This window comes from Monodelphis domestica, chromosome 8, assembly GCF_027887165.1.
Source record: "Monodelphis domestica isolate mMonDom1 chromosome 8, mMonDom1.pri, whole genome shotgun sequence".
NCBI lineage: Eukaryota > Metazoa > Chordata > Mammalia > Didelphimorphia > Didelphidae > Monodelphis > Monodelphis domestica.
Window position 1 is genome coordinate 187,710,517 of NC_077234.1, and position 1,041,242 is coordinate 188,751,758.

At 38.4% G+C, this 1,041,242-nt stretch overlaps 3 protein-coding genes and 2 long non-coding RNA genes across 12 annotated transcripts; 1 reads left to right on the plus strand and 4 right to left on the minus strand.

Moving 5' to 3' along the window:
- Nucleotides 1–116,898: 116,898 nt before the first annotated feature.
- SOWAHC (sosondowah ankyrin repeat domain family member C) lies at nucleotides 116,899–159,614 on the minus strand. 4 transcript variants are annotated; one of them, XM_056807569.1, is made up of 3 exons: nucleotides 157,404–159,613; nucleotides 139,445–139,502; nucleotides 116,899–117,303 (listed from the first exon to the last, which is right to left on the minus strand). In XM_056807569.1, the coding sequence occupies exons 1-2, from the start codon at nucleotides 159,263–159,265 to the stop codon at nucleotides 139,481–139,483; spliced, it is 1,884 nt and encodes a 627-aa protein (XP_056663547.1). In that variant the 5' UTR covers nucleotides 159,266–159,613; the 3' UTR covers nucleotides 116,899–117,303; nucleotides 139,445–139,480. The 4 variants fall into 4 exon arrangements, with proteins under 4 accessions (XP_056663547.1, XP_056663549.1, XP_056663548.1 ...); XM_056807571.1 differs by lacking the exon at nucleotides 116,899–117,303 and adding an exon at nucleotides 129,189–129,507 and having other exon boundaries at nucleotides 157,404–159,614; XM_056807570.1 differs by lacking the exon at nucleotides 116,899–117,303 and adding an exon at nucleotides 129,189–129,520 and having other exon boundaries at nucleotides 157,404–159,614.
- A 703-nt stretch (nucleotides 159,615–160,317) lies between these two features.
- Nucleotides 160,318–227,751, plus strand: SEPTIN10 (septin 10). Of its 2 annotated transcripts, none has more exons than XM_007507931.3 (11): nucleotides 160,318–160,570; nucleotides 179,395–179,460; nucleotides 181,935–182,049; nucleotides 182,927–183,122; nucleotides 185,377–185,563; nucleotides 190,793–190,954; nucleotides 194,484–194,580; nucleotides 196,670–196,838; nucleotides 216,819–216,951; nucleotides 224,830–225,017; nucleotides 226,735–227,751. In XM_007507931.3, exons 1-11 carry the CDS (start codon nucleotides 160,541–160,543, stop codon nucleotides 226,748–226,750), a joined length of 1,359 nt encoding a protein of 452 aa, XP_007507993.2. In that variant the 5' UTR covers nucleotides 160,318–160,540; the 3' UTR covers nucleotides 226,751–227,751. The 2 variants fall into 2 exon arrangements, with proteins under 2 accessions (XP_007507993.2, XP_016280379.1); XM_016424893.2 differs by lacking the exon at nucleotides 226,735–227,751 and adding an exon at nucleotides 225,331–226,727 and having other exon boundaries at nucleotides 160,339–160,570.
- A 98,056-nt stretch (nucleotides 227,752–325,807) lies between these two features.
- SH3RF3 (SH3 domain containing ring finger 3) lies at nucleotides 325,808–955,505 on the minus strand. 4 transcript variants are annotated; one of them, XM_007501218.3, is made up of 11 exons: nucleotides 952,673–955,505; nucleotides 623,090–623,365; nucleotides 600,190–600,285; nucleotides 540,118–540,471; nucleotides 501,723–501,823; nucleotides 480,736–480,906; nucleotides 468,124–468,377; nucleotides 440,849–441,183; nucleotides 347,309–347,649; nucleotides 345,849–345,887; nucleotides 325,808–329,579 (listed from the first exon to the last, which is right to left on the minus strand). In XM_007501218.3, the coding sequence occupies exons 1-11, from the start codon at nucleotides 953,288–953,290 to the stop codon at nucleotides 329,411–329,413; spliced, it is 2,754 nt and encodes a 917-aa protein (XP_007501280.2). In that variant the 5' UTR covers nucleotides 953,291–955,505; the 3' UTR covers nucleotides 325,808–329,410. The 4 variants fall into 4 exon arrangements, with proteins under 4 accessions (XP_007501280.2, XP_007501283.2, XP_001373041.2 ...); XM_007501221.3 differs by lacking the exon at nucleotides 540,118–540,471 and having other exon boundaries at nucleotides 952,673–955,504; XM_001373004.4 differs by lacking the exon at nucleotides 345,849–345,887 and having other exon boundaries at nucleotides 952,673–955,504.
- Nucleotides 671,124–802,339, minus strand: LOC130455916 (uncharacterized). Its single transcript, XR_008914193.1, has 2 exons — nucleotides 787,569–802,339; nucleotides 671,124–671,428 (listed from the first exon to the last, which is right to left on the minus strand). It is a non-coding gene; the product is annotated as an uncharacterized LOC130455916 (long non-coding RNA).
- Nucleotides 885,924–946,666, minus strand: LOC130455917 (uncharacterized). The gene is made up of 2 exons (XR_008914194.1): nucleotides 939,859–946,666; nucleotides 885,924–901,745 (listed from the first exon to the last, which is right to left on the minus strand). It is a non-coding gene; the product is annotated as an uncharacterized LOC130455917 (long non-coding RNA).
- Nucleotides 955,506–1,041,242: the final 85,737 nt, after the last annotated feature.

Genomic DNA, 1,041,242 nt, shown 5'->3' on the forward strand with positions numbered 1-1,041,242 from the left:
TGTGTCATCTTTGGCAGGCATGCCATAGGTTCTCCATCATGGGGCTAGGCAGTTGGGGTTAAGTGACTTGCCCAGGATCACACAGCTAGGAAGTGTCTGAGGTCAGATTTGATCTCAGGACTTCCTTTCCTCAAACTGGTTCTCTACTCATTGAACCACCTAGCTGACCTTCCTTCCTTCCTTCCTTCCTTCCTTCCTTCCTTCCTTCCTTCCTTCCTTCCTTCCTTCCTTGCTTGCTTCCTTCCTTCCTTGCTTCCTTCTTTCCTTCCTTTCTTCTTCCTCCCTCCCTCCCTCCCTCCCTCCCTCCCTCCCTCCCTCCTTTCCTCCCTCCCTCCTTTCCTCCCTCCCTCCCTTCCTCCCTTCCTCCCTTCCTCCCTCCCTCCCTCCCTCCCTCCCTCCCTCCCTCCCTTCTTCCCTTCCTCCCTTCCTCCCTTCCTCCCTTCCTCCCTCCCTCCCTCCCTTCCTCCCTTCCTCCCTTCCTCCCTCCCTCCCTCCCTTCCTCCCTTCCTCCCTTCCTCCCTTCCTCCCTTCCTTCCTTCCTTCCTTCCTTCCTTCCTTCCTTCCTTCCTTCCTTCCTTCCTTCCTTCCTTCCTTCCTTCCTTCCTTCCTTCCTTCCTTCCTTCCTTCCTTCCTTCCTTCCTTCCTGCTTTCTGATATGCCCTCTCTATCTCCATGTATCACTTTCTTCAAAACCCTTTTGAAAATCTGCTGAATTGACTTACCCCAATATAAATTATCTTAACACTTGTACTTTCAGTTTGCTCTGAATTTCATTAGAATTTGTTGATAAGTTATTTTAAATTAAGTCAGGTCTTTTTGTATCTACGCTTTATCTGATGAATTTGATTGTAAATCCTATCTCAGTCATCAGAGACTGTCTCTTACTTCCTTCTTATCCTTTATTTGTTTTTGTTATGGTTATCATCATTGCCCCCCCCCCCCCCAATAAAGTACTCTCTAACTCAAAGAAGGTCAATAACTGCATGATAACTGATAATACTTGCAGCCTGACTTCTTAGGAGCAACTCAATCTCCTTATCTTGGTGCAGACCTAGATAAATAGGGCAGGCAGGCACCCTTTCATATCTGAAAGCCAAGGAAGTCTGTACCTGGTAGATTTTCTTTATGTTCTTTTTGCCTTTTTAGTGACATTCCTTCCTCATCTTAAGGGGCACAGTCCCTTCTTGATTTAGAAACCTACCCTCCTATGATGACTTAGCCTGTTGGATTCTCAGTCTTCTCAACTATCAATTGGCAGGGTTGGAACAGGTGATCTCCAAGTTAAATAAGGCAATAAACATTTATTAAGTGGTACTGTGTGCCAGGCACTCTGCTAACAGTTAGGGGTAACAGAGAGAGACATTGCCAATTAATCATTCACATCATTACTACTTTCCTGAGAGGATTTTGTGGTGCTATTGTTGAGTCATTTCAGTCCTATCTGATTCTTCATGACCCCATTTGAAGTTTTCTTGGCAAAAATACTCAAGTGGTTAGCCATTTCTTTCTCCAGATCATTTTACAAATGAGGAAATTGAGGCAAATAAGGTAAAGTGACTTGCCCAGGGTCACAGAGCTAAGAAGTGTCTGAGGCTGAATGTCTTTCTGATTCCAAGGCCAGCACTTTATTCACTGTGCCACCTGGCTACATAGTATATTTTAAACCGTTTTAGTTCAATTCCATAATTATATAAACTTAGGCTTCTCAATTTAAGATGATCAAACTAGATTTTTTTCCCCAGGGTTACTTGCATCCAATTTTCATATCAGAAACAAGTTTCCACCACACATTACAAAACTATACATAAGAAGAAAAAGTTGACTTGAGTAAGCTATGCAATGAAATATGTCAAGGAAATAAATTGCAAATATAGCATGGACTCAAATTTGTCAATTCTGTTTTGCAGTTTCCCTTGAAATTTTTTGCTAAGATATTGTGTTGTATCTTGAATAATTACATCAGGAAATATCATTTGATCCTAACCAATGTCATACTGGTTAATGTTTACCAACTAGCTATTCCCTCAAGACAATTTACAATGGGACACTTTAAAATTTAATGAGCATTTTTTCTTTTTTTTCCTTTAAAATATTTTTCCATGGTTACATGATTCATGATTCCCCTCCTCCCCACTCTTCCCTCCCCCGTTCCAGAGCTGACAAGCAGTTTCACTGGGTTATACATATATCATTGTTCAAAACCTATTTCCATGTTATTCATATTTGCAGTAGAGTGATCCTTTAACATCAAAACCCCAATCACATCCCCATCGAACCATGTTATCATCATATGTTTTTCTTCTGTATTTCTGCTCTCACAGTTTTTCTCTGGATGTGGATAGCATTCTTTCTCATAAGTTCCTCTGGATTGCTCTGGATAGCATTGCTGCTAGTAGAAAAGTCTGTTACATTTGATTGTGCCATAATGTATCAGTCTCTGTGTACAGTGTTCTCCTGGTTCTGCTCATTTCACTCTGCATCAGTTCATGGAAGTCTTTGCATTTCACATGAAATTCCTCCAGTTCATTATTCCTTTCAGTACAATAGTATTCCATCACCAACATATACCACAATTTGTTCAGCCATTCCCCAATCGAAGGGCATCCCCTCATTTTCCAATTTTTTTTTGCCACTACAAAGAGTGCAGCTATGAAGATTCTTATACAAGTCTTTTCCCTTATTATCTCATTGGGGTATAAACCCAGCAGTGGTATGGCTGGATCCAAGGGCAGGCATTCATTTAAAGCCTTTTGGGCATAGTGCCAAATTGCCCTTGACCAATTCACAACTCCACCAGCAATGCATTAATGTCCCAATTTTGCCACATCCCCCCCCCCCCCAACATTCATCACTTTCCTTTGCTGCCATATTGGCCAGTCTGCTAGGAGTGAGGTGGTACTTCAGACTTGTTTTAATTTGCATTTCTCTAACCAGGAGAGATTTAAAACACCTTTTCATGTGCTTATTGATAGTTTTGATTTCATCATGTAATAAATGCCTTTAATATGCATTTTCACCATTTTCTTCATCATTTTCTTGATCCTAGACAATCAACAAAACAACAAATTGAGCCTTGATTTGTAGCATTTGCTGATTTTAAATGCTCACTCTGAAAATTTAACAATGAGCTCTGCCTAAAACCATCTTGTGAGGTAAACAGGGCATGTATTTTTACTTCCATTTTTCTGAAGATGGGAAAAGTGAGGGTCAGGGCAGTTAAACTACTTTCATAATGTCATATGTTCAGTCAATAGCAAAACCCAGGTTAGACTCTCTTGGAGCCCCTTTTGACCCTCTTATTGTTCTATTCCATTAATCTCATTCAAAATGGGTAGTTGTTATTTCCTAGAGAACATTGTTGTGAATGGGTCAGTTTTATGTCCAGGTCATTGGGGAGGAGACTCTAATAGAAGGTGGTTAAATGTCTTACTGGGCACCATCCAGGAAATAAGTGGGAGAGAGCTAAAAGTCTCTAGTTTCTAAGATTCCTTAGGCTCTCCAGCTCATTAGAGGATGTATTTTCCTTTAGAAGGAACAGGAGAGTTTGAATAAGGAAACACTGGCTGGCTGTGCAGTTTGTACTATGAAGGGAATGACTCACACTGTCTACTCAGCTACTGACTCAAAGAGTTGAGTCATCCACCTACACTAGGACAACAAAAACATTTGAAAGGGCAAGAAAATGTTTTAGAGGCTGGGCTCATAGGCTAAAAAATATTCCTGTTGTGTTCCATCTCTCTAGGCTCTGAGGAAGTTCTAGAGCCAGAGGGGAACAGTTGGGAGTGCTTGAGGTTTACAGAATTAGAAGGAATCTTAGCTATCATCTAGCCCAAGCCTATTTGACAGATGAGAAAACTGAGGCTCAGAGTTTTTCAATGCCTTGCTCAAGGTCACATAGCTAGCCAGAATCCTGGAGTATGACTCTAGTGTTGTAAGGAACTTCAGCAGCTACTTCATCCAAGGAGTCATCCACTTATTTGGTATTTTATAGTTGAGATTCCTTTTGAAATCAGCAGCAAGTCAGTAACAGAACTAATATTCAAACTTAAGGACTCCAGCAACCTGAGTGAGGAAGACTTGAGTTCAAATGTGGCCTCAGATATTACTAGTGGTGTGACTCTGGATAAGTCACTTAACCCTGTTTACCTCAGTTTCCTCATCTGTAAAATGAGCCAGAGAAGGAAATGGCAAACCATTCTAGTATCTTTGCCAAAAAAACTCTAAATGAGTTCAGAAAGTCAGACAAGATAAAACAACAAGTTGGGCTTTGGATACGGGATTCTTTCCTCTAATAAAGATTGCTAGACTTGAAGTCCTTACACAGGATCTCAAAGTTTACAAAGTGCTTTATGCATCATATATCCTTGAATCCTTATAGCAACCCTCAGAAATAGGTGATACAGGCATCATTCTTCCCATTTTTCAGATGAGAAAACCCAGACTCAGACAGGTTGGGTCACTTGACCCTTACTTTCCTTTTACTTATACATTAGAAATTGTTTATTTACTCAGGTACAATAATCAAGAATAGAAACACAAACATCTCTTCCACTGAAATTTGAATCCACTATCATATTGAGTTGACAAAGGCTATTATTAGTAAAATGCAGGTTCTGTTATTTCTACAATAAGTTGGTTTAGAGTGATCAACCTGTCTTAGTGATAACAGATTGTCTTGAGACTTGCAGCCTAGTTTAGATAAGTCTGGAATGGGCCAGCCACAGAGTCATGGATTTTAAGCCAAATCTTTAAAAACTACATTCTTCAGGTTACAAATTCCATCTATGGAGGAAATAACCACATACAAAATCACAGATCCTTGGAATAGAATCTCCCACTTTTCTTGGACTACAAGGTAGCACCCATTTAAAATGTGATAAATTAGGCAGGCTGAGGTAAGACAAAATGTGGAATTAAGTTTTTATTTACAGGAACTGCAAGACAAGAAATTCCATGTAGAAATAAGAACCCTTTAGAGGATAGAGGTTTCATACAGTATATACAGTTCAAATTGTTCAAGTGTGTTTTAGTGCTACATTAAAAGTCACATTTAAAAAAAAATCTTAGTGGAGAGACAGTCAAAATTATACTAAGAACAAGGCACATAAGACTTGAATGTTTGTAAAATCTAAAAGTTAAAGGTCCCAGGTGTGTCATCTTAAATTTGGAAAGTATAACCATCAGAAGTAGGTTTTGGTACAGAATTTTGATCTTCCTCTTCAGAGAAGTACTTTTCAGTTAAGCTTGAAAAAGCCACCAAGAGTCTGAAACCAAAGAGAAGATCAAGCTCTTGTTGCTTCCAGGTTTTTCCTACTGCCACCTTTGACCTCCCAAAACTAAATGATAATTCATTAATTAATTACATTTAAACATTACCATCTAATCTACATTATTTTAGAATCTGGAAATAGGAATGGAAAATTCAGAATTGGGGCAAGAATGTCATTTCAACTGGAGGAATTCCATGTGAACTGGAAAGATCTTCAGGAATTGATACAGAGTGAAAGAAGCAGAACAAGGAGAACACAGAGACTGATACATTATGGCACAATCAAATGTAACAGACTAGCAGCAATGCAATGATCCAGGACAATCCAGAGGAACTTGTAAGAAAGAATGCTGTCCACACTAGAGAAAGAATTGTGGAAACAGAAATGCATTAGAAAAATATGTGATTAATTATATAATATGGTAGGGATATGATTGGAGTTTTGATGTTAAAGGATCACACTACTACAGATATGAATAACATGGAAATAGGTTTTGAACAATGATACTTGTATAACCCAGTGGAATTGCTTGTCAGATTTGGGAAGGGGAGAGGAAAGAGCAGGGGAGGGGCAGATCATGAATTATATCTAAATAAAAAAAAGGGGGGGGGAGAAAACAATGGCATTTCAAAAATCCACCCACTGACTTTTCATTTCCCAGATACAGATTATGATTTTAAAAGATAAATATCATCAACATCACTAAAGACTATTGATTAAAAAGCTTGGAAAGATTTACATTAACTGATGCAAAGTGAAGTGAGCAGTAATGTGTAATGATCAACTGTGAATGACTTAATTAGTATCAGCGAGGTGAGGATCCAGGACAACTCCAAGGGGCTTATAAGGAAAAAGACTTTCCACCACCAAAAAAGGAACTGATGGAGTCTGAATGTATGTGGAAGCATATCATTCTTCACTTTATTTCCTTCATGAATTTTTCTCTAGTGGAAGCACTAGATGCATTTTTTCACAACATGATGAACATGGAAATATATGTTGTATGATAGCAAATGTACAACCTATAACATATTACCTGCCATCTTGGGGAGGGAAAAGGGAGAGAACATGGAAATTGCAAAATGTCAGAAAATAATTAATGAAAATCAACACGTAATCTGTAAGAAAATAAAAATGAATAAAAAATAAAGACTATTGATCATTATTTTGGTAAGTAAATGAATACTTGTTTGTCTTTCTGTACATTTAAATTTCCCACATATATATTTCCTACTGGATAGGCTTATATTTTGGATGCTAAAAGTCAGTAATAAAACAGCAGGTTTTACTTAAACAAATTTTTATATTTGGGAATAAAAGTTTCAGCTTCAGTAGAGTTCATTGAAAAGATGTTTAGTGAGCTCTTACTCTGTGAAATACCTCTTAGACTTTGGGGAGACAGGACAAAGAAGGCGCACTCTCTTGTCCTTCAGAAGCTTAGAACATAGAGACAAGGCAGACAGATGAAGATAATATAAACTAGAATAAGGTCAATGAATAAAAAAAGGCTGAGAGGCTATGAGATAGACCAGGAAGAGATGACTTTCATCTAGGGAGAACAGTAGAGGCAGGACACTTTGGTCCCTCATTGTACAATAGAAAGAGCATTGTTCCCCAATTGATAAATGGTCAAAGGATTTGTGCAGGCAGTTCTCAGAGGACTACAAATATAAAAATAAAACCAAAGTCAAGTGAGAAAGTGCTCTAATCACTATTGGTTAGAGAAATGCAAGTTAAAACAAGCCTGAAATACCACTTCACATCTATCAGAGTGGTTAATATGACCAAAAAGGAAAATGATAAATGTTGGAGGGAATGTGAGAAAATTTGGACATCGTGGAACTGTGAACTGATACAACCTTTCTGGAGAGCGATAAGGAACTATACCCAAAGGGTCATAAAACCATGCTTATCCTTTGACCCAGCAATACCACTACTGGGTCTGTATCCGAAAGAAATTAAAGATAGGGGAAAAGGACTTAATTATATAAAAATATTTATAGCTGCTCTTTTTGTGGTGGCAAAGAATTGGAAACTGAGGGAAGTATTCGTCAATTGGGGAATGGCTAAATAAGCTGTGGAATATGGTTGTAATGGAAAACTGTTAAACTATAAGAAATGATGAACAGAATGAGTTCTGAAAAACCTGGAAAGACTTATGTGAAGTGATGCAAAATGAAGTGAGCAGAACCAGGAGAATGGCATATGCAATAAAAGAAATATTGTATGAGCATCAACTGTAAAGGATGAAACTATTATCTCCGAACCAATGTTCTGTTCCAAGGTAAAGAAAGAACTATTGAAATCTGCAGATCAGAGCACACCATCCTTCATTTTATTTCTTTTATGAGTTTTTTTTTATCATGTGTGATATGTCTTCAGTCATGATGTGGAATATGGAAATATGTATTGCATGAAAACACTAGTATACCTATCTCAGACAATTTGTCCCCTAGAAAAGAGAGGGAGGGAGAGAATCTGAATTGTAAAATGTCAAAAAACAATTGTTAAAAATTGTTCCATGTGTAATTTTAAAAAATTGATTGGGGTCAAAGGATTCAGGTTCAAATCTTGCTTCTGATGCTTTTTACCAGCACTCTATGTCTTGATCATCCTTGAGTATATCAGAGGGCTATCATGCCCCTGCCATATCTTTCTTGCTTGCCTATCTTTTATTCCTGTCATATTTCTTTGATATTTTTTATTCCTCTGGGTCATTGGTTATTGTGCAACCTGTTCACACACCTCTCTTGCCACTGTGTGATATTTCTTTTCAATTCTTTGGAGACTATTTTCTTCTACACCTCAACTCTGATGGGATGTTGTATTAAAAATATGGGCCTTTGTTTTGGGGGAAGTTTGAAGTCATGAAAAGTCCTACATCCCATTCACCTTCTCCTATGTAATTCTGGGTGCCCAGCTCATTGCTCCTCTGTATTCTGCTTCCCAGATATCCATGGCATGAACAAGTTCTAGAGGTTCTCCATCCCAGTATGTGTTGTAATCTGGGCAATAGACATTCTTCATCCTCTTAGTCTTTTCTTTGTGGATGGTCAGGTCAAACTTCTGATTGGTTTTAGATCTCTTCCAGAAGGCTCTGCAGTGCTCTGGGGCTAGATGCATCCAGTACAAATTCATTAGCAAACAGGAGCACCTGATGGTCCAGAATATTAACAAAGAATGTCTCTTACACTTGGACTCTGCTCCAGATTTCCTCCATCACAATGGCGAATGTCTTTGGTGAGCATACATTACCTTTTTATATTGATGCTAGATCTGATCATAAAAAAAGTTATTTCTAATTATCTTTTTTGAGGAATCTTGAATGATTTTCACGTATGTGTTGAAAGAAAACTTTTATATTTTTAGGCAAAAAATTGAAGCAATAAGGCTCATTTTTATTTACTCTTTTCTATGTGGGACTTTTTTCCCCCTTTTTTTTGGGGGGGGGAGGAATGTCTTTTAGTAATGTACAAAATGAGCTACTTTTAGTCAATCAAAAATATGAATGAAATGGCATTTGTTCTGCCAAATCAAATACTTTGCCATAATCACCAAACAATAAAGAAAGCAATATCTTGTATTCTCTCATTTTTCCCTCTCATTTCTCTCATACATTTTTTAAATGCAAAAATGTAAAAATGTCATCTGTCCATTGGTGAATATCCCTTGCAAAAGCCTGTTTGTCTTGGTCCTTGCCTAATAGCCCAATTGAGGCTGTCCTTGGTATATATGATTCTTACAAAGATTTGGATATAACAGAATCAGGGTTGATTGATAGAGAATGTTAGTGGTGGAAGGGATTTTAGGGATCATCTAGTCCAGGGATTCTTAATGAAAGTTCCTGAATGTCTTTTAAAAAATATTTTGTAACTATTTCAAATTCATTGGTTTTCTGTATAATCCTATGCATTTTATTCAATGCATATAAAAACAATCTTTTGAGAAGGGATCCATAGGCTTTGTTAGACACAAAAGGCATCTTTGATGCAAAAGAGATTGACTCCCTATTTTCACCCTATCCCCTTATTTTAAAAGGAAGAAAATTGAGGCCTAGGAAAGAGAATTGACTTACCCAAGGTCACTCAGCTAGTAAAAGGCATAGAAGGGAATATAGTGTGAAACTTTGTTTCCTCATCTTGTAAATGGGAATAATAATACTCACACACCCTGCTTCATAGGACTGTTGTGAGAAAAGCCCTTTGTAAGCATTATACACATTTGTACGTGACAGGGAACATTGAGCACAGGTCCTTAAAAATCTGCTTCTGGAAGTTTATAAGACACATCCATATATAGCCTGACATCACCTCAGCCTCATCTTCTCCAACTTTTTCATCATTCAATGAAACTAGATAACCCCTGGGAGCCAGAAGCATAAGCAACAGATCCAGTAAAATTCTAAGAATTGTGGTAATTATCACTGTTTTTATAATAAATTCTTTTTTAACTTTCAAAGGGTTTGACTGAGCCCCCATTAGTGTCACCAATACTTAGCGTTACTTTCTCAGCCCTCCCTTTTTGGGTTATATTAAAGAGAAGTTAGGTGTTTTGCCTGGAGGCTGCCAATGAGAATAATTTGCAGAGCTGCTAAAAAATAGGCAATCTATTGCATGCCCTCATCAGATTCATTTGTGGGGGAAAGAGTGTCAGATTCCTTGGGGATTTCCTTGGTTATTGATCTTAAGAACCAATATCTCCATCTCCTGCCATTCTCACCACAGGAATTTTATAACCTACACAATGGAGTAGCCAACATGGATATCTGCCAATGCAGCTACTACCAGGAGAGGCTGGCCTTGTCTGGGAAGAAAGACCGAACCAAGTTGAGATTAATTATTTTATTCATCTCCCAGCATCTATGTATTTAGCCTTTGATGGTTTGTCAACACTTTGAGGCAAAGTTGGCAGAGAATCTAGTCTGGATCTAAAGGTGTCTGTATTTTTATGAGAGGAGAGGCTTTTGTGGGTGAAACAGGGTGGAGTTCTTTGCCTATTGAGCTTTTATAACATTGCCCATTTCTTACCTGGCTAGAGTCACTATTTATTTAATCAGGATTATAATCTTAGCACTGTCCCTCAGAGGATTTAGATAGTGAGGGGAAAGGAAAAGGGAGGGGGGGGGATTTCCTTGGAGTAGGAAACAGGCATAGAATAGAAGAAACAAGGAGCTAGGAACTGATTTTTTTCTCCAATGACAGCACCACAAGACTCAGTAGAGCTGAAATGTTGTCAGAACAAATTTTAAAAAACCCAATAGATATTAGTGGTCAATAAATTATTTTTATGTAGCATTTCATCATTTACAAAGCAACTTTTCAGAGGTTATTAGATTCCTCAACTCCTCTTAATTTCAGTACCTTCCTTTGTTAATTATTTCATATTTATCCAGTCAATAGCTTGCTCTATGCTTGCATGTAAACTCCTTCATGGCAGGGACTTTCTTCTTGTCCTTGATGAGTTTATAGAGATAAGACATGTATCTATCAGTAGGAGAGATACAGATTCATTCACCCATTGGCCATGCAACATCAGAAGGCAACTGGGGATGGGGACTAATACTATGTGGAAACTTCACTAAGCCTGGACCCACTCTTCCTATTCTCTCCAGGGGCTAAGTTTTGGTATGGGATGGAGTCTGCTCCTATGGATGGGGGTGGGGTGGGGCAGAAATGTTTGTATTTCTGTTCCAGTTCTATCTTTTCAGTAAATATCCTGTTATAAAAACTAATGACTAAGGGACAGCTAGGTGGAAACTTCCTAGCTGTGTGACCCTGGGCAAGTCAACTACCATTACCTACTCCTTACCACTCTTCTGCCTTAAAACCAATAAATAGTACTGATTTTAAGATGGAAGGTAAGGGTTTTAAAAAAACCTAATGGATGCCAATTGGTTCAGTGATACTGGAGTGCAAATCACTGCTAGTGACATAGGGAATAATGTGCTTGATTGGGGGCTGTAAACCTTAAAATTTCTTAGACTTATGAATGTTAGAAATTTCCCCATTGGGAAATTTCATACTTGGAAAAAATTTCCTACTGATAGTAAGAACTCTATTGGAATGTGAACCCCCTTGGCATGGGAGGATCCTTCTCCTCCCTACTTGGGACTGCTTTAGGACAGAAACCTTTTGCTGAACAATGGAAAGGGCTTTGACCTATGCTTAAGCATAGAACAGGAAGTTCTTTGAGTCATGATTGATTTTAGAATTGATACAATAGAGATACTTGGAATGACAGAACCAGGTCTTGGAACTTACAATCTCCACCCTACTCAGTCTAACAGGATTTAGGAAGGGCTGCAGCATAGATCAAGATTTAATTATTTGAGAATATGACCTACAACAGACATGTGCAAAGGAAACAGACCTCTGGGCAGTCCTGGGTTAAGCTAGAGCCACCATTGGCACAGGGGAGACATCAACAGTGATTGGTAGATGTGAGAACTGAGGGGAGGGGACTTAGATGGTGTCCTTAAAGATAGCGGGGTCTGAGGACAGAGGGGGGTTCCTGAGGAGAGTTTTTTGCTCTGAGGAAGGAGGTTTTGCTCTGAGCAAGGTGGCTCTGAAGGAGGACTGAGGAGGTTGCTCTGTGGGAGGACCAGGAGAGAAGGCTGGCTCTGAAGGAGGAGAATTCTCTGGAAACATTTCTTGAAAGGAGGCTCTCTTGAAGGTGGAGCCTGAGGTTGACATGAGAAGCCTTACCTAGAGAGATCTTGGGTGAGTGATAAAACCAACTGACTGATTCATTCATTCTTATTCCTTTCTTATTTTCTCTCTTTTCTTTTTCTATTGATTAATCAGTGTATTATAAATTAAATTTCTCTATAAAATCCAGTTGGCTTGGGCATATTCATAAATTGGGAATGTATTCCCTGGTGACCATCTTATATTTATATAAAACCAAGACACAGTAGAAAACATATTTCAGCGGTCATAATTGTTATATATTTCCCTTGCTCCCAAAACATTTTAATTATCACAGTTTATGGCTCTCACTCTCTTATCTACAACTATTTAACACTCAAAACTATTTTAAATCTAACAGGGCTTAAACCAATAGGATTAGAAAAGATACTCTCTGTCCTTTCAAGGTTACTCATAGAACCCATAAGGGTAATATTCACTTGACTTGGCTCCAAATTTGCCAGTATGTATGTGTACTGGGAGAACAAGTTAGACTTAATGTACTGGTAATATTTACTAATGCCTAATGAATTGTATAGACAATGAATATTGCAGAGATTCAGGAGAGGGAACAACCACATAAACCTGAAACTGTTTGAGAAAGTTCATGGAGGAGACTTTACTTTAATTGGGTCTTAAAGAATGAGTTGCAGGAAAAATTAGATTTAGATCAACATCTCACACCCTATACCAAGATAAATTCAAAATGGGTAAATGACTTAAATATTAAGAGTAAAATCATAAATAAATTCAGAGAACATAGAATAGCATACCTGTCAGATCTATGGGAAAGGAAGGAATTTAAGACCAAGCAAGAGATAGAGAACATTGTAAGATATAAAATTAATAATTTTGATTATATAAAATTAAAAAGATTTTGTACAGACAAAACCAATATAACCAAGACTAGAAGGGAAACAACAAATTGGGGAAAGTATTTATTAAAAAAAAAACACTGTGACAAAGACCTAATTTCCCAAATATATAAGGAAGTAAATCAAATTTACAAAAAAAAAAATCAAGCTACTCCCTAATTGAAAAATGTGATAAGGCAGTTTTCAGATGAAGAAATCAAAACTATCAATAATCACATGAAAAAGTGTTTCAAATCCCTCCTGATTAGAGAAATGGAAATCAAAACAACTCTGAAGTATGTAAAAAAAAATAATGGTGACAAGTTACACAAAATATAGATAGAAAACTATTCCAATATAGGTTCAAAACTTTTCAAAACTCTATAACTCTCCAATCAGTTTCAAACTATTCAGATGCTTTCGGATACTTTTGAGAGAAGTAATCAAAAGTATCCTTAGTGATGAAGTAAAGCTCAAATGTGAACTTCCCTTCAGGGCCAAGCACAAGGATGCTAAAGAGTCTCTTATTAAAAACATAAAATATTTATTGAACTATATAAGGATAAATAAAGGATTTCTAATTCTAAGGGATTCTAAATCCACCTGAATAAACTCCTAGGTTCCACAAGGAACTGCTTCTCCTGTGTTTCACAGGCTACACTAATCCTCCCTGATCAGACTAACCCAAATTTATATTATCTAAATACAACTACCACTATTATCCTTATAAATCTTAACTTCACCTTCAAATTATAAAAAAGCAAAGGCTAGCTGGTTGAGTCTCAACAAGAATCAAGTTAGGACTCTGAACTTTAACAGATTCAGAGTCCAAACCGAAGACCAGGTTTTTCTTTGGTCTTCTCAGAGTTAAATCAATCTATAAAAACCACAATAGATAGTCAAGAGTGTTTCCCAAGTTGGGAAAGGAAAACACCAAGTTCCTTTAGATCTTTCCCTCATGCAGAGAGAGAGGCAAAGATGTTACCTCCTCTAGCCCTGAGAGAGTCTCTGAGAGTGTGTCTCTGCCAACTGCCAGAGAGCAACTGTCAACTGCCAGCGAGAGTAATTGACATAGAAAAATGGTTATAACTGTCACATCTGAAATCAACACACTCTCTCAGCTCTGATTCAAACTCCAGTTCTTTCTCAAGCAGCCACTTTACTTCTTATATCTAAACTAATAAAACAATACTTATTTTCTAATATCATCCTTACAGGTTCTACTTCACAATTAGCAGACTGGCCAATATGACAGCAAAGGAAAATAATAAATGTTGGAGGGAATGCGGCAAAATTGGAACACATACATTGCTGGTGGAGTTGTGAACTGATCCAACCATCCTGGAAGGCAATTTGGAACTGTGCCCAAAGGACTTTAAAAGACTGCATGCCCTTTGATCAGCAATACCTCTACGAGGCTTATATCCCAAAGAGATAATAAAGAAAAATGTTTGTGCAAAAATACTTATAGCTGTGCTTTTTATAGTGGCAAAAAATTGGAAAATGAGGATGTGTCCATCAATTGGGGAATGGCTGGACAAATTGTGGTATCTGATGGTGATGGAATACTATTGTGCTAAAAGGAATAATAAACTGGAGGAATTCCATGTGAATTGGAATGACCTCCAGGAATTGATGCAGAGTGAGAGGAACAGAGCCAGGAGAATGTTACACACAGAGACTGAAACATTGTGGAATGAATGATCAAATGTAATCAACTCTGCTACTAATAGCAAAGCAGTGATCTAGGACATTTCTGAGGGACTTATAAGAAAGAACACTATCCACATCTAGAGGAAGAAATGCAGGAGTAGAAACACAGAAGAAAAAACATGATTATGTCATTTGATGGGTATATGTCTGGGGGCTTAGGCTTTTAAACAATCACTCTGTTACAAATATGAATAATTTAGAAATAGGTTTTAAGCAATAATATGCGATTAACCCAGTGGAATTGCTTGTCAGCTTCAGGAGGGGAGAAGGGAAGAGGGGAGGGAGAGAATCATGTAATCATGGGAAAATATTCTAAATCAATAAACAAATAAATTTCTTTTAAAAAAAAAAAAAGGATGAGTTGGTCGTTGTCAACCTGAGAGGAGGATAAATGATATGATATAAACCAGTAGTACCAAACTCAAATAGAAATGGAGGCCATTAAATAGTACATAAAGGTCCTTATGAACTACATGTCAACTTACAAAACCACATCTTCATATTATCTATGTTTTATTGTATTTTTATTCATTTTATTAAATATTTCCCAGTCACATATGGTTTGGGCTGCACTTGGAAGCCTTGTGGGACTTGTTTGGCCCTGGGGGTGTTTAACAGCTTTGGGGTGAGCAAAGTCACCGAAGTGGGGCTGGATTCAGGGAACAATGAATTGCTTAATATTTTTGGAGTAGACATTTTCTGCAAAATACTCAAGTGTGAAATACATACAGTTATATATAGGCCCAGGTCATGATGAATCTCTGGTGCCAGGTTAAGAAGTTTGGCTGTTAGCCTCCATGCAGTGGGAGACGTTTGAAAAGGTTTTGGGGAGAGGTAGAGGAAATCAATGATTATCCAAAGGGCTATTTTAGGAAGACAAATCTGGTGGTGGTTTGTAAGATGGCTAGGTTAGGGCAGATTCCTCGGAAGAGGGAAAGATCAGACGTGTTGGTACAAACCACTCCGTTCAAAGGATTCCCATGGTCTGACAAATGGACTGTACTCATGGTTTGCTTGCAAAGGCTTTATTTCAAGATACATAGAAATAGGAAAAATGTCAATTATTTCAAGATGTCCCTAAGCAGTCACAGCTGCTTTGCATTTTCATGGGATAGTGGCTAGAATCTTGGACTTGGAGCCAGGAAGATCTGGGTTCAAAATCTGGCCTATGATCTTACTAGCTTTGTGATCCTAGTTAAACCAATTAACTTCTCTGAGCTTTAGCTTCTTCATCTGTAAAGGGAGGGGCCTGGAGTAGATGACCTCAAAGGTCTCTTCCAGCTCTGATCCTATTTCTCTGGAGTATTTATTCCAAATCCTGAGAGTGAAATTGTTATAGCTAGGGTTTTCTTCCTGTGGGACGGAATGGTTAGAGCTAAGGAATCTGTTCCTTCAGGGGGTCCTATAGCTCAATAGGGGTGCTAGACTGAGGCACATGTGGGACAGGTCTTGGCTTAAGCTTGACTTCCTCCAGATGCTGTTTCCATCACAGTATTTACTCTACTTTAGGGGTGAGTACTAGTCATGCTCCCAGGCTTGGGGATAGATGAGAAACAGAGGAAGGTTTTTCAGCCACCAATCTGCACATATTTCTACATCAGATAGAAAATTATTATAATAAATAGTCCAATTATGGATTAAATAGAGCAAGGTCTAGAGTGATGGGATGGGGGATAGAAAAAAGTCACCTCCAAATAACATTTGACCATTAAAATGAAATGGCTAGATTTTCTTTTAATCATCTCCCCAAACAACAACAACAACTACTTCTACTACTTCAGTTTCTGCTACCACTGCCACCACTACCATTACTAATGATAATTATAATAATAATAGCCATCATTTATATATTTCTTTAAAAACTACAAAGTGCTTTACAAATATTTTCCTTTTTGATCCTTACAGCAACTGGGAGTCAGTGGAAGATAGATACTATTATTATTCCCATTTTACAGATGAAAAAACTGAGAGAGACAGAGGTTAAGTCACTTGCCCAGCCAGTAAGAGACTGAGGCTGGATTTGAACTCAAATCCAGGGCCAGCATTCTATCCACATTAAAGTTGGAACCACAGGGAAAATCGTGGAATTACAGAATCTCTAATCTGGAAGGGGCTACGACATTCTCTGGTCCAACTCCTAACTGACTGAGAATCCTCTTGGTAACATTTCCAATAGTTTATCCAGGTTCTGCTTGCAAGTTCCTGAGGGAATGCCTTCCAATTTTTGGATTCCATTAATTGTTAGAAAGTTTTCCCTTACATCCAGCCTCAACCTGTCTCTGCCACTTTCACCCATTACTCTTAATACAGTTCAGCTGTCTGCGGTCAGCTAGAACAAGACCTAATTCTCCTTTTAAAACTACAGCCCTTCCAGTACTTGAAGATTAAATGATTAATTTTAGCACCAGATTTGGCCACCAGGCTCTTTGAGATCTGTAAGAGAGGCTTGTGGCAGGCAGGCTGCCTCTTTGCTGAACCTGTTCCTCTTCTGATCTTCCCTTTCTCTGATCTTCCTTTTTCTGAGAACTTTAATAGCCCTCTCTGGAAACTTTCCTGCCTTGCAGACCAATCTCCACGGCTTCTGGGCCTGTGACTTCAAAGATAGGAAATCAGTCAGAGATCTGGGTGAGATCCCTCCCATTCCCTAAACAACCGAAAGTCTTGCTTGCATTGGCTTCTCTCTTGAGATAGGGGAGATACTTACTGGAGGAGAAAAAGAGATCTGGTTGAGCTCTGTCTCCCCACGTCTTAGAGCAAACCCTCCTCAGGAATCCCCTGCCTCCTCCACTAGCCGGAAGACCATTGTGCTCAAGGGCCAAGGGCTTCTCTGATCACATCCTTATCTTATTGTTTCTACCGCAGATGTCTTAATTTAGACCTTGGGCTTTCTCCTAAATGAGTTAAAAGGTGCCACAAAAAAGGCCTATCACTTTACCTGTCACTCATCTATCTGATTCTTCTGTGAAACATCCTCAGGTTGCGAAACAGTTGGGGTGACCTGAGACAGCGAGTATTCAGCAATATTAAGAACTAATATTTGCACATCACTACAAAGATCGTATCTATCATATCATTAGATTCTTAGTAGTGAAACATATCACATCCTGGCTTTATCAACCAGGAAGATGAAGGTTAGGTAGATTAGATGAACTGCCCACCGTCACAAAGCTAGAATGTGGCAGCACAGAGCTTTGAGCTGGGTGGATTTAAAAGAAATTGTACCCCTTATTCCATCTGAAAACTATGAGCCCCACTTTTTGATTGGCCTCACAAGTGCACTGTGGGAGGAACCAGAGGTCTGAGTGGGTACCTGATGGTCCTGTGGAAGACCTTATGTCTATGGTGCTGTGGCCAGAGGTCAAGACCCAGACTGAGATCCAATCAGAGTGGCAGGAGGAGTGTGAAAACTGGCTTTATAAGGGAAGGGACCGAGGAACTCTCTCTCTCTCTCTTTCTTGCTGGACTCAAGCCACTCTTTCGCCCTTCTCTGGAGCATTTAATACTTGGGACAAGCGATGGAGCCTTGCTCAAGTGGGGGAATCATGGAAGCAGTTTTTATTTAGGCACAGCCAGGTGATCATATGAACATATCTTTCCCTCCCCATCTGTCTGTCTGTTTGTCTGTCTCTGTGTCTGTCTCTGTCTGCCTCTCTGTGTCTGTCTCCCTCCTTCTCTGTTGGTCTCTGTCTCCCTCTTTCTCTCCCTCTCTCTCTCTCTCTCTCTCTCTCTCTCTCTCTCTCTCTCTCTCTCTCTCTCTCTCTCTCTCTCTGTCTTTCTCTCTCCCTCTCTCCATCTCTCTTTCCCCACCTCTCCCTTTCTCTCTCTCCCTCACCTTTACTAATAAATAATTATGAATTAATATACAATCTCCAAAGAATTTTATCATAACAGAGTCCAGGCCTTTAGGTTACAAGTCCATTGTTTCTGCTATATAAGCCATACAAGACTGTCTTCAGGAAGTTGGCAGCTCTGTGGTTAAGGAGCTAGCTAAGCTTGACATCAGCCTTGTAGTTAATGTGGCCATTATCTGATCAGATTTTCGGGTTTTTTTCCACTTAAAAATCTCATTAGTATTGGTTAGTCACTTCTGAACTTTGCTGCTATTGAAATACTTGTTCCTTTACCTTCCTTGGTCCTCTGACCTTTCACCTCCATTCCTTAATGCCACGTAAGTTCATCTTTTGCTCTCTTTAGCACAGTAATTGTGGCCACTGTTCCATCTGAAATGAAGTATGTTGGTGAGGGGGTGAGGGACTATTCCAATTTTATGAGGCTTAAAAGAGACAGCTTCCTGCAGGAAGAAGAGATGGAAATTCACAAGGGGTCTGGGATTCCTTGGGTCTTTCTATACCCAGGACAGGGTCTTGCCCAGGTTCTTCAACAGATTTTTGCCCATTTGAATTGAATGAAAAGTATCTAGGCATGAAGGGCTGTTTGTTGAGTTATGCTTTCATCTCCCATTAAGCCACCTTTGCTGTTACATTATGTAATAGAGGCAAAGCCCATTGGGATCCATGACGTAGGGCAATAAAAGGATGACTATTTCAGAGCACAAAGAATGTGGTAGAGAGAAGAGCTACTGCATAACAAACTGCTCATGTAAGTCAGTCCAGTCCATGGAACCTGTGAACCATTAGATTTTTTAAATATTAAAGCAATGTCTTCTCAGATTAGAATCACATTAAATCAGCATGCAAAGTTAAAGTCAGAACGGAGAGGATTTCTAAGAAAGAATTGCCTGGAGTGAATTTTTTTTCATGACATAACTTTTAAGTTCAATTTCGTTTTAAAAAACCCTTACGGGGGCAGCTGGGTAGCTCAGTGGATTAAGAGCCAGGCCTAGAGACGGGAGGTCCTAGGTTCAAATCTGGCCTCAGCTACTTCCTAGCTGTGTGACCCTGGGCAAGTCACTTGACCCCCATTGCCTAGCCCTTACCACTCTTCTGCCTTGGAGCCAATACACAGTATTGACTCCAAGATGGAGGTAAGGGTTTAAAAAATAAATAAATAAAAAACCCTTACCTTATAAAGACTTATGTATTGGTTATATTGTAGAAGAGGGCTAAGGGCTAGACAATGGGGGTTAAGTGACTTGCCCAGGGTCACACAGCTAGGAAGTGTCTGAGGCCACATTTGAGCCCAGTATCTCCCACTTCAAGGTCTGGCTCTCAATCCATTGGGCCACCCAGCTGCCCCAACAATTCTAAATTCTAAATTCCATAGAACATATGAACTCTTATGGGGGAGAGTTGAGGTAGAACCTAGAAGAAGCATCTGACTGACTGGTCCTTGAAAAAATGTTAAAATAAGGTGACTCATGATGGATCATTGCACATGAGAAGACATACAATGATGACTGCATCATCATGGCCAGCCAGGTGGAAAGGTGGGCAGGTAAGGCAATCAACCATCTCTGTTCTGGCCCAGTTAGGAGGATCAAGCACGTCAGAAGACTAATGCCATAGACCTGGACCTTGCCCCACATGAGATCAGAAAACAGGTGAAGTTGTTTTTGTTGTTTCAGTGATTTTTTCTGACTTTTTTATTTCTGCTGCTTCACTCCCATGTTCCCTCCCACCATCTTCCTGGTGACCCACAGAAGAAATCAGTTTCATTTAAAGGACACACGGGAAAAGGAATCAGAAAACTTGATCTTGAATTTGGGTTACATAGAAAGACCTTGAAAAATTCAGATTATCTCTCTGAGACTCAGTATTTTCTAAATGAAGGGGTTGGAGTAGATGGCTTTGAATGTCTCTGTGATTTTTTTTTTTAACTGGATTACATCGTATTGTAGGAAGATCACTGTATTTGGGGTCCAAGAAGATCTGGGTTTGATTCCTGGTTTTGCTGCTACTTAATGCTTCTGTAGCCTTAAGGACACTGTTTAATCTCCATATTTCTATTTTATCTATAAAAACTAGATAGAAGAACGAGGAGTCAGGAGAACCTGGGTTCAAAACCTGACTCTGACCTTACTAGCTCTATGATCATCAATAAGTTATTTATCTTCCCTGAAACTCAGTTTCTGTCTAGTGAGGGGGTTGGATCAGTTGCCTTATAAGGTTCTAAATCTATGATTAATTGGATTGTAAAATCCCTTTTAGCTTTTAATCCTATAAACCCAGGCCTGCATTCCCAAGGTAGTGTCTCATTCTCTAAAATAACCCCTTCCTTAGAGACAGTTTAATGCAATGGAAAGAGAACTAGATTTGCAGTCAGAAGACCCTATTTCAGCCCTGGATCTATTATTAGAAGATGAGTCTAACCTTGGGCAAGCCCATTTATCTCTTTGAGCCTCAGTTTCCTTATCTTCTAGGCAGTGAGATGCTGGACATAGAGTATTGGACGTGGGGTCAAGAAGACCTGAGTTGAATCCTACCTTCCTAGTTATTTTACCCTGAACAAATCACTTGACCTCTCCTTGCCTCAGTTTTTTCATCTGTAAAATGAATATAATAAAAGCACCTACCTCCTAGGGTTGATATGAGGATCAACCAAAATATATTGAAAGTGCTTTGCAAACCATAAAGTGATATATAAATGCAAGTTATTAATGGTAATACTAATAGGATAATATTAGAAGCTAACATTTACATAATAACACTTACTAGGTGCCAGGCATTGTGCTAAGTTCTTTAAAAAAAAATCCTTACTTTCTGTCTTGGAATAAAAAACTGTGTATTAACTCCAAGGCAGAAGAACAGGCAAGGCTGGGCAATGGGAGGTTGTGACTTGCCAGACAACTAGAAAGTATCTGAGGTCAAATTTGAACCCAGCACCTCCCATCTCCAGCCCTGGCTCTCAATCCACTGCCCCCTTTATCCCTCACATATACTACTGTTGTGCTATAAGGAATGATGATTTCAGAAAGAACTGGAAAGACCTACGTAAACTGACACAGAGTGAACTAAGCAGAACCAGGAAAGCAGTGTACACAGTAACTGAAATATTGTGGGATGATCAAGTGAGATAGTCTTGGCTACTAGCAGCAAGGCAATGATCTGAGGCAATTCTGAGGGACCTATGAAAAGGAATGCTATCCACTCCAGAGAAAGAACTATTGGAATAGAGATGCAGATGAAAAAGTATGACTTATCACTTGTTTATTTGAGTATATGATTTGGGATTTGGGTTTTATAAGATTATTCACTTACCAAAATAAATAACATGGAAATAGGAGCTGAATGATAATATGTGTATAATCCAATGGAATTGCTTGTCAGCTGTGGGAGGAGAGAGGGAAGAGGGGAGGGAGACAACATGAATCATGTAACTTTGGGAAATTTAGGTATAAATTTGTTATTGGAATAAAATAATGATAAAATTAAAAAAAACTTATTATCTCCCACAACCACTTTGGGTGGTAGTTGCTATTGTTATCCCCATTTTACAGATGAGGAACTTGAGGCAAACAGAGGATAAATGACTTGCCCAGGGTCACGCATCTAATAAGTGTTTGAGGCTAGATTTGAATTCATTTGAATTCTGGTTTTTCTGACTCCAGGCTCCTGGCACTCTATTTCCTGCACTGTTGTCTGTAAAAGGAAGGTAGCTGTTCTAGATGGAGGTGAGGGAAGGGTCTTAAAATTTTCATGTCATGGAAACCCTTTGGCAGTCTGGTAAAGTCTAGGACCATTTCTCAGAATGTTTCTAAATGCAGAAAGTATAAGTAAAGCAAACAGAACCAGGAGAACAGAGTACCTACCCAGTAGCTGCATGATGATCAATCGTAGATGACTTAGCTATTCCCAGTAAGACAAAGATCCAAGACAAATTCAAATAATTTATGATGAAAAAGACTATCCAGCACCACACAAAGAACTAATGAACTCTAAATGCAGATTGAAGCATCATTTTTTCTCTTTATTTTTTTTGAGGGGCCAACAAGGCTAATATGGAAATAAAAAATGCATAAAGTAAGGTACGTAGGATGACAAAGGAAACCAATTCTATGGGAATACAGTTATCAAATATATATTTATAAAGTTCATGGCCACTAACTAGGTTAGGATCCCTGTGCTGAAGGATCCCCCCAGTTCCATCTAGCTTTAAACCTGATATCTCATGATTTCTGCCCCATAACCCAAATTCCCATTCCCTGAGCTCTATGAAGTCAAGTAGCAAGCCTTCCCTTGGCTTCATCAATCACCCACTCTAGAATAATTCTCTACACACAGTAGGTGAATTTTGAATAGCAGAATTTCAAGCATCATGCTAGGCTAGAGAAGACATGATCCTTTTAGATTTGTGAGCAAGACTGGATGGGGAAGGATCAAGTTACATATGCTGGAGAAGATGCTGTGTTAGACACTGGAACCTCCAGAAGCCTTTGGTGAGAGGTAGATATTTATCACTTATATTTTCATAAAGACAAAGAGTTTTTTTTAAACCCTTGTCTTCTGTATTAGAATCAATTCTGTGATTTGGTTCCAAGGCAGAAGAATGGTAAGGGATAGGCAATGAGGGTTAAGTGAACTTACCCAGGGGCACACAGCTAGGAAGTGTCTGAAGCCACACTTGAACCCAGAACCACCCACCCCCTATCCCCTCTCTAGGCTTGGCTTTCAATCCACTGAGTCACATAGCTGCCCCTAGGAGTTGTTTCTTGAATCACACCAAGGACACCTACCACTCTTTCCCCAAAGTCCCATTCAATGCATTTTTATTAACCATAATTAGCATCCAATTGAAAGATGCTTAAATTCAAAGGGAAGTATAAATAATAATTAATCTTTAGAGCATCCTTGTATATAAATATATGCTTTAGAATAGGTTACAATTATTGTTATTTAATTTTGTCTTTGAGTCTATTGAAAAGTACCACATATACCTACATCTTTTAGTTCCTCTTTGTAAGCTCACAGCACAGCAGAATTACCACTTTTCTAGGAATCCAGTGTGAAGATTGGATTTAGTTATTTCCTGATTGTAACAATGAAGGTACTTAGCTCTTCCTTTATAGTGAAGCTAGAATTGTAAACTACAATCTATTTTTAGATTTTAGCTACAAAAATGTGTTAAGTAACTACAAAAGGTGAATTAACCACAAAAAGGTGTTAAGTAACTACAAAAGGTGAACTTACCAAAAGAGGTGTTAAGTAACCCCAAAAGATATAATCTAACCAGAGAAATCTAACCAGAGAAATAAAGAGTGGACAGACCTGGAGAAAATGTAACCAAAGAAGGTGAGAACTAAAGAATGGGCAGTCCTGGAGAAAAGTGTCTGCTGTGATTGGTAGATGTGAAAATTTAGGGGAGGTGACACTAGAGAAAAAGATCTTTAAAAAGAGGACCAAAAGGCAGAAGGAGATGATTCAGTCATTCAGATTCAGACATTAGGACAGTTGTTCAGAGATTCAGGCACTGACTTGGAGGAGCAACTGGAAGATAGACACTTGAGAAGCAACTGGAAGGCAGACACCCAGACCTTTTTTAGACTGTCACCATTGGTGAGTGAAAAGCTGACTTAGTGACCCCGCCTTTCTGGAGGAGTGAAGGCTCCAGGAAAGGCCCATTTTCTTGAGACTCTCTTCTCCTGGATGGGGCTTAGAGATTCTAACTGGTATCAGAAGAAGCCAGAGTTTTCTCTCTCTCTCATTCCTTAATATCTTCCTTTTATTGTAAACATTGTAAATAAACTATCACAAATTCCATTTACTTTAGTAACTCATTTTGGGATTTAGAAATTAAATCCCTGGTGACTACCTATATAAACATATTTCAGTCCAACCACAAAAAAAAAACATAACATATACCAGTGTCTCAATATTATGAAATTAATTAACCATACACTTAGGGGGGGGAAAATTAAGTATAAGTCCTGAGGATAGTAGGAAGTCCAAAAGAGGAAGCAAACTAATTGATAATAAAATCTTGGGAAATACAACAATGAAAATGTGATGAGTAGTGAATCAGGAGATCTTGGTTCTTATAGGCACTTTAAATTTTTTAAATTATCATTTTAATTTTTTCCAGATTTCATGCTGATGCAATTTGTAATATTTGTTTTCTGACATTTTGCAATCCATGTTCTCTCTATTCCTTTCCCCTATCTGCCATCACTAATAAGGCAAGTAATATGTTATAGATTGTTCACATATTATCATAGAATACATATTTCCATGTTTGTCATGTTGTGAAACAATACACTTATTGCTTACACCAGAGAAAAATTCATGGAGGAAATCAAGTAAAGAATGTCATGTGGCAGTCTGCATTCAGACTCTGGATTCTACATTCAGTTCTTCCTATTTTGTGATTAAGACATTGTGGCAAAGTGGAAAGGATGGTGAATTGGGAATAAGAAGCCTTGGGATTAAATCCCAACTGTCTCTACCTGTGGAATCTTAGGCTAAACACTTAACCTCTTTGGGCCTCAATTTCCCTATCTGTAGAATGAGAAGTTTTTAATATGTGTTCTCAAAGGTCTCTTCCAACTCTCAATCTAATATCCTATGATTGTGGACTGGTCTTTCCTTGTCTTTGAACTCATTGAATGTTAGAACAAGAAGGGATTTAGAGATAAAGTAGTTAGTTCAAGGGGCATATGGGTGTTCAATGAGGACTAGCACCTCTGATATGAAGGCTTGTCTAGCCCTTTTCAGGGCTGCTAATCTAGCTTTGGTGTCCAACTCTCACCAGTGGTACCAAGAAGCTGTAGCATGCTCATCGGCCATATCTTGGAAAACCATCTCAGCAGATGGGCTAAACCAGGTTGAGGGTAACAAATGGGCCACAAACTTGTTGGTGAGTTATCAAGTTGTCTATCCCAAGCACGTGAAGACTTCTCCCTGGAATGGGTAAATTAGAACAATTTGTTCCAACAATTTCTTCCAAAGGCCATGGAGGCAGCTGAAGCAGGTGCTATAGAACCCTCAGAGTATGGTTAGATATAAAAAATGCCAAGGTCATCCACTGTGTCCCAAGCCATCACTAGTCATCATAATATTTGCCTTGCTACTGGATTTTGATGACACTGGAAGAGAGAGTGAGGCTGACAACTTTGCGAGATTTTGCCTCACTTAAATCCAATTCATGCAAAAGTCAGGATATCACCCCATGATGACACTGGTCCTCTTCAAAAATGAAAGACAGTGCTTTTCGACCCTTCCTAGCTATGTGACTCTGGGCAAGTCACTTAACTCCCATTGCCTAGCCCTTACTGCTCTTCTGCTTTGGAACCAATACACAGTACTGATTTTAAGATAGAAGAAAAGGGAGTAAAGAAGAAAAATGAATAAGCAGAAGATGACGATGACCACAAATATAAGATGGCAGCGAAGTGACTCAGTGGATAGAGAGTCAGACCTGGAAGTGGGTGGTCCTGGGTTCAAATTTGGACTCAGATATATTACAGCTTTGTGACTTTGGGCAAGTAACTTAACCCTCATTGCTTGGCCCTTATGTTCTTCTGCCTTGGAACCAATACCTAGTAAGAGTTAAAAAAAAATGAAAGACAAACAACAATTAGAATTCATTTTACAGAGAAGGAAACTGAGATCCAGAGAGGTTGTGACTTATCAAAGCTTGCAGAGCTAAAAACTAATAGAATCGTCTGTCTCCAAATATAGTGTATTTTTCTTTTTTAAACTTTTACCTTCTGTCTTAGAATCAATACTGTGTATTGGATCTAAAGCAGAAGAACTTAAAGTAAGGGCTAGGCAATGACTTGTCCAGAATCACACAGCTGGGAAGTGTCTGAGGTGAGATTTGAACTTAGGACCTCCATCTCTAGGCCTGGCTCTCAATCCACTGAGTTACCTAGCTTCCCTCTGCAATATACTTAAAAAAACAAACAAAAAACCCAACAACAATATTACACTGTCTTTTGATGGAAAGGATACTGATTTAAAAGAAAAATATTATGTTGGGCTTCAGCTTTTTCATTTGTGAAATGAGAGGGTTACGGCTAAATCATTTCTAAGGTTTTTCCTGCTCTAACAGACTATGGTTATATTACATGGTCATAAGATGATGATAATACCAATTATCATCAATAATCAACATTTTTATAATGCTCTAAAATTTACAATATGCAAAGTGTTCAAAGTGCAAATGCTCCCTCGCTCTACCGAGATCCATGAAATTCTGTCTGTGCCACACCTTTTGTGATCCAAAGTTGGAAGCATGAGCCAAAAAATATAATCATGTGGGAGTCTACACTGGAGGAAGGTCTGAGGAAAGAACTATCAAGAAAAAACCCTGCAAGCGCCAAGCTGAATGCTGTTCCAGGTCCCCAGGGTAGATTTACTCCCATCATCCTAGCTGGAAGAGACCAGGCATCACCTCCATTTTCGGGTCTCTCACGCTGTCTAGGCTTTGGGGATGAGTCTGCTTGTAGACAACGTATCAGATAAGTGTCAAGAAGCACAGCGACCTACAAGTACTTATTATTTATTATTGTTGGGGGTACATGCCTCATCAGTCTCTTTGAGACCTTATCGGGATTTAATAAAGCACTTGCTTCCCGAGATTGTGGGGTGGAATAAATGAGACAATATTTGGGTTTTTTTTCCTTGTCTGTTTGTTTTTAAATGCTTACTTTGTGTCTTGGTTATGATAAAGGATGAAAAGGTTTGCAATTTGCAAAACTCTTACAAAAAACTGAGAAATGCAAACCTTAGGAATGATTGACAGTAGCATGTGACCAAAGGTCATATGGGAGCCTGAGCCTGAGCCTGAGCCTGAGGGATCTAGGTGTAGATTCCATCTGCCTAACTGATTTCTTCTCTCCTGAAGGAGTTGAGATGAAGGCTTGAAGAGGATTTTCCCTGTGATCAAACTGAGGAAGGCGTTTTTCCTGGATCTGGCTACTGGCAGCATCCGTCTTACTTGGACATCTAACAACAAAAGATCCTGGCTCTTTTTGAGTTTGGACTCCTGCTGTGAGATTGGGGTATTTGGGAAGTTCAGGTTTTAGTTTAGTAACATAGTTAATATAGTTTAGTTAGTTTTAAAATAAGAATAAGAATAAATATATCCCTAAACCCTTATTCCTTTCCCTTCCCAAACAATAAAGCAGATTTATTTATATGTTTTCCTCTTGTTTTTCCCTTACCCCAAATCCTACCTTAACATGGTAACAACTGTAAAACAGAAGGGCAAGGATTAGGCAAACAGGGATAAGTGACTTGTCCAGGGTCACATAGCTAATAAGTGTCTAAAGTCACATTTGAAATCAGGTCTTCCTGATTCTAGGGCTGGGGCTCTATCCACTGGAACACCTAGTTTCCCTGTGATATTTGTAAAAGATATTAGCCCAGTACCTGGCACATAGTAGGTGCTACACAGATGCTTATTCCCTTTTCTTCCTTTCTTATACCCCCTCTGTTAGTACTGACTTGTATTAGAGATTATTCTTTTGTCATTATCCCAAATCCCTGCATGAGCTGGGCAGTCTCTCTGGGTCTGAATCCAAACTTTGACACTTACTAGTTGTATGACCCTAATGCAGTTAGGAGGTGCTGTGGAAAGATTGCTGGGCTTGAAGTTAGGCAGACTCCTATTCCTGAGTTCACATCTGGTCTCAGACATTTTACTAGCTGTGTGACCCTGGGCAAGTCATTAATTCCATTTGCCTCAGTTTCCTTCTCTGTAAAGTGAGCTGGAGAGGGAAATGGTAGACCGCTTCAGTATCTCTGCCAAGAAAACCCCAAATAGGATAAAGAAGAGTCAGATGTGACTAAAAAACATAAGCTATATGATCATGGGCTGTATGATCACTTACCCTCACTTGGACTCAGTTTCCTTATCATTAAAACAAAAGGGTTCCATTGAATATCCACAGTCCTCTCTAGCTTTATTCTGATATTCTGTTGAGTCTCTCCTTCCTCGGAGGTCACTTTGGTGAATGGGCAGGCTCCATCCTCCCTTCTTCCTTCCAAACCCCACCCACAGAAAACTCCAAAAAAGCATTTTCCTTACCTCCACCCCCGGATAGTATGTTCATTAATTAATGCAAACTCTTGAAGTGAAGAATTCCTAAAAATCTTCCCTGAGTTCCCAACAAAAAGAAAGAGCCAGAAGTGAGACAAAATGTCTTTTATTTCCTGGAATTCTTCACGGATATCTGTAATTTGATGGGGTGGCAATAAACACTGTGGCTTAGGGAGGAGCAGAGGCTGGAGGCATGAAACATTGCTAATAACATCCCAGAAACAAATCCACGTATGAGTGCCAACAGGGAAGGGAGGGCCATAGTTGGGCTGAAGGAGAACAATAAGGCTGTTATTGTTTATACTTGGGCAGGTCCCTGATGTTACTGCTGTGGGCACTCCTTCTCCCAGGGCAGATCGTGGTTCATCCATGCCTTCTGCCCCTGGTTGCTAGTAGTCTCTTTTCTCTGACCTTCCTTATGATCTCTTGGTAGAACTTCTAGTGCAGATTGGTACCTTCTTCTAGGACTTAAAACCTTAGAAAGTTTCCTGGACCACTGACAATTTGAGTGACTTGTCTAAAGTCAAACGGTCAGTATATGACAGAGGCAGAACTTGGCCCTACTTGTTGACACCAATGCCAGCTCCATATGGACTGTGCCTTGCCACATATCCATATCCAGTTCCTTCCATTAATGAGCCATTCAATATGTTGGAGATCTTCCTGTATGCCAGATCCTTCCCGAGGTCTTTGAGCTTGCTTTTGAAAAGTGCATTTTGATAACTGGATTACAATTTTATTATTTAAAAACATTTTCGATAACTATATCTCATGTACATAATACATATCATGTTAGATATAGCTATTATAGATATGATCTGTATTACATCTATGTATTATATAGCAAATATATATTATATATGTAATATTCATGCATCTCTCTCACTTCCTCTTCTCTTCTCTCCTTTCCTATCATCTCTTTCCTTCTCCTCTCCTCCCCCCCCCCCATACCAAGTTATTCACATCACATCAAAATCAAATAGAAATTAACTCCTGCAGGATGCATATTGACTTACAAAAATAACATGATCTGTGACTCAGTGGATTGAGGGTTGGGCCTGGAATCAGGAAGACTCATTTTTCTGAGTTTAAATCTGGCTTCAAATATTTACTAGCTGTGTGGGCAAGTCATTTAATCTTGTTTGCCTCAGTTTCCTCATCTGTAAAATGACCTGGAGAAGGAAATGGCAAATACTTCAATATCTTTGCCAAAAAAACCCAAATGGCCTCATTAAGAATTGGACAGAACTGAACAACAACATTCACACATTCTTAAATCTAGAAATCATCAAAACAATAAATTAAACACTGTTATAGCAATTCTGAGGTATAAATGTTTATGCTGAAAATTTAGCATTATAAGATGGGGAGCAGTAAGGTAGCACAGTGAATAGAGAGGCAGCCTGGAGTTGTGAAGTCCTGGGTTCAAATATGGGCTCAGATACAAGTCACAACCCCCATTGCCTAGCCCTCATCACTCTTCTGTCTTAGAATTAATACTAAGAGAGGAGGTAAGGGTTTAAAAAAATGTATAAATTACTTAGAGCTGGCTTCAGACCACCCTACCTGAAGTAGCCTGGGAATGGAGGCCCCCTACTTTGTCCTGCTCCAGAAAGAAATAGCATAGGAACAACAATAACAACAGAATCATCCCCTACTTTAGAAAGAGAAATTGTGTAGCCATTTATCCTTTTTACATGGAGACTAGTAACATTTTCACTTCTCCTAAGTATTATTAGTTACATGGAGACTAGCACACTTCGTTTTTCCCTCTACACATGACAGACAATTCATAGTAGAGTTGCTTTAACAAACCATCAGTAGAAGCACTGATAACAGATAAGGGAGTGGCCCTTCCAAACCTTCCTTCCTTCCTTCCTTCCTTCCTTCCTTCCTTCCTTCCTTCCTTCCTTCCTTCCTTCCTTCCTTCCTTCCTTCCTTCCTTCCTTCCTTCCTTCCTTCCTTCCTTCCTTCCTTCCTTCCTTCCTTCCTTCCTTCCTTCCTTCCTTCCTTCCTTCCTTCCCTCCCTCTCCCTCTCCCTCTCCCTCTTCCTCTCCCTCTCCCTCTCCCTCTCCCTCTCTCTTTCTCTCCCTCTCTCTCTCTCTCTCTCTCTCTCTCTTTCTTTCTCTCTTTCTCTCTTTCTCTCTCTCTTTCTTTCTCTCTTTCTTCTTTCTTTCTTTCTTTCTTTCTTTCTTTCTTTCTTTCTTTCTTTCTTTCTTTCTTTCTTTCTTTCTTTCTTTCTTTCTTTCTTTCTTTCTTTCTTTCTTTCTTTCTTTCTTTCTTTCTTTCTTTCTTTCTTTCTTTCTTTCTTTCTTTCTTTCTTTCTTTCTTTCTTTCCACTTAATCCATTCCACTTAATCATTCCATTTAAATCCAATTCCCTGTAGAGTCAAGACATCACCCCATAATGTCATTGGACCTCTTACAAAATGAAGGACCAACAAAAACAACATCTTTTCATTAGTTAAGCACTCTTACTCTGCATGCAACTCAGTTTCTGGGGCATAATATCATCCTTTTATAGTCCCTTTGACCAAGTATGGATCCATGTTATTTTGGGGTGGTGATACAGCAGTCTCAAGAGGTCAGAGTGAAGATTTCCTTCTCAATGAAGTGAAGCCAAAGGTGACTTACTATGATTGGAAAACCAAGGCTTCTGGGGTAAATAGAAAGAACCTAAGCTCAGAGGGCTGATAGCCAGGCTGTCCAGAGACAGACAGCATAAAGTAGTGATTAGATGACTAGGCTTGGAAGTCAGGAAGACCTGAGTTCAAATAAGGCCTCATATACTTACTAGCTGTGTGTAACCCAAGGCAAGGCTCTCAACTGCTATGTGCCTCAGTTTCCTTATTTATGAAATGAGGGACTAGGGATAGCCTCTGATAACTTTCCAAGTTCAAATCTCGCCTCAGACACTTACTTAGCTGGGTGACCCTGGGCAAGTCATTCAACCCTATTTGTGTCAATTTCCTCATCTGTAAAATGAGCTAGAGAAGGAAATTGCCAATGATTCCAGTATCTTTGTCAAGAAATGCCCAAATGGATCACAAAGATTTGGACACAACTGAAAAAAAAAAAGTCTGAACAAGAACAAAAATATAAGAAGGACTAGGGAATGATGCTCATTCCTTGCCAATACCATCCATCATCTTCTTCATACTCTGGGATTCCCCTATTCTATTCTCCCTACTCCAGATCCAACCAGGAATCCTGGGTACTGTATGATCCCAACTAGCTATTTGGGATTAAAAAAAATCTAGAAGCTGTTCCTTACTTGTCCCTTCCCTCCATAGACTTTCTTGTTCCGCCTTCAGCTACCACCTCTAGTTTCTATGTTCTTAAATCCTGATACCTTCCTTCCTCCTGGGATATACTGACTTGACCTAATTGTTCAAAGTTTCCTAACTGGGAGTGTTTGCAGGTTGGGGCACATGGAATTTCCCACATCAAACACTGTCAGGACAGTTTCTCCAGCCTTGAAAAATGACTCCATCTTGCATGTTCTCTCCCCCAGGTATATTTCTCAAGGAAAAAAAAACAAATAAAAACCAGTCAATAAATAAAGCCTGATCACTTCTAGCTGCCTGCTATCTCCCCCTGCTATGTTAGTTTTGGTCTCTGACATAATTGAAAATTTTTCTCCTGACTTTAGGGAAAGAGAATTTCTTAGGTTGGTAAAACAAGGCACTCCTTGCTAATTGAGGCCTTCTCACATTCCTATAAACAAAAGCCTCCCACCAGTAGTGTCAGGGATTCAGCCTGAGACTTGATTGGATTCTTCACCCTCTGGCTTCTTTTTAGACAGAAAAAATATTAGATTTGAAGTTAGAGAACCAAAGTCTGAATCCTGCCTCTTAAAAAGACTGGATTTGAAATGAAGAGGACGGGTACAAATCCTGACTCTGCCTGTGGGCAAATCCGGGGATGGATTTGTTTCCTCACCTATAAGATGAACAGTGGGTAGAATTTGATGGGATAAATAGATTTGATTAGGCAGCTAGGTGGCACAATGCATCCAATTCCACATCTGGAGTCAGGAAGACTTGAGTTCAAATCCAGCTTTAGACAATAGCTATGTCATCTTGGAGAATTTACTTAACTCAGTTTCCTCATCTGTAAAGTGAGCTGGAGAAGCAAATGTCAAACCACTCTGATATCTCTGCCAAGAAAACCCCAAATAGGGTCATGATGAGTCAGACAAGACTGAAATGACTGAAAAACAAGAATTTGATGACATCTATGATCTTGGCCAAATCTTTTTACTTCCATGGCCCTTTATTCAGCTTATTGGATTAGATGCTCCCTAAGATCCCCTCTAGCTCCAAATACAATATGATATAGTGGTTTAAGTGTCAGGTTTGAACTTGAGAATTCAAAGAGGATGAGATTAGGAGTCAGGAAGCTGGATTCAAATCCCAGCTCTGGCACTTACTACTTGAGTGCCTGGGCAAATCTTTGAACCTCTTGGCTTCTCCAAGTTTTCTGATTTGTAAAATAGGGCAGGGGCTGAACTAGATGGTCTCTGAGTTTCCTTCCAGTTTGAAATCTGATCCTCTTTTTCTGACACTCACCTTTTATCCAAACACCCTGAAGTCACTTCAACCTCTTTGAGAGATGGACATGAATTGAACAACAGCCAGTTTAAGGATTTGGCTGAGTAGGCAGGAAAAAGGGAGAGAGAGGGAGAGAGAAAGGGGGGGCGGGGGAGAGCAAGCAAGGATCCTGGGAGGAACTGCTTTCATGTGTTTCTGTTCTACAAGTCTTTATAGAAACAACTCTTTCTCTTTCCCTTTTTGTTCTCTCTAACCTTTCTCACCCCTTTCCTCCTGTCCTCTATATCTAATTCAGCAGTTAAGTCTCACATTCTCTCTGTCTCTCTCTCTGTCTGTCTCTCTCTCTCCTCTCTCCCCCTCTCTATTTCACACACACACACACACACACACACACACACACACACACACACACACAAGGCTTTGCTGAATGTAATCACTGGATACAGGTACTCCCCAATTTATTAATGGAACTTGAAAAGTATTCACAAATAATTTAAACCCTTACCTTCCATCTTAGAATCAATACTGTGTATTGGTTGTAAGGCAGAAGAGCAGCAAGGGCTAGGCAACTCAGGCTAAGTGACTTGCCCAAGGTCACACAGCTGGGAAGTGCCTGAGACCACATTTGAACCACATTTGTTATTAAAAAGTACCCAAATTAACCTATAAAACCATACAGCCTATCCCTCACCACTCTTCTGCCTTAGAGTTGATACATAGTATTGATTCTAAGACAGAAGGTAAAGGCTTAAAAAAAAACAAAAACAATTCTACTTAACTTACAAAGTCACTGAACCCAATAGTACTAGTAAGTGTATTTGGGGAAATTAGAAGTAGAGAAAATCTCCAATATAATTAGATCAAATAAGGTGACAGTCAAGAACCAAGTCCTCCTGGCATCAGAGGATCTGAATTCAAATTCCCACTCATATTCATAGCCTAAGTGATTTTTGGCAGGTCCTCAGTGTCCTCTCTGAGTTCAAATCTGACCTCAGATACCTACTAGCAGTGTGACTCTGGGCAAGTCACTTAACCTTATTTGCCTCAGTTTCCTCATCTGTAAAATGAGCTGGAGAAGGAAATGGCAAACCACTCTAGTATTTCTGCCAAGAAAATCCCAAATGGGGGCACAAAGAATCAGACACAATCGAAACAACTGAGCAATAACAATAAAATGTTCAATGAATGAACATTAAATGAATAGAATTTTAGAGCTGATGGAATTGAAGGAATCTCAGAGAGCATTTAGTCCAAACGCTACCAAGACCATTGGTCTCAGTTACAAAATTCCTTTATGACTGGTCATCCAGTCCTGTTAAGGACCTCCAGAGACCAAAAAATCACCAATCCTCAAGACAATGCTTTCCATTTTTGGACAAAAGGTTCCCTTATGTTTAACTTAAATCTCTGTAATTTTCACCCATTTGTCCTGGCTCTGTCCTCCAGGGCTAAGCAGAATATGCCTAATCTCTCTTCTGCATGACAATCCTTCAAGTACTGAATATAGTTCTAATGTCCTCCTTGCTAAGTCTTCTCTTCTCCAGGCTAGACATTCTTAGTTCATTTAACAGGTCCTCATGTCACAAGATTTCCTTTCACCATACTATCTTGGTCACCCTTTTTTGAAATGTAACATATTATTGTTTACTGTAGAGTAGGGTGCCCCAAATGAAATTCAGTACTCAGGCTGTAGTTTTTCTGGAAAAGAACCTTCATCTTCTCATGTTATTGTTGCATTGTGTAAAAATTAAAATTAATCTCAAATAATTAAAATATATTTTAAGAGATTTATTAAAGGATCATTAGAAGTAAGGGAATAAATAGGTAACAAAATAAAAACCCACGTCTATTGCTAATCAGCCTGTTAAAACCCCCATGCTTACCACCACCATGCTCAGGACAGGAAGAAAAGAGTGCAGAGCCAGAATGCCCACTGAATTTATCCAGCCTACAGGAAGTACATAATGACAGGAAGTCAGTGGGTTCCCAGGAAATGTAGGGTTTTTTTAGGGTAACAGATTTTCAATTATACAATTGGCCCTATGTTTCTAAGAGGACCAGTAACTTCATGGATAATGTCTTGACTCAAGTGTAAATTGGACCTAAGCGAGGCACAATGTCTTCAGTCTCTCTCTTCCAGATCTATTCAAGTCCTGTGGCAAGACAAAAGTCAGGATGACTGGCAATGGCCCAGAATGCAGGGGATGACCTTAGCAAGGTCTGACTAGGCTTTAAGCACCTGCTTCAGCTGCCTTCATGGCCATTGGAATAAATTGTTCTCATCTGCTCATTCTGTTGGGGAAGTCTTCATGTACTTGGAGTGGTGATACTCCTAACATACTAGTAGTTTTGAGACCTGTCAGTTACCCTAAACCTGGTTTAGCCCATCTGTGGAGTCAGTTTTCCCAGGTTGTGGCCACTGCACATGCTTCAGCTTTTTGGGGCCACAGGTGAGAGCTGAGTGACAGGTAGATACCAAAGGTGGAGGAGCTGCCCTGAAAAGGGCTTTGTAAGACCACTTATCAGAAGTGCTAGTCCTCTTTGAATACTCCACACACCTGTTCTGCCTCATGCTACAATAGATAGTGAACTTAGTGAGATAGAGGTGTGAATCTGGTTATCACAAGGAGGAAAGCCCATCTTGCCCAAAAGGCTGTACCAACATCTATTCAATATGATTCACTCCAGAGGTCATTATGGAGTGCAATCCATGCTGGATGGGGTCAGCCAGTTTTGGGAAGCTCCAGAGATATCAACAACTGCTATAAGAGTGTGTCAGACATGTGACACCTGTAGAAAGTTTAATCAAGTAAGCCATTGGGAAGGTGACCCCTAGCTTATACTCCTTTTCAATATCTGCAGATTGATTTTATTAATATGCCTGGGGACTGAGAATATAAATATGTTTTAGTCATAGTGGACAGACTCACTCGATGGACAGAAGTATATCCATCAAAGAAAAACAACACTGGCATGGTAGTGAAAACATTGCTTAAAGAAATGGTTCCTAGATACAGCATTTCAGACACCATAGACTCAGACAGGGGAAGTCACTTTACATCTAGCATTTTACAACAAGTGTATCAGTCTCTGGGAATAAAGGGTGTAAAGATAATTTTAGGGTTGTGAATTAAATCTAGATTTAATTGGTCACCAAGGGAAATATCAAATAAAATACCCAAGTCAGTCTGGAAATTTATGGTAATTTAATTAATATAGAGGGAAGGAATTTAAGGAGAAGGAGGGAAGAGGATATAGGATTTATCCTGCCTGGCCTGTGCCAAGGGGAGTTTAAAATCCTTGCCTCTAGGTCTCTGGAGATTAGAGGCTTCTAAGAGGATAAAGTTGGAAAGTAAAGGAGGAAAACTCAGCCAGAAACTCACCACCAAACTGGGCAATAGCTTGTAGCCATGCTAAGATGGTGAAAGGCCCAGCACACTGCTATCAGTCAATTCTCTGCTGCCAAAGGTCCCAGAGAGAGGAAGAGACCCAAATATATAGATCTTTCACCCTTGAGTCTCCTCCTCTAAATTTTTACATCTACCAATCACATCAAAGGCTTTTCTCCAGGACTGCCCATACTTTTAGTTCTCATCTTCTTTTGATTACATTATATCTTTATAGTTACTTAACACTTCTTTGTTAAGTTCACATTTTGTGAGTTACTTAACCTTTTTGTGATTAATTTAACCTTTATAGTTACTTAACATTTTTTTGTATTAAGATCTTAAAATAGACTTAGCTTAAAGTTCTAGTTTCACTATAAGGTAAGAGTTAAGTACCTTCATTGTTCAATCAGGAGATTACAACTTTATCTTCCCCTAAAGTATGGTCTAAGTAGGGTGGAGTAATTTAAAGTTCCCAAGACATTCCTGATTTTGTTAAACTAAGTATCTTCATTATTACAATCAGGAAATAGCTAAATCCAATCTTCACAAGGGTAATTTCCATATTGCATATAGACCAGAAAGTTCAGGACAGGTGGAAAGAATGAATAAGGAGTTTAAAACACGATAGCTAAACTCTGTGCCCAAACTCATCTTAAATGGACAGAGGTTCTTCCATTGGCACTGTTCTATCTGAGGACAAACCCAGAGGAGACTTACGTATTTCCCCATATGAGATATTGTACAGACAGCCAGTATGGATAGGAAGGAAAGCTAAACCATTTTATCTTTCTGTGCTGGGAGAGGAATGCCAGTTATGCACCTATCTGACACAGATACAAAATAGGCTGGAAGAACTGAGAAGGCTAGGACTACTAGTGCAAAAGGTCCCACGAGATTTCTCATTACATAAAATAAGACCAGGGGATAAAGTATATGTAAAAAATTGTTGCCGAAGACAAACCCACAGAGCCCAGATGGATTGGTCCATATGATGTAGCTCTCACCACTCCTACATTGATCAAAGTAGTAGGAAAAGATTCTTGACTTTATGCAGCTCATATTAAGCATCACTATGCGCATGATAACACACCAAAAGACAACTTAATGGAAGCCCAAGAATCCATTCAAACACAAATGCCCCAAGAACAACCCTTGATAAATAAATATAGAGCCCATGAATCCAACAAAATAGCACAAGAAGAAATAGAGATACTGAACAGAGACAGTGAAACTGAAATAGAATAATGCCCAAGACAGATAGTATAAATTTGGGTCAGTTAGATCAGGGAGGATTAGTGTAGCCTGTGAAACACAGGAGAAGCAGTTCCTTGCGGAACCTGGGAGTTTAATTTGGGTGGATTTAGAATCCCTTAGAATTATTAAACCTATATACTAATTTCAATCTCAAGCCTAGACTAAAATATCATTAACCTCTACAATCAACCACTTAGGAATAGTATAATCTCATTACAATCACACATTAAGAAAGATACCTATATTCATTACATAAAAAAAAAAGTTTCACTCACATGAATCAACATATTCATTCTTACACGCATGCACACGTTAATCTTACACACATGCATGATCCTATAGTTCCGGATACCTGAGATCATCTTTCAAGGTGAGACGACAGGCAAGTATGTATCCTGTAAAGGAGAAGGCATCCCAGACCTGTGACAAACTTCAAGCAATACCAAAGGATAGAAGATATACAAACAACTGAAAAGAACTTTGAATCAAAGATATTATGAGGAATGAACTTCAGGAAAATGGGGTCACATAAGATTAATCGCCTATCACATTAACTTTACATATATGGAAGTACATTCACATGCACATTGGAATAAATATGCATCCACCACAACATATCTAGAACATGAACAAATTTTACACTGACATTGGGGCCTGTGCCATAAATAAGGACAACCCGTAAATTGTATATCTATAAATAAATCTCTACTACCAGAGGATATGTGTGTATATATATATATATATATATATATATGTATTTAAATAACATGTGATATATGTAAATGTGTACAAATAGCAGACATGTGTATATATATATATATGTACATATATATAGCATAATAATGATCTAATACAGTAATATAGATAGAAAGGAGAGTTAAAATACTAACAGTTAATGGACAGGGACAGAGTAGTTTAGGGTGGAAAAGGGAATATTGTAACTAGAGAGGTAACATAGGGACAGAATAAATCAGATTTCATTAGATACAAGTTAATATATATGTGTATATATATATATATATATATACCTATAAATGTTATAAATTGTTACATTGGAATTAGCATTATATAAGGCATAGGATAGTTCAATTTTACTTAAGTTAAATTTTATATTGATTGCAATAGGAATGACCTTTGCATTAAGAAATTGTTATATTGTAAAAATTTTGTTGGCACATAATCCTAACCCTCTTCCCACAACTCAGACTTAGCACAAGATAGGAACTTAGATTAGCAAATAGAAAGATTAGGATAAGATTTATTATTTTGGGAGGGGGAGGTTAGATGGGAACAATAAGTAACATAGCTAGATTAGAATTGACATAGAAGGTAAGTAACTGGCATGGGCCATGGTGGCACCCCATGAACAACAGGAAATGGAGGATTTGTGACAGAGGCTGGCACTAGAGAAAAAGTACCAGGCTGAAGAGTATGTGAAATTGATCACCTTTATGGGGGAGGGACCCAGCAGTTGGGAATCTTGAGGAGGAGAAGACTCTGGCTGGAGGAGAGAACAGTGAGGCCCTCAGTCAGGAGAGGTGGATAAAGGCTTTCTCCTGAGGGTTACTCATTTTTCCTGCTGGTGACTGGAAATCCTTCCCCCCAACATTTCCCAATTGAAGGGACTTTCTGAAGAGAAACCTGAGCAGTCTTTACCTCAGCTCCTGTTGCCCAGGGGTAAGTCAACCTGACTTTCTCTCAGGGGGCTGTGGAGAAGAGAGAAATTACAAGAAAATGCAGCAAGACAAGAAGCTGGAGATTGATCAGCCATCAATCAAAGGAAGATTCCATTTGGAATGTGACCGGAAAACAGTTGAAGGCAAAAGCAAAGGGTGACTGATTTTTTCTGGACTTGGCTGAAGGTCTTTGGGCTGATGGTGGTGACTTTGAAGGAAGAAGCTGGGTTTATCTCTGGGACTTGTGATAATCAAGTTGGAGGTGGCCTGGCTGATTTGAAGGCAAAAAAAAGAAAAGGACAATAATCCATATATCTCTCTCTGACTTGCCCTCTGTTTCATGGAAGTGGTTGAATTGCCATTTCTCTCAGTATCCTCCAATCTAAGACTCACTGTAGATAATAGGGACACCTCCAACCCTCTTACCTTATCCTCTATCTTTCCTGTTTTCCCCAATAAACCCTTACTTGAGATAAAGAAGAGAAAAGAGTATTTCCTCGGAAACATCATAATTAACTCTGAGTGACTTAGAAGGACGCTGAAGAAGAAGGGGGAAAGGGAAACTGAAGGGAAGAAGAGGGGAGGAAGAGAGATTGGAAGAGGGAGGAAGGGAAGTATAAAAGGGAAGAGGGTAGGCAAAGGAAGATAACTACCTGATCTATTAGTTATCTATTATCCATCAAATATATCCTCTAATATCATCTATTACAGGGCTCAGGCTGCCAAGACCTGAGTTCCCCCCAGACTCAAGGAGGGAGGAAAATGGTTTAGAGACAGGGACCCCCTTTTTCCATATTCCTTTTCCCATTCTTCCCTGCCCATTATTTCCTTTTGTATTACCTGATTGAGTTGACATTAAAAGTTATCTGTTCCCCAAGCTGAGTGTGAGTGAACAGATCAAGGGGAGACCCTTTCATCTCGAGTAGTGGAGGGGGGACAAGAGGGACAAGAGTGAATCTGGGAAAGTGACTTTAGCTAAGGAGGGAAGGCAGAAGGGGGGAAATCTTCAAACCCCCTCTCCTCTCTCTGAACCAACTCGTTACATCTGCTGTCTCCCCTGTACCCCACTTTGAGAAGGGGGTTCTCCTCTCTTTCCCCCTCTCCATACTGAAAGTCCAAACTTCCCTCAGGGTACAAACTTCCCTCTTTTATCTCTTTTTTAATACAGAGAGTGGATGCTTCAGAAAAGAGGTCCATGGCTAAATCTGGAGAAGGGCTTCTACTTGGTCTCTCAAGGCTTCTGGGTCCTTTTCTGCAAGGGAACAGGTTGTAGCTACAGTCAAGATATATTTTAGATTTGAATTCTCTAAACCTTACAATTCCTAGATACAACAGAAAGAAGACTGGTCTCAAAGGGAGCCAGTTCACATGTTTTATACAACCCTGAAAATCACTTAATAACAGAACAAGGGGGCAGGAGGCCAGTGAAGAGGAAGTGGAGAGGCTCTCAGAGAAACTCCACTGGGCTTTGGCTCCTTATCTGATTTGGCTTGGAGCTACTAACTGAGCCCTTGGATTAGGACCTGCACAAGAGGGGGATTTGCAGTCCCTTTGAGTTTGATTCTGTGCTTCACTGGAATCCCAGACTTGAAGAGCTGGGACATCAGAGCTCACTTTGGCCAACCTGTGCCTCTCTGTGGTCTGTTGAAAGACCCCTAGAGATAGAGAACCTCCTATCTCTGGAAGCAGCCTCTGGTTCTAGTTGCTTGGATATTTTCCCTTCTACCAAAACTAGTTTCTTTTTCTTCTTTCGTCTAGTGCTATCTGAATAGGAGGAACAAAAGCAGTCTATAATCTTTCTTCCACAGGACAAGCATTCACATATTTAAAGCCAGATCTCATTTCCCTTTCTAGGTGTTCTTGTCTCCAGGCTAGCCATCTTCATACAGCATGGCAGAGTTTACAGTCTTCTTACACTCCTGCTCTTTGTCCTTTGGAGAAGCTCCAGTTTATCAATAGCCTTTCTGAAATGTGGTAGCCACAACTGACCACACCACTCCCGATGTGCTCTGACCAATGCACATTTATTTGATTGGACCCTGACTGACAGTGTTATATGACCTGGTCAAGTCACTTCACTCACCCTTTGTCTAGGAACTAATACACAGTTTTGATCTAAGATGGGAAGGTAAAGATTTTTTTCAAAAAGTAGAAATCACAACTTTTTAGTTATATTAAAATAGAGTGGAAGCAGGGAATAGGATCATGAATTTCAGTCAGAATTCTTTAGTTTTAACCATTGGTATTTGTTGTTTAGTTTTCTTTCAGTCTTGTCTGACTCTTTACGACCCCATCTAGAGTTTTCCTGGCAAAGATACTGAAGTAATTTTCTACTTCCCTCTCCAGATCATTTTATAGATGAGGAAACTGAGGCAAACAGAATTAATTGGCTCTCCCAGGGTTGCACAGCTAGTAAGTGTCTGTGGCCATATTTGAACTCAGATGAATTCTCCTGACTCCAAGCCAGGCACTTTCTTCGCTGTGCCACCTAGCTAAACCCCCATTCACGGAGCTAAAACATGTTGATCCTACTTTATCTCTGGGTTTTGATAGTCTGATAGTGAATTCCCATCCTCATTTCTCTGCCTGGCCTGGGGCTGTACACTGGGCCTCAGGAGAGCAAGAAGAAGGCTATGAGTCCTATTTCTGATGGCCTGAGTAGTCTTGGAAGTTGGCCCTTGGATGTCTGCTCTAGGCCAAAGGTGGCTTCTGAGGATGGTGGAGGCCAGCCAGCTCACCCTAAGGGTTTTTTCTATGTTTGATTTGGACCAGGTTCCTTAGGGACAGCTACGCTTGGGGCAGGTCCCTACCCAAAGTCAAGTCAAAATTCCAGGGAGAAGGCCAGTGGTTTCCTACCTGCTGGTAGTATTAATTGGCACCTCCATGCTGGTTTCTCAGTGCCTTCAGTGGTCCTATCTCAAGTGTGCAGAAATGCTATATGGAATTGTCTTAAAAAACGATTGTTTCTCACTTAGTACTTTAACAGCTGGACATGGTGGAATCTGTTGACCCGATAGACACGATTTTCTTTAGCATATTTGTTTTCACTTTGTTGAGCCCTGCTGTTAACTTCTCCTTGCCGATATTTGTAGCCTCAAGTTTTTGTAGAACTTGAGAAACTATGATTATTGGTCTGTCATTTGTAAACAAGACACCTGTCCATGTTCTAGCTAGGCTGTTGAGGATGGTAGTTTTTCTTTCTTCCTTTTTTTAAACCCTGACCTTCCATCTTAGAATCAATACTGTGTATTGGATCCAAGGCAAAAGAGTGGTAAGGGCTAGGCAATGGGGGTTAAGTGACTTGCCCAGGGTCACACAGCTAGGAAGTGTCTGAGGCCACATTTGAACCCAGGACTTCCCAACTCCAGACCTGGCTCTCAGTCTACTGAGCCATCTACTAACCCTCATTGTAGTTTTTCTTAAAGCTTAAAATAGTAAAACTCACAGGACTGGGTATCATCTTCCTTGCTAAGATCCTGTGCTGTGCTGGGGATGATGTTGAACAGAACCCATGAATTCTGCCACCAACCCCACCTGCAAACTAACCTTCAAGAAGGGAGGAGGCAATTTGTGCATGACCAGAAGATCATAGACTTAGAGTTGAAAGAGGCCTTTGAGATTATCTAATCTCCCCCCCTTCATTTTACAAATGAGAACACTGAGGTTCAGAGAGGCTCAAGGGTGGATTGAACCAAGGTCCAACATGTCATTGTAAACCTTAAAATTTCTTAGACTTGTGAATGTTGGAAATTTCACCATTGGAAGGTTTCATGCTTGTAGGGAATTTCATACTGATAGTGGGAACTCTATTGGAATGTGAACCCCATTGGCAAGGGAGGTTCCTCCTCCTCCCTTCTTAAGATTACTTTAGGACAGAAACCTTTTGCTGAACAATGGAAAGGACTGCAGCATAGATCAAAATTTAATTATTCCAATCTCCACCCTACTCAGGGTAACAGGATTTAGGAAGGGCTGCAGCAAAGGATCAAGATTTAATTATTTGAGAATATGACCTTCAACAGACATGTGCAAAGCCACAGACCTCTGGGTGGTCCTGGGTTAAGCTAGAGCCACCATTGGCACAGGGAAGACATGGACAGTGATTGGTAGATGTGAGAACTGAGGGGAGGGAACTTGGATGGTTTCCTTAAAGATAGCGGGGTCTGAGGACTAGGGGTGGTTGGTTGGAGAAGTTTTGCTCTGAGAGGTTGTGCTCTGAGAAGCTTGCTCTGAAGGAAGCTGGAGGTGGAGGCCCCTGAGACTGTTTCTCCATTTTGGTCACGTGAGTGATAGGGACTGATCTCTTTTCTTTGCCTCAGCTATCTAAGGGCTTGGGCCTTTTGGCCCAGCCTAAACAGAGGGGGTATTTAAGCCCTATTCCCTTCTCTCCCCTTTCTCTCTCCCCCTCTCTCTCTATCTCTAATACCTTTCTTCCTCCTGTTTGTAATTAAACTCCATAAAAGGTTGACTGCTGACTTGAGTTTTCATTTAGGAATTACATAGCTGAATTCCTTGGCGACCTTAAATTAATATATATCAGTCTTTTAAAGTGATTTCCTTGTCACAGCATCCCCTACCCTCTGCTCCCTTTGGAAGTCAGAACAAGGCGGAGAACTCTGTCTTCTAGTTTGCATGGAGTAAGAGAATAATAAAAGAAGAAATGAAAGAGGCCAGGAAGGAGATGGGGACTATAGCTGGTAAGTGAGTAGGTGGGGGTTCTGTTTATGTACATTACTCTTCATGTGGTGGGCTCTTTGTATTTCCATCAGATGAGGTTTAACCACCACTTACTTTTTCTGAGAAAAACATTACATCTTCATTCAGGGAAAATCAGTTCCAAGGATCCTTGGCCATAGACTGGCTCTTACAAAATAATAGTTGTGAGTAGTTAAATGTAAATGATTCAAAACACATGGATCAAATTCTCTTTAAATATTTGACTAGGCCTTTAAAAATGGAGGTTGGGGAATGTGGGAGGGGAAAGAGAATGCTTGGCAGAGGCCTCTTCTGCATTTATTGAACCCAGACTGTTTTCAAAACAAACAAACAACAAATAGGCATTTTGCTGAATCTGAAAACACTGCTGGGTTTTGCTATTTCTAAATGAGAAGCAAACTGGAAGCAAATTGTTTCCTGCTGACCTTTCACCATTAAGATGCATGAATGCTAGCCCTAGGAAGATAGGAAAAAAATGTGTGTTTTTAATTTAAGCCAATGTCTGTTTTTTAGAACTTAGTGAATTGGAAAGGGCAGAGCAGTGACACATGTTGCTCAAAGTTCATTAACTGTAGAAGACTCATCTCCCAGAATTGTATCTGTGATTTTTTATTGTTTCCTAATCTTCTCTCCCAAATTGCCATCTTCTGATTAGACAAACTCATCTGTAGCCCAGGTTCCTAGATTAGAAACCATTCCTTAAAGATTTGAACCCTTTCACATCTGGAACATAAAAGAATATCTCTCCTTTTTCTATCTATCCCTCTCCTTTTTCCTTCAGTTCTGGAACCATGATCAAAACAATTCTGCCATTGTTTTTGGAAAAGGTATGCCCATGTACTACTCTCCAATGACTCTACTCATCATGCTAACACTGAAGCACTCACTCTCTCTCATGTATATTTTCCATTTATCCTTGAGGAAAATGAGGACCATTTCTTTTGGATTTAAAGAGCTTTATAGTGTTTGGCACTTAATGAAGCTTAATTGTTTTTCATTCATTCACTCATTCATTCATTCATTCATTCATTCATTTGTCCATCCATTCATTCTAAGGTAAAGTCCTCTCTGATACACTGCCAGAGGAAGATGGACTTGGTATAACCAAGATTGCTTGGTCAGTGAACAATGAAATGTGGCATTTCCTCCCAAGCTGGGAAGATTTCTAGGAAGGTTATACAGATAACTTCAGAGTATGATCCCAGGTAACTCCAGAGAAGCTTTTCATAAGGTTAATCACAAGGCAAAAGATTTCAGGAAAATCATTTATCAAGGAAACTGTCCTCAAAGGGTATGCCACAAAAGTTTGAACCCCATGTTATGGTTGATAAAAGAGAATTTGCAAATAAGTTGGGTTTACACAGCTTTTACTTAATAATATTTTATTTATTTAATTTTTTTATACCCTTACCTTCTGTCTTAGAATCACTACTATATATTGGTTCCAAGGCAGAAGAGAAGTAAGGGCTAGGCAATGGGGGTTAAGTGATTTGCCCAGTTCTCATTTGAATCCACAACTTCTCATCCCTAGGGCTGGCTTTCAAACACTTAGTCACCTAACTTCCCCCTTACTTAGTAATAATTGCTAATACTTACTTATTATTGTTGTTATTTTGTTTTCACTGGCGTGGGGAACTCAATATAGAAACTCCCTCCATTGATAACCATTGGCAACTTATTGCTTTAGAAAATTGCTTGAAGTAGTCAAATGACATAAATGGGCAATTCTCAAGGGAAGAACACCAAGCTATAGTCATATGAAATAATGTTCCAAATCACTAATAATGGGAGAAAAACCAAATTAAAGTAACTGTGAAGTACTGTATCCCATCCAATCAAATTGGGAATATTTGCCCAAAAAAGGAAAATGGCAAATGTGGGAGGAGTTGCAAGAAAATAAGTCCCCTGATGTACTTTTGGTGGAGCTGTGGATTCATCCAGCCATTCTGATTTTATATTAAAAACATTTTTTAACCAATTACATGCAATAACAAATTTCCTCATAAGTTCCCCAAAGTTATATGATCCATATTGTCTCCCTTCTTTCCTCTTTATCTCCTCCTGGAGCTGGCAAGCAATTCATTATGGATTATACATGTATTATTCATTTTTGTAAGTGAATAATTTATAAATCCCAAACCCATAAACATATGCCAAAATAAGCAAGTGAAGAATCATAAGCTTTCATCTGCATTCTTACTCCAACAGTTCTTTCTCTCAAGGTAGAACGTGTTCTTTGTCATAAGACCCTCAGAATTCTCCTGGATCATTGTATTGCTGATAGTAGCTGACTTCTACAGTACTACGTACACCATTTTCCTGGTTCTGTTCACTTCGCATCAGTTCATGTAGGTCTTTCCATCTTTTTCTGAAATCACCCTGTTCATCATTTCTTACAACACAATAGTATTCCATCATCATCCTATCCCACAATTTGTTCAGTCATTCCCCAATTGATGGATATCATTTTAGTTTCTAATTCTTTGCCATAACAAAAAGAACAGCAATGAATATTTTTTTACAAGTAAGTCCTTTCTCATTTTTTTTATCTCTTTGGGTCCTAGTAGTAGTATTACTAGATAAGAGGATATGCATTGTTTTATTGCTCTTTGAGCATAGTTCCAAATTGCCCTCCAAAATGGTTAGATCAGTTCACAACTCCACTAGCAATGCATTAGTGTCCCAATTTTGCCACATCCCTTCCAAAATTTATTACTTTCCTTTCCTGTCATGTTGACCAATCTGAGAGCTGTGACATGGTACCTCACAGTTGTTTTAATTTGCATTTCCCTATAAGAGTGAAAATTATGGGACTGGCCATAAATTAATAATTTTATTAATAAAAAATAATAAGAGGAAAAGATGGAAAAATAGGAGAGTTATAAAAGACATTTTCCTTATTGTTCCATTTAGCTTTCTATTCTGAAGCTGACATTAGGGTCCCCTAGTCACACTCACAAGGAAATATAGAACAAACAAGGAAGAGAAGAGAGTGAAATCCACTCTTGCCTCAGTTTATCAAACCTTTTCTCCACCCACTAAACTCTCACATATCATGTCTCAGGAACCAGCTATGGCTTTCTATTTTGCCTGGGCTGGCCAGGAGGGCAGTCCAGGTATCAGTGCAGGGGAATCACCTGCCTCCCCCCCTCTTCTCATGATCTTTTGACTCTATTGCTACCTTTTTCTGACAGCCATTCTATGTTTATGACTCAGTTCACTCAGTGATTTCCTTGCACAATCCCCACTTCCAGGTCAAGTTCACTCAGGCTCACACCAGTAGTTGTACTTGAAAGGGGGAAGGGTAAATTTCCTTCTTATATATAATCAAGAGGGATTTAGAAGATTTTTTCATATTATTATTGATAGCTTTGCTTTTGTCATCTGAAACCTGTTTATTCATATCCTTTGACCATTTGTCAATTGGGGAATGACTTGTATTCTTATAAATTTGACTTAGTTCTTTATATATTTGAGAAATGAGACATTTATCAGAGAAATTTGTTTTAAACTTCGCCCCAGTTTATTGTTTTCTTGTTTGTATGAAAACTTTTAAATATTAATATAATAAAAAAAATTTCATTTTACATCTTGTAATGTACTTTATCTCTTGTTTGGCTGTAAATTCTTCCCTTCTCCATTGATCTGACAGGTAAACTATTCTATGTTCCCCTAATTTATTTATAATATCACCTTTATGTCTAAATCATATTCCCATTGTATGAGTTAAATTAATATCCAATACTTCAAGTATTATATTTTTAAACTTGTTGGGATTGGCAAGGAAGGCTATTGGAATCCTATGGTTGACTGACAGGAGCTGGAGTGGCAGTTTGAACAACAAGGGATTATGGGAGAGAATGGTTGTGGTGGTGGGGGGTGGCATTCTGAAGAGCTCTGGGTCTTTTGTCTCAGAACTGAAGGCTGTAAAGTTCAGTTTCTGAGTGGCTGAAAGGACCCCTGAAGCCATGAGAGAAGATCCTGATTTCCTGTCTTTAATCCTGAAGCTGTTTTCTCTCAAAGAAATCCTTCTACTGTTTCCTCCTCCTGCTACAAAGATCACAGTATCTGAGGAGTGCTGGCTAGGACTTTCTCAAAACCCAGAGCCCAGTCCTCCTGGTTCCTCCTGGCTACTCCTGAACTGTTTCAAGATTAATCCTTTAGATAGAGCAATTTAGTTTATAGGAAGAGCAGTCAGTTGGGAAGGGGCAGAAGTGTTTGTGGTCACTGAACCTCTTGAACAGCCTCTTGAACCGGCTGTTGCATGAATAACTTGTCAGGGCAACCTTCTACCCTCTTCCCCTCATCCCATTACCCTATCCTTTCAATAAATCCTTTAGTTTACAAGTCAGATTTGGGTTTGGCCCATCTTCAATAACTGGAAGGGTTATCTCAGACCCTCAGCCTTTGCTCTCAAGGGGACTCAAGGGATATAGTCTGCTTGATATCTCTTGAGGAAGCTGAGAGAGAGGAATTCATCTCTCTGTGTCTGTGTCTGTGTCTGTGTCTGTGTGTCTGTGTCTGTGTCTGTGTCTGTGTCTGTGTCTGTGTCTGTGTCTGTGTCTCTGTCTCTGTCTCTGTCTCTGTCTCTGTCTCTCTCTTTGTCTCTCTCTCTGCCTCTCTCTCTCTGTCTCTGTCTCTCTCTGTCTCTCTCTCTCTTGTTTATCTCAAACCCTGCTGTTTCACCCTAGGGAGGGAGAAAGAGGTCCTCCATTCCTCTCAACAGAGTTTACCTTAGCCCTGTTTCCTGATCCCTTGGTCCTCTCAACTCCCCGCTGATATTACATCTTAACCAGTAAAACCAATCAACCAATTCTTTATTAAAAAAAAGAAGAATCCCCTTCTTTTTTACGTAGTTTATTGTCTGACAAAATAGAACCACGTGACTAAGTTCTTTTACCTGCTCAAAATGGCCCATTCCACCAAAGCCACCAACAGGAAGGAAAGGCTGCTAGACATGAAACTCCACTCAATTTATCTCCTGTCTACCTATAACAATAGGAAGTGAGTGGGATCCTGGGAATGGTAGTTTTTAGGGTAACAGATTCCAATTTCACACCATTTTGACCATATCTTGGTATTGGGTGAGAGATATTGATCTCTATCTAATTTTTCCTGTACTGTTTTCCAATTTTCCCAGCAGTTTTTGTCAAATAGTAAGTTCTTATCTCCAAAGCTGGGATCTTTGGGTTTATCACACTCTAGATTGCTGAGGTCATTTATTCCTAGTTTTTATTCCATTGATCCACCCTTCTACTTCTTAGCCAAAATCAGATTATTCCGATGATCTCTGCTTTATAGTATAGTTTGAGATCTGGCATTGCTAAGCCATCATTATTGACATTAAAAAAATAATTCTCTTTATATTCTTGATCTTCTGTTATTCCACATGAATTTTGTTATTTTTTCTAGTTCTATAAAATAGTTTTTTTGGTAGTTTTGTATGGCACTGAATAAATAAATTAATTTAGGTAGGATTGTCATTTTTATCATATTATCTTGGCCTACCCATGAGTAATTAATGTTTCTTCAGTTGTTCAGATCTAATTTTATTTCTATGAAAAATGTTTTGTAATTGTGTTTCTATAATTCCTTTGTTTGTCTTGGCAAATAGATTCCCAAGTATTTTATGAGGTCCAGATATGTTTTTAAATGAAAATTTTCTTTCTAAATCTTGCTGCTGGATTTTGTTGGAAATATGTAGAAATAAAGATGATTTACAGGGATTCATTTTGAATCCTGAAACTTGACTAAAGTTATTCATTATTTTGACTAGATTTTTAGTTGATTTTCTAGGATTCTCTACATCATATCATCTGCAAAGAGTGATAGTTTAGTTTCTTATTGCCTACTTTACCACCTTCAATTTCCTTTTCTTCTCTAATTGTTATTGCTAGCATTTCCAGTGCAATATTAAATAGTAGTGGTGATAATGGGCAATCTTGATTTACTCCTGGTCTTACTGGGAAGGCTTCTAACTTGTCCCTATTGTCATGCAGCCGTTCTGAAAGGCTACTTGGAGCTATATAGGTCCCATCCCCAAGTTACCAAATTATGCATTGCCTTTCTTTCAGCTCTATGAGTACTAGATCCGTGCTCTAGAGATATCAAAGAAGAAAGGGAAGGGCCCATATGTTCAAAAATACAGCAGCTTTTAGTGGTAGCAAAGTGCTAGTAATATCAAGAAATAAATGTTTATTAAACATTTACTATGTGTTAGACTCAGTGCTTAAGTGCTAAGGATACAAATATAAAAAAGATAGTCTCTGATCTCAAGGAGTTTTGGTTGGAAATTGAGAAATTAAATAAGATATCTTAGAAGATATCTGACCCATCACTCCTCTCTAATAGAGGCTGAAGAATTTATGGCTCTACTCTCCAATCAGAGGGGCAGAGGGGACTGATGAGATGTGAATGCTGAGGCTGATCCAATCTTGCTATGAGAAACTAACAGCAACTAGCATAAGTATGGTTTTTCTGAAACCCTCCCCTTTATCATTTCTTATAGCACAATAGCATTTCATCCCAATCACGTACTGTCATTTGTTGAGCCATTTTCCAATTGATGGGTCAAATTCCAATTCTTTTTTACTTTTACTTTTTAACTCTTACTTTCTGTCTTAGAATTGATTTCAAGGCAGAAGAACTGTGAGGGCCTGGCAACTGGGGTTAAATGACTTGCCCAAGGTCACCCAGCTAGGAAGTATCTAAAGTCATATTCGAACCCAGATACTCCTGTCTCCAGGCCTGGCCCTCTATCCACTGTACTACCTAGCTGCCTCTCGAATTCCAATTTTTTGCCACCTCAAAAAAGAGCTATAAATATTTTTGCATATCATAAGAGTTTGCTTTGCTTTGGATGAATGTGTCCCTTATTCTATCCTCTAGTTTCTTATTCTCTAATGTCCCATTTCCCTGTGAAATATAGTTTTGTAACTACTCCTGTGTGTGCTTGTGTATATGACTCTTCCTTTCTTTGAACAGTTCAGATGAGAGGGAGTTTCAAGTTAGCTGCTCCCCTAACTCCTTCCTCCTTGTTTGTATAGGTTACTACTTATACACCCTATTTTGTGAGAGAATTTCCCTGATCTTTTCCCTTCTGCTCTCTGCATTCTTCTTTTCCTCCCTTTCTGTTTTTCAAAAGATCATCAAAACATAACAGAATCTCTCTCAGACCTTCTGACTAATTAGACTCCCTTTATGACCCCTTGATAATGCCAGGGTTCAGTGGGGACACACAGGGACATGTATCATCTTCTCATATTTTAACGTAAACAGTAGATCCTTCTTAATCCTTTATCATTGATCATTTATATTTACTTTTTAATGTTTCTTTTCACTCTTATGTTTGAACTTCAAAGTTCCTCTACAGTGCTGCTATTTTCATCAGGAATGCTTGGAAAGCCTCTGTTTCATTAAAGACCTATTATTTGTTCTATTTCTACTTTGCCCTCTGTTTCTATGAGATCTGCTTTTTTTTTTTTAAATTTTGATCATAGCTTTTAGGCAATTCAATGATTTTTTAAAAGCCTTTCCCTTAAGGCAGAAGAGTAGTAAGGTCTAGGAAAATGGGGTTAAGGTGACTTGCCCAGTGTCATATAGCCAGGAAGAATCCCAGGCCATATTTTAATGCAAGACCTCCTACCTCCAGGTAGTCTAATGATTTAAATTTTTCTTCTCTTTGGGGGGGGGGCAGATAAGTGTTTTAGAGGATTGAGAGACAGGCCTAGAGATGGGAAGTCTTGGGTTCAAATCTAGCTTCAGACATTTCCTAGTTGTGTGACTCTGAGCAAGTCACTCAACCCCCATTTCCTAGCCCTTAATAATCTTCTGCCTTGGAACTAATACTTAGTATTGATGTGAAGAGAGTAGGTAAGTGCTGTAAATTTTTTCTCTCTCCTTGATCTGTTTTCCAGGTCAATTGCTTTTATTATGAAATACCTTACATGATTATTTTTTTTTCAGTCTTTTGACTTTGTTTTAATATTTCCAGTTGTTTCATAGAGTCCATGAGCTCATGTAGTTCATTCCAATTTTCAGGGAGTTCATTGCTTACACAAGGTTTTGTACCTCTTGTGCTAAGCTATTTATTTCTTTTCCAATTTTTTTCAATAACTTTCATTTCTTTTTCATTTTTTCTCTTCAAGGACTTTTATTTCATTGATATGAACTTTTAAAAGCTCTTGTTTCAACTCTACCAGGATTTCTAGTTGACTTATGCTCAATATATGTTTTTTTTTCCTCTGAAACTTTGCTTATAGATTTTTTTGGAGTCATTCTCTACTTTTAGGTTTGTACCTTGAGAGCTCCTGCCACTATTTTATGGTGAGATTCTTTTTTTGTTTGTTTGTTTGCTCATTCTTCCAGCCTATATCTTGATTTTTGACTCAGTTAGGGCCAAGCTCTGTACACTTCTGGATGAAAGGTCTCTGCTGGTCTAGTTCCTGCTGTCTTTAGGTATTGAGCTCTTGGGACAGCTCAGGCTTGGGACCTGCAAGCTTTTAGAGTTCTGAAAGTTCTGAAAGAGTTCTGAAAGAGTCTGATCTCTGGTCCCCTGATTTGAGCTCTGCAAGTTCCTGACCTGAGTTTGGGTCTGAACAGTAAGAAACTGTTGCTGGATTCAGTCATTATCAACCAGTTGGGGTGCTCTGTTGGTTCTGATGAACAGAACTGTAATCTCCTCCTCAGTCTAGGATCCCTGCCCTGGTTATTACTTTACAGGCTTTAGATCAGTCTAAAAGTTGAAACTTAGATTCCATTTCACTCCAGGGATTTGAACCTCAGAGATACTGTTGGCTTCTGAACTTACTCGTTGGTTAGTACATAGGGAAGAGTCCTTGATTCTCATTCCAGGATGCCACCACTAATGTAGATCCTTTCCTCAGATCTTAAATCTGTGACCCAGAACTAGTAGTATGTGACAAAGTTGCCAGTTGGAGCCCTGCACATACAAGTTCATGGTGCCCCAATATGAGTCTGGGACTTCCTCCTGCCCAGCTGCATAGCTTTTCTCTACCTTCACTTAAATGTTCTGTGTAGAGGACCTGGCAAGTCCCTGTCCCTTGTGTCCAGACCTTTGTTTCCCTATTCTGAGCTGGGCTGGAAGAATGACTCATAATATATTCTTGGAGTCCCCCATCAGTACTTAGTCAGCTGCATATTTGGGGTCTGTTTGGAGGAGTTTGGTGAGGTGGTGCTTGCTGCATTTATTCCTTTTACTCTGCCATCTTGGCTTTGCCTCCTTCAGGTTTAAATGCAAGTCTTTATGACTCCAGGTCTTGCTCTAGCCACTGTTCACCTGGCTGCCTCTAAGTGGGTACCCATTAATAAGAGAATGACTAGACAAACTATGGTATCTAAAGACAATGGAATATTATTGGGTTGTAACCAATGGTAAAGGAGATGCTTTTGGAGAATACTTGTAACTTATCCAAACGTATGTAGGGGGGAGTGAACAGAACCTGGGAAATAATTATACTATAATAATACCACCATAAATGGTAGTGTAAACCTCAAATTTCCTTAGACTTATAATTGTTGAAAATTTCACCATTGGGATATTTCATACTTGGAAAATTTCTTACTGATAGTCTATTGGAATGGGAACTCCATTGGCATGGGAGGTTCCTTCTCTTCCCTTCTTAAGATTACTTTAGGACAGAAACCTTTTGCTGAACAATGGAAAGGACTTTGACCTATGCTTGAGCATAGAACAGGAATTTCTTTGAGTCTTGATTGATTTTAGAATTGATACAATGGAGATACTCCACCCTATTCAGTCCTAATAGGATTGAGTAAGGGCTGCAGCCTAGATCAAAAATTTAATTATTCCAATCTCTACCATACTCAAGTTAACAGGATTTAGAAAGGGCTGTAACAAAAGAGTAAAGATTTAATCATTTGAAAAATATGACCTTCAACAGACATGTGCAAAAGCCAGAAACCTCTGGGCGGTCCTGGGTTAAGCTAGAGCCTCCATTGACAGGGAAATTGATGAAGAGTGATTGGTAGATGTGAGGACTGAGGGGAGGCAACTTGGATGGTTTCCTTAAAGATAGGAGGGTCTGGAGACTCAGAGGGAGAGGATTGAGTTTTTGGTCGGTGTGGTTCCTGGGCTCTGAGGAAGCTTGCTCTGAAGGAAGCTGAAGGTGGGGGCCTCTGAGACTGTTTCTCCATTTTGGACACGTGAGTGAAAGGGACTGATCTCTTTTCTTTGCCCCAGCTATCTAAGGGCTTGGGCCTTTTGGCCCAGCCTAAACAGAAGGGGTATTTAAGCCCTATTCCCTTCTCTCCCCTTTCTCTCTCTATATATATCTCTAATTCCTTTCTTGCTCCTATTGTAATTAAACTCCAAAAAAAGGCTGACGGCTGACTTGAGTTTTTCATTTAGGAATTACATAGCTGATTCCTTGGCGACCTTAAATTAATATATATCAGTCTTTTAAAGTGATTCCCTTGTAACAGTAGCCAGGTAGCACAATGCCTGGAGAGAATGCCAGATCTGAGTTGGGAGAACTTGGGTTCTAATCTAGCCTCAGACACTTCCTAGCTGTGTGACCCTGGGCAAATCACTTGGCCCCAATTGCCTAGCCCGCCTTAGAATCAATAGTTAATTTCAATTCTAACACAGAGGTAAGGGTTTTAGGGGAAAAAAATAATAATGTAAAAACAAATAATTCTGAAAAGTCTGATCAATGCAATGAACAATGATTATTCCAGAGGACCAATGATGAAGAATGCTACCAGATAGAAAAGTAAGGTACCAAATATGCAGAATAAGATATGGGATTTTGGACATGGCCACTGGGGGAATTTGTCTTGCCTGACTATGCATGCTTGGTATCAGGTGGTTGTTTTCTCTTCCAGTGGGGAGGGTGGGGTGAGTGGCAGGTCAACATAGGGAGATAGAGAGGTCTATGGAGAGGTGGGCCTGGGTCTGGCCAGGAATCCTCTGAGTTTCACTGGATCTTCCCAAAATGAAAGGACAACCCCAGGGCAGGCTTTGCCTCTCCCAGCCCCTGAGCACATCAGGGAGCTTGGGCAAGTCACCCTGTTCTATGGAGGAATGTCTAAATAACTAGGTTACAAATGGCCCTGGGCAGTCCACAGGGCCAGAACTGGATTTGTTGCTTCTGATCTTACCTAGGGTGACAAATGGGAGCCGGGAGGAGTTTTTTCTGTGCTGTTGCCATCATAAACAGCTCATGCCACACATGGTTGGTGGTGGTGGTGGGGAACCCTCCAGCTCTGACAAGGTAGCTATTTAATGGCTATGAATCTGTAACAATTCCTCAGCTTGACATTTGTGATCAGAGAAGCTTTGTGGTTTTGTTGGCTCTCCCCTCCCACCCCTTCAAAGAATGCTGCTAATTGGAGGCCACAGATTTCCCTTTTTTCTTCATATGTGTAAGAAGAGAGAACATTTGAAAGAAAAGGCTTCTTCTTTATGTTCATTCTGCCAGAGTGACCATTCACTTAGGGAGCCCAGGTGACCAACGATTAACAGCAGGCAATAGGAGAACCCTAGAACTCTAGTGCTATAAGTAACTTTGGAGGTAGGCGCCAACCTTTTTATTTGTTATAGTTGAAGAAACTGAGGCCTGGGAACGTTAAGCCTATAATATAGCTAATTACTAGATAGGAGGACAATGGACCTTGGAGGGTGGAGTAGGGAAATAATTAGCAAGGCTGCAGATTATAATTCTGGCCACACTTATTTATTTTCAAGGCTAATTGTTGAAGTAAGAACCTTTATCAGAGGAGTAAGAATGTTTTTGTTAGAGTAATTAACACTTGGGATTCAGTATGTTATTATTTTTTAAACTCTTGCCTTCTGTCTTAGAATTGATACTAAGTATAGATTCTAAGGCAGAAAAGCAATAAGGTCTAGAAAAATGGGGTTAAATGACTTGTTCTGGGACACACAGCTAGGAAGTATCTGAGGCCAGATTTGATCCCAGGTACTTTTGTCTCCAGGTCTGGCTCTCTATTCACAGAACTTCCTAGCTGCTCCTTATTCAATATATTATTATTTTCTTTTAATTATATTATTATTTAAAACCCTTACCTTCTATCTTAAATACTGTATATTGGTTCCAAGGCAGAAAAGTGGTAAGGGCTAGACAATGGGGGGGGGGGAGTAGATAAAGTGACTTGTCCAGGGTCACACATATAGGAAGTGTCTGAGCCCAGTTTTAAACCCAGTATCACCTGGCCCTCTTTCTACTGAGCCATCTAGTTGCCCTTTATAATCTTTTTAAACTCTGTGGAAGCACAGCTACTGCATCAGAGTTGTGACCTCACAGTGGGAGTTTAAAATAATAATACATTGAATAAGAGGAAGGTTTGATGGATAGAGAGCCAGGTAGTACCAGGTTTAAAACTGACCTCAGACATTTCCTATCTGGGTGGCCCTGGACAAGTCACTTAACCCCCATTGCCTAGCCTAGTTAGTGCTCCTCTGTCTTGGAACCAATATTTAGTATTGATTCTAAGAAGGTAAGGGTTAAAAACTTAAAAATAAAATTTAAGATTCTTGTGGAGGTTGACCAAACAAGGTAGTATGATAGCTAGTGGGCACTAATATAGCTGGGGTAATGGCAGAGATTGAGAGATATATGACAGGAGGCTTTCTTTCAGATTCCAAGAAACCAACACCAACTTGTTGAGTGCCCTGCTAGGAGGAGTCTCAAGTTCTCTCTGGCTGGTGTTCTCAATAGCCAGATCTCTCCAAGATTACTACCAGGAGGTGAAACGGGGGATATGGAAGCAAAATCTGTTTTGTTATTAGTCTCTAGCACAGTTCAGAGATTGTATTGATGTTTTCTTCTCCCATTGGGTTGAGATGAGGAAGGAACAGTTTTGGGGGAATGAATAATCAGATCCTTGAATTCTTGATGTCATTCTTTGTTATTCTCTTGCCATTCTATTTTAACTGAAGGTCATTGCTTTGAATTCCTGTGTCATCTGGCTTAGTTTCTGTTGTTAGTGAAGGATTGGAGCTGGGAATTTGATGAGACAGTCCCAGTTTAGTTGGAAGGGGGTGGGGTTGACATGGAGGGATGGAAGGATATAAATTATAAAAAGTAAAAATTCTTCCTTGAATAAATAATTGGCTTTGAGATGACAAGATGTATGTGTAACTATATAATAACTGTGTCAATTAAACATGTACCTGTGTGCACACATCTTTCTTGAGATATCAGTTCAGATATCTATTTTATTTTTGTTCAGTCATATTTGACTTTTCATGTTCTCATTTGGGGTTTTCTTGGAAAAGATATTGGGGTTTGGTTTTCTTGGCAGAGATACTGGAGTGGTTGACCATTTCCTTCTCCAGTGGAGTAAGGCAAACAGATGTTAAGTGACTTTACCAGGGTCACACAGCTAGTAAGTATCTGAGGTTAAATTTGAACTCAGGACTGTGATTCTTAGAGGCATTCAGTCATAATCCCACAGATGGTAGCTTCACCCCATTGGCTCCTCAGCCAAGCACATACACCAAATGTCTGAACCTGTGGATCCTCTTGTACTGAGCAGGATTGCTATGGCAACAAACTATCGTCATGCTTAGGGGGGATTGGATTTTAATAAAAATCGAAGATTTAAAATTTTGTTCAAGAAAGATCTTCAAGGAAAGAAGCTACTAATTCCTAAATCCAGAGAATGAACTGTTGCAGAAGGATGCCAGAAAACCTACACTGCATCAAGAAGATCTAGAATGAACTTTGGGTGTGGTTGATTGAACTGAAGTTTGATAGAACATTTATTTGAATGTATACTCTTATGCCAAAAGGGGACTGCCCCTAATTGGTTTTTGTCAATGCACCCAGCAAACATTGCTTTTGCTGTCTTTCTCTCTTCTATTTCCCTCTTCTATATAACTATTGTAGTTTCCTCTTAGAAGGTGAAATTTTGTATGCACCTGCAGTTAAAAGAATTTAGAGGTACAGGATGATTATGTTTAGTGATCAACTGGGGAGATTAGTCTCATAATCATCATCAGGGGGGATTGTGAATTTTAGATTTACTCCACCCTGCTTAGTCTAACAAAACAGGAATGTCTACACACCCTACTTAAGGATTAAGTGTTGAGAAGGATGGCCATGACAGACATGTGCTAGCAAATGACAAATCAGAAACAACTGACAGAACCCTGGGCCGTCCTAAGTCAAGCTTAAGCTACCATTGGTACATGTGAGATGCAGGAAGTGATGTAAAAACAGTCTATATATTTCACATCACTTCCTCTCTTGGGACTCTTTCCGCAGAGAGGTGACTCTGACTCTTTTGGTGGGGGAGATGGCTGGTGGCAGCATGCTGAGCATCTTGGCATCTTGGTGTGGCTGCAGCTATTGTCCGGGTTTGTCAGTGAGCATCCTTGATACAATACTGGGAGAAGCTTAGTAGCTTAGTTCATGTGAGGCATCTTTACTGAGCTCTCTTGGAGTTTAGGCTGATTCTTTTTTTTTTCTCCTTTAGTTTCCCTAAAAATACTATGCTCTTAGGAGGCCCCTCATCTCAGAGGAGGCCTTGTGGCTGGAAGGTCTCTGAACTCCCCTTGGCTCAGACTAGGCTGGAGAAATCCTATACCCTTTTCCCTCTCTCTTCTTAATTCCTTCCCTCTATATTAATTAAACCACCATAAAATTTCAAAACTGATGAGTATTTTATTTGGGATTTGAATTAAATCCCTGGTGACCAATTAAATTTATATTCAGTCTCAACCCTAAATTTACCCTTACAGGACGGGTGCTCTATCTAGCACCCTCCAGATGTCTATAGGTTGTTCTTGAATATAGGCCTCACCCTGAAAATGAGATCTCTTTGAAGGAAAATATAACCATGCCCATTCATATGTCCACCTGGACAAAACAGTATTAGTGATAGTATGCATTTATGTTTTACATATCCCAGATTGGGGGTGGAAAATGAAGACTATAGTTCAAATCCAGCTTTAGACACTTGCTCCCTGTGTGATCCTAGGGAAGTCACTTAACCACTGTTGGCCTCAGTTTTCTCAACTGCGCTCAGGATTTTTGTAAAGTTCAAATGTGATAATATTTGCAAAAGAAAATAGAGAGCACAGAGTAGTAGTGGTAGTCTCTCAGTGACCGAGAATGACTATTGTCTTTGGGCATTATCATCTATTGATGTACCCTCATGTGGCTTTGGAGTCCAAAGGCTGAGGCACAGAGTTTGTGGCACATGGGGCATGGGACGCCAGTTGTTACAGGAGGTGCGGTTGTGGCCTGGTGTCGGCATTCACGCGCAGCGGCAAGACTTCGTTCATCTTCAAAGGTGGTGGCGGCATGGTTAATGTGGGCTCACCAGCTGCTTCTGTCAGAGGCAGCGAGTTCTAGTTGCTTTGCTGTAATGCCAGCCCACTTCAAGTTGGACTTTAGCTGATCCTTGAATCTTTTCTTTGGTCGGCCTTGTTTCCTGAGTCCAGCTGACAGCTCACCATAGAATACCTATTTTGGTATTCGCTGTGGGTCCATGCGGATGACGTGTCCAGACCATCGTAGCTGGGTTTTGAGGACCATGACTTCGATGCTGGTAGAGTTGGCTCTGTAGAGGACTTCCTGATTGGTGATTCAGTCCTAACATCAGGTCCTCATGATTGACCGGAGGGAGCATTGGTGGAATTGCTCCAGCTGTTTCATGTGCTTCCGGTACAGTGTCCATGTCTCACAACCATGCAGGAGCGAGCTGAGGACCACTGCATTGGGTTTCTTCTGCCTTTTTTTCCCACCATCGGTCTTGCATCTTCCTGATCTCACACTGTGCCGTGGCTTGGAGAGATTTGAATCTGTCCTTTTTAGGAGCAGAGTTTGGGTTATTTTGCCACTCCATAAAGGCTTTGTTCTTTTTGCTCAATAGGTCTTCAATAGCAGTGTTGTTCTTGTCGAACCATTCCTGGTGGTTGCATTGTTTGGGGCCTAGGACTGCCTTTGATGTTTCCTTCACTGCATCTCTGAACTGGTTCCATTTCTCGGTTGAGTTTCCAGTGAGTGGTCCCTTGGCAGACAGCTTGTCGTCCAGGCAGGACTGGAATGTTTGCAAATAAGATGGATCTCTAAGACAACTCACGCTGTAAAATGTATGAACCGTCTGGGCGCGTTTTGGATGGCGAGGCGCAATGTGCATTTGAAGAGTCGCTCTAACCAATCAGTGGTCTGTCCAGTATTCAGCTCCTCTCATGGCTCTGGTGATCTGTACGTCCTGGATGTCTCGCCAGTGTACAATGATGTAGTCAATGAGATGCCACTGTTTTGATCGTGGGTGCATCCATGTTGTTTTATATTTGTTTGCCATTCTGAACACAGTGTTCATGATGGTGAGTTCGAACTCTAAGCATTTGCTGAGTAGTAGTAGGCCGTTGTTGTTCATTTTGCCCACGCCATGTTTTCTGAGCACTCCTTTCCATCTTTCATGGTCCTGGCCAACGTGGGTGTTGAAGTCTCCCCAGTAGTATCAGCTTGTCATTTGTGGGCACTGAATGCAGGACGGCACTCAGGTCAGAGTAGAACTGCTTGATGGTCTCCTCTGTGCTGGTCAGTGTTGGGGCGTATGCTCTGATGATTGTGACATACAGGTCTTTGCTGAGAGGCAAATGGATCTTCATGAGCCTCTCGCTGATGCCCACAGGCAAGTCTGGCAGCTGTTTGAGCAAACTGGTCTTGATAGACAGGCCAACACCGTGGATTCTGTCTTCATTTGAGGCTCTGCCTTTCCAGAAGAAGGTGTATCCAGTGGTGGGTTCACTGAGTGATCCCTCTTCTGGTAAGCGTGTTTTGCTTAAGGCTGCGATGTCAATGTTATATCGTGCCAGTTCTTTACCAATTAGAGCTGTTCTTCTCTCGGGTCTTGGGCTGTTCTCTCTATCAAGTAATGTCCTGATGTTCCATGCGCCTAGTAGGAGTTTCTTTGTATTATGTTTTCTTTGGTTTCGACCGCTTAAAGGGATGACCCGCCAGCCGCGGTATGCTGACCAGGTGTTTGTAGGGCAGGCAATGTTTGGGACACCTTTTCTAGTTCCCTCCCTTGATTAGGGTGAGCAGTGCTGTCCTAGAGAGCGCTGCTCAGTTGCCCAGGATGCTGCCGAATGTCCCTGCTGCCCTACAGGGCCGAGCGACCACTGGTCCATGGGCTGCCTACGTGCAGGATCGTGACTACAACTGCCATGGTCACCTCCACCTATTGTGTCGCCACTCCCCCATCGCCGCAGGTCTTGAAGAGGGTGGACGGAGTTAGGATAGATGAGTGTGCACAAAGATACTTGTGCTTGAAGGAGATTTAAGTGGAAAAGTCAATGCACAGAGACAGTCCCACTCTCTCGGCGTTGGAAGCCTGGGTCCAGTGGCACGAAGAATTGTTACGTCTGGAGACTTCCTCAGCTACATTGGATGACCATATTGTCTTTTGTTCTCCAACACGCCCTAAGCACTCCACAGTGCTTTGCTGCGTCGCCATCTCAGTCGTTGAACCTTCTTATTGGTTTCTTCTGCCTGTTCCGCCGAAGCAGTCTTCATATGCTGGGTGAGCAAAGTCCTGGTTCACTAGGGGTCAACGACCCGATGGTTACCCTCACAAGGTTTAGCCGGCCTGTCGAAGCCGTTGCCCGGGGTGTGGCCACTGCCACATGCTAGCAGCTACTAGGAGCCACAAGTGAGAGCTGGGTGTCAGGTGGGGGGTCAGAGGCTGGAGAGCTGCCCTAGGAGGGCACGACAAGCCCTCCATACCAGAGATACTACCCCTCCCTGAACACTCCCATATACCCCTGACTTAAGTCAGGAAGATCTGAATTAAAGTCTGGCCTCAGACATTTAGTAGCTGTGTGACCTTGAGCTGGTTAACCTCTTTTTACCTCAGTTTCCTCAACTGTAAAATGGGGATAATAAGGGTATCTACATCCCAGGATTGCAGTAAGAAATAAATGAGATAATATTTGTAAAGCAGTTAGCATCTAGCACATAGTAGGCATTTGACCCATGATTGTTTCCTTCCTTTTCACCCCTTCTGACTACTATCCATTCCTCATTTTAAAAAGTATTTTGGGGGGATTTTTGTTCATGGCATCAAATTTTCTGGAGTCTTCCCATTTCTGTTCTTTACTTCCTCTGCTGTCTCTTCATCCTCCAACACATTTTGACTCCAGGAAATCCTAATTCCCTCCTTCCTTTCCCTAGGCTCTGTTATCATCATGCTAAATGTTCCCACCAGCCTTTCTCTCACCTCCCTAACCCACTTCTTCCTTCCTTCTTCATCTCCCTCACTTCCCATTCCCACAAACTCACTGTCCTTGGGGGAAAACATTCAAACAAACAAACAACTCCCCCCCCCCCGACCCCCCCAAAAAAAACCAGAGAAGGAAATGCTAGCTGAATAGGCCTGATTTTTTAAAAAAATCACTGCCATCCCTTTGTATAGCTAATCTCTTGTGGTTGCTTTGTTGTATCAATATCTTCATTGATATGCTCATCTCAGAGCATTGGGAATTTGTGTCCTCTTTGATTAAATTTCAGTCAAGCTCAGCTCACATATAATGAGCACCCAATGCATATTTGTGGAGCCTTTATCAATTGTTGGGATCCTAGATCTAGAAGGGATCATGGGATCATCAGTTTAAGACCTAGAGAAACTCACAGACTGGCTAGTCTGTCATTGAAGCCAACAGAGGTTAAGAGACTTTGCCCAGAGTCACACAGGTGGGATTTGAACCCAGGATCTCTGATGATGGAGCTGGTGGTGCTCTTTTCTCACCACCTTCTAAGCAAATGGAGGCTCAGAAAAGTTCAAGGACTTGCCTGAGATCATATAGATAATTGTCAAAGTTGTGAACCAAGTCAGGAAGTCCTGAATCCAAGCCCAATGAGTGTTGTATTCTCAGAAGCAAGAGCTCTCTTCATTTCAACAGAATATTATTTGGACACCAGCTAGTCACTTTGAGGATGATAAGAGATATAGACTGAGGCAGAATGGTAAAGAGGAGAGCCTGGAAATCTGGGATCTAGTCTTCCTTCTACCAGTTACTACCTGTGTGACATAGAACAAGTCACTTAAATGCTCTGGGCTCCATTTCCTGATCTCTCAAAAGAAAGGATTAGATTCAAAGACCTGTGAGGTCTCCAGGAACTTTAAATCTATGATACTAGGGTAGATAAGACACCCTTGAGGTGCTTAGGGGCCAACTTGGGAAGCAATATTAACATACCTAAAAGAATGTATTTAAAGCACTTTTAAAACCATAACATGTGATGATCCCCTCCAATGAAAAATCTCTAATTCTGTGGAATCATATAAATACGAATTCTTATTATGTGAAAAAATTGGAAGATAATTTAAGGCAGACTATAGTAATATGCCAAAAGGTGTGGTTTAGGTAGTTAAAGAAAGGGACGTCTGTTTGTGAATTTGGAGACAGACTTGTTTGTCAAGTTGAATTATTCTGATTTTTGAGGTGATGGAAATCCTAGCTTGTTTACCTGCGGGAATGTCCTTGCTTGTCCTTTGGTAAGGAGGAAGGGAAGCCAGTTGGCTAAGAGATTTCAGTTAAGTGGTTGGAACACAAATAAACCTGGGCTGAAAGTAAGTTTAGAATTGGAAGAAGGTGACCTATAAGCATGAACAAGGGAGCTAAGCTGGGTGAATCCCCAAACTGGCATAGGGTGATCTAGGAGAGAAGCTATTTCCACCATTCCCATCTGGGAATATGAGGGAGCTTCAAGCTCGGGTCCAGAGAGGACTGTGGAACAGATGAGGCCTGGGAAATTTTAGCCGAGATTCTTTTTATGAGTATTTCCATTTCTTGTCAAATCATAGTAATAGCCCTGGAAAAGTCTTTGAAGGCCACGCAGTCTCTCCTTTTTAGAGTTGAGAAAACAGAGGCCCAGGGAAGCTTAGTTCCTTATTGTTTATCAAACATATGTCAAAGGCAAGTTTTGACCCCAGGATTTCTTTTTTTTTTTTTAAGTTTTAATTAATTTAGAATATTTTCCCATGGTTACAAGATTCATTTTCTTTCCCTGTCCTTCCTCAATCCTCTTCCATTGCCAAAGTACAATTCCTCAACCCCAGGACTTCTGATTAGAAAATTAGTAGTCTTTCCACTAAAGAATTTTCCTTTATCTTGATGGATTATTTCTAAATTTACATGTTCTCTTTTCTCTAGAGAATAAAGCCCAGAAAACACATTCACACTCCCTTAAGAGTGTGAACATAAGGTCTGGGAGGGAAAGAGGGAAGTGAACTAGTACTGATGCCACAATGACATCAGTAATTGGGATACAGGAGAAGTAGATCTTTGGCCTCAGGGTGCCAAAGCTGGTTCTTGGACCAGGAAGGACTAGGGAGTTCAGTGACTCAAAAAGGGCTTGATAATCTGGGAAAAAATAACACAAAGTGAAGGGCAGAAAGCCTGGGGCTAGAGTTGAAGCCCTTGGTCCTGTTACCTACTATGACTTTGGAGATGCCCCTTAGCCTTTCTGGTATTCTTCATTTCTAAAATTCCCAAGTTAGATGATAGTTCCATAACACTTTGGTTCTTAATATACTTTAAAAAATTTATTTAGTCAATTTAGAATATTATTCCTTGGTTACAAGAATTATATTCTTTCCCTCCATTCCCTCCCTTCCTGTAGCTGATGCACAATTCCACTGGGTATTAGATGTGTCCTTGATCAGAACCCGTTTCCATGTTGTTGATGTTTGCACTAGGATGATCATTTAGGGTCTATATCCCCGATCATATCCCCCATGATGCATGTATTTAAGCAGTTGTTTTTCTTTGGTGTTTCTACTCCCATAGTTTTTCCTTTGGATGTGGATAGTGTTCTTTCTCATGGATCCCTTTGGGTTGTTCAGGATCAATGAATTGCCACTAATGGAGAAGTCCATTACATTTGATTGTACCACAGTGTATCAGTCTCTGGTGTACATTGTTCTCCTACTACTGCTCCTCTCACTCTGAATCAATTCCTGGAGGTTGTATCCAAGATGAAAAGGGAGACCTCACCTCTAATGAAGAGGAAATTAAGGCAATCATTAAAAATTATTATGCCCAATTATATGGCAATAAATACAGCAATCTAGGTCATATGGATGAATATTTACAAAAATATAAATTGCCTAGATTAACAGAAGAAGAAATAGAATTCTTAAATAATCCCATATCAGAAAAATTAATTGAACAAGCCATCAAAGAACTCCCTATGAAAAAATCCTCAGGTCCAATTGTATTCACAAATGAGTTCTATCAGACATTCAAAGAACAACTAATCCCAATATTATATGAACTATTTGACAGAATAAGCAAAGAAGGAGTTCTACCAAATTCATTTTACGACACAAATATAGTACTGATCCCAAAACCAGGCAGGTCAAAAACAGAGAAAGAAAACTATAGACCAATCTCCCTAATAAATATAGATGCAAAAATCTTAAATAGGATACTAGCCAAAAGGACTCCAACAAGTGATCACGAGGGTTATCCACTAAGACCAGGTAGGATTCATACCAAGAATGCAAGTATGGTTCAATATTAGGAAAACCATCCACATAATTGACCATATTTACAAGCAAACCGACAAAAATCACATGATCATCTCAATAGATGCAGAAAAAAAACTTTGACAAAATACAACACTCATTCCTATTGAAAACACTAGAAAGTATAGGAATAGAAGGGTCTTTCCTAAAAATAATAAACAGTATTTATCTAAAACCATCAGCCAACATCATCTGCAATGGGGATAAACTAGATGCATTCCCAATAAGATCAGGAGTGAAACAAGGATGCCCATTATCACCTCTATTATTTAACATTGTACTAGAAACACTAGCTGTAGGAATTAGAGAAGAAAAAGAAATTGAAGGTATTAAAATTGGCAACGAGGAAACCAAGCTATCACTCTTTGCAGATGATATGATGGTCTACTTAGAGAATCCTAGAGAATTTCTCCTTAGCTTGGTAGCTCTTGAATTTGGCAATTACATTCCTGGGAGTTGTCTTTTGAAGATTTAATGTAGAGGGTGTTCTATGAACTCTTTCAATATCTATTTTTCCCCCTTGTTCAAGAACATCAGGGCAGTTCTCTTGGATAATTTCTTGTAGTATGATGTCAAGATTTATGTTCATTTCTGTGTTTTCAGGTAGACCAGTGATTCTCAAATTGTCTCTTTATGATCAGTTTTCCTGATCTGTCATCTTATCAGTGAGATATTTTCTGTTTTCTTCTATTTTGTCAGTCTTTTGACTTTGCTTTTTTAATTTTTGCTGTTTTGCAAGATCATTGACTTCCAATTGCTTAGTTCTGGTCTTTAAGGTCTGGTTTTCTTCTATAATCTTTTAATTTCCCTTTTTGGTTTGATCTATCCTGCTTTTTGTGGCTTCCAGTTATTTCTCCAGTTGGGAGTTCTTGTCCTTTAAACTGTTATTTTCTTTTTTAACTATTTCCCACTTTTCTTGCCAGAAGGCTTCCATCTTTTTGATAAGCTCCAATTTAAATTCTTCAAGAGCTTGTGGACAATTTCCATTTTTGGGGAAGGTTTTGGTGCATTTATTTGTATTCCCTCTTCTATTTCCTCTGTATCCTGGGTTTTCCCTCCATAAAAATTATCCAGCGTCAACCCCTTCTTCTTGTTTTTCTTGGTGTTGGGAAGTTGTGCCTGGGCACTGTATGCCATCATTATGGTGGTTTTTGCTTCCCTTTCCAGTCAGAAATCTGAGTGAGGATGTCAGGTTCTCTGTGTATGGAGCTAAGGAGTAAGGATTTTGGCTGAGGCCAGCTCTCAAATCTCTGCAGCTTCTACTGTTTGCTGCCCTTCTCTGTGCTATCTTCCCATGGGTGCCCACGGTCTGTGCTCTTCAGCTTGCTGGGGTTTCAAGTCTAGCTGCTCTCAGGGGTAGGTATTTGGTAGTCTTAGTCAGCTGCCAAGGACATTGAGGTATCCCTCACTCACTCTAGAGGTGCCCTTTTCTCTCTCACTAATTCTAGAATACGCTGGCTCTGACTCTAGCTCCTTAAGTGGGGTTGGGATGGTAGATCAGCTCGAATTTTGGTGGAAGCTTTTTAACCCCCTTATAGTGTGGAAATCCCCAAATTCCACATATCTTTATTGCTGCGCCCTACAGTAGAGTCCCTTTGTTCATATGAATTTGGTTTTTGGGGTCTTTTGAGGTAGTCTATATTGGTAGGTGATAAGGAGAGGAAGAGTCTTACATCTAGACACCCACCATGTTTACCCAGAACCTCTTAATACACTTTTAAGGTTTAATATAGTAGGTTCTTAAGCTTTAAAATCTAACCTAGGTTAGATTGTAGGTTCTTGACTTTCTTGATGCCATAGACCTTTTTGGTAGTCTGGTGAAAGCTCCAGATCCCTTCTCTGAAAAATATATTTAAATAATTGAAGAAATGTTAAATTCTAGTTAATAGTTTAGTGAAAATAAGGATAAGCCCCCCCCCTTCTATCTAAGTTCACAGACCTTCTGAGATCTATCCATATAACCTCTTTGGACTACCAGATTAAAGACTATATGACTTTTAAGGCTCCTCCCATGTCTAAATCCATGGTCCCAAAATCCTGTGGCTCTGAAGAAGTAAATTATGGGTAACTCAGGCCAAAGGACTAATGATGGATCTTGTACAGTTGTTCAGTAATTTTCAGGTATGCTTGACTCTTCATAATCTGACTTGGGGTTTTCTTGGCAAAGATATGGGAGTTATATCATTTTCTCATCCAACTCATTTTATATATGAGGAAACTGAGGCAAATGGAGTTAAGTGACTTGCCTGGGATCACACAGCTAATAAATGTTTGAAGCCAGATTTGAATTCAGGAAGACTTGGTGGTCTATCCTCTATGCCACTTATTTATTGCTCTTGTAATATATCTCTCACTTCCTACATCATCAACCACTTCTTCTAACAATCTTTTGAAGCTAGGTGCCTCAGTTTCCTCATATATAAAATGAGTTGGAGAAGACATCATTTACTTCACAAGTTCATATTTGTATGTGTGATAATTGACTTCATGACTTGATGCTGATATTCTGTGAAATGAGTTAGAATATGTTCTGGTTATAAAAGTTAAATCTAAAATCTCTGTCAATTCATGTTTCACTAGCTATTTGCTCCTGTGAATGGGGTTGTAATAGTTGGGTGGAGGGAGGGGAAGGTTGCCACAGCAGCATCATAAATTATATAACCCTTCCCATTTGACTCAGGATGAATGAGTCAGTTTTAAAATGTTTCGTATTCCCCCTGATCTTTCTCTGTTTGGTTTTAAAGCCTTTTAAGAACTGACCACACCCTACCTCTTCAAACCTACCTCTCCTTTCCTCTCTTCCTTAACATAGACCCCTGATGGAAAACCTTTGACAGACGTGTCAGCACTGACACATGTAGCTACATGCCATGCACCCACAGCCATGGCCATGACCATGTCCTGACCTGGCCAGGGGGGGAGGGTTGCTCCACATGCTGGCCATGGGGGCTGGGGGGCCAGTGGGGGTGGACCTGAGCCAAGAGACTAGGGCATGTGGGGATCCTGCAGAGGTGCGGACAGTTAAATAATATCAAAATCAACAAAATAAACAGATTGACAGATAAAGTTAGTAGCGCTTGCTTGGACTTGAAGTGTACAAAATACCAACCTTCAATTGAATATTTAGTCAATGAAATTCAGCAACAAAAAAGTCACTAAATAGGCAGGTTAGATAAAGAATTCACCTTCCCCCTCACTTATCTTAGTTCACAACACCCCACACAAGTTAAATAATATCAAGACCAATAAAAGAAACCAACTGACAGATGAACAAAGAAGTCACTAAGCAGGTAAGTTAAATAATTCATTTTTGGTTTATTAAATAAATATATATATATATATTTCAATTGTACATTTTTGTTATTTAAACTATAAATATCGCAAAATTATGGTTTTTTTCTTGAAGTGACACACATCCTGAGTTATGTTCAATTTATTGGTGAATTTTGACACAGCATGCTCAAAAGGTTACCCATCACTGACATGGATTTTACATTCTAATCAATCTCATATCCATATTGTTGCCTGCATCTTTGCTTTTTCCCATCATAGTGTACTGACTCCCTTTCTCCTGTGAAGATTAAATTTAGCTCTCCCCTGATTGTAACAATGAAGGTACTTAGATCTTCCTTGATTGTGAAGATCGAATTGCAATCCTCTGTCTATTTGTTGATTTAATTCCCAGAAATATAAATACAGTACTTGAAGTGAGGGGGAAGATCTGCCTATGTTAGATCTGATTACCAAGGGTGTAAATCTCCCACTTAATCATGAGGTGGAAGGTCTGTGACCCATGTGTACAATAGCAGATATTGAATTGGAATCGACTAATTGCCTTCTGGGCAGTCCTAGAGCAGAGCATCTGCTTTGATTGGTAGACATGAAATTTAGTGGAGGTGAAATAAGAGAAAAAGATCTTTAAAAAGAGGACCAGAGGCAGAGTCAAGATGGTGGCATAGAGGCAGCAAAAGGTCAGACCTCTGAAAACCCTTCCTTACTGATTACAAACTAAATGCTCCTAGGGGACTGAAAATCAAACCTAACAATAAGACAGGGCCAAGGAAACCTCCTGCTGGACTCAACTTAAAAGGTACACCCCCAAAAGCCAGAATTCGAGAACACTCGGGATTAAGGGAAAGGAAGAAGGCAGATCCTGGGAGCCCTCCCCCACCTAGAGCGCTAAGTCTCCAGCGGTAGCTGGAACCTCTAGGTGGGAAAGGGTGCTGGTCTGGAGGGAGTACCTTGTGGGCAAAGCTGTGCCAGGCTCAGAGTGTCAAACACAGGTGGTGGGAAAGCAGTCAGAAAAGAAGCGCAGAGTGAGAAGCTTAGTTGCAGCAGTGGAGACACTCCATATTGCCCCCCCCCCAAGGTTTTGGTCTCAGGGCACATCCAGCTCTGAAACTCAGTTGAGCTTAATCTCACCAAAGCCTCCAGAGGGCAGGGAAGCTGAAGCTCCAACAACCCTCCCCACAGATTGAGCTGAGAAATTTACTGACAAAACTCCAAGGGTGAAGGCTGACAGAAAAAGCCAAACCCACAAAAAAATGAGAGGAGTGAAAGCACAGGCAACTTCAGGGAGTAAAGAAGTGGAAAATATGAGCAAACAACAGAAAAAGAAAAAAGAAATTACAATAGACAGCTTCTATACAGGCAATGAACAAAGAGCAAACAGAACAGAGAAGGATGAGGGAACAGCAAACAAAAAAACAAAACAAAACCAGAAACCCCAGCAAATTGGATACCGATTTTGGAAGAACTCAAAATACAATTCAAAACACAATTAAGAGAGGCTGAAGACAACTGGGAAATGAACTTTAAAAGTAAGATAAGTCATCTAGAAACAGAAAGCAGTGTCTTGAAAGCCAAAATTAATCAGCTTGAAAATGAGGTAAAGGAGACCAAAGATGAGGCAAAGAAGATGAAAGATGAGGCAAAGAAAATGAAAGATGAGGCAGGGAAGATAAAAGATGATCTCCAAAGAAAATCAGACCAGAAGGAGAAGGATGACCAAAAATCCAGGGAAGAAATCCAGTCTTTAATATCCAGAATACAACAACTAGAAGCAAGTAACTTCACAAGACAGCAGGACACTATAAAACAAAAGCAAAAGAATGAAAAAATCGAGAAAAATATGAAGCACCTCATTCACAAAACAGAAGATATAGAAAATCGTTCCAGGAGAGACAATGCACACCTAGCAGATTGGCTAACATGACAGCAATATAAAGTCATGAATGCTGGAGGGGATGTGGCAAACTTGGACATTAATTCATTGCTGATGGAGTTGTGAATTAATTCAACAATTCTGGAGGGCAATTTGGAACTATGCCCAAAGGCCACTAAAAGACTGTCTGCCCTTTGATCCAGCCATAGCACTGCTGGGTTTGTACCCCAAAGAGATAATAAGGAAAAAGACTTATACAAAAATATTCATAGTTGCGCTCTTTGTGGTGGCAAAAAAAATTGGAAAATGAAGTGATGCCCTTCAATTGGGGAATGGCTGAACAAATTGTGGTATTTGTTGGTGATGGAATAGTATTGTGCTCAAAGGAATAATAAAGTGGAGGAATTCCATGGGAACTGGAACAACCTCCAGGAAGTGATGCAGAGCAAAAGGAGCAGAACCAGGAGAACATTGTACACAGAGACTGATTCACTGTGGTACAATCTCATGTAATGGACTTCTCCATTAGTGGCAATGCAAGTGATCCTGAACAACTTGGAGGGATCTACATGGAAGAATACTATCTACATTCAGAGGAAAAACTGTGGGAGTAGAAACACCAAAGGAAAACAACTGTTTGATTACATGGGTCGAGGAAATATGGTTGGGGATGAAGACTCTAAATGATCTCCCTAGTCCAAACATCAACAACGTAGAAATAGGTTTTGATCAAGGACAATGTAATACCCAGTGAAATTGCATGAACTCAATTGCATGAAGCCTCCAGGAAAGGCCCATCGTCTTGAGACTCTTTTCCCCTGGCTGGGGCTTAGAATTTCTAACTGATATCAGTAGAAGGTAGAGCTCTCTCTCTCTCTCTCTCTCTCTCTCTCTCTCTCTCTCTCTCTCTCTCTCTCTCTCTCTCTCTCTCTCTCTCTCTCTCTCTCTCTCTCTCTCTCTCTCTCTCTCTCTCTCTCTCTCTTCCTTAATATCTTCCTTCTATTGTAAGTAAACTACCATAAATTACATTTACTTTAGTAATTCGTTTTGGGATTTAGAAATTAAATCCCTGGCAACCACCTATATAAATATTCAGTGTCCAACCACAATTAAATTTAACACTCTCTTCTGATTTTCTTCTCATCTCCTCTTCTTATTCAAATATTACTCATTTTTCAAGGCCCTTCAAGACCATCTATGGAGCTTCACCTCTTGAAAGAACCCTTATAAACAAGTCTCTGAATCTGGGAGCCATTATCAATCTCTTCCTCCTCTTGTCATCTTTGTATTTATGATCAGGACCACACAGTTTATTGAATTATTTAATATCATTAGATCATAAATCTAGACACAGAAGGGATCTCAGGGGTCATATAGCTCAAACCCTTCATTTTACCAATGGGGATCATGAGGCCAAGGAATGTTAAAGGACTTGTACAAAATCACACTGATAGCAAATGCCATAGCTGAGATTTACACATAGATTTTTTCCATCCATATGCAAGGCTCTTCCTACTAAACCCCAATTTTTTAAAATCCTTTTTTAAATTTAGAATATTTTTAAATGGCTACATGATTCATGACCCTCTACCTCTGCCTCCCCCTGCTCTTTCCTCCCTGCTCCTGAATCCAACAAGCAATTTCACTAGGTTATACATGTATCATTGTTCAAAACCCATTTCCATGTTATTCATAACTGCAGTAGACTGATCCTTTAACAGCAAAACCTAATCCCTATCGCACTATATTTTTCTATTTAATTTCTGTTCCCACAGTTCTTTCTCTGGATGTGGATAGCATTCTTTCTTCTAAGTTCCTCTGGATTGTCCTGGGTCATTGCATTGCTGCTAGTGGAGATGTCCATTACGTTTGACTGTGCCAACAAACCAGAATTGTCAAATAAGATCATGGGCACTGGTGCTGATTCCCCTACCAGATGAAGGTTCTTTGAATACTGGGCACAACCTGCCTATCCAAATCTATCACTCTTTTCTTTCTTCTTTAACAGAAAATTTACACTCTAATCGAGATCATGTCTTACCCATCTTTTGGATCAGCCAGAGCCTTCAAACATTCATTTGAACCCCTGTGGGGAAATAATGCTTTACAGATTGAACAGATGTTTGCAAAGCGTTTCTCATATACACGGTGTCTCAAAAACCATAGTACAGTTTTAAGCTTTAATAACTTCAGAAGTACATGTGCTATAAATTTACAAAAATAATTTAGAAGTTTAATTCTTTGCATTTCTTTTATACTTATTTAGTTTTGTGAATTTTGAATCCTACATTTTTTTATTTGAATTTTTTTAAACCCTTACTTTCCATATTAGAATCAATACTATGTATTGGTTGCAAGGCAGAAGAGCAGTAAGGGCTACGCAATGAGGATTAAGTGACTTGCCCAAGGTCACACAGCTAGGAAGTGTCTGAGGTCAGATTTGAATCTAGGACCTCCTGTCTCTAGGCCTGGTTCTCAATTTACTGAGTCACCCAGCTGCCCTCTTTATTTGAATTTTTAAAAGATGGGGCACCCTGTCATTTTGCATTACATATGTGAAAGTTTCTGGCAACATCTTCCCAGACTTGGAGGGAAAGGTCCTCTTCTTTGGCCACCTCAGGCACCTGGTCTATCTCCATTAGACTTTTTCTTGTGAGGTCTTGTATGCATCAAAATCTCATTCCTGGGATAACCTTAAGGGCTAGCATTATAAATACATTCATTTCACTAACTGAAAGTCTTTTAAAAAATAACTAATTCAATTTTACTTTTAGTTCTGATTTTTTTCTCCTACCTCTCCCTCCTCTACTTATTGAGAAGGCAAGAAAAACAAAACTTGTTACAAATATGTGGTCAAACAAAACACATTCCTGCATCAACCATGTCCAAATACATAGAAATGTTTTCATCTCTACCCTGAGGCCATTACCTCCCTATCTAGAGGAAGAAAGAAAGTTTCTTCATGAATCTTCTGGAATGGTAGTTGGCTACATGGTATGAATGAAAAGTTTTCCCAACTTTGAAAATTGACACGGTGTTGAATTTTAACAAGAAACATCAATGTTTAAAAATACAATATGACCTTTCGGATGTTGCTTTTGTAAGTTTGTACCATTTGTACTTCTAAAGTTATTAAAGGTCAAAAATGCACTAATACTTTTGGGACGCCCACCCATTTATTTTGACATGTGTGACCTTATGTAAGTCACTGAGTTCTCTGGGGCCTCAGCCTGACCTCCTGTGTAAAAAGAGGGACTGGAAGAGATGACTTCTCTAAATCTATGATCCTTTTCAGTCTCCTCTCCTGAATTATCAATACTCTGACCTCTTGGCTTGGGTTAGTCCTCAACTATCTATTCTTCTCTGGGTATGAGTGATCTCTAAGTCATCTTAACTTCCAAGTATTATCCCATTTTAAGCCTCCCAGCAGAGTAACAATAGCTGACATTTACATATTTCTTTAAGGTTTATAAAACACTTTATATATATATTATCTTACTGAAGCCTTACAATAATCCTGTGAGGTAATTGCTAATCTTTTTTATTTCCACTTGACATAGGAGGATACTGAGACTCAGAGAAGTTAAAATGACTTTCCTAGCTAGTTAGTATCTGAAGAAGAATTTGAATTCAAGTCCAGCCCTCTTCATGTTGGACGACACTGCCCAAGAAGTATATAAGCCCATTGAGAGCAGAGACTATTTCATTTCTGTCTATCCTAAATATCTTGCCCACAGTCAATAATAACGGTTGAATGGACACCCCAGGAGATAGATATTTCAAGTATTCCCAGCACCATTTTATTTTAAGGAATACTGAAGCTCAGAGAGTGAGGTGACTTGTTAAAGATCAAACAGTCGTTGGTTTGTAAAGTTGGAAGTTGTACCCAGGTTCTCTGACTCAATAGAAAGTCTTCTTTCCACTGTACTGTAGTGTCTTGGGGCAGCTAAATGGTGGAGTGGATAAAGGACCAACCCTGGAGACAGCAAGAGTGCCATGCTGTACCCCACCTTCCCCTTACCCCAGACAGGGGAGGGAGGAAGAACTCCCATTGGGCTGCTGAGCAGAAGGGCTGGTGATGAGAAGTGAGTGTAGAGAGGGGGAGGGGAGTGGCCCATGTTTTCTGCTCCCCTCTAGCTCTGCTGCCTATGAGTTGCCCATGTTTTTCCCTTGTGTGATTCCATTGGGCTGCTGGGCAGAGGGGCAGGGGATATAAAGAAAACTGTCATCTGGCACAGTGGAGAGGGGGAAGGGAGAATCTCTCCCCAAGTCCCTCTGCCTTTCCAGTAACAATCTCTGGGGGTGGGGTTTGGAGGGGAAGTTGACCTTCCTGCCCACAGAGAGTGCTCTGTGTGCCATCTTTGGTACCTGTGCCATAGGTTTTCTATCACTTTCCTAGGCTAATCTACAATCCCAGCTTCACAAAAGTTCATTGAATCAGGGTAGCTAGGTAGCATAGTGCACAGAGTGCCAGACCTGGAGCTGGGATGACCTGGATTCAAATCTGGCTTTAGACACTTCCTAATTCTTACCTTGGGCAAGTCACTTAACCCCCAGTGCCTATCCCTGCAATACACAGAGAGGATTCTTCGATGGAAGGTAAGACAACTTCTAGCTTTGCCAAACACCAGCTGTTTGACTTTGGGAAAGTCATCTCACTCTTTGAGCCCGTCTTCCTTATAATAAAATGGTGATTAAAAAATGCTTGAAATATCTACCTTCTGGGCTATTCAAGTTTAAGCAAAGATAAGAAGGAAGGAGGGAAGGAAGGAAGGAAGGAGGGAGGGAAGGAAGGAAGGAAGGAAGGAAGGAAGGAAGGAAGGAAGGAAGGAAGGAAGGAAGGAAGGAAGGAAGGAAGGAAGGGAGAGAGGAATTGAGAGAGAGAAGGAGGGAGGGAGAGAGAAAGGGAGAGAAAATGGGAGGAAGGGAGAAAGGAAGAGAGGGAGGAAATAAGGAAGAAAGGAAAGAAACCTGCTGAATGTCTTTGGGATGGTTTAGGGCCCTTCACAAGAGGAAAAATGGACCATTTAAAAAAAAATATCCAGGCTTTCCATCTTCCCAAAGAGACCTGCTTGAGCAAACCAACTCATGGTTCATATTACCAATGGCATGCTTCAGTGTGTGAGAGGAAGGCTGGAGAGTACCTCCACCATCACCACTGTTTGAGTAACTTGCTGCTGCTGCTGCTGCTGCTATTAGGGTAATTGCTGAAAGTTGTAAGCTTCCTAAACAAGGGAATCTTGTACAAATACATAACCAGAGACAACAGTTCAAATGAAAAAATCCTCTCTCTTCCAGAGGATGAATTGATACGTGAGCACTGGGATTTGGCCAACAACAAAGCTAATGGAAGTCTAGGCTGAATTAAAAGAATAGGGACCAAAATGAGATATCAGTCACACTGTATTCTGGCATAGTCTGAACACATCTGGAATGTTGCATCCATTTCCTTCCTTGCTGACAATTAATTTATGAACATAATTCACATAATTTTTTAGCTTGGCCCCCTTTAAACACATGGACATAATTCTCCTAGATGTTTAAAGTTCACTATTGTTTGTGTAGCTGATATCATGCATACAGGTCTGACAAAGAAATTATAAGTTATTGCTCCTTGCTTAGTTTTTCACTTCAATAAGTGCCTTCACTCATAAATGTGCTTTACATATATATTTATATGCATATATATGAAATGTATTGCTATCCCAAACCTGATTTATATTGTGTACCAATCACCTTTTTACATTTTCGCTATGGAAGAACCTACCAGGGATTTTAATCTGAGGTCTCTGAATTTGTCTTTGATATGTTTTGATAATTGTATTTTATTTTAATTAGTTTCCTTTGTAATCCTGTATATTTTATTTGTATGTATTTAAAAATATTATTTCTAGAAGTGTGATATGGAAATCACTTTAAAAGACTGATATATATTAATTTAAGGTCACCAAGGAATTCAGCTATGTAATTCCTAAATGAAAACTCAAGTCAGCAGTCAACCTTTTATGGAGTTTTTAATTACTAACAGGAGGAAGAAAGGTGAGAGAGAGAGAGAGAGAGAGAGAGAGAGAGAGAGAGAGAGAGAGAGAGAGAGAGAGAGAGAGAGAGAGAGAGAGAGAGAGAGAAGAGAAAGGAATAGGGCTTAAATACCCACTCTGCTTAGGCTGGGCCAAAGGCCCAAGGCCTTGGATAGCCGAGGCAAAGAAAAGAGATCAGTCCCTATCACTCATGTGACCAAAATGGAGAAACAGTCTGAGGGCCTCCACTCCAAGCACCAGGCTCCAACCCCCTCCTCTCTCTCCACACAGGAAGTCCCCAGACTCCTCAGCTGTCCTCTACCTCACTTCCTGTGTCTCACCTGTGCCAATGGTGGCTCTAGCTTCACCCAGGACCACCCAGAGGTCTGTCCCCTTTACACATGTCTGTTGAAGGTCATATTCTCAAGTAATTAAATCTTGAGCTTTGCTGCAGCCCTTTCTAAATCCTGTTACCTTGAGTAGGGTGGAGATTGTAGTTTCCAAGACCTGATTCTGTCATTCCAAGTATCTCCATTGTTATTGATCAGGAAATAGCCAAATCCCATCCTCTAAAAAATGGTTTCAACAGGGTTGAGTAATTTTGAAATTCACAGAAGATATCCTTAAGCTTTTCAAGAATGCCAAAACAGTCCATGACACACAAAAAATGTTAAGGACTCCTGGCCTACACATGAGATAATACCTAAGCTTTCATTTTTCCTTGGGCTCTGGCATAGAGGTGTGTAAGAGAGAATTTCCAAGGCAATATGCACCACAAAGCTGAGAAAAGAAGAGCTGTCAATTAAAAAGGAACATTCCATTTGGCATGTTCCCAGGAGGAGGCAGTTGGAAACTAACCCCACAGTGGAACTGAACTAACTCTCTTGGTTTTGGAGAGAGAAGGGAACGAGAGACTTCCTTGGCTTCTGACTAAGGGAGAGATTGGCTTCTTCTGACCTAGGCTGAGATTTTGGTGTGACTGATGTTGGTGACTGACCATTATATACTGGGCTGATTAGAAGAAATCAATTGTCCTTCATAACTCCATGACAGACTTTTTTTTTTTTATAATATATTTTATTTGATCATTTCCAAGCATTATTCGTTAAAGACATAGATCATTTTCTTTTCCTCCCCCCCACCCCCCATAGCCGACGCGTAAGTCCACTGGGCATTAGATGTTTTCTTGATTTGAACCCATTGCTTTGTTGATAGTATTTGCATTAGAGTGTTCATTTAAAGTCTATCCTCTGTCATGTCCCCTCAACCTCTGTATTCAGGCAGTTGCTTTTTCTCGGTGTTTCCACTCCCATAGTTTATCCTTTGCTTATGAATGGTGTTTTTTTTTCTCCTGGATCCCTGAAAGTTGTTCAGGGACATTACACCGCCCCTAATGTAGAAGTCCATTACGTTCGATTATACCACAGTGTATTAGTCTCTGTGTACAATGTTCTCCTGGTTCTGCTCCTCTCGCTCTGCATCACTTCCTGGAGGTTGTTCCAGTCTCCATGGAACTTCTCCACTTTATTATTCCTTTGAGCACAATAGTATTCCATCACCAACATATACCACAGTTTGTTCAGCCATTCCCCAATTGATGGGCATCCCCTCGTTTTCCAGTTTTGGGCCACCACAAAGAGCGCAGCTATGAATATTTTTGTACAAGTCTTTGTGTCCATTATCTCTTTGGGGTACAGACCCAGCAGTGCTATGGCTGGGTCAAAGGGTAGATATTCTTTTCCCATGACAGACTTTTGTGTCACAGCTGTGACAGGACTGACATTTCTCAAAATCCTCCTAACCCTCCTTATAGACTAGGGATAACCCCATTACTCTCACCTCATCTTCCATCCTGTCCTATCTTCCCCAATAAATCTCTTTAGTTGAGAAAGAGAACAAGAGTATCTTCTCTAAACCTCACAGTTCACTTTTGAGTTACATAGAAAGGCGGCTGACTAACAGGGGGGAAGGGAATGAAGGCAGGAGGAAGAGGGTGGAAAACTGGGAGGTGAAGGGTGGAGGGTAGGAAATATCTTGATCTATTAACCATCAATAGGCACCCTCTGATAGTATCTCTCTATCTCTCAGAAATATCTCTATCTCCTAGCATATTCTTTATTACAACTAGAAATAGCTCCCAAGTATCCATTTATTAGAGAGGGTATAAAGAACCAAGGTATAAGAAAAAAAATCTATTCCCCCCCTCTTTAAAGGCTCAGGCTTTCCTAGGACTGAATTTAGTTTACATGCATAGGTCCAAAGCTGAGAGAGGTCCCTTAATGGAGAAAGAGAGGGAGAGAATAAGCATCTCAGGCCTTTGGGCCCAGTGTTGATTTGTATTTTTAGATGTGTGATCTTAGGTAAGTCATTAACCTCTCTGGGGCCTCAGTTAGCTCTTATGCAGAATGATGGGTTGGACTACATAACTTCTCTAGATTACTTTGAACTCTAAAGTTCTGATTCTTTTCAGTTTACTTTGTTGGATCACAATGAATACTCTTAATCCTTTCCCTTTCTGTGGGAATGCCAGAGCACTTCATCCTGACTCTTCTATTTCTGCCTTTCCACAAGTTCTCTCTTGGTGATCTCAACTGCTATGGGTAAATCTTTAGCTCTCTTCTCCATTCTATCTGAGTTGCCTCTTAATGATTTCATAAACTCTTACGGATCAATATTGGGTCTTCTACTATTTGCCTATGAATTACCTCTTGATGATCTCATTAATTCTGATGGGATAATTTGGATTTTCTACTCCTGTCTATGCTATCTTTTTTTTTTTTAAACCATTCTTTCTATGTTAGAACCAATGCTAAATATTGGTTCCAAGTCAGAAGAACAAACAAAGGCAAGGCAATTGGGGTTAAGTGACTTGCTCAGGGTCACACATCTAGGAAGTGTCTGAAGTCAGGACCTCCCATCTCTAGGCTGGGTTCTCAATCCTCTGAGTCACCTAGCTGCCTCTTATGAATTATCTCTTGATGATTTCATTGACATCCATGGGTTAATATTAGGTCTTCTACTTTTTTCTATGAATTATCTCTTGCTGATCTCATCAACTCCAGTGGAATTAGTTCTTATTTCAATGGAGATTACTCTAAAATCTAGCTGCACATTCCTGTTTTCTCTTCTTAGCTCTAGTTCTAGCTCTAGTTACCAGCTACCTGCTACTCACCCAGGTTTGAAAAGGAGCATCGTCTTCAAGCCTTTTCATTCCTTTCCTGCTTGAGAATCACCAGCAACCATATCTTCTCAATCCTAACTCTGCAATATCTTGCACATCTGTTCTGTTCTTTGTACCCTCCTCATTCTCACCTGATCATTACTTCTCACCCGGACATTTGTAATGGCTCCTTGTTGGTTCCTCTCACTCAAGTCTCATCCTTTCTCCAATCCAGGCTCTCATTTTTGAGAAATTTCCCTTCCCAACCTCACCTCTTGGAATTTGCACTTCGCTTTGAGGCTCAGTTCAGGTGTCCCCTCCCACAGGGCGGCCTCCCCAGCTCTTAGGGCTCCTGCCCAAATCATTTTGTATTTGCTTTGGATGTATTTGGTGTTTTCATTTCTATTTATGTAGTGTTCCCCCTAATCCTCCTGTCCCCACCCCAGTGGAATATATCCTCCTTGAGGCAGGTACTACTTTTTTTCTCCATGTATCACAAGGGCCTGGAATAGTGCCAGACATATTGTAGGTCTTTAGAAAATTGTTCTTGAATTGAATTCTGTTTCTCCCAATTTTAGGAAAGTTGTTGATGAATTTGGGTACATCCAAATGAAGGTGACCAAGATGGGGAAAGGACTGGAGAAAGTTGAAGAAACTAGGGACTTTTTTTCAGGTGGGAAGGGCAAGATAGTTGTCACTTGACAGAGGGGTTCCTTGAGTTCTACATGGCCTTAGGGGCAGAGCTAGGAATTATGGAAGTTGCAGAGGGGGTCAATTCTCCCCCTTGTAAGGAACAAGCCCCTAACAATTAATTATAGCTGTCCAAAATGTGCTGCGTGCCCATTGTGGTGGACTTTAAGACCATGGATGGCAATGCTTTGATGGGCGTGGTGTAGAAGGGATTTGGGGCTGTACTAGACAGACTCTGGGTCTTTTCTAAATCTGAGTTTCAGTGATTCTTGACTAAACTTTTCCAAAAATCTCTCTCCACTTCTAATCCCAACTGTACACATAGTAAGTTTTATTTGCTGAATTATTATTTGTTATTTGCTAAACTGAAATGTTCAGTTCTATAATAATAGACTTAATAAGAAGTGTATCCCTTTAAGTCACTTAATCTTTCCATCTTTGCTTTATTATTTTATTGCTAATTCCAGAATGTTTGAGAAGTGAGGATTGTGGGAAGATTCAAACTCCCAGGAGATAAAGGGGTGGTGGTGGAGGCATGGCCTCATTCCTTTGAAAGATGGGACATGTATACATACACACTCCCAGCAGAGGAGAGACATGTCCAAGGTTTCTTTTCCTTCTTTCTGTTCCTGTAATACAGATCACACGTCTCAAATTCCAGATAGGGAAACTTTTTGACAACTGAGAGATCTTGTGGGGTGAGAGAAGAAGTATTAAGGAGAGAGAGAAAAAAGATATTGATTTATTTGAAATGTAACTATAAATGAAGGCATGTGAGGTGAATGACTAGACTGGAATCCCTGGAGATCAGAATTGTTCCCATCCAACTGTCCCTGCAACTAAGATTTCCTATGAAGGCAGACTTCTTTCAGGATGTTGGACTAAACGAATGGGTCCCAGAAATACAAATAGTGATTACTCTGACACCTCTACTTGTCTCAGACATTTCATTCAAGCCCTAAAAACTCATTAATCCTAGGGCTTTTAAGAGAAGGTACAAAAATATTTATAGCTGCTCTTTTTATGAGGGCAAAGAATTGGAAATTGAAGGGATATCCATCAATTGGGGAATGACCGAACAAATTGTGGTCCATGTTGGTGATGGAATACTATTGTGCTGTAAGAAATGATAAGCAAGATGATTGCAGAAAAAGCTGGAAAGATCTTCAGAACTGATGCAGAGTGAAGTAAGCAGAACCGGAGACCATCATACACAGTAACAGCAATATTGGACGATGATTATCTGTGAAAACTTGGCTATTCTCAGCAGTGCAATGATTGGGGACAATTCTGAAAGATGAGGCGGGGAATGCTATACACCTTCAGAGGAAGAGCTGTGGGAGTTGCCTATCATGTCAGGGTATCTTTGGTTTAATTTAGAGATTTTGGTTCTGTATGAGGGTGCTCTTCTAACAGTGACCAACATGGAAGTGTGTTTTGCATGACAATAAAAATTAGAAAGAAATCCTAGGGCTTTTGGACCTGTTTCTAATACTACCACAGAGGGGAACCAATTGATCAGGACTTCTACTCTGAAGAGCACATATGAACTTAGAGTCCCTGGAATGACTGTGTCTCTGAGATTGCAAACGTAGCATAATTGGGGGATCTTGAGTGTGGAGATCTGGTTCAAAATCCCCTCACTGGCATTTCCTAGCTGTGTGACCAAGAAGAAATCACTTCATCTCTCTGATCTTAACTTTCCTCCCTGTAAACTTGGCTTCATTCTCCCAAACTGCTTAATATGGTCCCTGGGAGGAAATAGTTTTGTAAAAATTAGGCTAATAACTAATATGGAAATATTTTGCATGATAATAAAAATAAAATACTCTAAATAATCTAAAAACAATTAAAGCATTGGGAGCAACTGGGTGGTTCAGTGGATTGAGAGACAGGCCTAAAGATGGGAGGTTCTGGGTTCAAATCTGGTCTCAGACACTTCCTAGTTGTGTGATCCTTGGCAAGTCACTCAATCCCCATTGTGTAGCCCTTACTGCTCTTCTGCCTTGGAACTAATCCATGGTATTGATTCTAAGATGGAAGGTGAGGGTTAAAAAAAAAAGTAGGGTGCTACCAAAATTTGTAATTATCCCCTTCTATGGCTTCTAAAGTCTGCCTCTTCAAACTCTGCCCTCTGTAAGGTGCCAAAATTATTTCCCTGCATTGCAAGGGAATTTCAGGACATAACCCATAGACATGGGGGTCTTAATGCAGTTTGAATGAAGTTTGGGATCTCTGGATATAGTACAAGGAAGGGGCAGCACAAGACAAAACATGGCAGGAGAGGGGACTTGGTCAAGAGATAATAAAGTGACCGAGTTTTGTTGAGGTGAAATACAATGTGAGGGACATTCAGGGAAGATCAAGTCCCCTTGGGTGCCCAGAGGAAGGGGACCCAAATCCAGCTTAACCTAGTGGTGTTTTTTTTTAAACAAACCTTACCATATGTCTTTATTGGTTCTTTTTTTTATTTAAAAAAAAAGGTATTTTATTTTACCCATTACATGTAAAAACAATTTTCCACATAAGTTTTCTGAATTTATAAGACCCAAACTGTCTTCCTCTCCCCTTCCCTCTTTTTGGAGATGGTAGTCAATTTCATCTAGGTTACACATGCATTATCTATCATGCCTTAGTATCAGTTCTGAGACAGAAGAATATAAAGGGCTAGGTAATTGGGGTTAAGTGACTTGCCTAGGGTCACACAGCGGGGCTAACAAGCTATCCCAATCTAGAGGATTTTAATAGGACTCCTATCTGAGTCAGGAGAATCAGACACTGAGAGGAAGAGGAAGGCCCTGGACTTGATGTGCAGGTCATAGATTGGTGCTGATTCATTTTGGGGAGAGTGTCCTTTGTGACTCAGTTTCCAATGACTGTCTGGGCCAGTTACTTAACCCCATTTTGCCTAGCTCTTGTCTTCCTATTTTAGAGTTGCTGCTAAGACAGGAAGTAAGGATTTAAAAAAAAGAAAAGGAAGTGATAATTTATTAGATATCTACTATGTGCCAGGTACTGTGCTAAGTGCCTTACAAATATTATTTCATTTGATTCTCACAATTACTCTGTGAGATAGCTGATATTATTCTCCCCATTTTATAGCTGAGGATACTGAGGCATACAGAGGTTAAGTGACTTGCCTGGGGTCACACAACTAGTTACACAACTAGTTAAGTGTGGCTGGATTTGGATTTGGATTCATTAACTTTGGAGTCAATCAATTTCAATTCAAATCCTGAGCCTACTGCTTAATGATTATGGAACCATGCTACTTTTGGGACTCAGTTTCCTCATCTGTAAACTGAGGCAAGTTTCCTCTCAGTTCCCTCTAGCCTTTCATTTCTGATCTATACTCTTGCCATTTATTTTGCCTTTTGTTACCAGTTTGCTTATACATCCATTTTCATGGTTGTTTTCAGTTCCTTTTTCTATTTCACCTTCTATCTTCAGGACAAAGATTGAGATTCTCTCAATATTCTTCTAGTAATAATAAAAGCTGACATTTCTATGGCACAAAGGCTTTTTGTCAAGATTTTTCTTCTCCACAAAAAGAATGTAAGTTAGATGTTGTGATACTGGCCCCATTTTATAGACAAGCAAACCGAATTTGAGAAACGTGAAGTGATGTCCTATGGTGATTCAGCTAGGAATTATCAGAGATTGGATTCACACTCAGGTCTTTTCTTATCCTGAATCTGACCCTCTTTTGGTTACTGCAGGAGTAAAGTCTGAAGCATGCTATGCTTACAATTACTGAGAAAGTTAAGTCCTTCCAGGCTGCACCTCAACTCTATCCACTTCAAGTTTGAAATGACATTTAATTCAATAAACATTTAAAAATTGCCTACGTGGCATAACTATCTTGACTTTTGTCTTGCCGCTGGAAGAGTGTAAGGCTGATGACTGTGTAATGCTGCTTCACTTAGCCTCATAAACCAAAAGACATCACCCAGTGACAGTCCTCTTCCAATATGAAGGAAGACATCTAAATGGTACATTTAGAGGACTAAAGTTCAAATTCACATCTGATGCTTATTACTTGTGTGACCATGGATAAGTCATTTACCCTGTGCCTCAGTTTTCTAATTTATAAAATGAAAATTAGATAACTTTGAGTCCTTCAAGTTTTAGATCTATAAGCTTATGTTCCAAGCATTGTGCTTGGTGATGGAGGTACAAAGGATAAAACAAAATGGTCCCTCTGCTCAAGGAGCTTATAATTATCTTACAACTACCCAGATCCGAATGCACAAGAATCCATGTAATTTTTTCAAGACCTTGCTTTGTCTTAGTAACAACTATAAGACAGAAGGGTGAAGCCTAGGTAAATTTGAATTAAATAGCTTGGTCAGGATCATATATCGAGGAAATGTCTGAGATCAGCTTTGAACCCAGGTCCTCCTGACTCAAGGCCTGATGCTCTATCCACTGAACCACCTAGCTGCCCCTGAATCCATGCAATTTTACAAAATAATTTTATAGAGTTAGTCTATCTATTTCTTTTTTGAAAATTAAAAAAATTAAAAATTTTTTTCTAGATTACATGCTTATTTAATTTTTAATATTTATTTTTCTGACATTGCAATCAATGCTCTCTCCCTCCTTCCCACTCCTTTCCCCTTCCCCAAAAGGTAGGTAATATGAAATAGGTTGGACAAATATTATCATATAATACATATTTGCCTATTGGTTATATTACGAAATGAGACACAAATTGCTTACACTAAAGAAAAATTCATGGAGGAAATCAAGTGAAGAATGGTAAGTTTCCATCTGCATTGACTCTGCTCTTTCTACAGTGGTAGATAGCCTTTTTTTTGTCATGAGTCCCATGGATCCTTGCCTAGTTAATAATAGTTGAGTCATTTACCATTGATCATTGTACAGCCTTATTATTACTGTGTACAACGTTCCCCTGGTTCTGTTCACTTCACTTTACAGCACTTCATGTAAGTTTCTTAATGATCATCTTGTTTGTTATTTCCTCTAGTACTTAGTCTTCTCTTTCCTGATATATAACTTAGAACCAAGATCCAAGGAAGCTATTTTTGTCCCTCCCCTCTCCCCTTATTTTATCCTCCCTCCTGCTTTCTCATCCTTGGTTTTTCTGAAATAATCTGTAGTTTACTCTTTCTCTTTACCACTAATCCTCCCTTCACATCTGGAACTTCCAACTTCCCCTTTTGGGTAACCATAGCCCTCCCTACTCTACCCATGCCCCTTGGGGACTCACCACTCCAGACCCATTTGCTCTTTTCCTATCAAAAGCAGCACAAATATTAGTGTACCTAAAGCCAATTACATTTCATGACTCTGGCCCCATGAGTACTGAAACGGGGTCATTCTCAATCTATATATGATTTAGGGGCTTGAGGCAGGAGGAAGGATGAGAATAGTCTCAGAGTCATAGAAAACTGAGCCTGGATGGATTGGACAGAAGAAAGGGGGAGATGGTAGTGATGGTCAATATATATGGCCAATGAGACTTCTGTAGCCACCATGTTACAATATCTCTTTGGCCAAGCAGATCACTGCTCCCTTAAGGCCACTGAGAAGCTTGGGGCCAAGGGAGATGGGGTCTACAAGGTGGGATCACTGGTCAGAAAGAGATGGAGGAAGTTGGTAAGATTCCTTTGGTGCATTAGAATGTTGGAGAAGAGGACTGAATTTCATAACCTCAAAGCTGAAAGGGAGCTCAGAAGTCTATCTGGTTCAACTCCTACTTCAGTAAGAATCCTTGCTCCTACTGTTTTTCACATGAGATTATTATAGTTTTACTTAGGGGTTTTGATTTTATATAAGTATTCTCTTAGAACAATGACCAATATGGAAGTATAGTATGCATAATAATGCATGTATAATCCAGATCAAATTGCTTACCATCTCTGAGAGGGGGGAGGGAAGGGAGAAAGAGACAGAGAGAATTTGGATCTTATAATTTCAGAAAACATATGCTGAAAACTATTATTACTTGTAATTCGGAAAATAAAGTATCTTTTTAAAAAAGCATCCTTGCTACAATATGCCAGCAAATGGCCACCATGCCTTTGCACTAAGCCCTCTAGGGAGGGGGAACCTGCTACCACTCAGGGAAGCTCATTTTACTTTTGGATAGTTTCAATTTTTAGTGAGTTTTCCTGACTTCAAGTCTAAACCTGCCTTTCTCTAACTTCTATACATTGTTCCAGTTGCAGAATGAGGCTAATTCTTCTTGCGTCTTCCATATGACAGCCTTTCAAATACCTGAAGACAGTTGTCACGTCCATCGTAATCTTCTCTTCTCTGGCTAATCAGCCCATAATCTTCCAATTGATACACCTATGGTGCAATTTCTAAGTCTTTCACCATCCTGGTCATTCTCCTCTGAACACTTTTCAGTTTATCAATGTCCCTCCTAAAATGTGGAACTGAAAATGACTTCAGATATGCTCTGATCAGGAAAGAGTAGAGGGCAGCTAGATAGCTCATTAGATAGAGTGCCAGGTCTGGAGTTGGGAAGATGAGTCTTCCTGAGTTCCAATCCAGACCTCAGACACTTACTAGCTGTGTGAACCTGAGTGAGTCACTTGACTTTGTTTGGCTCAGTTTCCTTCCCTATAAAATGAGCTGGAGAAGGAAATGGCAAACAACTCCAGTAGCTTTGCTAAGAAAACTCCAAATGGGGTCACGAAGAGTTGGACACAACTGAAAAATAACTAAAAGAACTAAAAAGAAAAGAACTTAATGCAACTTGAGATCACATTAGCTTTTTGGTTGTCATATCACATTGTTGAATCAGAATCTCTTTGTAGTCCATTAAACTAGATCTTTTTCAGATGAACTGTTGATAATCCATGAATTATCTATATTGAGTTAATATAGTTGATTTTTTAGACCCATGTGCAAGATTTTATATTTATCTCTAGTATATTTCATCTTATTACCTTCAGCTAAAAGTTCTGTCACCCAACATGTTGGCCACACCTCTTTGCTTTTTGTCATCAGAAATTTTGATAAAAACTGAGAAAGACTTAGCTACTCACTTTCAGGAATGAAATGATCTGGAACAATTCTAAAGAACTTAGGATAAAGAATGCTATCCACCTCCAGAGAAAGAACTGTTGAGTTGGATGGCTGACGATCAAACATATTCTCTTTCAACTCAATGTATTTATGGATTTATTTTGGGGTTTTGGTTTCATATGTGTGCGCTCTGACAACAGTAACCAATGTAGAAGTATGTTTTGCATGATAATACTTGTATGGCCCAGAAAAAAATAAATAACATTTACAAAAAAAAAAGACAGCTACTCACTTTCAGCAATACAAATCTGGGATAATTCTGAAGGACAGGACAAATAATGCTATCTATGTATAGAGAAAGAACTTCTGGAGTCATACGTCAATCAAAGCACCTCTATCTTTCATATTAGTTTATTTGTAGTTTTATTTTGGGGTTTTGTTTTATTTGAGTATTCTCTTACAACAAAGTCCAATATGGCAATATGTTTTGCATGATAATATATGTATAACCCAGATCTAATTGTTTATTACCTCTGAGAGGGGGAAGGGAAGGGAGAGAGGGAGAGGGACAAATTGGATCCTATAATTTCAGAAAACATGTTGAAAATTATTACATGTAATTGGGAAATTGATTAAAAAAATGTAAAATAGCACAAGTTAATCCCAAGATCCATAGGGCAGTGATGGTGCACCTTTTAGAGATGGAGTGCCCAAACTGTAACCCTCACATAGCATGTGAGCTACCCCCTTACCCAGATAGGGGAGGGAGGAAGCATTCCCTTTGGGAGACTGGGTAGAGGGGTGGGTGAAGTGAGGGAAGTCCTCAGGCACAGTGGAGAGGAGGAGGGGAGCATCTCCCTTTAGCATGTGTGCCATAGGTTTGCCAACAGGGTTCTAGGGGCATTCTAAAACCACACCTAAGCATCAGAATTTCCCCCCTCCCCCCACATCACTTTCACCTCCTTTATCTGTAGTGCAGAAGTCCTAAGAGGGTATTAGAAGGGTTGTCAACCATCAATTAGCCAATCATCATTTATTGAGCACTGGTTATTTTCTAGGGACTGTGACACAAACTAAAAAAATGAAACAGTCCCTGTTTTTAAGAAGTTTACATTTTATTAGGGAAAATGTGTACCACAACCAGTTCCTAAGGGTTCTCCACTCCACTCTTTTCTCTCCTGCTGCCTTTTCACAGTGCACAGGGGGGCCATGGACAGAAGCCCATTATCGATTTCAAATCACTGAAGGTGCTTATTGAGGTTCTGATGAGTCAGGGCAGGGTTTCTGGGACAAAGGTAACTTGGGTGTTGAGAGAACGTCACAATTTCCTGGACTGTTCAGGAAAGCCCAAAAGGTCACGGTCATCTTAGAACACATCATCAAGTTATATTATTTGAACAGTTTATTCCTCTGTTTACCTCCCAATTCCCTTCTGCCACATGGGCTTCTCTCTATAATTAAAAGCTCCCCCCCCTTAATTCACTTTTAATATGCAGGGTCATAATTTGAGCAGGTGGCTAGGTGCTCTCCTTTTGGATAAATGGAGTTCCATACCTATAATATACCCTAAATAATATTTACTCATATTGTAAAAACCATAGACCATAAGAAACAATGAGCAGGCTAGTTAAAAAATAAAGAATTTGAAAGATCTACATAAATTAATGAAGTGGGAAATTAGTACAACCAAAACAACATTATATTCAGATACAGAAATAATATTTGAAGAATAACTTATGAATGTCTGCCTCTAAAAATGAACTAAAAAACAAAAACATGAAAGATGCAATCATTATATATATATATATCTTTTATTGGGTGATACCTTCTAAGGTAGTAGAAGGGGAGAAAGAGGCTGAGATATCTGGGAATAAATTCATGAAATAAATAAAGTTTTAAAAAGAAAAATATACTTTAACCAAACAGAAGCAAACAATCTTAGTCTAAATGCCACAGAAAGTTAGAACAGGAAAATGTTATAGTTTTGTTTTTCTTGAGATATTTTTAGTACCAAGTGTGGAGTCTAATAAAGGGAATAATCTAAAAACAAAACCCAAACCATTGGACTTCCTTCAATACTTTTGGCACTTGTGATTTCATCAGTGTATTAATCTATGAACCTAGGCCACAGTCTATAAGTCTTAATTGATGGTCTTTGTGAATTATAGTCACTTCTTTCATCCCCAGGTAGTCAACCCTCAGGTGATAAGCTTTTCTGGAACTAATTTAAGGGGGTTCTCAATCCATTGGCAGACAAGTTCTCAAAGCTTTTCCATGGTGGTAGGTTCTGCCAATTGATTTTTGCTAAAGGAACCTTCCTTCAATAATAATAAAGGTGACATTTCTGTAGCACTTTGAAGATTACTCAGTGCTTTCATTTGCACATTTTATCTCATTGGAGCCCAACAATATTGCCATGAGGAGAGTAGTTTAGGTATTGTTATCCCCATGTTACAGGTGAGAAAACTGAGGCTCAAAGATACTAAGTAGTTTGCCCAAGGTCATTTAACTAGTAAGTAGTAGAGATAGAGTTTGAATCCAAGTCTTTCCTCTTTAAAATTTTTTTTATTTTACTTTGTTTTTATTTTATTTTTTAGGTCTTTCCTCTTGACTACAGTTCCAAAGTTCTGTCCATTATCTCTGTTACGTCACCCTCTATGCCACAAGGTGCCATCATGGAAGGATTTTATAGCATAAAAAGCAGGGGAATAATGTTTAAATTCCCAAGTTAAATGTTACACAGTAAAAATAAGATAACGAGGGGCAGCTAGGTGGCTCAGGGGATAGAATTTCAAGCTCGGAGTTGGGACCGGGTTCCAATCTGACCCCAGATACTTCCTAGTTGTGTGTGTGTGACCCCAGGCAAGTTGCTTAATCCCCATTGCCTAGCCCTTACTGAATACTCAGTATCAATTCTAAGACTGAAGGTAAGTGTTAAAAAAAAAGGCAAATGAAGTCCAGTCACAAAGAGTGGCACAGGGGAAAAGATACTAACTCTGGATTCAGAGAATCTGGTTTCAAATTTTGCCTCTTACATGTTCTAACTGTATGACCTTAGGCAAATTAATTTAATCTCTTTATGCCTCAGTTTCCTCAACTATAAAGTGATGGGAGTTGGTCCAAATGGCCTCTTAAGTCTCTTCCAGCTATAGAGCTATGATCTTATGCCTAGGTGCTGATAGAGCATCAAGGGAAGAACTATCATAGATAAAGTTCTAAAAGATCCCAGAGTCTAATTAATTAGACTCATCTAATCTAACTATCTTATTTTACAGATGGGGAAACTGAGGTCCAGAGAAAAGTGATTTGCCCAAGGTCACAGAGGAAGTAAGCATTGGAGATGGCCCCTCTGATTCTAGAACCAGTAATCAATCTATCTTCTTTCCTCCCTCCCTTCCTATCCCTCCCTCCCTCCCTCCCTCCCTCTCTCTCTCTCTCTCTCTCTCTCTCTCTCTCTCTCTCTCTCTCTCTCTCTCTCTCTCTCTCTCTCTCTCTCTTCCTTCCTTCTTTCCATCATTTGAATCAATATTAAGTATCTGTTCCAAAGCATAACTGCAGTAATGACTAGGCAATTGGGGTTAAGTGCTTAGGGTCATACAGATAGGAAGAATATTGTTAGGGGTAAAATTTAGGGGTTGAAACTGAATATATTATATAAGTGGTCACCAGGGATTTAAATTCAATCCCAATGAAATACTCAAGTCAGTATGGGATTCTATGGTGATTTATTTACAATAGAAGGAAGAAATTAAGATGAAGGAGAAGAAGGAAAGGGTAGAAATTCTGCTCTGGCCTGGCCCAAGCTAAGGGGAGTTCAGAGGCCTCAGCCAAGGGGCCTTCTCAGAAGATTAAATCTAGCTCAGCTTCCAGCCACAAGGCCTCCTCTAAGATGAGGGGCCTCCTTGGAGGATAATGCCTTCAGAAGGTCAAGGAAAAGGAGAGTCAGCCTTATCACTCACCAAGTTCCATTCAGGGAAACCACCTCACCTAAACCATGCTACAGCACTCCTCCCATTAAACTCCACTGCCAAAGTCCACCAAAGCCATAAGCATGCCAAACACCGCCAAAAGCTCCCAATGCTGCCAAGAGAGAGAGTCTCACAGGAAGTGATGCAAAATATATAGGCAGTTCTTTACATCACTTCCTGCGTCTCATATGTAGCAATGGTGGCTTAGGACAGCCCAGGGGGTCAGTCAGTTGTTTTTGATTTGTTACTTCTAGCACATGCCAGTCATAGACCTTCCTCCCTGATACTTAATCCTTAGGTGGGGGTGTATACATTTCTGGTTGCTAGAATTCTAAAAACTAAGCACCTGGAATAAATCTAAAATTCACAGTCTGAAGCCACATTTGAGCCCAGGCCCAGTGCTCTATCCACTATTCTTCCTTGTGCTCCAGCAATACTCTTATTTATTTATTTATTCATTCATCCATCCATTCATTCATTTATTTATTTATTCATTTATTTATTTATTATTTATTTATTTTAAACCCTTACCTTCCATCATGGAATCATTACTGTGTATTGGTTCCAAGGCAGAAGAGTGGTAAGGGCTAGGCAATGAGGGTCAAGTGATTTGCGCAGGGTCACACAGCTGGGAAGTGTCTGAGGCCAGATTTGAACCTAGGACCTCCCGTCTCTAGGTCTGACTCTCAATCCACTGAGCAACCCAGCTGCCCCATCATCAATACTCTTTCTACTGTCCAAGAGTATGAGAGAAATGTTCAGTAGAACATCTTCCTATATGTGATGATTAAGGACCCTTTCCCCACTCTTGATGGAGCTATGAGAAGAGACTCGCCACCAAAAAAAGCTGGTTTAACCTTTGTATGAATTCCCCAGATTTCTGGTAAGGGATGTCATGAGCTGCAACAGGGATGGGCCTAATCGTCAATGCCTCCCTGAGCTGCCTTGCCCCAAACCAAAACCACCAGCTCACCTTCTTCCTCACAAGCCAGCATTTTCCCTCCTGCCTTTGTCCAGGAATGAGGCTGACTCAAGGCTCTCTCAAAGTATACCTGGGAACACCAGAGCTGCCCCACCTTAAACCCTGATGGTTTTGCCAAAAGGCAGAGAGCAGACTGCACACCTCACCTGGGTTTAATAATAACAGCTAACATTTATATACCGTCATCCATGTGCTGTGCATTGTGCTAAGCATTTTATTATCTCATATGATCAAATTTCATTTGATTCTCCCAATAATGCTGGTGCTATTATTCTCCCCATTTTATGGATGAGGAAATTTAGGTAAATAGAGATTGACTTGCCTAGGGTTACAGGGCTAGACAAAGTCAGGGCTAATTTATTTCTGTTGATATTTTTTAAGCCCTTACCTTCTGTCTTAGAATCCATACTAGACATGGGTTGCAAGGCAGAAGAGTGGTAAGGGATAGGGACTTGCCCAGGGCCACATAGCTAGGAAGTGTCTGATGCTAGATTTGAATTTAGGACCTCCCATCTCTAGGCCTGGCTCTCTATCCACTGAACCACCTTGTTGCCCCTCTTCCTAGCCCTTTTCAGAGCTGCTCATCTACCTTTGGTATCTACCTGTCTCCTAATTCTCATTGGTGGATCCTAGAATCTCTAGCAGTCATGTGGTTATCCTGTGGTAAAACTGTCTCAGCAGACAGACTAAACTAGGTGGAGGATGACTGACAGGCTCCAAAGCCTTCAGAGAGTTGGGGTAGGGGGGTGTCTATTCCAAGCTAAAGACTTATCCCAGCAGAACAGGCAGTTAAGACCAATTTGTTTCAGTGGTCATGAAGAAAGTTGGAACAAGTTATATGGAGTGCTTAGAGCTTGGTCAGATATCAAAGACACCAAGGTCAATCCCTGCATCCGGGGCCATCACCGGTCATCCTGACTTTTGTCTTGTCCTTGGACTTGGATGACTCTGGAGGAGAGAGAGAGAGAGAGAGAGACTGGTGACTCTGGGCAACTCTGCCTCACTTAAATCCAATTCATGTTCAAGTCAAGACATCACTCCATGATGTCACTGATCTTCTCCAAAACAAAAGACAAACAGTAAGTACCCCAGGCAGACAAATGAGATTATAAATAGCATAGAAAGTTATGTCTTGTACGGTAGAGGGAGTTTCCTCACTGGAATTTTCTTATATAAATACAATCACAGGCACAGTCCTTTTCCACCTCCTATCTCAAATCCAAAAGGACTTCATAAGAGTATTCTTTTAAACATTTTTTCAATATATTTTTTCCAATTACAAGTAAAGACAAATTTTTTTAACAGTTCATTACAATTTTGAGTCCCAAATTCTCTCCCTCCCTGAGATAGTGAACAATTTGATCTAGGCTATATATGTAATAGTATGTCAAACATATTTTCAAAGCCATGTTATGGAAGAACAGATGTATAAAAAAAATCCACAAAGTTAAAAACAATAGCCTTCAATTTATATTCAGGAGGTGGATAGTATTTTTCATCATGAGTCCTTCAGAAATTGTCTTGCATCATTGTATTGTTGAAAATAGCTAAGTCAGGGGGCAGCTGGGTAGCTCAGTGGATTGAGAGCCAGGCCTAGAGATGGGAGGTCCTAGGTTCAAATCTAGCCTCAGCCACTTCCCAGCTGTGTGACCCTGGGCAAGTCACTTGACCCCCATTGCCTAGCCCTTACTACTCTTCTGCCTTGGAGCCAGTACACAGTATTGACTCCAAGATGGAAGGTAAGGGTTTTATTTAAAAAAAAAAAAGAAAATAGCTAAGTCAGTCACAGTTGATCATCCTACGATATTTCTGTTACAGTGTTCTCTGGTTCTGCTTACTTCACTTTGCATCAGTTAATATAAGTCTTTCCATGTTTTTTTTTAAACCATTCTGTTTATCATTTCTTATAGCACCATGGTAATCCATTACAATCATATATTACAACTTGTTCAGTCATTCATAAGGGTGTTCTTTAAATAAAACCAGCTTTAATATATCTTGCAGTGCCATTAACCAATAGTATGAGCCTGGTGGAAAAGTTAGAGAAGAAAATGGGCAGAATTAACCGATGTTTGAAGAAGACATGTGGTCATAGCAAGAAGAAAGGGCACATAGGAGAAGGTTCTGGAAAGGAAATGGCTAGAGGAGATACCCTTTATTCTCCTTATTCCCTTCACCAACCCCAAAATAAATACCAAATGCTTACTGATGGTCCCATCTAGGCTGTCTGTCCCATCTTCCAATATTTGCTAAGCAAAGAGCCATCTCATAATTTCTTCTAGTATCTCTAAACACTGGCTCAAATGACAGATATTGCTAAGTAGGGATGAGAAAAGGAAGTCATAAGAAGAGTTCTGGTGGGGTAGCTAGGTGGTTCAATGGATTGAGAGTCAGACCCAGAGACTGGAGGTCCTGGGTTCAAATCTGGATTCAGATACTTCCTTGCTGTGTGACTGTGGGCAAGTCATGTAACCCCGATTGCCTAGCCCTTACTACTCTTCTGCCTTGGAACCAATACACAGTATTGATTCCAAGTCAGAAAGTAATGGTTTAAAAAGAAAAAAAGAGTTCTTAAGACACAGGATAGTTGGATTGTCCTGATAAATGTTTAACATCCAGCTTTCTAAGAGGGAGGAAATGTATACACAATAAATATTCAAATTTAGTCTTTTGTTAACATTTTCAAGTCCAGAAAATCCATAAAACAGTAAATCAAGTCTTGATTTCTGGCATTTTCCAATTTTGGAACTGTAAATTCTCACATGAGGGCAACTGGGTGGCACAGTATTAGAAAGACTCCAACCCCTCCCCTCCCCCAGTTCAGACATTTACTAGCTGTGTGACCCTAGGCAAGTTACTAAAGCCTGTGTGTCTTAGTTTCCTCATTGGTAAAAAGAGCTGGAGAAGGAAATGGCAAACCACTCCAGTATCTTTGTTAAGAAAACTCCAAATGGGGTCATAAAGAGTTAGACATGACTAAACTGACTTCTTGACAAAAAATACTCACGCTGAAAATGTAATCATTCTTTCTCAAGCCTGTTTGAGCTGGCTCTACTTCAGCCCTCTATAAAGCTCTAAGATTCTCTGATTTTCTGCTCACTTTTAATTCCAATATGCTGAGGGGAGGGAGAGGAGGCGAATTATTTCTTTCATTTTTGAGAAAATTGAATGAATTCCAGTGGGTCAGGTAGTGGGGGATGGGGCCACATTCCTGCCGGCTGCACACCTGGCTCCCCATTGAGGTTTCAGAACTCTTCCTGGGCAGTGGCTGCCTCTTTGGAATTGGCAAGGTGTGGCTGAGTGCTGGCGTCAGTGCTCCATGCATGGTGATAACGTCCTGTGCCCAGTCATCAGTGAGTGTGCTAGGTGGCAAGGCACCCTGACCAGGAAGTCACTTCAGATGAGGATATCACGAGTCACACAAATGGCTGAATGGAATTCCAAGGCTCATGCTCTGCCAAAGTTTCGTTGTCTTTCAGTATTTGAACACAGCTCTTGAGCCCCATCCCCTTCCCCAGCATGGCGCTGGGAGACTTGCCATCTTAGCATCCTGAAGGCTTATAGGGAAGAGAGAGAGGATGGCTCCTCCACACTGCAAAACATACTAGTAGATGCTCCATACAGGGGCTTACCTCACCTGTGGGCTGTTCAGACATGCTCATCCCAACGAAGGAGTGATTGGGAGGTGGGGTGAAGAGGGATCTGGAGAACTCATTAATTTTTTTTAATTTTAGAGTTAGAGGGGCTTTTTCTGAATGAGTGCAAAACAAACCTGCTTGCCATTGCAACTAGGAGCACGTTTCCTGGAAAAGCATATTCCCCTTTCTTAAACCAGCATTGGGGAAGTATTGGCATGCATGCTGGCCCTGGCACAGGGGAGCTGCTTCATTCTCCCTCCTCATGGTGTCTGAGGACAATTCTGCCTACCTCACCCCTCTGTCCAGCCACCCAAAGCAAGAACTTCCTCACTACACTCTCTGGGGTAATGCAGGGAACTCAGATTGGGCACGCCAACTCTAAGACCTTTGCCAATGCTGTCTTAGACCAATGGTGAGAGGAAGATCAGGGGAGGAGGGGAGGCCCTCTCTTTTCTCACCTGCAAAAGGCTTTTGGCCCAAAGGGGAGAATCTGGTGATGATAATACTATAATTATAATTCCTGTAGTCCCTTTTTCTTCAAAGATCTCAAATTAGTCTGCTTCACCTGAAGATATCAGAGGTTACAACAGAATTAGAAATCTAAGTTTAACAGAAATTCTTACATAAAGAGTAAAATGAGCGGAACCAAGGGAACATTATATATAGCAACAAAAATATTGTTTGGAGAATGGCTAGCGTTTACCCACCTCCAGAGAAAGAACTGATAAATAGAAATAAAGAAGACAGAGTTTTATATATCCATCTCTTTTTGGGTCAAATGTGCCTTCTCTAGTACAGGGAGGAAAGGTGGGGGAAGAAGGGCGATGCCTGGGAACTTTAATGTAACAAACAAACAAAAATAAAGAAAGTAAAAAAAAGAACTCTAAGTTGAATTTTCCAGAGCAAATCTTGCAAGTGGCAAACCGTACCCTCTCTGCCCACTAAGTATTAAAAAGGCCTAGAGATCATAGCCTTCATTGGTGCAAAGGCACCCACACTGACTAAATCACACAGTCTTTGAAGTATCTGGGTGTGACATTATATACTTGGACTCCCTGGCTGTTCTACTCGAATGAGTGGCTATTTATTCAGATTCGACGGGGAGTTATACTCAGAACCTGGCAGCAGCAGCACCCTAAACTCAATGAATTTGTCCCTTCTTTGATTAAAAGACAGGTTTTATGACATTTTGGAAATTCCTTCAAAGCCCTTATGTTTAACTGACTTTCTACCAAGACAGATATTTCATTATAAGCGTCTAGATTTTGAAGAGATGTTCTTTGGCCTTTTAATGAGCTGCTGATTGGTATTCTGTACAGAGGAGAGTCCAGAGTCTTGCCAGTCAAGGTAAAAAGAGGGAGTGCAGATGTCAGAATTTTCCTGTTATGTCCAGGCTCAGTGGAAGTGATAGGACAGTGCTGGAGGTTGCTAAGCAATACTCTACATCTCCCATGAGAACTCCTGGTTCCCTTCATCGCCTAGCAACATGTCAGTACTGCCTGGCTTCTATAACTGAAATTCAGGAGGCATGCTGAGCTATAGTCCCCATTTCCTACTCATCACGTATGCCCCTTTTCCTTGCCTCACTTCCAGGAAGCAGTCTGGTGGAAGTGATAATGAGCACACCGATACATCAAAGATGAGAAAACGGGGGTTTTGATCATCTACAAAATAAGACTCTGTGGGTAATTCAGTTGAATTTGATTGACTTTATTAAATAGCCACCTGCACAAGACACTGACTAGGACCTAGGGACATAAAAAGGGGAAAGATGCAGATCCTGCTAGATCAAGACACTTAAAATCTAACAGGGGGAATAAGATATTTCCACAGATAAAAGGAAGGGAGCTGGAAGAACAAAGAAAAGATGTACACAAAATTGAACTAAGGGATAGAGGCTGGGTCTATGGTTTCACTGATAATGTGAACTCTTAAATGAGGAAACTCCCTCTACTAGTTCAGGCACCTTCTCTGCAAAGTATACTTTTAGAGACTTGTTTAGTGCATGGAGGGTTAAGTAAATTGCCCAGGGTCACTCAACCAGGACATGTTCCAGAGTCCTTGCCGTGCAGGGAGATTTAATTTTGAATTGGGATGTGATCAGTGGACACAGTGACTACATTTTCTGAATGATCACTTGCCTACAGGAATGTTGAAAGGCTTTTTTTGTTCCTTAAAAAAAAAACAAGCAAAAAAATCCAACCCCCCCCCCCCGCCCCTCGCCTGACATTCTATCCTGGTGGGAAACGAACAAACAAAACCAGGCATTTTTTATTTCACAAATGGTTAAGGATACTCTTCTTTTGCTGGAATCCCCAGAGCTTGTGATAACATGTCAGCTGTGCTGCCTATGAAATAGGTAATCCTAAAGCTTAGAGCAAAGCTGGCTTTTCCAAACTAGCAATGCTGAATAGGAAACAAATTTTCCCAGTGATTCAGAACAACCAGGGAGAGATATATGTTTCTTGTTGTATAGGCTTTTGTGTGTGTGTGTGCGTGTGTGTGTGTGTGTGTGTGTGTGTGTGTGTGTGTGTGTGTGTGTGTGTATAAAACTCCTTGCTTCTCTTTTCAAAAAAGTTAGATTTAGCATGTGGGTTCTCTTTTCTTTATTTCTTTGTTTCTTTCTTCATGAAGCAATGAGGGCAACAATAGGATCACAGATTTAGAACAAAAAGGAATCTTGAAAGTCATCAAGTCTAGGTTGCCTTGTATATGAGGAACTTGAAACCCAGAGAAGTTGGTTTCCTAGATTGGACAGCTCCTTCCTCTAGCATGAAAGGGTTCAGAAGCCCTTTAGTATGACCCTCTCCTTGTATAAAGATCAGAGGATCATCAACTTAGAGGACTTTACAGGATTTCAGTGAGCTTCTTTTTCTTGGAACACATATTTTAGGAACACAAAAATTAGCATTCTGTGGGGGAGAGGTGAGAGAGAGAGACAGAGACAGAGAGAGACAGAGACAGAGAGAGAGACAGAGACAGAGACAGAGAGAGAGAGAGACAGAGAGAGAGAGACAGAGAGAGAGAGAGAGAGAGAGAGAGACAGACAGAGAGAGAGACAGAGAGAGAGAGAGAGAGAGAGACAGAGACAGAGAGAGAGAGAGAGAGACAGAGAGAGAGAGAGAGAGAGACAGAGAGAGAGGGAGATTTCTGGTAAAGGATTTTAGGGGCCATATAGTCCAACTCCCTTATGTTAAAAGATAAAGGAATTGAGGCCAGAATCTAGAAAAATTTAGATGATGCAAAGTGAAATGAGAAGAAACAGGAGATCACAGTATATAATATATTATACAGTGATCAACTGTGAAGGACTAAACTATTATCAGCAAAACAAGGTCCCAAGATAATCCCAAGGGACTCATGATAAAAAATGATATCCATAGGCAAAGAAGGAAATGTTGGAATCTGACTGTAGATCAAAGAACTCCATCTTTCACTTTATTTCTTTCATTAGTGTTTAATTGTATGTGTGTTATGTGTCTTCTCTCATGGTAATATGGAAATAAGTAATGCATGAAAGCACTTATTTGAAGCAATATTTGAATCCAAGTCTTCCTTTCTTAAATCTCAACACCTAATTATACAAGTCCTGAAGTGGAACTCACAGGTGCACTATGATAAGAAAAACTGCCCTTTTGGGATTATGCTGTGGAGAATCCTTCCCTTTGTTTAGCCCAATGTGATCATATAATAGATTATTGGACATTCATTTCCCTATGGAGAAGCAGTATGGAGGCAAGAATATTGGACTTGGAATCAGAAGATCTGGGCTCAAGTCCCAACTTTGCTCCTTATTTATGAGACTTAGTACATTCCTTAATTTCCCATAGCCTCATTTTTCCCATCCATATAATGTGGATAATAATATTGATTATACTTACTTCCCAGAAATGTTTTGAAGATCCATGGAGGTAATGGATACAAATCACTTAGTAACTATAAAGTGTTTTCAATGTGATATTCCCATCAGAGGAGGAGTGGGTAGAACCGTCAAATACATGTAGTGAATTTCTATGATGATTTGTCTGTGCCCCTTTCAGGATCACTTCCATGGTGATTTTTCAGTGCATGTATATTGTGAAAGCCAAGACTATCCAATGACTTACTGATAGCCATGTGCAAATTCATGTTCCTTAATCTCCCACATCATGGCATTTGTCCCTGGTAGTTGCTTGAGCTTTGGTGGTCAATCTTCTTTTCTTGCCAAGAGATATGCTGCTCAGGAAATTCCTAGTCTTTCAAAAGAAGACTGAATCTCTAGGTTGATGGGGAGAGACCCCATAAAGCTGACATTGCCTGAGAAAACTCCTTTCTTTTACTAGAAGCCTAGATTTTGGGATGGTATTGTCCAGGAAAACCTTCTTGATGTTAAGTCATTTTTCAGTTGTGTTTGAATCTTCTTGACTTCATTTGGGATTTTCTCTGCAAAGATTCTGGACTGGTTTGTCTTTTCCTTTTCCATCTTATTTTACAGATGAGAAAACTGAGGCAAATGGGGTTAAGTGACTTGCCTAGGGTCACACAACTACACAAAGATGAATCTTCCTGACTCAAGTCTGGTACTCTATCCACTGCTGCTCCCTGGAATTCCTAGGATTCATGAATTCTTGCTACTTGGATTATGATTCCTCTTACCATGATGGTTAAGAGTCTCAGAGTTTATGCTGCAGACTCTTCAAGACTAGCAACAGAAGTTCAGCATCCTCCAGGAATTCTCTCCTCTTGGACCATTTGTCAGAAATCAATCATTAATAGTTCAAAGATGAGGTTGGAGGTGGAGAAGGAGTGATTCCCTCCAGGATTTCCATGTAATCTAGCTCTGCTGCTGCCCTCTCAAGTTCTCTCCAGAAGCCAGGGAAAGGAGAGATGGCTCCCTCTTAGAGGCCAGTAGAAAGGGGTGGCTCTTCCCACAGCAGTCCATCCCACAACAGTGAGAGCCAATCAATTCATCTTGGGGGCAGTCCATACTATCAGTGAAAACCGCCATATTTCAGGAGGTAACAATGGGCGTAGCTGCTCCATTGCAAGATGCAATCAGTGTTACAAAGGCACACCACCCAGTAAGTTCAAGTTGAACCAGGAACTCCCTTACATATGAACACCTTGCCCTGCTCAGACTCAAGAGATGACTGTGACCTGTTACTGGAACTTATTAAAGGCAGAGGCATTCTTTTGCATAAATGGATTCTACCTTTCTTTAAAAGCCTTACAAATTCCACTAAGTTAAACCACCTCCATTCTTTATCAGTTCCTACTGAAGGAAACAATTTCTCTTTGCTTGGCCAGGATTCAAACAACTATTTCCTGGTGAGTAGATTCACTACATTGGTAGATAAAGTCCACAGCTTTTCACCACTAACCTACAAAGATCTGTAGCTGTCAGTGTTTATATGGTTTCACAGTCTTTTATCTTTGCCCCACCTTCTCCAGGTGAGATATGTAAAAAAGGGCAAAATCTTTGAGCTTTTGTCCTGATTGCTAGTTTTCACCTCTGATTTCCAGCTTTCAGTTTCATAGGTTTGGTCATCTCCATTTTACTGTTCATCTAGCTATTGTCCCTGGGGGATTGAATTGGACAAATCATAGGCACAATATGAATTTGGAGTGGGCAATGCGCTGGGCACAAGAATCTGCAAGGGGCACGTTGCTTTGATGGATAAGTTCCTTAGTATTTTAGATAGATCTGTGATTTCTTCTAGACGGGTAGTCCCTCCAGATTGCACATACTTCATTCACCTAGAGCAGAATTATTAATGGGAAATGAGATAGGAATGAGGGTAACAAGGAGAAGTGAAATTTCTAAATCTTATCCCCCAAACTAATCCCCTAATAACTATCCTATTGGCTAATTTCCTAAGCTAAATAAGTTAAGTCCCACATAAATAGTATCTCACAATGTTGAGTCCAAGATGGGCCAAGGTCCAAGAGGAAAGGTAACAACAGCTCCCATGCAAGTAGATGAATCTTCCTTATATTTTCCAGTCCAGTTGACCTGCAGTCTGGCTGAAGTAGTCTCTCCATAGCTGATGTCTTCCAGGGCCAGTTGTATCTTTGTATGGTTGAAATTGCAATTACCAGCCAATCTTCCTGCTCCTACTTCTGCTCCAGAAAGAATGAATGTTGGCAGTTGGGACAAAACCTCCTTGCTTGGAATTTTAACCAAGGGCCCCATGTGATTCTGTGTCACATGTCTCTGTCCATCAAAATGCAGGCTTTTCTCTTCCTTAATACAATCCCCCCCTTTGCACAAAGCCTAAATTATGTCAAAAATACTATTTTGGCATTTGTGCAGAACCTAAAATACTTACCAATTACCTAAACTAAGATCTCTAAGCAAAATAACAAACAACCTATACCCAACTATCTTAATCTAACTATTACTAATGTATTCTAGGGATATTAACAAGGAAAAGGAAAAGGAATTAAATAATGAACAAGTACAAATGTCAAAGCAAAAACAAAAGCTCAACAAGCAAGTAACATCAAAACAAAAAGATGAACATAACTTCCATGCAAACATCAAACTCATAAATACTATTCTTATCAGCTAACACAGAACATTCTACTCTTATTTTACTATATTAACATCAAACTTAGAGGAAAAAAAATTGAAAATTACAATAAACACATTACATACATTTTGCACCGAAATTAAACCAAAACATTAAACTCACTTATGCAAATACACGTAACAATAGATATAAGCAAGCCATGTACATAATTTATACACATATACACACAGTACACACATACAAAACACATATGAAAGCTACACACAATTAATTATTTACATGTGTGTTGCATACATGTTACATATATACACGTGTAATTCCTTTGCAACCCTATTAAGCACACTATTTACATGCATTTACATATGTATTTACACTTTTGTTTGATATGTGATGTCATGTGTTATTTGTGTTATGTAAAGTATGGTGTCATGTATATTGTAATACAAGTCAGTATCTAATTTTATCTTATCTACTTAATCTTACTTAACTAATTCTCTATCTTCAAAATTCATCTAACTAAATTTCTAAACTAAAACTAAATATCTAAGTAGCTAACTAAGTTTTGTTAGTAACTAACTAATCTATATCTAATTATAACATTGTTAGTATCCTAACTATACATTGTTTCACTCATTTAAGTAGTGATTCAATGTACCTTAACCATGTTTATATTTTGTGTTTATGTTTTGTTATGTTGTTACTTTTGCTACATTATGTTATTTTCCTAGTGTAATGTCAGTGTTACTGTTATGTTAGTGTTGTTACTGTTGCATGCAATATACTTAACACTATGTCAGATCTTTTCTTCTCATCTTATCTTGCTTGAATAATTCTTCTTCTGTGATTCCATGGCAGTAAATATATTTATGTCTGTTTGTGTGAATATGTTTTATATTGTTTTGTGCTATAATACATTACCCCAAAATATTAATTCATTAGTCCATTAACCCTGTGACCCTCTTCATGGAAAATTTCCCAAAGTCTTTAAATTTATAAGTTTCAGTCTTTTAACAATGTCCATTAATTCTTGAATTCTCCTCTTCATCTGCATTGTCTTCTTTCACTGGAATGGTCCTCTCCTTACTGATCTTTTTGTCTGCAGACTCCAAGCTTACATCTGCTTGAATTACATGACTTTCCCAGGATTTTACATCGTCAGCTTTTATACTACTCTCATTGGGTCTTAAATTCCCTATCTTGGTATTATTGTTCTCATTTACAATTTCATTATTATTATTCAGTTTATATTCTTCATTAATTTCCATTATTTTATATTCATTAGAATTTCCTACTAAATTTATATTACAATTTTCTTTTTCTGTACAATTATCAACACTAACTATAAACTCCTTGGATTCAATTAATTCATTCGTATCTTCACCAATCTTATTATCATTACACTTATTTTCATTTATACTCAACTTATTATTCTTTGATTCATTTTCATATGGACACTGGATAAACCTTCATAAACTACAAGCTCCCTTGCTTTGGTCACCTTTTACTGCCTGGCTATATTTTTGGTCTAGCCCCAGAATTCACCCAAGATTGCATCATGTTCAGATCTGGTGCTTGTTGACCTGGACAGCAGGCATTTTGGTATTGATTTATACTTCTATTCTGGTAATTATTGCTATTATATCCCCTATTATTATTCCAATTATTGCTCCAGTTGTTATTATTGTACTGCCTATTATATCCTCCATTCCTGTTCATTTGCCTTCTAAATTGATCTCCAAACCTGCAATCTCTATAAAAATGTTCAATCCTGTCACAAAGGAAGCATTTCCCAGGACCTGATCTTTTTTCACTAGGCCTATAGTTGTTTGTGTTATTCCTTGACTCCACAGATCTCAAAGCAGCTGCTGCTTTTACCTCCTTAATTTCACTTTCTTTTGCCTTTAATTCTTCCCTTAATTTTCTTTTTAAATCCTCTACAGTAGTATCTTTCTCATCAGATTTCTCATCAGGGTCACTGGTCACATATGTAGCCTTTCTCCTAAAGTCATCCAGGTTTAATTCTTCCCAATCTGGGTACTGCACTGCAGTACTTTGGGCACTGCATTCTTTTTTTTTTACTTTTTAAACATTATTTTATTTGGTTATTTACAAACATTATTCATTGGAAACAATGATCGTTATCTTTTCCTCCCCCCGTCCCCCTCCCACCACTTCTCCCATAGCTGGCGCACAATTCCACTGGGTTTCACATGTGTTCTTGGTTCGAACCCATTTCCATGTTGTTGGTATTTGCACTAGAGTGTTCATTTAGAGTCTCTCCTCAGTCATTTCCTCTCAGCCCCTGTAGTCAAGCAGTAGCTTTTCATCAGTGTTTTTACTCCCACAGTTTATCCTCTGCTTGTGGATAGTGTTTTTTAGATCCCTGCAGGTTGTTCGAGACATTGCATTGTCCCTAGTGGAGGAGTCCATTACCTTCGATTGTACCACAGTGTATCAGTCTCTATGTACAATGTTTTCCTGGTTCTGCTCCTTTCGCTCTGCATCACTTCCTGGAGGTTGTTCCAGTCTTCATGGAATTCCTCCACTTTATTATTCCTTTTAGCACAATAGTATTCCATCACCAACATATACCACAATTTGTTCAGCCATTCCCCAATTGAAGGGCATCCCCTCATTTTCCAATTTTTGGCCACCACAAAGAGCGCAGCTAAGAATATTCTTGTACAAGTCTTTTTCCTTATTATCTCTTTGGGGTACAAACCCAGCAGTGCTATGGCTGGATCAAAGGGCAGACAGTCTTTTATCGGGGCACTGCATTCTTAACAAATATATGCTTAATATGTGCAATGGTACCTTCCTCTAGGGCATCCATTCTCAGGAGAGTTTCTGCAGTCTTGGTTATCCTTTCCAGGAATGCTGCAGGTGCTTCAGAGACTTTCTGTTTAATGGACTCAAACTTGGACCATGCATTAAGCTGTTTGGTGTACCTCCCCATAACTTCTAAAATAGCTTCTCTAGCCTCAATTAGTTCCTCATACACTAGATCATCAGAAGTATCTACTTTACAATCATCAGGCCAAGATGTCAAAAGAGGATCAGATCTAGTTTCCTCAATAAATTTATTCCACTCCCATTTTTTGAGGACTTCCTTCATAAGTAGGGCAAAATCATTTGTAATCTGGGTCAAAAAGGTCTATGGCCCATCACATCTTCTTAATAACTCTGTTAGGTTCATCAGTGAAGTTTGGGGTTTATCTCTATTGATTTGAGGTCTTCTAGGGAAAATCTTTTCTGTGTTCTTACTTTATGGATCTCATTCTTTGAAGCTACAGGTAAATGCCTAAGGGGAGAGAGGTCGACCTTTTCTGTAGCCTCTTCTTGTTCCAGTCTATTTAATTGTTTATTATTATCATTGTTAATATTAATTCCATACCCCTGATTCATATTCATGTTGTTTATAAATTGTTCCATGTTATCTAGTTGGTATTTCATATGGATAACCATTAACTTTAAGGCTGAATCCTTTGTGAACCATGCAATCAAAACCTTGAACCATTTCCCTAAAACTTATACAAGACAAAACAACATATAAGACTTAGGGGAACATGGGCAATAACATCTCTGATCTTGATCTCCATGACAGGTTTCATTCATTCAAATTTAAGTAATAGATGACATAAGTTAGGGAAAACAATAAAAATTACATATGGAATATATATTATGCACTTGAGCCTAACATGTCCTCAGACATGTTTACATCCATTAACAATGAAAAATAAACAGCAGTATAATTGGTGTTACAATGTACTATTAACATATAATACAAACAGATTTAAAAATTTACAAAAAAATTATTTTTTTTCCAAAATGGCCACCCAAGATGGCCACTGTGATCACACGATACAATCAAAATGGCTCCCCTAGTCAGGCCAGGCCCTCAGAATTCCATTGGGCCCTCCACTTAAGGAGCTGCACTCTGAGAGAGGTTTTAGAATGTTGCCCTATCTGGATTACTTCTTACTGAAACCTTATTTAACTAAGTTCTAAATACAGAGATTATAGGATCAAAACCTATCAGTTCAGCCAAGTAGATGAATCTTCCTTATATTCTCCAGTCCAGCTGACCTGCAGTCTTGCTGAAGTTGTCTCTCCACAGCTGATGTCTTCCAGGGTCAGTTGTGTCTTTGTATGGTTGAAATTGCAGCTACCAGCCAAACTTCCTGCTCCTACTTCTGCTCCAGAAAGAATGACTGTTGGCAGTTGGGACAAAAACTTCTCCCAACCTCCTTGCTTGGAATCTTGATCCAGGGTCCCATGTGATTCTGTGTCACATGTCTCTGTCAATCAAAATGTAGGTTTTTTTCTTCCTTAATACAGTACTCATATATCCTCCACTAAAGCTCTACCCTGAATAGGAGCCATACTTTAGATGAGGGGTTGTTTGTCTGGAGTCCATGAACCCCAAAAGGGGGATTTCAAGGGAGTCTATGAACTTGGGTGGAGGAGAACATACATATTTATATTCAGGAATTTCTAACTGTAATTTATCATTTCCTTCAATTATTTAAAAACTTTATTCTGGATGGGATTCATAGACTAAGAATCTGTGCTCTCTCCTCTTTCTTTTTCACTATATATCTCTATCTCGCTCAGGCTGGAAGTGCAAGGGCTATCTGCAGGTCCTGTCCCACTCTGATTGGCACAGGAGCTTTGACTTATTCCATTTCTGACCTGGGTTGGTTCACCCCTTTTTGGCAACCTGGTGGTTCCCTCTAGGCCTTGCTCTCAATCCACTGAGCTACCTAGTTGTCTCCTTGGAATGAGTGCAGACTAAATTTAGTGCAGACACCTGATTGACCTACTACACTGAAAGTTAGAATTCCCAGGCTCAAGAGCTCCTCTAACCTCCCAGGTTACAGGAATTCTAGGTGTGTGCTACTATATCTGGTATCTAATGTTTTGACATTGTTGTATGGATACCAAGAAAATACATGAGCTGCCCATTGGTTATCTCTGACTCTCTCCATGTGACTGGTACACCTTCTTTTTTTCTCTAGACATACACTCCTCTGTGAAGTAGAATAACACCTTTCACTCCTTTATGATTGCAAGTTTGGTAATACGCACTAGCCTGTGCATTCCCACCATGCACTTTTCCATTACCATTATAGTGAACGACAACTTAATTTTTTAGAGACTTTCATATTCAATAACCCATAGCCAGATAGCATCAAAGCATCAACATCAACAGCAAATATTGATATTAAAATATAGGCCTTTGATTTAGAGGGGAAAATTTAGAAGGGAAAAAAGGCACCCAGCTTGCTCTCTTAGTTCTACACTCAGGTGACTTCCTATCTGCCAAGTCTATTCAAAATATATATTCTAATGGAATAATTCAATGGACCATTAACTCAATTGAATAAACTAGCTGTGATATATATTTTGTCTAATTGATTTTCCCTATGTGAATAAATTGAACTCTTTGGAATGAATATGAATCTCATTTAGAAATCTTTCTGCAGTATTCTGGGATTTGAGGAAATCAGGACAATTTCCTTTGGAAAGAGGAGTGTCTAGAAGACACTTTCTTTCTTTCTTCCCTTACCTTCTATCTTAGAATCAATACTGCGTATTGGTTCCAAGGCAGAAGAGTGGTAAGGGCTAGACAATGGGGGTTAAGTGACTTGCCCAGGGTCACATGGCTAGGAAGTGTCTGAGGCCAGATTTGAACCTAGGACCTCTCATCTTTAAGGCCTGGCTCTCAATCCACTAAGCCACTTAGCTGTCTCCTCAGAATTTCTTTTTTAAAAAATGTTAGCCTGTCAAGTAGGTAGGGAAGAGGCAGATCTACTCTGATGGCTTACTGGGATAGTGGAAAAAGTGGCTATCTCATTTACCCAGTTGTATGATCTTGGGCAAATTGCTTAAACTTCTTTACCTCAGTTTCTTTATTAATAAATTGAATATAATAGTGTCTTCTCCTGCATGTTTTATAGGGTTGTTGCAAGGGTCAAATGAGATAATATAAGAAAACATACTTTGTAACCACAAATGTTCGATGTCAACTAGTAATTGCTATTTCCCAGAAAAGAAAACCAAAGCACAGAGGAGTTCAGTGATTTGCTTAAGAGAACAAAGTTTTGGCAGACCTAGAACCCAAAACCTTTGAGACTCCAAAGGACATACAGTTCAACCATTCCTAACAGGAATCCCCTTGATAATATAACAGACAAGTCTGGGCTATAATAATAATTACTATATACACTATACTAAATGCTTTTCTTATTCAATCATCACATCTCTATGAGGTAAGTGCTAGATCTCTTTTACCTAGACCCCATTATCACTCTTCATAATAACAATTCTCTCTGGCTTCCTTCAACTTTCTCAAGACAGGAAAAGCTTTGATTGGTATTTTGCCAGAATTTCTTCTTGAACTCTAGCCAAGCCACTGGGGTATGTGTTTGAATCTTATTTGACTTTCTTATCTAATTTCCGTCTTCTACTGTCATTTGTCAATCTTTAAATTGCTTCAGTGAGAGCTTGTCAATGACTCAACGCTGTTCAGATGGGAGTTGATCTTTAGATAGGAGGGTGGTCTGTTTGGATGAGAAGAGAATGTTCTGTTTGATAGAGATTCATTATTCATCATTCATCAGATTAAGACTATTGAATCATTTCACAGAAGCAAAGAATGACTCTAATCTTGTATCCCGTGAACTCTGTTCAGAGTTGAATCTCAAGAAGTGATCCAGAGGTGAGAGCTCCATGTATTACATTGTTGTCAAGTTCATTTGCTTCCTTCCTTCTGGCCTTTTCATTGAATTCCAATTTCCTCCTTGGAGTTTATTGGTTTCCCCCTTCACCCACTGTTAAGGATACTCTTGTTGGCCTTTTATAATTTAATGCCACTTGAGAGAAAGTAATTTTTAAAATCTGATTGGACTTTCTACAATACAGGACATACACACACACACACACACACACACACACACACACACAGCTACTGGAATAAAATTCAGGGAGTTGCCTCCATCTGCTTAGCAAACAACTGTTTAGCACGTCCAAACTCAAGGATGATTATACAGTACTCCATGTAGTCTGAGTATTCAAGATTTAGCTCTTAGGTAATGTCTAGATTTGGGCCACACGTTAAAGGAAAGAATCCAACGTTTGTTTCTAATTACCTGCAATGATCTAGTTATTGAAGGCATGCTGTGTATTTTCCAAGTCCCATTTTGGAAAGACTGTGGTCAAATACTATATCCCGGGAAAGACATCGTGGCATAGTGGAGACAAACCTGGGCTTGGAATTAGGAAGACCAAGGTTCAAGTAATATGTAATAATAGAGTATTAGTAATAAAAATACCAAATAATATAATACATTAATTATAAATATGAAATAACATCAATAATAATAGCTAACTATATACTGCTTACTCTATGCCAGACATTGTGCTAAATGCTTTACAAATATTAATTCATTTGATCCTTACAACATATCTGTAATAGATCTCTTTTATCTAGACCCCTCTGTCACCCCCATGTATACTGTTCAAATCCTACCTTTGATACTTATCAGCTGTATGATCTGAGCTCAAACAATTCTCTAATACTATAAATTGAAATCCATATTATTAGTGGAGAGAGTTCCCATCCTAATTTTACCTCTGAATTTCATGATCCATTTTCTGAATTTCTCCAAGCTGTGTTATCATAATAAGGAATATAGGAAAGGTAAGCCAAGGGGGTGGGAAGTGTGAGATTTAAAATGGTTGAGGTCTTAAACTGTAGTGATTAAAATAGTGGAAGATATAAATTGTGATAGATATAAGAGAGGGTGAGTAAATTTTACCGCAGAAATATGTTCACTATAGTGTCTTGGGTTTTAAGAGCAAATATAAGGTGGTCACCAGGGAAATATTCCCAATTATTCAAATACCCAAGTCAATTGGGTTTTATAGAGATTCTAATTAACAATACAATGAGTAATCAAAGAAAGAGAGAGAGAGTAAGAAAGGAATAAGTATGAAGGGCCTCAAGCCAAAATGGCCTAGACCTGAGTCTTAAAAGAGAAATCAGTCAGTTTTTTAACACTCACCACAAGGTCTGACTAAACAAGGATTCTAGTAACACCAGGCCAGTGTCCTTCCTCAAAGAGTCTTCCAGCCAGAGATTGTTTCAAAGGGCCTCTCTCAAGAGCCTCCAGAGCTCCTACCCCAGAGGGACAGAGCCCCTCAGAGGAGCTCCTCAAGGAGCTCTCCTTCAGAATGAGAGTCAGAAATCGAGATCCTCTGCTCTTCTCTGAGCTCTTATTTTTAAGGGCAAAATCTCCTCTGTCACCTCCCCTAAGTCCTTACATCTACCAATCACTGTCGATGTTTCTAAAGGACCGCCCATTTTGAATTCACAGCTGAGTAGTTTTAATCTCTTTAGTAAGTCAGGAAAAAATGCTGCTGTGTCGACAAATTTCATTAAGAAAAAACCTCTGAATAAGTTATCATCCTTTTAGGTTTAAATAGTTTACAAGTTTCCCCACCTTTATAGGTACTTAGTATCCCATTGTATCAATTCTAAAACAGTCATGACTCAAAGAACTTCCTGTCCCTTCCATAAGCATGGATCAAAGTACTTTCATTGTTCTCAAGGAGCTCTCTGTCCTAAAGCAGTCCTAAGTAGGGTGGAGTAGGGATATTCCCAAGGCAAGGAGCCCCCACACTCAATACTATCTGCTAGGGAATTCTTCCAAGTAGAAGATTCCCCAATGGGGAAATTTCCAACATTCATAAGTCTGAGAAATTTTGAGGTTTACAGAAGATAGTGACTACTGCCAATGGTCCTAAGGAGGTCACCTATCTCTCCTATGTTACCAACTGCCTATATTCAGCATTGGAAAAAAAAAAGCAAGAAGTACCAGTTCCCTACACACATTTTTGAAGGCTAGACCAAATCTTATACTCTTACAATGTTTGTTGTCCTGTGAGAAGGGAGGAGAAAACCAGTTAGTGAGAGAAAATGTGCTTATGAGGCTCTGATGTTCATAATTGACTTCCCTCATGTGTCTCTTCTAGTGTTCGCTTGCCCTGTGAGTGTCTATGGTCTTGGATGCCAAGAGAACCAAAAGGATATGACATGATGTTTCTTTGTTATAAGATCAGAAAAAATGACATCTTTGACGACTTTTTCTGAGTCATTCTCTTGCCATTAAATCAAACCAATCAGATTGGAGACCCTTGACATGTCCTTATCAGACCCATAAACTGGACCACATTTCATCCCCCTCTCCCTTACTTTATTTTGTTATTAGCTTTCTAGTCAAGGAAAACTAAACATACTCAAAATACACTAATGTATACTAAGGAGTTAATGAAAGTTCTAATGCTAGCTAATCATTAAAGAGGGATATGTTTAAATATCAATGCCATGAAACAAATACCTGAACAAATAAAGTTTTCAATCCTTTGGATTTTTTTCCTGCAAAAATGTAGGGTAGGATAAGTAAATCCTTTGTTATTCATTTGTCAATCATTTTTAAAGGTATATGAGACTCTGCTAGATCCAAAGTACCATAATGAGCCCTGTAGGGGACACAAAGAGAGTCCTGATCCTTAATAAAGGAGCTTAACATCTAGTCTAAGAGATGAAACATAAACACAAATAACTATAATAGTTCAGATTTATAGAGAGCTTTAAAGTTCATAAAGAATCTTCTTTACAATGACCTTATGATATAGACAATGCAAATATATTTATTTCCATTTTATAGATGGGGAAATGATTATCCTTAAATCCTAGAATCAGGAAAAATAAGAACTGGGATTAGAACTCAGGTGCTCTCACACCACATTCAGTGCTCTTTCTATGATTCCAGATTGCTGATATGAGATAGGATGTATTGTGCCATAAAAGAGGCAGGAGACATTTTCAGATGTAGACAACGAAGACATTTTCTTTAATAATACATATTTGTTATAAAGATTTTCTTTTTTTCTGTTCCATTTGGGTATGGGGGGGTGATAGGGAACTAAAATATATTATTTTCAATTAGAAAAACATTAAAAAAATTTTTAAAGAAAAGAAAACTTACCTCCTTATTTTTATTGGAGAGGTCCAGGGGATAAGAGATGTGGAATGTTATCAGACATGAATGATATATTAATTGGTTTGATGAACTGTTGATTTTTTAAAAATTCTTTTAAGATTCACTGGGTAAGGAAGAGGAATTGAACAATAGTTTTTAAAGATGGGATATAAAAACAGAAACATTAATTAATTAAGTAATGAGGAGGATAAAAAAAACCCAGAAGGTTGGGAGCCCTGTGGAAGGAGAAATCATATTCTCATTGTGAGGCAACTAGAAAAGGCTTTATGCAGTAATATTTGACCTACAGGGCAGCTAGGTGACTTAGTGGATTGAAAGCCAGGCCTAGAGATGGAAGGTCCAGGGTTCAAATCTGGACTCAGACATTTTCCAGCTGTGTGACCCTGGACAAGTCACTTAACCCCCATTGACTACCTCTGGTTGCTCTTCTGCTTTGGACCCAATACAGAGGATTGACCTTAAGACAGAAAGTAATAGGGTTAAAAAAAAAAAGCCCAGACATTTGGCCTAAATTAGATTTTGGCATTCAAAGTCTGGAGGAGATAGGGCATTTCTAAGGCATTTGCAATGATGGTAGGAGATACTTTCTCCTCTTACTCTTATCTCTTTCCCTCAGCCCTCTGCCCTTAAAAGAGAGTGTAATGATGGAGAGTAGGAAAAAAAAGAACCATTGGGGGGAAATGGAATATTGAGAGCTCTACAGGTGCATGAGGCAGGAATGACAATTGGAAACTGGACAAGGAAATTCTCCTGAGGAGGGGGTCTTGAGTGGTGAAACACAGAAGGGAGAGGAAGGAGGAGCTGTTTCTCTGGGCCATTTCAAGACACCTTTGGAGATTTCCATCACTGACAGAAATCCTAACATCGTGGGTTTCTGTTAACACATTGCTGGTTCCTGTGAACAAACCTAATTTCTCTGAGGAACTATTGAGATACTGGACTCAATTCTGTGAGCAGTGCACTCTCCCCCTTTCTATCTCTCCCCTGCCTACAAGAAACACTTTTTACTTCAGTAATTAGATTATTTAGAAAAATAGTTTTAGGATAGATTTGGGAAGGGAAGGTGTACTTCCCCAAATGTGGCAAATTCCACCCACTCAAAGGGTGGATCTTTGAAAAGGGATTCTGAAATTAGGGTGACCTACAACCTACCTATACCCCCTTCTTCCTTTCCCCAATCACAATTAAATCAAAATAAGCAGTCAGATAGTGATTTCAAACTTGGTTATTCACATCAAGGGAATAAGCTCATTGGCCGACTCCATCTTGCTGCCAGTTTTCAATGAGAGGGAGGCTTGTGAGCATCTCAAAGTAGCTCATAGTTAGATTTGGGTCCCACATATCTTTTCCTGAGGAGAAGACTTTTCCACTGCCTTCGAGGGCCAGCATGGCCATCATGGGGCAAATCCTTCATCAAGGGGAGATCTCCATTGGGTCTCCCTCAAGTAATTCAGGGACTCTGGGAGGAGGTATTGAGGGGAGCCATTTCATCAACCCTTTCCTCACTGTCTTCAACCCTTATTTTCCCATCCAAAGAGTCCCCAAAATTACAAGAGAAAAGGGGCGGAAAGGTAAAGAGGCATGGGGACCATTGCTGAACTGGACTGAAACATGAAGTTCTACTAAGAAAGGAGTAACTCCTGTTGGATGGAGAAGGAAGGCTAGAGATGAGACTAGTTACTTTAACCAAATAATCACCTGACTGATTTCTTTTTCTTTGGATACTCTTCTAAAGTTCCATCGACCTATAAGCTGGAATTTTATATAGATAGAACTATAAAGGGGGAAGGAATTTCAATCCTTGTTTTAAAAATGTTTTTTAATCTGTGAAAAGATGTTTTCTAGACAAAATACTGTCATATATTAAATCTCTTTAGTTAGTTCCTCAGCAAAAAAAAAAACTTTAAAATAGATAATAGGTGATTCTTTCATTCCAGTTTCCCTTAATCACCCTCTTTTGCCAAAAATATGCTGCTAAGTTTCTTGCTTTTTTTCCATAATTCCAAGGGTGCCAATGGTAGGAGGGATCCAGGGAAAAACTCAAGACCTGAGGATTCTCATCAACACAATGACCAACTGTAAATTCCTGAAGATGGATAATGGAGCATGCTGTCCACCTCCTGAAAGAGAGGCCATAGACATTGGATGCTAAATGAGACGAGTCTTTTAGTTGTAGTCGATGTGGGAATTTGTTTTGCTTGATTATGTGTTTGATAAAGTATTTGGTTTTTCTTTTTCCACTGGGGGAAGTCAGAAGGAAAGAACTAATATTTTAAAATTAAAAATAAAAGTATTTTTTTAAAGTAAGGACTTGTAATTCAACCAGAACAGTCAATGTGGTGGCCAGATATAGATAATGATTAAGGCTATGAGAGAGCAACATTCTGACCCCACCTTTAGATTAGTTTGTGGTTCCACATGCCAAGTAGTCCTAGACAATGGTCTAATAACCTTTTCCAAAGGAAACTAAAATTATGCATTTCATTTTTTCAGGAGGGCACAATCATTTTCTTTCTTTCTTTCTTTCTTTCTTTCTTTCTTTCTTTCTTTCTTTCTTTCTTTCTTTCTTTCTTTCTTTCTTTCTTTCTTTCTTTCTTTCTTTCTTTCTTTCTTTCTTTCTTTCTTTCTTTCTTTCTTTCTTTCTTTCTTTCTTTCTTTCTTTTTCTTTCTTTTTCTTTCTTTTTTCAAACCCTTGCCTTCTATCTTAGAATTAATACTAAATATTGATTCCAAAACAGAAGAACATTAAGGGCTAGGCAATGGGGGTTAAGTGACTTGCCCAGGGTCACACAGCTAGGAAGTATCAGAGGCCACATTTGAACTTAGGACCTCCCATCTCTAGACCTGGCTCTCTATCTAATGAGCTATCTAGCTGCCCCAGTCATTTACTTTCCAGTGATGAATGGTTTTGTGTCATAAGCCAGGAGAGAGTCCACCATCTTAATGATATCTTTCTCACAAATCTAATAGGAACAGATCTATCTGAACCATTATGAAAACTGATGATCCTGAAAGTAATCTTTTTCTTTTTTAAAGTTTTATTGATTACTCATATTTACATATTAATCCCTTTTCTTAAGGGGTCTCAAAAAATAAAATGGTTAAGTAAAACTAATAATACAGTGACCTCATCTGAAAGTGCACATAACATTTCACATATGTTGAAATCTCTGGATCTCTCTATTTTTATTTTAAAATCCTTTTCCTAACAATCTGCAACAAGTTTTCCTAAGTTATAAGATCCAAATTTTCTCTCTGTCCTTTCCCTCCCCTCTTCCTGAGATGATAAGCAATTTGATCTGGGTTGTACATGTATGAACATGCAAAACATATTTCCATATTGGTCATTGTTGTGAGAGATAGTCGATAAAACTAAAACTCTCAAATAAAAACCCAAATAAACTAAAGTGAAAAATAATGTGCTTTGGTCTGCATCTGACTCCCAACAGTTCTTTCTCTGGAGGTGGAGAGCATTCTTTGTCATAAGTCCTTCAGAATTGTCCTGGATCATTGCATTGCTGAGAATAGTTAAGTCTTTCGTGGTTAATCATTCCACAATATTGCTTTTATTGTGTACACTGTTCTCCTGGTTCTGCTTACTTCACTTTGCATCAAGTCATGCAGGTCTTCCTGATGTAAATTTAAGAGGTAAGATCACAGACATATTCAAGGCTGTTGTCTCATGCTGAGATAAGACTACAATTCTTTTGCTATCTGACATTGTGTGCCATACTTCAGAGCTTAATAAATGCTAGCACTAGATGCTCATCAGAGTCACAACTAGGAATTTTTACATCTGGAACAAATATCACAAATAACTCCAGAGGCAAGCAAGGAAGTAGGGTAGGGGGAGGTCTTATTCCTTCCTTCCAGCCTGCCTGCCTGTCTGGGAAATCCCTATTTTAACTAATTATTGTTTCCACCTAACTTTTAAGTTCTCCCATTTCTGTGCTGCTGGAGGACTAACGTGTTAACAGAACCCTATAAATCTAGCTTACTTCAAATTCAGCATCCTGGGACAAAGCTCTGCCTCATCACAGTTATAGAATCAGCATCTATGCCTAACATTTATGCAAAATTACACATAAGGAAGCACTTCATTCATTCAAAATATGTTTATTAGCGTGGTATCTTTAAACTTCCTCCAGGTCTTACCCTTAATGCCTCTTGCTGCTTTCCAAGCAGAGTTCAAGACCTCAAAGAAAGGCTCGATTATAGGCTAGATGACTTGGCTGAGGACCAACTATGCTAAGTTCATAGAGGCTAGGTTGACTGTAGAGTGATTAACTTTTCAGCCACACAAATTCTTGAAGACTGTCAACCAAATTCCAGAGGGTTGACAACAAATTATTGGAAGTCACACCTGCACTAAAGAAATCAGATTTCTGAAATAATAAGATAACTTGAAAAAAATGACATCTGGAGCATACGATACCACCTTGTGGTCCAGGCAGACCTCCTGTGGCTCAGTGGGCTTCTTGCTCTGATTCTGGCTAATTCTACTCCTGAGAAGAATAGAATGGGAGAGAGAAAAGAAAGGAGATAGTCAGTGTGAGCAGATAGATCACTGGCTACTAAAAGGCAAATTTTCACCTTCTTTTCCCCAGAAACAGGCAACTTGCAGTCATTTCAAAATCATGTACCCCCCATCTTTCTAGTTCTAGTTCACTTTATATGTTGTCTCTAGGACAACTAAGGTGGTGTAGTGGATAAAGCACTGTGCCTGGAGTAAGGAAGACTCACCTTCCTGAGTTCAAATCTGGCCTCAGATATTTGCTAGCTGTGTGACCTTGGGCAAGTCATTTAACCTTATTTGCCTCTGTTTCCTCATCTGTAAAATGAACTGGAGAAGAAAATGGCAAACCACTCCAGTATCTTCTGCCACAAGAACCCCAAATGGGGTCACAAGAAGTTGGGCAAGTCTGAAACTACAACATATTGTCTTTCCTTATCAGAATGGCAGCTCCTTAAGGACAGTGATAGTCATCTCTGCTTGGATTTGAATCCCTAGCTCTTCTCTAGGGACAAGATGTATAGAAAGTGCTTAATAAATGTCCTTTTGTTCATTCATTAATTCACTAGAGGCTATAAAACTTCACTATAACTCATTGATTTATCACATGACTTGACTTATCATAAAATATAAATCAAGAAGGATTAGATTTATTTTGTTTTGGATCAGCAGGCAGAACTAGAAACAATTGCAGAGGGAGTTTTGGGTTCAGTTTAAAGAAAACTTTCTGAGCAATTAGAATCATCTGAAAATAAAATCATCTGTTTTAGGAGGAAGTAAATTGACCATCATTAAAGATGTCGAGCAGATTTAAATTATTCATCAGAGTAGCAGAGAGGGGATTCAGACTTCAAGTTGAGGTGAAACTAAATAATCTCTGGCATCTCTTCCAACTCTTAATTTTATAATGCCAACTCATTTATGTAATGTTCTAAGATTTGCATAGGGCTAACCTCACAAGTCTATGAGTAGATAATGCAAATATTATGATTACCTTTATTATTCTTGTGTGTACCTGTGCTTTCATTAGCACAAGGAGTTCCTTGGTAAGAAGCTCACAGTGTTAGAGTCACTTGGGGGAACCAAGAGATTAAGTGACTTGCTCAGGGTTGCATAACCAATATGTTTCAGAGGTGGGGAGTCTAGTGCTCTATCTCTTATGCTAAGCTTGCCTAATAATCTTATTCTTATCCTCATTTTCTAGATTCTGATACTGAGGTCTTGAGAATTGTTATGACTTGCCTATTCTCACACAGCTACTAAGTTCCTGAAGTGGGATTTGACTCAGATCCCTTACTCTAGGTCCAACCTTCTATGTCCTATGCCATGGATTGATGAATCCATGAAATACTTATGCACCAAAGAGAATGGAATTCTGGCATTCCAAATATATGAATTTACGTGAATTAATGTTGAAAAGTATTATGTGTTGTGACTCTTCCATGTTTTTCCTTAGGTGATGTAATGCCTTCCCTAATTCTAGCTTGGGTTCTACTTAGTGACCCTAATTTGGGCTTCCATCTTAGATAGGCCACAAAAACCGAAATAAAACATGTTTCCCCCCATTTCCACTCCCCACCCCCAAACCCATTCAAAATTGAAAATAATATATGATTACAGAATTTGAGAATGGGAATCTAGAGACAAAGAAAAATGTTGACTCTTCTTTTGGGGATTATTGTATCATAGTTGTGATAGAGTAATCTATGGAATTTTATCTACTTGAAAGCCACTGAGGGAAAACACCTCTTCTTGAAAGATAATTTAAAATATTTGCATTCCTTAGAAGGGAATGTAGATGTTCATGCTTTTTTCAAAATAAAAAATTTCATAGAGGAAAATAGACCAAAACCCAATCTAGATCAAAAGGGATAATTATTTCCTTTACAAAAAAAAAAAAGATTCTTAAATGTGTCCTTAGTACATTTTAAAGGGTAACTTAATATGCAGAGATGAGAGATACTCCAACATTTTCCAGAATATATCTCTTGAGCAAAGTAAAATATATGTGTAAATTGAATTAAATTGGTATTCAGGACTATAGGACATGCAGCCAATTTAGTCACTTTTCCTTTGAAGCTTTATTATGCTCTTTCATTCCTTTCTCTTGAAATAACTGCACTGTCCCCTGTCTCTCTTCATCCTTAAAGGACACTCTCATGCCACCCTTTCCATGAAATGTTCCTGCATTTGTCCTTCCTGCTCTCAGCAGAAATTATCTACCCTCCCTTTGAAATCCTTTGGTACAATAAAACATTCTGCCTTACATTAGTGTTATTGGTTTATATAAAACAGATAAACCTACTTATGGATATGACAGCAAGTTGTATAATTAATTGGTTAATAAATATATATTAAATATCTACTATGTGCCAGGAACTGTGTTAAGTTCTGGGGATACAAAAAGAGACAAAAAAGTCCCTGCCCTCCAAGAGTTTACAATCTAAATTTAGGAATCACATTTGAGAAAGGACATGAACAAACTGGAATTTATACAGAGAAGGTGCCTGAGATGGTGGAAAGGATTGATAACTATACTATAAAAGAACTACTTGAATCCCAACCCAGCCATTTACCATGTTTGAATGAAAGAGGGACTAATCCTAATATTTGTGGCCTCAGAGGGACTAGAGACACAATGGGTAGAAGGTGCAAAAAGGGGAATTTGGACTTGATGTCAAGAAAAGCAACAGGAGTTGGCAACTGTGATTGGATGTGAAAGAGAGAAGAGTAAATGGCAGAACTAAGAGTTTGAACACTTTTTGTGAATGATGGCAACACCAAGAGGAGTAGTCAAGTCAGAAAGAAGAGCAGATTTAGGGTGATAGATGTGACCCTATCTTGGATATGTTGAATTGACATGTTGTCCTTTAAGCAATTGGAAGTGTCACTCTTGAGTCTAGAAGAGAGGTTAGGAGAGATATTAGCAAATTAAAAGAACAGGGAACATATTACCTCTCAGATGTATGGATAGGAAAAGAATTTATGATTAAACAAGAGATAGAAAGCATGGTGAGATAATAAAATGGATAACTTTGAATATGTTAAATTAAAAAGGTTTTATACAAATAAAACTAACATAACCAATATTAGAAGGAAAGTAGTAAGTTGAGAAAAAAGATTTTATAGAGAGTTTCTCAGATAGATGTCTCATATCTGAAATACAGAGAGAATTTTGTAAAATATATAAGATTACAAGCTATTCCCCAATTGATAAATGGTCAAAAGATATGAACAGTTTTTAGCTAAAGACATCAAAGCTATATGTAACAATATGAAAAATGCTCTAAATCATTATTGATTAGAGAAATGCAAATCAAAACAATTCTGAGATATCATCTTACCCCTATTAGATTAGCTAAAATGATAAAGGGGCAAAGTGATAAATGTTAGAAGGGATGTGGAAAAATGGGCACACTAATACACTGCTTTTGGAACTGTGAACTGATCCAATCATTTTGGAGAACAATCTGGAATTACACTCAAAAAGTTATAAGATTGTATATGCCTTTTGGTTCAACAATACCATTATTAGATCTAGTTTCTAAAGTGATCCAGGAAAAAGGAAAAGAACCTATGGGTTCTAAAATATTTATAGCAGCTCTCTTTGTGGTGGCAAAGAGTTGGAAATTGAAGGGATGTCTATCAATTAGGGAATGGCTAAACAAGATGTGGTATATGATTGCGATGGGACACTACTGTATCACAAGAAATAAGCAGGTTAATTGTGTAAATCCATGGAAAAACTAACATGAAATTATGAAGACTTAAATGACTAGAACCAAGAAAATATTGTATATAGCAACAGAAATACTGTTTGAAGAATGACTTGTACATGCCCACCTCCAGAGAAAGAACTGACAAATAGAAATAAGTAAAACATAGTTTTACATATACATATAGTTTTGTCAAATGATGCTTTCTCTAAAGGGGTGGGGGAGGAGGGAGTTAACTGGGTATTTTAATGTGACAAACAAATAGATTTAAATTTTTAAAAAAGAGGCAGGAGAAAAAAACAGGACAGTTTTCTCTGAAGCAAAGGGAGGAGTATCTAATAGGAAAGATCCATGACCAATGGAAAAATGAAGGATGAGGCCTGACAAAAAGGATGACTTTGCTCATAAGAGGTCATTGATAGAATAGTAAGGTCAGAAGCCAGGTTGCAAGGGGATGGGTAGTAAGGAAATGGAAGCATGGGGTGTAGACAACTTTATAGAAGTTTGTCAATGAAGAGGAAGAAAGAGATGACGGTAACTAGATGGGATAAAAGGTTCACGGAAAGGGAGGTGGTTTGGGTTTTTTTTTTAGCAGATGGAGAAGAGCCAGTGTAGAGGGAGAGGAGAGAGAATGAAGCTGAAGAAGGCAGGAAAAGCACAAGCATTTATATAGCGCCTACTATGTGCCAAGAACTGGGCTAAATACTTTCAATAAAAATCTCATTTGATCCTCACAACAACCCTGTGAGGTAAGTACTATATGTAAAGGAGCAAGGACATATATAAGAAGTTAGTTGGGAAATCTCTTCTGTTAAGATTCCATTTAGTCAATAAATATACAATTAGTGCCTACTGTGTGCCAGGTACTATGCTAAGTACTAGGGGAGTCAGAGAAAGGTAGAAGATAGTCTCTGATCTCAAGGAGTTTATAGTCTAATAAGGAGACCACACACAAACAACCATGTACAAACAAGCTCTATCCAGGGTAAATTGGAAATAATCAATTGAGGGAAGCAGTAGAATTTAGAGGGACTGAGAAAGACTTTCCCAAGTATTAGTTGGGACTTGAAGGAAGCTAGGGTAGGCAGGAGAGAGAGATGAAGAATGGAGCCATAACACATATGGGGGACAGCTAATGACAATACCAAGAGCTGGAAGATGGAGTGTCTTATTTGAGGAATAACAAAGAGGCCAATGTCACTGGATCAGAGTATATAGTGGTGGCATTGAGGAGCGAGGTATCAGAAGAATGGAAAAGTAGGAAGGAACCATGCTGTGAAGGCCATATATCAGTGCCAAATAGAAGTTTTTATATTTGATCCTGGAGGTACAGAGAGCCACTGGAGTTATTAAATAGGGGGTGTCATGGTCAGAATTATACTTTGGGAAGATCACTTCAGCAACTTAGTGGAGGGCAGACTGGAATAGGGAGATAATGGTGACAAGGAGACCAACCAGCAAACAACTACTATAGTTCAGATGTGAAGTGATAAGGATCAGCATCAGAGTGGTGGCAGTGTCAGAGGAGATAAGGGGATGCAACCAAGAGATATTATGAAGGTAAAATTGACATGAGGTGTGAGAAATAGTGAGGATTTGAGGATATCACTTAAGTTGTGAGCCTAGATGCCTGGAAATATGGTGGTACCCTTAAATAGTAGGAGGGAAGTTAAGAAGAGGAAAGACTTTGGTGAAAGGATAAAGAATTCCGTTTTGGACATGTTGAGTTTGAGGTGTCTATGAGATATCCAGATTGAGATGTTCAGTGGGCATTTGGAGATATAAGACTAGAGGTCAGCAGAGAAATTAGGGCTGGATAAGTAGATTTGAAAATCATCACATGGAAATTATAATTGATTCCATGGTAGCTGATGAGATCACCAAGTGAAGAAGTATAAAAGAAGAGAACAGGGTCCAGAACAGAACTCTAAGAGACAACTACCTTTAGTGGGCATGACCTAGATAAAGATCCAGCAAAGGAGACTGAGACGTAACCAGATATATAGAAGTAAGAGAAACAGCATCACGAACACCTGGAGAGAAAAGAGTATCAAGGAGAAGAGGGTGATTGCCATTGTCAGTGGTTGAAGAGAAGTCAAAAAGGACGAGGAATGATAAACGGCCATTAGATTCTGGCAATTAAAAGATTACTGGTAGCTTTGGAGAGAGTAATTACAAATGAATAATGAAATCAGAAGTCAGACTGTCGAGAGGTAAGAAAAGAATGAGAGAAAAGGAAATGGACGTCTTGATTGTAGACAGCCTCCTCAAAGACTTTAGATAAAAATTAGAGAAGAGATATAGGATGATTAGGTAGAAGGAATGGATGGATCATGTGAGATTTTTTGAGTATGTGTCAAACATAGATGTGTTTTTAGGAAGTAGGGAAACAGCTAGTAGACATCCATATTTATTTTCAACCTGCTACAATACATTGATTCATTTACATCATTACATGAACATCATTCATCATTTGTGGATTGACAGATACTATTGTTTCTTACAATGGTTCTGCATTTACTGAAAATGAAATTAAGGAATCTGTGTAGATAACTTTATCTGACCTGGCCCCATAATCCTCTTTCCTCTCACATAAAAGGTCAGGCTAACATGGACATCTAAGAATGTCCTGAAACCGATTGGAGGAAGTTAGCCAACAAGACTTTCTAGTTTTCTTATCATTAAATATGTCACTTTATGTTCAACTGTAGGAGTGCCGAGTTACTAATGGACTGACATTTGAAGATCTACCTTGCTGGTCTTCATCAAGGCTTTCTGATGACTTAGATGAAGACTATATCATGGGACTTGGTATGTCTATACCCACTTTTCACGCATTTTTACCACAAGTAATTTTGTTTAGAGTACAGAGCTTGACCTTGCCTATATAACCTGTTAGTAAGCTGTCAGACCTTTTTAACTTAAATTTCAATTTAACTAAGAAACTTAAATTTAAACTTAAATTTCATTTCATATAATATAGGCAGCTGGGTGATGCAATGGATAGATTGCTAGGCCAGGAGTTGGGAAGACCTGAGTTAAAATCCACCTTCAAATACTTTTTAGATGTATGATGTTGGGCAAGTTAACCTCTGTCTCATTTTTCATTTGTAAAATGGGAATAATAATAGCACCCACCTCCCAGGGTTGTTGTGACAATCAACTGAGATAATACTTGTAAAGTGCTTAACATGCCTGTTACATAGTAAGTGCTATATAAGTTTTAGCTATTACTATTAAGTATTATTATATCCAAATTTATTATCATCTTTCTTCTTCCTCCTCCTCCTCCTCCTCCTTCTCCTTCTTCTCCTCCTCCTTCTTCTTTCCAAAGTTAATCTAGGATTGTATAGCATAATTTGACAACAGCAGAATAATTAGAAGTATCAAATTTAAAACTATCATTTGGTGTTAATTTTCTTTTTTCTTTCTTTAAAAAAACACTGTCTTTTAAAATTTTTAACTTTTTTTTTTGTACAAACAAAACCAATGTAACCAAAATCAGAAGGGTAGCAACAAATTGGGAAACAATCTTCATAAAACCCTCTGACAAGGGTTTAATTACTAAAATTTATAAAGAACTAAATCAATTGTACAAAAAATCAAGCCATTCTCCAATTGACAAATGGGCAAGGGACATGAACAGGCAATTCTCAGCCAAAGAAATCAAAACTATTAATAAGCACATGAAAAAGTGCTCTACATCTCTTATAATCAGAGAGATGCAAATCAAAACAACTCTGAGGTATCATCTCACACCTAGCAGATTGGCAAACATGACAGCTATGCAAAGTAATGAATGCTGGAGGGGATGTGGCAAAGTGGGGACATTAATTCATTGCTGGTGGAGTTGTGAATTGATCCAACCATTCTGGAGGGCAATTTGGAACTATGTCCAAAGGGCGATAAAAGACTGTCTGCCCTTTGATCCAGCCATAGCACTGCTGGGCTTGTACCCCAAAGAGATAATAAGGAAAAAGACTTGTACAAGAATATTCATAGCTGCGCTCTTTGTGGTGGCCAAAAATTGGAAAATGAGGGGATGCCCTTCAATTGGGGAATGGCTGAACAAATTGTGGTATATGTTGGTGATGGAATACTATTGTGCTAAAAGGAATAATAAAGTGGAGAAGTTCCATGGAGACTGGAACAACCTCCAGGAAGTAATGCAGAGCGAGAGGAGCAGAACCAGGAAAACATTGTACACAGAGACTGATACATTGTGGTACAATCGAAGGTGATGGACTTCTCCATTAGTATCAATGCAATCCCTGAACAATCTGCAGGGATCTAAAAAAAAAATACTACCCACAAGCAGAGGATAAACTGTGGGAGTAAAAACACCGCTGAAAAGCAACTGCTTGACTACAGGGTTGGAGGAGATAAGACTGAGGAGAGACTCTAAATGAACACTATAATGCAAACTCCAACAACAGGGAAATGGGTTCGAGTCAAGAACACATGTGATAACCAGTGGAATCATGCGTCGGCTATGGGAGAGGGAAAGGCGGGGGGGGGGGGAGAGGGGGGAAGGAAAAGAAAACGATCTTTGTTTCCAGTGAATAATGTATGAAAACGACCAAATAAAATAATATTAAAATTAAAAAAAAATTTTTAACTTTTTTGCATTGATATAATTTTTAAGTCCTTTTCAGACATTTTGTGATCCAGGTTCTCTCTTTCCTTCCCTTCCTCCCTCTCACCAAAATGGCAACTAATATGATATAGGTTATAGATGTGTTATCATATAATTCAATATTTCCATGTTCATCATGTTGTGAAAGATGATACATATGACTTACACTAGAAAAAAATTCATGGAGGAAATAAAGTACAGAACAGTATGCTTCAGTTTTCATTCAAACTCCCTCAATTCCTTCTAACCTTTTTCATGAGGCTCTTGGAGTTGTCCTGGATCCTTGCATTGCTGAAAGAACAAACCATTCATGTTTGTTCTTTGTACATCATTGCTGTTTCTGTGTATAATGTTCTCCTGATTTTGCCCACTTCACTTTTCATAACTTCATATAAGTCTTTCCAGGGTTTTTTGTGTGATGATCCCATTTGCCATTTCTTATGGCACAATAGTATTCCATTACAATCATATACTGCAACTTGTTCAGACATTCCCCAGTTGATGGACATCCCTTCAGTTTCCAGTTCTTTTCCACCACGAAAAGAACTGCAACAAATATTTTTGAACAAGTAGGCCCCTCCCCCCCGATACTTTCTTTCTTAGTAAGAACAACTAGCAAACAGTTAAGTGACTTGCCCAGGGTCACACAGCTAAGAATTATCTAAATTCAGATTTGAACCCAGGACCTCATGATTCTAGACTTGGTGCTCTATCCGGTGTACTACCTAGCTATTTCCCCCCCCCCCATCCCATAGTATAATATTATTGTTTTTATTCAATTTGAGTTTCTGTTCTTTCTGGGTTATTAGAGTTAAATATAGCAATGATTTTAGGGTCAGGGGAAAAGTTTGTTGTCATTTTTAGGAGAAAAAAACTGACATGTTGAATGTCTGATTGATCCTTACCTGCACATGGGTCATTTCCAGATATTATTCTGACCATTTATAGATTTATAACACATACATCGGGCATATGTTGAAAAGGATGAAGATGTAAAGAATATTTAAAATAATTCATTTGGATCCTCTGAATTGTTTAAATGCTCAGTGACTTCAATGCCAAGGTGGACATAGTAGAAGATGGTGGAAAAGCATGTTGGAAAACATGGGTAATGGATAGGAAACTAGAGACCAGAGAAAACAAGTTCACAGAAAACTTGATGAAAAATCCAACTAAGCCAGATCATTCCAAGGGCAACTAAAGGTGATTATATGAAAATTTAAAAGATCCTTTTAAAAAACCAAATAAATGGGTGAATATAAGTTGGAAGCACAACCCATTGAACTGGTTCATCAGAAAGATAGTTTGAACAAACTGCAAATGGATAACATGTTGAGTTCAGAAGTAAAAAGAGCAGGCTAGATTGCCGGGGGGAAATTTCATAATGCTTTTAAAGACCCAACATAATATTTTGCCAATGATGACTGTAAGTCTGTCTCCAGAGGGTTAAATTTGAAGGTCACTCGGTGGGCAATGCAGAAGTATCTGACAAGCACAAGTAAACTGAAGCACATTATCACTCAAGAATTACACAAGAGAAGTGGCATATAGGATGTTATCAGAATGATGGATGATGAGAAAAAGAGGTAGGCAGGTCACAATGTGAGACTTGAAAATATATGATGGATGTCATCTGTAATGCCAGGCAATTTAGATGAAGGTAGCTCTGGTATATTGGGTGGAACCTCAAGGAAGATTTATAGGAGGATTTGGACAAGAATTAGAGATAACAGGACATGGATGGGTTGCAATCTACCATGATGGATGGAGTATCCACAAAGCTAAAATGACAAATCCATCAAAATGTTGAAGTACAAACAGTATAGTCTTCTAAAATAGCTTGGTCTTCAGTCTGGCAGTTTTGGTCTTTGATTGTTCATCTTTTGTTTTCAGAGGACCAATGACACCACAGAGTGATGTATTGACTTGAGCCTAAATTGGATTTAAATGAGACAGAATTGTACAAAGTCATGAGCCTCACTGTCTTCTAAGGTTATCCAAATTTATGGGTGAAACAAAAGTCTGGACACTGGTGATGTCCTAGGATATAGTGGATGACCGTGAAATCTTCCATGTCTGACCAAGCTCTAGGCACTCCAGAGTGCTGGTTTCAACCACCTTCCTGGTCTTTGGAACAAATTGTTTTCAGCCACCCACTCCCCTGAGGGTAGTCTTCACATGCTGGTGATAGACATCCCCCTTACTCACCAAGGGGTTTGACACCTGTCAGTTACTTTCAGCCTGATTTAGCCCATCTGGTTGGCTTTTAATTAAAATTCTTCCTTAAGACTATTAAGTGATTTCCTTATTTAATAGAAATAAAAAGAAGATTGCTGTTTTCTTCCTTTCCTTCTTTCTAATGACTTTTCTATTGTTTACAGTCATACAACAGCAAATCATTAGAAGGAATGGCAACAAAAGATTAACTATGACAATAGGTAAAAATCAACTTTCTATAACAACGATATTTCAAAAGGAAAAAGCTGAAGAGAAAAACAAAAGAACAAAAATGTTATAAAAGGGGTGGGGAGCATAGCTAAGTGAATGAATGCCATTATAACTTGTAGTCTAATGGAGAAAGGTATGAATTGATTTTCTGATTGCAGTGCACAAATGATCAATGCCATTTTATTAAGGAACATTTCCCCCACAATTCAAAGTTACCCAACTGGTTAATGTTATGCTATCTGACCAGTTATCTAGTACTTAAGTTGTTTCTTACTTTTCAGGATCATCCTATAAATAAACCTAAGAGTTTCAAACAAATCCAAAGGCTATCTTTGACATTTCTCATCTCTCCTTTTCAGAGCCCTTATACCTTTCTTTAGCACCTTTTCTCTCCCCCACCAGGTGACAATACTGGCAGGCTATCTTATTCCTCAAGGGAAGGATGTTTTCTCCTAAAATGAGTTCACACCATGATGTTAATGGCATAATGCTACTCTTTGACACCTGGATGTTTACAGCTTAATAGAGAACCTCAAGGAAAGGGAAATGTTTAACCCAGAGGAAATGATCCCTAAGAGTGGACTTTCAGAGTTGATAATTGGTCAGGGGGAAGGAAGTTTTGGAAGCAAATTAACTCTTCCAATCACACCCTGATTTACTCGATTGGCCAGTCAGACCAACTTGGAATTGCTCAGGCATTGGCATTGCCATCATTTTCATATCTATTTGAAACCTTTATAGCCACACTAGGACCCCTGAGTCTCCTGGAATTCTCTAGGGAGGGAAACCAGGATAATTTTCTGAATTTCATCATCCCAACAGACTCATTTCCATTATAAAGTTCTTGGGGGTGAATTAAAGAGGAGAGGAAAGGGGAAAAGCTGTGAAAGGAATAAAATGTTTAATGTGTGCTGCTCCTTTTGTCCCTCACTTTGAGATATTGACATTTAATAGAAAACCAAAAGGAGGGGGGGAAATAGAATTCATTTTCCTTTGGGAATATCATTCGCCTAATTTTTTCTCTCTGGAAGTTCCTGATCACCAATAGGAAGACATGAGAAATCCCACATCAGTCATATATGAAACCATGAATCTCTGTAATAAAAGCTGGCTTTTAATTTTTTAAGTATATAATAAAAATGTAAAGTGCAAAATTTAATTTAAAAATTTTAAATGTAACTTTCATAACTGTCCTGCTTGTTGGCATTTCCTTCTCTTTTCTGTGTATATTTAAAAGTGCTTGAATGGCTTTTCTCTCTTCTTTTCCTCCTTTATTCTCCTCTTTTCTCCCTTTTTCTTTCCTTCTTTCTTTTCTTTGTTTTCCATTCCCTCTCTTCCTTTTTTTCTCTTCCTTTTTCTATAGCTCTGTTCTTCCTCTCAATTCTCTTATCCTAACCTGAAAAAAATACCTTGAAATAAACAGACATACATGCAAAGTTCAATAACATAAATATCTATATTGTTAGTATTTGAAAATGTATGTCTCATTGTGCAACTTGAGTATTCTCTGTCAGGAGCTGGATAACAGTGCAAGTCATTCTTGATGTTAAGGCACAAGTATCATGGGCAGCTGGATGGCTCAGTGGACAAAGTACCAGGGGTAGAGATGGGAGGTCCTAGGTTTAAATGTGGCCTCAGATACTTCCTAGCTGTGTGGTCCTGGGCAAGTCACTTGACCCCCATTGTCTAGCCCTTACTGCACTTCTGCTTTGGAACCCAATACACACTATTGATTCTAAGATGGAAGGTCAGGGTTTAAAAAACAAACAAAACACAAGTATCTCGATGACCCTGGGCAATTCACCTCTCTCTACCATAGCTTCCCTGATAGTAAGATGAGGGAAGATTAGATCTCTAAGATTCCACGTTTCAGATTATATCTGAAAGAAATATTTATAAATCATTACGGCCAAGTCTCTTTGATCATTGTTGCCTTTACTGGCCCACGAGGAACAGGCAGATTTTAACTATGGCTGATGTAATATTTCAGATAGAAAAACATATGAATTCAACATATCCATCACCCTCTCTTTTTTCTCTCTAGTTCACAAGTTCCTTATTTCTTTCTACTCTAAGACTGCAAACAAAGTCATATAAAACAGCTTTTTATAAGCCAAAACACTTAATAAAATCATGGCCAGGGGCCAGGCTCCTGTTCAATCTTTAAAGCTGAAACACTAAGTGAATTAAGAGGGCAAGCCTCTTTGGACCTGTGCTTTACCCAGGGTGCTCTGTTGATCACGTCCCCTCAGGAAACCACGTGGAATGGGAGCTGTGATCTCTCCCTTAATCTGGGAGTTCCCCAAACAGAGAAAGGTAGCCAGATTCACTTGAGTAAAAGGTGCTTATTTAGCATGATGAGGAAATGAGCAGATTGTGATTGTACCCAGTTTACAGTCAAAGACTTAGGCAAGGCCACTAACGAGTTTAGAGGAAAAGTTTGGAGACACCCGAGGACAGTCCTGCTGCCTCTGAGAGCACTAACGGGCGGCCTTTATCCACAGCCAATGGCTGGATTCTTCAGCCCCTCCAGGATGCTGCCCCCCCTTCCCCATGCCAAGATTGGTGGGGAACAGTATTCCCCTAAGCCAGAAGCCTCCTCTGGGCTGGAGTTCAATGGAAAACATCCAGCTTATGAGCTGGCAGCCTCCCCAGTTGCTGATTCTAACACTTCTCTAAGAGAAGCTGAGGGAGGTAACAGAGCCTTGGGGGTCTATTACTCACAGCTGGGTAAAAGATTGGGAACAGGAGAGGAAGGTACCCAGGAGGTGAGCCTTTGGAATGCTCTGGTTGATGGAGAATGAAGGCCATTAACTCCTTCCTTCCCACTCCCCCAACCCGTCCCGTCTTTCTTAGTATGGGTTCCAAGGCAGAAGAATGGCGAGGTCTAGGCAATTGGAACCAAGTGACTTGAACCAGAGACACAGTTAGGAAGAGTATGAGGTCAAATTTGAACCCAGGACCTCCTGTTTCTAGATATGGTTCTGTTCTCTGAGCCACCTAGCTGCCCAAAGATCATTAATTCTTTATCTGCCACCATAAACCTATTGCAAGCAAGACTGTACCCTTAACCCTGTGCCCAAGCCTCATGCTTAGCATACGATAGGCACTTAATAAATGTTTGTTAAATAATTGACTGGCTATTTTGGAACCAAAAGCAAATCACAGTGGGGAACAGGGTAAAACAAACAGAAACCTGGAATGTGTAGAGCTGGAATGGATGTTAGAAATTACTCAGCTCCATTTTTCAGAGGAGGAACCTGAGGCCAATAGCAGGTAAATAACTTGCCCATGATTGCTGAGAGAGTGGGAGGCAGAGCCAGGTTTTCTGACTCAAATTTTAAGTGTTTTTTTTTTTCTCAAACTAAGCAGTTAAGCTTCAGCTGGGAGAAAGCACAGCACAGTGGATGGAGAATCAACTTTAGAGTCAGGATGATCTGGGTTCAAATCCTGACACATGGTGGCCTTGAGAAAGTTCCTCACTCTTTCAGTACCCAAAGCCAATGTTATAAAAATCAAATAGAAATGGGGCCACTGTTAAGTACAATAGGATCCCTTCAGCCCTGTGAATTGAGTTAGTTTTTAAGTGTAATGTTTTCTATCTTTATTTATTTTATGATTACATGTAAATCTGACTCATGATGGTAGCTGTATGTTTGACACTTCTGCTCTAGCCCTCTCTTTATGACTTTAAGTTGAGAGTAAGGGTTGGGTGGTTGGTAGAGAGAATTTCTTCAGGACAGTTCCCTAAATCAGTGAACTCCCAGGTGCACTCCTTACCCCATTGAGCCAAGCTTAACTTAACAGCAAACCTATCCCTGCTCAGCCTTACAAATGGATAATCTAGAACGTCTTGGTTTATTCTTATATTTGCAAAATATTCATATGCTAAAGGGGTACCTAGGTGGCACAAAGGATAGAGCACTAGGTGTGGAATCTGGAACACTCATGTTCCAGAGATCAAATCTGACTTCAGATACTTACTAGCTGTGTGACCCTGGACAAGTCATTTAACTCTACCTCAGTTTCCTCATCTGTAAAATGAGCTAGAGGAAATTAAAAACTACTTCAGTATCTGCCAAGAAAACCCCAACTAGGGTCACAAAGAGTTGGACATAACTGAAAAACAAATGAACAACAACATATGCTAAAGTTGACAGTTTTCAGTATGTTTTCCTTTGTGAATACCACATTTTGGACAACTACAGTGTACAAACCCCCACAGCTGTTAGAATGTCTTTTGTTTAGGACTTTCACTGTAAATCACGGGCTGCTTCTTACATTCGCAATTCCCTACTCCACCCTGACCCCATATTCTTGGAGATAATAGCATTAATATTCTGGAATAAGAGACTAATAAAAAAGACCTAAAGGAAGAAGGCAAATAGAGAGAAGCAGCTGAATGGTTTAGTTAAAATTGTGAAACTGGGGGTTTGTCTTAGTCTCTTCCTCTTCCAACCTCTACCTCCTTTGGCTTCCCTTCCTTCATCACCCCTTCTTTGAGAGGTTCAATACCCTCTCATTGAACCTTGCCCAGCTTTCCTCAAAGCCTTCTGTCTCTACTTAATTCTTAATCGGTCATAAATGATTTATAATAACTTAAAACGTTAGTCTTTAGAGGGAGACCTTGAAATAGGTATTAACCCTTAAGCTAAATGAATGAAACTCCAATAGTGAAATCGTGGGCATCACTCAGTGATCCGGGAGAACTCGGGGGCCTTCCTTTCATCAATTTCTCTGAGGTCCTTTCCACATTGGAATTCTGTTGTCGGTTAGTTGTTTTCAGTGATGTCTGACTTCATGAGCCCATTTGGGTTTTCTTGGCAGAGATAGTGGAGTGGTTGGCCATTTCCTTCTGAAGAGAGTAGGTAGCATGATAGTAGAAGCTGTAAGGGAGCCTTTGACTTCAAATCTAGAACTCTCTCTGTGCCACACATAGATTATCAGTTTGATTCTCACCATAAGAGGGGGAGTCGGAGTGGAAAGAGCTTGGAGTCAGGAAAGATGGGGGTTTGAGCACTGACTTTTCCTAAGGGGAGGACCTTGGGGGCAAATCACTCCCTCTCTGAGACTGTTACTTCTTAGTAAAGTGGAATCATATTTGGACTCTATCCCCGACAGGAGGGAGAGGAAAGTGCTTCATAATTCATAATCCATACAACCCTTAGAAATGGAGGTAGTTGTTAGAATTGTCTTCTGACGCTTATAAGACCCGTTGTTCCTTTCACTGAACACACTGAGCTCTTGATTACAGGGTCCAAAGAAATGTGACGGCTTGAGGTTCTGAAAAATCCTCCCATGAAAAATGAACACCCTTCCCTTCCCCTCCCCTTAGCCTCATCTCTCTGCCTGTGAATCTGCATTTTCAAATGAATTCTGTAGTCTTCTGGCTTTCCAGGAGTAGAGTGAGAGGAGGAACTAAGAGTACTGTGTGATGAAAGCGAAGCATTGAAAATAGAAATGTCATCTGCTCTAGGAGGTGGCTCACCAGCATATTAAAGAGGGATCTTGCTGCTGGTCTCTACACTGACATTTAGGGGCCCACGGCTTTGTGAATTGTCACATTGTCACCCGGGGCCCTCTGAAAAGCAATCCAGACAAAAGATGCCCAGAGACAGGCCGGCATTATCATTCCTGGGGGAGGCTACAAGCCGAAATCAACCAAATACAGAAAAGCCTCTAAAAGTAGAAAGTTTCACAAGGGCCGTTTTTGTTGGTTTTCTTCTATTTGTTTTAAGTGATGATCCCAGGGCTTGCCACAAACTTTGGTCAATGTGATCTCTAAATCAAATAGTGACATGGATTCCGGGGGAAAGAGGGGCAGATAACAAGGGCCAGGAGTCTGAAATGCAAGCTTGGTCTTTGGCCCTGTTTCCTCAGTGAGAAGCTTAAATTTCCAATTCAAGGCTGCATCTAGCCAGGGCTAACATAGACTTCTTGAGACAAAAGCTAAACTCTCCCAAGGTTCATAACATTGTAATTATTTTTTTTTTAAACTCTTCAGGATCTAAAAATGACAGTGTTAGGGTTAGCTGGGTGGTTTTGGGGAATGAGACCCAGGCTGAGAGGCGGGAGGTCCTAAGTTCAAATCTAGCCTCAGACACTTCCCAGCTGTGTGACCTTGGGCAAGTCACTTAACCCTCATTGCCTAGCTCTTATTGCTCTTCTACCTTGGAACCAATACACAGAATTGATTCTAAGACAGGAGGCAAAGGTTTAAAAAACAAACAAACAAACAAAAAACCAATGCCAGTGTTGTTGGTCATGTCATACTTGATGTTGGATGTTGTTCCAGCCTGGATGGTAATTTCTAACTAAAGACAAAGGTTTATATTGATATTCATTCAGCATATTATGCTAATAAAATATTGAGTACATACATTGTCTTGTTTAATCTTTATGATAATTCTTAAAGTTGCCCCTGCAAACATTATTATCTCCATTTTACATCTAGAGAAATTGAAGTTCATATAGATTGAATGACTTGACTTTTCTTTTAACCGCCCCCTCCCCAATAAATCCTCACCTTCTGTCTTAGAATCAATATTAAGTATGGGACCAAGGCAGAAGAGCAGTGAGGGCTAGGAAATTGGGGTTACGTGACTTGTCAAGGGTCACACAGCTTGAAAGTGTCTGAGGATAGATCTGAACCCAGCACCTCTTATCTCCAGGCTTGTCTCTATCCACTGAGCCATTTAGCTGCCCCTTAAATGACTTTTCCAAAAACATATAGTTAAGAAGTACCAGGGTTGTAACTAGGATTTAATATTGTAATTAAAACTCCAGATCATCTACCTCCTGATATAACATTCAAGAATGAATACTTGATCTGAGGTCTAGAAAATCCTGAAAAATTTTAACAAAATTTATGAAGGGAAGAGCATTGTTTCCAATACCATTAAGAGTATTTCTTAATCTCTCTCTCTCTCTCTACCATCTATCATCCATCATCTATCTATCTATCTATCTATCTATCTATCTATCTATCTATCTATCTATCTATCTATCTACCCATCTCTCCATATATGTATATATAAATCCATCTATCTCTGTCTGTCTGTCCATCCATGAATCCATCTATCCATCCATTTCTATATATGCATATATATATATATGTATATATATATAAAACTAAGGAAATAAGATTGGAATTAGGTCTAAAAGGGATCTTAGCTGATCATTTAGTCCCCAACCTCCCATAGTTAGAATCCAACTTTCTGCAAATTTACCTAGTCATTAACTACTTCTCCAATGGGGATATGGGGTGCTCAGGGAGGAGTAGTATCTCTGGTATGGAGGGCTTTTTGTGCCCTCCTAGGGCAGCTCTCCAACCTCTGACCCCAACCTGACACCCAGCTCTCACTTGTGGCTCCCAGTAGCTGCTAGCATGCAGCAGCGGCCACACCCTGGGCAACGGCTTCGACGGGCCCGCCAAACCTTGTGAGGGTAGCCATCGGGTCGTGGACCCCTGGGGAACCAGGGCTTTGCTCACCCAGCATGTGAAGACTGCTTCAGCTGAACAGATGGAAGAAACCAATAAGAAGGTTCAACAGCTAAGAGGGCAACGCAGCAAAGCACTGTGGAGTGCTCAGGGCATGTTGGAGCCCAAAGGACAACACAGACATCCAATGCAGCTGAGGAAGTCTCCAGGTGTAACGACTTTTTGTGCCACTGGACTCAGGCTTCCAACACCAAGAGAGTGGGACTGTCTCTGTGCAACGACTTTTCCACTTAAATCTCCTTCACGCACAAGTGTCTTTGTGCACACTCATCTATATCACAGATGAAAGCGCACAGAGACAATCGTCATCCTCGGTTACCAAGAGACTACTACCAATGGGGATAATTTTTATAGATTCTTTTAAACTGTATCTTTCTAAAGGTTAACTGCTCTCAGAGGAAAGGAATTTTGCCTTTATTGATAAACCTAAAGCTTTCATGACATAGTTTAAACTTATTTGTTGTACAACAGATTTATTTAGGGGCTACTTTAAGACACATGTCAATGCAATGACTCCTGAATAAGTTATTAATCTAAGATTTCCTACTTGAGCTAGATTATTTAGATAAATATAGTATAATACTCATTCTAAAAAGGTATTATTTGTTCTCTTAAAATTCTGGGACTTCCAGAACTTTCGCTCACTTCCAAAATAAGCAGAATACTGTATTCTCCAAACACAAAAGAAAAAGATGAAGTATAAATGATTACTTTAAGCTCTTCAATGTTTTAGAATTTACTCTTAACTGTATGACTGGTCTTCATTTAAATACCATAACCTAAAAATGAAGGCAATTTAGAATCAGGTCTACAAAAGATCTCATTTAGTGCCCAACATCCTGTAGATATGATCCAAGTTTCTGAGAATTTACCTTGTCATTAGCCGTTTCTCTAAAGGGAAAGATTTTTTCTAGGTTCTCTTAAAACATCTTTTTCTAATGGATAATCACCCCTAATGGGAAGGAATTTCATCTTTATTTTTAAACCTAAAGCCTTCATGATAGCAATAGCTTAATCTAAATTTTCTAACCAGTTAAAACAGGAACTTTTGTTCAATTAAAAATGAGCAGACCCGAAGAGATGGAACAATTATGATTATTCTGTATTTAACACGGAATTTGTTCATAGGATTAAAATTTGGAAAACATCTCAGAGATGATCTTGCCCAAATCTCATTTTATGGATGAGGTAAATGGAGTTTGAAGTAAGTTAAATTCTTGTCAAATGTCATCAAATACACAAGGATTTGTGATTTTCCCATTATATTTTTCTCACAGCAACTACTCTCCTCTCTGCTTCTACAACTCTTCTATTCAGGACTTAATAGATAAGTCCTAGACAGTTTCCTGAGGGACACAGAAGTTAAAGGATTTGCCAAGAATTATAAAATAGGAAATAACAGAGTTTGGATGGTAATCCTGGTCTTCTAACTACAGATTCAGTGTTTTCTCCATTATACCACACTGAAAAGCACAGCTCAATTTCAAGACTCTGAAAGAGTAAAATTTTTGTGTGCAATTATAAGCCTATTGAAAATGGTAATTATGCATTTCTCTATCCATATGCCAGATTTCATTGAAGCACACAAAAATCACACATTGATCATTTGTAATTTTTAGTATCTTCCAATTTGTTTCAAAATGGTGCATAAACTATATTGAAATGAAGGTTATTTTGACATTTTTTTGTTTGGCCAAATGTCACAGGATCACATATTTGGAATTAGAACAGTGTCAGAGATTATTTAGTCCAATCTCTTCATCTTACAGATGAGACCACAGGCTCAGAAATTTAGTGAATAAGAAGTAAGTGGCAGGTTTAGGAATAGAGAACCTTCAAAACCAGAGAGCACTTTCTGTTGTGCTACAGGCCTTTATCAATCAAATCAATTAATCAAGATGAATAAAAGCTAAATGTCAAATAAAACAAATGAAATAGAGACCTAAAATCTTTTAATTCAGTACAGTTTAAAATAAGGCTGGTACTTTGCCTTTGCAAATATGGTAGAAGGTTTCCTTTATAAGCAACACAAAAAGAACATTCATTTTTAATCATCTTTCTCCAGAGAAACTATTTCACACAAATGCATCAGGTTTTATTACAATTCTAGAAACTGAAGGATTCAGATATGATTTTAGGTATCAATAGTTCAAACTCCTTCCTATTTTACACAGAAAGAATGGGGAATAAGAGCAGAAAGATTCTTTTCAATTCATTCTGAGGATATCTATTACATCAATGCTTTCTCTTTCATATTTATTTGGTATATATCTTGTAGACATCTTGTATATATATATATATATATGCATATATATATATATGTTTATGTCATCTTGTTTGATAATGCTAGATGATGCAGTGGATAGAGTTGGACCTGGGCCTGGAGTCAGGAAGACTCAGAATTTTTGGGTTAAAATATGGCTTCAAATATTGATTAGCTGTGTGACCCTGGGCAAGTCACTTAACCTTGTTTGCCTCCGTTTCCTCATCTATAAAATGAGTTGGAGAAGGAAATGGCAAACCACTCTTAGAACCTTGGCCTGAATTGGACACAACTGAAAAATGATTCAACAACAGTAACAAAAATTCCTTGAAGGCAGGGACTGTTTCACTTTTGTTTTTTGGATTATCAATGCCTAACACATAGTAGGTGTTTCATAAATACTTGTTGATTGGTTGTCTTTAAAAACAATAAGATAATTTTTCATGTAAAATATTCTATAATTTAGGCTTCTTGTTAATTAGTTATTTACACACTTACTTTCTGTCTTAGATCCAATACTAAGTATCAATTCCAAGGCAGAAGAGCAGTAAGGGTTAGGCAGTTGGGCTAAGTGACTTGCCCTGGGTCACTCAGCTAGGAAGTATCTGAGGCTAGAATTGAACCCAGGATCTCCAGCCTTTAGATCTGGCTCTATCTAACTAGCTGACCCTGCTTCTTATTAATTTAGTCTTGCCTTCCCGTTTATGAACCCACATTAATGGTGTTACACTATATTTTGGATGCCATTTACATCCATTTGGATAGCCATTTACAGAGCTAGCATAGTTCTAGGAATCCTAGTTGGTAAAATAAACGTAAAGTATCATTTTGCTAGAAAGGAGTAAGGACTGGATACAGGAAATGAATGAGTCACAGAAAGAGAGTGGATCATATTCTAGAGAGGAGTTACAAATGAATTAATTCTCCAGAGTTAGTCCTAGACAAAAGGTTTAAATGGAGAGGATTCCTCTTCCCTAGTCTTGTTCTACATTCACTCCCCACCTCAATATATACTGCTTCCCTTTTCAGCACTGCCCTAATTCTCTTCTGATCACATTAATTCAATTGAATTACTATTTTTTAAGCACCTGCTATTTCCATGGCATTGTGGTATGTGCTGGGTTATGAAAATGAAAAATGACCTGGTCCCTGGCCTCAGAGAACTGACAGTCTAATGAAGGGAAAGAATGCAAACAAATTATTGGTATAAAATGATTAAGCACAGAAAATGTCAAACAATTAGCTTGAGAAATTCAAGGGAAGGACTGATGGCCTGATATTGGTGTGGGAGAGGCAGGAAAGGCTTTAGTGGAAGAGGCGCTCCCTGAGGCAGCTTTGACCCCATGGCTCTGGCTGGGCTGGGGCTGGCCCAGGGGCAGGTAATAAAAAGCACAGACCTCTAGACAGAGTGAACAAAAATGAAGAAAGACATAGCTGCCAGCTGAGTGTCGTGCATGTTTGAGGGATGGTGGGTGTCCTATTTGGTTGGATCATAAACTACATATAAAGTATGAAATAAGGGTAAGTTGTGGGGGACCTGGAATTTCAGGCCAAGGAATACATACTTACATTTGGTGGACAATGTAGTTTTTTGTAAAGGCATGATTAACATAACAGCACAGGAAGGCTATGAAAGAGGAGAGAATGGAGATGGGAAGACCAGTTAGGAGGCCATTGCAATGGTCCAGGGAAGAGATAACTAAGGACATTGTCTAGGGAGCTGATGTTTGGTCAAAGTAAAGAAAGGGCAGACAAAGAAGTAACAGGGCTTGAACCCTATTGGATTTTGAGGACCAATGTTAGAGATTACTCAAAGGTTAACATTTGTGTGTTATCCTACTGTTATTTCTTGTTTGTTACACTTGTCTTCCTCATAAGATGGAAAGCTTCCCGAAGGCAGAGGGATCACTGAGTAACCCCATCTACATGGAGTTGACCAACCCCAACCCATACACACAAATGGCTCCTGGGATCCAGGACTTCTCCATCTCCAACAATTCAACCACCTGCAGACTTGCAGGGTCAAAGCCCATGCTGCTTTTCAATAAGTTGTTTGATTCTAGTATCTCTATACTTATTGGTAGTTTGATGATTTTTAGGGGGCAAAAAAGAAAACAATGATCACATCTGGAGGAGAAGCCAGTGCAAAAGACCAATGGAAAAGTGGCCAAGTGACTGAGATGAATCCATGATTGACATTAGCATTTTGAATTTCTTGTATTTAGAGCAGAGAAGGGTAAAATCTAGTGATAAGACAAGCAACATTAGCTGATTTTAATATACATGGTATAAAATAAGATTTAATGGGCTTTTATCTCTGTGGAGCCCATTTCTGCCTCCTCTCAAAGTTCATCTTCCAAGACCATCTGGTTCAGATTGCCTGTGAAGTATGTTAAATGGCCATTACTAGATCCTCTCTATTAATCTAATTCTTTCTTCATGGGTTTCTGGGGTTTTAAGGACAAAATGATCGTGGGTAGAAAGGAGAGCCTGTCACTACCACATGTCAGTCCTCCAATGCTCCTAATGGCTGTTTGACATGTGGCCCTTTTGTTCTTCTGACCCTTTATTCAGAAGCTGCTGCTTCCCCATATGCTCCTGGGGCAGCCTGACACCAGCTCTTCTCCACCATAATCTTTTAAAGTTATTGTCAGAAATATATGCCCAGCTTTTGGCCCCCTTGCAGCCTCCATCAAAACAATAAGGAAGGCCAAGAGGAGTGTCGATGGCTATCCAGAGATCTAATAGTTCAGGTTTTCCTGCCCTTCTTGAGCCTGATTGATTCCAACTCCCAAGCCTGGAGGGCTGGTACAATCAACTATGACCAAACAGCTTGAATATAGACCTTGAGAGAGAGACCTGGATTCCTCATTATGAAGAAGTGTGAAGGTGAATTGGGAATCTAACTGGATGCCAGGAAATCCTGAGGCTAGGCAGGCACTGAGTTCACAAAGGATTCTCTCTGTGATCTTTGATTCACTTTAAGCCCAGCTCTGGCTTAGGTTGCCTATTTAATGAAAAGGGATGCTATGCTGCCCATTTAATAGAATGCTAAATATTAAGAGGCGCTTTGAGAATAAATAATGCCATATAATTTATAATCATCAGTGTGAATCTTCCACTCTATTTACAAAAAAAAAGTTTTAAAAAAGGAGCCCCAGTGTCCTTCATTCAGGAGATTTTCCAGGATTTTCTGTTTTCTAAATTAGTACTGAGAAAAATATGAGCTATTCTTTTGAACTAATATTATATAGTAATCAAACAGTAGAACTAAAATAAGATAAGCAATTTTATTAAGGGCCCCCAAGTCATAGGATCATAAGAGCTAGCAGGGACCAAAGAGGCCATCCAGTCCCATCCCTTCAATTAACTTGGAATAAACTAAAACCCAGGGAATTTAAGTGACTTATCCAAGGTACCTCAGAGAGGAAGTAATACAATGGAGACAGTACTGCATCTAGAGTCAGGAAGACCTGAATTCAAATCCACCTGTAGCTTCTTACTAGTTTTATGACCTTGTGCAAGTCAACCTCTATTTGCCTCAGTTTCCTCAACTATAAAATGAAGGTAATAATAACACCCACCTGCCATGGTTCTTGTGATGAATAAGTGAAATAATAGTTATTAAACACTCACACAGAGCTTAGTACTTAGTAAGTACTCTCTATATGCTAGTTCTATAATCATCATTATGTGTCAGAGGTGGGAGTTGAGCTCAGGTCTTATGACTTGAGAGCTGATTCTCTTCCCATTATATTCCACTGATTTTCTTTGTACAATCAAAGGATTATGGTATAAAAGATTGTGAGGTTTGCTTGAAAAATATTGTCATGGTATCAGAAACATGGCACCATTTTTGTGTTTTTGGCACACCTCCAAATGACTTCGAATTAATCAATAGACTTGGCCAAACAGATAGTCTACTAACACATCTACCCACCAATTGCCAACAATTCCAACTTGAAACACAGCTAGAGGGGAATCAAAAGTATTTTTAAAACTCTCTACCCCATTTTCTTCTCTTGATATGGTAAGTCGTGACACTCCTTGCTCTATTACAACAAGTACCACCATGATGGAAATCCCTATATAAGAACAACAGATTTCAAATTCTCCAACAATCAACCATTAAAAAAATATTTCAAACAATATTCCAGAATGAAATCCCTTGACATTCTCTGCTATAGAATTTTACAATTAGCTACATCTCTTTGGCTTTTCAAAGCACATAGGCTTTAGACTGAAGAATAGCCTATTCACAGGGAAAAAAATCTTTTGTAGACATTGTCTACAGGGGTGTTTAAAGGAACTGGGGACTTCAGCATAAGAACCAGTTCACCTTTGTCAAAAACGAAACAAACCAAACCAAACCAAACCAATCTATCCTGTTAATTCACATCAAAGTACCATGGACAAGCAAGAACTATTTATTGTAAGAACAATGAGAAAATTAAATTTTTAAGAAGAACACTGGGGATGCTATTGCTGCAATTCCATAAAAAAATCTATTTAAATGTCAATAAGGGGTAGTTGTGTTATGTGGAGGGAGGGAGGGGATATTGTTAACAGCTGTTCACAATCCTAGGTCTCTGTGTACACCTACATCATTGGAAATGTTTCACATTTTTCTGTTATGAGTCAGGCATTAGGTTGGAAGGCTATAAAATGCAAAGAGCTGCTTTTTTCAAATTATTAAGTAGCTAGAGGTCATTCAGATGACTGAAAACTGGATGTGATGATTCTCCTCTTGGTGACATGACCACAGTCTGGATGACATTGTCAAAGCCAGGTTAGATAAAGGATACCAACTCAAACATACGCATTTCGAAACCTGGCGTGATGTTTCCTTTTAAGGAATAAAAACTGATGCTTAAGGGAAAAACTCTACTTGCATTAAAGGGAGAATTCTCCTATTAAAAAGCACCTACATCAGGAAATAGTTGTAATTGAGAAATCTATGTTTCAGACATGGGGAAATTATTACTGATATGTTCATATTAAATAATCTTAAAAATACCTGTGTCTATGGAGCATGCAATTTCCTTATTTGGAACTGACATGATGGATTGAGTTATATTATTGCTTATTGTTATTGTTCAGTTGTGTCCAATTCTTCATGACCTTGTGGACTTATCTTTGGGGTTTTCTTGGCAAAGATACTGGAATGGTTTGCCATTTCCTCTTCCGGGATGTCCCTATTTTACATATGAGGAACAGAGGCAAATAGGAGTTAAATGACTTGCCCAGCCAGGATCACAGCTGGTGAGTGTCTAAAGTTGGATTTGAACTCAAATCTTCCTGATTCTAGGACTGGTGCTTTATCCACTGCATCATCTAGCTGCCTTATATTATTGCTTACTACTTCTTTAGTAGATCTTTTTTTTTTTAAACCCTTACCTTCTGTATAAGAATTAATACTAAGTGTTGATTCCAAGGCAGAAGAGTAGTTAGGGCTAGGCAAAGGGAGTTAAGGGTCACACAGCTAGGAAGCATCTGAAGCTATATCTGAACCCAGAATTTCCTGTCTGCAGGCCTGGTGCTCTATCTACTGAAGCACCTAGCTGTCCCCCCCAAACCATTTCTTAACAGCAAACATAAAAAACCAACACCTTCAACCTAACTACAAACAGATATTAACTAAATCCTGTTAACTCTTTCTTGAAAATATTTTTACTAAATTTAGCAGTATCTAGAATGTGCCCTAATGTTAATAGCTAGCATTTAGACAGTGCTTTAAGGTCTGCAAAAGACTTTACAAATATGTTATTATTTGATCCTCACAGAAACCCTGGGAGGTAGGCACCCCATTTTAAAGACATATAAACTGAGGCAAATAGAAGTAAAGTGACTTGCCCAAGGTCACACAGCTAATGTGTCTAAGACTCGATTCAAATTTACATCTTCTTGACTCCAGGTTTAGCACTCTTGATATTTCACCTAACCTTTTTCCTAGTTCTCTTCCATGTCTGGAATATATTTCCTTACCATCCTCCATTGCAAACTTTGAGTTTCCTTCAAGACTCAGTTTCCCTTAGGCAGATAGCCTTTCCTGGTGACCTAGCTGCTAGTACCTTCTCTTTCCCACCAAAAGATATATTTTAACTGTTTTGTATATACTAGAAGTAGTAGTGTAAGAATTATTATCCTCATCTTACAGATATGGAAAGTGATGTTTATGAAGATTAACTCATTTGGCCCATTGTCACAAAGGCAGCAAGTATAAAATAACATCCTTTGTTTTATTTTTTTTAACATTAAGCTCAAGTAAGCAAAGTCTATTAGCACTTATAAGGTCATTATATATGATGGTCACTTATTATGAATCAGGCACTGTGCTAAGCTGAAATAAAGAAAGTACATAAAGTTAATAAAGTTAAAAAAGCAAATAAATGTATTATTATTTTATTTTGTTTTTTTCCACACATTATTTATTTATATTTATTTTTCTAAAATCCTTACCTTCCATCTTGGAATCAATACTGTGTATTGGTTCCAAGGCAGAAGAGTGGTCAGGGCTAGGCAATGGGGGTCAAGTGACTTGTCCAGGGTCACACAGCTAGGAAGTGTCGGAGGCCAGATTTGAACCTAGGACCTCCTGTCTCTAGGCCTGGCTCTCAATTCACTGAGCCACCCAGCTGCCCCCTATATATAAATTTTTAGAATATTTTTCCATGAATTATGCCCAAAGGGCTTTAAAATATTGCTTGCTCTTTGATCCAGCTATACTACTACTAGATTTGTACCCCAAAGAGATAATAAAAAAGTTATACAAAATATTTTTGCTGCGTTCTTTGTGGTGGCAAAAAACTGGAAAACGAGGGAGTGTCCCTCTATTGGGGAATGGCTGAATACATTGTGGTATCTTTTGGTGATGGAATACTATTGTGCTGAAAGTAATGATGAATTGGAGGATTTCTATGTGAACTAGAAAGACCTACATGAACTGATGTGTAGCAAAATGAGCAGAACCATGAAAATATTATACATAGAAAGTGACATATTGTGGAACGATCAAATGTTACTTTGTTACTAATAGCAATGCAATGCAATGATCCAGGTCAACCCTGAGGGGCTTATGAGAAAGAATGCTATCCACATCGAGAGAAAGAACTGTGGGAGTAGAAACTGTGGAAAGGAAAACTGAATCAAGCTCTGGACTTTCTGCCACTGAGGTGAAGCAAACAGCAGTCAGAAGGTTAGCTTGAAATTGATGAGCAGTGATGACAGTTGGGGGGAGGGGCAATGTGGAGAGGACAGTTGCTCTTGGGAACTCTCTTTCCTGGCCCTCAGACTGGAAGGAACCTCTCTCCCTGTCTCTAGATAGAAGTACTTCTATTCCTGGATTTTCCCAACTGTGTGCTCTACCTGTATTCCTGTGATCCTGTTATCCAACAAAAGCATTTAAGGGGAGTGATTTGAACTATAAGGCCAGTTTTTAGGGATGCTAGCCCAAAGAGACAGGCCCAACCAGCTCTGAAGGTCAGAACCTTTTCTTCCTCTTGCTGTCTACTGCTAAGACTTTAAACTTAAGAAAACTAGCATAGATTAGCATAGACAGAAATAAAAGAAACACTCCACCAGCCTGTAAGGCCTGGCCTCAGCTCCAAAGTTGAGAGAGACTCAAACCCAATCTAGGGAAATCCAGATTCCCTCTTCCCTGATATCTTCTCAATCCAAATTTGTTATTAAATTCATCTTTATTTAAATAACACACAGTCAGAGAAGATGAGTATCAATCATTTCAGGGGACATAGAGGGAGCTGAACCTAAGGACAGCCATTCAACCATAAAGAGTCCTTATTGGACCCCTGTCTGGTGACCTTGGTCTGGGGGGAGGCTTGTCCCTCAGGGGGGTGGTCTGTGCTTACTTGCCCAGGAGTATCTTCAACATCAATCAATAGAGAAGACATCCCTTCAGGCTATCACAGTTGGCTCATTTCTCAGGAACCCCATTTTTCAAAGATAGCCTCTCAGCAGGGAGTATCTCTCTCCTTTTACCTCACCAGCATCCATATTCCCTCTATCCCTTCAACTCCTCCATTCCCTGTTACAAAACCTTCCTTATCCCCTGTCCCTTTTCAATCCTCTACAATCCTTTTAACTATTACAAAACACAGAAGAAAAGCATATGATTTATCTCTTATTTATATGGGCATATGATGTGGGGTTTTGGTTTTAAGAGATTACTCTATTACAAAAAGGAATAATATGGAAATAGGGAACAAGTGATAAAAAAAAGAATATTTTCTCCATGGTTACATGATTTATGTTCTCTCCCTCCTCTCTTCCCTCCCCACTCCCAGAGCTGACAAGCAATTCCACTAGTTTATACATGTCTTATTACTCAAAACCTATTGCTACATTATTTATATTTCTAACAGGGTAATATTTTAAAAACCACAACCCAAAATCATTTACCCATATAACCAAGTGATAAATCATATGTTTTTCTTCTGTATTTTTGCTCCTATAGTTCTTTCTCTAGATGTGGATAGCGTTACTTTTCAAAAGTTCCCTGGGATTGTTCTTGATCATTGCATTGCTATTAATAGCAGAGTCTATTACATTTGATCATTCCACAATATTTCACATTCTGTGTACAATGTTCTCCTGGTTCTACTCATTTCATTCCATACCAGTTCATGGAGGTCTTTCCAGGTCATATAGAAATCAAGCTGTTCATCATTCCTTATAGCACAATAGTATTCCATCACCATCATATACCACATTTTGTCCAACCAGGGGACACCCCCTCATTTTCCAATTTTGTTGCCATCACAAAAAGTGCAGCTATAAATATTTTTGTTCAAACCTTTTTTTTTATCTCTTTGGGGTACAGACCCAATACTGGTATTGCTGGATCAAGGGGCATACAATCTTTTAAATTGTCATTTTAAATAATTCCCTTTGTTCTTAAAGTCAATATTAAGAATTGGTTCCAAGGCAGAAGAGTGGAAAGGGCTAAACAATTAGGGTTAAGTGGCTTGCCCAGGGTCACATAGCTAGGAAGAGTCTGAGGCCACATTTGAACCCAGCATCTCCCGTCTCTAAGCTTGGCACTCTCTCCACTGAGCCCCCTAGCTTCCCTGAAAATAAGATATTATTGCCTGGATCCAAAACTCCTTATATTAATCCTATAAATATACATAAAATGCAACTATATAAATGTACATATAAATTACAGAAATATATTAATATTAAATAAATATAACAAAATAAATATATATCAAATAAACAGACAAACATTATCTACAAATACACATTCTATATTTAAATGTGTACTATATAAACATATTAAATATGTTATATAAATATATATGATGTACATATTATATAAAATGTAAATTAACTATTAATGAAAGTGCTAATTGGGTGGCAGAGAAAAAAGACATACAGCTAAGGGAAGGCTTAACTTTTTAAATGATGAGATCATTATTTGTTGAACCTTTTAGGAAATAAGTTCAGTTTGACTGAAAAAAGGGTTGATGACTGTACATAAGCCCTAACTGGTTTTAATCTAGCATAAAAACCTGAACCAGCTAATGTCCATTGCCAACAATTCAGCAGTATTTACTACACATGAGAGAATATAGTATTTTCATCACTGATTCTATATATATATATATATATTTGCACAATAAGAAAAGTATCCTAATGTACACAAAGGATATTACATAGAAAGCTGGAGTTGTTGATTTATGTTTGGCAAAGAATAGCAAGGTAAATAGATGCCCATCAGTCTGAAACCCAATGCTAAAGGTTACTAAATGAAACACGTGATTCAAACTCATGAAAAGCAGGCATTTATACTGGTTAAGTTTCTTATTCTAACCAGTCAGATCTTATGATACACAGAAGTCTCAAAACAAAATGAAATATGGGTCAATGAAAATAATGTGTACATTTCAATGAACTGAGATAATGTGTCTTCATTGCATCCAAATTCCTCTTGTGCATCATTATTATTACATCAGCCAAGTCCACAAAAGTCCCTGGAAAGGAAGCGAACATCATCATCCCTTATGCTGAACAAGAGAAGAAAAAGTCAGTTGACATTTTTGATAGTCTTGCCATCTGAGAACAGGTTTAAGGACTGGGGTTAGCCTGAAAATGGAGATTTTGGGAGGAAAGGGATGGGATAGTTATCATCAGATATGTATTTGATGGACTGTTTTGTGGAAAAGATGTTTGTTTTTTGTTTGACTCTAGACAGCAGATTGGTGGCAGCATTAAGAGGAACATATCTGATCTCTATAGAATGAAAAATCTTTTAAAGATAAGAGATATCAAAAAGTGGAATGAGTTGCTTTGGTAGGAAGGTCACCTGGCAGGATAAGGTACCAGCCACTGAGGCCCTTTCTGGGGTTGAACTGCCAAGCATTCAGACTGTACTGTAGAGAGTGGAACTCTGATGGGTTGGACAGATTGTTCCAATGCCTAACACACATTTGTCTAAAAGACTATTTTATGGAGAACTCACACAAGTCGGGCTCTCACATAGCGGTCAGAAGAAGTGAGGCAAGGACACTTCAGGTCTCTCTGAAGAACTTTAGTATTGATTGACACATGGATCACACTGCCATAGGACCATCCTGCATGGTATGCCCACTTCAAAGAAGGCACTGGGCCCTATGAGCAAAGCAGAATTGCAGTAGCTCAAAAGAAACGGCACACACACAGACACAAATTTAGAGATGGAAATAGCCATCCCAAATGTTCATGTCAGCTATTTGTGCTCAACCTGAGGTACAGCCTTTGAAGCTTGTATTGGTCTGATCAACCAGTCAGATATGGTATACATTGACTGATAAAGTGATGTCATTTTGGTCCTCTTTGAGTAATGAGGACAACCACTATACATACATATATATTTACATATATATATATTTATATATGTGTGTGTATGCACATACATATAGTAAATAAATGTGACTTGATTTATAAATCTGTCTATAACATTTCCCCTGACATCCTCTCTGATGACTCATTGAAGTGGTTCACAGTTCTTAGAGGCTATGCAAGAGTAGGAAAGCCCCTGGCAGATATTTCCAAGCTAGAAAGTCCTTGAATATAGGACCTATGATGTAACTATCCTCTGAGAATCAATCCACCTATGTTTGGAAAGGTTTGTCCTCTGAAGGTTAGCATGGTGGGGGGGGGGGGTTGAATTTATTAGTCAAAGTAACTCAGAAGGATCATCTACTAAAGCTTAGAAGGCTGAAATCTGTGATGGCCAAGGGATGCCCCACAGTGATAAAATCGTAACTCCTTAAATAGTGTATGATGCTCTAACCTTTTAAAAACTCAAGAATTATGGAAACAGATGCAAAAAAACCTCCATCTGAATAACTCGGTGGTTAGTGAGTTCCCTATCATTTATTAGATAAAAGCAAAAGTCAGGTTGGAAAACTATTTGAGTTTGACTTGAAATTTATGTTTTCAAAGTTTTGGAGCAGAAGGTGTCTATGGAGTTCTAGACTTTTGAGTGTTTGAGGGGAATGTGGAACAGGGCATAAACAGATGAAAGGGAAGGTCTTGGATAAAATTGTAGAGTGGTTATAAATGGTTATTTGATTCCCCTCTCATAGCATTTTCCCTCTCTTTGGGATCTCTTGACTTCCTCCCCTCCATCTCCACCCTCATTGCATTCACTGGTTATTCTTTTTTTTTTTAAACCCTTACCTTCGGTCTTGGAGTCAATACTGTGTATTGGCTCCAAGGCAGAAGAGTGGTAAGGGCTAGGCAATGAGGGTTAGGTGACTTGCCCAGGGTCACACAGCTGGGAAGTGTCTGAGGCTAGATTTGAACCCAGGACCTTTCATCTCTAGGCCTGGCTCTCAATCCACTGAGCTACCCAGCTGCCCCTCACTGGTTATTCTAAGCCCAATTGACCCTCACTTCCTTCCCTAAGAGATCTGTACTGCCTCCCCCATTTAACCTACTTCAGGAGCTTCTCTGATTTGGCAGAAGATAGCTAACAATTATAGTAACCTATCTAACATTTAAATAGCACTTTAAGATTTGACAGTAATTTTATACATCTCATATGATCCTAATGCCAATCTTAGGCAGATGCTATTATCTTCTCCCGCTTATCTTCTTCTCAATTCATATCTTCTCAAACAAGATAATATGCTATTATCTTCCCCACTCCATTTTACAAATGAGAAAACTGAGGTTGACTGAAGTTAAATGAGGTGTCCAGGGGTCCCAAACTAGTTATGAGCCCAAGGCAGAATTTGAACTGAGGTCTTCCTAACCATAAGTCCAATTCTTTAGCTATTATGCCAACCCTGGTTTTACTTTAATAGGGAACTCTAGTGGACACAAAGTTTTAACCTATGACATAAAACTCTAATGGAAATTTTAGACATTATGGCAGATCCAAGGTTAGGATGAGTTTGGGACAGGATAATCCCTCAGAACTCTACTTAGGGGTCTGCTTGTTTCATTTTTTAGAAAAAGCTAGCCTGCATGGCCTACTAACCCAGGGACTCCATGAGGTCAAGGAGACTCTAAGGGTGCCATTGTTTTGTAGGATCAAAGATGCAGAGCAAATCACAGAAAACAGAGAAGGATATTTGGGGGTAAAAACCCAACTTTAATTGACAGGGAGAGAAGGCTAGTGGTTTTCAGGGTGAAGATAACTGAAATAGAGTGGTAGACCAGAAGATAAAATGACAAAGTCTGACAATACAGGTGGGAATTTTTCCTGCTTAAAAGGTTTTGTGGCTTGTATTATCTCTGCCAAACTACACATGTACAGGAGATTGTTGAGCCCTCTAAGAAATAAATCTATACTAAATCTGCCCTAGTATTTATATTTGAACTCTGTTCCTATTGGCTAGTCCTATCCCTATACATCTAAAGAAGTTATTGTCTAAAATTTCTGACTATTAGAAAATTTAAAAAAATAATACATAACAATTTTTGCAAGTTACATTCCTTAAAATGGTAAGGAGTTGGAACTTTTACTTAACTATTATAAAGTTATTTTCTACTCTTTACTAGTTTTATTTTTGGTTACACTTGAAGTGGGGGCTGAACTATAGGAACTAAGAAATTGAATCTCTAGTATTTTTTCTATAATTGAAAATATCTTTAATGTTTTAAGGACATCTTTGATGTCATAAAAAAGAAATACTTATTTTCTCATTGTCCTCTCCCTTCCAAATTTTGAAAAGAATCAGTTCAAATGCTGAGCTAGTTTTATGTTCTCCAGATTTGAATTAGAAGGCAAACACTGACTAAAATGAAACAGGAAGACTTGGTGCCAAAGGGTTAATAAATCTCGCTGCTCCATATTAACAAGAAAACAGACAAAAATCACATGATTATATCAATAGATGCAGAAAAAGCCTTTGATAAAATACAACACCCATTCCTATTGAAAACACTAGAAAGTACAGGAATAGAAGGGCCTTTCCTAAAAATAATAAACAGTACATATCTAAAACCATCAGCAAACATCATCTGCAATGGGAATAAACTAGAAGCCTTCCCAATAAGATCAGGAGTGAAACAAGGATGCCCATTATCACCTCTATTATTTAATATTGTACTAGAAACTCTAGCAGTAGAAATTAGAGAAGAAAAAGAAATTGAAGGTATTAAAATAGGCAATGAGGAGACCAAGCTATCACTCTTTGCGGATGATATGATGGTTTACTTAAAGAATCCTAGAGAATCAACCAAAAAGTTACTCGAAATAATCAACAACTTTAGCAAAGTTGCAAGATACAAAATAAACCTGCATAAGTTATCAGCATTTCTGTATATCTCCAACCCATTTCAGCAGCAAGAATTAGAAAGAGAAATTCCATTTAAAATCACCCTAGACAATATAAAATACTTAGGAATCTACCTGCTGAGACAGACACAGGAACTATAATAAACATAACTACAAACCACTCTCCACACAATTAAAACTAGATCTAAACAATTGGAAAAACATTGATTGCTCATGGGTAGGACGAGCTAACAATAAAAATGACAATCCTGCCCAAATTAATTTACTTATTTAGTGCCATACCCATTGAACTACCAAAAAGCTTTTCTACTTAATTAGAAAAAAAACCATAACAAAGTTCATTTGGAAGAACAAAATATCAAGGATATCTAGGGAAATCATGAAAAAAATGCAAAGAAAGGAGGACTTGCAGTCCCAGATCTCAAACTATACTATATAGCAGTGGTCATCAAACCAATTCGGTACTGGCTAAGAGACAGAAAGGAGGATCAGTGGAATAGACTAGGGGTAAATGACCTCAGCAAGACAGTCTATGATAAGCCCAAAGATCCCAGTTTTGGGGACCAAAACCCACTATTTGATAAAAACTGCTGGGAAAATTGGAAGACAGTATGGGAGAGATTAGGTTTGGATCAACATCTCACACCCTACACCAAGATAAACTCAGAATGGGTGAATGACCTGAATATAAAGAAGGAAACTATAAGCAAATTAGGTGAACACAGAATATTTATACTTGTCAGATCTTTAGGACAGGAAAAACTTTAAAACCAAGCAAGAGCTAGAAAAAGTCACAAAATGTAAAATCAATGATTTTGATTATATCAAATTAAAAAGTTTTTTACAAACAAAACTAATGCATCCAAAATTAGAAGGGAAGCAACAAATTGGGAAACAATCTTCATAACAAAAACCTCTGACGAAGGTCTAATTACTCAAATTTATAAAGAGCTAAACCAATTGTACAAAAAATCAAGCCATTCTCCAATTGATAAATGGGCAAGGGACATGAATAGGCAATTTTCAGTCAAAGAAATCAAAACTATTGATAAGCACATGAAAAAGTGTTCTAAATCTCTTATAATCAGAGAAATGCAAATCAAAACAACTCTGACGTATCACCTCACACCTAGCAAATTGGCTAACATGACAGCAAAGGAAAGTAATGAATGTTGGAGGGGATGTGGCAAAGTCTGGAGATTAATGCATTGCTAGTGGAGTTGTGAATTGATCCAACCATTCTGGAGGGCAATTTGGAACTATGCCCAAAGGGCGATAAAAGACTGTCTGCCCTTTGATCCAGCCAAAGCTCTGCTGGGTTTGTACCCCAAAGAGATAATAAGGAAAAAGACCTGTACAAGAATATTCATAGCTACACTCTTTGTGGTGGCAAAAAAAATTGGAAAATGAGGGGATGCCCTTCCATTGAGGAATGGCTGAAGAAATTGTGGTATCTGTTGGTGATGGAATACTACTGTGCTCAAAGGAATAATAAAGTGGAGGAATTCCATGGGAACTGGAACAACCTCCAGGAATTGATGCAGAGTGAGAAGGAGCAGAACCAGGAAAACATTATACACAGAGACTGATTCACTGTGGTACAATCGAATGTAATGGACTTCTCCATTAGTGGCCATGTAGTGATCCTGAACAACTTGGAGGAATCTACAAGAAAAACCACTATCCATATTCAGAGGAAACACTGTGGAAGTAAAAACACCAAAGTAAAACAACTGCTTGAATACATGGGTTGAAGGGATATGGTTGGCGATGTAGACTCTAAATGAACATCCTAGTGCAAACAATAACATGGAAATGGGTTCTGATCAAAGACACAATACCCAATGAAATTGCGCATTGGCTGCAGTAAGGGTGGGTGGAGGGGAGGGAGGGAAATAAAGTGATTATTGTAACCAAAAAAAAAAATCTCACTGCTCTTGCCCCTTCCCCACTTGGAGACCAACATCTAGTTTAGCAAAAAAGCTAAATACAGGTATCCCTTTCATATAGTGATTTTCGTCAAGTTTTTTATGTATCTTGGGTCAGAATAAGAAATTAAATGGGATTTTTTAAAGAGCTTTGCAGAAGCCACAGACAACTCTTGAAGGCCAGCAGATGAAACAGAAAAAGTTTAGAAACTCAGAAATGCATAAAATATATGCATATTGTATAATAGCAACATATTTTATCTTTTATTATATACACACAAATTCTTTTTAAAGTTAAAATAAATTAGGAGTTAAAAGTTTGTGAAAAGATCACAAAAGCCAGAAGACACGCAAAGGTTAGAAATGTAGAAATGTCTTAATATCAACTTACATATAACTGATGACTAAATACTTAACCCAAAGTTTACAATAAGGTACTGTAAACACCTCCAAAAAGAAAAAAAATTCATACTTCTTCTCTGATACATGGTAGGGAGGGAGAATATTTGAATTTTAAAATGTCAAAAAACAATTGTCAAAAATTTTCACAGGGGTGAAATCTGAGTAAGATGAAATCACAAAAGAGACACACTGATGGTGTATAGGGGATTTCTTTGGTTTTAAGAAGGTTTATGGATACAATTTGTACCTGATCTGCTAGGTTTTTTTTTTTTTTAAAGTATTCTTCTATCCATAAATATGACCTAAAGGAGGCACTTCCCAAACCTGTTTCATCAGTGGATGGGGAGTAAGACCGAAATTCCTGATAGCTCTGACAATCTGTTACAGAAAACTATAAACATGGACAACACAAGGAAAACTGAACAAAATTCTAGTGGGAAACTTTTATTTTGGCAAAATGAAAGTTCAATTTCTTACACACAAATCAAACTCTCAGACTCTCAAACTTTTACTATATATATATATATATTTATGTACATAAATATATATATATATATATATATATATAAAGACAAGGCATCCTGGCCCCCAAGTTTTTAGGCATAAGACACAATAAAATGGTTGAAAATTTCAAGTTACACAGGCTAGCTGCAGTACACATACCATAAAAAGTTAACAGAATACACATTCAATAGTTTCAAGTGTACCTATGACACACACAATTCATTTTTTTGTATCACAGTTTTTGAATAAACATCTTTCTAAGCATCCAATACATGTTTCCATGAACAGGCACAACTTTAAAATTTCAGATGAATACAAATAATTTGCTTTTATGTTCTCTTGATTTGGAATTAAAAAAAATAACCAAGAGAAAATGTAAAGTGTCAAGAAGTGAAATATATGCTACAGATTTCAAAGCACACAAGCACATTATGATTAGGTAGGTAGACTTAAAGTAGCTCCTATCTGGAATGACTTTTAAAAATGATACTAATATATTTTGATGTGTAAGCCAAAACAAATAGTTTGGTGGGAGAGGGAGGTAAAAGCAAGATATATATATATATATATATATATATATATATAAACTACTAGATTTACAAAGAGTTGGTATAATAAACCCACAAAATTCTTTAAAATAAAATACTCTGTTCAACTAGTTACCACTCCTAATAATAGTTTAGTATTTTGATTGTTCAACAATACATTCAAATATATTTGTATTCTAACCAAAATGTTACTGAATTATATTTATTTCAAAATAGAAATGTCTAGACTACACCAATTTTTATACTAGTAATTAGATGGTTAACATTTTCAGTCAGGATAACTCTTGTCCCTTAGCTTATAGCTTTAATGCAACTTGGGAGCTGGGAATTTACAATTTATTCTGCATTATTAGACTGTTTCAAGCTTCACTTAACTGATGTTTTCCTTTTAACCTATACAGATGGCACAGAACAAATGAGTTTTCTTCCCATAACAAATCCACTTTTATCTTGCACAAGATTACAGATTGGCTCTTGACCCCATTTGTGTGAGAGTAAAAAGTGCTTTTTAAGCATCGATATGCCCCATATTTATAACAGCAAACAAAAAAAAAAAAGTAAAGGCACCAAGGAAATATATAGCTTACATTTTTTAAAGGATAATTTTTCATATATGTTTTTATGCAACTAACATTCCCCATCTAAGGAAAGTTATGATACCAAGTTGTATGTCAAGATATAGAACTCTAAATGTAGTAGCCCTGTGCAAACTATGCAGTGGTTAAACTGGTAATTTGGGAGAAGTTCCCTTACCCTCATTATCTTTATCTGGATAGATAGGTGCTTGTAAGTTTGCAATAGAGTACCAGAAATGCTATGTGTGAGAACTGATAGAGCAGATATGCTTGGGCTAGATCTCCTTAGAATTTGTTCATTCAATGACAGAGGTCTTAATATGCTTTTGAGTTAGATTTTAAAATGAAATATAAAGCCATTCACTTTTAATATATATAAAGGAAATGCAATTGGGAGCCACACTTTAAAATCTTAGATTTTAATTGGCATTATTTAAATTGTGTTTATATACAAAGGGATTTGACAACCAGCAGCATTCAAAGTTACAGGACCAGCCCTGAATCTTACTTCTTGAAGGGAAAGTGCCATTTTTAAACTTGGAAGATTCACCACCTGGCTTTTAATTGATATCTTCCATTAGTATACAAACCTATTAACTTCAAGAAAGCCATTAAGGTTAGTTAATGGGTTTAGACTAAAATCTTAAAATATGCAGAACATTACTTTAGAGCACATACAATTAAAAAAGTATTCTATTTGGAAGAAATGAATTGTGTACCTTAAGTGGGAATTATTTAATTATTAAAATTTAATTATTTCATGGTAATAGTCTATTAAAGGCTGACTTCACCGAGTAGTAGATTGACAATTCTAGCTAATCATCTAAAATTAAAAATCATTTCTTTAAGCATTTAAACTCCAAGCACCATGATATAGGGTCAGGAAAAAAAAGAAAAAGAAAAAGCAAGGAAGTTGGTTAAATGATCCCTAGATTATAAGCCAATTTAAAAAGTAATAAGTAGGAATATTTACTACTTACACTGAGTTAGGCATTAATAAAGAACTATTAATTTACAGCATGATTGGGTGCTAAGAGTCTTCCACGTTTGCTGTGAGAAGTCAGTACTGAGTGAAGTGCTGTTGTATAGTTAGATGGAATGTACCACAGATGAACACAACTAAAAAATAAATGTTACTTAACATTTGAATTCACAGTGATTATTAACTGAAGTTGCTTTTAAAATAGTTAAACTGCTACTGAAGACTCCCATTTTTACTTACAACATTCTTTATCAGTGCTTTTGTATTCTGCTGACTATACATTCAGTAGTAATAGTACCTCCAACAGCAAATACATTTACGGAAAACACAGGGGTAGCATAGACCAGTTTCATTACAAACTGTTTATCTTGTTCCTATGAGAGTATTATATTCAAACAGATGCATCAAAATCGATGTATTTATGTATAAAATCCAGTAACAGTAAAAGGTAACATTAAAAAAAAAAAGTTGTTCCTCTCACTTTGTCTAGACCCTAAAAATATGGGAAATAGAGGGGAAAATAATCCAAGGGGAAGGAATCTGTTGGCACCGATACACCTCGCCCAAAATAAGCCAGTGTTTCTAGAGAATCAGCCATTTACCGAAAGGTTTAAAAACCTAGCCCGGTAGCTTGTTTATATATTGGTTTACCAAAGGGAATGCATGACCTCTTTGCCTTCTCCTTCCCCTCCCCCAAGTAGAGAACACGGAGTTGATGTTCCTTACTCTTTCTCCTCCCCCTGCCTATGCTAATTTCTAATTCTGTTTGACACCCAGAATTCCTATGTCAAGAGGGCACATACTATACTTTAAATTATGCCCAAAGGAATAAATTTTACCCGAATACATTGGACTTCGGTCTTAGTTTGAAGGAGGAAGAGCTGCTTTTAAGTGGTCTTTCTTCCTCGAATAGTGGTTGTTCAGGGTCCCTGAAAGAGGGAGTGCTGTGAATGATCTGTGTTCGGAATCGGATTTTGTTGAGTCTAGGTCTCATCCTACTGCTGTTGCTGCTGCCACCTGATGCTTTACGACTCATTGATTTGCCCCCAGCTGACCCATCAACCAAGGAGTGGTGATGATGGTGGTGGTGGTGGTGATCTCCCCCATCATCCAGTACATGAGAGAGTTTATATGTGATAAGATGTGAAGGGAGCACTTTAGAGAGCTTCCAGCGACCACCCCCACTCTCTGAAGTACTCTCTCCATCATCATCTTCCAGGGCACCCACCAAATTCTTGATCTCTTCTGCGGTGCTCTGGCTCAGGTACTGAGAGGCCTTTTTCCCGCTGTAATCCCTAATGTCCACGTCCGCGTCATAGGCCCCCACTAGCAACTTCACCACCTCCACGTGTCCGTGCATTGCTGCTAAGTGCAGAGCAGTGTAGCCTGCGCTGGTCCTGGCATTGATGTTTACCGGTAATTGGTGTTTGTTGGCAAAGTTGACCAGCATGGCCAGGAGTTCCTGCTTTCCGTGCTTGGCAGCCCAGTGAAGGCAAGTGAAGCCAGTGATGAAGTCACGTTTGGCCAGTAACCCAGGTTCGCAAGTGAGCAAGCCCTCCAAGCTGTCCCATTTACCATCCGAGGCAGACAGCATCCAGGCATGTTCCAGGGGGTCCAATGCCACAGACCCGGTTCCGCTTCCTTCTTCCTCGGTCGAAGACGAAGCCAGGGAAGCGGTGTCCGAGTCTCCACCACCTCTGGTGGTACGGCCCCCTGCGGAAGAGCCCCCTGCGGAAGAGCCCCCAGGATTGTTTCCCCCAACAAAGAAGCTCCTCTTAAGCTGCGGGGAGCTGCCTATCATCAGGTCCAGCAAATTCTTGCGGCCAGGTCTTGGAGTACTGACTCCTCCGGGGGAGCTGCAGGCGTCTCCCTCCTCCCAGTTTCTTGAGAGAAGCTCGGGCTCTTCCCCACCGCAGGAACCCTGTGGCAGTCCCCGGAGAAGAGGTACATTGCGCCTAGAGTTCTTTCTCCGCGCCCCGACTCCCAGGGACTGCACCTGCCCCAATCTCGGCAATTCATTTCTGCTGCTTTCACTGGAGACTAGTTGGGGAGGTGATTCCGGGTCCGTGGATGGTTCATTCTCCTCAAGGGTGCCCTCCGAAAGCGGGTGCTCCCCAGTAGAGAGAGGAGCTCTTTCCTCTGGTGACCCAGGCCCATTAGAGTTAGCCGGGTTAGCGCGGTCCAAAGGGCCTGGGGCCTCCTCAAGCTCCGGAGGTTCGGTCACCGAGATGCTGGGCACTACCTGGAGAGCTGCCACTGGCCGTGGCTGCTGATCCGGGACCGGCACCACCAGGGTAGGCTCCTCACTTCTGGGAGAGGTTGGTGGGCTCAGCGCATCCCCGTTTCTCAAGTCCACCGGCCCCGCTGGAGGTGAGGAATGATGCTCACTTCCCGCCCTGGGCTCGCCCCCCTCGGGGACCTGGGAGACCAGAGCTCCGACATGCGCCGGGTGCTGCGGGGGAAACAACCCGCTGCCGCTGAACTTCTTCTTCAGGTACACGTACTTAGTCCCGTCTGCAGGGTCGGTTCGGACCGTGGCCACGGCGTTCACCAGCTGCTTGAAGCGCTCCCGGGCCCGGGCTCGCTGCTCCGGCTCTCCGCCCAGGGCCCCCTTGAAATGCTCCACCAGCTCAGCGTTGCGGGCTCGGCCCCCTCTTTGGGTGAGGAAGAGCAGCACCGCCTCCTGCCCGAGCTCCTCCATCCCTCCCCTTCCCTCCTCCTTTCTCCCCTGCAAAGGGACAGTAGGGCGGGAGGCAGCTCAGCCCGGCCCCATTGCAGGCGGGAAGGACAGCTCGGCGCGGGGAACCTCCCGGAGAAAAGGGGGCGTTGGCCCGAATCCTGTGGGAGCTGGCTAAGAAGTACAGCGACGCGTGTCGGCCAGTCCCAGAGGATCACGGAAATCTGCTCTTCGGCTCGGAAAGGCCGGCTCCAATCGATGCCTCCGGACTGACGGACAGACGCGGCGGTGTCCGCAGCTGCCTCCCGCAGCGGCTGCCTATCCTCCACTAGCAGCAAAACAGCAGCAGTCGCCCCAGACCCCGCCCCCTACTCCTGCTGCCCCGCCCTTTCCCTGACTCCCTCCCCGACTGGCCCCTCCCCGCTGCCCCGCCTTACTTCCGGTCCCCGCCCGCTTGCTCGGTCAATCTCAGTCGCCACTAAACCTCTACTACTGTGGTTGCCAAGGGGAGTGTGGGGGAGGGGGAGCACACATTATTCTCCCTACGTTCCTTTCCTTCATTCTTTTCTTAACTCGACGTTCTCCCCATTTTCAGAAAACAGACCACCACTATATTAACTACTCCAGACTCTTTTTGACCCTCTTTTCTCGACCCTTCCCTGAAACATCACGAGGTACCCTTCCTCGAAGGGAGGTTCGCGGCCTACACTGAGAAGGATGGGACTGCTCGGATCACTCCCCTGCCAGGACATTCCCCTTCCCGTCTTCAACTGGGCTCGCGCCCAGCCTGGGCCAGTTTGTCAGCCGCGTCACCCTAGCGCCCTCAGCTGGAATTTGTATATATTAAGACATCCCCGCTACGGTGTCTCCAGATTTGCCCCCGCCCCTCTGGTTAACCACGCCCGTTTCCATCACCTGGTGGAGGCCTTTCCGCTAAGGCCCCGCCCCTTCCCTCAGGCTACCGCCCTCAATGAACTCCGCCCGGGTCTCCCGCTCTCCCCAGGTCTCTGGCCCCGCCCTCTCCAGGCTCCGGGATCCCGCTCTCTTAGCCCCACCCTCCCCTGGAGGCTCGCTCCAGACTCCTTTGCGCCACCAGTTAAATTCCAGCTGCTGGGAGCCCCCTGGCTGTAGCTGTGATTATTTCGGCTCCTCCCAAATCATCCCTCCTTCTCTTCCTTACTCTTTTCTCTGAGGCTTCCCTTGCATCCTTGGAGGCTAGAGGGCGCAGAAATCAGGGCTCCGACTTTCTCTTAGCCCGTATTCCGTTTCCTGGCTAGCTGCAGAACATCCCCTGAGACCATGACTTCCTCCGATGTGGCGCGGCACACGGTAAGTGCCGCCGCCCGGGGCATCTTCCCGGGAATGGGGCCAGTGCCTCCTTTGCGCGCCCAGAAGTGGGGGGCTGGCTTGGCGGTGGCGATTGTTCTGCGCCTTGTTCAAGGAGTCAACGGTCCTTTCCTCTTTATCTCCTGCAAGGCTGCCAGCTTCGGAGACCCCCAGCCCCACCCTAGGAGTCACCCTGGATTTATATCCTCACTCTACCGGGCTCTCTTGCTTAGACTTCTTGGAAGCCTCTGCCTTCTCTTCTTGCTTTCCCCCCTCCCCACCCCGCCTCCTCGCCCGCTCAGCCTACTCCTCGCTTCCTCTCGACCCCAACCGCTCTGTTTTTTTGTCACTCGATCACTTTTTCTTTCCCTTCTTTCCCTTCCTTCCCTTCCTTTCCTTCCTCCCCAAACCCTCTCAGTTCCAAACGTGTCCTGAGATCTCCCCATAAGCTGTGGGTAAGGGGCGCGCACCAGCAGACAAAGCCCTAGGACCGGGGGCGGGAAGCCCTCCGAATCTCGGAGCCGGAAACTTTTTTTCTCTTGCAGAAATGGATGGGAGCAGTTCGTGTGTTGATTAGGTTGCGGGCCTTTCGGAGAAAGCGGTGCTAGGATTTTATTAACTCACTCAGATCGAATGTACAAACTCTTCTTCCTAACTCTGTGCACTAGTATTAGCACAGACTCCTGACTGCCTAGTGTATGCTATAATTAAGAAGGCAGGCTTGAGGGGTTGAATTAGGAGAGTGCTTTTGTACTCTGCATGTTAGGGCTTTTAGGAAAGAATGGAATGTAAGCTTGCCCACATTTATGTTGGATAGTGGCTTGTTTGTTCTCTCTGTGGAAAAATTAAAACCTGAGATCTTGTGTCATCGAAGATTTGTTTAAAAGTTTTATGAGTATGGAAAATATAAATTGCACTTTGTGAGTATAGAAAATATAGTCTGCAAATTTAGTGTGATAAGTAATAACTTATATTTGCACGGACTTCAGGGTAAAGTACAAATTCATGCTGGCATTCAGGCATTCAGATCAGTTTGCTTTTGGAATATTCTCAGATACTCTTAGGCCTATTCTTTTTTGTAGCCTTTGCTCTCTTCCCAAGCCTGACATCTTTTCCTCTGCAAACCATCCTTTAAGGCTCTGATCATGTTCTACTTTAACAAATAGTACAGATATTTATTAAGCATCTACTAAGGCATGACATTTGCTTAAGCATTAGGAATACAACATCAGTCCTACAGTAGCCATTCTCTCCTATCACTGAAGTAGGCTGTAGGGTAGAATGTATAAAGAAAATACTAGATAAAGGAGCAAGGCCAGTGTAGAAGACAGAGTAAGAATTGGTCTAAAATATAGAGCTTTAAACTTCATAACACATTTAACATAGATAAATCTCCTTTATTCTCACAATAGCTATGTGAATTAGTTCCTGTAAGAGATATGCTCATTTTACATGTGAGGGATCAAGACCCAGAAATTAAGTAAATAAGTCTTTAGGATCATAGAGATGCAGAAGAAATCTTAAAAGGTCCTCACTCCTCATATAATGAAGAAACTGAGTCTCAAGAGATATCAATATAACTTGCCTAAGGTCACACAGGTAAGAAGTTGGGAGGCGACTTAAATTTGACTTCAAGAGTTTGGGATCTTTCCAATACACTACTATTTCCTATCACTCAAAATTATACAACCAAGAGAACTCCAAGAGCTAGATGTTGCATAGCTTACATTGATATATCACTCTAAGGTAGTGATAGTGAACAGATGGCCTGCAAATAGCTCTCTGTGGACATGTGCCCTCTTCTCCTGCCCCCCCCCCCCCCCCCCCGAAAAAAGGCAGAAGGACACTGGTGGAGCTGGTCCCTCTCTAATGTGTCTGGTGACATTTTTTCACATTGCCCAACACTCTGCTTAGGGGATCACACAGAGAATAAGGTGGGCAGCTCAGTGGCTACGGAGCTGGAGGGGGCTGTTCCCCTCTCTACATTCACTGAGGACATTCCTCACTTCCCAATGGGAGCATTTCCTCCCTCTCTGTGTGGGGTAAAGAGGGAGTGGGGGGCAAGGTAGGGAGGGGGCAGGGCTCAGCACTCAGGTGGTGGTGGCACTAGGTTTCAAAAAGGTTTCACATCACTGCCCTAAGGTTTGCAAAGCCTATTCTCTCACACTTCTAACCTGGTTTTGCATTTCTTCCCTTTTGACCAAAAAAGTTGAAATTTATAATAGTGTAGTAGATTTAAAAAAAATCAAGTTTTGTGTTTTATAGCACCTTTGCTACCCTAACTCGAAGTTCCCATTAGATTGTGAGTTCCTTGAGAGCAGGGACTGTTTTTGTTTTGCTTTTCTCTGTATCCCCAAGAGGGTTTAGTGATTATAATATGACTTGTCTTGTTACTGCTGCTTAATAAATGCTAGTTGACTATCCTAACAGTGGAGTTCTCAAACTTTAGATTTGAAAGCTGTATTTGAATGTAAGCATGATGTAATGGAAAGAGTAACCTGTACTTGGAGTCAGTTGAAATGTGGATTCAGTTCCCCGAGACACGGTTAGCCAGATGATTTTGCCCAAGCCACTTAACTTCACTTTCCTCATCATTAAAATGGGGATATGGTACCTGTAGTATCTACCTCATTGAGTTTTTTGGTGATATTATAGATAATGTATGTACTCATGATTTAGAGGAGAGAGAGAGAGACCTTAATGACCATTTCATCCAACCTCATTTTACAGATAAGCAAGTGCTTTGGAGACTTGAAAGTGTCTTGATAAATTATCCTCATTGGATATTCAGAGCAATTTTGTGATGAGTGAGTACAACTAAATGCTGATTAACAAATGAAGAAAAGGAGAATCCAAGAGGTTTAATTAGTAGTGGACATCGATCAATCTCTCACTATTTAGTTCAATTTCTACTATTCCACAGGTCATAAAAATCTTCCACTAAATAACACATTTGATCAGTCTGCTGTCCTTTCTGATTATTAAGCTTTGATCATTTGATCTAGAAACCTTATTCATAACTAAATCAAAATAAAACTTAGTCCAATTGAAGTGTTCTATTCTACAGCTAATTTCTTTTTTTCTACTGCTAATTTCTTATGTATGCAGTGATTATGCCTGATTTACTTTTGTCTGACTTGATTTTTAAAATCAACTTAATATCACTGTCAGTAGTTAAATAAAAAATTTATGAACCAGCTAGATTTGTTTTTCTAGTTCCTACTGAAGGTAGGGTTTAGAAGATTTTGTTTTGGGTTTTTTTTTTAAACTAGTCCTTTTGTTTGGGGAATGCTTTTTACAGATTAGGGATTAAGTCCTACAGTTATTTATTTTTCAGAGTTTGAACTAAAACCCAAGTTTTCCTTACTGATGATGGTGCTTTCAATCTACTATACTATATCTCTCAGGGACACCGTATTGCTAACCTCTTTAATAGCAGAATTGTGTTTTTAAATGCAAGCTCAATTTCGTTTTCCTATCTTCAGAGAGCTATTTATGATTTCCCCTCAAGTGGTAGCTCTATGTATTTGCTACTTCTGAATTATATTATAAAAATTTCATTTTCCATTTCAGTTGTTACAAGTCTTGTATGTTTTCATTCTTCTTTTTTATGTTTTTTAGTTTTATTGAAATCTGAATCTGCTTACTTTGAAACTATTTCCTTAATTTTATTTTTCCCCTCAAATACTTTTTCAAAGTATAGAATACATACAAAGTCTGGCATGAATACTTTTTGTTTTGGTGATTCAGACCATTTTAGCTACCCTGTGCCTCCTCCCACTCATCCAATTCCTATCTATCCTTCAAAGTCTATCTCAAAACTTGCCTCCTCCATGAAGCTGCCCTCACTACTTTGGACTGGTTATGATTGTTATACTCTCAGCACTCCATTATTACCACTTATCTAGTATTTGGTCAAGTATACACTTCTTTATGACATTAAAAATATTCATCTTTGTTGAGGTAGAATGTGTTAGTATATGTTGCAAAAAATGTAACCTGAATTCCCAAATGTAGAGGATCCTCAAAGTGCCATAGTAGCCTATCTTTGCATAGGAGGCAAAACTAAATATATAATAGGTACTTGTGGTTAGCTGAATTGGGCAGATTATTCTGTTAATAAGACTATTTATTATTCAGGGCAAAGACAGATTTATAGTTTGATCTCCTTTGCCTTCCAAGTAACTTAAAATAGTTAATTTTGCTTTCACCTAGCTGTGCAATCTTGGGTAAGTAACCAAACCATATAGTATATTTAGTTTATCATTTTTCATGGTGAAATTAATGGAATAATATAATACTTACTAGGATGCCTTTATTGTGTAGTGTAGGTAACTGCTTTTGATTGTTTGCCAATGGAGTGGATACTCTGGCAGGTCCTATCTAGTCAGACCTTTAAAAGATTAAGGGCTGGCAATGGAACCTTTAGAGGATTACCTAACTAAAGTAGGAGAGACTTATTAGGATTTACTACTAGTTGATGAAGAATTGTTTTGACCTCAGCAACTCATAAAGATGCTCTGCATAGGCAGTGGTCTCCAAAGTTTTGGGAGAGTTATGGGAAGAAAATACTGGCTTTGGCCAGTCCCCTTGGTATCTGATGGAGCCCACTCTTTCTGTGTCTTTTGGATTAGGTCTTCCTGCTTCTCTCTCCCTCCACACATCTCCCTAAGGCATGGGCTATGGTTTTTATAAAATAGCTTTTTAGTTTCTCTTCATGCCTCAAGAACTTCCTCCCTCCAGTCCAACTTCCATTCAGGTGTCAAATTGATCTTCCTAAAGTGCAGGTTTGTACAGCCTCTTGTTCCCCACACCAATAAACCCCAGGCTTCCTATCACCTACAAGATCAAAGCCCTTCAGAGCCTGGTCCCTTCCTATCTTTCCAATATGCTTATACCCAATCCCATGAACTCTTCCATCCAGTGACACTGAAGTTCTTGTTTTTTTTTTAAACCTTATCTCCATCTTGGAATCAATACTGTGTATTGGTTCCAAAGCAGAAGAGTGGTAAGGGCTAGGCAATGGGGGTCAAGTGACTTGCCCAGGGCTACACAGCTGGGAAGTGCCTGAGGTCATATTTGAACCCAGGACCTCCAGTCTCTAAGCCTGGCTTTCAATCCACTGAGCTACACAGCTGCCCCCCTTGTTTGTTTTGAATACTTTGAATGACTTAGATCAGGAGTTCTTAACCTAGAATCCCCTCATGTATAGATTTTAGGAGTTCTCTGAAATTGGATGGGCAAAAATTATATATTTGCTTTTGCTAACTTTCAGCAGAAATTTAGCATTTCCTCCCAATTATTTGAATATCTTCTGAGAAGGGGCCCACCATCTTCACCAGACTTCAGTAGGGATCCAGGACACTAAAAAGTTAAGAGCTCCTGATTTAGATGAAGTTAACTGCTTTTAATAGTCATTTTTAGGAAGAAAGACAGCACTAGATAGGGGTAGGTCCCTCATTTCCAAACTGAATAGAATTAGATACTTATCAAAAGCAGGTTGGTACTATCTAGCAATTCATAAAGACTATTTGCTAATAAAAAGAAGGGTTCTGTAGGTATGGGGATCAATGTTTGGAGCCTTGAAGTATGAGGAAATATAAAGTAAATAGAAAAACATGATAACAGTTCCCACATTTCCATTCTGATTAGGGGAACATAAACTATTTAATCTGAAAGAATGAAACAATTTTAAGGTACTATGTATCTGTTACAGTAGTACATACTGTACAGTAATGATACTTTTTAACAAATACTTATTCTTCTGGCATCCTATTGTTGGAAACATAGATAAGGATACATTACTAAGATAACAGAAAAGAACAAGGGGATGTTGTAGTTAGAAAATAACTGTAATATTAGCTTATGTAACAAATATGTCAAAAAAGTTTACATCTGAAATCTTGGGCAGAGTAAAGGGGGCCTAAGGTTAGAAAGGAGCAGGAAAGAGTTCAGGAAGGTAGCAGGACTCATTGTGTTGAGATTCAGAATTTTCAATGTTCCTTTCCCTTTTTTAACATTTATTTATAATTTCTCTGGGACCCAAATACGAAGCCTATTTTTAAAAGCTGTTTCTTAAGACAAATGTAATTTTAATTAGTCATTTTATGGTGGCTATGTTCTCTCCAGACCAAAAAACCCTGTTCTTCCTTGGAAGGCAAGTCTTTGATTGGAGAAAATGACTTTGATTTCCCATCTTATTTTATAGGTGAAGTACATAATAATAGTCTTGTATATGTTTAGAGTAGTAAGGATGGTAATAGCTAGCATTTATGTGATGCTATAAGGTTTATGAAGTGCTTTACAATCATCATCACATTTTTTCCTCATAACTATGAGAGGTGTTATCTTCATTTTACAAATGGAGAAAATGAGGCAGCAGACATTGTACGACTTGCCCATGATCATACAGCTAGTGTCTTAAAGAATGAATTTGAACTCAGGTCTTCCTAACTCTGTTTAGTGTTTTATCCACTTTATACTGCCTAAATTGCCTTTAATAATTAGTACGTGTCCACAAGGATGGACCTTGGCCATTCAGTATTGCATTATTCTTTTTTAATATCATAGTATGATAAACAAAAATGGTTTAAAAATAGGTTTATGAAAACTTGTTGCATGTCTATATAGCTTATTAAAAGTTATTAAGAGAACAGGTAGGTAGCACATTGGTTAGAGAGCCAGGCCTAAAAATAGAAGGACCTGGGTTGAAATTTGGCCTCAGAAACTTCCTAGCTGTGTGACCCTGGGCAAGTCACTTAACCCGAATTGCCTAGCTCTTATTCCTTTTCTGTCTTGGAAGTGATACTTAGTATTGGTTCCAAGGCAGAAGGTAAGAGTTTTTTTTTTAAGTTATTAGGTAAAAAAAGGCAAGGTTTTAAAAAATTACATAAAGATCATCGTTTTTTAGTTGGAAGCGAACTTAGAATTCTGAGTCCAAACTCATTTATAAATGAAGATATTTGTCATAAAAAATGTAAGGAAACCAGGTAAGGCATGTTTTACAACTATAAGTAGGAGATATATTTTAGATATGGTATAGTTATGATCATAAATGATAAATAATTTCAATTACATGAAATGGAAATGCTTTTGCTTTAAAAAAGATGAATACGAGTAGGATAAAAAGAGAAGTAGTCAATTGAAGGAAAAATCTTTGTAATAAATGTCTGCTATTATGCAACATATACAGACATTGAACAGAATTATAGAAGGCCAAAAGTTAATCTCCACGAGCTAAGTGGTCAATGTATATAAATAAGCATTTACTAAAAGAATTACAAACTGTTAACCATGTGAAAGAAACTTTCAAATTACTAATAAAAAACGGAAATCAAGACACTTGAGACTTTGTTCCACACTGCAATGAATTGGCCAAAGCGACAAAAGATGGGGATAGTCTTTGTTGGAGGGGTCATGGATGGAAAGATAGGAATTCCAATGCACTGTTGGTGGAACTATGAATAACTCTGGAGAGCAATTTTGAATTATTTAACAAAAATGACTAAAATGTTCATACTTTTTGACCTACAGATACTTGATGGGCATATTCCCCTGAGAAAAGAAAGTCCCCATATACACCAAAATATTTATAGCAGTATTTGGTATAGTAGCAAAGAAATGGAAACAATAAACTTCCTTTAACTAGGAATTGATTAAATCAATTGTTATACATTTCTCACCTAGTTCTAGACCCCTTTGGACTTTCCACCATGTTCTTAGGAACATGGTAAAATCTCATAGTCCTACAAATCCAATCAACCTTGGTATTTATACCTCATCAGTCAGCACCCTTTACCCTTCTGATTTGGAGGATGGAGCCATAAACTAAAACTTCCTTTTAAAGAGGGGGTTGTCTTTACCAGCCATATTTTTATCTCATACTTGGATCTATATGCTCTTTTGGACCTCTTTGAACTCCTCCATCATATTCTTCTTATCCCCTTTCTCTTTTCAGCTTCTTTTTAATATGTTGTCTTCTCTTATTGGATTTTAAACTCCTTGAGAGCAAGCACTGTCATTTTTTTGTATCCCTAGCTGCACAGTGCCTGGCATTGTAGTAGACCTTCAATAGGGGGAAAAAAAAACCAACTTCTTTTTATTTATTTTTTGGTAAAGATATTTTATTTGGCCAATTACATGTAATAACAATTTTCTACAAAAGTTTTCTGAAGATATACAATCCAAATTAACTCCTTCCTTCTTTTCCCTCCCCCTTCCTGAAGATGGTAATTTGATTTGGGTTAAAAATATATTAGCATGCAAAATATTTCCATATTGTTCATTTTTATAAGATAATCATATAAAACTACCCCCCCCCCAATAAAGGGCAAATACCTTTCTTTGTCATAAGTCCTTCAGAATTGTCCTGGATCATTGTGTTGTTATGAGTAGCCAAGTCTTTCACAGTTGATCATTCTACAGTATTGTTGGTATTCTATATAGTATCCTCCTAGTTCTGATTATTTCATGCTGTATCAGTTCATGTAGGTCTTTCCAGCTCTGCCCGAAATCATCTTGTTCATCATTTCTTACAGCACATTTGTATACAGTCATCAACATATGCCACAATTTGTTCAGCCATTCCCCAATTGATGATCATGTCCTCAATTTTCAATTCTTTGCCACCACAAAAAGGGTTGCCATCAATATTTTTGTAAAGTAAGTCCTTTCCCCTTTTTTGGATCTCTTTGGGATACAGACCTATTAGTGGTATTACTAGATCAAAGGACTTGCACTGTTTTATAGCCCTTTGGGCATAATTCCATATTGCCCTCCAGAATGGTTGGATTGGTTTACAACTCCACCAACATTGCATTAGTGTCCCAATTTTGCCACATCTCCTCCAACATTTATCACTTTACTATCATATTGTCCAATCTGATCAGTCTTACCTTAGAAATGAATAAATGCTTTTATAAAATCTATCATATGTCAGATAACTCATAAATGCTTTACAAGTATTATCTCATTTGATCATCACAATAACCGCGTGAGGTAGTTGCTTTTTTAAAATCTTAATTTTATAGTTGAGAAAACTGAGGCAGGCAAAGTTTAAGTGACTTGTCTAGGATCACACAGCTAGTAAGTATCTGAAGTCAGAATTATGGTGTTCCTGCCTTTAAACCTAGCACTCTAACTGCTGTGTCACCTAGCTACTTCAGTAATCAATTAATAAATGTTTGTTGGCTAACAATGCTATTTCACATTACCATCCTGTGAGAAATGATAAGTACAAAGAAAAATGGAAAGAAAAACCAACCAATGCAAAGTGAAGTAAATAAAACTAGAAAAACAATAGGACTACTACAGCAATGGAAATGGAAAGAATTTTAACAAAATTATCAAAGTTGAATGCCCTGAAATTTCTATGACTAAGGTTGATCCTAAAGAAGAGATAAAAGGGGACATCTATGTCCTTTGGAATCTAGCATATATGATGTCATTTTTCCAATATGTTGGTTTAGCTGACAATTTTTTCCCCTCTCTTGAAAATATTATTTGTTATAGGGATTGGCTCTGTGAGTGTTGCAGAGAAAGAAATACATTGGGGAACATGGATGATAAAAAAGAGAAAAATGTAACTTTTTTTAAAGAGATAACCTTACCACTAAATCTTTCCTTCTCCAATATATGTTTGTTAGAGGGATCCCTGATTTTTTTATTTTTTTACTTTGGATAAACCTCCTTAATTAAGAGATAGAAGGCCTTTGAATTCTGATGGTTGCCTGAGGCAAATTCTGAAACTCAGTACAATAAAATAACCATTTAGTGAGCCAGAATCTAGTGCTGGGGAGAAATTCTCACACTGTGGGGAAAATGGAATACTCTGGGTAAGATTTAAAAATTCTAGTCAGTACTTTTATTTAAAAGTTAATCTAAAAGGAATACTTTCATTGAATTCAAAAGCAATATATTAAAATCAAGTTAATGGTACATTTTAATATTTTAAGATTGTTCTAGGTTAAAGTCTGAGTTTGGATGACACTGGCAGACTTGCTCCTCCTTGGAACTCCAGGAGACTTGCTGACTCCAATCCCCTAAAGGCTAGTTGTTAGGAACTAAAAAAATCTAGTTAAATTGATAATATATGTGTGGTACCAAAAGAGTTCTAGAACTGCTGGCTCTCCCTTGCTCTGAGCTCTGCCCCTTTGGTTATTCAACAACTTGGCTGCAGGCCATGAGCTTGATTTGCTTATAAGATCCTTAAAGAACACTGAAGTCCTTCCAACTACAGACCTGGTACTCTATCCATTGTGCTACTTAGCTGCACCTGAAGAACAGCTGGAGAAACAGTGACCCCTAGAATCTCTTTGTTCTATATCCCTACTTTATTGGTTATAGTAATGGAGTCCTAGTTTCCTTTGGCCCATCTTGGAAATTGTAGCACCACTAAATTATGACACTACCCTGGCACAAACCTAGCTACAAAGCCCTGAGATGTGTGTAGACTGCAGCATGGTACATAGAGTGAGCACTGGAAATTCAGGACACCTAGTCTGTTATACCACTGTCTGAGTGGCTTTGGGTAAGTCACTTCTCTAAGCCTTAGTTTTCTCCTCTAAAAATGATAGGGGTAGGATTATATAATATCTAAAATTTCTTCTACCTCTGAAGTTCTAGGGTATATAGCATACTACCACTTATCATTTTGGGAGAATTGACTTTTAGATCCTAGTGAGAATCTGAGAAAGCTGTCTTTTATCCAAACCTGGAAATACATATTACTTGATTTCTCATAGTGGATGAAAAGGAAAAATGTGAATAACTGAAACAGAACTTGTTAAGTGCCTACTATGTGCCAGTGACATAGCTGGCTCCTATTTATGCTCCTTGAATGCTATGGAGCAATGATGCCATTCTGCAGGTCCCAACCTAGTTCCTTACTGTAAAACTCAACTTGAGCCTTCCTTACTAGAGCCCCTTTTATGGTGTCCGATGGCCTTTGACTCTATGCTGTTTTGGGCTGGAAAAGTCTCACTCTAGTTTCTCCTTGTAGTTCATGATTACTGCTTAGTATGGGATACTTCCTGGATTTTTGTAGGAGTAGTTTTAGAAGTGAGCCAAATTATTGCTTCTTCATTGTTTTTCAAAACTGTTATATTCTGTTTTATATTACATAAAAGGGAGATTAAGATTCTTTATCAGGGTGCAGCTAAGTGTCTCGGTGGATTGAGAATCAGGCCCACAGATGGGAGGTCCTAGGTTCAAATCTGGCCAGAGACACTTCCTAGCTATGTGACCCTGGACAAGTTACTATTACTTCATCTGAAAACTGGTAATTCTAAGGCAGTTTCAGGGCTTTCTTAACCCTAAAAGTATATAATTGTCTTTCAAAGATTCCCAAGTCTTGGTGTGATAAGACAGTGTTTGAGGGTTTTAGAACTAATGAATTAAATATCTAATGTGGTTACTGCCATCTCACCTCCCTTTTATATAAAATTCCAGGGGATACCTTCTAAAATCTTGGGAGTTCTGTAGAATAGAACACACTGGTTCTCTGCATAAGCCATTTTCTCTCAAGTTATAAAGACAATAAGAATTAAGTTATACAACTAGTTTAAAAATCTGCTCCCCAGCCTCTCATGATCAAGGCAGGTTGGGATAAAGTGGTGAATTTCAGGAATATTTGGTAAGTATTGTAGGGAAAATCACAAAATATTTTGGCCATGGGAAAGACTGAGTAACTCCCAGCCAGTGACTGACCATAAGGAGTACCTTGATTTTTTTTTTATTGCTACCATTTTATTTAATAAGTGAACATAGGATAGATAGACATACTTTTCTCCTCCTAAACATGGAGCCATACCCAGAGTTCATGGAGAAGTCCCCCAAATCTATAATGCTCTAATGAATTTTTAGATATAGCAGCAGGGAACTCTTAAGGAAGAGTGGAAGTTTCAGGCAAGTCAAATCACCACCATCAAATTAACCTCCATCTTTCCTCATCTCCTAAGGAAGACTGCCCAGGATCCTGAGCCCAAGGGCCTTGGGAATAGCAGTGCTTCCAAAACTACCAGACTGCCCAGAAGAGTGAAATCACTGTGGAGAGGAGGCCTGCCTTTCTCATTACAAGCAGCAATAACTTTTAACCAATTGCTACCAACAGGCAGGTTGATGTAGGAGCCCTGGGAGTAGCAGTACCCTATAGACCTGTGATGTCAATTAAAAGTAGATCCCTGAGGGCTGCATATCATCTGGTTCAGTGGCACTTTGGCACCTCTACTATAGTTCTATTTCTAGACCTTAAGAGCAATATTCAGGGATACCACTCTTATGGAGAAGGGGCCATGTAACCCCACTAGCTGCCAATCATTTTACATAAAGAGGATAGACAAGCCAACCTAGGTAAAGCAACAAGGCATCCTGAGGGACATACAGGCAGTATGTGCCACACAAGTCAAGTCATCACCACCTTCTCTCATACTTTAATGGAGAATGTCCAGGACTCTGGACCAAAATTGCCAGGGGAATGGCAATGCCTTCAGCTTGGTGCTCTCTGCCATTGTTCTGGGAACGGACCACTATGGAGATGTAGTCTGGCTCCTGCAGGGTCTTTATAGAAAGGTACTGAAGATCCAGAAAAGAAAATTTCTTGCTGTTAAAGTCCTTGGCATTATAAACCAGTTCTGCATCACAAAATGCACTCACTATGTGCAAGACATTATGCTAAGCACTGGTGATACAAAATACAAGCCAAAAAGAAGACAGTACCTGCCCTCAAAAAGCTGACAGTCTAATGATCAAAGATAGCATTAAAAGAAAAAAGAAATGACACTCAAACATAGAAATATCTGAAAATCACCACCTATGTCTTGCACATAGTGAGTGCTTAATAAATATTTGTTGATTGACATACTGATTTCACCTTGTGGACTGGTTATTCTCCCTGTATTCCCCTTGTGATAAATGATTGAGAATCTCTTGACCTTACAATGAACACTTTTTGATTCCAGGGTTGAGAGGATAAATCACTTCTTTGTTACCAGCACATATTTGGTTCTGTTATTTCAACAAGAAAAATATTTTAATCCCCAATTTTAAAAAATAACTACCAAATAATCTCTGGAAAACATTAACTTGACAAAGCTATTTATAATCCTTCTAGGTGACTCAGGCTTCCTGATCAAAATATTTGCCCACAAGGAGATTATAAGAAGGCTTTTGGTCAGGTCCTCAGAAGGTCAGGAAATGAATAAACAAAGGGGAATATTTCATAGGAACTTTGAGTAGAAAAACTTAATGAAGATTATATAGAATCTTACTATAAAAACTGCAAAACATATCCTGTTGTCACATATTCATTGTCTTGGAAACAATGTGCTTATCAGTCAAGTTGCTTATCAAATAATGAGTAGACTAGAAAAATAAGCCATGTATATTAACAAGCATAATGAAACCTTAAAATGACATTTTGAGCCAGGATTTATTTGGTCATGAGAGGTCCCTCATAGTTAGATTGATCAGTTCAAATGCGTTCTCTAATGAACTATATAACAATATCATGTGTAAATTTCCTTAGTCATTATTAGGTTTTATATATATTTTTATGCCTCCTCGATAGCCCGAGAAAAGGGCTAATTTAGAATGGTGGTTTTATGACTGCAGATAGTTTCTCTCTAGCCTGGGACATATGTAGCTTCCCAATCCAAAAACTTCTATAGGCTCCCATTTCCTGCCAGTTAAAGTCTAAATTCCTTAATTTGGTTTTTAAGATCCTCCATAAACTTGCTAACTCTTTGGATCTTTTGTTCTATAGATAGATGTAAGTATATATGTTGTAAGAGAGAAGTTACAAAAGGAGAGAAAAAATCAGATCCAGTAATGCAAAGGAACAGTTCAAACAGGGGAAGGGCAAGGAATACACAAGATTCCAGGAAGGAACAGATGAGTTGGGAGAATTCAAAACTGTCAGCTTACTTCTGGTCAGCTCTCTACTGGAGTGGATGGTCTGAGATGGAGGATCCCTGGACACTGATTACCTTCCAGTGAACCCCTCAATCTCTCTGGTTCAAGCTGAAGACAAAAAGTAGACTGGAACTTTATAGGAAGCCATCTACTGAGAAGATCTCTTTCCCCCAAATTGTCCTGAACTTCAACTTATAGCCAGATTAGCTTAGGAGGAAGGACAAACTCAACAACTGACAGAAGGAGGGTCAGGCAGACAGTCTGAACCCCTCAGGATTTGGGGGGGGGGAGGTCAATTACTAATCTGTAGGGATTCCTGTCTCCTACTTTCCTCACCCAACACCCTCACTCTCCTTGCCCCGTGTATTCTCAAGAATAAAGTGTTACCATTTGGATCAGGTCTGCCTGCTTGCTGATATCAAAGAAGAAGACTGAGGATTTAGAGAGAATCATACCATTCCCCAAAAGGGAGAACTAGTTGAAGACCAGGGCTGAGGAGGGAATTAACTCTCAACAGGAAGGGTGGTAATTGGGATATTGGGAGGATACAAAGGCAGGAAATTTACCTGCTTCTCAGAAGCAGCTAAGATCAAGAAGGGAGGCAGTGGGTCATTTCTCTAAGATTTTCTCCTGCAGTCCTTAACCTCTATCTCCCAAACCCAATCTCTGAGGAGACATATTCTGTCCCTCTGGAAGACAAATTGTGCTATCTTCCTGAAGGGGAAGAGAGGGATGCATCAATCTCTTCCTTCTCTCCATTTCTTCATTTCTCTCACCATCTGTCTCCAGTTCCCCTGTGTGTGTGTGTGTGTGTGTGTGTGTGTGTGTGTGTGTGTGTGTGTGTGTGTGTGTGTGTGTGATACCTCCTTCTGGTCATATATTACAATGTGAATGTATAAATATACATGTACAGTTCTCCTCTGCTCTTATATGAAATTTCTTCCTAATTTCTCTGTTAACTCATTCTCCTTTTTTTTTTTACCATATACCACGTACAGTCCAGATTTAGTTCTTTGTTCTTAAGTTCTAGATTTTTATTAAAGTCCTATCTTCCTCTCCTCTTGTCCTTAGCTCTTTATTTTTTCTTAACTTAAATTTTATTTTCCTAGAGATGCTGGAGGAACAACATAGGAGAGAAAAGAAATCCTAATAGATTAATAAACATTTATTAAGCATCTACTATGTGCCAGGCACTATGCTAAGTGCTGTGGATAAAAAAAGGGAGCCAGTTTCCCTGTAGACCTTGTGCTTGTAAAATAATTTGAAGTCTACAAACCTGAACACAGAACTTATAAAAATAATTTTTTATATTCCAGAATGAATTTAACTTGCTGAATGTAAAGATTGAACTTCAGTCACTGTAGATTTAGTAATTGCTTATTAAATGAGTTTAGATGCTAACACTGCATGTGTTGTACATATTCAGATTTTATTACTATAAAAAGTGGAATGGCAAAACCTCCCTTTTTTGTGTTAACTTTATTGCATCTTTTTAAGTATGGTTTATTGAAAAGGCTGTCGATATTAGATTCATGACACAGGAAAATATTTTTAACACAAAACTTGCTTGACAAAAACATCTTGCTTCACTTTGGGAGCAATTGTTCTTCCCCTTTAGTTTTAAAATATTTCTTCTTTGAATAAAATTTTTCTTCTTTGAAGTTATAACTGTAAACAGTAAGTAGATTCTCACAATTCAATTTATCACTATTTAAAAGGTGCAAAAATATCCAAAGTGACCCAAAGATTGCTGTGTGTTTGGTCTTTAAGACACAACAGGATATCATGGGATTTATGGGGAAGTAAAATACAATCATCTTTAACATTGATTCTTTTTGGGGGGGATTGTCTTTAACATTGATCCTTTGGTTAATATGTTGCTGAAGATCAGAGGAGATTTTTTTTTTCAATTAAAAATGCCCATTGATTTTCCAACTCTTCTTCTCAAAGACTTGAAAACTAAAGGTGAATTCTGGAGTCTTTAGAAATTGTATAGCACACAATCTTTGATGGTAAGGAGATTTTACCCATATCTACCCACATATACTTTCTTTTGTCAATTTTTTATACCTTTACAATATTTCTCTTGTATTCCCTTCTTTCCATTCACATAACCATCCCCCTAATTCGAATGCTCATCTCGTCCTACCTGGATATTGAAGTAGACTTCTGGTTGTTCTCTCTGCCTTTAGTATATCTCTTCTCCAGTTCATCAGCCCAGGTTCTTAAGATACAGGTATGACTAAATCATCATCATTCTCAGTAAACTCCAATGACTCTCGGGTACCTTCAGGATTAAATATTAAGTCTTCTGATTTTTAAAGCTTTTCACAACCTACATTTCCAGCCTTCTTTCACTTTAATCTCTTGCATGTGCCCTATATCTAATGAAATTGACCTTTTTGATGCTTCTTGTATATGATATTTTATTTCCTGTCTCTTTCCTTTCTGCCAGCTATTCCTCCATTCCTGGAATGTTCTCTCTCTCTGCCTCTGCCACTTGGCTATCAGAGCATCTTCCTTCAAGACTCAACTCCAATCCTATTTTCCAAAGGAAATCTTTCTCCCATTGGGTCTCTCCTTCTTTTCCCTTTGAGATTATCTCCCAATTACTAAGATGAAGTTCTATCTAAAACATGAAAACAACCAGGTACATGCAAGCTATAGATATCTATCTTGTTTGTATTGGTTATATATGTTTACACCTTATATCTATCCATATTTCAGATGTAGAGCTACATATCTATATCTTGTGTGTTATCTGTTGTGTATATGTGCTCTGCCTCCATTAGAATGTGAACTTGTTGAGGAGGAATGATCATGACTTAATTTTTCTTTGTATTCCTAGTGCTTAGTACTCATCAGACACAATAGGCAGCTAGATGGTTCAGTGGATAAAGAATCAGGCCTGGAGATGGGAGGTCTTGGGTTAAAATATGGCCTTAGACACTTCCTAGCTATGTGACCCTAGGCAAGTTGTCTAGCCCTTACTACTCTTCTGCCTTGGAACCAATACATAGTATTGATTCTAAGACAGAAGGTAAGCGTTTTAAAAAAAGTTTGTTGACTGATCTAGGTGAAAATGTCTGTTACTCAAGCATGGGTCTGGAATTTAGGAGAGTTTGGGGTTGAATATTTATTTGGTAGTCAATTCGCTTAGAGGCAATTGGACTAATGGAAACTGGTGAGATCACCCAGGGACAGTATAGGGAGAGAGAAGAAAGGAAGGTCTAGAACAGAACTCGGAGTTAGAGGATGAGAGATGGATGATGAGCTACATGTATGATGGGTAACTCTGAAGGAACAGTCAGGCAAGAAGTAAGAGAACCAGCAAAGAACAGTGTATAGAAGCCGAGGAAGGAGATGGATACAGGAGCATACTATAATGCATATCTCCCTCTAACCAGTAATACTGTAATATAAACTTAAGCATTCCTGATGCTCCTTTTTTGCTTTTATTTTTGCTTCCTTCTCTTTGCTCTTGATTTTTAGGGTAAATTATTAATTTTACCTCTTATAGAAAATTCTTTTAAGAAGTGTTTGTTAAGTGTCTACTGTGTGAAGGCACTATAGGTACAAAGACAAGATGAAATATTGTCTGCCCTCAAGGAACTTGTATCTGCTGAGATACAGCCTGTAATACTAGTGAGATGGTCCCCCAAATTTATACAGTACCTTATGGTTTGTAAAGTGCCTTACAGATAGTATCATTTTCTCTTCAGAACAACCTTGAATGCATAGGTATGCAAGTTCATACCAAGTAGTTTTAAGGAAGAGAGAATACTAAAATCCCAAGGGGAAAGAGGGTCAGGGAAGGCCTTTGTGTAAGAGATTGCACCTGAATTGTACTCAGAAGGAAGCATGGAGTGATAAGTTGTAGGTGAAAAGAGTGTGCATTCCAGAAAATGTGTCCAAAAAGCAGTTAGGCAACGGAAAGGTTATTTGTGGGCAGCAATTAAGCCAGTTTCACTAGAAGGGAAGGAATTAGCATTCATACAGTACCTTGTGTGTGCCAGGCTCTACCAAATGCTTTTTTTAAAACTCTCATTTCATTTTCTCAGCCTTGCAAGGTAGATGCTAGGAAGCATGTGTGAAGGAGTAATATAAAATAAGACTAGACAGGTAGATTGGAGCCAGATTGTAGGGAGACTTTCAAATACCAAACAGAAGGTTTTCTATTTTATCTCCAAGACAATAGCCAGCCATTGAACATTTTTGAACCAGAGTCAGGACATTGCCACCATGATATGATCTGGTCATATCTATATATTTCAAGAAAATCAAATTGGCAGCCTTTTGGAAGATTGATTTTTATGTATGTATCTACTCTACAACTATTTCTGTGATATATAGTGAGTGTGTAGAGGGCTGATTTTGCAATCAGGAGTTGGATTCAAGCTCTGCTTTAGTCACTGTGTCAGTATTCTAGTGGAGACTTAGAAAATCACAAATTAATATTATCCATTTTTATTTATTTTGTTAAACATTTCCCAATTATATTTTAATCTGGTTCTGCCTAATTGGGAGTTTTGCATAGACCTAATTGATAAATGAGTTACTGATCTGCCTTGATAAAGTAAGTTTCTTGGCTAGGATTTCCTTACTCTGATGAAGTAAAAAGTTTAGACCCTTCCCTCCTGTCCTTTCCCCCTCCTTGAAGATAATGTATTTCAGTGGATTGAAAGCCAAGCCTGAAGATGAGAGGCCCTAAGTTCAAATTTGCCCTCAGACATTTCCTAGCTGTGTGACCTAGGGCAAGTCATTTAACCCCCATTGCCTAGACCCTACTGCTCACAGAAGATGAGGTGTTTTTTTTTTTTAATTAGTTTCTTGTTTGGTTGTTGAGGCACATTAATTTTTTTACTTGTTTTTTTATTTTTCATGGGTTTTTAATAAAACTTTTAATTTTCTATTTTTAGGTTTTACAATCCCTTGGGGGGTTAAAATCATGTCCCAGCCCCCAACCAGGCAAAGAAGACAAAGTAGTGAGTATATATATATATATTTTTTTTTGCTAGTATTTTGTTTAAGATTTTTAAAAAATAATTTCTTTTTAAGTAGTTTTCCATGGTTGTATGATTCATGTTCTTTTCCTCTCCCTTTTCCCTCCTTTTTCCTGGAACCAAAAAGCAATTACACTGGGTTATACATGTATTATCTTCTTTTTTCTTTTTGCTCGTATTTTATTTAATATTTAAGAAATATTAGTGATTATATATTTTAGTCACATGATTATGTGAATTATGCTTTAAATATGATTTCATGAATTGATTTTAACCAAGAGATCTGGAAGATAATTAGTGTGATAGAGACTTATGCTTGACTTTATTTTATTTGTTTATTTAAAAACCCTTACCTTTTGTCTTAGAATCAATATTGAGTACTGGTTCGAAGGCAGAAGAGTGGTAAGGGCTAGGCAATGGGGAGCAAGTGACTTGCCCAGGGTCACACAGCTAGGGAGTGTCTGAGGCCAGATTGAACCCAGGACCTCCCATCTTTAGGCCTGGCTCTCAATCCACTGAGCCACCCAGCTGCCTGCTTCTGCTTGACTTTAAACTTATCCATGAAAGCATTCATGAGTTAAAGCCAGAATGACTGATTTAATAATTAGTAAGGATTCTCAGACTTTCTGATCTGAAAACTGTTTCATCTAGGTAAAATACCTGGTTTCATATTCACAGTAAAAGAGGGAGAAAAGCAGTGCCAGATCTCATTAACAATGCAAAGAGTAGCCTTATTTTGATGAATGCTGCCTTAGAAATTTGTTACTAATAAAGCTATACAACAGTAGGGAAAAGCTTGCCCCAAGTGGATTGTTGGTTCCCCTTTCCCCTAGCTTTAAGTAGAAAGCATGGCTTTCTGGGGATGCTTTGTTGATTGTGGGATTAGACTATTTGACCACTAAAGGATCCTTTCAGTTCTAAATTAGTTTATTCTCAAATAACACGATAAGTTTAATATATTATTAATTTGGATTTAAAGGAGGAAGGCTAGTTTGTACTAGTGGGAATTATGAATTATAGCATTAAAGATGCCTTTTCAGCAACATAGCCATTGCAATTAGTTTAGTAATACTCTTGTATTGCTCAGTGTTCTCTCCATTGACTTCTTTTTAAAACCTTGTCATAGAATTGATTTTCTAAGCATCAGTTCCATAGCAGAAGAGTGATAAGGGCTAGGCAACTGGGGTTGTTACTTGCAGGGTCACACAGTGAGGAAGTGTCTAGAGGCCATATTTGAACCCAGGATTTATAATCCTCCTTCTACATGTAGAAGCTGGGTATTCCTATTTTGAGAAAAACAAAACAAAACAGACCAAAGCACCAGAAAGCTAACACTCCAATGAGCATATAACACATTTATTATCAGAGTTTTTACTAGTGCTTGAAATGAGTAGCACTTGTCATGCCTTTCCCCGGCTCAGATTCCTGTTCTACTATTTTGTATTCTCAGGTGGATGAGATTTTAGTTCATGTCCCTTACCTAGGTACATGGTTTATATGTAATAATAAATAGTAAAGGGGCTTCTATATCTGGAAGTCAATAGTGAACAATATCCCACCTCAGCCCTTTATGATAGAGTAGGTGCCATGACTAAAGTCTTTTTGATAGTTTAGAAATTAAATTTTCTTGGCTAGGGTCCAAGATTTAGACTTTGATTTAGATTTTAGATTTGCTTTCCAAGGCATTTAGTCCATTCTCAATTGGAACAAGATTTCATTGCATTATTTTAATTCAAAGTATGAAAAGTGTCTATGGGGCAGCTAGGTGGCTCAGTGGATAGAGTGCCAGGTCTGGAGAAGGGAGGACATGGGTTCAAAGTGGCTTCAGACACTTCCTAGCTATGTGACCCTGCACAAATCATTTAATCCCAGTTGCTTAGTCCTTTCTGCTCTTCTGCCTTAGAACTGAACTTAGTATCAATTCTAAGACAGAAATAAAGACAAAGAAAGAAAGAAAGAAAGAGAAAGAAAGAAAGGTAGCAAAAAGTAGCTATGAAAGAGTTGGTCCTTTTGATATATAAATTTGATTAAATAATTTAGAATATTTTTCCATGGTTCCAAGATTTATACTCTTTCCCTCCCCTCCTCCTTCCCCCCTTCCATAGCCAACGAGCAATTCAGATGGGTTTTACATATGTCATTGACCTTTTGATATATATTAAAAATAAAGGTTTTTCTTTTTCTTAAATGGATTTATTAAATTATTTAAATCCCAGGACAGAATGGTGATAGGATTTAGAGTGGGATTAAGACTTCAGAGAAGATTATCTATTCCAAACTTCATTTTACAGTTTAGGAAACTGAGGTCCAGAGAGATTAAGTAATTAGTGCATAATCATATAGATGTACAAGAATCAATAAGGTAAAGTAGGAAACTAATTTTTCCTCATGAATAATAACATGAATTCTTGTAAAAATTGTTGTATTTTCTACTAATTAAAGGTTTTTACTCATAGGATGATTCTCTTCGTTGTTTAAGTATTAATGGCCGTGTTGGTTTTGAAAATTTGCCTGATCAGTTAGTCAACAGGTCCATTCAACAAGGGTTTTGCTTCAACATTCTTTGTGTGGGTAAGTGCCATGCTTTCTGAATATTTTCTAATATTCCCAAAATATCCAGCACAATCTGTTTTAAAAAATTACAAATGCTGATTTAACACTTGTCCTAAGCTGTGGACCTCCTAGGAAGCTGAGGAGTTGTACATAGAAGCACAGAGTATTACCATTCTGATTTTTATTCATTTCCTACAAATTGTATGTATAATTCATCAAGCAAAAGTACCTTTTGTTGACAGTATATATTATTGGTTATGTAGATATAATTGATAAAAATTTACTTTAAAAGTTTTACTGAAAATTGACAGGAGTTATAGGAGTTTTTTATTAGCATGTGTTTCCTTCAGTCAACATATACAAATAGTGTAGCTACTCTCATATGCAAAGCTGCTAACATTTTTTGGCTTTATAAATAGATTCTCATAATCAGAACCGTTTGGAGCCATTCTTTAAATCTATATTTTTATGGTGATATTTTCTATTGGAGACAATGACCTAGCATTTTCAAATTAATCAAAATATCAAAATATTGAATTATTAAAATATGACACTTAAGTTGTTTTCTAATTCCTTTAAGAATTTTATTACTTTTCCAGAATTCTGGTATGTTCTAGGTATGTCCTTTTGGTGGGAATCTGATGGACTATGGAGGATGCTGTAAAATTGAGATATTAATAGCAGCTACTCTGCAGGTTTGTCATGAGTATCAGATGAGATAATAAATGGACAGTGTAGCAGACACATTGTAGGCACTATATAAATGTTAGCTATCATTAACAACTACTGTTATTAAACTTTATCATTTCAAGTTCTTGGGAGTCCTGAAGTAACATTAGATTTTTGTTGTTTCTTATATATTCTCATGTATTTATGAAATTACTTTTCATTTCAGGGGAAACCGGAATTGGAAAATCAACTCTGATTGACACATTATTTAACACTAATTTTAATGATCTTGAATCATCACACTTTCACCCAAATGTAAGACTTAAAGCACAGACATATGAACTCCAAGAAAGCAGTGTTCGGTTGAAATTGACCATTGTCAATACAGTAGGATTTGGTGACCAGATAAATAAAGAAGAGAGGTTAGTTTTTCCTTGTTGGTATAACATTTATTTAAAATTATTAATCATTTAAAATCTTGGGTTTCTAAAAAACTCTTTGCCTTTGTGGATCTACTATGGCAGTAACACCCATACTCTGGTTTGCTTTTACCATATTGTATCTTTTTATTTTTTGTCCAAATTACATTTTTCTCTCCTAAGTTGTAAGGACTTTAGGAGTAGGGATCATATTGTTTGTTTTGTCTCTATTGACTAGAACAGTATCTGAACTTCAATAGGTATTTAATAAAATGTTTAAATGAAGGAAAAGTGAATCTTCCATTTTTTTGAAAATTAACTTGAGTAAATTTTTTTATTTACATTTTGCCATGAGTTACTGCATGTAAGGTTATAATAATTTTATAGTAATTTGATGATTATGATTACTATTAAATAGTACTATTTAACGATCATAATATAGTTTTATTATAATTATTAACCATGACATCACAGTATTTATTATTTATAACTATTTTACATATTCCCATATTATGTAATTATTTATTATTAGATTTTTATTATTATTAACATTTATTTTATTGTATAATTGCTATTACTATTAATATGTTTATTCTAAGTATAATTATTTAAGTATTAAGAAATAACTTATATAAACTTAGTGAAAGGTACAGATGCTAAATAGTAATATGATGATTGGAACCAAATGAAGATAATAAAAATTTTAAACTTTTAAATTTATTTCTACCCAGAAATAAGGAATTTTCTGAAAAAATTTAAAAGCATAAGCATCTTTATTATAATTTTCTACATTTTTGTAACAAATAAAATTTATTATATTATTGGTGTGTTACATATTATATATTAAAAAATAAATTGTAACTCAAACCCAATTTAAATAGGGTATAACATCAGAATCATGTAAGTAAACAACATTCCTTTAAGGAGTAAGTCCCTTCATAAGGACATTTTTCTTTGTGTTAGCGGTTCTTTTTAATTTTTAAATAGATTTACTGATTAGGAAGTTTGATGTTATAATAATTGAACCAGGAAAGTTTGAAATTTAGAGAATTCCCATTTTAAATCTTTTTATGAAGTAAAAAAAAATTTTTTTTTGAAAAGTGAGTAATCCTCTCAATTTCTTTTCTTTCTTTTTTGGGGGGGATTTGTGATTTTCATATCTCAGGTTTGTGTAAAGTGAAATACATCTGTTTTCTTCAATTGTGTTCCACTTTTATGTAGTTTTATTATTTTGGATGAGTGTCATAAATAGGCCCATTAGAATTCTGTCTTAATTTTTCTGCAAATGAATTATTAACTTTTATTTTCAATAATAGCTATTACTTGTAAATGAATAATTCACCTAAGTACTTAGGGAATAGTTGAATGATTAACCAGAAACTCCAGAAACTTCTCATAATAGAAAGTATTTATATTTACAGATGGAATTGCTTTTGCTGCTTTTTTTTCCCCAAACTCTTATCTTGGTTCTAAGATAGAAGAGTAGCAAGCGCTAGGCAATCATGGTTAAATGACTTGCCCGGGAAGTGTCTGAGGCCAAATTTGCACCCAGATTTTTCTGGTACTCTTATCCACTGCCCTGCTTTTGTTGCTTTAAAAAAAATTTTTTTTTTTCAGATTTGTTTAAAAAATCAACAACTAAAAATCATTCGACTAACTGGTGTTCACCTCAGGTGTGAGCTTGCGGTTGGGGGGAGATAGTGTAAATAAAGGCAAGAACATATAAAATGTAATACACCTTTCCTTTTATATAACTCCAGATTATATGTTAAGTATCAATATCAACTTCAAACTAGTTGTGTGTGCTTTCTCCTATATCCATTTCAGCCTTTTCTATGGCCACCTGTATAAGAGCAGAGAAACTATTCTTGGTATTGTGACTACATTTTAACTTCCTTGTGCCCAGCCATTCTTCCAAACATATCAGTGGCATGCCAGCTAGCTTACATTTGTCAGTGGCCATAGATTGAGCCTTTATAATGAGCCAATGATTTGACAAAAGTGAATGTTGATCACAAGGAGGACTTGCTGAACTATAAATGGGGACCATCCATAAGTGCCTCTGGAGATGGTTTAAAGTATGTGCTTTCCTGATAGGTCAGTTTCATTGACCTTTTATATGAAGGAAAGCACATTATATCCGGTTATAAAAATTGTTGCTTTACCATAAATCTTTGCTATGGTATAAGTGAAGTATCTTGCTAGAACATGAATTTATGGCATAAAATACTTGAGTAATTGTGTTCTTTTTCTTTAGCTATCAACCAATAGTTGATTACATAGATGCTCAATTTGAGGCCTATCTCCAAGAAGAATTGAAGATAAAAAGGTCTCTCTTTAATTACCATGATTCTCGAATCCATGCCTGCCTTTACTTTATTTCACCTACGGGACATTCCCTTAAGACACTTGATTTGTTAACCATGAAGAGCCTTGATAGTAAGGTGAGATTTGGCAAGCAATCAATTAATTAATTTACTCATTTCCTATTCTTTTAATTAATTTATGTGGGGCATATATATGTAAATATATTTTTTAAAAATACACTTACACATGTTTAAATCACTGTTTATTATATGAGTGTGTATTTAGCCATTTAAAAATTTATTCAATGATTAGGATATTTTGAAATATTTTTGGATATCTGAATATCCCAAATCAAATAACTTTACTATATTGGGATGTCTTTTAAAACTATTAGAAGATACTGGGGTATTTGGAAAAAACATTTTATTTTTCCCAATTACATGTAAAAACAAATTTTTAACAGTCATTAAAAACAAAATTAGATTTCCAAATTCTTTCCCTCCTTTCCTTCCTCTCTCTCCCCCAACAGTGAGCAATCTGATATAGATTTTACATCTCCAGTTATGTAAAACATTTTTCCATATTAGTCAGTTTGTGGAAGAGATCTCAAGTTTAAAAAAAAAGAAAGTGAAAAGTATGTTTTGGTCTGCATTCAGACTCCATCAGTTCCTTCTTGGAGGGCAATTGGCATTTTTCATTATGAGTCTCTGGGATTGTCTAGGATCATTGCATTGCTAAGAAATAGCTAGGTTATTCACAGTTGTTCTAAAAAAATATTGCTGTCATTGTGTACAGTGTTCTTATGGTTCTGTACTCTTCACTTTGCATCAATTCATGTAAATCATTCTAGATTTTTACAGAATCATTCTGTTTGTCATTTCTCCTAGCACAATATTATTCCATCTCAATGATATACCACTATTTGTTTAGCCATTCCCCAATTGATGGATATTGGGCTATTTTTAAAATAACTGATGATATAGACTGGACTTTATGTTTTATAAAGCACTTTTTATGTCTTATTTAAGCATTAGAATAATGAGGGAGGTAGGATGTGTATAGGATCATAGATTTAGTACAGGAAGGGATCTTGCAATTATGCAATGTAGCCTCTTCATTTCACAGATGAGGAAACTGAAATTTGGGTGACTCTTCCATGGTCACGCAGGGAGTATAGCCAGAATTTAAACCCATATCTTCTTTCATCAAATCCAGCATTCTTTCCCCCGAATCATAGCTACATTTCTTGGTGTATTATCCAGAGACTCATAAATGTTTAAACTCTTACTTAATGGTTCATAAAGTGACATATAGTCAAGGAATGTTGAAGTTAAGACTTTAATTCCTTTTTTTAACAAGTTAATCTATTTTTGAATGAATTGAATTACCTATTAATTAACCTTCATAGTGAAATGGTAAAAAAAAAAGAAATATGAATTGTTGCAATATACTTATTTTAAACCACTAAATTCATCTGTTGGCACTATTAAGTAAGAGAAAAAGAGGAGGGAGTTTACTAAGCAAGATCTTAAATGAAGTACCCTAGTACTGACAATGCTATGAAGAAGAACATTTCAGTATGTGTGATGATCCTGGCTCCTGGTCAAATGAGAAGGTAGGATGCAGAAAGAAGAAGCGTTAGTACTATATATTGAATCTTACATTGAAATAAGAATTGGGAATTTTGATGCTGAGACTTAATTAATGTGCAGAAACACCATAGCTGTTGATTATTAGCAAATCCATAGTTGTTGACTAGACAAATAAAAGAATCCATGTTTGTAGTATTTTAATAGTTTTAGCAGACTCTCAGTGAAACTTACTTGTTCCCTTCAGAATGGTGAAGATGTCATCATCAGAGTCATTTAACATATATAAAGAAGAGCATTACCACTAGGAAACATTAAGCTGCTTTATATTAAAGAAGCAAGAATGTTTGAAGAAGGAGGTGCAAATGATTATGGTTTGTAGAGTCAGCAATACTGTAGATGGCAAAAAAAATAAACAGCAAATAGCAGATAGCAGTTGGAAAACACTCAAATGTCAAAAATTGAGGAATAATGCTTAACTTAAATATAAAATATTGATATTATTATTATTATTATTATTAAACCCTTACCTTCTGTCTTAGAATCAATACTGTATATTGGCTCCAAGGAAGAAGAGCAGTAAGGGCTAGGCAATGGGGGTTAAATGACTTGCCCAGGGTCACACAGCTATGAAGTATCTGAGGTTAGATTTGAACCCAGGACCCCCTGCCTCTAAGCCTGGCTCTCAATCCACTGAACTACCTGGCTGCTCCATAGATATATTATAATAGTAGAAATATAGTAATATATTTTCAGTTTAAGAGGATACTCATTTATTAAGCAAATTGCTTTTTAAATGTCTGTTTTTGAACTTGCTAAATGTAGTGTTTCAATATCATCTTATTTCCCTTGCACCAAGATGTTTTTCTTTTTATAGAGTTACCAAATCTACTAGATTATTAGTCAAATAAGCATGAAGATGAAAGTTAACAAATTGGTTTAGTCACATAAGAAGGAGCCAGTGGACTGGCTTCTTTTTAGGCAACTAGGTACCAATATGCCCCAACTTTCAGAGGATCCCTACAATTTCTGTCATGGAGACTTTTTCAGTTTCACTCATTCTTGAAATGTGCCTGCCCAATTTTTTAACAAACAATGGGACTCTCAAATATAAGACTTAAGAGAATCATAAAAAGGTAAACAGGAAAGAGTCAAAAGACATTCAATAAGGTTAAAGTGTGCACATCCCTACATGGGGAGATGATTCTTCTAATATCAAAGAACTTTGTCATTATTAGGGCAGTTAGAAGGAGTGTACATAGATAGAGGGCCAGGGTGTGAGTTAAATAAAATAGAATGAGATAAAATATAGAACAAAATTAAGGCATGAGAAAAAGGAATGCATTGGGAGGAGGGGAAAAGGAAAACAGAATGGGGTAAATTATTGCACATTAACGAAGCCTGAAAGTATGTTCACAGTGGAAGGGAAGATGGGGGAGGTGTGAAGGAGAGCATGTAAATCTTACTCTCAGCAGAATTTGGCTCAATGAGGTAAAAACACATGTGATCAATTAGGTATAGAAAACTATTTTACCCCACAGAAAAATAGGAGAGAAGGGAATAAGAGAAGAGGGGTGTGGCTAATAGAATAGAGGGCAAATTTGGGGAGGTCAGAAACTATTTAAATAGGGGTAAATGGGATGGAAAGTAATACACATTAATTATAATAGTGTAAAACCTTTTTAAAAATCTCTTATGAAGACCTCATTTCTTAAATACAAAGAGAAATGAGTTGAACATAAAAGAGTATGTAATTCCCCAATTGATTAATGGTCAAAAGATATGAACAGATATTTCTGAAATAAAGTAATTAAACCTCTTTATAGTTATGCCAAATATGCTCTAAATCACTAATAATTAGAAAATGCAAATTAAAATAACTCTGAGGTACCACCTCACACCTATTAGATTGGCTACTATGACAGAAAAGGATAATAATGAAACTTGGAGGGAGAGATAGGAAACCTAGGACATGAGTGCATTATTATTGGAGTTGTGAACTGATTCAATCATTCAGTAGGGCAAACAGTACTTACCCTTTGTCCCAGAAATATTATTATTAGGTTTATATTCCAAAGAGATTTAAAAAACCAAAAGGGGAAGGACCTGTATACACCAAAATATTTAAAGCAGCTCTTTTTAAGGGGGCAAAGATTTGGAAAGTGAGGAGATGGCCATCATTGGGGAATGACTGAATAAATTATAGTATGTGATTATTTTTTTCTTTTAAATTTTATTTTCTTTGAAAAATTTTTTCCATGGTTCCATGATTCTAATTGTCTCCCTCCCCCCTCCTGGAATTGATAAGCAATTTCACTGGGTTATACATATATTATCATATAGCATATGATTATAATGGAATACTATTATGCTGTAAGAAATGATAAGCACGAGGAGCTCAGAAAAACCTGGAAAGATTTACATGAACTGAAGCAGAGTGAAATAAGCAGAACCAGGAGAACATTGAACAATGACAGGAATACAACAGTGTATAATGAACAATTGGGAATAACAGCTATTCTCAGCAATACAATGATTTAAAACTATCCCAAAGGACTTGTGATTTTAAAAAAATGCCATTTACTTCCAGAGAAAAAGAAGTGAGTTGAATCCAGACCAAAGCAAACTTCTTTCACTTTTTTTTCCTATTTGAATTTTCTTCCACAAAAGAATATGGAAAAAATATTTTACAAAATTGACCACTTACCATCTCAAGTGGGGTGGGTGATTGGGAGGAGGAGAAGGTAGAGAATTAGAGACTCAGTAGTCTTTGAAAAATGTTGGAAAGTGTTTTTTCATGTAATTGGGGGGAAATAAAATTAAGTTAAAAATTAAAAATACTTATAATCAAATGACTACTGTCAGATTTTTGACATTTATTTGATAGGCAATTTACCATGAATAGGGCAAATAGATGTTAAACAAAAATCACATAGTAAGTCAATGGAAATTGATAGAGTGGAAACTGATAGGAAAAAATAGTCTCTAAGTATTATTTTAGTGGCTTTGTACTGTAGACTATGACACTTTACTGTAATAGCCTAAAGCTCTCACTTGTTAAAAGTAAACAACCAAAATTACTGTGTAGTTGAATAACTGAGTTTAGGAATAAGCAACTTTTTTTTTTCTTCCTTAAAGGATCTTTCCCATTACTGGCTTATCAGAAAGTCTGAAATTATATTGGTACATATTTATTCATTTGAGTCTAAGGGCTTTTTAATGTTTAAATTTTTTTTTGGTGAAAACTTAGATGCTCTTAGGAGATAAAGCAAATAAACCAGAACCTTATTGGGGAAATGGCTCTGGTACAGTGAAGAGATAACATAGAGATAACTACTTTGGTAGTATGAGGGGAGAGAACCAGAGATAAATTTCTATTGCTTCATGTATAGGGTTGGCCCTGATCTCTCAGCATCTAAATTAAAAGTAAGTAAAACTATCTTGTGTGTTAAACCATCCAGTTTGAATAGTTAGATATATTATTATTATCTGAACTTTTGGAAGTAGAAGAAGTTAGGGAAGAAGAGACTAGATTTCTAAACTAAACAGATGGAAATTTTATTTTATGAGTATTGGGCCTTTTTTTTTCTTTTAGGCATTATTTGTTAGGTAAGCATCGATAGTTTGTGTAGTGTATAAATGATACACACTAAACATAGGATCCCATGATTCTAAAGATAAAAACATTTTTGTTTAGACTTCATTTTGACTAGGATGGGCTTTGTATAAAAAAATACAAAAATAATCTTGGATTATCTGATTTTTTACAACTATTAGGTAAATATCATTCCTGTGATCGCCAAAGCAGACACAATCTCCAAAACTGAATTGCAGAAGTTTAAGCTCAAACTAATGAGTGAATTGGTCAGCAACGGAGTCCAGATATACCAGTTCCCAACAGATGATGAAAGTATTTCTAAAATTAACTCCTCAATGAATGTAAGAGCTTAGCATTTGAATATATTTTTGTTCTACATTTACAAATCAAATACAAATGCGATTTCTAACTATCATTATTGACTACTAATGTGCTTTTGCCTTTAGTTTCCGTCAGTTTTGAACTTTAAATTACAGTGAACACCTTGAATTAGAAGAGTCTAATATAGATGTTATATTTTGTTGATCAGGGAAAATTTCTTCATTTAAGTTCTTAAGAATTATTTCTTCCTATTCTTATTCTTCAAGCCCTCTTATGGCTGAAAGGAGCATTTAAAACTGAATTGCATTTACTTATCCTAGAAGTATAATTTACCTTTTAAAAAAAATGAGTGTGTGGTTAAAATTTTCTTTGTCAAAGCTTTCTAGACTATTTTAGTCATTTAAAGTCAAAGGGAGCTTCCTAGTGTCTAATTAAAATTTAAACTAATTCTATCATAAATTAAAAGTTGGAAGAGACCTTTCAGTTGCCTCAGTTCTTTTACTGTGTCTTCAATGAAAATAGAACATGTGTGCATGCATGTAAACGTGTATATGTATACATATATTGAGTATAATATATAGTATACAATATATCCTATAGTATAAAATAATAAGTAATATACAGTAAATATATACATGTGTTTACAAAACATTTTTTGCATTGTTTTTTGTTAGTGATAAATTTATCATATACAATGTGACCAAGGGGCAGCTCCAAATCTTCTGGTTCAGTAGTTTGGTTGATGAATAGGCCCTTTTAAGGAAGTCTCCATTGATTGTACTATTTTCATCCCATATTTCGCTTTCCAGGGAAGTCACTTTCTTGGTGAGAACTGCCATACCTTTCTCACTCTTGTACCTGTGAGACCTGCTCCTCTTATTGTAGGTCTGAATAGAAGAAGTCCAACTTGGTTTTGATGGTTACATAGAGATTTGTATTTCTCCCAGACCCCAAGTCACTGAAGGAACTAGATGAGGTGATCTCATTTAGTAGCTTCTTGGCTTCCTCTTTCTTCATATCTGGTTTAAATTTATCTTCAAATATAGCCTTTGCCAGTGAGGACCCAGTGCCAATGGTGGCCTGAGGCAATTAAGTCAGTTGATCCACTATGATGTAGAGGTGAAGTCTAGTGAAACTTCTCTTCCAAAACCAAGGCCATCCTCATTGAAAAATTTTAAATTATATCTTAATAATAAAAATATTATAGTTTAGGAGGTTTATTAATGATCATTAGAAATCAAGGAATAAAGAGGGTACAAAATAAAAACCATGTGCCCATGGCTGGTTAGCCGTTTTCAAAATCCCCACTCACCATGATCACTGCTGATTCTACATCAGAGAGGAGGAGCCTCAACGCCCACTCCCTTTATCCTTTGTCTACAGCAAGAATGTAATGACAGGAAGTCTGTGGGTTCTTGGGATATGTAGTTCTTTTTTAGGGTAACATATTTTCAATTATACATAACTCCCTGAGAGCCAAGGAAGACTAGTCTCTCCAATGGGTCTTGTAAACATACCAACTTTGAAATTACAGTAATTTGAGGATAAGAGGAAAGTGAACAAAACCAATGATTGCTAGATGCATTGACAAAAAGCCAGTTAGAGGGTAGTCCCCTTCAGCATAAGAATATACATAGAAAACAAATGCATCCAACCTCACACAGTTCAAATCACCACATCCCAAAGTTCACTCTGGATCTTCTGATGCAGTGTGTGGTCTGTGGAGGCATCTTCATGGTACATTTCCCAAAGAGTTCATTTTCTGGATTTGGAGAAGTAGCATGTTTCTTAACCTAACATTACTCTCAAAAAGAACTTAAACTTTGCAATTTAAAATAATTATAATTATACATACCCCTCTGAAGAGGGTGATTAAAAACACAGGGATCATTTAGGGATGCATAGCTAAGTTATTAGGTATATGAATCAATTGGCAAGAGAAATCTAAAACAGCAAAAAAATCCAAATAAAAGAGGAAATAATTTGTGGATGAAATATAGACTATCAATTTTGCCTCAAAGAATATATTTAACATATCTCTAATGATAGCCATACATGTTTTCTGCAGTTTTGTCTTTCATCCTTTGCTTTATTCATTTCTCTGCTTGACCTTTTTTTCCCCTCCTACCACCTTTGGAAATCTTAGGTATTCTTCAAATTCTAGTCCAAGCCTTAACATTACAGCCAACTGAGCTTGATTACTTTAGTTGTCTCTCTCCTTTTCCCTCCTTTCTGTAGCACTTATTATTACTTTTTTTATTATTTTATTATTACTTATTTATAATACACTTTATAATATGCTAGCTTGAGTTACTAATCATCTTTTTAGGCAGAGGTGTCCTAGAGCCAGCTTGAATTAACTTGTGAAACAATTTGTGAGCATTTATACTTCAGAAATTGGCAAATTCTAAAAATTAGGACTTGATTTGTTTTGTTGATGGGTGATGGGTGATTAAGCATAAAAATCTGTTCTGTGTATTTTTTTTCCTTTCAGAGAGCTGATGATTAAACATTTATCAGCATACCTCATCTTCCTAATGAGTTCAATATATTTCCCAATAAGAAAAAATATTTTACTTATTCCATTCTATGCAAGATCATTACTATGTTTTGTAATTAATCAGTATCCAATAAATGCATTTTAATTGCTTAGTTTTATTAAAGAATTTAGGGCCAACCATTATAGAATGCAACTAGTTTATACATTATTCACTGTACTTTTCCTTCTCCAAATACCCTGATGATTCATTGTTAATTGTTCTGTAGAATAACCCCTTAGCCAATTATGCATCTATTTAATTTCATCCAAACCAGTTTTTTGAGTTTCTTGGTAAATATGTCAGCTAGATCAGAAGTAATGCTAAAGTCAATAACAGTTGACATTTATATTATGGCAAAGTAATTTGCTTATATTATCTTTTGTAAATCTTCAGAATAGTCTTATCTACTAGTCAAGATCTAAAGCTGAATTTATTTTAGTTGCTGTTATACAGTCAGCTTTAAGTTAATGTTAGCTGGAAGTAAAATGTGAGCTCCTTGAGAACAAGGTCTGGTTTTTGTATTTGCCCTTATGTCTTCAGTGCCTTATCCAGTGCCTTGACCATAGTAACCATTTAATAAATGTTTATTGAGGGGGCATCTGGGTAGCTCAGTGGATTGAGAGCCAGGCCTAGAGACAGGAAGTCCTGGGTTCAAATCTGGCCTCAAATACTTTCCAGCTGTGTGACCCTGGGCAAGTCACTTAACTCCCATTGCCTAGCCCTTACCACTCTTCTGCCTTGGAGCCAATACACAGTATTTACTCCAAGATGAAAGTTAAGGGTTATTAAAAATGTTTATTGAATTTTCATGTGATATGTGTATTGTTATTATTAATAAGGGTAAGATTGTGAACTCTAAAACCTAGTTTTAGAAATTTAAGATATAATATAACAAAAATATTGTTTTAAATAATTTTGTTGATACTCTTTTCATCCAATTACTTGGAAACTTTGGTGTATCTATTTCTATATTAACATGTAGATGTGAAACTGATAACATCTTTTCTAGGGACAATTGCCATTTGCTGTTGTGGGCAGTATGGAAGAGGTCAAACTTGGAAATAAAATGGTGAAAGCTCGCCAGTACCCATGGGGCATTGTTCAAGGTGAATATGCTGAATAGGAACAAGTATTTGGATGATTGTTTTATATAGAGAATAATGATTATAATTTTCAATAGGATGTGTTATCATTCTAATTAATTATTGGTAGCTATTGTTAATTTAGAAAGGAATGTAGAGGGTAGCTGGGTGGCTCAGTGAGTTGAGAGCCAGGCCTAGATACAGGAGGTCCAAGGTTCAAATTTGGCCTCAGACACTTCCCAGCTGTGTGACCCTGGGCAAGTCACTTGACCCCATTGCCTAACCCTTACCACTCTTCTGCCTTGGAATGAATACATAGTTGATTCTAAGGCAGAAAGTTAAGTGTTTTTTTTTTTAAGGTATCTAATAAAATGGAATTTGGACCAGTTTTCTGATTAAGGTAGTATTTATTATAAATGATAATTAGTTCTACAAAAAGTTTCTTAATTTTTTTTGAGAGCTAAATCTAAAATCTTCAAAAAAAGTAAAATTAAATAAAATTTGAACAAATACAATAACATTTAAACAGATTTCTATGCAAATTAAGATGTGCAGAGTGAACATTGTCTTGTGAATGAAAGTTTTAATTGCTCAAATGATACATTTTATGTGTATACACACATACACATACCCCTTCCAAGAAGATTATTTAAAAAAAACAGCATTCAAATTCAAATTATGCCCATGTGTGTGGGTTTTTAAAATATATATTTATGAAAGAATTAGTGTTTTCATTGGTGGGGCTATTTCTTCTAAGACATACCACAATTTCTTTATGCTTTAATAGTAGAGAGTTTTGAAAGGTGTTGTGCCATCTCTCCTCCCTCCTCTACCCCAAGTTATCTGGTCCAGTACACAGCTTGTTGATGATTGTTGTAGGGACAGATTCTTTTGTGCTGAGCTTCTGCTTGACTGGTCCTGAGATAACAATCTGTTCCTGGGATCATATAGCAACCTTTTTTTTTTTTAAACCTTTACTCTCTGTCTTAGAATTGATACTAAGAATTCGTTCTAAGAGAGTCAAGCAGTAAGGGCCAGGCAATGGGGGTTAAGTGACTTGCCCAGGGTCACACAGCTGAGAAGTGTCTGAAGTCAGATTTGAACCCAAGACCTCCCATGTCTAGGTCTGGTGCTTTATCCACTGAATCACCCAGCTGCCCCTATCAAACTTTTCTAAGTACCTGTCATACTTGTTGCTTCTTCTAGATCCCCCAAATAATAATAATAGTTGTTAACATATGTGCATGTGTTTCATATATATTATATATATTTCACTGTTGGCTATCTAACTCTGATAATAAAGTTCCTGTTTTTTCTTAATGTAAGAAATGTATAAAAATTAAATTATTCTTTAAAATTACTATTTTATATTAAATTATATATAATTATATATATATGTATATATATATAATTATATATAATTATAATTATTAAATTATTCTTTAAAATATTGGTCATTGTAGCATATCACATTATGGTTATACTCATTTGGACACAGCCTATTTAGGCAATAGAGAAAATATACTGTCATGTATACTATATACTGTGCTGTAATATGAATCTATGGAAACAGGTACTATTTGACTAAAATGACTCAGAATCATAAATCTTAGGAAGTTGTATCATTAGATTTTACTACTTTGAAAATAGATTAAGCTTTACTACCTTGAAAGGTTTTTGTACAAATAAAACAAATCTTGCCAGTATTAGAAGGAAAACAGAAAATTTCAGGGGTGGGGGGATAGTCTAAAGAATAGAAAAGTATTCTTTATCAGCACTAGATCAAATGGCCTGATGACATTTGCTAATGGATTGTTAACAGAGTACTAATAGAATGGTGTAACTATTTCTGTTATATTCATATATGTAATATTATGCCTGTGGGTAATTACCAAATAGCATAAGATACCATCTACTCGTTAGACCTTGAATTTTAAACAGTTTCCTGATTTATTAATTAATTTTGCTTATAATCTAAGTATAAGTCTTTTGCCCTTGAATAGAATACCTATAATAGATCATAGTTTACATACTTTGTAAACTTGTAATTTATAAGTTATTTTAAGTGTTTATATTAGACATCACTTTTATTGACTTTCTTTTTTCTGACTAGTGGAAAATGAAACTCACTGTGACTTTGTAAAGCTCCGTGAAATGCTTATTTGCACAAATATGGAGGATCTGAGAGAACAAACTCATACTCGACATTATGAACTTTATAGACGATGCAAACTGGAGGAAATGGGTTTTAAAGATGTAGGCCCAGAGAACAAACCTGTCAGGTAAGTTGGGAGTTCTTTTGTATGAGGACAGATAAAGAAAGCATTGTAATACTTTTTAATACACTGGAAAGGAGACCACCTAAAGGAGAGTTTTAATGGACTTGAAATTTTTTTTCTTCTTTTTTCTTCCAAATTTTACAAAACAAGGATTTTTATATACAAAGAAAAAAAAGATCATACATAAATGAAATCACAAATCCCCTCTATGTTTAGCTTACTTTTCTTCATATATATATAATAAATCCCATCCATAAGTGTCCCAGTCCATTCCCAGCATCCTCTCATGACAGAATACATTGTCTGGGAAACTGACGTGATCATACAAATTAAGTTTTTCGTGTTTTCAGTTCACTTACTGAGGGAACATTCACAATTTATTCTTCTAGTATTATAATTCTGTAATTGTGATAATATTCTCTTGGTTTTACTCACTTCACTGTTTATTATCCCATGTAGTTCTTTCCAAGTTTTTAAAAACTTAGCCTGGTCTTCAGACTTTTTATAGCACAGTAGTATTCTATTACAATCATATACTACAATTTGTTTAGCCATTCCCCAACTGATGGGCATCTCCTCAATTTCTAATTCTTTGCCACCACAAAGACAGCCGCTATAAATATTTTGGAACAGAGGAGTTCTTTTTCCTTTTTCCCTGATCTCCTTGGGAAACAGACCCAGCAAAGTGAGCATATACAGATTTATAACTTTCTGTGTATTATTCAAAATGCTCTTCAAAATGGTTGGCTCAGTTTACAGCTACACCGACAGTGTATTAGGATCCCTATTTTCCCGCACCCCCTCTAACATGTATTGTTTTGTCCTTTTGTCATTTTAGCCAATTAGGGCAGCTAGTTTTAAAGTAGTCCTTTACCACTGAACAACAATTCTTAACAAATCGTCTACGTATTTGTCTAATGTCTCTTTCTCTGGACAAATCAAGGTCCATATATGTATTCCCTACATCAATAAGTCTGTCCATAAACTGGGAGGGTGTTTCATCAATATGTTGTCGGGTTTTTTCAAATTTTGACCATTTTTCAGGTCTATCAGAGCAAGCTCTCATGGCTGTCAATAATGCTTCTCTGGCCTGGTTTAGTTTTGTGTAATCTAATTCAACATTGGGGTTCCAATGTGGATCTTCAGTTGGCCAATAATGTCCTCTTCTACCTTGTTTTTTATTAGCCAGAGAGATGATATTATTTTTCTCTCTCTTTGTTAATAATTCATATAATATATTCTCAACATCCAACCAAGTGTGGTCAAAAGTTCTGAATATGTTCTCTAATTTTTTAATAATTATTATTGGTTCATCCTCAAATGATGGCATTTCTTCCTTCAAGTTTTTTAAATCCTCAGGGCTAAAAGGTGTATGATGCCTTAAAGATATTAAGTTTCCATTTTTATTAAAAGTGGGTACTTCCCTTAAAGGAAATAAGCTATCTGAATTATTTGGTTCTCCTGTTTCTAGGCATCTTGCTCCATTTTCAATTGGGTAAGTCTGAGACATAGAAGGGTTGGGCACATTAAAAGGAGGGGTTTGTTGTAATCCCATTGTGCCAGAAAATTCAGAGGTAGGGTGTGTACTTAAAGTTGATTGTGTTGTGTTGGAAGCCTGGGTGGGGTATGGACTTAGAGTTGATTGATTAGAATTAGAGTTTTCTGAGACTAAGGGAGCAGGGGAAGCAATTGGTTGGTCTGACTGAGAATTGAGTTCTTTAAGGAAATACAATATTAAAATTACAATAATCAATAACTCAAGGGAAAGTAGTATGTTGATTAGTTTTTGCCATAAGTTCCATGAGATGAGCCCTTTCAGAGAGACAAGGAATTCTGTATTTAAAAGATTGGTCATGGGGCTGCTGAGCCAGTTGCTAAGTAAGTTGCAGACCAATGTTTGTATTAAGAAAAGAACAAAGTATTTACTGAAACTCCAGTTGTTAACTAAGTTCTGAACTGTCTGTGACTCCATATTTCTAAAGTAAAAAACGTGGGAAGCAGGACACGGCCAAAGAAGTTTTCCCAGGTTTTTCTAGTCTTAATTTTGGCAATTGCTAGCCAGGACCTTAGGGCCCTGTTGCTAAGATCTAAAACAGCTTAATTTAAGGAGAAAAAAGTTTTTTTACTCACCCGTTCTTGCAGCTGTAAATTTGAAGTCAAGTTAAAAAAAAGAAAACAAAACTGACTGATATGCAAGTAATAAAGCAAAAAAAAATAAAGGAAAGAGATTTCACAGAAATATTTTGAGGGTTTTCTCACCAAATTCGTGGTCAGCCATAAACTGTTAAATTTAAAATAGTTTTGAGCGTTAAATAGTTGTAGATAAGAGAGTGGGAGCCATAAAATGTGATAATTAAAATGTGTGGGAGTAAGGGAAATATATAACAATTATGACCGCTGAAATATGTTTTCTACTGTGTTTTGGTTTTATATAAATATAAGATGGTCACCAGGGAATATATTCCCAATTTATGAATATGCCCAAGACAACTGGGTTTTATAGAGAAATTTAATTTATAATATACTGATTAATCAATAGAAAAAGAGAGAAAGTAAGAAAGGAATAAGAATGAAGGGCCTCAAGCCAATAAGGCCTAGACCTCAGTCCTAAGAGATAAATCAGTCAGTTGGTTTTATCACTCACCCAAGATCTCTCTAGGTAAGGCTTCTCATGCCAACCTAAGGCTCCACCTTCAAGAGAGGCTCCTTTCAGGAAATGTTTCCAGAGAATTCTCCTCCTGACTCCTCCTGAGTTCTCCTTCCACAGCCTCCTTCAAGACCTCTCCAGGAGCTCTCCCTCCAGGACCTCCCTCCTCTCACCTCCTCCAGAGCATCCACACCTTCAGAGCATCAACCCCCTCAGTCCTCAGACCCCGCTATCTTTAAGCCAAAAATCTAAGTTCCCTCCCCTCAGTTTTCACATCTACCAATCACTGTCAATGTCTCCGCTGTGCCAATGGTGGCTCTAGCTTAACCCAGGACCACCCAGAGGTCTGTCCCCTTTGCACATGTCTGTTGAAGGTCATATTCTCAAATAATTAAATCTTGATCTTTGCTGCAGCCCTTCCTAAATCCTGTTACTCTGAGTAGGGTGGAGATTGTAGTTTCCAAGACCTGGTTCTGTCATTCCAAGTATCTCTATTGTATCAATTCTAAAATCAATCATGACTCAAAAAACTTCCTGTTCTATGCTTAAGCATAGGTCAAAGCCCTTTCCATTGTTTAGCAAAAGGTTTCTGTCCTAAAGTAGTCTTAAGTAGGGAGGAGAATGATCCTTCCATGCCAAGGAGTTTCATATTCCAATAGAGTTCTTACTATCAGTAGGAGATTTTTTCAAGTATGAAATTTCCCAATGGGGAAATTTTCAACATTCATAAGTCTAAGAAATTTTAAGGTTTACATTGTCCTCTTCCTTTCTTTTTGCCATATCCCTCCTGAGATGTCCAATTTCTTCTCTCCAGTTTCTACCTCTCTAGTTTGTGTCCCTTTTTAGAAGTCTTCCATTATCCTTTCCCTTTGACCTGCAAGACCCAAATTAGCCTGCCTTTCTAGAGGTCCCTTCTTTGTTCCTTCCCCCTTTTTAGTTTTTATTCTAGCCACCTTTCCAAAAATCTCTTCCTTATCCCCTTACCTTATCCTATTCTACTTTGTTTAAAGATTTACTGAGAATGTTTTCACTTAGATGCTCACCTTCAAGTAGCTCAATCAAACAAGGGAATAGTTTGTGTTTAAGTCATCTACTAAAGAGCAACTATCATATTAATAGTTTAGTTAAATACCTATGTTAGTTGTAAAATTTAGGGAAGCTATAAAATTTTTCCTTCTTTTTTTGGGGGAAGGGGGTTTACTTTAGTTGCTGTTCAAAAGCTGGTAATTAGTGTTCTGAATTTCTCCTAAAAACTCGATGCAAAACTATATGCTTATGCAGTCTTTCTTCTCTTTTCTAAGTTGTGATTCTTTCCCCCTCCTATTCTTGAATGTCCCCTAGTCCTTACCCACTTTTCCCTGGGTAATTAAAAAGAGAGAAGGAGCAAGAACTATTTCTCACCTCTCCCATCCCCACCATCATCTTCCATTTGTAATTTCATTGACAGTATCCCTGGCCCCTATCTTATATCCTCTCTCAATTCCCAGTCTCTACCACCCTAATAGGGCACCTGTTAGGACCAGAGTCCCTGCCCCTTTGGTAAAATCAGTAAGTCTTTTTTTAAAAAAAGACCTTTACCTTTATATTAGAATCAATATTATACATTAGTTCCAAGGCAGAAGAGTGGTAAAGGTTAGGAAATTGGAATTAAGTGACTTAAAATTTTAAAATCTAGTTTTCTTCTTTCAACTAGGTAGTGTCTGAGGCCAGATTTAAATCCAGTACCTCCTGTTTATAGGACTGACTGATCCAATCCACTGAGCCATCTAGTTGTCCCTAGTTTTCATTTTTTTTGTATAAGAAATAGAAGGAACACTGCATCTAAGATTTCTTTTAAAATATTGCTAAACTTTATTTTAGTTTAAGAGTGGTTTTAGAGAGAATATGGTTTAAGAGGAAATAAATAACATTTTTATCTATCTAAAATTTGTCTTTCCTTAAAAGTCTTATGTAAAAAAAGAGAATGGGGCAGATCCCCAAAGGGTGTAGAGAGGTATTAGGAGCACAAGCAGCAGATTAAAATAAAGATTGGACAAAGTTTTCAAGAACAAAAGTTAAGGTTATTTACAAGTAGAAGAAATTATGAAGTTTAGTTCTACTTACATTTATTTGATTGTTAGACATTTTATTTTGAAGATGCTTAAAACCGAGTTAGGTCATGAGGCATGAGTTTCAATTCTAAACATTGATGATTTTTATCTGTGTGACCTTGAGCAAGTGTCTTGCTAATGATCAGACACTATAAGTATTTGTAAAATAGGAAAAGTGATAATAACTACTTTCACTATCTGCTATTGTAAGAAAAGCACTTTGTAAACATTAAAGCAATAGGTAAATGAATTTTTAAAACCACTCATCTCCTTCCCCTTTGTTATTATTAAGATCCTTTGAAAGTATCCTGAGATTTGTGGGATTGTTTCCCTGATGGGGAGAACAGGGCAGTCCAGACTGTACTTCATCTTCAATAGGCTAGCAGAGACTAGAAACCTAGTTAGAAGCCACAGATTCTGATCACAATGGAAGGGGAGAAAAGAGCAGTCCTGGGTTCTGCTGGCAGTCGCTGAGCTAAGTGTGACATTTGGAATCCAGAAATGGACCTTCAGATGTATTTTCTCTTCGAAATATCCATGCAAGTGATAAGAATAATATAGGGCAGCTTCTTAAATAGCCATATACTTTACAGTTTTAATCCAAAATTAGGTTTAGGAAGAATTCCCATAATTATAGATATAATATTGAATAGACTTAGAGTATAATGCAACTTTATGTATTTTTTAAGCTGACAGTTTTTATAGGGATTGTTGGCACTATTTAGACTTTGCTCATAAAATTTTCATGCCTAGTACATAGCTTAAATAAGAATATGAAAAAATAAGACTTATGAAGCTATTATATTTTTTGGAGAAAAAGGAACCAAGGTCTTTTCCAGCAACATCATATCTCATTCAGAACAGTTTCTATTGGGGAATCTCCTTTCCCCACTTTGTTCTCAACTACCTACCTCATTTCTGCAATTTTCTTGTTTTTATTTCTTTTTGCTCCTTTCCTGTTGGTCTTACTTCTCTTTTTTCCCCTTACCACCATTTGAAAGTTAAATAAATCACCATAATATATGAATATTAACAGATTTATGTTAAATAAAGCAAAACAAAGAAAATAGAGGGTGAAGAAAGCTAATCTGGTCTGTAAACCTTAAAATTCCTTAGACTTATAAATGTTGGAAATTTCACCATTGGGATATTTCATACTTGGAAAATTTCTTACTGATAGTCTATTGGAATGGGAACCCCATTGGCATGGGAGGTTCCTTCTCTTCCCTTCTTCAGATTACTTTAGGACAGAAACCTTTTGCTGAACAATGGAAAGGACTTTGACCTATGCTTAAGCATAGAACAGGAATTTCTTTGAGTCATGATTGATTTTAGAATTGATACAATGGAGATACTTGGAATCAATCTCCACCCTATTCAGTCCTAACAGGATTGAGTAAGGGCTGCAGCCTAGATCAAAATTTAATTATTCCAATCTCTACCCTACTCAGGTTAACAGGATTTAGAAAGGGCTGTAGCAAAGGATCAAAGATTTAATTATTTGAAAATATGACCTTCAACAGACATGTGCAAAAGCCAGAGACCTCTGGGTGGTCCTGGGTTTAAGCTAGAGCCTCCATTGGCACAGGGAAATTGATGGACAGGTGATTGGTAGATGTGAGGACTGAGGGGAGGCAACTTGGATGGTTTCCTTAAAGATAGGGGAGTCTGGAGACTCGAGGGGGTGGTTGAGGAGTTGGCCGGAGTGGTTGCGGTGTACTCTGAGAAGCTTGCTCTGAAGGAAGCTGAAGGTGGGGGCCTCTGAGACTGTTTCTCCATTTTGGTCACGTGAGTAATAGGGACTGATCTCTTTTCTTTGCCCCAGCTATCTAAGGGCTTGGGCCTTTTGGCCCAGCCTAAACAGAAGGGGTATTTAAGCCCTATTCCCTTCTCTCCCTTTTTCTCTCTCTCTATCTCTAATTCCTTTCTTCCTCCTATTGTAATTAAACTCCATAAAAGGTTGACTGCTGACTTGAGTTTTCATTTAGGAATTACATAGCTGAATTCCTTGGCGACCTTAAAATTAATATATATCAGTCTTTTAAAGTGATTCCCTTGTAACAGGTCTGGAAAAAAATCTTTCTCTGGAGAAAGAGAAAAGTTGAAAGGAATCACAGAAATGTATACTTTGTGTCTTGAAAACATCTAGTTCAGCTCTCTCATTTTATATATGAGAAGAGATGTGAGCTACGTAGCTAATGAATGACAAATGTGATCCTGGAACTCGGGCCTCTTGCTTAAAATCCATATTCTTTTCCCTGTGACCATTTCCTCATAAAATATTGAGAAATGCAAATATAGGAAATGGGATTGAAAGGTAGAGGAAATAGTCGTGCTTATAGAAGGCTCATAAGTTGTATAATTTATACATCAGAAGCTGTAGTATACAGTGAAAAGAATATTGGATTTGGGGCTATAGGGTTTGGGTTAAAATACACATGTCTTTTACTTATTGTCTGTTTGACTTTGAGCAGATGACTTAAACCTTTTGGGCTTCATGCTCTAATCTTTAAAAGGTAGAGATTGTATTAGATGGCTTCGAGGATTCCATCTCTTAATGTATGGCCCTATGGGCAGCTAGGTGGCACAGTAAATAGAGTGCAGGGCATGAAGTTTTAAGTGAAAAAGAATGAGGGGAGCAGAACTGGAAAAAGGAGAAACTGATATATATATATACACACACGTGTGTGTGTGTGTGTGTGTGTGTGTGTGTGTGTGTGTGTAAAATGTAGCCTCAGACACTAACTGTGTGACCCTGGGCAAGTCACTTAAACCTCTTTGCCTCATTTTTCTTATCTGTAAAATGAGGTGGAGAAGGAAAGAGCAAACCATTTTAGTATCTTTGCCAAGAACAGCCCAAATGAGGTCTTGAAGAGTCAGATACAATTAAAATGACTGAACAAAAACAAGCATTCTGTTATTGCTTTTTCTTAACGTCAGATGTATATGATTTCTACCAGCAAGATGCATAGTCTCCTCTCTGTGAATATATCTTTTCTACCACATTGTGCTATGGAGAAGTTTAAATGATCTCAAAATATTGTTCAGTTGCCTCTGAGAGAAGGTGATTTAGATAGAATAAATGTGGCATTTTTGCTCAGCTTCATGCAGTTTTAGTGTGGTAGCCTCCAAAAGAATAAGAATTATTTACATTTACATTTTTCTAAGTTAAAAGGCTTTATAGAAGGAAATCTGGAAGGATAGTGAAATCAGAAGACTTAAAAAGGAAAGGCAGGAAAGCTGTATCTTTTCCAAGAAAACCCAAATGAAGAGTCAGACACTGCTAAGTGACTAAACAACAAAGTTGTATTAGGATGCATTAAAAAAAAATCCTTCCATGTTAGTATCAATCCGTTTTTTTTTTTAAACTTATCTTCTGTCTTAGAGTCTATACTAAGTACCAGTTCCAAGGCAGAAGAGCAGTAAGGGCTAAGCAATGGTGGTTAAGTGACTTGCTCAGGGACACACAACTAGGAAGTATCTGAGGCCAAATTTGAACCCAAGACATCCCATCTCTAGGCCTGGCTCTCAATCCACTTAACCCACCTAGCTCTCCCATGTAGAGGGATTTTAAAAAAATCTTAAGTACAGAATTAGTGGTTCCCCCCCCCCCCAACATCATGTCCTGTACATAGTAGGTAGGGCGATGTCTACCCCAAGCTTGTGAAGATTTCTCCTAGTGAAATGGGTTGATGAGAACAATTTATTCCAATATCTATAAAGACAGCTGGAGCAGGTTCTATGGAGTACTTAAGAATTTGGTTAAATGTTGAAGATGCCAAGACCATCCACTGCATTTTAGGCCATCACCAGTCATCCAGACTTTTGTCTTGCCACTGGATTTCAATGGCTGTGGAAAAAAAAAAGAATTAGACTGATGACTTTGCAACTCTGCCTCACTTAAATTCAATTTATGGGCAAGTTACGACATCACCCCATTATGCCATTGGTCCACTTTGAAAACAAAGGACAAACAACAACATAGTAGGTGCTTAGTCAGCTTTAAATTGAACATCATAAAAGAAATAAGTATATAAAAAGGAAATTTGGAGCATTGAGCTATGAGATGAAAAAGTTTGGAACTACAATCATAACATGACTTCTACAACAAATGCAATTTAAAATTTAGGGGGAAATGTCTGCTTGAGAAAAGGGGGAGAAAAGAGAAGAATTGGGACTGTTTGAGGTAAATATTTATTCTTATAAGGGAACTTGGAGCCAAATGAACAGGAATGAAGGAATTAGGAATTTATTTGGTTGTTTGTTTGTTTTTATGGCCAGATGAGCCAAAACAATACTTTTCAACCCCACAGCAAGCAGATACAGAAGAATTATGTTTGAATTATCATGAATCACACTTGCCTTAATCATTTCTAAGGATGTTGATCATCAGCCCCAAGAATAATTATCCAAAAACCAGAGGCTCCCTAGTTGGTTATTTTAGAAGTTTAGTCACATTCAGTGAAGGAACTGTAATGTTTTTAATAGGAAATTATTTAAAGAGAATAGAAATTATTGACAAAAGATATAGCAAAGTGGTTGCCTCTCTCAAGAGGCTTTTAGGCTATTCAATTCTGTTATTAAACTTTTTAAAAATTGGGGGCAATTTTTATGGCTAAATGGTGGTGTTCATCTTGGCTCCTGTCTTCCTCATAGAGAAAAGGGATAGAAGGGCATTTATTAAGAGCTTCAGCTTAAATACTTTGGCCACATAATGAGAAGATAGAACTCATTGGGAAAGATTGAAGACAGAAGGAGAAGGGGATGGCAGAGGATGAGATGGATAGACAGTGTCATGGAAACAACAAATTTGATCTTGGACAGCCTTTGAGAGATAGTGGAGAACAGGAAGACCTGGTGTACTATGGTCCTTAGGTTTGTGAAGAATTGGACATGACTGAATGATTGAACAACAATAGATATGTTTAATGAGGAAGATAAACACATAGAGTATGGAACCATGTTGAAGAAATAGCACCTCGGGGGGCAGCTGGGTGGCTCAGTGGATTGAGAGTCAGGCCTAGAGACGGGAGGTCCTGGGTTCAAATTTGACCTCAGACACTTCCCAGCTATGTGACCCTGGGCAAGTCACTTGACCCCCATTGCCTAGCCCTTACCACTCTTCTGCCTTGGAGCCAATACACAGTATTGACTCCAAGATGGAAGGTAAGGGTTTTATTTAAAAAAAAAAAAAAGAAAAAGCACCTCCCCGTAAAGATTGTGGTGATCAAATTATATAATATAAGCATATAAGGACTTAAAAAACTTTTTAGCTATGCAAATGTTTATATATCTCTGTAAATATGTAAATGTAAAACTATGAAAATGTGACCTATTATTATTGACGTGGACATTTCCTCACCTAGTCATTGCTTAATGTTTATTAAATTAAATTTTATAGATGAAGAAATTCTTTCATTTGTCCAAGTCAGTACAGATAATATGGACTACATCAACTCATTATTAAATTATAGTGTTCTTTCCAATTTGACATCTTAATCTTCTGGCATTTATCATGTGCAGGTCATGAGACCTAAATAAATGGCATTAGAATGTCATGTTTTTAATTAACTGAGCATAATCTTATTTATATTAAGTAAAAGAAATTCCTAGGTTGCACATGTTTAATTATTTCAGATTTAAGCCAAAGTCTCCACTAAGTACTAAAAACAGTTTGCCAACCTTGCTGGCTAACTAATATTTTTGCTAGTAACACACTAGTCATTAGAATTTGTACTTTCAAATTGTTGCATGGTGAAGTTCTGGAATCTTTAATGCCCAGCTTTGAAAAGCAAGGCCTTTTCTGAAGTGTGGTTACTGTTCAGTTGTTTCAGTGCTATCTGATTCTTTGTGACTCTATTTGGGGTTTTCTTGGTAAACCAATGCTGGAGTGGTTTAGCATTTCCTCCAGCTCATTTTACAGATGAGGAAATTAAGGTGAACAGTGTTAAATGGCTTGTGCAGGGTAACATAACTACTAAGCATTTCAGGCTGGACTTGAACTCATGAATATTAATTTTCCCACTTCTAAGCCTTGTGCTTTATCCACTGCACCACGCCCTTTCTAAAATACCAGTGTCTTCCTATAGTCAAAAGTTGTAGAGTTATTTAAAATCTTGGCATAATTATGACAATAAAATTGTGGCTAGCGTTGTTCCTTGGGAGAAGCAATCATTCTAAAATAGCTAAGTTTTCGAGGGACCTAAAGAATTTTTGTTATATTAAAATAATTTAAAATTAACCATCTTCAATGAAATTTTAAAATGTATCACTCTTTTCTGTTTCTTTACAGCATATTGAATATATTTTAGAACAAACCTCTCATGGTATCTATAGAGAACCAACCTGCAGTTCCTATATAGTTTATGGGGGGGGGGGGAGGTTTGACCCGAGAAGGAGAATGGAGGCTAGAGGAATATGGATGTGAGATAGATAAGGCAGTTAGAGGAAGAGACCACAAGTTAAAACACCTGGGGAAATGCAAGCTCCTTAATTACCTCTCTAGAAAGAGAAAGCAAGTGGAGAAATTATGAGGACCAAGAGAACCTTCGTGGAGCTGAGAACTCTGGGACATCCCCCATGGGCCACACGGCCAAGAGATTAATGGGAGATGTGCGGGACAGCTGTGCTGTGTAAGTCAGTCAGACACGAGGAACATAATAGGCCACAGCAAGATCAAGATTGTAAGAGGCAAGAGGGAGAGCAAACCCTGTGAGAGTAAGAGGTGTAAGAGAAGAGAAGGGAAGAGGAGGCTCGCACATGTTCCCCAGCCTTTATTGGGGATCTTAGGAATGTCAAGTGGGAGGTGATTAATGTATACATGACATGACATAGGTTTTTACATTGGTAGCATTGACAATGACAGAATCAAAGAGGAGGAGATTAATCCAACCAGTACTTTGTAAATGAATGTAGTCCCAGCCCAGACTCTGTGGCTGTCAACGCCCAGCCCAGGAATTTGCTAGCCCTTTGCTAGTCCTTTGGACTGTCCCTTTCCATACAATGAACATTAAGTGATCTGACCATGTGTCTGGTAAATGAATATACAGGATACAATATCAATACATCAATCATGCTTCCAAGATGTTAACATGCCTGGTATGCTACAGTATCAGTGTACAAAGTTCCTGGCTAGGAAGCTCCTGCTTCAATTCAAACCAGCAACTTGTCTGGCAATTGAAAGTCTTAAGAGTTGCTTTGTACACTAAGAAGTAAAGGGGCTTGCACATAGTTCCAGAATTAGGATGTGTTAGTGGCAGGACTGGAACCTAGATCTTCCTAGGGCTATCTCTCTTATGCAATATTGACTTAGAATTTTGACTTCAGGATTTCTGAATACCAGCTGTTGTGCTAAAGAGAATTAATTTAATTTAAAATGTTTATTGATCTCTTTTGTTGTTATATCACCTTCACTTCTCAATTTCCCCTTCCCTTCCTTAGTGAGCCGTTCTGTATACCAAAGAAATTTTTAAAAATCAGTTCAGTGAAAGGGAAGCTAGATGGCTCAGTGGATTGAGAGTCAAGCCTACTGGGTTCAAATCTGGCCTCAGATGTTTCTTAATTGTGTAACCCTGGGCAAGTCACTTAACCTATGGTATAGCCTTTACCAGTGGTCCTCCTTGGAACCAATATACTGTATAGAGTCTAAGATGGAAGGTAAAGATTTTAAAACAAAAATCAGCTCAGAGGGACATCTAGGTGGTTCGGTGAATAGAGCACCAGGCCTGGAGTTGGGAGCATCTAGGTTCAAATCTGGCCTCAGACACTTCATAGCTGTTTGCCTAATTCTTGCACTTCTGACCTGGGGTTGTTATTAGGACAAAATGTAAGTGTTGAAAAAAATTAGTTCAGTGAAACTAATCAATGCGTTTGACAGAGGCTGATGGTATATGTAATTTGACAATATTTATTAGTCACCTAATTAGTGTCAGATTGTATGCTAGGAGTGACTATACTAAACAAAATTCACAGTGCTTGGTGCATCTGGTAGATGCTTAATAAATGTTTATGGATTGATTCTGTCAGGGAAATCCATATGTACATGGGCACAATATGTATATTATGTGTGTGTATGTGTATACAAGGTGACTTCATAGGATCATTCATTTAGAACTGGAAGAGATTCTAAAAACTATTGAGTTCAACTTCCTCATTTTGCAGATCAGAAAAATGGAGACCCAGAAAGGTTGAATGACATGCTCAGAGTCCCAAATGCCTTCAGTGGGAATTGAATATTCCTGATTCCAAGTCCATTAAACCATAATCTCTTATTTTTATCTGAACTTTCTCTTTCTTCTGTATTCCTCATGCAATTACAATTCTAGGCTTTCCTCCCTGGGGGATTTTTGCCACTGCATATGGAGCTTGCTCATTTTCTATTTTTGCCCAACTCCAAGAATAATGCTAGTTATTACAGATGAAAGAGGTGAAACTGCCTCATGGTAGGGCCTCTCCCCCACTACATCCCTAATTATATAGCTAACCCTGCCTCCTCAATTGTTAATTTTTTCCCCCTCCATTTGCTTCATAATCTCCTTCCTGGGTCTATGTTCTCCCACTCCTCCTAGTGCCAATTGCCCTCAGGAGTTCCAACTTCCCTTTGTGGAGATAGGTTGGGTAGACTTTTTAAGCACCAAATCTCTGAGGCCACCAGCTTGCTTGACTCTTAGCCATATTCATCACTCCTTTCATCACCAAAACAAGGTGTCTTCCCCTCCCCCCTCACTTCCAGTCTCCTCTCCTCTTCATTCTCACTTATTCTCCTGGAGACTTTTCTTTTTCTGAGACTGAAGAAGTCACTTTCCATTCAATTGCTAGCTCTTGATTTTACACCAGAACCTCTCATATTCCTCTCTATCTTCCTGCTTTCCTCTTTCTCTTTCAAGTACCTTTCCATGTGTGGAAGAGACATGAAGAGAGAGAGTACCCAGTTATAACAACCAGACATAGTTCTCCACAGATCATCCATTTTATTACAATTAAAAATTAAAAGGGGTATCTAGCCAAAGCAACAGCCATGATTTAGGTTTATGTTCCAATGTAGACTTCATTGGAAATGGATCAAATCAAAAAGAATTAACTGGGTTACCTATGCAACTGGCAGAGGGTAGCACTGACATGAGTAGTAAGTCGGTGGCAATAAACTCTTCAGCTACACACAGGCCAGAACCATATGTGTGAATTAAGGTGGGGAAGAAGAACTACAAGGCTCTCTCTCTGAATTTGTTTAAGGCTTAAGGAAGTAGAGACTTAGAAGTTCTGCAGTATAGAAGTTAGGTTGCATTATGATTGTAGGTTAGCATTTGTTAGTGGTAGGAATTTTCTTGGTTGAGTTTATAGACATTAGGAGATAAGACAGTTATATATTCAATATGTTAGTGATATTGTTGAAATGATTTGAAAATTGTTACTTTATTTGTTGTGATGTAAAAAACTATGTTCATGTAATTCCCTTACCTAAACCATTTTCTTAATCCATTCTTAGCTTAGCATCTATGTAGATAGAATAGCTAAGATAAGCTAGGATTTGGTTATTTGGGGGGGGGGTTAAGAGAATATTTAAGATAGCACAGGGTCAAGAATAGATAGATAGAATTATTATAAAGGTAAGTATCATTGAAAAATGCAAGTTGCATTTTTTGGAGAATAAAAGGGGGGATTGTGGAAGAGACATGAAGAGAGAGAGGATTTGCAGGACAGCCCAGGAATGCAGACCAAGATGAAGGACCTGTTTGTCAATCAAGGAGAAGATTCCAAAGGGAATGTTCCCAGGAGCTGGCAGTTGGGGAGCCTGGCCAGAGAGAGAAGAAACTGGGACTTTTGGCTCTCTCTCTCTGGAGGTTTACTGACCAGGGAGAAACCTTTGCTCTTTGGATGTTCCTGACAAAGGGAGACTGACTTTTTCCTGACCTAGCTTTTTGACAGAGTCTAGACTTAAGTTACTCAAGCAGAGATTATCTGACTGAAGAAAGAAGAAAAGAAGAAAATTTCTTGTCCTCCATCTCTCTGGCTGTCTCTGAGTCACAAATGTAACTGGACTGACAATTCCACACCCTCAAAATTCTCCTTAGAGATTAGGGACACCCTCATCCCTCTTACCTCAATCCTCATCCTGTTTCCCAACAAACCCCTTAATTGAGAAAAGGAAAAGAAAGGAGTTTTTCCTCATAAATCTTGTAGTCCACTCAGGGGGTGAGGGAGGAAGCCACAGGCTTCAGAAGAAACTGGGAGGGAGAGGATGGAAAAGGGAGGGAGGGAGGGAGGAAGGGTGGCAAAAAATATCTGGACTTAGCCATTAGTGATCAATAGGCAGCTCCAGAGCACCTCTCTAGCAGTATCTATCTCTCTAGCACTTCTATCTCCATAACAAATAGGCAGCAGTGCTCTCCAGTCAGCCAGAGTATATTCCAGTTATTGTAACAAGAAATAGTTCCACACAGATTACCTATTCCATTATACATGTAATGTAGTTCCATGCTGCCTCCCAAATATTGATTCATCTGTTGGCAGGGGTATTCCATACTTCATCCCTGCCTCTTGTAATAAGTAGTAAAATGGGATTATATTGATTGGTAATTGATAACTAACAGATCAGGTAGTTATCTTCTTTCTTCTGTCTTCTCTTCTCCCTCTTTTCTTCACTTCCTCCCTTTTCCTCTCCTCCCCCCTTCCTTCTTCTCTCTTCTTCCAAATCAACTCAGGGGTGAGTTTTATGATGTTTCAAAGGAAATACTCTTTCTTTCTCTATCTTAAATAAAAGAGTTTATTAGGGAAGATAGGGAAGGATAAGGAAATGGAAGGAAAGAGGTTTTGGGGTTTCCCTATCACTAAGATGAGTCTTAAATTGGAGGATGGTGGAATATAGTTCAATTGAGAGAAATGACTGATATATATATATATATTTCTAACTATCTAATTCTTTAACCTTGTACTATGTTAAATATTCCTTTACCCTCCCCAAACAACAAATGCTAATCTATTTTAGCTATTCTGTCTATCTAATTCTATGCTAAGTTTGGGTACAGGAAAATGGTTTAGATAATAAAGATTTTACAGGAATATAGTTTTGAACATAATAACAAATCATGTAACAATTTTAAACAATTCTAACAGTATTTTAAATATGTAACTGTCTTATCTCCTAATGTCTATAAATTCAACTAAATAAAATGTTTCTATTACTAACAATTGCTAACCTACAATCATAATGTAGTCTAACTTGTATACTTAAGTCGTTTTTATGTTTGTCCCTACTTCCCTCAGACTTTGAACAAATTTTCTAAACTCTCCCTATTGTTAGTCATTAGAACATTAATAAATTATCCTAATATAGTTAGTTTGTTAGTACATTAGTATTTACATGTGTACATAGGTCGTATTTATACAGATTTACATATGTACATCCATAATACAATGTTCTTGATTTCTGTGCAAACTCCTGCAGATAAGAAATTTGTCTGTTTGAATTCTCCACAGAAATGTATATATCAGTGTGAATTTTGTGTTTTGCAATTATGCATATGTTATATACTTAACCCAGTTTGACTTTTGCCTTCACTCCCATCTCCCTGAATACATTTGTTTAGAAGGGAGTTACTTACTCTGGTCTTTTAGCAATCACTCTTCTGCCATTGTTGGCTACTGCATTTATTGACTTCTGCCTTTCTTTTATTTGGGATGTTTGAGGAGCAAAAAATCTTCAGTTATGATTTTCTGCCTAAAAATGTTTCAAATGCCTCTTGACTATTAAACATCCATCTTTTTTCACATACAATTAAACTCAAATTTGCAACATAGATCACTCCTGGGCTGTATCCTGAGGTTCACTGCTTTTTGGGGACATAAATTTCATTCCCTCCTGCACTTCTGGTTAGTGTAGAATAGTCATATGTTATTTGAACTTTCTTTCCTTGCTATTTGAAGATCTAAGGATCACATGTAGAACTTGTTTCTAAATTGAATTGTGAGATTTCACTACTGTGTCTTAGAGTTTACAGGCTTGGGGTTTTCTTTTTTCTTTCTGGAGAAAGATTTGTGAATTCTTTCTATTGGTATATCATTATTTATGTTTAGAAGTTTGGAGCAGTTGTGTTACTTCCTGAATTATGGTGTTAAGATTTTTTTGTCATGACCTATTCCTCAGGAAGGCTTAATATCCTAAAATTGTCTTGATATATCTTATTTTTGAGCTAAGTAAGTTTTGCTTGCATAGTGGACATATTTTCTTTTAATGCTATTGGAATATTTTTTTTTGCTTCTCTTCTTTTAAATTGTCCTTCACTTTTTTATTATTTGTATTCCCAATCTGTTGTTTATCTGTTGGTCTTTCTTCTTTTATTTCTTTGGTGAGATTTGCCATCACAGATTCCAGTTTTTCTATTCTGTCTATTATTTTTGCTCTGCAGGCCATAAATTCTGTTCTGACAATTCTCATTTCTCCTTTGGACACTAAGGAATAACAAGTCATTGTTCTATGTTCTTATATTCTGCAAGATCCTTTGTTTCACCAAGTGTTGGGTCACTTCCTTTGTTGGCAGTATTTATTCATCCCTCCAGATAAGGAAAGTTAGAACTTTTGAGGGCAACTGGCACCTGGGAAGAAGGAGAACATGAACCCAGGGAGAAGATTTGAGGAAAATGGAGGGAAAAAATGAACTTATTTACTAGATCTGGAGCCTATTTTTCTTTTTCTTTTTGTTAATTTCTCTGTTTGATTTATCTGCTTATAGTCAAGCTTTTTGAATTTTCTTCTTCCTGAGATCTTTGGTGAATTTTCCCCACTGATACTCTCATTTACCCTCTGACTCTGTCCCTTGTTATAGTAGTTTCCTTGGGGGTTGGATCTCAAAGAATCTTAGTTTCCTTCCACACTGGACAATTCATAATTCTGGAGCCAAGGTCTCTGCCCTGAGTGACCTTTGGGTGATCAGAATTGGTCCCAACTGGAATCTGTGCTCTTTCCCTCAAGCTGGGTAGAGTGCTTCATACTTGTATCCCCTCCCCCCGCCATAGGACGTCCTGCTCTACTCTCTTTGTTCCTTTAGTTCTCTAGCCTGGCAGTTCAGAAAGCTGCCTTGCTGGTGTCCATTCCATATAAGCATTGCTGGGGTTACAAGGTTACATCCACTGGCTATTGTGTTCTGATAAAGTTCTGCAGCCTGCAGTGAGGGTTTCCACATGATCTCCTTGAAGGAGGTTGGGGGGACCAACGTTTGGGGGTGGATTTTGTTGTGCATTTGTGTCTGGCTTGGTTTTTTCTTGCAGCCTTGATGATAGAAAGTAGGGGAGGGGTGTTAGGTGAACTCAGGGTCAGTGAAATGAATCATTTGGTGGGGAACTTCCTTTTGGCTTCTGGGTGTCCTAGCTATAGAGACAACTGAAGTTGCTTTCTCTGTGGTGCATAATTTATGTTTTGGAGAAGATTGAGATTTCTTGAGGATCAGAGGAAATGTCTAATCTTCCATCTTGTTGCTTCAACAAGTCCTCCTTTTAATGTTTTCAAATACTCATTTTGATTTTCAGCTAAAGTACTATATAAATATGTGAAATCATTCCATATGAATGGGATGAATTGGCTGACCCACCAAAAAGAACACATAAAGGAAAACCATGTACAACACACCTGGAAAGGTGGTCTAGAACCAGACTGTAAAGGGCTTTAAAGGCCATTTGAGGAGTTTGTTTTATCCTAGAAGCAACTTCCAGTCTCCAGAACCCATTGAGCAGAGAATGATACATTTAGACCTGTGCTTTAGAGCCATCATCTTGTCAGCTATGTGGAGGATGATTGGAGAGGTCTGAGGGAGTGAGACAAATGAGAAAGTTATTGAAATAGGTCAGATGAGAAGAGATAAGAACCTGAATCACTTCATTGTCTGAGTGGAGAAAAAGGGACATATGAGAGAGAGACTGTTTCAGAAATAGTTGACAGGATTTAGAATAACTGGAAAAATGATTATGACCCTCAATAGAAGTAAGAAGAGGGGACATTTTGAGAAGAATGGTAGCAAGTTCTGTTTTGGGCATATTTAGTTTGAGATCCACACTCTTACCCTTGAGGAAGAACAGTTCTAATGATTTTTAAGATCTCATCTTCTCTGAACATTTTTTAAAAAACACAAGGATGTATTTTATCTACTGTCTGAGAATCAATACTTTGTATTGGTTCCAAGGCAGAAGAGCAGTAAGGGATAGGCAGTTGAAGTTAAGTGACTTGATAAGGGTTACATAGGTAGGAAGTGTCTGAGATTAGATTTGAACCCAGGACCTCTTCTGTCTAGGCCTGGCTCTCAATTCATTAAGCCACCTAGCTGCCCCCTCCTCTGAACACTTCTTGACTGTACCACTTAATCATCAGTTATGAGTATAATCTTGAGCAAGTCTTTACTAGACTTGATGAGCCTCAATTAAATCAAGTGTCAAATGGGGATAAAGCTTGTACATACTGGCATGGTCAGGGTCAAAGGGAGGTGCTTTATGTGCAAGTTATTTGAAAACTATAAGTTACTATACAAAGCTTGGTATTATTATGGTTCTGTAAATTGCCCCTTAGCACCAAGTGCATGTATGATGATTATTTGATGCCCATCGGATTTTTCAAAAAATGTACTCATTGCCTAGCCCCTATGATTCTTCTGCCTTGAAACCAATACACAGTGTTCATGCTAAGAGAGAGGGTAAGGGTTTTTAAAAAACATTCTAGAAACAAAGAATTTTTAGTGATTAATAAAAACATTATGCCAGTGTTGGAAACAAAAAGTATTTTTCTTTTTAATTGCTATCCTATTTCTAATATTTCATATTTAAATGTAAAATTTTTATGCCACATTGTAGTACTAATTTAAAGTGAAGTTGCAATTTTTCATAAATGAAAATCTTTATCATGAGAGGACAATTAATTTTGTCTTTTGGAACTTTTAAGAAAACACAAAGGGAAGAACTTTGTTTTTAATGTTGAAGAGAATTGGATAGCACTGAACCTCTACAAATGAGAAAATTTGCTTTCTATGGAGAGTCCTTAGAATCACTTTTGCTCTCTTAAGAATTGCAGCAGAATTGTGCCTCAAGGAATTTCAGATTGAGTTAAATGAATCAAGAGTATATGAATCCTATTGTTAATTAGCAAGCCTCCTGCTTCATCAGCTTTACAAGATGGAAGATTCTGTGTGTTTGGTTGACCTGCTAGTAGGGTGTAAAATGAAGTGATTGATTATAGAGCTTGTCTATGTATTTGCATTTTCATTTTAGTCTTCAGGAGGCCTATGAAATCAAAAGACATGAATTTTATGGTGAACGTCAAAGGAAAGAAGAAGAGATGAAACAAATGTTTGTGCAGCGAGTAAAGGAGAAAGAATCAATCTTGAAAGAAGCTGAGAGAGAGGTAAGTGTTACTGGTTTGGGGTTTTGTTTGGTTTTTATGTATCCTGTTTATTTCATTTGGAAGAGTTTAATTACTGGGCTTTAGGAGGCCACCTGCTTTTGCTCACAAAGTTATCTTGCTGGCAAGCACATTTTAAACAAATATTTCACATTTGAAATGAGAAATTTGGCTTTCAAAAAAAATTGACCCTTTAGGGGAATAGTCTTGCAATATTTAGGTCTCCTTGTCTAAATATGATTGTGCCAGCAAACCCAGAAGCATGTGTCACATGCAGAACACTGTGCTAGGTGCTAGAAGAAATGAAAAAGTTTGGATAAGTGATGGTCGCTTCTCTTCTAATTTGGGAGGTGTCTGACACATATACTGGCCACACAAAATAGCCCATGGTAAGTGATTGGTGAAGTACTGGGAAATGGGGAGAGAAGCAGCAAGCTGTACTGATAAATGGAAGGAAGGCTTCATGGAGATGACATTTGAGTTGACTTTTAGCAGCTGAGTCAAAAAATGCTTGAAAGGGGCATGGAGACAGGAGAGAAGAGAAGATAGTCCTTTAGGAGGAATGCTAGGATGATGCCAAATTGTAGAGGCTTCAAATGACAAGCAAAGGAGTTTGAACTTTATTCATTGAGTAGTAGGAGGGAACCATAAGTTTTTTTCAAAGGAAAGTCTGATTCAGAGTATCCAGTTTTTTAAAACTAGGTCTAGAAGTGGTATGAGGAGTTAATTGGAGGAAAGAAAGTGGTAGGCAGAAGCTATTGGATTGTCTCAGGAGTGTGGCAATAGGGCTTTATGCTTGGATGGCAGTGGGAATAGAGAAGGGGAAGGACAGATTTGGTCACTGCTTGGAAAAGAGATAATTCAAAAGTTATATTAAGTTTCTGAGTCTTGGTGAAATAATTATCTGAATGAGGAGCAGGTTTAGGAGGAAAGATTAACCTGCTTTTATATTTATTGAACTTGAAGTGACATCCAAGTAGAGATAGCTTTACAGGCAAATGGAAATAAATGGGGCTTTGGAACGCAGAAGAGAGTCAAGGTCTGAATTTGTAACTATGTGAATTATCTGCATAGAGTAACTGGGAGGTGCAGTGAATAGAATGCCAGGCCTGAAGTCAGGAAGACTTATTTTTGTGAGTTCAAATCTGACCTTGGACATTTTCTATCTGTGTGACCCTGTGCAAGTAATTTAATCCTCTTTGCCTCAGTTCCTCATCTTTAAAATGAGCTGGAGAAGAAATTGGCAAACTACTCCAGTATCTTTGCTAAGAAAACCCCAAATGAGGTCATAAATAATTGGGCATGTCTGAAACGACTAAGTAACAAAAGGTATCTTTGTAGAGGTGATAGTTGAAGCCATAGAGAATTGTGGGATAGTGGATGCAGTGGAAAGAATTCTGAATTTTGAATCAGAAGACCCAAGGTCCTTTCTTGGTATCATCTATGATCTCAGAATAAAATTGCCAAGGGACAGAGTAAAGAGAAGGGTAGCCAAGGAGAAGCCCTTTTGGAAAGACCTACTTTATATGATAGAGATGAAGGAAATAGGGGTCTCAAATTAAAGCTGGGTTCACAAGAATAAAAAAACCCTTTTGAAAAAGGTTATTAAATGTTAGAATCTGATCCTTTCATACAGAATAGTTCAAGAAAACATTGCTAAGATGTTTTTCTTTTTCTCCCTTTTAAGAAATTCTGGACTTAACAAACACCAATGGATCATTTCTTCTTCTTTTTAAGAGAAACTTTAATTTTGTTTTTATTCTGAACTTGACAAACAACAAATAAAACAAGCAATTTCCAAAATGTTTTAGAACAGGAAGCAGATATTGTATATCAAATTGTAAATCTTTTATATAGAGCTTACTTTTCTTTTTAGTGTGTAATAAATTCAGCAAGTGATTTTCATAGCTGTCCTGTTTATGTGTTAAGTCCTTCAGGCTTCCTCCTATCAAATCAGGAAGTACTAAAAAAAAAAAGAAAAAAGGAAACAAATATGCATAGTCAACCAAACAAATTTCCTCATTGTCTGTATACAAAAATGTATATCTTATTCTGCATGTTGAACTCATCACTTCCATATTAGGAGGTGGATACTGTGCTTCATCATCAGTCCTCTGGAATCATTGATCATTGAAGATCATTATATTGATCAGAGTTTGTTTTCCTGGTTCTGCCTGTTTCACTCTATTTGTTCTAGTCTACCCAAGTTTCTCTTGAAACCGTCCCCTTCTTCATTTCTTATGGCCCAGTAATATTCCATTACATTCATATGGCCTATAAATCCAAGCATTCCCCCACTGATGAACATCCTCTTAGATAGCAGTTCTTTGCCAATACAAAAACAACAGCTATAAATATATTTACATAGATGAATCAAAGAGAATGCACACTATAATAACTTTTGGGCCATAGTTCCAAACGTTTTAGAGCATAATTCTAGAATTGGAACATTTCTCTAATTGCTAGTATCTTAAGAGAATTTTTTTCAAGGATTGTAGAAAAGCTTAGATTTCTTCCTTTGACCCCTTTATCAGAGAAAATTGCTCCAAAGAATTTTTCCTTGGATATCTTTGGATATCCTTGGATATTTCCGTCTGACTTTAATTACATTAATTTTGTTTATATAAAAGTAAAATTGCCCATTTAATTTTGTGAAAGTTGTTCTTCCTCTTTTGATCATTAATTATTTATTCTTCTATCTAGAGATCTACAAGATAATTTCTTTCTTGTGTCGCTAATTTGATATGAGGTGACTTTTTACATATGGCATGTATTTATCTACTTGTAACTTTGTCTTGATATGGGGGCTGTTTTTGTTGTTCAGTCATTTCAGTTGTGTCCAACTCTTCAGGTCTCCATTTGAAATTTTCTTGGCAAAGATACTGGAGTGGTTTGCCATTTCCTTTTCCAGTTCATTTTACAGATGGAAGAAACTGAGGCAAAGAGGATTAAGTGACTTGTCCAGAGTCACATGGCTTTTTTAACTCACAAAGATGTGCCTTCCTGACTCTAGCTCTCCATTCTTAACAACTGAGCCACCCAGCTGCCCATAGGAATTATTAATTAAAAAAATAATACCCTTATCTTCTGTCTTAGAACCTATTAATACTAAATGGAGGTTAAATAACTTGCCCAGGGTCATATAGGTAAGAAGTATCTGAAGCCAGATTCAAACCTAGGACCTTCTGCATCTAGACCTGACTCTCAATCCACCGAGCCACTTAACTGCCCCATACTTATTAATTTTTGACAGCAATTTTTGTCAAATTGTGAGTCCTTTCCCCAGTAGCTGGATTATGGGTGTTTATCAAATACTAGGTTATTAGGATCATTTGCTTGTGCATACTCTGAATCTATTCTGCTCCACTAACCAACTTCTGTTGGTTTGTTATTGATTAACCAGTATCAAGCAGCCCAATTATTGCTTTACAGATAGTTTGAGATGTGCTACTGCTAGATCTCCTTCCTTTCTATTTAAAAAAAATCTCATTATTTCCCTTTTTTTTCCTTGAAAAGAATTTTGTTATTTTTTCTAACTTTATATAAAATAATCCTTTGGTAGCTTGATTGCTCTGACACTGAATACATAAATTAATAGAGGTAATATTGGAATTTTAAATTTTTAGGTTAGTTCTTTTAGTAATAACTTTAACTAGAATGTACTTATTTTGTGTAGTAAGATGTTATTGTTGGAAGAGTAATTTGAGTAAGTAATGGAGACCAGGATTTGCATTCATTTCTGATACTTTTAGCTGCATGACTGGTTACTTACTGGGAGACATACTTCCTAGGCTCTTGTGAGGTTCCCATTAGACAATATACCAAAAACACTTTATAAACCTTAAAGGCTATATAAAAGGCAGCGATTATCATTAATATTATTATATGGACCAGACTAATCAGGACTATGTAAATATTCATCTTTCCATAAAATGCTTGAGAGAGGAGTACTTTTCCATCACCATGGTAGTGTTTCACATAAAATAGATGTTTAATCAGTGGTTGTTGAATGAATGAATAAATCTAAATAAGAGTTATTGTTTCTTGAGAAGAAGCTCAGAATCTAAATACAGCTGATCCTCCCCCATTGTAACAATTTTATAGAGCCCTGCAAAGGCACAATTTTTTTTAAAGTTGAATGACATTTTAATTGCAATAATTGAGCTTGCTATTAACAGGATCCTCATGAATAATTTGAGAAAATGAGTCATTTCCTAATTTCTTTATTTAAATTGGGATTTTTGTTCACACTCATTCAGATTTATGAAAAGCAAGTCCCATGAGGAATTGCTTTTGAATAGTGACTTAGTGCTTTGTAATGTCATGAATAATTTAGCTGCTTTTACTTTTTATAATTTATCAACAGGCATATAGAGCACTGGTAACCTGTTATGGCTTAGTGGACACTGTTAATTATACAGATTCTCACTATCTTGAGAAGGGGAACAATAGGCAATTCTGTCATTTGAATATTTATAACAATTATTTAAAAAGTTAAAAAAATAATATTTCTCTCAGAGGCAGTTTTCTATATTAGAGTATTGGGCTAGGGCTGTGTTGGCAAACCTATGGCATGTGTGCCAGAGAGGGCTGTGCCTGAGGACATTTCTCAAGTCACCCACCCTTCTGCCCAGCAGCCCAGTGGCAGCACTTCCTCCCTCCCCTGTCTGGGGTAAGGACAGGGGGCTCACATGTGGCCTGAGGGTTACAGTTTACTATTTGGTCTCTAAAAGATTTGCGGTCACTGGGCTAGGGAGTAGCCCAGATTTAGTTCTGGCTTTGTTATATTAACTTGAGTAGGAAAGTTGCTTCAACCCCTCTGCATGTTGGTTTTCTATTTAGATATTATGGTTTCTGAGATCCTTTTCTTCTCTAAATTGCTATGATTTAAAAATAGTTTTTTTAAACCCTTACCTGCTTTCTTAGAATCAATACTGTGTTCTAAGTCAAAAGAGTGTAAGGACTAGGCAATGGAGTTTAAGTGACTTGTCCAGATCACATAGCTAGGAAGTAAGTATCTGAGGTCAGATTTGAACCCAAGACTTAGGAGTCTAAGCCTGACTCTTAATCCATTGAGCCACTTAGCTGCCCTTTGCTATGATTTTATTTTTTTATTATTTTTTTTAAAGAAAAAAATTTTAGTCAATTTAGAACAATATTCCTTGGTTACAAGAATCATATTCGTTTCCTCCCTCCCCTCCCCCACCCCTTCCCATAGCCAACAAGCAATTCCACTGGGTATTACACGTGTCCTCGATCAGAATCTATTTCCATGTTGTTGATGTTTGCACTAGGATGACAATTTAGGATTGATCCCCAATCATATCCCCTCAACCCATGTAATAACCTCTGCTATGATTTTAAGTATACTCACCAACCATATTATAAATTGATTACAAATGGAATTGTGAACACACTTTCCCCTAGAAATCATTAATCATTAGGTTCCAAAGCCAGCTAAAAAAACCAAACACTGTACTTTAAATATATTGTATATTTATTGCAATATAAAATTCTCTTGTAGCACTAATTTAGAAAAGGGCAGAAAGGCAATTAACTAAAAAAAAAAAAGAGCCTGTTTTGTATTTGTCTTGTTGAATAGTGTTTGAATATATGTAGATGTTGGTTTCTCTGAAATTCTCTTTTTCTGTATCACCTTGAGGCAAATACTGGCTTCTTTTTCTTCCCTCAGAAAGCTATGTCTGCCTAGAAATAAACTTCTGCTCTTACTGTCCCTTTCCCTCTTTTGTATGGAGAAGAGGCAGTAGAGCATTTAGGTTGAATTCGTCAGCCATCTCTCTCACTTTACCAGATTCCCCACTACCACTTTGACTTAGGACAAAGAATGAAATAGGCTCTTGGTCCACTAAGATGAACTCAAGTCCTCTTAGCCAATTGATGTCCTGGTCAGGGAAAAGGAGAGGTACCTTAATTATTTTTTCTGTTACTCTCTTAGGCTAGGAAAAGTTCAGGAATCTTGTCAAATAGTTAACTTACCAGCTCAGGGAGGGACTAAGGGATCCCTGTTTTTCCAGTGATTTCCTGGAAAAGAAACTAATTTAACTTAAAAAAATTTTTTTTGATATATTTTGTTATTACATCATTTGTATTTTTCTCTCTCAGAAAGTCATCCATTATAATAAAGTTCTCATTTATATCTTAATTATTTTGTGTGTTGTCAAAGAAGGGCCCAGTTTGAAATTGGTGTGTTTAAGTGTACTGGAGAAAAGATTCCTGAAAAAAGAAGTCTGTTGACTTGGAGAGAGATAGAAAAGAGAATCATAGTTTCAGAGGTTTACAACAGAAAGAGATCATATAATCCCAATTCCTCATTTTGCTGATAAGGAACCCAGGCCGAGAGAGCTAAAATAATTCAGATTAGTTTATTCAAGTAACAAATTCTTTCTTTTTCATTGATACTTTCTAGCCCCTTTTCTATTGTCACAGATATTAGAAAAGTATTACTGATAACGTGTTTTGTGCTAACAAATTATGGTCAGTGGTATGTGAGGTATCTTGCTCTGGCATCCTTATAGTTGTAACTTTTTATTTTTTGAACAAACCAAATATTTTCAACAGCTCTTCCAAATTTTTCTAATATGTTCATAATTTAATCATACTAAACATCAGCAGTTCAAAGGATCCGGCATCAGTAAACTGGATAACATAGTTCACATTTTTCATGAAACCTTTGGGCCAGTAAAAATATTTATGATTTATATGGTTGTAGGAAGATTAAGAGTTGTCTCAAAGCAGAAATATTTTAAATATTAAATGCTAAAAAAGAAAAGAGAAAGCTAAGCATAACTTAAAATCACAGAATCAAAAAATTCATAGCATTTTATGGTGGGAACTTTCCATAGCCAGATAATTATCTGTATTATACCTATAGCCAGCTAATCTTATAAAATACCTGACAAATGGTTCGAATTTATACTTGAAGACCCTCTGTGGGGAGGAATCCAAAAGTGGGCTCCTTTAGACTTTAGACTGATGAATATATCAAACCAGATTAAACTGTGATTAAGAAATGTTTTAAAATGAGTCAAAATACAGCACAAGATAAATAATGTTCATTTGAAGTTTTCCAAGTTAATGTGAGGTCCACAGGAATCTCTTGCTATTTGAATTTGATACCATTGGTATAGTGAATGGGGCACTGGTCTCAGAGTCAGGAAGATGTAGGTTCAAATCTATCCAGACACTCAGTAGTTGTGTCAGCAGAGAGCCCCTTATCCTGACCTGTAAAATGAGGATGCATTGTTGTAGTAATGAAGGACTTAAGACAGGGAATGCTATTTACCTCCAGAGAAAGAACCGATGAAGTCATCTTTCATATCAGTGTATATGTATATTTTTTAGTTTTATTTTTTAGTTACATATGAGTTTGTTCTTATAACAGTGACCAATATGGAAGTGTGTTTTGCATGACAAAAATAAAATAAAAAAAAAGGATAATAATAGCACCAACTTCTCAAAGTTGTTGTGAGAGCAAGGAAATTTTTATTTATATATGTATTATCCTTCTGTTTTTATTTATTTATAAACATGTTGATATGTTTGTTTACACATACATATACAAACATGCATAAATGCTTTACAAACCTTGAAGTAACATAAATTTTGGGGAAAAAAACAACTTTGAAAAGAACAATGCTCTGAATATCAGTAGTTACTTTGTAATCACGATATCTCTAAAATAATGATAAATGGCAGTAAGGAAATTCAATATGAGTTTTTACATGAGCTACGTTCCTGAGAAATTGTGTTTGCTACGTTGCTTTAAAAAAAAGGCACGTGTGAAATATTTTCTTGCTCTGATTCTTTGGATTATGCTGCCACCACATGTACGGTAATCAGAACTACACATTTGCTTCGTAGCTGCAGGCAAAATTTGAACATCTTAAAAGACTGCATCAGGAAGAAAGAATGAAACTTGAAGAAAAGAGAAGGTATTTGGAAGAAGAAATAAATGCGTTTGCCAAAAAGAAAGCTGCATCTGAGCTCCTCCAAAATCAGCCTTTAAATGCATCTGGTCCCAGTGTGAAGAAAGACAAGGATCGTAAGAAGTAAGTATTCTCTAAAAACCTAGACCATCCTTGTAGAAGAAGCTATTACACTGAAAAAGGGATATGAGCCAGGAAAAAAAGTATCACTTTTTCCTGAGTCTTACCTGTGACTAGAATATACCTATGATAAATTCAGATTTGCTGTTATTTTGTACAAGCTCAAATGGAAATTGGAATTACAGGCTTTGAAGGCAATCTAAAAATGTTTTTTTTTTATTCAAGATAAAAAGGCCTTTATTCTTAGAATAATTTTTCCTGTCAGATTTTGCTGATATTAACTCTATGAGAATTTTTATTTCAATAAAACTTCCAGATTTCGAATTCTGGTCCTGTGATGCCATGCTTGTGAAAAGGATGATGAGCCAACATAAAGAGACAGAGGGGGCCACATTGATACAAGGGGGTGGCCAAGAGTAGCATTTGGATTATCTTGAGGGTTATGGGTATGTGTCCAAACAAAGTTAACTTATGTTCTGTATAGCTTTGGCATCTTCTCTTTTGAGAGTGAAGATACCCTTCTGCAAATTGCCTCTGTTCACCTTTCTGATTGTTGTTGGAATTCAAAATAACCCCTATTTATAGCAAGTAGTGGCACCTTTGGAGATCTGTGCTTCTGCTTAAACTAACAATCTTTTGTGTCAGTGGCTTGAAGATTGCCAAAGAATTCTCTTTATTTGTTACTCTGTTACAAACCTTTTACAAAACCAGTTCAAAAACAAGTACAAAACTTGAACTCAGTCTTAAAATGTTCTTGAAAATATAACTGTGATACATACATAGTACCTTTTGGAAGAGATTTTCCAGATACACCAAAAGGGGGTAAAAAACCCAAAACATTTGGGAAGGTTTCATGGAGATTTTTAGGCTAGATCAATCTATGTTTTTAATAGCCTTTAGCAAATGTTAGTGGGGAAGTTACAGTTTCTATTTCAAAAACCACAAAAGCAAGAGAAAGTACAAACATAATACCAATGATAATGCTAGTTTTTAATACCTACAATTTATTCAAGTTCCATTTCATTGAAATATTATTTCAAATTTATAAAAATGCTTAATCATTAAGTCTGACAGAGGAGAGTACTAAATTTGAAGTCAAGACCCAATTAAAGTCCCAACTCTGTCATTTTGTGATGTCGGGCAAGTCACTTAATCTCTCTAGACCTCAGTGTCCTCATCTGTAAGACAAGAGGGTTGGACTAGATGACCTTGACATCTAGTTCTGCAACACTAAACCATAATGTACTTTTTTACTGCTTTTCAGTATGCTTATACTGAATGCTTGTAAGCATGGAGAGGAGATGCAAGGTGGAGAGGAGCTTTCCCCCTCCCCCATTTTTTCCTTTTCACTATTTTTGGATGCTTTGGGTAACTTTCTAATAGTCTTGTCAGGAGAACCACCAGTTTTAGTTTCTGAGGACTATAGACCATGGATCTTGGAAAATCATACAGCATTATTTTCAAAGTTAAAAGACTAACAGCTCCTCACATTCTTGTCTAAAAACTCAAACAGTATTTTTTCCCCTTATCCTAATGAAAATGCAATAATGTGGTTTTTGGAAATAGATTTTCTAAATCTTGATTTTTTTCCCTAGCATTATTAAAAATAAAAATTGGTTGTTAGAAAAGGCCATACCAATCACAAAGCTCTAGGCATTTCAGTTTTCTGTTTTCTTTTCTTAGATGCCAGTTATTCAGTGCTTTTTTTTTCCTCTTTCAGCTCCAGCTTTATGTAATACAGAAGTTCCAGATTTATGTAGCACACAAGCAAACATTATGATGTTTGGAAGTATGCTTTGATTTTCTCATATTATGTAGTATTTTTTTTTTGCGCTGTAACTTTTTGCTAAGGAGATGTATTGGATGATCATAGCAACTAGCGATTATATAAAGATATTTTGAAAAAGGCCAATACATATACCCTAGGTTATTGATAATATTAGTGTTTATTGCTGCTACCTTGGAATGCACTTAGACTGTTTCTTTGTATTGCCAAGTTATTGACCGTTTGCAAGTGCATTGTACCAAAGATAAGACTCAGTGCCATTAAAATACAGCTCTCGGTCACAATGTTACAAAGGCTGTATTGTGTTTATATTCACATAAATATGTACAAGAATCATTCTTTACAGAAAAAAAACTAATCATTTTGATGATTTTGACATACTAAACATATACCTGTCCTGTTTAACTACTTACTAGTAATTCATGATTGGTAAGAACTTTTTATGGCTATATTATCCAATTATGGAATATGATTGTGAGCATTTCTAGTTAGACTTGCCCTACTAATGAATGAGCACATGAGCAGAAATGCCCAAGTTTGGCAGCTTCTTTTCCAGCAATTATTACCCTGCCCAATTTTATTATATTTGCTTATGTTCATTGGTTCATACCACTTAATCATTTGAGTGCTTTAAAATCCTATTTGGTAGTAAGGAGAAAAAAAAGAGGTTGTAAGTACATAAAGATACAACTCAATACTTAGACAATAATCAGAAGCATCTTACTATTAAAGAAGTATATAAAATTTTAGGTATCTCTGTCCTCTCCACATTTATTGAATGTTTGAATTCAAAGTGCCTTAGTATCATGCCTAAGAATAACAAAATGTTTTCTAACTATAAGTTAATGATAATAGTTTTTGGTTAATAGTATTCTTTTTTGTATTTGCATATCTTTTAATAAAACTGACATTTAACTCTTGACGAATAAATTTCTATGCTTATATTTACAATATGTGTCTAAAGTCACTTCAAGTCTAACTCATTGTACTAAGAAACATTTGAATTTGTCTCCCTGATTTATTCAACCTGGACTCAGCTGTAAGCAGCCTTTACTTTGCTTTAGGGATCTTGACACTTGCATGACAGTTTCCTATCATTATCACCTTGAATATTCTCCACAACCTGATGAGGCAGGTGAGACAAGGGCTCCATCTGCCACTGCCATATTGATTTAGGGAAAGCATCTCAATTCATACACCTGGTTTCATAAGGTTACTTTATATGTATCCTAATTCTTGGTATACTTTTCATGTTCTTTTTATATTAGAATAAGGATTCCAATCCTCTTAGACTAAAGAGCATAGTTTATTTTCCTGTCTTTATAACTATCTAATATAGTTCCAAGCTTACTCATTCTCTTGATCATACTGACCGCATACATTTTCAGCATTTTTAGACAGTACAAGAACTATTTAAAAATTTAAACTTATGAAACAAATGCATTGGGAAATGATAATTTGAATTGTGAAGGAGCTTTGGCTAGACCAAAGCATCCACCATAAGTTTCCTTTTAATGCATCATGAGATCCTCTTGAAATTTAACTTAGACCCTTTTGCAAGTTTTCAGTTACACAGTCTGAGGGTCACCTCTAAAGACTCAAATGAATGAAAAAAAATTTTGAGGAAGTAATTCAGATTTTAAAAGTTTATATAAATCATGCAGAAAATGCCTACATTTCCAGCTATACAAGAGTAATGCCTCCGTGTATAGCTTCTATTTGTTCTGGCTAGATACTAAGCTTTAGCAAAACTTTAAACTCCATCTTCTCTTCATTTTTCTTTCCACTTGATTTTGTGAGTCCCAGAAACCTCTTTCTTTGTTATTTTCCTCCTAGTTAGTGATTTCCCTTTTTTTGCTATAGGTGGCTAGAGTAGTCTGTTCTTTTTATCTCCCTCCTCTCTCAAAATCAGGGAAGGAGTCAGTATCAGTTTTTTGAACAGATGGGTTGAATGACTTGAGTCTGAATGGGTTTCAAGGTGTTAGCCCAACTAGCATTTACATTTTAAGTATTTCCTTTATATGTAGAAATTCTTAGCTACTTGTTATTATTCATGTATTTATTAATAATATGACATATTACTAATAGTAATTATTCTATATAATTATAATCATTATTAACAGTGATATTGAAATAGTATTATAAAAAAGACATATGCACATATTGTATATAAAATTGTAAATTGGGATTCAGATTTGGTATGGTTATGGTTTTTTGAAGGGAAGAAAGAAGGCCCAAGGAGGATGGGCTGGGAAAGGTCTATTTCTAGGACTGAGATAGGATGGACTTACAGTTCCATAACACACATTTACAGTCAGACACTCTCCTTCCAGAATTCCTTATTCCCTTTCTCCCTTTCCTAGGCACAAATCACACATTCTCTCATTATATTTTATCCTACTCTTTCCTGAGCACCCAGAACAATACCTTTTTTTCTGTACATTTAATTAACATCTAGAATTTAATAATGCTTTGTACCATAATTGCCCTTTTGCATTCTGGTATATAGCTTTATGTCTTCTACTAGATTTCTACAAATTGTAATGGAGTAATGCAATTGTAATGCTTAATGAGTAATTATTATTAAGAAAAGAAGGGGGGAAGATGAATGACATTTACTTTTTGTAGGTTAGTATGGAATTATGTTCAGAAGCATCAGTGAGTGAATATATTTCTTGGAAAAATATTTCTGGGATATTTTAATTCACAGCTACATAAATGATTTAAATAGCATCCCTGAGCTTTGTGACAGAACCATCTCTGAGCCAACCTACCTACCACCCACAAGGTGGGTTCAGTTCTCTGCCCCTGGTATAGCTTCCATCAAACAAATGCAGGTAATTTATTGCAAATCAAAATCTTTTACCATTACAGTGAGACTGGACAAAGGAAACTTCTGAGCCTTGGCTGATGGTGCCACTGTTCTTGACCAGTAAATGAATCGATAGTGTTACAGCACTGCAGTGAAATGTGGAATGTCCCACCCCTGACCCCTGACCTTGAAGGAAATAATGCAACAAGTATCCCAACTTTGATTTCCCTCAAAATGGGTCAAATGTCTCTTAAACCGTTACTTAGCCCTCATGTGGATCAGCTGCTTCCCCAGTGATGCCAAATGAATATGGAGTTTAGTTACTCTAGTGTTAATTCTCTATGCAGTTCAACAAATATTTATTAAATACTGTCTGTGTATAGGACACAATACGAGGCAAAGACAGATTAAAAATAATCCTTAACCTCCAAGAATTTACAGTCTCCTGGCAGAATGCAACAGTTTTGGGGCATGGTGTAGTGAAAAGTGGACTGACCTTAGAAGTCACAGCACTTGAATTGAACCCCATATGACCTATGTTTGTACTGCCTTGATTTATAATAGTTTGTTCATCTGCAAAATGAGGGGATGGACCTCTTAAGTTCCCTTCCAGATTTGCGATCCTATGGACAACTATAATCCAGGGCAGGATGCCAGGCTCTCAGATGGAGAGATCCAGACACTAATATCTATGAAACTCTGAAGAGGAAGAGAACACTTTCAGAGAAGATGCGATTCGAAGAAAACCTTTTTTTGGGAAAATCAGGGAAGATAAATGGAATACAAGGAAGTGGCATCTATTCTCGAGCCTTTGGGAGATAGGAGACAGGATGTCAAGTTCAGATAATAGCTACATCCTTGGCTGGGTGACCCCAAGAAAATGCTATGCAAATTTCATTAGCACATTAGAACTGCAACAAATTGAAAGTTCAGTAAAAATTCATCAAACTTATGCATATGGTACAGAGCAGTAGTTAGAGAAGAGCACCAAAGGAATGTGACATTTCTGGAACAAAGGGCTAAGAGAATATTCAGAAGAAAGGAATGATCAAGAATGTCAAATCTTAGAATGGAGTCAAGGAGGATGAAGACAAAAAAGTCCATTGGTTTTGACAATTCAGAGCCTTTAGCAATTTTTTTTTTGAAGATGAAAGCATGAGTTAGATCACAAGTGGCAAAGAAGTGAACAGGTACAGACATCTTTTTTCAAGTTTGGAAATAAATGGGAGAAAACAAGATAAATATTAGATGAGTAGAAGCTAACAGCTGGAGAGAACTGAGCATTTTTGTAAGGAAATGACAAGGAAAAATTAAAGATGCATGAAAGAGGGGATGATGGTGGCTGGAGTAAGGTCTAGTTGTAGTATAAAAAGTACTATATTTAGAGTCAGAGGAATTGGATTTGCTATTTATTATCCATGTAACACTGAGTGGTTTCTCTTGTCCATACAAAGAAATTAGTGCCATCAATTTCATGATGGTGAAGAATTAATGCAGACTTTCCTGCTTAATTTTCTGCTCTATATTTTTAAGCACAGAGTCTGAGAGTTATAAAGAAGTTTCTCCTCAAACTGTTCAAGTCTAAACACTCTGAGAAAAAAAATCACATAGGGATTGTAGTCAAGATTAATGAAAGGAATACAAAATAGAATTGCTAAGGATCAGCAGCTGTAAAGGTTTTTGTTTTCTAAGTTAACAGATAAACCAATCAAAGGCATTTATTAAGGAATTATGAGTGCTGAAATAGTTCTTTCCCTGTATTCTCTCAGGGGAAGTAACATGTATATATATGTGCAAGATAAATACATAATAATTTGGGATGAGAGAAGGGAAAACATTAGCTTGTGGGAGAGATCTGGAAAGGCTTTTTTCTTTTCTACCAAAAAAAAGGTGGGGCTTGAGCTGAGCCTTGAAAGAAATTTGAGATTTCTAGAGGCAAAGGTGTAGAGAAAGTACATTACAGGCATGGAGGAGAGTTAGTGCAAAGGCATAAGATGGTGAGTAGACTGTCATGTTTGAGGAATAGTAAGAAGGCTAGTTTGGCTGGATCCTAGCGCATGAAAAAGAGAGTAAATATAATAATAAATGTGGAAAGGCAGATTGCGACCAAATTTTGAAGTGCTTAAAATGCCTAGCAAGGTGTGTGTGTGCGCACACACACACACACACACACATACATATAAATTATATATATATATATGTGTGTACATATATATGTCATTGGAATTTGAGTATGCGTAGTAGGGTGGAGGGGGATTGATGTAGTCAGATCTGTGTGCTCTATCTTTGATGGCTGGGTGAAGGACGAAGCAGAAAGAAGAGAAATTTAAAGTGGAGAAGCCAGTTTTGAGACTATTACAGTAGTCCAGTGTAGAAGGCATGAAGTCTTGGAGTATGATGGTAGCTATGTAATTGAAGAAGTAGGGGAATGAATGTGAGAAAATGTGGAGGGAGAAATTGTAAGATTAAGGAACTGACTGGATATACAGCATGAGAGAGAATGAGGAGTCAAAGATAAAGCAAATGTGATGAAAGATGGTAGTGCCTTTAACAGAAATTGGAGAGTTCAGAAGAAGAGTGAGTTGGGGCAGGAAAGATAGAACATTCTCTTTTGGACATATTGAGTTTGAAATGTTTGCACAATATGAATTTTGAAGTATCCAATGGCTGATGATACAGAAATGGAGCTAAAGAAAGGGAATTGAATATACTGTGTGTATACCCACACACATGCATAAACGCACAGATATATATGCATATATATTATATAAAATAGAAGTTGATCGTGGCAAGTCTCACAAATGTGCTACTCAGATATCTCATTGTTCTTCCTGGAGACAGAAAGATTTCCCATTTGAAAGCATCTTTTTATAGTACTTCAGCATAGCAGTGTCTGGTCTACCTAAAGCCCTTTGTAGTAATGCCAAACTTTTAGAAGTACCAGAGAGGGAAAAAAATGATAGGCCTAGGATCCAGTAAGCCTAGGTTCATGGTTGTACATTTATTATTTTTGTTGTTCCTAGGGGAGTGTTCTTGGTAGGGTAGGAGGTGGGAAAGAGGAAGGAATCAGGTTCCCAAGGAACATGTGACCAACCACCCAATGGGGAAAGTTGGGTCACATCCCACTGGCCCATCATCCCAAGATAGCCAGTCTAGGGTTTGTGTCCAATCCTTCACCTTGTGTACTTCTGTCAGTAAAGAATTCCCAGCATTCCATCATCACTAATACCAGGATCTGTGTAGATATGGTTGGGGAAATTGCTGCATTTCTGCCTTTACATCACATCATAGTTATAGTAGGTGCTCCTTGGAAGGTAGGCTTTAAGTTCTACATCCAAAACATTCCTCTCACCTTTGCCTTTTCATGAACCACCATAATAGGCTTCCATAATCTCTGGCTTGAACTATTAACAAAGACTTCCTACTTGGTCTCCCCTGTATCAAGGCTCTCCCCACTCCAATCTATTCTCCGTCAAGGCTCAAAGTAATTTTTTCAAAGTGCCAATTTGGCCATTCCACTCTCTACTCAGCAAACTCTAATGCCTCCTTGGCACCCATTACAACCCGGTTCTCAGCTACCTTTCCAGCATTCTTATACATTACTTCCTTCCTCAAAATCCGCAGTTCAGCCAAATTGGCCTTACTGCTGTTCTTCACCAATCTAAAGTATCCAGACATGAATAAAAAATTAAGGTCTGAAACCATTCATTACACAGAGTCACTTAAAGTGGGAAGAATGAATTTATGCTGAGGACTTAATGGTGAAAATCTACCCAGAAAAACATGGCTCCTGTTGAAAAGCTATTATATTGACCTACTATAGTAACTTGTCACTTGATTGTAATGCTATGTGTTTCTCAATAAAACAAAGCTCTAAAAAAACCTATCTTCTTTAGCACCATACGTGAAATTGACTGATCAGTTACTAATAGGTATGTATATATTTCTCCAAAAATATGCAGAGATTTTTTGAAAATAATGAAATATGCAACCATATTGTTTTCAATATTCTTTTGTATTATGAAATTTTAAATAAAATTTTAAATATTTCACTTTATCTTTAAAAAATTTTTATTTTGCAAGTTCTATGAAGTAAATACAGCCAATCCTCAACTTTCACAAGATAATTATTCCCATTTCATAATAAAACATTAATTTTGATAACACATACTTACCTCGACACATTAATCATGAAGTAATCCATAAAATGGAGTACACACAATAAAAATTGACAATATGCAAAACATTTTTCTTGCTAGCAATTTTATGGAATTCTGTGACCTTTTGTGCTGACATTTCAATTTTTTAAAAAAAATCTTCATTTCAAAAAACTTTGTATTATATTGTGGTAAGCTACTATCTTATATATCCTCCGAAAACCAAGGGAGAAATTGCTGGAACTGCAATCACTACTGTTCAAGCCTGGCAAGATCTTGACCTCAGCTCTGACACTCTGAATGAATAAGAAACTCATAAAAAAAGTTGTTGTTTTTTTAAATCTTTACCTTTCATCTTAGAATCAGGACTAAGTGCTGATTCCAAGACAGAAGAGTGGTAAGAATTAGGCAATGGAGATTAAGTGACTTGCCCAGGGTCACACAGCTATAAAGTGTCTGACATTAGATCTGAACCCCAGGACCCCTTGTCTTTAGGCCTGATATGTTTTGCTAATCTAAAATAAGAGTGGAAAGTATGAGAAAGAAGAATACACTGGGTTGGAAGTAAAAATGGAGAAAACTATCAAATAATTGGGTTGTGAATATAGAAGACTACAACAGGATGAAGGAGTTGACCTACAGCCAAATTAGAACACAGGACCTCCCAGCTGGGTAGATCAGTGGATTGAGAGCCATGCCTAGAGGTTCCTGGGGTTCAAATCTGACCTCAGAGACTTCCTAGCTATGTGACCCTTAACCCCCATTGCCTAGTCCTTACTTCTGCCTTGGAACCGATACACAGTATTTTGTTCTAAGATGGGTTTAAGATGGTAAGGGTTTAAAAAAGAAAGAAAACCTAGGAAGAGTTAGACATAATTAATCAACCAAAAAGAAAAAGCATCCCAATGTACCTTAAAAAAAGGAAAGATTGAGCTATTGAAATGCACATAATTTCCCCTTTGATGAGAAATCCTTCCTATGGCACCTGAATGTCCCTACCAAAAATATATAGATATGGCTTTTTATAAGCATGGCCCTATTCTTCGCAAATTCAGTGTGGTTTTAACTTTGGCCAGTAGATGTTGCTAAATAGCTTCTCTGGACCCAGTGTGGAACTATGGGACTGAGTGACACCCATAGCTGTCTTCCTGACATTCATCAATCCTGAAGGGACATATTAATTGATTTTAATATGAGGCTTATCCAGAAGCAAAAAGGCCTATCTCAGTCCAATGTGGAGCAAGTGGTATTCTGTTAAATTGACTGAAAGTGCCTAGGAAATCCAAGGATGACATGATTGTGAGTAGAATTTGGTGAATGCTGGGAGTAAACATTGAATGTTCCCAGTGAAGGCTGATCTACAGAAAGCAGCACAGTGAGCATCAGTATTCTATTGCCCAAATAAGAATAATACAAATAGTCAAGGATATTGATAGAATCAATGGACAAAAAAAAAGGGTAGGAAAGAAGCTCAGTAGTACTTTATCTCAAAGCATACTGCAAAGCTATGATTTAAAAATACAATTTGGTCCTGGCTGAGAAATAGGCTGATCTGTGGAAAAGATTTAGGCATGTGATGTGTAGAAACAAGTAAGCACAATAATCTGATGTTTGGTAAATCCGAAGAAATCATCTATTATGACAAGGGCTCACTATTTGACCAAAAATTGGGGGAATATTAAACCTGGTAAAGACTAATATCTCATACTGTTGTAGGAGAGCTTTAAGGTAAAACCCTGGGTCTGGGCAGGTTGTCAAGAACGACAGACTCCAATAGCTAGCTTAAAAATAAAAGAGATTTATTAATTTGAATGTAAGTCAAATGGGATGGCAGAGGGAGGTGGAATGCTGCCTCCCGGGAAGATGTGTTCTGGGCTTACTCTTTCAAAAACAGGGCCTACTTGACTAGAGATGGGATGATAATGGCATGTTACTGGAACCTGAGATGGGCCATGTGGTTATGCCCTATGCCTTAAAGTCAAAAGGGGCTGAACTGTTCAGTTTAAAGGATAATCAGATATCTGGGATATAAAATAGATGTTTATGAGGAGCAAGCTGGGAGGTACCCATTTGCTCTTCAAGAATGAGAGGAGAGACCAGAGGGGATCTTCTTAGCTCAAAGTTAACCTTCCCTTAACATTGCAGGAATGCAAGGAAAAATGGGTCTTTTATGTATTCTCTGACCTGGAATACAATCTGAGGTTTTGGGGTATCTAGGGGAAGTTTGTACCCACATATCAAGATCATATTTCAAGGTAAGATTGAAATAAGTACATGATTGCAAATTAGTAGAACATGGAAGAAATTACTTGTCATATCTATTAATTGGGGAAGAAATCAACTAAATAAAAGAAAGAAAGATTGGTAGGAGGTAAAACAGGTAATTTTGATTACAGAAGATAAAAAAATTTGCATAAAAACTAATGTAGCTAAAATTTTAAGAGAAGCAGGAAAATGGGGGGAGGAATCTTTGCACCAGGTTTCTCATAAAGAACTGATTTCTAAGATATATGGTGAAAGCCAAATTTATAAAAATTAAAGCCATTCCCCAAATGATAAATGGTCAAAGGATATGAACATGCAGTTTTCAGGGAAAGAAATCCAAACTATCAACAGCCATACAAAAGTTTTCCAACTCAGTGACAGTTAGAGAAATACAAATTAGAAAACCCAGGTATCACTTTGTGCTCATCAAATTGACTTGACTGACAAAGGAAAAAAGTGAGAAATAAGTTGCTGTGTGAAAAATAAGTGATTTAATGCACTGTTGGTGGCACTGTGACTGCTTCAACCATTCTGGAAAGCAGTTTAGAACTATCCCCCAAAAGCTATGAAACTATGCATCCTCTTTGACCCAAAGATACGACTACTAGGGCTCTACCCTATGAAAATCAAAGAAAGAAGAAAAGTTTCCATATACACACAAATATTTGCAGCAGATCTTTTATGGTAACAAAGAATTAAAAATGAAGGGAATGCCCATCAATTGGGGAATGGCTGAACAAGCTATGATATATGAATGTGGTGAAATAGTATTGTGGTGTAAGAATTGACAAAGGGATAGTTTCAGGAAAAAGGTATATACGAATGCAAAGGGAAGTGAGCAGATCCAAGAGAACAATTTATGCAATAACAACAGTTCTGATCAACACAATGACCAAAGAACTAGACCAATTTCAAAGGACTTATAATGAAAAATACTATCCGCATTCAGATTGAACATTAATGAACTAACTTAGTGGGATACAGGCCAACAGTGGGCAGTTATGGGTAGTAATAGGAAGAGGATTCTCATCTTGGATTTCTCATTAGTTAGCATTGGTTAAGCATCAACTACAAAATCTGTAGTTTCAGCATCAATCAAGCAAGAATTGTAGGTTGTTCAATTACTCACTCTATGTACTCGATCTGTAACATTCTATACTGGGCATCAACTTTGTACCTACTCTGTTTTATTAATTGCTTATATTGGTCTTAGAAATAATTAACTACCTAAAGTGGTCCTCCAATATACTGCAACCCCTTCCCCCATGGTCTCATTCTAGCAGAGCAGCAAAATTTCTCCTGTGTTGACAAATGATGACAAGATGGACAATGGAGGAACATGGAACCGACTCATTGGGGATTCTGGGAGAATTCCCCAATCTTGCTCATGTTCCTTATTCCTTATGGCAAAAAATCCCAAAATATACCTCCACCAGAGTTTGGAAAGGGAGATACTGACCCTAGTAAATATTCCAACCCTCATCCACAGGGGTGGAAGCTGCCACCCTACAATGGAAGCTGCCACTCTATAGTGGAGCTGTTACTCCATGCTATCAGCTCCAAAGAGGCTACTCAGGCTACTAGCACCTGAGTTTGTCCATCAGCCCAAAGGCTACCTGATTACCCCCCAAGACTATTCCACCAGCCATTAGGCTATTATACCACTATAAACCACCTCTTCTTCAGATAAAATTATTTTCTTACTTTTGGATTAAACAGAGTTTGAGTCTCTCATTCTTGGAGCAAAGCTCTGCTACGAACTTGGGTGTGTTTCTCCCATATGAAATGCAGATTGAAGTATAGTTTCTATTCCCCCCCCCCTTTTTTGTGAGGAGGGCATATGGCTAGTACAGGACTTTGTTTTGCATGACTGTACATATATATATATATACATACATAAAATGGATTTTGTTTTTCTTGACTTCTCAATCAGTAGAGAAGAAGGAGAAGGAAAGGAGAGAATTGGGAACTGAAAATAAAATACAATGGACTTTAAAAATTATTTTTAAAAAGAAGTTATAGTATGCCCCACTGATTGGGAAATGCTAATCAAAGTGTGGTACACGAATATAATGGAATATGACTATGCTGTATGAATTTCTGAATATGAAGAATTTAGAGAATATTCTGAAGGTCTATAAACTGATGCAAAGTAAACATGTTAACTTAAAATGACCTTAACATAAATTGGAAGACTGTTGTTGAATTAAATGTTGTATAACTATGATAGCTTGGAAAAGAATTGAGAAAATATACCTCTTCTTTGCAGATGTGTGTGGAACATTGGCTATGATTAATTGCTGAGTAAATTGATTTTGCTGAACTGCTTTTCTTAGTTCTTCTTTAAAAAACAATTCTGTGGGTCAACTGGGAAGCTCAGTGAACTGAGAGTCAGGTCTAGAGATGGGAAGTCCTGGGTTCAAATGTGGCCTCGGACACTTCCCAGCTATGTGACTCTGGTCAAGTCACTTAACCCCCATTGCTTAGCCCTTACCACTCTTCTGCCTTGGAGCCAATACACAGTATTGATTCTAAGATGGAAGGTAAGGGTTTAAATAATAATAATTCTTTTATAAAGGATGTTTGGAACAGGGATTGTAAAATGTTAGAAAATGATTTTTGATATTGTATCTACATGTAACCTGGGAAAAAAAATAAAATAACAAAAAAAAAGATGCCTGGAACTGCTCTTGCTTCATTCTTTTTTATACTTTGTTATTAAGGATTCCTGGTACTTCATTCTCTTCTTATAGTCTTCTCAGCTTTGAAGATCACTGAACTTCCTTTCTCTGATTGGTCAATTTCTCCTGAGACCTCCATTTTAAGAAAATACTCAGTCCAGCAATGTTAACTCCTTCATTCTTCTCTAGGCTGTGCTCTCTAGACTTCTTTCTCCATCATATCTCTCACTTTCTTCCCCCTCTGCCCCCACTTCCTTTTATGTATTGTCATCCTTTATTAGACTGTGAGCTCCTCAAAAGAAGGAAATGTCTTTTTGCTTATATAGTTCCAAGACCTATGGTGGAAACCTCAGGGATATAAGCGAACATCTTTGTTAACCATGTTTGTTAACCATGGGATTACCAAATTAGTGGTTAAGGGGGCACAACTACACTGTCACCAGCACTACTCTTGAATTTGGGGGTCATTTTATGGTAAATAAGGGCTTTCTGAAACAAAGACACTAGAATAATGCTACAACAAATGTGATCACCAAGAACACCAGAGGCAGACTGGAGGAAAGTTTCACATGTATGGAACAAAGGAAAATGAGTCATGTACTGGGTTGGCAGGTGGCTTGAAACTTATAAACTTCTTTTTAATTTTCTGGAAATATGAGATGAAAGTAATTTAAAAATAAAAGATTAATAAAAGTTAAAACAAAATCAAAGAAGTTAAAGCAATATAAAAATATCTTAAGGCACAATTACAACTTTTTTCTAAAACTAGACTTTGGTATTAAGAGAACATCTCTCTAAGATGAAGGATTTTGAATTATTTTCTGTTTGGTGTTGGTTCTCCCCTCCTTGCTTTTGGAGCTTGTTTAATTGCCATTGAAGATGATCATATAGAAGTTGAGGTTGAGGCAAGCTTCTGACCATGTATGACTCATTGCTGTTTTGAGTCTTCCAATTGGCTGCTGAGGTTGAATTCCATGGATATACTAAAGGAAAAATGTGCCCCTTGTGGATTCAAAGAAGTGAGGACAACATTTTAAACTATTTAGCCATGGATGAACAGACATCCTGCCCAGGTAAGTCAATGCCCTGTATGGAGCCACCTCTCTTTTATGTCTTCTTTTCTTTGATACACGACCTTGTGAGAACTTGAAAGGCCTGTAGATGCACTAGCATCTCCTTTTGTTAAGGCAGCAGCAAGGATATCCCCTGGATCAGCAATGACTGATTAACCAATTGGTGGTTATTAAATTTGTTCTGTGCCAGGTACTATGTTAAATGCTAGGGTATAAGAAGCAGAAGAGAATCTCTGCTCTCATGGAATTTATAATATAATGGGGGAGGCAACAAACAAATACTATATAGAGAGCAAACTATTTACAGGATAAATAAGAAATTATTAAAGGAGAGAAATAATTAGAATTAAGAGATTAGAAAAAGTTCCTTGTAGAAGATAGGATTTTAATTAAGGCTTAAAGGAAGCCAGGGAAGCCAGTAGGAAGAAATGAGAAGGGAGAGCATTCCAGGCAAGAGGAACAGCCAGAGAAAATGCCCAGATGAAGTGATGGCAAGGGGAAATGCCTTAATCAGACAGTTTGACCACTACCAGGAGAGAATGCCCAAGCAGCTGCTGGAATACACTGGCACTAGAGGAAGAGCCATCATCATAGAGACAAAAATTCTCATTAAGAAAACCAATGTTGGTATTTGATTAGATTACATACAGTAAAGGTGAATTATAAAATGGCTAATTAGTAATCTTGCAAAAACTGTTCCAAGTCCCAATAAAGTTGGAATATTGGCCTCTCAACTGATTGCACTAGTAATGATAAGTTACTGAATTCTGTTTGAATCAATCTATAATGCACACTCTTCTTTTTGTTTTTATCATTTGCTTTTCTATGTAGAAATGATGAATCCGTCCCCAACCTAATTCATGTTCATATAATATTCATTCACTGGGAACTTTGATATCTATTTTGGGGGAAATGTTATTCTAGAGTCAAAAATAGAATTGTCTCCAAAGTAGACAAAGTGAAGATGATGAACAATGTGACATTAGATTTATCCTATAGAGAAGGTAGACTTCCTTAGCAATGGACTCAGTATATAGCCACATGGATGGATTCAGAGAAGCCCTTATGAGTTCCAGAATCATTGGCTTTTATAAAATGGAGATTTGAACCCTAGACTTCAATCCCCAGAAGTCCTTGGTATTTCCCAAAATTCCCTATAATCTCACCTGAGTCTCCACCTGGGCGAGATCACAAAGAGTATTTAAACTGGCTGTAACGCCTACCTCAGCCTCTTTCTCTACTTGGCCATTGCAAGATGTCGTAAGTAAGCTGTGAATGGACTAATCAGTCCTAGGCACGTGGTTTTCTTATTTTGTATTTCTTTATTCCTTGATTTCTAATAATCTTTAATAAACCTCATCAAATATAATATTTCTATATATTAGAGACTAAATTTAATTTTTACACTTTTAGCCCCTTTGTGAAATCTGTCAATTCTTACAGTGCTATTAAAATCAGTTATTGAGTTATTCCATGATGTGACAGTAGTACTTTAACTGGGGCAACATGGTGGTCCAGTGGACAGAGCACTGGGCTTGGGATCAGGAAGACTCATCTTCATGACTTCAAATCCAGCTTCAGACACTTATTAACTTTGTGATCCTGGGCAAGTCACTTAACCCTGTTCATCTCAATTTCTTCATCTGTAAAATAAACTTGAGAAGGAGATGACAAATAACTCCAGTATCTTTGCCAAGAAAATCCCAAAATGGGTTCATGGAGAGTGGAAAATGACTAAACAGTATCTCAATTAGGTAGAGATTGACATGTGAGGCCCTTTACCCAAGTTCTAAGTCTTGACACTGACAACTGCCTACCGGTTTGGCCAAGATGGTTCTCTGAAAGGCGCAGAGCTGGCACTAGTGGTGAATGAAATCGCAGGTGTGGTTTAAAAAAATGACATCTAGGTACCATCATTTAATATGCATATCCCAAATTATTAGCCTCTACCTGGGACTTCATTGAGTCTCAAATGATCCCAGATTGGTCACCATACTTGATAATTTCTATTGATGATTTTGTTCTGAAGTGACTCTTTCTTCATCCTGAGCTCTTCTGTTAGGAAGAAATTTGCTAATAAACTGTAGCTTATTGTCTAAAAAAAGATTATTGGCAATAGGCACTTAGTTCATTAAAAAAAGGAAAGCCATGTAAAATCTTTGTTTTAACTTGACTTTTTTCTAAAGGGGAAAAATAACCCTCTTAGTGTTTTCATCCTTTCTTTTTTCCTCCTGTTCCCCTGGTAATTGATGCGTTGGTTCTAAATACTGTCGCAGTGGCACCCTCCAGCTGGAGGGACAAGCTGTGCTGTTAGTTAAAAGTGTTTCCTGCTGCCGAACCCTGCTGATTCAGGCTATTACTCAAACAGTAGCCACTCTGCGGGTGGTCCCATTCCCTTTACAATTCTTCCTATGAACAGCTCTCCTCTGACTCTCCCTCTCCCCCTGCTAAAACACCAAAGAGTGCTTGAAGGCTGTGTTCCATTGTGTATAGAAAGACAAAGACAGTGGGATAGAATATTAATTTTTTAAAAAGATCTCTTGTCTTTAAATCCAGAGAGATTAGTTTTCCTAAATCTTTGTTGCATAGTGCTTTAAATCCAATAGCTGTTAATACATATTAGTTAGAATTGAGTTATCCATGAGGCTTTCTCATATAAATATAAAAAGCTAGAGATCTGAGATCAAAGGGCTTTTTCTTGTTGTTCAGTCTTGTCTGATACTGGAATGGCTTGCTATTTTCTTCAGATAATTTTAAAGATGAATAAAGTGAGGCAAACAGAGTTAAGTAACTTGTCCAGAGTCACACAGCTAATGTCTGAAGATGGATTTGAATTCAGACCTTCCTGAATCTAGACCCTATGCTCAATCCACTACACCACTTAGCTGCCCTTACTGGACTTAAAAGAGCACAACTAGAAGAAGCCAACATCATGGCAGAATAGAAAAAGTACTAGAGTTGGAGTCAGAGGGCCAATGCTCAAATCCTGGTATGAAGTAACTTTGGCTCTTTGGGTCTTAATTTCTTCATTTCTAAAATGAGGAAATTGGACCAGGTTATCTCTAGATCAAACCCAAATCAGCCCCAAACCATTGACCATAGAATCATAGATTTAGAGAGGCCCAGAGAAAGAAAGTGGATTATAACAATCGTATAGTTTTAGCTCCCTCATTTTACAAAGAAACTGGAGGCCCAGATAGTTGGGGTAATTTGTGGAATGTCATAAAACTAGTAGGTGGTAGGTCTAGGGTTTGAATCCAGATACCCTGCCTCTGGTGTTTCTGCTACATTAATACCTAGGTTCCTTTCCACTGTAAGATTAAAATTAATATGCAATAGCTCCAAGTATTCTATTTTACAAGATTTACTAATAATCACTTGAAGTAGAGGAAATAAAAAGACAAAAGTAAAGCCTGAGTAAAGAGAAGTTTTTTGACCACATTAGTGGGAGAAGAGAGCGTGAGGGTGGAGTTACAGAAACTTTATCTACAAAACGTAAGGACGTAAGGTGAGGACAAAAGTGGGATTCTGGGAAATGGTGTCCTGGGGTACAAAATTCTAATTACACATTACTATAATGCACTGCCCTCAGGAAAGGGTAAAATGAAGAGAGGGAACTGTTACCACCTTCCAAATAATGGTTTAAGGAGGGAAATATTAACAGATTCAAGAGGTTTGAAGAAACTTGTGAATGACAGTCATGAGTGGCATCAAAGTAGAGCTTGGACATTCTTAATCTTTTAGGTCAACATTGTCCCCCTTGAATTAGCCCCCAGAGGTTCTTGATCTGCCAAAGAATGAATATTCTCAACTACAGCAGTGTCTGTTAATTATACTTTATTGCTTTGCTGAGAATCACCAAAGGATGGGCATCAAAGATATATGGTGGAAAATCAGTCCTTATGGTACTTGTAATCAGATCGAATGGCAAGCCTCACAGAGACGGAATGAAGGTTCCAATGACAATAGCTGCCTGAATGAATGGTGAACACCTCACTGGGGTAGAAGGGGAATAACCCTGACTTCCTCATGACCAGATTACTGTTACTACCGTAGCACTTTTGTTCCCCAAATGTGTCATGGCATTTCATCCTGGGGGTCACATGGGTAATTGTCAAAAAGGGTCTACGTGACTTCGAAGTCCAGTGTCCCTAGACCTTGCCACTCTCCCATTTTATTATCTTAACTTGGACATACATGCTCCTAGACCCTGCAACTCTTCTGCTTTATATTATTTTCCTGCTCTCCGCTTGTGAATTTTTGACTATGTCTCTTGCTTTTAGATACAGTTTCTTTCTACATATAGCAATTGGGAGGTAGTGGGGATTATAGTAGGTCAATTCAAGGTCTGCTACATCCCATCCCTTGGTTTTTGGTCACTACTCTACTGATTGGATGTCCCTTGGGACCTCTATTGCCTTCTCTTGTTTTCTAATATGGAATATGAGTCTGGCTTATATAGCAATGTGCTCCAGTTGATGTTTTTGTGTTCAAGAAACCTGTCTTATCATTAAATAATGCATGTTCCATGATAATGGATTCTATTCCACAGCCTCTCCCAGGGGAATATTTCTAGAAATGGAACCTCATGATTTAAAGGAAATTAGTGGTCATCTAGGCCAACCTTCCACAGAAAGCCAGGCTCTCTTTCATAGTATCATGAATAGGTGGTCATCCAGCTTCTGCTTGAATTCTTCTAGATGGGCACTCACTATCCTATAGAGTGGTCCAGTTGAATAGTTGTGTGAAAAGGAAATTTGCCCTTCCCCCTTTCCACTACATGTACCTGGTGTGGGGCCTGGAAGCAAGGACTGCATGAGGGAAATCATTGAGTAGATTAGGTCATGAGGATAGAATGGCAACCAGAAAAAGGCAGCAATGAAGTCAAGAATATCATTAAGACAGGGGGCTGGGCGATCTTCCCCTGAACTGCCTCCCTAGACTGCCCCCTTATCCCCCCCCCCCCATGGCACAGGTAAATTAGAACACATAGTTGGCTCTGGAGATGTCACGTGTGAGCGTTAGGGGGCAAAGAATAGATTTGATAAACTGAGGCAAGAGTGAGTTTCAGGCTCTTCTCTTCCATGTTTGTTGCTGATTGGACCTATCAATGAGCTTGACTAAGGGCCTTTATGGTGGCTATAAAATAGTCAACTAAATGAAGCAATAAGGTAAGTACCTTTATATTTCTCTCTTTTATTTCTCTCTCTTTCCCCCCTACTACCTTTGATTAATAAAATTATTTATTTATGGCCAGTCTCTTAATTTTAATTCTTACAGTTCTTAGCTTTTGTTCAGTCATGTCTGACTCTTCATGACCCCATTTGGAGTTTTCTTGGCAAATATACTTTAATGGTTTGCCATTTCCTTCTCTAGCTCATTTTATGGATGAGGAAATTGAGGGAAACAAGGTTAGGTGACTTATCCAGGGTCACACAACTAGTAAATGTCTGGGTATGGATTTGAACTCATAAAGATGAGTCTTCCTGAAACTAGACCTGGAATTTTATCTGTTGAGCCACCTAACTGCCCTAATTGATAGTAGTTTTATTAAAAAAATTTTTTTAAAGTTCTTCCTGATATTTAGATTAATCTGTTGCTTTGCAATGTCTATTTTGTATTGTCTTCTATTCTGTAGTGTTACAAAGAATAAATTTACTCTTGTATCAATATGATAATCTTTTAAATACTGGAAGACAGCAAATTTCTCCCAACTTCTCTTTTGAAGGTTGAACAACTTTCTTATATGTAATGCTTTCCAGCCCCTTTAACATATTTGTAGTCTTTCCATAGTTACACCAAAGTTTGCCAATGTTCCTCATAAAATGTTATTTTGGATATACATTTGAACACAATATTCTAGATCTGATCTAACTAATGTAGGGTACAGTGGGACTATTATATATTATTGTATTAATACAGGGCCAAATTGCATTCGATTTTTAGTAGCCACATTATACCAAAAGGTTGATATTGTCTATAATAATGTAAAATCTACAGCTCTTTTTTACATGAACTACTATAAGATGAGATTTTCCTATTTTGAGTTTACAAAATCAATTTTTAAAACCCAAATTCAGCACTTCCTATTTCTCCTTTTTGCATTTCATCTAGATCCTTGGGCTGTGTTTCATCAACATCATAAACAAGATCTTCAAGAAATAAACACTTTGAGGGCAGAGATTGTTTTTTACTAGTCTTAGTATAAATTCTATATTTGGTCATTTAAACTTCTCCTAGCCACCTAGCCAGAATTTAGCACAGAAAATATGTAGGAAAGAATCAGGATTTTCTTTTGGCTAAAGTACAGTTTGAAAGCTATGGAGGTTTGCTGCTTCTATAATTAATGAAAATGTAATCTCACTATTTCTGATGCCTAGATTATAAAACATTTTTTACACAAAGTCAGATTTAAGTAATTGGAGAAATATTAATTGTTCCTGGGTAGGCAGAGACAATATAATTAAAATGACAATTCTACTAGACAAATCTGTTTATTCAATGCAATCCCAACTAAATCACCAACATGTATTTATTGTGCTAGAAAAAATAAAAAATGGAAGAATAAAAGATTAAGAATATAAAAATTAATTAATAAAAAATGTAAAGAGTACAGGCTAAGAAATAGAAAGGAAGGTCAGTGGAATGAGATAGGCATACAACAAACAGTAGTAAAAGATTATAGTAACTTTGTATTCGACAAAAGTATAAATCTAAATTTTTGGGATAAGAAGTCGTTATTTAAAAATTGCTTGTATAATTGGAAAGTAGTTGGGCAGAAACTAAGTATAAATCAATTATCTTCCAATGCTTGGAATTCTCTCCTTCATCTCTGTCTCCTGGATTCCTCCCAAGTCTTAGCTAAAATCTCACCTTTAATAAGAGCTCTTTCGGATCCCCCTTAACACTGATATCTTCCCATTACTGAATATCTTCAATTTATCCTGTATGCATCTTGCTTGTACTTAGTCGTTTGCTTACTTAGGAGTACTCTCCACCAGACTGTGAATTCCTTGAAAATAGCCATTTTTATTTTTGCCTTTCTGCATTTTGTATTGAAGGTAGGTGATACAGTGAATAGAGGGCTAGTTTTGGAGACAGAAAGGCTTGAATTGAAATATGACCTTAGATATTTACCAGTTGCATAACCTTGGATAAATTATTTGACCTCTATTTACCTCAATTTCTATTACTAAAAAAGGCAGATGATAATAGCAACTACCTACCAGAGTTGATGTGAGGATCAAATGAGATAATAAGCTCAGTGCCTGACTCATAGTAGGTCCTGGAATAAATGTTTGCTGACTAGTTGACAGATGTGACTGTTTCTTTTTTGTTCTAGCTCAAATTCATTTGCAGAGGATCTTGGATATTGTTAACTTTAAGTCACAGAGTTGCCTGGGACAGACTGTTGTGCCTTCTGCCATAAACCTTTAAATCAATAAAGAAAGAATACATCTAATCTTGGGGTCATTCTTTTTTAAGAGAAAGCCTTTCCTTTGATAAAGGCAGACTGATAATGAAATAGCTGTCAGCCTGCCTTCATAAAAGGAAAGACTTTCTCTTAAAAAATGAAAAAATGAAGAACCCAACCATTTCCTTTCATCTTGAAATTTTCAAGGCAGAAAAGGGGTAAAGGCTAGGCAATGAGTCAACCGACTTGCCCAAGGTCACACAGCTAGGAAGTGTCTGAGGCCATATTTGAACCCAGAACCTCCTTTCTTTAGGCTTGACTCTTAATGTACTAAACCACCTATCTGCATCTGAAGCTTTCTTTTTATGGGGTCATCAATCACCTCATGGTTGTAACTGGGATATTTCTCATGTGGTCCCAAAAGATGAAACACAGGAACTGGTAAAAGAGAACATCGCCCAGCATGTATCAGCAGAGTGAAATATTCAGGGACAAGTCACAAGAAGGCAATGGAATGTGAAATGTAGCAGGAAATAAAAGAGAAATTATACAAGACTCATCTCCAGACCTAGCAGAAAATTTGTTTTTCTTTTCCTTTTTTTTTAATAAGATGGTGAGTGGGAGGATAGAATATTGATCTCTGTTAATTGGCTTTTCTAAATGGAGCAGTGGGAGGAGGCTTTATAGATATGAAATATTGTATGCACTTACAGTTGACATCATTGTATCATTGCTTTTCTTAACTGTTTTACTTTGTTACAAGACCTTTCAAAAAGTGGGAGTTATCTGTAAACTTTTGTAATATAAAGAACAAAGACATCAATTAAAGAGAAAAAGAAAAAAGAAAGTATCCAATGGAAAGCATTTCCAGAGAAAGTACTTAAATAACATCCCCGGAAGGCATTAGTGGCCCAGCAACTTCAGGGGTTTGAGGTAGCATTCCATCATGTGCTTTTGCATGGGTGACCCTCATGTATGATCCCTATGTATGTCTATGCTTTCCACTGACAGCATATTTGGGGGGGGGATATTTTTCAGGTTTATAGAGGGGAAATGTTCTACTACCACTTATCTATTTTGTTCTTTGACTAGAAAAAAAATTAGTAGGTGTTCTTAGCTATCATTTTGGGAAGATGTAGACCTACAGAGTGCCTTGGATTTGAGGGGTTCCCAAATATGAGAAGGGATACCTTTGGCATTGTAACTAGAATTCAAAACTTCAGTGTGATCTCTTCAATGAAGGGCCACCTTGTTTTTCAGTAAAACTCATCTCCCTTTCCCCAGAGCCCTCTTTTGTCCCTTACATTGTCCCTTACATTGTGTCACCCTATCGTCTGATCTCTTCTCAGAAGGGAAATGAACTGGAGGTTTCTAGAAAAACAACTTCACTCCTATTGGACCTCTACCACCTGACAAACTCACAATAAAAATGTGCTGAAGAGTTTAGATTTTATTTTGTTTATTTGTTGTGGTTCACATCATCCTTATAATAGTCAGTGTTTATATAACACCTTAACATTTGTAAAGCATTTTACATATATAATATCATTGTGCAGTCCATGCTATCATCCTGTAGGACTATTTTAAGAAGTTGCACAAGGTAAGAAATGGTACAAGGAAACTCTCAAGGTCTCCCTGAAGAATTTTAGTTATTACTGATTGTGAGAAGGGAAATGTTGGCAGAAGACAATTCAGCATGGTGTGCCTACATCAAAGAAGGCTCTATGCTCCAGTAGCAAAGCAGAATTGCACTAGAATAAAGGAAACATGAGATGCATAAATCCAGAGTTATCCCCATCCCAAATGTTTTACTATTCTATTTGTGCTTGATCTGTGACAGAGCCTTCTTGAGCTTCTGTTGGACTGATCAGTCACAGTAAGACAAGCTATGCCCTGACCCCAATTTCATGATGTCATTGTTCCTTTTTGAATCTAACAAATCCTCCCTAATAGCTGAGCTAGGAGTTGTCCTTTCTTTCTTTCTTCCTTCCTTCCTTCCTTTCTTTCTTTCTTTCTTTCTTTCTTTCTTTCTTTCTTTCTTTCTTTCTTTCTTTCTTTCTTTCTTTCTTTCTTTCTTTCTTTCTTTCTTTCTTTCTTTCTTTCTTTCTTTCTTTCTTTCTTTCTTTCTTTCTTTCTTTCTTTCTTTCTTTCTTTCTTTCTTTCTTCCTTCCTTCCTTCCTTCCTTCCTTCCTTCCTTCCTTCCTTCCTTCCTTCCTTCCTTCCTTCCTTCCTTTCTTTCTTTCTTTCTTTCTTTCTTTCTTTCTTTCTTTCTTTCTTTCTTTCTTTCTTTCTTTCTTTCTTTCTTTCTTTCTTTCTTTCTTTCTTTCTTTCTTTCTTTCTTTCTTTCTTTCTTTCTTTCTTTCTTTCTTTCTTTCTTTCTTTCTTTCTTTCTTTCTTTCTTTCTTCCTTCCTTCCTTCCTTCCTTCCTTCCTTCCTTCCATTCTTTCTTTTCTTCCAACCTTTACTTTCTTTCTTAGAATCAAAATTGTGAATTGGTTCCAAGGGCAAGACAAAGGAGGTTAAGTGACTTGCCCAGGATCACACAGCTATCTAACTTCTCTTAATTAAGTTGTTAGAGGGCCTGCCTCTAAAGGTCTACCATCCTGTAAACTAATCAGGTCTATCAACGTATTTTCCAGTTAGATGATATCTGAAATTATTTTGTGACTTCCTAAAACAAAATACCACTTCTAGCTTACATTTGATGTCTCCCCCTATTAGGATGTAATCTCTCTGAGGATAGGAACTTTCTCCTTATAGTATTTAAATCACCAGTTCTTAATTCAGTGCCTGGCACATTTTGTTGTTGTTTAGTCATTTCAGTGTCTGAGTCTCCCTGACTCCATTTGGGGTTTTCTTGGCAGAAATACTTGAGTGGGTTGCCATTTCTTTTTCTAGTTCATTTTCCGAATGGGGACAACTGAGGCAAAGAGGGTTAAATGACTTGCCCAGGGTCACATAGCTAGGAAGTCTCTGAAGGAACATTTGAATTCAGGTATTACTGACCCCAATCCCTGGACTCTATTCACTGAGCCACCTAGTTGCCCTCTTGGCATATAGAAAGTACTTAATAAATTATTTAAAATTAATTCATTCAGTCAGGGACCATTTATTTATTTATTTATTTGTTTTTTAAAAACCTTCCCTTCCTTCTTAGAATCAATACTAAGTTTTCATTCTAAGGTAAAAGAGTGGTAATGGCTAGGCAATTGGAATTAAATTGACTTGTCCAGAGACACAGAGCTGGGAAGTACCTGAGTTCAGATTTGAACCCAGGACCTCTGATCTCTCCAGGTCTCACTCTCTATCAGCTTCCAAGCTATTCCTGAACAAGCACTTATTGATTATGTATTATGTGCCAGGTACTGTGCTAAGCCCTGGAGATACAAGGAAAAGCAAAAAAAAAAAAAGTCCCTGCCCTTAAGAGGCTCACATTTGAATGGGGGAGACAATTTTTATTCACTCATTCTTTATTTCATTCATTAATTCATGAATTCCAAAATCTTTTCTAGTTCTATGTCCTAACATCCTTTGCTAGACGCTTACAACACCACGTCTTCAGTTAGTGTTCATGTGACCTGGTCACACCTTCATCCTCAGGGAAAAATGAAGGCTGGGTTGTCAAACCACCTCCAGGCCATTAGGAGCAGCCTGAAGTTTTCTAATTCAATAGAAGTCATTCACAGAATTAGTTTCAAAAAGATAAATCAGTAAAGCTTCAGATTAACAGATGAAAATCATTCCACAAACCGAATTACATTTATTAGGCCATGATGGATTTTGGAGTGCTATATTAAACAGATGAGTTCAGAGTCACCTATTGGATTTGCCATCATTTTAATAACTCAGATATGCCCCTGGCTCTGTGCCTGTCCTCATTGTACCAGTGCACTGTGTCATTTAGCTGCCATCAGGGAGGGAGAAGGCAGACAGAGAAGAGCCTTTGCTGACTACATTTCTGCTATTCCAAAGAACACATGCCCAAGGCTGAGAAGGGCTAACCTTAATCAAGGAGCCAATCTGAGAAAGAGTGAATTGTTTTAACATGGGAAACTGAGGCTAAAATGATTGCTTTCAACATTAAAAAGAAAAAAGGATCAGTATTAGTGACATGTAAATATCAACTCTGGGACTCCAAGGAGTCACATAACCAGAGAATTTGAGATTTTGTCTCAGTGCCCATCTTTTGTTATTGACATGCAGTCATTTCAGTGCTATATGACTATGATGGCAAAGATACTGGACTGATTTCCCATTTCCTTCTCCAGCTCATTTTACAGATGAGGAAACTGAGGCAAATAGTGTTAAATGACTTGCTCAGAGTCACACAACTAGTAAGTAGACATTTAACACTAGCCTGTACCCCTTTTTTGGTACTCCAAAACAACCTTTGGATTTTAAAAGAAGATTTGAGATTTACAATCTTAGGATTGGAAACTACCATTTGTTTCTTTCTCTGTCCTCTGGTTGAATTAGAAGGGAGACAAAGCTTGCTTTTTTTTTTTAGCTGTAAAGAAGCCTTTTAAGATAGTTGGGGTAAAGAAAAGTGGACATGCACACTGGGTAGCCATTCTAACGGTCTCCTGACTTTTGGCATCCAAAGATCCTTGTCTCTAACCCAAGTGACTCCCTGGCATCTGGAAGACCTACCTCTCATCCAGAATGAGGTCAGAGTGCTCCAATCAGAGGAGCTTGGGAAAGGGACATCACAAACAGCATAAATTAGAGTACTGGAAGGAAGTGGGTCTCTGTCTCTTTCTCTGTCTCTCTGTCTCTGTCTCTGTCTCTGTCTCTGTCTCTCTCTCTCTCTCTCTCTCTCTCTCTGTCTTTCTGTCTGTCTGTCTGTCTCTTCCCCCACCACCTTGCTTTCTGCCTTAGAATCAATACTGTATATTTGTTCTAAACCAGAAGAGTAGTATGGAATAGACAATAGGGATTAAGTGATTTGACCAGGGTTACATAGCTAAGAAGTATCTGAAGCCACATTTGAACCTAAGACTTCCTCTCTATAGGCCCGACTCTCAATCCACTGAACCACCCAGCTGCCCCCTTAGGGCATGACTGATGCCTTCTCTTTTTCTGCCCCACTTTTTATTCTTTAATAATAATTATAATTTACAGTCTCCAGAGAATTTTAATCATAACATGTGTCTGAGGTCAATTTTGAACTCAACTCTTCCTTATTCCAGACCCCATATTCTACCCACTGTGCCACCCAGATGCCCTCAGTGGTCGTTAGTCCAACACATACCCTCAGAAGAATCCCTACTACAACCTACAAAGCAAGTGGTCAACTATCTTTTGCTTGAAGGCGTGGGGAGGCCTTTCAAGTTAGCTTATTCCATTTTGATATCTAATTGTGAGGAGGTTAGGAAGGACATCAAGCTTCTTTACCATCTCAAGCTACTGCCCACTGGGCACAAGATGTATTTAACCTCTCCTTCATAAGACAGCCCTTTCAATACACAAAGACCATTATACATCCATAAACTTAGGCTAAACATCTCCATTGCCTTCTACCAAACCTCACGAGATGACCCAGTTCAAAAAGGCTTCTGATTCAAACATTAAATTGTTCTTTTCTTTTTGTGAGCCCGTGGAGTTGTTTTGGTGTGTAGAGGGCTTGTGTAATATGAAAGTGAATAAGCCTGCCAGCATATGTATTAGAGATTATACAAGGGAGGACTGATGATGAGTCTGTAGAGAGGGATCTGGGGGTGTGTGAGAGGCAGGGGCATTGGAGAGTCCATTCACGCTGACTTGAAATGAGAAATGATGGTTAAATTTCATTGTGAACACTTACATCTCAGGAATTTGAAAAATACTATAAAGCAGGTCTTGAATTATTGGTTTGTTGATTGTGTAGATTTCAGTGAAGGAGAAAATATCAACTATGACTATTAGGTAAATGTGTGGAGACTGACTGAGTGCATATATTGGTAGGATCTACATGAGGAGGGTTAATGAGAAAGTGTGTGTGAAGGGAAATGGGTGTATATATATATAAGTATGAGAAAAGTGGATATGAGGTAGGTTTGGGGACTCATGGGTAGTGTGTGGAGTGGCATAGGGGGGATATCTGTAAGCTTGTGCTTTTGTGAATATAAGGTTATGCAGGAATGGGAGAAGGTATGGTACTACAGATTATTCTTTGTCCTTTCTTTCAAAGAGGACCGACCAATGGTATTATGGGGTGATGTCTTGACTTGCATGTGAATTGGATTTAAGTGAGGCAGAGTTGCACAAAAAGTCATCAGCCTTACTTAACTCTTCCAGTCATTCAAGTTCATTGGCAAGACAAAAGACAAGACAACTGGTGATGGCTTGAGATGACCTTGGCATCTTCAGTATCTGACCAGGCTCCAAGAGACTGTGTTGGTGAAGCCGTGGCATGGGTGCCCAGGTGTGCCAGAGGGGATTGCTCCTTTCCCCCTCTCCACAGAGCTGGAGTATATTTTTTGCATGTCCTGCCCCTCTGTTCAGCTGCCCAATGGGAGCACTTCCGCCCTCCACTGTCTGGGGATAATGGGGGGGGGGCCCACAGGATGCTTGAAGTTGTACTCTGGGCACATAATAGCAAAAACATTCACTAATGCTGCTCTAAGAGCTCCACAGTACCTGCTTCAGCCACCTTCATGGCCACTGGAAACAATTATTCTCATCTATCCATTATGTTGGAGAGAAGTATTCACATGCTCGGGGTAGACATCCCCTTACCTCACTGATGGTCTGAGGTCCTTTGATTGCCTTTAGCCTGGTTTAGGCCATCTGTCAAACTGGTTTGACTAGAGTGTGGTTGCTGCACCTGCTATAGTTTCTTGAAGCCGCAGCTGAGAGTTAGGTAACAGGTAGACAGCAAAGGTGGATGGGTGCCCCTGGAAAGGGCTCAGCAAGCCCTTATGCCAGAGGGGCTAGTCTTCCCTGAATGCCCATGTGCTCCAGTGTGTGTGTGAGGAGTGAATGTGGTGGGTCTACCTGCGGAAGTGGTGAGTATGAGTGTGTGTTTGTGTGTGTGTGAAAGGTCAGTGTCTGGGGAACTGTTCTGTTCTAATATGGAGAAAGGGAACCTGTGAGTCCCAATTTGGGAGACAGACAATGACAGATGAAGTCCGGGTGGGAAAAGCACACAGAGGAATCTAATCTGGGCAAAGACATAATGAAAGGAAATTCTTTACTAAGTGTGCCCCATTTCTCTGCTGCCCCTTTTTGGAGCTCATTCCTAATTTCAGTGGCTTCGTTCTTAATTGAAAATGAGTCCCCTGTAGGGAAATGGGCAGCATGTGGCAGATTCGTATTGCCCAGCCCCTCACAAGTCGGAGCTACCACTCAATGGGGTCTTGCAAAAGGCTATGGTTTTTCTGGGCTTGAAGGGACAGTCACATGATTTGGATTTTGTCATCTCCAGCACACTCAGCTGCAGAGTGCAGCTCATTTCAGAAGCTATTAATGCTAAGGATTCTGATTAAGCAGAAACAACTTAGGCATGGGAAGCTGCAGCGGCAGCAGAAAAGAAATGATGCTTCCATCTGCTTCAGAGGGCGGGTCGGAGAATGAAAGAGACCCCCAAATAATTGCCTAGAAATGGAAAGTCCAAAAAAATAACCCTAACTGCCCAAATGATGCTTTCATCTTCCTGTTATTCACTTGAAGGGCACAAAACAGTGAGATTGATGAAGAGGAAAGGCCCAATATATTTTAGAAATGGAGTCCGGTTTATGTAGTAGGGTAAGCCTAATGACCAAATAAATCACCATAACTCTTTTCAGGTTGTTTTTTTTTAATCACTAATGAGTTCTGAGCAGAATGTCCTTCACTGAATGGCCAGGTGCAAAGAATCATTGACTCTCCCCTCCCCCAATTCTTCAGAAAGTTTGAGAAGACAATGAAAGGTCTTTTAGTGCTCACTAGTGGCACAATGGATAGAGCCAAGGCCTGGAGTCAGGAAGACCTGAGTTCAAATCCAGCCCCAGACACAAGCTGTGTGGCGTTGGGCAAGTCACTTAACTCTGCTTTAGTTTCCTCATTTGTAAAATGAACTAGAGAAAGAGATGATGAGTCATTCCAGTATCTTTGCCAAGAAAATTCCAAATAGGAGCATCACAAAGAAATGGACAGGACTGAATATCAACAACAACAAATTACTTCTCAGAGGAAGTCTTTCTTAATTCAGTAAGCCTCTCCTTTCCCCTTGCCATCTCCATTCCCCTCTATGCCCTCACCATGTCTGAGGAAATCACATATTTATTTGGAATATTCTGATCTCTGAGCATATTGTTTTCCCTCAGCAGAGTGTAAGCTTCTTGAGGGTAAGGACGGCTTTCCTTTTTGCCTTTGTATTTCCAGTGCCCGGCCCAATGCCTGGTGAATGGGAGGTATTTAAAAACTACTTGGCCCCAGAGAAGAGATATGAGATGTGCTTCATTTGTATCAGTGGAGGAGGGGAATACGGGGGTATAACATTGTATGTATTGTTGGACTCCATTGTGTTGGGCACTGTTGCTGAACTGTTTTGTGTATCTCTTTCTTTTGGGTTAGTTGGAGTCTCTGGGCAGGGGAGCGAGGAGGGATAGATTTGGAAATGACTGCTGCGATGTAACACAGAGATATCACTAAAATTATCTTTTAAAGGATATTTGTTGATTGAATCAAAGACTTTCTTTCATTCAAACTCAGCCTCCTCTAACAAAACCTAGTGCTTGCCACAGAAGAAATGCTTAACATCATCTTATTGATTGATGGTGGCCTTGCTCATACTATGCTTTGTAATAATAGCCCACATTTCTTTAGTTCTTTAAAATGTGATTTCCTAGGGGTAGTTAGCATAGTGGATAAAGCACCAGGCTTGGAGTTGGGAGGACTTGGGTTCAAATGTGACCTCAGTCAATCCTAGCTGTGTGACCCTGGGCAAGTCACTTAACCCTATTTGCCTAGCCCTCGCCATTCCATCTTAGAGTTATTAAAGGATTTAAGAAAAAAGTGATTTCTTCACATTAACTCTGTGGGGTAGGTAGTAAAAATATCATTATTTCCATGTAACAGATAAGGAAACATCTTTAGAGAAGTGAAAAGACATCTAAAGACACAGAGCAAGTAAATAACAGTCAGCGTCTGAGTCCAGCGTTCTTTAGCCAAGCCCAGCACTATATAACTTTTATTTTGGTAATCGTTGGATGGCTTCACAGGGGTATGTTCCAGTCTGTTTAATAGTGGGTCCTTCACACGGCTGGTCACCTAGCTAACTTTAGGTGCTTGAGCTCTTTTAACTCCTGCTGCTAGGATAGATTGCTGCTTGACCAAGAAAAGAATTCCATTTGGCTAGGAAAGGTTCCTACATCCATAACTCATCCATAACCCTCCAGTGACATCACTTTTTCTGGGTCACCCTTATTGGACAGAATTGATCTCATCCTGGGTTCTAGATACCAGGAGTGACATGGGACAAGAAGAAAATGTTTTCAGGGATGTCAGGGAGCCATGAAGCTTCTGGCAACCTTCCAGAGTCCCATGTGCTTCCCTTATACAAATAAGCCAATTTAAGTGATTTAATCCAATCAAAGGGTAGAGACTAAATGGAAACCCAATTTACTAGAGAAACACTCCAAAACCTATCTTAGGTACCAAGGAAATGGGTGCAAACTTGTGTTCAGTTCTCACACTAACCATCCAATGGATTCCTTTACATTCTGAACAGAAGGCAAAAGAACATACACACTTAGGCAGGATGGTTGGGCCAGAGAGAAGGGCAACAAAAATTAGCAGTTAGGCAGTGTCAACCTGAAAAGAACTCCGAACTATCAAAGCTATCTTTAATTAGGACAAGGGAGACAGTGCTCTTCTGGTCACCACCCAGAGCCACCCAGCTCCAAGACTCTAGGACCACTGTCTGGGGTTGGGGGTGGGGAGTGGAGTGAACAAACAACTTTGAATGGGAATTTCCATTGAATTAAATAACTTGAGTTTATATTTATACCTTATGGAGTATAACTAGAGAGAAACAATTAACTGGTTAGTTAGGGGTTAGGGAAAGAGATTGTAGCCCAAGGCTGGGGTACCTGGGAGAGTCCTAACTATAATAAAAGAAACATAAAAGACAAAAAGGTACTTAAGACTTGACTTCACCTACCACTTCTATCCAGGGTACTCAGTGGGTGCTTGATGGCCCATTGTTTAGTCTGGAACAAGGATTAGTCAGGGAATTTCTTGAAGGCAAGTTCCTAATAAAATATTTCATGTATGGGTCAATGGGGATATGATTGGGGATGTAGCCTCTAAGCGATCATCCTGGTGCAAATATCAGTAATCTGGAAATAGGTCTTGATCAAGGACACATGTAAAATCCAGTGGAATTGCTCATTGGCTACAGAAGGAGGGTGGGAGGAGGGGAGGGAAAGAACATGAATCTTGTAACCATGGAAAAAATACTCTAAATTAACTAATTAAATAAAAATTTCCAAAAATAAAAAAAAAAGATATTTCATGTTTTTTCCCCATTCCTTTGATTCTGCTTTATTGTTTCTTGATTTCTCATGAAATAATTAGTTTCTAGTTGCTCAATTCTCATTTTTAAGACCTGATTTTCCTTCATCAGCTTTTGATTCTGCTTCTTCATTTCTTCTTGCATTGCTTTCATTTCTCTTCCCCACTTTTCCTCTGCCTCTCTTAACTGGTTTTTGAAGTCTTTTTTGAGCTCTTCCAGAATCTGTGTCCAATCCATATTTTTATTTTGAACTTTGCATGTGTTTGCTTTGCTTTCACTGTCCCCTTCTGTATCTGTACCTTGCTCTTTGTCTCCATAAAAATTCTTTAGAATTAGGTGCTTTTTTTGGTCATTTGCTCATTTTTCCTGCCTAATTATAGGTAGGCTCTGTTTTCCGGAAGTTTGGGGTACCCTTTTAAACTTCAAACCTTCCTTGATGCTATTCTCAGCTTATTTTCTAGGTTGTTCCCAGTGTCAGTTCTGAGAACCCCCTCTACCTGCTGATTCAATTAATCCTTGAGATCCTGATAGCTCAAAGACTTTCCTTAGGCATGGTTGTAAGCTTTTGGACTTACTTTGATTTTGATCAGTTCAGGAACTACTTAAATTGTAGCCTCAGGCTTAGGTGTAAGTTTTTTGTCTTGTACTTGTTCTAATTGGGTACACCTTTGATTTCCCTGTCCTGAAGCTCTGCCCTGAGCTTTAGGCAAAAAGATCTTGGTTTGTACTATCAGCCAACCCAAACTGTGATCTATTCAAGCTCAGACTGGGACTCCTGGCTTCGCTCTGGGCCCACACAGATCGGCCCACTTCAGTACAGACTGGCCTGGACTGGGACTCTGGAATTCTCCACAGGTTTGAAATTTCAAGGGGTCTAGGTTGTCTTGGACCACTATTTGCCCAGGCAGGATCTCAGCATCTGATTATTGGCTTGGGCATAAGTTCTAAACCTGGGACAGCAGCTGTGGGGTGGAGATGTGTGGCTTGCTCTTCACTCCTTGCTATAGTCTTGCTGATTCTGCTCCCTTCACACTTTAGTGCCCTAGATGTTCTCTGCCTACCTTTTTTTATTTTCTTGAAAGTTGTTTCACTCTGTCTCCTTGTTGGTTCTTTCACTCCTGTATTTGTTTTGTGTTGTTATTTTAATATTGGTTGGAGAGGTTTCTCATGGTGACTTGGAGCTTCTCTGTTCTCCTCTGCCAGCTTTTAAAAGCAAGTTCCCAAGGGCCAAAGATAAATTTGGGATTTCATAAACAAGGTTGGGTAAGCTAGGTTGGGTAAGAAAAGAAAGACTCTCTGTCACACAAACCAATATATATCCCTTCTGACATCATCATCCAGTCCTTCCCCTGGACATTGATTGGAAAATGGGTATGCAGGAAGTGGTCTCAGAGACCTCAACTTCTTCCTCATCACTTCATCACAAGAAGAGATGGGTCTCAGGATTACACCAACACACCAGCCACTTGGCTGTCCAAAATGCCTCCCTAGTTCAGTCTTCTCAACATGGTTGCTAGAGCTAGCTGATTTTATCACCTAAAAGAGTTTGTTCTTACAGATTGTATAAATGGAGATTTTGAACCTTTGACTTCATTCCCCAGAAGTCCTTAGTATTTCCCAAAATTCCCTATAATCTCTCTTGTGTCTCCATGTTGGCGAGATCATGTTATTGGTCCTCCCATGTTCTCTTTGACCTGTGACTGGATTGAATTCAGGCAGTTCTTTTGATTTAGTTATTATTAATAAAATTTTATAAAATACAATATTTAGTTATTGTATATTACTTTCAATCTTGATATTTTTGGCTTACCACAAAGCGATTATGAATTCTCAACAATTTTTGAGCAGATAGCCTTACAGTAAAGATAGTAAGTTTGCCTGGTCTCAACCTACCAGAAGGGTCCAGTTGCAGGGTGTGCCTGTGCTCCTGCCCCACCCTGCCACCTGCTGCTGCCTGCTGTTTTTCCTGTCCAACTTCTTGAGCCAGCATTCCTTATCGCTCTCCACCTAGCTTGAAGCCTCCTCTTGCTAAGACCAGACCTGTCACAAGAACCTTCCAAACCCAGCCATTTTTTTTTCCCACAGAGGTTGATGTATCAAAATCTTTCTGCTCCAATCCCTTTTCACATTCCGTGTGTGTGTTTCTAGCCTGCCATAGCCATTTTTCAGTGTGGAGAAAAGAACCCCACACCTAATTTTCAAGCAGATCTTTTTTTAAGCTGATCCTGGACTCCTAGTTTAGAAGAGTGTTAAAGTCAGTTTTGTGAAATAAGCTTGTTGGTTTTTTTTCCCTTCTTTCTCTTGAACCCAAACACCAAGGAGCAGTACTTTTTATATCATATGCAAATATGCTATTGTTTTCCCTTGGGAAGAAGGTGAAAGAACAATACTTTCCTAAGCCTCCTAACTAATTCCTTTCCATTCTGCCTTTTTTTTTTGGGGGGGGGATGCTATTCCAAACCATTCTTCAAACACTCAAAGAGCAGTTTGAATTGCTTGAGCTAGCAAGCAAATATTGGCCCTGCTTGAATTTATTACTACCAGCTTGTATTTTCATTGACTATTTCCTATTCTGCTTACTTCCCCTCAATAATATGCAGTGAACTATGCTACTTAAACAAGAAACCAAACTGAAATATTTTGACAAAGTTCTAAAAGTCTTAAATACTCTCAACATGCAGAGTGGAGATTATGCCCAGAGCTTCTATCAGAAACTTCAGAGCTCTGACAAAAGAGATGCAAATGGATGATAAATGCTGGGGAAGGGGAAGGAAACTATAAAAGAGATCTGGTAGTTAATTGCTAACTATTTTGAGATTATTCTCTTCCTATAATATAGAACAAGTCTATTAGGATTGGTAAAAAAAAAAAAAGGATTTTGATTGCACTGCCTGCCTGCACCTTGTCATTTGTTTATATTTTTGTATTTACTGATTGCTCTAAGGTTTAATTTTTTTAAGTTTATCTGTATGAATCTAGTCAATACCTTTCTGTAATACTGAATCATTTTAAGCTACTATGTTTTGCCTATATTGATCTTTAATTTATACCTTTACCTCTGCTAAAGAACAAAATATCACTGTATAAGCCCATGAACATCTTGCCCAAAACTCTTGTCACTAGATCCATCAGAGATCACATGTTGTCTTTGTTAATTGTCACATAGATGATGATGGATGGATTTCAACAAAACTGGTTAAATTGTATGCAAACTTTGGAGAATTTAATGAGCTAAGAATTTAAATGGTAATTCTAAGGGGTCTTCAGAAATAATTTTAGTAATTAGTAGTTTAGTAACTAGTAGTAGTAGTAGTAGATGATGTTAGTTATATATATATATATATATTATATTATATATATTATAAAGAATGTTGTATTAAAGGTAGTGTGTCAAGGAAGCTCATCCCCTCCTCCTTCTTGAGTAACTTTAGCTGTCCATCAAACATTCCTGACATACTACAGTTGCACCAGGTTTGCGTAGGCTTGTGTCGGCAAACGTCTGTACATCAATAAAAGTTAAGGTTTGGAGCAGGATGGGGGAGACCAACAAGAGAAAGGGATAGATGGACGAGAAGACCATGAGGGAAGCCTGAGAAGAAGGGACCTTACAGGAGGTGAGGGGGAAAGAAGAGAGGAACTGGCAGGCTAGGCTCCATGTGGCCACGTTACTTAGGAATGATTGTTTACCCTTCATAATAAACTTTATAAAATATATACCTCTGGGTAGTAAGAAATATTATTTAATTTTAATTATTACAGTAGAGAAACAAAGAAATATTCCTACCAAGGTGTTTCTATGCATCAGGAAGCCAAAAAGAGCTCCTGCAAAATTATTCAGTTTAATTTACTTCCACCAGAACAATCTAGATTTCTTAGTAATGTTCTAGCCCCAAATGAGTTTTACTTCATTTAAAAATATATTTGACAAGGTTGAAAGATTTGCTACATCTGTAAAAATTGTTACAAATATCCATCAGGTCATAGTTTTTTTTTTCATGTCATACAGCAACTTATGTGAAATATGATAGTGGGTTTGTTTGCTATTGTAATTAACTGGGCTATTGTGAATTTTGGGGACTTTGGTACTTCTTTGAATATGCATTATCTACTATATTACTGTTTTATTCTGAAAATCATTTGTACTCACACATGGCTGACACAGTGTGTCACTGATTTTAAGCTATATATTTTTTATTTTTAAAGCTTTTTTTATTATTGTTTTTCCTTGCATGTACAATATAGTTTTATTTTTTCTCTCTGAGTTTTATTTTTTCTCTCCTTTTTGTATTTGAAACACATGTCAACAGTATTGAGAAGAGTTTTTCTTTAATTTTTTTTATTTTGCAGTAATATAAATTTAAAATACATTTGTTCTAATATTAATGCATAACCAAAAAGCTTTAAAATATAAAAAATGATTCCTTTGATTATTTAAAATTATGGGATTTGCTTCATGATTCTGTCTGATTCCAGAAGAAGAGAATATACAAAAGAGCCACTGTATAGTGCTACAGAAGCACAGAGCACCTGCATAGTGCTTATGGAGCACAAGATCAAAGAGACCAATTCCAGTGGAATTGATGTAATTTTGAGCCAAGACAAGAGGACTTGAACTTGTTTGAGGTTCAAGGTTGCAGCTGTTTAACATGTGTTAAATGCAGGACTTCATTGAACCACATTCTATCACGCACCTCCTTTTTACTGCCATCTTTGCTCCCATTTGCTGCTGAAATTCTAGTCCCTTTTCTGTCTTTCATGGTGTGGCAAACTTTCTGTAGTCCTAACTACTGATTGGGTAGTGCATAATTGCTTAAATAATTTTAATTGGTCCCTGAATCAAGGACCTGTTATAGTTTTGTTTTTCCTTTACTTAGATTTTTTTTTTTAGGCATAAGACTTTTACATTTTGTATTTCATCCACTAGTTATTTTTCTCTTTTATTTGGATTTTTTCATGTTTTTTATTTTCTTTGCAAATTGATTCATATACCTCCTAATTTAGCCATGCATCCCTGAGTGATCCCTGTATTTGTTATTATTCACCTCAGGGGAGGGGGAGTTATTATTATGAACTTTCATTTAAATTTGAACAATTTTAGGATAAGAAACTTGCTACCTCCCAGAATCCAGAATGTGCCATGAAGATAGATGCCTGCAGAGACCACATGCTGTACCAGAAGATCCAAAGTGAACTTTGGGATGTGAATTGAACTACGGGGGGGTTGAAATGCCTTCGTTTTGAATGTATACTCTTATGTCAAAGGGAACTGTCCCCAAATTGGCTTTTTGTCAACCTAGTAATCATTGGTTTTGTTCTCCCCCCCCTTTATCCACAAATTATTGCAATTTTTAATTTGATTATGTTTCCATGATCCTTTTGGGGAAACTGGTTTCCCAATAGGATCACAGAGGGGATATATAAATGGAGATTTTGAACCTTTGGCTTCATTGCCTAGAAGTCCTTAGTATTTCCCAAAATTCCCTATAATCTCTCCTGTGTCTCTACATTGGCAAAACCGTATTATTGGTATTTAAGTGAATGTATACTCCTCCCATGTTCTCTCTTTGACCTGTGACCAGTCTGAATTCAGGCAGTTCTTTTGCTTTGGTTATTATTAATAAAATTTTGTAAAATACAATATTTAGTTATTGTATATTAATTTTAATCTTTACGAGACAAAGCAGGTCTCCACCTCAAAAGGAAACAACACAAACCAGTGATGCCTCTTGATCCTGTTACTCTTAACAAAGACAAAAGATCTAGTCAAAAGAAGGGAGAACCTATTCTAGTTTCATAGTCTGGAGAGGAGACTGTTTTGCACCTTTAAAATCAAACTGTTATTGGGAACCAAAGAGGAAAGAATTTCTAAAAAAAAATAAAACCCAAGTCAATATTAATTTTCCAAATACATGTGCTACTATGCAATGCAAAATTCTATGTTCATCATGTTGTGAAAGAAAAGCCATATTGTTTATACTAGAGAAAGATTCTTGAAGGAAATAAAAGGAAGAATGGTATCTTTCAATCTGCAGTCCAACTTTATCATTTTCTATTTTATGGCAGTGGATAGCTTTTTTCTTCATGAGACTCTTGGAGTTGTCTGAAAGACACTAGTTAGTGTTAAGGGAAAATCAGAAAATGCTTCTTGTAGAAGGTGGGGGTTTAGCTGAGTCTTTAAGGAAGCCAGGGAAGCTAGGAGGCAGAGACAAGGAGAGAATTGTGGACATGTGGGATAGCCAGTGAGTTGGGAAATGAAGCTTCAGGCCTCAGGGCTACATCTGTTTGTCCATATTATTAACTTGCAAGCTGCTGGATAAAGGAAAGTAGATTTTCTGTATCCTGGGCTGACAACTATGTTTGTCCAAGGTAAATGCTGCATAAAGGCCAAGGTCTCAGATCTATTTTACCTCTAGTAGTGTTAAATGATACTCCCAGGTAATTTGCTGACCCTGGCACTAGTAGTCAAGTGGTATACTGGGAGTTGAAAGGCATTTACTTACTTCCATCTAGACATAGAATGGATTCTGTGGAATTGCCTTTAAGATGAATAAATCCTGAGGAGGAGTGAAAGTGGTCAGAAAGATACACTTGACTGAAAAGAGTCTTTCTGGTCCTTGTTGGTTGTGGCTAAGGGTTTGATTCACAAAAGAGCTAAAATAGCCCAAGGACACAGGTTATTTCTCCAAAGACCTGCATATTCTCAGTAGATACTGGGAAAGAAACAGAAGCAGCTGATGATAGCTGTTCAGTGGAGAAGCAGCAGGTGGCAGAAACAGCTCAATGGAGAAGCAGCATGGCAGTAAATGAGATAGCACATCTGCTGGGAAGTAGCACACTGGAGCATCACAAGCAGAGTGATGTTCCAGCTGAGATGCAAGGCTAAGGGCTTTCTTTTTTGGACTCGTGGAATCAGAGTCTGGAGAAGATAATGCCCACATAGGGGACTTTTCTCTTTGTTGTTTACCTGGCAACTCTGATTAAATGCATTTGCTTTGAATTAATATAGAATCTGGATGGGTCTGATAAAATGGAACAACATGATGATGATTTGAATGGATGGTGGATTTGAACAGATACTGACCCAAAGAGGAATTTGAACTTGCCTGTAGTTTTCAGGAGGCCTTAGGTGCACAGTTCTTAAATAGTCTCAGAAGTATCCAAAGGCATTGCAGGGATGTTAAAGAATGGGGAAGTTCTTCATATCTGAAAAGTCCTGTGGGGTGAGTCTCTCGACTTATCTCAGACATATACAGTCTTAAAGAGGATTTCTTAGAGAACTAGTTGTGATCATAATATCTAAATTCACTAATGACAATAAGCATGGAATTCAGAGGTCATGGTTCTCTGTGACTCCTACTGGGCTTTGTCTCCAGAAGGAATTGAGTGTGAATAGAAATGGGTTAGTTAGACACTTCTGAGAACTAGAATGGAGCTTGGAGGAAGTTACTGAAATCAGCAGGTGATGGCCACAGGGTAAGACCTTGGGAAACATGCTGCTTTTTCTTCAATTAGTGGCTGATTTATCCCAAGTCAGAGTCTTTCTCTGATTACATTATGAGAGATATTAAAAAAAACAATTATAGGAAGATTTTCAAAATATCAGCTGACTCCCCTGGAGGGTTTGTGGAAAGTCACAAATAAGAATTACTCTAAGTGACGGCTAAGGCATACCCCGAATCACCATTTACTTCTCCTGGGTGCAAGGGGAGAAGGAAGAAAGGTTAGATGAGATTATATTGGATAAAGCTTTCATTTATTTTTATTTTTAAAAATAAAACCCCTTATAGTCTGCCTTAGAATCAATACTGAGTATGAGTGGATGGAGGAGATGAAAGGGAAGGAGGAAAAGGGGTGAGAGAGAGTGAAGGGATTGAGGCTTTCCTCTGTTACTTATGGAGAGAGCTAAGCCAGGTGCTGTCTCCTTGGAGGGGATGTGACTCCTGTGAGAGATGTCTTAAGAGATGGAGGGCAGGAGACTAGAGTGGGATTGCTTCAATGAGGTGGCAAGGTGCCTCCCTCAGAGGAGCCCAGGGCTCCTGAGACCAAATGTGTCTCTATGAGGCCAGATGAGCCCTTGTAATTCTGCTTCCCAAAGGGATGTTAACTGTTAGCTTTTCAGGGGTTTAGGAATGGCCAACTGCCAAGAAGACAACAGTTTCCTTGGTCAGAAGGTACTGAGTCACTGGGGTTGGAAAACCAAACCCTCTTTTGGGGTGAGAAGTGTGACAAACCCAGGTTTTTGAGAGCCCTGTCTCAATGATTTCAAATCCTAGTCCCCTTTGTTGTATTATCTAGAGACAAATCCAAACCCAAAGTTCTAATTTTCAAAACGATTTATTGAGATCGAAGTAGGGAAGGAAATGGCAGCGGCATAAGGGAGAAAAGTTGGGAAGTGGATGAAAAGGAAGCCCTAAAAATTTCCCCTCTTGTAGATTGGCCTTTCAGAGTCTGGAGGCCAAAGGCTTCTCAACCCTGGCAACTGCTTTCTTGCCCCTACTCTTAAACTAGCTAAATCTTAAAAGTATAAGTCAAGGGACAAGTAAGGGAGAGAGAAAAGGAACTGTCCCAGGGAAGGATCTGGATGGCTCTGATCAAAGTCCAAATCCACAGTCCTTCTTCTTTTTTTTTAAACCCTTACCTTCCGTCTTGGAGTCAATATTGTGTATTGTCTCCAAGGCAGAAGAGTGGTAAGGGCTGGGCAATGGAGGTCAAGTGACTTGCCCAGGGTCACATAGCTGGGAAGTGTCTGAGGCCAGATTTGAATCTAGGACCTCCCATCTCTAGGCCTGGCTCTCAATCCACTGAGCTACCCAGCTGCCCCCTCCACAGTCCATCTTGAGGATTTCGGATAGCTGTAGTTGAGAGTCTTTAATGGAGATATTTCAGGGTCTCAGAAGGGAAAAAAAAGGTCTCAAATGGATGGGCTCTTTCTCAGCTTTCAGGAGGTCCACCTTTCTCTTCCACCTCCCAGGCTGGAAGAAACAAGGCCCTGTCAGTTGGCTCCCAGAGTTCCGATTCCTCTTCAGAACCCTCAGCTTTCTCCTCACCCCTCCTCCACTGTCTTCAGCTGATCTCTTTATGAGACCAGTTTCTATTCTAAATGCAGGATCTCTCTTCCCTTACTTTACAAGTTCCAAAGTAGAAAAGCAATAAGGGCTAAGCAATTGCCCAGGGTCACATGGCTAGGAAGTATCTGAATCCAGATTTGAAACCAGAACCTCCTATCTTTAGGTCTGACTCTATTTACTGAGCCACAACCTGTAGCTGCTCCATGAAGATTTTTTTTTAATTAAGTTATTATGCCAGGCACTGTGCTAAATGCTAAGAATACAAATAAACACAAACAAATAGAGAATTCCTGCCCTTAGGTAGTTTATATGTTAATGAGGAAGGGCATATAGAAAAGGGAGCCGAAAAGCTGGGATGGGGAGAGAGGAAGAAAAATAGAATATATAAATGGTGGCGAACTTATGGCACATGTGCCAGATAGGGCATGTACAGCCTTCTCTGTGGGTACCTGTGCCATTGATGTTGCCTGCCTGAATTCATTACTAGAAAGCCCAAGAAGACTTGGGGGCTGAGCTGCTCCAAAATGTATTTAACAACAGTTAATAATTCTCAGGGTTGACACTGAAGCTTAGATATTTTGGCCAGATAATGGGAAGGCAGGACTCATTGGAAAAGATCCTGATGGTAAGAGATTGAAGGCAAAAGGAAAAGGGAAAACAGAGGATGAGAAGGTTGTATGGTGTCATGGGAGCAATGAAAAAGAGCATGGACAGACATTAGGGGAGAGTAGAGGAGAGAAGGTCCTGGTGTGCTGTGGTCCATGGGGTCATGAAAAGTTGGACAACAAAAAATCCTCCAGGATTGGATGTGAGGATAAAGTGAAATTATACACACACACACACACATACACACACACACACGCACACACACACACGCGCACACACATACACACGCGCACACACACATACACACATATTTATATTTATGTATTGTAAGTTAAAATTAATGTAAAATAATAAAAATGCTATACTTTAAGAGATTTATTAATGATCATTATAAATAAAGGGATACAAAAATAAAGACCATGTGCCTATGGCTGATTAGCCATTTCAAGATCCCCACACTTAGCTTGCCACCACCAAGAAAAATGCCCAGGAGGACCGCCCACTCGCTAATATCCTCTGTCTATAGGAAGTACATAACAACAAGAACTCAGTGGGCTCCTGGGAAATGTAGTTCTTTTTTAGGGTAACAGATATTCAATTATACACCCCCCCTGAGATCCGTGGAAGACTAGTTGCTCTGATGGATCTTGTAAACACAACCAACTTTGAAATTACAGTAATTTGGGGATAAACGAAAAAGAGAACAAAACCAATGATTACTAGGCACATTGGCAAAAAGCCAGTTAGGGGGTAGTCCCCTTCAGCATAAGAGTATACATAGAAAACAAATGCATTCAACCCCACACAGTTCAGATCACCACATCTCAAAGTTCACTCTGGATCTTCTGGTGTAGTGTGTGGTCTGTGCAGGAATCTTAATGGTGCTTTCTCCAAACAGTTCACTTTCTGAATTCTGAGAGGTAGCATGTTTCTTAGCCTAAAATTACCCTAAAAAAATGTAAACTTTGCATTTTAAAATATTACATTCCCCCCTGAAGAGGATGTTGAAAAATACAGGGATCACTTAGGAATGCATGGTTGAGATATGAGGTATATGAAGCAAGAGAAATAAAAAATATCAGAAAAAATCCAAATAAAAGAAAAAATAACTTCTGGATTAAATGTAAAGTATCAAAGTCTTTTGTGTTAGAAATCTATGTATAGGAAAAATAAACCTATAGTAGGTCCTTGAATCAGGGCCCAATTAAATTGATTTAAGCAATTTTGCACTTACCCAATCAGTAGCTAGGACTACAGAAAGTTGCCACACTGTAAGAGAGAACAAAGGACTAGATTTTTGTGTGATAGGGAAGTGTCATTCCCTGGTTTGATTTTACCTTCACTCTCAGGGATAGGGGGAACCAGGATGATAGGCAAACTCACTTGTCTGTGAGTATTTCACAAAGAGTGTGGATACAAGGTGTCCTACGTCTTAATATATGTCAAGCGTCGCAACCTTGAGTCTCACACTAGGTTCAAATCCTTTCATATTGGCTTAGAAGTTCATCAATCCTACCTGGATTGGTTTGGTCCTTTTTGACCTTGTGCTACTTGGCACTATGTAGTTTAGCTTTGTGCTTCTTTGGCATTGTGCAATGGCTCTTTTTGTATTCCCTTCTCCTGGAATCAGACAAAATCATTAAGTAAAGTCATAAACTTTTTTTGAAACAATCAATGGCATCATTTTTATATAGTCTAAAGCTTTTTCGGTTTGCATTGACATTAGGGCAAATGCATTTTAAACTTATATTAATGTAAAATCAAAAAAGTTAAAGAAAATCTTTTCAGTACTGGTGATATGTGCTTCAAATACAAAAAGGAGAGAAAAAACTGAAATAGTATATTTCACATGCAAGCAAAAACAATAATAAAAAAGTTTTAAAAATAAAAAATATATAGTTTACAATCATTCACATACTGTGTCAGTTAAGAAAAGGTAGAATACAAAGGTTTCTCACCTCCAAGATGAGATTCATGTCCTCCTTCAAACCTGGCCATGATCCACTGTGAGTGCAAATGATTTTCACAAACTAACAGTTTTTTTTTTTCAAAATAAAAAACAGTAATACAACAGGTAATGCACATTCAAAAAGTATCAAAATCCCCAAAGTTATAATAGTCCATTTAATGGAAAACCTACTATTATTAGGATTCACATGAGTCTGCTTTGTGCCATTTAAAGCTAATGGATACTTGTAACAAGTTTTTCAGGTGTAGTAATCTTTCAACCTTTGCTGAGATATTCTTTAAAAAAAATCTATTACTGCCATCATTGCAAAAATATGGCAGAGGAGTCTAGAAAAAACCAAACTTCTGTACTGTTGATGTTGGGTCCAAACATATCATCAAGAATCTAGATCATTCTGGTAGAAGGGTAGAATAAGCAGAAGAGTTACAAATGAGAGATGCTCCCTCTTGGGAGCCATCTAGGGGTACAATGCCCTGGGATCAACTTCCCAGCTCCATTGGTATGAGACTGTTATGTGCCATCCATTCACATTTTTACAAATGTAGAGGTGGGGATCATAATAGTGTTTCACTTCAGTTACTCAAATGGACTCTTTACCTCTTGTTACAAACAACTCAGAGGCAGGCAAAATGATCAGTCAGAGTTGCTGAAAAAAAATCATGTCTGAAGACCCCTTAAAACCAATTTGAGATATTTAGCTCATTAAGTTCTTCAAAGGTTGTTAGTCAGGTTGAGTTCATCCATCATCTATGTGACAATTAACAAATGCAAAATGGAAAAAAAAATACTGTTTATGAGCTTTTACAATATACATATTGTTCAGTATAGTTATAGGGGAAAAGTAACAGAATATATCTAATAGTTAAAACACAGTAGATTAAACCAACTCAGTGTAACAGAATAGTATTGAATACATTAATATATGAACTTAAAACAACAGAATTGAATCTTCAAGCAGACAATCAGCAAAATACAACAAAATATAGAGACTTTCATAAAACAATGGAGTCTGAAAAGGCTTAAAAATTTCACCTCCAATCTCTTTAAAATTCCTTCCCTGGGCTATTCCATAGTGAGGGAGAACATGGTTTGAGGAATCCCAAACTGTATGAATCTTAGAGCCTGGGCAGGCCCAAATGACAAAGGGCTGTAGGGAGATGAATTTCTCCCCTGAATCTCAGGCAAGATAATTGAAAGGAATAATGCACTCATGAATGGTAGAAACTGTTTGAAATAGGCAATGTACTGCTCTTTCAAAGAGTATGCCATGCTTGTAATTTACTTCCTGTTTAGAAGGAAAACTTCCTTCTTCCCTTACCCCCTGAGGTAAAATGCTAGTTTCCCCAGACACCAGGAGAGGGAGTTAGGAGGCTAATCATTGCCTAAGGAAAATACATCCCAGGTTTTACCAGTTTCTTGGAGATCTTCTCCAAGATTGTGAGTTCCAAAGACACATTGGCAGCTACCAGCAGCCCAGTAGGACCAGCAACAGTGGTCAGGGTTGGGGTCAGGATGAAGGCTGATTCAGGAACAGGAGTAGGAGAGGGGCCTGGAGATCATGAGGAGGATTGCCAGTGGCAACAGTGAGGAACTGAGGAACATGGGCTCAAGCAGAGTCCCCCAGCTAAATATAGCCTGGAAAGCAACTGAGCAAAACATAGGGAAAGAAAAAGGCAAGTGACTTAACCCACTTTGTCTTAGTTTCCTCATCTGTAAAATGTGCTGGAGAGGGAAATGGCAAACTACTGTAGTACCTTTGCCAAGAAAATCTCAAATGGGGTCGTGAAAAATAAGACATGACTGAAACAACTAACTTTCTCTCCCTCCTCCCCCTCTCTCTCCCTTCATTCTACCTTCCCCCTCCTTCTCTTTCTCCCTCTCTTTCCCCCCTCCTCTCTCTTCTTTCCTCCTTTCCTCCTCCTTCCCTTCCCCCCTCTGTCTCTGTCTCTCTCATCCTTCTTCCTGACTCCTCCCTCCATCTCTCCTCCCTCTCTCTTTCCCCACCTCTTTTTCTCCTTTCTTCTCTCTCTCTCTCTCTCTCTCTCTCTCTCCCTTTTCTTCTCTTTCCTCTCTGTCTCCCTTTTTGTCTCTGTTTCACCTCTCTCTGTCTTTCTATCTCTCCCTTCTCTCTCTCTGCCTCTTTCTCATTCTCTCTGTTTCTCTCTCCTCCTCCTCCTCATCATCCTTCTCCTTCTCTCTTTCTGTTTCTGTTGCTGTCTTTTTTTCTCTTTCCTCTCTCAGTTGATCAATTAATCGATAGATATTTATATATACACACATTTATAGTTATCACTTCCACATTGTGCCTTTCCCCATTGTGGTTTCAGTATATGGCAGGTTGGGATAAGAAATAAAATGAGAATTTGGGAGGAGTTTTGCAAAAGCCACAGATAGCATGTGAAGGTTAGCAGATGACAAAAAATGTTTGGAAACTCTATAGCCAAGACCAAATACTTAACCCAAATTTATAACAAAATAGTGTAAATACCACATAAAAGAAAAAGAAAAGATTTAGCCTTCTTCTCTGGTATCAAGGGAGGACCAAAATACTTTATACAGATTTTCCAGATAGCTGGGGTGCCATGCTCTTAAGTCCCTCAATGGAAGGGATACCCATACTTGTGTTGTGTGTGTGTGTGTGTGTGTGTGTAGCATTTTGCAAATCATAAAGTATTATGTAAACATTAGCTATTGTGATTCAGTTTCTACATGGACAAAGCTACCTATTTCTAGGGGTCAAGAAGTGCCCAAGTCTCCCCAATTTCTGCATCACTTTATTTCTCACAGAAACTAAGGCTCCTAAGGGAACTAGAAATAGCTGCCAGTCCAGTGCCCGGTGGCCTTAATTAACCCTTGGAATCTCTGTAAGATGCTCTCTAGCCCCTGCTCTCATCTCATTGCTCTGGTTCCTGTAGACAGTTGCAGAAAGTCCCACTAAATGTTTCTATTTTCAACCCAGTGGCTAACCTGCCGTCAGGGCCAGAGTACGGACCTTCTCCCTCCTGTGCCTTCATTTTCATTCTGGTAATAGCATGCAGCAGTAGCAGCAATAACTGAAACGACCATATTAAAGTCAGTGGCAGCTGGCTTTATTCTCTCCCTGAGGAGCACATGGGATGTCACTGGGTGCGCGGCAGCAACAAAGGACTGGGACAGAACACTTCAGGTGGGGAATACCGGAGTGAGCAGATGTTGGCTCCCTCTAAACTGTGCCTCAATGACATCAGAAGTTCCAGAAAGTGAGCCACAGCAGACCCTACCTCCATCACAGAGATCTGAGCCAGCTTTATCAAACAGGTGTGTTTCCACATTTGGATGTTCGATTTAGAGCCGCCCGGAGATTTGGAAGTGACCTCATCCCTCATTTTCAGAGGAGCTTCCTGAGACCCACAGAAGGAAAGGCTCAAGAAGTGGAAAGCAGAAGAGTCTCAGTTTGAACTTGGGCCCTGTATTGATTTTGTCCTTTTGCTAGAGCCCCAATTGTAATTAGTCCAACTTTTTCTTCTGTTTCTTTTAAATCATATCAGGAAGTTCAAATGGATAATAAATGTAATATGATAATATTTTATATTTATTTATATAATAAACAAAATTAGACATAAATGTATACTATAGAAATACATTATATAAATATGGACCATATACACATATAGCACTTATATATAAATATACATATATTGAATAATATAATATATTGTGTGCTATGTATGATATAATAATAAAATAATACAATATAATAAGAAAGTAAATAATAGAAATTAGAACTTCAGTAATAATTAGAACTTTAAGGTTTGCGAATATCTTTTCCTTACGACAACCCTGTAGGAATTAGTATCAGTATTTTAACAGTGAGAAAACTGACTGGGAAAGGTTAAGTGATTTACTCAGGATCATACAATTGTAAGTGTCTGAAACAACATTTGAACTCAGATCTTGATGGTTCCAAGGTCCAAAACTCTATCCCCTGTACCACCTGGCTTCCTGGAAGAAAGCTGCCATTGTGTTTACCAGGATTTGAGAGCTTATTTACAGCACCAATCTAGCATATTTTGTGATCCTTTTTTTTTTTAATTTACCCAATTTTACAGAGGGCAGCTAGATGGCACAGTGGATAGAGTGCTAGTCCTGGTACCAGGAAGACTCATTTTCCTGAGATATAAACTAGGTGAGTGATCCTGAGCAAGTCAGTTAACCCTCTTTGCCTCAGTTTCCTCAATTGTAAAATGGAGATAACAACAGTTCCTGCCTTGCAGGTTTTTTTTTTTAATAAAATAAGATAATAATTGTAAAGCATCCAGTATAGTGTCTGGCACATAGTAAGTGTATATAAATGTTATATATTATCATTACATGTATCTTACATTAAATATATGTATATCTATACATTTGTATATGTGTGTGTGTGTGTGTGTGTGTGTGTGTGTGTGTGTGTGTGTGTGTGTATTATAGATATAGGGCATCTAGGTAATGCAATGGATAGAATGCCAGATCTAGAGTCAGGAAGGCTCATTTTCCTGAGTTCAAATCTGGTCTCAGTCATATTGCTGTAAGACCCTGGGTAAGTCATTTAACCCTGTTTGCCTCAATTTCCTCATCTGTAAGATTAGTGGAGTAGGAAATGGCAAACCACTTCAGTATCATTGCCAAGAAAACCCCAAATGAGATGACAAAGAGTTAGACATAACTAAAATGTTTAAAAAGCAACAAAAATTTGAAGAATTATTTTTATTCTATAAATGTGGTTAGAGCACAAAGTAAGATTGCCTAGAGAGGGAGGGAATTCTCAAACACTGCCCTAACTGCTAATAGACAATCCAGGCTATTCCCTTTTATTCATTAATACCTGTCTATTAAGAGTCGTTGTCTATGCATTATATGAATTTCTTGCCAATTAGATAAAGGAGCCGGGCAGCCTAGTGGATATAATATTAGACTTGGGGTCAGTCAGGAAGATCTGGGTTCAAATTTGGTTTCTGAAGTATACTAGTTGTATGACACTAGGCAAGTTGCAACCTGGGTTGGCCTGTTTCCTCAACTGTAAAATGGGAATACTAATAGCACCTACCTCCCAGGATTGTTTATGAAGATCTAATGTGATAATTAGAAAACACTCAGAACAGTACCTGGCACATAGTGATTGGTTGTTATTATTAGTTCCTTTATTGTCTTAAGTTTCTGTTACTATAGACTAGTGATGGTGAGCCTATGACACGGGTGCCAAAAATGGCATGCAGTGTCTCTGTGGGCATGAGACCAGGCCCCTGTCCCCACTAGAGTTTTTTACTAGAAAGGCAGAAGGAATTGGGCCAAGCTGCTCCCCTTTCCTTCTCTACCATGCCTGATGACATTTTTTCATATTTCCCTCCCCTCTGCCCAAAAACCAATTGGAACCCATGGAGCTAAGGTGGGTGGCTCACAGGCAGCAGAGTGATTGGGCCACTCCCCTCCCCCCTTTCTACACTTGCTGAGCTCAATCCTCACTTCCCCTGCCCCTCTGCCTAGCAGACCAATGGGAGTGTTTCCTCTCTCCCCTGTGTGGAATAAAAGGGGGTGGGGTGCACCTGGCACTTGGTGGGGAGGAGGGCATGGCACACAATTTCGGGGGGGGCAGGTATGGTACTCAATCTGGAGGTGTGGGGGGGGTGGGACCCAGCACTCCATCTCTGAAAGGTTTGCCATTTCTGCTCTAGACAATATTGATTCATTGGATATATGAGATGTTTGGACAAGTGGAGAGAGTGAGTGCTGGACTCGGGAAGAGAAATGTCTGAGGTTAGGTATGATTTTAGACAAGTGAATCTGAGCAAATCCCTTAATTTCTTTGAGCCTCGGTTTCCTTATTTGCAAAGTGGGGAGAATAGCTTCTATCTTACAGGATTGTTGTGAAGATCAAATAATGACAATGATAATAAAGAATAATGAAAACCATAGCTAGCATTTATATAACATTTTATGGTTTGTAAAGTATAAATAAAAACAAATAAAAGATAAAATAAATATAAAGGTTTATATACATATATAATTATAAATCTTATCTTGTTTGATCCTAATGACAACCCTGGGAGATAGATGATAGAGTTATTTCTACTTTACAGATAAGAAAACAGTGAAAGGTAGTATTAAATTGTACCCCTTTGCCCCCACATTTTTAAAGCCCAAACTGATTTTAGGGCCAAAGCTCAAGCTGCCTTTCCTGGAGTCTCTGTTGGATCCCTCCTTCTTTTGTCTAAATCTTTTGGCTTTGTTAGAGATGATGAGGTTACAGATGAGCCCAAGTGACCATTTGATCCATCAGAAGAGATGAGGTGATTAAAAGAACTAAGCGAATGCTATTCTGGGAAGAGTGCAGGTGGGACAGGCAGCCACAGGATAGGGAAGAAGAGGGTCTCTTGGTGTCCAGAAGATCTGCCACTTCCAAGGAGGAGATCTCTTGTGTTCCACTGAGAAACCTCTTAGGATATTCTGGGGAGGGACTAAAGGATGATGCCAGAAGGGGCATATATTGGCTGGCACTCCTGGAAACTGGGATCCTTTTGTTCAAGTTTTTCCCAGCAAAACCACTGAGGCTTCTCACCTTGAGTTCTGCCGAGTCTCTTCCAGACTGGAGGGAGTCCATGGCTTGTTAGATTGTAGTGAGCGGTCTATTTTTAATAAATTGATATTTTTAAACTAAAAACACAGCCTCCAGATAATTTCACTTGTCACAAAACTGAGGCAGTCAGAGGATAAGTGAATTGCCAGGTTCTTAGAACTAATGTCCAAGGTAGGATTTGAATTCAGGTCTTCCTAACTCCAAAGTCAGTGTTCTATCTACTGTGACACTTAGCAGCCTCATAGAAAGCACTTTCAATCCTTCTGATATAATGTAAAAATGCCAGTCAGTCCTGCCAAGATGCTCTTTAAGTAACCAAGTTGGCTACGGTTATCCATAGACTCATGGACCCTGCACTGGATTTTTCTGTTGCAAACCTTTTTTTTCCAGGTTAAACTTGGAAATGTTTTCAACTGAATCTTCCTCCAAAGTAGGTTTGTCTTCAAGAGAGAGCCTTCAAGGGGTTCTGGCAACGTGACCCGAAGGGCCACAGAGTCATGTAAACCTTTCCACCACAACAAGGCACAGTCTAGGGGGAAAGGCTGTAAACACAGGAAATTTGAGTCAGAGATATCCACAGAAGGAAGGGCTGGGGTTAATTGGGTGCAAGAGGCCATGCATGCTCCTCTTGGCTTAAGCTCCCTCCTAGATACCTGGGGAAAATCTCTTAACTGGACAGCTCATTCTATTGGTACCAGTTCCAAAATTGCAAGCAATCTGGCCACAATAAAAAGGAAGTTGTTATAAATAGGGAAACAATCAGAGAACATTATGCACTCTCCAAGTGACTAACCCATTCACACTTCCCACACTAAGTATTTCTCCTGACATTTTTTCAGTCTCTTCTAACTCTTCGTGACTCCAGTGGGGTCCTCTTGGCAAAGATACTGGAGTAGTTTGCCATTTCCTTCTCCAGATCATTTTCTAGATGAGGAAACTGAGGTAAACAGAGTTAAGTAACTTGCCCAGGGTTATAGATTTGAACTCAGGTCTTCCTGAATCCAGGCACCCAGAGCTCTATCCACTCTGTCACCTAGCTGCTCCTTTCAGTATTTTGCAGTTGCTTTTCATTTCCAATACGAGAGCTTTTGTCTTTTTTTCATGTTGGATATTTTAGGTCATTCTGTCCAAAGTATGCCATAGTAGACAGAGTTGAATCTGGAAGATCTGAGTTTAAATCCTGCCTCAGATACTTACTTAACCTCTGCCTGCCACAGTTTCCTCATCTGTAAAATTAGAGTTGGACCTTTAAAGTCTCTTTACCTCTAAGACTATAAGCCTATCAGTCTGCCTGTCACTCTATCCCTGCTATCCTATCCTAAGTGGGCCCCAAGTGGTAGAAGCTAACTAAAAAGTGGAAATATTGTGCCTTTAAGCAATGGTGTGTAAACCTTAAAATTTCACAGACTTATGAATGTTAAAAATTTTACTCCACATTGAGGAATCCTCCAATTCCCTACTTGAAATAATTCCCTACCAGATAGTGAAAACTCTACTTGAATGTGAAAACTCCTTGCTATGGGAGGATCTCTACCCCATCCCTACTTGGGACTGCTTTAGGGGAGAAAACTCCTTGCTAAGGGAGGAACTCTATTCCACCCATACTTAAGAATGCTTTAGGGCAGAAAACTCCTTGCTAAACAATGAAAGTACTTGAAAACCATACTTATAAAGGAAAGGAGTTCTTTGAGCCATGAATTGATACAATGGGATGCTAAGTGCCTATAAAGGTGGGGCAACTTGTAAACTACTTAGACCTAAAAGGTGAAAACTTACTCAGAGGTTTTCTCTTAATGAAATTAGTCGACACAGTAGTATTTTTTTTTCTGACTTACTAAAGAGATTAATCTACTCAGCTGTGAATTCAAAATGGGCTGTCTTTTGGAAAACATCTACAGTGATTGGTAGATGTAGGGACTTAGGGGAGGTGACATGGGAGAAAAACCCCTATATAAGAAAAAGCAGAATCTCTTGAAGAAATATCCTTTTGGAGAAATCCTTTTGGAGAAAGCTCTTATGAGGATCCCTTGGGAAGAATCTCTTGAGAGAGGCTCTGGAGAAGGGAAGCTCTTGGAGGACAATCTCTAAGGAGGTCTCGCTGGAGCTCGTCTGAGGAGACTCTGTCCCTCTGGAGGCTCTGGAGAGAGGCCCTTTGGAACTCTCTCTGGTGAAGTCAACTGAGATGGAGCTGGCCTGGTATCACTAGAATCCTTGCTTAGACAGACAGACAGACTCACTTAGGTGAGTGTTAAAAGACTGACTGACTGATCTCTCTCTCTTAAGACTCAGGTCTAGGCCATGTTGGCTTAAGGCCCTTCATACTTATTTCCTTTTTCTCTCTTTCTCTCTTTTCTTTAATTCCACATTTGTATTAATTAAAATCTCTATAAAACCCAGTTGACTTGGGTATTTGAATAATTGGGAATATTTCCCTGGTGACCACCTTATATTTGATTTAAAAACCAAGGCACTGTAGTGAAACATATTTTCTGAGGTCAAATTTACTCACCCTCTCTTATATCTATCACAATTTATATCTTCCACCATTTTAACTCACTACAGTTTATGGGCTTCACTATTTTAAATCTCACAGGTGTCCAACTCAAACTGAAACAGGGACATGAAGTTGTAGTAAAGCTCCCCACAGGTCCTTTCTTGACTTAAACATTCATAGGTAATATTTTATTGTATTTTTATTTGTTTTGTAAAATATTTCCCAATTGGATTTTAATCGTATTCAGGCCACCTTCTGTAGTGTTGTTTGACCCCATGTAGCTGGCTTTGGGCTTCACTTTGGCCTCAGAGCAGTAGTTGACAAACTTTGAAAATTGTCTGCCCCAGCTGTAAAATTTTTTTTTTTTGAGCAAACAAACACCCCCAATAAGTACGTGTTTATAGAAACTTATATAAATGTCCTATTATATTGCTATTGTATAGAGAGGTTAAAAATAGACAATTTAGGGGGCCGCTGGGTAGCTCAGTGGATTGAGAGCCAGGCCTAGAGACAGGAAGTCCTGGGTTCAAATCTGGCCTTAGACACTTCCGAGCTGTGTGACCCTGGACAAGTCACTTGACCCCCATTGCTTAGCCCTTACCACAGTATTGACTCCAAGATGGAAGGGAAGGGTTTTTTAAAAAATAGAAAATTCAAAAGGATGAAAGATGAAATAATTTTTATTTATGAGAACTCTAGTTTTATTAATGGTACAATTAAAACATTTATTAATGATCCAATGTTTAGTGAAAGCAGTGCAACTGACTAGGGTTCATTGTCTTTGAAAAACCATCTCTGTTGGTCGGTACCCTGGGGGAAGAGGGTGCATTTAGATGTGATAACAGTTAGTAATTATTCACTTAATTGATCAATATAGCTAGCCAAGCAGGTGATTTTGTTGTTAAAGATAATTTTAATTGAAAGATACCCAATAGAACAATCCAATAGTAGGTCATGATGGTCACAACACAGCAGACTTTCAGTAACAGTCATTCTCTGGATTACAGTCAGTTTTTATGCACGATGAAAAGAGAAGCAAAACATTTGTTAACGGATAGAAGAAGCAGTCTCAGGTTCAACTGGACAGAAAGTTTTCAATAAAAAGAAATTTCTCTTGGGGGGCAGCTGGGTGGCTCAGTGGACTGAGAGCCAGGCCTAAAAATGGCAGGTCCTGGGTTCAAATTTGACCTCAGATGCTTCCTAGCTGTGTGACCCTGGGCAAGTCACTTTATCCCCACTGCCTAGCTCTTACTGCTCTTCTGCCTTGGAACCAATGCACAGTATTGATTCTAAGATGGAAGGTGAGGGTTTAAACAAATTGTACATAAATGGATGACATCAAGCCTTATTTGGGTTATATCTGACTACTTTAGTTGTATTTCCATATGAATGTCAGGAACATGAAGAAAGTCAATTCTACACTATTGAGTGTAGAAAAGAGAATAAGGTTGAAAAGTGAGACTGGAGCCAGGTTGTCAAGGATTTCAAAGTCAAACAGAAGAGCTTCTACTTGAGCCTAGAGGTACAAGAGAGGCACTGGATTTTGGAGCACACATCCCAAGTAGATGTGTACATTCTTTATAAATCGTAATGACAACATTTATATTTAGCTTATATCATGATGCTAAAATATGATTAATTATATTCAATTATATGTCATGATATAATTAATTATGTCATTTTGTAATGTTACGCTTATACAAAGTATAGAAATTTTTAAAATACATGAGATAAAGATAAAAGTAATTTTTGCCCCTGGAACCAATAGGGAGCCACTGGAGTTTATTGAGTAAGGGGCTGACATATTTAGACCTGCCTTTTACTTTATTTTATTAAAAAAAACAAAACAAAAAACCTCCTTTCCATTGTAGAATCAATACACAGTGTATTGGTTCTAAGCCAGAAGAGTGGTAAGGGCTAGGCAATAGGGCTCAAGTGACTTGCCCAGGGTCACTAAGCTAGGAAGTGTCTGTGATCAAATTTGATCCCACTCCAGACCTGGCAGTCTTTCTACTGAGCCACCCAGCTGCCCCTAGAACTGCCTTTTAGGAAAATTCCTGGAAGTTATGTGGAGAATGGATTGAAGAGAAGAAACTTGAGGCAGGGAGACCAGTTGATAGACTACTACAATAATCTAGGTAAGAGGTGATGAGGGCTTGAACTGGGGAAGTTGGGTGTAGAGGTAGACAGAAGAAGACAGATGGGACAAGTGTGGCAGAGATAAAAAACGACAAGAGTTAACAACCACTTAAATTTGTGGGGTGAGGATGGCCCCGAAGTTTCAAACCTGAGAGACTGAAGGATGTTGGCACTCTCAACAGAAACAAGGCAGTTTAGAAGGAAAAGGGTGGACTCAGAGGGAAAAGACAGTGGAATGAAGTCTGCCTCGCATATTTCAATACACTTAATTCCCTTTAAAAGATCAAACAAAAAGTCAGATCTTACAACCCACTGCCAGATGGCAGTGTATTTAAAGCTGAGTTATAGGATTTCGGATCTCCTCTTGGACTGTACCTCAGAAGCTTCAATGGGTCTGGTTAGAGCATTTCCCAGAGGATCTGAGGAAGACTGAGGGGCTTATGTGAATGAGGAGGCAGGAACATCAAGAAACAAGATCGGTGGAAACATGGGTTGCTGTGTGGAGGACCGAGAGACATCAGAGCATCACCTGACGATGGAACACACTTGGTCCCTGAACCAGAGTGAGGAATGGGGAAGAGGCACAGATTTCACATCCCCATCTTTGTGTGTGTGACTGGCGCTGGGCTCATAAGAGTAGCTGGAGTCCCTGGAAGAGTTTCCTCAACCCTTTTCCCTTGGTTTTTCCTAGGTAGATGCACAGTTTCATTCTTGGTCTCCCATTAAGGGAATGAATAAGGACTTAGACCCAGGTCCTCTGACTCCAAATCCAGCCCCCTTCCTTTGGACCCCAGTCTTAGTCCCTGGCAAGGCTAGCCCAAACCTGCCTTTGTCCTGCCTTTGTCCCTGGCTGTTACCACCTGTATTTGCTGCCACCACAATGCCCTTATTTAAGCAACATAGACCCTTGTAGATTGGCAGGCTTACGTGGCAGCTGCTTATACTATTATTTCATTGCTTGGGCCGGATGGGGGTTAGGGGGTGGGGAAAAATCTTTAAAGGCCCTCGCTTCAATTAATACCTACTTAGAACAAGTACAAGTAAGAGATACTTAGCCAATAAGTTGATTAAAGCAGTAATTAAAGTGTCAACAGCAGGGAGCCTTAAAGGGGACAAGAAGTGTTTAATGACCAGTAAGTAGCACCTTAAGGACAAGTCAGATGTGGTCTGTACTGGTGGAGTATAGGAAAAAAAAATGATAGACTTAAAGGAAAGGAATTATAGTTCAAATGCCATCATTGGAACTTAGCGTCCTGACCACAGACCGACCAATTAACCTCTCTAAGCCTTGGTTTCTGATTCTAGAATGGGGGCTCTTTGGGACAGTACAAAGCAATATATCTGAATAAAAGGAAAATATTTTTCAAATAAATTCACTGCCAAAGTTTCCCCAATCCTTTCTGGGGCATGCTATTTGTTATTGTTCAGATAACATACAATAAATGCCTATCTCCGTTTCTCTATCTGAAAAATGAGGATTATCATACTACCCTTTGCTATTATGAGGAGCAAATGGGATAGATGATGTACATGACCTTTAGGACTGCATTTCAGATATCATTCTTGCTGCTTTTTGGTCTGGAGAGGTAGTTCCCTATGACTTTTGCAGTTGGGAAATTTTAACGGCTCTCAGGAATAGTGGCATGGACAGTGTCGCTGCTTAAACCATCAAGTTCCAAGCAGTAGAAAAGGCTTGGTTCTTTCTAAGACATGGGGAGGACCTTAGATGTCACCTAGCCTCACAATCCATAGCAACAGCTTTGCCTTCCTAAGCAAAAAGGCTTACGACCTCCTGGAGCAGCTCCTCTGCCTTTCTGACAGCTCTGCTTTCTTTCCCATATTGAGCCAACGTCTGTCTCCCTGTAGTGATGTCCACCTGTGCGTCCAATTCTTCTTTGTGGAACACCAGAGACTTGGTGTGTGTCAACTCTGCCCAACAACCCTTCACATATTGGCAGATAGTCATAGCATTTCATTCTGCATGTACGTCTTCTCTTTTCCTGGCTAAATATTACTTTTCTTCATACAATAGGACTTTTGATAAACATGGTGCTGGGAAAGATTACAGCCCAGTCCAGATTCCCTAATAAACTTCTCAGAGACTTTAAAGAGTGCCACATGGAACAATCAAACCAAAAGGTAGCATAAGTATTTCCCCTATGCAGGGGATGAAGAGCGATGGGGGTTTGTGGGTGCTCTGATTTGAGGAGTCCAAGGGGGCCTGAAGCCCACACAATCTTTGGTTTACTAGACCTGAACCCATTGGAATCTTGGTGCTGAACTGTTAGAAACATAGCAGGAGATAGACACAGTTTCCAGCAGGTCACTGTTCTGAGACACCTCAGAACCCTCTAAGAGACCTAAAGCCAGTTTGACCTCTGGTTTTCTGTCAGAGCCTCAGCAAGGGATGAAGTCAACTGATGGTTGTCGACTCATCACAGAATAAGTCAAGGCGCCCTAGACAACTTTTAGCCTAGGAGACCTGCATAAAACTTAGTCAGTCCAATGTCCTATGTCCATTTGAGTTCTGTTGTAACCATAGCTGGGGATAAAGTCAACACCTAGAGGGTAACTACACGAGGGGACAGCAACAAGGATGAGGCTAGCACCCAGGTTGTGTCAAAAAGTCGAGGCGTAAGAAAGGAACTGAGGTAGAGGGCAGAGTCTGGATCCTACTTGTGATCCAGATCTCTTAGAGCCAGAGGGCAAAGTGGAAATAGAAAGAATCCACTGATCACTTTCTGAAAGAAAGCTCCAAATGAAAACTCAAGAATATCATAATCAGAATCTAGAGTTTCTGAGTCAAAAAACTGCTTTAAACAGGGGACAGCTAGGTAGCTCAGTGGATTGAGAACCAGGCCCAAAGATGGGAGGTTCTGGGTTCAAATATGACTTCAGACACTTCCTAGCTATGTGATACTGTACAAGTCTCTTCAACCTCATTGCCACACCCTTACTGTTCTTCTGACTTGGAACCAAAATGTAGTATTGATTCTAAGAAGGGTTTTAAAAAATCATATTGTAAATAGCCAGAAAGAAAGGGAGGGAAATAGGAGAGAAAGGAAAAAAGGGGAAAGGAGGAATTGGAGAGGCATTAATTTTATAGAATATATGGTAGATTAATAGAACAAGAAATATCTATAACCCAATATAAGAAAAAGGAATTGAGCGAATTGCAAATTAAATTTCAAGGAAAAATCCTTAGACCAAGATGGATTTAACAATAATTATATCAAACATTTAATGAAAAAATAACTAATAAATCAGAAAAAAAATATACAAATTATTTGCAAAAACAGAAATAAGGGCATCATGACAAATTCTTTCTATGAAACAAATATAGTCTTCCTATCCAAACCAGGGAAAGATAAAACAGAGATAGAAAATTAGAATTAGATATGAGCTAGACAATTGCATACTGATGTAAAATATTGACTATTTCTCTGATATGGCTCTCAGATTTCCCCCAAGTCAAGTCATTGCTCCCTTTTTATTTTTTCAATATCTCTCTTATAATTTAGTACTCCAAACTAAAAATAATACTTAAGATTTTTTTTCTGATATGTACAAAGTACAGTGAGATATTTGGGTTCTTCGAGGATGTATATTTTTATCACTGCAACTTAGGTTTGTATTTAATTTAGAGTAGTTAAACTATCTCCTTGACTCACATTGATCTTGTGGTAAACTAAAACCTCTGGGTCTCTTTCCTTTTCTTTTAAAACTTTTATGATGAAACCTTAAATACTTTAATGGATATAAACATCTGGAAACAAACAAAATTGAGGATAAAATTTCTAATTAAAGAAAAATGGAATTATTTATATGATATATTTATATGTATATAAATATAAATAGCATTGTTTAACAAAACTTTTAACAAAATAACAATAGAGAGTGCAGTGAATAGAATATTGGACTCAGAATCAGGAAGACCTGAGTTCAAATTCAGCCTCAAGTATTTACTATCCATGTGACCTTGAACAAATCAGTTAACGTCTGATTACTTCAGTTTCTTTAACTGTAAAATTAGAATGATAATAATAGTACTTACCTTCTGGAATTTGCCCCTCCCCCATTTTTTAAAATTAGAAAATTTTTCCATGGTTACATGATTCATGATCCACACACCCCTTCCCCTCCACCTCTTTCCTCTCCCCTCCTGAAACTGACAAGCAATTCCACTGGGTTATACATGTATCATTGTTCAAAACCCATTTCCGTGTTATTAATATTTGCAGTCAAGAAATCCTTTAACATCAAAACCCTAATCATATCCATATTGAACTACATGATCAATCAAATGTTTTCCTTCTGCATTTCTGTTCTTTCTCTGGATGTGGATAGTGTTCTTTCTCCCAAGTTTCTCTGGATTGTCCTGGGTCATTGCATTGCTGCTGATAGAAAAAGTCTGTTACATTTTATTGTGCCACAGTGTATCAGTCTCTGTGTACAATGTTCTCCTGGTTCTGCTCCTCTCGCTCTGCATCACTTCTTGGAGGTTGTTCCAGTTTTCACATGGAATCCCTCCAGTTCATCATTTCTTTCAGCACAATAATACTCCATCACCATCACATACCACTATTTATTCAAGAAGCAAATTAGATAATGTTTTTAAAATGTAGTTATCCCTTCCACATTAAGACTTTCATCATTTAAAAAATATATATATATATATATTGTGAATCAACATAAGAAAATAAATGAGAATTTGGGGGGAGTTTTGCAGAAGCCATAGATAGAGGGTATCAGAAGAAAAAAATTTTAGAAATTCAGAAATGCATACCCCATAAAAGAAAAAGAAAAAAATTCAGACTTCTTCTCTGATATGAAGAGAGGGCCAAAAAATTGACATGGATTTTCCAGATTGCAGGGGAACTTGTATCTTTAACCCCCATCATGTGGAGTGCATAACTCTACTGAGTATAGTGTCTGGCACATAGTAGGTTCTTAATAAATGTATGTTCCCTCTATCCTCCAAAAACAATAACAGCCTATGTTCCCTTCTGATTCCTTTTCCAAATTTGCACTTAGTGACTTTTTGTTTCTCTTCACTATTTTTATATGGTTGTAGTCAATGTGTAGACCACAGGTATCAAACATGGGACCTGAGGGGACCGAAGGACTCCCTCCCATTTCCCATTCTTAGGAAATTGTTAATATGTCATTTTCTAAGTCAATAAGTGGCCTGTAAGGACCCTCATGTCATGTTTAGTAGTCCCTTCTATTTGAGTTTTGTATCTTGTATAGAATATGCTTCTAATATGTCATTCTTTGATCTATGTTGCTCTGTATAATTATTTTCATGTTCTTTTGTATTCATGTTTATTACTTTAGTGGCACAATTATTTTATTGTATTTTTAGGTCATGATTTATTTGTTCTTTCTTCAACCGGACAAAGAGGTTGTTTCTGAGTGGGTTAGTTTTATTTATTCATTTTTTTGTCTATTAGTAATGAAGTAATTCTCAATAGCTTTGTACAAATAAGTTCTTTTCCTTTGTAATAATAATAATATCTCACTCTGACATATCTTAAAGTTTACAGAATGCTTTCTTCAATCCAAATTCATGAGGTAAGTAGTGAAAGAATTTTATTTATTGTTTTATTTATCGATCAAATGAAATAAAGTTTGTTAAGTGTTTAGCCCAGTGTCTGGCACATTTTTGTTGTTGTATAGTCATGTCTGAATCTTCATGACCCCATTTAGGTTTTTTTTTCCTCTTTATTTAAAGATATTTTATTTTCCCAATGACACATAATAGCAATTTTCAAAATGCATTTTCCAAAACTATAAGACCAAAATTGTCTCCCTCCTTCATTCCTTCCTCTCTTCAGGAGATGGTAAGCAATTTGATCTGGGATATATATATATATATATATATATATATATATATATATATATATATATATATATATCCCACATATATGTACATACACATGTATATTATATACATGCATATGTATGTTTTACATACATATATATGATCATTAGATTGGTCATTTTTGTAAGAGAATAATCATAAAACCCAAATCCTAAAATAAAAACACAATATGCTTTGATTTGCATCCAGACTCCAACAGTTCTTTCTCTGGAGGTAGATAGCCTTCTTTGTCATAAATCCTTCAGAACTGTCCTGAATCACTGTATTGCTGAGAGTAGCCAAGTCTATCACGTTTGATCATTGAACACTTGCTGCTGCTGTGTACACGGATCTCCTGGGTCTGCTTATTTCACTCTACATCATGTAGATCTTTCCAGCTTTTTCTGAAATCACCCAGTTCATTGTTTCCTACAGCACAATAGTATTCCATTGCCATCATATACCACAATTTTTTTAGCCATTCCCCAATTGAGGGACAGTTTCTAATTCTTTGCCATTTGAGGTTTTCTTGGCAAAGATCTAGAGTGGTTTGCCATTTCCTTCTCCAGCTCATTTTACAGATGAGGAACCTGAGGCAAACAGGGTCAAATGACTTACCCAGGGTCACATAGCAAAACCATGTCTAAGTACATATTTAAATTCAGGAAGATAAGTCTTCCTGCCTCCAGGCATGGTGATCCATCCACTCTGCCACCTCACTGCCCTACCTGGCACATAGTAAGTAATCGGTGAATGCTTGTTCCCTTCCCCTTATATTTTAGATAAAGAAAATAAGATGAGGGAAGAATGAGTGACTCGCCTTTGCTCCCATAACCAGCAAACTGCAGATACCATAACACCAGGATGCCTTTTTAAGGATATAGTTCTAGCAACTGTATTAATAGATTAAAGGACATGACCACTTTTGTAAGTTTAGTCGTATGTTGCCAGATAAACGATTCTATTATTTTATATCTACATTGTCAATTTAATAAAACACTGGCTTCAACAGAGCCTCATTGTTACCTTTTTACCCATTTTAAGTGATTAGCCACTTTGATAGGCATAATGATGAACTTCCTTTTTGTTTGTTCCAATTTACATTTCTTTGATCATTAACAACTTGTGTTCTATTCCCCATAGTCTTTTTTGGATGCTTCACTGTGGTATGAAGATGATCCTGTGTTCTTGAAGGTTTTGTTGGCAGTACACAAACTCTTGTAGGTTTTACCAAGCTGGAAAGGCTTTGGGAGGGGACATGGGGTTGGACTTGGGTGTTTTGTCTGAGGATCAGCCTAGTGAAGTTTGAGGAGATTCATCATTAGGTTGCTTATGGGGTAATACATTTTTCTGTCATAACAACTCTCAAAGACTGTCTATTAAGCTATAGAGGGGTTGTGACACATTGATAGAAGGAGCATCTAAACTAGAGAAATGACAGATCCTTGAATCATGTTTCTTCTTTCAAAAATTGTCTGTTTATATATTTTGACAACTGAGAATGGATATTACTCTTGTAAATTTATATCAGTTCCTTCTGGATGTTTGATTTTTGCCTGATGTATTTACTGCAAAGATTTTCCCCCCTTGATATTTTTTTTTTCTTTTCAGTTTGGAAACATCGCTTTTTGTTATCTAAACATTTGATTTAACTTGAATCCTTCTATTTTGTCACTCATGATTTATATCAATTTCTAAGTATGTTAGAAAGCGATAAACAAAGTGCTATGTTAGGTCTGAAGGGGGAAGTTGTTACCATCAGGGGCATGGGGAAATCAGGGAATGCTTCATGGAGATGGTGGGATTTCAGTTTGGTTTAAAAGGATGAATAGAATTAAACAGGGGCAGCTAGGTGGCACAGTGGATAGAGCTCTGGGCTTGGAATCTGGATGACTCATCTTCATGAGTGCAATTCTGGCCTTAGATACTCACTAGCTGTGTGACCCTGAGCAGGTCTCTTAACCCTGTTTGCCTTGGTTGCTCATTTGAGGAAAAACCCAATAAAATGAGGTGGAGAAGTAAATGGCAAACTAACTATTCCAGTCTCCGAGTCAGACAGGACTGACCAACAAAAACAAAGAATTACATAAGCAGAGAGAGGAGGAAGGATAGTTCAGGCTCTAGGAACAATAAACAAAGACACAGAGCTTGCGTTCAGGACACTGAGTATGTTTAGGCTGCAGAGTTCTATGGAATTCTGATCTGGCCAGAACTGAGTATGTGAAATATAACATACAATCAATGTACAGCTCTGAAGAAGAGGGGAAAAATGCGATCAAGGAGTTTTCTGAGAGTTTGACACTAGTTTCAATGGCTTCTCCCACCGAGAGTATAAATACTGTTGCTATTTCTTTGGGAGAGAGTGGAATCTTGGACTGTCACAATTTTAACTACCATTCTTTGAGGAATCCGGGAGGAGACTGAGAATTTAACTGTTGTTTTGCAGAGTTTTCTGGCCTCGTTGAAGAGAGCTTGAGTGAGGAAGAGAGAAGGATGATGAAAGTGATGTCTTTCCTGAGAAAAAAAAACAGTTTTAATTCTCTTTTGCCAAGAAATCTTCTGAATAGAATTCTTAAAAGAGTTTGATGTTACCTAAGGACTTTCTAGAATGGGAGATTGTACTGGTGACTAAAAGTGATTTTATTTGTGAGTTTCCAGTTGTTATCTTTTTCTGCTGTTATTTTGCAAATGATAATTTATCCCTGAATTTTATTGTTAGTTAACATTGTTAAGAAGTTGCTAATAAATCATATAACCTAGAAAGGGAGAGAGGGCAGGGAAGAAAAAAGGGAGGGAGAGAGAGAAGAGAGGGAGAAAGGGGGAAAGAGTGAGGAGAGAGAGAGAGAGAGAGACAAAAACTTAAGGGAATAGTTGAATATATAATATTTGGTAAACTGAGGTGGGTCTCAGATAATTAAGGACAGCCGTGGGTAACTTGATTAATTAGCTGAGTCTCTATTCAGTTTATTAAATATTATTTATTAGGTAGACTTTAGAAACTTCTCCCAAGTTTATGTTTATTTCTAGCTCTCTCCTCTCCTCCTCCTCCCTCTCCTTTATGTGATTTATTAGTAATGTAACCAATCAACCAACCCCCCCCCCCCCCAGGTATAAATAGTTGTTTGCAATGTACCATTTATGAGAAACATCAAACATTTCTCTCATCACAGAACCCAGTATGAGAAGAAGTATGAAGTAGCTGGTATAGAGATGGGGACAATACCAAACCCATCCTTTTCATAACTTCTGATGACATCATACTACTGCAGTATATTCCTTTTCACTAATTTGTTCAGCTAGTCCTCAACTGATGGGAACTCCTTAGTTACCAGGTCTTTGTTACTACAAAAAGAGCAGCTCCATGAAATTTTGTACATGTGGGTTCTTTCCTTTTTTCCTGTCTCTTTGGGCTAGAGACCCATCAGAAGCATTGGTGTCTTGAAAGTTACATGCAAGGGGAGGGAGAATCTGGCTCAAAAATATTTTTAAATGAAGGTTAAAATTGTTTTCACATGTTGTTATAATTAAAATTAATCTTGGAGCCTTAGATGTATAATTATTTATTTGTAAAAGAGAGACAGAGTGAAAGAAAGATATACCAGATTGTTTTAACTACCATAGTCCCCTTCTTCAGATCCCAGATTCCAAAGCAGTCCTGCCACATGGTCAGGCCAGACAACTTCAGGCCAGAAAGAGTGAGCTTGCCTTCAGGATGACAGCTGAGTAAAAAAGCTCAAGTTTCTGCTTGCCCCAATTCTTATATGGCCAATGATGTGACACTTACACGACTTTCTGATTAGGCAGTTTGGGTCGTGTGTTCTAATGGCCAGGCATGTAACCATGCTATGCCATATCACTTACTTTCTCAGGGACTTCTGCTCACTCATTCAGGAAGTCAAGGCATTCAGTTGGCCATGGATCTTCTCCTTTATAAGATTTGGCCATTTTTTCTTAATGCCAGCTAACAGGCAGTATTTTTATGTTCATTTCACACAATGTAATTGAGGGAAAAAACAAAATATTACTAAAAAAATAAATAAAAGCTATGTTCAATCAAGCAACATTTTGGCCAGAGTTCTACATTGCTTTCCAGACAGGCCATACCAGTTCATAGCTCTGATAAAATGTTCCTGTTTTCTCATGGCTCCTCCAACATTTATAATTTTTGGTCACCTTTGCTAATCAGATGGTTGTGAGGAGGAATAACTAGTGTTTTGGATAATTTTTTTTCATATGTTTGTTTAAAGCTTAGATTTCTTCCTTTAAGAACTGTCTATTGGATGTTCCTCAATTGGGGAATAGCTGAACAAAATGTGGTATTTGATGGTGAAGGAATACTATTGTGCTGAAGGGAATGATGAACAGGACAATTTCAGAAAGGGCTGGAAAGACCTACCTGAGCGGATGCAGAGTGAAATAAGCAGAACCAGGAAAACATTATACATAGTAACAGAAATATTGTGGGACCATCAAATGTGATAAACTTTGTTACTAAAAGCAATACAATGACCCAGGACAGTTCTGAGAGATTTATGAAACAGAATGTTATCCACCTCCAGAGAAAGAACTGTTGGTGTAGGAATGCAGATGAAACATATGATTTATCCCTTGTTTATTTGGGCATATGATTTGGGGTTTTGGCTTCATGAGATTATTCCCTTACAAAAATGAATAATATGGAAAATATGTTTTGTGTGATAATACATGTATAACCCAGACTGAATTGTTTGTCAACTCCAAGAGAGAGAAGGGAAGAAGGGGAGGGAGACAACATGAATCATATAACTTTGGAAAACTGGTGTGGAAATTTGTTATTAAAATAAAATAAAATAAAAATAAAAACTGTCTATTAATGTCCATTGAGCATTTATCAGTTGAAGAATCATACTTATAAACTTGAATAAATTCTTTAGTTATGTTTAAGATGAGACCTTTATCAGAGAAACTGAGCAATGGAACTTTGAAGAAAAGAATTTTAGCAGCTAGAATACCAGGAACTGTGGAGATGGAAAACATACATGCACATACATTCATATATGCATGATACCTTGAGCTGTGACCTCTAATGTGAAAAATGATGCATCCAAATTAAGCAATAATTAGTAAAGTTAGGAAAATCACAAGACTAAATAATAGAAAAACTTGGAAAAAAATCAGGCTTACAAAACCTAGAATAATAAGGTAGGCTTAATTTAAGCCAATAGAAACACACACACACACACACACACACATACAACCAGAGTCAAATGACTTACCCAAGCCTATAAAAGGTGAAGACATCATTTGTTTCTTCTTTAATAAGCCATATCTTTTCTCTAGACAAAAAGATTAAGTTTCTCCATCAAGGAAGATTGGAAGTCAATTTTGCTAGAGACACAAGTAACCTATTAGATAAGTTCCACATTCCAGGAACCTATATAATTCTCCACATTTATAGCACTACCATGGGTGGATGCTTTAAGGAGAAAGCATATAGGGTAAATACAGAGTTAAGTTCCATCCCATGAACCAATGGAGTGTAGACAGCTCTACAAAGCTTGCTCTTTTATTTTTTGACTCTACCCCTTGTTGCTCCTTGACTCTGATCCCCCACTTTGTCTAGGAACTGAAACTAATAATAATGATTAGCATTTATATTGTGCTTTAAGATTTGAAAAACACTTTATAAATATTATATCATTGTATCCTCATGAAAATCCTGGGAGGTAGTATTATTATACTATTACAGATAAGGAAACTAAGGCAGACAGGGGTTAAGTACTTGTCTAGTGTCAAACAGTTTGAGGCCATATTTGAACTCAGGTGTTCCTGATTCCAAGTCCAGCACTCCATGCATTATGTCATCTAGCTGCCTACCACTCTGTTGGTCCAGAAACTTTTTTATTCTGCCACTGTTGCTTCTTATGACTCATGTCTCTACAGTTCCTACCTATATTGGCCCAGAAATTTCTCACCATTCCACCACCGTCTCTGTTGCTGTTCATGGGGCTGTATTGTTTCCTGATATAAATGGGTACCTAGAAAGGCCATGTGAGAATTTCAATGAACCAAGTCTGGGAGGACCAGCTTTTTTCTTCTTGTTCAATTCTCTCACACTTTAGGCTAAACCTGAAGGGAAATAAATCAGTCAACATCAATGTAGTGTATAAGGAGAAATAAAGAAAAATGAGAAACTGTGGAGACCCAAATAACAGACCTGGAAAGTAGATCATGAAGCAACTATCTTATGATTACTGACATTTCAAAAGATGATAATCTGGATGCTATATTTGAGGGAAATCTTCAAGGAAATTCCTTGGAATTGAAGTTGACAACCATGAGAAATACATACATAGTTATTTGCATGTTGTCTTTCCCATTAGAATATAAGCTACATGAGTTCAGGAACTGTAATTTTGCTTTTTCTTTATATCCTGATCACTTACCATAGTGCCAGGAACATAAGTCCCAAGTAAATGCTTAGTGATTAAGACACCCTGGAAAACTGACAAGGAAGAACTCATGGTTTAACATATATTGACACATTACAGTTAAACTCTAACATTATAATGATAACAAAAAAATGCCACAAGCTGTCAAAAGTGCAAAATCACTACCAAGAAATATAAGATCACAGTGAACTTTTTAAGAAGAATGAGGGCAGACAGTAGAAATTAGATCTTTAAGAAATTAATTTCTAGGATGATGATTCTTAGTTGAATTATCTACCCAGAGAAATCCAGCATGTTCATTGAAGGCAGGGCATGTTGACTTCAAGGGAGGTTTTGATTCCCAAGTAAGCCTAGCAGCTAAAAAATATAGCTATTCTAAAAGCCCTCAAAAATTGCATTGATGAAATCACTAAATTCTCAAATAAGTGTTTCAGAAAATCAGAAGAACCCTACCTACCCATTCATTTTTTGAAGGCAAACTTAAGAGTGGGGAGGAGGAGAGTGTCCTATCTTTGATAAAGGAGAAGTCCAAGGTAAATTAACCAAAAAAGCTATTATTACAAGGCAGAGAAATTTTACTCAGGATGATTCTATTGATTTTGGGTCAATAATAGAAACAATAAGATTAAGAGCCTATTTCTGTCTGACAGAATAATCAAGGAAAAGACTAATCTAATGACATAACAAAATACAGGGAGAACTTGTACTCCAATAAAATTAGAGTCAAAGAATGAATTAAAAATAGAATTGTAATATACATATTATATTAAATTAAACTTATGTTACATAATATATATGTTGTAGAAAACCGTTTATAGGAAGACTGACAGTTTTAAAATGAAAGGGTGGTTTAAAATTTATCATGATATTGACACATTATGCAAAGTAGGATGAAAATAATGATGTAGGTTCAAAGGTGAAAAGTTTGTTCATATCTTATCTATACACTTATCTATTGATGAATATATAATGTTTTTGTCAGTTGCCTATAACTCTTGGATATCAGATATTTATCAGAGAAAGTGATGCAATGGTTTTTTTTCCCACTTGATAGTTTCTCTTATTCAAATGGCACCATTCCTGCAAAAGTTTTTAAATTTTATAAAATTGAAATTTTCTTTTTTCTTTTTATGGGTTTTTCTTTTGGTCCATAATGCTTTTAGCAGTAGAAATGAAGATATAACCTTCTATTCTCCTCAAAAAATATTTTATGATGGGACCTTTTATATTTTGCTCATATTTCCATTTGGAATTTATTGTGGTACATGGCAGAAGATGTTGTGTAAATCTAATTTTTCCCAAACAGGTTTTCAGCTTTCCAATCAGTTCTTGTTGATTAGGGAATCCTAGTAGTCTATATTCCAAAAATTATCATATACTGGGCTAATATGACTAAATTGCTTATGGGTCTTAGTTTATTTCAGTACCAAAAAGTTTTGATGATCACTGATTTCTAATATAGTTTAAGTTTCGGCAAAACTATTCTGCTTTTAGTATTTTTTTTCTTCTTTAATAATGATCTATCCCTGAGTTTCTAAAACTTTTGTTTCTTTTTTAAACCTTTTCTTTTTGAGATGAATTTATTTTATTTATATATTTGCTTTGAATTCATTTAATTAATTAATTAAGAATATTTTTCCATGATCACATGATTCACGATCTCCCCTGTTCCCCACTTTCTCCTCCCCCCTCCCAAAGCTGACAATCAGTTCCACTGGGCTATACTTGTATCATTGTTCAAAAGCTATTTCCATGTCATTCCTATTTGCAGAGAGCAATTCTTTAACATCAAAACCCTAATCACATCCCTATTGCACTATGTGGTTGATCATATATGTTTCTAATGCATTTCTGGTTCCCGAGTTCTTTCTTTGGATATGGATAGTATACTTTCTCCTAAGTTCCTCTGGATTGTCCTGGATCATTGCATTGACACTAATGGAGAAGTCCATTGCATTTGATTGTACCACAGTGTATCAGTCTCTGTGTACAATGTTTTCCTGGTTCTGCTCCTTTCGCTCTGCATCACTTCCTGGAGGTCCTTCCAGTTCACATGGAGTTCCTCCATTTCTTAGAAAGAAATGGCATTATAGTCATTTTTACTATGTTGGTGCAGCCATATTAATTTTTTTAGTGATGTAAGTCCTTTAATTCTATTTTTAAAAAGTAGTTTGTAATTGAATTTAATTCAGCAAGCACATATCAATTATCAAACTGCCCGCCTGTATTCCAGGACTCCTAGTCAGGTAAAGGCTCTGAAGTAAAATGCTTTTTAACAGCAGTTCTATCAATGAGCACTAAGTAATATCTATCAGCTATCAAACCCAGCCTCTTTGAGCAAACACAATGATTCCCACAGACACTCTTGATCACTGTATGCCAAAACATTTCCACTCCACCTCTTTTCCAAATTGTTTTGATCTATTCACCACCAGTCTTAGAATCAGAGGGAACTTCTAGTGCTGATAAACCATGTCATCCAGTTTGAATTATTTTTGTTCTTAATAATGATTCCAAGATCATATTATTGATTGTCCATTTGACTAACAGAGATTATATGAGAGAACTCTATGTTGGCAAAAGTCCCTGGACTTGTCCAACATCACATAGCCAGTAAGTGGCAGAATCAGAACTCAAACTAGTCTTCTGACTCTCAAGTTCAATGTTCTTTCTGCTAAGTTATTAAATGAAAATGGTCCCTCCAGGGTTTTTGCCGTTACCAAATGCGTGACTCAGATTCCTGAATTCTCTGGCCCCTTGACCTCTAGTTCTGTCTTCCCAGAATTCCCTCAGTAGACGTAACCTCAGCCTTCTGTCTCCCCTACAAACCTCAAACGATAATATAAGTAGCTTTTCTTATGAAAAGCAAACCACTGTATCAAACCCCAAGTATACAAGATCTGCCCCCAAATTTACCATATGGCTCCTGAGGTTGCCTCAGAATGGTTAGAGCTTTCAAGTCAAGCAAGTTCCTTTAGTGTATCTCCCTTAAATTTCATATTTCCGAGTTTTGCCAAGTGATATCCCGGAGAACCTAATTTTTACTGCTCTGTTTTTGTTCCCTAAAATGAATAAGTAAGTAACCATGTGATACATTAGCAGGCAGCCTGATATGAGGGGAAATATGTAATTGAGCCAGCTTCCCTCAGCACTCAGCATCTGGGGAGTGAAGAAGTCATGTTCAGAAAACCCAGTGCATCTTGCCAGAGCCCTGCATTGTTCTCAGGAAGGTTGAATGCAGGTTTCCGAGCAGTGTACCCAAATGTGGGACTGATGGAAGCAAGGCTTCCTGTAAGTGGTAACCACAGTGATGAGGACCTCACTGGCATCCAGCATTAGTTTCTTCTGTCTCCACAGCGGATGAGGGCCATTTTAAGCCACTATTCTGTCTATAGTTACACTGAGATTCCTTCTGGTAGGGGCACTGTTATGTATTATTAAACCTAAGTGGAAAGGGAACACGGCCTAGAGAATACAATGCTGTCACTAAAAGCTAGTTTCATGTCTTGCTTCTGACATGTAGTGGTTGTTCGAGTCACTTCACCTCAATAGTGCTTATAGACAAGATTTTAAATTACAAAGAAAGTCCCAATCTACATTGGTAGAGGCAGTTGTCTCATTTGGCGTTCCCTGTTATCAAGGAAATCACAGCTTTAGTCTCTCTCCCTACTCCAGGGACAAGTCCTAGTATTTCTATCCTTATGCTTTCCCTTCTCCTTGTTGCTTGTCCTTTGTCTTTGAAGAGGACCAATGACATCACCCAGCTATTAAGCAGCAACAAGTATTAGACTCTGGTATTTTTCAGTTTAAGTACAGCATTTTAGTTGCTAAAGCCTGAGGTCTGTAAAGATTAAAATTTAGGGAAACTGAGCAGGTAGAAATTAGTTTCTCTCTGCAAGGAGTATTATATTTTTATGAGGTTTATTAAAGGTTAAGGATTAAAGAAAATACAGAATAAGAAAGCACATGCTTAGGCCAGAGAGGCCTAGACAAGATAACCTCACATCATGAAAGAGACACGTCTGCTCCAAAACGGAAGTCCAAAAGAGGCTGAGCCTATTCACAACCAGGTTTAAATACCCCATCTCGCTCTCGGCCCAGGTGAGAATTCAGTGAGATTAGAGGGCATTCTGGGGAAGTGGAGCAAGGATTTCTGGGGATTGAAGTCCTGGATTCAAGTCTATTTTTACATTTCTCCGTTTGATCCTCTGGGGAGGACTTCCCCAAAGGATCATAAAAACATAATCAATTTTAAAGATTACAATAATTTGAGGATAAGAGAAAAAAAAACAATAACTGCTGGACGCATTGACAAAAAGCCAGTTAGGGGGCAGTCCCCTTTGGCATGAAAGTATACATACAAATAAATGTTCAATCAGCCACACCCAAAGTTCATTTTTGTGCAGCTTGTGGTCTGGAGGCTTCTAAAAAAATTCTTCTCAAAAGGAATTTTAAACTTTTCAATTTAAAAAATGATATTTTTTACATTCCCCCGTTAAGAGGGTGATTGAAAAACACAGGATCACATAGGGATACATGGCTGAGGTATGAGGTATATGAATCAATTGGTAAGAGAAATTAAAAAGACATCAGAAAAATTCAAATGAAAAAGAAAAATTTCTGGATGAAAATATAGACTATCAAAGTCTTATGTGTAAAAATTCTAAGTAAAAGAAAAATAAATCTATGACAGGTCCTTCAATCAGGGCCCAATTAAAATGATCTAAGCAATGATGCATTTACCCAGTCAATAGCCAGGACTACAGAAAGGTACCACACTATGAGAGGCAGAAAAGAAAGGGGCCAGATTATAGAAGTCAAGTAGGAGCCAAGGTTTGGGGATACTCGTCTGTGAGTATCTTCAGAGTGAGTGTGGACACAAGGAAAGCCTATGTCTTAACACATGTTAAACATAGTAACCTCGAGTCTTCACACTAGGTTCAAGACCTTTGTATTGGCCCAGAAGTGCATCAATCCATCCTGGATTGGCTTTTCTTTGGCTCTGTGCAATGGCTCTTTTGTATATCTTGTCCTAGAATCAGACAGAATTATTAAGCAAAGTCCCATAATTTTTTATATAATTAGTGGCATCATTTTTATAGTCACAAGCTTTTGGGGTATGCATTAACAAATGTATTTTAAACTTATATTACTGCAAAGTCAAAAAGTTAAAGAGAATCTTAATGCTGGTGACATGTGCTTCAAATATAAAAAAGGAGAGAAAAAATAAAAAATAAAAAATACTGAAATAGTATATTGCACATGCAAGAAAATATAATAATAAAAGAGCCTTAAAAAATTCAAAAATGTAGCTTATAATCATTGACACTGTGTCAGCTAAGGAAATATAGAATACAAGGCTTTCTCACCAAAAATGAGATCCATTTCCTCTTCATGTCTGGCCATGCTCCACTGTAAGTATGACAAATGAATTGATCAAGGTAATATTTTTCATTGTTAAAGAACAGTATTACAAATATGTGGTATCAATATCCCCAAAATTCTCAATAGCCCAATTAATTACAATAGCAAACAAATACACTATCATATTTCACATGAGTTGCTGTATGGCATTTTTTAAAACTATGAATTGATGGATATTTGTCACAATTTTTACAATCATAGTAATCTTTCAACCTTGGTAATAAACATATTTTTAAACAAAGTAAAACTCATCTTGGGTTGAGAACATAATCAAGAAATCTATATATCATTCTGGTGGAAGTAAAATAGTGAGCTGAAAAGTATAAATAAAGGGGCGCTCCTTTTTTGGAGGCTTTTTTAGGGATACATACCCTGAGATTAACTGCCCAACTTCCATTCACATATTTAGAAATGCGGGAAGGTTGGGGGTTATAAAATGTATTTCACTTCAACTATGGGCCTTACCTCATGGTAGGGGAAGGAAAAAATGACCAGAGATTGTTAAGAAAAATTCCAAAAATCATATTTAAAAAACCCTTAAAATCATTTGAGATATTTAGCACATTAAAATTTCCAAAGGATGTTATACAATTGTAACCAGTTCTGATGAAGTCCATCTATCCTCTATGTGACAATTTACAAAGGCAAAATAGAAAAGCTGTTTTTTAATATATGGACTTAATTACAATGAGATTTTTTCAATATGGCTATAGGGGAAAAACAACAGAATTTAACAGTAGTCAAAACTCAGTACATTCAAAATAAATTCAATCAACCTTCAGTGTAACAGAATAATATTGAATGCAGTAATATATGAACTTAAAATCACAAAGTTAAACCTTAAACAAAAGCAAACAGTAAAATGCAATAGAATACAGAGATTTTTTATAAACCATTGGAGTCTGAAATGCCTTAGAAATCATAACCTCCAGTCTTTAAAGTTCCTTGGGTTATTATCCATTTAAATGCCTATTGTTGGAAGGCAGAGTGGTAAGGGCTAAGCAATGGGAGTTAAGGGACCCATCCAGGGCCCTTATTGCTGGGAAGTATCTGAGGCCAGATTTTAACCCAGGATCGCATGTCTTTAGGCCTGGCTCTCAGTTCGCTGAGCCATCCATTTGCAACTTCAAAGTTAAAGTTGAATCTTTTTCCCTGACATGCAGGTGAAGTCAATAAAATTACCAGAACAGTCAAAAGGTATCCTTTTAAATAGCCCATTGCTTTTAAGTTCCTGTTTGGAAAAGTCTGTTTCTTCTCCTCTCCCTTTTCTCTCTCTCCTCCTATGATCCACCCACGTGGTCAATACCCCCATCCACGTGGAGGCTTAGCTTAAGGGAAAATTACCCGTTCTCCTTTCCCTCTTGTCTCTCCCCTCTGCCCAGGTGGCCAATACCCCCATTTTTTTTTTACCAGCTGGTTTTTGATCCTGAAGAAACTGGGTCTGGGGCGATGAGCCGTCTGGGTCAGAGGCCAGTTTTTGCTGGACCAGGATCGGCTGGTCCAGATGGGCGAGAGACCACTGGGGTGGACAGGGGCCTGGGACAGGAACGCAGGGCTAGGTGAGGGCAGAGAGAGGCCAGGCACAGCAGCCACCAGAGAAACAGGCAGACAGAATGAAGCAGCCGGGAATCAGGTTGGCGGCAAACAGGTCTGGAGTGGGGGCTCGAATGCAGCCAGGGAGAAGCAGTCGAGTTAAGCGGGGTGGGAGGGAAGGGCTCAAGAAAGTCTGAAGTGGAGTTTTCTAAAAAAGTATCTTGGAGAAAATGTAGCTTAAATTTTTTTCTAGGCTATCCTTTAAAAAAAATCAAGTCTTTTATCCCATTTGGTCACCAACTGTAAATATTAAAATTTTGGGGAAACTGAGGCAGGTAGAAATTAGTTTCTCTCTGCAAGGAGTATTATATTTTTATGAGATTTATTAAAGGTTAAGGATTAAAGAAAATACAGAATAAGAAAGCACATGCTTAGGCCAGAGAGGCCTAGACAAGATAACCTCACATCATGAAAGAGACACGTCTGCTCCAAAACGGAAGTAAAAAAAAAGGCTGAACCTATTCACAACCAGGCTTAAATATCCCATCTCACTCTTGGCCCAGGTGAGAATTCAGTGAGATTAGAGGGCATTCTGGGGAAGTGGAGCAAGGATTTCTGGGGATTGAAGTCCTGGATTCAAGTCTATTTTTATAGGTCCAACTATAGTTACTCTTATAGTTGTTTGTCCTTCATTTCAAACAGGACCAGTGACATCATGGGGTGCCATCTTGACTTGCAAGCGAATCAGATTTAAGTGAGGCAGAGTTGCACAAAGTAATCAGCCTCATTCTCTTTTTCAGAGTTATCAAAGTCTAGTAGCAAGACAGAAGTCAGAAAGACTGGCAATACCCCTGGATGCAGTGAATGACCGTAGCACCTTGGATGACTGACCATGCTTTCAATGTTCTTCAGTGTTTGCATCATCCCCTTCATGGTAGGTAGGACAAATTGTTCTCATCCATCTGTTCCATAGGGGAAATTCTCCATGTGGTTGAGATAGTCATATTCCTACCTCACTGATGGCTCATCAGTTATTCTCCACTTGGTTTAGACCATCTGCCCAAAGGTGGATGAGCAGCTCTAAAAAAGAGCAAGGCAAGCCCTCATGTGATACACTGTAAGGGTTCCTCTCCAATAGAGGACCACTAGAGAACTAGGCTATAACTGGGTGGGAGGAGCAGAAATGATTTTGTGTTTCAAGCCCAGGACCTCTTGGGAACCCTCCCCCTAGCACTTGGATTTCCTTAGCTCCATGTAGGGACACTCATTATCTTATCTAAACTTCATACTTCTCTTAGCAGTTAGCCTGCTGTTCTGCACAAGGTAGGTGATTCATAAATGTTTGTCAAATGAATGACAAGATGAATGTTTGTCAAGATGAATGAATATCTTGCTTCCAATTGGCTACCATCATTCTACTTCTCTAGCCCTGGTCATCTAAATCCTTAGCTTGGCTTATACACAGACACAGACACATTATTTTGTCAGGAATGAATAACGACTTAGATAACAATGCAAACCCCTTCCTTTTAGATCTTTTAAGAGGCTTTATTTTTAAGCCCTGCAGGGAAACACATAGGAGTATAACAATATTAAATCAAAACTGAAAGTCATAAGCTTTAACCTAGGCATCACAGGCCAGGTCTAACCTGGGAAAGCCTGGTATTGCAGGTTTGATGATGGGACGAAATGAGATTCTCATGGATTAGATAGAACATTGCAAAATGTCATTTGCTCAGCCATAGAAGGTAAAGGATAGTCAGCAAGGACACAACACTGACTCTGTACAGAAATTCATCTACTCAGTTGGCAAGGGTGTGGTGACTCCCATATTGCAGGAGCATCAAGTCTCAGGAACTCCTGGGCTTTTATGCCCTTAGGGAAACTGGGTATTGTAAAAGAGGAGGAAAGGGGAGAGAGGAAGTGGAGGGAGATTAGTCTCCTCTCTTACTGCTGGAGGGGGGTGAACAGCGTTTATTTCACTGGATGGAGATGTTTCTCCAGTGAGGCGTTGAAGGGAAATATGGAGGCAAAGGGATGTGGGGAAAGCTGGAAGTCTGTGGAGAGATGGCTGTGTCTCTCCTACCCAAGGGTCAGCTGGCCTCAGAGCTAAGGATCACAGAGAGGAAGAGAAGGAACCTGTCTACTTCTCTTCCCTTGAATGTGGGCTCCAGCTGCTGGGAGGCTGTGATATCCCAGACAGTCCCTGTCAAGGGGAAGGGTCTTTGTGCTGAGGCCCTCCCCTATAACCCCAGTGACAAGCTGGCTTTTCCCCTCACACATGAAACAAGATTCCGCCCTTTGGTCTTGTTCCCCACCCACCCACCCTCTATTTCTCAAGAAACGCTGACCGATCTCTAACTGACATTTATTTGAAAGGGATGCGGAATGAAGGCAGGGGAGATCAGGAGAGCCCTAACAGGGGAATTCAGCTCTGTTGGAAGTCCAAGGTCCTTAGCCTGAGACTTGGTGCCTCAAAGCCTTTTGCTAATCTTACACCAACTTAAGCTGATATCTTTATTATCTAACCAGGGAATGGTGGAAAGAGGAAAAGACCCAAATGAGAGGGCAGCTTGGCCCCTGCCTCAGAGTCCAGCTGCCTCTAGGTCAGTCTTGAGTAGCCGGAGGCCAATGGGGAGGGGTTGTGGAGCACATTCTGGCTGGAGACAGGGATACAGCACGGGGGAACTCAGGATCTTATCCTCCTGGCCTCAGCAATCTCTTTCCCTCAGACCCTCAGGAAGAGCGCCTCACTGTCCCCTTCCCAGGCAGTTGCTTTGGAGTTCTACCCAGTTTTCAGAACTGCCAGGATCCTCCACTGCTCCTCAGGCTGATCTCCCCTCAGTTTGGCTTCTCATTCCAACAGCAAGGTCTCTCTTCCTTATATTACATTCTGACATGAGCTTAAGACCCCTGGGACAAATAAATGTCAAGAATACTTTCCAAGCCTTTTATCTACTTATTTTAAACCCTCACCTTCTGTCTCAGAATCAACATTGTGTATTGGTTCCAAGGTAGAAGAGCACCAAAGGCTAGGCAATGGGGTTAAGTGACTTGCCCAGGGTCACACAGTTAGGAAGTGTCTGAGGTCAGATTTTAACCCAGTACCTCCCATCTCTCGTTCTGCTCTCAATCCACTGAACCACCTAATAGCCCCCTTAATACCTTAAAAAAAATTAAAACGAATTAATTTTGATACTTTATTTTCCAAATCACATGTAGTAACAATTTTCAACATAATTTCCCCAAAATTATAAGATTCAAATTGTCTCCCTCCCTCCATTCCTTCTCCCCTCAAGATGATGTGATGAATGTTTTTCAGTCAATCTGAAAGAAACAAAGAGGCAAAGTCCGAGCTAATCTCAGGCTTATTGAGACAGTCCAGTGTCACTCAGCAAGGCTGGGCCATTAGGCTTCCTCACACTTAAGACAATTGAATAGAAGTTTTCCCCTTATATATGCTAACATTACATTACATCATGCTATATTTCTTTTTTTAAAAAAAACCCTTATCTTCTGTTTTAGAATCAATACTGCGTATTGGTGCTTAGGCAGAAGAGCAGTAAGGGCTAGCCAATGGAAGTTAAGTGACTTTCCCAGGGTCACAGAGCTAGAAAGTGTCTGAGGCCAGATTTGAACCCAGGACCTCCAATTTCTGGGCCTAGCTCTCAATCCACTGAGCCCAGCTGTCCCTATACTATATTTCTTGACAATGTGTAGAGAGATAGTGTTTTTTAAAAGAGTGGGAGATATAATTTTGTGACAATGGATGGGTGCTAGTTTCTTGAGGAGGTGTCTCAATTGAGTCCTGACTGGTTTGGATGGTATTTAAGTTGACATGTTAGGTCACGACTTCATAGTCAGAAGAAGTCCAAGGCCACCAACCACTCCTTTGGATATGCCTTTTTTGGTTGGTAGACCTTCTGCTTAGTGGATGCTCGCCTTACCCCTAATGAGTCACCCTCTCCTGATTGTGGTACACAGACCTTCTGCCCAGGTGGGGCCTCTCCTTATTGCTGTGTAAAGGGAACCCCTTCCTCCCAGGGTTGTGAACTTTCTTCTCATCTGACCCATCCCATTGGTATGGCTGGAATGCTTCAAACAGAGGTCACAGGTTAAGAGCCCTAGGAACATGACCCAGAACTAAGGGTTACGGGTTCAAGTCAGAGAGACTTTGATTGGTTCCTGAGATGTGATAGACTAGCTCAGAGAGACAGGAAGGGATGTGGAGAAAAGGACTACAAAAGATGAGACCATAGAGAAGATCCCAGTCTTGGGCATGGGTTTTCTGGGATTGATTCTTCTATTCCATTCAGTGCTGGTGACTTGGGAGGAAGACACCCTTGTGGGCTGGTAAGACTCTTGCTCCGAAGAGACTACTAGACTTCCATGTGGAGACTGGAACCTTGTTGGGGAGTGAGCTGAAATTCTCCAGATCAGACTTTAGAGTGGTAGGCTAGGAAATAATTTTCTACTTCCTTTTTTTCCTTCTTTATTTCTTATACTATATTTATATTAAATTAAATTGTTAAAAGCTCCTATCATCCTCATGACTTAAGAGTTAATTTTATAAACGGTGACCACTACAATATTTCATTACTAATATTATTTAATAAAACCAACTTTAAATATTACATATAGCATTTTAATTATTACACATTACATTTATTTTCATTAACACATTGTAAAATGTTACAGAAACAACAGCTAATATGAAGTTACAAAGAAAACATTCATTCAATTTATTTAATAACCTTATGAAATATAGTAACTATAATCTTATTAATCACTAGTCAATCCTTACCCCATATTAATTGGTTCCTCTGCCTTAATACTGATGATTTCTGATATCTAGGGTCATAATTTAAAAGGGATCGGGGATTCTTATTCCCTTCCACTTGATCTGTGTTATATATGTATTATCATGCAAAGCATACTTCCATATTAATCACTGTTATAAGAGAATACTTTTATAAAACCAAAACCACCAAATAAAAACACAAATAAACAAAAGTGAGAAATAGAATGCTTTGATCTGCATTCTGACTCCAACCGTTATTTCTCTGGAGTAGATAGCATTCTTTGTCATAAGTCCCATTTGTCCCAGATTATTTTATTGCTGAGAGTAGCAAAGTCTTTCACAGTTGATCATTCCATAGTATTGCTATTACTATGTGTAATATTCTCCTGGTTCTGCTTAATTCACTCTGCATCAGTTCATGTAGGTCTTTCCAGCTCTTTCTGAAATCATCCTGTTCATCATTACTTATAGTACAATAGTAATCCATCACCGTCATGTACCACAATTTGTTCAGTCATTCCCTAGCTGATGGACATCCCCTCAATTTCCAATTATTTGCCACCACACGAAGAGTTGTTACAAATATTTGTGTACAAAGAGGTCCTCTCTCCCCTTCCCACCACTCCTTCTTCCTGCCACTACCATAATATCTTTTTTTTTTTTAACCCTTACCTTCTGTCTTGGAGTCAATACTGTGTATTGGCTCCAAGGCAGAAGAGTGGTAAGGGTAGGCAATGGGGGTCAAGTGACTTGCCCAGGGTCACACAGCTGGGAAGTGTCTGAGGCCAGATTTGAACCTAGAACCTCCCGTCTCTAGGATTGGCTCTCAATCCACTGAGCTACCCAGCTGTCCCCCATAATATCTTTTAAAGAAAAAAAAAAAACTTCCCTAGTCTGAATGGAGCAAGGCAATAAGAAAAGCTATTTTAGTCAACATGGCAGGATCTTAAGAAATATTCCTCCATAAGGAGCACTTTCAGCCAATCTCAGTCTTCTAAGAAGCATTAGAGGAAACCAAGTCCTTTGTTTCTCTTCCTTTTGCCCAAATGACTCCTTACTTTGATGAGAATTGTTAAAAGAGTTAATTAGTTGGATCTTGCCTGGGATAAATGTCCTATAGTCCTTTGCTATTACAAGAAGTGTTGCTATGTACACACACACACACACACACACACACACACACACGAGCTTTCTTTGACCTTCTTGGGTCAAAGGTTGGACACTTTAGTAACTTTTTTTCATGTAATTCCATTTCCTCTTGAGAATGGTCAGACCAATTGTGTGCCAGTATTTCATCAGTATATCTGCAGTACTTTAGCCTCTCCAAACTTGACTATTCCCATCTTTTGCCATCTTTGCCAAATTGCTAGGTGCAAAGTGAATACAGTTTGAAATAACCCTCAGAAAGCCAGAGGGGAAGGTGCAAACACAGAACTGTGGGGAAGGCTATTGTGGGATATCATAAAACCCAAACTCTAACGTCTCCTGGTCTATTCAGCAGAGACTAGCTATTATAGTACTTTCAAGGCCCAGCTAGCTCTGTCTGCTTTATTTACAACAGCGATCCCAAGACCAGAGCGACAAATCTCAGAGTATCCCGTTTCAGTTTATAACTTCACAGTAGTTGTGGGCATTCCCATAATTCTAGCAGCACATTTCAAAAACATTGCAAATTGAGTATTCACAGTTCCTTCTCATTCTACCCACAATATTGCATGAGTGCCCTGACAAACAGAAAGCTGGGTCAAATATGGTCTAGAATACAGCTTGATTGTCATGTCTCTGGAGGCTGAGAAAGCGTCCGTGACCCATGATTCATTGCAACTGTTTATGGAAATGCATGGATATGTGTTTCTCTTACATCTATTCCTGGAGTCACATGAACTTGAGATCTTTCAGCTTTAGTAATAATGTACCTCGGAATAATATATTCAACAGCCCTTTTTCTCACAAATTTTATAAGGAAAACTTTTAAGACTCCTTAAGTTAATTTGAAAACTTTTAGATTGTAAATTAAAGTTGATATCTCAATCATATCCAAATGTATTTTTCTAAAGGAGGTGGCTACTACTCCATGAAAGGGCTTTCAATCCACATATTACTATTCTTAACTTGTATGGCAAAATAAACTGCTAATTAATAGCTCTGTGTGTGCTAAAGCTCACCTAGGTTACTCTTTTTCTTGATTATATATGTATGTATATATATATAATATATACATATATATATATCAGTCCTACTCATCTCTTTGCACATGTTTTAAAGATACAAAACCCCTAATTATCCTTCTCAAATACATATAGTTTATCCCTTCTGTCATCTATTTTTAAAAGGTCAATGAAAATTTCAATACAACTACACAAAGTATTCATAGGATGTTTCTGAGTTTCTCCCAATACCCCCAGTCCATGGGAGATGCATCCAGAATCTCACCATAGAAAATATATAAATCATTGTGAACTTTTTTGAATAATTCAGAACCTTTAACTTTATCAATAATATTATTTTTATTTATTATTAATATATAAATATTAAGCAAATATGTATGATATATAATAACATAGATATATAAATATATAAAACAAAATTTAATAATTAATATTAATTTTAAATTGAGAGAAATTTTAACTTCATCAATTATAAAATGTTATCTTGAGGTCATATCAAAATTCACTTTTTAAAATTTGGTCAGTTTCAAACATTGTTCCTTGTTTACAAAAATCATTTTCTATTCCTCCCTCCCCTTCCCCCTGACCTTCATATAGCCGAAGCACAATTACACTGGGTATTACATGTGACCTTGATCAGAACCTATTTCCATGTTTTTGGTGTTTGCACTAGGATGTTCCTTTAGGGTCTATTTCCCCGATCATATCCCCCTCAATCCATGTAATTAAGTAATTGTTTTTCTTCTGTGTTTCTACTCCCACAGTTTTTCCTCTGAATGTGGATAGTGTTCTTTCTCATAGATCCCTCCAAGTTGTTCAGGATCACTGCATTGCCACTAATGGAGAAGTCCATTACATTTGATTGTACCACAGTGTATCAGTCTCTGTGTACAATGTTCTCCTGGTTCTGCTCCTTTCGCTCTGCATCAGTTCCTGGAGGTCATTCCAGTTCCCATGGAATTCCTCCACTTTATTATTCCTTTTTGCACAATAGTATTCCATCACCAACATATACCACAATTTGTTCAGCCATTCCCCAATTGAAGGGCATCCCCTCATTTTCCAATTTTTTTTGCCACCACAAAGAGCACAGTTATGAATATTCTTGTGCAAGTCTTTTTCCTTATTATCTCTTTGGGGTACAAACCCAGCAGTGCTACAGCTGAATCAAAGGGTAGACAGTCTTTTAGTACCCTTTGGGCATAGTTCCAAATTGCCCTCCAGAATGGTTGGACCAATTCACAACTCCACCCGCAATGCATTAATGTCCCAACTTTGCCACATCTCCTCCAGCATTCATTACTTTCCATTGCTGTCATGTTAACCAATCTGCTAGGTGTGAGGTGATACCTCAGAGTTTTGATTTGCATCTCTCTGATTATAAGAGATTTAGAACATTTTTTCATGTGCTTATTAATAATTTTGATTTCTTTGACTGAAAATTGCCTATTCATATCCCTTGCCCATTTATCAATTGGAGAATGGCTTGATTTTTTGTACAATTGATTTAGTTCTTTGTAAATTTGAGTAAAGATTGTTTTCCAATTTGTTGCTTTCCTTCTAATTTTAGTTACATTGGTTTTGTTTGTACAAAACCTTTTTAATTTGATGTAGTCAAAATTATTTATTTTGCATTTTGTGACTCTTTCTAAGTCTTGCTTGGTTTTAAAATCTTTCCCTTCCCAAAGGTCTGACATGTATACTATTCTGTGTTCACTTAATTTACTTATAATTTCCTTCTTTATGTTCAAGTCATTCACCCATTCTGAGTTTATCTTGTTGTAGGGTGTGAGATGTTGCTCCAAACCTAATCTCTCCCACATTATCTTCCAATTTTCCCAGCAGTTTTTTTTTTATCAAATAGTGAATTTTGGTTCCAGAAGCTTGGATCTTTGGGCTTGGACAGTCTTGCTGAAGTCACTCACCCCAAGTCTATTCCACTGATCCTCCTTTCGGTCTGTTAGCCAGTACCATATTGTTTTAATGACCACTGCTTTATAGTATAGTTTGAGAGAGTACTGCAATTCCACCTTCGTTCGCATTTTTTTTCATGATTTCCCTGGATATCCTTAATCTTGTGTTCTTCCAAATGAACTTTGTTGTGTTTTTTTTCTAATTCAGTAAAAACGTTTTTTGGTAGTTTGATGGGTATGGCACTAAATAAGTAAATACGTTTTGGTAGGATGGTCATTTTTATTATGTCAGCTCATCCTACCCATGAATAGTTAATGTTTTTCCAATTGTTTAGATCTAGTTTTAATTGTGTGGAAAGTGTTTTGTAGTTGTGTTCATATAGTTCCTGTGTTTGCCTTGGCAGATAGATTCCTAAGTATTTTACATTGTCTAGAGTGATTTTAAATGGAATTTCTCTTTCTAATTCTTGCTGCTGAGATGTGTTGGAGATATATAGATATATGTGGGTTTATTTTGAATTCTGCAACTTTGCTAAAGTTGTTGATTATTCCCACTAGCTTTTTGGTTGATTCTCTGGATTTCTTTAAGTAGACCATCATATCATCTGCAAAGAGTGATAGCTTTGTCTCCTCATTGCCAATTTTAATACCTTCAATTTCTTTTTCTTCTCTAATTGCTACTGCTAGTATGTTAAATAATATTAAATAATAGAAGTGATAATGGGCATTCTTGTTTCACTCCTGATCTTACTGGGAATGCATCTAGTTTATCCCCATTGCAGATGATGTTGGCTGATTGTTTTAGATAAATACTTTAAAATTTTATTTTTAGGAAAGATCCTTCTATTCCTATACTTTCTACTGTTTTCAATAGGAATGAGTGTTGTATTATGTCAAAAGTTTTTTCTGCACCTATTGAGATAATCATGTGGTTTTTGTTGGTTTGCTTATTGATATGGTCAATTATGTGGATGGTTTTCCTAATATTGAACCAAACTTGCATTCCTGTTATAAATCCCACCTGATTATAGTGAATAACCCTCATGTTGACTTGCTGGAGTCTTTTTGCTAGTATCCTATTTAAGATTTTTGCATCTATGTTCATTAAGAAGATTGGTCTGTAGTTTTCTTTCTCTGTTTTTGACTTGCCTGGCTTTGGTATCAGTACCATATTTGTGTCATAAAAGGAATTTGCTAGAACTCCCTCTTTGCTTATTATGTCATATAGTTTGCATAGTATTGGGATTAGCTGTTCTTTGAATGTTTGATAGAATTCACTTATGAATCCATCAGGCCCTGAGGATTTTTTCTTAGGGAGTTCTTTGATGGCTTGTTCAATTTCTTTTTCTGATATAGGATTATTTAAGAATTCTATTTCTTCTTCTGTTAATCTAGGCAATTTACATTTTTGTAAATATTCATCCATATCACCTAGATTGGTATATTTATTGCCATATAATTGGGCAAAATAGTTTTCAATGATTGCCTTAATGTCCTCTTCACTGGAGGTGAGGTCTCCCTTTTCATCCATGATACTGTCAATTTGGTTTTCTTCTTTCCTTTTTTTTATTAGATTGACCAGTACTTTGTCTATTTTTTTTTCATAATGCCAGCTTCTAGGCTTATTTATTAGTTCAATAGTTCTTTCACTTTTGATTTTATTAATTTCTCCCTTAATTTTTAGGATCTCTAATTTAGTTTTCATCTAGGGATTTTTAATTTGTTCATTTTCAAGTTTTTTGATTTGCATGTCCAATTATTGACCTCTGCTCTCCCTAATTTGTTAATATATGAACTGAAGGATATCAATTCCCCCCTGAGTACTGCTTTGGCTGCATCCCATAGATTTTTGAAAGGATGTCTCATCATTGTCATTTTCTTCAATAGAATTATTGTTTCTATAATTTGTTCTCTAACTACCCTATTTTGGAGAATCATGTTATTTAATTTCCAATTAATTTTTTATTTTGCTCTCCATGTACCCTTACTGATCATTATTTTTATTGTGTTATGATCTGAAAAGGTTGCATTTATTATTTCTGCTTTTTTGCATTTGTTTGCCATGTTTTTATGACCTAGTATATGGCCAATCTTTGCGAATGTATCATGTGCTGCTGGAAAGAAGGTATATTCCTTTTGGTCCCTATTAATTTTTCTCCATATATTTATTAACTCTAATTTTTCTAAGATTTCATTCACATATTTTACCTCTTTCTGATTCATTTTTTTATTTGATTTATCTAAATTTGATAGTGGTAGGTTCAGTTCTCCCACTAGTATGGTTTTACTATCATTTCCTCCTTCAATTCCACTAGTTTTTCCTTTAGAAGAATTTGGATGCTATACCATTTGGTGCATACATGTTGATTACTGATATTTCCTCATTGTCTGTACTTCTTTTTATCCAGATGTATTTACCTTCCCTATCCCTTTTATCAGATCTATTTTTACTTTGGCTTTGTCAGATATCATGATTGCAACTCCTGCCTTCTTTCTATTAGTTGAGGCCCAATTGGTTTTGCTCCAACCTTTAATTCTAACCTTGTGAGTGTCTACCCACCTCAGATGTGTTTCTTGTAGACAACATATGGTAGGATTTGGGATTCTAATCCACTCTCCTATTTGTTTTCATTTTATGGATGAGTTCATCCCATTCATGTTCAAAGTTATGATTGTCACTTGTGTATTCCCCAGAATTTTGATATCCTCTCCTAGTTCTGTCCTTTCTTCTTTTGCTATATTCTTTTAAACCAGTGGTTTGATTTTAATCAATCCCCCTAATTCCCTCCCTTGATATGCTTCCCTTTCTGGCCCCTCCCTTTTTGTTCTCTTATTTTTTTTAGAGTCTGTTAAATTCCCTCCCCTCTCTCTTTCCCTCCCCTTTTGTACTCCCTGTCCCTTACTCCCCTTAGTTTTCCCTTCACACTTTCCCTGCAGGACAAGATAGAATTCAAGACCCCAGTGGATCTAGATGCTCTTCCCTCTCAGAATTGATTTCACTGAGAGTAAGGTTTAAGTATTACCTATTAGCACTCTCTTCCTCTCATCCTTATAAGAGTATTCTTCCCCTCCCCTTCCCTTGTATATCTTTGTGTGATAAAGATTATCCTATTTATTTTATTTCTTCAAGTATCTCTTGGTGCCATCTTTGATTCCCCCCTTTCCTTTTTATTTTTTGCATATCATCTTATAGCACTTATTACCCTAATCTCTTTCTGTGAATGATTCTTCTAATTACTATAATAGAGAATATAAGAAGAAAGTTTGAATAAAAAACATTTTTACCCTTTCCCATCTCTTTATTTACCTTTTCATGTTTCTCTTGATTTTTGTTTTTGGATATCAAACTTTCTACTTAGTTCTGGTCTTTTCTTTACAATATTTGAAAACTTCTATTTTGTTGAATGCCCACATTTCCCCCTGTAAGTATATAGTCAGTATTGATGGGTAGGTGATCCTTGGTTGAAGACCCAGTTGCCTTTCTGAATATCATATTCCAAGCCCTGCAGTCCCTTAGTGTGGAAGCTGCCAGGTCTCGTGTGAACCTCATTGGTGCTCCTTGGTATCTGAATTGTCTCTTTTTGGCTTCTTGTAAAATTTTCTCCTTAGCTTGAAATCTCTTGAATTTGACACTTTCATTCCTGGGAATTGTCTTTTGAGTATTTAGTGTAGAGGGTATTCTATGAACTCTTTCAATGTCTATTTTGCCCCCTTGTTCAAGAACATCAGGGCAGTTTTCTTGGATGATTTCTTGTAGTATGATGTCAAGATTTCTGTTTATTTCTGGCTTTTCAGGTAGACCAATGATTCTCAAATCGTCTCTCCTTGCTCTGTTTTCCTGATCTGTCATCTTGTCAGTGATTTTATGTTTTTTTATGTTTTCTTCTATTTTTGTCAGTAATTTGTCTTCCAATTGCCTAATTATGGATTTTAAAGACTGGTTTTCCTTTTCAGTTTGGTCTATCCTGCTTTTTGTGGATTCCAGCTGTTTCTCCAATTGGGAGTTCTTGTCCTTTAAACTGTTATTTTATCTTTGAACTATTTCCCACTTTTCTTGCCAGAAGGCTTCCATCTTTTTGATAGGCTCTAATTTAAATTCTTCAAGAGCTTGTGGACAATGTCCATTTTTTTTATGGTTTTGGTGCATTTATTTGAATTTCCTTTTCTATTTCCTCTGTAGCCTGGGTTAATTTTCTAGGGTCAACCCCTTCTTCTTGTTTTTATTGGAGGGAGGTTGTTGTTCCTGGGCATTATTTGCCATCACCGTGGTGGAAGTTTTTCCTTCCCTGTTTAGTCAGAAATCTGAGTGAGATGGGCAGGCTCTCTGTGTATGGAGTTAAGGAGCAATGATTTTGCTTGAGGCAAGCTCTCGAATCTCTGCAGCTTCTGTTGTTTGCTGCCCTTCTCTGTGCTATCTTCCTGCGAGTGCCCATGGTCTGCGCTCTTCAGCCTGCTGGGGTTTCAGGTCTAGCTTCTCTCAGGGGTAGGTCTTTGGTGGCCTTAGTCAACTTCCAAGGACCTAGAGGTGCCCTTCACTCACTCTAGAGGTGCCCCGCACTCACTCACTGATTCTGGCACATGCTGGCTCTGACTCTGGCTTGGTAGGTGGGGTGGGGGAGGGTAGATTAGCATTTTGGTGGGAGTTTTTTCATCCCCTTATAGTGTGGCAATGCCCAAATCCCATGTACCTTCAATGCTGTGCCCTACTGTAGAGTCCATTTGTTCTTATGAATTAGGTTTGTTTTTTTTTTTTGTCTTTTGAGGTAGTCTATATCAGTGGGTGCTGAGGAGAAGAAGAGTCCTGTGGCTTGACTGCCAGCATGTTTACCTGGAAGTTCACAATTCACTTTCTATTCCACATAATTTGAAAAATTTGACCTACCTATCTACACAGGGAAAACAAAGTGGATGAAGAATGTCTATTGTCCAGATTATGATATATAGCTGCACATTGATCCAGAAGATTAGTCCTGCCCTCCAGGGAGGAGCTGAGAATCCCCTTATTGAAATGTTTACTAATCCATTTGCTAGGGGAGATACAAATGATAAACTGCTGGGCCAATCAGAAGGAAGACACATCTAGGTTTAAAAAAATCCTCTGGGGACAGCAAGGTTGCTCAGTGGATTGAGACCCAAACTTAGAGATGGAAGGTCCTAGGTTCAAATGTGACCTCAGATACTTTGTAGCTGTGTGACCCTGTGCAAGTCACTTAACCCCATTGCCTAGCCCTTACCACTCTTTTACCTTGAAACCAATATATAGCACTGATTCTAAGACAGAAGGTAAGGGTTTAACAAAAAAAAATCCTCTAAGCCCTAATTTTGGGGTGTTTTGGCACAAATGGAGGCAGACCACAAGCTTTACTAATATAATTTGATGCCTTATTAATAAAGTCTTTCTGATTCTAAGCCTTTCTGTTCCTAACCACTGCACTACCTGGTTGCCCTGCTTTAAAATGAAGGGATTGAATTTGACAGACTCTCAGGTCTCTTTCAACTCTAAATGTCTAAAAAAAAGGAAGGAAGGAAGGAAGGAAGGAAGGAAGGAAGGGAGGAAGGGAGAGGGGAGGGAGAGAGAGAAAGAGAGAAGGGAAGAAAGAGAGAGAAAATAAAGGATATCTTCCTCTGAGAGTTGCCTGTTTACCCTTTATTAAACTCTGTTCATGACAGTATAAAGCAATTAGCTAATACTATATGACAGAAAATGGAAAAGTGCCACACTGACTATATTGTATAATATATTGAATATACTGACTATAGTCGAGGTCTGAACTATAGGATAGTTATGAAATTGAGAGCCCTCTGGATTTAAGCAAAAGTATGTCTCCCGTTGTTCAGTTGGTTCAGGGGTGTTTAATTATTTGAAACTTCATTTTTTGGAGACCCTTATTTTATGTTTTAGTATCAATTCTAGGGCTGACTTATCTGGGGTAAGTGACTTGTCTAGGATCAAATAGATAAGAAATATTTGAGGTCAGATTTGAATCTAGGTCTCCTCCTGACTTCAGGTTTGCTGTTCTCTCTACTGTGTTGCCTAACTGCCTCCTTGGGGTTTTCTTAGCAAAGATACTGGAGTGGTTTGCCATTTCCTCTTCTAGCTCACTTTACATATGAGGAAACTGAGGCAAACAGGTCACAGAGCCAGTAAAAGCATCTGAAGCCAGGTTTGAACTCAGGGAGATGAGCCTTCCTGACTCTAGACCCAGCGTTCTGTCCACTGTGTCACCTGAGGTCTCGTGGTCAAGGTCAAATCAACAACCTTGATCTTTGCAGACTCTTGATAAAAATCGTTTTGGTCCCTGAGTGATTAGCTCTCGAAATTGCTGTGGATAATACATTTCTTTAGATTCTCCTTTTCTATTGAAGGGGTTTTTGCATAGGAAGACAGGTGAGGCCCCAGCGGACATCGCCATCTGAGCACCTGAGAAAGGCCTTCTGAGGAAGTGCGGGAGGCCCTCTGCTCATTTTGATTGGTCCAGGTCCCAGGGCCATGTGGTTCAGTGAATTGCTTTCCATTCCTTGGCAGAGGGGTGGGGGTGGGGATCAACCAAAACATGTGCTTCCCATTCAGTGAGCTTTCTTGAGGCTTGCTACCTGCTCTTTGGGTAAGTAGGCTCAATAAACAGCCCTCCAGAAAAGGGGATTCGGTCACAGATGATGCAGGGAGTAGGGCCAGTCAGGTGTTTTTACACCTTGACCATCTTTTCCCTCTTCCTCACTTCAACCCTTGCTGATCTAACCTGTGGCCCCACAAGGGGTTCTACTTTTCTTATACTCCAACCTAGAGATGCCTTTTGACAGAAGGGAACGGGGACTGGTGATGTGGAGGAAACCAGGGGGCAGAATATAAGTGGCCAGGCCATTTTCCAACTGCTGCTGCCTCCCAGGGAATCACTGGGCTGGAGACTGAGGCCGGAGCTGCATTGTCTTCTGCCTGGTTAAAGAACCAAGCCAAGCTGGGCAGGCCCCTAGTGCCCCAAAGTGCTAGATGAAGGCTGAGCCCCCAATCCTGGTAAGTGGTGGCTTTTCTGAGAATCTCTGGGAAATGAAATGAACCCCCCCCTCCCCCCCCCCCCCCCCGCCACCCTCGTTTCCCCAGCTGCATTGTCACTTCATTTCTGCAGAAGCTCCAATCTCCGCCCGGCCTCCAAACGCTCCTTCATTTCCATTTAGATAGCTCAAAGCCTGGGGTTTCAAATCGGACAGCTGCCAGATATGACTGTCAGGTTAGTGCCATTGGGTCACTTTCCTTCCTGGGCAGCAATCTTCCATCTTTCTAAAGGCAGAGTGTCCAGCACAGGGCAAACGAGGGCCTTGTTGTATTCTGCCCTTGTCAGAGACTAACGACAGTATTGTGTTCAGTTCTGGGTGCCACCTCTTGGGAAGGACATTGAGAAACTGGAAGGAACTCAGGAACGAGTGACGAGCGTGATTAAAGGCTGGTGGAAGGACAGGAGATGCTTAACATGAAGGAGAGGAGACTCAAGGGGAAGCGACGGGCTAGCTAGCTGTTCCTGTATTTGAAGGGCTGTCAGATAGAAGAGAGATAAGACCTCTGTCATTGCAGAGAGGAAAGCTGAGGCCAGGAGGAGAAAAAGGGGAGCTCCATGGATGCAGATTTCTTTGTGTGCCGCTGTGTCTCGGTTTCATTACCTGTAAGCTGAATAGTGTTTACCTCATACGGTTGGTGTAAGAATCAAGTGAGATTAATTATGCAAAGCATTTGATACATTTTAAGGTGCTCCATACATGGTCACCTTCCTCCCTTTAACCGTCCTCAGCTTAGGGCAGAAGTTATCATCTATTAGAATTGACAAGTAGTCGTCCAGCCTTGGAAGATTTGGAGGGGACAGGTAGGTGGTTCAGTGAATAGAGAGCCAAGCCTGGAGATGGGATGTCCTGGGTTCCAATCTGGTTCTGGACAGTTAATCAAGAAGAAAATCTTCATCCTCTAAACCCTCTAAACTTAGCAGTGGGATTGTAGTTGTATCTCAGCCAGACATTCCTCATTGTGCAGCAGAAAGAATTTCATGGTGGGAAGCTATATTAGAGTTAAAGTAAGAAACACCAGATTTTCCCTTCTACTTCCTCCTCCCCTGCCCAGGTTCCAATCTGGCGTTAGACACTTCTTAACTGTGTGACCCTAGGCAAGTCACGTATCCCCAGTTGCCTAGCCTTTACTGTCCTTTTGTCTTGGAACCAATAGTTAGTATTGATTCTAAGAAAGAAAGGTTTTTTTAAAAAAAGATTTGCAGTAATGGGAATCCTCCTCCCCCCAAGGAAAGCCTTCTTCATACAGATGAAGAGTTAAGAGCCTTCTTATGCTGACATCATGTTTACAACAAGGATGAGGATGATGACTATGGCAATTTACATTTACTTATTTTTACATTTTAGCTTTCTTTTATTCCAATAACAAACTACACATAATATTTCCATAGTTAAATGATCTGTGTTGTCTCCCTCTCCTCTCCTCCGCCCCCCCTAGAGTTGATAAGCAATTCTACTGGTTATACATGTATTGTCATTCAAAATATATTTTCATTCAGATAGCACATTTTTGATGTCCAGTCATGTCCAACTCTTCTTGACCCCATTTTGGGGTGTCCTTGGCAAAGATACTGGAGTGGTTTGTCATTTCCTTCTCCAACTTATTTTAGAGATGAGGAAACTAAGACAAACATAAGTGACTTACTCAGGGTCACATAGCTAGAAGTGTCTGAGGCCAGATTTGAATTCATGAAGATGAGTCTTCCTGATTCCAAGCCCAGTTCTCTATCCATTTGCCACCTAGCTGCCCCGTATAGCACAATGAAGTTTACAATATGTGTTGCATAAATTATCCTATTTGATACTTAACTACAGCCTTGAGAGGTAGCTGCTGTTCTAATCCCCACTTTACAGATATGGAAACTAAAGTTTAGAGAGAGTAAATGACTTGCCCAAGGCCCCATAGCCTGGAAGTATCCTAGGTAGGATTCAATCTTGGGTTTTCCTGACTCTAAGTCCTGCATGGTTTTACTCAGCTGCTTAAAAACATAGTCATTAATGGAAAAAATTATAAAATATTCTATGAGACCTTCAGGTGAATTCTGGACACTTAACCAAGGAGAAATATCTTCATCGCCTAATCCCATCACACTTAGCAGTGGGATTGCAGTTGGATCTCAGTCAAGAATAGGCCAATTATTCCTCATTGTGTAGCAGAAAGAATTACATGGTGGGAAGCTATATTAGAGTTAAAGTAAGAAACACCAGATTTCCCCTTCTACTTCCTCCTCCCCTGCCCAGGGAGGGCCAGCATTGGAATGGAAAAATATTAACAATTGCATTGCCTTCTGGTCCTGAGAGTTTCTAGCCAATTTAAGCCAAGTACATGGGGAAGAATGTTTGTGTGTAAGGAGGAGTGTGTGGGTGACAGGGAAACAGCACATGAAAGTAACACAAGGGAGGACGAGAGAGATGGAGTGAGAGAAAGAACATGAAAAAGGGAGCGTTTGGAAGCAAGAGAGTCTGACTAACTTGGAACGTGTATGGTGTGAATGAAATTGAGACAAGCTGCTCAAGTTGCCTTCCTCCCTCCCAACTCCCCAAAGGAAATCTTACTGTCTACTTCACACGATACAATAAAGTTGAAAGATAGAAGAAGAAGAGTTCCAGAAAACAATCAATCACGCTGCCTCAGAGAGTGGAAAATTGGGTAGAAAAAAATCCTGGCCTAGAGAGTCTGTGGAGGAATAGCTAAGAAAGCCTGTGCATTGCTTACACAGGTAGGCTGCAACTTTTAAGTTTTGGTCAGAGAAACTTGTACATGTCAGTGGTCACATCTCATTGGACTGGAGAGTTAAGAAGGAAGGAGAAGCATTTCCTTCCAAGAAATAAGGCATTTAGGCCCCAGATCCTCACATATAGTTGTGAACAACACCAAGCCTGATTGGCTGGTACACTGGTTGAAGCTTATAAATGCCATTTGGAAACACACCAATAGACACTGGTCTTTAATACAATGATTATCATGTTTTAGGCTCGTTGAGTACTTCTGGTCCAAGGAGAATAATGTGGGCCAGAGGGTTTCAGGCTAGAATCCCCAGGCTATATAAGATGGGGATCCTGGGAAAGAAGGCCAGAGACTGAGGGAGAGGCAATCAAATGGACCTCCATTACTGTTCTACACTCAAGGTGGTATTTCTACTCTATGTTTTTTATCTGGTCTATTTGGATTCTGAAGCTCCATACTGAATAGCTGAGAGTTCAACAGAGGCTTTGAGTCTGCTTACCAAGTTATGAATCATAATAAGATTCTAGGAACAGCCAGTCCAACACATGGGAATTCCCAGGGTGTTACATAAGATAGGAATCTGGCCTGAGGAAAACTGGGGCAGAGTTGCAATTTTAAATGAATCTCAAGACCAGCTGAGGCACGTATATAGAGGACACATAAACGGGGCTTGATGTCCTCAGACAGGGACATGAGAAAATAAATATTTTTAAAGGTGTCTGTCTGTTTGTCTGTCTAAAACCACATTTCAAGAGAAGTGAGATCTCTGGCTGTTTAGGGAGCTACAGAGCTGGGGACTGGGGAGGAAGGCTGAGGATTGTTTACAGGCTCTAAAGGGGGTCTTGCATAGATAGATTCTGATGCAGCTTATTCTAGGCTAGCAGCTGTAGATACGATCCTATACTATGGTCTGGTTGTCTTCATTCCTGGGGCAGAAAAATCATCATAACTCACGTTTCTATAGCAATTTCAAGTTTACAAAACATTTTGCTCATGGCTTTGGGCAAGGTACCACCTCTGTGTCCTTACCCATAGCCTGAGCATAACAATATTACTATATATATATATGCTTCATTGGACTGTTATAATAAAAGTATTTGCAAACTTATCAACAATAGAGAGCCCTTGTGTGTCTACTACATGCCAGGCGTTGTGCTAAATACTTTACAATCACTATCTTGAGATAACAATCTTGGGAGGTAGGTGCTATTATTATTCCCATTTTACAGCTAAGGAAAATGAGGTGGATAGGTCAAGTGTCCAAGGTCAACCTTGCCTAGGGGGTTCCATAGCTATTAAGGGCCTGAGGCAGATTTTGAACTCAGGTCCTCTTGATTCCACACCTAGCACCCTCCACCACTGTACCATGTAGTAGCTTGATGTAGGGATTCCTTTTATGTATGGATTTGATAGTTCTTTGAGGCCCCTCCCAGTTCTATAATTCTGTTATACGGGAACATTGTGCTTCAGGATCTGAGAGTCGAGTAACTGCTATACTACCGAAATTATAGTTGCTCCCCAATAAGAGAGGGGATCTCTACTGGGCCTGGGAGAGCGCTGCTGATGACAATGATGGTGGTCATCAGAGACTTCACCTATCTCTGGGGAATCTTGTGAGGATCCAGCTGAATAAAAACAGTAAAGCTCTTAGCACAGTGCCTTCACCGAGTAAGCAGATTGACATCTTCTAGCCTTAGAGGTTTACCTGGGGTACTAGGAGAGGAGGCAACCCTGTGCCCAGGGTCACACAGGCAGTATATGTCAGAGGGAGGTCTTAAACCCAGGTATTCCTGACTTTGGGGGTGGTTTTCTATCCACCTCACCTATCCCTGGGATACAAAGGGAAAGGAATTAGGGATAAAAACAAAGTATATGAAAAATAAAGACAGTTATTTTAGGTGAGGAAATTATTATTACTAAGTAGAATCAGATAACAAAATAATAAATATAAAGATGTTTTGGGAAGGGAATTTTACTTCTAACTAGCATCTATTTAGCTGGGTGTTTCACTGGGTAGAGTGCAAAGTCTGGAGTCAGGGAGACTCATTTTCTTGAGTTCAAATCTGACCTTAGACGCTTACTAGCTGTGTGACCCTGAGCAAGTCACTTACTGCTGCTTGCCTCAGGTCCCTCATCTCTAAAATGAGCTAGAGAAGGAAATAGCAAATCACTCCAGTATCTCTGCCAAGAAAACCCCAAATAGGGTCATGAAGAGTGGAACAGGCTGAAAATGAATGAATAAGAAAGCACTTGTTCTCTCTCTAAGAAGCTGTGCTCCCACGTTCCCTGCCTAAGGATGAGGCCCCTTTTAGCGTGGAGTGTGTCAGATGGTCCAATGTAATGTATGCTCAGTAGACAGCTTAGCAGCTTGGGCAGGGCTCCATCAGTGCTAAACAATTCATTGTTTAGGAATGAGGTCTGAGAGGCATTTGGACTGGAAGGGGCTGCTGAAGGCTGAAAACCAGGAGCAGCTGGTTTTCTATTTCCATTGCCTCCCTCATCCCTTTCCTTTATAATTTTATAATTGAGAATAAATGTGTCAAATCTGCAAGAGCTATTTTGGGGGCATGCAAGTGGGACACATGGACGGAGGCTTTCCCATAGTTCAGCCTGCCTTTCCTTGCACACCCCACTCCTCCTTTTACCCTAGCACTCCTCATCAGTTTGGTTTGGCTTCTGCATATTGCACATTGCTGCCAGACTCACCAGATTAAGAAGAGGCTGTGCAGGGCTGAAAGCACCAGGAGATTGTTCCAGATGGAGTCTAAAGGCTTCTGCTCTTCCTGGAAAGAAGGAATTAGCCTAACTACTTGGGAATAAGCTGGTTACTCCCACCAAGATGAGGACCCTTCCCCTTGTGGGCTTCCTGAGCTCTGCTGATAGAGAAAGTAGTGACATAGCTTCGTAGAGATGGTATCCTTTCTTAAAAGCAAATACACTTTTATTTTTATCTTTGCTTTTTATATCACCTGAATCTCTACCCCTCCCCATCAATTTCTCTCCATTCCTCTTAGAGAGGTATCTTTTCTTTTTTTTAACCAGTTCCAGGAGGCAGAAGACCGGTAAGGGTTAGGCAAGTGGGACTGAGTGACTTGCCCAGGATCATACAGCAAGAAAGTATATAATAGGCTAGATTTGAATGCAGAACCTCCTACCTCTAGGTCTGGTTCTGTAGCTGTCCCTGAGCTATCCTTTCTTAGAAAGAATTTTTTAAAAAGGAAAAAAAGAAAGGAAGGAAGGAGAGAAAAAGAATGAGCAAAACCAATCAATATATAGGAGAAAATCTGACAATATATGCAAAACCATCCCTGCAAAAGTGGAGGAAGATAGCTTCTGATAAGAGATGTCTCCCAGCAAGAGGACAGCATGAGGGCATCTATGATTCTTCTCCACATGACTCATGCCTGGCTGCTTGCTTCCTCTGTGATCAAACAGTTAACATTAAATAATAAACAGTTAATATTAAATACTTCTCATGTGCCGGGTACTGGAGGAGAAGGGGAAGGAGGAAGGCGAGAAGGAAAAGAATGATTTTTGTTCTTAAGTAGCTTAAGTTTTCTCAGGGAAGCCATAGGTGTGCTTGTGTGTATACATGCACACATATGTATATCCAGAATAAGTAGAGAATGAGTACAAGGTATTTAGGCACTGGCAGATGAGGGGGCTCCGAAAAGGCATTCTGCCATTCTGCAGAAGGGAGTGCTTATGTTCTGTCTTGAAGAAAGTGAGGAATTTTGAGGCAAAGGTCAGATGGGAGTATAATATAGGCACAAGGGATGCCCAGTGCCAAAGACCAAAGGGGAATCTGAGAGACTGAAAGAATGGTGGTACTCTCAGAAGAAATAGGGAAGCTCGGTAAGGGGTGAGAGTTAGGAAATAGGATAAGTGAGTTCTATCCTGCTGATGTTACGAATAATTTTCTCCAAGTTCATTCTCACCTGCAATCTGCTCATCTCTTCTAGAAAAGATGGAGTGAACTGGACAGTTCCTTGGGTCTCTTTCCTCTGAATCTTATGAAAATTCATAAAAGGTCCAATTCTTGTGGCTTTCACTTCATCTATGAGGCAAATGGCAAACTGGTCATAGGATCATAGTTTTAGAGCTGGAAATGTGTTCAGAGATCATCTATTCCAAACCCATCATTTCATAGACAGGAAAACGAAGGTCCAAAGAAAATCATCTGCTCCAGGTAACACAGAGAGTGATAGAACTAGGAGAAATACCTTGGGATTATGATTCAGGGTCTTTAAAGTTGTTCTCAAACATTTTTTCATTTCAATTTCATGAGCGCCCTGCAAAGTAGGCAGGATCCATTTATCATCCCCATTTTATAGCTGATGAAAGTAAGCCTCAAAACCATGAACTGATTTGTCCAAGGTCACGGAGCTAGTAAGTGGGAGAGGCAGGTCAATAATTCATGCCTAGTTCTTTTTTTCTCCAGTTAGTGCATGCAAAGGAGGGGCCCAGACACTACCTCACAAAATGTATTGCTCGAACATCATTTCATTACTTCACTATTTCAACAACATTTGCTGGTGTAGAATGAATAGCGATTTGAGTGCAGCTGTAGGAATACAGGACAAAGGTTGCCATTTCCCTCCTTCCCCACCACCACCCTTCTTCTAAGTCTTTAGTTAAATGAACCTCCAGAGTAACATGTAATGTCTAAATAAGGGGTCTTGCAATGTGAAGTCGCCTAGTAATATGCTGCAGAGAAGCAGCAGATGGCAGTAGCAGCTCAATGGAGAAGCAGCAGATGACAGCCCAGCAGCAGCAGATGACATCAGTAGCTATGCAAGGAAGCAGTGAGTGTTAGTTTCAGAGGTAGAGAATTATTTTAACTGAGATGCAACCATAGAAATATGAATTATTTAGGATATAAATGTTTCCTCTCCAATCACAGGTGTGATAATCTATGGGAGAATGTGCCCTCTATGATCTGTTCTGATTCCTTTAATCAAATCCTTTGTTTCCAAAACAATTAAAAATGAAGTTCAATGAATATGTTCTCTAGTTCAGGATTCTAAATCTCTTCCCCCTCGCCCCCCTGTGTGTGTGTGTGTGTGTGTGTGTGTGTGTGTGTGTGTGTGTGATGGACCTTTTTTGGCAGTCTGATGATGCCTAAGAACCTTTTCTCAGAATAATGCTTTTAAGTAGTTGAAAGAAATGCTAAATTTCAGTTAAAAGTTGATGAAAAGTAAGATGTAATTTTTTTCCCCATCCAGGTTTGTGGATCCACTGAAATCTGTGTTGTCATGGACCTCAGACAAGAGCTCTTTCTCTAGTTTGATGAAAGAGGGAAGAAAAAAAAAGAGAGATAGGGGTTCATGAACTGTTTTGTTTTTTTTTAACCCTTATGTTCTATCTTGGAATTAATCCTAGGTACTGGTTCCAAGGCAGCAGAGTGTTAAGTAGTGTTAAGTAACTTGCCCAGAGTCACACAGCTGAGGTTAAATTTGAACTCAGGACCTCCTGTCTCCAAGTCTATCTAACTACTGAGCATAGGATCCCCTGTGAACTGTGGTTTTGAATAGAGCCATACATAAAGAGGAAGCTTTATAGGGGGCCTACATTAGGAAGGGGCAGGGATGAGCTACAACGATATACCTAATTTTGGACACGAGCTTGACTTTTCTCTTCATTCCTTTGGACAAAAGAAGAATAAAGAGGTGAAGCCAAAGTGATTCACATTAATTTGTTGTGTGCAGGAGGAAAGCACACATCCAAAGGCTCATAACTAGATCCTAGAACACTCATTGCTTTGTTCCCACAGTTGTTTGCTTTTACCCAGGGGAAAGTAGAAAGGATCTCTCTGGAAAGACTACTGGAAAGGGGAAAGAGGATCACAAATAATTCAGTTAACAGTGCTTACAGACAGGAAGACTAAAGAGTGCATAGCTTTCCTTGTTAGTTGGGGAGGGAAGAACTTCTCAGTCTGTTCTGGTTTTTCAATCATACCTGCCCACGAGGATAGCGATCAACATCTTCAAATTCCAAGGACAATGATATGGCTCCACAAACCTGGTTGGAAGGGGGAGAGGACAAGAAGGAGGGGAAGAGGACAGATATACGTGGATTATTTTGTCCTGAGAAATGTTGATAGGATTGTACATCATTCTTGGTTTTCTGTAGTCAAAAACGTGATTTGCTTTTCCCCAGAGAGACTATGTCGGAAGCACTTGGACTTATTGCTCCATTAATATAGTACTTTCCCAAGAATTTCAAGACACAAAAGAGAGCAATGGCCTGACTTTGCTGGAAGAGTTCACTGGAGCACAGGACTTCCCAAATTGTTCCAGGGAATCTTGATGTCTTATAGCACATAATTAAGAGCCATCTCTTTGGTCCAGTTTGGCAGAAAGGTCCTCTGACATCCATCCCCTCCTGTCCTGGCAATGCCTCCCCCAAGGAGATGGCGCAGCCCAGGAGGAGACATTCTTCCTTCCCCTTTTCCCATTCCCCACTTTCTATCAAGTTGGAGTCACATATACTGTCTTTTCCCCACAACCAGATTCTTCCTTTGTGCCTTCCACCAAATACATGAGAACAATTCAGAGTTATAGAATTTCAAGTGGGAGAGAAGCCAGTATTCTAACTAGTGTTCAACATCTTCATTTACGAATGAGGACACTGAGGCCCAGAGAAAATGTGTCTCACCAAATCTCTCATTGGCAGTAAAAGATGCAGAGAGAGTCTTTGACTCTCAAATGCGGGCTCTTTCCATTGAGCTGTGAAGTCCCTGGCCAGACTCTCAACTTTTAGAACTTATTTCTGGGTATGCTCAGGAAGACTGTTTGACATCCCCTGCTTGCCTTGTTTTAATTCCATGACTTTGCAAAGCTCCTGCACAACACATTTCTGCTGACAGAAACGCAAACTCTCCCACACACATGGTGGGGCCAATTAGAGTTGGCAGGAAAGCCAACTTTTTTTGCTTCATTAAAGCAAAAAAAAAAGGGGGGGGATGAAAACAAGTCTTTAGTACCTTTCATAGAGTACCTCCCTCTTTGGGAAAATGATGTTGTATTTGCCCTCATGACTGGCACCCCCTCTCCTTTAAATAGATGTTCTTGATGTAAGATTAGCTTTTGTTTGCATGGCGCTTTATGGTTTTTAAGTACTTTATGGATATTATTTCAGGCATTATGAAAAATTGGCGGCAATCAGAGGTAAAAATGGAGTCAATGCCGCCATTTTTCAGATGTAGAAATTGAGGCACATGGAGGGAGGTGAAGTGATTTCATATGGTTAGTAACAGGCAGAACGGAAAGTCTCACCCCTGTGCAGGCTGTAGATCGCCATTTGCTTCTCGGCTTGTGTCGTCAGAGTAAAGAAGCCCACTTGACTCACTATTTTCCATATTCATTTTTATTTAAAGACTCAGAACACAGTCATCATAGTTCATTTGTAACCATCACTGTCAATGTTTCTTAAATCACACGCTGACACTCGGGTATAACAAAAAAACGTTTTCTGAGCTGTGCAAAGTACAAAGGAATTGTTCAGAGTCAGTTAGCCGAGACCATTTCGAGTAGAGCAAAGTTGGCATTTTACAAAATGAGGTTGACGTTTGCCAGAAGAATGCATTTTACTTTGAAGGTAGGAAGTGCATGCACATTCTCTACTTTGCTCATCTTCCTTTCCTTGCATTCACTTGGGTCAATGGGCCCAGGCTGCCGCTCATCCCTGCTAGAGATGCAGGATGTCCTTGGCAGCCCATGTCTCCACTTACTTCATTTGCTGGTTGTTATACATCCCAGACTGTGCTGCTGCTCCAATGGTATCGGTTTGGCCAACAACGGCAACGACAACGAAAAATTACTCAACGATTAAAACAAATGAACCATTCAGTCAAACCAGAAACAGGGGCTGCAAATAAAGTACGGTTTCAATATATCAAACACCAAGACATACCGTTACAGATTCTTCAAGGCAAGGTAACCCCCCCACCCCACCCCCCAAAAGGTGACACTTTGCTCCTGTTGGATTTTTTTTTTCTTTGTGGTTTAATTTTTTCATTAACTAGGACTGTCACAATTGTGCTCAAAAATGACTGAAAAACATTAATGATGGTTGTGCATTTCCTCCTTCCCCAAATGCTCTGGCTTTGGTCCTATGAGATTAAAGCCTTCTAGAGTTTGCTGTCTAGGACTTTTGGAGGTAAGGCTGACTACCAAGGGGCAGGCAAGGGGCCAAATTGTCTTCTTTCTTCATTAAAAACTGAAGATAGCAATTGTCATTCTCTTCCCTCCTTCCTCACCCAATAAAGTATCTCATTTGACAGTGTTGGGAATAGTCAATTCTCTTAATTGTTATTTCATGGGCTAATTGAACATCTATTGCGTAAATCATCCAGGATTCCTTTCTGGCCTGAAGTCTCTTGGCCACATTTCTGCTTTTTAGCATAATGTGGGCAGGGGTAGAGAGAGAAAATGAAATTCGCACCAGATTCTTCCTTAACTTGTTCACTGCTCTCCTCATTGAATATTTGAGAAGAGTGAAAGTAAGGGTCCTGGATTATCTGAAGATATCAATTATCTGAGCTTTCACTAGAGAGGAGAGTTGCCTGGGTGTATACACCATCTAGGTGTCTCTATCAATCAATACACATTTTGCATAGTGATACGGTTTTTATATACACACATATGCCTTTTTTGGGGCCATTTTTGCTTGCTAGCCAACTAATATATCATCCCTGATGGAGATGTGCAGGTTTTGATCAATTCCACAGACAGTGCTCTCTATTTTTAAACCAGCCCCTCTTTTTTTTTTTTTAAACAAATTTCTTAAGTCAGCTATCAGTTGGAAAGAGGGAAAGAAGTCCTTTTCCTCCTGACAATAACAGGAACCTTTTGGTGTTGGTTACCACCCAACAGTAATAAATAGCCACTGAACCATCCAAAAATATGAGATCTGAAAATAACAGCTCAGTATTTCAAAGGCACCATGTCTGGCGGGAGGCTGACTGTCTGGAATTTGTTTGTCACATCCAAGAAAGCCAAGGAAACCCTGCGTTCCTAAGGACAAATTTATGCAGTTCAACCTAAGTTGGAGTGTTTGTTTTTTAAGGATGGGAAACATATGGATTTTTATCCTTTGGTCAATGAAAACATATCAGTTGGGAAACAAGCCTCTTTAGAATAAGACCACCTTTGAGATATGACAACTCAGGTGGTCTCAAATGGCCGATCTACAATCTGTGCTACTGTTATATACAGAAAAGGCAAATATTTCTTAAGGGATATAATTTTCTTAGAACTACTACTTGTTTTAAGACCCAATGCAATCAAAGCTTCCTGTCATCTTTGCCCTCTTCTTTCTCCTCCAACCCCAGAGTCCTACAGAGCAACTATTAGATTTTCTTTTCCGTGTTTGTGTCACAAAATTGAATCTACTTGCTTGCCTTTATTGCACCTTTTAGTCCCTGGAAGATGGAAGTATGCACTGCCTAGTAGAGAATGATATTGTTCATTTCCAATGAAATCATAACCAAGCTGTGAATCTGCACAATGGTTCAGAACTATACATTTTTAACAGGAAGAAATCACATTTTGAGAAAGCTAATTACAACCACTGACATTTCCCTCTGATGGAGTGAGAGGAAAATTCCACCATCTTGGGCCAGTGTGGACCTGCAGTGTTCTTTTTATTGCCACGTAAAAGTCAGTTAAAATGGTTCCCTTCTCCTGGAAATGCTCCCAATTCTTGAATAATTGTCCCTGTCTAGACAGAGCATGGGATTTTAGTGAAGGTTTAAGGAAATTGGCTTTTTTCAAGTCCTCTCCCCCTACCACCCAAATGGATTCTCTCACTTGCTCCATGAAACACCAGCCAAGGTTTTGATCTCGAGGACATGGACTTGTTGGTATGCTCCAAAGTTCATATGGCAAATATAAAAATGTCTACATGTTTGATGTCTCTCTCTCTCTCTCTCTCTCTCTCTTTCTCTCTCTCTCTCTCTCTCTCTCTCCACTGACACTCTCTTTTTTAAGCAAAACCAAGTCATTCATAGTTTTACCAAAAGGCAGCACCAGATGTATGAAAAAATAGGAAATGTATGACCTATTAGAAATATATAAAGTCTAATAGCTTTTACATAAAAAGGTATGCCATAAGAAAAAAAGGTGATATTGGAGGGTAAAAACAAAAATTGCTGCTTATACTACTGAGAGGAGACACACAAAAAAGGATTCCCCGCCCCCCTCCCCCAAACAACCCAAAGCCACATGGGAGATCTCTAGCTTTGGGGAGGTCCTGCCCAGGGCAGTTCTGTATCCCTCCCTTCTCGCCCCTCCAGATGAAAAACAACCTCCCCTTCTCTGAGCACCCTTGCTGAAATGATTAGGCAGCAGATTACTGAGGTATATAGAAAGGGTGACATTAGCAATTGGATTCCCCACTGGATCCTCCAGGGCAATGCCTGAATGGGAATTCTCCCTAAATGCTTCTCCACCTACATCACTTCCTCCCCAAAGAAGCATCAAACCAATGTGGCTTGTTTTCAATGCTTCTCAGCAGCCCTCCTGGACTCCTCAAATCCATCTTGCATAGGCAGGAAACAAGAGCATGGCAGCTCCAACAAAATAAGTTACAGCAATAAATCAACTTTTTTCTTATTTTCTCTTTAAAAGATATTTTCTCTCTATAATTTACACAAAGGGAGTTGGCATTTAAGGTGAAATACAATCCAAAGCTGTGTTCTCTCAGTGTCTAGCCATGGTCCCCTTCCCCATCCCCAGTCCAAGGCATCCCCCAGTTAGAGAAACATAGCGACCCCCCAGGCCTCCAGAGAGGAGAAGGGCCTGGGAGCATCTTTGGAAGGGATGGTGACAATAGAGAACAGTGACCCTCCCTTTGTTTTCTTTCCTTGTGCTACAGAAATTTCCTCTGGAAGGTCTTTTGGTTTGGAGAATGGTGGTGGATGTTAGGGGGAGAAAGGCAACCAGTCCTCATCAGAAACTTTCAACAAAGCTTCCAGGGAAGAGGCCAGTCCTCCCATTCCTCTGCAGTGTCCCTTTGTACCAGCCATCCTCTCTCTTCTTGTGCACGAACACAATGTCTCCTTCTTTCAGCTCAATCTCGGCCTCGCTCTGTGGAGGGTAGGAGACCACGACGCGGTACCTTGGAAATAAAACACCAAAATGGGTGATCTGGGTTCAGACAGGCCAAAACAGCATTAACATGGACCTCAAATCTTTGACAAGTCCTCTTAAAGGCTCAATATTGTTAAGAAAGGAGGAAAGCACCAAAATAAAGTAGAAGGGGTATTCGATTTGGAAGCGGAAGACTTAAATAGGAAATCTGGCTCGGACTCTTTCGACTTTGGAGAAATTATTTTTACCACCCTGGACCTCAGTTTCATTATTTGTGAAATGAGGGTTGCATTAGATGATCTCCAAGGTTCCGTGAAGTTTTACATCTAAGCCAATGATCTTGTGACCACTAAAAAAAGCCAATTCTGGTAGTAGAAAGCCAGTGCTGGCCAGGTGATAGGTCTCACTGCCTTGGTCTGACCACATTTGACCACATTGGACACTACTGTGTCCAAGTTCCATGGGTAAACTGCAGAGCATTAGTTAGGAGAGTGCTAGTTAGTTAGATTAGTTAGTTAGTTAGATTAGTTAGTTAGGAGAGTGAGGAGACCGGAAACCTTTTCCAAGAGCTTCTGAAGATGATTAGTCTGGAGAAGAGAATGTTTAGGTGGGGCATGATCACTACTCCCAAATATTTGAATGGCTGTCATGTTGATCAGGGATTAGACTTTTTCTTTGCTCTACCAAGCCCGGTGGATAGACATTACAAGAAGGCAAAGCTATCAAAAACGGACTGAGAGGCTTCAGAAGGTAGGAAATTTGCCATCAGGGAAGTTTTCAAGGCAAGAGCAGGTGATCATTTTTTGAAGATGTTATAGACAGGAATTCATGCTTTGGTTGGACAAGATAATCTCTTGGGTTCTTTTATAATGCCAAGAATGTGGGCTTGAGACTTTCCTTGCACCTTTGAAATTAGACTATATGGCACCTGTCTCTTCTATCTACTTGTAGGACTGGTCTTTCTTCCCAGAAGGCATAAGTCTTTGTATATAGAGGGCACTTAAGGAATTATTATTATTATGCTTTTAGCAGTTTGACCACATTTGACCACATTGGACACTACTGTGTCCAAGTTCCATGGGTAAGCTGGAGAGCATTAGTTAGGAGAGTGTTAGTTAGTTAGATTAGTTAGTTAGATTAGTTATGTAAGATTTTCTTGGCAAAGATACTGGTGTGATTTGGCATTTCCTTCTCTAGCTCATTTTACAAATGAGGAAACTGAGGCAAAGACAAGTGACTTGCCCAGGGTCACATAGCTAATAAGACTCTGAGGTCAAATTTGAAATCAATTCCTTTCAACTCTAGGCCCAGCACTCTATGCACTATGCCACCTAGCTGCTCTATACTTAAGGAAGGGAATTATTTAGTGGGAACTTTCTCTATGACCTGTGCAGGATGAATCATTCCAGTTTGTGCTATGACAAGTAAAAATTTGATGCTATGGTGATGTTGATGATAATAACAATAATAATCTTTGACATTTATAGCATTGTAAAGTTTGTAAAGCACTTTACACATATTATCTCATCTGTTTCACACAACAATACAGTGAGTAAGGTGCTATTATTATCTCCAACATTCGTTGTTGCTTTGTCATTTTAGTTGTTCCCAACTCTTCACGACCCCATTTGGGGTTTTCTTGCCAAAGATACTATTGTTATTGTTGTTTAGTTTTATTTGACTCTTCAAGATTCTTTTCCAGATTTTCTTGGCAAAGATACTGGAGTGGCTTGCCATTTCCTTCTCCAACTCATTTTACAAATGAGGAAACTGAGGCAAACAAGGACAAGTGACTTGCCCAAGTCTCTTGCTTGCCACATAGCTAGTAAGTGTCTATGGCTAGATTTGAACTTAGGAGGATGAGTTTTCTTGACTTCAAGCCTAGTGCTTGATTTACTTTTCCACCTAGCTGCCCAACATACAGACCAGAAAACTGATACAGAGAGATTAATACAATTAAAAAAGTGTCTGAGGCAGGACTTGAATCCAAGTGTTTCTGACTTGACATTCAGGTTTTATATCACCTCTCCTCTGGACTATTTCAATAGCCTTCTCACTGATCACCCTGACTCAAGTCTCTTGCTACTTCAATTCATCTTCTATTCGGCTGCCAAGGTGATTTTTCTAAAGTGTAAATGCTGTCATTCCTTTGCCCAGTGAGCTTTAGTGGTTCCCAATGACCTCCAGGAAAAAAAAAAACCCAAACATAAGCTTCCCTGTTTTTAATTGAAAAGCTCCATAACCTAAGAACTAAACCAATTGTACAAAAAATCAAGCCATTCTCCAATTGACAAATGGGCAAGCGACATGAACAGGCAATTTTTATTATTAAGCACATGAAAAAATGCATCTCTTATAATCAGAGAGATGCAAATCAAAACAACTCTGAGGTATCACCTCACACCTAGCAGATTGGCTAACATGACAGCTATGGAAAGTAATGAATGCTGGAGGGGATGTGGCAAAGTAGGGACACTAATTCATTGCTGGTGGAGTTGTGAACTGATCCAACCATTCTGGAGGGCAGTTTGGAACTATGCCCAAAGGGTGATAAAAGACTGTCTGCCCTTTGATCCAGCCATAGCACTGCTGGGTTTGTACCCTAAAGAGACAATAAGGAAAAAGACTTGTTCAAGAATATTCATAGCTGTACTCTTTGTGGTGGCCAAAAATTGGAAGATGAGGGGATGCCCTTCCATTGGGGAATGGCTGGACAAATTGTGGTATATGTTGGTGATGGAAAACTATTGTGCTAAAAGGACACTGTAGTACAATCGGATGTAATGGACTTCTCCATTAATGGCAATGCAGTGATCCTGAACAACTTGGAGGAATCTATGAGAAAAAACACTATCCACATCCAGAGGAAAAACAGTGGGAGCAAAAACACTGAAGAAAAACAACTACTTGATCACATGGGTCAAGGGGATATGATTGGGGATGTAGACTCTGTGTGAACATCCTAGTGCAAACACCAACAACATGGAAATAGGTTCTGATCAAGGACACATGTAAAACTCAGTGAAATTGCACGTTGGCTATGGGAAGGGTGGAGGGAGAGGAGGGAGGGAAAGAATATGATTCTTGTAACCAAGGAATAATGTTCTAAATTGACTAAATAAATTAATTAAAAAAAAAGAAAATCTTCATAACCTGTCTTTCCAGTCTTCTGACCATTTACTCTCTGAAGCAGCTACCATGATGACCTATTTAAACACAATATAGTCCATTTTCCATCTCTGCCTTTTTGTACTGGCTCTCCCCAAAGTCTGCAATGTTCTATGCTCTCCCCTCTGCCTTTTTCTTTGCCTGACTTCCTCAAAAACTTAGAACAAAGGTGATCTCATTATATAAACCCTATTTACATCCTTTGACCATTTATCATTTGGGGAATGACTCATATTCTTACAAATATGACAAAGACAAATGTTTGAGATATGAAACCTTTCTTTGAGAAACTGGCTACAAATTCCTCCAACTCCCCCTATTTTGGGCTTTCTTTCTAATCTGGGCTAAATTGATTTTGTTTGTACAAAGTCTCTTTAATTTAATTCTATCAAAAATATCCATTCCATATTTCACAATTCTCTCCACCCCTTGTTTGCATAGTTCAGGTAAGAGGTGATGAGAACCAGAAATGAGGTAGTGACTATGACAGCAGTGAGAGGCGGGGATAGACATAAAGATGTTAAGGGAGTATAAATGACAAGATTTAGTGTTTGATTGCAAGTATAGGGAGAGGGCAGGAACATGATGGACCAGAGTTCCTCTGGAGAGCCAATGGTTAGATGTCCAGTGTGAGTGACCAACAAGAGCTATGATTGGTTGATTTTCTAGAATTAAGAAAGTAATGGAGAAAATATTAATAACTCAAGAAATCCTGACTACATTTCTTTTGAAAACCTGGTTGTTAAACATTTATTATCACATTCCTGGCTGAGGGAGACTGAGGAGACAAGGAAGTCATAGTTGTAAGGTTGCAAAGATTACAAGGTCAAGGGGCTCAATGACTGTGAAGATTTGAAAATTAGGGGCACAGTACAAACCCTGGGACTAAATGTGTAGGTTCTTTGGACCATCTCCAAGAAGAGGAACTGTTTCTTCAGAAGTTCACAAGTCAGTCAGTCCTAAAGCCTAAGATCATATCTTTCATGAAATATTCTATTCATGTATTCAAGTTTTCTCCTTTTTAAAATGAAGGTGTTGAACTAGATGACCTCTAAGGTCCCTTTCCAGCTCTAAATCTATGATGCTGACTGAAGCTGTGTCATTGCTGGGCCAGAAGTCTATCCATCAAGGCTTTGAAGTAGCCTGTGTAAACACTGTTAGTGGTTGTCTAAAAACAGCATCTTGGGCTATCTTGGAAGAGAGTCACCCATAATGGTTTTCCACTCAAAATGACTCAAGAATCCGCACATGTGCTTTGCACTTATTTGCATAATTGCTAATAATAACACACATTGCTATCAGCATGTGGAAGGTGTTAGACAAATGAGGGAATGTAAGGACTGACAAATGTAGGTCTCAGAAATATAGATAAAAGGGGAATATTAGTGCACTTTAATCAAAGTTCACATCTGTCTGTTTCATAGTCTTCCTTCCTCTGAACTTTCAGATCCCTGGGGGATGGAGAGCAAAGAACCAAAGCAGCCTGTGCATAAGCGCTGGTCCTGAAAGAACCTGCCTTAAGCTCTTTACTTGACCTTTATTTTACAGCCAGGGAGCTAATCTCAGAAAATGAAATCTTGCTTAAAATTTTCTTCTTAAATCTTACCTTCTGTCTTAGAATCAAAATTGATTCTAAGGCAAAAAAGCATTCAGGGCAGGGTGATGAGGATTAAGTGACTTGCTCAGGGTCACACAGCTAGGAAGTATCTGAGGTCAAATTTGAACCCAGGACTTCCCATCTCCAAGCTTCTAATTCAATCCACTGAGCCACCTACCTGCCCCCTAAACTTTGTTTTATGCAGTCACAGAAATAGGCTAAAATAATGATTTCCTTAGTGCTCACCTTAGTCACTGATTATTAGCATCTTTCCTCTGGGAGTAACTCCTTGTTACCTGGTATAAACATAATTGTTTCCATCTGAAAGATCAAGGATGACCTTGTTTTGAGATAAATTTTGGATCTGAGCAGGAAGTATACTAGAGGCTATCTTCAAAAGTCTTAGTGCTGTTAAGATTTTTTTTTTAACTTTACTTTCTTTCTAAATGACTTGCCTAGGGTGGCAGAGCTACAAAGTATCTGAAGTCACATTCGAACTCAGGTCTTCCTGATTCCAGCCCTGGTGGTCTTACCTATTTTACTACCTAGTGGCCTTTCTGGGTTGTTTTAATAACTTCAGAAGAATAAATTCTACAAACTTATAAAAACAACACTTGAAAGAACAATTATTTACATTTCTTTTACATTTAGTTTTATGAAATTTGAATGAGAAAATTTAATGTTAAATTTAATGTTCCAGATGATACTTCCTTAGACTAATGGACTGGTAGAGGAAGTCTCTTCTTGCTTGGCTATTTCAATCACTTGATAAATCTCTATTGGATATTTTTTTTTGTAGAGTCACATCAAAACTATCATGTGTGTGTCAAACCCTAGTTCTTTGAAAGGTGGTAAGGCTACCAGTTTCAGTCACTGAGCAGCAGCTGATTTTTACAAAGTTCTTACATCACCTAGAATATTAGGTAGCAAAAGACTGGGGAAGGTAGTTGGTGCAGTAGATAGAGCACCAGGGCTGGAGTCAGGAAGACTCATCTTCCTGAGTTCAAATCCTGCCTCAGTCTTATTAGTTGTGTGACTGTTTGCCTCAGTTTGCTAATCTGTTAAATGGGCTGGAGAAGGAGAGGGAAAAGCATTTCAGTATTTCTGCCAGGAAAAGCAAGCATGAGCTCATAAAGAGTTGTACACAATTAAAAACAATTATGAACAACATAGTATACATTAGTGATTGTGCTGAATTTTAGTAAGAAATGTCAAAATTTTAGAATTTTGATTAATTAACCTTTCAAATGCTTGGTTAGTTTGTTAGCATTTATACTTCTAAAATTTTAGCAGCTTAAAAATACACTAAGACTTTTGGGATGTCTTGTCTAGGGAGAATTCCTGAATCAAGCCCTTTGACTTAGTTTCAAGCTCCATTCTTGTATCTCTGTTCCCATTGTTGTTGTTCAAGTATGTTTGATTCTTTAGGATCCCATTTGTTTGTTTTGGTATTGTGGGTTTCCCCCCCCCCCCCAGATACTAGAGTAGTTTTCTATTTCCTTTTCCAGCTCATTTTATAGATGAGGCAACTGAAGCAAAAAGAGCTACATCTTTTTGGGGTCACATAGTTAGTGTCTGAGGTTGGATTTGAACTCAGGTCTTCCTGATTCTAGGTTTGCCATGTTATCCACTGTGCTACCTCGCTGTCCTCTGTTCCTATTACCCATACCCTCTGTCTGGGATTCTGAGCTTTTGTCCCCTGGCTTAAATCTCTGATAGCTGCCTTATTTGACTTCCTGGATTGGAGACCTTCCTTAAACCTATAGCAAACTGCTAGTCTCCTATTTTACTTTTTTCATATTTTATCTTTCTCTTTCAATATCTTATTTTTCTTCAATTACTTGTAAAAACAATTAAAAATTCATTTTTAAGGTTTTGAGTTTCAAATTCTCTCTCTTCTTCTGCCCCTTCCTGCCCTTTCCCCAAGAAGATAAATAATTGGATATAGATTTTACATGTATAATCATGTAAAACATTTATACATATTAGTCATCAAATTAAAAAAAAAAGAAAATGAAATAGAATGTGTTTTAGTCTGCATTCAGACTCTATCACTATGTTGGTGAACCTATGGCACACATGCTTGAGTGTGCCAGAGAGGGTCACTCCCTGCCTCTATATGTGTCTGAGGATATTTCTCACATCACCCACCCCTCTGTGCAGCAGCCCAATGGGAGTGATTTCTCCCTCTGCTGTCTGGAGCAAGGCAGGGGGCTCACATGGGTGTGAATGTTGCAGTTTGGATACTCTATCTCTAAAAAGTTGGCCATCACTGCATCAGTTCTTTTTTTCCGAGGGCCATCTAGAATTTTAGAGGGAGTCCAGAGTGAATTTATAGCAGGATTAGGACATTTCTAGGGCTGTTAGGTGGTAAGGTAGATAGAGTGCTGAGCCTGAGGTTAGTGAGACTCCTCTGGCCTCAGGCACTTATTGGCTGTGATCCTGGGCAAGTCACTTAACTCAGTTTGCCTCAGTTTCCTCATCTGTAAAATGAACTGGAAAAGAAAATGGCAGAGCACTCTAGTATCTTTGCCAAGAAAACCCCAAATGGGGTCATTGAAGAGTTGGACTTAACAGAAATGACTGAACCACAAAAACTGAATAAATTTTTTAGGGCATTTCTACTAGACAAGCTACGCTTATCTATGCAGCACACATGCACATATATGACAAATATGTCATATGTATATTTTAGCTTTTATAAGGCAGATATCCATCTATCTGCTGGGGCACATCTGGTCTATAGTCTGGAGTCCCAGCAGGTGTGTGGATTTGGTAGCCAGCTAGTGGCTTCTTTGGAGATCCATAACTGTCCCACTCCCCGTAAATCCCTGGACGGAAGACAGTTGAACCATCACTGCCCCTTGATTCTGCAGACTCTATTTAGGGAGGAAGGGCAGTGATGAAGCGAAGGGCCGGCTGTACCTCAGTTCATGTTTTGGAGCTAATTCAGTATTTGCTTAACATCATTCTCTCTCCAGATTGACAATTAAGCTCATGTTGAAGGCCCTTAATTTCTCGCATTGTCTCCAATCAGCGGAGCTGATTGCTGCTGATGGGGATGAGAGCAGAGCACATGCCATAGAAGACAGGGCCGGCCCGGAACATCTTTGGGCAGTCCCAGCTTCCATGCCAGCTGGGGAAGACAAAAGCTTCTCTGGAAGCAGGGACGCCAAGGGCCCCGGGCGGTGGAAGCTCCCTCCCCTTCGGAAGCGGGTTCAGCTGATTTCAGCATCTCCGCCATTAACCTCCTGATTAACAGTTGCTTCTTAAGACCCAGCAGCCCTGGCGTGTCTAATGTACAGCGCGGCTCCAAGTCCCACAAAAATCAATTGGTCATCTTTTTCCTTGGGCAATAAATCTGGCTGTCAGTCCCTTTCTGTGTGCAAAGGCAAATGATAGGAGTTGAAATGTGCGTGGCTGGCTGAGTCGGGGAAAACAGTCTATCATAGGCTGTCATCTTGTGGCTTCACTCTGCGTGGGGGATAATGACACCCCAATTACAGGCAGAGCGCAAATGGGAATGCGGCATCTCCTCACGTCAGCCGGCTTCCAAGGTGAGGAACGAGAAGGTCAGCTGGAAGCGGGGCTTGGCGGAGTCACATGACCTTGGTGCTTCTGGGCTGTCCTGGCTGGAGAATCTAGTTGAGGGGAGATCCAGCAGGATTAATTTGGGACGTAGGGGCTCTAGTGACCGGCTTCCTCAAGGGGCCGGCACCCCAAATCTCAAGATGGTGGCAGTCCCTTTGTCCCTTCAATATTATTTAGGAAAACAGGGTTAAGTCGCTTGCCCCGGGTCACACAGCCAATAAGTGTCTGAGGCCAGATTTGAATTCAGGAAGGTGAATATTCCTGACTCCAGAGCCAGCATTCTTATCTACTCTACTACCTAACTGCCCTAGAAATGTCCTAATCCACTGAGGACTCCCTCTAAAATTGTAGATGGCCATCTGCCCTCCGAGAAAGAACTGCTGGAGACTGAAACATGCTCTATTTCATTTTCTTTCTTCTTTTTAAAAAAAATTGAGATCTCTCTCATAAAATGCCTAATACAGATAAATGTGTAAAATATATATCAGATTGCTTGCCATTTCAGGGAATGGGGAAGGCAGGGAGGGAAGGAGGAAGGGAGAGAGTGGCAGAAGGGAGAGAATTTGGAACTCAAAACTTGAAAAAAAAGAATATTTTAAAAATTTACATGTAATAGGGGAAAAATGAAATATTATTGAAAGAGAAAAATAAAAAAATAAAATAAAAACAAATAAAATTCCAGGTAGCTAGCAGTTTGCAATAGGTTTAAGGAAGGTCTCTAATCCAGGAAGTCAACTGAGGCAGCTATTGGGAATTTAGAGCAAGGGATGAAAGGTCAAAATCCCAGACAGAGGATCTGGGTAACAGGAACAGAGGACACCTAGGTAGCCCAGTGGATAACATGACAGGCCTGGAGTCAGGAAGACCTGAGTTTAAATCCATCCTCAGACACTAGCTATGTGACCCCTAAGTCTGACTCAGTTGCCTCATCTATAAAATGAGTTGGAGGAAAAAAATGGCTTGTTTCCCTAGGCAGTGTGTGGCATATTGGACCTAAAATTGGCTTTGGAGTAAGGAAGTCCGTAGTTTAAGTCCAACCCCTGATATATACTGACTTTGTGACCTTTGGAAGATCCCTTAACCTTTTACTTCTCCAAATATCTTTCTAAGACATGACTGGGTTGAGGGGTGGAGGGAGTGTCTATGAATTTACTTTTAAAAAAACATTTTGATAACAGTATTTCAATATGTTTGGCTTTCTTTAAAATCATATGTATTTTATTTTCTGCTTTTAAAAATATTATCTGAAAAGTGGTCTATAGCTTTCATCTGGATGATAAAAGGGTCTGTGAATAAAAAAAATATTAAGAACTACTGCTTTAGGAACTGAAGTTGCAAAGCAGGTGCCAGTTTTCTTTGGTAGAGGGCGTTTTCTCATAGGAAGGTCTCTATGCCAATGAAATCACAAGTCCCTTCCAAAAAGAAGAAAAAAAAATCTTGTCAATGACTCTCTTTTCCATTCTCCCTGTCCATCACACCCTACGGTGTCTCCTTTATGACTTTCATTCTCTTTTCCTAGTGAGAGGTAAAGCAGGTAAAGCAGTTTATTGACTCTCCAGTCAAAGGAACTGGGTTCAAATCCTGCCTCTGCCATTTACTACCTAGGTGATCTTGAGCAAGTCACTAACCTCCAAGAGCCTCAGTTTTCTCATCTGTAAAATGCGGGGGTTAGAAGAGATCTGAGGTCTTTTTCAGATATAGATCTAAATTTTTCTTCTTGCAGTTGGGAGACTAGACCTCAAATGCCAAGAGGCAAAAATTTTTAGGTCAAAACATAGCTGCCCTGAGGACAGACATTTTGAGTAAAGCTTCTGTATCAGTGTGCTCCGGAAAGCCAACCAAGGGGCTCTCCATTCTGGGCTGCTCCTCCTGTGGATTCTTCCAGACCTCCAGCAGTGGGAAGCAGTTCCTTTGGCATCTGTCTTACCCTTCCCTCCAGCATCTGCATTACATGCTTCGAAGAGGCAAAACTTTGGTCTCGACTTCCTAAAAGAATTCTAGCAAGGCAAAAAGACCCAAGAGGCAAAGATCAGAGTCCATCTCTCCTAGAGTTTCCCCAAGTCAGCTGTCCTGTGGAGCCCTCTGGGGCTAAGACAGCTGGAGTTGATCTATTCTCCCCACAGCCTCCAGAAACCTGGGATTGTTTGGAAGCAGTCACAAAATTCAATCAAATACTGGAAAGTCTGGTGGAAAACACTCAACTAGGAAACAAAAATCTCTTATTCATGCTCCCTTCCTTCCTTGTGTGGGAAACACCTTTGCCATCGGGGTAAAAGGAGGTCCAGGGGGTCAGCAGGAAAAAAGGCTGCTGTTCTGGGAAGGGAAATTGTTTTTTGTGCAATTGCAAATAACATGTTAAAGGTCTTTTGTCTGCACACATCTACACATAGATCTGTGCCAATGAAGGGTTAACATTCCTGGAGATGGTGATCTAATCTGGGCTTCCAGCTAAGGATTGATTCACCTTTTGTCTCAGGATTCCATCAGGATTTTATAAATCTAGACTGTAACTTCCACAGAAAAGCCTTCAACCTATGAAGGGAACAAATCTGTTTCTAATTGTTGCCAGTGGTCATAAAGATGGCAAGCCAAGTGCTTGGCATGGTGGCCCTGTTTGCCCTGGCATCTGCCTGAATATCTTCAGGAATGCCAGGAAGAACAAGAAGTCCCTGGGATTGCTCTGGATAGGGCGGCACAAGTGTGAACAGATGGCTGCTGGGAGGTAAGAAAGAGCCCAGCCACAATGGAGAATACCCAGAGGTGGCTCTTTCCTCTGTTTCTCTCGCACACACTCATACTCTCTGGACGAAGCTGCATCTGGGTTATGTGTGTTGTCCCACTGTTGCACAGAGAAGCAATCGCAGGGGAGAAAAGAATGTACAAATCCTTGTTTCTGTTGTGTTTGCTTCAACTCTTTCCCCACCTATTCTCCCTATCCCTCTTTCTTAAGAAAAAAAAATGCAAAAGATGAGATTTCTCTAAGACCAAGCAGCTCAGTTCTGGCTTTTGCCTCAGCTGCCAGATGTGACACAAACAAGCAGTTTCCAAAATGTAATTTGTTAGAAAAAAGTAATTTGGTGCTTCTGAGCAATTCAGTGATTTAATGAGCACAGATGGATGTGGGAAGAATTTATAAGAGACAAGTGTTTAATGTTTCGGTTCAGATTATCCTAAGACCATGTGCTATTCTTTCAGTTGCATGAAGGTAATTAATATTCCCCATTATGAGCACGAAGAGCCACGAGATCAGTTAAGGATTGTGGCTACACCAGTGCCATGCAAGTTAAATCATAAATCAATTAGAGAATCTGTCCTGCTGTGTTTAATTAAGGTTATCTCAATTACAGCTTATTTTCAAGACTCAAGACTTCAAAAATCAAAATGGTGAAAATCAAAATAAATTTTTATCGCAGCATATTGCAATTAGTTTTATTTGTGTCAAGGTGACCATCTGATCCTTTCTGCAATAATACGAGTTCAAAATGGACTCATCTGGTGATGATGGGTTTGAATTGGCATTGGGTCTACCTACCGCAGGGGATGGGCACTCCATTCCCCTGTTTGCAGCTTTGGGGATGGGTGGGTGGTGAGAGCATTTCCCAACTGCCTCCCTTTTAAAGAGAAACACCAGATTTGAGAACCTGGCTCTCGAGGAAGATGAGACAACAAATGTACACAGGTAAATGGTGTAAGATGCAACAGTTCAGGCAACACAAGTGGTATTCCAAATTGGGACTTTGATGGAACACTCCACTCCCTGAATCTCCCCTCCCCAGAGTATGTGTGTGTGTGTGTATATATATATATATAGTACATCCACACACAGCTGCTAGTCTTAATTTTCTCTTTTCAGCCATGTTTCCCAACTCTCTAACCATAAAAAAAGTTCCCCCAAACTCAGCAGGTGCTCATTCGACATTTGTCAAATGGTTGAAAGAGATGGCTAACAGATAGGGTCAGATGAATATTTTGGAGTATTTGGGGATCACGTTGCTGAATGGGATCCTTGGAGATGATCAAAGGCAGAAGTGGAGTAAATCCTGAATTCACAGTCAAGAAGACTTGGGTTTAAATACTTATTCCAACATTCATCCTATGAAGGGAACAAATCTGTTTCTCTTCAACACCAGTGGTCATACCAATAGGAAGCCAAACTCCTGGCATGGCAGCCCTGTTTGCTCTGGTATCTGCATGGCATCTTCAGAAATGCCAGGAGGAACATGACTTTGGCAAGTCCCTATAAGTCTCTACATATTCCTCCTTTGTAAAATGGCACCAATGATATCTAGACAACCAACCTTATTATAGGGTTCTTGTGTAGAACACAGCAGGTATGTAATATACTCTAAATCTTAAAGCCAGTTATTGTTGTTATTTATAATTGTCTAACCCCTCATTTTGCAAATGGGTAAACTGAGGCTCAGAAATGTGAGGGATCCTGTTAAGACTGACACTGAGGTACTAAATCCTTATTTAGTGTTTTTTTTTTTCCTACCATGCTCCACTTACAAAACAAAGTGAGAGGATGCCCTAAATCCCAGGGCAGAGCTATCTTCTCCCCCTCCTTTCTAACAGTAGAGGAAAACAATAATCTCATGGGTTACTGGGGCAAATGTGTAACTGTTCTAGGGCAGTTAGATGCATGGTAGATAGAGCACTGGGCTTAGAATTCAAATCTAGTCTTACACATTTACTAGTTGTGTGACCCTGTACAAGACACTTAACCCCATTTGCCTCAGTTTCCTCATTTATAAAATGAGCCAGAGAAGGAAGTGGCAAACCATTCCCATATCTTTGCCAAGAAACCCCCCAGGGGGCAGCTGAGTAGCTCAGTGGATTGAGAGACAGTCCTAGAGATGGGAGGTCCTAGATTCAAATCTGACCTCAGACACTTCCCAGCTATGTGACCCTGGGCAAGTCCCTTAACCACTCTTCTGCCTTGGAACCAATACACAATATTGATTCTAAGACATAAGGTAAGTTTTTTTTTTAAGAAAACCCCTAAAGGGGTCACAGAGTCAGATACAACTAAACAACAACAGCAGCAACACCCTCTGATGAATCCACCTTGAGTTTCAGGTAGTCTCTGGGCTTCAAATTTCCTTAATTACAAAAAAGTGGAGGTTGGACTTAATGAATCTGTGAGGTTCCTTCTAGGTCCAGTTCTATGAATCTTTGATTACACATGACTAGGGCCCTAGTTCTACACCTTGATACTAAAGTACTACATAATCTCCCCCAATTTCCTAGGTGATTTCTATAGATTTTAAGCTTCACGAGGGCAAAAGGCTATTTAGCTCCATGCCTAGAAAAGCATCTGGTGATGAAGTCTGGACAGAGATAGAAGTATGCTAATTTTTTGCTTTATTTTCTTTGTCTTTTTTTTTGGATATGTGTCTTCTTCCACAACATGACTCATATGGAAATATGTTTTGCATGATCACATACATATAACATATCAACTTGTTTACCATCTCAGAAAAGGGAGAGAGGAAGGGAGGAGAGAATCTGGAACTCAAAAAAATCCTGAATGTTAAAAAAGTAGTTATCAGGAATGTAATCAGGAAAAATAAAATATTATTACAATTAAATGGGAGAAAAACAGAAAAGGATCTGGTACATGATTTTAAATTACTTGTTTAATGAATAACAGACCTTTGAAGAGTGAGATCTGTTGTTATCTGTGGCTATTCTAGAAGTGAAATGATCAGGAGTTTTTCTTGCACTTAGTATTGCAATTTTTATAGAGCATCAAGGAATGAGGAGAATTAAACTCTGCCATTTTTGTGACTTTTGTGGCTCAAAGATTTTGGGGGGTTGTTTTTAAAAAAGCATTTGTAGCTAAATAAGAGGGCAGGTGGGTAGTACAGTAGATAGAATGGCAGGCATTGAGTTCATGAGCCCCAAGTTCAAATCCAGTCTCAGACATTTACTAGCTGTGTGACCTTGGGCAAATCATTTAACCCTGCTTGTCTCAGTTTCCTCATCTGTAAAATGAGCTGGAGAAGGAAATGGCAAACCATTCCAGTATCTTTGCTAAGAAAACCCCAAATGAGGTCATGAGGAGCCAGACAACTGACAAGACTGAATAAGAATAAGCTAAAAAACTGTAAAATCCAATGAACAGAGATATACAGTAAAGTTCTGTGGAATTTTTAGGCTATCATGAAGATCAAGTGAGTTCATAAGAGTAAAAAAAGTATCATTTATAGTCATAAAACTAATAATAAGAAACAAGAAACCATGGTTTAGAGCTGGAGAGATCCTTAGAGATCATCTAGTACGAGGTAAATAACCAAGTCACATAAGGAACTGGAGAGGAGAGGATTTGGGGACACACATGGCAGAGTTCTTCAAATGCTGGCTATCATGGGGAAGAACAGGTAGATAACTCCATTGTTAGAAAAATTTTCCTGGTGATGCTGAAATCTGCCCTCTCTGACTTTGGCAGCTAGGTAGTACAGCAGATAGAGTCGTTGACCAGGAGGATTAAAGACCTGAGTTCAAATCCAGCCATAGACACTGATTTTTGTGACTGTGGGCAAGGCACTTAACCTCTCTCTGCCTTAGGTTCTTTCTCTGTAAAATGGAGATAATAATAGTACCTACCTTACAAGGTTTTTGTATCAATATTTCTAAATAATATTTGAAAAGTTCTTCAAAAATCTGAAAATGCTCTTTTGATATTATTATTATTATTTTTAAACCCTCACCTTCCATCTTAGAATTAATACTGTGTATTGGTTCCAAGGCAGAAGAGTGGTGAGGACTAGACAATGGGGGTTAAGTGACTTGCCCAGCATCATGTCTGAGGCCAGATTTGAACCCAGGACCTCCCATCTCTAAGCTTGGCTCTCTATCCACTGAGCCATCTGGCTGCCCCCTTGATGCTATTGTTATTATAATTATTATTGTTTCTGAGTCTTTTCATTACCTGTTCACTGATCCTTTTTCCATTCTCTGCATAGGAACAGAAAAGTCTATTTCTAACATGGGAAAAAGATTAGACTTAGACAACTTCTTTTTAAAAACCCTTACCTTCCATCTTAGACTTGATAATAAGTATAGGTCCCAAGACAGAAGGAGCAGTAAGGGTTAGGCAGTTGGGGTTAAGTGACTTTCCCAGGGTCACATAGCTAGGATATGTCGGAGATCAGATTGAACCCAGGACCTCCTATTTCCCAGCCTATCCCAGGCTCTATCCAATGAGCCACCTAGCTGTGCCTTAGATGACTTCTAACATCCTTCCTGCCTATGAGATTTCATGATTTTAAGTCTTTCATTTGACAGTCAGTCAATAAGCATTTATTAAATCCTTACTATGGGAATGACAAGGAAAGGCAAAGCACAATCTTTGCCAACAAGGTCATGTTTTACAGATGAGCAAATGGAGACATGGATAAGGTTAAATAGATTCTCTTGTGCTTTAACCTTCAGATCGAAAACCTTCTAAAATGTATCAGTTATGCTCATTTTGTTACAATTATAATTTAAAACAAAGGCCCCAATTTCCTGTCTTGGTGAAATAAAATCAAACACATAAACTGGCAAAGTTAGCAAAAAACAAATGATCCTTTGATATCAGAGATCCTAAGATCCTGGGGTTCATCATTTTGAATATCAATGACAGCCATGGAGGTAGCAAGGTGCCTTAGTGGGTAGAAAGCCAGGTATGGAAAAAAATCAAGATCCTAGTCTCAAATCTGACCTCAGATTCTTCCTAGCTGTGTGACCCTGGGCAAGTCACTTAAACCCATTTGCCTAGCCTTAACTGCTCTTCTGCCTTGATTCTAAGACAGAAGGTCAGGATTAAAAAAAAATATATATAGCTATACAAAATAGAGGGAGATTTGCTAAGCATTTCTGAGCTCAGGGACTAATATCCCAGAAAGTTGTGCTTGTGATTTCTTTTAAAAACAAAACAAAACAAAAACTAAATACCTCATATGTGCTAATTTGGTTGTGATTTGCTTCTCTCTCCTGAAAGTGATGAGAAAAAAAAATCAGTTAATTGACTGTTTCAGTGAATTGGGTTCTGGCTATTACACATTTTACTGTAACTGCCTGCACGGGCTTAAGTTGGTACCATAGCTATAAATTAGGAAGACAATGTGGTTCTTTTTAATAGACTAAAAAGGGCTCACTAATTGAGCCTGCATTTAGGTGGCACCTTCTGTAATGTAATTAGGGGAACAAAGCTTGATCTGCCATCCATCTCCTTTTCTAACAGCCTGCGCCCCCTCTTCTCCCTACTCTTTGGTGGGATGAATTTCTAAGGGCAAATTTATCTGAATAGGCTCCATGCCCCTCCGCTGCCCTTTGTTGTCTTTGGCTTGGAAATGGCAGGAAGGCTTCCTTCTCTTGGAGGTATGTCCCCCTCCCCCATTTAGCAGAGTGGGCAGGGTGGACCTCTGTGAAGTTTCTCCCTGGTGGTCCAGAATTTGAACTTCACTCAGTACACACGCAGGGCTCAGAGAATGAAAGAGCTCTCGGGACTCGGCACTAAACGGGATGCCCGGGCTTGTTACTTCCGTGTCCTGGTCCAAGGACTGAGGACAGGAAACGTGTAGAGCCCCGGTTGGTCTTCTCAGGAGAACGTTGCCATTTGCCAGGGTAGATTTAAATTGTCACATGAGAGATGGCTGGGAGCTGCGTGGAACTTTCCCACAATGAAAGCTAGGAAAGGCTGTCTGGTAGAAGCTACGGAACCTCCTTAGGAGACTATAAAAATCGGCGAAACTAGCTGACTAGCAAAGTCAAAGCAGAGGCCTCGCAGGAATGAGTTGGTTATATGGAGAGGATAACCTCCAATTTTGGCGCTGCGTATGTGGCCGTTCTCAAGGTACTGGGGAAGGTCGAGGCTCAGGGGACGGGTCCTCACTCTATTCTTTTTTGTACGCCAGCAAACATTTCTTAAGCTCTTACTGTTGGCGAGGCTACGTGTTAAGCACACAAAGAAAAGTCAAAATATTGCTTCACTGTGTTCTTGAAGGAGGCAGGTATTCCATTCTCTGGCTTCCGTCTCAAGGTTGCTATACTAATGCATCCCTAGGCTGACCAGAACAACTTGTTTCTAATGACTTATCTTTCTCTACCTATCACTGAAGATGACTTACATTGGATCATAGCCCTAGAGCTGGAAGGGACCTTAAATGTCATCTAATATAATTCCCTGGTTTTAAACACAAGGAAGCTGAGGTCCAGGGAGGCTAAATATATGCCACAGAGTGGGAAAGCAAGAATTTGAACCCAGGGCCCATGATTCCAAGTTTAGTGTTCTTTCCAACACACCATTCTGCCCTTCCATGTTGATACGGAACAATCACTTGCTCCCCTTTCCCCCCCTCCCCTTCCAAGAAGACAGGGAAGCATACAAGGTCTATTTCCCTTTTCCTCTTTACCTTTCTCGGGGCAATGGTTTGGGTTCTGGACGGATGGCTGCCATAGAAGGAGGAGGCTGCCTGACTGGGGATGAGATGGAGAAGTTCAGATCCAAAGAGCCCGTCTTCCTGTGCAGTGGTTCCATTCCCATGGCGCCTTGCATCTCACTTTCAATTGGGCAGGAGCCAGCCCTCCCATGGCTGGACAGCAATGACACTTCAGGTCCCACAGCACCCTGGAGAGCTCCCTCAGCAGCTGCCGCCTGGGGGTCATGAGTTGGGGACACAGATGGGGGTGAGCGGGACTTCTTTTTGGTAGATGCTCCTGCTAGAAGTTTCAACAGTCCACCTTTCTTCTCTTTCTGAAAAACACACACAAAACCGAAGCCAAATGTGTTAATTCTTTCGAATCCTCATGTTCCTAGCATGAGAAGGTCAGCCTAATTGGATCTGAAACTTAAAAAAAACCAGGGTTTAAAGCTAGTTACAAGAATAAAACAAGCTCTTTGAAACTCTTATTTTCCTTTCTTTTCCCAAAGCCAGTCACTACACAAACCCAATAAACATGGTCAACACATTTAGGGAAACTGTTCCAAAGGGATGCCGCTTTTCTCCACTGTCTAATGAATGGATGCCCCCATTTATTCTATTTCAACAGGTCAAGGATATTTTCCTTGTGGGATTTCATTGGTGTGGAAATTCCTTTCATTGACACAGATTGGAGCCATCTATAGTATAATTTAATGTATGACTTGGTTGCTTGAGGTTCAGTGAGCTCAAGAGATTTGTCTATGGTTGCACAGTTAGGGGTGAAATTTGGACCCAAGTCTTCCTGACTCTATCACTCTATTCACTATGCCATGATGGCTCTCATATATTTTTTCTATTTTATGTAAAAATTCAGTGGATATCACTTATGAGAGACACTGAAGACCAAACGGCCAGACGAAAGAGCTGCTAATCTCAGCTTCTAGCAATGACTCATTCACTATTCCTACCCTCAGGTTTATAAACTATAAAAGGAGACATGCATGAAAATATTCATTTTTAGTAATATGTAGAGCACTCTGCTAATACTTCAAAAGACCTATAGTGGACCATTTAATAAATGTCAGTAGATTCCTCTTCACCCATTTTGCAAGTTCGCTTTGAAGTTCAAATGGCAATGTATTACTTGAGCAGTTTTAGTAATCTCCTCAAGATTATATTTTTCAAAACTATAACAAAACTCTATGTCTCTATCCCATTTTTATCCTAGGAAGTCTACAGCCTGAATTCCAACTCCTTTAGAATTCATAAAGGTTGGCTGCCCCGCACTTGTAACCCCTCCACTCTCTTGGCCTCAAACTTTGATCGAGATCTTTTTCATTTCTCCCCATTTCTCACCTTTGGGTTGTGAGTTTCTTTGACTTATTATGAATTCTGTATCGCACTGCACTATTACTCTAGTAAGTATCTGGTTCCCTATTTAGATTGTTTAAAGTCTTTTTATCATAGCATGTTATATTCGAACCTTATTTAGAGCCTATACTAAGAACATCAGGGCCATGAAGTCAAGTTAAGTTGGCTAATTATCCTATGATAGGTTCCTTGGGAAAAGTTCCCATCAATTCCTAAAGCTCTATATATCTTCCACCCACAGGCATCATCTGAAAACAAACACTGAACATGGTTTTACTTATTCTCTCTTTTTCTGAACAAAGTGTCCTATATGAGATAGGAAAGTCTGTAGTCACGTGTATTCACTGAGAAATTCATTTGTCCTGGAAAGTCAAGATCAATGTTCACTAAAATACTGGAATCTGTTCCAGCTCATCTGCAGTGTTTCATGGTCCTGCTGAGTGTGCTTCCAAGGTTTTCCCTTGGGTTTCCCCCTCTCTCTATCTGAGGACAGAGATAAAAATGGGCACATTAATTCCTCTTGCACTAACAACAAAACGGGGGGGCGAGTACTTGGAAACAATCAATTTTTGGCTCACTTTGCTGCTGATTAATTCACTGGGAAATCCTCTAGTTGAGACTCTCCACTCTTAACCTCCAAACCCCTCTTCTCTTCTACTTTAAGGGGAAAAGATATGAGGGGGATATCACAATCCTCCTGCCAACATTGCATACTTCCCAAGAACAAAGACTGTGAAATAACTGGAAGGCTTATCTAACCTTAAAATTATGAGGCCCTCCTCTCAGCATCCTCCCACTAGGAAGCTCCAATAATTTTCCAAGTAAATGAAACATTCCCATTCCATAAAGTCCCACCCGTCTGTCCCAAATGAGAACATCTGTGTTTGTCAAATACACAGTCAGAGACCGTTCACCTTGGGGTCATTTACATGATACAATAACCTCTCCTGAGAAAGCCTCATCTGATTAAACTCTACTCTAGGTCTCACGAGGCTCCTTTATTCACAACATACTGCTTTGACAATCATGCTATTTGCAATGTACAGACACTTCATTGGAAAAATATAATTGGACTGACCAGTCAATAGGCCTTGAATGGTTTTTCATTTTGAGCTGATGGTTTCTACATGGAATCTTTACCAAGCCCACATGCCCCGGGTCTTGAACTTTAGGCATGAGGATTATGGCTTTGGAATGGAATGAATCAACCAACCAGCATTCTAAGTCAATGTTCTAGGCACTCTGCTAAGCCTTGAGATACAAACACAAAAATGAAACAGTTCTTGCTCCCAAGGAGCATACTTTCTAATGGATGAAATAACATGCAAGTTTATCCCTCCCCCCCTCTTTCTCTCTCTCTCTCTCTCTTCCCTCTCTGTCTCTCTCTCTCTGTCTCTCCCTCCCTCCCTCCCTCTCTCTCTCTCTCTCTCTCTCTCTTTCCCTCTCTCTCTCTCTCTCTCTCTCTCTCTCTCTCTCTCTCTCTCTCTCTCTCTCTCTCTCTCTCCCCTTCTCTCTTTCTCTTTTTTGTTCTCTTTCTCTCTCTCTGTCTCTCTCTCATATAAATATAAAATGAACAAATTATATATGTGTGTAAGAGATTGAGAGGTAGAGGAAAGGAGAGATGGAATTTTAGGCATGTGGGATGGCCAGTGAAAAGGTATTGGGAGAGAGTATATATAGAGTGTGAGAACAGAGCACTGGCTAGATTACAGAGTATATATAGACCACCCATGCTAGACTGTGGGATGGGAAGCACACAACTTCTTTAACACTATACTCCAAGTAGGATTATTGTTTATGGCTTGTTTATGTATTCATAACTGATGACTCCCAAAGCTCATGCTCTGTCACTACAACTGGATATCAGGTACGTCGAGAATAGACCCTGAAACTTCTCTAAATATTTGGTATCCTACAAAAATGTTTAGTTCGACATATATTTTATGTTGAATACATGTGGTTTTGTTAAATAGGTTGGGTCCACCCCATTTGGCAAACTTCTGGGAGAACATGAGCAAAAATTGTCCAGGATAGGCAAGTTTTTTTTTTTTAAACCCTTACCTTTCTTCTTAGAATCAGTACTGTGCATTGGTTCCCAAGCAGGGCTAGGCAATGGGGGTTAAGTGACTTGTCCTGGGTGACACAGCTAAGAAGTATCTGACCCCAGATTTGAACCCAGGACCTCCAGTCTCTAGACCTGATTACCAATCCACTGAGCCACCTAGCTGCCCTGATGAATGTTTACAAAAGTTTTTTTTTTCAGTTCCAAATTCTTTCCCTCCCCTCATTCCTTCCTCTACACACTAAGAAGGCAAGAGATACTAGACCGATTATACATATAAAGTCATGCAAAGCACAAGTCCACATTAGTCATCATGGATGGGTTTTGATCTGAACTGTTGGGTAGAACTCCAGAATTGAGGGGATCAAAGGTCAGCAATAGAATTCCAACTTAGAGGTGGATTTGGTTGTGAACATGGTCAACCTCTCAATAAAAACTGTAAAGATATATTTCAAATTGAATGCAATTTGAGGCAAAAGACCACTAAAAATGTTGTCTACTGGGAATCCAAAACAAAAATCTGGAGTGGGATTAGAGATCAAGAGAGGGTAGGCACATTTCTAGTCCTACACCTTTGTGTTTTAGAAGTGGAAGAGGGGCTTGAAGAGGGTAAATGATTTGCTGAACGTTGTAGAGGTAGTACATTTCAGAGGAATGGTACCCAAGGTTCTCTTGACTACAGAGCCCAAACAATTTCCAGTGTATTATCCTGAGAAATTTCTCCAACTACTTGATGTCTGATCTAACATCTGTGTGTTCAGTGTGAATGGGGAAGGATGCTAATAATTTTTAATCCTCTTAGCTAGATAGTGAGAGCACTGGAGACCATATCATTCAGGGGTTTGGGATGTTTATTAGGGAGAAGAGATTACATGAGAAGGGCATGAAAGTTAGGTTGTAGAAGAAGGAGTTATACTTGTTCAGAATGTGTGGTCCTTCAGAGTAGAGACGGGTTTCTTTTTGCCTTTCCATTTTCCTACTGCTTAGCACACTGTCTGGCACATAGTAAATGCTTTTAAAATGCTTGTTGAATAATTGATTATTCTACTTGATCTCAGAGGACAGAACCAGGAGGAATGAGAAGAAGGTTCCAGAGAGATAGGTTTAAATTTGATGTGACAGAGGAGGTACCTACCTAACAATTAAAACTATGGAAAAGTGGAATGGATTCCTTCTGGAGTTAGTAAATTTCCCATCTCTGGAAATCTTTTTTTTTTTTAAACCCTTACCTTCTGTCTTGGAACCAATACTGTGTATTGGCTCCAAGGCAGAAGAGTAGTAAGGGCTAGGAAATGGGGGTCAAGTGACTTGCCCAGGGTCACACAGCTAGGAAGTGGCTGAGGCCAGATTTGAACCTAGGACCGCCCATCTCTACGCCTGGTTCTCAATCCACTGAGCCACCCAGCTGCCCCCTGGAAATCTTAAAACAGAGACGGGATCATCATTTTTGGGCGGGGAGGGGGGGGTTGTATAATAGATTCCTATTAAGCTTATTTTTGAATGGAGTGATTTCCAAGATCTCTGCGATTCTGATGACCTCAAGATAATAGATGAGGCTTCTCCATAATTCTGGAATGTATCTCACTTATGTCTCTGCTGTTAAATTTCTTGCTGTCATCCAGGACCTAGACTCAGATGTTTCATGAAGCATCATGTTTTCCTGATTCTCCTAGTCAAAGGTGATTTCTACTCTGAATTCTTATGACTCTATTTATACATTATCTCTCCTATGCCCATGTCAAGCTCTCCTTTATATATTATATTGAGTTGTTTCAGTTGCATCTCTTTGTCCAGACCCAGCACTCTATCTAGTGCACTATATTTATTTGTACAAATATCTTCTCTCACAGTTATGTTATGTTTCTTAAGAGTAGAGGCTATATGTTATTCACCTTTATTAACAGTGGTAGTGGGATGAGGGTCAGTGTTGGGGATAATAGACGACAAGCTGATATGGAAGAAATATCTTTGACACAAACTGGCTGTATAGTCCCAGACAAATCGCCTAAGATCCTAGCGGTCTAGACTAGTCTATAAGATTGAAAGTTTAGACAAGGTTTGGACACGAATTGGTAGGGGGAATTTCCTCAGCTGGAAGTTTCCATTACCAAAGAAATCATAGGTCCAGTCCCTAACCTTTATCTCTACATTGCCATGTGATAGAAGCATCTCTTGAATGAATCTTGTTTATCCCATCATTTAATGGAAAGCATAAGCAAGACTGTGACGACTTTTGAGAAATGATAATAGGCAACATTAGCATTTCAGCCACTGTTACCCTAGGCTACCATATGGGCATAATGCGTTGGTGCTGGTGGTATAATTTCTAGGGCACCTGGAAGACTTCTTTCCTTCCCACTCCCTAAAACTCTTACTCCCTAGCTTTTCACTATTTCTGCTGTCAGAGATTCACTTCTTGGAGTCACTGACATTGTCTCCTGTTAAAATGTAAATACTTCTTAGAGGAGCAGTAATATGTGAAGCGATTCTCAGTTGTTGATGTTTTAGCATGGAATATTTTCGGCAATGGAGTGCAGTGGATAGAGTGCAAGACCTGGAGTTGGGAAGACAGAGACAAACCACTACAACATCTTTGTAAGAAAACCTCAAATGGAATAATGAAGAGTCAGATATGCCTAGAATGATTGAACAATGATGACAATGGAATAGTTCATCAGAATCTAATTAAGACTTGGGAAAACAGTTTTGATAGTGGAGGTACAGAATCCTTCACAAGTATAAGATAGGGCTTGAAAATAATTTATTTTGGGGGCAGCTAGGTGGCTCAGTGGATTGAGATCCAGGCCTAGAGACAGGATGTTCTAGGTGGTCTCAGATACTTCCTAGCTGTATGACCCTGGGCAAGTCACTTGACCCCCATTGCCTAGCCCTTACCATTCTTCTGCCTTGGAACCAATGTTAGGTAAGGGTTAAAAATGAATACAAGTTCTTTTAAGGATAGAGGAGTTTGGTCAGATTATTCATTATCACCCATAAGAGATAATTTAATTTTAGACCGCACAGGAGTGATTAGTCAATTAAGAAGTCTTTTTCAAGCACTTGCTTTGTTCCCATCATAATTGTGCCAGGGATAAAAATGTAATGAATGAGGCGATTCCTACTCATGACAAGCTAATGTTCTAATGGGAAGGTAACAAGTGCATGTATAAATATATATATATATATATGGGAATAGATAAAAGGAATAAACAAAATGATTAGCTAAAAGTCAGCATGGGAGGAGGATACTTTCAGTTGCAGGAAAGAAAAAGGATCACATAAAAGATGATGTGTGAGCTGCGTCTTGAAGGAAGAGAGCAATTCTGAGGCAAAGGGGAGAGGAGAGTGAGTGCATTCAAGGCATGAGGGATGGTTAATGCAAACATGTGGAGCCTGGAGATAACAGATGGGGTGGTGGGGTGTAAGGAGCAAAAAGAAGGTTGGTTTGCAGCACGCAGGAGGGAAATTGATGTTCAGTAAGCCTGGGGGATGAGAGAGACATTGGGTTTGAGACCAGGACCTATATGATAGTTGTACAATTGTATGCTTGCATGGTTAGACCATTTCTGGAATGCTCAGTTATGGCTGCCATATTCTAGGAAAGGAGGGAGGCTTTTGGAATATGGCTAATGCAAAAATATGTTTTGCATGTTTTTGTGTGTGTGATTAGTATTTTATTTCTTGTTTTCTCAATGGGTTAGGGAAAGGGTGAAGGGAAGGAAAGAATTTAGAACTGAAAATAAAATTTGGAAAAATAGAAAGAAAGGAGGGAGGGAAGAAAGGGAGAGAACAAGTATTTTTTAAAGTGCCAACTATGTGGTAGGCACTGTACTAAGCACATTACCACTTTTGATCGTCACAACAACCCTGTGAGGTAAGTGCTATTATTATCATCATCCCCATTTTACAGATGAGAAAAAAGACAAAGAGATTAAGTGACTTGCTTGCCAAAGGTCACACAACTAGTTAATGTCTGAAGTTGGCCCAGCGCTCTATCTTTTGCATTATCTTGCCAAAAAATGCTGCTAAGGGGGCAGTTGGGTAGCTTAGTGGATTGAGGGCCAGGTCTAGAGATGAGAGGTCCTAGGTTCAAATCTGGCCTCACAGACACTTCCCAGCTGTGTGACCCTGGGCAAGTCACTTAACCCCCATTGCCTAGCCCTTACCTTACCTTGCCTAGCCAATACACAATATTGACTCCAAGACGGAAGGTAAGGGTTTAAAAAAAAACAACAAAGACACTGCTAAGCTGAGAAGCATCCAAGAAGGAGATCAGGACAGGGCCTTCAAGTGAGCAGGCCATTATGAGGATAAAAGGATATAAATGCGCATTTTCCCTTCTGAAGTCTGCCTTCAAGTACTTGTAGGGTTTTCCCATGAATGGGGACTAGGTTTGTTCTGCTTGGTCTCTAAAGGCTGAATTAGGAACAATGAGTAGAAGTTAGAAAATGGCATTTGTAGGCTTAATGTAAGGAAAAATTTAACAATCAAAAGTAGTAAAATAAAATAGGTCGTCTCTGTTGGAAGGAGCTAAGTTCCTTTTATTAGAGGTCTTCAAGCAAAGGTGGGATATCCATTTAGAGCGTATGTTGTAAGAAGACTTCTCATTTGAGAATTGTGAATTATAAGTTCAACTAGATGTCTTTGGGCGTCCCTTTCATTATTCACTTTTCCAAAAACAATTTTTACCTTCTGATTTAGAATTGATACTCACTTGGTTCCAAGGCAGAAGAGCAGTAAGCTAGGCAATGGGCATTAAGTGACTTGCCCAGGGTCACACAGGTAAGAGGTATCTGAGGTCAAATTTGAACCCAGGTCCTCCTGATTCTTAACCTGGTTCTATCCACTGAGTCATCGAGATGCCCCTTATCATTCACTTCTTAGGGAGGGGAGATATGGGCAAGTTGGCGGTTTGAGGTAGCCAGGAGGCAGTGTAAGTATAACGACTTGGGTTGGGGCAGTGTTTCTTTCAAATATAATTCTGATCCATTGCTCTAAGGTACCAAAATGCTCCAGAAATGTCAACATTTCAGCAAATTGTATGTGAATAAATCAAGTCAATGAGTATTAATGATAAAAATATGCCTCAGAATATTAAAAGCCACAAAAGATGAAATTACAGATTGACATTGCTATTACTCATGAAATACACACATACTAGCCTATATTCCGTACATCGGAAGTTATATAAACAGCATACACATGTGACATGGGTACTGGATGTGTGGTGGAGGGTTCTGACAAGTTTAGCTGCAAATTCCACAGTGGACTGCATTAGAACCAAGGTAAGAGCTTGTGTGACAATGTCAGCAAGGCAAAGCTAGCTGACTATGTGTCTTAGTTTTGAGTTCCTGAGATGCGACTACCATGGGCAAGAGGGTACTGGACAACTTGGGTGGATAAGATGATGGGATATAGGAGAAGTGTTGCGCCTGAAGTCAAGAGACCTGGATACAAGCTGTGGGACCTTGCCAAAAGTACTCCTAGCTGGCATGACTGTCAAACTTATTTCGACCTCTCTGAGCCTTAGTTTCCTTATCTGCAAAATGGGACACCACCAACCTCACCAAGCAGCGAAGAAAACATTTTGTAAACCCTAAAGTACGAGTGTTCTTAACTTTTATTGATTGATTATATGATTATATGATATACAAATCATCATTAATTTTAATATTAACTGTTAGAAAATCCAGAGTGTCATCATTCTTAGTTAATAGCTGTTACTGTGGAAAGAACACTAGTTTTGGAGTCAAAGCATCCAAGGTCACATCCTGCCTCTGATGGGACCCACTGTTATGACCCTTAGCAAATCACCCTGACCTGTTTCCTCAGCTTTATAATGATGGACTGCTCTTGAAGTCCCCTCAAGGCCATCTGGGAGCAGCTAAGTGGCACAGTGCTGGGTTTGGAGTGAGGAAGATAAGTTCAAATTCAATCTTAGGCATTTACTAGCTGTGTGACCCTGGGAGTCATCTAACCTCTGCCTACCTCAGTTTTCTTTACTGTACTATTTTGTATAAATTAGCAGGGGCTAATAAGAGCACCTGCATCTAAGAACTGTTGTGATGATGACATGAAATAATATTTGTAACACATTTAGCACAATTTCTAGTACATAGGCGCTTAATAAATGCTTTTCTTCTCTTCAGTTTTGGAGCTATAGCTCTGATTCAGCAAAGGATGAACTGTGTTTAGACCACCAGAGGGCACAAAATAGCCATCTCTTTCTTGAAGAATATTCTTCCCCAAGTTGTAAAAGGTTTGGCAGGGCCATATCCATTCTCCACTCCACCCACTTCCAACAAACACAGGGGCTCTCACTGCCCTGGGTTCCCCTTGGGATGTCCATGGAGTAAGGGTTGGTTCAGGTCTCCTGAGAGTGCGGTCAGCAGATGTAATAAAATGAAAAGCAAGACGTCCAGAATGCAAATGGAAGATCTAAGAGAAGGAATTTACAACAGATTGTGTTGGCTAGTGGGATGTAATGATACTTCTAGTGGGACACTCACTGCCTTCTAAGTAGTACCTGAAGGCTTAATAGAGTTGATGAATGTGTCATAATGCCAAACGCAAACTAAGAGTCAGTTAAAATGATCGTAAAAAGAGCAAGAAATTGTCCCAAAAGAGAACTATTTAATTATGAAATTGAGTGCCATAAATTTAAAACAATATAATAGGAAACTTCATTTTGAAACATAATTCTAAGTAAAAGTTTGAATAGGAGGGTGTATTGTAAATGCCAGCCAAGTGGAAAAACTGAGCAGAAACATGAAGCACGAAGATGATCATTGCCAGATATCTAATAAACTCAGTGTTGAAATAGTTGGAATTCCTGATGAGCCTCTGGATTACCTGGTTGGGACTTTCCCTTAATGTTTGGCCAGAGTCTTGAGTCAATTGATGGGGAAACTTTGGACTTTATTTAGTCTCAGGGTGGCTGGAAGGAAATTCTAAGTTTTGGGGGGATGAGCTAAAAACTTTTCTTGGCCTGTGAATAACAAATGGAATGTATTCTATTTCTGTGGGGCACTCTTCCAGCTGACTACTTACTCCTGGTGTCCAGCTGATATGTTTCAACAACTCTGATGGAATAGAAAGATCTTTGAAGGCAAAAATTGTTTTATCTCTTGTCTTTGATTCCCTGGATAGTAGCCTTGTGCTTGGAAATGCAGGTTTTTAATTAAGGCTTGTGGATTGATTGACTGACTGACTGACAAATTCAGTTCTGCCAGCATGGAAGTGGTGGTACAACAACTACAGCAACAATAACAACAAACTCCTTCCTTCCTTCCTTCCTTCCTTCCTTCCTTCCTTCCTTCCTTCCTTCCTTCCTTCCTTCCTTCCTTCCTTCCTTCCTTCCTTCCTTCCTTCCTTCCTTCCTTCCTTCCTTCCTTCCTTCCTTCCTTCCTTCCTTCCTTCCTTTTCTTCCTTCCTTCCTTCCTTCCTTTTCTTCCTCCTCCTCTTTCCCCCTTATCTTCTGTATTAGAATCAATACTATCAGTTTCAAGGTAGTAGGGGCTGCACAGTTAGGGTTAAGTGACTTGTCCAGGGTCACACAGATAGGAAATATCCAAGGCCAAATTTGAACCTAGTGTTATTTCTAGGTAATGGGTTACTAACTGGGGAAAACAAGACAAGGAATGAAAGAATCCCTGCCTTCAAATCAAAATCCTTCCCATCTCCAGGCTTGGCTCAATCCACAGAGCCACCTAGTTATCCACTCCAGCAAACTTCTGCAAGCTTTTTTAGATCTTGGGATACATTTAACCAGGAGAAGACTGGTCCAAGGGAGAAACCTTGGCCATTTCACATGAACTATGCTGATGTATGTATTTTTGTGATCCAATCACCATTAAACTTGTTTATATGAATGTTCTGGTCATGTATCCATTTATATAGCATTTTAAATTGTTTTACATATACTATGTCATTTTGATTCTCACACAAATTTTGTGAAGTACGATAAGTATTACCTTCATTTACAGGTGAGGAAATTGAGTCAAGTAGTCCACAGTCAACAAATATTTATTTTAGACTGACTTACTATTTGCCAGGCATTATGCTAAGCTTTAGTGATACAAAGAAAGGCAAATGATAGTCCCCGTTCTCAAGAAGATCAAAGTCTAATAGAGAGACAACATGAAAAAAATTATGTTCAAATAAGATTGATCTATCTATCCAACCATCCATCTACTATGTATGTATGTATGTATGTATGTATGTATGTATCTAGCATCTGTCTATCTATTCACCCATCCATCCATCTACCATCTATCTGTCTATTTATCTGTCTGTGTGTCTGTATATCTATCTATCTATAATAAATTATAGATAATTAACAGCCATCACTAAAAGGCATTAGTCTTAGGAAATTAAATGCTTTGTTTAAGGATACCTATCCAATAGGTGTCAGATGAAGGATTTGAATCCATGTCCCTCTCAACTTAAAACTGAATACTATATCTACTATACATAATTTCATAATTTCTCTGTAAAAGTATAATGCTTTTTAGCTTAGCAATGAATGAAATAGAGATGAGCTATATAAACATCGCCCTGGCTGGAATGCTTTTCTTCCTCTCCTCTGATTACTAACCAACTTGGCTTTCCCAACTAAAATGCCTCCTTCTACAGGAAGCTTTTCTTCACCCCCTCTTAACTCCAGTGTCTTCTCTCTTTTAATTATCTCCTATTTATCTTATATTTAACTTTCTTTGTATATATTTGTTTGCATGTTGTCCCTCCCCATTAATTTGTAAATTCCATAGGGTTAAGGACTAAAAACATAGTCAATCTACCAGAGGTTAGAGAGGAAGATAAAGAAGAAGAGACATTATTTGACTCACACAGTTAGCTATTGAGTAGAAATTTCAAGAAAAAAGGTCATTAAACAGACTTAAAAAATTTAGTTTAAATGAGATAAGTTAAATAAGATAAATATATATATATATTTATGTTTTAATTCTTTGTGCTACCCAAGCTTCTCTAGTATAAGTTAGTGAAATTTTACTAAAGCAAGAAAAATGACTTATGCTTCTTTGTTAATTAGGTCTTTACCTTCTGTCTTAGAATTAACACTAAGTATTTATTTCAATGCAGAAGAGTAGTAAGGGCCTGGTAGTGGGGGTTAAGTGACTTACACAGTTAGGAAGTGTCTGAGGGCAGATTTGAACCCAGGACCTTCCATCTCCGGGCCTGGCTCCCTCTCCATTGTAGCTGCCCCCATGGCTGTGTTTTTTTTTTTTTGGAACAAATTTAGATGTCTGTGTTTATTCTTGGATTTTCTTGCACTCTGAGGCACCACCCTTTGAATCCTGGGCTTTTCTTTGCCTGTTGGATCAGGCATTAAGAGCACTACATTAACGAGTCCTTGGATTTGATTTCCATATGGTTCCCTTAGCTTTTCTCTCTACTCCAGTTACAGTTTCAAACTCTAAGCCTAGCTAGCTCTCTTTTAACACTTTGAAAACAAGGGGGACCAGTTGAGAGTGTGTGAAATGGCAGATTAATTATTACTAAGAACCAGAGAACCAACAAGCATTTATTAAATATGCCCAGAGCTGTGCTCATTATTTTTGGTGATTAAAAAAAAATGACATGATACCTGGTCTCTAGGAACTTCTCATCAGCTTATAGAGACTAATATATATGAATCAGAGAGGCATTTAATAAAATATACATGGCAATTACTCTGTAAAGTCACTAATGTTTTCCCAATTGTCAAATTCAATGACCTTTTCCCCCAGTTATTATCCCAATTCTAAATTTAAAATTATTTTTATTTCCTTGGAATTCTGAGTACACTGTAAGTCTCATGTTTTATTTTGAGTTACACTTGTGTTTGCTTCTTAATAACTTGATTCTACCTTTAAGATGCAACTCACAAACCACCTATTACACAAAGCCATTCCTGACCCCCCCCCAACTTTGCTCATTAGTTTTTTCAGTCATGTTTGACTTTAGGACCCCATTTGGGGTTTTCTTGGCAAAGATACTGGAGTGGTTTGCCATTTCCTTCTCTGGCTCATTTAACAGATGAGGAAACTGAGACAAGCAGGGTTAAATGACTCACCCAGGGTCACACAGTAAGTGTTTGAGGCCAGATTTAAACTCAAGAAGATGAATTCTCCTGACTCTAGATTGAATACTCTATCCATTGCACAACTTTGCATTTATTCTCTTCATATTTATTCTGTTTGATAAACTTCCTGTAATCTTCTCTTCATGGCTCCACTTTCTGACCCTCTCCACTCCATCAAAAACTTGAACTTGAACTCCATTCCTTAGCTCTCTCAGATCTGATGTTGTCACCCTTCCTCCCCTCTTTCCCAGCATTCACTTTGTATGTTAACTCCTAGATTAGAGCAATGCTGTATATATAGTTAACTTGAATTTTGATAAAGGCTCTCACGCTATCTTTTTGGATAAAGTTAGATATAGATAAAAAAGATATAGTCCTTAAACTTGTTCGTCTCAGGAACCTTTTATGTTTTCACAAATTATTGAGGATTAGGGAAGCTAGCTGGATCAGTGGATAGAGCACGGGTTCTAGAGTTGGGGGTCCTGGTTCAAATCTGACTTCAGGCACTTCCTTGCTTCATGAACTTAACCCCCACTGCCTATCCCTTACTGTTCTGCCTTGGAACTGATACTTAGCCTCTATACTAGGATATTAGGTAAGGGTTAAAAAATGATTGAGGATCCCTGCCAAGAGTTTTTGTTTATGTTTATATCTTTTTACATTTACTATGTTAGAAATTAAAAAGCTAAATTAGAAATTAAATGTGAAATTAAAATGTTAAAAATTTCTAAAAAGACATTTTGCTATTATTCTGAAAATAGTTTTAACCTTGCAGACCTCCTGAAGGGATCTTGGGTACCATCAGGGGTTTTCAGATCACATTTTGAGATCTGCTGTACTAGAAGATGGCACCATTAAGTATTTGTGGTATTGGTTAAATGAATGGACTCTGAGAGTCATCATTATTAGGTTAATATCACCATGGAGGTAGAGTTTATGGGATGTCCCAAGAAGCAATTCTTTTTTTTGCTAAAAGTTTTTTTTATTGAATTAAGAAACCCACAAAATACCTCTCACCCTCAGTTTTCTTCTCTATAAAATGGGAACGGCAGCTATATCTCAGGTTATGTGTGGCTCAGATGGGAAAATGTGTATATAAGCACTTTGTAAACCTTAAAATGCTATATACATTTTAGCTTTTATTATTATTTCTGCCTTTTACATCTCCAATAAGGACTGTTTGCTCATTCTTCATTGCTGATTGAGCACTTAGTATGTGTGAGTCACTGAGGCAAATACAAAGTGGAGAATCCCATCTCTGCCCTCACGAATCTCATAGTTCAGTAGGGGACAAAACATGTATACAGAAAAGATAGTTTGAAGCAGACTGTTACAGGTACAAGTCAGTTTTCTTATCTATAAAATGGGAGTTACAAAAGCACCCATCCAACAGTGTTGTTGTGAGAGTAGGAGAATTCAGAGAAGAAAGAGAGCACCTCCTGCCAGGGAGTAACACAGGATCTCACAGAAAAGATGGCATCAGTTTTGCCTTAAAGGAAAAGAAACTACTACTCCTACTGAATTTTCTGATTGAGAATTAAGGGGTGAAGACACTCCAGATGTCTGGAAGGCTGTGAAATAAGGCTGGAAAACTAGATTGGGGTCACACTTGTTGTGAGGTTAAAATGCTGAGTGAGTTTATTCACCACTATCTCACACCTCATCTCCACTGAGGTTTACTCCATCCAATATCTACCATCTAATTAAAATTCTGGTAGCTGTGGTCTGCCAACCTCCAGGACACTGCCCTCTTTCCTCAGTGAGTTTAGTGTCTTTCTCAAATCCTCTCCTCCCCAACTCCTGCCCTCATACTAGGGGACGTCGACACAGAGAACGAGTGATGAATGATAGTCCCTTAAACACTCCCATCTCACAATTCCTCAGTTTATTCATTTTATATTTTATATTCCTTTGTTCTGCTTCAAAAGCACACAAAGATAATCACATCCTTGATTTTTGTCACTTCCATGTTCATGAGCTCTGAAATTTCCCTATCTGATCCTGATTTTCTTTCATTCATTTCTCCCTTTCAACCCCAGACTCGGTTTCTTAGCCACACCATGGCTTCTAATCATTCAGTCTCTCAGTTCTCTCCAGGCTATTATTCCTGCCCTGCTTATATGATTTCCACCTTAACCCCTTAGTGAACCAGTTCAATTTTACACTGTCTTTTCTTGCCCCATTATCATATCATTGAACTTGTCTTGCCACACCTCAACCTTAGATCACTCCCACCATCTGCTGCTTTTGATCTTTTGCATGTACTATTGAACAAAGCTGGAGAAAATTATGAAACTTTTATAACAAGGTCTACCATAAATTTATGTAACCTAACCTCAAATGGGCCCTCAATGCTGCAAGGCAATCCTTTTGTATATTCATAATCAATTCACTTAGCACAGTGGCTCCTCTAAACCTTTTCATCGCTCTCAAGCATCCTATGGCTCCCCCCACCAAACCAGCATGTAGTGTAGCAAGCTCTTAAATGCTTATTGTCTGACTGAAGGCTTCTGAACAAGAGGATGATGTAATCACAGTTGAACATTAAGGATGTTCATTTGGCAGTATTGAGGTAGGGTGGTTAAATCAAGTAACTTGCCTACTTCCGTCACTGAGGAAAAAATCATTGAGCAGATAACTGAGTTTTTACAATACAACAAAAAGGCATGGTTGTACTAGATTCTGTAGGAGATAGAAAGAAGTCCAAGACCTGTCACTTAAAACCTATATAACCTCAAACAAATCACATAATCTGTCTAAATTCTAGTTTCTTATTTGCAATAATAATAATAATAGTAATAATAATAATACCCTTACCTTTTATCTTAGAATCAATACCATGTATTGGCAGAAGAGTGGTGAGGGCTAGGCAATGGGGGTTAAGTGACTTGGACAGGGTTAAACAGCTAGAAAGTGTCTGAGGACAGATTTGAACCCTGGACCTCCAGTCTCTGGTCTTGATTCTCAATTCATTGAGCCACCTAACTACCTCTAGTAACAATAATACTTAACAGATTTATTTGGCACTCCATATGTACCAGGTACTGTACTAAATGCTTCACAAAAACTCTTTGAGGAGGTGCCATTATTATCTCTATTTTATAGATGAAGAAACTGAGACAAATAGAGGTTAAGTCATTAGTTCAGGATTGTACAACCAGTAAGTGTCTGAGCCTAGGTCTGAATTCAGGTCTTTCTGACTCCAGTTCAGTGTTCTATCCATTGTACTATCTAGTTGTCCCAAATCTGCAAAATGAGGTTACACTCATTGACTTGTAAATCGCATGTAGCTCAAAATCTATGGTCCCTATCCTGGTGGTAAAATGACAACATGTGGGGGGAGGGAGGAGAATTATATAAACATCCAAAGCCAAAATTCTCAATTTTTTTAGTTGTTCATCTTCCCATCAGACCATTTAGAGCATTTTCAGAAAAAGCATTATGATCAGCAATATATATATATATTTGGACAAACCCATTTCTAAAGGCTGACAGCTAATATTTCTGAATCAGTCACCCCTGATTAAACATGACGGATTGGCTTCTTTATCTGGCTTTGGCAAGGACTGATAGGGTGGTTGCTGAACACTCTCCAAAAGTTTTCCTTCCAAAATGGAATCTTCTTTAACATCTTAAGCATCCAATTATTACAAATTCATTTGGAATTCAGTGTAATTGCAGTCATCGCTCATGAAGAATTCATTTAATATTTATGGAGATGAGCCCACGCACTTCCTTTTGTAGCTGTCCCATTGTAATTCAGTTAAGCATTAGTTAATGGACACTTTAAGCACTACAGAGAAAAAAATTGATTATAGGACCAATCCCACATGAAGACAAAAGGTTTTTTAAGAGGATACAATTTAAGGCCAATCTAAGCTAAAAGTTTTCTTATGTTAAGAAAAGTTGAGTTTTCTAGATTTCCACAGAGAATGTGGGCTATATTAATATTTGTCAAGGACCCAGAAACACGGAAGAAGCCACTTTCTTGTTACATTAGACAGGAAGAGATCATTGTTCTGGCCATCCTATAAGCCTTCAGCTACCTCTGTCTTTGGCTTAGATTTTTTCTTATGAAGGATTACTTCTTAAGAATAAGGCTTTATGATATTTTCAATTTTATATCACCAACATTTCCCAATGTATCTCTTTTTCTCTACCTCAGAGAATAATCCCTTATAAGAATGGTACCACAAAATTTACTAACATATAGAAAAGATCTGACTATGGGTGTTCTGTACTCATAGTTCCCCACTTCTACAACAGAGAAAATGAAGGTGGACAGGGGAGAAGCACCTACTCTTCTCTCTTCTCAGAAGCCACAGCTAGTCTGTCTGTCTGTCTGTCTGTCTGTCTGTCTCTCTCTCTCTCTCTCTCTCTCTCTCTCTCTCTCTCTCTCTCTCTCTCTCTATATATATATATATATATATATATATATATATATATATATATTTGTAGCATTTAGTTTCAATTTGTTTTATTCTTAGAAAGGGAGGATTAATTTTTTTGAAAATTTAATTTAACTAATCAATTTACAATATTTTTCCATGGTTACAAGATTCTTGTTCTTTCCCTCTCCCCCTCCCCCCCAATAGCTGATGCACAATTCCACTGGGTTTTACATGTGTCATTGATCAAGACCTATTTGCACTCGGTCAATCATTTAGTCTATATCCCCAATCATATCCCCTCGACCCATGTGATCAAGCAGTTATCTTTCTTCTGTGTTTCTACTCCCACAGTTCTTACTCATATGTCCCTCAGAATTGTCCTGGGTCATTACATTGCTACTAGTAGAGAAATCCATTACAAGGGAGGATTAATTCTTCTAATCTTGTCTAATCCACTTGGTAATATGCACATGCCTGTCCTACAAAAATACCTTGAGATGGACCACGTACCCACATTTGAAAGCAAGCCAGTCCTGTCCCAAACTGAAATACAGGAGGAATGGGACCCTGCTCTTGGATCAAGGTGAGAAGTGGGGAAACTTAATGAAGTTTATGAAGCAAGATTCATCTCTAAAAGTCTAATATATAGAAACTTGGGAAGCTAGGTAAACGGCACTGTAAACAGAGTACTGGGTTTAGCATCAGGAAGGCTCATCTTTGTGGGTTCAAATCTGGTCACAGACACTTACTACCTGTGTGACTCTGGGCAAGTTACTTTATACTATTTGCCTCAGTTCCTCATCTATAAAATGAGATGGAGAAGGAAATGGCAAGCCACTTCAGTATCTTTGCCAAGAAACCCCCCAAATGAGGTCAGGAAGAGTTGGACACAACTGAAAAAATGCTTGAATGATAACAATAACCACATAAAATCTCACTGTGATGCTATGGTAAAATGGCAGCCTCTCTTGCATTTCACCCCAGAGTTGATTACTAGTATATTTGAAGACCTTGTTCTGAGGAACAAGGTCTTCTTTTAACATAGATTTACATTATTAAAAGATTAACATCTTTTAACATAGATTTCAACTCTAATGCTATTATTGGGCTCTACCTATTAACTAATACAGCGCATGAACTGATATGGATTTCTGAGGCAAGCAACATACTTTTCCCCTCTTCGAGGAAGGGTCAAGTTATAGGGTTTTTGAGTGATTGAACAACAAGATGGGAAATGAAGACAAAAAGATGTACCAGTTATGTATCAGATACTGTGCCAAGTGCTGGTAATACAAAGACAAAGATGAAGCTGTGCTTGCCCTATGGAATTTTGCAACAGATCTATGCCCTCTCATTCTGAATTATTATCTCTATTTTTCTATATTTGGTATTCTTGCCTACATATTTGTATTTAGATCCAATAATAAGAACTAGAACAGCGGGTTGAAATGTAAAGAGACAAATTTGGCTTTCTGTAAGGAAAAGAAAAAAGCCTTCCTAACAATTAGAGGTAGCTGAGAATCTATGGGGAGGGGGGGGTGGACCCTCATTAGAAGCCTTTGAGCAGGATTGGTTGATCCTTTATGGTGATGACAAATATGCTGCCATCATTCAATACTCCCAAGTGAAGTCTAAACCAGATTAAAATGTAATTGAGAAATATTTAACAAAATTAAAAATACAATAAAATTAATTAATGTGTGGATTTTGTAAGTCATCAATTAATATAATGTCATAAATTAATATGGAGTTTTCTAAGTCATTATATGGCCTGCAGGGATCCTTATGTAAGATTTAGGGCTCCCATTTCTATTTGAGTTTTGATACTTCTATAACACTATGCAGAGTATTTTGTAGATCAAATTCTTTTTTTTTTTTTTTGGATGTGTTGGATTAGATGATTGTGGAGGTCTTTCATAGCAAAGAAATTGTATGATTCAGCTGAAACACTTCATCTGCTACACTAGAAGCCTTTCTCTAGTTCTGGTCATATACATCCTTTAGAGGCAGAGAGATGGCTCAGTGGATAGAGACTTGTCTTGGAGTCAGGAAGACCTGAGTTCAATTTCAGCTTTGGACATTTTCTAACTGTATGGTGCTGAGAAAATCACTTAGACTGTCTGTGAGTTTCCTAAAGTGAAAAAAGAGGGATAACACAGTACCTAGCTCTCTCAGAGTTGTTGTGAGGATCAAATGAGAATCCATTTAGCACAGTGCCTAGCATATACATGCTTAATCATTTTTTGTTTAAATAAATAACAAAAGTCCTTTTTGAACACTACTTTTGTGCAGGTCAATATTAATACTATATTGATTCCTCTTTGCATCTTACTCTTGCTTTCCTCCTCTGGATGCCATTTAAAGCTCTTTATAACCTGATCCCAATTTATTCTTCCACTCTTGTTACTTATCGCGCCCCTTCATGTATTCTGGGGTTCAGTCAAACTGTTCTTACTGTCACTCACATGTGTTACCTCTTGTTTCTATACCTTTGTCTCCTATGCCAGGTAGAATCTTCCTCCTCAGCTCTGCCTCTGAAAATTCCTAGCCTGGTCTTAGCTCAGTCACCATCTCCTGCCATCTTTGTGGATCCCACTATGAGTAAAACCATCTTGGCAGATGGGCTAAACCAGGTTGAGGGGCACAGACAGACCTGAAACCTATGGGTGAGTTGGAGGGATGTCTACCCCAAGCACGAGAAGACTTCTGGCATGACGGGAGGATGAAAACAATGGATTCCAATAGCCATGAAGACAGATGAAGCAGGTGCTGTGAAGTGCTTAGAGCTTGGTCAAACACAGAAAATGCCAAGGTCATTCACTACATGCAGGCCATCACCAGTCATCCTGACTTTTGTCCTGTCATTGGTCTTGGATGACTCTGGAAGAGACGGTGAGGTGGACAACTTTGAATAACTCTGCCTTCCTTAAATGTAGTTCGCTTGAGAGTCAAGACATCCCATTATCTCATGAACAACATTCCCAGTTACCTCGTATCCACTTTGAACATGACAATATATTCATGTATATTGTCTCCCAATAGAATGTAACTTCCTTGAGGACACAAGGATAGCTTTATTTTTGAATATGTATCTTAGTCAAACATAGTTTCTGGCATATAGTCAGTACTTAATATATGTTTATAAAATGCCTTTTTTTTGTAATGAAGAAGAGCTTATGAATTGTATCTAGAAAAATAAAAACCTAAACAATTTTCAGATCCTTTAATTATAGGGCACCTTGTATTTCTTGATTCTTTCATAAGATTCTTTTTTTTAAACTCTTACCTTCTGTCTTAGAATTGATACAAGTGTTGGTTCTTAACAGAAGGGAGGTAAGTGTAAGGCAACTGGAGTTAAATGACTTGCCCAGGATCACTCAGGTATAAAGTGTATAAGGCCCTATTTAAGCTCGGGACCTCCTATCTGAGTCTGGTTCTTGACCCACTGAGTCACTTAGCTGACCTAGATAATAGAGTCTTTAGAAAAAACTCTTGGAATCAATACTATTTATTGGTTCTGAGGCAAAAGAGTGGTATGAGCTGGGCAATTGGGGGTTAAGTGACTTGCCCAAGGTCGTACAGGTAGGAAGAGTCTGAGGCAAGATTTTAAACCCAGCACCTCCCATCTCCAGGTCTGGTTCTCTATCCACTGAGCTGCCTAGCTGCCCCCTAATATATGATTCTTCTAAAATCTTTTGAGGAAGACAAGGGAGATATTTTTCAGATGAGGAACTGAGGCTTAAGTGCTTTGCCCAAGGTCTTCAGCTTGCCTGGCCATTTATTTAAAGCCAAGTCTTCCCGTTTGTCTAAAGCTCCTCTGCTATCCAAGCCACCTCTTTTTGTTGCTTAAAGAGAGATACACAAAGGCTTGCTATACTTTAAGAAAGTCCATCCTTTAGAAATGGCGATGTATATGTACCAAAAGATTGAGTAGTTATTTATTCATATTTCAAAACGTTCCACTATATTTCCTTAAAGAGCAGCTTCCCCAGGGCTTTACAGCAGTTGGCAGATCACTACCAATATCACAGATTGGCTAGTGAAAAGAAGTTAGAGTTAAAAGTTTGGGGAGCCGCAGAATCTCAGAGTCAGTCGAGTCAAGGATGTGTTGGTGAATGTTTAAAAGCTCTCCAGAAAACTACATGCACTCATGAAACACTGTAAAGTTTAATCTGCATTGTTAATAATTTCATCATCATCTTCTTAAGTCTAAAAATAAAGGACCAGGTCAAACCCTGATCTATAGTGTTTGCTCATTTCAGAGATGTCAGTGTTCATACTGAAAATTTAACAATCACAGCAGCTAGGTGGCTCAGTGGATAGAGCTTTGAACCTGGAGCTAGAGCTCCTGGGTTCAAATCTAGCCTTTTAAATTTCCTAGCTAGGTGAACCTGGACTAGTCACTCAACCCCAATTGCCTAGTCCTTACTGCTCTTCTGAGTTGGAACTGAAACTCGGTAATATTGCTTCTCAAACAGATTATAAGGGTTTTAATTAAAAAAAAGAAAAGAAAATTTAACAATTGGCTCTGTTGGAATTGGCTATAGCACACTGCTGCATCTGGTTCAATGTGTACTTGGACAAGAACCTCATTTCCAATATCCATAGTTACTGCCATTTGAAGGTTAATCAGAAATAATGGTAAAATATGTATGAAATGAAATGGACTTAGTTTAGCAGCTTGGTGGGTAGAGTACAAGGCTTGGTATCAGGAAGTTGTTTGTTGTTGTTGTTCAGTCATTCCACTCATGTCTGACTCTGTGACCCCATTTAGAGTCTTCTTGTTGGAGACACTAGAATGGTTTACCATTTTCTTTTCCAGTTTATTTTCCAAATGAGGAAACTGAGGAAAACAGGGTTAAAAGACTTGTCCAGGGTCACACTGCTAGTGTCTGAAGCTGGATTTGTACTCAGTCTTCCTGACTCCAGGCTGGGCCCTCTATCCACTGTGCTACTTAGCTGCCCCAAAATCAATATCTGAGTTCAAGTTTGGCCTCAGATACATTTGTTCTCTGTCCTCAGGCAAGTCATTTAAACTCGGAGTGCCTCAGTTTATTTTTCTGTAAAATGGAGAGGTAATAGAAACAATAGTACTAAGAGGTGGTAATATGAAAGGGTTGTTGTGATGATTAAATGAGATAGTTTGTGAAATTTAAAGTCCTATATACATGCTAGCTATTCAATAAAGGATGAGATCAATATAGCTGGTTTGTTTGACCATATCTATTTGGTACAAGAGTTTTCTTTTCACTTTTTTTTTCCATTGGCAAGGGGAAGGTGATAAGGGGAGAAATAGACATTAAAAAAAATTAAACAGCAACCTCATAGGAAAAGGAATTGAATATCAAAGCATAGATTTGTATAAAATTTTTCAGGGAGACAATTTACAATGTGTATACCCCCCAAAACCCCCCGACAGCAGGTATAAGGTTAGAAAGTGGCACTTCCTAATATAGGTTAGCTGTGGCTCATGGTTCCTTCCCTAGCTGATTTTCTTTCCTAATTACAGTTTTCTGGCTAATATTATAATTGGTTTGCATTCTCTGAGCATGCTCTAACTAGGAAGAAATTTGGAAGTAGAAGCTGCCAGTGGAAGCTGGCCTGATAAATAAAACCTGCTGGGACCAATTCACAAAAAAGGAGAAAACTACATGATCAAGAATTCACTGTGTATCCTAGTCAGCACCTTTGAAAACCCAAAGATCACAGTATTTTCAAAGAGCAAGAAAGATCCTTCAGAGATCACCTACTCCAACCCCCTCCTTTCTCAGATGAGGAAATGGAGGTCTAGGGAGGCTCGTAGAAGGTTCCACAGATAGTAAGTGGGAGAGCAAAGATTCAAAACTAAGTCTCCAATTCTAATCTTCTCTCATTACACAAAAGATGAGCAGATGCCAAAACAAAGTTTTGTCTGTTTAAAATTGGCATGATGGTAATGACAACTCTCTTCAAATGAAATGAAAGCTGGAGTAACTAAGTTACTCAAAATGGTTTGTTCCTAGAGATTACCTAAATTATTCTCCTGATATCATTCACTTTCCTCTGCATCAGTTCATACAACTCTTTTTAGGATTCTCTGAAGCCATTCCCTTAATAATTTATGTCCTAATGGTATTATTCCATTATATTCATAGATGATCATAATTTGTTTAACCATTCTCCAACAGAGAGGTATCCCCTTAGCTTCTTGTTCTTTGCCAATACAGAAAGGACTACTATAAATATTTTTGTACATATGGACCCTATTCTTCTGAATTTGATCTTTTTTTGTAGGTAAAGGCTCAATAGTGATATTGTGGGGTCAAAGGGTATGCGCAGTTTAATAACTTTTGGGGTATGGTTTTAAACTACTTTCTATAATGGCTTTGGTGGAGTCAAGGGGCATGAGACACAGGTCATGAGACATAGATTTTTTTGGACTTGGTCAATTCAGGAATTGGTTTTGTTCCTGTAAGTGTATATTCTTTATAAGGATTTTGTTTTATTTAATTTATTTTTTTACTATAGGGGGAGAAGTAAGATAGAGAAAAAACAGGTTTTTATATACTGCAAAATTAAATTTTATAAAGAAACAAAAGCTAGATGACAAAAAAGTCAGAAAAAAAGACAGGTGATTTGCCTATTCTATTCTCTGGGACACTAAATTGTTTTGCTGGACATTGCTTTAAAGGATCAGTTTTTTTGCTCATGTGACCTTTGGGCTTTTTATTTAATTTTTTTTAAAAACCTGCTTTCAGTGTGTGGAATGTGCTACATGAATTAATTCTCCTTTTCTACCTTACCCTTTGATGATTTGATGAATGACATCAATATTTTTGGCTGACATAGCATACACAATTTTGAAGGAAGCAAAAGGAGGCAGTCAAATAATTCTTAGAGGTTGCATTAGAGGGAAAACAGGTTACGGATAACGAGGGCCTCAAGGAAGGTCAGAATTCAGTGTGGGAGATTTTTAATTACTCAAGCATAGATTGGAATAACATTCATCTGCAAAACTGAAGAAGGAATGGATACAATTGCAATGGGGTCTTTTGAGGAAAGGAACACTGCCAGAGACCTAATTCTTATCCAAAGATATGAGTTCAGCAAGACAAATAAGGCTAAGAAATTTAACAAGCTCTCAGATATTCAAAATGGGGAAAAAATAAAAACAACTAAGGGAAACAACATCCCCCTTAGGTTTATGGAGTCTGACTCCAAGGCAGAATGACACACTCGGAAGCATTCTGATTGGAATTTTATGTTTGGGAACCCTCCTAGAGGAGACAGAGAACAAGCAATTAAAATCTGCGCCCTGTTAAAATTTTGATGGGGGAAAGGGCATACAGCTGGCTATGCACAGATACACACAGTTACTGTAAGCAATAAGCAGAAGGTTTACAACAATATAAATAGCCTGAAAATATACTTTGAGATAGATCTTTTATTTCTCTACTCGATTTTTAAAAAGCAAAGCAAGTTAGAAAGCTAATTAGAAGACAGAAAAATTGGGCATTGAACCATTGGGTATTTTAAGCACTAAAACATTTCTTAAAAATACTGCACTTGTGCGTGATGGAAGATAAAGAAAATTGGTTCCCTAAAAATAATGGGGAACAGGAATCAGAGGAGATGACAGTTTGAGACTTTTTTTTTTTTTCAGATTGAGTTTTTCAAGGAAAAAGCAGATAAAGAAAAGCTGCTTCTCTTTCTTCAACATTCTTTTTGTCCTACTTTGGAAAGGATTATCAGCTACAAAAACATCAACTTCCCTGTAGCCTTGTGTTAGGGTTGGTAAGATTAGATTTTAGGATTGAAATGGAGCTTTGGCCTGCAATGCGGAAAGTGGACACGATGGTCCCAGTTTATCAGGCATAACAGAAAAGCAAGAAGCCCAACCTAGAATCTTATAACTATTGTCTTTATAACAATGCTCAATATCATTCATACACTGGTGCCTTGATGAGTAATTTTGGACAACCTGAGAAATTAAGAAAGACTCTCTTGTTAGATGGGATCGTAAAATGTGACAATGAATTACTAAAGGGAACTGGAGAATCTCAGAGTTCTCTAGAAATGGTAAAAAGCAGACCCAAAAACTATAAGTAGTAGATGGTTTAAAAATGTACTTGCCTTGAAGGCAGGTGGACCACCGTATGATCACTTAGGCAACTTATTTTTATGACTCTAAGATCTAAAAGTAAGAGATGATGAGTCAGATTAGAGTTGATGGCATAATGCTGGCGTCTTTAATTGAGCCAACAAAAACCTCTATTCATCTCCAAAGGGAGGAGTCAGGCAGTGGTTTTATTGGATTGTCCTGCATGGATGGCCGGCCATATAGGAAGATGTACCGAGAAATCTGGAAACCAGCATTACTTGGTTCCTGGGAAGGCTACAGATATTATTTAAAGCTCTGAATAAACTCAGTCAACAACTATGTATTAAGTTACATTTGTCCATGTGACAGAGTGTTTTCAAAGTGCATAAAACAACGTGGACACACCACTGTGGTAGTCTCTGGGTGAGATATAATGTTTAGTAGAAACAGTTTTCTGGTACTCACAGAGGGCATCAGCATATGCAAATGACCATAAAGCAAAATAAAATAATATGTGGTCAGTGCATAAGAGTGCTCTGAAATGCTACATCAAGTATGAGAAGGAAAAGGCTTCTGACTGGGGGGCTGGAGAGAAAGATTCGAAATGGCTTACTGGTGGAGATGGCAATCTCAAGGTTTTAAAGGATGGGCAGAACTTTGGCAGATCAGTGGGGAGGAGGTGAGGTGAGGTGAGGAATGAATTCATATGACAGGAGCGAAGATTTGCAGGCAAGAAAGTACGGGAAAGGTGGTGAATAAGCTGATTACATGTAAGCTCACAGTACAAAAAGGAAAGCTGAATGAGAAAAGGCTAGTGGTATCTGATTGAAGAAGGTCTTGGACAATGGGATGGGGAGTTCCAACTTCCTCAGGAGGCAACAAGGAATCAACTACTGCTGAGTTTTGAGCAGAAGTGATATGACCAGATTTATCTGTAAAAGAAGAGAAATCTGGCAGCTATAGGGAAGATAGACGGAAGCAGGTGAAGTGCTGTAAAGATCTGTTAAGAGATTAATTACCACCACCGAGGCAAGTAGTAATGAGGGTATTGGAGTAGGTTTATGGCAATGGGATTAGAGAAAGGGAAATACACATGAGGACAAAACTGTGAAGGCAGAATTAAGAGCACCTAGAGAGGCAAAGGCAGGGAAGGTCAAAGACAACCTTATAAGTTCAGAAAAATGGTGGACTCTGTGATTTGGTGGGCCACTGAAAGAAATAGTGAAGTCCGAAAGAGGAAGAGCCTTTTGGGGAGAAGGTGAGCAGCTTGGCTTTAGGTAATTATGAGTTTGAGGCATAAAGGGGACATATGGACCGAGATGTCCCGGAGAATGCTGAAGATGCTGTTCTCTGAGACAGACTAGTTATGGCTAACTAAACCCTGAAGACAATGTCAAGGAAATGCATGTTACTGGCATGTGGGGATTGTGGACCACTCTGCAATCAGTGGCAAGCACTAAAAAGCTGAGATGTCACTTGACTGACAGAGGTCTGTAGAGTCAAAACTATGATGTTTTTTTTTTCCAATAGCAATAGATAGCCATGAAAGTTGGACTATTAAGAAGGCTGAGTGTCACCGGATTCTACGCTTTTCAAACTGTGGTACTGGAGACTTTTGAGCGTCCCTTGGACAGCAAAGATATCAAATCAGTTAATATGTAAAGAGATTGATTCAGACTATTCACTGGCAGGTCAGATACTGAAGTTGAAACTTAAATACTTTGGCCACATAACGAGAAGGCAGGCCTCATTGGGAAAGACCTGCTGTTGGGAAAGACTAAAGGGAAAAAGGAATGGCAGAGGATGCGACAGAAAGATAATATCATGGACATGGCCTTGGAAAGACTTCGGGAGATAGTGGAGGACAGAAGGGCCTGGTGTGCTATGTGCTATACGCTCACAAAGAGTCAGACACAAACAAGCAATCGAACAACAACAATAATGGAATGATGGTCCTGAAAAGACTCAGACCTGGTGCCAACGTGAACTTGGGAAATCCAACACATATCCAACCAGGTTCACTAGAGAAAGAGTTGAACACGGTCCCCAATCCTGGTTATTGTCATGGTGTTGTTCCAACTGCTACACCAAAGGGCAAAGAAATAGAAAACAGAATTTTTAAAATACCAGCATAGGCTCTGGGAAATTTCCAGAGAGCTTAGCCAAAACACAGTCTTGGGACTCAGAATGTAGTAGGAGAGATTTGCATTAAGCTACCCGTCCTTGGATCACATGCCAAATACAATGGCTGTTGCTGCTGTGTCGCTCCCCTTATTACCAGCAAGAGGTTGCAGCCAGTGCCTAATACCAGAGCTCATGAGTTGGCAGACAGTACAAAGCTGCTCAACCTTCCCAGCATGGAAAGTCTTCAGCCTGCCCTTATGCAACTCTCTCCCCAACTTTTTCTTCCGCTACTGTGAATTCAGGAACATGGATTTAGACCTAGAAAGGACCTCAGAGATCCACTAGTTAAAGGATTCTTCATCATGAGGATGAGGAAACCGAAGGCCAGGTCACAAAGGCACCCAAGTGACTTTGCCTGTGGTCACTTGGATACGGAATGCAGCTGAGATGGGACTACAGATTCTCATTAACTTGGAGTCAGAAGACATGAGAAATAACATTTAAGAGTAGATAAATTGCTAGACTTGGAATTAGGACCAGTTAAGTGGTGCAGTGAATAGAGGGTCCATCCTAGAGACAGGAAGACTCATTTTCATGACTTCAAATATGGCCTCAGATCATTATTACCTATATGATCTGGGGCAAGTCACTTAACCCTGTTTGCCTTAGTTTCCTCATTTGTAAAATGAGCTGGAGAAAGAAATAGCAAATTGTTCTGGTATCTCTGCCAAGAATATTTCAAATTGGGTTACAAAGAGTTGGACACAACTAAAAAATGACTGAACCACAAAGACTTGCAGTCAATAAAACCATGTTCAAATCCCAACTCAGATAATTTCTATGTGACCCTGGATTAGTCATTTAACCTCTTTTAGGCTCAATTTCCTCATCTGTATGATGAGTAGATGTGATGGCCACTAAAGTCCTTTCTATTTCTAATCTATCCTCCTTTGACCTAAATTTACATACATTCTCTGGTACTTAGCTACTTCTGTAACCTTGGTCAATATAACTTTTAACAACTCTTTGCCTTGGTTTTCCCATTTGTAAAATTAAAGGGTTGGGCAAAAAGTAAAAAGGTTTTTGAGATCTCTTTAATTGTAAGTTAGTTATGATACTATTCCTTGACTTTGAATCACATCATTTTACTTCTTTCTAGAGTTTGCATGACATCACTGTTGTGATAGTCTCAACCTCCTACTTCCTATTTCTCTTTGTCCCATCTATACTGCACACCACTGCCAGATTAATCTCCTAAAGCATTGCACTGATCATGTCCTTCCATTGCTAAACAAAATGAAAACAACTCTACCCCCAAACATCCAACTACTTTCTCTTTGCCTATAGAAACAATTTCAGTTTATAACTATTCAAGTTCATAACTCTCCAGACTTTTCTCAAAATAATAACAAACAATAATATATTATATGTGAATCAGATATAATAGTATATAATTATATGTAACATATAGGATAACATATAAATATAATTTAACATTATATAACAACAAATAATATATGCTACATAATTGTCAATATGTAAAACAATAAACTATTAGTATATTATATAATAATATTCACATAGCCCCTACTCCGTGTCAGACACTATTCTAAATCCTTTATAAATATCATCTTATTTGATCTTCACAAAAATTCTGGGAGGTTGATGCCAGTATTATCTTCATTTTACAGCTGAGGAAACTGAGGCAGAGATTAAGTGACTTGCCCAGAGTCACACAGTCAATAGTGTATGAATCCAAATTTGAATTCAGGTTTTCCTGACCTCCAGGCACAGTGTTTTATCAATTGTGTGATCTACCTGCCACTCTTCAAATCCCTCCACAGTGGTGTAAGGGGAAAAAGGGGTTAATTATAAAAACGTTGGGCTGGATTATATTTAAAATAGGGTCACCAGGAATTTAATTTATTCCAAGGAGATTTATTTACAAAATAAAGAGTGAAGTAAGAAAATCAGAGAGAGTATAGGGTAAGATATCTAGCCTAAGCACTAGATAATTAGCTGGCCTCAGCAAAGCCACAAACCTAGGGAACTCTCTCTCTCAAGAGGTAAATCTCTATTGAGGCTAGTTTTTTTTCAGAAAATCCAGGAAAGGAGTCAGCCTTTTCGCTCATCATGTGTCAGTCCAAAGGAAGAGATTTAAGAATAGTTACATGAAGACCAAGGTCTCAGGTCCAGGCAGCAGATTCTTCTCCAATCTCAACTCCAAAGAATGAGGAACTGTCTCTCACAGGAAGTTGTAATTCCTTTTAAAGACACTTTCTTTTGTATCACTTCCTGTGCTTTTCTCCACTTTTTATGTGGACAAATCATAGTCTAAAGGCTTGCTTAAAACTGCTCAGGAGGCAGTCAGTCAATTCTGATTCGTCACCCACTATTGCACACGGTGGTCACAGATCTTCCCACTAAATGATTAAGTAGCATGTTTACACTTTTGGTGATTAAATCTAAAAATGGGCAGGGGTTACAACTTAATCTTCACAATCAGGGGAGAGTTAAATTTAATCTTCACAGTCGTCAGAGTGGTCTATTTATTATCCCCTTGGGGGAAAAACACATCCCTGACACTCTCTCTGTTTATATACTATTTCCTGGGACTGGGACACACTTTTCCCTTTTTTTTTAGCTTAATCATAACCTCTTAGAAGTCTCAGCTGCCCTGTGAAAGGCCATTCTTGTTGTTCCAGGCCACCTTGCTCTCTTCTTTGAAGCCTTATAGCAATAACTGTCTATATTACTCTTCTGATATCTGTAATATACTGCTTTGCAATATGATCATATAGAGTTTGTATGAAGTACATGCATGCAGTATATATGGATTTGTGCCTGTAGTATATAGATGCATGTAACTATGGCTGTGTCTATTATATTTCCTCATCAATTTAGTAAGGGAAATAGGTCATGAAGCCATTAATGGCATCTGCAGAGTCCTCACAAATAATTGCTATTCCAATGTTGGCAAGCGTGATGATGATCCAGATTCACAAAGAATGGCAGATCGGTATCTTCCTTCATTCTTCTCCTCAAGTATCTTTTCCCCTTTCTTCTTCATGCTGAGTAACCAGAGATACAATGAAGTTGCTAAGGTTCATAACCCAATTTCTTGGGGATGAGAGTTACATAGTCTTCTCTAGCTCAGTGGGGATGATGGGATTGCTGACAATTAAATGCCAAAGAGCAACCAGTCCTAGCATCTGTGCTAATTGCAACCAGATCTTGGCTTTCTAAGCTGGATATGTATGGATATAAGCTGAGCATATAATTTGTATCACACATTCTCTCTTTCTCTCTCTCTCTCTCTCTCTCTCTCTCTCTCTCTCTCTATATATATATATATATATATATATACATATATATATATACATTATATAGTACACATATAGTATAATGTGTGTATACACATATATGTATGCTGTATATATCTAATCTATATGATTGGATTGGAGAGGCAAAAGGCAGGAAAGGTCAAAGACAGTATCATGATATCAGAAAAAAAATGGTAGACTCTGTGACCTGGTGGTATCACTAAAAGAAATATCGAAGTCAAAAAGAGGAAGAGACTTTTTGGAGAAAGATAAGCAACTTGGTTTTAGGCATGCACAAGTTTGAGGTATCATTGAAACACATAGTTGGAAATGTCCTGAAGACAGGTGAAGATTCTGATTCCTGGAACAGAGAAGAAGAAGAAGAAGAAGAAGAAGAAGAAGAAGAAGAAGAAGAAGAAGAAGAAGATGAAGAAGAAGATGATGATGATGATGCATGTGTGAATATCTGCATATATAATGTTGAAGGAAAACAGAGTTCAGAAGAAATGCTATAAGGGTCTTATATTGACATGGAAATTGACTGTGAAACAAGAGTGGATAATCAATGAACAGGCTAAATAGATACAGATCGCATCCTGTTCTGCTGCTCTCTCCCTCAGAAAGACTATAATAACTGAATTTTTAAAATCTCTCCCTGTTTTCCATGAGATATGGTTGAAATAAAAAAAGCATCACCCCTTAGATGCAGGCAAAGCTGTCTAAACCCTCAGTATTGGTATTTTATGCCTTCCTGTTATATTAATTAAGCATTGCGTTATAAAGGTCCCCCTGCCATGTAAATGGAGGAATAAAAGTAAATAAGATATAGTGAATATCTTCACAAAAGGAATTTAGCACCTACTTTGCTTAGTTATGTCAGTAAGAACCTGAAAGCAAGGTTCACAAAGGAGAATGGATTAAGTTGAATATTTATTTGTAATTGATGAATGAAAAGGCACTGGTCTCAGACAGAGGAAAAAGATGTCCACAGTTTCATTGAAAAGGGCTCTCAGATCATATGGACTCAGAAGTCGGGAACCTAAAGAGGCCTTTGAATTTTGGCTGAGCCCCACTGTGGATTTTGTGGTGGTAGAATAAATTCCAGTTAGCAACAGTATCAGTTGATCTCTGGGATCCATATCCCAGATGGTCTCTGGGATATGGAGAATGACATCTCGGCATACATATCACACCTACATTGCACTGGGAAGCAAGGATGGCATGTATAAATTAAAGTGAATTTCAACTGATCTCCTTTGTAAGAACTTACAAAAAATTATCACTTCCATGCGCAGTAGGCTCTCTGTACACGAGGCTTCCAAATAATAGACATAAGGACTGTCTGTGGTGAAGAAGGATGCCAAAAATTGAACCTGAATTTATTTTTTACTGGAACTATGACTTCTAGATAGACTAATACAATCAACCCAAATAGCAGTCTCATAAAATCCAATGAGATAACATTTCACATTGATGGGGCATTTAGAAACTGGGAGGTTCAATCTAGGTTTTAAGGCATAACTGGGAATTGGGGAGGAAGGGTTTTACTCGAAGGACAAATTTCTCAAAAAGTCCACTGAATCCGAAGCTTTGCAAGCCTGAATGTGTCAAAGAGACAGCTAGACAGTTTTATGGGAACTTAGAGAGAGAAAGAGAAGGAATTGAAAAATACAGTGAGAATTATAGAGATGGAAGCAGGGAACTTAAAGAGGCTATTAGAGGTCATAAAATGCATTTGAATTGCTTGCCCAAGAAGCTGCTTCCAATCTGGGGGCTCATCCATCTATCTACACAGTCTTGACTACTGTGGTAGGATCAAATGCTTGATGAGTTCTTTTAGTCCTGTCAGTAAACCTGACATTCATTATCATATTTTCCCCACTATTATCACAAATCTCTATGAATATTCAAGTGATCTTTCATTAGAAGTAATAGTTGTGGGGGGGGGGAACATATGTGGGGAAATTTCAACCAGCAGTTGGGGAAAATTTCCACTGTGTAAATCTATTCCAAGAGGATTTGGTACCAGTCATGCTTTGATCATAATTAGTTCAATTCTCCTCTTCCTGCTGGGGAATGTATTCCTCAAGCAGGAAAGAGAGAAAGCTTTCAACCGCCTCGGGCTTACGCCTGGCTGAAAGAGAGACTGGCTGAGCAGCTGGCAGCCTACTTAGGGGCTTGCAGAAAGCTTTCTGTCATCCTTTGAAACAAACTAGGCAATGATGGGGAGTAGTAGTAGCATGAGGGACATGGAGACAGAAAAAGCCTTCATAGGAAGAGGAGCAGGAGTCACAAGAGAATGACCGGTCATGTGTGGCTACATCTACATTTCTTTTAAGGCTGTTCAAGTGTGGATAAACCCTTTGTGGAGGGAGTGGTGGTCTCTATATCTGATGAGGAGCAGGAAGTGATTATTTCCTCTGCCCACAAACCCAAGTTAGTCCCACCAATAGAGAATCATAGAACCCTTTGTGTCTTGGGGGAAGGAAAAAGAATTGACCATAAGGTTGTCAAGTTTTCCAAATTCCAAATGGTCTAGATCAATCTCTCTCTGAGAGTAAAGGTCTTGAGAGGTCAGATGCCAAATGTTTCATGGTATATTTTATCATTTCATCCTCATAACCTTAAAAGAAACAATCTCATTGTGCATCCCCTCTATTTTCAATGAGGAAAATGATATTCAGAGAAGCTACTCTATGTTAAAAAGCTAGGGAATGGAATAAGAATTAGAATCCAGAAATTCTAACTCTTGGTCCAGTGTATTTTCCCAATAACCACATGAAATAACCACATGGCCTATTAAGATAGAATGATAGGCTTCTATCACAGTTCCTCTACAGCTGTTTCATGGTAGCAGAGACAAATTATGGGCTGTAGAAGCTGGCCAAATCGGACTTTTCCATCAGCAACCCTGTGTCATTTTACTGTTTCTTTCCTAGAGTTAACACTAGTACCAAGAGGAAAATAAAAGTTATTGAGGTTTCAATCATTGTTTAGTAGTGCTGAATTTTTTGGGGGGGGGGTCATGTTGGGGGAGGGGTGGTAATGGTTCGTGGTATGTGTGTGAGTTTGAGGCTTTTTCTCTTTGGTGGGGAGGTGATATGGATCATGACAATGTTACAGAAACCCTTACAGATTTGTACATGAAGGTTGAGAACTGTTTCTTCCTTTCTCTCTTCCTCCCTTGCAACCTGGAAAGCAGTGGATTCCCTGAGGCTGAATTTGGCTGCTTTACTTCTTTTCAGAGAGGAATCTGGTTCACAGAGTGATACAGAGCTCTTTGGGGAGCAGTTAGTGAGGCAAGCCCAGGGAGCAACAGAATGACCTTACTTCTGGCCTCAAAGTTCCAGCTTGTGTTTGTACTCATCAACCCACAGCGCAGGGAATTACTGAAATCATTTTTAAATCTGCTCCCACTGCTTCCTGTGACAACAGCGAAAGATCTGTTCACACCCTGCAACCCCCAAAGGAAGTTGCAGTTCATGTAGATGGCTGCCATAATGTGATGCTAGGTTTCTAAACAGAAGGTACATGTAAGCCATGGTCTTGCTCAGTCCATGGGGAATCAAGATAATGCTCCTTCCCCCTGGACGTTTTACCATCCTAGTACATTCTGGGTCAATCTTGAATTTCTGATACTCTCCATATTTGTAGTCAGTTCACCCACGGTGTTACTCTGACGATAATCCAGGCCTCAAGCCAACTTGAGGCCTCACACATTGTTGCCACATTTCCCTAGTGGAATATATCCACTGTTCTTGATTGCATCCATGTTTTCAATCAATCAAGGATTGTATCTGATAGTGAAGTCAGGTTTTAAACGCGCATATACATACACTCACACACACACACACTCAACTTCTATTATGACTCTGGCAAGCAAACACTCCTGATTAGCTTGTATTTGTAGGCTCAACTGACTCAGAACCCCAGAGAATTTCCTTTTCCTCAGCTCATTACTATCAGGGTCTATATATAACCTGTTCTTTTTCATAGGGTGTATCTCCCTGCTTTTCTCTTTTCCCTCCCCCTAAAAAAAGCAGTAGAGGCAGAATTGTATCTTTATGGGGAAATATGCAAACACATGCACACACCACAAAAAACTCAATGATCTTCAATAAGTCAAGACACAATGCTTGTGGAAAAGAAAGAGGACTTGGGAAGGTGGCTCCTCACTGTGTGTGTACCTTCATGTGCATGCACAGCTTCTTCTCTGACCTTGGAGCATTCCAGAACAGTCAGATATTTCCCCTCCATGTTTCACTTCTCAGAGCCCCTTAGAAGTGGGAAAATAAAAACTCAAAGCTGGAGTTGTAAACTAAGTCTACAACAAATAGGTTCTTGCGAAACCACCAATGGAGCCACTGACTCCACTAACGTGAAGTGATGAGGGCTCTTTGGGCAGGTGAAACTGGGAAAACAGATAGGCAAGAGGGATTATTTTTCCTTTCCATGAAGGAAAAAGAATATAAGTATGTTAAAATGTCGGCTGCCTGTGATGAAGCCACAAGGGTTAGCTGAAAGGCTAGAAATACACACAGACACATGGACATACACCCACATAGATAGACACACACACACACACAGACACACACACACACACACTGACTGGTGTTGGGCTAATACATTCCCCTGGGTCTACTTTCTCTCTTGCTCAAAGTGTCAGGTAGCCTAAGGGGATGTGCATCTAAATAAGCTGTCTTGGGAAGCATCAGGAAGGATTGGAGACCTATAGAGGTCTGCCTTAGGCCAACTGCATCCCCTCTATGGACATCTGTAAATGCCCTTTGCTCTGATGCTGGCAGAGTGCCTAGTGGAATGTTGGCGGACTTTTGATAGACATGGAAACACAGTAAAGTGCTTGGTTTCCCAAGAGATTGTTTTCTGGGATACATACAGCACCATCATTAGATCTTTCTAGGTTTTAATTCCAAACTCTCAGGGTGACCCACTAATGGACCTATGAGGATTGTAACCCAATAATAGACTAGTTTGAATTGAAGATGAAGATTCAAGCCAACTGATCAGGAGCCATCTCTCCTGGGTGAGCACTGCATTAAGTCATGGATGAGTTAACTGGGGGTTATTGTAGGTGTATATGTATCCATATGTGCCAGGGCTGGGTGAATATTACCATAAAATAAGATAGGATTAAAATGCTGAGGTTTGAATTCTCCTTTACAAATTGTCCTGGACTCAGCATCTGAACCCATGAAGCAGTATGTGACGCTCGCCCTTTTCCGTGATCTCCCCCACACTCGTATCTTCTTGACTAAAGCAAGAAAACCCCCTTGAAACCAGCAGAATTTATAGCACAACATGCATTCCTTTAAAAACTGACACAAAAGCAATTAGAAAAATTGGGGGAAAGGAGGAATGGATGGAGATAAGACAACCGAACAACTTGGCTTGTTCTTTTCTATGATGTGTCTGGGGTGTGTTATGGCTTCATCCTGTTGTAATAACTTCATCTTCCATTTGGATTTTAAACAGGCTTTTGGCATGTTTTCTTTAGCACAAATATAATGCTGCCATAAATTATTAGATTAAATGAAATGGCATTCGAATGAAATCGCTGTAAAATCTGGCATCCTTCTGAAGGATATCTGGAATGGAACAAAGATTAAATACATTATTATTTAGTCAGGTATGCCAAGCTCACTGCACTCTCCAGGCTTGTTTTTAAATGAAACAGATGTATGAGGATAACTCTTCAATGGGCTAGAATGGGAAAAAATGATACATTCATAGAATCAGACTTCCTGAATTGGAAGGGACCTCAGGAAGCATCTAGGCCAATCCACATCTGAACAATTCACCTCCCAACAGCATCTACTTGACAAGGATCACCTAGCCTCTTCTTAAAGATCTCAGGTGATGGGAAACCGTCTCCCAAAGTGGCCTCTTCTACTATGAGATAACTCTGAGCATAAGTTTTGTCTTACAGAAAGCCTTCCACCTGTTGCTCCTAGCCCTGTTCTGTGGTGGCCAAGCAGAACCAGTCTAATTCCTCCCCTTCCACATGCCAACCCTCAAATTTTTGACTGGAAGCCTTGCTTTGACTCACTCTTTCATGAATTCAGCAGGTGACTTTAGGCCAGTTGCATCCCTTCTATGGACATCTATAAAATAACAATGTTTGACTGACATCCATTTCAGCCAGAGATACACCAGAGCCAGTTCAAACAGGCTCTTGTGAACTGGTTGTTAAATTTCCAGTGTGAGCATTTATATCTTGGAAGCTGCAAATATGGCAAATTTGGGTTGTAATTCATTTTCTGCTGACCATCTAGCCTTCAGGCAGTGATGGAGGAGTTGTGCGTCTTATCTCCTTAAGAGCTGGTTGTTACCATTTACAAGTGACACTGCTGCTTCTAGCTCTGGATACCACTCCAGAACTCGTCTTCCTCACAGACCACTCTTGGAATATCAAGAACCTAGAATGACTCCCCTTGCCTATCATGCCAGTTCAAACTCATCTCCTTAATTTTCAAGGCCCTCCAGAGCTAACATACCACATTAATAATGGACATTTGGGGGACAGCTAGGTGTATTAGTGAATGGACAGCTAAGCCTGGAGATGGGAGGTCCTGGGTTCAAATTTGACCTTAGACACTTCCTAACTGGGGGACCCCAGGCAAGTCCCTTAAACTCCATTGCCTAGCCCTTACTACCCTTCTGCCTTGGAAACAATACACAGGGGAGGGTTTAAAAAACCGTGAACATTTATATAGGGGATCTCAAAAATCTTAGGTCTGTTTTAAGCCATCAGAGCTTAAATCTATACCTTTAAGTTTTGTAAGGTGCTTTTTATATATTGTCTTCTTTTATCCTCACCACAATCCTGTGAGGTAGACGTTATATGCTCTATTACCCCTATTTTAGAGATGAGGAAACAGGTCCAAAAAAGGGACTTTTCCACAGTCACACAGCTGGGAAGTTTCTGAAGTAAGATTGAATTCAGTCTCAGAAATCTAGCCACTATACTATACTATACTGGTTTCTATTGGATCTCTTAAATAGCTGTTAATTGAAAAGCACCTTTACTTTCTGAGTACATATAATGTGTAAGCAAGATAGGTAACTTTTTGAATACGAAAGTAATATTTATATAAATACTTAACAACCTGGGGTTATGTGTGTGAGCTGCAGAGTTACTGCAATGAACTCATGAATGATTAAATAAGCAAACTGGCTTCTGTAAATGGAATAATATAATCTCACTCATGTATGCGTTGCTATTTTTCAACTGTATATAGATTTTACTGTGATTAAGAAAACAGAAATTAACTTACAAATGTTACTGAATCCATAATAGCATTTTGTCACTACATATTTTCTGTATCAATAAGATATTATTGAGTGGTTGGTGGCAAATTTTTTGCCATTAAAAAATTGGTCCTCATGAGCACACTAAAGCACTGTGGATGAAGCTGTGAATTAGTTGAGCCTTTTGGAAAGCATTTTGGCAATTATGTTAAGAAATGTCCATATTCTTTGACCCAGGAATTCCACTTCCCAGCATCTACTCTGAGGAAATTAACAATTCAAAAAATAGGCCACATCTACATCACAATCCAGCAACACTTTTTTTTTTTTGAGGTAGCAAAGAACTAGAAATTAAATAGAAGCCCATTGATTAGGGAATGGTTAAAAACACTGTGGTACATATATATATATATACAATGTTATAAGAAATGATGAATACAGAAAAGCCTGGGAAGACTAGAACAGACTGATGCAAAGTAAAATAATTGGAATCAGAACAATAAACACAATGTAGTCATTCAATAATGCAAATGGAAACAACAGCAACAAAACAGGTGATATTAAATTTTAACAAATATAATGGCAAAACTGGGCCCCAATGAAAACATATGAGGGGGTCCTGCCTCTATTTCTCTACAGACTCTAGATGCCCCACTGACACCTTGAACTTGACAAGTCCAAAACCAACCTCATCCTCTCCCCTGTCCCAGACCTATCTCTTTCCTTAACTTTTCTACATCTAATGAAAGAGCTATCATCCTGGTGGTCTACTAGGCTCATAAATGCAGAATCATCTTTAGATGTGAAAGGAGAAAGAAAGAGAAGAGAGAAACTGTTATTGGAGCTCTGGTCTTTTTGCAGTCTTTTGATTCTCCCTCCCTAATCTCTCACAAATCTTTCACCTTCCCTAATCATGCATACTACAACCATCTTAGTTCACATCCTCTTCTTTTGAAGATCCACAGATGGTTAGAGCATGAAATGACCCTTTGAGGTAATCTAGATAATACAAATATGGAATACTATATATAAAGCCAGGCTTTTAAAATACATGATGAACTTTCAATTGTTATTTTCCCCTCTCTTGTATGCTATTATTCTCTGGAAGGGGAACAGGAGGGACAACGAGGAAAGTGAAGGTATTATAAAAACTAAGATATTCATAAAAATAGGAGCAGCTAGGTGGCACAGGGGAAAGAATGCTAGACTAGAAGTCAGGAAGACTCATCGTCCTGAGTTCAAATTTGGCTTCAGATTCTTGCTTGGGCAAGTCATTTAACCTGGTTTGGCTCAGTTTCTCATTTGTAGAAGGAGTTGGAGAATGGAATAGCAAACCACTCCAGTATATTTGTCAAGAAAATCCCAAATGAGGTCACAAAGATTCAGATATGATTGAAATGAAATTAAATGAAAAACAACAACCCATTAAAAACTATATAAAAGGATGTCTTATTATCTGAAAGGCTGAAAACCATTTATTTTGATTATTGTCACATCCTCATCTTTCTTTTTTTTTCAACATCATCATCCTTAACATTTATTGTTAATTTAATGTAACATCTAAATTCTGAGATGCTTAAATATTTGAATAAGTTTTATGATTTTTTAAAAAAAGTTAAAGGAATCAATTTCCTGACAACATGGTTGTCTATATCAGACAGACTATGCACTTTCCATATAACTACTCTCTGTTGTTCAGTCCTTCTGCCATGTGAGGCTCTTGGTGACTCTGAGGACCAGAACACAACAGGCCCTTTTATGTTCCACTATCTCCTGAAGTCTGTACAAGCTCATGTTCATTGCTTCCATGACACTATCCAGCCATCTCAGCCTCTACCATCCCCTTCTCCTTTTGGCTTCAATCTTTCCTAACATCAGGTTCTTTTCCATCGAATCCTATCTCCTCATTATGTGGCCAAAGTATTTAAGCTTCTCATTATGTAGTCAAGGTATTATTCTTCCACTGAATTAATTAATTGAAGTATTGGCTGTTATGATCTTCTTGCTGTCTAAGGGACTCTCAAAATTCTTTTTTTTTTTAATCAAAATTCTTTTTTAGCACTACAATTAGAAAGCATTGGTTCTGCACTGCTCAGATTTCTTTAGAGTCCAAATCTCACATCCATACATTCCTATTAGAAAATAGCTTTGACTATAGGGATCTTTGTGGGAAATGCTTTTTAGGATGCTGCCCAGATTTGTCATAGTTTTACTTCTAAAGAATAAGTGTCTTTTCATTTCATGACTAGTCACCAAAGGTAACTAAAGTGATCTTCACACCCAAGAATGTAAAATCTAGCATTGCTTCCATTTCTTCTCCCTCTATTTGCCAGGAAGTGATAGGACCAGTTACCAAGATCTTAGGTTTTTTTTCCTTTGTTAATTTTATCTTTTTTTTAATTTAAATTAATTTATTTGGTCAATTTAGAACATTATTCCTTGGTTACAGGAATCACATTATTTCCCTCCCTGCCCTTCCCCCTCCCCTTCCCGCAGCCAACGTGCAATTTCCCTGGATATTCCATGTGTCCTTGATCAGAACCTATTTCCATGTTGTTGGTGTTTGCATTAGGATGTTCATTTAGAGTCTACATCCCCAATCATATCCCCTCGACCCATGTATTGAAGCAGTTGTTTTTTCTTCTGTTTCTACTCCCACAGTTTTTCCTGTGAATATGGATAGTGTTCTTTCTCATAGATTCCTCCAAGTTGTTAGGATCACTGCATTGTCTCTAATGGAGAAGTCTATTACATTTGATTGTACCACAATGTATTGGTCTCTGTGTACAGTGTTCTACTGGTTCTGCTCCTCTCACTCTGTATCAATTCCTGGAGGTCATTACAGTTCACATGGAATTCTTCCACTTTATTATTCCTTTGAGCACAATAGTATTCCATCACCAACAGATACCACAATTTGTTCAGTCATTCCCCAATTGAAGGGCATCCCCTCATTTTCCAATTTTTTGCCACCACAAAGAGCACAGCTATGAATATTATTGTAAAAGTCTTTTTTTCCCTTATTACCTCTTTAGGGTACAAACCCAGGGGTGCTATGGCTGAATTGAAGGGCAGACAGTCTTTTAGTGCCCTTTGGGCATACTTCCAAATTGCCCTCCGGAATGGTTGGATCAATTCACAACTCCACCAGCAATGAATTAATGTCCCAACTTTGCCACATCCCCTCCAGCAATCATTACTTTCCTTTGCTATCATGTTAGCCAATCTGCTAGGTGTGAGGTGATACCTCAGAGTTGTTTTGATTTGCATCTCTCTGATTATAAGAGATTTAGAACACTTTTTCATGTGCTTATTAATGGTTTTGATTTCTTTAACTAAAAATTGCCTGTTCATGTCTCTTGCCCATGTATCAATTGGAGAATGGCTTGATTTTTTTGTACAATTGGTTTAGCTCTTTATAAATTTGAGTAATTAGACCTTTGTCAGAGGTTTTTGTTATAAAGATTGTTTCCCAATTTGTTGCTTCCCTTCTAATTTTGGTTGCCTTGGTTTTGTTTGTACAAAACCTTTTTAATTTGATATAATCAAAATTATTGATTTTACATGTTGTGATATTTTTCTAGCTCTTGCTTTTTTATTTGTTGTTGTTGTTTTTTAACCCTTACCTTACATCTTGGAGTCAATGCTGTGTATTGGCTCCAAGGCAGAAGAGTGGTCAGGGCTAGGCAATTGGGGTTAAGTGACTTGCCCAGGGTCACACAGCTGGGAAGTGTCTGAGGCCAGATTTGAACCTAGGACCTCCCGTCTCTAGGCTTGACTCTCAATCCACTGTGCTACCCAGCTTCCCCCTGTTGCTTGGTTTTAAAGTCTTTCCTTTCCCAAAAATCTGACATGTATACTATTCTGTGTTCACCTAATTAACTTATAGCTTCCTTCTTTAGATTCAGGTCATTCACTCATTCTGATTTTATCTTGGTGTAGGGTGTGAGATGTTGATCCAAACCTAATCTCTCCCACACTGTCTTCCAATTTTCCCAACAGTATTTATCAAATCGTGGATTTTGGTTCCAAAAGCTGGGATCTTTGGGCTTATCATAGACTGTCTTGCTGAGTTCACTTACCCCAAGTCTATTCCACTGATCCTCCTCTCTGTCTCTTAGCCAGTACCAAATTGTTCTAATGACCACTGCTTTATAGTATAGTTTGAGATCTGGGACTGCAAGTCCTCCTTCCTTTGCATTTTTTTTTCATGATTTCCCTGGATATCCTTGATCTTTTGTTCTTCCAAATGAACTTTATTATGTTTTTATTTTTCTAATTCAGTAAAAAAGTTTTTTGGTAGTTTGATGGGTATGGCAGTGAATAAGTAAATTAATTTGGGTAGGATTGTCATTTTTATTATGTTAGCTCGTCCCACCCATGAGCAATCAATGTTTTTCCAATTGTTTAGATCTAGTTTTAATTGTGTGGAGAGTGTTTTGTAGTTGTGTTCATGTAGTTCCCGTGTTTGTCTCAGCAGATAGATTCCTAAGTATTTTATATTGTCTAGGGTGATTTTAAATGAAATTTCTCTTTCTAATTCTTGCTGCTGAGATAGGTTGGAGATATATAGAAATGCTGATAGCTTATGTGGGTTTATTTTGTATCCTGCAGCTTTGCTAAAGTTGTTGATTATTTCCACTAGCTTTTTAGTTGATTCTCTAGGATTCTTTAAGTAGACCATCATATCATCTGCAAAGAGTGACAGCTTGGTCTCCTCATTGCCTATTTTAATACCTTCAATTTCTTTTTCTTCTCTAATTGCTACTGCTAGTGTTTCTAGTACAATGTCAAATAGTAGAGGTGATAATGGGCATCCCTGTTTCACTCCTGATCTTATGGGAAGGCTTCTAGTTTATCCCCATTGCAGATGATGTTTGATGATGGTTTTAGATAATACTGTTTATTGTTTTTAGGAATGACCCTTCTATTCCTATGCTTTCTAGTGTTTTTAGTAGGAATGGGTGTTGTATTTTATTAAAGGCTTTTTCTGCATCTATTGAGATAATCATCATCTTTCTTTTTTTAAATCCTTACCTTTTATCTTAGAATTCATACTAAGTATGAGTAATTAGTACAATAAGTATGAATAATTTTTAAAACTTGTCATCTGACTTAAAATCAATGCTAAATATTGATTCTAAGGCAAAAAAAGTGGAAATGGTTAGGCAATTGGGTTTAAGTGACTTGCCCAGGAAGACATAGGTAGGAAGTATCTAACAAACCCAACTCTATGCCTGGCACTCTATCCACTGTTCTTCCTAGATGTCTCCCTCATCTTTCTTTAAAGAAAATCAACTGCTGATTGGAAACATAGGTCAATGATAAAAAGCTAAAATTTTAAAATGACTTAAGGATTATATAAGACAATTTACATCTACAATCTCATTTGACCATCACAAAAACCCTATAATGGGGGTGATATTATCATCCCCATTTTATAGATGAGGAAACTGAAGCTGAGAAACATTGAGTGAGTTGCCTATTTTTAGTCAACTACTAAGTTCCTGATAGCCTGCCCAGCCCTCTTTCAATTGTGCCAGCTACATGCACACAGCCAACACACAAAGCACTCCCAAACATACATATACTCACACACAATCTCTCTCTCTCTCTCTCTCTCTCTCTCTCTCTCTCTCTCTCTCTCTCTCTCTCTCTCTCTCTCTCTCTCTCTCTCTCTCTCTCTCTCTCTCACACACACACACACACACACACACACAGCTGAAGAACCACGCTAGGGAGATAACATTTTTAAAAAAGTGAACAAGTGAAAAAAATCAAAGCACACACAAACATGTGGTTTGATATTTTTTACTCTTTCTTTGGTTCATTAAACCACTTTCGTGACCAGAATCCCTGGAGCCCATATTATAAATTTTACCTGATAATTTTTTCAGACCAACAGGTGGAATCACTCAAGGCTTCGATTTAAACCAGGTGTTCTTGTGTGCACAACTCTTACAGCCCGTGAAAGATCTTCCCCTCCCCCCAAAACACCTACATCAGAACATGGCAGGGTGGGCTTGCTCTGAGCCATCTTACACTACAGATTGTTGATCATGAGAATGGAGGGCACAGAGCAGTTATCAGTACCATGAATAGGGTCGGGTGTTGTTCTTCCTCATGTAACTCAAAACTTAATTAAGGAAATCAATTCAGGAAATAACACTGACAAGCAAACAGTCCTGATTAGCTCATGCTTGTGGGCTTGACTGACTCAGGAAACCTAAGCTCTCCAAATTTAAAATCAGAGAATTTTCAAGGCTATGGATACAGATATACAATGGTTCCCAATCTGCCTGTACCTCAAGGAGAATGGGTTGTTATAAAATCATTTGGAGGCTGCCATTTTGCTTGAATAGGAGATTACTTCTGGATCCATATGTAGGTGAGGTCTACAAAGGATCATAGTATCATAGGTTTTGAGTTGGAAAGAACTTTAGATTTCATATATATCCAACCCCTTCATTTTACAGGTATATATGGCAAATGGGACTCAGAAATGTTAAGTGATTTGTCCTAAGGCACACAGGTAATAAATGCCAGAGGCAGAATTTGAATTCAGATCTCCTGACCTAAATCCAGGGGATACTTGTTGGCTGATTTGAATCCAGTACTCTTTCTAGTTAGGATGAGCCTCATGATACCAAACCCTAAGCTAAATTTCTGAGGGCAAGAGACTCTTTTTTCCCTTCCTATTCCCTTGAAGGTGCCAAGTTCCAGTTGTCTTACAGGCTATTAAACGCCTATTTAGTCCCACATGAGCAAAAGTGATTCTGTATAACATAGTGATGGCAAACCTTTTAGAGACCGAGTGCCCAAACATCATATTGCATGTGACACCTCCCCCTACCTTACCCCAGACAAGGGTGGGAGTGCTCCCATTGGGCTGCTGGGCAGAGGCGTGGGTGATGAGAGAAATGTCCACAGGTATGTGTGAAGAGGGGAAGGGGAGCAGCTCCCGCCAGTATGTATGTCATAGGTTCGCCAATACAGGTTTAGCACATTTACTGATAAGGACAGAGTAGTATCTTAAATGAAGAGTTTGTAAGCAGCTAGGTGACACAGTGAATTGAGTGTTTCCACTCATTGAAATTCCAATTTTGCCTTAGATATCTTTCAGTTGTTTTATGGGGTTTCAGAGTCCTTTCTTAGACTGTTTCCTCGCCTCCAAACTGGAGATAATAATATCACCTACCTCACAGGTTTTTGAGACTCAAATAAGATAGCATATATGTAAAACATTTTATAAACTTGTACTACAGAAATACTAATCATTACACACACACACATACTTTTTTTGTTCAATCATTTCAGTCACATCTGACTCTTTATAACCCCATTTGGAGTTTTCTTGGCAGAAATACTGAAATGGTTTGCCATTTCCTTCTCCAGATCATTATATAGATGGGAAAACTGAGGCAAACAGGGTTAAGTGACTTGCCTAAGGTCACATAGATAGTAAGTGTTTGAAGTCAAATTTGAACTTGGGATAATGAGTCTTCCTGGTTCCATGCACAGCACTCTATCCACTGTGCCACCTAGCTGTCCTTTACATACACACACACACACACACACACACACACAAGCATACATACACATTTATATGTATGCATGTACATGGATGTATACCCAGAGACATGTACACATATGTCATATCATATTATATATCATCAGTATCTGCATATTTGACCCTCATAACAACCGTGAAAGTTAGTTGGGGAAATTATTATATTCTAGCAGCATGTAATTTCTCTGGGGCTAAGAGATAGTCAATCTTTGTCTTTGTATTCCTGTGCTTGGCATGGAATCTCTCACATAGGTGTTTAACCAAAAACATGTTCCTTAAATTTTGTTGAATTATTCTTATCTTGCAAATGAGAAACTGGAAGCTTAGGAAAGTTAAATCCTTTGCCCAAGGTCATGCAATTCCTTAAAGGAATCCTTAAATAAAACTTGAATTAAGAAAAGAAAGAAAAACTAGGTCTAGTTCTTGGTTTCTTTCCACTGCATTATATTGTTACATGTAGCCCTAAAAATGATATCTCATGAAAAAACGGAAAAGTGGAGGCTGCCTACTTCTGCAATCCACGAAGATATCAGTGTTGTATTATGTATGAAGAATAAAGTGATATTCTGAAGCTGAAAAAATCATAGTCTTGGTTTGAAAGATACATTCTTGGAGTCTGTGAAGTGGGTCAGGTCTTTCATAGCCTAAAAAAATACTTCTCTTGACTTATTTTATTTTTGCCCCTTTCAACCTGTCAGTTTTCTTTTCTCTCTCTCCTATGCTTCGTTGCTCAACTTCTTATAAACACTAAATCTGATCTTGCTGCATCCATTTCCTTGCCACTAAATCTCTTATAACTTAGCTTTTGTCTCCACCATTCTACTGACATTACTCTCTCCAAAGTCATGAAGGTCCTCCTTTTTTTTGTTCTTATCTTCATTTACCTCTCCATAGTATTTTTAAATTGTTAATCATTCCCCTCCTTGATATGTCCTCTTCTTTGGCTTGTAGGATACCACACTTTTCATAATTCTTCCATCTACCATTTTGATTACTCATTCTTGATCTTTTCTGTTTGTTTCCTTATATTCATCCTACCCCTTGGGCAGAGGTGTCCCCTGAGATTGTATCCTTGGCTTTCTCTCCATATTCTCTTCCTTGGTAATCTCTATTCTCAGTGTCTTAAATGACCAACCCTATGCAAGATGACTCCTGAATTTTTATCTCTATGTCAACCTCTTCCCTTGCTCTTTAACCCAATTATTTCAAACTGTCTAATGGATCCCCACTGACACCTCAAACACAAATAGTTCAAAACAAAACTCATTCCTTCCTTCCTTGCCTCCATATCCATTCCCGTTCCTTACTTCTCAACATCAGTTGGAAATACCACCACCCTTTTGGTCAATTAGACTGATAATTTCAAGGGTAATTTCATCTTTTGATGAGTGTACTAGAGTGAAAGTGAGGGATCAAATTGTTTCCAGAGCTGTGAATTGGTCCTATTGCCAAGTTCTTTTGATTCTACCTCCCTAGTGTCTCCCATATCATTTTCCTTCTATCCGCATTAAACATTTATTAAATGCTTGGTATATGTTTATTATTTTATTTATTAAATAGTATTTATTAAATGCTTTGTCATATATCGGGCATCACGATGCATCGTGCTAGATGTTAAGGATACTGACAAAACCAAAATAACCTCAGCCCCTAAGATTACCAGGGAGACAAAGTAACGGAGGAGTATGTACAAAGATACTCTTTTGCTGGAGGAGGCACTGGCATTGCAGGGTGGGGTCATGAGAGTTAGAGAAGTCTTGATGTGGGTGATGGCATTTGAACTGAGTTGTGAGACAGGAGTAGGAGGCTGAGGTCAAGTGGAATGCATTCCAGGTATGAGGGACAGCCAGGGCAAAGGCGTGGAGATGGAGTGCCCCATATGAAGACTTTGAAGGATGCCAGAACACATCTGACTTCACATTCAAAAATGACTTGAGTTAAAACCTAAGTGATTAGGCTGCAGAATGTGTGGAGAGAAATATGTGGCAAGCCTGGAAAGGCATACTGGAGTCAGGCTGAAAGGGGATTTAATGCTAAGGAGAGGAACTTGTACTGATCCAGGATGCAACAGGCAGCCACTGGACCATATGGAACAAAGAAGTGATATAGTCAGACCTATACTACATTAGGAATATAACAATCTACTCTTTACATTGCTTTAATAATCTGCTCAGTGTGATCACTCCTCTTACATTAAAATTAATTTAATAAGCATTTTCTAAGTGTCTACTAAATGCCAGGCACTGCGCTCAGTGATTTACAGATATTATTTCATTTTGTCCTCAAAACAACCCTGGGATGGAGAAGCTATTATTATCCCCATTTTACAGACCAGGAAACTAAAGTAAACAGAGTCTAAATGACTTGCCTAGAAGCAAGCTAGGTGGTACACTGGATAAATACTGGGCCTGGAGTTAGAAAGACCTGAATTCAAATTTGATCTCAGACTTTACTAGCTGTGTGATTCTGAGAAGGTCGCTTCAGTTTCCTCAGCAGTAAAATGGGGATAACAATAATAACAGCTACCTCTCAGGGTTATTATTAGGATAAAATGAGATAATACTTGTAAAGTGCCTTACACATTGTCTGGCACATAGCAGATGCTTAGTAAAGCCTGGTTCTTTTTCCTTCCCTTCTCCTCTTGCTCAGGGTCATGCAACCTCAAATGTCTGAGGCCATACTGGAACTAAGGTCTTGATACTAAGTCCAACACTCTATCCATTAATTTCCTCACATCCCTATTTTATTAAATTTTTTTCTGTGGCTTCCCAATGACTAAAGTATAAATTCTTGATGCTGGCATTTAGGGCTTAGTCTCCCTTTTCTGCCTTCTCAGACTATTAGCCTTCATGTCATAAAGACCTCCATGCTCTGTCCTTTGTTCTCAACTTGCTCAGTCCTTCTTCCAACTCTTTATTTATACCATATTCTTGGAGTAGACTTTCTGCTCCTCTTTCCCAGTGGAAGTCTTCATTTTTCCTTCAAGACTTAATTCTTGCACAAAGGCTTCTCCTACATCTCAGATTCTTCTTCTCAAATTTCTCACAACCCTCTGCCCAGATCTCTTCCTTGTCTTTCTCACAGATCCTCCCTTGAATCTTAGTTATTTGTGTATCTCTCTCTTTCTTTCCCATTACATCTTACGTCCTGGAGAAGTCATATCTTGCTCTCCACCCCAGCTCTGGGTCTTTTACATAAAAGCTGCTTTTTGTTGTAGAAATGAAAACAAAGATTGCTTTCCCACCAGTGGAGGAGGACACAGGAAAGAAATGGAAGAGGCTGCTTCTCGCCCTTCTCATCAGAAAGGTTGAACTGACCATTCTCTTACCTTGAAGAATCAAAGTAAACTCAGTGTCACTGGATTGATAGGCGGAGCCAGATGGGTAATCTGTATGTACATGAAGCTCTGTCCTCCCTCTGAGTTGTTATGTCTTGTGTAGAAACCTCCCTCCCAACATTTTCCCAGCTCAACCTCATATCACACTATGCATGGAAACACCCGCCAGAGCAAAATATTAGTTTTGGCAGATCCCCAGCTCCAATCTTGATGGAAGATGATGGATAAAATAAGGATTTACCAAATACTAAGAAGGGAACCTCTAAGAAAGATATCACTTTCCTCATTTGAAAAATGAAGGTGTTAGACTTTTAAGGGCTGCCATGGATCTATGATTTCAGAATTTCCTTTACAGAAAATAAACATCCTGCTTCCCACTCCTTGTTTTCAATATCAGGAAAGCTGTAAATAAATTTAACTCTTATGAAGCAATTTCCTTCAAGGCGACTTTAAATAAGCACTTAAAGGTTCTACTAAATGGCCAATTATATTTATCATAAATATTGCCTCTCCCACAAATATGTCATTAAAATCAAAGGCCTTGAAGTTTCTTGTGTATAGCAGATGTCATGTAAATGTAAAATTATTATCAGTTACTTTTTTACAGCACATGTTTTTCACACTTTCATTCCTCTGCATTATTTTGTCCTTAGATTTAAGTAATTGACTGAAGCACTGCACACCAAATATCTCTTCCCACAATCCATAAGAATTTAAGCATCGGCTTTCACTGGAGACAACAAACGCAACAAGCTGTGACTTTAATATGCTTTCCAATTCCTGCATATTTCAACAAGGTCTCATGTTTCATTGCATTCTCAAGCAAAACTGGATGAGCCAGAAGCAAGGCTATAAGAGAAGCTATGATTTGAATGCTTCCTATTCCTAATGGGTAGACAGCTTGGTGGCCAATAGAAGAAGCCTGGAGTCAAGAAGCCCTGAATTCAAATCCAGTCTCAGATTCTTACTAGCTATGTGACCCTGGGCACTGAACCCTGTAGACTGCAGTTTCCTCATCTGTAAAATGATCTGGAGAAGGAAACGGCAAACTATTTTAGGATCTTTGCTAAGAAAATTCCACATTGGGTCATGAAGGGTTGGACACCACCAAAATGACTGAAGAACAACCAAAACAAAATTCCTAATGGAAGCAGCCTTTAAACATGGGGCTGGTATATTAATTCAGGCGACTTATGAAGTGCTTATTATGTGCAGTGTGAGAGGCAGTGTGGTGATATAGTAAATAGATACAGGAAAAGAGGAAGTCCAAAGAGTCTGCAAGACTTGAATTCAAGTCCTTTCTCTGATACATGGTGTATGATAAAGGGTAAATTACCAGTTCTCTCAGGGTCTTTAGGTACCTCCCTAAGACTCTAAGTGACAAGAGGAGTTGCTATTCGGTATTAGTGGAGGAAGGGGCCCTTATTCCAGGAGTTCCCTCACACTGATAAAATCATATATGGGAACCACTCTCCTTCCCTGCTCCCCCCAAAAGTGTATCCCTCTCTGATATGAAGGGGGCAAAACAGACAGAGCGCAGAAGTGGAAACAGAGATAAATAAGATACACTTTCTGACAAAGTGAAGCATAGAAGAGAGTGGGAAAGATTCAGACTTAGAAATACAATTAATATTTGAAGAAGGTATGTTTCTAATACAAAGGACCGAGAGAGCATATAAAGGAGAATTTTGTAATGCTTCCTGGAGAAGGGAGCATGGGAAATGTCCCTGAAGGGTGGGGCAAGCTTTCAATAGGTGGGGGTATAGAAAGAACATCCTACCCATAGCGTACAGCTGTGAAGGAACACTTAGCTCCCTGGGGATGACTCTAAAGACTTGGCAGAGAATGCCTTCCCAGATCTATACATGGGCTTCTTTGTTACCTGTTCCACTGCTCAGATGCAAACTGATGATTATTCTTCGACACAATTCCCTTAATAAGTCCTCACTGGGGGCTCGTGGGCGGTAATCAATATTACCATCATTTTAAAAGACTAGTTCTTCAATTCAATGGGGGAAAGAGTCAAAGATGTCAAAGTTCAGATCTACAAACCCCAAATCATAAAGATAATTCACACAAATATACTGTTCGTCCTGGATTATCCAGATAACCTGGGGCAAAATAGTAGTTTTGAACTGAATTATCTGTAACAATTCACTATCATTTCAAACTCTCCACCTATTTGTCATTACTACACTTTTTCCATTTATCTCTGCACTGAATGAAATATGTTAGTTTAAACAAGTCTGATGGAAATGTAAAAGAAGGGGATTGTAAATTTATTCTTGGGGGGATTTAGAGCTATGATGAGCAGGTGACATGAATTGCCCCCAGAAGTCATCCAGAGAAATATGTTTTTCCCCTTTCATGGCCACGAGTCGACTCCTTTTTGTAACAGCTGCCTCCTATGACAATAAGGAGTCTGATATCTAAATTAAAACAACTAGCTTTTTGACATGCCAGTGTAAAACTCAGGGTCATAAAAATGCCACAGTGGGCCAGATTCAATTCTTCTCCCTGATAATAATGCCAAAAGAATGCTTGTTTTTGTTTTGTCTTACCATAATATACAGAAGTTAGTTGCATTGATGTGAACACCAGCTCTACTTTAAAAAAAAAAAAAAACTCCTTAGGAATCTCTAATCTATGAATTAATTGCCTGAACTGACATTTTAATTAAACAAATACCATGAACTCACTATGCTCAAGGCACTGTGTTAAGTTCTAAGATCAAATATTGAGAGCTGGAGGAGACCTTAGAAGCAATCAAGCCCAACTCCCTGATCTTACATATGAAGAAACTGAGGCAAAAAGGGGATAACTGATTTTTTTTCAAGGGCATACAACTAAGAAGAGTCTGAGGCAGGATTTGAACTTGGGTTCTTCTGGTATAGCACACACATGTGTTCATCCATGAATCCATCTCAGTGGAATGGTTAAGTGAAAATGCATTATATTGTAGACTATAAAAACATTTTGCAAACTATAATGATTTATGCACATATAAATATATTATTATTTTTTAAACCTTTATCTTCTATCTTAGATTTAATACTAAGTATTGGTTCTAAGGCAGAAAAATGGTAAAGGCTAGGCAATTGAGGTTAAATGACTTGTGGAGGTTTATACAGCTAGGAAGTATTTGAGGCCAAATTTGAACCCAGAACCTCCTATTTCCAAGCCTTGCTCTCTGTCCATTATGCCACCTTGCTGGTCCTATAAAATATGACTTTAAGATAGTCCCACCTTTTATTTGTTCTAAAACTACCACTCAAATTTCAAGCTTCAGTTTCCCCTATTTTGAATTTGTATAACATAGCTGAGAATGAATATTAAAAGAAGGCACAAATCTTTAAGAACAGTCTTAGGGAAGTGTATATCTTGTAAAAAGTATCTATTTACCCCTCTTTTCCCACTCAAGTTGCAAAACTTTTGTTACAAGTTATCAGGGTAATAAAGATCTGACACATGCAACAATGGTAAAGTAAATAGAACAAAAATGGCAAAGAAGGGAGAAGATCACTGTTAATGAGAAGATGGCATAATAATAGAAAGAAGGCGGTCAGAGCTACTCCAGAAGGGAGAAGAGTCTTAGAGAAAAGAATAGAGCCCTAAGCACACAGAGAAGGAAGTAAAGTCCAGAATAAGTGAGGAGTTTCAGTTCCTAGGTCCACATATACTTTGAAAGAATGTGTAGGTGTCACTGGTTCTTATGAGTCTGAAAGATCAAATGGGAGAAATAACAGCACAGGAATCAGTCAAACTGTCCCACTTTTCTGCAAAGGAAGGAAAGTAGGAGGAAGAGAGGGAGAAAGAAAGGAAGGAAGAAAATGAACATTTATCCAGCCTCTACTTTGTGCCCAGTAACATACTAAGGACTTTACGAAAATCTCATTTGATTCTCACAACCCTGAAAAGTAGGTGTTTTAATCATCCCCATTTTACTGTTGAGGAAATTGAGGTAGATTACAGTTAAGTGATTTCCAAGGGCTACAGTTCTCACATCTGAAGCTGGATCAGGTCTTTCTGGCCCCCAGGTCCCATACCAACTAAAGTCTGATACGCTTGATTGTTAATTGACCCCTTACAACATGTCTGATGCTTCTACATTATAATTCTTCAGGTACTTCGAGAAGCATCCCAGGTCTCCTTAAATCATCTCCTCACTAAACTAGACAATCCTAATTCCTTTCATGGCTCATTAGAAGGCACTGTCTCCTATGTCCTTACCATACTGGCCATAGTCCATTGGCTATCCTTCAGTTTATCACTCTCTTTGCTAAAATGTGGTGCCTAGAACCAATGTAACATTCTGGATATGGTGTGACCAACCAATCCCAATCCACCAGCCTTCACAAGGGGAGGGCTCTCTCCTACCTTCTCCTGTTACTGTAGTCCAATATCAAAGTAGCAGTTTTGGCTGCTAAATAATACTTTGGAATCCTACTGAGCTTGCTGTCTACTAAAACTCTCAGGGCTTATTCACATGCTCTGCTGTCTAGACATGTCTTTCCCATCTTGTGCTTGCACATATGACCTTTTGTGTTTAACACCGAGGAGTTTACATTCATAGCAATTAAATTCTGTCTTCATCTTATCAGTCTGACTCACTGCTCCAACCTCTGTTTAGGTATGTTTGTACAACACATATCTCTCTGTGGATATCTATATACATACATATATGCACATGTGTGTATAAATACACACATGTTATATATGTGGTGGAGGTAGGTGATCTGAACATTGTCATTCAATGAATCCTCTGTCTTCAAGCTTTGTATCACTTTGGAAAACACACCCACGTGTATATAAAATCTCTGCCTTTTCCCAAGTTGTTGGTAAAAGTGATGAACAAAATACAGCGAGACTCCCTTGTATAGAGAGTGAACTCGAGGCTCTTTCCAACTTAAGAACAAAATTAGTTGGGGTGGTATGTAAACAGATAGAGACATGGGCTGGGCTTAATATATGGCCAGATGAGGAAACAAAGCTCTCAGTGCAGATCAGCACCTTCTATAACAGTTATCCTCATCTGTATTGCTTCTCCTTTATCTTGCCAAGGTTGGACACACAATGGCCACCGAGGGCTCTGAACCCCTGCTGCTAATCAGCATAGAAGGTTACACCTGCTGTTTCCAACCTGACCTCACATGCCTGACTCTCTCACTCACCCTGAATACAAGCTTGGCTGTAGCCCTGCTATGGCTGAGAATTTCACTACGCAAGTGAACACCCATTTCAGTCTCCCTATTAGGGGAGACTATAGGCATATGACTAGCATGCCCAGCTGCAAGTTCTTCTTAAAAGAGGTGCCTTGAGCACAAGAGATTAAGGTCACAAAGCCAATACGTGTTGGGGCAGGACTTGGAACCTGGTCGCTGAGGTCAAGTCTCCACGATTCTTGTCTTAATGAGATAGCCTGTCTTATTTTATTGACCTTTCATCAGACACACACACCCCCTTCTCAGAAAGTCTTGCACAAATTATGGATTTCCCAATTCTGATCCTCTCCTATCTTTCAAAAAATGCACACGCACACTCACAGACACACACATCCCTCTCAATCTTCCATTTAAAGCATTTGGTGAAATAGTGCAGGCATTTAACAGGAATGATGTAAATGTAGTTATTAATGAATAAATTATTAATAATGATATAAAGGTAGTAATAAGCTGTAATTCTGAGAAATGGATAAGTGTCGTGCATCAATAGCTTAACCCTGATAATTGGTACATAGCAATAAGGAGTGCTAATATTTGCTGAAGAAAAATATTTGGCACTGTGAATAAGGGCTCAGACTGAGTATGGGGATCTACAATTTGTTTATAAAAAGGATACTTCCCCTTTTCCACCTTGATCTTCATAACCTCTGGAGATATCAAGGGTTGGTCTATATCGATTCCAAATTACTGATTTGTCACTAGGCAAGGCAACTGGAAACCATCATTTGTATTTACATTCTTCCTCCCCAACAGGAATCACTACTTCATTTTTCCTTTAAACTAAATGTAGCATGCTAAGACCCACTAATACACTGGCCTATTCTAGTGATGGCAATATGTATACATTTATAGATAATTGCATTAATCCCAAGAAGAAATTGCCGACATCATTCATCACCAAGCCCTAGAGGGAAAACATACTATGGCCTTGGTGCTCTCTTTTGGTTACTAATTTCAATGCCTCCTTTATGTTAAGCTCCTTATCTGTCAGAAGTCAAAGTTTTCTACTGAGTATAGCTAATGGGGGTGTTGGGGTTTTTTATAGGGGTTGGAGAGGTGAAAACAGGAGGTAGAATACGTATCAGAAGGAGCCTCTAGGTATCAATGCAGATTGTCGATTATTTTACCAAGCTTCACCTTAGACTGTCCCCTAGGGCAGTGAGAGGTTGAATAACTTGTCTAGGGTCATATAGCCATTATATGTGAGGGATGGCATTTGAATCTGGGACATTCTGTTTCTGAGACTGACCCTCTAACTCAGAGGTCTCCTCTTTGTCCGTTTGCCTCATATGATACAATGACAACCTCATCACCGTTTGCCTGAACTACTGTTATAACTTCCTAATTGCCTCCCTTCCTCATTTCTCTCCCCTTTCCAATTTCTTCTCCACACAGCTACCAAAATTGATTTCCTAAAAGGCAGGCCTGACTATGTCAATTCCCCATTCAACAATCTCCAACAGTTCCAACAGATTAAGATCAACTTGATCAAAAATTATTTCATCTGTAGCTTATCTTTTTAAATTTCTATTTTCATGTGTTCTCATGTAATATATGTATAATTTTATATATAAGTAAATATACCTGTTTTGGGGGGTTATGTATTTTTTATTTTTTTAATTTAATTTTAATGGCCAGAGGTATCATCAAAAAGCCTGGAGATCACTACTCTAATTTATTCCAGTTGTTGTTATTCATGCTTCCTCCTTGGAGAAGAGCAATGATACCTTGGAGTGATGTATTGACTTCCCATGAAATGGATTTAAATAAGCCAGAGTTGCACAAAGTCTTCAGCCTCCCTCTCTCTCTTCTAGAGTCATCCAAGTCTAGTGGCAAGACAAAAGTTAGGATGACTGATTATGGCCCAGGATGCAGTGAATACGTCAGCATCTTTGATGGCTGACCAAACTCTTGGCAATCCAAAGAATCTGCTTTGGTCACTTACGTGGCCAAACAAATTGTTCTCATGCACCCTTTCTGTCAGGTTAAATCTTTACACACTTGGGGTAGACGATTCCCTTATTCACCAGGGGGTTTGAGACACATTGATTACCCTCAACCTAGGGAGCAGCCTCTGGGCATGCCATAGCTTCTTGGAGTCACAGTGAGAGTTGGGTGGACACTAAAGGTAGATAAATAGGCGTCCTGTAATACTTCTTTGCTAGAGGTAGGTGGAAGGTGTCATATGAATGAAAAATTTAGGAAACTTGTGTTTATTTGTATTATGAGACATTCTACATGGAGAATAGGAGAAAATTGGGGATAGAAGCTAAAATCCCTTTGGTCAGAGAGTTATCCATTATAGCCTTTCGAATAATGTTGTCTAGATGTAGTTTTCATTCAACTTGAATGGTTTCTGCTTATAAACAGAATTATAGGAGGGTATGTAATCCTGGAGAAGATTAATGAGTTTTATTCTCTTGCTATATGCAAATATTCCATGTGACTTTGTAAGATGTGGCCTGGAAGGAATTACTAAGTATACAATATGCCAAGCAAACAAAATATCAAGTCTGCCCCCAGAGAGACTTTGCCATATGGTGAAATGATAGTTTGGGGCAGTATTATCCTAGTGTGGTTATGGAACCATCTCTGTCCCCACTTAAAAGAAACCCCAAAACAACCACCTCAACCAACCAAACAAACCCCATAGACACATCACCATCGTTGCCAATAACAATATCAACAGATATACTAACTCCCTCTTAGTTCACTGTTGGTGATGCCCTTGTTTCCTTGATTAAGATGGGCAAACATTAAAGAATTATCCTGAATGTTTAGTAGGTTTTTGCTTGTGGTTTTTTTTGTGTGTGAGTTTTTGCTATAGGGGTGAGGCTGCTTACTGAGATGGTATGCGTTTTTAGTATCATTTGCATGTATTACCTTCTGGTGTGGTTTATGGGGTATGTGTGCTTTTCTTTTGTACTAAAATCATCATATCTGGGCATGGAGGGTTGGGAAAAAAAAATCACATTTCTTCATGAGCCGGGTGTGGAATACGTCAATCGAAAGGCTGTAATAGCAGCTGAATTTCAGGACAATAGAGCAAGATCTTAACTTGACATCGGAAATGAAGTGTGTCCAGTGGTTCATGGCAGCTGAAGTATCTACGTTCCACATCAACGACCACATTGTTAAATCCCTTGGTTGTCCGACAGCTCTGGTTCATGTGTTATTAGGATTATTAGAGTGAAAAAAAACCCCCAGAACTTGACAATTCTAATTAGTTCTGGCAAGCCCTACAGCTAGAGGGGGTTACAAGAGACATACCACCCCTCCAAGTGATTCACAAGTCATTTTCCATTTTCAAGTTTTCTCTTTTTTTCCTTAAAATTTGTGAAATTTGCTTCAGTGTTTTAACACAGCTGAAATTCTTCTTTCAGATAAAATACTTTTTTTTTTTTGGATCCATTATTGTGGTGAAGTGTCAGGGTGGAGAAAGTAGTATGTATTAGACTACATACCTTTTAAAAATCATTCAGAATCAGCTTCTCTGTGTGGAGATGAGGAGATGAGACTGAGACAAAGGACCTTCACAGGCTAGGATGATGAAGGGGAGATGTCAGTGTTACTAGTATTTTTGTTAAACTTGTAAAAGCCATGGAACAGCTGGATCAGAGTTAGTTGAGTATCTGATTTCATCACTCCAGGTCAAGAAAGAATAGTTTCTAAATTGAACCACTTAGCTTTGTTTAGAGTTCAAAATGAATTCTTCTATCTATAGCCTCACTATGCCTTTATTTGGCATCTATAGTGGCTTGCCAAACTTTTTTTTTCTGGAAAAGAAATGGCAGGATCATGGACTTAGAGCCTATTCTTAGAGGCCAGAAAATCTACCTCTTCCTCTCATTTTATAGAAGCAGAAACTGAGGTCCTGAGAGGTTAAATGAACTTGCTAGGGTCACACAGCTAGTAAGTATCTGAGGTAGGATTTTGTTTTCAGTTCTTTATGATTCCAAGTCCAGTGTTCTATCCAGTGCATTACTTAGCTGCCCAAAGATATCAGGTTGTACTTGCTTTCCTATCAACATGTTCTATCAACATGATTATTTTTTTCCAATGGTAAAATTCCAAATTTTGCAATTAGGTTTTTCCCAATGTAGCGTCTGGTTTTAGGTGGATCCATTTATCTGTAGCTTTCTTTAATTAAATTTGAGTTTTATTGAATATCAGTAGGATTCTTGCTTCTCTTTCCTTCCAACCTGAATCTCTACAAGTAGAGTCTGCTTACCTCCCCAAAGTGACATGTTGACAGAAAGAAATTCTCTTACATAGTAGACTAAGGAGTGGGCCACATTGAAGTTTGAGAGGAGAAAAATCAATGGATGACTCAGGTTCTAATCCTAGCTTTGCCACTAACAGGCAATGTGACCTTGAAGAAGATACTTAACAGGGGCAGCTAGATGGCTCAGTGGATTGAGAGTCAGGACTAGAGATGAGAGCCATGGGTTCAAATCTGGACTCAGATACTTCTTAGCTATATTAGCCTGGGCAAGTCACTTCACTCTTTTTGCCTAGCCCTTACCAGTCTTTTGCCTTGGAACCAATACAAAGTCTTGATTCCAAGATGGAAGGTAAGGATTTTAAAAAAGAAAAGAAGTCATCTAACATCACTAGGTCTCAATTTCCTCATATGCAAACAAAGAGAAAGGATTAGATTCTTCCTAATGTCACAGCCAATTGTAAAATTTTATGGTTATATGGAACTTGTTATAGATGTCCTCAGGCCCTTTGTTCCTTCATCAAATCTTATTTTATAATGTCTTGATTGGGATACAATCCTTGATATAGACGGGGAATGAACTTCAGACTCCATCGGAGTCCAAATTCTCTTGTTTTGGTTCTTAGGTAATTGGGGACAGAGGTGGCTAAAAGATTTGCTCATAATCATGTGATCAGAGCTGGAATTTGAACCCAAGTCCTCTAATTCCAAAGTCAGTTATCCACAGGGGCAAGATTTGTATTTGGATCCAAGGTTTGCCCTGTGTGTGACAGGGAGAGCTATGTCTCATGAACAGTGAATAGGATCCTCCCCCATTCAGCTCCAGGAAGTGCACTTTCACCACCTCTGGCTGATTTACTCAACCAGGATTTACTTCAGGGGATTAAACCCAGACATTTTCAAAGTTGGGTATTTCTTGGTATGGAGCAACCAATACTGGTGCCTGTTTGAGGCCATTTTTTTTTCTTTCTAGTTTCATAGGCTCCCTTTACCATTTCTATAGTCTTGGCAGATGAGTGCTTTCTGACATTTGGAATCCATATTCTTGAAAGGATGAGAGTTGTCTCATTCCCTGTGAGGAACTCTGCACAGAGATTTTTCACTGATAGTTGGTTCTGTGCTATGTCACACACTCAGCCTATTCCTGACTCTGATTTTAATATCTGTGAATCAATAAATGGCACTTTGACATCTTTCTCCATCACTGGCTGTGTTTAATAGGCTTATGCAGCTAGTGTGTGATTACAGGAATGCGTTTGCCTGTTTTAAAATTGGAAACATGCTTTCAACAAATGGGAAGCTGAAGTTACTGAGCTTAAAGCAATTTCCTCCCCATTCTGCATTTTGAGAGGGAAGGAAATGATGATACAAGCGATGGAGTGCTCACCATGATTAGAGGGTATCCTGCCTTAATTCTGAAATCACAAGCAGGAATTATTCTTTGTACCACTAAACGATTTGTCCAGGAACCCCTTTACACAACAAGTTTCCCCCATGCACTTAAGTCATAACTGGACTTATAAAATATCAATTTACAGATGATTTTTCTGAGATTCATTCATTATGTCAATAGAGATCCACTTGTAACAGTCACTGCCTGTTTCACCCGACCCAGCTCCAAGATGCCAGTTGTTTCTTTTTCTTTTTTAAAATTTAAAACTTTATGTTTCAACTTAGAATCAAGAGTACCTATAAATTCCAAGGCAGAAGAGCAGAAAGGGCTGGGCAATGGGGGTTAAGTGACTCACCCAGGGCCTCATAGCTAGGAAGTATCTTGAAGCCACATTTGAACCCAGGACCTCTGGTCTTCAAGCCTGATTTTCTACCTAGTGAGGCACCTAGCTGCCTCTCAGTTGTTTGTTTAATGTTCTTATGTCACACCTATTTCACTCTTCTAATGGTAAAGATCTCATCATCCAAAATGATTTAGTTTGATTAAAGAACTTTTATGATTAAAATTCTCCAAGGTCTGTATATTAGTTTATAATTATTTGTTAGATAGTAAAGGCTGCAGTGATCTACATACTCTCTGGACTACATAAAGGTACATAATCACCAGACCCATGCCTAACAATCTGAGTTTTTCCTGCCAGGAAGTCTCCAGCCCAAGACAGCCAAGAGTCAAAAAGCCCTCAAAGCCCCTCACGCTTCCTCTATCCCCTCTCTTATAAAGTCATTGACATCACTTCTGGATCTTTCTGGCTGTACAGACGACCTCAGTCTAGATCAGAGACCTGTGTTCTGGTTGCCAGGAGTTATGGGACAAGAGGCAAGCCTCATCCAGAACACCAGGGAGCCATGAGGTCTCTGGCATGCTCCTATGGTACACATGCAAGCCTAATCAAAGGATGGGGCTGAAACCCCCCAAAATGGGTTATCAAAACTTTCCTTTTTAAAAGAGGGGCATAATTTATATTAAATTCACACAGCACCCAAAATATTAACTTCTCTACTCCCCACTCCAACTGCAAGTGCCTGTCCTTCCAGCTGCTCAATATATCTTCTCTAATTGGAGGCATTTACCCATTTTCTCCCTCATTAGAATGGGAGCTCCCTGAGGACAGGGACTGCTTCATGTGTTGTTTGTTTTTTTTTCCTAAACACTTAGCAGAGTGCCTGGCACACAGAGAGCGCTTAATCAACACTTGGTGACTGACTGCAATGAAAGAGAAATTTGTAATGGGAAAGAATAAGTTGAACCATAGAGGTATAAGTGACCAAAAAAATATTTGTCTGCTCTGTCCTAGCCAATGTCTCCTCCATATTGTTGCATTCACAGTCCCTGCTTGTGCTTAATGGTTCTAAGCTCACTAGGCTCGTTTGAGCTGAGGAGAACTGCCTTTTGTTATAGAACTTTGGATGAGCACAAAGCTGTCCTGGTTCTGGTCCTTGTTTTGCCCTTATCTAGCTATATGAATTTGGGTAAGCCACTTAATCAGTTAGCTTTAAGCACTAAGTATGTGTCAAGTAAGTGCTGGGGATATGGAGACATCCCGGAGAAATAGTCATGCTACTAAAACGCCTTGGACCCCAGTCTCTTCAAATGTAAAATGAAAATGTTAGACTAGATGACTCCCACTGAGGAGCTTTGCCTATCTCACATTCTTTGACTGAGAACCATATTCTCTCCGCACCTAAATATGGAAGCTCTCTGACTTTCTGGACCTGGTGGAAATGATATTCTAAAAGGCAGAAGTGGGTTAAAGCTTAAAGATGAACTGAAATAAAAAAAATCAATATCAAGTGATTATTATGTATAAAGTAGGAGGGGAGGACAAAGAATAAGATGGGTCCCTTCCCATAAGAAATAAGGGGAAAATTGGGGGGAAAAGACAAACATAAAAAGGCAACAATTAACAGATTAAAACAATGGTTCAAGACTGGTTATTTTCTAAACCTTTACCTTCTGTTTTGGAGTCAATACTATGCATTGGTTCTAAGGCAGAGGTGTGGTAAGGGTTAGGCAATGGGGGTTAAATGACTTGCCCAGAGTCACACAGCTAGAGAGTGTGTGAGTTTAGATTTGAATCCAGGACCTCTTTTTTCCGGGCGTGGCTCTCCACTGAGCCACTTACATGCCCCATCAAGACTATTTTTTGAAGCATTTCATCCTTTTTATAACTATCATCCTTTAAGACACTGTTCTTCCAAGGTGTTTTCATAAATCAAATCGATTAACAAGCATTTCTTAAATAACTTTCATATGTCAGGCATTGTGCTACAGCTGGAGATGCTGGGATGAAAACAAACCAGTTCATCCCTTCAAGAAGCTTATATTCTGCTGTTGGTGGTGGGGAGATGACATACACATACATAAGAATACCAATATCTGAATATCAACTTTCCTTCCTAGCTCATCTTTGTTTGTTGTCCTGGGGACCACACAGCTTCTTGACTAGCAGGTCACTTTTTAGGTATGCTTCCAAATTCAGAAAATACTCTAAAGATTCCTGTTATTGCTTCACAAAATGGTTTTGTTGGGCTCTCAAAATTTTGCAAAGGCTATAACAGAATAACTGAACAAGTTGTGGTATATGATTTTAATAGAGCACTATTGAGCTATAAGAAATAACAAGCAGAATGGTTTCAGAAGACCCTGAAAAGACTTACATGAATTGATGCAGAGTGAATTGAGCAGAATCAGGAGAATATTATATTTACATTAAGACAGCTCTACTGCATGATGAACAACTGTGAAGGATGAGCTATTCTCAGTAATACAATGATCCAAGACAAACCTAAAGGACTCAGAATGGAAAATTGCCATCTACTTCCAGAGAACAAATTAATGGTCTGAATGAGGAGTAAAGCATATTATCTTCTTTCTTCATTTTCTGTTTTGTTTTTTAAATTTTTCTTCCATAAAAATGATTAACATGAAAAAATGTTTTACATGATTACACGTGTAAAATGCATATCAGATTGCTTACCATCTCAGGGAGAAAGAAGGGAGGGAGAGAATTTGGAACCAAATTTCTTTTAGAGTTTGGAATGTTAAAAGTTGTTTTACATGAAATTAGGGGAGAATAAAATATAATTGTTTTTTTAAAAGAAAGAATAAATGCCTTTCTAGACATGTGAGAGGAAAACACTGTCTTGTGTCTTGTTTCTCTTCTTCTGCTTCATCCTGATGCCCTCTAATTCCAGACCTCCATGTCACTTAAAGTTATAGAGTATAATAAGATCACATGGTTGAATCTGTTCTTGAATGGAAATCTTTTCTTCAACACCGCTGTAGATCTCTAATTATAGAAAATTAAAAACCTTAACAAGTTGTCTATTGAATCTTTAGACAGCTCTGTTGGGAAGGTGTTTTTTTCCTTAAATTGAGCATAAAATAGATATTGTTTTTTCTTTTAAAGAGTTCCCCCTTTTCTTTTCTTTTTTCCTTTTTTTCCCTTTCCTTTCCTTTCCTTTCCTTTCCTTTCCTTTCCTTTCCTTTCCTTTCCTTTCCTTTCCTTTCCTTTCCTTTCCTTTCCTTTCCTTTCCTTTCCTTTTCTTTTCTAAAAACTCTTACCTTCCATTTGGGAGTTAATACTGTGCATTGGTTCCAAGGTAGAAGAGTGGTAAGAGCAAGCCAGAGGGGTTGTGACTTGCCCAAGGTCAAAGAGAGCTAGGAAGATTCTGAGGTTAGATTTGAACCTAGTACCTCCTGTCTCTGGACCTGGCTCTCAATTCACTGAGTCGCCTAGCTGCCCCCCCCCCCCTTTTCTCCATTACTCCTGCTTCTGCTCTCTGGGGCCAACAAGCCCAAGTCAATTTTTTCTTCTCTGTAATAGTTCACTAAATACTTGACAACAACAAACATTAAAAGTTTTCTAATATATATTAAGCATTTTAGCTTCTTTAACGTAACCCTGTGCATCATTATCTCCAATTTCTTCAACATCCTTGATAGTTATTCCCTCCAATGGTCCCAAACATGGTCCCAAACTAGACAATGACATCAGTCATCACTGTTATACCACCATCTTGAAATTAAATTCTCCTTTCTATCTATATTCTCCAGTACTTTTAACCCTCCCTGATCATCTCTCTCCTAAAGCTACTTAATATCCTCAATATCAATTTCTGGTCCTCCAACAAATTTTCATTGTTCTGGTCTATAATTCCCATTTTTGTCTCTTTCCTTTTCCTAGTCGAGCTAATATCAAATCCTGGTCAACCTTCAGCATTTATTTTCTCTCTTTTGCTTCCCCAGATACTGGAATGCTTCTGGGAAAGTATGAAGTTACACTAATTTTACCCAAAAATTTCAAAAGGGCAGAATAATTGGGGTGAATCTAATTAGATGCAACAGAATAAGGAGAAGTATAACTTTAAGACTCTATCCAATGACCAAGTGGACATATTGCAGGAAGAACTGAATCACATCAATATGGACATTCTTGCTATAAATGAAACCATAAGACAAAAGGAAATTGCAGCTAGAATAGGATAGCTCATAGGCACTCTTCAAAGCAACAAAGCAATGAATTTTATACTCTGCTTAGAGGCATCAAAAATATTCCATGAGATAGTTGGTCATTGCATATTGCAATATTAATAGTATTTACAAAAAGACCATCATGAAAATAATTGTGGCTCAAACACCAACATGTGCTGTTAAAAAGAAGTACAGGAGAACTTGCAAAATCCTCCATGCCAAATCTAAATACATTCTGATACTTGGTAACTCCAGTGCAAATAAGAGCAGAATATATATATATATATATATATATATATATATATATATATATGTGTATATATGAAAGCAAGGTCTGGGAAGAGAGGGATGTCAAAGATTTTTTAGGTTTCATGGAAGCCTCAGAGCCCAGCATCATGAACTCTTAGAAAAAAAGAATTGATAGGGGGTTAAACATGATAAACACCAATTAATAATATTTTATTGATGTGGGAGTTATCCCTGAGGCATCTGGGTATATATAGTCAGACCATTAAGTTGTCAAGAAAAAAGGATAATAATGAGAAAATATGGAATACAATAAAAGTAATAAAAAAAAAACTCTTACTGTCTATCTTAAAATCAATCTTGTGGCTTGGCTCCAAGGCAGTAAGGTCTAGGCAATGGGAGTAAAGTGACTTTCCTAGGGTCATACATCTAGGAAGTATCTGAGGTCAAATTAGAACCCAGGACCTCCTGTCCCTAGGCCTGGCTCTCAATCCACTGAGCCACCTAGCTGCCCCAATAAAAACATTTTAACAATGAACTATTTAAAAAAGCAATTGAAAATAAGAAATGGGAAATGGATAAGAAAAATGACAGCACTGACTATAAAAAATTATTCAGAAGCTTAAAGAATATAAATTGTCACCAAAAGGAAACCAAAAGAGCTCATAGAGGACCTTAGTTAGCAAACACCTAGCAAACACCTGACTTACTTACCAAAAGGAGAGCTATGGCTGCCAGGGGTATCAACAGATTAGAATATTAACTCATTTGTGAAATCTTGTAAAAATAAAAAGATGATAGATGATTATAAGCAATATCATCTCATAAAGCAGAGTCAGTAGATGGTAAACAAAGATGGTAAACAAAACTTAGCAAGATATCTAACTAAGCCAACCCTAGGGCATATCAGCATGAAAATGTAGACAGACAATAATCAGAAGAAAATATTAAGTATTAATTTTTTGTAGCAAAAGTTTTTTGTCAAGCAGGTTGCTATTGTGGAGAGACAGCCTTGAAGCCACAAAGACCTGATACATACTCACTATGTGACCCTGGGTAAGATATTTAACCAATTTTGCTTTTTTCAGCTCTCCAAGACTACAAGTATCAGAGAATATGTCAACAATATTGAGCTAATTGCATCAACCCCCAAGACTTTTCAGAGCGTCCTGGAAGTGATCTGTAATTACTTAAAGAAGTTTGGCTTATCTAAATGCATGGGAAAGACCATGAGGATAAAGAATGTTTTTCTTTTTAAAGCATTTAAAAATGATCATTTATTTATTTTTAGCATTCTTTTAAAATTTAATTACAAATTCTCTCCCTCTCTTTCACCCCCTCTCCATTCACTGAGACGGCAAGCAAAATTATGTCAATTATACATGTGAAATCATGCAAAAATATTTCCATATTAGCTATTGCAAAAAAGAAAAAAATGGAGAGAGCGAGAGAAGTATACTTCAATTTGCACTCAGAATTAATCAGTTCTCTCTCTCTGGAGGTGGATAGCATTTTTTCTTCAGGAATTCTTTGGAATTGTCTTAGATCATTGTATTGATCAGAGAAGTCAAGTCTTTCACAATTGATCATGATTGTAGTATTGCTATTATAATGCACAATGATTTCTTGGTTCTTTTTACTTCACTTTGCATCAGTTCATTTAAGGTTGTTTTTTTTCCCCCTGAACTTTCTCTCCCTTCCTTTCTTATGGCACAATAATACTCTATCAAGATCTTATGCCACTGGGGACATCCAGGTGGCTGAAAGCCAGGCTTGAGATGGGAAGTCCTAGGTTCAAATGTGGCTCCAGACACTTCCTAGCTGTGTGACCTTGGATAAATCACTTTACCCCATTGCCTAGCCCTTTTCACTCTTCTCCCCTGGAACTAAAGCATGATATTGATTCTAAGACAAAGGCAAGGGTTTAACAAAAATCATATGTTACAACTTTTTCAGCTGTTCCCTGATTGATGAGCATCCCCTCAGTTTCTAATTCTTTGTCACTTATATATATATATATATATATATATATATATATATATATATATATGTATGTATGTATGTATGTATCTTTTCCCTTTTTCTTTGATCTCTTTCAGGCACAGATTCAGTAGTGGTATTTCTGGGTCACAGGATAAACACAAATTTATAGCCCCATGGGTATAGTTTCATATTGTTCTCCAGTATGATAGGGCCAGTTCACAACTCCACCATCAGTTTATCAATTGTATCTTTTTCCCCTCATTCCCTGCAGCATTTGTCATTCCTGAGATGTGTGAGCTGGTACTTCTAAGTTTCTTAAATTTGTATTTCTCTAATCAATAGTGATTTAGAGCAACTTTTCATATGGTTATAGGTACAGATTTGATTCCTTCTTTTGAAAACCGCCTGTTTATATTCTTTGGCCATTTATCGATTGGGGAATAGTTCTTTTTTATGAATTTGACTCAATGCCCTAAATTTTTTGAGAATTGAGGACTTTTTCAGAGACATTTGCTTTACAATTTTTTATATATCTCCATTGTCTTTATAGATCTATAGTACCTTTTAGTAAAATATAGCTTCCCTAATTATCTTTTAAAATTAGGTTTATTTGTGCTTTTCCTTTGTCTGATATCATAATTGCTACTCCTGTCTTTTAGCAAGACATGCAAGTGACTCCATAGAACTAAAAATGAATATCACACAGGAAAGGCACATGATTGTGAACAGGCTATAACATATAACCAATAAAGAAAATGTGAAGAACGAGAGTAAAGGATATCCAAAAGGAATTGTATAATAGGAAGAGAAGATAGCTTGACCACATTGCAAGACCGAGATGTTAGAGCTGGGACTGACGAGATGTCTAACCAGTTAATTCAATCATTTACCTTAGAATCAGTGTAAAAAGTTTTTGAAAGCCATTTGATGAAGTGAAATGATACTAGCTAGGATTTGGGGAATACATGCATGTATTGTGTATTGGTTTCAAGGCAGAAGGATGCTAAGGGCTAGGGTAATGAGGGTTAAATGACTTGCCCAGAATCACATAACTTAGAAGTTACTGAAGCCATATTTGACCCTATCCTGTGCCTTTTACTTCAGAACCTCACTCCATCAATCCTTTTTTCTCTCCTTTGAAACATCTTTACTATTTCTGTTTCTAGGAATTTCTTCTCCCTTTGTCTACAAATTAACTTATATCCTAAAAAAAGTGAAACCTCAATCTTAAACTTTCCCTTTCACCTCAATATCCCTCTGTTCTCTCTTCTTCTTTTCTTACTAGTAACATCTTTCAGTAAGTAGTGGGTACTTATAGCCTCTATTTTTTCAGTGACTCTTCAGGTCCTTAAAGCCAGACTCTTATACTCATCATACTTCTAAAACAGCTTTGCTTTATCTCATCACTGATTTCCTGACTTCTAAATCCAATAGCCTTTTTTTAGTTATTTTCCTTGACATCTCCGTACCCAATGACACTGTTGCTCATCCTCACCTTTGTTTCATAATGTAAATTCTTTGGTTTCCATAACACCAAATTTTCTCAGTTATTCTCCTCCATTTTGTCTTTTGATGGTTTCAATTTCACTTCTTAATCCCCTAAAGTACTTTGTTTTTGGTTTTATTTCTTCCCTTTCCCACAGAAGTTCTTAATCTGGTGACAACGTCTTTGGATTGATTTCAGGGGATTTACAAACTTGAATAGAAAAAATTATATCACTTCCTCTAACCTCTAAGTGAATTTCAACATTTTCTTTAGTGATTTGAAAATAAAAACCAAAAGAATGTAAAACAATGCAATTTAATAATGATAATAATAATAGTTTAAAAACATCATTCTGAGATTTCCAAAGGCTTTACCAGATTTCCAAAGGGGTCTACAATATAAAGATAAGAATTTTTAATAATAATTTCCTCAATGATCTTACCTTTTTTCAAAGCTTTAACAACTCATTCATTGATCCTCGCCTCCAAACCTGATTTCTTTCCAAAAATAACCTTTTCCTAAAATTTTATCTTGCATTATCTCATTCTTCACCATGAAAGACATTCTTATAGCACAACCAAAATGAACTACTCATTGTTTCCTGAGCAGGTGTCATGTTCTCTTCTTCTATCCTTCGTCGACAGCTTTTTTCCTAGGGCATGGAATACTCTTCCCTGACATTCCATATATCAATTTTCTTATGGACTAAGCTACTTCTTCTGTGAATCTTTCCCTTGAATGTCCCCATCCAGAAATGATGACTCAATTCCTTTGGCCTTAAAAGAATGTAAACTAACATATCCATCACAGTCTGTTTTGTAATAGCATTTTCTGCCTATATACCTAATCACTCCTCCTACATTATAAATTCCTTAGATGGCAACGACCTTGTCTTATTTATATTTGTTATGCCCTATATATCATGTAGCAGAATACACTGAGTGTCCTCGGCATTTAATAAATATTTGTTGACTGAATATTGCATGGACACCATAATGGATGTCACAATGTAGTACAAAAGGCTAATTATCAAATGACTTTTATATATAGTAATTGCTTTTGGAGCACAGAGGAGACGGAGGTCATTTCAGGCTGAATCAAGGAAGTCTTTATGAAACAGATAATAATAATAATAACTAACTACAACAATAATAACTAGCATTTATGTAGACCATTAAGGCTTATGAAATACTTTATAAATAGTATTTCATTTGATCTTTACAACAATTCAGGGAGGAAGATGTTATTGCTCAGCCCTGTTTTATAGGAAAGAGACAAAAAGAGGTTAAATAACTTGCTCAGGGTCACACAGTTACTAAGTAACTGAGGCTGCATTGGAACTCAGGTCTTCCTAACTCTAGCACCTAACTCTTAGCACTCTCTCCACTGTGCCATCTGGTTCTCTCTAAGTAATATTAGAGTCTTGGGGAATAATCAGCTTATGAATTAGCGGTGAAAAAGGGGGAATATATACATTTCCTTCTTCTATTGAAAACCTTTATGGTAATGAAATGCCTACCATATTGACCAAGATAGGATTTAAAATGATATGGAATAGTTTCTTTTCTTTGTTACATGATTTTTTTCCCCACATAGTTGAGTATTTTAGTATTTTAATGGAGTCATGATCTCATTGCTGTAGGGACTTTGTTCAGTGGTAGAGATCCAAACCCAAAGCTGCCTTTTCATCCTGGGTGATTCTTTTTCTATATCCTCCTATAAGTCTTTTATTGAGAACCTAATCAGTATGCTTAGAGGAGGGAAGTTTTCTTGGCTTTTATCTTTTAAGGGTACCAATACCACCCATAGCCTGCCTATCTATTGTCCCTCACTCTTGACATATGAATGGCAAGCCTCCTTTCCCAGTCAAAAATCTCTTGATTTGCTATCTTTTATGCTACCTTTTACACACAATTCATTGTTAGTAATAAGTTATAGTCTTGTTATGCTCACTGTACAAAAAATATTTCTATTCCATTTTGGTGATCTGCAACTTTGATTCCTCAGAGATGGTGGAATCCTATGATTCACAGTCTTAATGCATCTATGGAAGAATAGTGGAACTAAAAATAGGTTTATATTTTAGGGAAGAGTTTGGGGTCCCTGAAAGTGCTGGACAAATTGAATTTTTCTCTGATTCTCAACTTTAAAAAAATTCTGGCTTCTGGTCAAGATGGCAGCTTAGAGAAAGCTAAAGTTCAGAGCTCCAGAAACCCTTCCTTACCGATCTCAAACTGAATGCTCCTAGGGCACTGGAATTCAAAACAAACAACAGAATAGACCCTGGGAACACTCCTCCTGGACCTGGATCAAAAGGTACGGTCCCCCAAAAGTCATAACCCGAGATCACTCGGATCTAAGGGGTAGGCAGAAGGAAGGTCCCAGGACCCATCCCCCCCAACCCAGAGCGATGAATCTGAGGCAGCAGCTGGAACCTCAGGGCAGGCAAAAGGGCCTCGGGAGCCAGCTATTCTGAAGGCCTTACCCTGAAAACAACCTGAGCCAGTCTCCGGGGCACCCAGACAGCAGGGAAACAGAGAGAGACAGGAGGAGCCTGTAGCCCCCTGACCAGATCCTTCCATCTGAGTCTCACCGAAGGTCCCTGCCTCAGGGCATACTCAGTCTGAGGTTAATCCTATCACTAGCCCTCAGAGCTCCTGGAAGTCATAGCCCCTCCCCCTCAGAGTACAGGCTCCTCTGGCCAGCAAAGGCATTGAAATACATCTGAGAGTGTCAAGCCAGGCGCAGAGCATAGAAGTAAGGCAACAGAGAAGCATTGGGAGGGAACTGAGGAGGGTAGTAACACTGAAACACAGAAACACCAGCAATTCCGGGCTTCCTGGGGAAGACAGACAATTTGCCTGGGGCTAAAGCCACTGAACACCAGACAGATAACAGAAGAGCCAGCCCCCCTCACTCAGATAGAGATGGCAAACAGCACAGAAGCAAAAAAGCCTCAAAACAACAGGAAAAACAAGAAGGGGGCAACTTTGGACACATTTTAAGGAGCAAAAATACAAAACACAGAGGAGATAGAAGAGGAAACACAAGCAAATGCGCCGAAACCTTCCAAAGGAAATGGAAACTCTCCACAAACTTTTAAATAATTTGAATTGAAAATGATCAAAAAGATGGAAGCCTTCTGGCAGGAAAAGTGGGAATTAATGCAAAAGAATTTCACGCAACTACAAAACCAGTTTGACCAAACTGAAAAGGAAAATCAGGCTTTAAAGGTCAGAATTAGGCAACTGGAAGACAACAAGCAGGTAAAAGAGCAAGAATCAATAAAGCAAAGCCAAAAGATCAAGAAATTAGAAGAGAACATAAAATATCTCACTGACAAGGTGACAGACTTGGAAAATAGAGGAAGAAGAGATAATTTAAGAATAATTGGACTACTAGAAAATCCAGAAATAAACAGCAAACTCGACATCATAATACAAGGTATATTCAAAGAAAATTGCCCAGAGATTCTAGAACAAGGGGGCAATAAAGTCACTGAAAGAGCTCACAGAACACCCTCTACACTATATCCCCAAAAGACAACTCCCAGGAATATAATTGCCAAATTCCAAAGCTTTCAAGCAAAAGAAGAAATCCTACTAGAAGCCAGAAAAAGACAATTTAGATATAAAGGAATGCCAATCAGGGTCACACAAGACCTTGCAAGTTCCACTCTGAATGATCGTAAGGCATGGAACATGATTTTCAGAAAGGCAAGAGAGCTGGGTCTTCAACCAAGAATCAGCTATCCAGCAAAACTGACTATGTACTTCCAAGGGAAAGTATGGGCATTCAACAAAATAGAAGATTTCCAACTTTTTGCAAAGAAAAGACCAGAGCTCTGTGGAAAGTTCGATATCGAAAAACAAAGAGCATGGAATACCTGAAAAGGTAAATATGATGGAAAGGGAAAAGGAAAAATTGTTATCTTCTCATTTATTCAAACTCTCTTCTATAAGGACTACATTTATATCAATCTATATATATTAATATATGGAAAATGTAATGTGTAAATAGGGGGAAAAGAAAAATCAAATAGAATAATCTTTCTCACACAAAAATTCACACGGGAAGGGGAAGGGAAGAAAACTCCTATAAGAAGGGGAGTAAGAGAGTTTTTACTTAAACCTTACTCTCAAGGAAATCAACTCTGAGAGGGAAAAACATCCAGATCCATTGGGATCTTGAATTCTATCTTACCCAACAAGGGTAGGGAGAAGGGAAAACCAAGGGGGGAAGGGGGGGAGGGAAAACAAAAAAGGGAGGGAAGAAGAGGGGGGAGGGGGAGGGAACAAAAAGGGAGGGACTAGAAAGGGAAACATATCAAGGGAGGGGACAAGGGGGACTGATTTAAAGTAAATCACTGGATTAAAAGGTTAGAGCTAAAGAAGAAAGGTTAGAATTAGGGAAGGATATAAAAATGCCAGAGAATTCACAAGTCACAATCATAACTTTGAATGTGAATGGGATGAACTCACCCATAAAACATAGACGAATAGCAGAATGGATTAGAATCCAAAACCCTACCATATATTGTCTTCAAGAAACACACATGAGGTGGGTAGACACCCACAAGGTCAGAATTAAAGGATGGAGTAAGACCTTCTGGGCCTCAACTGACAGAAAGAAGGCAGGACTGGTAATCATGATATCTGATAAAGCCAAAGCAAAAATAGACCGACCTGATCAAAAGGGATAGGGAAGGTAATTATATTTTGTTAAAAGGGACTTTAGATAATGAGAAAATATCACTAATTAACATGTATGCACCAAATAATATAGCACCCAAATTTCTAATGGAGAAACTAGGAGAATTGAAGGAAGAAATAGACAGTAAAACAATATTAGTGGGAAATTTGAACCAACCATTATCAAATTTAGCTAAATCAAATTAAAAAATAAATAAGAAAGAAGTAAAAGAGGTGAATGAAATCTTAGAAAAATTAGAGTTAATAGACATATGGAGAAAAATAAATAGGGACAAAAAAGGAATACACCTTCTTCTCAGGACCACATGGCACATTCACAAAGATTGACCATACACTAGGTCATAGAAACATGGCATACAAATGCAGAAAAGCAGAAATAATAAATGCAGCCTTTTCAGATCACAAGGCAATAAAAATAATGATCAGTAACAGTACGTTGAAAACCAAATAAAAAATTAATTGTAAATTAAACAATATGATACTCCAAAATCGTTTAGTTAGAGAAGAAATCACAGAAACAATAATTTCATCAAGGAAAATGACAACGGCGAGACATCCTTTCAAAGCTTTTGGGATGCAGCCAAAGCAGTAATCAGAGATAAATTCATATCCCTGAGTGCATATATTAACAAACTAGGGAGAGCAGAAATCAATCAATTGGAAATGCAAATAAAAAAACTCAAAAGCAATCAAATTAAAACCCCCCAGCAGAAAACCAAACTAGAAATCCTAAAAATTAAGGGAGAAATTAATAAAATCGAAAGTGATAGAATTATTGATTTAATAAATAAGACTAGAAGCTGGTACTTTGAAAAAACAAACAAAATAGACAAAATACTGGTCAATCTAATTTAAAAAAGGAAAGGAGAAAAGCAAATTAACAGCATCAAAGATGAAAAGGGGGACATCACCTCCAATGAAGAGGAAATCAAGGCAATCATTAAAAATTACTTTGCCCAATTATATGGCAATAAATACAGCAATCTAGGCGTTATGGATGAATATATACAAAAATACAAACTGCCTAGATTAAAAGAAGAAGAAAGAGAATTCTTAAATAATCCCATATCAGAAAATGAAATCCAACAGGCTATCAAAGAACTCCCTAAGAAAAAATCCCCAGGGCCCGACGGATTCACAAGTGAATTCTATCAAACAGTTAATCCCAATACTATACAAACTATTTGACATAATAAGCAAAGAGGGAATTCTACCAAATTCCTTTTATGACACAGGCAAGCCAAAAACAGAGAAAGAAAATTATAGACCAATCTCCCTAATGAATATAGATGCAAAAATCTTAAGTAGGATACTAGCAAAAAGACTCCAGCAAGTGATCAGAAGGGTCATCCACCATGATCAAGTAGGATTTATACCAGGGATGCAGGGCTGGTTCAATATTAGGAAAACTATCCACATAATCGACCATATCAACAAGCAAACCAACAAAAATCACATGATTATTTCAATAGATGCAGAAAAAGCCTTTGACAAAATATGACATCCTCCATTCCTATTGAAAACACTAGAAAGCATAGGAATAGGAGGGTCGTTCCTAAAAATAATAAACAGTATATATCTAAAACCATCAGTCAATATCATCTGCAATGGGGATAAACTAAATGCATTCCCAATAAGATCAGGAGTGAAACAAGGATGCCCATTATCACCTCTACTATTTGACATTGTACCAGAAACACTAGCAGTAGCAATTAGAGAAGAAAAAGAAATTGAAGGCATCAAAATAGGCAAGGAGGAGACCAAGTTATCACTCTTTGCAGATGACATGATGGTCTACTTAAAGAATCCTAGAGATTCAACCAAAAAGCTAATTGAAATAATCAACAACTTTAGCAAAGTTGCAGGATACAAAATAAACCCAGCATTTCTATGCATCTCCAACATAGTTCAGCAGCCAAAACTAGAAAGAGAAATCCCATTCAATATCACCTTAGACAAAATAAAATACCTAGGAATCTATCTCCCGAGACAAACACAGGAACTATATGAACACAACTACAAAACACTCTCCACACAACTAAAACTAGACTTGAGCAATTGGAAAACATTAACTGCTCATGGGTAGGATGAGCCAATATAGTAAAAATGACCATCCTACCTAAACTTATCTATCTATTTAGTGCCATACCCATAGAACTTCCAAAAAATTTCTTTACTGATTTAGAAAAAAACCATAACAAAGTTCATTTGGAATAACAAAGGATCAAGGATATCCAGGGAAATAATGAAAAAAAATACAAAGGAAGGGGGCCTTGTAGTCCCAGACCTCAAACCATATTATAAAGCAGCAGTTATCAAAACAATTTGGTACTGGATAAGAGACAGAAAGGATGATCAGTGGAATAGACTTGGGGCAAGTGACCTCAGCAAGACAATATATGATAAACCCAAAGATCCCAGCTTTTGGGTCAAAAATCCACTATTCTATAAAAACTTCTGGGAAAACTGGAAGACAGTGTGGGAGAGATTAGGATTAGATAAACACCTCACTCCCTACACCAAGATAAATTCACAATGGGTGACTGACATGAACATAAAGAAGGAAACTATAAGTAAATTAGGTAAACACAGAATAGTATACATGTCAGACCTTTGGGAAGGGAAAGACTTCAAAACCAAGCAAGACAGAGTCACAAAATGTAAAATAAATAATTTTGACTACATCAAATTAAAAAGCTTTTGTACAAACAAAACCAATATAACTAAAATCAGAAGGAAAGCAACAAATTGGGAAGCAATCTTCATAAAAACCTCTCGAGCTAAATCAATTGTACAAAAAATCAAGCCATTCTCCAATTGATAAATGGGCAAGGGACATGAACAGGCAGTTCTCAGCCAAAGAAATCAAAACTATTAATAAGCACATGAAAAATGTTCCAGATCTCTTATAATCAGAGAGATGCAAATCAAAACAACTCTGAGGTATCACCTCATACCTACCTGATTGGCTAACATGACAGCTATGGAAAGTAATGAATGCTGGAGGGGATGCGGCAAGGTAGGGACATTAATTCATTGCTGGTGGAGTTGTGAACTGATCCAAACCATTCTGGAGGGCAATTTGGAACTATCCCCAAAGGGCAATAAAAGACTGTCTGCCCTTTGATCCAGCCATAGCACTGCTGGGTTTGTACCCCAAAGAGATAATAAGGAAAAAGACTTGCACAAGAATATTCATAGCTGCGCTTTTTGTGGTGGCCAAAAATTGGAAAATGAGGGGATGCCCTTCAATTGGGGAATGGCTGAACACATTGTGGTATATGTTGGTGATGGAATACTATTGTGCTCAAAGGAATAATAAAGTGGAGGAATTCCATGGAGACTGGAACGACCTCCAGGAAGTGATGTAGAGCAAAAGGAGCAGAACCAGGAGAACATTGTACACAGAGACTGATACACTGTGGTACAATCGAAGGTTATGGACTCCTCCACTAGGGACAATGCAATTTCCCTGAACAATCTGCAGGGATCTAAAAAAAATACTACCCACAAGCAGAGGATAAACTGTGGGAGTAAAAACACCGAGGAAAAGGAACTGCTTGACTACAGGGGCTGAGAGGAAATGACTGAGGCGAGACTCTAAATGAACACCCTAGTGCAAATATCAACAACATGGAAATGGGTTCGAACCAAGAACACATGTGAAACCCAGTGGAATTGTGCGCGGGCTATGGGAGAAGTGGTGGGAGGGGCCGGGGGGAGGAAAAGATAATGATCATTGTTTCCAATGAATAATGTTTGTAAATAACCAAATAAAATAATGTTTAAAAAGTAAAAAAAAAATTCTGCCTGTGAACATTTTTGTATGTAAAGAACAACAACAACAGGATTGTTTATCAAACCATTAATCTCTATTCTATATATCTTTTTAAAGTATGTAATATATTCATCAGTTTTGATTATGTCTGGTTTAGCTGTGGCACTAAATTTCCTTTTTTTCTCTCTGTGCAGTAGATTATTTTTTAAAAGTTCTTAAATGCAATCTAGCTTTTCCTATTCTTCCTATCCAAGTCTTGGTCCAATTCTTTTTCCATCTATGATGTCTATAAAAAACTCTCTCTTTCTCTCTCTCTCTCACTCTGTGTATATATATATACACACACATATGTATACACATGTATACTCACATCCAATGTGTGTAAGCATATATGTATATATAGTCATATACAAATACATACTTATGCCCAATATACATGTGTGTATATATGTATTTATGTATGTATATTGGTTGCTCCCCAAACCTTAGCTCTCAATTTCAAGCTATTAAAGTTTAAAAATGTGTGTGCATATTTAAAACCACATCCATATACATAAATGTATGCATACATATACACATCCTGATGGACTACCTCAATGAATTATCCATCATCCCACTGTATTATAGTCTGGATAAGATGGATTCTTCATCCATTTGGTTTTTCCAGTGTTGAGAATTAGGCTAAACTCTTTTGAATAGTGATGGATCTCAATGAGGAGGTTATGTATTTAGAAGTGTAAAGAATAAATTTAACTCTCCCCTGATTGTGAAAATGAAATTAATGCCCCTGCCCATCTTTTAAATTTAATCACAAAAAGTGTAAACACCCTACTTAAAGTTGAGTGGGGAGATCTGCCCATTTTTAGATCTAATCACCAAAGATATAAACACCCCATTCACACTTGAGTGGGGGAGGTCTGTGACCCACCTGTGCAATAGTGGGTGACAAATCAGAATTAAACTGACTGCCCATGGGCAGTCCTAAAGCAAAGCTTCAACTGTGATTGGTAGATATAAAATTAAGGGAAGGCACAGGAAGTGATGCAAAAGAAAGTGTCTTTAAAAGGGAGTTACAACTTCCAGAGTGCAGTTTTTACTTGGAATTCTACTTGGAGTTGAACTTCCTATCAGAGGCAGTTCTTCATTCTTTGAAGTTGAGACTGCAGAAAAATCTTCTGACTGGACCTGAGACCCTGTTCCTGGTGAGGCTGTTCTTGAATCTTTTCCTTTGGACTGACATGTGGTGAGTGAAAAAAGCTGACTCCTTTCCTGGATTTTCTAAAATAAAAACTAGCCTCAGGAGATACTTACCTCTTAAGAGAGACTTCCTCATGTCCTCAGCTTTGCCAAAGCTAGCTAAGGACTAACTCTCCCAGCCAGGGGCTGGGAGTAAACTACTTAGTGCTTAGGTTAGACATCTAACCCTTTCCTCTCTCTGATTTTCTTACTTCACTCTTTCTATATTTTGTAAATGAATTGTAAATAAATCTCTTTGGAATAAATTAAATTCCTGGTGATCCTATTTTAAATATAATCCAGTCCAACCTTTTTTATAATAAACCCCTATTTTCCCCTTACAGAAGCTTGATTCATCCATCACTACATCACCCATAATATCTGGGGGAATTTTGGCATCAACAGGCAATCTTCCATTTGGACTCTGTTCTGTGTTATTTTTTTTGGCAATGGCCAGCACTATTAATGAACATAATCTTCCTGATTTATGCTTCCTTTGATGTTAGTAACCGAAGGATTAACACCGTTACCTCTGTTATTGTATCTATCAAAGAATATTTTTATTTTAAAACCCTTACCTTCCATCTTAAAATCAATAGTGGGTATTGCTTCCCAGGCACAAGAGCAAGGAGGGCTAGACAATGGGGGTTAAGTGACTTGACCACGGTCAAACAGACAGAAAGTATCTGAGGCCACCTTTGAACCCAGGATCTCTCATTGCTAAGCCTGGCTCTCAATCCACTGAAGCAAGGAGTATTGATGAACATAATATTCCTGATTTATGCTTCACTTGATGTTAGTAATGAAAGAGTTAGCAATGTTACCGGCCCTATTATATCTATCAAAGAATATCTTTATGTTCTTAATGTAAGTGTGGGAGACAATGACTATAATGTTATGTGCATGGGGTCCAAATATGATCTTATTCAACAGAAGGTACTGATCCTTCTCTTTTGGAGCTTTCAGGTGGGTTTTTTTTTATTAGACTTTGGAGCAGAATGTTTTCCAAGGCTCATCCCTATGCTCCCCCTTGTACCCCCCTCAACAGAACTTCCAGAGGATATAGAATTGGTCTGCCATTGCTAAGTTGAACTGGGAGTGCCTTGAATAATGCTTTCATCAACTACAACATGAACCATGGCTTAAAGGGCATGACAGATTGCTTTTCAGTTGGGGATTACATGCTAGAGACTCTGGCATCCCAAATACCATGGGTGGGAAGCAACTTTTAACAACATCATCAATAATAATAGTGAGCACTTACCTAACACTCTAAAGTTTATAAAATGCTTTATAAATGTTATATTATTCTATCCCCATAACAACCCTAGGAAGAAGGGGCAATTATTATCACTACTTTACAAACGAGGAATGTGAGAGTTTAAGAGACTTGTTCAGGGTCACACAGCTCATAAGTGAGGCTAGTTTTGAACTAATATCTTCCTGACTCCAGGTCTAGTATTCTATTCACTCAGCTACTTAACTGGTTCTAGAAAACATTTCATGATACAAATGAAAGAATTGCGCAACAGAGTAGTCTAAAATGTAATGATGTCATGGGCTGCTTTGGGAAGTGTAGTGGCCAGAACTTGGGCAGCCACGGTTCTCTAGGGTACCATGCAGAATTCTAGGTACTACATTTTAGAAGGACACTAATAAGAAGGTTGGTGTTCCCAGAAGTGAACTGACTAGGCAGATGACTCATGATGTAGGCTGAAAGAATGAACTACTAAGGAAGTTCATTCTAGACAAGAGAAAAGCTTGAAGAGTGAGGGATGTTAGAGCTGTCTTCAAGTACTTGAAGGGCTAAGATGTGAAAAGTCATAAGATAAATTATATTTATCCTCAGAGGGCAAAACAAGGAACACGGGGAAGAAGATGAAGAGCGATGGGTTTGGGCTTGATATGTGGAAAATGGTTTGACAATTAGGGCTTCCTCAGAGGAGGATGGGGGGGGGGCTGTCTGTGGAACAAGTTAGTTACTCTTGAGTAGAGTTCTTCCAATGGATTCTTTGTCCATGTTGTTTCAGAGGATGTTGCCTCTTGGGTACAGGATGGATGAGATGGTCTCTGAGGACCCTTCTGACTGAGAGTCTGTGAATGAAGGAATTCACTGTCCATCTGAAACCATCATGGCCCCAGGGCAGGAAGGACACTAGTTCAGAGCTCAGTCTCCAAGAAGTATCACAAAACCTGTCAGCACCTGACCCTTCCCTTGAGGTCTTCCATCCCACACTAGACCCAGCCAGGCTTACTTTGTGAGGCTGCTTGGAGCAAGGCCTGAAGTGCAGTCTGACAACAGAATGAACATGGCTCCTATCACCATTCATATAGAAACGGAATAATGGCACGCTCCCAGCCATTTCCATGATAAGAATGAAATGCAGTGTGAGCAGAGTTTGGGATCTATTTTCTTCTCTATGCCCCAGGGATATCACTGTATAAATCTCCCTATCTTCTGAGGGAAAAAAAAAATGACCACCCTTCCTCCTCCCAAGGTGCCTGGAAGGCCCATTAATCATGGCTTCTTTTCTCCTACACTTTTGAATATGACTGCATCAAATTACAGCCAAGTTCTGCACTACCCAAATATACAGTGCTGCAAAAGCCAGGTTACAATGGAGAGAGGATGAAGCAGGGGGATCCCATTGTTTTTTTCCTAAGGAAAACTCAATAATTTCACAGACCTGGAGATTACTGCCAAATATCCTCTAGTTAAGAAATATTCTCTTATTCCATAACCAGACGTGGAATCTGAAGTCAGGATTGGGCTGAAATAAATGCTAAATTGATGGCATAGTTTTGTTTAAGAATCTCAGGGATCAGAGCTGGAAGGTTATCTAGTCCAGCCTCTTTATTTCTCTGATGAGGAAACTGAGGTCCAGGGAGATTGATTGACTCGTCCAAGGTCACACAGATACCAAACATGAGAAATGAGATTCCAACTCAGGTTTGGGGAGTCCAAGTTTTGCTATCTTCCACAGCGAGAGATACCATTGTGAAAGAAAGTTGTTTTTTTTCATTTTTACCATTGTGAGAGAGCATTTCCCCCCACCTTCCTCCCAGTTGTTACTAAAGTGCTCCCTATCACGTGGAAGTAGAGAATATTTTCGAAATGATATAAAGACCTTCTACAACTTACAAAAACTAGACTAATAGTAATAATGCTGAAACACTTCTGGTGCGTCTATGTGGGGAGCTGGATATACATATAGTTGTGTACAAAAGTATTGATTGGCTACTACACTCAAGCTTCTAGGAACAAGTAGAATGTTTTGCACTTTTTTATAAACGAGGAGAAACCAAGTGATCTGATTGAGCAGCTTAGAAGAGAAAAAATACCAAAGGGAGAGCCGGGCACTTATCGCTAAGACTAAAAGCTACCGTTTTAGATTCAAGAATGTGAACGGCAGACAGTCCCAGCAAATGGAGAAGGATCTTCTGTCACTTTCTCTTGGGAGTTTAGATGATGTCTAATTCTGTGGCTTCACATAATCTCATAATCATTTTAATTGACCGTGAAGGAGGAAAGAATAAGCTTCTCACTCTGCATGTACACGGCACGTTCCAAAACCACAGCTTGGGTGGGTACCAGACCAGGCTTGGTGTCGGGCATAGCAGTCACTGAGGGGCATCCCAGGGAACATGCAAATGCAGCAAATTCTGCCTGGGGTGGAGAATGCTAGGTTGTCCACTCTCTTGTTTCTCAAATGTGGGCTGCGATTTCCTTCCAAGCCAAATTTAATCAAAAGGCACGGGGCTATGGCTTCTATTGGACTAAAGCCTCACTGCTGATGTATGAGAACTGTGAGCAGAGTGTAAACCCTGGGTGAAAGCAAAATATTTGTTAAGTGTCTAACAGGCTGAGAATGTTGAAAGCAGCCCTAGCCCTGGTTTTCATTAGCAACACACTTAGGAGGGCACAGACATTGAAATATCACTTCCAATGTTGATTCCTGAGAGCCTGAATCTACAATGGATCAATCACAGACAGCAATGAGTCATATTCAAGCCAGCCCTCCCTGTTTCACTGAACCATGGCAATGCAACTTTCTGAAAGAGATGGAAACGTTTACAGGACTGTTAAACACCTCCGCCATTGACAAGTCTGGCTTATTACGCTCCTTCTCACCAGCCCTAAAGGCCACTAAGATAGCCCATCTTCCCTCCAGTGAGGCTCACAGACTTCAGGGCTAGACAGGCAAGTAGGAAACCAAGACCATGCTCTAACATCTATCCGCCATCACTGCTGATTTATGAGGTTTGGCCACATCTCATGCAAGCTACTACTAGGTAGAAATGAATGGATTAAAAGTTAAGCTGATTTTTCAACTGCAAAGCATCAAAGCTTCAGATGAACAGATGGGGGAAAAATATGGGCAGTAACTATTAAAGTCAAGTGTCTGCAGGCTGCATTGGCCTTATGGCGTCCAAGTTACCATCTTAGTTGGCTCCATGGCCCTGGGCTTTGGCTTCTGAAGAGAAGAATGATTTAGTAGTGGCAAATCCCAAGTGAAGAATACTAATTGACTTAAGGGTTCTATCATAGGTAAGCAACACCAGGGATATATGAAACTTAAGGGGGCCAAAAGGTTTTAGGGTTGCAGCTTTGGAGTATATCCAGCTCCCCACATATACACACCAGAAGTGTTTCAGCATTATTACATGGAATGGAATGAATCTCACAGTTTCCTTAATCCAGTCTCCCACTTTAGAGCTGAGAAAACTGAGGCCTAGAGATATTAAGTGATGTGCCCCAGGTAAATAAAGGCTCTTGGAAAATGTCCCACCTGTATAAAAATGTTTAGAGTAGTCTTGCCACCACAAGAAAATGAGGGAATGTCCAACAAATGGGGACTGCCTGAACATATTAGAGTATAAGAATATAGAGGAATATCACTGGGCTGTAAAAAATGATTAATAATTATTTTTTTAAAAACCCAATAAATGGCAAAGAATTGGAAACTAGGGGGCAGCAAGATGGCTCTGTGGATAAAGAACCAGATCTGGAGACAGAAGGTCCTGAATTTGAAACTGGCTTCAGACACTTCCTAGTTGTATATCTGGGCATGTTGCTTAGTTTCCCCACTGCCTAGCCTTTACCTCTCTTCTGTCTTGGGACCAATACATAGTATTGATTCTAAGATCTAAGTAAGGGTTTAAAAAAAGAATTGGAAATTAAGAGTATTCTCCTTCAACTGGGGAATGGATGAACAAGTTATGCTAAATGAATGTAATGAAATACTACTGTGTTATAAGAAATTTTGAAGGGGTGGTTTCAGAGAAAGCTGGGAAGACATACAAAAACATATGCAGTGAAGAGAACAGAAGTAGGAAAACAATTTCTGCAATAATAGAAATATTTTAAAGTTACTTAACTTTGGAAGACTTAAGAACTCTGATCTAGGCAATGACCCATCATGATTTCTGAACAATGATGAAAAAACATGTTACCTGCCTCTTGAACAGTGAGAGATACAAAATGAAACAGATTTTTTTGGACTTGGCAAGGATAGGAATTTGTTTTTTTAAGCTATGAATTTTTGTTAGAAAGGGTTTTTTGGAAGATGGCAGCCTAGAAGGAACAGAAGTTCAGACCTCTGAATACCCTTACTTACCGATCACAAACTGAATGCTCTTAGGGGACTTAAAAGCAAACCTAACAGCAAGACAGAGCCAAAGAACTCTCCTGCTGGACTCAATTGAAAAGATATGCCTCCCGAAAAGCCAGAATCTGAGAACACTTGGGTTAAAGGGGAAGGCAGAAGGAAGGTTCTAGGACCCCTCACCCCACCCACCCAGAGCACTGAGACTACAGTGGCAGTGGGAACTTCCAGACAGGGAAAGGTGCTGGTTTGGAGGGTGTACCTTGTGGGCAGGACTGTGCCAAGAGGCAGGGAAGGAGCTAGAGAGGGAGCATAGACCTGGCAGCCTGGCCAGAGCTGTGGAGATCCTCAATATTTGCTCCAGCCTTCCAGGAGGTTTTGGACTTCTGGAAGCACACCCAAACTGAAATTAATCAAATCAAAAGTCTTCAGAACTCAGGGAAGGCCAGGCTCCACACCCCTCCTCATTGACTGCTGGACTTTAATCTAATCAAAAGCCTCCAGAGGACAGGGAAGCTCAAACCCCAACAACCCTCCCCCAGAGACTACACCAAGAGATCTTCTGTCAAAGCTCCAAGAGGGGAGACTGACAGAAGCCCCCAAAACCAAAAAAAAAAAGAGAGGAGCAAGAGCACAGACAAATATAGGGAGCAAAGAAGGGGTGAATATGAGCAAACAACAGAAAAAGAAGAAAGAAATTACAACAGATAGCTTCTATATGAGAACAGAGAATGGAACAGAAGGGGAGGGATTAGCAAATGATAAATCAGAAATCCCAGTGAATTGGATACAGGTTGTGGAAGAACTCAAAATGCAATTCAAAACACAATTAAGAGAGGCTGAAGACAACTTTAACAGCAAGATAAATCATCTGGAAACAGAAAACAGTGTCTTGAAAGCCAAAATCAATCAGCTGGAAAATGAGGCAAAGGAGATGAAAGATGACCTTCAAAGAAAATCAGACCAGAAGGAAAAGGATGACCAACAAGCCAGGGATGAAATCCAGTCTTTAAGAACCAAAATACAACAACTGGAATTAAATAACCTCACAAGGCAGCAGGACACTATAATACAAAACCAAAAGAATGAAAAAAATGAGGAAAATATGAAGCATCTCATTCACAAAACAGAGGATTTAGAAAATTGTTCCAGGAGAGACAATTTAAGAATCATTTATCTACCAAAAGACAATGACAAAAGAAAAAGCCTGGACACAATACTACAGGAAATTATTCAAGAAAACTGGCCTGATATCCTAGAACAAGAGGGAAAAGTGGAGATTGAAAGAATCCACAGATCACCTCCAGTACTTAATCCCCAACTGACAACACCCAGGAATGCTATAGCCAAATTCAAGAACTATCACTCCAAAGAAAAGATATTACAAGCTGCCAAGAAGAAGTCATTCAGATACCACAGAAACACAGTGAGGATAACTCAGGATCTGGCTGCATCCACACTGAAGGACCAAAAGGCATGGAATATGATATTCTGGAAAGCAAGGGAACTAGGTCTACAACCAAGAATCAACTACCCTGCAAAACTGACTATATTCTTACAGGGGAAAGTATGGTCATTCAACAAAATAGAAGAATTCTAAGAATTTGTAAAGAAAAGACCAGACCTGAACAGAAAATTTAATGTCCAAGCACAGAACTCAAAAGAATCATCAGAAGGTAATTAAAAAATACGGAGAAAAGAAAAACAAAACAAAACAACAACAAAAAATATTTAAGAGACTCAATAAGTTAAAATGATATGTATCCCTGTAAGAAAAGAGATCATTGGTAACTCTTAAAAACTGTTGCTATCACCTGGGCAGCTAGAGGAATTACACTTAGAGGGAACAGTGACAAACTGTATAGGACGAAAGGACAAGACATAAATAGGTATATAGATATATGCATGCATAAATACATATACATGTATGTGTGTGTATATATATATATATATACACACAACTAGAGCTAAAAAAAGAGGTTAATACTAAAAGAAATGGGAAAAGAAACAAATGGGGATAAATTCATATGTCACAAAGAAGCTCATGGTGGGAGGGGGTAGAACATCAATACACTGGAAGAGTAAAGAGGTTGGAGATAGGAAATACTCAACTCTTACGTGCTTTGAAATTGACCCAAAGATGGAAGAACAATCCAATGCATTGGGGCAGAGAATAGATTTGTGCCCTATAGGAAACTAGAAGGTTAATAAACGGACTGGTGGGGAGGGAAGTAGTACAAGGGAGGGAAAGGGTGGGGGCGCAATTTTAGAAAGACTACAGGGAAAATAAGGGGGGGAATAAGAAGGGAGGGGGTTATAAAGGGAAGTAAAATAAGGGTGGGAACTAGGGGGACTGATTAAAAACAAACATTGGTGTAGAAGGAAATAGTGAAAGAAGAAAAGGCAGGACCAGGAGTAGAAATCAAAATGCTGGGAAATACACAGCTAGTAATCATAACTCTGAATGTGAATGGAATGAACTCACCCATAAAACACAAGCGAATAGCAGAGTAGATTAGAATCCAAAACCCTACCACATGCTGTTTACAAGAAACACACATGAGGAAGGTAGATACGCATAAGGTGAAAGTAAGACGATGGAGCTAAATCCATTGGGTATCAACTGATAAAAAGAAGGCAGGGGTCTCAATCATGATATATGACAAAGCCAAAGTAAAAATAAATCTAGTTAAAAGAGATAGGGAAGGTAATTACATTCTGATAAAAGACAGTATAGACGATGAGGAAATATCTGTACTCAACATATATGCACCAAATGGCATAGCATCCAAATTTCTAAAGGAGAAACTAGAGGTGCTCAAGGATGAAATAGATAGAAAAACTATACTAGTGGGAAACCTGAACCTTCCTCTATCTGAACTACATAAATCAAACCAAAAATTAAATAAGGAAGAGGTAAGAGAAGTGAATGAAATCTTAGAAAAATTAGAGTTAGTAGACATGTGGAGAAAAAATTAAATAAGGACAAAAAGGAATATACCTTCTTCTCAGCAGCACATGGTACATTCACAAAAACGGACCATGCATTAGGGCATAGAAACATTGCAAATGAGTGCAAAAGAGCTGATATAATAAATGCAACCTTCTCAGATCACAATGCAATGAAAATAATAATTAGTAAGGGTACATGGAGAGATAAATCAAAAATTAATTGGAAATTAAACAATATTATTCTCCAAAACCAGCTAGTTAAAGAACAAATCGTAGAAACAATCAATAACTTCATTGAAGAAAACGACAAAAGTGAGACAACCTTTCAAAACCTATGGGATGCAGCCAAAGCAGTACTCAGGGGGAAATTTATATCCTTGAGTTCATATAGTAACAAATTAAGAAGAGCAGAGGTCAATGAATTGGGCATGCAAATTAAAAAAACTAGAAAGCAAACAAATTTAAAATCCTCAGATGAAGACTAAATTAGAGATCCTAAAAATCAAAGGAGAAATTAATAAAATTGAAAGTCAAAGAACTATTGATTTAATAAATAAGACTAGAAGCTGGTACTTTGAAAAAACAAATAAAATAGACAAAGTACTAGTCAGTCTAATTAAAAAAAGGAAAGAAAAAAACCAAATTGACAGTATCCAAGATGAAAAGGGAGACCTCACCTCTAATGAAGAGGCAATCATTAAAAACTAGTATGCCCAATTATATGGCAACAAATATGGCAATCTAGGTGAAATGGATGAATACTTACAAAAATATAAATTGCCTAGACTAACAGAGGAAGAAATAAATTACCTAAACCTAAATTACCATATCAGAAAAAGAAACTGAACAAGCCATCAAAGAAATCCCTAAGAAAAAATCCCCAGATCCAGATGGATTTACAAATGAATTCTATCCAACATTCAAAGAACAACTAATCCCAATATTATACAAACTATTTGACAGAATAAGCCAAGAAGATGTGCTACAAAATTCATTTTATGACACAAACATGGTACTGATCCCAAAGCCAGGCAGGTCAAAAACAAAGAAAGAAAACTATAGACCAATCTCCCTAATGAATATAGATGCAAAAATCTTAAATAGGATACTAGCAAAAAGTCTCCAGCAAGTCATCACAAGGGTTATTCACTATGATCAGGGAGGATTCATGCCAGGAATGCAAGGATGGTTCAATATTAGGAAAACCATCCACATAATTGTGAATTTCAAAACTACTCAACCCTGTTCAAACCATTCTTTAGAGGAGGGGATTTGGCTATTTCCTGATCAATAACAATAGAGATACTTGGAATGACAGAATCAGGTCTTGGAAACTACAATCTCCACTCTACTCAGGGTAACAGGATTTAGGAAGGGCTGTAGCAAAGCTCAAGATTTAATTATTTGAGAATATGACCTTCAACAGACATGTGCAAAGGGAACAGACCTCTGGGCGGTCCTGGGTGAAGCTAGAGCCACCATTGGCACAGGTGGGACACAGGAAGTGAGGTAGAGGACAGCTGAGGAGTCTGGGGACTTATTATTTGGAGGAAAGGAGGTTGTTGGAGCCTGGTGCTTGAGGTGGAGGCCCTGAAACTGTTTCTCAATTTTGGTCACGTGAGTGATAGGGACTGATCTCTTTTCTTTGCCTTGGCTATCTAAGGCCTTGGGCCTTTGGCCCAGCCTAAGCAGAGGGGGTATTTAAGCCCTATTCCCTTCTCTCCCCTTTCTCTTTCCCTGTCTCTCTCTCTCTCTCTCTCTCTCTCTCTCTCTCTCTCTCTCTCTCTCTCTCTCTCTCTCTCTCTCTCTCTCTCTCTCTCATACCTTTCTTCCTCCTGTTAGTAATTAAAAAACTCCATAAAAGTTTGACTGCTGACTTGAGTTTTCATTTAGGAATTACATAGCTGAATTCCTTGGCGACCTTAAATTAATATATATGTCTTTTAATGTGATTTCCATATCACATAATTAATATTAATATTAACAAACTGACAAAAATCACACGATTATCTGAATAGATGCAGAAAAAGCCATTGATAAAATACAACACCCATTCCTTTTGAAAACACTAAAAAGTATAGGAATAGAAGGGCCTTTCCTAAAAATAATAAACAGTATATATCTGAAACCATCAGCAAACATCATCTGCAATGGGGATAAACCAGAAGGCTTCCCAATAAGATCAGGAGTGAAACAAGGATGCCCATTATCACCTCTATTATTTAACATTGTACTAGAAACACTAGCAGTAGCAATTAGAGAAGAAAAAGAAATTGAAGGTATTAAAATTGGCAATGAGGAGACGAAGCTATCACTCTTTGCGGATGATATGATGGTTTGCTTAAAGAATCCTAGAGAATCAATGAAAAAGCTAGTTGAAATAATCAACATCTTTAGCAAAGTTGCAGGATACAAAATAAACCCGCATAAGTCATCAGCATTTCTATATATCTCCAATCCATCTCAGCAGCAAGAATTAGAAAGAGAAATTTCATTTAAAATCACCCTAGACAATATAAAATACTTAGGAATCTATCTGCTGAGACAAACACAGGAACTATATGAACACAAGTACAAAACACTTTCCACACAAAACTAGATCTAAACAATTGGGAAAACATTGATTGCTCATGGGTGGGATGATCTAACATAATAAAAATGACAATCCTACCCAAATTAATTTACTTATTTAGTGCCATACCCATTGAACTACCAAAAAACTTCTTTACAGAATTAGAAAAAAAAAATAAAGTTCATTTGGAAGAACAAAAGATCAAGGATATCCAAGGAAATCATGAAAAAAAAATGCAAAGGAAGGAGGACTTGCAGTCCCAGATCTCAAAGTATACTATAAAGCAGTGGTTATCACAACAATTTTTTTTGTTTTGACAGAAAGAGACAGAAAGGAGGATCAGTGGAATAGAGTTGGGCTAAATGACTTCAGCTAGACAGTCTATGATAAACCCAAAGATCCCAGTTTTGGGGACCAAAACTCACTTTTTGATAAAAACTGCTGGGAAAATTGGAAGACAGTATGGGAGAGATTAGGTTTGGATCAACATCTCACACCCTACACCAAGATAAACTCAGAATGGGTGAATGACCAATATAAAGAAGGAAACTATAAGCAAATTAGGCAAACACAGAATAGTATACTTGTCAGATCTTTGGGAAAGGAAAGACTTTAAAACCAAGCAAGAGCTAGAAAAAAAGTCACAAAATGTAAAATCAATAATTTTGATTACATCAAAGTAAAAAGGTTTTGTACAAAAAAAATGAATGCATCCAAAATTAGAAGGGAAGCAACAAATTGGCAAACAATCTTCATTACAAAAACCTCTGACAAAGGTCTAATTACTCAAATTTATAAACAGCTAAACCAATTGTACAAAAAATCAAGCCATTCTCCAATTGATAAATGGGCAAGGGACATGAACAGGCAATTTTCAGTTAAAGAAATCAAAACTATTATTAAGCACATGAAAAAATGCATCTCTTATAATCAGAGAGATGCAAATCAAAACAACTCTGAAATATCACCTCACACCTAGCAGATTGGCTAACATGATAGCAAAGGAAAGCAGTGAATGCTGGAGGGGATGCGGCAAAGTAGGGACATTAATTCATTGCTGGTGGAGTTGTGAACTGATCCAACCATTCTGAAGGGCAATTTGGAACTATGCCCAAAGGACGCTAAAAGGCTGTCTGCCCTTTGATCCAGCCATAGCACTGCTGGGTTTGTACCCCAAAGAGATAATAGGAAAAAGACATGTACAAAAATATTCATAGCTGTGCTCTTTCTGGTGGCAAAAAAATTAGAAAGTGAGGGGATGTCTTTCAATTGGGGAATGGCTGAACAAATTGTGATATCTGTTGGTGATGGAATACTATTGTGCTCAAAGGAATAATAAAGTAGAGGAATTCCATGGGGACTGGAACGACCTCCAGGAAGTGATGCAGAGTGAGAGAACCAGGAAAACATTGTACACAGAGACTGATACACTGTGGCACAATAGAATGTAATGGACTTCTCCATTAGTGGCAATGCAGTGATCCTGAACAACTTGGAGGAACCTCCAAGAAAAACAACTATCCACATTCAGAGGAAACACTGCAGGAGTAAAAACGCCGAAGAAAAACAACTGCTTGAATACATGGGTCGAATGGATATTGTTGGGGATGTAGACTCTAAATGAACATTCAAGAGTAAACAACAACATGGAAATAGGTTCTGATCAAGGACACAAGTAATACCCAATGAAATTGCCTGTTGGTTGGGGGGAGGGTGGGTTTAAGGGAGGGAGGCAAATAATGTGATTATCATAACCAAGGAATAATGTTCTAAATAGACTAAATAAACTTATTCAAATAAAAAAAACAAAGGGTTTTTTGTTTTCCTATCCCTTTTCCTCCCTGTTAGGAAAGGAGGTTGGTGTGATAAGTGGGAGAAAAATAGCTTTTGGCAAATTGAAAAAAAATAAATAAAAAGTAAGACAATGCTCTTGGACTACTTTTAGAAGGCAATTGACCTGTGGCTAGAGAGGAAAACTTGAGTTTTGAGTACTTTTTTCAAGATCTAGCTCAGAAATGTAGGTTCAAAGTAATTATAATCACAATGGAAAGTGTTATAAATGTAGATCAGGGAGAAAAAAGAAATGCTTCATGAAGGAGGGAGCAAAGAAAATGCCTTTGAAGATTTTCAGTAGGTGGAGACATGGAGAGAACATCTTTCCCATAGTACATTGCTGTGAAGGAATGTTCACTCTCCTTGAGATGTCTCTAGAGACCTGGCAGAAAGTACCTCCCCATCTGTATAACAGGCTCTGCTATAAGTTGTTACACTGCCCAAGCTCAACCTGGCAGTTATTCTTAGATAGAATTCCCCTATCAAGTTCCCAAGAGAAGCTGGTGGGTTATGACCAACATTTTCATAATTTTAAAAGAATAGGACTTTTATTGAACTAAGGAAAAACTAAGCAAGTCAGAATCCAGATTTTCAAATCCATTATCATTCATATAATATGGGGGAAAAACTAGTATTTTGGGGCTATACCATCTGTACATCTCACTATCATTCCAAACTCTCCATCTATTTGCCACCCCTTCATTTATTCACATATCCCTGAAGTGGTACAGGTATAATTTAAAAAAAAATCTAGTAGAAATGCAGAAGAATTGTAAATGTATTCTTTAGGGGGTTTGGAGCTGTTAGATCTTGGTGATATGAATGGCACCCTGGAGTCATCAAGGGAAACGAAATGTTTTCCCTTCTTTTTCCAGTCATAAGCTTTCTCTTTTGAAAATAGCTTGCTATTCTGAAGACAAAAATAAATTAAAACCATCCGATTTTTGATATGTCAATGTAAAACACAGGGTGTAAAGGAACATAAAATTGTCACAGTGGACCAGATTCATTTTTTTCTCTGATATTAATACCAAAAGATTGCTTTTTCTTGTTGAAATATACAGAACTTAGATCACTGCTTTGAATAACAACCATATTCAGCGATGTCCAAACCCTGAATTAACCTAAATTCATTCTACACTGGTTTTTTAATCCAATTCAACAAACCTTAAGGACCAGTTGTGTGCAAAGCACTGTGCTAGGGTATGGGATCACAAGAGTTTAAACCTTAGAGATCAATGGACTCCTCTATATTACAGAGAAGGAAACTGAAATCCATTTAGGTTAAAGAATTTCCTAGGATCCCTCAAGGGGATGGGGGGAAGGTAGAAGCAGTATTCTGCTCCTTGGAAACAGTGTGAGTGGTATGCTTTCATGAGAAAATTAGTCTGGCTTGTTGGGGGTGGGGATGTCTTTTTAGTTCTTGTTGGAGCTCTATTATCTGTGAAGTATATTATTTGGAGGATATTCATTTTTATTTAAAAAAAAAACAACAACAAATACAAGAGCTACTTGAGTTGTTGTTCAGCTGTTTCAATGGTGTCTGACTCTTTGTGACCCCTTTGGGCATTTTCTTGGCAAAGATTCTGGAATGATTTGCCATTTCCTTTTCCAGCTCATTGTATAGATGAGAAAATGGAGGCAAAAAAGCTTGAGACTTGCTCAGGGTCACACAGCTAGTAAACATCTGTGACTGAATTTGAACTTACAAAGTTGAGTCTTCCCGATTCCAAGCCAGTATTCTATGTACCATGCCACCTATCTGACCCAGTGGTACTGCTCCTGTTAGGCAGATAGGCACACCAGCTCTGGGCTGAGGGTCCAAAACCCTAAAACTAACTGCCTGTGACTGCCTTGAATCTTGTAGCCATTCTGGGTCAGGTTTCCTGTCTGTAAAAGAGGACCAACTTCCTTCCTGGGAGAATTTCTAAAGAAGGATGTGATGCTCCTCTTAGCTTCCCCTTATGGCTCCCTCCACTTTACTGAAAACACCAACCGGGTCTATGTTTGTGAAAAGGACCCGCGTCTTTGCTGAGAGCAGGCAGTACCTTCAGACCAACCCCTCTTCTCTAGGGTACATCGTACATCGGGTCGTAAGGCTAGAGAGTTTCCTGGATAGGGGAGGCACCCGACACAGGGAACGGATTACCTTTTCATTCTTTTTCTCCTCTGTTTTGCAGGCCGTGTTGGTTGGGCTGGAAGTCATCAGGCCACCAATGGGCCCACCGCCCATGTCTCCATTCAGGTTGGCTGCGCTCACATTGGGAGGCGTGATGGCCGATGCTGCCGATGTGAGAGGAATGACGGGCCTGGGGCACTGGGCGCCTGCAACGACTTGAATTGGGGATTGGTGGAGGTGCTGTGGAGATACAATGGTGTGCGGCCTGATCCCGGTAGCTGGCAGGCGGGATGGAGAGCTTTGGGTACGTAGAGGTGATACTGTCGCAGTGGGACGGTCTTGAGGCTGAGCAGAAGGATGGGCAGCTGGACGCCAAAGGTGATGGGGAGAACGAAACAGATGAAAAATTAGTTTGAAACTTTCAACCCAATGCAATATTACTATTTTAAAAAATTAATGAATGAGAAAAAGCATTTTTTTTGGTCTTAAAATTTTTTTATTTAATTAACTAATTTAGAATTTTTTCCATGGTTACAAGATTCATGTTCTTTTTCTCCCCTCCTCCCACCCCAGCTCCCTTAGCCAACACACAATCCTATTGGGTTTTACACGTGTCATTGATCAAGATCTATTTCCAAATAAAAAAAAAGCATTTCTTAAGTATTTGGCATTTGCAAGGCGCAGTGCACATTGGGGTGACAAAGACAAGCCCGACAGTCCCTGCTCTGAAGACTGGAGCCACCCTGAACTTGTCACCTTCAAATAACTCTGTCACACATTAACTCTACTCATCATGCATTGTGTAACAGACATAAGACTACCGTCTCATCACATAAAATATTTTGTGAGCAGCATCTGCATGGCTAGTGACATGCAGATTTATAGTCAACACATTTCTGGGGGTCGCTGACCAGCACTCTGGGTCTCTGTACCTGATTCAGAAACAAGAAGTATGATGACCTAATCATTAGCCTCCCAATTCTTGCATTCTTCATCCTGGAAACTCCTACTCTTTCCCCGGGTCATATCAACTAACCAAGAAGTGCTTAGAGAGATTCAGAATACCAGCTGTGACAAACACTCTCCCTGCCTTGTGGAGCTTGTGATCTATTTGGATGACAAGATTAACTTATAAGACAAGAAACAATAAATCATACTACAGAATTAATTAGGTGTTAAATTATTGGGGGGGGGGGACTTCTGTAGAAGAGACCAAAAGGCAATTCGGGTATTTTTCTGTCTTCAGGAATAGTTTATAATCCCACTTCTGCTCATTGTGCAATGAGAGGAACACACTGCTTACTTATCTTATGCCACACACATAGTGGATGCTTAATAAATACTCATTGAATTGAACTGCAGAACTAACAGGAATTCTTGAACTCAGTTGGAAGGCAATGTGGCAAAATGGAAAGATCTCGGAAGAGTCAGAAGACATGAGTTCATTTCTTGTTTTGGCACTACTTGTTTGGCTCTAATTCTGTAACCCAGGACAAGTTGGATCACATTGGGGTTCTTAACCTCTTCGTGTGTTATATATTGCCTTTGGCAGTCTGTTGAAGTCTATGGACCCCTTTGAAGAACTTTAAATGCATGAAATAAAACATATAGATTGGAAAAGGGCACTAATTATGTTGAACTGTAGTCATCAAAATATTAAGAAAACAAGTTCACAGATCCCAGGTTAAGAATCCATAGATTGTGAGCAGCAAGGTGTCTCAGTGGAGAGAGCCAGACCTGGACGCAGGAGGTCCTGGGGTAAAATCTGGCCTCAGACACTTCCTAGCTGTGTGACCCTGGGTAAGACATTGAACTTCAATTGCATATCCCTAATCCACTCTTCTGCCTTGACACCAATATTTAGTATCATTCTTTAAAAAAAAAAAAAGAATTTATTTACAAGTTCTCCAGCATCACAGAAGGCATCATCCAGGAGACTGACATGTTCATACAAATTATGTCTTTCATGTTTTCACCTTTCAATTCATTCTCTGGAGGTAACATTCACAATTTATTCTTCAAACATTAAATCTGTAGCTGTGTATGATGTTCTTTTGCTTCTACTTATTTCACTGTTCATTATCCCATGTAGTTCTTTTCAAGTTTTGTTAAAATTAACCTTCTCATTGTTTCTTATATATCACAATTTGTTTAGCCATTCTCCAGTTGATGGGCATCTCCTCAATTTGCAGTCCTTTACCACCACAAAGAAAGCTACTATAAATATTTTGGAACATATTGGTTCTTTCCCTTTCCCCCGATCTCTTGGGAAACAGACCCAGCAATGGTACAGCTGGGTCTAAGGATATACACGGTTTTTAAATTCTCTGGGTATAATTCCAAATTGCTCTCCAAAATGTTTGAACCAGTTCGCAACTTCATCAATAGTGTTTAAATGCCCCCATTTTTTCCATATCCCCTCCAACATTTTTCATTTTGTCCTTTTGCCATTATAGCCAGTTTGATGAGTGTGTGGTGAAATCTCAGAGTTATTTTAGTTTGCATTTCTCTAATGAGTAGTTTTAGATCATTTTTACATATACTTTGATATGGTCTTGATTTCTTCATCTGAAAATTGTCTATTCATGTCTTTTGCCCATTTATCAATTGGAGGATGGATTTTGTTCTTATACATTTGACAAGGTTCTCTCTCTATTTTTAGATAGGAAACCTCTATCTGAGAGGTTGTCTATTATCAGTTTCCCCCAATATTCTGCTTTCCTTCTAATCTTGGCAACATTTATTTTTTAGCACTAGTTTTAAAACAGAAGGTAAAATTACAAAAAAAAAAAAAACAAACAAACCAGAAATCTTGGATTGTACAGATGACTACTAAGATCCCTTTGAGCTCTTTATATTCTATGATTTCTCTAGATTTTCCAACATTAGCTGAATAAGATCTCTTATTGACTCAACTGCAGTGTATAAAACATGACACCTACATATGGAAAGTCATCTAGCCACCAATAATACATCAGGATGATTACAGGCCACTCAGAGGCCAAGAGAGAGTTCTTCTCTCATGTTCTATGGGTGAGGTAGTGGGTGGAAAATTAATACTAAATTGGGATATTTTTTGTGAAATAATTTTCTTGTTGGACTCCTCCCTGAAAAGCAATCTGATTCTAAGCTACAAATAGTTTCTTCCTGGTCTAGAAAACTGAATTGGGTGTTCCCTTTTGTTGAGAACTTTGTTGAGGATAACAGGATTAAGGGCAGGGCCAAGCAGCTGCTAGATCTATTGGAAAGATTAAATTAAGTCAGTAAGCTCTAGCCACCATGTTCTAGGCAGCCATGTTAGTTAAGACATACAGTAGGGAGGAAAGGACTTCTTGGTGCCCTTAAGACCCATGTCTTCCTGTGATGAAGTAAGGAGAGAGACATTGAGGTCTCAAAGTCCACCTTTTGAGTGACAGTTTTCCAATCAGAAATGTCCTGGGGAGGTAGTGAGTGGTGATATCACAAGAGAAATATATTGGGCTGCATTTTAGGAACTTGCTCTCTCTTACCTAGCTGTTCTCATTTGACACAGGTGTTTTTTTGCCCCTCCTTTTGGTCACCCTCACTCTTTTTCTCCTTGATGTCTGTTTGTTCGCATTATGGAGAGAGTCTACTGGCTAGTTTAGATTATTTTGAGAGGCTGATTAATAAACAAACTTAAAAATGAAGAAATATTTCCTCTTGAAAATTTGAATGTTACAATTAAGTTAGACAGGTAACAAGACTAAATTTTGGGAGAAAGGAAATAAAATTTGTGAGCAGGAACCACTGTAAGGTTATGATAGTTGGAGAGGGTAAATTGTCAGGAAGTCAGGTGGTGAGTTCACTGTTGGGATGAGAGAGATCAGTAGTCTGTGTAATCATTCTCTTTTGGTGGTTATACAAAACAATTACAGAAGAGTTGCTAGCATGGCCACACTCCTCACCTATCTTAATAAGTACTCATCAGGAACTAAGGGGAAAAAAAATCATTCAGTAGGAGAACTATATTTGTCTACTACAATCCAAATTAATAAGTTATTTTGAGTGGATGTTATCTGGAGGTTAAGAAATACCAGCAGGAACTCAAACACATTTTTCCCTTGATTGCATTGAAAGAGACTTAAGAGATCTTTGAAATGTTTGGATATCACAGTTGCTTTTGAAACCCTGGTCCCTGGGATTGGCCAACAGAAAACAGAAAACTTGGAAAAACATCAATGTTAAAGTGTCCTTACAAATGAAATATGTTGAAGAGTCTCTCAGAAAAGACATCAGATAACTATAATATTACAGCAGGTATGATTTAATGTTGAGGATTATCAAACACCACCAACAGGAACAGGTCTGCTTTTGGGACTTAGATAATATTTAATTGTTTCCCCCACCTCCTCATTTTGTCACCCTCCTCCTCCCACATACCTATTACTTAAACCTCTGCTCTGAATGAGGCTGAACATTTGACACTTTTTTGTTCCTTCCTTCCTTCCTTCCTTCCTTCCTTCCTTCCTTCCTTCCTTCCTTCCTTCCTTCCTTCCTTCCTTCCTTCCTTCCTTCCTTCCTTCCTTCCTTCCTTCCTTCCTTCCTTCTCTATCTCTTCCTTAAAAAAACTTAGGGGGCAGCTGGGTAGCTCAGTGGATTGAGAACCAGCCCTAGAGACGGGACGTCCTAGGTTCAAATCTGGCCTCAGACACTTCCCAGCTGTGTGACCCTGGGCAAGTCACTTGACCCCCATTGCCTAGCCCTTACCACTCTTCTGCCTTGGAGCCAATACACAGTATTGACTCCAAGACAGAAGGTGAGGGTTATAAAAACAAAAACCAAAAAACTTTGCTTCTGTCTCAGAAAGTTAATTATCAGCACTGGTTCCAAGGTAGAAGAGAAGTAAGGGCTAGGAAATTGGGTTAAGTGACTTGCTCAAGGTCATATAGCTAGTAAATGACTGAGGCTGGATTTGAATACAAGACTTCTTGACTCCACACCTGGCTATCTTTCCACTAAAATACCTAGTTGTTCCTTTGATACTATTTTCTAAGAGCCATTCAACTCCTTTGATAATGGAAAATTGTCAAAAGGTAAAATAAGTCCATTGTGGGGGAGAATTAATAAACATACATAAATATCACTTAAAAAAGTATTCCAAATCCAATAATCAGATGATGGCAAATTAGAACAATTAAAAAAAGAAGGATAGGCATAAGTATTATTATTTCCACTCAATGGATGAGAAAACCGAGGTTTAAAGAGATTAAATGACATGGACATTTTATACAGCTAGTAAATGTTGGTGGAGGGAATTACAGAATTATAGTATTCCAAACTGGGAGCTAGAAAGAAGTTCAAGTTCCACACCCTTATCTCACAGATGAGGAAACTAATGTCCAGTTAGAAGTGTCTTGCTTAAGGTCCCACAGGTAATAAGTGGCAAAGGTAAGACTTGAACCAATTACATTGGGTCCACTTTTGTTGAGTCTTACTCTCTGACCCCATTTGGACTTTTCTTGGCAAAGATACTGGAGTGTTTTGCCATTTCCTCCACCAGCTTATTTTACAGATGAGGAATAGAAGCAAAGAAGTTTAATTGACTTGCTTGGAATCTAACAGCTAATAAGTACATGAGACTATATTTGAACTCAGAAAGATGAGTTATCTATTGTGCCACCTAACTGATCAAGAGTTTCTTGCATAATTGGACTAATAGGCAAATCATTTCTGGGCTGTAGGTCCAGCTTCCAACTAATTCTGCCAGTGATTGTCTCAAATCTTATAGCCATTCTCCTTCTGGTATTCTGTCTGTAAAACAGGTCCAACTTCTTTCTCAGGAGAATTGCTAAGGATGAATTTGGGAATTGCATACTGGGAGCTAAGATGGCAGAGTAAAGGATGCTCTGCTCCCCTGATCCCTCCACATACACACAAAAAGAAAATAAATCACCTCAAAACAAAATAAAACTTGAGGAACACATCTTACTGGGGTAAAAGAAGAGAGTGACGGAGGCAGCACAGCATTGGCAAGAACTGGCAAAACTTGGAACAGCCTAGCATTCTGGGACTCTACCAGAGGCCATGAAGTTGTAGAATGGGAAGGAACCTATCCCAAGCCACTCTACACAGATACAGAAGGCAGGAAACCTACAAATTCTCTCATGGCAGAGGAGTCCTGAGGCTAGAAGGGAGTAGAGATATGGATCTAGAATGGCAGGAATCTGATCATTTCTATGTGATGTAGAGCCCTGAGGCTAAAAGAGAACAGAGAGGAGGAACAGCTGAACCTCAGGAAACTAAGCATTCCCACATGGCAGAAGGGTATCTGAGGTGGTAGAGCCCAGAGCAGGGGACCTGCCCAGCTCAGGTTACTTGGCAGAGGCAGCGAAGCAGCAGGGTGGGGACTAGCCCAGCTAAAAAAATGAGGAAACTGGTAGCATTGGGTGCTGAATATTGCTGGATAAAATAGCTGCAAACTATTCCAGAGCAAGCCAACAGGGCTACATACTATGAGAAACAAGAGCAGCTAAGTCTACCCTAAGTACCAAATAATATTCTGCAAGCAATGTGCCCTTTATTCCAGGATCAGAGAAGAACCTTAACAGATAGAAGGTAATGAGGGAAAAAGTAACTAGAAAAATGAGTCAAAGACAAAAACCAAAAACAAACAAAAAAACTCTGACCATAGAAAGTTATTTTAATGACAGGGAAAACCAAAATATGAACTCAGAAGAGGACAACAATGCCAAAAAAGGAAGCATGTGAAGCCTCAAAGGAAAGTGTAAAAGGATGCCAGGCCCCAAAAATTTTCGGAACAGTGGAACAAGCTACAAAGAAAAAGGAAGGAACAGAACTGGCAAAAGTCAGTAATACACAAACTGCAAATGAATTAATTGAAGCACATGAGCAAACAACCGAAAGGTCCAATGGGGAGGAAAATGCAATAACAGAGAACATTCAAATTAGCAGACCTCCTGGAGACAATGACACTGAAAGCAGGGATGATATTACAAAAGAAAATACCAATGACATAATAGAAAAGTCAACCTTAAATCCTTATGCAGAAGAATCCCAACCAATAGTAATTGCACAAGAAAAATCAAACACAAACATTATTATGCCATCCTTAAGTCTCCATGATAATGCAACTCCCTTGCAAGCTGATGATGGATTGCAAAATGACTGTTCAAAACAACAAGAGAAATCTGTAGTTAAAGAACAAAACTGGGATATGATAGCAGGTCCACAGAGTTACAGCATACTAATAGCAAGAGCTGGCAAAAGAATTGGGGAATATAGAAATCACCAAGCAAGAGTCAGGGCAAGACATGAATCACTATATTCAATAATGTTTGATTCAGAAAATGAAGAAGACCAAGAACCACATGAATATATCAAACTTTACAATCAAGATCACAAAGCTTTACAAGAGGGGGAGACAGATGATTACATTAATAACTCAAATCAAGAAGAAACGATCCTATCAGAAGAGTTAGTTAAGGACATAATTTACACAATCTCATTAAGAGAAATGCTGGTAGCATTGGGAATCAAGAATTACCAAGAACTTTTGTGAAAAGTATGAGGAAGAGGAAAAAGACACTAAATTAGCAGTACAACAAAATCATATACCTGATAGGAAACAAATAGAAGAAGCAAACAACATAATGATCCTATCATATCTTCCTTTCTCTGATGTAGAACTTCTCACAAACTAGACTGTCAATTAACAAAATATATACAAGCTTTACAGACAAGAATAGCAGAGGTGCATGAAATGGACTTGATACAACAAACAGTACCCCTGGATTACAATTTGCACAATATCAAACCAGGAGACATAGTGTACTTAAAAAATTTCAATAGAAAATTGGCTGCAGGCATAAAATGGACTGGACCACATGAAGTATTGCTTTCTATCCCAACAGCTATAAAAATTGCAGGGAAAGACTCATGGTTTCACTGTTCCCATGTAAAACCAGAAAATATTCAACATCACTGTAACAGACATAGAAGATAATTAGACAAAAAAAAATGGTGCTGAGAAATGAAAACATAAACTGATTAACATAAAAAAGTACACCACAAAGAAATAATAGTGACACATAATGTTTGAGACAACTTTATAACCCAGAGGAAAAGGATCCCAGAGGAAAAACAACCCAGAGGAAAAGATTTTAAACCAGCCCAGAAGAAAAGCATCAAGAAAAGCTACTAGAGAGAAGATACAAAGAAAAAAAGCTGAAAGGGACAGCTAAGACTTTGAACTTTCTAATTAAGAAGAGGACAGCTGGAAAACAAGACTTATATGTAATACTGAGTGTGTTGAAATAATAAAACAAAAGTAATTTCACATATTAGGGAAATAGTATGCATCGCTACATAACTTGGAAGAAAGAAGAGATACATCAGTCAACATGAGAAGTGGAAAACTGAAGAAACTTGATAAATATTAATTCAACACAACACTATTAGACACAAAACACAAAATCACAAACTGACATATTGAGAAACCTTGTTTAAATAAACAAGGGTCTGAAATTGAAATTATTGCAAAATGTAAATACGTATATAGTTAGTTCCGTAAGGTCTTAGGCAAATAGAAAGATCAATAGATATTTCTATTTGACGTCAGGATATAGACCAATGTATATTATTGTATTATATGTAAATAATCCCTATAAATAATGTATATACTATAATTAGGTTATTAACATAGTGATAGAGTCTGTAAATATTTAGCATAGCATGTATATATGTTGTACATAGGATTAAGTTATAGATTAGACTAGAGACTTAGATAATAGTTATAAGTAGGGAATAGATTAGGAGTACGTTAAGTTAAACATAGCATAGACAATTAGTTATACAGAGGAATGGACTTAAGCTGCATTTGCAGATAGTAAACTTTTAATTGTTTATTGTAAAGCTGATGCTGAAATTGTGTTTAATGGATATATATATATATATATATATATATGCATACATATATATATAAGATAGTCTGCAATAGTAATATTTATTAAATAGGAAAAGTTAACTTAGCAAGAGTAAGTAGTACTAGTACTAAGATTCAAATTTCTTTGTATAGTTTTATTCAAACATTTATTGTACTGAATTTATTGTAAAAGCCAAAACTACCCTTATCCAAACTTTCCTGCTAAGAATTCCTTAGAGTAGATTTAGTAAATTGGTAACTATAATATAAATAAGTGACCTTGGGAAGGTCACAACAAAAAAAGGGGAGATTGTTGAAAGGAAACAAGAGTGACAGTTGGTGGGGGAAGGGGCAACTGGGAGTGGCAGTTGAGTCTTGTGACTAGTACTTCCTTCCTGCTGGCTTGTCTTCCTTCCTGGTATTGGAGGTAGGAGGAATGTTGGTTTCCCAGTCTGGATTCAGTGTGTTTCTACTTGGTTTAGCCCGAAGACACAGGCCCAACAGCTCTGAAGGTTAGAACTGTTCTTGTTGCTTTCTGTCTACTGCTAAGATTTTGAAATTTACAAAACTAGTACAGAGGATGGGTGTGGGAGAAACCTTCCACCAGCCTGTGAGGCCGGGCCTTAGCTCCAAAGCTGAGGAAGACTCTAATGTTATTTAGGGACATCCCTTGCCCCTCTTTCCTGATACCTCTAAAATCCAAACTGGTTATTAAACTTTATCTTATTTGAATTTGCAGTCAGAAAAGTGGATTATCTTTTCTGGGGCATAGAGGGAGCTGAACATCAGTTCAATCATTCAACGACAAACAGTCCTTATCGGACCCATGCTGCTTCCTCTCGGCAGGGGGCATCTCTCTCCTTTGCATCACCGAGCAATATTCCCTCTCTCCCCTCAACTTCTCCATATCCTGCTACAAACCTTCCTTATCCCCCATTTTTTCCAATCCCCCCATCTTTCCCAATAAATATAACAAGGGAAAGGCTAAAAAGAGAGAAAAGAGTAACAAGAGAAAAAACAAGAGAGAGGGAAACACACAAGAAGTAATCATAACTGGGAATGGGAATAACGTGACTTTACCCATAAAACAGAAATGGATAGCAGAGTGTATTAAAAACCAGAATCCTCCAATATACTGTCTATAAGAAACATAGTTAAAACAGAGACACACATACAGAATAAAAGTAAGAGACTAGAGCAGAATCTACTATGCCTTAGCTAAAGTAAAAAAAAATCAAGGGTAGAAATTATTGTTTCAGACAAAGTAAAAATAAAAATTGATCTAATAAAATGAGATACATCATGATAAAAAGGCAATGTAGATAATGAAACAATATCAATATTAGACATATATTCACCAAATGGGAAAGCATCCAGATTCCTATAGGGAAAGTTACATGTGTTATAGGGGGAAAATGAAAATAAAACATTACTAGTGAGGGACTTCAATTCTCATTTCTCAGAAGTGCATAAATCCAACCAAAAATAAACAAGAAAGAAGTTAAGGAGGTGAATATAAATTTATAAAAGTTGGATATGATAGATGTCTGGAGAAAACTGAATGGAACAGAAAGAAATACACCTTTTCTCAGCAGTACCTTCACAAAACTGACCATAATAGGGCATAAAACCCTGACATCCAAATATTAAAAAGCACTTTCAGACTACAATGCAATGAAAATTACACTTAACAAAGGACATCAGAAAGATTAAAAATTAATTGGAAACTAAATAATCTCATCCTAAAGAATGAATGTGTCAAAGAACAAATCATAGAAACAATAAAAAACGTCATTAAAGGAAATGACAATAAGAAAACAATATTTCAGAATTTATGGGTTATAGTCAAAATGGTACTGAGGAAGACATTCCTATCTGTAATATTGATGTCAATAAAACAGAGAAAGAACATATCAATGAATTGCTCATGCAAGCAAAAAAAATAAAGCTAGAAAAAGAACACATTTCAAATCCTCAATTACACACCAAATCATAAATGCTAAAAATCAAGGAAGAGATTAATAAAATTGAAAGTAAGAAAACCACCAAATTAATAAATAAGGCAAGGAATTGGTTTTATGGAAAAGAAATAAAATGGATAAGTCATTGGTTAATATTATATAAAAAAGAAAAAAGATAAAAACCAAATTTCCAGCATTAAAATAAAAAAAAGTGAAATCACAATCAATGAAGAAGAAATTAAAACAATTATTAGAAGTTATTTTTCCCAATTATATGCCATTAATTCTGACCATCTAAGTGAAATAGAATACTTACAAAAATATAAACTACTCAGATTAACAAAAGATGAAATAGTATACTTAATCCCATCACAGAAAAAGAATTTGAACACATCATTGAAGAACTCCATAAGAAAAAGGCCTCAGGGCCAGATGGATTCACAAGTGAATTCCACTAAACATCCAAAGAATAGGTAACTCCAATACTATGTAAACCCTTTAGAAAGATATGAGAAGAGGGAATCCTTCCAAACTTTATGAGACAGATATAGTATTGAGACCTAAACCAGGAAGAGATAAATCAGAAAAAGAAAACTATGGACTAATGTCCCTACTGAATTTGTAATTATTTCATGATGGAAAAAATTTTAATAAAATACTAACAAGAAGATTAAAATATTGTATCACAAGAATCATACACCATGATTGGATAGATTTTATACCAGGAATGTAGAAATCAATTTAGAGTTCAATATTATCAAAACCATCAGCATAATTGTCTATATCAATAACAAAATCAACAGATTGAATAAATGTACAAAAAGCATTTGAAAAAACAGAAGACCCAATGTTCTTATAAAAACATTTGGAAATAATGGAAAAAACGGAAACTTCTTCAAAGTGAGAAATGGCAACTATCTCAAACTATCAGCAAGCATTATCTATAATGGGGATAAATTAAAACCCTGCCCAATAAGATTGAGGGTAAAGCAAGGATACCCATTATCATCACTCTTATTTAATATTGTATGAGAAATGCTCACTATAGCAATAAGAGCATAAAATAAACTGAAGGAATTAGAGCAGGAAATGAAGAAAAAAGTTATGACATTTTTCATATGATATGATGTATACCTAGAGAATTCTAAACAATCAACCAAAAGACTAACAAACAATAAACAATTCACAAAATCACAGGATACAAAATACAAAATAAATCATTAGCATTTCTATTTACCACCAACAAAATCCAACAGCAAGAAATAGAAAAGGAAATTCCATTCAAAAGAACTCTAAACAATATAAAATGCCTGGGGGTATACCTACCAAAACAAACCCAGCAATTATATGAATACAAATATGAAACATTCTTCACATAAAGCATACCTAAACAACTGGAAAAACACTAATTGCTTGTGGATTGGCTGAGCCAATATAGTGAAAATGATAATCCTAAATTAATTTACCTATTCAGTGCCATATCAATCAAAATATGTAAAAATTTTTTATAGGGCTAGAAAAAAATTAAAAAGTTTAACTGAAAGAACAAAAGGCTAAGCATATCAAGGGAATTAATGGGAAAAAAAAGATGAAGGAAGGAGTTCTGGCTGTACTAGATCTCAAACTATACTCTAAAGTGGTAATCATCAAAACAATCTGGTACTAGCTAAGAAATAGAGTGGTGGAACAAGAGAATAGATTAGATAATCCACACATAGAAGCTAGTCTATAGCAATTTTATGTTTGATAAACCCAAATATACTAGTTTTTGGGAAAGAAATCACTATTTGACAAAAACTGCTGGGAAAACTGGAAAGCAGTAAGGCAGAGACTAGGCATGGGACAGCAACTCATACCATACACCAGGATAAAGTCAAAATGGATACTTGATCCATTAAAAAAGGGTGATACCATAAATAAATTTGAGGATCATAGAAAAGTTTGCCTGTCAGACTTTATGGATATGGGAAGCATTTATGACCAAACAAAATCTAGAGGACATTACAAAAAATAAAAAAGATCATTTTGATTACATTAAATTAGAAAGATTTTGTGCAAATAACTAATGCAACCAAGTTCAGAAGGGAAAAAACAAATTTTGGGGAAAAAATTTATAGCATCTCTGCCAAAAGCCTTATTTCTCAAATATATAGAGAACTGAGTCAAATTCGTAAGAATACAAAACATTCCCCAATTGAAAAATGGTCAAAGGACATAAATAGGTAATTCTCAAGAGGAAGAAATTAAAATTATCCAGTCATATGAAAAAAAAAATGCTCTAAATCTCTATCAAATAGAGAAATGCAAATTAAAACAACTCCAAGATAGTACTTCACATCTACCAAATTGACTAACATGACCGAAAAGTTAAATGATAAATGTTGGAGGAAATGTGGGAAAATAGGGACACTAATATATTGTCAGTGGAATTGTGAATCAATACAACCATTCTGGAGAGCAATATTCAACAAAAACTATGTAAATTCATTGATGCAACAATACCACTACTGAATCTAGATCCCAAAGTGATCAGAGATAAGGGGAAAGAACCTATCTGTACCAAAATATTTTGAGCAGCTCTTTTTGTAGTGGCAAAGAATTGAAAACTGAGTTGTCCATGATTGGGGAATGGATAAGTAAGTTGTGATTATATGGTTATAATAGAATACTATTGCACTGTAAGGAATGATTAACAGGATGATTTCAGAAAAAAACTTGAAAAGACATATGAACTGATGCAAAGTGAAATGAGCAGAACCAAGAGAGCAATGTATATAGTAACAGAAATATTATATGTTGGTCAACTATGAAGGACTAAACAATCAAAACAGCAAAACACATCTCCAAGGTAATCACAAGGGATTCATGAGGAAAATGCTATACATAGCCAAAGAAGAAACTGTTGGAGTCTGTGTTCAGATCAAAATATGCTATCTTCCACCAAATTTCCTTCATGAAATTTCCAGTATATGCGTTATGTAAGTATGTATTACATGAAAATATGGGCATAACCTATATCAGACTTTACCTCTTTGAGTGAAGAGGGGAGAGGATAGAGAGGGAGAAAATTTGAATTTTAATATGTCAAAAGCAATTATCAAAAATTGTTTCTACATGTAACTGAAATAATAAGAAAAAAAATTTTAAAGAAGGATTTACTGTTCCCTTTAGCTTTCCTGTATTAATACTGTAGCAAAGAAGAATAAAACTTAGGCAAGGAATGATTGACAGGGCATGAGACTCGGAATTCTCCCAGGGCTGACAGGATTTGAAACTGTTGAAGAGGCAGTTCCCCAACTGACACTTTGGACCTGAATGAAGGAGGAGACAGGTGTAATTTTGAATCATCTTGAGCCCATCCATCAAACAACAGGATGTTCTAGCTGTGGTGAAAGAATAACTCCAATCTTTCTGGTGGACAGCCAGTCGGGGGATCACTACTCTGCTGGGACATCTGAAGACATCAGCTGGACTCCTGTTTCTGGAGTCAAGGACTCTGTGAGAAACTGATCTTATTCCCAGATGGACTTGCTTTTAGATAACTTAGGGTTTAGAGTAAGTCAGATAGGGTTTATAAAGTGGGTTAAAGAATTTAGAGCTCACCTTTTCCCCTTTCCCTTTCCTTCATCCCTTTTATGTTAAAATAAATTCAATATTTATGTTTTTCCCCTCTGTATTACTTTCCCTCCCCCTATCCAAATTATATGTACTTTTAACAATACCTAGAAGAATCTCTCTAATTCATCTCAGACATCAACCCATTTTCTGGGTTTGGGGCTCTGTTTCTGAGATATACTTGAATCTGATTCCAAAGCCAAATGCTCTATCCATTGGACCACCTAGCTGCCCTACTGGACCACATTTCTATACTTACTTGACTTTAATTCCATCTTTCTATTACACTGTATTGTAATTTTTTTTTTTTGAGAAAACAGAGTTGATTCAAAAGAAATGTGTACACACTGACTACAACTATACCAGTGATGGTGTATATATAGAGACTGAGTGTCCCAACTGCATCCTCACACTGCATGTGAGCCCCAATGCCTTACCCCAGACAGGGGAGGGAGAAAGTGCTCCCATTGTGTTTCTGGGCAGAGGGGCGGGTGTTGTGAGAAATGTCTTCAAGCTCAGTCCCCTCTGTTATGAGAGTCATAGGTTACCAAGATGGAGCTCTACAAATGAAAATGACAATACATAGTAACAAAACCTTGGTTGAATATACCAGTGCTACCTTGCTAAACGTAAAATACACAATTCTCCTGCTTTTTAACAAATAGTAAGTTATAGGAATATATGTTTTGTGTATAATTGCTTGCAACCCCCTTTTAAAATTATACTTCTTAAAGGGGATTATACTTTGTTTCTTTGTTTTAGAAAAAACAAAGTTTATCAACTGTTTTCTATTGAGTATTTGATTGCTGAGAAGGACTTATGGTAAGAGTGGAGTACCTTTATCACATATTGCTTAACATGTTATATTGGACCTCCTTTCTCCTTCCTATTCCTCAATGCATAGCAAAAGGATTCCAGTAATTTTGGTTCTTAAATCCAATGAAAAAGAAAGGTACCTTTGGCCTACCCTACCAAGGGACTCGGTTTCTTGAACTACAGAATAGAGATGATAGAAAAGCTGATCCACCTCCTTGATACTCATTGGGATGCTCCTTAAAGATATTAGTAATCTCAAAGGATCAAAAGTTACAGTAATCTTCTATTTGAATGAATCAAATCCACTCTAGTGCCCTGCTAAAAGTTAATCCTTTTATTGTACAAGATGGGGAAAATTTCCGAGAATCTTCTTACTCAACCAAAGTAAACAAAAAGGGGAAAGAAAACAAGCCCCAGGATAATAACTGTTTTAACCTGACTCCAGGCTGACACAAGTGTTACAGCCCAGGTCGTAACAACAGATGTTATTTCATATTAAGTACTCAATCTAACATTATGCAATTTAAATTTGAGCATTATTGTATTGTTGTGCCAGAGGAAAAATTACATACCACACTGTAATTATTTTGTACCACCAGAATTTGTGGCATTCATGGTTTCAACAACATGAAAAAACACACACACACAATAAAAACAATATTCTCAACCCTCAAATATGCCTTGAATATATAATGTGCTCATAAATCTTAACAGCATTTGCTGGGGATGTTAAATGACTTCACAAAACAAACAAAGCCTACTCAATCTGTGAATCTTGCCTCTTTTCCTTCACACAGAGCTGTTTGGGAATAGCTTGCTAGATCTAATTATGTGATCACAAATTCTCTGGGACTTGCTGGAGAACTGATAGTTCTTGATGCTCAAGGGGAATCAAAGAGAAAGGTTGATTTATGCCTTAAAAATGATTCAGGGTTCTGGATTGTGATAACACTTTATAAAATTGTGAGCCCTAGCCAAATTTAGATTCTTAATTTAAAAAGAAAGAGGTGATTATGAAGATTGATAAAAATTAAGCCTCTTGGGTCATTTAAGCTCTTCGTGGACAACCCTGTAATCTGCTCAGGAAGCTCTTTGGGAGGTAATTTACTTGTCTTTTGATGACTGAGCTCTTCTTTACTTACTGAATATCCGCCAGAAAGGAAGGAAGATCATTGCTCAGTGAGGGAAGAATAGACATATGATGGTCTACAGAAACCTGAGTCTCAAAGATTTAAGGAACTTTGACAGTCAAAGAGGCCTACTATAATTCATTCCCATCTTGTGGATGTTTTCTACTAGGCTATTCTATTGTTTCTGCATCAAATGCAAATTGTATGTAAAGAAAATCCATTCATTCACTATTAAGTGGCTCTTTTATTAGTGGGAGAGACATACTTTAGGATATTTAGCTATCTTTTCTAAGAAAAACCCAAGTGTCATGGACTAGATATTATTTGGCAATTTTTTTCAAGGTAGTATAGAAGTCACAAAATAAAAGGAGGCATAGCCCAATATATTGAGGGTGGAATTTAAAAAAATCTATCTATCTATCTATCTATCTATCTATCTATCTATCTATCTATCTATCTATCTATCTATCTATCTATCTATAATGGAATACTATTGTGCTATAAGAAATGCAAGCAGGAAAAACCTGGAGAAACTTACATAAACTGATGCAAAGTGAAGTAAGCAGAACCAGGAGACCATTGTACACAGTAACAGCAATACTGTGCAATGATCAACTATGAATGATTTAGCTAATATCAGCAACACAATGATCTGAGACAATAATGAAGGATTTATTATGAAAAAATTCTATCCTCCTCCAGAGGAAGAACTGATGGAGTGAATGCAGATTGAAGTATACTCTTTTTCACTTAATTTTTTTCATTTTTACATTCCTTCTTCCACAATATGGAAATGTGTTTTGCATGATATCACATGTGTAACTTATACACATGTGACATGGTCACATCTGAGTTCCAGAGTTGCAAAGCGACTTTCTGGAAAAATAAGGCACCCATGGAACCCCCCTTTGGTGTGACTTCTCTCTCTAATGGAATTGTTATGATTATTGTTCCCTCCCCAATACAGGAGAAATAATACGATAGAAAAGACTTATAGGGTTAACACACATATATCCCACTTTAATTTCCCCAGATTATTTCTGTAAAAGATTACATTCACAGAATTAAAACCTAAAGATCACTACTCATTACCCCCTCCTTTTCCTCTTCACAGAGTTACACTCACTCCCATTACAAGCCAGGCAAGCCAAGAATATCAATCACCTTCAAGCCCAGGTCAACAGGATACACTTCGCTGGTTTGTTATGTTACAATAGCCAAAGCAACATCTCTAAGTACCCAAGTGAAACATAAGAAAAATGGTACTTGGAAATTGAGGAAACCCCCAAATCTGGTCTGTCATTGACTTACCCTCTAACCATATACCTAGCTACGAAATGTTTTGTTACCCATCTCCTAAGTAATTGTGATTGATTGTGAAAGCTGACCAAAAGTAACAATGATTCTCCTAGGTCAGGGAGAGCTAACTTCTAGATTACCCTGTTTATGTCATTCATCTATAACAACAATGTTTTGTTGACTATCTCCTTAGGCTATGTGTCTATTGTTAAGTACTATGGAAACACATATGTAGAAAATTGATTGTGTGCCAAAGAAGTATGTAATCACCAGCCTATATAATAAACAAACCTCTGTGCTATGGCAGAACACTGTGTGATGCCTATGCAAATGGGCCTGAGCACACAGGGTCTCTCATCTACATTACTCTACTGGATCGTCACATCTAGACAGATCAAGCCTGGACCTTCAGAGAGACCACTGGATGGCTCCCAAAGGTTCAAGCCTATTTAAGAAATTTCCCACCTGGGGCCAGATATGATTTCTGTTTTTCCTAAATCCACTCTTAATTGACCTGAAGTGCCATCCTACTGGTCTGAAACAGGTTGAAAGCTTCTATTTTCCTTTGAATCATCAGATTCAGAACAGAGATAGGATATTGGAAGAGAACCTTATTTCTATAGTTGTCTTGCTTCAGTAAATACAGAACTTCTTTAGACCCAGAGCCTATCATGTTATAATGATCTTGTTGGCTAAATAATCCTATTGCCATTCTGATGAGGGAGTAGAGTACTACCTTTTCATAGAGACTAGATTACTTTTGGAAGAAGGAATTAGAATAATCAGATTGAAGAAATAATTGTTTGTAACAATAAATAGTATTCAGCACTGGACTAGGAGTCAAAGTCTTGGATTCCATCACAGACATGTTGTGTAACCTTAGACTTTTAGCCTTGGTTTCCTTATCTGTAAAGAAGGAGGCATCACTATAGGGCAGAGGTCAAGAAAAAATGATGTTTGGGCCAATTCCAGCCTTTGGCCTATTTTTGAACAGTCTTACGTGCTAATAATATTTTTAAAATATTTTTAGGTGTAATAAAACTTTATCTAAAAATGTAAAAAAATTGCTAACTTGCAGGGTTGTTCAAAAACAGGTTGTATACTGGATTTGGCCCAAACATCAGTTTTTCAAACCCTAGTCTAGGGAAAGAGTCTTAACATTGTTTTGTGTCATAGACCTCTTTGACAATTGGTGAAATCTATGGACTCCAAATAAATTTCTAAATGCGTAGAACAAAACATAAAGGAAACCATTATATTGAAACAGCTACATGGTACAACAAATAGAGATCCAGGCATAGAGTCAGGAAGACAAGTTCAAATCTGGTCTTAGATGCTTAATAGCCATGTGATCCTGGGTAAGTAAGTCATTTAACTCTGTTTGCCTCAGTTTCTTCCTACATAAAATGAGCTGGAAAAGGAAATGGCACACCACTCATGTACCTTTGCCAGGAAAACCCCAAATGGGATCATGAAGAGTGGGACATGACTGAAATGACTAAATAACAACCAGTAAAATAAAAAAATATTAAAAAACCAAAATAAAACAAATTAACAGACCATAACTTAAGAAGGTCTTGACTTACCACTTCACTTTGAGACTACTGGTGAGGTTTCTCAGCTTTAAGTTTCTTCCCTATCCCAGGCCATCCTCCACTCAGCTATCAAACTAATCTTCCTAAAATATAGGTTTTGGGGGGACAGATAGGTGGTTCAATGGATTGAGAGTTAGGCCGATAAGGCAGGAGGTCCTGGGTTCAAATGTGACCTCAGATACTTCCTAGCTGTGTAACCCTGTGTATGTCACTTAACTCCCATTGCTTAGCCCTTGACACTCCTGTCTTGGAAGCAATACAAAGTATTGATTCTAAGATGGAAAGTAAGGGTTAAAAAAAAGAATAACTCGAAGGTATTCTCAAAGGTCCATTTAAAAATTCTGTTTTATGACTCTCAGCCTTTGTTAAAATTCACTGACTTTGACTTGAGATGAGAATGTTGATTTAATTTTTCAGTATCACCAGAGTTGGTGCTAGTTGTAATTGGATATTAATATACAGAACAATCCATTAGCTATACTGTCAACACATTCTTTTCTTCTTTAAATGTGGAAAGCAGAAAATCTTTGTGTTAAGGGAGCATGGGATGTAATAATAATAAAAATAATAATTTAATAATGTATCTAGTCCCCACCATATACCAGGCACTATGCTAAGTGCTTTACAAATATTATCTCATTTAATGCTCCCAATAACCCTGGGAGGTAGGTACTATAATTATCCCTTTTTTGCAGTTGAGGAAACAGAGACAAAGAGAGGTTAAATGATTAGCTCAAGGCCAGGGAGCTAATAAGTATTTGAGGCCAGATTTTAGCTTACCTTGCTACAGTGATTGTATAACTCACCTAAGCTTGAGCATCAGTGGCAAAGGGAACTGAGCTTTGGTGGTCAACCTTAGGAATCATTTGAATCTCTCTATCTCAGTTTTCTCATTTTAAAAAAGGGAATGCTTGTTAAAGCATCTAGTTACCATGGTAATCCACAGAGCTACATTACTACTGATCATTTCCAGATCCTTTGATGTGAATATTTGCCTCTTGGTATATGGTGACTGCATGCTGGCCTCAGTTCCTTTGTTTGGGTCTCAAAGGGATTTGGTAATGGACTTTTGTAAGCCACAGTGAAAGGTGATTCTCACGGCTTTTCTCCTCTCTCATTCTCTCATTCGTGGTTTGCTGGTCAAAATATAGCTAGCATTCCCGTGGCACTTTGAGGTTTGCAGTGTGCTTTTCTGACAATTCTATGAGGTAGAGTATTATGAAGTATTAAATATCCCAATTCCAGATGGGCAAACTGAGGCTCATAAAAGCTAAACAAATTGGCAGCAAAAATATGAACATTATGTGTCAGAGTTAAGGTTTAAATTCAGGTCTCCTGAAATTGGGGCAATCTAGAGAGTGAGGCAGATAAAGTGGTGGACTGGAGTCAGGAAAATTCATCTTCCTGAGTTCAAATCTGACCTCAGATTATTAGCAAGTCATTTAACCCTGTTTGTCTCAGTTTTCTCTTCTGTGAAATGATCTGGAGGAGGAAATGGCAAGTCACTCCAGTATTTTTGCCAAGAAAACACCAAATGGGGTCACAAAGAATCAGACATGACTGAAAAATGACTGAACAATTCCTGAACCATTGCTTTCTTCACTATATCATACTGCTTAGTAATCGTTAATCTAGAAAATCATTTGTTCTTTCATCAAAACAGCTGCATCCCTAGGGGTGGTAAGCAAGAAAAAAATCCTCAGGTATACACTTAAAGGATGTATAAAAATCCTTAATTGGTGGTAAATGGAAGGCAGGACATATGGAGATTTAGGGAAATCCTACAGGGAATCTGCCTTAACATATAGCCAGTATTACTCCCATACCTCAACTTACAAATTCTTGGTGCCTTTCATTATGCCTATTTCCTGGATGGAATAAGAATCTATGGATGCCAATACAAGAGGATAACGATATAAACTCCTTGCTTTATTACCTTATTTTATGTATTTTCTATCATATTGTATATACTATTTTATTCTTTTTAATTGTATCCCCAGCACCATGTCTCTCTCCTTGCTGGAATGAAAATCTCTGGCTACTAATACAAAAGGATAACAACATAAACTCCTTGCAAGTAGAGATTATCTTATTCTTTTTATACCCCAGCACTGAGCACAATGACTGGCACACAACAGGTACTTTGTTTGATGATAGCTCCTCTTTACTCTGTTCTTATTATATCATATAGAGAATACTGTAATCAGGCAAAAAATACTGGGAAAGATATTGCCAGAACATAGTAAATCCAAAGGAAGGTAACCAGGATAGAGGAGGGAAGCTATGCCATACAACAGACTGAAAGAATTAGGAATGTTTAGCCTGGATAAGAAATGGCTGAGGAGAGAGGATGCATTAGTGCACCCTTTACCTTCAAAAGACTTTGCAGGAATTTATCTGTACAGTGTCTTTTGCTTTTGTGTCTGTAGTCCTCTTATCTAGCATAGTGTCATAGACAATGAACATTTAATAAATGATGGTTTGCTTGAATTTAAATAATAGCTATTTTCTGGTATGTCAATGGCAGTTATGTGGAAAAAGGGACTTGATTTGGCCTCTTTAGCTTCAGAAAGCAAAACTAGGCACAGCAGAGTCCTACCAAATTCCTTTTACTACAAAAATGTGGTATTGATAACTAAACTAGAAAGATCAAAAACAGAGAACGAAAAGTCTAGACCAACTCCCCTAGTGAATATTGGTGTAAAAATTTAAAGTAAAATATGATCAAGTATATGATGTGACAGAGGCTGGCACTAGAGAAAAAGTGCCAGGCTGAACAGGATGTGAAATTGATCACCTCGATGGGGGAGGGGCTGAGGATTTGGGAATCTGGAGGAGAGAAGACTGGCTGGGAGAGGAGTTGGTTGTCTCTTTGGTCTTGGGAAGCTGAAGACAGAAGGTGGGAAAAAGACTTTCTCCTGAGGGTTACCTACTTTTCCTGCTGGTGACTGGAAATCTTCCCCCCCCCCCCCCCCACCACCAACACTTCTCAATTGAACGGACTTTCTGAAGAGAAACCTGAGCAGACTTTACCTCAGCTCCTGTTGCCCAGGGGTAAGTCAACCTGACTTTCTCTCAGGAGGGCTCAGACTGCCAAGGCCTGAGTTGTCCCCAGACTCAAGGAGGGAGGAAAAGGGTTTAGATAGAGACAGGGACCCCTTCTCCCCACATTCCTTTCTCATTCTTTCCTGCCCTTTATTCCTTTCTACTACCTGATTGAGTTGACATTAAAAGTTATCTGTTCCCCAAGCTGAGTGTGAGTGAACAGATCAAGGGGAGATCCTTTGGGTCTTGAGTAGTGGAGAGGGGACAAGAGGGACAAGAGTGAATCAGGGAGAGCAGCTTTAGCTAAGGAGGGAAGGTAGAAGGGGGAAAATCTTCAAACTCTCCTCTTCTCTCTCTCCTCTCTCTGAGCCAACCCTAAACATCAGCTGTCTACCCTGAACCCCACTTTGAGAAGGAGTCTCCTCTCTTTCCCCCTCTCTATACTGAAAGACTGAACCCCTCAATATACAAATTAACCTCCCCTGTATAATACAATGACAGCAATATATCACAAAGATCATATGCTATGACTAGGTAGGATTTATACTAGAATGTAGGACTGGTTCAATATTAGGAAAACTATCAGCATAGCTGAATAATAATAAAATAAAAATAACACAAATTATTTTATTATTTCAGTAGTTGCAGAAAAAGCTTTTGATAAAATATAACACTCATTCCTATTCAAAACACTAGAAAGCATAGGAGTAATGATAAGCCATCAGCAAGTATTATTTGTAATGGAGATAAATTAGAAGTCTTCCCAATTAGATCCAGAGTGATGAAAGATGCACCTTGTCATAATTATATTATTATATAGTGTACTAGAAATGCTGTGATCTCAATAAAACAAGAAAAAGAAATTGAAGGAATTAGAATAGGCAAAAACTATTAATATTTGTAGACAATATGATGGTATACTTAGAGAATCCTAAGGAATCAGCTAAAAATCTAGTTGAAACAATGAACAACTTTATCAGAGTTATAGGATATAAAACAAACTCATATAAATCATCAACATTTCTATAACCAAAGTCCAATAGGAAGAGCCATAAAGCGAAATTTCATTTAAAATAACTTCAGAGAATATAAAATTCTTGAGTGTACCTGCCAAGACAAACCCAGAACTATATGAACACAGTTACAAAACATTTTTCACATAAAGGCACATCTAAAAAACTGGAAAAATATTTGTTGCTCATGAGTAGGTCAAGACAATATAACAAAAATGAAAGTTTTGCCTATGTTAATTTAGTTATTTGCCATGCAAATCAAACTATTAAAATTATTTTGTAAATCCAGAAAAATAATGACAAAATTCATTTAGAATAACAAAAGGTTAAGAATATCAAGGCAATTAATAAAAACAATGTAAAGGAAAGTGGCCTACCAGTACCAGATCTCAAATTTTATTAGAAAGTGGTAGTCATCAAAACAATGTGGTACTGGCTAAGAAATAAAATGGAGGATTAGTGGAATAGATTAGGTGCACAATACACAATAGTAAATGCCATGGTAACCTAATGCTTAATAAATGCAAAGATCCAAGTTTTTTCACAAGAACTCACTATTTGACAAAAATTGCTGTGAAAACTGGAAAGGTGTTTGGAAGAAACTAGGTATAGGCCAACATCTCATACCACATACCAACTAAATGTCAAAATGGGGACATTATTTAGACATAAAGGTTGATATAATTAGTAAATTAGGGGAGCATGGAAAATTTTACCTGTCAAATCTATGGACAAAGGAAGAATATGTTACCAATAAGTGATAGAGAAGGTCACAGGAAATAAAATGGAAAATTTGGATTATAGTAATGTAAACATTTTTTAATAAAACAAAACTAAAAGCAGTCAAGATTAGAAAGAAAGTAGAAAACTGGAAAATATTTTATAGCAAGATTCTCTGACAAAGATCTAATTTCTCAAACATATAGAGAATTGAGTCAAACTTATAAGCATATGAGTCATTCCCCAGTTTTAAAAAATGGTCAAAGGATATAATCAGGCAGTTTTCAGAAGAAGAAATTAGTGACATCTATAGTCATTTGAAAAAATGAACCAATTCACTATTGATTATAGAAACAAATTCAAACCACTCTGAGGTACCACCTCACACCTATCAAATTGGTTAATATGACAGAAAAAAATACAAATGTTGGAGGGGAGGTGGAAAAAATGGGACACTAATTAAAGTTGGTGAAATTGGAAACTTATCCAACTATTCTGGAGAACAGTTTGGAACTATGACCAAAAATCATAAAATTATGAATATCCTCTGATCCAACAGTACCACTCCTAGGTCTAAACCCAAAGAGATCAAAGAAAAAAAGAAAAGGATCTATAGGAACAAAAATACTTATAGTAACTCTTCTGTAGTGGCAAAGAACTGGAAATTGAGAGGATGCCCATGAATTGGTGAATGGCTAGAACAAGTTGTAGTATATGATTGTGATGGAACATTAGTGTACTACAGGACATGTTCAGCAGAATGGTTTCAGAAAAACCTAGGAAGACATATATGAACTGATGCAAAAGGAAGTGAAAAGAGCCAGGAGAACATTATATACAATAATGGCAATATTGTAGGATGTTCAACTGTGAAGGACTTTGCTATTCTGTTCAAAATAATGATCGAAGACAATTCTAAAGGTTTATGATGAAAAATGCTATCCACCTCCAGAGAAGGAACTGGTGGAATCTGAGTGCAGATTGAAGAATACTTTTTTTTGCTTTATTTTTCTTGCTTTTTTTTTTTTTTTGCAACATGGCTAAAATTGAAATGTTTTACATGTTTTTACATGTATAATTGATATGTTTCTTTGCTTTCTCAATAGGTTGGGAATGGGCAGGAAGGAGGAAGATAATTTGGAACTCAAAATTTTTAAATGCATATAAAATGAAATATAAAATTAAAAAAATAGAAAGAGCAAGTGAAAACAAAAGGCTATAGGGAAGATTCTGGCTGAGTACAAAATAAAAAACATCTCTCAATCTGAACTATCTAAATATAGAGAAGACTATTCTTGAACAGTACAAATTCCTCATCACTGGAAGTCTTTAAATGGATGTCTGCTTGTCAGAAAATGTTGTGGAGGGGATGTTTGCTCAGGTATGCTTTGAGCAAGATGGTCCTCTCTGGCCTCCGCAAATTCTATAAATAGCTATCTGTTTACCCCATTTTCTCTGATTCTACCAACCATCACCCTGGTAATATTACAAGCTTTGTCCTATGGGTAAATAGTTTAATAAAAAAGGATATTTTATTTTCCCAATTACATGTAAATAATAATTTTCTACATATATTTTCTTAAGTTACAAGATCCAAATTGTCTTCTTTCTCTCCTTTTCTTCACCCTCCTGAAGATGGTAAGCAATTTGATTTGGGTTATACATGTATTATCATGCAAAATACATTTCTATATTGTTCATTGTTGTAAGAGAATACTCATAAATCTAAACTGTAAAAATAAAAACACAAACTAAATTGAAAAACTAATATGCTTTCATCTGCATTTCGACTCTTAACAGTTCATTCTCTGGAGGTGGATAACATTCTTTGTCATAAGTCCTTCAGAATTGTCCTGGATCATCGTATTGCTGCAAGTAGCTAAGTCTTTCAAGTTGATCAATTTACAATATTGGTGTTACTGTGTACATTGTTCTCTGTACTCCACTTATTTCATTCTGCATCAGTTCATGCAGGTCTTTCCAGCTTTTATGAAATCACCTGTTCACCATTTCTTACAGCACAATTTTATTTCATCACAATTATATACCACAATTTGTTCATCCATTCCCCAGTTGATGGACCACATCCACAAGTTCCAATTCCTGGACACCATAAAAAGTTCTGCTATAAATATTTTTTTGTTCAAGTAGGTCCTTTCCCCTTAAAATTTCATTTTTTTTTGACCATAAGATTCATCACAAAGCAGGATTGTCTTAATTATCCACATGAGGAAATTAATCTACTTTCTCAGCCCAAAGAGGCCAAATCGAATATCACTCTTTCCATATAACAACCCTTTACATATTTAAAAATAGCCAACATTTCAATTCAAGCCAACCAACTATTTCTTAGACAACTGGGCTGGTGTAAGAAAGAGAATGAAGGGGAAAATCTGCTTCACTGAAGAGGGACCATGTTACCTCCATGTGTCTTTGATTATTCTGACAGTGCCATGCTATTTTGTGCAGCATCTTAAGATCATTAGGCAACTTCAGCCCCTAGCATCTTCAGAGGAGTCCAGCCTCCCATAGTCCTCACTAGCATAAGACTTTGCTTTCAAAACAAGCTGTGTTTACTTTTCTGTGTGTCTCTAAGAACCGCCCCATACTTTCTTTTCATCTCATGCCATCCTGAGGCAATCTAGTCCTCTTAACACAGTATCAGTCTGGCTGTGGATGAGGCTTCAACATAAATGAAGAACATCAATGATACCTACCTTCCTGGATTACCCAAGTCATATTAAGACACAATTTAGAAATGGAGGCCTATTGAGATCTAGGATTTCCTTATCACCTACTCTGTGACATGCTACCTAACTAGGACAATTTCAACTGAAGGGCATAAGGAAAGTGCTGTGTGATTGAACAACTATTGCTTCATCCATGGGTTGCCCGTAGGCGCCAGTGTTAATCTTATTTGATTATGTTTTCTGACTACAATAAAAAAAAGTAAATATTTGTAACTTCTCTAATCTGTTTCAGCTGCTGCAATAGAATAATTTGATAAAAACAAGCAAACTTTCCCAAGATTAACAGAAGTTTATGACTATGATAAGCAAAAAAAACCCCAAAACTTCTCCCTTCAGTGGGCTGGCTTAAAGGTAGGTAAAAAATTCATTCTGGGGGATTACACACCTGGAACTCCTGAGAGTCAAACTCTGATGAAACAGAATGGAAAATAACAGGTACAAGTTTATCAGCATACATACCTATCTGCATGGCACTTCGAGCCTGGCTGGCTGCTTGTTGAGCTGAATGCCTCAGACAATTGCTCATGGGAGGAAAAGCTGCCTGGTGCTGGGGATGGGTCTGAGGTGCAGTTAGTGGAACAATGGGTCTGATAGTAGTGGCTGGGTTGGTTAGACTCCCACCTCCAGGAAGAGCAGTTCCTGCCGTCCCTTTAGCCAGTGGAGATCCTCCAGGTATGTTATTCCGGGACTGTCCAGCTCCTCCTATAGGGACCCTAAGTAATAAAGCAGAATGGAATAAAGGGAAAGGATTCAGATTCAGAAGTGCCAGGCAGGTCATCTATAGGAAAAAAAAATAGCACCAGCTATTGGTAGGATCCAAAAATGGGAGGTCATATCAATCCAGGAATATTTGGTCATGAAAACATTTTCAGAGAAATGTACATACTTGAACAATGAATTCCCAGTGTTCATTCTTAGATGATCTAAGACTATTCTTAGACAACTTTATGATATACTTATTCTCAATATGAATGTTCTAGAGAAAATAACAGAAAAATAAACCCCACCAAAAATAAAACAATCATAAAACATTAGAATTCTTGGTCTAGGGAAGAAATCAGAGTTGAAAAATGTTGGATTTGGAAAAGTCAAGTTCTGTCCCTTATGACCTGGGTCTATGGGTAAATCAACTTATTTTTCTGATTCTCTATTTCCTTATCAATCTGATGAAGTAGTTTGGACTTGATGACTTCTAAAATCCCCTCCACTTTTATGATCCTATGATCCTAATTAATTCTTAAAACAAAACAAAAACAAAAAACCCTATCCACATCTAGATGAAACTAATGACTCAGCTACATCTGACTAGGATGTTTTATGGAAGGGAAAGAACAGTCCAAAAATTAGTTGATTCTGTCTGGATGCATCCTTCATTCTATTTCCAAAGACCTTTGACCAAAACTTCTGGGAAATGGAACAGAGGGCATTTTTGTGCCTTGAATAGGAATTTCAAGGGCTGTCAAAGTTCAAGACCATAAATGGACATTTTTTTACACTGAAGTTTTAAAATGATGCTCAGCTGAAAATGTTTAGAAATTATGAAATGGAGGAAGAGGCAGAACTACCTTCAACTATTCTTCCATGCACTAATTACTTATGCTGTTTCTGTACACTTACCTGTGGGGATGTGGTGAATTCATGGAAGTTCTAGGAGAAGAGATTGAGGAACAAAACATGTTATATCTGGCCCTAGGGACACTTAGATAACACCTAATAGATGTGGAGACTTCTGCATAGTGAGTGTTCAATCCCTAAACCAAATGGAGACAAATGGGAAAGGAAGATACCTGGTGCCATGATAGTAACATATTCACATGTAATAGTTCTATAACATGGGGTTAGGGCTTCAATGAGGGAGAAGGTCCCTTGAGCTGAAAGCAATATTTCTTTTTAGTAGATATGGGAAGAAAGGTCTCATAAACAAACATTCAACTGTTAAGAATGGATGGGTCTTTTCTGTAACCATTGTAACAACTCTGAAAATAGCTATTGATAAACATCTTTGTCAGAAAAACTAACAATGAATGCTTATTTTATTTCAACTACTATCTGATGAACTTGCTTTTATGATAGATAATAAAAACAAATAAAATAAAGTGGGCTGGTACATCAGAGTTACTTATGTGCAAGACCACACTAACAGTGCTTAATGGCTTTGCTAAAACAGTACATTTGAGGGTAACTCATAGTCTATTACTTATTCTTCAAGACAAGACTTCAGTGAGACACTAACAGAGAAAGAAATCTATAATACTAATAGGTGATATTTATATAGTATTTTACAATTTACAAAGCACTTTACATAATCTCATTTGAGCCTCAACTCTGTGAGGAAGATAATGTGAATATTAACTGCATTGTACAGATGAAAAAAAATTGAACAAAGAGAGATTAAATGATTTTCCCATGAGCTATAAAACTTGTCCATTGGAAGTGAATCTCTTATCTGTTAGGTCCACTAGGAATGGTTCTGCCGAGTCCTCAAAATTTTCCTTATTCCTAGAAATATTCATGTATCTTTTAGTAATTTACCATGTTTGCTCCTTCCTTTTTTCTAAACCTCCAGTTCAAATGAACATGTATTCATTATCTTTTTCTTTGACAGAGATTATGATTAGCACTGGGAATGCAGAGACAAAAAAAAAAAAGAAATGATTCCTTCCCTAAAGGACCTTACATTCTATTGGCACAGCAAGGCTCAGAGGTTATAGAAAGGTAAGAAATTTGAATAGCTTTTGGCACATAGGCATTATATGACTGGTTGAGGATATATTCAACCCTCCTCCAACCCTTTACTCTTGTCTTTTTTTTTTAAAGTATACTATTTTTATTTAAAATTATTTCTTGATATTTTTTCATATCATTTCTATTTCTTAAAATCTCTCCTTCTTCCCTATCCAGTGAATTATCCTTTGCAAATGAGAATGAAAAAGAAAAATAAAAGACAGTTCAGTAAAGCTAAAAAACAGGTAAATGAAATCTGAAAGTAGTATCTGCAACATTCTATATTCATATCATCCTGCCTTTGCAAAGAAGGGAGGGAAATATGTATATTTTTATCTTTCCTCTAGGGGTCAAATAATAAACCCATTATGTATGAAAGTAAATAATATATTTTTAAAAGAAATAACTGTTTTTAAAAGAAAAAATTAACAAGAATAGTGACATTGTTTTACATATTTTTGCAAGTTTCATTAATGTCTGGCTTACCAAAGATGACTACATTCTCATATCTGCTTGTGAATTCAATCTATTTGTGATAGGTTATTTTGGTTAAATTATATGAAAAAAATTGGCTTCATACATGTATGTAGTTAGAAAGGGAAGAGTATTTTAATAGGCAAGTTATTTCTATATTATTATGAAAATAGTTTTTAACTTGTAGTTTCTATAAAAGTGTTATGGAGACTCAGAGGTGTACAGATTTCACAAAGTATACAAAGGTATACTTTGAAAATTGCTACTATAAAGAAATGTTGGTGATTTCCATAGATTTATTTTGTATCCTGTTACTTACCTAAAGCTATTATCGCTTAGTTTCTTTGCTGATTCTTTGGGGTTTTCTAAGTAAATTATCAATTTGTAATTAGCAAAGAATAATATTTTGCTTCCTTTTAGTCTAGGGTTATATCTTTCTTTGTGTGTGTGTGTGTGTGTGTGTGTGTGTGTGTGTGTGTGTGTGTGTGTAATTGCTATCATTGGCACACCTAAACATTAAATAAAAAAGGGGAAAGAAGACATTCTTGCTTTACATATGTTTGGATTGTTTTAGCTTCTGGTGCATCCCCATTGCAAATACTGCTAGCTTTTAGCTTTAGAGATATTTCTCATATTAAAAAATGGCTTCAATAATATTACTTTTCATCTTATAGTTTCAAATTTTTTCTTTGGGAATAGTTATTTCATTATTTTGTGGACTGCTTAATGTGGAAACTCATTGCACTAACTCAGATAATGACCTTTTTAAATTAAGGCTTGGTAGTTAAATAGTAGATGATTATTTAAGACACATAAAATTGTTTAGGGTTACACAACTTGGAAATATAAGAGATGGGATATGAATACAGATCTTTCTCAGATTCTAGCATACTATTCACTAGTTTATGCTGCCTCTATTCTTATTATACTTGACAATAATAGTAATAGCTAATATTGACACAGTGCTTACTATGCACCAAGCACTGTGATCCTCACAACAATCCTAGAAAATAAGTGCTTTTATTATCTCCATTTTACATTTGAGGAAACTGGTCCAGGGTCACACTTATGAAATGATTATGAAAAATGTTACCGCTCCCCCAAATGCCAACTACAGATCTTAAAACATTCTAATTTATTTAGGGGCCATTTAGGGATAGCAGGGTTTGAAAATGACTGCAAAGTAACATGGAAGCCTGGCTCCTGAGCAAAATAAGGGAAAAAAATCACCTATTCTTAAGAGTCTATGGCCAAAGTTCAATTGAGGTCTTCCTAATTCTAGGTCTAGTGTAATGGTGCTACCTAAAATGATGCTTACCAAAATCAGTTGAGAGTTAAATACCCACTCTATAATGCTTTAAGATCTCTAGTTGGCATTTGGGATGTAGTAGTAGTAATATTTTTCAAAAGTGTTAACAAATGTTTTGCTCTAAGAATATGAGAAAATCCTGTTTTTTTTTAAAGAAAAGAGATAAAAGGAAGAATAAAGAAAATAGAGACTTAGCTTAGTGTCTAAAAGTAGAGTGACTGAAAATCAGAAAGACTAGCATTCTTGTTTGAGATATTTCCCTCCAGAAAATCTATTTTCATATAGGCAAGGATTTTAAAGACTTATCTCTACTCAAGGTTATTGCAATGAGAGTCCTATATCAACTAGTAGATTGAACTTAGTTCTTCTGTGATGACTCCAGTATAATCTTGTCATACAGTTTACATTTGAAAACATTTAGTTTTATCTTTATGTATGACAGAAGGCAGTGTGATATAGGGGGGAAAACTCACTGGATTCTAGGGGAAACAAGGACTAAGCTCATATTTTCATCTGGCACTTAATGTCTGTAGAATCTTAGAGGAATCATTTAAGCACTCTCAGTTTCAATTTCCTCATCAAGGAATGAAAGTACTGAAGCTGATGATCACCAAAAAAGGGAGGAGGACAGAAACTGCAAACTATAAACTAGTGAGCTTAACTTTGACTCCTTTTTGATTTTTGTTTTTAATAGGATTACTAAACTAGCAAATGAGAGGAATTCTGTGGATACAGTTTAGCTAGACTTTGGCAAAACTTCTAATTAAATGTCTTCTATTCTTTTTACTAGCCATATCACCCTGGGCAAGTCTTTTAACCCTATTTGCCTTTTAAAATGAGCTAGAAAAGGAAGAGGCAAATGATTCTAGTATATTTGCAAAAAAACAAAAACAAAACCAAAGCAAAAACCCTGGGGTTATGAAGAGTTGGCTACAACTGAAATACCTGGACAACAGCTTTTCTTTTGGATAAGATGGTAAGATTTGAGCAAGTTGATAATAGGTAAGTTCAGATTTAGCTGGTCTAAAGTGTTGTTAATGGTTCAATGTCCATGTGGCAAGAGATTTTCAGTGGAATTCCCCAGGGATCTGTGCTTGGCAGTGGACTATAGTACATTTTTAGTCAATGTCTTGGATAAGACATACATGGCATAGTCATCAAATGTGCAGATGACACAAAGCTGGGAGCTAATATACCAAATGACAGTCAAGATCCAAAGTGATCTCGACAGCCTAGAGCACTGGGCTGAATCTAGAAGATGAAATTCAATAGGGATGAGCATAAAATTTTACATTTTGCTACAAAAATAATTATCTTCACAAGTACAAGATGAGAGAAGCACAGTGAAGCTGAAAAGGATCTAAGGTGTTCTAGTAGATTGCAAGTTCAGTATGAGTTAGTCAGGTAATGTGGCAATCAAAGCTATATAATCCTGGTCTATATGAATGTATGAATAAAAGAGCATTTAAGTATTTACTGGGGCAGCTAGGTGGAGCCATGGATAGAGTACTATTAGGATTAATTAAGCCATAAGGCTAATGAGGACCATTTGGAATAATTCTTATTTGCAACATTCTTAACTGTGACATTCTTGGCGATAGACTACATTAACTGTACTGGGTCTGAAGTCAGGAAGGCTCATTTTCCTGAATTCAAATCTTACTTCAGACACTAGCTGTGTGCCCCAGAGCAAGTCTCTTAGCCTTGTTTGCCTCCATGTCCTCATCTGTAAAATGATCTGGAGAAGGAAATGGCAAAACAATTCCAGTATCTTTCCTAAGAAAATTCCAAATGGGGTTTTGAAGAATCAGACTTGACTGAAGTGACTGAACCAAAAAGGTACTTACTATATGCCAGGAACTGTTGAAGTGTTATAACCATAAACACAAGCAAGAAAGGCAGTATTTGTCCTTTAGGAGCTTCCTTGTTAGTTGGGGGGAGGGGAATAAGACATAAAAGGGAGAGGGAAAGAGGAGAGGAGAGAAAAGGGCAGCATGGTTTGGTAATGGCTGGGGAGTGACATGGAAGCCTGGTTCCATAGCAAGATAGGGAAAATAAATCACATTTTAGAGCCCAGAGGTCTGGGAACAGAAGCCAAGTGATTCTGATAGTGATGGTGGTGGGTGTTGAGGATGAGAGCTAGAATGGAGGAAGCATGGTCTGGAAATGGCCAGGAAATGAGGAGGAGGACTGGCTCTAGGCAAGACAGATGGAAGTATAACTATTTGATTCCAAAGACCCTATAGAAGAGTCCAGGTGGTTCCAGTGGGAGTGGGTGGAGGAGAATGGGTACGATGAAAGGAACTATTTCTAGGAATACAGAGATAACCTATCATTATTCTCTACCTTCATCAGACCTCGTATGGATATTGTGTTCTGTCCCAGACACATCTGAAGGGCATTGAGGAGTTGAAGAATGTCCAGAATGTGGCGCATGTGAAAGGCTTTGAGCTCATCTTATATGAAGATTAGTTGAAGCAACTCAGTCTATTTACTCTGGAGAAGAAAAAACTGGGGATAGAAGGAGTTGGTACAAGATAGCTTATCGTCAAGTATTTGAAGGACCCTTATATGTAGGAGGGATTAGACTCCTTTTGTTTGTTCCCAAAAAGCAGCACCAGCAGCAATGTGTTGTTGTTTAATCATTTTTCAGTTGCATCCAACTCTTCATGACCTCATTTGGGGTTGTAGGAATATAAGTTAGGGATAAGACTGGTTTTCTAGGGTTAGTGGAAAGAAGGGAATTTTGAGCTAAATCCTGGGAAAGGATTCTGGGTAGGAAGGAATTGTGGAAGTCTAAAACTGAAAATAATTGAACTTCACTGCATTCTTGGATTTCATCTGAGCTGGGAGTGGGTTTTGTCTCTGCCTACAATTTCAAGCTGAAGGAGGAATTTTGTACTAAGAGATTCTCCCTGGGAAGTCAGGATTTCATGGAGAACTCTTTGGCATCCAGGTAGAGGGTCTACTCACTAATTTCCCTGAGTCCAGTCTTCATCTGGCAGTGGTCCATCTACCAGAATTCCTATTGGCTAGGGTAATTCAAAGCTTTCCATCTATAACTTTGAGTTACTTAGTACAGCAGCCAAACCCAGAGGATTTTTCCTTTCTTTCTTTATTAATTACTGGTGGGAAGATTAGGGTTAAGTCATATAACTTGAGAAAGGGTTTTAGATAGCATAAGGAGGGGTAGGTAGGGCCCAAAGAAGAAGAGAAGGCTCTCCTTAAGCAGGGTACTTAGGAGTTGGATGGAGGTAGTTTGGAGAGTGTCAGGGTCGTACCCACCAGTTCCCCTTATTCCTTTTGTTAAAATAAACTTTGTTTCATAATCAAAGGGTTTGGTGCTTAATTGTCCCTGAGGAGTTCTTAGGTGAGTTGTAACATCTTAAATCCCTCTAGGATACTTCCCCATTACAGGGTTTTATTGGCAAAAATACTGGATTGATTTGCCATTTCCTAACCTGGCTTGTTTTACAGATGAGGAAATTGAGGCTAAAAGGGTTAAGTGACTTGCCCGGGGTCACACAGCTAGTAAGTATCTGAGGCCAGATTTGAACTCAAGAAGAGGAGTCTTTCTAACTCTAGGCCCAATACTATATCTGCTATGCCAACAGGTGCCCTAATGGGTAAATTATGGAAAAAGAAAATTTTAGTCTTGATATTGAAAAACAAATCCTAAGAAAGAGAGCCCAACAAAAGGGGAGCAGGATTGCCATAAGAAGTGGCAGGCGCCCCATCTGTGAAGGTCCTTGAGTAGAGGAAAGAGGACCACTTGGCAGGTATGTTATAATAGGGAGTCCTTCTGGGTGCTGGTTGAACTAGATGTCCTTCAATTTCTCAGTCTGTGATCTCTAAGGTGCCAATAAACTCAAAATCCCATGACACTATGAAAAGTCACGATTTCATAGACACCCCCCCACCCAATGAGCTATGATTGATTGGCCTGGTATAGATAGACTAGATCTTCTAGTGACAAATGATGATCATTTTCCCTTCCACAAATTCTTTGCGCTCAGCCTCAGATCAATTTGATGACACATTCAGCTCTCAGACTTCCAGAATGGCACTACCCTACCACATACTGCTCATTTATTTCATAGCCAAGCTATTTTGTCAAATCCAGGTGGAGGAATGTAGGTTAATGAGCAGTTTAAGCATTAAGAGCGACTAGTGTTAATCTTCATTGACTGAAATGCAACTCTAGACCTGCCAGAGCCAATTATTTTTACTGACTCAAGTGGCTTCCAAAGGGGAAACAAAATACACTGGTGGTATTCTTGCTATATCCTTGGATACTACTTTGCCACAGTTGAATTTTCAAGGTTATTTTGCCTAAGGATTGCAGTGAATTGGAGAAATTCTTTTTTTGGGGAAAAAAAAGATTGTTGTTGAGACATTTTTCGATCGTTTCCAGCTCTTTGTTGACCCCATTTAGAGTTTTCCTGGCAAAAATACTGGAGTGGTTTGCCACTGATTTCTCCAGTTCATTTGACAAATGAGGAAACTGAGGCAAAGGGGATCGAGTGATTTTCTTAGGGTGACACAGCTACAACGTGTCTGAGGACAGATTTGATTTCAGGTTTTCCTGACTCCAAGTTTGCTCCATTCATCACGCCACCTAGTTTCTACGTACATATACACACTCATTTTCTTTCACCACAGAATGTAAGCTCTCAGGCCAGGGACTGTTTCACTCTTGTCTTTATAGCTCTATTCGCCATATATATAGTGTGTACATATACATGTTTACATACAGGATAAATAAAAGATAATTAAATACCAGGTACTTTGATAGGAAGCATCTAGGAGGAGGGGGGTAAAGAAGGGGATTATAGGGGCAACTAAGTGGTTCCGTACATACAAATAGGAGGTCCTGGGTTCAAACCTGATCTCATATACTTCCTAGCTGTGGTGGGCTGGGCAAGTCACTTCACCCCAGTTGCCTAGCCTTCACTAGTCCTCTGCCTTCAAACCAGTGTTTAGTATTGATTCTAAGAAGGTAAGAGTTTAATTTTTTTTTAAATTTTATAACAAAGGGTTTCATTTAGGAGGTAATGATTAAGCTTCATAATGGAGGAAGTCACGGATTCTATAAGATAGAGGAGAAGAGTATGCATTCCAGGCTGGAGGAGCAGCCAGGACACACGTATGGGCAGGAGAGACAGAATGTCATATGTGAGGACCAGAGAGAAGGTCAGTCCAAAGAAGCACGTCCTTTCAAATTCATGAGAATGTCAGGCCACTGTGCGTAGGGACTGCTTAATTCTTTGTATTTGTACCTCTATGTCCCAGCATAGTATCTGGCACATAGTAGGTGTTGAATAAACACTAAATGCTTGACTGATTGACTTGGGGAACTACCAGTTAAGGAAGAGAACAATCTGATAGAAATCATTCAGTTCTCTCTCCAATGGCCTAACGAAAACAGAGTTCCCTCTTTCCAAGTCTGATCAGGTATAAAATATGACATAGTATGTGTGGTCACGCCACATTCAGGTATGTTAGTGTTGTTTATGGCTTTTGGGCATCCTGCCTCCTCACATCTCAGCCTCCCCTATAAAAGGGATCTTTCCCGTCTTCCAATTTCTCACAGCACTTTGTCCGGCTCTGTCCTTTGTACTTAGTTGTGCATGCTCCATGCCAGATGAAATTTAAACTAGCAGGCTATAAGCTCCCTGAGAGCAGGAAAGCATGGGGCATATTTACCTTGGCTTCCCTATTGCTGAGCCCAGTTCATGCACAGGGACAGTATTAACTACATTTATTTTTGTTAAGCTGCTTCAGCCAGATGTACCTGGTGGTACAAACTTGTAATCCCAGATCCTGGAGAGACTGAGGATGACTGAGGGGTCTTTCAAGGTCAAGACTTCTGAGCTGCTGTGGGCTAAACTGATTGGATATCTGTACCAGGTGTGTGTGTGTGAGAGAGAGACAGAGAGACAGACCGAGAGACAGACAGACAGAGACAGAGAGAGACAGACAGAGACAGAGACAGACAGAGAGACAGACAGAGACAGAGACAGAGAGAGACAGACAGAGAGACAGAGACAGACAGAGAGACAGACAGAGACAGAGACAGACAGAGAGACAAAGAGACATAGAGAGAGACACAGAGAGAGAGATAGACACAGAGACAGAGACAGAAAGAGTGTGTGTGTGTGAACACCATCAGGTTACTTAAGGAGGAGTCAATTAGCCTCATAGGAAATGAGGCAGGTCAAAGTTCCTGTGCTAATTAATGGTAGAATCAGGTTTAGGAATAGGTTCTACATTTCTTAAGCTTGCTTAGGAGGCAGCTAGATGATTTAATAGATAAAGTACTAGGTCCAGTGTTAGGAAAACTTGAGTTCAAATGCAGACCCAGATACTTCCTATCTATGTGGCCCTGGGCAAGCCACTTAAGTTCTGATTGTCTTACAAAAGGGTCCATTACAGAAAGAAATGGCAAACCACTCTAGTAACCTTGCCTCTTCTTTGCATAGTGATGATCCATGGTGGGGTCATGAAGAATTGGACATGACTGAACAACAATTGCACTTCTAGCTTTGGTAGAATGGGGAGAACCAGTATTAAAAATACATAAGTGAATGAATGAATGACTAAATAAATGAGCTGAATTGGAATGTTTCCTCAGTGACATTGGGAATTCAATGACCTTAGACTTGTGAAAATCTATTTTTCATGTAATGCATTAATTCTTATATATATTAAGAAGAATTACTATGCATTCATTCCTATTTGGGATCTAGGTCAGAGATAAAGTTCAGTCTGCTGCTTTTTTCATTTTCTTTGCCTTGGGAATTCCCAAAAATGTCTTCCTTTTTTTCTTTAATTTTTAAAAACTTTACCTCCAATCTTAGAATCAATACTGTGTATTGGTTATAAGGCAGAAGAATGGTAAGGGCTTGGCAATGAGGGTTAAGTGACTTTCCCAGGGTCACACAGCTAGGAAGTATCTGAGATCAGATTTAAACCCAGGACCTCTCATCTCTAGGCTTGACTCTCAATCCACTGAGCTACCCAACTGTCCCCAAATGTCTTCATTTTTAACAGAATTTGGTTAATAGATGAAGAAGAGAGGATTTTTTTTTCTTTGTATGTGACCTGTCCACCTTCGGGGATAGGGAGGTAAGGATAGATTGATGGGTCACCTCTTAATTAGCTATCATCAGTTAAAGCTCTCTTGGGATGGTCAAAGGAGGGCCTGAATAATGAGCTCCTAAAAATCTATTTGTTGAGTAACCTGACCCAGCTAAGGTGCTCCCTGGTCATAAGAGAACCATGGAGATCAATTTCACACTATCAGTTATGATGCTGGTCTAACCAATGAATCTGATATAATCAACAAACTTCTATTCTAACCCCCAAATTAGTCTTTCAACATAATTCTAATCAGAACAAGCTTAAGGAATTCTGTCATATCTAGTACATAGTAGATAGTGCATATATTCATTGAAGACAGGAAGTCAGCTCAGTCTACTCTTAACTGCTGAGTTAATTTGCGTTTGTGTACAGTCACACCCCTACATACTTAATAAGATCATACATATTCAAACATCTTGATAATTTCATGAAACTGTATAGGAAGACAGTTTGACCCATGACTTATAATAGCATGCCTAGGAATGCTGTTTCACTGAATGATCTGATTTTGTGGAACCATTTTGTTTCATTAGGTGAGGGTGATGTCCCTGTATTTTTTTTTAAACCCTTACCTTCCGTCTTGGAGTCAATACTGTGTATTGGCTCCAAGGCAGAAGAGTAGTAAGGGCTAGGCAATGGGGGTCAAGTGACTTGCCCAGGGTCACAGAGCTGGAAAGTGTCTGAGGCCAGATTTGAACCCAGGACCTCCCATCTCTAGGCCTGGCTCTCAATCCACTGAGCTACCCAGTTGCCCCCTGTCCCTGTATTTTTATCTGTTATGGATTTTCAAAGAAAGATGAGTTATCATGCCTTTCTGGTATTATTACTATAGCTTTTGAGCTAGTTAGGAGAACCTCACAGATGGAAGTGACTATAAAGCTCAATCTGGTTAATTCCCTTTAAGTTAACTCATCAAATACCAAGTAAAATATAATTTGGAAGATTCATTATTGAATTGTTTTTAGAACTAGAAGTGACCCTTTGCTATTAGCAGTCATACAACGATCCAGGACAATCCTGAAGACTTAAAAAAAGAATGCTATCCACCTCCAGAGAAAGAACTGTTGGAGTAGGAATGCAGGTGAAAATATATGATCTATCATTTGTTTATTGGGGAATAGGATTTGGGATTTTGATTCTATAAGATTATTCACTTAAAATGATTAATACGGAAGTAGGTTTTACGTGATAATGCATTATAACCCAGATTGAATTGCTTGTCAGCTCAGGGAGCAGGGAGGGAAGAAGAGAGGGAGACAATATGGATCATATGACTCTGGAAAACTTATGTGGAAATTTGTAATTAAAATAATAAAAAAACTATGATGGTATAATCTTATATTTTCGGTTATCTTTTGGGCCTTGAAGGGAAGCTTGGAGGGGACCTCTGCAAATCAACAGGCATGTTCTATTCCCCTCACCTGGAGACAGGAGTCACATAGTTTCCTGGGAAGACTCCAGAGATCCCAGTTCTCAGTGAGGTTCCCTTAAACCAGCCATCTTGACACTTCTCAATGACTCGGTACATCTCTCCCTTGCGCAGTTCCAGCTCATCATTCTTCTGGGGCTTGTATGCATAAAGTGCTAGGTATCTGTGGAAGGAAGCCAAACACCAATGGTAAGTAGAGGTACTCGATTAAAGAGAGAAGAGTAAGTCTACTGGGCTTCATGTCCTATATTCATGGGATGACTTTCAGAAAACCATCTTTTTTAAAATGTATATTTTATTTATTTTATTAAATATTTCCAATTGTATATAATTATAATTTATTTTTATTTTTTTTTAAACCCTTACCTTCCATCTTGGAACTGTGTATTGTTTCCAAGGAAGAAGAGTGGCAAGGACTAGGCAATGGGGATTAAGTGACTTTCTCAGGGTCACACAGCTAGGAAGTGTCTGAGACCAGATTTGAATCTAGGACCTCCTATCTCTAGGTCTGGCTCTCAATCCACTGAGCCACCCAGCTTCCCCCAAGAATTTTTAACATTCATTTAAAAAATATTGAGTTCCAAATTTTATCCCTCCCTTCCAACCTTCCTTTACCCATTGAAGAGAGTAATATGATAACAATTATGCATGTGAAGCCATGCCATACATACTTTTTTATTAGCCATGTTGCAAAAGAAAATATATTCACTAGAAAAAATAAGAAAAGTAGAAAGAATATGCTTCAGTATGCCCTCAGAGTTAATGGTTTTCTCTCTGGAATTGTATCTTATTTTTCATTTTAAGTCCTTTGGAATCGGCTTGGATCATTGTCTTGATCACAGTAGCTAAGTCTTTTCCATCTGATCATCCTTACGATATTGCTTTTATTGTATACAACATTCTCCTCATTTTGCTTTGAGTGAAACATATATACATACATATTTATACCCTTACCCTCTATCTTAGAATCAGTACTAAATATTGGCTCTAAGGGAGAAGAGTAGTAAGAACCAGGCTCAACTGGGGTTAAGTGTCTTGCCTAGAGTCATATATCTAGGAAGTGTCTGAGGCCAGATTTGAACCCAGCATCTTCCCTTCTCCAGGACTGGCTTTCTAATCTCTCAGTGCACATTTGAAGATATTGTTGGCATATAACAAAAAAAGGTATGAACTAAAGAGCTAGTAATAGTAATAACTAACAAATATATTGTGCTTTAAGGCATACAAAGTACTTTATATATATTAGATCATTTGATCCTCCCAACCATCCCATGAGATAGATGATATTGGAAATGGAGCCTGAAAGACTGACTCAGTGTTACATGCTATTAGGTATCTGAATCAGGATTTGAACTCAGTCCTTCTTGACTGCAAGTCCTACAATCTGGTTATATCACCTAACAATAATTTTCCTTCTTTAGTTTAGACAAGTATTTGCCTAACCCATCTTCCCTATAGTGACCTTAGGAGTTTTAATCATGGTGGATCTCAAACAGCTCAATTGTGTCTGCCCATGAAGTTTAGCAGAAATGTCAAGGAATCTCAGGAAAAAAAATTGGGATAAAAGAGTCTTCCCCTCACATACAGGTTGTTAGCACTCACATATTAATGAGAGCTTTTGGAGAAATGGACCAACACATTATTTATTTCATAAAGTAATCTGGCATGAGTTTCAGGTTCCAATAGTTTCAGGGTCCTGAAAAGATCCATATCCCCCCACCTCTAAATATTCCCCTTGTACTCAGAGAATGAATTCTCATTAGAAGTATAGATGATGCTGATGCTGATGCTGATGATAACAAGCAGAGTATAATAATGACACTGAGAGGCAGAGTGCTATTGTGGATGGAGAACTGGTCTCGGAGTCAGGAAGGTTTGAGTTCAAGTCTGGTCCCTGATACATATTGGCAGTATAACTCTGATACATTTTGGCAAGTTACTTAATTCAGTGTTGTAGGCAAGTTTTTGAGTCTGTAAGATTCAAAGAAGGTGCTGATCTGCATTAATGGAGGAGGTTTCCTCACCTGGGAGTTCCATAACTAATGAAGTCATTTGTCTAGTCCCTATCCCTAATGATAATGAAGTTAATAATAATAATTGATATTTTTATGGTGCTTTAAGGTTTACAAAGGACTTAACATATGGTATTTGATTTGATGGTAATCAAATTTTATTTTATTTGTTTATTTTATAATTTGTGTTATTTTATTTGGGGCAATCACATGGTATAGGGATCCCAGGTATGTCTCTATTTTAGAGATGAGGAAACTGAGGACAAGGAATAAGATTCACTAGGTAAGGAAAGGAGTCAGAGTGCCAGGAGAGAGCAAAATCACAACAGATTGGGTTAAAACAAACAGAAAATTTCATATATTTCAGAATTCCCAATTCTGCATACTCTAAATGCTTTCTTCCTATGGTCAGTTATAGGTGTGATCTCTCTCTCTTTCTGTCCTGGTCTCTCTGTCTCTATTTCAATCCTCCCCTTCTTCTCCTCTGTCTCCTCTCTCTTACTTATTCTTGCCCCCTTCCTTTAGTGACAAACTTTGTATGATTGAAATGTGACTTCAAACAGTGAAGGAAATGTAAAGGTAAATATTTAAAATTAAGAAAGACTCTTTTGCTTTGGGTAGAATAAGTAACCCTTTTATTAAAAAAAAATCCACCCAGCTCTTTTTCATGAGCATAAATATTCAAATTTCTGCTATCCCCAGGTGAGAAAAAACAAATCCAAGGTATATGGATCCCCTTTTCATGTTTGCTCAATTTTGAGTGCTGTTTGCCAGTAATATGGAAGGATGACTCGAAACAGGAAAGCCATATGAAAACAGAATTTGCACAACAAAAGCCAGTGTGACCTTAAAATGGGGAGAGTTTCCTATGGCAAGGAAGAAGGACTCTGGACACATTGTTGAGCTGAGACAAACAATATATGGGAGCTGAGTGTAGAGAGAGATGGTTCCTGCCATGACAGGAGGCTTGTAAACCAATAAAAAAAGATACACAGCTTTTTTTTTTTTATTTCTGCTTTCAAGGAAACATAATTGAAGAATAAATCCTGCTTAAGTTTGCCTCATTCTGCCTCTTTATGATGTCAGAAAAATCTTTTTGATTCTGTGGGCAGTAAATAAACAGAAGTAATGAGCAGAATACCAAGTGTTGGGTAATGGTTCCACAGGGTGTGCTTAGGTTGATGTGCTTGGCTCCATTTTTCTTGTGCACGTGGTACGAGACCCTAATTAAATAATTATATTGCATTATTCACCAGATGGGAGAAACCATTGTGTATAGTCTTTGTTCAGTTTGCATAATCAGGTAGCAAAAAGGAGGTCTCATTAACTGCCTGCCAGAAAATGAGAGACTCGCTACATCCCTGAGCATGTTAAAATAAAACCTCCTGACTTGAAATCGGGTTCCAGTGGCTATCCAACTCTGCCTAGTGGTCTGCTGGAATATAATGGCTCGGTCAAAGCAGCATATGGTACCACTGGCTTCGCTTAGGCCAATAATTATCTTATCTGGATGGGACTGTGTAGAACAGCAAAAGTAAGCGGTCTCGCATGGAAAGGGATGTGTTTACATTTATGAACTGTGGCAAGAAGGAGGAAAAAAATACTGCTGAGGGTTCTGGGCTAGTGAACTGCCATCTGACTTGGGGCTCGCCACAAACCCTGGGGAGCCTCCTCCTTGCTCTCTTTCCATATGGGGTGATGCTGCTGGCGAGTTTGGTGAACACTGTCAGATGAAAGGGACAGAGGATCTGGGCCCTCCTGCTCTGGTACCCAAGAGTCACTCACAAAGGGTTTCTTTTGTTTGATCAGAGCCCTGGCACGAGCCCTAAGTCTTATTCACAGCTCCCCCGTATGGTGTCATGTACATGTGTGCCACAGATCATAAAACACTTTAATGAGAAAAGTCTTTGGTTTCATTGAAATCATATGCAGAGTGTCTCCCACCCCTCACGTTTCTGTTTTTCTTTCTCTGGTAAGTTTGCCTTCCCTTGAGAAGTCTTTTCTAAACTTGTTACCACATAAGTTTCAAGGTAGAAAGAAAACAGCACCCTCCCTAAGCTGGAGATGGTTCCCGGTCCTGGTATCGTATGCAATCTTCTCGTTCTCTTCCCCAGCCAGATCCCCAGCTAACACTTTCTCTCCTACCCACGACACGAATGGATTCTTCTGCAGCTGTGTCCTCTGGTGACATCGGAGACCTAACGGGGGAATTCTGCCCAAGTGGCACCCATTCGATTCCCTGGAAAAGCGAGGAGCAGCCCTGGGCCCCTTTCTTCTGGAAAACATAAGGCTCCAGACAAATTTTAGTTGTTGCGTATGCTTCAGTCGTCTCCTTCCTCATCTCTGACTCAGAGAATGCTTATTTTCCCTCAAGCTATCGTTAAGGCAGTGTCTTCTGCATGACACCTTTTCTGATAACCCCCAACTAGACTTCTTTTCATAACTATCTCACAATTAGTCTTGTGTATATGCACACATACATGTATGTATTTATTTATTTTATTTAAAAAACCCCTTACCTTCTGTCTTAGAATCAATACTGCTCATTGGTTCCAAGACAGAAGAGTGGTGACGACTAGGCAATGGGGGTTAAGTGGCTTGCCCAGGGTCACACAATTAGGAATTTGAACCCAGAATCTCTCATTTCTAGGCCTGATTGGTTTTCAATCCACGGAGTCACCTGGCAGTTATTTATTAGGATGACAGAAGATTCTTTGCCCTCTCCTCTTCCCCCCTTGCTAAATGGAAAATAAAAAGAAAAACAAAACATATATAAAATATGCAAAATTAAGTAAAATAAATCCCCACGATGATTGTATCAGAAAATGTTGTCACATGTCACATGCTGCTGTTTGTATATCAGGAAATGGGTTGCACAATCCATTGATCCTCTGGAACTCTAAATGGTCATGGCATTGATCAGAGTTCTTAAGTCTACCAAAGTTGTTTTGTCTTTTCCAAGGTCTTACCATATAAATTGGCCCTCTGGTTCTGTTGACTTCACTCTGTTCATACAAGTTTTCCCAGATTTTTCTAAAGTCAACCTCCTTTAAATTGCTTGGTTCCTCCACACTCTCCCAAAATGGCAGCTAGTCTTATTCCAGAGATTTAATTCCTTGTTCCATGATTTAAAGAAATTACATAATGAAACATGATGAGGGAATAGTGGGAGAAAAGTGATAGGTAAGCAATGGAAGAATGGGAAGAAAAGCAAAGATGACCGGGGAAAATTATCATAAGAAACACATATACAAAAAAGAGGGAAGAGAAGTCAGGTTAAAAAATGAAATATAGCCAATGAAGGAATTTTAGCATGAGAGATTTAGGGATGGAAGAAACCTCAGAGACCACCTCATTCAATCCCCATCACTTTAGAATTGAGGAAATTGAGGCCCAGAGAGAGATGACTTGTCCAAAGCCACATGAAGAAAGTACTTATGAGCTAGTGCTTTGGAAGGGTAAAGATAAAAAGAGCAAAAATAAAGGTAAAAAGTAGCAGAGTACAAGTGAGAGGACATTATGGTATAAAGCAGCGGTCTTGCAATTTTTCAGTCACATACTTTGATCAGAGATCTTGGAGGATGCACACTTTAAATAGGCATATAACTGCCGTTACTGTTCAGTCCTCTTAGTCATATTTGACTTTTCATGCCCCTAGTTGATGTTTTGTCAGCAAAGATACTGGAGTGGTTTGCCATTTCCTTCTCCGAGTCGTTTTATAGAGGAGGAAACTGAGGCAAATGAGGTTAAATGACTTGCCTAGGATCACACAGTTAGTAAGTGTCTGAGGCCAGATATAAACTCAGGTCTTCCTAATTCCAGTCTTGGCATTCTATCCATTGTGCCTTGTAGCTACCCTATAGGTATATAATTACTTCTATATAGGTAATAATACTTCTATCAGTTATAAAATTTACACAAAATAGCAATTAATAAAGGATGAGATAAATATAAAACAATATATTATCCCAGAATCAAAAGGGAGCTTCTGGAGTTTTTTAAATAGGGGAATAATACTTCAGGAAAGTCATTTGGCAGTTGTCTGGAGAATAGATTGGATTAGGTGGAGACATGAAACAGGAAGACCAATATGGAGGCTTCTACAACAGTGCAGGTGAAAGGGATGAGGGGTTGAACTAAGATAGCAGCTATGGGAGTAGAGGAAAGAGGTTATATGCTGTTGGGGAGAGTGTTGAGATTTGGCAATTGACTGGATATGTGAGTGAGAGTAACAAGTCAAGTATGATGCCAAGCTTTGCGGCTTGGGTGATGAGAAGGAAGGTGGTACCTTTCCTGGACAGGAAAGCTATAAAGGAGGGGGATATTGGGAGGATACAGAGATCTGTGATGGAGATCACAGCCTGTCCATACCTATTCATCTTATGCAACTCATTCTGTGCCTCTGAAGACCAGAGTGGAGAGTGTACTCACTGAGTGCGACCTACTACAGATTTGATGTCATCTAAGGAGCAGCATGTAGTGATATTAGGAGACTGAGTGGTAAATTTTGTCCCCCTGACCAGGTGTCTGCAACAACCAGGAAGTAACAATGTGGGTACAAGATCCAGTGAAGCAATAAGAAGGACAAAGAGAGAATCAGGAATGCTGATTAAGGAGAGTGCAGGGTCCTAGAGTTGTGTTTAAGACAAGCCCATTTGGCCATTGGGAAGATGGAACGGAACCTATCATTTCATTTATAAATTGGTTGATCACATATTTGACCTCAATACTTGGGAGGCAAATGGGTGGCACAATGGATAAAGAGTTAGTCCTGGAGTTAGGAAGACTTGAATTCAAATCCAGGTTCAGACATTTACTAATTGTGTGATTCTGGGCTGGTCACTTACTTGGCCTCAATTTCCTCATCTGTAAAATGAAGGAAATGGCAAACTACTCCAATATCTTTGCTAAGAAAATCCTCAATGGGGCCATGGGGAGTGGGACATGACTGAAAGAAATAAACAACAACAATGAGCCAGACATTGGGGATATAAATATAACTAATACTATTCCCAAAGAGCTTACATTCTAAAGGGAAGAGGAAAAAGTGGTAGTTTCTTGTTTGGTTCAAGTTGAGGAAGCCAAGATGCTTTGAGGACTCATGAGAAATCCATGCACTCACTCTCTACCCAGAATATACAACACAGGCTACTCCATGGACTTTAAGGATGTCTCCCAGCTGCTGCCTGGATCACTCCTCCCCCTACTGTCACCTTTCAACTTATGCCACTGAAACCATAAAACAGCTGGGGCAGAACTGGAAAATGAGAGAACTGGGGACAGTGAATGGTAATTGAACGAGCTCCTGCCAAATGAGCCCCATTCTCTTATTCCTTTTGCTTTCCCAGTGTGGGATCATCTTGTGCCTTGTGTCCGCTGACTACATTAACCAAATAGCTGGCTGTCCAAACAGGAGACTGTAAAACCTGAAATGATATCTGTGAGGGCCAGCTGTCCCAGGTCGCCTTGGCAGAACTGTGTTAAGAATAGAGAAAAAGTGACTGCCCACACTATGCTTAATCAAGGCTCCTAGCATCTCACTTTCACAGCCATCAAACTCACACCCAAAATTCAAAAATAAAGCAGGGTGTTAGTCACTTCATTTTTTAAGAAAAAAAAAGGAATGTGAAATCATAGAAGTCAGTTTTCTTGATTATCAAGTATGCTTAAGATTTATAAAATTTTATATTCCCAAGGGAAAATTCTGTCAGAAAATTAAGCTCATTAACTTTGACCTTACCATTCCTTCAACATATCCTCCTACCCCTTATCACTATTTGCCATCCAGTCCTAGAAAAAATTGTCTACATTCATTTCCTCTACTTTCTCATCCCCCACTCACTTCTCCACACATTGCAATATGGTTTCCATCCCTATTTACCTGCAAATGCAAGATGTTGCTAAACATGTTTATTGCCAAATACAATGGCTTTCTCCATCGCCATTCTTCTTGCCTTTCTACAGTATTCTTGGTACTGTTAAAGATGCCCTTTCCCTCCAGCTTTGCTTTGTTTTATTTTCATGACAATGCTCTTTCCTGGCTTTCTTTGTACCTAAGTTTTCCTCAGCTTCCTTTGAAAGATTTAAAACCCACATTCTACTCCCTATGCATGGAGGCACCAAGTCTCTGTTTTAGGCCTTCTCTTCTCTCTTTATAATCTTTTTATGATTTCATTAGTTCCTATGGATTACCAAATATACATATCCAGTCCTCATCTTTCTATTAACTTTCAGTCTTGTGTCTCCAACTTCCTCCTGGATACCTCCATCTTGGTGCTCCACAGTCATCTCAAAATTCAACATGTTCCAACTGGAACTCTTTGTTTCTTCTCCTAAATCCATCCCTCCTCCTTTCCCCCATATTTCCATTGAGGACATCAGAATTCCTCCAGTTATCCAGGATCAAAAACCTAGGAGTCATTCTTGACACTTTATACTCACCATCATCACAACGATAATTTCAAAATGGTGGAGGAAACCCATAACCAAATAATTGCCGAATTTTGTAGACTTTATTTTTACATCTGTTGAATCCATCTCTTTTTTTCTACTCACACTACAACTACTCTTATTCATTTCTCAATACCTCTCATTTATCACAAAGGACTACTACTTGTTTTCCTTGAATACAGCTTCTGCTTTCTCCAAGCTGTTTCAACATAGCTGCCAAATTGATATTTGTAAGGCATTCATCATGGTACTTTGTTTCTCAAGAAGCTCCAGAGGCTCTGGCTGGCCTTTAGGACAAAATAGAATCCCCTTTGGCATTTAAAGCCTTTCAAAATTTGGCTCCCATCTCTCTTTTTAGGCTTACTACCTCTTGACTCCATTTCATACATTCTACCTTCAGACCAAAATGGCCTCCTGTTTTTTTTTAAATAGGTCTATGTCTACAATATTCCTTCCCCCCCCCAAAAAAAAACCCTACCTTCCATCTTAGAATAATCTAAGGCAGAAGAGCAGCAAGGGCTAGGCAATGGGAATTAAGTGACTTGCACAGGGTCACACAGCTAGGCAAAGTCTGAGTACAATATTCTTTCTGCTTATCGATGCCTCTTGGAATCACGTTCTATAAGGGATCTTGAGGGATTTCCCTCCGTTCCTAGGGCTCTTCATACATTGAAATGCCTTTGCATTTATTTTTTCTGTGTACATGTTCTTTCATCCTAGTTTAATGTAAATTTCTTGTTTCATTTTTATCCTTGTATCCTTAGCCCAATGCCTGACAGAAAGCAGACATTTAATAAATGCTTGTTGAATGGATTATATAGATTTAAAACACACTTTCTCCAGAGTGGGACAGGAGATCACCAAGACCATAGCATTGGGAAAGAAGAAAAGAGGCAGAATCAGAGCCTTGGGGGTCATTCCTCCCTTGGAAGGAGAAGGGGGAAGATAAATCAACAAAAGAGATAGAGGGATATTTAAACCCATTGGAAGAAAACCACTTAGTCAACAGTCAGACACTGTCCTAAGGTGCCTGGATATATAAAGAAATGCAAAAGGAGATAATTTTCTAATGGGAAAGAAAATATGCAAACGACTATGTTCAAGCAAGAGATAGATATATAGTTCAAACAAGATATATTCTTTATCAGCGGTACTCCTGGTTTTTATCTACAATGCCCAGAAACCTCTTTACCCTGAAAGCTTATTGTACCTCTAGAGTTCACAAATTGCTCCTTTGGGCCTTTCCCTCTGATTGGGCTTACTTAGAACTTTTGTTTTAAGTAGGATGACCAGACTAGCCATGTGAAGTTAAAGAAAAAGGCTGGATGAGGCAGGGGGGAGGAAAATGGATACTATAACTCAGGGAGATATTAGGATCAGGGAGACTGTTCATGTTTGAAGAAGAGGAAAAAATGGAAGAAAAGAAAGAGGGATGAATGAAAGATCAAGAGCCTTAGGAGAATAAGACCAAGGGCCCATAGGAAATGATTGACTTTGGCAGGGAGAATACCTCTGAGACTGGAGGGAAGGAAAAAAAGGGGGAAGAAAGAGAGATTTTGCAGTATGATGGAAGCTCATGATTGATGAACTCAACCTTTTCAGGAAAATAGGAGACTAGGCCATCTGCTGAGTGAGGCACGGGGGTGGAGTTGAGGACTTGAAGAGAGAGAATATTTGTAACAGCTGGTGTGGGGAATATGATAGGGAATCAATCAGAGAAGAAAAGAAGGATTGGTAGGTGTCAGTGCATGCCCAGCTGAGCTTAGACAGCATGAATCTATAGTAAAGCCAGTTACTGGGGCTTCATCATGTCTTCCAATAGTATACTTCATGTCTAGGGAGAAGGAAAAGATAAAGTGGATGGGCAGAAATAACTCAGGTATGGGGATTAGATTAGTCAAGAACAAAGGGACCAGGGATCAAGGTTAAAGGACACTGTGTGACCGAAATGACTTTAAAGTAAAAAGCAGGGGCAGTTGGGTGGCTCAGTGGATTGAGAGCCAGGCCTAGAGATGGGAGGTCCTGGGTTCAAATCTGGCCTCAGACACTTCCCAGCTGTGTGACCCTGGACAAGTCACTTCACCCCCATTGCCTAGCCCTTACTGCTCTTCTGCCTTGGAACTGATTCATAGTATTAATTCCAAGATGGAAGGTAAGGGTTTAAAAACAAAAAAGTAAAAAGCACCAGCACTACATGGAGAGTTTGGCAGAATGGGGATATATTTCCATATGGCTAGCTAAAGGATAACGCTGTTATAGGAGTAAGCCATAGAGGTTGATCTAATCTTCCAAGATACAATACTGACAATAAACGATCTGACTTTAATTTGAGAATTTATTATTGTAAACATGCAAGGATATGGGAAGACAAGATGCAAAGGAGAAAAAGGAAAGCCTTCTTCCTTGTAGCTGAGATACAGGATATGCCAATGAAGAATTTTGTGGTTGTCGTTTAATAATTCAGTCTTGTCCAGCTCTTTATGACCCCATGCACCGTAGCATGCCAGGCCCTTCTATCTTCCACTATCTCTCAAAGTCTGCCCAAGTTCATAGTCATTGTTGCCATGAAACGATCAATCCAGTATCTCATTCTTTGTCATCCCTTTGTCCTTTTGCCTTCAATTTTTCCCAAAATGAGCATCTTTTCCAATGAGACCTATTTTCTCATGATGTGGCCAAAGTATTTGTATGTGGGGTGAGCAGGGATTCAATCAAGACAGATGATGAACTGAATGAGCAATATAAAAGAAGAGTAGAAGAACTAAAGCACATTCAGGACAAAGGAAGAATGGCATAATGAGCTCAAAGGCAATATGTCTAAATCAGAACTTCTTATCTTTTCCCTAAACTCTTTTCCATTCCAATTCCCCCTATCATTTATAAGGTCACCACCATCCTCAGTCACCCAAGCCTGCCACTGCAGTGGCATCCTTACTCATTACCATTATTTACTCCATAAACATAATCAATCGACAAATCTTGTTCTTTCTACCTTCACAAAATCTTTATGTCCTTTTCACTCCTTTACCCATAACCCTCATTGAGGCTCTCATCACCTCTAGTCTGGTGATGCACCAGCCTTCTAACTACCGTTCCTGATTCAACTTTCTCCTCTCCAGTTCTTCCATCTAGCTGCCAAGATAACGAGGTCTCACCTCTCAGTCCTCCTGCTTAAGGGACTCCAGTGGCTCCCTAGTATCCCCAAGATCAAGTATAAACCTTAAGTGGTTGGCATTTCCATCTCTCCACAACCAGATGGCTTACTAACTTTCCAGCCTTCTTATTCCCCCTTATCACACTCCATGATCCAGATTCACCTAACTGGGAGCTCCTTGAACACAGCACTGCCTCCTATCTCTGTCCCCTTGTATTGGCTGTCCCTCGTGCCTAAAATACTTTGCTCCCGCCCCTTGCCTTTCTTAGTTCCCCTAACTTCTCCCAACATTCAGCATGAATCTCACCTTCTATGGCCCTTCCCGGCACCCCCTTTCCCCGCCCAACTGCTCACACGCTCACATTTCAGATTACCCTCATCTAGTCTGTACACCTCTCTTAAGCATCTAGTAATTTATGTTGTGAAAGGAACGTGAAATGAAGTGAAAGGAATGCTGGTACTGGACTAGGTATAAATTCTGCCTCTGTAGCTTGCCTACTGATGAGACCTTGAGCAAGTCACTCTCTCGTTCTCAATTTCTTCATCTATAAAATGAGGTGGATCAGACTAGATGGCGTCTACCTTCCCTTCCATGACTAAATCTACCATGCGGTGACCCCAGGATGTCCTGCATTATCAGTGACTGTTCCAATTTACTTCATGTGCTACACTAAGATTCTATTCCTTTAGGTCCCTTCAGAGACTTTGGTCCTTATATGATTATGATACCCCTATAGCCCTCCTATTCTTGGCAGGAAGCTCCATCCATAACGGGCATGGGAAAGAGCTAACAGAGCCAAAGTGTTTGATGGGATTTTTTAAAAACCCGTATCTTCCACCTTAGAATCAATACTAGGTATCAGTTCCAAGGCAGAACAGTGGTAAGGGCAAGGCAATGGGGGTTAAGTGACTTGCCCAGGGTCACACAGCTGGGAAGGGTCTGAGGCTAGATTTGAACCTGTCTCTAGGTCTGGCTCTCAATCCACTGAGCTACCCAGCTGCCCCTGATGGAATTTTTTTTTTAATAAAACAGAAGACAAACTTAGTGGCATACTTAGAGGAAGTTAAACAAAGCAATGGAACTTCCTTGGACACAGCTTAGAAAGTGGCACCATGTTCTTCCTAAGAGTGGCATTTATAGTGGTTATGTGCAGGGTTGGAGGGGAGCCACGGCATTCTTTCATCTCCTTTAAGTTCAGCTCTCAGAGGGAACGATTATGGAAAGAGGGCGAGCCGCACTGATTGTTTAACATGGCCCTAATGTGCCTGGCATTTTCTTCTTTATTTTGCATTTGCTCAGTGACTATCCAGTGAGTAATTCATCCCTTCGTTTAAATATTTCAAGTCCAGTGTCTAGGTGTACGTTGCTGGGGGAACTAGAATGTCAATAAGTGTGACTTCACCTTGAAAAATCTCTCCCCCTCCTGATTTCTTTTCTTTGAGCTCCTCAGAGGAGAAACAAAAAGCAGATGGATTTGCTGGATCATTTCTTTTCCTTGCACGACACTCTTCTACGCATAGTATCTGCATCTCATGCATGTGACTAATAGTGGAGTAAGGCACTGGCCTAGTGGATGAATATGTCATTCAGAGTCTGTTTTTCTTTCAAAAAATGACTCAGAAAAAAAGGCACCAGATGGACCACACTCGAAGAGTGATTTATATCACAAGGAATGGATCAGTCTTCTCAGCGAATGCCCCCAAGCATCCTCTCTTTCTCTCTGTCTGTCTGTCTGTCTGTCTGTCTGTCTGTCTCCCCGGGCCCCACTCTATTCAATCCCATCACATTCCGGAATTCCAAAAACTGTCACTAACGGGGGCACTTTTAATCTCAGGGCGCTCTAGCCTTTTCATGTGCTCTAAACTCTGTCAAGAGTGTTAGGTTTTTGGACAAACAATTTCCTGGCAAAGTTGGACAGAATTCCATGGTGCTAAGAAATGAAAGTTCAGAGAGCTGGTGCAAGGACCACTCCAGATCTTATAGGGTAGAGGAGGATATTCATTGTACTGGCGAGGACCTCCGGTGAAAGGAAGGGCTATTTGCAGACAGCAGACTTTCACAGCTCTTTGCCTTTGTTTGCAGTGCGAAGTTTACTTTTCTTCCTCTCTTCAATCAGACTGTTTATACTTGACAGATCTCAGGATAATTGTTGTTCAGTCATCTTACAGTTGTGTCCAACTCTTCTTGACCCTGTGGATTTCTGTCCATAGGGTTTTCTTGTGTGTGTTTTTTCCCTTCTCCTTTGTGAAACAGAGGTTGAGTGACTTGTCCAAGGCAACACAGTCAAGTTCTGAGACTAGATCTGAACTCAGGTCTTCCTGACTCCAAGCCTGGCACTCCATCCACTGTGCTATCTAGCTGCCTACATCTCAGTATAGGAAGCACTAGATTAATAAACACATAAGGGATCAGTCCTCCCATCCTTCCACCCCAAGGTCCCCAACATACCATGGAGATACACACAAATATATTAACTATTAAAAAAACCTTACCTTCTGTTTTAGAATCAAAACTAAGAACCAGTCCCAAGGCAGACGAGCAATAATGGCTAGTCAACTGGGGTTAAGTGACTTGCCCAGGATTACACAACTAGAAGTGTCTGAAATCAGATTTGAACCCAGGACTTCCCATCTCTAGACCTGGTTCTCTAATCACCAAGCCACCTAGCTGCCCCACAAATATATTAACTTCCTGAAATAGTGGCAACTGAAAAATTACTTGTTTGAATAACATAAGTTCAAACCTACAAGAAGAAAGCAAATGATGGAATATATCTGTGAAGAGTTTGGGCTACTGAATGTGTGTGTGGGGGGGCGGAAATTCAACAGGACAGTCAAGATTTTTGTTTGTTTTTGGTGTGTATCTGTTACCTTAATGGTATAGGGAACTTGTGGCCAGAAAACATTTCTATCAATGCAGGTCTATTGGTACTTTTTCTGCCCCTTACAGAGGGGCAGATTATTGGACCAATGCACAATTTTGTGACAACAATCATCAGACAATTGTTTTTTAGTGTGTGTGTGTGTGTGTGTGTGTGTGTGAGAGAGAGAGAGAGAGAGAGAGAGAGAGAGAGAGATTTATGATTATTTGCATTTATGCACACTTTTTTTTTACAATGCCAGTAGATGTGTGTACAGACCAGTTTTCTATTCAGCCATAGTTTAGTTACTTAATCACCAGGAAGATCTATTTTCATTGCAGCTATTTCTGTGTATATGAAACTGGAAACATCAAGATCACTTTTTAATAAACAATGACCATCAACCTAAATAAAAAAGGCACTGAGGTACTGAAATGTGAGTGACTTGCCCTATATCACACTCTAAGTATGTGCCAGACACAGGATTTGAACTCAGACCTTCTTGACTCTAAGATTAGCTCTCTATTTTCTAGACCACACTGCAATGGCAACTAGGTGGTGAACTGGATAGAGTGCTAAGTCTGGAGTCAAGAAGACTCATCTTCCTGAGTTCAAATCTGTCCTGAGACATTTTCTAGATGTGTGACCTTGGACAAGTCACTTAACTCTTTTGCCTCAGTTTCCTCATTTGTAAAAAATGAGGTGGAGAAGAAAGTGGCAAACCACTCTAGTGTCTTTGCCAAGAAATCTCTTAATGGGGTCACAGTTTGGACAGGACAGAAATGACTAAAGAACAACCACACACTACAATAGGTACTCTTAGTACATCTCCTTTGAGTAGACTGTTCCAGCTTCTGGGATCTCTTGCCCAATCATTTTGAGACAGATTGCTATGTGTTTATTCCTGACTCCTTCTGCTGATCCCCTAAGCATCCTAGCACTTCCCTCAGGTCTCCATAACATTTCTTCTAAAATACTGGTATTTGGTTCAGTAAGCATGCTTCCCTATTTGCTTTAGTGGCCTCATGAGAATCTGCCCCATATATACCTTCCACACTTCTTACCTGTTGACATTCTTTTTTAGTCCAAGAGTCACTCATCCAAGTTATTTGCTACCAGCTACAGCGAGGTCTTTGTTACTTGCTAATTGTCCACCTTTGGCTTTTATTCTTTTTTAAATCTGTTCAGCTTCTTTAGGGTTTTCATTAATTTCATGCCATTTCTCTCTGTGAGATAATTACTCTCTTTTCTGTCTCTTTAAGTAATAGTCTTTCTCATTCTCCACCGAGACGCCTTCAAAGGATTTTGCCTCTGTCTTTTTAGAGTCAGGATGAGGCTGGCAGGGCACATTGCATTAACCTACATTTTTTTTTCTAAGTGTGGAAGGGAACAGAAGGATTTGCTTGAAGTTCCATGATTCCTCAAAATATTTTTTCCACCATCATGATAGCATTATGCATTTAGAGCTGGAAAGGACCTTAGAAGCTACCTAATACTCATTGTTGAGTCATTGCAGTCTGTTTGACTCTTCGTAACCTCATTTAGGGTTTTCTTGGGATAGATAATGAAGTGGTTTGCCATTCCCTTCTCCAGTTCATTTTTACAGATGAGGAAATTGAGGTAGAGAGGGTCAAGTAACTTGCCCAGGGTAACACAATTAATAGCTGTCTGAGGTCTGATTTGAACACTAGTAGATGAGTCTTCATGACTCCAGGCTCAGCATTCTATCCATTGTACCACCTACTTGACCTGCTATCTAATACAACCCCCCCCCCCAATTTTTCAGCTAAAGAAAATGAAGCTCAGAGGTTCACTTAAATGATTTGCTCAAGGTCACAGAGGAAATAGCAAAGCTGATTTTTGAACTCAGGGACTTTTACTCCAAATTCTGTGTTCTTTCCAGTGTACCCTGATTCTTATCTTTTCCTTTCTCTTTCTCTCTCTCTTTTCTTTCTCCTTCCTTCCTTCCTTCCTTCCTTCCTTCCTTCCTTCCTTCCTTCCTTCCTTCCTTCCTTCCTTCCTTCCTTCGTTCCTTCCTTCGTTCCTTCGTTCCTTCCTTCCTTCCTTCCTTCCTTCCTTCCTTCCTTCCTTCCTTCCTTCCTTCCTTCCTTCCTTCCTTCCTTCCTCTCTATCTCTCTTGCCACATTAACCTTAATCCTTAGGATTTAATTTGTTTGTATTAGGTATTCTAAGTTAGACATCTGACGTGTCTAATTTAATTTGAACACTGAAAATCCATTAAGGTGACACAGGGACTTGTGGAGATGCTCATAACAAAATGTAAGTAACTTCCATAAGTGAAAGTACAATAATAAAAACAGTTAAACAGTTGAATCAATGACTCACTGATCTATATAGACACAAACTGTGTGCCCCTGGACAAGTCACTTAACCTCTCAAGGGCCCCAGGCAACTCTCTCAAACTGTTAGTTTCTCACCATTTCCTATGCACTGGTAGAGGGAGTTTCATTACTTGGAAGTTCACTCTCTTTATTAATGAAATTAAGGATTTGGTCAATTGTATTTAATCAGTGATCAATAAAAATAAGAATCACTTGGAGTCTAGAAATCTGGTTTCCATGACTAACTCTACTACTTTGGGGAAGTCACCTAAGTTTTTATATATAAATCTTACTTCTATGTAGTTCAGACATTCTTGATGGGTAACTGTAAGTTGGTACAGACACCTTATGAACTATGAAGAACTATACCAACAGAAGGTGGAGGTGGGAGTTTATTTGCCAGATAAATGCTGAACTTGAAATTAAATAATAATGATGTACCTAATACAAACAAAAGCACATATTTACAGAATTCTTCAAAAGCTTAGAAAATGAGTTTCTTCCAACCATTCAGTAAGAAAATTATTTTGAGTATTATCATCTCCATTTTACAGATGGGGATACTAAGGCTGGAGAAAGCTAAGGATTTTTCCCATGGTCACACGGCCAACGAGGATCCAAGTCAGGACACAAAACCAGGATCCCTGACTCAGAAGTCCAGTACTCTTTCCACTAGGGATGTGGAATATAATCCCAGGGCCATTTGGGGGATGAGGTTATTGGGAACTGATAGGGAGACACCAGGCTTCCCCAGTGTGCTTTTTTGTTGCTGACTAAAAGGCTACCTTGCTAGTTTTTATCAGACACGATTTTAGGGAGAGGCATAAGATACAAAGCACTTGTGGACCGCTCGCTCAGAGAGTGGACACAGGGCTTATAAATTCTAAGGGTTATGGAGTGAATCCAAGTACTGCAGGGAACAGGCTAATTCTCACTTGATCACTTGACAAGGTCAAAGTTATCATTTTATCTTCCAGGAATGGAATAAAAATGTGATTCAAAGGTCATGTTTTAGAGGGGGATCATCAATAATGCTATCGATCACTCTGCTACCATGCATTGTGTGGTGCACAGAAGTACATGATACAAGCAGTCAGCATTAGGAGAGCAACTCAAATGTAGGTTTGGATGAAACTTAAGACTATCCCTTTAACTCCTTGACCAGATCCTTAACAGCTTGGGGAAAATAATTCCAGCTGAATATATGTTTTGTTTTGGGGGACAGAATTTGATCCATGATTTCCCTTTTGTCATTGTAGAAATTATAATGAAATTTAATAGAGGGAAGCATCATTCACACGTGATAGTGGTCAGGTGGTTCTAAGGCTAAAAGCAGAAAAATCTGATGAGGCTTTGTAATATCATGAGCTCAAGGTCCAGTAGCACAGGTATAGGGGATTAAACATTCAAACCCATGTTGCAGTTCATATCTCGGGCAGTGGCAGACTGGCAGTTACATCAAACTGAAAGGATGTGGCTATTGCCCATGTGAATGGTCCAAGAGAATTTTAATCTCTTTGAAGGTAGGGCTGTCTTCATTTTTGTTTTTATGTATCCTCAAGGGCCAGTATTGTGTCTGGCACATAAGGGACAACAAATGAAAGCTCATTGGATAAATAGTGAGTTTTGGTTAGCCCCACTGGCTTCCTTTTCATGTGGTCTGAACTCTAGATGCCTTAAGAGAACTGCTTTGTTTGTAGTACTATGGTACAGGAAAACAGAGCCTAGAAAGAGATGAGGAGGAGTGGCTCCTCTGGTTTCACTTAGTCCTGGAGAATGGAAAGACTCCCAGGAGGCAGAAAATGTGGCGATAATAGGAGATTTTGACCAAGTGGGTTTCTGGTGCTTAGAGTGTGACATTTGGGCTAGGGATGAAGACTTTGACAGCTTTCCCCAATCTGCACCTGGAATAGTTCTGGGTTGGATAAAGGGGTGTCAAATTTTAGGGAACTCCTAGTCATCTTCTAGACACTGTTATTCTTGCCCACACGAGGGGAAAAGTTGCAAGGATTAATTACTTGCTGTGGATATTCATCAACTTGAAAGATGTGGGGAACAGAACCAACAAACTCTCTGGAGGCAGAGCCTATCTCTTACTGTTTGCTATTACTCTCCCTCCCAGTCCTGTGACCCGCACACTATGAACCCACAATGAAGGTCAAGCGAATCAAATTGTACTAACAACTGCTGATGGTTGACCAGGAGATCAAAATTAAGCGTGACTGCTCTTTGATCAGCCCTAAACTTGCATTTCATTCTCGATTCTCAACCTAAAGTACTGGAATACTGCTACAGGTTCCTTATATCGTCACTGTACTCAAGGGACCTCAGAGAACAAGCATCTCTTCTCTTTTTTAAAATTAGATTGTTTTTGGTAACAGATCATTGAAACAGATGAGCCATTCATTTAAGCCAACGATTTCACCAGATGAGTCTTCAAGGGATCTATGTATGTATGTGTGTGTATGGATGTGCACACATGGATGAAATTAGTTAAGCCATTCTAGAAAGCCTTTTGAAACAAATGAACATTTAAAAATGTGGAGATAACCTAGGAAATTTTTTTTTGTTTCTATAAGCTGAGTTTTGTAATGATGAAGGCATTTCATATCTTTAACGAGAAACTCAGTTCGTGCCTCCTCCAGATCTATTTAGTTTTCTGCCTTTGCCAGCCATGTCTGGCAAATGCATGGTCTCAAATATTCATTCAAAAACCCAAGTTATTTCTATAAAAGAAGGGTGACAAGACGATCTAAGGCATGAGAGCATTTTTTTTAAACAATGTGATTTTTAACTCTGGGTACCTTTATAAGAGCTGTAATTAGAACACATTTTCTAAGTGAGACAGATACTTTCACCACCTTTGCTGCCTGGCAATGATTCATCTGGTTATAAATATCCTTGAGTATCCTAGAACTCTCAGACCTGGAAGGAGGCTTTTAGAAGTCATCTAAACCTAAAGTCCTTGTGTTTTACCATTTTTCAGATGAAGAAATGGAAGCCCAGATAAATTTCATAGCTAGTTAGTGTCAGGGAAGAGACTGGAAAAGGTACAGTAGAAAGATCATGACTCTGGAGTCAGAGGTCCCAAGTTCAAATCCTGCCTCTACCTGTGTAATGTCATGATCAAGTCACAATCTTTCTAGGTCTTGGTTTCCTCATTCATAAACTGAGGGAGTTGGGCTAAAAGGCCTCTGAGGTCCCCTTTCAACTCTAAATTTAGTTTAAAAAAAAAGCCCTTATCTTCTGTCTTAGGATCAATACTAAGTACAATTCTAAGGCAGAAGAGCAGTAAGAGCCAGGAAATTGGAGTTAAGTGGTTTGCCTAAGGTCGTAGACAGCTAGGAAGTGTTTGAGGCCATACTTGAACCCAGGTCTTCTTGGTTCCAGGCATTCGATACACTGTGCTACCAAACTCCCCCTAAATCTAGATTTTCACTGGCTACCTCTCATGCCTGGAATGGTCTTCCTTTTCATCGTCCCATCACAATAATCCTGGCTTTCTTAAAGTCTCTTCGAATCCTGCCTTATCCCAGAAGGTAACCCTTTTCCTAGGCTTCTTCATTCCAGTGCCCTCCCTTTGTTGAGTATTTCCAATTTGTCTTCTATATGGCTTGTTTGCAGGCTGTCTCCTCCATTAGACTATGAGTTCCTTGAAAGCAGAGATTGCCTTTTGACCATCTTCATATCCCCAGTGCTTAGCACAGTGGCTGGCACATAAGAGGCACTGAATAAATATTTACTGCCTGATACATCTATCATCCTGTGAATCCAGGTTTCCCCAATTCTCAAGATTAGGGAGCTTTTCACTATACCATTCTGCTTCATAGTAAAATTTTGAGATGGATCTGTGATCAGGTGAAATAACAAATATGTAAAGTTCTGTGCAAACTTCCAAAAGCTATGTCACCATTATTTCATCTATTCGTGTGTGCCCTCAAGCAATTCCAAGCCCGCAGGTACTTGGATGTTCAGCCTGACTCTTGCTCTGGCTTCTTCTTGTTGATGTTTTCTGTCCACCTAACCCTGGGTTACTTGTTGGTTAGAGAGAACTAGATTTCAAGGCATGATGATAAGTAAGAATTTTTTCATCAGCAACACCTTATAGACAAGCACAAGTTTGGGGAGGGGTGAGAAATCCACACAAAATGGCAACTTACATATTGAGGGGCAGCTGGACCTTTGGGGATGTTCCTGGTTCTCCAGCAACTGCACTTGATCGGGGCCCAGCCATGGTGGCAGATCCAGCTGAAGAAGAGTCCTAGAATCAGAAAGGGAAAAGAGAAGGGGAAAAAAGTAAGGATTTTTGAGTTTGTAGCATGAGCTTTCCTAAAGGGGAGCGCTCAAAGGCAAGGCAGCCTACCAGAAGAGCCTTTTCCCTGATGCCCCATCTCAGCTATCCAATGTAGCCAATGGACCTTTAAGCTTTGAGGATCCCCAGAAAACACTCCTGGAACAGGGGAACCAGCGAATTAACCAAGTTACTCCAGCCCTATAAAAATCACTCAGCTGAGACTTGCATACTAGCCCCAAACAACTTTGAAGAGAGAACCTTCCTGACTAGCATAGAAAGTGATTTCCCCATTAACATCCTTTGGGTGGCATCCAATTCGATTAACGCTACTCTATTTTCAAACAGGATAGAAGGCTGTTTATCAGGAAGCCTGTCTTACTTAACTTTGAGTTATTTCTGGGTTGATGGTTTTTGAAAAAGCAAAGGAAAAAACTCCACCAAAACCCAACCCAAACTTTTCATGTGACTAGTCTTGGAACATTACATTTTAAGGGACAAAAAAGTAATTTCTTTAAAGAAAATAACAACTCTGGTGCTGTCCAAGAGGATGGAATTGCAAAATGACCAACTTTTACATAGTATCTGACTCTCATGAACACACACATAACTAGAGATACATATACACATAACTTTATGCATTTTTGGATATATACAATACATACACACACACATATGCACAAGGACAATCCATTAGACTGAAAACTCCTGGAGGACAAGGAGTGTTTTCTGCACCTTTTGTATCCCCAGCACTTAACACAGTACCTGGTAGGTGCTTAATAAATGTTCACTGAAAAAATGAGACTATATATGCATATATGCATTTGTGTATATGTCATATATGTGCATATAGCTATATCTGTCCTGCAATGTCTAACAAACTAAGAACACATATGCAATATGAAGAATATTTGACTTACTGTTGAAACAATGAAGAACTTATACATGCCACTATTGAGAATATGATTTAGCTAGGCTGGAGAACTGGCTTCAGAATTGAGAAGACCTAGATTTAAGTTCTGCCTCTAACACTTCTTTGCTGAGTGACTTTGGGCATGTCTCTTGCCTTCTCAGTGCCCAGGCACTTTTCTAAAACTGTATATTTCAGAGAAGTTGACTATCTGCATTGTGGGAATCTTTGTCATGAAGAATTGCTGCATCAATGAATTGACAGGTCTGGTTAAAATAAACACACACACACACACACACACACACACACACACACACACACACACATTTAAGGAGCCAGAGACATTCTCTCTACCTGAAGACAGAGGGTATGAGGAAATCTGAATTAAATAATTAGCCATGTCAAGGTTGTAGCCTGTAGAACAGGTAGTGCACAAAGCAGTAAGAAGCCGTGCTGTGTATCCATCCTTTGTCACCCAAGCAACCATTGCTCTAATCTCTAAGCCCAGGCCTCCCATTACCTCTCTGCTCTTACCTGTGCTGTCCCCTATCAGCTGTTCTTATCCATTCCAAAGTCATATGCCTGTATGATCTAGACCCATATTGGTGAACCTATGGCATGGGTGCCGAAGTGTGCGGGATAGGGCTGTTACCTTCCCCCTCTCCATGTGCACCTGAGGACATTTCTCATATCACCTGCCCCTTAGTCCAGCAGCTCAATGGGAGCGCTTCCTTCGTCCCCTATCTGGGGTGAGGGGCTGTGGCTCACGTACAGCGTGAAAGGGTTGCAATTTGGGCACTCAGTCTCTAAAAGGTTTACCATTTCTGGTCTAGACCAAGTAATGGAGAGAGAAGAAGCAGGAAAGATTTTCTCCTGTCACAAAGAGTTCATATTCTCTTTCAGTTGTTAGTATGCTATGGCTTCCATATACCTTTTGCTTTGATGACAGTGGGACCCACCATTCTTCCCAGAGCCAGCAGTCCTATCCTCCATCAAAGGAAAAGAAGAAATAGATGAGGCTTCAAGAGAATTGCCCAAATTTGTGGCTCACAGGGGGAAGTTCAGAAAAGATCACCAATATGGAAGCTAAAGGGAAACCAGAATTCATTTAGTCCAATGCACTCATTTTACAAATGTGAAAAATGAGCCCTGTGGAAGCTAAATGATTTATTGCAAGTCATACAGATAAATGAGCATCAATCAGAGTAAATATTTGAATCCAGGCCCTCTGACTCTGGAGTCAGTAATCTTTCCATTGAACCACCCTGATTAGGTAATAAATAAAAGGGGATAGGGCTCATAGTAAGTCAGTTAATAAATATTTATAATACCTACTATGTGCCAGGCACTCTTCTAGGTGTTATGGATACAAAGAAGGTAAAAGACAGTCCTTACTGCCAAGGAGCTCACAATATAATTGGGGGGGGGGGGACAAGACATATACAAGATAAACTGGAGATAATCAACAAAGGAAGGTATTAGCATTAAAAGGGAATCATGAAAGGCTTCTAATAGCAGATGGGATTTTAGATGGGATTTGAAGAAAGCCAGAAGGTAGTGATGAGCAAGAAGAGAATTCCAGGTTAGAGGAATAGTCAGTGACAATGCCTGGAGTCAGGAGATGGAATGTCTAGTTTGAAGAACAGCAAGGAGGCCAGTCACATGATCAGAGAATACATGGTAAGGGAAAGGAGTAAGAAAACTGGAAAGATGGGAAGGACAAAGGTAATAGAGAGCATATATATATATATATATATATATATATACATATATATATATATAATGGAGAGCATTACCTTTATCTATATTATTTATATATTAAATATATATATATATATAAAGTATATATATTTAAACCCTTAACCTTCCACCTTAAAATCAATACTCTGTATTGATTCCAAGGCAGAAGAGTGGGAAGGGCTAGTCATTGGGGGTTAATATATACTTATTTTTTAAAAAGTCTTTACCTTCCATTGTAGAATCAATACTAAGTATTGTTTCCAAGAAAGAAAAAAGGTAAGGGCAAAGCAATGGGGGTTAAGTGGCTTGTTCAGGGTTATATAGCCAAGAAGTAGCTGAAGGAAGATTTGAACCCGGCACCTCCTATCTCCAGGCCTGGCTCTCTGTCCACTGAGCCACCAGCTGACCCAAAGGGGCTTTGAAAAGTCAAATAGAGGATTTTCTATTTGATCCTGTAGGTAACCGGGAATCCTTAGAGGACTGAGTAGGAGGTGCCATAGACAAACATGCTGTAGGAAGATCAATTTGACAGTTGAGAGGAAGATAGGCTGGAGTGAGGAAAAGACTTGAGGCATAAATGCCAACCAGTAGAGCTGTTGCACAGTCCAGACCTGGAGGTGATGAGAGCCAGCTGCATTCTACTTTCCTCAGTTATAGGGAAATATAGAAGGGGGGGGGGGGTTGGAGAAGAGAGAACGAGTTCAGTTTTGGACATGATGAATTTAAGATGTCTATAAGACATCCAGTTGGAACATACAAAAAGCAGTTGGAGTTGTCAGACAGGAGGTCAAGAGAGAAACAGACCAGACAAACAAATCTGAAAATCATCTGCTTAAAGATCATAACTGAAATCACGGAGCTGATTAAGTTCAGAAGTAAAAGAATAAAGGAGGAGGAGAAAAGAGGAACAAGGACAGACCCTTGGGAGACATCTATGGGTAATCAGCACAACTTAGATAGAGATCCAGCACAGTTTCACTGAGAAAGCATGATCAGATACATAGGAAGAGAATTAGGACTAAATCCAGAGTACTCGCATCAACGTTCTCCACTCACTTCTACTATCTTATTGCTGTCGAGTCATGTCAGTCATGTCTAACTCTCTGTGACTCCATTTTGAGGTTTTTGGAGGGTAAACATATCAGAGTAGTTTGCCATTTCCTTTCCTATCTTATACAGATGAGAAACTGAGGCAAAACAAGTTAAATGACTTGCTCTGGGTTGCATAGTTAATAAGTGTCTGAGGTAGGATTTGAACTCAGGAATATGAGTCTAACTGATGCCAAGCCCAGTGCTCCCTCCATTGGGCCACTTAGGTGCCCCATATCAAGCTGCCAAGTTTGAGACAACCAGGTGATCCAAAGATTGCTATGTTATCCAAGCCAAAGGAACAAGATCCAGAAAGAAATATTGCCTCTGATTCTCACTCATCAGCATCACTTCCTTTGGCACTTCCTTGGTAGTTTCTCATCCATATGCTGTCCAGTGCTGACCCTGCATAGTTTTATGAGGTCTATCGAGGTATAGCTGTGGGCAACCTATTGATTCTATCCCATGTAGTTAACATCCCACGATGCCTGGGGACTAATAAAGGTGCTCCAAATATCTTGTGCTATACACCACGGAACATCTGCAATCCATAAGAATCAAGAAACTATACATTTTTTAAGAGTGCAGAGTCTGGCAGGATGAAAAAATACTACAGCAACAGTGGAACTCAGCTTCATTCATGTCTCCAAGGTAACTCCGAGTCTCAAAGGACTTAACATTTCAAACACTGACACTTAGGAGAGAAACCTTAGATTTTCAAAGACTGCCAAGATCCAATTTTCATGTTGCCATCGCCTCTTTTTAGGGCTTGCCCTTTTAGCACAAATACACAGAAGCCCCATTTCTACATTTGAGAAAAGATGAAGAGGACCATGTGGGAGCCAGGCTGAAGGGGAGAGCCTGGAGTGCCACCCCTCTTTCACACACACACCCTAGGATGTTTTTCTTTTGCAGTTCAGTTACATTGAGACTGTTGGCAGAGACCGTGATAAATGGACTTGCCCTTGCTCTCAATTAAGGCCAAAGATTGGGAATTAATTCCCTAAAGCATCTGAGAGACACAGCATGGTCAAATGGATACCATATTGGACTTGGAGTCAGGAACGCTTGGGTTCAAGATACCATTTTAAATTGTGTGAATCTGGCTGGGCAAATCACTTAGACTCTGACTTGTAGGTTGCTCATTCATTCATTCATTCATCCACCTTTCTCTCTCCCTCCCTTCTTTCCCTCCCTAACTCCCTCCCTCCTCTCTCTCTCTCTCTCTCTCTCTCTCTCTCTCTCATATTTAATATAGTAAGAATACAGATAGACACACATTTATTTATTTAAGGAGGGGTTGAATTAGATGGTCACAGGTCCTAAATGTAAGATCCCAAGACCTTTAATCCATTGACTCATTAGATGTATCCATCATATGCCAGTCACAGACTATGATACTCAGGTGACTAGATTTGTGATTTCATCCATATAAAGAACTCTTCTGGGCAGTGAGGTGGCACAATGGATAGAGGGTTGGGCCTGAAGTCAGGAAGAACCATCTTTCTGAGTTCAAATCTGGCTTCAGACATTTCCTAGCTATATGACCCTAGGCAAGTCACTTAACCCTGTTGGCCTCAGTTTTCTCATCTTTAAAGTGAGCTGGAGAAGGAAATTGCAGTGCCACTCCAATATCTTTGCCAATAAAATCCCAGACGGGGTCCTAAAGACTCAGACATGACTGAAATGTGATTGAACAATACAAATAACTCTTGGTTCTACAATAGAAATATTGTTTGAAGTGACATGGGTATGTCCTCCTTCAGAGAAGAAATGTGATAAACAGGAAGAAGCAAGATGTAATTTTATATATACATGTATCTTTTTGTCAAGTGGTACCTTTCCTAGTGCAGGGAAGGAAAGGAAGGGTGTTTTCTGGGTATTTTAACGTAACAAACTAATTAATTGGTTTTTTAAACTCTTGGATGAGGAAACCCCCTCTACTAATTTTGGTTGACACCTTCTCTGAAATGTGTAATGCTTAGAGAGCTGCCTAAAACACCGAGAGGTCAACATCTATGGAACCATAAGAAAGAGGGAAAGGATGGGGAGAGATATCCAGAGATTAAGGATGGCAACTGAGACCTGACCTGTAATGAAGGTTTTCAGATGGAAATGTCACAGGATGAAGCCATGGAACACAATCTGATAGCCAGGATAAGAACAGGTGATGAACAGAGCCAAAGCTCTCCTGTCACGGGCTGAAGCAGGACCGAGGAATAGGGGAAGGGAAGGAAAGAAAATGTTGTATAGCACTCTTGCCAGGTGATGGGGTACATGCTATTTCATTTGCTCTCTGAGATGGCAGGTGTTATTATTATCTCCACTTTACAGCTGAATAAACTGAGGCTGGCAGAGGTCAGGTTCCAATATATGAGGAGGCTTTTTTGCAATCCACAGATGCACATGAATGTTCATTTTATTTCTGATGTTCTTTAGCCACCCACCTAACAATTGAACAGGAAGTAATAGTACGTGGTGATCAGGAGAGATGGGTAAAAGTGATTTCCTTCTGTCAGGCAGAGGTTGAAGAGCTCAGCGCAGACTGTGGACTTTGCAACATAAGTGAATCGAGTAGCATGGCATTAAAGGCTCAAGACCCCATCTTTCCTTGCATCCTCCTACTCCCCTGAGTGAGCTGAACATAAAACACTCCATATGGTGGGGTTTTAGAGGGCTCAGGGAGGATTCAGCCAAGTATACGTATTAGCCTGAAGGTATCCAGAAACTCAAATGACAAGATCAGCCAAAATGCTACATTTTAAAGGAAGTGAAGAGCTGATCCCTATGAACCACCGTGGGGCTAAGGAGCTCTAGGAGGCATTGATCCCTCCGCTGGAAAACAGGTCCTTGGTCTAAATGTGATTCAATTCAACAAGTGCTTACGTTGTGCCAAGCACTATACTAGATGCTAAAGAAAGCTACAAGGTTAATAAACATTTAGAGCATGGGAGCAGCTGAGTGGCTCAATGGATTGAGAGTCATGCCTAGAGATGAAAGGTCTCTGGTTCAAATCTGGCTTCAGGCACTTTTTAGCAGTGTGACCCTGGGCAAGTCACTTAAATCCTCATTGCTTAGCTCTTACCACTCTTCTGTCTTAGAACAAATACACAGAATTGATTCTAAGATGGAAGGTAAGGGTTTTTTAAAAATTAAAAAAAAAATTAGCATCCACTGTATGCCAAGCACTGTACTAGGCACTAAGGAAAGATATGTCAAGTTAAAAGTCATTTAGTGCCTACTATGTGCAAGGAAGTATACTAGAAGCTAAGGGTAGATTTGCCAAGTTAATAAACATTTAGTGCCCATTGTGTGTCAAGTACTGTACTAGGTACCAAGGAAAAATACAAGTCAAAAATATTGTGTGCTAGACACTGTACAAAGGACTACCAGATAGGTCAAGCTAGCAAGCACTTATTAAACACCTACTAGATACCAGGCAGGAAGAAAATGCTTGGAAGTTTCATTTTCCAGCCTCAGACATATACTAGCTATGTGACCCTGGGCAAGTCACTTATCCCTGTTGGCCTCAATTTCTTTATCTGTTAAATGAACTGGAGAAGGAAATGGCCAACCACTCCAGCATCTTTTTTATATTTTTCTCTTTCTTGAGATTTATTTTTAATAAAGATATTTTATTTTTCTACTTATATGTGATATCAAATTTCCACATACGTTTTCCAAATTTATATGATCCAAATTGTCTCCTTCCCTCCCTTTCCACTCTCCTCCTACAGCTGGCAAACAATTTGATCTGAATTATACATGTATTATCATACAAAACATATTTCCATATTGTTCATTTTTGTAAGTGAATAATCATATAAAACTGGAACCTCAAAATGAATACTCAAATAAGCTAAGATGAAAAATCCAATGCTTTCATCTAAATTCCAATTTCCACCATCCTTTCTCTAGAGGTGGAGAGCATTCTTTGTCCCAAGTCCCTCAGAATGATCCTGGATCACTGAATTGCTGAGAATAAGCAAGTCTTTCACAGTTGAACCCAATATTGCTGTTACCGCATACAATGTTCTCCTGGTTCTGCTTAATTCACTATGCATCAGTTCATGTAGGTCTTTCCAACTCTCTCTGAAATCACCCTGTTCATCATTTCTTATAGCACAATAGTATTCCATCACCATCATATACCACAATTTATTCAGTCATTCCCCAATTGATGGATAGCCCTTCAACTTCCAATTCTTTGCCACCACAAAAAGAGTAGTTATGAATATTTTTATACAAATAGGTCCCTCCCCCCCCCCCATTAAAAAAATCTCTTTGGAATACAGACCTAGTAGTGGTATTTCTGGATCAAAGGATATCCACAGTTTTATACTTCTTTGGTCATAGTTCCAAATTGCCCTCCAAAACAGTTGGATAAGTTCACAAATCCACCAACAGTGTATGAGAGTCCCAATTTTGACATCCCCTCCACCACTTATCATTCTCTTTTACTGATATATTGGGGTGAGGGGGTACCTTAGAGTTCTTAAAATTTGCATTTCTCTAATCAAGAGTGATTTAGAACATTTTTTCCACATGATTATTGATAGCTTTGATTTCTTCATTTGAAAACTATTTATGTCCTTTGACCATTTACCAGTTGGGGAAAGACTTGTATTCATATAAATTTTACTTAGTTTTCTTTATATTTGAGAAATGAGACTTTCATCAGAGAAATTTGCTATAAGAATTTCCCTTTCCAGTTTGTTGTTTCCCTTCTAATCTTGGTCACATTGGTTTTGTTTTTATAAAACCTTTTTAACTTAATATAGTCTAAATTATTCATTTTATCTTGTATCTCTATTGCCTGTTTAGTCATAAATTTTCCACTCGAGAATCTTTACCAAGAAAACCCCAAATGGGGTCATGAAGGGTTGGATACTACTGGAAAAACTACTGAACAACACATAGAAAGGACAAAGTTCTCAGGCACAAACCCTGCTCTCAGATCTTAGAATCTAAAAAGGGTTCAAAGAGGTACAATTCTGCGTGACTTAATTATTAAAAGAAAAAGCATTTTGTGACAATTTGCTTTGTCTAAATTTTCAGGCTACATACTAAAAAAGGATAAATAGCTCTTCATCAATATTAGAACTTTATCTCTGGTTGTGACCACTTGATATCAGAGAAGGTACTGGCTCTGGCGTGGCTGCTCAGTGCACAGAGAAGAATTCTAGAGAGATATCTTTTTTGAAATCACTGGTGTTTATTTATTTTTTAACTAAGAAAGGGCTAATTTAAATGCAATTTTCACAAAGCATGGCTCCTGCCATGGCACTCCATAAATTCCGGTAGCTCCTTATGACCTCTAGGGTCAAATGCAAACATCTCTGTATTGGCATTTGTGGTCCATCCCAGCTTGACTCTAACTTGCCTTTTCAGGCTCATGATATATGACTCTCATTTCATTGATGCTATAGCGGAGTCCAACTTCTTGGCATTTCTCATACACCATGCCTTTGGACTGGCTACCTGCCATTTCTGAGATGCTTTTCCTTTTTGCTTTTAACTTTGAATCCCTTGTTTCTTTCAAGATTCAGCACAAATGCTACCCATTCTATGAATTCTCTCCTCTTCCCTGACACCCCCCCCCATCAGGTGATGAAGGTCCTTCTGGAATATTTTCTATTTATTCTCTCTCTATTTTATATGAATGTAGCCCAAGTGCCTCTGGGACACAGTGATGGGAGCTGGTGCTTCATGGTTTGGAATGAAACCTCTGGGATAGTAATCATGAGAATAAGTACCAGGACCCCAGAATTCAAAGCACAGACATCTGGGCACAAGAGTGGTTTTCAGATTTGGGAAGCAAAAGCCCTGTAGCAGAGCACTGGTGTTTGGGGAAGGAAAGAGAGAAGCTTCTCCAGGCATTTTGTCTTTTGGGTTCAAGCTAGAGCCGGAAAGTTTCAGGCTTAGTGCCAACAACCATGGCCTCCACTTTTTAGAAAAACTCTGATTGGTGTGGCTAGAATAGATTGAAGTTATGACAATTGGGCACCCTGTTAGATCAGTGAAAGGACAGTGGAGATTTAATTCCCTAACCTTCCTCTTCCCCTTCTCCTCATGCCTGCAGCTGGCAGGGATTTTTCTACATTATTTCTCTATTTCTTTAAGCTGTTTTTAATTATTGATGCATTCATATAAAACAATGACTGGTCATAGCTGCTCTGTGATTTGTGTATGTTTTTAATTGCAAATGTGGGGTTTTAAATGGAAAGGGCTGTTAGTTAGAACTGCTAAAGAGGGGAAGACAGAGGTCTGATTTGTCTGTTTAATATAGCTAATATTTGATCCTAGCTTGGGAGCTCTCTGAGTTTGATAATAGAATTTTATGATTTGATTAAATCATTAAATTATCATGTATTAGGACATTATTGTAATATATGATGCTATAATATATCAGTAGAGCATATTATCATATATCACATATTAAATTATTAAATGATTAAATTAAATGACTTTGATGTGCTAAACTTCCCAAAAGCAGAATTGAAATTAGATCTGGTATATCCTGCCCCTCAGGCTGAAATGAGTGCCAAGTGATCATGTTGGTATGGTTGGGGGTGGGCAGGGACTGGCCACGTTGTCCATCCCACATTCTTTCCACATGTGCCCAGTGGGGTGAAAGTAATATAATCTTGAAGGGAGAGTTATACTTCAGGGCATGTTAAGGGAGGAGAGTCTAGGAAGAAAGACCATGAGGCCAGAATTCCAAAGGTGGAATTCCAAAGAAAAAAACTAAATCATTCTTCCTTTTTCTTACTTTAGACCCTAAAATCATGCCTGTTTGTGCTATCTGCTGGTTACATAGGCAGGAGTGTGCTGTTGCTAGCTAGAACCAACAAATTAAACTGAAAAAATCTATTGAATGAGGCATAGCTAGGTTGTTCAATGGATAGAGCACCAGCACTGGAGACAAGAAGTCCTAGGTTCAGATCTGGCCTCAGAAACTTCCTGGATGTGTGAGTCTGGGCAAGTTGCTCTTTTGCCTTGGAACCAATACATAGTATTGAGTCTAAGACAGAATGTAAGGTGGTTTTTTTTAAGTCTACTGAATATATATATATATATATATATATATTTTGAGGAAGAGTCAGTTATTAAACAGTTACCAGAATATCTCTGCTTATCCATGTGTGTATTTATTATCCCCCCCTTGTAGAATATTAGCCTTTTAAGCACAGAGTCTGTTCTTTTATTTTTATATGCTCAGTGCCTAGCATAGTGCTTGGCACTTGATAAATGAGTGGAGTGCTTTGTTTATTGAATAACAAAACAGAAATTAGTCAAATCACTTTTAAATTTTAGGAGGTATTTGATATGAAACCAAAATTAGGAAAAGATCTCATTCCCATTATAGAGTATTTAAATGAAATCAACAAGTATTTATTAGATGTTTTCTAAAAAAAAAAGGCTGCTCCAAGGATAACCAAATAAATAGTCAAATACTCCTACCCTTATGGAATTAATTTATTATTAGTTTTATTTATTTATTACCCTTGCCTGGCTGGCAGTTTGGGCAAAGATACAGAGGCGGGATTTGGATAAATGGAACAACAATATGGAAACTGGCTACAATGCAGGGCACAGGTGGGAAAGTAATGGGAAGTAAGTCTGGAAAGGCAGACTGAAGTCAGATTGTGAAGGGGCTCATAATTATTATTTCTTTTTTTAATATAATTTTTTAAAATTCCTCTTTATTATATCTATAAAATAACTTCTACAAATGTAAACCTTTCCTAAAAAGAGAAGAACATAAAAAATGGTAACTTGGACCCTTGAATGCCAAGGTCCAGAATTTGGTTTAGACCCTAGAGAAAGGAATTATTATTTTGGTAGCTTTGCACTGGAAAGGGGCAAGACTGGAAGTAGATAGACCAATTAGGAGGCTATTGAAATCATCTGAGCAAGAGTTGATGAGAGCCTAAAACTAAAGGAGGAGCCCTGGGGATGGAGAGATGATGATGGATGTGAAGACAATGTAAGGGAGAAAAGCAAGACTTGGTGACCAGTTGGCTATGGGGAATGAAGAAGATGGGAGAATCTTAGTTACACAGTCCTAAACCACCTCTCAATGCTTCTTTTTTTTTTTTTTTAAACCCTTACCTTCTGTCTTGAAGTCAATACTGTGTATCAGCTCCAAGGCAGAAGAATGGTAAGGGTTAGGCAATGGGGGTCAAGTGACTTGCCCAGGGTCACACAGCTGGGAAGTGTCTGAGGCCAGATTTGAACCTAGGATCAATGCTTCTATTTTACAGGTTCCTTCTGCTGCATGAGGGGCAGCAAGGTAGCATCAAAGGGCACAGAGTGCTGGCCCTGAAGTCAGGAAGATTTGAGTTCAAATCCAGCTTCAAACACTCAGGCACCATGTAACCCAGAATAAATAACGTAACCTCTGTTTACCTCAATTCTCTCGACTGTAAAATGAAGCTAATAGCAGCACCTACCTCTCAGAGTTGTTACAAGGATTGAATGAGATATTTATAATAATGATATTGATGATAGCTAGCATTTATACAGCAATGTGCTAAGCATTTTCTAGATATATTTGCAAATCACAAATATGATGTGTCTATAAATTTACAAAAGACTACACAATTTACAAATCCATGTTTGAAAAGTATTTAGCCCAGCGCCTGACATATAAATGCTTATTTCCTTTCCCTTTTTCTTTGATCCCTTCTCTGATCTCAGCTGACAAATGGCCAACATTTCTGTATTCCCACCCTATCTTAATACTAAATTGCTGCTTAAAGCATCCACAGTATCTCAAGCAACCTTCCTGATTTTATGCAGTTGGATAGTTTCTTGTTTCCTGACACAGAAAACTTCTCCTTAGTTCTAGCCTGTCTTCCAGCTGGGGATTACCTCCTTTCTTGGCCCCGCTCTCCTCTATGGGTCTCCAAAATCTTTAACAGCGAGGGAAGTGAGATCACTGTCTGCTCCAGGTGATTCTAATTAATTCACTCATTATTTCCTCTGGGTAAATGACTAAACCTCCTTTAAAGAAGTCTAACTATTTTGCAATGTAATCAATATATGTCAAACAAAGTTAACCTGACCCACATTACAAATGTAGAGCAACGAGATTTTCTCCCCACAAATGTAGCCATAAAGATAGTACATATTTATGCCAAGGATAATGGCATAAATACATTTCTAATTAATTATTACCTTCCAATGGCTTCAGATTTTATCAGACAATTCTCTTGTGTCTCCTGTAGTGCTCAGTATTCAGTAAGTTGATTAAGAACTGAAAGGGATGTTAGGATTCAATTAGTACCACATTCACATTTTATGGACGGGGAAACTGAGGCTCTGAGGGCTTACGGGATTTGCCCAAGGTCACATAGGCGATGTGTGTGTGTGTGTGTGTGTGTGTGTGTGTGTGTGTGTGTGTGTGTGTTTTCTAAAGAAGGCTAACTTTATTCAGTATCCCAGGAAAAAGTTTTGATTATAAGTATATGAGCAGTATAAAAGTACAAAACAGGTCGGTAGGTTTCTACTACATTAATACAAAGTGCACGACTACATACGTGACACCCTACAGGCAAAGGAGGAATTGGAGGAGAGAGAGGATGACTGTGGTTGAGGTTCAGCATTAAATAAATAAATAAATGCAGAAGTAGAGATTAAGAAGCAGTGCAGGGATTGTAATCCAAATCCTATGACTCTGCATTCAATGTCTTTTCCACTTCACAGTAGTAGATAGAGCACTGGGCTTGGAACCAGGAAGACTTACCTTCCTGAATTCAAATCCAGCCCCAGCCACTTACTAGCTGTGGGACCCTGAACAAATCACTTGACTCTGTTAGCCTTAATTTCCTCATCTGTAAAATGATTTGGAGAAGGGAATGGCAAACCACTGCAGGATCTTTCCAAGAGAACCCCCAATTGGGGTCATAGAGAATTACGCATGACTGAAGCAACTCAACAACAAAAAGTTGCCTTCTGAGAGACAGGAATAATCTTTTAGAACGTTAAGTATTAAGGAAGTTAGTGGAATCATGAGTTTGTAGTCTCCATGGAAGAAGTCCTAGAGGAGCTCTAATTGGGTTGGATAGCTCAGAGTAATCTCAAATGAACCTTGGAAAGAATCTCTGTGGACTGTTACAAATAGGCTTGGGAGACTGTGTCAGAAGGGCTGCCTCTTGAGAAAGCTAGAACCTCATCAAAACGTGCAAATGGTGCCCATTCATGTCTTGGAGAAGTCAGAGATCCGTGCTTCTAGCAGGAGCCTTCCTGCTCTTGTCTTCCTTTTATTTATTTTGTTGTTCAGTCATGTCCATCTCTTTATGACCCCATTTGGGATTTTCTTGGCAAGGATACTGCAGTGGTCTGCCATTTCCTTCTCCAGCTCATTTTACAGATGAAGAAACTGAGGTCAATGGGGCTAAGTGATTTTACCAGGGTCCCACAGCTAGTAAGTAGCTGAGGCTAGATTTGAACTCATGAAGGTAACTTCCTAGCTCTGATTCCATCTGCTGTGGAGTGGAAAGGACAGGATGCAGAGTCATAGGATTTGGGTTGCAATCCTTGCACTGCCATTTAATGCCTGCAATGTTGGACAAATCCCTTAAACCCTCAGAGCCTCAGTTTCCACATCTATAAGATGTTGTACTAAGATCCCTTTCTGTTTTATTTTTTATCAACTTACTGAATGCTGAGCCCTGTACCACCTCTCTGTTTCCTTTTATGAACAGTCAGTAGATAACCCATCTGAAGACCTGCACTACTCACCAATGCCACATAAAGCTCAATGGAAGGAGCAGGGCAGAGTAGTTTTTTGGAGAGTTGTCTTAGATGGCCTGGCTTCTTAAGAACTCCCAGAAGTCTCAAGATCTGCAATGGGGGTGGGGTAACATGCCTTCTTTAAGAATTCTGTGATGGGGCAGCTGGGTGGCTCAAGAGCCAGACCTAGAGGCTCCCAGGAGGTCCTGGGTTCAAATCTTGTCTTAGACATTTCTTAGCTATGCAACCCTTGGAAAGTCATTTGACTCTAATTGCCTAGCCCTTACCTCTCTTCTATCATGGAACCAAAACAGTGTTGATTTTGAGATAGAAAGTAAGGGATAGGGTTATTGTGAAGAAGAATTCTATGAGAAGTGCATAGACAAGCCTAATTAGAAAAGGAGGCTCTGTAGAGAAGCATATATTGACTTAGAAAATCACTTATTAACATTATCTATGTTTTATTCCATTTTAATTTATTTTGTTAAGTATTTCCCAATTTCATCGGGTCCTCGCTGTGCTACAGGGCATGTTTGACCCTCTAGTCAAGGCTACAGGGATCCCAGACCTGCTTCTGACCCATACTCCCTGCGTGCCCTTGGGAAAGTCACTGAACCCTCAGGCAGTTCTCTAAGCCTCCAGCTTGTAGCACAGATTGAGGGCTGCATTCCTAGTGGGAGTTACCTCGTTAGGGAGTTTCCTATAGCAATGGAATCATCCCTTTGGCCCCGGAGAATGATTATAAACATATTTCTCGGTACACGTTTCCTAAATGCTCAGCGTGTAGAGACACACTTTGGGATGATGTAGTGTCCACACCTGACATCCTTTCCTCTTTAGTACTCCCTTTGGTGTCCATCAGGATTTATGGTAACAATAGAGGCGACGGGAAGGCAAAAAAAAAAAAAATCCAACCAAACCAAACCAAAGAAACCTAACAAGACAAGGAAAAAGCAAGAGGCACAATTTTGTTTGAAATGTATAATTTCACAGCAGAGTGCCTGCCGTTTCCTCCGTACTGTCTATCCTTTGCTGCCCTCAGCTTCCTTTTGCTTTCATGAGTCGGAGGCAGATCTATGATACCGCTTTTATGACTCGGGAGGTTTAATCTGAAAGATCTCTGTGCCTTCGGGGACTGGCAGAGGCATGGCAGGAAGGAGGGAGTCGGAGAGGCGGTGACAAAACTGTGCAAGGAGAAGGGACGGTCCTATTTCCAATTCTAGCTGCTTTGGAGTGAAATAATTACTGCGATCAGACAAATGTTCTTATCACCACCACCATCACCAGCAGCCTGAAATCTTGACTCCCACTTCAAAGCCAAAGCCAGGCAAGCTTCCCCGTGGGGCTCTGCCACATGCACCGATTCAAAGGAAGATGCCTTCTAATGTATCGGGTTCATATTTACATCTTATTTGCACTCGTTTCTTTTTTGAACCTCCTACAGAAAGGGCAAAAAACTCAGGTTAACACGTCGCTGACTGGAAACATCCGAGTTGGAAAAGCCAGCTAATGGCCCTTGAGATTCAGGCAACTCGTTTCTGTAATTCACCGACTCCATAAAACAATGACTCTAGCAATCACTTTAGACCTTAATGTTCCAAGAAATAACGCATAAGCATTTAACACCCGCCAAGGCAGCCCACTATCGACAAACTGTGTTACAGGCAAGATAGAACGTCCTCATCAAATGTTAATTACCCAAAGCAGGAGCTAAAAAGGGTTTTCCCTCTTCAAAACACGCTCTTCTGTCTTTCTCGTCTTAAAAAAAAATAGTATATATAATTCAAAGTAAACGATCATCAAAGTCATAAGATTTCCTCAGCAAAGAGTAAATAAAAAATAAAATGCCAATGGGCCCATACAATGAAGTTATTCCTTAAGTCGACATAATTGACAAGATCTTCCTTTACTCACTCATTTGCCCAAAGGATCATGGTGCTAGAGCTGAAAGGGGTTGCAGAGGCCATTGGGTCCAAGCTCCTCATTTTTCAGGTGAGGAAACTGAGGCCCAGGGATGAGATGTGACTTGCCCAAGGTCCTATGGGTAGTATTGGAAGCAGGATTTAAAACCAGAGCTTCTTACTACAGAATGTCAGTGCTCTTTCCACTGTTCCAAATGGCATTAAGTAAGCATTTATTAAGTGTCTATAGTATGACAGGCTCTGGAGATACCAAGACAGAAGCAAATAATAGCTTGCATGTATAGAGTACTTCAAGGTTTGCAAAGCATTTTACTTGAATTCTCTCATTTTATCTTCACAGGAATTGTGGGAGTTACTATCCACATTTGAAGTCCAGAGAAGTTAAGTGAATTGGCCAGGGTCATACAGCTGGTAAGGATTTGAGTTCAGGTATCTCCAATTCCAATTCTGGCATTCTATCCAATATTCCATTTACTGCTTCCTCCAAAACAACCCCTGCCTTCATGGAGCTAAAATTCTTTTTAAAGAACGACACAGACACAGAAAATTGAATATACAACATAGAGCGTCTACCAAGTAAGTCAGTCTAATTTTAAGCCAGAGCAGCTTAAAATTGGACTAAGAATTTTGAGCCATGCTATATACACAACATGATTTCCAGGCTTAAAGAGAGTAATAAAATTTAGATATAAATCTTGGTTTCACCATCAATTCACTGAGAGACCTGGGGCAAACTCCTTTGCCTTCTGGGAGCATCATTTTCTCCATGAAATGGATATTATCATCTGTCACCCAGTATTGTGAAAATTAATGGGTGAGTGACATGAAATACTTTCTGAATTATTATTCAATTGGGTTGACTTTTTATCTCAGTGATACGTGCCCACACTTCATTATACTTTGGCCTATATATATATATTTTTTTTTTGTGGGAAACTAAGGTCCTGCTTTTTTACAATTTCCTGGATTTTAAATGGGAAGGTTATCACTTAGACACATGAGGGAGTTATATTATATGGTAAATGTTAACATCATGAGACCAGCAGAGAAATCTGTTATGGTATGGCTGGGATTAATATCCCAGGAAGATAAGGGTGGGTGGACAAATAGAGGGTAGATGAATTAGATAACAAAGTTCAAATCTCTTTCTCAGCTACAGAGAGAGACCCTAAAAAGAACTGTCTCCTCGTTTTAATTTTTAATGTGTCCAGAAAAGGCTGTAATCACCCCCAAGGAACAGTGAAAGATACATGTTTTATTCATTACAAGCTCCTACAATATTACACAGCAGTGTAAATCTGAATCTTAAAAACTTTCTTTCCCAAGAAAACTTTACAATAAAACATTTATACAGACCAATTCTTCCTTCCTATGCTCTTTGAAATACAGTTGAAACCCTCAGTCTTTGTTCGATGCTAGGTCAGTGCTCGTGGCTCCTATAAGACAAGATTTGCTGAACTGGAGCCAGCTACTGATTTTGACATTTTCCTTCATGTCTAAAACACATTAAGGAAAGGGATGCACATAGGGATCATTGCTCTGCTCCTCCAAGTTCATCCTGGTTCTGCCACTATTAGTGTGACTTTCAGCAAATCATTTCTTTTCTGGACTTCAGTTTGCTCATCTTTAATTTTTTTGCCCTTTTTATTTTTTAATTTTTAAAATTAATTTATTTAGTCAATTTAGAACATTATTCCTTGGTTACAAGAATCACATTATTTCCCTCCCTTCCCTCCCCCGCCTCCCATAGCTGACGCACAATTCCATGTATTTACATTTGAGAAAGCAACATAGGTATTCCATGTGTCCTTGATCAGAACCCATTTCCATGTTGTTGGTGTTTACACTGGGATGTTCATTTAGAGTCTACATCCCCAGCCATATTCCCCTCGACCCATGTATTCAAGCAGTTGTTTTTCTTCTGTGTTTCTACTCCCACAGTTTTTCCTCTGAATGTGGAAAGTGTTCTTTCTCCTAGATTCCTCCTAGTTGTTCAGGATCACTACATTAGTTTGCTCATCTTTAAAATGAACAAGTTGTGATCAATTAGGTCGCCAGATGCTGTGACAACAAGTATATTCAAGAAGTAGGACATGATTGTGGAAAAGAGACTCTACCACCATGAAGCATCATGGAATCATAGATTTTGAGTTGGAAAGAATATTATAAATGCTATGGAACTCAGCCTTTTCATTTAACAGAAAAGGAACTTGTGAGAATTTATTTTTCATATGTTTTTTCATTCCTGTATATTGGGAGAATTACTGACTATTCCTCTGGCTGAGATCTAGGTCAGAGATAACTATCTAGTCGACTACTTTTTGCATTTTATTTGTCCTTGAGAATTCCCCAAAATGTCTTCATTTTTTATAGAATTTGGTTAATAAATGAAGGAGACAAGGGTTTTTTCCCCTGTGAATGTGACTGTCCACCTGTCAGTTTGGGGAAAGGCTGAGAATCTGATGGACCAGCTCTTACTTAGCAACCACCAGTTAAAGATGTCTTAGGATGGTCAAGAGAGGGGCTGCATAATGAGCTCCTAAAATTCTATTTATTAGACTGCCTGAGGCAGCTCAGGTCATACCTGGTCATGAAAGATAGCCATGATGGAGACCTATATTATACTTCATCCGTTATGATGCTGGTCTAGCCAATAAATCTGATCTAATCAACAAACTTACATTCTTGCCTAGAAATCGGTCTCAATATAATTTTAATCATAACAAATTGATAGTCACAGATGTTAAGTGATTTTTTGAAGGTGATTGATTCATTTATATTTATCTATATCTACCCATCTACATTTATCTATATCTATTTATCTATCTTTATCAATATCTATAGATCTATATTTGTGGTCTGTCTCTCTAGATCTATTGAGCTATAGCTGATCTATATCTATATCTATAGATCTATAGATCTATATCTGAGCTATATTTATGATCTATCTATATTGATAGCTAGCTATATTTATCTATATCAATCTATATCTATATATCTATATTGACCTATCTATATTTATCTACATCTACCTATATATCTTTTTATCTCTATCTTCAATTTATCAATCTGTATTTATATTTATTTTCTATATCTGCTACTCGACCTATATATTTTATCTCTATCTTTATCTCTATTTCTCTTTATTTATAATATATCTGTATTTGTATCTATTTTCTCTATTTACCTATCTGTATTTGTCTACTTATTTATCTCTATCTATCTCTGTCTCTGTCTCTGTCTCTCTGTCTCTCTTGAGTATCATAGTTGTAGTCTACCCCAGGCCCTCTCACTCCAAAACCAAAGTCTTTTCCACTGAACCACATGGGCTAGCACGATATTCTCCGCTGGAGTGTTCCTCTATCATTTTGCACCAATTTGTTTTCTAGCCTGATAAATCTGAAAAATAGCCACAAGTCTAAATGTAGAAACTTTCTTCTCACCGTCATGCTTGAAATTTCATCCAGTTTGACCCTTTTCTTCCTCATCTTGATTTTACATTCTTATTTATCCACCCCTCCCCCTTTTTTGAATATCCTCAGGCCAGACTGTGCTGTTGGGCTGGGTTGCTATTCCTTCTCAGGTAACGTTTCCTAAATGATCACTAGCTAGAAAACAAGTTGTTGTTCAGTCATGTCTGGCTCTTCCTTCATGATCCCATTTGGAATTTTCTTGGTAGAAATACTGGAGTGGTTTTCCATTTCCTTCTCCAGCACATTTTACAGAGAAGGAAACTGAGGTAAACAGGATTAGATGATCTACTCATAGCTAGTAAATACCCGAGGTCAGGTTTGTATTCAGGTTTCTTGATTCCAGGTCTATCCTTCCATCCCCTGTGCCACCTAACTGACCCATAGAAGACAAGAGAGAGGAAAATAATGAAGTTGGGCAGGCTGGGCAGAAAAATGATGTGGCACATCAGGTCCTCCAGGGTTTTGGAGACAGATCTCTCATCCTTGCCTGCTGAGTTCAGACACTGGATACTGACATAATTGAACTGAGGCGGCACATAATCACTCCTGATAGTGCCTGTTTGGTAATTGTCTTGTTGCTGATGCCCTTCCAGAATTTGGGTGGATCAACTGTCTACCATCAGGGCTGAGCTCCCATGTCAAGGAATAGAGGTTTCCTGATTCTGACTTCTCTGTTCTTCTGATAATGGATGAGTTGCTGCCCCAGTGTTCCCAGCTTCTCTCAGATGACCCTGGGGCTGAGACTGGGCTGGATTTATAGCCTTCCATCCCTTAGTGGACATGTGGGGAAGGATGAAGGCGGTTTGCTTAGAGCCACAGGGCTTAGGATTGCTTGATGGTGACATATAGCTTTGGTACAACAATGTTCAATATTTTTAAGTGAATTGTTTTGGTTCTTAACTATGGCAAAAAGGTTAAGTAATTTGTTTGAACAGCAGCTGGATTTAATAAGAAGTTAAGGGATGCCAAAGATCAGGGGTAAAATGAACCAATATAGAATGATCTGAATTCATATCCAAAGTCAGCTCTTAGAAAATCAAAACAAAGGGTCCCAGCTATGTAGCTTAGTGAATAGTTAAGTTGAGAGGTGGAAGATCCTGGATTCAAATCTAGTCTTAGATACTTCCTAACTGCGTGATCCTAGTCAAGTCATTTAACCCCAATTGCCTGGTCCTTACCACTCTTCTGCCTTGGAACTAATGCTTAGTATTGATTCTAAGATAGAGGGTAAGAGTAAAAAAAGTAAAAAGAAGGAGGTGTTACCCCAAATTCTCCTAAAGAACCTGCTATATTAGTAATAAAGCCATGATTTAGATAGCTCAAATATTAACTTCATTTTACAGATGAGGATATAGTCTCCTTTTGGCCGGGGTTCCACAGCTAGTAGAAGAGAAAGGATTCAAACTCAGATCTTTGGATTACCAGAGTTTTCTTGGCTACCCAACACTGCTTAAATTTGTAAGCATAAAGATGCTTGTTCCATCTTCAAACACAATGTATCCCTAGAAGAGTCTTAAGAATACATTTTCTATTTAAACTTGCTCTTCTTGCTTAAATTTCTGCTTTTTAGGGTTATTTATTATTGCTCCTTCTCCTATTCTACATTACCCTTCTGTACTCGCCCAGGAATCTCTGATGGCTGCAAATCAGATGCCCAAGGTTTCACTGAATCATTACTTTAAAAAGCTTTGGATCTAGCACTGAATTTCGGGGATCACTCTTGTCCTTTTCCTGGAACCATCGACGTTTAGCCCTTTTGCTGCCAATCTGTAAATTCCCAGATCTTAGGCAGCTCTCTCCAGATGTTTCTGCAACAGTGTCTGGAATATTCTGCCCAGGGTACAGCTCAGCTATGTTTATAAATCACGAGAAATCCATATTACAGCTGTGTCAGATGGGAAGCTTGAGGACAATGTGGTTAAAATTAGAGCTGGTAAAGAAGGATCCCCCCCCCCCCCCCCCGCCCCAGTATAAAGCTGCAGGCTCATGGCTTGGGAGCTGGAAATGACCACAGATATCACCTTTATCACCTTGTTCATCCTTCTCCTTATAGAGATGAGAAGATTGAGGATCAGAGAGGTTGTGACTTGTTCAAAGTTGCTCAGATTTCTACCAAAGGCAATATTTGAACCCAGTTCCTCTCTCTCCAAAGTCAATGGGCTTATACTTTATTGGTTGTTTAATAAGTCACAGAAGATGCCATCTTTCCATTGCTACTTTGGGGAAGAAAATTTGCCCTTAAACCCCAAAACTTTTTTAAAAAAATCCTTACCTTCCATCTTGGAATACTGTGTATTAGTTCTAAGGCAGAACCTTGGTAAGAGCTAGGTAGTGGGGGTTAAATGATTTGCTCAGAGTTGCCTAGCTAGGAAATGTCCAGGGGTCATATTTGAACCCAAGACCTCCCCTCTCTGAGCCTGGATCTCAAACCACTGAGCCGTCTAGCTGCTCTCCACTTTTTTTTTTCTTTTAACCATCACAGATCCTTTCAAATGCCTCCTCCTTTCCCCCATGCAATGTTCAGCATGCAATTAAATTTCCACCTTACTGGAAAAGCTAAGAATAAAGCTCCCATGTTCAGACTACATGAAGCTTCTCCTTGGTAGGAGAGTGCTCTGTCCTCTTCCATGGAGTGGCGGCCTGTGTACTGAGACCCAGTGGGCCAGAAAGCTGATAAGCGGCTGACTAAATGAGTCTTTTAACTGCTAGAGCCTTGAGAAATGAAGTCGTATTTCAGTCGCTTCCATCTTTCTCCCAGCATTTCCCCAGCCGTTAGCACCCTTCCTAAGGTACAGATAATAGCATAAACAAAGGCGGCTGCACTTAAAAATAGAAAAGGGCCAGGCCTCCTCTTAGGGTTTTATGATGATGAATTTTAAAGATGCCCTGAATGCTTCCTGGGTTGGATCCTTTTAATTTACTCCTCAGACACGAGGAATACATTTGAGAAATGCTCCCCCCCATGCATAACAAACACTTGGCTGATTTAAAGGGCATTTTTGTAATTTTATGGGTTTCTGTTTGTTTATTTGAAGTTGATCCTGTAAAACATCCTCCTGTTTAGATGTTTTGTCACTCTGAGCGGTGGAGCCAGGTTTGTTTCTGTCTGGACAGTGAGTTCAACTTGCAAAGCCTCTTGCAAGATTGGGGCTAATCATTCCCACCACCATTGCCACCATCACCACACCATCACAAAGCAAAGATCTGAACTTGTCTCCATAAATTCCAGTCAAGCAATCTATCTATGGCACTACCTCCTAGATTTGTAGCTGGAAAAGACCTTCTAGATTTAGTTCAAACATTTTAGAGATGAGGAAACTAACAGAGATGTGGCTCAATGGTTAAGAACACTGGACCTGGAGTCAGGAACCTGTAACCTCTGTGTGCCTATGTGGTATAGTGGATAGACTGCTAGATTGGCAGTCAGGAAGACCTGAGTTCAAATCCAACCTCAGACACTTCCTAGCTGTGGGACCTTGTACAAGTCACTTAACTTCTGATTGCCTGAGAAACGGATCTACTGGATTAACTGGAGGAGTTGTTGAGCCACTCCAGTGTCTTTGCCAAGAAAACCCCACAGATAACCTATGGTCCATGGGAGACCTGAAGAGTTGACTGAACAACTGACAACCACAACAACATAAATCCAATATGTTAATTTAGGTCTTTTTTAAAAAAAATCTTGCCTTCTGTTTTAGAATCAATACTGTGTATTGAACCCAGTTCCTTTAACTCCAGAGTCAATGGTTTTGTACTTTATAGGCTGTAATAAGTCACTGAGGATATTGCCATTTTCCCATTCATCACCATTTTGGAAAAGAAAGCTTCCTCTTGCTCCTAAACCCAGAATCTTTTTTTTAACCCATACCTTCATCTTTGAATTGATACTGTGTATTGGTTCCAAGGCAGAAGACCAGTAAGGGCTGGGCAATGGGGGTTAAGTGACTTTTCCTGGACCACACAGTTAGGAAGTGTCTATGGCCAAATTTGAACCCAGGACTTCCTGTCTCACTGAGCTATCTAGCTACCACTATAGTTAGTTTTTTGATAAAACAAAACAAAACTGATTTGATGGAGAAACCTTCCAAATGCCATTAATCGCATCCCAATTTAATATGGTTTGTAAATTCAAGTTTTATTCTATCCTTTTATTAAGTGGACAAGCCTGACCAGCTTTCTTCCCAGCTTTTGCCTCTGCTGCTCTCTGCCTCCCACATTCCTCTCAGGCAGCAGGGTGACATATGACTGAGTGCTATTTCATAATTCACGAGATGCTTTTTCTGGAGCAAACTTAAGGACTGGAGGCAGAGTTCACCCTATGACCCTTCTAAATGGTGGGGAGAAATAATTCATGAAGGATGAAAATGGAAGCAAGATGTGCCATCTGAGGTCTTGGCAAGATGAACATGCCATCGGGATTCCCTCAGCGGTCCTAAGGAAGGCGGGCAGTTTTGTCTCAAGTGCCAATATGACTTTTTCATAGAGGTTCAAGAGTAACATCCATGCTGTTCCATGGATCCTTATGTGTGCATATGAGATGGCTTAGTGATGGATGCTTTGGCAATCAGACATGGCCATCAAGAACATTCCCCTGAAAGCCAGAGAGATTGGGGCTTCTATGGTCTGGGGGATGGCAAGGGGAGATGGGTGGCTTCAGGTCATCGTCTTATATTAGGCTTTTAGGCAGGTTCAGGGAGCTATTTTTAAGTGGCCCAATCCGAATTCTCTCAGAGCCATTGGCCTGATATCCTAATCTCTAAATAACCATTTGGGGATTAAATAAAGATGCAAAGCTTTCTTTTGTCCCTACTAAGTATGTCCCTTTGATACTATACTATCCTCCTTTAGTTAGATCTGGAAGAAAATCTGATGACCTAAGCATCTAAGCTAAATTGAAAGGAAAGGATACAACTGGGAAAGTTCTTAGTCTTAATTATATCACCAAAATTAATTAAATAAATCAAATTTTCCAAATTAAAAAAAATAATAATTATGTCACTACCTTTCCGGAGATTCTAACTCCTTTTCCAGTGCCTATCCAAAGGGATCCTGACTGTTACTCCCAATATTTTTAGTTTTCAAGATTTTCTTCTTCTTCTTTGGGCGATAAACTTTAGCTAGAATGCAAGGTATCTTGTAGTTCTTCTCGGATCTATAATCTTCTTAGCATTTGATTTAAACAAATCTATTGTATCTAATTCCCAGTCCCTTTTCCCTTCCAGAACTAGACACTACTCTCCTCCCTCTTTCTCTTTTTAGCCCTGTCTAATACACACATTTACACACACACACACACTCACACAAGTTTATTTTTTGGGACTTATTTACAAAGGAAAAGAAAACAGACACACCTGGAAAAAATACACCAGACAGTTAATTAGAAGTACAAACAAAATAAAACAAGCTTAGTCCTAGACTATATAATATTTAATGCCTATATTATTCTACTGCTTATATTCCCCTAGATTTCGTTCATTCTATGACCCTCTTTAATTAGCAGGGAATCACTAGCCCCTAGAAGAAGATATTCTTATGTAAGGGCTGGGGATAGGGGGACTAGGATGCCCCTGTCCTTAGAACATATTTGGATTTGCCTAGTGGGTTATCGGGATTATTTCTTGACTGGTTCTAATCCAACACATGGAACCTTGGAAACCTGTTTGCAATCATGCATGAGTGAGGGGGAAGTATTATGGGAAGAGCTAGATGGAAACTTAGTTTGTGTACAAGGTATGACCTGGTGGTCTTCTCTTTCTTCCTCATTGGGGAGTGTAGGGGCAAGGAGCAAGGAGGCAGAAATGCTGGGCTCTGCCACCTGATGATCTCTCTCAATTCCTTGCCTGGGAGTGCCCAAGCAAGTCTGGGGGCTCCAGTAGTCACCCTCCAAGGTCCTATTTGGCGGTGGAAGCCACTAGCAGAATGTATCAGAGGTCGTGGCGGTGGATGCTGGAGTGGTAGGAGATGAAGACAGTGGAAAGGCAGTCACCTAAGGATGACAGCGACTTCTGAAGACAGAAGTATACACTGTGGACTCTTAAAAGGCACTAATCACTAATCCTCACAGTCGAGCACAGAGCTATGAATGGGGGGGGGGGATGACTCCCAAGGACAGGTGTTGAGATTTTCTTGCCCCCTACATGTCTTCTACAATGTTCCTGTCTGTCTTGGTATTTTAAATTTGATGGCGTTCTCTCAATGGTCCTTATAGATGCCGGGGGAGAGAGTGGGCCCCAGTTTGGGGGTGTCATTTTTATATCAATTGTTCTTCTAGACCTCCTTGGGAAATCTCATTTATAAAAGTTAATGGAATTTAACTGATTGATTGTAATGGAGAGCATACCAGTGGGGGCTTAGATGCTATCGTTTTAGACACCTCAGACTTGTCAGGGCTGCCCCTAGAGCTGGCGACAACCTGTCAGTGCAAGTGGGATTTGGGAGACTGAATCTGTGCAGCATAGGGTGCAGACAGGACCCTACACTTATACTGTAACACTTTCATACAGATTCTCCTATCTAGCTGTGCTAGAAAGAGTTCCTTTGTTTTTCAAATTCCAGACTAATTATGAATCAGGAAGCCTGCTAAATGTCTCGTGTTCCTTTTTAGCACTCCACTCATATTACTAAATATCTAATTTACAATATTCTACAATCCTTCAAAAATGCAAAAGAGGTAGGGGCTGTGTTTCTCAATCATAATTTAAAAACCAGAATAATTCATCGCAATAATCAGGGGACCCTGCCTTGGGGCCTCAGGGCTCTTATAAAGCTCTAAAACCCAAATCTATAGAAGATTTTTGTCTCTTTTTTGTTTACAAAAGACAATTCCTTTTCTTGGAGTACTGATTCCCTTTCCCTTGTCCTCCCTCTTCATTTTAGATATGTTTAAAACTGAGATGTGGATAGGTGTGAATATCAGCCCTGTCACTTGTGACTTTTAGCATCTCAGTGAGATTTCTGAAGACCTGGAACAGGACAGACCAAACTAGTATGTTAAACCTTTCCATCCTCTTTCTGGAAGTTAAAAGGATAAACTATACAGCGAGATGAAGGCAGAATGACTAGGACAGATCTTCTGACAATTCCTATTTATTGTGGACCAAGAGAACAGGGAGAAAGATGTATATTAAAATGGGAGAAGAAGTCTTGGGGACATCTCAGTTTCACCGAATTTCCCCTTCTGATACCAGGATCTAGGTTTAGGAATCAGTAACTGTTCCCTTCACTTACTGTTTCTCCATGCTTTATCCTTTAACTCTCTTCCGGTTGAAGCACAGAAACTGATTCTTTGGTACCTAAGGAATTTTCAGACTTGGAGTTGGTGATGCATAACAGACTTGTAGCTGCCCAGATCTGATGCTTAACAAGCTATGCCAGAAGGGATTTCTATTTCCAGAATTCCCATAGAGGCTATAGTGTCAGTCTCACCAATACACTTCTGGTTGCTGGACCATCATGAAATGAATACTTTTGAAATTTTTGCCTGAAAGAATAACTCTTTTCCTCCTCTGTTCCCTTCATTTCTTCTCCGTATCTCCCCCTTAAACCTTTGGCTGTCAGAGGCAACAAAGAACAACTGTCACCTTTTCCCTATTATATTGCAATCTAATATTTTCCTTACTTATGTAACTATAAGACAAATGTCTTAATGCAGAAAAAGCCAAATATCTACTCTTAATGCAACATACCCATATTGATGGAATAGAGAACCTAAGTCTGGGAACTCAAAGTTCCCATTGCAGCAAAAAATTCACTTCTATATCTTTGGACAAATAAAAATGGAAGAAATGCTTGATGAAGTTTAAATTAAAGGTTAAAATCATATAATTGTGAGATCTGGAGCTGGAAGGGACCTGTGAGAATATTTAGATCCACTTTCTCATTTATTTATCATGAAAAAAGAGGGAGAAAAACTGGAAAAGGGAGTTTCTTTGGCAGAAAAGAAAAACTGTTAACCAAGAAGATAAACCTTTGATCTGAGAGCAGCAAAGAAATTAGCAAGATCCAGAGAAATGAAAAAAATGACAACTGCCTTAAGGTGATTGGCTGATATGTGGGGAGAAAATTAGTATTCTCATTGGCCAGTGAAAGATATAAAGGCCAATATGTTCCACATGAAAATGTGGGAGGAGTAAAACGTAAAGGGAATGGGAGGGCGTGGGTATGGAAGTGAGCTAAGCAGTTCTGCAGCTTATTACTTGTGACCCTGAAAATTCCCTTACCTTCTCTGTGCTTTAGATTCCTCACATGTAAAATGAAGGGGTTTGATCAGTTGTTAGCTAAGGTCCCTTTCAGTTCCTAGGATATGGCATTGTGATTCTTTAAAAAATTTTTTTTAACCTTTGCCTTCTGTCTTAGAATAAATTCTAAGTATCTGTTTCAAGGCAGAAGAGCAGTAAGGGCTAAGCAGTTAAGGTTAAGTGACTTGCCCATAGTCACACAGCTAGGAAGTATGTGAGGTCACATTTGAACCCAGGACCTCCCTCTACACCAGGCCTGACTCTCTATCCATTGAACTCTCCAGCTGCACTGATATTGTGATTCTAAGAGGAAATATGGAGATCAAAAGCACTGGTGGCAGTGAGATCTAGAATTCAGAAAGCTTTAGACACTTTGAAAGGAAAGGAGAATTGGTATATTCTGGGTAGATTGTTGGATCTGGAGTCAGGGAGATCTGAGCTCAAACCTTGTATATGTCATGTACTAGCTGTGTGCCAGGGCAAGTCACTCAACCACTCTCAGCCTCAGTTTCCTCATCTGCAAAATGGGGATAATAACAGAACCCACTTCCCAAGATTGTTATGAAGATCTAATGAGATAATAATGGTAAAGTCTTAAGCACAATGCCTAGCACTTTATAAAGATTAGCTTTTTGTGGTGGTTTGTTGTTGTTTTTAGAATCAAGTAAGGTGATGGATGTTAATGTCTTTGCAAACCTTAAGCTGCAATATAAATAAATACTAGCTATCAGCACTTAAGCATTATCATGAGAAGAGCTCTTTGTTTTACTGGGAGTTGGGCAGGATGTGTTTCTAGAAAGTGGTAATACATGTTTCCTTCTGAGCTTCATATAACATGTTTCAGCCTTTAATTTAACCTTTAACAAATAGGTGAATTTCCTTTAATTAAAGTAGAAAGCATTGCTAAAGGATCCTAACCTCTGGATCTTTATCAGAGGGGGGTTGAGTTCAAATCTTACCTCTGGGTGTTACTCTCTAAGACTGTGTGCAAGTCAATTACTCCTTCATGGATTATATAATCAGGGGGATGGACTGAGACCTATAATTTATATGGATCTTCACTTTACAGAAGAAGAGCTAGAATTCCAGGGAAGTTACTACACAGTCAATAAATATCTGAGGTAGAATTTGAACCCAAGTTCTCTGATTCCAAAGACATTGTCCTTTCCACTACTCATAATCTTGTCAGTTGCCATCCTGTGTATCTCTCTCTATCTCTTGCTCTCTGTCTGTCTGTCTGTCCCTTCCCTTCTATCTTAGCATCAATTCTAAGAAGAGTGGTGGGGGCTAGGCAATCACGGTTAAATGACTTGCCCAGGGTAGCATGGCTAGAAAGTGTATGAAGTCACATTTGAACCCAGGTCCTTTCAACTTTAGGTCTGTCACTCTATCCACTGTGCTACTTGGCTTCTCCTCTGCCTTGTATAGTTCTGATAAAGCTGATTTTAAATTCTGATATCCCCCTTTCATGCACAGACCACTGTTCTCCACTTAGCCTACTTCTCCAGCTGTCACTGCTTGATTTCTTAATGTTCTGAAGAATAATTTCGTCAGCTTCATTTGTTCCACCATTTTGCGCCATGTCTGATCTCCTCATGTCACTGGAACAGAAAATATCTGGAGAGTCCTTCAATATTGCATCCTTCTGGCCTGGAGGGGTAAACTTAGAGGATCATAGACAGTATCAGAGTCTTAGAGCTGGGGGCTGAGCTGGACTCAGAAGTTATCAAGTTCAACCCTACTGTTGCAGGTGAGAGAATAGATAAAGCTCAGAGAGGTGAAGTCAGAGAAGCAGTAAGTGGCAGGTCTGCGATTTGAACCCAAACCCTCTGGCACCCAGTCCACTGTACTATGTTGCTCCTCACTTGGGATCTCCAGGTTCATCTTCAACTTGACGGGGACCCTCAAATCCAGGTGAAAGCTCTTTTGTATCTTTTGAAGGATGAGCTTGCTAAAATGGGAGGCTGAGATGAGATAATGCAGGTGAATGGAACTCTGGGATCATCTGATGCTTCTGTGTTGGACGCTTGTGGTGTTTCTTATATATGATGCCAGAGGTGTGTTTAACAACCAGGTCTTCAAAAAGCCAGGTAAACTATTTTTTTAAAGTCTTACATTCTGTCTTAGTATCAATTCTAAGACAAAAGTAGCAAGGGCTAGGCAATTGGGGTTAAGTGACTTGCCCAGAATTGCATAGAGCTAGTGTGCAGATGGAAAATTTGCCACACCTGAGCTACATTCCCAGCATCCTTTTAAGTTACATCCTCATTTCATGTAAGGATGCTTGGAAGATAAATTTGGCTGAGACCCACACTGTGAGGCTCTTTTTTCAGAGCTTGTGCTTTTGGTAAAGTGCTGCAGGTGTGAATCTCTGGCTCTCTTTGCTCTGCTCACTTGACTGAAAAAATCCTTTTTCTTTTCCCTTTCTTTTGATTTATTATTATTAAAAATTCTATATATTTTTAAATACTAGGAGTATTTATTCATTTTTACTCCTACAAATTTTTGAAACTAGGAAGTATCTGAGGTAAAATTTGAACCCAGGTTCCTTAGACACCAGATTCTATCCATTGTGCACTACCTTGCTGCCCCAAAGCCAGGTAAACTTTTAAGTTTAATCTGTGTTGTTATCATTTTCTCTATCACTTTAAGTTCAGGCAGTCAACAAAACGAATAAATCAAGGCTTGATTTGTAGCATTTTCAGATTTCTGAGGTCAAAATGTTCATGCAAAATATTTAGCAATTGGCTCTCATGAGTTTGAAGGAGTGGGTTCTGGCACATCTCTCAGCTGTGTCTCTAAGGAAGGACACATCTGTATATGCAGAGTGCCCAAAAGGCTTCTTAGGATTAAAATAAAATGATTCCCTCATCACAACTCTGAAAGGGACCTAGAGACAAATATCACCCCCATATTGCATAGCAGATAACAGAGGCAGGAAGTTTTAAACAGTTTGCCCATGGCTGTAGAGCTATTAAGCGTGGGCTCGCTGGATGGAGGGCTAAAAGGGATCTTAAAAGCGGGGATCTGAACCCAGGAAACTTAAGCCCAGTTCCCCAGAGAATGACAGTCCAGTCTTGTGGTTATTTTCTATCCATGAAAAGGTCAGGAGCTAGAGATCAGGTCTACCATGGGGCCATTGATTTGATTGAGAAGAGAGAGCTCAAGAAGGAGACCGAAGATTTATAGCTCCATGAACACAGGGAGATCTGGGTAGGATTTGTGTAAGGGAATTCTAGGCGGGGAGCCAACATCATCATTGTCCCTTTCAATGGCTCCTGATGAAGCAGCCTCAGGGTACGGTGCCTGAAATGGTGTGAGGCCTTGGCATGTGCAATTAGATGACAGCTGGTTCTTTTTGATCTTGAAAAGGATTTGCGCAGAGCCCGGTAATCATCGTGCATCTATGGAGGCTGGTTTTCTCTGGTTAAATGACTCAAAATCCCAAGTATGGCTCCCCAACGATAGCAATTCTTGGTTTAGGGTTAAGGAAATAATCATTTAGGAAAGAGGAAAACTTTAGATTCTTGGCTAGTGATTGCGTGCCTCCTAGATGTATACCACCATGAGGGAGATACTAGGTTTAGATAAGACATCCTCATTGTTCTCACGTAATTTAGTGTGTCCAGTAGAGAAAATGATACATAAAGGGCAGTGGGTAGAGTAGCAGGCTTGGAGCTGGGAGGACTCAGGTTCAAATCTGGCCTCAGAGCCTTCCTAGCTGTGTGACCCTGGGCACACCACTTAACCCCAATTGCCTAGCCCTTACCCCTCTTATTTACACCTTGGACCTCATATTTCTATCAATTCTGAGACAGAAGTTAAGGGCAAAAAAAAGATACGAACACATATAACCATAATATGAAATGGTACACAAGCGTAATGTTGTTGTTGCTTGGTTATTTGAGTCATGTCTGACTTTTTATGGCCTGAACTGGGGATTTCTTGGCAAAGGTACCACTGGAGTGGTTTGCCATTTCCTTCTGCAGTTCATTTTACAGAGGAGGAAAAAGGCAAACAGGATTAAGCGATTTGCCCAGGGTCACACCACTAGGCAGCGTCTGAGGCTGGATTTGAACTCGGGAAGACGAGTCTGACTCTGGGCTTGGCATTTTATCCACTGAGCCCCCTAGCTGCCCACATAAATATAAAGAGAGGAAGGTCTAGGGAAGATGTGGATGGTAGGTGAAGGATGCAGATCAGGAGATCTGGGAAAACTTCCTGGAAGAGGTGGCATTTGACTTGAACAGGGAGGATGTGGAAAGGTGGAGGACAATCCACAGAGGATGGGAAGTCCAAAGTGGAGAGGGGGAATGACAAATTGCCTCACTTGTCTGGAACATCTGAATACTATGCAGAGTATGTAGAAGGGAGTACAATGAGATTAAGCTGAGAAAATAGAAGGTCTGGAATGTCTATCTTCCCTGAGCAGGCCATGGAGAACTACTGAAGGGTTTTAGAAGTAAGAGTAATATGACCATGTGAATGCTTAAGGAAGATTAATTTTATTGGATCTGAACTCAGCCTGCAGGGACAATTTTGGCCACATTAAACAACTCACCTGTAGATAATTTTGGCTTCTCTTCTCCAACTAATAAATATAGCCCTGGTTAGAATCCCACACTGAGAATAGATCTTGATGGTCATTTGGCTTATTTTGATCAAGGTGAGGCTCTTTTACACCCCTAAAATTTAAAAATATTTTATTGATGACTTTTAAATTCTTCATAATTTCCCCCTCCATACATATAATTCTCTCTTATACCAAAGAAAAAAGTCAGTGTAGTTTAGTGACTAGAGAACTGGTCTTGGAACCATAAAATCCTGAAACCTGTTGGGTCTGGGATCCTGGACAAATCACTTATTGATGGGTGCGCTCTGGGTAACTGTGGAGGAAGCTAAGTGGTATAGTGGTTAGACTAATTTCATGAGTTCAAATCCAGCCTCAGATACTTATTAGCTGTATGACCCTGGGCAAATCACTTAAACCTGTCTGCCTCAGTTTCCTCATATGGAAATTACCTTTGCCAAATATAAAAGAATTCAAATTCCCTTTTACACAAGAAAACCCCAAATAAGCTCACACATCTGAAAAATGACTGCACAACAACAACAACAACTAGGCAACGCTAATTATAAATTGCAGACCTGAATTGGAAGAGGGAGTTTAATTTCTTCTTCTGCAAGTTCTCTGTCATAGATTCAGCCTAATCCCTATCCCTGTCCTCTAACGAAGGAGCATAATTAAATAAAACTGACCATGTGTGACAGCATATGCCTCATTCTGCACCTGTAGTCTGGAGCCTCCCCTTTTCCAAAAAGCAACTGGCCCAGGATGAAGAAAGCCCTGCTTTGGTTGCCATGGTCCCTGCTCTTTGGCACCCACCAAAGACGACATGCCTTCAGACGACCTGGATTTTCCCTTGCTGACTAATTTTGGCAAAGGGGAAGGATTACAACATGAAGCACTGGTCTCTGAAGCCCCTGGCATGCCTCACAAAGGGAGGGCATTACCATTGGCACAAGTGCAAAGGAGGAAAAACAGGCAACAGAATCACCCGAGTGAGCCTCACGGCACACTCCCAATCCTGCTTTTCACATCAAGTGAATAATTAAGGGAAAAAGAGAAAGAGGAGGAAATGGAAACTGCTTTTATGGGAGAAACATACACACGCACCCCAAGCAATCTAAACGAAAATCGATAGCCTTGACAAAACTGGATTTTTTACTTCACGTACACGGTCGAAACAGCGGTCTTGTAAAGTACAATTACGGGCAGCGGCGTGAAGGTCAGTGTGGTGGGGAGAGGCAGGTCCTCAGGCATTTCAGTGAATAAATTCTCTTCTTGGTCTAGGACAGGATAGCAGACATCTAGAGAGCTTATTAACATTTGCAAAACCCTTTCCATTCCATCCTTGCAACAACTCTGTGAGGTAGCTGCTGTTTCTTGATATCACCGATACCATGGCCAAAGAAACTGAGGCTCAGCATTTTGTGACTTGCCCAAGGTGACACAGCTCTTAAATGTCGGAGTCAGGCCAAGAGTCCAGTACTTCTTGACTCCAAGTGAACCCTCTACCCATTAGACTGTACTTCCTCTTATGAGGAAGAGACATCACGACTGCTGTGAGAACGGTCATTCTTCTTGGGGAAAAACAAATGTCCTGTAACCCTGATTGGGAGGATGAGGAGATGGAGAGTGAAGAGGGGGAACAAGCCTCTGAATCACATAGATGGGGGCACGACACAACAAGATTGCATAGGAAAATGTCATTAAAGAAAATATCTAGGCAAAATGCACATGGTAGAGAGGGACGCAGGGGTCATGCCAACAAGATTTTTGACTTTCCTTCCTATAAAATGATGGAAAATATCTAACAAGGTGTGCAAAAATCCCTGCCTTCTTCCTTTACGGAGAACCCTAAGGAAAAATGATAAGATGACGGGTATTGAATTTATGTCCTAAGCAAGGAACATAATTTAAAAGTGAAAGGAAGTTGGGGAGCAAAAGAACTCAGGGGTAGATCCCTCTTCAGTGTTTTGGAGAGGTAGAAAATTCCTGTGCCTCACCTTATCACAACACATTTAATTTCAATCTTTCTCCCACAACAATCCATCCTCCAACACAGCTGCAAAATTGATATTTCTAAAACCCAGGTCTGAGGGGGTCATTCTCCAGCTCATGAAGCCCAAGTGGCTCTCAATTACTTTTAATATAAAATTCAAAGCCCTAAGGCCCTTCACAATCAGGTGGAAGCCTATCTTACCAGGCTTGCTGCATATTACTGTGCTTTAGGCTCTCCGAGATTCAATCACATTGACCTTCTGTACATGAAAGTCTGTTTCCCATCTCCTTTCCTTTCCTCAGACCTTCTGAGATGCCTGAAGCACCTTCCTCCCTCTTTGATATAGTCCCCAGCATCATTCCTGGCTCAATTCAAATACTCCCTCTTTTGGGTCTATCCTGATTATCCCAATAACTGGGAGCTTCTTCAAATCTCTTGAGAGATTATGCCATCATCTGTTTGCGTTGGGCATCTGCTCTAAGCTGACATTGCCTTTTAGGTCATGAATGTCAATACCTGGCTCCCATTTTCATTTATAGGATACTCAAGATAATTTGCATTTACCCTAAGAAACAATCCTCTTGTGCTCAGTTTATTTTTCCACATAAGGGTAAAAAATGTTAGTGTTTTGAGCCATAAAACTCAGCAGAGGCTAGATCCATAGTTGTGAGATGGATCAGTTTCGGGCTTTCCATGTTTTGGGTACTTCTAAATTATTATCCTCACCTGTGCTTACCTTTCCCCTTAGAGTTAAGAGCCTAAGCTTGGCTCTATTCCCACTAGTAGGCTGGTGATGAACTCACTTGAATTAACCTGCCTCCTAACATTTTCTCTAATTTATCCAGTCTATGTCTTGTTTGTGTTTTGTTATTTGCATGATGTCTCCCCAGTTAGGTTGTGAGCTCCTTGGAAGAAGAGACTGTTGAAAAACCTACGTGAAATTATGAAGAGCAAAACAAGCAGAACCAAGAGACCATTATGCCCAGCAATGTAACTATTGCTTGAAGAATGACTTGCCTTTGTCAACTTCCAGAGAATGAGCTGATAAATAAAAATAAGACACAATTTTATATGTACATATATTTGTCAAATGATGTCTTTTCTAACTGGGTGAGAGGAGGGAAGGAGGAAGTGAACTGGGTTTTTAAAAATAATAAACAAACTAGTAAATAAATATTTTTATAAGGAAGGGATGGGGGGCTCTTTAAAGCATCCTCAGCACTTAGCCCAGTGCCTGGAACACAGTGACTGTTTATTTACCAAGTGTTTAATTGACTTGACTTGGACCTTGGGGTTTGAAAATCTGCTAACTGACTAGCACCAAAAGGGAAGAGAAAACATCAGATCCTATCAGTTTGCAATTATTGTATAGGATCCTTGATTTAGAGCTGGAATGTCTACATCTGGAATTTGGATCCTCTATGGTCCAATCCCTGCCTCTTTGTAAATGAAGAATTCAGTCCCAATGAATTCTGTCAAGCTCACATGGAAATGACTCCTACATGTTGACTTAGAAAACCACAAATGAACAATATCCATTTGTGCACTTTTATTTATTTTAACTATTCCTCAATTTCATTTTATTCTGGTTCTGGTAACACTCAGAAGGGTTGAAGGTATATGGCCTGCCAGCAGCATGTTTGATACCTTCTACGCCTTGCCAGAGAACATCAATCCAGAGGGCCTTGAGAGAAGCCAATTGATCCAACCCCTTCTTTAAAAAGATGAGGAAACTGAGCCCCCCTGTTCATGGTCATACAGTTCTTAATTGCCAGAGGTAGAATTAAACCCGGTCAATAACTCTGAAGTCAAGTGTTCTAGAGAGGTCAAAGTCAGGATCTTTTCTTCTCTATCCTACTGCACTTACCGAATTCAAAAGCACTTACTTGCTTCTACTCTATGAGAAAGATGACATCATTGCCATTCTTTCCATTTTACAGCCAGAATAACAAACTTACAGAGGGTGGCTTAGAAAAAGCCACATTGGTAGTAGTAGGTGGCAGTATCAAGATTAAAGCCTAGATATCTGTTTCTGGTTCTTTCCACAAGGCTAGATCTTAGCCCAACTGAAATGAAAACGATTCCTCTAGAAATTCATTCTCCTTTGATGAAAGCCTTCTGATGGGGGTCAGATTCCACCAACTAATCCTCCACCATGGATAGAAAAACATTTCATTTCTTCTAGAGACCTTCAGCCCTGGCTCTTTCCAGATGTTTGGGAACATTAACTCACAATCAGAATTTATCAAGCCACTGAAAGTGAGAGACTATGAGAAAACAAGTGACTAGCCCAAATTGAAGGAGAGAGTTGCCGTTCAGAAGCAGAAGTTTCTCTATTTGAGCTCCAGACTCCTCTCCCTCACCCCCTCCATCCCTGGGGAATAATGGGAAAACTAGATGAGAGGACCTACTTAGCTGCATTTGAAAGGGACCTTGGTCTTTATAGTTCAACCAACAATCATGCCAGTAAGGTGGTCGAGAAGACCTCAAAGATCCTTTATAGATTTTAATCTGTAATCTGGTAATAATTTTCCAATATAACCAACGATTAAGCAGACTCAAGAGAAACTATCTCATTCCCAATTGTTTACTCAAGCTCTAAGAAGAATTCACATTTTGTATGAAAGTTTGGGGAAAGACTTCTCTCCATCTCTTTCTGCCTCTTTTGCTCCCTCCATTTCGTTTTTTTTCCTTTTCTTTCTCTCTTCCTCCCTCTCTCTCCTTCCCCACTCATTTCCTCTCACAAAGAAAACCAAAACAAACGAAACTATTCTTTCCCTGCCAGTTAATTATTGCCTATTTTCCAGCAGTTCAGGCTGATTTTCTTCTCTGAAGCTGTCCATGTAGCTTAGGGTGCCACAGTGAAGGAGAGGTTGAAATGAAAGGTCTCCAAACGATCTGTATTCTGTCTGTGTGACAGCAGAGGGTCAGGAAGACAGCTCATTAGAGAGAAGGGGACAACAATTCAGGCAAAAACCTTCATTTCCAGTGACCAAAAAAGAATTTTTAAAACAGAAAATGGAACCCAAAATCTTAGTGTTTGAGCCCACTGGCCATAAGAATAAATAAAACAGAAGTAGAAAGAACGACTACACCACGGGACAAATCCTATCTATTGCCTTTCAACTTGAAACAAATTTTAGAGGTACAAGGGGGCCATTTACCTCAGAGTGGGATTTACAGAAGAGTTTGTGATAGGCTCAAAACCAACAGAATCACCAACTAGAGACCTAGAATCCACCGTAAAGAAGACTGTTTTTCACTAGACTATATCACGTCAGCCCAACTGAAATGAGCGCTATTTCTCTGGAAATGCATCTTCTCCCTCCAGAAGCCATTCTTATGGCTTAAGATTCCATCAATTTATCTTCCACTGCTTTTTAATAGCCTATTTTTATCACTCAGCAGCAGTGTGGGTGGCTGGGAATAAAGATGAGGGGTAGGCCCCCAAAGTGAAGGCATGCATAAAAACACGTTCAGCAAGACCTGTGTCCCCTCAGCACCTCTGCACAGCCCCAATGAGGGGAGCCATTGATCTGACCTTATCACTACCCCAGCTCAGTAGCATCATGATCTTGTATTGTTACCTGGGCTGGAGCACTGGATGAAAGGTGAGTCAACTCTCCAATTCTGGTAGCAGCCCGGGGATCACTAGAGCTGATCAAAACAGGTGCACTAATTTCCATGGAATGCCTATTGCTCATAGCCTGGGAGGATTTGTGCGTCATACTGAGGGCAGTGAAGGAGTGGCGTTTCTTGGCATTCTTCTTGCCATCGATACGCCGCTGAATGGCACTGACTGCTCCCGAGCTGCTTAAGGTAGAACACTGGGCCAGATTGCCTGCCATGTTGGTGTCAGATGGCAAGGAGACATCACAGCCAGATGCAGCAGCTAAGCATGTCTTGTCCATCTCAATAAGCTGTTTGGCGGATTCGTTGAGCTGAGTGCAAGAGGGGAAAAAAGAGGGGGGAGGGGGAACATTAAATAATTGTCACATGCTATTTCCAGCTCTTTGTACTCTCTCCCTTTCTCTAGTAGCACTTTTAAATGGATAGTAGTAAAGTCTCCAAATGGGTCAGCTCTTTCTAGGAGCCTGATCCAGCACAAATGCCACATTAAAAAAAAAGAAACAAAACTATTAAAAACAAAGATGGAATGACATCTGTACATTTCACTGAAAACTTCTTTAGAGGAGCTGTACTACCATTAAGACTCGTGAATCTGCGACGTAAAGCAGGAGACTTATAGAACACATGAGAGTTTCTTTCTGTTTGAAGTCAAGCTACTAGGGTTGGTTCACATCTTTTACTGACATCTACGATTCTGGTGTACTAGGCTCACGAGACAAAAGGCAGTGAAGGACACAATACCATTTTTCAGGAAAATACAGCAGCTTAGCCAAGCAGTGCAAGTTGTCAGACACATTCTGAATGTTTGAATTGAAGGTATGCTTCGGTGAACCATGCCTTCATTTCTCTAGCCTGTCTTTAACATTGCGGCCAGGTTTTAGGGCTTCCCTTTATAGTCTTAGATCATTGGAGGAAAATCTGATGACCATGGCTGGAGCACTAAATTTCTAATTTGTGGTTCATTGCTAAGAGTTCAGAAATTTTAGTTTTAATGTTCCGATTTTAGTAGTAAGATGTTTTGGCTTTTAGCAGTAAGCCAAGGTGAGGTAAATATGAGATCCCCCACTTCCATCTTCCCCAAAATGGTCTATCTGGTCACATGATCAAATGTTTGAGTCAGATTCAGTTCTAGTATATTAGAGCTAGATAGAGCTTGAGAATTAGCTAGTTGAACTCTCTCATAGTACCAGATGATAGAACTAAGGATCAAAAGAGAGCAAGTGACTTCTCCAGTATCTCACAATTAGTGAGCCAGACTAGAACCTGGGTCATCTTCTGACTCCAAGTCCAATGCTATGTAGTGGACATATGACCAGGACTAAAGAAATTCCTGGGAAAGATGGCAAGGAGCAGAAGGATCTTTTTTTTTTACATTATTCTACTTTCCCAAAAAGATCAGAAGAAACTGATCTTTAATAGTAACCATCAGAATACATTACAGCTCAGTAGAAATACCATATCAAATTCCGACATGGTACCTGGTAGTATTTCGTTCCAACAAATTCAATGCATATTCTTTTTTCCTTAAGTTTGAGAGCTATACTTTTTTAAAAAGGATACTTAAGTATCCATCATAGATAGTAGCTATAATTTGCGGGAAGGTAAGACATGACAACCTCGATGTATCTGGAGTCAAAAATCACATGCATTTGCCTTAGGTAGGGGGATTCATGCTCAGAAGCTTTCAGGTTAACATATGACATGAAGAATCTATCTGTTCTTTGTCATGTGCTTTCTAAAAGATAAATTATGTGTGCATTCCGAAGGGAAATTAATGTTTTTCTGGAGCATAAATGGTATTGTGTAACTTGGAAAAGTCCTTTTAATATAAAATCTTCTGGCATTCAAAGCTCTTCATAACTTGTCCTGACCCTCCCTTCCTCAACCTGTCTAGTGTTCTTCTGTCATACTCAATACCATGTACTTTATGATCCAGTAGCACTGGCCCTTTGCCCTTTTGGTATTCCTCCCCCAAGACTCTCCATCTCCTGACTGAGAGCATCTTCACCAGCTGTTTCTCATGTCTAAAGTGCCCTCCCTCCTCATTTCTGTCACCTGGATTCATTGGCTTTCTTCAAGGACCTGCTAAAACCCTTTATACATCCAACTAAAATTTCATGAGCTCCTCTTCTGTTGTTTTTGTTTTGTCTGACTCAGTGGTTCCATTTCAAGATTTCTTGGCAAAGATACTGGAGTGGTTTCTCATTTCCTTTTCCAGCTCATTTTCCTCCAGGAAAATGAGGCAAACAGGGTTAAATGACTTGTCCAGCATCACCCAGCTAGTAAATGTCTGAGGCTGGATTTGAACTCAAAATGAATCTTCCTGATCCCAAGCCCAATGCTCTATCTACTGCACCATATAAGTTGCTCCTCCTCTAGCTTTCCCTAATCTGTCTTAATTCTAGTGCTTTCCCTCTATTGATTATTCCCAATTTATCCTGTATCTAGCTTGTCTGTAGATAGGCTTTGGCATTTTGCCTCCCCCATTAGATTATGAGCTCCTCAAGAGTAGAGACTGTCTTTTACCTTTTTTCCCCCCAGCACTTACCATGCCTGACACATAGCCCTTGCTTAATAAATATGTATTCATATAAACCACAAACCTTTTATTCCTGATATTTTAACTCACTCATCTCAAGGTTATAACCATAAGGGACATCTGTAATGTGCTTTCCATTAAGTACACACATTCGTAGAATGAAAAAAAATATTAAGCTCCCATCATGGAAAGAGCTATGTTGGCAAAAATGTAACAGTTCTTGCTTTCAAAGAGCTTGTTCCAATGGAGGAAATACATATAAAGGAATGGTGCTCAACAAAGGGAATTGGGATTGGGGAATTCACTTGGATGGTGAATGAAAGTCATAGGTCAGTCAATTTCCATAGCATTTCCAGAAGCAATGATAATATTGATATGATTACTGTTTCAAGAACAAGTAGTGGTATGTAACAGAAGATGGTGAGAAGTCTAGAATAGATGGCATAAAGCCATGTTGGTGAACCTATGGAACATGTGCCCCCCCCCTTTTCCACCACATCTGAGGACATTTTTCACTTCATCTGCCCCTCTGCCAAGCAGCTGAATGGAAGTGCTTCCTCTCTTCCCTCTCTGGGGTAAGGGGGTGGGTCAAATGCAGCAGAGTGAGGGTGCAGTTTGGGCACTCAACCTCTAAAAGGTTAGTCATCACTGGCATAAACCATCATCTGAGGTAGACAAATCTAATGGGTTAGAGAACTTTTTTTTCACTCATCAATCAATAAAGTTCACTTATAAGTTACTTATCTACATTGAGTTAAGGAAGTCAGTTAATTTAGCTGACATATAATACTTTATAGTTTGTAACATATTTTACACACATTGATTTATAGGATTCTGCTAACAACCCAATGAAAAACCCAATCTGATTCTCATTTTGCAGATGAGGAAATGGAGGATGGGTCCCTTGTTGATGAGGTTGCCAAAATGGAAGGGAAAAGGAAGAAAAAGAAAAGGGAGATGGAAGGATCAAAGATAAATATCTAGTTTTACCTTTTTGCCTAAAATTAGTTCTAACAAATATTTCATTATGATAAGAATAAAAATGGCAATCATCTTTGGAAAATTTTGGGCAAAAGTATAAAAAAGAGAATGTTGCTTTTACAATTTCTTTGTAGATTTATTTTGAGGTTTCTTTTTTAAAAATAATGAGCATTTTTCTTCTCTCCTCACCTTCCTCTACCCCAAGTGGGGATAGGGTAGGAGGAATCCTTGTAACACATATTTCAAGGGTAATCAAAACAAAGTCCCTTATGGGCTATGTCCAACAATATAGGTTTCATTCTGCATCTTAAGTCAATCACCTTTCTGTCAGGAGGTGGGACAGCATGCCTTCTCATCAGTCCTCTGGCAATCTGGTTGTTCAGTCTGTTGATGGTTCTTAAGTCTTTCAAACTTGTCCATTTTTACTATTGTTGTCATATAAATTGTTCTCCTGGTTCTATTCCCTTCATTATTTATTAGTTGACAACTAATGACACTGAATTTGTGTCAGAAGTCATACAAGTCTTCTCAGGTTTTTCTGGAACTATTTTCTTTGTTGCTTCTTATGGCACAACAGAATTCCGATTGCATCTCTTTACCATAATTTATTCAGCCATTCCCCAATTGATGAACACTCCTTCATTTCCAGTTCTTTGTCACTCAAACAATAATGTACCTCTTTTCCCATGTCTCTACTAATATTTTTCATTTTCATTTTCTGTCAAGGGCTTTAGAAGCCAGAGTTTGCATTTGATCCTAGTGGAAATAGAGAGCCACTGGAATTTATTGAGCAACAGAGTGGCATTGGTAGCTTTGCAGATGAGAATTCAGAGTGGCCAATGCAAGGAGATCAATTAAGAGGTTTTTTTCATTACTTCAAGTGAGGGATGATTAAAGTTTGTACAAGGATGATGGTTGGGTAAGGAGACAGATGAGACAGACATGAAAGACTAAAAAATGCCAAGATTTGGCAAGTGATTGGATATGGAGTGTGGCAACTAGGTGGCATAGTGGATAGACTCTGGGTCTATAGTCAGGAAGACTGGAGTTCAAATCTGGCCTTCGGTACTTATTAGTGGTATGACTCAGCAAGTTGTTTAATCCTATTTGCTTCAGTTTCCTCCTCTGTAAAATGAGCTGGAGAAGGAAATGGCAAGCCACTCTAACATCTTTGGCAAGAAAATTCCAAAAGAAGTCACAGTCAGAATGAAAATGATTAAGCAACAATGGATATTTGGGGGAAGTTAAGAACAATGAGCCAAGGGTAATAACAAGGTTTTGAACTTAGGTGACTGAAAAGATGATGGCATTCTTGACAGAAATAGGGAAATACAGAAAAAATAGGGCTTTTTTAGGAGGAGATATTGAGTTTTACTTTTGGATATGTTGAGTTTGGGATGCTTATAGGACATGCAGTTTAAAATAACAATTGACAAAGATTTACTAAACACCAGGAACACATTGACCAAAAAGGAAACAGTCCCTGCCCTGTAGGAGCTTATATTTTAATGAAATGTAAATACATAGCAATAAAAAATTCTTAAAATCACTGTCTTACTTTGAAAGTAGATTTTCTTAGCAAAGTAAGTACATCTTAGAAACAGCTATGCAATGGCTAACAGAATAAGGTAGAAGAAATACTGAATCTGTAGTCAGAAGACCTGGGTCCTAACCCTGGCTCTTCTACTTAAATCTAAGTATCTACTCTGCTTCTCTGACCCTTAGTTTCCTCATCTCTAAGTGAAGGGTATGGACTTCTAGGTCCTTTCCCCCACAATTCCATGCAAGACTTGGCCTCCAACTGGGTCACTAGGCAGAGAGTATATTTACAAACCATTGTCCCTAAGTATGACAAAAAGCATTTTGGAGAAACCAGGAAGCTTGATCTTACATTTGTTTTTATTATTTCCTGAGCCTGCTCTCACTTTATTTAGAAGCTAGTTCTTAAAGGCAAGTTTATTACTTGATTGTGATTTTTCTCAGGCCAGTGGTAGTAGCAGAGAACATGAATTTAAGAATGCCTTCTCTTTAAAGAGGGAGGGTGAGACATGGGCCTATACAAGGACTAGTAGTTGAGTCCTACCTTACTGACTACCTGAATGGTTCCGTTTTCAATTTTGAAGTCAAAAGAAAGGAGAAAATGACAGAAAAGTGGTCTGTAAAGGATAAGGAAATGTTCATTGATGGAAATGGTCCAGATATTTACCTACTAGGTTCAGGGTCCTACTAATTACTTATTAAGGACCATAATCACCTAAGGTATACTCTCTATTTTTAACTTTTTTTTTTTTAAAGAGATGAGTTATAACATGCAAAAGATATAAAAGATGGGCTTTCTTTCCCACAAGAGAAGCTGGTTGGCTGATCTCAGCCAAGTTGCCTTGGGTTAAAACCAAAAAAAAATAATAACAATAATCAAGAAACCTTCACATTCTACAGCTAAAGCTTAAACCAGGCTTAAACCAGGCCTCCAGACAGAGCCAGGTCAGTCCCACACACATTGCCTCTATAGTATGAGTGAAAACACACTGTGTCAAGGCCTTGTATTTCTGTCTTATATAGTCTTTGCATTGACATGTCATAGTTCCTAAAATTCCCCTTATTAGAATTTTTTTTCTTCCTCTCCCTCTTTTTCCCTCCAAGGAGACACTGTGGAAAGAAGGATTAATTGGTAGTTAGGAAAGTGGGTATCTAGGTTTCCACCTGCTAATGATTAGCTGTATGACTTTGAGTCTTGTCATCTTCATCTGTAGAATGAGAAGGAAAAGTCACATTGTCTCTGAGCTTCCTTTCTGCCTAAAGATTTTATGAATTCAGTTACAGGACAAATTAAATTGGTTCAAGGAGAACCAATTTGCAAGGTTTTGAAAGAATAAGATCCTAGTAGATTCTGTTTAATTCAGGTGGGGATAAAGAATGATCTGGAGCATGAGCTGATGACCAATGAAGAACAGGAAAGACAGAACTAAATAGCTATGGCAGCCAGGTGTCAACATGAGGGTTTTGGGGAGCCTTGAGGGAGGGAACCCTCCAAAGGAAGGAGAGAATAAAGGAAGGGAAGACATAATGATTCTGCCTAAAGATAGTTCCAACTCCAAAACTACAGTGATAATAATAATGATGGTGGACATATTATACTTTACTAAATATTTCATTGGATGCTCACAAGTGCCTTGCACAAGGTCACACATAGTAAGGATCTGAGGCAAGATTTGAGAATGGGTCTTTCTGACAAGTAATGCCAACTCTCCACAATAATATACTGTTTTTCTCCTTGTAGGAAGAGAAATCTCAGTGAGTGAGAGCCAGAAATTTTGAGAGGTAAAATCAATGCAGAACCTTTACAAGAGAAGGCTGATTTCCCATGGGTTAAAGGGTTAGCAAGTGAACTAGCAATCTTTTCAACCTTCTTTTTCCTCTTTATTGGATCAGGAGATTTTACACTCAAGAGTTTTTATCTTTAAAAAGGGAAATAGAATCAGAAATACTACAAAGAGTTCTGGAATTGGACTAAAGGTATTTGGGCTTTAATCTTGGCTCTACTACTTGTAACCCTGGGAAAGTCTTTTTAAACTCTTTGGGCCTCAGTTTCCTTATCTGTAAAATAAGGATTATATGACCTTTGCTATCCCTTATGATTCTAATTCTATAGACCCATGAAGAAATGGGCCAGCCAGTTACTCTCTACCTTAGCCTATAATTACCACTTCCTTTTAGTGCTTCCCAAAAATCATTGCTTGAATTAAAAAAAAATCTTATATTTTCTACTAGATTCTCATTCATAGCACCATGGATCATGGGTCTTCTGTAAAAGATGCTGTCCAGCCATCTCAGGCTTCATCAAATGATGAAAAATGATGACACTTTATTTCCAACTGGTACTTTTAACTTGGAGCCTTTTTAGAGAACCTACAGCTCCTTCCCTGGAGGGTTTTGACACTTCCCACTTCACTCAAAGATTTGCTAATCACTTACTAGAACACTGGATTAGGTACTTGAGACATTCAGAAATTAAAGACACTGTCTCTGATCTTTGGGAATTTATAACCTCATTAGGGAGTTAAGCCAGTATGTAACTAAGCAATACTTTGTAGGATATATAAGGACAATTATAGTTTAGAAAAGGGTAAGATAATAAAAATCTGAGGAGTCAGGCTTGATAAGAATATTGTATCAGAGCTGGTCCTTGAGGAAGGGGCAGTATTTGGATAGCCACGAGTGGGCATGATTGCTATCTACAAATAAGTGAAGGGCTATCACAAAGAGGAGGGATTAGATTTGTTTTGTTTGGCACCAGTGGGCAAAACCAAGAGCAGTGGGTGAATGTTGCAGAAATAAATACAGGTCTGATATTAATGAAAATTTCTTTTAATTAGCTTTTGTTCAGACATTTCAGTCATATTTTACTCTTTGTGAGACAAGGTTGGAATTTTGATATTGGAGTGGTTTGCCATTTCCTTCTTCAACTTATTTTATTGATGAGGAAATTGAGGCAAATAGAGTTAAATGACTAGACCAGGGGCACACAGCTAGTAAGTGTCAGAGGCCACATTTGAAATCAGGTCTTTCTAATTCCAGCTAGAACTCTTTCCACTGTGCCACTTCACTATTAAGTAGTAATTCAAAATTGGAATGGGTTGCCTAGAGAGACTGTGGGTTTCCTCTTTTTAGAGGTCTTAAAACAGAGGATAGTTGACTGTTTGTCCAATATGCTACAGTGGGGAAGTTTCCTTTCAGGCTTGGGTTACACTGGGTTACACTAGATCCATGGTGGCGAACCTATGGCACATGCCAGAAGGGGCACTCAGAACCCTCTCTGGGGGAACATGTGCCATTGTCCCAGCACAGAGTTTACCAGAGTATAATACTAGAAATCCAGAGGGACATGGGCCCAGCCTGCTCCCCTCCCCTACTCCTCTCCATGTGTGTCTGAGGACATTTCTCCCATTACCCACTCCTCTAAAAAGTTCACTGTCACTGTGCTAGATTGTCATTGATATCCTTCCGGTTTTTACATTCTGAAACAGGAACAATCTGGATCAGTCACAGCATAACAAGACAAAGTGCTTATCGTGATATTTACCAAGAAATCACTACCTCATCCAGGGGTCATGCTAATTTCTAGCATTCCTCTTCAAATACAAATGCTGTTTAACTTATATTCTACTATATTTAACATATTCTACTGTACTTAAATATTCGACTTTAATATATTCTTCATATTAATATATATTCTACTTCAAGTACATATGCTGCTTAACATATTCTACTATATTTAATAAATATTCTACTTTAATATATTCACTCTAGCATATATTTTACTTTAAGTATATGTGCTCCTTAATGTGTATTCTACTGTATTTCACATATTTGAACATTAATATAGTCTCTATGTTCAATGCATTCTACTTCAAGCATATATGCTGCTTAACAGATTCTATTCTATTCAACATATTCTATTATATTTAATAAATATTCTATATATTTTACTTCATGTGCTGCTTAACATATATTCTCCTTTAAAATAGTCTCTATGTTCAATATAGTCTACTTCAAGTATATATGCTGCTTACTATATATTCTATTCTATTAAACATATTCTACTATATTAATATTCTATTTTAATATATATCCTCTATTCTAAGTATATGCGCTTCTTAACATATACTCTAACATATTCTACTCTATTTGATAAATATATCCTATATTTTATGTGCTGCTTAACATATATCCTACTGTATTTAATATTCCCTTTTAATATAGTCCATGTTTAATATATTCTACTTTAAGTATATGTGCTGCTGCTTGCTATATATTCTATTCTATTAAGCATATTCTACAATATTTAACAAATGTTCTATTTTAATAGATATCCTCTATATTTTATTAAGTGTGTGCACTGCTTATTTAATAAATATTCTTCTTTAATATAGTTTATGTATTCACTAGATTTTACTTTAAGCATATTTGCTGCTTAACATATTCTCTTTACCATTCTCTCTACTAGACTTCATATTCTACTTTCATCTGCATTCCCTCTAGTGAGTATCTGTTCTGTTTTAAGTATATGTACTGCTTACCATCCACTCTACTGGATTCCCGATAGGGTACCGTATTTACTAAACATGCGGTGGCTTTACCGTATATTCACTATGGCGAGTAGACATTAGACTCGAAGTCAGCGTGCTGTTAAAGCTGTGTTCGGCGCGAGCTCCGTGTGCGCAAGGGTCCCAGACACGCTAGGAAGGGGCGGGGCCTTGCCTGCCTCAGCACCGCCACACTGTTGAGCAGAGGCTCTCCTAGTACAGGGCTCTGATTTCACCAGGAGACAGATTCTAACATCAGGCTTCATTTTGCAAATTCCATTTAATCCTGTTAAGGGAAAACGGCAACTGCTCTCCACTGCATTTGCAGCTGGTGGCCGGCCACCTTGATAATTTCTCAAAAATCTGCTCCATTGAAGCAGCGTGAGAAAACCATCAATTCCTCCCAGGGCCACGCTTGCTCTTTGTGCGCGCAAGCAGATTACACATGCAGTAGTAGTACTAGGTATATGTTACAGCCGCGTTCAACAACACTGCTTCCAAGGCAAAGGGGCTGTCAGCATTTCCATTACAAATGCCTATTTTTCCGAGGGTGCTTATAAAAAAGCTCACTCCGGGCGCTGAAATGTGTGATCTAAATCCAGGATTATTTCTTTTGAAATGTTGCTTCTACCCCGGCCCAGCTGCTTTGTTTTGCCCTGCTTTATGGCGCGATTCATTTACTTTCGTAAAACTGCCCAGTCCAACAAAACAGCTCGGTGCTTTGTTCCCTGGAGTGTTTCATGGGGACGGGATCACAGCACCTGAGGGCTTGGCCCCAATGGAAGAGCAGCCCTCCCTCCCGGCACTGGGAACTGCCAAGCCCAAGTGGAAAAATAAACAAGTAGGAAACAACTTGCACATCACCTTTTATTCCAGGACTTCAAAGCATTACTATTCTTGGGGAGCGTTGTTACATAAACATGAGAGCAAGAATGCCCCTGTGCTGGCTTTCCGTGATTGATTTCTTCCAAGAACCCATAAACATATAATGTCTTATTCATCTTCTCAAAGGCTCCGGGAAGTTGCTGCTATTAAATCCTCCAATTCACAGACGGAGAAATGAAGGCACACGGAGTTTCGGTTCAATTAAAGATGCATTTATGATGTGCTAGCTACTTGCCCAGCATCCTGCTAAATGTGGGGCTTACAAAGCCTGGAATTAAACAGTCCCTGCCTTCAAGGAGCTTGCAAGTTCCTTGGGAGGAAACAGCAACCAAACAGCTCTAAATTAAGTAGAAAGTAATTTTTTCCGCTAAAAACTGGGGGAATCAAGAGAGGTGTCTTATAGAAGGTGGCACAGAAGCTGAGCCTTCAAGGGATCAGAGATTCCAGGAGGTAGGATTAATGAGGGAGAGCATCCCAGACATGTGTCCAGCCCATACAAAGGCACCTCAGGAGCATGCCAAAACTTGGCATCATAATATGAAGCAATGCCATGGCTTTTTAAAACATTTGGCTGATTTAGTAACTTATACCTTAATGACTAAAAACAGTGCATTTCTTTTGTTCTATGGAAGCAACATATGCTCAAATAGAAAAATGGGAGCTCTGGGGGGCAGCTGGGTGGCTCAGTAGGATTGAGAGCCAAGCTTAGAGATGAGAGGTGCTGGGTTAAACTGTGACCTCAGACACTTCCTAGCTGTGTGACTTTGGATAAGTCACTTAACCCTCATTGCCTCATCTTTACTACTTTTCTTTCATGGAAGTGATATTAAAGGGGGCAACTGTATGACTCAGTAGATTGAGTGCTAAGCCTAAAGATGGGAGGTGCTGGGTTCAAATATGACCTCAGACACTTACTAGCTGTATGACCCTGGATAAGTCACTTAACTCCTATTGCCTAGTCTTTACTGCTTTTCTGCTTTGGATCCAATACAAGACAGAAGGCAAGGATTAAAAAAAAGAAAAATGTGAGCTTCTTGTGAGTGTAAAGATCTATCATTCTTTCATTCACTTTGTATTTGTAACTCCATTGCCTAGCGCAGTGCCTGAAACATAGTACATAAACATTTGTTGCTACACTGAAAAATGAAACAGCATAATATTATAGATCACAGATGTATAGCCATTGCTGAAAAAGACCTTTCCAGAGGTCAAATAATCTCAAAAATCTCATTTTCTGATGAAGAGTCTGAGGTACCTGGGGGTCAAGCACCTCTGTCCAAAGTCACATAAACAGTAAGTGGCAGAGTTGTTAGGATTTGAAACCTGGTCTTCTGACTTCAAAGCAAGGACTCTAGGGTACAGTAGGGCCATTAGATGGTTCAGTGGATAGATAGAGTGTTGGCCCTGAAGTCAGGAAGAATTATCTTCCCAAGTTCAAATCTGGCCTCAGATATTTACTAGCTATGCAACCAAAGCTGGATAAATCATTTTGCACTGTTTGCCTCAGTTTCCTCATCTGTAAAATAAGCTGGAGAATGACATGGCAAAGCACTCCATTATCCTTGCTAAGCAAACCCCAAATGGGGTCATGAAGAGTTGGATACAAATGAAGTGACTGAACAGCAACAAATGCTAAGATAAAAAATCTAGACTAAAATTCTGCCTTTTACACTTCATTGTGAAACTTAGGGCAGGTCTCTAAATTTTGCTGAACCTCAGTATTCTACATGATAAGCTGGGAATGAAATGCACCCCACAGGACTGTCATAAGGCTCAATGAGATTATGTATGTAGAGTGCTTTGCACATTTAGAAGGTACCATCAGTTATCTTGTTCTAAAAATCTATGACTACTTGATTGCCTGTGATAACTTGCCATTCTTCAGTAGAATAGATAACCTGGGAGGTTCCTGAGAAATAGAGATGTGACTCATTTTCTTAATGGAGAACTAAGACATAGAAATGAAGTTCCTTTCCTAAAATGCAGATCTGCCTACTCCCCCTTCCTTGGTTCAACAAACTCCACTGGCTCTCTTTTGCCTCTAAGAGCAAATACAAACTGTTTTGTGTTTGAAAGCCTTTCTAGCCCCCTCCCAGCTTTCCTGTCTCCTCACACCTTCCTCCCCCCATCAGGTACTGCTCCATCCAGTAACTCTGGCTTCTTGGCTGTCCCGCCAACAAGACACTTCTCTCTTGGCTCCAGCCACTTCACGGCTGCCTCTAATGCTTGGGATGCTCTCCCTCCTCATCTTCAACTACTAACTTCCTAAGCAACTTTTACATTCCAACTAAAATCCTACCTTCTACAGGAAGCCTTCCTTCCCTAACACTAGTGCTTTTCATTTTTTGTGTTGCCTATTTGTCCCATATATAGTTTACTTTGTATGTATTTGTTTTCATGTTGTCTCTCATTAAACTGTAAGATCTTTCAAAACATTTTGTTTCTTTTTGTATCCTCAGCACTTAGCTGTGTCTTGCACATAGTAGGTGCTTAAGAAATGTTGATTGAAAGCTTAATGACATGGGTCGAAGGGATATGGTTGGGGAAGTAGACTCTAAATGAGCATCGTAGTGCAAATTCCAACAACATGGAAATGGGTTCTGATCAAGGACACATGCAGTACCCAGTGGAACTGTGCGTCGGCTGTGGGAGGGATGGGGGGAAGGGAGGGAGGAATAGAAAATGATTTTTGTAACCAAGGAATAATGTTTGAAATTGAGCAAATAAAAAAAAAAGAAATGTTGATTGATTACTTGAACTCGCTTAGCTGTCAAGGATATAGAAATGGAAACCTAATGAAATACTTGATCTGCATATCCAAGGTCAAAAGAAAGTAAGCAAAAGTGAGCACCAGTTAAGAATGAGTGCTATCACTAAGTCATCTGATTCTTTGTGACCTCATTTGAGGTTTTCTTGGCAAAGATATTGGAGTTTCTTATCATTTCCTTCTCTAGCTCATTTTACACATAAAGAAACCAAGGCAAAAACCGGGTTAAGTGATTTACCCAGGGTCACATAGCCAGCAAGTGTCCAAGGCCAGATTTGAACTCAGGAAGATATCTTCCTGACTTCAAAACCAACATTCTATCCACTGTATCACCTAAATGTTGGGCAGCACTGGACAATAAAACAAAAATCTATAACTGAGTGGTCGGGAAGACTCAAACGAGCACTTCAAAATGCTGAATTCACATTGGTTTTTATCAACAATTTTAAGTCTCTAAAAGCATGGCAAGTAACTAATCAAATGAAGAGATCTGAAAATTGCCATATAGTCAACCATTCCTTCTGAAGATGAACAAATATCTCCATTATACTGTTTTTACTAATTCCTCTGAATCATAAAATCAGGGAATTTTAGAGTTATTAAGGTTACTGAAGTTGTCTGCTTCAACCTCCCACTCAAATCACGATGCTTCTCTACAATTTCCTGATGCATAATCAATCAACCACTGCTTGAACATTTCCAGTACATGAGAACTCATTACTTTACAGAAAAGTCCTTTTAGGAGGTTTATTTAAAAATTGAATTAAAACCTCTCTTACTGTGATTTCCATCCTTTGATCCTAATTCTTTCCTCTAGAGATGCACAGAACACGTCTAGTACCTTTTCTATTTCAAGGTAGCTATATTTCCCTAATGAGACGAAATATCTGACGTGGTTTCAAATCTCCTCACCATCTAGGGTTTCTGAATGTGCACCGATATTTGTAAACACGGCTCCTAATATGTGGTACCCCAGACTGAACTTGCTATTCAATATGTGCTTTAACTGGAGTATCGTAGGACTGTCTTTGTAGCTCATACGGTGTACTCCATTTTTATCAACATAGATTAGGACTGCATACTCTTTTTGGCATTTGCCACTCTGCTACTTAAGAGTGAGAGAGTAGTTAATGAAAACTAAGCTAAAATTTTGTGAATTAAAAAAAAAAGTATCCCTTGTTATCTCCATCTCCTTGCTTCCCTAGCATCATTCAAATACTGGAAGCTTGTCCTTACCCCATTCCCTTTAATGCCTGAACATTCCCTATGCTTTTTATCTCCAAGTTGTCCTATACATATCTTGCTTTTACATCATCGTTGATATATCGCCTCCCCATTAGACTGGGAGCCCATTGTAGGCAGAGACTGTCTTTTGTTGACCCAGCTCTTAGCACAGCCTTGCACATAGTAGGCACTGAATGAAAGCTTGTGAATTGACTCTATGAACTATTGCCTTGTCACTTCAACATTATCCTGTTATGCTATTAATTGAAAAAATCTAAATATAGGGCAACTTGGTTTCTTGTGGCATCCTTTACAAGGACATTTGTCATCTTTGCTCATACCATGAGGGTTTCTCAATGTGAACACATTAGCAACAAAATTCAGTGCTTCACCACTACGAAAGGCCACAGAGTCAAAGAGGCAGTGTATAACACAATAATAAATCATTCCTTGGAACTCAAAATGTTGGGTGATCACCATCTTGGTAGACTTAAGTGAGCAGGAGGAGGGGAAAGCACATGTAGACATACTAGAATAAAAGAACTAACATTAGATAGATACTTCCTTGTCTGGTCACAAACCCTTTGTGTTAGGAAACCTTGCCCATCTTACCAATAAGCTCCAATTAGTCCCATAGGCCAATTCCCAGGGATGGGGAGGGGCTATTGGCTACTGCTAAGTCACTTTCAATTAGAAGGCCATTTCACCAGCTGTATCCTTCAATCCTGAACCATTCCTTGTGTAGTGGAGCACCCTGCACCTGCTGGTGTTTGCCTGTAACAGCTGATCCTGTTTCAGATCCTTCAAGAGCAACCACAATTTCCCACTTCATCATATTCTAAATTGGTAAGGCTTCATACTTACTCACAGGCTCCAGGTTTCAGGGAAAACAGATGGTTCCCTCCTCACTTAAGTAGGTGTTATAACTCTGCCTTGCCAGTCAACAGGGGAAATCCTAGCTGAATTAGCCCAAGTTGTTAAGGGGAGGGAGGAAGAAGAGGGCTGCTTCTAACACACTTCTCATTTTTTCCCTTTAGTCAAGCCTGCTGAAACATACTAAAAGTCTCTCCTGACTGTCACAGGGTAACCTGTGGTGCATTTAATGAGCATTTCCTGGGACACTGTCTTAGGGCATTTTTTTCATGGATATTCCATCTGGAGAAGAAAGTGCTCCAGCTGCTGGCATCTAAAATATGATTAATCTCACAAGATGATGTTTATGAGTCCTGTGGGTGGTAATCCAATTTGCTTTCTCAAGTGGGACCCTCCAACACAACAAAATCTGCTGTGTTTTCTTTCCCAGAAAATTCCCCCTTAATACTAATAACTCAATTATCCATAGATTCAGTATAACACCAATCTAAGCATTTCAATGGAAGCCAAGGACATTTCCAAATTCCACATAGCATAGGAAGCAAAGCATGCTTAAGTTACCCAAAATAATACATATAGGCACTCAAGTTGGTGTAAAAATCATGGATGTTTCAATTGGGACATTACTCTCTTTCTGCCAAGAGAAGAAGAGGGACGCCTCACCTGACAAACTGTAGTTTGTAAAGCTGTCCATGGCAGTTTCATTTTGGGGCCTTATTGAATGGAACAAGGTATATTCAAATACGTGTCTGTCATGAAGACCCTTCCCTGCTCCCCTCAGGCCATCATATTCCTATAAAGCCATCAGGCTGGCCTGAGGGGAGCAGGGAAGGGTCTTCATGACAGACACTACTGTAGATTTTCAATTTTCTTAGTTATGCTGTCATGTGTCCAAAGATAATGCCACCAATGATGACTTTGATCAGGGAGTACAACCAAGACCGTTCTCTGAAGCTCTCTTTGGATGTGGGCACTACATGTGGAGGGCATTCATCATAGAGGACAGAATAGAGGAGGACTTACTCTTGCTTCCAGGTTAGGCTTGCTCCAGGACCATGGAAACATGCGGTTGATTCAGTTATATAAGGAAGCTGGGGATGTGTTAAAATACTTGCTTCTTTTGTATGGGCCCACGATGGAGCCTGTGATGGATGGGTCCTGGGGTTCTTACTCAGTAGGGTGATAGTCTATTTTTGAAGTGATGGAATAAATATCAATTGTGGCTAATCACTCTTTAAAGCCACTCACTTGGGGAAGAGGGGAAAGAGGGAACTAGTTAGCTAAGTGATTATGTGAAGATGGATAGAATGCCAACAATCTGTCATGTAATCAAGAGGCTTCCTAATTGGCTGAGAGGAAACCTGGGACTGTAGAATGGATGAATAAGCTTCATTCAGCACTCCTAGGTGGCCAAACCCCAAATTGGCCAGGTGGTATTTTGGTATGGGTGGGGGTGGGGGCTAAGGGAGCATTTTTCTTTTGCTGTCACAAGGGGATTAGATGCTGGGCAAAGAATATGGGGCACACGGTCAAGAATGGGTCATGTTTCAGGCAAGGCATTCTGGGTGAGATACCTTCATCTAAGATAGTTCTGAAATGCCAGTTCTGTGTGAGATATGAGTCAAGTATAGAGAATAGAAATAATGGATTTCTAATAATCAGGAACAGAAGCAAATGCTCAGCTTTGTGTAGCATGGGTTCATTTTGGGAAGAACATTTCTTCAAAACAGAATCGGAACTTTCCCAAAGAAATAAGTAAATGAGCTCGAGCTATTTGGTGGCTGGCTTAGATTTGCCTTTGGCATTTGCTTTTAATCTGCTATCCTCCAAAGGGCTGAGTACTCTATAGGTCATCATGCCTGGCAGTCAGTCAGTCAGCTATCCCCTGGAGTTTCACAAGTCCATAGGCTAGAACTAAATGGCCTTTAAAAGCAAGTAAGTTTTGCTCAGGTAAAACCTCAGGAGCTCCTCCAGGGAAAGAGACAGACAGGTAAAAGCTGACATGCATTGCATTGATAAATACCAATTGCTTACATAAGAGTTCATTACTTAGAGCACTCAGGGAGCAGCAGGTGATAGCAGAAAATTAATTTCTGTTGGGGGTAGAATGCCTTCTTCCTGCTGCCCTCTCAAGTCTCAGCACCACTTACCGCAGAGACAAGGGAATAGTCACAACTGTAGCAGACAGATGCTGTACATTTTTCCTTGATCAAGGTCATTATGGCTATATTCTTTGGTAACTGAAATTCCCAACAGTCTTCTCTCTTTCTACTCCTCACTGTCAGAATCCAGAGAGAGAACTTAAGGTTTGATCTTTTTGGTTCATTGAATTCAGTCAGGAACTCCACATTTAACATCATCTATGTAAGTATTTAAATATGTGAAAGGGGTTAAAAAATCTTCTTACGTGATGTATTTGAGAGTTTCATCTTCTTCAGAGTTAGGAAATTCATCCTAGTGAAGGCTGTCCCTCCCTTTTCCATAACCGGAGGAAGCCAGTACTTTCTGGGTAAACCACGCTACTTATGCTAGAGGATAATCTTTTAGTCTCATTTTGGACTTCTCTTTTTAATAGAAAATTATCTGAGTTATAAGACTTTCCTTGAAAGTTCTAACAGATGATCATTCAATTCATGAAGTCTCTCCAGGTGTTACAGGGGTTTGCAGCATGTCTAAAACCACCTAAGATGAGGGCACCTGTGTTGAATGAAGATGTTTGGAACCTGTTGCTGGGAGAGGATGTTGCTGGCACAGGTATGGGATTTATTCATTGGTATTCTGCTCCTTGAGGGCAGGGGCTTGTATTTTGCTTCATTTTGTATCCATAGCACTTAGCACAGTGCCAAGCACATAGTAGGTGGTTAATAAATGTTGATTGATTGATGCAATTGGGAGAAATTTCTTTTTTATTAGCTTTATGGACAGAACCTGTGTTTTTAGATCTCCCTGAGACACAGTTGCTCTCTCTGTCCAGGAGTGAAGGACTCAGTCATTCATAGCAATGGCATCAGACAGTAAGCTGGGTAAGGATAGACCACCTTTTTCTTAAGGTGCTGCATCTGCAAGAAGTGGTCTAATGGTTTTTGTCATGTTTAGCTTGTCCTTTTCAGTTTTAGGTGCAGGAAGTGCTGGAGTCCTAGACCTGGGAGTTGGAACCTGGGATTCTGGACAAGATGTGGCTGCTAGAACAGCAAAGAAATCTTTAGAAACCAGGGTGCCAAAAAGCAAGGAGTTGGTGGTGGTCATAGTTAAAGAAGTGGGGAATGGAATTTGAAGTAGGTCTACTAATGTAAAGAACGGAGTTAAACTGTGGACCTAATTCTCTATTCCCTCCTCAAAGACTGAGGTGGAGTAAGGGAAATTATTTCCCTGAGATGTTGCGTGAAATGGTTTCTCTTGTCATACATTTGAAGTAAATATTCTTTTACAAAATTAATCTGTTTGTTAAGTGGGTGAATATATGAATGAGATGCCAGGCTCCCTAAAAAACCAGATAATACATTGATGGGGGTTTAAGCCAATGCCAGAGAAGATAGACTTGATTGTGGCCCTGAACGTGAGGTTTTGTTCATACAAGGAATTTCTGTGGGCTTCTTCCCTTTGAAATCCATGTCAGAAAGTATTTGGAACCGTCATCTCCAGTGCCTTTGATAAAGTTGAACAAGAATATTCCTGCTCACATGGTGAAGAAACATCATCCTGTTCAGGCGCCACACTTTTGGAGGAAGTAGGAGTTCCTTAAAACCAGAGTTATTTTTTCCATAAACATTGCAGGGGGGTTTGTTTGTTCATTTGTTTGTTTTTGGAGGTGGGGTGGAGTTGAGGAGAAGTTGAAATTAGGGTAAACATGATGTCTTTTAAAGAACTAAACTCAGCTCTATTTGTTTTAAGACAAACTCCTTGATAGCATTTCACATAATGAAATTGAGGATGGGGATAGGAACTGAATTTTTCATTTCATTAATACAGAGAACCAACTCTAGGTTTGTGGCATAGCTCTGCAGGATAATTAAATCTTTTTCCTGGGGCTGTGACAAGAGGTCCTTGTTTGAGGAGGGAAAGGGAAAGGTTAAACCATTTCTTCCCTGTGGTAGTCTGGGGATTTCATGTGTGCTCCAGGTATTCTGTCACCATTCTTTTGGCTCAGGCATCCTTCATTTTGCTCTTGTCTTTTGATCCGTTGTCATTCCCAGCATTCCCTATGCTTCTCATTATCCATTTCTCTTCTTCCTCATCTTCTGAGAGTTTTCTTGGGGACTAGAGCCTCTCACAACAGCAGAGAGCTAAAAGCTTAAGAACTGTTACCCTTCTTGAGCTTTGAGGAAACTTCAAAGCCTCTGGAGTTTTAAAGTCCCTGGGAAGGCATGAAGATTAATATCTTTCTGAAGATGTCTGAAGTGTTCTTTAAGGATAGACGCAGGAGCCTTGGGTAGACAGTAGGAAAAACCTAGAAAAAATGGTGTTGTTCATTCTTATCCCTGGGAAATTTTTGGAGACACATGAAAACAACAGACTTTCTGGAGCAAAGGTTCAAGTATTTTTTATGAGTTTCTCTCTCCTAGTCCTCCTCTCCCTCTTTTCCTAATCCCTTTATGAAAAAGTTTATGGCTGGGAAAATTTGTTTTTCGAAGTCTTGAAAGACTTGGCTATCATAGGAGCAACTTTTGTTCTCAGTTTTCTTGGAATAACAGAATCTGCATTACTGTTTGTTGGGGCTGACTGGGCACTGCTAGTACTTGGGTCATCAAATGGTTTCTTGTCTTGGACATGGCTGCAATTTCCATGGTGGGGTGGTTATACTGGATAGCTTTGAGGCTGGGATTGTGGAGAACCACTGTTCCTTTCACTCTTGTCATCTCTATTCCTGGACCATCATAAGGAGACTTAGATACAGGGTTAATAAATATCATCTTGGCCTGTTGACCTCTTGATCTTTTGGCATGAACTGATCAGAGTGAATCTGTCAAATGTTGTAGAGCTGGAGGTATAGCTCACACCAGGATTCAAATTCTTCTGGCAATTTTTGCCTAAAATCTCCAGAGCAGTGAACTTTTTGTAAGTCATCAGAGTCCTTGAGAAACACAGAATCATTTTCTTTTATTCTATAGATCTGCTCAGGAGAACACCTCTCCAAAACTCATCCAACTTCATAGATTAAGTCTATATTCTTCCAGAGGACTCTAATGCTCTGTTCATACAGGGATAACATTTTTGGTGGATAGGAATTCTAGAACTTCTAGAGTCTGAGGATGCTTTATCTTTGGAATTAACGCTATTCACAGGTAATCAAGATCTTTGGTTCTCTTATGAGGGAGTTTGGGGGTTGGAAGCCATTTGCCTTTTTAGCCAAAAGTTCACCAGAAGAGGATGATAGACAGTGGACACTAAAAAAAATAGTATGACAAATGGCCTTAATGAATGAACCTGAGCAGAAGGGGAGTGCTGGTAATGCAGGAATCACATCAGAGCTCTTTGGTGAAGACTGGCGCTTATTTGGCAGGCTAGAACTCTCTGTAGGGTTCTCTAACTGAGATGTGGCTTTTAATGTCCGGTTTGAAGCTATTCAGCTGATGCTGGTACTCCTTTCTGCACCCAGAAGCAGGAATTTTAAACACTCTTCTCTCGGGCTGGTCATAAAGAAGGTATGATTCCAAGGACTTTGCATGCTATTCAAAGCCATCGCCCCCTCTGTTGACTTTCTTGAATGTTGGAAGGTGCTTTGTTTGCTTGCTTTATAAGTGTTGCTTTTTATCTCTTGTGTCTTCTACTAATGAGAAACTTCTTTTTTCTTTTACTTCTGAAGTTAACTCTCCCTTCTTTGCCTCATCAGCAAGCTGTTTACACTTAGTGTGGACTTCGCCATTGTTTGTTGAGCACCCTTGTCCTTAATTTCTTAATGTATTTGACAGGAGCCATTGCCACAGCAATCCTTGGTTTTCTTCTCTTTCTTGGGAGCACTGGGCACTCACTGCCTGTTTCTTTTTGGTGCTGATTCTAAAGAATGGACCTGGACCCTCTTCTCTGGGGGCAACCTTAGATAGATTTTCTTGACTCAATTCAAAGTTCTCCCTTTTCTTCTTGTCATTCACCTTGTTATGAGTCTTTTCTTTCTGAGATGGCTTGTGACCATTGCTCTGTCTCCCCTTTTCCTCCTGTCCCCATTTCTATGATTTCCCCCTTTCCTTGGCTTGACAACAGCAGCAGCAATTACTTCAACTGCAACAATAGTAGTAGTCTCTCAGTAACCAAGGATGATGATTGTCTTTGTGAGCTTTCATCTGTGATGTAGATGAGTGTGCACAAAAACACTTGTGCGTGACGGAGATTTAAGTGGAAAAGTCAATGCACAGAGACAGTCCCACTCTCTTGGCGTTGGAAGCCTGGGTCCAGTGGCACGAAAAATCGTTACACCTGGAGACTTCCTCAGCTGCATTGGGTGGCCGTGTTGTCCTTTGTGCTCCAACACGCCCTAAGCACTCCACAGTGCTTTGCTGTGTTGCCATCTCAGCCTTTGAACCTTCTTGTTGGTTTCTTCCACCTGTTCTGCCAAAGCAGTCTTCACATGCCTGTTGAAGCCGTTACCCGGGGTGTGGCCGCTGCCACATGCTAGCAGCTACTAGGAGCCACAAGTGAGAGCTGGGTGTCAGAGGCTGGAGAGCTGCCCTAGAAGGGCACGACAAGCCCTCCATACCAGAGATACTGCCCCTCCCTGAACACCCCACTACAATAACTGAAGCAGTGACAACAGCAGGAACAACAACCACTATAACAGTAGCAGGAGCAGCAGCAGCAGCAAGAACCACAATAACAAAGAAGCAAAAGCAACAATAACCACAAAACTAGCAGCAACAACAGCCTCAGAAGCAACAACGGCTGACATTTATGCAGTACTTTAAAGATGGTGAAATGCTTGATATGTTATACCCTTTGAATTTTGCAAGACTCTTGTGAGTTATGATTGGGAAATGACTGGATGAATTGTTGTTTATGAGGGTGATGGAATACTAATGTGCTGTAAGGAAAGATGAACTGGAAGATTTCTATATGAACTTGAAGAACCTCTACAAACTGATGCAGAGTGAAATGAGCAGAACCAAGAGAACATCGTACACAGAGAGTGAAACATTGTCAAAGGACAGAATGTAAAGGTCTCTGCTACTAGTAGCAACGCAATACTCCAGGACAATTCCAAGGCACTTATAAGAAAGAATGCTATTCACATCAAGAGAAAGAACTGTGGGAGTAGAAATACAGAGGAAAAAATATGACTTATCACTTGTTTATATGAGTATATGATTTGGGGTTTTGATTTCAAAAGACTGCTCTATTGCAAAAATGAATAATGTGGAAATAGATATCAAGTTATAACACTTGTATAACCCAGTGGAATTGCTTGTCGGCTCTGGGAGGGGGGCGGGAAGAGGGAAGGGAAAGTAAATGTATCGTCAACATGGAAAAATATTAAAAAATCAAAAAGACTAAATTAAGAAGCAAAAAAAAAAAAAGAATCTTGAGAGTTATCCCCATTTTATGAGGAAACCAAGGCTAAGACTTTAAGTGACTTGCCCAGGGTCATAGGGCTACTAAGAATCTGAGGCAGAATTCATGCTCCCTAATCCCAAATTCAATGATGATTCTCATCTCTAAACAGAGGGGATTGGATTAGACAATTACCAAGGTCTTTTCCAGTTTTAAAACTGTGATCTTTTGAATAATGTGTTTTTTCCCCTTGCTCCCATAATCCCCACTTTGCTAACCTCAGAGAACAAATAAAGCAGGTTTATTTTAGAAGTAGGTTTTAAATCCTACTGATCAAAATACCTCCCTGTCCATAGCATTGCTCTCAAGGCCACATTCACAGCCCATCAATTGTTCCTCTACATGTGATCAAGACTGACCTTGGGATATCTATACTAAAGTGATGATTATTTCAGTGAAGGAACTTGTTCAGAAAGTTTCTAAAGAAATTCTGATTTGCCCATTTATGTGGATTTAGTGATATCTGTAACAAATAAAAGAGATAATGAAATCTAAAAATTATAACAATTATAAATTATTATAATATAGTATATTTAATTATATTTGTACTTTATATATAATTATATATAAAATATATGGTTTTATTTCTATAATTTACATTTTATTTATTATATACTTTATATTTTATGTATAATATATATTACAAAGTTGTAACAATTATAATTAATTAAAATAAAATGAATGCTCTTCTGATTGATTAGGAGTATCCTATCATACATATAGCCTGACCACTAAGAAAAAGAAACTTTTATTGCCTCTTTATATTATTCCTTATAATATTTTTTAACTCAAAATCCAAAACCAATATTTATAGCGAAGGATCTAGCTTCCTGACTCACTAAATTAAAGCTTATCAACTTGGTATATATTTTTTATCTCTTCTCATTCTTCAAAAGTTCTTAGCATCATCACTCATCTTGTCTCCTTCACTCTCATCCTTGAGGAAGATGAATCCCTGACTCCTAGCATCCTTTTTCTTTCTGAAGAATCTTAGAACTGGTTTCAGCAGCCATTCCCACCCTTCTCATGTATATTCAGTGTCTGTTTCCAGTAGCTCCTCATCTCTCTACAAACATGCTTATGCATCCTCAACCCCACAGTAGTCTTTCCTTGATTCTCTCCCTCACTCCATCTCTTTCCTAATTCATGGGCCGGCTTTTTGAAAAAGTTGTCTGTATCTAATTCCAATGTTCTCTTCACCTTCTAATCACTCAGATCTCTGAAACATGGTCTGTTCTCAGCAGTCTGTTTAAATTGTCTTCTCAAATGTCACCACTAGTTTCTGCAAGTTAGCTATCTGGGCCTTTTCCCAATGTCCTTCCTCTTTGCTTGCTCTTTGGCACCTGAATCTGATAACATCTTTCTTCTTCTGCATACTCACAGACTCCTAGATCTGCAAGTGTTCTTAACGTTTTTGTGTCATAAACCCCTTACAGAGTCTGGTTAAGTGTATGGACTCCTTTTAGAATAATTAAATGCATAAAATAAAATAAACAGGATTATAAGGAAACCAATTGTTCTAAAATACTGTCATCAGGGGGGCAGCTGAGTGGCTCAGTGGATTGAGAGTCAGGCCTAGAGAGGGGAGGTCCTAGGTTCAAATCTGGCCTCAGACACTTCCCAGCTGTGTGACCCTGGGCAAGTCACTTGACCCCCATTGCCTAGCCCTTACCACTCTTCTGCCTTGGAGCCAATACACAGTATTGACTCCAAGATGGAAGGTAAGGGTTTAAATTTTAAAAATAAAACTAAAATACTATCATCAAAATATGGGGAAAAAAGTTTACAGACCCTTGGTTAAGGATATCTCATCTTCAACCTAAAGGAACCTCAGAGTCCATTTTGTTCAACACCTCCTATTTTATAGATGATGAAACTGAAGCTTAAGGATATTAAGTAACTTGCCTAAGGTCACCCAAGTAGTAAATGAAAGAGGCAGGATTTTTACTCCAGGGTCAGAGTTCTTTTCCCTGTTTTCCCTTGCTTCAGAGACATGCCCCTCTTAATTTTTTTCCCTGCTACCTCTCTATTGCTCCTTCACTACTAGCTTCTTTTCTTATTCTTTTCCTGATCTGTTTTAATCATCCCTAGATCTCTTTTCTCTTCTCTGTCTATCTCTCTTCCATTTCATTATTGATAGAGCTTTAACTATCATTTCTACAAAGTTAAGTGTATCTTATGTGTATACGTAGTCTTGAATTCTTTCTTGAGCTCTTGGTTTGCATTTCAAGTAAGTACAAGTTCTAAGTCCTACCATCACCTCAATCACAACAAATCTAAACCCTTTTTCGAAAAATCTTTTTTTTTTTATGAATGCAACCCTCCTTTGCAATAATAATAGCTAACTTTATATAGCACTTTTAAGATTTTCAAAGTGTTTTGCATATGTTATTCATTTGTTCACAATAATCTCACGACATACTCTATCCCTATTTTGAGTTTAAGTAACTTTTCCAAGTATCATAGCTAGTAAGTGAGGCAGGATTTGAACTCGGGTCTTTCTGACTCCAAGTCCATAATTCTATCTACTGTACGACCTCACTGTTAAACAAAAAAATAAACCACAGTTAGAGTAAATGAAAACTTTCATCATATCTGGTAGTATTTGTCTCGTCCTGCACCTGGAATCTACCATCTTTCTACCAAGAAGAGAAGGGGTACATATCTCATCAGCAGTACAATGGAGGCAAATTCCCAAAGTATTTTTTTACCTCTATTCTACATTATTCTATGCTGGACAACTAGGCTAGAGAGGCCAAGTGTTTTGTTATATAGTTATCTCAGTATCACACACGCATCCTAGGCTATATAAATGATATGAATTCAGGGATCATGTGACTTCCCCAGGACCTAGCACTGTACACTGCACCTTGTAAGTACGACATAATGCTTTTCTTGAATCGAATAAACTAAAACCTAGAGGCCAAGAAAAGCCACACGATGCTTCAGAGGACCCCGGAAGTCACAAGTGCCGACTGGACACGAGCGAAATTCCATTTGCAAAATTCTTGACAAGTAGTCCTACAACCTTGACTCACAGATCTCCAGGAAAACTGACTCTGCTTCATTCTAAGACAGCCTATTTCATGTGCAGCTTCTCAAAGTTAAGGAAGCTTTTTCTTCTCTCTGCTACTTCCACCCATTGTTCTGAGTTTTGCCCTATGGGGCCAATTAGAGCAAAATGAATTCCTCCGCTCCTGGAGAGTTCTGCAAATACCCAAAGACAGCTCTCCTTCCCACTCCCACCTTCCCAGTCTTCTCTAATTCAATCTAATTATTCCTTGTCCCTTCAACTAATTCTCATATGCTATGACCTCAATGAGCACTTTTTAGAAGGGTCCTCCACTGATCCCCCAGCCTCTGACCCTGAAAAAACTGACTCCACCCCCGGCCCCCATTCTTAAAAGCTCTAGGAAATATCCTTTGGTTCTTTGAGAGTCATCACTCTCTCATATTTAGAGCTCAAAGAAGCAGACGCTGCTCTTTAATCTGACACTAAAGACTCCCTCGTTATTGAGAGAGACCCCTTTGGCTCCCTCCCTTCGTGATGCTCCTTTTCTGGATGCACTCTGGTTTATTAATATCCTTTTAAAAATATGATGACAGGAACTGACAGTACTTCTGCTGTGGTCTTCCTAGGGGACAACAGAACTACCATTTTCCCTTATCCTGAGCAAGTGCTCTGTCTATATGTGGGCACCAAGAAGAAGCCAGGGGACTTGTCCAAGGAAAGGAGCATAGAATCACACTCCAGCTACATTCCTGGTTTTAGAGCTATTATTAGAATGCAGTTAAAAAGAAAACCTAGATAGCAAAACAACAACAAAAAACCCAACCCTAAAATACTTTTTAGGCTTCAATCAACATATATGAATCATTGTTGGAAGTTTTGCAAACTATACCAATAATTCAAGATCTCAGAAATGGTCCCTTAAAAGTTCAGAGTCTTAGAATTTTGCCCCACCAGTGGTGGACCGAGTTTCCCCTTTTAGATGGAAAGTATGATCCCGAATGATCTCCCAGAACACATGGAGCTTTTCCATTAGGTACTGGAGTTAGATTCAAGCTGTTCCATCCTCTTCAGGTGAAAATCCAAACTTCCCTGGGGAAAAATTTATCTTCTGGATCTCTTTAGCACACAGGGAAACCTATATATTTTGCCAGTGGATCTTGGCAAAACCATAAGGCATAATAAATGTTTAGATAACAATTTTTTAAATGAGTCCCTATAACACAGAAAGGACTGGAAATTTCTCCAATGAATTCTAGCAATATTTAGGGAATTACAAATGGAGTTTTAAAGTCACTATATCCAAGAGCAAGGATGCTAGCTTAAAAAGATGTCAAACTTATAAAAGTCCCAAAGATTCATCATGGTTTTTTCCTCCAAAAGGATTTAATAACTGTGGTTGATTTCTCCCTTTGGGTCTTTATTTTATGGAACTCTGGTCCATAATGATCTTTTATAGGCCATCTAGATTTATACCATAACAGTAAGTTCTCTAGATCTACTCAAAAGTAAAATAATAATAATAAAAAATCAACATTACTGAGTACCTCCAAAGTGGGCTGTCAATAGTCTTACCTCCAGAGTCATGAAGTAGAAGAGCTATGGACCAATATTCTATGGTTGCAATATACTGACCATTTTTAACTTCTAGTCTTCTAATAGACAATTATTAGTGCTTAAGTATTTAATTAAGTAGGACAGTTAGGTGGCTCAGAGGATAGAGGTCAGGCCTGGAGTCAGGAAAACTCATCTTCCTGGGTTCAATTCCAGCCCCAGACATTCACTAGTTGTGTGACCCTGGGCAAGTCACTTAAGCCTCAGTATTTGACTGAGTTCCTCATCTGTAAAATGAGTTAGAGAAGGAAACAATGAACCATTCAAGTATCTTTGCTAATAAAGCACCAATAGGGTCACTAAGAGTTGGATACATCTGAAAACAACTGGACCACAACAATATAACCATAAAAATGTCTTCTCATAGCAATTGGCTGAATTTATAAAGGAATCACCAGAAAAAATATTTAAAATAATGACTAAATATAATCTTCAAAAGAAAGAAGGAAAAAACACTCACTTTTCTTCAGTGGATAGTTAGAAAGCAGACATGAGATGAGTCCTCACAATATTAAGGACCTCTGTGCTATCTCACACTTGCAGGAGAAATTCTAGAAAGAACTGCTATTCTACATTTAAGATACTCTCTGGATCTCCATGTTTAAAACTATAGCTTATTGGCCCCCATTGGCATATATACTTTTTACTAGTCAAAGGGAACAACTAGCTCAAAGCAAAGGTATTTCTTGTAATGACAAAATAAGAGGATTTACAAAAGAACATTCTCGCCCATCCTTGAAAGTGTAGGGTCTATCCTGCTGAAAACACCTATACCACAGAATAGGAAAGTGAACAGATACAGAAATCAAACTTGATCAAAAGTGGGGAATACCCATAGATGGACAACTTATACCTCCAACACTGAAAGGTCCCTGTTGTCCTTCCATGATGCCCCTTGCCTTGCTCTTCACTAGACAAGATGTCTTTTTCTAGGTATATTGCTCTCCTGGCCTTAATGGTACTATTCTGTTCTGAGCACATTGCTCTGTTAGGTAGTTAGAGCCTCTGTTTGCCTCCAGCTTCTGGTTAACATACTACTTGGCCCCATCTTGGAACCAGACTTTGACCATAAGACCATTAGCAAGCTATCCCAAATCAGTTTCCTCAAAAGCTCGCCTGAGGACTGCGATTCCGGAGAAGCAAAATCTCAGTACCAGGTGTCAAACAATTTCCTTGTTTGAGTTCCTCTTCTAAATAAAAGGTTGGGGTTCAGGAGGCAATGATGTCCTTGAATATCTATCCCAAGCTGCTTACAACTAAGTCTCCTATGACCACATGTTTCTGCTGCAAGATGTTATTGGCAACATGGTAGGGAGTAAAGAGAAAAAAAAAAACCAACCTTCCCCACTCTGTAAGAGACATACCTGAGCTCCCTATTTTCTTGATTTATTTAGAATGGGACCAGCTTGCTTTTTATCTAGGCTGTAAGTCGGTGTGGTGGAACCTACTTAGTCAGTTGTCTCTAACCAATGGCCAACACCATGAATTGCTTAGGTTGGTTGAGGAATTTTAATTTTCTAGTGCCTAAAATGGTCTTATGCTATCAGATAGTGAAGTAAAAAGTATTCAATTTGACTAGGATTTCCCCTGATCAAATGCCTTCATGCCTAGATTTTGATATCTTGTGATAGCAATGGAATTTACTACCTCATGAAGCAACTGTAATTTTAAGGTCATTTTTCTATTTATGTTTATAATGTCCTCCTCTTTCATGTTGAGTTGAACTCTCTCTCTCTCTTTCACACATACACACACACACACACACACACACACACATACATACACATCCTTCTTCTGACCCTATGGAGCCACATGAGCATCATTGATTACTATGTATACATCTTGGAAGGTAATTTCTTTTAACCTCATGGTCCCTCAAACAACCATCAAATAGCCTTTGGTAGTACCTTGAACACCTTTGGCAGTTCAGTGAAGCGTATAAAACCCTTCTTGGAATGCTATTTATTATTAGTTGTTGCTAGTCATATTAAATGCATCAAATGAAGTGCACAGCATTAAGAAATCAATTATAATAGAGTTATCAAAATATATTAGAGGCAGCAAGTTAGTACAGAGGTGGGCTTAGAGACAGGAAGACCTGAATTCAGATATGACCTCAGACACTTATTAGCTATATGACTTGGGCAAGTCTATTAACCTCTACCTCAGTTTCTTCATCTGTAAAAGGGAAATAATAATAGCCCTTATTTTGCATAGTTGAGAAGCACAAATGAGATAATATTTATAAAGTACTTAGCACAGTACCTAACATGTAGTAGTGTTTAATAAACAATTTCCCCTTTCCCTCCCTATCAAAAAACAGATTGACAGATGATGAGATAAGGCCCCTCATTTACATTCAGAACTTTAGAAAAGTGATTCCATGACAAAGGTTTCAGGTAAATGATAATCCAGACATCTGCACAGTATTATGAGTGTGTCAGGATTTTGTTTTTTGTTTATTGCTTTAAGTCAATAATTGCTTGAAACTATAATTCTTAATTAATTCCACTTTCAAGGAAGATGGAAAAAATAAAAGCAACAAAGAGTAGCATTAAGCTTTTCTGAGTACATCGATAAGCAAGAAGATAATGCCCAAATTAACTCAATTCTCCCATTTAACATGTAATCTGTTGAATTAACGTGCTTATGGAATGTCTCCCCATGTGTTCAGGAACAGTTTGAATGCATTACCTGAATTTAGAAAGTCTCTGGGCAACTGCGAATTTACATTCCCTTCTTTCCAAACAGGAAACATTAATAAAATGTAACAGCAAAAAGAGGGCCATAATGAAACACAAAGCATTTTCCAATGGCCTCGCATTAATCTCTGTAACAATTCATTATTCTCTTTTAGAATTAATGGCAAGGCAGGGGATCCAAAACTGCAGAAGAGATTTTCCTACCAAGAGTTTATCTACTATGAAAGAAGGACTCTCACAGTCCCTGCAGTGATTGAGAGCAGATCTGCTCAGTTTAGGCTGCAAACGAGACAAGCATCACCCTTCAAGGCACTACCTTTACTCTCTGGAGCCACCTGGAGAAACATGACACAATCATGTTGTAAATCCCAAGCTTTTCTCCAGCTGAAAAAGAGTTTTGCTTTTACTTCTGAGAAATGGAGAAACAGTTAAGGGGCCTTCAAGAAGGAGAAAGGCAAATTCAGAATTGGGCATCCATCCTCTAAGAAAATGACTATTAGCCAGTGTTCTCACTAGAAGCCAAAGGAATTTCCTCATTTGGTAGACAGATTCTGACACCATAATAATCGTTCTTCTTCCCTTCTGAAAATGTGAGGAAGGAAATCTTTTGCCAACATCTCACATCATACCACAGTAAATTCAAAATGAATAAATGACGAAGTTTTTTTTTTTTTAGTGTTAACGGTATTTTCAGAATAGGGCCACAGCCTGGGACATGCTTGTTTTGGGGGACCTGTGGAGGTGTGTGGAGGAATGAAGGCTGTTTTCAGGTTTCCAGGATTGCTAGGAATTTAGGATTTTGCCTCTGATCTCTGTCCCCAACCAATTACTTGAAATAGGTTCAGTTAGACCCATCCAATCTGAAGGCTGACTCCACTTAGAGGAGTTGTAGAGGGAGAGATGATTGGTTGGTCCACTGGTGAGAAGATGCTGTACCTTGCTTTGGGTTGATGTCTTTTGAGAGAAGATCACTTCTTAGAGAGAAAGGGTGATGAAATGATGGAAATATTAAAGTTCACATTATTAATAAAAAATAGAAAAGAAAACCACAGTAAATTAACCAGAGCCAATATATCAAAAGATTCTGTCATTGTCTGCCATGTTCCCTACCTCTGCAAAGAAGAGAAGTGACCCATTGTATCATTTCATCATTAACTGATATTCAGATTTGGATTATATGAGATACCATTGTGCTCATTGTTTGTTAATTCATTTTTAAAGTTACATTCTGTCTTAGAATCAATGCTACGTATCTGTTCCAAGGCAGAAGATAAGAAAGGGCTAAGCTACTGGGATTAAGTGACTTGGCCAGAGTCACACAGCTAGGAAGTATCTGAGGCCATATTTGAACCCATCTTCCATCTCCAGGCCTGGCACTCTATTCACGTAGGCATCTAACTGCATCCTCTTTGTTGGTTATTGAAAAGCATTTAATTTCATAGAGCAAAATGCCATATGTAGGCTCTCTTACAAAGCTGAGTACTGGTTGACATTTTGGGGAAATGTTTCATGAAGAAAATAGAACATGAACTAGAATTTGAACGATGGCTAGGATTTAGATGGGCTGAAGCAAAAGGTAGGTCACTAAGGGGAAAATGTGCTAGATTTTAGAGGAGAATGAACAAAATGAGTGACAGAAAAAATGGAAAGGATAAAATAAGGAATTTTGATTATTTGAAATGGAAAAATCTTTTGCATCAGTTGAACTAGGAGAAGGAAGGAATGGTAGAGTAGGAAATAAAAAGGTTTGTATCAAATATCTCTGAGTATCTAATATATATCTAATATTTATATATAATATAGATATTATATATATATATGAAACTAATAGAAAATGTAGGATAAAAGATATTCCCCAATAGAAGGCCTTACTAAAAACTGATAACTAATTCAGGGATAACTCATATCAACAATGAATCCTTTCCTATCTGTGAGATCATAGTCTATTACAATTTTTGTGGTGTTATTTAATCTATCAACACAACATAGATCCATCAATTCTTCATCTATAAAAGAGGATAATAATATTTTTCTTACTTAATTTCAGAGAGTTGCTGTAAAGGAAGTACTCTGGAAAACAAAAGGGCTGTATGACGTGACTCTTGGTCCTTATCCACAAAGAGCTCACCATCAAGGTATAGAGAGAAGACATACATTTGAAACAGAGGCTTAGCATAGCCTAGTGATAAGAATATTTGGAAGCATTACAATGTGTCCAATTTATGATACAGACTGTGGTGCCATAGGGGAAGGGTGAGTATTGGTTGACATTCTAGAGGAATACTTCCTGGAGAAGGTAGAATTTGAACTAGAATTTGAAGGATGGCTAAGGATCAAGATGGGTAGAGAGCACAAATGCTGTTCTCCTGACAACAATATGAGCAAAGAAGTAGAAATAAAAACCAGCAGTCTTTTCAAGACATGGAGAGAAAGTACCCTTCCTGTATTAGGGGATTAGGAGAAATTAGGTATGGAATATTTCTGGCAAGAGTTGTTCATTAATAGCATGAGTCACATTTTCATTTTGAGATCTCAAATTTAATACAAAAATTCCTTCCCTTACTGGGCTTTTCCTTCCCCTGCCCACCACAGGCAATCAATACTGTGACTGGATCCCGCCTCTCTCTTTTGTTAACATATGCCCACACACTTCCCAGGGAAGGCCCTTTCTGAAAAGGGACTATGTTCTTTTTCTAAGGGTTGGGGACATTGTTCAATATGACTTTAGTGGTTACACAGAAGACTCCTAAAAATAATTTTTGATAGCTTTTATATCACCTACATTCATGAGTATGCTGGTAAACATTTAACAACTGGCTCTTTAAAAAAAAAGAGAAAAGTATGTAGGACACACTATTAATTTTAATCCGCATTATTACCATTCCCATTACTTTCTTAAGTCTAGACAATTAGCAAAACAGTAAATTATAGCTCAATCAATTTCTGAGGTATAATTGCTCACCCTGAAATTTAACAATCAACTATCAGGCTGAGTTGGCTCCCACGTACTCCTACACTATGCTTCTTAATGTCTCCTTGACTGTCTCTCTTCCAGAATGCTGTCTCTTATAAAAAATAATAAAGAAGGAAAAAAATTCAGAACAACTAACATATCAAAAAAGCTGACATTATTTTAAGCGTTCCCCACCTCTGCAATGCAGAAAGGAAGGTGTATAACTATGTTATTTCACCATTTACTGAAAGGTTTAAAGTGTGTAAGTTCCCACTATGTTCATTATTTGTTGATTATTACAAAGAAAATAAAGATTATTAATTTAGTAAGGCAAAAATGTCAATTTATAGACTTTCTTATAAGGGGTCTCCCATACATACAAATAAAAATTATTCAAATTACTTGAAAAATATAGCAACAGAAATTCCTCTACTCAACAACTCTGATCATAACAATTGGGCAAAGCCTCGAAAAGGGAGATGTATACTCAACAAAGGTGTTTGCAACATTCATGGAAGAGATCCAGTGTGCCATCCATGCTGAAGGGGGATTCCCAATAAATGATGAGGTCCTCCAGATGTTCCTCTTTGATGGTAGCAGGTTAAGGAACACTGTAGAGCCCTCTTTGAAGAGATGTCTAATCACCCAAGGAGTTTGGCCTGAACAATCATACAGGAAAGTCCAAGGATATGAAGAATATCTATTGCCCAGATTTCGATATGCATCTGGACAGACAACCTATAGAATTTGCTCATCACCATGTATATCTAGGATCAACAGTATAGAAGGAAAACAAATTGAGCCCAGAGAAGAATAGGAGAATAGACTAGACTGTCTTTAAGTAATTACAAAGCTCCTTTAATGACCCCAAGTTCCTCAAGAAAGTGAAAGATCATCTTTTTAATATCAACATTACATCCAAGGAATATAGAAATATATAATGATTCTAATAAATTGTGAAGAATTAAAAATAAATATCACTTGGAGAGGAACGGAGCGGTAAACGGTTATTACAAGGAGGCTATTACATATAATCAACAGTAAAAAAAAGTCATTGAAAATCACATGATAAGAAGAGAAGATGGGCTGTTTATATAACCAGGTGAAGAAGGAAAGATAGATAACCTCATGATACTATGAGAAGATAAGAAAGTGGTTCCTCCACAGCAAATATATCATTTCAACAAGCCATATAGAATGGGTCCATATGGATAGATTGTGATCTTCATGGTTTCATATTTATGAGATCAGAGATCCATGTGAACATGGAGAAGAATTTTTTTTTTAATTGAGACTTACAGAAATGAAATAACCTGGCCCTGGTCATATAGCTAGTAAGCAAGGAAGAGAGGCTAAATGTTAAAGGAAAAGTCTCCAAAGAGGTTAGTAAACATTGTATGAAGACGGTATAATGAGATGTTTGTGTGGCTTAGACAAGGTTCAAAAATTGTGCACACCTCTTGCATTTGAAAACTACTTTTTCCTGTCCACTGGAGGCTTGGATCTCAATCACATGGTTACTCCTCTCCCTTGGTACAGACTATATGCTTTCTTTTTTGTTAATTTTAAACCCTTACCTTCCATCTTAGACTGAATATTGGCAGAATACAAGGCATAAGAGTAGTAAGGGCTTGGCAATTGGGGTTAATTGCTCAGGGTCACACAGATAGGAAGTATCTGAGGCCAAATTTGAACTCAGGTTCTGAGTTCTCTGGGTTTGACTCTCTATCCACTGAGCCACCTAGCTGCCCCCTCAGTTCATATAGCTTCTCACTCTAATTCCTTGATCCTATTTTTCCATAAACCTTTCACATGAGATCTACGTAATGCACTGGTGATTTCCCCTTCTTGTTATGGTTGTTTTTCACTCTCATGAGTACCAGTGCAATATTCTGTTCATCCTTTAACCCTCATTCTTTCTCCATGATAGGTCCTTCTTTGCTGATCTAGAATTTCAGAGATTTCAAGCTGGTAGGAACCTAAGGGGCCATCAATTCATCTTCAGCATTGCTTTCCTCTCCATTGATAAATAACATCAGAGTCAGCACTGATATCAACCTTGGAGACCAAGAAGTTCAACTCCCTCATTTTACAAATGAGGAAACAGGCTCAGGAAAGATAAGTGACTCACCTGTGCCTCACATCTAGTAAGAATATGAACCTAGGCTTTCCTGATTCCTAGTCCATGCTACTTCAAAGAAGAGAATATGTTTCCAATGATGTCTCTTATGCAATTTTCAGGCAACTAATTAGATAACAGGATCATAGATTAAGAGATGAAAGTATCTAGTGAAACCTGCCCCTCCTCACACACAAAAACACACAATCTTCAGAAAATGAAATCTAAATAAAAGATGTAAAATAATTTTCCAAGGTCAATTCCAGGTAATGAATAATAGAGCTAGGATTTGAAACTAGATTTTCTGATTCCATATTACTGTACTACATGCTACAGACTACTTATATTGACATTATATATACACATTAGAACACAATATTGAGTTACATGACCTCTCCAAAGGGTTGGACTTTCAGACCAACTCTCAATCTCTGATCCTATGATTATTCTAAAATGGTGGTCTTCTAATTTGTAAGCCTATTTTATGACTAGGATTAGCATGGGTTTGCTGAAAGGACTGGAAAAATTCCAAAAATATAGTCCATTGGATCTTCAATTTTAATTTGGTTTTAAAAAAACAACCAAGTATATGCTTTTTGTTGATTTATTTATCAAAAAATCATGACTCAGCAGAGCCTTAGTCTCTCTGAAAACCATAATGTCCTCCATGCATATATTTAAAGAATATAAGATTCCATAACAGAGTCTAGAACAATTTGCTGAGCATTAGTGTCAAGAGAAACCTAGGGAAGGGAGCTATGTTCTCAAATGGTGTTTGCCAATGTTTCCAAAGATGTTCTATAGAGAATCTAAACATAAAAGAAACCCCCTTTCAAGGAAGAGAGCTTTTTCCAAGTTGCTCTCATTGGCAGACATCATTGTTCTAATCTGCACTGGGTCTCGGAATACTAAAAAGCTTCTTCAGTGATTTTAATAATCATTCGAAAGAGAGCAGTTTAATACTTTAATGTGTGACCCTTTCTATAGGTATCATTAACAGTTGACTTTTGTTATTTAAAAAGTGCATTTATAAAAAAAAGTATTATTAAAAGGCCCCTTGATATACTTCCCTTGCCCTTGCTGCAATCTAGTTGTTGCCTATCTTATATTGAGGGTAGGGAATGGAGCATTCTCTGATTTTCCACATTCTTCCTGCTGCGCCGCCTTCCCTCTGCTTCAGTTGATGTAGTCACAGGAAGTAAAGGGAAAATAAAGTGGAAAATCAACTGTAAAGATGAGGTTGTACCAAATCATTCCTTTCCTATGAGTGAACAAGTTCTCCCTTGATTGAACTGGAAAAGACAGTGACATTGGCTGGGTGACAATGAGCCATACTCCTGATTGCCCCTTAGAAGCCTGAAGCTGATTAGTGTGAGCAAGACTAGATAGAATCTGGGCAACTTTGCTTAGTGTAACCCTTGAGCTTTTATCAGAAGGCAACTGAGATGGGTGTTTCTCCATTAGCCATGGCACTCATCTCAGTAGGAAATGCTCTAGAGATAATTTTGCAATTTGTCATTTAAGAGAATTTGAGGCACGGTTAAAAGAATAAGCACAGGGTCAGCACGGTCGCTCAGTGGATAGAGTGCCAGGTCTGGAGATGAAGGTTCTGAGTTCAAATCTGTCTTCGGACATTTCCTAGCTATGTGATCCTGGGCAAATTACTTAACCCCCATTGCCAAGCCATGATCACTCTTTTGCCTTGGAACTGATGATTATATCCATTCTAAAACAAGAGGTAAGAGTTTCTTTATTTAAAAAAAAAAAGGCAGGCATACAGTATCTATTCGGGTATAGCCACAGAGGGATGGAAATTGAGAGAGATGAAGATTCAAAGAGAGTGATTCCTGGCAGCAGTGAAGAGAGTCAGGGATGGATTGGAAGGAGAGCTAACCCTGGCAATCCTGAGTCAAGCTGCAGAAAGGACTACACAGTGAGAGGAAAAGACCTTGGTGCCTGAAAGCTGGAGGTATGAACTACCTTGATCACACATGCTCCCTACATGCAAGTCTCACTACTATTGAATCCAGATCATCCTGTCTCTAAATCCATCACTCCTTCTATCATGCTATCATAATCACATAGTAATATTCCTTAAATGAATATTCTTGTTTATTATAACTTCATTTATCCATAGCAAGTCTACTTTCACAGCAGATTACAAGTGGGAGACAGTACATTTAAGGTGATAGTCACAGTTTCACAATGATCTTCCCTTTCTGCTAGCTTGCTTTTATCATCAGTACCACTTACGTGGCACTGAATTATTCCCTGTTTAATTTCTCTTAAATTTGTCTAACTTTTCAGTTAGAAGGCAAATGAATACGGATAATTCCATTTTATCCCTGATAGTGCTATGCACATACTAACCACTCAACGCACAGGTTAGTTGTTTGATCCACAGAGACAAAGGGAGCAAATCTCAGAAAATCATCCACAAAACGATCACTTATTGCTAGAATGAATAAGGAAATTGCTTTCTTCATTTTGTTAAGAATTTGGTTAACACAGGAATACACAGGATCAAATGACTATTTTCTCTTGGCATGAAGAACATAAAATCTATGTAAAACAAAGTAGCTCATAATTATTGCTAAGAATCCCTATTAGGTAATATTGTAAGAATTACATGAAATTGTATTTGTGAAAATACTTGGAGTTCTTCAGAGAAAATGTGTCACTTGACTCCAAGATCATCTTATTATTTTTATGAGGCAATCTCAAGAATTTTTCCTATATGCAACTTGAAGGGAAGCATTTAAGAGTAAGCACATCTCAGAGTAATAAAGAATAGTTGATGCTGTTTAGTACATTAGTTGTGTCCAACTCTGGTACTCCATTTGGGGTTTTCTTGGCAAAAATACTGGAGTGGATTGTCATTTCCTTTTCCAACTCATTTTACAGATGAAGAAACTGGGACAAACAGGGTGAAGTGACTTGCCCAGGGGCACACTATTATTAAGTGTCTGAGGCCACATTTGAAGGTTCTCCATGGCTGGCACTCTCTCCACTATGCTACCTATCCGGCCCTTACTAAAGACCAAATTAAGGACCAGAACTTGAGCAATATATGTGGGCTAAAAAATGCCCAATGACCATATTCGTTTAGTTGTAGAGCTGATGATCAAACCAAATATAATAATAGAGTAGCATCATAGGATTTGATTTTTATATCAAAGGAGAAATCAAAGGGAAAGACCATCTAATTCCAGATTAAAAAAAAACTCTTACCTTCCATCTTAGAATCAATATTATGTATTGATTCCTAGGCAGAATAGGAAGAAGGGTGAGGCAATAGGGGGTTAAGTGATTTGCCCATGGTTATGTAGCTAAGAAATGCCTGAGGCCACATTTGAACTCAGAACCTCCCATGAGTAGGTCTGACTCTCATTCCATATAATTTAGGGATTTAAACTCTGAGCAAATCAAGGTAAGTTCCTGATGCTACATGTAGGTAATGTTTAGACAAAAACTGGAAGAGAAGTTGCTGATCTTCCTGGGCAGAGAAGGTTCCCTCACTAGAGGAGGACACTCAGTAGAAGAAATCACAAGTCTTTGTCACAAAGCATCAACTGGAAGTGCTCGGATAAAGCAAGACAACAAAAATTTAGCAAATTCTCCACATACATTCAGTTTTCAAACCATCTCAATTTCTGGTGAGATTAGAGGATGAGAAGGAACTATTTTTGTCTCATCCTACAAATATCTTCCCCTTTAAAAATTATGTTCTCAAGCATTTATTATCTCTCCTTCCTACTGTCTCCATCTGATTAAATCCCTCCCACTCTCACTCCCTATCCCCAGATTCACAACCAACAGACATAGTCCAGCCAAACAATTTCCACATTGATTCAGTTCAAAAATGCACGTCCAGTTCGGTATTTTTTAGTTTATCACTTCTCTGGAAGAAGGAGATTAAGTGTTCAAATTAAACTTCAGACAAACGTCCAGGTAATTGAAGTCCTCTCCATCATTACTAGATCATGCACCTACGCCGGACTGGCCCTGTTTTCCCCAAGTCCTCTGGAGCTTATGACTATAATAATATGACCTCTTCTCCTGCCCCTGTAGATCTTCCTGCAAATTTTCTTCTCCATGGTTTCTGTATCTGGCTTCTGGATTTCTTCGTTTGGATATTTCTTTACATACTACACTACTGTACTTCAGCTCTGACTTTTTGAATAAAATATGGCCTTCTGCAGCCACACTCCAGGAATAAGTTCCATCACACCAAGTTTCAGCATTATCTAAGAGGTCAAATTTGTCTCCTTGAATTAGACTCATTAGTTGGTCTTTTGCTTATATTCCTGTTGGTGCATTTGCATATAGCCATCTGAGATTACAGACTTCATTGCTGGTTCTCTTCTTGGATATTGCCTCCAGTGAATTACTGCTCTTCCTATTGCTTTTCTCTTTATGTTGGACTTCCTATTCTCTATGATGCCTAGCTTGTCAGGAACGTATATGTAGGCACTTTTCTTACTCCACTCATATTTTCAGTTTAAATCTGTCTTGACTAGATTCCAAGCAAATATATTTTTACTGGCCCTTGTTAGGCACATTCTATCCCTGGCCAAGAACCTCATCATTCCTCTATTTTAAGCCTTCCAGAAATCCAGATCCTGTTTTCAGACCTCATCGTCTTAGCCAGCTGTTCATTTCCCAAATCTGCCTCTCTGACTTTTGAATCCCTAACCTCCAATTGGCAGCAACAATGAAAACACCACCTGTGACCCTAAGGTCCTCAATTCCTTGCCTGGGATTTTACGGTCTTTAACAATGTTTTCTAGATTACTTCTGGCAGTATCATTTGTCTCCAGATGAAACATCAAGGTTTGATGAGATTCAAAGTTCTTTTTGTAGTATCCCAGATACATTACGCAGGAAGATATTAGACCTCTACTTTATAGCAAGTCAATGATTAGAGTTGTTTGGACTAAAAGTGACCACAATATTTCAATTGGAGAGATGATTATCAAATCAGTTATAATAAAAGGGTAGCCTCATAGGATTTGATCTTTAGAGCTTGGAAAAGACCTTAGGCATTATATAATCCAGGGATTCTTAAACTGTAATCTGATAACTTGGTTTCTAAGAATTATTATTGTTTTATTATTGTATTTCAATAGAATTGGCTTTATTGATATTTTACATCTCTTTCTATGTATTCATTTATAAACTTTATTCTAAGAAGAGCTCCACAGGTTTCACCAAACTACTGAAGGGGTTCAGGACACAAAAGAGGTTAAGGATCCTGATTTGGTACAATTCTTTTAATTTAGAGTTGAGAAAACTGAGGCTGAGAGCTTTATACAAAGTCACATGAATAAACTACCACAACCAAAATCTGATCCCAGGAAAAATATTTGTCTATTACAAACATATTCAAAAAGTAAAAATTCTACCTTTGGTATGTATCAGTGTCTGAAATCAGTTCTTTGACTTATTAAGAGAATCATGTTTAGACAAGCCTTTGAGAGATTAGTTGAACTCTTAGATGCAATTATAAAGTAATGGGATGGATATTCATGTGTGGTTTATGGAAACTGTTCTCATTACTTTATAAGTCAAATGCAATATACGGAGATGATTGTCATTGGGAATGAGTCAAAACATCTATTTTTCCCTCCTAGGTTCACAATTTTGCTTCCCAGATAAATTTTCTTAATCAAGTATGCCATTTGGACAAAATGTTATGAATAAGGGTCCAGAACAACCTACGTTCCCTCTTTTCAGTCCCTGCTTTCCCTCTGGCCCATATCTCACAAAGACTTCTCTGCTATTTTGGTTACTAATATCTTCCCAGAGCATCAACACCATATGGATCCATTAGGTTTTCCCAGGGAGTCAAGTTCACACCTGGCACAGGAGCGCTAACAGGTCAAAGGAGAAAAAAACCCCAGCACAACACAAGCTGCCTGCTGCTGGAGAGATTCTTTTAAAAGCAGGCTGGTTAAAAAGAAAAATAAAGTTGAGTTTTCAAAGAGAAAAATCCCATTTTTTGTAAGTCTGGGGAAGAAATCACCCCAAGGGATTTTCAACCTGTTTCCTTCTCATCCTGTTTCACATCTGCTTGTCTCCTTTGCTACTCCCAGACAGCACCTGCCTACACCTACTCCCATTTTGCTTTGATTCAAGGTTTATTAAAAGTTCCAGTTTGGGTGAAGTAATGGTGGATTGGAAGCAAATAACACCAGAGGACAAAGGAGGCATCTCAGGTACCACTTGGGAAAAGAAAGAGCTTTTGTAACAGGTTATGATCCAGAGCACCAAGACTTTGACTCTCCAGTAATAAGCAATTCTCCAGAATGAATAATTCAGGACAAGTGCTCCCTCTACTTCCTGTTTGGGCTACTGCTTCCTTCGAATGAAGAGTACCTGATTGTGTGCTCACTGGTTCACTGCCAGTGGGACTCTGGTTGGGGGAAAGAAAGGTTCTGCTGAGATTCAGCTCTTTGGTTCTTCTAATAAACAGTGCTTCAGTTTGAGTCTCCAATCCCCATTCTTAATTCAACACCCCAACCACCCAGGCAGAAAACTCTGCTAAACAAAACAGCACAACCCAAAACCGTAACAGGAGCTCCCGGACATGTAAATAGCATGCTCTTTCTTTTACTGCTCTTAAGAGCATTTGTCATCTTCTTGCTAAAACATTTTCAAAGGCTGTTTCAGTTCGGATTCCAGCAGACTAAGAAAATCAGATCCCTTTTTTAAAAAGCAAATGCACCCAGAACCAACATCCACTGTAAGGGAAAGGATTGGCATGCATGATCACATTTGTTACATTAGGATTTGTTCATTTTGTTGGGTGGATCATTTGGCAGGGCGATGTAGACGGGATTTCTGGTTTGATTTGGGTTGTACTGGATCACCTCTGAGTTCTCTACCCTCAGAAGCTCTTAAAAGGAGGATTCTGAGACAAAACTCAGCTATGAGTATCAGACCACATAGCCAACACTCCCTATTCAATTCTGGACAAACAAATGCTCTTTAGTTTAGTGAAGTTCAAACGCTGAAGGATGCAGTCATGTGAAATAGTTACAGAAATGACAATAATAGCCACCTTATTTTACTTGAGGATGTTGAGTATAGCCTAATGTTACTTTGATTAATCTTTGATGTCACTGATATGAGTACAGCCTCTAAGAATTTTAACTGAAACCCATTCCTAGTTGCTCATTTTGTGTGACTTTGCTCCAGAGCCTCCTAAAAATCCTACACGAGGAGTCCATCCAATATACCGGAGGCTGTCCTCTAGGTCTCAGGACATCAGAGGGATTTCCGTGGAACGTTTCAGAGACGACTCTTTGGGATTTCAAAGATGCCATTATCCTTGGTTATCATCTGTTTTTCCTGCCTAACCAGAGCATCTTTTCTTCCCTTCCCTTTTCCTGGTTTTAAAACAGAAGCACAATGAAATTTTATTAAAGGATATCAAAACTGAAGATACCATTCCCAGATGCTAATTTGGGACTGTACATCTTCCTATGAAGACTAATTAACTCTATGTTAGGAAACATATAAAGAAAAGTAAAGACGTTTCCTGCTTTTTCTCTCTGCACATGCACCCGGTGCATATGTATTTTATCACAAACACATTGAAACACACATACAATCTCAATCCCCACATTTATTTCTTTTTGAGGGGATATATTTTTTCTAGCTAGTACATCTCTCTCTGGGATTCTCCTCTCTTCATCCCTCCAAATTTTGTAGATCTCGATTGGAGGATTCAGGGTGGAATGCTTCGAGTCCTATCATCAACATAAAGGACTACTGCTGCCCTGCTTACATCTACTTCCAGGTGGTGCCTAGGGAGGGGGAGTCAGAAGAGCAGAAAGACTCAAGGGAAGGGCACTCCAGATACCAAAATAAGACTCTGCCTACTTAAAAACTCGAGGCAGCTTGACCTATTTATCTCTGCCAGCTGGTTTCATTTGCTCGGGCGTAGTAGAGGTATTTTTGTCCTGACCGGCCATGTCCATGCCACATTGTGGGAATACCCAGGGTGACTACTTCAATTGTCTCACTTCCATTTCTCAAAATGATCCAGAGTTTCAGTTTCCTCATTAGTGTTCTCAAATTCAAGAACATAAAACAGGAAACTTACATATAGGTTACCAAGCTCAATTAAATGAGGGCTGAGACAGACCATCCAAAGCCCGGAAGGAAATCTATATAACCACTTTGCAGAAGCATATCCTGCCTGACTCCAAGAAAACAAAGGGCCATTTTCATGGCATCACTTATATGTTGATAGCTAGCATTTACATGGCACTTCAAGGTTTACAAAGTATTTCACATCTATTATTATCCCATTTCATTCCAGGGTTGACAAAACTAAAGCTAGTCTCCTTTCACCATATGATGAACATGGAAATATGTATAATAGGATAACACACATACAAACTATGTCATACTACCTGCATTCTTGAGGAGGAGATGGGGATGGGAGGGAGAGAGGGAGAGGAGATGGATTACAAAATGTCATAAAATGATTATTAAAAGTGATTTGATGTATAATCTGGAAAAAATGTAAATTAAAAAAAAGAAAACTGAGACCAAGAGAAATTAAATGACTTCCCTCGAGTCACAGAACCAGTGTCTGAGGATAGATTCCAACCCAGGTCTTCTGGATTCCATGTTCAGTACTCTTTTTACAATGCCATGGAGATATATGGTAGATGTGTTAATGGCACATCATCATTTATTCTTCATTAATGACATTTTTATTCACCTTCCAGCTTCAACCTATAAACAGGCACAACTTGTATATTTGCTTATTGTCAATCTTCAAAACAATAATGCTTTTCATAATGCTTAATTCTTGGATTATCCACTTACTCAGAAGGTATATGCCCAGGAATTGAAGGTCATTATAACTTGAGGCTTGGGGCAAAACCCATGAATGACCTTCCCTAAAATTATACTTTTATAATTTACAAAATTGCATTAATTAAAATTAGTGTAACATAATTAGGGATGAAATGGATTTCTAGAAATAATAAATTTTAGAATCTTTTGGGCCTTCGCTTTTCATAGAGGAAGAAATGGAAGTCCAGAAAGTGACTTGCTCAAGATCACAAAAATAATGAATGACAGAGGGAAAACTTAAACCCAGGACTTCTGACTCCAAATGGAAAATGCTCTTTGGATAGCAGGAGTGGGCTTAGAAATTCAAGTCCAGTGTTCTTTCCACTTGATTTTTTTCTTCTCAGTCCCTAAATTTTATTTAAGTAAAATCTTGTTCAAATGAATGTCATTGTAAACAGTAAAAACAATAATGTATGATGATCAACTGTAAAGAACTCAACTATTTTCAACAAGATAAGGATCCAGGACAACTTCAAGGAACTCATGATGAAAAAGACATATTCACTGCCATAGAAGGAACAGATGGAGTCTGAATTCAGATTAAAACATACATTCTATTACAAATTTTTCTCTAGTGCAAGTGATACAGATCTTGTCTAGGAGCATGAAGAAGCGAAAGTATATACTATGTGATAATATGTGTATGATCTATATGATACTACCTACCTTTTAGAGAAGGGAAAGTGGGGCAAAAAGAATGAGACATAGATTTTTGGACATAGCTAATGTGAGAAATTATTTCTTTTGGATAGTCATTTATTTAGTATCATTTATTACATATTTATAACAAATTAAAGGTATGATATAATTATGTTATATGTTTTAAAAAATGTTTTAATTGTTACAAAAAATGAATTCACCCTTAAAAGATATTACAAAAAAAGAAATGGCATGTACTCTGGAGCAGGCAGGAAAGGTTCCTTCAACTATTCTTGAGATGACATGCTTTCAAATTGGGACACTAATGCACTTTTGGTGGAGTCATGAACTGATCCAACCATTCTGGAGAGTAATTTGGAACTATACTCCAAGGGAATAAAATTAAGTATACCCTTTGATCCTATAATACCACTACTGCGTCTGTATTGTACATTGTAGCCCTTTTTGTGGTGGCAAAGAATTGGAAATTGAGGAGCTGTCCATCAATTAGGGAATGGCTGATATATTGTGGTAAATTGTGGATATGTTAGTGATAGAATATTATTGTGCTATAAGAAAGGATGAGCAGGATGATTTCAGAAAAAGCTGGAAAGATCTGCAGGAACTGATGCAGAGCAAAATAATTAGAACAGGGAGAACATTGTACACAGTAACAGCAATATTGTATGATGATCAACTGTGAAAACTTGGTTACGCTCAGCAATGCAGTGATCTGGGATAATTCTGAAGGACTTATGAGAGGGAATGCTATCCACCTTCAGAGAAAAAAACTGTTGGAGTCAGATGGATGCAGATCAAAGTAGATCTTTCACACCAGCATATTCATGGTTTTGTTTGGGGGTTTGGGTTTTATATGTGTATGCTCTAACAGCAATGACTAATATGGAAGTGTGTTTTGCATAACAGTACGTATATGGTTCAGATCACATTGCTTACCATTTCCAAGCAAGAAGAGGGACAATTTGGATCTTATAATTTCAGAAAATGTGTGTTGAAAATATATTATTATATGTAACTGGGAAAATAAAATATCTCTGAATACAAAAAAGAGATGACCTGCTTTCTTAGACACTATAATCTATAAATATCTATCTTAAAATATGAAACTCAGGGCTCAACCCAGTACTCCAGAGAGTTTATAATAAGAAATACAGTGGAATTCTCCCCTACCTTGCCATGGACATAACACAGCTATTAATCACTGTCTTCTATTTTTGGTTACCATCTAAAAGTTACATTAATGCCATCAAACTTTACCCTTAGTTTCAGTCTGTAAATAGACATTTAAGAACTCATTTTTAAGAAGTAGCCAGTCCTGCTTCCTTCATCTTTATCCTGTGCCCTTCTCCATTCTAGCACCAGCTCCCTGTTTTCCAAACTACTGCTTGAGATTCCCTTACTACCTGAAGTCTCTATTTTCTGTACCACAGAAAGATCTCCAAACCATATTTTCTCTAACATTTATTCTTGAGCTGTTCACTCCTCATTCAAGCTGAATATATTTTGCTTGTAAAATTGTTTCTTTTATTTGTTACCATTTATTTTTATATTTTGCATGTGTAACATAACAATAATATATTTTTGTTATAAATATGCAATAAAATATAATATGTTTATCTAAGAGAAACAAATTCTCACATTAGCTATGTCCAAAAATATTTGTATAATGCCCCCCCTTTCTCCCTACCCTGATCACCTCCTTAAGAAGGCAGGTAATATGATATAAGTTATACATATATTATCATATAATAATTATTTCCATGCTTGTCATGTTGTAAAACAAGATATATATTGCTTACACTAGAGAAAAATTGATGAGGGAAATAAACTGAAGAATGGTATGCTTCAACCTGCATCTAGACTCCATCTATTTCTTCTACAGTAGTAAATAGATTTTTTCATCCTAAATCCCTTGGAGTTGTCCTGGATCCTTGCCTTGTTAATAATAGTTGTCATTCACAGTTGATCATGATGCATTATTGCTGTTACCATGTACAATGTTCTCTTGGTTCTGCTCACTTCACTTTGCATCACTTTGTATAAATCTTTTTAGGTTTTTTGTGAGTCTTATTTGTTATTTCTTATGGCACAATAATAGTCCATTACAACCATTTACCATAACTTAAAACCCCCAATACCTTAGAAGTTTCTCAATTTGCACTGCATTTCTCTGAAATCTGTTCCTGAATTATACCTAAAGATGTTATATTACAAGACAAGGGTAAAGGAATTGTACATTGTTTTAAAGGGAAATAAATGGAAAATTTTTCAGATTTGGATTGTTCTTAGTGCCAACGCTGTTTAAATATCATCCAAATAATCTTCCAATTATCAGATGAGGTAGTGGCTTTTTCATGTCTATATGCATCTACCTAGAAATTTAGATTTCTGGATTATACAGGTCAATCTTAAAGAGAGACAACCTTGACTTTTACTATTGCTTGAAAGACCTAATTTGATAACAATTTTGTATGCCCAAGTAAGTGAGGTTATCAGACAAGGATCTCCTATTGAGTACCAACAAAATTCCCTACTTCCTAGCTGTGGGACAAAATGACAGCCAAATTATCTATGGTCATAGCTTAGATCAAGAGCCTGTTTTTTTCTTCCTATACACAGCAAGGGAATTGATGGGCACAAAAGAAATAGATTACTAAGACTTTCTCTACAGTTTTTACTTTCTTCTAGACCAAAATGGTGGGAGAGAAAGAAGATGGAATTATGTCACATCTCTAGTGAATTTCCTATTATTAAGCAAGGGCTGTTATTATTCACGTAGCTATGACTACAGTAGAAATAAGAAAAGTATATAGTTCTGAACTTTGAATAGACAAATAGGGTTGTCTTCTGAAATTCACCAAGATTTTGTAGCTATTAGAACATTAGTGTCTCTAATTATCATATGCCCTGCTATTCCTTCCCATCCATCTTTCTTGTAAAAGGCAATAGGTTTACATAAAAATGTGTTATATTGTATTCATCTTATCCTCTGCTTTGTGTTCTTCTCTACATAGATATGACATTGAAAAAATGGGACTTTTAGGAAGTCTTTGTTCTTTTAAAAAAAATCCATTCCAATGGCAAAGATGTTCTCACACTGAAATCTAGGCACTAATGATGTTCAAACTGTCTCAAGAAAATTTTCTTCCTTCTTTTAAAGATCTCCAGAATACTCAAGTTATGGAAAGAACAGGATTAGGAATCAATGTTATAATCTTGTCTGTGCTATTATCTACCTCTTTGAGCTTAGATGTGTTATTTTAAATAGCTAGGCTAGGCCAATTATGTGGTTCAGTGGATTGAGAGCCAAACCTAAAGATGGGAGGTTCTGGATTAAAATCTAACCTCAGACACTTCCTTGTTGTGCAAGCCTGAGAAAGTCACTTAATGGCCATTGTCTAGCTCTTACTGTAATTCTTCCTTGAAAATGTTATACCGTATTGATTCCAAGATTGAAGGTAAGAGTTTTTCTTAAAAATAAATAAAAATAAAATAGCTAGACTTTGATTTCTTTATCTGCCAGGTAAGGATAATATGACTTTCCCTGCCTGCCTCAGTGGGGTGGATATGCTGGCAAAATGAACTAAAATATGTGACATCACTGAAAAATGTAATTACTATCCAAATATGGAGGTGCCATTATCATATGAAATCTTCCCTCATTAAATGATAGTGCCAACAAGTATTATTTAGTTGACTTAATTTCAGTAAGTTGTTCATATTCATTCAAACATCTTCTACTCCATCAATAGGATTTGCATATATTGTATTTATTAAATTGTGCAAGAAACATAACAAATATGTTAGAAATAAAAAGACACGTACATTAAGCACCATTGCTCCACTCCTCTCCTTTTGGCCATGACTTCTGGGACAAGAATTCTCCCAGAACTGGCAGGTGGAAAGGGAAGAGGGGAAGGGAAAAAAAAGAGTAGATATGTCACTAAGCTGTGACTTTCAAGGGAAAGAATGTGCAAAATAGGGTGGAAATGATGTAGGATATGGACTGCTCCTGAGCTTTGTAAAGAAAAGAAATAACAAAGACAAGGTAGCCATTCAGGTGGGAAGGGAATGTACTTCTGGCCCTGGCAGCACATTTATGAAGAGACTACACTAATAAGGCTAGCAAGTAAAAGTTTTGGACAACAGAAGAGTTTTATAGATGACATTGTCCTCCATCCTTCTCAATATAGACATTTTCTCTTCAACATTCCTCATAGAGCATAAAATTCCTTGCTATAAGATTTTGGAGATTTAAGAGGCCAACTTTCATTTTATAGATGGAGAAACTGGGGTCCTGGGAGGTAAACTGATTTGCCTAAGATCATATAAGTAATAAGCAGCAAAGGAGACGTGTGAACCAGGTTCTTGGATTCTGAAGCTTAGACCTTTCAGATATATGAAGATAGTAATAACTGCCCAAAGTCCTCTCTTTTTAGAGCTAAGTCATTCCTCATTCCATGCTGGTTTCCAGTATACCATATATCCAATACATACATACATACATATATATATATATATATATATATATGCAGAGTTATCATCCTGATTACTCCCCACTCTAAAAATGCCATTTGTCGAGTACAGTTTTTTGGTTTTTTAATAATATTTCATTTTTCTTCAGTTACATATAAAACCTTTTTATGCCTTTAAAAATTTTTTGAGCCAAATTCTTCTCTTCCCTCCTTCCTATCCTTCCTCTGTCCTTGACATGGCAACCAATTTGATATAGACTTAACATGTGCAATAAAGTATGTTAGTTATTTTATAGAAGAGAACTAGAACAATAACAAAAATCAAGACAGAACGTGAAATATAGTGTGATTTAATCTGTATTCAGATTCCATCATTTCTTCTTCTGGAGGTGGATGGAATTTTTTGTGATGAGCCATTCACAATTATTTATTATACAATATTATTGTAACTGTGTATAATGCTCTCCTGATTCTGTTCACTCCCCCTTGCATCAGTTGATGTAGATCTTTCCATGGTTTTTTCTGAATCATCCTTTTCATCATTTCTTTTAGCACAATAGTATTCCATTATAAGCATATACCACAACATACCACAACTTGTTTAGCCATTCCCCAATTAATGGACATTTTTTAATTTCCAATTTTTTTCAACCACAAAAGAACTGCTATAATTTTGTACAAATAGGTCTTTCCCCCTCTCCATTTAAAAAAAAATCTTTTTGGGATACAGACTAATAGTGTTGTTATTTGATCAAAGGGCTGTTCAATTTTAAATTGCTCTCCAGAATGAGAAGATCAAATCACAACTCTACCAACAATGAACTGGTGTCCCAAATTCTTTACACTCCCTCCAACAGTTATCATTTTCCTTTTCCGTCAAATGCAGTTCTAAAAAAATAGTCTTAAGTATATTATAGGCACTATGTAGCATCATTGACAGATTGTAGGGACTGGAGTGAGTATGATCTAAGTTCAAATCCTACCTTGGATATTTGCTAGCTAAGTGACTCTGGGCAAGAAACTGTTATCCTTAGTTTCCTCATCTGTAAAATGAGCTGGAGTAGGAAATAGCAAACCACTCTAATGTCTTTGCCAAGAAAATTCCAAAATGGTCCATGAAGAATCAGATATGACTGAAAAGATGAACAACAAGAAGTATTATGATACTCTAGATGTAGTCTAACTAATAAAGAGTTATTATGGTACTATTACTTCTCTTATCCTGTAGATTCTTTTTCTAGTAATGCAATCTAAGATTTAACTAGGTTTTTTTTTCCCCCAAAGAAGGACTACCACAACTTTAGATGGTGTTGAGTTTATAAGAAACTAAAGTGAATAGCTGGTTTAGAAGATTGTGCTGGAGAAAAGAATTTAATATTTTGTTTGTATTTGTTAATATTCAGTTCATGGAGGTCTTTCCAGGTTTTTTCTGAAATTATCTTTTTTCATTGTTTCTTATAGCATAATAGTAAGTAGTCCATTATAATCATCTACCACAAATCCATTCACCATTGGATGAACATCCATGAAATTTCCAAATTTTCGTTACCACAAAAATAGAGTTGCCATAAATATTTTTGTACAAATATGTCTGTTCCACTTTTTAAAAATCTCTTTGGGATATAGACCTAGTAGTGGTATTGCTGGCTCTTAAGACCAGCAAGGCTTAAGATACAGGAAGAGCAGATTCTGTTCCAGGGATGGAGTCTCTCCAAAGAAGGCCAGTAAAAATAGATTTGGTTGGAATTTGGAATGTATTCTCTCATCCCTTCTGGTCCATATACTTCTTCCTTTCTTTTACAAAACCCTCAGACTTCATCTCCTATATATATGGAAGACTTTTTCTGATCTTTCTACCCATTCCACCCATAATTATTAGCTCCTCTTCTCTCTTAAAACAAATATATATATATATATATATATATATATATATATATATATACACACACCTACACTGCATGCTTCCTTACTTATGTACATATTATGTCCTTTCAGTCTCAGTTAACTATAAGCTCCTTTGATGCCAGGGTCAGTTTCCTTTTTGTCTTTGTATTCCCCAGTGCCTGGCACAGTGCTTACACATATTAGTCACTTTAAAAGTATATGTTGAGGAGTACCTAGGTAGCAAAGGTAGCAGGAAGATCTGAGTTCAAATGTGGTCTCAGATGCTTCTTAGCTATGTGATCCTGGCAAGTCACTTAATTCCCATTGCCTACCTCTTATCACTCTTCTGACTTGGAATTAATACACAGAATTGATTCTAGGATGGAAGGTAAGGATTGTTGTTTTTTTTTTAGATATCGAGAGGATAAGATAAAAAAAGGGAGAAGAGCCTGTGCTCAAGGTGGACAGATAATATGAAGATAATGAATAAGAGAGAGAAGGCAAAACTTTGTTGTTATTTAGTCATTTCAGTGGTGTTTGATTCTTCAGGACCCCATGTGGAGTTTTCTTGGCAAAGGTACTAGAGTGCCTTTGCCTTTTTCTTCTCCAGCTTATTCTACATATGAAGAAGTTGAGACAAACAGGATTAAGTGACTTGCCCATGGTTATACAGCTAGGAGGTATCTGAGGCCATATTTGAACTCAGGTCTTCCTGACTCCAAGCCTAGCACTCTAGGGTGCTACCCTAGTAACCACTCTAGGTAGTAGGGCGCCACTCTAGCCAGTGGGACACATAATTACTCTGAAGAAATAAATGCTTGCTTATTATCTTGCCTTTTTCTCCCTTAAAAAGCCAACAAGTATTTATTAAGACCTACTATGTGCCAAGCATTGGGCCAAGCATACCAAGTAAAATAATTTTCCACCTGGAAAGAAATGATCAAAAATGATTAAGGTGAGTGAGAAAGTCAACAATAGACTATTTAGTGGTTCTAAACCTAGAAGAATTACGTTCCATCTTACTAAAAACATTCCTATAGCCAAGTACAGTTGCTGCAAAGAGGGAGGCTAATGCTAATTGATGGTGTGAGCTAGGGAGTTCTGGGCTATACTAGGTTAAACTAATTGAATGCCTGCCCTAGGGCTGACAACAATATAGTGAGATCCAGGGGAGCAGAAGCCTACTGGGATGCTGAAGAAGGAATGAACTAGCCTGGAGAAGAAGGAGAGGAGGTTAAACTCTAGACTTGATCAGTGGGACTGGGTCCACGATTGGCTGCTATACTTCTGACCTGAGTGAGATAGGGAGACCTCGTCTTAAGAAATTGTTTTGAATTGGTGAATATGATTGCTTCACTATTATCAGTGGCCACTGAAATTTAATTTAGGATAGGAGAGGTGTCAAAAATCTAAGAATGAGCAAATGTGCCTGTTCTTAAAAAATAAAAGTGATGAAAATGGATTCTTTAAATTACAGACTGGTAGATGTGACTTCAATTTCTGACAAAATTCTTAGATGTATAATTAAAGAGATGGCTAGTTCATTAACAGCCAGCATCAGTTCTAAAAGAACCCGAATTCCTCTTTGATAACATTTTAGGACTGGCAGATTAAAAACCACAGCAACAACATAACCAGAAGAAAGCCATTCAAGTGTTCTTTACATGTAAGTGGTTATTACTAATGTTATTTCAACAAGGCATGTGACAAAGTCTATCAAAATATTGTTGCAGACAAAATGAAGAAATATGGACTTGATGGGGGCACAAATAGGTGCATTTGAAACAAACTGGTTGGAAGAACAAATCCAAAAAGGAGATATTACTAAGGAGATCTATATTGGAATGCCTCAAAGGTTTTATTCTTGGCTCTTTATTTTCCATGTTTTTATTAAGGTCTTAGATGACATTTGTACAGGTGACATGTTTATCAGCTTTTCAGATGCCTTGAAGCTGGGAAAGGTAGCTAACTTGTTGGACAACATAATAATTTTCCAGATATAATTGAATGGTAAAAATGATGAGCCAAACAATCAGATGAGATTTGACAGGAATAAATAGAAAATGTTATCCTTGGTTTCAAAAACTCAAATGTGCAAGTAGAAGTTGGGGGGAAAGTAGAGCTAGAAAATAGTTCTAATGGTGGGAGAGTGGGACTAAATGCGTGGTATATGTGTGTTCGTGTGTACTGGGCAGCTAGGTAGAAATAGAACTAGACTGTTGGTCTTCGGGTCAGGAAGATGAATCTTCCTGATTTCAAATATGGCTTCAGACACATACTAGTTATGTGACCCTGGGCAAGTCACTTAATCTGATTTGCCTCAGTTTCCTCACATCTAAAATGAGTTGGAGAAGGAAACTACTGTCGTATCTTTGCCAAGAAAATGTCAAATGAGGTTACAAAGATTCGATCATGATTAAACAACAAAATTCTACCACAATTAGCTATCCCAACTTGTTCAGCAATTTCCCAATGGGCCTCTCCTCAATCGTCAAATTTTTTGCCATCACAAAAAAAGAACTGCTTATACATATTTTTGCATCTATCTATCTATCTATGGAGCTTTGGGTTTATTGAACACTAGATTATTATGGTCATTTATTATAGTATATCATTTACCTAATCTATTCTAATAATCCACCACTTATTTCTTAGCCAGTACCAAACTGTTTTGATGATTATCACTTTTTATTAAAGCTTGAGATCAGGTACTACCAAATCATCTTTCATTTTTTTTCACTAATTCTCTTGATATTCTTTACCTTTTGTCTTCCAGGTGGATTTTGTTATTTTTTTATAGATCTGTGAAACAATTCCTTGGTAGTTTGATAGGCACGGCACCAAATAAGTAAATTGATTTGGATAGCATTTTTTACCATATTGGCTCAGCCTATCCATGGGCAGTTCATACTTATTCAGTTATTTGGATCTATCTTTATTTGTATGAATTGTATTATAATTATGTTCATATAGCTCCCATATTTGTCTTCATAGATAACCCCCCCCCCCAGCCTGTAAGTATTTTATGTTGTTTGTGGTTATTTTAAGTGGAATTTCTCTTTCTATCTCTATATCTTTACTACTTTGCATATAACCTACTTTGCTGGTTATTTATGTAGATTTATTTTACATCCTGCAACTTTGTTAAAGTTGTTAGTTATTTAACTAGTTTTTTAGTTGATTCTCTACAGTTCTCTAAGTGATCATATCATCTGAAAAGAGTGATAGTTTTGTTTCTTCCTCTCCTATTATTATTCCTTTAATTTCTTTTTGTCATCTTAGTGCTATACAAGCATTTCTAAGACAATATTGGATAATAGTAGTGATAATAAGTATCTTTGCTACATCCTTGATATTATTGAGAAGGTTTCTAGCTTATACCCATTACAGATAATGCTCACTCTTGATTTTAGATATATGCTACTTATTTTATGAAAAGCTCCATTTATTCCTCTGCTTTCTAGTGTTTTTAATAGGATTTGTGCTATATTTTCTCAAAAGCTTTTTCTGCATCTGACATAATAATATGATATGTGTTGCTTTGCTATTGTTATTACTTAATTATGCTTATAACTTTCCTTCTATTGAAACAGCTCTGCATTCCTGGTTTAATTCCTACCTGGTCATAGTGTATGATTTTGTGATATATTGCTGTAATTTCCTTGCTAGTACTTTATTCAGGAATTGTTGATAGGGAAACTCTCTTCACTGATGTATATTCACACTTTATTTAAAATGTATAGTTTTAGAGCTATCTGGAAAATTTAGGAGATTAAATAATTACTCTTGATCATACAACTCATGGATAAGAGGAAGGATTTGAACTCAGGTCTTCCTAACTAGTTTTTAGAAGGCAAGGAAACCATTCTTTAGACTCAGCTGGCTCTGAGGACTAAGACTCCCACCAATGTCTCAGCCTCCAATGGATTAAGGAGAAAAGCTAGCCCATGAGGAGTCAGGGATTGCTTCTGACCAGTAAGCCAGCAGGAACAACACAGAGGCAGCAAAGCTGCATTCAAATGAATCAATGTTTAAAATTCTTTCTTTGCTATGGCTAATGGATCTCCCCCTTCTTAGCTAATAGAGGGCCTATCAGTGGTTCTTTCTATTCTAATTCCAACCCTTAAGTACCAGATCAGTCTCAATCAGGCCTGATCTACAATAGTCCTCTAACCACTATTTCACACTGCCTTTCCATCAACCATATTAATGTAAATTCATCTCATTTCCTTTCTGGATAGGATTAAGAAAAACTATATTAGCCCTATCCACGAAGGAAATGAAATGAGTTTGTATGCCCTTTACCTTTATGTTAAAATCATCAGTTTTAGAATTTAAATTGCTAGGATACAGCGATGATGTCTGCTTCAATCTCTTTGTATCTTATCAACCTATGGTTGAAGAGGCTTAATACATTATTTGCTGATGAAATATTAAAAACCTCACTTTTGTGCTATAACCAGTAATGTCAGTATTGGAATTATTGAGAGGACATGATCTTATATGAACATTTTTGTCTTTTTTTGTACTTTGAGAGTTCTAGTCCCCTTAGAATAAATATATTCTGAAACAAATAAAAATGGTTACAAGGCATTCTATTCTCAAGAAGATTAGAAAATAAAACTCAGTGTGAATTCTTTCAAAGATGGACGATGAATATTGAATTATCAGATAGAAAAAAATTAGGGCTAATTAGGTTGATGATAGGTTTCAAGTCTGATCATGACCTCATGGAGATGAGTTTCTGAATTACTGATGGAGGGGGAAAAGGACTAAGGCTTTGGAGCATTTGGTAAGAAAAAAAAGTAAAAATTATGTGAAATAAATACAAGAGACAGTAGATATAAGAACTGGGGAGAGAAAAAAAAAGATATGGAAGTATCAAGACAAGCTTTTTGGGAGAATGAATAACCCATCATGATTAATGGGGAAAGGTCCAAAGGGGAAGAGCCAGATGGCACTATGAGCATTCAGATTTAATGCAAAAACTTATCCGGTATTATTAATTGCCTAGGCTATTTTTCCCAGTCAATCAGAAATCCATAAGAAATTATTTCTAGGGAGCTTTATGGCATGTCAACACTGTCTTCATCTGCAAACACAAGAATTAATCTTTTGGAAATGGGGCCAGAAGCAAGAATCCAACACAACATTCATGTTTCCCTAAGGTTTCTTTTCTCCTTTTTCCCAGAAGGAAGCTGTTTTACAGACAAGCCACTGATCTCTCTTATAGATACTCTTATGTTCAATTCAGGGGCTAAACACACCTCATGAATGGGCAGTCCATGTTTCAACTTGAAACCATCATGTAGTTATTTAGTTTTGCCATAGGGATGGCTCCAAAGCTCCTTTGAAACTTCACAGATTGGCCATGACCAAGTAAAATAACTTCCTTTAAGAGAGAGGGGTTCAAAAATGTTGTAACTAACCCCACCGGCCTTACTTTAGAGATTCTTTTGTGAGATACTATTCACAAAACATTTTACAAATCTTAAAGGCCTCCATGAAGATCTGTTATATTCACAGTGTTACAATTATTGTCATCACCATCATCTTTTCACCAGAGCAAAAATTAGTTTTCCTGTGGAATGATTTTATAAAGTAAACATTGCCACATCCCATTTTAAGCAGTACATATAAAATATAAATCCACACAAGATTCTTTCTAGAACCTGCTAGTCTATCATCCAAGGGAAACTCTGGAGAAGACAAGGATAAATGGTTGACAATAACCCCATCACCAGAAGACATTGAACCCTCTGTTCAGGAAGGGAGGTCTCTATATGTTTTCATTTGTAATCAATTAAGCACACTATAGAATGGCATGGTGAAAGTAATATATTCCATTTTTCTCAGTGCCTTAATCATTTCTGAGAGGGGAGTCAGTAAAAAACTGGATAAATATGCACATTTAAAAATCTAACACTCTACTTATATATATAACTATATGACATATAGTTATAACTACGTGTATATATTTTGCATACATATATATCTATATGTATCTATTTTTAATCTAAATTTAGCTATGTATACCTGTGTCTATATCTACATTTATCTCTCTCTATGTGTATATATAAATATTTATGGAGAAAGAGAAAGATTATTATGTATGACATTATGTATGTGCAAATATATAATCATTATATGGGATTTCTAATTTTTGTCTTAGTGAAAAGATGATGGTAATGACAATAATGGTAATAGTCTTGATGATATACATGTATCATATGTATATATATATATATGCATATATATACATAAAAAACATGCCAAGCATAAATACATATATAAACTTGTCTCTCTTTCTATCTATATATATATATATACATACATGCATATCTATCTATCCATCCACCTACCTATATGTCTGTCTGAGCATCTGCCTATCTATCTATCCATCCATCCATCCATCCATCCATCCATCTATCTGTCTACCTAAATAATTCCAGAATGCATAACTAGAGGAAGGGTCTTTTAGCCCATTTGTCTTCAAAAGTACCCATAAAAGAGGTGTGTGGCATTGTGGCATCACATGCTGATCAAGAAACCATCCCATTTCCCAGCCAGGATCTCGGCAATTCCCACAGAAGGCTACTTAGAAAACTCAATACAAGGCATATCCCTCTATCCCAAAGCAACCTGAGAGCCCAAGGAGCCTTACAATCCAGCATCTGAGGAAGGTGCTCGAAGGAAATGAATGGACACTAAAACCCAGGGTGAGGACAGAAAAGGGCTGGTACTTCTACAGAATGACTTTCAGCTGAACTCATCAGCTGCTCCCCAAGACAAAGGGAACTCTGGCTGAACTTGTGTGTGCAGCATCAGGTCTTTCCGTCACACTGAGGAAGTCCTTGTAGACAGGGGGAAAAGAAAACTCATCACAGTCTGGTGCTTGGCATCCTGACAAGATACTGTGAATGGATTCATGGGATGTTAGGTGAGAGGCTGGATTAAAAAAAAAAGATGAAGAAGGCTTCCCTTAATGTCTCTTGCAGAGAGAATAATCATTTGAAATTGAATTCCCTCTGAATTAGAAAATTGAGGCTGACTTTGGAGTCTATCCAAATAAGTCTATATCTTTCTAGAATGCTGTCTCTATAACATTCTTGATTAATAAATTGAGTGAAGGAGCCACAATAGAAATACTGACCAAGACTTTAGGTTCTTGTCATGATCTAGGAAATGAAAATGATCTAAAGTGATTGAGATTTGAATAGCAGTTTAGTTAAAGGAGGGAAAGTTACGAAAGGCGTCTTATTGTGCAAATGGAAAAACCAACATGGGGAGGATGTGGTATTTGTGGAGCGTTCCCAGTGTGTTTGGGGAGAACTCAGACTTCTAACTTCGGAGTTGGTATCTCTAACTCAGCAGATAAGTGAAAGTGAGGGGTGGTTCTAAAGCTGTGGGCTTAGGACCCAGAAGGGCAGCAGAGTTGTGAGGGAACAGAGGATCTAGAGAGCAGAATTCCAAACTCCTGGTGAGTGAAAAAGGAAGGACACTACACAGATGTGAGGCTTGAGAAAACCTAGGCTGTTCATGTCTGTCTCAAGATTATCGCTTCAAAGACCATAAGAATGACCAGTACTGGATCAATGGTGCTATTGATAGCGTGTTGGATGTGGAGCCAGGAAGATTCAAGTTCAAATCCTGTTTACTACCTTTCTGACCCTAGGCAAGTCACTTAATCTCTGCCTGCCTCAGTTTCCTCTGTGTGAAACGGGTATAGTAATGCCTACCTTAAAAGATTGTTAGAAGCTCAAATGAGATAACATATACAAAGTATTTTACAAAACCTTAAAACACTAACTAAATGCTAGCTCAAAAAAAAAAAGTACTGGTTGGGAGTGGGGGGAGTGGAACAAGGAGTAGAGAGATAGATGCATAGACCTGTGGACAGCCTCTAAATGACTCTGATGATGGGAGTAACTGAAACGGAATAAGGGCTTATATTTGAGGAATAATGTGGGGTAACATAATATTCCCTCATTTGATTACAAGAAGAAAAAAATAAGCCACTAGATGAGGATGGTCTAAATCTATAGATGAGCAAATGTATAGCTTCTCTTTTTTAAACACAACCTGAACTGTAGTTATTTATAGAGCGTGGCCACAACTTCCAACCTATTTCCCATTTGGTCACACCTATTGGCCACTAGGAAGCTGGAGGTTTGGGAAACATTCTCATGGAACAGACAGGAAATTATATGAGAGGTCACCTTGGTAACTGTCAATCTGCTAATCACCTTCATAAAACTCACATTCTCCCAGAAAGCCCCCAAAAGGACAGGCAGTGCAGAAAATATTCCCTTTGAGCTTAGCAACAAGAGACTCAGCTCTATTTGAAGAATCAGTGGAAAGTAATGCCTCTATGTTAAAAACATATATACATACACATATACATGCCTAAATATACATATACATACACATATGCATATATATAATATATACATATGTAATCATCAAGACGATGACCTGGAGAAGAATGGCAACATCAATGGGAACCTGGGGAAAAAGGACACAATTCCAATTGGGTTGACAGAGCTTCATTTGAGAGTATACTGTGTACCCAACCTGGGCATACTGTCCTCAGTTCCCACATGTCAGAAGATGGTTTGTAGCCCGAGCTCCTCCAAATTCAATCTATGCTAGCAGAGGGGCTATTCTGCAGATTAACAAAGAGCCTTGGACCAAAGCCATGTAGTTATTAGACTTTAGAGTCTTCCCCGAGTAACCTATTTCTCTTTTAGGAAATGAAACACCGAAGTCAAGTTGCCCCTATTTCTAGTTAGACAAACAACAATGGCAAAAAAAAAAGAAGCCCTGCTCAAGGTATGACTTTACCTCCACGTAGAGGAGAGGGAAAATTCCAATCTTATCTCCCAGCATTCCTTCTGCCCAGTTATCATCGACTCTCCTGATGACAGTCAAGATTTCATCCTAAAACAGGTAGGATCCAAATAAGTATATACATTCATAGGGAGACACAAAGAGACACATACAAAAAAAAGAAAGGGTTGGGTTAGTTTTGCTTAATCAGAAATCAGATTTTGTGCTGTCATTCAGTCATTATACAATCAGTTATATGGAACAAGGAAGAAAAGACTCCTGGCCAACTTAACTTTATATATGCCCATATGAGTGCTGACCAATCCTTTTCTTCATGTGCTCATTGTTCTGAGATTGTTTTGGTTTTTTTAAACAGGAAAGCATATATTAGTTTGTATCATGGTGCTGGCAAGTCAGTGTTTAAAATCAGCCCCCAGTTTACATTCAATGAATTGAAAACTTTTTTTTCCACTCTGAAAAAAGTAGTCAGCTAAGCATAAAGCATTTTAAGTTTCTAGTTACAAACAAAGAAGAAAACAATCTGGTCCAACACCCTTTGTTTAAAGTCACTTGTACAAAATGCATTAAATAACCCTCAAGTTCTTTAGAGAAAGAAACAAAACCAAGTTAGAAATGAACAAAGTGGAAACAGATGGGGAGAAAAATTAAGAGGTATGAGGCAAAGAGGAAAGATGAGTCCATGAGCTTCTCATGAGAGGATGGAAAACAGAGTCAAAGAAGAGAGGATGAACAGGACTGCCACCTATATTACATGTTCAGAATTGTGTTTTGAGCAGAAGAGAGAGGGCTTTCATGGCAGCAGGGACCAGGTCATGTGAAAGGGCAGGCAGAAGCAGGTGTTAAATGAGTGGAGAGGAAGAAAGGAGTTGATGGAGACAGAAAGATAAAGAAAATACAAAAAAAGAGATGCAAAGAGAAACAGGTACATGAAAACTTTCCTGATTCTTTCAATGCCTTCCCCACCTCTCCTAATTATTTTATATATATTTATACCATACACCTATATCCCTTGAACTTGGAACAGTGTTTTACACATTACAGGCATTTAAATGTTTGTTGATAGATTGATATATATTTCCTGCTTCAGTAGAATGTAAATTCCTTAAGAACAAGGGGTTTCCCTTCTCCCTCTCTCCTTTCCTTCCTTTCCTCTCTTCTTCCTTCCTTCCTTCCTTCCTTCCTTCCTTCCTTCCTTCCTTCTCTACCTTTCTTTCTTTCTTTCTTTCTTTCTTTCTTTCTTTCTTTCTTTCTTTCTTTCTTTTCTTCTTTCTTTCTTTCTTTCTTTCTTACATTCTCTCTCTCTCTCTTTCTTCCTTCCTTCCCTCCCTCCCCCCTTCCCTCCCATTTGCCTCCCTCCCTCCTTCCCTTTTATCCTTTTCTTTCTTCCTTTCTTCTTTTTGTATCCTTGGCACCCAACAAAATGTTGGGCACATAGTAGATGTCTAAAAATGTTTGCTGATTGTTTGACATGGACAAAAGCCATATTTAGACAACAGTGGCCAAATAGACAGTTTATTTTATCATGATTCTGGAATCCTTTCCTTAATAACCTCTTTCCAACTACCCAGCACCATATTGCTGCACCTAAGCCAGGCTTACACACGTAGGTCACGTAATAAGTTTTCTTTCATCTTAAAACTTAGCCCTTCTATAGACCACTCTTGTACTAGTTGCTATTACCATATTATATACTGTGATAAACTAAAAAACAAAACAAAACAAAACAAAACCTACGCTGCCAGGGGCTCATGTACCTCCCAGAATACTGTTTACATTGCAATACAATTTCAATTTTCTAATAGCTATGTCAATGGGAAAATATGATTATCTAAATACTTTAACTCAAAGGAGTTGGTAAAGCAAGGCTTTTAGGCACTCCTGTGGCAGGACCATTGGGAGATGAATTATTTTGGCAGGAGGCCCTTTCAACATCCCCCACCCCCAAGAGCACATCAACAGCTGTCTGCACAGAAGGCCAGAACTACACACCATTAGTCAGAAATATCTGCAGCAGAGGACAAGTGTAATGCCAGAGGGGCTGTCTCAACTGGAGTTGATCTCCAGGGTTCAAAACTCTTGGGCAGCCATCCAGGGCCTGGCAAAACAATCAGAACTGTAAGAGGGACTGCCTGGACACCTTGACATGCCTGTCAGGAAAGCAAAGAAAAGGAAAAGAGTGCCTAAGGATTGCTGTGGAGATGATGAAGATCAGATCATGGTTTGTCATCCTGAAATCCTCTTGTTTCTCCTTTAGCTCGCCTAAGAGGCAGGTGGAGAGGAGAGGATCATAATGTTCTTCTCTTCTTCCATCTCAACTCTCCCTACTTAAAAATAAACACACTGCAATAAGGTCTTGATTTTAACACAGTCCCTCCCTTAATGGATGCTGCAGGTCCCAGAAATGTCTATAGTAGGGCTGTATAAAGAATATAGCTCTAACTTCTTACATAGTGTCAGTTCTCTGGCCAAAAAGTTATGTTTGTCAACTGGCATTTTCTTGCAAGATGGATGCTGATGATTTAAGATTTTTTTTTTCTTGGAGGGGGGTAGAGAAGAAGAGTCAGAGAGAAACAGAGATAGAGATTTTTTTGTTGCTTTCTCTGGGATGGAGAGACAGGAAGAGTAGAAACAGAGTTGAGAAGAAGAAAAGGGAAAGAGAAGACAAGGAAAGAGGGAATAGGGAAACAGGAAGAGGGAGACTGAAGATAGAGGGAAAGAAGGGGTAGAAGGAAATAAAGGACACAGCAGATGAGAGAGATGCAGAGGGGGGAAAAGATAGAGGGAATGGCAGGCACCTATTGAGAGAGAGATGGGGAGGGGGAGAGGCAGAGACAGAGACACAGAGAGATAGGCAGAGACAGAGAGATAGGGAGAGAGAGAGAGACAGAGACAGAGACAGAGAGACAGAGAGGCAGAGAGAGACAGACAGAGAGAGACAGACAGAGAGAGACAGACAGAGAGAGAGACAGAGAAAGCACAAGAAAAAACATGGTTCTCATCACTGGGAATAATTTTGTTGTTGGTAAACATCAGGACAAAAACAAGAAGACTGGCTTCAGTCACAGAGAATCACTAAAGCAGGTCCAGTGAATCCTTTTTATTCATTTACTTCACTAATGCCATAACAATAACAACAACAACACACAAACAAACAAAGCCATAGAAAACCTTTGGTGACTGTGGCCTTTTGTTCTGGATTACAACCAGAGGGAGACCCAGAAGCCCTGGGAAGAATGTTAAAATAGGCAGACATTATTTAATCTTTAAGACTCTTTTATAGGTCAGATCTTTAGCAATGGCAGGCCATTACAAAAAGAAATTTTAGTTTTGTATAAGGAGAAATTTTAAAAAAGAAAGAAAAAGGACTTAGCTGCCTTTGAGAACAAAAGCTTATGGTTTCATAAAGAGCCAGGACCAGAGATGGGAGGTCCTGGGTTCAAATATGGCCTTAGACATTCCTAACACCTGACCCTGGGCAAGTCACTTAAGTTTTAACAATTACCTAGACCTTACAACTCTTCTCCCTTAGAACCAACATATTGTATTGATTCTAAAATGGAAAGTAAAGATTTAAAAAAAATTTTTAAAAGAAAATCTACCGTTTCCCTTAGCTTTGAGCTTCTTTTGTGAACCAATAAGATTGAACTGTGGTTTTTCCCCTTCAGGAGAGAGAAAAAAGACTAAAAGATTCTTCATCTTATAAAAACAAACTTTCTCTTATAAATGATTAATGTCATGAGGAATGTACCACAAAGCTCTGACCCATTCCATGTCTTTGTCAACAGTTTGGTCAAAGGAATAGCAAAATACAAGTTTATTAAACTTCTGGATGGTACAAAGTTGAGATAATAGCTTATAAACTGACGGTGAAGTTTTTAAAAGATCTTGATACATGAGAATGATAGGTTAAACCTAACGACATAGAATTTAACAAGGATATATACATATATATGTGTGTGTGTGTGTGTGTGTGTGTGTCTTACACTTTGGTTCAAAGGATCATTTTATTTATTGATTTTTAATCAGGCATTTTATTTTCCCAATTACATGTAATAGCAAATTTCAACATATGTTTTGTGAGATTATAAGATTCAGATTGTCTTCCTCTTTTCCTTATCTACCCCTCTCAGAGATGCTAAGCAATTAGATCTGGGTTTTGATGCAGCTAAAGTTTTTTTTAACAAAAATTAATACATTATTAGATAGCATTAATTATCTATGACTAGGCATTATTCAACCCAAGAAAGATTAATATTCTCATTGAACACAGCATTAGTTAGACTGCTTTTAGTGAATTGTGTTCCTTTATAAGTATCATATTTTAAAAGAAAAACCAAAGACAGTCTCTTCTCTGAAGGAGCTCACAGTCTAAAGGAAAAGACAACACACATAAGCAAGCTATTTTTGTTATCTTTTATTTCCCATATCACCTTCTGCCTGAGAATCAATACTGGGTATTGGTTCCAAGGCAGAAGAGCAGTAAGGACTAGGCAATGGGGATTAAATGGGCTTGCCCAGGGTCACAAAGCTAGCAAGTGTCTAAGGTCAGATTTGAAACCAGGACCTCCCAGCGGTAGGCTTGGATCTCAATCCACTGAGCCACCTCATCTTCATTTTCATAGAGGACCAATGACAACCCAGCCTGATGTCTTGACATGTTCATGAACTGGATTTAAGTAGAGGCAGAGTTGTGCAAATTTGTCAGCCTCACTCTCTTTTGCAGGGTTATCAAAATTCAGTGGCAAGACCAAAGTCAAGAAAATTGATAATGTCCTGGTATGCAGTGCATGACTTTGGCATCTTCCGTGTCTGACTAAGCTCTAATTGCCCCATGGCTACTGGAAGAAATTGTACTCATCTGCCCACTCAACAAAGGGAAGTCAGTTGAGGAAACTGAAACTGACAGAGGCTAAATGATTTGCCCAAGGTCATGTAGCTAATAAGTTTCTGAATTTTTTGAACTCACATTTGAACTCAGTTCTTCCTGTTTCCAAGCCTAGTATTCTAACTATTGAATTATTTAGCTACCATAATCATATTTGTAAGCAGCAGGGAGAGAGTGAATGGATAGTATGAGAGTGAAGATATGAGAAAAATGGGAATAATAGTGTGTGTAAGTTGTTGGAGAAGATTTGAGGGGAAGGGATAAGGAAGCACGTAGAGAGGTTGGCCTTGGGTAGAAGAAAGACCTTTTTTTATCAGGTTTCATGAGAGATAGAACTGAAGGAAGAGAGAGTGGGTTAAGATGTTTCACTCATTGAGAATAGAAAAAGGAGAGGAGAAAAAAAGGATCTCTCAGAGAAGATTCTCAACTTTTTTCAACTTAAATTTATTTATTGGTTACATCAAAATTCCCAGGTAACTTCCCTTCTCCCCTCCCCTATTAGAAAAGGCATCATTTGACAAAAAGATATAAATATATGTAAAGTCATCTTGCTCATTTCTATTTATCAGTTCTTTCTCTGGAGATGGAGATACACAAATCACTCTTCAAACAATATTTCTGCTGTTGTAGATAAATGTACTGCTAATTTTATTTTTCATAATTTCATGGAGGTCTTTCTATGTTTTTTAAAAAAACTAACCTGTTTGTCATTCCTTATTATTCCATATAATCATATGCCATAATTTGTTTAGCCACTTCCCAATTGATGGGGATCCTCAATATTTTTACTGAAGTTTGGGGCAAGATCCTTAGCGAGAGGGTGCAAAGAAAGAATATTATGAGAGACTTGAAGAGGAATGAAAATTTTTGTTATAGCTCTTCTGTGAATCAATTGTCTGAATCAGGGCAGTTGAATGACTTAAGAAGGTGCAAAGGATTACCTTGCATGGTTAAAAACCAAACGAGATTATGTGTTATGGATCTAATCAGCAAGTTTAACACTCTTCTCTGACTCCAGTCAATGTACATTGGAAGCAGTGGATGGTGGGAGAAAATGAGGGTTATGGATGACAAGAAATGACTTATAGAATAAGAGATTCAATTACTGAAGAGCAGGGATTTGCATTGATTAAGCAACAGGTTGAGTTAGGGGAGAGGCAGGCAGGTATAATCATTATAGGAGTGATCGCCTGGGAAAGAATCGTAGGATGGAAAGAATGAACTAAGAGTAGGGATGATGAACAAAATCAGTGGCAGTAAGGCACTGATAAAGAAAGAATGATAAATGATTATGCTCTGATAAAGGAATTTGGGGAGATCATGAATATGGAAGTAAAGTACTTCTGGATAATGGCAATTGAGAGTATATCACTGATGTAGAATGGAAGAATAAATGCTAGAAACTGAGGAAATGAAAGAACCAAGATTTTAAGGTATTTAAGTGAGCATCACAGTTAGGTAGAACAATGGATAACACACCTAGCTTGGAATCAGAAAGAAGTGAATTGAAATCTGATTGTGTGATGCTGGTCAAGTCACTTCACTTTGTTTGCCTCAGTTTACTCATCTTTAAAATGAGCTAGAGAAGGAAATGACAAACCATTTCAGTATCTTTGCCAAGAAAATTCCAAATGGGGTCACAAAGAGTCAAACACAACTGAAAAATGACTGAATATCAACCATGTGTCTTTTGAAGTCTCTCTCTTCTCCAACAAGTTCTGTGTCCACAGGTGATTCACTTGACCTGAGTCTCAGTTTCCTCATCTATAAAATGAAAATAATGTTTCTACTATATATGCTCAGGGGTGGTGGTGGTGTGGGGAGTAGTTCAGTTGAACTCAATTCTCCTGACTAAGTGTAGTTCCCTATCCATTATAACATGCTTCTAAAAGAACAGTAAGAATCTACTATCCCAGAGTAATTATACAATTTATTTTTTTTCTCTTGACTGTAAATTTGGGGTAGTCACTTGGTAACTCAAAAGCTGACTGTGCACATGCACCAAAAAATATGCCCCCAACTCGTAATCTGGTTCTCTTTAAATGGCGCCTACTTTCCCAACCCCGAGGAAGCATTTTTTTCTTAAGTGCTAAAACCATGAGCCCCAACCACCAAGGACCTAGTCAGGGTTACGATGTCACCAGCCCAGAACACCTGAAGCTTACATACAGTCCCCTAAGCTACTAGACAAGCTGCTACGAAGTTCTGGCCCAGAGTATCAAGTATGTCTGATAGAAAGAAAACATGTCAGCTTGATCAGGGGAAATCTAATGACCTCTAATTCTCATAGATGGCTCAGATAGATCATTGCCATTATTATGGCCATGTATTCTGTGCTGTCCTTTTCCACTGTGTAAGCAATATTCTTTAGGTTGCTTGGATCTACTGCAATACTGGAATTTGAGATTCTCTTTTAATTTTCTATCTGGTATATTTATTTTTCAATAAGATGGACTTTCCCCTGAAAATTCTTCAAAGACAAAAATCTCCCCAAATGAGCTGTTTTATGGGAAGAAAACTTGGTGAAATTGAAAGCACTATAGAAATGGCAGTTATTATCTAGATTGGCACCATAGATAGTGTTGGACGTGGATATGGGTTCAAATCCTACTTTTGACACTTGCTAGGGATGTAACCTTGGGCTAGTCCATCAAACTCTATGTGTTTTAAGCACCTCCGTAAGACTTGCCCAAAAAATCAGATTTGTTTCTGATTAGTATTAGTATGAGAAGCCCCTACACTAGGAGTTCCCATAGAAAGTCCAAGCTACAGATTTTTCACATGTTCATCATTCATAAATTTCAACTTAGAAGTGAAGTCATTAATGAGCATTTATTAAACACTACTTATGAGTTGGGCACTATGTTAGTGGCCACTGAGCCCAGTCTTCTAATTTTGCAGGTGGAGAAACTAAGGTATGTAGGGTGAAGTAACCCAGGATTATACAGTATTTGAGGCAGGATTCTGTCACTTTTCTGACTCTTAGTCTAGTGATCATTGTTACTATTATGAATGGTATAACCACTTATCTGTCTCTTTCAACCATCTGCCTCAGATCAGCCATAGTCGCAGAAAGTGATATTTTGACAGAGAAGCAAAGATGAATGAACATCAGAACTGTACTACTGAATAAGCCTGCTCATGGACGATTACAGAAAAACCTGCATAGATTTTTACATGACCTGACACAAAGTGAAGTGAGCAGAACCAGGAGAACATCATTCAAAGAAACAACAATATTGTACAACATTAGCTATGAATGACTCAGCTGTTCTCAGTACGCAATAATCCACGGTAATTCCAAATGACTCAGGAGCTATCTTTCTCCAGAGAAAGAATGAACTGATGGAGTCTGAAGGCAGATGGAAGCATACTGTTTTTCCACTTTATTTTCTTAATGTTGTATTGTGTATATAAATATTAATTCTAATTATATATTGATATATTATGCATGAGACATATTAATGTATTATGTATGTGATATATTGATATATTATGCATAAGACATATTGATATATTATGTATAAGATATATTAATATTATATATATATATATCTTCTTTCATGGCATGACCAATGAGGAAATACATTTTGCACAACTGCCTATGTATAACCTAGATCTATGGTGGTGAACCTGTGGCACACATGCCAGAGGGGGCACTCAGAGTCCTTTCTGTGGGCATGCATGCCATTGTCCCAGCACAGAGTTTGCCAGAGTTTGTTACTAGAAAGCCAGAGGAATACGGGGTCAGGCTGCTCCCCTCCCCCTCTCCACAGGTGCCTGAGGACATTTCTCACATCACCCACTCCTCTAAAAGGTCTGCTATTACTGACCTAGATCAAATTGCTTAATAGTTTAGGGAGAGGGAAGGAGAGAAATTGAAACTCAACTTTTTAGAAAACTGTTAAAATTGTTTTTATGTATAATTGAAAAACATTTTTTCTTAAAAAGAATAAGCCTACACATTCTGTTCGGCATGTCATTTTTATTCTTTGCCAGTCCCCAAAGTCCTTTTGGTCTTTCCCTTTTATTTAATGTCCACTGTGTATACAGGTTTCTGTCTTCTATTTCTACTGGGGACACTCCAGGCAGCCTGCTGGTCTTTGCTGCCACTGCACCAGGGACATATCCATTCCCCCAAGGTCCAGGATTCCAGAGCCCTTGCTGTGGAATAGTGCTTGCCACTCTCTCTCCAAGGGTCTTTTGCCAGCTGGCAGCCTACTGAATTCAGATGGGGAGGGTAAGACCAAACATAGGCGAGCACCCTCTGTGCTCCTTCAACCATCATTTTCTTTCCTGCAATCTCCAGTATAGGATGCCTTGACTACTGAGCTACAACTGCTTTGTATTGGTGCATTAATAGCAGTTAATGGCTCCATTAAATACCTTGCCATGAATAGTAGGGGGTGATCAGAGGCACAATTTCATGTTATTTTCTCAACAAAAGGCAGGCGTGGGATTTTGGAAGAGAATTTTCCTTTTCCTTTCTTCCCCTCTTCAACAGAGGCAAAAAGCTTTTGAAAGATCTGCCTTTCACTTGCATTCTGACAATGAGACATTTCTAAGAGGAGAGCAGGTCTTGTACCAATATAGGAGTGTGGAGGAGGCTTTCAGGCAGTGACTAACCAAAGCATTCAGTTGACTCTAAACAAAAGAGGGCATGAGCTGGGGAGTAGAACGGGGGGGCTGAAATTACTGTACCTTCAGATGGCTTCTGAAGTCATCATTTTGAGTCTCTATTCATTTATGTTTCTTAGAAATCACCTGACTTGAATGTGAAAGAATAGAGTATAGAATGTTGAAGTGGCACTTGAGCATATCTGTAGATTGTTTATCATTCATGACTATTTGAGGACCAATGGCAGGTAGTTTATATGTAATAGTTGCATTCTGCTCATTTAATATAGTAAAAACACGAGACATCTAAAGCTTGGTATAGCCAGAGCACCGGGCAACTGATAATGCATTAGGGATTCTCTGAAGTTTCTAGCCATTGTGATGTACTTTGCAGATCTTAAAGTCTTACATAAATGGCATTTATTATTTCTTTCCTTTTCTTTTTTTAAACCTCTATCTTCTGTCTTAAACTCAATACTGTGTATTGGTTCCAAGGCAAAAGAGCTGTAAGGGCTAAGCAATAGGGGTTAAATGACTTGCCCAGGGTCACACAGCTAGAAAGTATTGTGGAAGAGACATGGATGAAAAAGACAGAAGCTGGAGATGGGTCAGCTGTAAATCAAAGGAAAATTCCATTTGGAATGTGACCAGAAAACAGTTGAAGGCAAAATCCAACAATAAGATTTTTGTGGGACTTGGCTGAAGGCTTTGGGCTGATGGTGGTGACCCTGAAGGAAGAAGCTGGGTTTATCTCTGGGACTTGGGATAATCAAGTTGGAGGTGACTGGCTGATTTGAAGGCGAAGAAGGACAATAGTCCATATATCTCTCTGTAACTGACTCTGTTTCATGATAGTGACTGAATTGCCATTTTTCTCAGTATCCTCCAACCTAAGACTCACTGTAGATAATAGGGAAATCCCACCCCTCTTACCTTATCCTCTATCTTGTCCTGTTTTCCCCAATAAACCCTTAATTGAGATAAAGAAGAGAAGAGAGTATTTCCTCTGAAACATCCAAGCTCACCCTGAGTGACTTAAAAGGAGGCTGAAGAAGAAGGGGGAAGGAGAAACTGAAGGGAAGAAGAGGGGAGGAAGGGAGTTTGGAAGAGGGAGAAAGGGAAGTATAAAAGGGAGGAGGGTAGGCAACGGAAGATAACTACCTGGATCTATTAGTTATGTAGTATCCATCAAAATATATCCTCCAATATCATCTATTACAGTATCTGAAGCCAGATCTGACCCTAAGGCTTCCAACTCCAACCTACTTGCTCTCAATCTACTGAGTCACCTAGCTGCCCCTGCATCTTTTCTTTCTTACTCTTTGCTGAGTAACTATCTCCTCATGACCTCTAAATATGGAACAAAGTTTAATCCCTGGTCTTTGTCGATCTTACATTTTATTCTCTTGCAATCTCATACCCTCTTGGAGCTTCAAATATTACCTCTACATAGGTAAATCCCAAATTGATATCTCTAACTCCAACTTTACTCCAAAGGTCAACTCCTGTGTCTCTGCTTGCTGGCATTTCCATTTATATATGTCCAAAAGTCATGGCAAACTCATGTCTAAAACAGAACTTATGTTATTTTCTCTAAAACCAGTTCTCCCTCTAGACTTCTGTCAGTAATACCATGATTCTTCTAATTACTCACATTTGCAAACTTTGAGTTATTTTTGGATCAGGGGAAGATGAGGTTAGGGTTTCAAGTCAGGGGAGGGAGTCAGTAAATTAAAGGTTATTAAAGCTAGTAGGGATACTAGCAATCTGTCTCCTTGTATGAAGATAGTAAAGACCAGTTGAGATTAGTTTTGTGACCTTGGGTAATTCATTTAATCAGTGGCAGAACCAAAACCTGCATCTCCTATCTCGTTCTCCAAAGCTGCTTCAAAACTTGGCTCATTTTCTCTGTCTCTTTCTGTGTGTCTCTCTGTCTGTCCCTGTCTCTGGTTTTTAGGTTCCTGATAATACCCTAGTCCAAGCGCTTATACTGATTTCTCTCTTTCTTAAAGTTCTGCAGTTCTTGCTGTCTACATTCATTTTGAATTTATATATAGACTTGTATTATTTGTTTTAAAAGTCTTGTGCCAGGGCAGCTGGGTAGCTCAGTGGATTGAGAACCAGACCTAGAGACTGGAGGTCCTAAGTTCAAATCTGGCCTCAGCCACTTCCTAGCTGTGTGACCCTGGGCAAGTCCCTTGACCCCCATTGCCTAGCCCTTACCACTCTTCTGCCTTGGAGCCAATACATAGTATTGACTCCAAGATAGAAGGTAAGGGTTTTAAAAAAAAAGTCTTGTACCCTCTAAAATAACTAAATGGTAAGCCCCCTGAGCGAAAAGTTAGAGCTTAAATATTTTTAAACATTTTTTTCATTCAAGACAGTCCACCTTTTCTCCTTCCAATCCTTCTCCAATATTGAAAGAAAAAAAGAAAAAGAAAAATAGACCCCATCTTATCAATATACACAGTTAGCTATGGGTTGTATGTGTGTGTGTGTGTTATTGTTATTATATACATTCTTCTTTCTGGTTCTACTCACTTCACTATATGTTAGTTCATAAAAGTCTTCCCAGTTTTCTCCAAAGGCTTCTCCATAATTTCTTACAGCACAAAATTTTCCACTATATTAATATATCAAAACTTGTTCAGCTATTCTCCAATTGATAGATATTTCCTTAGCTTCCAGTTTTTTGCCACCACAAAAAGATCTACTATAAATTAGCTTATATCCTTCCCTGTATCCTTAATACTAAGGGTATTGTACATGTTCAACAAAGGTTTGTTTTTTCAAATTGGTAACAATGCTCTATCATTCATCAATTAAACAGGCTTCTACCTCATCAGCCACTCAATTGATTAAAGATGGTGGGGCAGAGAGAAGGAAGAAGACTGTTGACAGCTTCAAACACTTCTCCCATATCTTGAAGAGCTTAATCTCACCTTCTCTAATTTGGCCAAATGACTTAAGTCCTTGATGCTCATAAACTCTACTGTTATGGAATGTCTCTGTTACTATTCTCTAATGCTCATTGCGTAACCATGACATGACCAGGATTGTGTTGGTGAAACACCACAGTTCCAAGCCTCTGTCCTCTAAGGACTCAAAATGTGTTACCTTGGACCTTGACTACACTTTAGTTGAACCTACTTTTTTTCTGCCCTCACAAAGCCTTCTTATATTTTAATAAACAAGAGGTTAGTTACATGATCATTTGTTGAGTATAATGCATTAGGAGGACAGTGGCTCTCCTTGATTAGGGATGATTTTCTGGAGAAGGAAAGATTTCAGGCAGGCACTTGTGTGACAAAGAGGGGCACTCTCAGGGCAGCCCCAAATATAAAACTCCACTGGTGTTCTGTCATTGTTGCTTAGGTAACGTACTGCTACAATCTCTCAGGGGATCATTGGAATTTCTCTCCCAAAGACTGTAGTTCTGGAATTCCCATCCTCTCCCTCCTCTCAAGTTACACCTTCTCCAGAGGAATCACTCTTGGACACTAATTCAACAAATATTTATTGAGTGCCTAGTGTGTGAAAAACCCTCTTCTAGGCCCTGAGGAAGATATGTAATAACTATAAGAGACAGTCTCTGCCCTCCTACCATGCATGCCTGGTCAAGCAGGCAAATCTTATGGCAGGAGAAGGGAGTCTGGGGGGTAGGAACTATATACAAATTAGGTAAGTTACAGGCATTCAGTCTCATGTTACTCAATATAGCTTTGGCACAGGCTTAAAGCATCATTTAAGTCTGTCTCAGACACTCCATTCCATCCTACAAACTGACTCATTTGATGCTATTTTTCTTGCAGGTCACCCTTATTTCCATCCCTAGTCCAAGGCCAGGGCAGCTAGGTAGCACAGTAGAAAGAGTGCAGGACCTGGAGTCAAGAAGACTCATTTTCCTGGATTCAAATCAGATCTCAGACACTTGCTAGCTGTGTGGATCTGGGCAAGTCACTTAATTACTCTTGTTTGCCTCAGTTTCCTCATCTGAAAAATAAGTTGGAGAACGAAATGGAAAACTACCCCAATATCTTTGCCAAGTAAATCCCAAATGAGGTCACAGAGAGTTGGACAAAGCTGAAAAATGCTTAATAACAACATTCCAAGATCACTGTTGTTTTTCTCAGCTTCATTCTCCAATAAACCTGAAGAAGCATTCCTTTTCTGTCTTCACCCAGGGATCCCATTCATTTTAAATCAAAAATACTCTTTTAAAGTAACTACACACACATCATGACTTAAGACCACATGTAGGCTTTGCTTATAGAAAGACTTTGAACTTTTTCTTCCTTTTTGAACCAAGAATTTTGTGCTGCTCCCCAGATCTCTCTTCTGTTCTCCTTTTTGCCTTTGCCTCCACCTCCTCCAATTCTAAAAATTGTTCTTTGTAACTTCACAATGCATCGCCTTTATGAAGATCTTAATTACTCATCCAGGACTATTCCTCTTTCCTACTCTCCTTCCCTGGGGTGATTCTTTGGGTCCATCAATCAGTTCTCAATCCACGTAATTTTACTATCATATCTGAGCATACTTCTCCATTTTATCCCCAGAAAGAGGAAGAATGACTTCAATACTTGGTACAGTTCTCCTCTTCCTCCTTATTTTTCTTTCCATAATTGGGTCAACAGTTAAAATCAGAGCATCTCAGAGTTGGAAGAAACCTCAGGCAGTGCTGAAGTCTAGCCTTCACATGAACAAGAATCCCCTCTAGAGCGCACCTACCAAGTGACTATCCATCTTCTGCTTAAAACTCTTCAGTAGGGGGGAAGAGAATGTTATTTCCTGAGGCTGCCCATTACAATTTCATAAAGCCTATGACGCTTCTTCCAATTTTTGAAAACAGCTTGTATGTCTCCCTAAGACACAGCCTTTAGTCATACTGTGATCAAGTCACAAAGATGAGCATAGAAGAATTGTATAAAGAGAATCAAGAAGCTGGGAGCTGGGGCTTATTTAGGACCCTTTAAAACCAGAGCTGCGATTTCACTGGGATAAGCAACTCTCAGTGAGGAAACCCTCTGACAATGCAGATTTCAATTTGTCAATTTAGATCTGGAGAAGGGGCTCTTAACCTAGATTTTTGGGAGGGTCAGTGGTTTTTAAAATTATTTTGATAATGCTATTTCTATATAGTTTCCTTTATAATACTAGGCATGTATTTTATGCTTAATTAAAACCGTTACTCTGAGAAGGGGTTTGTTGGCTTCACCAGATTTCCAGGGGGAGTCTTGATACAAATAAGGGTAAAAAAGTGTTTTAGAGGGTCACCTGGGGCACTGAGAGTTTAAATATTTGGCCACAGTCACAAAGTATATGTTAATAGCAGGATTTCAATCCAAGACTTCCTGATTGAGGTCACCTCTACCCATATTATCATGCCTCTTCTGTAGGCTATGTTTAGTTGAGATGTATATAGTTCTCTAGGGGTCATGTGATGAGGTGTTTTCCTTACAACAGTAACTTGAGGTAGAGATAGTGCAGATATTGACACCTATTTGCAGATGAGGAAACCGGAAAAGTGACTCACCTGAGTTTCTACAATTATTGAAAGCTGGAAGCAGGATTTGAATTAATTTCCTTAGTACAATAGGTGGTACATTAGATAGAGCAACAGGCCTGGAGTCCAGGAGACCCAAGATCAAATCTGACCTCATGACACTTATTAGCTATGTGACCCTGTGCAAGTCACTTAACATGTTTGCCTCCGTTTCCTTCTCTGTAAAATGACTTGGGGAAGGAAATGGCAAACCATTCCAGTGTCTTTGCCAAGAAAACCCCAACTGGAGTCATGAAGAGGACAAGGAGACTGAATGACAATGATGACTCCTAATTATTTGTAGCCCCCTTTTTTCTTTAATGAAATAATCCAAACTGGAGTTACCATTTTAGGTTAAGGTATAGATGGATAGAGTATTTTTTTTTCCTTCAGACCACAATAATTAGACTAGCTTTCCTGATTTAATTTCACTTCAGTTCAAGAAAATAGAAACAGCATGAGGATGAGCCCCAGTTGCCTGCTTTCCCCATCTGAGCGTATTCCAACATGCTGATTCACAAATTGTTCACATGTCAAGACCCAGGCACCCTGGACTAGCTGAAGCACGAGGCTTTCACAAACTGCCACTCTCTTACTAAGGCCCTGAGTGATAACCCCGGGGGATATATATTGGTCCAGGTGAGGAATAGCATCTGGACCCAGTCCCAGCAGCTGCTTAAATGGCCCCGTTGTTTCACCACATGATATAAGCTGTGGTCTACCATTTGTCATCCTTTAAAGTCTCATGCGAAAGCAACTCCGTGATTAGTCATAATGGTTAGAAAATTCCAGTGGTCCCCGAGGAATGCTGGGATGTTAGAGATGAAGCTTAAGTAAGCTCAGTGTATCTCATTTGTTTATTCCAGTTCTTTGAATGCTGGTAATCCCTATAGGGCATACAAGAGAACTCCCAGTTGACCCAGACTCTGCCCTGCTCAGACAATATCTGAAGTATCATGTTCAGCTCTGGATTATGCATTTTTAGAAAGGATATTAACAAGCTGGGGCAAAACTGGATTAGTGAGGGGAGTGTAGACCCTGCCACATGAAGATCAAATGCAGCAACTGGGGATGCACAGACTTAAAGAAAACCTGATAGCTGTTTTTAAGAAGTTGAAAGGCTTCCACATAGAAAGTGGATTAGATTTATAATACTTGGTCTTAAACGGTAGAAAAAGGAGTCATTTCTGAAAGTTTTAGAAAGGCGGATTTGGGCTAGATGTTAGGAAAGCATTCCTGATAATTACATCTCTCCAAAGGGGAGATTTTAAGAAAGATACTAATAAACTGAAGAGTGTCAAAAGGAAGGCCATCAAGATGGTGAAGAATACTGATATCAGTCCATTTGAATATGGGGTGAAAGAAACTAGGGATGATTAGCCTAGAAAAAAGAAATAGGGAGATGAGGGGATTTATGGATATGGCTGGTTATCTATAAGAATTAGAAAAGTTATCATATGAAAGGTTTGGTTTTCTTGACCCCAGAAGACAATGGATAGAAGTCTCTTGGGCACTCTACCAGAGACCTAGCAAATTCACATTGAAACATCAATGACCACTTTTCTGATCTAGCTATCCAAATAATTTTGTTGTTATTGTTTAGTTGTCTTAGTGTGTCCAAATCTTTTGATCCCATTCTGGGCAAAGATCCTAGAGTGGTTTACCATTTCCTTCTCTAGCTCATTTTACAGATGAGGAAACTTGAGACAAACAGGGTTAAGTGACTTTCCCAGGGTCACAAAGCTAGAAAGTATCTGAGGCCAGATTTGAAGTTAGGAAAAGGAGATTTCCCAATTTCCAGTCTGTGTACTTTATCCACTGCACCACCTATATGCCTTGTAAATAGTTTTGAGTCTCACTAAATTCCAAAGAGGCAAATTAGGCTGGATGTTTGGGTTGAAAAGTTCCTAACAATCAGTGCTATTCAGTAGAGGAGAGGAGTGGGATGCCTGGTATTTCCCCTCACTAAAAGTCTTTAAGTAAGCAATTCATCATTTGTTGGGGATGCTCTGAATGGCAGGCTTGCTCAGGCACATATTAGATTGGATGGCCAAAGAGATCTCTTCTCATTCTGGGATACTGTGATGTGGCCAGATGCCAGAAATGGACACCAAAGGGAGATGGAATAAATTATGTTCTGGATAAGAATGATGATTATTCAAAAGTCAGTTGAAAGCTTTTGCATTACTTTAAGACACTCATTTGTTTCCTAAGTTTGCTAATAGGCCAGTTGCAAGGGATTGTCAAGCCCTTTTCAAGGCTGTTCATCTACCTTTGGGGTGCATTTGTCACTCAACTCTCACCTGTGGATCCGAGAAACTGTAGCATGCTTTGTAGCCATACCTTGGTAAGACTTTCTTGGCAGATTGAGGGTATCCAGAAGGTGTCATCTCTTCAATGTTAGGGGGTTCTCTACCCTAAGCATGCGAAGATTTCCCTTGAGGAAATGGGAAGATGAGAACAACTTGTTCCAATGGCCATGAAGCAGGTTCTGTGAAGCACTTAGGGCATGGTCAGAAATTGAAATCGCCCTTCGCATCCTGGATCATTGCCAGTCATCCAGACTTTTCCATTGGACTTTGGAAGAAAGAGTGAGGTTGATGACTTTTTGCAACTCTACCTCACTTAAATCCAATTCACTTGAAAGTCAAGTCATCACCCTATGACATTAGTGGTTCTCTTAGAAAATGAAGAACCACCAATAACTTTGCCAGGCAATTCCTTCCCTATTATTTCAGCTTTAACTTTCAAGAACTAAAAATTTACCTTTTAGTTCCAAGGCAGAAAGAAAACATCTAAGAGCTGAGAAAATGCCACATACTACACACAACAAATGGCCAGGTGACCTGGGATACAAATCAAAGTCATTAAGCATAAATGGGCAAGTGTTTGGCAGTGTAGTGGAGAGTGTCCTGGACTTGGAATCGGAATGTCCTAGACTCAAATCCCACCTTCAGCCTTACTTGTTTATAACACTGAACCTCACGATTTCCTTAGATGTGAAATGAATGAGTCACTCTTGGCCTCTAAGATCCCTACTAGCTATAAATCTATGATTTTACGAACTTGGGTTAAAAAGTTAGCCTCACAAGTATAAGACAAAGAAAGGATAGCTAGATTGCAGTTTAGCTGAAAAAAGGGAAAAGATCTCAGGTTTTTAATGGCCTGCAATATCATGGTCAATATAGCAACAACAACAAAAAAAATTCTGAACCTTTTTTTCCATGGTTGGGAATGATACTAGTTGTAATACCTATATCATAAGACTGCTATGAGGCTCAAAAGAAATGTGTGTATATATATATATGTATATATATACATATATATATCACTTCCTATTATTATTGATTATTTTTGCTAGGACACATGTCACTTGCAAATTAAGCCATGCTACTAGGGAAACATCACCTCTGGACAAATAGGAAAGATCAGGGGAGAAAAAGATGGAAAATTAAGAGCAGTAAAGATTACAAATCAGGCAATTTATCTTTGTGGTAGTTATTAAGGCATCTGGGTGGCACAGTGGACAGCATAATGGACTTTCAGGCATGAGGACCTGAGTGTAACCTCAGGTTACTTGGGTAAAAGCAAGTGAGTTAACCCCTACCAATCTCAGTTTCCTCATCTGTGAAATGGGGATAATAATAGCATCTCTCTCATTGCATTATTGTGAGGATGAAATGAGTTCAAACAGAGATAAACACTTTGTAAACCCTAAAGTGCTATACAAATGCTAATCATGATAATGATGGTGCCATTTTTAGTCTATTTTAACAGGGAATGAGAGGTACAGATGTGGAGAGATAATGGTGCCCTCCTTGACCCTCTCAGGCAGTAATGTTCCCCCTCTGTTGATGGTACTTCATATATCACTTTCTTTTATGGCTCCCTAATGCACTAATTACATCAGATTGTGTAGTATAATTACTTGTTTCAATTTATTCTCCTACTATATATACTACAGCCTTTTTGAGGGCAAGAACCTTGTCTTATCTAAATTTTCCATCTCCTCAAGGGTCTAATGCACTTATCTCAATAGAGTAAGGGCTCAATATGTTTGGAGGGAGCTAGGTGGCTGAGCTGAGAAAGTGTGAGTCCAAATCTAGCATCAGACACTAATTAATTGTGTGACCTGGCCAAGTCATTTAACCTCTGTTTGCCTCAATTTCCCCTTCTGTAAAATGAGACAAAAATAGCATCTATTTCCTAGGATTGTTATGAAGGTCACGTGACATAATATTTGTAAAGCACTTAGCATAGTCCCTGACACGCAGTAGGCACTACACGAATGTTAGCTATTACTGTTAGGTTTGCTTGATTAATTTGTTGGTTACTTAATGAAAATTACAAAATGACCCTGGCTAATAAGGACCCTCTCCTTCAGAGTTAAGATATCTCTTTATTTTCTAACTCCCTAATATGCTTAAGCAATATAGTATTCAGGGAATACCAAGAGTAGTTAATAAAGCTTGAGTCGTTTAAATTTTAATAGCTTAAAACTGTAGAGACTTTTGGAACACCTTGAATGACACTCTATTTATGGCTCATCTTCCAACTAGACTGTAAATTCCCTGAAGGTAAGCAGCGTGTTTATTTAAACATTTCATTTTCTCTAGCACAAAGTACTGTGATCTGCACAAAATATTCATGCAATGTTCACTGAATGAATAGATACCTGGTATTGCCATGATGCCTTGCTAACTTAGCCAAAGACCTTTGTTAATCAAGAGACTGAGCAAGATCATGGAACTGGGGGTGGGTGAAGTGTCTAATTAAGGTATCTTCAGTAACTAGGAAGTTCCTAGGTTTATATTTTGATTTGGGGGGGAAGAATTATGGATAATCAAAGCTTGAAAGAATGAAATTGTCCTCTAGTGGAAGCTTTAGAAATATCAAAAGGCTCTTTCCCCCCATTGCCCTAGAATTCTTCAATACTTCTCTTCTCTTCTCTTCTCTTTTCTTCTCTTCTCTTCTCTTCTCTTCTCTTCTCTTCTCTTCTCTTCTCTTCTCTTCTCTTCTCTTCTCTTCTCTTCTCTTCTCTTCTCTTCTCTTCTCTTCTCTTCTCTTCTCTTCTCTTCTCTTCTCTTCTCTTCTCTTCTCTTCTCTTCTCTTTCTCTTCTCTTCTCTTCTCTCCTTCCTTTTCTTCTTTCTTTCTGGAAAAACCTTACCTTCTGTCTTAGTATCAATATGAGACAGAAGAGCAACAAGTCCAAGGCAATCAGGGTTCAGTAACTTGCCCAGGATCACATACCCAGGAAGTTTCTGAGGACATATTTGAACCTAGGTCCTCTGAGCTCCAGGACTGATATTCTCTACACTATGCTACCTAGTCACTTTGAGTCAAAAAGGATTAAGTGACTTGCCCAGAGTCACAAATATTTTCTTTAAGAGGCCAAAGGAGCTGGGTGAAATTACTTTCACAAAGTAGACCAAGCAAATTAGCATAATGCTGAATAAGGAGGTAACATTTCCTAGTACAGCAGGGTACTGCTGAATCCATTTGCCTTTTCCAAAGGCTGAGAGGGATGGGTGGAGGCAGATATTTTATCAGGTGCCTATGGTATTGTTAAATGAGGATGGATATGGAGCCAAAACAATTGGGTTTAAAATCCATTGCTATTACTCATTTGTTAGATGACCCTGAACAAATCATTAGTTTCTTTGGGTCTTAGCTTTTTCATATATAAGACAAGGAAGATGGACTTTTGGTGTTGGCCGCTAATATATTTTCTGGCCTCATATCATAGGATCCCTTGATGGGGTTTGTTGAATTCATTTCAACCTCAAGGAGGAGAGAAACATTCACCAAGTGGAATAGCTCAGCACAGATGATCTTGTATATTTGACTAGATCTCCTTAAAGTCAGAGAAACTTCAAACTGGAAAAAAAAAAGGCTTGTTGATCTCATTTTCCAGCATAGAGTCAATGGGAGGTGCTAAAGCATTGAGTTTTTTCACAAATCATAGGACAGAGGCCTTGAGTCTCCAGAAATTTTTGCCCTGGAGAGAAAGGCCAAACTGCATTTGGGAAGGAAATGAAAAAGACTGGTGCTCTGTCTGCCCAACAAATCATATCTCTGGCAGTCTCCCCCTCTGGCCATTGGACAAAGCAACAACAAAAGGGGTCCAGATCTCAGTTTCCTAGGAAGCTTCATCAAGCAGGTGACAGTTGAAATTAGCATCAGAACACCTTGATGAAAGAAATAAGAAAATAAGGAGTTGAATCCCCTGTGGAAAATAGATTATTCTCTGTCACACTGAACAATAGAACAAGACATAAATAGCAGTCAGGAGAGGATGTTTTAGCCCTGACAGAACCAGGGGAGCTAAAACAGTTAGCTGAGTGCTGAGCACTTGGGAACTAGGAAGGAAGCAAATGGGAGACAGAGTCACGAACAATGTAAACATTAAGGATGATTTTTAAGACAGACTAATAGAGGGGGAGGAAGAGAGGGAGGATAAGCATGAGACCATTTTCTTCTGTCTTAAAAGAGCCCCATACTGTCAACGTTTGAAGTCATCTAATATTCTTACTCTGAAATAAGAGTAACTACAGATGAAGCCTGTCCCAAACTGGGGCTCTTGTTTAAGAGCAGGATAAAATGGCACCTGTTCATTCTCATGGATATTCCAAAGAAACTAGCCCTCTAGCTGAGACAGGGTCTGTCACAAAGAACAGAACTAAAAGACAAAGGCTGGTTCCCAGTACCTGAAGTACAAAGCATATCTGGAAAGAGTAGGAACCATTTCCTTCTACTGGTTTAAGAGCACAGCAGCATTATAAGTTCTTGTAGGTTCTTTGTGAGAGAAAATAAATGGATGGTTCACAACATAACAGAGTAACAACAGAATAGGAGTATGCACATGAAATCTTAGAACAAGAGTTCAATCACAGGCCAGAAGACCTTGAAAATATTAAGGAATAAGAGAGCCAAAAAAAAGAAAGAATGGAAAATTGTCAAACAAGACATTTAATACCATTAAAGAGAAGGCAGAACTCCAGTTGTATTAAGTTAACAATTATCTTTAGTCCCATAAAAGATGGACTCATATGCAAACACACAGACAACCAGTGGTATGTTAGAAATAGAACAGTCTAAAATTAGAGGGCCTAGATTTTTGGGAAAGTCACCTCACTTTTCTGTGACTCAGTTTTCTCATCTGTAAATTGGAGAGGTTGGACTAGACTACCCTTTCTTATCCAAAATCAGTGATCCTATGAACTGATGAAAAAAAAATCCAGTTTCTTCTACCATGGTGAAATGTATAGAGAACTAGTCCTGATGCCAAGAAGACATGGACAAATTAATGAAATTCTCAGTGATCTAGGAAACTCTTAAAGATGGTCAGTTTTGGAGAAGGTAATGATCTGCAATGGCTGAGGGAATTTCCACCCAAGAGCATTCTCTATCCCTTCTTTTAAACAGCAGTCTTTCCTCATGCTAAGAGTAGTTTTCCAGGCAGTTCAAATGACTCTCAAGAAATGTTTTTGCATTTTGCCTCTTGTCTTTGGATAATGGTATCCCAGGCAAGTCTGACTTTAAGCTGTCAGAATAAAAAAACAAAACCAAAACCAAAACACTCCCCAGAGAACCAAATGAGCCTTTCCAGGACAGGAAATCTGCCTTTAACAAATCCTCTCTTTGGAAGACCAAGTGATACTTTGGAAGACTGTATTTGCCTTTGTGTCCATTTTGAGCCATGGAGATTGCTCTCTGGTCTTAGACTAACAGAATCCATTTTTTGGAGGGAGTCTTGACCAGGGGAGAGAGTAAGGCTAAATTGGCCAGGTTCACAAAAACCTCAAATGATAATGGCTTAAGTAAGACATGCGATGTTTCACTTTACCTTGGTGAAAGTTAAACAGTCCTTGTCCTGATCTTTATCCTTTATCTCAAAGTCATAAAGTGCTTTGCCCTGGGGTGGGGCTTGTGGTAAGGGCTTGATGCACTGAATATAGCTGGCAGGGAAGAAGCCATGGTTTCCATTCAGCTCCCCATGGTACCAGTTCTCATCCACCTTTCGACGCAGGATGATGATGTCTCCTTTGTTAAACTTGAGATCACCAGGTTCTTTCCCCTCATAGCTATAGAGGGCTTTGCCACAAGGAAGTTGGGAAATATTCTAAAACCAAAAGAAAGCAAACAGTGAATTATTAGGACCCCTCCAGATGATCCATCATCATAGCATAGAATGAGAGAGGTTGGCTGCAGTGTGGCATAGTATTCTGAATGTATCAAATGCTCAAATGAAGAAGCAGGAGGCATGGCCAAAACCACACAGGATCTAGAGGCCAAGGAATGGGCTTCAAATTCTTTTCTCTGCTGCTTTTCATCTTGCTTATCTTGTGTCCTGAGGCTTCAGTTTCCCTGTCTTTAAAATAAGGGGGCTGGTCTCCATGATCAGACCATAACAGATTTAGAGCTAGAAGGGAAGGGTAGGGAACCAGCATTTATTGGCAGTCTCATTAGCTCCAATGGATTTTAATGACCATTTCTATGCTTACATTCTCAAATCTATCCATCTTGCCTCTAACTCTCTGCTGACCTCCAATCAAGCATCTCCAACTGCTTTTCAGATGTCTCAAATTGGATGTCCAATAGACATCTCAATCTCAATCTTTCCAAATTATCTTTCACCTCAAATTCTCTCCCCTCCTACCTTCTCTATAACTATAAAGGTCATCCTCCTCCTCCTCCCACTTCCTCAAGCTCACAATCTTGGAGTCATTCTCAACTCCAAACTATTCCCCACTCCTATCTCCTGCCCCATCTATTCTGTGCTCAAGGCATGTCAATCTCATATCTATGACATTTTTAAATTTATTTTTAAATTTGTTTTTATTTGAAATTATTTAATTAATTTAGAATATCTTTCCATGGGTACATGACTCATGTTCTTTCCCTCCCCTCTTCCCACCCGTTCCCATAGCCAAAGTGCAATTCCACTGGGTTTTACATGTGTCACTGATCAAGAGCCATTTCCATATTATTGATATTTGCATTTAGAGTCTACATCCCCGATCATATGCCCATCCAGTCATGTGATCAGGCAGCTGTTTTTCTTCTGTGTTTATGACATCTTTTTAAAGTGCCCCCTCTATCCATTGCCCTTGCTGCCATTCTGGTGGAGATCCACCAGATTATTGCAATTGTCTGCTGGGTGAGTTTTTCTACCTCAAGACACTTCCCTACTCCAGTTCATTCTCCATCAGCCACTAAAGTGATTGTTCATAAAGTTCAGGACTCAGCATGCCACTCTCCTACCCAATAAACTAAAGTGAATAATTATCACCAACAGGATCAAATCCAAAATTATCTGTCTGGTCTTCAAAGCCCATCATAACCTAGCACTATCTTGCCTTTTTGCAGTCTTCTTATACCTTACTTTCGGCTGAGTACTTTTCAATCCAGTAACACTGAATTCCTGCCTGGTCCACAAACAAGACACTCCAACTTTCCCTCTGGGAACTTTCTCCTTCTCTTGTGGCTGGTGGGCTCTCCTTACTCATCTTCACCTGCTGGCTTCCCCGGTTTCCTTTAAGTCCCAACAAAAACCCTGTCTCCTACAAGAAGCCTTTCCCAACCTCTCCTAATTCTGACACCTTTCATCTGTTAATTATTTCCGATTTATCTTCTATATAGCTTGTTTGTACATATCTGTTTGTTTGTTGTGTCCTCCACTAACCTCTAAGCTCCTTGAAGGCAGGAACTGTCATTTGCTACTTTTTGTATCCTCAGAGCTTATCACTGAGTCAGGTACAGAGTAGGTGCTTAATAAATGTTTAATAATTTTATTATATTATTTATGATCAATTATTAAAACAATTAATAATAAAAATAAATGCTTATTGACTAATTGATCTGTTATGAGCCAGGCACTCTGATAAGTATATGTTATTTATATATTATACATGTATATGTACATATTATATAATTATAATCTCACTTGATCTTCAAAACAATTCTATCATGCCAGTGTTATTCTTTTCTTCATTTTAGAGTTGAGAAAACAGAGGCCAATAAATGATACTCAAAGTGATCAAAGTCACAACGCTAATAAGTATCTGAGACTAGATTCAAACTCAAGTCTTCATGATTCTAGACCTAGCACTCTATTTAATTTTCATTTAGTTGACTCCTGAAAGAGAGATTTTGTTGTTGCTGTTGTTGTTGTTGAGTCATTTCAATAATATCTGACTTCTTCAGGCAATCCTGGATTTAAGTCTTACCTCTGATATATACTATCTTCGTAACCTTGGGTAAGTCTACTTAACCTTTCAGTATCCCAGACAATATTTTAAGATTACCAGTTACCAACAGGTGACTAATATACATTAATGGAGGGAGTCTTTATACTGAGAGAACAGTGCACTGATAAAATCACAGCTCCATATCAAAAGAGGTGGGGCAGAATAAGGTAATAGAGCTAGAGGACAGTGGTTAGTGAAACAACCTGGGAAGTATTAGTGCCCCATAAAAAGCTAAGTTTGAGTCATATGGCTTTTTCATTGTTCTTAATAAATGAAAGAGGCTGAAATAATGAAGAAAATAATACTTTAAAAATCAGAATTGATCAAATGATTAAAGAGGTACAAAATCTCACTGAAAAACAACTCCTTAAACATTGGAAATGGTCATGTGGAAGTTAATGATGCCATGAGACATCAAGAAATGATAAAACAAAGTAAAAATGTCTGAAAAATAGAAGAAAAGGTGAAATTCTCATAGGAAGAAGAGATGATTTAAGAATTATTAAATTACCTGAAAGTCATAATCAGGAATAAGGAGTCATCTCTAAGTAGTGAGGGTTAAAAATAATTGGTACAGAGTACTGGCTTTGCAATCAGGAAGACTCATTTTCATGAGTTCAACTCTGGCCTGAGACACTTACTAACCATGTGACTCAACCTGGACATGTCACACTTAACCCTGTTTACCTCAGTTTCCTCATCTATGAAATGAGCCAGAGAAGGAAATGACACATGATTCTATTGTCTTTGCCAAGAAAACCCCAAATAGGCTTATGAAGAATCCTACATGACTGAAACAACTGAACAACAACAATAACTGTCTCACAGGCAAAATATTGTTATTGGTAATTTTTGTCATTGTATTATAATTGATTGCATTGTTAATTAACTGTATAGCAAATAACTTTAATATTAAATAACATCTAAAAAATAATAATAATATCTGACTTCTAATGACTCTATTTGGGGTTTTCTGGACAAAGATACTGGAGTGGTTTGCCATTTTCTTCTCCAGGTCATTTTGCAGATGAGGAAACTGAGGCAAATAGGGTTAAGTGACTTGTCCAGGGTCACCCAGCTAGTAAGTTGTCTGAGGTCCGATTTGAAATCAATCAGGTTTTCCTGTCACTAGCTCTAGTGGTCTATTCACTGTGCCGCCTCATTGCCCTTGACTAAAACAGAAAGAGGACTCTTAGAATCCTATCTTGAGCTGAAAGGTGCCTTAGAGGCCATCTAGTTCAACCACTTGATTTTATAGAGGAAGGAAGCTAGTAAGAGAGATGGGAGTTGAATACAGGACCTCTTACGGCAAATACATTTCTTTCCATTCCCCTACCCAATCTCTTGACATTTTCTGGCTCCATAATGTGTTAACCTGTCTTCTTTCTATTCCCAAATCTCATATTCATTTCTTAGTCAGAACTGCTCTAAGGAAATTTTTTGAGAAGCAGATTAAGTTGTGTTCCTTTTTCTTTCTACTCCTAAAATTATCACCCACTCATCTAAACACTTTCCAAAGGTCAAGTCTGTTCCTCTAAGGAAAACTAAACAAGAACAGAACAACCCACTGCCATGGGGTCAATGCCCAACAATTTGTCCCAGCTGCAGCCACATTTTCTCACTAGGTCCGCTTCTGCCAAAGATTTCCTTAGTATCTGAATCAATCAATACTGACACAAAAGCCTGCAGCACTAATACACTGAAAAACTCTTTGTAGAGGGCTTAATGATATGTTGGCAATTCAATTACTCGACATTTATGTTGCAGTGGAGTCAAACGACAGCAGTTAAGATGGAACCTGCTGGCAAATTGACAAACAGCCACCACTAAGCAATTAAATAGTAACACCAGAGGATTTTTCATTACAGAACGCACAGAGAAAAAATACAATAAGAAACAGTTTGTTTCCAATAATCTTCACCCTGGAAAGCTTTGTACTGTAAGTACTGAATGTTTAAAAAAAAAAAAGGCCAAAGTTCTAGAGAGCGAAAGGACATTTTGTCCATTCAAATAATGAAGACGTGTCTGGAAAAGATATGAAGTTATAGCTTCAGAGCAGCAGAGAGATCCCAGTGCCACCAATGAGATCTATTCAACCTCTCTGATTAATAAGCTGTAGCTATGCAAAGGAAAAGGAAAAAGAAATATATACAGCCAGCAGAAGCCAGACTTCTTACTTGTGTAAAATCATGTCCCATCTAAGAAAAGAAAGTTAACATCTTGGAGTAAATAGGTGATTCCACTATAGATCAGAGAGAGTGATGAAGATAGTGATCTATCTATTAAAAGATGCTGTTCTAGCAATAATAATGAACATATTATGTTTTTATTATATATTACACAAAATGGGTACATGGGGCATTTAAGCTTGCTGATCCACCTCTCACTCAACTCTGGCCTGTGGCTTTAAGAAACTGTAGCACGTCCAGTGGAAAACCCTAGTAAAACCATCTTGGCAGATGGGCTAAACCAGGTGGAAGGTAGCCAAAAGGACTCAGACCTGCAGGTGAGTTAGGGGGATGATGTCTACCCTAAGCATATGAAGACTTCCTCTGCTGGAATGGGCAAATGGCAACAATTTGAGAGCTTGTAGAGCTTGGTCAGATATTGAAGAGCCATGGTCATCCACTGGATCCTGGGCTTTGGCCAGTTGTCCTGACTTTTGTCCTGCCACTGGGCTTCTTTGGGAGAGATAGTGAGGTTGATGGCTGTGTGAAAATTTGCCTCTAAATCCAATTCATGAGCAAGTCAAAGCATCACCCTATGACATCACTGGTCTTCTTCAAAAAGAAGGATGGACAATTGGATTACTTATGTACATGTCTCACTCCCCCCTCCTTCCCTTTAGAATGTAAGCTCCTTGAGGCCAGACTATTTCGATTTTTTTAAAGGGCTTAGTACACATTAATCAATCAATAAATGCTTGTTGATTAATTCAACAATACCTGAGGCCCTTCAAAAGAGACAAGACTATAAGAATATTCTTATGTAAGTGATTCTTCAAAGACTTGCCTTGAATAAAAGTAAGACATAATTAATTCTGGTACGGATAAACATCTTTTCTTTATCTTCCAAATGATCAGGGTGTGAGCTCCAAAGCAGACATAGTACCTATACCACATACTGTGCATATAGTCTATGAGAGTTTTATAAACATTCAAGGCTAATTCATCTAATCAGAGCTCAAGAGTGGAAAGGGACCTTAGAGCTCATCTACTTTAATCTCCATGTCTTAAAAATATAAAATGAGAACCAGAGACAATAAGTGATAACACATAGCCAATAAGTGACAGTGGCAGGATTTGAACTCAGGTGCTATGACATACCTAGTATCTTTCTATTGTAGCACAGTGTCTCTACAATATAGGTTTAAATCACATTAAATCCGCTTTTGTCTGTTAATATCACATATTGTTTTTTGCATTTTTTTATATTTCTATATGGACATGCATAAACTCACACATGTATGTCCCTAAACAAAGTGTAGTCTCAAAATGTGCACACCATTTCCTACTCTGTTATTCCCATGATTAGTGGGGGGTCTTTCATGCTTAGAATTCTCTCCATCTTCTCACCCTCCTTGGCTCCCTGCTAGCCTTGGTTAGCATCCTACCTTTTGTTCTTTTCATTTATTATTTTTTATTATTTTTTTAATTTTTATTTGGTCATTTCCAAACATTATTCATTGGAAACAAAGATCATTTTCTTTTCCTTCCCCCCCCCCCACCTCTCCCATAGCCCACACGCAATTCCACTGGGTATCACATGTGTTCTTGATTCGAACCCATTTCCATGTTGTTGGTATTTGCATTATAGTGTTTATTTAGAGTCTCTCCTCAGTCATATTCCCTCCACCCCTGTAGTCAAGAAGTTGCTTTTCATCGGTATTTTTACTCCCACAGTTTATCCTCTGCTTTTGGATAGTGTTTTTTAGATCCCTGCAGATTGTTCAGGGACATTACACCGCCACTAATGGAGAAGTCCATTACGTTCGATTATACCACAGTGTTTCAGTCTCTGTGTACAATGTTCTCCTGGTTCTGCTCCTCTCGCTCTGCATCACTTCCTGGAGGTTGTTCCAGTCTCCATGGAATTCCTCCACTTTATTATTCCTTTTAGCACAATAGTATTCCATCACCAACATATACCACAATTTGTTCAGACATTCCCCAATTGAAGGGCATTTCATCATTTTCCAATTTTTTGCCACCACAAAGAGTGCAGCTATGAATATTCTTGTACAAGTCTTTTTCCCTATTATCTCTTTGGGGTACAAACCCAGCAGTGCTATGGCTGGATCAAAGGGCAGACATTCTTTTAGCTCCCTTTGGGCATAGCTCCAAATTGCCCTCCAGAATGGTTGGATCAGTTCACAACTCCACCAGCAATGAATTAATGTCCCCACGTTGCCACATCCCCTCCAGCATTCATTACTTTCCTTTGCTGTTATGTTAGCCAATCTGCTAGGTGTGAGGTGATACCTCAGAGTTGTTTTGATTTGCATCTCTCTGATTATAAGAGATGTAGAACACTTCTTCATGTGCTTATTAATAGTTTTGATTTCTTTATCTGAGAACTGCCTATCCATGTCCCTTGCCCATTTATCGATTGGAGAGTGGCTTGGTTTTTTGTACAACTGATTTAGCTCTTTGTAAATTTGAGTAATGTTCTTTTCATTTATTAAAAACCCTTACTTTCTGTTTTAGAATCCATACTAAGTATTAATTCCAAGGCAGAAAATCAGTGAGGGCTAGGCAATTTTGTGTGGAAAAGTCCCATGCAGAAAGTTACCTTCCTTTCCCATCTTGCAATAAAACATGAGATGTGAGCTGTCAGATGCTGCTGCTGTGTGCCATAGTAAAACTACATCAAGGTATGAAGTGATTTCATCCTTTGTCTCTGACACCCTTTTTTCTTTTTGTTTTTTGTTCCTCTTCTCTCTCTGTCTGTCTCTCTCCCTCTCCCTCTCTCTGTCTCTCCCTCTATCTTTAACTCTCTGTCTCTGTCTCTGTCTCTGTCTCTGTCTCTCTCTCTCTCTCTTTCTCTCTGTGTCTCTTTCTCTTTCTCTCCCCCCTCTTTTTCTCTCTCTCTCCCTCTCTGTCTCTATCTCTCCCTCTCTCTATCTCTATCTCCCTGTCTCTGTCAGTCTTTCACTCTCTGTCTCTCTCCCTCCCTCTGTCTCTCCCTCTCTCTATCTCTATCTCTCTGTCTGTCTCTCCCTTCCCCCCCCTTCCAACCCCCTCACTCTCTCTCCAAAACAAAAAAAGCTTTAAAAAAAGACTTGCCCAAGTTCACATAGTTAGGAAGTGCCTGAGGTCAGATTTGCATTCAGGAACTTCCATCTCCAGGCCTTGCTGTGTATCTACTATCCACCTAACTGCCCCCAAATCTTAGCTTTTGATCCTTTCCCCAGCCCTTCGTCTTAATTCCTTTCCAATTTATTCTGCTATATTTTGTTTGAATCTAGTTGTTTGCATGTCATTTCCCCAGTTAGAATGTGAGAGCTTTGACAGCAGGAGATGTTCCTGAGGTTTTTATTTTTGCTTTTTTTGGTATTTCTAATGCTCAGTACAGTGTTAGGCACACAGTAGATACTTAATAAAAGCTTTTTGACTGACTGGCTGCTTAATGGGGAGGTGGCTTGTAAATCCCATTTATAGACTCTCATCTGTACACTTCTGAAGTCCAAATGCCTCTTTCTCCATAGTTTTCCCTAATCCAACTCTCCTGGGAATTCTCACTGCCCTTGGTTTTATCTCTCCTTGAGTTATGTTATTTGAGGCAGCTGGGTGGCACAGCTGATAGAGTGCTGGACTTGGAATCAGGAAGACCTAAGTTCAAATCCAGTCTCAGAAACTTAAGTGAGCCTGGCCAAGTCACTTAACCACTGTCAGCCTCGATTTCCTCTGGGTTTCACAGGGTTGTTGTAAGGAGCAAATGAAATAATATTTGTAAAGTGCTAATCAAGGTGCCTGACACATAGCAGATGGTTATTAAATGCACATTCCTTTCCCTTCTCCTATACTTGTGTAGTCATTTTATCTCCTCTACTAAGATGAATGTTCCTTGAGGGCAAAGACACCCTTAGAAATCTTTTTTTTTTTTCCGCATTACAACTAGTGTGGTGCCTTACAGAGAGGATTTAGAAAATAGAGGAGGAATGAATGGACTGCATGACATGAGACAGCTAGCTGGTGGTGACTGGGTTATGGAATAGATTGAATAGAAACAACAACTTGATCATCTAGTTATTACAAAATGTCCTGAGCTTTGACTTCTACTTTGTAGGGTACCCAAGCTGCTCAAAAAAAGATTCCCATTGGGGGCAGCTGGGTAGCTCAATGGATTGAGAGCCAGGCCTAGAGATAGGAGGTCCTAAGTTCAAATCTGGACTCAGACACTTCCTAGCTGTGTGACCCTGGGCAAGTCACTTCACCCCCATTGCCTAGACCTCACCATTCTTCTGCCTTAGAACCAATATACAGTATTGATTCCAAGAAGGAAGGTAACGGTTTAAAAAAAAAAGATCTCCATGATTCTCTACACCAAACAGTGGGAATGTTCATGAACAGTTTCATTTGTGGTGAAAGTCAAATAAATTTCCATCTCTGCTACTGGCAGGAACTTGAGGGTCTAAAAATTAAAATTAATATACAATAACTTCAAATATATATTTTATAAGATTTATTAATGATCACTAGAAGTAACAAAATAAAACCATGTGCCCATGGCTAATCTACCTGCTCAAACAGCCCACTTCACCAATGTCTTGAGCCAGGAAGCAAAGAGCTAGCCAAGGAAGACCATCCAATTTATATCCTGTCTAGTCAGCACATGACTACAGGAAGTCAGTGGGCTTCTGGGTAATGTAGTTCAAAGGAACAAGATTTGATATGGACTGTCATGATAAAAGGTGTCCCACTAACGCCACGGAGTAGCTATAAACAATCAAAGGGATATGGAAACAATAACTAGTTGATTAGTATGGAGCCACCTTGCAGATAAGACATATGGGTTGCTGAGATTTACAATCATGAGAAAACTCCTTACATCAATCTTTAGACATAATGTAAGTCTTTGGTTAAGGGTCCTTGAACAAAAGCACTGGTGGTTCAGTTTCCCAGTCACACAGGACTAGGCTCAAACAACACGCAGTTCCCACAATCACTACCTTTCTTAATGGATGTGCAGAAATAGTAAAATTTGGCCAAAAGTTGCCCCAAGAGATTTAACGTATCATTAGCATCTCATTTACACTGTGATTTTCATCCCCTTAACCCCAAATAAGGCAAACAGAGTGAACTATGGGTAAAGTGACATCTGCTCCTTAGTTATAGCAATGCTACTACCATCTAAACAGTCAACTTCCTCTCTGGAAACCAAATATGATGAAAAGCATTCTTTTATTTTCAAATTTGAGAATATGGAATTTTTTAATGGAGAAAAAATCAAAATATATCCTTGTTGATGAAGCACTATCAACATGCCCACAAAAAATAAAAAATTTCATAGCATTTCCCTCATACCTTAGAATGATTTTAATATAAGAAGAGATAATCAATATTACTGTGAGAATCAGAATGTGATAAAAAGCATTCTTGAAAATCCCTCTGGCACCATATTAGCTATACTATCTTACTGAACTAACTAGCTAACTATCTACAGCCATTGTTCCCTGGCCATGGAGTCTGCCTGACCTGTCAAATTCTTTGGATGAGATCCTAATTTTACCAACTGCTTTGAGGGGAAACTGAGATAATTCCCTTCTTTTGGACCCTGATCTTCCTATTCAATAGGGAGGTGCACCAGCCACCGACCTTCCTATAACAAACCATTAAATCCCATGAAGATTCCTGCTTTGGATATTGTGAGGACAAGCCCAAATTGGAAGGAACCATTCCAATTTGAAGAATTCTCTCTAAAGAGATAGCACTTTACATAGATGCTATAAGTATGGAGCAGACAAAGGGTGCTAAAAGACTGTTTGCCCTTTGATTTAGCCATAGCACTGCTGGGTTTGTACCCCAAAGAGATAATAAGGAAAAAGACTTATACAAGAATATTTATAGCCAAGCTCTTTGTGTTGGCCAAAAACTGGAAAATGAGGGGATGCCCATCAATTGGGGAATGGCTGAACAAATTGTGGTATATGTTGGTGATGGAATACTATTGTGCTAAAAGGAATAATAAAGTGGAGGAATTCCATGGAGACTGGAACAACCTCCAGGAAGTGATGCAGAGCGAGAGGAGCAGAACCAGGAAAACATTGTACACAGAGACTGATACACTGTGGTACAATTGAATGTAATGGACTTCTCCATTAGTGGCAATGCAGTGATCCAGGACAATTCTGAGGGACTTATGAGAAAGAACACTATCCACATCCAGGGAAAGAACTGTGGGAGTAGAAACACAGAAGAAAAACAACTGCTTGATCACATGGGTCAACGGGGACATGATTGGGGATGTAGACTCTAAACAATCACCCTAGTGCAAATATTAATAATATGGAAATAGGTCTTGATCAAGGACGCATGCAAAACCCAGTGGAATTGCATGTCAGCTATGGAAGGGGATTGGGGCAAGGGGAGGGAAAGAACTTGAATCTTGTAACCATGGAAAAATATTCTAAATTAATTAATTAAATAATTAAATTTTCCAAAAATCTAAAAAATAAAATAAAATAAAAATATAAGTATGGAGCAGAGAGGTAAGACAAGCCCTCTTCTGGGGATGTGCTGGTACTAGCTGGGTCAGGAGGGAGAGTAACTGTGAGAAGAGGCCAGAACTCCCTCTGACCAGGCAGAAGTCAAGGATGCATGACCACCAACACACAGCTGGCAGTTCATTTCTATCAGGAACACCTTAATCATCTGTACAAAACCACAGACTCAACCTGTGATTAAGGTTAGAACTGGAAGCCTTCAAAAGGCAGGCGAGTCATGCTTGCTGGTATGCAGCCTGTGAACCAAATCTAGCAGCATCATCATGGGTCCAAGATATGTTTGCCAGGCATTCTTCTCTTGTTCACTTGGAGTCTGAAGGGGGGAGGGTAGGGAGGGAATGGAGGGGGGGAGAGAGAGGGGGGGGGAGAGAGAGAGAGAGAGAGAGAGAGAGAGAGAGAGAGAGAGAGAGAGAGAGAGAGAGAGAGAGGGGAGAGGAGGGGAAGGGGGAGGTAGGTAGGAATTGAGTAAGGTAGAAAAATGGGGAGGACAAATAGAGGTGATTAAGGAGAAGAAAAGAGATGAGATGTCTATTACCATATAAGATATAACACTATATATAGGCAAGTTTTCACCAAGACTTAGTGACTTGACAGAGAGACTTTCAAGACATTTCTGGAAAAAAGAAAAAAAAAACCAACTCTAAAGGAAATTAGGTGGTCTAGTGTGGATAGAGTGCTAGCCCTGGAGTCAGTAGGACATGAGCTCAAATCTAGCCTCAGGTATTTAGTAGCTGTGTGATCCTGGGCAAGTCACAACTTTGTTCCCTTCAGTTTTCTCACATATTAAGTGATCTGGAAAAGGAAATGGAAAACCTCTCTAGTATTTACATTTATACATGTAGCCTCAAAGAATTTTTCTTCCAAATATAGGGAGCGATATACTATGGGATTGCAGAGTCTCAAATGACAGGGATTTTACTAAAGATTTATCAACCCATTTCCAAAGTGTGTTATAATTACTAAGTATTCCCCCATAAACTAGACCTTAAAATGGGTGAATAGTAGCATATGAAGAAAGATTTTTGTAGCTATTACTTAGAAACTTAGCAGAGCAGCCTAGTCAGTAGAGAGCTCTGGGAAGTCACAAGTACCTGGGCCCAAGTCCTACCTTTGATGCATACTGGTTATACATCTTGGGTTGAGTACAGATTGAGTATGTGAAGTTACAGTTTTAATATCTGGATATTACAAGATGCCATAAACTCTGGATTCCACTTTGTAGGGCGCCTCGGATGTTCAGCAAAGAAACTGCTACAGTTTGTTCTAATAAATGCTAGAAATAGTTTTATCTTCATTTCCAGCTAAAGGTTGGTTAAGTCACAACTTGGTCACAACTGAGTCTGGTTTCTAGATTGCAACTAGAGTCTCTAAGATTATAGAGTTGAAGGTCAGTTGAAGATCAATTTTGATAAAATGTGTTCTGACTAAGAATTCCCTATACAAATTACACCATCGGTTCAGATCTCCCCTGACTCCTCTCTAAATAGGAACAATCTAAAATTAGCTAAATCATAATGAACATGAGCTTTTCTCTGGAATATTCTCTCTTTCTAGGAGTTGAAATATTAATTTAGTAACCCTTATATGTCAATTTTGTGTAAAAAGCATTATACCAGGCAACAATGGCAGCAAAACTACCAAGTGCAGAAAATACAAGTAATACTAAAAAGGGCAGGTTGACTGTGGCACAGTGAACCTGAGGAGGAAAATGTCAATGAAATATGATAACAAAGGTAACTTCATTCATACCCTAGCTTATTTCCTGTTGAAGTAACTCTCTGTTTTCAAATATCAGCATGAAGCATCCATTACATCAAGAATCAAGCCAACAAAGAGGGGAAAAAAAGGAGGGAAAAAGAGGGGGAAAATGCATCTGGGATGGCCACAGTATAATTAAATACCAACAGTCATGCAAGGCATTAATAATAATTAAAACTTATAATGTCAATTTCATGCCTCATTACTCAGCTATATCACACAAATCTTACTCTATGCTTAATGTTCTATCCCTTTGAGAGAAGGGTGATGATACACAGCAGCTCCTTTCCTACTCTCTGATTGGCTAGATCCTGCTTTAGCAAGGCAGGCAGCAGCCCTATGACAAATGTTTTTTCATTATTCCAGATAGCATACAGTATTCCCAACTATGCCAAGTCTGCTAGGCAGAAAGAACTGCTGTCTAGGACATGAGCAATGTGGAACCAGGGGACTGAACACCCCAGTGAAATGGTGCACCAGGGTCTAGCTTTTCACTCCTATGGAGTGCTGTTTATGAAATCTAGAAAGGAGAAAGAAGGAATTAACACTAGAAGGACCAGGCATTAACAGATGCAGTCTTTTTTTTATAATTTTACTATAACTTCCTATAATTTTCCCATCCATGTAAATATATTTTAAAACATGAATACAAAAATGATATAATTAAACTTCAAGATAAAATTTTCTTTTTCTATTTCTCATTTTGTCTTTAAAAAAAGCAAATCAAGTTAATAAGTGCAATTTTCTTCAAGGTTCTTCAAGATATTCTTTATCACTTTTTTTGTTATTTATTTTTTTAAGGTGGAGGAAAAAAAATCTCCTTTTACTCTTTGGAGTTGGTCTGAAACAACCCATTTAACCAAAGAAAACTTTCTGGGACTGTGTATGGCTCTCTTCTCAGAGACATTTTATGAACACAAAATTTTTCATTCTGGATCCATAAAACCTTTACATAAACATATTTAAATTTAGAGGTTATTGAGTTCAACCCCAAATTTTAAACATAAGGAAACTGAGGGTCAAAGAGATTTAAATGACTTGTTTAGGGGAACAAAGCTAGTGAGTATCTGATGTGGGGTTCAAACCCAGGTTTCCCTAAATTCAATTACAGTTCTTTATACAACTATACCATTACTTCTAATCAGCCCAGTTTTGTTCTAAGAGTCCCTCAAGGAAGGTGACAATGGTTAGCTTCCCTAATGTCACCATTAAGAAGAAAAATATTATAGCTTCTCTTAGTAGACATTTATGGCTCTCTTATTCATAAACCTGTCTAGGCTCCTTTGGAATTCATTTATATTTTCTGACTATGCCATCTCTAGTGGAAGGGGTGGGGAAAAGAATGAGATCCATAAAAGTGGTATCTGCAGTGTGAAGTATCACTTCCTCTTATCTGTTCTAAATTTAGCTTTGATCAAGTTACCCTGATTCAAGCAATTCTGACTTTGGTGAACAATATATGTCATAGCACAAGAACTAGGTTTCAAAAATGGTGGCCAAACTGATGCTGGAATTTTGTGAGTGTTCTCTTCTATGTTCTTTTCTAGATACCTTTTGTTTTGGAGATGAGCATCACTTCTCCTCACCTAGGCACCAATTTTTTCAGGCATAGGGACAGGAAGTTGTCCTGCGATTTTATTGATATAGAGAACTCTCACATTAAGAAACTACCTCTGTCAGTTCCTTCTCTGCAACTTAGAGAACTGCTTTGAGTAGCATTGGCAAATCGCGTGTCCAAAGTGTAACTTGAAGCTGCCTGTGAGCCTCCACTATTACCCCCCACTTTACCCCAGACCGCAGAGGGAAGTATTGATCACATTGGGTGGCTGGATAGAGAGGTGGTACATGGAAAAATGTTGTCAGGGGTTGTGGAGAGGGGGAATTGAGCAACCCTTTCCCTACCACCCTGGCACCCGTGCCGCGTCTTCACCAACATGGGCCTAGAGTGTACAGAAAGTTTAAGTGGGTTGATAGGTCTTCCTAACTCTGAGGCAGGTTTACTATCCACTCTGATGACAACTTTTGGACTGCTAGTTTTTATTAAACCTTTGAAGGACTTCCTTATTCAACATCCCTGAATTCTAGCCTTTGGAACTGATAAATTGAAAAGTTTGAGTATTTACCAAAGCATCTTATCACAAAGGAGATGCTTGTTCATATTTTTATTGTTTTAAAGAGATTTTTAAAATATTTTATATTGTTTATACTTCTCCCTGTAACCTTCCTTTCCCCCCCTTCCACGCAGCCATTTCTTATAACAAAGACTTTGTAAAAGGAAGAACATTTAAAAATTTAGCAAAACCAATTGACAAATCAAAAAAAATACAACACTAATGTTATAAACAAAATTTTGTACACTTGGGGATCCCTACCTTTCACAAGGAGTTAGAAGAGGTGTTTAGTCAGACACCTGCTTTGGGACCCTGTATTTTCTTTATCATGCAAGTGCTTTCAGAGTCAACAAGGCTATCTTGAGGCTTAGTCCAGAGCATGCCTTGCTAACAGGATTCACTGGGATAATTGACTTTTTTAAATGATGCCTTTAATGTAAGTCTTCTTAGAACCAAACTTTTTTTTTTTGTATATTCTGCTATGAAAAATATTCTTAGTCAAAAGACCCCTCCTTCCTCTTTTGTTTTATAAATTTAGTCTAAGACCAAAGGGACCCAATCATATCGCAGCCAACACTTATCTCCTTGCCTGTGGCTGGATAAATCTCATCTCCTCTTCCTTTTTCTTTTTTCAGATAACAACCCCCCTTTCTCCCTTCCTTCTCTGGTGATATTTCCATTTCCTTAACTTTGATCACTAAAATCTAGCATACACACCTGAACTGAGTGTATAACCTTTGAAAAGTTTGGAGGTCTCCACTTCATATAAAATTAGCTGAAGACATAGCCTAGTGTAGTATTAAGTTGCTGAGAGAATGGTGTCAGAAAGGTCTGAGTACACATTCTGTCTCTGACACTTAATTCCTGTGTGATTTTGAACAAATCTGGGTATTTGAGTACCTGAAGCCATTCCCTAGGAAATACCTGCTAAATCAGAGACTGGCTGTGATCTATGTTGATGGAGGGAGTACTCAGGAGTTCCCCATCTTGTTGTTGTTCAATGTTTCAATCATGTTTGACTCTTCATGAATCCATTTCATGGCAAAGACCCTGGAGTGGTCTGCCACTTCCTTCCCTAGCTTATTTTTTTACAGATGAGGAAACTGAAGGAAACAGGGTTAAGTGACTTTCCCAGGGTCACACAGTGGGGAAGTGTCTGAGGCCAGATTTGAATTCAGGAATATGAGTCTTCCTGACTCTCAGTCTGGTACTCTATCCACTGTACCACTTAGCTGACCAAATCAAAGATCTTTCCAATATCCAATCTGTTAGTTCAGATTTAAAAGTACTGAACAGCCTGCCCCCAAATCAGCCAGTCAACATTCATCTATTAAGAGTCTACTGTACTGTGCTAAGCACTGAGGATACGGCCCCAGGGTTTCTTTTTAGCCTGAGAACAAGGTCCTTCTTTCAGTTAGCCTTCTCAATGGCTTGGAGCTGCCCTGCTCTAAATCCTGAGAGTTCCTGTCTCATTTCTAAAGTCCCTCTATTTTTTCAGTACTCTTACTCCCCCAATCATACCTGGTTGGATTACTTAGACGTCAAAATGACCCCTGAAATAAATCATAGATCATATTTATCTATTCTACCAAATCCCTTTCCTCCACAATGGATTCATATACATTTTAAATAGCAACTCCACATAATTGTTTTTACATTTATAAAATACTCAATAAAGTATATTTATGTCTAAATAGAAAAACAGGGAGTTCTTTGAATAGGGACAATGTCCCTAAATTTCATAACTACATTTATAAGGAATCACCCCACCTGCAAGGTGGCAATGTCATAGTGTTAGATTGGAAGGAATGGAGATCAATAACCAATCACCTAATTGATAGAAACAAAAAAAGTTTTTAAATGCTGAAGATAGATCAAGGGTGACAGTATGTATCACTGAAGTCACATCTGATGATTTTTTCTTCTTTTTAAAATTTAACTAACAAACCTGTCCTTCTCTGACTATGAAAAAGCAAGGCTATTTATTAAGTTGAATAATTGTGTTCATTTTCTGATTAATTTCTTAAAGAGCCATCAAGATTAGGGAAATGGGTGATTCCTGCTGAGATTTTTTTGAGAGTGGAACCAACATGAATTTTGATTTTTGACTTTTGAATTCACTGAAGAATGGGACTAATTCTGATCAAAAAGATGCACTTGAATGACATCAAGAGAGATTTGCATGAGTGAAAGGAGTAGAACCAGGAGAACATTGTACACAGAGCTGGATGGATACATTATAGTACAATTGAATGCAATGGACTCCTCTACTAGCAGCAATGCAATGATCCAGGACAATTCTGAGGGACCTATGAGAAAGACCAGTATCCACATCCAAAGAAAGAACTGTGGGAGCAGAAACATGGAAGAAAAACATTTGTTTGATCACCTGGTTTGATGGGATGTGATTAGGGTTTTGATGTTAAAAGATCATGCTATTGAAAATATGAATAACATGGAAATAGGTTTTGAACAATGATAGATGTATACCCCAGTGGAACTGCTTGTCAGCTTCAGGAGGGAGAAGAAAGAGTGGGTAGGGGGATCATGAATCATGTAACCATATTCTAAACAAGTCATGTAACCCTATTCTAAATTTAAAAAAGGGGAAAAAAGAAAAGAAAATCCCAATGGGGTCAAAAAATGTGGACATAACTGAAAAACGACTGAACAACAACAACAACAAAGAATTGGAAAACAAGGGGATGGCCATTAATTAGGGAATGGCTAAAAAATTCTGGTATGTGATGGTGATGGAATACTATTGTGCTGTAAGAAATGATGAACAGGGTGATTTCAGGAAAAGCTGGAAAGATCTGCAGTAAATGATGAAGAGTGAAATAAGCAGATCTGGGAGAACATTATATACAGTAACAGCAATATTGGATGATGATTATCTGTGAAAACTAGGGTCCTCTCAGAAATGAAATGATCTGGGAAAATCCTGAATGACTATCTACCTCCAGAGAAAGAACTGTAGAAACAGAAATGCAGAAGACAATATTTCCTTCATCACGTAGCTCGATAGGGATGTGATCAGGGTTTTGGCATTAAAAGATCGTTCTATTTCAAATATGAATAGCATGGAAATAGGTCTTGAATAATGATACATGTATAACCCAGTGGAACTGTTTGTCAGCTCCAGGAATGGGGAGAGATCATGAATCATGTAACCATGGAAAAATCTTCTAAAGAAAAGAAAAGAAAAAAAGAGAGATGTGCATTGTTTTAGAAATAACTGACAAAGGGAAACTAGATGTCTCAGTGGATTTAGAGCCAGGCGTAGAGATAGGAGGTCCTAGATTCAAATGTGGCCTCAGGTATTTCCAGCTGTGTGGCTCTGAGCAAGTCACTTGATCACAATTGCCTAGCTTTCATTTCTCTTCTGCTTGGAACCAATACTTAGGCATGATTTTAAGAAAGAAGGAAAAGGCTTATAAACAGTAACTGACAAGGGCTGCTGTGTTAAATTGTCAATCTCAAGATAAGGAGAGGGACCCACTTTCTTTCTGGAGAGGTTGACTATAGCACAGTTCAGAAGTAGAGGAGTAGCCTGGACCAACCTCGACCTCTTAAACTATACGCAGGGAATAGAGTAATTCTTCCTAGTTAGATCACAGGGATACTCTGAGTCAACACCAGCAAGCTTTATGTTGGGGGGGCGGGGAATGTGTGAATGCAGAATAAGCATACAGGTACAATATACAGATGTGCACATAAATGTGTGGATATATACACGCATGCATCTGTATGTGTACTGAATATATAAACATATAAGCAAGGCACTGTGGAGTGCTCAGGGCGTGTTGGAGCACAAAGGACAACACGGCCATCCAATGCAGCTGAGGAAGTCTCCAGGTGTAACGACTTTTCGTGCCACTGGACCCAGGCTTCCAACGCCGAGAGAGTGGGACTGTCTCTGTGCATCGACTTTTCCACTTAAATCTTCATGCACAAGTGTCTTTGTGCACAAAAACACACAAAGACAATCGTCATCCTCGGTTACCGAGAGACTACTACCAATATAAACATACGCATATAAGTCGATGTGGGTATTCAATACATATGTACAGAAGTATGCTGTGCATATACACATGTATTATATAAGCACGTGTACATTATTAACAATATATACATGCATGTGTGTTTCCATGTACATATAATGTTCATATTCACAATAGACATATTTATACATACATGTATATATCTATATTTAGTAAAACACATGGTAATATCATTGATTAATATTAATCATAAAGTAATGGCACTACTATAAATGATGCTAATTACACTATATGAACACTATATTAATAATATTCACAGCTTCAGTTATTTATATAGACCTTACTATGTGTCAGGCAATGTGCTAAATACTTTATCTTCATTATCTCATTTGATTCCCAAAATAACCTTGCAAGGGTAGGTATTATTACCTCCATTTTACAAATGGGGAAATTGAGGCAAGTGAAGGTTAAGGTGACTTGCCTAACCTCACATAGCTACTGAATGCCCTGTATTACCTATAGATTTATGTGCATATGTAACTATCTTCCACACAATGAATATATACACATGTATGCATATATATTTATAAATGTATACAAACATGCATGTGTCTAGACATACAATACACATATTTGCACATGGCATGTACATTTATATGTATACTATGTACCTATAAACATATACACATGTATGTATACATTTACACATGGCTACATATGTATGTCTATATACATACATATTTTAGATTTGTGAAATCTTGATGTGGAAATTTCCTTCCTTATTTAGTCTAAAACATTTTATTAAATTAGTTTATTATGTTACTATAGTATTTATTATATACAGGATAAGAGAATAAATTATATTAGTCCAAAGTATAGTATAAAGTATAACGTATAAAAGTATTTAGTATAGTTTAAAGAGTTTAAGTTTTAAAAGTTTAAGAGTTTAAACTGCATTTGAGATTTCTCCAATTGTATAAGGACATATAAAGATAAGCAATTTGATTGGACCATATGATCTCAGAGAGCTGTGTAGGGCACTGGCATTAAGTGGAATAATTAAATAATAATTAAATGGCTAGACACATTGCTAGTACGAATCAGAGACAAGACTTGAACCCAGGTCTCCCAGACTCCAAGGCTGATCCTCTCTCTACTTTCTTGGAGGTGCAAAATGATCAAGAAAGGGATAAGAACTGGACCTGCAATTTCCTTCATATAGGAAATTTAATGAGGAAACTTCTTCCACCAGTTGGGATTCTCATCTTCTGTGCAGGTCTCAGAGAATTTCCTAGAACTCTCAGGGCTTCCCTGATTTGCTCAGGATCCTGCAGCTAATATGTGGCAAAGGCAAGGTGGGTCTTCCTGGCTCTAAGAGCAGCTCTGCAAAGATGCTACAAATCTCCTCTGTGCTACAGTGAAGAAATCACTAGCCCATGCCCCATATAGCTGTGTACTGTCTGTATCTTTCAGGTTTCAAGATTGCAGTATAAACACAATATCCATGCCTTGCAGAATGTTTATCACATTATAGTCAATTCTTTTATGTGAGTTGTTATACTGAGAAGTTACATAGTAGTTATACGGAGTGGATAAGGTACTCACAGCTCACATGCCTTGTCTTAAATTGTTATGTAGTGACGGCGTTAAATGAGAACTGCATTTAACCTTAAAGACTGCTTGCTGTGTTTCAGGGACAGATGAAGTCAGCTGTATGAAGAGAGCTTATAAAGCACTTTAGATTTCTCCAAGTGAATGGTGGACTCTTGTTCTTTAAATCTTTTTTCAAGTTGGTCTATACAATTTTATAATAAAATGAGTGCATCTTTTTCAAGGCAAAACTCTCTTCTTTCTGCTCAAAAGACTTAGACTTAAGAAACTGAGATGGAAGAATGGAAGAAACTTAGATGTGGTCTTGGGGATCCGCTAGCTCAATGTCTTAATTTTACTGCTGAGGAAACAAGACTGAAAAGTAATGGATTTACCCAAGGTCACACAGGAGATAGAGCTGGGATTTGAAATGAGGCCACTTGATTCCTAATCTAGAATGTTTTGTGTTATATCAATCAACAATCAATGATCAAATATTTATTAAGTTCTCATTATGTACTAGACACTATGCTAGGCACAGAAGATTAAATACCATGACTAAAATAATTCCTATTCACAAAGGCATTTGTGACACCTGACATACTCTTCTGGGGTGATGAAGTTAGCTCTTTTTCCCCCTTCTCAAAAGTCTAACCTTCTATCTTAGTCAAGAAGAGTGACAAAGGTTAGGCAATTTGGATTAAGTGATTTGTCCAGGGTTACATAGCTGGTTTAGCTGAGGCTAGATTTGAACCCAGGTCCTCCTAATTCTAAGCCAGGCACTCTATCTCACTGCTCCAGAATCCAGTTCTTAATAAACACGCGCATGTCACATAGCAGGATTTAAGAATCATCCACCTTCATGTATATCCCACATAAAATGGTCACCCTTTAGCTTAGTATTAGATTTGTTACCATATTCACTCTCATAACTTTGAAGATTATCTAGGGACTTATTAAAATATTACTTTGTTAATTATGAAAATTATAACCTTTCTCATTAATTAATCACTCAGTTCAGAGCTCTCACTCTATCTAGTTTATTAAATGTCATTTAATAACTAGGAAAAATCTCTTACCCTAAGTAGTTATTGTCCCTCTAAATCTATGTTAACACTATTATTTGTATTATAACATAAACAATATTGTGTATTCATAAATGTGCAAGAGGATATGTAGAGTGTGTGCGCGTGTGTGTAGGTATATTCTGTTTGACACCTCCGATCTAGTCCTACTCTCTCATTTTACAGATGAAACAATTTAGGGTTAGAAAGTTTAAGTGATTTTTCGATGGGTAAATGCCAGAGGTGGGAGCTGAAGAAAGGTCTTGAGTCTTAGTTCAGTAACCTGCTCACTAGGCCACAATATCAATAGGGAAGCATTATGTGAATATACTATATGAAGGACATTCAATTATGAATATTAATGGCAGGCAGAAGTCTAAAGATTAACCCAGAAACATCAACAATTAGCCTTACTGTCTAGCAAGTCGATCTCTCCATTTAAACCCGCTCAACTCCCCTTTGTCTGACCTCTCAATATCCTCTTGGCTTGGCCCGAAAACCAGTCACCCAAAGTCCACATTACTGTAGATGGTCTCATTTTTTAACAAATCAAAGCTGGCTATAATTTATGATGATCAGACCTTCCAGAAATCCTCCCCCTGTCCCGTGGTGAACACACCGAGACCTGTGTTCACCTGGAGGACACAAACAACCTTGAACAGTGCTCATTTGTTTGGCAAGGGTAAGTGCTGGCTCCAAACCTCTTTCAATCCGACATGGCTAGAAGCCCAACCTTCATTACCTGGCACGCAGAGAGATACTGGATATCGGTGGCTCTGCCAAACAATGAAAAGCTCTGTCTGACTTGAGAACCTTGAAAACCTGAACTGAGGACGCTATCAGCCCTGACATTCCTGTGTTAGAAATCACAGCCTGAGTGCTTCCACTTCCAGGACTTACCTGAGCCTTTGTGACGATGCCTGTTAGTGAAGTCGGCAGGACGTTGGCTGTCCAGGTTTCTAGGTTTGTTTTTAAAAGTTTGGGCTCCTTCACATATTTTTAGTGTTGAGTTTTTGAAGGTTGGGCTGGATTTGTAACAACAAATCTGCCAGTCTATGTGTAGATGTGTATGCTTTTTGTTTGCTAGTGTACAATGTTTACATCATGTTTGAAGTGCCAAACTTCATGAGGGTCCTTATTCTTTTTTTTTTTAATTAAAAACCCTTACCTTCCATCTTGGAGTCAATACTGTGTATTGGCTCCAAGGCAGAAGAGTGGTAAGGGCTAGGCAATGGGGGTCAAGTGACTTGCCCAGGGTCACCCAGCTGCAAAGAGTCTGAGGTCACATTTGAACCTAGGACTTCCCATCCTAGGCCTGGCTCTCAATCCACTGAGCTATCCAGCTGCCCCCTGAGGGTCCTTATTCTTAATTGGTGGTTTACCAGAAAACAATGAAAGCTTTGTGAGCCAAATTCTTCTAAAGATAGGTCTCTGTCACTCTGGGCCTTTCTGCCTCACTTTCACCCTGCTTCTCTGCCTTTTCTTGCCCCACCATGGGATCTCTCTGTCTTTATCTTTCCATCTCTGTCCCTGCCTCCCTCTTTTATTTACTCATATTCTGGTCTACTTACTTGAATAAAAATCCTTCCTGGCAGACATTTCTGAGGCATTTAGCCTTCGATTTTCCATATTGTTGAGATTCATTCTTTCTCTCCTCACACATCATTTCTACCCCTTTTCTGAATATCCCCCTTACTTTTGAGGGCATTAAAATCTTTCCTTGTCAGATTCCAAACTCAGCATCGCCCTCAGCTCTTTATTCAACCCATTTCTCCAGCTGCCAAATCTTGTTTTTCTCTGCCTTCTTATATCTCCTGCACGTCCCCTTCTGTCCAATCACGACAGCTACTACACTGTCTCAGGCCCTTAGCATTTCTTGAAATATCCTCATTTGGTTGTCTCACCCTGAACAAATTCACACTCGACATTGCTACCAAAGGGATCTTCTCTTAGGAAACTCCACTGGCTCCCTATTTCCCCAAAGATGACTATAAACTACTGTGTGACATGTGAAATTCTTTACAATCTAATCCTTTCCAACCTCTTCCAATGTTCTTATACAATCCAGCCACACTGGCTCTACTCTTCCCATGCCACCTTATATCCTATCGCCGTGCCTCTTCAATGGCACAAATGGCCTGGAATGTGGATTTTAGAATCTGGGACTTTATTCAGGGCTCAGCTCAACTGCCAACTTGTGTATAAAACCTTTCCTGATATTCTCTCCCACCCCTGCTGAGAATGCTTCTGCTCCCAAAAGTGCTCTATTCACTTTGAAAATGAATAATATATATTTCTATGGAGGTAGACAAATACACACACACACATACACATATATATATATATATGTGTGTGTGTGTATATATACGTATGTGTGTGTGTTGTTTCCTTCATTAGAATCCTTGATGGATGGTCTGAGTTTTATCTTTGCCTCCCCACGGCTCAGCACAGTACCTGGCACACAATAAGTATTTAATAAATGCATGCCAAAATTCATATGATAAAAATAGTCATGACAAATAACTTTGAAAGACTTAATCAGTGCCATGACCAATCATAATACTAGCGCTACCTTTACTCTCCTCTTAGTAAAGACATGGACAAAGGCTGCAGACTGAGACATATATTTCTGGAAGTTACCAATGAGGGAATTTGTTTTGTTTGACTCTGCATATTTCCAACATGGATTTTCTTTTTCAAATTTGGGGGAGGAAGGAGAGAGAAGAAATAGATATTGCCTATTAATGGAAAAATAATAGAAACAATAAATAAATTATATTATGTTGAGACTGGAGGGAAAGAAAAAATAATTAAGACCTAAAAAATAGGATAGAATCCAATGTTAATGGCTATTTGCTATTTCTCCACCTACCAGAGCTCATACTGGATATGCTAAGAAGCCATTATCCTGACCAGCTTGATCTTTCACCCCCTAACTCTTCTATTACTACCCCTATGTGGTGGAGTTATTCATGAGCAGTGGAGAAGTCAGAAGTGAAGGGGAAAAAAAGCAGCAAATATCGCCTATGAATTGGAAGGAATTTGACTTAACAGAGGAAAAGAAGCTAAAAACCAAGCCCTCTTGATATAAATTCTGTATGTGCCCTTAATTCAGAGTGAAGCCAAGAAGAAATATGACAACTTCAAATGAAGCGGCGGCCTGACAGACAAAAAGGACTGCCCTCAAAGGCATGATAGAACACCATGGAATCGAATCGTTTCCCTTAAATTAAAATGCAGCACACTGATTCTCTGTGAGTCAAACAATAACAATGACCCGTGTTAGTACTATTCACAGGCTTTGCTATGCTTTTAGGATGCTTGCTCGACCAAACTGGCAAATGCTTTCATTTGGCCTCGAGGATGCCTGCCTCTGGCACAAGTGCCATGATTTTAGTGCCGGTCTTGTAAGACATCCTCACAATGCCCACAGGTCTCCCTTTTACTTGATTCTTCTTGTTTCCCACACCTGGGTTTTGAGAACTACTGCCATGGCATAAGAAAAAGACCAAGGGCGCCTTCGCTTGTCTCTCACCATCTGTCTCTGAGACATTTCAAAGTACCAATTGGAACCTTTCTTGATACCGTTCATTCTTTACTTTGGGACAATCTTGTCATCGCATCATGTCTCAACACTCTACTCCCTACTCTGGCCAGATGGCATATGCCATGTAAAGTGAGTTAAATTAATTTTGTTCAGTAACTTGAGACATCTCCCAAGATGACTAGAAAGTACCCTGGGTTATCCCCAAAACAGCGTTGCCCTAAGGACAGTCAGTCTCTCCCTGCCTCCCTCTTTTTTGTGCTTGTAGCATCCCAAGCATATTCACATCTATGAAATATAAATGACTGTATGGCTACTGTGTCTCCAAGCATAAGGTTATACCAATGAGGCTTGTGAATGTAACCTTGAACTGGCCATGCAGCCCTTGGCTAAGACAAACTCATTAACATGCTCGGACTCAATTCCCCTGGAAAGTGCGATTTGCAATCTACACGCCCAAAGGTGTTCCCTCTACCTTGCCACCCAATCTTAATTGTCTATACTTTGTGATGTGGTTACTACATGCTTGGGAGTACCGCCCAAGCAGGACAGGAATAAATTCAGAGGCAAACCCATGAACTTCCTCTTGGCCTTTCTCCCTTTCATGGAGCTCCACTGGGCTCCTCAATGACTCTGTCTCTCTCTCCTCTTGACCTTCTCCTTCCCCGAGGCGGTAACCCTCTCGGCCTGCATTCCCTACCTTAATCTCCTCCTCCACCTCGTGTTCCTTTGTACTCATACTCTCCTATCAAAGGGAGTATCATAGGGGTTGCCTGCCCTATCCAACCACTGACTTGTCCGTGTTGTGTCTTTCATTTCCACCCTGGTTCTCAGTTCCTACCTCTCCTTGGGTCCCATCACAAAGGTGAGCCCCTTCCCTTGTGGGACCCTGTTGGTCAAGGAAGTCCATTAAGGAAAATCCCACAGTGCTATAGACTCCAATGAACAGTCATGAAGTCAATAGATGCTTTCTCAAAATAATGTTTTTAGGTATATAAAATACAAATAAAACCAATGACACTAAGATAAACTAGCAATCTATAGAGACATAGAGCTACTTCAGTATATGTACTATCTATAACCATAAATAATGATACACATGTATGCTTGTATGTATATCTTTATATTAATATAAATACACACATATATATAATTGTTCAGTTGTTTAGTCACATCTCATGGAGCATAGCTATCCATCCATGTGGTTTTCTTGGCAAGGATATCGGAGTGGTTTGCCATTTTCTTCTCCAATGGATGGATACATACATGTATATCATATTATACATATTACATATATATATATACATTTATATATATAATAGTCAACCCTCCCCCCAGGTTAAGGGTCCCCACCTACACCTAAGATAATACCTTCCATCTATACTTAAGACTGTAGAGACAGAAGACAGTGAGATATGGTAGAAAAAGCACTGGAGTTGAAATCAGAAGGTGTAGGTTTAAGTTCTGGCTCTGCCACCTGAGTGATTTCGGGAAATGGGTGTCCTTGGTTGCTTCATCTATAAAATAATAATGCTTGTGTGCTAACCACCCCACAGGACGGTGATAAAGATAAGAGTTTTATAAACCTTAAAGCATGTCATAGGATCATAGCATCAGAGATTTAGAGTGGGAGGGGAATTCAGAGGTCAATGAGTGCAATCCTTTCTTTTTATAGGTCAGGAAACGGAGACACAGAAAGATCACACAATTGGTTGCCCAGAGTCACACAGCTAGTCAAAATCCGAGGGGGAATTCAAGTCACTGGGGCAGCCAGGTGTCATAGTAGATAGAATGCTGGGGTTGAAAACTCTTCCTGAGTTCAAATTTAGTCTTAGACACTAACTGTGTGACCCTAGGCAAGTCACTTAACTCTGTCTCAGTTTGCTCATCTCTTAAATGATCTGGAGAAGGAAAGATCAAATCACTCCAGTATCTTTGCCAAGAAAACCCCAAATGGGGTCACAAAGAGTTGGACATGACTGAGCCTATTAAACAACAAAATGCAGTACACATGCAATAGGGGTTATTGCCTTTGGCTGGGTTTGGGGAAAAAGGAAGACCATCAGTTCTACTACTTCTATACCCAGGTATTTCTCATGTTCCTCTTCCACTCTGCTCTGTTTCTACAAGCATCTAGTACATCCCTTTCTTTTTTCAATTTGAAGGCAATTGTTTATTATTATTATTATTAGTTACAGGATAACTTTTGTTGTTCTTTAAGGTTCACAAAGGATTATACACACACATAATGCATGTGTGTCTATGCACATGTGCAACAACACACATGCTTGTGAATACACAGTGCACATGTGTATACATGCCATATTCACAAACATATTCACCAAACTAATTTGATTCTGCCACCCAATCTCTGGTTGAGTCTCCCTTTCAATCTCCCAGAGCCCTTTCCACTCTGAGAAGAGAGATAACGATTAGCAAGAGGCTACAGCAGCTCCCTGACTATCAGTTAGCTAAAACTGTTGCCTCCAGTCCAACAGGGATAAGCCAGATAGCAATGAACCCGAGTATAACTATCCATATTTTCCTTAGAAAAGACAAAGCATTGGTTTTTTCCATGTTAGGCTCCAAGAACTGAAGGACCAAAGATAACAAAGTAAGTCTCGTTTGAATTACATGGACTTTGGGGCCAGGAGAGATACTCTTCTTCAACCACAAAAATAGCTCTTTAAAAAACTGAGTCACCTGCAAAGAGGCAATACTTGACAGTAGGATGGCTCTTCATTGGCTAGCCTATGCCTTACTTTTTTCAGCCTAGATTGCAATTTCTATTTAATTTTTCATTTCACTATCCCTACACCAGGCAGCTATGTGGTGAAGTGGATAGAGTACCATGATTGGAGTCAGGAAGACTCATCTTCATGAGTTCAAGTCTGGCCTCAGACACTTACTAGCTCTGTGGCCCTAGGCAAGTCACTTAAATCTATTTTGCCTTGGTTTCCTCATCTGAAAAATGAGCTGGAGAAGGAAATAGCAAATCACTTTGTTATCTCTGACAAGAAGATTCCAAATGGGGTCACAAAGAATTAGACACAATTGAAACAACTGAGCAACAACAATCCATTCACTACTGATTGCCAGCTATGATCCCTCTCTCATTTTCTCTCCCCATTCTGGTCTAATACTTTGTCCCTCCAGTCTCAACTCCTATCTGTTCAAAAAACTGAACTGAAAGTCATTCCTCAAAATCCATTCAGAATGCCTCTCTATGAGATTCTGTTCTATTCTTGTCCAATGGGAAGGGTCTTATGAACATATGCCAAAAAATTCCAGGCACACACAGTAACCCCCGGTTAGCCCTTCCAAGGGCCATCCTGGTGTTTCTTCTCTTGGACCAAAAGTATTCAACTGGAAAACCTGAAACTTGAAAGAAAAGGAAATCTAAAAAGAATGATCCTTTTCACTCACTTGCGAAAACATCTCTGTCCTGCCTCTTCCCCAAACACATGAAACTGTAGCCTTGTCTAAAATGGTCTTTTGCTCTAAGCAGAAAGGAGCCTCTGAAGGCTAGGAGACATGTTAGGAAATCCAGCTCCCAATTCCCTTGAATCCCTGATTGATTCGGAACTGGGTGAGACACTGTTCTACAATAAATGGAGACAGAACTATCAAGGATTAATGACTGTTGACAGGGATGGCACTGAACCAGAACTTGATACTTGGGTAATTTCCCAGCTTCTCTCTTTTGCATGAGAATATGAGAGGGAGAAATTATGACAGTACAGTGTGTCTGTGTGTCAAAGACCAGCATGTTCTAGCGATAAAAACTCTGGACTAAAAGCCAGAATACAAGTGTTCAGGTCTTGAATTTGACAAAGATTCTGTGATTTTAGGCAAGTAATATAACGGTCCTGACCCTCAGGATCATATGTAAAAGAAGGAGATTAGACTAGATAATCTCCAAAGTCTTTCTGAGCTCTAACAGTCTGTGATTCCCTGACCTCAGGCAAAGTCCCAACTGCATAGGTTCTCCTTCAATAAAATGGGGATAATCCTATTGAGCCAGCCTTATCTAACTCGGGTATCTGGAAGGCTTTTGCTTAGTTTTTTGACACCACATACATTTTAGGCTCCCCAAACACGGATGTAATGCATGTCTGTCAAAAGAACGAATTTGATTGGTATCAAAATACCCGTATCAATTCAGTTACTGCGCAGAGAATAAAAATGAGCACGTGCTGCTCTGGGCAAGTTACTGAAATTCCGTTGATCTTAATCCACTGGAGAAGGGACTGCAAACCCCTCCAGTATCTTTCCCAAGAAAACCCCCTGGACAGTTTTGGCACGCTGTGGTCGAGCGGGTCATGAAGACCGATCGCCTGAATAACAAGCCATTTTTTGTTGCACTTGAAGGTAGCATACTTGATTTACAAGTCTTGCACCAACTTCCAGCCGCCCTTTCAAAACCCCTCCACCACAAATTCCTGATAGAACACAGATTTCTTTTGGCTGCATGTGACTTTGATCCTTCCACAGATTCAAAAGCAAAGGCCAAGAGTAATCATAGGGCAAACCATTTACCACGGGAAATTTCAAACAAGTGCAGGGGAGCTATAATCTCTTCTGCCTATGGCTAATCAAAGCAAAATGCTATACCTTTGACAGTTATCCAGCCAATTCTATATCAGCAAAGGTTAAGTACTGCAATCATCGACATCATTCCAAAGAGAAAAGAGAGCAGAGACTTCTATTTTGAAGGGATGAGGGACACCTGAATGATTCATGCCGATGATGTATCAGTTGACATGAATAAAAACTTGACAATAATCGTCCAATTATCCATTTCACTTTTCCTGTTTAGACATATTCTCAGAGCCCTAAAATGACTAGATTGGGAAGCTTTTAGACAGATTCAAGGGTACTAGGAAAAAAAAAAAACGAGACATGGAGCCTAGAAGGGCCTCACAGGATCCAACATGGCTCCTGGCTTTGAGAGGACGAAATTTCCAGTGCCCAGTTTGGTTATCATTTCATAGTGCTCTGTCATGGCATTTTCTCTCTATAATTTACTCAGAAACACACAATGACAGTGACAATTAACCACCGCAGTACCCCTTGGCATTTTCTTTCATAGACATCTTGCTCTGCCTCCAGCCAGAAGAGACATTAATCAGATCCACATTTGATGAATTTTCAGCAGGACGATGAGACAGCTACAGTGCTGAGTGGCCTAGTCCTCCAGCGTACTCAGAATACTAAAGGGTCAAAGGAATAAATCGTAGCCTTCAATCCCAATCTCCCTCCCTTTTCCAATGGGGAGAATTTAAAGTGGGAGACTGCCATTAGGAGTTACTTTATGTTTCCCTTGTTTCAGCTAAAGTTAGCCCTCTCATCATTGTTTTGACATAGCAAAGCAACAGGAATGAAAGAAATATGGAGAACCAGATGATCTCCTAGCCAAGAGTTTTTTTTTTTAATTTCAAACTCTTACTTTCTGTCTTATAATTGATATTATCAGTTCCCAAGCAGAAGAGTGATAGGGGTTGGGTAATTGGGATTAAGTGACCTGCCCATAGAAAGTAACTGAGGTCAAATTTGAACCCTGGACATTCCCATTTTCAGACCTAGTTCTTTATCCACTGAGTCACCCAGCTGCCCCTTTACTTTCAGTTGTGCCTAACTCTTCTTTAGGAATTTTCTTGGCAAAGACACTGGAGTGGTTTGTCATTTTCTTCCTCAAGCTTATTTGTCAGTTGAGGAAACTGAGGCTAACAGGATTGAATGACTTGCTCAGGGTCACACAGCAGGTCCAGGACTCTATCCACTGCACCACCTAGATGCCCTTAAAAATGTGTATATAGTTCATAGCTACTGATAAGAATTCTCAGGCACAAATATTCCCATGTTACCTCTCAATTTCTCTATATAATGGCACAATCTCCCTTTTAATTCACACATTTCCCATTTGATGAAATACTTCTTATTTTTGGATCATCATGTGTGGGGCATTTTATCTGCACCCAGCATGCATCTCTCTTCTTGGGTTACCCACAACTGTAATTCTTCAGAGACTCTATAGTTATGATTTCCACATAAAGGATTACAGAATCATAAATTTAAAGCTGGAAAGAAACAAAGCAGACCTTTGAGTTCACTTTTTTCACTTTATGGATGAGGAAACCAAGGCACAGAAGGGTTAAGTGACTTGCCCATGGTCACAGAGATGGTAATTGTCTGAGGTTGTACCTGAACCCAGCTCTTCCTGACTCCAAATCTTGTACTCAAATTACTGTTTGTTATTTCAGTCATGTCTAAATCTTCATGACCCCAATTTGGGTTTTCTTAGTATTTTGATACTGGAGTGATTTGTTATTTCCTTCTCCAGCTCATTTTACAGAGGAGGAAACTGAGGCAAACAGGGTGAAGTGACTTGCCCAGGGTCCCATTGCTATTGAATGTCTGAGACCAGATTCCTTTGCCATTTCCTTCTTCGATTCATTTTACAGATGAAGAAACTGAAGCAAAATGAGTTAAGTGACTTGCCCAGGGTGACATGACAAGTAAGTATCTGAGACCCAATTTGAACTCAGGAAGATTAATCTTCCTGACTTCAGGGTGGACACTTTATTCACTGTACCTCCAACCTGATGAACTAGGAAAAAGAAATATGACTGAACTTTGGTTGGGAAATCATTTGGGATTTTTGAAAACACTTTAAAATTTCCCAAATATAATACAGCTAATTCTCTCCTTCCTATTTCACTATCCTGTGCCTTTAATTATGTATTTTATTTTGGTCTCAGTTCTATTTTATATATATATATATATATATATATATATATATATATATATATATATATATATATAATCAGTGCTACATACAATTATCTGCCGAAACAAGCCCCAAATATAATTTGAGAGAACCATGAAATTGAAACAAGCAGCTACCTCCTTTTCCAGGCTATGCTCCCTCCCACCAAAACCTGCAAATTAGGGCCTCAGTTCTCTATTAATTGTATAAGAATCATAGATTAAAGCCTAGCCTAGAACATTACATGATATCATTTGGTGGTTCATTTCTGTATTAACTTACAGAAATCGTTAATTCCAGATCCTTATTACAAAAAGCTATGGCTTCCCTGCCCCACAAACGGAATATTCCGGAAGCTTTTAAGGGGAGCTTCATAGAGTCTTTTAAATGCAAAGATTCAGTTATTCAACCAAATGCACTGATTGCCTGTTATAGTCACGATGCTGTGTTAAGGGCTGAGAAATACGCAAACACAGAAGAAGGAAGAAAGCCAACTACATCTCTCTCTGTAAATCAAGTTTCCTCTGGCCACAGCAGCAAAGGCACCCAATAGAACATTAGCCTTGCGGGGCTTCGGCATTAATTTGGGGTCCATTATCCCCTATTAGCATCAGAGCTCAAGGATTCATTTTTTCCAATAGCAGCGAAAATGCCAGGCAGGAAAAGTTCTATTGAGCGCTCAGCATTTCTTTTCTACAGGCGTTGCAGTAGCTGCTCATGTTCTGAGGCTAAACTCAGTTGTACTCAAGGAGAAAAGGACCAGCAGCCCTTCTTTACCTTGAAATGTCTGTTGGGGGATGAGTCAATCCAATTATTCCCTAATACATGTAAGAGGAATACCAACTTCCACCCTTCATGCTTTAGTAAAACAAACACAAACTCATTTAAAAGGAAAAACAAAAGCTAGAATGCAGCCCTTTATTCTAGCTTTAAGAACTACGCAGTTTCTGGGCTTAAGATTTTTCCTCATTTGCTTAAAGGAGAGTCACTGGATCATGGATTTAGAGCTGGAAGGGAGGTCAAGAGGCCATCTATTTCAACTGCTTAACTTTACAAATGAAGAAACTGAGGTAATTACTTGTCCAAGTTTACACAGGTAGTAAATAGGATAAGGATGGCTGGGTAGTACAGTAGATAGAATGCCAGGCAAGAAGTCAGGAAGATTCATCTGTGTGACCCTGGACAAATCACTTGATCCTGCTTGCCTCAGTTTCTTCATCTGTAACGTGAACCAGAGAAGGAAACAGCAAACCATTCTAGTGTCTTGAAAGGCTAAGAAAACCCTAGCTGGGGGTCAGACATGACTAAAATAACTGATCAAAAAAACAGTCTGAATTTGAACTCAGATCTTCAAGCTCCTATTCTAGTATTCTTTCCACTTTCTCTTGCTTACCTTTCCTGATTAATTGCAAACTAATCATTCATGCTGTGGTCCTAAACTAAGGAACAAGTTTGCCTGTACCTCTAAAAATGTGTGATAAAATAACTGTACATTATTTAACCTTTCTGAGTTGTACTGATTTGATCAATCTTAAACCATACTGGTGGCTCTTGGGAAGTCATTTCTTTAAAATGACAATTTAAAAAAATAAACACAAGGGCAGCTACAAGGCTCAGGGCATTGAGAGGTAAGCCTTGAGATAGGAGGACCTGGGTTCAAATCTGATCTCAGACACTTCCTAGCTGTGTGACCCTGGGCAAGTCACTTAATCCTCTGCCTACTTTTTTCTGCTCTTTTGCCTTGGAACCAATACACAGTATTGATTCTAAGATGAAATAAATTTAACACCTGCAAAATTGTCTTGACTTTCATTACACATTACTTTGTTTTGTATCGTTTTATTTGAGATTGGTCCCTGGAGTCCCAGGGACTACACTTGTGTTCTACCACTCATTTCCTTTGTCAGGAACAATAGAGTGCTTCAGAGAACCAAATACTGGATCTAGAGTCAAATCCTGCAAGAACATTTAACTTCCTAGACCTCAGTTTCTTCATCTGTCAAATGAGGCAGTGCTAAGGCACCTTTTATCTCTCTATACCTTAAGATTAGAAATCTTCTCAAGAGTTTTTGAAGTAGTAATCAGAAGGTCAGATGATTAAAAAAAGAACCCTCACTTTCTTTCTTAGAATCAATACTAAGTATTGGTTCCAAGGTAAAAGAGCAGTAAGGGCTAGGCAATGGGGGTTAAATGATTTGCCCAGGGTCACACAGCTGGGAAGTGCCTGAGGCCAGATTTGAACCCAGGACCTCTAGTCTCTAAGCCTGGCTCTTCATCCACTGAGCCACATAACTGCTCCCCAGTTTTTTTAAACCACAAGTTGTTCTTATAAGTCCATCGGGGTCTAGGATTCTGACTAGGAAGAAGTAGAAAAGCTATTTCTGGGTAGCAAAGGCACAGACTATGAGACCTCAACCTTTCTACCTACGGAATTCTAAAATCTGTGCTAATGCTAGAGGCATAAAGTATGTCCCAAAAGTCGTGGTACCATTTTAAGCTATTAAATCAAAGTCTCTGGGGACACCGTGTCGTTCTGAGGCAAAAGGCAAGCAAGACAAATATGATCTCCGCAAACTGGGAAATTATTTGAAGGCACCACCGTTGATATTTACACTCTATGCCAGCACTAGTCCACGTGAAAGAGTTAACTAAGCAGATTTTCCTGAAAGTGATTGGGATCTTGCATGTCATCTTTGCTTTTAAGAGTGAGTAGTCAACTACTGCATAGCTTTTGAACAATTTTCCAAGCAGCCGAGTGTTGAATAACAGGTTGATGAGAGATATAAGGGTGTTTCAGCTGGAATAAAGAAGAATATAGATCCATGACTATATTTATTTATGAGCAGAGTAGAACGCATCACATGCTGTTCTAACAATTCAAAGTCAAGTATTTGGGGCCTTCTTTTGCTCTTTGGAGAATGCATAGATTTTTTCCTCTTCTCAGTTTCTTTTTCCTGCCATTTAGAACCAATGCCTCTTGTTGCTATGCCACCATCATCTGCCAGGTTCTCTGTCTCATCGCAAGCAGAGTACAGTTGAAACCATAGCTACCGCAATTCCCAAACCTTTGCAATCATGCAAAATTATGCGACAAGACATTCTCAGTGTAATGCTTTCAGCACAAGCCTCAACTCTTCCTCCAACCAATCGATCCAGCTATCGTCACATGCAAGGAAGACCTATAGAAGTGCATGAAAATCGAATCTGCATCCTCCAAAGTGGCAGTGTAGCAGAGAATGTCACTGCAGGCATTTTCACTGGAAATACCACGAATTACCAAGGAGGCAGAGAGGCGCATCTTCGCTTTGGAGCCAGGTAGTATAGGAGAGAAGACTCCCAACTGACTTGCAGTCAGAAAGACCCACGTCCAAGGACTACTTCCGTGCGTATGTGATGTTCTTGCCAAGCCCTCTTCGGGCTGCTTGCCTCCTTTGGTGTCTACCTGCCACCCAGAATTGACTGTGGCTCCAGGAAGGTATAGCATGCACAGTGGTCACACTCTGGCAAACAGATTGAAGCTAACCAACAGGCCTCAAACTCTTCATGAGTTAGGGGGATAACTACCACAGGGATGCGAAGACACGCCAATAGAAAGGGAAGATGCGAACAATTTATTCCAATGGCCATGAAGTTAGTGGAAGCAAGCACTGTGGAGCACCTAAACCTTGGTTAGACACTGAAGAAGTCAAGGGCATCCAGTGCATCCAGAGCCATCACCCATTGTCTTGTCTTTTGTCTTGCCACTGGACTTTAAAAAACAAAAAAAAAAACCAACCTCACTTTTTGTCCTAGTAACAACTCTAACACAGAAGAGGAAATGATGGGCAAATGAGTTGCCCAGGAAACAGCTAAGTAGCATCTGAGACCAGATGTGAGCGCAGGAATACAAGGTAGTTTTGGAGGGGCTGTCTCTGTAGCAGGGAGCAAATTGATTATGAACCAGCAAAAAGAGCATGAAAACGAACAGTCAAATAGAAGAATTTGTAAGCAAGTTTTTGTATTCTGAGAAAACAGGATTTGCTTGTGTTGAATCTTGAAGGAGACCAAGGATTCCAAGACATGGAGAGGAAGAGAAAGTGCAGGAAAGAGAGGAAAGAAAGAAAGAGGTTGCTGAATCTCCAATCTTTGAGTGAAGATAGTTTCTAAACCTAGGCAATCACAGGTTTCAGGAAGCTATATGTCCCAGTAGTTGGAGTGCTGGACCTAGAATCAGGAAGACCTGAGTTAGTCTCAGACACTTGTGTGACTGTGGGCAAGTCACTTACTTTGTTTGCCTCAGTTTCCTCATCCATAAAACAGGTTGGAAAAGGAAATGGCAAACCACTCCAGTATCTTTGCTAAGAAAATCTCAAAAAGGGGTCATAAGGAGATGGACATGACTGAAAATAACTTTACACACGAAATCAAAGTTTCGCCAACCTCCCCAAAGTCACAGAAAGACATACAGTCGGATTCCTCACAAGAAACATGGGACTGTCTGAACAATAACAAATATAGAAAACACATTTCTCCCCTTAGCTTTGGGGATCAAGGAGGCCCAGCTGAACACTTGGCAAACACGAGATTTCAGAGATGATTGCAAGGCTTATAACCTAGTCTAGAGAATCCACTTGGGGGCAGAAACAAAGCCAAACGCTCATTCAAGGCAGAGAAACATTTCCATGCTATGCATGCTATATACCACTGGCAGTATGGAAAGGGCACCATTAATCAGGAGTAAATCCTACAATCTCCAGGCAGGCCCAATTCCAGCCGAATACAACAGGAACTTTACCTATGGGAGTAGCCTTACACCTAACCTATTAATATAAATAAATCTCCCACCAGCCTGTAAGTGCATCTTGTATCCTGCTGATGTCAGAAACTGCTAGGGTTTGATTTCACAGTTTATTACCACACCATCAAAATAGCTCAGAGGAATTCATCACAGTTTCTTATCATTTATCCCGCATGGAGAGGAGTGCTTTAGTACATGTGTGTGTCTCATTATCATCTCATGTAAATCCACGAGAATTATCCCCAATCCCATCCCATTCTTCATCTAACACGTGAGCAGCAGCAGTATCATTCCATGTGTTTCCAGAAGCCATGGGAATTATTCCTCAAAATTCCATAGATGAGAGTGCTCTCTCTCCCTCTCTCCCTCTCTCTCCCTCCCTCCCTCTCTCTCTCTCTCTCTCTCTCTCTCTCTCTCTCTCTCTCTCTCTCTCTCTCTCTCTCTCTCTCTCTCTCTCTCTCTCTCTCTCTCTCCCCCCCCCCTCTCTCTTTTTCTCTTTCTCTCTCTCTCTCTTCCCTCTCTCTCTCCTTCTCCCTCCCCCCTCTCTCTTGCTCCCTCCCTCTTTCTCTCTCTCTCTTGCTCCCCCCCTCATGAACTGTAGTAGGTGTTCTGTCTACTGAAATCCCTTTGCTCAAGGTATAGTATTTCCGATGATCATATCCTTGTCATCCACAAACTTAGAAACACCTGGCTGACATTCCTCATGCCTCCAGAATGAAAATGCAGAGAAGACATAGGCCAGGGAAGGAGGAATACAAAGACCCATTGAGAGACCCATGTCTTAAGCTAGACAAAAATCTAATAAGGGTTAGAGAGGAATCCAGAGACAGGATGCAAACATTTTACAAGTTGTATCCACATATGGGCATCTCTGAATGGGAGGAAGGAAAGGGACTGGCCGCTTTTAGAGGGTCTTTCCTTCAATCCTTTTGGTTGCTCCTAGCTAGATTCTGTAGTGGAATGAAGATTCAGCTTAGAATCTCAAAACCTGAGTCATAATAATGGTTCTGACACCAGACTTTTCAAGCCTCATTTTTCTCATCTATAAAATGGGAATAATCCTTGCACTATCTACCTCTCACTGGGTTTCTGTAAGAAATGTGTGATTTAGGCAGAGATTGTTGCTATGACATAGAGTTGTAGATACAGATGGATAGGGAATAGATCTAACAATTCAGTGAATGAGGAAATATTCTCTACAAATGTTCACATGCAACTTAAAGTCTTAGATTTACTGTGATGATGCTCAGTCACCTGTCCAGGGCTTTAAAGTTGGAATGCATCAAAGGTAGGATTTGAACACAGATCTAACTGGCTCAAAGCACTTATTCTCTATCCACTGCCCCAACGTGCTTCTTATATTTAGGGTGCTCCAATAGTCTTAGTGCAATTTCAGTGTAGTAAGGTTTAAAATGCACTAAGCGTTTTGGATGTATTTAAGCATTGCTATGTAAATAGAAGCTATCATTAACATTAATAAAGGAATTACAGCAAGAAAAGTCAAGAAGAAGTTTTAGAAAAGCTCTTCTGGGCAGGAGTTCTCAATGTCAGTTAATCCTTTGCCTACAGATAGGATCAGGAGAATAAGCTCACAGAGGTGGGAGATGGAGGTGATAGAAGGAATGGAAGAATATAAAATTACCTTCGCCCTTGAACCTCTTGAGAAAAGGACAGATCTATTTCAGATACAACTAGCAAGGGAGAAAGGGAAAGCAAGGATTTAAAGTAACTTCCATTTCGTATCTTTAATGCAACAAACCTTCCTGTTGGCGAATAATATCTCTGAACGATACCAGGAAAAAAGTTTTGCCAGTGGAGAGAGTCTTTGGCTGACAAAATTGCAGACAAAATTCATCAAAGTGGTCAAATATCTGTACTGAAGCAGAAGTCACAGATCCCTAAGAGCAAAAGCCACGCAAGGTTCTCTGGGAATGAGTGATGGGAACAGGAAGGAATCTTGGGACAGCTAGAGTTCAGCCAGTAGGAATTACCCTACATGACGCCTACGATCAAATCATCATCTTGGATGATTATCAGAAGTCACAGCTCCAGTGGAGAATCTAGAATAAGCTCACCTCTGTCTGTATTTGTCTGTATGTATATGGGTGAGTTATATGTGTCTGCCCATATCAATATAAGAGGTATGTATATAATAATAAAAACTAATAGTTATTTAGTGCTTCGAGGTTGAGAAAATCCTTGTGCTACCTCCTACATGTATATAATTATCCATTTATGTATTTATGTGATGCCCCAAAGATGCATATATAATTATACTTACATATATGTAGACGTATATATTTGGTAGCTTTGTATATATGTTTATTAGCTTTAATTTATGCAAGCTTCCTCTGATACACTGTTAGCTCCTAGAGGATGGGGTTTTTCATTTGTTTCTTTGAATCCCCCCAGGGCTTACAGACACTAAACTAGTTGTTAAAGTGATAAAGCTTGTAATCATGGGAAAATATTCTAAATGAATTAAGTAACTTAAAAAAATAAAGTGATAAAGGACAAGTATTCATAAGTGTTCTTATAGTAGCAGCCTTAATGGATGCTCTTGGATCAGTTCAACTCCTGAAACTAGGTCTAATCCATCTCCCATGAATTTATTCCTTTCTGTTTCATTTAGATAGGGTCCTGGACTCCAAATCCCAAAGTTTCTAAATCTAGTGTCTCTATACTAGAGACACTGATCTAGGTAAGATACTCGACCCTGTTGGCCTCAGTTTCCTCATCTACAAAATGAGTGGGAGAAGGAAAAGGCAAACCATGCCAGTATCTCTTGCCAAGAAAAACTCTGATGAGGTCAGGAAGAGTAGGATATGACTGAAAATTACCGAACAATGATAAATTCCCAAGATCGTGGCCTGGAGTTGGGAAGAATCATCTTCCTAAGTTCAAATCTGTCCTCAGACACTTACTAGCTCTGTGACCCTGGTCAACTTATTTTACCCTGTTCACCTCAGTTTCCTCATCTGTAAAATGAGCTAGAGAAGGAAATTACTAACTACATTAGTGTCTTTGCTAAGAAAACTTCAAATAGGGTCACAAAGAATCTAACATGACTGAAACAACTGAAAAACAAATCTGCTTTGCTAAAAATATGGATGGTGTTTAGTAAAGCTTAATTGATGGAAATAATATAATAATGATATTTACAACTAAATTGTGCCAATTTTTCAAAGATGTGCATCTACCCACTCTGCCCCAAACCCTGTATTTAAAATTCACTGTCATTATCACATCTAGAAAGAGTTGAATAAAGGCTTAGGGGAAGTAAATGATTACACCAAAGGCTAATAACTGCTATAATAACAAAGATCAGTAACTGATAATTGAATCACGTAATCTCAGAAGTTGATACGGTCAGACCATACCTGGATAGAAAACCCTTTCCTCTGATTAGCCTCTACTTGAAGATGTTCAAATGATGGGCAACTCACGGCTTCTCAAGTCAGTCCATTTCATTCTTGGACAACTGTAAGTGTTAGGAAGTGTTTCCTTTTATGCAGCTGAAATCAGTCTCCTTAACCATTACTCTTATTTCTCCTCTCTTCTAAATTTGCTCCCATTTGTCAGGGTTCTTCCTAAAATGTGACAATTAGAAAGCAATATTCCCAGTGTAGACTAATTAGCGGGACCATTTCCTTTCTGCTTCAAGTCTCAATGCCTCTGTTAAAGAAGCCTAAAGGATGTCAGAAAGCAACTGTCAAAAATTGTTTCTACATGTAATTGAAAAAAGTAAAATTCAATTAAAAAAAAGAAGCTTAAAGGGGCAGCTAGGTAGCACAATAGACAGAATGCCAGGGCTGGAGTTGGTAGGATCTGGGTTCAAATTTGAATTCCGACACTTTCTAATTGTGTGATCCTAGGCAAGTCACTTAATCATAATCGCTTAGCTCTTACCATTCTATTTTTTGTAAAGATTTTATTTTACCCATTACATGTAATAATTTTCCACCTAAGTATTTTGATCCAAATTGTTATATGATCCAAATTATCTCCCTCCTCCCTTTCCTCTTCCTTCCTAGAGCTGGTAAACAGCCCTTACTATCTTCTGCCTTAGAATTGATATGTAGTATGAATTCTAAGGCACAAGGTAAGGGTTATTTTAAAAAGTCTGAAATCATATTAGTTTGGGGGAGCTACTAAGTTATCCTATGGACTTGCCTGAAATCTTCAAGACCTATTTACACACTATGACTACAAAGGACTCTTACTGAGCCACATCTCGCCTAATCCATATGTGTTCACATGCTTTTTTGAGCCAAAGTGTAAGATTTTATATTTTTCCTCCCTTAAATTTTTTTTTGTCCCTAATACACTTTTCACACTGGCCTCTTTGATACCTAAATGGAATTGTCATTCCAGGTATCCAATCTATGGACTAATAACCAGTCTTGTAAATAACAGAGCACATTCTAGAGGTATTACTAGCAGCATCTTTATTTGCAGTAATTTTTCAGTGTCTCTGGAAACTAGAAGCTTTGATTATGATTTGGAGTCTAGGACCCTGGCTAGATGGAAAAGAAGGGGTTAAGGTCATGGGAGATAGATGATACCTAGTTTCAGGAGTCAAACTGATCTGAGAGCATCCATAAGGGTTGCTGTTATGAGAATTTCTCTTATGAGTATTTATTCTTCTGGGCTACATCCAGAGGCAGTGTTACCAGCTTCTGCCTTGCCTTTGAAATAAATCCAACATATTTTTAGAGGGAAAAAAACCCTGTACTTTTCTGAAAACAAAATAAAATTGAATTAAAAAAATGAAAACAGTACTTTTCCCACAAATCTTTCATTTGGGTTCAGCCATGTGTTATATGAGATGGCTCTTTGGGAGGAGGGAGAAGAGGGAGAGTGGGGAAAATTATGATGATGTAAAAAACAAAAGACCAATAAAAACTTATTTTTTTTAAATGCTCTCCTTCCTCATTTCTGGCTCACAGAAGACCTAGCTTTCTTTAGAGGAGAGCTCAGGTACCTCCTTCCTGACACAGAACCTTTCCTGATTGCTCTCATGGTTGGCCATTATTACCAAATGAAACCATGTTGTATTTACTTATCCTGTCCTGCCAGAGTTAAGTACTATGAGGTCAGGGACTACTTTATTTAGGTTTTGATATCCGTAGAGTTTTGCTCTCTGAGGTCGGGGACTGCTTTATATATGTAGAAGTTAGCTCTTTGTTCTTGGTCAAATTATTGTGCCCAACTCTTTGTGATCCCATCTGGGATTTTCTTGGCAAAGATGCCAGACTGGCTTGCCATTTCCTTCTCCAGTTCATTTTACAGATGAGGAAGTGAGGTCAATACAGTTCAGTGACTCACTCAGGGTCACATGGCTAGTAAGTGTCTGAGGCTGGATTTGAACTCCGTTTTTTCTGACTCTATCCATTGTGCACCTAGCTGCTCTAGTACTTTGTCATACCCCTAGTCAATGAGTACATACTCCTTTATGAAGCACCTCCTCTGTGCCAGGAGGCACTGTGCAAAGTATTGGTCCATATAATGGACCCATAATAAATGTTTGTTGAATCGTCACATTTAATGTAAAGAGACAGACCAGTTGAGTATCAGCATTTTCTTTTAGTTTTCAGATGTAACAGCATATGAAATAACAGGCCAAATTTAAGGGAAGGCAGTACTCATTTTTTCTGAAGGCCACAAAGTTAAGCAAATTCACCACACACATTCCAGCTTGACAGAAACTGGGCAAAGCATTCCTTCTTCGTAGTTTTTAGTTTTTATTTTTATCACTTCACACTACCTCCAGAGCTACCCCAAGACAGGAGATAACAGACAATATCCACACACTGCATCTCTGTATGTTACTTCTGAATATACATTTTACTCCAAAGTGAGCTCTTTTCTGCTTCTTCACTAGCTTATACGTCTCTTGAGGGCAGGAATTTATCATCGGATCTGGGGAGGTGTCTTCTCTATGTCTCGTACGATGCCAGGCACTCCATGGATCTTAGCAAGCAATGTCCAAATCAAATTGGGAAGCCAAATCGGATTCGCCAAAGACCATGTCTGGAAACCATTGACCTGAATTTGGCTTTTGAAGATTTCCAAACTGGCTTATGGTAGTGGTGGAAGGCTGACAGAGTTTAGGAGCTAAGGAAAGAAAAGGAAAGAGTGGCTACTGCCTAGTTTGTGTCAGGATCCTGGAATTGATTTTACCTTCCTTTTCCTGATAACTCTAAATCAAACTCAGTTCTATTCTCATGGAGTCCTTGGAAATGCGCAATGCTGTCTGCTCACATATTCTGCCCTTGGATGAGGTCTGCCAGCATGGAACTCACTGAAATCTGTCATCAATCTCAAAAACATGCCAGGAGAAATACAAGACTTTTATGGAAGCTGTCTCGTCTTCTTTCCTTGCTTGTCTTTGGCCAGCGACCAACAGAAGGAACTCTGGGTCTTGCTAGCCACAGGCTACCTTTTGTCTTAGAATCAATCCTGTTTATTGGTTCCAAGGCAGAAGAGCAGTAAGGGCTAGGCAATGGGGGTTAAGTGACTTGCCCAGGATCACACAACTAAGAAGAGTCTGGGTTCATATTTGAACCCCCAACCTCCCATCTCTAGTCCTGGCTCTCAATCCACTGAACTACCTAGCTGCCCCCTAGGGAGCCTTAATTTTTAAAACAAGAAAGTCTTGGAATCCTGGTGATACTTCTCAAAGTGGATTGCTTTTTTTTTTTTTAAAGGAATACTTGGTTGAGCTCAGGTACCTGGTGACCCTGGAAAGCAGGGTTCCAGGAATGGAATGCAGGTAAGGTCTTGAGTCAAAATTCTGCCTCTGATTTTCACAAGTCCCAACTGCATTATCATTAACAAGAGGGATGGGGTGGGGAGGAAAGAAGAACAGAGACAGGCAGGGAGTCTTCATTTGGGATATATCTGAGCTGAGGCTAAAAGAAGACAAAGAATGAAGCAACAGTGACTGTCAGGCAAGGGACCTGCTTGTATCTTGTAAATTATCTCATGTAGCCTCTATATCAATGGATTTTGAGTCAAGAAGAACTAGCCTGAGATACAGACATATCTCAAGGAAGATTGCCTGTCAAAAGATTTGGAGAATGGATCTATCAGAAAATAGGAAAACAAACCTAAAAGTCAGAAGAAAGATTCTAGGGGATAGTTCCTAGAACTAGCAATAAATAAATTGGGTTAAAGTCATACTCATTTTCCTGAGTTCAAATCTGGTATTTACTAGCTGTGTGACCCTAGACAAGTCACTTAACCTCATTTGTTAAGTTCACTGAGGGCAGAGAAATTTTGGAATTATATTTATATCTTTAGAGCCTATCAGAACTTTTAAAACACAGCCATTTGGGGAGTTCATTGTTTTGAACAGAAAAAGTGATACAGACTCTAAATGAATAAAAGATAAATTGGTATGATGAATACAATTAACTACGTCTTATTATATACAAAAATAACCATGAGGGAAAGCAGCAATAGTCTGCCATCTCTGGACATGGCTAATTGGTCTGGCATCAAAGATAACTGCCCTGCCTGCTCTCCAGAGATAGTTCAATGTTGACTGCTCCAACTTTTGTTTTTCTTCCTAACCCTTCCCCTCCCACCATCCAAACAAAGAGTGGGTCCTAGATCCCAACTGGGGCATCTGTCCCGGGGGATATTGTCTCCTCTGATTTGGCTGGGGGTCATTACATCCTTTCTGCTAGCTTCCAGAAAAAAATTATGTTTATGTATATATACATAAATATATATATATATTTACATATATATACGTATATACATATATATATGTATGTATGTTTGGAGAACAGATCTATCAGAAAATAGGAAAACAAACATATATATATATATATATATATATATATTTCAACTTTTCTAACCTAAGCCAAAAAGGCCTGTCCCAAGATGGGCTTTTCCTTGCCAACATCTTCTGATTGCATTTTTCTGTATTTGTCATTACCAGGCAGTGATTTATTTGGAAATGAGAAGAAGAGAGGGCTTTTGGAAGCAGCGTCTAAACTGTTCCTTCCAGCAGATTGCATTCAAGAAAAAACAAAAACCCTCTGGTACGGATTCTAGGGAAAAAAAACAAAAACCAACCCACTGTATACTGAGGGAGGAAAATGCGTTCTCCTCATGAAGTACAATCTGATTCATAGCCTACACTCCCACCCCTGTTCTTCTAGCCCTCTTTTGCTTAATAAAATAACTCGGTGTTTACACTGGGATTTTTATGCTTTCCCATATTTGTATTTGAGTGTACTAAGTAGCCACATCCATCTCAGCCAGTGAGGTAAAGTGACATGATTGATGTACCTCCCCTGAGACAAAGAAACAGCTTTAGTTTCACACAAACACCTTCCTTTTGAGGAGTTCAAAGCACGTTGCAAATATCACTTCAAAGATTCTCAAGCCAACCATCGTGAGGTGGGTGGCAACTCGAAAATAGTAATAAAGGTCAGAGTTGAGGAAAGAGGAGACACTGAAATATTTTAGGACTAGTCTGTGGCAGGGCTGAGACCCAAAATCTACATCTTTGGCTCCTGGTCTGTTCACCCCCGCTAGGCTATTATCCTGAAATAGAATATATTCCGGGGTGTACCAGAGCCAGCTTGGACAGTCTCTCGAGAGCCAACTGTTAAAGTTTCAGAGGACCCGAGGAATCCACAAACACCTCAAATCAAAGTTTGACTCATTGTTCTGTTGATAGCTAGACTTTAGATGGTCATAGAGGAAATGGTCATTATTCAGGTAAGTTTGAAAGTGTATATATATATATTTATATATATATATATATTTCTTGGATTGCCAGATAGATGGTCTATATGTATTGTTGTTGCTGTTAACTTAGTCATGACCAACTTATCGTGATCCCAGTTGGGATTTTCTGGGCAAAGATATTGAAGTGTCTTGCTGTTTCCTTCTCCAGCTTATTTTATAGATGAGGAAACTGAGGCAAGCAGGGTTAAGTGACTTTCTCAGGGTCACACAGGTAGTTTCTGAGTATGGATTGAGTGCTGATCTTCCCAGCTCCAGACCCTAAACAGCATATCCCTAAGTATATTCCACAAATGAAATACAAATAATTGATGGTTTCCACTGAAGACAGATCCAAAATAATTTGGAGACAAAGAATCTTATAGGATCCCATATTTTTTAGGAGGAATCTTTGTTGGTTTTGAATAATTTTTTCAGTTATGTATAACTCATCATGATCCCATCTGGTGGGGTTTTTTTGTTTGTTTTGTTTTGTTTTTTAAAGAAACTGGAGTGGTTTGCCATTTCTTTCTCCAGCTTATTTTTACAGGTGAGGAAATTGAGGTGAGCAAGGTTAAGTGACTTGTCCAAGGTGACACAGCTTAGTAAGTGTCTGAAGCCAATTTTGAACTCAGGAAGATGAGTTTTTCTGATGTTAGGCCTAGCACTTTATCTACTAAGCTAACTAAATGCTCCTTAGGGAGAAAACCTCTAGTCTGGTCCAGCTTAGGCTCAGAGAGATTAAGTGACTTCCCTAGAGTCACAAAGCAAGTAGGTGAAGGAGAGAGGATTTTGCCCCGAGTCTTCCTGACTCCAAGTTCAGAACACTAACTACTATACCATACTGATTAGAAATACAGGTATCCCTTCCACATCTCAGGGGTTAGGGCATGGCATCCTCTTGACCTGGAAAATTTGTGTAAAAAGGTTTCTTTGCAAATTTGAACTTTTTACTTATTTGAATTTTTAAAAATAAATTGTTTATATTTTGTCTGGGATAAGTCTAGATAACCAAGAGAACAACAAGTCAACCCTTGACTTGAGGAGTTTGTGGATTCCTGAAGTCTAAATGATATTATATAATTTGACACACATATATTTTATGCATTTCTGAGTTTCTGAACTTTTTCTGAGTCATCTGCTGACCTTTGGTGTTATATATGGCTTCTGCAAAACTCCAAAATAATTTCCATTTAATTTCTTTTCTTTTTTAAATCAAAAACTTTACCGTCCATCTTAGACTCAATACTGTATGCTGATTCCAAGGAATAAGAGCAGTAAGGGCTAGGCAATGGGGGTTAAGTGACTTGCCCAGGGTCACATAGTTTAAGAAGTGTCTGATGCCAAATTTGAACCTAGGACTTTCCATCTCTGAGCTTGGCTCTCAATCCACTGAGCTTCCCAGCTGTTACTTAATTTCTTATGCTGACCTGTGCTATATTGAAATCATTGAAATATCAAAACTGTGATGGCGAAAGCTGCAACGTGGAAGGACTCACCTGTACTAGGAACCATTCTTACCAGCTCAAGATTAGGATCAGAAAGCAGGGCCACCTTCTCCTGAGGTTGCTGGAGTGAATGTACACACACAACAAACCCAAATCTACCTGTGGTGGTGTTTATAGGGCAGGGCTCTCCAGTCTTGGAGGAAATGCTTGTCTACTTCCTACTTTAATCACATCAAGCTACTCCTTCATTCCTGGACTCTTCCTCCTTGTCACTGCTTGATGGGCACTTGTCAGGGAGATGCCCCAGTGAAATGTCTGACCTCAGGCAGTTTCCAGGGCTGATGATTTTTCATGAGCAAAGGAGCCAAGAGGGGCTGCTGGTCTCTGCCAAATGCCAGGCAGCACTCAATCTCAATTGCAAAAGGAAGGCACTCTCCCCACTTGTTTTCCTCATTTTCTAACCAGATTAATGCTCTCTCCATCCCTGATTGTAAAAGCCATGGGAATCCAAGCAGTGAGCCTGTGCAAGGCTGGGGACACGGAGAGGACTAGCAGCAAACCTCGCTCAAGTTCACTGCTGTCCGTGCGAGGACATGCTCTCAGGACATCACTACCAGGATCAAATGATAGAAAGTCCATCACATTCTCCAAGAAATCCCTGCCATTCTGCCCACACCCTGTACTTATCTTTCTAGTTTACTTTTGTCTAGTCTTATGCAATTCCAGCCTAAGCAGCGGAAAGATAGCTCTTATTCCCATCTCCCTATAATGGGATTTGGGCATAGAACTTTAATTGGTGTTAAAGGGAACTGAGGGCCATAGCCTAGTGCCCAAAGATACACTTGAACTGAGAGGTAGGGCAGAAAATTCATTTGAATTCTTCTGAGCATGATGGTTCAGGAAAACCCCCAAAGAATGAACTGATCTGCCTGCTTCTTAATGAATTAGAAATCATTTACATGTGTGTGTGTGTGTGTGTGTGTGTGTGCGTGTGTGTGTGTGTGTACCTTTTGTGCTCTGTTAATGTATTCTTTTAAAAAAGGTTATTACTGCATTGGGTTGTTCTATCACAGCCAACTGGCAGGGCACAGCAGATTTATTCATTCAGCAAATTTATTCTTGCAGCACCACTCAAAATCAGCACACTCTATTATACAGCACAGGGCACCATTTGTGAAATTATTTATAGCCTTATTTAGAAATCTAAGCTTCTTTAAAGACTGGTGATATTATTGGCTTGTTCAAACTCTAGACTTGAAGGAAAGCAGTGATTTGACACGACTCAGTTCTGTCTTCCTGTCTCTGCTCCGAAGGTAGACACTGTTAAACCATTTCTTCCAGTTTGGCTTTGGCAAGGCTTGCCTTGGTGGATTTACAGAGCAGGACTTGGATTTCTAGATCTGACAGGAAATGCAAAACACAGAAAGTTCAGGTGGGAAAGCAGAAGGCTTTGCAATTAGTCAGTGAATTTGGGCTCTTGAGAGTCATACTAGTTACCAAGATACACAAGAGGGGAAAAAAATCATTGTTTCTTCCACTTGTCAGACTGATAAAAAAAACCAAAACCCAACAGGAATCATAGTCCATATGCTCCTTGGATACGATATTTAGTTTTGTCCCTAAATCCTCAGGACTGGTCATTTTCACAATGAAGGTTCGCCGAGTAATTTTCCAACCTGTACTCTGTTATTTAATACTTGCCAAAGCAAAATTTGGGGATTTTCAATTTTCTTCCAAGTTTAGGCCAATCCCTTTCTCATGTATTTCACATAAAAGACATAACAATAACAGAAGCTATTAAGGATCTGACTCAATAGAAGGCAGGTTTTTTTTTGAGGGCAGACACTTGGCACATACTACATGTATATTCATAGTTAGTAGAGTTATTTCAATATGATAGACTATTATAAAGGCAAGACTCCTAAATTGGCACAATAAATTCAATCTACAATATGACTAATCTCATTGCCTATAATTAATTTATCCTTACTTTGTAGGGGACTTTACATTTTTCTATCAAAACCACCACTTTCCCACTTTTGCAAGATGGAAATAAAGCATAATTGAATTTTCAAAATATTAAAAGCAGACAATCAGAATTAGATAACTGCATGCCCCTACTCAACTAATTTCCACTTCAAATGTCTGTAATCCCTGTCAGTCCTTGGCAATGTATGACATTCTGGAGTGAGAAAAAAGGCAATTTGCATGCCACATTTGCTCTAACAATTTACTAAATTAAGTGGCAAGATAGAAAAGGCTGGTTTTGATGAGAACCGTCTAAATAAGAGTAATCCAGAAATACCTTGTTTAAGTTACTATCAGAGTATGTGCCTAGTATCATGCCTAGCACATGTCAAGTCCGTGATGAATGTGGTTCTCAGGAAAGAATTAGTTAAAAAAAAAAGCAGTTTAGACAAGAGAATTCATTCGTCATCTTAGCATCTGTGTTTCTCCAATTTCTCTCCTTTACTTTTATGATATCCCTACTAAAAATCTCATGGCAGAGACCAGGGAATTTTGTCTTTGTCCAGGAAATGTGTTAGGATGACCCATGGCACTCATTTCCCCATTATTCCTGACCTCCCTTTTGCCTTGTTCTCCTTACTCGCCTCACCATTCCATGGATGCTTTTTTACAGGAGAAATATCCCAAAGGAGAACAATCAGTGTATATGGTACAGTCGCATGAAATCAAGAAAATTTCTATAAGCTTTTGAAAGAAGGAACTAGACCTCCCTATTGTGCTAGAAAAAGGTCTAGGCAGCCACTCACGAAACACATATGTATCTGGCAGGTAGAACAATTTCCCGTTTAGCCATGGAAGGGTGTAACTAATCTTGAATTAGACAATGCTAGGAGGAAGTGGTGATTCATCATGCAGGACATGAGTAACACTGCACTAGGAGATCTGAGGTTGTTCTATTAGAAGGGGGTGGAAAGCACTGCAGTAATGGTGGTAAGAAGTGGTATACGTCGTCTGTTATCTTAGAAGATGATCTCTGGAAAGATGGAGACTGTCAGATGCCTGCCCCAGGAAAAAAGACTATTGTGCAGAGAACAGGGAAAAGAAAGGGACTCTTCGTGACTCATTTTCATCTCTCTCTCTCTCTCTCTCTCTCTCTCTCTCTCTCTCTCTCTCTCTCTCTCTCTCTTATCCTCTACTCCTATCAAAATGGAATCATGAACAATATTTGGCCAACTGCCAAAGAAAATGTTATTTATGACTCGGAAAATTGGCAGACTAGATGGCGCAGTGAATAGAGCACTGGGCTTGGAACTGGGAAGACTCATCTTCGTGAGTTGAAATCAGGTCTCAGACACTTACTAGCCATGTGTCCCTGGGTGAGTCATTTGACTCTGCTTCAGTTCCTCATCTGTAAAATGAATTGGAGAAAGAAATATCCAACTGCCCTGGTATCTTTGCCAAGAAAGCCCCCAAGTGGGATCACAAAGATTTGGACATGGCTGAAACTACTCAATAACAACCACCATAAAAATTAGGTAGTTAGAATTCATAGCAATACAGAAGCTAAGAAGTGATGGTGAAGAAATGGTTTAGACAGAAGGAGGGAGGGAAGGAGAGAAGAATAGCCTTGTGAAACTCAGGCATCACTACAGACAATCATTTTTTCAGAATGACTCATTGTGAATCACAAAATCTTGGGCCAGAAAGGAAGTAAGAAATGCCATTAGGTTTACCATCATGCCCACTTTGATGGTCTCAACTAGAGGTACTCCTTGAGGGGAAGATGGGTTTCATTTTTGTCTTTTCATCCACATTGCAGGATTCACATAGTAGTTTCTTGACAAATGCTCACTGATTGAGATCTCAGGAAAGGGAAATTTACTAAATGCCCATCAACAATGCATTCCAATTTAAAATGGTCATTCATTCATTTGCCTAATGGAAATCTTGGATCTCAAATAAAAATGGTTTCAAAGCCCTTATTACAAGGGGCAGAGGCCAACATTAATTGGTCTCTCATCTTCTAGTACACAGATATGTTATTCTTTGATGGGGAAAGACTCTGGGCTAGAATATCAGAGAATAAGGACACTGCCAGGAACCATGCTGGCATGAGAGTGTAAGTGGGAAAGAAGCTGATTTGCCACCTGCTTACCCTATCTGGCTCCCACGTAGAATCTCCATACTGTTATAAACATTAAAGAAACATTTAAAAAATTAAGAGGAAAGATAACACAATGTTAAAAGGGAAGATGGAAAACCTCTGTTCATGGAACAAACTCCATCAAGTTATTTTCGGCTTTGCAAACTACATCTCACTTGGGTGATGGAATCGAGACATTGACATGAGAAGAATATTTTCATGCCAACTTGAATTTCATTTGGCCAGCCATTTCCCTGGTAAAATTTCAAGAGTGGGAAAGGGCAACACAATCAGCTCAGTATTTCACAAGTGGCTTCTCAACTGAACCTCTAGGCAGAAGGCACTTGAAGAAAAGGTCTCCAAGAGAATCAGGGCTCCCTTAGAGTTCACTCACTAAGCCTGCAGGAAAGACTGCGGAGAAGCACATTTAACTCCCTCTAGATGAAGATCCTTCTTCAGTGGGCCAGAGGGCATATGAAAGAGATCTAAAGTTTAAATAAAATACCTTAGTGATCAATTATTTCTAAATTTCCATTACTTCAAGCAGTTTAACCCTTGAACTAGAAAATCATGTCACTGTTGTTTTTCTTAAAAAGTTTTTGGCTGCCAATGGAGAATTGGATGTCTTAATATAACATTGAAGCAGGCTTCTTGTCTTGAGTACAGATAACCAAAATTGGACCCTTAGAGGAGAATCAAACAGAAATATCAACATCTTCCAGATGATCAGTATGCAAAGGACACTAGCATAGGCATTCAGAGGGGATGTGAATTATAAAAACCTTACAACTGGAAAGAAATTTATGCACTCTCTAGTTCAATCCTGTCAATCATTAATACTGTTTGTAATGGCCATAAATGGCCACCTATCTTCTACTGGAATATTTCCACTGACAGGGAACTTGCTCCCTTCCTAATAATGCAATAACAACGATAAATAATATAAAATAATAATGTAACATAAATAAATAATAATGATGATGATAAAATAATAACAATAATAGCATTTTTATAATGCTTTAGGGTTTGCAAAGCACTTTATAAATATATTTCATTCTCACAATAACCCTGTGAGGTAGGCGATATTATTAGCCTAATTTTATAGAGGAGGAAATTAAGCAGACAGAAGTTAATTAGGTGACTTGGCCAGGGTCACAAAGTTAGTGGGTATCTGAAGTCAGATCTTAACCTGGATCCTCTTGACTTCAGATCCTAGTTGTCAATGGAAAGCCCGTTATACTTTTTGGACAACTTTCTGCCTCCCTTTAATTCCTCAAAAATATGGCCAGCTTGTTCAATGGATAGAGCACTGGGCCTGGAGTCAGGAATCCTGAGTTTAAATTTAGCTTAAGATATTTACTTACTGTGTCACTCTGGACATGTCACTTAACCCTGTTTGTGTCATTTGCAAAATAAGCTAGAGAAGGAGATAGGAAAGCACTCCAGGATCTTTGCCAAGAAAACCCCAAATGGGGTCACAGAGAATTACACATAATTGAAATAACTGAACAGAATAATTCCTCATCCATTTATCCTAGTCCCACCTTCAGTCCAATTCTACTCCAAACATCAAACCTTCAAATATTTCGACAACTAGCATAAATCTTTTCTTCTTCAGAATACTATCCTCAGCTCTTTTTGAGCCCCCACTCACCTTTCTCCTTCCTGGGAAAAAAGCTATTGCACATCTAACCTGAATTTCCCTTTGGGCCTGGTGACATGGGGCATTCTCAGCTATGTTTGTATTGTTTGGCTTGAAACATTTCCCCCTTTCTTTTTCTCACACAAAAGACGTCATTGGACAAGGGGGTGTGGTCCCGTGACAGAACTAATTGTGGACTATGTTTTTTTACTTCTTAAGCACTTCAAATATCTGTGATTTCTTCAGGGTGAATATCTCTTAATCTGATAGCATACAGCCCTTCCACGACTTAATATACAAAATCCACAACATGCCCAGAAGTCAACCTTCTGTTGATGGATCACTTTTTAAAATTCTTGCTCTCTGTCTTAATATCTATTTCTAAGATAGAAGAGCAGTAAGGGCTAGCCAAATGGGGTGGCGTGACTTGCCTAGGGTCAAACTAGAAAGTTTGAGGTCAGCTTTGAACCCAGGTCCTCCTGACTCATGTTTAGCATTCTATCCACTGTGCCACTTAGCTGCCCTTAATGATGAACCATTTCAAACATAACAAATTTAAAAATACATTAAATAAATTAAAATGTAAAATAAATCAATACATTTCCAAAATAATTTAAATTTCAAATGTACCATTTTGAATAAAACTTAAATTTTAAACATAACTTTAAAAGCTTTAGATGACACTGTAAGAAGGAGCACCACATTTAATTAGATTCAAATGGGAAGAGTATTCAATTTCAATGTAAAGGACATGGCTTCAGATCTTCCCTTTGTTCCTTAGTCCATAAGTGATCTTGGGGGGAAGAAAGCATTTGTCTTATCTAGACCAGTTTCCACTTTTGTAAAAGAGATGTGTATGTTGTGAGGAGAGGTAGTGGTGGTAGTAATGATGATGGTGTCTATATCCCTTAACTCTGATGCTGTTCAGTTATTTTTAGTTGTGCCTGACTCTTCATGAACTCACTGGAAATTTTCTTGGAAAAGATACTGCAATGGTTTGCCATTTCCTCCTCTAGCTCATTTTACAGATAAGGAAACTGAGGCAAACAGGGTAAAGTGATTTGCTCAGAGTCACAAACTAGTGTCTGAGGCCAGGTTTGAACTCATGGAAGTGAGTCTTCCTACTTCTAATCTCACTCCTCCATCCACTGTACCACCTAACTGCCCTATTCAGAGCCTCTAGAAATGCCTTCCTGGCTAGGCAGTATATCTACCCTGAGGCAGGGTATAGGGCCCAATATCTGTGTAAGTATGGGCTATTAAGTAGGACTCCAACTAAAACAGCCCTCAGGAAGAAAAAAAGAATCACTTCCTATGTAGAGATTATAAAAAGATCCAAGCTAGAGTTCACAAGTAACTCAAATTCATGGGCCAGGAAGATGAGAAAAGAACCCGAGATTAATTGGTGGAAAGTCAAGGAAATTATGTCCGAACAGGGGTTCTTACCTATTTGTGTGTCATGGGGCTAGTCTAGTAGTTGGGTAAAACTTGGGGACTCTCTTGAAAAATATATTTTATTTTATTATTTATATTTTTGAGCCCTTACCTTCCGTCTTGGATTAATACTGTGTAAGGGCTACGCAATGGGGGTTAAGGGACTTGCCCAGGGTCACACAGCTGGGAAGTGTTTGAGGCCAGATTTGAACCTAGGACCTCCTGTCTCTAGGCCTGACTCTCAATCCACTGAGCTACCCGGCTGCCCCCCCCCCCAATATATTTTAAATGGGAAAAATGCATTTGATTACCAAGGAAGCCAATTATATTGAAAGTTACCAAAATAGTTTTCAGAAATTCATAAATCCACTTGTTTTGCCATTTCCCCAATGGATGGGCATCCCATCAATGTCCACGAATTTGCCACCACAAATATAACTTCTATAAATATTTTTGAACATACAGGTTCTTTTCCATTTTCTGAATCACCTCAGGAAACAGGCCTAACAGTGTTGTGACTGGGTCATATGATTGTGAAAAAATAAAGTTGAATCTTAAGTAATGGTTAACAGGCTAATTTTTTTTTAATCATGGAAAGGACTACATGAAGTTATGAGGGGTGAAACAAGCCGAATCAAAAGATTATATACAGCAACAGAAATATTGTTTGAAGAGTGACTTATGTATGTTCACCTCCAGAGAAAGAACTGATAAAAAGAAACAAACAAGACATAGTTTTATACATTGATGTATGTGTGTATATACACATATATCTTTTTGTGAAATGATGTCTTGTCTAATGCAGAGAGGGGAGAGAGGGAGGGTTTTAACCTGGGAATTTTGGTGTAACAAATAAATTCAAAATAAAAAAAAACTATTAACATACCTCAGTTTGAGGTTTCTACCCTGGAAGTAGAATGGCACAAGGTTGGCTCATCTTGGCTTATGGTGGCATGCTAACCGCAGCTCCATACTTATATGCAGATAGGAGCTGGCAGAACTTGTGCTTTCTTGGCATTATCTTTGAGAAGCCAAGGTCATCTCCATGGCATGATGGGGCATAAGGAGATAACAATTTTTTTTACCTTGATCTTTTAGAAAAAACTCTTATTTTTTATATTGATTAGTATTACCCTTATTCTTAAATATATCTATTACCCAGGGAGTCATCCCATATAATACTACTTAAAAAAAGAGAGAGAAAAAAGGGTAGTTCAGCAAGATGAATCAATACACCAACTGCTGTGTGCTAAATCTATAGTTCCCCAACATTGCAAAGAGGAAAGTGTGTTTTCTCATCTCTTCTCCAAGGCCAAGCTTGGTCATTTAAATTACAAAGTATTTACTTTCATGTTCTTTCTTTTGTACTTACAATGTTAGAGCTACTATGTATTTTGCAGGTTTGGCTTTCTTTACTCTGTATCAGTTCAAATAGATCCTCCTGACACTTCTCTGAATTCCTCATACTGGTCATTTCTTATAGCAGTTAATATTTCTATCATCATATTCATGTCCCACAATTTGTTTAACCATTCCCCTATCTATCACAAAAATGCTGCCGGACATTCTGAATCCTGATCAGATGCTACATTCATAGTGGGCGACCATGGACAAAAGTGTCCTGAGCAATAACCCAAACCTGTGACTGATATTGTGACCATGTCGCTCTGATCATACCAGTTAACCAGAAGTTACTATGCAATTCAGGACACTGACTGAGGCATTCACTGGTTCAGCCCAGAAAATGAGAAATTCCAGGCTGCGCTGGAATGTTGGGTGGACCTTCTGGAGCAAATTTATAAGGGAAGATGGACAAGAGAAGCACAGAATGGGCAAGCATAAATGAGAAGAAATCCATATAGTTGTAGGGCGAACCTACATTAATATAAATAGAGATGCATCATTGGAATATGCAGCCCGTAATACTTATCAGAGATCTTGTTCTTCTAGTACAACTTCTCCTCCTTCCTATTGTGCTATAATAATTCACACTGACACCGGATAATAATGAAGGGGGAGCTCCAAAGCTCACTTTCGTGCCCTCATTGATTTCTTTATCAAATCAGGGCTTCTTGACATACTATACTTTTCATATGACTACTCACATCATAAGCAGAAGGGCAAACATCCCACAATGGGGTTTAGTATCTGGGAGGTATGCAACCACACTATGAGGAACCATCGAATGGAAAATACTCTTTAACATCTGTGGCTCCGCTTCGGATTTCAAAGCAATTCTTTTGCTTGCGCAACTTCATAATCTTGGCATTTACCAAGCGCTTATGTTTTACTTAATCTGAAATTAGACAAGGATTTCAAACTTCACCACCAATCACCCTGGGATGGCTTTTCTGCTTTGGGGGAAGTGGGAAGGACTCTCCGCATATAATTCAGAGATGTTCAGCCTGTCTGTGGTTTAGCCCAATAGAAACAGATTATAAATCATTATCCTGCTCTTTCATTTTTGAATGACAAGTTAAAAAGAGATATAGACTAAAGAAGAGTACAGGAAAGTGGAACTGTAACAGGTTGAATGGTGAGACCTATTGACAAGTCAATGTGAACTTGGAAGAAGACAACATCTAATGGCGTGCCCCAGGACTGGACCCTGGGCCCTCTCCTACTCCATCTTTTAATCAATAGCATAGATGAAGACATAGATGCCATACCTATCAGATTTGTAGACCACATGAAGCTGGGAGGGATAGCTGTATCGCATGTGAGAATTAGCATCCAAAAAGATCTCAGCAGTTTTGGAACAATGAGCTGAATCTAACAAGATGAAATTTAATGGGGATAAAAGTAAAGTCCTGAACGTAGAGTTAAAAAAAAAAAAGATATAAACCATACAAGAACAAGATTGAATAGACAGCAGCTCATGTAAAAAAGATTTAAGGGTTTTAGATGACTTTAAGCTTAATATGAGTCACTGATATGACGCAGCTGTCCAAAAAGGAGATGTTAGGTTGCATCCACATACAGGGAGTTGGAAATCTGGCTGTTCTGTCCTGCTCAGCCTGCACCAGAAGGATGGTGTCAGTTCTGAGTGCTACACTTTAATAAGGTCAGTGATAAATTGGGAGATGTCCTAAGGAGGGAGACCAAGATGATGGGGAATCTTTAAATCATCTGATCATCAGTAGTAGAAAGAATACTGATTTGGAATCAGTTTACTTCTGTTAAATTTCACTTTAGCTATTACTACTGCTTGCATATTCTTGGGCAAGTGAATGAATTTCTCTGGGCTTCAGTTTCTACATTTATAGCTTAGCTAGATGACACAATAGATAGAATGCTGGGCCTATAGTCGGGAAGACTTAAGTTCAAATCTGGCCTCAGACAATCTCTAGTTATATGACTCTGGGAAAGTTACTAAACTTCTTTCTGCCTCAGTTTCTTCACTTGTTAGGTAAGAATAATAATAGCACTTATCTCCTCAGGTGTGTATGCTGATCAAATCATAGTATATTGGTAAAGTACTTAGTACAAAGCTTAGCACATAGTAGGTACTTAATAAATGCTTCTTTCCTTCCTTTCTTCCTTCTTTCCTCCCTAAAAAGGAGAGATTGTACTAACTGATCTATAAGGTCCATCGCAGATCAGTTAGGTAGTTTGCTGGATAGAGTATTTGGTGTGAAATCAGGAAGACTCATTTTCCTGAGTTCAAATCTGGTCTCAGACACTAGTTATGTGACCCTGGTCAAGTCAGTTAACCTCGTTTGCCTCGTTTCCTCATCGTTAAAAAAAAGCTGGGGAAGGAAATGAGAAACCACCATTCTGCGATGCCAAGAAAACCCAAAAGAGAGTCACAAAGAATCAGATGCAAATGAAGCAACTCAATAGCAACAAGATCCATTATACATACCAGTTCTACATCCTGTGACACATAGAAATGATTATCAAAGATCAACTATACTGAAAGCTAATATACAGAAACTCAACATCACAAAATCTATGAGTTGAAGTGACTTTCATGAGTCATTTAATCTGAATCATTGCTGAAGACAATTCCCTTGTAGAGTATCTTTTGCAAATAGTTAACAAAATACAGTTTGAAGGCTTCTAGAAAACCACTACCCCTTACTACCACTTCCTCCCAAAGCAGCCCCATTCTACCTTTGAACACCTTTTATAAACTACACATACTTTACGAATTTAAAGGTATTGCTGATTATTTTTGACTGGACTCTCGATTCATTAACATAGGAACTGCCTGGTGAGGAACCCCTCTACCAATCCCTATAGTACCCACCACCCTGCAATGCATAGCTTTAAAGAGTAGCCTGGGGCAATGAAAGGTTGAGACTTTTACAGGCACAAAACCAGTATGTTTTAGAAACAAGACTGAAGTTGGCTCTCTATCTACAAGGCTACCCTGCCAATAATGACAACCATCATTTAAGCGATTTCACTTTTATTGTGGAATATTTACCTATGAAATGTTGGAATAAAATGGAAGTCTTAAAAATGAACACCATCATCATCATCATCATCTCCAAAATAATATGGATTATTTTACATCCTCATGTACTCTTCATTAGCAATGCAGGGCACCGTGGTACTTTTACAACTATACTTGAGTATGCTTTTAGTCTACATTCAAGCTCATTACCAGCTGAAATTTTTCTTTCTGCTAAGAGACATCCCTTGTATTCTGCCCTCATTTTATTTTAGAACTAGGATATATAAATAAATGTAATTAACATTTATGCATTTGACATTATTAAGATAAGAGAACCAGAATTACTTTCTCTAAAGCCATAACTTATTATCTCTCTCTTGCTTCTTTTTTTTGGGGGGGGGGGGAACCTTCAAGGCAACTCAGAATGGGGTAATGGAAAAGAAAATAAGACAAAGTTAGGAAGAGCAGGGTTCAAATCCCACCTCAGACACTTCATAACTATGGGACCCTGGGTAAATTATTATACCTACCTCTGCAGGTCTCCCTTTTCTCTTCTATAAAATGGGATGGGCAATAATAGTATCTAAGGTTCTATCGAGCTCTAAATTTGATAATTTACCTACAGATTGTCTCTCAGGGAGTTACGGTCAGTGTCTGAAGTTAAGTCTCTATTCAAAGGACTTCAGATGAAGAAACATAATTCTTACTCCAAGAATTAAGGCCACAAAGTGGGGCTTTATCACAGAACCCAAGCTACTGGATAAGGAAACACTCCAATATCTGCATGGTCTGTGACATAGACATCAGATTCCAGGGCTGGTAAAAGTGGATTTAGTCTCTGATTGCGAAGCTGCTGCTGTTGTCCCTGCTATTGTTTCTCTGTGTTGATACTTATTACCCAACTATTAATAACTGTCTGATACAAAAATAAGGTCTTTTCTTTCTAATATTATTAATTAGCCCTAGAATATCTGACAATAAGAAAAGCAATTAGACAGCTAAATGAGTACCATAGAAAATTCTGACGGGTAGTAAGGTGATTCAGTGCATAGAACACTGGACTGGGAACTCCAAAAACCTTAGATCAAATCTCACCTCCAACATTCACTAGCTAAGTGACCCTAGATAAATCACTTAACCTCTGCCTGCCTCAATTCTTTCAAATGTAAAAAGGAAGTCATACTATCTCTCAGTTTTGTCATGAGATTCAAATGTACTTTGTAAATCTTCAAGCACTATATAAATACCAACTGCTGTTAAAACAAAGTTGAAAATGGAAAATTTGAGCAGGGTGATGAGGGAGGCATAGGTTTGAGAAAAACCCAAGAATTTTCAGAGTGGATCCAGGAACAAAAAGTTCTATGTCAGGTCCTTAACCATTTTTTTGTTTTGTTTTGTTTTATGGACTGCATTGTCAATCTGGTGAAGTCTATGGATTCCTCATGAGAAGAAAGGTTTAAAATGTACTAAATAAAATACATAAGACTATAAATGAAACCAATTATATTGAAACACACATATTTCATAATAATCTTTCCTTTATAACTATATTAAGTTTATTTCCCAAGGTAATCAGGGAAAAGGGGGAAAAATCATGTTCTAAAATATTTATAGCAACTCTCTTTATGGTGACAAAGAACTAGAAATTAAAGGAATGTCTAAACAAGTGGCGGTATATGATTGTGATAGAATGCTAATGTGCCATAAAAAATGGCCAAAAAATTATTTTAAAAAACATAGAAAGACCATTGAAGTTACAAAGAATGAAATGAGCAGAACCAAGAGAACATTATATATAGCAGTGATAGCGAACCTTTTAGAGATGGAGTGCCAGGCTCTGCTCCAACCTCACCCTGCAGACCCAATACAATGACTGTCCTCCTACCCAGAGACTGTGTGCCATGTCCCTCCTCCAAACCAAGTACCATACTCTGTGCTTCCCCTTACCCCACACAGGGGAAGGAGAAAGTGCTCCCACTATAGGGCTGGACAGAGGGGTGGGTGAAGTGAAGAATATCCTTAGGGAGTTTAGAAGGAAGAGGAGTGGCCTGAGCCCTTTGTTCCCCTTCATCCCAGTAGCCTGTGAGCTGCCCACCTTACTCCCTGTGTGCTTCCATTGGCTGCTGGGCAGAGGGATAGAGGTTGTGAAAAAGTGGAGAGGGGGAAGGGAGCAGCCCCTTCCAATTTCCTGCCTTTCTAGTAATGAACTGGGGGAGAGGGGCAGCCACATGTCCACAGAGAATGCTCTGTATGCCATCTTTGGCATATACCTGTGCCATATGTTTGCCATTACTGATATATATGCATATTTATATATATCAACAGAAATACTGTTTTAAGAGTGACTTGTTTATGTCTACCTCTAAAGAAAGAACTAATAAATAGAAATAAGTCAGACATAACTTGATATCTACATATCTCTTTTTAGTAAAATGATGCTTTCTCTAATGTGGAAGGGGAGGAGGGAGGGAGGGAGGGTAATTTTAAGGTAAGAAACTTAAATTTTAAGAATTATAAATTTTGTTAAAATTTATAAATTTCTACATAAGATTTCTTTAAAATTTTATGTATTTTATTTGATGCATTAACAATTTAAATACATGTATGTGTATATCTCTTGTTTAAAATAGCATTTATATACATATGCACATATATTTAACATTATATTTCATGAACCCCAGACTAAGACCCCAATTACAATGTGCTCTGGCCTGAGTTGAATGAGCAGGAGTGATGCTGTGAACTGTTGAGGCTCAGGAGGTTAGAGGGTCTGAAGCTCAGTAGAACTTTGAGGTGGCAGCAAAGGACAATGGAAAAGTGTATGGCAAATACTGGAGAATCTGAGAAAAGGGACAAAGGAAAAGAGTTTCTGGAATACTCTTATCTCTAGCACCTCCTCCCTTCTCAAACAAAAAGGCCGTTATTAAATGCTTCCTCTCTGCCAGTCACTGTGGATTCAAATATAGCAAGGAAATAGCCTCTGCCCTCAAAGAGCTTATATTCCATGGGCAGAGACTACATATACTCAAATAGATCCGAGCAAACAAGACACAGAATGAATATACAGAATATACAGAATTACACAAAGTAATCCAGGAGGGAAAGCAAGAAGGGGAGGGCAGGGGATCATCAGGACGTGCTTCATGAAGGAACTGCCATTTGACAGAGCACTGAAAGAAGCTAGGGTTGCCAAGAGGCTAGGGCGAACATTCCATACACACCTGTACAGAGAGTGTGGAGACGGAGTGCTGAGTTTGAGGAACAGCAAAATGACTAGTTTTTCTGCATTGCAATGTTTATAAAAGAGACTAATGGATAACAATAGTCTCCATATAGTTCATATTCCAAGGAAGCCGCAAGATTGGCTTTTATAGACTTTATGCCAGCCATTTTCCAAGAAACTAGAGGAAGTCTCATTTGGTCACAGAATAGTTGGTTTGCTGATGGATTGGAATCAAGGGGCAGGGTGAGTAGGAGCTGGGTGGCAACACGACTTTGCTATGCACACTGAATAGTCAGGAAACTGCTCAGATGGCAGCACCTTTTGGAAAAAACAAAGCAACAGAGTTGGTACAATTGAAAAAGATATCCGAAATACAGAAAATGCCAGTGGCTCCCCATCACTCCCAGAATTAAATAGGAAACCCTCTGTTTGGCATACAAAGCCCTTCCTAACATGCTCACCTCACACCTTTCCAGTTTCCACAACCCTTACTAAGTCTTGCCATCTGTCATCCACTGACACTGACCTCTTTGCTGTTCCTTGCACAAAATACTCTACCTCCCAATTTGGAGATTTTTTACTGATTTTCTCTCATGCCTGGAATTCTCTCCCTCCCCATCTCTGTCTCCTTCCCAACTAAAATCCCATTTTCTACACAAAGCGCTTCCCGATTCCCCTTAATGATAGTGCCTTCCCTTTATTGACTCTCTCCAATTTATCTTGTTCATATGTATTTTTTTTTGCACATTTTCTCCTTCATTAAAGCAGAAACTATCTTTTCCCCTTCTCTGTAGCACTTAGTACAGTGCTTGGTACATTATAGATGCTTAATAAATATTTATTGACTGACTGTGTCATACAAAATATATTGCCATCCCTTTCATCATTATAAAAGATGGAAGCAATATCTAAGACGGACAATTATTTCTTTTTGAATTTTATGGACTATGGTTTTAAAGCATACCTAAATGGTAATGATCATGTTCATTCTCACATATGCTAGGCAGGGGTTTATACAGGCTATTGATTGTCTATGATGGACTCAAAGCAAATGATATGAAGAAGAAATGTCACATTCATCAGCACCATCTCCATTCAGCTGGAGCCAAACAGGGACAGCAGCAATTACATGATGATTTCATTGACATTAGCATTGATTTTTGCATTCTGAAACTAAGATGTGAACTTTACAGCTCTCCAGCAGTAATCCTTCATTGTACTCACTAAGCAAGCTTGTGATGGCATTGACAGCCTGCTTTAGAACTGTGCTGATTAGCTCTGGGTGGGATCTGGGAGGTGGGGAAGGAGAACAGGGAGTTAGTTGTGGGGCTGGGAGCAATGAGCTGATTATTTGCTGGAAATCCAGATGAAACCTGTGCTTTTTCAAAAGCTCCAAAGTTCAAAGAATTCTGTTTCCCTTTCCTTTTCTTTGACTGCTATGCCATTTTTCTGTTTGGGGATTGGACTAGAAAGAAATCAGAAGGTGAGAAAAACATTGCTGATGACAGTAAAACTCTGAAACACTAGAAATTTCCCCCCTCAAGTTACGGTGCCAATAAAATATAGATATGAACTTATATGCCTCCAACTACTTATTCCATGCCAAAATGTCTAGAAAGGTGCTCTTTTTGCTAGGATGAATGATGAAGGCATCTTTTGGAATGAAAAATTGTGTGAGTGGGAAAAGTAATTTTATAAAGCCTATCACTTCTCTACTCCATGTCAAAAAAAAAGTTTAGAACTTTAGACACAAGGAACTCACCACTCTCAATCCTGCCTTTTACAGATAAGGAAGATATCATTTTGGTCATAAGAAGTTGTCACTTGCCCAAGATAAATGAAAAGGCTGCATTTAGATACAGAGGACTAGCTCCAGTATTTGTCTTAAGGCCATGGTCAAGTTACCAAAACTCATCCTCAGTTCCCTCATCTGTAAAAGGGGTATGATACTGCTTTATATTACGAAGTTATGAGTTGTTGTGAGAAAGTCAACTGATAAACCTTAAAGTAGTGTCCTAATAATAGTTAACAATCCTACTGGATGAAGAGTCGGCACCCAAATACCAAATCAATGGGTACAATTATACTTTCCATCACATCATCTATGCTTTCTTAAGCAATTAGTACAGAACAATGGAGTTTGAATACTTCCTGGAAGGGGGACAATACTGTCTGAAAATATGACTGAAACTAACTTGGAGTGAATGAGTTTCAGAACAAGAATATATTTTGATAAGGAGAGGAAAACCAATTTGAAAGTACCAGAAACTTAGGTGAGGTAAAAGGAAAAAAGACTAGAGAGACCCCAGATACTCATGATAATTTTAAAAGATAAAAATTAGTAGGATCAACCCTGTTAATAAAGATTGTGATCTCCTTAATGGCAGGGATTATCTTTTGTCTCTTTTTTTATCCCTAGCAATTAGCACATTGTCTTGCACATAGTAGGTGTTTAATAAATGTTTATTGATGGATTAAGAATAAACATTTTAGGGGGCAGCTGGGTAGCTCAGTGGATTGAGAGTCAGGCCTAGAGATGGGAGGTCCTAGGTTCAGACACTTCCCAGCTGTGTGACCCTGGGCAAGTCACTTGACCCCCATTGCCTAGCCCTTACCACTCTTCTGCCTTGGAGCCAATAGACAGTATTGACTCCAAGATGGAAGGTAAGGGTTTATAAAAAAAAAAAAGAATAAACATTTTGTTTTTATTTCTGTTAAATGAAACAATTGTTGGAAAATCCAATACTTTCTGGTCCTTACAAAGTCAATCAACTAATAAAAAAAATGGTGAAGATTGCTTTTTAATGTATACAGTGAAGTCAAGAGTAGAGGGACAGGGACAAGTGGGGGGGTTCTTGAACTGAGGGTTTCCTTTGTAATCTTGTTTCACAGATTGTTGTGGCCGAAGAATGAACTACCCAGAGGACCAGATTATTGGTGATGAGCATCATCAAACTTAATCTATCGCCCATCAAACCAATCCGTTATGCTGGTACTGGTGGTGTAAGACTATAAGTGAAATCAGCCTCTTTCCTCAAAGAGCTTATATTTCATTGGAGGAATGCAATATTTAGATGTATAAATATGTGAAAGGTAAATACCAGGTCATTTGAATGAGAGCACTAATGCTGAGGCGACTAGGAAAAGTTCTCACGTAGCATCTCAGATGAATTTGGGAGAAACTAGGGATGCTAAGAGACAGATGAGAAGAGAATGCATTCCTTACATGAGGGGTGTTTTGGGCAAAGAAATAGAGGGCAGGGTTTGGGAAATGGAAGGGAATATGTATTTCTACAGCTCCTATTATGTACTAAGCACTTTAACAAATATCATTTCCTCTGATCCTCACAAAAACCCTGAGAAGCAGCTGTTGATATCATTCTCATTTTAAAGTTGAGAAACCCAAGGCAAACAGATTAAGTAACTTACCCACAGTCACACAGCTAATAAATGTCTGAGGAAGGATTTGAACTCAGATCTTCCAGATTCGAAATCCAACACTATGCAGGCACACCTAGCTACCTTCTTGAAGAGCATGAACCATAAAGAGCTTGGTAGAATAGACAAAATTAAACTACAAACCTTCAGGAGAACATTCAATTCAGCCATTTCAGACTAGATATTGATGGAGTATTGGCCATTCTGCACATCTCTAATATCCAAACCCCTCCCCATCACAGTCTATTCTTCCTTCCTTCCCAAGGAATACCATGTAGGCTAGTTCAGTCCAGTTACTGGAACTGGGAAACTGCTTTGACAATGAAAGAATAAGGCAGGTTAAGAAAGTAAAAGTGAAGCAGTATCTAAAGATGAGACCCTATAAAGAACCTTGGACACTAAACCCTTCCCAACTTGTCTTCTCCTGGCTCCAAAGACTCACTGCTTACAATGGGAAAGCAATTTTGACTCACTTTTTTTTTCCCAAATAGAATTCAACCTGGCAAGAGTTTGGATCTGCTTTATGTGGGACAGATTAAGATTGGTGAGCCTCTTCACCTATAGGCTGGTTCCCTAATTTATAAGTGGAAATTTTCTACCTTTGAACTATGTTCCCCAGAATCCCTTTTGTATTTGCCAGAATTCTTCTCCTTTCTCCACCACATTGTGTGGTCACATTTTGTATATAGCTAGCTGAAACTCTGCCCACTCTCTCTCTTCTCTCCTGGCCTTGGCTTGCAAAATTTATCTAGTACCTATTCTTCTCTCTGAGGCTTAAAATTTTTTTTTAAAAATTCTATCCTTTGTGGTTGCCAAAAATGTAAGCTAAAATTAATATCCAATAACCCCAAATATTATATTTAATAAAAAATTTAATATAACTAAAATTTTAAAAGCTAGAATAAAAAGGGAGCTAACTCAAGCCACAGTTGCAAGAGAAGAGAGAGAATGGGCAAAATGTCAGTCAACTATATACAAAATGTGACCACGCAATGTGGTAGAGAGAAGAGAGAATTCTGGGAAATACAAAAGGAATTCTGTGGAATGTAATTCAAAGGTAGAAAATTTCCACTTATATACTAGGTAATTCATTCTTTGGACACAACACTCTATGAAACAAAAATACAATGGAGAGCCTAGGTCCAAGCAATACATGCACCCTTGCCCTCAATCTCCAATTTCATCTCATATAGTGATGGTGGGAAAGCAGTAGTCTAAATGTAAGACACTTTATCAGTCAAATTAAGGTAACAAGCACATATTAAAGACTTCCTAAGTGCCAGGTACTGTGCTAAACTCTGGGGATACAAAGAAATGCAAAAAAAAGCAAGGAATGGCGTAACTTTGAGGCTGGGGGAGAGATAACTTAAAGATAGATATAAAAGACATGTATCCTATTAGAAATATACCTATATTTACACATGTATACCTCTATGCATATAATATATATTCTCTATATATGTAGATTACTCTCTCTGATATTTCCATATTTCCATCTCATATATGTATAAAGAGATATATTATTGATATAGATATCTGATATTTCTATCCAATGTCTTATATGTATATATAGGTAGATATCTTTTGTGTATATATAACACACATACACTATATATATATGTGTATATATGTATATAATATTTGCCCTAAATACCATATTACATTAGGTATTACACATACATATGTGAATCTATGCATGTGGGCAGGAGTATATATAATTGGAGGTAATCTCAAAGGGAAGTCAATAGCAACTGGGGGAACCATGAAAAGGCTTTTGCAGAAGGTGAAGTCTGAGCTAAGACTTGAAGAAAACTAGAGAAGCGAGGAGGTGTGGGAGATAGCAAATAAATAGGCAAAGCGTCATGCGAAGGGATATGGCAAGGATCATCAAGAAAGTCAGTGTCATTGCATTGAAAAGTACATAAAAGGAAATAAAGTATAAGGAGACTGGAAAGGTGAGAATGGAAAAGGATGTGAAGGGCTTTAAAAGCTAAAGAGAAGATTTTGCATTTGATCCTAAAGGTGATAGAGAAAGGTTGGAGTTCACTGAATGAGGAGGGGACATTGTCAGACCTGAGCTTAGATTAATATGGCAACTGAGTTCAGGAGAGACTGGGGTAAGATGGGGGGCGGGGGGAGCTTGAAGAAGGAAATGAGCCAGAAGGCTACTGTAATAGTCTAGGCATGATATGATGAGGGTCTGCACCAGGAATGAAAACATGTGGGTATACTAATGGAAGGAATGAATTATATCCATCTTGACATTCTCACTATAAATCAAACTGATAAATGAGATAAAAGGGACTTGTAGCTGAATGGGAGAAAAGCACACAGATTTTCCTTGGAGTAGCAAATGAAGGGGCATTGATGTTGGATTTATCACATATCTAAAAACAATGAGAAACATCATTTGATAGGACCTTTGGTCATCTTGTAGTATAGTCAGGAACATCTGAAAAAAGATAACCCTGAAGATAAGAGCTTTTGCGCCAAAATCTATAGCAAAGGATGAATAAGTGGGAAAATTTTGTCAAGAACTTGATAAGATCCTTTACATTAAATTAATATATTTTAGGTTTAGTTTTTTTTCAGTGAGCATAGGGAAAGGAAGACAATGTTAGAAAATATGATCTCGGTGTAAGAAAGGAAAGTGTCCCAAAGGTGTATAGATCGACTACTCAGAAATTTTACAACAATATACCATGAACACTGTTTTTTCAGGAGGAGACTCAGGAGATACTAGTCATGATGAGTAGAAAATACTATCACAAAATTACATATATTATATGTATTCTCATCATAATAAAGCTTTCATGAGCAAGATCAAGCCACATGCCAAGGGTATCCTTAAGGAAATATGAAAAAGAAAATGATTTTTATCGCAAACTAAAAGGCATTAGGAATACAACATCCTGCTGAGTTGATTGTTGATTATAAAACAATATCTGATGAAAGTTCTTGACATATAGCAAAATAAAACAGTCTTAAAGGCTCTTCTCCAACAAAGAGTATCACATATATGTTAAGACCATATAAGATTCTCTGAAAAATTAAAACACAGAAATAATGTTTCTTGATGACATTCTGATACTGAGGTCAATTGAGGCATAATATAGAAGGACACTCCTTCACACACAAGTGTCTTTGTGCACACTCATCTATCATAGATGAAAACGCACAAAGATAATCGTCATCCTCGGTTACCGAGAGACTACTACTACTATGCTTGCTAAAGAGCTTTGCTAAAAAATCATGGTATATAGATTATTACAAAATGTCTAAAAGTAAATGGTGTTCCTTAGAGGTACTAAGTGTGAAGACATTATTGTGATGATTACATACCTTAAAATGTCTTCAGAAGCATCTTTGATTATTCAAAAGATAGGTCTAACTATTCATATAAGAAAAAATAGACAAAAATGCTCATTTTCTAGATCATAATATACCATTGGTTGGCTAACTCATAGAAACAGACTATACACATGTTTGGTTATATTTTAATGAAATAATAAAATATAGATTCCCAATGTAGAAGTCATTTTTAAAATCAGCATCTATCTACAATCAGACCAACTTGTTAAGCAAAGGGCAAAAGAAAACAAAAATGAGAACAGGATAGGCAATTAAAACTACTTCAACTTGACCTATTCAAAAGAGTAATTAATGCATGAAGATGAAAAATGAACCAAAGAATAGATATCAACACAGACTACCATATAAGAAAGGTTTATACACACATACACACACACACATACACACACACACATACACACACACACACATCAAGAAGACTACATTTACCAAATGGAGAGATTTGACAGATGAGGGCAACAATGCTTTAGAATACAAATGAATTTGGAAAATCTCAGCAGAAAATTCTGAGCAGCTTTAAGTTATAAACAGTGAAAGTAATATTGGAAAAGTAAGTCTACAGAAAGCTGTTGGAGGCCCACCCAAATTAGATCACTGAGTGTATTTTAAGAAGGAACTAGGAAAATGGCAGATGCAGAAAGGATAAGTTCTGTCAAGATGACTAACACTGAACTATTTTATTCATCAATGATAATAGTGTTACTGCAGTAAACTCTAGAATCATAGTCCAATGCCACACAACAGGAAGGAGAAATAGCCCTAAAGGAAAAAAAATAAAAGATACCCAGAATAGCTGAGCTAGTCCAATTATACATGTAAGAGATTGATGCTGGATGAGGCAATTTTGAGGGAAGTAGATCAATTCTCAAGCTATTTGAAAAAAGAAGATAATAACACTTGGAAAACAAAGTCAAGGGCAATCAAAAAAATCAATCACTATCCAAAAAAGGCAACTGAGAAAATAACAATGATTATGAATCCATATACTTTCATTTTTGTTGCTGCAAAATCTAGATGAGAATAATTTATATCATTATTGAAAGCTTCTAGCAAAGTTATCTAAGATGGCAAATCATGGCATATTGTCATATATGATATAAGATTAAAATTAATATCCAATAACTCCAAGTATTATATTTTACAAAGTTTATTAATAACCACTCAAAATAGGAGAAATTAAAGAGAAAAAGTAAAAGCCTTAGTAAAAAAACATATAAGTAAAATACTCCTGCCTGACACCAGCTAAGATCCTGGGAAAAAAAGACTGGGTGGACCTACACACTTTATCCTCAATGTGTAAGGACATAATGTGAGAAGGAAAGTAGGAAACTGAGAAAGATAATTCTGGGAAGGAAAATTCTAATTACATGATGAAGAAATAAAGTTGCAAGTAATCAAAAAGTCAATGGGAATGGAGAGCTGGGTTTGAAAATGTATCATGGAAGAAAGTTGTGGCTGGAAAATAAGGTAGATTTGTCACCCAATATGGTCAAGTGATAACCAATAAATAGTTTCTATCCAGGCAAAGGAAAGCAACTAGAGACAGGACTCCAGGATGTCTTAAGAAGCCCTGTGGTAGATTTTTAAGCTAACACGGACAAGGTTAAGAATGCAAAGGTATGGGTCGATGGTCAACTGAATAGTTAGAGAAGTTGCCACCCTGATTACATCTTCAGTTCACTTGATGCCCTGAAACATGGATGATATGACCTTTGCTATTCCAAACCCTCAGAGATCAAATCATCCTTGATAGCTAAGTTTTCTACAGCTGATGGTTTATTTTCTTCAACATCAAAATTTTACTTTAAATTTTTAAACAATTCATATGAAAATAAACTTAGCTGGACTGTTGTCTATACTTTATTGGCATTTTAATACAGGAGAGATATTTTAACCTTCATTTTGTCACCATTAATTAATCAGGTATTTATTCATTTAGTATTTATTATTTACCAGGAATTATGCTAGACACTAAGGCTAAGAATAAAAAGAATGAAATAATTCCCACTTGCAAGCCGCTTACATAAAATTATTATTATTATTATAATTATACCAAGGCCCACAAGGTCAACTGAAGTGAACAGAGATAGTGCACAATATTACAAAAGAGTTGTGTTTTTTAGGTCATTTTTGATTTGTATCATTTTCTGTCTTCTCTTTCTCTAACAGAGGTCACATATGACCTCTTAATTGGCAAATAAGATGATTTTTTTTTCTTTTTGTTGCCAGAGAGGACTTTTATTTGGGAGATGTTAAGTATTAGAGGGCAGTGAGAACCATGCAAAATTTTTAAATGATCAATAAAGGATTTTTAAAAAATGAGAATGTTCTCTTTTGTAAGTATTCTCTTATTTTTCTTGACCCATCAATGCCATTTTACAACTTTCTTTCTCAAATGTTCCTCTCCTTGATTTCTCCTTATTTCCTTCCTTCTCATTCAGAGTACTCTTTCTCTATTTCATTCAAGGCTTTTTCATCATAAAATTCCTATGCATGTGTGGTCCCCATATACTAGACCCACTTTCCATCTTTCCCTCCCCTCTCCCTTTGGTGATTTCATCTGTTTCCATGGTTTCAGTGATCACTTCTAGTCATGATTCTCAAATCAATAGAGCCAGTTCATTTAAAAAAACCCTTAACTTGTCTTAGAATCAATACTGTGTTTTGGTTCCAAGGCAAATAATAGAGTCAAAAGTTCTCAGTGTAATACTTGGCACATAGTAGGTATTAAAAATGCTGATCTATTTCCTTTCCTAAGTGTTTACCATTTTTTAAAGTTGATTGAGAAAACACTCATTTTCACAACAACCTTGCAAATAGGTGCTTTCATCATTTTGTAGTCCAACAAACTGAGGGAAGCAGTGATTAAGTGACTTGCCAGTTTATAAGAATCTAAGACTGAATTTGCACTAAGGTCTTTCTCTCTCCAGACTCAGATCCCTTGCACTACTAACCACCTCCAACTATTTGGAAGACACAGTGAACTCAAAGACAGAAACAAAAATGGTTTCTGCCCTCAGGAAGCTTTAATCTTACTAGAATCAACACAGGAATCTCTTGATTCTCACCAGCCTCCCCCTGTCCCCAGCCATTTGGACATCTTTCTTTCCTTAATGTTCCTTGTCAGTTGTTCCTTCTACTGATCCACACAATGCCCTTAACAAAATCCACTTGCTACTAATTTGCTTCTGGCTTAGACTCCTGGAAACTCCACTTGTGTCTGTAAGTAAATTATCCAGATCACATTAATGTAAGGACTTCATGGAGTTTTTTCCTATTCTTGCCAATGTATTTTTTTTTTACTTTGGGGATTCTACTAGGTTCCGATACAGTTCTCTATACATGAGGTATTACTCTCCACAAGCCTGGAGAGGAACCCTCCCACCTCATTGCCACATTTCGGGAAGGTGAGATGTTGCTCCCATAGGATTAAAGAAATTTAGAGTAAGAGAGGAGGGGGCCACATGAGCCTTGTCACTGTCACTTCTAGGTTGACCACTGTGGTGAGAAATTCCTGCATTCATGAATTTAGAACTGGAAGACACACAAGAGTCCATTACACCCAACCCACCCATCTCATTTCACAGATGAGGAAACGAAGGCAAAAAAGAGTAAATAAAGTGGCATTTGAACTCAGGCCTTCCTTAATAGGTATAAGAAGGAAGGAAAGACACTCAAATGTGCTAATTTTAAAAAGTTGAACCATCTCTCATTGGCTGGGTTGAATATCCAGGTAGAGTAAACAAAGTTGTCATATGCAAACTTTGCTATTTACAAAGCACTGTACATTTGACTCTACAATATTATAGCTCTAGATAAAAGCAGGGGAATTTTTTTAAACCAAAACTTTAGGGTAGATAGGTGGCTCAGGGGGTAGAGAACTAGGCTTGGATATGGGAGGACCCAGGTTCAAAATAGGCCTCAGATATTTTCTAGCTGTTTGATGCTGAGCAAGTCACTTAACCCCAATTGCCCAACCCTTACCTCTTTTCTGCCTTGGAAATTATACCCCATTCTAAGACAGAATATAAGGGTTTTAAACCAATAAATAAAAAGAAAACAAAGCTTTATCTGATAGGAAAGACATAGAAGAATCATGGGGGATATTTTGGTAGCTTTCACTGAATGAAGTTTAAGATTATTCTTATTTATTCAATGAAATTAGCCAGAGTTCATATGAGGTGATTATTATTTAGCCATCATTCACTTAAAAATCATCTCTTAGACTATGTCCATCAAAAAAGATATTCCCATAGACTTGATCTCTAATCAGGGCTATTTAACTTTCTTCAATTTTACTCTAATGTCATTCCTTTTAGGAAGTCCATGTTCTGAAATAAGAATGCAACTATTGGAGCTTTAATGCAAAAGGTAGACATTAGACCCAGGAGATAGCATCAGGCTTGTCCCATTGATTCCACCTTAGCTTTCCTAACAGAAGTTCTCTTGATTACATCTCCATGAACTGGTATTTTCAATGTAACTTATTAGAGAAAGAATTTAAGAACATAGTCATTATGGAATACAGATCATCAGTTCGTGAAGAGATGCTAACATGAGAACATTTCCCTAATATCCCTCCCATTGAAATTAATCAATCAATAAATATTCATCCGGAACCCACAATCATGGCAGGTGTTGTACAAGGCACCAGAGAAATAAATACAAAGAAGGGAAAAAATCCCTATTGGGTAGAAGCATCTGTGACTATTACATGATGAATAGGATGACAGGCTAAACATTTCACATTTTAGAAGGGATACAATTCAGAAATAAGAAACTTCTGACTGTTACAACAATGATATGCTACAACAATGATACAACAATCAATACTCACTTCACCTAGAGGTATATTGATGAAGAAATATATACATATGCATACACATTCATATAAACATGCATATGCACACACACACACACATATATATGCATACAAAAGGAGACAGAGAACTACATGAATGGCAACTCTTTAGTGAAATTACTTAGGCAATGCCTAAGAGTAGCCTAGATTGGAAATGTTATATTTTTCTTATCTAAATCACAAAATAAATTATTTCATTTTGCCATAGTCTAGGGTCTTCCTTTCCCTTCCATATATCTGCAAACCATAGACTGCATATCCTATTTAAAATACACATTAGCCCAGGAATTTCAGGTGAACATTTAATCGACTAATTTGTTATCAAGCAGCATGCATTTTTCAATTTTACACTGGAATCAAACAATTTCATCTCCCGGAATAGGCTTGCCAAATAATATAAAATGTGATCCCAATATTTCAGGTTGTGATTGTCTTGACATTAAATAACTTTCTAGGCTGATAACAGCCTCTGGACCCCATCAGTGGGTATTCCTATTTCCTGACAGTTAGCTGCAATGAATTCCCTTTAAGCATCCATAGTAGTGTGGCTAGCATGCATAGCATGTACCTTCTTGCTTGGAGAAATCTGTCAGGCACGATAGAAAATCGCAGTTGCTGCACGGACAAGGGCATATCAAATATGCAGAGACAAAGGGAAACCCACCAGTTCTCTATCTCCCCAGGCAGAGGTCCACATCCTGCTGTGGTTTATGAGTGACAAATGAGCCTGCCTGTTCCTGGCGGTCTACCTTTGCAAAAGCAGAATATGGTCCCAATAGTGGGCAAATTATCATTGTGCAGGGTCCTATTCCTGGCCCCGGGGGAAGAGTAGTGGGGAAAAGTTAAGGGAAGGCATTTCAGGAGACAGGGTGGCTTACACTAGACCTTTTTCAGCAGGTAGCCTGTATCAAGGATGACTTTAGACGGTTGTTCTTCTTAGCGATAAATTCTTTCACCAGAAATACCAAGGAATGATGAGTCTGGGAGAAGAGGAATTGGGAAGGACAAGGGGATTACTTGAGCTCTTGAGAAAGAATTGAGGGGAGATGCTTCTTTCTAGGTTCTGATATGGTGGGGCATAAACATCTCTTCCTGCACCTTCTTTATTCTCCCTCTGAAGAACATCCATTTGTTGCTTCTTCTTGGTTGCTACATATTTCCATCTTTTCCAAAAGGCTGATGGTCACAGAGTAGATAAATATAGATATGCTAGTAAGGATGGAAATGCTTCCTCAGGAAGTCACTTTGAAATAGTACAAAGAGCTGTATGTGGGAAGTATAACCCAAGTGCATATCTTGCATGAAAAGGAAAGAAATCTCTGCTTGTACCCCCCCCCCCAGGCTATCAGGTAGGGACAAATAACTAGGTTTTACACAACATTTTAAGGTTGGTTAAGTGAAAGAGAGTGGGAACATGGCAGTGTTTTAGGACCTAAGGGAGTGCAGATATCTCATAAACACCCCAGTAAAGTTCTAGAAATTTATTGGAAGGAACAGTGATGAGGAGCACCAGCTAAGTGGCACAGTGGAAAAAGTGATGGGCCTGGACTCAAAAAGACTTGAGTTCAAATTTGACCTCATATCCTTACCTAGACATATGATCATGAACAAGTCACTTAATTTCTGTTTCCTTCAGTTTCCTTACCTATTAAATGAAGACAAGAAGAACACCTATTTCCCAGGGTTGTTGTGAGAATAAAATGATATAATATTTGTAAAATGATTAGCACAGGACTTGGCAACATATTTCTGACCTTCAAAGAGTTTATTCTCTAATAATTATAGTTCATTTATGTTGCTCCTTAGCTATACACATATTATTTCATTTAATCTTCAAAACAACTCTGGGTAGTAGGTTCTATTATCATTGTTCCCTTTTTAGAGATATAAAAAACATGATATCGATATTTTATAGATATATAAACATCACATAAGTATTAGCTGTTATCAATATGATTATTATTAACACCAGAGAATCAGCTATAAATTCCCCCATCCAGTCTACAACTGCACAAAGACCATCAGTATTTTGCAGAAGAATCGAATAGGGATAAGCTTGGGTAGGTGGAAGGCAACGTGCAAAGAAGCCTGTCCCACAGCAGCAGACAGAGAAAGAGTAATGCTCAACAAAGCAAGGGGTGATCCAGAGACCTTTTCACCATCTTTTTCAGGAAACAGGGACAGCATCAGCCATAGCCTAAGCCAGAATCCAGGCAGCCTAGTTCTGAACTACAACAGGAGGCAAAGCCAGGTAACTCCTGCAGGAATGAAGGACCTAGTCTTATCCTCAGGACCAAATAATGCCTCCCCACACCATTCAGGAGTATGGAAGCAGAATTTCACCCAAGCACAAACTGCCCCTAGACCAGAAGCTGGAGATAAAAGTAAACATAAATAAATGCTGAACACAATAAAGGCATATGTTGGACAGAGCCCAAGGAGTAAACCCAAAAGAAGATTGTAGTAAATCCACAAAAAAGTCCAAGAAAAGAATGCTCTGGCCATGAGAACTAGAAAAGTCCTTGGAAGAAATGAAATGAATTATAAAAATGGACGAGCTAGAAAGAAAAACATGGAAAAGGGAAAAATATTTCAAAGCAGAAATGATTTGCAACTAGGTGGTACAACAGATAGAGTGCCAGGCCTGAAATCAGGAAGACTCGTGTTTTTTGATTCAAATTTGGCTTCAAACACTTAGTAGTTGTATAACTCTGGTCAAGTCATTTAACTCTGTTTGCCTCAGTTCCTCATCTGTAAAATAAACTGGAGAAGGAAATGGCAAACCAGTGCAAGAAAACCTCAAATAGGGTCACGAAGAGAGGGACATGACTGAAATGACTGAATAAAAAGATATAGCTAAGGGTTGAACCCTCTGAAAATTTGAATGGCCCAAAATGAAAACTGGCTCCATATACAAAATAGAATACTAAAACAAAATAAAAAATCCGAAGAAAATATGTGGTTGATAGAATCACGCTTCAAAAGGCTATATGTGTTGGACCTCATAACAATCCTATGAAATAGGTGCCATAATTATTCTTATTGTGTAAATAAGGAAACTAAAATTGAGAAAGGTTAAGTCACTGGCCTCAGGTGACATATCCAGTAAGCATCTGAAGAAGAATTCAAACGCAAGTCGATGTTATTAGTTGCCCAATTTAGCCCCCAAAAGAATAAAGCAGAACTCTGGAAAAAGCACAGGCATACTTTTGAACAAGATACAACATAAAAGAATTTTTTTTTCCCCTTTTCTCTCTCCTCTACAAAAAATTTCCCCTGATGCCTGAAGGAAAACATTTTACTGAGACAGCATTATTTCCCAGGGAGGAAAAAATGGCCCAGTGGTTTTAATGAAGATTGTCAGGTAATTGTCCTCTTTCTTGAGGAGTCCAATGTAATTGACATGAAGTCTGTCTCCCATTGGTCTCTGAGAAAGTGATCCATAGAAGAAAATAGGCAGGAAGAGCAGCTTTTATCTTGTTCTGTCTCCTGCCAGCCCCACCTACCCAGATGTCTAATTCATGAGGATAAAGCAAACTGCTTCTGAAGTCACCATGGGTTTCTGTAGTGCCTGAAGGGAAAACCCAACAGGAACCAAGTTCCGATATAGCCTCCAACGTTGATGGAATCAACAAAGTATATTTTTTCCTTCCCCTTACACATATTTGTTTCAATTAGAGCTCATTGAGATGTCCCTGAGGCTCTAGAGACCACCTCCAGCAAGCTTCACTGCTACTTGGGAGGCAATTTATAACTCTGCCTGGAATATTTGTCCTTTTTAATCATCTGCTACACGCTGCTCTTTTAGGAGATTGTCACTCAGAGACCCAGGAGCGGGAAGGAATATTAAAGCGATGGGTGCCCATTTGAATAAATTCCCTGCATACAAATGAGCCCCCTTATCAAGAGTGGCCAGCATTTCAAGTTCTTGTCTGACCTTAACCTCTATGGGACTTGATTCCTCTCCATAATTTCAGACGTGCACTTGAAACACAATTTCTCCATAATGGTCCTAAAGTACAATTAGAGAAACCGAACAGTCTTAGAGAAGCACCCACCATCAAACACCCCTCTGTATTTCTCCTCCTTTAGGGCTCTCAAGCAAAGCCAATCGCTTTTGTCAAGGAGGTCAGGGGACAGAATAACTGTTGGTGGCCTTTGGTATGGAGCGAGTGGGCCCGTGCCAAACCTAACAGCCATGTACCCACTCAAACACGCTGATGAAAAACAGGGACTCCTCAGTTACCCTCAGTACCAATCAGGAACTCCAGACTTCAAGAATCTTAATTGAAATCAACCAGAAAGCCAACATGTCAGCCAAGTCAAAATATGGACAATGAATTAGGGAGCTGTGGTCTGAGGAGCACCTAGAATAGCAGTTTCCCAATGTTAGGAAATAATAAAACCATATTACCGCATATAAATAGTATATTATTATATATACCATTGGAGACACTATATTTGCTTGCATAAGCCATGATGCTTTCCCTCTAAGGTAAGAAGGATGTGGGAGGGAATTATGCAAGCATCTGCCCTGTGGTCGGTTACCACCCTTGGCTTAAAGCAAAGCATGTTTGGGCAAGGAATTACAGGATGTTTATGATTGGGTTTAGAAAACAAATCCTCAATACAAAACCATTTTTAATCGCTTTGCTTTTCCTCCTTCCTTTCTTCTCTCTGTTACTCTCTCAGTATCAGGGTTAGGGAGATATTTTATCCAAGGAAAGAAGGACTAAGCTGTTGGGCAGCTCCAGCAATCACTCCATGTTGTTTCTTGCTAGGGAGGCTACTATGGTGCCCAGCAACTGCTACACCACTAGCAGTGGCTAGCTAGGTGCCATGTGAATAGTTCAGAAAAGGGGCAAGAATTTGGAAAAGGAGAATTGAAAGGGGAGAAAGCCTGGATGGGAAAAATAAGCTCTCACTAGGTTTTTGCTTTACTATTCCTGCTCAATGGACAACAACGGAGAGATGCTTGCTACTCCTTTAACATTTTGTCTTGGTGAAGACACAATATCCCTTGTAAAGTGCACTCTCTAATGAAGGAATCAGCTGTGAAATTAATTGATTCCCTTAAAGCCTCCAAGGATCATCTTTAGACAGTTGTAGCTGCTGTTTCCAAATGAGAAGGAATAGAATGCAGGGATTTTTTTTTCTTCTTAAAAATGTTTGCATGTAATGAGAGGAGAAAAATATGCAAAAAATATGGTAATTATTTTTACCCCAATGCCATTATTAAGGATGAGACCCACTTTTAAAGCACAGCATGACAACACTTTTCAAAGCTATTCATTTGATTGAAAGCAAGTCTAAGGGCAAAGGGTCAGAGAGGGCTTAGACAATCATTAGAAGCACTAGGTTATTGAGATATACTTGACATATAATTTTTTTCTACTGACAAGTACTGATTCTACATCTTTTATTTCTAGCAAGTCAACTAGTCTCAAATACACCAAGGATATTGCTCTTATCGCCGATAGCATTTAGAAGGATCTTTCTGTCATTCTTGTTTTATTTTGATCTATTATTTCAAGGGTCCCCTCAGTCAGCCCCTCATCTCACCCTCAAGTTCATCATCCCCTACATCCTCTCCAGGGGGACAGGGAAATACCCCTAGAATGAAGGTGGAGGTTAAAACCACTTCCTTTCAGGTTTCCAATTACCCATATTTCCTGGCTTGGCAATTGTCATAAAATCTCTGAAGGAAGTACTATAGCAAGGTTTAATTTCTCTCTCTAACTATTCAGTTCTTAAAATGTACATGATAGATATTCAAGAAGTGTTTACTGAACTTAATTATAACAGAGTTTCCACATCTCATCCTCCAATCTATTCCAAACAACATAGATAATAGAACCCCTCTCTCTCTTGCTACTGATCAAATTATGAATTGACTTTGTTCCCTACTTTGCTACCCTCTCTCTTTTTCCTTGAGTTTCAATTCACTTTCAGTAACCCACAGTCCTGCCCAATGTTTACCTTTTGGCTTTTTATTTTACTTCCAAATCTGTTCTCATTCCTAAATGGTGAGTTTTGTTTGCTATATTTCTTATGCATAAACCACCTTCTACTTCTTGGAGCCCAGATGTTCTCTTTTAAGTCCTTCCAGTGTCTTCTTATTGTTCAGCACATCTGTCCTGTGATTCATGGCCCTCAGCCAAAATACGCATGATTATCAAGCATTTAGTTTATATCTTACTTAGACAAGCATCTCGGGGCAGGGGACCTTGTCTGGGGTGTTTTATATTTTGAAAAGCAATATCTACACTTGTGTGGCCCATAAATAATGAAGACATTCCTTGTTTTATCTGGCAGAAATGGGAGATGAGAAAATACAAAGGGAAAGAGAAATAATCCTCTTCCTAAGAAGTTACTAACCGGTACTACTAGGGCCTCTCTGGCTCTTATTTCTCAAAAAGTGGCTCCTTGTAGTAGACTGCTTCTCAGAGCTATAAAGGGACTTTGTAGCATTATAAGGGTAAGGGACATTTATATCCAGAGGCTTCATCATAGATGGTTCTACCCAGATTCTATGTCAGAAGAAGTATGGAAAATAGGTTTAACAATGAAGACTATCACAAAGAAGGGAGAACAAAGTGAATGTGTATCAGTTGCAGAATGAATAAATTGTGGGATTTGAAAATAGCAGAATATCAGAGTTCCATAATATGCAATAAATGTGAAGCAAAGAAAGAAAGACATATATGAATTGTTGATTTGGAGTTGGAGTCCACTTTATTCTCAATTTTTTGCCATATTTGCAGAATCTGCACTTTCAGCTCACTACATAGCAGCTGCCTTAGTTTCCTGCTGCCATTCATTCCCCAAACCTGTCCATTCCAAGAGAAACTGTGTTTTAGCTGATACTGCAATGCTAACAAGTCGACTACTTCCCCTGACTTTAAACTTGGAGAGTCTAACTGACCATTTAACAATTAGATGAGTCTGGATGGTATGCAGAGAACTCAAAAATTGGAGAGTATCTGCTGTAATTAGTCAACTAGCCAAAAAGTAAAAGAGAACCTGGGTATAGAATGTGGTGGCAAATGACCATCATGCTGAGTTGCTGGCCTGATTTATGTTAATGGCCTTGAAAAAAATCAAGACATCCTCCTTAATGTACTACTGACCAACAGTATTCATTCAGTAAAAGGTGATCTTAATACTTCGAATCTCTGACTGTAGAGAGGTTTAGCCTATATCTAGGTACAGAGTACATTAAAGGCATAGCAGAAAAAGCATTGAATGTGGTGTCTGAGGACATAAATTCATATACTCTCTTGGCCACTATAAAATTGGGTAAGTCACTTGATATCTCCAGGACTCAGGTTCTTCATGTGGGGATTGGACTGCAAGGTGTCAAATCTCCTTTCCATCTATTAAATCTGTGGTCCTTTTCTGATCCTTAATTTCCTGATCTGGAAAAGATAGGCATTAAATCAGATGTCCTCTAATGTCTCTTCAGGCTCTATTAACCACTATTAACCACTATTTACTACTTATGACAAAGGATTTCATCAAACACACACTAGCCCAGGAGAAAATCTTCCAATATTAGCATACAACTTCCTCCGAGGTATATAGGGTGTTCAAGGAAGTATAGTGCTTTTGGTCAAAGGACTTACTGAGTCACTTTCAGGGGTGCTTTCCTCCTTTGGTGTCCACCTGTCACCCAGTTCTCACCTGTGGCTCAAAGAAACTGTAGCATGCATAGCAGCCACACTACAGTAAACCACATCAGTTGATGGGCTATACCAGATGGAGGGTATCTGGACAGATCTCAAACCCATTGGTGAGTTAGGAGGGTTTCTACCCCAGGCTTGTGAAGACTTCCCATGGAAGAAGGGGCAGATGAGAATAATTTGTTTCAATGGTCATGGAGGCTACTGAAGCAAGTACCACTGAGAGTTTAGAACTTTGTTAGATATAGAAGATACTAAAGTCATCCACTGAAACCTAAGTCATCACGAGTTGTCTCATCTTTGGTCTTACCACTGACCTTGGATGATTCTGGAAGAGGGAGCAAGGCTGACCACTTTTTGCAACTCTGCCTCACAAATTCAATTCATGCATGAGTTAAAAGATATGACCCAGCGATGTTATTTGGAACCTCTTTGAGTACTAAGGACAACAACCAACCAACAAGCTTCTTCTACATGCAAGATCTCCAGTTGTTTCTGGGAACTCATATCATATCACTTATAATGACAGACTCTAAATTTTCTATGACTTCCATATTAAGAACACACACACACACACACACACACACACACACACACACACACACACAGACTTAACCTAGCTAAAATGAAGAAAAGGTTTTAGCCCTGGGACATATTACACATCACAAACCAACACTTGAGTGCACAGACATATATAAGTATAAAATTAAATGCTTCACACTGTGTGGAATAGAAATCTGCATGATCTGGCAGCATTCTGAGTATGGAGAACATGTGTACTATCATTTAATTTGCAAGGAGAGAAGGAATGTATTTTGTTGCCTTCAACACAGGGGGATGGAGGAAGAGAGCAAATAAGCATCTGAAAACAGGAACAGAACTGCAGGGGGAAAAAGGGTTCGGAAAACAAACCAGCCTTCCAAAGAAAAGCAACAGAAAGAGAACACCTACTAAGATCTGCCCACTCTTGTGTGCTGTCTAGCGGTGACCTAATCACATATAAGAAATAAAATACTGAAAATGATCTGGCTTCAGGAAGTAATGATAGTGGGGTGGAAAGAGGTGAATAAGGAATAGCATTTTTTCAGGCCTCCAGAGGCCAAGTTTGGAGGAAAAAAAACAAAAACGATGAGCCTGGATTTTCCTTAGTTTGGTATTAAACTCTTCAAAAAATCCAGCAGAGGCAAGTTGGGGCAGAGATGTCATAAGGATGGAGCTCCTATGGAGACCAGTCCTCCCTGGAAGCAGGAAAAGGGGAAGTGTGCAAAGACAGTCTCGGAAATACATTGGCCAAATATTTCAAGAATCCCCAAAAATTTTTAAGCTAGGAGTTTGAAAGAATTTCTAAGCAATGCTATTGGTTCATTTTAGGCTCACCTGAATCAGTATATATGTCTCTAAGGTCCAGACAAGTATTATCAGAAAATGATAACAGGGAGGACATAAAGTATTGGAATCTCTTTATTTTATTTGGGCAGGCCAGTTATTTAAATGTGTCCTTGTGCTCTTGGACTTAGGCACTATCACTCTTTCCCAGTGAAACATCCTGCAATGCTGGCAATAAAGGAAAACAGAAGGACTAAAAAAAAATAACAGGACAAGAAAGTAAGAGATAGCAGATGTAATTCTACTTATGAATATAAAGAATCCGTGTGTTTTCAATTCTATAAGGATTTTGAATTGCATCAGAAGCAAGTCTTCTGTAACACAGGCATAGGTCATGTAGCCAACAAAATGGCAGCCTGTACACATTTTCTCTGACCTTTATGACTTCTTCATTCTAAGACAGAAGGTATGGTGTTTTGTTTTGTTTTTTTTAAACCTGATGATCCTTCACCACAAAAAAAAGAAAAAAAAAACAGAGACCATTATAAGTTTTTGATCCAAAACTGAATAGGGAGATGAATAAAAGATTCATTTAAAACAAAGCGATGGGGGACAGCTGGGTAGCTCAGTGGATTGAGAGTCAGACATAGAGACCCCCCCATTGCCTAGCCCTTACTGCTCTACTGCCTTAGAACCAATACATAGTATCAATTCTAAGATGGAAGGTAAGGGTTTAAAATTTTTTTTAAATAATAAAATGAAGTGATGGTGAAAGAAAGGTCATGAAACACCGTTGACTAACCTCATGATATCTACAGGTGAATTAATTTTTTGTGTGCATGAAGTGGGAGAATACATAAAGGAGGACAGGGAAGAAAGAAAATACATAGGACTGAATGTGGGATGTGTCCTAATCAAGTCAATGGAAAGCAATAAAGGGAAAATAACTCCTTTTAGTCTATCAAGAAGGGCTATAGGAAAGTGGGCAGGTTGTAACTTAGTTCCTACAGAGCATGTCTATATTTGAAAATTTCATCACTACTCAGGCAACCTACTTGGGTAGCCTTAAATTTAGTTAGCCTGGTCCTCAATTCCAAAAAACATGCTCCATAGTCTAATCCTTTCCAGCTTCAATTTGGCTATGTAGTAAGGGTCTTGTCCCTGAATTATGGCATGAGATCAATAAACACAGAATTTTAAGGATGTGGTAAAATGATAGTGTTAGAAAGGAATAAAGCTTGCCACATCTCATGAATTTCATTTCTAGAGAGTGGGATCTATGTAGTCTAAATGTATGCTGTATATATAATCCAAAGACATATGATCAAAGCTTTTGAGCTAGAAGGACTTTCACTTCAGAGACCATTTATTCAACTCCCTTACTTCATGTATGAGAAAAATGAGACTCAGATTATTTGTGTTATTTACACTGTGGCACAATCGAATGTAATGGACTTCTCCATTAGTGGCAATGCAGTGATCCTGAATAACTTGGAGGGATATAGGAGAAAAAATACTATCCACATTCAGAGGAAAAACTGTGGGAGTAGAAACACAGAAGAAAAAACTACTGCTTGATTACATGGGTCCAGGGGATATGGCTGGGGATGTAGACTCTAAATGATCATCCTAGTGCAAATACCAACAACATGGAAATAGGTTCTGATAAAGGACACAAGTAATACCCAGTGGAATTGCATGTTGGCTACGGGAAGGGTGGAGGGACAGAAAGAATATGATTCTTGTAACCAAGGAATAATGTTCTAAACTGACTAAATAAAAATTTTAAAAATGATTATTTGTGTTATTTACGCATAATCATATAGCCAGCCAGAATTTGAACACAGGTCCTCTGATTCCAAATTCAGTGCTCCTTTCTACTGTTCTAGTCTCATTTCCATACTGCCTCTCAAATCCCTGAAGCAGTTTTGTGTTTCACGGCTTCCTTTTGGGGCAGAGTTAGGCAGTGTGAAGAAGAGAGAAAGATTAGAAGGATATTTCTTGCCACTATGGAAAAACCAGAGTTACACATGTCAGTAATCAAGAATGGTGGACTGTCATGCTCATTGGGTTGGCTTATGAACTAGAGTAATCAAGGCAACATGGAGTTGAGGTAGCCATGCCCTTTTGTTACTATAGTGGTTTTTCCTACCAGAAAGCTACCATGTAGTCACAGGAAATACAAGCTACAAATTTGAAAGCAGCTGCCAGTAACAATACCTTCTGTAAGTAATTATACAGAAAAAGCTTAATGTCTAAGGCAGAGAATCCCCAAAATGCGAGTGAGTGTAAGGCTGGCTGGGTTGGTTTTGCTGCATAAAAACCTCATTCTGCTTTCGTTTCGATACAATGTGTTGGGACCTGATCCATGCTATGGAGGCCATAAGGTTAGACAGGTCAAGGAGTGCATTATGCAGAGTAGGCTGGATAAGAACTGGCTCCAGTTCAAGAACACAAAGTCTGATAATGCACCTGGTGGCTTAAGGGAAGCTGAGAAAACTGTTCTTCCACTCTAGCCCCCATGATAACAGATGTAGAAACATTCAGAGACTGATTGTTGGCCATATGGGAACTTGGGTGCACTTGGAGAAGAAGGGAAAAAATAGGATGAAGGAAACGTAGATCTATTGCTAAGAAATAAAAGAAACCTCAAATCAGAAAGGGAAGAGACTCTTCAAAACGTGTTATACTAAGCTTGAAATTATATTAAAGGAGAACAGTACAGCGGAAATCTGTACGGTAATTGTACAGTTGTAAAGGAAAACAGTACACTGAATTTGGAGTCGAGGCCCTCGGTTCAAATGACTGCTTGATGGTACGAGGTCAGTGGTCATGGGATTTTAAGGAAGTGATGGGGTGATAGTGCAGAAAAGGGATGATGCCCACATGTATCAAAGGGAAGGAGATAAAAGAAATAAATGAGAAGCCAAAATGGGCTATATTAATCTTACAATTAAATTTGGCTCTGTCCCTGCATTCTAGTTTAGATCAGTGAACAGAGGATTTTAAGGATGTTGTAAAATGAGTCTTGGAAAGGGACAATACCTGGATGTGTCCTAGGGAAGGGCTATAGGAGAGGTCCTGTGTGGTCTCTGGAAGCTGGATTCAGGTCATGAGCACATGGCAGTTCTTCCTCCCAAGAGCAAGCCAAGTTATGTGAAACAGTGTTTTCAGATGAATTTTTGAAAAGTCTAACTCCACATTATGCTGTGATTCTGCCCCTCTATGTGGTAGAAGGAAGTCACAACAAACAGTGTGGGAAGCAGCTTTGCAACTGTGGCCAAAGGTGCTATCCAGTGGTTTCCCTTAATTAACCTTTTATCTGCCCTTTGTGTTCTTTCTATGGGGTAAATTACATCTGTGCATATCCTGAGAACAGGGAGAATCACCAAAATCTTTTCTATACTGGAGAAGAGACCTGACTTGATCATGATCATTCAGTGAACCAGTTGTGACCTCAGATGGAACCCAGGCTAGGCTAAATATAGCTCATTGCTGACTAGTTTCTACTGAGGGATTATCCTCCCATATATACACATCTATACGTGTATATGTGTTCATAAATATGTTGATGTAGGCAACTAGCTGGTGGTCCTGGAGACTGGAAGACCTAAGTTCAAATTTAGCCTCATAATCCTCGTGGGACCTTAGGCAAGCCATTTAGCCTTTCTTTGCCTCTATTTCCTCATCTGTAAAATAGGGATAATAATTGCATTACCTCCAAGAGTTGTAAAGCTGAAATGAGATATTTGTAAAGCCAGCTAGTATAATACAGGCATATGAATATATTCACATATATGTTTTATATATATATATATATATATGTTATATATATCACTGACAACAGTAGTGCTGCCATCTGCCATAGACAAGAGTTTACATGGGAACTTTAGGCTGGATTTTCACCTTCTCCTCATTCAGGACTTGGATGATATAAAAGAGCAGGTGGATGCTACGTCCAGACAGAGAATACCATGGCCCCATTCATCTTCATCTATCTGGACTGCTAGGTGACAGAGATAAAAGAAAATTCAAATCAGAAAGACTTAAGCATAGGATTTAAGAAGACTTCAGCTCGAGTCTTGCCTCTTCCTCTTACTAGTTGTGTGATTCTGGCCAGTCATTTAAATTCTGTCTACCTCAGTTTCCTAATTTATAAAATAAGACTAAAAAGAGTACCTCCTGCTGTAGGCTGTTGTCGGGATCAAATGAGGTAACACATATAAATTGCTTTGTAAATCTTAGAGCAGCCACTCCAACATTTCATTTCCTGCTCTCCCTCCACTCCCTCTGCTTCTTGTTCCTGGAAATGGACAGTCATCTGAAATACTCAGCAGGCTCTCTTTAACCCACCCCCTAAATTGCCTACACTAGCCCACTTTCCATTTTATCACTCTGTTCCTATGCTTTGCTGGCTATGCAGATCCTATTTGTCATTCAATAGTTTTAAATTTTCATTTCTGACTTTTTAATTGAATGTTCAGCATGGCAGTACATGCTACATTTTGTAAGCATTTTAATCAATAAATAAATTAGCCTGCACTGCAGTCGCATCCTCCATCTGGTGCTTCTGATATAACACTGGAGGCTAACAACAGAAAGAAAGAAGTGAGCAAAGAAAAATCTGTACCATGATTTCATTCTTCTCATGATTTAGACTTTCCCCATCAAGACCAGGTTTCAGAATTTTGAAGTTTACAACAAAAGAAGTTCCCTTAAGAATGTAGCTTTTAGGTGGCCCCCAGTATTGGAAAGTAAGAGAATGAGTTGGGGGGGGGGCGGAGTGTGGAATTGCCTCTCTACCTGTCCTGTCCAGAAGTTCTCCAATCTGATGAAGGGACTTTTTTTTACCTTAGGGTTTATTTCTTCCACAGTCTTGGTCTGTATTAAAGTAATTATGCTATAAATGAAGCAATGGAGAAGGGATTTCTTACCATGGCATAGTAGCCATCATTGATCAAAATGATAACAAGTAATAGGACTTATTAATTTTTTATTTTTTAAATATTTTCCATATTTCCATATTTCATTTTCTTTCCCTCCCCTCCACCCTACCCTCACTCCTCCTGGATCCAATAAACACTTCCACTGGGTTATACAAATGTTACCACTTAAACCTATTTCCATATTATTCATCTTTGTAGCAAAGCAATCTTTTAAAATCAAACCCCCAAATCAGACATCCACATAAACATGTGGTGATGGTACTCACAAGAGCAAAAAGGCCTAGGAGTGATGGAAAGAGTGGGGCAGTAGCTTTTGACCTCACTTAGATGGTCCTACCAGTTGAGTCATTTCTCCAGAATAGCCTCAAGGCCAGCGGGAATATGGGCACTGGGGAATCCTACAAAGGATTCCTGTATAACACAATCTCTTACTTTAGACAGAAAAAAAAAAAACAGCCTCAGGAAAATTTACCCTAATCTGATGAGTCATGTAAAAGTCAGATTCCAAGACTCACTATATTCAAGAAAAACATGGTGAATTCTTTTCTCAGTTTTGATTCATTTAGACATTTATTTTGAGCTATTCTGTGCTAGGTAGGACCTAAGGAATGGGAAGACGTATTGTAAAAGGACATAGTATCTAGTCCCTCCAGAAGCTGATCTCAGAGGAACCTAGAAATGCCATCTCTAAGCAACTTGGGGGCTTACCTTATTTTATGGACCTCCAGCTGCTTCAGAGCCTTCCCTTATCATAATGACATAATGGTGGTTCAGTCATCAATCTGATTTTATTATATAATATTTGGATTTCAGACCTTTACTCTCAAAAGAGAACCATGGGCTACATGACAATGGGTGACCAGTGACATTTTCTAGAGCTCTGCTGCTGTCATAATTAAGATTTTTTCTTTCTAATAAATGTGTGTGGGACATCCACAATCATAAAACCATAGTATTTTAGGATGCGAGTTGATGAAATGGGGTCTTATGAAGCATCTACAAGGTACCCTGGACTATACTAGGTGTGGAGATACACAGACACGACAAAAGCAGTCCCTGTGCTCAAGAGATTACACTTTTACACAGAGACAATGTGAATCTGTATAGATAAATGCAAGAAATAGCATAATATTGAGGTGACTCTAGAGGGGATGGCACCAGCAGTTGGGGAGTAAGCCAAAGTCAGAAAAGTCAGCTCTCGAGAGGCGTGCTAGACTAGCAGAGCAGTGAAGGAAGACTGGCATTCTAAAGGCAGAAGAGAGGAGGGAGAGAGCTGGTATAGGGGACAGTGGATTCAGAGAGGCAGAGAAGAGGGATGGAACATCAAAAGTGAGGAAAAAAACTCTGAGCAGACAAATATGGCTTGAGCTTGGCCTGCATGGACTGAAATAATGTGTAAGAAGACTGGAAAGAGAAGAAGGAGGTGGGTTCAAATGCCACACCGTATTTTATGGTTGCTCTAAGAGGTGGCCCAGGGCATTAATGGAATTTGAAGATGCTTGGTTATTGTCCTTCATACTCAGAAAGGTCCAGAATGACATCACTGGTGATCATTTTTGACTCATACACAAGTTGGATTTAAGTGAGGCAGTTTCCCAAAGTCACTTTAAAAAACCCACCTTATTTTATATTCATCTCAATGAGGCACATAAAGAAGGAAAGGAAATAATCTCCAACAGTGCTCCTTCTATCAAGCATGCATACACTTTCATTATACCAAGAACGAAAATCTTCATCTAATAGACTTTACGCTTGTTTCATTAACTACAGGCAACTACCTATGCATTTAAAAATAAACCAAAGACATTGTTTACTTAATTTTCAGTAGAATCTACTACCCATTCTAAATAGAAAGGATGTCAAACTTAAAACAATACACATTTTATTTTCATGGTAATATAGAATACAAATATATCAAACTATTTAATGATCAAAAATACATTTTTTAAGTCAGTAAAAGATTGGAAAGAGAGGAAGGAGTTGGGTTGTGAAAAGCTTTAAATGGCACAAAGAGGATTTTATGGTTGATCTAAGAGGTAGATCTTTGAGTAGATCATGAGAAGACCTTGAAGTTGGTTGGTAGTTGTCTGTCATACTCAAAAAATGACATCAATGCCGATAGTTTTTGACTCATGCATAAATTGGTTTTTAAGTGAGGCAGAGTTGCACAAAGTCATTAGGCTCACTCTCTTCCAGAGTTGTCAAAGTCCAGTGGCAAGACAAAAGTAGAGATAAGGTTGAAGGTGGTAGGGTGACATGGTCAGAACTGTGCTTTAAGGAAAAAAAATAAATTAAACCCTCAAATTTTTGATAGCTCTGTGTTGAGATGGATTGGATTGGATTGAGGAGAGACTTTGGGGCAAGGAGACCAGTTAGAAGGCTATTGCCAGAATCCAAGTGAGAAATTATAAGAAAAGAGGTCCTTCAGAGAGATAGAAACAATAAGATTTAGGAATTGCTTGTATATATTGGCAAGTGAGGAGTTGAGGATGACAAATGAAGTTTCAGTCCTGAGAAAGATAGTGGTACCAAAAGAGTACTAGATAAGTTCAGCCATTTCTTTCTACTTTTATTTATTGAATTTTTTAAGCCTTACCTTCCGTCTTGGAGTCAATAGTGTTTATTGGCTCCAAGTCAGAAGACCAGGCAATGGGGGTTAAATGACTTGCCCAGACTCACTGAGCTGGGAAGTGTCTGAGGCCAGATTTGAACCTACAACCTCCTGTCTCTAGGCCTGACTCTCAATCTCTTGTGCTACCCAGCTTCCCCCTCTTTCTACTTTTAAAACATCTCTTTATCCTAGAAGCTAAGGATATTCTATTCCTAAAATTGGGGGATAAAGAAATGAGGCCTTGGAGGCAGTGTAGCAGTATGGAAATATCTCTAGATTTCGAGTCAGAAGAATTGGTTTTGAATACTGCTTGCATTGCTTACTAGCTCTGAGAAGTAGATGAGCCAGGTAACCATTCTGAACCTCAGTTCCTTGTCTGTAAAATGGGAAAATGGGAGCTTAGATGGTCTCTAAAGTTACTTTCAGGTCTAAGTCCTATGTGTTCACTTTTCATAAAGAGAAAGTGATGCCCAGAAGGAAAGCACCCTCCATACTTGCCCAAGAACATAGATGAATGACAAAGCCAGGCCCTAGTTTTCATGCTCTTCCCATTGCATAGTGAATGAAGAATTCTACTGGATAGATGTTGGCCAATGAAGTTCAAAGTAGCCTGCCCTTTAGGAGTGGCTGGCTAATCCAGAAATTCTAGCCCTTTGCAAGGAAGCAACATAGTTCAGTGCCAAGGGTTCTAAATTCAGAATCAGTGGACAGGGCAAATGCCACTTACTACTTGGGTGACATTTAAGCAGTCAGTTAACCTCCCTGGGTCTCAGTTTCCTTATTTATCAAAAGAAAGAGGGTGAGGGGGGAGGGCCAGACTAAATGATCTCTGAGAATTCTTTCAGCTCTAAATTTGTGATCCTTGAATACATACTCCTGTAAGGAATAAGGTAAGTTAGCACTTTGATTGCTGAATTAAAATATTACCTCCTGGAATACTCTCTTGATAGATTCTCAGACTTTTTGGTCTTGTGACACCTTTACATTCTTAACAATTATTAAGAACCCCAAAGAGTTTTTGTTTATGTGGGATATATCAACTGATGTTTACCATATTAGAATTTATAATCAATAAAATGTTAAAATATGCATTTGTTTATTCATTTTAAAATTAAAGTAAACCCATCATGTGTTAACATATAGCATATTTGTGTAAAAATAACATCTTTCCAAAATAATTGGTGGAAATAGTGGCATTGATTTTCATATTTTTCCAAAACTCTTTAGTGTCTGGCTTGACAGCAAACAGCTAGATGTGTCTATTTGCTTCTGTAATCAATCAGTTGGTATATGTTGTTTTTATAGACGCTTAAAAGGAAAATTCAGTCTCTCATAGATAATATAGTTGAAAAAGGGAAAATCTTTTAATAGGCAAATAATATCTTAATATTATTGTGAAAATAATTTAAATTCCATGGACTTTCTGAAAGGATCCCAGAGATATCTGAGGGCCCTGAGACAACATTTTGAGAAAGAATCAATTCAAGATTCAGAATGAGATATACCCTTTCAGACAGGATCAATGTATGTAAATGTTTGATTTGAGTAAAATATTTAAGTGTTACAAAGGAAGCCTTTTATTCTGAAAGAAGGGCACTGGTAGCAATAATAATATCCAAAAAAATGGAAATGAAAAGAAAGAAAAAATGTCAATGAAGGATTTTTTAAAAATATAGAAGATAGTAGAAGTAGTTCAAAAGTTGAAACAAACAAGCAGGATAGTATTGTAATTTAACACAATAGATTTAGTGTATTACTTTTTAAAAACTGTATATAATAAATATTCCTGGTGTCACAGGTAGCTTTCTTTCTATAGGTTCATGGTTTTCTAGATCATGATCCTAAAAAAAAAAAGAAAATTTAAAAATAAAAAAAAATCTATCTCTAAATTGTTATTTTACCTGGCTTCAAATTCATTGCAGAGTAAAAGGGCATCTCATGAAGACTTACCGCACAGCCAGCCTCAAAGACAAGGGCATGCTGGACACAGAAAGCCTTCTGACAACATGTGTTCAGCAAGGCAGGTTCCTAGCCCCTTTCAACTCGGATTCTCCCAGGAGATCTAAGGTGACTTTTGCCTGCCTTTTGTCAACAGAGCCTTCTACCCCCAGTTTTCCACTGAGGATTTGTGCTATGGGTAAATATTAGCATGACTATTTGCTGCCACTTCCTCCACAACATAAGGGCTTGCCCTTAGGTAAGTTAACAGAGCTAAAAGGTGAGAGGACAACGAGTGTGTCAATAGCTCCTTCTTAAGGTCCTCTCCCTGTATTTACTGGAAAGAACTGACTTGGAAACTTAACCCTTCCCACTGTGTTGGCCTACTTTCTTTCTCAAATGTAAAAAACCAAAGATGACAACCATAATGACAAAATGAACCTGCTCAGAGCCATTCCAGTGACACCAAATGCCTTTGGAAAATATTCTAGACGGCAGGGAACTTGGGCTAGTTAATTACACGCCAGTCAATTTTACAGGCTAGGGATTGATGGATGTAAATATTAGTCTCACAATTTTGACCTTTTTAACACTGGCTTCTAAAACAATTCTTTGGACCAGCCATGAATCTTTCATTCAAGAGAGCCTTCAAACTCTAGATGATCAAATTCCCCACCAAGAAGCCATATCTGACATAAGAAGTTACTATTTTGAAATCTAAAGGAGAAAAAACCAATTGGCATGTCACCTAAATGCCACAATATTCCTTTTGAAGGGAGAGGGAACTGTCTGTGTTCTCATTTTCCAGACTCCAGTGATCCCAAGGAACTTCTGCTCTTAACTGAATCTACATAATAGTGGCACAGTGACACATTTCTAGCCTGAGTCCTCCCCAGGCCATTGAGAGCAAGAGAGAAGAATGGACAGGGAGCCAGAATGGTTGTGAGGTTGGGGTCTAAAGACCCAGGCTTCAGACCTGATTATAGTATTAAAATTAGCCAATTTGGGCTAGTCATTTAATATGTCTAGACAGAAGTTTTCTAATTGAGAAATGGGAATACCCCCAACTAATCAGCCCATCTTTCAGGGTTATTATGAATATTAAAGTGAATAAGGTTTATAAATACACTTTTTTGTAAGCTCTTACTTTCCATCTTAAAATCAATACTGTGTATTGGTTCCAAGATAGAAGAGCAGTAAGGTAAGGGCTACACAATGGGGATTAAGTGACTTGCCCAGGGTCACACAGCTAGAAAGTATCTGAGGCCAGATTTGAACTGATGAAGATGAGTTGTCTTGACTCTAGGCCTGGCACTTTATCCAATGCACTCCCTAGTGCCCCCCCTTCATCAATAGATTATCAAAAATAGATTCCAGTGGGGTGGATAATCAGTTGTTTAAATTATTGGTGCCAATAAATAGTTCATGCAAAGATAAGACTCTCTACTCAGTTAAGCAAAGGAAAGAATAGGACTCCTAGTTCAATACTGTCTGCTTCAGTTAAAAAGCCAAAGCTTTTATCCATAGACTAGAAAATGGTGGCATTCTTTTTTTTTTTAAACCCTTACCTTCTGTCTTGGAGTCAATACTATGTATTGGCTCCAAGGCAGAAGAGTGGTAAGGGCTGGGCAATGGGGGTCAAGTGACTTGCCCAGGGTCACACAGCTGGGAAGTGTCTGAGGCCAGATTTGAACCCAGGACCTCCCATCTCTAGGCCTGGCTCTCAATACACTCAGCTACCCAGATGCCCCCGAAAATGGTAGCATTCTTAAAAGCACTGGTTTCCTAGTAAAGGAAACTCAGAAAGATTAACTGTGGTGCTGGGTCTGGCAGTGACAAAAGGCAAAGGAAGGTTAAATGAGGATGCCTGAAGTGGGGATATGTGAAGTGTGTCAAATTTAGGCATGGCTCACTCTGTTTCTGGGTGTGTCTACTAGGGATGGGGAAGTCAGAGAGGAGCTAAATGACCTCCTTAAAAAGAATGAGAGCACTACCTGGTACAGAAGGGATTCTTCTTATTCCCAGTTGCATGAACTCTACCTCCCATTTGGACAAGAGGTGTCTCCCTTACTCTGTCACTTACCATGGGAACGTAGGTTTAGTTAACCACAGACACATGGGTAACAATTACATAGACAAAGATTTTATAGATGTAATTAGTCCCACAGGTTGGTCTTTTTAACACTGGCTTCCAAAACCATTCTTTAAACTGACTCAGAATCTTTCATTGAAGAGGGTCTTCAAACACCAGAAGATCCATTTTTCCTACCAAGGAGTCCAGCCTTTTTTGCCAGCTTTTTTTTAACAGGATCTTCTTCTACTCCCAATTTCCCACTGAAGGGTTCTACTATGGGTAAATCTTAGCTATGACTGTTTTCTGCCACCTCCATCATAATACAAAGACTTGTCCTCGACACGGGAGATTCTGGCTTTGATACACTGAGGTTTCTTTCCTAAGATAACTTTCAGATGAGGAGGAACATATGTACCTGCCTTTTTGACAGCTTGGCAGGTAGAGTGGGCTCAAGGATGAAGGAAAGGAGGAAAAATAGAAAGACATTCTTCCCAGGACAATTTTTTATTGGGAAGGGAGAAGACTGGCACCATTCCTTTCACTTTGTACTCTCAGCCATGATACCTAGCAGGTACTTAATAAATGCTTTTAATTGACTGATTGACTCCTACACAGTCCCATCTAGCAGTCCCAAGGTAGTAATAACTAACAACAGCTGCCAGTACCACTTCTGTATGGGACTGGGTGGGACAAGAAGAGGGTACCAGAGATGGGGAAGTGACAGCTATGGCCATGTTCCCAGAGTTGGTAGAATCCTGGTCTGACAATAGGCAGACTCCTCAACTCCCTGTCTTTTTGGAAACAATATCAAACACATGACATCCTCGTGGATGAAAGCCATGCTGACTTGTCCATGCAAAATGGAATGACTCAACTCAATCTGATCTTTTGGAAATGAGACTTTCCAAACTGTCCCTCGCATATATTAGTGGAAACTTCAGGCTGCTTTAAGCCTTGACCAAACCTAATGGCATTTAACGGATCCTATAGAATGAAATTTGTTTATTGATCAAGCCATTCCATAAAGCTAGGATGGCTTTTCTAACACCCTTTTATGAAGTTGGTACTCCCAAGTCACTTTGTTTCTGCCATCACACTTCTAAAGCTATTATGTGCAAGGTGGGTTTTCAGGTAAATCTTTTTGCTTATAAGAGCAGTTTATTTAAATTGGAGAGTTGTCCCATCTTATTTGAAAATTTAAAAAACAAAACAACTGAAATGTGATTTGTTTTACACAGGAGAACAGGAGGATCTTTTTGCTTTGGAGACACCGCTTCGGGGACAGACATTCTCTAGACAGTAACACTGCTGCTCAACTATTCAGTACCTTCTTAACAAGGCTCAGATTAATGATACAACAGACATTCCAAACTAGGGATGGTAGACAATACTGTCACTATTAAAATTAATCACTTATTCCTAACTTCCACTTATCCATTCACTCTTAGAGTTTTACAACGGTGCTCTCCTTCTAACAATCCTGTGAGGTGATGGGGTGGGGGGTAGTACTGTTTTATTGTTTTTACAGATTATGAAACTGAAGCTTAAAGGATTGAAATGTCCTTTGTAGAGTGCCAGAGGCAAGATTGGAATCCAGGTGTCCTCACTGCAAATCCAACAGTTTTTACACAATGACACATTTTTAAGGCTCCTGTCTTAGTCACCAATAAGAAAGATTTTTAAAAAATGTATACAATAACTAAAGATCAAGGAAGTTAGGTGGTACAATGGATAGTGCCTGACAGATTCAGGAATACTCATCTATCTGAATTCAAATCTGACCTCAGACAATTACTGGTTGTGTGATCCTGAGCAAGTCACTTAATGCTGTTTCCCTCAGTTTCCTCAACTATAAGATGAACTAGAGAAGGAAATAACAAACCATTCCATTATCCTTGCCAAGAAAATCCTGAATGAGGTCACAAAGACTCAAATATGACTGAAATGATTGAACAACAACAAATTAAAATCAAAGGGAGTAGAAGCTCTGAGAGTACAGAATCAAATTTGTAACTATGGCTTTGTTATGTCCAAAACTACAGATCTCCATCTCTATGATACCACTCATATGATACCACTATCAATACAATTCTCTAAGCTTAATGTATCTGTTCAATCCAAATGAACCATACTTAGAGCCATTAAGGTATATTTGGGGGCAGCTTGGTGGCACGGCGGATAGAATGCTAGCCTTGGAGTCAGCAGGACACTATATGACCCTAGATAAGTCACTTAACCCTGTTTGTCTCAGTTTCCTTATCTTTAAAATGAGCTGGAGAATAAAATGGCAAACTACTCTGGTACCTCTGTCAAGAAAACCCTAAATGGGGTCACAAAGAATTGGACACAATTAATCATCTAAACAATGACAACAAAAGGGATCTGAGGGGATAACCCCCAGACCCAATCTTTAACTCCCCTTTATTCCCATCATATTTGTACGTGTTCTATAATGATTTATTGGGCCCCATTCAATGGTCTTTGACACTAACTCCATCCAACAATGAAGCTGCTCTCTTGTGTGTGTTCAACACAGAATAGATCAAGTCGGCAATATGAGTGAAATGCCACCCCAGCCACAACTTCAGCTATTCTCAGATGTCACTGTACTCCAAACTATTACACCGAAACCAAATTTGATCAGCATCCTGCCTTCAAATTCAGGCCCTTTAGCCGTCTGCCACAGCTACCAGGAATCTCTAATACTGGGGATACAGAAAAACATAATCTCTACTATACTTTTTGGACAGATGGGTCTTATTCATCCAAGACCAATAAAGGCAGCTGTATACCATTAAAATCAAACCAACCCCTTTCTTCCCTTCCCCCATAACATGCAGAAACCTGAAATTTCTCAGTTTCTTTTCTGACAACCTTCTGCTCTTGATTTCTTGTCATTTTTCTGCATTATCTTGACTGTGCTTTAAGCAGAAAGTGTGCAGGATGCTATTTTTTCCTTCTTTCCTCTGACCAACAAGCATAAACAGTATGTAAACCATGCATTTGTTTCTCAGCTCAATCAGCAAGCAGACTTGGCTTGGCTTCACTGATGACTTGCTGGTTCCATCCGTCACCCCCACCCCCAATAAAAGAAATGACAGGGTGCTTCATCACAGGTCAACAATCAAACCAACAGGCACTTATGGAGGACCATATACTTATTCAAATTTGTAGCTGTAATATCATTGGCATGGAAAGCACTTGGCAAGAAAATTTTTACCAATGCAACCATGCAACTTGGAATATTAAGACACATGCTAGGGGACACTGAGAAGTTTAGTAATTCGCCCTGGACCACAGAATCACATTGTGCTAAAGGCAGAACTTAAACCAAAGCCTTCTTGATGCCTAGGTCAATTCTCTATTTGCGATGAAATATCAACACTCTAGTTAGTTATTGTGAATGGTACAAACACAAGCTATGATCCCAGGCTCTCAATGTATTTCCAATCTAATATGTGTGCATAAAAATACATAATAAAGCATTCATAGTATATGGTTATATGTATATGTATATACATACACATTTTATATATATTCTATACTATGGGTGAATGGAGGGAGAGGGAAAGGAAGAAGAGAGATAGGGAGGGAGAGAGAAAGAGAGAAAGAAATAGAATGGGAGAGAGGAAGGGAAGGGGAGAGAGTGAAGAGAGAAAGGGATAGAGAGAGAGAGTGGAAGAAGGAATAAGAAACTCTCAGAGTGGAAACATTTGCAATATGTAGCCTACATTTTGGGGAAGTCACCAGCTGTGCTTCTGGCTCTAGATATCACCATCATTTCTTAGTGATCTTCTCACCCTGGAACCTCAATGCCTGGGACCTTTTCATCCTGGAATATCTCTTCATTATGACCTTCCCTCTCCTACTTCCATTGTTGAGCTCCTTCTATAAGGCCTCCATCTGGGGGACCAGCCCAGAGTAGTCATGCTTAATTCCCCTTTTGTCTATGCTTCTAACTCTTTGGACTCCACTATCATGCCCTTACATAAGTCCCTCTCTGTTTCTGTGTGTGAGTGTGTGTGTGTGTGTGTGTGTGTGTGTGTGTGTGTCTTCCACCCTCTCATCTTCAGCTCATCTTTATGTACTGTCTTCTCCCATTAGAAGGTAAGCTCTTTGAGGGCAGAGACTGTCTTTTGGCTCATATTTGTATCCTTAGCACTTAGCACATAGTTAAGTGGTTCATAAACACCTGCATAGATTGCCTTTCCTAGACTTAGAGTCAGGGTTTTTAACTGTGGGACCACATCAATGGAGAGATTTCAGGGGCTCCATGAACTTGGATGGAAAAAAATAAATATTTATTTTTATTAATCTCTAATTAAAATGTAGTGTTTCCTTCAATTATTTAAAAACACTCTTCTGGAAAAGGGTTCATATGGTTCACCAGATTGCCCAAGAGGTTCATAATACCAGAAAGTGTAGAACCCCCATTTTCAAGAGTTGTATGCCAGCACTGAAAGGTAAACTGAGTTTCCTTTGCTCACACAACTGGTGTTGTTTTCACATCAGCTCAAATATCTTCCCGTGATGCTTTATTATATTATATTTTATTATTATATATTATATTTTATAATTTATTACATTCACTATTTCTTATATCACCATAATATGCCATGAAATTTTTATTCCACAGTTTGACATTCCTCATCACTGGGCATCTATTTTCTTACCAATGCTTTGCCAATACTAAGAATGCTGCTATTTGTGGGCCCCTTTTTAACCTCCCTGGGGTTTATACTTAGATATAGGAGATTTAGTCGCTCTCTTCACATAATTCCTAACTGCTTTCCAAAATGGGTAGATTCATTCAAAGCTCCTCCAACAATGCATTAATATGCCTGTCTTTCCATAACTCTTCCAACATTTAGTCTGTCCATCCTTTGTCATCTTTGATGGATGTGAGGTAAAATCTCAGGGTTATTTTGTTATTCTTTTCCTTATTGTTAGTGAGTTGAAGCATTCTTTAATGTGATTATTAGTAGTTTACAATTCAGTTGCGAATGATTTGTTTTTATTCTGTGACCATTTGTCTATTGGGGAGTGGCTTTTGGTTTTAATATTTTATGGCTGAAATCACTTTACAACTTGTTAAACTCAGGTAAAATACAAAGAAAGAATCCCTTTCCAATTAAGACGGTTCTGTGTTATGGCATCTAGATCCAAAAAGCCTTCCATTTTACCGTCCTGGTCAGGAGAATATAAAATATCGATTATCAGTAAACTCCCATTTCTCAGCTATGCAATATCTACGGTTATTGGCTGAGAGTTCTTAAATGGCATTCGTCTTTGACATTCCTTGTGACATGTTCTGCAATAAGAGAGCCGGGTACTCATGGTGCTTCATAATGCCTTAGTTTTCCAATTTGTAAAATGGATATTTTAACATCTGTCTTATAGCTAAGTGGGAAGATGCAAAGTTAATGAAAACATGTGCATGGCTTGAGCTCCTCTGAGAAAGCAACCATCTCAACAGAAGGCACCATGTCAAAATTGTTACATTATGTTTCAGTGGATCCATGATTTCATCAACAGTATTGCCTTCTAATTCTGCATCCTTGGGCTGGGCTGCAATCTGTTACATCACAATGATGGTTATTATTGATATATCAAGCCAGTAAAAGCTTTATACCAAACAGCTTGCTCTAACAGAGGCACATGACGAAAAAAAATGACTCAAACTTTGGTTATTGTAAAGCTAAACTAGAAGTTGATACTTTGTAGGCTAGCATTGGAAGGTTGTATTTAGCACTGGGACCTGAATTTGAATTATGGTTCTGCTACTTGCTTCCTATGTGACCTTGTACAAATCATTTGACCTCTTATTTAGTTTCCTTTAGCTTCTTCATCTAATTAGATAAGAGAGCTACAACAGGTTTTCTCTAATATCTCTTTCATATTCAGATACTATGATCACACTAAATACTATAGACCAGCTAAGCAGCTCAGTAGATAGAGTCAGGAAGTTATTGTTGAATTGTTTCAGTTATGTCCAACTCTTTGTGACCCAATTTAGGCTTTTCTTGGCAAAGCTACTGGAGAGATTTGCCATTTTCTTCTCCTGTTCATTTTACGGATAAGGAAACTAAGGCAAGTGGGGTTCACTGACTTGCCCAAAGTCATAGAGCCAGAAAGTGTTTGAAGCTAGATTTGATCACAGAAAGATGAGTCTTCCTGACTCCAGGTTCAGGTCCCTATTCATTATGCTACTTCCTGAAGAGCTGAGTTCAAATCTAGCCTCAGACATTTACTAGGTATATGACCTTGGACAAGTCACTTATCTTCTTTGCCTCAGTTTCCTCCTTAGTGAAATTGAGGTAATAATAGCACCTACCTCCAAGGGTTGTCGTGAAGATCAAATGAGATCATAATTGTAAAGCATTTCGCATAGTACCTGGCACAGAGTAGATACTATATACATGTTAGATATTTTCAAGATTATCTGATGCATCATTTGAGGACCTGAACTGGAAATTACCACACAGATCATCTCCTCCACCTGATTACCTAAAGCACAGATGATGCTTTAAGAGCCAGAAAGTAGTGGAGACTCTGCTTACAGCTGTCTAGCCCAGGGTGCATGCTCCCTCCTCAGACAGTTGCTTTCACTTCCAGGCTGCACTGTTGAAGGTTCTTCATATTAAGCCACTAGCTCCACCCCTGTAGCTTCTTCCATAAGTCTTCTTATGTATGCCAAATGACATAAACAGAATCCCTATTCTGTCAGTCAAAGTTTCAGATATTTGAAGACAGTGAGAACAACTCCCCTAAGGCTTTTCTTCTTGGAGTCAGGTAAGTGGTACAGTAGATGGAGAGCTGGGCTGGGATTCTAGATTTCAAATCCAGCTTCAGATACTTTCTACCTATGTGGTCTGGGGCAAGTCACTTCACCTTTATTTGCCTCAGTTTCCTTAATTGAAAGCAGGGATGATAATAATAACAGCTACCTGCCAGAATTAAATGAGATAAGATTTGTAAAGTGCTCAGTACATTGCCTAACATGTAGTTGACAATATATAAATGTTTATTCTCTTCCCTCCTCTCCTTTTTATTTTCTGACCTGAACTTCAGCAGACAACGGTCTTCACATGGCACATTTGCTCTTCCCCACCATCTTGGATCACTCTACCGTAGCTCCATTTTTCCCAGTTACTTTATATATCAGACAGACTGGGCTATTCACTATCACCCAAATTTATATTGTTCCTTCTTGTCTCCTAGCATGGCTCATTCGATTCTTTGTGTCAAGAACAAATATGGTTGTGACAGCTGAATTCTTTCCTTTCTTTGAAGCAGATAGATGACCCAGTGCATAGAGCACTAGGCTTTTAGTGAGAAAGATTTGAGTTCAAATCCAGACTCAGACACTTCCTAATTGTGTAACCCTGGGCAAGTCACTTAATCTATGCCTCAGTTTCATGAACTGTAAAATCAACACTGTAATAGCAAAAACTTCCTAGAGTTGTGAGGATCAAATGAGATAATATCTGTAAGGTGCTTACTGCAATGCCTGGCACATAGTAGGTTTATAAATGCTTATTACTTTCACCTTTCTCATTTACACTTTCAAGATCCAGGCCAAGTCAAGTCATACCTCCTCCATAATTCCTATTTTGTTTCTCCTTCAACTGAGAATCATCTCTCAACAATTTAAATCTTTTTTTTTGGTACTTTGATGCCCTCATTTTTCCAAAAACAAGAAAATATGTAGAACAGTTGTATATTGCATGAATGCAAATGAAAATACATGTTTAATTTTTATTTTATTTTATTTCTTTTTCATACAAAAGCACACAGAACTAATTTATAAAATGGCATCTGAGTGAATGATGATTTTCTGCATTCTGCCTCCCCATTTAATTCTTAAAAAAAAATAAAGAACAGAAGTAAAAAAAATCTTACCTTAAAAAGAAAATCAATGTGGAATTACATTCTAATTTGTATATAAGAATTCTGTCTTGCCTTGGCTACCTGGCAAGGACTTTCTCAGGTTGAGGATTCTTTACTTTGCATTCCCAGTGGCTAGAATAGTGTACTGCATTCTAGATAACACTATAAACATTTGCTTACTGAACAAGAGTAGAATGTAAGCTTCTTGAGGAAAGGGATTTCTTTTTTATTTGTCTTTACATCTTGAGAGACTTACATGAAATGGTCATTTAATAAGTGTTTGCTTAATTGAATGACTAGGAGGAATTGTCTAAAACTTTACTTAAAGTTAGCATGCTTCAATGTCAGAAAGACCCAGGTAAGTCTCTTAGATCACATGTCACAGACAATTTGTTGGAATTAAGAGATACCAAAGAAAAATAGGTCTAAACCAAAAACAAATTTAAAAAACCTCTAAATCCCAAACATCCTTCAGTTATATAAATAGTAACCAAGTTATCACAGAGAAAATGCTGAATATATTCTTCCTTTAAAAAAATGTCTTTTGTAGAAGCAAAGATATGAAATTCTTGCCCAGTGGCCAAGTGGAGAAGAAAAAACAATTCTTTCTCTTCTCTGCTTTCTATCCATCTTAGTGATCAAGGCAGAGTTCTTTAAAACAGTTTTACATGCACTGAAGGAGATTCCTAAATGAGATGACAATGAAAGAGTGGTAGAATTTTTCTTGGGGGGAAGAGTTAGCCATTTTTGCCTCATTTTCAGGTTTAGAAAATCTCAATATAGCTTTATAACGTGAGCTCCTCATTACAATGTAATGTGTACCAGTCCAAGAACTGTTGACAAACCAATGTTAGATCACAACATAATGCCATTTTCATTTGCCAGCTAGAATGATTTCTTTTATGTACTTGATAAGCCCACAAATAAATTTGTCAGTTTATTCATAGCTATGGTTAAGAGGAGTAAAGATGCAATCTCTAACTGTCTGCACACACTAGTACAATTTCCTTTATGGTGCCACCATCTGTTTTTCACACACTAGCATGAAGATTTCCAGAAGCCTTCTAAATAAGAAAGATATAACATCCCTCCTGTAGTAGCTTTCTAGCCATCTGGTAGCCTATATCCCATGAATCCCTCTTTAGGAAAACCACTTTTTTTTTTCTTTTTTATCCTGTTCATATAAGCAAAGATCTGAGTCAAAAATTCTCCAGGTGTCTTATTGTTTTCCCTTCATGCAAAAAGAGAACATGTTAGCAAAGGACAGAAACAAATAGAACCCCTTGGTGACAATTCTGTGCTCTGTTCTTTCCCTTAATGATCCTCAAGCGTCTGGGACCTTAAAAAAAGCATCTCGAGGAAAGAAGATTCTTTAACATCATCTGTGTATTATAAGATACAATGTGGCTTTCACGTGATTTTAATAGGATATGCTAATAAAAATATTTTCTTTCTGAACTGGTTTTTAGAAAAAGATGTCTGTCTTAATGTTCCTTGATAGTTTATCCTGAGGGAGTTCATCCGACTTGAGGCTCAAATTGTACCAACGGATTCTAGCCATTATATACAAGTCATTTTTTTCTTCCCTGTTAACCATTAACCAAGTCCATTCACAATATTGGCCCATTTTTTCTACTTAATAATAATCTGGTCTATTTCCTCTGGATCTTCTGTTTGCCTTTAGTAAAAGAAAACTTCTGGAAAGAAAGGGCTCTTTGCTGCCCTCACTTCTTCATTACATGCTCATCCTTCATTCCTTTATGTTCCATCATAATCACTCAAATGAAACTTCTCTCTCCAAAGTCACCAATAACCTCTTAATTTCCAGGTAGCATGGCCTCCTTTTAGTCCACATACATCATTCTTGATTTTTTTTTTGCATGTTTTAACAACGCTGACTCATCCCTGACTTCTAAATATATTTTCTTTTCCCTAGGCTTCAAAGATACTGCTCTCTCTTTCTTCTTCTCTAAGTAGTATTGCTATTCTTTTTCTACTTTTTTTATTGTTTTGCATTCCACATGCCACTAAATAACATGTTCTCAGAGTTTTCTGATCTCTTTGTCTCTCTCTTGGATCTCTTGGATATTCTGATGGTTGCACCTATGCCCTTTATGGGGATGGTTCCCTAACATCTATCCAGCCCTATCCATCCATTTCCAAAAGCCAGCTGGAAATTTGTATAACTAGAGTCCCATCTTACACCTCAAAATGTAATATATCTCAAATCACATTTATCTTCTTCCTTAAACTTCTTGTTCCATTTCCCCCATTTCTGGGGATAGCATTACGATCACCCCATCACAAAGACTCAAATCCTGAGAATGACTGATCTTTTCTTCACTCTCACATCTTAATGCTGGACCTAGAGTCAAGAAAACTAGGTTAGATTCCTGGCTCTGAAGCTTAAAAGCATTGGAATCATGGGTAAATAAACTTATTTGAACCTTAGTTTCCTTGTCTGTAAAATGAGGATATATAGGGCTATCACAAGGAAAGCACTTCCTGTAATGTAAATGATTAAAGAAATGTGAGGTTATTATCAATTACCAGCTTTTTAATACCTCTTGAATCCCTGCTTTCCTCTCCTCTCATGCTGCCATTATTTTTCTGCAGGCTTTTCTACTTCCTTACCTTTATAGTTATAATATTTTTCCACTTGTTTTCTAGCTCCTACTCTCTTACTTCTCCAACTCATTCATCAATCGAACTTTGTAATGCATGAATCTAACCCTGCTTAAAATGCATTAGTTCTACATTACCTCTGAGATAAAATGCAAAATCTTTAATTATTTCATTTTGGAAGCATTTGTTATCTCTTTCCTTCTACTTCCATCAAACAATTTTTATACAGCACAAAATAAGAAATAAAACCCTCACAAGAGAGTTGCATATTCCAGCAAAATAAATTCCCTCAGTGACCATGTCTAAAAATGGATGTCTCCTTCTGCATTTTAAGTCCTTAATCTCTTTGGAAGGTGGTAGATGGGGTATTCCATTTTCAATCCTGTGGACTTGTGATTTATCTTAGCTTTGATAGAGTGGGAAAGTCTTTCAAAGTTGTTTTTCTCTATAACCATATCATTTTTCTTTTAGTCCTCGTGATTTTACTCTGTATCAGTTCGTAGAGGTTTTCTCAATTCCTCTCAAACTGTCCATTTTTGAGTCTCACATAGCTTGTGAAGGGAAGGTATTTTAAGGACTTGTTTGAAAAATTTGAATTTAGAACAATTTAAATGGAAAGCATTTTCTCCCAGTTGCCTTTAGTCCAAGCAAAACTATTTATCAATAAGCCTTATTGCATCTGAAATTATACTTTAGAATTGGCCGCTGATCAGTAAAAATGACTATTGTCTTCTTCTAAATGGGACAAATCATAATCAAAGAATCTAAAGCCTGGAAGTTTCCTTAGTAGCCATCTAGACCAGTACTTAACTGACCAAAAAATCCCTGTCATGGCAAATGAAACAAGAGACTATCCAGCAAGGGTTCTTAACGACTTTTGTGTGTCATGAACTCATTTTGGCAGTCTAATGAAACCTACAGACTTCTTCTCAGAATGATGCTTCCAAATAATTGTCAGAAATGCGATATTTCAGTTAGTGGTTAATAAAATTAAAGATGTATTTTTCCATTCAAATTCATAGATCCTCCTGAAATCTATCCAAGGACTCTTTAGGGATTCCCTGGACGCAAAAGGCTAAGAAATCCTGTTCTAATGAAAGATCCCTAGTGAAGGTAGACTTTGCTATTTCCTGAAGCTTACGTACCCTCTCTGACTCACTTTCTCTTTTTATGAAATGGGAATATGATCACTTACTTTTTCTACTCCCTAGGGCTCTTATGAGGCTTAAAAGAGATTATGTAGGTGAAAGACCTAATAAAATGACAATATCCACCATGGCTATAAGTAGATTAAAAATCACAAATAAAAGGCACCACACACACATACTGTGCACTTATTGAAGAGAAAAAAAACCACAGATGGCCATTGTAGTAAGGTCTTTCTATAGCACATTGTCACAACACAATTAGATTGAAAATCACCTGATGAATTTTTTAATTGCTTGCCTTGACTGTGGCTAGTGTTTGGCTAGTCATCTCCAAGGCAACAAAAACTCACAACTAGGACCCAAAAATCATAAATAAAGACGATGGAGATCAGCAGTCCACATGGATAAAGAGAGATTTTCTTTCATAAAATAAAGCCTAGAGGGAAATATATCAAATAAGACAAGGCCCTTGGGTGAAGAAGTAAGCAGCCAATCATGGCTCCAATTTGTACAAATATATCTCTCTTATTAAACATCAAACAAAAGAGGCCAGACTAAGGAATAAGGAAACATGTCTCCCATGACTGGACTATGGGATTCTAATGGGTTTGTCTGCTTTGAAATGGACAGCACTTCTCTGACAGATCCAATAATGAAACTTTCATAAGTCATAACATGTCTCTGTCATGCATTGCTTTCAGAGAGAAAAAAAGATAGGGATAGTTTTGGGCTCCACTTATGGTAGGAACACACTCCAGAAGCATGAATAAAACATGGCTTATCATCTCACCCACTCTTCTTCCACCCCCAGGCTCTTAGTTAGAATCAAATTCCTACCTGTCTCTGCATTAGCTGATAACATACCTATCTTCAATTTTTTTCTTCTTCAAAGTAGAAAACCAACGAACGCCAGGAACAGTTCCTATGATTTAATCCTAATTAAGACAAAGAGTTTTGTACTATTTCTTTTGAAAGACATGATATTGATTTTGAGGGCAGCCTAATCCAGCTATTAGCACTTTCTCAGTAACCTTCCTTGGTTATACTCAGGAGAAAGTTGTGAAAAGAGGAAAAGCCATCATGTGCTTCCATATTTGATAACACTCTCCAGTTTAGACCAGAATGACAAGCTGACTAGCATCACAATTCCTAGGACTGTTATTGCTTTCTTTTAAAGTTTTCCATGGAAAAGACTCCATTAGCCACTCCTCCTTTCCTCCATTCTAGCCCCCACCTCTTCTCGATCCACTTGGATTCTTCCATAGCTCAAGGATGAATTACTTCTGTGGCCAGCTTTTATCTATCTGTAATTACAAGATAAGTGTGATCTGAATGCAGCCCAGTGCCACTTGTAATAAGTTCAATGGACAATAGGCATTGAACAAGACAGCAACTTCCTATGCTGTGTGCAATTTTTCATATTGTAAGCCTAAAATGTCTTTTATTAGCTTCACAAACCCCATCAGGCAAGTAGAAGATGAGCACAATGAGGTTTACTTTTTCTTTAAAAATATTTACAATTTTGAAAAGAATAAAATTTTTAAAACTTTCAACTACTCATCTCATCGTAGCATACAATTTAACCTCAAGCACATCGTGGCACGTTCTGAATCAGTCTAACCCAAAATTTGAAAAGTAGCTTCCAAAAAAAATCACGGGGGCCTCAAAAAGCATTATTTAGTCCACAAAATGGGCTAAATGTAGCTTCTCCTGAATTTATAAACCTTCCCCTTCCTGTAAGCTAAACACATATCTGCCACCATTCCCTGTGTCCTGTATCCTCTGATAACAAATGCTTTAAAAGTCTCCCTTACCAAAGCAAAAACTAAACAAAAAAATCCATTAACTCTTCTCCTCCCCACTAAAGGCTGAACATAACAAGAGTTCAGTGACAAGAGCGAGCAAGCATACTCCAAAAATGTTGTTCTGATTCATGTTGTTTCCCAATGACTTCAAAATATATTCTAACCAAACTTCAACTGAAAAACCACAAAACTCCACTGTGATCCATTTAGAATGTGTAATATCATCCCAGAGAAAGTGGTAATTTCCTATAGACAATTAATGTTGGGGAATAACAATCAGAGGATCAGAGGATCCTAGGTCTAGAGATACCTGTATATAATTTCTTCTAAGCCCACTGACTTAAAAAAAAATGGATGTACTGCCTAACCCACATTCTTCTCCTTTAGGCCCTAGACATAAAGGTTAGTTAGTATTCAGTGCTTATTTCCATAGTTGGTCAAGTCAATCACCAACACCCGGCTATTTTCTCTCATCACCATTATTTCATTTCAACATTGAAGTCAGTTCTAGCACCAAGATTCTTTAAGAAAAATGCTTATTTAATGAAAATACCCTTTAGCAACTTTCATCATGGCCAATGGAATGAATGTGCTGATGTAACCTCTAAAAATGAAAAGCTGATGAAACTCAGTGGTTATGAAAAATCCTAATAATCCCAGGAAAAGCATCAAAAAGGAAGGGAGGAAGCATTCATTTAGTACCTCCCAAGTATCAGGCACTGTGCTCAATTCTGTCCAAATATTATCCCATTTGATGACCACAAAACACCTGCTATTGCAATCCCCATTTTACCATTGAGGAAATAGAGGCAGACAGTGTAAGTGCCTAGTCTAGGGGCACACAGTTAATAAGCATTTAAGGCTTTGGATTTGAATTCAGGTCTTCTTGACTTCAGACTCAGTACCATATTTGCTACACTCAGGTGTATTTAGATTTGGAGTTGGAGTATTTGAATTCAGATATTGGCTCAGGTTCCTACTTCCTGTGTGATTCTGGACAAAGTCACCTAACCACTTTGCACCTCAATTTTCACATTTGTAAAATGAGGAGACTGGTCTATATGATATCTCACCAGACTTAACGGGCCTTACATGTGAAACTAAGGACTTTATCCTATTCAATCACTGCTGGGAGTCATTAATGGCTTTTAAACATGGCAAATGACACAGACAGTCCTATGTATAAAATTATTTCCCTATTAAAAATGTTTGTCAATAGCACACCATACCACATACAATGCAAATGTTTTCATAAATGCTTGCTGTCTCATGGAAAATAAAATAATTTTAAAATACTAATCATTATGGTCTTGGAAACATGAAGAGTGAGAGGAGGAAAGAGATAAAGGTAAAAAATGTCTCCATAATGATACAGTGCGATGAGACACATGTACTGTGGGAACCATCTGGTATCATCATGGCCTTTTCGCCTTCACAGTGACAATGAGTGAAACCACACAGACTCAACTCAAGCAGCAAAAATCAGGAGAAGAACTAGGTCAGCCCATTTAGCTATGACACAAAACCTTCATCAATGGCCCCTGCTCAAAAGAGGTCGGCTCTACATCAAAGCTTGCTCAAAATCAGCTAGTCATATTATCTTGTTTTCCTTCTGGCTCAGAAGGTCACTCCTTCAACCTGGGTTCTATTTTTTCCCTGACCATGAACGTAAAAATTAACACTGAATCGAGTATGTTTATTATTAAACATGTGGTCATCTCTACTATCATGGACAACAATGACCATTGCTGTCACTCTACTTTGGCCCAAATGCAAATTGCTTTGGAAAATTCAACAGCTGGCCACCTCTGTCAAAATGAAAGGCCGAGTTAAGTGCTATGATCAGAATCAAAATTTAGTCAAAACATTCCCTTCCCTAAAGTCTAAGGTAATAAAAATCATTCCTACCCAAGTGCTATTGTTGCCAAAGTTGGACTCCACTGTTACTATTACAAAAGAACTGCGTTTACTTTATATCTATAGTTTGTTTACTCAAGAAGAATATTCCAAAGAGGAAAATCTTGTTCTGAGTTATTTCCCTCTTTTATGGGAATGGATTTTCTGATAGGAGTAACAATGAAAACAAATACTTTCCCCTCCTGTAATGTATGTCTGTGTATCCACAGGACATTATGCAGTTACAAAGAGAGCTGGCTTCAGTCAGGATAACCCACGTTCAAATTTTGCCTCAGACAGATTCTATCATGACTTATGGAAGAATCTTACCCATTCAGTGCTCCAGGTGGTCTACAAATTGCAGAACTGGTGCTGAGCTGAATGGAAAGAAAGTTTTCAAAAAAGAATCACCTAAGATGAAATCGCAGATATAGACAAGAGTACAATTATAAATAGTGCAACCAGGTGGTACAGTAGATAGAGTGCTGGGCTGCAAGTCAAAAAAGACTCATCTTCCTGAGTTCAAATTTTACTTGAGTATGTGTATGTGAACCTGAACGAGTTACTTAACTCTGTTTGACTCAGTTTCCACTTTTATCTTTTTATCTTTTTTATCTTTGCCAAGAAACCCCCCAAAAAGTCACAAGGGGTCAGATACAACTGAGAAGACTGAACAACAATAAAAAATAATTATAAATAGAAATACATATGTACATTTACACTCTCCACCCCATCTTTCAGATCACAATTATGATTTTCTCTATGTAGAGCACTTTCTAGGAATGCAGAATTCCCTGCAGGAATGGCAGGCATACAGAGTTACCCATAGCATTATAGTCACTGGAGAACCAACCTACAATTCTATATGGAGGAAGTAGCCCAAAGGGCTACTTAAATTCAGCCCTTTTCTAATAAGTTTGGGAATAGTGCCAAGGGAGAAGGTTCGAATCATCTCTTTCAGAACGTTTGTAAACATTCGGGTTTCCAGTATATTCTAAAATTGTAATGAAGATTCACAACTTTGACTTTTAATCATTGTAATCTTTATACTGTTTGATGCTGTAGTTCTATCGATTAGACTCCAATATGGAGTCATTTAGGCTAAGTGATCCTAATAGCCATAATGACAAAGAGAGACAAGGTTGTAGTTTTCCACTGCTCTGAGCTGTGTGAACACTGCATCAGATAATTAATACTCACAGCTTCTGTTTGGACCAAATCCTCACTGAATGCAGTGGTCTTGGAATCATTGCCCTCCTGTTGTCTCATATAATCAATCCAGACCCTCTCCTAGTTTCCCAGTAGAAACTCCCCCTCCTTGAGTCTTGCTATAGACCACAAGGACTTCTCCACCTCAGCTGACTCTGATTAGGACTGTCCCCTCTGACATTTGGCAGTTCTCCATCAAGTCCAATCCTAGGACATATAACTTCACTACCTGAACCCCAGCCTTGAGCATATTTCTTCCCTGATATGCCTCCCTTCCCCTATCACTGTGTTAGTTAGGCATGGACCTATCTGGTGATACTGTCGCATAGCTTGGACATATGCTTTATTTTTTCCAGCTTGGGGCACTGCTTAATAATAAAGTCCCTGTTTCTATCAGTTTCCTGAATACCGATTTCCTGAACATTCCCAATCCCAAGTCTATGCTTTAACCCAAGCTTTGAGGCCAAATAAAGAACTTCTGAGCCTACATGGGTGATTTCCTCCAAAATACATAGGTATTACTTGAACTAACACTCAGTAAACCACATAGCAAAAGGTAAATGACTTTCCAATTATACACTATTTAGAGAAGCATTGTAGTAGAGTGGTTAGAAATTAGAAAAATTCTCCAAATTTCAAATTTTGCATGAAACACATAGGAGCTATATAACCATTGGGCAAAGTATTTAATCTTTTAGCACTTGAAACAATTTTCTAAGATTATTCATTATAGATGAGCTCATTTGTGTAGACTGTAAGATTTTTCATCCTGAGAGTTCCACACATCAAAAATCACAGATTAGATTCTTCCCTCCCAGTCTTATCCTCCCTCAAAATTCCAAAAATCAATTTTCTATTATGCTCAAAATATATGCAAGGAAAATCACCTTGTGTCAACACATGCCAAAAGAAATGCCCACCTTTTATTTATTAATCAATTTAAATTAGCTACAACTTGCAAATATGTGTGCTTAAATTCCAAGGCCTGACACAGTCACTTTAGGTTATTCTCCACTGTCAAATCCCCTTCGTCTCATTTTCAATCACAAACCTCAGTTATCCCATTTGTTTGAGTTAAGTAGTGAGCACTGAACACTGAATAGTAAACAGGGGAAAAGAATGACATGTCATGCTTCCACTCAGAAGTGTCATTAACACAACAAACTGACAAGCCATAATAATCCACGGTGCCTCAGTCCTGCACCTGCCTTAGGTACCAATCTGCTCCCCACATGTGTCACCAAGGGAACAGCTGAGGCTGCAGTCTCTGCCAATGGAATGCCTGTCTTATGCTAATCTAAAATACCGACCAAAAATGGATAGAGGGAAATGACTGAAAGTGAATTTATTCAAGTGGTTTTCTAACAACAAAAAAGTCCTTTTAATAAACTCTCATCAGGAAAGAGTCAGAGCTATTTTACCAATTATTTTTCCATTTCCCAAACATTAGAGGTGTATTTATTCTTCATAGTTCTTTTTAAAAATCTACACATCAACCCCCCACTCCATAAATTTGCTTCTGTACTTGGGATAAATTATCTTATTGGCTCCTGATTGAATACATGCCATTAAACATGCTTGCAATTTTTCGAGAACCTATAACTATCAGAGTCGAAGAAATATAGTCCCATGTCAAATGATGCCTGTTTAATTCAGAATTAATTTTAAACAAGGCAGCATAAAAGAGACTAGTATTATAAATAATAACAAAGTAAGTAATAAGTAACTATGAGTCATAAATACTTGTTATGGAAAGAACTTGGCTCGATAGTCTACAAGCTGCTCAATGATGCAGTCAGCTATTAAATGCCTTAATAGAAATGGTACTCTTCATAAAAGATATTAAACTTTATTAAAATTACGTAGCTCTAGTGTGTGGAATCACAACTGTGGGAGAGATTTCCATGATAGCGAGACAGAAAGAGGAATATGAAGGTATTTAGAAAGATAAGACTAGGAACACCAGACCAATGGCATTATGCCTAACAACTAAAATACAATTAGTTTTCAATTCTTTTCACAAATCAAAGGTAACAGAAAACCATAGCACCCAAAGTGCTTAACAATCCCCAAATTTTTGATACAAGGTTCGAGAATAAGAATAAGAACAGTAATTCGTAACCTGAGATTCATGGGCCCTCAAAGAGTTTGGGGAAAGATTTTTTGAAGGTCTGTGAATTTGAATGGAAAAAAGTTAGAGCCTTATTTTTACTAACATCTACTTTTAACATTTCCTTCAATTATGATTGAGGAAAAAAAACGATATAGACTGATATAGACTTTCTGATATAAACTTCACCAGATTGTCAAAGGAGTCCAGGGTACACAAAAGATGAAGAACACCAGACGTGGAATATATTTCAGTTTATATTTCATGCTCTTCTTTGTGCTTTATTAAAGATCTTTTTTGAATAAAGATTGACTGTTTCACATACTGTATTTATATCCTCAGGGTCAAGTGCAGTGCTTGCCACATTGTAGGTACTTAAGATATGCTTATGGATTGATTATTGCAGAGAAAGTAGAGGGAATTTCCTCACCTGAGAATTCTCTGGTCCAATGAAACATATGGCCCACTCCTTATCCCTAGTCCCTGTTTATCTGTTTAGATATCTCATACTATTTCATTAAGTTCCTGGAGAACAGAGACTATAATTATCTATCTTGGTATCCCCAGCATCTAACATAGCAAATTGCACATAGAAAAGGGCTTAATAAATGTTTGTGGAATTGTTCCAAACCGAGTGTGTCTGATATTCTAAGGAATTTCATTTAATTAAAATAAGAAATCTACACTTGGAAGCTTTGATTCATCATACACTGCCCCATTTACCACTAGGTGGATGCTACCAGTGGATGGATTATTAGGCCTGAAGTCAAGAAAACTTAACTTTCTGAGTTCAAATCTGACCTTGGGTAAAAGCCTGGGCAAATCACTTAACCCTGGTGGTCTCAGTTTCCTCATCTGTAAAATAAACTGGAAAAAGGAAATGGCAAACCACTTCAGTATCCTCGCTAAGAAAATCCTAAATGGGGTCAAGAGGAATCGGACACAACTAAACAAGAACAGAAATAAAATTTCATTCAAGTGGGTACAAAAGTAATCTTTTTTTAATCTACCTTTTAATTAGAAAAGTCAAAGCATTTATGTTTCAATAACTTCAATCCAAATTTAAATGAAGTGAAGGGGGTTAGGGTGAATAGCAAAGCTTCAATACAAAACCAGAGTGTTACTAATTTGGACAATTCTGTAGGCATGAACTATCATATAAAGAGAGTTGGTGAATATCCCAAAAAGAAAATGGTAGTTACAAAAGAGCCAGCATGGCTTCCTCATGTATAAGTCATGCCCAAATAACCTCATTTCCTGTCTTGAGAATTGATAAACCAGTGGAAGTGTGTGAATATAGTCTCCCTAGAATGTAGCAAAGCTTTCGATAACGTATCTCTCAAAGAAGATGGAGAGATGTGTGATGGGATGAAAATGCAAGCAAATGGATTTAGCACTGGTTAGACAGACTTGCAGCATAGGTATTAATGGTCATGTCAAGGTGGAAGGAAATCTCCAATGGAGTGTTCCCAGGGATCTGTACTTGGAACTGTGCTATTTAATAGTTTAATCAATAACTTGGGTAAAAGTGATTATAGTATGCTTGTCAAATCTACAGATAACACAAAGCTGGGAGGAATATCTAATTCGGGATCCAGAAAGATTGTAGCATTGGGCGGAATATAATAAAATGAAATTTAATAGAGATAAATGTCTTGTGCTTTGTACAAAAAAAAGATCACTGCAAATACAAAATGAAAGAGGCACAAGTAGATAGTAATTATTCTAAAAAGGATCTGGGGCAGAGAGGCAGGTGTATGACTTAGTGGACGACACTAGCTCAATATAAAACAGTAATATGATCTGGTGGCCAAAATAAGAAAATGCAAAATGACAATATTATCAATTTTAATTTGTAGTTTAAATGTTTTACCAGATTGAAAGGGATACTTCATAAAACTCAATAAAGTTAAAATAAAACTTATTTGGAAAAATAAAATACCAAGAGAAAGGATGAAAAGAGATAAAGATGAGCAGTATTTTTAGCCCTTGAAATACATTATAAAGCAACAGTCTTCAAAACTATTTGGTATTGATTAAAAAATAGAGAAGATCAATGGAACAGAATTAGTTTCAGATTCTAGGATCAGAAATAGTATAGTTCAATAACCTAGTACACAGTGATGGTGAACTTTTTAGAGACTGCATGCTGTGCCCATCCCCTGTCTCCCCAGAGACTGTATGCCCTGTCCCATCCCACCACTGCATGCCACATGTGCCCTGCCCCACAGGGGAGGGAGGAAGCACTCCCATTGGGCTTCTGGGTGGAAGAGTATGTGATATGAAAAAAATGTTCTCTGGCACCATGGTGGAGAGGGGGAAGGCAACAGCTTTCCTGAGTCCCTCTGCCTTTCTAGTAACGAACCTTGGCAGGTAACAGTACACGTGCCCACTCTGTATGCCCTCTTGGGCACACTTGCCATAGGTTCACCATCACAGACCAAGTGATAAAGTGAAAAAACACATATTACTTGGAAAGAACTTCCTATTTATAAAAATTTCTGGGAAACCAAACCTGGAAGGCAGTCAGGCAGAAATTTCACTTTGACCCAAACCTTATACCAACTTCCTCCATATATTCTAAATGAATATTCAACCTTAGTATTAAAGTTGATGCAAAAAAAAAAAGAAACGAAGCTGATTATATCTCTCTAACAGCTATGAGGAGATGCATTCTTAACCAAATAAGAAAAAAAGGCAATCACAAAAGATAAAATAGATTACTTTAATTACATGAAATTGAAAAGCTTTTGCACATACAAAAATAACATACCTAGGATAAGAAGGGATGTGGTCTAATGGGGGGGTATCAAATTTATTTGATAAAGATTTGGTGTTCAAGATATATAAACTATTACCAATATGTAGGTAGTAAAAGGATAAAAATGAAGTTCTCCAAAAGAATAAAAACTATTAACAAATATATGAAAGAATTCTGTCTCTGAATGATGATTAATAAAGAAAAAATGTAAATCAAAATCACACTGATATTTCACTTCACCCTAAAAATTTGCAAAGATAGCAAAAAGATGGGAATAATTAATAATGGAATGTTTATTGGAAGATTGCTATATTAGTGGTGCATTATTAGTGGAATTATGAATCAATAAAATCATTTTAGAAAGCAATTTGGAATTATTCAGCTAAAAAGAACTAAAATGTCCATAGCCATGACCCAGAGATTCCATTACTAGACTTTTACACCCAGGTGGTCCAACACATACCCAAAGATTTATATATCACTCTCTATAATAGCAAATAATTGGAGATGGGGTATGTATCCATCGATTGAGGAATGGTTAAACAAATTATGGCATGGGATATTAATGTGTTGTAAGAAATGATGCAAAGAATACAGAGAAGCATGGAAAGATTCAATGAACTGATGAAGAATTAAGCAAAGCCACAAGAATAATGTATACTATGACTATAACAATGCAAACAGAAAGCACCACATTAAAAACAACAACATTGTTTTAAAACTACAAAGAACAAGCATGGCTTGAAAAGGGACATGCAAGAAGTCAACCTTACTTCACTCACTTTAGATATGAAGTCCATAAGTGTTGAATTTTACACATATTTTCAGACTGTGTATTGGTCATTTATGCTGATCAATTTTCCTTATTTTTTGTCTTTGAAAATGTCATTTTTTTCTGGAGGGGCTCTCAGAAAAGCAGTGGAGGAATACTGGGGGATGTTTTGGTAGTGATAAGAAAAAAAGGAAAGAGTGATAAAAATTTACTCTTTTGAAAAGTCATTGTAATCTTGGGCTGTATTAGAAGAGGAAAAGCTTCCAGAAAGAGGAAGTTGAACTTTACCATTTGGAATTGTGTGTTCAGTTCTAGGACAATGACAAACTAATATGTATCTAGCAAGGCTAGCATAAATTAAATAGTGAAAGTCTTTGAGTTCATGATATATGAGGATTGTTGAAACTCAGCTTGTTTAATCTGGAAAAAGAGAATGATGAGGGGGTCATGATAGCTATGCGTTCAAGAATTTGAAAGGCTAGCATGTGGAAGAGAAATAAGACACAGGGAACAAAAAAAAACTAGGAGCAATGGGTGGAAATTACAAAGAAGCAAATTTAAGATCAACGTCGGGAAAAACTTCTAACAGTTAGAGCTGTTCAAAAACCAAATGAGATGCCTCGAGAGACAGTATGTTCCCAGTCCTAAAAGATCTTCAAGCCAAGGTTGATGACTACTTGTTGGATATGTTATTGTGGAGTTTTTTTCATGTTTAGTTTAGACCATATGGTTTTTGAGATCCCCTTTGACTTTCATATTATATGATTCTATTTCAATGTATAGCAAAGGATTTACAATATACATAAAAAGTGGACAATTTTAGTCAATACTTGCTCATTTTATATTTGAGGAAACTGAGGAACAAAGTAACTCAAAAGTACCTAGATCTGACCTTGAAGCAATTATATGTTTACTTTGAGAAGCAAGGAAAAGAGGAAAGAGAAGTTGATTAGAAACTAGAACAAAAGTTTGATTTGTTTACTCTTTTCAAAAAAGTGAACATATTAAGGGCAACTATTTAAAATGCATATATCTAAAAATTGCACACATTCATAATCCACAAATAATTTATTTGGGGATTTAAAAAGATGGATGGATTCTAAATATTGTGCAAAAATATCATGAGTTATTACTATATTTTTACTATTATTTATATAGAAGAAGGTTCCATTCATCACGTAGTTAGATTTCTGGCAACCACAAAAATTTAAAAGAACGCTTAGAACCTGAAAGTTGTTATTTTTAAAATTCCTTTTACAAACTGAGAAAAATATTTGTCATGATGCCCATGCATTTAATTACAAGGAGACCAAACAGCTTCTCTCAGATCAAAGCCTATTCATGTAGAAATGAACACAAAACTACAAACCCTATGAGTCTCAGTTTCCTCATCTTTAAAATGAAGATGGACTAAGTGCCATATGAGGTCATTGCAGTTCCAAGTCAATGACCTTCTCCTTTAGTCATCTTAGCTTTCCAGTTTCTCCAAAAAAGTTTAAATTCAGTACTAATTAACAAGAGACAGAAGATTAGAAGGTAGGAGTTGACTGGTCACAAGCATATCTACTTCAGTAGTCTCTGAAGGCATCTCTTTATTACAACATATTGTAATAATAACTATTCATAATGACAGCACTGTATCATTAAAATTAAATTATCCTCAGTTTATTTTTATTTTATTTTATTTTTAAACCCTTACCTTCCATCTTAGAATCGATATTGTGTATCGGTTCCAAGGCAGAAGAGTGATAAAGGCTAAGCAATGGGAGTTAAATGACTTGTCCAGGGTCACACAGCTAGGAAGTATGTAAGTCTAGATTTTAATCCAAAGAGAGCCATGTCCTTAGACATGGCTCTCAATCCACTGAACCATCTAGCTGCCACCCTCTCCCCCCATTTTATTATTAAAGCCTACAGGATAGTACATAATATGTTTCAAAAAGACATAAAAACAGTTTGGAGTATCTTGTTTTTTATTGAATACTAAAGAGGAAACTTAGCTAACTAGAAAATTCACTCATTTCTAAACTACGCCATAAAATGAGGTGTTGTGGTAATATTATGCATAACATAAACTAACAAAAGTTAAGAGTATTTACATCTTAAAATCCTATAAGTTGCAATGATATTCCGATAACAGAATTTAGGTTTCTTCTGGGCAGGGACTGTGTAATTTTTTCTTTTTATTCTTAACACATATTGCTTGGCACACAATAAATACTTACAACATACTTGCTTGATTAATCATCTGGGTTCCAAATAGCTGTGATATGTACAGTAGTTATTGCAGATTTATGAATTGCTTTTTTAAAAAACTCTTCTGCCATACCTGTCCTACAGTGGTATTTTACATCAGCATAGTTTACAGAATCATGATATTGGAGGACTAGCTGGGACTTCAGTGGTCACTTGGTACACCCTAAAGGAATCCCCATTATTACATGCCTAGTAAGTGGTCATCTAGCTTCTGTTTGCAGACCTCCACTGATGGGGGAAGATAGCTCTTGCCACAGTGGGACAGCTTGAATTGTTTTTTACTAGCAGCTAGGTGGTGCAGTAGATAGAGTGCTGGGCTTTGAGTCAGGAACACGAGTTCAAATTCAGGCTCAACACACTTTCTGGTTGTGTGACCATGGGCAAGTCACTTAATCTCTGTTTACCTTCATTTCCTCATCTGTATAATGAAGATAATAATCGCACCTACTTTGCAGAGTCATTAAAAGACTAGATAACACATACAAATCTGAAAGCACTATATAAATATTATAATAATATTATTTAAATTAATTTAATAATAATAATAATAATAATGTATCCCATCTGATAGCAGCAAGGTGGTACAGTGGATAGAGACCACCAGCCTGGGAGTTAGAAACATCTGGGTTCATATCCAGACCTAGAAACTTACTAGTCATGTGATCCTGAGCCAATCACTTAATCCTGTTTGCCTCAGTTTCCTCATCTGTAAAATGAGCTGAAAAAGGAAATGGCAAAGTATTCCAAGGTCTATTACCAGTTAAACCCCAATTGGGGTCATGAAGAGTTAGATGTTACTAAAAAGACTGAAAAACAACAATAACATAGTTGTTATGCCTTGTTTTGTCCTCTAGAGTTAAATAAAACAACTCTTCTCTTTCCTCTATACCATCTCCCTTCAAAAACTTGAATACAGTTATCATATCTACCTGAGTCGTCTTTTCTCCAGTTTCATCATTTCCATTTTCTTCAACTGATATTTCAGAGTAATACCTTTCAATTCAACAAATCAATTTCCTAAGATCCTGATCCATGCTAGTCTTTGATTCCCTACTTAAGGACATAATATTCATGTCTTCTTTTTAATATGTCCCCCAAGAAATGCTTATATATATGTAGATGTATGTGCGTTAGTATTTAATCAGGGGGTTTCTTTGGAGAGGTTTTCATTCACCTACATTGCATTGTCATGAGAAAGATAGCAGGCAATGCTTCCAGCAGAGGAATGTAGAGAGAGTTTCATAGAATGTCAACTCTTTGAGCACAGAGACCTTATCATTTTTATCATGTTTTAAAGCATAGAATAGGAGCTTACTAAATGTTTGGTGGTTGATAACCTTGTATGAAGTTACACAAATAGAAAATCACAATTTCCTTAACATAAACTACTTCTCATTAAGTTTTTATATGCAATAATAAGTATTCTCAAGTATATTCATTTTATTTAAAATTCTTCAAAAAGATATTTGACTTCATTGATGTGAGTGCTTCCTTCAATCCAGATCCAAACTTTTCCTTGCTTTAGCAGCTCATTTCATGAGTTATTATGACAAAAAAGAAGTTATCACTTAGGGTTCACACTTTGATGATAGTCTTCTCTGAACTTAGCAAGACTTGTCTTCAAATCACTTAGTCTGAATAGTTTACTGGTTAGGCAACATATTTCCAATTTAATAGGACAGGTAAGAACTTGAATTCATCAAGAAACCAGGATCACCTCTCCACTAGGATGAGGAATGAGAGGGGGAGTTTTAGTTAAAAGAGGGGAAGAAAAATGGGGACACTAATGCATTGCTGGTGTGAATTGATCCAACCATTCTGGAAGGCAATTTGGAATTATTCCCAAAGGGCTTTAAATGACTTCCTGCCCTTTGATCCAGTCATATCACTTCTGGGTTTATATCCCAAAGGAAAAAGACTTGTACAAAAATATTCATAGCTGCGCTCTTTGTGGTGGCAAAAATTGGAAAATGAGGGGATGCCCATCAATTGGGGAATGGCTGAACACATTGTGGTATATGTTGGTGATGGAATACTATTGTGCTCAAAGGAAAAATAAAGTGGAGGAATTCCTTGGAGACTGGAACAACCTCCAGGAAGTGATGCAGAGTGAAAGGAGCAGAACCAGGAGAACATTGTACACAGAGACAAATACACTGTGGTACAATCAAATGTAATGGACTTCTCTACTGGCAGCAATGCAACGATACAAGACAATTCTGAGGGACTTATGAGAAAGAATGCTATTCACATCTAGAGAAATAACTGTGGGGGTAGAAACACAGAAGAAAAGCATTTCTTTGATCACATGATTCAATGGTGATATGATTGGGGATGTAGACTCTAAATGATCACTCTACTGCAAATAATAATAATATGGAAATGAATTTTGATCAATAACACATGTTAAAACCCAGTGGAATTGCTCATTGGCTATGGGAGGGGGTTGGGAGGAAGGGAGGGAAAGAACATGAATCATCTAACCATGGAAAAATATTCTAAATTATTAAATTTTAAAAATAAATAAAATATAAAAGAGAGGCAGAGTTGGCATACTGAATATAGAGTTGGATTTGTAAATCAGTATGAACTGAATTTAAGTCTGTCCTCTGACACCTATTAGCTGCATGATCTTGGATAAATAACTTAACTTCTCTGAGCCTCTAAGACTTCATGTTTTAGACAGATTGTCGTCTGCATTGCTTGGAGTTTGGAAAATTTCCTCATCACTGAAATCCAAGGGTTTCTTCCCATTGAACTGTTTACTAACATATAGCTATATAAAGATAATTTTTAAAAAATTCAATTTCAGAATTCACCTTCTTCCCTTCACCCCATTCTTTTTATTTTTTCTAGTAGTCTACCAACTTAAGAGAAAAAATGGGCTGGTTATGATTCTTAGCATAGCTGAGGAGGTTATGTAATTTTCTTGGCATGGCACCATCACTGTACTCTGGTTTCTGGAATGGTCTCCAAGCATTGGCTCTAAGCATACCAAAGAATAAATGCCAATGAAAAGTCAGAAAAATAATGAAAACAAAACTTGACGTCATGTTATTTGCCATACTATTTGGAGGAGATTGAGCTAGTTGATACTCATCCAAGTAGACTTCAATCAGGGCTGTGATCCTTCCATTGAGCCACACCCTCTCTCCATCTCTTTTCATAGAACTTTGTGACTGGGGCTAGCACAGGTTTCCTCCACCACCATTATCCCTGTGTAGCCTGCATAGCAATTGAATAATATAGCTTTCTTGGATACAGTGGGTTTAACATTTCAGGTATGAAACTCTTGGCTAGGAAAGTCACATCTACAGTCTGTCTTTTAATCTCTTTAATATAGATCATATGATCTGTTTATGTTAATTCTTTTTCTTCCTCTCCCAATTCTCTCCCCCCCCCCTCTGTATTTATGTATGTATATGTATACACAGTCTCTTCTTGTTGTTCAGTTGTTTCAGTAATATCTGACTCTCAGTGATCCCATTTAGGATTTTCTTGGCAAAGATACTAGAGTGGTTTGTCATTTCCTTCTTCACTCTGTATCTACCTCCCTATAAATTGTACATACACATGCACATACATACTAGGCAGTGTTTCCAAAGATCCATTCCTTTTACTTTCATCAGAAGCAATCAAAATGTATGCTCCGGGCTTTCAGTATAAGGCATACACACTAGGTGTCAGGACTTTGAATATCAGGAAGGTAAACCCCTCCCATGCCACAAATACCACCTAATCTAGGTGGGAAGCAGTAGATTGCTGACGAGGTGAATCATTTATTGAAATACACTGTGATTTGGGAACCAACGGTCTTTTTAAAGGGTCTATCTTTTTCATCTTTAGGTGCTGAGGCACAATCTCATTTCTGTTCTGGCTCCTCTGTGCTCCATTCTTCAGGAGCCTTGTGGTTTTTCAGAGGTGGCATTCTTTACAAATGATGTAGAACTCCGCACTCCAAGAGGCTGTTTTTGAGTCTAGCAATTGCTCGGGGTTTGGACCAAAAAAATCAGGCAGCTGTTTCATTGGAAAAATTTTGTAAGGCAATCAGCTGAGAGACATCTCTGGTGGCTCTTAGCTAATGGAGAGATCTTTCCTCTTTAGCCTAGGGATGGTTGCCTACAGGCTTTCCAAAGATAGAGCCTAGACAAATGAGGTTCTGGACAGGCGAAGGGAATCATATAAGACTGCTTCCACTCAGGTTGGATTTGTTGTTGTTCAGTCATTTTCAGTTATTTCTGACTCTTGGTGACTCCATTTGGGGTTTTCTTGGTAAAGATATTGGAATACTTTGCCATTTTTTCCCAGCTTATTTTACAAGTGAGGAAACTGAGGCCAACAATTAAGTGACTTGTCCAGAGTCACACAGCTGATAAATGCCTGAGTCTAGATTTGAACTCAGGTGTTTCCGACTCCCTGTCTGGTGTTCTCTATCCATTGCACCACCTAAACTGCCATCACGTGGGATACATTTATTATTATTATTATTATTATTATTATCTAATATTTATGTAGTGCTTTAAGATTTATAAAGCCCTTTAAATATGCTATCTCTTCTAATACTTGCAACAACTCTGTGAAATAGATGCTAATGTTATTTTCATTTTACAGATGAGGAAATTAGGCAGACAGAAGTCAAAATGACTTATAAAGTGTTTTACAGTTAGTATCTTAGGCAGGATTTGAATTTAAGTCTTCTTGACTCCAGGTCTAATAATCTAATCCAACTAGCCGCATCTATAGAAACAGCAAAAGCCATCACATCTAATTCACATCTCCAGGCACTTAACACTCAGATATTTGTGGAAATGAAATAAAATGGAATATCAGTTTTCTACTGGGAGAAAAAAAAAACATGCCAAAGGAAAAAAAAAGAAACTCCAGAGAGAAGGGACATATCCCTATAGGGAATATTATCCCCTGGCAAGTAAGAATTTCAACTGATTCCTGAGGTCATTCTGTCCATTCATTTAAACAACAATGTCACAGGACAGACATATTCAATTCCGATTTACGTACCACTTTAAGAGCAGTGAAACAGATATTGGATTTCAATACCAACACTCTGGAAGCCCAATAAAAAAGGGGTCACAAGTCACATGTTTAGCTGTACAAACATGTAAAGAAGAAGCCTGTAGAAATCCTGATTTTATCTAAAGAAAACTACTCCCATCATGCCTCTTTGTTTAATGCTTCCAGAATACTATAAGCCCTCTGCACTCCTTTTCAAGGAAAGCTATAATTTCAATAAGCAGATACTGGTAAGTTTCACTATCACTGTGTGATCATCTTGAGGCATGATGCAACTAGGAGGCTGCTATATTTGAAATCAGGAAGACCCAGTTCAAATATGACCTCAGACTCTTACTGGGTGACCCTGGGCAAGTCATGAACTTCTGTTTGCTTTAACCTACTGGAGAAGGAAATGGCAAGCTACTCCAATATCTTTGCCAAAAAACAAAACAAAACAAAACAAAACCTACCATGAAAATATTGGTGTGCTGTGGTCCATGGGATCAAAAATTAAATAACGACAAATAAACATGTATTTTCTCCATGCATTACAACTGATCAATAATATTAAACTCTTCCAAGTATATATTTAAGGTAACCAATGTGGCCATCTAGCCTTTTTTAAACCCTTACTTTCCATATTAAAATCAATACTATGTTCTAAGGCAGTTGGAAAGTGTCCAGTGAGCCACCTAGCTACCCCCAGGGACCATCTAGTCTTAAAGACTTATCTCTTGATTGTTGAAGGTTTCTATATATCCCACCCCCACCCCATCCACATACATACCCCCTTAGCTTTTCATTTTAAATTTTCTTTGAATATCCTTATTACCAGTTTGACCTTAGGCAAGTCATTTAATTCCTCTAGGAATCATTTATAAGATGAGAAGGAATTCAAATATATTAATTCCAAGGTCCCCTTTAGCTGCGTATTCTATAATCCCATATACCTTCACAACAGAGTTCTTTGTTAAAATGACATTTATGACAATTCAATTTTAGATGGGTTTAGATGCTCTGCATGGACCCTGGGAACATTGTTGTTTCTCAATAAATATTAAAATAAAAACTTGAGAAGACACCTTTGGAAAATGTACTTTTAAGTCTATCATCTTCAACTTGACAAAGGTCAAAGCGGACAAACCCAGAATCAGAGAAACAGAGGTGGTGGAGGAATGAACATCACAGTAAGTAGCCCTGGACAATGACAATTAGCTTCAAAGAAAAGTCTCTTTTCCCCCTAGGTATATCCTTCACATCTGTTTAGCATTTTATTCTTTTAAAAATCACTTTCCCATTTGATATTTTTAACTGCCACCCTATGAGCTAAGTTGTTGTTGTAGATCTTTAGTTTTTAAGTAGGACCAATGACATCATGAGTGATGTCTCAACTTGCTCATGAGTTGGATTTAAGTGAGACAGAATTCCACAAAGTTGACAGCCTCATTTTTCTCTTTCAGAATCATTGAAATCCGGTGGCAAGACAGAAGTCAGGACAACTGTCCATGGCCCAGGATATAATGGATGACCTTGGCATCTTTGATGCCTGTCCTATGGGTCAGCCAGGGCAGATGGTACTATCCCCATTTTACAGATGAGAAAACTAAAGTCAGGTTTTCTTAAATAACTAACTCAAGACCAGAGACCTGGTCTTTTGACAATTGTTAGTGTTCTCTTCATGACACCTTAGTATGAAGGGAAAAGCACTAGCTGTGGAAGCAAAGGTCTTAGTTTCAAATCTCACCTCTGATGCTTACTCCCTGAAAGCAAGAGTTGTTTAATTCTTTGTATTTGTATCTCCACCACCTCCCAAAGTCCCCAGTATATAGTAAGTACTTAATAAATACTTATTTATTGTAAACTTGGATAAGTAACAACCTCCCTGGACCTCAGTTTCTTTATCTGTAAAATGAAAGGGTTAGAATAAGTGGTCTCTGAAGTCTCTTTCATCTCTGAAGATTGTAATTTTCATCTACAATTCAAAAAGGAGGCCAAACCCAGTGAGTAGAAGAAATGTCCTTTATTAAAACAGCCTAATATCCTCATCTGTTAATGGGTCCCCAGAGCGCTTGTACATATTAAACTCTACTTTGGATTAATCAGACTCTGACCTGTCATTCCTATTGAATTAAAAGATTCCCTATTGTTTTGCCCTAGGCTCTCAGCTAAAGATGAAGACAGAGAAGGTGAACTCTTACATCCTTCAACCCCTGTAAGAGAAATACCTTAGTCACTGTCCAGAAAGCTTTACTTTGATTCCTGTATCAGACTGAGGGGGAAAGAAGCCAGGGGAAAGAGCATCTCTCTCCAGGATGTACTTCTGAGGTCCTTTAAACCTCCAAGTTAAAAGCACCGACTCGGTCCTTTGTCAGCCTACAGATGCTAAACATTCTGGAAACAGAGAGCTTCCTAGGAACAAAGGAATCAAAGCTGGAAGAGACCTTAAAGATGATTAAGTCCAACTGCCATATTTCACTAATAATAAGAATAATACTAATATAAATAAGAATCATAATAGCTAACATTTATGTAACACTCTACACTAGACATTGTGCTAAACACTTTATAAATATTATCTTGCTTCATCCTCAAAACAACCCTGGGAGGTAAGTGCTATTATTGAACTCATTTCACAGATGGAGAAATCGAGGCAAACAGATCAAGTGATTTGCCGGATGATCAACTATGACTTAGAGACTCTCAGCAATGCACTGATGTGGGACAATCCTGAAGGACTTTGATGGGGAATGCTATCCACCTCCAAAGAAAGAACAGTTAGATCAAAGCATACTGTCTTTCACATCAGTGTATGTGCGGTTTTATTTTTATTTTGGGTGTTTGGTTTCATATGAGTGTGATCTTACAACACTGATCAATATGGAAATGATTTGCATGATAACACATATGTGGCCCAGATCAAATTGCTTATCTTCTATGAGTGGAGGTGGGGAGGAAATTCGGGAGATAGCTTGGGGCTTGTAATTTTGGAAAATGTGAGTTGAAATTATTACATGTAATAGGGAAAATAAAATATCTTTGAACATATATATTTTTTTAAAAATACTTAGCAGATTAAGTGACTTGCCCATTGTCAGAGGCTGGATTTGAATTCAGGATTTCTTGACTCTGGGCCCAGTACCCTGTCTGCTGTGCTTCTGAACAGCTCCTGGTCCTTTCTTACCTTTCCAAACTTCTTAGACTTTACACTCCCCTGCCTCCATGCTTCTAATTCAGCTCTCCTAGTCATCTTGCTAATCCTTACACATGACATCTAATCTTCCAATTTCATGCTTGTCTCTCATGCCTAAAATGCTCTCCATTCTCCTCATCTCTAGACACATCCCACTTTCTAAATGAGAAGTTTTTCAAATCCAGTTGTTGATCTCTTCTCTTCTTCCATGAATTCTGTAGGTTTCTTCCATGTGCTTGGTTATTTCCAAGCTTCCAACATCATACATAGAATATAGAGACATTGTGGTTTTCTTGGTAGTCTCAGCACTTTGGACAGTGCCTGGGACCTAGCTTCATCAATGCTCACCGATTGATGGGTTGGGCCATTTGGTCCACTTTCCTCATTTTACAAATGTGTAAACTCAGGTTGAGAAACCTGAAAAGACTTGCCTAAGGTCAAACATAATTGATGTCAGAAGTTAAATTAGAATTCAGGTTATTTCTGACTCTGAAACCAATTATCTACCCACTATTCTAAACTGTCCATATCCCTTATTGTTCCCAATACAGGAGGGCCCCATATCTAGAAATATGTTCCAAGACCTACTAAGGGGGCTGGAACTAAAGACTAAGAGAATACCTGCTGACCTCGGATAGATCTGCTGTCTCTCCTGCTCCCACCTCAGAATATCTCTGTCTCACCCTCCTACCCCTCACACAAAACCCTAAAAAAGTTCAAGTGCAAGCAGAGGGTGCTTTGCAAGTTGGGGATATAGAAAGATGGGCATAGGACTTGTAGATGTTCTGGGCAGATTTGGGGGCCTTTTTCAAATTTATTTATTTAGAACATTTTTCCATGATTCATGTTCTCTCCCTCCCCTCTTCTCACCCCCCTCTTGGAACTGACAAGCAATTCCACTGGGTTATACATATATAATTGCTCAAAACCTACTTCCGCATTATTCATATTTGTCAGGGTGATCTTTTAAAACCAAAACCCCTAGTCATATACCCATAGAATGAAGTGATCAATCATATGTTTTTCTTCTGTGTTTCTACTCCCACAGTTCTTTCTCTCCATCTGGATAGCATTCTTTCTCATAACTTGATTTGGGGGGCTTTGCAAATGGACCACTAGGACTTTGAGTTGACTGAGGTGACCATGGAAAGTGAAACCACAGATAAAGGAGCCCAACTATATACTAAAGAAGATATACATTAACTCTACTACACATACATCTAGATTATTTTATATTGTTATATATAAGTATATAGTATTATATAGATATAAACATTCCTTTAAACAGTGGTAAGACTTTAGAAAAATGTCTTATAATTCATATCCCTTAGTATTTAGAAAAGCCCTTTTTGACCCAGCTAGTAAGTGACTGAGACTGATTTGAACACAGATCTTGCTGTCTCCAAGTTTCCATCTATTGCACCACCTAACTGCCAAGATGTGAAAGATGAGGTCCAAAAAGTCTGAGTAACTTGTCTAAGTTCATACTAAGAAAGTAAGAAGTAAAGTTTGGATTTTAAATCTGATTGATTGCCATTTTTTTCAGTGTTCTCTGTTATACCTCCTGGGGGAATTTTGGCACCTTCTCTGAAGAGTGGGAGTAAAGTGAACTGGTGGGAGTCAGGGTCGGGAGAACAAATGGAGAAGCAGGCATTTCCAAGTTAAATTGCTTTTTAAATCCAGGCGAGTTGCCATTCCTCCTATTATTGGAAACGGGCTCCTATATATTGAAGTATTCTGTCCTTTGCATACAAAGAGGACAGGACTGACCCAAGCATTTTTATTTTTCCAGCTTTGCTTTATGAACACTAAGCCATCCCCATATCCCATACCTGATCATCCCCTGACAAACAGCATGCATTCTACTGAAGATGGGATGAATTTATTTATTTAAAATCCAAGCCAGGCAAAGCCTTAGGAATCTATGGGTGGAGTAGAAGATTAAGAGTAAAATAAGCAGGCCTCTAAGGTCAAAAAGTAGAGCCTCCAATCTCTGGACTTGGGGAAGCTGTGTTCTCCCTAGCACTCCCCCAACCCTATGGAAATGATCACTCAGAGGATGCCTATGGGGGCCTCATGACATTTAAGCTGATTAAGTGCCAGACTCACAGATCTAGATCCAGTAACAGTTTCCATTTTGGATCCATTGAGCATTTCTATCCTATTCCTTCTATAATGCTTCATTAATTATCTGTATAATCAAGAACAGTCCATTACTACTAGTCGTGTTTTGCTTTCTTGGCATCAGTGAGTGGGAATGATTTCTGACGTAACTAATAAATATTTGCTCCAAATGACTGAACAAATAAGTTATTTCCTGAGACTTGTCTCCTGATACCTAAAATCTGTTAGTATTTGGCACAGGATACACCTTTCTTTGGTGCCTAAGGTCACACACACAAAAATTGTATTCTTAAAAGAGTTTAAGGAGAAAAAAAAAGAATTTCTCTCAAATGTTTGGTAATCTTAAAATAAAAATCACAGAATGCTAACAGTCAGGGCTATAGAAAAAATATATGTGTGTGTTTATACATATACACAAACATCGGTGTATACCGTGCTCTGGTAACAAACTTATTTCACTGGTAACCTTCCAGCTATGCTCAAGATAGTTCAAGCTTCTTTGAATGTATGTCATTGTTTACTTTTTTTTATTTTGTGGTCATACTTCATCTGTCAAAAATAGAAAAGTGAAGACAAAGTATAGCTTTTTGACTCCTCCCTGAAGTGTATCTCCCAGAAGAAAAATTAAGGAAAAATTGGTCTACTAGCCCACCAAATAGGAAAACCCATTAATATGCAGAATTCTAAAATCATTTATCCAGGAATTGTATATGTTTATATGGGTTTGTACACATGCACACACACACATACAGTAGTAACATCTTGTTAGTAGCAGGGGACTTCCATTCAGTTGGTGAACTAGTTATTGATCAAGCAAACAATCCTGTAAAATGAAGAACATTTTCCTCCACAAATAGAGATTTCTAACATTTAAAAAAATCAACATATTTTCATTTTATATCATCTACATTTCCCAAAGCATATTTTCCCATTTTATTGTGTTTGATTGTGTTTTGTTTTTTAAAGTTTTATTAAAGAAGTATCTTATGTTTTATTAAGGAATTAAGAAGTTCAGCAAAATAAGTAGCATATCCAAAATGTCTGATGACATGGAGTACTCTAAAACTATAGTTCTCTGTCTCTGCAAAGAGGCATGGAGTTGCCTTCCCATAAATCCTTTGGGGCTATAATTGGTCATTATAATTTCACATTTTTTATCTTTTCTTTCTCACAACTCCTTCCATTTACATTTTTGTGGTGTGTCTATTCTTTTTCCTAGTTGTTTACTTCATTTTGCACCCATTCATAAAATTTTTCTTACCCTTCTTTGTGTTCAATAAATGTATTTCTAATAGTATAGGAATATTACATTTTATTTATATAATACTTTTTGTTTAGCCATTTCCCAACCAATGGGCATATACTTTGTTTCCATTTCTTTGCTATTAAAAACCTTCCTGTTGTAAATATTTGAGAGGATATGGGGCCATTCTCTGTCATAGGGTTCCTTGGGGCATATGCTGGCAGGAGAATCTCTGACTCAAAGGGAAATGCACATACTCGGAATGCCAGGACATTGTAGTCTCTGTGGCACATAGGTATTTATTTTGTGGTAAGTCAAGTTGCATGTGCTATAGAGAAGGCTAAAAGCTTTCACACACAAGGGTGTGATTTTCAAATACTGCCTGGAGCAGGCCAATGCCTACCATTGGCTCTGCTGTCACTTCACGTCTCTCCATCTGCTTTGTTCTCTGGCCATTGTGTTTTATCATAACAAACATTCAAAGCACTTGTTCATTTATTTTAGAAGTCAAAAGTCGGAAAGTTAAACACTCCCTCCTCCAACATCAGTCAAAATCCATTTCCCTCAATTACAAATAATAATCACTTAGAGAAGATGATGGATTTATCTTTGTCAGTTAGTTGAGAAGAAACAATTGGGAGCAATGAATAGAAAGCCACCCTCAAAGCCAGAAAGACCTAAGTTCATACCTTCCCTCTGAAACATAATGGCAGTATGACCCTGGGTAAGTTATTTAACCTATGTGTTGTAGACCAGAAACAGAAAAATATGGCCTACAGGTTTCTTATAGGTCAGGACACTCCAGAGTATTACCAATGAACATAAAACACTTAACAGGATAAATAAAAATAGTTTTATTAAAGGTAATTATTATTTTATTTAATATTATTAATTAATTATATTTTTATTTCTATTCTTATATATTTTATTATCATATATAATTATATAAATATGTAAATAATCAAAAAGAAATAATAATCTATTTAATAAAAACTAAAGGTAATATTTTTAAGTCATTATGTACCTGTAGGAATCCTTATGCATGGCTTAGTGGACCCATTTGTATTTGAGTTAGACACCACAAATTTTAGACAATTATCTAAGACAATGTTGCAGAGAAGGTGCTGACTTATGCTGGTATCAATCACCATTGGTCTACCACCTACCCTGTGCCAGGCATCAATACAAAAGGAGGATTTTTTTCAAGGAGAGTTCAATTAAAATCACCAGTCTAAGTCCCTATCCTTATTCTCTCATTTAAAGTTAATTGAATGGGGGACATACAGTGGAAGAAAACCAGGGCTGGAGTCCAGAGGATTTGGGTTCAAATTTGGCCTCAGACATTTCCTAGATATGTGAATTATAGTATATATATATATAATTAACATGAATTGTATTAATATGTACAAATAGATGCATATCTGAGGCTCAGAGACATTGACAACATATCTGAAAAATATGATTGAGATTATTGGGGGGAGGAAGCAGTATCAGCCATTATTCTTTCTGCCATTTTCCACTCCCTTTGGTTACAATCAGCATTTTTCCTAAGAGCACCTCTACTACATCTCTGGTATGTTTGGGTTTTCTTTAAACAGATGATGACTCTTGGATATTCTAATATTGCCCTTATCCTCTCCAACTGGTAATTCTCTCATACAATTTCAACAGGAAGCTCTGTCTGGTTTTATTGTTTGCTTTGACTTTCATTTCCTATTGGGTGGGAGGTAGACTCCTATAAAAAGGTTTCTGAAGTCTATCATACAGGGAAAATAATTTTTAATCAGAAGGTGTCATCAGTCATTCACCAAACTGCCATTCTGATTATCATTAACAAGTTGGGAAAGGCAGGGCTTCTGGGGACCCAAATTAAAATGATAATTAAAGTTGTATTTGAATACCAACAAAATTATAATATCTGTGTTTGTCTATGGATAGCTGTATGTGTTTTATTTCTTTGCACAAGACTGTAATAACCATAAAAAGATGAGAAAATTATGATAATATCTTATTATTTTTTTATTTTTACAGTTTGTTCTCCCTTAGGTAACATTTTTTCACTGAGTCAGCATATGTCATCATTAGCTCTGGCTAAAAAGCTATTTGCAAGGGTGCTCTTGACTTTTTATGCAAGGTGAGGCTGCCGATTTAATATATGAGATTATCTATGCCCTCTGCTTCTCTTCCTTCCCTTTTCTGCCCTCCTTCAAATCTGAACATTCCATAGGTCAAGATGTAAGAAAAGGTGAAAGCCAAATCTGTGAAATACATTACTTAGCCTTCACTTCATTTCCTCCATGAATTTTTCTCTGGTGTAAGCAATATGTGTCTTGTTTCCCAATATGATGAATGGGGGAATGAATATGTATCATATGGTAACATCGGTACAACCTAGATCATATTACTTGCCATCGTGGGGAAGGAGGAAATAAGAGGGAGGAAGAGAACATGGATTGCAAAAGTCAGAAAACAATTATTAAAAATTATATTAATAATCTGGAAAATAATAAAAATAAATATATTACTTAGAAGTAGCTCTTGTACAGATGTGGTTATGATTCCATTCAACTATTTATGAAGTTGATGATATACAATATGCACAGAGAGCCTAGGAATGGAAGAGGAAATGAGGGCTTATTATTAAACACTTACCATGTGCCAAGCACTGTACTAAAATGCTAGGGATACAAATACAAAAGAAAACAAATAATTCCTGTGCTTAATGAGCTTGTGTCCTAATAAATGAAGACAATATGTATAGGGGATCTAAGGTTTTGAGGGGAAGAAGGTTTCGTATTTATTGTTCAGCGGTGTCCAACTCTTTGTGACCTAATTAGAGTTTTCTTGACAAAGATACTAGAGTGGTTTTCCATTTCCTTCTCCAGCTCATTTTACAGATGAGGAAACTAAGGCAAATAAGGTGAAGTGACTTCCCAAGCTCACAAGCTAGGTAGTGTCTGAGGCCAGATTTTGAACTCTGAAAGATGAGTCTTCCTGACTCTAGGCCCAGTACTCTATCTAGCTGCTAAGTCAAAGTGGAAGGGTTTAGAGATGTCCAGCATCTCTAAGGGGAAGTGGTTTCCAGGCAAAATTAGTGAAAAGTTCATCAACCAGAGCTCAGATTTCTAGGGGCAAAAGTCAAAGTTCTGTATGTGAGAAGGAGAGGGGCCACAGTGAAGGTAGACTAGTTTGTAGACAAACAGAAATGGGGAAGTTATAAAGATGAATAAGAAAAGGACCTTGTTTTTCCTTTATGTATAAAATAGTCAAAAGACACTACACATATGTAATCTACTGACAAGGACTTTATATGATGCTTTACCATTTGTAAAAGCATTTTAGACATATTTTATTTAAATTTTGCAACAATTTTTGAAGTTAATATAGATATTGTTATTTTCAATTTATACCTGAGGAAATTGGGTCTAAGAAAGACTGCAACGAAGATCACACAGCAAGTATAATACAAACTGAGGACAGGAAAAAGAGAGAGATCACCACCCTATACAATGGAGAACTGGAATACAGTCCAAATCTTTCATTTCATAACAATGGAAGTTTTGATTTACAGAATAGCAAATGGTGGAGCCAGGATGGAAATCCAGGGGTTCTAATTTCATATGTAGCACTTTTTCCATGACACCAAATTACAATGTGCTTTTGTTGTAATTCAATAGTTTTCCAGTCTTGTTCAACTCTGTGAATCTATATGAGATTTTTTTGGCAAAGATATTGGAGTGGTTTCCTTCTCCAGCTTATTTTACAGATAAGGAAACTGAGGCCAACGGGATTAAGTGACTTGCCCAGGGTTACATAGCTGATATCTGAGGTCAGATTTGAACTCATGAAGATGAGTCTTCTTGATTCTATGCCTGGCACTCTATACACTGAGCCACCTAGTTGCCCCCTATCTGAAGCCTAACAATAATTTATGATGTAATGGGAATAAGGGAGAATCATAATGATCAGGAGGTATTTAGGTTGTGGAGACTTTTTAATAAGTAGAGGTAAGAGAGGGCAACAAACTAACAAGGAATGAGAAAATGAAGAACATAGATGGACAAAGACATATAGGATGAAGCTAAGCTATAAATTCCATGGAAGGAAGCAGAAAGAGAAAATTGAAAAGGTAAAATGGCAGACTGGCAGATACAGATTTATGCTTTATTCAGTAAACAAAGAGTCACATTCATATCATTCTTGTCTCTTTTCCCATACTTTCTTTTACTGCTCTTAACTGGTTTTGAAAGTCATGTTTTAGCTCCTTTAACTCATGCTTTAATTCCTTAAGGGATTTTAAAAATTTGTGATCCAGCTGTTTCTTCCTTTGAGGCTTGGCTGGTAGATGATTTTGAGTCATTATCTTCTTCTATGTTTGTGTCAAGCTTCCCTGACGCCATAAAAATACTCTTTATTGGTTTATTTTTTGTTTGCTCATTCTCCTTGATTCAGATTTTATGTTTGGACATTTCTGTGGGCTAAGATGGGAGGGGATATCTGGCCTGATGTTTCAAGCTCATAGTTCCCCCCATGCTCTCACAGCTCTGGCTGGGGGCCTGAGAGCTTTCTTTGCCCCCAAGGTGATGTGATCTGGGTGGGTGCCGATTCACTGTCCTTCTGGGCTGAGATTTACAAGTTCCAAACTCAGGTTTGGGTCTATCACTTTGGTTCTTGTTGAGAGTTTCAGCAGACTGTGGCAATTTGTGTTCATTGAGAGTGACTGAACTCCTGGGTCTCCTTTGGTCTGGGGTTCTACTCTTGCTTCAAGGATTAGAGCCATCTGCACAAGTCACCATTTGCTTCACAGAACTGGATCTGAATGAGGGCTACTGCTCCTCTCCACCCTGGATCCATGACCCAGCACCATGTGGTAGGTGACAGAGCCACATGATTGCAACCCATTCCTGCACCTAGAGGTTGCTCAAGGATTTCCTGGACTTTTCTGATTCCTTTATTTGGCTTTTCTGTCTGTAAGCAACGAAATGCACTCTTGGCAAGATCCTCTCCCCAGTCTACAGATCTGTCTGTCTCCCTAATCAGCATTTTCTAGATCTTCATCAAGGAAGTGTGGGAAGAGAGTTAGACTCTAATTCTCCCTCCCATTCTGCCATCTTGATTCCACCTCCAGGGAGTTATATTCAAGGATTTTCAGTGGAGGTATCAGATCTTTGAATAAAATTCTTATTATGTGGGATAAGCCTTCACTTGAGGATGTGTAGGGTATGGCCTTTAATCATAGGCTGAAAGGTGGCATTACTTAAAATGATGAAGAAGCTCATCACCACTCCCTCTCCCTGTACTAGTACAATAGCTTTTTAATGGAAGCTTGGAGTCAAGAAGATCCACGTTCAAATCCTGCCTTAGACATTTTCTGGTTATGTGACATTAATCATTTGCTTAACTTCTATCTGCTTTGCTTCCTTCATCTGTAAAAAAGAGAATGATAATACTGCCTTCTTCCTAAGGTTGCAATGACCATCAAATGAGGTAATATTTGTAAAGTGCTTTGCAAACCATAAAATGCAAACCTTTATAAACCTTCAGATGCTAGCTATTTAAAATATTATTATTATTATCATAAAAATTACTTTTCATTGTCAAGCAATTGATGGGGCTGTTAACATTATCATTACTAACACTAATATCAATGTAAAAACAATTGTTCATATTATCACTGTTGTAATAAACAACTAATTGAATTATTTATTATTATTGTTGCTATTATTATTAGAGTTCCTGCCTCCAATCTCTCCTTTCCCCAATCCATCCTCTACTTGGCTGCTAAATTGACATTTTCAAAGCAGGGATCCAATCATGTCACTGCTTAACTCAAAAAGTGTTTGTGGCTCTCTTTTGTCTATAAGATGAAATACAAACTCCTTCATTTGGCATTTAAAGCCTGTCACATTTTGGCTCCAACCTATCTTTCCAGAGAAATTTCCCATTACTCCCCTTCATTCAGCCTTCATTCCTGACAGATCAGCCAGTTTGTTGTTCTCCACATCCAACATTCCCTCTTCGGCTTCTTTGTTTGGACAGCCTGTCCCCCGACAGAAAACTCTCTCCCACTCCCTCTCAGCCCAGCACTGCTGCCTCACTCCACCCCCAAATACTTGGGATACATATTTTGTACCTAGTTTTCGTATAGACGCCATCTCCAAATAGTAGAATATAAACCGCTTAAGAGCAGAGACAGTTTACATTTTGTCTTTGTATCGTCAATGTGGCTGAAGAGACGGTTTCAGAATTAAAAAGTCATGAGGTCACACTCTAATGCCTACTAGTTCTGGGTCCAAAGGCAAAGCCCTTAATTTCTCAGGACTACAGCCAACTCCGCAAGACTAAAGCTGAAAGAGCCAATGGTGCTTAGTATTGGTAGAGAGAGTTTTGTTCCTTTCCCGAATAAACGAAATCATAGGTTCAGTCTAAAAAAAAAATGCTCCAGGACCTAACTTCCTGTTACAGAAAAGTTATTTAATAAGTGCTTGTCAAATTGAACAGAATTTAAAAAGATTGATCTAGCAGTACTATGATAGGTTCAAGAAGAAGATGTGAAGTGGAGCTTAGATAGGAGGCCAGATGATCAGTCTAGTTTAAGGTTCCTAAGGGCCTGAAACTAAGAGCCAAAAATTAATTGGGAAAAATTTATCATTTTCAATCTCTCTCTCCACCCTACTTCCCTCCCTCCTCTCTCAAATATATATAAACACATGTGTATATACACACGCACATGCACAAATACTTAAATATGTTAGTGCTTTCTATATGTAAAAGGTGGCATTCTTGAGAAAGAGAGATTGAGAGGGAAGGAGAGAGAGAGCACACACTAACTTTGCTATACAGAGAGATGGGGCAAGAAAGAGGAGGGAGGATGGAGGGAGGGAAGGAGGGAGAGACACAGAGAGGGGGGGTACAAGGAGAGGGAAAGGGAGAGAGAGAGGGAGGGAGGGGAGTCATTTGACACTAGTATTTATGGACTAGACCATTTAGCATACATTTAGGATATACTTCTCTTTAAGGGGTTAAAGATTTCATACTATTTTTAGTGAAGGATGAGAGAGCCAGAGGCAGCAAGGAAGTACAAATTAAGGATGTCTTTAAGGAAGCATTTCCAAATTTAGTTATCCCATGACATTTCCTCTAGATTGGAGTGTGTTTCATCAAATTGGAAGCATACTCTGGCCATCGGCATCTAATCAGATGTGCTTCATGGATTTCTTGTCACACATGTACTCCAAGCCGCCACAGACCTTAATAAGAATTTTATCAGTTAGTTCTTATGGTTGATTTGGGGGCCACTTTCCTGTTCAGTTCTTCTAAACATTCCATTGACTTTTAAACCTGGAAGAGACTTATGAGGCCACTGATGTCCAATCTTCCCATTTTATAGGTGAGCAAAAAAAAAGTGAGTTATTTGTTAGTAGATATCAGGTCTTCTGGACTCTCAGTCAAGTGGTTCTTTCCAATATACCATGAGGAATCCTTTTCCCTGTTCAATTTTAATGTCTATATATGAGACAGTTTATCTGCTTTCAACAACTGAGTTGTTTGAGATTTTCATTAAGGAGAGAGAAATGGTGGGAGTATTATGATAGGTGTTAGGATTTTTCTCCTACTTAATGAGCTTCCTTCTATAATATATGGCTTTTCACTTTTTGTTGGGTGGGTGGGTGGGTGATTTAATACTTTGATGCTATCAGTGGTTGGCAAAATAGCATCCGATCTAATCGCATTACGTCTTTATTTTTGGCATGTGGTTTCCTAGGATCTCATTGTGTAGGGGCTTCTATGCCCCATTTTCCACTAACAACTCAATCCTTCTGGATTTATTAAAATATTCTTTTTAGGTAATAAAAATCTTTTAAAAAATCTTTAGGAGTAAGATTTCAAGGTACCTGATGATCCTCAGGGAAATAGTTCATAGAGCACCACCAGAAGTATATCATATTTCAAGTTTAACCTTTATTTTTATGATGCCGTGGGCATCCAAAATAATATTTCATTTCTCCTGCAATGGCTTTTCTCCCCTAAATGTAACTGCAGCATGGGCGATCAAGGGACTTCTGATCAATTTGATTGCTCTCCCAATCAACTTGATTGGATTTAGGGGTATGGATTTTTGTTAAAAGGGGACACCTACTACTGAGATAGGTATGAGCTCTATCTAGCCTTTTGGTGAAAGACATGTGCCTTTTGCTCTTACTTAGAGGACACATAAATTCCTCTGACTGGTCTACAGTGACTGGGGTTGTCTTGAAGGTGTCTGGTGCCTCAGAGTCAATCAAAGGACAATATTTTATCAAAGAAGCTACCTTCTTTTACTTATAAAAATGAGCTAAAATGGCTCACCTAATCAATTTATTTTTCCTTTTCCCCTATGGGCAGCAAGAAGTAGGGAAAAGACAAAGCAATGGTGAGGTATAATGGAAGTATATAGCAAAGTATGCCCTGTGCTTACAAAAGGCAAGTCTAAGATAAGAGTTCTTAGAATGTATAATTCATCCCAAAAGGAGAGCAACACAATAGCCAAGGGGGCAGTTGCCCTAAGTTTGAAGAGTTCATTTTTCACTCTTAGCAGGCACTGGAAAAGCAAAGATATATATATGACACAGACTTCTAACTCTCAAGATACTTGCAATTTAATACGGGCACATAAGGGAAACAAGACTTTACACAACAAACTATAAAATTAGATGTTTGAGAACTAGGTGAAAGATGTCACTGATTCCCTCGTGGCTCTACACACAATACTAGTGACTCTTCAGACCATAAGACCCTTTCTTATGACCACTCTCTTTAGAATATCTACTCTTTTTAGAATATGGTTTCCTTAAAGGAAAGGACTACCTTGATCAATAAACCAACTGCTTGTTAAGTGTCTACTATCTTCTAGCTGTCATGGTAGTTTCTTAGCAAACAAAGACAACAAAATGAAATAAGATAACAGTGAGGGGTGGCATCAAGGAGTTCTGAGATGCTCCAGGAGAGGAGGAAAAAACAGTGTGGATTTTTTTCCCAGCAAAATAAGGGAAAGGTCCTCAGTTGAGATGGGGTCAAAAGAGAAGGCTTGAGCAGAGACTGGGCGTACCATCTGTAGAGAATGAGACAGGATTGGAAGCCATTTTCTCTGTCTTTTAACTAGTGTCCCTTGTACTATGCCAACCTGCCTCCCTGAGAAGAAGCAATATGAAAATATTTTAGTCCTCATCGAATCAAAGAAATAAGTGACTAGGTCAAATTCCACATGCTTGCAGGTCCTTTGTATGTTACTTAAGAGTTCTGCCAATGCAAATCAAGTCCAGTAGCAATCATTTGTACTTCCTGTGTCTAGTATTTTTTAAAGCAGCAACAAACAAAGCAATCAGTGAAACCAAGTCCATTTTCATTTGTGTCCCAAGAGAAGAGGTGAGCATAAACCCAGGGGTGGATGCCAGTTCCTCTAGCTTATCTGGGTTGCCCATCCTTCTGCCTGGTCAGCTCAACTACAAAAGGAAGAACCTCTGTGCTGACCTTTGCTCCTATTTGTAACCTCATGAAATCCCCATTCCTTACTCTGGTGTTTGGTTAACTCTCTGGGGTCCCATTAGGCAGAGACCCTGCTTAACAATTCTCTGATCCACACGGTGCCACATGCCCATGGGACTGGACAAAAGTCCAGAGATTCAGATGACAATATAATAGTCTGAAGCCTTCCAGAGAAACAAATGGCTCAGGGGATAGGTAGGTACTAGGTGCTGCTCCATTCATGTGAGTACTTAGAAAAGGTTAGGTGAGGAAGGGAAGGCGGAGAATGCAACTAATCACCCTCCTTCAAAGCCCAAAGACACCCAGGACCAGTAAAAGTTAAGCTTCCCTCCAGGACTCCACACCAGGGTTTTTATTCTCTTTGTGAATCCTGCGGCAATACTTTCCATTTATAAATATCTGCTTAATTATTTTTCTTCTTTCTTCAAAGCTTACAAAAATGAATTAGGAAAAATATCAATATTTAAAATGACCAAAAATGCATCCTAGCGCAAAACTACAGAACAAATTAGGTAAGGATAAGGGCATGTAGAAACAGATTTCTTCCCACAAACTAGAGGGCCTTAACCTATTAGTGAGAAAGCACAGTGAAAAGTTAACTGGCTCTGCAGTCAGAAGACTAAAGTTAAAATCCCACCTCTGATTGCACTGATTGTGGGTGAGTCACTTAACCTCTGTCTGCCTTCTACAAAATGGGAATAATGATAGCGTTTACCTTGAGGAGCAAATAATTTTGTAATAAATGTTTTCCCCTCAAAATAGCCAGTATTCCAATGGAGGAGATAACACTTAAAGAGAGCTCAGCTTTAGAGGAGATAGATGGAAAGGTCCAGAAGTTTGGTAGAATGCAAGGTCCAGGGATTCTTAGATTGCATCAGTAAATCAGAAGACAAATCCTGTTGGGGTCTGGATACTGTAGAGGCAATACAGATAATAAGACCCAGATGATTCAAAGGTACAGTGGGGGGGGAGGGGCAGCTGGGTGGCTCAGTGGATTGAGAGCCAGGCCTAGAGATGGGAGGTCGTAGGTTCAAATCTGTCCTCAGACACACCCTATCTGGGTGATCCTGGGCAAGTCACTTAACCCCAATGCCTAGTCCTTACCACTCTTCTGCCTTGGAACCAATATACAATATTGATTCCAAGATGAAAGGTAAGGGTTTAAAAAAAAGGGTACAATGGCAGGTAAATGGTGAGGTGTGGTATCCCTGGAAGAGATAGAATTGGTGACTTCCAAGGTTGGAACAGGAAAATGTCCCAGAAAGGACCAAAAATACAGGGAAGGGGAAGAGAGCATTTTAACTCAGTTTCCTCATCTGTAAAATGAAGGATTTGTACTAAATGATCTCTGAAGTGCCTCCCGCCTCTAATTCTAAGGTCTTCTGGTCCCTCTGCAGTTGCCCTGGTATTCTGACTTCTTGAGAAGAAATAAAAATTATTGAGGTTTAGTAAAGACTCAAGGGGAACATTGCCTCAGAAAATGTCTGAACTCACATGACTATAGATCAGTGGTCCTCTAACACTCAAGCTGTGCTCTAAGGATAGCTAGAGATACTCAGTGTCTGAGAATTATTGAAGGAGAAAGTAGTAGGTTCACAGATTTTTTGGATGGACAGGATTTTTAAAAATCTTTACCTTTTGTCTTAGAATGGATACTGAGTATCGATTCCAAGGCAAAAGAGCAGTAAGGACTATTAAAGGGTCACACAGATAGGAAATGTTCCAGGTTTAATTTGAACCCAGGTCCTCCCTTCTTCAGGACTATGGACAGGATTTTTAAAGTCATCTAATTTGGTACCATTATTAGGAAACTAAGCATTTACTATGTACCAGGCACTGTGCTCATGACTATAAACACAAAGAAAAATTTTTAAAAATCCCTTCCTCCAAGAAGCCCATATTGCCCATATTGGGGCAATAACATGCAAATCATCATATACAAAACAAGATCCATGCAAGTTAAATTGGAGGTAATCTCAGAAAGAAGGCACTAGCATTAAGGGAGATTGAGAAAGGCGTGCTGCAGAAGAGGAGATTTTTAGTGGAGGCTTGAAGGCCATGAGGAGCTGGAGGCAAGAAAAGAAAGCATCCCAGTGATGAGAGATAGTCAGTCAGGAGACAGAGTCTTGAGTGAGGACCAGCAAGGAAGCCCATGTCCCTACAGTGTCTGGAGAACAAAGAAGCTCCTGAGAAGGTTAATCGGACAGAGTAACAGGTAACAGAGGGGTAGAACTAGCAGCCTCTCTTATATTTCAAGATTCTCACCACTATAACATGTTGTACTCCAATCATGTTATTTCCCTAAGTCAGTGATCAAGGAGAAAAGAAGGAAAAAATGGGAATAAAATTGAAGTGGCATCAGACTTGGAGAAAGGGAGCTGCATTCTAATCCTGCCTCTCTTGTTTTTACCAGTGTGATTTGGGGGTAAATCACGTAAGTGCTTTAGGTCTCAGTAGCTGCAACTATAAAACAAACGTGTTGATCCTCTGTCCGCCTCAGGGACAAACTCTGAGACTCACATGAGTCTGTCTCTTGGTCAGACAATGTAGAGAATATGGAGCCAAAGTATTCATCAAAGTGGTATAGACACGGCCTTGGCCAAACACAGGAAATGTCTTCCTCTCTACCACATATACCTCACATAGCCATATGCACTATTATACTGAAACTGTGCCTTTTGGGTTATGGCTGAACCAGAAAGGCAATTAAGTGGTTTGAGTTGCCTAGACAGAATCACTAATATTTTACTTCTGTCCCAAGGGTTCTGCCATCTGCTAGAGAGGCCACCCCACCCCAAAGCAGGAAGGAGGGAATGCCGCAAGCACTCGTTTCTCTGGGGAGTCTGTGCTTTCCTTTCAGATTGGACTTCACTCAACGTGGTCAGACCTGAGCTAAGTGTGGGGAGCAGCGAGAAAGCCAGTGATCTTGGTCAAGAGTGGAATATTCTTGGTAAGCTGTTCTTGCCACATTAGGGTTGAAAAGAAATTTCCGAGTGTTTCAAAGAATGCGGGGCTGGCCAACTTCAGCTCTTTTTCCTACCTTCTGGGGGATTTGGTCATTTTTTTCCCCTAAGCTGCTCCCACCCCCAGCCAGAGTCTGAGCTTTCACAATAAGCTAGTTCATGTATTAAATGTGAGTCTACAACAAAGCTGTCACAGTATGCCATTGCCACAGGGAAGATTTCACAACTTCTCTGTCATAATGCCACAGCATATATAAATATACGTACTATAATAAGTACAGGAGGACACATGGGAAAACACCAAGGGGTGGGGAGCAAGTAAAAAGGGACAGACAGGCAGCAAAACCACCCAGGGACAGGTTGTCCATCTTTCCATTCCTGCTGGACAATCCTGAAGAAGACACAGAGAGCAAGCTTGAGAGAAAATCATGGCATTTCCTCTCAATGTGACTCTGTACTTTCTGATCAGGTATGAATGAATAAATCACAGCTTTCTCCATTATTGAAAGCTTCTTCATCATGCAATTTCACTCAGAATTAAATGGGCTTCTATTTGTCAGCTTTTGTGACTAGTAGAGCAATGCACAGCCAACTCCCAACCAAAGCCCATGATTCTGTAAGCCCAGAAAGGAAGAACCAATCTTATCACATTTTCATTTACGTGACCAGGGAATAAATGGTCATCCAGCTTGCATGGTCTATTTATTTAAATCCGTTTCCCTTTACCTTGTTAAACATTGTTCTATTATCTTTTTAACATTTTGAAAACTTAGTTTTTACTGATTACATTAAAATTTGCCGGTATCTCAGCTCCTTCCTTCCCACCCCACACCATAGAAGGCATTACCTAAAAAAACATTTATAAATGAAGTCTTTTGTATTTCTATTTAGCAGCTCTTTCTCTAGAGGTAGATATTCACAAGTTACTCTTCAAATGTCAGCTCTGTGGTTGGGTATGATGTTTTCTTGCTTCTACTTGTTCCATTCTTCCAATTATTTCATGTAGGGCTTTCCAAGTTTTAAAAAAGTTAGCCTGTCAATCCTTTCTTATGGTAAAGCAGTATGTAGCACAATTTGTTCAGTCATTCCCCAAGTGATGGACATCCCCTAAATTTTCAGTTCTATGCCACCACAAAGAGAGCTGTTACAAATATTTTGGAACATAGAGGCTCTTTTCCTTTTTCTCTGATCACCCTGACAAACACACTCAATAGTGGTACTACTGAGTCTAAGGGTATACAGAGTTTTGAAAGACTCTGAGTATAATTCTAAATCACTCAGTTTGCAGTTCTATCACCAATGTACATTCTCTATTTTATCTTTTTGATAAAAATTCCAAAGAATAGAATTAATCAATCAATGGACATTGATTAGGTGTTTACTATGTGCTCTGGGGGTACCAAAAAAGACAAGACTCATATGTAGGTCTGGGTTTGTTTTTGTTTGAATGAGTCTGTTCTTTTATAGGTTGCATGAGCTATGTATGAGGGAGGGAATAAAGGAGCAAAATGCAAACTTCCTTCAAAAAATAGTATATCTTGTGTTACCTGTGGTCCCTCACTTCCTTTTTCTTAATTACACACACGCACACGCACACACACATATCGAGGAAAGGATTTTTTCATTTGTGTCCCCTTATTCCTGGGACCTAGCACAGGACCTGACACAAACATTAGACAGTTGATAAAAGCTTGTTGAAGTGAACCAATATGAGTAAACTCTGGCATCAAAGCATGATTGAGAGAAAAGGACTAGAAGGTTATCAGTTCACTCATGGGTTCTATTTCTGTTGTAACCCTAGACACATCTTATTTCCTTTAGAGGAGAATTCACACCTTAGCAATCCTTTGCAGAGGCTTTTGAATTATGTTCACCTGTAAACATTTATCTCCACCATTTACAAAACCAATTAGCCAAATGATTCTCCTCCAGACTTCCAAGCCCTGCGTATCTAAATGCAGAATCTTAATGATGCTCTTCTTACAATAAGACTTTGTAATGAAAAAAATACAACTGTAACAGTAATGAGAAAGATGCCAGCATTGTAACAATATTACCAAGGCATTAACCCTCTTGTGATATGCTAAGAAGAGCCTTTGGGCGGGCAAGTATGACGGCTCTATTAATGAAAACTTAGTTTCCTCCTCTGTCAATTTTGGCTCTTCCTATCTGCTTTCTCCCAGTCCTTCTTGCTAATGAGCCTTGGGTACCAGTCTCTTTTTAACCTGTCAATTGGTCTTTCCCCCAACCAGATAAAATGTCGCATACCCAACACAGGCCGTTAATATGTTCATGCCCTCTAAGTATACTGCACTGTCCCTGTTTGACAGGGTCATTAGGAGGAGGGCACTATGTAAATAGAAAAACACTGTATAACTATGAGAAATCCTTTTCGCCATCATTATCATCATAATTAGTGAAAGAGAAGGGAGTCACAATTGGTCATGTGACAAAGGGAATAGGCCCAGGAGATACTGTGACTCGTGAAAGCAAATTACCAAAGTGCCCCTTACATATGGTTAACAACTAATAAATGTGCTTTGAAAAGAATTTTCTTGATTTCCCTTCTAAAACAGCAAAAGTTGCATATGCCCCTATGAGGGAGTTGGTCCTTGTTCCACTTTGTATGCAAGATGATAGACATATTTCTCTTACTGTAATACAAAATGTCCATAAAGCAGGTGTTATCCTTCTCCCCTGTGCAAGGAGAAATACCTCAATTGTCTCCAGAGCCACATTCAGGTTTCCCCCCCAATGCACAAATGCCTACATAAACAAACCAACCGCTCCCAATCCCAGGAAAAGATGCTATTCTCTTCTCTTGAAGGCAGTTTAGCTTCTCACTCTGTTGTTTTGAAGTATTTGACTAAAGGCTTTCACTTTTTCCTTTATAGTATTCATTCATTTAAACATTCATTAAGTACCTATGATGGGTGTGAAGCCCCCAGGAGAGACACAGAATAAATTAGAAAAGGAACTTAAATCACTTTTGGAGTCTTCCAACTCTATTCAAATATAAGGATTGTGTAATCCTTAGTCTAGTTTATCTCAAGTCTAGGCTAATGAAACATACTTCTGACTGCTTATTCTGATTGAAGCACAGCAACTCTTCAAACTATTGTACACGTTAATCATCAAATACTCTTCCGGACCCTTCCTATGGCATTAGTCCTTTCTAGAAACCTCTTTAAAGGGTTCCATGTACTATGAGCTTCTCAAACACTAAATTCAAGGACTCCCACCCTAAAACTACATAGAATAAGGATTCTTCACCTTTTCTGAGATGGAAGCCTTTGGCAATCTGGCGAAAGCTATGGGCCCCTTTTCAGATTGTTTTTAATGCAGAAAACCAATTACATTAAAATAAGTCATTATTTTTTTCCATTCAAAACCACATACCACCAAAATCTGCCAATCCTCAGGTTTCCCGAAACAGAATCTTGTTTCTTTTGTTTTAGTCTAACATCTAGTTGTCCCACTTTCAATGCCACAACTTCACAAAGAAATTGACAAGCCTCTTTTCCAGTTCAAATCACTGAATTTTCAAGTATCTTCTACGAATAAGGAAAGCATGTTAATTGCTTTGGAGGATGTAAAGTTGTAAAATATGTAGTTCCTTCTTTTAGCAGAGGAAAAATTAAACTTTAAAAGACAACTGAAGTCAGAGTTCAGAGGAGTTCAGATAAGAATGAAGGACTATTAGGGAAATGAAAATTTAATTTAAGAATTGTTTGGAATTTGTGTTGAGTCTTTTAAAATTGATAAGATTTTAAAGAAGTGAGGTTATTTTAAGAGAGGGGAATACAGGTAAAGAAAGCTTGAAAGCAAGGTATATTCAGGGGATGGTGATAAAACCAGGTGGACAGTAGAGGATTCAGGAGGTGAATAGTGACGAAGGTTCAATATCATTAGGATATAGAAGTATGGTCCTTATCTTGAAGGTAATGGAGAACTGATGATGATTTATGATGCAGGAAAGTGATGCTTTAGAAATAAATATGGCATCAAGGTACACCAATTTGATGGAGAAGAGATAAGCAGCAGCACGTCTAGGAAGAGCAAAGCCCCAGTCCCACTCTTACAGTTGATTCTAGCCAGGGGGATAACTTTTAAAATCCTAATCTTCTGTCTTAAAATCTATATTAAATATTGGTTCCAAGGCAGAACAGTAGTAAGGGTTAGACAACTGAGATTAAGTGATTTGTACAAGATCACAAAATTAAGAAGTATCTGAGGCTAGGCTTGAACCCAGGACATCCCATTTCCAGGCCTAGCTCTCTATCTACTGAGCCACATAGCTGCTCCTTGGAATGTGTTGAAATGTGCCAACTGGCCTGGAAAACAAAGAGTATCAAGGATACAAATGCCCTACTCATTTTATCACTGCTTCAGGTCTCAGTTGGCCTGGTTCTGGTCTAGACAGTTGAGAGTTGAGGTGGTAGGTGAGGTCCAAGAGATACTAGCCCTGCCCAGAATTATGGCCTGGATTTCAAAGCCTAGCATATATGCCAACCGTTGCTTTATATTCATAAGGACAGAGAGATATGGAGGCTTTTATAGGTAGCCCAGTGCAGAATCCGAAGATTCAAGGACCTCTAAATACAACTTAATAGTATCAATGGCAGTTAATGAAATCTTGAATGGTGGCAGTAAGAAGGCAAAAAAGCAATGCAAAAATTTTGAGATGACTCAAGAGGGATCCCCTAAGTGATAAGAGTGAGGGTCATGTCATGATTAACACTCTCACAACTGACTCATTTTGTTTTGCCCTTTTCTTTCCATTAATCATACCATGCTGAAGAAAGTACTAGCCTAGGCATCATTACTATTTACCAGCATCTCACTCAATCCATTTGCCACTCATACTTCTTAAGTTATAGAGTCCTTGTATAATTTATTAGAATTCTTCATTTTAATTATATTTACTGGCTATCTGTATACAGTGGTAATCACTACATAGGTCCTACTATGTAGTACCATATCAGAGTTTTAAAGGACCATTTAATCCATCCCACATATAAAAGGAAATCCTACTATGTCTGACAGGGGGTCATCCTATCTGTGCTTACAAGCCTTCAAGGAAGGGATACCCATCATGTTGCATTTTTACAAAGTTCCAATTATTAGCAAGTTTTTCTTTATATGGCTTGTCTTCCATCATCAAGTGTTCCAGCTTCTATCCCCTTCAGAAAGAAGTCTAATCTCTTCCTGAATGAAATCCTTTCAAATATCTGAAGATTATCATAACCACACCTGCTGTCCCCCCTCCCTCATCTCCTCAAAGCTAAATATCTCAAGTTCCTTCAAGCGATTTTCATATGGTATAGACGTAAGGTGCTTAATTAACATGATTGCCTTCTTTCTAAATGGTTTCGAATTTATCCACAGTCCTTCTTAAGCTGTGATGCCAGAACTGAACATAATACTTCTGAAGTGGTCTGAACAGGGAACAGCTATTCTGCTCTCCATTTTAAGGAACTAGGATGGCTATCCACCAATGTTCAACTACATAAGAAATCTAAATGCAGAGCTCAAATATCTTAAAAAGAATGGAAGTATCCCAGAGACATCTAGATGGGAGAAGCTACAAATATGAAAATCATAGAAACACCTAGAAGCTATCTTTCCACTACTGACATCCCCAAAGACATGATTGCCCTTTTCTAGAAAACAAGAAGAACCTTGTGGTTCATTCTTCTGGTTGAAAGATGATTCTGCTTTCCCTAGAATATTTCCCATCCACATGTTGATTCATTAGCCTTTTTAAATCAGGTGTTGCCATTTGCCTTATGTAAAACCCACTCCTCTCCTTTGGGGGTCTCTTGCCCTGGCTTTCTACAGCACTAAAAATACTCTATAATGCATGATGTTTCTTCTGGAGGATTTCTGACCAATACTCAAGTCAAAGAACCCAGAGCTGATCTCTTAAATTTAGGCTAAGTGGAATATAACTCCTCCTCCTAGGTGATTTGTCACATATATACATACATATGCTCATCCAGCCTGGACTTTGTACATTAAAAGGCAAAAAAAAAAAAAAAAGACAAACAGATAAATAAATAAATAAATAAAATTGCCATAAACTTGTACATGAGATGGGCGAAGGGAAGTGAAAAAGCCAGCTTAAATTCCGCCCAGTATATCACCCTGAGTCTTCATCTTTAACTGTTTAGTCAAGGTGTTTCATTTAATATCAGATATAGTGTCACTGTCACCATAATATAAAATGACCCAGGACCTAATAAACACTTCCTATAGTCCCACCCTATTTCCATTCAAGTATCTTCCATTCCCTTTTAATATGGTCATTTATGTTTTATGATCTTCCACTTGTACACTCTTGCCAAAAAGCAGACGGAGAAAGTACATAGTCTAGGGAGGCTTTGTCATGGTGGTATGGTAGGTTTGATGTATTTTTTAACTGCAGCCATCTTAGAAGTGCCACTTTTATTATGTCTCATATTTCCAAAGACATTAAATGTCCCTTTCTTGACATCTATCTTAATCACCATCATTCATAGCTCATGTTTTCATTCTGTCTGTTTAATTCCTCTGGCACAGCCTTTTACTACACCGCTGCCATGACAATAAAAACAAACAACCAACAATCTTCATGATTAATTAGCACTATTGTGGTGAGGCATATAGTTTAGAATAATGGAAGAGATTGGAATTTCTTTTGCTCTAAAAAAAAAGGTTGTTATTTGCATGACTTCTCATCTTTATTTCCTTCAAACTTGCAAGAAAACACATCAGGCTTCATGTTTCTCCTTTAATCTATACCTGCTATAAGTAGGAAGTCATTAGACGGATTTAATTAACCATACCTGTATAAATGGGTAGTAAAATTACTCTAAGACCTCCACAGCTGAAATATTGGAGTCATATGCAAAGTAATGAACCATAATTTAATCTTCTAGGAGAAAAAGGTTGCTATTCCAAAGCAACTGATCCCTTTCCTCCAAAGTATTATGCAAAGGTGAGGCAATGCTATGACAATCAAGGCAGGATCACATGATTGATAGGGCTAGTTCCCTTCCCCTAAGAAGATACACAAGTTCATTCTTCTCAAAATGTTTTCTGTAGAGAAGTCCATCCATACTTCTGCAACTACAATCCTCCATATTGGTACAGAATTGTGTGATGAAGCTTAAAGTCCTTCATTAGTCTAGTTATGTAGTGAATCTTGTAACCATGTGAGCAAATCTGCTTTACTCCATATACAGATACAATGATTTCACCCATGACCAACATATAATGCTGCGGCTAGATATTATATCAACCTACTGATTTTTTTTTTTTGTGTTTAACTAGATATCTTGCTTACTGGAGGAGCTCAAGCTCAAATTCAGATTTCTACTAATTCTTGCTTTCCTGGGACTAATGGAATGAGATGACCCTATTAGCTACCCTAGCATGCTTCTGTCCTTTCTCTTCAATTTTGCTCCCCGAGAGCCCAAAAATTTTAGAGAAGGATGTTTTCTCACTGACCCTAGAAATCCAGGAAAGACAAATAATTTGCTACCTCTGCTAAAGAGGAGACTGTTAGTACCTTGAAACCTGGCTTCTGTTCCCACCATTCAACTAAAACACATTTCACCAAATTCACCCAGGACTAAAGACCTTTTTGCAGTTTTCATCCAGGATTTTACATTGCAGACTCTCCTCCCTTGGTTTCAATGCTATTACTACCTCTACTCTGAACATTCATGAATGCTCCTCTTAACTCTTCTGAATCAGTTTCTTCTTCTCTTCTTTTGATAGTGTGTGTAGCTTTTGAGATATTTTCCTTCACTTTTTCTCCTTTTCTTTCTCTACTTCTTGTTCCTTAGCCAGTTAGACCTTGTAGTGAACAAAGTGCTTCACCTAGATCCAGAAAGACCCAAATTCAAATCTGGCCTCAGATACTTTAGGATATTTATTATCTGTGTGATCTTGAGTAAATCACTTACCTATTATCAGCTTCAGTTTTCTCATTTGAAAAATGGGACAGCAATAACTTCCCAAAAGGGATAATATCTGCAACATGCTTTGCAAAACTTTAAAAAGAGTCCAACATACATGTTAGCTATTATTTCTATTATTATTGTCTATCTTATCTATTCTTCTGCTTTCCATGAATTCTTCTATGTATCTTGCTTCAATCTTTACTCTGAGTTCTAGCCTTACATTTCCCTCAAGTAGCTAGATATCTCTCATCTATACATATATCCAGCACCATAAACTAAAAACTGACTATCTTTCCTAAACATCTTCCCCACTTCTCCATTTCCCTTTTCATGGCCATCTTTTGTTCTTCTCTCTTCCCCATTACTTATATTCCATTAGTTACATATCCTATTTCTTCTACTTGCCCATGGTTCTTGAATACATCCTCTATTCCTCATTTATACTACTACCAACCTGGTCCAAACCCTTATTACCTTTTAACTGTACCACCATAAAAACTCACTAACTAGATAGTATGATACACTGAAGGGAAATGGATTTAGAATCAGAGATGACCTGGGTTTGGGTACCAATTCTGTCACTTAAGTTCTGTATGATTGTGGGGGGCAAGTGACTTAACTTCTCTGGGCTTCAGCTTTCTCAGCTGTAACATGAGATTGGTCTAGATTAGGGGTACCAAACTCAAATACAAATGGAAACCACTAAACTGTACATAAAGATCTGCGCAAGTCACATAGCAACTTAGAAAACTACATATTAGCATTATCTGTGTTCTACTGTAATTTACTTATTTTATTTAAAAAATTTCCCAATTACATTTTCATTTAGTTCAGGCCACACTCAGAAGTGTTTCAGGCTGGTAAACTACAATGGGTTTGATGCTTCTATACTTGATAATCACCAAATCCCTTCCTACCCTCAACTGATGATTCTCCCTCACATCCAATCAACCCTTTATACAGTTGGCCAAATATATTTATAATACTCAGATCTGGCAATGTCACTCTTCTGCTCAAAAGCCTTCAAAGTGACTCCCCAGTGCCTATAGGGCAAGATAAAAAATTCCTTAGCTTGCATTGAAGTCCCTTCACAATATGACTCCAGATAAAATGAACTATAAGTCATTCTCCCTTCTTATCCAGTAGCACCTCCATATATATACATATATATATATATATATTATATAGGTTAACTGTGCCCTTTGTCTGTAAGCATTCTCTCTACCTTCCTAGCTGCTGAGCCTTTTCTCATCTTTATTCAAAGATATTTTGTTTTCTCAATTAAGTACAATACCATTTTTCCACATACATTTTCTGAAATCATAAGATCCAAATTGTCTCTCCCTCTTTCCCTTCCCTCCCCCATTCTCAGAGATGCTAAGTAATATAATCTAGATTTTATATATACTCCTCTCTGCAGCTAAATGTGATTCCCCCTCCCTCCTCATTGTGTGTGTGTGTGTGTGTGTGTGTAGATATCTCCTTGGTCCTCATCACAGTCCACATTACAACTTACATGTAAACCTGTCTTTCTTTTCTCTCAATAGATCATTGGGAACCCTTGGAGGGTGCAAACTGTTTTCTTTTATTACCCCAAGACCTAATCGTTCAGTATTTTTTAAATAAACAATCTAATAATTATAGAAAACAATGTAATAAACATTAACATAAATAGCATTTAATAAACAATTATTGAATTGAATTGAATTTTCTACCCACATACATAACCATAATTGAAATGAATCAACCCCTTTGCCTCTTGAATGGAAATTAGGAAATGAGTCATCAGGTTAAATTTTAGGTTTCCACAAAGAACCAGGAACCCTTTTCAGGCTTTTCTTTCTTCTTTAGATCAGGCATTGAAATAAACAGTCCCTTCAAATTGTTTCTCCTTGCAAGTAATTCATCCCACCCCACCCCCTGGTATTTCCATTTCAATTTCCACACTAGTGATTTAAGGGCCCACACTATCTAGATTTACCTTATTACTACCTAGGCCTACCTAACTGTATGATTTATTACAGGGCTAAAAATAAAAGAATGGTTTTCTGAAAGGCTATAGCCTCTGCACCCTTTCTCTCTCTCTCTCTCTCTCTCTCTCTCTCTCTCTCTCTCTCTCTCTCTCTCTCTCTCTCTCTCTCTCTCTCTCTTTCTCTCTCTCTCTCTCTCTCCCTCTCTCTCTCTCCCCCCCCCCCTTTTCTTTCTCTCCCAGACCTCTCACATTTTCTACCCACATACATATCCATAATACTCAAGGCACTACAGTGATTCATTATTTAGCTCCATTTGCTTCCACAAATCCTTCACCTTTTTCACCTATGTCTGCCAATGTGGAAAATGAAGAATTCCTTACTGGTGGTGGGGTTGAGAGGGAGAAAAGGATCAAGTCACCTAACTCTTCTAATTTAGCATTAAGACTTGTGTGTAAGACTGTTAAATCTATATCAGATCACTTACCATCTCAAGAAGAAGGGATGAGTGGGAGGGATTGAGGGAGCGAATTTGGAACTCCAAAAATGTTTTTTTTTAAATTAATGTCAAAATTTGGAACATATAATTTTGGAAAACTTATGTAGAAATTTGTTATTAAAGTAATAATTTTAAATTAATTTAAAAATTTAAATGAACGTGAAAATTTGTTTTTACATGTAATTGGGGAAAAGAAAATATTATTTAAAAAAGACATTCAAGAATCATCTTTTTGGGGTTTGGGATTGTGTAAATCCTTTGGAGTGCTTTTTTTAAAATTAATTTTCTGCATTACTTTGCACGGATTTCTTGAGGCAAGATCTATTTCGGTGAAAGTGGATCAGTCTTAAAATCAATCAGAAGATTGTCTTAGGAATTTTGATACCTCCTCATCTTCAATGATTATGATCTAAATAAAGAGATCAGGGAGAGAATTCCACATCTTCAAAGGACAGAGCTGGGCTATACATCCCAAGAATCTCTCTCAACTGAAAATCTTCACACTTATCTTTTTGAAAGGTATCTGTTTGGCCATGGGAGAACAGAAAAGATGAGAGAATTCCCTGGGCATCTGAGCATATGGGTACCATGACTCAGTTTCAGATTTTACAAACACATCAAAAACACTACATTTGGCAGCTTCTTGGACCTCTCCCTCTATATCCCTAGTCATGTGGACAATCAAAATGTTAGAAGTGTGACTGGAGACTGGCAATTTTGTAGACACCAAGGAAAGCACTTTCTCTTGAAGCTTTGGCATGGGTACAATTCTTGCTTTGTTCTTCACCTTCACAAAAGCATACTAAACCATACCTTTCCCCCAATCTCTACCAATTATTCCAGGTAAACTCTGAGTATAAATTACGTACTTCCTGAAAAGCACTTTCCCTCAAACAGGTATGACAGAAGGATCAAGTAATGAGTATCCTGGAAGATGGGGATTTTCCAGCCTGCCTTTCAATAAGCTATGCTTCTAAGGACAAAAGAATTCATATAAAATAATAATTATTATTAATAATTATAATCAATAATGATAGCTGGCATTCATATAGCACATTAAGATTGATAAAGTATGTAACATACTATATTAACTCATTTGATCCTCATAACCAGTCTATGAAATATGTGCTCTTATAATCCCTGTTTTTCAGATGAAGAAACTAAGAAAGGTTAAATGATATGTCTATGATCTCTCGTCTAATAAGCATCTGAGGCAAGATTTGAATTCAAGTTTTCTTTTAATCTAAGTCTTTATCCCCTGTGCCAGGTAGGTGGTTCACTTGTCTTTTCTATCAAGAAACACTTAGTTAAATCTCTATTATGTGCCAGGAACCATACCAGGTACACAAAGGATACAAAGACCATGTACTTCTAAACTTTGCAACCCCCTCAAGGTCCAATACAGTGCCCTGAACACAGCAGGAACTTAATAACTGTTTTCTGAATGAAGTGTCATTTCCCTGCAAATCTTTTTTTTATCATTATTAGTTAGAGAAATAAAAATCAAAATAAATCTGAGATATCTCACAATTATCAGATTGGTTAAAATGACAAAAGGGCAAAATGACAAATGTTGGAGGGGATGTGGAAAAATGGGCACACTAATGCACTGTTGGTGGAGCTATGAACTGATCCAACCATTTTGGAGAGCAATATGGAATTATGCTCAAAGAGTTATGAAGCTGGGTATACATTTTGTCCCAGCAATATCACTATTAGATTTATTTCCTAAAGTGATTGATGAAGGACCTATATGTTCTAAAATATTTATAGTAATTCTCTTTGTGGTGAAAAAGAACTGGAAATCAAGGAAATGCCCATCAATTGGAGAATGACTAAACAAGTTGTGGCATATTAATATGATGGAATATTACTGGCCATTAATTTTAAATGATGAAGAGTTTAATTTTGGAAAAAACATGGAAAGATCTATGTGAAATTAAGAAGAGTAAAATGAGCAGAACCAAGAGACCATTTTATACAGGAATGAAAATAGTGTTTAAAGAATGACTTGTGTATGTCCACTTCCAGAGAAAGAACTAATTAATAGAAACAAGTAAGACGCAGTTTTATATATACATCCATCTTTTTGTCAAATGATGCCTTTCTAATGGTGGTGAGGGGAGGGAGGAAGGGAGTTGACTGAGTATTTTAATGTAACAAACAAAGAAGTAACAGTCATGTATAAATAAGAGGCAGGTAGGTTGTACAATGGCTAGAGCACCAAACCTAGAGTAAGGAAAACCTGAGATCAAATCTGACCTCAGATATTTACTAGCTGTGTGATCCTGGGCAAATCACTTAGCCCTGTTTGCCTCAGTTCCTCATCTGTAAAATTAGCTGGAGAAGGAAATTACAAAGAAGATCCCATATAGGGTCACAAAGAGTCTGATATGACTGAAAAGCAAATAGATGAGTGAAGCAAACAGCTAGAATGCTCTTTTTTACCATCAGAATCCAGTCTTCTCAGCTGAAAAACAGTTCTTTTTTTGGAGCAGCAAGCAAGAACTAATGGTTTAGTCACTTACTGCATCTTTCTCATTACCTGCCCAAGACATGGGATCCCAAGAGTTCAGCAACATATCCATATGAAGCCAGGGGAGTTCCAAGCCTACAAGTGCATTTCGGTTTCAAAGCTGTGCCTTCCCTAAATCCCTGAGAGCCAGTAACGGTAAATAATTTAACTTTGGAGACGCTTCCATGTGTTGGTGCTATTATTTATGATCTGTCAGCAGGTATCTCATGAACCCTTTGATGAAGCCATATGAAAACGAGAGAGCCTGTGAGTTGTAGATCTCATCGTTCCCTTTTTAAAGACAGGCTTTCAATGGCAGGGTGATGTACAACCACCTTCCTGTCACCAGGGTAGAGAGGGCACCACCAGCCTCTGACTGGTGGCTGTGCTTTTACGTATTGAGGTAACTAGCTCAAACACAGCATGGAAAAGATAGTGTCTTTGAAGTCCTTGTTCAAAGGCGAAACCCTTGATCACAGAATGCCCTGGATTTTGGAATCGCCATCAATTAGCTTTATTAGAGCAGCTCCCAACCTGACAGCCAGAAAGACTGAAACACCTCACAGCTCAGGGGCTCAAGCTCAGAAAACTATAGCTAGAGACAGGCCACCACCAATTCAGAGAGTGGAGGAAGAAAACATGTTTAAAGAGTAATGAGCAGCACGTACTTTTCAAGTGGCACCTGAAGTCTTGACCCATCATATCACACTTACTTTTCTTACTGATTTTCCTTCTCTGAATCATGGGGACTATATTAGATAGTTATTAGATTCTGTTTTAAAATTTTAAGTACAAAGAAAATTTTCAGAATCAGATCATTATGCATTTATTTCAAGCATCTGTTAAGTACGGATTGTTTGCAATGGACCATGCTGGGTACTGAGAGAGAGAGAAAATAAGCCAGTCCCTGCTCCTAGGGAAATTTCCGGGTAGTAGGCAATAATAAGGATAAGGAACATGTAAAGTATAGTTAAATAAAAACACAGAGACATAAAGTGATATGGGATCAATTGTAAAGAAATCAGAAGTGCTGCCTTTTCAAATTTTCCAAAGTTGCAAAAAAAACCAAACCACATCCATGACTTCTATTTTAATAATAATATTGTTGTTGATGATGTTTAGTGGTTTCAATCATTTCACTATTTGGGGTTTTCCTGGCAGAGATACTGGAGTGGTCTGCTATTTCCTTTGTCAGTTCATATTACAGATGAGGAACTGAGGAAAACAGGGTTAAGTGACTTGCCCAGGCTAACATAGCTATAAATCTCTGAGTCCAGATTTGAACTCGGGAAGAGGAGTCTTCCTGACTCCAAGCAGGGCACTTTATCTCTTGTGCCCCCTAGTTACCCAACATGTGCTCAGCTGGGTGGGCGTATTTGAGTGGTGACTACTTAGAGAGTTTATAATTGAGAATGTATTTGGGATAGAAACTTAGATAGTCCTAGGTGCCACATTTTAGCAAGTACCCTGATGAGCTAATGAGAGTTGACAGGAAAGCAATCAGGAGCCTCTAGACCATTCCAAATGAAAATCACTTAAAGGAACTAAGAATTTTTAGAGAAGATGTCATTTGGAGAGGAAAGTATTTGGGGAAGGGTAGCTCTTTTCAAGTGTCTGAAGGGCAGGGATATAAAAAGTATTTATAATTGTTTTGATTGATTCTGGTGGATAGGACTAGAAATAATGATAAGCTACCTAATCATTAGAGCTATCTGCCAGGCACCGTATGTCTCTAATACCCAGTACTGAAGAATTGAGGCTAGTGGATTGCATGAGCTCAGGATTTCAGAGAAGCAGTAAAGCTAAAACTGATTGTTTATATACAACCACTCTGATGAACCCCTATGAACAAAGAGCCACTAGGCTACTTAAGGAGGGATGCCATCAACAGTAGGATTGACCTATGACTGGCCAATTAATTTAAAGCCTAAGTGAGATAGAGAGACTGCCTTAAAAAAATAGAGCTCTCTAAATTTGGAATGGACTTCCAAAAGAGGCCCTCTGTCTCTCTGTTTCTCTATTCTAGAGGTATTCAAGAGAGAACTTAATGATGACAACTTGTTTTCAGATATGAGATAAATAAGATGTTCTTAGAAATCCCATTTCTAACTCAAATGGTACGTTCGACAGTAGAAAAGCACTTCATAGAGTGAGCTTGGATAAGTCAATTCTAAAGACATAAGGAGAGAAAAAGAGGCCATTCTTTTGGGTCACACAATAGAAAAGATGGAAGGAACCCTAGATGTCACCCAGTTCAGTCATATTTGATCAAGAATAAACTTGAAAGTATGACCAAGAAATAGTCATACAGCCTTTTCCTGTAGAGTGAGAGAGAACCATCTCTTCCCAATCACCACCCAGCTAGGTGATAGAGTAGATAAAGAATTGCATCTGGTGTCATATACTCACTGTGGGACCCTAAGCAAATAGCTTAATCTCTATCTCAGTTTCCCAATCTATAAAATGGGGATAAGAGCATCTACCTCCCAGGGTTATTGCAAGGATCAAATAACGTAATATTTGTAAAATGTCTGGAAAACATAAAAGTGCTGTATAAGTGCCAGCTATTATATTGGAAAGCTTTCCCCACCCCCCACATTGAATTACATGGACCTCTTAGTAATTTCTGACCATGGTCCTAGCTCTGCCCCCAGAGGTAAGGCAGAACAAATCTAACCCCATCACTGAATTCTAACCCCAAACAAGAAGTTGTTTTCCCTGGCAAAGGAATGCTAAGTTCCTTCAATAAGTCTTTGCATGGCATGAATAATCTTAAGTGCATGCCAGTGCCCTTAAATTGTGGAGCTCAAAATGGATCAAAGCCCACAAGATGGTCTTAACAAAGTAGAATACAACAGGTATTACCTTACCCCTTGCCTGAAGCAATAGCCTGCCAGTTTGTCTCCCTGTTGTCTCAAGCCCTCCCCACTCCTGTTCACCCACTTTTTAGCTGCCAAAGTCATTTTCCCCTAAATTAGATGATGTCACTCCCCTACTCAATGAATTCCACTGGCTCCCTATCACCACCAGGATCAAATATAAAATACTCTGCAGGGCATTCAAAGCCCTTAACAATCTGTTCCTTCTACCTTTCCAGTCTTCTGACACTTTTGTCCCCTCAGGTAATCTTCAATCTAGAGACTGGCTATCCCTCAAACAAAATGCTCCATCTCTTGACTTCAGACATTCTCCCTGGTTGTCTCCCATGCCTGGAATGTTCTCCCTCCTCTTGGCTTCCTTGGATTCCTTTAAATACTAGCGAAATTCCACTTTATACAAGAAACCTTTCCAGATGGCCCTTAATCCTAGGGCCTTTACTCTTTTGATCATCTCCAATTATCTTATAAATAGCACATTTGTACATATTTTTTTTTGCATGTCATTCCCCCTATTTAGACTGTGGTAAGCTCCTGTAAAGCAGGAATTGTCTTTTGCCTTTTTTGCATCCCCATCACTTAGTACAATGCATGGCACATAATGGACATTATAAATGCTTATGGACTGGCATACTATGGTCCTCCTAATGCCATCTGAGGTCTCATTAGCTGTCTCAGCTACTATAAGCCAAGGACAGGATGTTCTCCAGTCTCAGGGGAATACTGTTATACTAATAGGATCCTGGGAAAATGTTACGTAGGACATTTCAGGAAGCCTGGAAGAGTCCAATTCTGAGCCAAAGAATCTGAGAGGGGGGATACACTTCTGCTATCCCAAATTTTATTATTTCCATTTCTCTCAAGTATGGCTTCCTATGTACATAAATGCCCAAATAAAACCACATTTGTGGTCTGGAACATGAAGTAAAGGGTGAAGGAGGGATTGGGTGTCAGAGCCAGGCCAACCATTTTTCTGGAGGGGAGGGGAATGGAGATTCAGGGACCATAGTTAATAGCACAAACAGAAGACTGAGCTTCAGTTGGCTCAGCTGCAAAGAGCCAGAAATTAGTCATTTTGTTTAGATTTCAGCATGAGGGACATACTGGGCCAAGGGCAAAGGTTCCCTGGGTCATTTCAGAGAAGCCGATTCCCAGGAAACTTAGGTCCTCAGTAGGACTCCCAGCTTAGGCTGGATGAAAATTTGAATGGCTCTGAATTAGTGGACCTGGATTCAGATACCATCTCTTCTTTAATTCTCCCTCTTTTGGATGATCTCTCCACCGCAAGTCTCTTCCTACCCCAGTCTATCTATCCTTCATTAAATTACCAAAGAGGTCTTCCTAAAGAGTACGTCTAACTATATCACCTCCCACCCCTATTCAATAAACTCCCTATTACCTCCAGGATCAAAAACAAAATCTTCTATTTGGTTATTTTAACTTTTCATAACCTGGTCCCTTTCTACTTTTCCATATTCTTACATCTTAGCCTCCTAACCTTGTTGCTTTTTCTTGAACAAGACACTCTTATCTCCTGATGTGGCCCTTTTGTTACTGGACAATATAATTTGTCCCTGGAATCCTCTCCCTTTTTGTTTTGCCTCCGGAGTTTTTTCAACTACCACCTACAATTCTCCCTTCTACAAAACTCTCCTTTCCTCTTTAATGACAATGCCATCTCTCTATGATTATCTCTATTTTATTCCATTTATATCTTGCATGTACATAGTTGTTTGAATGTCATCTCCCCCATTTAACTGGGAACTCTTGTAGGGCCAGGACTGGATGTCCCTTTCTTTATATGCCTGGCACATAGTAAGAGCTTAAAAAATATCTTCTGACTGATCCAATGCATTTAACTTGGTTGACACCTTGAACACATTACTTAACTGCTCTTGGTCTCAGTTTCTTCATCTGTAAAATGGAGGCAATTGGAATAGATCAGCTCTGAGCTCTGAGCTCCCTTAATAGCTCTAAATATAGGATTCTTTTTACTTACTGATATAGTATCAATTCTAAGTCAGAGGAGGGGCAAGGGCCAGGCAATTGGGCTTAAGTGACTTGCCCAGGGTCACATAGCTAGGAAGTGTCTGAGGTCAGATTTGAACCCAGATACTCCTGACTCCATAACTCATACTCTATCCACTGTGCTGCCTCGATGCCTCTGGATATAAGGCTCTATAGAACAGCTTACTGAATGTTTTCCTCACAAAATCTTTGAAAAAGTTGTTTGTCCTTCATTTTCAAACAGGGTCAATGATATCATGAGGTGATGTCTTGACTTATACTTGAACTGGATTTAAGTGAGGCAGAGTTGCACCAAGTCTTCAGCTTTATTCTCTCTGTTAGAGCCATTTGAAGTCCAGCGGCAAGACAAAAGGACGACTGGCGAATACCAACATGCAGTGGAAGACCTTGCCTGCTTTGATGTTGGACCAAGCTCTAAGCCTGGAACAGCATCGGCTTCGGTCACGCTCATGGCCACTGGAACAAATTATTCTCCTCTGTCCATTCTGTCGGTCTTGACATACTTCATTTACTATGTATAGAAAGCCACGCCAGATGTGATAGAGGATAAAAAGATGAGCAAGCCATGTATGGCAGGCACTGCTCTTCATGAGCATGAGGGAGAGATAGGTGAGCAAGGAATACAGGGAAAACGTAGTGATCGCAGTCAGTCTGAAACTGGTGGTCAAGAAGTACCACGTGGTTATTCTCTCAGAGAGAGAGCTCTGCGCTTAAAACTCTATGCCACAGATATATTTATCTAGATGTAGAAACAAATTGATAGATAGATATAGAGAAATCTATGTTGTATTGCTTGTAGCAAAGTCCAAGGCTCCAAATCTACTCAGCTGGCTGTCAGAAGGCAGTGTCAAAAACAATCATTTCTTTCCCATTCTGCTCTCACTACCTATCATGTGTTTTCCTATACTGTATTAGTTTTCAGCACATAGCAGTATCCTTCATTATTAGGCTAATGCTATCTCTTATTGCAGGAAAATAAAGCAATGTTATTAATTCCCCAGGGTTCTGTCTTGAGCTTTCTCCTCTCTAAATACTTTCTCCCTTAGTGATCTCATCAGTTCTCATGGGCCCAATTACCAACTCTAGGCAGTTAACTCTGAGATTTATTGATTCAGTACTGAACTAATCTTCTGAACTCCAGTTCTATAACTGGACACTAACAATAATGGGACACTAACTGGACACCTCTATCTAGTATCTCAAATTCAACTGGTCCAAAAAATGGAAGTCATAGATGCCAACTTCCCTTACCCTCACCAAGTGCATCCCTCCTCTAAATTTGAATATTCCTTAATGGTGTAACACCTTTTCAGTTACCTAAATTTGCAGTCTCAGTGCCATCCTTGACTCTTCATTCTCCTTAAAACCCAAACCCAACCAGATTCCAGGTCTTGTTGCCTATCAGATCCCTTCTTTCTCCCATCACCTTTCTCTGAACTATTATAATAGATTCCTAATTGTTCTCCTTGTCTCGAGTGCCTTCCTTCTCCAATCCATCCAACACAAGCTGACAAATGAATATTCCTAAAGCGTATATCTGATCATCTCACACACTCCTCAATCTTCAATAGAGTCCTATTATCTTTAAGATAAAATACAAAATTCTCAGTCTTGCATAAAATGCTTCACAATATAATTCCCACCTACATTTCTGGTCTTATTTTGCATTACTCCCTTTCTATTACTCATGAATTTAGTCAACTTTATTGCTAGCTTTCCCCATAGACTACTTTCTGTCTCCAAACTGTGTATCTTTGATGCAGTCAAGAATGTACTCCTTGCACCCATCTATCCTATACTACCACTAGCTTCCTTCAAATCTTAACTCAGATGCCACCTCCTCTCTAAGGCTATTCTTAATGGCCTATCCTCTCATTCTCTGGTGAAATTACTTTGCATTTATTTATTGTTTATTTATTACTTTGTATTACTTACTTGTATACATTTTGCATGAGAAGTGGTGTTGCATTTTAGATAGATAACCGGCCTTAGAGAAAGGAAAACCTAGGTACAAGTCTCAACTCTATGATGTGACCCTGCGGGTAAGTCATTAAAACCCTTAATGCCCTTAAGCACATCTCTAAGACTATATGAGCAGAGAAGGTACATATCTACAACCACTTGGGGAATTTACAATTGAGGAAACTGAGACAGACAGGGGACAAGTGACTTGCTCAAGGTTGCAGAACTAGTGTATGAAGCCTGATTAAAACTCAGATCTTACTGATTCCAACCCAATGCTCTTTAGCTCTTCTGCTCAGATGGCTTTATGCCTTCTTGGGCCCATAGGTGAAAGATGAGTGAAAGGTGGATCCTAGAGGTGGATGAGCAGGCATGAAAAGGATTTGGCAAGTCATCCCACCAGAGGTGTTAGTCCTCCCCGAATACCCCATATATCCCTGACAAGACTCAAACTCAGTGAGTTGGGGGAATTTATACAACAAAACCATCTCAAAAGAAGGGCTAAATCAAGTCCAGGGTAACAAATGGCTCTGAAGCAACTTGATCAGTTGTATTTCAGTGGATGAAGAAATTCCCAATCATAACATAATCTGAGGAAGCTTGGAAAGTTCTTCTTCCCCAAAATTTTCAGAATAAAAAAATAGAATTAAAAAAATTCTAATTTAAGGAATTCTTTTTATTATTAAAGTAATGCAAATACTCCTCCTGTGAGGAACATATTAAGCTGCCTCAGCACAATTAGCACCTGAGGAGAAAATCTGCTGAACTAATTAACACTCAAAGACTGCTCTGGGAGAGCAGGACCCTATAAAAGGAAGTATTCAATAAGCAAGTATTGAAAGAAAAGTTCAGGGAAAAGCAGTTCCAGCACACTGACCAGGGAAGGGCGATAGGCTGGGGATGACAGACCTGTGGGAGTTTTCTGGGTAGAAGAAGGGGAACAGGGCCCCAAGGCAATAGCCAGTGTAATTGTGAAAGACAGAATGATGGAGCGATGATGGGAAGATGGCACCAAAGATAGAGTTCACTCAGAGCAAAAATCCTGCCTACAGTGGCTTCCCAATTCCAAGGAAGAGAACCAACACATCCATCACTTCAAGTGACTCCTGTGAAGAGAGGTTGCAGTGCTCAGCCTTAGTTTAGAAACAGTTCTTTGTCTTCTGTACACAAGACACACATTCTTAGCTTAGCTTCCTTGCTTGTTCAAGTTCCTTGCTGTTTTTGGAAGCAGAGATGGGGGAAGCCCTCACTGTGTAATTCAGGAAATGGGTAAATGCACCAGAGAGTTTTATAAAGCAGAGACCATGGCACCAGAAAAGGGACGAATCTTATTTGTAACCCCAATGGAATGTGGAGTCCCAGGGTTGCACAGAATGGTCAACTGGAGAGAGCAAATATTAACTCGGCTACCAAAAGCATCTTCTCCCTGTGCTTTCCTTACCAACCACACAATTAGTCAGAGCTCCTTGACTTGAAACTTTTCTTTTTAGACCTATTCCTTATTGCTCACATTTCAATGTGACACAAAGGAGCGTTGACTTTATGGTGAAGCTATGGAGGGGAGAAATGGGAAGGGGGGGCAAGGAAAGCAGCCCATGGATTTCTTTTCCCTATAAAAGCAAAAATAGTTGATGTATAATTTCCTAGTCACATAACTAAAGGCATCTGAATGACTTTATTCAGAACTCCCCTCTAAACACTTAGCTTCATGCTAGCGTGAAGCATGGAAAGTTTTAGCCTCAAAGGAGTCTCTTCCAGAAAACAGTGAATAAAAGCTAGGAAGTGGTCAATAGAGATAACAGGAACTTCCTGGCTGCCTTGACTCTGGTGTTGGCTGCCACTAAAATGTCCTGGCTACATTCCCAACGGCATTCAGATGAAATAAAAAATGAGCCATTGAACAGTAATCATTTGTTATCACCACCAACTCTCATCTGAAGGGGAGAGGCAAATAGACATTCACACAGGATCCTACACACTTCCAGCAAGGAAGAGCTATTAGCCCATCCACACAGGTATCATACATCTTCCTTGATAAAGAATATATAAAAAAATACCATCTCATCAGATTGGGTGGTGATATGTAGTCTCTAGAGCAATGAAATACAAAAGATGCCATAGTCTGTCATCTAGTACTGACACCTAAGATACCTTGAAATAAAATCCTCCTTTGCAGTTTTCTCCAGTGGTTCATTCATCAATAGTGCAATGTTTTCCCTTTCACCATATAAACCTCAACTTCTCACTGGGAAAAAAATGAGAAAAGAAAGATTTAGGAAATGAAATGCAGGCCGTAAAGAAGAGAGAAAAAGTAACGCTGAAAAATGTGGCACAATCACAGTGGCAAATCCTCTGGATACACTAAGGCAGTGAGTAAACAGGAGTAAATCATGACTACTCTGTGATCATCTTCCTGACAAGTGTCATCCCCCACCTCCTCCCCTTGCCCATCCCACACGTATCAAAACTAAATTTTTAAATCATGTGAAGGATTCCTTGAATCTCTTTTGGATATGAATGCATTTGCATTTGCCTTTAAGTTAATTACAGGTTTGGCATCTTTAAATTCCTTCTGTAGACCACATCAAATTGCTGTCTCTGTGCTTAACAAGATTAAAATTATTTCACATTGACACAATCAAAAATCCATTCTGAACAGTCCAGGATTAGTATAATTTACAGGCATCACACTGAATGAAACCTGGATGCACAGTAGTCTGCAATGTTCTTCTCCCTGTCTTTATTGAGGTGGGGTTTTGGTGGCAACAAAACTTGTGCCCCACTTTAAGACCAGAATTCGCCTCATATATACAACCCCAGACACCAGGAAAGGAGACAGGATCCTCAGTTTTCTCCTAGTCCTTGGTTTCTTTATATATCATAGGATTTGGGAGCTTAAAGGGACTTTAGGTGATATGTAACCAAAATCCATCCTTTTACACCCACTTATAGAATCCAGGGTCAAATGAACCTGAATACTACCAAAGGTAAAAGACTAAAACAGACCACTTATATTTCGCATCACATTGCAATGTCCTCCTCTAATGTCTTCTTGTGCTCTAGGAGTTCTTGGGTTCCTTAAGGATTCAGCATCTTGGCAGGTGCTACCAAGATGCAAAAGTTCTGAGTGTGGGCCAATGACAATTTTCATGTTTGTTGTTGAAAGGCCTTTTTTGACAAATTTGGAGACACTGGTCACCAAGTTGGCTACAACGTGATGAATTTCAATTGACACAAAGCTCAAAAGTCAGATATTAAAATTGAAGTGAATTGCAACTAGGGCTGGTAGATAAAATACCAATGCCAATAAAAAATCACATACTTGTTGCTTTTTCTTATATCTTCTGTTTCTAAATCTAGGTTGGTAAAGAAATGTTCAGAGAAACATTCATTTTTTTTTTCTAGATAGGACTCAAAAAAAAGGGATTTCCTACTTCTACTGAGGGAAACCAAGAAGCAAATACCCTTTTTAATTATAGGATCATACACTGCAGGTCTAGAAGCAAAAAGGCAACTTGGAGTCCACCAAGTCCAACCTCTTTATTTTAAACAAGAAGAAATGGAGGAAGTGAGAGGCACATGCCCAAGTTCACAAGAATTTGAAGCAATTTTCAAACCCACATCTTTCTGACTCTACGGCCAGTGTGCCACCATCTCTCTCAAAATACCTGCCTGATGACTTGGTTCTGTTCTAGTTAGGGTAATATGATAAAAGTCAATTAGTAAACTAGCCTGTGCTTTAACATTTTAAATTTCTGATTCAAATGCTACTTCCTGTAAGTGGAAAAGAGTATGTATGTGCAACTTGCCATCTGCTTGGTTTTCTTTTTTTACCTTCATGGAATCATGGTTTGGGATCTCAGATCTTGCTAGCATATTGCTAGAAGTAAGAGAAGGTGGGCTGCTCACATGATGAAAGCCAAAGATGATGAGTGTACAGCAATACTGGTCCAGTAATACTCTCACAATGTCAAAGAAAGCAAGGAAGGTTTCCAGCATAAAGGATGGTCTCCTCCTATGGAAAACTCATGGAAGGACATAGACAAGAATACCGTAAAATGGTTAGCCACGGTGATATGAATCACTGGCAAGAACTCCCAGATAGATAAGATGAAAAATTCATTTTATTATCAACAAGTGACAATGTAGGCATTAATTTCTTCATCCCTAAAATGAAGATAATCATAATTTTACTATTGACCTTAAATGGCTACTGTGAGAATCAAATTGAATAAATGGATACCTTAAAAAAAAAACAAACTATACCAAAAAAATTTATATTTACATATGATTCTGTTGTGTTTTTTTTTAATTCTTACCTTCCATCTTAAAATCAATACTGTAGATTGGTTCCAAGCTAGAAAAGAAGAGCCAGGCACTAGAGATTAAGTGACTTGCCCAAGATCCTATAGTAAGGAAGTATTTGAGTCGAAATTTGAACCCAGGACTTTCCAATTTCTGTGTCTGCTCTCAATCTACTGAGCTACCTACCTAGCTGCCCCCTAATAATTGTTTTTAGTTCTGTACGAGAGGAACTTGGACTTAACCTGTAATATAAGTGGAGGAGAGAGAATGGAATCTCCCCCTAACTGTGTCAGGACCAGAGTGAGGTAGAGGTGGAATGGAGTCAAGTAGAAAGAGAAAGGGGATGGCTTGATTTCTCTCTCTCCTCTCCCTGGCAAACTCCACTCTGGCTGCCTTCAAGATCACAAACTTCTATTCCCTCAGAGACTTGGTGGAAACAAATATGATACAAATAGCTTCTCCCTCTCTGAGGAGAGAAACGTGACTCCCTCCCCCCAATCTTCAGTCTCCTTCCTTTCTTGGACACTATGAAGCCAGTCACTTGCTCCTAAGAACAGCTGTTTATGGGAAGGAATGAAGGGTAGGGCAATTGAACTGAGGGATGAGGTATTAGGAAAGAGGGAGTGGGAGGTCCCTAGAAATAACGGAACCCCTTTTCCCCAAAGTCTGGCAAGATCAGGCTTTGCTTGCCTGACCCCCTGGGGTCAGTTGTGAAGATGTCCTGACTTCCTAGCTGCCTTGGCTATTGTAACAAGTTCAAGGACTTCAGGGGATTCAGAGGAATTCTTCTTATAGTGAACAGCTTCCTGTCAAAGTCCTATTCACTCAGCTTGTCTTCTCTGGAACTGGGTTAGGAGTCACAGGAGGAGGGCGCTGGTCCAGAGGTCTGCTCAGGTCCTCCTTTCTGTAGGCTTCCCAGAAAGAAATCTGTTCCCAACTGTCTAGATCCTCTAACTTCCTCTCTCCTTCCTTCAGAACTCTGGCTACTTCCTGCCCTTCCCCCATTCCAGTTGGTCCTTCAGCCTGCAAAATCTGCTTCTCTCTTGCTTCTGGCAGGTCAAGTCCAAGTTCCTCTCTTACAAATCTTCCTATACATAAATGTTCATTATTATTGAGGTTAAGTTCAGAATTTTAAAAAATTAGAAACATCACGTTGCAATTAAATTACAAAAGCATCATAGAACTGAGTTTTATTATTTATTACAGAAACAGCCTGTCCTAGTTGACAAAGGATTTGAGAAGAAGTTTTGGGTTTGAATTGTGCCTCTGATACACAGCTGTGTGAATATGGACAACATACTTGGCCTCTTAGTGTCCCAAGGCAAACCTCTAAACCTATCAGATATCAGAGCCCACAATATTTTTATTTCTGCTTTAATAGAGGAAGCCCCTCCCCAGGAGTTGACTTCACTGATAAATTTTAGATCTGCACCAAAACAAAAGAGCTATATAATTACAACAGAGGAAAAATATACCATAAGCAATGTGCTCATCTCATCCATAAACAAAGGAACAAAAGACATACAATCCTTTCATATAGTCTACTAATTACGGAGAATAAACATGGATTTGAGGCCATGGCACTCCCTTGATGCTGTCATACACAAGTCCTCTTTTTGCCTTGAAGAACAAGTCTTCATAACCCAAAACGAGACTAAAATTTTCACGTAACCCAAAGCATGAAAGGCTGGCTGGAGCAAGGACACTACCAGGACAAGGACCATTCAAGCTATCTCTGGCCCCAGGCTTTCCCTTTGGAGTGTGACACAGAATGATTTGAATTATCGCCCTTTTGCTTGCTCTCTCCCAATCAATATACAGATGCAGTTCCCTGGTGTGACAGCAAGCGCTTAGATCTTAGGCTGAACTCTTTTGATGCTAATTTAATACACAAATGCAAGGCCAACAGTAACACAGATATACATTTGACATTCAAGCCATGCAAAAAGATTATCTCAAAGAAGGTAAAAAGAGGCAGCTACATGGCATAGTGGATAGAGTCCCAGGTCTGGAATGAGGAAGATTCAACCTTCATGAGTTCAAATGTGGCCTTGACCATTTAATAGCTAGATCACTTAATCCTGTTTGCCTCAGTTTCCTCATTTGCAAAATGAGCTGGAGAAGCTTGCCCAGAAAACCCAAACAAGGTTTCAAAGAGTTAGATATGACTGAAATAACTGAACAACAAGAAGACTTAGGACCTAGATACACTTAAAAGTGCCTCCTCAAACCTTTTGGGAATGCTGTAGTTGGATTCTTGATCTACAGGTTAAAGGAAATCATTAAATCAGAGCTTCAGAGTTGAAAGGGAACTCCAAGAACACCTACTCTGACTGACATTGTAAAAATAATCCCTTATAAAAATATATCCGACAAGCAGGCACCCAGTCTTTGCTCCAAGACTGTCACTGATGGAGAAACCACAGGCAACACCTCTAAATGTTTAATTTACGAATGTAGTAAGTGTTTCTTCTAAGTGTATTCTTACTGCAGTATAGTGACAAGGTCTTTCCAAGATATTGCCTTTGGTTCCTGTCTTGCTTTTTTTTTAAACATCCATTTCTCATAGAATCTGAAAGAAATTGGTTTGTGATTGGAGATTTGCACTCCAAATCAAGAAATAAACTTACATGAAAATACAAAAACAAAACAAAACAAAAAAATTGTCCCATTAGGAGGAAAACCTGTTTTCAAACATCCAGCAAAATGAGGACAAAGTAGCAGAAATGTCAGCAATGACAGATAGTCTTGAAAAAAGAGAGAAAAACCTATGAGACAGATTTCTAAGTCCAAAAGAGTGATATTCAATGAGCATGAGATTTGTTTCTTTGCTTCTGTGATCCGATCTCTACAAAATGGGCTTTGGAAGAGGCACTTTTTAAAATCTGCTTTATACTGTGGAGGATATTAAGGAATAACAACCAAAAACTTCCTTAATTTTCATAAAAGACTGAAGACTTCTATCCTGAAACTTTTGCCTATTGTTTATCAACTGGCAAAAAAATATGATGAACTGATAGAGAACCTTCAATTGCTTATAGCTCCATTTATAAAATGTTACTTTATATAATATATATTTTACATAATGTCTCAAAGGTCTTAGTGTAGTTTTAAGCTTTAAACTGCACTAAGAGTTTGGGGACGTTCTGTATATTGTGTTTTATCATCATTTTGGTTCAAGAGTAAGAAACAAGAGGTAAAGGGTCACAGAAAACTCAGAATTTTCTTGCCAACAAAGTAAGAATATTTTTGTCTTATTCATTTATTTTTAATATTCAAAAATTTTTGAGTTGTTAATTTCCTTCTTCCCTCCAACCCTTCCCCCTCCCATGGAGAAGGCAAGTTGATATTATATCCATTTTCCATGTGAAATCATGCAAAACATTTTTCCATAGTAGCCATGTTTAAAAAATAAAAGAAAAATAAAGAAAGTAGGAAAAAATATGCTTCAATAATTACTCAGGATTCATTAGTTCTTTCTTTGGAGGTTGTTAGAATTTTCCTTCAAAGACCCTTTGGAATTGTCTTGGACTATTATATTGATCAGTCTTTCATAGTTGATCATCCTTACAATATTGATGTTACAGTGTACAATATTCTCCTAGTTCTGCTCACTTCACTTTGCACTAGTTCATATAAATCTCCCCAGGTTTTTCTGAAATCATCCTGCTCTTCATTTTTCATATCCCAATAATATTCCATCATAATCATATTCTGCAATTTGTTTAGCCATTTCTCAATTGATGGGTATCCCTTCCACTTTCTAATTCTTTGCCATTTTTTAAATCTTTGCCAAAAAAGCCACTTTAAATATTTTTGTATTTATTAGGGACTTTTCTCTTCTCTTTGATCTCTTTGGGTTGCAGACCTAATTGCTGAGTTACTGAGTATGCACAATTTTATAGCCCTTCAGGCATAGTTCCAAATTCTTCTTCAGAATAGTTGGACCAGTTCACAGCCCCACCAACAGTGTGCATTTGTGTCCCAATTTTTCCACATTCTCTCCAACATTTGTCATTTCCCTTTTATTTTTCTATTAGTTATCCAATCTGATAGGTATGAAGTGGTATCTCAGATTTTTTAATTCGCATTTTTCCCGTAACAATGATTTAAAGCATTTTTATTGACTATTGATAGCTTTGATTTCTTCCTCTGAAAACTCTCTGTTCATGTCCTTGATCATTTATCTATTATAAAATGGTTCTTATTTTCATAAATTTGGTTCAGTTTTCTACATATTTGAGATATGAGGTGTTTATTTTAAAAATGCCAAACTATAAATTCCCCTATGTTCCCTGTTTCTACTTTCCTAACTTTGGCTGCATTGGTTTCTCTTGTACAATAATAGTTTAATTTCATGTAATCAGAATTATCCACTTAACATCCTGTGATTCTCTGTATATTTTGGTTGATCACAAACTCTTCCATTATTCATAAATTGAACAAAAGATAAATTTTATTATACTCCCCTAATTTATTTATATCACCCTTTAATAGCTAGATGATTTATCCATTTTGAACATATTTTGATATACAGCCTGAAATATTAGTTTATACCTTGTTGTTGCCAAACTACTTTCCAGTTTTCCTAGAAATTTTTGTCAAATGGTGAGTTCTATAGCAACAACTGTTTGAGAAAAGATTCAAGGAATTGAGGAAATGGTAACTTTAGAGCTTAACATAATAAAGATTCTTTTGGTTTGGGTTCTGTTTTGTTTGCTGTTAACAGAGAGGAAATGATTGGTTATCAATGTGGGAATCATTCCCAAATCAGCAATTGGTGTAAGACAAACAATTAACTTATTAAAAACAACCACAAAGGTGTGAGCATGTTCCCATCCCAAATCATCACTGAAGGTCACATGTTGATTGAATCAATCATTCAAAAATAACATAGAGATATGCATAAACACATAATCAATGTGAAAGAATCAGAGAGGCCCTGAGTCATGGATAAAAGCAAACGATACCCAGCAAGAAATATTTTTCAACTACTTGAAAAAGTCATTACCCGATGAGGTTATGTTTGAAAAAGTAAGCTAGTTAGGTCTAAATCAACATCTCACACCATACACCAAGATAAACTCAGAATGGGTGAATGACTTGCACATGAAGAAGGAAACAATAAGTAAATTAGGTGAACACAGAATAGTATACTTGTCATTTCTTTGGGAAAGGAAATATTTTAAAACCAAGGAAGAGTTAGGAAAAATTACAAAAAGCAAAATAAATAGATTACATTAAATTAAAAAGGTTTTGTACAAACAAAACCAATGCAATCAAAATTAGAAGACAAGCAACAAATTGGGAAACAATCTTTATAACAAAAACCTCTGACAAAGGTCTAATCACATAAATTTATAAGGAACTAAATCAATTGTACAAAAAATCAAGCCATTCCCCAATTGACAAATGGTCAAGGGACTTGAATAGGCAACTTTCAGATAAAGAAATCAAAAGTATTAACAAGCACCTGAAAAACTGTTCTAAATCTCTTATAATCAGAGAGATGCAAATCAAAAAAACTCTGAGGTATCATCTCACACCTACCAGATTGACTAACATGACAGCAAAGGAAAGTAATGAATGTTGGAGGGGATGTGGCAAAATTGGGACATTAATGCATTGCTGATAGAGTTGTGAATTGATCCAACCATTCTGGAAGGCAATTTGGAAGTATGACCAAAAGGTGCTAAATGACTGCCTACCCTTTGATCCAGTCATAGCCCTGCTGGATTTGTACCCCAAAGATGTAATAAGGAAAAAGATTTGTACAAGAATATTCATAGTCGCGCTCTTTGTGGTGGCAAAAAAATGGAAAATGAGGGGATGGCTGAACAAATTGTGGTATATGCTGGTGATGGAATACTATTGTGATCAAAGGAATAATGAACTAGAGGAATTCCATGTGAACTGGAATGACCTCCAGGAATTGATGCAGAGTGAAAGGAGCAGAACCAGGAGAATATTGTACGTAGAGACTAATACACTGTGGTAAAATCGAAGGTAATGGACTTCTCTACTAGTAGCAATGCAATGATCCGGAACTATTCAGAGGGATATATGAGAAAGATCCACATCCAGAGCAAGAACTGTGGGAGTAGAAACACAGAAGAAAAACAACTGCTTGATCACATGGGTTGACGGGGATATGATTGGGGATTTAGACTAAATGATCACCCTAGTGCAAATATTAATAATATGGAAATGGGTCTTCATCAATGACACATGTTAAACCCAGTGGAATTGTGCATCAGTTACAGGAAGGGGGTGGAGAGAGGGTAGGGAAAGAACATGAGTCTTGTAACCATGGAAAAATATTCTAAATCATCTAATTATTTAAAAAAGAAGAAAGAAAAAGTAAGCTAGTCCAGTTATCATATTATCAGAAATATTGGACTAATAGAAAATACTGTATTCAGAGGACCCAACAAATACTAATACACCAAAAATGGAAGCAGGAAGATTGACCCCCATACATTGGAGAAGAATGCTATGGACTCAAGAAAAGAATTCCAAATTCTAGAAGTTGTGAGTTAGCTCTTTGTCATCATACATGTATCCTATATGCATATCCTACACTGTACCTTAAATTTAAGCTTAATCTTATTTTGGAATTTAAGTTTATGTGTTAAAAAGTGTGTTATAGACTTTTGAAGATATGTTTTGTACTAACTATTCTTAATATACATATATTATCACAGTAAGTACTCCCTCAAAGTTAGTTGAAATCTGATTGACAAATTATTAATGGATGCAACAACCTATAGGTGCTCACGAGTAACGGTACTAGAAATCCTAGTATCTACACCCTTGGGGTTATACCTAGAACCCTTACAAGCAGCAGTAAGTACTTTCTGGGGACCTATCCCATTTATAGGAATGAAGTTTGTGGAAATAACTCCAGAGGAGGTGCTATATCAAAATTTATATATTAAAAAGCCCTCCTCAAGCATTATTCAACATCTATACTTGTGCCAGGCACTCTGTTAGGTATTAGGAATACAAAAACAATACTGGAATTGTCCTTGAGCTTAAGAAGTATCATGAATGATACAATAAGATAAAGCCTGTTATTTAAGACAACTCAAATACAAGCCATTTACATTAAGTGATGCCAAAAAAGTAACAAATGGGTGGAAAGATGAACATTGACATGAATTTATAACAATTTTTTACAACAGAATTTCCAGATATCTCAGGTCCTCCCTCCCTTTTCCACACCATAGAAGGCATCACTTAGTAAACAGATATGTACACATGTATTTTGTGTTTCCATTTTTTGGTTCATTCTCTGGAGATGAACACTCACTAGTTATTCTTCAAATTTAAATCTGTAGATGTATATAAATATTTTCTTGTTTCCATTATAACCATTTTACAAATAAATTTAACCAATGTATAAAAGTTGCAATCATGAGGAAACCAAATGACGCTAAAATCTGCCACAAACAATGAACACCTTATTTCCCTACCAAGATAAGACAGCTAAAGAGAAACACTGAATCAGAATATAAATGTATCCATTAAGTCTCATGGAGAAGGAAAAGTAAAAGATTACAGGAGATATTGTATATTAAACATTGAAAATTAGTAAAGGAAAAAACAAGTCAAAGGCAAAACTTGGTAAGAAACTCAACTAAATACCATCCCAATGATATTTAAGGATGAAACCAGAAAGGAATTATGGGACCATTGATTTAGTGCTGGAAGAGATTTTCAGTGTCATCACTGTCACTGGGACATGAAGAGATTTAATGGATTAGGACACCAGAAGACAAATGGGAAAGACAAATAGAAGTATGGGAAATATCTGCAAATAGTTCTCACCATCATATTTGGATTCTAACATTATAAACTTCAACATGTTCTATGAGGACTAGGAAGTGATGCTGAAGAAAAAGGAGATGGAAAAGGCTTTTGGACTTGGCCAAGTATACACAGAGGAAGGAAATTCTAGGTTTGAATGTTTCAAGGCTATTGAGAGATTGACTCTATCTGAGCTATCTTAGGTGAAGGTGTGAAAAAAATCTCAGAGGCAGCAGTGGAAGGAATACAGCTTTGGAATTAATTTAATGCCAATGTGTGGCTTTGGGAAATTGCTTAACCTTCCTGAGTTTCAGTTTCCATAATGAATTTCTTTAAATTTCTTGAATTTCTTTCAAAATGAAGGATTGATAGCTAAAATCTCTTCTAGCTCTAGGTCTCTGATCCAATTTTTAAGTAACCAAAAGAATGTCATCACCTCACCATCTTAATAACATTTGTATTAGATTAGTCTAAACTTCTACACACCAGTATCAAACCTACAACTTACTATGGCATGATTTTTTGGATCATACATCAAGACCTTGATGGGATTTTATCTCATTTGTAGACAAATCTTGTCATACCTTCTCAGCATTTCTAGAATACATCCCCTTCTTTACATTCGTACAATCCCCAACCTACTTCAGTCTCACTTTCTCTCCTGAACTATTCCAATAGTCTTCTGCCCTTCCTCTCTGACTCAAGTCTCTTCCCATTTCCACTCTTCTACTTTGTCCCAAAGTGATTTTTCTCAACTTTTACTTGCTTACTATGCCAGGCACAGTGCTAAATGCTTTACAATTATTATCTCATTCGATAATCACAACTACCGTAGATGGTAGGTTCTATTATTATTAACACTTTATGGATGAGGAAACTGAGGTAAATAGAGGTTAAGTGACTTGCCCAGGGTCACATAACCAGTAAGTGTCTGAGGCTGAATTTGAACTCAGGACTTCTTGACGCCAAGTCCAAAACTCTATTTACTGTGTTTCTTAACTAACCCCAGTCCTGTCCTACTTTCTAGGTTTCCTATACTGTTTAATCCCCTATCCCTATTGCTATTCTACTTATTCTGCTATTCCTCACACATGAATATTCCATATCCTAATTCCATGCCTTTTCACTAGCTATCTAAAATGCTCACCATTCTCCTCACCTCCACTCCTTTCCCACTTCCTGCAGGAGACCTTTTTCAATTCCAATTCTTAGAGCTGTCTCCTCTTATAGTTCCTTCTGTGAATTCTGTAGGTTTTGCATGTGCCTAATCACACACATTTTTTCAACATTAGAATGTGAAATCCTTGAACATAAAGACTTTATATCCTTAGCACTTTGGATAGTGCCTGGAACTATCCAAGGGTCTCATCAATGTTTGCTAATTGATTGTATAAGTCACCTCATCCACATTCCTCATTTTATAAAGGAGCAAACAGGTTCAGAAACATTAAATGATGTGCCAAAGGTCAAACTTAATCAATGGCGGAAGTGGAATTTGAACTCAGGTTATTACTGACTGCAAAGATAATACTGCTTCATATCCTTTATTGTCCCCAAATATATTCAAGCAATATGTCAAGTTGTTGTGTTTTTTTTTTGACATTTCTTTAAGCAGTGGTAAGACTTGAGAAAAATGCTTTACAATTCATGTTCCTTAATATACAAAAAAGCCCTTTTCAATACCTTCCCTACTTTCAACCTGAAAGAAACATTTATGGATGACATAAGCCAAAAGTGCCAGCATAGGTACTATGCATACTTTATTTCCTTTATGTTCTTCTTTCAAATATCTATTAGACAGGATAATTTTTTAAAATCCTCCTTAAATAAGGTCAATGCTTATAGCCTTGCTAATAGTGAATTTCCTTGGTTTAACATTAAATGTGTCATCTCTCTTCCTTTAGCCTTCCATCATCTCTCACACTGCCTAATCCAACTGAATCAAGAACTAAGACTTTAAAAGGCAGCATGATCTAGGGCCATGATGGTGACCCTATGGCACATGTGACAAAGATGGCATGCAGAGTCCTCTCTGTGGGCACGCATCACCCAACAGAGTTAATTCCTAGAAAGGCAGAGGGATTCAGTGGAACTGCTCTATTTCCCCTCTCCACCACACCTCCTAGTCCCTCTGCCCAGCAACACAGTCTAAGTGCTTACTCCTTTCCCCTGGGCAGAGCACCCGTATCACTCCCCTTCTTTTCTCCCTCCCCTTCTGCAGTAAGGTGGCAAGCCGGGGTGGGGGCAGGGCAGGACACAGCATGCAGTGGGGGGTGAAGCATAGCACATAGTCTCTAAAAGGTTTGCCATCACTGAAAAAGTTCTAGACAAAAAGTCAAGAGACCTAGATTCCAATCTCAACTTTGGAACTTCCTAACTAACTACATTTCTGCAGCTTAGACATCTCACTTCTCTAAACTTTAGTTTCCTCCTCTAAAAATGGCAATGATATTTGTGTAGTTGAATGATTTGTAGAATATCATTAGACTTCCTTCAAAGTAAAAAATTCTTAACCTAGAATCCAAGAACTTTTTTTTAACATTTTGATAATTGTATTCCAATGCAAATGGCTTCCTTTGTAACACTTTTTATTTTACGCATTCAAAAATTATTCTAAGAGGTCCATAAAATCCATTGACTGCTAAAGAGGTTCATGACTCAAAACAGATTAAGAATTCCTGTTGTACAATCTTATAGCACTATGTTAATGTAAGCTATGCCTATAACCCTTGTTCCCAGTATGTTCTGAGAGAACAAAGATTTTTCAGTGGAAGTCATCTTTTTGTGAAGGTGGATAACTTTAGTCTAGGCATTACTTAGCATGAAGGAAAAAATAGAAGACCTTGAGGGAAGTGAAACTCTTAAGAAATGTGCTCAGATTGAAACATACCATTATTAACCTGATTTTCTTCATGAATTTTTCTCTAGTGTAAGCAATATATATCTTGAACAAGGAGATATGTATATGGATAATATATGTATGGATAATATATGTTCAACCTATACCATATTGCCTTCCTAGGGAGGAGGAGGAGGAAGAGAGATAACATGGATTGAAAATTGTCAGAAAATGAATATTAAAATTTGTAATTTAATTGATAGGCATGTAATCTGGCAAAAAAAGTTAATGTGCTATTAAATCATTCAATGGACATTTCTAGCACTGTCCTAATTACTACAGAAGATACAAGAGATAGAGAGGAAGTCCCTCTTCCAGAATTTAGTTTACACTCTATTGTCGTATTTTTTAAATTATCTAATAGTCAAAAATGGCAATTCTTTACAGAAATCATTTAGTTGGTGACATTGATAAGCAAAATCAATCAACAAGCAATTTCCAGGCATAAAAGGACAAAAATGAAAACAGTGCCTGTCCTCAAGGGGATTACATTCTACAATCAACTACATTTGAACTTCTTAAACTGGTTAGTACATTTATCATTTAAGCCTTTAATTAATATATTCTTTAGAACTAAGGAGCAGAAATAGCAAATAGGAGAAATCAAATAGCCATGTCCCAACTGTGGAATTTGAACCCATTCAAGTCCAAAATTAGAGTTTATGAGTCAGTAAAGGATGATGGGTCATTAAAGATCATTTAACTAGAGGTCCTAAAACTAAGGGGGAAATCAGAGCACAAATCAGAGATGCTTGTCTTAAAAAAAAAAAAAGACCATTTCTCTTTTGTTTTCTTCTTACACACAAAAAGAAAAGCTATCAATTCACAATGGTGGAACTAATGTGCAGAATTTCTACCACTAATGTCAAAGATGATCACAAGGAAATAAAACCACAAAAACCAGTTGAGTTCAAATACAGAGAGACAGACACTGTCTTCAAGTCCTAGCTATACTCAAGCTTAAACAGTTATCTGTCCTAACACTGATTATTCTGATAATTCTATGTATTATAGCCTGATAATCTTATAATCACTGATAGAATCAAAACTATGACCCCTCCCAAAAAGATACAGGCTGTACATCAAATATGGGTTTGGAATGCTATCCTTAAACCAGGACAATTATATCTTGGCACAGAGTCCTTCTGGCTGGATAAGCCAATGATCTCTTCCATCTGCAATGAATGGGTACAGTTGGCATGTACATCACACCAGAAGGCATCCCAGAACAACTGAATTAAGAATGCAGTTTACATAAATTAACAGTGAATTCTGGCCTTTTCTTTGCCCTGAATGCTGTCTGATAACAAAGGCCAAGCAAGAAATGTGTTTACCCTCTCCAAAGATTCCAGACAATTCCCTGAGCTACTAAAAATGCAGGGAGGAATGCTTAAGTCAGGCCAGAAGAAGAGGCAAAAGAAAAGTAAGACAAGTCTTAAGCAATAGGACTCTAAAAAATTTCACTACAGGCGAACCTGAATTGAAGAGGGCTTGGAGATTATCTACTCTAACACTTTCATTTTACAAATGAGGAAACTGAGGCTCAAAGACCTTTTTCATCCTTTTATAGATTGATTTTATATTACTCTACTTCACAATGTCAAGCCAAATTGGACTATATTACCTGTTGCCAAATCTCATTTTGCTTTTAAGCAGTGAATCTCACAGGCCGTCTCCCTGAATGAGACCCTCTCATCTCTACTTTTCAGAATTCTTTTCCTTCAAGGTAGGGATTCCATCTCCTCTAAGAAGTCTCCCATGATTTCCTTCTCCCATCCCTGTATCCAGTTTAAGGTATTCTCTCTTCTTGTTTTTTTCCCTCCTCAAAGTTTTCCTATAGCACTTTGAATCCCTCCTTTGTTTTTTATAATAATCTACTTTTATAACATCTCCATATATTTTGTATCTCCTACTCTCATATATATATATATATATATATATATATATATATATATATATATATATATATATATATATATATAAAGTACATAAAGTCTTTTTCTGTGAGGGTAGGAACTATGAAATTTATTTTAAAATTTTCATTTTCCTGCTGTCTGACAGTGCCTTATACATAATAGTTTCTTCTATTATTTTTTAGGTAAATGGGTTTAAGTGACTTGCCCAGATTAAAAGTATCTGTGGCCAGATTTGAACCCAAATGATAGGTCCTTAATAAATGTTTGTTGAATTGAACTTCAACATTCAGCCCAAAGTCACAACTCCGCTTTGTCCTTTTAACATTCTAATTTGATTGTATAATCGCTGTGTATTTCATATTCCCTTCTCTCACCTGTATAAGATCCCTGCCCCCTTAAGAACTATGTAATTTGAAAAACCCAACAGCGCCTTACACATAGAAAGCGTTTAATAAGTGCTTCTTGAATTGAAATTTAGCATCCTATCCAAAGATGTCCACTTAGCTTGGAAGGTACCTTCCAGGTATCTTCAGTATCTAACTTGATGTTGATATTGACAGTATTTATTCAGGAAATATTTCATCCCAGTCCAGACAGATTGACAATTCCTAGAAAGGCTTTCTCTGTTTACTTAGCAGGGCCAATGAGAGCATTTCATTTTACTAACTTGTATATAGGGGTTTTCCTTCTTCCATCAGCTTAGTCTTTTATCAAATATTAAGCTGAATGGATTCCATCTCAAAGACAATGTTTCACACAGCGTGGCAGGTCATAAATTTAATTTTCAATCTCTCTTTTTACATTTGTTTCACCGGAGAGCCAATGCCTCAGGAACATATAACTGCATTAGTAGTTGAAAACCAATGGCTTGACCTAAAGACTTAATATAGTATTTATCTTTCTAATAGTAGGCAAGCCTGCACATGATGACAAATCAGCCAGAGAAAGATTGGTGAAGCTACTCTCAAATCTGATCTGTGCCTATTTCCCTGGAAAACGAGTCTCCATAATGTCTGGTTTCCATTTTTGTTTGCTTCTTAAATCTTTGATGCTCCCCTTAGACTTCTTACATTTTTAGCTTAGAGAAGAATCCACTGTCTTTTTCCCGTTCATAAAAAGAATATCTTTAGAACCTGATTATAGTAAAAGAAAAAAAAACAACCAAAAACTAGCCACAGAGATATTTAGTGGAAGTGGGACTCAAGGGAAATGGAAAGGCAAGGAGGCCTGGATTTAGGGTCTGCCTCTTGACATACATGGCAACACAACCCTGGACAAATCCTCCACCCCTCAAGCACCTCAGGCCTCTAGGCTAGAATGTTAAATTACAGAGAAGTTACTGATTTGGAAGAAGGAGTCTCTCCTCAATATTAAATTCTAGATAATCAGAGGTTCTATTAAACAAAAATCAACCTCAAAAATATTTTTCTCCATTGAGATTATGGGAAGCTCAATTTATTTTTTATTTGTTTTTAATGTTTTTTAAATTTTATTTGATTAATTTAGAGCATTTTTCCAGGATTATAAAAATCATGTTCTTTCCCTCCCCTCCCCCCAACACTCTCCTATGTCCGACGCACAATTCCACTGGGTTGAACATGTGTCTTTGGTCAAGACCTATTTTCATATTATTGATATTTGCACTAGGATGATCATTTAGGATTTATAACCTCAATCATATCCCCATTGACACATGATCAAGCAATTGTTTTGCTTCTGTGTTTCTACTCCCACAGTTCTTCCTCTGGACATGGATGGTGTTCTTTCTCATAAGTCCCTCAGAATTGTCCTGGATCACTGCACTGCTGCTAATAGAAAAGTCTGTTACATTCAATTGTACCACAGTGTATCGGTCTCTGTGTACAATGTTCTCCTGGTTCTGCTCTTTTCACTATATCAGTTCTGGAGGTCGTTCCATTCTCCATGGAATTCCTCCACTTTATTATTCCTTTTAGCACAATAGTATTCCATCACCAACATATACCACAATTTGCTCAGCCATTCCCCAATTGAAGGGCATCCCCTCATTTTCCAATTTTTGGCCACCACAAAGAGTGCAGCTATGAATATTCTTGTACAAGTCTTTTTCCTTATTATCTATTTGAGATACAAACACAGCAGTGCTATGGCTGGATCAAAGGGCAGACATTCTTTTATCGCCCTTTGGACACAGTTCCAAATTGCCCTCCAGAATGGTTGGATCAATTCACAACTCCACCAGCAATGCATTAATGTCCCTACTTTGCCACATCCCCTCCAGCATTCATTACTTTCCATAACTGTCATGTTAGCCAATCTGCTAGGTGTGAGGTGATACCTCAGAGTTGTTTTGATTTGCATCTCTCTGATTATAAGAGATTTAGGACACTTTTTCAGGTGCTTATTAATAGTTTTGACTTCTTTATCTGAAAATTGCCTATTCATGTCCCTTGGGCAGTTCAATTTAAAGAGGAAAAAAAGTATTTATTGAATGTAATTAAAAGCTACCTCCCTTCTATCATTACCCACTTCTACATTCATAAGGATTCCTTCCTTCCCCCACATTTGGAGCTTTGGACTATTTGCCAACAATTAAGGGGAAGCTAGAAAACATTGAATGAAATCTATCTGTAGCACCAATAACATGCTAAAGTTCTAAAATTTAGACCTTATTTCACCCTACCTGGTCAAAGCAATTGAGGGACAGAGTCATGCCAACCACATACACAGACCCAGCCCTTGAAAAGACTATCTTGGTCAGTTATTACTCTGTCAAAATCTCCCTCTTTCCAGAAAAGATACTGAGGACATCACCAAGAAACAGGACTTTAAAGATTTACAATTCAGGATGGTATCATGACTAGATTTCTGGATCTGGAGTCAGGAATACCTGAGTTCAAATCTTGCCTCTGACTTGTTAGCAATATGACCTTGGATAAGTCAACTAACTTCTTCCCAGTCCTTAAATGAAGTTGGACTGAATGACCTCCTCAATCCATTCTAGTTCCAAATCTGTGGTCTATGTGGTTTTATAAAATGAAAGAACAACTCTTTGTTGGTCAATGCCTGGTATATCCTAATGCTTTCCTCTATTAGAATGGGAAGCCTTTGCAGTCACCTTTTATATTTTCACTCCCAGGGCTTGCAACAAGGTAGATACTTAATACATACTTGCTTTTTGATTTATTCCATCTTTCCTCTCTAAGAAAATGTTTTATAAACTACAAGTGCCAGTGATACTATTTCTAGGTCTGTATTCCAAAGAGATTTTTTTAAAAGAAAAGGAAAGGAAAAGAAATAAACATTTATTTTAAAAATCTACTTTTAGCAGCCCTTTTTGTGGTGGCAAAGAACTGAAATTTGAGGCCTTGTCCACGCATTGGGAAATGACTAAACAAGTTGTGACATATGATTATGATGCAATACTATTATGCTTTGATAAGCAGAGTTGATTCAGAAAAGCCTGAGGATAACTTATATGAACTGATACAGAATAAAGTAAGCAAAACCAGGAGAACATCATTCATAGTAACAGTAATATTGTATAATGATCAACTATGAATGATTTATCTATTCTAATCAATACATAATCCAAGACAATTCCAAAGGACTCATCATGAAAAATGTTACCCACCTTCAGAGAAAGAACTGACAAAGTCTGAATGCAAGTGGAAACATACTATTGTTGTACTTTATTTTTCTAGGAGTTTTTTGTCTTTTTTTCTCTTACAACATATTTAATAGGGAGATGTGTTCTGCATGTCTGCACAGACATAACCTTTATCAAATTGCTTGCCTTCTCAATGATGAGGAAAGAGAAGGGAGGGTAGGAGAGATTTTGGAACTCAAAATTGTAAAAAAAGAAAAGGAGCTAAAATTTTTTTTCATGTAATTGGGAATAATCAAATATTTAAAATTTTAAGATAAACTCTGGGTGCTCAGTAAATACTGAATGGGTACCTCTTTTATCTTCAAGTAAGACTAGGAATCATAAACAAGTGGCATCAAATTCAAATGGAAATAGGAGCCACAAAATTACAAATAAAGATCCCTACAGACTATATATTAACTTAGAAAACCACACATTGACATTATTTATATACTATTTTAATTCTTCTAGTTAAATACTTCCCAATTATATTTTAATCTGGTTCCTAGGTGCTCTACCACTGACCATTAGAAGCTAGAAGAAATCTTAGCAACCAAGTAGCTCCAGGCCTTTTTTATTTTTTCAGATAAATAAACTGAGACCCAAAGAAGTTAGTGACTTGGCCAAAGTCACAAAAGAAATAAGAAGCAGTACCAGAATTCCAACCTGGACCCTCTCACTTAAAATTGATTGCAAGTGTCCTCTTTTCACTTTGAAAACACACTCTAAGAGTCTATCCAGAGACCTCTGTCCTTCTTTCATCTACATGAAGAGCTGAAATTATGATGTCTTTGCAAGCCCCTCTCCAGAATTTTAGGCCCATTTTCCTAAAGGCTTGTTTAAATATCTCCATCTAGAGAGTTAAGGCTACTTCAAACATAAAACATCCAAAACTTATTACACTTTTCCCTCCAAACTTGTCTCCCTCTTAACATCTAGAGGCATGAACAATTTTGTAAATGTTTTTATTTGAGAAGGGTTAAACCAAGTCACAGATTACACACAAGCTGCAAATCAACATGCCTATCTTTCCAGAAACCACTGAACACTGAATTTTCCTATAATTGCCAATGTGATAGGAAGTGGAGCTCAGATTTTATGGCTAGAGGGAAGTCCCAGAAGAGGGAATTCTCATTCTCTGATACATATAGCCTTCAAGATCTGTCTAGAGCCTGGGTTCAAATCTGACCTCGGATACTTCCTACTTGTTTTACCCTGGGTAAGACAATGAATACCAATTGGAGCATTTACTGTTCTTCTGCCATGGAATAATGCTTTTTATTGATTCTAAGGTAGAAAGTAATAGTTAATTTTTTTAATTGTCTAGTACACCAAAAGACTAAGTGGCTAATCCTGGATTCCCTTATGCAGTATGTTGTCAGAAGCAGATTTGAACCCAGGTTTTCCCAGCTTTAAGGCTGGTTCTGTATCCCCCATGCTAAACTGCCTCTATTGCCAATGTGATAGGGATCTCTGTTCAAATGCAGTTGCTTCAATTTGCATCTTTCTGACTATTAGAAATGCACACTTTTCTAGGCTCCCCAAAGGAAGGTCAGCAGATTCAGGAAGAAGTCATTCAGAACAGACACTTCTCTTCCATACTGCTAATACAGAAAGCAAGGTTGTCATGGAAATTCTTCTCCCCAAGACATTTGAAAATGAAGTGCTGTTTCTCTGCCTCCCATCAGCACTGTACCATGGGCTAAGAACTGGCTCTAACCACCCATCCTTCTCTGAAGGTGCTTCAGGTTAGATTAGGGAGGTGCTGGACTAACAGCCATAATTTGCCACTTTTGTTTCAACCTCCTAAATTGCTAAGAGCACTTGAAAAACACAACCTTCTCTTAGATCTGTTTCTTTCCTATTCCACTGGCCAAAATCGGATGGCAGCTTTGTATTCAGATTGATGTTCACAAACAGTCCTACCTCCCTTTTCACTTTTTTATCTCATCTAATTTTTAAAAACAGATATAAAAATTGAGGTTCAAAATCCTTTGGATCAGAGCAGATACCTTTTTCCTCATTGGGAAACATTCTACTTCTCAGGCATTCACGGCAAAATGAGTCCTTTATTCAGTTTATTTGTGCTTGAGAGAGGAAAATGGCTACTATGGAAACCATTCACTGAAGCAGTGACACAAAAATGGAAAGATTCTGAGCCATCTAAAAACACTCCAAAATTTCCTTAATTGTTATCATGAGAACAAGGCCAATATTTCAACCAATTTGATGATACCTGAGTGATAGGACCCTCCTTTGTCAAATTTTAATCAATTTGGGTCAGTAAACATTTAGTTCCTACTATGTGCCAGCCACAATTTTAAACTCTGGGGGTACATCAAGAGGCACAAGACAATCTTTGCTCTCAAGGGGTTTACAGTCTATGTGAGGAGACAACAAGCAAACAAATACATATAAAACAAATGTGTGTAGCACAAATAAATAATAGTTAGATGATAACAAATGAAACAATAGTTAAAAGAAGTAAAGAACTAGAATTATGGGGGGTTGGGGAAGGCTTCCATATAATGTGCCCTTCTCCCTTGAAAATTGGTCTCATGCAAAGAGGGAAAGCCATAGGTGCCAAGATCATTTTCTTCTCCAATTTAATCTTTGTTGTCCATATGCACATATGTGTGTTGTTTTTATCTTTCCACAGTAAAGGGTACAGCAAGCAAAAGACTAGTTGTATTAAGATGTATTTATACAACCAGACACTTACTTCATGCATTTTACCTCTTCTATCCTGCTAATGTTCAAAAATAAATCCTAAAGGGTGGTAGGAATACCACTCAGTTCTGGTTTTTGTTCCTTCGCAACAGGAAGGGATAGCTAAGCAGCTCAAGAATTACCATGTCCCACTATTAAATCATCTGGTGGCAACCAAGGGTCACCGTACTATTCCATTCAATCAAGAGCCTTTCTCCATGAGCCATCAGGGGCCCTAAACCCTTGCTTGGCAAAGAAGTTCATCCTCAACTTAGTAGCCATTGAGACCTTTTAAAAATGGTACTATATTAAAAAAACAAACAAAAACCTCTTACCTTCTGTCTTAGAATGGATACTGTGTCTGTTCTAGCAGAAGAGAGGTAGGTAATTGGGCTTTTGTGACTTGCCCAGGATCACAACAACTAAGAAGCATCTGAGTTCAAATTTGAAACCAGGACCTCTCATCTCTAGGCCTGGCTCTATCCACTGAGCCATCTAGCTGCCCCTTAACAGTATGCTTTTTCTTAAGCCACACCCATATTTAAATATCTCTCGGACAAAGGTTTCTGGAAAAGTTGGAAATATTTCTTGCAGAAGTCTCCCCTCTAGTCTCTAGATTGTATAAACATGCCTGAACAAACTCCTTGTTGAGTATCTCTACAATAGGTCTGCAGCATCTGATTACAAGATTGTTTTCTTGTTATGGGGCAAAGATATAGATTTTACATAAGGGCACTTAGGAGAAAACTAGATGACTGTAACAGTTGCTGACTCCAGGTTCAGATCACCTGCAGAAAATGAACCTTTGTGCATCTTCTCCATTCAGTTTATCTAAAGCTCATCAAGAGGAATGAGAGGGATGAGAGTGTGCATTTCTAATAGTAATAATGGTTATTCAAATAATTCTAATAATAATCTAAAAATTCTAGTAGAAATAATGGTTATTATAGTTCAGTGGAATAGTATTAATAACAATCAAGGAGGCAGCTGTGTGGCTCAGTAGAGAGCCAGACCTAGAGATCAGTGAAGGAGAGAGAGGAAGGAAGGAGAGAGAGGAAGGAAGGAGAGAGAGGAAGGAAGGAGAGAGAGGAAGGAAGGAAGGAAGGAAGGAAGGAAGGAAGGAAGGAAGGAAGGAAGGAAGGAAGGAAGGAAGGAAGGAAGGAAGGAAGGAAGGAAGGAAGGAAGGAAGGAAGGAAGGAAGGAAGGAAGGAAGGAAGGAAGGAAGGAAGGAAGGAAGGAAGGAAGGAAGGAAGGAAGGAAGGAAGGAAGGGAGGGAGGGAGGGAGGGAGGGAGGGAGAAAAAAGAAAAGATAATCAAGGTCCTTTTCATTATACCTCAACTGTATCCAATTACCCCTTCATAATATTTACTTGTTTAAGTGATAGAGTAATTTATAGGGCCAAGAGCAAGTTACAGCTTAACTGCTGAGAGCCCCTTACCACCCTTCAAAAATGTATCCCTATCATATAGATGGAAAAACGGAGACAGACAGAAATTAAGCATTTTTTTTCCAGATTCATACAACTTTAATGAAGGCAAATTTGAAGTCTAGTTTTCCTGACTCGGGATCTAACACTATCCATTGGACCATGTGGCTAGCTCATCTACTGAACAGCATTGAGTTTTGAAGACTTCATTATCTGTGTTAACAGACAAATGGTGAGGATTCTAGAACTCTCTTATAACTCTGTGACATCCAACAAAAATTCATTTTGCCTCCATGTGTTTGTTTCCTCATCCATAAAACAAGGCTAATGAGTCTGACCCATGTCACATATCAACTAAAGCACAAGTCTGTATACAGGAAACAGTTCTATGTGTGCCAGGAAACAAAAATAAAATAAAAATGTGGTGGCTGGGAGTAACACAACAGGATTTCCTCTCCTCTTCTGTGTTATTAAGGTCTTCAATTTTTTTTTTAACTTTCCTAATGAGCACAGATCTGATCAGCTACTATATGCAGCTAACTGGAGCAGAAAATAGAACCCTGAGCCTGTAGTCAGGAAGACCTGGATTCAAATCTCACCTCAAACACTTACTAGCTATTTGACCCAAAATGGGTCACTTAATAACTGCCTGCCTTTGTTTCCTTATCCATAAAATGGGAATAATAATGGAACCTACCTCCCAAGGGTTGTTGACATAATATTGGCCAAATTCTTTGTAAACCCTAAAAATGCTATATAAATAATAGCTATGATAACTATAACACAGAGCTGAACACTGTTGTCCCCATTTGTAACTGAAGCTGTCCTATGAGGTCACTCTCCACCAAAAGCATTCAATGTTAAGACCAGTAATCACAAATGCGATCTTGTTCCCATAATGCACAGGCTCAAGCAGAACTTGCAATTACTTTCTGATACATGAGGCAACCCAGCAAGGCCTTTCTGTGTCAGAGTTGTAGGCGTGGGGAAATCAAGAATGTGAGATTGTTTGAATAAATGATTTGGGATGGGAAAGTCCTAGGGGCATGTGGCAGGACAGAGAAAGAGAAAGGTCCTTCTGCTTGAGCCACAGAGCCTGTCCTGACATCTGCTCAGAGGGCCATCCTAGTTGCCTCTATCTGAAAACAGTCTCTCTATAAGCTCCAAGATGGCTTGGAAGTGAAGCCAATTTAAAGCAGGTATTCTTTTTTATTAAAACCTTTACCTTCTGTTTTAGAACTAATACTGCTTCCTGGTTCTGAGGCAGAAGAGCAGTAAGGGCTAGGCAAGGAGGGTTAAGTGACCTGTCCAGGGTCAGACAGCTAGGAAGTAACTGAAGTTGCATTTGAACCCAGGACCTTCCATCTTCAGGACTGGTTCTTTACCCACTGAGCCACATAGCTGCCTCCCAAAGCAGGTACTCAAACATTTTTTGACTTCTTGGTTTCCTGATGAAGTCTATGAGCCCCCTTTGAAATCATGTTTTGTTTTTTTTATTTATAAAATAAAATACACAGAATTACAAAAGGAACCAATTATATCCAAATGCAGTAAGTGAAAAAACAATTAAGTTTATAGATCTTAAGCAAAGACCCCCTAGTAAAGTTTGGCAAAATAGTTTTTCTTTTTAAAGTGGCTGAGACTCCTATAAAGGTCTTTCAGACAAAAGTCATTAGTCTTTAAGTTCTGTTAAACCTGCATATTTAATAGTACACATATTGTTGTGGTATATTCTGCTAGTGCCCAAGCTACTGGCCAGATATAAATAAAGAGAGAACAACACAGCTGTTGTTATGCTCTCCCCACCCTCCACTTTTGTTCCTGACTAGGGACTCCCACCCATGCCTTAAAGAAAGTCACTATTGTTGTTGTTATTGTTGAGTCATTTCAGTTGTGTCAGACTCTTTGTGATCCCATTTGGGGTTTTCTTGGCAAAGACACTGGAGTCATTTACCTTCTCCAACTCATTTTACAAATGGGGAAACTGAGGCAAACAGGGTTAAATGACTTGCCCAGGGTCAAACAGGTAATGTGTGTCTGAGGACATTTTTAAAAAGAAAGTCACTGGATGGGGTAATTCAGGAAGTTGTACTCCAACGATCCTTCAAGTATCTCAAGATCCTTCGAGGTCTCCTGCACACCTTAAGCAGAATTATTCATTAGTCTCTTTACTTAAGAGACAAAGAACTGCCATAAATAAGCAATCCCTAAAATAATTCATACAGCAGCCAAAAAGCCTACATCCAGGAAGAAGCTGACATTGCGTGGGTAGTTGGATGCCCCTTTTTTCCCCAATTCCAAACAGAAAATGAGAAAAAGATAAAATAGAACCAAGTCATTTTGCCTTGAGCTCTTTAGGCTTACTTCAGAGACAACAAAAAGGCTCAACTATTTCATGCCAATAGTCCCGATAAAATATTTCTCTCTCTCTCCTTTTCATGCTCTGGAAGGAAAGAGAATAGGGTTTTCTCTGAGCTGACCAAAAAGGTAGTTGGTCTTTGTACATAGACAGGAAGACCTTGCAAGGCTCAAGTGTGGCTTGTCATGGATGCATCCTTCCTGGGAGACTCTGGGCCAGTCACTAAATCTCTCAGCACCCTAGGGCAACTGGAAAATTACCACTGATAGAGTAGATGCTGACTTGCATTGGGACTGGGGGTTTCTTCTATGAGAGTTCTCTGTGCCGAGGGGGGAAAACACAACTAGACTCAAACCAAAACCAAGCAAGCCATGACATCCGGGGATTCTAGGATCTTAGTGATCTCTAAAATTCACTAGCCTCCATTTTGCTAAGGGAAACTCTTAAGGAACAAGAGGGCGAATGTCAGGGACAAGTTCATGGTCACAGTTTCCTGATGTCTGCTGTCAGAACATTCTCGAGTCGCTCATCTTTGCCCTGCCAGCAATACGTGACACAGGGTGGCCTGAGGTTTCTCTCGGACATACTGTACATTAACTGCCCCCCAGCCCCAAAGGGAAAGGGGCCCAGAGAATGGAGATGGAGAGTGATAATGTCTATACCGGGCTCCAATCATAAACAATGCTCCATTATCGGCACTAACAAAGAGGGGAGGGGAAGCCGAAAATTCCGACTAGATTAGTTCCCAAATCACTGCTGTTTGCCTGGTGAATATAACCTGGGGTTGATTTTGGCAGCATATCCACCTTCCCAGTTTTATTTTGTTTAGGCTAATGTTAAAATTAGCATCCCCAGTTTAGCCTCCCATCAGCTGCGGGTCAGGGAAGTAGCCCCCCTTCCCCTGATCAGTGGAAAAAGGAAGGGAGCCAGGAAGTTAAGAACTCCTGGAGATAATCCCAAAGCCAAAAACCTGTGCTCAGATGATTGAGTTTACTGTACATGCTTCAAAAACATGCTCAAGCCCTGCACACATGTGAAAATAGATGTTATGGGGTCCCCGCTGGAGCTTTTTTATTTTAAGAAACCAAAACATCTTGCATCAAGGCAAAAATCTGTGAATGCCAGTGTTAACATGCTTGATAACTACATTAACCTTTTCCCTTGGGAGTTATTTTTTATTGTAACACACTTGTCAAAATGTCATAGTATTCGCTTGCCTCTCCCACATCCACCCACCAATAGTGCTCAGCTGTAAGAGAAAGAGCAATAATTAGACTGGGAAAACAGCTATAGGGAGAAGAGACAAATAAGCCTCCAACCCTGGCAATGTAATCAGGGGATTTCCAAGCAAGTCTTCCACACAGAAGCCCCCTGCAAGAAAGAGAGGTGGGACCCAGTGGAGCTTTGTCAACAGCTTTCCAAGGCCTCCTCCAAGACTGAGGACAAATAATTACATTCCAGAAGCGACTCCAGAAGCTGACATTCAGGAACCTTGAGGATTAATTCTATCTAATGAAGTCTCCTTTTGCCTTGTACAGTTAAACCCAACTCCCCACTCCAAATAGCTTCGACCTTCCTTTGCCTTCCATGATCTCCTGGAATGTCTTTGCTGGGCTGGAGCAAAAGCTCACCCCGCTTTCTCTCACCCTCCCCCCCCAAGAGGAGTCCTGCCAGCCAGCTAATTCAAAGGAGATCTCAATTGAAAGTGATCACTAAAAATCAAATGGGCAGGGGCAAGGGTGGCACCGATGAGATGGGAGTCCGCTATTCCAAACAGATTGAAGAAGGCAACGCCTGGCAGGCTACAGCCTAACACTGTGCTGACAACACAATTTATTGCAACTGCACATTAATGAGACGATAAAAACCTTTGGGGAATCGGCATGCACAGTGTAACACCTGCAACAAAAGCATATTACTGGCCGCTATAAAGGCTGCTGATTGAATTTCTAGCCGCATTATATGCAAGTGTCAGTATATTTGCCAAACAGTGCAAGTATGCATTCAGCAACATGGAAATTTAACCATTAGATAGCCTCTGTGTGTGCTAGAAAGCACGCCAGTAACAGATTAGCTCTAAACTAACAGATGAATGTATCCAGGCACATCATTTCTCCAGAAAATGATCTCATTAAATATCAACATGTTTACTAGAAAGAGGAGACGACAAATTGTCTTTCCCCTCTGCCACTCCTAGACCAATATTATACTCAGTCCAAATCAATACCCCCGGAGTTACTGTGAGCAATTAGCACCTATTAGTTTTGATATAGTGTTACATATAGAACACTGAGTTAAGTATTAAAAAGAACGAAAGCTACGAGGGCCACATACTTGATTTAGAGTCAAAGGACCTGGGTTTGGGGTTCCAGCCCTGATCCTGACTAAACTCACTTAATATCTCTAGGACTCCATTTCCTCATCAATAAAATGAGCCGAGAAGATCTCTGAATTCCATTCCAGCTCTAAATCTGTGATCGCAAGATAAGGTAGTGATGCACAAGGTATGTTTGAGGAAGAATCACAAGTGGAACAATCTGGCCAGAGAAAAGGAAATCTGTAAAGTAGAGTGGGCAAATAGGTAATACAGTGGATTGAGTGCTAAGCCTGGAGTCAGAAAGACTCATCTTCGTAAGTTCAAATCTGACCTCAGACACTTACTAGTTGTGTGACCCTGAGCAAGTCACTTAATCTTGTTTGCCTCAGTTTCCTCTTCTTTAAAATGAGCTGAAGGAAGGAGCAAACCCCTTCAGTATCTTTGCCTAGAAAATCTCAAATGGAGTCATGAAGAGTTGGACATAATTAAAAATGACTGAACAAAAACAACATAAGGTAGAGTGGGAGAGAAGTTTAGAAAAGAGATTGAGACCAGATTCAAAAAGTGTTAAAATTTGGAATTGATCCTATCCCTGATGGGGAGCCATTGATTGTTCTGAATAATAAGATACATGACCAATGAGTTCTTTTAGAAGAAGAATAAGGTGCTAAAATCTTCCCCTAACTTCCCCTTTGATCCTCAGAATGATTTTGCTTTTTCATAGGCTATGCCAGTAGAATGCAATTTCTGATAGGTCTTATCAAATTAGAAAGGCTTTGAGTATGGGCCTGGTGCCTAATTACAGGCCTGTCATCTGAGAACCAGTAATGCTAAGTTAGGAGATAGCAAAGAAGTTTTCAGTACCAGCATCTCTAAGACAATCCACTAAAATAGTGAGAGATTGCCACCTGCACCAGTGGAGGAAATATTCACATCAATGGAATCACAGGTGTTGAAAGAATAAGGTGGCTTTGTAAAGGATAAAATGAGGAAGTCGAAAGAGTGTGGACAGAAAGACCAGTTAGTCAGTTAATGAACTAATCCATTGAGGGCTGATGAAGACCTGAAGAAGGATAGTAGTATTATTTCTGAAAAGTTCCAACCACATTTCACATGACTCCTTCCTCTACAACCACCTACTTCACAACTCCCTCACCGACCTTACTGTCTACTCTTATAATGAGCTAAACTCTGGAATTGTTCCTGGATAGGGTCTGTCAATCTGCCTTCCTAGGTCTCCACTCACTACCCCAGGAACTTTTACGATCCAAGTGTCCCTCTCTGGCCACCATTCTCCTATATGTGTTGTTGCCCTTATTAAAATGTAAGATCTTGGCTGGTAAGAGAATTGTCCATGCTTTTGTATCCTCACTGTCTCACCAAAGCTCTTGGCTCAGAGTAAGCACTGAATATTTTTTCATTCATTCATCTACCAGTTCTTTTAGGTTTAGGTCGCTTTGGGTTAAAGAAGCCATTTTCAATCTTTTTTGAATAAAGTAGTAATGCTCCTAAACCTTAATTTGTCCTTCACAGATGCTCAGAAATCCCATTTTAATAATATTCTATTTAAATTTATTCTTTCTGATGCCTTATCCCATTCCCCAATATATATTCCAAATCTTCTTTTTCCTTTCCATTTCCTATTCTTCTAACTTATCTAAACTTTAGGCCATCATTTCTCTTAGTTTACTGAGATCAAAACTGTCACTCATGACATCTCTCAGCTCTCTACTTCATTTCAGAAAATTTTACACCATCTCTACTCAATCTTTCCTTTATCTTTTTTTCTAAGGGGTAATCCCACTTTTTTCTAATAATAATAGCTAACATTTGCACAGTGCTTGTTATATGCCAAGCACTATAAAATTATTATCTCCTTTGATCCTCATCACAACCCTGGGATGTAGATACTATTATCATAAATGTTTTACAGGTGAGTATACTAAGGAAAACAGAGGTTAAGTGACATACCCAGGGTCACACAGCTAGGAAGTGTCTGAGGCCAGATTTGAATCCAAGACCTTCCATCCATAGACCTAGTTCTCACAGAGCCACCTAACTGCCCCCAATTTATTTTCAATTATCAAAGTTTTGTTTCGTTTTTAACTCCTACCTTCATGCTTCCTCAATCTCAGAGAGTAAGGAAGGGAGATGGGAGAAGAGAAATGTAAAAATTTTGTAAAAAAAGCAAACAAACAGTAAAACACAACAATTTCTTATGTTGGCTTCGTCCAAAAATGGGTATTTCGTTCCACACATTAGTCAATCACTCCTTAGTCTTGAGGTGGGCAGCAACTCTTCATCACTGATGTTCTGGATCCTCTGCAATTATGAATGATGACTGTACCAGTTGTATTTCTTGTTTTTCTGAACTGTTCATTTTTATCATGTTGGCAGCTGGATAGAGCCCCATGGCTGGTGTGGGGAAGACCTGAGTTCAGTCCAATCACAGACACTTACTAACTGTGTGACTCTGTATGTTTTGGTCTTCTTAAATGTAAAATGTGGACAAAAATTGCACCCACATCCCCGGTTTGTTGTGAGAATCAAATAAGATGATAATTATCAAATGTTTAGTACAGTCCTTTCCACACAGCAAGTGCCATATACATGTTTGTAATTATTAGTCCTATAAACTTTTCTGGTCCTACTTTTTTCACTCTACATTAGTTTGTACAGTCTTTCCAAGACCATCTTTCTTCAGTTTGATCATTTCTCAATGGACAATATCTATGACCCCCTGGCGTCTAACAGAGATGCTTACCAAGAAGCAATTTAGTAAATGGTTGAGAACTTGCATCCTGGTATTTCCAGCACCTCGCTTAAGAGTTTGGACACAATATTCACTTAATAAATCTTGTTAAAAGTATGGAGTCTCAAGTTTAGGGCAATCTTTCAAGTCGAGATGAGAAATCGGTCGCCAACGAGAAGGAGTCCTTATTAAAATTGCCAGAGGGATGGACATTACTGAACTTTACTTCAGGTTTTCGGAATGGCATTGCAGCCGATTTTCTACTTTTTTATGTAGTTTTCCAAAGGTCAGCAGCCTTCTAAGTGGCCCAGTGTTCAGACAAAACTAGACCTCAGGACGGCTGTGGATACTGATAGCCCCAAAATACAGCCCACCAACTAAGCAGCTCTGATTGTAACCAACATTTGACCTTGGGTTTGAATCAGCTGGCACAGTCATGTGTAAAACAAGCTTAATAATTGGCTTACACGGCTGTGCTCACGTTAACAATTGCAATGAAGAGTTTAAAGGGAGATAATCTTACTCTAGGTTCCTTCTACAAATACAGGCAAAGCACTTGGCCTTTTTTTTTTAACTTGAATCTTTCTTCTGTGAACTGTGTGAGATACAGAAGTTCTTACATTCCCATTCTCAAAACTGGTAGATAGGAATGATTACATTAAAACAGCGGGGGCCAGGATCCTGCTACATATCCAAATCGGTCAGAGGAAATGCCTTTAGTTGTGAAGATATAATTTAAGAATGAAAAGTCCTTGAGTCATTCAATATAGCTAAGTCAGATTGTTCTCTGAAAACAGAATAAAAGCCAGTTCTGAAATCAGTTTTATACAAATTAAGATCAAAATGTATAATACAGGGAGCAGCAGGGTGGCTCAGGATATTGAGAGCCAAGCCTGCAATCAGGAAGACCTGGGTTCAAATTTGGCTTCAGACACTTCCTAGCAGTGTGTCTCTGGGCAAGTCACTTAATCCCCATTGCCTAGCCCTTACCACTCTTCTGCTGTGCAACTACTACACAGTATTGATCTACAACAGAAGGTAATGATGGGTGTGTGTGTGTGTGTGTGTGTGTGTGTGTGTGTGTGTGTGTGTGTGTTTTAAGGGAAATTAGACAGCTCAGGTACAAACATATGTCTCTGTATAAGTACTTTATATAGTACTTAGTCTGGAAGACACATTTGTAAAACAGCTCTAATCGGTAAAGAACTGGCGCGATATAACATCGACATCGCAGCATTAAGCGAAACACGCTTACCAGAAGAGGGATCACTCAGCGAACCCACCACTGGATACACCTTCTTCTGGAAAGGTAGAGCCTCAAATGAAGACAGAATCCACGGTGTTGGCCTGGCCATCAAGACCAGTTTGCTCAAACAGCTGCCAGACTTGCCTGTGGGCAGCGAGAGGCTCATGAAGATCCGTTTGCCTCTCAGCAAAGACTGGTATGCCACAATCATCAGCGCATATGCCCCAGCATTGACCAGCACAGAGGAGACCATCGAGCAGTTCTACTCTGACCTGAGTGCCGTCCTACACTCAGTGCCCACAAATGACAAGCTGATACTACTGGGAGACTTTAATGCCCTCTTTGGCCAGGACCATGAAAGATGGAAAGGAGTGCTCGGCAAACACGGCGTGGGCAAAATGAACAACAACAGCCTACTGCTACTCAGCAAATGCTCAGAGTTAGACCTCACCATCACGAACACTGTGTTCAGAATGCCGAACAAATATAAAACAATGTGGATGCACCCAAGATCAAAACAGTGGCATCTCATTGACTACATCATTGTACGCCAGCGAGACATCCAGGATGTAAAGATCACCAGAGCCATGAGAGGAGCTGAATGCTGGACAGACCACCGATTGGTTAGAGCGACTCTTCAAATGCACATTGCGCCTCGCCATCCAAAACGTGCCCAAACAGTTCACACATTTTATAACATGAGTCATCTTAGAGATCCATCTTATTTGCAAACATTCCAGTCCTGCCTGGACAACAAGCTGTCTGCCAAGGGACCACTCACTGGAAGCTCAACCGAGAAATGGAACCAGTTCAGAGACGCAGTGAAGGAAACATCAAAGGCAGTCCTAGGCCGAAAACAACGCAACCACCAGGACTGGTTCGATGAGAACAACACTATTGAAGACCTATTGAGCAAGAAGAACAAAGCCTTTATGGAGTAGCAAAATAACCCAAACTCTGCTCCTAAAAAGGACAGATTCAAGTCTCTCCAAGCAACAGCGCAGGGTGAGATCAGGAAGATGCAAGACCAATGGTGGGAAAAAAAAGGCAGAAGAAATCCAGCAGTTTGCTGATATGAAAAACTACAAACAATTTTTCAGTGCCCTCAAGACTGTCTATGGGCCATCAAAACCCACCACCACTCCCTTGCTATCCTCTGATGGTGACACTCTCATAAAAGATAAAAAAGGCATCAGCAACAGGTGGAAAGAACACTTCAGTCAGCTTCTCAACTGACCCTCTTCAGTCGACCAAAGCGCCCTTGACCAGATCCCCCAAAACCTCTCCATTGAACAACTTGATGTCCCTCCTTCAATAGAGGAAGTCCAAAAAGCCATCAAACAAATGAGTGCAGGAAAGGCACCCGGTAAAGACGGGATCCCAACCGAGGTGTACAAGGCCTTAAATGGAAAGGCGCTCCAGGCATTCCACATAGTACTGACCAGCATATAGGAAGAGGAAGACATGCCCCCAGAACTCAGAGATGCTACCATCGTAGCCCTATACAAGAACAAAGGCTCACGAGCAGCCTGTGACAACTACAGAGGCATCTCACTACTCTCCACTGCCGGAAAGATCCTCGCCTGTGTTATACTCAACAGACTCCTGTCATCTGTTTCAGAGCAGAACCTGCCTGAATCACAACGTGGCTTCCGACCAGATCGCAGCACCATTGACATGGTCTTCATGGTGAGGCAAATGCAGGAAAAATGCCTTGAGCAGAACCTGAGTCTCTACATTGTCTTCATAGACCTGACGAAGGCGTTTGACACAGTGAACAGGGACGCATTGTGTGTGATCCTCAGCAAGCTCGGTTGCCCAGCAAAATTCGTCAAACTGATCCAGCTCTTTCATGTCGACATGACAGGGGAAGTCCTATCTGGTGGAGAGACTTCCGATCGCTTCAACATCTCCAATGGCGTGAAACAAGGCTGTGTCCTCGCTCTGGTACTATTCAACCTATACTTCACCCAAGTATTACGACATGCTGTGATGGATCTAGACCTGGGCGTCTACATCAAATACCGACTGGATGGCTCACTATTTGACCTTCACCGTCTGACTAAAAAAACAAAGACAACAGAGAGACTCATCCTGGAAGCTCTGTTTGCAGATGACTGTGCTCTCATGGCCCACCAAGAAAATCATCTCCAAACCATTGTGGACGGGTTCTCCACCACAACAAAACTGTTTGGCCTGACTATCAGACTCAGCAAAACAGAGGTGCTGTTCCAACCTGCACCAGGGAGGCCAACGAACCAGCCGTGCATTACAATCGACAGCACACAGCTTTCTAACGTCAACACTTTCAAGTACCTGGGCAGCACCATCGCCAACGACGGGTCCCTAGACCACGAGATCAATGCCAGGATCTAAAAGGCCAGCCAGGCACCTCGGGCGGCTGCGCTGCAAAGTCCTCCAACACAGCAGTGTAAGCACTGCGATGAAGCTCAAAGTGTACAACACAGTGGTCCTCAGCTCGCTCCTGTACGGTTGTGAGACATGGACACTGTACCGGAAGCACATGAAACAGCTGGAGCAATTCCACCAACGCTCCCTCCGGTCAATAATGAGGATCCGATGGCAGGACCGAATCACCAACCAGGAAGTCCTCGACAGAGCCAACTCCACCAGCATCGAAGTCCTGGTCCTCCAAACCCAGCTACGATGGTCTGGACACGTCATCCGCATGGACCCACAGCGAATACCAAGACAGGTATTCTATGGTGAGCTGTCAGCTAGACTCAGGAAACAAGGCCGACCAAAGAAAAGATTCAAGGATCAGCTAAAGTCAAACTTGAAGTGGGCTGGCATTACGCCAAAGCAAGTAGAACTCGCTGCTTCTGACAGAAGCAGCTGGCGAACCCACATTCACCATGCCGCCGCCACCTTTGAAGATGAGCGACGTCGACGTCTTGCCGCTGCTCGTGAATGCTGACGCCAGGCCACAGCCGCACCTCCCGTAACAACTGGCGTCCCATTCCCCATGTGCCCCAAACTCTGCGCCTCAGCCTTTGGACTCCAAAGCCACATGAGGGTACATCAATAGATGAAACTGCACAAAGACAATAGCCATTCTCGATCACCGAGAGACTACTATATATATATATATATATATATATATATATATATATATATATATATATATATATATATATCACATTATAGTTGAAAAGCAGTTTAGGGTAGGTTGGTCTTGAGTGGGATTTCTACACCGAGTTTTCACAATAATAAAATCATATGTCCAGATTAAAAACACACAATTATCGGCATAATAGATATTCAGAACCCAGAAGCTCTAAATGAACTTAGAATTTGAATATTAAAGGTTATGATACAAAATTAGCAGAGAATCAAATTAAGTGCCTTTCAGAGCAATAGCTAAAGGAGAGAATTTTTAACTAAAAGGTAATAAAGGTGATCATAAAAAGATACAAGATATAAATTTGATTAAAAGCATGACTTTTGCATAAAAAATACAGGAACAAAATCATTGGAATTAAGATGAAACAAAAGAAGTCAACTGGGGAAAAAATCTTTGCATCAGTTATCTGAAAGGGGTCTGATATCCATCCCACATACATAGAGAACTAACAATAATATGACCAGGAGGAGGCCAAAATATTTGAATAAACATTTCTAAAATAATGAAAACTATACACTATTAGCAACCTTATGAAAGACTACTAAGTCTCTGATAATAAAAGAATGATAAAATCAAGCTAATTCATGTTTCATATACTACCTAGCAAATTAGTCAAGTCAGGAAAAGATGGAAAGAGCCAATGCTGAACATTATGGAAAGGTAGGCGCACTAACACACTATCAGCAGATCTGTGAATTCTTCCAGCCATTTTGGAAAACAATTTGTAACTTTGTTAAAACAGACAACAGCAACAAAGTGACTAAATATCCATATCCTTTAACCCAGAGGTTACAGGTCCAAACATATACCCCAAAAGGAGGCCAAAGACAGATAAATTCTACATACACCAAAATATTCATAGTAGCCCTTTTTGTAATAGAAAAGAACTGGTAACAAAATAGAATGGTTAAACAAATTGAGATCTGCTGAAATAATGGAATATTACTATGCCATAAAAAAAAAGGCAGCTAGGTACCTCAGTGGATAGAGAGCAAGACCTAGAGACAGGAGATACTGGGTTCAAATCTAACCTCAGACACTTCCTAACTGTGTGATTCTGGGCAAGTCATATAACATCAATTACCTAACCCTTACCACTCTTCTGGAACTGATAGTTTGTATTATCTAAGACAAAAGGTAAGGGTTTAAAATAAACTATGAAGAAGACTTCAAAGAAGCATGGGAAATTATTTATAAACGAATACATAGTGAAGTAAGCAGAATCAGGAAAATAACAAGCACACATGAGATGATATCAATGGATTTAATAATTAAAAATTAAAACAACTATGTTTGTTCCCAGAGAAAACTTGAAAAAGTCATCCACTCTCCCTTCGTTTTATAGCTAGTTGGGGATGACAACAAGGGCTGGAGTTGGGCAGAGTGTTAAATACTGCATATGTGCTGGTTTGTTCAGGCTGAGCTGCTTTCCCGCCCTTTTATTCTTTGTGTCGAGAAATGGCTCAGTGACCAGATGGGGAAGGAAGACAACATCAATAAAGATAGAAACAGACAGAGAGATAAAGAGACACAGAAGACAGACAGATATACACAGATACAAAGAAAGACTCTCTTCTTAATATGCCCTAAAGACATATGAATTGGGCATTGAGGTCTTGATCAATATCAGATGTTCTAGACTAAGTGATTTTTGAAAATAAATTAATGTAATTTGTCAATAGAGCCTAAGAAAGGCACAGTTTAAGCAAAAGATCTTGACTCAAGAAGGGTAATACAGAGAGTGTATATTAGGTCCCCCAAAGCTCTCTAGTTTCATTTTCCCTTCCCATTTAACTTGGCCTGTTCTCCATTGAGGCCAATCAATCAGCTTCCTCTTCCTCACTACATGGTCTTACTGATGCACACCTTTCTGACCTGCTCATCCCATTCTTCCCCTCATTGGAGTACACTTTACAAACCAAATATAGCATCTCTTCTAAGACTCATTTATATCTATATTGGAAAGCCCGTCCTAATTAAACCTAACAACTTTGATTATTTACTCCACAAACCTACTTCATTGGCTATACTGCAAATAATTTTGTACCTTTGCTTTGAAATGGTCCTATGCCCTTTTAGGTGTGTCTAGACTACAAAAGTTGTGTGACCTACCTCGGTGGTTAGTTCATAATAGATATTCAATAAATTTTTATTTATTAACTACCTAAATTGAATTGATTTGACAACAGCCACAGTTGAAATGATTCTATTTTAAGGTTTACAGTTTCTTCAGATTTTACCTGTCAAAGAACTTGGGTTCAAATCCAACCTCTGACAAAACCTGTTTTACTTTGTTTAAGTGATCAAACCTCTTTGGGCTTCAGGTTCCTCATTTGTAAAATAAGGGAGATGAATTAAATGTCCTCTGAGGTCTCTTCTAGCTCTTGAAATATGAGCCTGTGAGCTAGACCCATGATGTCTAAATCAAATAGAAATGATGCCTGGTGGCAGCATATTGAATTAAAAAACCACAAGTTAACATTATCTATGTTTTATTATATTTTTATTTATTTTGTTAACTATATTTATATCCCAATTATATTTTAATCTGGTTCAGATGGCACTAGAGAGTTTTCCAGGCTAAGGAAATCCAGGGCCCAAGTTTAACAATTTTAAGTCAGATCAATCCCTTCATTCAAAAGACTCAAAACACCAAGAATCAAAAAAGGTCAAGGACCTTGTCCAAAGCACAAATAACTGGCTGGAACATCCAAGTCTCTCTACCCCTAATTGACCTTTTCAACGGCTTTCTTCTTCCAGACTCAATTTTCCCTTCAATCTTCCCACAAATAAGTCCTGTGTAGAGAAGACAGACATGGCTACAGAATAATGTTTATGTTAGAATCACAGGATCCTACAAATAGCTTTCAATTTCCTGTTTCACCATCAACTGCAAACATGAAGCCAATGGATTGACAGAGACCCAAAATGGTATAGGGAAGCCCACAAGTATATCTGCACTATACTTATTACATTTGTGTCTGCCCTATTTCATCTCATAGAGGTAAGGCTGGAGAGCCTCAGAAAAAGTTAAAAGCTGCCCAGGTCTCTGAGAACAGTTTCCTGAAGGGGTTGCAGAACTGCTCTAGAGGCCCAAGAAAAGCCCTATTTCAAAAAACAGCACCCTTGGAAGTGGCCAAACCCTTATTTGCAAATGCAATCTTGTTCGGGAAATACATGCAGTTGGGGATTGTGTGGGTCCTGGAAGAACATTGTTCCCAATTCCAAAAAGGACAGACCACTGAGTGAAGATGAGATCGAGTCTTGGCAATGCTATCTAGAGTGGCGCTAAGAATGACTTTCATGCCAAGGAAGGAATGGGGGTTGGAGCAGAAGATGAGGGGAAGCTTAAAACTTAGCAAGGGACATTCCCAGCAAGCAAGGGCAAGCGACTCCTGAGTAGCTTGATAAAGATGACAGAAGGCCTGAGTTCTAGTCCAGACTCCTTCATCTAACTTTGCGTATGACTTGGGAAAAGTCACTTCTTTACACCTAAATCATTAAAAATGAGAGTATTTGACTCATTGATCCTTACTGTTCCTTCCAACCTTAAGACTTATAATCTTTCTACTCAAGTGGGCATTGTTTCATTAGTGTCCACAATTGATAGGCCAGCTCTAAGACTTAATTTTAAATTGTTCCTAATACAGTGTCACAATGAAATATAACTGGAATGTTATATTTATTGTATCACCTTTGATCTCCTGAGGTTAAAAATTGCCTTTATTTAAGGTTTCTATATAAGGTATATGAAGTTTATAAAGTCATATGTAAGATTTAAATATATATATATATTTATAACATTTATATACATACATACATACATACATACATATATATATATATATATATATATATATATATGAATGTTTCAAACTCTACCTTCAATTCATCCTCCATAGCCACCAGGATAGAACTCAAACTGAAGTCAATGAAGAAGCTTTTATTATAGACCTACTTAGAGCCAAGGAACTATACTAAAATAAGTACTGAAGGGGAAAAAACAAACAACTCCCAGCTCTCAGGGAGCTCAAAGTCTAATGGGGGAGATGGAAGGCAAAAACTATAGAGAATCAGATGTTTACAGGTTCAATTGGGAGTAGTCTTAGAAGGAGGCACGAAGACTAAGGAAGTCTGAAAGCATTTCTTGCACACAGAGAGACTTTAGCTGAAACTTGAAGGCAGCTAGAGGCTGAAACAAGAACGGGGAGAGTTCAAGATATGGAGGCTAGCCAGTGAAAATGCTTGAAGTTGGGGGATGAAGTGTCTTATTTAAGGAAGAGCAAGGAGAATGGTGACAATGGATCCTAAGAGTACCTGGAGGCAAGTGAGATAGAAGTCTGGAATGGGTGAAGGGGGCAGGTGATGAAGGGTTTCAAAAGACAAAAAGAAGGATTTTTATTTGATCCTGGAGGATAGAGAGCCATTGGAGTTTGAAGAATGGAGGTAGCGTGAGTAAAATGGTCAGCCCTGGTACTTTGGGAAGATCACTTTAATAGCTGAGAGGAAGATCAAATAAAAGACTCGAGTTTCACCCTCTATCATTTTAGTGATGTTGCTAATAAATATTACTAATATAAACAGCTAAAAATCAGTCTTGTAGGACAAAATCCACTGGCCCTTGGTTCCATTGCCTACCTATTCTTTTGCCAGCCTGGAAATGAGTATGGTTTATAAACAATTGCTACTTTTTCCTTCCTCTCCCTAGAAACTTCAGTTTCAAGACTAAATTAGGTGTGAGGTGTCTCACCTGCAGTATGGTGAGATGAATGCATACTCAGTGAATGAATATGAACCTCAACTATCTACCCTCCACCACGAGAGAGTAATCTTGTCAATCACCTCCCCATAAGGGATCAATAACTTACTTAGAGCCTCCTCAGATGAAAATTGCCCTACAAAGGATCAAGCAAACAATTCAACAGAGACATAGCAATGGCTTTCCCAAGTTGCTACCAAGTGATGCACATATCTTCCAAAGGCTCCATTTCCTGGAACGAGCTCTGTGGATGCTATCAGTATTCCAAACCTCCTTTATTCTATCTACATTTTCTCCCCTATAGGATTGTATGTGTTTCTCTTTAGCAACCCTAACCCCAGAGTTGCTAAAAATCTGTTGCCCTGTTGGAAGACCCTGGTCAGGACCGTTCTATGCTATTATTCATCAGTAGAAACTCCTTGTATTTTTGTTGAAATTGTGGGAAATAACATGGGTGTTGATATGTGCGTAAATTATTTTTTATTGTTGTTCAATTGTGATTTCCATTTGGGGCTTTCTTGTCAAGAATACTAAAGTGGTTTGCCATTTCCTAATCCAGCTCATTTTATAGATGAGAAAACTGAGTCAAACAGAGTTAAGTGTCTTGTCCAGGTCACATAGCTAATGGCTAGGTTCAGATTTGAATTCATGAAGATGAATCCTCCTTATTCCAAGCCCAGCCCTGTGTCCACTATGCCACCTCTCTTCCCTTTTAAATGATTAAAGAATATAATTTGCCTAGAGCCACACTTCTGGACACTATATCAATTTCCTCACCAATGAGTCCTTCTCCAATATGGAGAGCTGTTTCATTCTTTGTATTTGTATCCTTAGCACCTAGCACAGTGCCTGGCAGATAGTACATACTTAATGTTTGCTGATTGGTTACCAATGGGAACATTGATTCTCCCTGCCCAGTTTTGTGGACTAAGATTTCCCTGAAGTTCAAAGATTCAAAGCAGGGATCATGCATTCCACTATCTTTTGGACCACTCAGAGAAGGGAGGAAAGAGAAGAGGTATCTGGATTCCAAATCTAAATGCCATTCATTATACCACAGATGCCAACTTCTTTCTCAGCTTTGCCATTCGGAATTCTTAGTTTCTTACAAATTTCAGTTCTTTGCCATGTTGGTGAACCTATGTATTGCATATGTGCCAGAAAGGACCACTCCCCCCTCTCCACACATGCCTGAGGTCATTTCTCACATCACCCAACAACCTTCTGTCCAGCAGCCCAATGGGAGTTCTTCTTTCCCCTGTCTGGGGTAAGGCAGGGGGCTCACATGTGATGTGAGGGTTGTAGTTTGGGCAGGATACCTACACTGATTGACCATACAAAGGCTAGTGACTACCGCTCAAATTATTTAGCATTTATTTTATATGTATCTGATATCTACCTATCTAAATTCATATTGTTTTCCTCAAAACAACAAGTAAGCTCTTTGAGGGCAAGGATTATTTCATCCTTGTAATACCAATGCCTAGCATAGTACCTAGCAAATAGCAGGTATTAAATGAATGTTTATCAAATAATGCTAGAAAAACAGAGCTTATATAGGAAAGTAGCGTGTATTAGGAACCATAGAAATTGAGCTCTAGTTATCTAGGCACCTAGGCTAAATCAGAGCATAAACAGAAAGATCAGGGAGAAATAAGCAAAAGGGAAACTACTAACATATAAATTGAAATAATTTCAGAAATAATCTTAATATAAATCAAATCTAGGCCTGAGTCTGAAGTACCCACCTTTTAATGCCCCCTTTAAGAAAGAAAGGGTGAGGGAGAGAGTGAAGAAGGAAGGAAGGAAGGAAGGAAGGAAGGAAGGAAGGAAGGAAGGAAGGAAGGAAGGAAGGAAGGAAGGAAGGAAGGAAGGAAGGAAGGAAGGAAGGAAGGAAGGAAGGAAGGAAGGAAGGAAGGAAGGAAGGAAGGAAGGAAGGAAGGAAGGAAGGAAGGAAGGAAGGAAGGAAGGAAGGAAGGAAGGAAGGAAGGAAGGAAGGAAGGAAGGAAGGAAGGAAGGAATTGATCATTTTAGTCTAATACTGCTTGCTCTCATTCTAATCCATCTTCTTAAAAATTTTAGCTGGTCTGCTCTCAAATAGATGGCCCACCTCATGTGGTTCTTCTGAGCATTAACTATAACACACAATAATTCGAGTCTGCATATTTTTAAATTGCTACATGAATATTTTTATTTCCTTTGTCACACTGTAGAGAGCCATGGTTAATCAAAGAGGAATAGGGAAAGTAAGAGACAAAGCAGTGTTCTTAATTTGGGGGTCCAGGAATCTGAACAAGAACAATTAAATCCATTTCAATATCATTATTTTTCTTTGTAATTCTGTGTATTTTATTTAAACTGTTGGTCAGAGAATGGGTCCATAGGCATTACCAGACTATCAAAGGGGTCCATGATACAGAAAAGCTTAAGAATCTCAGAGACAAAATAATATCCTGAATGAAGAACTGAGAAAGGAGTAGTGGTCACAAGCTGGGGAAACTAAGGCCTGGCAAAAGTCAGAAAGCTGGAACCATATTTGGAGTTTTCATTTTAAGAACACTTCATCTCCCCTATGTGTTGAAAGGAATAAGAAGACGAACCCATTCAAAATGACAAATACTCTAGTTCTAATGGAAACTCTAATGTCACTAGGAGTCAGGATATTTGGATTCTGGTCCCAGCTGTTAAAAACTAGCTGTCTGACTCTGGGCAAAATTACTTAACTGCCTTCCATGTATTTTAGTGTCTTCTCCTATGAAGGACATACTTATCTCAACTACTTCAGGATTGTTGGAAGGATTAGCTGTTCCTTACATTCTTAAAGCACTTTAGCTTTTTGTTTAGTTTTGTTTTGTTTTCCAAATCAGTTTTAAACCTGCTATTATAGGCTTACATGGAAGCTAGAAAGCTAAAATCCTGGTAACTGGTTATTATTACCAGTAAAAGAACAAGCTCACCACTAAAGTTCTGTTTCACTCTAAATGTAGAGTCCTACAATCCTGCTGGTCCCAGGTTATTTACTTGGAAAGGCTTTGACCATTGCAATTTTGATTCACATTAATTCCAGGGGTCTGAGGATGATGATGGTAATAGGTTCAAGATGAAGAATGAGAGTATAGAATGTATTTTTAGACTTCATCAGTGTAGGAATTTATTTTGATTGAATATATATATATATATATATATATATATATATAGTATAGTATAGTATAGTATAGTATAGTATAGTATAGTATAGTATAGTATAGTATAGTATAGTATAGTATAGTATAGTATAGTACTGTGGTGCCAAACCAGGAGCATACGTGCCAGAGAGGGGCACACAGAGCCCTCTCTGTGGGCACACAGGCTGTCACCCCCCAGAGTTCCTTACTAGAAAGCCAGAGGGACTCAAAGAGAGTTGCTACTCACCGCCTCTCCATTCACCTGAGAATATATTTTCACATCACCCATCCCTCTTCCCAGCAACCCAATAGGAGTGCTTCCTCCCTCCCTTGTCTGGGCTAAGGTGGTAGGGTGGGGCACTTGGTCTCTAGGCAGGCAGGGCACAGCTCTGGGTTTTTAAAAAGTTCACCATCACTGGTATAGTACATACATACTATATATATATATATATATATATATATATATATATATGTATATATATATATATATATAATGTGTGTATGTGTGTATACTTATATTCTGTTACAAGGGTTTGTTCTTTTCTTATCTTCCAGTGCATTGAATGGGCAGGTAAATGGGAAAGAAAAGAAAACCAAAAACCAAAGGCATGCTTGTTAATTGAAAAAATAATTTTTCTAAAAGCAAGGAACAAACACAAAGCTCTTATGCTGACATTTTGGCATGGAGCCCCTTACCCAAAAAGGTGACTAGGTAGCAGCATGAGACTAGAACTAGAAGGGTGAAGAAATTGTATTTTGGCACAGGATGAGGATGACAAGATGGATTGTTTGCTTTTGTAGTTATAGGTGGCCAGGAACACATCTCCATTCATCTGTTCTTACATTTTTGTGTGGTGGGCAGCATTTAAATATGTTCCTAGAACAGGGAGAGGAAGTGGAAAGCCATGCTCATTTTGAGCTAAGTCTAAAATGTTCCTTTGAAGACCGTTTCCATAACAATACATCCTTCAGCCCAAAGTCCATATTTCAAAGCAAATGAATATACTTTTCTAGGGAGTGGGAGAAATCAACACCTTCCAAGTAGCAAAAATTAGGGCATTAAGATTTATGGAATCCAAACAGGGAGCCTGACCAAGTTAAGAGAACCTGAATTTCCCTCTTGTGTGAGTGTATAACATGAATAATGTGCTTAAGACTGCATGTCTACTAGGGATTGGCCCAGGACAATTTGGGAGCTAGGCAAATACAGAGGCAAACAACCTGAAGTTTCTCCAGATGTCCTCTTATCAATGTACAAAGCTACTTGGAGACGGTGCCACCAGTATGAGAGGAGGATTAGAGAAGCATAGACTGAGATCTGGAGGTAAACTCTGAGGTCATGTACTTCAATGCTCTCATACAGATAAGGAAATAGAGCCTTAGCTGGGTGCAATGACTTGCTCAGGGGCACAAGACCAGTAAGCAGAACAACTCAGTGTAGCATTTTTTCCAAGAAAAGAAAAAGCACACATCTTGTCTGCTTCCCTGTGCTCTGTTTCCATAATCCGTCTCCCACTCACCTCTCAAAGGAAATAAAGACAGCTGCATCAGGTGTAACAAGCATCAGACTCGAGGAGGAGCTTTGTATTCACATATTTCAGAAAAGGCAGGTGAAACAGATATGATTAAAAAAAAAGAAATTCCTAGGGAAAATGTCTCTACCAAGGTTTCTTGGCTTCTAGGTTTCGTCTCCAACACTCAGCCCCTTGCCTGGCTCATAGCAAGCATGTGCTGACTTCTTTTGGGAATGCCTCCTGGGTTCCATTGCTCACCTACATGATCCATGGGACAGTAAGGCAGGGCTAGACGATGTCCAAGAAGCAAGCCAAGGAAGCTCAGTGGCCAAGAACTCTCTATTTCATTCCAGAGGGTGGCTCATTCCTCTTCAACTTAAAAATTGCATACTGTCATTCCAATTAATTAATCAATATGTCTTTTTAAAAGCCTTACCTTCCATCTTAGAATAAATACTGTGTATTGGTTCCAAGGCATAAAATTGGTCAGGGGTAGGCAATAGAGGTTAAGTGACTTGCCCAGGGTCACACAGCTAGGAAGTGTCTGAGGCCAGATTTGAACCCCAGGACCTCCCATCTCTAGGCCTGGCTCTCCATCCACTGAGCCACCCAGCTGCCCCCATGGGGCTTCTATTTGAAAGAACAAAGAACTTTTAAAAATCAACTGTAACTCCTGAGAAATGTCTATTCATTTCTCTGCATAATCGTCTTGCTTCCAGAATTCTTCTCTCTTCCTTTAGGGCACTTGGACCTGGGGTTCATTTGAAATCTAACTGAAGAGCACCATAAATGAATCGGGGACCCGCCAGAGGGATAGGCAACAGGAACAACAATTAGGTCTGAGTGTGCCTTGCATGCTTGAACCCAACTGACAGGGAAACTCCTAGCCCGTGGGAGGGAAGCAAAATGTCCCAGCAAGAGGTTCTGGCAGCGCCCCCCCCTTCTTCACAGGATGCTCGAGCCCCCCCCCCCCCCATCTCCTTCTCGGTGCCCAGATCCTCCATCAGCTCCTCTCATTAGTCATGTGCAGAGCAGGCGAGGCTTGGGGCAGCCCTCGATTTAGAGAATTCCCCTCATCCCCTGCTCAGACAGAGTGATAAAGGCGCACTAAGAATGAAGCAAGAAGCTGCCTGCCAAGAACCACACAGACTTGGCCAGCGGACAAAACAAGGAGCCAAGGCAATGGAAAGGAAAACAAGTACGAAGAAAGAGAAAACCAACATCTCTCTGGTCTGGGGATGGGCTGGGGGATGGGAATGAAAGAAAAGTCTGCTAGGGGAGGCGCAGGCGAGGGATGCAGGAAGCCAGGTTTCCAACAATCCAAACAGCTGAAGCTGCCATGAAACATTTCCACCGAGCTCTTGGTGGCGCAGCCAGTTGTTCCTAGCTCCACTGAAGCCCTTTGACTCTCCGGGATAAGGCTGGGTTGTGCTGTTGTTGCTTTATTTTAAATATTCTGGCAGGTTAAGAGCCCGGCGCTGCAGGAAAGCCTTCAAAGGAGCCTGGAATCGGGGATGGCTGGGAAGGGCTCTGACTTCTGAAATGCCCACCGAAACACAAAAGGTCAATCTAAGGAGCATCTTTCACCGACTACAGACATGAGCACCTGTCCGAGATCCTGCTCCAAATGCCAAGCAGATTATTTATGTATTAGGGCAGAGTTACTCACTAGACAGGGGCTCTTCTGTGGCGGAGCAGCAGAGTCCACAAAAGGAGCAGGGAGCATACAAGCTGAGAAAAGAGAAACCTCAGAGACACTAGAAAGCGACCGGGAAAGACGTTCTTCATCTAAGTCACTGCGTAAGCAGAGAGCATCTCCACTGGCATATGAGAGTACATGTCTAATGTAATTGGTTTTTAATTATTGATTATTATATTTTAATTTAATTGATTTTAATTACTAATTGATTATCATATTTTATTGATTATTATATTTTAATTTCATTTAATTGATTTTAATTACTAATTGATTATCATATTTTATTGATTATTATATTTTAATTTAATTGATTTTAATTACTAATTGATTATCATATTTTATTGATTATTATATTTTAATTTCATTTAATTGATTATTCATTTCAATTTCATTATTCATTTTCCTCCAGAAACAAAGGATTTCTACATTTCTCAGAAATACTGAGGCTGCTTTATTAACAAAGAACAATCACTGACTGGACATTGAATCAGACAGAGAGCTGGAGTGGGACCTCAAAGGTCATCCGTGCTTGCTCCCTTCCAGTTCTACACATGAGCAAATTGAGGCCATAGAGATTAAATGACTTCTCTAAGGTCTCATTACTAATGATAAGGGTGGGATTTGAACTCAGGTACTCTGGAACCAAATAGAGTTTTTCCACTAGGTCACAGCTCTCTCTTTAAGGCTACAGGCTCATAAAACCAAACACTTTGGGCACTTTCAGGAAACTATGAGTCAACAGGAAATTAGGCCCTTATTGAGCTAGACAAATAGTATGGCAATAGCATGACCTTAACAGCCTGGGGTAAAAAATTCATATTCACGGCTGCACCATAGTTTTTCAGTGAAAGCCATAAAGAGGCCTTAGAACATCCATCTGACTGTTCAGTGAGTTATCACCTTGCAGAATTTCTATAATCATTTCATTCTACCCTCAGGCACCTGTGTGTGTGTGTGGGGGGGGGGTTCCTCCTCTTTTCAGATGGATTCTTTTTTATTATTTTTTTTAATTGAACACCCATAAAGTGATACTGGAAATGGACAAAGCATAGAAAGAGACAGGTCCCTGATTCCAAGAATTAATACGCCAAACATTCAAAGCATGAGAAATTAAAAAATAATGACATTTCCCCATATTAAGACAAAAGTTATAACTAGAGTAGAGCCTCCAGAGCTTTGTTGTGGAGTACTGGATTCCTCGGCTGCTGACGGGACTTAAAATACTCCATGCCGGTAGAAACAAAGATCTTCACATCTCGTGAGCATGTGTTACCTCGTGAGTTTTAAGTTTGTGTAAAAACTGGAAACTCTTGGATGACAAGGTCCCCCATCCTGACCCATGCCCGGCCCTTTTCCTTCTACACAGCCTTCTCAGAAGAGACCTTGAATCGATGTCTCAAACTGTCACTTAGTCGTGAGCTGATGTTCTGCCTAACCTTTTATTATTATCATGATTATTATGCCACCTGCCCCAAGCACAAAACTCCTAGTTATAGCCCTGAACATATTCCTATTCATAAATATCTTTCAGTCTCTCATCTACTGCCCTCTTTGACTTTGATCATAACCTTCCATCCCTCCCTTCTCCCTCCTCTCCCAACCGCTCTCATTTGTTGGTTCATTATCCATCTTCTTACCTTACTCCCAAGTGTGGGTGTCTGCCAAAGTATGACCTGGGCATTTACCCCCTCCCTCCCCCCCCCCCTCTCTCCCTCTCTAAAGGATAAACAGACCCTAGGCAAGGTCCCTCACATGTGACGTCACAGAAATCAAGTCATTAGGCAGTTTATGCCATCCATGGATGCTCTATGCTTTTAATTGGTGTTGGGTGACATGGGCTTGGGAAGCGCATTCACTGGGGAAAAACTAGATAAGAATGAATTGTGGAGAGGAAAATATCTCATCCCTATGGGATTACACAGCTATAAGAATGAAAATAAATATGTAAAAAATGATAAATAAAAATGAAAACAAAGACACCAAGTGCTTGCCTGGGGAAATCACAGAGTTTTCATTATTTGATAAACTGTGAGGGGAGAAAGGCTTTATAACTCTCTCTTATTGAGATATTCTGTTTAGTCCCAATCCTTTTGATCCCTTCCCACCTCATCATTATGAGTAAAATAATCTCTTCAGTTATTCCTACAAAGAGAATTCAGACTTAATAGTACCCTTGAGTGACTGTCTAATATTAATGAAAAAAGTGGAGCATACATTCTTTTTTTTTTGAAAATTTTGTTTAATTAATCAATTTAGAACATTATTCCTTGGTTACAAGAATCATATTCTTTCCCTCCCCTCCCCCCGCCCCTTCATGTGAAATTTGGGGCATACATTCTTAATGGAGCTAAAGGACCTGGTCAGCACTTAATAGCAAGGACCTGGGGAATATACATTTGAATAGATGGCCCAGAGAAAACTCATGTTCTTTTAAACTTAAGGGAAGTCATATCTAAGGGAACATCTCCCTAGACCTGTATTGGTGAAGGTGTCCCTGGAGGAACTGCTTTGTTCCCCCTCTCCCCAGAGCCTGAGGACATTTTTCATATGTCCTGCCCCTCTGCCCAGCAGCCAAATGTAAGTACTTCTTCCCTCTGCTCTCTGGGGCAATTGGGGGGCAGAAGCTCACAGGCAGCTTGAAAGTGCAGTTTGGGCACATGATCTCTAAAAGGTTTGCCAATGCTGCCCTAGACACTGCCTTAAACTTATTAGTCAAAATAAAAGCAACTGGCATTCAATGTCTTGCCTTTGCCAAGTTTGTATCATTAGCTATTGGCCACCTAGTCCTGCTACTGGCTTTTCTTAATAGATTTTAATGGTTCCAGGGACACTAAAAGCCAGGATTGATGAGGACATTGTCCCCCTTAGTTTTCTGTCTCACTCCTTATACTAATCTTAAAAACAATTAAGGACTCCAGTACCAAAAGGCATTCCCTTCATCATCTCTATGAAAGCTGAATTAAAGAAAAACCCATAAAAGAAAGACCATACTACTATCATCTATGACCCTGCTATAATCATCAACATATCTGGCTTTCATGATGCTGCAGAGATTGGCAATTATTGGAGCAAAGATGGATCCTCATATGTGTTTACACACATTGGCCAGTCATCACTACCACCTGTGTCCTTCACGCAGTGAATTATCTTGGTGGTTATAGAATCAAGGCATGTAGAGGCAAAGTTAATCAATGGGCAACTCTCGTCCACCTTGATTTCCCAATTTTAGCATCTCTTGGGATGTAGGGGTCCCAGCCTCAAACCTCTTACCAATGAGTTTCTGAGCAAGAAAGGTGTGGAAATGAGAGAATGGTCTGTGAGCCCTAGAGCAGCTCTAAACTTCATTGGCTTGCCATTTCTTTCTCCTGCCTGTAGCACTTATGAAATTCTTCAGCCTGTCCCAATTCTGCCTGCACATCGGAATCTCCTCTGGCCCCTTTAGATAGGATCTAAAGACCTTCACTAAGGTTCATTGATGTGGGAGATGAATTCCCAGAGAGCTGACTGTGCCTGAAATTGAAGGGAACACCAGAACTGACAAACCCTGAGATCAAAAGACGTGATCATGCTGCACCTCATGGAAATGGCCAAGGATCAGGAAAACAATTTGTCTTTGCAAAGGCAATTTTCTTGTTGCGACCATATCAGGAATTCACAGGGTTAATAAGTGCTGAAGCCTTCAGAAAAAGGAATGATTCAGGAGTCAATGCTAAATGCATGAGGCAGAAGCTGGCTTAATTTGGCTTTCTCAAAAGGGGCTCACTCCAAGCTCTCCTAACCAACATTGCAAGCAGCCTTGTAATCAACATATCACACACAGATATTACAACAGAGAAGGGATGCTAGAGATAAGACACTTTACTTACAGTTCACCAAGGAGTTACCAAGAATCATCTCTCTCCCCTCTTACATATTTCTATCACATGAGAATGATGGATAAAAGCCCCATACCTGTGTTGGCACAGGACTTATAACGTTGATGTGAATTCTTGTAATGTTTATCACCAATGTTAGTAAGATAATGGGTTGACTGGAAAACAAAAGCTGAAGCTGGAAGTCCCAAAATGAAGAAGCTGGGAGGCTTTTCCCACCCTGTCTTTGTCTTTGTGCCTTTTTCTTGTCTCCCTCCCCAATCCCATAGTTAATGTCTGCAGCCCCTCTGCAGTTCAAGAACCCATCAGGTGACTATAATATGCGGGTTATTACAGAAACCATTGACTCTCCCCTCCACCCCCCCAACAATTGTCTTCCAGTCTTATTTGTTCCTTTCTCAATGCACTGAGGAATGGATGTCTCTGGTCATTAGGAAGTTCCAAGGTAAAGAACAAGGTTTCTGACCCATTGTTGTTGTGGAACTTTTGAAGTGGGAATCCTTAGAGATTCTCAGGTGGGATCATGACACTGCTCCTGTCTAATCAGGGGCAGTTAGGTGGTACAATGGATGGAACACTGAGCCTAGAGTCAGGAAGATTCATCTCCCCTAGCAGTTAGAACTAAGCTCTGAAACTAATAAGGGTTTGCTATTGAACTGAACATAGAACTGCTAACGTGAACATTTTGTGGAATACTTTAAGTATATATTTGAAACCATGTCCACAACTTTGCCAAGAATTGAAGTCACTGATTGACCCATTTTTTTCCTTCTTTTGAGAGGTAACACAACAATTTCTCTTCCCCAGTCCTGATGCATCTCTGATTAAGTTGTCACTCCACTCACATTTTTTAAACAGTAGAACATACATTCTTTTTAGATTATTTATTTTTTAAAAACCTTGCCTTCCATCTTAAGAGTTGCAAGGCAGAAGAGTGGTAAGTGCTAGGCAAGGGGGGTTAAGTGATTTGCCCAGGGTCACCATAACTAGAAAGTGTCTGGGGCCAGATTTGAACCCAGGACCTCCCTTCTCTAGGCCTGACTCTCAATCCACTTAGCCATCTAACTGGCCCCTTGATACATATATTCTAATGGAGCTGAAAGACTTGTTCAGAAATTACCAACAAGGACCTAATGAAGGTCCATTATATATCGTTAATCCAAGATATAATTTTTATTTCCAAATGTTTATAAATATGACTTTGGATCCTAAAATTGACACTAAGTTCTATTTTGAAAGGTAATCTTGGTTAAGATAAAGAGACACTGCTCTCGGACCCAACAGCCTGTTAAAAAGAAATAGCGTACTGCCAACTGACTTGAGCTTATTTGTGGAGTTGTCTGCTGAAATCTGCAGTAACATGGGCTCTTACTTGAAAACTGCAGACTGGTGGTAAAGGCATGAGAAACAAAAGAAGGAAATCAAAGAAAACCCACCCCCTCTTCCACCTGAGGTGTCTGGTCACAGACACTTGATCTATCATGGACCCTGCAGGTAAGAATCCGAGTGAGAGAGCTTCCCAGGCACATTTTCCTAGAATTCTCACCAGGTGACTAGCCAGTTGAATGAGGAAAACAGAAGGTTTGTATGCACAGTTGGTACAGTATGGGAATTCTTGGAAATTATATATGCTGTTTGCTCTTGGAAAGAACCCAGGATGGATGGTAGCTAACCTAAAGCAGCAGCATGTGGGATAAAACAGAATCCTCCAAGACCAGCCAAATGAACTGCTTCACATTCAAAGTACCAACTTTGTTCGCTGGGACCAAGTAACTGATGATGGAGAATTTAATATAACAAGGTATTTACTAGGAGTCAAAGAACAACATAAAAACAGGTGGCCCCTATATGGAAGCAATGTACACAGCACCCATTAGTGCGACTCAAGTAAATATAATGTTTAAATCACAAGATTTGCTTCCCGTCTGTTGTTGCTCTGAAGGTTTACAGTTTGAAGGCTCCTTTGCTAAACTGCATATTTTACAGATCATCTAGTTTCATTGATCTTTGTCAGAACATTCTTGCTTGATAGAGCAACATTTCTTCTCTTGGATTAAATTGCCTCTCCCGATTTTTATCACTGCTGTTTCCTTCAGCGAAGGAGGTGCTCTTTGTTTTTCCTTCAGTTACCAAAATCCAATCCATTCTCTTAGTATTTCTATGCTCCACGTTCCAAAAAACACTTAAGAAAAAATGATGGGATAGCTGAAAAGTTCCAAGAAAAGGAAATCCGTTTCATTTTAAAGATGCAAGATAGGAAGTTACTCATAAACATCCAGCAGATATTAAACTTTAATGACAAAATGAATTTAATATTACCTAAAATCTTAATAGTGCTAGAGTTTTGTCATTATTTTTTTTATTAAGTGGAGGTAGGCAGAGATACATGACTTGACTACTCAAGAAAGACATGTCAATAAAAGCTTTACATTCAGTGTGGGGTGAACCAATACTGGTTCTGCAACTCATTGCCTACATAACCTTAGGTAAGGCACTTTACTTCTCTGATCTCTGTACTCCTCTCTAAGAAAAAATGGAGGGGTTAAAGTAGATGATCTTTAATGGTCCTTTCCAACTTTAAATTATATTATACTTTTTTATCCAAATTCTGCTAGTTCCTTGAGAGAAACTACTTACTACTTCTCCAAATTTAGCTAAGGATGATGCTGAAGGCATCCTTCTACATCATGACTTTCTCATGGTTTTGATAAATTATAGATCAGCATAAGAAATTAAACAGGAATTTGAAGGGAGTTTTGCAGAAGTCACAGACAACACACTAGGGCAGCAAACAACATGGAAAAAGTTTAGAAACTCAGAAATGCATAAAATGTATGTATAGTATTATACAATATCAACATATATTTTAATACCATAAATATAAACAATTTCCTTTTAAAAGTTAAGTAAAAGATTAAAGTTTGTGAAAAGAATACAACAAAGACTAGAAATATAGAAATCCTAAAAGTTTTAGTAACTCGTAAATACTTATAAAGTACTATAAACACTCCATAAAAGAAAAAAATTCAGACTTCTTCTCCAGTATGAAAGGAGGGCCAAAAAAATTTAAGCAGATTTTCCAGATTGCTGGGTACTACATCCCTAACCTTTGTGATGTGGAAGGGATACCTGTACTACCTTCCTTTATATGATTATTACATTTTCCTGTAGCATATGAATGCTGGAAAAAATGCTTGACTCACCAAAGTCCCAACCTATCACCTAGTGCCAGTTCTATCTCCTTAATCTTGGAACCCATAGAGAGGAAATGTGGGTAATTTCAATAGCCTCACACAATTTTAAATGACTACTCGGAGTTAGCTATTCAACCAGTTCTGACTCCTCTAACTAGGAAGGATCTAGCCTTTTTCTAAGATTGTTTTTTGCAACTGCCTTTTCTAAAAGAAAAGCATGAGATATCTTATTAAATATTTTTGCCAAAAATCTAGGAAAAGTATCCCCTCAGTATTCCTCTGATCTACCAGCTTAATACCCTGACCCCCCACCTCTAAAAAAGATAGTTAGGTTGACCAGGCTTGACCTGTTCTTAATGAGACCATATTAGCTCTTTGTGATCACAGTGCTTCTTTTTTTTATTTTTATCTACTTTTTAATCTTTTTAAATTTTCATTTAGAATTGTGTCCAGAATTTAAGTCCCTCTTGTTGGTCCATTGTTTGCATACTCCATTCTCTTCTCTTTTTTTAAAAACCCTTACCTTCTGTCATAGAATCAGTCTAAGGCAGAGGAGTAGTAAGGGCTAGGCAATAGGGGTTAAGCAACTTTCCCAGCATCACACAGCTAGGAAGTGTCAGAGGCTAAATTCAAACCCTTTAATATTTCCTCACTTATTTTTAGGTCTTGGTCAACCTTGTTCTGCTCTTCCTCTTTGAAAAAGTCATTCTCCTTGGCAGAACAAGAAAACTCAAGGTTCAACCATTTTTACCTCTTTTTGGCTGTCAATTATAAAAGAAAAATCCATCCATTTACCGCCCATCTGATTTTCATGTTTTCCCCAACTTAGGTTAAAAAAAAATCCCTTTTGTTGTCAATTTTCCTTGTTAGCCTCAGAGATCATCCTGAAATGGCAACTTTTCTACAGAACCTTGCCATGCTTTTGTCTTCATCCTCTGTGAGCTGCCTTTCCATATTGTGTACATGTCTATGAAAAATCGAAGTTGGCGAGTTCCCTGTGCATCTACATCAGACTAGAGACAAGTCCCGTATTTCCCCCTTACTCAAATTGTTTCTCTTCATCTCTTCAGAACATCATTCTCGAAAATGTCCTATCCTGCCTGATCTGATTTTCCCTTGCATAACTGGTCACCCAAGTTAAAATTGTGTCTGACATTAAAAAATAAAAATCAGGTAACTTCCACCACAGCTGACGCTGACACAAACAAGCAAAGTTACTTACTTACTTACCCAAGGCTATGCAATGAATACCAAGTTAGAGAGGGAGAACTAGAATACATGATTCTTGATTCCTATTTATGGTCTCTTTTCATTACTGTATGTTGCACGTGACTCAAGGCCCATAACTCTTTGGGGAGATGATTAGGAAAGTTTTCTGAGTGATTTCCCTATATTTCATGTCTCCAATTTTATTCCTTTTTTCCCCTTTTTCTCAGGCCAACCTAATCAGTTCCACTCCCTTCCTAATATTATGGTTTAAACCCCAAGACTCTCATACCCTGATTAATAAGGCATTCACTTGGGGGTTGTTCAGGTTTTGTTTTTCCTTGTCAAGGCTCAAAATGAAACGCTATCCAAACTAGGATTTTAAATCTTCTACCCCCTAAAGCCATTGGGGGGGGGCTTTGATTCTAATTGAGAATCAACCCCTCCCCATCTACCATCCTATCCATATCCAACCCCTACAGCCTCTTCCTGCTTAGACATTTGTTTCCAGAAGAGAGTCAGAGAATGAGGATTGCACACTTAGCATCACTACTGGCAGGCAAGCTGAAATCCTAACAAAACCCCACCGATCACCAAAGCCAGGAACATCAGTGCATACATATTGTTCTGAATGGTCACCTAGTCAAATTATGCCAATATTTTTTGTTTGCTGAATGGGGGGCCTGAGCAGGAGGACGTGAGTAAATCAGCTTTTCATACCACTGAGTCATTCTGGTTGCCTTCCCCCAAATTCCTTCTAATTTGTCAGCATCTCTGGACCTCAGAAGCTGATGCGAGACATGGAGGAGCACGCCTGCAGAGGGGTGGAGGCAGGCTGGGAAAGAGAGGAGACAGTGCTTGGTTTTTGTCGTACTTGTTTTCATTTTTCATTGTACCACGCAGACGTCCAAGCTCATCTCTCACTCATCCATGATTACCCTAGGTTTCTTTCCTAATAGCTTTCCTCACAATAAATAATTGCATTAGACTGTTCCTCCTTTCCACTCTAGCCATAATCATTTCACATTTTTCCTAGATGAATCTCATGCTATTTCCTGCCCATATTTCTAACCTCTCCAGGGTTTTTCCTGCCTTCACTGGTGTTTATAACACCTCCCAATTTAGCATCATCTGTGAATTTCATTAAATTACTGTTTACTGTGTCTTACAGCATCATTAATAAAGATATTAAACAAAGCCCAGGCTTAGAAACCGATCCCTGCAGCAAACTGCTGGACACCTCTTCTCTCCTTGATATCCTGTCATTTATCATCACCACTTACAGCACTTCAATCAGTTTTCAATCCACAGGACAGGCTTACCTTCCCATCTATTTGAGAATCATTCAAAGAAGGTTTCCTCCTGGGGCCCCACAAAGCAGAATGGGAATGGGCCAGTTACATTAACCAGAAGAGACGTCCTATATAGAGGGTCTGAACAATGGAAGTTATATTATCTGTCACCACAAATAATATTTTTATGTCAACATTATTTTGTAGTATTTCACCTATGCCTCAACCCAAAAAATTCTCCCTTCAAAATAAATCTGAGGGGGGAAAAATGAAACAGTAGCTTACTCTCCACCTCTGTTTTTTTTTTTCGTGGTACCCTGTCTTAGCCCTCTAAAAAAAAGGCCTTTTATATGTTGTGGTTCCTGTTTAAGAAATGGCTACTTTTTACCAGAGGAACAGCAATTTCATTCACTCCCAGCAATTCTCCCTGTCTAAACACCAAGAGAAACCCAAGGCATGCTTTAGGAAAACAAAACTTCTACACTGTAAAAATCACACCCATGTACCCTGCCAATCTCCCTCCACACCCTTTCTCCAAGGCACCGTTCCGTAAAGTCTTCAGATCCACCGAGCCAGGGAATTTGCAAATGATCTCATGGCTCCACTGAGACCTCTTCCTCCTGCACACAGTGGAAGGAATTATGGGAAGCCCAGCCATAAATCCACCAAGCTTGTGTAACTTTTCTAGCTCTTCCTAGCATCAAGTGGTGATCTCTCCTGTTTTAATTTGTATTACTCTACCACACTCTAATGAACCCAAGTCCACTACACTCATCAGATGAGGAGGGATCATACACTTTAGCAGCAGACGGTACTTCAGAGGCCACTTAGTTCGAGCCCCTCATTTTCAGCGAAGGGCACTGAAATTATGAAAGGTTAAGACACTGACTGAAGGTCCTTCAGCTAGTAACTGTCAATGGTGGAATTTGAACCCAAGCATAAAAAACACGTAAGTCCGACTCTAACCATTAGAGTGTGTTGCCTCTAATTAGCAGCCTGAGCTCCGGACCATGGCTGTACATCATCCAAACATAAACTCCACAGCAAAGGATCAGGGAGTTTGATCTGCCCCTTTAACCTGTTGGTGTGTGCTATATACAAGCAGAAAATGGGGAAGCAGCAGTGCTCACTGATCATAACTGAAGCGCATCCCTGACTCTTGATATCTCGAGACTGGTTAAGTCTGAAAAGCCCTCCAACTGAAGCAATTTTTCTGGGCAAGAAGGGAAAACTCCAACTTGACATACATTTATTAAGAGCCCACGTACAAGGCGCTTTGTGACCCCAAATTTGATATTTGCTGTGAATCAGAACAGATGTGCACTACCAGGTAACTAAAATAAAGGATTCCGTCCTTGCCCCAGCCTTACAGAGGACAGCTGCAACATAAAACCTGTTGACCCTAATGGACAGTCGACTAGCCCCTTGGTGATGGAGTATTTTCTTTTAAAGTCTTTAAGGAGGTCTCGTTAGTCAAGGATAAATGGCCACTTAAATGGAATCCACTTAAAATGGGGACCAGCAAGTCAGAGTACATAGTAAAGGGGAAAAAAGCAGGCGAGGGGCAATTGGGATATCGTCTTGAAAAAAAGCAACACAAATGATAAAACTAAGTTTATTTTATGTCACATTTAACTGAATTATGGTTATTATTCTTAGGATGCGGTGCCCCAATTCTTAGAAGGAACAAAGAATGGATCAGGTGTTGGGCATGTTTTTGAAGTCTCCCACAAACATGAGGTGATGGTATAATGTAACATTCTTCACTGACATGCTTCACTTCAGATCTGACTTTCACATCACCACCATAAAGAAGGTTTTTGTTACAAAATACTGAATGCGACATTCATTTTTCTAAAGGCCTCTATCTATTAATCCTTTGAAATTCAAATCATTTTCCTTTGAGGGACCTACTAACAACAAGGAGATGTAGAACAACAAAGACATCAGGAGGATGGGCAGAGATAGAGGTTTGTGTTTTATAATCGGAGGACTATTTGAATGGGACTAATTTAAAAGGTGGCTGGGTGGATAGAGGGCTGGGCCTGGAGTCAGGTAGATCTGAGTTCAAATCCAGCCTCAGACACTTCCTAGCTGGGGGATCCCAGGCAAGTCCTTTAACCTCTGATTGTTTGACAAAAAGGATCCACAGAAGGAGGAAATGGCAACCCATTTCAGCATCCTTGTCAAGAAAATCCCCTGGATAGCTATGGGTCCATGGGATTTTGAAGAGTCAGACTCAAATGAATGACTAAACAAAGAACAAATTTAAAGGGTTCATTAGTGAATATTTTCATGCCATGCCCCTTTTTTGTTTCTCTTCATTTGGAAGCAATGGATATTGTTTTAGAAGTGGGAATCAGAGTTGAAAAAATCTGAGCTCAGGTCCCACTTCTAACATCTATTGGCTATGTGACCCTTGCAACGCCACTTAATCTCCCAATGATAGCAGCAACTTTCTCTAATTTGTCAAAGGGTTCCCTCTGCAAATTTCCTCCCTGAGAATTCCCTAAAACATTTAAATCTTAGTTCCAGACCCAAATCGAGTGCAACCTAATCAACGTGCAGCCTCAGACAATAAATACTTGGATAACAAAGGTCTCTTCCTGTGCCTCCAAAGTATATTTCCATATATACACATCTTCTTTAATTACCCATGTGGATAGCGATGGACACAATTCTTCATTGAATTGAGGTAAATTCAGAATTCTTACGAATTATTCAGAGTGGGGACAACTAGTGGGTAGAGAGCCAGACCTGGAGACAGGAGATCCTGGTTCAAAGCTGGCTTCAGACACTTCCCAGCTATGTGACCCTGGGCAAGTCATTCAACCCCAATTGACTATCCCTTATTCATCTGCCTTAGAACCAATACTTAATATCAACTCTAGGACAAAAGGTAACAATTAAAAACAAATTAACTTCTGTCTTAGAATAAAGTCTAAGGCAGAAGAGCAGCAAGGGCTAGGCATTTGGAGTTAACCACATAGCTAGGGGATGTCTAAGCCCAAATTTGAACCTCTCAAACCCAGGATTGACTCTCTATCCACTGAGCTACCTAGCTCCCCAAGAAGTTAATGGTCTAAAAAAAAGAAAGAATGATTCAGAGTACATATGACTGTCTCCTGGTAACCTTTGAGCTTCTTTTCACATTTGAATCATCCATTTAGGATAGAGACTTTGAGAAAAGGTACTTCCTTCCCTCAGACCTATACAGACTGATTCAACAGACATTCTAAGTTTGTGCATTAGCATATTTGTTCTATTAGCAGTCATTCAAAAAAATGCTGAGAAACTGAATCAAAGCCTCAGCTTTGGTTCTGTCAGTCACAGACGACAAAAGACTTCTATGATGGGAAACAGGAACTTGTATCAAGCATTAAGTCTGATCCATTTTTCTTTTAAGCCACATATTCCAAACCTAAAATTTCCCCCCTAAAAATACCGTAAGTATTATAAATTAAAAGGTTACAAGAAATAAATAGAAATTAGAACGTATAGCTAAGCCTCAGAGCGGAAAAAAGGAGAAAAGGAAAAAGAAAAACATGTCTACATCTATTTTAAAAGGTTCTAAAAATGAGTAATACTAAATTAAGTCCTTCACTAAAGACCAACTCCATGCCTCATCATGCCATGGGAGTAACTTTGTGTTCTAAAAACCCAGACCAGCTCTAGCAGGTCTAAGCAAGCTGAAAAGGCTCCGAGTACATAAATCTTGGAGCAGCCTTGCATCCCAGAACTATTCAAATTATGTTCAGACACAAGGTCATGTCGTGTGGGAATTTTTTGGCTATCAAAATTCACTAAACCATTTCCAAGAGCATAGGGAGATGATGCAATTTGCATTGAGAGAGGAAATACTCTCTAGTGATCTTCTGAACTAGTAAATGAATTTTAGGGTTTTTAAAAATTCATTTATTTTTAAGGAAGGTTAGAAAACAGTGTCACTTTCCTGATCAAAAACCCCTCAAGGCTGCCTACTGATTACAGAATAAAAGCCTTCACAACATGAACACAAATCTCTCATGAGTCCCCTTCTACAAATCAGATGATCGTGCTTTATAACTGGAGGGAACCATAGATGCCCTGAAGTTTAATCTCTTTTACAAGGGGAGACAGTGAGGCCCAGAAAAGGTAAAGAACTTGCCCAAAGGTCACATTGGCATTAAGTAAAAAAGTGGAAACTAGGATCTGAAACAAGACCTGACTCTAAAGCTAACATTTTTTCACTCACTGAACTACACTATCTCTGATATTCTCTTTATTTAAACAAATGGTCAAGCACCTGCCAACCTACGTGATCATTACTGCTCCTCCATGCTTACTTTTTCCTAGAAAACCTTCCCACACCCCGCATATTGAATCCAGTCCTATGAAACACTTATTAAGCGACTCGTATATGCCAAATACCGGGAAGACAGTTAATAAAGACAAAGTCCTCAAGAAACTTGCAAGCAAATGGGGGAACCAACACACAAAAGGAGGCAAGAAAGCCAGTAGGGTCCAGGAATCATCTTGGTCCAAGAAACTGAAACCAAGCAAAGCATCAGATACACATTTCCACCTGTAGAAATCCTATGTACCGTTTTAGAAACCCTTACACCTTCTGTCTTAGAATTGATAGATAATAAGTAGCAGCTCTAAGGGCTAAACAACAGGGGTTAAGTGACTTGCCCAAGACCACACAGCTAGGAAGTATCTGAGTCCTGATATGAAACCAGGAGCTCCCCTCACCAGGCTTGGGGCCAGCCAGCTGTCCCAATCTTATCCTCCCTTAGAGTACCTGCTCAGACACGACCTATACCATAAAGACTTTTTATCCTTCAAACCAGATGTGATTTCTCATTCCTCTGAACTCTCAGGGTACTTTATGTCTCCCTGATGGCACTTACTATATAATATTTTGTAATATGGTTATTCATATACATCTCATCTTCAGGCTTCCAGAATAAAATATAGTTCCTGTCCCTGTCTCTCTCTCCCCAAGGACTGTAGGTACACATCAATATTTACTGTACTGGCCTAGTCCAGCTCACTCCCCACGCTACTAGTAGCACTTTGTAAAAGGTAAATACAGAATTTAGATTTCCATTATGCAGTTAATTAACATTTGATAATGTATCATAACCCTCCATATTTGCCTAAAATAGTTCATGAACAAATTGCTTTCTGAATATTAATAATGTATGTTCATAACAGTTCCTCCTTTGGAAACAACTCATATCAGAGCATTTTCTAAAAGAGGGAGAGGGGAGAAAGCTCTGTTGAAGCTGTATCATTCATCATTTCAATTTCTTCACACATAAACAGCATTTTGCTCCTGAAAAGGAAGATGAAACACGATTTTCTCTTTAAATTCCCTGCCATACCTTTCCAAAACCAGAGGGCTTTGCTGCATAGCATTACATATGTAATTAGTGACATCACAAGTATTTTCAAAATGGAAACTGCTAAGCCTTCTTGCCTGTTACCTTTTCTTACTCCGTCTCCATAGCAACCTGTCATTTTTACTGCTACCCTCTTTCAAGGGACAAAGAAAACACAGAAGACATTTTTAAATTGGAATAAATTAGGCATGAATTCTTTATTTACTCCAACATACCACTTACATTAATGATTATCATTCTCCAAAATTAACTGAAAATAATAATTGCTGCTAATATAAAAGAAACTCCGGTAAACAAAGCCCTCTGTTTATTCTGACAATATAATTACAAAGACTAACTCAACCCTTTGCCTTTATTCAATCCTCCGTGCGCAGTCTATCATAGCAGGCAATATGGTGCGACCAAAGCAACATTTGATTTATAATCACAAGACCTGAGTTTAAATAAAGGCTCGATTGCTTACTAAGGGACCTTTGGGAAAGTCGCTGAATAGCTCCCAACCTTAGTTTCCATATCTGTAAAATAGGAGTAATCTTGTTATCTGCCTCACAAGGCTACTGAGGCAATATCATGTAACAAATTTTAAAGTGCTTTGGAACATGCATTATTAATATGTACACAGGGCTGAACTGGAGTCAACTTGAACTGGCTCCTGAGTGCCGGTTGTTAAATTTTCAATATGAATATTTATACCTAGAAAATAAGCAAATGCTACGAGGGACCTTGATTTATTATTTTACTGATTTGTCAGGTTTCCGAAGTGATGGGAAAGAATGTGAATAATGTAGGCTGCCAATGTCCATTTCTTTACCACCACAAAGAACTACTATAAATATTTTAGAATACACAGCTTCTTTTCTTTTTAGGAAATAACCCCAATAGTGGTATTGCTGGGTCAAAAGGTACACAGCTTTATAATTCTTTGAGCATAATTCTGGATTGTTCTCCAAAACAGTTGGATTATTCTACATTTGCACCAATAGTGAATTAGTGTGCCCATTTTTCTACATCTTCTCCAACATGGGTCATTTTGCCCTTTTATCACTTTTAGTCAGATAGGTGTGAGATACTATCTCAGAGTTGTTTTGATTCACATTTCTCTAATTAACAATCATTTAGAGTTTTTTTCCTTATATATAGCTTTATTTTCTTCATCCCCAAACTGTCTGTTCATATCTTTAGACCATTTATCAATAGGAGAATGGCTAAACAATTTGTGGCATGTAATTGTGATGGAATATTACTGTGCCACAAGAAATGTCAAATAGCTTAATTTTGGAAAAATATGGAAAGACCTATATGAAATTAGGAAGAGTGGAATGAGCAAAGCCAAGGGAACATTATATACAGTAAGAGAATACTGTTTGAAGAATGATTTGGGTATGTCTACCTTCAGGAAAAGAACTGATAGACAGAAGTAAGACATAATTTATACACATACACACATACCTCTTTGTCAAATGATGGCTTCTCTAATGGGAAAAGAGGAAGAAGGAAATTAATTAACTGAGTATTTCAATGTAACAAAAAAATCTTTTTTTAAATGTAGGTGACACATAAAAGTTTGGGATATATTGGCAGATAGGTGACTCAGTGGACTGAGAAACAGACCTAGACAAGGGAGGTTCTGGGTTCAAATCTGACCTCAGACACTTCCTAACTGTGTGACCCTGGGCAAGTCACTTAATCCTCATTGTCTACCCCTTACTGCTCTTCTGCTTTGGAACCAATACACAATATTGATTCCAATATGGAAGGTAAGGATTTGGTTTTTTCAAAGTGAGTGATACATACATTTTTTTCCTTAAACAGCTGTTAACTATTTCCCAATACAACCTCAGTCATGCCACTGCTTTCTGCTCCATATACTTTTTTATCCCTTCTCAGAATTAATAAACTCAGCAAGGAGGCAACAAGGGTACTAGATAGTACACTGAAGTTGGAGTTAGGAAAACACAAATTCAAATCCAGCCTCAGACTTCTGTGATCATGGACAAGTCACTCAACCTCCCTGAAACTCAATTTCCCTAGAATGAGGATAAATAATAACACTTACCTCACAGGGCTGTTGTGAGGTTCATAAGGTGTACATGAAACTCTTTGCCATTTATTATTAACCTTAGGGAGGCAGCTGGGTATCTCAGTGGTTTGAGAGCCAGTCCTAGAGATGGGAGGTCCTGGGTTCAAATCTGGCCTCAGACACTTCCTAGCTGTGTGACCCTGGGCGAGTCATTTAACCCCCATTGCCTAACCCTTAGCACTCTTCCACCTTGGAACCAATACACATTATTGATTCTAAGATGGAAGGTCAGGTTTTTAAAAAATTATTTACCTTAGATATAAAATAAAACAACTGCAACAAAAACTTTACAGTTCTTACCTTTGCCAGAGAGCATTCAAATGTTGTTTTTCAGTCATTTCAGTTGTGTCTGACCCATCTTGCCCCTTTCTTGGCAAAAATACTGGTCTGCCATTTCCTTCTCCAGATCATTTTACAGATGAGGAAACTGAGGAAAACAGGGTAAAGGGTCTTGCCCACGCTCACATGGTTATTAAGTGTCTAAGACCAGATTTGAATTCAGAGAGATGAGTCTTCTTGACTCCAAAATTGGCACTTTATCCAATGTGCCACCTAGCTACCCTAATCCCAACAGAGTGGAGAAAAAGTGTTGATATTTATGATGTGCAATCAACAAGGTGATCTAGTAACCAGACATACTTCTTGGGGGTAGATGGATGGGGTAAACCATATCACGGATTTCCCCAACTGTCTTTTCTTACAGAGAGACCAAAGAGAGCCAATAATAGAGAACAGTGGATCTTGGTCACAAACAACATAAATCTTGCAATTCCCAACCATCCCTTCAATTACACAGAAATTTTTATTACTGTTTGCTGTGTGGTAAAATTCCTGCAATACAACCCTAACTGCTTTGGACCTCATTTGAAGGTGTTTCGTTGGCAAATAGAAAATAAAAGGACGGGTCCAGATGATCTCCAAGAAGGCCCCTTCCAGGCCTTAATATTCTTTGAATTTTATGAGAGACTTGATAAGAAAGAACCACATAAGATTATTTCACCCATAAGTCAATCCTATGACATGAAAACAGAACCAAAGTGAGGCTCCAATCTATTTCTCCTTGCCTTGAACAATTTTAAGAAAGGAAATATAATAAATCCTCACACTACACAAAGCTAGGAAGAAAAAAAAAGCAACCTCTCCCCTACCCCAGCCATCTCAGTTATAAGGTAAATCATAACTCTGCAGTCTATTTCCCAAGGTAAATAGGTAGGTAAAGAAGAAGTTTGAAATCTAGGTCTAAAAGATTTTTAAAAATATTTTATTGATGGGGGTAGCTGTGTGGCTCATTGGATTTGGAGGTCCTGGGTTCAAATCTTGTCTCAGATACTTCCTTTCTGTGTGATCCTGGGCAAGTTGCTTGACCCCCATTGCCCAGCCCTTACCACTCTTCTGTCTTGGAACCAATACAAAGTATTGATTCTAAAAAGAAAGGTAAAGTTTTTTTTAATAATAAAATATTTTATCAATGATCTATTTTGTTCCCCATTATATTTACTATAGTCCCCTCTCTACCATAGAACCCTCCCTTTTTATTTATGTATTTATTTTTAAATCCTTACATTCTGCCTTAGAATCAATACTATTGGTTCCAAGACAGAAGAACAATAAGAGCTAGGCAACTAGGCTTAAGTGACTTGCCCAGAGTCACACAGCTAGGATGTGTCTATGGTCGGATTTGAAGCCAGGTTTTCCTAACTCCAGGCTGGATCTCAAACCACTGAGCCACCTAGCTGCCTCATAGAACCTTCTTTCAACAAATAAATACTCTGTGAAAGGTTCATGATTTTGTCTTAGGGAACTGTCAGTTATCTGGTAGGTAATAACTAGAGAAGTGACTTGCTGCACAATCACATAAATTTTGTCAAAAGACAATTCTGAACCCTGATCAGGTGATCAACAACTATTTGTGAAATGCTTATTATGTGCCATGAGATGCAGTATTGAATATTTGATAAAGATATGACCTCAGAGCGAGGAAGACCTAGCTTCAATTCTTGCCTCTGACTCACAATGTCTACTCCACCCTGGACAAATCATTCACTCCCGCCAGGCTCCAAGCAAATCTTTAAGACCGTTGGTTACAGAGAAGTTGCCAACCTGCTTTGGTAGGGAGAGTTCCCTGATCTGAGAGTTCTCCATGTCAATGAAATGGCAAGTTCAAGTACTAAGTGCCAGGCATCCAGGACTTCCTGACCAACACTCTATCCACACAACAAGGGACACTAGATAAAAGTCGAACCATTCCAGGAAACTATTGAAGTTAATCTTATTCATGTTTGTGTGAGAGTAAGTGTCTTTATATATGTGGACATGGGAGACAGAGTCATTGGTCTAACATAGCACATTAATGGGGCTGCTGGGTGGACACCGCAGCTGTGTGACCCTGGACATGTCACTTCACGAAAATTGCCCAGCCCTTACCACTCTTCTACCTCAGAACCTATGCTTGTATTGATTCTAACACAGAACATGAGGGTTTTTTGTTTTTTAAAGCACATCAACCAAATTCAACAATGGCTATAATGTTCTCTACCCATAGTCTAGCATCTATTTCAGAGAGGAGGGAAGGGTATTTCATCAAGCTTGGTCATGGCCGATAATCTCAGTTCTGATCTTTCCTTCATTTTCTCCAATTTGTTCAATTTTCCCTGCATCCTCTGCACTTCCCACATTATTAATTTCTCATTGCAGAATAATGTTCCATTCCATGTATACACCACAATTTGTTCAGCTACTCCCCAGTCAACGGCCATCCAGGTCTTTGCTCAGACAGAGCGTCGAGATGAAAACACTGGCATTAAAACAAAACAAGGAGCTTCCTGTTTTCTGAGGTTTTTAGAGGCTTTCTGGAAGCAGTCACTTGTCGCTCTGCCTCCAACCATTCTGGAGGGCAACCCAAGCAAGTAAAAGTGAATAATGACAGAAATGCTCAATGAAAGGAGTCGCAGGGAGAGATGCTTTCCCTGAATCACAAGGTGTCACCCCAGAGTAATCACAGTCCTGCCAGCATTTAAAGAGAACTGACTTCTGCAACAGTAAATTCTGCACTGAAATTGGCTACTCAGAATGACTCGAAAAGGGGCTACACACACACACACACACACGCACGCACGCATGCACGCACACACCCTTGCCCTACAAAGTCCCACATTATGATATGAATCTTCCACACTGGATCAAATGCTCCATACAACATTCTCTTTGTATAAATGTGTGCTTTTCTTGGCAGAGATGGATGAAACTTCTGACATCTTCACCCACTGGAGTAGAATATACTTCAGTTATACATTCAAGTGCTGTGTGGTGGAATGAGAGCTTGGACTCGGGGCCAGTGAGCCTCAAGTCAAGTCCACACTGGCACTGGCTCACTGTGTGGGCTTGGGAGAGTTACTTCCCCTGGAGTGAGACTGGGGGGTGTTTTACTAAATGATTTAAGTTTCCTTCTATTTCTGGTCTTCTAGAAATACTCTCTGTTTATGAAGCCAATAGGATAAGAAATCTTAATTTGACTTTTTTTTTTAACCCTTGTCTTTTTTCTTAGAATCAATAGTAGGTATCTGATCCAAGCAGAAGAGCAGTAAGGGCTAGGTGATTGGGGTTAAGTGACCTGTCCAGGGTCATGCAGCTAGGAAGTGTCTGAGGCTAGATTTGAACCTCCTGTCAGATCCTCCCCACTCTAGACCTGGTACCATCTAGTTGCCCCAACTCTCCTTATTTTGAAGTCAAGGGAAGGGGTTTATTAGTATAAGGAACCCCTAAATGACCAAACTTCCTCTACTAACATATTTTCTCAGTAAATGATAGTCTTAGAGAATTGCCTAGAACAGTGAGAGGTTCAGTCACAGACATGAGTATCAAAGGCACGATTTGAACCCAAGTGACTAGTTGTCTATCAATTACTTTATGTTGTCTGCAATTTTAAAATGTCTTTGGAAGCATGTAATAGTATAGATCACATAATCGCTCTGAGCTGATAATAACAGATTTCAAAACTCATCCCAAGCACAGCTTTGGAATTCCTAGACAGAGCCATGTACACAAATTCCAGCAACGTCATTTCACATTTGTCTAGTAATGACTTTCCTTCTGATTGAATGGAAATACACGAGAAGAAGAAATGCCATCTAATTTTAGCTGCCTTTTCTCTGAAGTAATTATTTCCTGATAAACAGATCTGAATGACCAAAGAGATTGGTCTATATGGATTATTTACGGGGAAGATTACCGTGAAATGATATGATTGCTAGATTTGAAGTCAAAGGTACAAAATTTGAGTTGAACTTATTTCTTTATCCTCTATGATTTTGGGCAAGTCACTTTTTACCTCTCTGGACCTCAATTTTCTCATCTATGAAATCAAAAGGGGAGACTAGATGACCCTAAAGTTGTTTCTGAGGCAGTTAGGTGGCACAATGGATAGAGTGTTGGGCCTTGAGTCATAAAGACGTATCTTCATGTGAATTCAAAACTGGCTTCAGCAGCTTACGATTTATGTGATTCTGGTTTAGTCACTTACAACAATTTGCCTCCATTTCCTTATCTGTAAAATGAGTTGGAGAAGGAAATGCCAAACTACTCTAGTATCTTTGCTAAGAAAACCCCCCAAAAGAGTTCTGCCCAGTCCAGATAGGAACAAAACAATTCAACAACCATAGTAAGTTTGCTTCTAGCTCTATATCGGTGATCCTCAATAATGATTAAAAATTTACTTTTAATAATGCTAGGAACAACTATTAAGAAATTCACAATTAGGGTTTCTAGAAATTATCTGTGATCACATACAGGGCAATTGTTTATTAGCTTAAGAATCAAATGGGGAAACATAACCTTGGGAGTCAGTAAGACACAGATTTCAATATTGCCTCTTATCCATATTGGCTGTGAAGCCATTTGTCCTGACTTTTGTCTTGTCACTGAACTTTGATGACTCTGGTAGAATGAGGCTGATAGTTCTGGGCAATTCTGCCTCCTTAAATCCAATTCACATGCAAGTTGGTTCTCTTCAAAACAAAGCACAGAAACCATGTGGGCACAGACTAGTCATTTAACTTCTTAATTTCTCAAGTAACTGGTTAGGACTGTAAAGTTACAATGAATTACCAATCTGCATTGGTGGAGAGAGCTTCCATACCGAGAGTTCCCCAACACTGATGCCATCATAAGTCCAACAGCCCTGCACCAGAAAAAGTTATCACACAATGTCAAAAGTGGAAAGGTACTTCAGAGATCACCTATTTCAAATCCTTAAGTGTATACACAAAGAAAACAAGATTCAGAGAGACACACACAATAGATACTTAATAAACTTCCACTAAATTTATTTCAGCAATAAAACCAGTAAGTAGCCACACTGTGTGACTGAAGTCCAGGGCTCCTACCTCCATATGCTTTTTCCATAGCACCTTAAAGTAATCTGCACATTTGTGTTTATTGTCATCTTACAAATCTAGTCATTGTCATCTAATTATAAGTAGAACTATACAGAGAACTATACAAAGAACTATACACACTTAGGAAATTAAAGCATGTTAGTCCTTATTTTTTATATAATTTTATATTTTATATATTTTCCCTGATTACATGTAGTACAAAATTTTATATACTCATTTAATTGTTTTTTAATTCCAAATTCTCTCTCCCTCCCTCCACCCTTATATGGTAAGCAATCTGAAATAGATTTTATAAAGCATATTATTTCTAATGTGCAATAATCATAGTAACAAGCCCCAAAGTTCATATTTCAAAAAACAGGCAATTAGAGTTGACAAAGGGCATGTGAACGTGACAAGAGTTAATGAATTTGCTAGTAGCTATTTCCTGCTTACAGGCATAAGTCCAAATTTAACATCCCAAATGAAGAAGAAAAAAGAAGATATATGATGTGATAAGTGGGTGTCCCCATGCTATACCCTGCAGTCATATCTACATTATGCCAGAGCAATCAGATGAAAACTGGAAAATCTGTTAATGGACAGGTTGTCTTGCCATCTTGCAATTGTGCAGAATCTGGGTTTCACAGAATTTCAGAGTTACAAAAGATCTTGGAAACTATCTTAGTCAAATCCATTCCTGTAAAAGAATCCCTTCCAATACATCTCCAAAAGGTTGTTCCCCGATTTTCAAATCCTCCCTTGACGGGGGAGTATTATTTCTCCAGTGACAGACCATTCCATGTTCAGAAGCTGGTCCCTACCTCAAGCCTTGGACTAAAAATTGGAGTCCTTTCCACCTTTCCAAAGAATCCAAAATGGATACAAAAGAAAATTTGCCAACCAGACATCATAAAGATCTAACAGTGTGTGTTCTGTAGACTGATTCTCAATTTGATTTCCTTTTCTGTTTGATCTTCACACACAACATGCTCTGTAGAACTTTAGGAATGTTTGCTGAAGATACTTGTGTTCTCTTGGCTTAGGACAGAGAGAAGAGGTAAACTTAGATGATTAAAACAGAAGAGAATGGCTCTGGAAATGAGAGTGGGACAAAATGAAAGCCACATCAGCCAAATAATTTCTGCCAGTTAACAAGGAGTTTTGGAGGATGTTGAAAATTTTGCTACAGACACATCCAACTTGGTAGTGCTAAAGCCAAAATTGGTATGGATGCAAACTGCTGAAAAGGGTAAAGAATGAAAAGTTAAATTGGAGCAGAGGACCAGATGTCATCATTTCTTCCCCCATCCAAACTTTACCCCGCCCCCAAAATTAATATCAACCTGAGTAACAAAACTACATAAGTGGAAAAGAGATTGAAAAAAAACCAGGAAATAAACTATTACTGTTATTGTGTTAAAGTGTGTAATATTTTAAATATACTTAATTCTGATTTTCTGGTTTTCTTGAATTTTATTCAGAATTGTCCACACATGGGATGTATTTGTTGGGACTGGGAGGTTTATGATGTAAAATTTTAATGGCACAGCTACAAGATATTAGCAAAACAAACGAGTGATGTTTTTCTTTTTTAGATAAACAGTGGAGGAATCCAAAGGATTTCAGTGATATGTAGGATCCCTCCTTATTTAAGTCGTTGACTTTAAATGTCATAGAAAGCACTAGTACATATAATGATCAACTATGAATGACTTCGCTATTCTCAGCAATACAATAATCCAAGATAATTCCAAAGAATTCATGAGGAAAAATTCTATCCATCTAAATGCAGATTGAAGCATAGCATCCTTCACTTTATTTTCATCATGGCCATTGTTTTTTTGTTGTTTTTTTTGATAGGGGTCTTTTTCCACAATATGACCAATTCATAGGAAATATCCTTTGTATGATCGCACATGTGTATATCAAATTGTTTGCTGTCTAAGGGAAGTAGAGAAATTGGAACTAGATTTTTTTTAAATTAATGTTAAAATTGTTTTTCCATGTAATTGGGAAATATTTTTAGAAGAGGAAACAAAGAAAGCACTACAGACATGTTTTCTGGTTCAGTTATGTAGCACTGGATAATGGAGGCATGATTCTTTCTATCATGTGAAGCAAAGGATAAACAGTCTTATGGGCTACATAAAGATGATTTCAAAACTCACAGCCAAGTAGGTTGTTGGAGAAAAAATCAGAGAACACTGGAGAACATCTATGCACAAGATGGAAAAATGCTCCCAACACACACTTGAATTACAGAAAGAGGAAAATTGAACACATTATAAATCTACTGCCAAAATAGAACAATTTTTTTTTAAATGTACAACAGTGCTGGTGATGCTGAGATACCAGCAAATAAAAAAATCCAAAATCCACTCAATTAAGGTTCCACATCAGGAAATCTCTAACAGACAATGGAAAGCCCCTGGAGCTGCTGAAACACAATAATGGTGGAATTTATTATCAGCATCTCTCATTTAGAGAGAAATCAGAGTAGTAACTGAACCACAAAATAGAGGGAGGGGGGAGAATAATAAATGGGGAAAAAAGCATTTCCTGTGGGGAAAGGATGAAAAATTAGCACAAATCTCCCTCAGAGAAGTTCATTTACCAAGGCCACTAATGAGCTATGCTAGTTGACTCTCTCTCCCATGTACACATACATGAAGATACTCTCACATAAACATGGATAATAGTGATTTCAATAGTTTCCTAGAATGGTTCAACTTTAGGAGCATGCATATACTTTAAGAAGGGGGAGCTAGGTGGCCCAGTTGATAGAATACCTGGCCTGGAGTCAAGAAGACACATCTTTTTAAACCCTTAACTTCTAACATAGAGTCTATATATATAATGTGTATTACTTCCAAGGCAGAAGAGTGGTAAGGTCTACATGATGGCAGTTAACTAACATGCCCAGGACCACATACCTAGGAAGTGTCTGAAGCCAGATTTGAACCTAGGACCTCCCCTCTCTAGGTAATGGAAGCATCTCTAAAGAAGCTACCTGATTTGAGAGGTTGTCTTGTGGTTCTTTTACTAACTTGGAGTTAGCAATGTAGCATTTGACATATTTTTCATTTTTAGTCCATGCCTCCATTCATATCTGAGGCCATATTTAGACCCAGGACCTCCCAACTCCAGGATTGGTTCTCAATCCACTAAGTCACCTAGCTGCTCTTCTTGAGTTCAGGCCTCATATACTTATTAACTGTGTGACTCTGGGAAAGTCCCTTAACCCTGTTAGCCTCAGCTTCCTCATTAGTAAAATGAGTTGGAGAAGGAAATGGCAAATCATTCCAGTATCTTCACACAAAAAAACCCAAATGGGATCATGAAGAATTGGATGCAACTGAAATGATTCATCAACAAAAATGCTCTCAGAAGTATAAAAAGTTATTAATAATATGAAATTATGTTAGCCGTGCTCTTTGTGGTGGCAAAAAAATGGAAAATGAGGGGATGTCCTTCGATTGGGGAACAGCTGAACAAATTGTGGTATATGCTGGTGATGGAATACTATTGTGCTCAAAGGAATAATAAAGTGGAGGAATTCCATGTGACCTGGAATGATCACCAGGAATTGATGCAGAGTGAAAGGAGCAGATCCAGAAGAACATTGTACACAGAGACTGATACACTGTGGCACAATTGAATAGAATAGACTTTTCTACTAGCAACAATGCAATGATCCAGGACAATTCTGAGGGACTTAGGAGAAAGGACACTATCCATATCCAGAGAAAGAACTGTGGGAGCAGAAATGCAGAAGAAAAACATATGCATTTATCACATGGTTCCATGGGGATACAATTGGGGATGTTGACTTTAAATGATCACTCTATTGCAAATATTGATAATATGGGAAATAGGTTTCATAAATGATACATGTAAAACCCAGTGGAATTGCTTGTCAGCTCCAGGAGGGGGAAAGGGGAAGGAAAGAACATCAATCATATAGCCATGGAAAAATATTTTAAATTAAATAAATAGTTTTAAAAAACACTATGAATGATGAGAAAAGGGAGATGAGTCATGGAGTGGGACATGAAGTAAGTAAAGCTAGTAAAAGAACCAGAAGGCAATCTCTAATGGACCACACATAGCTTCTTTGTGAAGGATTTATGGAAAGACCAGAATGAGAATCATGAAGTCTGAAAAGGTGTAGAAAGGTTGTGATTTACCCCAAGAAGGAGAAATATCCACACTGAAGAAATCACAGACCTTCAAAAGCAAAGCAAAATGGGTTGGTTAGGGGTTGAGGTAGGGATGAAGAAAGTCAGTTTATTGGGGGGGGGAGCTATTTTTAAAGGTGATCTTCAAGGCTACACATGCTATATTTATTTTGTGCTTGAGTAAAATAAAGGAATGATCACATTTAAATTCCCAAAGAATGCAGGCTGATGTAACACAGATCATCTCCTAAGACATGTTCACTGTCTGGGTTGTGAGTTTTTCTAAAAGCCATTAGGACCAAGCTTCAAGGAAAATTCAAATGTGACCAGAATTCATTCATTCTCTCCTCCCCCCCCCCAACCCAGTCCCTTCTTTTTTCCAGCACCACTCTGCTAAGTATTCCACCAACTGTTTTTCATTAAAACCTTTTCTACTCAAAAGAATATATATGTTTTTTTAAATCTTGTACCAAAATGCTGATTTCCAGTATGTTAGATATAAAGCTTGTGCAATGCTGGCTGGCTTCACAACACAGGACATAATTCTTTTATGAGTGCATTATTTCCCATTTAAAGACTATAAAGACATCCATTGTACGGTACTTATGTTTGTTTCCTAACGCAGTACTTTATACTGATTGTTACGCCTTTCAAGACCAAAGCTATACCTGTTGGAGCAATTGGCATGACTCCTTATTTCATACCTGTAATGAGAACAAAACTCACTTATTTAAAAAAGAATCTGAGCATTTTATTATATATAAGGATTTGGGGTGGGGCATATGAAAGGCTCTACTCATAAGAATCCTACAATTTTTGTCATGAGCTCCTTAGAGTTATCCTGGATCCTTACATTGCTGATAGTTAAGTCATTCACAGTTGATCATTGTATTTTATGCTGTTACTATGCACAACATTCTCCTGGTTCTGCTCACTTTATTTTGTATCACTTCATCTAAGGCTTTCCAGAATTTCTTGCAATCATCTTATTTGTCATTTCTTATGGCACAATAGCATTCCATTACAATCAAATACCCCAACCTATTTAGCCATTCCCCATTTGATGGTTATCCCTCTGGTTTCTAGTTCTTTGCCACCACAAAACTGCAATACATATTTTTGTACAAATAGGTCCTTTCCCTTGTCCTTGATCTCTTTAGGATACAAACCTAGTAGTGGTATTATTGGGTCAAAGGCATATGTACAGCAGAAGTCTCTTCTAATACAGTTTATAGCACACTGTGGTACTTAATAAATGCTGATGAATGACTGTAAGCAAAGGCATGGGATCAGGAAAGCACAAAGCACCACCCTATTTGGATGAAACTTAGGAAGAAGATGTAATGGGAAATTGTGGTAGAAAAGTAGGCTTTGGAAAAATGCAATCAATCTTAAAACATCAGGCCCAACAGTTTAGATTTTATTCTACAGGCAATGGGGTACAACAAAAGGGTTTTGAGCAGAAGAAATCAAAGGAACACTTTAGGAAGATTATCCTGTCGATGGTCTGCAGGATAGACTTGAAAGGGAGAAGAGAATGGCAAGGTGACCACTTAGGAAGCTAATCAATCAAAAAGTGTTTATTAAGCAGTTACCACATGCCAAGAACCTGCTAAGCACTGTGTATATACAAGTATGAATGGGGTGCAGTCTCACACCAATTAATCATGGAAGACTCAGACACCTGGATTAAATCAATCAAAAGTTTAAACTAGGTATGATTAAGTGCTTAATCAATTTGACAGAAACAAAGTACTTGGGCCATTGGTTAAAGACAGATGGCAGTACATTAGATGAATCTTGTGATCAGTTAGAAGAATCTAACACATTTGGGGGCAACTTCTAAAAATGACACACCAGTTTGGAGTCAGTCCAGTGGTGGTCAAAAGCCAATAGTGGAGAACTCCTTAGAGGGACTTGTCCAACTTGGGTGAGGGGTAGAGGCGGAAAAATGAATTTCTTTCCACCTACCTCTCCCCTGCCCTCACTCAATGACCACGTGAGGATCCTGAACTATTAAAGGTGGGAAGATCTGGTGCTCCCATTGATATTAGATGCAGTGTGTACTTAGAGCAACTGCAGCTGATGATCACATCTTTTTGGAAGCTAAGGCAGACACGAGGACAAAGTGGACAATGAAGAATGATGTACTCAAGGTTCTACAAGCACACCAATCCTCAGGGGCTATCATGTCCAAATGGAACTTGAGCAGGACTCCACAAAAGAAGAAATGGATTTCCAGTAGCTAGAAGTCATCCTTCTGCCACATGGGTTCTCTACATATGTCCTTCACTATTTACTATGTTTGAGTTGCCTTTGCCCAGAGACATGGTGCAAGGTTGGGGGAAAGATGAAGACTGGGGAGATGGGGAGGTAGGGTACCAATTGTCCTTGCTATATTGGCTAGGCAAATAACTTTTATAGAGCTATTTAAGTCAGGTTCATAGTCAATGAGAAGCATGCCGGGGAGGGCTCCTCAGCAACAGTACTAGGAGCTCCTTTCCCCCAGGTCACCCCATGGACCCTGAGGGGAGCAGTAGTCCATAAGAAAGCCCAAACTACCAATGGAAGTACTAATGAAGGGAATGAACCTATAGGGGGTGCTACACAAAGAAAAAGAAAATAAATAATCCCTTCATTTCAACGGAGGAGACAAGAACTTAGATACATACAGGTATCTTTTCCACATTTTGACTTTCCCCATCTAGGTTTCTATATATCACAAGTCGGCATAAAAAATTATATGGGAATCTGGGGGGAGTTTTGCAGAAGACAACATGTAAAGGACAGCAGATGACAGAAATTTTTTAGAAACTCAGAAATACATAAATGGATAGTATTGTGCAATATCAACATAGTTTATCTTTTCATAACAGAAATCTATGGTTTCTTTTTCAAAGTTAAAATAAGTAAAAAGATAAAGCTTGCAAAAAGAATGGGAAGCTAAAAAATTTTACTCACATTTTCTAGATCCTGGGGGATATGATGCTCAATGTGTAATGGATACCTATATTAAATAAGGACCTGAAATAAGGTGGTAATAATACAAAAGTGAATGGAGGGGCCAGCAGAGTGTAGAATCAACAAGGCTTAGCAACCAGATATATGGAAATACAGAGACAGAAGAGTCAAAGAGTGATCTAAAGCCTACGGGGCTAGTATACTTGTATTACTTGTTTACAAAAATAAGGTGCTTGGTTTGGTATTCATTGAATTTGAAGTGTTGGAATAATATCCAGATGGAAATATCCAACAAGCCGGGAATAGGAAATGGAAGTTATGAACATAAATCACTGTCTTTAAAAGTTAGGCAAGCAAAAAATAGCTTTTACATACCAACGTACTCAAAACTTCTTTCTATCTTTCTTTTGTCCTTGGCTTATAAACATCAATTGAGGCAATCCCCAATTTATAAACAGAACACATTACAAAAGATTTAATCTGTAAGTTTATAAAATGCTTTCCCTCAAAGACAGTTATGAAAGGTAAATAAGTTCCCAGGGAAGCCCATTTCAATTCATGATGAAATGAAAATAAAGCGTCAAGGTAAGATCCTTGAAATCAGGGTCAAGGTTGTTGTTTTTTCTCCCTTTCTGCTTTTGTTTCCCCAGCTCCTGGTATTGTATTTCATACATAGTAGGTTTTTAATAAATGTTTGTTAAAAAAAAACAACTCTCTGGTCTTATATTTCAGCCACCACTACCATTCATAAAGCTGTTCCTTTGAGGAAATGTATCCTGAGTTCAAGTTCAGGATCCTAGGAACACATTTCCCTTGGTTTTAATCCTGGAAGAACCTTAGCAGCAATCATGAATGAGAAAAGTTACTTCCCTACTTCCATATAAAGGAAGAGGTTCCTTTAACAGCTATTTATTTTACACGTGCTACTTGCTCTCCCACCCCTCCAAGTGATAATGATTTCAACAGTGCCTTGTCACAGTTCATCCCAGAGGCTCTGCATGTAAGGAGGAATACAAAAAGGTTTCTAGTAAGAATAAGTACGACCAGAAAAGTACAGATTATTAGTAATGTATTGAGAAAAAGAGATAATAAGCAGACTGTGTAAAGAGTGCCTTAAATAAGGTACAGTCACTGGCCTTATAAAGCTTATAGTCTAGTAAATATAGAACAGCACCTAGGTGGTACAGTAGATAGAGTGCCAGACCTGGAGTCAGAAAGAATCATTTTCCTGAGTTCAAATCTGGCCTCTGATATTTACCAGCTGTGTGACTATGGGGAAATCACTTAACCCTGTTTGCCTCAGTTTCCTCATCTGTAAAATTAAGTGGAGGAGGAAACGGCAAATCATTCTAGTACCTTTGGCAAGAAAACCCCAAATAGGGTTATGAAATGACTAAAACGACTGAACAAGTATTATGTGAAAATTTATGTCACAAAGCACTGTCTGAAAGGGAAAGTTATTTAGCCCTGGGGAACAGGAAAAAGCTTTATGAAGTAGAACTATTTAAATTCAGCTTCCTAGGAGGGGTAAGACTTCAATAGGTAAATGGGGAAGGAAGATAAGTCATTCTAGTTATATAAGGTAGCATGAAGAAGAAAAAAAAAGAGATGGAAAAGCCCAACATGCATCTGGAGACAAAGTTAGCATCCCATTTGGAAGGAACATGCAATAGATAAAGAGAAGAAAAAAAAAGTTAGAAAGGGGGGATTGTGACCAGATGGTGATAGACCCAGAGGACTGGGCAAATAAGTTCAAATTCTGTTAAGTAGGAAACAAAGAGCCACTAAATGTTCTGGATTCTTCCCTCTGGCATTGCCAATGAAGAAAACAGAGGCAGTTGTTTCCATGTTCCATGTAGCATTGGGAGAAAGAAACTCACTGCTCTGGAGGTAAATTTCCCACTGCCTACCATGTATATACAAGCAATTCATAAGGCAAATGGTGACATTTTCAACAATTAGCTGTGATGTTCCAGGGATAATTTTCTTTTCATTCCAAAACCCTTATCATTTTACATACTCTCTCTTCTTTATTCTAAGTTTTTATTCTTTTCAAAAAATATTTTTAATTATCAAATAGGAGATCACTGTCTAGCCAAGCCTATTATTAGGCCAATATCCCAAATGCCATGTGAGATGGCCAGCCTAAAACTTCTTGAATTTAATTTAAGTCATTTTAAAATCCTAAATCAGTGTTTCATCTCTAGATGGGACTGATAGAACCCAAAGTTCTTGAAGTCTGAATAGTAGAGGTCAAGATCTGACAGGGCGTATCAAGATGGAAAGATCTAAATGACCGGCACTGAGCTGATACTTAGGGCATCGACCTGGCTAGGTTTGGAGAGGCTTATCACCAGAAAACAGGGTCAGTGGGTGGCAACTGAGGAGGGCGGCAAGGGGAGTGGACAATGCAACAACTCAGAAAGGAAAAATTACAATCTATAGTGGTAGGGGTGAGGAATAGTTGCCAAAAGAGATATTTTCAGTGAGGTTGTTCCTCTGGGTCTAAGTTAATGTTTTATCATAAAAATGTCTTCCTAGTTTTTTTGTTTTGTTATATAGTCTGGAGGTTCTTAATCTGAGTCTTTAGATCGATTTTGCAAGGTCTGTCCCCTTGAATGAGAAAAAAGTAAAGAATAAAATAGGTAATCTAAAAATGGAGAAAAATATGCAAATTCAGAAGTATACAAATACAAGAAAAAAAAATATATAGATAGAAAAAATAGTCCAACTCCTTCTAACTAAGGTTTAGAGAGCAGTGGCTTGTCTACTGTCACACAGAACTAGGATTTGAAGACAGGTCCTCTCACATGAGTTCCAGGAGTCACTTTAGCATACTGAGCCACAGTTTCCTGAGATTGCTCTCTAAAAATATTAAAATAAATAACTACCGTGAAGATTGCACTGGCTGTCAGAATTCATTTGCTGAATTACAAAACAGAGCCAGTGTTTCTCTATGATCACCTAGAATCTTCCCAAATTTAACTTGTTCTTATCTTATACAAGATGCTCTCTGGGAAATTGCTTATTCTGGTCACTGAGGGATGGATGTTGTTTGTTTTTTTCATTTTAACATCATATTCTTTTCGCAATTCCACATTTCAGGGGCCTTTGCATGGTACCCTATCCTATAATAAATAAGGGACAGTTAAGTGAAGCCAGTTGACTGAGAAACTGTAACTCAAACATTGCACACTCCATAACCACACACTCCTGAGAGGAGGGATGTATTTGTTTATATGTTTATACCAAGAAACTATTTATGACCACAGTAACCCCAACGCAATCTAAACCAGAGGTGTCAACCACACATCCACTAGCGGTATAATGCCCACAACACGCCTGAGTGCTGCCCAAAGTAATTAAAATGTAACTGGGAAATATTTGCCAAAATAAATAAAAATGCAATAAAACAGATAATGTTCTATTTAAAAACTAAGTCATTGTGTTGCCCACAGGGCTCCTTACGTATGCTTTAGTGGGCCAGTTTCTATTTCTTTGACACCACTGACCTACACAAATGTCTGATTTCCTTTCAGAAAAAGGAAAACCACTAGAAGTATTTAGTTACACAGCAACTAAAGCAAAGGTTCTTCACCACTTTTGTTTCCTGAACCCCTTTTGGCATTTTAATAAATTCCATAGACCCATACTCAGAATGAGGTTTTTAAATAATTAGAGGAAGTGCTATAATTCAGTTCAGTCGGTGAAAATAAGAATAATTTTTCCCCCTCATTCAAGGTCACAAACTTTCTCAAGTCTATCAAAAGGCTCCTTAGGGGATCTCTAGACACCAGGTTAAGAACTTCTGGACTATATAGCAAAGCAAAAAACTTGGGTAATTTTTATGGTAAAAGGTTAACTTCTACCCAAATGGACAACCGCACTACAAATATCTCTCATGGTGGGGGGAGGGAGAGAGAGGACAAAAAGGCTTTTTTTGGTCTTTTTTTTTTTTAGTCAATTTAGAAGAGTCCACTGGGTAAGAAGTATGGTCTTATTGATGACTGTTTTCTATCAATTTCTCTGAGAGGAATAAAAAATAATTACAATAGACACAGTAGATTATTTGAGTGCTCAACTCGCACCACTCCAAATCTTTGGTACAGAATGACCACAAGGACACCAGAAGTCATCATTTGCTAGTCATGGGGCTTGTTTTTAGTAATAATATTCCAGTCATAAAAGACAAGGAATGCACAAAGAACAAGATGTAATCACAGATGATGTGGTGGTAATATATCAACAAGGTGTTAATCATGAACATATTTGTCTCTCTCCCTGAGTCAGCAGGTATCAATGTCACTGGACCATGATTGGCCAATCTCCAAAGACAGTCCAGCTAGTGGCGATTGGGCCAGTTGTCAAGTATGACCCATATGCTCATTCCAGGGGGCAGCTGGGGAGGAGGAGCAGTGGTAAGGGAAATTTTTGCCTCCCCCTTGGTCTCCTAACCAACAACGCCACCTAGAAGCAGAGGCTGTTTGCCCAGAAGGAGTGGTCATCCAACTGCTGGAAAGTCAATTCCTATGTGACTCTGGGCTATTTCTCTTAACCCTGTTTGCCTCAGTTTCCTTATCTTTAAAATTGACTGGAGAAGGAAATTATAAACCACTCCAGTATTTTTGCCAAGAAATGAGAGCATAAAGCATGGTATGGGGAGTAGAGACACATTGTAAACAAACACTGATACACAGAAATACATAGACTCATTCAAGGTTGGAGACAGCTTCCAAGTAAAACTTCTGACAAAGTTGAGTTCGGAATAGAACTGAGCAAATAGAAGTCCATAAGTCAACTATATACTCAAGAAAGAGTTAGGGGACATCTAGGTGGCTCCATGAATTGGGAATCAGACCCAGAGAATCTGATCTCAGTCAATTCCTAGCTGTGTGACCCTCAGCAAGTCATTTTACCCTCATTGGCAAGCCCTTACCATTTCTCTGCCTTGAAACCAATACATAGTACTGATTCTGAGACAGAAAGTGAAGGGAGGGAAGGATAGAGGGAAGGGGAAAAAGAGAGAGAAAGAGAGTGGGGGAGGGAAAGGGAGAGACATCAACAGAGATTGATTGATTTAGGCCCTGGAAATTTAAAATCAAAGTTTAGACAGCAATAGGACCTGGAAACCACACTGGATCATGAGTCCAGCAAAGATGCTGTGTGTTGTGGTCCTCCATTTGTTTCAGTTGTGTCTGATACTTCCTGACCCCATTTGGGCTTTTCTTGGCAAAGATACTGGAATGGTTTATAATTTCCTTCTCCAGTCAATTTTAAAGATAAGGAAACTGAGGCCAACAGGGTTAAGAGAAATAGCCCAGAGTCACACATCTAGTAAATATAGGAGGTCAGATTTGAACTCCTGAAGATGTGTCTTCAGATCTAGCATTCTATCCACTACACCATCTAGCCACCCAGATTTGAAAAACACCTCTTTCACTTCCTAGACATCACTTATCTCTCTGGGTCTTTATTTCCTAATCTACAGAATAGAGGGGCTAGAATAATGACCTTTGAGGTTCTTTCTTTCTCTAAATCCCTGATCCTAAATGGCCATCAAGTCTCTCTACTGTAAGACCTCCACTGACAACCAGGTGATTTGAACATATCACAAATTAAATCACACATTTAATGAAAGGGAAGGAAAGAAGTAGAGGGATAATCCAAAGAATTCATCAAGTAGTTACCTTAAAAAAATAAAAAAAGGGAATCATGATAAAATGCAGACTTTTGTTAGGAGAAAAAAAAAAGAGAGTCAATAATCCACAGGATGTCTGGAGAGCAAATGCACCACTATTGGGTGTCTGAGATCAATAATTCCTGAAGAATAAAAATACTGAATGCTCTGAGAAAGAGTTGGGGAGAGACAGCAAAGCTCACAAAGGAAAGCAGCAAAGGGAAATTAAAGGGGGGGGGAAGGAAAATACAGATGAAATGAGACCAGACCTTCCCCAAGTAAACAAACCAAAAATTCAATAAGCAAGGAAGGAAAAAGATTTATTTTTTAAAGAATAGGGAAAACTAAATAAGCAATTCTAACACCAATAAAAACTAATCCAAATATTCTTAAGCAATGAAGTCATCACATGTATAATAGATATCATATTGCTCATTCTCATTGGGTGGGGCAAGGGTTGAATGAAGGGAGAAAATTTGGAATTCAAAATAATTTAAAATAAAATGTTAAAAATGTTTAATGTAATTAGGAAATAGTTAATGAAATAAATAAAAACATTTTTTGAAAATCAATGAAGACAGCTAGAATATCCTTGTGACTAGATAGTCTCTACACAATCTTGGATGAAAAGAAAATAGTTTATAGAAAGCAGAAAGGGCTGGTCAGAGGAGAGGGGAGAGGTGGAACTTTTCCCTTTCCTTCACAGATTCCTACAAACTTATTCCATAACCTCTGACCATCCCCACTTCTAACTGTAAGAAATTGTTCTCCCCATGTCCTCCTGCCTTATTCCTGATCTGCAGAAGGATTCATTTGAGGACAGTTAATACAAGGATAATAAAAAGTTCTCCATTGCATTCTTATTTCATAAAAAGAGAAGCAAATTAGCTAATTAGGACATCTGTTATTTACCTAGTCCATCTCCAATTAGCTTATCTCATTTTGTGTATTACCAAAGTGTCCTTTTGAACCATCTGGCAACTATGGAATGCATTTATAAAATGCTTTATTTTTTAGTTATGGTGCCAAAAGTTTGATTTTTTAAAATATTCTTTTTTATGGTTTCTATAAAGTTGTGTTGCATTTATGAACCCCAGTGACCAAGAGAAGCTCTCAACTATTTATTTATTCTCTCACTTTTGTTATTCTATGGACCTTATCCTTTGTTTTCTGCCTAATTTCTCCTGTCCAATATACTTTGGCTTTATCTTTCAAGTCAGAAGCTCTCCACATGGCATGCAAAGCGGAAGGTGCTGCAAGTGTGCTCATCGTACAAAAGCCTGATGTTCTTGGCCTAACTTATAGTGGTTGTTATAAACCAAAAAAACTTGATATTGGCTCTCTCCTCTCACTTCCTTTCTTCTTCCCTCTCCATTTCCTTCTCCATTTTATGAAGGGATAGTTTTCCAAAAGTCCATTTGTAAGTGTGGGGAAATATATTCCCAGTTTGCAAGACTTCTAATTTGGAAATCATGGTCAAGCTCCCAGGCCAGTCTACATGCCTATTTAAATCATCATTTGCCTAAACCATAATGCTAAGGGCACTCTACTGAATTCTGAGGTTAAAAAGCTGAAGACCAGGTAATGGACAGACAGAAGAAGATAGAAGGTGAAAAGGAGAAGGAAGTATGAGGTTTTTTCCTCTTTTTTCCTGGCAAATGGTTGAATTTAAAGAAAATTCCAAGATAGATAATACACATTTAATCCTCACCAGCCTTCTTCTATGGGCTCTTGGCTCCAAATCTATTGTCTGCATTAATCTACTGCATAATACTTTTGACCACCCACCCTAGATACTTTCGTCTCTGTGGGCTTCTACGACTATTTTTTCCTTTTTCTCCCCCCACCTGTCTGCCCACTCCTCAGTTTCCTCTGTTGGCTCATTATGCACAACATATTTCCTAACTGTGTTATCCAAGCTTCAATCCTGGACCTCTTCGAAGTCTTCTGCTTCTTCTCACTCCCATGTAGCCTCATTAAGTCCCATTGGTTTAACCTGTCATCACTCTATAGAAAACTCACAGACTTAGCTATACATATCTACCCTCAATCTCTCTAGATTTTTAGATCCAGTCATACTAATTCTGTATGGCCCAACTGTGGGAGTTGTCTTCAAAAAGATACTGGAAAGACTTGCCATTTCCTTCTCCATCTCACTTTTCAGATGAGGAAACTGAAACAAACAAGGTTAAGTAACTTGCCCCAGGTCACACAGCTAATAAATTCCTACAGCCAGATTTGATCTCAGGTCTTCTTGACTCTAGGTCTGGGGTTCTAGTCACGATACCACCTAAACCCACTGAAGAAAAAAAATAATAAAACCCTCCTAGTTCATTACTAGGCAGAGTCAAACAAAGAAAATACATTTTGCATCCATTTTAATTAGAAATTCTGAGCAGGTAGAATGGTTTTTAGTCTTGGCAGCTCCAGACCTCTCTAAAATCGTAAAACTGGGGCCAAATTTCCAAGTAGAGCTCTCCTCCCCCACCCCAACTCCTCCATCATATGTCACTGAAGACATATGATTCACTTAATAAGATTTTGTCTCTCCCAAAGAACAAGGACTGGAACACTTCCTTTGGGAAAGAAAATCCAATAGTTAGAAATGTTAAGAAATTTGTCTTCTCTTAATTTCATTTCATTACATCTAGCTACTCACCTTTGAACCGTGCTAAGTAATTCCTTTCCACAGTCATATTTTAGACATCAAGAGACCTGCTATGGTTTTCCCCCAGATACACATTCATAGGCCCTTGGATCATTGACCATTAATTTATCTTCTTTTAAATAACAGATTGCTTTTCACTGGACTCTCTCGCCAGTTATTAAATATTACATGGCGACTCAACAGGCAGAAGTTCAAGATTACAAAATATATAAAAATCAGGACAAAAAGAGCAGGTGGGCAACAACTATTTATTTGCCTTGATGTGAACTAATTGAATGCACATTTTGTACTTACAAAAGAGTAATAGCAGCTCACATTTATATAGTACTTGGGGGAAAGTGGGTAATTCAAGCAAATATTATTACCCCAGTATTTTAATGTCTGCATATGACTATACATATGAGGAAACAAAAGCCTAGCAAATTTAGGGACCTTCACCAAGATCACAAGGCTAGCAAAGGAAAGAGGCAGAACCTGAACCCAGATTGTCCACTCTAAAGCTTACATTCTTTCCATTCTTCTTTCTTCAAAAAGATGAACTTGGAGTCTGTTTCTTTATCCATCTACCACTATGACCAGGAGTAATAGTAATATTCCAGGCCCTGGAATTCCCCAACTTGTCTCTATAAGTCAACAGGGAATCGCAGTTCCAATTATCAGATAATTTTGGGGAAACTCACCTATGCAATGAAGAATACAAAGACATCCAATACTAAATCAATCAAAAAAGTACCTATGATAGCACTTATGATGTGCTAGCACTTTGCAAATATCATCCCATTTCATCCTTACAACAATTCTTCAAAGTAAGTGCTATTATTATCCTCATCTCACAGATAAAGAAACTGAGGCAAACAGAGGGTAAGTGACTTGCCCAAGGCTCACAACTAGTGTCTTGGGCTGAATTTGAACTAGGGTCTTCCTGACTCCAGGCCCAGTGTTCTATCTATTGAGCCACCACGGGTCTGTGTGCCTGGGATTCTTTACAGCTCTCTCTCTCATGATGCTCTAATATTTCTTCAAAGCAAACATGAGGAAGCAGCTAGGTAGCACAGTGGATAGAGCACCAGTCCTAGAGTCAGTAGGACCTGGATTCACATCTGGCCTCAGAAACATCCTATGTGACCCTGGACAAGTCACTTAACTGGCCCTTGCCCTTCTGTCCTAGAGTTGTTACTAATACAAAAAGCAAAGATTCCTAAAAAAAAAATGTGATCACTAGACATGACCACTGCCAGTTAATATGTTTATAGCTCTTTAGTTCAAGCACTACCTACTATAAAAGACCTTTCTCGATTATTCCAACTGTTAGTGGCCCCTCCAAAAAGTTACCTTGCATTTATTTTACTCTGATTTATTTGAGTATATTTCTCCCTACCTCCCAAGCCCAGTATAATGTAAGCTCTTTGAGGGCAAGGACTGCTTCATTTTTGTTTTGCATGGAACCTAAATGATGTTTAATAAATGTTTGTTGAATAAACCTGTGCACAAATCATTAGATGTTCTCCAAAGCCTAAGAGACAAGGACATGAGCTTACCTTCTGAAATTAATCCTTATTAAGAAAAAATAAACAAACAAGGAGGACAAAAGAAAGCTAGAGCACAAGCGACCAGAAGAAAGGAGAGGAGAGAAATTATTTAAGTGGTTTAAAAATCAGGAGACAAGAGACAATGTCCTGAGAATGACTAAAATATGAAGGTAGGTCCTCATCTTAGAGGCAGGAAAAAGTGAGAGATACATTTCCAAAATTATCCCCTTCTCTCTACTCATATCCAACCATTCTAGTCCAGGCCCTCTCATCACCTCTTCTCTGGTTTATTGCAATAGTCTCCTAATTGACCTTCCATCCTCCATCTTTCATTTCCAATTCCAGATGAAAAGTTTATTTTTGTGGGAAAAGTCTGATCAGGTTGTTCCCCAACGATGAAGTTTGAGTGGCTCCCCAGTGTCTTAAAGATAAAATGCAAATTGGCCCTTTCTGGCATGTAAAACTCTTCAAAATCTGGCCCCAGTTAGCTTTTCATATGTGGTTACACATTACTCCTTTTCACACATTCTCTGCACCAACCCATTGGGGCCTGCTTGCCATTTCCCAAATAGGACAGTCTATATCCTGCCTATACACTTTCTCCTATGCCCAGAATGTTCTCCATCTTATGCATTTTGGAACCCCTGCCTTTTTTAAGGTTCAGAGAACCAATCTCCTTTAATAAGCCTTCCGTGATTTCCCCTGCCTCCATCACTACCTAGTTCATTTGTATACAGGGTATCCTATGTCTTCGGGCAGTTTTAAACTATTAAAGCTTAAAGTTTCTTTAAACTATTAAAGCTGATAACTGTTTTGTCATGTGGGATATTTGTATATCACATACATACTCAGCTGTGAACAAGTTGTTTCCTCCTTGATAGAATGCAAGCTGCTTAAAGATAAGGACTGCCTCATTCATATATTTATATTCCCAGAACATCACGGAGTTCCTGTAACACAGTAGGCATTTAATAAAGGCATCTTGGCTCATAATTAAGCCTTGGGGGGTAGAAAAGGACTACAACTTATGAGACAAACATCTCAGGAGAAAAAAGTATGACTGCGCATGTCCATAACAAGAAGTCCACTTCTGGAGACTCTCTACTTTACCCAAAAGACAACATTCATCATTGGAAGAGTTTATGACACAATCAGCTCTGGCTAGTGAGAAATGGCTGCTCCAGCCTGTTTCTTAAGGCTAAAAAAGAAAATGAAGGACTTGCCAAACACACACACACACACACACACACACCCATATGGTGTTCCCTTGCTCAAGCTCTCTCTCTCTTTCTGCCCCCTTCTCTCTTTCTATATATATATACACACACATATGCACACACACACACACACACACACATATATATATGGAGGGAAAAATCCATTCCCTACACACAAAAAAAACACTCAACCTAAATATTTTCTATCAAAGTTAAAAATATCCTCAATAGCTTTTACACTGAACAGTAAGCTATTTTGGAGCTTTTCTTCGTCTAGCTCTGCAGACTTCCTTAATAATAAGCTAACAGATTCACTAAGTAAACACTACAGAACTATTTCCATCAATCACATTTTTAGTTTAATACCACAAAAGCCTGTGGAACTCTATTATGTTCCAGAAGTACAATTTCTAGCCTCTGGCCAAGTCCTGAAAGGGAGTGAGATCTAGCACAGTAATCTTTTGTCACTGACTACTTGGGGGGCTTTGTTGGGTGTTGGGAAGTGGCTGTTGCATATGGAGAATTAATAAAGGTCTTCATTCTAGCTACAAGCTCTAGAAAAGTAGCCAGTGGTGAAACAAACATAAAATCTATTTTATTGAGCTTTTAATTTCAGCCTTGATCATATCGTAACACATTAAAACGATCTCTTTCCAAGGTATGTCTATATAAGAAGTTGCAAAATCATTTTTCATGAAATATTAGGGGAAATGGAGCACCTTAATTTAAATAAAGGAGAGCTTTCATTTCTTATTCAGCTCCTGCCAAAAGCTCCATAAAACTGTGTTGAAAATTGAAAAACCTACTGTAGACTACTAGTTTTTTCCTCTAGTATTTATAGGGAAAGGGGCTGAGTCTACAGTTTTATTGGCATAGGGACTCCCTCATGAGGAAACTCTCTCTCTTTCAATGAAGGTCAGGACCTGCCTTAAAACTTATATAGTCTTAGAGTTGCCTAGAGGTAAAGTGACTCACTCAAGGTAACGTGGCCATTATTTGTCAGAGGTCACCCTTGAACTTTTGTCTTCCTGGTCCACTCTCAATCTTTTATAGTCACACTGCCAACATATTTTGTAACAAGGAGAGTCATAAAATACCCAAACCAAAACACTTGGGATAATGGAAGACAGAATGGATGCATAAGAACGCTCCATGAAGATGGGAATCCCATCTGATGCATCTTTTTATCTTCCTCAGTGCTTACAGAGCAACCCTCTGTGCATAGCAGATATTTAACAAATATTTATTGAATGTTATTTTGGTGTGTCGGAGGTAATTTATGCATGAAAAAGCTCATGATATACCAGGGTGGCACATGATTCTATTCGATCCAGCAGGATACAGGGTGTTTCTAGTTTGGTACCAGAGAAAGCATGTCACTGTGTCTAAGAAGTAGTCCTTCTTAGATAAAACAAATTGCTAGAGAGAATATGAGATAATAGTTTGACCCTGAATAGGTTACGTTATCTGCTACTACAGTAGCCTTCCAGGTCCCCTGAACACTCTTCATTTAATCACACTGGCTTTTAGTCCCCCCTCCTCGTAGCTGTATCCTTCCTTAAGCTAGCCTTATGGGAGGACCACTTAGAAAATGTTTTCAGATTCTTCCAAATGACAAGTGCTAAAATAAATGTCAGGTGCCATAAGGATGCACCTGGGAAAACACCTTTTTTTCCCCACTGTATTGGAAGAAGTTTGAAAAGTGGGTAGTAGTATTTTATTCTATTTATGGATAACAATTAATTATAATGAAATTGTCACATTTCACTACTAAGAAACTGTGGTTTGGCAAGACTCATAAAAAGCTGTCACTGACAGCCATCACTGTTAAATGTAGCCAAGCAAAAAATCTTTTCCATAAAAACCTCCCACGTGCACAGCCAGGGTTGCAACAGTTCCAGGCTCCTTATTATGCCCACAAATCAGGCCTAGAAAGATCATCATCTTGTCCTTTCAGTGATAAAGAAAGACCCTATCTTCACTCTGTATAATTCTATAAGGTGATGCTCTTCAAGCATGAAAAGTCATATTTCTTATCATCTCTTAGATAAAACAATAGTAACAATGCTTGAGTGGTCCTGCCTATAATAAATAAGAGCTAACATTTGCCTTACACCTTGCGGTTTACAAAGCAATTTCCTCACAACAACTCTGACAGAGATGGTGGAAATTATTACTCCAAATTCGATGGGTCAGGAAATTGAGGCTTGGGAAATTGTGACTTCCACACAGTCACAAAGCTCGAAAGTATGGGGGGTGGAACCCAAGGACTTCCGACCTCGAGCACAATTCTCCTTCCTAGTAGGCTGCACAGCCCCTGTGGCACACATTTTGCTTTACAGGCCAGAAACTATATAAGAATTGTAGTAACTTCACTAGGCATCCTAAGAGGCTGTATTAGAATGGTAGAACCACAAAACTGGAAGAGATCTCATACTATCTTATTCTACAACTTATTCAGTCAAAAAAATCTTATCTACAACATCCCAAGTAGTCTTTGACCTCATATTGAAGAACTCAAGAGATGGGGAAAAGCATTAAGTAAATGTAGATGCACCATTTAGGTGCAGCTCTAATTGCCAAGAAGTGTTCTCTTCTATCACAGGTTCTTAACCAGGGTTCCATTAATTTGTTTTTCAACATTTTGCTAACTGTGTTTCAATGCAATTGGTTTCCTTAGCAATTTTACAGTGAGCATTTTATTTAAAAACATTATTCTGGTAAGAGGTCCTTAGGCATCACCAGACTTCTAATGGCATTCATGAAATAAAAGAAAAAAAAGTTATATAGTTCTGTTTTACATTGAGCCAATAACTGGCTCCCTACAACTTCTATTCATTAGTTCTAGTCCTACCCTCTGAGGCCAAGTAGAATAAACTGATTTCTTCTTCCATAAAAGGTTTCTTCAAATATTTTACTACAATTATATTTTCCTATTTCCTCCCCTCAAATAAGTTCTCTTTTCTCCAGACTTTACCTAGCTAGTCCCTTTGAATGGTCTTCATAGTTTTGAGATCCTAACAATCCCAGTTATCCTTCTCAGTGTTCTTTCTAAAACATGGGCCTGAATAAAGGAGCCCAGATATGGTCTAACTAAAACAGTACAATGGGACTCTTATGTCCCTTGCTTTGAGAATAATATTTCTACAAATGAAGCCTTTGTTATCATAACACACTCACCTGAGGACCAGTCTCGCCAACTCCAGAGAAATTAACAGGGTGACAAACAAAAGCTGATTTCTTTTGGCTACCATGAAACCATTTATTAATAAAATCGTGGATAATAATCTACTGACATTGTAGAGTGTACTTATATTGATGAAATAGAGTCCTTCTGGAATATGAAAGACTGTTTTGTAACCTGTAACATTACACTGTTGACTCATGTTTTAAGTCCATTAAAACTCCAGAACCAAGGATAGAACCCTGTGGCAATACTGAAGTCCTCCCCCGAGGTTGACATCTATTGATACATCCATTGATATTTTTTAGTTCTGATCTGTCAATTATTTCCATCCAATTATTTCCAACGAGCTATACTATCATCTAATCTACTTCTGGTCTACCAAGATATCCTGACACACTCAAGTTCTTGGCTAAAAATCTACAAGGTGGTTGTTGTGTTTTTTTTCATGGCTCCTTATTTATTAGGCTAGAAACCCTGTCTCTTCTTGCTCCTGGAAAAAAAGAGGGGTAGCAATTTAGTTTAACATTACCAAATGGGCTGATGAGTGATAAAAGCACATCACCAAAAGCTTGTTTTTCAGTTTAACTCTCCACCATTAGTTATCTAGTTATTTGTACAGTTTTGAAAATTCACTCCACTTCTCTTGAATTTATATGCTCGCTTCCAGTGATCACTGTTTCCCCAAGCATTCAGAAATTACATTCCTATAATATTCCACTGTAAGACTTTATGAGAAACTATATGTCTCACCATATATTCTGAAGTTCTGTTTTTGAAGAGTCGCTCTTCAGGATATTCCTGCTGAGGTTTTCTTCATAAATAAGATTAGAATAGATACGTATAGGAGAATAAAACATTATTGCTGCATTGCTTTTATGAAGCCAATCAGTACTAATACAAAGTTTGGATTGTAGTTTTTTATGGGTTTTAAGAAAATCCAAATGACTTTCAAATAAATTTAGTAATTCAGAAGGCTATCAAGGCAAACTGTGGCCTTCTGGCATTTGTTTCAATAACTAGATGGGTAACAATGGAATTGACATGGCAAAATTTTTAAGTGGTGTGGTGTGGTGTGGTGAGCCTTTCACCAAAAGACAAGAGACTTGTGTTCCAGTTTACCTCTCTCCCACTAGTTATCTAGTTATTTGTACAGTTTTGAAAATTCACTCTACTTCTCTTAAGCTTCCATTTTCCTCCAGCTTGCATAAATGGATTCTCCAAAAAAGTTCCAGCATTTTTGAAAAGTTTGTTCTTTTAAGGAACTGAAATATTGCCATGCTACCTCTTTGTTTTATTCTATTAGCTTGCACAATTTGTGCAGAAAATGTTTGTAAAATGAAAGTAAACTTCAGCCTACTCTCTGTCCAAATATACATTTCAATTTAGAGGATGCTAGAATAATAAGTTTTTGCTACATTAGCAAAGAGGAGAAAGGCTGTCTTGAATTAAATATATTAACCTGAAATGTTGAACAAAGACCAGTCTTTCTATTAGAAGACAACAGAGAATCTTTCATCATCTTAAAAACTTCTATTTTGTAATGGAAAGTAGGGAAAACATTTCCTCCAAAGATACCAAGTGAAGGAAGAATTATGTTTTGACTAATTTAAAGTTGCAATTCTCAATTCAAAAGCTTTTAAAAGTTTTCTAATTTTAAAAGCTATATAAATATATGTATATTTATGTTATATACACATATATATAAATGTTTCCAGGATTCTCTATTTTTATAGTTATTTAAAACATAAATCCGGCTCTGATGTCTCTTAGTGGCAAGTAGATTTTTATGCTTTTAACTAAATTTTTTTCAATTAATAAAAATGTAACTTCTTGCTCTCCCACCCCCAACCCCACCATTGGAAAATAATTATTTTAATGAATTATGCATTCCGGCCTGGCACTGTATCCACTTAGGTGCTTGAGGCCTTTTTTCCTTGAAGGCTATGATTGTAGAACACAAGATCTAAGAGGTCCCACCAAGTGGAGAGGGCTATGAGTCTGGGATTCAAGAAGGACTGTAAGTCTGTCTTCTCATTATCAGCCTTCTTAATGTTGGAGAAGATGGCTTGCAAGTTCACTCCCAGGTGAATTTTTCTGGCCAAAACAATTGAGGAAACCATACCCTGAGGTGTGGAGGGGGTACTCCCACTAATAGTAGGTGTTTCGGAAGTTTAATTTTCACAACTTCACTTTAATGCCTCCCATTTCTTTTTGAAGGGGGAAGTAGAAAGTAGGTGCAAAGGTCACAAGACGAGGCAAAGTTCATTTATGAGAAAAGCATGATAGATCCAGACCTAGAAGGTACTTCAGTGATCTTCTAGTCAAATCCCACCAGCAGATGAGGAAACTGAGGCTGCGAGAGGTGACTTGGCTCGTCTATGGTCACACAGGTAGCATCAGTGACAGTGTTTGCACCGATGCCCTCTGACTCCAGAATCAGTCCTCTAACTCTACTACATTACACACAAAAAGGATCTATGCCAGAATATAAGAATATGAGGTCATTGCTTCTCTGGGTACAAAAATCAGACTAGGAAGCTGGAATGGAGGATACCCTGGACTAAGAATAGAAAATAATCATTACAATAGTTAAGGCAATAAAAATGTCATACAGAAAGACATTAAATGTACTGAAGCTAACTAAGGAAGACCTATGACTGCTCATAGATACCAAACAAGGGAAGAGTCAGGCATTAACACGTCCCCTAGTATCAGGGTGGGAGTAATGACTAATAGCAAAATAGACTCTGGCTATATTAATGACTAATGTGGTAGCATCAACAGTTCAAGAAGAGCTCTTCAATTACCAGACATCATAGACATTTCATAAACTGCCACAAAAGGTTAATTGCTCATATTACTATGGTGTCAAGGTCCACACTTGGATGTAGTTTAATACTTTCAATAATCTAAAGGCACAATAAAACAGTGGATGGGCTTTATCTATCCCAATTTTATTTAGTTTCCTATTTTGCCCACAGGATCTTCAGTTTCCAATTACAGCCAGCTCACCAAAGGTGGTGAGAAATTGGGTACACCAAGGATCAGGGGAATCCACTGCAGTATTCAAAATGCCACACAGGATTCACTTGCTGTCTCTGGGGGTAAGAATCAGAACTTGTAGAAGGACACAGTGATATCATGGAAAAAGTCTCTAGAATCAGGAATATTTTTTTTGTTCAATCATTGTTCAGTTTTTTATTTCTCCATGATCCCTTTGGGGTTTTCTTGGCAAAGATACTGGGATAATTTGCCATGTCCTTTTCCTGCTCATTTTACACTTGAGGAAACTGAGGCAGCCAGGATTAAATGACTTGCATAGGGTCCTACAACTCAAAAGAGTGTGAGGCTGGATTTGAACTTGGGTCTTCTTGACTTCAGGCCACCTTTTCTATATCCACTCTACCACCTATCTGACCTGAAATCAGAGAACTGTGGTTCAATCCTGCTTCTATCATATACTTGCTGTGACTTTGGGCAATAACTCTCTTAGTATTAAATTTCCTGTTCTAAAAAAATGATGGAGTTAGATACGATAACCTCTAAGTATCCTTTCAAGGGTAGTTCCTGATCATAGATATATGTTGGTTCTAAGATAGAAGAGTCATATAAGATAAAGGCTAGTTAAGATTCTAGACTCAACAAGGTATGCCTATCTCACAATATTTCTTAAGCATTCCTTCTACTGGGGTAAATACGATATGCTACAGGTGTACGTGTTTTGTCGTGTTTGTTAATGCCTACTTGCCTTTCCAACTCAGGGACTGAGATCACAATCATATTTGTTTAGGATCTCAGAAGAAAATAAACACAGCTGTCCTCACTCCTCCCCTACAATTACACTCTCTCTTATTACATACCTTTATTTAACTCCTCCAGCACTAGCAAACTGTTTATATCAATCCAAGAAGAATCGTTAGCTCACAAGATATCCCCATCAAGTTATTTTTGCAACTCGAGAGATATTTGTAAAACGACATTGCCCTTCAATTCTCAGTGGAAATAGAATGCGCCAAATAAGGAGGGGGGATATCATGTGGAACTCTAACCTTTCTGCAGACTCACTGGCTAGGAACTTATCACTTTCTCTTATCTCACATGCTATTCTTTGCCCACTAAAAAAAATGAAAACCACTGCACATGCAATATCAGGGGAGCACGCTGTATACCATAATAAATAAAAGGTGGCAGAGTGACAATATGAGAACGATGGCCCATCTGTCATGGCTACCCTAAATCAAGGTCATTCATTCCTCAGAGATGGAAACAGTAAAGGTGAAACATTCCCCACACACTTATCTCATGAGGCCACTCTTTTTCTTGAGACCTGAAGCTATTTTCTAAACAGCAAATACCAAGAGATTTTTTTTCCCTCCAAGGAGTCTAGACAACCACTTTATTACCCATCATATCTGGATGATTTTTAATGCCTGACTGGGTGGGCGAGGCTGAAGATTTCTTCACTAAACTCTGAGCAATAGTGAGCATGCCTTGGGCAAGTCTCCTCTGATAATGTGAGGTAGAGCACTAGGGGGAAGGAAGGAAGGAAGGAAGGAAGGAAGGAAGGAAGGAAGGAAGGAAGGAAGGAAGGAAGGAAGGAAGGAAGGAAGGAAGGAAGGAAGGAAGGAAGGAAGGAAGGAAGGAAGGAAGGAAGGAAGGAAGGAAGGAAGGAAGGAAGGAAGGAAGGAAGGAAGGAAGGAAGGAAGGAAGGAAGGAAGGAAGGAAGGAAGGAAGGAAGGAAGGAAGGAAGGAAGGAAGGAAGGAAGGAAGGAAGGAAGGAAGGAAGGAAGGAAGGAAGGAAGGAAGGAAGGAAGGAAGGAAGGAAGGAAGGAAGGAAGGAAGGAAGGAAGGAAGGAAGGAAGGAAGGAAGGAAGGAAGGAAGGAAGGAAGGAAGGAAGGAAGGAAGGAAGGAAGGAAGGAAGGAAGGAAGGAAGGAGGGAGGGAGGGAGGGAGGGAAGGAAGGAAGGAAGGAAGGAAGGAAGGAAGGAAGGAAGGAAGGAAGGAAGAAAGGAAGGAAGGAAGGGAGGGAGGGAGGAAGGAAGGAGGGAAGGAGGGAAGGAAAGGAGGGAAGGAAGGGAGGGAGGGAAGGAAGGGAGGGAGGGAGGGAGGGAGGGAGTTAAAAAACCCTTTTCAGTTCTGAACACTTAATTGGTAGGAGAAGGGGAGGGCTTTGGTAATTGGGGGAAAGGGAGGTGGCTAGGTGGCCTCATTTGTAAGAGAAGTGGTTTTGGAATCAGGGAAATGTGAATTCAAAACTCCCTCAGATAGTTATAAGCTGGCAGACTTGGTTACCTCACATATAAAATGGAAGACAATAACAGCCCTGGAGTTTTCTTGACAAAGATACTGGGATGCTATGTATATGGATATGTGTATATGTACACACATGTCTACATATACACACGTATATATTAGCTATTACTATTGTCGTGAAAGCATTTCTATGCTTCAGTGTACCAGTGGCTAACAGGTCTCTGTTCAATGTCTACTATAAACGCTAAGAGCATCCCTGTTGCCAGGGGGACACTCAAACACCCTCCTATTCAGAGGGGTAAAGCATAGGGTTCCAAGCTGGAAATCCCCCGGGAGGTCATCTAGAGAGCAGCCTTGCTAGCAAGCCCACGAAGACAAAGGGACTTGTCCCAGGCTATCCAGGTGGTAAAATCGTGACAGCACTCCTGGTGTGGTCTGGCATCTGCAAGGATGGTATGTGCACCGTTACTAGTCCCAAGTGCTCTGGCTCCCAAGCCCCGTGTTCTGTCCACTAAGCCTTGTGGCCTCAGGTTCTCGAAGGAGCCTCGAGTGATAAAGGACACGTGCTTAGCTGTTCCTCAGGATCAGTGATTTCGAGTTAGAAGAGTTCTCAGAGTTCATATGTACTTCAACTCTGTACCCTCATTTTACAGATGAGAAAACTGAGGTTCCACAAACCAGAAACACTTGCCTAAGGTCACTATAGCCAAGGACGATTCATTCTCTTCTGTTCATCGGGGTCTTAACTGTGCACCTATCACCTACACATCTCTAAGTCAGGGAATGAAATGTCATTTTCATGTGTGAGGCTTGAAACAAAGGGTTGGAATTGGGATAAGAGAGAGAAAAGCAGAAGCCAAGGCAAGGAGAAGGGAATGGCCATTTTATGAATAAACACGGGTCTGGCTAGAATAGACATTAAGTGTTTGGGAACAATTTTTTAAATCTCGGTAAGATGGGCTAAGTTAATGAATGACCTCGAATGTCAATCTAAGGGATTTGAACAAGATCTAAAAAACAGAGTCAGCTAGGTGGCTCATCAGGTTGAAAACCAGACAGGAGGTCTTGTGTTCAAATCTGGCCTCAGACACTTCCTAGCTGTGTGACCCTGGGCAAATCACTTAACTCCCATTGCCTAGCCCTTACCACTCTTCGGTCTTATAACCAATGCACAAAATTGATTCTAAGACATAAGGTAAGAGATTTTTTTTAATCTAGAAAATAAAAGGGATTTAGAGAGATCCTTGATGTGAAGAAAGCACTGTCCATTCAGATTAATGTGGATGTAAAAGATAGATTAGAAAGAAGACCCACTAAAGATACTGATAATACTACAATAATCCAGGTGTAAAACAAAGAGGGACCAAACGTGCATTGAGCAGATGCTAACTCCTAAAACCAGAAGCACTTTCTCTAACCAAAAAAAGAAAGTGTCTCATAGAGTGTACACAATGGTTCTCTTTATTCAGCGAAATGGGACAGAAGTAAAATTGTCCACTTACGTCCATTTGTGAGCTTCACAAGAAGGAGGGATTGGGCTGGATCAAAGAGACCCAGATATGGGAGAAGCCTCAGAGGCCATCAAGTTCAACCTGTAGCTAAATAAGAATCCCAGAAAGTGTTCCTCCAGCCTTTGCTAGAAGACCTCCGGGTAGAGAATAACCCACTGTGTCATATGATGGCCCATTCTACTTTTCGGTAGCTCCAGTTGTTGAGAAGATTTTTCCCCCATACTCAGCCTTAAATTTGTCTCTTTGAAACATTCACTCATCACTCAAAATTCTGCCCTCTGACCCTAAGCAAAACCCTTTTCCACGTGACAACCCCTCAATCACCTAATGATATTTATCTATCCCAACCTGTCTCTACATAGAAATATCACTAGCTTTTCCAAATGTTCATCATAACGCTGCCTAACCACTCTTTTGGAATTGTGTACCTATAAAGCTGATTTGTTTTTAACTCGTGTCAAATTTATCATTTATCTCTATCAGAATCGCTAAACCTAACCCAGATTTCTTTTTAATAAATTTGGCCCAATATTCCGGCTTAATAATACTTTTTTTTCCTAATAATACTTTTCTGAAGCCTGATAGGCACGCAGAGCATTAGCTATGCCTCCCATCTTTGGGTCATCTAACTGTACACTAATGGATGAGACCTCAGGCAATTTTCTAAGGTCCCTTTCAGTTCCAACATTCAATGCCTAGAATATGGAATTCTATATATCTTGATATAACTACAGCTAGGAAACTTTACAACTGGAGGAAAGAAGGAAGAAGAGTAGACAGAGGCAGAACAAAATCCACTCCCATCAGGTACAATTGCCCTAGGTAATGGAAAGGGAAAATAGATGCCACTGAGACCCTAGACTGTGCCCTTTGAGCCCTAGGGAAGAGGCAGGGGGGAAGTGGCAGTGGTTCCTGGAGAAAGAACACCACAGCAATAGAATTCTAGATGTGGGAGTATGGGGGTCAGGTAAGAGAGCAGATGGCCATGAGGTTCAGGGACCAAAAGCCAAATAGGACACTGCCCCCAGATGTTGGCAACCTAGCCACCCCATCCTAATCTCCATCCTGCCCAGTATTATCTCAAAAATAGATCTGATTTGTTTCTTTGGGACTGCCATAAAAACTCACTTCAAAGGGGAGGTGAAGTGGCTTACACAGAGTATAGAACAAAACAGAGGCAAAGATAGTCTCCCTGAGAAAAGAGGGGTAGTAGCTACGTTACCTACGGTAATGGGTCAGTGGGAGAAAATGTTTGGCGAGCCTGAAAGCACTTGGCAAACATGAGTTATCACTCTCAACCTGACAAAGAGCAGACCCAGCAGTTCAAGGTGAGCACTACTAGAAAGAAGAGTGGTCAGGTATGCCAGCTGGGTGGCACCCCTGAGTGAATTGACAACCCCCCTCCCGAGATATCTTTTCCTGTCACTTCTCTTACTTGACAAGAAACACTTCCCAGTAGATAACCCATGCACACATTCAAAATGGAGTCATCCTCAAACTGCCCTTGTCCATGGAAACCAGAGGCAAAGATTTTAAGCTCTCTGTAATTCCCAATATATGTTCACCTTCAGTTAAAAAGGAAATAGACCTCCTCTCCAAAAACACAAAGCTATAAAAACCAGCTCTCCGTGCCACCCATTTAAGCCTGCTGGCTTGTTCAACCTCCCAACCACTATTTCAAGGTCATTTCGTCTTCCCTGCTGCAATGAAGTCTTTCGAATGTCTGTGCCAAAGAATCTACTGAGAATCTCTTACCAGTCAGAGAAGTAGCAGTGGACTGAGCACTGGGTCTGAAGTCAAGAAGACCTGAGTTCAAATGCTACCTCAGGCACTGACTAGCTGTATGGCCCTGGGCAAATCCCCTAACCCTCATCTGTCAAATGAGCTGGAGAAGAAAATGACCAACCACTCCCATATCCTAGCCAAGAAAACCCCAAATGGGGTCAGAAAGGATCAGACTCAATTGAACAACAACAACAAAGGATCTTCTATGGGCCAGATACCAGGAGTACAAGCACAATGAATAAATGCTTCTTACAAGAGTGAATATTCTAACTTAGTACCATAAGAAGAATTTGGGGCTAGGATTTATAGGATCAGACATCTTATAGTGAGGAAACTGAGGCCAAGAGAATTTAAATGCCAGAGCTAGGATTTGAACCAAAGTCTTTTAAGACAAAATTCTATGTTCTCTCTAATATACTAGACCAGGTTCTAGTGCTAGCCAAGATTTTTATTTCTATAATTTTTTATGTTTCTTCTTAATATCTATTGGTCTAGAGTTTTTGTAATAGTGGATAACAGACAAGTGGGTTATGGTGATGTTATAGGACTTTAGGCAAATCACTAAACCTCCCTGCACCTCAGTTTCTTCATCTATAAAAATTTAGGTTACAATAAGTGGCCCCTGGGGTCCCTCCCAACTCTAATTCTATGTGCTATGGGGAAAATACAAGATTTAAAAATACAAAGATGTGAAAGCATCTACAACTTCACTAACTGGATTACTTTTTCATTCTTATATAGTTTATTTTTATTTTTCTCAATTATTTGTAAAAAAATTTTAACATTTGTTTTTTAAATTTTTGAATTCCAAATTCTCTCCTTCTCCCATCCTTGAGTAAGCAATTTAATATAGATTATTCATGAGCAGTCATGAAAAACATTTCCATATTTGCCATGTTGCAAAAGAAAACACAGACCAAATAAACAAAAACAAAACAAAACCAAGCATAATAAACAAGGTAAAAAAAATGCTTTCATCTACATTCAGATTCCATCAGTTCTTCTTCTGAAGGTACAAGGCATTTTTATCTGTCTTTTTGGATTATTGTATTGCTGAAAATAAAGTCATTCACAATTAATCAGAATGTTATACTGCTGATACTCTGTACTATGGTTTCTTGGTTCTGCTCATTTCACTTTGCATCAGTTCATGCAGGTCCTCCCTGGTTTTTCTGAAAGCATCCTGCTAATCATTTCTGATAGCACAATAGTATTCCATCATAGACTTATACTGCAACTTGGTCAGCCAGTCCCCAGTTGATGAGCATTCCCTCAATGTCTAATTCTTTGCTGCTTCAAAAATATTAAATATAAATGTTTTTGTACATGTAGGTCCTTTCTTTTCTTCAAACTTTATAGGATACAGACCCAGTACTGGTATTGCTGAGATGGAAGGAAATGCACAGTTTGATGGATCTTTGGGAATAGTTCCAAATTGCTCTTCAGAATGGTTGGATCAGTTTACAACTCCACCATCAGTGCATTCGTGTCCCAGTTTTCTCTCATCTCTAATATTTATCATTTCCCTTTTCTGTCATAAGCCAATTTGATAGGTGTGAGGTGGTTCCTCAGTAACTAGATGATTTGAAATGTCATTTAATTTCTCTCAAATTTTCTCATCTGTGAAATGAAAAGATTCCTGGAAATCCTCCTTTTCATGTCTCAAAATCTGCATTCACTTCTCCCTTCTTCTGTGTTTATCTCTCTCTCTCTGTTTTTCTCCCTCTCTTTCTTGCTTTGGCATCACTGTTTCACAGTATACTTGACCTACATCTATTGTATACTGAGGGGAAAATGTCACCCTTCAAAAAAGAGTTCTATGTGGGAGAAGAAACAGAAGAAAAACAACTATTTGATCACATGGGTTGATGGGGATATGATTGGGGATGTAGACTCTAAACGATCACCCTAGCACAAATATCACTAATATGGAAATAGGTCTTGATCAATGACACCTGTAAAACCCAGTGGAATTGCATGTCAGCCATGGGAGGGGATAGGGGGAGAGAAGGGAAAGAACATGAATCTTGTAACCAGGGGAAAATATTCTAAATTAATTAAATAAAAATTTCCAAATTAAAAAAATGTTCTGTACAAGCAGAAAACATAAACTAATTTTTATTATTTACCAGTTTATGTATGGTATCTGCAGTTTCTCAAAAATATCTGACATATAACTCTTTTTCTTTTACCTTCCAAAGTATTTTGGAGACTTCTGGGAATCAGTCGGTAGACTGGAAGCAAACTTTACTGAATGGTGTCCATGTTGTCTCAGAACATACAAATGTTCTCATCATTACCATATCAAAATATTATTATCATCTAGAAAGAAGACATTGTTTCAAGAAGATTTGATGTATACAGAAAAGGAGTTTCAGTTCTTATTCTGAGGATATACTAAACATTCTCCATAGTCATTTTGCTCAAGGTCTCATGTCATCATCTTTTCATTCACTTATTAACTCAGTGAATAGATATATGTGCATTTCACTCTAATATGATTATTCCTCTTATTAAACATCTCATGTGGCCAGGGACATCCCTGTAATGTAATAAGCAGCTTCCAGAACCACACAGCACACCAACTCAAAATGTTAATTAGCTCTAAATCAGCAACACAAGAGACTCAGCAAAGAATATTCCCCAAGAAACAAAAGAGGGAGATGGAAGACAAACTTATGATTGAGCAAGAACTGAATTCAAATTGCAAGAAACTCTACCACTGATTGGTCATATGGTTTCTGAATTAACCAATACATAAGCAAGCATTAATCTGGCATCTACTACGTGCCAGGCACTGTGTTAGGAAATAGAATAGAAACTGACTGAGGTATGGTTTCTAGGGAGTTTGAATCCAAACAGATTTTAGAAAGATAGGAAGAAATAAGCAGAAGTCATCTAAAAAATAAAGCATAATGAGACATTCCACATTAAGCATTATTGTTGTTTAGTCACTTCAGTTGTGTCACCATTGGGGTTTTCTTGGCAAAGAGACTGGAGTAGTTCACCATTTCCTTCTCCAGCTCATTTTACAGATGAGGAACTGAGGCAAACAGGGTAAGTTGCCCAGAGTCATACAGCTAGTAAATGACTGAGACCAGATTTGAACTCATGAAGATGAGTCTCCCTGACTCCAGACCTGAATCGCTATCCAATGCACCACCTAGTCACTCCATATTAAGTATACTTTGAAAATCAATTAAAACAAACTCCTTCAGATGCACCAACTTTTAAAAATTATTTTAATAGAAATCATTTAAAATTTTTCATAATTCCTCATATTGAACAAAGTCTAACTTTTATTGATAGGTCAAAAATATATCTATTTCAGTCTGTCTTTTTTGGATATCCCACAATATAAGTTCCTTAAGGACTAAGACTGTCTCTTTTTTGTCTTTGTATCTCTAGAGCTAGGCACAAAATTTGGAACACAGCAGGTACTTAATATATGCTTACTGAATTAATTGGCCTGTTGTGTCTCTTTTGATGGGTTTTTTAATTCCCTCTCGAGGCCATCCCTTAAACTATCCTGATACGAAATCAGAATGGCAATGTCCTCTTTCAACCTTTTGTGGGCTAGGAAACTAGATAATTGAGCTTGGTTATGAATAGCATGTAAAGAAAGAATAATAGGTTTTGAGTGAAGCCCTATTTTACAAGCGAAGTATATGAGTTTTGAAGTGACTTTGTGAAAAGGATTTTGTGATATCAATTTCAGCTCTTCAAGGACCTTTTTATACTCAATTCTTGGTTCTCAGCTGAGTTCCACATAAATGAGGTTACAGGATAAGAGCACTTGAATTAAGTGCCATATTGCTGTAAAAATGCACCAAGAACTTTGTTTTTGTCCCCCTGTAAGGGACTACGAGAGTAAAACAAGCCAATTATTTGTTCTATCAAATCAACTTTCTCCTCAATTTGGCAAGATCTCACAACCAGACGGCGAGTGCCACATGAAGAGAGTTTTCATAATCTCTCAGTCCAGACAGAAGATGAATGATAGTTTAACAATTTTGTACTAACACCTGATAAGAACTGAGACATGACAGGTAGCACTTCAAATGGCAGTCAGTTTTCCATTGTAGATACTCTAAACCTGAACTGTTACATCTACTTTAAGAGCATTGGCAAGTTTTGTTGTTGACTCATTTTAGTCATGTCTAAGTCTATGTGATCCCTTTTGGGGCTCTGTCGCCCAAGATCCTGGAGTGGTTGGTCATTTCCTTCTCCAGCTCATTTTACGAATCAGGAAAGCCAGGGTTAAGTGACTTGTCTAGGGTCACGGGGTTAGAAAGTGTATGAGGCTACATTTGAACTCAGGAAGATATTTTCCTGACTCCAGGCCAGGCATTGCAGTCACTGCAGCATTGGTGAAAAATTGAGCTGTAAACCTACAATACTGATATCTAGAGGCAACTACATATTATCTGATTTTGCTTTAAAATTGTACCTCATTTCTGTTTTCAAGGAAAGAAATATGTGAGCTGTAACTGTAAAATCTTTCCATTGTTCAAATAATCATAGGGTCTGAGCTTACAAGAGACCTCAGAGTCCAATGCGGTTCAGTCTTCTTATTTTACAGATGGAGGACCTGAAACTCAGAGAAAAAGAATTTCCCCAAGGTCACTCACCAAAGACAGGTTCATAAGCAGGTCTTCTTGCTTCAAATTCCGTGCTTTTTCTATGGCCAACACTGCCTCCACCTCCCAAACAATTCTTAATGAATAGCCTTTCAAACAGATCACTGTAAATTTTTGTTTCTTACTCCTCCTCAAAAGACCTCCATCCTAATTTCCATAATAGGACTGTTAAAAAACAATTATTTCAACTCTTCATGAGCAAAAACTAGCTATTTCTATTTCATGGTGCCTTAATTCTTCCCTCACGGTAACATACAAACATAGATCATTAATTAAGAGCTTTGAGTCAATTATCTAAATAAAGATGGTCATTTCTCCTCTTCCATCCCCCTAAAAACGGTACCTAAGATGAAGATAATTGATACCATAATAGGGTTCAGTTGTACTATTTTTCATTATATAATTTAGAAACATCCTGACAGCCAGAGCCTCATCCTTCATCTAATTCTTCCTGGGTGAATTAATGATTTCCCCAAATCAAAGAATGATTTAAAACTCATTTTCCTCCAGAAAAATTTTGCATGTCCTTTTTTTCTATCTCTTTATCAAGTTAAATTAGATGATATAGTTGTAAAGCAAAGCAGGTCAAAAAGGGGAAAAGAGAAATTCTGCTCCTACAAGACACAAACAAAAACCAGTTGCTTCAGATAACTAGGTGAAAAAATACTCGTGAGACTTGGTTATTATTGGCAAAACAATGATTCAGGACAATTCTGAGGGATTTATGACACCTCCAGAGAAAGGATGGAGTCAGACTGCAGATGAAAGTATATGATTTTTCACTTGTTTATTTGGGTTTATATTTGGGGGTTTGGGTTTTAAAAGATTACACAGATGAACAATATGAAGATATGTTTTGTGTGATGATAAATGTATAACCCCGACAGGATCTCCTGCCATCACTGGCAGGGGGAAAGGAAATAAGTTTGATCAGAGAACTTGGGAAAACTTGGGTGGAAATTTGTTATTACATGTAATTGGCAATTAAAGAAATGTAAGTACCTCTAAGGGGTCCATAAGACTGATGCAGAGTTGGCCTCAAGAAACATTTTCAATGCTCCCTAAGTAAAAGCAAATGAACAGTCCTTGGCCATTCCAATCTGTTCATGTGAGCCCATCCTCGTAATTGATGCAGATGGTCACAAGATCAATTAGGTTGCAGTGATCAGAGCTAGCCACGAAGACTGCCAAAATGAAGGATTAGGTCATTCTGCAGTTCAGTTCACCTGCTTCGAAAAGACACGGCTTAAATAAAAGGGAAATTTCATTAAGTAGTTACTCCCCCCCCCCATCCATTACACTGACTTCCAAATACTTGCAAAGGACAAGGGCTCCTAGCTTGAAACAGCTTCAGACTCTATAAAGGATCTTCTTTTTATGTGCTATACCCCCCTCACCTCCTCAAAAAAAGAAACTGGGGAGCTGGGGGAAGACGAAGGGATGGATACAGATCAGAAAATGTTTTCTAAAAAGAAATGTCCAAGGTAGGCACCAGCCAGAAATGTGAAAGTCAAAATACTTAAGGAAACGGGACTACAGCGTGTAGAAGACATGAGAAGTGACTTAAGGTAACAGAAGAGCTGTTAAAAGAAACTATGTGATGTAAGAATCCTGACATTCAGAAATAAGTGGGACCTTACGAAGAATTTCAGATGGCCGAGGCATAACGCTCTGTTCAACTTCTAGGCTAGGTTGGCTCCTTACAATCAGAAAATGAAGTTCAGACCCTCCTAGGAAATCTGAACCAACTAACAAACAGCGCTGACAAGCTGCTAGTTTCTTTTATTAGGAAACAGAGCAGTTCAGCTAAAATGCCATGTGGAAAATGGACCATTTTTGTCATAGCAAAAGGAATGAGTTATGAACCCATTCAACGCCCATGTATGCATTTTATGGGGACCCAAAAATGAGGTTTCCAAAAATGAACCCACATAAAACATGAATAGAACATCTTTATTCTTCCAAAAGAAGTCATTGGTATGAAATAAACAAACCAGTTCCCCTTTTCCTCTTCCCTCCTGGGGGTCTGTTTGGAAAGTTCACATGCCCTTGAAATCTCTCACCAGAGGATGGACAGATCTCTTTCATATTGGGCTGAACAAGAGCAATGACCTGTTACCTGAATGGAAATGCTGAGGGCTGCATCCCAGTCACCCAAGGAAATAGCCCAGGCAAGGGAATTCACAGTGGTTAACCTTCTGGAACACATTAGCTATACCAAACTCCCCAATGCCCAGACTAAACAAGCCTGCGCGGTCCTTGATTTTATTCCCTAACAGGAAATGATTCAGATACAGTTCTGCACAGATAATAGATGGCAAGAAATAAATGACACCCATGTGTTCTAATATGTTTTACTGTAAAACAATGGGGCAGAACATTTCTACAGCTCCAGCATCCCCAAGAGTCTGCCCTTTCCCAGTGTCCTTTGTTAAAAGTAACAAGGGTAGGAAGCGGAGGGGGGAAGGGGGAGCAGGAGAGAGAAATGGGGAAAAGAGAGAGAAGCTTTGTGGTGATGATTCTTATCTTTTGGATCAATATGCATCAACTAATTTTCTCAGACCATGCATTTTAATAGCAAAATGCCATCATTTCATGTGAAGACGAGAAATGAATTGGAGTTTAACCGAATGTCGGCTATAAATAAAAATAGCTAGTAGATAAAGGTCACAGATTATGCAAGTAAGAAAAATTTTTTACTGAGTAATTACATTTTTCGAGGGCAGCAATTCTTTACCCAAGTTTGGTGTTAGACATGCTACATAAAATCAGAACTTAAGGGAATCAGATAATATAGACCAGAATCAATTCCTCCCCCACATCTCTTGAGCTTAGGAGAATGGTTCTGTGTGTGTTTTCCTAATTACAGAGAGAGTAAGGCCTTGCAAATCAACTAGACTTTCTCATTTGGCCACCTCTTTCACCTTAACCTGTTTTTAAAAAGCAGGCAAAAGAAGTTATGTCGATGATAGAAAGGTCACATAGCTATTTAGTAGCTGATCTGGGAATAGACCCTCCAATTCCCTATTCATTCTGTCCAGTGGTCTTTGAACCATTATCACATTACCTCCCTAGCAATATACTGGGGAAGGGAAATTAAGTTCTGTCTAGATAAACTTGTAATGCTCCACAAATATGATTTCTGGCACCATATCGCTGCCAGAATTTCCAAGTTATTATTCATCACATCACTTCTCCATACCCCCAGGCAACTCTCTAAGTCAATGAATTTCAGAACAAGTGCCAATCTGAATGGGTAAAGGGAATTTCTTCATTCAAGAGTTCCCCATACTAATGATATCACAAGCCTAGTCCTTTCCCTAGCCTTTTTTTTAAATTTAAACTCTTACCTTCTGTCTTAGAATCAGCACTAAGTATTGTTCAAGGCAGAGGAGCATTAAGGGTTAAGCAATTGGGATTAAGTGACTTGCCCAGGATCACACAGGTAAGAAGTGTCAGAGGCCATATTTGAACCCAGGACCCCCGATCTCCAGACCTGGTTTTCTATCCACTGAGTCACTTAGTTGCCCTTGCCTATTGATTCTTTTAAAGTCCAGGGTGCAGAGAAGAGAAATTATAAGGCATGCAGCAAAACAAGAAGCTAGAGATTGATCAGCTGTCAATCAAAGGAAAATTCCATTTGGAATGTGAATGGGAAACAGTTGAAGGCAAAAGTCAATGGTGACTGATTTTCTGGGACTTGGCTGAAGGCTTCTTGTTTGATGGTGATGACTTTGAAGGAAGAAGCTGGGTTTATCTCTGGGACTTGGGATAATCAAGATGGAGGTGACCTGGCTAATTTGAAGGCAGAAGAAAAAGGACAATAGTCCATATCTCTCTCTCTCTGACTGGCTCTGTTTCATGCTAGTGACTGAATTGTCATTTCTCTCAATATCCTCCAACTTAACACTCATTGTAGAGAAAAGGGAAATCCCACCCCTCTTGCCTTCATCCTCCATCTTTCCTGTTTTCCCCAACAAACCCTTAATTGAGATAAAGGAGAGAAGAGAGTATTTCCTCTGAAACATCCAAGCTCACCCTGAGGGACTTAGAAGGAGGCTGAAGAAGAAGGGGGAAGGAGAAACTGAAGGGAAGAAGAGGGAGAAAGGGAAGTATAAAAGGGAGGAGGGTAGGCAAAGGAAGATAAGTACCTGATCTATTAGCTATTATTTATTCATCAAATATGGCCTCCAATATCATATATTGCAAGGGAGAGACTGTGTACCATGGCAAGAGGAGGTTGCCAGATCCATATCAGGCCACCCTTAGGGCACTGGAACAGGGACAAGTACCAACTGGCAACTGGCAGCGCTGTTGTTCACTTCCATATTTTGGCATTATGTATAACCTGCTCATTTCAATTTATATTCAATTTATATTTACACAAGCAATCTCATATTTCTTGAAATTCCTCATGTTGGCCTCATTGAGTTAATATACAATTTATTTAGTGATCCCCCAATTAGTGAGCACTTATTTTGTTTCTAGTTTCTTACTATCACAAATGGGGCTGCTATGAATAGTTGGTGTATATGGGACCTTTGCTTCCATCTTTGACTTTCTCTTGGGTTGTGCCTCTTAATAAGGTCCCTAGGTGAAAGGGTCTACACAGTTTAGTGACCTTAATAGAGCAATTCCAAATTGTTTGCCCCAGATTTCCAGCCCAATGTGAATTGGACTAGTTCACAGCTCTACCAATAGTATGTTGATATATCAATCTTCTAACAGCCCCTTCAACACTGCCTGAGTTTTTTCATCTTCTCTGCCAATTTGGCAGATGTGTGTTCAAACCCCTGAGGTATCTTCATTTGAGTTTTAGTCAGTCAGTCAATTAAGCATTTGCTATCAATCAGACAAGGAGCTAAGCCCTAGGGAATCCCCCCTCAAAAAGAGGCACAGTCCCTCCCCTCAAGAAGCTTACATTCTAATGGGGAAGATGACCTATAAATAACTAGGTACATATAGGATACATCTAGAGTAAATGGAAGATAATTATAGAAGGAAGACACTAAAACAAGAGAATCCAGCAGAAGGAGGGATTTAAGTTGATTCTTGAAGGAAACCAGGGAAATTAAGAAATTGAAGGGAATGAAGATGGAGAGTAGGGCTAAGAGTTTGACACAGAGATGGCATATGGAAACCAGCATAAGGAAGGGAAGAAACTCTAAGAGAAGGAAAACATACACACTAGGTGGAAGAGTGGATAGAGTGCTGGGCCTGGGGTCAAGAAGACACATCTTCCTGAGTTCAAATCCAGTCTTACACATTTAGTAGCTGTGGGACCCTGGACAAGTCACTTAACCCCAATTACCTCTGTTTCCTCATCTGTAAAACGAGCTAGAGAAGGAAATGGCAAGCCATTCTAGTCTCTTTGCCAAGAAAACCCCAATAGGGTTACAGTGAGTCTGAAATGATCAAAATAAATGATCAACAACAACTCCATTCATACCACTGAATCTTTTTGCTAAGAATTTTGTTTCTGCGAGTATGGGAATTTATTTTGTTCTACATGGGAAAGAAGAGAGAAATGGTACTATTTCTTTGGTACCTGCCTTCAAATTTGAGTCTCTTTTTTGACCATTATACAGATCATAATAAATTTGCTCTAGAGATGGATAGGTGGAATAGTGAGTAGAGTTCTAGAGTTAAAGTTAGGAAGATCTGAGTTCAAGTTCTCCTTCCCACATATTTAGTCTTAGTGACCTTGTACAAGTCATTTAAGGAGAATGGGATGGGGAAGGGAAAAGGCATTTATATATTGCTTCCTACACACCAGGCACTATGTTAAATCCTTTTTTTACAAATACTATTTCTGGCTAAAATGATATAAAGGAAAAATGATAAATGTTGTGGGAGATATGGGAGAATGGGGACACTAATATTACAGTGGTAGAACTGTGGACTAATCCAACCATTTTGGGGAACAATCTGAAATTATTAACAAAGAGGTATAAAGCTGTGTATACCTTTGGCCCAGAAATACCACTATTAGGTCTGTATCCCAAGGTGATCAGGGGAAAAGGAAAAGGAACTAAAGGGTCTAAAATATTTATAGCAGATCGCTTTGTGGTGGCAAAGAATTGAAAATTGAGGGATGCTATCAATTGGGGAATGATGAAATAAGTTGTAATATATGATTGTGATGGAATACTGCTGTGCTATAAGAAATAATAAGCGGGTTGATTTTAGAAAAATGTGAAAAAACTAAAACTTGCATGAAGCAATGAAGAGTAAAACAACCAGAACCAAGAGAATGTTGTATACGGCAATAGCAATGTTGTTTGAAGAGTAAATGTGAATGACTAAGCTAGTCTGAGTTATATGGATATTCAAAACAGCTTCAAAGGACCTATGAAGGAAGATGCTTTTTACCTCCATAGAAAGAATTGATATGTGGAACTATTTATAGTATAGTTTCAAATATATATCGTGGGTTCTAAAAATATTGTGGCCTGCGGTCTTCATTTCCCAGCATTCTTTACTCTTCCTGGGCTCCCCTTGTCTTGCATCCCCTTGTGTTGTGACCCATGCACTGTTATGGGTTTGTTCATAAATTTGCTGAAATCCATGCTACCGAGCTTTTTTTTTTCCTTTGGTTCTAGGTAGGCAGACTTATGGGTCTGTGGCTCTTTGCTCACTCTGCTGAAGGAACCTCCTTCCTTTCTCACTTTGTTGCTATTAAATCCTATAAATTTAAATAGTTGGAGTATTCATTCATTTTTAGTCTTACAATATCTGTATCAAATGTTGGCCTTCTTTAGTGTGGGTTGAGAGGAAGGGAGGGAAACAGTTTGCAGTATTTACTAAAAAGTTTTTCTAAAAATATTATCTCATTTTAACCTCACAACAACTTTGTTTTGTAGGTGCTATTATCCCCATTTTACAGTTGAACAAACTGAGGAAAATAGAGGTGACTTATCCAAGATCATATATCTAGAACATGTTTGAGGCTACATTTGAACTTCAGTCTCTCACTCCAGGTTCAGTGCTCTATCTAGTTGCTTGTTTTTATTTTTTCAATTTGGTTTTTTATTTAAACAAGTACTCTCTGCCTTAGTTTCCCCATCTATAAAATATCAGCACCTACCTCACAGGATTATTGTGAGGGTGGAAGGAAATAGCATGAAGTAAAATATTTTACAGACTTTAAAATACTAAGTAAACACCCCCCCACCCCATGTTCAAATGCTTATTGGCAGTCTATTGCTTTCAGGGGGTTGACTATCCATTGGAACGGACTAGAAACAAGTCAAAGTTTATGATGATCACAAGGTTTTCCCAAGAGAAAGTGGCATTTACTAAAAAACCTTCAAGATAAGGGAACTGGTAACCCCAGTTAACAGAATGGAAAAAAAGAACTCTTTCTGCCCAGGTGTTTCTAACAACTGTCTGGCTAAATATTGAACATCTCCCTAGAAATGGTGGCACCTTCCCTCCTATTTTTATGGCTTGGTCCTACAAGTGAGCTACTCCCTAAAATAATTTGCATCACTTTCAGAACCAAAAAGCCAACCATTTGAAGTGGCATCTAACCACATCTCTAAGCAGTGATTTAAAGTAGTTTCTCAACATGGGGTACTGCATATTCCTCATCAGCAGCAACCTCTGGGGTATACCTGCTCTCAGCTGCAACATATCTTGCTTTCACATTCAAGTTATACAATTACACAGAGCTGGTTCCATAAAGTCATGTGTTAATGCAATTAACTATCTCTGGCTTGCTTTACTTCCTCATGCAAACTGGCTCCTGGTAGGGGGTCTTTTAACACTCAATTACCTCCTCTAACCCAGAGGACTGTAGAGAAAAACAAACACATCTCAACACAGCTTGATGGTGTTAGAATGATTCTTGGGCTCACCTCTCAGACCATTGTATTCTTCTGCAGGGAACAGGGAGGGGAAAAGAGACCCCCAATGCAGGAGGGAGTAGAGACTCAGTTGTCATCTTCATTAAGTGGACCTTCATATTGTAAATTTATTAAAATGATAGTAACATATATTACAATAGGGGCAGCTAGGTGGCACAGTGGATAGTGTGCTGGGCTTGGCATCTGGAAGATTCATCTTCCTGAATTCCAATCTGGTTTCAGATACTTACTAGCACTGAGACTCTGGACAAGTCACTTAAGTTTGTCTTAATTTCCTCATCTGTAAAATGAGCTAGAGAAGGAAAAAGCGAGTATCTTTGCCAAGAAAATCCCAAATGGGGTCATGAAGAGTCAGACATACACATGGATCATGCCTTCTCTGTAAGTGCACCCTGCAGGATGTGGGTAGGATGGGTACCAATGACCCATAGACAAGACATAAAAGTTAAAGATTCAGCTGGTTCAACACAGAATATCACAGAAAGTTGTCAGAGGCTACTGGGTGAAACTGTACAAAAGGGAATCCAAACTACTACACTTCATACTGGACTTTCCAATAGTACCCTTTCTCACAAATTGAACTAACTTATGGTCACAACTTCCCAAAGTACTCATGCAAATTCTAGTTTGCCAGAAAACTGTGAAACAGGAAATTGAAAACAGAAAGCATGACTGTGATACTCCTTGGTCTACACCTTGAAACTGTTAACTAAGTTATTGTTACTTAATATTATTTACCATGACTTTGGCTGGCCAGAGACCTCACACTCAGTGTTTCCAAAGAATATATTAACATTTTCCTATTCCTGTCAAAAATACCACTATTCTTTCAGTTTTCCCAATTACAACTCTAGTATTGTTCTCAACTTCTCATTCTCCCTTTGCCCACGTATCCCATCAATTATTACATTTTGCTATTTCTAACCACTATACCTTCTTTCATATCTAACCTTTCTCTACTCACATAATCATAATCTTAGTGCCAAGTGTGGGAACGTGTACCCTGGGGTTCAATAATCATTTATGTAGGGTTCTCCTCATTGTTAAGGAGATAATAACTCAGTGTTTCACAGATACATGAAGGACAGAGTTGCTGAGAACATGGAAGAGGAGTGATACTAATTCTTTTGACTTCCAGCTTCAAGAGAAGACACATGTAGTTTCAAGAAGAATCCAACATATTGAGGAGTTAGTAACTCAAGCATGTCTCTGCAGCTTATCACACTGGAAACTTCAGGAAAATTTCCTCTTGGAAGAGATCAGAGACATACTCTTACGTTGTGATATTTCACTTTTAATGAAAGAGCCTGTGTTCATCACTGGTATATCTTGATCCACAAAGCTTCTTTGATTTATTTTTGCTTTGGGGTTGGATAAATGGATTTACCTGCTATTCACTATATGTGATGATCTTTGTGTAAATGGCATTTGGTGGTAAGAGAGTCTAGTCTTTGAAGTTCATTTAACTTCTTATCCCAGTAAAGGGAAATCTATCAGGAATAGAAATATACATAGATATACTATATGTATGTATATATATATATACATATACGTTTATAATTATTTCAGTTCTATATATCAAGTATACATTATATATATGTACATATATATATACACACACATATTGATTTTACAAATATAACTGTAGTCTAGTATCCTCTCTCTCAAGTAAGTAGAATGGTCAGTCTCATGGCACCAGCTTTCTGCTTCCCTCCTGTTAGTAAACAGTCAAAGCATCCCATGGAGAAGAGTGGGCAAAGGAGACCAGAGTTATCTAATCACACATCCATGCGAGCCACATCTAGACAACAGTGGATAGAAGTGCTGGACTTGCAGTGAGGAACACCTGAGTTCAAATCCTGATTTAAAAATGTTCCAATTCTGTATCACTTAGCCTATTAATTTCAATCTCCCCCTCCATAAAATGGAGAAAATAATGGTATCTATTTTATAGGGTTGCTATGAGAATCAAATAAAATGTAAAGAACTTTCAAACCTAAAGGCACTATACAAATATTGACTATAATTATAATAATATTGTCATGTTATTTATTGAATACTAACTAATACTAAAAGTGATTATTATAACCACAAAAAGACAGATACCTTTGTGGATGCCAAAGCAAAATAAGGAAAACAAAAAGCTTGTTTCTAGATGTACATTCTTGACTTAATTTATATTATGATGAGTACAGTTATGGAGGGCCTCCAGCACTGATTACCCCCTTGCCAAGTGGGCCCAAATTGAAAAGGGGAGAGTTTATATCACGTTAACAAGCATTTTTCTATTTGAGGTAAAAAAAAATGTGTGCTATGGAAAACTATTTCCTAAAGACAAATATTTTACAGAATAAAAATATAGCACCATTTTAAAAAGAAATAATAAAATGGGTAGAGAGGAGAGGAGGGATGAAAGGATGGAGGGAGAAAGGGAAAAGGAGAGAGAGAGAGAGAGAGAGAGAGAGAGAGAGAGAGAGAGAGAGAGAGAGAGAGTAGGAATTAGGAAAGTATCAAGGGTCCAAAGCTGAGTTAATAAGCATCATGAGGACATTTCTAATCCCAGAAGGCAGATTGAGGAACAAGACATAAAGATATGGAGAGGCCAGTATAATAAAAAATGTAAAAGCCTTCTCATTCTCTAGAGGTGGGAACTTTCCCGAATTGATGGTTGTCAGAAGCTAGACCAACTCTTGTCAGGAATATTTTAATGGGAATTCTTGGTCAAGTACAAGTAGTTCTGGATAACCTGTGAGGTCCCATCCAACACTGAAATTCTGAGATTCTATAGAGATATCTCCAAAGTCATAATCAGTGATATAAATACTTCTGTTCTTCTCACTTGGGCATTTTATTTATCTTAGCTCTCCCAGCAGAATAAAAAGTCCTTGAAGCAGTAGAATCAAAGGATCATAGATATAAGACATGGAAGAAACCTTGAAAGACATCTAATCCATCTCTCTTATTTTATAGGTGAATAGAATGCTGAACTTAGAGTCAGGAAGACCTGAATTCAAATTCTGACTCAGATATTTACTAGCTGTATAACCCTGAGCAAATCATTTAAAGTTTATCTGCCTAAGTTTTTTCATCTATAAAATAAATAAAATAATGGCCCCTACCTCCCAGGGTTAGACTAAGGATAAAATGAGACAATATTTGTAATTTTACTCAGTCATTTTCAGGTTTGTCTGACTCCTTGTGACCCATTTGAGATTCTGTTGGCAAAGATACTGAAGCGGTTTGTCATTTTCTTCTCCAGCTTATTTTACAGATGAGGAAACTGAGGTAAACAGAGTTAAGTGACTTGCCAAGGGTCACGAAGATAGCAAATGTCTGAGGCCAGATTTGAATTCAGGAAAACAACTGACTTCAGGCTCAGCACTCTATTCCTTGTGCCATCTTTGCAAACTTTAAAGCACTAAATAAAAGTCAGTTATTGTTATTATTACAGATAAGGAACTGATTTACTCAAGACCACCCGAGTAATAATACATGTGAGAAGTAGGATTGGCCCCTCAATCTGGTACCTTTCCGTCGTACACAGTTGTCTCCCTATTTCTGTAACTTCCTACAGAATTTAACTTCGTACATGGCACAGACTATGAGCTCAGTAAATTCACTGTCTGACCAATACAATCTTGGATTCACAAAACCAACCCCAACCCAGGGAGATCTGAAGAAAATGCTACGCAACATTAAACTTGATTGTGTTGTCAACATACCTACTAAATAAGCCAGGCTTCATGGAGTATACAGACACGCGTTACTGCAGTTTTAAGCACTAAGACCTTTGGAACATTCTGTAGACAGAAGGGAACATTTATGTTATGTGTGTTTGTCTATGAATGTACTTATGTAGATAGAAGTGTGTGTGCGCTACATAGGAATGTGTATGTATGCATATTATTGGCATCTGGCAGTCTGAGAACCCAGGGTGATCTCAAAGTATTAATGAGGCATTGCATGGGGCATCTAGGTGGCTCAGTGGATAGGGCACACCGAGCTTGAAGTCAGGAGGACCTGGGTTCAAATCTGACCTCAGGTACTTCATGGTGGAGTCTGATTGCCTATCCCTTACTGCATTTGTCTTAGAATTGTTACTAAGATAGAAGTCAAGTCTTTTTTTTAAATGAGGCATTGGAGTATTACTTTAACATATATTATATAACTTCATGGTTGCAATAGAACAATGTATACAATCATGCTAAAGTATCACACCCTTAAATTTAGTTGTAGCAATAAGTATTTTTAAGAATAATAACCTGTAGTATAAAGTAGGAGTAAATCTGCATAGCAATCATTCAGTAGGCTATCATCTTTTTTTTATAACTTTATTACATTAAACATGGCTAGGGCAACTAGGTGGTATGGTGGTTAGAGTGCCAGATCTAGAGTCAAGAAGACTCACCTTCCTGAGTTCAAATCTGGCCGCAGACACTTCCTAGCTATGTGACCCTGGGCAAGTCATTTGCTCCTATTTGTCTCAGTTTCCTCATCTAAAAAATGAACTCAGAAAGGAAATGGCAAACCCTTCCAGAGTCTCTACCAAGACAACCCCAAATGGGGTCACAATTTTGGACACAATTGAACAATTACTGCATAATGAATGTTTACATACATTCCATCTGAAGGTCTAGCTTACCAAAGTTTGTGAAAGTTGCCTTGTGAGCAGACAATACTAATATTTCCATCCTCTCTGCTTCCTGTAGACCTACATGGATTGGTCATAATAAATGAGATTAGCCAGATCTTTGGATCACATCCCTTTCTGCTACAGGCACCTAGAACTAAGTGATATTTCACATCAGAGCAAGAAAGTATGACTAGGGAACCATAATCCTGCCAAAAATGTGAACCCCTGAAACTTGGTTCTGTCGATGAGTAAATAATCTACAACTTACTTTCCCTTGTTAGCTCTTACTACTGATTCGTTTTAAATAGATTTCTGTTACATATAGAGTGACATGTCATTTCTCAAATATTGAACACAAATTTTTTTCAATAAAATTGAGTGTCACAAATTGGAAAGATACACAGAAGGCTCAATTCTTTAAGTACTAGACACAATCTATAATGTCACAGAACTGTAGATTTAAAGCCAAGAAGGGACTTGAGAGACTTGTCTTCTTCAGTCATTTTAGTAGAGTCCAGTGGGATGTTTTACTACTTCCTACTGTACCTCATTTTACAAATGAGAAAACCAAGCCAAACAGGATTAAGAAATTTGCCAAGGGTCACCCACCTAGAAGTACCTGAGACCGGATTTGACATCAGATCTTCCTGACTGCAGCCTCATCTGCTGACCCATTTCAAAGGAAGTACAACATCACTGATAACAGTATAACAGTAGGAATAAACCATAGGTGAAATTTTGCTTCCAATGCACTCTTTTTTAAACTGATCTTATTTTATTTTCCATGGTTGCATGATTCTTGTTGTCTCCCTCCCTAACTCCCAGAGTTGACAAGCAATTCCACTGGGTTTTACATATATTATCTGATACACTAGTGTTAGAGAAGAGAACCTATTATGGTAGAAAGGATGCATCATCTATCTGGACTGAAGACTTGGGTTCAGATTCTGATCCTGCCAACCTGTGTCACCTTAAAATAAGTGTGATCTCTCAGAGTCTCACTTTCCTCATCTGTGAAATAAGAAGGCCAGACCAGAAGACTTCTAAGATCCCTTTCTTTTCTAAACTGATGGCCCTAGCTGTGCGACCATGGAGAAACCACTTGTCCTAGCCACAACTGGATTCCCTTTCTTTGTAAAACTTTAAGGCACTATGCAGATTTCAGTCATGATGACCTAGTCCAAGGTATGTCTCAACAACTGAATTGTGTCTGATTCTCCATGATCTCATTTGGGGTTTTCTGGGCAAAGATTCTGGAATGGTTTGCCATTTCCTTCTTTAGCTCAATTTCCTGATGAGGAAACTGGGTTAAGTGACTTGATCTGGGTTGCAAAGCTTGGAAGTGTCTGAAACTGGATCTGAACTCATGAAAGTGAGCCTTCCTGGCTCTATCCATATAGCTAGCCGCCCATTCCTCAACAAGAATTCCCTCAAGTGAAGAGCAGCTCTTTCTGCTCTATTGGGCTGTTCTCTGTGCAATGGCACACGAGCTTGGCCAAGTGGCAACACAGGTAGTCACCTCTCCCTATCCACAAGTGTCAGGAGCACGCTGTCAACCTGATAGACTCAGCCTCTGCTGTGAGGTTTCACATCTCCTCTACAAGTAATTTCAGTCTTATAAATCAGAGGGTCAGGCGCACAGGCAACAGGCACAAAACAAGGCATCTTCAGGCTATCCCTTCTCAGAGGCTGCACCTCTTCATCCTAGGATAGTGTCCAGCCCCTTGTGCAGGAAGGAAGGAAGCCACTAGGACTACAGTCACCTTGATTTTCCCCCACACTCTCTTTAACCTATAGTACAACCCAGATGCAGTCAGCCAGTTTCCCTTTCATTTCCTGCTGAGATCCTGCACTCGGGAAGGAGAATGCCAAATCTCTAGAAATGAATCCAGAGCATGAAAGTCATTTCCCACCAGCCAAAGAGTCGGCAGGAGGTAAAGAGATTCTGTTATGACTCTTGGTTTGACTCGGAATTAGTGACCCTGGGATGAAAGGCTATGCGTGTCTGAGTTAATCACTCTCTTGACTTTTTCAGAGGCCTTATTGAAAGTCTTCGGATTCTATCCCAGGAGAGTAGTGAGGACAACAAAGGGGAGATCCTAAGGACTCACCTATCCCATTCTGGTTTGTATATTGACCTCACTTTTTTGCAAGTCTAATTTTCTTGGGCTTTGAGTTTCAAGGCCTGGATCTTATTTATTATTCTTTAAATTAGGCACCATGGCAGAGAGCAGTGATGGCAAACCTTGTAGAGACCAAGTGCTCAAACTGCAACCCTCACACCAAGTGAGAGCCCCACATCTTACCCCAGACAGGGGAGGGAGGAAGCATTCCCACTGGGCTGCTGGACAGAGAGGCAGGTGAAATGAGGTGCATGTGGAGAGGGGGAAGGGAATAGCCCCTTCTGGCATGCTCTAGCACACATGCCATAGGTTTGCCAACATGGGCATAAAGGATAGAGAACTAGTTTAGGTGTCAGAAAGATCTGGTTTCAAGACCTGCATCTGGCACATAATGGCTCTGTGACCCTAGGCAATTCACTTCACCTACTTGAGCCTCCATTTCTCATATATAAAATGAAGGGAGTGAGTGACATCAGCTTTACAGTTCTTTTTACTTCTAAGACCATATTCCTATGAATTCCTTGAAAATTTCTCTATTCTTGTTTTACATCTACATATATCTTTTTTATAAAGTAGAGTTGGACACTACTAAAACTCAAGAGCAACAACAAAATAACACAATCTCTTTAGGTACTGTTTCCTGCTCTCAGTGCTGGGCTAAGGATAAATGTGGATCCCAGCATCTCCTTACGCTGCTTTAGCAAACTCCTTGGTAACATGGTTTTCCTGCCTCTGTCACTACATTGCCCAAGTGGAAGTGGAAAAACCATTAAGAGCCCACCATGACAAAAAGAAGCTTTTGTGTGATCTTGCTATAAACTTCCAAACAGGCTGCACCCTTTCCTTTCCCAGTCTTTTCTCACTTTTACTCTCCACCATATTGAATTTTCTCTTGCCAAATCTGGCCTCCTGTAAGTCATTCCATGGCATTTTCACCAGCTGCTCCCAGCACCTAGAACTCCCTTCTTCCCATCTCTGCTTTCTGGCTTCCCTGACTTCCTTCAAGAATCATCTAAAGTGGCAGCAAGTTAACTTCATGGATAGAGTGTCAGGTCTGGAGTAAGGAAGATCTGGATTCAAATATGACCTCAAATACTTCCTAGCTGTGTCACCCTAGGCAAGTCATTTAACCTCAATTGCCTGGCCCTTAAAACTTTACAGCATTGGAACCAACACTTGTATCCATTCTAAGACAAAAGAGTTTAATTTTTTAAAGGCATTTAAAGATTCATCTTCTACAAGAAGCCTTCCCAAGTCCTCCTTTATCTTAGTGACTTCTCTCTGAGTTCATCAGCAATTTATTCTGCCTGCCTTGTTTGTAATATAGATGTTTGTATGTTGTTTACCCATCAGATGGTGAGCTCCTTGAGAGCAAATAGAGGTTTGTTTTTTAGTTGTGTGGGTTTTGCTATTGTTTCTTGCCTTTCTGGGCATCCCCAGTGTTCACCACAGCAAGTAGTAGTTAACTTGACTTTGTACTCTACTATCTGTCACTGGCATCTCTATTCTCACTTCATATGTTTCATATTTCAGTGCCATGTTTGATTCTTTCTTCTTCCTCACTGGCTATGGCCAGGTAGTTGCCAAATTCTGTCATTTCTGGCTCTACAGCCTCTCTTTCATCCATTCCCTTCTCAATTGCTGGTAGCCTCATAATGGCTCCTCTGGTCTCCACTCTACTGATGTCAGATTAATATTCCTCATGTCCCTCTTTTACTCAGAACTCATCAGTGGTTCCCCTGATGCCTACCAAATAAATTTCAAATAAAATTCAAATTCCTTAGTCTGATGTTTACGGCCATTCCCAATCTGGAACCACTTTATCTTTCCAGATTTCTCTCATACCCTTCCCCACTGTGTTCTGAACTCCAGTCACACTCCTCATCCTCCAGAATACATCCTATGCTTTCGAGTTTCTACATCCTTGCCGATGTGATCCTCATGCCTGGAACTCCCTTTCGAAATACTCTGATATGTCACAGTTCAACTTAAATGACTTCCCGACTAACTCTGTGGGTTATGATCAGAATTCGCACGCCTCCCCCTCATTCACCATTTTCTTTCTCTTCTTCCATGCGCTTCTATATCATAGTTCTGCCTGGGATGCAGTGCCCTACCCCACAAGAGGCTACGCTAAGGTGACCCAGAACTATGATTGAGCTGTCATAGGGAACTCAAGCTAAAGACATCCCCCCTACCAATGTAGACCAGCACATGCTTTGCAATTTATAATCCCCAGAGTCATTGGGGGTCCTGAGAGATTAGGTAACTGTCTATGGGTCCTAAGACATGTCAGAAATGGGTCTTCCTGCCTGTAAGATTGACTCTAGCCACTGGGCAACAATGCCTAGTTAAAAAACAATCTTTTGAGGGGCAGCTAGATGTCTCAGTGGATAGAGAGCTAGGTCTAAATATGGGAGGTCCTAGGTTCAAATTTGGCCTCAGATATGGCCTATCTCTGTGACCCTGGGCAAGACATCAAATCCCTATCACTTAGCCCTTACCACTCTTCTGCCTTGGAACCAATACATAGTATTGATTCTAATTCAGAAAGTAAAGGTTTTTTAAAAACCCAATATTTCCCTTTGGGTCAAAAATCGTTACTTTTTAAAATCTGTCTTTAACAGAAATAATAGGCCTATGCCAACCACAACTGCCCCCTCATATGGTCCAGTCCTATCAATTCACCTTATAAATCTCCATTGACATCTAAGTTAATACAGCAAAGCGTCAAATATGTGACATTCTTTACCTTTCTTGCCCTGCTGTAGAATGTAGCTATCTATTTGGCTAGAAGATGGCAGGTTTCTGGTTGTATGACCTCTCATATTTATAATGCGGCAGCTCTTTCCAAAATATACAAAATCAGATAAAAAGACAGACAAAAAATAATTTTCCCAAAAGGCCACGGACACTCATAAATATATACCCCAGTTATCATAGTCACATTAGGAAAATCGCGATGCCCCAAGCAGATCTAGGTCTTTGCAACACAGTTAAACACAAAAAGGGGTTCTCAAAATTATAAAGATATTTGTGTGGGTTTCTTTCTGAAGTTGATTATTACTACCTAATATTTGTCTCAAAATGATAAGCGTGTCAGGTGAGAGACATAAGGATTAATCCAAGACAAAGTCTGGTACGGAAGAAATTACTTGGCAGATCAGACATTGAAGAGCCCAAATTGAACCTCAATCTGACTCCTAGTGTGATCTCTGTCCTGATTTGTGAGTGTGGATGACAGCTTTCTCAGCATCTGCCTTTGACTTCCCTCGTTCCTGACCTGGCGTTGCCATCTCACTCTCCTCCGTCTCTGCCCTTGGACATGATCTCTATCACACCACATCAGACCCCCTATGTTTCGGGGCCAGCACATTAGAACCGGTTCCATTGAACCTCCCTTTCTTGATGATTTAGGCTCAGCAGTCTCGACCCCAGCTGGGACTAAGCCATCAGTTCAAACAACAGCTATTACCTCAGTAATCCTCCAAAAATACAGTAAATTAAATTATCTCCGTAGTTTCCCTATATTCGGTCTTTTGCAGTTTACAAAAATGCTTTCCTTACAACAGCCCTGTGAAGTGAGTGATTGTCTCCATTTTGTAAATGTGTATATGTGATTATTTTATTAAAGAAAAAAGTCCTTACAAATGCCTTTTGCTAGTTCATTTCTTTGTATTGCAAAGGAAAAATCTTTGTTTTCTTTTCTTTTTTTTTTCTTTGTTTTTTAACAGTCAATCTCTAAAATATCTACTTAAGCCCAGATTTTTGCTTTAATAAAATTAGTGGTATCTAGAGTCATCTCTTTTTGTGGTAGCAAAAAACTAGAAACACAGTAAATGTCCATTGTTTGGAAATAGATTAACATGTTGTAATATGTAGATGTAATATTAATGCCACAAGGAATTATAAATAGGAAAAAATCAAAAATGCATGCAAAGACTTCTATGAACTGATGCAAACTAAAGTAGGAACATAATCCATATAATAACCACAATGGAAATAGGTAGAAATGAAACTGAAGGCTACATATTATAATGACCAAACTCATCTGGAGAAAAGTTGAGGAAATATGTCTTATTTCTTCCTTTGCAAAGGTACAAGATTGTGGATGTGTCATATCATATATGTTGCCAAACACAGGCAACCTGTTGGTTAATTTTGCCTAACTTTTTTCTTTTTCATTTTTTAGCCTTTATTATAATGGGTAGCTTGCTAGATATGAAAGGATTTAGAAATGAATATTGTGTTTTTTAAAGGTTTCAATAAAAAAGAGAACATTTAAAAATTAATATCTATTCGTTCATATGGGCAGCTAGATAGGTACAGTCAGTATAGAAAGCTAAGTTTGGAGTCAGGAAGACTCATATTCCTGAATTCAAATCTGGCCTCAGATATGTATTAGCTGTATGACCCTGGGTAAGTCATTTAACCCCATTTGCCTCAGTTTCTCATATGAAAAATGAGCCAGAAAAGGAAATAACAAATTACTCCAATATCTTTGCCAAGAAACTCCAAATGATTCCACAAAGAGTCAAACATGATCAGAATGAACAATGACAAAAAAAACTGAGTCTGTTCATAGATGAAAATACCATTTACTGAGTGATCACAGAGATCTCTTCCAGCTCTACGATTCTACAAGGGCAGATTGATCAGAAATTGGGCCAGAGTGAGGCCCCTAAAACTGTGCCTATCCTCAAGGGACTTCAGGAAGTCCCCAGAACTTCATCAGTGTGCACCCAAGAACTATTCCAATCTGCTCAGTCTCTCACTGCTATCCCCACCTTTCTTTGTTTAAAGGAAACAAAGCAACAACAATAAACAGTTCTGAGAAGTTGTCCTTGTTTGTAGCTGGAGACATCCTTTAGAATTTCAGGAGATGTTTTCCCTTGGGGAAGACAACTCTGGCCCCAACATTTGGAAAGAGAGGGACATTTATGCTGCAGAACACAGAGAACCTTTTGAAAAGTCATCAAAAAAATTTTAAACAACTAATAAAATATTAAAACTCAAAACATATAATGCACTGAAAAATCAAGTTCCAGGAACCATATGATGTAGTAAGACACAAGAAGGGTGGATACTTCATCTCGATATACTACCACTCAGGGTTTGGGTGTTATTTTTGGGCAGGGAGGGTGGGGAATGGATCCAAAGACAACTGCCTTGAAACAACTTATTCCCTATACTTTCCAGTAGCTAACTGGCTCTTTCACTAAAGGGCGATGACTCCAGTGCTATACACTTACACTGATCACAACAATATGTTATCTTTAAAAACAAGAGCTTAGGAGGAGGGAGAATCCAGCAGCTTCTTTAAGTCTCTCAAGACTCTAGACCTGCCAGAACTACTTAAGACAGACTTCTTAAAGCAGCTGTTTTCACCCTTCAAAAAAAAAAACTAAATTAAAATAAAAAATTAACCATTAGGATCAAAGCTTACAAGCTTTAAGGAATTTCAGAGGCCATTTAGTCAGTCTAACCACTTCAATTTACAGATGAAGAAACTGAGGCCCAAAGAAATTATGTGACTTCACCCAAAATCACACAAATAACATCACAGGTGGGATTTGAACCCAAGTCCTCTGACTTTGGAATTTGTGCTGTCTTCTGGCTCTCTCACTCGATCTATTATGTCTCTGGGTTTTGTTTTATCTATTCATAAAAAGAGGAAAGCTGGTGAAAACTATAAAGAAAAAAGGAAAAGAAAACAGGACTCGAGCAAAATAGAAAACACAGTCAGAGAAACAAAATGTACAAAAGAAAATTTTTTTGATTAGCAAGTTGCCCTGTAGTCTGGGAATCTTTTAAAGTATGTATATTAAATCATTTAGTTTGTAAATAGATTTGTAGGTGTCTTTTAAATGTACTCAAATGAATGTATATGCTAGCAAAAGCTAAAGAAAGAGTGATGGTATAGTCATTGTTTATTATAAACCCAAGAAATTGAAAATTTGATCAGAAGTAGTTAGGGCAGCTAGGCAGTGCGGTAAGTGGAATCAGGAAGACTCTTCTTCATGAGTTCAACTCCAGCCTCAAATATTTATTAGCTGTGTAAATCAAGTCATTTAACTCTTTGCCTCAGTTTCCTCATCTACAAAATGAGCTGGAGAAGTAAATAGCAAACCACCATTATTTTTCCAAGAAAGTTCCAAATGGAGTCAGGAAGAGAGAGGCACAACAAAAATAATATCCACTCAGTGTGATGTCAATTTGTCTTCAATATCTTAAAATAGATCCTAGGAAATTTTAAATGTCCATTTTAATTCTATTTTGGTTCAAAATAAGGCCAAGAAGCAAGCTTTCAGAAAATTTCTTTCCAACAATGGAGATACGTTACACTAAGCCATCCAAGTTCATTCCCAAATTGTCCTTAGGAGTACTACAGTAACTGTATGTCCAAAATTCTGTTCACGTCTTACTCCAAGGGGGCTCTCTCAAAGTTTACTGACTACATTGAGAAAGTAGGAAGGCACTTTCAGTTGTGACTGATCCTTCATCATTACTAAGCCTAGGGTTCTATGAAACACAACTTTAAAAATATTGGTTCTTAAGATCAAAACTTCAGGATCATGGATAGAGCTCTGGTGGCACTTAGGACGCCACCAGACACACTCACAGTTGGTCTTTACCCAATTCTATGGGAAAAATTAGGAGTCATAACTCTATAGATAATGAACCATTAGTAGGAAGGGAAGAAGGAGGGTATGGAAGAAGGATTGTTATTTGAGGTGTTAAACAATCTAGGTTGTTCAACCAATTTTTATTTGTTTCCAGGCTAAACTTAACTTTCCATTCCTTTGTGAACTTATCCTTTATCCTGATATTTATTCTTGTACCATCATCGTCAAGAATCACTGCTCTGGCAAGACAGTTAAGTGGGCTCAGTGGATTGAGAGCCAACCCTAGATACAGGAGGCCCTGGGTTCAGATCTGATCTCAGATACTTCCTAGCTCTGGGACCCTGAGCAAGTACTTAACTCCCATTGCCTAGGTCCTACTATTCTTCTGCCTTGGAACCAATATGCAGTATTGATTCTATGATATAGAAGGTAAGGGTTAAAAAAAACAAGAAACATTGTTCTGTTCAAAGTTAAATAGAAGGCAACTTCTAGGAATCTACTCAACTTTGTTTGATTGAACCACTTTGGCAACTACTGTAACTACTCTAGGCTTTTTTGTTTTGTTTTTTGAGATCAGAATAGCCTTCAAAACAGACTATAAATCTTCAAGACGTGAAAATTGTCATCTTCAAAGAAGAAGGTTAAGTGGCTCTTGGGATAAAGGAGAGATGAGGAGACTATTTCCTAGTTATTATTTGCCATCTCTGACCTTGTGGTTTCAAGATTAAAACAAGACCATAGTCAGAGAACTAGTATTCAAAGTTTATGCCATCCGTGAGGAAGGAGATAAAAGAGGACAAAAAGAAAATATAAAGGAAGTTAAAGATTTAAAAGTTAGTCTGTCATTTATTCTTTAGAGACCTACTCTCATTATTTACAGTGATGTTAACACTTCCACAGGAATTTTTAAGTATCCCCAAAGAGTTCCTCCATCCTAACAAAATAAAGACTATGTTTAAAAATGGAATGCAATCTTAATTTTGAAGTTAAATCCATATCTTTTGGGGGCACAGAGGGGAATGTTTGGAAAGGGTGACAGAAAATTGAGGTAGATACGAAGTTTGTCTTCAGATCCTCCTGGCTGTCACTTTTTGATGGCTCTTCTACCCAAGTCTAGATGCTAAGGCTCCCAGGATCCATGCTATGATGGTCTGGTCTCCCTAGTAGTCCATGCTCTAAAAACTTCTTCCATTTCCACTAGGATCTTCCTAGACCATATCCCTTTCCAGCTAATGTGATGAATTAAACCATGGCAACAGCTTAAATGTCACTCTCTCTCCCAGGTGACTTTTCCATTTCATTAGTGCAATTTTGCAGTTAGTAACAGCCCAGAAGTTGAACAGTTAGGTCAAGAATTATTCATCCATCTCATGACTCCATATTTGAAATATTCGACTGAAATGATGCCTAGAGAAGGGCCACCAGTCAGTAGACCTTTCTCATGAAAGCCAAGGAACAGTTTAAACAACCTTAGGGAAAGGATTCAGACAGCAGCTTGACTTCATTTTGAATGCTAGTATATGAAAAGGATATGAAAGGGATTAGAACTGAATATTTCTAATGACTCAGTTATTTCTAGTGGGAGAGGAAAGAGTTATAGGACATTTCTAAGAATTCCCACAATTGAAGACATGGTAGCTATTAGTGCATACCTTCCCATTTGCCAGAAGCACTCTCCTGTCGCTCACTACTTTCTTGGATTCACATTGCCCATCCCCTACCCAGATGACCTTACCTGTTGATCAGTTTCAAGGAAAGAGCCTTCCTGGAACAAAGGAATCAGGACTTCTGACTTACTCAACAAAGGACACTCATGTTAAAATGTCATGTATTTTTTAGCTACCGCCTAATCTACTAAGTCTACTTTTATCATTATCTATTCTAATGGAGACTAAAAGTGAATATGAACCCTCACCCTGACTTCCCTCTCTAAGCACCCCAACCCTGAAGCCTGTTCCTCCAAAGCTTCCCCCTTCCTCTACCATCCCATGTTTTATGTTTATCTCCTAGCAGTCGCTAGCTCATTAAGTGAAGAGGGTTTCAGGTCTGGAGTCAAAAAGACTCAACTTCCTGAGTTCAAATCTGGTCTCAGGCACTTATATTATTATTGTTATCATTATCATTATCATTACGATTACTATTATTATTATTATTATTATGGTAACCCTTACCTTCCATCTTAGAATCAATACTATGTATTGGTTCCAAGGCAAAAGAATGGTGAAAGCTAGGCAACTGGGGCTAAGTGACTTGCTCAGGGTCACACAGCTAGGACATACCTGAGACTAGATTTGAACCCAGGTCCTCTCTATTTCTCTTTTCTTGAGGAGGGTAGCAGTAGAACACCCTGATTGTCCATCTATTATCTTTCATTCTCTGCACATGATCCATCTTCTCTTCTTATCACAAGCATGTCAACCCATGGCAATGAACTAGAAAGATAAAATCTAGCAAATAGCTATTGGTGTACCTGAAAGCCTTCCCTTCCATTTCTGGGCCCTATAATAAGGGACTTTTAAGACTATATTCTCTAATTTAAGAAATAGCATGCAAATTAAATGATAACATTAAGATGTGCAAACTTTTATATAGTAGGTTGATATAAAGTTTTCTTGGACCTCAATTTTAAATTATATGTGCATATATAAATAAAATGACTTTAAATGATTTTTAAGCTACATTTAAAGTCAAGACCTGAGTTTAATTTTCTATTTAGTTATTTACTACTTATGTGGCCTTGGGCAAGTCTTCAGTCCATCAGCAATCATTTATTATGTGTCTGCTATGTGCCAAGTACTGGGGAAACAAAGGTAAAAAATACTTCTCTCATTTACTTTCTCATCTGCAAAACAAATGGGAGAGAAAGAGGGAAAGAGAGAATTTGATCCCTTCCTTTTAATCTATGATCATCAATGAAATGTATTTAGGGGCAACTAGTTGGGTCAGTGGATAGAGCACCTGGCCTGGAGTCAGGAGGACCTTAGTTCAAATCTGGTCTCAAACACCTCCTCTCTGTGTGACCCAGGGGAAGTCACTTAAGTCCCCATTGCATAGCCCTTCCTGCTCTTCTGCTTTGGAACCAATACATAGCATTGATTCTAAGATGGAAGTTAAAGGATTATTTTAAAAAATAATAACAATAAAATAATGTATATCTAGGGGGCAGCTAGGTAGCACAATGGATACTGTGCCATGCCTGGAGTAGGGAGGACCTGGGTTCAAATCTGAACTCAGATACTTCCTAGTTGTATGACCTTGGGCAAGTCACTTAACCCCCATTGTCAGCCCTCACTGTTCTTCTGCCTTGGAAACAATACACAGTATTGATTCTAAAATGGAAGGTAAGAGTTTTATAAAAAATAAGGTATACCTGGGAATTTTGTCCTCCCCTCAAAAATAATTTTTTTAAACAAATATAATAAAAAAAACAAAAACACCATGAAGAAAACCCCAGATATAAGCAAGAATAAATTCTGAGTGGGCTAATATAGGCAGAATGTTTTTTAGGTAGTCACCTGTATTCAAAGGCAGTGTTTATCTAATTTTCTCTACAAATGTCTCTGAAAGGCAAAGATTATACCATCTTCACCCCTTGGTTCTAGGCAAAACTGTTCTTAAGCTCTCTCTCTTAACCAGGTGAGAGCTATTGTATTTTTAAAGATTCTACTATAACTCTTCACACCCACTTAAGATGGAAGAATTCAAGCCTCAGCAGTTTCTTCTCCAAGCTAGTCATCAAAAAGCTTTTACTAAAAGTGCCTGGGTTAGAAGAGAGTGAGTTTCCTTGCCCTCTGGGAACTTAGGATCTAAGGCAAATAATGCTGACAAGGACAAAGGACACACAAGTCAATAAATAAGCATTGAACCTATTTAGGAAAATAAAGTTAAAAAAATAAGTTACGGTAACACACAGAGGGGAAAGTATCTCAAGACCTCCTCCATATGCATATAGTCAAGTCTCCTCCTTCAACATGTTTTGCTTAGGAAGTGGTAAGGTTTGTTGCAATGGACAACAGAACTACAAGAATAAGAGTTGTTGGAAGAGGATCCAGCTATGAAATGGCACTAAGAGAACAGACGGCCAAGACAAAAGAGTCCTAATCATGGAGTAATGCTGGGCCATTTAAGTTCAGAGGTCAAGAACCCCCATATGACTCAGTTGCCTCTGAAGACCTCATTGATTTACAACATGGATCAATAATTCACATTTGTAAGGATGATGTCAAGTCATCAAGAAAGGATTAAATTATGCTCAGTGTAGTCTGCTTATGAAATGGAAGAATGTTCAATATATTTTGAAATTTAATCATAAATGGTGAAAGTTATCATTTAAAAAGACAAACTTTGCTCAACATAAGTGAATTTTTTCAGATAACTGAACATCTCATCTCTTTTTTTTAACCATTATCTTCTATCTTAGAAGCAATACTGAGTACTGGTTCCAAGGTAGAAGAGCAGGAAGGGCTAGATAGTGGGGGCTAAGGGACTTGCCAAGGGTCCCAGAGCTGGGAAGTATCTGAGGCAAGACTGGAACCCAAGACTCCCTTATCTCTAGGACTGGTTCTCAATCTACTAAGCCACCTAATTGTCCCAGGGACTCTATTTTAAATCTGTTAAACATTTCCCAATTACATTTAATGTGGTTCAGGTTGCATCGTAAAGTTTTTTGCAGGCATTTGCTGCCATGGACCTGAGTTTGATAGCCCTGGACCAGATGACCTCTAAAGATCCCTTCCAGCTCTAAATCCAATAACCCCAAGACAGATAAGTTAGCAATTTATATACTTTAGGCATGCAAAGCACTTTGCAGATGTTAACTTATTTGATAACAAATATCCACTGTAAAGGATCCACAGCTCTTCCCAGATAGCCATGCAAGCCTCTGCATTGTCCTACTTTTCTAGACTTCTCTTCCCTCCCCTCCAAAAAGATGAGTGAGCCTATCTCTCTCTAGCCAATCTAGCTGGCAAAAAATCGGATTCTGTATCAGACACTAAATTCCACATGAATTCTACTTCATACATTTCTTAGGAAAGATGGAGTGTGACTCCTTATCAAGCACTTTTCCTTCCTTCCCTGTTCTGTCTAGTCTAAAACAAATGCAGGCAATTTTGGTCCACACTTAACACATTTGCCCTACCTATAAAGAAACACCCAACGGGTCCGAGAGGATCCCAAATCAATAAGTATTTTAGACATAACCAATGTAGTTACCCATTGACGAAGAAAACTTGGCAAAAATAAGGATGATCGAACTTGCTCCTAATATAAATAATGAAAGAGACAGACAGAAACACACATACAGTGCTTCTCAGAAGCTAATTGAACGTAAGAATCTAATTCAGTTGCCAATAGCTCTACATCAACCCTGAAAATTTCAAGCTTTTAGTAGTTTCTTAATGAAACAGCCGTCACCTATACCTGATTTGGGTCAGATGAGTTCTGAGGTCCCTTTCCAATTCTGATTCCTGGGCATATTGAGCTATGGGTTGATCAAATATAAGAGAAAAAAGGTAATAAGGAACTAAACAAAAGCCTATTAAAATAGGAAGATGGGAAGGATCATTTTCAGAACACCAACATTACAGAAAGTAAGCATATGCAAGCATGTGAGAAGTAATCCCAAGAGAATACATCAACTCCCCTGTGGGTGCTGCAAATGGAGTAATTAGGTTAATGTTTTGCAAGACAATGACTGATCTTTTATTGCACCCATTTGCACACAGATAGAATTGCTGTCTACTGGACCAGGCAACAGAACAAAAGATTATCTGAGTAGTTATTAAAGAAGATTGACTCCTTATTTTTTGTCTTTCAACCTACTGGTCTATTCATTCCATCATTATCAAAAGAATTGGGCTGCATCTGCTCTTTATAAACTTTTCATTGCAAAGCACAACTATCCTTTTGGCTCTGTTAACCTTATCATCAGTTTCCTTCCCAAGAGGTCTAACTGTTCCAAATATCTACTAAAGTTAAGCATATTTGTCTTTGTTGAAGTGCCACAGTGAGTGAGGGAGAACATGGAAAAGGTAGTACAGAAAGATACCATTTTCTTTTTGGTAGGATGTTTATATAAATTTTCCATTTTCTTGTGAATGTAAACATTAACAACATGAACATTTCAATATATAAAGGACAAAAAAGATGACTGCATGTAGAACTGTGAAAATTTTTCTAAATTTAACAAGATGATAAAACTGCCCTGTTTGTCTATGTCCTCTTTTCAACTTTCTTCAGCTCTCTTTTGTGCATTTTTAAATGTTTTTATTCTATTTTTTAAATTTACATTGCTGTCATACCACCTTTCTTCCACACTAAAACATAAGTCCTCTCTGACAACAAATAAGTACAATCAAACAAATGCAAATCAACATATTGGACCCTTTTTCTTTCTCTCTAGTCCATCGCTGCTGCCAAGAAGTGGGAAGATGTTTCATTTGGTCTTGTAAAGTCATAATTGGTCACTGTATTGATTAGTACTCTAAGTCCTCAAAATTCTTTTCCTTGATATTATTGTGATCAATGCCACTTTCATCTATTTCACATCATTCAAGTATTCCTGGATTTCTCTGAATTTATTGGTTATTTCTTATGACACTATTTTTTGACATGACCTTAATTTGCTCAGCTATTCCACAACTGACAGACCTGTTAGATTCCAGATAATCACTACAACAATATTTTGCTGTAAACATTTTTGTACTCATGGGTTCTTTTACTCTGTCTTTGACTTCTTTGGGGATATATATCTGGTAGTGTTATCACTGGCATACAGAGTGTGTCTAATTTCATTATTGTTGGTGTAGTTCTAAATCACTTTCCATAATGTCTGAATCAATTTCTAGTTCTACCAGTAGTATATAAGTGTGCCTATCTTTCTACATCCCCTTCAACAATTGTCATTTTCCTCTCTCAATCTTTGCTAATCTGATGAGTGTGAGATGGAACTTCACAGCTATTTTAATGTTTATTTCTTTTACAATAAGTGATTTAGAACACTTTTATATGGTTGTTGATAGCTTATTTTTCTTTTTTTTTTGAGAATTCACTATTATAACCTATAACCATTCGTCTATTAAGCTTCATTTCCTTATATCTTTATTTCCATTCCCTATATAACTTATATAGCAAACCTTTAGCTAAGAAATTTGCTTCAGGGATTTTTCCTACATAACAGCTTCCTTTCCAGTTCTAACTATGACTTGGCTTATGAAAAAGTTTCAATTTTATATAATCAAAACTTTCCATTTTGTCTTCTGGGATCTTTATCCATTATTTAGTTGATATTTTCTTCTTTATCCATAGTTGTGGAGGCCATCTCCCTCCCTTTACCTCTAATTTACAAAATCTTTGATATCTCATTTATCCATCAAAAACTTATTGTTTTTGCGTATATATATATATATGTCTAGTGAACTTTACTACTTTTAACAAACTTTAAATTTTTTCAATATCAGTTTCTTTATGAGTCACAACTACATTTTTCTTTGAATAACCCAGGAAAAGATGCTTACATATAAAGATATATCATTTGTGGATATTATTTGATAATGGGATTAGCCCACACATTGTTGTAAGGGATTTTAGCAGAAGCAAGCTAAAAACAGGAGATCCTACAGGCCAACATTCCAGAGCTCTCAGGAGCTGAGGAGCTGAACACATAGACAGTTTCTGGGAGCAATTGGTGTTCTTCTCTGGAGGAGTGAGAGGCTGTTGCTTCCCTTAATAGTCAGGAGAGCCAAGAGGGTTTTCTGTCTAGTTATTCTGGGGTGGACCCAGAGAGCCAGTGATTCCCTCTCCTACACCTTTCCTGAGATTCTGCCTATCCCTACTGCTGCTGCTGAGGTGTGAATTTTCAACAGAATTGCTGCTGGTGACTTCCTACTGGGACTTCTGCTTGACCTAAAGTGGACTCCAGTTATGTGAGATTAACTTTGACCCTTGTTCTTGCTCTTACCAAACCCTCTCCAATCTTAATTAGTAATTAAGGAGTTAGTTAGAATAGTGATAAAAAGTTGTTAGAGTTTTAGTCTCTGATTTGGGTGTAAAGTTAGTCATTCCTTGATCCCCTTTCCTTTCTCCCTTTAGTTAAATAAATCTGTTATTTTGTAATATATATTTCATTTTGAACCCTTATTCTCCATACCTATTTCATTTGGCGAGCCAGCTAAGAGAATACATAGAAATTGGCCTAGGCCAGAGCAGATTAGAAGTAGTTTATAATAGCTGACAGTTAGGGCATGAACATTACTTAACATGGAAACCAATTCTTTTCCATGTAGTAAATTTTTGCTTCAGATTGGTGCTCTCAAAAAACTTTCCTTTTTTTTTTTATTATTGGGACACAACTTTATCAGATTTCTCCTTTATAGTACTATTACTTTCTGCATATCAATGATAAATATGTGGAAGGAAGAAAATAGGCTCTTATTAAGTGCTTCTATGTGCTAGGCACTATGCTAAGCACCATACAAACATATTTTATCTTCACAACAACGCTGAAAGGTGGGTGGTATTATTAGCCTCATTTTTATAGATGAGGCAAAGGGTAAAGTGGCTGACATAGGATTGACACAGATAATAAGTAGCTCAGGCAAGATTCAAATTCAGGTCTTCCTGCCTCTAAGTACAGCACTCTATGCATTATACTACTTAGCCTAGAACCCTTAAGCTTTACCACTCAGTAGAGTGGAAGTACTTTCATGGAATTTAGGGTGGGAAGGAAACTTACATCTACGTATTTTACAAATAAGCAATTCCAGTCCCTAAGTGCTGAAAAACAAGACAAAATCACTAGGGATGAAGATGAAATAGTGATATAAAAAAAGCAGAGATGGATTCAAGCCCAGGTCCAGCAGTACTCTTCACCTATCTTGTATTTATGTTCAGGTCTCCCCCACTCAAAATGTGCTCTTGAGAAAGGATTTGAAACTCAGCCATACTGAAGTATATATGCCTGATAATAGCTTCAAACTTGCTTCTTCCAATTTTTTTCCCCATTTAAACAGGGATCATTAAAATAAAGGAACAAGACTTCCACAGTAGAATTTCACACAATAGTATCTAGATATAGAGGGTAGCAGGGAATGAAGGGGAGATGCCTACTCACAACTATCAGGTTTAGACAAGTTTGAAAGATAAAACAATATTTGCTATAAATAATACAGCATTTAAGATGTAACCCATTTGAAAGCTTCCAATAAATATTGCCAACACGAGAGAAAAACATGAGCTTGCAAGGCATATCTCTTTTGCCCCATACATACTCCAGCTAGAACTAGTTAATTGAATTTCTAACGATGAGCTAGAGTCCACACTAGAATCAAAACTATGAAAGGCAAACTCTTTATTAAATAATATCATTTAAAGGGAATGATAATCCCCACGGTCTTAAATATGAATCTGATAGTGTACAATGTAAATAATAAAAACCAAAAATCCAATTTTCATGCAGTGAACTTTCAAACATTCTGTTGTTTGCATTAAATTAGCTTTTATTCTGAATACCGTAATGCCACTCCAGGCACATCAGGTACCTTGTAACATGGTTATTGTACCTCAGTTCTTAACTTGAGACATGAGCATGAAATCATTTACTTGGTTCATTTTGCAGTCAACTAACAAAGAAGTTGCCAAAAATACGGCAAGAAGAGCAGAACTCTTACCTTCCCCTCCTCCAGTACCTCGAAAAAACCATAAATCTATGATACACAAACAAAGAAAGTAGTTTTCACTTCTGATTTAAGGAACTGCCTTTCACCTTTATGGGTAGGGGGAAGACAGTCTGATAAAGAAAGGGTTCTCTCAGTAGACATTACAGTTTTGCTTAGCACTAGTCTAAGGATGAAATGCAAATTTTATGTTTGCCATTCCCCAAAAAATGATTAAGGGGAAAAATATAGCCATGAATATCAAAGATCACTGAAAATAGAACAGTGGTGAGGGGCATGGCCAAGAGGTAATATTTTTCTTTTCAGAAATCTGATCAAGAAGGGGGTATTAAAATGTTTATTCTGGACTTCAGATCAATTTTTCTGTGTCTTCTTATAATTCCCCCATGCCAATCCCATATAAGGTTCAAAACAGAATTTCTGCATTGACTTATCAAGTATTCACTATTACAATGACAATTTGGAAATTTCAATAAAGAGTAAATATCTTATAAACTTGCTTAAAATACCTTATTATTCCTTTATAAGTCATCTAAGGCTAATAAGAGAAATTGTTTTGGTATTACAGGCCATCTGAAACAATCCATTAGGGAAGGTACAAAATCAGAAAATTAAAAGAAAAAATGTAGGAGGTGTTTTTGAAAGTACTTATTCCCCCAATAATTTGTAGAGGGATTCTGGTAAATATTTTTTTGTAAAATAAATTAATATCTCTGCAGAAATGCATAAAATTTGGCCTCCATGGTTTCCTGATGAGCACAGACCTAGTTATTTACCTTCTTATGAGCATAAAGATAAAAGCCCCCACTGGGAAGTACCCCGGCTCTCTTTGCTGGGTGTTTTATTCTTAGTCAATAAGCAATTTACCCCCAGTCTGCTACTAGTGCCTCAGATCTGCAACCCCACAGAGTCTCTCAGGAGTTAATTCTCAATTTTCTGTGAGTAATCAGTTCCAGATGCGGAGAGGAAGTCAGTGTTGTAAATTGAGGAGGGAAAGAAATCCATCAGTTGAAGACCCTGGATCAATAAGTCAGCGACATTAGGTTTTCCTGTGTTGGTAAACATGTATGCATTTTCCATATACTCACTAAATCATAGAAGGGCATAGCATCTTGGAGATGAAAGGAGAATTAGAGCATCCTCTTGCTCATCCTTTTTATTTTACAAAGGAAATTGTAATACAATACAAAGAGCCCTAGACCATGAGACTGAATTTCAAATTCTCATTTTGGAAACTCATTACAAGTGGGGATTGTCTCATTCCATGATAATAATAATAATAATAATAATAATACTTTTAGTTGTTATTCAGTCATTTTTCAGTCAGGTCCACTCGATAGCCCCATTCTGGGTTTTCTTGACAAAGATCATGGAGTGTCATAGCCATTTCCTTCTCTAGCTTCATTTTACAGATGAGAAAACTATAGCAAACATGATGAACATGGGCTTGCCCAGGGCCACACAATTAAAAAGTGCCTCAGGTCAGATTTGAACCCAGAAAAATGAATCTTCAGAAATTTTGAGAATCACTGCACTATACAAGTGACAAACAACATCCATAGCATCAGAGAAGAAAGACCACAAAGGCAAAATGAAACCAATCTTAGTAATTATCTGAAACAATGGTGTCAAACTCAAATAGAAAAGGAGGGGACTGGTCCTTATGTAAGGATCACTTCAGGCCACATACAGAGTTAATTTTGAAATATAATATTATTTATACTTTGATATGCTTTTCTGCATTTTGTAAAAAAATTCCAAATTATATTTTAATCCAGTTCAAGTCACACCACAGAGGGTGATGAGCCACTTTTAGCCCATGGGTCGCACATATAACACTTCTGATTTAAGGCACTGAATATTTCAATCTATTGAATCACATTAATTTTTTTCTATGTTCTTCCCCTGAATTCTACCTCTGAGAAAGGGTCAATCATTCTGTTTCACCACAGAATGCCAACATATGGTACCAGTAGATACTATTGTAGGACCTCCCATTTGGCAGAAGAATTGATTCCCTGCCCTTTCCTGTCAGCTCCAAGGATGGAACACTATTCCTCAAGAGGATTAGCCCCTACACATTTTCCTTCTGGACAGCTTTGACAACCAGCTATTGAATCTTATCTTCATAATGCCTCATTTCTTTAGGCTACAGGGTGACAAAAGGGAAAAAAAGAGTAAAAATGACTTAGCTAACAACCAATAGAGTTAAAGACTCCTCCTGTGTGCCACCAGAATGGTACCTACTTCTTTCACGTTCTTTTTCTCTTTCTAGCACTGAAGGTCAAACTCCATATGAGTAACGATGTCCTTTTTTTAGCCTTCTTTTGTCATTCTCTCAATACATTTATTCATTACGAATACTTGAGTTCAAATCTGACCTCAACAGTCACTGTGTGACTCCTGGTAAGTCACTTAACTTCTATATTCCTCAATTTATTCAACTGAAAAATGGGGATGATAATAGCACCTACCTCACAGAGTTGTGAAACTCAAATGAGATGAGCATCTGTAAGACATTTGGCATAGTCCTAACACATAGTAGGTGACTGACAAATGTTGTTCCCTCTCTTCCTCACCCAGAACTGACAAAGAAAGGGAAAGATGTGGTCCCAACCATTAAGGAGCTCATCTTCTAAGGGGAGAGAGAACATGAAAAACAACTATGCTCATGCAAGAGATAGATAAACCTCACTAATAAAATTTTATTGTTTTCTTTTGTTTTTCCATCACCTCCATTTCTGAACATATTCTTACCCCAACACTCCCAAGAATCACCCTTATAATGAAAAAGGAAAAAAATCAGATCAGCAAAACTGTCACATTATCCAAATTTGACAGTATCTGTCATAGCCCCCATGTCTGCAAAAAGAGAAAGAGGACACATTTTCTCTTAAACAGGATCAGACTTCCTCATTAAAGTTAAAGCAGTTTTGATTTTTTTTAAAGCAAGGTAGTTTCATTCAACCAACATTTATTAAGCATCTACCATAGCCAAGGCACAATGATAGGTGCTGGGGGCACAGAGTTAATATTGGCCCTTCCCTAGAGGAGCTTACATTTTACTAAACAAGACTAATGGGGAGGGGGAGAAGAAGGAGAAACAGGGAAGCAGGAAGGAAAATGGAAGCAATGAGAGGAGGAGAGAGAAGGGGGTAGAGGGTACAAGCTCATTCTCACAGCAGAAGAGCCCCTTACTGCTCATCTTCTGGCACAATGAATTTGAAACAAAGGAGTAAGTTACCATTTGAGCCTCAAAAGATCTTTCAGTTCTACCTATTTACCTCCTTTACACTGACTGCTTTAAATCCTAGGACAAAAAAAAAGGTCTCTGAAACTTGAATGGTAATATTTTTACCCTCTGCTAAGTAAGGAAGACATTCATTCCCTGAGACTGTTGATGCATGCTTTCCTCCCTCTTCTTTCTTTGCAGTCCATGCTGCACTCTGGTTGGCTACTGTGCTCCCACTCCAAAAGAGGCTCATATCTCCCTGTGAAACTTTTCATTCATATGTGGTTTGTGAAATGCTGTGGGACCCTTCAGGATGAAGGTGAGTTTGAGTTTATTAGAGCAAATGATTGTCAGCATGATTATTAATAGCAATGTTATTAATAGCCTGAAGTTATTTCCTCTAGACACTTGACTCTTGATTTTAAGGAGTGGAGTGGCTCAGGAAGGACCTTAGGAGCTTATGCCAAAAGACTTCAGTCTTTCTACAGTAAGTCATTAGTTCCAAATGGGAGAAATCCATGCCAGGGGCCCAGTTCTGCCCTAGGGCATGACCAGTGAATGTTGTACAACTGCCAACCTGTGATCTCAATCCAGTCCCAAGAAGGAGTGAGCTCCTGTGTCTCTCCAGCAGCACATTCGGCTGGCATGGAAGAGAAACATTCCTAAAAGGATGCTTCTGCTCCTTCTGTCTAGAAGTCTAGCTGCCCAATGGTCCCTGCCACAGGTCTAAACTTCTCTTTTGATCAAACCACCAGCCAAAAGCTATTCACAGCTTACTATGAAGAGCAGAGTTTACTTAAAAATGAGTAAATGCCACAGAAGTGGATATCATTAAAAATGTCGAAGATCGAAAGGGCAACAGCTTTCATATACAGGTTCTACCTTTAATCCAGGACCTTTATAATCATTTGGTCCAAAGAGTTGGTTTTTTTTTTTGCTTTGTAAATTACAAATGCACCCTTCAATACTAGAAACCATCCTTTTAGCATTTTTTTTAACACTGTGGTTTCTGACTAATGGCATCTTCAATTATATATAATTGAGCATTTTGCTATGATCTAATGGGGTCTATTACTCATCAAAATAGAACCAGTCAACAGTAATATTCCCCATGGTCATCAATTACTTAGCCTTCATTCATCAAGGAATACCTGTTGGTGTGTACAGGTGCTAATTTGAAATTTGAGTTAAAATGCATCCTCTCTGCACATATCGCCATACCAAGTGATTTACTCCCAGATTGCAAAAGTTGTCTCTTTGGTCATAAATTAATAGGTGAAATTAATTTAATAGGTGACTAAAAACCAATTACTTTTACCTAAAAAGGAGCTGGTCATGATTAAAAGGATGCTAGCCTTTTCTCTTCTTCAGGAGGTCCAACAAGGTTTAAATTGCAGCAAGAATGTTTTCTTTTGATCTAATGAATTTCATTCCTAAAAGGACAAAGACTTGTAAAGACCAAGATATAACATAAGTTCATGGAATCTCAGTCTCATAAGGTCCTTAGAAACAGAATTTGTCATCCTCTTTCATGGCTGGTTTAACTATCCAGGGGTCTGACCTATCAGACCTACCAAGTTCCCTTTCTAGCATAGGTCATTCTTTCCCCCCTCCTAACCCTACCCTACACTCCGCTTCTACCAACAATCTAACCAAGTTTTCCATTTTTTCTTTTGAAAAATAATATGAATACTAACATCAATGTCCATTTATCAAATATTCTCCCAAACTTTCATGCAAAAGAGAAAACTGCCAGGCCAGTTACTAATATATGAACATATTGATATCTAAGAGCAAGAAATGCCATTTGTGTTTAGTGAAAAATGAATCTGGCTAGGGGAGTAATATCTGATTCCTATTACAACTATAGGTTTTAAATATCAGTATGTCACTCTTTCTCCATCTCCATTAGTACATGTCTGCCTCTGTTAGTCCATGTCCCTCTCTCTCTCTCTGTCTCTGTCCCTCTGTCTTTCTAAGCTTCCCCCAATTCCTGATTTTTCTCTCTGTCTCCAACTGTCTGTCTCTCAACTTTTCTGTCTTCCTTTAACCTTTGTCTCCTTTTATCATTCTCCCCATCCCAACTAAATTACCCTGTCATTGAACTTAAAAGGAAAGCATAATTTGAAAGACCCCTTGATTGGCAGTGACTACTTATTTGATGTTTTGCTTTGAAAAAAAACAAAAGTAGGGCTCTCTGTGATTCATTCCAACTATCCATCCTACATAATTTATAGGCATTTTACTTTGGACCACATACAGTACTATGTTTAGTACTCCAAAATAATTCACTGAAGTGTTGACTTATCACCAGATCTGTTGACCAGGCAGCAGATGGCAAAATATATATATAGCTTTCTTTTGGGCCACAATATGGTACAAACAGTGCAATAAATTTACTATTCAGTAACAACAGCTTTGCTTGGCACAAGTAATGTTAACATTGCTGATGGAGGCCATTCCTTTACAACATAAAAGCTGTCACAGACCCAATTATTTAAACAATAATGGCAGAATTTTAATAGGGTGCATGGCTAAAAAGGGACCTTAATGATGAACAAGTCTAACTCCCTCTTTTCACAAGTCATGAGTGAGGTGCCAAAAGGTGAAGACTTGGCAAAGGCCACGATACACATACAAGTATCAATCAGCAGAACTAGGATGTGGTCTCAAGTACTCGTTTGGGGTCCAAATGCATGGGTTTGTTAATGGTGCCTTTCTTCAGGTTTCCAGTCATTAATGCAATACCTGGTACTTAATAAATACTTGTTGGCTTGTTACCACACTGCCATGTGGCCTCTTCTTCCTTCTCAGCAAAGCATAATCAAACTAAAAGTAGTAAATGGTGTTCATAAAACAAACATCTCTCAGGGAGAGAAATGAGGGCAGGACTGTTCATATTTGGCCATGTGCTTTTATTTTTTTCGCTCCCAGAAATAAGAGAATACTCTGCTTTTCTCCAAGATCACTAGGAAAAGAAAGAGTCTATGCTTAAGCTCTATCAGGGAAATCTGGTAGTCATTTACTAAAAGATTGCTTGCTCATTTTTTAAAGGTCCCTAAGTATCTTCTGATAATACCAATTTCTCCTGTAACCCTCCCCTCTCCTACCTCGATGAATCCAATTCTGTGGCCTTCAGAGTCAAGAATAAGGAAAGGTTACTCTTAAGGGATAAAACCGCCCATTTCCCACTTTACTCATGATTTGGCTACATGAAGAGGAGATAGACAGTAGCAAATACACAAAAGAAGAGTAAGTAAAGACATGAATCAGCTGAATACACAGGTATGTAATCAAGGAGGGTCAACAAGCATGTTTTAAGTGCACACTACAGAGGTACTGTGCTAAGTAGACAAAGACCAAATTGAAGGTCCAGGACCTCAAGGAGTGTTTTTTAAAAATTAATATATTTCATTTTTTCCTAATTACATGTAAAAAACATCTGTTTTCTACAATTTCGAGTCCAAATTCTCTCCCTTTCTCCCCTTCTTCCCTATCGCAGTAAGCAATATAATCTAGGTATACATGTGAGATCAGAAAAAAAATATTTCCACATTGGTCATGTTGTGGCAGAAGATTCAGACTCTCCCAAAAGAAAGTGAAAAACAGTATGATTTAATCTACATTCAGGCTCCATCAGTTCTTTCTCTAGAAGTTTGTATTCTAATGGTCACCTTTCAGTGGTGTCTGATGGTATTTTTAAAAGCATCAGAGAACAGGTTAATAGCAAAAGTTCACTTTTATATAAAACTTTGTCTAATTTGATTCTCAAAACAGAACTGTGAAGTAGATGCTATTACCATTCGCATTTTTTAAATTATGAAACATTCGAAGAGAGACTGTATGATTTCCCCATGGCTATACATGCCCCAATAGGGCATTTTTCATTCAATCCCATGTCTTGACTCCAAGCAGAATGCCTCTCTGATTTATATGTGGACATGCATAAGGCTATGATGATATGTTAAGAAATTGTGAGTTCATACTTCCCTAACACAGGATGTTTCCTTGGCTGGAATATACTTCTCTCTCACCTCTGCCCCACAGAATCCCTCATTTCCTTACAGACATAACTCATGCTCCCTTTTATACAAAGTCTATCCTCATCCAATGGGGCCCTTCCTAATTATTGGGGTTGTCTAGTTGTTTCAATCATGTCAGATTCTTTGGGCATCTATTTGGGTTTTCTTGGTAAAGATCTTGGAATAGTTTGCCATTTCCTTCTCCAGATCATTTTCCAGATTAGGAAACTGAGGCAAACAGGGTTAAATGATTTGACTATGGTCACACAGTAAATATCTGAAATATAACAGTGAAATTGACAAACCTTGGCACAAATTGGGAGGGGGTGCTGGGGGGCACTGTGGAGAGCTGAAAGACAGAGAGGAGACAAGAATAAAACTTAGGTTGCAAAACCTGAGGGACTGGGAAAATACCTGCCAACTGTACTAAGAGCCAAGATTTCCATAACTCCAATTGGAACTTTCTATATCTACAAATATCAGGGACAATTTTTCACAGTGGCAATACTTTGGGTCACCTTCCATTTTGCTGATCCACTACCTTGAAAATTCTTCAATTCCAGTATTCCTTGATAAGCAACCTTTTTTCTTATTTAACAAACAAATACACACAGGTGAATATCCAAACCACAAATCTCAATTATTTACTAGGCAAACCAAAGACTGGGAAACTACCAGGAGATAAGTCAGGTTTTCACTAACCAAACTTTTGGATGGATGCTAAATTTAAAAACCACTCAAATGTAACCAAATCTGGAGTTCTAAACCCAAAAGAGCAAACTAGGATCTTGATAATGGGCCTAATCCTCAGATAAGTATCTCATTTAAAAGTCTTCTTTCAGTAGCTAAATTTACCTTAAAGAGAAAGGCTTCATATGTGCCAACTCTCTCTGCTGGAATCAAATCAGGAAGTTATAAAATTACCAGATGCCAGACTCCTTAAAACAGAATAAGAGTCTCTACTAGAAGCTGGATCATGAATGATGGAGAACGGACTGGGAGATAAAGCAAGGATCAAGAGCAACATCTCTTTTTTATATCAGAACTTTTCTGACAGCCACAGTGGGAACTTTTAAAAGGGGTGAATCTATAAAGCATATGATCCTGAATTCAAATATTTATATAAATTCTTGAATTAATTTTGAAACCAATGTACCTTCCCCTCAAGTATCTATAGACTTCATTAAGAAATATTAAAAGGGTAGCCAGCAGCCTAAATTTACCTAAGGACCACTTAGAAACTGTTTTAAAATGAAGATAACACTCAAGGGGGGTTTTCCCCCCAACAAAGCTTTCCCACCCCACCAGGATCCTTTATTTTTAATTTGGAATATTTTCCCATGGTTACATGATTCATGATTCCCCCCCATTTCCCTCCCCACTCCCAAAGCTGACAAGCAATTCTATTTGGTAATACATGTATCATTGTTCAAAACGTATTTCTATTTTATTAACAATTTCAATAGAGTGACCTTTACACATTAAAACCCTAATCATATTCCCATCGAACTATATGATCACTCCTATGTTTTTCTTCTGTGTTTCTGCTCCCACAGTTCTTTCTCTGGATGTGGATTTTTTTTTTCTCATGAGTTCCTCTGGATTGTCCTGAATCATTGCATTGATGCTAGTAGAAAAATCTATCATGTTTGATTATATCATAACATATCAGTCTCTTTGTATAAGGTTCTTCTGGTTCTGTTCCTTTCACTTTGCATCAATTCCTGGAGGTTGTTCCAGTTCACATGGAATTCCTCCAGTTCATTATTCCTTTCAGCACAATAATATTCTATCACCAAAATATACCACACTTTGTTGAGCCATTTCCCAATTGAAGGGCATCCCCTCATTTTCCAAAATTTTTGCTACCACAAAAAGCACAGCTACAAATATTTTTGTACAAGTCTTTTTTCCTTATTATCTCTTTGGGGTACAAACCCAAAAGTGGTATGGCTGGATCAAAGGGTAGTCATTCTTTACAAGCCCTTTGGGCATAGTTCCAAATTGCCCTCCAGAATGGTTGGACCAATTCACAACTCCACCAGCAGTGTATTAGTGTCCCATTTTGCCACATCCCCTCCAACATTTGTCACTTTCCTTTGCTACCATATTGGCCAGTCTGCTAGGTATGAGGTGGTACCTCAGAGTTGTTTTAACTCATATTTCTCTAATCAGGAAGGATTTAGAACACTTTTTAATGTGATTATTGATAGTTTTGATTTCATCATGTGAAAACTGCCTATTCATTTCCCTTGACTATTTGTCAATTGGGAAATGGCTTGATTTTTTGTAAATTTGACTTATATATTTGGGAAATTAAATCTTTGTCAGAGAGTTTTGTTATAAAAATGTTCTCTCAGTTTGTTTCTTTCCTTCTCGGTTTGGATACATTTGGTTTTGTTTGTATAAAACTTTTTTTATTTGATATAGTCAAAATCATTCATTTTACATTTTGCAATGTTCTCTATCTCTTGCTTGGTTTTAAATTCCTTCCTTTCTCACAGATCTGACAGATATACTATTCTATGTTCACTTTATTTATGATTTCATTCTTTATATTTAAGTCATTTGCCCATTTTGAATTTATTTTGATATACAGTGTAAAATGTTGACCTAAACCTAATTTTCCCCCATACTCTTTTCCAATTTTCCCAGCAGTTTTTGTCAAATAGGGAGTTCTTGTCCCCAAAGGCATTTTTGGGTTTATGGAACAATAGTTTGGTGAGGTCATTTACACCTAGTCTATTCCATTGATCCACCCTTCTGTCTTAGTCTGTACCATATTGTTTTGATGGCTACTGCTTTATAGTACAGTTTAAGATCTGATACTGCTAGGCCCCCATCCTTTACATTTTTTTTTCGTATTGTTTCCCTTGATATCCTTGATGTTTTGTTCTTCCAAATGAACTTTGTCATATTTTTTTCTAATTCTATAAATAAGGTTTTTGATAATTTGATAGGTACGACACTGAATAAGTAAATTAATTTGGATATGATTGTCACTTTTATTATATTAGCTCATCCTACCCAGGAGCATTTAATATTTTTCCAATTACTTAGATCTCATTTTAATTGTGAAAAGTATTTTGTAGTTGTGTTTATAAAAGTTTTATGTTTTTGTCTTGGCAGATAGATTACTAAATATTTTATATTGTCTAGAGTGATTTTATTTTATTTTATTTTATTTTAATAACCCTTACCTTCCATCTTGGAGTCAATACTGTGTATTGGCTCCAAGGCAGAAGAATGGTAAGGGCTAGGCAATGGGGGTTAAGTGACTGGCCCAGGGTCACACAGCTGGGGAGTGTCTGAGGCCAGATTTGAACCTAGGATCTCTGGTCTCTAGGCCTCACTCTCAATACACTGAGCCACCTAGCTACCCCCTAGAGTGATTTTAAATGGAGTTTCTCTTTCTAACTCCTGCTGCTGAGTTTTGTGGGAAATATGTAGAAATGCTAATGATTTATGTGGGTTTGTCTTATATAGTACAATTTTGTTCAACTTGTTAATTATTTCCACTAGCCTTATAGTTGATTTTCTGGAGTTCTTTAAGTATACCATCATATCATCTACAAAGAGTGATAGTTTAGTTTCCTCATTTCCTGCTTTAATCCTTTCAATTTCTTTTTCTTCTCTAATTGCTATCACTAGCATTTTGAGAATAATATTAAATAACAGAGGTGATAATAGGCATCCTTGCTTCACATCTGATCTTATTGGGAAGGCTTCTAACTTGACCCCATTGCAGATGATACTTTCTGATATTAAATATATACTTTTTATTATTTTGAGGAATGGCCCTTATATTCCAATACTTTCTAAAGTATTCAATAAGTGTTGTATTTTGATGAAGGCTTTTTCTGCATCTGGTGAAATAATCATGTGATTTCTATTGGTTTTATTATTGATATGGTCAATCATATGGATAGTTTTCCTAATACTAAAACATTCTTGCATTTCTGGTGTAAATCCCACTTGATCATAGTGAATAATCCTCATGATAACTTGTTGGAGTCTTTTTGCTAGTATTTAATTTAAGATTTTTGCATCCATATTCATTAAGGGGATTGGTCTGTAGTTTTCTTTCTCTGTTTTTGATCCACTTGGCTTTGGAATCAGTGCCACATTTGTGTCATAAAAGGAATTTGGTAAAACTCCTTCTTTGCTTATGTTGTCAAATAATTTGTGTAGTATTGGGATTAGTTTTTCTTTAAATGTTTGAAAGAATTCACATGTGAATCCATCTGGCGTTGGGGGTTTTTTCTTAGGAAGGTCCTTGATGGCTTGTTCAATTTCTTTTTCTGAGATAGGATTATGTAAGTATTGTATTTCCTCTTTTGTTAATATAGGTAATTTATACTTTTGTAAATATTCACCCATTTCACCTATATTGTCATATTTATTGCCATATAATTGAGCAAAATAGTTCTTAATAATTACCTTAGTTTCCTTTTCATTAGAAGTAAGGTGACCCTTTTCTTTTTTGGTACTATTAATTTGATTATCTTCTTCCTTTTTTTATTAGATTAACCAGTACTTGTTTTATTTGTTTTTTTTTCAAAGTACCATCTCCTGTTCTTATTTATGAGTTCAACAGGTTGTTTGTTGTTTTTTTTTACTTTTAATTTTATTAATTTCTCCTTTAATTTTCAGGATTTCCAATTTAGTTTTTATCTGGGTGGGGTTTAATTTGATCTTTTTCTAACTTTTTAAGTTGCAAGCCCAATTCATTGATCTCCACCCTCTCAATTTTGTTGGCATAGGAACTCAGTGATATAATTTTTCCCAAGTACTGCTTTGGCTGTGTCCCATAGGATTTGATATGATGTATCCTCACTGTCATTCTCTTTAATGAAGTTCATAATTGTTGCTATGATTTCTCCTTTGACCCACCAGTTTTGAAGAATTAGATTATTTAATTTCCAATTAATTTTAAATTTTCCTTTCTATGGGCCCTAGTTAATTATAACTTTTGTCACATTATGATCTGAAAAAGTGGCATTTATTATTTCTGATTTTCTGCATTTGTTTGCAATATTTCTATGCCTTAGTACATGGTTGATCTTTGTATATGTAACATGTCCTGCTGAGAAGAAGGTATATTCTTTTTTATCCCTATTCAGTTTTCTCCTGATATCTATTAATTCTAATTTTTCTAGCATTTCATTTACTTTCCTTACTTCATTCTTATTTATTCTTTATTGAAATTATTCTAGTTCTGACAGGGGACAGTTGAGAACCCCCACTAGCATGCTCATGCTATTTCCTCTTTGAGCTCCTTTAATTTTTCCTTTAGAAATCTAGATGCTGGAGGAAGCTGGGTAGCTCAGTCAATTGAGAGCCAGGCCTAGAGATGAGAGGTCCTAGGTTCAAATCTAGCCTCAGGCACTTCCTATCTGTGTGACCTTGGCCAAGTCACTTAACCCTCATTGCCTAGCCTTTACCATTCTTCTGCCTTGGAGCCAATACACAGTATTGACTCTAAGAAGGAAGGTAAGGATTTAAAAAAAAAAGGACTTTAGATGCTATACCATTTGGTGCATAAATATTTAGCAATTATATTACTTCATTGTTTATAGTACCTTTTAGCAAAATGTAATTTCCTTCCATATCCCTTTTAATCAGATCAATTTCTACTTTAGTTTTATCTAGTTTCATGATTGCTACTCCTGCTTTTTTACTTTAGATGATGTATAATAAATTCTGCTCCAGTTTTACCTTGAATTTTTGTGTGTCACCCTGCCTCAAATGAGTTGCTTATAAACAACATATAGTAGGATTCTGGTTTTTAATCCACTCTGCTATCCACTTCCGTTTAATGAATGAGCTCATCCCATTCACATTCAGTGTTATAATTATTAACTGTGTATTGCCTTCCATCATATTATCCCCTTCAGATCGTGCTCTATTCCCTTTCATTCTGTTCCTCCTCACCAGTAATTTGTTTTTTGTCACCCCTCACATATCCCCGTTCATTCAATTACCACTTCCTTCCCTTATTTTTTTCCCCTACTACTTCCCTATAAGGTGATAAAAGAATTCTATACCCCACTGCATATATTCATTTTTCCCTCTCTGAGCCAGTTACAATGAGAGTAAAGTTTTAGCATTGCCCATCACCACCCTTATCCTCCCCTTTATTGATTTTTCACGCCTCTTTATGTTATATAATTACCTCATTCTATCTCTCCCTTCCCTTTTCTCTTAGTGCAACCCTCTCTTTCAGCCCTTGATTAATTTTTACATGTCATTCATATGCATACATATATCGCATGTACATATCATTCCATATCATCACATTTATACATGCATCATATCATCATGTATCATCATATAGATCATATAATCATAATCAGCTTACTTCTCCTCCCTCTTTCTGAGTAAATTCCTTCTATCCTCTTTACTAAGAGTAATTTTTGAGAATTACAGAAATCCTCTTTCCATGTAGACATATAAACATTTTAATCTTAATGAGTCCCTTAAATTTTCTCTTTTTTATTTACCCTTTTGGGCTTCTCTAGTGTCTCCTGTTTGGACTTCACATTTTTTGTTTAGGTCTGGCTTATTCCTCAGGAATGCTTGGAAATCTTCTATCTTATTGAATGACCATTTTTTCCCCTGAAAGAATATACTCACTTTTGCTGGATAGGTGACTCTGGGTTGTAAACACAAATCTTTTGCCTTTCTGAATATCATAGTTCATGTCTTCGATCCTTTAATGTAAAAGCTGTTAGGTCCTGTGTCATCCTGATTGTAGCTCCCTGGTATTTGAATAGTTTCTTTCTGGCTGTTTGAAGTATTTTTTCCTTGGCTTGATAGCTCTTGAATTTAGCTATTACATTCCTGGAAGTTGTCAGTTTAGGATTTCTTTCTGAAGCCAATCTGTAAATTCTTTCAATTTAAATTTTATTTTCTTGTTTGAGGATCTCTGGGTAATTATTTTTGATACTTTCTTGTAATATGATGTCTAAGGTGTTTTCCTCATCATGGCTTTCAGATAGTCCAATTATTTTCAAATTGTCTGTCTTAGATCTATTTTATAGATCAGCTATTTTTTCAATAAGATATTTCATGTTTTCTTTTTTTTCATTCCTTTGATTCTGCTTTATTGTTTCTTGATTTCTCATGAAATCATTCTTTTCTAGATGGTCAATTCCAATTTTTAAGAGCTGGTTTTCCTCGGTCAGTTTTTGGTTCTCCTTTTTCAATTGGTCCATTTTTTCTTGTATCACTTTCATTTCTTCTTGCATCTCTTTCATTTCTCTTCCCCACTTTTCCTCTGCCTCTCTTAATTGCTTTTTGAAGTCTTTTTTGAGCTCTCCCAGACTCTGTGTCCAATCCATATTTTTCTTTTGGACTTTGCATGTGTTTCCTTTGCTGTCACTGTCCCCTTCTGTGACTGTTCCTTGCTCTTTGTCTCCATAAAAAGTCTTTAAAGTTAGGTGCTTTTTTGTTGTTTGCTCATCTTTCCTATCTAATTATAGATAGGCTCTGTTTTCTGGAAAGTTGGGGTACCTCCTTAACCGTCAATCCTTCCTTAATGCTATTTTCAGCTTATTTTCTTGGTTGTAACTAGTTTACCAGGTAGTCTGAGGGCTGAGAACTCTGAGAGCCCCCTCCCCCATATTATTCAATTGACCTTAAAATTCTGATAGCTTAAAGACTTTCCTCAGGCTTGGATGTAAGCTTTTGATATCATTCTGAACTTAATGAGGTCAGGTGCTGATCAAATTCTAGCCCCAGGCTTATCCTCAGGTTTTTTATCTCAAAGTGTTCTTGATTCAATCAGGCACACCTTTGATTGCCCTGTCCTGGAACTCTGTCCTTAATTTTGGGAAAAAAGATCATGTGGGGCTCCCCCAAGAACTGTGTCCTCATCCCAAACTCAGACTGGGATTCCTGACTTTGCTCTGGACCCACACAGATTAGCCTCCTTCAGCCCAGATTGCCCTGGGCTGGGACTACAGACTTCTCCACCAGTTTAAAATTTCAAGGGATGTGAGTTGGCTTGGATCACTATTTACCCAGACAGTATCTCAGGATCTGACTCTTATCGAGGGCTTAAATTTGAAACCTGTGACAGCAGATGTGGGGTGGAGTGGGGGTTACTCTTGGCTTGCTCTTCACTCCCTGCTATAGCCTCCTGCTAAGCTCTGCTCCCCTCTCACCTCAGTTCCCCAGATGGTCTCTGCCTACCTTTTAGGTTTTTCTTTTCTTGAAGGTTGTTTCACTCTGTCTCCTTGTTGTCACTCCTGTATTCATTTTGTGGTGATATTTTAATCTTGCTCAGAGAGGATTTTCATAGTGAAACAGAGCTCCCAGGATTCTTTAAAAGCATACATGTGCATAATAAACCCAAATGCTTTCCATCACTAAACTAAGACCACTGGGAAGCAGGACAGAGATGATGACTAACTGTGGCTGTTGTGAAACACAAAGCCAGCTGATCAAAACCTTAAAGGGCCAACAAACCAGCAATTGTCAAGAAAACACACAGCCTACAGAAGGGAACACTGAAGAAAGAGCACTGGAAACAGCTTGGGAAAACAAAAATGGATACAGACACAGAGCTGAACAGAGGCAACTGAAAGAACTCAAAGATGCCAGTTTGGATGGGCTGTAAGGTTGATTTTGTTGTGAGAGAGATATTTGCATTGTTAATGAACTAGTACCATGAAGACCAGCTATCTATCACTAAACTGGTAAACCATGAATATCATCCTCACTCTATTTTTTGTCGTTGTTGAGTCACCCTGTCCTACTTTTCATGAACCCATTTGGGGTTTTCTTGACAAAGACAGTCAAGGTTTGCCACTTCCTTCTCCAGTTTATTTTACATACGAGGAAACTGAGGTCAACAGTTTGCTCAGGATTACACTCACCATTTTTCTATAGCACTCTAATGTTACCAGCATCTCATTTAAGCCTCAGATTAGCTCCGAAAGATAGGTATCATAGATATTATAGTTAGAGATGTTAAGTCACTTGCCCACAGTTGTACAACTATCCTCAACAATTTCCTGATCCAAATCTAAATCTAAATACCACTACCTCCCCATAACCAATTTGGAAAGCTTCCCTGTTCTGTCATTCACCAAGGTGGGATTCTTTTATTAATTTATTGTATATTAATAAAAGCCCTTTTCTTCTAGCAGCTCTCTAGGCAAATATTGCCTAATAGGTGGTGAGGAGCACTTTTCACTTCATTGAGATCTGTCTGATTATATTGGAGAATAATGGAGAAAGGCATTTTTATTTCTCATCATTATCATAACTAGTATTTATAGAGTGTTTAGAAGGTTTGCAAAGTGTTGTACAAAAACCCTTTTATTTAAAAAAAAAAGGTTTACAAATGCTCTTTTATAAATGAGAAGGCTGAGGCAAATGGAGGTTAAACAACTCGCCCAGGGTCATATAGCTAACAACTGAGATACGACTTAATGCAGGTAGTTCTAAATTCTAATACCACTGCTCTGTCCACTCTGCAACCTAGTCTTCTCTTTGCACAAAAGGGCTTCCCATTCTCTTTAACACCTTAATTGTAATGAGAAAGTTGCTACAGGTCACAGTAAGTAAGTAATGTCGCTTCTCTAGATACTGTACAGATTAAGACCAGTAGAAGTTATCAGGAGAAATGAGACCATGCCTACTCTGGGGATATAAAGGTATATATGCCTTCATATATAAATTGCCATTAATATCAACCAGCTCCACTGTGTAGTTTATCATTAACCAAAAGTTGACTAAGTAAGGATCAAATACAATTGCTTGGAGAGAAGAAAACAAAATTCAGACAACTCCTAAATCAAAAAGCAAGAAATTGCTGAAGTTTGGGAAAAGAACATGACTATATAAAGGCAATCTAAGCAAAATCACTTCACACAAAGGACATATGATATATGGGGCAAATGCCTGAACATTGCTGATATCAGTGATAGACAAACTACTGCTTACATCAACTCTCAAGCCTTTTAAAAAGACTATAGAGTAATTTAATTGAACTAGGGGTTGACAAAAACAACAAGCAGCCTTAGATTTAAACCGAAAATATTTTATAAACTAAGTCCACATCACCTGGGTCTTGTTATTTGAGCAAGGAATCAACATCTTTAATATTTTATGAGAAAACATCTATGGTCAATAAACTGCATAGATTTTTAGTCACAGAACAATGGTTAGTTTCATATAACCTGTGAGTGTAAATATGAACTTGTGAAAGACCCTTTTGATCTGATAAAACTTCTACAGACTCAGTATTAACCACATGCCACATAGCACATGCTATGTGCCACGGATACAAAAACAAAAGACAAAGCAGCCTCTGACCTCAAGGAGTTTCCATTCTAACATGTGAACAAGAAGCATATACAGAACATACACAAAATGAATACTAGGTACTTTGGAGGAGGTACCTAGCAACTAATGAGTCAATTAAGACAAGAGTAAAGGAGAAAGATGTTGGTTATAAATTTCAAGGGAACCCAGTAGATACAAGTCACAGAGATGAATTTGGAACAAATTCTAGTCATGGAAGGCGGTCAGTGGAAAGGAACAGAAATGGAAGATGAAGCATCATGTAAAGAGAACAGCAAGTTGGCCATTATAGCTGGACCATAGAGCAGGTGAACCAGATTAATGTGAAAGAAGACTGGAAAGGTAGGAAAAGGTCAGGTGTTAAAGAGTATAAAATGACTTATATAGAAGTTCGTATTTGTATTTGATTCTAGAGGCAGCAAAATGGAGCCAATATAGTTCATTGAGTTGTGTTGGGAGGCTGGGAGGAGCTAATGTAACATGATCAGGATCATGCTTAAGGAAAAGCTGTTTGGCAGTTGTGTGGAAGTTGGATTGGACTGGTGAGAAGATGTGGTAGATCAGTTAGGAGGCTATTGCAATAGTCTAAGTGAAGATGATAAGTGTCTCAACTAGAGTAAAGGCTTAGGAATAGAAAGAAAGGAAGAGATAGGGGAGATATTGGCAAGATTTAGCACTGGCTTGGATATGTGGGGTGAGTATAAAGAAGGGGCCAAGAATGACACCAAAGTTGAGAACCTCTGTGACTTAGGATGGTGTTACCCACTGTATAAAAGAGAAAGATCAGAAGCAATGGAAAGATTGAATTTGAAAGACTGTCTCAGGAGAAGAGGAGATAGAATCCCAGCTGACATGGGGGATGGTATGGAACTTTCCAACCAAGCTCAAAAAGGCAGCAGTTGGGGAACCAATGTTTCTTTGCTCCATGAGTTGGGAGGAGAGGGAACTACTCTTTGCTGTGAAGATAAACATTTCTCAATCCTTTTGCCTGAGCAACAGAAGATCTTATCTTTCAACTGGTGATACCTTTAGGATAAAAACTTTTTCACTTAGGGGAACCTCAGAGCTTATTCTAAAAGAAGACTCCCTGGTTCAAATCCCCAAGATCTGTATAGGGAAATAGCTAAGGATTTCCTTTTCCCTCTGTCCTCATTACTCTTCAACCCTTTATACCTAAATAAATAGACATCTTGATTTTTAATAGAGACTTCAATCAGATTCAATATGTTAGGAGGGGAACTTCAAAGAACATCATTTAAAGAAGGAGGGCTGAAGGGAATTTTACTTACCCTTTCTGTCCAGTCAGAACTGACTCCATTTGTTAACATCACAACTTGGGGGAAGGGGAGGAAGGAAGTGGTGTTACTTTATATTTATTCCCCATGTATCTGGCAACTTTGGTTCCTTCTGAATTTCCCCACTAATACACCACCTTGGCAGTAATTGCAAAGTTTAGAATAGGAATAGAATGAGCAGAGAAGGGAGAGAGATATGAGTTCTGCTTGGATATGTTGAGTTTGAGATGCTTAACAAGACAACCAGTTTGAGAGATCTATTAGGTAGATAATGTTGCAGGGCTTCAGCTTAAGAGACAGAATAGAGTTAGATACATAGATCTGGAAGTCATCTGTAGAGGGACTATAACTGTACCCAGGAGAGCTGATGCAGACACTAAGTAAAAGAATCTTAGGAGTATTGGTATAGGGAGTGGGGGAATGACATGGAACACAATTCAACCAATATAAATGAGAAGGAATTGTCAGGTAGGAGAACCAGGAGAAGGCAAATATCATGAGGAGAAATTATACTGAAAGAAAATCTGGACAACACTGTCAAATATGGCAGAGAAATCAAGAAGGATGAGAACTGAGAACATGCTATCCCCAATTTGACAATTTAATATATCAGTGGTATCTTTAGAGGAAATCGTTTTAATTGAGTGATGATATCACAATCCAGACTAAAGAGGGTTTAGAAGATGAAAAGAGAAAAAGTGAGAATATCTAAACTTTTTCAAGAAGTTTGATTGAGAAAGGGAGGAGACATAGAATATTTGCAAGCAAGGATGGTAGAATATAGAGATGCTTTCTAAATATGGAGATGTATTTTTGTAGGTAGCAGGGAAGAAACCAATGAATAAGGAGAAAATGAAATACAGAAATAGAAAAATGAGATATAGTGGGCAAATCTATAGGAGAGACAAGAGTAAGGAGTGTTATGAAGATATGTAGAGAAGTGATTGACCTCAACAATGAAAATGGCTATATCTTTACAAACCAAAATTTATAGCATAGCATGTCAAGCAATTGAAAGATGAGAAGGAAAGAAAAGGGAGACCCCAACAAATGGTCTCAATTTTCTTAATAAAGTCTTAAGTTAGGTCCTCAAATGAAGAAAGAAGAGAGGAGTTCAATGGGAGACTTGAAAAATAAAGAGTTTTTATGCCAGAAGTTTTAAGAATGACAGTTTGGTTTCTGAGGAAAATGGCAGCATATCAATGCAAAAGTAGTATATTAAATTTCTAATGTAATTTATTAGGTTTCCTTACTAAATGTTTTCAGAAATCTGGGCTTATGTCTACCAAAGACTACTAAAAACAAAGAATCCAAACAAACTTAAGTTCTTGTAAATTTATAGTTGGCATCTCTATCTTATAGCATCAATTATAAAACCTCAAATTTGATTGAATCTAAGAATATATTTTATTTTCTTTTAATGACATCGTGGAATTTTGAAAGAATTAACTACTCTCTAAGGGAACACCAAAAAATGCTTATGCAATTCTCCGATGGATCTTCTTGGCTACATTAAGAATAGCAAAATAAAATAAGCTACAAAAAAAAACTATACTACAGGTTCCCAAAAGGTATTTATATAGGGATTATAGGCTTGCAAATCACTTTGCATTACCTCACTGGATCATCAAAACTACCCTGTAAGGCAAGTACTACAATCACTATCCACTTTTTATGAGTAAGGAAACTAAGGCTTAAAGGGATTAAGTGACTTGTAAAAGGTCACCCTTCTAGTAAGGTCCAGAGTAGATAATATATACATACTTAAGTGATATATTAAGTATTATTGGAATTTTGAATGTTGAAATTGTAAGGTAAATTAAACTCTGTGTCTAAACTAATCATTTATGGTTGGTATTACTAATATACGTAAAAGACCAAGAATCATAAAAGAAAGGAGCTGAACCAAAATGTTAGCTTCCTCATTTGCTTTCATATTTCCTGAGGTCATACAAAAAGTAGTGAAACCAGAATTGAACCTCATGTCCTCTGGTTCCAGCTGTAATAGTTAAAGGAAGTATAGAGGATTGATATGGTACAGGGGATAAGGAAGGGTTTGTAACAGGGAATGGAGGAGTTGAAGGGATAGAGGGAATATAGATGCTGGTGAGGTAAAAGGAGAGGGATACCCCCTGCTGAGAGACTATCTCTGAAAAATGGGGTTCCCGAGAAATGGGCCAACTATGACAGCCTGAGGGGAGGTCTTCTCTATTGATTGATGTTGAAGGTACCCCAGATCAGTTAAGCACGGGGGCTCCCTGAGGGACAAGCCTCCCCCGCCACCAAGGTCACCCAGCAGGGTAAGGACTGTTTAATGTTGAATGGCTCTCCTTAGGTTCTGCTCCCTCTATGTTCCCCTGAAACGGCAGTCCTCCTCTTATTTGACAGTGGGTTATTTGACTCAAGATGAATTTAATAACAAGTTCAAACTGGGAGGCTATCAGGGTAGAGGAAAAGGGGATTTCCCTATACTTAGTCACAGATTGGGTTTGAGTCTTTCTCAGCTTTTTGAGCTGAGGCCAGGCCTCACAGGCTGGTGTAGGGTTTCTTTTATTCTTGTCTATGCTAATCTGTGCTAGCTTTATTAAATTCAAAGTCTTTAGCAGTAGACAGCAAGAGAAAGAAAAGATGCTGACCTTCATAGCTAGTTGGGCCTGTCTCTTTGGGCTAAAGACTGGTCTTATAGTTCAAACCACTCCCCTTAAATCCTTTTGTTCAATGACACAATCACAGGAATCCAAGTAGAGTACACAGTTGGGAAATATCCAGGAATCCAGGTACTTTTATCCAGAGACAGGGAGAGAACAGTCCTTCCAGTCCCAGGATGAGGAAAGAGAGTCACCACTAGAGAGCAACTGTCACTCTCTGTTGCCCATCCACCCACCAACTGTCATTGCTGTTCATCAATCTCCACTCTAACATTCCAATTGCTGTCTGTTCCACCTGAGTGACAGAAAGGCCCAAAGCTTGATTCAGTTTTCCTTTCCACACAGCTTCAGTGTTCTTTCCACTGTATGCACGACAGTTTGATCAGAATCAAGTGTCTGGGTAAGTTGTTGACATGTCAACAAGTCAAAGTTCAAGTTGAATGTAAAACTGTCTATAAACATGGACAGATTAAAACTACTCAAAGAAGTTAGTTACAAAAAATATCATGACACATGTCTATTACTCCTTGGTTCATCTTTCATTCTACAAAATATTGCTACTGTCCATTGTGCTGAAGTGTTCTGTGAGCATAGCCAGTGGAAGCTGAGGTACACATGAGACTTTTATGTGAGTCAAAGATCTCCTTTCCACAGGTTTTATTACTCTTATATAGTCAGTTACTCCAAAGCATCATTTGATAGCCTTCTGAGAATCTCAAAGTAAAGACTTATATGTAGTAGTTTTAACTCTGAATCAACATTCAGAAGTTAAAAGCTTCATTTGCATGCAATATCATCCAGAATAAAAGGCTAAACTAAGAAGGGTTCTAGTCCCTGGTGGCTTTAAGCAAGTGATTTGAACTCTTAGATATTCACTGTCTCCATGTACAAAATGTGAATGCAACATCCTGCCCTTTCCTACTTAAACATTCTATAATATATATGAATGAACTTTATATGTAGGACATATGCTACATAAATTCAAGACACCACGAGCAATGAATAGAAATTGAAGAGCCCCTAAGTCCCAGCAAGATGACAAGAGTATAAAAACATCAATTCTCCAATAATCTGGTTCAGTGATGATTTGACTGTTCAAAAAAAAAAGAATATTTGAAAAAAGTGGCTACACAAAAATGATCATTAGTCTCAGTAAGAAAAAGCAATATTTGTCAATAGCTAATTCAGCCTGTGATCATAACATTTCCTCTACATCTACATCAACATGCATTATCCCTTACTCAGAGAAACAATAAAGGTTCTTCCCTGGGACCCAGATACTAAATAGTAAATCCTAAGAACTATTGTTGACACTACTCAGATTTTAGATTGTTGAAGAGATTCTCAATATATTTCAACTTGGTTGTTTCTGTGTGTTCTGATTAAAATTCTTGTGTTTCCTGGCAAAATAGTATTTGAGGACTGTGCCCTGGAGGTCACCCTTAAGTGAAAGCAGAATAATATGATTTATAAAAGAAGCTGTAAATACCCACATGGGAGTCTGATGTCATTCCTCCATGCCTCATAAGCAATAAGCAGTAGAGCCAACATCAGGTTTTTTGAAAGCACTCAAATATCAAAAGAGACAGTTTACACTTCGTTTCCAAAACAACCTCTATCAAGCTATATGTGATATAAAAATGATTTAAGTTAAAAAAAACTGCGAATGCCTTTTGGATACTGAGGAAATAACAAAATAAAAAAGCTAAAAAAAGAGATGATTGCTGCTTGCTCATATACAGTGCTTTACCAGTCCAATTCTAATTTTTTTCCTAAAAGCTTGAGTTTCCACCAGAAACACAACATTCTTAAAAGACAAATATAGTCATTCTTAAAAAATAAATATATGGAGATATCCATATAATATATTCAACCAGGAAATTTCAAAGAATAAATACCTTTCTAGTAAAATTTTTCTTAAGTGATATTCCAAGGATTCAATGCCCTTCTTACCGCAGTTCATAAAGGGAGCCAAAGAAGTTTGAGTTACTTTGAAAATGCATCTTGAACTCAAATTCTAATGTGTACATCTTGTTCAGTTCCTATTTGTGATGCTCTTTTGGTTGAAAAAGTCATTTAAGTTTCCTCTCATTTCAAGTTTTTCTATTCTCTGGCCTCTCCCTTTTGCCCACTTTCTTACAGCTAGCTCTACTTCACTTAAGTGCAGATATGAGCTCACACACATCCATTAGGCAAAACCAAAATATCCTGTTCAAACAGATGACCACCACATCAGCTGCTAAGTATAAATACATTGGAAAGAACTAACTGAAACAATTCTCTTTTGGACCAGTTCTAGTTTACTTAAAGGGGCTGTTCTAGCATTAAATATGCATAAGACATTGGAGTGTAAGAGTTCTGCTCCAAAGGATAAAGCAACCACTTCTGTAGAAAAGTCAAACTGTGCCAGCACTTTCATTCCAACTCTGACTCAACTCATCAGTTAAGGAAGCTCCATAAACATGGCATGTGACTGTATATATTTTTAAAGCCTACTATGCTACCAACACCTTCACATTAGCCTTTTCTTTTAAGGTTAATTAAAATTCCAATAGGATAAACATCACGCATGCATTTCTAATTCAGTTACTGAAGATCTTCCAAGCAACAGAAAATCTGATAAAACTGACCTCAAGTTGGCAAGAGAAGCTACAGAAAAACATTTTCACCCACAACCAAACTCTTTCTGATGCTTTATTTCAAAAACCGCACTCCCCCTTCCCATCATAATATTATCAGGAAAAGCTACAGTGCAGATTGAATTGATACAGCATGCCTTTGAAGTAAGTGCATAATTAAGACACAATTTTATCACTTGCCACAAAACCCATAGGGCTACTGTGAACAGCTAGAACATAAGAACAAATAGTATCTATCTTTCTCTTTTGCACAACCACACCATGACAAAGCCTAATTCTATGCATTTATAGACTAGTTATTGTCTCATACAGATTAAAGGTGCTGAATTTAATTATGTGCCAGGCTTGCCAACCAACTGTATCAGCAACCCTAGTTCCCCCCTTGCTTTTTTCTTAAGCAGATTAGTTTGGATTTCCTTCACTTTAATGAACCTTACAAGGATCAAGAGTACTGGGCAGGTTTCAAAGGATAAGATCAAAAAAGGGAAAGCAACAGGTTCAGGGAAGTATTCTATATGGATATTTAGTCTAAACTAATCCACTAGAATCCAAAAGCAAGACAAGATATTACTAACCTTTCAAGCTTACTTAAAAAGCTTCCAACATCATGGATAAAGGCGTGTGCTTTGTATTTAAAAAACCTACTAAACCACCTTCAATAGACATAAGCTTTGAATTGTTTTCTTATTTGGGTATATATTGAGCTATACCCATTTCCTGGTTGGTCCTCCTGACTAATACACATTTATTAATTCAACAAATATTAATCAAACAATGGGTAAATGCAATGAATGTCTATACTGGGCATTTGGTGAGACAGAAGGAAGGCAAGTCACTTACCCTCCTTCAGTCTCAGTTTCCTCATCTGTAAAATGGGAGCACTAATGAATAACACCTAGCTCCAGGACTATTGTGAAGATCAAATGAAATAATGCATGTAAAATACTTTGAAAAACTTAAAAGATATATCAATCCTAGCTATTAAGAAACTTGAGCCTGGAATGCTACTGTGACATAAGAAACAATGAGCAGGTTATTTTTTCTAAAACTTAGACCTACATGAAATAATGAAAACTGAAACAAGTAAAAATCAGAGACTATGTAAAATTACAGAGTTAATGTTTGAAGAATAATTTGTGAATGTCCACCTCTAGTGAATGAACTGAAAGAGAGAAATACAAAAGACATAATTTATATAAACATAGTTCTGTCAGGTGATACCTTCTATGATGTGAGGGGAAGAGGGAAGGGCTGAGATACCTGAGAATAAATTCTACTAAGGAAGAAAAGAAAGAGAAAGAAAAAGAGAGAGGGAGGGAGGAAGAGATGAAGAATGAAAGAGAAAATGAGAAAGCAAGAGGGAGGGGGAAGGGAGGAAGAAAGAAGGGGAGAGAGACAGACAGACAGACAGACAGACAGAACAAGAAAAACAAAAAGGGAAGGTGGATGAAGGAAGATGAGTTAACTGGCCATCACATCCATGACCTTGGCTGAATTCATTGGCACAAAGCTATAACCAAGTAGGTATAATTAATATATTATTTATTATATAATTTACATAATAATATATAATAAATTAATATATCACTATCAATCTCAAATTTACAAGAGTAGGGAAAAAAACTCTTATATGTTAAGATAAATTCTAACTCCCAAAGAACTAGGATCATGACATGGAAGTTTTAAATGCTGATTTAGACTTGACATACAGAAAAATTTCCTTCCAGACATTCTGATCAGTAGCTAGCTGGTATGCATGTAACTTTGGGCCTTGAGTCAGGAAGACCAGAGTTCAAACCCAGCCTCTGATACTTTCTAGATGTGTGACTCTGGGCATGTCATTTAATCTCTGCCTCAGTTTCCCAAGTATAAAATTGAGGTAATAATAGCTCCTATCTCCAAGAATTGTTGGGAGGATTCAAATGAGATTGCATTTGTAAAATATTTAGCACAACACCTGGCAGTACATAGTAACCCTAAATAAAAGATTGTTTCTTTCTCAGTCCCTTCCAATGAGCTATCTCTAGAAACAGTGGATCTCCCCCCCACCCCATAGAGCTTCAAGCAAAGGCAAAGATGACTACTTAGTGTTGGGGAGGTTGTAGGAAGGATTTTTGATGTGGTATGAGTTGGACTAGAGAGGTACTGAGGATGGAATTCTTTCAAGATCGTTAGAAAATATTCTTTAAAAGAGCAACTCCTTCTAGACCTTTATGTTATGAAATCATAGTTTTTGAACTTGAAGAGACTGTGGAATCTCCAAGTTTGCCTCCTTCTAGAACTAGAATCTTACTCCTAGGTATATCTGGGGAAATAAGGGCCAGGGATGTGCCCAGGGCAAATGCTAACTTATTGTAGTTTATTGTCCAAATGTCAAATGTGGGATTTGCAAGGAATATGGAATCACTTGCCTTGAAAATCTTCTGAGATTAGGGATCTCCCTCCCTGTGGAATATATGGATTGGTCTTCCTAGCCATTATCCTCCCACTCAACTCAGATCCTAATGAGGCTATCTATCCTTCAGTTCACAATGACTAAACAAGAGATAATTCACTTCCAGGTTCAGAGATAAAATCTGACTTTTTCAAATTGATCCATTTAAACAGAGCCCTCATCCTTGAAATACAACATCTTTAATCTATGGTAATATAAAAAAATTACTAGAACAGATTCAGCTTGACATCATAAAAAGCAGTGCTTATGTTTATTATATTACTTTAACTGTGAATGTTTCCCCACTCCTATGACTCTCTTGATTAGAAAATCTGCTATGGTTTGGAACTGACACTGAAGCTAGCTAGCACCCACAGTATCCTCTGGAGAGCAAAATGAAATTAGCAAGTAACAAATTATTAGGATGGTTTTCAATCTCACAATGATGGGCCTGTAAACAACACGAGACTCCATTTAGTTTTGCCACAAGGATTCTATGTGATTTTATGTACAATAAAGTACAAGAAGACCTGCTTAAAGAGCCTTGCACACAGAAGCACTCAAATATTTGTTGATTTGAATGCAAAAGTGACTTCCAGCTAAAGTCTTTTACCTGCCAAATTGACAAGATTGCTTAATAAATAATAACCCCTTATGTTTGCAGAGTTCCCATAGCACACAAATTGACATAGCTAACAAAGCACAATAATGTGTTTCTATAATGCTAGCAGGCTATTACTGAGTTCCAAATTTCAAGCCTTGAATAAATAAGTTTATTTAAATTTTTTAGTAAAACAGGTTAGAATAGAATCTTAGGATTAGACTAGGTTACCCTTATGGTCTCTTCCAACTCACTAAGCAAAGCACAAATTTTATATTCACTGTCCCAACAAGTGGCCATTTAACCATCCCTTAAATATTGCCAATGATTATGAACTTGATACTTCCCTCAACATTCCATTCTACTTTTACAGCTTTAAATAGTACAAAATTCTATCTGGTATTGACCTAAAACCTACATCTTATAATTTCCATTCTGTCCAGGTTCTGTCCTCTGGAGTGATACAGAATAACTCTAACCACACTTCATATAATACTATGAAGATAATTATACGTAATACAATAATAACCCTTCAACAATGTGAAGATAGCTATCATGTGCCCCCCCAAACCATATTTTCAGTTTCTGCATTTTCTCATTCAGCATCTTTTCCATGCTGTGACTCATCACACTGATTATATTCCATTTTGTTGATGTCTCTCTTAATATATGGTTCACTAACCTGAACCCAGTACTTCAGAGAGAATCTGACCCATTCAGACTATAATGGGACTACTGAAAGTAACAGCCTTGATCTGGATGAAATATTTATGAATGCAATTTAAAAATTTGGGGAGCTTCATTTTTATATTCAATTTTATTGTTCAACCGAATTTCCTCTTTTTTATATAAGTAACTATTTACTCACATATTTCTTGCTTATACTTGCCTTTTTTGTTTTTTGGTCCTGGCCTTTGACTTAGAATAAATTTATGTTAAATTAGTCTCTAAGTATGAACCTTTGAAAACGATGAAGATCCTGAATCTGTCATTCAAAAAAATGAGCCACCTCCCAGCTTTATGTCATCCCCAAGTTTTAAAGGTAAATGCTATCTATGTTTCCATCCATGTCACTGATACAAATGGAGTCTTAGGCCTGCCATCAGAATATTCCATCTAGATAAGCAGTAATTCTTTAACTGGCACAGTTTGGTCTAATTAGCCAGTTATTGATCAAGATTAATATATTGTCATTCAATTAAGATTTTTATGTGCCATCCATAAGAATATTGAAAGTTGTGCCAAATGTCTTACAGAAATGTAGGTCTAATACATGCCCCCACTCATCAGAATACTAACCTGTCAACAAAAGAGATGAGGTTTAGTCTGGCAAGAGTTATTTGATCTTAATGAATGCTTGCAGGCTTCTAGTGATCACTGAATGTCCACAAACCATCAACAGATAATTTGTTCTGGAACGTTGTTGGAGATAGATGTTAAATCCATTCATTTGAGTTTATAGAGCCTATCCACTTCTTTTTGAAACATCAGGAAACATTCAGTCATCTTCAGTACTGGGCACCTTTCCTATCCTCCAAGCTTCCTCAAAGATTGCCCAAGATTCAGCAATCATTTCTGGTCACTCTTTCAGGTCACTGTGATATAACTTATACCAAACAAGTGATCAGAAGCTACTTAATAAATACTGGTTGGCTTTGACCAAGTAGGAATAGTATTTACTATCTCCTTACTAGTCCTGGGCTTCAACTACCTTTAACCAAAGCATCCTTTTCACGATGAAGATTGTACTTTTGGATAAATAAGAACAGAATCAATCTCTCTCTATCTCTGTCTCCTCTTGTCTCTCTGTCTCTCCTTCTCTCCTGTTAACATCTAGGTATGGGTGAAATGCCAAATAAACTCCTGAGCAATTAGTTTTAAAGTCAACCTTTCAGCAGAATTCTGCTTTGGTACCTTTCAGGTGCACCTGCGGAAAAAGACCTGGTGTGTGATGAAGTTATTTTGTTGTTGTTGTTTAATAAGTCACAGAATATTTAATAAGTAAAGGCCATACATTAGAGAGCAGCACTCAACTAAGAGGTCAAAATAATTCTGCTATTAAATAACTACTTGACCTTATGTAAATCATTTGACTTCCAAGCCTTGGTTTTCCTATAAACTTGGTATCTTATAGTTTTGTTCTACAAATAACATAAAATAGATGTGAAATAATCTTATGAACTGCAAAAAGTACTGTGCAAGATTCAAATATGTCATATAAATGCCCTTATAAAAATAATCTTTTGTGGGGCAGTGAGGTAGCAACAGTGAAAAGAGTGCCATACCTGGAGTCTGGAGGACCTGGGTTCAAATCTAGCCTCAGATATTTCCTAGCTGTGTGACCTTGGACAAGTCACTTTAGCCCTGTCACTCTTCTGTTTTAGAATTTATACTAAGAAAGAAGGTAAGGTTTTGTTTTTTTTAAAGCTCATAAGTCTAGTTAATAAAAATCTTTTTCTAATTGGTTTGTCTTGGCTGAAAGCTTCAAAATTTACCCAGAATGAATCCTAAAGAACGCAAAACTATAAAATTACAGGTGAATCTCCACAGCAGTGACTTTCCATATTTCAAAGGCCAAATATAAAAGTTCTGTTCAAGGAGAATTTGTGTAATAACACTGTAAACATTTACTGAAGTGACACTGACTGGAAAATGTGCATCTTTTTGCTTGAAAAGCAACCCCCAAGCCCCTAAATCCTTTGCAAATATAATAAAATGTGTTCCCAGAAATCATGGCATTCTGAAAATAATACTTGATGGTAAGTGCTTCCTTTGAGAAGTAAACTACGTGCCTGTTTTCCTCCAGAATAGTCCTATAAATATTCCATATCAGACCAAACAATAATAAGCAAGAAGAAAGTCTTAAACTCAATATGCTGTGGCTCTGTGCCCATATGGAGTGAGTCTGGAGCTGAATTTATCATTAAAAAAAATCCTAAGATTGCCTTGATTCTGCTTTAGACAATAGTCCCAGGCCAATGTTTCTTAATTAGGTCTACTAGAAAGAGCTATATAAGTGGTAGTATGAAGAGAATGTCATTTCTAAACATTGTGTAAAATGTGGCCAGCCCTTGTGAAGACCATATAGCTACCTAAATGGAATGTCAGGGTAAAGGTTTCTTATTTCAGTAATTTCGCAGTATTATATGATTTCATAACATTTAAACAATGTCATAATATTTTATTAGTTTTTAAAATAGAAATCTCCCTTATATGTCTGTTCTTGGAGAGGGGGGGAATTTGGCTCAGGCTTTATGAACAAAATAAAACCATATTTTCAAACTACTAATGTTATGCTTTTTTAAAAAAATCTTACAATTGGATTATAGAATTAATCTCCCCATTTAAAATCTCCAGCACAGGTTGCTTCTCACTTAATCAGCATGACACAGCCTTGCCCTTCAGAGAAGGACCCCCACGGGGTGCCAGTGTAAAAGGATGAAGCTAAACAATCACTAGATCTAAAAGATTGTGAAACCAAATCACAGAAGCCTTGAAAGAGATGACCCCATTGGCTAAAAACTAGAAGCAGTGAAAGCCGCACAAATCCAGACTAACGACCCATGTGGGAATGCAAACCTTGCCCTGCTAAGAGCTATGAAAAAGACAATCGCTTCCTGACAGATGCTGCCAAGTCCAGTCAAGGGCTCAGCCAAAAGGGCTCCTTTGGTCACTTGACGGTTAACTCTTTCCTCTCCTTCCAAAGAAGATTTCAATTTACTTTGTTCCAAGCTGACCCAGACAGTGACTTTCTCGCCTCCATCCACAAAACACAAAAGCACAGGCATGCTCTGCATCAAAGCCGGGGGCGGAAGGAAAAGGAGGCCGACAAAAACTTTATTCACCCACCTTACAAAAGAACAACAGCTTTGTTTAGTCTGCCAACTGAAGGTGAAAGTAGTGCGAATATGAAGTGAGGGGGTGATTCCCGAAGGGCTAAGGTGTTGACAGAACCCATGAAGGGGGCGGGGGCAGGGAGAAGGGAATGTACAAGATTGATGGGAATGCTTAAGGAATGTAGTTGGGTAGGGAGCTATAAACAGGGGAAAGTGGGATGGATGCTGGAGCTTCCAAGGCAGGTGAAACACAAGCAAGAGGGGCGGTTTGATATGTGTGTCCCTGAAGAGATACTTCTAATCACAAGTGGCTGGGGGTGAAAGGAAAAGGGAAGCAGGGTCGGGTAAGGAGGGACTAAAGGAGTGAAAGGGAGCAGTTCAGCAAAAGCAGGTGCAAAAAAAAAAAAAAATAAAATCAGAAGCTAGTGAACGACAAGGGGCCAGGAGTTAAAACGTGGGGGTAAAAGGGGGAAATGTTTTGGAAACTCCCAGGAAAACAAACCACAGTGGTGAAAGTGGTGGGAAGCGGGGAAGGAGTACTGGGGGAGCACGTGAAGTAGCCCACGCCGCACTCCGCTCCCATTTCTTGAGCCTTTCTCTACTCCTCCCAACCCCAGGCACTTCGTTGTTCGGTGGCGGTAGGTACCCACCTTTCCCAGTAGGGCGCTCCTGCTAGCGGCGGCCAGTTCCCTTAGACTGGCAGCCGCACTGGTGCCCCCAGAGATAGTGGCTGCGGCGGCGGCGGCTGCTGGGTGATAGGCTGGGGACCCTGGGGCATTGCCTCCAACTCCTCCACTCCCTCCGGCTGGGGTAGGACCGTGACCTCGGGCGGTGGGGCTATTCCCGTTGCTGCTGCAGCTGCTGCTCCCGCCTCCCCCACTGCTGCCTCTGGGTCTCTGGCGGATGCCGTCCAGCAGCCTGACGAGCAAGATGTTGGCGGGCAGTTCATCCACCCCACAGCCCACCAGGATGCGACACTCCGGGCAGCGCAGCTCATGGCGAGAGCAGACGATACTCTCCAGACAGCGGCGGCAGAAGGTGTGTTGGCACGGGAGCACCTTGGCTGTAGTGTCCAGACGCTCCAAGCACACCGAGCACTCCAGCAAATCCAGCAAGGAGGACTCGTCCATTTCTTCTCCTCCTGCTGCTGCGGCGGCGGCGGCAGCGGCTGCTCGCCTCCTCCTCCTCTCGCCTTGCCTTTCCTCTTCTCCTTCGCTCTGCGCTGCGGCGGCTTTGGAAGCGCACAACCAAGACGCTCCTAGGAGCATGGAGTCCGGTGGTGAAGGCTGCAGAGAACGCAGCAGCCCTAAGTCCCGGGTACTGTGGGCCTGCCGCTGGCAGGAGGCATCCGGGCAGCCACCCTCCAGGGGAGACGCGGAAGAAAGGACCTAGCCAACTTCATCCACAGATTAACAGCGGGTGTAGCCAGGAAACGCTAGGAATGAAGAGCGATGGGGAAGGGGGAGTTTTCCAGCTCCCTCCCTCGATCTCTGGACGTGATGTCACCACCTCTCCTCTTCCCAAATGCTCTGGGTCCCAAAGGCTACGGGAGCAGCAAAGAAAAAGTGGCGCAGAAACGGCCCTTCGGACCGGCTTCAGGATTTACGAGCTCTCTGGGGAACCAACTCCTACCCAGCTTCAAGCCAAAATCTCACCCTGCCTTGAGGCTCGATCTCCAGACACCAAAGTCCCTGGGCCTCCCAAGCAAATCAGCTGTCCGCCCCACAGGGGGCAGGCAGGCATTAGAATAAGATGAGCTACACCTGTCTCTCCCACGAGTGTCCACTGGTGGGTGGGGCAAAGAGGGTAAAATCAGTCAAACGGGGAAAAAGCACGACTTAGTAGGCTCCAAAGGTTCAGTGGTGGCCCAGGGCGCCAGCAATGTAGCCTTCTGACCGAGGAAAGTGAGAAAGCAAACACAGCAACAGCAAGACCAGGAGAGTCTTGGGAGCTTTGTCAGAGCTTCCCCACCGCGACTCAGCCAAACTGTTCTCCATGGGGCTCCCCACCACCTGATCGCAGGTCCCCGCCACCTCCCTCCAGGGAACTCCTTGCTTTAGCTATATCCTCCCCTTTCCTCTGGGGGAAAAAAAGTGCATTGCAAGCTAGGACTGAAACAAACTGGCTGGGAGTCAGTCACCTTCACTGCAGGATGCTAGAGATACAAGACTGGTGGAGGTTGAGGAAAAGGGCAAAAATTCACCTCTCAATAACTCTTTTCTCCTTCTGGCTGATGGCAGCCCGTGGTCGACCTTATATAATCCTCCCAGAGTCGTGAAAAAAGAAGGGAGTAGGGGGACCCTTCAAATCTCTCTCCTCCCCACTGATAGATTCATTCTTTCATTGATTGTCACCATCTTCTCACCTCGAGTAGAAAGATATTTACCGTGGAACTCGGCGATTCAGTCAAGCTGATCTGAAGCGAAAGGGGTCATAAAGTTTGGTCTGTGTCGTTAGAATCCTCCTCTTCATCGCTGGGTTGGATTGGGTTCGGGGTTTGTTTGTTTTGTTTTGTTTTATGAGAGATTCGGGCTGAGAACTGGCTGCATCATTCCCGACCGCTGACTCCCTGGAGCATTGTAAGCCTTCTCTCCTCTGCTCCTCCAGAGGAATGACAGCTACAGCGATGCCCTGGGATGCTGCTGCAGCCGCCACAAGCTGCTCCAGCTAAGGTTGGTGCTAGGCACTGAAAAGGAGAGGTTTCTGAAGTTCTCGCTGTCTGCGCAATTCACGGCGCATCTGATCTTCGGGACAGTTACGCACTTGACCTCCGGGCTCCTGACCCTTCCCAGAGCTGCTTGAGCAAGGCCGGGGGGCAGAACTGCAGATCCTTCAAGGCTCTGTGCCCTCTTACTGCCCTCTTAGCGCCCAAAAGGACACGTTTCCCCTCCTATAGTCGAAAGCGATAGCCAGAGAAACTCTGCGCTCTCCCACGTCCAAGGGAACGCAATTCCAGTTATTGAGATGTTTTGGAAGCCTCTTCTGTCTCCCGCCGCAACACCTCTTCACTCCTACTCGAATTTCCCTTTGGGTAAGAGAAGAGGGATGGATAGGGAGAGGGAAAGAATCGATTTCTCCTGCCCGACCCCCTAGCTCAGGAGAGCGTCAGAGCAACGGAAATACGTACCGAAGGAACTGGAGAAGCTGGGGAAGTTTGGTAGGTTTGCTTGCCAACTGGAGTGAAGATATTCCCTGCAGCGTGCTGCCCCCTCGTGGTCGTTTCCTGTCCCAAGTTCAGATTTTGTCAGAATTTGTCTTTCCAGGGTGGCTTGTAGGTCCTTAGTCCTCTTGGCTGGCAGGATGAATATCTACTTCTTGTAGTGGTCACGTTGTCCTCTCAAAGTCAGAATACTTCAGGGATTTTCAGTTCCAGGAATTTTCAAAGAGAGGGAGGGGCAATCTAGGATCTGCCAACACACTGCAAATGATGACCCTGGATCATGAAGGTCTCTTTCTCTTTTGTGTAGATGAATTCAGTTAAAGACCAAAAGACAATGGAAGTAGAAAAGGAGCTTGGAGAGCATGTCCCACTGTCTCATTTTAGAGATGGAGGATGGACCCCAGGATTAGAAAGATTGTGAAGATTAGCCCAAGGTCACCAAGCATCTTATAATGCCTATATTTGATACTGAAATTATAAAAAGTGTTCTGACCACTTCTGTTTGGAAAGCCCATATTGTCTCCTTACACTACCCTCTAGCCTAAAATAAATAACCACACCATTCAGTCTATATAGACTCAGACCATGCTTTTATTTCCACTTCAGCAGTCCACTCCAGCCGTCTTACCATCTGCCCTGTGTCTATATGCAAAGCCCTTCCTCCTCTGCTTTCCACCTCTTGCTCTGTCATCAATAATCAAATCAATACTGTTATGTTATCATCATTCCTGGAAAGAGTCTGTCAATTGACTTCCCTAAGGATCAACTCAGCAGCCCTGTGACTCCCCAGGCACTGCCTTCCTTGGCCACCGCTCTCATATGTGAGCTGTCTGCCTCTATTAGAATAAGCTCCTTGAGTGAAGGGCTTGTCTTGTCTTTGTGTGGGATTCCCAGCCTGGCATCTAATAAAAGTTTAATGATTTGTTTTCCTTTCATTGATTCATACCATCTCCTGTTTCTTCTTGCAGTCCCCAGTGTCTAACAGCTTTCAGGTTGTCCTCACCCTGGTTCATCCACTTCTGAACTCAAGTTCACCTCCATCCACAACCTTCTTTTTTTTTTTACTTTTATAACCCTCTGACTTCCCCTGAGCATGCTTCCTTGTGACCTCTTATCTCCCAGCCTTTCCCTATGCCCCTCATTTCATTGATACCTTTCCCTTTTCTTTTCTTTTTGTAAAAATAAATTGATTATATCAAAATAATCTGGTATTCAAAAGAATTAATATGGAAAAATGTTTGCAGGATTGCACATATATAATCTATATTAGATTTCTTACCATGTGAGCAAGAAGGGGGTGGAGAGGGAGGAAGAGAATTTGGGACTCAAATTTGAAAAAAAAACAAATGTTAAAAATTATTTTTACATGTAATTGGAGAAAGTCAAGATAGTATCAAATTACTTTAAACTGATCAAACAATATGAACAGGCAAGTCTCAGGAAAAAAAGTTTTCTTTAGTCATGCAAAAAAATATTCTAAATCACTATTACTCAGAGAACCCAGGATCACTCCCATACCAAAATTTGCCATCCAAATAAAGGTCTTTAATAATAACAGCTAAAATCTATATGATCCACTAACATGTACAGAATACTTTACATAACATTACGCTAACAAATTTAAATAAATTGCCTTGATCACACTGATAGTAGGTAGAGAATTCAGGGTTAGAATAAGTCTCCTGATTCCAAGTCCATCACTCTTTTCACTATATGCCCCCCCCTTCTACTTTAGTGGAGGATGTTCTCTTTACTGATCTCAAATTCCCATTCTTCTTCCCATCCTCAACCCTTTTGTAATACTTGTAATATCAAAAAATCTCAGATCTGCTTTCTCTACTCAGGTTCTCATTCTATTCAGTTCTTCCAAAGAAAGTGAGAATATCATGCATATTAGCTCTATTACAAATGCACACCACCTTTAACATTCAACTCTACTTGTCAATTTTTTTTTAGATTCTCTGCCACATTCCTGAAATGGCTAATACAACCTTTTTCTACTTTCTTCAGGCCCCTGATCCCATTTCTTTACCCTTTTAATAGATTCATGCCATTGTTTTACTGAGAAGATTCAGAAAATCTAGTAAGCTTCCTTGTTTTCTCTCCTCCCCAGTTCAAAATGTCATCTATCCTTTCTTACCTTCCTTCTATTCCATCCTGCTTAAAGTTGGCTCTTATCTCTCAAGAGTAAAGCTACCGTGTCAGAAATCTAGTCAAAGTTCATTTAGAAGACTCTAGAAGAGAAGGAGGGTTCACTCCACGTACAAGAAACACCCATGAGCCCACAAGACATGGAGCATGCCAAATAAGTTCTCATTAAATTCTGACCATCTTTATTCACTCACCACGTCACTCCCCACTCAAATACTTTTGTTAGCTCCATATTGTTTCAGGATAAAATCTTAACTCGACAAAGCCTTTGAAGCTCTGTATGGTGTGGCTCCTGAGTGCCTATCCAGCCTTATTTCACACTAATTCCCTTCACAAATACCTCTGTTCCAACCATGCTGGACCACTACCTCTTTTATGAATTTATCACTCCATCTCTGGTTTCTGTGCATTCTCCCAAGTTATTCCCTCTTCCCTACTTTTTTCTCCACCTTTCAGAAAGGCACCGGGATAGGTAATGGGCTATCCTGCAGTAGAATGTGAGCTCTTTGAGAGCAGGGACTGTAGTATTTCTATCCCCAGGGTTTAGCACACTGCTTTACACATAATAAGGGCTTAATAATTCATTCACTTAATAATTCATTCATGAGGAATCGTAAGAAGATGAGTTTGTCTGGACAGAAGAGTCTGTGAAAGGGAGAAATGTATAATGAGCCTGGAAAAGGTAAGTCATAGCCCAACTGTGGAGGATTCCAAGTGATAAGTAGGGGAGTTTATATTTGGTTCTAGAGACAATTGAGAGCCACTTGACCATCCTGAGCAGGGAAGTGATACTGTCACGTCTCCCTGTATTCTTTAGGGTAAACACTTCTACAGGTGTATGAGGAATATTTTAAAAAGGAAAGTGACTTAAAGCAGGAAGACTAGTTAGGAGGCTACTACAATAATCTAGGAAGCAGATCCTGGTCCTGAGTTAGGTTATCTGTGTGAGAAGACAGAAGAAGACCAAAGGAAAGGGGTAAAAATCAATAAAACCTGGCAACTACCTAACTAGGGAGCACGAGGAGCTAAGAATTTAAGGTTGTGAATCTCAGAAATTGCAAGTTTGGCGATGTCTTTAGACAGAAATGGGGAATGTCAGAATAGGTTCCGGTGGCGGAACATAATGGAATCTGTTTTATAAGTGTTGAATTTGAGCTGCCTATGAATGTGAATCCAGTTCCGTTTCCAATGGGTAGTGGGTGATACAGGCCTGGAACTAAGGAAAGAAACTGGAAATGTTGAGCTAGAAGTCATCCCACATATTTACATATGTGTACCATATATACAAGTATATGTATGTTGTGTGCATACATATATACAATTTCTGTATGCCTGTATGACAAAACCTTGAGGGGATCAAAGGAGGGGTGCTTTGGTTGGGGTTTTTTATAGGGGAAGAGAAGGTACTGTATTTGGTAGCTAAGTAAGCATATTGCCAAAGCCCACTGCGAATCAGAAAGGCTCTTCACTGGCTGGCCAATCTGTGGAGCAGGTGAATGAGCTCGGTCTATATAATTCGGGAATGCTAATAGGAAATCATCAGCGGGAAGGAGGAAGATGCCAACCTCTTGTCAGACGATGAGGAACACTGTAGGATGGACTCCAGCCTTGGAGGTGACTATGAATGCAAACTAGGTCCTAATAAGATGCTGTAGCTACATGAATAGTTTAAAAACTTAGATAATATTTCATCTATGTTGGATAGAATCTTGTACACTTGCTTCTAAATACCTTACCTGGTGTATTATTTTTTAATTATTAGTCTCTTTTCCTTTGTTAATAAAGATCTTTGCTTAAGCCCAGGATGACTCTTAGTAGTAGAGAGAGTGAAAGGATGCTAAAATAAACGTCTTCAGAAAATGGGACGGGCAAAAAGACGAGGTACGAAAAAACCAGCAAACCAAAAACACCTGAGAACAGGGAAGGTCAAGGGGGTTTGGTGCCTTGAACTAATGGTTAAAGATTAATAAAATTTTAAAGTCAATAAAGGAGAAATGCCTGGGACAGTGAGTGCACCAAGATTACAAGGCCAGAGGATAAAGCTTTTACCACCTCAATGTCTCCTCCAAGAACATTGGTGTTAATGGCCACCACTTCCACTTTGATACTCTCATCTTCTCTGGTGTATTTATCACTGTTCTTTTCCTCTTTTCTTTCTATCTGTACCATGACCTTTGCTACTTCTTTCTTCTCCTGCCCACTAAATGTTAGAATTCAATTCACTTCCAAAAATACTATATATAGGTCTTGTTCTAGGGTTACAGAGACAAAAACAAAGCCAAGCTTGTCATCAGTTCTCTGAGACTCTTTTAGGAGAGAAGAATGGCACAGGGGAAAGAATGTTGGGCTGGAGTCAGGAAACCTGGGCTAAACTGCAGCCTCAGATACTAGAAATGTGACCTTAGACAAACCATTTAACCTCTCTCTACCTCAGTTTCCTCATCTGCAAAACGGGGATAATAATAGCACCTACCTCCCAAGGTTGTTGTGAAGATTAAATGAGATAACAATTGTAAAGTACATAGCACAGTGCCTAGAACATAGTAAGCATTTCAAAAATGCACCTTCTTACCTTCTTCCTTCCTCCCTTCCTTTTCCTCTAGATTCCCTCTTCTAGTGAGCTCATCTGCTTCTATTATTTCAATTACTGCCTCTTTAGGAATCATTCCCAAATGTATACTTCTAATCTTGATCTCTCTCTCTCCCAGGCTTTATAACTATATGTCAAACTGTTTTCCAGCTACCTCAAGCTTAAAATGTAAAAAGTCCAGCTCATCTACCTCCTAGCCTCAACTATACCCTGTACAAAAAAAATGTCCTGCCTCTGCTTGACTCCCTGCTATTAATGGCACCATTACCCTAACAATCAATTTGTCGCTTCAAGTCAGTGTCCTTTTCTCTTTTCAACTCATCTCTGTCCTCACCTCTCATAGCCAAACAGTTGCCAAGTTACTGACAATTTCACTTCATGCACGGATTCCATTTCTTCACGTCCCTACTTAAATTTAGGCCTTTTTTAAACCTCTTTCTTGGGTTTTTGTAAATGTACGTCTAGCACACTGAATGTCAATCATGTTCCTAAAACTTAGCTCTCATCATAGACACGAAGGGGCATTAAGACGTCATTAATCTCATTTTGCACAGAAAACCGAGGACTTTTTCTCATTGCCCACAGACTAAAGTCAGAACCCTTGTGCCTGGCATTCAGGGTTCTCCATGATTTGGCCCAAACTACTGTTTCAGCTTTATCTCCTTTTGTTCTCCATCCTATTCCCAATTATCCCCAGGATGCATCCTACACGTTGCCACTTTCATACCTTTGCCCAGACTGTTGACTTTGTATATAAAAACTTGTTCAATCTCTACCACCTCCTGCATCCTATTAAAGCACTAGCAATCTACCCACTTCATGGCCAAGCTCAATGCGATCTTCTTCACAAAATGGTGCCTACTTCTTTCTCTTGCTTCTCAAGCTCTCCTCTAAGCTACCCAAGCACTCAATTTGTACTTCTCATTGTTGTACTACTATGGTTGGCCACATATTTTGGTTATGAAAAATCACAAGCTATTACAAATGGAAAGAGACTGCTAATATCCAATTTCTTCACTTATAATTTTTAAAAGTTTTATTGATGTGTTATTTTTATATTACTTATATGTACATATTACTCCCACTTCCCAAGAAATCTCTTTTAACAAAATTTAACAAATTAGAAAACTAATAATCTAGTGGCCTCATATAAAAGTGCACATAATAGTTCACATCTGCAAAATCCCCCATGTATGCTTAAGCTCAGATTTGCAGGGGAGGGGGTCAGAAAGTGAATGATAGGGGAAAAAACAGGGAAGGCTAGGGAAGAAGACAAATATTACCAAAGATCTCAAGAAGAAGAAGACTCAAAGATTTCAAACTTAAGCAGATAAACCAACAGGGAAACACTAATCACCAGTGGAAATATGGTCTCCATATATCTAGTACGAGAATTCAGGCATCTCTAAACAAATAAAAGAAAGTAATCCAAAACTTGATGAAACAGAGGATCTTGAGGAATTCAAGAAGGGCATGAAATCACAACATACTGTTCCTAAATGATTCAAAAGAGAAATGAGAGTTATAACAATAGAATTTATGGCCTGCATAGCAAAAATAATGGGTAAATAGAAAAATGGAATCAGCAATGTGTACAATGGCAAAGCTCACCAAATAAACAAAAGAGAGAATAACAGATGGAAAATACAAATATACGCACATAAAGGACAGTCCAGGGGAAACAAAAATATTAAAAAGAAAATATGCTTACTATGCAAGCAAAACATACTGATCTGAAAAATACACAGAGACAACCTAAGGATCATAGGTCTCCCAGGACACAATAGGATGACAAAAAAAAATCCTTAACAGCATAATACAGGACATAATAGTGTCCCAAACCTCTGAAAATAGAAAGTGAAATATCAAATGAAAAAATTTGTTGATCATCTCCAAGGGAGGAAAAAAGTTTGCAAACACCAAGACAGTAACTAAATTTAACAATTTAATTCAGAAATAACAACCTCTGTGAGCAATTAGGAGAAAGGTTTCCAAAAGCAAAGTTAAGGAAATTCAAATTATATAAGTATTCTGAACCCACCAGAAAATGCAAGAGGAAATTAAATGTGTTCTGAAGAGCAGTGAAACTCAGGTAGCCTTGACCTACCTGAAGAGATAGACTTTCAATAATAAAAAAAATGTATTTGAAACATTTTTAGAAAGAAAATAAGAACTGAAGAGCTTATTTGCTTCTCAAACACACCAAACAACAGAAATGCAGTAGTAAACAAATGCAGACATCAATGACAACAGCAGCAACAGACTGACAGTAGAGATACCAGTAAAGAACTTCCTTCTAAATGTATATGGGTAAAGGTAGAAATCTGGTGGACAAGCAGTGACAAAATGGACATGGGATATTATGGGCAGAATCTGGCAATATGTTAAATATGGATGAATAATTTTTTATCACTTATGTTATAACATGGAAGGGCACATGAAAGGGATGGGGAGCAGAAGGTTAAAGAGGAGCATGTGATCTATCCAGATCCAAAAGAGGCCCAGAAATGAGAGGAAAGTGATTCTTTTAGGCTCAGGAAGAGAAGAGTCTGGATCAGAATTAGAGACATACACAAATAAAACTGAAAAGATGGAGGAAGGGAGAGGAACCACTATGCCAAGTGGTATCAAGTGAAAATGAATAAATAGGAGTTGCAAATACATGCTTTCTGATAGATACATACTATATTACAAAACAAAAACATTTAGAAAACAAAAGGGGTAAATAAGGAAACAACATTATGCTGAAAGAAACCATTGATAACAAACCAACAACAATAATAAATTTATATGTTCCAAATGCCTTAGCTTCCAAATTCATAAAGGAAACATCTTATCTACAAGAAGACACAGGCAGAAACACAATTGTGACTAGAGTCTTTAATATCCCTCTTTCAAATTTGGATAAGTTAAACAGAAAGAGAAAGGAAAGGGTAAATACAGACCTAAAAAATTGTAATTAAAAGACTTATGGTAGCTTCTACCTGGGATGACAAAAAAAAATACAGATTTATTAGCACCACATGGAACTTCTACAAAAAATTGGCCATGTAGTCAGGACACAGAGATATTATAAGCAAATATTAAAAGGCAGAAATAGTTAACACCATCTTTACAACCATGATGCAATAAAAAGAGTAATTAGTTCAAGGAACACGAACAAAAGATGCAAATCCAAATAAAAACTTAACAATGAAATCCTAAATAATAAGTGGGTCAAAGAATATATTAATAGCTATTTAAAAGAAAAGTATAATGATTGAAACATCCTACCAAAACTTCTGGGATGCTGTTAAAGTAGTCCTCAGGGGGGAAATTATATCTTTACAAATATACATTAATAACATAGTAAAAGAAAGGATTAAAGACGTGAATATGCATTTAAAGAAATTAGAGTTATCAAGTAAACAAAGCTAAGATAAACACAAAATAGGGGATAATAAAATTAGAGGGGAAATATATAAATTGAAAACATGAAAAATTCAAGTATTAAATAAGACTCTGAAAAGACTAATAAAATTTATTTTAACAGCTAATCTGATTAAAAAGAGTGTAGAAAATCAAATCAATAAAATAGAAAATAAGTAAAATGAAATCACAGCAAAATCAGAAGAAATAAAAACAATAATCAGAATACATTATGCAAAGTTACATGTTAATAAACTGAGGAAACAAAAGTAATAGAGGAATACTTTCTAAATTTATGAAATGCTGAAACTATTAAATGACCAGATAGAGATCTGAAATTACCCCCAGTTTCAGAAAAGAAAATAGATCTACCTGTAAAGTAATTCCCAAGGTGGCAGGGGGAGGGAATTCTTGGTCCTGATGGATTCACAGGCAAATTCAATCAAACTTCTATTTTTCTATAGAACTTTCAAAGAATAATTAGTACCCATACTTTATAAATTATTCTCAAAAATTAAGATAGTACCCTACCAGAAACCTTTTATGAGAAAAATATAATCCTTATACTAGAGCCAAGGAAAGAGACCACAGAAGGAAAACTATAAGCCAATAATATTAATATACATTGATTCAAAATCTGACAAAATTTTATCAAACTACAGAAATTTACCCAAGAAATCATTCATTATGATCAGGTGAGATTTATATCAGGAATATAAGGATGGATCAGCATTATAAAAGCAATCAACATAATCACATTAAAAACCAAAATACCAGAAACTACATGATCAGCTCAATAGATAGAGAAAAGGCTTTTGAAAAAATACAACCTTCTTTTATTCTTTTTAAAAAACCTACTAAGTATAGGCATACTGGGACTTAAAAATATATATCATAAAATGTATCTTTATAAATTCAAAAGCAAGTATTATATGCAATGAGGATGCACTAGAACCATGTTGACAAACCTATGACATGCATGCCAGAGGGGGCTATTCCCCTCTCTCTTTCTCCATATGCCTGAGGACATTTCTCACATCACCCACCTTTCTGCCCAGCACCCCAATGGGAGTGCTTTCTCCCTCCCCTATCTGGGGTAAGGCAGGGTGCTCACAAATGGCATAAGGGTTGTAATTTTGGCACTCAAGTCTCTAACAGGTTAACCATCACTGCACTAGAATCTTTTCTAGTTGAGGACTGTATACCTACTTTCTCCAGTATTTTTTAGGTAGTTCCGGAAGTGCTAGCAACAGCAAAAAGAAAAGAGAAGGGGATTAAAGGCATACAGAGAGATAAAGAAGAGAAAAACTATCCTTATTTGCAGGTAATATGATGATTTACTTGAAAAATCTTAGGGGATCAGCAAAGATACTAATTGAGATCATTAACAGCTTCCAGGATGTTTGAAGCTACAAAAAAATCCTCAAAAATCAGCAGCATCTCTATATAACAATTACAAAGCACAAGAAACAATATTAGAAAGGGAAATCTCATTTGCAATAACTTCAAAATTCATAAAATATCTGGGGATAAAAAGTCGTCTTCTGAAAAATCACTCTCCTTAAAAGCACTTACAGGACCTTATGAAAGCTGAGTAGGGAAGAGTCAAGAGTCAGCTGTGATGCTTGAACCTCTTGCTGCTGCCTCAACTATTTCCTCACAAGTGGTGACTGACAAGAGGGTTAGAACAGGTGCCACGACAGCCTATTACCAAAGGCCAAAGAAAAGAAAGCCAAAGAAATAGGAAAATCAAGCCTGCAATTTAGCCCTCAGATAGCTTGGAGATGAGCAAATCCCTTTGGATGCTGCAGTGCTACAAGACAGACACCCATTCCAAGGCACTATTGCCAGTCAGGTGAAAGTGTGGCTGAACAACTGGAATGGAATAAAATTAAATTAAATCAACAGAACCCACGGAGGAGATTTGGCTCCAATTTGCTAAGTGAAGCTTTCTGATTATTCAGAAAAATATCTAGAAAATTTCTTCTGGTTTTATTAGCTGATGGAGCACAAGCTACTGTTAGGGTAGTCATGGGGTGAATGATTAATTCAGCCAGGAAATTGAGCAGTTCACAAGCTAGCCATGAAGCGAAATCCACCAATGTCCTTAAAAGTAAAACATGAATTTAGCTCCTGGATATCACATGATTTAAAAGCGAACAATTACTGGAAGAATATTTAACTGCAAACTAAAAGATTTTTAAGTTCTCTAAAGCACTTGACAATATGAAGCTTTGAGGTGGATTTGAGAAAATAACCCTAAATGATTTTGCAACTAGGTGTCTCTGCCTTTAGTCTCTAATTTCCTTCAATTTATCTTATATTCAGCAGTCAAATAAATTGTCCTAATGCACAAGCATAATCCTGTCATTCCATTGCTTAAAAACCTACAATGAATTTACTACCTTGCCCACTTACTTCAGTTAGGTGGCACGGTGAGTGCCCCATCTGGAATCAGGAAGACTCATTTTCCTAAGTTCAAATGTGGCCTCAGACATTTGCTAACTGTGTGACCCTGGGCAAATCACTTAACCCTGTTTGCCTCAGTTTCCTCATCTGTAAAATGAGGTGGAGAAGGAAATGGCAAACCTCTCCAGTGTCTTTGCCAAGAAGATCCAAAATGGAAAGAATTGGACAGGACTGAAAACTAAACAAGAAACAACTATTCTATTCCTTATCCTAGCATTGAAGGCTTTCTACAATCTAACTCCAACCTACTTTCCTGACTTATCAACATTCTTCCTTTCATCCTCTGTATCCTAGCCAGATAAAACTACTCATCATCTCCCATGTACAAATGATCTCTCTTACTAACTTTTCCACCTCCTTGCCTTTTACTAATTCTGTTCCCTATGCCAAGATTGACTTCTCTCTTGTCTTTTTTTAATTATCATCTAAAGCATCCTTCAAGGCACCAATGTAATTGTTAATCTTTCTTTTTAAACCCTCACCTTCTGTCTTGGAATCAATAATGTGTATTGGTTCCAAGGCAGAAGAGTGGTAAGGGCTAGGCAATGGGAGTCAAGTGACTTGTCCAGGGTCACACACCTGGGAAGTGTCTGAGGCCAGATTTGAACCCAAGACCTCCCATCTCTAGGCCTGGTTCTCAATCCACTGAGCCACCCAGCTGCCCCCCATATTGTTAATCTTAAAGCTCTATAGAAATATGAGTTATTGTTAATGTTGAATTATTTGGGGGAGAATAATATTCCTGCAGTGTATAAAATGGATTAAAAAGATGAAAAGGGGGCAGCTGGGTGGCTCGTTGAATTGAGAGCCAGGTCTAGAGACAAGAAGGTCCTAGGTTCAAATCTGATCTTGGAAACAATACATAGTGTTGATTCTAATGTGGAAGGTAAAGGTTGTTGTTGTTTTTTTTAATTAGCTGAAGACATGAAGTTAGTAGATCATGTAGGAGTTGGTCATAATAATCTAATCACAGGTGATAAAGGGAAGCAAGAAGAGGAAATTAAAGAAATGAACAACTAGCTAAGACATTGCTTGTAGACTTGGTAACCAACTGGAGGTGTGGGAAGGGAGAGAAGGAAGTATTAAAGATGGCCCCTGAGGTTTCTATCCTGAAAAGATTATTGAATGATGATGATATGTTAGATAGATAGATAGAAAGATAGATGGATAGAGACAGACAGAGAGATAGATGGATAGATGGATGGATGGACGGATGGATGGATATATAAGTAGGGAGAGAGAGAGAAACAAATAGGCAGATTGATAGATATGGTGATAGATATATCTATATATACACATATGAGTACATATGTAAATATGGATGTGTAAAAGTATATAAATACTATGGTACATATATGCACACAAATTATATTGTGTTTGTATATACAAATTTGTTTTACATGTGTATAAACATATCTGCATACATGGGTTGTAAGGTTATATATATGAATAATGGGCATATATATTGGTACACATGTATATATATGTATTTGTACATATGCCTGTATATGCATTGTGTACATATGTGTATACATATATATTAATGTGAGTGCATGTACATATATGTGGGGGCATATATACTTCCATCTGTCTATGTGAAGCACTGTTCAATGCTTGGGTACAAAGATGAACCACAGAACAGTCCTGCCCAAAGGAAGCTTCACTCTACTAGGGAGAAGCAACATGTAAATTGGAAAGTATATAAATGGTCATTTGAAGAAGGGAGGATTTAATGAGGAACCTTAAAAACAAAACAGCTAGGGACTCCCCCAAATAAAGGGCAGTCCTCTACAAGGCTTGGAGATGGAGTTTGGAAGGGAATGGCTTTTCTTCCCAGGATTTCTGTATCATTAAGCATCTTGAAGGCTGGGACCATGTCAGTTTTCATCTCTGTACACTCTGAGGAAGGGAAAATAGAGGGAGGACAGAGACTCAAGCTTTACTTAGTACAAGAAACTCCTGTTCAGGCTAAGAGTTTCCTGAGAATGTGGAGAGGTTAAGCAACTTTTCCAGGGTCCTATATCCTGTAGGTGTCAGACTCAAACCCAGGTCATCTCTCATCATTGGAAGCCAAATCTCTTTATTGTATTATCTCTTAACCTTGCACATAATACACTTAAGGAAAGCTTATTGAAGGGCAGGTAGGTGGGTCAAGAAATAGAGAGCCAAGCCTGGAGATGGGAAGCCTGTGTTCAAATCTGGCCTCAGATACTTCCTTGCTGTGTGACCCTGGGCAGCTCACTTAACCCCAATTGCCTAACCCTTACCACTCTTCTGACTTGGAAATGATACTTAATATCAATTCTAAGACAAGATAAGGGTTTATAAATAAATAAATGTGCTTTGAATTTAAATTGAATTAAATGAGGTTAAAACATAAATTGCTTCAGATGGAGTCTGGTGCTATACATATGTGTTTGCATATACATATTTATATACATATATATTTATATATACATATTTTTTCAAGTTCTCTGTAGGGATAAAGGAAACAGAAGAATAATTATTGCCTATAAAAAGTATCTACATAGAATTTCACTTTTCCTTGCAAGTAATTTTGTGATAATTAAGATTGATTTCAGAGACCTAACCGAGTCATGTTTCAGTATTAAAAAGACTCTTAATTTAGCAAAATACTTTCTTTAATCAGACACCAAGAGGTATATAAAATAAATCCAACAGATGACTGCTGAAGGAAGGACTGCATCATTAAAATCATGAATCTCTTGAAATACTCCAGAGAAGGGGACTGCTAACTAGCACAGTGGGTGGAATGGCAGGAGTAGAGTCAGGAGGACTCAAGTCCAAACTTGGCCTGAGACATTTTCTAAATATGTGTCCCTATACAAGTCACTTAACCTCATATGCCTAGACCTTGTCCTTACATGTTACAGTTGCTACTAAGGTATAAAGTAAGAGTTTATTTTTTTTAAAAAAAACAGGAAAAAAGAGATGGCAGAGGAGGAAGTGGAGGAGGAGGAGAAGTGGAAGAAGTAGAAAAAGAAGGAAGGAAGGAAGGAAGGAAGGAAGGAAGGAAGGAAGGAAGGAAGGAAGGAAGGAAGGAAGGAAGGAAGGAAGGAAGGAAGGAAGGAAGGAAGGAAGGAAGGAAGGAAGGAAGGAAGGAAGGAAGGAAGGAGGGAAGGAAGGAGGGAAGGAGGGAAGGAAGGAAGGAAGGAACAAAGAGAGAGAAAGAAAAAAGAACGGAGGAAAGATTACAATAAGTGCTTTCCTCTATTATAAAGACACACTAAAATTTATTTTCATTTATTTTCATTTTTAAGCTTTTAAGGCAATTTTTATTTCATCATTCATGAATGTTAAAGCCACTACATGGCTAATGAAATTTAATATATTGAAAAAGCCATTATTTTAAAAAGCACAGAATGAATATGAACTGAATACAAGAAAGCCAGTGGAATAATCAAATGATGATATTCAGTTGACTAATATTTAATATCTAAACTTCTAGCAGAAAGGGATTTTAAATCATCCAAGGGGGAAAAAGCCAATTATAAATAATACTGATGTTTTCCTAGAAATGTGTGGAATAGATCACAAAGGATATTGGTCTTAAGTAAAATAATCAATCTCAGGATATAGTAATGAAGCCCTTTGAGGAGTAATCAGATATTTGTCTATTTCACAGTAAAGAATTGAGAATAATGTCAGAAATTGTTTTCATCCCAGTTGTTTCTAATTCAGTAAGCCATCTTAGTTCATATAGTTTTATATTTTGTGTGTAATAATTCATAATTAAGCAGATTTTTGAGATTAAAATGAAATATTTTCCTTAAAAAGGCTATGAAGTAGATTGTCCAACTATTGTTATTTCCATTGTGTAAATGGAAAAATTCAGAGTGATTAAATCATTTTCCCAAGATCACCTAACAGGTGACTTAGTCAAAGCTAAAGGTCCTCTGATTCTTAGGCCTGCAATCTCTAATCTGTACTTTATTATATAATATTATTTTCTATCTGCAGATATCTTTGCTGACAAGGTAATGCTCCATCTTCAGATATGCCTAAGAGGACTCATACCTGACTCATACTTTATGAGTGCATATGTGATTCCAAAGCTACCAATGTTAATAAAGGTCATCATTTTCAGCAAATCAAACCTGAATCTTATCTACTCAGAAGAGACAATACCAAATATGGCAGCCTAGAAAGAGCAGAAGTTCAGAACTCTGAATACCCTTCCTTACTAATCACAAACTGAATGCTCCTAGGGAACTGAAAATCAAACTTAAAAACAAGACAGAGCCAAAGAAACTTCCTGCTGGACTCAATCTAAAAGGTACACCCCCCACCGAAGGCAGGAGGAAGGTCCCATGACCCCTCCCCCACCTAGAGTGCTAAGCCCCCAGTGGCAGCGGGAACCTCGGGGCGGGCAAAGGCGCTGGTCTGGAGGGTGTACCTTGTGGGCAGGGCTGTGCCAAGCTCAGAGCGTCGAACACAGATGACAGGGAAGGAGCTGAAGAGGGAGAATAGAACTGGCAGCCTAATCAGAGCCGTGGAGATCCTCAATATTGTTCCAGCCTTCCAGGAGGTTTTGGACTCAGAGCACATCCAGCCCAACCCAGAAGAACTTAATCCCATCAAAAGTCTTCAAAACTCAGGGAAGCCCAGGCTCCAACACCCCTCCCTCAGGAACTGCTGGGCTTTAATGCAATCAAAAGTCTCCAGAGGACAGGGACTCAAACTCCAACAACCCTCCCCCACAGACTGCACCAAGAGATCCTCTGTCAAAGCTACAAGAGGGGAGACTGACAGTAGCCCCCAAAACCAAAAAAAAAATGAGAGGAGCAAGAGCACAGACAAATACAGAGAGCAAAAAAGGGATAAATATAAGCAAATAACAGAAAAAGAAGAAAGGAATTACAATAGACAGCTTCTATGTAGCAAACAAACAGAGGGGGAGAGATCCTCAAACAATAAATCAGAAATCCCAGTGAATTGGATACAAACTTTGGAAGAACTCAAAATGCAATTCGAAACACAATTAAGAGAGGCTGAAGACAATTGGGAAAAGAACTTAAAAATTAAGATATGTCATCTGGAAACAGAGGCACTTGAACTAAAATGAGAAAATAGTGTCTTGAAAGCAAAAATCAACCAGCTGGAAAATGAGGCAAAGGAGATGAAAGATGAGGTAAAGAAGATGAAAGATGAGGCAAAGAAGATGAAAGACGAGGTAAAGAGGATGAAAGATGACCCCAAAGAAAATCAGACCAAAAGGAGAAAGATGACCAAAAAGCCAGGGATGAAATCCAGTCTTTAAGAACCAAAATACAACAACTAGAATTAAGTGACCTCACAAGGAAGCAGGACACTATAATAAAAAACCAAAAGAATGAAAAAATTGAGGAAAACATGAAGCATCTCATTCACAAAACAGAGATTTAGAAAATTGTTTGAGGAGAGACAATTTAAGAATCATTGGTCTACCAGAAGATTGTGACAAAAGAAAAAGCCTGGACATAATACTACAGAAAATCATTCAAGAAAACTGCCCCTATATCCTAGAACCAGAGGGAAAAGTGGAAATTGAAAGAATCCACAGATCACCTCCTGTACTTAATCCCCAACTGACAACACCCAGGAATGTTATAGCCAAATTCAAGAACAATCAGACCAAAGAAAAGATATTACAGGCTGCCAAGAAGAAGTCATTCAGATACCATGGAATCACAGTGAGGGTAATGCAGGATCTGGCTGCATCCACACTGAAGGACCAAAAGGCATGGATATGATATTCCAGAAAGTAAGGAAACTAGGTCTACAACCAAGAATCAACTACCCAGCAAAACTGACTATATTCTTACAGGGGAAACTATGATCATTCAACAAAATAGAAGAATTCCAAGAATTTGTAAAGAAAAGACCAGACCTGGACAGAAAATTTGATGCCCAAGCACAGAACAAGAGAATCATAATAGGGTAATTTTAAAAAGGGAAAAAACAAAAACAAAACAAAATAAACAAACCAAAAAAAAAACCCTTTTTTAAAGAGGCTCAATAAGTTAAAATGTTATGTATCCATATAAGAAAAGAGGTCATTGGTAATTCTTAAAAACTGTTGTTATCACCTGGGCAGCTAGAAGAATTACACTTAGAGGGAGGAGTGACAAAATGTATAGGATGAAAGGACAAGACATAAATAGGTATATAGATATATGCATGCATAAACACATACAAATGTGTGTATATATATATACACATATATATACAACTATAGCTTAAAAAGTGGTTAATGCTAAAAGAAATAGGAAAAGAAACATATGGTGGTAAATTTATATGTCACAAAGAAGCTCATGTTGGGAGAGGGGAGAACATCAATACACTGGAAGGGTAAAGAGGTTGGAGGTAGGAAATACTCAACTCTTACATTCATTGAAATTGACCCAAAGACTGAAAAACAATCCAATCCATTGGGGGCAGAGAATAGATTTGCACCCTATAGAGGAGTAGAAGGGTAACAAATGGACTGGTGGGGGGGGTGAGGGTGGGGGGTAATTTTAGAAAGACTACAGGGAAAACAAGGGGGGGGGTAAAAAAGGGAGGGTGTAGAAAGGAAATAAAATAAGGGTGAGAACTAGAGGGATTGATTAAAAACAAACATTGGTGTAGAAGGAAATAGTGAAGGAAGAAAAGGCAGGCCTAGAAGTTGAAATCAAAATGCTGGGAAATACACAACTAGTAATCATAACTCTGAATGTGAATGGAATGAACTCACCCATAAAATGCAAGCAAATATCAGAGTGGATTAGAATCCAAAAACCCTACCATATGCTGTCTACAAGAAACTCATATAAGGAAGGTAGATACACATAGGGTCAAAGTAAGAAGATGGAGCCAAATCTATTGGGCATCAACTGATGAAAAGAAGAAAGGAATCACAATCATGATATCTGACAAAGCCAAAGTAAAAACAAATCTAGTTAAAAGAGATAGGGAAGGTAATTACATTCTGATAAAAGGCAGTATAGACAATGAGGAAATATCAGTACTCAACATGTACACACCAAATGGCATAGCATCTAAATTTCTAAAGGAGAAACTTAGTGGAGCTCAAGGATGAAATAGATAGAAAAACTATACTAGTGTGAGACCTGAACCTTCCTCTATCTGAACTAGATAAATCAAACCAAAAAATAAACAAGAAAGAGGTATGAGAAGTGAATGAATTCTTAGAAAAATTAGAGTTAGTAGACATGTGGAGAAAAATTAATAGGGGCAAAAAGGAATATACCTTCTTTTCAGCAACACATGGTACATTCACAAAAATTGATCATGTATTAGGGCATAAAAACATTACAAACAAGTGCAAAAGAGAAGAAATAATGAATGCAATCTTCTCAGATCACAATGCAATGAAAATAATAATTAGTACGGGGACATGGAGAGGTAAATTAAAAATTAATTGGAAATTAAACAATAAGATTCTCCAAAACCGGTTAGTTAAAGAACAAATCTTAGAAAAAATTAATAACTTCATTGAAGAAAATGGCAATGATGAGACATCCTTTCAAAACCTATGGGATGCAGCCAAAGAAGTACTCAGGGGGAAATTTATATCCTTGAGTTCATATATTAACAAATTAAGAAGGACAGAGATCAATAAATTGGGCATGCAAATTAAAAAATTAGAAAGCAAACAAATTAAAAATCCTCAGATGAAGACTAAATTAGTAATACTAAAAATTAAAGGAGAAATTAATAAATATGAAAGTCAAAGAACTATTGATTTAATAAATAAGACTAGAAGCTGGTATTTTGGGGAAAAAAAAACAAATAAAATAGACAACATACTGGTCAGTCTAATTAAAAAAAGGAAAGAAGAAAACTAAATTGACATTATCCAAGATAAAAAGGGAGAACTCACCTCTGATGAGGAAATTAAGGCAATCATTAAAAACTATTATGCCCAATTATATGACAACAAATATGGCAATCTAGGTGATACGGTTGAATACTCACAAAAATATAAATTGCCTAGACAAACAGAGGAAGAAATAAATTACCTAAACAATGCCATATCAGAAAAAGAAATTGAACAAGCCATCAAAGAACTCCCTAAGAAAAAATTCCTAGGTCCAGATGGATTCACAAATGAATTCTATCAAACATTCAAAGAACAACTAATCCCAATATTATACAAATTATTTGACAGAATAAGCAAAGAAAGAGTTCTAACAAATTCATTTTATGACACAAACATGGTACTGATCCCAAAGCCAGGCAGGTCAAAAACAGAGAAACAAAACTATAGACCAAACTCCTTAATGAATATAGATGCAAAAATTTTAAATAGGATACTAGCAAAAAGACTCCAGCAAGTCATCACAAGTGTTATTCACTATGACCAGGTAGGATTCATACCAGGAATGTAAGGATGGTTCAATATTAGGAAAACAATCTGCATAATTGATCATATTAACAAGCAAACTGACAAAAATCACATGATTATCTCAATAGATGCAGAAAAAGCCTTTGATAAAATACAACACCCATTTCTATTGAAAACACTAAAAAGTATAGGAATAGAAGAGACTTTCCTAAAAATAATAAACAGTATATATCTAAAACCATCAGCCAACATCATCTGCAATGGGGATAAATAAGAAGCCTTCCCAATAAGATCAGGAGTGAAACAAGGATGCCCATTATCACCTCTACTATTTAACATTGTACTAGAAACACTAGCTGTAGCAATTAGAGAAGAAAAAGAAATTGAAGGCATTAAAATTGGCAATGAAGAGTCCAAGCTATCACTCTTTGGGGATGACATGATGGTCTACTGAAAGAATCCTAGAGATTCAACCAAAGAACTTTAAAGACTGGAGGTTATAAATTTTAAGGCATTTCAGACTCCAATAGTTTATACAAATCTCTGTATTTCTAAGGTTTAACTTTGTGATTTTAAATTCCAATATTATTCTGTTATACTGTTCATTTAATGTACTGAGTTTTAAAATTCTGTTGCTTTTCCCCTATAACCATATATTGAAAAAATATTATTGAATAAGCCCATATTAAAAAAAAAACAGCTTTTTTCTATTTTTGCCTTTGTAAATTGTCACATAGAGGATAGATGGACTTAAGAACTGGTTACAATTGTATAACAACCTTTGGAAAATTTAATATGCTAAATATATCAAATGATTTAAGGGTTTTTGATTTTTGGAATTTTCTTTAACAATCTCTGGTCATTTTTTCCTGCCCCTACCACGAGGTAAGGCCAATTCTAGCTGAAGTAAAATACATTTTATAACCCCCAACCTTCCCGCATTTCTAAATATGTGAATGGAAGTTGGGGCAGTTAATCTCAGGGCATTTGTACCCCTAAATGGCCTCCAAAAAGGAGCATCCCTTTATTTATACTCTTCAGCTCACTATTTTACTTCCACCAGAATGATATATAGATTTCTTGAATATGTTCTAAACCCAAAATGAGTTTTACTTTGTTTAAAAATATGTTTATTACCAAGGTTGAAAGATTTGCTACGTTTGTAAAACTTGTAACAAATATCCATCAATTCATAGGTTTTAAAAATGCCATACAGCAACTTATGTGACATATGATACTGTGTTTGTTTGCTATTGTAATTAATTAGGCTATTGAGAATTTTGGGGATATTGATATCCACATATTTGTACTACTGTATTTTTAAAAATGAAAAAATGTTACCTTGCTCAATTCATTTGCCTTCTACTCACAGTGATCATGGCCAGATACAAAGAGGAAATGGATCTCATTTTTGGTGAGAAAGCCTTGTATTTTATATTTTCTTAGCTGACAGAGTGATTATAAGCTATATTTTTGAATTTTTAAAGCTCTTTTATTATTATATTTTTCTTGCATGTGCAATATACTATTTGGTTTTTTTATTATTTTCTCTCTTCTTTTTATATTTGAAGCACATGTCACCAGCATTAAGATTTTCTTTAACTTTTTGACTTTTCAGTACTATAAGTTTGAAATACATTTGTCAGAGCATGCCCAAAAAGCTTGTGACTATAAAAATGATGCCACTAATTATTTAAAAAATTATGGGACTTTGCTTAATGATTCTGTCTGATTCTAGGACAAGATATGCACATCAGAGCCATTGCACAGAGCCAAAGAAAAGCCAATCCAGGATGGATTGATGCACTTCTAGGCCAAGACAAAGGTTTTGAACCTAGTGTGAGACTTGGGGTTGTGACACTTGACTTATGTTAAGATGTAGGCCTTCCTTGTGTCCACACTCACTCTGAAGATACTCACAGATGAGTATCCCCAAAACCTTGACTCCTATAATCTGGTCCCCTTTTCTGCCTCTCATAGTGTGGTATCTTTCTGTAGTCCTGGCTACTGACTGGGTAAATGCATCATTGCTTAGATCATTTTGATTGGGCCCTGATTCAAGGACCTGTTATAGATTTATTTTTCTTTTCACTTGGAATTTTTACACATAAGACTTTGCTAGTCTATATTTTCATCTAGTATTTTCTTTTTTTATTTCAATTTTTCTGATGTCTTTTTAATATCTCTTTCCAATTGATCCATATACCTCATACCTCAGCCATGCATCCCTAAGTGATCCTGTATTTTTTCAATCACCCACAACATGGGAAAATGTAAAAAAATATCATTATTTAAATTGCAAAGTTTAAATTCCTTTTTAGAAGAATTTTAGGTTAAAAAACATGCTACCTCTCTGAATCCAGAAACGGAACTGTTGGAGAAGACACCATGAAGATGCCTCCAGACCACAAGCTGCACAAAAATGAACTTTGGGTGTAGTTGATTGAACATTTATTTGTACGTATACTTTCATGCCAAAGGGGACTGCCCCCTAACTGGCTTTCTGTCAATGCATCCAGCAATCATTGGTTTTGTTCTTTTTTCTCTTATCCTCACATTATTGTAATCTTTTAAGTTGATTATGTTTTTATGATCCTTTTGGGGAAAAATTAATTTTTTCCAAAAATGATCACACGGAGAAATGTAAAAAATGGATTGGAACTCTGGACTTCAATCCCCACAAGCCCTTGATCCACTTCCCCAAAATGATTTGTAATCTCACTGAATTCTCAGGTGGGCCGAGATTGAGAAGGGATTTAACCTGATTACAAAGGCTTTTGTGGTCTTTTGGAATTCCATTTTGGAGCAGAGGTGGCTCTTTTCATAATGTAGGTGAGGTGTCTAGGCCAAAGGCCTAGACACCTGTTTTCTTATCCTGTATTTTCTTTAATCATTAATCTTTAATAAACCTCATAAAAATATAATATTCCTTGCAAAGAGAAACTAATTTCTACCTGCCTCAGTTTCCTACATTTTAATCTTTACAATATCCAGGGAAATGATGAAAAAAAAATGCAGAGGAAAGAGGACTTGTAGTCCCAGATCTCAGACTATACTACAAAGCAGTGGTTATCAAAACAATTTGGCACTAGATAAGAGACAGAAAGGAGGATCAGTGGAATACACTTGGGGTAAATGATCTCAGCAAGACAGTCTATGATAAGCCCAAAGATTCCAGTTTTGGGGACCAAAAACCACTATTTGATAAAAGCTACTGGGAAAATTGGAAGACAGTATGGGAGAGATTAGGTTTGGATCAACATCTCACACCATACACCAAGATAAACTCAGAATGGGTGAATGAACTGAATATAAAGAAGGAAACTATAAGAAAATTAGGCAAACACAGAATAGTATATTTGTCAGATCTTTGGGAAAGGAAAGACTTTAAAACCAAGCAAGAGCTAGAAAAAAAAATCACAAAATGTAAAATCAATAATTTTGATTGCATCAAAAATTAAAAAGGTTTGGGGGCAGCTGGGTAGCTCAGTGGATTGAGAACCAGGCCTAGAGACGGGAGGTCCTAGGTTCAAATCCAGCCTCAGCCACTTCCTAGCTGTGTGACCCTGGGCAAGTCACTTGACCCCCATTGCCTAGCCCTTACCACTCTTCTGCCTTGGAGCCAATACACAGTATTGACTCCAAGATGGAAGGTAAGGGTTTAAAAAAAAAAGAAAAAAAATTAAAAAGGTTTTGTACAAACAAAACAAATGCATACATAATTAGAAGGGGAGCAACAAATTGGGAAACTACCTTCATTACAAAAACCTCTGACAAAGATCTAATTACTCAAATTTATAAAGAACTAAACCAATTGTACAAAAAAATTAAGCCATTCTCCAATTGATAAATGGACAAGGGACATGAATGGGCAATTATCAGTTTAAAAAAATCAAAACTATTAATAAGCACATGAAAAAGTGTTCTAAACTGCTTGAAATCAGAGAAATGCAAATCAAAACAACTCTGAGGTATCACCTCACACCTAGCAGATTGGCTAACATGACAGCAAAGGAAAGTAATGAATGCTGGAGGGGATGTGGCAAAGTAGGGACATTAATGCATAGCTGAAGGAGTTGTGAATTGATCCAACCATTCTGGAGGGCAATTTGGAACTATGTCCAAAGTCCACTAAAAGACTGTCTGCCCATTGATCCAGCCATAGCACTGCTGGGTTTGTACCCAGAGAGATAATAAGGAAAAAGACCTGTACAAGAATATTCATAGCTGCGCTCTTTGTGGTGGCCAAAAATTGGAAAATGAGGGGATGCCCTTCAATTGGGGAATGGCTGAACAAATTGTGGTATATGTTGGTGATGGAATACTATCGTGCTCAAAGGAATAATAAAGTGGTGGAATTCCACTGGGACTGTAACAACCTCCAGGAATTGATGCAGAGTGAGAGGAGCAGAACCAGGAAAACATTGTACACAGAGACTGATACACTGTAGTACAATTGAATGTAATGGACTTCTCCATTAGTGGCAATGCAATTACACTGAACAACTTGGAGGAATCTATGAGAAAGAACACTATTCACATCCAGAGGAAACAAGGTAGGAGTAAAAACACCAAAGAAAAACAACTGCTTGAATACATTGGTCGAAGGGATATGGTTGGGGATGTAGACTCTAAATGAACATCCTAGTGCAAACAACAACATGGAAATAGGTTTTGATTAAGGACACATGTAAAACCCAATGAAATTGCGTGTTGGCTGTGGGAAGGGTGGGCGGAGGGGAGGGAGGGAAATAATGTGATTATTGTAACCAAGGAATAATGTTCTAAATTGACTAAATAAACTAATACAAATGGGAAAATATAAAGGAAAAAATAACATCTGTAGAAACATTAAGCTAACAAAGTAGAAGATCTGATTGATTCTAGAAGGCTCTATTATAATAGTTTGGGGGAGATATTCGATTACCGGTTCAAATATTGAATGTGTTTCTTTACTTTGTGATATCATGTTGGATGGAATGTTTATTTTTAATTGATTTTATATTACTTTATAATGAGACAACTATATCATTTGCAATATAATATTCCTAAAATAATCCTTGTAGTCAGAAAGAAAGTACAAATCCAATTTCTGACACATGATTGACTGTGTGATTCTTGGAAAGTCACTTAACATGTCAGTGTTCCACTCAATTTCTAATATGAATTACACTATCTATTTGTCCCTAGAAAGATAGGTTACTGGTGGGAAATGCTTCAAATGTCCTGAACTTAGTGGATCCTAAGAAAAAAGAAATAAAACCTTAAGAAAATTAAAAATTTTTTAAAAAGGGACAATATCCCTCCCCCAAAGCCACACAGTGATCATAGCAATGCTGATTCAATGAAATAATCTTAAACACAATTGAAAGTGCCTCTAATTCAACATTCCACACAAAGGAATGTATCATCTAAAATATCCTTAATGAGTGGTCATCCAACTTCTTCCTGAATGTTTCCAACAGAGAGGAATCTAAAACCAAACCAAGTAGCCCATTCTATTTTTGTGTGGCTTCAAAGGCAATGGATAGAGAGCACTGAATCTGAAGTCAGAAGATTTGAGTTCAAATCCCACTTCCATTACTTACTTGAGAAAGTTGCTTTACCTCAGTTTCCTTACTAATAAAATGAGGAGACTGCCAAATTACTATAAATCAGTGATCATCTCAATTAATAAAAATGCCTGCCTCTGTTAACTGTTGCTGACACAGCCTAGATTTGACCTCTATAATTACTCAGAATAAATCTAATCTTTCTCTTATATGATTAGATCTTCAAAATCCTTTTGTATTTTATTTTATTTTAAACATTGTTTTATTTGATCATTTCCAAGCATTATTCATTAGAGACAAAGATCATCCTCTCCCCACTCCCACCCCCATCCCATAGCAGACACGCGATTCCACTGGGTATCACAAGTGTTCTTGATTCAAACCCATTTCCATGTTGTTGGTGTTTGCACCAGAGTGTTCTTTTAGAGTCTCTCCTCAGTCATATCCCCTCAACCCCTGTAGTCTAGCAGTTGCTTTTCATTGGTGTTTTTACTTCCTCTGCTTGTGGATAGTGTTTTTTTTCCTAGATCCCTGCAGATTGTTCAGGGACATTGCATTGACACCAATGGAGAAGTCCATTACATTCAATTGTACCACAGTGTGTCAGTCTCTGTGTACAATGTTTTCCTGGTTCTGCTCCTTTCGCTCTGCATCACTTCCTGGAGGTTGTTCCAGTCTCCATGGAATTCCTCCAGTTCATTATTCTTTTTAGCACAATAGTATTCCATCACCAACATATACCACAATTTGTTCAGCCATTCCCCAATTGAAGGGCATCCCCTCATTTTCCAATTTTTGGCCACCACAAAGAGCGCAGCTATGAATATTCTTGTACAAGTCTTTTTCCTTATTACCTCTTTGGGGTATAAGCCCAGCAGTGCTTTGGCTGGATCAAAGGGCAGACAGTCTTTTAGTGGACTTTGGACATAGTTCCAAATTGCCCTCCAGAATGGTTGGATCACTTCACAACCCCACCAGCAGTGAATTAGTGTCCCTACTTTGCCGCATCCCCTCCAGCATTCATTACTTTCCTTTGCTGTCATGTTAGCCAATCTGCTAGGTGTGAAGTGATACCTCAGAGTTGTTTTAATTTGCATCTCTCTGATTATAAGAGATTGAGAACACTTTCTCATGTGCTTATTAATAGTTTTGATTTCTTATCTGAAAACTACCTATTCATGTCCCTTGCCCATTTATCAATTGGAGAATGGCTTGATTTTTTGTACAATTGATTTAGCTCTTTGTAAATTTGAGTAATTAAACCTTTGTCTGAGGTTTTTATGAGGATTGTTTCCCAATTTGTTGCTTTCCTTCTGATTTTGGTTATATTGGTTTTGTTTGTAGAAAAGCTTTTTAATTTGATGTAGTCAAAATTATTTATTTTACATTTTGTGATTCTTTCTATGTCTTGCTTGGTTTTAAAGTCTTTCCCTTCCCAAAGGTCTGACATGTATACTATTCTGTGTTCGCATAATTTTCTTATAGTTTCCTTCTTTATGTTCAAGTCATTCGTCCATTCTCAGTTTATCTTGGTGTAGGGTGTGAGGTGTTGATCTAAACCTAATCTTTCCCACACTGTCCTCCAATTTTCCCAGTAGTTTTTATGAAATGGTGGATTTTTGTCCCAAAAGCTGGGGTCTTTGGGTTTGTCATAGACTGTATTGCTGAGGTCACTTACCCCAAGTCTATTCCACTGATCCTCCTTTCTGTCTCTTAGCCAGTACCAAATTGTTTTGATGACCACTGCTTTATAATATAGTCTGAGATCTGGGACTGCAAGGCCCCCTTCCTTTGTATTTTATTTCATTATTTCCCTGGATATCCTTGATCCTTTGTTCTTCCAAATGAACTTTGTTATGGATTTTTCTAAATCAGTAAAAAAAAATTTTTGGAAGTTCAATGGGTATGGCACTAAATAGATAAATAAGTTTGGGTAGGATGGTCATTTTTATTATATTGGCTCGTCCTATCCATGAGCAGTTAATGTTTTTCCAATTGTTCAAGTCTAGTTTTAGTTGTGTGGGAGTGTTTTGTAGTTGTGTTCATATAGTTCCTGTATTTGTCTTGGGAGATAGATTCCTAAGTATTTTATTTTGTCTAAGGTGATTTTGAATGGGATTTCTCTTTCTAGTTCTTGCTGCTGAGCTGTGTTGGAAATATATAGAAATGCTGATGACCTATGAGGGTTTATTTTGTATCCTGCAACTTTGCTAAAGTTGTTGATTATTTCAATTAGCTTTTTGGTTGAATCTCTAGGATTCGTTAAGTAGACCATCATGTCATCCTCAAAGAGCGATAACTTGGCCTCCTCCTTGCCTATTTTAATGTCTTCAATTTCTTTTTCTTCTCTAATTGCTACTGCTAGTGTTTCTAGTACAATGTCAAATAATAGAGGTGATAATGGGCATCCTTGTTTCACTCCTGATCTTATTGGGAAGGCTTCTTATTTATCCCCATTGCAGATGATGTTGGCTGATGGTTTTAGATATATACTGTTTATTATTTTTAGGAACGACCCTTCTATTCCTATGCTTTCTAGTGTTTTTAATAGGAATGGGTGTTGTATTTTATCAAAGGCTTTTTCTGCATCTATTGAAATAATCATGTGATTTTTGTTGGTTTGCTTGTTGATGTGGTCAATTATGTGGATGGTTTTCCTGATATTGAACCAGCCCTGCATCCCTGGTATAAATCCTACTTGATCATGGTGGATGACCCTTCTAATCACTTGCTGGAGTCTTTTTGCTAGTATCCTATTTAAGATTTTTGCATCTATATTCATTAGGGAGATTGGTCTATAGTTTTGTTTCTCTGTTTTTGACCTGCCTGGCTTTGGAATCAGTACCATGTTTGTGTTGTAAAAGGAATTTGGTAGAACTCCCTCTTTGCTTATTATGTCAAATAGTTAGTATAGTATTGGGATTAGCTGTTCTTTGAATGTTTGATAGAATTCAGTTATGAATCCATCAGGTCCTGGGGATTTTTTCTTAGGAAGTTCTTTGATGGCCTGTTGGGTTTCTTTTTCTGATATGGGATTATTTAAGAAATCTATTTCTTCTTCTGTTAGCTAGGCAATTTATATTTTTGTAGATATTCATCCATATCACTTGGTTGGTATATTTATTGCCATATAGTTGGGCAAAGAAGTTTTTAATGATTGCCCTAATTTCCTCTTCATTGGAGGTGATGCCCCCCTTTTCATCTTTGATGCTGTTAATTTGCCTTTCTTCTTTCCTTTTTAAAATTAGATTGACTTTGTCTATTTTGTCTGTTTTTTCAAAGTACCAGCTATTTTTAATCAATTAATTTGTTTTGTTTGTTCCATTTAAATATCCAATTAGCTCCCTACCTTCTTCCCTTTCCCCCATTAGAGAAGGCATCATTTGACAAAAAAGATTAGGTATATATAAAACTATGTCTTACTTATTTCCATTTAATAGTTCTTTCTCTGGAGTTGGAAATATGCAAGTCATTCTTAAAGCAATATTTCTGATATTATATATAATATTCTCTTGCTTCTGCTCATTTCATTCTTCAGAATTTCATGTAGGTCTTCCCATGTTTTTCCAAAATTAATTTGTTCATCATATCTTATAGCACAGTAGTATTCCATCACAATCATATGCCAAAACTTGTTCAGCCATTCCCCAACTGAAGAGCATCCCTTCAATTTCTAGTTCTTTACCACCACAAAGAGAGCTGCTATACAGCAATGCAATGATCCAGGACAATCCCAAGGAACCTATTTTTTAATTAGTTAATTAATTAATTTAGAATATTTTTCTATAGTTATATGATTCCTGTTCTTTCCCTCCCCTCTGCGATCCCCTCCCTGGAGCCAATGAGCAATTCTATTGAATCCCAAGAAACTTATGAGAAAGAATGCTATCCACATCCAGAGAAAGAACTATGGGGGTAGAAATGCAGAAGAAAAACATATGATCAATCATGTGATTTTATGGGGCTATGACTGTGGTTTTGGCATTAAATGTTTATACTCTAATGAAAATATGAATAACATGGAAATGGGTTGAACCCATTTATACATGTATAATCCAGTGGAATTGCTTTTCAACTCCAGGAAGGGAGAAAGAAGAGGGGTGGGAAAAATCATGAATCATGTAACCATGGAAAAATAGTCTAAATAAATAAATAAATAGGAGGGAGGTAGAGAGAGAGAGAGAGAGAGAGAGAGAGAGAGAGAGAGAGAGAGAGAGAGAGAGAGAGAGAGAGAGAGAGAGAGATTGAGAGAGAGAGAGATACTATATTTTGGAACATATTTTCTTTTCCATTTTCCTTGATCGTTTTGGGAAATAAACCTAATAATGCTATGGTTGATACACACAGATTTTATGTCTTTCCTTTTCTAAGCTAAACATGTCCACTTTTCTTCACCATACAAAAAGTCCCAAGGCCTCTTGGCACACTAGTTATTCTCCTCTGGATATATTCTCATGTATTAGATAAGTACTATGCACAAAGGAGTCTCATCTTTTCTAAGCTGTGCACGTCTCCCTGTATGTCATAGCACCTTGACCACAATTTTTTTTAATAAATAAGTCTTAAATCATTGAATAATTCCTATTAAGAGGTAATGCCCCAAAATAACCATAGCTTGATCCAGACAATACAATTATAGTGACTTTTAAAAATACATTTTATTACAAAATATCAACAAACAACCAAATCAGCAAAATGAGCAATAACCATGCTCTTTTGTGGTGGCAAAAATTTGGAAAACAAGGGAGTGTCCATTGATTGGGGAATGGCTGAACTAATTGTGGTATTTGATGGTAATGCAATACTATTGTGCAATTAGGAATAATGAACTAGAGGGTTTCTATATGAACTGGAAGAATCTCTAGGAACTGATGCAGAGTGAAATGAGCAGAACCAAGAGAACATTATACATAGAAAGTGAAGCTTTGTGAAACAATACAATGTATTGGACTTTGCTAATACAATAAGACAATCCCAAGGGACTTATGAGAAAGAATGCTATCCACATTGAAAGAACTGGGAGTGCAGAAGAAAAAAATGACATCATTTGTTTATATAGATATATAATTTGGGGTTTTGGTTTTAAAAGATTGCTTTATTGCAAAAATTTATAATCTGGAAATAGGTATAATAACATCTGTATAACCCAGTGGAAGTGCTTATTGGATCTGGGAGAGAGAAGGGAAGAGAGGAAGGAAAGAAAAAAAAATGTGTAAACATGGAAAAATTATTTTAAAAATATTTTTAAAGAATCCTTCTTTCTCTTCAAGATGCAAATCAAGCATATCCTTCTACAGGAAGCATCTCCTGAACCCCTTAGCATTAGTGCTCTCCCTCTCAAGCTACCTTGTATTGAACTATTTTGCATTAATTCTCCTTATATTTGCTCTCTATAGAATTATATATTTCCTTGTTTTCCCTTTACAATTTAAGTTCTTTGCTTCATTCTTGGCACTTATATTTCCAATAAATTAATCAAATCAGTATTTATTAAGAGGTTTTTTTACTATGTGCCAGGCACTGTCTTAAGGGGTAGGAACACATAAAGAGGCAAAAGACAGTGCCTACCCTTAAGGAGTTAATAATCTAATAGGAAAGACAACATACAAACAATTATATACAAAGCAAATTATCTATAGGATAAAAAGGAAATAATAAAAAGAGGAAAAGCATTGGAATTAAAGGGGGTTACGGAAGCCTTAATGTAAAAGATGAAGTATCTAGTAGGCACTTACTAAATGTTTGTCAATTAACTACTTGATAGGAGAGTCTCAAGGGGAGCACCCACTTTAAAAGAAAAAAAGGTTGAGGACATAGAAAAGGTGCCTAAGGAAAATCAGGGAAATGACACATCCATTAGGCAAGGAGAAGAATGTCTTTGGTAATAAGCTCAATGAAGACAAGAGCTAAAAAAGAAGGGCAGGGGAAGGACACTGGAGAAAATTTCCTGATATGCATCTTTCTTGGTTATAATGAATCCTTTTAAAATATAAATAACTTTATTCTATTGCCAATATTCAATATTTTCCATTCTATTTCAGTCTTATCATTGCTCAAAACTATATTTGCCTCAAAGAATTAATCGAATAACATACTATCTTAACTACCTTTATAAAGATGTAGGAATTAATTATTCTTTGAAGACTTAGACACCACACAAATTCATCTAGTCCTATAGCCTTTCTTGGCAATTGTCTGATCTTTCCTTCTGTTTTTTAAATGAAATATTTTATTTTTATAGTGATTCATTTCCCACAAATTTATTGGCATTTGTAATTTTGGCAATTTTAATTTATATTTTAAATAAAATAAAAAAATATATTATAAATAAAAATAAATATAATTTAAATTAAAAAGTTGATTTTTTCTTTATGTAATGGGGGCCTGGCCAATAAGGTTCCATCTTCAAAGCATACACAGTATACTCTGCCTATCATCAGACCATTAAAAAGAATCTGGAAAGCCTACTCCTGGAAAAGCATGACATGCAGTGGAAAGGCTCTGCTCACAAATATGGAGCAGGAGCACACTTTCAGGTGAAGAGATAAATTGTTGACTGACTGCTAAACCAGAATTGAAGAAGTATTCAAAAGAGTCTAACTAGCCTATGAGACATATTTAGCAATATTTCCTTTATTTTCTATGATTTTTTTCTTACTTTAAAAAAAAAGTTTAGATCTCTACCTAATCAGAATCTATGCCAAGGCAGAAGAGTGATAAGGACTAGGCAGTTGGGGTTGTGTAACTTACCCAGGGTCACAAAACTAGAAAATGTCTAAGACCAGATTTGAACCGAGGTGTAGCCTAGCAGGTATATTAGCATCTTGAAAGTGTGATTGGTGTATTGATATTGTATCTTACGTGTTCATATAGCAGACTCATGGTCATGTTACTTTTTGATTATTGCATTACCAAATCTTCAGTTCAAAGGACAAAAGAATTCCTGAGCAGGACAATATTTCCCACAGGGTCCTAGCTCCCACCTTGTTAGACCATGTTCCTTACCAAGTCACATGTTTGATTAACCTCCTCCTCTTTGATTATGTGATTGTCAATTGAGCCAGTGGTAAAGCCTATGCCATGTCACATGTTCATTAGCTACCTCCCACTCCATATTCCTAAATTCTCCAATAAAAGTTGGGGGACACGTGTAGAGCCCTCTCAATGTCATCCAAGGAGCACACACCATGGAGCCCATGTTTTTTAACTCCTTGTCTCTGAGTCTTTATTACTTTGTCTCTCTCTCTCACAATCTCTCTTTCTCTCATCTAATCATTTCCCCTCAGTTTCTAATCTCCTTCTCAGGTGTCCACCCATGAAAATATTAATATGTCACTACAGGAGATTATCCTCCCAATTCCAGACCTGGCTTTCTATTAACTGAGTCCCTTAATTGCCCTGAGATTTTCCTAAAATATAATTTATATGTATGCCTTTCATTTTGATGTTGATTTCCAGACACATACCTCAGTGGTAGAATTTGTTAAGAAAGGTTATGCATATCTTATTATGGAATTTGAGAGCATGGGGCAACTTGGTGATGAAGTAGCTAGAGCACTGGGCTTGGAAATGAGAAGACCCACCCTCATGAGTTCAAATGGGGACCCAGACTCTAGCTGGGTGACACTTGGCAAGACACTTAACCCTGTTTGCCTCCATTTCCTCATCTATAAAATGAGCTGGATTAGGAAATGGCACACCATTCCAGTATCTTTGCCAAGAAAACCCCAAAACGGGATCATGAAGAGTCAGACATGACTGGGACAGCTGAACAACAACAATCTAAGAACATAAAAACCATTGAAAATGGTGTCTCAACCCTGGTGTCTCAGGAAAAAGGAAAAGTGACTTAATGCACTTTTAAAACCACAGAGTTGCCACAAAATCATTTCTAATCTACTGAAAAAAGCTAAAAATAATTTTCACTCACATTTTACTGTCTCCCCATCTATAAGATATGATTGTTTCATAACTATTCATATCACATAAATGGAGAACATATTTTTATTAATCAGCAATGATCTGCATTTGAAAGAAGCAATTTAATTAAACTTGCAATACAATAAATAACTGGTCATTAAAAACCTATTAGTGTTCTTGCATTTCCTGTGTCTGCCCAGCTTTAAGTAATCACTTGCCTATACTTACCTATGTTATCTATAATTAAATACAAAAGCCATTTTAAAATGCCATTAAGGTCCTGAATTAAATTCATATTAGCAAGAAATTTGGAGTTAAAGTCTCCATTTCAGCAAAGCTCTTCTCAGTCTGCTGGAGCTTGCTTTGCATTAGCCATGATAGAGTGGCATGAATTTAAACTCTGTGGCCATCTGCAATCCCTTTCAGGATGGGCAAAAATTATCTCATGCTAACTGCAAAATAAGCAGATTTTCAATGGAGGAGGAGTCTCTTTTCAAGCCCCACTAATAATGTAGGAGCTGGTAAGATAATAATTATGACAAAGAATATTGGAAATATTCCAATTTGAAACACCACATCTTTTTGCTTTATTTTCATGGATTTATTTTTACATACATTTATTTTTCCATGAATTTATAATGTCTCATCCATTCTCTCCCCACCCATTGAACCAACCTCCCCTAAAAGAAAATGCAACCAAAAAAAAAAAGCAAAACTCATCTTGTTTTTTCTTTCTGCTAATCTCTAGGTACATCCCAGACTTTCTTAACTTCTTGGTCCTCTTGCTGCACCTTCTGTCAATATATTGACCTCTGCTAGCTTGATAAAAGGACCAAGGTAGGGAATACCAATGAAGAGGGCAGACCTGTTTTGGTAAGCTACCTCAGGGTAGGAGAAAGGCAGATGCCCTAGTTAGGGATATTATCAACAGCTGCTACCTCCTGCTCCTGGAGCTCAAATGCCCTGCCCTGTCCTGCCCTGCTGATTACAATCATTCTAATTTAAAGAAAAGAGGGGGCTGAAATCAAAAGAACTGCCCACATCTCAACTTTCTTTTCAGGATGTTGGGGGGGGGGTTGGTATTCCATATCTGTAGGGGAAATTGGAATATGTGCCTGCTATAAATATATCCTTGTGTTCTCTTTTGGTGTGGAATATGGTGAATATTGTTTGCAAGAGAAGGGGTAGATCCTGGCAAATGTGGACAGTGTCAAACAAGTGTTTTATTATGCCAAATGGAATCTTTACAGATCTGACAATCTTGGCCATGCTGAATTTGAAACTGTTGGCAATGCATTCTGAGTCCCTTTAGGAATGACAGAATATATAAAGGAAAGAAATTATGAAAGGGAAATTATGTCTTTTATGACAGGTAGAACCTAAAGAGACCTTAAGATAATGTAATCCAAGTTCCTCATTTTACAGATAAAGAAACTGAGGCCCATGAAGGTAAAATGACTTGTAAAAATTTGCCCAGGAAGTAAATAGAAAAGCCAAGATTTGAACCTATGTCTTCTGAATCCATCTCTACTTCTTATGCCACTGAATCTTTTTTGTATGGCTTTAGTTTTTAAATTTAAATTTATTTGTTATATTAAAATACCCAGGGAACTCCTTCCTCCCACTAGAGAAGGCATCATTTGCCAAAAATATATGTATATATAAAATTATGTCTTGCTTATTTTTATTGTTATAGGGAAATTAGCAGGAGCAGGAGCAATGCTGAAAGGCAGAAGCAGGAAGGTTCCAGTACTCCAGAGAAGTGGTAGGTCTGTTGTTTCTTCTCAGAGAGACAGTTAAGCAAGCAGGAAGAGGAGTTTCTGTCTAGTCTTCTGGGGTGGACCTAGAGAGCTAGATATTCTCCTCTCCTGTGCCTTTCCTTGTGATCCAGCCTGCTCTGTTGATGCTAAGAGATATTTCTATAGAGATGCTGAAGATACCAAAAGCCACCTGTCAGTGAGATCTTCCCTTTGACCTCTGTTCCTGCTTACCTTTGTGACTGAGGACTAAAGGAGGAGTGTCAGGCTGAATCTTTCTTTTCCTGGAAAGAGGGACCCCAGGAGGCTGCAATCTTGAGGAGCAGAAGGAAGGCTCTTTCTGAAGAGCAATTGGTCTCTCAGTTTTGAGAAGCTGAAGAGAGAGAGCTGGTTAAGACTTTCTCCTGAGGGTTACCCACCTTTGTCCTGCTAGTGACTGGAAATCCTTCCTCCCAACATTTCCCAATTGAAAAGACTACTGAAGAGAAACCTGAGAAAAGACATTGAGCTCTCTGTCAGATTTTACCTCAGCTCCTGGTGCCCTGAGTCTGAACTGTGGCCAAGGGGCCAAACCCAGGGTCAGTTAACCTGACTATCTCTCAGGAGGCTTGGGCTGCCAAAGTCTGAATTCCCCCCAAACTCAAGGGAGGGAAAAGGGGTTAGTCAGAGAGAGGGACCCCCTTTCCCCAACATTCCTTTCCCATTCTTTTCCTTCCAGCCATTCCTTTATATTACCCTAATTGAATTGATTTACATTAAAGTGGCTATCCTTTCTCAAATTTGAATCAAGTGTAAGTGAACAGCTTCAAGGGGAGAGACATCTTCCTAAGAAGAAACATTTTAGTTTCTAGTTGGAGAGGAGGACAAGAGGGACAAGAGCAAATCTGGAAGAGCAGCCATAGCTGAGGAGGGATGGCTGAAGGGGGGAAATTTCTAAACCCCCTCTCATCTCTCTGAGCCAATCTTAAACATCAGCTGTCTCTCCTAGATCCTGTTTCTTTTACCATCTACACACCTTCTCCATTACACCTTCCAGCCCTCCTACCTCTATCACCATCCAAGGGGGTAATTTGGGTTAGAGAAGTATAGTTTAATGTAGGAACTGGGACTTTTAGGTAGAGAAATAACTGATAGTATAGATATCATCTCTACAATTACCAACAAGATTTGGTGGGAGGTTTATTTAGATAGATAATCCCAATTCCCTTCCCTTCCTTCCCTTATCTTAAATAAACAATTATTTTAGTTATATATATACATATATATATATATATGTAATTTCAGTTGCTATTTCACTATTTATCAGGGTTTTTTTTTTCCTCTGGAGATAAATATAACACGTCATTCTTAAAACAATATTTCTGGTTCTGTATATAATGCTCTCTTAATTCTGCTTCACTGTGTCTTTTGGACCATATTTGTGAATGAACACCATTGGACATACATGTTATAGAGAGAGATTTATAACAGTATCCATCTTCAAGAAGTTTATGTTCATCAAAACTTCTATTTCCTTTTAATGTGATGATAATAAGTTAGCATATTCCTTCAAAATAATTTTTAAAAACATTTTCCTCCAATAACATGTAAAAATAATTTTTATTTTTAAACATTTTGAGTCTCAAATTCTTTCTCCCTCCCTTGGTTTCCTTCCCTATCACATCCCCTACCACTGAGATAAAGATTTTACCTATGCAATCATGTGAAACATTTTTCCATATTAACCATTTTGTGAATGGAAATGAAGAAAAAGTGAAAAAAGTTTGCCTTGGTCTGTATTCAGACTTTATCAGTTCTTATGTTAGAAACATGCATTTTTATTGTATTGCTGGAAATAACTATTATTCATAGTTGTTCATTATACAATATTGTCACTGTGCATGATATTCTCCTGGATCTGCTCACTTCACTCTGCACCAGTTCATATATGTCTTTCCATGTTTTTCTGAGCTCTGCCTGCTCATCGTTTTCTTATAGCAAAATAGGATTCCATTACAGTCATATCTTATAACTTAGCCATTTCCCAATTAATGGGAATCCCCTCATTTTCTAATTCTTTGCCACCAAAAAATGGGCTGCTTTAAATACTTTTAAACATATAGATCCTATTACTTTTAGTTTTTATCTATTTGGGGTACAAACCTAATAATGGTATTGCTGTATCAAAGAGTATATATTTGATTATAGCCCTTTGGACATAGATGCAAATTGCTCTCCAGAATGTTCGAATCAGTTCATAATTCCCTCAACAATGCATTAGGGTCTCAGTTTTCCCACATCCCATCCAAGTTTTGTAATTTTCCTTTTCTGTCAAAATAGCCAATCTGATAGGTGTGGGGTGGTACATTGAAGTTGTTTTAACTTGCAATTCTCTAATTAATAGTAATTTAGAGTGTTTTTTCATATGACTATAGATAGCTTTAATTACTTTGAGAATTGCCTGTTCATATCCTTTGACCATTTGTCAGTTGAGGAATGACTAGTATCCTTATACATTAGACTCATTTCTCTATGTATCTATGCCTTTATCATAAAATTGTTATAAATTTTTTTCACCATTATGATGACTGTGTATTATTTTCTGTTTATCTTTTTCTCTCTTCTTTCATTCTGTCCATTCTCAGAATTGTTTAGCTTCTGACCACCACATCCCTTAATTTGCTCTCTTTTCTGTGAGTACCAACCCCCTTTCTCTCATCTTCTTCTCTTCCTACTTTGCTGTAGGGCCAGATAGATTTCCATACCCAATTTATTGTATATATTCTTGGAATTTTGAGTCAATTCTGATGACAGTAAGGTTCAAATGCTCTTCTCCCCACCTTCCCCCATCTTCCCCTCCACTATAAAAGCTCTTTCATGATTTTTTTTATGTAAGACTTTATTCTATTTCTCCCTTTCCCCTTCTCCCAATGCACATTCCTCTTTATCACTATTTAATTTTATTTTTTTAGGTATCATCCCATCGTGTTCAATTCATCCCCTTGACCTCTATGTATGCTCCTTCTAATTGCCCTAATAATGATCAAGTTCTTAGGAGTTATAAGAATCATCTTCTCATGTAGGAAAGTAAACTGTTTAACCTTATTGAATGTATTTTGATTCCTCTTTCCTGTTTACCTTTTTATGCTTCATTAAATACCCATTTTTTCTTCTGAAGGATTATATTTAGTTCTACTGGTTAGGTGATTTTTGTCAGTAGTCAGTCCTGACTCCTTTGCCCTCCAGAATATCATATTCTAATCCCTTCCATCCTTGAATGCATTTACATTGTTTCTTTTTGTCTGCTTACAATATTTTCTCCTGGATCTGGAAATTCTAGAATTTGACTATAATATTCCTGAGAATTTTCCTTTTGGGTTCTCTTTTAGGAGGTTATTAGTAGATTCTTTTAACTTCTGTTTTACCTTCTGATTCTACTGTATCAAGGCAATTTTCCTTTATAATTTCTTGAAAGATAATGTCTAACCTCTTTTTTTTTAATCACAACTTTCAGGTAGTCCAATAATTCTTAGATTATAACTCCAGGATCTATTTTCTAGGAGTTGTTTTCCAATGAGATATTTCACATTTTATTCAATTTTTTTCATTCTTTTGATTTTGATTGTTTCTCAATGTCTCATGACACGAACATATCTCATGATGTCCACTGGCCCAATTCTAATTTTTGAGAAATCAATTTTTTCAGTGAGCTTTTATACCTTCTTTTCCATTTGATTCATTCTACTTTTTAAAGAGTTCTTTTCCTCTTTTTCTACAGGGTCAGTTCTGTCTTTTAAGGAGTTCTTCTTTTAGTGAATTCTTGTATATCTTTTTCTATTTGGAAAATTCTGCTTTATAAGGAGTTCTCTTCAGTGGATTTTTCATGCCTCTTTTACCAATTGGCCTATTCTGGGTTTTTTAGGTATTATTTTCTTCAGTATTTTTTGTTCTTTCTTTACCAAGTCATTGACTCCTTTTTCTTGATTTCCCCATATCATTCTTATTTCTTTTCCCAATTTTTCTTCTACCTTTCTTATGTGATTTTTTAAATCCTTTTTTAGTTCCTCCAGGAATTCTTTTTAGGCTTGAGACCAATTTATATTTTTCTTAGAGACTTTGGATGTAGCAGTATTGATTTTTTAAAAATCTTCTACTGATGTTGTCTTCTAGTCTTTCCTGACACCAAAATAATTTTCTATATTGAGTTTCTTTTTGTTGTTGTTTCCTCATTTTTCAGACTTTTTTCCTTGTCTTTTAACTTAAAAAAAACTATTATATGTGAGTTCCTTCCCTGTCGGGAAGGGAGCACTGTTCCAAGATTCAGGTTCTTTTTGCCTTCAGTGCTAATTCTGGGGATCTATAAGTTTTCAAATGTTCCAAAGTGGTATGATCTAAGAAGTGGTGTTTTTAATACTGTCCCAACTCTAGTTTGTGAGTAACCACAATCACTCTTTTCCATCTTGGCATTGTGACAAGGAGTCCCCTGCTCCTCTGCAGGTACAGGTGCTAGTGGGTACAAATGTTTCTCCTTCCTGTGGGCCAGCAACCAAGGACTGTCACCTGGACTTGAATATGAGCAATGTGGCAGACCGTCTTACAACCAGAGCCAGCAAAGGGATCCCTGTAATTTCCTGACCAGGTGTCTGACTCCCCTTACCTTCTATGGCTGAGGGCTCCAGAAGCTTTTGCTGCTGATTTAACTGCCCTCAAGGCCTGTGCAAGTTTGCCAAGGTGGGGTCTGCCTTGGTACACTGGTCTATGTTCCACTTAAACCCTGGTTCAATAGTTCTTTTTTGGAAGCTTTCAAAGTTGTTTTGGACTGAAAAATTGGCCCACCCTGTCCCTTTCTGTGTTCTACTGCTACAGAATTCATTTTGAGATATATCAAAGTTGTTTGAAGAGAATTGGGTAGAGATTAGATGGGACCATGTGCCCTCTTCATCATCTTGGCTGGGTCCTCCAAAACCATTTAAAACAGCAAACACATATTCCTCTCTCCTCCCACATCCTGACTTCTTATTTTTCTGATTTAAAAAAACTGTACACATTGCTAATATCCATTGCATCAAAACTCTAGAGCTAGAAGGGACTTCAGAGAGCTGCCAATACAGCACCCTCTCTTTTCTTTTATAGATATTAAATCTGAGGCTCAGATACTTGCCCAAGGTTTCCTAGGTATTGAGAAGTGGAGATAAGAATCAAACCTAAGTCTCTTGAGGCTAGAACCAGTCCTCTTTTCATTTTAACATACTTTTCAGCTTCTATTTTCCCACCCAACCTTCCCTTCCCACAAATTATTTTCTCTAAATAATTTCATTCTTTTTTTTAATTTCTGGATTCTATTTGTTCTCTCAGCAAGTGCAAGTGGCTGTTGTTCAGTCATTTTTCAGTTATCTCTCTTTGTGACTTTGTTTGAGGTTATCTTGGCAGATAACCAGTTCCATTATCTCCAATTCATTTTATAGATGAGAAAACTGAGGCAAATAGTCAAGTGGCTTGCTTAGGTGTCACACAGCTAGTAAGTGTCTGAGGGCAGATTTGAACTCAGGAAGATGAGGCTTCCTAACTCCAGTTTAAGCACTCTATCCGTTATGCCACCTGCATTCATTGTATTTTTTGTGATTTAGCGAGCAGTCTGAAATGTAATATTTTTGAACCACAAAGGGAAAAGAAGAGAACCTTATAATTATTGAGTAGATAGAGAAAGAGACTCATCTTCCATAGTCCAACTTTTCCCCACAACTCCATTAGATGCATTGAAAGGAGATGAACTTTTGTGAAAATAGCTCCATAAGTCTATTCTTTCTAGCTGCAGAACAGCTATGTCAGGGGAAGAAAAAAGCTGTTCAATCTCTCTTCTCCCTCCACCATATTATCTGTATTGGAATTGGGATGAAGGCAGAGGGAAGAATTAAGAGCAAGTCAACACAACTTTTCCTATTCTACCATCCTAACAAGTTCATCTTTCAAGTTTTTAAGAGTCATTGTTGATGGGCTCTGTTTTTTCAAATAAATATATATTGCAAGATGATTTCAGAAATCCTGGAAAGACATGAAATGATACAAAGTGAAATAGGCAGAACATTGTACACAGTAACAATAATATTGTAAGATGATGAACAATGAATGACTTAACTATTATCAGCAATGCAAAGATCCAAGACAATTACAAAAGACTTATGATGAAAAATGCTATCCATCATCAGAAAAAGAACTACTAGAGTCTGAATGCAAATCAAAACACAGTATTTTTCACATTTTTTTTCCTTTTTCAGATTGTTTTCTTTCACTACATGACTAATATGGAAATGTTTTTCATGATTTCTGTAAGAGTCAGAATGTAAGAGGTTAAAATTAAAGGGTTGGACTAAATTATTTAAGCATCTGGACTCCAGGAATTATTACTCAGTTTCAAATGATTTTTATGGTAATTTATTTATAAAAGGAGAAAGAGTAAAAGTAAGAAAATCAGAGAGAGCAGATATTTACTCCCATCTGGTCCAAAGAAGGCAGGGCTGAAGAGGCCCCAGCAAAGGAGGCCCAGAGGTAAGATGAGGGGCCTCTCTGGAGGTTATTACCTCCAGGAAATAATGGAAGTCAGTCTTTTACACTCACCCACGTGGTAGTTAAGGGGTAGAGATTTAAGAACAGTCTCACCAAGCCCAATGTCTCAGGTCCAGTCAGAAGATCCTTTCATCAGTCTCCAACTTGAGCTTGGAATTCCAAAGAACAAAGAATTGCAGTCCCAGGAAGTTGTAACTCCTTTTAAAGACCTTTCTTTGCATCACTTCCTGTGCCTTCCTCTACTTTTATGTGGACCAATTATAGTCTATAGTTTTGCTTAGGACTGCCTGGAGGGCAGTCAGTGGTTTCTGATTCATCATTCACTTTTTCACAAGTGGGTCACAGACCTCCCCCACTTAAGGATAAGTGGGGTGTATATGCTGCTGGTGAGTAAATCTAAAGTGGGCAGGGGAGAGTTAATCCCATTTTCACATTTCAAATGTATACTATCAAATTGCTTATTGTTTCAGTGATGGAAAGAAGAAGGGAGGAATGAGTTTAGAACTCAGTTTTTAAAAAAGCAAATGTTAAAAAACAGTTTTTACATTTAATTGGGGAAAAAGTAAATATCATATATATCCATATTGAGCTATCCCTCAGCCCTTCATGTTACAATATTTGGGCTACATATGTCCTAAGTTTTTGTTATGATATCCATAGAACTCTACATAAAACTCCTTTTATGTAACATGAATTTGTTCATTTAGCCTATCTAATAAAGGTATACATAAAATAATACCTTTATGCAATTCATAAAATGTGCTAAAATGTAGACATTCAATATTGAGCCATGATAATAGACAAAATTATCAAATGAGAGATAAATTTAATTATAAAATATATACAGTACTGTACAGTAAAGTTAACATAGGTACACAGGATGTTGTTCTTTCCCTACCCACTGGACCTAGCCTTTGTCAACAGTGGTTTGCTATACAACTTTTTTTTTTTTTTTATGAAGCTATCAAGAGATGTTTGGACAATGGTTCTTTTTTTCCTCATCTATCTGATGATAGCAAGTAATATTATTTTCAACTTATCTTTGAACTTTTAAAAGTATTGGACCAATCTTTTCAATACAAGAAAAAATTTTATTCAAATGATGAAATGCTTCTGCCAACTGTTTTATTGTAAAACTTTCTGGTTCAGCCTTGAATTCCAAAGCTTCTGTTTCTTCTACTTTGCAGACCAATTAGATCTTCATTCTATAGTTCTTCTCCATGAGACTCCATCCACTCCTACACATCATTTTCATCCATGTCTAGCTCCAATTCTTGTGCTAATTTTACAATCTTTCTACTAACTTCTTCAAACTTTAACCTTTGGCAAATCCAAAATCAGGAATGAACTGCAGTCACACTTTTTTCCAAAGTCTTTTCATACATGTTTTGGCTACATGTTACATCTTTTTTCTTAAGCAACTTTCCTTTTAAATCTTGGGAAATGGAAGCCCTGTCCCTCCCTACTCCCACCCTTATGTAGTCCTTTCCCCCTGTACCTCTCTCTCAGTAGAATTTTTTAGTTACATAAAGCAAGAGTTAGATTCTGTCATATTCCCCCATCAAGGACTGAAATGGAGCATAGTGCTCATTGAATCCTACTTAAATTTGGAGATCTGGAGGAGATGAGAAGATATCTTAGAATGATCTGTCCAGGTGAGCATCAGTTTCAAATTCAGGATGGACACACCCTAGAGCCATGGTGGTGAGCCTGTGGCACATGTACCAGAGGGGGCACTCAGAACCCTCTCTGTGGGCATATGCACCACCATCACCCCAGCTCAGAATTCACCAGAATTCATTACTAAAAAGCCAGAGGGACAAAGGGCCAGGCTTCTCTGCCCCCCCCCACATGCACCTGGGGACATTTTTCACATTACCTGCCCCTCTAAAAGGCTTGTCATCACTGCCCTAGAGTAAAGAGTGAGAGATGGTAGGTAGATTCAAGTAGAGGAAAGATTTACACTAGTAATCATGATAAGCCTGAAAGGGACTAGTGAGAAGCAAAGTCCAGGGTTCAGGTTTGAGGGGAATGGCAATAAAAAGATGACAAGATATTGAGACAGAAAATGGGTTGATTTCAATTTTCAGAAGGGTTATTTGGGTTATAGGTAAGTATTTGAGTGTGAGTATTTCTTTGCCCAGTTGTGAGCAACAAGCCTTACTATCCTCCCCATGATTCTCTTTAGAAACATGGGTGTTCCCACAATGTTAGACACCTGTCTCAAATAAGACTATTTTTTTTTCTTACAGATATTCATATTGTGCCATTCAACAGATATCTGTGTACCAGTTATACCATGTATTCCTATAGAGAGACCTACAAGACAGTCCATTCTCTGACAAAGCTTATGGTCCACTAAGTGAGATAAACTTTATACACAAGAAATTAAAATAAAGTAACATGTACAATAAAAGAGCATAAGAGATCATTTTTTGCTAGGTGTGAGTATGGAAGGTTTTGTGAAAGAGATAACATTTAAGCTGAACCCTGATATAGAGATATTAATTAGATTCATTCTAGGCAGAGGAAAATAAGGTTATGGAAACAGGAACACTCAGAAGTATAGGGTGTGTGAAGCAGAAGATGAAGTTTGTAAGAAAACTTAGGAATAAGCCTTGAAAGAGATCCATAGAGAAATTTAAAGAGTTATCTCTAGTTGTACTTACTAAAAAGCCTTGTATGCTTCTAATTTATGCATCAGAAATATCACAACAAGTAGAGTTTAGGTAAATTCCAAACCCTGCTACATTCATAAAAATACTATCTATGACCTTTTCCATAACTTGGAAGGAGAGAGGAGGAGGAGGAATACAAGAACAAGGAGAAGGAAGAGGAGGGTGAAGAGGGGGAGGGGGGAGAATGGAGGGAGGAATAGAGGGAGAGGGGAGACAGACAGACAGATCTTCAGGAGCTGCCAGGGAATGGAAAAGTTAATAGATATTATTGATGTAGGATTAACCACTCCACATATAGCCTAGGTAGAATGGTCTCTTCTCCCTCTATTTGCTACTGGTTTATTTCCCTTAATCCTTTTCATCTTAGGTTATAAGGTAATTAAGGCATATACATATATATGTGTACATACTATATATATATATATATATATATATATATATACATATAAAACATATTGATACTCCAATGGATATGTGATCTCAACATGGTGGGTTTTGACTCTCTCTCTAGATTAAATTACTTCCACTCTAAATCAACCAATGCATTTCTCATTTGTCTTCCCATAAGTTCACCCCCAGGATGTGGCCAAAATGTGAAAATGCTTCCTTCCTTCCTTTGCTGTTGAAGGGTCATAAAGGGACCCAGTAACTATCAATGGGTGATCCCTTACTCTTGCTAAACTGAAAGATGTGGAGAAGCACAAGATCCTGATGTATTTATTGACTCTTGACTATTAAATTTTTTTTAAATCAGTAGAACAACATGTCAACTTCAAGATCCTCCTCCAACAAATTGTTTCTCATGCATATGTGAGCATTATATAACATTCCTTGGAAGATATGTGAACATCATTCCATGACCCTTTAATTATAAATACCAAGCTATAAAAACCCAGTCTAACATACTGACCAAATTATTCACCACCATCATGGAGGAGACCCATCAATGAGTTAAGGTTGAAGAGAAATCCCCTATAGATGGTAAGGTTATACAGATACTTCTATATGCAGACATCATTATATTGGATAGAGTCCGTCTCCTTTACACTATACGTGTGGATTAGACTAGATGGCCACTGGGGTTCTTTCCAACCCTCAAATTCTGTTACTGTGTGGCCAGAAACTTAATGTGAATCAACATTTCCACAAAGCAACACAAATTCAAATGTAAAATGTCTTCATTGATAGAAGTGTAATATTCGTAGTGAGAGGGGTTCTTCCCTGATCAGACCAGATCCAGAGAATCGTGTTCAGTTCTGAGCACGTTGTCACACTTGAGTGCAAACAGAGCAAGTTGGCAAGAGGCCTGAAGGCAACCATGTGAAGACTAATGGAAGGAATTGGGTCTATTTGGGTCCAAAGAAAAGGACAGTTGGCGGGAGATTGGGAAGAATGGTCAGTTTTCAGATGTTTATAGGGATACCATGCAGAAGAAAGATTTGACTAGTTTTCCTTGGGAATTGGGAACCATGTGTTAAATTTTGCAATGTGTCAGGTCTTAGTCTAATAAAAAGAACAACTTTCTAATAATTGGAGCTGTCTAAAAGTAAAGTAGGCAGGCTTGAGAATTTTTCAAACTAGCTTGAGTGATCACTTTCTTGGGATGTTATCAGAAAGAATCTTATTCAAACAATATTATACAATGATCAACTATGAAAGGCTTACCTACTCTCAACAATACATGATCCAGGACAATTCTGAAGGACTCATGACAAAGAACTCTGTCCACCTCCAGAGAAAGAACTGCTGGACTCAGAATGCAGATCAAAGCATATTATTTTGGCACATTAGTTTATGTTTTTTTTTAATTTTATGAGTATTTTCTCACAACAATGACCAATATGGAAGCATGTTTTGCATAACAATTACACAGCTCAATTTGATTACCACCTCCAGGAACAAGGAGAAAAGGGAGACAATTTGGACTTTTTATCATTTTGGAAAACATATATTGAAAATTGTTATCACATGTAATTGGGAAAATTAAATATCTTTAAAGAAATTTTTAAAACAAGAAGATTCTCATTCAGATATGAATACTAGATGGTATCTGAGACCCCATTCAACATTAAGAGCATATGATGCACAATAAAAACAATTAGATGAATGGCCTAATGCCAAGAGAACAGAAAATAACTGGCCACATGGTGTTATAAAAAGTGTGCTAGATTTAGAGTAAGAGAGCCTGTGTTCAATCCAGCTGGACCAATTACTACTTATGTCATTTACCCTATTTGTGCCTTGGTTTCTTCATCTGTTAAAAAAAGGAAGGATGGAATTAAAGTAATATTAAACTTCCTTATAGTTATGATTCTATGGACCTGTGAAAAATTAAGTAATAAATTCTGTTGATGACTGATTAGCAAAATATTTACATAATGTTTGTCTCAGAAAAAAAAAGTACCTTTCTAGGTATGATACAAAGAGACCTGCAAAACTGAGAAAACAAGGTGTCACCATAGAAGCCAAGAGAAAACAATTATACCCCCTACCTCCAAAATTTCTCTTGTATAGCCAGTGCTATATCTTAAGTGATAAGTATATTCACAATTTTCCTCCAATTTAGAGATTCTTAACCCGAAGTCTATGGACCTAAAAAGCATCCATGAAAATAGTTCAAGTAGTCTGTGGTCTTGGATGGGAAATAAATATTTTCTTTGTTTTTGCTAATTTCTTTCTGAAATTTAGCATTCTCTTCAATTATTTGAAAAAAAAAAACTTTTTAAGGAAAGGATTCATAGGCTTCATCAATATGCCAAAGGGTCCATGATATATCCACAGAAGGTTATGTGAAATCAAAATTTGATTTTTAATTCTGTTTTGGTAAGATTTAATCAAGCTGGGTTTAACCTCTCTGTTCTTTACCCTTGCAAATCTATTTAGGCAACCTCAGGTAACCTGGGTGATAATTCTATTTTTGGGTTCATTTCTGTCACAATTCTACTCTTATGACTTGTACTTCCACCTTTGTCTTGAAACTTGCACTTCTCCCCTTCACCCACCATCCTCATTTCAGAGAAAACTTAGTTAACCCAAAGCTGTTGTAGCCACTCCCAAAGTCCCCTAATCACATATCATTTTTATGATTAAGGAGTTTTGGAAGAGGAGGTCCTAATGATATAATGTCAAGCTGATGTCAGAAGTTTTTACTCTCTAGCCAATCAGAAACAGACACAACTTTATTACTCAAGATTTTACTTTGCCATCCTTTTAATTATTATAAAAGACCCCGTTGGCCATCACTTAGGGTCTTTGATCACTGACCCTATTGGCAATTTCTGGATTTTCTTTGTATCTGAGATTTTCTCTACCAACACTTGGCAACTAGAAAGGGATTTGAATGTGGGATTCTCATCCCTTGGGAGGATCAGAATTCCCCATAGCACACCATGATTGATTTCATCAAAGGGCTTCTCTTTAGGGGACCACCCCAGAGGCTTCACTCTCACTTGAAACTGAACTGAAATTCTTCCAAACCAAGTTAAAGCTCGATATAGGCAAGCCAGGATAATTCTCTTCAAGAATTAGGGCTTAGGTAGGCTCCTAGTTCAGTGGTCTGGACGTTGGTAGAACTTGAGTGGAAGTCTCTACGAGGGTTGAAGAATTAGTAAGCCACCCTATATTGATGAGATAGCCTATAGAATCCAGGAAAAATCCACTTTATAAGAGGATCTTGGGATCTAGAAAAATGTGTACAAAGTGCAAATAAAATTTATAACTCTTAAGTTAATGAGACCATAACTACCAAAAGATCTGAACTTTAACATGAAAAAGGAATTCTCAATTATTACAAATTAAAATCTTTGGTGTTTTGTGTGTGTGTGTGTTTCTGACAGAGTGAGTTTGCCAAACAGCTCTTCCCACTAACATAGATTTAACTCTTACATTGCTGAGGATTATAACAGTTAAAACTAAGGTAGGCTGAGGCACAAAGTTCTAAGCACAATCAATTTATTAATAATGCATTAATTCATCAGTAACTAGAATCTTGGCTTCCTCAATAAGACTGAGATCCCAAATAAAGGGAACAGTTCTCTTTTATAGTTTTGGATAGTACATAAAATAAGGCCAGTATCATAGATGGAAGAAATTATGATTAGATGGAAATGTAGGAATGAGGGCTAGCAACAACTCCTCTTTCCCTCCTGTGACTAAGAAATATTCATTGTTTGAGTCTTGTTTCATCTCCAAGGACAGAGATAGTGGGCCAGATTTCTTTGGATAAAAAATCAGACATTCTTGAAGGATAGCTGGTGATATAAAGATACTAGACCAGACTCTCTGGTGTCCATCTGCATCCCTCAAGGATAACAGATTTTTCTTGAGGCAAGAATAGAATAGTGATAAGCAAGTGAATTGAATTTCTAAATTTAACTATTTACAGGCCAGTTGAATTTCTGCACTAAATTCAGAAACAAAGAATTATAATTTAGGCAGTAACCAGAAAAGTCAATTAATTGTATAATTTTAAAAAGAAATAAAATCAGTCTGATCATTTCAGTGCTTAGAAGGACTTTGCCAACAAGTGCTTCTGTGTAGCTAGCTCTCTGTGCCTCTTTCTTGGCATCACCAGTAAGCATTTGGTTGTCTCTCTACCTTGTGCTCCATTTTAGTTTGTCAGTCTCTGAGCCTGCCCTTATACCAATATCCTTGTCCATAAACTGGCCATCTATCCTGATACTACAATTAGTAGCAGGCATCCCAAGACTGTTTTGATCATGGCACTATGATAACAGTCTCAATAGCAAGGGTTATTAATTGGAACAATATGGACCACCAGGAGGGACTCTGTGTTAAGTCTTACTACGCTTCTTTTAGAATTGTAAGCCAAAGAACAGGTCCCTACTTGGCCAACTTGACTGAACTCCATTTGAAAGCAAGGACTCGGGGGTTCAGCCAAGCCACATGACCCATAGGACAGAAACCTTGGAGTAAAATTAGAAATTTAGATTAGCTCTTAATTGCTTAACTCTCACTTTTACAAAGAGTTTTACTTTCCCAACTGCAGGGCAGCAAGAGCTGTTAGTTCTGCTTTTTAGCCACCAAAAAAAAAAAAATCTCAGAGACTATTTCTGTGCAAACTTTGTAAAATATCACAGTTAATTTCCCTGACATCTCTGGATAGCTCATAGGCTATTCCTTAGAAATAAACTGGGTGTCCAGACAAAGTTTTAACCTATTGGCAGTTGCACCTGTGCTGGGGGATTATGGCACTGTGAGTCCAGTCATAGAAAGCAAGATTTGATAGGGTTACCCTACATCCTCCCAGGAGGGAGTACCTCAATCCACTGCACCACTGAACTACCTAAGAACCTAATAAATGCTACTTACCTAACTGATTGGTAAAGATTTTTTCCCTTTGGCCTAATGTAACTAGTTATGCTAAAAAACCTTTGTGGAGGGAAAAATTAAAGAATTTTTTAAAGTAACTTTTCCCAATTTATGTGACCGGTCCTTTTTGATCTTCCTTGAATTACAAATAAAAAGTCTCAGGGTAAGGAAGATGTTCCTTCCCTTTATGCAACTGGTTTGGGAAGGGTTAGGCTGAGAAAACAGAAGGAATTGATTTCACTCTTTAAATGATTTTAAAGAAAAGGGAAAACAAAAACAAGACGGGAACAAAAAGGAAGGGACCAGCAAGGGAAGCATATCAAGGGAGGGGACTAGAGGAACTGATTTAAAGTAAACCACTGGTTTAAAAGGTTATAGCAGAAGAAGAAAGGTCAGCATTAGGAGAGGATATCAAAAAGCTAGGGAATTCACAAATGACAATCATAACTTTGAACGTGAATGGGATGAACTCACCTATAAAATGTAGACAAATAGGAGAGTGGATTAGAATCCAAAACCCTACCATATGTTGTCTTCAAGAAACACACATGAGGCAGGTAGATACTCACAAGGTCAGAATTAAAGGTTGGAGTAAGACCTATTAGGCCTCAACTGACAGAAAGAAGGCAGGAGTTGCAATCATGATATCTGACAAAGCCAAAGCAAGCATAGACCTGATTTAAAAGGGATAGGGAAGGCAAATACATCCTGATAAAAGGGAGTATAGACAATGAGGGAATATCACTAATCAACATGTATGCACCAAATGGTATAGCACCCAAATTACTAATGGAGAAACTAGGAGAATTGAAGTAGGAAATAAATAGTAAAACTATACTAGCGGGAGATCTGAAGCAACCACTATCAAATTTAGATGAATCAAATCAAAAAATAAATAAGAAAGAGGTAAAAGATGTGAATGAAATCTTAGAAAAATTAGAGCTAATAGATATATGGAGAAAAATAAATAGGGACAAAAAGGAATACACCTTCTTTTCAGCAGCACATGGCACATTCACAAAGATTGACCATATACTAGGTCATAAAAACATGGCATACAAATGCAGGAAGCAGAAATAATAAATGCAACCTTTTCAGATCATAAGGCAAAAAAAATAATGATCAGTAAGGGTACATGGAGAGCAAAATTAAAAATTAATTGTAAATTAAATGATATGATACTCCAAAATCGGTTAGTTAGAGAAAAAATCATAGAAACAATTAATACTTTCATTGAAGAAAATGACAATGGTGAGACATCCTTTCAAACCTTATGGGATGCAGCCAAAGCAGTACTCAGAGGAAAATTCATATCCTTGAGTGCATATATTAACAAATTGGGGAGGTCAGAGATCAATGAATTGGACATACAACTCAAAAAACTTGAAAGTGAACAAATTAAAAACCCCCAAAAGAAAACCAAATTAGGGATCCTAAAACTTAAGGGAGAAATTAATAAAATCGAAAGTGATAGAACTATTGAACTAATAAATAAGACTAGAAGCTGGTACTTTGAAAAAACAAACAGAATAGACAAAGTAATGGTCAATATATCTTAAAAAAAGGAAAGAAGAAAAGCAAATTAACAGTATCATAGATGCAAAGGGGGACCTTACCTCCAATGAAGAGGAAATTAAGGCAATCATTAAAAACTTCTTTGCCCAATTATATGGCAATAAATATGCCAATCTAGGCGATATGGATGAATATTTACAAAAATATAAATTACCTAAACTAACAGAAGAAGAAATAGAATTCTTAAATAATCCCATATCAGAAAAAGAAATCCAACAGGCCATTGAAGAACTCCCTAAGAAAAAATCCCCAGAGCCTGATGGATTCACAAGTGAATTCTATCAAACATTCAAAGAACAGCTAATCCCAATACTATACAAACTATTTGACATAATAAGCAAAGAGGGATTTTTACCAAATTCCTTTTATGACACAAATATGGTGCTGATTGGGGTGTATGGAGTGTTCAGGGAGGGGTAGTATCTCTGGTATAGAGGGCTTGTCGTGCCCTTCTATGGCAGCTCTCCAGCCTCTGACCCCCACCTGACACCCAGCTCTCACTTGTGGCTCCTAGTAGCTGCTAGCATGCGGCAGCGGCCACACCCCAGGCAACGGCTTTGAGAGGCCGGCTAAACCTTGTGAGGGTAGCCATCAGGTCATCATCGACCCCTGGTGAATTAGGGCTTTGCTCACCCAGCATGTGAAGATTGCTTCAGCTGAACAGACCGAAGAAACCAATAAGAAGTTTCAACGGCTGGGATGGCGACGCAGCAAAGCACTGTGGAGTGCTTAGGGCGTGTTGGAGCACAAAAGGCAACATGGCCATCCAATGCAGCTGAGGAGGTCTCCAGGTGTAACGACTTTTTATGCCATTGGACCCAGGCTTCCAACACCGAGAGAGTGGGACTGTCTCTGTGCATCGACTTTTCCACTTAAATCTCCTTTATGCACAAGTGTCTTTGTGCACACTCATCTATCATAGATGAAAATGCACAAAGACAATAGTCATCCTCGGTTACCGAGAGACTACTACTATAGTACTGATTCCAAAGCCAGGCATGTCAAAAATAGAGAAAGAAAACTACAAACCAATCTCCCTAATGAACATAGATGCAAAAATCTTAAACAGGATACTAGCAAAAAGACTCCAGCAAGTGATCAGGAGGGTCATTCACTATGATCGAGTAGGATTTATACCAGTAATGCAAGGATGGTTCAATATTAGGAAAACCATCCACATAATTGACCATATCAACAAGCAAACCAACAAAAATCACATGATTATCTCAATAGATGCAGAAAAAGCCTTTGATAAAACACAACACCCATTCCTATTGAAAACACGAGAAAGCATAGGAATAGAAGGGTCGTTCCTAAAAATAATAAACAGTATATATCTAAAACCATTAGCAAACATCATCTGCAATGGGGATAAACTAGATGCATTTCCAATAAGATCAGGAGTGAAACAAGGATGCCCATTATCACCTCTATTATTTGACATTGTACTAGAAACACTAGGAGTAGCAATTAGAGAAGAAAAAGAAATTGAAGGTATTAAAATTGGCAATGAGGAGCCCAAGCTGTCACTCTTTATGGATGATATTATTGTTTACATAAGGAATCCTAGAGAATCAACCAAAAAGCTAGTGGAAATAATCAACAACTTTAGCAAAGTTGCAGGATACAAAATAAACCCACATAAGTCATCAGCATTTCTATATATCTCCAACACATCTCAGCACCAAGAATTAGAAAGAGAAATTGCATTTAAAATCACCTTGGACAAAATAAAATACTTAGGAATCTATTTCCTGAGACAAACACAGGAACTATATGAACACAACTACAAAACACTTTCCACACAACTAAAACTAGATCTGAGCAATTGGAAAAATATTAACTGCTCATGGGTAGGACGAGCTAACATAAAAAAAATGACCATCCTACCCAAACTTATCTATTTAGTGCCATACCCATTGAACTTCCAAAAAACTTTTTTACTGAATTAGAAAAAAACCATAACAAAGTTCATTTGGAAGAACAAAGGATCAAGGATATCCAGGGAAATAATGAAAAAAAAAATACAAAGGAAGGGGGCCTTGCAGTCCCAGATCTCAAACTATACTACAAAGCAGTGATCATCAAAACAATTTAGTACTGGCTAAGACACAGAAAGGAGGATCAGTGGAATAGACTTGGGGTAAGTGACCTCAGCAAGACAGTCTATGACAAACCCAAAGATCCCAGCTTTGGGGACAAAAATCCACTATTTCATAAAAACTGCTGGGAAAATTGGAAGACAGTGTGGGAGAGATTAGGGTTGGATCAACACCTCACACCCTACACCAAGATAAATTCAAAATGGGTGAATGACTTGAACATAAAGAAGGAAACTATAAGTAAATTAGGTGAACACAGAATAGTATACATGTCAGACCTTTGGGAAGGGAAAGATTTCAAAACCAAGCAAGATTTAGAAAGAGTCACAAAATGTAAAATAAATAATTTCAACTACATCAAATTAAAAAGGTTTTGTACAAACAAAACCACTGTAATTAGAATCAGAAGGGAAGCAACAAATTGAGAAACAATCTTCATAACAAAAACCTCGGACAAAGATCTAATTACTCAAATTTACAAAGAGCTAAATCAATTGGACAAAAAAATCAAGCCATTCTCCAATTGATAAATGGGCAAGGGGCATTAATAGGCAATTTTCAGATAAAGAAATCAAAACTATTAATAAGCACATGAAAAAGTATTCTAAATCTCTTATATTCAGAGAAATGCAAATCAAAACAACTTTGAGGTATCACCTCACACCCAGCAGATTGGCTAACATGATAGCAAAGGAAAGCAATGAATGCTGGAGGGGATGTGGCAAAGCTAGGACATTAATGCATTGCTGGTGGAGTTGTGAATTGATCCAACCATTCTGGAGGGCACTTTGGAACTATGCCCAAAGTCCACTAAAAGACTGTCTGCTCTTTGATCCAGCCATAGCATTGCTGGGTTTGTACCCCAAAGAGATAATAAGGAAAAAGACTTGTACAAGAATATTCATAGTCATGCTCTTTGTGGTGGCAAAAAATTGGAACATGAGGGGATGCCCTTCAATTGGGGAATGGCTGAACAAATTGTGGTATATGTTGGTGATGTAATACTATTGTGCTCAAAGGAATAATAAAGTGGAGGAATTCCATGGAGACTGGAACAACCTCCAGGAAGTGATGCAGAGCGAAAGGAGCAGAATCAGGAAAACATTGTACACAGAGACTGATACAGTGTGGTACAATCGAATGTAATGGACTTCTCCATTAGTGGCAATGCAGAGATCCTGAACAATCTGCAGGGATCTAGGAGAAAAAACACTATCCACAAGCAGAGGACAAACTCTGGGAGTAAAAACACTGAGGAAAGGCAACTGCCTGACTACAGGGGTTGAGGGGATATGACTGAGGAGAGACTCTAAATGAACACTCTAATGCAAATATCAACAACATGGAAATGGGTTTGGATCAAGGACACATGTGATACCCCGTGGAATTGTTAATCAGCTATTGGAGGGCTGGTGGGAGAGGGTGGGGGGAGGAAAAGAAAATGATCCTTTTTTTCCAATGAATAATGTTTGAAAATAAACTAATAAAATAATGTTTAAATGGAAAAGAAAAAGAAAAGGGAAAACATACCATCAATACATTTTTTAACCTGAGCTAACTGAAAACAGTGGGCTTCTCAGGAAAACTGAGATTTAAAATGTTTCCATTAGTGGTTATAAATCCAGATCTGATTTGGTCAAAATTTATTCTGAAACCAAATCTTATTGTGGTCTCACTTAAAATGAGATATGTTCTCCTATTAGAGGAATTGTAGTAAATCAGAACTTAATGCAAATCATATTTTCTATTCAGCATTAAGCCATTATGTTGGAAAGTCATAATGGATCAGAAAATCTGCTTAAAAATCCAGTTTCGGGAAATTTATTAACTGTGTGACATTAAATCAAGTTGCTTTTTCCTTGGCCTACTTTGATTTCCTAATTAATAAAGGGAATAATAATAATAATGGCACCCAGGGTTGTTGTTGTAAGGATCACATAATTGTGAAGTGTTTCACACAGTCCCTGGCATATGGTAAGCACTATATAAATATTAACTATTACCATTAATTTTATTTTTATTTATTATCATTGTTTTGATTTAATTTAATTTAACTTTTAATTTAATTTAACTTTTTAAAATTAATTTTATTTAATCGAACAGAATTACTTCATACAAGGCAGCTAGGTAGTACAGTAAATAGAGAACTTGGCTGGAGTCAGGAAGACTCATCTTCCTGAGTTCAAATCCATCCTCAGATACTTACTATCTATGTGACCCTGGGTAGGTCACTTAACCCTGTTTGCCTTATTTTCCTCATCTGTAAAATGACATGGAGATAAAAATGTCAAGCCACGCCAGTATTTTTGCCAAGAAAATCCAAAATGAGGTTATGAAGGTTCAGACAACTGAAAAGCAACTGAACCCAATAACGACTGAACAATTACTTCATGGAAGATTATTCTAAACTGGGTTTTACACATTATCAGTACAAAATACCAAAAAAAAAAAAGATAAGATGAATGATTTTTTGTGTAAGATAAAAATGTGTTCAACTGAATTAATATCATCAGACTGGTAGTAAGTATTTTCTTATCTTTTAAATACATGATATTGTGTATGTTATTAATGTGCTTCTAAAATCTTTTCTTATATTGTGAAATTTGGCAAACTTTTGAAATGGAATGCTGTGAGAAAAGTATTTCGCTTTTCATCTAGATGTTGATTATGTAATAAAATAATGATCATACAATTATGAATTGAGATGTTAAAAGAATACAATAAAATGTTTTAAAACTTAAATATTTAATTAGATATACTTTTAAATGGATCATAATAACTTGCTGATAAGAGAAGAAAGTATAAAGTCTTCTGTTAAGTTTTCCTTAATCTTGAGTTTCTTGGGGCTTTCTGCTTAGGCTGGGTCATAAGATCTTAACATCCCTGCTGGCCATGTATTTTGCTGAAGTTTGAAAAGTTAGGACCATTTCCAGTCAGAGTGGGACACTTACTAAGTTCTCTTACAGGAAAGAATAAGCTTTATCTGATAATTTATTTGGTTATCACTTGTGAAAATTATGAAATTGTGCATATAGAAATATTGAACCAATTTAGTAAAATAGACTAGATTCCGAGATTTTATTTTGACTTAGAGGTTAATACACAATAATCATATATATTACTCTGGAGATTTACAATAGTCAGCATTTTACTATCAGATATTGTAATATAGGACCAGAATGAGGTCAACTACACTTACAATGGTTAGTTAGAGAGAGGTGTGAAGGAGGTAGAGAAATGGAGAGAGGAAAGAGATTGATCCTCCCTTCCCCTCCCCTTGGAGAAAGTAGCACAACTGTCTTCTAGAGGGACAGAATATGTCTCTTCAGAAATTAGGTTAAATATGGAGGTTGAGGACTGAAGGAGAAGGTCCTAGAGAATTGACTCACTTCTTGATCTTGGCTGTTGTTGAAGGGCAGACTAATTCTCCTGCCCCTGGGTTTCCCAATCTCCCAACTATCACCTTTCTCCCTTTTAGACCTGAGTCACTCTACAGCCTGGTTTGGAGCTAACTCCCCTCCTTAGGGAAAAATTTACAACCCCCCCCAAAAGCTTCAGTCTCCTTCAGTGATGTAAGAAAGCAGACCTGATCTAAAAAGATAACTCCTTATTCTCGGGGATACACAAGGCAGGGAGAATGGGGTGATTGGATGAGGAAAATGGGAAGTGGGAATCCTTATGAACTAACAACTGACCTCCCCCAAATCTTGAGGGTTCAGGCTGTCTGACCCTCTTTTGATCAGTTGTTGGGGTTGTCCTTCCTCCTAATCTAATCTAGTTGTAAAATGAAGTTCAAAGACAATTTTGGGGATAGATAGAATCTTCTTTAGTAGATGGCTTTCTATAAAGTCCCAATCTACTTTTATCAACTTCAGCTGAAACCAGAGAAATTTGGGATTCACTGGAAGATGATCAATGTCCAGAGAGGCTCTCTATCTCAGAGGCTTCCTCTCCAACCATCCACTCCAGGAGGGCTCCCAAAAAGAAGTGAAGTAATTTCTTTGAATCCTCTCAGCTCTTCTGTTCCTTTTTTGGAATCTCGGGTCTTCCTTGCCCTTCCCCCACTTGAGTTGGTCTTTTGAATGCTGGATCTGATTTTTCTCTATTGCAGTATTCACTATATATGTCCAGAATATAATTATTTTTCATTTTTACATGAAGGGCAAATGAAATGCCTTTATCTATGCACAGTTAACCATTATTACAAAAATATCCTAGCCTTAATCTGTGGATAGTGAAATTTTGCTACTTGAGGTAAAATCTCTTGGGAGTGTAATTTGATATAAATCTGAGTTTGATTACAGATACAGTTTTATGAATGTTCTTAAACCAACCATCCCCAATTTCTGCAGCCTCTGAACTGCTACAGGTGGTTATCTATCCCTGGGGAAGGTTAAGAGAATGACCTTGGCTTGAATGTAAGTAGGATCCTCTTGGCTCAGGTTCCCCATTGTGCCATCTCCCTTCTAAACAGGAAATATTCCCATCTGGTTAATTCTGAACCTGGCTATAATGTGAATAAACATGGAACTTTGCTATATAATTGGGTGTTAAATGTGACTCATGCCTATGAATCAGAAGCTAAGGGAATTTTTCACTATTATAAATTATGTCAAATCAGTCTGTGTCCTTAATGGGATAGTCATAATTATGTCTGCCCTTTTTTCTTCCATAGAAAATTTCTATACTTAAGGCAAGTAACCCATAACACCCATTTGTATATGTGCAAAATCTATTGATATATTGATGAAAATGTAAACATCTGAGTATTGTATTAAGTTCTGTTTGCCTGCTGATCCTCTCTCAGTAAAGCACTCTTTTTTCCTTTTTCCAAAATCTCCTGTTATTTTACCACTGTTGAATGCTTCCCTGATAGTTCTTTTCCCCCTGGAGATTCCTTAGAAATTCTTTTCCATTTTCCATAATGCCTCTGAGATCTGGGAACTTCTGTGGGTAGCCCTCTCCTCCCTGAGATTTCTATCACCAGATAACACCTATTTGGAATTTAACAAGCCATTTAAACTGTTGCCTTTCATGGTTGTTCTGTAGCTTATACTTCACTAATTGGCACTATATTTATCCCAATTTAACCCAAAAACCATATGTTTTTGACAATATAAGGATAACTTCCTCCTGGGGGAGATTAAGACTCATTGTTCTTAAAATTAGTTCACCATTTGGAGTAAGTATTTCTTGTTAAGTGAACAGTAAGACATCTGAGTTAATGTAGATTTATATTAAAAACTCTAAGATGCCAGTAGGTAATATCAATTCCATATCCTAAACAACTAAATAAAAGAATGTTTCTGAGCTTGCCTTAAGTGTGTTCATGTATAAAAATGGGGTTTTTTTCAAAATCTCATTCTTTCAAACTGATATAGTGATAATATCCTCCTAAGGAGGGAATTAGGTTTAGATAATGATAGAAGATAAAGATGTAATGTAAAGATTTTCAAAACTGAAAGGAGTGGAAGATTTATTTTTAAAAGCTTAACTTAAAGTGTTTCAAATGTTTCATTTTTTTATTTTCCAAAGGCATAATGATTTGCTAACATATCACAGGATAGTTATACGTAGCAAAACTGCATTTTTGTTTTGATGCACTCTAGCTTACATGTCTTCTTTGATACATATTAATCTTTACCCAGAAGGGCTCATCTTTCAAGTCAGACCTTCATAGATTTCTTTTTAACATTCTTCCTTTAGCCTGTTAATAGTAATGTCCATATGAGGTACAAGGTTTAGGTAACAGTAGGTGAGATATAAAACTTTAAATTCTCTAAAGTTCTGGGTGAATTATAGGTTCCTGAGACTTGAGATAATTATTGGAAAACCAAATTTAAGAGGGTGTTCTAAATTGTATTGAGATCTGTTTTGCAAAATATTATAGCAGAAACATCAAAGAATCACTTCAAGTAACCTGAACCAGAGAAGTAGATCTTCTAGGAGAGTCTTCTCTTTTTAGAAATGCTCTGAGGATAAGCCCATTCCAGAATGTCCAAGAAGAAATGTTTTCTGAAATCAGAAGATTGCATGAGACATCCAAGTTCTAAGATTTGATTTGCTAATGAAATGGATATTGGAAATATATTACTAGGAAGGAGACTTAATGTTCACCTTTCCCTTTCCTTCCATCTCTATGTGCTCCTTTTTCTGTAAGACCTATTTACCAAAGAGACTGCCCTGATGGAGTTTATCAATGTGTTAGTCAAAGGTGGTATCAAAGACCAAAGAACAAATTGTTATAAGATTAAGCCTAATGGTTTAATTAATCTCAGTTACTCAATTTCTTTCAAATTAATCCCATTAAAGTAGAATACCTGGGATAAAATGTCTTTAGTTCCTATTTCTATATATTGGGGTTACAGCATTTAGAACAAGAAGAGACTCCCAAAATTCGAGTGAGCCCTTGAAGGAGCCTGTGCCATATCCTTGGACTTTCCTAGTTCTAGCCCTCATAATTGCCTTTTGGGTTTGATAAACTGATTCCTAAGAAACTCATGATGATTCAAATTTCTTACTGATAGCATTTTTGCTTTGGTAATCATTACTTCAGCTTTACTAAACTTAAAGTGATAGACATACCTGATTTTTTCTATACAGTAAGACCCTTGAATCTGTAGTTTTGCTTTCTACAGTTTTAGTTCCATGGCAAGACACTTAAAGAAGGTCTCTCCCATCAGTTCTTCACTTTAACTTTTTAAAGGGGTTTTGTTTTTGTTTTTTGTAGGAGATGGGAGTCCACAGAGGACCAAGTGGAGGGGCAGGAACAGGGAGAGAGTACGGACATATTGGGTCCATACATGTTTGCATATATCCATGGTTTGAGCCAACCACAGTAGGTATGGAATGTATTCCCCGTGGATATAGATGCCTTATTTACATTGATTTGTAACTTTTATTGAGCTAAGTAATTCATGGGAGACATAACCAAAAAATCAAAGGGGGAATCAGAAAATTAAAAGTAGATTTTTAATTCTATTTTAGTAAAACATAATCAAGATAGATTTAATATGCCCTTCCCTGTTCCTTGCCCTTGCAAGTCTACTCAAGTAATCTCAGATCATGTGGGTTACAATTCTATTCTTGCAATTTGTACATCCACCCTATGGAACTTATATCTATTTCCTCCACTCTTGTAACCACTCACCACCCAAATTCCTTAGAAAACTTACCTAGCTTAAAGGTCAAGCCCATTCAATCAGAGCTATTCTAGCCACTCCCAAATTCCCTGAATCACATCTTGTTTATCATTAAGGGGGTTTCAGAAGAACGGGTCCAAATCATATAATGTTGAGCCAACATCATAGATTTTTACTTTCTAGCTAATCAGAAGAAGGTACACCAAAGTTACTCAAGATTTTGTTCTGGCATCCTTTTCATCACTATGAAAGACCCTATCAGCCCTCACTTAGGGTCTTTGTTCACTAAAAGGCATTTAACCCATTTATTAGCAATCACAGCCTTACTAATAAATGGATCATACGCAAAACTTTGTCTCTCAGAATTTCTCTCACAATAAGTAAGAACCCTGCTCTTAACAGGCATGACATGATTTCCCCAGGAATCTCTAAAAATTCTAGGAGAATAATGAGAGTTACCCAATGATGCCTTCAGTCCAATTTGAGGATCTAGGTATAGCTATGGCAATGATAGAGACATCTTCCAGATTGGACAATAACTCATTAATATTTGCCAAGTAGAGTGATATTGGTCCTTAGATGTCCTCTAAATAGCATTAAAATCAAAATCTGATGTTTTTAAGACATTTTTCTTTTCCAATTTTGTAGAACAGGTGATAGTCCAACCATTCAGCAATAAATGATGGCTCTTTATTAATTTTAATAATAGGATCTTCATCATTAATATTTTCTTATATAAAACTTTATAACTTTATAGCTATATGATTATATAGTTATATAACTTTATAACCTATCTGATCTTATTCAGTTCTCCCAGATTACACATAAAAGGTATTTATAGATTATCAAATTTACAATTCCCTTGTTACCAAAAGAAAACCAGAACAGAATTCCCATAGACCTTAAACTCCAATTTCTTGTAAACTCAATAATCTCAAATTCTTATTGTTTTCCTTTCACTATTTCATTCTCCTCCTCTCCCTAGTGCCTTCTGGGAATCTTATTTTTTATATATTTCAGCATCTCTGCTAATTCACAGAGTCTTTATTTCAAGGATTCTAGTTTTTCACCATATCCACGCCATGCCCTCATATGTATCATACTCTTCATTCTTTATCTCTCCTTTCCTAGCATCCATTAAGGAATGTAAACCATTTGAAAGCCAGGACTGTCTTCCTTGCTTGTATTTTCAACCCCAGAACATAGCACAGTGCCTGACAAGTGGACAATGGTTAATAAATATGCTGCCTATCTACCTATATGTCTCTCTGTCTATTCTCCTTCATGATCATGCCTAGAAGACTTCAAAGGTATTTTATTGTGACTCATTCATAGTAAAAAGTTTTGCTATCTCAGTTCCTCTCCACATCCTTCAATAGGAGAGGTGCCATCTCTACAGTCCCATGACCTGATAGTAGCTTTAATCAGTAGTATTTTGTTTAAAGATGTGTCACAAAACATCCCTGCTTCACATTCAATTCATTCAACAGTCTCTTAAGTCCTTTTCTAATATCTCCATCTTTCAAGTGTTATCAATTTCTATTTTATATGTATAGATCTTCCTTGATATTTCTCAATGCAATATTCTCCTCATCTTCACATACACAATCCCCTTGCTGTCATCTTCTTTACCATAGTCTTATGGCCAATTGAATAGATAACATCCAAGATTCTAATTCTCTTTCCCCCATTAGGAAGAATTAACTGCAAATCTGTTTAGTCAATTTTTCATTCATGTCTGATGCTTCATGAACTTATTTGGGGTTTTCTTGGCAAAGATACTAAAATGGTTTGCATCTCCTTCTCCAGATGATTTGACAGAAGAGAAAACTGAGGCAAGCAGAAATATTAAGTGACTAGCCCAAGGTCACAGAACTAATAAGTATCTGAGATCATATTTGAAATTAGGAAGATGAACCTTCTTTACCTCACACCCAGCATTCTCCACTGTGCTACCTATACGCTCCCATTGAACTGCAAATCTGCTTTGGGAGAGAGGGGAATCTAGATGATTCAGTGAAAAGTGAGGCGAGCCTGGAAATAGGAAGTCTTGGGTTCCAATTTGGCTTCAGACACTCCCCAGCTGCTCTTCTGCCTCAGAACTGATTCCTAGGATTGATTCTAAGATAGAAGAGGTTGTTTTTTTTTTTTAATCTACTATACGTTAAATCCTAGCATGGAGTTTGTCTTAGCAACCTACTTCTTATTGTAGTAGGTCTTTATTTCTACTTTTTATTTTACTCATCCAATCTTACCACCTTTGGGGGCAAATAATCTAATCTAAGTAACTAATCTAACAGCTCAATCCAATAAATATTTTTAAGCATAGTATTAAGGACTATGCCTAGCATGCTGGAGTTAGAAGATTCAGCAAAATCTGGCCCTGTCACTTCCTACCTGTGTCATCTTGGGCAAGCTATTTAATCTCTAAAAGCCCTGATTTCCACAACTATAAAAGATGTTGGACTAGCTGGACTTTAATGTCCCTCCCAGCTCTACATGCCAGGATGGTATAGTGAATAAAGTTCTCAGAAAGTCAAGAAGCATTTAGTAAGCCTATATATAATGGGCTAAGTGTAAGGATACTGAGAAAAGGCAAAAAAAAGAGTCCTTGGTCCTAAGGAGCTCACAGTCTAATGAGGGAGTTGTTTTTAACATCATCCCCCTAATTCAACTCCAATCTCCATGATTTTACACTAGCAAAACATATAGATGGAATTCACTTGTTCTTCACCTCCATCTTCTAGAGTTTCTTACAACCTTTAAGAATCAGTTCAAACACCACATTATACATGAAGCCCTTCCTGATACCCCCAAGTCCTAGTGCCTTAAAATCTGTGTTTATTCTATATATGCTTGTGGGAGCACATGTTGTCTCCCCCAGTTGAATGCAAGCTCCTTGAGATCAGGGATTATTTCTCTTTTTGTCTTTGTATCCCCAATGCCTACCTAGTACAGCATCTGACATATAGTAGGGTTTAACAAATGCCTATTGAGTCATACTACTCTTTTCCACACACACTCCATGCTATAGCCAAATAGGATGAAGCTCCACCACATAAAAGTGCCCTATGCTTCCCACCTCTGTGCCTTTGCTCATATATTTCCTCTACCTGGACTATCTTCATTTCCTTTTTCTGCCTGATAAGTTTCCACTCACGTTAAAGACCAACTCAAATGCTATTATCTCCATGAGAAATTGCTTTATTCCCTAAGCAATGATTTTCACCTTCAGACCTCATATAGCATTCATTTTGTAAGTCTCTAATCTAAGTGTTGTGTAATTTTACTGTAGACTATAGCTCTCTGCTCTACTAGACTATAAGGTCCTTAAGGTGAAGAATAGGGATGTATCTAAACTTTTCCTCCATTCCAGTATCTTGCACAGTTTTCTATACCCAGTAGTTAGTTAAGGAAGAGTTGTTGTTAAAATTGTTTTTTATTATTATTGCTATAATCATTTTTCTCTTCAATGCATTGTTCCTTCTTGCTAGCATTTAATATGGGCATATGGAATGAAGATTCATTTTCTTGAGTTCAAATCCAGCCTCAGACATTTGTTAGCTTTGTGACTTTGGACAAGTCATCTGTTTGCTTCAGTTTCTTCATCTGTAAAATGAGCTGGAGAGGGAAATTGCAAACCACTTTGCCAAGAAAACCCCAAGTGGGGTAATGAAAAGTTGGAAATGACTGAAACAACTGAAGAACAAAAAGATGGAACGAGAAGTTTGTCCCATTCTGTCTTCTTAAAATGGGACACAAAAATAGTAGAGACAGAATTCCAGAGGTCAGAGTATAGGAAATGGAATCAGAAATACCTGGGTGCAAACCCTACCTCTGACATTAGCTGTGTGACCACAGACAAGACATTTCACCTCTCTGTGACTTAATTTCCTCATCTATAAAATGACCTGTATCTAAGGTCTTTTCCAGCTCTAAATCAACTATTTTCTGATCCTATGGATTGTAAACAAATCTGTGCTGATTTTAACTAGACCTTGTTCCTCCAGTGGCAAATGCGAAGGTGCCATTTAGTGAAGTTTTCCCTGCTCTTTCATAGATATAAAGAAGGTCCCCATCAACAGTTGGGACTATATATCTATCTAACATACCAGAAAATTGGCAAAAACAACAAAAAAAACATAATTTTAAAACTCCAATCTGATAAAAGACCTTGTTCTCTTCTCTTAATTACCAAATTAAATGGCCTTTTCTGCAATCCTCATCCTTGCATTCTCTGACAGAGTTGCTCATCCCAATCTCTTACCTCTCCCTAACTTCCTTATTACTGTTGAGGGTACTACCATCTTCTGAGTCACCCTGGACAGCAACCAAGCTATCACCTATCACTCTCTCTCTCTCACATACCACCCCCAAAATCCAATCAGTTGCCCAAGTCTTGTCATTTCTACCTTTGTAGCACATCTAACATTTGAACCCCTTTTCTCTTCTAACATTACCATCACCTTAGTACAAGCCCTCAAATTAAGCTTTTTGTAAATAGCCTTCTAAATTATTTGTCTGAGTTATGTCTCTTTCTACTCTGTCAAACTGATTTTCCCAAAGTGCAGACCTGATCATGTCATAACAATTATAACAATAGCTATGTACCAAGAACTTTGCTAAGTACTTTACAATTATTGTCTCATTGGAATAGGTGCAATAATTATCTTCTATTTTACAGATAAGGAAACTGAGGCAAATAGAGGTTAAGTGGCTTGCCCAGGGTTACATAGCTATTAACTGTCTGAGGCTGGATTTGATCTCAGGTTACCCTCACTCCAGTCCTAGTGAGCTGTCCACTGTCCTGGCTGCCAATTCAATAAATTAACCTCCTATTCAATAATATCCAATTCTGGAAGTTCCTCCCTATTGTCCTCAGGATCAGATATAAAGTCCTCTGTTAGCCTTTTAAAGTCCTTTGTAATCTGGTCCTCTCCTATCTTTCCACTCTTCTTACATCTTACTCTTCCAAGTACTCTTCTATCCAATGACACCAACCTCCTTGCTGTTCCTCAAACAAAACACTCCATCTCCCAATTTCCAGCATTTCCCCCCATGCCTGGAACCCTTAATCTCTTCACCTCACCCTCCCAGATTCCTTGGCTTCCCTCAATTCTCAGCCAAATTCACATTTTCTATAAGAAATTTTTCCCAATACTTTTTAACCTTGATGCCTTTCCTCTAATTCCTCCCAAGTTATCCTGTTTCTATCTCTTTTAGAGACAATTAGTTGGTGCAATGGATAGAGTGCTGGGCCTGGAGTCATGAAGGCTCATCTTCCTGAGCTCAAATCCAGCTTCAGACACTAAATAATTGTGTGACCCTAAGCAAGTCATTTAACACTATTTGCCTCAGTTTCCTCATCTGTAAAGTCAGCTAGAGTAGAAAATAATAAACTACTTCAATGTCTAAGAAAACCCTAGAGTTTCAAAGACTCAGACACAACTGAAAAACAACTAAACAACAAAAACCTTTTTGTACATAGTTGTTTGTACATTATCTTCCCTATTGGACCATGAGCTCCTTGGGAGAAGAAACTGGCTTTGACTTTCTTTGCATCTGCAGTGCTTAGCACACTGCCTGCCAAGTAACAGGCTCATAATAAATTGTAATTTATTGATTTATTGATTCTCTAATAATTTTTGAACACCTTACATGTTTCCTCTCTTCCCCTGCCTTTATTTTCACCTCACAAATGTATATACCAATAATTCCCATGGCCCCTTTTCCACTTTACTTCTTCAGTAGTATTACATTTCTCTTGTCTCTTGCTCTCCCATGTTTGTGGCTTTCCATTTTCATTGTGGACATGTACTCTAGCTTCTCTGACATAATGATTGCATTTTAAAATGCTCACCCCTCTTCCTTTTCTGTTGTGGCCAGAATGATGTCATTGGGATAAGGTATAACTAGACTCAGCTTGTACATCACTCATGCAGTTTGATCGTTATGCTTCACTTCCCTAGATTTTCATTAGTCTTTTTTTTTTTATGAGAAGTAGCGTGGCTTTGCAGTGTACCAGAAAGAGCACTGGCCTTGGCCCAAGAGGCCAGACATCTACTAGCTCTTTGACCCTAGATGAAGTCACTTGCCTGTCCCCAACCTCAAATCATGATGGGGATAGAAAACATGATGTGTTACCTACAGGGCCAAGGTAAGGAAAGTACTTCGTAAACCTTAAAACACTGGAGAAATGTGAAGGAATAATTAATATTATGAGAGTGTCAGCAGACCACACACATGAGCAGCCTTGCCTCATTTCCTTTGTCATTTCAATTTCTTCCTCTCTCCAGTTGAGTATTCTAGTTATATTCAGAGCCTCACATATTTCTAGAAGTGCATGATTTTAAAATGTCATCTTTCCTTGCATATACATTCAGACTCAGTTGATATGCCGGTTGATTTTACAGAATTGCTTTGTTGTCTTCTTTTATAAATTTTGAAAAATATTGATTCTATATTATAGTTACATTTATACATTTTTTATTCAGCCCCTCTCTCCCCTTCTCACATAATCTGGCAAACAGGTAATATATGTAGATTATATCTTTCATATATCTACTTCTTAGTTCATTCTCTGGAGGTGAATATTCACAAGTTATTCTTCAAATATTAAATCTGTAACTATATATAATGTTGTTTTGGTTCTACTAATTTCACTCTTAATTATCTCATGTAGTTCTTTCTTAATTTTTTAATTAATCTTTTCATTATTTTTTTACCATCACAGTCATATTTGTTGAGCCATTCCCCAATTGATGGGCATCCCCTCAATTTCTAGTTCTTTGATACCACAAAGAAAGCTGCTATAAATATTTTGAAACATTTAAGTTCTTTTACTTTTTCTCTGATCTCCTTGGGAAATAGACCAAGCAACTGTGGATTGCTGGATCTGAGGATATACATAATTTAATAGCTTTCTGGCATAATTCCAAATTGCTCTCCAAAATGGTTGGGTCAGTTCACAGTTCCACCAACAGAGTGCCCCACTCTTCCACATGCCCTCCTCCATTTGTCATTTTCCCCTTCTGTCATTTTAGCCAATTTCTCCTTTTAAAAAAATTATGTTAAAAGAGATAGTTCCCTGGGTAGTTGAGGTGGAATGAGTATGTTCAGAATTGAAGGTGATATAAAAACAAAAGATACCAATAAAATTTAAATTTCAAAATAACTAATATTCATTTGATTTTTAAACAAAGGTTTAAGGTTTTTGAAGCACTTTACATATGTTATCTCACTAGATCTTCATAACAACCCTGTAAGGAAGAGGCTACTATTATCCCTTTTCAAAAGAAGAAGTTCTGCCTATACCAAGATAAATTCAAAATGGGTAAATGATTTAAATATAAGGAATGAAATCATGAATAAATTAGGTGAACATAGTCTAGTATACCTGTAAGATCTGTGGGAAAGGAAGGAATGTAAGACCAAGTAAGAGATAGAGAACATTGTAAGATATAAAATGAATAATTTTGATTACATCAAATTAAAAAAAGGTTTTTTACAAACAAAACCAAAGTAATCAAAATCAGAAGGAAAGCAGTAAACTGAGAAAAAAATCTTTATAACAAAACTCTGCCAAAGGTTTAATTTCCTAAATATATAAGGAACGAAGTCAAATTTATAAAACATCAAGGCATTCCCCAATCGACAAATGGTCAAGGCAGTTCTCAGATGAAGAAATCAAAACTATCAATAATCACATGGAAAAGTGTTCTAAATTCCTCCTGACTAGAAAAATGCAGATAAAACAACTCTGAGGTACCACCTCATGCCTATCAGGTTGGCCAATATGGAAGCAAAGGAAAGTGATAAAAGGCTGGAGGGGATGTGGCAAAGTAGGGACATTAATTCATTGCTGGTGGAGTTGTGAACTGATCCAACCATTCTGGAAGTCAATTTGGAACTATGCCCAAAGGGCGATAAAAGACCGTCTACCCTTTCATCCAGCCATAGCACTGCTGGGTTTGTATACCAAAGAGATACTAAGGAAAAAGACTTGTACAAAAATATTTATAGCCAAGCTCTTTGTGGTGGCAAAAAAAAAAAAGAATGGAAAATGGAGCGGAGGAGGGGAATAGCTGAACAAATTGTAGTATCTGATGGTGATGGAATACTATTGCACTGAAAGGAATGATGAATTGTAGGATTCTATGTGAATTGGAACAACCTCCAAGAATTGATGCAGAGAGAAAGGAGCAGAACCCAAAGAACATTGTACACAGAGACTGATGCAATTTGGCACAATTAAATGTAATGGACTTCTCTACTAGCAGCAATGAAATGGCACAGGACAATCCAATTATGAAAAGAACACTATCTACATACAGAAAAAGAACTGTGGGAGCAGATACCCAGAAGAAAAACATATAATTGATCACATGGTTTGATGGGAATATGATTGGTGTATTGGCATTAAAAGATGACTATTGCAAATATGAATGATATGTAAAGAGGTCTTGAACAACGATACATGTATAACCCAGGGGAATTGTTTATCAGCTCTGTGAGGGGGCGGGAAGAGGGGTGGGAAAAATTATGAATCATGTAACCATGGAAAAATATTCTAAATAAATAAATAAATTCCAAAAATATAAAAAGAAGAGGTTCTTTTTTTTTTTTAACTTACTGTCACACGTAAGACAGGAAAAACAGCCTAGCTAAAGCAGTAAGGCACCCTGAGGGAAAGAAAGGAAGGAACATGTACCAGGCAATCAAACCACCAGTATCATCAAAGTGAGTATCATCTCTTTTAGATTCTGATGGAGAAAGCCCAGGACTCTGAACACAGTCTTTGGATAACAATGCCTCCCAAACCTGCTTGGAGCGCAGCCCCCAGAGCAACTACAATTAAGGCCCCCATAGGGTGAATATAAATCCTCTGAAGTGGTCACATTATTTGGATTTGCATTGCATATTTCCATTGGACTGGAACCAATTATATTTTACATAAATTTTACATAAAACTATATATTTATATAATTTAAATTCATATTTTACTTAGTTATAACTTCAAATACTACAAATTCAAAAAGACGTAGCCACTTTAGTATTCAATATTGGCACTAATTGGGACCTAGCTGCATGGAAGGGAAAAATCATTGTGGAAAGAGGTCCCACCTTCCTCATCACTACCAATAGCAACAACTGCTGGCTAAGAGAGAGGACCTTATGAGGCAGTACCTCCAAGACCACCAGTCCTTCTTCCAGTCCAGCCCTCACAGCCATCATCCAGGAAAATACCACCTGTGAGGAAGAAATCAGCCATCCCCACCAACTAACTGTTAAATAACTGCCATATAGGGCAGACAAAGTTAGTCTAGCTAAAGCTGCAGGGTGCCCAAGGCAAAGCCAGGAAGCAGCATGTACCATAGAAGTCCAACCAACCACCATGTTGACTATCATCTCCCTGAAGACCTTGCTAAACACAGCCCAGAACCCTGAACCCATTTCCTGAATCCCCTAAACCTTGGGAAGAGCAACCCTTGTGGTCCAGTGCCCTTAGACACCATCCTGGGAAGCAACAACTATGAAGATGCAGTCTGGCAACTATTTTTGTTGGTACTACAGCTACAGCTACTTTTCAAGGAGAGCTACCCAGACAAGAAAAGTCTTACCATCAATGGCTTTAGCAATATCAAATAGTTCAACATCAGAAAGTGTTATAAGGTGGAAATAAATTTTAAAAAGAAGCATTGCTATCTGCTTTGCAGCAACACCCCTATGGATCAGAGGACTTTTCAATCTGACTTGTGGCTGGAACCTTCCATGTGTTGCTTCCCCCATTAGAATCCGAGCTCCTTAAGAGCAGGAATTTCCCTGCTTTTCTATTTGTATCCCCAGTAAATAGCACAGTGCTTTGTAAATAGTGAGAGTTTAATAAATACTTTATTTACCCATTCATTCTTTCAAGAAGAAATGGCCACTGAGAGGTTATACGGTTTACCCAGTCACACACCTGGTAAATATCAGAGAGAAGATTCAAACTTAGATCTTCCTGCCTCCAAATCCCACATACTATTCCCCATGCCACTTTTCCTCTAAAAGGTTATTGTTCATCTGATCAAAAGTTTTTTTCTTAGTCTGAGCATAAGCATCCTTTCCACCTTTGTCTCTGATAACTTCCATTATTTTTCTTATGTTCACCAAAGAATGAGTGAATTCCCATCCCTTGTTTTCCAACACAAACCACTGCACCTCATGCATCATGCCCTCAGCTATTCCTAACGGATTTAAAATAATATTCCTGATGTATTTAGTCACCTCAGTGGCCTCCATTTCCTCATACCATCCCTCTCACGATTTATATTCTACTGTTAATAATCTTTGTTTCATTATACTGATCATTGCCCATTTTCTCCTCATGTCACTGAAAACAGCATCCAGAGATCATCAAAAGAGCATCAAAGAGCCCTTAAACCCAAGAAGCCTTCTCCTCTTCATTAAGTAGATTATACTGTCCATATCTTGAGCTACTTGTCCACTGGGAAATGACTTGTTTCTTTATCTTTTAGTTGTCCTCCCTCCTCCCCAGCTCTGATTTGCATCACTGACTCTCTTCATACCTTTTCTACCCAGCAGAGAACAACAAACAGTAGTAAAAGATTAGAGTTACCTTGAGTCTGACAAAAGTAAAGATCCAAGCTTTTGGGATAAGAATTCACTCTTTGGTCAAAACTGTTGGGAAAATTGGAAAACTGTCCGGCAAAAACTAAGTATAGACCAATATCTTAAGACTTATGCTATTTACCAAGAGGAGGTCAGAATGGATACATGACCTAGACATAAAGGGAGATATTATTATAATTTAGAAGAGCACAGAACATATACCTATCAGATTTATGAGTAGAAGAATTTATGAATAAAAAGAGATAGAAAACATTGCAACATATAAAATGGATAGTTTTTTATTGCATTAAAAATTAACATAGAAGTATGTATTGTATGATAACATATGTACAATTTATCGAACCTGCTATCTTAAAGTGAGGGGAGGAATGAGAGGAAGGGAAAAAACGTAAATCACAATGTCAGAAAATCATTATTAAAATTTTTATTGACATGTGATCTGGAAATTTTTTTAATTTGATTTTTAAACAAAAATTAAAAGGGACAGCTAAGTAGCACAGAGGATAGAGTGCCAGACTTGGAGCCAGGAAGACCTGGGTTCAAATCTGGCCTCAGGCACTTCCTAATTGTGTGAACCTGACCACGTCACTTAAACCCAATTGTCTAGCTCTTACTGCTCTCTTAACTTAAAATCAATTCTTAAGGAACTGGGGGTAGGGGGTGTGTGGAATGGAAAGACCGACATGAAATTATGGGAGTTAAATGAAAAACAAAGAGAACATTATATACAGAAACAGAAATAATGTTTGAAGAATAACTCATGTATGTACACCTCCAGAGAAAGAACTGATAAATAGAAACAAGCAAGACAGTTGTATGTATATATGTATATATATATGTGTGTGTGTGTGTGTGTATTTTTTTTCTATTTAGAACATGAGCTCCATTAAATGGTTTTCTACTCCTTGAAATATTTATTTTCATTTTCTAAGTTGTTTTCCTTTAATATCTATTGGGATATTGGAGTTTGGGGGTTGCTTTTAAATAGAGAAGTAAAAAACAGAGAGATTTAATAGGGGTTAATAAAGCATAGTAGCTAGAGCGATGCAGCTAGAGTAAGGAAGACCTAAATTACACCCTTGAAACTTTTTAGCTGTTGATTGCAAGATTCTCTTAACCCAAAAGGTTGTGGCATAATTTTCTGAGTGTCTTATAAGCTATAGATGAAAAGAAGTCTGTCTTCAATTAATGACAAAATCACAATTCTTCACATACTAAATTTTTTACAACCCTTGTCTTCTGTTTCAGAATTGATAAGCAGAAAAGAAGTAAAGGCTAAGCAATTAGAGCTGTGACTTGCCTAGGGTCTCACAGCTAGGAGGTCAGATTTGATATCAGGACCTTCCCTCTGCAGGCTTGATAAATCATTTTTAATCATAGCCATTATCAGTGGCATGTTGGTAAATGTTTAACAATTGCCTCTCTAAAGGACAAATGTGCGCTTTTATATTTAATTTCTACTATGACACTTTCTCCATCACTCTCTTAAGTAGAGATAATCAACAGTGAAAAAAATGAAACCCTGATGTGTTAAATTTGCAAATTTCAAAAGCCTGAATGTCCAGACTGAAAATTATACAAATGGCTCTCCTCATCCTCTATGAATGGGTTCCAGCAAACCCAGGCCTGATACCAATCTGCCATCTTGAAAAAGGGTTATAAATTTAGAGCTGGAAGAGACCTTAGATTTTTCTTTTATCCCAGCTTTTTCATTTAACAGATAAGAAAATAGAGGTCACTAATTTGCCCTAGGATATATGAGTAGCAAATGGCAATATAATGATCCTCTGACTCCATGCTATTGTACCAGACTAACACATGTCCATAATTATTCCTTTTACTATGTTTTAAATTTCTTTTTCAAAATGGAACTTGCTCATCTTCCACAACCCTTTGCCAAATCAAACAGATTTTGGGAAATTAATGTAGGCTATCACTACAGCTTAGTACAAAAAAGTGGCATCTTGTATTTCAGATTTCACAGCCTCTTGTATTTCTTTTGCACAGCTGATCAATTCTACAGTTCCATGCTATATTCCCTACTTTAAGGAAACAGATCCAAACTGCTGTGTTAAAGAAAGCATGAACTTCTCTACGAGTAGCTATGCAATGATCCAGGACAATTCTGAGGGACTTATGAGAAAGAACACTATCCACATCCAGAGAAAGAACTGTGGGAGCGGAAACACAGAAGAAAAACAATTGCTTGATCACGTGGGTCAATGGGGATATGATTGGGGATGTAGACTCTAAATGATCACCCTGGTGCAAATGTTAATAATATGGAAATATGGCTATGGGAGGGGGTTGGGAGGAGGGGAGGGAAAAGAACATGATTTTTGTAATCTTGGAAAAATACTCTATTCAATTAAATAAAAAAATTTTAAAGAGAAAAAAAGAAAAGAAAGCATGGGGCATTGCAGAGTAGAAAGGAAGATTACTCATGGAGACTGTGCCTTCTTGTAAGGCACTTATATTTTCTTTTAGAATATAATGTTCTTGGGGCAGCTAGGTGGCTCAATAGAGAGAGAGTCAGGCCTGGAGATGGAGAGGTCCAGAGTTCAAATCTGACCTCAGATACTTCCTACCTGTGTGACCTTAGACAAGTCACTTAACCCCATTGCCTAGCCCTTACCTCTCTTCTTAGGAGACAATGGATTCTAAGAGAGAAAGCAAGGATTTAAAAACCAAAGAATATAAGCTTCCTGAGGCCAGGGGTTGTTTTATCTTTGTTTATCCATACAGTAAGTAGTTAATAAAAGCTTGCTAATTTAATAAGAGGAAGAAGTTCTTGTGGTGTCCAGGTCCTATTGAAATTTCCATGAACAACTAAAAGAAGTAGCAATTAATGGCACTAGCACTTCTGAAAGGGCATTCGGGGAGCTGAATTAATGGGAAAGGAACTAACATATCTGAAAGCAGTCCACTTGTTGCAAAACTTAAGTATAGGAGAGAAATGGATTGAGGATGGGAGGGTCTATACAACTGTAATGTAAGCAATGTTGAGGTCAAGGTCCACAAACATAACTAGAGAGCATCAATCAGGGCTTTACAACAGGGTATCAAAATTTAGAAGGTATTGATAGAGCTTAGTTTCCTTCAAAAGGAGGAAAAGGTTGGGTTTAGCACTCAGCAAGAATAATTAGTTAAAATAGGAACCTCTCATCTGGCCTTTCTCCTTGTCCTAAATGACTTCCTACTCCTTTCCCTGGCTCTGTCTGTCTGTCTGTCTGTCTGTCTCTCTCTCTCTCTCTCTCTCTCTCTCTGTTGCTGTCTATCTCTCTGTCTGTCTCTCTCTGTCTCTCTCTGTCTGTCTCTGTCCTCTATTGCTGTCTGCCTCTGTCTCTGTATCTGTCTCTCTGTCTGTCTCTCGGTCTCCTTGTCTGTTTCTGTCTCTGTCTCTGTTTCTCTCTGTCTGTTTCTGTGTGTGTGTGTGTGTGTTCTCTCTCTCATCTTTGTGCCCTGTGGTCCTTTTCTGATGCTTGCCTTGGTTAAAGTTACAGTCCAATTGAGTGTCCTCTTTTCATCCCTTCCATGTGGTACACAGATTTAGTTGCTGAGTACCTGTGTCAGTCTGGGGTGATGGCTAGTTTTGTTCCAGGACCCCCATGTGCAGACATGAGAACCAGAGAATCAGCCAATGATGAAAGCTGTGGTCAGTTTCACCCTGCAGCTTCCTGTCTGAATTGTAATAGCCGACTTTAATCTCAGTTTCTGATCCTTAAAGAACAGTGCCTCATTAGGAAAGCCAGGTGTCTCAGTAGGTAGAGAATCAGGCTGAGAATTGGGAAGTACTGGATTCGAATTTGACCTCAGGAACTTCCTAGCCTGAACAAGTCCCAATTGCCTAGCTCTTATCACTTTTTTGCCTTGGAGCTGATACTAAATATTGATTCTAAAGCAGAAAGCAAGGGATTTAGTTAAAAAATAAAACTACAAAAAAGAATAGTCCCTGATGGCAGACACTGGGCATGTGTATGACAAAATAAACACCCTTCAATACTGTATTGCTTTTGGAATGGATTCTAAATATGGTTTCATGACCACTTTTTGTTTGTATCCAGGCTTACCTCCTGTTCCCAAGATGTAAAATCAGTCTGTTCTACCCTCTTATATGGAGGGGAAAAAAGCCATACTTCAATTCCAATACTTCAAGGATCTATGATTTTACCCGCATGGGTCTCCCTCCCCATGTCTGCCTTAATATATGGTTGGCATGAGTTGCTTTGGATAAAAGAATGAGCCAGCTAGTGGCCAAAACTCTGATAACGAGCCTTTCAGAACCTTAGGTTGGTCTTTGAAAGAGACACACAGTTCACCACAAGGGCCATTCTCAGACCCTTTGATCGGGTTAGGATTTGAAATCAGGGTCACCTTCACAGCAGAATGATGCATCAGAGGGGATTTCAGTGGAGCCACATCCTTAAAGAATTTTCCTTTCCACAGTCACTGGGGCTTCTCTATTAGCAAAGTGGATCCATAATTCACACATCTTTCTACTCAGAGTTCATCTATCTCTCAAACATCTGTATTCTGGGTTAAGTATAGATCTCTCATCTGTATCACTTTCCTTCTCCATTGATCAACATGAAATGTCCCCCAACTCAGTGCTTATACGTGCAACAAAATTTCCTTCATATGTTTAGCAATAACCTCGGACAGGTCCTATCAAGATGAAGACGGGAGAATTGGCCCTTTTAGTATGGATTATGTGTGTTACTGGAAGACCTGCCTAGCTCATTTCAACGGGGCTTATCACTGGACAGGGGACCATAAAGTGAGATGATTTTATTTAATCTTATCAACTCACTAAACCCCCCAACTAAGGTGTGGAAGATAATGATACAAGAGAGAAATGCCAATCAAACATTTGTTTCTAGCATACTATGTGCCAGGCACTATTTTAGACCCTGGAGACCCAAATGTAAAAGTGGTACTGTTATCCCTAACCTCAAGGAGTTTGCCTTCCGCTGGTAGTGGTGATCCAAGGAAAGCAGCTTTGGTCAATCAGTCAACGGGCAATTAAGTACCTGGTATGTGCCGTGCACTGTGCTAGATGCTGAGCTACAAAGACAAAAATGAAACAATCCTTGCCCTCGAGGAGCCTACATTCTATCTGGTCAATCGCAGGAATGGCGAGGGGAGCAAAAGGGCAACGTTTGAGTGTCTCGTTCTTTCCAATAGCAATGACAATATTGACTTGACTGTTGTTTCCCAAGTAAGAAGTGTCTGAGGTCTGACATAGAATGTCCTCAGTGTGGTGCTCATGCTAAGTGGCTAAGGAGCCTGCTTCTAGGGCAGCTGTAACGATGTATAATGAAGGCAATTTGGAGAGGTGAGTTCACATAGACATTCTATCACTGGTTCCATTCTGCTAACTGTACATTTAAGAGAAGCTGGTTCAATTGACTCTTATTAGAACAGGGAATCTCTTCAAAAAGGCTGAGGCAGCCTTGGACCTCGTCTTTTTACCCATTTTCCCTTCAGCTGTGTATTTGGTGGGTCTTTTGGACTCCTTACCTGACAGCAGCTGGTGAAAGGCAATGCTGTAAAGGAAGAAGTTGCCACTGAAGGTATCCTATGGCCCTCAGAAAATCGAATTAGGTTCTTCACTTGCATTAACTTTTGTTCTTTGCTTTTCAGGCAAAGGAAGAATGGGCATCCCTGTGCCCCAACATCCAGGCTTTGTAGCCAGCTTAGTGTCCATGCCTTAGAAAATCAGAGGTGACATTTGAGAATGCCCTTAAGGACTCCTTTGGTAGTTATGGCCTTTCTGCACATGAACTTGCAGGAATTGTGATCAAAATTAAACCACTCACTCAAGAAACACATGTGAAGGAGAGGAGAGTTTCTGAAAATCTGGGTGATGGTGGTGGGGAACGCTTGTACTTTTGTATCTTCAAAGTAAATCTCTTTTTGTAAAAAGCTATTTGGTGTTCATTGGTTAAATAGACCTGGAAGATTGCTCCCTGGCACCTAATAGTGGAGGGGAAATGGCCGTGGAGACTTGAGATGACAGGATTAAAAAAATCGCATCCCCACCTTGTTAGAGTCCGCCATAAGACCCTGGGAGGGGGCTCTAGGAAAGTGAACCAGAGCAACCTCACTGCGGATGGAAATCTGCCTGCAGAGCAAGATGTGCCTTGATAACCAAACTCTTCCGTGGAGAATGACTGCAGCATAGTTTGGTGCTGGCTACATTCACCATTGGACTCAGCAGCTCCAGGCAAATGCCAAAGCTGTGTGGCTTAATTTCCCCAGCATCAGGATGCCCAAGGGAGTGCTTGGCCTTGTGTGAATTCTCCATAAAATAGTTATTTTTAGGTAAATGTACATTTGGCATTTGGGCCATGTGGCCAGCCCACTGGAGTTGCACTCTCTGCAGTAGACTTTGAATAATATTTATACTCCCTACCTCACACTGTTGTTATGAGGATGAAATGAGATTTGTGTGAATAAAACTGCTAAATACTATCCAAACAATTATTCTCTTTCTCTCTCAATCTCTCCCTTTTTACTGATTTCTTTCTAGGTGCCTAAAAATGTTCATGGTACCCCCATCCTCAAAATTGCTAACACTAAATCCTACCACCCCCTCAACCTATTATCCTATATGTCTACTCCTTTTCCAATCTAATTCTTAAAAAAGTTATTTACTCTCCTTGTCTCTGCTGTCTCTTCTTGCATTTTTCAAGCATGTATAATCTGGTGTCTAAATCCAACTGAAAGTACTCTCTCCAAAATTATCTGTGTTGTTGTAATTGCTATATATGATGGTCATTTTCTCAGTCCTCATCATTCTGGATCTCCAAAGTATTTTGCACCATTGACCACACTCTCCTCCTGGACACACTGCTCTCTGGGTCTTCATAACCCTACTCTTTCTTGGTTCTTTCTTTAACTGTCAGACTCATTGGTACACTTTGCTGCTCATCAATATCTGTTCAGACTGAGGTTCTTCCCTGAATTGGCTTCTCTTCTTCTATTATTCTTCTTGTCTTGGTAATATTAAGGTCTCTTGTGAATTTAGTTATCATCTCTATCTCCATCACCCACAGATCTCTATTCCTAACCCCAGTCTCTCTTCTGAATTCCACATCCCTACATTTCCAGCTGCCAACTGAACATTGGGTGTCCTAATTATATCTCAAGCTCAAAGGGTCCAAAAATGTTCAGTTTCCCACAACCCATCTCTTTTCCAAGTTTCCCTATTTCTGTCTAGGGTACCATCATCCCTGTAGTCATACAGGCTGGCAGTCTCAAAGCCATTATCCATAACTCCTCACTCTCACTCCTCATATCCAATCAGTTGTCACATCTTGTTGTTTCTCTGTCCCACAAGATCTTTCTCATATGACCCCTTCTCTCTACTCACAGCTCTGTGATGGCATGCTTACATGGGTTCTGGATAATGAATGATGCTTTCTTGTTTTCCTAGTCACCATAGAAGTAAAGAATGACTGTGTGCTTACTCCCATGCTCTTTAAAATTACATTTACAGGGGGAAGCTGGGTAGCTCAGTGGATTGAGAGCAAGGCTTAGAGATGAGAGGTCCTGGGTTCAAATCTGGCCTCTGACACTTCCCAGCTGTGTGACCCTGGGCAAGTCACTTGACCCCCATTGTTTAGCCCTTGCCACTCTTCTGCCTTGGAGCCAATATACAGTATCGACTCCAAGATGAAAGGTAAGGGTTTTAAAAAAATTACATTTACAGTGATGCTGTAAAATGCCTTTGATAAGTACAAAAATGGTGTCATGGTAGGCCAGCACACTGATGGTAAATTATTTAGCTTGAAAAGACAACAAGCCAAGACTAAATTAGAGGGAATTGGTATGTGACTTGTTGTTCACAGATGATTATGCACTTGCCACAGTCACTGAAACTGAGATGCAACAGAGTATGGATCGATTTTCTGCCACTTGTGTAATTTTGGCCTGACAATTAGCACTAAGGAAACATGGATTTTATACCAGTCAGAACCATACAATCTGTATGTAGAACTATTGGTTACAACAAATGGAGAAATTTTGAATGCTATGGAAAAGTTCACTCACCTTGGCAGGATACTTTCCAGGGATAGACACATAAATAATAAGTTTGACTCACACATTGTCAGGGCTGGGTCAGTGTTTGGGTAGTTCCAAAGGAAAGCATTGGAGAGAAGAAATATCAGACTGCCTACCAAACTGAAGTTCTACAGAACCACTGTGCTGACCATATCATCGTACACATGCAGAACCTGAATGGTCTACCAGCACCAGACCAGGACATTGAGTCACTTCTATTTGAATTGTCTTCGAGAGATTCTAAAGATCACCTGGCCAGATAAAGTGCTGGACACTGACGTTCTTTCTGGAGCTGAACTGCCAAGTGTTCAAATTCTATTGTAGAGAGCACAATGCCAATGACCTTGCCATATTGTTCAAACGCCAAACATCCATTTACCCAAAAGACTTTTTTACAGAGAACTTCCACAAGCTAGCAAATACATGGAGCTCAGAAGAAGTGGCACAGGGATACTCTCAAAGTCCCTCTGAAGAACTTTGGAATGGATCATGAGACATGGGAGACACTGTCACAGAGCCATCCAGCAAGATGCACCCACCTCAAAGCAACAATATGCTCTTTAAGCAAATAAGAATCACAGTAACTCACAAGACACAGAAATTGAGAGACGTCTCCATCCCTAATGTTCATAAAGGCTATTTGTGCCTATGTGTGGTAGAGTGTTCTAAGCCTGTATCGAACTGCTCAACCAGAGTCAGACACACATACATTGACCCCAACATAGTGATGTCATTTAGGTCTTCTTTCAGTACAAAGGACGATAACCAATCACCTCCTTCTGGACATCCACCTGGACTGTTGAAATAACTTCCAAATTGGTTTCTGTGTCCTGTAAAACATACTTCCATACTAGTTATTGTCATAAGAGCACACTCTTACAAAACCAGACCCCAAAATAAAACCATGAATAAACTGATGTGAAAGAAGGCATGCTTTGACACATTCCATTTCATTCTCCACTGAAATGCCAAGATGATTTCCTTAAAGCATAGTTCTAGCCCTATCACTCAGTAAAGTCTAGTCACTCCCTATTAACTATTGGATTGAATACAAACTCCTCTGTCTGTCATTTAAAATACTGTACAATCTGATTCCAGCCTACCTTTCTCATCTTATAGATTCTCTCTACAAACTCTACAATCTAGCAAAACTTGCCTGATTTCTGTTCCTTACACAAAATTCTTCAGATTCTGTTTCCATGTCTTTGTATCGCCTGTCCCGAACACCTGCAAAATGACGATTTTTTACTATTATCTCTCAAAATCTCCAATTCCCTTCAAGACTATAGTTCTAAATGATGCTTTTTCTTATCCTCCAGCTGCTAATAACTCTCTCTCCCCTAATCACTTTGTATTTACTTTGTATATGCCTATATATATAGGTATATGTACATATATATGTTTTCACCCCAGACAGACTATATTTCAAAGATATTTTATTTTCCCAATTCCATGTAATAATAATTTTCAACATATGTTTTCCAAAATTATAAAATCTAAACAGCATCATCCTCCCTCCCTTACCTTCCCCAACTTGGAGATGGTAAGCAATTTGATCTGGGCTATCCATGTATTATCATACAAAACACACTTCCATATTGGCCATTGCTGTAAGAGCGCACATACACACACACACACACATACAAAAGCAAAACCCCCAAATAAAACTGATGTGAAAGATAGTGGGCTTTGATCCACAGCCATCTAACTCCAGCAGTCCCCAGAGAGGGTATGAGCTACTTGAAGAAAGATAACGGCTTCATTGTAGCCTTTGTATCCTCAGCATCTAGCACACTGCCTGGAAAGTACCAGCTACTTAAGAAACGCTCCTTGATGTTGCAGTTCATGATTATAATGGAATGCTATTATGCTGTAAGAAATAACATGCAGGATGATTTCAGAAAAAACCTTGGAAAGACTTACTTGAACTGATGCAAAGTAAAGTGAGCAGAACCAAGAGAACACTGTACATGATAAAAGCAATATTATATGATGAACATATACGAATGACCTAGCTATTCTTAGAAATACAGTGATCCTAGGGGGTAACTGGGTAGCTCAGTAGTTTGAGTGTCAGGCCTAGAGACAGGTGGTCCTGGGTTCAAATTTGGCCTCAGATACTTCCTAGTTGTGTGACCCTGGGCAAGTCACTCAACACCCACTGCCTAGCCCTTACCACTCTTTTGTCTTGGAATCAATACACAGTATCCATCTCCAGAGAAAGAACTGATGGAGTCTGAATGCAGACCAAAGCATAATATATTTCATTTTCTTTTTTCTTTTCTTTGTTCAAGATCTCTTCCACAAAATGACTAATAAGGGAAAATGTCTTGGTTGAACATGTAAAATCTATATCAGATTGCATACTATCTCAGGGAGTGGGAAGGGATAGAAGAGTGAGAAGGAAAGAGAGAATTTTTAACATTTTTTAACATTTAACATTTTAACATTTAACATTTTAAGAATGTTAAAAATTGTTTCTTCATGTAAATGAGGAAAAAATAAAATACTATTTAAAAAAAAACAAATGTTTACTGAACAAAACAAAAAGAAATGCTTGTTGGCTGACTGTAACTATCAAGTTCTATATAAGTTTATTTTATTTTCCAGTGAATTTTGCATAATAAACACAGAGGAAATGTTTAGCAAATGTAAATTCCTTTTGTCTTTTGCTCCATTAATGACTCTAGATGGACACTCCTTGCCCCTTTTCCCCTACACCCTTCATAGATTTCAGACAAAGCTATTTCTTCTGATACAATATTCTGTTTCATTTTCTCTGTAAGAACGTTTTGTTTTCTTGCTATATCTCTTGTCCATCGCTAACTATTTTCTCCTTCCATTCCCCGCAAACCTGAAATTCATCTTATTACTTTCTCTCATCTCTTTCTGAAGCCCCCTCTTACTACCTTCTCTTTTTTTTAATAGCTGTGCAGAGCCTCCCTGTATTCATCTGGCCAGATGTTACTTCCTGGCTCAGCTCTTCCCCTTTCCCCTTTCATTCTGGGCCCCTTTTCATCCCAAAGGTTGCACACAGTAATAATCTTTTTCTAGCAGTCACTGCTGTGCCTTTGTTCTCCATGCCTTAAATACTTTCTCTGATTGAACATTATATTCAGATGATTTCCTAAGCCAATTTCAGAACACGATTTTGACTTTCTCCTGCAACAACCGTAACCTTTCTCTGCTCTGAAAGAAATGCATTCAGCAAGTGGTTAACCCTGTCCTCCTCTTGTCTCCATTTTATTTCCTACTTCTATATCCCAGGTGGCAAAGGGAAAATAGAGTCATAAAGGTTTTCCTGAAACAAAGTATCTTTCATGTATATCTATCAAAATCTAGTCAAATGCTTTTCTTCTATCAAGTGTGTTGGGAGTGCCTACTCTGTCTTAGACCTCCATCAATAAGGAAGAGGGGGATTCTATCCCCTCATTCCTCTCTAGCAGCAGATACAGTGGTGTTTTTATTCAGTCATTTTTCAGTCATGTCCAATTTTCCATGGCCCCATTTGGGGTTTTCTTGGCAAAGGTACTGGAGTGGTTTGCCATTACCTTCTCCTTCTTGTTTTCCAAATGAGAAACTGAGGCAAACAGATTAAGTGACTTACCCAGAGTCACACAGCTAGTAGGTGTCCGAGACCAGATCTGAACCCAGGAAGATGTGTTTTCCTGACTTCCAGCCTAATGCCCTATCCGCTGTACTGCTTAGCTGCATTGACTTGATCTCACATCCCAATTGTCTCCTCTGCTTTTTGAGCACAGGGTACCAAACAGTAGCCTTGAGATGGATGTTTCCAACCCCAATGGGCACAGCACAAGCTCATGAGTTGGGCATCATTAACAGGTACACGTTCTGGCAGCTGAGGGTACTTCCTGCAACTCTACCCCTGTTCAGAAATAAAGATGATTGTGACTACTGACAAGAGAATGAGCCATTCGTTGCTGGCCAGGCTGGTCCTTGAATGAGTCACTCAGAAAGTAGGGCTCTGAAATGCAATGAAATACCTATTCAGCAGCCCTACAAAGTCTCCTGTTTTAAGTGTCAACCTCCCAGGAGAGTCTAAGTGATGAGTTACTGTTATATATTTTAAATATGTCTCAATGTGCATTTATGTGTCTTTTGTGTTTTAAACTTTTCTTTGCAGTAGAGGAAGTGGCTATCCTATTTTTAAAAATCCTTTAAGACTCCCGTGACAGTGATTATAGAGATTACTTTATTCATACAATCCAAAGGAAAGTCACAGGAAACAAGGAGTTAAGCAAAGAGAGTTGTCATGGAAGATGTAAGGTTCAAATGAAATAAGGATTTCTTACTGAGAGTGAGGCTCTCCCAATGCTACTTTTTTGCAAATGATAATTAATTCATTATATTGAACCCCAGAATATTATAAAACTTTTGGTATATGAAAGATTGGTTTAACTATTACATGGGGAAAAGAGTGAATGAAAAGAAATGACTGTCCATATCATAACACCGAGTTATAGCTTAGACAGGTACTATAGATGGATGATGAACTGGACCTGTACATTTTGCCATACCCTGGTGGATAAATCATCAAGCAAGTGCAAAAGGGAGTCATTCCCAAAATTCAAGAAAGCATAGTAGGAAGTGGCAAATGGAGGAGGAAATGGCCATCCAGTATCCCTGCCAAGAAAATCCCAAATGGAGACGCCAAGTACAACAACATGGTATTCTGGCTAACTTCCCTGAGAAAGAACCACTCAGAGTGGAGGAGAGGCCTTAGCTCTAATTTTTCTCTACTCCTTTGACAGAGAAGGGCCTTGAGAGCTTCGAAAGGTCAGGAGAGTATTGTACCTCTCATCTTCCTTTCCATATCCTAACCATATCTCTAGATAAGTAGATGGCATGTCAGCATTGGGAGTCAAGGAAAGCCTGGAAATAAATTCACAGCTCCACAACCCAATAAAGCAACTACATCTTGCCTAAGGGGAATTTCTTTAGCCCACCACAAACAGAAGCTAAGCGCTGTGAGTTACTTCTTTGCTACATGTGTTCTCTCTCGAGCCCACTTTACCCTAGATTCTGGATGTACTTATGAGAGAATATTTCATATACTTTCATGGGAATATTTGATAATAGCTTTCTTACTATCCCTCTTGAATAAATATCCCTTTCTAAAAACTACTTAAAGCTGGCTAACTGAAGTGATTCTCAACTGATAATCAAAGCAGAAGCATACTGGTGGGGGCTCAGGTCAAAGGGATTAAAGAATTACTACAGTGCCTGGGAAGGGAAAGCATACCTCAGAGATATTGAAGGTTTGGGTCCAGACCACTGCATATAAAGTGAATAGCATAATAAAGTAAGTCAAACAATTTTTTTTGTTTCCCATTAAATATAAAAGTTATGTTTATGCTTTACTGTAATCTATTAAATGTAGAACAATATTATATCTTATCAATACTATTTATATATAATATTATAATAATAATATTTTAAAATGCCAGCATCTGAGCCTTCAGCGAGTCATACTGTTTTTGCTGGTGGAGGGTCTTGCCTCAATTATGGTGGTGGTTAAAATAAGACAACAATGAAGTTAGCCACATGAATTAATTCTTCCCTTCACCTGAATGCTTGAAGCCATTGTAGGGTTATCCATTGGTCTGATTTCAATATTGTTGCATCTTGTGGAATAGGCAGGTAGAAGAGAGAGATGGAGATTGGAATGGCAGTTTGGAGGATTAAGTTCATCATCTTACATGGGCGAGGATTGTGGTGCCCGAAAACAATTACAAAGACCACTGATCACAGATCGTCATCATAACTATAACAATAATTTAAAAAGTTTCGAGTATTATGAGAATTACCAAAATGTGACACAGAAACGTGATGTGAGCATAAGCTATTGGGAAAATGGCACCAATAGACTTGCGGGACATTAGGTTTCCACCAACCTTCAGTTTATAAAAAATGCAGTATCTGTAAAGCACAATAAAACGAGGTATTCCTGTAATCTTTTTCCACATACTGAGACTCATCTGTGAGATGAATGGGACCTGGGTTAAGGCTCCCCAGAACTTACGTAGGCTACAGCATAAATATGGCCCAGGTTCCTGCTGTCAGAATCAAAGTTGGAAAAATCAGAGTAATGGAGTACAAAAAGGTATATGATATTATTTCAATATATATACAGCCCAACTGCAGGGAGTGGGTCATACCAGCTTACTCCCTAAAAATGCAGGTTATCTTCAAAGATTTCAAGAAATTACCTTCAACTAAGCAAATGCTAATGTGTTTTTATCTGATAAAGAATTCAGAGCTTGGACTGAGAGCCGCGGCATCAATACTGAGTTAATGGAATAAAGACAAGTCTTCTCATGCATGTTTGCCAATAACAGTAGTAAAAAGGTAGGTGATAGACCAAGCATTAGATTTACAGCTTCTAATTTTCAGATCATATGGGAAAATGGCATCAATAGACTTGCTGGACAGAGCAAGAATGTAACCAGAAAAACAAGGGTTCCTCCACCCTAGAATCTCTCCTTGCCTTATCCATTAGAGCTTTCCAGCAACTGCCTGCTGGCTTACCTTGCTGATGATAGAAACCCCAGTATATGACATACTGAACAAAACAGAGTGAATGTTTAAACTATTTATTCTATTGATTATAATAAAGGCTATTATATGAAATTTAAAATATGATTATATTAAATAAAAACTATTATGTTCATGATATAATCAATACTATTATATATCAGATAGAACTATATATAATAATATTCATTATATATTATTATATTAGATAAAAACTATTTTGACGTATTTATGATAGATACTATTATATGTCAATGTATGTATGTATATAATATAAATAATATATTAAATATAATATAAATAAATAAGATATATAATATATAAATGTATGTATATGTATATAATTCTTTTATAAGTATTATTATATTAGATAAAAACTATTTTGATGTATTTATGATAGATACTATTATATGTCAATGTATATATATAATATAAATAATATATTAAATATAATATAAATAAATAAGATATATAATATATAAATGTATGTATATGTATATAATTCTATTATAAGTATTATTATATTAAATAAAAACTATTTTGATGTATTTATGATAGATGTCCCAATATGTAACGTACTAAACAAAATAACTTGAATGAATGTTTAAACCACTTCTTATAACTATAGTACACTTTAGATTCTAACTCGGGACAATTGTGTTATATCACAAATTAAAGACATAAATGAATTTTGGCCCCTTTTTCCTTTGCTTTGTCACACCATCAACTATGAACTTATGCCCATGTTGGGGAGAAATGAACTCCTTTTTTCTAGGAAAAAATTCTTCATTAGAATGTAAGCTCCTTGAAAGTAAGGGTTGCTACTGCCCTTCTACATATCCATAGTGTCTGGAACATAATAAGTGCTTAATAAATGATTACTGATTAGCACATTTAATGAAAAATTGGCCCCTATCTTTAGGAGAAAAAGTGAAAAGTATAAACTCAGCCAGAGGGGTGAACCAGACTCTCTCCTCTTTCTTTTCTTCCTTCTCTGTTCTCCTGATAAATTATAATAGCCAAAGATTCCAAAATATACCCTTCAACAAATATTTTAAAGCACTGACTATGTGCCAGGCATCTAATATTGGGATATATAATATAATATAACATAGTGATGATATGGGAGTGGAGATAACCAGCAGTGTGCTGGTAAATGTTCAACAATCAGTTCCCCTAAAGTCGACAGATTTTTATACTGACATTTAGCATGAATAAATGTAAAGGATTAAACTTGG

What these genes read in the sequence shown, in the direction of transcription:
- SOWAHC (XM_056807569.1), bottom strand. Translation starts at nt 159,265, where the DNA reads ATGGAGGAGCTCGGGCAGGAGGCGGTGCTGCTCTTCCTCACCCAAAGA. An exon ending in CCGAAGTCCAATGTATTCGG is followed by an intron (nt 139,503 to 157,403) that starts GTAAAATTTATT and finishes CCTCTTTCATAG; the next exon opens with CCTTCCTGTGCTGTTATGTT.
- SEPTIN10 (XM_016424893.2), top strand. Translation starts at nt 160,541, where the DNA reads ATGACTTCCTCCGATGTGGCGCGGCACACG. An exon ending in CCGATGTGGCGCGGCACACG is followed by an intron (nt 160,571 to 179,394) that starts GTAAGTGCCGCC and finishes TTCTATTTTTAG; the next exon opens with GTTTTACAATCCCTTGGGGG. An exon ending in CCCATGGGGCATTGTTCAAG is followed by an intron (nt 194,581 to 196,669) that starts GTGAATATGCTG and finishes TTTTCTGACTAG; the next exon opens with TGGAAAATGAAACTCACTGT.
- SH3RF3 (XM_007501218.3), bottom strand. Translation starts at nt 953,290, where the DNA reads ATGCTCCTAGGAGCGTCTTGGTTGTGCGCTTCCAAAGCCGCCGCAGCG. An exon ending in TCGAAGTGCCATGCAGATAG is followed by an intron (nt 441,184 to 468,123) that starts GTATGTATGCTG and finishes TTTGGCGTCCAG; the next exon opens with CTGCCCATCCTTCTGCTCAG. An exon ending in AAACCATTGCCCCGAGAAAG is followed by an intron (nt 345,888 to 347,308) that starts GTAAAGAGGAAA and finishes CATCACTTTCAG; the next exon opens with GAGAGAGAAGCAAATCACAA.